This window comes from Lissotriton helveticus, chromosome 12 (assembly GCF_964261635.1).
Source record: "Lissotriton helveticus chromosome 12, aLisHel1.1, whole genome shotgun sequence".
NCBI classification, from domain to species: Eukaryota; Metazoa; Chordata; class Amphibia; order Caudata; family Salamandridae; genus Lissotriton; species Lissotriton helveticus.
The window spans coordinates 565,229,866-566,383,298 of NC_136073.1; the positions used below are offsets into that span (position 1 = coordinate 565,229,866).

Sequence of the window (1,153,433 nt, forward strand, 5' to 3'; positions counted from 1 at the left end):
GTTCACAGCGTCAATTTTATTTCCTTAGCAGTGTTCTTATATTGAAGAAAATATTGCCCAACCACACATACACACTTTTTCATCTTATAATGAAGGCACTAGAGTGACTAGAAGAACACATTACTTCCATTCGGTACGCCCTTATCTGGTAGAGACTATATCTAGCCGCAGACTCCTTACCTTAGAATTTCCTTCTGTGTCAGACTGGATCCGGAAGATTTTTTTGTCAGCAGTACCCCTGCATGCTAGTAGGTGGCGTCGTTCAGCTCCGCATGCATTGTCCACACTGAAAGTGACATTTGAGGCACCTATATAGGTGGCACCGAGGCACACTGAAGTCAGTTTCTTTTCACGACTTTCCACACCAGAAGTGCGAAGCCTTGAAGAACACTGACCACTGATGTGAAAAACTAGGGACCTGAAAGGGACAGACTCTGTTCATAGAAATTTGTTCGCAGAGCAGAGACGATGGATGGGTCTTTAAGGAATCTGCAGCTAGATATAGTCTTTAACAGAAAAGGTGTTACGGAGGAAAGTAACTTGTTCATCAGATAGAGGCTTCAAGCCGTAGATTCCTTATTTTAGAATAGATGCCCAAGTAATACTATCCCTGAAGGTGGGTCTGCAGACTAATTTCAAACAAGGAAGTCCTGCTGGACAGGACAGGCAAAGTGCTCATCCATATGGACCTGATTGACCAGGCAGCAGTGTTTGGTGAATGTGTGCAGGCAACCGACATTACCACCTGGGAGATATCCATACCAGAACTCCGCGGGCTAACGCAGTGGTTGCTGCTTTAGCTCTGGTGGAAATGAGCTTGCGAGCCCTCAGGAGGTTGCTTCATGGCCAATGTGTAACGCGTAGCAGATTTTAATACAGAGCATGAAGCATCTGGAGTTGGTCCTTTTCTGCACGGACAGACCTTCCTACGCACCAAAATACCCCACAAAGAGTTGTTTGTCCACCCGGAACTCTAGTGTGTGGTCAAGGTAGAATGACAACGCTCTTTTTAGGTCCAGACACTGGAGACACTTCTCTTTCTAAGAGGGGTGTGGAGGAGCGTAAAAAGTAGGCAGCATGATGGATTGGCCTACGTGGAATAGAGTGGCCACTTTTGGGAGAAAGGAGGTGTAACAAAACCACGGTCTTTGCAGATGTCCCCCCGCGTTTTGCCCCCATGTGGACTACTAGATGATGGTTTTCGACTCTGACAGTGCACTAAAACCTTCTATCCAGGCCACAGTGCCAGTGCTCTTATCATGTTTGGGATCAAACAATGTGCCTTCTCAACCCTGACACAAATCTCGTGCCAGGAGCGATGTTGCATGCACCCAGGTGGCACCTTAGAGGTTGCCCACCTGGTTGCCCCAGCCTCCTCTGTGCTCGGGCTGGCAATCTGGCCTTGCCCGCAACTGCAGCCACCAAGATAGATTCTGACCTCCTACCAGGCAGTGTGATCACTCTCAGGAGTCAGGAACAAAGACATTTGGACAACTAGCTGCTGGTTTTCGACTCTGACAGTGCACTAGAGCTTGCTAACCAGGCCCAGTGCCAGAGCTATTTCCTCAAAACTATTATGTGTAAAGACTTCACCCTCCTTTTAAGTCCCCAATATATGGTACCAAGGGTACCCAGAGCATAGGTGGTAGAGGGGTTCCCAGGGCTGCAGCAGGGTTTTGGGCCACCCTGAGTGACCCAAGCAAACTACAGACAGCAGGAGCAGTGATCAAACTCAACTGTGCCCTCACCATGTGTGGCACAGTCAAATGCACTACCTCTAATATGGTAAACAGACATATTATCGTTTCCAAAATATCGACTGGACATAATATCGAGGTAAAAATATAGACTAGACAAAATATCGACCAGACATAATATAGACTACAAAAATATCGAGTTATATCGATATTAATAGCCACAATATCAAATCAGAAATATAGACTAGACATAATATCGACTAGATTGAATATAGACCAAAAAAATCGAAAATAAGGTACGTTTTTAATAATTTGTAATAATTGTGTAATATAAATCTGTAGCGGGTTGTGGGTATATAGGGGAATAGGGTGGGAAGTAATTTAAATATAATTAATTAAATACGTAAATTAATAATAATTGTTTATTAATTGGTAATTAATTAAAATATAAATGTTAATTAATAATAATTGATTAATTGATAAATAATTAATTTTTAGTAAATTATTTTCTGTAGCGGGTTGTGGGTTTATAGGGGAATAGGGTGGGAAGTAGTTTAATTATAATTAATTAATTATGTAAATTATTAATAATTTTTTAATAATAATTAATTGGTAATTAATTAAAATATAATTGGTAATTAATAATAATTGATTAATTGATAAATAATTAATTTTTAGTAAATTATTTTCTGTAGTGGGTTGTGGGTTTATATGGGAATAGGGTGGGAAGTAATTTAATTATAATTAATTAATTATGTAAATTAAAAATAATTGTTAAATAATTATTAATTGGTAATGAATTAAAATATAATTGGTAATTAATTATAAATATTTAATTGATAAATAATTAATATTTAGTAAATTATTTTCTGTAGTGGGTTGTGAGTTTATAGGGGGATAGGGTGGGAAGTAATTTAATAATAATTAATTAATTATGTAAATTAATTAAAATTGTTAATTAATTAATAATTGTCCATTAAATAAAATTTAATTGGTAAATAAAAGTAATTGGTATAGGAAATTAAATTTACTTGGTAATAATATTTCTATGAATTATATTTATTTATGAAGTTTTTACTTTTTCTACTGTTGCACTCACTGGAGTGGGAATAGTAATTTTGACCCCTACGCTATCCAACGTTTTCCCTACTGTTGCACTCTTTGGAGTGGGAATAGTAATTTTTACCCCTACGCTATCCAACGCTTTCCCTACTGTTGCACCCACTGGAGTGGGAATAGTAATATTTACCCCTACGCTATCCAACGCTTTCCCTACTGTTGCACTCTTTGGAGTGGGAATAGTAAATTTTACCCCTACGCTATCCAACGCTTTCCCTACTGTTGCATCCACTGGAGTGGGAATAGTAATTTTAACCCCTACGCTATCCAACGCTTTCCCTACTGTTGCACCCACTGGAGTGGGAATAGTAATCTTTACCCCTACGCTATCCAGCGCTTTCCCTACTGTTGCACCCACTGGAGTGGGAATAGTAATTGTAACCCCTACGCTATCCAGCGCTTTCCCTACTGTTGCACCCACTTGAGTGGGAATAGTAATTTTAACCCCTACGCTATCCAGCGCTTTCCCTACTGTTGCACCCACTGGAGTGGGAATAGTAATTTTAACCCCTACGCTATCCAACGCTTTCCCTACTGTTCCACCCACTGGATGGGAATATTAATTTTTACCCCTACGCTATCCATCGCTTTCCCTACTGTTGCACCCACTGGAGTGGGAATAGTAATTTTTACCCCTACGCTATCCAACGCTTTCCCTACTGTTGCTCCCACTGGAGCGGAAATAGTAATTGTTACCCCTACGCTATCCAACGCTTTCCCTACTGTTGCACTCTTTGGAGTTGGAATAGTAATTTTTACCCCTACGCTATCCAGCGCTTTCCCTACTGTTGCACCCACTGGAGTGGGAATAGTCATTTTAACCCCTACGCTATCCAGCCCTTTCCCTACTGTTGCACCCACTGGAGTGGGAATAGTAATTTTAACCCCTACGCTATCCAACGCTTTCCCTACTGTTGCACCCACTGGAGTGGGAATAGTAATTTTTACCCCTATGCTATCCAGCGCTTTCCCTACTGTTGCACCCACTGGAGTGGGAATAGTAATTTTTACCCCTACGCTATCCAACGCTTTCCCTACTGTTGCACCCACTGGAGTGGGAATAGTAATTTTTACCCCTACGCTATCCAACGCTTTCCCTACTGTTGCACCCACTGGAGTGGGAATAGTAAATTTTACCCCTACGCTATCCAACGCTTTTGCTACTGTTGAACTCACTAGAGTTGTTACAATAAATTTTAACCATTTTGCTATGCTACGGTAAAAATATTATATATGTTTATTTAATAATATGTTTTTATATATATATATATATATATGTATTATTTTTGTTATATTTTTTTCATTTACATTAATTATTTATTAATATTACATGTATTTAATAATATTAACTAAGTTTATATTAAATATATTTATTATTATATTAGTTTTAACTTAATTTAAAGACATTTTAAAAAAACGTTATTTTGACAGTCTATATTTTTGTAACTCGATATTTTTGAGTCGATATTTTAGTACTTACCTGTTTGAAGATAGCCAGTCGATATTTTGTCCCTCGATATTTTATCCTCGATATTATTGTATCGCGATATTTTTGTGGTCGATATAATGTCAGTGATCCCTCTAATATATGTAAAAAATCACTAAGGTACCCATCCTCAGTACAGGAGGCAGGGTGCAGTATATTAAAGGTGAGGACATATAAGTGCAAGCCTACATGTCCCTATAGTGGTGTTCCTCATTGGAAGCTACTATAAGTATTAGCGGGCCATAGAATAACATGGACTGCCAACTTGGCACTCTCGAGATTGGCAGCGCCATTATGGTACCACTAAAATGTGTCATGTTTGGTATCAAACAACATACCTTCTCACACCTGACACAATTCTCAGTTGCTCTGGCAGGCCAATCCGAGAGCTCCTACACCTGCTGCCATCAAGACACGATTCTGACCTCCTGCCAGGCAGTGCCATCACTCAAAGGAGTCAGGAACAAAGGCTTAAGCAGGAAGGAAGTCACAAGCAGGCTAGCGAAGTGGTATATCGAGGCTGTAAGCTTCAAAGGATGCACTGCCTCTGATATGCAAAATGGCTGACTCCCAGCGGAGGAAACAGCCCTTCCCGCCCCAGGCATTTTTGCACCAGTGCATGCAGGAAATTAGATATGCAGGGAGGTGTACGCCACCAGAAGGCTAGCCACACCTACAGGGTTAGCAGCATGGTCTGTACACCACAATTTGATTCCTGCCATCTTTAGAAGTGGCAGAATAGAGGCATCTGGGTAGAAAAGGTGACCAACACCGCCGGATGTGGTCACCTCAGTGGCGCATTAGCTGCAGGGACTAGCAGCCCATAGGCTACCAGCTCTCACATCCCAAACTCCCCATAATCTAGGATTTAAGGGACCCCGCCTTGTTGTGTGTCGATTTAGATACCGTATATAGGTTTCCCGATGTATGCCCTTATATAGGCACAATTCGCATTGCCCTTATTTAGGCATAGAAATCCTACCCTTATTTTGGCATTATCCTGGCTAACCACATATAGGCATGGCCACCTACATTCGTCCATCCACGTCACAATGAGTTCTTGGAAAACCAGACTCTTAAGCCTTTAGGACTTCCCCTTGCTTGGATTATTGATTTCTCCAGGAACTCATTTATTATGTATGAACATCTATTCCTTAGGGGTTCATTCATGACGTTCCTCTGCCCGACTTTTACATCAATACTGGCATTCCTAAACACCTTCAAGGTATAAATATACCCTCACTCGCTATGGCAAGTCACGGCTACATACTTGCACGGCCCACCACGGAAAGTTCCGAAGGAAGTGGGGTCCCCGCCTGATGCACTGACAAGACGCTGTCATCCTCCTCGCAGAGAATCCAGCTCCAGTATTTCTGACTCCCCTTGCGGGGTGTTAGAGATCGAGACCCGGAAAGAGATTCCAACCTCTCTCATTCTAAGGTATGGAGCAGACTAGAACCTAGAGGGACTTTTGGCAAATCTTGGCAACACCAATCCTAACTATAGCTAAACTAGACTATAGAAAAACAGCACCTACTTCGTACCTCGTACTACACTTAGGTTAGGTACACTGGGGTAGAACTAGCTAGAAGCACCAGATGAGTATTCACATTTTAGCCTGTGTTATTTATGTTTGTATTTTTATGAATATATGTCATAGCTACAAACCATGCTATTGCAGTATTATTTTATCTTACTGCTAACGCTGTACGTATTATACTTCACATTCTGTCTTATGATTGTAGCAGTTCATATCTCTTGCACGAGAAATAAGACTGTTCAATAAACCCTTTTCATTGAAATGCCCGTCTACCTATTTCTGTGGAAACTCTGTGGAAACGAAGCATGCATGATTGACTGAGTGAAACTGTTATCTATTGTTTCCACGAATCTGAGACTGTTCCGATTCTAAAGGAAACAAAGTTGTCATGTTTATGCGGTTGTCCGAAACTAATCCCTTCTTGTTTATTCGAGAAGTTTCTAGTGAACTCTGAGTTAGCTGACACACACAAGTAATTAAGTTTAATGTACTCGATAGAGGCATACTGACCTCAGTCCTATGCCGCAACTATAGTGTATATTATTCCAATGCACAGAGCCTGTCAGGGATATAGGAACTCCTCTGCATGGCGCCCAACGGTTTGGTAAGGCACTAATTTAACGCTAGATACTGAAATAACTCAGTCGTGCTTTTCTCAGAGACCCTACTCATAATACTCCATAAGACGTCTGGAGTGGGTAGGGATAATATCCGCCATAGCTGGGTAGGACGAAAATCCTATGTATTAGCTGTTTGGTTTGTTCAACCTTGAAGGATACAGTGTTCCAAAATATTGTGCACCTTATCTTTGTTCCCTTGAAACTTGCTCTGCAGTTTTCATTAAACAATGTCTAATGACGAGACTAACACCAGAACCGGTGGAGCTGTACCCGACGATGTTGCAGCAGCTTTTGAATATACAGGTTTTAATGAAACCGAGGAGAATGCTATAATCATTGCTCCAAATTTAAGGAGAGCCATCACTCTAAAACCTATAAAACATAGCCTAACACCAAGAGGTGGTAGAGCCATTTTTGGGATAGAGGCACATGAATCTCACCAGACAGGTATTCTACTCATGGATAGTATTCCCTGAATCACATCCAGTAACTAAAACGTTTCACTTCTACAAAGAAGATGAACCACCTGAGGAATATATTCCTTCCGAGGATATTGAATATCCACTCACATACCAGGAGCATGATCTCTGGTTTAAAGGCGCCCTAAAACATTACAATCACATTACCAGGCTCGATCCACTAGGTAGACCAGGGGCTACATGGCTAATTTTAGCCGGCTATACACCTCATCCTGACCTTGAAGCAATGTCAGAAGAATTACTCAATCAGATACAAAAATGAATAGGATTACACAGTTAAACCACAACTGTCTGAAGGTCCTGAGAAGGACTCTATTAAAACCCAATCCAACCTCTTCTAAAAAGAAGTGGAAAAATAACAAATAACATTCAAAAGAGAAACGTTCTCAATCCCGAGGTAGGTCTCCTCAAAAGGAGCCCTCTGAAAGGAGGTATAACCTCAGGAATAGGGATCATTTGAGAAAACCTGATAGGTATCAAGATACTGATACACTTTCCTCTCGTACCTTTCAGATATCTTCAAAAACATCCGAATGAAGAGGACGGTCAGAACTAAAAGAAGAACACGTGAAGTCCGAAGACATTCCACACATTTAGAAAACCAAACCAAAAACTCAATTCTCCAAGAAGAAGGTAGCAGGTCTGAAGGGATGTATGACGTTACAACGCATACTTTTACAACACCTACCTTTACATCGCAAGTTTTACAACGCATACCATTGCAACGCATAATGCTTTTGGGCGCTGGATAGTGAATAGTTTAATTTACTATTCCAACTCCAGTCCCCGTGGATAGTAGGGAAGGTGTTGGATAGTACATTAAACCTATTCCTTATCCTAGAGCGCCCCCCAGCGCTATGCGTTGTAATGGTTTGCGTTGTAAAAGTTGCGTTGTAATGGTAGTTCGTTGTAAAAGTTTCATTGTAAAGGCTGTATACCGGTCTGAAGATCAGACATGCCGAGTATTTTGGGAACACAACTCAAGAACGGAGAATGGGCTCAGACAATGTTGGACAGTGCAGCAGAAGTAACAATAGCCAGAACCTGAAGGGACTTCTGGAGGCAGTAGACGTGAATGAAGACATTCAAGTTGAGACTGTAGACACCAGGGTTAGTTCTCCACATAGGTTATATGAATAAACACTCCAGATGGAGGGAGACATACCAAGAAAAGTGAAAGCACTCTTTTGGGAGCATCTTTCAAAGAGTTATGACATACTTCTAGCAGAACGGGACTGGCCACCAGAATTTGTCAGGTAGTGCCCACATGGCAAATACATCATTATGCAGCCTTCTCCAACCATGTTCCAGTACATTTAAAATATTGATATAAGTATTATATACGTCTTGGATTACAGACACCTAAACTCTTGTTGTAAAACATTTGCAGTGCAAAATGCACACAGTACAGCATTAATGAATAACATTGTGCGTAAAAAATATAAAAACACATTAGATATTTCTAACGTTTTTTTGGTCATAACACAGCACCTGAAAGCAGGTATTTGAAAGCTTTCTCAATAATGGGGACCCAGCGTCAATTTTTTCAACTCCCACAGGTGTCCAAGAACAGTCCGGGGATATTCTCAGCAAGGGTAACAGAGTTACTACAAATTTATGATGACGAAGCATAGTCATATGTCGATGATATCTATCTGACAGACGATGACCTGGACAGGCACTTGAACTGAACATCATTATACTTGGCTTCATCTCTGGGGGTTATAAATTCAATTAAAAAAAAATCAAGAATTGCCCATCTCAACGTCCTTTTCCTAGGATATGAACATCAAGTGAAGGCAAAAGCCTGGCAGCCAACTTTTTAGAAAAGTGTGTGCTGCTCCAATCTCCAACAACACTTAAAAACTTGCAGTCGATTCTAGGTTTCCTGAATTTTGGAAAACATACATTCTAAACTACGCAGAAAGGGTTAAACCTCTTTACAAATTAATCAAACCTGATTTTAAAATCACACATTGGACACAGGAACACACAGATATCCTGCGTTCTCTTCAAGCTGACATGTTAGCAACAAAACACTTACAAATACGCGTAAACGTACGCAACTTAGTGATCTGAATCATTCCGGGTCAAGGCGGATTCACCAACTTAACTTTTAACGAAGGTGAAAAAGTACTAATTGCATACAAATCACATTTGTATACACAAGCAGAAATTAAATTTACATCAACAGAAAAAACTCTTACAGCAGTTGAAACCGCTGTAGCAAAAGAAAGAGCCCTAGCACAAGGGAAACACATTATGGTTCAAACTACTGTACCAGCCTTAGAAGCAGTTACAAAACCAAGCACTCCGAATGCAAAAGCTTTACATTCAAGATGTATACAATGGGTTAATTCACTTGCTGCAACTGATGTTGAATATGTTTTTGATCCTCATTTGAAAACACAAGCATTCTTGTGATACGAACATGAATATCCTCTGCCTACTGAAATTCTCCCTCTTGAGCAGTGCTTCCTATGGTTACCCCCACTTTTTGCTGTGATTCTCTGGTTTTTCGACTTTAGTGTGGCTGTGGGCCTGCCAATCAGACCCACAGCCCAGCTGTTCTCTCTCTAAATTGATACCATGTACTTTAGGTACATAGCAGATTGGTTACTGGGTCACCCTTGTGAGCCCCTGTATGGTGTACCATAGGTACCCAGGGCATAGGTGCACCTTAGGCCTACCAGGGGCTGCAGCATGTATTGTGCCACCCCTGGTTTGCCTTCCAAACTGACACCACAGGTCTGTTCACACAGCCTGGGTAAGGTGGTGTAATCAACCCTTACTTAGATATAGTATACCTATATCTATATATGCATATAGACACATAAACACCTATAAGTCACTCTTATGGCAGGCCTTAACAATCCTGGAGGAAGAGTGCTTGGTTTTATGTGAGAGGGTGCCCTAGCATGAGCTGAGACCCTCTGCAGCTTTCGGAACCATCTCCTTATAGCTGTTCTATGATATAGCCATAACATATACTCTTAAGTGAGCAGGACAAATTTATAATTTATACTGACGGATCAGCACAACCGGCTACGGAGGGTAAGCAAGCTTATAGTGCGGCACACGTGATCGTTAAAGGTCGTATGTGCGATGGCAAATTCAGACCAATGGTCACAAAAACACAATCTCTAGGAGATTGTACAGCTTACCGAGCTGAACTACAAGCATTTAAAATGGCACTTGAAAATACGGATCGCAAATTACACACACTCATAGTGTGCGATTCCTTTTACTGTGTTCAATCTTATAATGAATATTTACAGAATTGGCTTCAAAATGGTTTCAAAAGATGCAAAAGGTGGCACAATAAAGCACAAAACGCTTTGGGAAAAAGTACTTCAGTTGCGAGACGGACTACAAAACACTCATGTGATACACACGCTGAGTCATCAACGTGATGGCGTTCACGTTGAAGGGACTTCATTGGCTGATGAAGCCGCGAAGGGGGCTGTGCAAACGGCTTCCGTAGCTGCAATCACTCGTTCAAAAACGAAAATAGACAGTGAGATAATACTGGCTGTCAATGCTTCAAGCAAAGGCAGCTATCCAGCGTTACCTAAAAAGTTTCCACTCATATACAATTGATGCGAACAGCATTCCGTTTGCTCGAATCCCTGGAGTGGGGGATAGGGTAATTCCAAACATGGAACTAAGAGCAGCTTTGATTTATGAAGCACATTTGGGAAAGCGTCTGACACATCAGGGGATCTCTAAAACAATATTAACATTAAAAAAGATGTACTGGTGGCCAGGAATGAATACACTGATTCACATTTTCATCAATAACTGCATAGACTGCAATAGAGATCGCAGTACAGAATTACACCAGATACCGGACTACGATGTAGCCAGCCCAGTACAGACACCATTGTTAGATAGCATTAGATTATCTACCTGCAGGCATCCTTATGGACAACTGCAATCCCACAAATACCAAGTCAAGGTTCCTATGGATGTGGCCTCAGCTCTCGGCTGACGCTGGAACTGTTATAAAAGATTTGCAAGTCTTTATCGGCACCTACACAATTGGCACACTACACTCTGACCAGGGTTCTGCGTTTAGCTCTCGAGCTTACAAAGATGCCATGGCCAGTTTGGTCGTAGCATTGTGGTATTATTCTCCATTCCATCTTGAGGGAAATTCTGTTGTGGAAAGAAAAAACCGGGACATAAAGCAGTCTATAACAGTTAGGGTATTAGGTTCGGGTGATGGGTGGGTCAAACATATTTATGGGGTCCAATGTTCATTAAACAATTTGCCAAGAAGAAAACAAATTCCTATGCACACACAATATCACATTTGACACATAGTAATGTAATCGTTAGTTAGGTCAGTATGATCTTAGAAATTATTCTCCAATTCTTCTGATGAGAGCAATTTTCTCTTTATTGCTCAAGCAATGTCACGCCAGCCGACACGTGTTTCGTCAGAGTTCAGATTGCTCTGACTCTTCAGGGCTGGAAATAAAACAAATACACATAATACTAAAATTTCTATGAATAAAAGCTCAGAAACATACATGATTTCACATGAAAGTGGCAACCATCAGGAATACTAATTGATGTTGTATTTCGAAATTTTAAGCGACAAATTGTAGCCCCATGGACACAGAAGGGGGCTAATAATTTAAAAAAATATATATATATAGGGGGTTGAAGACCAACAGGATCGTCAATAAACAAGAACAATTGCTAATTTCCACAGCCTATATTATCTAAACAAAAAGAGAATTTCCACATTAATCAAGTTTGCACATTTCACTCGTGTCTGTGCCATGCACATGCAAAGCAAAGGTGATTGTGTGACCAAAAAAATCACGGCGGATCATAATACATTTGAGCTGCAATACTGCATATTCTCGTACAACTCTGTAACTTATCAGTAAAAAACATTGGACATAACCTAGAATAATTCCAGTATAGAAAATACTGTGTGTTCGTGCCGCAATAATGTGTCAATAAAGGTGAAAATTACAACGTTACAGGTGCAAATTTATATAAAAGATGGCGAAAAACATAAAAATAGACCCTTCACCTAAGTTGAAGTGAGCAATAATAGCAGATGACTAAAGAAGGCATGCCGCACATACCTTAATATCAATGATGGCGTGTAATGTACTTCCTATCAACAAGAAGGATGCATATAAGTAATGCTCTTGATACGGCAGAAAGATGGTCTAACTATGATATATAAACCGACCCGATTTTAAAACAGAAACTTACCACTTAACCGGTGTTAATTCCAACCCGGTAAGGGTGTCTAATTGGTTTCTTTCAGTGCAAATCCGCACTTACGTCTTCATAGATCTGGCCAAATCCCCATGGTAGTATATATAGAAATAAAAATACAATGGGTCTCAAGGAGAAAATGTCTCTTCCCGAGTGTTATATAACACATCTTAAAATAACAGGCAGCCTTCAACGCCAACAGTCGATGGAAACACAGTGAAACATTATTAGAAAACTATATAGGAGCCTAGATAGTCTTAAGTTACCTAAGAAGAATGTAATGACTGTCAGGTGTCAGTAGCGCCAACAATACTCAGCCACTAACCTTAAGAACAGCCAGCGGGAACGATGCCGTGAAGAGTAGTTCCCAACGTCCCCTAAACACTACACCCACCACAATGAAGCAGAGCACTATGGGTAGTGAAGTATTCTAGGGAAAAGGGGAAGGGGACAAAATAATAAAGAAGCCTGTTTCGCTCACAGGAATCGGAGACCTGTTCTAGACTCCCTCTGGGACCCCTGCATTTAGGGAGAAAACAAGAACAGAATGAGTAGCACTGTATTCCCTCCCACTCCTTCTCAGACTCATACCATTCACACACGCACTTACATGAAAAGCGTCCTGGATGGCGTCCAAAGGGCGTTTCTGAATGCTGAGGTGTGTCAGAGAAGGCAGGCTCCTGGAAGTGCGGGTCCGGCGAGTGGAGAACAAAGAATACCGGCAAGCACCGTCGCAGGCAGCCAGGTGCTGTCTCTGTGTCTCCTCCGACTCCTGTCCTCGGAGTGTGGAGGATTATCACGGTTGGCTTGCCAGATACCCCAGGGTACCGGGACTTCCCAAAACAAAGTCGTGAACAAAGAAAAGAAGTTTTCCACAAAGTCTCTAGGTTCGGTTCCAGAACCGAGACTGCAGGTGGAACCAAAGTGCCGCTGTGGAGAGGTTACACCACTCTCCCACACAGCGCAAGGGTCGGCGTCTCCGGAGCGGCTCCAAGGAAATCGAGACGCGGCTCCTCCCTCTGTTCCGCGGCAGTGCCGCGATCGAAGGCAGGACTTAAACAAAGCGCGATGGCGCTCCAAGGCTTGGGTTTCATTCAGGTCAAAAACACACGGGCACAGGAAAGTGTAGGCAGGATACAGCAACCTGCATCCAGGCTCAGACGGCAGTTTGTCAAGCGCCGTTTTCTCAGGAGGCGGGACTTATATAGGAGTGTGCTCCTTCCTGTGTTCCTGTTGCTTGTCCCATGGCCTTATGGGACATGTAGTCCCTACAACTTTCGTACTTACATGCGCAACCTGGAGAGGTGAGGGTTGGGGGCTGTACGCTGCCTCACGATCATGACAATGACTCTCTGAGCAAAACTCTAGACAATCGATATAACTGTATCTCATAGGCTAATGTCAATTACGACCATGTTGTCTGTTAGGATCACCTTTAATGTAAACCATTCCTATGTAGACAGACCGAAAGGAAATCCTATTTCTATAATACAGTTTACCAAATGTAAATCATCTTATTTACATTCTTTATGGGTTGAATTTTGATAGGAGATGCTCACCTTTTAAAAAAAGTTTATCTACAATTCAGTGCGCCGTGATTAAAAAGCCAAACGAACCCGGAACAATTCTTGTGTTAAGTTATTTCAATCCTAGAAAACGTCTGAAAAATATATATATGAGGGGGACTACTGCCTGTGTCTCAAATCACAAACAATAATTACAAAGAAAAAAGAACAACTAAGGGCTTGGGTGCTTACTGTTTTGAAAACACCGTCTCAGCGCGCAAAATCGTCTAACATGGTAGTTCTTTGTGATTACATCTAAGAACGTCCGAATATTCCTGGACCTACGAATATCCAAACATAGTATTTATAAACAAGCAGCCACTCGCTCCTTGCTGCCAAATCTGATTCCTATTGAATATATGATCTCTAATCCCTTACCTTCTAACACGTCTGGCCGCGAGTCCGGCGTCTCACATCCCACTGCAATGGTGTGGATCGAGTATGGAACTGGAAAGTTTCCCGCGCTAGTATTAAAGGTGTACTCCTCCCCAGTGCGTGGAGACTAGAACGTCAACGTACACTTCCGGTAGTACGGAGTACCGTCCCCCCCGGAAGTGAGTGAAAACGGGTGCGTCTGGACAGATAATTGCATGTCAGAATGCCGTGATTTCAGCGGAATTCATGTCCCAACGACAAATTATCACAAGAAAAGATAAATAATTACGTAGGTTGCTAGGAAAAAATAAAAAAGGGAAAACCCCAACCAATACTATCTATTAACAATCTCAATCATGAATGAACCCCGTTTCGTGTTTATGCAAATAAAATATATACGCATCTGAGGTCCGAAATATCCAAAACTCTATAGTTACCCAAGTGTTCAAAAATTGTAATCTCTACTTGTATCCAAAGTATGCAGACCGATTTAGTCAGAATAATATTCGTTTACGAATAATATATTACATCAAAAACCGTCTCTGCAGTTATTGCCCCACGTTGTGCCTCCTCAGTGACCAAATTAAGTGACATGTAATGCATGCTCATTCATCTTTATACATGTAGATCTTTGTCTCACTTAATACTCGTCATAAGTAGCCCGTAGTGCATGTTACAGGTTAAACATATTACGAAGCCTTAGTAACAGCCATATTGAACCCTGGTACGCATTAACCCAAGAAAAATTGCATTTCCGAATCACAATTAAGACCCCGTTTTACTGAATCCAAACGCATTATCCATAAAGCCTCCCCTCTACGGAGTCTAAGTTCCCTATTACCACCTCTAGGGTTTTGCTCTGTCACTTCAATCCCAAAAAAAGACATTTCCTTGTGGGTATTTTGGGCTGGGCAAAGCGAAGCATGGATCGCTGCTGGATATCTAGGGTCCCCATTTTTTAGCGCTCTTATGTGTTCCGTGATTCGTTCTTTTAAGGGTCTGTTGGTACTTCCCACATACTGTTTGTTACATTTGCATACCAGTAGATATACTACATATCTCGTGGTACAGTTAATGTTTTGCCTGATTTCATAACCCTGGTTGTTAGGTCCTTTAAACATTTTAACTTTATGTTGGGCCCATTTACATACATTGCACAACCCACATTTGTAAAAACCTTTGGTATGTGGAGTTAACATGTATTACTCTCTGGTGTTCTCGGCAATGAAGGACTAAGCCTGGTACGCAAGGTCCTCCCTTTCTTGAATGTTATCAATGGTCGAGCTGGTATTTCTTGGGACAAAATATTATGACAATACCACATTGTCAAGAGAAGCCAAAAAAATAGCTAAAGTTACAAGAACGGATACACTCAGGGGTGGGACCACAAACAAATCAGATAAAACCTTAGTACGCATGATCACTGAGTACAACGGAATGAACCAGATATTAAGGAAAACTCTCAACAAACATTGGGGGATCCTTAAACGAGATAATATTTTGTCCCAAGAGATACCAGCTCGACCATTGATAACATTCAAGAAAGGGAGGACCTTGCGTACCAATGCATGTAAATGGGCCCAACATAAAGTTAAAATGTTTAAAGGACCTAACAACCAGGGTTATGAAATCAGGCAAAACATTAACTGTACCACGAGATATGTAGTATTTCTACTGGTATGCAAATGTAACAAACAGTATGTGGGAAGAACCATCAGACCCTTAAAAGAACGAATCACGGAACACATAAGAGCGCTAAAAAATGGGGACCCTAGATATCCAGCAGCGATCCATGCTTCGCTTTGACCAGCCCAAAATACCCACAAGGAAATGTCATTTTTTGGGATTGAAGTGACAGAGCAAAACCCTAGAGGTGGTAATAGGGAACTTAGACTCCGTAGAGCGGAGGCTTTATGGATAATGCGTTTGGATTCAGTAAAACGGGGTCTTAATTGTGATTCGGAAATGCAATTTTTCTTGGGTTAATGCGTACCAGGGTTCAATATGGCTGTTACTAAGGCTTCGTAATATGTTTAACCTGTAACATGCACTACGGGCTACTTAGGACGAGTATTAAGTGAGACAAAGATCTACATGTATAAAGATGAATGAGCATGCATTACATGTCACTTAATTTGGTCACTGAGGAGGCACAACGTGGGGCAATAACTGCAGAGACGGTTTTTGATGTAATATATTATTCGCAAACGAATATTATTCTGACTAAATCGGTCTGCATACTTTGGATACAAGTAGAGATTACAATTTTTTAACACCTGGGTAACTATAGCGTTTTGGATATTTCGGACCTCAGATACGTATATATTTTATTTGTATAAACACGAAACGGGGTTCATTCATGATTGAGATTGGTAATAGATATTATTGGTTGGGCTTTTCCCTTTTTTATTTTTTCCTAGCAACCTACGTAATTATTATCTTTTCTTGTGATAATTTGTCGTTGGGACATGAATTCCACTTAAATCACGGCATTCTGACATGCAATTATCTGTCCAGTCGCACCCGTTTTCACTCACTTCCGGGGGGACGGTTCTCCGTACTACCGGAAGTGTACGTTGACGTTCTAGTCTCCACGCACTGGGGAGGAGTATACCTTTAATACTAGCGCGGGAAACTTTCCAGTTCCATACTCGATCCACACCATTGCAGTGGGATGTGAGACGCCGGACTCGCGGCCAGACGTGTTAGAAGGTAAGGGATTAGATATCATATATTCAATAGGAATCAGATTTGGCAGCAAGGAGCGAGTGGCTGCTTGTTTATAAATACTATGTTTGGATATTCGTAGGTCCAGGAATATTCGGACGTTCTTAGATGTAATCACGAAGAACTACCATGTTAGACGATTTTGCGCGCTGAGACGGTGTTTTCAAAACAGTAAGCACCCAAGCCCTTAGTTGTTCTTTTTTCTTTGTAATTATTGTTTGTGATTTGAGACACAAGCAGTAGTCCCCCTCATATATATATTTCTCACACGTTTTCTAGGATTGAAATAACTTAACACAAGAATTGTTCCGGGTTCGTTTGGCTTTTTAATCACGGCGCACTGAATTGTAGATAAACTTTTTTTAAAAGGTGAGCATCTTCTATCAAAATTCAACCCATAAAGAATGTAAATAAGATGATTTACATTTGGTAAACTGTATTATAGAAATAGGATTTCCTTTCGGTCTGTCTAAATAGGAATGGTTTACATTAAAGGTGATCCTAACAGACAACATGGTCGTAATTGACATTAGCCTATGAGATATAGTTATATCGATTGTCTAGAGTTTTGCTCAGAGAGTCATTACATTCTTCTTAGGTAACTTAAGACTATCTAGGCTCCTATATAGTTTTCTAATAATGTTTCACTGTGTTTCCGTCGACTGTTGGCGTTGAAGGCTGCCTGTTATTTTAAGATGTGTTATATAACACTCAGGAACAGACATTTTCTCATTGAGACCCATTGTATTTTTATTTCTATATATACTACCATGGGGATTTGGCCAGATCTATGAAGACGTGAGTGCGGATTTGCACTGAAAGAAACCAATTAGACACCCTTACCGGGTTGGAATTAACACCGGTTAAGTGGTAAGTTTCTGTTTTAAAATCGGGTCGGTTTATATATCATAGTTAGACCATCTTTCTGCCGTATCAAGAGCATTACTTATATGCATCCTTCTTTTTAGGTCTCGGCAACAAGAACTATTGTCGCCAAGTAAGCTCGCAAGGGAGTACAGAGCGGTGCACGAGCCGACCAGGGTCTGTGGACGCGCACACACAAAGGCAGGCAGGCAGGCACACACCAGACACACACAGACAGACACACGCACGCACACACACACACCATCCCTCTCTGCCCACTCGCTCTCTGCCCACTCCCCCCCCTCTACCCCCACTCACCGGGCTCTTTCCCTCTGCAGCGGGTCAGTTACGGCAGCAGGCAGGCTCGGTGTCTTCTCCGGCGATCTTCAGCTGATGTGCACGCTCACGCTGCGTCTCCTGCGCGCCCACCACGCTGTTTCGCGCCCGTTGATCCTCAGCTTGTGATTACTACTCCTTCTAACCCGGATTCTAAATTACTATTTCTTGGTTCTCTAACTCCACTCTGTTGATTCGTAACAAACTGATATTCAGCACATTTCACAGTCTCGCTTTTGCTTCTCATAAATACAATAAGATTATTTTAAGCAATGTCTACCCTTCTTTTGGTTCTGTGCCTATTATGCTTCGGACTATAGAGTTTTAGAAAGTGTGGTGGAAGATTCCATGATATCAGTGGTGTGCACAGTGCAGAGTGAGTGTGCAGAGTGCAGAGTAGTGAGTGCAGAGTAGTGAGTGCAGAGTAGTGAGTGCAGAGTAGTGAGTGCAGAGTGTGAGTGCAGAGTGTGAGTGCAGAGTGTGAGTGCAGAGTGTGAGTGCAGAGTAGTGAGTGCAGAGTAGTGAGTGCAGAGTAGTGAGTGCAGAGTGTGAGTGCAGAGCGTGAGTGCAGAGTGAGTGGGCAGAGAGAGTGTGCAGAGAGAGTGTGCAGAGAGTGTGCAGAGTGAGTGTGCAGAGTAGTGAGTGCAGAGGAGTGAGTGCAGAGGAGTGAGTGCAGAGGAGTGAGTGCGCAGAGTAGTGAGTGCGCAGAGTAGTGAGTGCGCAGAGTAGTGAGTGCGCAGAGTAGTGAGTGCAGAGTAGTGAGTGCAGAGTAGTGAGTGCTGAGTAGTGAGTAGTGAGTGCAGAGTAGTGAGTAGTGAGTGCAGACTAGTGAGTAGTGAGTGCAGACTAGTGAGTAGTGAGTGCAGAGTAGTGAGTTCAGAGTAGTGAGTGCAGAGTAGTGAGTGCAGAGTAGTGAGTAGTGAGTAGTGAGTGCAGAGTAGTGAGTAGTGAGTGCAGAGTAGTGAGTGCAGAGTAGTGAGTGCAGAGTGCAGAGTAGTGAGTGCAGAGTGCAGAGTAGTGAGTGCAGAGTAGTGAGTGCAGAGTAGTGAGTGCAGAGTAGTGAGTGCAGAGTAGTGAGTAGTGAGTGCAGAGTAGTGAGTAGTGAGTGCAGAGTAGTGAGTAGTGAGTGCAGAGTAGTGAGTAGTGAGTGCAGAGTAGTGAGTGTAGAGTGCAGAGTAGTGAGTGCAGAATGCAGAGTAGTGAGTAGTGAGTGCAGAGTAGTGAGTGCAGAGTAGTGAGTAGTGAGTGCAGAGTAGTGAGTGCAGAGTGCAGAGTAGTGAGTGCAGAGTAGTGAGTGCAGAGTAGTGAGTAGTGAGTGCAGAGTAGTGAGTAGTGAGTGCAGAGTAGTGAGTAGTGAGTGCAGAGTAGTGAGTGCAGAGTAGTGAGTAGTGAGTGCAGAGTAGTGAGTGCAGAGTGCAGAGTAGTGAGTGCAGAGTACAGAGTAGTGAGTGCAGAGTGCAGAGTAGTTAGTGCAGAGTAGTGAGTGCAGAGTAGTGAGTACATAGTAGTGAGTGCAGAGTAGTGAGTGCAGAGTGCAGAGTGCAGAGTAGTGAGTGCAGAGTGCAGAGTAGTGAGTGCAGAGTAGTGAGTGCAGAGTAGTGAGTGCAGAGTGCAGAGTAGTGAGTGCAGTGCAGTGCAGGTATGTGCAGTGCAGTGCAGGTATGTGCAGTGCAGTGCAGGTGAGTGCAGTGCAGTGCAGTGCAGGTGAGTGCAGTGCAGTGCAGTGCAGGTGAGTGCAGTGCAGTGCAGGTGAGTGCAGTGCAGGTGAGTGCAGTGCAGGTGAGTGCAGTGCAGTGCAGGTGAGTGCAGTGCAGGTGAGTGCAGTGCAGTGCAGGTGAGTGCAGTGCAGTGCAGTGCAGGTGAGTGCAGTGGAGTGCAGTGCAGTGCAGGTGAGTGCAGTGCAGGTGAGTGCAGTGCAGGTCAGAGCAGTGCAGTGCAGGTGAGTGCAGTGCAGTGCAGGTGAGTGCAGTGCAGGTGAGTGCAGTGCAGTGCAGGTGAGTGCAGTGCAGTGCAGGTGAGTGCAGTGCAGTGCAGTGGAGTGCAGGCGAGTGCAGTGCAGTGCAGGTGAGTGCAGTGCAGTGCAGTGGAGTGCATGAGAGTGCAGTGCAGTGCAGGTGAGTGCAGTGCAGGTGAGTGCAGTGCAGTGCAGGTGAGTGCAGTGCAGTGGAGTGCAGTGGAGTGGAGTGCAGTGCAGTGCAGGTGAGTGCAGTGCAGGTGAGTGCAGTGCAGGTGAGTGCAGTGCAGTGCAGGTGAGTGCAGTGTAGGTCAGTGCAGGTGAGTGCAGGTGAGGGCAGTGCAGGTGAGTGCAGTGCAGGTGAGTGCAGTGCAGGTGAGTGCAGTGCAGGTGAGTGCAGTGCAGGGGAGTGCAGTGCAGTGCAGGTGAGTGCAGTGCAGTGCAGGTGAGTGCAGTGCAGTGCAGGTGAGTGCAGTGCAGGTGAGTGCAGTGCAGGTGAGTGCAGTGCAGGTGTGTGCAGTGCAGGTGAGTGCAGTGCAGTGCAGGTGAGTGCAGTGCAGGTGAGTGCAGTGCAGTGCAGTGCAGGTGAGTGTAGTGCAGTGCAGGTGAGTGCAGTGCAGGTGAGTGCAGTGCAGTGCAGGTGAGTGCAGTGCAGTGGAGTGCAGGTGAGTGCAGTGCAGTGCAGGTGAGTGCAGTGCAGGTGAGTGCAGTGCAGGTGAGTGCAGTGAGTGCAGTGCAGGTGAGTGCAGTGCGTGCAGTGCAGTGCAGGTGAGTGCAGTGCGTGCAGTGCAGGTGAGTGCAGTGCAGTGCAGTGCAGGTGAGTGCAGTGCAGTGCAGGTCAGTGCAGTGCAGTGCAGGTGAGTGCAGTGCACGTGAGTGCAGTGCACGTGAGTGCAGTGCAGTGCAGGTGAGTGCAGTGCAGGTGAGTGCAGTGCAGTGCAGGTGAGTGCAGTGAAGGTGAGTGCAGTGCAGGTGAGTGCAGTGCAGTGCAGGTGAGTGCAGTGCAGGTGAGTGCAGTGCAGTGCAGGTGAGTGCAGTGCAGTGCAGTGCAGGTGAGTGCAGTGCAGGCGAGTGCAGTGGAGGCGAGTGCAGTGCGTGCAGTGCAGGTGAGTGCAGTGCAGTGCAGGTGAGTGCAGTGCAGGTGAGAGCAGTGCAGTGCAGGTCAGTGCAGGTGAGTGCAGTGCAGTGCAGGTGAGTGCAGTGCAGTGCAGTGCAGGTGAGTGCAGTGCAGTGCAGGTGAGTGCAGTGCAGTGCAGGTGAGTGCAGTGCAGTGCAGGTGAGTGCAGTGCAGGTGAGTGCAGTGCAGTGCAGGTGAGTGCAGTGCAGTGCAGGTGAGTGCAGTGCAGGTGAGTGCAGTGCAGGTGAGTGCAGTGCAGGTGAGTGCAGTGCAGGTGAGTGCAGTGCAGGTGAGTGCAGTGCAGTGCAGGTGAGTGCAGTGCAGGTGAGTGCAGTGCAGGTGAGTGCAGTGCAGGTGAGTGCAGTGCAGGTGAGTGCAGTGCAGTGCAGGTGAGTTCAGTGCAGGTGAGTGCAGTGCAGTGCAAGTGAGTGCAGTGCAGGTGAGTGCAGGTGAGTGCAGTGCAGTGCAGGTGAGTGCAGTGCAGGTGAGTGCAGGTGAGTGCAGTGCAGGTGAGTGCAGTGCAGGTGAGTGCAGTGCAGGTGAGTGCAGGTGAGTGCAGTGCAGTGCAGGTGAGTGCAGTGCAGGTGAGTGCAGTGCAGGTGAGTGCAGTGCAGGTGAGTGCAGTTGAGTGCAGTGCAGTGCAGGTGAGTGCAGTTGAGTGCAGTGCAGTGCAGGTGAGTGCAGTTGAGTGCAGTGCTGGTGAGTGCAGTTGAGTGCAGTGCAGGTGAGTGCAGTTGAGTGCAGAGTGGTGTGTATTGACAATGTAAATGACAATGCCATTTATTTATGATTTAAAGAAAAAAAAATGTCATGAGCAATGCCAATAGCTCTACCTTTAATGATGCCAAGACCATTGCATTGTAAATGCTTGTTGTTGTTACTTGTTGATAGGAAGTACATTACACGCCATCATTGATATTAAGGTATGTGCGGCAAGCCTTCTTAAGTCATCTGCTATTATTGCTCACTTCAACTTAGGTGAAGGGTCTATTCTTATGTTTTTCGCCATCTTTTATATAAATTTGCACCTGTAACGTTGTAATTTTCACCTTTATTGACACATTATTGCGGCACGAACACACAGTATTTTCTATACTGGAATTATTCTAGGTCATGTCCAATGTTTTTTACTGATAAGTTACAGAGTTGTACGAAAATATGCAGTATTGCAGCTCAAATGTATTATGATCCGCCGTGATTTTTTGGTCACACAATCACCTTTTCTTTGCATGTGCATGGCACAGACACGAGTGAAATGTGCAAACTTGATTAATGTGGAAATTCTCTTTTTGTTTAGATAATATAGGATGTGGAAATTAGCAATTGTTCTTGTTTATTGACGATCCTGTTGGTCTTCAAACCCCTATATATATATATATTTTTTTTTTATTATTAGCCCCCTTCTGTGTCCATGGGGCTAGAATTTGTCGCTTAAAATGTCGAAATACAACATCAATTAGTATTCCTGATGGTTGCCACTTTCATGTGAAATCATGTATTTTTCTGAGCTTTTGATCATAGAAATTTCAGTATTATATGTATTTGTTTTATTTCCAGCCCTGAATAGTCAGAGCAATCTGAACTCTGACAAAACACGTGTCGGCTGGCATGACATTGCTTGAGCAATAAAGAGAAAATTGCTCTCATCAGAAGAATTGGAGAATAATTTCTAGGATCATACTGACCTAACTAACGATTACATTACTATGTGTCAAATGTGATATTGTGTGTGCATAGGAATTTGTTTTCAAATTGTCAGGTGTTGTATACAATACCTTTGTAGGGGTTGAGAGGGTTTCCCCTTTTCTGTGGCACCACCATTTATAACTATTCAGCCAGACAGGCAGTCATAAACTTAGCAGAGCGCAAGTATTCCCTGTGAGCTAAAACCCTGTATCTTTGTGAATACACAATTTGCCAAGAAGTTCTCTAGGGGGTGTCACTCCATATGAGGTCCTATTTGGGACTAGAATGATGGTACCGGACCTTGACATTAAAGGCAGAGTGGTGGAAAATAAAGAATTTGATATCAAAGATCGTTTGGCTGTTTTATAGGACTTAAATGAACTAAGGTCGAAACAAAGCAAAGTGTTCCTGAAACCAACCACCACTGATGGAAAACCAGCCGTCCCAGCAAGGCCTGTCTGGATCCCAAAGCTTGGTGATCAAGTCAGAGAAAAGAAGTGATAGAAATTGCCACATAATGTCCCCTGTTGCTGTTTTCAATTATGCATACGCTTATATAATGATGTTAGCCTTGCCTGCTAAGTTTCATTTTGCCACTTGTTTGCTCCATGTAATAGTTATAATGGCTGGTAGGCCCTGTAACCTTCGCTGCAGTAAGGTGCTGTGAGATCGTTCTCCCGCTCAAGTTGAAAGTTTCATTTCAGTGTAGAGATGAGAGACGACCTTACATTCCATTCTCTGTGCGCAGTTCTCCTTCTCATGAGATATGAGCTGGAAAGCGGCACTGTGATCTTATACAGCAGACGGTGGGAGTGAGTCTCTACAGACGTTGACTCCGTCTGCTACTGTGCCCCATTATTCACAGATGTCCAGGCTTGGTGATTTTCCACTGAGTGAGATTGGAAGGGTCATGCTTCTGGAGACTTTAACTATGTGATGATGGGGGGGCGTGGTTTCGGCGCCGACCGGGATGGCAGCGTGAGCGAGTTGCTCCGCGCCGAGTCCCGTCCTTACTCCTGATTTACCTTGCCCCATGCCACCTGGCAGCCACAAATGAGGCCTTGGCGGGTCGCTGACCTGGTGGGGACCATCTAATCCCCGTCGGGACCCTGGAAGCCGCGTGGACCGGACCTGGAGATCGGCCCGGCTGGCAGGACAAAGGAATCAAGATGGCGGCGCCGTCGGAGTGAAGCTCCGGAACCTGTGTGAGGAGCGGTGCGGGGCCGTCTGGAGGCGCCTGGAGGTCCGTCGCGAGGCGGAGAACCGAGGGAAGGACAGCGGGTGCGGACCCGGTGCGGCGGCGGAGAGCAGTGCGGAGGACTGACAGTAGCGGCGCCCCCTCCCCCACCGGCTCCTCCGGCCGACTGGAGCGCTGGGGCTGGGCTCGAGCAACGCGGCCGGAGATCCCACGGATGAGAGGGGCCGCCCGGCTGCTGTGTGTGCTGCAGTGAGGGCCGCCGAAATACTGCAGTGAGCGGAGACTCCTCAGGGCACTGGTGGAGCAGCGGAGCACGGCGCTTGCACGCCCCGGAGGGTGAGCGGGCTGAGTGGCAGCTGGAGGGTCGATCGCCAGGGGGGCCCTGCTTGGTGACCAGCGTGGGAGCACAGGCTTGGAACTGTGGGCTGCACTGTGACCGGGGTGGCCGGCGCACTCCGGCCCACATAGGGGCGTCTCAGGGCACTGCCAGGGGGGCTGCATCTGGGCCTGGCGTGCTGGAAGTGATTGCTGGTAGCCCCTTTGGAGTTGGGCAAAAGCACCATGGAGAGACTGCCGTTTCTGCCCGGCACATTGCCAATGGAATGACCTGCTTGCTGGAGGAGCCGGCTGCCGGTCCCTGCCTGACACCTAGATTCGGGCGCCTCCCGCGGCCCTGGCTTGATCCTCTCCGCACCGGGGGCCGTGTGTTGCCCGCATGCTACTGGCTGAGACAGCGGGGTACCGGGGGGCCCAACCGCACACGGCGGAGAAGCTTGGTCGCCCTGGCTGCGACGCACAGTGTCTGAAACTACTAGGAGCAGAGGGCTTGCTCAGCCCGGGACAACGGACTCACGGCTGCCCGCCTGATCGGTGGGGCTTACGCCTTCTGGGCCAGAGGTTGGCGACGGGGCGAGGGCGTGGGACAGCTGGCTCCACATAACCACGCTAGCCCAGGGATAAGTGATCTGCGCCTACTTGGCTATCTTGTCGTTGGTGCTGGGCGGGCCCGGGATTGGTACGTTCGGTGGGTCTGTCGTCACCGGCCACCCTTGGAGGAGGCTGCACGAGAGGCAGGCGTCCCGCGCTCGAGATGGCCGCGCAGGGGACAGGAGCCGCCGCGACACAGGCGCACAGGGAAGGGAGGTCGGAGGAAGCTGAGGACGGTTTCACGACGGAGCCCTCGTCGCAAGAGCAAAGGTTGAATCTCCGCCTCGATGCGATATTGGCCGCGATTACTGCCACGCAGGACGAACTGCACCAGGACATAGCGCAGGTGGCGACGGGGCTTGGCCTGCTGAGAGCGGACCACGCTAAACTCTCTGATAAAGTGAAATCCAACGAACAATTGCTCCAGGAGCTGAAACCGGCCGTGGTCACCGCGGAGCATAAACTCGAGGACGTGGTTCGTCGCCTGGCACTCCTGGAGCGTAGGGCAGAGGATGCGGAAGGACGCAACCGCCGGAACAATGTGCGGGTGGTGGGGCTCCCGGAGAAAATCGAGAAGGGTGACGCAGTGGCCTACATGGAGGACTGGTTTCGGACGGTGGTGGCGCCGGAGGGTCTGTCACCCTTCTTCTCGCTGGAACGAGCGCACAGGGTGCCCGCCAAACCGCCCCTGGAGGGCAGACCGCCCCGACCGATGGTGGTCAAACTGCTGCACTACAAAGACCGGGATCTGCTGATCCAAAGGGCGAGATCCCAAGGGCCCTTCCAGGTGGAAAACAGCAAGGTGACGATTTTTCCGGACTACACGCAGGAAGTGCAGCGGGGCAGGGCTTCCTTTCTGTCGGTGAAGAAGGAGCTGAGGGAGGAAGGGATTCAATACTCCCTGCTTTTTCCAGCCAAGCTGCGGATTGTCGTGGATGACAGAACCCACTTTTTCCAGACACCGGATGAAGCATGGTCCTGGCTGGAACTGTATCGTGCGGGGACGGATCGTGCACACAGGCCCGCCAGGGATCGTGCGCAGCCGGTCAGGGTCAGGAAGTCGCAGCGCATCCGCTCCCGGAATAGGCGCCAACGGGCTGAGCGAGAGGCGCAAATGCTGGCCGATAGACGGAGTGCGTTGGAGGCCACGGCGAACATCACGGGCTCGCAACGAGAAGACACTTCCAGAGGTTCGGCTTCAGAAGGGGAAGGGGAGAAGACCGGTGATGAAGACTCGGAGGTGGGGGGAGCACAGGGGCCGGAGATCACCCCACAAACTTCAGATGGTATATTTAATGGGTGAAGCTCGTGGCCGCTGAACTGCCTGTAAGGCCTGGACGCTCCTGACTCCTATTGGACTGCCAGGTATGGGGCTGCATTAGCAGTATGGGGCGGTGGGCGCGGGGTGGTCGCTCTGTCGTCCTGGTTTGGGGCTCCATAGTCCTCATCAGACCCTTAAGGTCTTCTGTGGTGTCGACTACAGACTAGTGTGATGTGTTGGGTGTTTGCGGTTTGGAACGGGGCTGAAGCTGGGTTACTAGGCCCTGTCCTGGGGAGGGGTGGAGGGGAGTTAAGGGGTGTGTTTTGAAGGGGTTGTACAATTGCTGCGATGCGGGTCACATTTATTGGCGTGCGCCACTGTTGGGGGTGATGCTCTATGGGGACGTTACCTAACTTGAAATGTGTCACATGGAATGTCCGGGGTATTCGAACTATGGTTAAGCGCCACAAGGTACATGCCTACTTGGTGAGGCGGGGCATTCAGATAGCGATGCTTCAGGAGACTCACTTGACTCAGCAGGAATGTGGGGCGTTACAGAGGAGGTGGCGGGGTCAGGTGTTTGGCACGACCTACTCAGCATTTGCCAGAGGGGTGTTAATATGGATCAGAGCGGGTACGCCATTCCAAGTCACGAGCCAGAAAATAGATCCGGAGGGCCGTTATGTGGTGGTGGAAGGTCGGCTGTGTGGTAGGGAGGTGGTGCTGTGTAACATTTATGCCCCCAACACTGATCAAGCGCACTTCTTTGAGGGTTTGTCGCGCTCACTGGCGTATTATTTGGCGGGCCCTATATTGCTGGCGGGGGATTTTAACTCCATTTCAGATGTGCTGTTGGACAGGTCACACCCGCCTTTGGTGGACTCCCCAGTGCGCAGACTCGCGACCCATAGGCGGATTGGCAGGAGAGGTGGGGCTTGGTGGATGTATGGAGGGCGCAGCACCCCGAAACCCGTGATTACTCCTACTTCTCAGCACTGCATGATCTGCATGTTAGACTGGATTTGGTGCTGTGTTGCGAGTCTCTGGCGAATGTGGTGATTCACTCTGAGTATTTGTCTAGGACCATTTCGGATCATAACCCACTGCTGATTTCTGTGCAATGGCAGCGGGCGAGATCGGCGGTCCCTACGTGGAGACTTCGTCCGGAGACGCTGGATGACCCGGCGTTCTGTGACACGGTCCGACAAGGCATAGACGACTACTTCACGGTCAATGCTGGGTCAACAGCGACTAGAGCGAATGAATGGGATGCGATGAAAGTGGTGGTGAGGGGGATATGTATGGGACGGTTTCTGACTGTGAGAGGGACTGTGCTGAATGACCTCGCGAAGGCGGAGGAAGTGCTGAGAGGGGTGGAACAGCAGCGACCCGAGAAGCCGGAGCTGCAAGACAGCTTGTTGCGTGCTAAGGAGGCGGTGGCAACTGAGACGGAGAGATTGCGGTGCTATGATTATAAGTTGTATGCGGTGAAAGTGCATGAGGAGCGAGACAAAGTGGGCACGCTCCTTGCGAAGTTGGCTGATCCGAACCCTAGAGGGTGTCCGGTTATGAGTGTGCGACAGGAAGACGGGGAGGTGGTGTATTCGCAGTCAGCGGTCCTGGGGCGCTTTCAGTCCTACTACACGGGTCTGTACGCCAGCCACCTCGAAGTGGGGGCCACGGACATTGGTAATTACTTAGATCAGGTCCCTTTGCCGGTATTGGATGAGGAGGAAGCCCGGGATCTGGGGGGCCCCGTCACCCTAGCGGAAATAAGAGGGGCGATTAGTCATATGGCGCGGAACAAAACCCCTGGGGTGGATGGACTGCCGATCGAGTTCTACGTCAAATTCATGGAAGTGTTGGCGCCCAGACTGCAGGTTGTGTATGCGGAGGCGAAACAATTAGGGCGGTTGCCTGACTCTATGACGGAGGCGCTGGTTGTGCCCCTGCTGAAGCCGGGCAGAGATGCTTTGGATGTCTCTTCTTTTCGTCCGTTGTCTATGCTGACTGTAGATTACAAGATTTTGAGCCGAATCCTAGCCACCAGGCTCCTACCACTAATGACCTCTTTAGTGCATAGGGATCAAGCGGGATTCATCCCCTCTAGGAGCACTTCGATGAATATCCGTCGGCTGATTGGGGTTATTGATAGTGCTGCCACTGCGGACCCAGGCCCAGTAGTGCTGGCGGTTGATATTGAAAAGGCGTTTGATAGCTTAGAATGGGACTTTCTAGATGGCGTGCTGTTGAAGTTCGGGGTTGGGGAGGGGTTCCGGGGCTGGACGAGAGTGCTCTATTCTTCGGCTAAGGCGCGGGTGCGGCTGGGGACCTTGGTCTCCTCGGATTATCCGGTCTGTAGGGGCACGAGGCAAGGCTGTTCGCTATCCCCTCTGCTCTTTGCCCTCGCAATGGAACCGCTAGCGGCGCAGGCGAGAACAGGAGTTGTTTTCGACGGGATTGCGCAGGGACCTGACTCGCATTACATTTCGTTGTATGCCGACGACTTGTTACTGTACCTGGCGGATTCTGGAAGGGCTCTAGAAGGCGCGGTGGACATGTTGGGCAGGTTCGGGAGGCTTTCTGGCCTCAGAGTGAACTGGACTAAGACCTGTGTGTTTCCGTTGCGGAAGACCACGCTCTGCCCGCAGCTCACGAGGCCGGTAGTGTGGGAACCCTCTTGTTTTGTTTACCTGGGAGTGCGCATCTACCATGCGGCGGCGGACCTCCTTGAGGGGAATGTGGGGCGCTGTATTCGAGCACTGAGAGGCAGTGTGGACTTCTGGGCATCTCTCCCGCTGTCTGTACTAGGCCGTGTGGCACTGTTGAAAATGGTGGCACTCCCGAGGCTCCTGTATTATTTTAGAACGTTGCCGGTGTGGATCCCGCAGGGTATTTTTCGAGAGCTGAGGACGTTGGTGACTGGCTTTCTCTGGGGCCACGGTCGCCGGCGGGTGGCGTTAGCCACCTTGATGCGACCCAAGTGTGAAGGAGGGATGGCTGTCCCCGACTATGAGCTATACTATCTGGCAGCGCAGCTCCAGGTCCTGACGCAGAACATAGCCAGGGAATTCAGAGGGCCTGAGGATGGCCGGGGGATCGGCGTTCAGAGGCATGTCTTGTCGTCGATCGTGATGCAACAGAGACTGGCTAGTAGGGACCTCACGATGGAGGAAAGGACGCTTAGATTGTGTTGGAACAGGAACCTGAGGAGGGCTGGGAAGCGCCGGCCATATGCACCGGAGATTCCGCTGGGAATGCTCACTGCCTTACCGCACGGAGGTGATTGGTCCCAATTGTTAGAGTGGGAGGACCTAGGTTTGCAGATGGTAGGAGACCTCTATGTGGACGGGACGCTGGCCCCGTTCCAGACCTTACAAGATCAATTCGGCCTGCCAAGTGGTTCCTTCCTGTTGCATGCGGCGGTTGTTGCGGCCGTGCAACGGCACTGGGGGGGCGGACTGGCTGAACCGGAGGTGACGATGGTGTGCCAATATGTGGTGATGGCAGCGGGCACCGTCAAGGCGGTGACCTGCCTCCACAATAGGATGTTAAACGAAGGTCTGGCCCCGTTGGTTGAGTTGAAGTCGCGTTGGGAGGCCAGCGTCGGTAAACAGATCCCGGACTCCATTTGGGGTCAGGTGCCACATAGGACCTGGAAAGGAAAGAGGAATGCGAGATTCCAACAGGTGCATTTTTTCGTGCTCCATAGGGCGTATTTGACCCCGGAAAGGTTGCGCCGACACTTCCAGGTGCTTGATGCCATGTGCCCACGTTGTCTAGAACCTGAGGGGGATCTTGACCACATGCTGTGGGGCTGTCCGAAATTGGGGAACTATTGGTCCGAGGTAGGGGACCTCTTGAATGCTGTCACGGATCGGGAGGTAGACTTTGACATGGCCGCTTGCCTGCTTCTTTGGTTCCCGCACACCAAAAAGACCAAGGTGACAAGCAAATTCATTGGGTTGGGATTGATACTGGCACAGCGTGAAATCACTTGGCACTGGAAGTCCAAAGAGGGGCCGTCTGTACGGAGGTGGAGGAATGAACTGGTGAAGTGGTCGGGTTGTGAGAGTGTGTCACAAATGCGCCAGGCGACTAGAACTGGTAACGAAAAGAGTTTGGACCTGGCAAGGTCCTGGGAGCTGGTGGTGCAAGCGTTAAGGGACTACCTAACTGAAGGCGAAGAAGCTGATCAGGTATAGGGAGGGATTCCGTGTGATTGCTTGTTTGTCGAATCTTCCTGATAGTTGTCACCTTAGAGCTAGAAAGGGATGGTGGAACCCGCATTAGCAGCAGTTGAAGGGGAGGGCACTGGGAGGGAGTCGTGGGAGGGGGTGGTTTGCCGGCTAGCGGCAACCTCCCGGAACCGGATGGCCCAGGGAGGTAATTGTGATGTTTCAGTGTCATGACATTGGAGTGGCCAAGGACTAGATGGAGAGGGTGGGTTGGTTGTTCTGGGATAAAAGCAGAAACGAGGTGCTGCATTTGACCTGTGCCCCGGATGGTGCACGCACCGAGATACCCCCAGTGTACTAAGCCATTGAAGCGCCGCCCAGCCTCCGGGATGTGGGCTAATCGGCTGTGTATTGTGTTATTATCGCACTGTATGCTGGGTACCATTGGGATCTAGGTTGGCTTGTTGGATATGTTTATTCCTGATTCTGCAATAAAAACATATTTAAAAAAAAAAAAAAACTATGTGATGATGGGGGTTGGAGGTCAGTCCCTCAGCGGAATCGTCAAAGGCTTGGCTGACAGGGCTCACTCTGCAGAGTCTTGAATAAAAGATTTTAATTTGTATTCTCTGGATGTCTGATTCCTCATTGGATCTGGGAAGGAGCGATGAGGAGGTCTAAGTGACCCGGGTGGTCTGTTAGAGGTTATCCCCTTCAGAATGGCGCCCAAACAGGGACTCCGCCATATAGATTGACCCCACCCATGTCCGGGTTCGAGGGGCAGGGGCAGTGACCCGACTGGATAGGCGGACCGGGATACTCCACTGAATAGAGCGATGTTCTCGTGATTGCCCCGCCTGTTTAATCGGACCACTCCCTGGCTTGTGGTCACCTGGTCGGAGTCCTGAAGAGGCGAAACCCTTTGGAGAAGACCTGTTGGTCAGAGGAATCAGCGGCAGAGAATAGCGTCATATTTGCCTGAGTGCACAAGGTGAGTGGAGTTTCATTTAGTTTTTTTTATAAAACGTGTTGGCGCCACTCTTGTTTGACACTAGCCTACTGGCAGTGTCTTTGGTTCAGCACCTGCCTGTGAGCGGTGCTTTGGTTTGGTTCAGCGCATGCCGGCAAGTTGCGCTTTGGTTGACACACGTTAGGAAGCGGTGTCTTGGATTTGGAAGACACTAGTCTATGGACTTTTGTCTTAGACCTAGAGGGTCCTACAGGGTCGGGGGGTCGCAGGGATGATTGACGGGCCAATTGGGAATTAGGCATACTGGTTGTAAAAGGTCCGCGCAGTCCCGAGATTCCCCGACAGGCCACTTGGGAATTAGGTAGACGTCATTAGGGAAAAGGCCTGGGGTGAGAAGCTTACCTGTTTCGGTTTAGACATATTTGGAAGAGAAACGTGTTGAGTCAAACTCGAAATGTGTGTGTGTGTGAATGGTGATGAGTCAGGGTGCAACGTGAATGACCTAAATTGTAGTTTGGATTTCTTGCTTGCAGTTTGAATTCTTTTCTCCTTTTCTTTTTATGTTTTTCCCCTTTTTAAACTGCCTGGTTTCAGTAAGATGTTTTGCATTGGATGCTGGTGTTGCGGTTCAGTGGACACCCACCTAGAAGAGAGTCAACCCATGCCTCCGGAGGGCTCCCCTAACTATGAGATGTACATCAAGCAAGGAATTGGCCGTGTTATATTTAGCACCTCGTGGCGCAAGTACACCAGGGACAATTCCGATTTGCAGTGGCCGGTTAATGGTTAGTTTGATGAGCACAAATTTGATTTTCTGCAGGACAGATTGTTCCTTAAGAAAAGTAGGCAGTTCATGTTTGATGCGTTGAGAATGTGGCAGAAAGAGGCAAGGCAGAGACGTATGAAGGCGGAGAAGGCTGAGAGGAAGAACAGGCTTCAGACAGTAGTACAGAAGGCGGTGGCCCATGATAAGGAGCAGGTTGAGAAGAGTATGGAACGTGAAGACAGACAATGTCAGTTGAAAAGTGTTATGTGGTAAAGGGGGAGAAGGATGAATTTGTTGAGAAGTTATTGGACACCCCACCTCCTTATGCCCTGGGGAAAATTTACCCTACTGCTCCAATCTCTTCTCCGGAGTGGCCGGTCTCTTCACCCCCAGTGACGACCTCCTCCCCCTCCACTACTTCAGCGCCTACAGCGATTGCAATGTCCCCTGCCCTACCCAGTGCAGATTCCCATGGTTCCGGCTTCTCCGCACCCGTTACACAAGCACCTCTCTCCATGGTGTCTGCTTCTGTTACCCCTCTCTCCCCTACAAATCCTTTTTGTCCCCTAGGCCCCGTGAATGATACCCCATTACGGGGGTCTAGATAGGGCTGTGAAATCCTTACTGGAGACAAATTGGGACGTGTACTGATTCGTTCAGATGTGGGGAATGAGGAAAAGACTATATTTGCTAACCCCGCTGCACAGTGGGTTCGGCACCCTATATATTCTGCTCAGGACTTTTTGGAGTGTGATGAAGGACTTTGAGCATTTCGTTCAGCAACATGCCCTACAACACATGGCAGCAACATTGATTGGGCTCTGGGAACAGTATATAGGTGGAACAGCCCAATTGGGGATTTATGATATCGGGATAGGGTTTATGCGGCGGGGCTTGCACCATCGGAGGTGCACAGCAATATCACGACATTGGTAGATTATAGGAATAGGATGCATAATAATACCCCGCCCCAGATTAAACAATACCCCATGCGAGAGGTCCACCCCATTTTCCACCCAGAAGTGCCCAAGATTCGAGATGCTAATAATGTGATCACTCGCCAATGTGTAGAAGCACGTTTCCAGGAGCAATGGGTCTATACCCCTTGGAAACAAAGTGAAGTATTGTCCCTGAAGAGCCAATTGCCTGACCCCCGAAAGAACCCTACAGCCTATTATAAAGAGCTTACCGAGGCAGTGCGGCTACTTTTATGATGTTACCTGATATTAAGTTGTTTTTCGGCCTCCTTGTACCTGTTGATGTGTGGAGGCAGGTGCATTATCAGGACCATGTTACTGAATTGAGAGGTACTTGGGATCAGATACAGGCTTGGGAGAAAGAGAGCAAACCAGGGGAAAAGCCTGGGGCGGAATTATTGGCACTCCCAGGTCGTATTATTACCTACATGCACTCTCTCCTCCCGCCACGAAAGATGGATTGGGATAAGTTGACGGCATGTAAACAGAAGAAAGACGAAAGTGTTTCTGACTTCTTTATGCGATTTGAGGGCGTGTTCATGGATTTTAGTGGGCAAGATTTGTCCTTGGAAGGTGGTGTCCGACTATTTGTCAATAGGTTTGTTACTATTCTCTTGCCCGAGGTAGCTGCTCGGCTGCAGGCTGAGAGTACGTGGACTACCTCTTCCTCATCTCAGATTTTAAGTATGGCAGAGTATTATGAGCATAGGGAAAACAAGGATAAAGACAAAGTAGAAAAGAAGATTAAAGAATTACAGACTAAAGTGCTAATGCAGCAGGCCGCATGGGGAGGTGGAAGTGGTAGGGGTAGGGGTCGTGGATTTGGCCGCCGGCCCCCACCAGCGGATAGAAGTTGGTATAGTGATGACAACACCACCGTGGTCCCGAATCAGTGTAGGTACTGTCGAAAGGAGGGCCATTGGAAGGATGAATGCCCCATGCTAGCATCGAATGATAGCCGTCAGATGGGGGGTCCCGCTGGACAGGGTAGAGGAAGAGGGGGAGATAGGGGCGACACCATTTCCTTAACTCATCCAATGACAGTCAGTCTGATAACTACTTTGATGACCCAAGAAGCCGACAATATTATCATGACGATTTGATACAGATGTGGAGGTAGGGATTCCTCGCGCCTAGGACAGCGTAAGGGGCCAGTTGCAGTGCCTGTAGATCAACAGGGACCATACGTCTCAGCTGATATCAACGGGGTGACTAGACAATTCCTTATTGATACAGGTGCTATGAACAGTTCTGTGTCACGATCTCTGGTCCCTGGGGCACCTCTGTCCGGCAGAAATAATGTGTTGGTAGGTTTTTCAGGTGTACCGGTTGTGTGCCCAATATCCAAACCTCTTGATTTTACTATTGGCCCGTTTAATTTTGATTCACCTTTCTTACTTACTTCTCATTGTGATGAGAATGTGATGGGCTTGGACATGTTGAAAAGACTATGTGCCACCATTTATTCTTCCCCAGATGGAGTGTATTTGACCCTGGGCCCCAATGTTACAGCCACTAAACAGTGCCTTTCTAAAGATGCTCCCTTGCCCTCGGAATTTCTAAACATTCCACTCACGCTTTGAGTGACAGGGGACACAAATGTGGGTCTTCTTAACATCCCACCTGTCTCCATTACGATTAAAGAGAATACCATTCTACCACACATTCCACAGTATAAGATATCACAGGATGGGGAACAAGCCTTGCTTCAAGTAATTAAAGACGTGGTTCAAAAAGGGGTGGTGGAAGAGACACCATCCAACATTTGTAATAGCCCCATTCTTCCTGTTCTTAAAAGGACTCCCTCAGATTCTGATGCTACACCCAGTGTGTGCCGTTTTGTGATTGACTTGCGCCACATTAACAAAATAGTGATACCCCAATATCCTGTGGTACCTGACATTACTGCCCTGTTAACTATGGGGCCTGCTTCAGCAAAATTCTTTTCAGTAATTGACCTAAAAAATGCCTTCTTTAGCATTCCCATACATCCAGATAGCAGGTATTTGTTTGGATTCTCTTTAGCTGGAAAAAGCTTTCGCTTCTGTCGCGCTCTTCAGGGCTATACTGAAAGCCCCAGTATTTACAGTCGAGCTTTAAAACAGCAGCTAGATGACCTTACTTTGGAAAAGGGCAATATCCTCTTACAGTATGTTGATGATTTGTTGATAGCTCCAGATACGGACGAAGGCTGTCGGAAATCCACTGTCTTCCTAGTAATGCATCTTGCTACTAGGGGTCACAAGGTGTCACCCTCAAAATTCCAATTTTGTCGACAAGAGGTCACGTGTTTGGAGCCCTCCTGTCGAAGGAGGGTCGCCGACTGACACCAGAACGCATTACTGCTGTTAGACGGGGACCTGGAGGGTCGGCCGAGCACAAGGGGAGAGGCCTCCGGTGAGGGCCGTCCCCAGCGATCGTACAGACAAGTAACTTCCCCCCCACAGATGGACACCACACGAAGAGCAGATTAACACCTTTTATAGGCAGCTCTTGAAGTAAGGTAGTACGATACAATGAGATCAGGACACGATGATCCTCTCAATTCTAGTCTCTATTAGGGAAGGGGGTAGCGGGACAGTCTTGGTACCCGTAGGTACGGCGGTGGAACGGTGATAGCTCACAATCCTCGAGCTCGGTGTTCGGACGGGTCAGACCGCGGCAGCGCCAGCAGGTCCCGAAGAGGTCGTAGGTGGCAACGGGCCACGGCAGCGCCAGCAGGTCCCAACGAGGATGAAGGTTACAACGGGCCGCGGCAGCGCCAGCAGGTCCCACGAGGATGAAGGTTGCAACGGGCCGCGGCAGCGCCAGCAGGTCCCACGAGGATGAAGGTGACAACGGGCCGCGGCAGCGCCAGCAGGTCCCAACGAGGATGAGGGTTGCAGAAGGCCGCGGCAGCGCCAGCAGGCAGGACAATAGTTCACAAGGCAGGGCTGCGGCAGCGCCAGCAGTCCGTCAAGGATGAGTTCGTCGCGGTGTCTCTCGACTCCAGGATACAACTGCCTTCCTGTTCGGGGGCTGCCTCAGTTATAGGTCTGGCACTCTTTGATGTCCGGACCCTCGCTCTTGGAGGTCGGGAGGTCCGGGATGAGGGAGTCCAGACACCCAGCAGGGGGGTGGAGCCAGCGCCCGGGGAGGCTGGGGGTGATCGGCACCTGGCGGGAGAGAGCCATCGACACCTCTTACTCCCATTGACCTGCCAAGTGGTCCGTTCACCTCCTGGGTGGAGGGTGGTGCCGGGATGTCGGGACCTGGCCAGGCCCGGGGTTGGGGTCGAGCTGAGGCCACGCGGCCTCGTGGCGCAGTGTCTAAGATGGCGGCCGGCCCGGGCAAGGGTGCTGACGGTGGCCCAGGCCAGGGACACAGGGATTCCCAGGAGCAGACGTCCCATGGGGGACGGGTGGGGGTTGCGTCTGCGGGTAGTACCTGGAAGGCCGGTACCAGGGCCCTGTCATGCGGGGAGGGAGCGAGCCCTTCATGGGGCCTGTCCAACATGCGTCCCCCCCAGCTGAAGGCGGGGAGAGTCACCCATCCTCTTGGGGACTTTCCTCGTCGAGGCGGAAAAAGCGGGACAGGCCGTCCGCGTTGGCGTGGTCTTGACCAGGGCGATGCTCTACAGTGAAGTCCATCCCCTGCAGGGAGATGGACCATCGCAATAGTTTGGGGTTCTCCCCCCGCATTTGCATGAGCCATTGCAGGGGCCGATGATCTGTTTGTACCCGGAAGTGAGTTCCGAAGAGGTAAGGCCGGAGCTTCTTGAGGGCCCATACTACTGCGAAGGCCTCTCGCTCAATGGTGCTCCAGCGTTGTTCTCGGGGCAGTAGGCGTCTGCTGATGAAGGCCACTGGTTGGTCGACTCCTTCGGGGTTCAGTTGGGAGAGGACGGCCCCAATACCATGGTCGGAGGCATCGGTCTGAACGATGAACTCGCGGCTGTAGTCGGGGGCCTGGAGCACAGGAGCGGTGCACATGGCGGCCTTCAGCTTCTCGAAGGCCGCTTGACAGTCGGGAGTCCAGTTGACTCTTTGTGGGTGGTTCTTAGACGTGAGTTCCGTGAGGGGCCCCACAATGCTGCCATAGTCCTTCACGAACCGCCGGTAGTATCCGGTGAGCCCCAGGAAGGCTCGGACCTCGGTCTGTGTTTCGGGGGGTTGCCAGGACTGAATGGCAGCTACCTTGAGTTGGAGGGGGGCCACCAGACCGCTCCCCACTTGGTGTCCGAGGTAGGTCACGGACCCCTGGCCGATTTGGCACTTGCTGGCCTTTATGGTGAGGCCGGCCTGTTGGAGGGCCTGCAGGACCTTTCGGAGGTGGTGGAGGTGGTCTGTCCAGTGGCGGCTGTATACCGCGATGTCGTCCAGGTAGGCGGCGCTGAATTCCTCGAGGCCCGCCAATACCTGGTTCACCAGTCTTTGAAAAGTGGCTGGAGCGTTCTTCATGCCGAATGGCATCACTCTGAAATGGTAGTGCCCATCCGGGGTGGAGAAAGCGGAACGTTCTTGGGCCCTGGGGGTGAGGCCGATCTGCCAGTAGCCCGCTGTCAGGTCGAAGATGCTTAGGTAGCGGGCTGCCCCCATGCGGTCGACTAGTTCATCTGCTCGGGGGATAGGGTGAGCGTCGGTTCGGGTGACCGCGTTCAGACCCCGATAGTCGATGCAGAATCGGAGCTCAGGTGTGGTGCCCGGGGCCGCGGCCTTGGGGACCAGGACGACCGGGCTGGCCCAGGGACTGTCCGAAGGTTCGATGACCCCGAGGGCGAGCATCTTGGAGACTTCTTCTTGGATGCATGTCCGTACCCGATCCGGTACTCGGTACGCCCGGTGTCGGACAGGAGGACTGTCCCCAGTGTCCACGTCGTGCAGGCACCAGGAGGTGACTCCGGGTGCGAGGGAGAACAGGTTTGCGAACGGCAGCAGGAGGGCCCGACAATCTTGACGCTGCTCTGGGGTCAGGGCCTCGGAGAGTCGGACCCCGTCCACCGAACCATCTCTTTCACGGGTCCTCAGTAGGTCAGGGAGGGGCTCGGAGTCTCCTTCTGCGCCACTGTCGGTAGCCATCAGCAGGCTGAGCTCTGAGCGCACGAAGTGGGGCTTGAGTCTGTTGGCGTGGAGAACCCGGAGGGGGTTCCGGGGGGACTCCAGGTCGATGAGATAGGTGACGGGACTCTTGCGCTCGATCACCTTGAAGGGCCCTGTCCATTTGTCCTGCAAGGCACACGGTTCGATGGGGGACATCACCCATACCTGCTGACCCGGTTCAAACTCGATGGAGGAGGCATGTTGATCGTACCACTTTTTCATGTCCTCTTGACTGGCCTCCAGATTGGCTTTGGCGATTTCCCTGAATTTCCGGGTCTGGTTGCGGAGGGTCAGGAGGTACTTGTAGACGTCTGGAGGGGATTTTAGGGGGGCCATTTCCCATTCCTCCTTCACTAGGCTGAGAGGCCCGCGAACGGGGTGTCCGTACAGGAGTTCGAAGGGGCTGAAGCCGAGGGACTTCTGGGGGACCTCTCGGTAGGCGAAGAGGAGGCACGGTAGTAGCACGTCCCACTGGCGGCGTAGGGGTTCTTCTAGCCCCATGATCATCCCCTTGAGAGTGCGGTTGAATCGCTCGACCAGTCCGTTTCCCTGGGGGTGATAGGGGGTTGTGAATCGGTAAGTGACCCCGCACTGCTGCCAGAGGGATTTCATATACTTTGAAATAAAGTTCGTGCCCCTGTCACTGACGACTTCCCGGGGGAAGCCCACTCGAGAAAAGATCCCCATTAAGGCTCGACCCACTACTGGGGCTGTTATAGTACGAAGGGGGACCGCTTCAGGATAGCGGGTGGCGTGGTCCACCAGGACCAGGATGAAGCGATGCCCTTGTGCTGTTCGGGGGTCCAGGGGCCCCACAATGTCTATTCCCACCCTTTCGAACGGGGTGGTCACCACGGGGAATGGTTGTAGGGGTGCCTTGAGTTTGCGGCCGCTCTTCCCGCTGGCCTGGCAGGTCGGGCAGGACCGGCAGTGGTTGGAGAAGTCATTTCTCATTTTGGGCCAAAAAAAGTGAGTCACCAGGCGGTGGTAGGTTTTGTCTTGCCCCAGGTGCCCAGCCAGGGGGACATCATGGGCCAAGTTCAACAGGAAGTCTCTGAAGTGGAGGGGCACCACCAGCACTCGACCGGCCCCCAGCTCTGCGATTCTCTGCTCGCTGTACAAGAGATCATTGTCCCAATAAACCCAGTGGGCCCCGGTGGTGTCTCCTTGGCCCTGGGCGAGCGCTTGCTGTCGCAGTCCCTCGAGGGAGGGACAGGTCTTTTGCTCCTGCCGGAATTGTTCTTGGGTGGGCCCCCCTTCTTGACGCCACTGAGCCAGGTCGGGAAGTTCGGGGGGCTGTGCGGACCCCTCTGGGGTTGGTTCCGGGTGGTCGGTATGGATGGAGTCGTCTTCGGGAGCGATCGGGGGAGGAGGTGCTGACCATTCGGGTTCTTCCGGTCTAGGGATGGTGCGGGTGGCCATGGACCGGGTGGTCACGCACGCCCAGTCCGGGAGACCCAACATCCCCAGATGCTCTCTTCTTTCAACCGCTGCCCACGGGGAGCTCTCGAGATCGTTCCCCAGGAGGCAGTCCACGGGGGCATCGTCGCGGACAGTTACTTTTAGCATGCCGGACACTCCTCCCCATTCGAAGGGGACGCAGGCCATCCGACACAGGCTCTCCGAATTGTCTGCCGATCGGACGGGGCAAAGAACGTTTGGCAGGATTTGTTCTGGGGTCACCAGGTGACAACGGACGGCCGTCACACTGGCCCCGGTGTCACGCAGGGCTTCGGCCTTGCGCCCATTTATGCTCACCCATTGGCTGTACTTCCGAGTGTTGGCTGGCAGGGGGGTCCGCGGGACCATGTCTCTTCCCCCTAGGCAGGCCAGGGTCATGGCGGCAGGTTCCCACTCGAACTGCTCCGACTCGTATGCTTCAGTGTCTTCGGAGACTTGTTCTTCTCCTAGGACGGCGGCCGCCACCTGGCGGGGCCCGGGGGTCTGGTTCTTTGGGCAGGTCGGGTCACTGGCGTAGTGGCCGACTCGCTGGCATCGGTGACACGTAACGTTGGCTCGGAACCCCGGGCGCATTGGGGGGTTTCCCCGGCCGGCTGGGGGCGGGGTGGTGTTAGCGGGAGTGACCGGGACAGCGTCTCTGCCCCGGCCCGGTCCTCCTCCTCCTCCTCGGGGACGATGATGACCTTGGTTGGATCTGTTCTGCTCATTCGGCCCACTCCGGGCCACTCGGGTGCTCTCCCACCGGTCCGCCTCGGTGGCGAGCTGCCGTGGTTCAGTCAATTTACTGTCGAGGAGGTGCTGCCTGAGCTCGACGAAACAGTTGTTGGAGAGGTGCTCCCACACAATGAGATTGAAGAGTTGTTCGTAGGTGGTTACGTTGTTACCCTTGATCCACCCCTCGAAGGCTCGGCTGAAATAGTTTACGTACTCCAACCAAGTTGTACCTGGGATCCGGGTGCAGTTGCGGAACCTCTGGCGGTACATTTCGGGCGTAAGCCCATATCGGCTGAGGAGGGCGGCCTTCATGTGGTCATAGGATGTCATTTGATGGTCCGGAAGCTGCAGCAGGGCATCACGGCCTTCATTGATGAATCTTCCCCATAGCCCAGCTCCCCAGTCACTTCGAGCGATCCGGTGGGCCGTCATGGCGATCTCGTAGGCCTTGAACCACTGCTGTATGTCGTCGTTCCGGTGGTATTCTCGGACCACATCCTTGGGGATGTGGACCTTCTGTTCGGTAGTACCCGGGGAGCGCGGTGGCTCGGGCACCCCTAGGTTTGTGTTCAGTTTGCGTATTTCTATCTCTGCTAGTTTGCACTCGTGTTCGTATGCCAGTCTTTTTTCTTCGAGATCCCTCTGTCTCTGTTTTTCCTCTCGCTCTTCTCTGAGCCGTAAGTGTTCTAAGTTTATTTTCTGTTCCGCCAGCTTCAATTCTCCGTCTAATTTGAGCCGTGCCAAGTCCAGCTCGTGTAGTCTATTTTTTTCCCGCTCCTGGATCTCTTCTCGGGAGGGACCTGTTCTCCGTTCTTCCGTCAGGGTGGTGTTGACTTCCGGGGCTTCGAGGTCCCGGGGTGTGGCGGTATTCGTCTCTGTCCAGGCCTCTAGGGCGTTTTTGAAGTCTTCTTTTGTGCTTAGCCCGGTGGTAGCAATGCCTAAGTCCATGCAAAATTGTTTTAGCTCTCGGTGGCTGTATTCCTCCAGCTTTTCCATCTGGAACTTCTCTGCCGATCCGCTCTCTTTGGTCGTCATTGTGGTTTAGTCGTAGGGTGAGTTACTATCTGTACGGTACGCGTTGGTTCGGATCGCGCCGCTGGCCACCAATGTTAGACGGGGACCTGGAGGGTCGGCCGAGCACAAGGGGAGAGGCCTCCGGTGAGGGCCGTCCCCAGCGATCGTACAGACAAGTAACTTCCCCCCCACAGATGGACACCACACGAAGAGCAGATTAACACCTTTTATAGGCAGCTCTTGAAGTAAGGTAGTACGATACAATGAGATCAGGACACGATGATCCTCTCAATTCTAGTCTCTATTAGGGAAGGGGGTAGCGGGACAGTCTTGGTACCCGTAGGTACGGCGGTGGAACGGTGATAGCTCACAATCCTCGAGCTCGGTGTTCGGACGGGTCAGACCGCGGCAGCGCCAGCAGGTCCCGAAGAGGTCGCAGGTGGCAACGGGCCGCGGCAGCGCCAGCAGGTCCCAACGAGGATGAAGGTTACAACGGGCCGCGGCAGCGCCAGCAGGTCCCACGAGGATGAAGGTTGCAACGGGCCGCGGCAGCGCCAGCAGGTCCCACGAGGATGAAGGTGACAACGGGCCGCGGCAGCGCCAGCAGGTCCCAACGAGGATGAGGGTTGCAGAAGGCCGCGGCAGCGCCAGCAGGCAGGACAATAGTTCACAAGGCAGGGCTGCGGCAGCGCCAGCAGTCCGTCAAGGATGAGTTCGTCGCGGTGTCTCTCGACTCCAGGATACAACTGCCTTCCTGTTCGGGGGCTGCCTCAGTTATAGGTCTGGCACTCTTTGATGTCCGGACCCTCGCTCTTGGAGGTCGGGAGGTCCGGGATGAGGGAGTCCAGACACCCAGCAGGGGGGTGGAGCCAGCGCCCGGGGAGGCTGGGGGTGATCGGCACCTGGCGGGAGAGAGCCATCGACACCTCTTACTCCCATTGACCTGCCAAGTGGTCCGTTCACCTCCTGGGTGGAGGGTGGTGCCGGGATGTCGGGACCTGGCCAGGCCCGGGGTTGGGGTCGAGCTGAGGCCACGCGGCCTCGTGGCACAGTGTCTAAGATGGCGGCCGGCCCGGGCAAGGGTGCTGACGGTGGCCCAGGCCAGGGACACAGGGATTCCCAGGAGCAGACGTCCCATGGGGGACGGGTTGGGGGTTGCTTCTGCGGGTAGTACCTGGAAGGCCGGTACCAGGGCCCTGTCATGCGGGGAGGGAGCGAGCCCTTCATGGGGCCTGTCCAACAACTGCTATTACAAATATGCCCATCCCTAAAACTCAACAGGATATACGTGCTTTTTTAGGTATAACATCGTACTGTAGACAATGGATTCCTAACTATTCTTTGCTTGCAAAACATTTACTTTATCTTACTACAAAGGAAGTGCATGAACCTTTGCCATGGACACCTGCATGTCAGCAAGTTTTTGAGCAATTAAAAGATGCGTTATGCTCAGCTCCGGTGTTAGGCACTCCTGATTACCGTAAGCCCTTCTTGCTTTATGTGCATGAGGTGGAAGGATGCACACTCTGTGTGTTGGTACAGTCGTTTGGTGGCAAGCAACGGCCTTGTGCATATTTTTCGGCTGCGCTTGATAATGTGGCCAGGGCTCTTCCGAGCTATCTATGAGCTGTGGTGGCTGCTGCACTCTCTATTAGACAATCGTCTGGACTTGTTCTCGACAACGACCTAACGGTCCTTGTCTCCCATGCAGTGGGCATTCTTTTGAACAAAACCAAGACCCAACACCTCACCAATGCGCGTCTTACCCAGTATGAATTAGTTCTTTTTGCACCTCATGTGACTATTAAGCGATGCACTACTCTCAATCCTGCTACCCTACTCCCCATTCCCTTGGCCAAAGGGGAGCAAGATCGAGATGCGCATGATTGTGAGCACCGTACTGAGGAAGAAACAAAAGGCTGTGTGGATTTGACAGACCTCCCATTGCCAAACCCACAGGGTGAATTGTATGTTGATTTTTCTTGTTTCAAGCTCCCGGATAGAACGACCACAGCTGCCTATGCTGTTACCACCCTTTGCACTGTGCTCGAGACTTCCTTATCAATCTGCTCAGGCAGCGAAATTGATGGCTTTGTTGAGAGCGTGTGAGCTGAGTGAGGGGCTGACTATTAATATCTATACAGACAGCCAGGATGCATTTGGAGTGGCTCACAGCTTTGGGCGCCTTTGGAGGGAGTGGGGTTTTCTTACATCCCATGGGTTGAAGATTCAGAATGGCCCCTTGATACACAGACACCTGGCGGTGTTAACATTGCCCACTAAGGTGGCCATTGTTAAGTGCAGTGCCCATAAAGCCATCACTAATGACACGGGAAGGGGCAATGCCTTTGCAGACCAGACAGCTCGGGAAACAGCACGCTCCCAGAGGAGTAGGGTGTGTGTGGTAGGCCTTGCATTGATGGGCTCCTGACCATGGTACGTTTGAAGATACACTGGATAGTGTCAGTTCCATTCAGAATGAGGCTATGAAGGAGGAGGTGGTTGAATGGCAGGAACGTATGGGACGGTTGAATGATGATGGATGTTGGAAAGACCTATCAGATTAACAAAGATGGATGTTGCCAAATGCGTTTGTCTTGCCAGTGGTTACTATGGCTCTTGGCCCTGCTAATGTTAATTCAAAAGGGATCTGCCAGCTGTTAGATCTGGTCTGGAAAAAATGATAACAGCCCTAAGACAGCAGACAAGCTGGTAAAGCACTGTATAGTTTGTATACATTATAACCCAGGCAGGGGCACGTTCACACCAGCTGGTAATATAGCTCCCCCTATCCTTCCCTTTGAGGCCCCCCAAATGGATTATTTTCAAATGGGTAGGGTGAATAATTTGAAGTATGTCCTGGAAGTGGTGTGCGCATTTAGCAAATGGGTGGAGGCATACCCCACCAAAGAGAATACAGCCCTTGCTACTGCGAAGGCACTCGTCAAGGAGTACTTCCCTCGTTATGGATTGCATTGCGTGATCTGGAGTGATAATGGTGGACATTTTAATAACAAGGTTATCGAACATGTATGTGAGGGCCTACATGTGAAACAGAAATTTCATGCTGCAAACCACCCTCAGGTGGCGGGACTGGTTGAGAAGTACAATGGGATTCTGAAACTAAAACTTGCTAAGATTGTACAAACCACCGGCCTAGCCTGGCAGGACGCCCTACCCCTAGCACTGCTTTCCACGAGGTTGACAGCACATTCAAGAACTGGATTGTCTCCTTATGAGTTCGTTTTTGGTCGGCCTGCTAATGTTTGGGGAGACCCACGTCCTAGGCGTTTTTCTGAAATAGAATATCCCTTATTGATAGACTATTTGTATGAGTTGACTAAAGATCTTCGTTCTCTTCATCAGCAGGTTCAGGCAGCGCTGAAGCCGGCACCGGAAGGGCCTGGGCACCGAGTACAGCCTGGCGACTGGGTGGTCATAAAGAACTTTCATCGAACGAGTTGCTTGCAACCTAGGCCGAAGGGCCCACACCTTGTACTTTTGGCCACACGAACTGCAGTGAAAGTTAAAGACAAAAAGAACTGGATTCATGGAAGCCATTGCAAACGTGTACCTCTCCCATTGCCGTACGACCAGTGGGTCCGAGACGTAGGGGACCATGATACGGAGTCAGTTCCCCACTTTGTGCCATTTTCTGATGCTCGTCTGACTTGGCCCCAAACAGAGAAAGGTAGTAACCCAGTGCCACAAGAAGCGGTGCCTACTGAACAACAAGCTCAGCCCGCCGCACTGTTACCCTCATCTTTGGTGGCTGCGAGTACAGCAGACGATGAACAGATGAGAAACAGAGAGGATAACATTCTCCCTTTGTTTGGTGACGACACTGTGCCTGGCGTTTCTAGATACAATTTGCGGCCCGACGAAAGAACAGTGCATCAGTAGGGCAATATAGGAGTTAGGGATGGACTTGAGTGCAGGGTGCAAGTGCTGTGTCTCTGGTGCCTGTTAGATTAGAGTGGTGAACACTGGTGCACTGCCTGAGACACTGGACAGGATCGCTGAGGACACTTGCCCGGAGGGCCAGTGCCCTATTCTGCGGGAATTGACTTTGGACCCTGATTGTCTGTTTGAGTTGCGAGTTGGGCAGCTCCATTCCGGGAAGAAGCATTTTGATGAACGATAAAAGCCTACCAGGGAGGCTTACTGAACGGACCCTGGGTGAAGTGACTTGTGCCCACCCTTCTAGAGCGACGGTCCTGCTGTGTGAATCTGTTTTTCTTTGTGTAAAACATTTGCGCTTCCCATTTAGTAGAATGATTAGATTATATCCTTTTGGTCTCCCTCCTATCCCAGAGGAAGATTCTGTGACCTACCCCTCTTCATCCTCATTCACCATACGTGATCAATCTACTTGGTCAACTATGTCTAGAAAAATGAGAATAGGAATAATTCCTATAATAGGTGTCACCTTGATTATAGCAGCAATAGTTTTTTGGTACCTGGAACACCACCATCCTGCCTGATTGTTGATCGTTACCACTCCTGCCCCACCTGAACATTATTTTGTAACACTGTCCTTCCATAAAGCTGAGCACTGTCGATCTTACAGAGATAATACGTTCATACAGATGTTGCATAGAAGTCATGAAGGATCGAATTTGACAAAATGTTGGATTTGTGGGTTACTCCCTTCAGTCACGTGTAAAGCTGAGAATTTATTGTCCTTGCCTCTGTCATATGTGAGTAGTTGTGAGGGATGGTTTGAATTGATTGATATGATAAAACAGGATTCTCCATCCTCGGGTTTGTATAGGGTCCCAGTAAACACCCGGGCCAGGACTCATACAGATCATGAGACATTTTCTGCCTTCGGGTGCTCATAATAGCACAGGTGAGAGTGGTAGAAGTTTCCTAAAAACATGTACTGCTTCTTATCATGGTAAACAAAACATTACTTGGGAACAGAAGGAGATGTTAGATTTCCAAGGTTTTAACTCTACAGATTATTTTCAGAATTTCATTAGTCGTAACATATCCAGTCAGGAACTTCAGCCCATATTCGTTATTAATACCACTGCTCCATTTTGTATAAATGGTTCGGGTTCTGTTCCGGTTGGGACAAGTACCTGCAATTTTACTTATCCATTGTCTGTGGAGGAGAGTCCCTCCTTAGTTTTACAGCCAAATATTTATTCTGTCTGTAGGCCTCAAGCTTACTTATGGCTTCCTAAGGGGTGGGCAGGGTCCTGTTACTTGTCTTTCTATAACCCCCAGTTTATGCAGTCCCCTCTCGGTACCATCGCAACCATGAACTGTATCGCAGAAGTGCCCCCTTGCATAGAGTCCGGCGTGTTATCAGTATGGATGATGTGGATCAGTCAGATACGACATTACAGCAATTCATGGATGCTCTTAAAGGCCTCCTTCCCATGTGGTGTCCTATGTATAATAGTCTAAGTATTCGTAGATTAACGCAAGTAGTAGAGGCTGTGATTAATACCACTGCCGACATCACAACTTATATTACTGTATATCTTCAAGCAACCAGACTCCTTTCTCTCCAAAATCGAATGGTTCTAGATGTTATACTGGCCGATCGGGGTGGAGCTTGTCGCGTGATCGGGAGTAGCTGGTGTGTGTACATACCTGATACTGCTCCGACAGTATATGCTGCAATACAGAAACTACACAAAATAGCTTCCGGAATACATCTGAAAATGGGTCCTGGTCCTGGTGAAACTGGTTCTGGAGTATATTTGGGTCTTGGGGATGGAAGATTTTAAGGATACTAATAGGTATAGCTGTTTTGATATTAACGTGTTGTTTATGCATTAATTGCCTACCAACCTGCTGTTCCTTATGCACATCGTACTGCATTACCAAAATGACACCCACTCCTCTGACCCAGGAGAAACCTCCCCCAGGAAGGGCCCTATTACAGTAAGTTGTTCAAGGTCTTATGAACATTGATGAAGATATATTTGAGTATTGATGCTTCCCGTCCCTAGAAATTGTAAAGACCCTGCATTTTCGTAAATAAAGCATAACTTAGCAGACTAGGATAAAACGAGGGTCAGATAGAAGTTGCCACATAATGTCCCCTGTGCTGATTTCAACTATGCATACGCTTATATAATGATGTTAGCCTCGCCTGCTAAGTTTCATTTTGCCACTTGTTTGCTCCATGTAATAGTTATAATGGCTGGTAGGCCCTGTAACCTTCGCTGCACTAAGCTGCTGTGAGATCGTTCTCCCGCTCAAGGTGAAAGTTCCATTTCAGTGAAGAGACGAGAGACGACCTTGCATTCCATTCTCTGTGCGCAGTTCTCCTTCTCATGAGATATGAGCTGGAAAGCGGCACTGTGACCTTGTACAGCAGACGGTGGGAGTGAGTCTTTACAGATGATGGCTCTGTCTGCTACTGTGCCCTATTGTTCCCATGTGTCCAGGCCTGGTGATTTTCTACTGAGTGAGATGGGAGGGGTCATGCTTCTGGAGACTTTAACTATGCAATGATGGGGATTGGAGGTCAGTCCTTCAGTGGAATCATCAAAGCTCGGCTGACAGGGCTCACTCTGCAGAGTCTTGAATAAAGCTTTTAATTTGTATTCTCTGGATGTCTGAATCCTCATTGGATTTGGGAAGGTGCGATGAGGAGGTCTATGTGACCCGGGTGGTCTGTTAGAGGTTACCCCCTTCACAAGAAGAAATTCGGGCCTACTTACAGACAATCAGTATCTGTCCTAGATATCCACGGATTAGGAACAGTACTTTTGCCGCCCATTGCTGGTAAAAAGGTAAGGAGATTTGTGTCCATCAACCAGATCAAACCACACTATGTGGCCGATACTAAGCAGTTGGCCAAGTGGACTCCGACAATGTAGCAGACGCACTCCTCTAGCTACAATCCAAGAGGTTCATACTGAGAGACTCATCACCTTTGAAGATTCTACAATGAGAAATGAAGGACTAAGCAACAAAGTATAGAACTCGTTCCTCTTGAAACACAAATAACAGTTCGTCCTGATACACCTGTCTACAACGAAGTAACAAGTGATCAACTGGTTCCAGCTATTTCAATGAATCCTGATGCCATTCCAACCATTGACAGAACTGCCTCTGGCTATTTCATTAACTTTATGTCAAGGTGCTGATTCCTCGGGGCTTGTTCGATGCTAGAAGGATCCACCTCCAGGCAGCTCCAACTCTGGAATGTCATGATGACACAGAGTATTAGAGGGCCAGGTGGGGAAAAAAGGAAGGTGGGAAAGGAACAGCGGGGAAGGAGATCTGAAATTAGAAACACAAGGTCGGTTAAACATCAAAAGATCTATAGGCTCTGTAGATCCACTATACTCTGATAAACATATAGAAAAAACATAATCACCTGTTCTTCCCTATTAAAGATCAACAGCTTGTAAGACGGATTACTATAAAATAAAAGCGTGCAATGATTAGTCTCTGATTCCAAAGTTAGCTAACTCAAAAGTCTCTTTAAACCTTCAAGGAAACACTATCACATACCATAGCTGTTCCTTGTTCCCAAAGTATAAATATGCTGGACCAGCCATGCAACTTTTTACAATGTTCTTTCTTTTCTTCCTTTTGAAAATTCTGATAAAGTCTTTACTTGGTGTTCAAAAAGTTCTTTATATACTATGCACCCTGTGTTTAATAGTCCTTTACATATTATGCAGATTGATATTTAAATCGTCTTTTCACTTTTCATCAAGACTGTAAACACAAACTTCTGTAAAATCCTTAATGAGGCTTTCACATCTATTCCTGATCGAACTATGCGCTTTTCATAAACACTGTGACACTAAACCTCTATTGAATCCTTTATGTGGCTTTTCCATCAATTCCAAATCACATTATGCGAGAGTCTAAAGTCATTAAATTCCTCTTGAAGCAAAGGTCAAGTGCAGCTTACCCCGATTCAGAAGTCTTGTCCACGAAGGTTAAAACCTCTGTAGACTTTTTCCCTCACGACCTTGCTGCCTGGAAAATTTGCCGCCTTTACTTCCGTTCTTTCGCGGCAAACCGGAACGTGCTGCAGAGTCAGGAGAGCTGGGAATACTGAGCACGTTCTCTTGGGTGTGGCTATCTTTTATACCAATGCCACACCCAAGGGAATGAGGACACGCTCACATAAGGGACGTTTTCTTTAGCAACAGCATATTTAAATCACAATATGCATCGCGTTTGTTTTCTTTCCTGTTATCAGAAGTTAGAGTTTTTAAATGCATGTTAAATTGGAGGTGGTTCGTTCTTGACACATAATATACATTTAGAACGAACTTTTCTTATGGCTAAGTGTTGGTTCAAGATGGTTTGGTTCAATTCACACGCTGAATGATTATTTCACTACATGAAGCGTGCGCATGACGTAATGGCATATATTAGAAGGGCTGCGCATATAAAACAACACTGCAAGGAAACCCCTCAGCACAGTTGGCAACACAAAATAAGATACCAAACAAACAAGACATATAAAGTACAGTAGCAGTATGTTCATGGTTATAGGTTATTAAAGATGTAAACAAGAATTGCAATGAAAGTCAGATTCAGTTACAAAAACATTTCCACCAATATCGGGCCAAAGGTTTAGCACTATGCATCTTGCCACACAATGCCCGTGAGCAGGATGTTGTGCCCCTAGAGCCGCAGCCCAGAACCATGATACTTTGATATGTTTTCTGAGGATCCCAGCAAACCTGAAATGACGCAAGCACAAAGATCTTTCAAAGAACAAGCAACAGATTTCTTTTATCTCCTGAAGAAGACTTATCTGGTTTCACCATGGATTGAACTATGGATTGTTTTGGGAATATTCTTCGTTCTACTTTGGTTAGCTCTGGTAATAACACTGAGTATGTTGATAAATGGAAGACATATTCAAATGGACAGAGCAAGTAAAAGAGTGAACTTACTTCTCCAGCCACACAAATCATCCCATCGTGAAGCAAGAGACTAGTCAGCAGTGAACATCACAGCCGTTCCTATAACAGATGGTATAGTTTGAGATAAAACTGAAAATTACATTTTTTGTCCGTCAAAACTTTTGAAGATTCTACACTTATTTAAAATTTCATTAAGTGAATTTCTTACCTCTAGTACCTTTTCTGATGATTGGGACTTCGAGATTGTTAATAACATGATGTCTGATCTAGAAATGTCTGCAGTATTCACAAATCATGAATATTTAGAGGGTTCATCAGACTATGAACAAATGTATTGTTATAACCACTATGGTCATCATTTCTTGCATAAAACTGCAACACCTGGAAATGTATTTATTGTATAACCAATGGGAGCATTGTCCTACACCTCCAAAGGGTAGCTCAAAAACGTTTGGAAAGAAATATCCATATTTTTCAGGGTTCAACTTGTCAAATCCAGAAACGTTTTTCTTTAAAAATGTGAACAAGACAGGAATGAAAAATATGTTAACCAATACAAAACAGATTTATTCTGCAGCCTTCATTACCCAACTGTCTAGAAAGGGTTTTGACTTTTGGAAAGACAACATTGAGACAAAATCTGTCTGGGGTACAAAAGATTGGCAAGTGCAGGGGGTAGAATCTTTTTTAGAACCTGTATCATCCCTGAGCAAATTATGTTTTTGAATGACACTGTCCAACAAACGTCTTGCCTTGGGATAGCCAAGATCAGAGACATAAACACTCCGTCCATACCTGCCCCTGCAAGTAATAGCACTACACAGAGGGAGGTCGACGTACATACTATTTTGCACCACAACAGATTCGATCCAGATTGGAACAAATGGTTGCTCTGGCCCACAGACACAAACAACTGTCAAGATCGATTCCTGAACAAAACACAGGGTTTCACTATCAATAGGCCAGACCCACGCTATGTACAAAGACAGCATCCAGGGGTAATAACAACATACAGTGAAGGGAAAACTTTGCCTTGATTGGCTACAGAAAACTACACTAGAGGATGTGAAACAACACTTAACTTTACTTCAAGAAGGTGCAGAACTCAGGGAATTCTTGCTAGGTCCAAGAAGACCGCGTCAAAAATGTTTCATATGTGCCGGTATCTACGCTGCTTATAATGAAATATGGAAGGTTACCCAAGCAGAAACTGCAGAAAGAATACGAGAAATTGATCGTATTCATTTAGAGAAATCTCTCGCTGTAGTAAACAATGGGTTAACGACTCTATCGTCCAGAATATATTCATTGGACAGGAAAAAACATACCCTATGCACACACTTGACAGGTACAAAATGGAACAATGTCCAAACGCAAATGTTCAATATAATGCAGAGAAACAACAATAATAAGCAAATTGTTATAAATAAATGAATAGGTGTCAATAAAGAAGTCTTGATCTCTTTAGTCTTGATCTCCTTGTTTTAATCAAACACAGCTTGTGAACAACCAGCCGACACGTGTTTCATCGCATCTGGCGAATCTTCAGGGCTGGAAATAATACAGAAAACAAGGAGCTATACTTGGGGATATGTACATTTGTAAGTTCGACCTTGAATACCACTTCAGGTCAGCAGTTGAGACAAGCATCACATTGGATAATCTCATGCATAGGTCAATGCCCTTGAGATGGTTGTGGGAAAACATCCTTTAGTGTGCTAAGGTGCTCAAAATTAGCTCATGTATACCATGCATTTGGGGTGAGCCGTCGTGCACTTAAGCACCCTAATTGTTGACGTGAATTCGCGTGTATAACTTGTGCTGTTGTTTCAAAGTTGTGCACGGTGAAGTGCTAAACTAAGTTCTATGCCGATGTGAGAGATCATGCGTGCAATAGGTGCTCGGTGACACAATAGTAGAAAATTCCGACACATACCTCCATTGGTTGTGTATGGACTATGCGGTCTGTCGTGATTAATAGAGATGGGTAGATTTGGAGAAACAAGAGAAGGAATGAAAATGGGAAAGAAGGGTGGAAGAAAGGAAGAGAGGTCGGAAAATTCAGGAGGTAATACAATAGATCAATTTTACAAGAGGGTACTAGAAGACATTGATAAAACTAACACTAACAATGTAGCAAAATCTTTCAAATATCTGGACAACCTGACAATAGGAGAACGAGCAGCCTTAACTTCTCTCAGTAGCAATGTAGACATTGTTATCAGAGAGGCCGATAAAGGCGGGAACGTAGTAGTAATGAACAGAACTGACTACGAAGGAGAAATTCACAGCCAACTAGCAGACGCCACCTGCTATGAACCAATACCCTTCAATCCAATAGGTCCTTTAACAACTAAAATCAATGACAAACTATTGCTGTGGAAACAATCAGGTCTATTAAATGACCAAGAATACTTATATCTCAAAATTTTCCGACCTACATATCCTTGGCTTTACACACTCCCTAAAGTACACAAGAACCAGCCCTTCCCTCCGGGTAGACCAATAGTCTCGGGCATAGGGGGTCCTACCGAAAGGATGGCTGAATACATTGATCTCTTTCTAGGTCCTTTAGTACACAATCTTCCTTCATACATTCAAGACTCCAGACACATTCTGAGCATTCTTTCTGATATTCATTGGCAACCAGATACATTTCTTGTCACTATGGACGTTGTGTCCTTATATACTAGCATCAATATCGATTTGGGACTGCGTGCTATGAATAGATGTTTAGGTAACAGACCAGCCTCACTGTATCAACATACGGCAATGTTATCAGAAATGATGGAATTGGTGTTGAATAACAACTTTTTTGTTTTTGATAAAAAATGGTACCGCCAAAAGAAGGGAGTGGCGATGGGATCTAAATTTTCCCCATCGTTTGCCAACCTTTTCATGGGTAACTTAGAATCTGATCTTATCTGGGGGGATAAGGGCTCCCAATACATTGACTCTATAATCTTCTGGGGACGCTATATAGATGATTGCATTCTCCTATGGTCAGGCTCAGAAAAACTACTCATGGAATTCTTCAACTACTTGAACAGTAATACGTGGGAAATCAAATTCACCATGACGCATAGTCAAACCAAAATTGAATTTCTAGACATAGAACTGTATGTGGCAGATAACACTCTACATAGCAAGCTTTTTAGAAAATCTACTTCATGTAATTCTATATTACATGCAGATAGCTCCCATCCTCCTCACCAGATAAAGTCTATACTGTATGGTGAATTCCTAAGAGCCAGAAGGCTCTGTAGTGAGGAATCCCAATTCAAAGACTGCGTACATGACATGAAAAACAGGTTCTCCAGAAGAGGTTACGCCAATAACGTGATCAAACAAGCAGAAAGGAGAATCAACAAAACTGTAAGAACAGACATTTTGCAACCTAGAAAACAACCTTTGCCCACAAACAACACAATTAGATTGATCACTGAATTTAACTCTCTTCATCACACTTTGAGAAAAAGCATGAATAAACATTGGGGAATATTAAAGAATGAGAAATCTTTGATTCCATTTATCACAGACAGGCCCCAGATCTGCTTCAGGAGAGGCAATACCCTCAGAAACAGATTGAGTCCCACTGTACCACATGGTCTACAGGCAACAGATTGGCTTTCCACTAAAAGCAAGGGTTTTTATAAATGTGGATTCTGTGCCATGTGCAGGTGGGCCAAACACAAGACAAAACAATTTTCGAATCCCAAAGGTGAATGTTTTTCTATAAACACCAACATTACCTGTCTCACCAAATACGTAGTTTACATCATAGAATGTAAGTGCGGTAAACAATACGTTGGGAGCACCATACGTGCCCTCAAGGACAGAATTTCGGAACATATGAGGGCAATCATTAAGCAAGATCCCAAATACCCTGTAGCACTGCATGTGGCAGGTTGCCAAAACTCTGAGAGTGAGAAAGTTGTCTCCTTCTTTGGCATTGATGTAGTAAACCCAGGAAACAGGGGAGGCAATAGAGAACTGAAATTAAGACGAACGGAGGCCTTGTGGATCATGAAAATGTACGCAGTCGGCTTAGGCCTCAACTTTGATTCGGAGCTTCAATTTTTCTTAGGCGACTGAAATCCTGAATAACATTAAAGAAAGTTTAGATCAACTTACTATGTACTGACATAACAACCATGATGTAACGATTTGATGTATTATACGTTTTTTTTGACTCCTACCGAATTTGTTGCTTGTCATAGAGGTATCTACTAGGTTTCAAGTTCGCCTTTCTAACAACGAATGTATTTTTACTTCATATAAATGTGATAATTGCAATGATAACCACAGTGTAACCCATAGGTTGCATTCTGGTTATACTTCAGTAATGATGTTTTCTTTGATGGTCTAACGAATCGTATGAGATTTTTAGATTTGTAAGAGAGGTTGGGAAGAGATCGTTTCACGTTTTTCCACAACCGCTGTGAGAATATGCGAGACTGTTGCAACATCTTCCTAGTTTATTTACTAATCTCTGTTCACTGACAGATTAAATAGGGCACTGAGCATGCAATCTATTAGCACCATGCTTGCGATAATATTCACCTACCGCATATTGCGGATCGTCACCCACAATGCTTTATACTTTTTGCTTACACTACTTCACCTAATGATAAACAAAAGGTATGCCCCTCACAAGAATCTTACAACCAGTCCTTTCTCGGCGAAATGACCGTAAAACCTAATTGACATATAACTTTGATGTAGGCACACCCCTGTCCAGGTTTCCCTCTACTGCTTCTATCTCTTTAAATCGGTCCAGCCTGAATGACGTTTACGTCACGCAGGGGGCCGGATGCTACTTAAGCACTTGCACTTCCGGGTCACGTGTTCGCACTTCGAACACGGAGACCCGGGAGAAGAGAAAAGAAACAAGACGTCCTCAAGGTAAAGCTACCGCGAAATCTTTCTTGGGGGCCTGATTTGTTGACTACTATCCACAGTTTGGAGTTTCTGACCCGCCTGTCCGGATTGCTTGTCTTACAGACACCAAGTCCGGACGAGGCAATGGAACAATCCCTACTGATCGAGGCATATTAGAATTACAGGTAGGCTGCCTGGATTCATGTCCCGAGTACAACGTAGAGATACATGCTTTGTGCTAGCATGCTTATATTTCAACCGAACATGACCCACATATATCGTATTTCAGATACAAAGTGACTGACATCTATACCTTCCCCCGGGCGATCCACTACAAGCGCATTACGCTTGCAAGGTAATATGACACACCGAATTAGAACGGCAATTCCTGTCTTTAAAGGATTTCACTTAAAAAAGTGATTTTTACTTTTTAAATACTTTGAGCGTTTCAAATAGAATGTGGTGTCATTTTACTAAACAAAAGGAATAAAAATGTTTCACGGTTGTCAGCAATCCCAACGCACCTTTTTCTGGGAAATCTTTATGCTAGCTCAATTGAGCTGTTGCAATGTTGTCTAACATATAATCACTTGGTGCAGTTTGAATCCTCAGACCAGAGGAGCGTAAACATAGGAAGGCACCTATTACAATTCGTTTTCTATAATGATAGCTATGATTAGCACCACCAATCCACTTTCCCAACACCAAAATTATATATAACTATATATTTCTCAACTTTATTGCAGCCATTGCGCTTTACTTCTTAATAGAGAATTGGATGGTCTTGGGCCCTTCCGGGTCGGAAGTATCACCGGAAGAGCGGTGAGCTTTCCGTGTTTTATTTTTATCGCCATTTAATTCTTATTCTGAATTTACTGATGAAAAGAACCTTAATCTTTATTGTGATTTACTAGAGCAAACCCTAAGTCTGTGCCTAGTCACGTGATTAATCTATAATTACTTACATCTTTATTCATCTAATTTTCCGACCTCTCTTCCTTTCTTCCACCCTTCTTTCCCATTTTCATTCCTTCTCTTGTTTCTCCAAATCTACCCATCTCTATTAATCACGACAGACCGCATAGTCCATACACAACTAATGGAGGTATGTGTCGGAATTTTCTACTATTGTGTCACCGAGCACCTATTGCACGCATGATCTCTCACATCGGCATAGAACTTAGTTTAGCACTTCACCGTGCACAACTTTGAAACAACAGCACAAGTTATACACGCGAATTCACGTCAACAATTAGGGTGCTTAAGTGCACGACGGCTCACCCCAAATGCATGGTATACATGAGCTAATTTTGAGCACCTTAGCACACTAAAGGATGTTTTCCCACAACCATCTCAAGGGCATTGACCTATGCATGAGATTATCCAATGTGATGCTTGTCTCAACTGCTGACCTGAAGTGGTATTCAAGGTCGAACTTACAAATGTACATATCCCCAAGTATAGCTCCTTGTTTTCTGTATTATTTCCAGCCCTGAAGATTCGCCAGATGCGATGAAACACGTGTCGGCTGGTTGTTCACAAGCTGTGTTTGATTAAAACAAGGAGATCAAGACTAAAGAGATCAAGACTTCTTTATTGACACCTATTCATTTATTTATAACAATTTGCTTATTATTGTTGTTTCTCTGCATTATATTGAACATTTGCGTTTGGACATTGTTCCATTTTGTACCTGTCAAGTGTGTGCATAGGGTATGTTTTTTCTTGTTATGTTGGATTAGTCCAGCTTGCTGGCTTCTCCTTTGAGTGGTTATATGGTTATCCACTCACCCAGTTGCACCACACTCCACTTGGTCCTACAGTGCTTCCATACTGGCAGTGCGCCCTTCCTCTGACATCTAAAAAACCATCCTTCCTTCATATTCATTGGACAGGATTGTATCCTCTGCCATAGACATTATGGAACAAGACTTGGTCATGTTGCAACATGGTCAGTCTCAGCTATGTTCTATCATGCTATTAGGCTGGACGCTACAAAACCTGCATGCAGGCTATGTGCCTTGGCGTTTAATCAACACTACGTCGTTGTTTTCAGAATTCAATCTCACTGATAAACAGATCAAACTGGCACAAAGTGGAGCAGACTATGCGGTGCTGAGCATTGAAAAGCTAGAAAAAATGACCATTCACGGTGGCAGAAAAACCAGCTACTGAGTGGATCATACATGGTAAAATTACTCTGCATGTTACAACTTTCCATTTTCAGTATTGCCTAAAACATATACCACCAGGCAAATATGAACGGTTGGGTAAAGGATACATCAAGACATCCTGAGATTTACCTTACACACACAGATGCTGGAGTGGGGGGCGTGAAGTGTTTCTTAGCGGTACAAACTGTAAAAATGCACTAAGCGGTTCTCTCCTATGCCAGGGTAATATTTTACACAGGGCCTGTGATGGTTCCACTAAAAACTTATCCTGCCACCTGCAAGGTTCACCAGCTGCAGTGATTAATCAAATTTTTGGCCAACTTTCGAATGGAAGTTACATTATGTTGAATGATCACAGCTGCTGTGGCAAGTTGCCAGGTATTTCATATCTAGTTACGGTTACATCCAGGGTCACTTGCTGTATGCAATTCTTGTTCCCTCAGATCGAGACAGCCAGGGAGTCACCTTTATGGCCTTCACTGAACATCTCTTCTATAGGAATTGATACTCTAAGCAGAATGAAAGTCATTCTTTTACAACAAACAGTGCCTCTGACCTCGGCCAAAGAAAGGTATGATCTACAAGTCGCAAGGACTTCAGCCGAGATACCAGCCCTTTTGAATACAAACTGCCCTATACATTTCTCAGAAATGTTGGAACGTATCTTAAACATGTCTGATACGAGCGGTATTGTACATGTATTTAAGAACGTGTGTTCAGGACTGTTAGCACCTTTTCAAGCAGTCCTCTGAATAATTCCCAACTTCGTGCACTCTGTGTTTGGCGGACTGCCACTACTTTTAGCACTCGTTGCAGGGATCCTGTTTGTGCTCCTACTGCTACGATATGGCAAGCCAAATCACCAGTGTCACTCCAAGCACCAAAGAGAGAGCTCGACTGGAGATGAAGTGTTATGAGGGCATCGTCCAAATTTTAGGGTTACCTCATCTATGAGAATTAAATACCACATGGTTTCTGTCATTCAGACCAATCTGGCAAGATTGCATCTTACCTGTTCTACGCTGCCTGCTTTGTAGTAAAGAATGCGTGCTAGACATCTGTCTAACACTCCCATCAGTCATGCCAACGGATGTTGATACTCTGCTGACCCCGTAACGGCCGATGCTCTGTGTTGTCCCCAGCGACTACCAATCCCGATGACGGCATTCATTGAGATCTCACAGACCTAAATTGCTACTGCTGAGATACAAGAGGAAACAACAGGCACGCAGGTAACATCCGATACGAACACTGCTGATGCGACCAATGCTAAAGGCGATGCTTCTCATCTATGTGCGGTAAGTCTTCTAAACGAGGTAATCCAAATTTCACCTACAACGGTAGACAACTTTTTGTCTACAGGATTAGAAGATTTTATGTTTTCTCCATCCCCATACACTGACATTTGATTCAGCACACAGTGTACAGGGAAGACTCTGAATTTGGCCTTCATTTTTCAAAACAAAGACTAAACTTGGAACTTTTTCCTATGATAAATTTTTTGTCCAAATTTGTATTTTCTTTTTTGGCAAAGTAATCTGCTTATAGTAGAACTATTCAAAGAGAACAGAATTATTTGAAACACTTCCAGAGACAATATGTCACCTTGTCAATAACTATTATTTCATGTAAATTGCCATGAAATAGTTTCGCCTTTTTTCTTCTGTATTTACGAGTCATTTCATAATAATGTATACACTCATGTTCATTCATTTAGCATTCAATGCAAACTTATGCTTAGAATGAAACATTGCTTTAGTATGTACAGCACATTGCATTTTTATGCATAAGCAACAATTTTAATGCATTTTTGATAAATGTGTTTTAGACATGTTTTAAGCAATTCATGTGTAGCTATATTTTAAGATATGTTTAGCATGTTTAGAATTTAGTAATGTCATTCATACGAAACTGGAGTGGGTGTTGTGTGTCGATTTAGATACCGTGTATAGGTTTCCAGATTTACGCCCTTATATAGGCAAAATTTGCATTGCCCTTATTTAGGCATATACATCCTACCCTTATTTAGGCATTATTAACCAAATACAGGCAAGGCCACCTACATCCGTCCATCCATGTCACAACAAGTTCTTGGAAAACCAGACTCTTAAGCCTTCAGGACATCCCCTTGCTTGGATTACTGATTTCTCCAAGAACTCATTTACTATGCATGCACATCTATTCCTTAGGGGTTCACTCATGAGGTTTTTCTGCCTGACTTTTACGTCAATACTGGCATTTCTAAACACCAAGGTATAAATATGCCCTCACTTGCCATTGCAAGTCACGGCTGCATTCTTGCATGGCTCACCACGGCAAGTTCAAAAGGAAGTTGAGTCCCCACCTGACGCACTGACCAGACGCTGTCATCTTCCTCGCAGAGAATCCAGCTCCAGTGTTTCTGACTCCCCTTGCGGGGTGTTGGAGATCGAGACCCGGAAAGACATTCCAACCTCTCTCATTCTAAGGTATGGAGCAGACTAGAACCTAGAGGGACTTTTGACAAATCTTGGCAACACCATCCTAACTATAGCTAAACTAGACTATAGAAAAACAGCACCTACTTCTTACCTTGTACTACACTTAGGTTAGGTACACTGGGGTAGAATTAGCTTGAAGCACCAGATGAGTATTCACAATTTAACCTGTGTTATTTATGTATGTATTTTTATGAATATATGTCATAGCTACAAACCATCCTATTGCAGTATTATTTTATCTTACTGCTAACGCTGTATATATTATACTTTGCATTCTGTCTTACGAATGTAGCAGTTCATATCTCTTGCACGAGAAATAAGACTGTTCAATAAACCCTTTTTATTGAAACGCCGGTGTGCGGGTTTCGGACCCTCGGAACAAGCACCCGACCAACCTAAGATGGCCGCCACGGAAGATGCGACCGGAAGTGCAGTTAGCGGTCAAGCGGCTGAGGCCGCAGGAGAGGTAACGGCTAAAAAGGGCGGAGAAGGAGGAACTCGGTGTTCGACTGCAAGAGAGGAAAACGCAGACCGTGGCGAGTGTGAGGAGCCTCCAGGTGTGCAGCGCGAGTTGGTATCCGAGGACGGAGATCTACACGACGTCGGGGAACCAACGCGGTGCAGACAGGACGTCGGACCGGAGCCTGTACCAGAATACCGCTCCAAGAGCAACGCGCTCGGGACTTTGAACCTCCCCAAGCACGAGGAGTCGGAGTCTCCCACAACCACGGCCTAGGGGGGTTGTGGTAGCAGGCAAGTGCAGACTGCATGCCCGGGTATATTACGGGGGTTGTGGGAGCGGGTCAGGGGCCACCAAAATTCACCTAACGTTTCCCCCACCTAGGCACAACACGTTAGGGACCTGGTGAAGGCACACCACGCCTCCCTCATTTATGTATGTGCTTTTAGAGCAGAGAGCCTGACCTTATTTCTTCTTTTATTGTTTTTTTTGGGTACATCTAACAATCATCTGTAAGGAGAACAGAGAGAAAGGAGAGACCCCTTTGGAACTTCGCGTTAAGAAGAACCCTGGTTCATGTCAAGTGTTTCATTTTGTGTTTGGACTCAAAGAGACTAACTGAAAGAGACTGCCTAAGACAAGCACTTAGCTCAGAAAATAAAGAGATCCCTAAAGTAACACTGAAGCCTTGGACTGTAATTGAGATCAGGGAGCCGACACTAGTATAAAGGAAGGGGGGGGGGGGGTAGGGAAGCTCCGACCACAGGCCCCGACCACAGTGGTGTCAGAAGTGGGATAGTAGTCAGGAAAAGACAGGACCCCACCATGGAAGCCATTATTACTCAGCTAGCCGAAGGCCAGCGTCACCTTTAGTTAGTCTTTGAGGAACAGACTAAACAAGCACAAAAGGAGAGGGAAGCTTTACCGAATGCCCTGAAAGATCAAGCTGCTCTTATGGCTGCGAACCAACAAGTACAAGATATTGCTGTACTACGCCTTACGGACGCCATTTCAAGTGCTCATGTCTATCCCAATGTGCCTGGTTCAGTATTGCAGAAATTTCAAGCAGGGGATGACCCGGACTATTTTTATGTTAATTTTGAGGGAGTCGCCTCCACCGCCAGATGGCCTCAAGAAAGATGGGGATAGTACATTGCGCCTTTATTATCAGGCGAATTACAGGCCGCCTACCAGGCTGCTAACCCAGCAGGGGTTACCGCTTACACAGACATAAAGAAGGCGATTCTAGAAAGGTTGGGTTGTGGCCAGGACTATTATCGATCCAAGTTTAGAAAAAAGAGATGGACAACAGGGGACAATCCCTGGGCCTTATACTATAGAATCAGGGACTTAGGTAACGTCTGCCTACAGCCTATGGTATCCTCTGTGGATGAGCTCACGGAAAAGGTATACCTAGAACAGTATTTAGAGGCGTTGCCATTTAACACTAGGGCTTGGATAAAACAACACCCTAACCTAACGGTTACCCTTGCGGTAGATTTAGCCTGTGCATAGGACCGCTCTCCTGAGTTTAAGGCCCCAACCCATAAACCACAGGCCGGACCGAAGGTGCCTTTTTCGCTCATGGTCAGTGGGGGACAGAAATTAAATTAAACAACGAGAGGAAAAAAATAATAAATAGAAAGTGCCCAAACAAGTCACCACCAAGAAATAGTGCAACAATTGTGAATCCACAAAACTTGACTAACAACCCTTTAGTCTTGAAAGTGGAGAACTAGGACTCCCTATTCTCCTGTAACTTATTAATTTACAGTGATCTCAAAAAGACCTCGCGGAACAGCTCCCGCTACAAAACCAAAATAACACGAAAGGGTCTGGCTCATAAGCAGCAAGGCTGAGCTCCACTAGAACTACAACCAAAAACAGTTTGCCAATACTGCTACTAATTTCAATACTATGTCCTGTCTGGTATAAGAATGTATTATCACTATACCATGAAGCTCATAAATTGCTTTTTATTATGCAGAATTATTTCAATTTTTTAGAAAACAAGCATTTTATCTGTTTTTACATATGTACACAAAATATCATAAAACACCCACATTTATCTGTATAAAATACTAGACATTCCGACACACACACATCAGGCATTCTGGTCAAACAAACTGCATCCATACATATACTACTATATTACAACACATACAGTAAACCAAACATATAATTTATCAACAAGGAGGACTTTTTCCTACATCAATGCAAATATATACACATTTATAAACATTCAAATGAACTTTATCAATTTGCATGGATCATAGAACTTAAGCAAGTGTCCTTTTGTGCATGAAAAATGTCAGTTTGGTTTTATCTGAAGGTCTACGCGTTTTGAACCCCACCCAATACGGGGGTTCTCGTCAGGACCCAAGCCTCACTGAAGAGAAAAGAAAAAGAAAACTAATCAAAAGCTGCACAAATTTACAAAAACTATCTAAAGCTACACCAAGACCAATGCCATCTCCTGCTAACCTCAATGAGGTTCTTAACGACAACTTGCAAACAGTGTGGAGTTTATAGTTCTGAAAAGAGAAATAAAGGGAAGAGGGGAATAGTATCATTGTATAATTCGAGTGACACCTCTTGAGTTGGAGGTGAGGTGAAATCGGCTGAGGTGCCGGGGACGTGGCCGGAAACTTACGTGACACACAATGGAAGCACACAGGACCGGTTGAATCGTTCGGTCGATGATTTCTAAAAATGAAGAATGTGCCAGTGTAAATAAACAGCGTTAAACGGCCATTGACGTTAGTTTCAGGGGAGATAACACGGCGCGGTTACCTTTGTTCGTGGTGAACGCCGTCTCAAGCTCTGTTGATTTCTAAAAAGTGAAAGAGGAAGGAACACAGACGGGGTTGAGGATCCATGTGATTTGGAATCGAATGCTACAAAGTTAAGGGGGCAAAATCTCTCGTGGCACCTACCTGTAGAGTTGTGTGCAGAATCCGTCTCAAGTCCAAATTCCTAATGACCAATAGATGAACGTGATGGAGCGAGGTCCTAGGCTAGATTATTTCACTGCTCTAGTGTGGTCACATGATTGTTGAGGGCGACGGCTGTCGCCGCTTAGACTGATGGGATGTGTAGTTCCTGGGCCAGCTTATTTCACCGCACTCGTGTAGTCATATGATTTGAGAGCGACGACTGTCGCCGCTTTGACTGATGGGATGTGTGGTTCCTCCTAATTGAATTGGACGAGCTTTATTAACAATGATAAAGGCTGCATCCTTCAATGTCAGATCGTTCTGCATAGAATTCGTACTGCCAACGCATCTCCCTTGACCTGTTGGAATCTCACAGTTTGTATAATTCCGAGATCTCGTTAAGACCAGAAATTGCCGTGTCGAATTTGACTATAAGGAATGCTTCCTTTTTAGACAATTTTTGTTCCCTATCTCCTCTCCGTGGGTCAATCTCTATGTTTGCGATTACAGTCCATTTTAAATCACTTTCTTTGTGCAGTTTTCTGATCCAGTGATTAACTAACGGAGCAGTCTCTACTTTTTTCCGAATTCGTGACTTATGTTGTGTTATTCTTTATCGTATCTCCTGGCTGGTTTTACCTATGTAGAGCATTCCACAAGGGCCCTTGTCCCTAAGGCACCCCTACATCCCCTCCCCAGCATTGATGTACCCTTTAAAAGGGTAGGGATGGACCTGGTAGGTCCTCTCATTCCCTCTGCTAGAGGTCACCAATATATTCTTGTATTGGTCGATTATGCTACCAGATATCCCGAAGCCGTACCCTTATCATCCACTACTACCGCGGCGGTAGCTCACGCAATGGTCACCTTCTTTTCCAGGGTAGGGTTTCCTCAAGAGTTGTTAACTGATCAGGGCACCCCCTTTATGTCCCGCTTAATGAAACAAGTTTGTAACATCCTCAAGGTAAAACAAATACGCACATCGGTCTACCATCCCCAAACTGATGGACTGGTAGAAAGATACAACCGCACCATCAAGACCATACTACGAAAAAGCATAGACAAGGCAGGGAAAGACTGGGACAGAAAGTTACCCCTGGTCTTGTTCGCCATCAGAACACATGAACAGAAATCAACAGGTTTCTCCCCCTTTGAGCTCCTATTTGGGAGACAGCCCAGAACACTTCTGGACATGGCGGTGGAAAAATGGACAGAGGAGGAAGAGGAGGGCCAACCCCTATTAAAGTACTCAGAAAACCTTAAAGAAACCTTGTGTTCCCTATGGGAAGAGGTGCATGTAAACATGGAGGGAGCCCAAGATAGGCAAAAACGCCTCTACGACCGTCAGTCTAGCCTTAGAGAATGCAAAGTAGGAGACAAAGTACTCATACTATTACCCAGTACTGATAAAAAAACTCCTAGCTACTTGGCAAGGTCCATACAAAATTTTAGACAAAGTAACTTACAGAGTAGACGTACCCCACAAAAAGAATGAGGGACAGATTTATCACATAAATCTGTTAAAAGCATGGGAAGAACCCCTTCCAAGTACCTTACAGGGAGGAACTCCCATCCACCACATCACTGTAGACAAACCCGTAGAAGTATCCTTTATACCCAAGGGTAATAAAGAAGGATGCCAAGTCCAATTAGGACCCCGAGTAACAACCGAGCAAAGACAACAAATGCTCTCTCTGTGCGAGAAATATGCTGATGTAGTGCCTGGTAATCCTGGAAGAACCACATTAGTCGAGCACGACATCCTCACAAAGACTGAACATCCAGTAAAGCTTAAACCATATCGCATACCTGAAGCAAGAAGGGAAGCAGTGAACCAAGAGGTAGAGGCCATGTTAAAAGCCGACATAATTGAACCCTCTAACAGTGCATGGTCATCTCCTGTGGTTCTCGTTCCAAAACCTGATGGGAGTATCAGATTTTGTATTGACTTTCGCCAGGTAAACACGGTGTCGAAATTTGATGCCTATCCAATGCCTAGGGTGGACAAATTAATTGAGCGTTTAGGGAAAGCTAGAGTAATGACTACCATAGACAAAACTAAAGGTTATTGGCAGATCCCATTGTCCATCTCTGCTAGAGAAAAAACAGCCTTTTCGACGCCAACAGGTTTATACCAGTTCAAAGTTCTGCCCTTTGGACTCCATGGGGCCCCTGCTACTTTTCAGCGGTTAATGGACACAATATTCACACCCCACCATAAATTTGCTGTCGTCTATTTGGAAGACATTGTTGTACATAGCCCAGATTGGGAGACACACCTAGTACACCTAGAAGCGGTACTCCAGTCCTTAAGACAAGCAGGACTCACCCTTAACCCCAAGAAGACAACCTTTGGAACAGACTGCATAGAGTATTTAGGGTACACCATCAGTGAAGGGTGCATAAAACCGCAGGTAACAAAAATAGAAGCCATCACTAAAATTCCCCGGCCTGTCTGTAAGAAAGATATACGGTCCTTCCTTGGGTTAGTGGGTTATTATAGAAGGTTCATACCACACTTCTCTGTGCTCGCTAGTTCCCTTACTGACTTGCTTACAAAGAAACATACAGGAAAACACCTTCCCTGGTTAGATTCCCAGGAAGACAGTTTCCAAAAGTTGAAGGCCATTCTTTGTACCTCTACGGTGCTTACCTACCCTGACTTCAGAAAAACATTTGTATTACAAACTGATGCGTCTGGAAGAGGCCTTGGGGCTGTTTTAACCCAACCAGATGTCTCAGGTGACTTACGTCCCGTTATGTATCTTAGTAGAAAGCTGTTCCCAAGGGAAACCAAACATGCCACCATTGAAAAAGAGTGCTTAGCACTAAAATGGGCCATGGAAGCACTCCAATATTATCTTTTAGGTTGTTCCTTTTTAGTATTAACCAACCATGTTCCCCTGCCTTGGCTTTTTCTACATAAAGACTCTAACCCGAAAGTTTTATGATGGTTCTTTGCATTGCAGCCTTTCACCTTTGAAGCCATACATGTTCCAGGGAAGCTGCAAACCAATGTGGACTATTTATCCCGGTTTCCTGTACTGGAATTTCCCGACCGTACATTCCCAAGGGGGAGGCAATGTGAGGGTTTCGGACCCTCGGAACAAGCTCCCGACCAACCTAAGATGGCCGCCACGGAAGACGCGACTGGAAGTGCGGTTAGCGGTCAAGCGGCTGAAGATGCAGGAGAGGTAACGGCTAAAAAGGGCGGAGAAGGAGGAACTCGGCGTTCAACTGCAAGAGAGGAAAACGCTGACCATGGCGAGTGTGAGGAGCCTCCAGGTGTGCAGTGCGAGCTGGTATCCGAGGACAGAGATCTACACGACGTCGGTGAACCAACGCGGGGCAGACAGGACGTCGGACCGGAGCCTGTACCAGAATACCGCTCCAGGAGCAACACGCTCGGGACTTCGAACCTCCCCAAGCACAAGGAGTCGGAGTCTCCCACAACCACGGCCCAGGGGGGTCGTGGTAGTAGGCAAGTGCAGTCTGCATGCCCGGGTATATTACGGGGGTTGTGGGAGAGGGTCAGGGACCACCAAAATTCACCAAACGTTTCCACCACCTAGGCACAACAAGTTAGGGACCTGGTGAAGGCACACCACCCCTCCCTCATTTATGTATGTGGTTTTAGGGCAAAGAGCCTGAACCTTATGTCTTCTTTTATTGTTTTTTTGGGTACATCCAACCATCATCTGTGAGGAGAACAGAGAGAAAGGAGAGACCCCTTTGGAACTTCGCGTTAAGAAGAACCCTGGTTCATGTCAAGTGTTTCATTTTGTGTTTGGACTCAAAGAGACTGCCTAAGACAAGCACTTAGCTCAGAAAATAAAGATATCCCTAATGTAACACTGGAGCCTTGGACTGTAATTGAGATCAGGGAGCCGACACTAGTATAAAGGAAGGGGGGGGGGGTTAGGAGAGCCCCGACCACAGCAACGTCTAACTATTTCTGTGTAAACTCTGTAGAAACGAAGCATGCACGACTGACTGAGTGAAACTGTTATCTATTGTTTCCACGATTCTGAGACTGTTCCGATTCTAAGGGAAACAAAGTTGTCATGTTTATGTGGTTGTCAGAAACTAATCCCTTCTTGTTTATTCGAGAAGTTTCTAGTGACCTCTGAGTTAGTAGGCACACACAAGTAATTAAGTTTAATGTTTAACGATAGAGGCATACTGACCTCAGTCCTATGCCACAACTATAGTGTAGATTATTCCAATGCGCAGAGCCTATCAGGGATATAGGAACTACACTACAGCCTTACACCAGAACCTCAGAATAACTTGCATCAAGGAAGGATCAAGAGGAGACCCATGTCACAGACAACAGAACTTTGCCCACGGCACCAAAGCAAAAGAGGGATACTTTGTACCTGTGGCAACAGGCTTGGAAATGAGTGAACGACCCTCACCCTTGGCTAACTCCCTGCACTCCCAAAGAGAGGGACCCTTGTGAAAGGCAAAAGCACCCTCAGACTCCCCTGGACTAGTGCCACTAGTCCCTTGCAAACTGCAGGTAAAAACACTCACAGGTTCCAAATAATTGCTGCCCATCGGGCTCTCCCGCGGCTCAAGTTCAGCTCCACGGACAGCCAGGACAACTCTGTACCCGGGCTCAATGGGCCAAGTAAAATTGAACTGACTGTCGTGGCTTGGTCCTGGGAACCGCATCACCTTTACTCTGCAAGAGTACAATGCAGCTCGACCTGTAAGTGACCGATTGTCACTCGTGGTTTTTTCATTGACTACAATAGTATCATTTTCATGCACCAATTTAATATTGCATCAAAAATCTAAAACTCCGGTTATATGTATGCTATTATGTTTGTTATGGTGTCTAAACAAAGATAAAAATACACTCTATTTTTATAAATTGGTGTTAGATTTCTCTTGCGTTTTGTCAGTTACTTATCGTCCATGTTGGTACTCTGAAATGCTTAACACATGTTCCTCTAGTAAAGCCTGACAGCTCTTTGCCACTCTACCAGGACTGAGCTAAGTATTTATTAGTGTGAATACAAGGACCATTTTTAGGGTATTGTGGTAGTATTACATGGTGAGGACTTCACATGATACTCTACTTTCCTACACAGGTGGCATTGGTGGGATCCTGAACCTGTGTTTCACAGTACTGCCTGGTCATAATTGATTTTACACAATAATTCCACTTCATTGACTTTAGCATCAAAAATATTTTTTTCTGAATTTTTTCGATTTTTTAAATTGGATTGAGGCCTGTGTAGAACCCCCTCCCCCCTCAATAACATTAGTACGTTTTAAAAGGCTTAGGCGAGTTAAGAAAAGTCTTAAACATTTTTTTAGATTTTTGTAAAGGTCCCAACTAGTGACAGTTAGGCACAATAGAGGCTGGTCAGAATCTCAACCTGGCAATAATTCCAGCCCTGAGTATCATAGAAACAACTCATAGAGAACAGGCTGTGTTTTGATTGCCAACAGTGAGGCAACTACAGAGGTGATCCAGCCTGTTCCAAAAAGGTGGTTAGCACTGGGCTGTCTAGTGTATCAATAGAGAAGGACTCCACAGATGAGGAGGTTTTCTTAGCATTTAACTGGGAGAAGGCTCCAGATGGTAAGCTGGTGATCCCTGAGGGTGACAGTAAATGCTTCCACTCCGTTCAGGTGAATGGGATCCTACCATTGGCCTGAGAGACATCCTAGGCAATGACCTCTCAGAGGTTAGTCTGATCCCAGACTGGGTGGTCGCCCAACACAAAGATCTTGGGGATCCAGTCCCTACAGTTAGGAGACTGGGGTCCCAAAAGAAATGGGAAAAGAAAAGGAAGTCAATCTTAAATGAGATCTGGTGAGCCAAGCGCCTTCTAACCCAGTAAGAGGGAAACCCAAATTTGGGACTGGTGAGGCCTCACCTGACCCCAAAGAAGTCCTGAAACAAGTCAAGCAGCTGTTCAGAACAAGCATTTGCAATGCAATCGGTCTCATGTATGTGAAAGTTAGAGCTAGTTTTGTTGTAAAGGATCTTGTTTTTTCCATAGTGGTTCCTTGTCATTTAGCAGCATTAGCCATGACTACAAATTATTCCAGGTGTATGCCTCACATTTTGTTTGTGGCTTTAATGCACAATTAGACTTATCTGATTTAGGGTAGAGAAAATGGCCTAACGACTAGGGCAGTCGACCTCAGAGCTGGGGAAACTGGTTTGAGTCTCGGCAGGGACAGTCAACATTCTGTGACTCTGGGCAAATCCGTTAATCTCCCCGTGCCTAACTAAAATAAATGTGCCTGTCTGTAACATAACTGGTGCTCATGCAAAGCGCTCTGATACCTTCAGGTTTACTTCGCGCTATATAAAACTCCCCCCAAAAAAATGTGACATAAGAAAAAAAAATAAAAGCTGCAAACGAGTTTAGTAAAGGTTGGAACTCTGACCATATACGTAGGGGGTTCAGACCAGGAGTCCAGTTGAAAGGAAAAGGATAGTCCTCTGAAGTTGAGGCGTCACTTCCCAGATGGCATCCGAGCAGTGACATATTCAAAGCTAGTGTAGTCCAGTTGCACAGGCGGCTCGCTAGAGCCACGTTCAATGCACCCGCACTGGAACCTCAAATAAACCCGGCGCCGCGCTGAGCATCTCATAAATGTAAAAAATAAATAAATGTAACATCACACGAAGCATGTAAAAGTTCACATAAATGTGCAACAGCTGCTGAGCATCCCCAAGATGCTTTAAAAAATGTTAAAAAAGCATCTGTCGCTAAAGCACTACACATTGTCCCTCACTAAAGCACTGCACGCAGCGAGTCTCACTAACGCACTGCACAGTGTCCCTCACTAAAGCACTGCACACTGTTGCGCGGTGTTCCTCAGTCAAGCACCACGCAGTGTCCTTCACTAAATTTCTGCTCACTGTCCCTCATTAAAGCACTGCACAGTGTCCCACACTAAATCACTGCAAGAACTGTCTCTCACTAAAGCACTGCACAGAGCGGCTCTCACTAAAGCACAAGCAGTCCCACAATGCCTCTTCAGTAAAGCACACTGCCCAGTGTCCCTCACTAAAGCACTGCACAGCAGTCCTCACTCAAGGATCAGCACAGTTTCCTCAAGAACGCGAAGCATTGAAAGCTACAGTACAGTCGGGTGATTGGAGTCAGTTTAATGCACCAAACACTGTTCAATTGTACAGATGGCTCACTAGAGCCACCGGCATAGCACCTGCCCTGGAATGTAGAATAAATCCGCAGCCACACTGAGCATCTCCAAAATGTAAAACAAATTCAAATAACTTTGTGTTAAGCGTGTTAAAGTTTTAAAAAAAATAATAACATTGTGCGAAGCGTGTGCAGAATGCACAGCGGCAGTGAAGCTGAAGCACTGGTAAATGATTCGGCTGGGAACCTTTTAGCCTGTGGGAAGTAAAGATAACATGCACAAGCAGAGGCAGGCCAACAACAATAAAAGAATGCTCTCCAAGTATCATAAATGAACATGAAGAATAAGAGCACATGTAACAGGGGCAGTCCTCATGGGAGCTTACAAAAGTAGAAAAGGAGGGACTACTAAGCATTTAACCAATGAAAAACAGGCATTTAGGAAGGCCCGTAAAAGGAGGCAATTAAAACAAGCATTTGCAATGCAATAGGTAGCGCATTTGCGAGAGTTTAAGCTATTGGCATAGTAAATGACAATGCCTTTTATTTATCTGTTTTGATAATTAACACATAAATAAAAGGCATTGTCATTTACAATGCCCATACCTCAAACTCTTGTAAATGCGAGACCTATTTCATTTCAAAGAAGTGGCCACCATTGTCCTGGGCTGCTTGGAAAGTGAAAGTGAAAGCGTGGAAGGCGCGCTGAATATTGCAGGAAAGCATGCTGTGCCTGCAGTAGGAGAAACTCATTACAGGGCCAAGCTTCATGGGAGGTTTTAACTAAAGGCAAGGCGGTACTAAGGAGGGACTAACAGGCCTATCAACCAATCAGAAGGCAGCATTTACGAAGGACAATGACACAAGCCAATGACAAATATGGGCAGAGTGGGTGAAGCTTCAAGTCCATACTTGAATACAGTATGCCTTACAGAGCAGCGCATGGGCTGCCCAGGCTCAAACTAAAAAGGGGTGGTGCTTAAAGCCCATATTCTAGATACATCATGTCTCAAAGAGACAGCACATGCACTGCGTAGGCAAGACCTAAAAAGGGTATTGTTCCTGCACTGACAGAAGAGAGAGTTGGAGAAGGGTATCTGCTCAGGAGGTGGTAGCTCCCCCCTCTGAACAGCAGGGGAGGTTCTAAGAACCCATAGTTGCCCATAAGATAACTCACTCACCTATCAGTGGAGAGCTCAGGGTGTGGTTTTGAATGGTGACAGCTGCCAGTAGCCTCTGCTGGGTGTTGGCCTTTATGGCAGCACTGTACTTGGCATGGGAGGCAGATGCCATGGTCAAAAGCAAGTTAGGTCCCCTGACCCTTTTGGTCATGGTGGGGTTGCTCAAGTGTTGGCTGACCTCTATGGTCAAGCTAGGTGTTGCCCTAGCAAAGACAGGGTTAGAAGAGGTGGGGTCCCCACTACCCAAGATAAAAGGAGAAAAAAGTAAAAACACAGCAGCCGTTAAAGTTCAGTTTAGATTGGGTCCTGTTACTGTTGAGATGGGTCAACTTCCCAGAGGGAGTGACTTTCACAGGAGGACGTGGGGCAGAGTAGACCCTTCAATAGTACAGTCAGTGTCCTTCACATTCTTCCTGGCTGACAAGCCAGGAGGGAAATGGCCACTACAACGCAGCCGTTTCCACAAAAGGCTTAACCACGCATGCATTACAACGCATGTGTGGTTACCACAAAAGCCTTTACCACGCATGCCTTTACTACGAGATACGTAGTAAAGGCATGTGTGGTAAAGGCCCAAAAAAGAAAAACTTACCTGAAGTATCGTCGAGAAGTACAGGCAATCGGCGTAGTTTAGGAGGAAACGGAAAGAAACTTCTGGTTCCTCTTTACGACGTACGACATCACCACGAAGATGGAGAGGAGACGATGTGAAGAGGTAAGGGGAATTTTAGTATTGTAAAAAATATATATATATAAGGGTTAAGGGAAGGGGTAAAAATAAGAAGGATTGGGGATGGGGAGTCAAGTAAGGGGGTATAACCTTTACCAACATTATTCCCTTACCAAGCATACATTTACAACGAAAATCGTTGTAAAGGTATGCGTGGTAAAGGAATATTCATGGTAAAGGTTATGCATTGAAAAAGCTTTCTGTTGTAACGCATGCGTGGAAAAGGCATGCTTTGCAACGGAATGCGTTGTAACAACATACAACCAAGCCTGGAAGCCTCTCCCAGGGTTGAGCTGTTTTCTGGGCATTATGGCTGGGGGGAGGTGGGGGTCAGGGGGGTTGTGTAAGATAACAGGGCTCTTTGTAGATGTCCCCCCACCTTTTGCTACCATGTGGACTACTGTTTATTTATAAAGTATGCTGGTTCGGGTAGAGAACTCTCCCTTTCTGTCGCAGCAGCAGGGGAGGGTTCTCTACCCGAACATGTCCAGTCTCCGCCTTCTTGTGTGGAGATGATTAGGATGCAACATCTGACAGCCTTCGACCTTCCACCCAAAGTCTGCAACATAATCTTGGCAGCCAGGCGTCCCTGCACTAAGATAGTATACATTTGCCATTGGAAAAAGTTTGTGACATGGTTTGTGGAAAAGTACATTGATCCCTTTCTTCCCACCTTTCTGAAGTTCTGCTCTTCATTCTTTCACTTGCCCAGCAGGACTCTGCTCTGGCCACTCTTAAGGGCTATCTCCCTGTTCTTTCTGCCCTATTGCGATTGCCTGATCAGCCCTCTGTTTTCAAATGGGCAGCCTGATCCGAGGACTGATGGCCATGCTCAGTAGCTCGAGATACCAGATTCTCCGTGCCCAGTCCAGGGCCACAAGGATGGCTTGGGCCCGGTCGTTCTTGATCTTCTTGAGAACTCTGGGCTGGAGTGGTATGAGCGGAAAGGCGTACAGGAGGCCAGCGCTCCACTCGAGTTGTGTTCATCCGCTGTGGCGTTTAAAGAGTCTGCCAGATTTTGAACCACCAGGGATATGCTATGCTGGCTGTTCCAGCCATATCCAGAGACGTAGGGCCTCTTGACAAAGAATACATGACCCCGCCCCACCCTGTTTGTTGCATTACCACAAGGCAGTGGTGTTGTCCATGAACACCAGCACTAGCCTTCCCTTGATGGAGGGTAGAAAGGTCTTCAATGCCAATCTAATTGCTCAGGGCTCCAACAGGTTAATATGGAGTCTGGATTCCACTGGAGACCAGAGTCCTCTGATCTCTACCTCTGCCAGATGGCCTACCCATCCTAGCAGTGATACATCTGTCACTACTGTGAGATCTGGTTGGGGAAGGGAGGGGGTCTGCCTCTGACCCAATCGCGATGTGTTAGTCACCACTGCATATCTTTAGCAGTTCCCTCCAAGATCTGGACCATATCAGAGAGATTCCCCTGAAGCTGTGCCAATTGCAACTTCAGGTCCCACTTCAGTACCTGCATATGGCATCATGCATGAGTTACAGGCAGGTTGTAGGAGGCCATGAGTCCCAACAGCCTAAAGGTCATTCTCACAGTAATCCAGGATAGAGGCTGAAACATGGATATCATAACCTGAATATCCTGGACTCGCTGCTAGGGAGGAAAAGCCCGAAACTGCACTATGTCCAGAACAGCCCTGTTTAAAGGAAGCATCTGAGAGGGAGTCAGGAGTTACTTTGGAAGGTTCATAGTAAACCCCCAGCAAATGAAATAAGTCTGCCATAGTTTGCCTTTAACAGCCAGTCGTCAAGATAGGGGAAGACTTACACCCAGGATCTCCGCAGATGAGCTGCGACCACTGCCATAACCTTGGTGAACAACCGATGGGCGGTGGTAAGGACAAAAGGGAGCACAGTGAATTAAAAATGCTCTTGGCCTGCAGTGAACCATAGGTAAGGCCAGTGGGCAAGCAGAACGGGAATGTGGAAACATGCATCCTGCATTTCCAACACTAGCATCTTGTCTCCTGGGTCCAGAGCAGGCACTACCGTGAGCATTTTGAAATTCTCCTTCTTGAGGAAGTAGTTGAGGGGTCGTAGGTCTAGGATCGGACAAAGGCCTCTGTCCTTTTTGGGAACCAGGAAGTAGTGGGAATATCAACCATGACCCACTTCTGGCATCAGCACCCTCTCTATGGCACCTTTGGCCAAGAGAGCTGTGACTTTCTGGTGGAGAAGGGATGGATGAACCTCCGGAAGCTGGTCTTGTAGTTGTGGCTTAGAGGGAAGGGTTTTCACGAAGGGGAGGGAATAGCCCATTCAGAAAATTTGCAAAATCCACCTGTTCAATGGTATGGAAGGCCAGTGGGTCATATGGTGGTGATTCCTGCCACCAACTGGGTGCCCATGTTGGTAAGAAGGTATATTAGAAGGGTTTGGAGGCTGCAGCTGTGGGGGTGACCTGACCCATGAGGTCTGTGGGTATCATGCACACAGGGTGGCTGGAAGGGTACTGGCGAGGCTGGAAATGTATTCTGCCATTGAATGGCCTATGGTCTTGGCTGTTGCCCGACTGTCTTTGACATGCTCCAGCACCGAATCTGCCTTATCTCCAAAGAGGGGGGTGCCATCAAAGGAATTGTCCATGAGATGATTGGACGTGTCCTGAAAAGCCAGTCGTCCTAAACCAGGCACAGTAGGAAAGAGATGAGGTAAACAGCAAGCTTCTAAACCCTTTTCCCATACACTTAAGGGACCTCCTTTTGCTTCTTTTAGTTGATATACATCAATAGCATCACTAAAGAATTATTTAGAATGTAGGGGAGTGATGCTATAATATTCATACATTTCTTCTGCTCTGGATCGATCCACTTTTTCTATCTGACCTGTTGCTGGTGATGTGTTGTCCTCCATATGTGATATATATATTTTTACTTTTAGCAGGGACACCAATTACTAGAATTAAAAGTCACTCTTCCAAATTTGTCTGTACCCCTATAGTTTCAATATGTTGCTTAAAATCTACCTTGCTCACTTTGCCACTGGATTCAAGCAAGCCTGGCTGAAGACGGCGGTAAAGCCAGAAACCGGTCCTAGGAAGCTTGTTTCCGGTCCAGGGAAGGCATGGCTTGGCAGTTCGGGCTGGACTGATCCCATGAGGCACAGGGTCAGACTGATTTGCATATGGCCATGTCTGAACTGGGGTGGCGGAGTGGGCTAAAGAACGGTGATGGATTAAACCCAGATCTGTTGACTGGGTGTGAGTATTTGATTGGTTCAAATGCTTCGTCCATCACCACCCCCTTTTGTACCGCTTTTTTGCCATAAGTTGGCAGGGTATGCTCAGACGTGAGTCCCTTGCTCACTTTGCTACTGGATTCAAGCAAGCCTGGCTGAAGACGGCTGTAATGCCAGAAACCGGTCCTAGGTAGCTTGTTTCCGGTCCAGGGAAGGCATGGCTTGGCAGTTCGGTTGGACTGATCCCATGAGGCACAGGGTCAGACTGATTTGCATATGGCCATGTCTGAACTGGGGTGGCAGAGTGGGCTAAAGAACGGTGATGGATTAAACCCAGATCTGTTGACTGGGTGTGAGTGTTTGATTGGTTCAGATGCTCCGTCCATCACCACCCCCTTTTGTACCGCTTTGTTCGCCATAAGTTGGCAGGGTATGCTCAGACGTGAGTCCCTTGCTCACTTTGCTACTGGATTCAAGCAAGCCTGGTTGAAGACGGCTGTAATGCCAGAAACCGGTCCTAGGAAGCTTGCTTCCGATCCAGGGAAGGCATGGCGTGGCAGTTCGGGCTAGACTGTTCCCATGAGGCACAGGGTCAGACTGATTTGCATATGGCCATGTCTGAACTAGGTTGGCAGAGTGGGCTAAAGAACGGTGATGGATTAAACCCAGATCTGTTGACTGGGAGTGAGTGTTTTATTGGTTCAGATGCTCCGTCCATCACCACCCCCTTTTGTACTGCTTAAAATCTAATGGCACGTAAACAACTCTACATTTGAGACCTTTCTAGAGCTCAGTTGGAGGTAATTTCCCAGTCTTAGTACGAACTATAGCTTGAAATGGAGGTATACATTGGGTTAGTATGGATTTATAAACATTCAAATCTTTAAGTACCTCTGTAATAGGTACTACTTCTAAGTTGTTTTGTACTGCTCTAGTAGGCATTTTGTTTTCCTCTAATTTATTATAGCAGTACTTACATATAACTTGTCGGGTGGACAAGTCAAACCATTCCTCTACAAATAAGTAAACAGAAAATTCATGCCATTTATCATTATTCTCTTTTTCACTTTTAATGTACAAATCAACATTAAGAGTTTGACTTTGGTAGTGGGTGCGTCGACAACATACACAAACACAGTTTTGGTTGCTCAGAACATGTGGTGTTAGCGTTTGTATTCTCTTTTTGAAAACTTCCAACAGCAATACCTATGTCCTGTTCCGCAACTCCTGTTGTGTTACCAACTCTTCATTTTCCCTACACTCCAGTTCAGGACCAAACACACGAAACTGCCAATCAGCACAAACCTAGAGCAGGATTTCTTTACATAGTAAAGCCTTCTAACAGAAATTCTCATGTTTGAGTGGTGTACACCTAAAAATCTGAAGTGATGAAAGCTGCTTTGAAGAACCGTTGCATGGATCTAATCCTTGCAAAGTACATGTTTTGCAAGGAAAATACAGAGAACATTTCTCAATATATCAATTTATTGTTGACAAATACTTCAAACACTACTCCAATTGTTATGTTATGTTATGTTATGTTATGTTATGTTATATGACTTGTATATAGCGCAAATCACCATCAGGTCTCTAAGCGCTTCTAGAGAAGAGTGAGCAAGTCACTGGGGCAGAAATGTCAAGGCAGCAGAAGAGGCAGGAGTTACGCAGTTGTTAGCGCCTCTCTAAATAGATACATTTTTAAAAGCTTCCTAAAGATGAGCAAAGCCTGTACCTTACACAAGTACTCCGGCAGATCATTCCAGACCTGTGGTAGGAAAGCAGAAAACGCTCTGCCCCCTTTAGATTTGGAGATGTACCTGGGGGGAGCTAACCTGCAAGCCTCAGATGATCGTAGAACCCGGCCGGTAACATACTTCATCAAGCGATCTTTTATATACTTGGGTGCCTCACCATAGATTGCATTGTGGGCGATACAAAGGTCCTTAAACTGCGCTCTCTGTTTAATAGGCAGCCAGTGCAATTTATGTAACAGAGGGGAGGCTTGTGTATTTCTAGGGAGTCTAAAAATGAGCCTAGCCACATCGTTCTGTTTACCTGTAGTCTCCTGAGGAGCTTCTGGGGGACGCCAATGTGAAGGGCATTCCCGTAATCCAGCCTGGAGATGACAGTGGCGGAGACGATTGACTGCAGTGAGGATATTGATAAGAGAGGAGCAAGTTTCCGTAGCTGCCTAAGTAAGCCAGTGCAGGTTCCTACTACAGTGGTAACCTGACAAGACATAGACAGCTCAGAATCGATTTTCAGCCCCAAGATGTTTACAACCAGGACTGGTGCCGGGACTACTCCTAGTTCCGGAGGCCAAAATAGATCACACCATGGGCTATTACTTGTTGGAATGACAAGCACTTCGGTTTTATCCGGATTTATTTTCAATGAATTATCTGTTATCCAATTTACAGTGAACCTGAGCAGGTCTTTTGCAGACTCCTGAACCTGACAGGAGTTATTAAGCCGGACAAGAAGTTGGGTGTCATCGGCATAATTGAAGACCTGACAGTACATGTTAGTCAGGGTCGCCACCAATGGTTGCAAATAGATATTAAAAAGGAGAGGGGAAAATGAAGAGCCCTGGGGTACTCCACAGGTCAGGGAGCCCAGATCCAATAACTGCTCACCCAGCTGAACTCTCTGAGTGCGGTCTGACAAAAATGACTTTAGCCATTGATATGCTTGTCCATTAATACCCAGATTTGTGAGACGGTTCAGCAGTATGTTATGGCTGACCGTGTCGAATGCCGCTGACAGGTCTAATAAAATCAGGGCACTAGGCTGTTTACTGTCGGCCCTAACTCGGAGCTCATCCAAGACGGACACCATCACTAGCTCTGAGCTATGATGAGCTCTAAAGCCCGCCTGTCTAGCATGGAGCAGTTGCTGGTCCTCTAGATACCTTGAGAGTATCTTTAGTAAGTGCTGTTCAAAGATCTTAGCTAGAAAGCGGAGCTGAGAAGAACAAGTTACTTACCTTCGGTAATGCTTTTTCTGGTAGATACAATATCTGCCTGTGGATTCCTCACCTTGTGAATATCCCCCTTGCGTCAGCAACATTCGGAATTTTTTCTTCGTAGCACGCCGGCGTGGACGACGTCACAGGAGCACGGCATCGCACGCGACTCCGTCTGACGTCACCGACTCCTTATTAGACCCACGTCGGCGTGATGACGTCAGTTCCGCCCTTTTTTCCGTGCCTTCGAGGCACCCGGACGGACCAACGACAGCAAATATGCATATATACAATGTACACAGTACATACAAACCAAAATAGCACACAGTGCATAGCAAAGGCATCCAAACCCAAAATATATACAAACAATAAAACCAGGTATAGCAGAGTGGACAACGGGGAGGCGGGTGGGCATGTGAGGAATCCACAGGCAGATATTGTATCTACCAGAAAAAGCGTTACCGAAGGTAAGTAACATGTTCTTCTGATAGATACATCTGCCGTGTGGATTCCTCACCTTGTGAATAGAGTCCCACAGCAGTCCCCACTCCCGGAGGAGGGTGACCACTCTGCTATACCAGGAAATCTTGGAGAACAGAGCGCGCGAAGTGGCCGTCCCTCCTCACCTCGGAATCCAAGCAGTAATGCTTCGCAAAAGTGTGGAGGGAGGCCCAAGTCGCAGCCTTGCAAATGTCCTCAACAGGAACACCTCTAGACAAGGCAGATGTTGCAGACTTTGCTCTAGTTGAATGTGCTCTAATACCCTCAGGAGGGTCCTTACCCGCCAGGGAGTAGCAAATCTTGATGCACAGGATTATCCACCTGGAAAGTGTGCGCTTGTGCACCGCTCTGCCCTTCTTGCAGCCAGCAAAACCAATAAACAGCTGGTCATCCATCCGGAAGTCTTTAGTTCTGTCCAGATAAAAAGACACCGCCCTCTTAGGGTCCAGACGGTGTAGTCTCTCTTCCTCCTTAGACGGGTGAGGGGGAGGATAGAAGGTAGGAAGAGTAATGGATTGTCCTAGATGGAAGGGAGTTACCACCTTAGGCAGAAAAGCAGCCCTGGTCCTAAGAACCAGTCTTTCAGCATGAATGGTCAGGAATGGGGGTTTGGAACTAAGAGCCTGAAGCTCACTCACCCTCCTTGCCGAGGTGATTGCTACTAAGAAGACCGTCTTGAAAGACAAAAGCCTCATGGGACACTTGTGTAAGGGTTTGAAAGGGGAACCCATCAAATAGGTTAACACAAGATTCAAATCCCAATGAGGAACAACAAAAGGAGTAGGAGGGAATCTATTATTGAGACCCTTCAAAAATCTTAAAACCACTGGAGACTTAAAAAGAGAAGGCTGATCCGGCAAACAGAGAAAAGCCGACAAAGCCGAAAGATACCCCTTGACCGTGGCAACAGCAAATCCTTGCTGCGCCAAAGAAAGAGCAAACTGCAAAATGTCAGACAAATGAGCCTTCAAAGGGTCAACATCTCTCTCCCTACACCAAGAGACAAATTTAGACAACCTATACGAATAAATGGACTTAGTGGAGTCACGCCTGGCAGAAAGAATGACATCCACCACATCGTGAGGGAGAGAAAAAGAATTCAAGTTGCCCCGTTCAATCTCCAGGCATGAAGGTGTAATGTCTGGAGGTGGGGGTGTAGAACCTGCCCCTCCATCTGAGAGAGGAGGTCTGCCCTGTGAGAGAGACGGAGCAGCGGGTGAGAGGAGAGGTGGAGAAGGTCTGTGTACCACACCCTTCTTGGCCAATCCGGGGAATCAAGGGTATGGGAGGAAACGCGTAAAGGAGTTGATCTTTCCAACTCAACTGAAACGCGTCCCCCGGAGCTCCTTGCATCGGAAACTGGAGACTGCAGAATGACAGGCAGTGAGCATTCTCGCGAGTGGCAAACAGGTCCACCCGAGGAGTTCCCCACATCTGAAAGATGTCGTGAACCACCTCCGGATGGAGCCTCCACTCGTGGTCGGCAGAGAACTGCCGACTGAGACTGTCTGCACGAACGTTCAGAACTCCGGCCACATGATTTGCCATCAGACAAATCTGATGATCCTGAACCCAGGACCAGAGACGCAGAGCCTCTCTGCAGAGACACTGCGACCCTACTCCTCCCTGTTTGTTGATGTACCACATCGCGGTCGTGTTGTCCATCAGGACTTGAACTGACTGACCGCGAAGGGAAGGGAGGAAGGCCTTGAGCGCCAAACGTATCGCCTGCAATTCTAGAAGGTTGATATTAAGCAACCTTTCCTCTGGAGACCAAAGCCCTTTGACCTCCAGGTCCCCCAGATGAGCACCCCACCCGAGAGTGGATGCATCCGTTATCACTGTGGCCACTGATGGAGGAAGTTGAAAAGGCTTTCCTTGTGACAGATTGCCTTCCACGCCCCACCAAGACAGATCCGCTGCAGTTTCTCTGGAGATCCTCACTGACTCCCTGAGATCTCCGTTGTGCTGATACCACTGCCTGCGGAGGCACCACTGGAGTGCCCTCATGTGCCAGCGTGCATGGTTGACCAACAGAATGCAAGAAGCCATCAGACCGAGCAGACGAAGGACCTTCAGGACTGGAACAACCGCTCCATTGTAGAATAAAGGAATCATTTCCTGTATGTCGTGAATCCTTTGCGGTGGAGGGAATGCACGACATACAGTAGTGTCCAGTACCGCACCTATGAACAGGTTGCGCTGGGAGGGCACCAGGTGAGACTTGGGTACATTTATCGAAAAACCCAACCTGTGCAACAACTGAGTTGTCTCTTGCAGATGATGAAGCACATTCTCCGGCGACTCCGCTTTGATCAGCCAATCGTCCAGATAGGGGAACACAGGTATCCCCGATCTTCTGAGATGCGCAGCCACCACTGCCATCACCTTGGTGAAAACTCGAGGTGCAGTAGTAAGCCCAAAAGGAAGGACCGCAAACTGGTAGTGTTGCGATCCCACCGTAAAACGGAGATACTTCCTGTGCGACTTCAGGATTGGGATGTGAAAATACGCATCCTGCAAGTCGATCGACACCATCCAGTCTTCTTCCATCAGAGCTTGAAGAACCTGTGCAAGTGTGAGCATTTTGAACTTCTCCTGTTTGAGATAGAGGTTCAAAATCCTGAGGTCCAGGATTGGCCGAAGTCTGCCATCCTTCTTGGGTATCGGGAAATACCGGGAGTAGCACCCCTGACCCCTTTCCTGCTCTGGAACCACCTCCATCGCACCTTTTCGGAACAGAGCCAGGACTTCTTCCTGTAGGAGAAGAAGATGGTCCTCCGAACAATAACCTTGGCAAGGAGGGTAATTGGGAGGGAACTCCTGAAAAGGAAGTGCATACCCATTCTCTACGAGATTGAGAACCCAAAGATCTGATGTAACCGATTCCCAATCCCGTAGAAAAGGAGTAAGCCGACCCCCTACCGGACCCACATGATCCAGAATGGTGGATCTAGGGCTGCTTTGCTGATGTAGGTGGGGGTTGGGTATTATTGGAGGAAGTAGAGGAGGAAGAGACTTGACGACCACGTCCACGACCCTTCTGTCTACCTCTATAAGATTTGTACAGAGGGTTTTGCTGCTGCTGTTGTTGTTGCTGGCCTTGTCTGAAGAGACGAAAAGAGGATCTACCAAACCCTCTAAACTTCTTAGTGGTAGAACCTCTTGTCTGGAGACCCAAAGATCTTGCAGTAGCACGGCTATCTTTGAATCTTTCCAAAGCCACATCCGCCTTCTTCCCAAAAAGGCCTGTCCCATCAAAAGGCAAGTCCAACAACATGGATTGTACATCTGCAGAGAAATCGGAGGATTTCAGCCATGCTGCCCTTCTGGTGGCAACAGTAGAGCCCATAATCCTGGCAACAGAGTCTGCTGTGTCCATGCCACTCTGAATTACCAAGCGGGCTGCAGCTTGAGTATCAGAGACCACTTCATTAAAGTTTTTTCTATCATCCTCCGGAAGCTTAGATGACAACTGCTTCACAGAGTCCATCAAAGCATGAACATATCTCCCCAAAAGGCAAGTAGCATTAGTAGATTTTAGAGCCATGCTACCCGAGGAGAAAATCTTCTTTGCAGACTGATCCAACTTCTTAGAGTCCTTGTCTGCTGGCACCTGAGGAAAAGAACCTGCAGACCTGCTGGAACAAGCGGCCTGTACCACTAGACTCTCTGGTGAAGGATGTGAAGAGAGAAACTCGGGGTCACCAGGTGCCACTCTGTAGCGTCTTGCCACAGACCTTGAAACAGCAAGAGCAGTCAACGGTCTCTTCCAGACCTCCATTATCGGTTCAGTTAAAGCCTCAGTAAATGGAAGTGTAGGCTCTATAATAGAAGAAGGAGAGTGTAAAACCTCTGTGAGGATGTTAGGTTTGTACTCAACAGTAGGTAAAGTCAGATTGAGAAGATCTGCAGCCTTTCTAATAGCAACATGGTAGGGTGCCACATCCTTAGATGGTGCATCAGAAACAGATGGCAAACCCCACTCAGGAGATAGTTCCAGACCACTAGCACTATGTAGGTCTTCAAAACAGTCCCCTTGATCCAGAAGTTCACCTTCTTCAACATCAGAATCTTCATACCTCTTCTCCTCCAAGAGACGCTGAGCCCTGCGTCTCGACCATTCCATACGAACCGAAGTCGATGAATCCGGTAACGACTCCGACGGAGCCGGATCCGATGTCGAACGAGGAGCCGGGGCAGTAGGAGGATGAGACTCACGGACCGGCGTGGTAGCTCGATCCAAATTACGAGGTCGATCCGGAGTCGGCGAAGCCGTATGCGGAGTCGATGACCTCGGTGGAGCCGTACCGAGCCAAGGTGTGTAAGGCGCCGGCATAAACGGCATAAAAGGAGCTGGGGCGTAATTTTGAGGAATGCCCAAGTTGAAAGACAATGGACCCATGGGACCAGCCGGTGCACCAGTGGGGTACATTGCTCTCGAATAAACTCCAAACATCGCATTAAGGAAATGCGAGGGGTCCTGTCCTGGACCAGGAAAGGGAGGGTACGAACCTACTGGTTGACCTGAAGGAGGTTGCTCCGACATCGGTTCATTCTGACCCTCTTGATCCACAGGGACTACCAACGGAGTCGGAGCTCGAGGAACTTCCTCTTCATCTTCATGCTCGGAAGAATGGTGTGACTCCGGATCCGGTTCTTGTTCCGGAATCGGGGAACCTCCAAGAGACTGCATGGGAGAAGGAGATACGAAGTCCTTGTGATGTTTACGAGACTTCTTCTTCGAATCCGAAGACTCCTTACCAGAATGATGTCTGGAGCTGTGCTTTCTCCTCTTGTTCTTCCTCTTTGAGGAGCTCGAAGCATGACCCGAAGCCGACTTGGATCCAGACCTTGACCTCTCTCTGGATCTCGACCTCGCTCTGGACCTTGACCTCGAAGCCGACCTCGATCTTGACTTCGAACGCGACTTCTGTCTCGACTTCGAGCGTCTCGACGTCGACCTCGAAGATCTCCCAGTCTCTCTTCCCTTTACCTTCGCAAGAAGAAGTTTTGCTTCACGTTCTCGTAACGCCTTAGGATTCATCTTGAAGCAGGAACGACAGTTTTTAACATCGTGGTCCGATCCAAGACACCATAAGCAATCGTTATGAGGATCGGTGATCGACATCATACGAGCGCAAGACCCACATTGCTTGAATCCTGTCTTCCTCGACGACATTCTCGACGAAGAGAGAGTAAATAAAGATGAAATAGTAATACTATAACTAGTAGAAGATACAAAGTATCGCAGAAGATCCCAGAAACCGTTAGCATCGACGACGCGGAAAAAAGGGAACTGACGTCATCACGCCGACGTGGGTCTAATAAGGAGTCGGTGACGTCAGACGGAGTCGCGCGCGATGCCGTGCTCCTGTGACGTCGTCCACGCCGGCGTGCTACTAAGAAAAAATTCCGAATGTTGCTGACGCAAGGGGGATATTCACAAGGTGAGGAATCCACACGGCAGATGTATCTATCAGAAATGGGCCTATAGTTCTTTAAGTTCAGGGTATCCGCACCAGACTTTTTCAGCAGGAGGGTGACCCTAGCTTCTTTCAGATTTTTTGGTAAATAACCCAAATTCAGGGAATTATTGAGTAGTCCCAAGACCTGCTTCTCCAGCCCTGGCAGGCCCATTTGAAAAATCCTCGGAGGGCAAGTGTCTGCTCGAGAGCCTGATTTGGTACGATTTGCGAATGATACCAAAGTGGCTGAGTCAAGATTAGGGAATTTGAACAGCTGACTACTAAGGCAGGGAGGAGGGCTAGTCTGGTCGAGGGAACGAGGATGAGTGGGGGTTCTAGCAATTTCCGAGATGATGTCCGTGACTTTCTGAAGGAAAAACTCCTGAAAAGCATCACTATCTACGGATGCGATTGTGGATTTCTTCTCGGCTTTTTGACTCAGTTCCTTCAGAATGGCAAAAGTCTCTCTTTGTTTATTTTCTGCCAAGACAATCCTTCCCTTCTAATATTCTGCTTTCCTATCTAAGATAGCTAATTTGTAAGTAGCAAGAAGGGCTTTGTAGGCATTTAGCTCTACTGACTCATAGCTTTGTCGCCACCGCCTCTCAGCTTGACGGAGGAGTTGTTTCTTTTCCCTTAGTGGTTCATTGAACCATGGGGCCCCCTTCCCCTTCCCTTTATCTCTGATCTTTTATTTTCGTTCTAGTGCCACTATGTCAATGACCTGCTGTAAATGGGTAAATAGGGCTTCACTTTCGTAGTCCAAATTGGCCCTTTTCGTACTAGGGGGCGGAATTGAGTGCAGAGTAGCTATTAGGTGATCTGCCTCAATATTTTTCCAGATTCTTACCTTCCTCCACAGAGGTGGGGGCTGCGGTATTTGGCTATCACTTGGGACCCAACATCTCAACAACGAGTGATCAGACCAGGCACAGGGGCTGATGTCAGTTATCTGTGCCCGAGGCCACGAGGTCCAAAGAAGACCAAGAGTATGGCCTTTTACATGGGTAGGACTGTTAACCACTTGCTGCGGGTCCATCGAGAGCATAGCGGTCTCAAAAGGACACACTGCGGACTCTCTCTGTGTCTTGTCCCAATGGTAGTTAAAATCCCCCACTACTAAAAGACGTTTATATCTAGAACATTAATCAGTAATGAGTTTTAAAAAAGGCTCATTATAACTAGGGGTGGTCATTGGGGGCAGATAGACTACCATGAGTGTAATGCAGGAGGACTTAAAGGAGATTTTTACCCCCAAGATATCTGCATTGTCGCAATTTTCTGCCATTATTTTAGTGACATCAGGCTCTTTTTGAGAAGGAATGCCACCCCCCCACCCCCCTCCCACTCTGGAATCCCCTGATCTATTTTGCCAAACAGTGTCAAATTCTGTTGGAAGGGCTGCGACGATATCTGGGGCTGACATGTCCCCTAAGCGCCAGGATGTCTATATGAACATCTTGCAACAGGGAAAAGACCTCAATATGGGGCTTCTGCAGAGAACGAGTATTAAGCACCGCTACCTTCAGACCCCATGCTGTAGTGGCATAGGTCTTTCCCTGAATCCCCAAATGAGAAGGCCTAGCCGCCGCCTCCATACTATTAGTCCTCAGTAGGTTTTCAGTCAACAGCCTTGGCTGCACATCATCCTACAACATGTGATGACCCAGACTAATGTTTCCGCCGCATAAATCAGCGGAGGAGCAGGGGTTCTGGCCCCTGGTCCCAGTCGGGCGCGGACGGGTGCGGAAGGGCACAGACGGGCTTGCCTTTGGCGCGCTGCTGGCACGCCCCTTGCACACGTCTGCTGCGCGTTGGCCCCATCAGCTGATTTTAAAGCTGCGGTGGGCGAGCCAGTAGAGAGAACTAGAGCACGTCAGATAATGGCGGCGTCAACTGTGCTGCCGGAGGTGAGTGATACAGCCGTGACCGTCACCCTAAACTCCCTCCACACAATCAGCACTCTAAAGCTGCGGTAGACTGGGGAGAGGTGATCGGCATGCAGCAGGTGAGCAAGTTTGTAATGCCCCCAACAGTTTTAGAGTCACCATAAGATAACAAACACACGTTTAAAATTGCCTTTCCATTTATACACAGGGGCCTGTCTACGCCTTCCTTGCACCTCTTCCGCAATCACTTCCTCAACATTTCTAGGTACCATTACTTCTTTCGGAAAAGGAGTACCATTCTTCATCTCATAACATCGTCCAGATTCACCAACTGCATGTACTAATGTGATATCTTGCAAGTACCCTTCTTCATTAAAGAAAGGCTCACTACTTGAAGTATGTATCCATTCACCACTAAAAACTTTGGAAACGTTACTTCTATTAACAAACAAAATACTGAATTGACCTGACTGCTTAGGACATACTACAACTCATTCAAATTTTGGGGGCAGGATACTAATGTCTCCGCCCAACCTCTGGCTTTTTATCAATTGCCAGTCGTGTCCAATCCTAAATGTCCAAAAGCTTTTTATATACGTTTATCAGTCCACCCCATTTGTACCTCCACTTGATGGTGTGTACAAAGAAAGAAAAAATGTGTGATAAGGTCAGAAAGTACCTCACGTAACCATCACCAAGGGAGCTGCTGGTAGGTACTCACCAGGCCTGTGTAGAACCCCCTCACTAACATTAGTACGTTTTAAAAGGCTTAGGTGAGTTAAGAAAAGTCTTAAACATTTTTTTTGATTTTTGTAAAGGTCCCAACTAGTGACAGTTAGGCACAGTAGAGGCTGGTCAGAATCTCAACCTGGCAATAATTCCAGCCCTGAGGATCATAGAAACAACTCATAGAGAACAGGCTGTGCTTTGATTGCCAACAGTGAGGCAACTACATAGGTGATCCAGCCTGTTCCAAAAAGGTGGTTAGCACTGGGCTGTCTAGTGTGTCAGTAGAGAAGGACTCCTCAGATGAGGAGGTTTTCTTAGCATTTAACTGGGAGAAGGCTCCAGATGGTAAGCTGGTGATCCCTGAGGGTGACAGTAAATGCTTCCACTCCGTTCAGGTGAATGGGATCCTACCATCGGCCTGAGAGACATCCTAGACAATGACCTCTCAGAGGTTAGTCTGATCCCAGACTGGGTGGTCGCCCAACACAAAGATCTTGGGGATCCAGTCCCTACAGTTAGGAGACTGGGGTCCCAAAAGAAATGGGAAAAGAAAAGGAAGTCAATCTTAAATGAGATCTGGTGAGCCAAGCGCCTTCTAACCCAGTAAGAGGGAAACCCACATTTGGGACTGGTGAGGCCTCACCTGACCCCAAAGAAGTCCTGAAACAAGTCAAGCAGCTGTTCAGAACAAGCATTTGCAATGCAATCGGTCTCATATTTGTGAAAGTTAGAGCTAGTGTTGTTGTAAAGGATCTTGTTTTTTCCATAGTGGTTTAAACTGAGAGTCCTTGTCATTTAGCAGCATTAGCCATGACTACAAATTATTCCAGGTGTATGCCTCACATTTTGTTTGTGGCTTTAATGCACAATTGGACTTATCTGATTTAGGGTAGAGAAAATGGCCTAACGACTAGGGCAGTCGACCTCAGCTGGGGAAACGGGTTTGAGTCTCGGCAGGAACAGTCAACATCCTGTGACTCTGGGCAAATCCGTTAATCTCCCCGTGCCTAACTAAAATAAATGTGCCTGTCTGTAACATAACTGGTGCTCATGCAAAGCGCTCTGATACCTTCAGGTCTACTTCGCGCTATATAAAACTCCCCCCAAAAAAAATGTGACATAAGAAAAAAAAATAAAAGCTGCAAACGAGTTTAGTAAAGGTTGGAACTCTGACCATATACGTAGGGGGTTCAGACCAGGAGTCCAGTTGAAAGGAAAAGGATAGTCCTCTGAAGTTGAGGCGTCACTTCCCAGATGGCATCCGAGCAGTGACATATTCAAAGCTAGTGTAGTCCAGTTGAACAGGCGGCTCGCTAGAGCCACGTTCAATGCACCCGCACTGGAACCTCAAATAAACCCTGCCCTGGAACGTAGAATAAATCCGCAGCCACACTGAGAATCTCCAAAATGTAAAGAAAATTCAAATAACTTTGTGTTAAGCGTGTTAAAGTTTAAAAAAAAATAATAACATTGTGCGAAGCGTGTGCAGAATGCACAGCGGCAGTGAAGCTGAAGCACTGGTAAATGATTCGGCTGGGAACCTTTTAGCCTGTGGGAAGTAAAGATAACAAGCACAAGCAGAGGCAGGCCAACAACAATAAAAGAATGCTCTCCAAGTATCATAAATGAACATGAAGAATAAGAGCACATGTAACTGGGGCAGTCCTCATGGGAGCTTACAAAAGTAGAAAAGGAGGGACTACTAAGCATTTAACCAATGAAAAACAGGCATTTAGGAAGGCCCGTAAAAGGAGGCAATTAAAACAAGCATTTGCAATGCAATAGGTAGCGCATTTGCGAGAGTTTAAGCTATTGGCATAGTAAATGACAATGCCTTTCATTTATCTGTTTTGATAATTAACAAATAAATAAAAGACATTGTCATTTACAATGCCCATACCTCAAACTCTTGTAAATGCGAGACCTATTTCATTTCAAAGAAGTGGCCACCATTGTCCTGGGCTGCTTGGAAAGTGAAAGTGAAAGCGTGGAAGGCGCGCTGAATATTGCAGGAAAGCATGCTGTGCCTGCAGTAGGAGAAACTCATTAAAGAAAATAGTGCTTACAGACCAAATAAGACATACCGTGTAACAACAGAAGTAAAAGGGCCAGGCTTCATGGGAGGTTTTAACTAAAGGCAAGGGGGTACTAAGGAGGGACTAACATGCATATCAACCAATCAGAAGGCAGCATTTACGAAGGATAATGACACAAGCCAATGACAAATATGGGCAGAGAGTGGGTGGAGCTTCAAGTCCATACTTGAATACAGTATGCCTTACAGAGCAGCGCATGGGCTGCCCAGGCTCAAGCTAAAAAGGGGTGGTGCTAAAGCCCATATTCTAGATACAGCATGTCTCAAAGAGACAGTACATGCACTGCGTAGGCAAGACCTAAAAAGGGTATTGTTCCTGCACTGACAGAAGGGAGAGTTGGAGAAGGGTATCTGCTCAGGAGGTGGTAGCTCCCCCCTCTGAACAGCAGGGGAGGTTCCAAGAACCCATAGTTGCCCATAAGATAACTCACTCACCTATCAGTGGAGAGCTCAGGGTGTGGTTTTGAATGGTGACAGCTGCCAGTAGCCTCTGCTGAGTGTTGGCCTTTATGGCAGCACTGTACTTGGCATGGGAGGCAGACGCAATGGTCAAAAGCAAGTTAGGTCCCCTGACCCTTTTGGTCATGGTGGGGTTGCTCAAGTGTTGGCTGACCTCTATGGTCAAGCTAGGTGTTGCCCTTGCAAAGACAGGGTTAGAAGAGGTGGGGTCCTCACTACCCAAGATAAAAGGAGAAAAAAGTAAAAACACAGCAGCCGTTAAAGTTCAGTTTAGATTGGGTCCTGTTACTGTTGAGATGGGTCAACTTCCCAGAGGGAGTGACCTTCACAGGAGGACGCGGGGCAGAGTAGACCCTTCAATAGTACAGTCAGTGTCCTTCACATTCTTCCTGGCTGACAAGCCAGGAGGGAAACGGCCACTACAACGCAGCCGTTTCCACAAAAGGCTTAACCACGCATGTATTACAACGCATGTGTGGTTACCACAAAAGCCTTTACCACGCATGCCTTTACTACGAGATACGTAGTAAAGGCATGTGTGGTAAAGGCCCAAAAAAGAAAAACTTACCTGAAGTATCGTCGAGAAGTACAGGCAATCGGCGTCGTTTAGGAGGAAACGGAAAGAAACATCTGCTTCCTCTTTACGACGTACGACGTCACCACGAAGATGGAGAGGAGACGATGTGAAGAGGTAAGGGGAATTTTAGTATTGTAAAAAACTATATATATATAAGGGTTAAGGGAAGGGGTAAAAATAAGAAGGTTTGGGGATGGGGAGTCAAGTAAGGGGAATAACCTTTACCAAGAGTATTCCCTTACCAAGCATACATTTACAACGAAAATCGTTGTAAAGGTATGCGTGGTAAAGGAATATTCATGGTAAAGGTTATGCATTGAAAAAGCTTTCCGTTGTAACGCATGTGTGGAAAAGGCATGCTTTGCAACGGAATGCGTTGTAACAACATACAACCAAGCCTGGAAGCCTCTCCCAGGGTTGAGCTGTTTTCTGGGCATTATGGCTGGGGGGAGGTGGGGGTCAGGGGGGTTGTGTAAGATAACAGGGCTCTTTGTAGATGTCCCCCCACTTTTTGCTACCATGTGGACTACTGTTTATTTATAAAGTATGCTGGTTCGGGTAGAGAACTCTCCCTTTCTGTCGCAGCAGCAGGGGAGGGTTCTCTACCCGAACATGTCCAGTCTCCGCCTTCTTGTGTGGAGATGATTAAGATGCAACATCTGACAGCTTTCGACCTTCCACCCAAAGTCCGCAACATAATCTTGGCAGCCAGGTGTCCCTGCACTAAGATAGTATACATTTGCCATTGGAAAAAGTTTGTGACATGGTTTGTGGAAAAGTACATTGATCCCTTTCTTCCCACCTTTCTGAAATTCTGCTCTTCATTCTTTCACTTGCCCAGCAGGACTCTGCTCTGGCCACTCTTAAGGGCTATCTCCCTGTTCTTTCTGCCCTATTGCGATTGCCTGATCAGCCCTCTGTTTTCAAATGGGCAGCCTGATCGGAGGACTGATGGCCATGCTCAGTAGCTTGAGATACCAGATTCTCCATGCCCAGTCCAGGGCCACAAGGATGGCTTGGGTCCGGTCGTTCTTGATCTTCTTGAGAACTCTGGGCAGAAGTGGTATGAGCGGAAAGGCGTACAGGAGGCCAGCGCTCCACTCGAGTTGTGTTCATCCGCTGTGGCGTTTAAAGAGTCTGCCAGATTTTGACCCACCAGGGATATGCTATGCTGGCTGTTCCAGCCATATCCGGAGACGTAGGGCCTCTTGACAAAGAATACATGACCCCGCCCCACCCTGTTTGTTGCATTACCACAAGGCAGTGGTGTTGACCGTGAACACCAGCACTAGCCTTCCCTTGATGGAGGGTAGAAAGGTCTTCAATGCCAATCTGATTGCTCAGGGCTCCAACAGGTTGATATGGAGTCTGGATTCCACTGGAGACCAGAGTCCTCTGATCTCTACCTCTGCCAGATGGCCTACCCATCCTAGCAGTGATACATCTGTCACTACTGTGAGATCTGGTTGGGGAAGGGAGGGGGTCTGCCTCTGACCCAATCGCGATGTGTTAGTCACCACTGCATATCTTTAGCAGTTCCCTCCAAGATCTGGACCATATCAGAGAGATTCCCCTGAAGCTGTGCCAATTGCAACTTCAGGTCCCACTTCAGAACCTGCATATGGCATCATGCATGAGTTACAGGCAGGTTGTAGGAGGCCATGAGTCCCAACAGCCTAAAGGTCATTCTCACAGTAATCCAGGATAGAGGCTGAAACATGGATATCATAACCTGAATATCCTGGACTCGCTGCTAGGGAGGAAAAGCCCGAAACTGCACTATGTCCAGAACAGCCCTGTTTAAAGGAAGCATCTGAGAGGGAGTCAGGAGTTACTTTGGAAGGTTCATAGTAAACCCCCAGCAAATGAAATAAGTCTGCCATAGTTTTGAGGTGGGAGACACACCGCCAGGGGCGAGCTTGCCTTTAACAGCCAGTCGTCAAGATAGGGGAAGACTTACACCCAGGATCTCCGCAGATGAGCTGCGACCACTGCCATAACCTTGGTGAACAACCGATGGGCGGTGGTAAGGACAAAAGGGAGCACAGTGAATTAAAAATGCTCTTGGCCTGCAGTGAGCCATAGGTAAGGCCAGTGGCCAAGCAGAACGGGAATGTGGAAACAAGCATCCTGCATTTCCAACACTAGCTTCTTGTCTCCTGGGTCCAGAGCAGGCGCTACCGTGAGCATTTTGAAATTCTCCTTCTTGAGGAAGTAGTTGAGGGGCCGTAGGTCTAGGATAGGACAAAGGCCTCTGTCCTTTTTGGGAACCAGGAAGTAGTGGGAATATCAACCATGACCCACTTCTGGCATCAGCACCCTCTCTATGGAACCTTTGGCCGAGAGAGCTGTGACTTTCTGGTGGAGAAGGGATGGATGAACCTCCGGAAGCTGGTCTTGTCGTTGTGGCTTAGAGGGAAGGGTTTTAGCCCATTCAGAAAATTTGCAAAATCCACCTGTTCAATGGTATGGAAGGCCAGTGGGTCATATGGTGGTGATTCCTGCCACCAACTGGGTGCCCATGTTGGTAAGAAGGTATATTAGAAGGGTTTGGGGGCTGCAGCTGTTGGGGTGACCTGACCCATGAGGTCTGTGGGTATCATGCACACAGGGTGGCTGGAAGGGTATTGGCGAGGCTGGAAACGTATTCTGCCATTGAAAGGCCTATGGTCTTGGCTGTTGCCCGACTGTCTTTGACATGCTCCAGTGCCGAATCTGCCTTATTTCCAAAGAGGGGGGTGCCAATCCAAGGAATTGTCCATGAGATGATTGGACGTGTCCTGAAAAGCCAGTCGTCCTCAACCAGGCACAGTAGGAAAGAGATGAGGTAAACAGCAAGCTTCTAAACCCTTTTCCCATACACTTAAGGGACCTCCTTTTGCTTTTTTTAGTTGATATACATCAATAGCATCACTAAAGAATTATTTAGAATGTAGGGGAGTGATGCTATAATATTCATAAATTTCTTCTGCTCTGGATCGATCCACTTTTTCTATCTGACCTGTTGCTGGTGATGTGTGGTCCTCCATATGTGATATATATATTTTTACCTTTAGCAGGGACACCAATTACTAGAATTAAAAGTCACTCTTCCAAATTTGTCTGTACCACTATAGTTTCAATATGTTGCTTAAAATCTACCTTGCTCACTTTGCTACTGGATTCAAGAAGGCCTGGCTGAAGACGGCGGTAATGCCAGAAACCGGTCCTAGGAAGCTTGTTTCCGGTCCAGGGAAGGCATGGCTTGGCAGTTCGGGCTGGACTGTTCCCATGAGGCACAGGGTCAGACTGATTTGCATATGGCTATGTCTGAACTGGGGTGGCAGAGTGGGCTAAAGAACGGTGATGGATAAAACCCAGATCTGTTCACTGGGTGTGAGTGTTTGATTGGTTCAGATGCTCCGTCCATCACCACCCCCTTTTGTACCGCTTTGTTCGCCATAAGTCGGCAGGGTATGCTCAGACATGAGTCCCTTGCTCACTTTGCTACTGGATTCAAGCAAGCCTGGCTGAAGATGGCTGTAATGCCAGAAACCGGTCCTAGGAAGCTTGCTTCCGGTCCAGGGAAGGCATGGCGTGGCAGTTCGGGCTGGACTGTTTCCATGAGGCACAGGGTCAGACTGATGTGCATATGGCCATGTCTGAACTAGGTTGGCAGAGTGGGCTAAAGAACGGTGATGGATTAAACCCAGATGTGTTGACTGGGAGTGAGTGTTTGATTGGTTCAGATGCTCCGTCCATCACCACCCCCTTTTGTACTGCTTAATATCTAATGGCACGTAAACATCTCTACATTTGAGACCTTTCTAGAGCTCAGCTGGAGGTAATTTCCCTGTCTTAGTACGAACTATAGCTTGAAATGGATGTATACATTAGGTTAGTATGGATTTATAAACATTCAAATCTTTAAGTACCTCTGTAACAGGTACTACTTCTAAGTTGTTGTGTACTGCTCTAGTAGGCGTTTTGTTTTCCTCTAATTTATTATAGCAGTACTTACATATAACTTGTCGGGTGGACAAGTCAAACCATTCCTCTACAAATAAGTAAACAGCAAATTCATGCCATTTATCATTATTCTCTTTTTCACTTTCAATGTACCAATCAACATTAAGAGTTTGACTTTGGTAGTGGGTGCGTCGACAACATACACAAACACAGTTTTGGTTGCTCAGAACATGTGGTGTTAGCGTTTGTATTCTCTTTTTGAAAACTTCCAACAGCAATACCTATGTCCTGTTCCGCAACACCTGTTGTGTTATCAACTCTTAATTTTCCCTACACTCCAGTTCAGGACCAAACACACGAAACTGCCAATCATCACAAACCTAGAGCAGGATTTCTTTACATAGTAAAGCCTTCTAACAGAAATTCTCATGTTTGAGTGGTGTACACCTAAAAATCTGAAGTGATGAAAGCTGCTTCGAAGAACCTTTGCATGGATCTAATCCTTGCAAAGTACATGTTTTGCAAGGAAAATACAGAGAACATTTCTCAATATATCAATTTATTGTTGACAAATACTGCAAACACTACTCCAATTGTTATGTTATGCTATGTTATGTTATATGACTTGTATATAGCGCAAATCACCATCAGGTCTCTAAGCGCTTCTAGAGAAGAGTGAGCAAGTCACTGGGGCAGAAATGTCAAGGCAGCAGAAGAGGCAGGAGTTACGCAGTTGTTAGCGCCTCTCTAAATAGATACATTTTTAAAAGCTTCCTAAAGATGAGCAAAGCCTGTACCTTACACAAGTACTCCGGCAGATCATTCCAGACCTGTGGTAGGAAAGCAGAAAACGCTCTGCCCCCTTTAGATTTGGAGATGTACCTGGGGGGAGCTAACCTGCAAGCCTCAGATGATCGTAGAACCCGGCCGGGAACATACTTCATCAAGCGATCTTTTATATACTTGGGTGCCTCACCATAGATTGCATTGTGGGCGATACAAAGGTCCTTAAACTGCGCTCTCTGTTTAATAGGCAGCCAGTGCAATTTATGTAACAGAGGGGAGGCTTGTGTATTTCTAGGGAGTCTAAAAATGAGCCTAGCCACATCGTTCTGTTTACCTGTAGTCTCCTGAGGAGCTTCTGGGGGACGCCAATGTTGAGGGCATTCCCGTAATCCAGCCTGGAGATGACAGTGGCGGAGACGATTGACTGCAGTGAGGATATTGATAAGAGAGGAGCAAGTTTCCGTAGCTGCCTAAGTAAGCCAGTGCAGGTTCCTACTACAGTGGTAACCTGACAAGACATAGACAGCTCAGAATCGATTTTCAGCCCCAAGATGTTTACAACCAGGACTGGTGCCGGGACTACTCCTAGTTCCGGAGGCCAAAATAGATCACACCATGGGCTATTACTTGTTGGAATGACAAGCACTTCGGTTTTATCCGGATTTATTTTCAATGAATTATCTGTTATCCAATTTACAGTGAACCTGAGCAGGTCTTTTGCAGACTCCTGAACCTGACAGGAGTTATTAAGCCGGACAAGAAGTTGGGTGTCATCGGCATAATTGAAGACCTGACAGTACATGTGAGTCAGGGTCGCCACCAATGGTTGCAAATAGATATTAAAAAGGAGAGGGGAAAATGAAGAGCCCTGGGGTACTCCACAGGTCAGGGAGCCCAGATCCAATAACTGCTCACCCAGCTGAACTCTCTGAGTGCGGTCTGACAAAAATTACTTTAGCCATTGATATGCTTGTCCATTAATACCCAGATTCAGCAGTATGTTATGGCTGACCGTGTCGAATGCCGCTGACAGATCTAATAAAATCAGGGCACTAGGCTGTTTACTGTCGGCCCTAACTCTGAGCTCATCCAAGACGGACACCATCACTAGCTCTGTGCTATGATGAGCTCTAAAGCCCGCCTGTCTAGCATGGAGCAGTTGATGGTCCTCTAGATACCTTGAGAGTATCTTTAGTACGTGCTGTTCAAAGATCTTAGCTAGAAAGCGGAGCTGAGAAATGGGCCTATAGTTCTTTAAGTTCAGGGTATCCGCACCAGACTTTTTCAGCAGGAGGGTGACCCTAGCTTCTTTTAGATTTTTTGGTAAATAACCCAAATTCAGGGAATTATTGAGTAGTCCCAAGACCTGCTTCTCCAGCCCTGGCAGGGCCATTTGAAAAATCCTCGGAGGGCAAGTGTCTGCTCGAGAGCCTGATTTGGTACGATTTGCTAATGATACCAAAGTGGCTGAGTCAAGATTAGGGAATTTGGACAGCTGACTACTAACGCTGGGAGGAGGGCTAGTCTGGTCGAGGGAACGAGGATCAGTGGGGGTTCTAGCAATTTCCGAGATGATGTCCGTGACTTTCTGAAGGAAAAACTCCCATCACTATCTACGGATGCGATTGTGGATTTCTTCTCGGCTTTTTGACTCAGTTCCTTCAGAATGGCAAAAGTCTCTTTTTGTTTATTTTCTGCCAAGACAATCCTTCCCTTATAATATTCTGCTTTCCTAGCTAAGATAGCTAATTTGTAAGTAGCAAGAAGGGCTTTGTAGGCATTTAGCTCTACTGACTCATAGCTTTGTCACCACCGCCTCTCAGCTTGACGGAGGAGTTGTTTCTTTTCCCTTAGTGGTTCATTGAACCATGGGGCCCCCTTCCCTTTATCTCTGATCTTTTCTTTTCGTTCTAGTGCCACTATGTCAATGACCTGCTGTGAATGGGTAAATAGGGCTTCACTTTCGTAGTCCAAATTGGCCCTTTTCGTACTAGGGGGCGGAATTGAGTGCAGAGTAGCTATTAGGTGATCTGCCTCAATATTTTTCCGGATTCTTACCTTCCTCCACAGAGGTGGGGGCTGCGGTAATTGGCTATCACTTGGGACCCAACATCTCAAAAACGAGTGATCAGACCAGGCACAGGGGCTGATGTCAGTTATCTGTGCCCGAGGCCACGAGGTCCAAAGAAGACCAAGAGTATGGCCTTTTACATGGGTAGGACTGTTAACCAATTGCTGCGGGTCCATCAAGAGCATAGCGGTCTCAAAAAGACCCACTGCGGACTCTCTCTGTGTCTTGTCCCAATGGTAGTTAAAATCCCCCACTACTAAAAGACGTTTATATCTAGAACATTAATCAGTAATGAGTTTAAAAAGAAGCTCATTAAAACTAGGGGTGGTCATTGGGGTCGATAGACTACCATGAGTGTAATGCAGGAGGACTTAAAGGAGATTTTTACCCCCAAGATAGCTGCATTGTCGCAATTTTCTGCCATTATTTTAGTGACATCAGGCTCTTTTTGAGAAGGAATGCCACCCAACCCCCCACTCTGGAATCCCCTGATCTATTTTGCCAAACGGTGTCAAATTCTGTTGGAAGGGCTGCGACGATATCTGGGGCTGACATGTCCCCCATACCAGCTTTCTGTAAGCGCCAGGATGTCTATGTCCCCATCTTGCAACAGGGAAAAGACCTCAATATGGTGCTTCTGCAGAGAACGAGTATTAAGCACCGCTACCTTCAGACCCCATGCTGTAGTGGCATAGGTCTTTCCCTGAATCCCCAAATGAGAAGGCCTAGCCGCCGCCTCCATACTATTAGTCCTCAGTAGGTTTTCAGTCAACAGCCTTGGCTGCACATCATCCTCCAACATGTGATGACCCAGACTAATGTTTCCGCCGCATAAATCAGCGGAGGAGCAGGGGTTCTGGCCCCTGGTCCCAGTCGGGCGCGGACGGGTGCGGAAGGGCACAGACGGGCTTGCCTTTGGCGCGCCGCTGGCACGCCAAAGGCAACACGTCTGCTGCACGTTGGCCCCATCAGCTGATTTTAAAGCTGCGGTGGGCGAGCCAGTAGAGAGAACTAGAGCACGTCAGATAATGGCGGCGTCAACTGTGCTGCCGGAAGTGAGTGATACAGCCGTGACCGTCACCCTAAACTCCCTCCACACAATCAGCACTCTAAAGCTGCGGTAGACTGGGGAGAGGTGATCGGCATGCAGCAGGTGAGCAAGTTTGTAATGCCCCCAACAGTTTTAGAGTCACCATAAGATAACAAACACACGTTTAAAATTGCCTTTCCATTTATACACAGGGGCCTGTCTACTCCTTCCTTGCACCTCTTCCGCAATCACTTCCTCAACATTTCTAGGTACCATTACTTCTTTCGGAAAAGGAGTACCATTCTTCATCTCATAACATCGTCCAGATTCATCAACTGCATTTACTAATGTGATATCTTGCAAGTACACTTCTTCATTAAAGAAAGGCTCACTACTTGAAGTATGTATCCATTCACCACTAAAAACTTTGGAAAAGTTACTTCTATTAACAAACAAAATACTGAATTGACCTGACTGCTTAGGACATACTACAACTCATTCAAATTTTGGGGGCAGGATACTAATGTCTCCGCCCAACCTCTGGCTTTTATCAATTGCCAGTCGTGTCCAATCCTAAATGTCCAAAAGCTTTTTATATACGTTTAACAGTCCACCCCATTTGTACCTGCACTTGATGGTGTGTACAAAGAAAGAAAAAATGTGTGAAAAGGTCAGAAAGTACCTCACGTAACCATTACCAAGGGAGCTGCTGGTAGGTACTCACCAGTTTGCTCACGTTTCTCATCATCGGTGACTTTCTTACCCGTGAAAGAAAAGATCCAGTGTCTAATATGAAATGAAAATAGGAAGTGAAGAAAGAACACAAAGAAAGTTTGCACAGAAAAGTGCTTGTGTCAAACTAGACCCAGTGATGTTGGAAAGCGTATCCACACTTCTCCAAACTAAAATTGAGTTGTGACTCACATGCACATGACCCTACTTTATTCAATGCAATGAGCCCACTCAAGATAAAAAAATGAACTGCATGTTACAGACCACTTTAGGATAGGCCAACATGTTTCATTGCCTTAATTCCGTTGCAGCAATTTCATCAGGGCTCGGGGCCAAACTTCACCTCACTGGACTTCCAATTTAAGCCGCGGGTGACTGATAAACAAAGAACAGATTAAAAGTACCAACCAGTAGGGACATCCTTCATAACGTCCACTGACTAATTTTATCCATATGTAATATATGTAATGTGAAGGTCATAATATATTTACCAGGTGGTAGCCCTCAGAATTCATACCAGCTTCCCACCTTCTAGGGGTATCCTTCAATCGTAAGTTCCCCGACGACACAGACCGTTGCCATCCGTGTACCTGTGAATATATGCAAATCTGTATCTTACTATTCTCATCCCATAGTGATACAAACAATTAAAATCTGAATTCAAGCTCCGACACTCAGGTCCCGCTGTTAGGACCCGTGTGTCTCCTATTTTAAACAGAGGAGAGCGGACCTCAGTACAGAAGGGATGAGGACTCAAGATGGGTGTAAATGCTGACAGTGGCAAGCATAAACTAGCCCATACTAACAGCGGGACCTGAGTGTCAGTTGTACATTATTATATATAACTGTATCCATTAGTATGCAGTCTTTTCTTCTAACACTTACAGAGTGGACTAAAGAAGCACAATTGCAATATACAACTCCATTGAAACACTTTGTACACTAACTTTACAAACACTTAATCTGCACCTAAGGCAAATTATTTCTTAGTCACCAATTATTAGATAAATAAAAACACTCATAGTATCAGTTATAAACCATCTTATATTTTTTACATACTTTTTGTATATATTGCAAACTGTTTTATTACAACATGACATAGCAATATACATTATTATTCAGTTTTTTATTTATAAAAAAGTAATTGACATACCAGAAGATTGAGTTTGTTGGTGAAATTACTTTTTTCTCTTATTAGATAGATGTAATACTCTCAGGTTTTGTTAAAACTTAGCACAAGAATGGCACACCATTAATACAAAGCAACCATAAATGGCAACCTTCTGAACTTTCCATTGCCTGATACTGCAAAACTCAGCGAATAATAACATTCCTTACTTTTTTTATTGTTATAACTGCATTTCTGAATGGTTACTGTCTGTTAACTCGTCCACTCCTTTTTAGAAGTAGCCCAAAATGGATACCCTTGTTTCAATATGCATCACATAATCACTATCATCGCGATGAATGCGCTTAAAAAAAGGAGTCAAAAAACCTACTTTCCTTTACAGTTTTATATTTTAACACTAACTACACTTTATTGCAAAATACTCACTAGGTAACCTCACATGCCTAATAAAACAATTAACCTAAACCTCTTCAATTTGTAAAACCTGATACCTGTCTCTTTAACACACTTTCCCCAAACACCCTCAGCACATTCTCCATAGAGCCCCACAAGAACCAGTAGGTCACAAGTTCACAACACATTCCAGAAGGGCCATACTAGTTACAAACTGAACTACAGCGGGTGTAGTGTACTGCACATACTGTAAAGCATATCGAAATCTCTATTACATCTTTTTCTATTTACCGGAGCCAATGAAACACCTATTTACTAATAATTTCCAAATACTACCTACTTTTATTTACCAGCATATTCTCTCCATCCAATTTAAAAAAAAATGTTTTTTGAAACCACCACCACACATGCATTGTAACTGCCTTTTATTCTACCAACGACCTCATTCAGCTACAGCCTTCTCCTGTCTCCTATTGCTGCTTCACCTAAAAAATGCTATTGATGTGGATTGTGGGCCACAGCTATGTCTATTGAGCTGGTGAGGCTGCAAGAAAGAGTAGTATTGACAGGGACTTGGGTTTGGCTAATGTGCATATTACTTGGATTGGGCAGATGATTAAAGTTTCATAAACTGCTGCCTTTGGGTAAAACCATTGAGGATTCACCAGCCCCTGACCTCGTGATTGTGCACTATGGTGGCAATGAACTAGGTACATTGGCTGGGGTAGGACTGGAAATCCTAATGATGGATACCTTTGCTGAATTGATGATGCTTTTCCCTCACACTGTCTTGATGTACTCTATATGCCAAAGGCAGAAATGGAAGTGGTCTAATAAATTCTGAAAGCACAGTCCTGGGCACACATAATAAGGTTATAACAATGGTTGAAATGTCTCGTATTGTACGAATATCTGTGGTCGACACCAGTATATTATTCAAATGTATTTACTGATGCAACAAAGAAAAACAACCAGCCAACACGTGTTTCATCACTTAAGGGAAGTAACTCGTGATTTCTTCAGGACTGGGGATGATACAAAACCACGTAAAATAATGGAAAATCATGAGAGTTAGTTGTTGCTAAACTAAGATAAACACAACAAAGGGAAAATGTGGATTAATATCACCCATAGCATGTGGAACCCTAGGGAGAAAAGTGAACAGACAAATGTAAAAAGTGACTTGGTATTGAGACAGATCCTGTGGCATGATAATTGTGACTGCGCAAGGGAGAGAACAAAAGAACCATTGCGGAATAACAATGTGAAACAATACTAACAAATGGTGAATAATGGCGCTGAGGTGACATCAAAAGGTAGATAAATGTACTCAAGCAAAATAAATGTTAATTCTTAACTCAAACACACTAAAGCGCAAAATTCTATCTATAGTATTAATAAGAAAATCGAGAGGAGAGACTCTTGAGTATTACACATAATCAATTGCCTCCTGGGCTCAGGTGCTTCAATTGCCTTATGGAGCTATTGTGCATGACTTGTCTCTCCCCATTATTTTGTTCCCACGTCATCCGTCCCCCAACCCAGCTTGCAATTGATTATGTGTAATACTCAAGAGTCTCTCCTCTCGATTTTCTTATTAAAGTCTTTTATACCTGTTTAATGTAGAACTGTTAAACCACATTGATGTAGGTGTTTGACCGCAAGCATACAGTTATGTTGCTAAAATCCTGAGAACAAAGAAGTGGTATCATAAGAACACAGAAGTGGTATCACAGTGGACCAGGTGTTTGATCGGGCGGTCAGCAATGCTTGACCGCAAATTATAAAAAAGAACACTTTCAACATAAGTTTCTCGGAACATATATAAGAAAGCAGAACTTTGAAACAGGCGTTATCATGCCAAGGTGCTGTCCTGGTTTCGTTTGAGCAAGCTTGGAAAGTTTCATGATATAAAAATAAAGCAAACACAACTTATGAAATAACAAGAATGTACCAGCTGGCCCTTTCTACGTGTTATATGGGCTATTCTTGTAACTGTGGAAAGTTTCAGCAGTTGGCCAGGCTGCCACGCATTGCTGGGCACAAGTAAAATGCATGTTTGAGATTTGTGGGGCCTAGTAGATTTTGTGATTGAAGAGGATAAAATGAGGCAGTGGCCTTATAGATGTAGCAAGGGAGGTGTGAGCTACTATGGCACCTAGTGACTGTGTAAGATAAAATGGTCAAGATAACGCATCCCCCAAGTTTTAACTGGTGGAGCCTATATAGGGGGCTTCATGCTGCAGGGGTAGAACAAAATATTTCGTTGGGAATTTATATGGTAAAATGTGACCCTTCTTCATTTCCCTCCTCTTGTTCATTTTTTAACAAACTTCTTACAGAGTATCTTGGTGACCCTTCCCCTAGCTGTGGCATCCAAGGTGTGTCATTAACGCAGCACTTGTATTTGCCCTGTTGTTGTTCCCTTATTTCAACATATTCTCCATCTGACCAGTTAACTATTTCGACATATTCTCCATCTGACCTGGTACCCAGACATTCATATCGATCAGCTGCAGGGCCCTCTCTCATGGTGTTTCTACCTGGGGGAAGTGAGGGAGCTGTTGGTATGTCATAATGAGAGTCAATTGCGTCCCATTCCCGTCCCTTGGAGCACGGTCCATGTCCTCATAGTGTGTTTTCTGGTAAATCTATGTGCTAGCGTAGTACATACCTACTACCTTGGTGCCGAATTTCTTGGCACACTTAATTATGACCTGTACACCGCAACACAGCAGCAGTAACACGCAGCAAATAGGTAGACACATTTTCAAGATAGCAGAAAGCCATGAAGGCATCCAGTCAAAGTTAAACCAATTGCTAAAGACGTCTGCTTTGGCACCTCCCTCCTCACACATCTTTTTCCCCACATTTTCCAAGTCCTCAATAGCCTTGGTGAGCACTCCATTGTCGGCATCGTTAGATGGAATGAAAGTGCAGCAGGATTTTCCTATTTTAGCACAGACTCCACCGTCCATAGCAGTCAGTTGATCTAGAACATAGCGATGCTCCAGAACCATAAGTCTCAATGGTCCTAGTTCTTCTTTTATGGCGTTGAATCCATCTCTGGTGCTGTTGATGAGCTTCATAAGCTCATAGTGGGTCACCTGCCGCCACCGCGCATTAGCTGATGTTTGCCATATCGGCCACAGGCATCCGAAAAAATTCCTGGGTGTCGTTGAAAAGGCGAAATTCCTGAGGAACTTCGCTAAAGGCGTCGTTAGCAAAAGATTGAGCACTCTGCTGGCGGTGGAGCAGGGTGACATCACCTGTCATTGGGTGAGTATGTACATGGGAAATATTGGATGCTGGGACAACCAGATGCAGTTTGTGCACAGTGACCATGGTGCATAGGCCGTTCCATTGAGGAGGTAACTAGAGATAAAGGCGGTCTCTGCATGCCAAAAAGAAGTCCATGAGGCTGGAGGTGCCATCTTGGAGGTCCAAATTAAAGATGGTGTTATTGCAACCAGTGTTGCGGCCCACTGGAATTGTACCATTGCCTAGGAAGCAAAGGAGAGGAGATTTTAGCTTGTATGCTATTTCCATTTATATGTTGTGCCCTTACCAAAAGAATACATTTTAGGAGGGTCGGGCGTGGCTTCGAGGGCGACAATGGCGGACGCGGCTCTGTAGAGCTCCTGCCGGCCCGATCCCTATCCGCTGATTTATCCTGGCCCAACACCTTCCTCCCTCGTCTCTACTGGTGCTGGAGTTATCGGGAGTCCGGTGGAACACGGCGGTGTGGTCGTTGCTGCTGGGGACTGCTGCTGGGGACTGCCGCCGGCGCGGCCGTGGAAGACCGTGCCTGCTGGGCCTGCTTGCCGCGCGGTAAGCCGGGACCTCAATTTTTGTCCAGCCCACCGGAGGGCCCTAGCCGCGGGCCGGGCGTTGTGCGTCTTGGCCCGCAGGGCCGGAGTGGAGTCACCGGGGCTGTGGACCGGAGGGCCCGCTGGCCGTCTCCTGCGGTGTGGTAGCTCGGCGGTGCGGACCTGAGGATCATCCTGGTCGGGCCCCCCCGGACAGACTCGGAGAGTCAGATGCGCTGGCTGAGGCGGACGGCCTAGAGGCGCCATTCCGGCGGTTCCTGCTTGGACCCCTGCCTTGCGATATCCGCGCCCTGGTGGTGCGCCTCTCCCGTGGTTCTGGCCTGTATCCTGGCGGGCTGGGGGTGGACGGACCCCGAGGGATTGGTGTACTGAGGACGCCCTGAAACTTGCTCGCCGGCCATTCCCCCATAGCAGGTTCATCTCACTGAGCTGCCATGACGAGAGGCAGAGGTAGTCATGCTGCCACCACGACGGGGCCCATAGACAAGTTCACCGGCCCCGGGGGGAGTGCTGGTGCGGCCGGTGGAGGTCAAGCTGCTGGCCCGGACAATGCGGAGCTGCTGACGGCCATCACACAATCTCGGGATATGTTAGACGCGAAGATTGGCGCGGTGGGCGCTGATGTAATGCTGTTGCGCCAGGACCTCCGCCAGGCGGTCGCCCGCATCACAGAAGCGGAAACCAGGGTCACGACGGTGGAGGGCGACGTCGGGGCCCTGAAGAAGAGAGTCGCTGACCTGGAGCAGACGCAGCGGGGCCTGGCGCTCCGTGTGGAAGATGCGGAAGGGCGGGCAAGGCGGAACAACCTGCGCTTTGTCGGCTTCCCGGAGGACTGCGAGAAAGGGCCTATGGATGCCTTCCTATCCCGGTGGCTGGAGAGCTGGCTACCCCCGGACGCCCTGTCAAGCTGCTTCGTGGTGGAACGCGCCCACCGCGCCCTAACGCAAAAACCGCCGGCAGGGGAGCGGCCCCGCCCGGTCATAGCTCGGATCCTTAATTATCATGATAGAGACGTCATCCTCCGAGAGGCCCGGCTCAAGGACACCCTGCTGTTTGATAACTGTAAAATTATGATCTTCCCGGACTATACTAAACTGGTCCAGCAGCAGAGACACTCCTTTCTGGCGGCCAAGGCCAAGCTGCGGGGCCTGAAGATCCAGTACTCGCTACTCTATCCGGCCCGCCTTCGCGTGATCTTCAACTCGAAGACCCACTTCTTCGATTCCCCGGAGGCCGTCTTCGCCTGGACTGACGAGACGGTCAGGCTTCGACCGCATGTCCAGCCAGGGCTGCACTCTGGGTCCTCACGCAGTTCTTCTCAGGAACGGAGCGACCAACCGAACAAGGGGAAGCGGCATCGCAAATCTCGCTCGAGGCGGAGGTCCCTGTCCCGAGACCCCCTTTTGGGGGACACGCAGCCGGAGACGGATTGCTCTGGCGGGGGGCCCTGATTGCTGTCTACCGACATTTTGCTCCTTGCTTTGCATCTGTGGCCATCCGCCGCGGTGACCGCCTGCCGGTCGGCAGTACAGACATAATTTGGTGCAGTATTATCTAATTTTTTTTTTTTTTTTTTTTTTTTACCTCTCTTTGGGACTCATGTGAACTGATGCTCTTTATCATGCACCGCTTTTGATTGTGCCTTATGTTGGGGGGGAGGGGGTTGGGGCATGCTTTACGGGCTGCCTCCTCCTGTTGGGTTTGGGGGGTGGTGTTGGGAGTGTACTTGGTTGGTGGTAGGGGGGTTGTTTGGGATCCTTTGACATGTCTGACTTTTGGCGCTATGTTCTGGGCCTGGAGTACCATATGCCGCGACAGATGCTTCATTGTTCTTTGAGGTATTGGGGTGGGGGAGGGGGGTCTTGGGATGTTGGGTGGTTAGATGGGGGGGTCTGCTTTTCGGGGTTTGTGGGGTTTGGGGTCCTGTTTTCTGGGGGGCACGTGGTCTTTGTGAATTTTGCAACTGTGGGGTCTGGGGCGCGGGCTGGGAGTCGGGAAGTGTGGGGTTGGGTACATTGTGATAATGGCTGATATTCCTCACTCAGCGCCCTCTGGCGCTTCCATGCGTGTTCTTAGCTGGAATGTACGGGGTCTATTGGACAAGATTAAACGGGGGGCGGTGCTTCGCTGGGCTAAGAGGGACATGGCGGATGTGCTCCTTCTTCAAGAGACACACATGCTAGGTACAAAGGCCCTGACTCTGCAGCGCTTTGGCTTTCATCAGGTGTTCCATGCCGGATTTACTAGGGGCTCCAGGGGAGCGGCCGTTCTTATTCATAGACGGCTGGCATACGTTCATGAGCGTCAATGGCTTGACCCCCAGGGACGATTTGTATTTGTACAAGGGAAGGTGGGTGCGGAGCCTGTTGTGTTTGGCTGTGTATATGCCCCCCCCCCCTGCAGTGGGCCTTAGCTGAACGATTGTTTGCCTTGTGGACTGAACTCCCCCACTCCATGGCCGTGATTGGTGGTGACTGGAATGATGTGCTGGACGTGGCTTTGGACCGGCAGAGGAGACCTGGAGTGGCACTTGTGTCCTCCCCTACACGGTTGGGGGCTATGGTTGATGGTCTGGGTTGGGTGGATGTGTGGAGACATTTGCATGCGGAGCGGCGAGAATACACCTATGTTTCGGCTGTCCATGGCTCCCTTTCGCGCTTGGATTGTGTGTTTGTTCCGAGGGCTTTCCTTGACAGAGTGAAGGGAGCAGCGATTCGGCCTCGCGGGCTCTCTGATCATTCCCCGGTGGCAGTTCAAATTGACTTGTGCAAAGCACGCCCCCCTTTCAGATGGCGAATGTCCGCGTGGCATCTGCAGCGCCCTGATTACTCCCAACATCTACGTAGCGCGATCGCCCACTATTGGCAGGACAACCTTACTGGGGGGATGGATGCAGTGACCGTCTGGGAGGCTATGAAGCCCACCCTGCGGGGAATAGATATTGCTTGGTGTGCATCTGCTCGCCGGACTCGGCTGGAAAGCATTGTTGCAGCTGCAGGGCGGGTGGAGGAGCTTGAGGCTCGACACAGCGAGGCACCCGATGATATGGCGCTGCGACTACTCCTGCAGGCACAGCAGTCTTACTCCTCGGTCTTATTAGACGAGGCTCGTCAGGCGTGGTTGGCCACCCGTAGCCGGGTGTACCAGTGGGGTGACAAATCTTGCACTATGCTCCATAGGCTTTGCCAACAGACCCTGCAGCCTCTTACACTGCCGGGCCTTGTTGATGGTGCGGGAGTGGCGATCACAGACCCGGCAACTCTTGCAACGAGTTTTGCGCGCTATTATGGGCATCAATATGCCACCCGGGAGACCCTCCCCCCCGCCGCTATTGCTGATTATATTGCGTCGGTTCCCCCATCTGCTGTGCCCGATGAGGTGCGCGATGCCCTGGACCTTCCCCTGACGGCTGAGGAGCTGGGTGACGCGCTGGGTCAACTGAATGTGGGCAAGGCGCCGGGGCCGAGCGGATTCCCCAGCGAATTCTATAAGAAGTTCCATCTGCAGCTCGGGCCGCATTACATGCGGGCCCTGGAACAGGCGCGAGAACATGGCCGCCTCCCACCGGATTGGCGCCATGCCGAAATCGTGGTGTTCCTGAAGCCGGGTAGGCCCCCTGATCGCCTTGAATCTTATCGCCCCATATCCCTTATTAATTTCGAGGCCAAGCTCCTGGCCAAGGCGCTGGCCAACCGCTTGCTTCCCCACATCTCAGCCCTTGTCCACCCAGATCAGGCAGGCTTTATGCCGCGCCGGGCAACGAGACACAATATACGGCGGGCGCAGGCCGCGATACAAGCGATTGAGTCTTCGGAGGATCCGGCGGCGCTACTGCTGGCTGATATCGATAGTGCCTTTGATTCGGTCAGCTGGACCTTTCTTTTTACCCTGCTGCCACTGCTGAACCTCGGCCCGGTCTTCCTTTCCTATGTCAGGTTGCTTTACACCGAGATCACAGCCTCGGTGCGTATCTCAGGGGCGGCATCAGCTCGTTTCCCAGTGTCCAGGGGCACGCGTCAAGGCTGTCCGCTCTCCCCTTACCTCTTCGCGCTGGCCATGGAGCCGCTGGCCGCCAGGGTGCGCCGCGATGCGCTCTACCGTGGCTTCGTCTGGGGTGCGGATCACTCGGACCGCATAGCTTTATATGCGGATGATGTGTTATTTTTCATGACCAACCTGCAGCGTACGGGTCCTCGTGTCCTGGAACTGATGCAGGAGTTTGGTCAGGCGTCGGGGCTTTTCCTTAACCCGCGCAAGTCAACCTTGTGGGTGCTGGGGGGTGACACAGTGGCCTGCCCTTGGGCTGCGTCCCTTCAGATGGCTGTGGAGGGGGTGAAATACCTGGGTGTCTTCCTCTCTGCCTCGCCCGCAGTGGCGTGGGACCGGAACATCCAGCCAGTGTGGGATCGGGTCCAACTGGACGTCAAGACGTGGACGCGCATGCCTCTTAATATCTACGGCCGATCGGCCATCTTTAAGATGGTGGCCTTGCCCCGTCTCCTTTACCAACTGCAGAATCATCCCTTCCAGGTTGACCCACAGTGGTTCCGTACGGTTGACTCTGTGCTGGGCCGGTTTCTGTGGGCTGGAGGTGCCTCCAGAGTAGCGCTGCGCACATGCTTCCTCTCTACGTACTGCGGCGGCTTGGCGTCCGCGGATATTTTGTCTTACTATCAGGCCTCCCATCTCCTTGTGCTTAACGAGTGGTGGTATGGGGACCGTAGTGATCCGGCCTATGCACTGGAGCATTCCCTGATGGATGGCGCCTCCCTTCACACCTTGTTGTATTCGGCCGGGCGGAGGTGACTACTTCCGCAGGTCACCCAGGTGGTCTTCGCGGTCTGGCGGCGGGCCCTGCACCGTATGGGCTGGTGGGGTCGACTGACGGCTGAAACCCCGTTGTGGCGTAATGGCCTATTGCCGGCGCTGGCGTCTCTGTCCGGGTTTGCCGGCTGGGATGCGATCGGGATCTCGTCCCTTGGCCAGGTCCTCTCTGGTACTACCCTAAAATCCTTTCAGGACCTCAGTTCTGAATTTAGCATGCCCAGGACCCAGTTCTTCCGCTACCTTCAATTTCGTCACGCTCTTACTCCTAGCCTGGTGGGCCTGGAGCAGCTCCCTGCCTTTAGTCCCATCGAGGCAAAACTTTTTATGGGAGACCTGGGTGACAAGAAGGTCTCTCAGATATACAGTTCTCTGGTCACTCACTGTTCCCCTTCGCTCTCGGCGCTGAGGGCCTCTTGGGAGGGTGATGTTGGTCCCCTGGATGACGACGACTGGCGCGAGGCCCTTGAATCTCCCCGTGGTGCTGCTATAGCTATCCGCCTCCGCTTCATCCAGTTCAAATACCTCCACCGGGCTTACTATACTAGACACCGCCTATGGCGGGCGGGCCTTATCGCGACTCCGGAGTGCCTGAGGTGTGGTTCTGAAGAGGGCACCCTTTTTCATACTGTGTGGTCCTGTGAGAGACTGACTCGATTCTGGGCTGGGGTTTGGGACTGCCTGTCCGAGGTGTTGGGATGGGACCTGCCCCGTACCCCTAGGCTGGGCCTTCTTCATGTTCTGGAAAACGTTGGGGGCAATATTTACAAACGCCATTTGTTGTTGCTGGGGCTAGTGGTGGCGAAGAGAGATTTGGCGCAGGCCTGGAAGAGCGAGCGCGCCCCCCCACTCGGGGCCTGGAAGGCAGGCCTGGACTTCCTCATGGGTCTGGAGCAGCCTGTTTTCGAAGCCCGGGGGTGTCCCCGCAAACATTACAAAATCTGGAAACAGTGGGCGGATTACAGGGGCCTGCTTCTTGACCCCCCCGTGGATATTGATGATGCATTACCGCTGGATGTGGACCCCGCACTCTAGGCTGCTGGCCGGCTCCACCTTGTAGGTCATCTCCTATTGCTGGACTGTGATCACGTGCACTGGGTTAGGGTGGGATAAGGGGTGGGTAGCTGCGGGCGGGGTGGGTTGGCGCTTTTGGGGTTGGGTGGGTGAGGTAGTTCGTTATCTTTCAGTCTATAACGCTGGGTTCAATGCTGTGCTAATGCTGTGTCTCTTTCTATCTGTCGTTGACAGTCTCCTCCTGACTGTGGAGGGCTGTACTGAAACTTGCTTGAACTCATAATAAAATTGGTTTTGAAAAAAAAAAAGAATACATTTTAGTTTTCCTTGCCCAAACCTCTTGGCACTCAGCCTCAACATCCCAATCAGTATCCCCATCCCAGTCTGTTACTACAAAAGGTGCTCCTAAGGTAGCTGCCTTACAGGTCAGGTTGTGTGGACCCTGCCATTTGTTGTTAAAATAAATATGGGTCCGTAAACGGAGCACAATCCTGTACTGACAAGGGCATTGGGCAGTGTGTGAGCCTTCGCTGTCTATTCTTGGACAAAATGTTAATCTACATTGGGTTCTACCACCTGAGTGTAGGCATTGTAGGCCCAATGCAGCTATACGACCGGCCGGGAACCCTTGCCGTGCATGGCACTGCAGAAGAGTTCAGCACTCCAACTAGGGTGCATGTCTTTTATACCTGTTTAATGTAGAACTGTTAAACCACATTGACGTAGGTGTTTGACCGCAAGCATACAGTTATGTTGCTAAAATCCTGAGAACACAGAAGTGGTATCATAAGAACACAGAAATGGTATCACAGTGGACCAGGTGTTTGATCGGGCGGTCAGCAATGCTTGACCGCAAATTATAAAAAAGTACACTTTCAACATAAGTTTCTCTGAAAATATATAAGAAAGCGGAACTTTGAAACAGGTGTTATCATGCAAAGGTGCTGTCTTGGTTTAGTTTGAGCAAGCTTGGAAAGTTTCATAATATAAAAATAAAGCAAACACAACCTATGAAATAACGAGAATGTACCAGCTGGCCCGGTCTACGTGTTATATGGGCTATTCTTGTAACTGTGGAAAGTTTCTGCGGTTGGCCAGGCTGCCTCGCAGTGCTGGGAACAAGAGAAAGGCATGTTTGAGATTAGTGGGGCCTAGTAGATTTTGTTATTGAAGAGGATAACATTAGGCAGTGGCCTTATAGATGTAGCAAGGGAGGTGTGAAATACTATGGTACTTAGTGACTGTGTAAAATGGTCAAGATAACGCATCCCCCAAGTTTTAACTGGTGGGGCCTATATAAGGGGCTTCATGCTGCATGGTTAGAGCAGAATGTTATGTTGGGAATTTGTATGGTAAAACGTGACCCTCCTTCAACACTGAACTATCTTTTGCCTGCATTTGCCAAAAAGAAAAGGACATTTTTTTCTTCCCTTTTTTTGGAAGGACACAGTAGGTACATAGGTGGTGAGAAACTATGCTCCAGCACAAGTAAATTACATACAAGAATGACCCCTGTCACCATACTCAGCTTCTACTTATACACTGATGTACATAAGGCTATCGTACTTGTACCTTGTATGTCATGCCTGTCTCTGATGTACTACAATATGATTTGTCATGTTGCCTTCCATCAGTCAACTAGTGCATATGTAAATTGTATTAATCATCTACTGTCACTCCACACATGATCTCAATTGTGGGCGTCTGTTATATTTTGTCTAGGCTTCCCTATATTAGTGTTATTACTGTCTCTGTGATCTTTTACCCAAACATCCTTGAGACTGCCATCTCACCGTACTCATTTAAGTGTTGCTTAGCATCCCACTCATGTTTCTAGCTAGTCCACTAGCCTCTATACTACCATCAACTTCTTCAACTACATTCTAGTCTTCTCTTGTACATTTACTCCACTTTTGTTTTGCCCATCACGTCATTTCCAGACGTTTTGGACCGTGTCAGTCACGGTCTAGTTTTGTTCACCACGCCTCCTTAAATACCATGTCATGGCTTCCGCCGTTTTCCATATCCGGAAACCAAGACAGAATCAGTGTTTCCTCCTAGGCCACCAGATTGAATTGCGGTAAGACATTTCTGACCGATTGCCACAACTATGTCATTAGTTTTAATCCCACCTCACTGGACTTCTCTCTCTTTATCAGATAACCTCGTTAGAATGGCGTACCCGCCTATTAACCTCTTAAAAACACTGGATAGATCTCAACACATTTTCCTACGGGTAAGAACGACCCTCACTCTATTCAGTGAGTATTCTTCAAATTCGAACTTCATCCCTTCATTTTTCCCCCCTCCTCCCATTTTCCGCAGTGCATCATCCTTGTTTTTTCCACCGTCAAGTCCTCACATCGCATCAGCTTAAGGCTTAAGGCTACCGACACTCCTGAGGCGGAAGCCGGGAGAGACACTCGGTTTTTTAAAATACTTTTAACTTTCATTTGTTGCTTTTACCTGTTTGCTTGCAGTTCTTTGGGCACTTTGCACTTTATACTCTATCTGGCCAACCCCGCGCAGCAGATGTAAGCGCTGCCGCGGGCTGGGATTCCACTCATTGCCGCCATTACTCGAACAGCCCACAGGCCACAACCACTAACGGGAGGCCACGCCCCCTTTCCTCACCCTATAAGAATGTGTATATCTCGGACGTGCAGCGGACGAGCGCAGCGGGCGCGCCGCCAGCGCGCCGAAGGCAAGCCCGTCTGCGCCCGTCCGCGGCCGGTCGGGGCACGGGGCATGTCCCTCTGCCGGTTTTATTAAATATTCTTCTGCAGATCTGATCCGATTGCATTCCTATTGGCCTATCCCCCCGCGACTCTGTTGAGCTTTGAGCCACTGGGGTTTCTCTGTGCTAGAGATACCTTCCCTGAGATAGTTCCCCTTCTGTCCTTAGTCCCCCTCTCAGCCATCAACCCCCCATCCAACAAAGGGCTTTCAGACCCCAATCTTACAGTGAGCTATGTTAATACTCGCTCGCTGGTAACACCAGCTGGAAATCTTTGCTCTGTTAGATTCCAGGAAACCGGATATATTGTTGCTGACGGAGACTTGGCTCAATGAGGAGTCTACCCCTGACATTCTTGCTGCAATCCCCACTGGCTATTACATCCTCCAAGCAAACAGAGCTTCTGGTAGGCCAGGAGGTGGGGTAGCAGCGATTGTGAAACATCCTATCCGATTCTCCGCCCTGACTACCGTCAGTATTCCTTCGGTCGACCACCTTGTGCTGAGACTGGAATCCCCTGTGTCCCCTTTTATCTGTGTCCTAGTTTACCACCCTCCCCAATCCATGCCCGATTTCCCTACGATGTTTGGAGACATGCTCTCCCAACTTGTCATTAATAATTCCAAAATCTTAGTCTTAGGGGATTTTAATTATTGGCCCCTCGATGCTAAAGAGAGTGCTTGCTCTGTTATATTTTCTGACCTCCTGTCTAGTATGAATTGTCTCCCACATATAAAATCAGCAACCCACATTAAGGGTCACACTTTGGACCAGGTTTGGACCTCCAACCTGGACATATCTGCCCCCCTCATCTCACCCTGTTTATAGTCAGACCATTTTATAATCTCCTTTTCTCTTACGGCTACCCTCTGCCCTAGCAGAGCTTTGGAGGGCAACCTCTCGGCCCAGAATTGGAATAGGGCCGATCTCAGTAACTTTGTCACCTTACTCAGAACCTTCACCCCCCCCCCAATTTCGGCTCCATTGACACCCAAGCTTCTGCCCTCACACACTGGTTGGAATCAGCCAGTGACATTGTTACGGGTGCGGGAGGAATAGGCAAAACGTTGATCTTAGTTTTTGTGGGTTTTATTTTAGTATACAACAAGTCTGAACTTTTCTTCTTGACTGTTCTCTTTGCCCTTGGAGAACGGCTTCTTGCGGTCTTTCTGATCCGAGATTCCGCCGCCGCTGCTCTCTGCTCTCTGTCGGGTCTTCTCCTCGTATTAGGCTCTTCGGGTTCCGTCTTGCCGCTCGTTGGGGATACAGGAGAGAAGACAGAGTATATCAGTGGTCTGTCCGCTATGTCAATTACGTGATGGGGTAAGGGAGTGAGGACCAAACCATAGGTGACACACACGCAAACTATTACCGGCGTGAGGGGTGTTTAGTGCTCAGGGAAGGGTGCACCCGGACAAGGTATGGACAACCCAGGTTTAATCGGAACTAACTGCTGTACGTTTGACCCAGCCCCTGAATCTGTCTCGTACCTGGTTGAGCCATACACCTCCCCTGGGTGTATGGCTGGGCGGCTCGTAGTGTCGGTGGCCTCCTGGCTTCTCCTCCGCCTCCTCTTCAACGGCTCCCGGTTTTCCCTCGTCACTTGCTTCCGAACTCCGTCTCGCTCCGTCTCTCGCTCTGTCTCCACTCCGCGCTCCGGTCTCCTCCCTCCAGGTGAATAAACACGCTCCTGATTCGTTCTCCCTGGAATAAGACGTCTCAGTGTCCTGTCTTGACTACTCCCACTGGTATTCCCAGTCAGCATTAAAGGGCCAGTGTTCTGATTGAATGTCCACGTCCGTGTCGAAGTTCTGTAGAGGGTAAAATGGGTTAGAGGTAGAAGTGGCCAGTTGTCCATTTGTATATTGAGTATTTTCCTGTATGCGTGACGGCCCAAGGTTGTTACATACCTCCCCCTCCGGACACTCACGATCGGTGAGTGGGTGACGTGATAAAAAGTCCGCCCCTACATTATCAATGCCTTTACGATGATGAACTGTGAAAGTGTAAGGCTGTAGCGATAAAAACCAGCGAAGGACTCTGGCGTTTTTGGCTTTATTGCGGGCCATCCACAGTAGTGGAGCGTGATCGGTGAAGAGATCAAAATGTCGCCCTTCCAGGTAGTATGCCAGTTTTTCAATGGCCCATTTGATCGCAAGGCATTCTTTCTCTATAGTTGCATACTTCAATTCCCGGGGAAAAAGTTTTCTGCTAACGTACAGGATCGGGTGGTCATGCCCATCACACCCCATCTGGGAAAGCACAGCTCCAATGCCGTAATCCAATGCATCTGTGTGTAACGAAAAAGGGCGAGAAAAATCAGGGGATGACAACACTGGGGTCGAAGTAATGATGGACTTCAACGCGCGAAAAGCTTCTTGCATTAGTTCCGTAGGCCGCACTGGTGTAGATGCCTTCCCTTTGTCTTTTAGGGCATCGGTAAGGGGTGCGGCTATATCCGCAAACTGCGGAATAAACCGACGATAGTAGCCAACAAGACCTAAAAAGGATCTCAGCTCCCTCCTAGTTGACGGGAAAGGGGTGTCGGCGATAGCCCTCACTTTCTCAATTTGCGGTTCAATTAGTCCATGACCCAGAACATAGCCAAGGTATTTGACCTTTTGAAAGGCCAATTTACATTTCTTAGCGTTCACCATAAGACCAGCTTTACGTCGCGTCAGCAATACAGTGGACAGATGTCTGACCTGGGTCTGCCAATCTGGACTATAGATGACAATGTCGTCCAGATAGGCAGACGTAAAGTCCGTCAACCCAGCTAGAACAGTATTCATCAACCGTTGAAAGGTAGCCGGCGCCCCATGTAGGCCAAACGGTAGCACCGTAAACTCAAAATGACCTTCATCTGTCGAGAATGCAGTCTTTTTAATGTCCTCTTGCTTTAGTGGAACCTGCCAATACCCTTTAGTTAAATCAAGGGTAGATATGTATTTAGCGTTTCCCAGTTTCTCAATTAATTCGTCCACTCTGGGAATGGGGTATGCATCGAAAAGCGAGATGTCATTCAAAGCGCGAAAGTCCATACAAAACCTCCTACTGCCGTCTGGTTTAGGGACCATAACAATAGGACTAGACCAATCACTTTTGGAAGGACGAATGACACCCAACCGAAGCATTTCCTCCACTTCAGATTTAATTGCCGCTCTCCTGGCTTCGGGGACTCTGTAAGGTTTAATCCTAACTTTCTTGTTGGGAGGGGTATCAATACAATGTTCAGCCAACGACGTCCTCCCTGGGCGGCTCGAAAATACATCCCCAAAATTAACCAGAGTATCCCGCAGTTCCACCCGTTGTTGGGACTGTAATTCCTCATTGTGAACCAGCAGGTCAATGGTCGAACCGTCAGCTCCAGATCCCTCCGTCAAGTGAATGTCGGCAGGGGGTGGGCCCAGCCATTTTTTCAAGAGGTTAATATGATACGACTGTTGTTTATTAGGAGCAATTTGTAGCTTATAGCTAGTGCGACCTATGACGGCGCAACCCTGTAAGGGCCCATCCATTTGGCCTTGAATTTGTGTGAGGAGGAAGGTAGTAGAACCAATGCCCAGTCATCAACCTCGAGCTTCCTCCACTTTTTACCCCTGTCATACGCACGTTTTTGGTTATTCTGGCTAGCCATAAGATGATCCATCGCTAAACCTCTTAACTTTCTCAGTTTAGTTTTTAGGGCCGCGGCGTAATCAAGGGTCGTAGCAATTTCCCCCCCTTTCTCGTTGACCCATGCATCCCTGGTCATTTCCAACAAGGAGCGGGGTTGACGGCCGTATAGAAGTTCAAACGCCGAAACGCCCATACTGCTTTGTTTCTGCGCCCTGATGGCGTATAACGCCAGTGGTAACATTTTATCCCAATCACTCCCACTGACTTCCATCATCTTACGAAGTGTAGATTTCAGTGTATGGTTGTAACGCTCCACCAGTCCGTCCGTCTGGGGATGGTAAACAGAAGTACGGATCTGGTGGATGTCTAACGTATCACAAATCTCCCTCATTAGCTTGGAAATGAATGGAGTACCCTGGTCTGTTAAAATTTCCTTTGGGAAACCAACCCTACTAAACAGTTCGATCATTTTATCTCCCACCTGTTTAGAATTGGCGGCAGATAAAGGAAATGCCTCCGGAAATCTCGTGGCATAGTCGACCACGACCAGTATGTGTTGGAACCCCTTTTTCGTCTTGGGTAAGGGACCTATGAGGTCCATGCCAACCCGTTCGAAGGGCTTCCCAATAACCGGTAACGGCTGTAAAGGCACGGCCGGTGGCCTGACCATATTCATCCTCTGGCATACGTCACATTTTCGACAATACGCCTCAGTATCTTTATAAATACCAGGCCAAAAAAATTGCCGGAGAATATTCTGAGTTGTTTTTTCAGCTCCGGTGTGGCCGGCAACAATGTGACTGTGCGCAAAAAAAAGGACCTGCTCTCTAAAAGAAACAGGTACTAAAAGCTGAGCAGAGTCACCCTCTTTTCCAATTCTATACAGTAGTTCATCCTGTACGACGAACCCGGGAAAATCTGTGGAATTTACATTTCTTTGGTGGGCCTATTCCCAGGCGTTGAAGAGGGTTGGGTCACTAATTTGGGCAAACTTAAATTTTTTATCCAAAACCCATGGGTCTTGTGAAAGAACCGTATGTACCGGTTCATTGTGTGTCCCTGTGGATCCAAACCCTCCGTCTCCCCGGTCCGTTTCCTCCAACTGATTTACTTCTTCCAATATCGTAGGCGTTATGCTTTCGCAAATAAGTTGTGCCACTCGATCACCCTTGGTGACCTGAAATGTTTCTGGTCCAAAATTAAACAGGAGGATCACCACATTACCCCTGTAGTCCTCGTCTATAACCCCTGCCCCAACGTCAATAAAATACTTGGCGGCTAACCCTGACCGAGGAGCGATCCTGCCATAGCACCCTGTGGGGACTGCTATTTGTAAGTCTGTTTTGATCAGCGCCTTCTCTCTACTCGGTATCACATAGTCATATGCGCTGTATAAATCATAACCTGCCGCCTTAGCTGAACCCTTTGTGGGAGCCTTTGCATTGTTTGTTAGTTTTACAAAACTAAGGCTATTTCCTTGTGGCCGTTCATTTAATTCTGTATTATTTTCATAGGGTTGTCCGTGCGTGGCCAGTTTGTCTTTGAACATATTCAAGAAACCCGGGTTATCGGTTCCAATGATCAGGTCCTCCGGTAAATTTTCCATCACCCCCACCCTTACCGCTGGTGTTGTACCTGCCGTTGACTCTATTATAATGTCGGCAATTGGATAGGGTCTGATGTCCCCATGGACACATTTAATGTTAACCTTCCCCTTAGAAATGTACTGTTTTGGACTCACATATGCTGATTGGATCACGGATTGGCGGCAGCCGGAGTCTAGCAAAGCTAATAGCGAGTGTCCATTTGCTTTTACACTTACTCTAAATGATCCACCCATCTCTGCCGAGAACAGTACGGCCTTGGGAAGGTAACCGACCTCCATAGGTTCTTCTTCGTTTCTTTTCCTCGGACACATCCTGGCAATGTGTCCCCATTGTCCACAATCAAAACATTGTGGCCCGGACGTGATGCTGTTCTCTGTTCTCCAGGTGCGGGGTCGTGTTACTTCTCTGCCCCGATAAGAATTTTATTCAGGACGCACAAATATTTTCCTCTCTCTGTCTTGCTCGAATGGAAAACTTTTTGGTTGTGCGCGAGCAAAGGAGGAGGCCATTTCGACTGCTTGTGCGGTCGTTAAGCTATGATGCTGGCGCAGCCATTTTTGTGTGGCGTATGGAAGGGCCTCCAGAAACTGCTCCAAGTAAATACGGTCCAGTATTTCTTCCTTGGTACTCGTAGAGGGCGTAAGCCATTTGTCCGCGGCCATTTTAAGTCTTACAAATAATGTTTTGGGGTTTTCCCCAACGGAGCCCCTTTCTTTTCGAAATCTCAGTCTGTATGCCTCCTGATCTAATCCTAAGTGATCCAGTATTATTTTCTTTATCTCCGTGTATGGAGAGTTTCCATTTGGGTTTGCCACTTGATAGGCGGCTTGGGCTTCCCCGCCTAATAGTGGTGCCAAAAAAAAACGGCCATTTGGCTACCGGCCATCCACACGCCCTAGCTGCCCTTTCGAAATTTAATAAGAAGGCGTCAGTATCTTCTCCTGCCCTATATTTTTGTAGTGAGATTGCTGGTGTTCCGTGAGATATGGCTCGCTCCGTTGCTCCTCCCCTTTGAACAGGGTCTACCCAAGGTTGTTCAGTTTTCTCCTCCAAGGCTTTTTTTATAACTTCTCTATCCGCTTGTGCAGAGGCTAAGTGCTGCTCTATTACCCACTCGATTCTTTCTTGTCCTTTTACTAACTGATTCACGACCGTTTCCATCTTCACTCCACAGATGGTTCCTATGCCCGCATTCTCCACCACTGTTACGGGTGCGGGAGGAATAGGCAAAACGTTGATCTTAGTTTTTGTGGGTTTTATTTTAGTATACAACAAGTCTGAACTTTTCTTCTTGACTGTTCTCTTCGCCCTTGGAGAACGGCTTCTTGCGGTCTTTCTGATCCGAGATTCCGCCGCCGCTGCTCTCTGCTCTCTGTCGGGTCTTCTCCTCGTATTAGGCTCTTGGGGTTCCGTCTTGCCGCTCGTTGGGGATACAGGAGAAAAGACAGAGTATATCAGTGGTCTGTCCGCTATGTCAATTACGTGATGGGGTAAGGGAGTGAGGACCAAACCATAGGTGACACACACGCAAACTATTACCGGCGTGAGGGGTGTTTAGTGCTCAGGGAAGGGTGCACCCGGACAAGGTATGGACAACCCAGGTTTAATCGGAACTAACTGCTGTACGGTTGACCCAGCCCCTGAATCTGTCTCGTACCTGGTTGAGCCATACACCTCCCCTGGGTGTATGGCTGGGCGGCTCGTAGTGTCGGTGGCCTCCTGGCTTCTCCTCCGCCTCCTCTTCAACGGCTCCAGGTTTTCCCTCGTCACTTGCTTCCGAACTCCGTCTCGCTCCGTCTCTCGCTCTGTCTCCACTCCGCGCTCCGGTCTCCTCCCTCCAGGTGAATAAACACGCTCCTGATTCGTTCTCCCTGGAATAAGACGTCTCAGTGTCCTGTCTTGACTCCTCCCACTGGTATTCCCAGTCAGCATTAAAGGGCCAGTGTTCTGATTGAATGTCCACGTCCGTGTCGATGTTCTGTAGAGGGTAAAATGGGTTAGAGGTAGAAGTGGCCAGTTGTCCATTTGTATATTGAGTATTTCCCTGTATGCGTGATGGCCCCAGGTTGTTACAGACATTGTGGCTCCACTTAGACAGATTAAGCTTAAGCGCCTTCACGACGCTCAAAGGTGGTTCACTGAGGACCTCAAAGTCCTGAAGCTGGGTCTTAGGCAAGCCGAGCGCCGCTGGCGACGCGGCTATGCTCCCGACATGAAGCTGCGGTTTACGACCCTGCTCAAAGAGTACAAAGCAGCGGTCTTACAAGCTAAGACGTCTTATTTTTCAAAAAAAGATTGTTGACTCCGCCACCAAAACCAAAGATATTTTTTCCATTTTGGAGGAGCTGTCAAACCCAGATAGGGTCACTATTAAACCTCTCCCTTCCCGTGCACTTTGTGACTCCTTAAATCAGTTCTTTGTGGAAAAAATCGCCAATATTAAAAACAGCATTCTGTCTATGGCCCCGCTTCATCCCCTTAGGCCTGACTCCTCCCCGCCCTCTCCCAACCCCAAGCAGCTGACTCAGATTCCTCCAATCTCGGAGATGGAGTTTCTAGCTCTCCTAAATAAGGTTGCCTCTGGATCCCCTACCGACTGTTGCCCTCCCTTGATCCTCCGTGAGGCTTTTACAGCCTGCCCCTCCCCCCCCTTTGGCGCTGTTGAACAATTCTTTCTCCTCTGGCATAGTCCCTAGGTCATTCAAAATCGCCGAGGTTGTGCCCATCCTCAAAAAACCTACGGTCATGAGTAATTTTCGTCCCATGTCCCTCCTTCCCTACCTCAGCAAAGTTCTTGAGTCTCACGTCACTAACATCTTGAGCACTTTTATCGAAGATTCTCACTTTCTTGACTCCCAACAGGCCGGCTTTAGACCCACTCATTCCACGGAATCTGTTATACTCTCAGTCATGGAGGAACTGCGGAGAGGGGCGGACTCTAACATCAGTCAGGTTCTGGTGCTCCTGGATTTGTCGTCCGCCTTCGACACGGTCGACCATGATATCTTGGTCGGCCGTATCGGGGAGGCTGGCATCCGGGGCACCGCCCTTGACTGGGTTCGCTCCTTTTTGAGCAACGGCCGCCAGGCGGTCCGGCTCTCTCAGTTTTCTGCTGACGGGGTCGGGCTGACTTGCGGCGTCCCACAGGGCTCCTCCTTATCCCCTCTTCTTTTTAATTTATACCTGACTCCCCTTATTCGATCCTTACGAAGTAGCTGTGTCACCGCGTTCAATTACGCGGATGACATCCAGCTGATCTTCGATATTAACTCCGCGGACCAGTCCATCGACAACTTTCGGTCTACCCTCTGTCACATCAGTGACTGGATGGGGGTGAATCACCTGAAACTCAACCCCGACAAGACAGAGTTGGTGCTTGTCGGGGGGGCTGCCAATCCATGGAAATCCACCTTTTGGCCCACGAGGTTGGGTCCTCCCCCCAATCCTGTCAACACAGTAAAAAGTCTTGGGGTTATCATCAGTAATGACCTTACGATGCAGCCCCAGATCAACGCGGTAGTTTCCTCCAGTTTTTTTCAGTTAAGGAAAATCCGAAAGATTGCCCGCTTCCTGACCACTAAGGCCCTTACCCTGGTCCTGTTGGCTTTAGTCATCTCTAGGATAGACTACACCAACTCCCTTTACGTTGGTATACCGGCATACCAACTGAAGAGGCTACAACTTGTCCAGAACCAGGTCGCACGGCTCATTTATCATCAGCCCAAACACCAACACGTCCGTCCTTTGATAAAATCCCTCCACTGGCTCCCTGTCTCTGAGCGCTGCAAATTCAAATTAGGTTGTATTATTTTTAAGTCCCTTGCTAGTATAGGCCCTTCTTTTATTTCCTCACTACTGCACCCATACGTCCCCTCCCGCAATCTCCGTTCCTCCCATTTGGCCTTACTTCAGGTCCCGACCTTTAAACGCAAAAAACAGGGAGGACTGAGGTTCTCATTTCTTGCCCCGCTTCTTTGGAACGCACTCCCTTTGGGCCTAAGACTTGCCTCTCCTTATACCCGTTTTAGGTCCCTTCTTAAAACCCACCTGTTTTGTAATGCCTACAATTAACGCTCTTCGCCCTACGGAATGTCTGTCTCCTTATGCTTTAGCGCCAAGAAACCGTTGGGTGTTAGTCGCGCTTTATACATTTTTTTTACATTACATCAGGCCGTGTTACACTCCCATGGAGGTAAGCAACTTATGCACTCAGGTCACACTTCTCCCTAGACTCAACGGGGCATGTGAGAGGGCCGACGGGGGCACCGAGACACGACCCTTACCTCCTTGCCCTGTGAGTCTCCGAAACACTGCTGAACTCAAGGAGATGCCGGGAAGGCAAGGGATAACCCTACCTGCTACCTCTCGCATACAAAGACATGTGAGCCGACAGAGGCAGTCCAGCGAATGGGAACCTGCGTGGGTGGGGCCTCGCTCCTAAAGGAGGTCCCTGAGAAGCCAGAAGACGCGCTGCTGTGGAGCCCGGAGGAAGAAGACACGCTGCAAAACCAACAGGGAAAGGAACAGAGGAGACGAGACGCTGTGCTACACCCGACAGGAACTATCGAGGAGCCGGTGCATCGCGATGAACAGAAGGAAGAAGACAAAGGACCCGAGGTGTGGACAGACGAGTGGTGGACACCCCCGGAGGATGCGAGAGAGCCGCCGCAGTTCAGGAGAACTGCGGCTGATGCGGTGAGTGACTCAGGGAAGAACGAGGGGGGCGAGGGAAGAGAGGGAGAGTGGAAGGGAAGATGAGGGGAATCCAAAAGGGCACCGAGAGCACCACTGTTTACGCCATATTGTAACCTCAGCACAAATCCTCACTGTCAGTCCGGCTTTGTCCTTCACTTCCACAGCCCCCCCCTTTTTAACAAACCTCCGTTTTATAACGCTGTGAGAGGGACGAGGAATCTGCTGACCGGATGCGTACAGAAGCAGGTGGCGACGCTAGAGAAAGACCGGAAGCAGCCAGCGGTCTAGCTGTACTGGGCGACTTCAGATCGGCAAAACAAGAGAAGGACTAGAAGACCGGAGAGTCAAAGATGGAATGGCTGCGCAGTTCATAGGCGGAGAGTAGCGGAGCAGCTGAGAACGAGGAGCCCAGGAATCAAGGAGGTGGAAGCAAGATGCAAGAGGAGCGGAGCGGTGGAGGCGAGACGCAGGAGGAGCGGAGCAGTGGAGGCGAGGCGCGGGAGGAGCAGAGCAGTGGAAACCCCGAGACACCATACAACACGGACATACCCGGCCACCAAAGGAAGGGAGAGGATGCCTCGGGACCTAACGCCACGGCCCTGTTTATGAGTCATGGCCCAAGGCAAGTGGCTCTGAGGGACTCATTTTGGTGGGGCTGGTGGGGGGTACGGGGTGCTAAAAGTCACTGGTTCTTGTTGGCATCCCTTCTACACTCCCTGACCCCTTCACATTCCTACACAACGTCGGGTGATGGTAGCACATAAAGACCCTAAGTAAGGAGTGGCCAAAAATAATCCCGGACCCTTTTTTTTTTAATTTTCTCTTTCCCTTCTTTGGAGACTCATGGGAAGAAGCCCAGAGAGCTGCAAGACAAGCCCCAAGACGCCCGGAGCAAGGAGCGGACACCCCTCCCTGAACTTAACCTTTGACTGTAGCCGTATTTTCTTTATTATCTTTGTATTGGGATAGGAACCTGTCCCGTACCTAAAAAACCAGGTGAAAACCTAAAGTCCTGCCAATAAAAGGATGGTTGAACTCAGAAAGTATCCCCTTTTGTGTCTGACCCTCGGACCGCCTACAAATTGGTGTCAGAAGTGGGATATTATTTCCTGTCCCCACGTGTCGAACCATGACACAACCTGTGCCTCTAGAAGACATAGTCACACAGTTGCCGAAGGACAAAGGCACTTGCAGTTAGTGTTTGAACAACAGTTGCAGGCGACAAGACTGAAAAGGGAAGCCTCACAGGGAGCCTTGAAAGAACAGGCTACCATAACCACTACTAATCAACAGGTCCAGGACACAGCCATTTTAAGGCTCACCGATGAATAGTAAACGCTCGGGTACACCCTAATATTCCTGGAACGGTACTACAAAAATATCAGGAAAGGGAAGACCCTGATTATTTTTTCTTACATTTTGAACAAGTAGCGTCCACAGTGGCCTGGCCCCGAGACATGGGGTCAATACATCGCCCCACTTCTCTCTGGAGAACTACAAGTGGCGTACCAAGCCGCCAATCCGATTGGAACTACCGCTTATGACGACATGAAAAAGGCAATATTGGAAAGATTAGGATTTGACCAAGAGCATTACTGAAATAAATTCAGAAAAGAAAAGTGGTCTGCTGGGGACAATCCTCTCGCTTTGTACTATAGAATAAGAGACATGGGCAATAGATGGCTAACTCCACACATACCACTATAGGAGAAGTAGTAGAAAAAGTTTATTTGGAACAATTCCTAGATGCTTTACCACCCACTACACATTCATGGGTGAAGCAACACCCGAATCTTACTCCCTCCTCAGCGGTGGACATCGCGTGTGCCTTTCATAGATCTCCAGACTCTAGCGCAGGCAACACACGACCCCAGTTCCCACTTCCCCCCGAACACAAACCTACTCTTCCCCAAGGTTCCTCATAAAACCGGACCCCAAACCAGTGATATCACCTCACTCGGTCCCTAGAACAGTCATGACCCCCTCTAGTACCAGCCGGCAAGTCCCTCAATGTTTCAACTGCGCGGAGTGGGGTCATATAGCAAGACAGTGTCCCCTTAAAATCCCTACCGTAGAACCTATGGAGGTGGGATATTCCCGAGGCAGAATATTCTTAACCCAGAAAGGCCCCCAACGCTATAAAACAGAGGTTTTGTTTCACGGCAAAAAGAGACAGGCTTTGCTGGACACGGGTACCATGTCACAGTGGTGGACGGATCCCTAATTGGAGTTCCCCAGTTACAGAGCACAGAACAAGTAAGAGTAACCTGTGTACATGGGGACACAAAATCATATCCTGTGGTGGAGGTCCTATTAGAAGTGGACAATGGCCCCCACTTGAAGAGGGTGTGATTCCTTCTTTACCAGAAGCAGTTATTATAGGGACTGATCACCCAAGGTTGAGACCTATATGGAAGAAACAAAGAGAAACATACAGACCTGGCTCGAGGAAGCCCCTTTTAGTAGTATGGAAATTGATCAGCCAGACCCCAGAGCTAGGAAGAGTAGACGAGAAAGGAGAAGGGAGAAAAGGGATTTTTCTTGTTCTCAGTTACCACGAAACGCCTTTCCTTTTTCCCTTTCAGACACCGACGGAGCAATGCATTGCAGCTTCCGAACTGCCCAACAAGAAGATAATTCACTCTCACACACCTGGGAACAGGTCCATGAGCAGCCACCAGATCAGGTAGGACCATATTTTATCATGAAAAAAGGGTTGTTGTATAGAGCAGAAAAAAAAGACTCACATGTTAAAATCCAACTAGTCGTACCAACTCCCTTCCGGGAGCACGTGCTCCTGTTAGCCCATAACAAGATAGGGGGAGGACACTATGGTAAGGAAAATACTCTCAAATATCTCCTAGAGAGATTCTACTGGCCCGGCGTATACAAAGATGTCGCTAAACACTGTGCTGCTTGTGTGTGGTGCCAATATACGAGTCCTGGGTTCGCCCAAAAAGCTCCCCTACAGCCCCTACCCATCATTGACATTCCCTTCAAAAGGGTTGGGATGGACCTAGACCATCCCCTGACACTCTCAGTCAGAGGACACCGCTACATATTAGTCATAGTAGACCACACCAGCTGCTATCCTGAGGCCTTTCCATTATCAAGCATGACCACTACAGCCGTAGCCCAAGCAATGATCACCCTGTTCTCAAGAGTAGGCTTTCCCTCAGAAATGTTAACGGACCAGGGAACCCCCTTTGTTTCTCGCATGATGGGACAGATATGTACCATCCTTGGGATAGATAGAATCAGAACATCAGTATATCACCCACAGACAGATGGCCTTGTGGAACGTTACAATAAAACGATCAAAAACCTACTCCGCAAGGTCGTCTCAGAAACTGGGAGAGACTGGGATCAAAATCTGCCCCTGGTTCTTTTCACCCTACGGGCACACGAACAGAGGTCCACTGGGTTTCATCCCTTCGAATTATTGTTTGGGAGGAAGCCAAGAACCCTATTGGATAGCGCGGTTGAACAGTGGGAACAAGAAGATGAGGAGGGGAAACCCCTGTTAAGATATGCCACTGACCTTAAAGCGTCCTTAACACAACTATGGAGAATGGTACACGACAACATGAAGGAAGCACAGGAAACGCAGAAGAGGTACTACGACCGTAACAGTAAACTTAGGGAATTCCAGCCCGGGGATAAGGTCCTTCTGTTACTCCCTTCCACGGAGGATAAGTTGTTAATGAAGTGGCAGGGACCATATGTAGTGGAAAAAAGAGTAACACCCGTCACCCACAGTGTACTATTACCTCACCGTGCGGTGGGTAAACAGATATACCATGTGAATCTCCTAAAAATATGGGAAGATGCCCAGCCCTCCCTGGTGGTGAAAAACCCTGCTTTTCTAATCTTTACCTCCCCGCCGATAGATATTCCTCTCCCGCCAGTCCGAGAAACCTTAGACCAGCCCATGCCTACTGGAGGGGTGTTAAACACTACTCAAAAGTTCCAAATAGGTGCCTTGCTATCAACCTTTCCTGGCCTGTTTGCCGCCCGCCCCGGACTAACGTCCCTGGTTCACCATGAGATAACATCCCTAGTCCCAGAGGTTGTAAAACAAAAGCCCTACCATATCCCTGAAGCACTCCGAGAAGCTGTGGAGAAAGAAGTATCCGAGATGCTACAAGCAGGAATAATAGAACCCTCGCAGAGCAACTGGTGGTCTCCGGTGGTACTCGTACCAAAGATAGATGGCAGCTTGCGTTTTTGTATCGATTTTAGACAAGTGAATGCCATCACAAAATTCAACACGTACCCAATGCCTAGAATAGACGAGATGGTGGAACGTCTGGGAAAAGCTTGTTATATCTCAACCCTAGACTTAACTAAAGGGTATTGGCAAATCTCGTTAGCTCCCGATTCTAAAGAAAAAACAGCATTTGCAACACCCTCAGGCCTGTACCAATTCAGAGTGCTTCCTTTCTGGTTGCATGGAGCGCCAGCAAACTTTCAGAGGTTAATGGACCATCTCCTAAAACCACACCAGAAATACACCGCCGCTTATCTCGATGATATTGTGGTTTTTAGTCAAACGTGGGAGGAACACTTGGGACACCTGAAAGCTATTTTTGCTGGCAATACAGGGCACTGGTATTACCATCAACCCAAAGAAATCACTACTAGGAACAAACAAAATACAGTACTTGGGCTACTCCATCCAAGAAAGACACCTAAAGCCGCAAGTAAACAAGATAGAGGCTATCAATTCTATCCCTAGACCAACAGCAAAGAAGGAAGTCCGCTCCTTTTTAGGCTTTATTGTGTATTATAGGCGGTTCATACCCAATTTTTCTCCCATTGCTAGCCCCCTAACCGATCTCCTATCCAAGGCCCATCCCACCCAAATACACACATGGACTTCAGTACATGAGGATAGTCTCAAGGCCCTAAAGCATGCTATATGCACCGCCCCAGTGCTAAAATGTCACGATTTTGAGCGTACCTTTGTACTTCAAACTGATGCTTCTGGCCATGGGTTGGATGCTGTACTGTTCCAACCTGACCGCTCTGATGAGCTCAAACCCGTATTATATATCAGCAGGAAGCTATTCCCGAGGGAAGCGCACTACTCAACGATAGAGAAAGAATGCCTAGCAATCAAATGGGCAATAGAATCCCTACAATACTATCTGTTGGGTAGACAGTTATTTGTCCTTACTGACCACGCACCCCTGACCTGGCTCGCGCAGAACAAAGACACCAATGCTCGCATCCTAAGATGGTTTCTCGCCTTGCAACCTTTTTCATTTCAGACCTTGCATGTGCCAGGTGTGAAGCAAATCAGTGCAGACTACCTATCCCGGTACCCATCCTCTGAATGGCCCCAACGTCCATTCCAAAGGGGGGAGATCTGTGAGAGGGACGAGGAATCCGCTGACCGGAAGCGTACAGAAGCAGGTGGAGATGCTAGAGAAAGACCGGAAGCAGCCAGCAGTCTAGCTGTACTGGGCGACGTCAGAGCGGCAAAACAAGAGAAGACTATAAGACCGGAAAGTCAAAGACGGAATGGCGGCGCAGTTCAAAGGCGGAGAGTAGCGGAGCAGCTGAGAACGAGGAGCCCAGGAATCAAGGAGGTGGAAGCGAGATGCGGGAGGAGCGGAGCAGTGGAGGCGAGACGCGGGAGGAGCGGAGGGGTGGAGGCGAGAAGTGGGAGGAGCGGAGCAGTGGAAACCCTGAGACACATACAAGCTGGACATACTCGGCGGCCCAAGGAAGGGAGAGGACGCCCCGGGTCCCAACACCAGTGGCCTGCTTACGGGTCGTGGCCCAAGGCAAGTGGCTCTGAGGGGCTCATTTTGGTGGGGCTGGTGGGGGGGTACGATGAGCTAAAAGTCACTGGTTCTTGTCGGCATCCCTTCCTACACTCCCTGACCCCTTCCCATTCCTACACAACGTCGGGTGATGGTAGCACATAAAGACCCTAATTAATCCTGGCCCCTTTTTTTTAAAATTTTCTCTTTCCCTTCTTTGGAGAGTCAGTTCAGTTCAGTTCAGTAAAACTTTATTTCGATGATTAAAAACCATCATAAAAATTCATTATACAAAATCACCAATTACATTTCTGAACCATGAGATATTAAAAACAACATTTATACAGTTAAAACGAATGATATTATATACATCATAGCTCAAACTCTCGTGTTTCTTAAGTTTACTGCAACTTTAAAAAAAACTCATAAGAGAGCATAGGTTGCGCATATCAGTTGCTCTTTGCAGAAAAAGTAATGCAGTTTTGGCATGGCGAAATTTTAACTCTTTTAAAATATCTACAAGAAATCTACGACGAGGGATTCGATAAAAAGAACATAAAAGTACAAAATGAAGGGTGTCCTGCGGAGACCTATTGTCGCAGCCGCAGGCACCCTTCTGCTCAATTGTTGAAGTAAAACCAGGCGGATAAGCTAAAATATTAGGTAACAAATTGAGCCTAAAACGACACATTAAAAATCTATCTTGCTGATTATACATTAGAAATAAATAGGGTTCCATACCCTTCCCGTTACTTGCTAAGTGGTGTGCAACTACAGATGTTTTTAGTAAATCAGAATTTTGTCTGCCCAGTTCATATTTTGCTAATAACAATTTTTTGATCCGATATTTACAGGAGGTGTCAATCGAGGTCGGATCCCTGAACAGTATCTGGTGACCTATGCTCCCTAGTGTGTCCTTGACATAATTTAGCCATGAGATTTAAAGGCACTTATCTTTTAGTAAACAGTCTTTGACTATTATCCTGCTTAGCTCCGCTTCCGGATTTACCCAGATTCGGAGCCAAGTCAAGATAGGTCTCACCTTTATCTGGTCGGTGATATATGGGATCCCAAGCTCAGTGTGTGCAATTGCTGCTGGGATACTCTGTGGTGTCTTCAAAATCCTACGTAGGAATATATCTTCCTCTACTTGTAAATGTCTTACATCCCTAAAACCCCAGACCTCTGCCCCGTACATAGCCTTGGCGGTACTTACCGCTCTGTATATATTCATTACTTGTTCTGGTGACCAACGACCCAGCCTGCGTGCAAAATTTAATATAGCACCGTTTGCAGAAACCAATTTTCTACACCTTTCCTCCATTAAGGAATCAAACTTGATCTCCCCATCGAATAGCAGACCCAGGTATGAGAAGGTGGTAACAGTTTCTAAAACGTGGGCCCCTATTTTAAATACATATTTCTTCGGGGGGTTTTTTCCCGCCACCATTACAAAGGATTTGCTCAAGTTCACGGAAAGGTCTAAGTTGTCCATGAACTTCACAAATCCATCCACAAGATGTTGCAGACTCAGTGCTGTTCGTGCAAGCAGGACCGCACCATCCGCGTACAACAGTACCGGTATATGACGCGATCCTGCTTTGGGGTAGTCAGTTTCCAGAGCAACCAATGTTCTTTCTAGGTCATTTATGTACAGTGAGAATAAAAAGGTAGCAAGGATACACCCCTGCCTCACTCCGCTAGTGCACGGGAAGGGATCGGTACTCCCCCCCCCGCGCTATAGCGGACTTTAGCAGTGGTGTTCCAATGTAATTATTTTAGAATGTTTATAAGTTCAGGGTCAATTCCCAAGTTACACATGAAGGCCCAGAGTTTATTTCTATTTACGTTATCAAAGGCCGCAGCCAGGTCCATAAATCCCATGTAAACTGTTCCGTTGCTAGCTTTTGTGTATTTAGCAACTAATAGGTAGAGGTTGAGACATTGATCGCTGGTTGATTTACCTGGTCTGAATCCATATTGGGTATCTGCTAGGGTGTGGTGCTCTTTTGTCCAAGCGGTAAGGCGGTTTAAAACCGCCATACCCAATAGTTTGGCTGACACGTCTATCAGCGATATTGGTCTATAGCATTGAGGGTTGTCCCTACTACCCTTCTTGAAGATAGGGACAATCAATGCTGTAGACCAAGATCGCGGGAGCCCAGATTTTATCGCTGCGTTTAACACCCTAGTCATAATGGGCGCCCAGAGTTCAATGTTACTTAGGTAAAGGTCTGGTGGCGTGCCATCGGGCCCTGGTGCCTTGTTTCCAGTCAGACCTTGAATGGCCACGGTGATTTCTTGTAATGAAAATTCTAGTTCCGTAGGCCGAGCCCCGTCCCAAGCCTCTACCAAAACTGTGTCGCAGTGGTGGTTATAAAGGCTCTTAAAGTGAGTCACCCACTGCTCAGGGAGTATGTTAGTACTAATCACCGGGGCACTGCTGTCTTGGAAACAGGGCCTATTGATGATTTTCCAAAATTCAGTATAGTCCCTGTTTTCCCCTGCTTCCCTCAGGTCAGCCCAGACTTCCTTTTGCAGCGTGGTCTTCCTCTGTTTAAGCTGGGTTTTGTAAATACGCCTACACAGGGCTACTTTCTGCTTGTCCCTCGGGAGAGTCTTAAGGCAGAGTTGTAGATCTTTCAGTGCCCGGGAGCAATTAGTATCAAACCATCGTGGTTGTATTATTTCTTTTGTGGGACGTTTGGTCTTTGGAGAGTCACAGGAAGAAGCCCAGAGAGCTGCAAGACAAGCCCCAAGACGCCCGGAGCAAGGAGTGAGGAGCGGACACCCCACCCTGAACTTAACCTTTGACTGTAGCCGTATTTTCTTTATTATCTTTGTATTGAGACAGGAACCTGTCCCATACCTAAAAAAAACAGTGAAAAGCTAAAGTCCTGCCAATAAAAGGAACTGGTTGAACTCAGAAAGTATCCCCTTTTGTGTCTGACCCTCGGACCGCCTACAAACGCAAGTAGCTTCTCCAGAGTTCTGGCTTTCTTTAGTTGATTTTTTTTTCTCTCAGAGTCTATTCCCACATTGAAAGCCTGCATGCTGATAGGCCACAGCAGAGAAGGGTGAAGGGTTCTATCCTGCCTGAGGTCTACCAAACCAGGGTGCTTACCGCGCTTTTTCTTGTTCTCTCCTCTCCCTCCCGGGACAACCACCAGTGAGAAGAACACCCCGAGGCCTGAACATCTTCGATAGTAAGTACATCAGAGTCAACCAAGGTAGGGATGTTTTAACTGCTTTATTAGAAGAAGGATTACCAGAGAAATGTCTCTTCAATTTCAAAATCCTCGTGAATTTAAACAAATCAATCTTAAGCCGGCAAATGTCTCCACTAGCATAAGGATTAAAAGAAAGACCTTTACTCAGAAGAGAAATCATATTCGGTGAAAGATTTTTAGAGGACAGGTTGATAACCTATAACTCGTTGTTAGTGGGTTCTGTTACTTCCTCACGCTGCCTGATCCCAGTTTCTGCCTGTAGTTGTCTGTGCCCACCCCTTCGCCCCCTGCGGGTTTTGGATCTGGGCCTCCTCTGGCTACGAGTAATCTGTGTCCTCTCCTGATTCTCTGTACTTCTTGTAAAAAAGAAGAAGAGGCTTGTGGGACAGAGTTGTCCATGCTATTAGTATCGCTCTGACATGCGCTCATAGCACTGAGTGAGGTATTGCTAGAGGAAACTAGTTTCTGAGGGTGCTTTGGATGTCATGGTGGCACTAGTTGTGGGACTTACTATCAAAGATGTTCAGGCCACACAACTTCTGTTATCCATTGCTGAGCAAGAAAACACACCATATGATATGGAACTTTTACTGGAAGAATTGAATGTAGAGGCCGACGGATCTGTAGCTAGTGGTCTCAAATCTAAGTCAAGTTGGATTTCCACATTACCGGGAGGTAATCCTATAGATAATTTCTACAAAAGAGTGTCAAAGGATATAGATAAATTGAGCCAACAACACAACAAGAACATTTTCAAATACAAAGATAGGAAGATACAAAGGAGGAAGAATAATGGAGTAGGAGGAGAGGACAGACTGACAGTAGTATTAGTAAAGTAGTAGGACAATTGAATTCACTAATTCTGTCAGTGGCACTTTTGTACAAATTTGGGTGATTAGACAATTTGAATCAACCAGCCAGTTTATTTTATTTATTTATTTATTTTAAAAGTTTTATATAGCGCTGGCTAGACCCGGTATCAGAGCGCTTTACATGAGCATCGGATCATAGTTACAGGTTACATCGTTACAAAGGTTACACAGTTCTTAGAGCATGGCAATATAGTTACTTGAAAGGTCGAGATAAACAATAAGCACAAATACGTAAAGGGAAAAGAAGGCAAGGTGAGAGATTCAGGGGAGGGGGTTTGGAGTAGGGGAAGTAGACAGATAATGAAGGCGGGAAAGAGGAGGGGAGGGTGAGAGACACAGCATAGGAAGAGGAGGGGAAGGGTGACGGGGACACAAACCGGTAGACGAGTCAAGGCAACGTCCAAAGTCCAGTAAGCTGTGACCCCAGGAGAAGTGGAAACAAACGTACAGTTAACCCACCCCTGCCTCCCGCACAAAACAGTAAAAAAACGTGGATGCTATGTTTAAGTTGAAATAAATAATTATTTGAGCCCTAACAAAAATAAACTATCCCACAAGAAGACCCGACCCACCCCCCTCCCTAACCCCAACCAATGTCCCCAGTCCAAAAACTCCAACGCCCAATTACCCCCCCTCAAAGTCTTTAAAAAAGCTGCAAGAGACAGTCTCACTACTTCCATGGGCGGTGTCCTTTGGCCAGGTGGTCAAGCTGCTCTCTCCGGAGGTCCTTGAGCAGGGCTTTCAGCCTCGCCACCTCCTGCTCAAGGTTGGACACTCACAGGGTCAAGCGGTGCACACGACCCTTGCACTTGCTGGTACTGTGGGGGGCAGCTGTTGTTTTTGCTGCTTGGCGGTGGCTGCCAGACCGCGGCTCCGTACCGCTGGAGGTTTTCACTGGCTGTATGACCCAGGGGCAGGGGAGGAGGATGCAGCTGTTGTGGATGTTGTTGTTGTAGACTGCGTGTCATCCTCCTCCTCCTGGGCCACCAGCCGCCGATATTCGGGGACAATTGCCTCCAGCTTCCGTTGCCGGGCCCGTCTAGCCAACTCCTTCCTTGTTAGTTTGGAAGGAGTATCTATATAAAGAAAGAAAATATACTGTAACCAATGCTCTTTAAGATTAACACAAAATAATTCAGCAGAAAGTTGTGTCCCAGTAGCACTAGCAACTTGCAAGCACAGTACATAACATTTGTGGCACGTATGTATCTAACCTCCCACTTCGTCGGCCTCTGCTCTAACATTAGTGGGAGTTTCAGGAATTCTACTAGCACTATATGGACTCACTACATTAGACTCAGATAATACACCAGTCTTCTTCTTCTCTCTTTTTTAGCGAAATTGGTACGTAAACTTGTGGAAGCCGGCATAATGCCAGCGCAGTCAGCTTGCACCCGAGAAAAACAGACGCAAGCCATGATGACACAGACTTGCGTTACTGTTACCAGTCCAGTACATGCAGGTGGTGAAGCTCTTACTTTTCTATTACGGGTGGCACTGGCCATACTCTGTTACAAGGGCTACTGCTTAATTAATTTAACTTTCACCATGCCCTGCCCCTGACTACTACAAAAGGAAAATGAAGAAGATAAATAATATGATCATCTATCCCTTCACAGGATATTTGCTTACATATAGGATGACATTTAGGTGCTTTGTTTTTGATTGAGTGAACACCGATAGGCCACACATGCATGACAGAGTTGTAAAAAAATTATTAACAGAGGTAGTGAGTGAGTGGTCACCGTAATCGCCGGATATATGCTATGCTTGCAAACTACTGTTACTAGTCATGGTAGTATTCTGAAAAATTACAACTTCTACTTTCCTCTGCTTTGCTACTCTGGCACGGACTTGCGGTGTTACATGCTCTTCAAAGTAACACTCTTCATCCAGTGACTGTCTACTCTGTCTACATACACCTATGCTAACTATGAGGAAGATACCATCCAGGCATCCATCCATTCAAAGTAAATGTCAATCATTCTTCTTAATATCTGACTCTCAACTGGACAAACCTTACTTTTTCTCACCAAAAAACAACCTTTTTATTTTATTTTGTAAACCGCCAGCCATGCATCAGTGCTTGACTTGCATTTGAATTTCAACTAAAGGATATATTGTGCACACATACAGTTTCTGTTTCACCCACCCAGGCAGTCCTCTCTTCTTTCTCCTTCCACCCATCCTTGCTTCAGCCTTCAACCGGCCATGCATCAGATTCCCAGCCACCTCGGGCAGCATTAAAAAACAAGTATCATTCTTTGCCAGTCATTAATTTTCACTCGCTCGTCCTTCCTTACACCCTTCTTTCCCTTTTCGTTCATCCCATCCATCAAGTTCATCTCTGATCTGACTTGGCTTCTCGATAAAACTTTCACAGCTGAGTTGAAGTCAAATTTAGAGGAGGCCATTGGTTACTCGTCAACTCCCGCCGCTATTGCTAATGAGAAGTCAAGGGTGACTGTCTTCTACCTGGTTGACAAAAACGTAGGTCTAAATTTGTAAGTCTTCTTAACAGTAAAGTGTACTTGTACTGTACAACATATACACCCCTGCAGAGAGCCCACTCTGCAATCACAATAAGTAAGGAATATAATAGCTTTCCACTGCCCACAACTACTGTGGCATCCCCCACAGCAGGTCCTGCTGGCTGTGGCACCACACTCGCCCCTGGAGTGCCCACCTCCGCGCTGGCCCCGGCACTGGTGGTTGGCTGTGCCGATGGTGTTATGCCTAGAAAATACATTTAATATTTTTAGATGCCATATACACTGTCATGCCCCGACTTCCCTACAACACTGTACCTTTAAAGCTACCACTATTTAAGACAACAAGACCCACAGAACGACGCTTTACGTTCTTGCGTCTAGCTCCTTCCGTTGTGGGTTCCGTCCCGTTTCTGAATTGCCTGACTTCCGGTTTGGTGAATTTGCTTCCGTCTACGCTGGTGGAGTGATTCCTGCCCTCTCGTCTTTTTTGATGAGCTTCGGCTTTCATTGCTCCTTCAGTATTGTTTGTGGTTAGCTCTTGTCTCTCTCCCTGACGTCAGCTTATGTGGCGGTTACAGTTTTTGCTGTAGCGTGTTATTTTCCCCTTTCCTTGAGTCCCGCCCGGCGGCCGGGTTCTTCTCCGCCATCCGGCTGGGCTCAGCCTCTGTTCCCCTCGCATCCTCGCGTGCTCCGCCCGGCGGCCGGGCTTGGTCTCCGCCATCCGGCTGGGCTCCTGTACAGTTCTCATGTAGTTTAGTTAGGTTCCCTTCTCCTCCCTCCTTATTTCTTCCTGGTGCTTCGCCCGGCGGCCGGGCTTGTTCTCCGCCATCCGGCTGGGCACTGCGAAGGTGGTTTCATCATCCCTCACTATTTGCTGGATTCCCTGTGCACGTCTTCATTTCACCCATTCCTTGGCCAACTTCAGATGTATTCTGGGTTCTTGCGTGGACCTGAGTGTGGAGCATATTTCAGGCGTCTCTACACAGAATCACGGTAACAGCGCTGTGCGCTGCATTTAGATATATATATGTTGATTTTGTGACTATTGTTGAAGACCTGAATGTATGTTTTGTTTGATAGATTGTAATGCAACGTTCAGTGGTGTTGACTCCAGATCCTTACCATATCCATAGGAATATTCGACGTCTACCAGAGGCCTACTAAAAACATACAGAGTGAGAGTTCACACATTAGATTCTTGACACTTACCAGCGCAGGGTCAGAAGAAGTCATTTACCATTGTTTTTTCTGTCACCTTTGTAATAGCTCAAGACGAACACCTTATTTTATTCTACTTATCAGTTCTGCAATACGAGCAAACAAATGTGGTATGTAGTGATCAAAAATATAATATAAGAAAGGTGTATATGTATATTGTGTTTACTCTAAGATAGACTGTATTCTTATCTTCCTTTCCAGCCTACCTGTTGCCCAGTATCCACTCTGAGTTGCCACACATCCACTCTGAAGACCTCCATCAAGCTCTACTATTTCTCCCCCAACCTTTCCTTGTTTTGTCTCCCTGTTTTCCCCTGGCGAGCCTTTCGATACTCTAGTGTTTGATAGAGTCGGAAGGCCATAGGGGAAGGCTGAGGATTACTCTTCGGATTCCTGACGCTCCTACGGAACCAGTTTGGAAATCATTACATACACCACTCCCTATTTTGTCTAGGAATGAAAAAAAGTTACTAGTACTACATAAACAAATTTAATAATTTGTGACTCTAGTCTAAACTAAAAATTTCCCTTTCTTCAGGGAAGGGTGTTTTTTATTTATGCTTAGCCATAACATGTGATGCTACACTTTTTGACACAACTGATGAATGCTTGCTTTTTAACACGCACCATTTTTCTCATACCAGACATAAGCTTCCCTTCTACGAAAAAGAGCAAGACCATCATCATATGTAAGTCGGAGTCGTCAACGATTCATCTCCACCAAGACTTTAAGTTCCAACCAGGTGAGGGCTCTCCCACAATTAATGTGTCAAATCAGCCACTTTTCAGTCGTTCACCGTTTATCTTATATGACATTGATTTTAATAACTGTTTTTATATAATGCACAATTTAAATTTTTACAGAGCTAGAAGTTTTACTTTTAATAAAGCTTTAAAACTTACATAGACTCTGTGGTTTTTGGTCATGAGTGAGTGAGCGAAAGGGTTTGCAATTTGCAAGCCTGAGTCCGTGACTCTGAGAGGTCGGGACTCTGACTCCATAGTCTTATGTTCTGGGTTATATAATCATTGGGGATCATCGCTGCATTCGGGAGCTAAATAATGACTCTGACACACTAGCTAGTCAGTAAGGAGATTGGGGGTTCAACTTCTGTTATGATTGAGGTATGTGGAAAGTCTAACTGCGCCTATTATAATTTATAACCAATGCCCTATTTCTTGTCCATAGTTCTGTATGTGCAGAATAGTCCCTGCAACAGAAGTAGTATGTCCTCCTATCCAATCAAAAAGTAAACTAGTATCTTATTCTTGGTGACCATTGACATTTTATTGTTGGGAATTGTCAAAGCATAAACATTTAGAAGACTTCAATAGAAATTATGGACAACCCAGAGGACTGCACTCAGTGCCTAGAGCTATTGCTGAATAGAATAGGAGTTTTGTTTAACACCTTTTGCCAACTGTGCAAGCTTAGCTAGCTACACAGACAGACTAATAATAATCTAGTAGTACCACAGAGAGTCATAGTAGAGGCAGGATAAGAATTTAGAAACAGTCTACAAGAAGATCAAAGACTATTTAGGAAAAAATAGAATTATGAGGAAAGTTTGGAATCAATAGGTGCTGTAATAGATAGGGAAGTATAATTATTAATATTAACAGGAAAACTTATTGGGGCCAGCAGAGGAGCCCTCGGCAGACCTATCCTGGGCTTCCAGCTCCGCCGGCACCGCTACCTACACCTCTATCCTCTTGCCCCTGGGGGGATCTGATGTACATGAAAGAAAGACACAAACATGGATGATTGTTGTCAACCAAATCAAACATTTAAAAAAAACAATAACAAATTATTTTGGGGAAATAGACAACAATTGCAATAAATGTATTGACCTAACTGCTGTGGTCTACTAGGATATTAGTACTGCTGGATTCACGGACCATCTACTTGGAAAGTTATGTAACTCCCTAAACCAACGACAAAAAGGTTCTACTAGGACTGGCATGCAGCACTCCGCAGCACGCGAAGCGACAGACACAGTCCGCCATGATTGCAGACCACTAAAAAGTTTCCTACTAATAACCAGTCATAATATACTCAAACTATCAATCCACCACCATCTCTTCTTAGTGGCAGGAGTACAAGGAAGGACTAGACTTGAGTCTCTAGTGTCTAGCATTACGCAGTTCTGTAAAGTACAATCATACATAATCACTCAGGCCAAATGAGCACAAAATTGAAAACAAGTAAGCATAGTAGCACCGCCAGTGAGCAGGCGAGCACCTGCAATCACAGAACCTTTTGAAACATAATTTACCTGCAATGTAATCTCAAGTGTCTAGCATTACGCAGTTCTGTAAAATACACTCATACATAATCAGTCACCCAGACCAAATGAGCAAAAAATTTAAAACAAGTAAGCATAGTAGCACCGCCAGTGAGCAGGCGAGCACCTGCAATCACAGAACCTTTTGAAACATAATTTACCTGCAATGTAATCGGCAGCATTCTTGCTCTTCGGAAAAAAGAAATATTTGCAATATTATAAAACAGAGCAGGAGAAAACAAAGTAGTGATTAAATAGCTACTAGTACTCACCAAGCCCAGGGATCTTGACGCCAAGCAGATCGAGCAGGTCTTGTTCCCGGTCCAGGATGTCGGACCACCGGTGCGTCGCCTGGTTGTAGGTGCGCCGGACCCCAGACTCCCGATACATGGCCCGGCACACCTTCCCCCATAGCTGGCGACGCTCCCGGAGCCCGTACCCGGTACCGGGCCTGCCGCCTGCCGCGACGGTCTTGGGGAGGTGGCGCTGGACAAAGAACACCAGTGCGGCCACCTCCACCGCGCTGAAGATCTCCCTGGGACTTACTGATTCCCCCCTTAACCTCCCGCAAGGGAGCCGGCTAAGGGGTGTGGGAGTTTCCCCCCCCTTGGACTTGCCGGCTCCCTTTGCCATGGTCCTGGGTAAAAGAAGGAAAGAATAGGGAAAAAAAAGTAAAGAAAAGAAAAGAGAGAGCTAAACAAAAAAAGTAGTTATTAAAGTAACAAAAAGTTGAAAAAAACACAAAATATAGATGTAGAAAAATAGAGAGATAGATAATGAGTAAAAAAGATTTTTAAAAAGTTCAAAGAAACAAAGGATTGCAAAGATTAAAGCAGGATAGAAAAAGCATGGCCAGAACCATAGCAATGAATGAAAAACAAGATGGCCGCGCCCATTGCGACCACGTGGGTAAGTTTGCGTGATATTTCCCGCGCGAGCACGCAAAAACGGAAGCGAACACGTAATTGCGCCCCGCACGTAGGAAAATCCCAACGCGAGCATTCAACTTGCGCCCGGAAACGGAAATATGCAACGCGAACACTGAAAACAAGATGGCCGCGCCCATGTACAACTGCATGGGTAACTTCGCGGTAGCTGCACTGAAAAAAAAAACAGCAAACACGCAAAAATAAAAAACTCCGCAAATTTGCACAAATTCGCGGATTTTGCGGACCGCGAGTACATATTCAGGTGAATTCGCGTACCGCGAGTTCGCAAATTTCGCCCATACTTACATATCTTTCACTATGGCACATACCCCTCCTTCTTGGGCCAGGAGAAAGTCTATGGCATATATATTGTATTTGGAATATGTTTGCATACTTTCTAATTCCACGGTTATACTTTGGAGGGCGCCTATGGTAGAATTAAATAATATCTTTAGTATAAATCCAAAATATTCTCTGCTCTTTTCACCTTGAGCTCCAGCCACCGCTCCCAAGGCCAGTAATGATGCCAAGATGTATCCAAATGTTTCCCCATTACTATAATTATCAAACAGAGCATCAGCTGGTGCAAAGTGTCCCATAAGTGTCGATCCCCTTTTCCCCCTCTAGGAAGCTGCCTCTTTATATAGTGGACCAAAATGAGGTACCCTGTGTAAAGAGTCCAGGGAAACCACAATTGGCTGACAGAGACACAAACAATAACCCAAATGCTCTCTTCTGGGGTAGTGTGGGCGAGCAGTTAGGCCTATCAAAAAATAAAACTTCTTTTTATATGAATTTAGATACCAAGATCATCAGAATCAGGTAAGTACTTTTCGAGTTATAAAATGTATGCGGTTTAAAAGTTGGCACTGCAATTTCCGGAGTGGTAATGTTATCCTATGGGGGAAAACATGTATTGCATTCGGGCACTTAACAGCGACTTACCGGATCCTTCTCCCGGGACTTTAGGTAAGTATGGGGCAAAGTCCATGGCCACACCAACAGGTCACCTTATAAGGCTCTGTGGTGTCTGGGTGCAGAGGTGTGTTACAGCATCGGGTGACCCACTCACTTTAATGGAGATCTGTCCAGTTAGAAAGAGGCTGTAAGCAGGGACGGGGGGCAGTCTAAGAGTATCCACAGGGAGGCTTGAATCTTGAGATGCTCGGGCACGTAGGGACACAGTCTGTCACACTCCTCCTTGTGCTGTGGGGCTTGAGGGAAGTGGTGTGTTTTGGCATCAGGAGTCACTCACAGTTGGAGGGAGCCTGCAGAAAGAGTTTGCAGGCGACGACTAAAAGTCCTGTCTTGGCAAACCCAAAGGGTGGGTTCAGCCTTAGAGGTCTCGGGAACCCACTGGCACCTTCAACTCCCTCTCGGGCTGTGGGGTACAGGTGCAGAGGTGCTTTGAGGTGTTGGGTGGTGGCCGTTGGAGGCTCACTCTTGGTCTTTGTTTTTGCTTGAGAGGGGCAAACAGGCCACTCACAATGTGGGTTTTCACTGTCCCTGAAGCCCCTCCTGCCGGTCGGTTTTCCTTGGCATTGGTGTCCGGACTGGACACAACAAGCCCTAATAGTACTGTGCCGCTCTGGTCAGTCAGTCAGTCATTAAAACTTTATTTGGGTTATTACAACCATAAAAGTATACACCATACATTTATAAAACTTTATAAAAACACGAAATCTAAAAAATTATCAAATTGCAATTCAGTCTTTTCCCGGAGGATAACCCCGACAACTTTGTTTCTAACAGTATCCTCCTGGGATGTTAAATTCACAAGGGTAGACATGAGAAAACATATCTGACTAGGCCTTCCAAACACAATACATACATTAAAGTACAATCTCGAAACCATGCGCCTATACCTCTGTATTCTGGAGAAACCCCCTAACTCGAATCATGTATTTCCCCAAAGCGCAGGCTATATCCAGGTTTCCCATCCCCACCAGGAGCTTTGCAGCTTGCTTCCTATTCGTAATCCTGTAATTTTTGAATAACGGGCCTAAAATCTCCTTACGTATATCAAGGGTCCTCCTACAGTCTAATAAAACATGAGTAATGTCACAGGTGGAACCTAACTTACATGTGCAATTGCCATTACTAATAATCATGAGGTTTTTAACCCTGGTATTTACATAGCAGGGATTTACACCCATTCTCAGTTTTAAAACCTCTCTTCTTAATTGCTGATTCGGCAACCTATCCAAGTACGGGTAGGGATGATCTTCTGAAATCCATACTTGGATCATATGGGACACCGATATTTTTTGCCGAAGGTACTCATGAACACATATACGGGACACCTCCGCTCCCAATGACCGTAGTTCTTTTTTGCCTATATTGGTGTGTCCTAACTGGGTATCTAGTTCTATTCCTAACTTCCCATAAGCTTCCTTTAATGAGAGTCTTACTTCTTTAGCCCAAGATAACTCACTGGAGGCAATTTCCTCTCTACACCACTGTGATATTTTTCTGGGCGCCTCCCACTGTCTCCAGACGCTGCCAAAACCGTATTAGTGCCATCCTGGTTGTAATTGCCCAGGAAGTGACTCCCATCTCCAATCTAGCTGCCTGTACCATAGCTGATTTAGGCAACGAGAATAAGCTTTTCAGGATCATACCCTCCTCTTTATCCCAACCTTTTTTCCCACTGAGGCGGAGAACCTCTGATCCATATAGGAATTGCGCGGGGACCATTGCCAGATAGGCCTTTATAACCGGCCCGTCTGACAAGTCTCCGTAAAAGCTATTAAACCTTTTTAAGCCCTTTATAGAAGCTGTTGCCCTAATTTTTAAAGCTTCCAGATGGGTGGTCCAATTCAAGTTACTCGTGAACCATACTCCCAAACATCTATATTCCGTTACCCTCTCAAGAAGTTCCGTACCTAAATACCAAGGGAACCGGGTCTTACTTTTGCCGAAACATAGGATTTTGGTCTTTTCCATATTTACTACCAGTTTTTTTATTTAAGCAGTATTTATGGAACATATCTAGTTTCCTCTGCAGGCCTATCTCCGTCTGGTCCATGATCACCAGATCGTCTGCATAAAGCAGACAGGATATATGGTTACCCCCTAGCTTTGGGCTCGCCCCTCTAACCTCTTTTAGATTCCGAGGTAGGTCCGCTATAAACAGAGAAAAAAGCAACGGGGTCAATACGCACCCCTGCCTCAGGCCATTTCCAATCTGGATCCTACCAGATAATCCACCCTCCTCATCCAGGACTACCTGGGCCCAGTTGTCTGTATGCAAGGCCTGGATAAGGGCTAACAGGTCTGCAGATTCCGAGGTAGGTACGCTATAAACAGAGAAAAAAGCAACGGGGCCAATACGCACCCCTGCCTCAGGCCATTTCCAATATGGGCCCAGTTGTCTGTATGCAAGGCCTGGATAAGGGCTAACAGGTCTGCATGTAACTTATAGCCTTTTAAGGTAGACCATAGTTGCTCCCTGCTTACAAGATCAAATGCCGCGCGGAAGTCCACAAAGCAGCAAAACAGGTTACCCCTTTGCTCTATAGACTTCCGCGCTACCGCCCAGAGGGCAAAGCAATGGTCCACAGTTGAATGACCTTCTTTAAAAAAACCCTGTTCAGGAGGTACTATACCATTATCTTCAGCCCAATCTTTTAGCAACCCCAAAATAATTTTAGAGAAAACTTTTTCCCCAATCTCCAAGAGATTTATCAGGGGATAATTTTTGGGGGAGTTTACATCACCTTTTTTGTGTATGGGTCTAATGATGGCCCCTTTCCAGCTATCTGGTAACGTTCCTGTTTTTAGTATACTTAAGAACGTCTTTGCAAACAAATCCGCCCACCAATCTATATTTGTTTTTATAATAATGGCGGGTAGATTGTCTGGGCCAGCAGCACGTGTTAAGTTTAAGGTGGCTATCACGATTTTAATGTGACCTAGGGAGAACTGCTCCATTACTTCATCCCTCTCTCCTGGCCAACTAGATGGTAGTATTGCCTCCCTCCTTGGCCAATTGCCGTAGATCTCCTCAAGGTAGATTACCCACTTATCCTCTGGAACAGAACATTGCATGGACCCTGCTGTTTTCCCTGTACATTCCTGTATCCGTTTCCAGAAGCCTTTGACATTTTTTTCTTCAATTGCCACTAATAGGCACTTCCAGCAATTTTCTTTAAAAGATTTTTTTTGTCTCTAATTAATGCCTTATATTTTATCCTTAGTTTCTTAAGGGCTTAATGTTCTAATTCGTTATAGCTACGCCTGAGGCTTCTTTCACTCTTTCTACTAGCGGCCTTTGCTTTACGGCAAACTGCATCAAACCATGGGTTACTAGTAGCATGTAATGGGAGTTTCGTTGTCAAACTGTGCTTCCCCCGTTTAATGTTTATTCTGAGGAATTCTACAAGTTGTCTTATCATATCCTCATACCAGGGTAACTCGCCCCCCTTTACTAGGTTTTCTAAGTCAGCTACTATCTGAAGGTCCTTCAGTTTGTTTAGATGTTCTTCACTTATCCGAGTTGTAAGTCGCTTGGGATATTCAACCTCAACAGTCAACACATTCTGTCTTGGCGGAGCCTTATATACAATCATTTCTAACAATAATGGGAAATGATCGCTACCCTCTACTTGAAGTATTTCGAAATGTTGAATCGAGTGGAAGCACCAGGCCTGAATAAAAACATAGTCAATCGGGCACAATTGCTGTCCTATTTTAAATGTCCGCTTAGCGGGCCGATCTCCTTCTTTCCTACCATTCACACAAACCAGACCCATGGCCCCCAGCAGCCGTCCAAGCTCCACGTCCTGATTTGAGAGCTCGGTGCTGATGAACATTGCAGGCTCTATGTTATACGCTTTTAGTATGTCACTATTCCAGGCATCCGTTTTTAGGGGATTCAATCTATGATTAAAATCCCCCAAAATTAAAATCACATCTCCTGGGTAGATTTCTTGTAAGTTCTCTAAATCCTTTTTTAAATGATCCAGCTCTGCTTTATACTCATGTTTTTCCCCTTTCTGTATGTACACGTTGATGATACAAAAACCTTCACCTCTTATGTTATTATTTAGGATCGACACTCTGCTCCCCAATGCCCAGATACATGTTAAGTCGAGATGGAGGATATCTCTCACTATCCTTGTGGAGACCAGCGTCATCTGACCACCTGACGCCCTACCCATTTTATTCTTTCTTGCAGGTTTTATGTGACTGGCAAAACCTTCCGTAACGGGGGTTTCGTCGCACAGCCATGTCTCCTGTAGGCACAAGATATCGATTTTTCCGAGGAGGTTTCTGAAAATCTCTTGAGGCCATATTCTTTTGTAGCCATTAATATTCCAAGACAAGATATGCAGGCTGTGCGACGACCCAATTTCCTAATCGATGTTACTTAAATTCCCCTCCTGCTCCTGGTGTAAGTAAGCCAGCTCTCTATACCTGTTCCCATCCAAGACATCTTCCTCCCCCCATGCCAACTTTTTGGGAACAATTGTAATTGCCAGGCCTTCCTTGTTACTCCGTCCAGATGAGATAATTGTTATTTGCCGTTCTCCCAGCCCTGCATGGTTTCTAAGGAATTTGTGCCCTTGATTATCCATTTTCAGGTCCTCTCTCTTCACTAATCTAATTCCTTCTCTTAACAACTCAGCTTCCGCTTTTTCCAATGCGACTTTTACCAAGGCTGAGTGGAGGAGGACCTTTGTTATTTCCTCACCTTTAGCATTAACCAAAAAACCCACTTCTTTTAAATCCTCAGTACTGACATATTTTAGGCTGGGGCATTTAGCAAATGAGAATAGTAACTGCGAGCGGTTTACGGGTTTTCATTTCTTACCCCATTTCCCTCCATTTCCCTGACCCATTGGTTCTAGGAATAGCCAGGTGTCCACAATCCTGGGTGCCTGTAAAGCCTTATGGCTTTCCTCTGGGTTTTTATTCCTTCTCTTCAAGTTACTTTCTACTCTACCACCATTCATCCAATTATTCACCGGGGATAAGTTACTGGGCCCTGCCTCAGTGGACGTTTCTATTTCCCGTATAGGTTCTAACCCCTCTTTTCTCCCCCTTGGCATCCTCTTAGCCGCCCTTGCATTCTTGGCCAAGCATTTACCTTGGACCCAACATAAATTTTCTTGGGGACCAGGGGTGCTTGCCCCAGTGTCTACTGGGGTTACATTATCCATTTCTACTCTCCCTGCCTTGTCCCTGGGCCTTAGGTCATGGGGTGCCTGTTTCCTGTTCACCTGTTGTGCAACCAGTCTAACCCGTTGGACCTTTTTCCCTATTCTCCTCTTCAGACCGCGCTTACTTCCACCATATCTCCTTATGATCATGGGACAGCGGGAGATATATACAGTGGGCGTTCTCATTGTCCAAAGCGCTGTGACCGTCCTGACTCCGTCAGTAGCGGTCGCTCCCCTCGCTCCCTGGCTCCTGCAGTTATCGTAGCGCTTCATTTACTACTGTGACTGGACTGGTATCGTAGCACCTCATTTGTTTGCATTGACTGGTGTTATAACTTGTACAGCGCTCCGTCCCGACCATCTGTAATTGCCGCATTGCCTCATCAGAGCGTAACGCGATCTGTTAGCATATTGCAGCGCTTGTGTCCTAGCGTAGCGCTTTAACAGGCTTAAATTAAATACTGCGCTCAATTTAATACCGCTTCAACAGGCTTTAATACTGCACTCCTCTGTTCTAACTGTGCCTGATTGTGCCTGCGCCTTTACCCACCCCAACCTCGTCCGGTTCCCTTTCGTGATTGCAGCCATATTGTTGTTGTTGTGACTTCCAGCCCGCCCCTCCACCACACTCCCGCCTCCCAGCTGACCCTCCCTCCCCCCTCCCCCCTCCACCACCCACTTATGTCAGATGCCTTTTACGCGCAGCGGACGCGCCCCTTGCGCGCCGAAGGTGCGCAAAAGGTAAGCCCGTCCGCGCCTGGACCGCGCCCAGCGCCAGGCCCCCTGGCCCACACAAACCCCACTCCACCCGCATAACGTACGACGCCGCTACCCTCTCTGCCCTTAACCCCGGACGCACACCACAATGCTGCAAAGCTACCCCAGGACACACCCATGGACCCTTCACCTGCCAATCCTGCAAGTTCACCTGCATCAGGAACCACACCAATTCCTCCTCCACAAAAAACAGCTCCGAATCTAACCACCTGGAGTGCATCCTGCTGAACACCCGCTCGGTCCACAAACACGCCACTGAACTCTGGGACCTACTCGACACCACATCGCCGGACGTCGCCTTCCTCACAGAAACTTGGATGAACGCTTCATCAGCACCCGACATCGCCACCGCCATCCCGGACGCTTACAAGATCATCTGAAAAGACCGCACCAACCAAACAGGAGGAGGCATCGCCATCATCCATAAGAACACCATCCGAATCACGACCAGCTCCGATGATAACCTCGCGACCGCTGAACACCTTCACTTCCAGATCCACACCGACCCCAGGACCACACTTAGAGGCACCCTCATCTACAGACCACCAGGAACCCGTAAACAATTCAGCGAAGACATCACTGACTTCATCAGCCCACATGCCCTCACCTCCGAGAACTACATTCTACTGGGAGACCTCAACTTCCACCTGGAAAAGAAAAACGACAGCAACACCACCACCCTTCTGGACAACCTGGCCAATCTCGGACTCAAACAACTCGTTGACACCCCCACCCACCTTGCCGGACACACGCTCGACCCTATCTTCACCTCCAGCAAGCACATCTCCTTCGATCACACCCCAGCTCTCCATTGGACGGACCACAGCTGCGTCCACTTCAGCTGCAAAAAGACCATGACCCACAACCCCCCACAACCTATTCCTCGAAGAAACTGGAACAAAATCACCACCGACCAACTCTTCACATCGCTAAACCAAAACCCCCCCCCGCCATATCATCGGACCCAAATCAAGCTGCTATCAAACTCACACAATGGATCACCCACAGCGCTGACACATTAGCACCCTTGAAAAACCATCAGATCAAACAAGGTAGCAAAAAGGCCCCCTGGTTCAACGATGACCTTAAGAAATCCAAGAAGTTATGTCGAACCCTCGAGAAAACCTGGAGAAAAAACCCAACCTCTGACAACCTGAACACCTTCAAGGACGCCATCCGCAAACACCACCAATTGATCCGATCCACCAAGAAATCAGCATTCAAGGATCGACTCGACAACAACGCCCACAACAGCAAGGAACTATTCAACATCGTCAAAGAATTTACCAACCCCACTGCCGGCACCAACGACATCACTCCCTCCCAAGACCTCTGCGACTCCTTATCCTCTTACTTCCACAACAAAATCGCCGACATTCACAACAGCTTTGAAAACTTTTCTGAAGAACAACCCACTCCAACCACCTCCGAACCAAAACAGCTCTCTCACACCCTTTGCGCCTGGAACCCAATCACTACTGAAGACACCATCCGCCTGATGAACTCCATCCACTCAGGCTCACCAACTGACCCATGCCCCCACCACATCTTCAACAAAGCAAACTCCATCATCGCACCCCATCTCCGTGATGTCATCAACTGCTCCTTCAACTCCGCCACCTTCCCAGAAAGCTGGAAACATGCCGAACTCAGCGCCCTTCTGAAGAAACCCACAGCGGACCCCTCTGAACTAAAGAACTACCGCCCCATCTCGCTCCTCCCCCTCCCTGCCAAAGTCATCGAGAAAGCCGTGAATAGTCAGCTCGCCGCCTTCCTTGAATCCGAAAATTCACTCGACCCCTCACAGTCCGGCTTTCGAGCCAAACACAGCACCGAAACCGCCCTCATCGCTGCTACAGACGACATCCGAACGCTACTGGACAACGGAGAAACTGCTGCCCTCATCCTACTCGACCTCTCTGCCGCCTTCGACACAGTCTGTCATAACACCCTCATACAACGCCTCAGCAACGTCGGAATTCAAGGAAAAGCGTTAGACTGGATCATCTCGTTCCTCGCAGGAAGAACCCAGAGAGTCCGACTCCCCCCATTCAAATCAGAGGCAACGGAAGTCATCTGCGGCGTACCACAAGGATCATCACTCAGTCCCACCCTCTTCAACGTGTACATGAGTCCCCTCGCAACCATCGCGCGACAACACAACCTCAACATCATCTCCTACGCTGACGACACCCAACTAATCCTCTCCCTCACCAAAGACCCCAACACCGCCAAAACCAACCTACACGAAGGAATGAAAGAAGTATCCGAATGGATGAAGAACAGCCGTTTAAAACTAAACTCGGACAAAACGGAAGTCCTCATCTTAGGATCGTCCCCCTCTGCATGGGACGACTCATGGTGGCCACCAGCACTGGGCACAGCACCCACACCTACAGATCACGCACGGAACCTGGGCGTCATCCTAGACTCCTCCCTCTCGATGACCAAACAAGTCAACGCCGTTTCATCATCATGCTTCAACATCCTACGCATGCTCAAAAAAATCTTCCACTGGATCCCCACCGAAACAAGAAAGACAGTCACCCACGCACTAGTCACTAGCCGACTAGATTATGGAAACACCCTTTACGCCGGAACCACAGCCAAACTACAAAAAAAACTCCAACGCATCCAAAACGCCTCAGCCAGACTCATACTGGACATCCCCCGTCAAGCTCACATCTCAGGTCACCTGAAAGATCTCCACTGGCTCCCGGTCAACAAGAGAATCACGTTCCGTCTCCTCACCCACGCACACAAGGCCCTCTACGACCTAGGACCCGAATGCCTCAACAAACGACTGTCCTTCTACACTCCCTCCCGCCAACTACGTTCATCCAATCAAGCCCTCGCCGCAATTCCGCGCATCAATAGAGTCACCATGGGAGGAAGATCCTTCTCCTTCTTAGCTGCCAAAACCTGGAACTCTCTCCCCACTCTCCTCCGCCTTACACAGAACCACCTCTCCTTCAGAAAGCAGCTTAAAACCTGGCTATTTGATAAATAATGCACCCTCCCTCCCCCAAGCGCCTTGAGACCCTCTGGGTGAGTAGTGCGCTATACAAATTATTGAACTTGAACTTGAACTCCTCATTTGGTGTATTTGTCCTTGTTCTTTCTCCCACCTCTTCAGGTTTGTTCTCTACAGGTCTTACAAGGGATGGCATTTGGACTTTAATCTGCATCAATTCCCCTCTACAGGTCTTACAAGGGATGGCATTTGGACTTACAAGGGATGGCATTTGGACTTACAAGGGATGGCATTTGGACTTGTCTGGACGCTCTGGTCAGTTCTGACATCCCCACACTTGGAGGAAGGACGGATTGGACCTGTGGGAGCATGGCTACCTCTTCCTGGGTGGCTTCAGCGGCAGTAGTCCCAGTGAGAGGCAGAATGGTGAACCGGACCTTGCTTCTTTTGGTGCCTGTGGCTGCAGGGGAGTAGCTCCACTACTCCAAGGGAGTTCTCTGGGGATTTGCGAAGCACTGGCAGCCCTCCGGGTTTCTTGGCATCTGCACAGTGGGAGGACAAGGTTTTTTTCTTCCACCAGTGTTGGGGGCAGCAGGCAGGGTTGATGCCAAGTCCGTTGTGCTCCTCTGTTCTTGGGTCAGCAAACTTCTCAGTCCACTTCTTGTTTTGGCCCATCGAATCTGAGGTCCTGGTATCAGGGCTGACACATAAATACTGTATTGAGGGGCGTTACAGGGAGTGTCAGGTAGTAGCCAATGGATTACCTACCTTTAGGGTGACTACACCTTCTATATTACCACTTCCTGTGGTAAGTAGGCATAACCCTAACCCAGAGGACCAAATTCTCCCAAAACCAAGATGGTGGAATTTTCCTACTCGTGTTCACTACAAGGTAGACCACCTTAGGTGTGGTACTAGCCTGAGGGTTAACATGCCTCTTGACTGGATAATTTTCCCACCTGTCTTGGTGCCAGATGGGCCCTGGGTAGGGGTGGCTTTTCCCCTGTCTGAGGGAAGCTAGGGTCACGCATCAAAGGCTGTAGAGGCCTTTGAAACACTTGCCTTTAAATACAGATCCCCAGTCATCCTGTTTGAAGGAGGTAACAACACCTTCAGCCAGAGCAGGCATTCTTTCCAACCTAAGACAGCGTAGCTCTCACCTCCAGGGGGGTCAAAAATGCGTCTGTGGTGGCAGGCTGGACAGGACCAGTCAGCTAACAAACTAGAGGTTGGTACGTTTTTTAGGGAGTACCTCTAAGGTACCCTCTGGGTGCATGTATCAATAAATCCATCACTGGAATCAGTGTGGGTTTATCAATATGTGGTTTTTGATACCAAACACCATAGGTTTCAGTAAAGCCTTTATGTAGCTGGGAAACTCATTCTGACTAGTGCCTAGTACATACCTTAAGATGGCTTCCCTGTTCACTTATACTGTCAGTTATTGAACTGGCCAGCACAGGGGCATATCAGCTCATGCATATATGTCCTCACATGTAATATAATGCATCCTGCCTTAGGGCTGTAAGGCCTGCTGCAGGGCTGACTTACACATATTACACGCAGTGTTAGGGGACATGGCACACAGGGTGTGTATCATGTTATGTTTTCCCTTCTAGAGCACCTTGTAACCTGGCCTGCAGTGGCAGTTCGCATGGGTTTACTGCTGGATCCCTTACAGTGACACAACATATGCTGTAGCTCTTAGGGACTCTCTTTAGTACCTATACCTAAGGGTATCTGCCTGCCCGTTACCAGGTGTACAGGGAATGTCAATCGGCCCCCCGCTCCCTGGTATACGGAAGAACTAAAACTAGAAAAAACTAAGTGTAAGGGACTTGACAGAAAGTGGCGCAAGCATTATGATCCTCAATCAAAGGAACTGTATCGTAAGGCCAGAAACCTCTATCATGGGGCCTGCTCCAGAGCTAAGGCTTTTTACGTAACTACGACCATCAACATGGCTGCCAACAAAGCTCGGACCCTCTTCAACACAGTGAAAGATTTAGCCGGAGCAAATTCCTCGGCGGTTGCACGCCCCCTCACCTCGCAAAAATGCCAAGATCTTGCCACGTACTTCGTGGAAAAGATCGACACTATTCTTGCAAATATTAATCCCCCGGTGGGGGAGGATAGGGAAGTTCTCCCCTTAGAAAGCCCACCAGGAAACCGGCTGGATTCCTGGCCATATATTTCTGGGGGCACTTTAAAATCTCTGACTACCTCTATTAAATCAGGTTCTCCGTGTGATCCCTTCCCTATCAACATTATGTGCCAATTGGATGAAGGTGCTCTAGGAATTATTGCCGAGACACTTAATGCCTCCATCCGTTTGGCAACTGTCCCGGCGTCCTGGAAGCACGCTATGGTCAGCCCTCTGTTGAAAAAGCCATCTGCTGATCCAGAGGTCCTTGCAAATTATCGTCCGATCTCTTTGCTGCCTGCCTTCTCGAAAATTTTGGAGAAGCATATCCATGGTGCACTTTCATCGCACGCGGAGAATAACAACTTGCTCCATTTCTCCCAATCGGGTTTCAGGGCAGGCCATTCAACTGAATCTGCCCTCCTGGGAGTTACGGAGAAAATCAGGGCACTTTTGGACGACGGGCAAACGGTGGCTCTCGTCCTGCTTGATTTGAGTGCGGCCTTCGACACCATCTCGCACAACAGACTGCTTGCCAGGCTGAGTGTGGATGGTGTCGGAGGGACCGCATTGGGCTGGATTAGATCCTATCTGAGCAACCGGACGTTCCAGATCTCGTCCTCACACGCACAGTCGGACATTTTTCTGTCACCTCATGGCGTGCCCCAGGGCTCAATTTTAAGTCCGTTATTTTTCAACCTTTATCTCCGCCCCCTCGCTGATCTAGCAGAGCGGGTAGGTCTTGAACTCATGACCTACGCGGATGACTCACAGATTATTTTTTCCCTTACCAACTCAGAGTCTTCATCCCCTTCAGTCCTGAAACTTGGTCTCCAGGAGGTCTTCAGCTGGATGTCAACTAACCAGCTGAAGCTTAATGGGGAGAAGACAGAGATTCTTCTCTTGGGAAAAAATCGTGATCTGTGGCAGGATAGGCATTGGCCGCCATCTATGGGCGTTTTCCCCAGTCCGGCTACCCAGGTTAGAAACCTTGGGGTGTGTATCGATGATTCTTTGTCGATGAAGCAGCAGGCCAATAAAGTGGCTGGTACTTGTTTCACCATCATTAAATGGCTGCGGAAGATTATCTGGATGCTACCTGTGGATACCCAGAAGACCGTAGTCAATGCGCTAATAACATCTAGGCTTGACTACGGTAACATTCTCTATCTGGGCTCCAATCTAGCCGTAGTCAGACGACTACAATTGGTCCAGAACTCCGCAGCCAGGCTGTTGTGTAAGATCCCTAGGTCAGCAAGGATCTCGAAGCACCTTAAAGACCTACACTGGTTGAAAGTTGAAAACCGGGTCCGGTTTAAGGCCTTGACCTATATGTTCAAGATCAGGGCAGGAACCGCACCACGGTACCTGCAGAACTTGGTTAGGCCCCATGTTCCTGTACGGAATCTCCGTTCCTTAAATGGAGCAACTTTCGTGGTTCCCAGATTCAAACTGGCCCGAATGGGAGGTAAATCTTTTTCCCACTTGGGACCAGTTCTTTGGAACTCCCTCCCTTTAGCCTTGCGCAAAGAGGAAAATTTCGCCAGTTTCAAGAAAAAAGTTAAAACCTGGCTGTTTAATAAATAACTGTCTACATAAATGGTTGTTGATCTTTTGACGGCATTTGCTTTTCTGTATTTCGTTCTCTTAGCCATGGCGCCGGGAAACCCTTTGTGGGTATCTGCGCGCATTACAAGTGTAAAAAATAAATAAATAAATAATAAATACCACTTATTAGGGACTTATAGAGGTGCTAAATGCCTGGTCAATTGGGGATCGGTTGACCAGTGAACTTGTTTTGGGGAAAGAACACTGGCACTGGGGATCTGGTTAACAGGAACCCAGTGCACTTCAGTCAAAGTAGCATCAAATACCAGGGGGAAAAGTGTGAGGGGGGGCTACTGCAACAAAAACCCAGTTAAACCCAGTTAGCAACACACACATTATGTTGAGCACACACCATACAGCTAGTACATATTCTGTCTGCTATTTTGCGCATTGTACTGAATTCACAAAACTGTCTCTGCTGTTGACCATGCCATCCCGTCCTAAATGTGAGGGTCCATGCATCATCAAAGTCACATGGTACAACAGTCTATCCAGCAATATATAGCTGGTACCTGTTTTGTGTTTCCAGCATTCATTTACCAAGATACCTTGGTCCTTCCATTTCTGCTGTTCTTCTGGTGTAGTTTGCTTTTGTAAATTGGCTATACCCTTTTCACAAAAATCATATACTGTAATATTCTTTAATTGTACATTTGGCCTAAGCAGGCACGCCAAACATGAAACATTCTGTGCTGTTTCCTTCGCCACACCATCCACTACTTTCTTGTGTGCATTACATTTCACAATAGCAACTTTAGCAGGCAAAGCTAGTGCATTAAAAAGTCATAGAATTAGTGGACAATGTTGAATTTTATTCCTTGAGATGTGAGAAATTCTCCCTCAGCACAAAATTTCCTCAAGTTGTGGGCCACGCCAAAAGCATACTGGCTATCAGTATAAATATTAATGGTCAAATTTGAACTCAGTTCACGTACCCTTGTGAAATATATAAATTCCGCAGCTTGGGCACATAATTCTGTCAGTCTGCATGTTTCAACTACTGTGTGTAAAGTTGTGATGGTGTAGGCTCTAGTAGTGGTGCCATCCTTTATTTTGTAACATCACCCATCGACTCATAGATCTCAGTTCCTTCTTCGATGGCAATATCCTGCAAATGTGTATGTCCCTTGGTGTGTTCATTTATTATCAGTAAAAAATCATGTTGTCTTCTTTAATCTCCTGTTGGTATCAGCAGCAGGGTGGCTAGGTTAATTGCATTACATCTGTGTATTGTGACATTTGGGCTAAATAGGCATAGTTTATAATGATGCATTGGTCAGTGTCCTATTTAAAAGGATGTCTACAGAATGTGGAACAAGTAAGTGGACATGATGTCCCAAAGTCGAAATTTCAGCTTGCTTTAGAGCAGTGGCAGCACCTGCGCACGGACAAGCCGGCAACGCCTTAGCTACTGCATCAAGAGTAGTAGAAAAATATGAACGTTGTCTTTTCTTGACTCTCTTGTTCTGTGTAAGGATCCCTAAAGCACATCCATCTTGTTTAAGCCCAAATAAGTGAAAATCTTTTGCATAATCAGGCTGCATAATCCAAACTGTCTTGATGAGTATCTGACCAAGGCAGTGGTGTTGGAGTGTCATTTGTTGTCAATTGTAACAGTGGTTCAGATATTAATGAAAAATTAGGAATCTACTGTTTGCAGTACCCCACCATTCCCAAAAATGCACAAACCTGTTTTGTGTTTGTGGGGATTGTAATTGCATTGTCTGAATCCGTTGAGGGTCTAGGCATCTCCGCCCTTTCAACAGGAGGAGGCCTACGTAGGTGAACTTCTGTTGAACCAACTGTTATATTTAAGTTTAATATATTCATAATTCATAGTGTCAGTAATACATGCATTTTGGGAGGTCCTGGCAATCAGTATGTCATCAACATATTGTATGACAGTGGTAACATGTGTAGGGTGAAACCTTTCTAGCTGTGTTTTCAATGCCTGTGAGCATTGAAATGTGAAACTAAAGAGATATTGAGAATCCTCATGTAAGGGGATGGGAAAAAAAGCATTCATCAAATCAGTGATGAAATAATGACATGCTGTAGGGGAATTGCCTGCTAAGATAGTGGAAATGTTGAGCACAACAGGGAATCGGGGTTTCACAATTTTATTAATCTAGCGAAGATCAACTATGATCCTCCAAACATCTAGTTTATGGGTGTATAGCTATTTTTAATACCACAGAAAATAAGTCACTTACCTGTAACTATAGTTTTCCAGTATTGGTATCTTTCATAGATTCACATGCTTGAATCATCCCCATCGTCGTAGTGGGAGTCCCACTGTATCATTATAAAAGCAGTAGATACTACTATCATAGGCTACAATGCAATGAACAGTCAATAGCCTATCTTCTTTTGTAAAAAAGAACCAAACTTTAACAACCAATAAGGCGATAGCACCCTGTAGAACACTCCCAAGAGTGGCTGAGTTCCCCAGATTTTCACACACAAGTGTGAAACTATATATCTGAGGAAATAAGGGAAGCCTCTCAGGGGAGGAGGGTGGGTTGCTTGTGAATCTATGAAAGATACCAATACTGGAGAACCATAGTTACAGGTAACTAATATTCATCTCCAGTATTGGATCTTTCACAGATTCACATTCTTGAATCACAGTAGATAGGAGTTTTATAGTCGAGATACGGGAAAATCTGCAGGCCTCTTAATCAAAGATGTGCTGCCAGGGGCGCAAGAAATTTGGTAAACACCCGAGGAGCTGAGCGGAGGCCAAACCGGAGAACTTTGAATAGATAGTGTGCGCCTGCCACAGTAAAACAGAGAAACTTTCGGTGTTTGGGATGGATATGGAAATATGCATCCTGCAAATCGAGTCTGGCCAGAAAATCCAAATGGTTTAGAAGTTGCACAATCTCCTGGAGAGTTACCATACAGAAGGATTTCTTCTGTAGGTATTTTTTGAGCTTTCTGAGGTCCAGAATCAGAAGCCATTCTCCTGACTTTTGCTTTACAAGAAAAAAGCAGGAGTAGAAGCCCATTCCCCTTTGAGAACGTGGCACTTTCTCTGTGGCTCCTTTTTGTAGCATGACAAAAGCCTCCTTCCTTATTAACTGATGATGGGATGGCAGAGATATTTGTGGTGGATGAGGAAGTGGCACAGTGACAAACTTCAGGGTATGGCCATACTTTATTATATCCAGATCCCATTTGTCTGTGGTCATTTTTTGCCATTTATTGAAATAACGTGGATGGTATGACAGGGGCGAGTGTGACAGGCGGCATGACATTGTCACTTTTTTCTAACAGCATTTCTGGACTGTACTGGTTGCCTGGATTATGCAGCCGGTGGTGGTGTATGATAAGTCTGTTGCTGCTGGTAAGAAGGGCGAAATGACTTATAGGTCTGAGTTTGGCATCTCTGGTAGCCACCACGAAACAAATAGGCTCCTCTACCACAAGGTCCATGAAAGGGGGGTCTTCCTGTATTGGGGAGTGCCCAAAGCTTTAGCAATCTCGGTATCTGCCTTAATAGCTAGTAAGGCGTCATCAATGTGCTTAACGAAAAGCACATCACCATCAAAAGACATGTCTAGGACCTTACTTTGCACCAGAGGGCGGAATGTTGTTGCCCTCAGCCAACCTGGACGTCTAAGGGCAGATGGTCCAGTGAGGTAACGAAAGGCCATGGAAGACACTACCATGGATGCATCAATAATCTCTGAGGTAGATCTTTCGCCCTCTAAAGGAATCTTTCTCACCTCTAGCCTCTTGTCTTCTGGAAGAAGATCCACGTATGGGGCAATATCAGTTCACATTGGGCAGTCGTTTTTGCTGAATATCGCCAGTGCCTTGGCCGCAGGCATAGTAGTACCCGAAGTGGTGGTAAACCTTTTGTCGATATTATCTTTGTCTGGTGCAACGGTGATAAGCGCTGAAGGATTCCTTGACCTCATTGTGCAGTTTGAGTAATTACCAAGTCTGGTTTCGGATGTCCTACCAGACAAGCTGGCGCATCATCAGTAGCCTTGTATTTCTTGTCAATTCTAGGCAAAGCTGCGATTAAATAAATGAAATACCAGCATTTGTAAAGCACACAGCTACCTCCGAGAGGTGTGCCGGCACTGGGGGTGGTCAGGAAGATTAAGCGAGCTAATACCCAGAGTCACATGGTGCTGGGCTAACCTGCGGCCGGTGCCAGGGATCGAACCATGAACCCCGTGGTCCGGAGTCACACACCCTGGCCGCTGCGTCACACCTCTTTTCATCAGTAGCCTTGTATTTCTTGTCAATACCAGGCAAAACTGTGATCACTGTAGCAGGTGTTCTCATGACTTTCCCACCTTCCTCCCAAATATGGTCTATTATGGGGATTGCTCTCTCAATCTTCTTAGATTGGTCTTTAAAATCGTAAAGAAAGCAGTCAGACTGCTTGACTGTCATTGGTACCTGAAACTGAGAGGCTGCTTTCTCTATCAATGAGTGGAAACCGCCAATGTGCTCAGAGTAGAACGGGCTGTTTGAGGAGATGGGGAAGCAGGTGTCGAGATTATCTAGTCTTTCCACTCATTGCCAGCAGGTCTAGCACCTTGAATTTCACCTTCCTCTACATTTCCATCATCAGCATCAGGGATGTCATGTTGTTTTGGAGGTAGAACACTGTCTGTTCCTGGCAAAATTCTAGGCGAAAGTTCAGACAGGCGTGGCGGAAACGCCTGTGGTGGAGGAGAAAGTGGAGGTGTAATCGTCGATAAAGGGAAACGAGTACGATAATCCTGCAACATGTTTTGTAAATCCTGAATTAATGCAACAGGAAGGTGGACCATGGATCCGGAACAGGTTCCATGTATTGCAGTTTAGCATGTGGAGTGTGAAAGTCCTGTTGATAATATCCCTCATAGTAATCTTCATCATCGTCTTGATACTTGACATGAAGATGATAAGAACTGTGAGCAGGGCCAAACATGTCATCCTCATCTGACTCTTCCAAAAATGTTGAGGGAGGTAAAGTTGAAATCACAGAAGGAGTTTCAAGAAAACAGACGAGAACGTCATTGATGGATATAGAGGAGTAAGCTGTAAAGTCACCGGTCTTTTAAGGCTGGGCGCAGCATGCATCATCGTCAGTTTCTTCGGTGGCAAAGGTGTCTGTGTCGTCAACGAGGATATAATGGGAATCGTCGACTAAGTTATCGCCGTCATAGCCGTCGATGCACAGACTGTTGTCGCTGCTGTTGTCGTTAACGGGACGAAGTGGTCGTCGACGGGTCGTGGAAGTTGTCGTTGACTGTGAAGGGATCGTTGATAAGGAGGTCATCGGCGGCGAGGGTATCTTCACAAGACGGTACAGGCATCATTGATGGAGCTGTCATCGACGGTTTGTCGAAAACCTTCGTCGACTGTGGTTTTTTCGACAATGAGGTTGTCAACAACAATGGAGGGGAAACATGCTCTGGTGGTGATCTCTGCATTGACGGAGACCCAGACGGTGGTGCACTCGATGACACAAGCTTTTTAGAGACAGAAATCTTTATTGTGGATGGCTTTGAAGAGGGTTTCTCATACTTTAAGGCTAGGTGGGGTTTCTCCTCAAGGGAAAATGAACCCTTTCCGGGTTTTTTTTGGGAGGGACCTGCTGCTTCATGGCGAGATTCTTTAGAAGCTTTTTTACTGCCCTCAGGAGAGTCCTGTGACCTCGCTCTCATTTTAGATTTTTCCAGAGCGGTGTGAGAGGCAGAGCTTAACTTATCCTCAGAGACGATATCCGATTTACTATTAAGCCCCTGCAGCCAAATCAACAACCTACCCTTTCTATCTTTAAGGGCTTTGGTTGAGAAAGTTCTACAAATCATGCAGCCTTTTACTTTATGCTGGGAATAAAAACAGTAAATACAGTTCTTATGGGGATCTTCAGCATGGAGCTTTTTCTTACTACATGTTTCACACGACCTGAAGAGACCTTTCTATGAAGAATTTGACATTTTCTACAGGGAATCTTAAGTTTGAATGAAAAAATTGAGCAGAGCTCAGGGAAACTTCCTGTCACCTGACGTGCAGTAGAAAATCTGAGGAACTCATCTTCTCTTGGGAGTGTTCTACAGGGTGCTGTTGCCTTATTCGTTATTATTCGTGTTTGGTTCATTTTTTACAAAAGAAGATAGATAGGCTATTGCAGCGACTGTTTATTGTATTGTAGCCTATAATAGTATTATCTACCACTTTTATAATGATACTGTGGGACTCCCCCTACTACGGGGGTGATGATTCAAGCGTGTGAATCTATGAAAGATCCAATGTTGGAAAAATATAGGACTATTGCATGGTGATCCCTGCATCTGTTTAATAACATTCGTGCGGAGAAGGTCCTGTATCACTAATTGTAGCCCTTGCACTCCTTCAGAGGAAATGCAATATTGTGGGATACAGGGTAGTTTAGCTCCTGCTCTGAGTGTAACACGTATGGGGTAATATTTATTTTACCAACATAATTTTTACCAGACACCAGCACTTTTTTGTCCACCCTCTCAAATAACCAGTCTAGTAACACAGTCTTCTTTCTTACTGCTATGCCTTTGTGGGGGTGTATTTTCAGAACAGTCTAAGTAGATACCATCAGCAGTACATTTTATGTTAGCATGTAGTTTCTTGAATAGATCTATGCCTATTAAGTTTAAATCAAAACCAAAGGGGATGATGGACGGAGTGTTGAACATTGCAAACACTCACCCCAGTCAACTGATCTGGGTTTAATCCATCATCATTCTTTAGCTCTCTCCACCACCCCAGTTCAGACATGGCCATATGCAAATCAGTCTGACCCTGTGCCTCATGGGAACAGACCAGCCCGAACTGCCAAGCCATGTCTTCCCTGGACCGGAAACAAGCATCCTGGGACCGGTTTCTGGCTAATCAGCCGTCATCAGCCAGGCTAGCTTGAATCCAGTGGCAAAGTGAGCAATGGGACCCACGTCTGGGCATACCCTGCCAACTTAGGGCGAACAAAGCAATCTAGCTCTCCACATCTCAAAAGTGGGAACTTCCTTTTGTAGCCACATAGAGGCTACACATAGCCGAGCCACAGCTGTGGCTAAACAAATTAAATAAAAGAACTTATGTGCCAACTGCCCCTCAGTCAGACCATACTCAATTCCTAACAGCATTATAGACGCTGTAATCTTTATTCCAACCGCTGTTATCGCATAGAGGAGCTTCCCATTATACCCCACAAACTGAGTCAAATGCCCGCATGTATAAAAAATAAGTAGGATATCTGCCAACTCTGCTCCACAGCGGAAACACTTCCCATCTTTAGCCCGCCCCATTTAAGCATTTCAGTGGGGGTATGATACAGGTTGAACAAGGTCTTACAGTGCTGTGCCTTTAAATTAGCAGAAATCAAAATCCTCCCAGGTGTGTCAATCGATTGCTCAACACAGAGACCTTGACACCCCAGTCGATATCTCACTTAAGGTTTTGGGCGTCTAAATCATCCCTCTGTGTGACCAGCAGAAAATTATATAAAACAGCAATCCGAGCCTTGAGTCTGATAGCCTCAAAAAGTGTGTTCGGGTCTATCACCCTCTGCCTTTTACATAAAAAATCACGGATTTGTAAAAATTAAAAAAATTCCACTTAGGCAGATGATATTTATCAGCCAATATTGCACAGAAAAAAAGACCGCCATAATTATAAAAATCACCTATTTGCGATATCCCATTACTTCTCCATCTATCTACAATCCTAGCCCAAAAGATGGCAGGTAATAAAGTCGATGCGGATGTGGGTGTGTAATGCGAGACCCCCTCAATCTGGAAACACCTCCGTACGGCCTTCCAAACCTTAGTGACTAAAACCTTAAAACAAGTATTTTTATAATAACTAAATTCCAAAATCTTAAATAAACAATTCTTGGCCTAGGCACCCAACAGCATCAGATGGATGGATGGAGTCTCAGCAATATTGCCGACCTCCTCTCCTGTTAACAAAATCCGCATATTTTGCAGTATACAGGCATAATAGTACAGTGTAAAGTCAGGAACTGCCCAGCCGCCTTTCTCCTGCGTCATGAAATGCATTGCTCTACACGGTTTCTCTTGGGCCCATAAAAATCTGGCACATATTGATTGAAGCTCTTGTATCTGGCCCCGGGTAAGCTCTGGTGGAACTGATCTAAAATAATATAATACTTGCAAAAATGCTCATTTTAAGAACGTTACACCTTCCCACCAGCGACAAGTACAGACACTCAAATTTCTCTAATTGTTCTTTGACACTGGTGAGAATAGAGCCCCAGTTAATCCCAACAAATTCCTTAAAGTAAGTCCTAATTCTAATACCAAGATATGTTGCCTCGTTGGTCACCATGGGATGGCCGCTACAGTCTTTATTGGTAGAGATGACCTGAGTTTTAGATAAATTGAGTTTGTAGTCTGAACATGGCTATAGCAAGGTCAGATCTTACAACCGCTATGTGATCCGCAAAAGGCAAATACTCAAAATTGTTCTTGTCTACATATGACAGGCTTAATCCTCGGGCTCCGCTCCAACATAGTTTAAAAAGGGTTACTATAAAACGTGAATAACAATGGGGAGCATAGGCATCCCTGCCTTGTACCTTTAGAGATGCGTAACGGTTCAGACTCTAGGCCCATTATACGAATTTTAGAAGTGGGGGTCCGATACAAAACCTGAACAGCTTTGATAAAACCCAGAGCCACCCATAAAATATCCCAAGTAACACGTCAAGCGCTTTTTCGGCGTCTAATAATACTAAGCCGAACGATTTGCCTTGAGCGTTGGCTGCATCACGCAGGGTCACAACTATATTGATATGATTGACCGTACCCCTAGCGGCTATAAACCCATGTAGTCATGCTGACACAAATGAGATGCCTTTGGCCAACCGGGACCCCCAACATTTTTGCGTAGATTTTCCCATCACAGTTCAACAGGGATGGGAAAATAGGATCCCGGGATATCTGATGGCTTATCCTTTTTTTTTTTAAAGACAATAATATTTGCCTCATCCCAAGATGACGGTGTATCCCCTAGTTGGGCTGCTGGAAGGTGGCCAGCATATCTTCCTTTAATTCCTGAAAAAAGGTTTTATATACATCCAGTGGTAATTTATTGGGCCCAGTTGCCTTGCCACTAGCTAGCATATTTATGGCTTCCTCAAGTTCCTCCATGGTGATAGGCGTGTCCAGAATAGCTGCCTCATCCTGGCCCAGCTGTTTGCTGGTTAAACTCTCCAGCAAGGTCTCACTTGCCTGCCCACCAGGATTATTTTCGGTGTATAATCCCTCAAAAAAGGTATGACAAATGCTCAAGATGTCAAGAGGAGAATCTAATATATTAGCCTGTGTATCTTTCATGACCTTTATCCTTTTCGCCACTTCCTTTGAGCAAAGCCTTTGCGCAAGGCACCCCCTGGTAGCCCCTCCATACTCATAGCTCTCTTCCTTATAAAGCTTCTATTTATGGGCATTTTCCCTACTCCAATGTAGATTAACTTTAGCCGTGCAACGGGCAACCTCAGTTTACAGCGAGGTGGTATCAACACCTGCTTGTATTCCCCGCATAAGATTCTCTTCAGCTGTTTTGTGCTTTGCATATAACTCTTGGATCACCAATTTCAGTTGCCTCTGTTTATGTAGTCCAAAACTAAGAACCTCCCCATAAACCCAGCCTTTAAGGCATGGGTACTCGCAAACATTTTCCCGGGGGCCGCAACGTTTGGTCTATGGTGTGACCGAGGGCCACACTGATGCCAGCGGGGGTGTAAAGTGGGTGTAGCGGAAGCAAAGCATGTATATCTAGTGGTTCTCTTTACAAATGAAGGTGTTCCTACAGTTAAGGGCCGGATCATTGACATAATATAGAATGACAAAATATAGACTTACCAAAATATAGTCACCAAAATATAGAATGCCAAAATATCGAATTCCTATCTACAAACAGGTAAGTACAAAAATATCGATTCCAAAATATAGTCTGTAAAAAATATAGTCAGTCAAAATATCGAATTTTTTTAAATGTCTTAAAAGTAATTTAAAATTAATGAAATAATAAATATAATTAACTAAAACATACTTAAAAATACTCAAATAACTTTAAAATTAAGATATAATTAATTTAAGTTATTAATAAAAAATGTACAATATTTTACCGTAGGATAGCAGGAGGGTAACATTTAATATTACCACTCCAGTGAGTGCAACAGTAGGGAAAGCGTTGGATAGCGTAGGGGTAAAAAATACTATTCCCACTCCAGTGAGTGCAACAGTAGGGAAAGCGTTGGATAGCGTAGGGGTAAAAAATACTATTCCCACTCCAGAGAGTGCAACAGTAGGGATAACGTTGGATAGCGTAGGGGTAAAAATTACTATTCCCACTCCAGAGAGTGCCACGGTAGGGAAAGCGTTTGATAGCGTAGGGGTAAAAAATACTGTTCCCACTCCAGTGAGTGCAACAGTAGGGAAAGCGTTGGATAGCGTAAGGGTAAAAATTACTATTCCCACTCCAGAGAGTGCAACAGTAGGGAAAGCGTTGGAAAGCGGGAGGGTAAAAAATACTATTCCCACTCCAGTGAGTGCAACAGTAGGGAAAGCGTTGGATAGCGTAGGGGTAAAAATTACTATTCCCACTCCAGAGAGTGCAACAGTAGGGAAAGTATTGGATAGTGTAGGGGTAAAAAATACTATTCCCACTCCAGTGAGTGCAACAGTAGGGAAAGCGTTGGATAGCATAAGGGTAAAAATTACTATTCCCACTCGAGAGAGTGCAACAGTAGGGAAAGTGTTGGATAGCGGGAGGGTAAAAATTACTATTCCAACTCCAGAGCGTGCAACAGTAGGGAAAGCGTTGGATAGCGTAGGGGTAAAAATTACTATTCCCACTCTAGAGAGTACAACAGTAGGGAAAGCATTGGATAGCGTAGGGGTAAAAATTACTATTCCCACTCCAGAGAGTGCAACAGTAGGGAAAGCGTTGGATAGCGTAGGGGTAAAAAATACTATTCCCACTCCAGAGAGTGCAACAGTAGGGAAAGCGTTGGATAGCGGGAGTGTGAAAATTACTATTCCCACTCCAGATAGTGCAACAGTAGGGAAAGCTTTGGATAGCGTAGGGGTAAAAATTACTATTCGCACTCCAGAGAGTGCATCAGTAGGGAAAGCGTTGGATAGCGTAGGGTTAAAATATACTATTCCCACTCCAGAGAGTGCAACAGTAGGGAAAGCGTTGGATAGCGGGAGGGTGAAAATTACTATTCCCACTCCAGTGAGTTTAACAGTAGGAAAAGTAATGATTTAATATATTATTAAAAATAAATTAAATATCAATACCAATAAAACATTAATTGAAATTAATAACCAATTTAATATTATGTAATAATTAATTAGAAATACAACTACATATTAGTTATTAAAAATTAATAACCTATTCATAATTATTTACCAACTAATTAATTTTCAATAACAAAAACTAATTAATAATAAAAATTAATACCAATTAAAAATTAACAGTAAATTAATTATCAATACACAAAAAGTATTTTTAATATGAAATTAATTACAATTACATTACTTCCCACCCTATTCCCCTATAAACCCACATCCCACTACAGAAAATACATTAATACAATTATCATAATTATCAAATATTTAATTAATACAAAATAATTACCAATTAATAAAAATTCATTTCCAATTAATAGAAATTAATTACCAATTAAAAATTAATTAACAATAAATTTAAAATCAATACCAATAAATGAAAAAAAATGATTTACTTAATTACAATTAAATTACTTCCCACCCTATTCCCCTATAAACCCACAACACGCTACAGAAAATGAATTTAGAAAATTAACATAATTAACAATTAATCAATTAATACAAATTAATTGGCAATTAATAAAAATGAATTACCAATTAAAAAATAACAATAAATTCAAAATGAATACCAATAAATAAATACAAATATTTAATTATTTACAATTAAATTACTTCCCACCCTATTCCCCTATAAACCCACAACCCGCTACAGAACTAAAAAACAAAATGTAATTAAAAATTAATAATAATTGCTAAAAATTAATATTTAATTTAATATAATTAAATTACTTCCCACCCTATTCCCCTATAAACCCACAACCCGCAACAGAATTAAATTACGCAAAAATTAAATAACATAAAATTCATTACTTAAAATACATTAAACATACATTACAAAAATTAATATACACTTTTCACACATATACCAACATACAAAACACTTTAAAAAATTGATATTATTAAAAAATCGATTTATTTAATGCCTATATTGTATACTTCGATATTTTGACTTCTATATTTTGAAAATCGATATTACTTACCTTAAATTCAATATTTTTAACCACTATATTGTGTCCATTCGATATTTTGTCCATTCTATATTTTTACTTCGATATTATGTCCATTCTATATTTTGGAATCGATATTATGACTGTTTACCTTAAGGGCCTAGTTAATTCCTTTCCCTAACTGCAATTAATCTTTAAATAAGTGTTTGCTGTATATTTAACTTTTTTTCATGTTAGAGCTGAGTTGAGTTAATGGTAGCCCAGTGCTGCTGCTGCCCAGGGGGGCGTATGTAAAGGTCAGGAGAGCGGCATGCGGCCCCCGGGCCGTACTTTGAGTATCACTGCTTTAAGGCATCCCATACAATCCTAGGTCGAATTACGGTTGATTTCCAAAAATTGCCTAATCCAATTGTTCATATAGTTTACAAATGCTACATCCAGTAAAAGTTTCCTGTCAAGCAAAAAAGATCTTGAGATAGGAAATGTGCGGATTGCTAAGATATCGATCACCAGTGGGCCATGATTTGCCGTGATCCTAGGAAAAACCTGTATTTTAGCCCCTGCAAGTAGTGCTGTTGAGATTAAAAAAAAATCGAACCACACTAACTTATTATGTGGGTGGGAATAAAATGCAAATCCTGGGTCAGGGTCCCGTAAAGCAGCCCATGTATTGGTCAAGCCATGATCAACCTGAAGGTGCTGTAACGCTTTAAACACTTTGGGTTTCCTACCCTTATAATTCTTTATGCCTGACTGCAATTCCCAACAACCCAAGTGTATATTAAATTGGCCACATAAGATCAGAGGGGTGGGCCATAATGCTAATTCTAAATTAAGCCCCTCCAGTGCCGATACTTCATCAAAATTAGACCCATACACTGAGCACAAGGCAAACTTAACAGCCCCCATTATGCACTCAATGATGACCCAACGACCTTGCTTGTCCACCAGTGTTCTTCCCGATCCCTGGATCCCATGTTTAGCTAACACAGCTACCCCCAGGTTCGTCGTAGACTGCTGCGTACACGTCAATACCGAGTAGCCTAGTACAGCTAAAATATTCTGTTTGCCCCACGGAATGTGAGTTTCCTGTAGGCAAACCAAATTGGGTTGCATCACACATAACTCAGCGGCCACCCGGCCATCCTTTTATTATTTAGCCCATACACATTAAAAGAGAAAATACGCAATCCTGAGTTAGTCATCCTACCCCCATCAAGTGTTGCTGCCTCCCTCGGGTTGCTGACCCTACTGTAAAGCTTTACACGCCTATGTTCTTCTATCTTCCACATGTTATGGATTGTTTTTGCCTTTTCCCACAAAGCCCCGCTTCCTCCCCCCCACCCTGCAGTGAGGCGTTAGGACCAATGGTCCCTAAGATGACAAGCTCTCGCTACCCGAACTGCCCCCCTCGCATATTTTCATAAATGTAATCTAACACAGCAAACCCCGTCACCTACACTAAAAAAGAAAAATAAAGAAAGTAGAAGAGAAACAGCATATATATCTTAAACAGACAGAATGCCTGGAGCCTAAGACCCTATCTAAATAGATTGCAAATACTCTTTGCCCTGCACTTCTGAGGTGAAGAACCGAGTATGCTCATTGTGTATAACCTTCAGTTTGGCTGGGTTGAGCAAGAAGGCTTGGACACCCTTGCCTTGGAATAGGGAAATGAGCTGGCGCAACTGCCATTGTTTTTCCAACGTCTGGTGGCAAAAATCAGGTCTGACAAAAAATTCGAACCCTTTTCCAGTCCTCTTTCTGTCTGGGCGTGCAAGTTCATACACTGCCGGGCTAAAAAGTTATTTATTGATATTAAAATTGCTCTGGAAGTATTTTGTCCTGGTCTCGTGCATTGTGTAAATGGGAATCGATGCGCTCTTTGGATCTCCTGATTCCAGTCCCACAGCGAGAGTTCAGGGAGGGCCTCAGAAAAGAGATCGACAATGAGTTTACAAGCATCCTGTACTTCCCCGCCCTCAGGGATCTCCAACAGATTGGAGTTTGTGACAGGCTCCTTTGGTCCTTTGACTCTCTGTGTGTTTCTCCTCACTATGGGCCATTGTACTCTGGTAAATGACAGCCAGTGTTTTATCCTCTGATTTCTCTACCATATTTTCACTTGTATGCTTAGATGTGGACCCCCCCCCCCCCCAAGTTCAGTTGAAAAGAATAGTCCCATAACAGGGCATTGTTGCACCCAGCATGCACAGCGCTATCTCCAGGTTTATGCCTCTTACATATTGTCCGTGGGCTGGTTTCTGATGTATCGGTACCCAGGTCATCAGGGTGCGTGCTGCTTGCCTCACTGTGACCACTTCCCGGGGATCCTCCTCTAGAGCGAGACCATAAAATTGACTCTGTCTCATCTTCTGATGAATCAGAAGGATCTGATAGGGAGAAGAACTTGTCCCCCAAGTTAGTTTTCTTAGCCATGATCTGGGTGCTGCTGTCCTCGTTTGCCCTTGGGTTATTCATGTTATAGGAGTAATCTCTCTGTCCCTTCGTTGTCGTGGTTTTACCCAGAGCACCTTTACCAATGTGATTGAGTCCTGTGTTTTTTTTTAAGGAGATCCACCAAGGCAGGGGTAGCGGTGATGTGACCTTGACCTCCCCCAGTTCCAGCATTAGAGAGACCGTCACCCCCTACTTTAATCTGGGTATTGGGTTTACCAGGCAAGTCCATAGCCGGGTAAACCATATCCCCCTCAGCATGTCAAAGGCTTGCAGAGGGATTCAGGTGTTTGCCAACCTCTCCTGCCTGTCCAATATCATCGTTGTTGGGAGGAGTGTGTTGAGAGTTGTGTTGTTTTTTCCCTTTCCCAGACAAAAATAAAGAGGGTATAGTGCGCTTACCCATGCTCTTTCCTAGCGCACTCTCTCGTCCCTCCCCTGGGGCTTCTCCAGGGCTGCCACTCTTGCCGCCGCAATGCTGAGTTGAACCACTCCTTGCGGCTCCAGCGGCATTGGTCGGAATGCGAGGTTTCCCTCGCACAGATTTTGGAGGCATTGCAGCCGGGGGCACCATCAGGTCAGCTCCGTCGCCGTCCCTAATCCATGAGCAGCTCCCCGCCGTCACAGCAGCACAACATAGACCCGGGGAATGCCACGCCAGCCTGAGGAACTGCAGCAACCAGGTCTGCGGGAACACCGGAACGCTCCAGAGCATACAGTACCAGGAAGACGGTAGCAGACATGCCAACCCTCCCGATTCAGGCGTGAGACTACCGATTTGAAGGCTAGTCTCCCGCCTCCCGATTCCTAAAAGCAAAACCCCGATTCCTCGGGGGTTTCAGCTGACAGGGCATGGTATTGTGTAAGTGCTATTTCTTCCAGCAAAGAGTGGCGATGCAGGGGCTCTCGAAGGTGTGAAAAATCAACAAAATCAACAAAACGTCCTTAACAAAGGAATCGTCTTTTAATGACCTGCGAAGTAGGGGGGGGGGCTGTTTTCAGCCCGGGCTGCCACAGGGGGGAGGGTGGGGGGTGCATGCACTGCCAACAACCTGCCAGGCCAGTGCCCAACACTTGTATCACCCTCTGTGCCTGCCATTATGCTCCATGCTTCTGAAAGGTAAGAAAAAAAGAAAGTGCATTTGCGTTTCAAATGTCCGATCCGCACACAAGCCCATACATGCCAGTAACCCGATTCAAAGCCCCATTCTGTCGATTTTTTTTCATTTTATTTTTTTTAATCTCCCACTTTGCTCTCCTGAAATGTTGGCATGTATGCGGTAGGTCCGTTTAGTCCGCGGGTCTACAGAATTTAAGTGCGGGGATGGGGGTCTGGGAGCGCCAGCTTAATCATCCAGCAAAGCGGGCGCCATCTTTCCTCCAGAAGGAGTCCGTCCCTTTATTTTAAGTGTACTTTCCTGCCACTCCTGAACTTATGTATTTGAAGGTGCTTTCATATGTGATAAAGAAGAAAATGGCGGTTCACTGAATTAAAATACTTGTCGAGCATCACACAATTTGAAACCAGTGTATGGGTCAAGAGCAATATAATTAGGTAGAGTAGATAATTTAAGTCTAGCAGGTCTGGTAACATTTTGATGACTTTGAGGTCTGCAGTTGTGACATCCATTGTCTACGGAGGCGCTATGGCGAGTATCTGGAGGAGCGGAGTATCCTCTACCTCCTTCTCCATAGCCCCCGAAATGTGCTCAATGCCCCCTTCCTCTCTTTAATTGTTGTAATAATGCTGTACCTTTCAGTTCTTTTTGTTTTTCATCTTTTGTCACCTCCTCCTGGGCCAATTTGTGTTCATAGTACTGGGCTGAAGTCAATACTTCCAATAATGGCCTCATCCCCATGTTATGTATGGATACATTTCATTATCTCTTCCTGCAACCCACTCACTAGACAGTTGTACAAGGCTTGTTCAGTGCCCACTTGTGAAGTATTCAGGCCACTATAAGCGGAAAATATTTTCTGCAATCGGAAAAAGAAAGCTGATACATCCTCCTCCTTACCCTGTTTGCACCCATTTGGTTTCTGCCAATGTATCCTTTTTTTCGGGGCACTATTTGTTCTATTCTTAACAGTAAATGGGATGGGAGATCACTTAATATTTGCCAGTGTACTTCTCCCTGACATCAAGAGCTATTTCAGTATCTTCCTATTTTATATCCGAGTCTACACGATCTTCAAACCTGCATTTGACAACAGATATCCGGTGGCAGAAGGCAAGTAAACATCTGTTTAGTATCATCCCATGTTAGTTGACCTAAACGCAGTATTTTCTCTATTCTAGCATACCAGTCTTTTGCGTTTTCCCTAATGTCAGGGTAATCTTTAGAAAAAGACAATAACTCTGCTTTGGTCCAAGGGACAGGGAAATGGTGAATAAGTTACTTACCTTCTGTAACGTTTTATCTGATAAAGACAAGATCTAGCCACAGATTCCTTATCTTAGAATTATCCCCAGGAGTCAGACTGGATCTGGAAATGTTTGTACAGCAATACTTCTGCGCATTTTGTAGAGGGCGTTGAGCGACTCTGTAGTGACGTCGTCCTCTGGATGTAATGTTGACAGAGTCCATATAAGGCGTCTCCTGATGCGCTGATGTCAGTTTCTTCTGTGACTATTTTTTGCGCTGACAACCCGGAGCCACTTATAGAAACTGCCTATGGAAACTGTGTGCTGATAAAAAAAGAGACATCTTTGTGTCGCACAATTACAAGGTCCGAATGCCATGACAGGGATCTTGTAGGTAACAGGACTAACAGTTTGCAGAGCGGGGAGGATGAGTGGATCGTTAAGGAATCTGCGGCTAGATCTTGTCTCTACCAGATAAAGCATTACCGAAGGTAAGTAACTTATCCATCTGATAGAGACATCTAGCTGCAGATTCCTTATCTTAGAGTTAGATACCCAAGCAACACCATCCTTTGAGGCAGGTGTGCAAGCTGAACTAAGAAACAGATCCCTGAATAGGACTAGCCAGTTCACAATGAGATAAAGCAACCAGGATATCTAAAGAACTATAGGTGAAGCCAAGAAGACACTCCACCAGAAGGACTGTGGGAAGCCTGCATGAGAAACAAGTAGACAACATTACCCACAGCAGAGGGATAAGAATGTGTTGAAAGAAAACATTTCACAGAAACAATAATACTCTGTAGCACTGCCAAAGATAATCAAACCATGACTGGACAAGGCTAAAGGACCGAGGACACCAGCCCATAGAACTGAATTAGAAATCCAGCTCCTTGTTGTGGAAACTAGAACATGATCTAACCCCACTCTGTGACACAGAGGAAAGGGAATCTCAGAGCACATCCTTGATAGAGAGAAACGGAGACATGGCTACAATGCTGAACAATAGCATTGCAAGAAGAACAACAACAATGTTTGGTAGAGACCCCTCTCAGAAGAAGAAAACCCTCCTAGAAAGAAGAAAACACTCCGGGACTATGACACATAGAAGCCCAGAGGAGAAAAGTAAAAATTAAATGCATAAGCAACGACCTATTCAAGGTGGAACTAGAGTCTCAAGAGAAGTGCAGTGACAAAAGCAGATATGTACACCCCTATGGAAGTAGTTCAGCATAACCACACTTGCAATATATACCTGTATATACTTGAACACATATATACACCCAATAGATATTTTTGGCGTTTTATCGTTTTAAAGCAAAAAAAAAAAAGGCTTTTTAAAGGTTGATTTTAGGTATTTGTACCGTAATTTTATAACAATTTCGTCAATGTGCGAATATCTGTATTTATTCATATATGTATGTATCTAACCATATAGTTATTTATTTATTTTTACATTGATACGCACGCTATGTATGAAACCTTTGAAGTCTAGTGCTCAAAAAGAAACCATTCAACAAACCACTTCAACATTACTATTTCTATGTTCATGGTCAACCCTGTTTTAGCAATGCACATGTCACTTTAAGAAAATCACGAGGCAAAAGTTTAAAAAAAATGGTATTTAAATAACTCATCCTGCTGAAAGCGCGTCATGTGATCAAGTCCCCTGTGAGGGACGAAACGAGTCATGGCAACTGAAATAATAGCCAGCAGAACGAACTACTGTGGTCCGTGCTCTTTCTTTTGCGGAGAGAAGTGAGCGAGATGAGGAGTTTCCTGGATAGAGATAGAGATATATATATATATATATATATATATATATATATATATCATTTTGCTAAGACACAACCAAGTCCTTTCAGATTAATCACCGGCTACAACAAACAGCATGCTGACATTTATAGAATCATCAACCGTAACTGGTCAATAGCCTTAAATGACCCTGTAATTGGCCCAACTTTGCCCCGCACAGCATCACTAACTTACAGCAAAGCACCATCAATGAAAGACCGCTTAGTCAACACTAGCCCTGAGATCATCGAAAAAACGTCCTTGTTGCAGACAAACAGGGGTTTTTATAGATGTAATACATGTAAATCCTGCACTCGTGGCATTAATACCAAATGGTACAAAGACGCATTCAGCAACAAGGAACATCAGATCAACAAAGTGTTGACATGCAAAACTGAATTTGCTGTGTATATCCTTATTTGCCCATGTGGATTGAAATAAGTGGGCAGCACTAAATTAGCTGTGCATAAACGCATATTACAACATCTCAGAGCCATAGCCAACCATGATAACACCTACCCTGTGGCTAGGCATTTCAAAGAGAAGCACAGCAGTGACAATTCAGGTTTGAAATACTTTGTTATCGATGCAGTTAGTGCCAGCAGAAGGGGCGGGGACAGGGAGTCCAAGCTGCGACAACTAGAAACCCGATACATCCTTCAGCTTGACTCCAAAAGCCCGGGAGGCCTTAACATCACAGAGGATTTGCACACATGTCTAACATAACCCCAGCCAATCACATTGAGCTGTAGCACTCTGTTACCCCAATTTCAAGATATCATATACATTTTTTCGAATGTTATGACCACGTAGGAGTTTACTTTTCCATTTCAGTGAAAGGAGCAATGCGGATGTATTACTCTTCACTTTTGTACTTTGTGTAACTAGATATCTCTATGAATTTAGAAAACTATGATCCATTGTACTGTATACACCCATGTTACACATAGGGGTAGTTGACACCCAATAGCTCATATAATATGCCCAGTGATACAATCCCTTTGGACGACAGTGCACACCACACTACAAACATTCACAGGCCTAACAGATTTCCACACATGGGAGCAGTGCGCCCTAGGCATCTTTAAGCATAATAAGCGTAAGAAGGTAGAGACCAAATTTGCCCTGCTAGCCGTCCTACTAGCAAAACGCAGCGTGGCAATGTACTGGCGCGCAGCAGAGGGTCCCCCAATAGCGGAATGGTGGGGGGCAGTGACGAAATGGGCCGCAGCTGAAGAAGACTTCATCCGGCAGGAGGAGGCTCGAGGCATACAACGGCGTCCCATATCACTAAAATGGGCGACGCTCCTGCATGATTTTACGCAAACACAAGCTGGTGACGTGGGGGATCCGCTGGATACCCAGGCGGCACCTGGTCTGAGCGCATGCAAATTCGCCCACGCACATTCCCCTCCCCCACCCCCCCTGCCACTCCAACCAAACATCCGGACCTCTCCCCAGGACACACGATCTTAAACGGGAGAGGCAAAGTTACCAAAAGGGCCCACAGATGAAGGCAGGATTCGGAGCTCCACTACGCTGGCTGCGTCTGATGTGATCCCTGCCCATCCCCCCTCCCACCCTGACCCCTCATTCCCTGAGTTACGGATCCCCCAGTTCAGTTCAGAACCTGGATTGCCATTTGCTGACACCTCCTACAGGGGCCCATGAACTAGAGACTATCATATGGGTCGGAGGACCACGGTAACCTTACCAACCACCACGTTCACGTTGCCCCCCGGCAGCTCAGATGGGGGCGTTTGGGAGGGCCCCTTCCATTGGTCGGCTAATTGATTAACTGATTAATTGCCCCCACTACTCACTGTCATGACCATGTTAATGTTGCTTGTAATACTTCAGCAGTCAAGTAAGAAATGTGAGTATTGTATGACATGTCTAAAAATGAAATCCAATAAAAAGGTTTAACAAAAAAAAGTATGTCACAATCAGGCAGCTTGCACAGTCTGGTAGACAAGACTTAAAAAGCACTCCCTCACTCAATAGGTTCTTAAGAATTAACTGATGTCACGTAAGGAGTGTAGGTGGGTAAGACAGTGTGATATGGAGACCTCCCCTACCTCTCCGGCACAGCGTCATCCTGGATGATCCCCTTTCTTGGAACCCGACCCTGAAGCGTCCCTGAAAACCTGGACTCCACCCCTCTGTCCTTCGTTGCAGGAGCCAATCAAAACCGGAGTAGGGCCGGAAGTACTTTCTCGTGACCCCGGAAGTTCCACCCTAATGCCAGAGCCCGAAACCGGAAAAGACGGCGCCGAAGGGAGAGAAGTGTGCAACACGGCGAACTCGTGGCAGGAGGCTCGGACGAACACAGCACTAGGGACGGCAGTCCAGGACGAGGAAGAAGACGTGTGGAGTGAGGACTGGTGGAGTCTGCAGGAGGTGGCTGGGGAGCGGCCGCAACTCGCGGAAGAGTTGCGGCGGGGCATGTGAGTACCAGAACCTCGATAACATACTCTCTAGCACCTTACGTGCAGTGTATATAGAAATTATCTCACCGGGACCGTAAGTGCACTGTATATAGAATCTGTATAGCATCACTGGAGCTTTCACTTGGTCACTAGTGTAAATACCCGTGCACAGACCCTCATCTAAACACCCTCCCTTCTTTTTTTTTAAAATATTTATTTTGATTAATTATAACACAAGAATAGAAATATACATATCGGGCAACGTCCAATGGAACATATCTTAACCGTGAACGGGCAGATCAAATACTAGAATACACAACTGTTATAGGCATCTGAAAGACATCAATATCAAATTAGAGCAGAGATAAAACAATACGGTACAGATAGCCTCGAGCAAACATCATCGGATCCCGTCCACCCAGAATACAGAATATGAGAGTCCAACACTCGACACCCGGATATGAGGATTCAACAATCAGGAGAATATGCCACATCTCTTGTGAAGAATGGAAAAGGGACACAGAAAGGTCATAGAACAAAATAAAAGAAAAAAAAAAACCTCAACCCCCCACCCTTCACCCCTGCAGATGGCTACGACCTAACCCCACTAGCAGCGTGCCTGTCGCCCACTAAACTAACCCCAAGGAAGGGAAAAGATGGAGGAGGAGAATCGTAGAAAGCAAATACACCCCCGGTCTCCCGTACCCCCCGCCAGACGCAACCACCCCGAGATACAGTCAAACCAACATATAGCAAATTCACAAACCAATCGGGGGAGTGTAGCAAAGCACCACCCAACTCCCGTCACGTTATAGGAACAATCCTGGCATTGAGTCAAGCTATTTTATCGAACCTAAACCCTCAAGTTCAACCCTGGCCAGTACGGTACTTCACGAGAGTCTTTTCCACTCGAACCCCCCATTCAAATGAAAATGCAAAGCGATCGTCAAAGTTCACGCTAGTGTTGCAGGATCGGCAGACGGAAAGATATTCACGATTTCCACAAAACGAGCAAAGGATAGTGTCCAGAGATGTCAAGTCTGTCCAACAGTCACTGAGGAATTTGTAACGGCACAGAAGACTGTCCGTATCCGAATGAGGCGGCAGCAGGATTGAGCAGGGAACACTAGCGACAAACACAGGCTCGCTGGCTGTGAATTGGGAGTCAACAAAGCACAGTAAATCCGGGTTATGCCTGGGGACCTCGATCTCAGGCGTACATTGCACCGCTGGTACCACAGATGGATGAGAGCCTAACGGAGAATCATAGACCGGTCCCCAGATACCGTCCACTTGCATGCTCAGTGTCCGGAATACAGCGGTGAACTGTGAGTGGAGCGCCTCAATGGCGGCCATGACGGCCTGCAGCAATGGCGTACCTTCCGTCTGCCCCATCTCCTCTCACGAAGAGGCAGAGCTGGATTCGTACCCCGGAGGCCGGCTTCTCCGGGGCAACAGGTCACGCAAATCCAGTGATCACAGTGGGCGCTCTCCTTCGTGTAAGATCGACACTGTCGCCAGTAGCGAGGGCCCCGGCCTGTCAACCCCGGGAGGTCAGCAGGGTCTCCGGGCGTCGGACCCCCGGACACGGCAACCGGTGCGATACGCTGTTGTGTGCACGGTGTAGACCGTTCACGATGCCACCATCCGAAAACAAACAGGTTACGAGACACTCGGGGGGACCGGGCGCAGTCCAGGTCTAGCGGCCGTTGTTGATCAACTCCAACCCGGATGAGCTAGAAATCGAGGCCCCTGCTTCCACACGATGTCAGGCCGAGAATGGGAACACGGCATATCTTCGGCATCCAATAAGATAAAAACCTCAGGATCACACCTTTAGAAGCAGAAATACTTCATAAACCCGGGAGTCTGGTGCGAGTTCAGGATTAATAACAGGATATACGAGCTGCTGGCGGAGGTCGACGGAGCCGGGAGCTTACGCGGCCATCTTGTTTTCAACACCCTCCCTTCTTTAAGCTCTCATCCTCCCATCTCGTATCCAAACCCCTCCCTTCCTCACGATCTCTTCAATTTCCATGCACCCCCTGGTGTCGGTTTCGGTACTCGCTTATTTCAGTCCAGCCGGACTAATATCCCCTTTTTTGTTTCTCTACTCCCTATGACCTCCGAGGACGACATCCGGAGCAGCTCTCCCGAGACCAGACATCCCTGTGGACCATCTGGAGAAGATCCGAACACCCATTCCTTCCACTTTTACCGGAGAAGACCCGAATACCCATTCCTTCCACCTTGCCCGGATAAACTGTTGTACCAAATAATAAAAAGACATCGCCCACTATATCCGGCCTCCACGCCTGTTATTCCGGTCCGCCACACCCCCACGATCACAGACAGGCAAAATGATGAGGCTTCCTGTGCTCCCAGGCCACAGTTAACAGGTTCTTTCTCTTATGGCATACTCAAAAAGTAACAAGACATGGTTCAGGTTTTCTTTCCTCTCTCAGCATAGTCTTATGACTAACAGTTATAGCAGCTGATGGATACACTCTTATGATTATATAGGAGAAATAGACGGAACTTACGTACCAGGTAGCTCTGAGGATATAATGACAAAATAATAGATTGAAGATTTAGACAGGCCAAATTGTATGACGCTATGATCGACTAAAGCTATTGATACCTTATATACACTGTATTTATGTGAATCTTGCAAGACTCCACTGTATGATCTGAATTGTAAGTAGATATGGAAGAAAAGCTTAATAAAATGGGTTTAAAAAAACAACATGGAAGAAGAGCAAATCAGAAAGGATTTCAGACCTTGCCGCTCCTGACAAAAACAAGTACATAAGAATGCTCTGGCTAGAGGAGCTTTGCGCGCATCCAAGATGGCCGCGTGAGCTTAGGGCTCCCGAGACCCTTGTAGCCCCCCGAATATATCCTGTCATTTATCCTGACTACTGTGGAGTGCTTCTTGCAGAGGAACAGAAGGAGACTCGAAAGCTGTAAACCGCGTCTCGAACGTTCCCCGGAAACCGGAGTTACACGATCGTAGAGTTTGAGGCATGTTCCCCTCGGACGACCGGTGATTTCGTTGGCACTGTGCCCGAGTGGTAATTCAACAACATCGGCTTTGGGCACCGGAAGTGACTGGCTCGGCTCCGCTTCTCCTGTCGGTTTCACTTTCGATTTTGCCTGGGATTCACTTGGGTCTACTCTAGATCATCTTAGACCCTTATCGGCGACAAATGTGCCTTGCCCTGACGTAGCTGCAACAGACGTCCGTCCTCTGAATTGGCATTTGTGGAGTATTGGCTGATTACTGCGCCACATCGATTACTGAATATTACGTAGCCACGAGAGGCCAACGTACTTTCATAAGATTTGACAACGAAGGGTGTGTTGCTGGTCGGACTACTGGGAGTTTCGATCGCTGTTTCCCCTGAACCGGACGGTGAACGTTGATTTGTCTCACAATGGCGACCAAGCCGGAGGGAGATAAGTGATTCAGAAAAGGGGGTGGTGATGAACAGAGTGCCTGAATTAAGCAGACCACTCTTACCCAGTCCAAAGATCAGGGCTTGATCCATCACCGTTTTTTAGCTCACTGCACCATCCCAGCTCAGAACTTGGCTATATGCAAATTAGTCTGTTCCTGTCCCAGTGCATGATGGGAACAGGGCAAACCAAACTACCAAGCCAATTCTTATACTGGGAAGGAAACAAGCTTCCGGGGACCGGTTTCTGCCATTTCAGGCGTCGTCGGCCCGGCTTGCTTGAATCCTGATGGTGCAATGAGCAAGGGACTCACATCTGAGTATACCCTTCCACGCTTATGGTGGACAAAATGATTCAGAAAAGGGGGGGGGTGATGAACAGAGTGCCTGAATTAAGCAGACCACTCTTACCCAGTCCAAAGATCAGGGCTTGATCCATCACCGTTTTTTAGCTCACTGCACCATCCCAGCTCAGAACTTGGCTATATGCAAATTAGTCTGTTCCTGTCCCAGTGCATGATGGGAACAGGGCAAACCAAACTACCAAGCCAATTCTTATACTGGGAAGGAAACAAGCTTCCGGGGACCGGTTTCTGCCATTTCAGGCGTCGTCGGCCCGGCTTGCTTGAATCCTGATGGTGCAATGAGCAAGGGACTCACATCTGAGTATACCCTTCCACGCTTATGGTGGACAAAATGATTCAGAAAAGGGGGTGGTGATGAACAGAGTGCCTGAATTAAGCAGACCACTCTTCCCCAGTCCAAAGATCAGGGCTTGATCCATCACCGTTTTTTAGCTCACTGCACCATCCCAGCTCAGAACTTGGCTATATGCAAATTAGTCTGTTCCTGTCCCAGTGCATGATGGGAACAGGGCAAACCAAACTACCAAGCCAATTCTTATACTGGGAAGGAAACAAGCTTCCGGGGACCGGTTTCTGCCATTTCAGGCGTCGTCGGCCCGGCTTGCTTGAATCCTGATGGTGCAATGAGCAAGGGACTCACATCTGAGTATACCCTTCCACGCTTATGGTGGACAAAATGATTCAGAAAAGGGGGTGGTGATGAACAGAGTGCCTGAATTAAGCAGACCACTCTTACCCAGTCCAAAGATCAGGGCTTGATCCATCACCGTTTTTTAGCTCACTGCACCATCCCAGCTCAGAACTTGGCTATATGCAAATTAGTCTGTTCCTGTCCCAGTGCATGATGGGAACAGGGCAAACCAAACTACCAAGCCAATTCTTATACTGGGAAGGAAACAAGCTTCCGGGGACCGGTTTCTGCCATTTCAGGCGTCGTCGGCCCGGCTTGCTTGAATCCTGATGGTGCAATGAGCAAGGGACTCACATCAGAGTATACCCTTCCACGCTTATGGTGGACAAAATGATTCAGAAAAGGGGGTGGTGATGAACAGAGTGCCTGAATTAAGCAGACCACTCTTACCCAGTCCAAAGATCAGGGCTTGATCCAGCACCGTTTTTTAGCTCACTGCACCATCCCAGCTCAGAACTTGGCTATATGCAAATTAGTCTGTTCCTGTCCCAGTGCATGATGGGAACAGGGCAAACCAAACTACCAAGCCAATTCTTATACTGGAAAGGAAACAAGCTTCCGGGGACCGGTTTCTGCCATTTCAGGCGTCGTCGGCCCGGCTTGCTTGAATCCTGATGGTGCAATGAGCAAGGGACTCACATCTGAGTATACCCTTCCACGCTTATAGTGGACAAAATGATTCAGAAAAGGGGGTGGTGATGAACAGAGTGCCTGAATTAAGCAGACCACTCTTACCCAGTCCAAAGATCAGGGCTTGATCCATCACCGTTTTTTAGCTCACTGCACCATCCCAGCTCAGAACTTGGCTATATGCAAATTAGTCTGTTCCTGTCCCAGTGCATGATGGGAACAGGGCAAACCAAACTACCAAGCCAATTCTTATACTGGGAAGGAAACAAGCTTCCGGGGACCGGTTTCTGCCATTTCAGGCGTCGTCGGCCCGGCTTGCTTGAATCCTGATGGTGCAATGAGCAAGGGACTCACATCTGAGTATACCCTTCCACGCTTATGGTGGACGAAATGATTCAGAAAAGGGGGTGGTGATGAACAGAGTGCCTGAATTAAGCAGACCACTCTTACCCAGTCCAAAGATCAGGGCTTGATCCATCACCATTTTTTAGCTCACTGCACCATCCCAGCTCAGAACTTGGCTATATGCAAATTAGTCTGTTCCTGTCCCAGTGCATGATGGGAACAGGGCAAACCAAACTACCAAGCCAATTCTTATACTGGGAAGGAAACAAGCTTCCGGGGACCGGTTTCTGCCATTTCAGGCGTCGTCGGCCCGGCTTGCTTGAATCCTGATGGTGCAATGAGCAAGGGACTCACATCTGAGTCTACCCTTCCACGCTTATGGTGGACAAAATGATTCAGAAAAGGGGGTGGTGATGAACAGAGTGCCTGAATTAAGCAGACCACTCTTACCCAGTCCAAAGATCAGGGCTTGATCCATCACCGTTTTTTAGCTCACTGCACCATCCCAGCTCAGAACTTATATGCAAATTAGTCTGTTCCTGTCCCAGTGCATGATGGGAACAGGGCAAACCAAACTACCAAGCCAATTCTTATACTGGGAAGGAAACAAGCTTCCGGGGACCGGTTTCTGCCATTTCAGGCGTCGTCGGCCCGGCTTGCTTGAATCCTGATGGTGCAATGAGCAAGGGACTCACATCAGAGTATACCCTTCCACGCTTATGGTGGACAAAATGATTCAGAAAAGGGGGTGGTGATGAACAGAGTGCCTGAATTAAGCAGACCACTCTTACCCAGTCCAAAGATCAGGGCTTGATCCAGCACCGTTTTTTAGCTCACTGCACCATCCCAGCTCAGAACTTGGCTATATGCAAATTAGTCTGTTCCTGTCCCAGTGCATGATGGGAACAGGGCAAACCAAACTACCAAGCCAATTCTTATACTGGGAAGGAAACAAGCTTCCGGGGACCGGTTTCTGCCATTTCAGGCGTCGTCGGCCCGGCTTGCTTGAATCCTGATGGTGCAATGAGCAAGGGACTCACATCTGAGTATACCCGTTCCACGCTTATAGTGGACAAAATGATTCAGAAAAGGGGGTGGTGATGAACAGAGTGCCTGAATTAAGCAGACCACTCTTCCCCAGTCCAAAGATCAGGGCTTGATCCATCACCGTTTTTTAGCTCACTGCACCATCCCAGCTCAGAACTTGGCTATATGCAAATTAGTCTGTTCCTGTCCCAGTGCATGATGGGAACAGGGCAAACCAAACTACCAAGCCAATTCTTATACTGGGAAGGAAACAAGCTTCCGGGGACCGGTTTCTGCCATTTCAGGCGTCGTCGGCCCGGCTTGCTTGAATCCTGATGGTGCAATGAGCAAGGGACTCACATCTGAGTATACCCTTCCACGCTTATGGTGGACAAAATGATTCAGAAAATGGGGTGGTGATGAACAGAGTGCCTGAATTAAGCAGACCACTCTTACCCAGTCCAAAGATCAGGGCTTGATCCATCACCGTTTTTTAGCTCACTGCACCATCCCAGCTCAGAACTAGGCTATATGCAAATTAGTCTGTTCCTGTCCCAGTGCATGATGGGAACAGGGCAAACCAAACTACCAAGCCAATTCTTATACTGGGAAGGAAACAAGCTTCCGGGGACCGGTTTCTGCCATTTCAGGCGTCGTCGGCCCGGCTTGCTTGAATCCTGATGGTGCAATGAGCAAGGGACTCACATCTGAGTATACCCTTCCACGCCTATGGTGGACAAAATGATTCAGAAAAGGGGGTGGTGATGAACAGAGTGCCTGAATTAAGCAGACCACTCTTACCCAGTCCAAAGATCAGGGCTTGATCCATCACCGTTTTTTAGCTCACTGCACCATCCCAGCTCAGAACTTGGCTATATGCAAATTAGTCTGTTCCTGTCCCAGTGCATGATGGGAACAGGGCAAACCAAACTACCAAGCCAATTCTTATACTGGGAAGGAAACAAGCTTCCGGGGACCGGTTTCTGCCATTTCAGGCGTCGTCGGCCCGGCTTGCTTGAATCCTGATGGTGCAATGAGCAAGGGACTCACATCAGAGTATACCCTTCCACGCTTATGGTGGACAAAATGATTCAGAAAAGGGGGTGGTGATGAACAGAGTGCCTGAATTAAGCAGACCACTCTTACCCAGTCCAAAGATCAGGGCTTGATCCATCACCGTTTTTTAGCTCACTGCACCATCCCAGCTCAGAACTTGGCTATATGCAAATTAGTCTGTTCCTGTCCCAGTGCATGATGGGAACAGGGCAAACCAAACTACCAAGCCAATTCTTATACTGGGAAGGAAACAAGCTTCCGGGGACCGGTTTCTGCCATTTCAGGCGTCGTCGGCCCGGCTTGCTTGAATCCTGATGGTGCAATGAGCAAGGGACTCACATCTGAGTATACCCTTCCACGCTTATAGTGGACAAAATGATTCAGAAAAGGGGGTGGTGATGAACAGAGTGCCTGAATTAAGCAGACCACTCTTACCCAGTCCAAAGATCAGGGCTTGATCCATCACCGTTTTTTAGCTCACTGCACCATCCCAGCTCAGAACGTGGCTATATGCAAATTAGTCTGTTCCTGTCCCAGTGCATGATGGGAACAGGGCAAACCAAACTACCAAGCCAATTCTTATACTGGGAAGGAAACAAGCTTCCGGGGACCGGTTTCTGCCATTTCAGGCATCGTCGGCCCGGCTTGCTTGAATCCTGATGGTGCAATGAGCAAGGGACTCACATCTGAGTATACCCTTCCACGCTTATGGTGGACAAAATGATTCAGAAAAGGGGGTGGTGATGAACAGAGTGCCTGAATTAAGCAGACCACTCTTACCCAGTCCAAAGATCAGGGCTTGATCCATCACCGTTTTTTAGCTCACTGCACCATCCCAGCTCAGAACTTGGCTATATGCAAATTAGTCTGTTCCTGTCCCAGTGCATGATGGGAACAGGGCAAACCAAACTACCAAGCCAATTCTTATACTGGGAAGGAAACAAGCTTCCGGGGACCGGTTTCTGCCATTTCAGGCGTCGTCGGGCCGGCTTGCTTGAATCCTGAGTGTGCAATGAGCAAGGGACTCACATCTGAGTCTACCCTTCCACGCTTATGGTGGACAAAATGATTCAGAAAAGGGGGTGGTGATGAACAGAGTGCCTGAATTAAGCAGACCACTCTTACTCAGTCCAAAGATCAGGGCTTGATCCATCACGTTTTTTAGCTCACTGCACCATCCCAGCTCAGAACTTGGCTATATGCAAATTAGTCTGTTCCTGTCCCAGTGCATGATGGGAACAGGGCAAACCAAACTACCAAGCCAATTCTTATACTGGGAAGGAAACAAGCTTCCGGGGACCGGTTTCTGCCATTTCAGGCGTCGTCGGCCCGGCTTGCTTGAATCCTGATGGTGCAATGAGCAAGGGACTCACATCTGAGTATACCCTTCCACGCCTATGGTGGACAAAATGATTCAGAAAAGGGGGTGGTGATGAACAGAGTGCCTGAATTAAGCAGACCACTCTTACCCAGTCCAAAGATCAGGGCTTGATCCATCACCGTTTTTTAGCTCACTGCACCATCCCAGCTCAGAACTTGGCTATATGCAAATTAGTCTGTTCCTGTCCCAGTGCATGATGGGAACAGGGCAAACCAAACTACCAAGCCAATTCTTATACTGGGAAGGAAACAAGCTTCAGGGGACCGGTTTCTGCCATTTCAGGCGTCGTCGGCCCGGCTTGCTTGAATCCTGATGGTGCAATGAGCAAGGGACTCACATCTGAGTATACCCTTCCACGCTTGTGGTGGACAAAATGATTCAGAAAAGGAAGCTTGTCTCCTTTCTGGTGAAGAATTGGCTTGGTAGTTTGGTCTGCCCTGTTCCCATGATGCACTGGGCCAGGGACAGACTAATTTGCATATAGCCAGGTTCTGAGCTGGGAAGGGGCAGTGAGCTAAATAACGGTGATGGATCAAGCCCTGATCTTTGGATTGGGTAAGAGTGGTCTGCTTAATTCAGACACTCTGTTCATCACCACCCCCTTTTCTGAATCGTTTTTGGCCATTATAGGTGTGGCAGGGTATACTCAGACATGAGTCCCTTGCTTACTGCTCCATCAGGATTCAAGCAAGCCGGGCCGACGACGGCTGTAATGCCAGAAACCGGTCCCCGGAAGCTTGTCTCCTTTCTGGTGAAGAATTGGCTTGGTAGTTTGGTCTGCCCTGTTCCCATGATGCACTGGGCCAGGGACAGACTAATTTGCATATAGCCAGGTTCTGAGCTGGTATGGGGCAGTGAGCTAAATAACGGTGATGGATCAAGCCCTGATCTTTGGACTGGGTAAGAGTGGTCTGCTTAATTCAGACACTCTGTTCATCACCACCCCCTTTTCTGAATCGTTTTTGGCCACTATAGGTGTGGCAGGGTATACTCAGACATGAGTCCCTTGCTCACTGCTCCATCAGGATTCAAGCAAGCCGGGCCGACGACGGCTGTAATGCCAGAAACCGGTCCCCGGAAGCTTGTCTCCTTTCTGGTGAAGAATTGGCTTGGTAGTTTGGTCTGCCCTGTTCCCATGGTGCACTGGGCCAGGGACAGACTAATTTGCATATAGCCAGGTTCTGAGCTGGGATGGGGCAGTGAGCTAAATAACGGTGATGGATCAAGCCCTGATCTTTGGACTGGGTAAGAGTGGTCTGCTTAATTCAGACACTCTGTTCATCACCACCCCCTTTTCTGAATCGTTTTTGGCCACTATAGGTGTGGCAGGGTATACTCAGACATGAGTCCCTTGCTCACTGCTCCATCAGGATTCAAGCAAGCCGGGCCGACGACGGCTGTAATGCCAGAAACCGGTCCCCGGAAGCTTGTCTCCTTTCTGGTGAAGAATTGGCTTGGTAGTTTGGTCTGCCCTGTTCCCATGATGCACTGGGCCAGGGACAGACTAATTTGCATATAGCCAGGTTCTGAGCTGGGATGGGGCAGTGAGCTAAATAACGGTGATGGATCAAGCCCTGATCTTTGGACTGGGTAAGAGTGGTCTGCTTAATTCAGACACTCTGTTCATCACCACCCCCTTTTCTGAATCGTTTTTGGCCACTATAGGTGTGGCAGGGTATACTCAGACATGAGTCCCTTGCTCACTGCTCCATCAGGATTCAAGCAAGCCGGGCCGACGACGGCTGTAATGCCAGAAACCGGTCCCCGGAAGCTTGTCTCCTTTCTGGTGAAGAATTGGCTTGGTAGTTTGGTCTGCCCTGTTCCCATGATGCACTGGGCCAGGGACAGACTAATTTGCATATAGCCAGGTTCTGAGCTGGGATGGGGCAGTGAGCTAAATAACGGTGATGGATCAAGCCCTGATCTTTGGACTGGGTAAGAGTGGTCTGCTTAATTCAGACACTCTGTTCATCACCACCCCCTTTTCTGAATCGGAGGGAGATAAGTGACAAGCGAAAGCCGTCAGAGGGCGAAGGTATACCCAATCTAATAACATGGACCGCTATGCTCAGTCGAAGGGGTCGCCGAGTGGACTGGGCAAATCTCAAGAAGGACGTAAAGACACCTCTCTCCTGGAACCGGAGCTGACGTTGGAAGATGTTATGGCCGCCATTGATGGTGTCAAGTCCACTCTCGGACTAAAGATGGAGACTCTTGCGCATAAGTTGGACAGTGTATCTATTGAAGTGAATCTGATTCGGGCAGACCTCACGAAAACTAGTTAGAGAGTGAAATCTCTGGACATAATGACTGCCAGTCTTACGACTGATGTCACGGAATTACAAACAGAAGTCCGGAATTTGACGGCCTCAAATGACCTGACTCTCCGTAGACTGGAGGATTTTGAAGGGCGGGCCCGGAGGAACAATGTACGTATTATTGGTGTACCGGAAAAAGCAGAGGGACAGTCTGCGGACCTCTTTGTTGAAGAGTTGGTACAAAAGCATCTTCTGCCCAAGGGTCTCGGAATTTTTTTTACAGTTGAAAGAGCGCACAGGATTCCCGGAGGTAGGCCTTGTGTTGGTGGGCCGCCTCGACCTTTGATAGCGAGAATATTTAATTTCAAGGACAGAGATGCGATCCTCCAGGCCTCTAGATCTAAAAGCCCTTTGCAATACAAAAACTCATCCATCAGTTTTTTTCCGGACTTCATACACGCAGTCCAGAAGCAGAGAATGAGCTTCATGGGGGTTAAACGGAAGCTTCGCGACAAGGGACTCAAATACGCTATGATGTACCCTGCCAAGTTGAGAATTGAACATGGTGAGAAGGTCTATTTTTTTATAAGCCCGAAATCGCGGTGGACTGGTTGGACTCTCTAGTTGCTCAAGAGGAACCTCGCAGACAGAGTGCCGATGAAGAAGGGGGTGTGCAGGAACAAGAATAAGTACTGTTGCAGTGAAACCTCTGAACTTGGGGAACGGACTATGGTTCTAATCTTTATAATATCATGTTCTACCACAGTAATTTAGGAGGGTTAACAGGCTGTCCGTGGGTCACTTTCCTCCTCATATTTAACTTTTTTGCAGTGTAGTTTAGACGTTGGGGCAACAGGCGAGTTGCGGTGGCTGGATAGTCGTGAGCAGGGGTGCAGGGTGGGGGGTGGCGTAACTGTTCGTTCACTGGGGGGGTGGGGGTGAATGTTTTGTTTTTGTGTTTTTTGTGTTTTTCCAAGGCATTGTATACCTGATTTGTTTCATGATGCTGCAAGGACTGGAGGAGGGTTGGGCCTTTTTTATGTTTTTTGATGGGGGCTGAGAGTATTGAGTTGGAATGTGAATGGGCTGGGGGATAAAATTAAACGCAGTGTGGTTCTACAATTCCTCAAAAGGCACTCTCCGGATGTAGTTCTACTTCAGGAGACTCATTTGGTGGGAAATACTTGTAATGTGATGCTTAGAAAAGGACACCGTCTGGTGGCACATGCCGGATTTACTTCGGGATCGAGGGGAGTTGGGATCCTCCTTAGAAAATCTCTTCCGTTTGTGGTTGACTCCGTCACAGCAGATGATAGGGGGCAATATGTAGCAGTATCAGGACGTTCAGAGGGATACACTCTCCCTTGTTTTGATTTATGTCCCCCCGGGTCTGCAAACCACTACCTATGCTGAGCTGGGTAAGCTTGTTTTAGATCTCCCAAGAGGGTTGCTGATTCTGGGTGGAGATTTCAATGCTGTAGTCTCTGGCACCATGGACAGATCCCCGCCCCGTGATACGGGACGGACACATAGATGGCTTTCTGATTTTCTAGAGGCTTTGGGCTTGATAGATAGCTGGAGATTGTTCCATCCTACTCAGCGACAGTATACTTTCCACTCCGGCGCTCATGGCAGTCTTTCGCGCATTGATTATAGTTTAGTACCAGCTGCCCAGGTGTCGTATATTGTTGAGGTGAAACATCTGCCTAGAGGAGTTTCGGATCACTTGCCGCTCTGGATCAGATTCGAAGTGACCCTGAGTACTGGTGGTAGGATCGCCCCTATAAATCCCTGGAACTTCCGTAATCCTAAGGTTCGCAAGGAACTTTTGAAAGCGTTGGAAAACTATTTTCAGGACAATGAGGGTTCGGTTTCTTCGTCGGTCTCGTTGTGGGAGGCCTTCAAATCAGTGATTCGAGGTCAAGCCTTGTCCCTGATTTCGGGGGTTAAAAAACAGACAGAGAAGGAGGTGGTGGGGATTGAATCGGACATAGCTAATATTGAATTGGAACTGGAGCAGGGGACTACCCGTGCTAAACTACATGCCTTGTAACTTAAACAGCTTGAGTACAGGACGTTGGTCACTGATAATGCGAAGGCCCTGAGTCGAGAACAACAGGGGCGTTTATATGATGTAGGTGATAAAGCTGGTAAGCTGATTGCGTGGCTGGACAGGAGGGATAGTGCAAATCGGGTACTTCCTGAGATTGATAATGAGGGGGGTGATCGTATAACTTATCCACAAGGGATAGTGGATGGTTTTGCGGATTACTTCCGTAATGTGTATACCTCTGTCTCGGATAGACCGGAGGCAGACTCATGCCACTTGCTTAGGGATATTCAGCTTCCCTGTTTGACTGAGGAGGACCGCGATTTCATGGATAGTAAGCTTACGGTGGATGAGATTGCTTTAGCGGTGCGCTCCCTGAATTCTGGGTAAGCAATGGGTCCCAATGGTCTTCCGATCGAGTTATATAAGCTTCGACCGGACAGGATTGCCCCGTATCTGAGAGATATGTTTTTGGAAGCTCGAGAGCATGGGATCCTACCCCAAGATCAGAGAGTGGCCTCGATAGTAGTTATACTCAAAGATGGGAAGCTAAAATCTTGTTGTGCCTCTTACAGGTCGATATCGTTGCTGAATTCGGAACCTAAGATATTGGCAAAAGTGTTGTCCAATAGGTTGATCAAGGTTATTAGTGAACTGGTACATCCCGATCAGTCTGGCTTTATTCCTCATAGGAACACGGCTTTGAATCTGCGCAGATTGCACGGAGTTCTTGCTAGGGCGCATACCTTAAGAGAACCGGCCATACTAGCGTCACTTGATGCTACGATGGCTTTCGATACGGTGGAGTGGCCATATTTGTGGGCTGTTTTAGCTAAATTCGGTTTTGGCCCTGAGTTTGTTAGCTGGGTGCGGCTCCTGTACACCGAACCTCTGGCCCAAGTTGTTGTGAACAATCGGGTCTCAGTGCCATTTTGTCTTGGGCGTGGCACTAGACAGGGATGTCCGCTATCCCCCCTTCTGTTCTCGCTGGCTCTAGAGCCCCTGGCGGCTTGGATCCGTTGGGAGCCCTCGTTAAAGGGTATCCGTTGGTCCCCGCAGTTCGAAGATCGAATTTCTTTATATGCCGACGATATATTACTTTATCTGACTTCGCCCAAGAAGTCCCTTAATGTAGTCTGCGATGTTTTAACCTCTTATGGTAGGAACTCGGGATTGAAACTAAATTGGACAAAGTCCTATCTTTATGTGTTGTGCGGCGAGGTCCCCGTTCTCCCTCGTAATTGTCCTATACAAAGAGCTAGGGACGGATTTAAATATCTTGGGATCTATATCTCACTCGATCCCGCAATTCGATATGATAAATGTATGTATGTAAATGTAAATGTATAGGCATTTATATAGCGCACTACTTACCCGTAGGGTCCCAAGGCGCTTCGACCGCTGCGAAACCCTTCCTGGCTTCCCTGAGAGATGGTCCCTTAATGGGTATCTCCAGGGTGAGACCAGGCATCCCCGGCGGTCTGGTGGGGCCGTTAGTGAAGATGAGGCAAGCTAATGCCCAGAGTTGCCGAGTGTGATCGCTGATCAGAGTGGGCACCGAGGCGAGAGAATTATCAAGTCCGCTGACCCTGGTCCAGAAACCTGCCGCGCCGGGAATCGAACCCTGGTCCCGGGCCGTCCTCTGCTCTCGGGTCTGCCGCCTCTAACCAGTGAGCCACACTACTTCACTACTTCACTATAAGAACCTTCTTCCTCCATTGACCCAATTGAAAAGCGACGTGGCGGGCTGGAAGAAGCTCCCGCTGTCACTGTTCGGACGAGCGGCCCTTTTTAAAATGATGTCTTTGCCCCGGTTCTTCTATGCCCTTCAAAACACTCTAGATGTGGTACCAGCTAGTTACTTTCGGGAGGTGGAGGGATTGCAGCATAGTTTGCTTTGGGAAGGTCGATCACGTATAGCGCTGGCAAAGCTGACGCTCCCGTGGTACGACGGGGGAATTGCCCTCCCCGATATTAAAATATACTACTGGGCATCTCAGTTGGGAGCTATAAATCATGGAACCTATAGGTCCAATGAGGATCCGGGCTATGCAATGGATAGATGGCTGCTCCCTGGTGGTAATTACAACAGAGCGCTGTATACTAGATCTGTGGAGAAAAGTTTAACGGGCCCGACTAGAGTGGCAGTACGTATATGGCACGATGTTACCTGTTCATTGGGATGGAAAAACCTTTGACTCTGGCTACCCCTTTGTTTGGCTCGGATAGGTTGGGCCGGTTGTAGAACACGAAAGGTTTTGACAGATGGGACTTGATAGGGATTTCTACTGTGGGCGATGTTTGGGCGAAGGGAAGAATGAAGTCGTTTGTGGATCTACAGACTGAATATGAGTTGAATGAAACGGAATATTTTCGCTATGCACAGGTGCGGCATGCTCTGAAGTCGATATCCCCCGAGGGGGAAATTATACCAAAATCATCCCTGTTAGAAGACCGAATACTAGATGGGCACCTACCTGAAAGGACCATCTCACTCATTTATAAAAAATTGATAAATCATAGAGCTGATCTATTAGTGGAATTAAGAAACAAATTGACGCAGGAGGGAATTGAAATAGACGATGAAGACTGGCAATCCCCGGTTTCTTCCCCTAAGGAAGTCGCGATTCCGGCGAGATTGAGACTCGTCCAATTAAAAATTGTACACAGGGTTTATGTTACCGGTCCTCGTCTGATTATAATGGGGTTCTCGGAAGATGGCTTGTGTAAGCGTGGATGTGGTCAGGTTGGAACGCTTTTCCATATACTGTGGGAATGTCGATATATGGTGGATTATTGGAACATGGTACATGCTGTTATGCAGGAAGTGACGGGTGTGCAGCTCTTGCCAGAAGCTAGGAGATGTTTATTAAATATTTGGGAGCCTACGGACCTAAACGCTGCACAAATTTGATGGGTCACTCTTGGGGTCATGATTGCAAAGCGGAATATTGCACAGCTGTGGGGTCTGCAAGGCCGCCTACGATGGACGGATGGAAAGAAAGTATGGATTGGTGTATGTTCCGTGAAAAAACTGTCTACCTGGCTAGGGGTCACCCTCGAAAATGGAACAGTATTTGGGGGCCCTGGAACCAATATAGAGGGGATATTTGTACACCACCTGCAATTGTTGAACTTGAAGCTCCTCTTTCCCCATGATCCTTGCCTATGAATCTACCTGTCAATTGTACCCTGTGCTCCCTTTCCCCCCCCATCGCTAATATTTTTGCACTATATATTGCATTAGTGAGCGACCCTTTTCTGTCATATGCACTGCTGTATTTTGTTGATGCCTTGTTTTAATAAAAAGAAATATAAACAAAAAAAGAATGCTCTGGCTGATGGCTAGACCCATGGCCTTCTGCAGCTCCATTTAAAAACACTGAACCTTCAAATTCTCAATTACTCATCATCAGGATATTGTTGTTCTGAGGGTGGTATATCTTAAGGAAATTCTGTGTATATAAGGTGCTCAATGTAAAACATATACACTTTTTTTGACCATGTCTGTCGCTACAGATTAATCCAGAAATTGACATGAGGCGAGAATTGTAATATGTTTGCCATGTTAAGAAAAAAGTTCTCTACCAACTGCAAAATATACCTCTTGCATAATACCCCAAATTAGCAGGTCATGTAAGACCTACATACAGGTAAAACCTATGCTCGAAGAGCAACACCTCTTTTGAAGTCTGTTTTTGACAGCGCAAATGTCAAACACACCTATTGCTAACCATATACGTAGAGTGAGCTTTGAGTCCACTCCTTTCAACCACTGCTTTTCTTTGACCACCATCTTTTAGCTAGTGCCGACTTTTTCAATCACGCCTTGGCTGAGCCAAGTGGAATATTAATATTTCACCTAATGTTATTGGCTGTTTGGGTGTATCCTTCTCTGCCCCTCGAGTGCTTGCACTGAGCTGTATGAGGGACTTCTTTACAAGTAAAGCCCATTCTATCCACTCCTGCTGGCTCTCTCACGAGCATAGCGCTCTAATGTGCAAACATAGTTTGTGTTACTGTATTAAACTCAGACCAAATAGCTTTGGCAAAAAAAAAATAGCTCACACAATATGTATTGTGTTTTATATAACTACAAGTGAGCTTACAGGTACATGAATTATTCATGCAGTATGTTATCATGTCTATCTAACGGATGTTGGATTAGTCCTGTTTTTAAACAGTCTTTGACACCTAGCACTTTACAAGCACCTTTTTGCACATTTTCATGACAGACTACAGTAGACAACAATCACATACAATGGAACGTACTTCAGCCCACACCAATATGCGTAATTCTTTCCTGGTGACTAGAACCTTTGTAGTACTATGATTGTTTATAATTATCTCAGAAATAAGGTCAGGGGATTCATCCCATAATTAATCTGTATTTATATTCCATTCTGCATCTGCAACGTCCTAGGCCATCGTAATTGACATCAACATGGGGATTACTGCAACCCTCTAATTGTCATATAGTTCCCCTAGGTGGAGAAATAGCACCTAGTCTTAAACAGAAAATTACAGGCATAAGTAATTTGACCTGTCCGGCTGGACATGTCATTTTTGAAGTACGGTACCATGTGAGTAATGATTGGTGGCCGAATCTGTTTGTACTTTTACAGATTCCTAAATTAATACTACAGGGCATACAGCCTGAGACCTGACTAAGTAGCCTAATAGAATGCAATACTAGGCACTAAATAGGTGATCCAGGGCAGACGATTCATTGGGGCCCTACAGTAAGGACAGGGATCAGGCCAGTTTTGGCTGACAAGCCTATGCAGTCACCCGCCTTGAAGTTGACACGCTCAATTTGCACAATTGCATTTTGTGCACTATTGATCATTCCGTTTTAAAATGTGCTTTATTTACATGTTTTTTATAACTGTTTTTAAGATCAAGTATATAACTGTTAATATTCTACTTATTTATTAAAGTATTTATTCGCCTATGGTCTTACATTAGGCCATCAGTGTATTACACGACTGGAGGCTACTATTATATATTGAGTACTAGTATTTTGTCTATGTCTACTGCAAGTACTGTCACGTGATGCACTTTAAATATTGGCACGGTCACTTTCAAAACTGTAGCATACCAGAACCACACTGTCATGTGATCAAGGCTCGGAGGAGCCAAAACGTTATGGAGGCAGTCCACAACCAATAAAGGAATTTGCACTTACTACTGATCCGTGTCTACGTTGCTGCGGTGGGGACAGGATTGCCTTCGCCGACGCTGTGGATTCCGTGATATATATATATATATATATCTATATATATATATATATATATATATATCCCCATATATCTCCATATATCTCCAACACCAGAACCTGACCACATACACTTTTCTCAGCATATTTCACAGGAACGGACCTCCACACAGGAAAGATTGATTTCTTTAGTGCGTTTATTGTCCCATATCACAACATGAAGCGTTTTGACCGTGTCACCCCAGTCTTGATCACATGACATGTTCGAGACCCAATGTGATTTAAATACATTTACTGCAGCACTCCCCTCCCTATTGTATAGCATGGGGGTAGAAGACAGACTTTTCAATGAGTAACATGTGTTAAAAGAAATACCCATTTACAACTATATTATTTAATCTGTATTTAAAAAAACTTTCCCAACAGGTAATCGTTTTATTATATATACATGCATAAATAAATGTTGGCATATAGGATTTCCTCAATTCATCACTATATATAATGCAAAATAGTGCAAATCAGCAATACTGGGCAAGTGCCCAAATTCCAGTGGCTAAAATCTTAGCCAACACACAGCCCCTCAAAAGCCATTAAAAATCTGCCAACATTGGGAGGTCCCAGTCCTGGCTGGGTGGCTTCCTTGACACTTTGGGACTGATAGATTGCTGGAGGCTGCTACACCCTGGACAATTACAATACACCTTTCATTCTGGTGCACACGGTAGTCTCTCGAGACTTGACTATATCCTGATGCCCGCAACACAGGCCCCACTTGTTAAGGAGATCAGCCATTTGGCTAGGGGTATTTCAGATCACTCCCCATTATGGCTCGTAATGGAAACGGGACCGGGAACTGAGGGCCGGGTAGCCCCGATCAACCCTTGGTATCTCCGTGACCCTAAGATCCGCACGGAATTGACCAAATCACTCAACCATTATTTTGTGGAGAATGTGGGGTCTGTGTCATCGTCTGTCTCGCTATGGGAAGCCTGTAAGACGGTCATCCGCGGCCACGCCTTATCGTTAATTAATAACGCTAAGAAACGTAAGTGCGAGGCAGTGGTCCGACTTGAAACTGAGATATCAGACATAGAAAGAGAGCTGGAATTAAAAAAAAAAAAAAAAAAAAATATGCCAACATATTAAAGTGCAAAGTGCCTTAGTTGTACATCCTAATATTGAAAGTGCATATGCTAATCCTAAAGTGCAAATAAATAACGGTCAACTATTATTATCATAGAGAACACAATAAAGTTAAAACAATATTTTTAGCAGATAAAGTGGATGCTACTAATACTTCATAATCATAAAGTGCTGCTGTCTCAATTACTCCAATGCCCAAGACCAATAATAGAATCCCACCAATCTTGGGGATGCGCAGAACAAATGCTTAAAAGTGCTAAATATATATACATAAATGTGTAAATATGTGCAAATTGACGCTACACCAGATCATATTGGCGTAAGTTATCTACAATTAATGCTGAGAATGTAAACATATATATTCAAAAAGTGCAAAAACCTACTACCATCAGATTTGAATACCACACAGACACCGAATAAATACCAGTAAAACCAGGAATCTAGTAAAACCAGTAAAATCCGATAAAAGCAAGGCTAAAATCCAATAAATAATCAGTTCTACACACATAAATAAATATATATATCTTAAAAATGATCTGAATACATTTCATAATTGTTTTAGCAGCAACAATGATCTAATTCGATTCGAAGTTTACAGAAAATTATACAGATTTTCCCCCGTGTTCAGACCCTTCGTCATTTTGGTATCTAACCATAAAATATACTGACTCTCTAATTGACTTTGTTTTTTCTCTCTATTTCCGCCCCTTATCGATTTGGGTACTGCATCAATTACAAAATAACTGCGGTCGCCAGTAGGTAGTTATAGTTAGGACCTAGTTACCACAGGAAAATGGCAACATTCTATTCCCAATAACTTTTGCCCCGATTGACGAAACTTCACGAAATTTTCAAACTAAATTCTTCGTTGAGATCAGCTCCTATGTTGAAAGTTTAGGGGTGATTCGTCAAGGGGGGGCTGAGAAAAAAGATGGGTCCCAAAATGTGTTTTCTCCATGTTAATTTCCAAAGGAAACTTTAGACAAGGCTACAGTTCGAACGGGTGAACGGAATTACCTCAAATTTGGCAGGGAGAAGGGTCTTGGTCTAGAAAACACGCTTTTGGTGTAAATTCATTCAGTAGTTTTTGAGAAATATCGAAATTTACTGATATCGATATTTGGGAATTCTGTCATCTGATTGGCTGAGGCATTACAAGCTTGTTCCTGATTGGCTGCGAGTGGTTGCAACTAGGAACTGTTGGCCGCCATTTTGTGATTCCGTTGAAGTGAGTAAGGGGAAAAAGTGGAAAATAGGAGGGTAGGAGCACTGTAACCTCTGTGGGGTGTTTAGGGTGTGCTATAGAGGGGGTGCGAAGCGAGGTATTTACCCTTACCGGTGTGTAAGTGGTGGGCTATGGAACTGAAGTGAGGTATTGCGTAGAGTCTGATGCGGGTAAGGTGAGCTGGTGCGGGACTCGGGGAATAAAGCGTGAGCCCAAATTGTGTGTCTTATGCTGTTAATCATGCACTTTTCACTCGGTGCTTTCCTACACCTATTCCGTTTGTGACTTTTAATCAATTCTTAATACCATCAAAGTTCATTCTGTTTAATTTTCTTAATTTTGACCACAATTCATTTTATAACTTGTGAACCATTAGTTCTTCATGATTATATCAACATTGTAAATTACATATACATTTACAATTGTACATAGCATTATATTCAATACTACATTTCAGAATCAATCAGCATTGACATTTAACACGCCCGATGCATTTCGGTACTTAGTACCTTCCTCAGGGGCAAAATCTAAAAGACAAGAGAAATAATAATATGTACATTAATTCATGTGCCCACAGTAGCTCCTTGTTTATATATTTCCTCGTAAAAAATGTGCATACCTTATTGTGGATAGTGTCTGCGAAGTCTCCCTACAACGTGGAAGCATTTCTGAATGTTATATGTATACTTATGATTCCTAGGTGGGTTAAAAAAATATACTGTCGTTGTTTGTCTCTTACCTAAAGGTACTGTAAGTAGAGACCGGTTCTGCAATAAAGACCATGTGTATAGTCTGTTAAATCCATCGTTACAACTGATATAGTAACCATATGAAAAAATGATAAAATGGCACAGCCTACCTGTATCTGACGGTTACTTTTGCGAAAACCTATGGTATGGTATAATAAAAGCAATTCGAAATTGCATTAATGCTCAGGTCTTCTAATCAATATCTTTACTGCATTATGCATTGATGGATATCCTACCTTACGGGTTTTCTCTCTGGTGCTCTCTGTAAAAAAACAGAAATGCACACATTTTGCCCGTTATAATCTATAATCTGGAATAAGTTACTGGTTTCAAAAAAGAACCGATAGTTGATATTACGCTTGACGAGTATCATACCCAATGCTGAAATGCTGTCGGCTTTGATCACGGACGCCAAAGATCCCGGAACGACATCTCCCCCGTTATTTCCTGTATAAGTGCACGCCTATTTGCGTGGTCACTAAAAACGGACTAAAATTATTCCAACATGGGCGCCATCTTAACGTGGTCTTTCCCTGTCTCGATTAAAATTACAGTTACAATACCTGTGTCGTATTGTGTTTCTGTTGAATTAAACAATTGAACTGTGTCTGTGCTACCATTTATATGCGGAAAAAATCGTCTGTTAAAGCGGGTGCGGTTTAATATGCTATTGGCGTTCAACGAACTCGGTCTTTTTTAGTTTTAATGCTCGTACCGACTCGTGCTCCATCTTGGAGCAGTGTAATATACATTTATATTAACACGCTGATGTTAGATCTAAATCGTGAATGATTGTAATGTTCTTCTGCGTATTTCTGTATTCATCATCGGTTTAATGTGTTCCTAGATGTTATGCCTGTTTTATGATTCAAAAAGATATATGATTTGTTAAATGAAAATTATAACTCGTACTTAAATAATACATAACATAATACATTAGTGCATGTGGCAGAAACATAAATTCAAAAAGGACAATAATAAACGACTACATGAACTTAAAAATCAACTTATAATGGCTACAGTTCTGTTTGATTAATGAAGTTTTTTAACCCCATCCTATGCTGATGTCATTGCTCAATTCGTCCCATTAGGACATCTATCCACTATATTGACTATCTTTCACAGGTAGCACGATAAATCGTATCGGTCATTCAACCCAATCGGAGACATTGTTTGTAATGTCTTAATCCAGAATAACTCTCGTTGAAGTAATTTTTGTCTGTTGTCAACTCCCTGTTGCATTGCCAATTTCTCTATCACAAAAAAGCGTAGTTGGGAGATAGAGTGATGTGATTCTTGCCAATGTTGTGCTAGAGGTGATGCTGCTGTTACATTTCTTATCTTGCTCTTATGTTCCGTTATTCTGACTTTAATTTTCCGTTCAGTCTTGCCCACATACATCTTGCCACATGGGCATTTAATTGCATAGATAACATTTTGTGCGTTGCAATCACACGTATGCCTCAATGTTATCTTTTTGCCTGTTGTTGGATGGTTGAACGTATCTCCTGTTATGACATTATTGCAATGTATGCAATTCTGACAACGTGTCGTTCCTTTATATACCCTTGTTTCAATTTGTGGTTTCGGGTGTTTTAAGATCTCCTTTAGATTTCTCCCTCTGGTGTATGCATGTAATGGCACATCTTTAAAGAGACCCTTGAAGTCTGGTTCTGTAGCTAGTAGTTCCCATCTTTTGTTGATTATTGTTTTAATCTTTTTTGACTGGGTAGTGTATTTGGATACAAAAACCATTCTATCCTTCGTCATCTTTTCTTTGGTTTTTAACAAATCTTTTCCCTCTATTTTGAGTACTTTTTCCTTGCTTTGCTGTAACATGTCCATTGGGTATCCTCTCTGTTTATATTTGAGCAAATGCTCATCCATCTTGATCAGGCCTGTTTGTGTTTCTGAACAAATGCGTTTTATCCTTAAACATTGCGAGTAAGGTAAATTACTGATCAAACTTCTCGGGTGAAAGCTATCGTATGCCAATGCATTGTTTCGATCAGTGGGTTTGGAATATAGTTCAGTGCGGAAACATGTTGCAGACTTGATAACCCATACATCCAAAAAATATATGCTCTGTTGGTCGATTTTATGTGTAACTTTTATTCTGGGGTTTACATTATTCAATTCCATGATCATTCTTTCAAGTTCTTGAACCGGAGCTTGCCAGATCAAAAAAATATCGTCAATGAATCGACAGTACAACCTAATGTTTAGCCAATGTGGTGTATTCATCAGGTTCTCTGATTCAAACTGGGCCATAAAGATGTTGGCATATGATGGTGCCCCTGAAAATCCCATGGATGTCCCCGTTAGTTGAGCAAAGTATTGGTCATTCCATTCGAAATAACTGTTTTGTAAACAGAATTTTAACAGTTTCAGGATTTTTTCTGTTTGTATCTCTCCCATCTGAAGCAATGCCCATTCAACAGAGTCTAATCCAGCTGTGTGTGGGATGGAAGTATAAAGCGCAACCACATCAATGGTACATAGTATCCACGACTCGTTGTAGTCCTCATTCAAATTGGCCAGTTTATTTAAAAAATCGGTGGTATCCTTGATATATGAGCTCCATGTTTGAACAAATTGCTGGAGAAAATGATCCAGATATCTTCCAATGGGGTCAAATATTGATCCACAGCCCGAGACTATTGGTCTAAATGGTGGGTCCTGCTGGTTCTTGTGGATTCTCGGAATCATGTATAATTTGGGGCATCTAGGATGTGTTGAGTTGAGATATGCCCGAGTTTTTGTGTCTATCCAGTGTTGGTCCTCTACTTCTTGTAGTAAGTGGTTGAGCAGTAGTTGTATTTGCTTGGTAGGTTCGATGTCCAATGGTAAATAGGTGTTGCTGTCACTGACATGTGTGTCAACCTTGTTTTTGTAATAAACAGTGTCCATTACAACTATTGCTCCTCCTTTGTCCGCTGGGTGTATAGTCAGATGCTTGTTATTTGTCAAATTTTGTAATGTGTGTTGTTCCTGTTTAGTTAGATTTTGGTGTGTCATTTTTTTGAAATCCATTGCCTCAATGTCCTTTTTCACCATGATCTCGAATGTATCCAACATTTTGTGTGAGACTGGTGGTTGATAAGTGCTCTTAGGTTTGAATATTCCGACCTGATCTATCAAAGTTGAAGTGTTAGGTTCCAACACGTTTGTGAAAAAATGCCTTAACCTCAATGTTCTCATAAACCGGTACAAGGCTGCCTCAGTTTCTATTTCATTAGCTCTAGTCGTGGGGACAAATGACAGTCCTTTATTCAAAACTTTAGTTTGGAGTCTGTTTAAGTTTGTAGTTGAAATGTTGATAACTAAATCACTGTCCTCCCGCTTCTCAATGCTTTGCCTGCCCCTTTCTCGCCTGGTCGGGCGATTTCGCTGGGTCCTCCTGGTTGTGACGTCGGTTGTAATCCTTTGTTTTGGACCTGTGACAAAAAAGCCACACTACTAGTTGTTGGTTGCGCTTCCGTTGATTGACTTATTGGCCTAGTGATATCTGGTGGTATGTTAACTGGACCTCTATTTATTGTTATTTCTTTATCTGTGACTAAGCTTTCCTCAGATGAGTGGGTTGTTGTTGTTGCTTTTTTAGGTTCAAATCTTCGACGAGTGTAAATATCGGCCCACGTGTACACTTCATTGAGTTTATAGTCTATCGTGTCACGTTTGTACTTGCGCAACTTTCCTTCCTGTAGCTCTTTACTGTACTTGTCCAGTTTTTGTTTTATTCCTTCTAAGTTAATTTGCCACGTGTCAGTTTCCAGTCTTGATTCCAAATCCATTTTGAGCATATTGATTTCCTCCTCTAGTTCTCTAATGGTCTTAGATAGTTCCTCTACTATCAGGAGTATAAGGTCCAGGGAGCATTTATTGAGTATGCTATACCACTTTTCCATAAATTTGGCGTTAAGGTTGAAACGAAACAACATCGGTTTGATTGCAAGTCTTAGTCCTCTAGGGATTCGTTGTGCTTTGGGGTATTGCACAAGTGTTGAGGCATGCATTTTCTGATTAAGTTGGCGACGAGTTAGGTATTCCAATTGCTTAAGCTGTTGGCTGATGGAACTGCCATGGGCATCTTGAGTGCGAACTTCTTGTATAAGTGAATATATTTTGTCAGCCTGATCCGCTGTGTAGGCCAATGTTGCTGCTCTGTTGTCTGTAATTCCTGTGATCTGATCAAACTGCATTTTTCAATGGGTGCTTCCTCAATGTTTTGACAGTTTATTAGAAAGAGAATATGGGGTGCGTGAGGAGCACTCTCTGTTTGAAAGGTTAAGTTAGCGTCTTAGTTGGTGCTATGATTGTAAGGTTTGTCACTCCCAAATTAAACTGTAATTTTGACTAGCCTAAGGGTTAGTCCAATCATGCACTTTTCACTCGGTGCTTTCCTACACCTATTCCGTTTGTGACTCTTAATCAATTCTTAATACCATCAAAGTTCATTCTGTTTAATTTTCTTAATTTTGACCACAATTCATTTTATAACTTGTGAACCATTAGTTCTTCATGATTATATCAACATTGTAAATTACATATACATTTACAATTGTACATAGCATTATATTCAATACTACATTTCAGAATCAATCAGCATTGACATTTAACACGCCCGATGCATTTCGGTACTTAGTACCTTCCTCAGGGGAAAAACTAAAAGACAAGAGAAATAATAATATGTACATTAATTCATGTGCCCACAGTAGCTCCTTGTTTATATATTTCCTCGTAAAAAATGTGCATACCTTATTGTGGATAGTGTCTGCGAAGTCTCCCAACAAAGTGGAAGCATTTCTGAATGTTATATGTATACTTATGATTCCTAGGTGGGTTAAAAAAAATATACTGTCGTTGTTTGTCTCTTACCTAAAGGTACTGTAAGTAGAGACCGGTTCTGCAATAAAGACCATGTGTATAGTCTGTTAAATCCATCGTTACAACTGATATAGTAACCATATGAAAAAATGATAAAATGGCACAGCCTACCTGTATCTGACGGTTACTTTTGCGAAAACCTATGGCATGGTATAATAAAAGCAATTCGAAATTGCATTAATGCTCAGGTCTTCTAATCAATATCTTTACTGCATTATGCATTGATGGATATCCTACCTTACGGGTTTTCTCTCTGGTGCTCTCTGTAAAAAAACAGAAATGCACACATTTTGCCCGTTAAAATCTATAATCTGGAATAAGTTACTGGTTTCAAAAAAGAACCGATAGTTGATATTACGCTTGACGAGTATCATACCCAATGCTGAAATGCTGTCGGCTTTGATCACGGACGCCAAAGATCCCGAAACAACATCTCCCCCGTTATTTCCTGTATAAGTGCACGCCTATTTGCGTGGTCACTAAAAACGGACTAAAATTAATCCAACATGGGCGCCATCTTAACGTGGTCTTTCCCTGTCTCGATTAAAATTACAGTTACAATACCTGTGTCGTATTGTGTTTCTGTTGAATTAAACAATTGAACTGTGTCTGTGCTACCATTTATATGCGGAAAAAATTGTCTCTTAAAGCGGGTGCGGTTTAATATGCTATTGGCGTTCAACGAACTCGGTCTTTTTTAGTTTTAATGCTCGTACCGACTCGTGCTCCATCTTGGAGCAGTGTAATATACATTTATATTAACACGCTGATGTTAGATCTAAATCGTGAATGATTGTAATGTTCTTCTGCGTATTCCTGTATTCATCATCGGTTTAATGTGTTCCCAGATGTTATGCCTGTTTTATGATGCAAAAAGATATATGATTTGTTAAATGAAAATTATAACTCGTACTTAAATAATACGTTACATACTACATTAGTGCATGTGGCAAAAACATAAATTCAAAAAGGACAATAATAAACGACTACATGAACTTAAAAATCAACTTATAATGGCTACAGTTCTGTTTGATTAATGTAGTTTTTTAACCCCATCCTATGCTGATGTCATTGCTCAATTCGTCCCATTAGGACATCTATCCACTATCTTGACTATCTTTCACAGGTAGCACGATAAATCGTATCGGTCATTCAACCCAATCGGAGACATTGTTTGTAATGTCTTAATCCAGAATAACTCTCGTTGAAGTAATTTTTGTCTGTTGTCAACGCCCTGTTTCATTGCCAATTTCTCTATCACAAAAAAGCGTAGTTGGGAGATAGAGTGATGTGATTCTTGCCAATGTTGTGCTAGAGGTGATGCTGCTGTTACATTTCTTATCTTGCTCTTATGTTCCGTTATTCTGACTTTAATTTTCCGTTCAGTCTTGCCCACATACATCTTGCCACATGGGCATTTAATTGCATAGATAACATTTTGTGCGTTGCAATCACTCGTATGCCTCAATGTTATCTTTTTGCCTGTTGTTGGATGGTTGAACGTATCTCCTGGTATGACATTATTGCAATGTATGCAATTCTGACAACGTGTCGTTCCTTTATATACCCTTGTTTCAATTTGTGGTTTTGGGTGTTTTAAGATCTCCTTTAGATTTCTCCCTCTGGTGTATGCATGTAATGGCACATCTTTAAAGAGACCCTTGAAGTCTGGTTCTGTAGCTAGTAGTTCCCATCTTTTGTTGATTATTGTTTTAATCTTTTTTGACTGGGTAGTGTATTTGGATACAAAAACCATTCTATCCTTCGTCATCTTTTCTTTGGTTTTTAACAAATCTTTTCTCTCTATTTTGAGTACTTTCTCCTTGCTTTGCTGTAACATGTCCATTGGGAAGATTTGAACCTAAAAAAGCAACAACAACCCACTCATCTGAGGAAAGCTTGGTCACAGATAAAGAAATAACAATCAATAGAAGTCCAGTTAACATACCACCAGATATCACTAGGCCAATAAGTCAATCAGCGGAAGCGCAACCAACAACTAGTAGTGTGGCTTTTTTGTCACAGGTCCAAAACAAAGGATTACAACCGACGTCACAACCAGGAGGACCCAGCGAAATCGCCCGACCAGGCGAGGAAGGGGCAGGCAAAGCATTGAGAAGCGGGAGGACAGTGATTTAGCTATCAACATTTCAACTACAAACTTAAACAGACTCCAAACTAAAGTTTTGAATAAAGGACTGTCATTTGTCCCCACGACTAGAGCTAATGAAATAGAAACTGAGGCAGCCTTGTACCGGTTTATGAGAACATTGAGGTTAAGGCATTTTTTCACAAACGTGTTGGAACCTAACACTTCAACTTTGACAGATCAGGTCGAAACATTCAAACCTAAGAGCACTTATCAACTACCAGTCTCACACAAAATGTTGGATACATTCAAGATCATGGTGAAAAAGGACATTGAGGCAATGGATTTTAAAAAAATGACACACCAAAATCTAACTAAACAGGAACAACACACATTTCAAAATTTGACAAATAACAAGCATCTGACTATACACCCAGCGGACAAAGGAGGAGCAATTGTTGTAATGGACACTGTTTATTACAAAAACAAGGTTGACACACATGTCAGTGACAGCAACACCTATTTACCATTGGACATCGAACCTACCAAGCAAATACAACTACTGCTCAACCACTTACTACAAGAAGCAGAGGACCAACACTGGATAGACACAAAAACTCGGGCATATCTCAACTCAACACATCCTAGATGCCCCAAATTATACATGATTCCGAAAATCCACAAGAACCAGCAGGACCCACCATTTAGACCAATAGTCTCGGGCTGTGGATCAATATTTGACCCCATTGGAAGATATCTGGATCATTTTCTCCAGCAATTTGTTCAAACATGGAGCTCATATATCAAGGATACCACCGATTTTTTAAATAAACTGGCAAATTTGAATGAGGACTACAACGAGTCGTGGATACTATGTACCACTGATGTGGTTGCGCTTTATACTTCCATCCCACACACAGCTGGATTAGACTCTGTTGAATGGGCATTGCTTCAGATGGGAGAGATACAGACAGAAAAAATCCTGATACTGAAACTGTTAAAATTCTGTTTATAAAACAGTTATTTCGAATGGAATGACCAATACTTTGCTCAACTAACGGGGACATCCATGGGATTTTCAAGGGCACCATCATATGCCAACATCTTTATGGCCCAGTTTGAATCAGAGAACCTGATGAATACACCACATTGGCCAAACATTAGGTTGTACTGTCGATTCATTGACGATATTTTTTTGATCTGGCAAGCTCCGGTTCAAGAACTTGAAAGAATGATCATGGAATTGAATAATGTAAACCCCAGAATAAAAGTTACACATAAAATCGACCAACAGAGCATAGATTTTTTGGATGTAAGGGTTATCAAGTCTGCAACATGTTTCCGCACTGAACTGTATTCCAAACCCACTGATCGAAACAATGCATTGGCATACGATAGCTTTCACCCGATAAGTTTGATCAGTAATTTACCTTACTCGCAATGTTTAAGGATAAAACGCATTTGTTCAGAAACACAAACAGGCCTGATCAAGATGGATGAGCATTTGCTCAAATATAAACAGAGAGGATACCCAATGGACATGTTACAGCAAAGCAAGGAGAAAGTACTCAAAATAGAGAGAAAAGATTTGTTAAAAACCAAAGAAAAGATGACGAAGGATAGAATGGATTTTGTATCCAAATACACTACCCAGTCAAAAAAGATTAAAACAATAATCAACAAAAGATGGGAACTACTAGCTACAGAACCAGACTTCAAGGGTCTCTTTAAAGATGTGCCATTACATGCATACACCAGAGGGAGAAATCTAAAGGAGATCTTAAAACACCCGAACCACAAATTGAAACAAGGGTATATAAAGGAACGACACGTTGTCAGAATTGCATACATTGCAATAATGTCATAACAGGAGATACGTTCAACCATCCAACAACAGGCAAAAAGATAACATTGAGGCATACGAGTGATTGCAACGCACAAAATGTTATCTATGCAATTAAATGCCCATGTGGCAAGATGTATGTGGGCAAGATTGAACGGAAAATTAAAGTCAGAATAATGGAACATAAGAGCAAGATAAGAAATGAGACAGCAGCATCACCTCTAGCACAACATTGGCAAGAATCACATCACTCTATCTCCCAACTACGCTTTTTTGTGATAGAGAAATTGGCAATGCAACAGGGAGTTGACAACAGACAAAAATTACTTCAACAAGAGTTATTCTGGATTAAGACATTACAAACAATGTCTCCGATTGGGTTGAATGACCGATACGATTTATCGTGCTACCTGTGAAAGATAGTCAATATAGTGGATAGATGTCCTAATGGGACGAATTGAGCAATGACATCAGCATAGGATGGGGTTAAAAAACTTCATTAATCAAACAGAACTGTAGCCATTATAAGTTGATTTTTAAGTTCATGTAGTCGTTTATTATTGTCCTTTTTGAATTTATGTTTCTGCCACATGCACTAATGTATTATGTAATGTATTATTTAAGTACGAGTTATAATTTTCATTTAACAAATCATATATCTTTTTGCATCATAAAACAGGCATAACATCTAGGAACACATTAAACCGATGATGAATACAGGAATACGCAGAAGAACATTACAATCATTCACGATTTAGATCTAACATCAGCGTGTTAATATAAATGTATATTACACCGCTCCAAGATGGAGCACGAGTCGGTACGAGCATTAAAACTAAAAAAGACCGAGTTCGTTGAACGCCAATAGCATGTTAAACCGCACCCGCTTTAAGAGACGATTTTTTCCGCATATAAATGGTAGCACAGACACAGTTCAATTGTTTAATTCAACAGAAACACAATACGACACAGGTATTGTAACTGTAATTTTAATCGAGACAGGGAAAGACCACGTTAAGATGGCGCCCATGTTGGATTTATTTTAGTCCGTTTTTAGTGACCACGCAAATAGGCGTGCACTTATACAGGAAATAACGGGGGAGATGTCGTTCCGGGATCTTTGGCGTCCGTGATCAAAGCCGACAGCATTTCAGCATTGGGTATGATACTCGTCAAGCGTAATATCAACTATCGGTTCTTTTTTTAAACCAGTAATTTATTCCAGATTATAGATTATAACGGGCAAAATGTGTGCATTTCTGTTTTTTTACAGAGAGCATCAGAGAGAAAACCCGTAAGGTAGGATATCCATCAATGCATAATGCAGTAAAGATATTGATTAGAAGACCTGAGCATTCATGCAATTTCGAATTGCTTTTATTATACCATACCATAGGTTTTCGCAAAAGTAACCGTCAGATACAGGTAGGCTGTGCCATTTTATCATTTTTTCATATGGTTACTATATCAGTTGTAACGATGGATTTAACAGACTATACACATGGTCTTTATTGCAGAACCGGTCTCTACTTACAGTACCTTTAGGTAAGAGACAAACAACAACAGTATATTTTTTTAACCCACCTAGGAATCATAAGTATACATATAACATTCAGAAATGCTTCCACTTTGTAGGGAGACTTCGCAGACACTATCCACAATAAGGTATGCACATTTTTTACGAGGAAATATATAAACAAGGAGCTACTGTGGGCACATGAATTAATGTACATATTATTATTTCTCTCGTCTTTTAGTTTTTGCCCCTGAGGAAGGTACTAAGTACCGAAATGCATCGGGCGTGTTAAATGTCAATGCTGATTGATTCTGAAATGTAGTATTGAATATAATGCTATGTACAATTGTAAATGTATATGTAATTTACAATGTTGATATAATCATGAAGAACTAATGGTTCACAAGTTATAAAATGAATTGTGGTCAAAATTAAGAAAATTAAACAGAATGAACTTTGATGGTATTAAGAATTGATTAAAAGTCACAAACGGAATAGGTGTAGGAAAGCACTGAGTGAAAAGTGCATGATTGGACTAACCCTTAGGCTAGTCAAAACTACAGTTTAATTTGGGAGTGACAAACCTTACAATCATAGCACCAACTAAGACGCTAACTTAACCTTTCAAACAGAGAGTGCTCCTCACGCACCCCATATTCTCTTTCTTATGCTGTGAAGTCATGTGCCATGGCCGCTGCACTACAGTTGTGGAAGTAGTGTCCGGATGTGTTTATAACTACTAGGACGAACTACTGACCCGTACTGGTATGAAAGTCCAGGGCTACGGAATATATGTGAGGTATTGTCTAGCGTCTCATGTTGCTAAGCTGAGCTGCTACCGGAGGCGGGGATTAAAGCGTGATCCCAAACTGTGTGTCATATGCTGTGAAGTCATGTGCTCTTGAAGCTGTGCCACATCTGTGCAAGTAGTGTCAGCATGTACTTATAGCTACTTGGATGAACTTTTGTTTAGAACATTGTAGCTTGTGTATGGTGCTTAGGCGATGTTGTATAGGGAGTGCAAAGGTAAATCAATATGGTATTTATAAAGCGCAAACTAATCACCCCTATGTGTGAGTAGAGCTGGGGATCAAAGCGAGAGGTCTGAGCTGCAAAGTGAGATGGTCTGTCCGCTGCGCCACAGGTGTGTGGAGAATACATTTTGGCGAGGATGCGGGAGTTGGCATTATATGGCCCTAAAATAGCGTGCCTAAGTTGTAAGTTATTGGGTGGCTCTAAAAAGAGCCCTTGTGTTCATTAGTTGGAGCTACATACAAGTACGGATGCACAGCTGATCTGTGAAGTGTACTGCATCACTTCTGTATATATCCGCAATATCAAAACGTATGTTGTTGTTGTATATGTTGTTGTATATGGACCCCATTTTGTGGTCTCTGAGGTATGCAGAGACAGCTTTGTTGACTTTTTTCCGAGATTTTTCAATCTGAGGACAAAATTGTTTGGACCATTTCCACTTCTGTCTTTGGCATATATTGAAATATACAAAGACAGTTTGAGGCAAAAGTAACATCAATTGTCCAAAGGTGTCCTTTATAAGCATTTCCAAATCTACCCCAGTCAATGTACCTAGGTCGTTTCCACCACATGCACAATCATGAGGTCAGGGTGTTGGAGATGCAAACTAGTTTTAGCCAAAGGCAACAATTGGTGCCACTTCAATGCTCTCTGTCCAAACCATTTAATGTCCACATTTTGTAAACCTAGGTCTAAGTCAATATGTCTCTGTTCTGCATACCTCTTGCACCAGAAAACATAGCTATGTCCTACGATCCACACTAGCATTTTGAAGGTATGGCTGGAAGGTATGGAAAGATGTCTGTAGCTCATGCAGTTCCGTCGTAGAATAAGAGATATGTTTAAAGATGGGGAACTAGTTTCTTTTTGCATACAAAACGGACCCTGATTGGGAGATGAAAAGCATTGTTTTTAAAAGTAGGGTGCACATTCGTTTTGTCGAAAAGTATGTTTGTGATTGGGTAAGAAAAAGCAGTTTGCAAGTGAAGTACATATTATAGGATAAAATTTGCTCAACTCAGCCACACCCGCTACTTGCATTTGGAAGGCACTGTTCGAACTTAAAACAATCGTGAACTTTTAACCTGCATGTGCCGTTAAATGTTCGAGAAAATGTTGCCAAAAAATATCGTTAGGTTTAAAAAAATTGATGAACTTTTAACCTCCGCGTGTTGTAGAATGTTCTAGAAAGTGTTGATAGAATACGTTGCATTCAGACTTCGATGAATATTAAAAAAAACTATTTATATGGAAAAGTAGAAAGACCGTAATAGAGAGAATTTTTGAAAGCTAAAAGAATCAAGGAACTATTGTAATTTGTTCTTGATTACCTACTGGTGGTCGCCAGTAGGTAGTTATCACTGTTAACGGTCTGAAAGTGCGGTGTTGCTCAGAGTGGCATGGTGGTGATATGATATGGTGCTACACTTGGGTATGAAACCGAGAGTCTAAACCGTGAGGTCATTGCTGTAAAGTGATGTGGTCTGGTGTTTGTAGCATACGTGTGCAAGTAGTGTTAGTAGGCGTTTATACCATACCTGGAGTGGGAAGCGAACTACTGACCGCTACTGTGTGTTGATAGTATGCCGGAAGCGGGATGCGAAGTAATTACGCCTACCAGTGTGAAGACTTGGGGATAAAACCAAGCTGATTACTGTCAAGTGATGGGCTCTGGGCGCTGTAGGATACTAGCTGCTGTAGTATAAGTGTGTAAGTAGTGTTAGTATGTGTTTATAGTATATAGGGAGTGGGAAGCGAACTACTCATCCCTACTGGTGTGAAGACTCGGGGATTAAACCGTGAGCCTAAATTTTGAGCTCATTGCTGTAAAGTGATGTGCTCTGGGCGCTGTAGCATACTTGTGGAAGAAGTGTTAGTTATACAATATAGGGAGTGGGAAGCGAATTACCCCTACCGATCTCAAGACTCGTGGATAAAACCATGAGCTCATTGCTGTAAAGTCATGAGCTCTGTGTAGTATTCCATTGCAAGTCACAGTAGAATGTTAGTATGTAATTCTACTAGAATCTAAGGGGCATATTATCAAAGAACGGCGTTAAAATTATCGCTGCTTTAGTGGCAGGAAACTGCCGCTAAAACGGCGATAGTGGGCTTGATAATATTCCGTAGAGAATTCCAATAGAAGCCCATGTTAACACCAGAACATGGGCTTCTATTGGAATTCTCTCCGGCATATTATCAAGCCCATTATCGCCGTTTTATCGGCAGTTTCCTGCCGCTAAAGCTGCGATAATTTTAACGCTGTTTCTTGATAATATGGCCCTCAGTATGTAATGTTAGAATGTAGGGCTGTCATGAGGGGACCTTGCGGAGTTCGTACACGGTGCTGGATTAGACGGTTGCTTTGCTGTCTGCTCCAGTTGGTGGTTGTTTCAAGTGTCTCGTTTTCTTGTAATAAATCTACTTATTGGATCCACTGCTGTCTGCCTCTTCACTACATAAATTTGGGGACGAGCGGGAGAAGGCAAAAAGAAGGCACCACTCACCAATATTTCAAAATTGCTTGAGTTGTGCTGAAGACCTGTTTTGTTCGTGTAGCTGTTTCTACTCATGCCAGGGTCCTCGGCTCATTGAACTAAGTCATCCGACTTCTGGTAGGATTTATATTTTTAGATTTTGCACTTCCTCTGCTTCTTCAATACATTCTGGTCGCTGTACTACACGTGTGCAAGTAGTGTTAGTATGCGTTTATACTAATAAATGCATCATGGTAGTAGGGAGGGCGACCTCTCAGGCACAGCTCATACAATGTCCCGGGTTGTGCATTGGCTGGACATTTGTGTTTGCTATTAGAGGGTGGTGCATGGCTTCCACCCTGTGATAGCAAATACGTGCTCGACTACTTGAAGCGAGAGGAGGAAAACCTCATATAGCTGTATTAGATGGGATACGGAAGGTAAAAAAGGGGAGAAAAGAACAAAACAAAAAAAAAGCAGGGTCTCACCCGTTCTTTTAAGTGAGGCCCCTGGTGGGTGGGTAATGTTCCGTGGCCAATCCAATTATTATATTGCGGGTTCTCTGTAGGACTGAAATGAAATGAAATGAAATTAAAAAGGGACTTCTAAAGCGCGCTGTGGCCAAGCGGCTTCCTGGCGCTGGGGATCACCTCGATGTCTAACCAGAGTGCACGAGAAAGAGGGGTTTATTCAGGAAAGGCCTGGAGAAAAAAGAAAGTTTTAAGGGCTTTGCGAAAATGGGAGAAGATAGGAATAGAGCGGATAGAGAGAGGGAGAGAGTTCCAAATCTGAGGAGCCCGCACAGAGAAGCGTGTGCCACCTGTGCGGGATTTACGGAAGCGGGGGACGTGAAGAAGAGAAAGAGATGAGGACCGAAGAGTGCGGGTGGGAGCGTGAGAAGAAATCAGAGAGTTAATGAAGTGAGGAGCAGACCGGGCATGAGCCCGAAAGGCCAAGCAGGCGAGTTTGAAGTGGGACCTGAAATGAACGGGGAGCCAGTGGAGGGTTTTAAGGGCAGGGGTGATGTGGGAGAACTTAGGAAGACGAAGGACCAGACGGGCCGCCTGGCTCTGGATGGCCTGGAGACGGCGAGTCTCGTAGGCTGGGATGCCGACATACAGGCCATTGCCATAATCCAGGCGGGAAGTGATGAGGGCAGTGATGATGAGTTTGAGGGCATCAGCAGAAAAAAAACGGGAGATTTTGCGAATGAGGCGGAGGGAAAGAAAACAAGAGGATACAACAGAACTGATGTGTGCGTGCATGGAAAGATCATTGCTGATCTTGATGCCCAAGGTCCGGACAGCGGAAACAGGAGAAGGAGGGGAGCCAAAGGAAAGGGGCCAGTGGGCTGAAGACCAGGGATTAGAAGGACCACCCGTGAGAACAAGCTCAGTCTTGTCAGGGTTGAGCTTCAGATGGTTGACTGGGGATCTTAATGTTACATGTAAATTAGGCGTGGAAGGGCACAGAGATGTTTTGCAGCCTAGGGGAGCGCCACCTTCCCGGGTATTGTTCACTAATTGTTCGGGGGGGTTCGAGGCCAACTTAAGTCCGGGGATCGCCACACTCCAGGTCTTTATTTAAAAATGCAGGGTGGGCCCCGGCAGTCCCTGAAGCCTCGGTGGTCTGAGGCAGTGCCTTATTTGTACTGTAATCACACAGGCAGTACTTATGGTGTTATAAAGTGATACACTCATAGAATTCTTGCAGTTGTACAATTACCCAGGCTTCAATTGTCTAATAGTCAGTTAGAATATGTTTAGAAGGTGCACTCTAATATTAAATAATGTTGTCTTTAAAATCTCCTATAAACAGATGATTTTCACAATAAATAATAGACAAGTCTTGTCAGAAAAAGAAGACCTATACAAAAAAGTAACCTTTATTAAAACAGAAATAAATAGGAATGTAACTTTAATAGAACAGTATAATAAAAAAACGTGGGTTGGTCTCCAGTGGTAGCAGCGTAGGAAACCTGCAAGACAAAAATGAAACATAAGTATGTGTGCAATTTGTTTATTCTACAAGACAAAAATACCAAGGTTAAGGGGGAACGCATCTTTTTTACTTTTGTTGACTTAACGTCAGCTTTTGACTGCGTTACCCACAGCAAACTATGGTTGATATTAGAAAACCTGGGGGTGGAGAAAAATATAATCTATTTTCTTAGGGAGCTGTATTCTGGGGCTACAGCTTCAGTCCGTTATGGTAAGAATACAAGATCGTTTAGCGTAGCGAGAGGGGTGCGGCAAGGGTGCGTCCTTGCTCCCTTTTTATTCTTAGTTTACATCAATGACCTGGAAAGAACTTTGCTGCAGGAGTGCAGGGATATGTCTATGATAGCAAAAAGACCATTCCCTGCACTATTATATGCGGATTATGCGGTCCTAATGGCCCGGACCCCCCTTGCTTTGCAAAGGATGATAACATTATTCACCCTCTTCATGTCTAATATGGACTTGAGAATTAATTGTACAAAAACATTTTGCATGAACTGTGGTTCAGGGGCAAATAAACCCCTGGGCTTTACCCCAACTTTTCCTTACCTAGGCATATTGTTTGAGCAATCCGGCCTGTGGTCAAGTGCAATAAGGACAAGAAGGCTGATGTTCTGTAAATCAATAATGGCCTTAAAACATGTTAGTAAAAAGATGGGCAAAAAACCAATTAGGGAGCTTTTAACAATTTATAGAGCAACATGTGTAGCAATCGCCGTCTCTGGTGCAGGTATATGGGGATATGCCAATGTGAAATGCATCCAGATGGTGGAAAATATGTATATGAGATATCTTTTAGCTGTACCAGAGAGTGTCTCTACCTATATTTGCCACACAGAACTTGGTCAGCCATACATTGAAGATATTATAGAGGTACAACCTGTACTTTTGTGGCATAGGGTTTGGACCACCGAGGAGTGTGTCTTGAACCGCACTATCTTAAAGGATGTGATAAGCCTAGATCATGCGAGCAGGATAGGATGGTTATCCTATGTGAAAAAGTTTTAATAAATCTAGGTTGTCAAGAATATTACGATGAACCTTTTTTAATGTGTCATACCCCCAGAAAGGAGCTTAAAAATCAAAATCAATGTATGAAGTACCTGGAAGAAAGAAGAATTAATGATGAAATGAAGAAAAAGACAGTGATTGCTCATCAATTAATAATGACCTCTAGCAATTTACAACCATATGTAACTTTATATATGAGTGATCGCGAAAGGTTTTTATTAACGCACTTTAGGCTAAACATTCTTTTTAGAGCCTTTAGCTTTCCCGATATGAATAATTGGTCAAGACAACTGAGTAAATGCCTCTGTTATGATTTATCGGAACAATCAGATATCCATATTTTATTTTTTTGTACGTTTTATACTATCCCACGGAAGAGATTGATTGTGCCCATACTGAAGATCATGGAAGTAAACTGGTGTCGCCCTGCTTTTTTAGCAATCCAGCAATTAGATACGATATTAACAGTTGCATCTGTTTCTGCTTTTTTAAAATATGTTTTTAGATTGCGGAAATCAATTTGTATATGAAAATTCTGTTTTATTCAGCTATGATTGCTGTTTTTAATACTGTAATTTTGAATGTACTTTTATGGTTGTTTTTAATGATAATAACCGAATAAAGTTTCTAATGAATGAATGAGTGTGCTATATGGAAGAGGTAAAGAAAGGTAGTCCAAATAAAAGGACCATAGTGAGAATGGAAAGGAAGGGGGTGTGGGTGGAAGGGAGAAGTGGAGGGAGAGTCAAAAGAAGAGAGGGAGGAGGAGACAGAGCGTTGGCTTATTGCACCCAGCCCTTAGTGCTTACCCTCCGTCTCCTGTTTGTCTAGGATGCTGGGGTCTGCGAGAAAGAGTGTGGTTCAGAAAGTCCTTAAAATTAAATACATGAGGCCAGAGATTATGGGCCATATTATGAAGGAAGGGCGATATGGGGTTGATAATATGCCCTTGTGAATTCCCTTAGAAGCCCAGGTTCTGGTGTGACCCTGGGCTTCTATGGGAATTCACAAGGGCATATTATCGTCGCTTTAGCTGCAGTTTCCTGCTGCTAAAGGGATGATAATGTTATCGCCGTTCTTTGATAATATTGTCCTACATTATTAGCTACAGGAAAATCGCTTGCATGCACCTGTGCACCTAGGGTGCTGCACCCCAAACCCTTCCCCCGCACTGTGCTCAATTGTAGGTCTTGCACACCGAGGCTTCACTGCTCACTTGCCACCACAGGTGTGTCCCACAACGTGTTGGTGCAAGCTCCTAGTACGGGGTATGTTTGTACTGGAGACCAGGTTTCCGGTCAGGGACGGTGTCTTGATACCACGATGGAAGGTGTCAGAATGCCAGGGCATCATTGCGGGGTTAGCTCCCGCTCCGCCCTTCTTGTGGCAATCAATGGAATGTCTGAAAAGGGAGAAATAATTTAATGGTGGAAACATCTGGAGGTAAATGAAGGTTTATTTCAACCTTGTGTCAGAACCTTAAAGGATACTCTTTAGTGCGGTCCCCTCAGGAGCAGATGACCTTACCCCAGCTCCCACTTACCAAGCCCAGAGACAATTATAAACACTGACTCTGCACTTAGCTTGGGGGGAAGTGGAAGACAAGACAAAGAGAGACACGCCTCGACACTGGCTCCTGCTTCTGTGGAACTCTGAAAGGGAAAAGACAATATTATACTTCCTACTCTACACTACTTCACAAGAACTCCCTCCCTGGAATTCTCTTACCAGTGTTTTTATATGGCTAGCTACTCTCCAGTATGTCTTGTCTATAAACAACTTGTAGTATCAAATTCACTGGAAGTCTGTTAATACGACCGTAGATAACCCTAAATGGTCGTTGATAGTTAGCAATGGTCCTTCATGTTGTAATCATCAAATTGAGTTCATGAAAGAAGTCTTTGACAAACGCGCTCTGGGAGATTTACTGAATAGTTCTGTGGATAATTCACTCTTTTATTTCAAGCTTGAATACTGCTTTGTCCCTCGGCATTAGTTCGTTTAAACGGTTCAAAGCTCTCGTGATTCCAGGGACCGATGAGTCAAACGAGTTAGGAAAACGCTCATGAACTCTGTGGACCCGTGTCACAGCGAGCGGATTAGTTAACAATCTTAAACACGCTTACTTGAGAATTCTGAGCTCTTCTCTTCACTGAAGAAGCTCAGCAACTTGAATTCCCTCTGACCTTGAAGAATATGGAACTCTGAGTCTTTATTCAGGAAACTCGAACTCTGAGGAAGAACGGTGAAATTAATTTTACACGCTCACAAATACTCCGAAAAGGCAACTCTTGTGGAAAAGTAAATTCTGCCATGTTCTGTGTCCCTACGCGTCCTCCATCATATGTTATCTGTGCATGATTAATATGCATATGTATTCCCCATGTTCGATTAAAGACGCAATTATAGTTGTGTCCACCTCTAGTATGCCTGTTTCCAGTTCTCCTGAAAACTACGAATATCAGGCCTATGTAAAGCTACGTTGCCACGTTTCTCAGTGTGCACGTTATTTCATTGTAAAGTCCCCGTTCCTAGGCCTCAAAAGGGCCCGGACGCCAGATTCAGCTCCTGTCTCCTAAGCCCTCGCTGAGGAGCGATACAGCCCCCACCTGTATCCCTGACCCTTCACTTACTTCCTGCCTCGCAGTGCCCGGTTCAGCCTGGCTCTGCCTCTGAGTCTGCCAAGAGTATGTTATGATTCTAGTTATCAGTCCAGCCCTCCTTCTCTGCATTCCTAAAGCTACTGAATCGCATCAATAGTTACCGTCATTGTCTAGCCTTTACGTCTCCATGTTAGAGAAATACTGTATTTAATGGTCATTTAATATTCTTCATCACGCACTACATGTAGAATAATGCATACACCAGTCTTAGAGTCTGTTAGCCTTTCCCCTCCTGACTTCTAGTTTATATCAACATGTTCTCTAAACATCAGATACTAGATACTGTTTAGGTACATGTCGCCCTGACTCTCCAGACTTCAGTCTCTGCTCCTAGCACAGAGTTCATAGCCCCCAGCTTCTCCTAGTAATACGTCATTGCCAGTTTGCGCGCACCATTAGGTTAGAGGTCCCGGCTCCTTAGGTAGCCCCCTCCATGTTTCCGCCCCATTTATGACATATTCTGTTACGTTTGCATCACATGTCTATGTATACGCCCTGTTACACCTACTTTCACCCTTATCTTTCGCGACTGCTACGCGTCACACCCTTTGCTCCACCCACCGCTCCGCCTATCATATGTACTGTAATGCAACTGTTTTACTATATATACTTGCGTATTGTTATTAAATGCTAGCGCGCTCATCCCAGATCCAGCCCCGGCAGCTGCCGGGCCCTGCCATCCTATTCCTATGCAGGTTGTCCTGTTCCTGTCCTTTATGCTGTAATAAACCTGCAAAACTCCTACTACCTCGAATCTTGACTCTTATTTATTGAGCTATCTGTTATTCATTTATCCATTCAAAAATAGAGGTATTATTTATTTATTTACCACATAATGGCGCCCGAACAGGGACTTGCCCTTTCCCCACGCGCCGGTGAAGCCACGCCGGCCCCCTGACCCTCTGCAGCCGTGACGGAACCATACCGTGCCCCGGCAGATATTTCTGCTTCAAGTATCCCTCAGGCCCACGGAGGAGACGGAGGTGGCGGTCCAGCATCCAGACGAGGCGGTGGAGGAACGCGGCGAGTCCCGACCAGAGCCCAAGCCGAGAGTCCAAGGTCCGAGGTATCCGGAGGCCCACCCGTAACAGAAGTCCGAAGTTCGTCCGTCCGGCGTCGAAGCAGTCCCGTCCAGTCTGAGGCCTTCCGTTCTTGCTGCCCGGTGAGTACCGTTGCTGGGGTAGTATCTAGACAGGGTCAATCTAAATTGTCTCTGGTCCGATGGGTCTGGGTACGCAGATCTGAAACGAAGTGTTCACCTAGGTGGATACGGGTCTTGATGCGTCCCTTTATGGGACCGGTATGTTCCGTGCTGTTTCAGCAGCGCATCCAGTAATTCTAGCCTGTTCCGTTCTCGAGAAATTCATGTGTTTCTGTTCTCAGTGTTCCAGGTAGTATTCTGTCCGAACTGTTGCTTCATAATGTTATTCAATGTATTTTCAATGTCGTGGTATGCCTGAATTGTTTTCTCAATTGTTATTGTTCCTCGTGTATTGTATTGTGTTCAGATTCAAGTTTGCAATGTCCCTCTTTTCGAGATTACGTCAGTTAAAAACTAGAAAGGGTCTGCTAGAAGAAGCAGTTCCTGTCCCGCCTAGGGACAGTCCAGGTCATTTTATGTATCAGAAACATGGCATAAGCGCCATATTGTATCTAGATTTATGGGTAGAGTATACCAAATAGTTAGAGGAAAAGTATAGATGGCCCGTATCAGGTACGTGGGATGCTGAGTGCATCATGAGAGTAGAAGAAGCATTATGGAAAAAGAAAGCCAGACAGTCACAGAAAGATGCCATTGAGTTATGGCGCAAAGAATCTCATAAAAGAACCGAAAAAGAAATCAGAAAGTCTGAATTAAGTAGAGAATCCTTAGAGCGAGCACAAGAAAAAGAATTAATCGAGATAGGTGAACGAGTTAAAGCCGAACAGTCAGACAGACAGAGGCATGCTCTTATTAAGGGTATGTATCCTCTTCTTGCCGAGGGCTTGCCAAAAGCGACCCCGGAGGCATTCAGTAATTTTCCGCCACCCTTAGTTCCGACCAAGCTACGTCACAAACCGACCGCAGCTGATATTTTCATTTCGTCCTATTTGGACGACACAGTCCCAGAATATGCAAATCCCGCTCCGCCAGTCCCTGTAAATCAGGCACTTCCCGCTCCTCCAGACACCGGAGTACCTGTTACGGTACCCCCGGTCGAGCCCGCCATACAAGTCCAGCCTGCATTTCCATTTCCCACTCTGCCAGGACGAAGAGCATCAGTAGACGACTCTAGTTTAGGGGCCGCAGGGGGAGGTCCTCCAGGAACCCCGCCGCCACACAAGCGTTTAACGTTAGTCGAATTACATGCACAAGCGTCACAGCGTACGCCCAGGTATCAGTCTGTTGCAGAAATAAGAAAAGCCCTTAACGAATGTGGCTATGATCCAGTCCCAGGCGAGGATAATATGGTTTTATATTCATTACGCGTAAGAAAGGTGACCGAGTATCTAGTCACCCTACCAGATATGAAAGGAGATCTAGACAGAATATACCGTTTCATCCGTACAGGGGATGATCCAGAAAGTATTAGTGACGTCATGTGCCAAAGAAAAGTTGAAGTCCAGCTCATGATATTAAAGTTTCTGATTAATTGTCTAATAAGAGAACAAGATTATCCGACCAAAAATCAAGCCGAAATGAAAGTCCTGACAAAGTGGAGTGATAATATAGCCGAGGGTAAGCATAAGACCATCAGCAGTATAGAGAGTATGTATAAGAAAATTCGTAAGGAAATAATAAGGTTACACGAACAACGTAAAGCAGCACAAGTAAGCTAGAAAGAAAATGACTCTTCTACAGAAGAGGCAGAGGACGAGAATCCCACTAGAATAGCGTATGTAGGAAAATCTAGATTTCCAGATCGCCATTTACGCCTAGAACACAAGTCAACTTTCCATCACCCGGCACCAGAACAAGGTTCTCTAGAACAAGTATTTCAAGCTACCGATCACATTCTGAAATCACGAATCGGTTATAACGAGTTAAGTACTATGCATGAACAAGAACAGGTCCGATCAGCAGTCCGATGGATTACTGATTCTACCACTTTTCCAGACGAAATAGTGGTACAAATGTTTCTGAAATTGCCCCCAGCCGAGCAACGACTGGCGGGTATGTATATGATTCAACACCTCATTACTTTGTATGAGGGTCAACATTCTGATCCAGGTCCGTTACACGATGTCCTGAACGAGTTACACGCTCACAAATACTCCGAAAAGGAAACTCTCTTACTTCCCTGATATGTATAAGTAACGCTGCTGTTAAGATCTCAATTCTATGACAGGAGCGGAAAATTTCTCTCTGGAGAATACTCGGGAAACTCCAGTCAGGTTGAAATTACAGTTGAAGTGCACCGCGCGCTAGTCGCGCATGCGCATTACCGAACACTTCCAATTGTGAGGGAAAACAGCTAGACCGCCAACCTCTACCAAGAAGTGGGAGCGGGCAACTGTTCCCTCAACATGGCGGAACACTTTCAAAGAGCGCAGTACAGTCTGAAGTAAGGTTTTCCAGCATGGGTTTCGTCTTCTCCATAAAGATCTTTTAAATTCTGATTTCGCCAAAGTCTGTTCCTCATTTCTTGTATTTACATGGGGGATCCTGACAATACTTCCCACCAAAAATCGTCCTCCCAACCTTGGTTTTGAAGGATTGGCCTTATGAAATTCCCGAATCAATCTTGGAGCATGAACATTGACAGAAGGCTCCCAAGATCTTTCTTCGGGACCAAAATTCTTCCAGTCAGTTAGACAATACAACTTGCCCTTTCTATAAGCTGAGTCTAAAATCTTGTGAACTTCAAACTCCTCCTCTGACTCTAACTGAATTGGTTTTGGTTTAGAGCTAAGCCTCAAATCTGGTGGACTAGCCTCCAGCAAAGAAATGTGAAACACTGGATGGACTCTAAGATATGCAGGTAATTGAATCTTGACTGTGACTGGATTTAACATCTTTTCTACTTTAAAAGGGCCAATGAATCTAGGTTTGAATTTTTTATTTACTTTGATCTTTAGATTCTTGGTTGATAACCAGACCTTGTCCCCTGCCTTAAAAGGTGTTTCCTCCCTTCTCTTTTTATCAGCCTGTTTCTTATAGGATTATTTTGCTTTAGCCAAATTCTCCTTAACCTTCACCCAAGAATTCTGCATTTCCGATACTAATTCCTCAACTGCTGGTACAGGACCCTCTCTTTTTTCCAAAATCAAACTAGGGTGTCTCCCATAATTTACATAAAAAGGAGAGCTACCTGTAGAGGAATGAGTTGCATTATTGTAAGCAAACTCTGCTGCCCAAACTAAGTCTGCCCAGTCAGTCTTTTGATCTGATAGATAAAGTCGGAGGTATTGTTCAAGTTCTTGATTGACCCTCTCTGTTTGGCCATCTGTTTCTGGGTGGTAGCTGGTGGAAAAACGAGTATCAATCCCTAACTTTTGGGTAAAGGCCTTCCAGAAATGTGAAACAAATTGTGTTCCCCGGTCTGAAACTAAAACCTTTGGAATTCCATGCAATTTCACTATGTTCTGAGAAAACAATTGGGCCACTTGTGGAGCAGTTGGAATGTTTTTCAAGGGAATGAAATGTGCCATTTTAGAAAAGACATCCACAAAAACTAAAATGGTTGTAAACCCCTGACTTACAGGTAAATCAACAATGAGATCCATTGACACAGTATACCAGGGATGAGGAGGGGTAGGGAGAGGCATTAACTTTCCTTGCGGGGGCCTTCGATCAGCTTTTCCCCTTATACATTTCTCACAAGTGGACACGAATTGTCGTATCTGCCGTTTCATGTCCGGCCACCAAAAATTCCTCTCCACCAATTCTGTAGTCTTATGGATTCCCTTGTGTCCAGCAAGTAAATTGTCGTGACATGACTCCAAGGCTTTCCGTTGAAGTTCTTCAGTGGGGAGAAACAAACAATTATTCCGATAAGGAAGTCCCTCCCTGATTTCTCTATCTTCAGCTTCTTGTACCCATCTTTTCATATCTTGGGCTGTCATTGCCTCTTGAATTTTGTCCACCATCTCAGAGGTGTTAGTGACAAGAATGATTTTCTCTTCTGGAATGATGTTCTGCGACTCCTTGTTAACTTCCGAAGTGTCAGAATCAATTCGAGATAATGCATCTGCCTTTACGTTGCATTTCCCTGGTCTGAAGGGAATCACAAAATCAAAATCGGCAAAAAATAAAGACCATCTTAATTGTCTGGCAGTCAAAGTGCGTTCTGATTTTCAAAATTGCAAGTTTCGATGATCTGTAAACACTGTAACCTTGTGTTTAGCACCCATCAAGTAGTGCCGCCATTCTACAAAGGCCTTTTTTACCGCCAATAGCTCTTTATCTGCAATTGAGTAGTTACATTCTGGAGGACTCAGTTTTTTGGAATAATATGCCTTCGGATGCAATTGACCCGTAGTGGAATGTCGCTGTGACAAAATTCCCCCGATGGCAACATCAGATGCATCGGCCTCCACATAAAATGGTTCCTCCGTTCTTGGGTGTAATAAAATCGGTTCTTGAGTGAAAGATTTCTTTAAAAATTGAAAGGCTTCTTCTGCCTCGATTCCCCAAACGAATTTGACTCCTTTTCTTAACAACTGAGTGATAGGAGCTACCTTCTGGGAAAACTCGGGGATGAATCTTCGATAGAAATTTGAAAATCCCAAAAAACTCTGAATTTCTTTCACCGATTTTGGAGGCAGCCAATCTTGCACTGCCTTGACTTTGGTTGAATCCATGCTTACTCCTTCTGGGGATAAGACGAATTCCAAAAACTCCACTTGAGTTACATGAAATGCACATTATTCCAATTTTACATATAAATGCTTTTCCATTAACTTAGTCAAGATTGCTCTAACATGCTGAGTGTGGTCATTCACATCTTTTGAAAAAATTAAGATGTCGTCAATATAGACAACAGCTACCCGATCCAAAAACTTTCTTACAACATCATTCACGAAGTGCTGAAAGGCTGCGGGGGCGTTGCACAATCCATATGGCATGACCTGATATTCGAACAAGCCATATCGGGTGCAAAAAGCTGTTTTCCATTCGTCCCCTGGAGCCACTCTGATCAGGTGATAAGCACCCCGTAAATCCAGTTTTGTGTAAATCCGAGCATCTTTTACTTAATCTAATAATACTGAGATCAAGGGAAGAGGGTACCTGTTCTTGACAGTTACCTGGTTCACTGCCCTATAGTCGATGCAAGCACGAAGATCTCCATTCTTTTTTGGGATTAAAAACAAAGGGGAAGAAACAGGAGATTGTGAGGGGCGAATAAAACCATTGGCGAGATGTTTATCCAGATATTCTTTTAAATACAGATTCTCTGCTTCCGTGAGAGCATAAATCCGACTACAGGGTAAATTTGCCCCAGGCTCAATTTCAATTTTGCAGTCATATGGAGGATGTGGCGGCAACTTTTCTGCTTCTTGCTTGTCAAATACAGATGCCAAATCTTGATACTCCACTGGAACTTCTTTGGTTTCTACTGTACAAATTTGTGCGGGGCTATGGTGAACCAAGTTTCCGACCGGGGTATCTTCAAGGGTTAGATCTTGATCACTGAAGCAATGTTCCATACATTAAGAAGAATCCATTACTATAGATCTCTTACTCCAATCTATTCTAGGATTGTGTTCAGTTAACCAAGGCAGGCCAAGGATTAACTGAAATTGTGGTGCGTAATTAAATTGAAGGCAATGAATTCAGAGTGGCCTCCCAATCCTGTCAACCTAACTAATTCCGTTTCGTGAGTAATGGGGCCAGACGAAAGATTAGTTCCATCAACAGCTCGAACCACCTCCATAAACTTCTTTTCCACAAAACGCAAACCTTTCTGTTTGGCATATTTTATGTCGCAAATATTCCCTGTTGCCCCTGAATCGATCATAACGGAGGCTTCTTCAATTTCTTGACCTCTGAATTTTACAGAAAAAATGGCAATGAGATGAGGGGCAGCTGACTGCAAGGTGTTCATAATGTGCTGTTGATTTGGAACTGACTTTACTGACGCTTCCACCCGTGCAACTCCTTCTACGGGCGAAGCCGATCTTTTAACAGTTGTGAGGTTTTGGGCTTCTTCGGACAATCCTTAACAAAATGGCCAGATTGGCCATAGTATAAGCACAATTGAGAATGTCTTCATCTCTCCTTCTCTTCTTTAGACAAGGGTCCTCTAATAGATCCAATTTGCATGGGCTCTTCAGTTGGCCCACCTTCCGAATTCTTCTGTACTTCTGTTTTCATTCGATCAAATCGTGGAGGTGGAGGGCGAAATTCTCTTTTTCTTTCATGACGTCACTCACTTCGGTGATCGATCTGAAGAACTAAATCTATACGTTCAGAAACTTCGGTGGGCCTCTGAGGAATTTGTGCCAAGGCATCCTTTAAATCATCTCGTAGACCTCGATAAAATATGGCTGCTCTTTTCTCCTCTGGCCAGTTGGTCTCCACAACTAACTTGTTGAAATTTGCTAAGTAACCAACCAAGTCTCGGGTACCTTGCTTGAGATCCAGTAGTTCATTGTCTGTCGCCTGGGAGGCTGAGCGTCGGTCAAATATCCAAGCAAACTCTACCTTAAAGTTTGCAAAATTAAATAAAATCGGATCATTTTTGGTGACCAAAGACATGGACCATGCAGCGGCATCCCCGGTCAGATACGACAACACGAAGGCCACCTTAGCTTGATCTTCTGCAAAAATAACTGGCCGGCATAAAAAATTTAACGAACACTGTGTCAAAAATATCTGCGCCTTAAGAGGATCCCCGCCATATCTCTCTGGAGGGGCTAAAGGAATGATAGGTGAGATGGCGTGAATTACTTGAGTGGAGATATCAGAAGGTGAGGGATGAAGTGTGGGTGTAGAAGTTCCCTTAAAGACAGACCCTGCCGCAACCAAGTCATCCAGTCTCTGACGGGTCTGAATAGACTCATGACTAGATCTCCTAACTTCTTCCCGTAAAGCCTTATTCTCTTCTAAGGTATTATTTAATTGATCCTGCATATTATTTAAAACATTTGCTAAGGCCTTCAAGTCCCAACCTTCTGCCATGCTGCTCAGGAGGGGGCCTGACCTCAATGAAGAGGAAGGCACTTCAATCTGTCAGAACCTTATAGGATACTCTTTAGTGCGGTCCCCTCAGGAGCAGATGACCTTACCCCAGCTCCCACTTACCAAGCCCAGAGACAATTATAAACACTGACTCTGCAGTTAGCTTGGGGGAAAGGGGAAGTGGAAGACAAGACAAAGAGAGACACGCCTCGACACTGGCTCCTGCTTCTGTGGAACTCTGAAAGGGAAAAGACAATATTATACTTCCTACTCTACACTACTTCACAAGAACTCCCTCCCTGTAATTCTCTTACCAGTGTTTTTTATATGGCTAGCTACTCTCCAGTATGTCTTGTCTGTAAACAACTTGCAGTATCAAATTCACTGTGTAGTATCAAATTCACTGGAAGAACCACTGATATAGTCTATTAATACGACCGTAGATAACCCTAAATGGTCGTTAATAGTTAGCAATGGTCCTTCATGTTGTAATCATCAAATTGAGTTCATGAAAGAAGTCTTTGACAAATGCGCCCTGGGAGATTTACTGAATAGTTCTGTGGATAATTCACTCTTTTATTTCAGGCTTGAATACTGCTTTGTCCCTCGGCATTAGTTTATTATTATTATTAAATGAAATTTATAGGTAGCGCAACTAAACCCGTAGGCATTAAGGCGCTGATGATGGTAAACGGAAAAGCTCAGAAATCACCTAAGTAAGAAGTTATGGGTAGGCTTCTTGGAAAAGCCAGGTCTTAAGGGCTTTGCGGAACAGAGTGTGGGAGGAGATCACCTTGAGGTCATTGGGGAGTGCATTCCAGAGTCTGGGTGCAAGGAAGCGGAAGGACCTTCCGCCCCATCTGGCCTTGACTGTACGAGGGACAACTAGCAAGCTTTTGCTGGAAGAGCGGAGTGCTCTACCAGGGGTATAGTAGGCCACCAGAGCGCGAATAGCCTCCGGACCAGACTCATTGAGGGCACGATGTGTAAGACATAAGGCCTTAAAATTAAACCTCGCCTGCATGGGGAGCCAGTGCAGATTTTTTCTGATGGCCGTGCCCGAAGAGCGTTTGGGGGCATCCACAACAAACCGGGCAGTAGCATTCTGCACAGTCTGGAGGCGATGGACCAGACCGTTGCTAATGCCAAGGTAAAGTGCATTGCAATAGTCCAGTCTGGAAGTAATGAGGGCCATTACTACCTGTTTGCGTGACTGAGGGGAGAGATAATGAGTAATTTTTCTTAAGATCCTCAGCGCATTGCAACAGGTGGACACAGTCCTTCTGACCTGCTTGTCTAACGAGAGAGTGGTGTCCAGAATGACCCCAAGATTGCGGGCAGATGTGGATGGCAAGGGGCAGGTGCCTAGTACAGAAGGCCACCAGTCTATGGACCAGATGTCACTTTTGCCCCCAAAAATGAGAACCTCCGTTTTCTCCCCATTAAGCTTGAGGAAGTTTTCAACCATCCAGCCGGCGACCGCCTCCATGCAGTTTTTAAAGTTAAGAGCAGTTATGCTCGCAGATTGAAAAATGGAGGCCATAATCTGCGTATCGTCGGCGTAGGAGAGAACTTCTAGCCCATATGATCTTATAAGCCTGGCGAGTGGGGCGACATAGACGTTAAAAAGCGTTGGGCTCAGTGAGGAGCCCTGAGGGACCCCACACTTCACCGCCTTAATGGATGACATATACTCGCCAAGCTTCACCCTTTGCTTCCGTTGGTCAAGGAAGGATGTTAGGAGGCTGAGAGCAGAGCCCTTGACTCCAAGCTTACTGAGACGGCTGGCCAGAATGGTAGGGGACAGGGTGTCGAAAGCAGCCGTAAGGTCGAGTAGCACCAGTAAGGTGGTCTGACCGGAGTCGACCTTAGAACGGATGCTATCGACAACCACTGTGAGCGCCGACTCAGTGCTGTGAGTCCTCCGGAAACCGTGCTGTGAAGGATCAAGGGAGTTGGAACTGTCAAGGAAAGCGCTCAGATGGAGGTTGAGATGAGCCTCTAGGAGTTTAGCAGGGGCAGGGAGAAGGGAAATGGGACGGAAGTTCTTCAATATCCCAGGGTCCAAGGTAGTTTTTTTCAATAGGGGCTTGACAGTGGCCATTTTCCAAGAGAGGGGGTAGATCCCCTCTGAAATGGCCCTATTCATAACCTCCATCAGAGGGGGCAGAATAGTCTGTCTACAGTCCTTAAGGACCTTTAAGGGGCATGGGTCTAACGGTGATCCGGACTTTTGTTTGTCCAGCAGCATGTTAAGATGTATAAAAGTATTAGGAGGAAACTGGGAGAGGGAGTGGGAAGGGGCAGAAGCTTGGTCTTCAGAAATAAAAGTCGGAGAGGTGGCAGGTGGGGAGCTGGAGTTAAGGATTTCTAGGTCGGTGTAAATGTCTGAGATCTTTTCATGGAAAAATGTAGAGATCTGGTCACACAGTACCTGGGATGCTGTGATAGGGTCAGGAATCTGAATAAGGGAGAGATTATCCACTATCTTAAACAGATCACTAGGAGATTTAAGCGAGGATGTAAGCTTGGAGTAATAGGCCTGTTTTTCTGTGAGGACCGCAGCTTTATAGCCTTTGAGAAGGAACTTATGTTTTTCCTTCTCTCCGGGGTCCAGGTGTGACCTCCAGAGCCTTTCCTGTCTCCTACATCCTTGTCTGAGGGTCCTGAGGGATTCAGAATACCAGGGGGCCGAAGGTCGTTTCCTGGCAGAATAGTGTTGCCGGGCCGGGGCAAGCAAGTTGACAGCCTCCGTCAAAGTATTGGAGAGGTCAAGGGCTGCAGCATGAACATCCCCGGTACAACGGAGTTTGAGAGTGGCTAAATAAGGGGTGAGGGAGTCGTTGTTAATGTCCCCAAAGTTCCTTCTCAAAGCCCACTTGGTGTAATCAGACCGAAGGCCAGTGGGAGAAAAGAAGAAGAAGTCGAAGAGGACGACAAGATGGTCTGACCACGACAAGGTGAAGGGAGTACCAATTTGAAGACGGGGGTCGTTACTAAAAACTCCATCCATCCATCCATCATTAGTTCGTTTAAACAGTTCAAAGCTCTCGTGATTCCAGGCACCGATGAGTCAAACGAGTTAGGAACACACTCGTGAACTCTGTGGATCCGTGTCACAGCGAGCGGACTAGTTAACAATCTTAAACACGCTTACTTGAGAATTCTGAGCTCTTCTCTTCACTGAAGAAGCTCATCAACTTGAATTCCCTCTGACCTTGAAGAATGTGGAACTCTGAGTCTTTATCCAGGAAACTCGAACTCTGAGGAAGAACGGTGAAAATTAATTTTACACGCTCACAAATACTCCGAAAAGGAAACTCTCTTACTTCCTTGATATGTAGAAGTAACACTGCTGTTAAGCTCTCAATTCTTTGACAGGAACGGAAAATTTCTCTCTGGAGAACACTCGGGAAACTCCAGTCAGGTTGAAATTACAGTTGAAGTGCGCCTCGCGCTAGTCGTGCATGCGCATTACCGAACACTTCCAATTGTGAGGGAAAACAGCTAGACCGCCAACCACTACCAAGAAGTGGGAGCGGGCAACTGTTCCCTCAACATGGCGGGACACTGCAAAGAGCGCAGTACAGTCTGAAGTAAGGTTTTCCAGCATGGGTTTCGTCTTCTCCATAAAGATCTTTTAAATTCTGATTTCGCCAAAGTCTGTTCCTCATTTCTTGTATTTACATGGGGGATCCTGACAGTTTGATAGAAAATAGGAGTTGAGTGCATCCTTTGTTTTTGAAGTACGATCTACCAACTGTTAGTGGTAATCGTGGTTCAAAGAGGAGTTGGAGTGCACAAGCATACACAAGGCTAAATAATAATGTTATGCCAACGTTCACATAAAAAGGAACAGAGCGCATGCTAGAAGCATAATATGCGCGTGTAATGCAGTGGCGGGAGCCAGTGTGCATATACACTTAGTAAGGAGCTCACTACAGTGTCCTAAAAGCCAACGCCACATGTCTGTAGGGCAGCGCTACCCGCTGGCTCAGGCCTACAGTACGGTCCAGCAGGTCCTTAAAATTAGACCGATGTGACTGAATGAGGTCAGAGATCACATCATTACGCACAGCAACATCACTTTTTCGCACGTCCGCACTCAGAGTGATGCACCCCACCCCTCCCGCAGAACCGCCCTCAACAGGTGTCTGTAGGGCAGCGCTGCCCCTAGGCTCAGGCCTACCTTATGGTACAGCAGGTCTTTAAAATGAGGGTCTTTAAAATGAGACAAAGATGTGACTGAATGAGGTCAAAGATCACATCATAACACATGGCAATATCGCTTATTCGCACATGCGCAGTCTGGCTGATGCATCCCACCCCTCCTGCAGCACTGCGCTTAAGAGGTGTCTGTAGGGCAGCGCTGCTCACTGGATCAGGCCTACAGTACGGTCGAGCAGGTCTTTAAAATGAGACAGAGATTTGACTGAATGAGGTCAAAGATCACATGATAACACATGGCAATATCGTTTGTTCGCACCTGCGCAGACAGGCTGAAGCACCCCACCCCTCTCGCCGCACCGCGCTCAATTGGATGCCCTGTGCAACCCAGGCTGCTCTGCATACCTGCTGTCATTATTGTGTGTGCAAACACTACGGCAGCAATGCTCACAATTCAGATGGAGTGTTGATTGCAGGAGAGTGTACACCTCATGGATCCCTTTCGTAGACGAAGGGCAGTAGGGCTCACAATTTAGAGCCCGTGTTGATTGCCAGGATGGTGTACACCTCATGAATCCATTTCTTTTTTTTATTGCGAATTGTGATATGCGAGGTGGATGCGTCATATCATTTGAGATAGTGTGGAAGAAGAGGGACGTGTGGCGTCGTGGTTATCCTATTTATACGTACGCAAAGTGGGCTGGGCTTGCGTACGCCAGGCCAGCGTAGGGGTGTGAATAATTATTCCGGGGACTTGGGCGTTGTTCAGTTCCTGCCTGGCCAGGAAGTGTACTTATGTGTGTTTCTTTTGTAGTTTTGACCTCGCAGAGTGTGCAATTTAGTTTAGTGTAGCATGTGTCGGGAGGGCGGAAACTATCGTTAATAAGATGGCATGTGATCTAGGATGTGCAGTCTGCCCGAGGCTGATAATGCTCCTTAGAGCCAGTAATACCCCGGCCTAAAGGCAGCACAATAATGTGCAGACACACACACCAGGGGCATCGTGTAACACATATTTGTTTTTTGATGGAACGTTTGAGATGCATTGCAATCACACGTGGAAGGCTAATGTACAGAGCATGAATATTGATCAAGATGATCGTTGCATGTTGTGTGTAGTATAAGATATGTGTATACAGGAAAACACTTTTCAAAAAAGCTTTCTAAGCATAAGAGGTGTCTCTCATCAAATGCTGTAGAGAGAATGAGTAAAATGGGTGGGGTCGTACAACTGTTACAAAGGGAAATGTTATTAACCAATCAAATGCTTTTTCTAAGGTCACATGGCAAAGGCGCACCGAGCGTGCGAGGAGGCCGCACCCGACGCGATTGTGACAAAATATATTCATCATTTTTTTAACACACTTTATTGAAGACCATGTTACATCACATCTTGAAAAAAGGGATCCTACAGAAATAGTCATTTTGTTTTTCCTGTATCAAAATTACAGTACATGTAACATGCATAGGGTCTGTGCCAATTGATCCATGGGACATAAGAAGCAAGAGTCTCATTCTTCTTTGGCACTGCAGGTAAGACATCAGTGGTTATGCAATGTAAATAGAATCAATACAAAGGTGTGCACATTTACATTGAACCAAAGGAACTAGTACAAACTCCTTCCCCTCCCACCCTAGCCCCCCCATCCCGTCTCCTGGTCAGACCCACATCAGCTTTCATGTTAATCGAAGAGGTGCTTATAGATGTATCATTGCAGAGAATGCAGTTTCCGTAACAAGGCCATTATTTGGTCGGGTCTCAGGGCCTAGAGGTTAGGAGGCATATGGTAGCCTTGTATGTTATGGGGTCGGCTAACCTGTAGGGGAGACAAGTCAAGCGTTTCCAACTCAATCATCATAGCCTCTCATTCCATTGAGATGGGCTGCTTCCTCAGCCCTCTGTCTTCTTCTCTACGAAGCGCTGCACCCTCCGCCCTTCCCCATTGGAGTAAATCAGCTTGCCAGGTGGAGATCGCCGGGCATCTAGGGGACTTCCACCTCATTGTAAGAACTCTGATCGCCAAGATGAGTGCCAGATCTAATAATAACCGCACCTCCTGCACCCGTGAACGTCTACAGTGGCCTACAAGGCAATTTAGGGCTTCATCCGGAACCGGGAGTTGTGTTACCTCATGCAGCGCATGGCAACCTCCTCTCCAGTAGTCTAGTAAGCAAGGGCAGGACCATAGCATATGGATAAAATCTGCCTCATCTCATCTCCTCTACAACGGGGGCAACAATGAGAGGAGCCTGGGAACATGCGATGTATTCTGTGAGGGGTGAGATATGATCTATAAAGAACCATCGTCTGGATAAATTTTAATTTCGCATTACACTGTACTTTTCTGGGGTATTCTAGCATACATTTCCATGCTTTGTCTGTAATCTCCAAGCTAGAGTCTTCGGCCAAGCGTGCTCTAAGAGAAGTGAGTTTAATTGGTGCATGCGCCGAACTCCAGTGTATAACCATCGCACTAAATGCCCCCCAGGACCCATGTAGTATAAGAGGTGTACTAGGTTATGTTGTGGGGGTTCACTTCTTTTTGGGGCCCATGTCGTTCTAACATAATGTGCTACAGTAGCATGCAATAAGTAGAGGCATGGTGGAGCACCCGTGGCCTGTACAAAGGAGTCATGATCTAGAATGGTGCTGTCGCCGAAGAACACACCTACGTCCTCCACCCCACTGTCCGTCCAGTCCTGTATTCTGGCCCTCGAGAGTCTTCCCTGCTGTGTTGGGATACCTAAGATGGGAATGTTTGTGGCGTAAGGGACCGCTGTAGCTGTGTATAATAGGGCCTGTTTCCAACAGTGTAGGGCAATCTTCAGTAGGGGAGGGCAGTCTGGAGGAATATTAGCCTTCGGCAATAGTAAGGAATGGAGCTCGCCCCGATCCAACCTCTGTGGGATAAATCCAATCTCTTGTAAGTTTATACCTGCAGTCCAGTCGGATAACCATTGGAGCTGGCTTGCATTGTAGTAACTTCTAAAGTCAGGAACTCCCAGACCGCCATTACGTGTCTTCAGCTGGAGCTTCCGCAGGCTTATCCTTCTGTGGCCAGCACCCCAAATGAGATTCACCAATATGGTGTTCAATGTGTTAAAAATGGACTGTGGGAGTACCACCGGCAAATTCACAAAATAGTATAATAAACGAGGCAGCTTCACCATTTTGGAGATGGCAACTCGTCCCATCACTGATAGTGGTAGACAGGACCAGAACCCTACGCTAGCATGGAGACCCGTTATCGCCCGAAGGTTGTTACCCTCAATTTGATCCGCCTGTGTCCTATAGACTTGAATGCCTAAGTATTTAAAGGTGGTGGGAGTTACTAGTAAGGTGTAGGTGCCAAATTGCAGGTAGGTTAGATGTGGCGTGTCCCGAAAGAAGTAACTCGTCGATTTCTCAGGGCTTATGGCCAGGCCGGACAGGCGTTCAAAAGTAGCAAATATAGTAGGGATAGGGGCATTATCGGCTGTTGGGTCCCGTAAGTGTAAGAGTATGACATCTGCATCTATTAGATGGTGTATCCCATCAATGGGAATGCCAAGCCGGGTCGCTGTCTTGAAGAGCTATAGCCAAGGGTTCCAGTGCGAGCACAAACAGTAGGGGGGATAACGGGCATCCCTGCCTTGTGCCTCTATGAACTGTATATTGGTCTGAGATGTGGTGACCCGTGCGATCTCTTGCCGTAGGGGATGTATATAATAGGCGAACCCATTTGAGATATGTGTCTGGGAATCCGAACCGCCGCAATGCCGCCTACATGAAATCCCAAGAGAGGGAGTCAAATGCTTGACTAAGGTCTAGTGCTATGCACCCTGCGTATTCGTAAGCTTGTGGGGTGGCCTTCATTATGTAGTGTAGCCGTCAAGTGTTTTGGGAGGTGCTGCGATTTGGTAGAAAGCCGCAATGGTCACCGTGAATAAGCGTATTACGGTGGGATTGTATGCGATTAGCAAGGGCCTTACTGAGAATTTTATATTCAGTGGATGACAGGGAGAGGGGTCTATAATTAGCCATTTCTAGGCTATCTCGTCCTGATTTGGGTATGGATGTGACTAATGTTTGCATGGTGGAATCTGTCAGGTGACCAGTCTCAAAGGCAGCCCTATAAACTACCTCCAGTACTGGCACCAAAGACTCAGAATTTCATTTTGTGTGTGAACTATGTGTCCTGCCGGCGTGCTGATTCTAGATATAATTGGCGGGTCTGGCCTGTCCCAGACCAGGCAGGCAAGCAGTGCACCTGACCTATCCGCTTCTCTGTGTTTTCGTTGGAGAAATGCTCTGTGGTCTATTGTCCGTAGTGTTTCTAGTGTTTCAGCATGGTCAATGTGAGCAGATTGCAATGCTTCTCATTTGTTTGGATCATACACTGCTTCCCTCTCCAGTATATCTAGCCGGTGTTCAATGTCCTTCAGACAGGTATGTTTCCTGCCTAGCTCCCACTAATTGTCCAATTGTCGCTCCCCTGACCACTACTTTCAGAGCATCCCATTCGATCAGATTAAAGGAGGCTGTGTTCAAGTTTTCAGCCATATAATTAGTAATAGTATTGGACAGGGTTGTGCGGAAGGAGGTGTCTTCAAGCAGTTTTGGGTGTAATTTCCAAGTGGGAACTGGGGTGGGCACTGTGCCCCAACTGAGTGTGACTTCGAGGGGGTTATGGGCTGAGAAGGTTTTTTCTAGATATGTGGAGTGGCGGACCTTGGTGATGATGAATCTTGAGCATAAGAACCTATCAATTCTAGTATGGAGACTGTGTACTGAAGAATAGAAAGAATATTCTTTGTGGGTGGGATAAAGGCATCGCCACGCATCAGAAAGCGGCCAGCCTTTTACCCAGGTTGTGAATTGATCAGCTAGTTTGCTGGCATGCGTACCATGCAGGGGTGGGTGCGATCTATCGAGGACAGTGTCTAACACAGCATTCCAATCCCCTCCCAACATCCAGGGGAGACTATCCCAGTCTGCTAGTTCTGTACCTAGCTTGCTCAGGAATTCGTCCTGCTTGTAATTAGGGGCATAGACGCTGCTGAGAACCACCAGGAAGCCATTGAGGGTGCGCCCTTCACTAGAATGTACCAGTCCTGGTCATCTACCCGGTGCTCTAGCTCGATGAATGGGACCCCGTGGCGTATCCGAAAGGTCGCCCCCCCCCCAGCGAAAGCAGAATAGTTAGTAGAAAACATATGTCCCCTCCATTTTTTGCGCATCTTCTGCGTTTCAGACTCAATTAAATAGGATTCCTGAAGGAATGCTATTTGTGTTTTACGTGGGAGGAGATACGCATGAATACGGTGTCTTTTCTGGATGGCCCCCAATCCCCGAACATTCCAAGTAATTACATTGTACGACCCTATGGTGTTAGTGTTCCCAGGCATGTTCCCAAATATAATGTAAAGCTCCCGCATATGTGGAGCAGGTAAAGCTGGCCTGACCAGGAGTCCCTTTTCCCCAAAACCCTAACAAAACTTGGCACAGCGCCTGAACTGCGCTGGGCCCAACAGTAGTGTAGTGTACAAGTAGTACAGAAAAAATAACGGTGCATACGCTAGCAGGGAGGTAGCTAGCCTCGGATCTGATCATGATCACAGAAGGGTCCGCAACCTGGCGGCTCTACGGTCCCCCCCCCGTGTTGATCAGGTGTGTCGGGGACTGTGTTATCAACATCTAAACGTCCTGGTGCCCCCCTAAAATAGCATATACCCTGGAAGTACAGGGTTGCAATAATTTATACCAATAACACACACGAATGGAACCCTGTACATTAGGAATCGGAACATATTAGATTATCAACGTTCATGCAAATCTTTACGAGCAAAAGGATATAACAGTCTCTCAGGCACAGAGTCCGTGTCAGCTGCAAAGGTCATTTTCGCCATCTCAGTCTCAGGTATTGTTGGCTCGCAGTCTGTGTTCAGTTATCAATCATGTCATCGGCCGCCCTAGGTGTGATCGTGGGGAATAGAGTTATGCAGTGTTCGGACTCCGAATGAAGAGTGCTGTCTTCTGAATCAGTAGAAATTTTGTTAGAGGCTACACGGAATGCACCAACTGCTGCAATTGCTCCTTCTTGGTCTCGCCGTTGTTGTTCTCGTGATGGGAGAGCGCCTCCTTTACCCCGGTGAAGATTCTGGTAAGCGATGAGAGGACCGCTTCGGTAGTTTGTCTGAGTCCTGTGAGGAGAAGTCTGGGTGACTGATTTGGCTAGAACTAATGCACATCACCTCCATCCATTCATCTGCATCTGCTGGGCTTTCAAAGAAGTGGGTCTTTTTATCATGGATAATTTTCAACCGGGCTGGATATTAGAGTGCATATTTGAGTTGTACCTTCTGAAGTTTTTTCTTTACTGCCTGGTAGGATGATCTCTGTCTCTGTAACAGGACGTTGTAATCAGGATACAATGATATACGATGATTTTCAAACTGGATTGGCGCCTTTTCCCTTGCCTTCTATAGTAAGACGCCGGGGTCTCTGTAATTAAGGATTTTCACGATCAGTGGGCGGGGAGGCGCGCCAGGTCTTGGTTGACCTGTCGGGATTCTATGGGCCTGTTCTACGCAGAAGTACGGAGAGAGCCACTCAGACGCTACATGGTCTCTGAACCAAGTCTCCATAAAGTCTGTTGCCTTACTCCCTTCGCAGCGTTCCGGCAGGCCAATGATGCGTATATTATTGCGTCTGTTTCTGCCTTCCGCGTCTTCCACCCGCTCCATAAGCGTTGTCATCTGCTGCAGTAGTTGTTGTAAGGCAGATGAATGTTCCGTAACTCTGGGGGTGAGGTCCTCAATAGATTGGTCGTGGTTCTTGACTGTATCAGCCAGTTTACTGTGGTCCACTCTTAGTAGTGTTAGTCCTGTGGTGAGCGTACCCATCTGCAGCTCCATCGCCGCTCTAGAGTCCCGGATCTCCTTGAGAATAAGGTCCAGTTTATCCGGTAGTCCCTCTGTATGCCCAGTAGATGTTGTCCCAGGCGAGGAGGGCAGACTAGTGTGATCTGTCATGCTAGGAGAGGGGTCAGGTCCTTGCTGTCCCTCCAGCGTCTTCGTCCGTACCCTGCACATGATGCAAATTTTCAACCAGGCTCAGTGCTAGATCGTAGACACAGAAAATGGGGGTTTCAACAGCACACCTCTCGTTAGAATATCAAATTCCTGTTATTAATCAATGTAGCTACATTAGACCCGAACTTAGAGACAATGACAAAAATTGTTTTTATATAAAGGGATCCAAAACGTGCGATGGTCTTGATATTCTTTTATTCAAAAATACTTCATTAAAAGTTCCCAGCACACGGCTTGCCGACACGTGTTTCGTCTTACAAATACTTTTTCAAGGCTGGAAATATTAAAATACGTACCAATCATTTATATTTTTTTTATTATGTTTCCAATTCAATTTATTTATTATGTTTTGGCTCTCAAAAGAGGGCCACATAAAAGTGTACAAACTTCAACACACAGCGAATACATTTCAGAAAAGAAGAAAAAAGCAAACACAAAACATATACCGTTTGAGAAACCTAGGATAAATACAGTACTGACATGTGAACCAAAACTACAAAAAGTCGGAACGTCAAAACATCTCACGAAACATATTAATAAATAGCTAGGAAACCTTTAAAAAAGTTAAAAATATGAAAGCAGAACATTTCATTGGGAGGACAATAAAGTGCAGAGAGAAAGCCATTCAATGTGACAATGCCCAGACGAAGACAGATAGCTTTTAACCATTTAAAGCGCAATTTACGAAGCGCAGGGCAGATCAATAACACATGCATACAATCCTGAATATTCACTTTACATAAATTGCACAGAGGAGATGAACCATACCATTTAGATAACAATCGATTAAGAGGTATTAAATCGTAGCGTAGAAGAAACCAAAATCTACGTATACCATGCGGTAGGGTCCATAAAACATAGGGTTGAGGTTGTTTCAACTGATAAGAGTCAAGGAGAAGATCTACATTCCTTTTTTCACAAATTGATTTTTTATCAGATAGAAAACATAGGTCCCATGAGGCTGCTTTCAAAACCAACTTTAACTGTAATGGAGAGTACAGGAAAAGAGTAGTTTCATCTAAATTTAATAGAGTTACAGCTTTTCTAAAATTACAAACAAGTTGAGAGAACTCATTAAAATTACCCAACAATTCAATTCTGAGGAGAGCTCTCATTGTCCCTACTTCTGCACTAGCGAGGCAAGCCACCCATCTTACAAGAGCACATAATCCCTGGACCCAACTACTCCTAAGACCAAAGTCGAGCCTACAGGCTGCCAGAGAGCACGCAGTATTTAAGGAAGTAAGAGATCTTAGGAGCTTCCCCTCAATCTTATGGCAAAAGTCCCATTTCTTCACCTCGATAAGTTCAATACCATACAGTATTGTAGCGGGGATTTTGGATCTATACACTTCCAATAAACTCGGAAAGTGCCGTTTCCCCGTTGCATGGTATAGGGAATTTAAACCTTTGCCATGGGCAATAGCTTTGCGTGAACAATGCTCTATATGGAGCTTCTCACTCAAGTTAGCTGTAACAATTTTCCCTAAAAACGTGTAGGACTTTACCACCTCAAGTTTTTGATCCCCAATAGACCAACCATAATCTACAGATCGGCACCTCTTCCTGCCAGCTATACACATGACTTTACTTTTGGTAATGTTAATCTTCATGGCATGGGCTACCGCAAAAGAATGCAGAGCATGAAGCCGATTGGCTAATCCCTTAGGAGTTAAGTCAAGGATGAGGACATCATCGGCATACATCAGGCAAGAAATCGGTGCCCCCCCCACCACCGGGGCAATGCCCTCTCTGGCAGCCAAGGCGGCGGGTAAGTCTGCCGTATATAAGGAGAACAAAAGGGGAGCCAATAAACAGCCTTGTTTAAGGCCATTCGAAGTTAAAATTGTATCAGATGACCCCCTTTCGCCCCCCAACAAGACCCTGCACCAGGTCTCTGTATGTAAAGCCTTCACCAACTCCAACAAATAGAGTGGGAGCCCAAGCGCTGCCAATTTTCTCCACAGCGTTCCACGATCAACTTTGTCGAACGCTGTGGAAAAGTCAATAAAGGCGGCATACACAACCCCTCCTCTCACCTGAACATACTTATCTGTAACCACATGAAGGGCTGTGAGGTTATCTAACGTACCGTGGTTCCTACGGAAACCGGTCTGTTCTATTGGCAAAATATTATTCTCCCCAACCCACTCGGAGAGGGATTTTAGAAGACATTTCGCAAAAACCTTTCCGATAGAGTCGAGGAGAGCAATCAGACGGTAGTTACTAGGACTATCCCTAGTACCCTTCTTAAAAATAGGGACCAAGATACTTCCCCTCCAAGAGGCAGGTACCATTTTAGACAAAAAACAGGCTCTATACAGAGGATACAAGATTTTACTCCACCTTGCAGGATCAGATTTCAAAACCGTCATTGGGAGTTCATCAGGGCCCATTGCCCCTGAGACACGCATGTTTTTTATAGCCATCTCGATTTCTTTTCCAGCGGGATAATTAATAAGACCCACAGGAGTGGCACCGCTGTCAGTATCATTACTAATGATAGCACCGATGGCAATATCATCAATTAGACTCCCATTCCCTGAATAAAGATCCCGAATATAGGTAGTCCATACCTCTTCCGCTATAGGGATAGGAGATGGGCTTACTCTAGAGCCGCACCCCCTACCGATTATTGCCCAAAATTCTCTGATCCTGCCATGCACAACTGCTTCCCTCAAGCTAATCGATACCTTATCCTCCCGTTCCTTTTTTATTTTTTGCCGGAGTCTACTTCTCTTTCTTTTTAGCCTGGAAATGTCTTTTCCGCGTTCCATGACTCTGTCTAGATATTGTTCACGGACTAATTTGTTTATTTCCCTATTCAGGCTACGCAAGATGCTGGGGACCACCACTCCGTTTTTGGGTCGGGGAGTTTTTTTTGCATAAGAAATAATTTTTCGCATAAATTCTGCAAAGTAGACCATTTCATTCCCACGCCACTCATCTAAAACTACTAGGGTATCGGATAAAAAATCCTGCACCCCATTAATGGCTGAAGGATTCCAAAAGCACCTTCCAGAAGAAGCATGGAAGGCAGCATCACTGCCGGACATAGACCAAGGTGCGATTGTCGAAGGATTTAAAGAAATGGTTACAAACAATATGCTATGATCACTCAGAGAGGTAGCTATGACCTTAAGGTCCTGAATAGAAGGAAACAGACCGTAGTCTGCGATTACATAATCTAGGATAGAGGACCCAAAGGGAGACTTGTGAGTAAATTTTGCAGGCACATCCGACGGAAATCTCCCATTTAATATAAGTCCGTCGACGACCGCTAGTTCATTTAGCAAAATGTTCCCACGTTTATTTGTCACTAATTTATCAGGGAAGAGTGATTGAGGAATAAAATGTGCCTCTTCCTTAGGTTTATTCCTAAAATGTTCCAAACTAACATTGGAGATTTTGCAATTCAAGTCTCCCACAAGCATAATTTCCGGAGGAGATGGGACATTCTTGATTGAGGCAACATATTGAAATACCTGCTTTAATATCACATTAAAACACTCCTCAGGAGGAATATAAACATTCAAAATCACAATAGGGGACTTTATGCCGTTGTTAAACAGATTATCAATGGTTATAGCATGGAAAAATTTGCTAGGATCAATATAATGGGAAAATCTCCATTGCATTTTGTTTGATAGTAGACAAGCAATACCCCCCCTAGCATGACCTTTCTTAGAAGGAACAGCAGGCACTTCCAGGGCATAGTAGTCCTTAGAAACCTTCAACGTATTAATACACCACGTTTCCTGTAAACAGATCACGTCAGCTCCCAGACAATATAAAAAATCAAATTTCTCTGGGCTACTGTGAATCCCTGCCGCGTTCCAGGAAATGATATTTAATGAGGTGTTAAAGATGTTGAAACAATCTGGGATTATCTTTAGTTTTAGTAGATAAGGCACTTTGCAGCCAGTTCCACCGATTATTGTCCTCTAAAATAGAGAAATTCTGAGTCAGCGGAAGTGGCTTCACTTGGGAGACCGAGTGTTTTCCCTTGGATACCCAAATCCTCAGGTCTCTAAGGGGAGAGGCTGCACCATTTTGCTCCTCTCCTCTGAATACCTCCCCAGAAAACAGGTTTATATTACCAAGCTTGAAAATCGGAAGAATATCATTACCTGTACGTTGAAAGTTCTCAGCTTGCTGCAATATCAAATTTACAATGATAGGTGAATAGAATTTAACCCTTATACTCGTTACCTTAACTTCACCAAATAGGGAAACTAACTCAATGTCCCTAGTTTGGATATGACGGAGACTTTCTATCTCACTAAAACGCTTAAGGAGCCAAGCTCTATTTAAGGGCAAGTCCCCGTCAAAAAGGGGTAAGAAGTCTAACTCAAGAGTTTCCACTGGAGCTTTTAAAGCTGTTAAGGGGCAATCCAGAAAATGGCGATCTCCCCTCTCAGAAACTACTAAGAAAGGAGAGGCCAAAGGATTAAGAGCCCCCGATTGATATTGATTTGAACCTCCAGTCGCTGTCGGTAGAGAGCGACTAGGGAGGGGACCCCCCATTTGTGGAATACCTTCCAAAGATGTTGACGGACACAATTCACTTTCTACCTTGAAAAAAGTAGAAATGGGGGGGTTCACTTCCATATCAATATCCGCATTTGCGGGTATAGAAGAAGGATCTAAAACGATCACTTCATTCTCCAGTGTGGTCAGAGAATTTTGAAAAATTATCCGACGCTGCCTTTTCTTCTTGTATTTTCTTATTGGTTTCTTTTTATTCCCCTTATTATTTCTGAGTTTACCATTTTTTTCCTTTACCTCCTGTTTATCATTGATAGGTTCTTTGTTATTTTCAGACGTGAAGATGGGAAAAAGATCTTGAGCTACTTTAAGGCCAGATGTGGATTTATCTTCCTCCACAATCTCAAGAACTGAGTTGTTAATACAGTTGGGCACTGCAGTTTGGGGCATAGCTACAGTGTGTGATATCAGGACCGATGACCCCGCTTTCTTGTCAGAATCCACTGGAGCCACATTTATTTCCCTCGATGACAAGCTATGTTCAATCATAGGGGGGGAACACTTCTTGTTTCAGGTGACTTTTGTAACAAGGACTTCAGTATTTGGGTAACAGACTCCAAAATACAATCCGAGTTACCAACAAATTTCCCTAAGAGAGATAAAATAGAGGCTAGTAATTGTTCCAACGCAATCATAGATTCAGAAATTGGTTTTTCACATGCTACCCCTGACCGGCAGATACCGGATAGGTCAAGACCCGGGGGCCCAGAAGCGATTAACAAATCGGACATATCCTGACCATTCGACGAGGGGGTACTGCTGTACAACAATAGTCCAGATGGAGTAGGACCCCCCGAAGATTTAATAGGGGCCAGAGACTCCACTTTCCCTGTACTAACATAACGGCCGCAAAGATCAAAGTCAATGGATAGTGGTGACGAGTCTCCACCCAACTGATCCTTCGGCGGGGTTTGAGACGCAGATGGTAGATTAGATGGTAAATGAGTGAGTTCCCTCTCAAGTACTGGGAAGGCGAACTCACTCTCATCATTCCCTTCCGAAAGGACACGGGGAGGAGACACCACTGGCACAGACTGTTGTAGTACAGGCTGCACGAGAGAGGGCAGCGGGGATGTAGTGGCTTGAATATGGACCCCTAGAGCCATGGCACAGGAACCTTTTTGTGTAGATAAATTAGCGGTCTTGGGGGAGGGCAAATCCCAAAACTCAGAGAGTTGGCATTGGCCCTTCAAAGGGGGGTTATTTACAGATTTATTTCTAGTGCGATTAATATCTTTGTTTACACCAGATGTACCACCCACTTCCCTACCAGACCGCAATTTCTTAGACATCTTCTAAACAAATGTATCCACAAAATAATCTTATAAAAGTAAAATTCCTCCGGAAGAGTAAAACACACAATAATATGGTCCTCCTAAAATAAGAAATATAGTCCGGGAGATGCAACAATGACTGCCCGACAATTAAAGCCGAGGAAGTTGCAGAACAGTCTCAATAAAAGGTTACTTCCTCCAACAGTCAAGCGTATTTCCCATAGGTGTATGAACACAGAATGTAAATCACTATCGATGAAAATAACCGGGCCCAGCCCAGCCTACCTCGGCCACTGAGGGCCACAGAGGGCCCGCCCTTGTCCCGGGCTTCTCCCGGCGCCCTCCCGCGCGCTCCCGCGCAGCGGGGCCCTTCGACTGCTATTAAGCTATTAGAGCTAAGGGGGGAGGAGCCGGCAGGGAGAGCGCCCCAGCTGGTGTCAATTTGGGGAGGTTGCTGGCGCTCCTGGGACAGGTAGTCCTGCGCCAGCAACAGCTCGCAGCCCTGCTTCCCTCTCTCGCCCTCGTTCAGGCTGTAAGTCCGCCTTCCTCGCAGCGGGACCCGCGGAGCGGGTACCGCAAGCAGTGGGTTGAAGAAAGGTTGAAAGAAAAGGCTCTGCAGATTATGGCAACAGCGTCAAGGCAGTAATAAATCCACCGGTGAGTTGAGGGTGGAAGGCTTTTCAGTGCAGCAAATGCGAGGGAGGAGCCGGCAGGGAGAGCGCCCCAGCTGGTGTCAATTTGGGGAGGTTGCTGGCGCTCCTGGGACAGGTAGTCCTGCGCCAGCAACAGCTCGCAGCCCTGCTTCCCTCTCTCGCCCTCGTTCAGGCTGTAAGTCCGCCTTCCTCGCAGCGGGACCCGCGGAGCGGGTACCGCAAGCAGTGGGTTGAAGAAAGGTTGAAAGAAAAGGCTCTGCAGATTATGGCAACAGCGTCAAGGCAGTAATAAATCCACCGGTGAGTTGAGGGTGGAAGGCTTTTCAGTGCAGCAAATGCGAGGGAGGAGCCGGCAGGGAGAGCGCCCCAGCTGGTGTCAATTTGGGGAGGTTGCTGGCGCACCTGGGACAGGTAGTCCTGCGCCAGCAACAGCTCGCAGCCCTGCTTCCCTCTCTCGCCCTCGTTCAGGCTGTAAGTCCGCCTTCCTCGCAGCGGGACCCGCGGAGCGGGTACCGCAAGCAGTGGGTTGAAGAAAGGTTGAAAGAAAAGGCTCTGCAGATTATGGCAACAGCGTCAAGGCAGTAATAAATCCACCGGTGAGTTGAGGGTGGAAGGCTTTTCAGTGCAGCAAATGCGAGGGAGGAGCCGGCAGGGAGAGCGCCCCAGCTGGTGTCAATTTGGGGAGGTTGCTGGCGCTCCTGGGACAGGTAGTCCTGCGCCAGCAACAGCTCGCAGCCCTGCTTCCCTCTCTCGCCCTCGTTCAGGCTGTAAGTCCGCCTTCCTCGCAGCGGGACCCGCGGAGCGGGTACCGCAAGCAGTGGGTTGAAGAAAGGTTGAAAGAAAAGGCTCTGCAGATTATGGCAACAGCGTCAAGGCAGTAATAAATCCACCGGTGAGTTGAGGGTGGAAGGCTTTTCAGTGCAGCAAATGCGAGGGAGGAGCCGGCAGGGAGAGCGCCCCAGCTGGTGTCAATTTGGGGAGGTTGCTGGCGCTCCTGGGACAGGTAGTCCTGCGCCAGCAACAGCTCGCAGCCCTGCTTCCCTCTCTCGCCCTCGTTCAGGCTGTAAGTCCGCCTTCCTCGCAGCGGGACCCGCGGAGCGGGTACCGCAAGCAGTGGGTTGAAGAAAGGTTGAAAGAAAAGGCTCTGCAGATTATGGCAACAGCGTCAAGGCAGTAATAAATCCACCGGTGAGTTGAGGGTGGAAGGCTTTTCCGTGCAGCAAATGCGAGGGAGGAGCCGGCAGGGAGAGCGCCCCAGCTGGTGTCAATTTGGGGAGGTTGCTGGCGCTCCTGGGACAGGTAGTCCTGCGCCAGCAACAGCTCGCAGCCCTGCTTCCCTCTCTCGCCCTCGTTCAGGCTGTAAGTCCGCCTTCCTCGCAGCGGGACCCGCGGAGCGGGTACCGCAAGCAGTGGGTTGAAGAAAGGTTGAAAGAAAAGGCTCTGCAGATTATGGCAACAGCGTCAAGGCAGTAATAAATCCACCGGTGAGTTGAGGGTGGAAGGCTTTTCAGTGCAGCAAATGCGAGGGAGGAGCCGGCAGGGAGAGCGCCCCAGCTGGTGTCAATTTGGGAGGTTGCTGGCGCTCCTGGGACAGGTAGTCCTGCGCCAGCAACAGCCCGCAGCCCTGCCTCCCTCCCTCGCCCTCGCTCAGGCTGCAAGTCCGCCTTCCTCGCAGCGGGACCCGCGGAGCGGGCACCGCAAGCAGTGGGCTGAAGAAAGGCTGAAAGAAAAGGCTCTGCAGACCATGGCAACAGCGTCAAGGCAGTAATAAATCATTTATATGTACAAAAGGAAATACAAAAAATACAAACAACACATATATATTTACAGTATTACAAAAGATATTGTATTAATTTAAATAGCATAGATAGACAAATGTATATGAGACATAACAAAAACTCATTGTTCAAAACGAACATATCAATCATCTTTATCTTCTACTGAGGGAGAACTTTAGTGAGAAACTAAACAAAGATATTTCCTTTACATCATCTCCAAAGAAAGAACTGCGATGAAAACATACAGAAAGTCTCGTGAAAAAGATATGGGTGCAAGAAAAAATGAATAGTTGAAAGTGAGAGTGAGAGAACAAAACAAAAATCAGATGTACCCAAGTATACCAAAATCTGTGCAAGGAAATATAGTCCCAAGTAATTGACAACAAAAAAAGGGGGATGAATACACAACCCACCAGCGAAACTATAAGTCATGTATGTCCAAGTGTCCGGATGATTAGGTTCGATCTCCAATGTCACATAGGTGGCGTAAGAGGTCACCATGCAGTCGCAATCTATAGGGCAACCTAAAATTGAAGGCATATGAAATGTCAAAATAGCAGTGCCCCAGACAAATATGTACACGTGAACCTAATCCACAGATGTATATCAGTTTCCATACATCAAATACGATTTATGGGCAGGTAATTATAGGAGAAAGGAAGAAATGCACGTCCTAAATTCTAACATGATGGATAGATTACTTGCTGTAACATCGTAAAAAAGATACAATGAACATGAGTATAGATGAGTTGGCTCCACTCCTTGGCACAGAAAACATTCTGGTATATATAAAATTCAATATGAGATGAGACCATGGAGGAGATCATATAGGTCTAAGATTCAAATACTGTATCCCTCTCACTTGGAAATGGATTGTATAGTCATCTACAGTTAGACCACTAGTTTGGTGTTAAATAATACACTCACCAGTAAAAAATCATATATTGTGTAATCCAGTCCACGGTCCCGAAATGTAAGTGGGCGATAAGCAGCGAGTGCAGGAGATGTCACCTAAAAATATGAATTGAGTTATCCTGAGCACATATCAATTTAAGTGTTACACATCATCCTTATTCCGACAGAGAAGTGGACTAAACGATGGTGCCCCAGTTTAGAATATATTCATATTCAATAATACGAAGGTGTTGATTAAACACCGTCACGTGAAATCACAGTTAAACACGCTCAAAAGACAGATAGTCAAATATGTTACCTGTGATAAACTCTTGGTGCAGTCACCAAATATAAGCAGCCACGAAAGGTGAATATTATGTCCCACAATTCAATAGGTCATGACCGTGATACGTCTCGACCTATGGGTAAAATTACATCATACGAAATGATGCTACACACAATGAACAAAAGTAGACTGTTGTGAACACAGATAGATGTATTCACGTGCCCTCCTAGCCCCTGTACCACAAAGGGATGACCTGCCTGAAGTATCGCTCACCTTATATAAGTTGATGTCCGTGCACTGGTAAGACCCTCCGTATCCAACAGTGATGTGGACTAAACGATAATGCCCCAGTTTGGAATATATTCCTATTCAATGATACGAAGATATTAATTAAACGCTGTCACGTGAACTGACAATTGAACACACTTTAATAGACAAATATTCAAATATGTTACCTGTACTAAACTCCTAATGGGGTCGCCAAATATAATCAGCCACCAAAAAGAAGTGATGTGTCCCACAATTCAATTGGTCATGACAGTAATATGTCTCGACCTATGGATATAATACAACATACAACATAATACTACACACAATGAACAGAAACAGAGTGTTGTGAGTACCAAAAGATATATTAGCGTGCCGACTGAAAAAAAAAGAAACAAGCATTTACAATGCAACGGTCTCGCCTTTGCAAAAGTTAGCGCTTTTGGCATTGTAAATGACAAATGTTTTATTTATGTGTTGGTTTTGGAAACAGATAAATAAATGGCATTGTCATGAGCAGTAGAGAGTGAGTAGTAGAGAGTGAGTAGTAGAGAGAGTAGTAGAGAGAGTAATAGTGAGTAGTAGAGAGAGTAGTAGTGAGTAGTAGAGAGTGAGTAGAGAGTAGTAAGTGAGTAGTAGAGTGTGTAGTAGAGAGTAGTGAGTGTGTAGTAGAGAGTAGTGAGTGTGTAGTAGAGACTAGTGAGTGTGTAGTAGAGAGTGTGTAGTAGAGAGTGTGTAGTAGAGAGTGTGTAGTAGAGAGTGTGTAGTAGAGAGTGTGTAGTAGAGAGTGTGTAGTAGAGAGTGAGCAGTAGAGACTAGTGAGTGTGTAGTAGAGTGGTGAGTGTGTAGTAGAGTGGTGAGTGTGTAGTAGAGTGTGTAGTAGAGTGTGTAGGAGAATGTGTAGTAGGGAGTGTAGTAGAGTGTGTAGTAGAGAGTGTGTAGTAGAGAGTAGTGAGTGTGTAGTAGAGAGTGTGTAATACAGAATGTGAAGTAGAGAGATTGAAGTAGAGAGATTGAAGTAGAGAGATTGAGGTAGAGAGATTGAATTAGAGAGATTGAGGTAGAGAGATTGAAGTAGAGAGTGTGGAGTAGAGAGTGTGGAGTAGAGAGTGGAGAGTCTGTAGTAGAGTGTAGTAGAAAGTAGTGAGTGTGTAGTAGAGTAGTAGAGAATGTGTAGTAGAGTAGTAGAGAGTAGTAGAGGGTGTGTAGTAGAGTGTGTAGTAGAGCGTGTGTGTAGCAGAGTGTGTAGTAGAGTGTAGTAGAGTGTGTAGTGTAGAGTGTGTAGTAGAGAGTGTGTAATGTAGAGTGTGTAATGTAGAGTGTGTAATGTAGAGTGTGTAGTAGAGTGTGTAGTAGAGTGTGTAGTAGAGTGTGTAGTAGAGTGTGTAGTAGAGAGTGTAGTAAGTAGTGACTGTAGTAGATAGTGTGTAGTAGAGAGTGTCTAGTATAGAGTGTGTCGAAGAGAGTAGTGGCTGTAGTAGTGAGTGTGTAGTGAGTGTGTAGTAGAGTGTGTAGTAGAGAGTAGTGACTGTAGTAGAGAGTGTGTAGTAGTGTGTAGTAGAGAGTAGTGACTGTAGTAGAGTGTGTAGTACAGTGTGTAGTAGAGAGTAGTGACTGTAGTAGATAGTGTGTAGTAGAGAGTGTCTAGTATAGAGTGTGTCGAAGAGAGTAGTGGCTGTAGTAGTGAGTGTGTAGTGAGTGTGTAGTAGAGAGTAGTGACTGTAGTAGAGAGTAGGTAGTAGTGTGTAGTAGAGAGTAGTGACTGTAGTAGAGTGTGTAGTACAGTGTGTAGTAGAGAGTAGCGACTGTAGTAGAGAGTGTGTTGTAGAGTGTGTAGTAGAGAGTGTGTAGTAGAGTGTGTAGTAGAGAGTAGAGTGCGTAGCAGAGAGTAGTGACTGTAGTAGAGAGTGTGTAGTAGAGTGTGTAGTAGAGAGTGTGTAGTAGAGTGTAGTAGAGAGTAGAGTGCGTAGCAGAGAGTAGTGACTGTAGTAGAGAGTGTGTAGCAGAATGTGTAGTAGAGAGTAGTGACTGTAGTAGGGAGTGTGTAGTAGAGAGTAGTGACTGTAGTAGAGAGTGTGTAGTAGAGAGTGTGTAGTAGAGAGTGTGCAGTGATTTGAGTTTTACATCAAATTAAAAACGGGAACGGAACAAACTCATCCTATACATTATTGTGGTAGGTGCCCACGCATATAGGGTTAAATGATGCGTTAGATGCCACAGGTCCCACCAACACGCTTCCTTTATGATAGGAGAATGCCCAACATCGCGGAGATTTGCTCTCTGCTCTTCCCGGATATTTGTATTTTCAAATGTATAATGTTATCCTGCTAAACGAAGACGATGCTCAAACTATAAAAGAAGAGGGTTTCACAGATATGTTAGTCCTTCCGGGCAAACGAAATGACCCAAAGAAAGATCAAGTGACAGTTTAGAGCTCCAAGTGAGTCTTAATAAAATCAGTGTCTGGAACGCATAGCATCAAAAAACGAGCGGGGCATCAAACTGCAGTGTCATTCAATCAAAGCTTCAAGGCTTCTGAGCGCTAGCCGAGAATTATTTTTTGTGAAGCACTAATCACTGTGGAAGGTGCCCCTGCTATCCCAGATGTGAGAAGTCAGTCTGATATGAAAATAAGCAGTATTTGGAATGAATGTATTTGGCAGGGGGAAGGTGGGGCGGCGCAAGACCGTACTGACGAGTGAACAGGAGCCATTTTGTACCGAGTGATTCTGCCTGTGTGCATGTAGACAAACCAGGCAGCAGCATGAGCATGTGATTCGGTAAAATAACAAGCATTTACAATGCAATGGTTTTGCCTTTGTTAAAGTTAGAGCTATTGGCATTGCTCTTGACACTCTGAAGCTCCACTCTGCATTCTGAAGCTCCACTCTGCACTCTGAAGCTCCACTCTGCACTCTGAAGCTCCACTCTGAAGCTCCACTCTGAAGCTCCACTCTGAAGCTCCACTCTGAAGCTGCACTCTGAAGCTCCACTCTGCACTCTGAAGCTCCACTCTGAATCTGCACTCTGAATCTGCACTCTGCACTATGAAGCTCCACTCTGAAGCTCCACTCTGCACTCTGAAGCTCCACTCTGAAGCTCCACTCTGAAGCTCCACTCTGAAGCTCCACTCTGAAGCTCCACTCTGAAGCTCCACTCTGCACTCTGAAGCTCCACTCTGAAGCTCCACTCTGCACTCTGAAGCTCCACTCTGAAGCTCCACTCCACTCTGAAGCTCCACTCCACTCTGAAGCTCCACTCCACTCTGAAGCTCCACTCCGAAGCTCCACTCTGAAGCTCCACTCTGAAGCTCCACTCTGAAGCTCCACTCTGAAGCTCCACTCTGAATCTGCACTCTGAATCTGCACTCTGAATCTGCACTCTGAAGCTCCACTCTGAATCTGCACTCTGAAGCTCCACTCTGAAGCTCCACTCTGAAGCTCCACTCTGAAGCTCCACTCTGAAGCTCCACTCTGAAGCTCCACTCTGAAGCTCCACTCTGCACTCTGAAGCTCCACTCTGAAGCTCCACTCTGCACTCTGAAGCTCCACTCTGAAGCTCCACTCTGCACTCTGAAGCTCCACTCTGAAGCTCCACTCCACTCTGAAGCTCCACTCCGAAGCTCCACTCTGAAGCTCCACTCTGAATCTGCACTCTGAATCTGCACTCTGAATCTGCACTCTGAAGCTCCACTCTGAAGCTCCACTCTGAAGCTCCACTCTGAAGCTCCACTCTGAAGCTCCACTCTGAAGCTCCACTCTGAAGCTCCACTCTGCACTCTGAAGCTCCACTCTGAAGCTCCACTCTGCACTCTGAAGCTCCACTCTGAAGCTCCACTCTGCACTCTGAAGCTCCACTCTGAAGCTCCACTCCACTCTGAAGCTCCACTCCACTCTGAAGCTCCACTCCGAAGCTCCACTCTGAAGCTCCACTCTGAAGCTCCACTCTGAATCTGCACTCTGAATCTGCACTCTGAATCTGCACTCTGAAGCTCCACTCTGAAGCTCCACTCTGAAGCTCCACTCTGAAGCTCCACTCTGAAGCTCCACTCTGAAGCTCCACTCTGAAGCTCCACTCTGAAGCTCCACTCTGCACTCTGAAGCTCCACTCTGAAGCTCCACTCTGAAGCTCCACTCTGAAGCTCCACTCTGAAGCTGCACTCTGAAGCTCCACTCTGAAGCTCCACTCTGAAGCTCCACTCTGCACTCTGAAGCTCCACTCTGAAGCTACGCTCTGAAGCTCCACTCTGAAGCTCCACTCTGAAGCTCCACTCTGAAGCTCCACTCTGAAGCTCCACTCTGAAGCTCCACTCTGAAGCTCCACTCTGAAGCTCCACTCTGCACTCTGAAGCTCCACTCTGAAGCTCCACTCTGCACTCTGAAGCTCCACTCTGAATCTGCACTCTGAAGCTCCACTCTGCACTCTGAAGCTCCACTCTGAAGCTCCACTCTGAAGCTCCACTCTGCACTCTGAAGCTCCACTCTGAAGCTCCACTCTGCACTCTGAAGCTCCACTCTGAATCTGCACTCTGAAGCTCCACTCTGCACTCTGAAGCTCCACTCTGAATCTGCACTCTGAAGCTCCACTCTGAACTCTGAAGCTCCACTCTGAAGCTCCACTCTGCACTCTGAAGCTCCACTCTGAAGCTCCACTCTGCACTCTGAAGCTCCACTCTGCACTCTGAAGCTCCACTCTGAAGCTCCGCTCTGAAGCTCCACTCTGAAGCTCCACTCTGAAGCTCCACTCTGCACTCTGAAGCTCCACTCTGAAGCTCCACTCTGCACTCTGAAGCTCCACTCTGAAGCTCCACTCTGCACTCTGAAGCTCCACTCTGAAGCTCCACTCTGCAGTCTGAAGCTCCACTCTGAATCTGCACTCTGAATCTGCACTCTGAAGCTCCACTCTGCACTCTGAAGCTCCACTCTGAAGCTCCACTCTGCACTCTGAAGCTCCACTCTGCACTCTGAAGCTCCACTCTGCACTCTGAAGCTCCACTCTGCACTCTGAAGCTCCACTCTGAAGCTCCACTCTGCACTCTGAAGCTCCACTCTGCACTCTGAAGCTCCACTCTGCACTCTGAAGCTCCACTCTGAAGCTCCACTCTGCACTCTGAAGCTCCACTCTGAAGCTCCACTCTGCACTCTGAAGCTCCACTCTGAAGCTCCGCTCTGAAGCTCCACTCTGAAGCTCCACTCTGAAGCTCCACTCTGAAGCTCCACTCTGAAGCTCCACTCTGAAGCTCCACTCTGAAGCTCCACTCTGAAGCTCCACTCTGCACTCTGAAGCTCCACTCTGAAGCTCCACTCTGCACTCTGAAGCTCCACTCTGAAGCTCCACTCTGCACTCTGAAGCTCCACTCTGAAGCTCCACTCTGCACTCTGAAGCTCCACTCTGAAGCTCCACTCTGCACTCTGAAGCTCCACTCTGAATCTGCACTCTGAATCTGCACTCTGAATCTGCACTCTGAATCTGCACTCTGAAGCTCCACTCTGCACTCTGAAGCTCCACTCTGCACTCTGAAGCTCCACTCTGAAGCTCCACTCTGAAGCTCCACTCTGCACTCTGAAGCTCCACTCTGAAGCTCCACTCTGCACTTTGAAGCTCCACTCTGAAGCTCCACTCTGCACTCTGAAGCTCCACTCTGAAGCTCCACTCTGAAGCTCCACTCTGAAGCTGCACTCTGAAGCTCCACTCTGCACTCTGAAGCTCCACTCTGCACTCTGAAGCTCCACTCTGCACTCTGAAGCTCCACTCTGCACTCTGAAGCTCCACTCTGCACTCTGAAGCTCCACTTTGCACTCTGAAGCTCCACTCTGAAGCTCCACTCTGAAGCTCCACTCTGAAGCTCCACTCTGCACTCTGAAGCTCCACTCTGCACTCTGAAGCTCCACTCTGCACTCTGAAGCTGCACTCTGAAGCTCCACTCTGAAGCTCCACTCTGCACTCTGAAGCTCCACTCTGAAGCTCCACTCTGCACTCTGAAGCTCCACTCTGAAGCTCCACTCTGCACTCTGAAGCTCCACTCTGCACTCTGAAGCTCCACTCTGCACTCTGAAGCTCCACTCTGAAGCTCCACTCTGCACTCTGAAGCTCCACTCTGAAGCTCCACTCTGCACTCTGAAGCTCCACTCTGAAGCTCCGCTCTGAAGCTCCACTCTGAAGCTCCACTCTGAAGCTCCGCTCTGAAGCTCCACTCTGAAGCTCCACTCTGAAGCTCCACTCTGAAGCTCCACTCTGAAGCTCCACTCTGAAGCTCCACTCTGAAGCTCCACTCTGCACTCTGAAGCTCCACTCTGAAGCTCCACTCTGCACTCTGAAGCTCCACTCTGAAGCTCCACTCTGCACTCTGAAGCTCCACTCTGAAGCTCCACTCTGCACTCTGAAGCTCCACTCTGAAGCTCCACTCTGCACTCTGAAGCTCCACTCTGAATCTGCACTCTGAATCTGCACTCTGAATCTGCACTCTGAATCTGCACTCTGAATCTGCACTCTGAATCTGCACTCTGAAGCTCCACTCTGCACTCTGAAGCTCCACTCTGCACTCTGAAGCTCCACTCTGAAGCTCCACTCTGAAGCTCCACTCTGCACTCTGAAGCTCCACTCTGAAGCTCCACTCTGCACTTTGAAGCTCCACTCTGAAGCTCCACTCTGCACTCTGAAGCTCCACTCTGAAGCTCCACTCTGAAGCTCCACTCTGAAGCTGCACTCTGAAGCTCCACTCTGCACTCTGAAGCTCCACTCTGCACTCTGAAGCTCCACTCTGCACTCTGAAGCTCCACTCTGCACTCTGAAGCTCCACTCTGCACTCTGAAGCTCCACTTTGCACTCTGAAGCTCCACTCTGAAGCTCCACTCTAAAGCTCCACTCTGAAGCTCCACTCTGCACTCTGAAGCTCCACTCTGCACTCTGAAGCTGCACTCTGAAGCTCCACTCTGAAGCTCCACTCTGCACTCTGAAGCTCCACTCTGAAGCTCCACTCTGCACTCTGAAGCTCCACTCTGAAGCTCCACTCTGCACTCTGAAGCTCCACTCTGAAGCTCCACTCTGAAGCTCCACTCTGAAGCTCCACTCTGAAGCTCCACTCTGAAGCTCCACTCTCCACTCTGAAGCTCCACTCTGCACTCTGAAGCTCCACTCTGAAGCTCCACTCTGAAGCTCCACTCTGAAGCTCCACTCTGAAGCTCCACTCTGAAGCTCCACTCTGCACTCTGAAGCTCCACTCTGCACTCTGAAGCTGCACTCTGAAGCTCCACTCTGCACTCTGAAGCTCCACTCTGCACTCTGAAGCTCCACTTTGCACTCTGAAGCTCCACTCTGAAGCTCCACTCTGAAGCTCCACTCTGCACTCTGAAGCTCCACTCTGCACTCTGAAGCTCCACTCTGCACTCTGAAGCTCCACTCTGAAGCTCCACTCTGAAGCTCCACTCTGAAGCTCCACTCTGAAGCTCCACTCTGAAGCTCCACTCTGAAGCTCCACTCTGCACTCTGAAGCTCCACTCTGAAGCTCCACTCTGCACTCTGAAGCTCCACTCTGAAGCTCCACTCTGCACTCTGAAGCTCCACTCTGAAGCTCCACTCTGAAGCTCCACTCTGAAGCTCCACTCTGAAGCTCCACTCTGAAGCTCCACTCTGCACTCTGAAGCTCCACTCTGAAGCTCCACTCTGAAGCTCCACTCTGAAGCTCCACTCTGCACTCTGAAGCTCCACTCTGAAGCTCCACTCTGAAGCTCCACTCTGCACTCTGAAGCTCCACTCGGAAGCTCCACTCTGAAGCTCCACTCTGAAGCTCCACTCTGAAGCTCCACTCGGAAGCTCCACTCGGAAGCTCCACTCTGAAGCTCCACTCTGAAGCTCCACTCGGAAGCTCCACTCGGAAGCTCCACTCGGAAGGGGCAAAGATCGGAGCATCACGGAACTAAAACAAATATAAACAAGGCAGTGAGTGCAGCACCGCCTTAGCAGTGGGATAGCAGCCTTGATAACATCGGAGCAGCCCCTGCGCCCGGCCTCAAAACAATAAAGGCAACTCTAGAATGCAGATTTACCTGTATCCCGCAAGTGATGTACGCAGATGGGAAAGAAACAAATAGCAACCTTGGAGAGCTGGCGGGGCAGGCAAACACAGCATCGGGAGACGCAATATAAATAAAATAACAGCTAGTATCAAATTATACAAAAGCCCAACGTAACGAATTGCTCAAAAAAGTCAAACATCATGTGTACATGAAGACGCAATATAAATAAAAATAAAAAAACAGCCACCAACAGATTAAAGAAAAGCCCCTCCATAGCGGATCGGTAAATAAACTCCAAACGCATCTGTTTATGCAGCATCACACAACCCACATGCCCGTAATATTAAACAAAAAAGTCCAGAGGCAATAATTATCAAGAAATAAAGATTATTTCAAAGTTACCTTGGCGGGGCTTGCTGGGCTTGCTTGTGTGCTTCCCAGAGAGACAGGAGATTGGGAAACGCGCACGCGCGGCCGGCGCCGATCGCTTTCCAGAGCGTGCGCGTGACATCTCCTGTCTCCTGGGAAGCATAGCCGATGACTATAGTATCGCGCCTGCGCGATGCGCATATGGCTTCGCCATATGCATCGCAGGCGCGAGACCTAAAAAAAAGGGGGGGGGGGCTTATCTTGCCCACACACGACTAACTGGTAGGTGCATGAACAAAGTCTGTCCCCATGTGGGCATAGCATAGCCGATATATCAGCAGCGGTGACTATCTTATAAGCCAGGTAACAACTCACATCACGCCATGAAATTACGTTTCTAAATGCACAAGTCCACCTACCCCCCATTGTTTGGTGGAAAATTATATGCATTGTCATCCTTGGGATGTTCTGGATTGACATCCTCATCTAAAGGGTATGTATGTGGCTCTGGTACGTCATCCCCCCACCTAAATAATACTTCTCCCCCCGTACAATAAAGTCCCACGGGTCCTTCAACTCACCTAGTCCATAGTGATATTCAGAGCGACGTGATAACCCTCTTAACCGACCTAGAACGCCGAAACGAAAAAGCGCGAAGAACGCCGGTTTAAGTATGTTCTCCTAATCTCGCCATACATGTGAAATGATAGTAGAAATAGACGAGGCAACATCCTAATAGGGAAACTTCATCCGCACTGGCGGCCATCTTACTAGTACCTCATAGTGAAAGAATTGATATTGATATGCAAAGAGTGGAAACATATAGAATTGCGAGGAATATTACTAGATGATACTGTTGAAGATACTGCAATATGTGAAATGTGAAAAAGATAACTAGCATGGTTTGTAATCTTCTTAGTAACTTGTAAGTCACACACTCCCGACAGTCAATGGCGATACGATCATTCTATAATGCGCACATCAACACATGATATAATTCAGTTTACCAGAGTATATTGGTGTTGAGGCTTAAAAAAGCTACTCGGTTAGGTCAGAGGTCTAAGCAGACAAACAAAAAAACACCATTAGGTAACCTGGTGAGAGGTGAATAGTATGTGGTCATTTGTAGAAGGTAGTGGGGACAGCAAAGCTGAAGAGCAACCAAAAAGTGCTAGTTCTTAATTTGAGATCTGGATTGGGCCACTGAGTTCTCCCATAAGAGTGCCAAAAATGCTAGTTTATAATTTGAGATTTAGATTGGACCACTCAGTTCTCCCATAAGAGAGCACAGTTGGCAACCTGAAATTGAGTTGGCACTGATAGCGTATAATTTATTTCCCCACTCGTTATATTTCTTCCCCTTAAATTGGGATCATGACCACAGAGTTCACAAGATAGTTACATGATACATTCCTATACATATGTTGATTTTTAATTTTTTTTATTTTTTATTGTTCCATATTCCCAAGGGAGTCTGAGATGATGTTATCTATGGGCATTCTTACCTTAGCTTTTTATCTCAGTCCCGAAGGAATACATGTAGCTCCCGATCTGTGTTGAGGCCCATATCCACTGCCCTAAGTTTGATCAGCCACTTTGCTTCCACTCTTCGGAGTGCAGCAGTTCTGTCACCACCCCGTGGGTTTGTATCAACCAAAGCGACTCCATGAAATTTGATCGCTAAGATTTCCATCCCTGCATGAGCGGTGTTGTAGTGTATTGCAAGCGGATAGTTGATGTTATGATTTCTGATCGCTCTCACATGCTCTTGAATCCTCTCCTTGAGAGGTTGTATCGTACTACCCACGTAGATTTGATTGCATTGACAGATAATGCAATAAACCACACATTTTGTATTACAGTTGATAAAGTCATGTATGTGGTGTATTTGTTTTGTGTTGTAACAAAACGTTTTTTTCCTGTCTTCAGCAAATTGACAAACGTTACACTTGGTGCAGTTATAAAAACCCTCCGGTTTTTGAGGTAACCAGGTGTTGGAGTTGGAAGTAGCTGTCCCTATGACAATGGACAGACTTAACAGATTACGCAAGGTCGTCCCCGTCTTGTAAATAACACGGGGCTTGTTGGCAGTGTAGCTGTCCAAGTCATGGTTAGGTTTTAACAGATGCCACTGCTTTCTCAAGATACCATATATTTGTGAACTATTAGAGTTGTATTGGGTGATAAATGCAACCCTATCATTGCGCTGGTTCCGGAACCTACTACTTGTGCCCTTGATACTACCACGGCTACCTTTGACAACGAAGGTGCAGAAAAGACTCCCTGGGTGGAAAGAGGGGCTGAGACTTGTAACCACTTGGAGGAGAATAGCAACCCCAGACCCACAGACCCCGGACTTAGTGGTTGAAAGCTTTTTCTCTGTCTCAGATGGGTCTATGTCTGGTACAGAAAATGAATTTATTAGCTCTACAGAAAGTAGTAAATCTGAAGAGAATAAATCCGACCCCACAACTAGAACCATTCAACAAAAAAAAGGCTTGGAGTAAAAGACATAGCCAGTTGAAGTGGGACTACTCTGATCCATATGGGTCACTTCTCTTGGGGGCCCCCAATCTTCAACCTGAGGTGAGCCCACAGCTAACTATCGGAAATCTGACTGAGCCCTCGTTGACCTCTATTTTTTACTCTATTAAACAGTTCCAAGTAGACGTAAGATCAGATAGTCTTGCCGCCAAGGGAGCGTCTAAAAAACTTCAAGGCGGTATCAGGAAACTAAATAAGATCTGCACTGATATCGGCGACCAGGTCTCAATGGTCGAAGCTCGGACAGAGGCCCTGGAAACAGAAGTATCTCAAGTAAAGGAACAAGGCGTTTACCATGCGGCCTGTCTCACTGACTTAATATCTAAGTTAGAGGAGCAGGAAAATAGGTTACGGAGAAAGAACCTGAGGCTGCTGGGGATACCTGAAGGCGTTGAGGGTGAGGACCCCAGAGGGTATATGGTCAAGCTGCTCCGGGTCGCCTTTCCGTCACAAACTAGCTGGAACTGGGATCAGGAGGTCCAAAGGGCACATCATTTTCCTTTTAACCTGAAGCAGAGGCGAGATGACAATAACTTTGGAAATGAGAAACCTAGGGTATTTTTAGTTTTTGGGGGGAATTTTCTTTTGAGACAGCTGGTGTATGACCAGGCTAGGCCTAATTCCCAAAAAGAAGTTGACGGAATGAACCATTTTTTCCAAGCCAGACTTTTGCCACGCAACAGTCGAGCTGCATTGATACTGCCCCCCCCCCGACTATTATCGGACCATAATCCATTTATTTTAAACCTAGAGGGATGGGTCGATAGGGGACCAAGTTCGAACTGGACATTTGAAAAAGCACTTCTATACGACAATAGTTATCGAGAACATATGATGGGTTGGATCCAAGAGTTTCTGGACATAACTATCGGGACAGCACCAATAATGGTGGTATGGGACACATTAAAGGCAGGTATAAGGGGGGAGACACTCCGATTTTCCATTAGAAGGAACAAAAAGGAGAAGATACAGGTTAATCTCTTACAAAAGCAGATGATAGATGCTGAAAAAAAAATGAATATAGGCTGTCCAGGCAGGAATAGGAATAGAAGAAGCACAGACAATGGTAACTGTTACAAAAGCAGAGATGGGGACCATTTTAGCAGAGAGAATAGCTGCAAAGTGGGCATCCTCTCGAGAAAAACTTTATGAAAGGAGCAAGCTCATTGGCCATCAACTGGCTATTTCCACTAGGCAACAGGTAACTGCAAATGCAATCTACTCAAGACAAACAGACTCTGAAGGGATAACCAGTGACCCTATCAAAATAGAGGCGGCTTTTAGGGAATTTTACGAGAAGCTATATCTTGAAGAGACGGTAGGGTCTATAGAATATAGAGAAATTGAGATTAGCGATTACCTAGAGACAACACCGATAGCCGAACTCAATAGCGATAATCACGATCTAATGGAAATTTCTCAAGTCTGGGAGGAAATTGCAACTGCATTAGCAAGTCTTCCGGATGGTAAAGCCTCTGGAACGGATAGCATTCCGGTAGAATTTTATAAAGTTTTTTAGCAGCAAATAAAAGATCTTTTCACTGACGTAGTAGTTTCTATCTTTGACGGGGCCTTTCCACCGAGTTCTTGGTCAACCGCAAAAATTGTAATATTTCCCAAAAAAGATAAATCACCCCTGGAGAGGTCATCATACAGACCTATAACCCTTATCAATATTGATTCTAAAATATTTTCTAAAGTCATTGCCTCTAGACTATCCTTAAATATTGAACAACTAGTCTCGAGCTGGCAGCATGGGTTCATCCCGAAAAAGGGCACCGCCGTACCATCACTTTATTTGACGCCGCAAAAGTGACAGGAGACCCGATTTCATTAATCCTCCTGGACGCCGAAAAAGCGTTTAATGGGGTCTCCTGGCAATGTTTATGTCTGTCTTGCGGCTGATTGGCTTTGGCCCCAGGATAGTCCAGGCATTACAGGCACTATATCAAAACCCTACAGCTAGAATATTAATTAATGGACATTTGTCAAAACAGATAAGGATATCACGAGGGACGAGGCAAGGGTGTCCCTGTTCCCCATTACTCTTTGCCCTGTATATTGACCCTCTGATTAAAATAATCAAATTGAATAGGTTTGGCACGAACACAAAGATTATGACTTATGCCGATGGCTTGGCCATAATAACACCGGAACCTAAATCGGCCATTAGGGCTCTGGAACAAGAATCCCAAGAATTCGGAATGATATCTGGATATGCCCTTAACTAAGCAAAAATGCAGATTGTCATAAATGATAAAATAACTTGGGCTGACGACAGAATCACTAAGAAAGCCAAATATTTAGGGGTCAAAATAGTTTCAGATCTAGACCTAATAGTTAAAGAAAATCTGACCCCGTTAGCAGCTGACATGAAGAAGTCACTCCGAAAAATCAATAACTTACATCTGACAATAGTAGGGGATGTAATATTTTTAAAATGACTTATTTTCCCAAGTAACTTTATTTCTTTAGGACAATCCCGCTAGATTTTAATAACAATATGCTACGAATTTTTTAACACATTTTTTCCCAATTTATCTGAGCCTACTCACAACCGAAAAGGGCTTTTAATCTACTTTCTCTACCTAGAGACAGAGGAGGGTGGGCTCTTCCCAATTTAAAACTATATTATTGGGCTGCCGCTCTGCAATACAGCTCTGAGTTATTGCAAGATGATTGCATCCTACATCCTTCAGGACTGCCTTCTCCTTACATTTTACTTTTAGGGGAAAGTGTTAGGGGTTGCCTCTGGCGTCAGTTGGAACTCGGCGACTACAAGCGGGTCAGATTTAAAACTTGGATGAGTGCCTATAGGATTTTTTCTAACATTCGCAAATTGCTTGGACTGGCTAGATTAAACTATTATACCCTTATCAGAAATACTTATCTTTAAAAATACATACCTTCAAAAGTGGTATCAGGCTGGTGTTTTTAAATTGGGGGATTTGATTACCCCTGATGGTATTTGGCCATTTGAAGCTCTTAAAACCCGTTATAAACTGAGCAACGATCAGATATTTCAGTATCACGCTATTGCCAGATATTTAACAAATAAGATTGGGGGTCTAATAGGGTTAGCAAGGATAGACCTCCTAGATAAACTGCTCCACGGATAGGAAGTATTTATTTTATGCTAAATGAACGACGACCTGATGACACAAGTAAAATAGATGCAAAATGACAATTGAAACTAAACGCTCGACCTAACACCTTCTGTGCATCTTTAAGTTTTGCACACACATATTTATCGTCACCTAAATTGCAAGCACACTTTTATATAACAGGATATTTTCTATACATAACTCCTAGCAGGATTGCTAAATGGGGTACGGGCAGAGGAACAACTTGCCTGAGGTGTGCCGAGTATAGCGCAGATTCTGTGCATATGTTTGCTACATGTTCAAAACTAGAACCATTATTGAAATGAGTGCAGCAGTTTTTAAGTGGAGTTTTACTACTAGACATTCAACTTACACCAACCACTATTATGTTAGGACTGTATGATACTATTGATCAGAAAAAAGGGGGTGCATTAGTGTTTGTCGCAATAACTATCCTTAGGATCTGCATTGCTACATACTGGAAAGATCTGATCCCTCCTTCTTTTGGCCAATGGCAAACTAGGCTGTTAGCTACCTACATGTTAGAGAAGGCTATCTATGCTAGAAAAGGCAGACATGCAACAAAAAAAAAAAGGGGAATAGTGATCTGGGACCCCCTGACTAGATGGCTTAACCCCTTTCACGCAGGGCTTATTCCCCTGCGGTGCGGGGGGGGGGAGGGGGCCGTGTGCTGCGCCGCGGTGCTCGTGACAAGCCCAGCTCGTCATGCTGCACAGTGCAGCTGTGCTCATTACGAGCTGAGCTCGTCACGACTCTGCCCACTCCCGTAGAACGCCCGCACAGGAAGGGAAGTAGCCTGCGTGGGAAGTCCGCGGCCGTTATGAAGGGCTCAGCTCGTCATGAGCACAGCTCCACTGTGCCTCATGACGAGCTGAGCTCGTCATAAGCACGCAAGAGGTTAATACAGGAACTAAAGTAATTGTTTTGTGATATTATGATGTTACTATGTCTTCCTCTTTCCCTATCTTTTTCCCGCCCTCCTCCTTTCTTGGGCCCACCCCCTCCTCTCCTCTTTCCCTCTGGCGCCCCCCCCTCCCCTCTTGCTCTCTGCCCTTTTTGTTAACACAGCCCTTTTTTCCAAACAGGATTTTTTTGTTTAAATAGTGTTAAACTGATTTTTTTTTTTTATTATCCGGTTGACTCCCACTGCTTATAAACATAACATTTATTGTTAATATTTATGGACCTGGGGAGGGGGGTGGGGGGGACTATGTCTGGTGAATAATAATTTGACTTTGTATTCTATTGTAAAGTTTAAAATTTAAAAAAATAAAAACATTTAGTATTTCTGCATTTTTTCCCAGACAACATGTGACTGTCATATAGTGCCTACTAAGAAGTAAGCTGCTTCAAGGTCTTTGTGTAACTTCAGGTAATAGGTGAGTACATGTGATTACTTAATTTTTTAGTCTCTAAGAGCATATGTTTTGTCCAGCTTTTATGTTGTCTGTATTTTCTTTTCCAAGCAACACAGGACCTCCATCTTGAAGTGTCTGTAAACCAAATATTTGTTTAGTTCTCTTAAGTTTATGACAGGTCTCCAACCTTTGTGTTTCTTTTTTACAAGAAAGAGTGTACTTATAAATCTTAAAGTTTCTAATGGGACCTCCATTATGTCTCCTTTCTGAAGCATAGAGGAGATCTGCTTCTCTATTATTTTTTGTTGCTCTGGAGAGTAAGGCATGGCTCTTTGGAAAGAAGTTTGTAAAGGTATTTGAGTCCAATCATAAACGATTTAAAAAGTAAACCTTTTGGCTTTTGCGAGGGTTCTTTATTGTACAATGCATACTGTGAACAGAGTCGCCCCATGGTGTCCAGGTAAGGTTAGGTTATCGGAGGGTGCGCAAGGGCGGGCACAAATGGAGCTTTGAAGTTGAGGCTGAGGGAAGTGAGTTTCTCACAGTGCCTGATGGTGGGGCATAAAGGGTAAAGGAGTTCAAACTTCATGTTTATCCAATGCTTGGCCTCTCTGCAGGACACACAGAAAGACGGTCACATATGTGCCAATTGTAATTACTGTTTTATATAAAAGTGCAATAAGGAGGTACACAGCTGTTGAAATATTCACAGAGCCAAAGGAAAAGAAAATGTCTTTACAAATGAGAGAGTAAATGGATCAGATTATGATAAAAGGGGGAAACGCAAAATAGTACTCCTTAGAGGATCTCCACCTTGAAGTGGGTGAGGGGCTGGCGTGTCTCAGTGACCTGGAGAGCTTTGAAGGCAGGAGCTTAGTCTCCTGACAGGGTTGCCCAAGCCGGCCAGGTCAAAGGGTAGAGGCCAGAAATTCACTGGTCCTCCAGTTTGGGGGTTGGGCACAAAGCAAACAACCTTGTCTCATAAAAAAGCATTTGTTACGGAAATAGAAGCAAGAACCTCTAAATATTTTTGGTAGGAGGGACTTCCAGAGTCTCTGAATGATACGTGTATGAGTGACATAATAGACAGTAGTAGTAAAAGGAAAGTACTGACAGGATAATGGAGTTTCCGAGTGCCAAGTGCAAGACCAGAACAGACTATTTATAACACAGAATGCTGGTTCAAGTAACATCTGAAATGGACACTGCAACCTTCACACACTAAGGGTCAGTGTAGGAAAGTGGAATATTATGTGGCATGGCTGGATAGCCTTACCATGAAATATTATAACAATACCCAAAGGTGGTCCTTGGATTTACACTAAAAAATCCTTAGCTCAGTCCTAGTAGAGTGGCAAAGAGCAGTCAGGCTTTACTAGAGGAACATGTGTTAAGCATTGAAGAGTACCAACATGGACGATAAGTAATTGACACGACGTGAGAGAAATGCGACACCAATTTATAAAAACAGAGTGTATTTTTTATTTTAGTCTAGACCACATAACAAACGGAATAGCATACATATAACCGGAGTTTTCGATTTTTGAAGCAATATTAAATCGGTGCATGAAAAATACATGGAAAAGATAACATTGCAGTCAATGGGAAAAACCACAAGTGACAATTGGTCACTCTCAAGTCGAGGTGCGTAGTACCCCTGCAGGGTAAAGGTGATGTGGGTCCCAGGACCTAGCCACGACAGTCAGTTCACCTTTACCTGACATGTGGAGCCCAGATGCAGGTTGTCCTGGCTGTCCGTGGTGCTGAACGGGAGCCATGGGAGAACTGCTTTTACCACTGAAACAATACTGAGGGGGAAGAATATGCAAAGGGACAACAACGCAGAGGTTGCACACTTTGGTCACAGGTCGGTTGGAGTTACCTCTTGATACAGCATTGAGTAAAGGGGTCGGTTGCCAGACTGGTAGCCAACAAGCCTTGGTAGCGGTTAATACGGCAAAAACGTTCTGGAACTTCACTGGGTCCGGGCGAGTGAGGTAGCAGCCTGAGACTTCAAGTCAAGGGAGACTACAACTCCCACAATGCACTGGACCACCTGGATGTAGGCGATCCCATGGAGGGTCCGAAGACCAGCCATTGGATCAGGGCCGGACTGTCCGCAGCGGGCGTTTCCCCGTCAGGCTGGGGGCCGGTTTGCAGCAGTGAGGGCCGGAGTGCCGCAATATCGGAACCCAGTAACAAAAGCAGCAGTGCTTCACACTTAAATACCCTCCCATACCCACCTCCCCCTCTCGGGGAGCTGGTCCGGAAAAATTGCGTCGGCTGCTTTGTGTTCCCAGTCTGTTCCTGCTTTGGATCCGGAGAGTGTTTTTACCTGCAGCTTGCAAAGGACTAGTGTCACTATTCTAGGGGAGTCTGAGGGTACATCTGGCTTCCATAGGAGTCCCTCTCTTCTGGAGTTTTTGCCAAGGACGAGGGTCATTCACTTAGTTCCAAGTCCGTAGCCACATGGACAAAGTATTCCTCATTTGCTTTGGTTCTGTGGGCAAAGTCCTGTTGCTTGCAACAGAGGCATCCTCTTGGTCTTTCCTTGATCTTATTAAGATCTGAGATTCTGGTGTCAAGGGGCTCCCTTAAATACTAGATTTTGCGGAGTTATGGATGTGGAAGCTATGAGCCAATGGCAGCTAGTCCCTGCAGATAATCCGCCCCCGAGGGGACCACACCCGGGGGTGTAGATCAACTTTTCTACCCAGAACCTTCTATTCTGCCACTCATAAAAATGGCAGAAATCTAATTGTAGTGTACAGACCAGGCTGCTCACCGTGGAGGTGTGGCCAGCCTTCTCTCTGGGTGTACACCTCCCTGCACAGCTAACTTCCCACCTGTCTGGGTGTAAATGTGCCTAGGGCAGGGGAGGGCTGTTTCCTCCGCTGGGAGTCAGCCCTGATGCATACCGGAGGCGGAGCTGCATTTGAAAATCATCGCCTTGATGAGCCACTTCACCAGCCTGCTTGGGAGGAGGGTAGTGTGGCCTCCTTCCTGCCCAATGCAAAACAACAGTTGCTGCCCAAGCCTTTGTTCCTGACTCCTGGGAATCTTGGCGGAAGCAGGCAAAGGAAAGTGCAGGCTGGTCAGCCAGAGCCCAGTGGAGCTGGGACAACAAGATGAGCAACCTCTAAGGTGCCCCCTGGGTGCATGCCACATCACCCAGGGCACAATAATTATGTCAGGGGTGAGAAGGCATATTGTTTGATAGCAAACATGATATATTTTAGTGGTACCATAATAGAACTGCCAATCTTGAGAGTGTTATCCTATGGACCGCTAACACTTATAGGAGTTTCCAATGGGAAACACAACTATAGGGACATATGGGCATGCACTTATATGTCTTCCCATATAATATAATGCACCCTGCCTCCTGGGCTGAGGAGGCCTACCTTAGGGGTGCCTAACATATATTAGAGGCAGAGAACTTGACTGTGCCATACATTGTGAGGACACAGTTGAGTTCTAGCAGTTTGCACTGTCTTGCAGTCTGCAATAGCAGGACTGCTGTCAGTCGTTTGCTTGGGTCGTCCAGGGTGGCGCAAAACTGTGCTGCATCCCTGGGGACCCCTTTACCACCTATGTCCTGGGTTCCCCTGGCACCATTACTAGGGACTAACAAGGGGGCAAAGTCTTTGCCAATTTGAGATTATCAGGTCGAGCATAACAGTTTTGGGAAAAAGCACCGGCACTGGGGTCACGGCAGCAGACTCCAGTGCACTATCAGAGTCATAATCATCAGCATTTGGATAAAAAAGGGAGGGGGAGGCCTAACAAAAAGGGGCACTTTCCTCCAGTCAGCAAAAGTAGATGGACCGGATCTGGCATTATGAAAACCACCACCAGAGAGACGGTACTGTACTTGGGAAGGGACAATGACCAACATCACAAAGAAGTAGCCATCATCCAGAGCAATGGAACAGAGAAATGCCTAACTGAGTGGAAGCCAGTCAACAGCAGACTCATGACAGGCAGGTTAAAAGGCAGACATCAACACCACCATTATGCAGAAGTATGCTCAAACTAATTACGCAGAGAAAACAGTCAAAGACATATTTTACCAACAGATGCAAGCTTTGTCGAACCACAACCTGAAGATTATGATGGGAGACTTGAATGCTAAAGTGGGAAATGACAGCACGAACCATGACAGAGCGATGACAAAGACTGTTGGAATTATGTGCCACAAATGATCTAGTCATAGGAGGGAGTCTCTTCCCCCACAGTGATATTCACAAACTAACTTGGTGTTCTCCCAATGGCAGAGACAGAAACCATATTGACCACCTCATGATAAGTGGCACCTGGAGATGCTCACTGTAAGTTATTAGAGTGAGAAAGGGAGTGGACGTTGGCAGTGATAATCTTCTATTGATCAATCTTGTGATGCTCAAACTCAGAAAAACAGAATGCAAAACATCAGTATGACAGCACTTTGATGTGGTAAAATTAAAGGACCCCAAGGCCGGGAGGACATTCGCTCTACAAATCAAAAACACGATCCAACTCCTGGCAGAAATAGATCTGTCTGAGCCAGCTACAGGCACAGTCAACAGCAAATGGGAACAGGTCTCTTTAATATAGATGAAGAGCAGTGAAACATGCCTGGGGATCCAGACAAGGAAGGGGAAAGAATGGATAAACAAGAAACATGGCAAACTATTGAAGACAGGGGGGCAGCAAAAAATAAACTTGTGGGGCCTAATCTGAGAGGCTGCAGAGAAGTACAGGCAACAGTACATAGATACAAACAGAGCAGTCATAAAAATGACAAGAGCAGACAAGCCGGTGTAGATGAGTAACCTTACCAGCCAAGCAGACAAGGCATCCAGTAGAGGAGAACTTGGAAAGGCCTTCAACATCTCAAAGATAGTCAGTGGTAAATCTTGTGCAACAAACAACATTTCTATCATGGACAAACAAGGCAGACTACTCACAACTGACAAAGAGCAGGAAGCACATTGGGCGTAGCACTTCAAACAAGTATTGAACAGATCAGTACCAACAAGCGAAGCAGACATCTAAGAAGCAAAGACAAACTTGCCAGTGAACACCGCCCCACCACAGAAAGAAGAATCTGTCACTGACATCCAATCTAAAAAAAAACGGAAAAACTCCTGACCAAATCAATCTGAATGCATAAATGTTCAAGGCTGACCCTGAAACATCAGCCAAGATCCTCCAACCATATGTTACATCGATTTGTTTGAGGGAAAGAAAGTACCAGATGATTTGAACCAAGGCATCATAGTCAAGATTCCAAAGAAACTAATATTAACAAAGTGTAACAACTGGCGTGAAATTATCTTTCTGTCAATCCTGAGTAAAATACTGGTGAAAATTATTATGCATGCATTTGTGATGCCATGAACAAGTGGTTAAGGAAAGAACAGGCTGGGTTCCCAAGGGCAGAGGGTGTGTTGATCAGATCCTTACTCTACACCATTTCATAGAGCAGTGCACGAAGTGGCAGACAACTATACATCAACTTTAATTATTGATTTTGAGAAAGCCTATGACAGTGTCCATCGTGACAGCCTCTGGTGTATATTGAAGGCCTATGGCATATCACAGTGGAAAGGTCTCCTCATAAAGAGCTTCTATTATAATTTTACCTGCAAGGAGAAAGAAGAGTATAGCTTTGAAATCAACAAAGATGTGAGAGAGGGATGTGTGATATCAGCATTGCTTTTCCACCTAGTAATACAACGCACAGCTGAAGACCAGGCCAGAGGTATCAGATGGACCTTATTCTCTACACTAGAGGACCTTAACTGTGCGTATTACCAGTATATGCAGGAAAAGACATTGTGCCTCAACACCTATGCACAGCAAGTGAGAAGATTAACTCAAAGAAGTCAGAAGGCATGCCACTCAACATTCCAAACCCTTTACCAATCAAGGTGGTTGGCGAGGACCTAGCCATAATTAAAGAGTTCACTTACTTAGGAAGTGCTAACAGAAATTATGGAGGCACAGGAAGTGACATCAAGAGCAGACTGAACAAGGTAAGGAATGCCTTCAGGATGATAAACAATGTGCAGATGTCATTTCAGTACAGCAGCAACGCCAAGCTGAGGCTATACCAGAACTCTGTTCTGTCCACACTCCTTAATTTTTTAAGGCGGTTTATTGAGAATAAAAATTATGCAATATAATATGATATTCAAACCAAAAGAGAAAATACTAGGTAGATTAAATGGAGGAAAACCATAAGGTAAAATGCTAGTCATATAAAAAAGGAGAAATGTAATATTATAATCATACATGGCCAGTTTAGTAACATTTTAAGGATAATATAAAATATTATGATGCATTAATATGTATTATGAAAAAACAGCGGAAAAACATCATGCTACGGTAGGGGAGACAGGAATTTCAGTGGGTTTAAGAACTTCCTCTGAATTTGAGTGATGTTGAAAAGAGGATTGTGCTTGTTCGTCCAGAAAATTTGTGATGGGAGACCATAGAACAGAACGGTATGGTCAGCGAAAGAGGAAGTCAGTATGATGTGTCCAGCCTATGATTATGACCGGTTGCATACCACCACGCTTGAAAGATAATTGGGAGCAATCCTTCCAATTCTTTGTTATTTGTTGAAATTCCACTGCTTGGTTAGACTTCGCAAAAATACATTGATGTTGGAAAAGGGTATCTTGGAGTTAAAAACAGAGTTAATTTGATTCCAGACCTGCAACCATAAGTTATGTACTAAAAGAGAAGTAATAATAAAGATGAGATGTATGCAGGGCAAGAATGGCAGGACCAACACTTGTTAGCTATATCGGAATATATGTGATGAAGTGTAAAAAGATAAAGAATAATGTGTTATAGAGTTAAAATAGTGATTGAGTAGTATTAGCAGCACAAGACGTTTTGCATATTTTTGACCACATACATCGCCAAGTAGAAACAGGCCATACTACTTTTAAATCACATTCCAAGCTAATTCAGTGTCTTTTTTTACACCTAATCAGAAGGGTTTGTTGTTAGTATATATAAATCTTAGATGCTTTAGGGTTTGTGAGCAGAAGATTCCTTAATGTAGAAGGGGTGATGATGGTTGGGCTTCAGTCCACACTCCTGTATAGATCAAAATGCTGGTTGACGAAGAGCAAAATCACCAAACTGTCAGCCTCCTACACAGTATTCTGAGAAGAATCTTGCACATTTTCTGGCTGCGAACCAGCTCCAACCAGAAAGTGCTCACCAGATACAAGCAAGAGAGCATGCACACCATCATTATGAGAAAAAGATAGAGATGGATAGGACATAGTATCATAAGAGAACAAGACTCCATCACAAGGGCAGCTTTCCATTGGACCCCAGAATGCAAAGGAAGAGAGGCAGGCCAAAGTACTCCTGGGACTGCATTATACATTCAACGTATTTTACTTCATTGAGCTGGGCGCACCTTTCACAAGGTGCTCCCAGAGCATAAATGCGCCGTATTATGACGAAGGCGCTGCCCTCAGGGCAGCCGCGTACTCACGCTGCCCTGGGGGCAGTGCATTCATGTGAAAAATGGATCGGTGTTTTAACAGTGCAGGCGGCAACCCGCCTGCACTTTGAAGGGGGATTAGAGATCCCCTTGCAGGCGAGTGCAGTTAGTGAATGCAGCTACCTGCAAGGGGATGTCTAGGGGGTCCATAGGACCCCCTTTCCTCCCTCCAGAGGGCTGCTCTCAAGGGGCGCACGACAGTACAGTGCACCTCCTGAGAGTTTTTTTGCCTCTGCGCCCACGTCTGTATTTCGGCATGGGTGCAGAGACAAAGGGATTCCATCATTTGCATGGGGCACGCCCCCATGCAAATGAGGGCATACCCCCTGAAGATAGCGCTTGCATTTATGTGCGCCAGCGCTATTGGTATTACAGAAGGGGGCACACATGCGTCTGTGGCACCTTCTATAATACCAAAGTGCCCAGGGGGTTTGCACAGCGGGCACAAATGCCCGTAGTGGCCGAGGGCAGTTTGTGTAATATGGCCCCTGTAGGTAGGCTGTGGAGAGAGAAATTAATACCCTGAACGATAGCTGGGGCACTGGACAGAAACTTGCCCAAGACATCCTAAAGTGGAGGTTCTTTGTTACTGCCCTACATGCCAGGTGGCATAATAGGCAGTAAGCAGTAAGTAATACAAGAAAGTACATACAGCATAGAGTGAAAAGACAATGATAAGGCAGAAGGAGATGATTTGGGAAACATACTGAGGGGAGATTTCAGAAATGTTAAGAGAAAAGGCACGTAAGTGGCCATCAGTTAGAGACTAGGTTGACAAGCTATCCATAAATTACATGGACTGTCCGGATTGTCAGCTTGATGTCCGTTGTCTGTTATTGAACTAATAACGGACAACATTTGTACATAATTTCAGCACTTACTTTTTACACCTTTATGGCATATTGTGCAGCTATCAGCTAGTGATGCAAATATCGGAACTGGCTTCCAATGCAACCTCAAAGGATATTGAACACTGAATGGACCAAAGACATATTTCTAACAGAACAAAATAACAAGCCTGCTTTTTTCTGGCTTTTATTATTATGGAGTTTCAGTTTCTTTTTTTTTTTTTTTACTATTTTCCTCTCATATAACATGGCACTTAAGAGTTTTACTTACATGAATGGTTTTCATTTAACTTTAGCATTGTGGACTTTTTATTATTATTGTATGAGATTGATAGGTCTTGGAATTGATGAATGAACAGAGGGATAGATGGATGAGTAGGAGGTGGACTGATGAATGGATGGAGTGTGGACATTAATGGAGACAGTGTAAATGGGAGTATTTATGAATAGATGGTTAGATTGGTGGGGCAGGTGGATGGATCAATGAATGGATGAATCTTTATGAATGGGAAGTAGAAAGACTAATGGGTGGAGATGGGTGCCTGCATGGATGGAAGGAGAGACAGATGGATGGATGCACTTATAGATGGATAGATAACAGGGCAGGTGCTTGTGCAGATGGATGAATTAATATGGGTAAATGGAAGGATCTTGGAGGGTGGACTGATGGATGGATCTTGATGGGCATAAGAATGGCTATGTCGAATTATGGATAGATGAGGGTTTGGCTTATATGGGTAGATAAGGTTGGGTGGATAGTTTATTGATGGGTAGATAGATCTTGCTGGATGGATGGACAATGGGTGTTTAGATTAATGGATGGGTGCTAGAATGGTAGGATCTCTGTACATCGATGTAGCTTGGGGGTGGGTGAGCAGACAGATGGGTGGATAGATGGATCTCGGGTGCATGGATGGATATACAGAAGGATGGATGGGTGGGCGCTTGAAAGGATGGATAGATCTGGGTCAATGGGTGCATCTTGCTAGTGCATAGATGGATAGAGGTTGATCTTGGTGGGTGGATGGATGGATGAATGGAAGGTAACAAACTCTTGATGCATACTGTTTACACGCTGAACAATGTATCATTAACCTTTCTGAGATTGATATAAAGACGCTGCTGGTGCCCAGAGGAAGATGAGTGAGCATCACCATAGGTAGTTTTAAAGCCTTGGAGGCCTTTATTCAGACACACAAACGGGCTCTCTACATTTCTTGGGATACAATCCGCGTAATAGTCTAAAACTGGTTAGGTAAAACAACGATACCATATTTTTAAATGGGCTGTTCACCTAATGTGACAAACAGAATAGGCCACTTTTTATTCGATGTAAAATGGTTTAGTATCTGGCGCTGCAATGTTTTAGCTGCTTCGAATAAGAAGGTAAACTTTAGCTAAGACTCTTTTGGCATTTTACATCCAGAAATTATTTTATTAAAAAATCAAATTAGCAAAACGGAAGTGAAAGACTTCCATAGATTGAGTTTTGCAAAAAACAAATTAATCCACATTTGTAAAGCGCACAATCACCCGTTAAGGTCTCTAGGCGCTGGGGGCCGTCGGGAAGATTAAGCAAGCTATTGCCCAGAGTCACATGGTGCTGGGCTAACCTGCCGCCGGAGCCGGGGATCGAACCGTGATCCCCAGATTCCAGCGTCAGTCGCCCTGGCCGCGGGCCACACTTCTTCCCTATATATATATATCCTGTCCTGTCCAGCTTTAGAATTATATTCTGGCAGCCAATGTACCTTTCCTGAGGTAGGGTGCCCACATATACACTAATTACACAAACTCTCAGTAGATTAAGTCTAATGTCCATCATCTGTTATTTATCTGACAAAAGACAGAATATGTCCATTGTTTCAGCTCTGTTCCACTTTCTACAGTAAGCCAGACCATGTCACATGATGTTATACAGCAGGTTTTTCAAATGTCGATAACTGCTTTTATACCAGGTGACATTTGTCTATAATTTTAATGCCACTTCTTCACAGCGAGTAAAGTGGTTTACTACATCCTCCAGTAGCTACCATTGCCTGTGGCCACAGTATGACTGATGACCCTGGATTGACAGATACGTCGGCCAGCTGATCCTAGCGCTCTACACAACATGCTCTCTGTTCAATTGCCCTACAAGTGTGTGCTAGTTATTACTTACTGGCATCCAAGCCTGTTTTGGGCAAATTGATATCCTCTTTTCCAACGACGCACTGGACTTGTTTTTGATATTTATTCTTAACAAGGAACCAACTGACCTATGAGATTATGAATGTATCAAAGCCCCGAAATAGGCCTACCCAGCCCTGACCAATGGGCAAGCATCGGACCACCCAGCTCCTCCCTTCCTCCGTAAGCACCATCACCAGAATTTGGCAAGGTGTGCCATTCGTTCAGATGCTTTGTCTTTTCAGTTCCTGTCTTTTGCTAAAACCCCTCGTCCTGTGACCGACATTATTTCTCTAACAGAAAAAAAATATTCCAGGATCTCAAAGTCCAACATGAGAAAATTATGGGTGCTTCTAACCGCACCGAAGGCAGTAGTCGGCATTGTGAGGGGATAGCATATGTCACCCATCTTGCATGACATTGAATGGCAGCCAGTCGAGAAGAGGATTAATTTTAAGGCACTGACACTGCTGCAAAATGTTGTCAGTAGTTTAGCACTTGCATGCTTGTGAATAGACCTGAGAAGTAAAACTCCCTCCCCATACATGGGTGTCAAACAGTTATGGACACATTCTAAATGAAGCTGATGACTGTCATTATGGTGGTGACTTCTTCAGAGTGTGTAGATGGTAAAGTCGTCATTGATATAGTAGAGTTGCCGATCAAAGTTAGTAATAACTGACCTTGACAGCCTCAGGCACGTTTTTAAACAAAAATATAGGCATATGATTTCTGGGAAAAGTCAACAATATAGTTTAGGATTCTGCAAAAGTGGAATAGCACCGAGGGTAACTTGGAAGACGTAGCATCAAGACAACAGCAAGTTTGCATTTCAAATGCATTACTTGAACTGTTGCTTCAAAACTGGAGACAACTAGGCAGTGCGCAAGGAAGTATTTTGAGGTGCAAATGGTGTATATTAGCTTTGCTGTGGTGCACTGTGCCACAGATTGTAGTTCACTGTTCTGAGGGTGATAGAGGAGTGTACCGAAGACTGAAGTTTACTGTGCTGAGTGACCTTCCACTGTGCATTGTGCTGTGTGTGATTGTGCACTAAGCCATGGGGGAATGTGGTGCAGCGGCCAGAGAGGCTGACTCTGGAGTATATGGCTCACTGCTCAATCCCCAGCGGCAGCTCAGCACCCTGTGACTCTGGGCAATAGCTCATTTAATCTTCCCAGCGCCTTGAGACTCCTAGGGGTGATTAGTTTGTGCCTTACAAATACCAGATACATACATACACATGCTATGCAGTGGTTTGGTGTACTGTTCTGGGTGGGCGGTGCAATAGCCCTAAGGTTGTAGTTGAAAGTGCTGCCGGATGAGATGCACTGTTCGTTAAGTCACAGTTCCCTGTACAATATGGGCTGGTGCACTATGCCATTGACTGTGCACAGTGCACTAAGGAGATTGTGGTGAGCTGGTTGGCATACAACTGCTATGATGATTTTGGTGAACATGTATGTGTGTGAGTTTTTGACATTGTTGTATGTGCTCCTTCTCTGCATCTCATTCAAATTTCTAGGTTTGAGCTGTATTTGGTTCAGCCTTCAACCAGTAGCTTCTTTGCTGCAGGAACCGTGAGACACTGTCAAGCACTTCTTTGATTTACTCTACTGTGTCTGTAAAACTGACTTTTCCCCCTGAATTTTGACCATTTATCTTGAAGTTTTACTGTTCACTGCCGGAACTTGCCTTTATTCTATGAGGTTCCCCAATGAGAGATTGCAGAAAAAAGTGCTAAAACGGGGTGTACTGGAGTGATTGAAAATTTCTGAAGATCAATACCCCTCCCACAGGCCCTAGTAATGTTTAATTCACACCCCAATATTTTCTGAATTGAAAGATTTTCAGTTCGAATTATTCAGCCACAATCATTATTTGTAAGTTGGCTGATACTGCTAGCAAGCGTCGATAAAACCAATAGGTATTGCTCTATTTGATATACGTCCAGTGTTGTGCGACACTCGTGGGTCTTAGCATAAAACTCAGAGGCACTCAAATATTGGTTATTGCCTTGCTTTACTTACGACAAAGAGTGATTCAATGTGTCACTCATTATTTGTAATTTAGCTGCTACTGCTGGCACGCGCTGGTAACACTAATAGGTGCTCTATTCCTTGTTGTTTCTTTGGTTTGCTTCCTAACTGCCGGTCAACTAGGTAATGTAATGTCCTTCTGCTGTTTACTGTGTGTATGTAAAGCGCCCTGATGCCTACGGGTTAAGCTAGCGCTATATAAACTTTTAAATATGTACGTCCAGTGTTGAGTGACACGCGTGAGCCCTAACAGAAAACTCACACAAAGGCACTAAAATACTGGTCATTTCCCTACTTATGGCAAAGAGTGATTCAATGTTTAACGCATTTGCCTGTAGATTGTCACCCACTCACACTAAGGCAGCTGATAGTTCTGATATCTTCCTTTGCTGTCGCACCCTCTGCAGGCTTGCTATAGCTCCCCGGGTACCTCTTGCCTGGTCTGTGCTCTTGCCTTATGTGTATATTTCGCTTATGCCCTCATGATGCCTCCATGTCTCTATCTGCACTTGCGCCGCGGTCCTCGCTAGAGCTGCTGTTCAAACCCTTCCCAAGCTGCATCGCGACGGTAACGGCTCTTGGGGGAAGCGAGCGTGCATCTTCCATCAACCTCGCGCCCCAGCCTCTAGCACGCGCGCCCCTCACCGGGCGCGTGCACCCTCAGATCAAACTCTTGCACCTTTCCACCGAGCGCGTGCTCCTCTCTCCGACCACCTGCAGTGCCCTTCTACACAGTGCGAGCACGACAGCTCTCGGCTCGCCCCCACCCCTCCGCCCCGCGCGCTCCCGTGACCCGGAAGCGCTACCGACCTGAAAGATGGCGGACTCGGCTCAGCAGCTACCGGCCACCCCGAGCCGGCACGAGAAGAGTCTGGGCCTCCTAACTACCAAGTTTGTGTCCCTCCTGCAGGAAGCCAAGGATGGCGTGCTGGACCTCAAAGTGGTGAGAGAGAGCGCGTCGTCAGGTTGCAGCACGAAGAGCGCAAATCATAAATGGTGAAAGAGAGCACGGAGAGTATTGAAAGTGTTGAGGAAAGTCTTCAACGGAGACAGGCGATGAGGGGCAGGAAGAAGACAAGCCCCAAGACAGTGAAAGTAAAGCGAGGAGTGTCATGCGAGATACCAGAGGCTTTTGGGGCATCAGGGAGTGCTGCAGCTACAGCTGTGAGTGTATCACGGAGAGTGATGGACTAACAGTGATTGGAGGGGAGCTTCTGAACTTTAAAGTGGTGAATGTAGGTTCTGTCTGTTCTGGGAAAGCGAAGCATTGACAGTACTGGACACAAAGTGGTGAATGAATGGAGGCATGGGAGTGCTAGACTTGTTGTGATTCGTAGGGGTGTGGTTAGTGGGACTGAAAGTGCTGAATATGGAGTGTAAATCAGGTGGCTTGCCAAGTACTGAACCTGTATTGTGGCGTGCATATGTGGACGGCCGGATCTGTGGCTGTTAGAGGGGCATGCGGAAGTCTGGACCTGTAGTGGTTAGTGGGCATGACAAGTACTTTATTTATACTGGAGGGGCGTGAATTGTTCCAAACCTATAATGGTTCGCATGTTCACAATCGTTCTGTGACCACAAAGTTCAAGAAAGGTACTAAAAAGCACAGCAGCAGACCGAGGTCAAGCACATTAATTCCGTTTGTTTCAAGGATAAGTTGGTGCCCCTTCTCCCAACACCCGCTGCCAAAGGATGTATAAGAAACAAAATGTTCATAGAAAAAGGAAGGTGCACTCCAATGAAGTCAATTGCGCTGACATTTTTTTGAAAGTTCTTGTCTTTATTCGTATTCATTCATTTTCTTAAAAAAGGGTACAGCCACCGCGTTTCGTTCCCCTAGTGCCACGGGAACTTCGTCAGGGCTTACGCAGAAAGCACCTAAAGAGTAGTAATCCAAGTCAGGTAAACGCGAATCCTCACTAGAATGCGGCACCAGGGTTGAATCATCCCAAAAGTCCACGTTCTTGAACTATTCTCAGTCAGCACCAACCTTTGCTGGCTTCTGGAGGCACGGGACGCTTGTGCCTTATTACAGGTGCTGGGAACTTGTTTTCATCCGCATTGCGGGTAAAATCCTGATAGGGTGTATGTCGGGTCGAATTGAGGGCGAAGTACATCCCGTATTTACTGTCCCCGTCTCTTTTTTTGGATTTGTTCCCAAATTTAGGCAATGACGATATGGTAGTCTTCCGACGCCGAATATTGGGAGGGGCGTTTTTCAATGACTGTTGAGCCCATTGTACAAATATTTTGAGACACAATTTATATCGAGGTACTTTATTCAGGAATCCAGCTATTCTTAATTGAATACGGAGCATGCAAAGAGGAGGACTCCCTGTACAGGAAGATACTAGTTATTGATCGGAGAATAGAAATACTTCTTTTGAAAGTATCATTGGTGCTGACTCTGAGAATAGTTCAAGAACGTGGACTTTTGGGATGATTCAACCCTGGTGACGCATTCTAGTGAGGATTCGCGTTTACCTGACTTAGATTACTACTCTTTAGGTGCTTTCTGCGTAAGCCCTGACGAAGTTCCCGTGGCACTAGGAGAACGAAACGCGTTGGCTGTACCCTTTTTTTCAAGAAAATGAATGAATACGTATAAAGACAAGAACTTCAAAAAAACATTCCGCGCAATTGACTTCATTGGAGTGCACCTTCCTTTTTCTAGGAACATTTTGTGACCACAAAGTGTTAATCCCCCACCCATACTACCCCAAGTTTCAAAAGTTCTAATAAGGGTAACGAAAACATCACCTGGAAATTACATTACACAACTGGTTATGACATCACAGGAATTCACAGTTCAGGGCCAGAGAAAAGAACCACGTAGCATCTTTTGTTTTTATCATATGTCAGTCAGAAACTCTAGCAGCAGCTGTAAAGAATGCATTTCACATGACTGCTGTGTTCTCGGAGTGCTCTTCCTACTCGGGAATCTGGGGGTTTCCTCTTAAAATATTTAAACTGTTACTTGCCAGTGAACAGTAGGATGACTAAAAGGAATAAAAAAAAAACATTGTATCAGATGATATGACTGTTGCATTGAGGAGGCTTGGTCTTCCCCGGTCAATCAATCTATCTGTGAGAACTCTAGAAAGTTACTCGCAAGTCTTTGTCGACTTCTTCTTCTTTTTTTTTTTAAATATCACCCATTTAGGTTAATATTGCATTGAAACAGTCCCAACATATAGTTTTTGTGTTCTTCTATGTGGGCATAAGTTATAACGAATCCCTGAGTTTTGACAGCACAACTTGTGTGTTGATGGCACATGGGCATCGTGATTGTTTACACTGATTCTAAATCATCGGTTATATGTACAAAAAAAAGTTATTAGAAGTCATACATTTGGTGCCGCAACATGCAATTAACCGCATGCGCGCTAGCGGTTTTCCCGCTGCGCGCTGCGTTTAAAAAAAACCCCGCGTTACGTGACGAGCTCAGCTCGTCATCCGCGTAGCGCAGGTTACGCCCATTACGAGCTGAGCTCGTCATCCGCCCCGAAGGGGTTAATAAAGTTCTGTTTTTAGTTATGATAAAATCATTTTACCAGTCAGTCCCCGAATCTTAGCCCACAGTTAGATTTTTAGATCTAGCTTGACAGTACACCTGTTGGTGACCTTATGTGATAAACAGGAAATACATTTCATGTGTAGTATTAAGAGAGGGACTGTGTAACCTCTACAAGTTGGTTGTCTCGAGTACAGCATTTTTGAATGGACAGAAAACATATTGCATCTTTTCCTTATGGGAAAGCTTGTGTCCAGTTCTACAGGGCTGTGTAATCCTAGCCATGGTCCCTGAGGGTGTATTGTGAAAAGTTATAATAAAGCCAGTAGGTCTCACAGATGCATCATAAAAAGCATTTGTTATTGTCAGTAAGCATTTAAGGGCGAATTGTTATTTGCCTAAATGAATGCCTGCCCAGGGGTATCTTGCTACCTGACATTTTCAGTGATTACCACAGTAGGTACACATTTTGGTATTGGTTCCCCCAGACAAACCATGGAGATAGACGATTTGGACCGGGATAATCCTTCTTAGGCCCTTTTATGAGAGATAGTATTTTTCGTTGCTGAATTTAATTTTGTATACAATTGTAATTGTATGTCTGTATGCCTGGTAGTTGCCTTTTGGGAAATATGCTCAATACAGTAGCCCTGATTTGTTCACGTTGAAAAGTTGTGTCCAGTGCCATATTATGTCTAATCTGTTTATTATGAAAATCTATGACTAAGTCTTTAGGTCAGGTTAATTTATTGTGAAAAGCATGTGTTAATCCCAGTAGGTCTCCAGAGGAGGATTGTTATCATACTGATTTACATACTATAGACGGGTATTTTGTTAAATTGAATTACACTGATTACATCAGTAGGTCTTTCTGCTCTGCCAAGCACAGGAGCGTTAAGATTTTCACTGTTAATCCTTGTTAGGCCTTTCTGAGAGGGGATGAATATTGTATTCCCAAATTTAAATTAGTTTATATTTATAATTATTATGGTTGCTCCAACCTAAGTAGGCCTGTCCTGTGTTTTTAGTGTCAAGCTATTGTTAACTGCTACAGGCATTATTGGTGCATTGGCAAAACGTGACATCAGATTCCATAATGTGGTCTGTGTATTCTTAAAATGTAAGTCAAAGTCAGTAGGTCTGACTTCTAATGGAAAGTATGTTAAAATATAGTAAATACACATTTACCTGTAACAATATCTAAACCTGAACTTTGGTTATTAACTGCCAAAGAAAATGATCTGAGGTATTTGAGTTGTAAAGTATCAACTCAATTTGTGACAAGATCTTGGCAAAACAGTTAAGTGTTTACATATATTGATGGCCTACCTTATGCAGTACTTAGATTTAGAACTGGGATGAATCTTTTTCTATTATGTCCAATGGTAAAGAACGTAATGGTTGACAATAATAGAAACTGTACTTGTGGCCTGTATGTAAGATGTAATTCACTGCACATTTTATTAAATCGTATTTGGTTCCTCCCAGCACGGAAAACTTTTTAAAGGCCAATTTTTAAGTAGTCCGGCTTTTTAGATCAAAGACAAGGTACAGAGTTTTTAATGGATAGCAGGTGTTTGGTTTTGACTAGCACAATAGGAAGATTTTTAATAGCTGTGAATGACTTTTAAAATACATTTTAACAGTTTTGTTTCAGTTTTTTAACAATCAAGAATTCATACATTCAATATGTATGCTGTGGTTTCACGACTATGATCTGAATAAACATATCTTTTTGGCTTTTGAGATACTTACGCTGATGAGCCAATGATAAAGGCCTCATGCCTGGTAGGTTCATTGGATAAAGTTGTTTCTGAGTCACCGGTCTGACGTTTGTTTATTAAAAGCTACAACAAAGACAAAAGGCCCGATTTATTTATTATTAAACGCACATGCCAATAGGCTTTTAAAGGTGTAATGTTATTGCACTTCTTTACAGCATGCACACCAATTTTGTTATGTCATTTCACATACGGCCTCTGTAGACATTCATTTTGCCAAACCTTAAGAGTAGAAGATTTGTGCTGTATTAATTTTTGCTTTCATCCATGAAAGCATACAGCTGCCTGCCCATTTCAACCATTGGCTGTCTTCTCCTGAGAGTGGCAGCATTTGTCTGATCGCATGTGCACATTGACCTAAATTGAGTGTACTTCCGTGCAAGGCCTGGTGGGCAATGCAAGGCCTGGTGGACTATCACTTAATTATCAATTATTTCCTTTTTATAGGTTTTTCTTTCCTTCCCCTATTTTTATTTTCTAGAGTATACTCTATGCCCTGGGCCCGTCTGGCTCTGTGAGTAATGGCATTTGCATGATCACATGTGCCCATTGGCCTCAAAATTAGGGCACTTCAGTACCAAGCCTGGTGGGCAGTACCAGGCCTGGTGGACTATTTTTTAGTTTTCCATTGTTGGAAAATGCCCCTTTTTGTATGGTAACCCCCACACTTTTTGCTCCAAATGCTGATGGTTATGACTTGGATTGTTTACAGGAATCTTCTGCCCAGACCCCAGTGCCTGTGCTCTCTCCCAAAACTGTTATGTTCGACTTGTTAATCCCAAATTGGCAAATATTTTACCCCATATAAGTCCCAAGTATATGATACCAGGGGTACCCAGGGCATAGGTGGAAAAGGGGACCCCAGGACAGCAGCACAGTTTTGTGCCCCAAGCAAACTACTGACAGCAGTCCTGCCATTGAGCAGTTTGCACTGCTCCCGCAGTCTGCAAACTTGATTGTGCTCTCCCCATCTGTGGCACAGTCAAATGCACTACCTCTAATATATGTCGGGGACCCATGAAGTAGGCCTCCTCAGCCCTGGAGGCAGTGTGTAGTTTATTAAAGGTGAGAACATATAAGTGCAAGCTTATATGTCTCTATAATGGTGTTCCCCATTGGAAACTACTATAAATGTTAGCGGTCCATGAGATGCCTCCCGGGCATTCTTAAGGCAGCTTCATTATGGTAACGCTGAAATGTAGTTTTCGGTATTGAACAATGTGCCTTCTCACCCCTGACATGAATCTTGTGCCTTGGGAGACCTGGCATGTACTCGGGTATCACCATAGAGGTTGCCCTAGCTTCTCTGTGTTTTCCTGCGCCTGCTGCTGCCAAGACAGGATACTGACCTCCTGCCAGGTAGTGTGATTACTCCCAGGAACAAAGGCTTGGGCAAGAAGTCGGTCACACCTCCCTCTTCACAAGCAGGCTAGTGAAGTGCCACATCAACGTGGTGAGCTTCAAAGCCTGCACCACCTCTGATATGTAATATTGCTGACTACCAGTGAAAGTAACAGCCCCCCTCCATCTCAGGCACATTTGCATCTGGGACAGGTGGGAAATTAGCTATGCAGGGAGGTGTACAACCCCAGATGGGTAGCCACATCTCCAGGGTGAGCAGCCTGGTCTGTTCACCACAATTTTGATTCCTGCCATCTTCAGGAATGGCAGAATAGCGGATTCTGGGTAGAAAAGGTGACCTGCATGCTCAGATGTTACTTTTCCTGTATGCTAATGTGTGACTGTATGCACACCTGTTCTTGAGGCTTCTTGCTGAAGCTAGTGTTTCCATCTGAGTACTTATTCTATTGAGGGTATGTTGCTTGCATTGTGCAGATGCACTGTTACCTTGTTCCCTGTTCTCGGAGGCCATCCTCGGTAGGCTTTGTAGGCATTTTAAGATCTACTTCTGGTGCTTAATATCTCTTATAGGGACTTTGGTTTATCTGTTTCTTAACACAAAGTGTTTGTGATTTCCGTAGTGCACCAGTCCGATATAAGCCATCCCCCTGCAATCATCATAAGGGTTATCTTTTACATCCATGGGACATTTTATCCAGTCAATGATATCCTTCTTTCCCAATAAGGGTTAATGGAACAAGGTGCTGGATTCTTTTTATTTTTTTATTTTAAAAAAAAACTTTTTATTAAATATAAAGTTACAGAAACAAGAAACAAACACAAGGCAGTACTATCATCACAGAGTTACAGCGTGTGTGGGGGGGGGAAGTACATGTCAAAGAGGAGGTAGAGACATTTCTTAAGTGTGGGGGGCAGAGGGACCAGAAGCAATCAAATATGTCTAAGTCTGCGTGGAGGAAACATCGGGTTGGGGAGATGGCGGGTCAATATCAAGTTCTGGAAGGGGGGGGGGGGGAGTATATATCTCACCACGATACACATTCCATTGAGTCCATACCTTCCCCCATTTCCGGGGCGTGCCCCGGGAGATATACACCGTTTTTTCCCTGAACATACACCAGTCCAAGTTCTGTTTCCAGAGCTGAACTGTCGGCGATCTCTGGGCACCCCACAGCTGGGCAATGTCTCTCTTGGCAATCATATTTCCTAAGGTCACCCAACGAATTTGGGCCACACTATAATCATTCGGTTCCCAAACATTCAGCAAACATCGCCTCGCCTCCGGGATCGACCGCACACCCGTAACCTCACTCATAACTTCATGCACACGAGACCAATATTGCATCACTACAGGACACTCCCAAATGATATGGAGAAACGTTCCCACGAGATCACAGCCACGCCTGCACAGTCCATCAACAGAAAAGCCCATGCGTACTAGACGAGGACCGGTCACATACACCCTGTGTAGAATCTTAAGCTGGACGAACCGGAGACGCGCCGGGATCGCCACTTCCTTAGGGGAGGAGATCGCAGCCTGCCAGTCTTCATCATCAAGTTCCAGCCCATCGCTAGTCCTCACCTCTCGAAGGTGACGTAAGAGATCAGCCCTGGAGTTGATCAATTTTTTATATATAAGCGAGATTGTGCTATCAGGAACGTACCCATCCAGTATCCTATCTTCGAGCTGGGACGCCTCCGGTACTTCCGTACCCGAGGGAAAGACTGAGAGTACCGCGTGTCGAATTTGCAAGTACCGAAAAAATTCCCTAGCACTCAAATCATATTCAGTTCGCAACTCATCAAACGTCTTAACTCTCCCCTTGGTCCACACGTCATTTACCTTGCTAATACCGATCACATCCCACCTGTCAAAACCCTTCGACCGCCAAAGGGACCCAAGTTTATCCGATGCGTACAACGGAGTCGCACGGGTCAACCTATCAGCCCAACCTAGAGCCACCGTAGCGCGATGCCAGACCTGGACTGCCGTCCTAGTCGGGCCCGTGAGGGTCCTACCGGCAGATCTAGAATAGAGAGCCCTATTGTAATCTCCACCAGGCAGTAGCCATTTATCCATCTCAATCGCCAACAATCGGTGAGCCCCAGAGTCTTAACCATGATTGAGCCTTCGGAAGTTCCCGGGGAGGATAGCGATCACACATCCCCGAAACTACGGAATTAAAATCCCCGCCCACCACCAACAAACCCTCTGGGACTCCCAGGATAACCCTTCCCAGGTCAGCATAGGTAGTAGTCTGGAGGCCAGGTGGTATGTAGACAGAGAGCAGGGTTATCACCTTCCCCTCCCAACGCCCAACAATGGCGGCATATCGTCCCCTATCGTCAAGGATGGTCTCATCAATAGCAAGAGGGAGGGAGTTCCGGACCAGAATGCCCGCCCCCCTGGATCCGGAAGTGAAACCTGAGTGCGCCAGGAGATGATAGCCACGCCTATTCAGCGCATGGCACGTATTACCAAGCAAGTGCGTCTCCTGGAGCAGAACAACATCAGGGGATAGACGTCTCAACAGTTGCAACACCACTCCCCGTTTAATCCTATCCCCCAACCAGGTGCTGGATTCTTGGCCTGGGTTGATGTTATATTTATTATTGGCCTCTGTTGCTACCTTAGTTCGTGTTAGGTTGCGGGGTTGCCTGGGCTCGTGGTCATGCTGTACTTCGTTGCCTCGAGCCCAGGGTTCCGCGATCGAGCTGTTAGAGAGAGGCGGTTTCCTGACTGAGCTGGTCGGGTTGTTCCTTATGAGCTAATCAAATGAAGGCTCCTTTCAAGTTACGGCAAAGTCCAGACTATTCATTCATTACATTTCTATGGACGACGACAAGGCACGGACAACCCGACAGCAACTGCACCCGTTTTACATTTCAAATGACCCCAGCTCACCTGAACAATTGTATATATGAGTACCAGGTTACAAAGATATAAGGTACGTTACCAACTTCAGGTGCCAACCGCTCATGCTGGCTTTCTTCACACTGCTGAGAGAGAGACTCATTAGACTCACTCGAGAGACACATTAAGAGGCGGTTCACGCTATGCGCGATAAAGTCTGCAAGCCCATAATTTAAAACGGCAACGGCGCATTCATGTTGAGATGCGAGGGACTATACAGATAAACGCGCAAAGGGCACACTGACTTCTAAGGATAAATTAAACACAAACAATATTTTGTTGTGCCTGGCCCGGCTGCCTGGTATTGCACTGCATTCAGACAACCAACACGAGTGGGCCCCACCTTCAACCACTCGATTGGGATTCTGTCTAGATCCACTTAAAGCGGCAACGCCAAGTCCCACGTGTTTGGGAGGCGTGTGTGCATCGTAATTGCCTGATACTGTATCACTACTGCTACAGTTTTGACACACACATAACTCATTGTGTCATATTATTCGTCATATTTTTGGTATCAGCAGTGATGCACACATCTCGTCATTTTCTTGTGTATCATTGCACCATCATCACCGGTGATACACACACACACACACACACACGACTTATGCAATAGTTCTTTAACTTCCTTTTATTGTAAATTTTTTCCTTTATTTATAGTTGGTATTATTCTAGTGCCTTACTGTCAAAATGAATTTTGCCAATTCTTATCCTGCACCGCCACCATTTCTTATGTCTCCTGGGGAATCTTTCATTGAGTGGGACGATTAGTGTGACTCTTTTGAAAATTATCTTGGTAGTTCTGGATGGTTCTAAATTTTCTGCAGTTCGTAAGAAGGCTTTACTGTTGGGTGCTTTGGGGAAGGAGGCACAACGCATTTTTAAATATATTCCAGTTTCACCACAAGAAGTAGATGATGTGTATAAAGATGCCATGATTAGACTACGTACAAGATTTGCCAAACAAGAGAATGTGGCATGCTGAGACACACATTTTATACTCAACCCCAAAAGTCTAATGAAACCATTGATGAATTTGTGTCTAAATTGAGAGAGCTGTCTACTAAATGTCAATTTGGTCCTATGCAAGATGATATGATCAGGGATCAATTAATAGTACAATGTTATAGTAAGAAAGCCCAAGGAGGTTGTGGGTTGCTAGTAATCCGTCCTTAAAAGAAGCAATTACTATTGATAAAGTAGTGGAAGAGTCTGAGAAGTGTATGAGAGAGTTGAAAACGATCCAACAAGATAAGAGTTTGGAAGTACCTGTATTACAATCTGGTAGTAGTGAGGTAGTGAATCCCATACGTGGAAAACAATTCAAAGGTATAGCCTCTGGTGATAAAACTAATGTACCTAAGTCTTCTACTTCATCATGGCAAAAACCTAACACGCAAACATGTAATCGGTGCGGCAGTAAATTTCATTTAGCTGACTCAAAGAACTGTTTTGCCATTGGTAAAGCGTGCCTAAAGTGCTGGGAAAAGGGATATTCTGCACGCATTTGTGTAAGACACCTAGTAAGAAGGTTGCCATGATTGAGGATGATGAGGCCTCAATTATGGTGATTCTAAATTCTTGCAAAAGTGCTAAATTGACACCCTCAGATGTCATTTTGAAGGGTTACCAGGGTGCCAATATTGGTGTTTTAGGGTATTTTGAGGCACACATTGCTTTTGAGAAGAGGTCAACAGATAGCAAGATTTATGCATCTCTTCAGGGTCCTGCCATTTTAGGGTGCTTCACCCATACGATCTTAACATTAGAGTGGATCCTAGGGCCAATCAAACTGTAATGTGCATTAATGATGATGCTGTTCAAATAATTGTCAACTCACGAAAAAGTATTTGATACTGTGTTGGGAGAGGCTGTAGATTTTCAACATGTGATAAAACTCAAAAAGGATGCAGTACCTGTTAAACATGTTGCAAGAAGGATACCGTTTGCTGCAAGGGCTCAAGTCAAGGATATCATTAAACAAATGCTTGATGATGGCATTATCGAGACTGTGGAGGCTGCCGAGTGGTTATCTCCCGTGGTTATTACTCAAAAACAGGATGGTTCTCTTCGTTTTTGTGTGGACCTGAGGAGCTTAAACAAAGCTGTTATCATGGACAACTTTCCACTCCCAAACATTAATGAGATCATGTTCAGTCTGGCTGGTGGTAAAGTGTTCTCCAAATTAGATCTACGTAGTGCTTACCATCAAATCAAACTCCATCCTGACTCTAAAGTATACACTTCGTTCATAACATCTGAAGGCATGTATCAATTCAACAGACTTACGTTTGGTTTAATTTCTACTGCCAGTGCTTTCCAACAGATGATTACACAGATTTTGAAGGGCATTGATCGTGTGGTATTTTTCCAAGACAACATTTTGATTTCTGGTGTGGATGTCAGCAATCATAATGCCATTTTGGATCAAGTCTTGTCACGTTTGTCTACTGCTGGATTGACACTACGTAAAGATAAGTGCGTGTTTGCTGTTCAAGAGGTTGATTATCTTGGTTATTTATCATGTCAGCAAAGATGGCATCCGACCTAAACATGATCTTGTCAGTGCCATAGTTATTGTAAGGGAACCAGATGACAGAGAAAAATTAAGATCTGTCATTGACATGGTGGAATACTATACAAAAGGTGTCAAAAACGTTGCAAATAAAGTTGAATATGAGATAGTGTAAGACATTTTCGTGGTGGGCTGATCAGAAGAAAGCCTTTAATTTGATTAAGGAGAACATTGCCAATGCCAACATTTTAACTTGTTTTCTCGCACATTTATCTACCTTTTTGACTGTGCGGTGGGCATTGGAGCGGTATTAACTCAAAAACATGCAGGACAGGAAAGAACTGTCGCCTTTGCGTCTCGCTCCTTAACCGATACAGAGAGAAACTATTCTGTTATCGAGCGTGAGTCATTGCCAGCTGCATGGGCAACTAGACACTTCAGGGTCTTCTTGTGGGGTCTCACATTTACCCTAAGAACTGATCACAAACCATTGCTAAAAGTGTTGGGCTCTGATGGCACTAAAAACTGTTCAGGCAGACTTGCTAGATTAGCTGTTAGTGTGCAAGATTTTGTGTGCAGAGTTGAATACGTACCTGGTTGGTTTAACCGTGTTGCAGGTTGTTTGTTCAGGCTGCCGGATACCAAAGCAATTTCTAATGACTTGATTACGGAAAATGTTGTTGCTTGTTTAGATGATCTCTCTGAAGATTTAGTCAGGGCCATGTCAAAAGAGGAGTGGTTGGAAGGCATGCGGAGTGATATGATTATGGCAGGTATTTTCAAGAAGATCAAAGGAGGTGTATCCAGGGAAAGTACTGTGTTACCGTGGCTCAGACCCTTTGTACAACTACAAGATGAAATCTCCAAACAAGGTGAATATATTGTTTTGAGGGATGAGAAGTATATACCACCTGAACTTCTCAGGTCTTGTGTGATTGCTTTGGTCCAAGAAGGCCATTTAGGCCAAACCTTAACTGCAAGACGGTTGAAAGAAAGATTCTGATGGCCAGGAATGGATTATCATGTGAAGCAATGGGTAGAGAACTGCATGAGTAGCAAAGAGTCTGAGAAGAGGTTACGTGTGGGTGTGGACAAACTCTCTGTTTCTCAACATATTGTGGGTGAGGAAGGTGTTTGGCAAAAGGTTTGTATGGACTTCATTGGTCCATTTAATGAAATGCAGGAAAATGAGAGATGTGCCTTGGTGTTGGTGGATCAGCCTCTAGGTGGGTGGAAGTTGCTTTTATGAGAAATATCAATACACAATCCACTACCAAGGTACTCGGTGAAATATTCCGTAGGAAAGGCATACCTGCTACACTTCTTTCGGATAATTGCACACAACTTACTTCAAAGGAAATGGAGCTTTACTTTGAGTGTGTGTGTTTGAGACACATGCGTACATCTTTATACAGTCCACAAAGTAATGGTTTATGTGAGAGAGTTAACAGGCTTGTAAAAGGCACTATGCAATTAGCACTAGCTTTGAATGTTTCAGTACAACAGGAAATTAAAGAAATGCTCTGGGCTTACCGCACCACAGTGCATCTAGGTATGTCAAAATCTCCTTTTGAATTAATGAGGGTCAGACAAGCTTGTACAAAGATGATTCCCACTTGGCTACTCAAGCATCAGTTAGAGGTTTCTCCCTCTCTACTTCATCAAGACTGTTTCAAGGGAAAAAGAAATGTGTGCCCAGGTGATTTAGTAAAGGTCAAACTTGGCAACATACATAAATGTTTGAACAAGTTCAGAGGTCCTTTTCTGGTGAAGTCTGTGGGACAAAACTATGTAAAATTACAAAATGGTCAAACTTGGAACCTTAGAAGAGTAGCTTTGTACCAGAAACAAGGCAACATTTTGTCTAACCTTCCTTCGTTACAGGTGGCACATTCATTGTCTGATGATGCTTCTCATTGTGGTGATGAGAGGCTTGTTCGTAACTGCAGATTACCTGCTTATTTAAAAGATTTAGTGTAGATTTTCATTGTACAGGAAGGGAGTGGGGTCATGACTTGTTCATTGTTGATTTTGCTTGCTTTGTTTCTTTTAACCATGTGTAGTTTTGTTTCCTATATTACTTGTGACCTATTCTTAGGACACCCACCAGCTGTCGTGTGTGCCCCCCGCTTGCCACTGCTCTCAGCCTCGCTGAGCCTTACTCCCTAGTGGCCACGCCCCCCCGCCGCCGCTCGTTGTTATCCCGCTCCTGTGCTGCTTCGTTGTTTGGTGCCATTTCGTAGTTTGGTTTCAATTGTACTGTACCTTCTGTAATTGTATTTAAAGTTTTGTATTTATTTCCTTTCTGCCTCTGCTTGTCTCGTTCTCCCCCCTGTGCAGTGTACCCCTGCGCCCACCCGCCCCGCTCCCCGCTTCCCGCTACGAGTGGAGACACGCCCCCTTCCTTCTGGGCCCTCCCCGCTACCGCCTCCCAGCTGCTCCTCCCTCCCTGCACTTCGCCATAAATGGCGACCGTGCGCACACGCAGCGTTGACGCGCAGCGGGCGCGCCGATTGTGCGCCGAAGGCGTGCCAAAGGTAAGCCCGTCTGCGCCCGTCCGCGCCTGGACCGCGCCCAGCGCCCGGTCCCCTGTCTCCCGCAGTCGCCAGCCCTCCCGCCGGACCTACGCCGCAACCGACCTCAACGCACTCAACGCCGGCCGACTCCCGGGTTGCTACCGAGCCACCCCGAGTCGCACCCACGGACCCTTCTGCTGCAACTCCTGCAAGTTCACCTGCATCCGGACCTGCACCACTCCAACAGTGCCCAAGACCTCGACGAGCAACAGCAGCAGCCACCTCAAGTGCATCCTGCTCAACACCCGCTCCGTCCACAGACACGCCGTCGAGCTCTGGAACCTGCTCGACACCACAACCCCAGACGTCGCCTTCCTCACAGAAACCTGGATGAACGCCTCCTCAGCGCCCGACATCGCCATCCCGGACTGCTACAAGATCATCCAGAGGGACCGCGTCAACCAGACAGGAGGAGGCATCGCCATCATCCACAGGAACTCCATCCGCATCACGACCAACACCGACGACACCCTCGCACCCGCCGAGCACCTGCACTTCCAGATCCACATCAACCCCAAGACCACCCTCAGAGGCACCCTCCTCTACAGACCCCCGGGACCACGCACACAATTCAGCGAAGACATCGCCGACTTCATCAGCCCGCACGCCCTCCCCTCCGCTGACTACATCCTCCTCGGGGACCTCAGCTTCCACCTGGAGAACAACAACGACCGCAACACCACCACCCTGCTGGACAACCTCGCTAACCTCGGACTCGAGCAACTGGTGACCACCCCCACCCACTACGCCGGACACACACTCGACCCCGTCTTCTCCTCCAGCAAGGACATCGCCTTCAGCCACGCCACCGGCCTCCACTGGACGGACCACAGCTGCGTCCACTTCAGCTTCAGAAGGACCACGATCCACCACCAACAGCAACAGGTTGCACGCAGAAGCGGGAACAAGATCACAGCCGACCAGCTTGCAACTTCCCTGAGCAAGAATCCACCCACCAGCGCAACGAACCCCAGCCAAGCGGCCACCAACCTCACGAAATGGATCAGCGACTGCGCAGACGACCTCGCCCCTCTGAAGACCCCGCCTAGCAGACCCGGCAGCAAGAAAGCCCCATGGTTCACCGACTAACTCAAGAGCTCGAAGAAGAACTGCAGAGCCCTGGAGAAAGCCTGGCGCAGAGACCCAACACCAGACAACATGACTGCCCTCAAGCTCGCCACCCGAAAACACCATCAACTGATCCACACCACCAAGAAAACTGCATTCAAGGAACGACTGGACAACAATGCACACAACAGCAAGGAACTCTTCAACATCGTTAAAGAGCTCTCCAACCCCAACGCCGGAAACAACGACATCACCCCTTCGCAAGACCTCTGCAACTCCCTCGCCTCCTACTTCCACAACAAGATCGCGGACATACACAACAGCTTCAGCACTCAACCGACGCATGCCACGACCGAACCACCGCCCCCCACCACCACCCTCCGCGCCTGGACCCCGATCAGCACCGATGACACCGTCCGCACGATGAACTCCATCCACTCCGGAATCCGACCGACCCTTGCCCTCACCACGTCTTCAACAAGGCCGACGCTGTCATCACACCCCACCTGCGGGACATCATCAACACCTCCTTCAACACCGCTACCTTCCCGGAGAGCTGGAAGCACGCCGAACTCAGCGCCCTACTAAAGAAGCCATCAGCCGACCCCACCGACCTCAAGAACTACCGACCCATCTCGCTGCTCCCGTTCCCCGCTAAAGTCATCGAGAAGACCGTCAACAAGCAGCTGGCCGCCTTCCTCGAGACGAACGGATCCCTCGACCTCTCGCAGTCTGGCTTCCGGGCCAACCACAGCACCGAGACCGCCCTGATCGCAGCAACCGATGACATCCGAGCCCTGCTCGACAACGGAGAAACAGCGGCCCTCATCCTCCTAGACCTCTCCGCGGCCTTCGACACTGTCTGCCACCGTACCCTAGTACAGCGCCTCAGCAACGTCTGAATCCAGGAGAAGGCACTGGAGTGGACCATCTCCTTCCTCGCCGGAAGGACACAGAGAGTCCGCCTCCCCCCGTTCAGATCAGAAGCCACCGAAGTCATCTGCGGCGTTCCTCAAGGCTCCTCGCTCAGCCCAACCCTCTTCAACGTCTACATGAGTCCCCTCGCAGCCATCGCACGCCAGCACAACCTCAACATCATCTCCTACGCCGACGACACCCAGCTGATCCTCTCCCTCACCAACGACCCCGCCACCGCCAACCTACACGAAGGGATGAAAGAGGTAGCCGAATGGATGAAGAACAGCCGCCTGAAACTAAACTCTGACAAGACGGAAGTCCTCATCCTGGGATCCTCACCCTCCGCCTGGGACGACTCCTGGTGGCCCCCCGCCCTAGGCAGCGCACCTAAACCAACCGACCACGCACGCAACCTGGGCTTCATCCTGGACTTCTCCCTCTCCATGACCAGACAAGTCAACGCCGTCTCCTCGTCGTGCTTCAACATCCTACGCATGCCTCGCAAGATCTTCCGGTGGATCCCCACCGAGACCAGGAAGACGGTCACCCAGGCCCTCGTCACCAGCCGACTGGACTACGGCAACTCCCTCTACGCCGGAACCACCGCCATACTCCAGAAGAGACTCCAGCGGATCCAGAACGCCTCAGCACGACTCATCCTGGACATCCCCCGTCGCAACCACATCTCCGGACACCTGAGAGACCTGCACTGGCTCCCGGTCAACAAGAGAATCACCTTCCGTCTCCTCACCCACGCACACAAAGCCCTGCACAACCAAGGCCCAGGATACCTCAACAGCCACCTCAACTTCTACGCTCCCAAACGCCAGCTTCGATCGACCGGCCACGCCCTCGCCACCGTCCCCCGCATCCGAAGAGCCACCACAGGGGGAAGGTCCTTCTCCTACCTCGCCGCCAAGACTTGGAACTCCCTCCCGACCCACCTCCGCCTGACCCAGGACCACCTCGCCTTCAGGAAGCAGCTCAAGACCTGGCTGTTCGAGCAGTAGCGGACCCCCCTCCCCAAGCGCCTTGAGACCCTCCGGGTGAGTAGCGCGCTATACAAATGCTTTGATTGATTGAAGATTATCTTATAATGTTCTTTTCCTCATTACTTCCTGTGTTGTTTGGAAGGAAAGGGGATGTGTTATAGTTATTATTGTCCTCTGTTGCTACCTTAGTTCCTGTTAGCTCGCAGGGTTGCCTGGGCTCGTGGTCATGCTGTACTTCGTTGCATCGAGCCCAGGGTTCTGCGATCAAGCCGTTAGAAAGAGGCGGTTTCCTGACTGAGCTGGTCCAGTTGTTCCTTACGAGCTTATCAAATAAAGGCTCCTTTCAAGTTACGGCGTAGTCCAGACTATTCATTCATTACAGTTGAATTTTAGCTGTGGCCATAGACCTTTTCTATAACATTGACGCTTTTTGTTGTTCGATTTTCACTGTGCATTGGCAAGGAAGGTTTCCTGCCACTGATCTGTTAAGTTCCTTGTTGGACTGTAACGTGGTGGTGCATTGGGTAATAAAGGCCCATCTAATGCAATGGTTCAGAGCCCACCACTGCTGGAAGGTGTCCATGGTCCTGTACCACCTCCTTGCTGATTTTTCTCTGCTTCATCCTTGGAGTGGATGTTTTTTCTTGTTGCATTCTGGAATACCTTATTCCCTTTTTAGGTCTCGCCTAGACAGCGGACATGCGCTGCTCTAGGAGATGACCTTTTGAAATCGGTCTGCTCCTTTTCAAGCACACTCGTGCTTGTGCTTGCATCCACCTTGCAGGAGAAAGCAGCAGCGCGCATGGTAATTGAAAACATATGGCTCTCGCGTCGCCACTGCTCGCTCCCGCTAAGTGGATGCCAGTACAAGCAAGAATGATTTAAAACAGCTGCTGCTTGTGCTCTTTTCTCCATCCTGTCTTTAAACTCGTCCCCTTTTCATTGCATGCATGCTTAACTCTTAGTCTGTTTTCTCTTTCACCATCAATCCTCGTTGGCTCGTTCTTTTTTTCCAAATTGACTATTTAATGCACCAATGTACAGGACTTCAGCGCAGCTTGAGGCCCAGGCATTAAGGCAGTTGCGAATTTAATTGTTAAACACAGTTGTGCAGTGCCCCCAATACCTTCCCCCCCCTTTCCATGCCCTCTTCTCAGCCCGCAAGCCACGCCTCGGCACGGGCGTTTCAAAGCCTGGGCAGAGGACGGCTTAGTATCAGCCAAAATGTAGCTTATTTCTACCCTGGCAGTGTTTTGCCAGTTCCCTTTGGAATAAGGTTTGACATCCATCTTGCTTTCTCAGAAATACAGGAGCCAGTGTGTGAGAGATCGAGTCACTGGCAGTGAAGGAGAGGTGAGCAATAGGCAGTTGCTTGTCAACGGGAAGAAGCTTTTCTTATTCCCCCCCCCCCCCAAAGTAGCAGGACCAACCATGCTGGCCTGCAGGTCTCCGTTTTTAGGTCTCGGCTAGAAGCGCTCTCTCGCCGAGAACTATAGTCGTCGGCTCAGCCGACACAACGAGTGGAGACAAGAGATGGCCACGCGCGCATCATTGTCAATGGGAGAGTTCGCGGGCGTGAGCTTCTACCGTAGTGGCAGAATCAGATCACGACGCGCGCCTCGTGAACAGTTCACGTGACTTTTACGTTTCCTCTGCAATGGCGAGCATGCTTTCACTTTCGCGAGCGAGTGAACAGTACATCTCACTACACGTGCGTCTCAATGGGAGGCACGAAGGGTCTGTGCTGGGAACGCGATGGCGTTTCTGATCACGAACTGTTGATCCTACGCACTTTGCAGCACTGTTTCTTGGCGCTAGCCATGTATACCTACAGTTGCCGGAGCCTTGTTCGGTGGTAGGGGTCTCTCCTCGCCGTATCCTGTTTGACGTCGAACGGCAGTGGCGGTGCAAAGTTCTCCAAAGGATGAGCTAAAGTCGGCGTGAAAACTGTGAGTAGAGCCCCTCCCAGCAGCGACTCCACTCGAGGGGCTAGATGGTAGGCTGCGAGTTCCTCGCTCTTTGCAGCCCATGTGCACACGTTCCGGTGTCCAAAAAAGTGCCAACAAAAGCGATCCTCAGTGCGAAAGAAGGGAGGTAGAAGAACCCCGTTTCCTCATTCCTGGCTGCATCTCCCACCTTTACTCCCGGAGCCGTCTAAAAGGAGGGAGAGTGCTGTGGGTAAACACCGGCGGTCGTCAGCTGACGCTGCAATTTACATAAGTAAACTCTGCATCACTTAAACCAATCTCTTTAGTTTTTGCCGTGTTCCGTAACCCGAGCCCGTCAATGGTAGTATTTTCCCAAGATGACCCGCGGACCCGTATTTTGCGAGAATGCAGTGGGGGGTATGTGTCACACTGAAGGAAACAACAATTTATACAGGTATGCGCTATTTGGGATAGTAAACATTCCGTAGGCATTCTCATACACCGTGGATACGAAGGCATTAGAGCGCTCTACATGAGCACAAGATTCCAATACACAGTCATTTTTTTAACAGTTTCACAGATACATCTTCTACAATAAATCTTGGCCAATGGACTTTACCTCCGACTACCGCAATAGCAGAGCTCTAAATATGTTTCATGTCGTGACGTGAGTACTCTACCCAGTCCTGATTTGTATTATGGTCTGGATTGACAGCGCAGCTGTCGCTAAACAATTATGCCAGCATCACTACATCAGCGGAGAAAGGCTTTGACTCCCCACGTTGCGAGCCAGGGTACATGATTTGTTTTGATTTGACAGAAGTTTTGTGCTTCCACAAAAAAGGTGCTTGCCATTGAGCCAGCTGTGATCATTTTGTTTATTTATCTAGCTGTTTTAGCTTGCCATTTAAGGGGCATAAACATGACATTGTAATGCTATACAAGTGTCTTAGGTAACTAGATAATGTATGTTGTTCTTCTCAGGCAGCAGCACAGATGGGAGAAGGACAGTCATTAGTGCTCCTCAGTGTCAATCTGATTCAAACTTGACGAGTAATCTTGGAAATTGAAATATTTCTACTGTGGCAGGCAGATAGCCATCCTGTTTTGGGCAGCTGCAGTATGCATCTACTCGACTTGTCTGCTTTGGCAATGGATTGAGTTATGGGACCAAAGGTGGTGGTGTGAATTTGAATAATTCTGTCAACCGTAGCCAGTGGCAATACCATTGTGAAAAGATGCCGACAAGGGCATATGTTTGCGGAGTGTTCTGATTAACTATATTTTAAGAAATTTGAATGTTTGGGGAACCTAGGATTAGCTTAGACTGGAAAAATTTACCAGCTGTTGGATGGAGATAGATACCCCCTAAAACACCTTTCCGCTGTAAAAATTAAATGCTGCCCCTTCAAAAGCCAGGACTTTGTTGTTTAAATGTGTATGTACATAGGGACGTTGTATTCATCCAGCCCTGGATGTGCAAGTGGCTGCCAGGAATCTGTGGATGGGTGTCAGTTTACTGACATAACTTGAGATGACGTTAGGTGATATACAGTGGCGCTGGAAATTGAGGTGCAGAATAAAGAAAACCAATCTGATCGACTACGGTTAGAAAATATCATGTTTTGAGAAGACAACAAAATGCATTTTTGAGTAGTAAACACACCATGAAAGAGCAGAGGGCATCCAGGTTATTCCCGCTTAAAGCCCTGCCTCTCCCTGCATCTCTGACTGCCCATAGTAATCTTGGCCATCTAATTCACAAGAGCTTATGTTTTCTGTAGTGTTTCCATCCAACCACCCCACTCCATCCATCCATCCATCCATCCCACTCCATCCATCCATCCCCCCACTCCATCCATCCCCCCACTCCACCATCCATCCCCCACTCCACCATTCATCCCCCACTCCATCCCCCCACTCCATCCATCCATCCCCCACTCCATCCCCCCACTCCATCCATCCCCCACTCCATCCATCCCCCACTCCATCCATCCATCCCCCACTCCATCCATCCATCCCCCACTCCATCCATCCATCCCCCCACTCCATCCATCCATCCCCCCACTCCATCCATCCATCCCCCCACTCCATCCATCCCCCCCACTCCATCCATCCCCCCCACTCCATCCATCCATCCCCCACTCCATCCATCCCCCCACTCCATCCATCCCCCCATTCCATCCATCCCCCCACTCCATCCATCCCCCCACTCCATCCCCCCACTCCATCCCCCCACTCCATCCCCCCACTCCATCCATCCATCCCCCACTCCATCCATCCATCCATCCATCCCCCACTCCATCCATTCATCCCCCCACTCCATCCATCCCCCACACCATCCATGCATCCATCCATCCATCCCTCCACTCCATCCATCCATCCCCCATCCATCCATCACCCCACTCCATCCCCTCCACTCCATCGCTATCATCTTGCAAATCATCTTTATACACCAATACAGACTTTGCTAAAAATGTAATGCAACACATTGTCATATACAATGCCAATAACTCAAACTTTAATGCTGCGAGACCTATTGCATTGCAAATGCTTGTTCTAATGCTTGCTCATAGTCTGTCCAAACACTCGCTTGCATAGCCATCTCACTAGTCTAGTTATGCACCTGCTCAACCCCGCACTTCAGTCAACCCACACATGGCACAATCTGTTTGTAGGTGTACGTGCAGGGCTACTTGTGTGTCAAGTTACACACAAGGTGCAGCAACCTGCCACAGCACCGTCATCCCAGTCTGTGTGTGTGCCTGTCTCGGTACAGGCACGGCAGGCCTCCTGTCGGTGACTTAACTATTCAGTACAGTACGCTGTTCTACCACATACTTTAAAAACATTGTTAAAGCCAATAGCTCCGTCTAAGCCTAAGCACTAATATGATCCCAAAGGCGAGACCTATTGGCTATGCCAATGCTTGTTTCCTATAGGCATTATTCATGTAGCAATTCTGATTACAGCCAGAGCATTTTCTTACTGTATCTGTTCTTCAGATGTCGCCATCTCAACCACCTTTTTTGTCGGTGTAGTGGCTAATTTTCATCTTTGGTTTTCCTGCTGAAAAGTGTATCCCTTCGACATTATGGTTCCAATTGTTTTAGGATTGGTTTCTAAGGAGGCTGCTGTCTCCCTTACCATACTTTTACTGAAGGTTCTTGATGGATCAATTGATTTTTGAGTTTTGTAGATCGCGAACGAATACCCTGAGGCATCGTGTCATTCTTCTCCCTCTGCATAGGATGTAATAAGGATTCTTTCCCTGAAGGCCCATTATTCCACTTCCACCTTATTTTGTGAATTCTGTCTGCTTGGAAGAATTTTAATTCTTTTCTCTCTCTTCCTTTGTAGGATGTGGGTCTGTTTTCCCTTTTTTACATTGTGTCTCCAGTAGGGGCATTTCTTACTGGCCTCAATCCTTGTCGTGCTTGTATGCACTGCCATCCATTGTTTTCTGCTTTTCCATTTTGTGAAGCTTGAGCCCTTCACAGCTGTGATACTCCATCTTTTATCAATATGCGCCAGTCCGGTCTTGCTGCCTAGTCTCTCTGTTGGTTGGATGGTAATCGTTATCGGTCTTGCCTTTATCTGTGTTGGCCTTTATTTTGACTATACTTTTGGGTGGACTCCAGTGGTGGGCTTTATTCTCTTCATAGCAGAAGTTTTCATACTTGCTGTTTTCTTTTGATCTCTTGTTAGCCGCCTCATGGTAGCCTCATCAGGCAGTAGTGTTGGTTCATGGGTGATTGCCATTATTTTTCTGGAGGTGGTGGTGCTCCTCCACTTCCTCTCTCCTCTTATACAGTATTATGTTGCTGGATTTGCAGCTTGGTGATACTATCTGTATATCTTTAATTTCACTCTGTTGTTGTCACATCTTTAGTCTAGGACCAATGTATGATGGTATTTATATCTGTCTTTTGATAGATACCTCTATTCTATGGAGGTTCCTTGTTCCTACACTGGTCAGTCTCCCTGCTATATCTATCAAGGAATGGTTGCTTCTGCAGCAAGGCTGACGCGTTTCGGGTAGGTTTCCCTTAATCGTAGGCTTGACTCCAAACAGTTGCTTTGCCACCGGACTTTAATTAAATACACGCTCTCCAATGGACTACTGAGATGAGTCCCAGCGCCTGTTGGGTATTGTAGTCCCTGTAGCCTGCATTTGCCCTAATGGTGTTGGAAACAAAAGTCCATATTAGCATTCAGATGAATAATAAAGTGTCAGTTCATGCCCAAAATCCACGCATGTCTCACCACATATTGGCATAGTCAAATTACGTGTCTAGTGGCCCCTTGTAAATCCTCAGGGTGGTGCAGCCCTTCATGCCTGAAGAGGGCGTGTAAAGATCAAGGAACGGTTGCTTCTGCAGCAAGGACGCACTCAAGAGACAAGAAATCATGCACTGGTAGGAACGAGCACTTCAGCAGCCTGACAAGTTTCGTGTATGTATCCCTTAATCATAGGCGTGACTCCAAACAGTTGCTTTGCCACCGGACTTTATTTAAATACACGCCCTCCAATGGGCCACTGAGATGAGTCCCAACGCCAGCTGGGTAATGTGCGTGTGTGTGTATATATTATCTACTGGCGGTCGCCAGTAGATCGTTATAGTTAGGACCTAGTTTCCATAGGAAACTCGTTTTTTGTTTTTTTAAATATCTTTGGTGACAGTTGACGAATCTTCGCAAAATTTTCAAAACTTGTGGCCCGCTCCGGTCAGCCCCTGTCTTGAAAGTTTCGGGGTTATTCGGCAAGCGGGGCCGAGGAAAAAAGGGGTGTCCCAAAACGTGTTTTCTCCATGTTAATTCCCTTAGGAAACTTTGGACACGGCTACAGCTCGAACTTCTGAACGGAATTCCACCAAATTTGGCAAAGAAGTAGACCTTATTTCAGAACGAGCCCTTTTTTTAAATGAAGTAAATCCGTTCAGTAGTTGCTGAGAAATTAAAAAAATAAAAGTTTCAATATATAGAGGCGTTGCCCGACCATGAGCTTTATTCTAATTGGCTGTCAACACTCCAAACTAGGAAGTATTGGCAACCATCTTGTGCCTCGGCACAAGAAAAGAGAAAAAGAAACACGAAAAACAAGAAAAGGGGGCAGGGTAGAAACACCCTGACCCCCTAGGCCTGCTCAGGGGGTCCCAAAAAAGCATATTTTTTTGTTAAAAATCGTCCGGCTCCTGCGCTTCGTTATAATTAGCCCCTGGGTGGGCCAAGTCCCGGGAGCATGCTGAAATAAAATTGTGGGGGCCCTGGGGGACCTCCGCAGCCCCGGGGACAGCCACCCCCGGGACTTGTTTTTTAAAATGTTTTATTTTCAGAAAAACACATATTCACTGGATGATGTCATTTGAGATGTCATCAGTGATGTCATGAGTGATGTCACTGACCATGTCATGAGTGTGTAATATGTGACGTCCTCAGCAGTGCATTGCGGGCGCGCAGGTTATTGTTAGCTGAACTAACTATTAGTGCGAATTTCATTGGCTTTGTACGAGTGAAATGTCCAACTAACTATAACAACCCTGAAACCTGTATTTTTTTATAGTGTGTGTGTATATATATATATATGTGTGTGTTCACGTATATTCAGGTATATATTGCAAGTATGGTTGTGGTAAACTGGTTTCATATTGAGTACTTATCTGCTTTTGTCACTACGCTTCTCTTAAAGCTTTAGTTCGACCTTGAATTGGTAGTTGCTTAAGCATTTCCTTTTCCTTTCCCCTCTGGACTTCTGCGTTACGTAGTCCCGGAGGGTTGTCTTCTCTCTAGGAGGGTTTTCACCGTTTGAGACGGGTTTTTACGAAGCGTTGTTCATCTTGCAATGCTTTTGTACAGCATCGTAGTGCTGTCTCTCTCGCTCTCGTATCCCTTTCCTCTGTGTCACAGGGTTGGTATTAGATCGCTTTCTAGTTTCCAGGTTAAGGAGCTGGAGATCTAATTCAGTGGTATCGGTTGATGTCCTTGGTCCTTTAGCCTTGTCCAGTCATGGGTTGATTATCTGTGGCAGGGCTACATAGTATTATTGTTTCTATGAAGTGTTTTTTCCAACACTTCCTTATCCCTCTGTTGTAGGTAATGTTGTCCACTTATTTTTCATGCAGGGTTTGCCACAGTCCTTCTAATGGAGTGTCTTCTTTGCTTCGCCCATACTTCTGTAGACCGCCTGGTTGGTTGATCTCATTATTGACCAGCTAGTCTTATTTGGGGATCTTTTTCTCAGTTCAGTTCAAAAACCCGCCTCCAAGGATGGTGTTGCTTAGGTATCTAATTCTAAGATATGGAATCTGCAACTAGATGTCTCTATCAGATGAATAAAGTACTTTCCTTCAGTAACTGCTTATCTGGTGAATACAGGATCTGGACTCCGATTCCTTAACGATCCCCACCCCCTATCCTCCCTGATCTGCGAACTGTTGCTCTAGATACCTACAAGAGCCCTTTCTTGGCATTCCAATGGCCTTTTTTAGGACTTCATAATTGTTTGACACAAAGATGTCTCTCTTTTTTGGCACACTGTTTCCACAAGCAGTTTCTATAGGTGGCTCTGCGTTGTTGGCGTAAAAAATAGTCACACAAGAAATTGCAGACTACAGAGCAATGCAAACTTCTTGAACTCGACTGTGCCCACATCATGTGTGGTACAGTCAAATGCATTTAATCTAATATATGTCAGGCACCCCTAAGGTAGGCCTCCTCAGCCCAGGAGGCAGGGTGCAGAATTTTAAAGTTGAGGGCATTTAAGTACAAAGCCTAGATGTCCCTATAGTGGTGTTCCCCATTGGAAACTACTAGAACTCTTAGTGATCCATAGAATAACATGGGCTGCCACCCGGGCATTCTCAAAGTTGGCAGCTCCTCTATGGTACAGCTGTAATATGTCATATTTTGTATGTAACAAAACGCCTTCTCACCCCTGCCACAAATTCTGTGCCCTGGGAGATGTGGCATGCTCCCAGGTGGCACCTTAGAGGTTGCCCACCTGGTTGCTCCAGCTTCTCTCTGCTCTGGCTGACCGCTTTCCCGTGCCTTTTCCTGCCAAGACAGGATTCTGATCACCTGCCAGGTAGTGTGATCACTCCCAGGAGCCAAGAACAAAGGCTTGGACAGGAAGCCGGTCACACCTCCCTCCTCCAAAGGAGGCTAGTGAAGAATAACATCACGGTGATGCACCACCTCTGATGTGCATCAGGGTTGACTCCTAGTGTAGGAAATAGCCCCCGCCCTCCCCAGGCACATTTGCATCTGGGAAAGCTGGAAATTAGCTATTCAGGAAGGTGTACAGCCCCAGAAAACTAGCCACACCTTTGAGGTAAGCAGCCTGGTCTGTACACCACAATTTGAGTTCTGCCATCTTTGTGAATGACAGAATAGAGGGTTCTGGGTAGGAAAGGTGACCTACACACCTGGATGTGGTTACCTCCTAGGCAGATTAGCTGAAGGGACTAGCTCCCCATTGCTACTAGCTCCCACAACCCTATTTTCCCTAAATCTAGGATATAAGGGACGCCACTGACACCAGAACCTCAGGCCTGAACAACTTTTATCCAGGAAGGACCCAAAAGAGACCTGTGTTACTGACAACAAGACTTTGCCTACAGCACCAAAGCAAAAGAGGGATACTTTGCTGGACTGCGTGATTGATCCTCGACCTTTGCTAAAACTCGGTACTCCTTGACAGAGGGGGGCCTTTGGAAGCCTGGAGCTCCCTTGGACTCCCCTGGACTAATAGCACAAGTCCCTTGACAACTGCAGGTAAAACAATGCTCCGGATCCATACATTTGCTGGCCTTCTGACCTTCTGAGGGACTGCCCAAATCTAAATGGACTAGTGCATTGTGGGAACTGTAGTCCTGCCTTCCACAAAAATATAGGCAGCTACTGTGTTCTCCAGGACCACCGGATATCGAAGTTACTTTTCGCAGTACTTACCGCTGCCAAGGCTTGTTGGTCGCCAGTCCAGCAACTGACTACTTTACTCGATGCCGCATTAAGAGGGAACATCATGCGACCTACGTCTGCAAGCACTCAGTTGTTGTCCTTTGTCTCTTTTTATTCCCCTGCAGCATAATCTCAGTGATAAAAGCAGGTCTCCAGCGGTTCCTGTTCAGCACCATGGACAGCCAGGAAAACTCTGTACCTGGGCTCCATGGGCCTGGTAAAACTGTACTGACTGCCGTGGCTTGGTCCTGGGACCACATCATCTTTACCCTGTAAGGGTACAATGCAACTCGACCTACAAGTGACTGATTGTCACTAGTGGTTTTTCTCATTGACAGCAATGTTACATTTTCCTTGTATTATTTTTCATTGATTTTCTGTTACTTCTAAAATCTGTAACTTCGGTGTTATGTATGCTATCCCGTTCATTTTGGTCCTTAAATTAAGATAAAAATATACTCCTATTTTTATAAATTATTAGATTTCTCTCGAGTTGTTTCAATTATTTATTGCCCAAGTTGGTACTTTGAAATGCTTAAAACCAGTTCCTGTAGTAAAACTTGACTGCTCTTTGCCACTCTGCCAGGACTGAGCTAAGGATTTATTAGTGTGAATCCAAGGTTACCCTCTTTGGGGTATTGTGATAGTATAACACTATTAGGACTTACTGCCCCCCCCCCCACTGCATAATAGGCCACTTTCCTACATCCTTTTTCTCTTATTGGTCCCCTTTTGTTTTCTTCTCCTCTTTTCATTAGCATACTACAACATGCCAGAAAATGCTTATGGCCTGCTTGCAGCTCATTCCATATGCAGTGCACCCCATTCCTCGCTGCCATCATTTGGTCGTACTGTCAGTAGATTATCATTGTTGTACCACTACAAATTGACTGGCATGTTGGTTCTAACCGTGGCCTGCTGGATCATTAAAGCAATGTTACATTATCTACCACTGCAAGACACCTACCTGCTGGTGTGTTTCATTTTGTTATTGTAACCATATGCCTGCCATGTTTTGCTGCAGCAGGTTTTTTTTTCTACTTAAGTTCTTTTAAATTATCATGCGAGTTTTGTTGAGTTTCATTGTGTGTTTTGTTATGGTCGTGTAAGTGAGTCAATGGATGGATGCATGAGAACAGATATTGGCAAAAAAGTCCCATGTGATAACTGAGTTCCTAAATCCATCACCGACAAAGAAGCACTTGTGTTCATAAGCCATACTTGTTGGCATTGCGAATACATGTTTTATTGTGTCCCTTTGCCAATGTCCGTACCATCAGTATTACCCCAGGCCTCCAAAAACCTACTCCCACTCAAATTTAATAAGATCAAGCTATTTTAAGCACCTACTAGTCCCTTCTGGCAAGTCAACTTAAGCTGGAAAGGAACAGGTGTTTGGTTCTTTCAGAAAGTGAATTAGTAATAAAGATGCCATTAAATCTTGTTTTTATTTTGACACACTTGCTGTCTATACATGGAAAGCAGTCCAATGCCAATTTTTCTTTTTACTGATTGGAAGATGGAGTTTATTTTTCTTTCCCTTACTACAGCTGATTTTTCTCAAGTGAGCTGTCTGAAGATGTCAGTTTTTTTTCTCTAACAAATAACATATAAATAAGTAGCCTTAAATGACTATTACAGATATTTCAAAATATATCAGGAATTACGAAAGCATATTTTTTGTACTTAAGAAGGATGCAAACATAGATTTAAATAGGAGCAAAACAAATCTGAACACTTTGGTGATGTGCAAATGATGCATATGTGCAGAAACTCTATTTCCAAACATTTTGATTAATTTTGGAAGACTTCGTTTACTCAGTATTAAAATTGTAAAGTCAAAATGCTGTTGACATCTGTAGTCAAAATGTTATATTTTTGGCCATGATTGATCTAACTTAGCAGATTCTGTGAATATGATAATTTTCCGATTTACATTGCGATATACATTTACATTTATTTTTTTAATTTCCTGGGTGCGTAGCATACATGCTGTAATCCAGTAGGTGTGTGGCACCCACTACAACCACGCAGGAGAGAAGGGAGGAGCGAGCGAGTGAGGAGTGAGCGAGCCAGACGTGCTCAGTTCCCCCCCCCCCCCCGTCAAAAAGTAGGATGGGTTTCTTATGGTTACACGACTAGTGTCCAGAGAGAAAATATAAAGTGGTGGAAGAGGAGAGTCTAGGTTCTGTTCACACAAATAGAGACAATTGCAGATTTTGTCTCTTGTTGCCCTCACACATCCCAAGGGATGTCATGCTTCATCATTGGGCGTTGCTCCTCGTAGGGCCGGCGCTGCAATGCCCTACACGTTCCCCGAAGAGTCTCTTTTCCGTTGTATGATGAGTGAGCATGTGAGATTTATTCATAGAGGGGTTGTGAAAGGTGGGTGGGTGAGTGAGTATTTAAAACTGGCTAGGGGATACCTTAAATGTTTTTTAATATGTTGACTCCCCTGTCAGATTAAAAAATTCATAGGTTATTGTTACTAATGCGGTAATGATGTACCCTAGTAACTATACGGTCGACATGTTTCGTGCCCCACGTTGGTCAAAGCGATCCTTGGCACTTCATCGGGACCAAAAAAAAGGGTCCGTGTAGGTGTGAAATTCATAAAAATAATAACTGACCCCTGTATTTCAAGTGGTAGAGCGGTCCCCCTTGTATAATGTATAGGATGGCGCCAGCTTGGTGTAACCACTCGTTTTGTGACCAAGAAGATTCAAGAAAAGATAAAAAACGCACAGACAATACATATACCAACATGAAAACATAGTTATTGATTTGTTCTTAGTGATGAGATGATTAATGGCATTTCATCCAAACTATGTCCTCTCTTGCGAAGCAGGAGAGAAGTCCTGTTGGCGCCAGGTTAGGGTGTAGGCTACGTGCGCCATATACATTCACTCTGTGCACACACTCACTGTAGTGGGATAGCGTAGGGCCCTAGATCAGAGTACAGGCTCACTTAATCTGTTGGCGGCCTATACAGTCCTAATCCACGATTGTCGATACAGCAGATTGCACTCATCTTGAAATATTAAATTCAATGCATTCTTATCTATTGGTAACGTTCAGTAGGCTCCATAGGCTATCGCATGGCCTCCTGCACCGTAACGGGCTGTGATTATTAATGGGGAAAGGGGGAACAGAAACAAACAGTTTTTAGGAGACTGTGCGGGATACCGCTGCTTAATATTGGTACGAGCTGCATGGCCCAGTAGCTGTTGCCGATGGGGAGCCAAATATTTTGTGCTTACGGTTTGTGACGCGTGCCCTAGTCTGCAACACCTACCCTTGCATGCGTGCATGAATATTGGCCAGGATGTTTCCCCGTAAAGTAGCGATTCTACTGTTGCCTGGCTTCCGGCTACCTGACTTCCGGTGGGCGTGTCTTCGCTCCATGACACATGGGAGGGCGCCATCTTGGAGTGTTAAAAATGCCTGTTGTAGTATGCATATAAGCTCGAAGTTCATTGAGAGACATCTTGGAGTGTTACATCGTGCAAGGTGCATAGTGAAGCCTGCACTTAAGTGTCTCATAATAGGGAAGACCAGTATGTTTTTGCGTTGTGCAGGCAACTAAAAAGTGTCATGGAGTGCATAGTTGAATTACTTGTTGGGTGTCAAATGTCCAAAATGTCACAGGACAGAGGGGGTTCAATGATTCTAGTGCTGTTGGACCTGTCCGCGGCCTTTGATACCGTGTCTCATAACATCCTTCTCAGCCGTTTGCAGGGAGTGGGGATTGGAGGCTTAGCACTATCCTGGTTGGAGAGCTTTCTTTCTGGGAGATTGCAATCTATCAGCCTGGGCCCCTATCGCTCCATCTCGAGGGTGCTCACGAAGGGGGTGCCACAGGGCTCTTGCCTTAGCCCTACATTGTTTAATGTTTATGTGGCCCCCCTTGCTGAGGTTGTACGGAAGTATGGGTTCACACCGGTCTCCTACGCTGACGACACCCAGCTCCTCTACCCTTTCAGCTCCCTTGGCCCTAAAGTCAAGGAGAATTTCGCTGAGGGTATGAGGGCAGTGTCACATTGGATGGCCGTAAATTGCCTCCAATGTAACGTTGCAAAAACTGAGATTATGCTCTTCGGCAAAGCAAGTCTTCTGTGGACCCCTGACTGGTGGCCGCTGGATCTAGGTCCAGTTCCAACATCAAAGCCACATGTCAAAAACCTAGGAGTAAAAATTGATCAAAAACTGACCCTTAGGGAGCATACCAATCATATTGCAGGATTGTGCTTTCACACCATCGGCCTCTTAAGACGAGTCTTTCCGTATCTCCCTGATACCTACAGAAAGACACTAGTACAGGCCTTGGTTACTAGCCGCCTGGACTACTGCAACGGCCTGCTGACACTTGCTAATGCTGATGCAGTGGGCCGCTTGCAGGTAGTCCAGAATACGGCAGCTAGATTGGTTATCAGCGCACCGGCCAGGACTCCCTCTAAGCCCCTGTTGGAGGAGCTGCATTGGCTCCCTATACGGCAGCGAATCAGCTTTAAAATATGTTGCACGGCTCACAAGTGCTTATATGGAGACAGTCCTAAATATCTTTCTCAATCACTGGAGCTGTACCAACCTGGCCGGATACTCCGCTCAAGCAATCAAGCTTTACTGAAACCCCCTGCAACAAAAAAATCCAGACAAGGAGACCGAGCATTTTCTTCAGTCGCCCCCGCTCTGTGGAACAAGCTTCCCATTGAGTTAAGAATGAACACTAACCACCTGTCTTTTAGAAGATCACTAAAAACTCTCCTTTTCCAGGAAGCATTCCAACTCCACTAATCATCACAAAGTATCTGCTATTGTCCTGGTGAGCAACGCGCGGAGATACCCTTTGGGATCGATTCCTGCGCGATATAAGAAATTAAAATAAAATAAATAAAAACAAAGTAATGGAAACACCGTTTATCAAAGAAAGAGAGAGGACTAGATAGCTAGTCCGTATCCCCGGGTATTATATGTTAATCAAAGAGGACTAGCCTATTTGTGAAAAGTTACAGGACTGAGGACTGTACGACAAACTGTAAACCACTGGGTTCCTTCATGAAGCCTTCATCCACCAACCTTGTTGGTGGCATGCTTCATCATCGGGCCCACCCAGTGACACCGAATGTGTCCCGGGTGTGCTTCTACACCTGGATACAACGGAGCAGGTATGTTGCTGAGTGTGCAGTGTGAGTGACGTGAACAATGAGATTTAAAAAGCTATACAGAGGTCCCAGCACCCGAGGGATAATTAATCTTTAATAACTGGGCCTCTGTTAGCATTAAAAAAGGCAAGTGGATGTGATGGGAGTATATATTAGGACCTCGTACATCCAGGTGTGGTCTACATGTTTCAGCCAGGCCTTTGTAGTAATCCTGGTTTTCCTCAGGACCATTGAGTAAGTGATGGTGCAATCTATACTTAAGTGAGTGTGTTGATTGTAAAAATGTGAAGCACTCGCTAAGGAGCTATATATGTGGGAGGCGGATTCCCTCTCCAAGCATAGCTGGCGTTTTGCCGCAAATGCCCCAGGGAGAAATCCGGCAGAGGTGTTGACTGGCACTGGTGGTCAAGATCTGCTGGAAACCTGTTGCTCTGTCACAGACCTCCGGGTAATGGAAACCCGCACATCAAATGGAACCATACCTTGTTCATTGGCTGTTCAGGTGATGATGTTGGGAGTAAAGGGTAATGGGTATTGAGTCAGATCCCCCTGTCCACCTGATGGAGAAGTATGTGAAGAGCGCACAGGCCTATGTGCTATTTGCATGTGTGCTTGTCCCCGAGTGGTGAAAAGGGGCTAATGTGTGTTTTTTCGTACTGTGTCCCACATGGTAGGTGGATTGAGGACCCCATGTTTTTCTGGTTGCATGACATGAGAGAGGTGGGATGGAAGACACTAAGTCATGTATTTTAGCGTCTGAGAAGCTGATGAGCAGGAGCCATAGGCCCAGAGTCCTTAGTGTGGTGGATCATAGTTCGATCCACGGGATATCCTCATTTACTCACTTCTTGTGAGTTTGAAGACGATGGACCCTATTGTTGTTCACGTCCTAGTAGGGTTGTGGTGCTCCAAGTTGGATTAGCTTCTATAATAGTCCATCTGATGTCATCAGCCAAGTGTTTGCTTTCGATAAAGTGATTACACATTCTTGTTGAGATGCGTCCACAACGTATTGTGCTTTTGTGTTCACCAATCCTGACTTTGGTTGGTCTTCTGGTCATCCCTATGTAGAGGAGTTCACAAGGGCAAGAAATAAGGTATACACAATTTTTGGTGTTACAGTTTGTGTGTTGTCATTGTTCCCAGGTGAACTCCCCCATTTGCAGTGTCTTGGTGTGTTTTGTAAATGCACAGGCGCTGCAGGTACTGCACGGGTAATGCCCTGTTACTGGCGGCAGGTTCCAAAGTGTTTTCTCCCAGGTTTTTATGGGGACATGGTCACATGTGAACAAGTTGGTCTCTTATGTTGGTCGTCCTCTTGAAGGCGAACCTAGGTAGTGCTATTTATAGGGCGTCTGTGTTCAGGATCTTCCAATTTTTCAGTATGATATTTTTTATCTTGTTGGACACAGGGGTGAAGGTGGGAACACCGGTCATCACATCTTCCTCGGTTTGTACTTTGTTCTCCAGTAGGCCATCGCGATTGTTGTTGCGTGCTCTCTTCATGGCTTTCTATATTGCACTTGTTGGGTAGTTCCTGTTTTCCAGGTTGTTAGTTAGTGACGCTGCTTGGGAATCGTTATCAGTTAGGGAGCTGCAGTTCCTCCAGATCCTGAGAAATGGGCCATATGGGAGATTTTCTCATAGGGCCTTTGGGTGGTGGCTATCGAAAAAGAGGAGACTGTTGCAGTCTGTTTCTTTTTTGTAGGTTTTTGTGTATAAGCGTCCCTGTTCGATGGAGATCAGTAGATCTAGAAATGGGTGTCCCTTGTTGTACTGTGATTTTGTGAAGTGTAGGTATGGATTCAGGTTTTTGATCCAGTTGTTGAACCTCTGGCAGCTTTCGTCAGTACCCTTCTAGAAGATGAGGAAATCATCAGTGTAATGTTTCCATGTCAGAATATTCTCCTGGAAGGGGTTGGAGTCGGCAAAGATGTGTTGAGACTCAGTGTGCCATGTAAAGGCATGCCAGACTTGGGGCAAAGGTACTTCCCATGGAAGTACCTTGTATGCGATGCTATAGGTTGGTCTTTTACATAAAGTTGTTCTTTAGAACCAGCGTGATGCATTCCATTATGAACTCCACCCGGGTATCAGTAGGGATCTCTGTTGTCTGTAGTAGGTTTTCCACTGCTACCATCGTGGCATCTTGGGGAATGTTTGTGTAAAGAGCTTCCAATTCATCAAGAGAGGAATTTCTTCAATGTTATTTGTATTGATTTCCATGATAAGGTTGAGCACGCCCCTCGTGTTCTTCATGTAGGAAGGGGTTGTCTGGACCAAAGGGCGTAGAAAGAAGTCACTAAATTGGCTCTGAGGTTCCAGTAAGGAGCCAATCGCTGAGACGATCAGGTGTCCAGGTGGTGGAAGAATAACTTTGTGTATCTTCGTTAACACGTAGAAATATACTATCTTGGGAGAGGTATATGTGAGAAAGCCAGACTTGTGTGTGGTGATCAGTCCTTGTGTTTCCGCCTCATTCACTGCAATCTTTTTTTTAGAAAACAAATTTTATTTGTCAAGTTGCACAAAGAACGCATGACTCTGCACCCCAGAGTCTACTGCTGTATCACATCACATAGTTAAATGGCAGCAATTGACCTTTTTGTGAAGAAAACAAAACCAGCAATACCATGAGTATTACAAAGATTAACATCCTCCCAAACCCCAACTGTTCCCCCTCCCATCTCCCAGATTGCGCCGCCACCACCTAGACCCACGCACACCAAGCGGACACACACTCCCCCGACCACCCTCCCCTCCCATCTGAGCCAGGCCCACCCGCCCCATCCACTCCCTCAATCCACCGTAACATCATCTGGTTCAATTGGCGTCTCCAGCCACAGGCCCCTGTAGTCAGCCCACCCCTTCCAAATTTTGTAGTGCTTACGCGGGCATCCCCGCGCCACAAAGATCGGCCGCTCCAGCCCCATATTGAAGTCCAACCCGTTTTTCCAGGCAGCCACAGTCGGTGCCCGTGCATCTTACAACATCTGGGCAATGTCACGTTTTGCCAATGTGAGGCCCAGCAGGAGCAGGTGCCGTTTATAAATGTTGCCCCCTATCCCCTCCATCACATGTAATAGAGCAAGCTGGGGCGTACGTGGGAGTGACCACCCCAGGACTTCAGAAAGACAAGCAAAGATACTTCTCCAGAACCGGTCTAATGATAAGCATTGCCAGACAGTATGTAAAAAGGTGCCCTCAGCCCTGCGACACCTCAGGCACTCTGGGGACGCAACCAACCCGCCCGCCACAACCGCACCCGGGTAAAGTAGACACGGTGAAGATATTTAAATTGGATGAGGCGGAGGCAAACCGCTATGGTCGCCCCTTGTGGTGCTGCAAGGGCTTCCCTCCTGTCTTCTTCCTCCATAGCCCCCACATCCCCCTCCCACGCCTCCCGTAGTTTCCCCAGGTGAGTCTCGCTGTGAGTGACCAAGGTCTGGTAAATTCTCGATATCTTTTTGGTTTCTAGATCGCCAATGAAAACTTTTGCTTCCAATGGACTGAACTCTGGAATAGAGTCGAGGCCCTCCAGGCTGGGGGCGAGCGCTTGCCGGTGCTGGAGGTACCCAAAGAATTGTGACTGGGGCATGCCGAATTCCACCTGAAGGTCATGAAACGACTTGAGGGACCCATCACTCACAACATCCCCAAAGGTGGAGACGCCAATGGCGTCCCAACCCCGGAAGCCCTGTAGAGCCGCCAAAGCAGGCAGTCGTCCATTGTGCCATAGGGGGGGTCTCCTCCGTGAGAGTGTTCCACCACCCCATACACCTCAGGGCTTGTCTCCATATTCGGAATACTAGTTTCGTTGCCGGCGGCAATGCGCCACGCAACTCAGCGGAATAGAGAATTGTATGGAGAGTGGAATGCCCCATCAGGTGTCGCTCCACAGCATATGCCGGGTCCCCCCGTACCACCATTCGTTGAGGACCTTGAGATTTGAGGCCTGATAGTAAGACAGGATATCCGAGGTCGCTAGCCCTCCACAGTATGTAGAGAGGAAGCACGTCCGTAATGCAACATGCAGAGGAACCGCCCCAAAGCCGAGTTGACCAGCCGGAACCATTTGCGCGCTATCAGGCGATTCTGCAATTGATAGAGCAGGCGTGGGAGTGCGACCATTTTAAATATGGCAGATCAGCCATTGATAGTCAGTGGCATGCGGGACCAAATTTTTAGGTCCGCCTGAACGCGCTCCCAGACTGGCACCACATTCCACTCCCAGGATACCGCCGGTACATCGGAGAGAAAAACGCCCAGGTATTTGAGGCCTCCTACCGCCATCTGCAGCGTGGACGCCCAGGCACCCACTCCATCTCGCTCTCCCTGTACCCATAGCGTAGATTTACGAGGGTTCATGTAGAGCCCAAACGTCTCCCCAAAGATCCGCATGATCTCCAGGATCCGTGGCCCCGACTTATTCAAGGCCGTCCGCTTAGAGCGCAATCCTATCCGAAGGACCCGCTGCCCACTCAAATCCCTTCAATTGTGCATCAATGCGCACCCAGGCCGCGGGCGGCTCCATAGCCAGGGCGAATAGGTAGGGCGACAGGGGACACCCCTTCCTGCCTGGTGCCACGGTGGATGGAGAACTGAGACAACACTGCACCGATGCCGTCAAGTCAGTGTACAGCAGCCGCACATATGACAAAAACCGGGGGCCAAGATTAAGCCGGCGAAGGAGGGCGAACAGACCCAGCTCAGGGAGTCGAACGCTCTATCAATATCTGCCAGTAAGAGCGCCGCTTGTACCCCTATCTGCCGGACCGCTGCTAGGGCTACGTGGGCCCGCCGTATGTTATGCCTCGTCGCTCTTTGGGGCATGAACCCGGCCTGGTCCGGGTGAACCAACTCGGGCATGTACGGCAGAAGGCGGTTAACCAGTCCTTGGCCAGAACCTTCGCCTCCACATTAAGGAGAGAAATGGGGCGGTAGAAGGCATGGTGCCCTGGAGGCCGGCCCGGCTTATGATATACCACCACCTCTGCATGGCATTAATCTGGAGGGAGACGGCAAATCTCCCTAGCCTCCTCCACCACCGCCCGATAGTAAGAGGACAACTGCAGACTATAGTGGCGATGAAACTCGCGGGAAACCCGTTTGGGCCTGGGGCCTTCCCTGTATTGAGCTCTCCCAAGGCCGTATTCAACTCCTCCACAGATAAAGGGAGCTCAAGCTGCTGGCGTGTATCGTCAGACACTGCTTTAGGCGGGAGATCTGTGATAAACTTGTCAATTGTCTCCTCGGGGAGGCACTCCCGTGAAGCATAGAGATCCGCGTAATAGGCGTCGAAGCTCCCCGCTATATCCCCGGGGTCCGTTAATAGCGCCCCATTCGCGTCCAGCACCCTTGGAAAGGCCAGTGGATAAAAAACGTCTTGGCAGAGCCGATGTAGCATTTTACTCAACTTGTCGCCCCATTGGCAGATTCTGCTCCGTGTCGCCAGCCAGACCTGGCAGGCCTCATCTAACAGTAGAGAGGCGTACGACTGCTGGGCATGTAGCAGTTGGCGCACCACCAGACCCCTGCTCGCCCCATGACTGCGATGCTCAAGTGACGCCACCTCGACCTATTCCCTGACCAGCTCCTCCCGACGTTTTTGACGAGCCGCTGTACACCACGCTATGTCCCCCCCCCCCATGAAGGGTGGGCTTCAGTGCCTCCCAGAGCGTTACTGCACTAGAGACCGATCCGTCGTTGGCGTGAAAATAGGCCGCGATCGCCTCTCGCATATGTCTCACATAGTCGGCATTTTGCAAATGCCACACCGCCAAGCGCCAGCGAAAGGGCTGTCGCCCCCTCCCCAGCTGCAGCTACACAAAGACCGGAGAGTTGTCCGACAGCCCCCTGGGGAGAATCCCGGCAGCCGCCACCGTCGTCACCCACGCCCTGGGGACAAAAACATAGTCAAGCCTCAAATGATTTGTGGACCGCCGATAGAAAGGTATACTCCCTCTTGTTACTGTGTACATGCCGCCAAGTGTCCACCCAATCCAGCCCAGCAACCAGGGAATGTAATTTCGTGGGGTGAGTTCTGCCCGACCACCCCTCCCACACTACTCCTATCCCTGTCCATATCCATGACATCGTTCCAATCCCCTCCCACTACTGAGGCCACGTCTGTCATGTCTGCCCAAAGAGAAGTCAACCGTTCAACCAAGGACCACTGTAGAGGGGGAGGGGCATACACACAACCCAGCACAATGGGATCTTCCCCGATTGTGCCCCTAAGGAACACATTTTTTATTTATTTAAGGTTTTTGTAGAGCGCGTAGTAACCCGTGAGCATCCCAGCGCTAGAACCTGCAGAATCAAGAGGGAGCAGCAGCGGAGGAAGAGGGAGATCATGGAAAAAGGAGGGTTTTTAAAGTTTTCCTGAAATGGAGAATGTTTGGTTCGGTTCTTAGTTTGCGTGGGAGACTATTCCAGTGCTTTGCAGTGTTTACCGAGAAGCGGCGGCCTCCAGACCTGGCTTTTTTCTCTCTGTGGACCGTGATGAAGTTCTCTTGGTTTGACCGGAGTGACCTGGTAGCTGCGTATGGAATAATGAAATTTTTGAGAATTGGAGGACCTTTGTTGTGAAGGAGTTTGAGCCAGGCAGAGGGCCTTGAAAACCACCCTCTCTCTGACTGGAAGCCAGTGAAGTTGCTTCAAGGCTGGTTTTGCTGATGATCTTGCTGGGGTGTTAGTTAGGAGCCGGGCAGCGGCGTTCTGGATTCTCTGTAAGGTGTTGAATGTGGCTTCCGGGGCTCACAAGTAGATTGCTTTGCTGTAATCCAGCCTGGACAAAATGAGGCCCTGGATCAGCAGTTTCCAGGAGATAGGGGGTAACAAGGGGAGCACCTTCCTGCAAGCTCTGAGGAGTCCAAAGCATATTCCCGCCGTTTTCTTTGCCTGGACTCTGAAGGTCAGATCTTTCTCGAGCCATACACCCAGGCTTTTAACTTCGTTTTTGGGAGAAGGGGGGTCACCTAGGCAGGCGGGCCAGATGTTTGGTGGCAGGGAAGCTCCTTTTTGTCCAAGCAGCAAGATTTTGGTCTTGGACCCATTGAGCTTGAGTGCGGAGGTGTTCATCCAACCATGGATTTCCGTAAGACAGCCGTGAAGATTGGAGGGTTCTTGGTTGGGGTGTGAGAGGGTCACCACCAGCTGGGTGTCGTCAGCGTAACTGATAATCGTCACTCCGAACGGGGTGACCAGCTCCTCCAACGGGGACATATAAACGTTGAATAACGTTGGGCTTAGTGATGAACCCTGCGGTACTCCACAACGGAGGTGGACCGCAGGGGAGTGGCTGTCGTTCTCCCAGACTTGGAAAGAGCGGCCATCGAGGAACGAGGCAAGCCACTTCAAGGCCGTGCCCTTCACTCCCGTGTCTCTCAGCCGCTGGATTAAAACCTGGTGATTGACAGTGTCGAAGGCCGCACTGAGGTCCAGGAGGATCACTGCCACTGATCCTCCTGAGTCTAAAATGCTTCTGGCCTTCTCCACTGCCGCCAGGAGGGCGGTGTCGGTGCCCTGGCCTGGGCGGAAGCCTGTCTGGGAGTTCCTGAGCAGGTTGTTTGATTCTAGGAATAGAGATAGCTTTTTGTTCACAAGTTTCTCTGTGATTTTGCTATTTCCTGAGAGGAGGGAGATTGGCCTGTAGTTGGCTAAATCCTGAGGGTCCAATGAAGGTTTTTCCAGGAGACCTTTTACAACAGCTGCTTTCCAACTAGGAGGGACCTCTCCCTGCAGTAGAGAGGCATTGATGAGGGCCGTGAGCGGAGGGATAATGGTGGGGGCCACTTTTTTGAGGAAGCGTAGGGGGGCCGGGTCGCAGGGAGAGCCACTCTTGATTGTGGCAAGCGTCGTGGCTACCTCTTCTGTGGTGACTGGACCGAAAGTGTCAAGAGAGGGTACCGAGAAATCGACGGGCCGACCATGACAAGAAAGGGGGATGCGGCAGTCTGAGCCTGTGCCACCGCTGTCGATAGATGGAAGGGAGGCAAGAATTTTTTGGATTTTCTCATCGAAAAAAGTTGCCAGCTTAATGCATTTGTTTTCCGCGGATTTAGGGTCCGTGGGTTTTGCTGGGGGATCTGGGACATGAAGAAGTTCTTTTAGGATAGCAAAGGTTTCCTGAGCGGAGCAGGATGCGTTTTTAATTTTTTCCTCAAAAAATGAACTCTTAGTTTTATGAAGCGCAAGTTTGTAAGTTCTTAGGTAGGACCGGAACATTTCTTTCTTGTCTGCTGATTTGTCTTTCCTCCATGCGCGTTCAGTTCTCTTGCATTCCTTCCGTAGAACATTCAGTTCAGGGGTGTACCAAGGGGAAGGGTTAACTCTCTTGGTGCGTTTGAGGGTGCTAGAACGGGGTATGAGGCAATCCAAAGATTGGGTGAGCCAAGCATTAAATTCAATGTCGGCGGTTATAGGGTTCTGAGTGGGAGAGGGGATGGAATCCCTGAGTTTGAGTGCCCAGTCTTCTGGTATAAGTTTGTGCCAACGCCTGATCAGAGTTCTGATTTTAGGCAGTTGGGGGGGGGGGGGGGGGGGTGTTGAGGTGCCATTCGATGGGAATCGGGAAGTGGTCTGTCCAGGGAAGGGGGCGTGGCGGGCAGGTTTTAAGGTCCTGAATGTTTGTAAAAATCGGATCCAGTAGCTGACCTTTGTCATGAGTGGCCTGAGAGTTCATTAGGCAAAGACCAATAGAGGCGAGGTCCAGCCGCAAATCGGCTGCGGGGGTGTCCAGTGGGTCCAAGAAGTGGAGGTTAAAGTCTCCTAACAGAAGGAAGTTAGGGGACGTCGTGGCCATAAGGGTTACATGGTCAATGAGCCTGCTGGTGAACTCGGCAAGTGGACCAGGAGGGCGATATACAAGCAGCCCAGACAGGGACGTTTCTGGCGAGATTTGTACGGTGTAATGGCAGCTTTCGCAGTCTCTAATGTTGCCGTCAGCAATTCTGCAGGTAAGGTAATCTTTGTAGATTATCGCTAAACCACCTCCTCTGCCACACGGTCTGTTCAATGAGCAGATTTGGTGGCCGGGAGGGAGGGCATTTACGATATCGGCGCCGTTGTTAGAAGTAAGCCATGTTTCTGTGAGAAACAGAATGTCAATGGCGTGGTCTAGAATTAGGAGGATTAACTCGTGGGCGTGCTTGGCAAGCGATCTGCAGTTGAGGAGGCCGAGTTGAAGGCTACGGTGTTCTGTCTCCGCGCAGGGCGGGTTGCAGAGACTGCAGCGGATGAAGGAGTCATATCCCGTATAAGTGTAATTACAGGAGGGGAGTTTATGCGGGTTCAGAGCCAGAAGCATATCTCGGGTATAAGTAGGGCAGCGCCTTGGCAAAATGGGCATAGTGACCGGGCCTGGGGCCGTCCGGGCCCGGACGGGCCCAGACGGGCTTGCCTTAGGCGCGCCCGCTGCGCCCGTCCGCTGCGCGTCCACTGTTGTGAGTACACATATGGGGCCCTACGGTGGATTAACACCGCCACCCCCCCTAGAGCTCTGTGTAAACCCGGCATGAAACACTTGCTGGAAACCATACCCTTGTAGACAAAGGACCTTGGATCCCATCAAATGGGTCTCTTGCTGCAGGAGGATATCAGCCCCGGCCCGCTTGGCCTGGCGCAGGACAGCACCACGTTTAATTTTGTCCAAGATCCCACGTACTTTCCAGCTCAACACCCGCAGGGTACCCATTGAAGCCCGAACATTAACCGCCCCACTAGCCATCAGGCCCCTTGTGTGGTATAGTATGGACAGGAGGACTCGGCAGTATGTGTGTGTGTGTAGCAGCGGACCCAGTGTATAAGCGCAACCCAAACCCCCAACCAAACCCCAAACCCCCCACCCCATACCTCAAAAACACTGAAGTACCTGTTGCGGTGGGATCAACGCCATACCCCCAACAGGGAGACACAGCCTGTACCCACCAATGGATCCCAACCTCACAGCCCATAACCCCCTGACACACCCCTCTCACACACCACACAGGTCAGGGTGTAGCCCTCCTAGGGGCTCCCTCGATAGAACATACAGAAATCTATCAAACTGTCCAATTGAGTAGGCATCTCAGCGTCCACTAAGATATAAGAGTCAAGGATCTTCTTGCTGTCGTTGAGGAGCCGGATCTCCCCAAGAGGAGGACCCGCCGGACATGGAACGCCTCTGGGACCGCGACCTCCTCTGGCCCCTCGGGCGCTGTCCACGGGGATTTGTCAGCGGCCCTTCCCCCAAGGATGAGTTAGAGTGTAGTCCTGGTGGCGTATGGACATGCACCTGCACCGTCTCATCAGTCCATTTGAATACCTCTTCTGGGGAATCAAAGAAAAGGGTGCGGGATTGAAACACAACCTGTAGGCGGGCTGGAAATAGCAGGGCATAGGGGAGTTTAAGTTCTCCCAGCCTGGCCTTCGCCGCCATAAACAACTGGCGTTGTTGCTGCACAAGCCTGGTATAGTCTCGGCCTGGTCAGGCCGAGCCTCCTGTGATCACCCGGCGGCGGTGCCACCCGGCGCTCCCCCGCCGGTAAACTTGTCCATAGAGCCGTGCTTCGCAGAGCCGCTGTCGCCCCTGCCTCTCGTTATGGTGGAGTGTCACGGACCCACCGGAGCCCCAAATACGCCACAGCACTCCGCCACCAGTACCGGGATGCAGCAATCCCCTGCAGACCCAGAAGGATTCTCCCTGCCGCCCCACGCGGCCTGATACAGCCGCCTGTCCCCCAACGCTAAGAGCAGCCCGGGGGGGAGGGGGAAGGAGGGGGCACCGAATCACTTCCCAGCAGCCGCGGTCCGGCCGGGAATAGGTGTACTCCACTTCAATGCGCAACACCAGGGCCTCCTCAGCAAGGTGGAGCACCCCCCAGCACAGCAGCCACAACAGTTAATGGGCTCTGCTCCAGGGCCGATCCGCCCAACGAAGTCCGGCAGAGGAAGGCCGCCCCCACCACGCAGCCCGGTGTGACTGCCGATCCCCAAGCACCAGGCACCAGCACCAGCCCGGGAGGGGGGGGAATTCTCTCCCGCTCGCAAGATGCGGAGCAACGGCCGCAGAACAACGGGGGAGGGAGCCAAATTCAGGGCCCTCCTCTGGGCACTGACGGGGGCAGCAAGGCATCGCACAGGCCGGGGCGCCCCCTCCCTCCAATCTCCTAACCGTCTACCGCAGCCTGGATCCGGGGCCGATGTACTCCCAGGGGCCCCCACCACCTCCGGATCGTCCGGGCGTCGGAACACCGCCGCGGGCCCAAGCCAGCAGCCACACAGCTCACACCTCGTCCAGGGGCACGTCAGACTCCACTCCCCTGCTTCGCCGCCGCAGGCCAGGCCGCACCTCACCTTCACCGCTGCCACGGTGCCCCCCCTCCTCTGGGGTCCCGGTCTCTCCACCGGAGTGTCCCTGTGATCAGAGACGCCAAGATGCCCCCTCCAGGACTAAATTCAGGTCCGAGGGAGCCAGGATATGCGACGGATCAAGAATGGGCTGGACGGAGCTATCTAGCACACGTCCGCCATGTCGGCCTGCTAAGCCACGCCCCCATTCACTGCAATCTTGATCCAAGTAAGCAAGGTCTCGGTATGGTCGGTTTCAAGTTTCTTGTAGTACTTGGTATTGGCTAGCTGACGTAGACATTCTGGCTCATAATCACAGGTGTTCATTATTACAGTGGCACCCCCTTTGTCAGCTGGTTTTTATGATGATATTTTCATCTTCTCTGAGTGTGGATTTGGCTGTTCTCAATTTAACTGATAGGTTGTTGTACGGTTTCTTAGGTTCTAGTCCATTTACCTCTTTTAAGACTGCCTTCTCAAAGGTGAGTACTTTGCTAGGTACCATGGCGTTCGTGGGTGTAAATTTGGATGGTGTTCTAATCCAGTGTCTCCTCTTTCAGGTATCACTTGGTCCTGGAAATAGGATTTTAGTCTTATTTTCCTGAAAAGTTGATGTAGTTCACCGTTTAGTTTGATGTTGTCCTCCTTGGGAGTGGGTACGAAACCTAATCCTTTCTGGAGTACAGAGACCTCATTGGAAAGGGTCTGTCTGATATATTGACAATCCGTTTTTTTTGTTCATCTGGCCATTGGGCCTGTTTTTTGTTCCCTCTTCTTCTTCCTCTGCCCTTGCCTCTGTTCCTAAAAGGGGGAGTTGTGTGTTGAAAGAAGTGGGGTTGAAATCCTTGTTGAAGTCCTGCATAGCCTGGGTCCCACATGAGTGTATGTGTCGAGTATGGTTGATTGGGATATCCATACATAGTTGGTGGAGTGGGTAGGAGTCCCTGTCGGCCTCCACTGCTGCACCAACTGTTGTTGCTTGACTCACTGTGGGAAGAGTGGTTGGATCGTAGTGATGTCGTTGAGCCTTCTTCGGAGGACATATCGCTTCTGGGTGGTTGGTAGTCCTCCTTGGTTTAGGGGTATCCTTATCGAACCTTCTGATGTCCTTCTGTAGTTTTTGAATTTTCTGCTGCATCAGATAATCTTTGTGCTCATTCATCTCTGAGTTGATTTCTGCCAGGTGTGTTTTGTATGCGTTGATACTGATTCCTGTCTTCAGTTTAAATACTCACTCACTCACCTTTCACAACCCCTCTGAATAAATCTCACAACCTCACTCATCATACATGTATGTATGTATTTTGCTACAGTATTTCATCAGTATTATACTCCTATCTGATTATTATATATTTGTGTATGCTGCTAACACATATGTTTTTGACCTCTCACTAGTGCCTCTTTTGACCCATGTAACATATTATCTGCATTTATCTGTAATTTATTGTCTGCATTTATCTGTGCTCTTATATATTTCTTCTGCTCACTCTCCCCTCCCACACCCACCCTCACGCCATCCTAACACGGATCACTGCGGCAAGCACACATATAAAATAAACTACCCACCCGCACTCGCAAAAAAAGCCGCCAAACGCTTTAAACACAACTTCCTGAGGTCCCACCCTGAAACGCCCTTTGCCGACACCTACTTCTCACCGGTAAATGGGGCCATGAACACTGATATCATCTTTCACACCGCACGCAGAGCTCAATGGAGAAAAGCGTTCCTTACCTTACTCAACGTCTCCACCATCAGGAAATCCGCTCATGGACTAACACTCTCCATCGCACCATCCAAACTCTTCCCAGGAAGTACAGCCATTACTATTTACAATAACGGGATTGTCCTAATTCAATCCACAGACAGGAACCTGGAACTACTCGACAACCTGTTCCCCACTTTCAAAGAGCACCTCTCCAACCGTCGGACCTCCACACATACTCCAATCCAACTGAACCAGAACTCCTCACTCCCAACTAACGTCTCAGGACGACCGACCGTCTCTGACCCTAACAACTCGACTCTATCCCTTCCCAAATCCCCTCCCACTTTCTCCACCCCCCCCCACTCTCTACACTCCCGCCGCTCCGAGCTCCCCCTCCTGCCTTGACCTCTCTCCCCCCACTCCCTGCCCCCTCCCTCCTGGCCCCCACTCCTCCCTCAACATCTCCCCCCCACCCTCTGCACTCAAACCACTTCTGACATTCACCCCTCCCTCAACATCTCCCCCCCCACTCCCTGCACTCTCGCCACTCCTCGCCTTCACTCCTCCCTCAACAGCCCCCCCCCCATTCTCTGCACTGAATCCACTCCTGACCTACACCCCTCCCTCAACATCTCCTCCCCCACCCCCTGCACTCCCGCCGCTCCTAGCCTTCACTCTTCGTTGAACCGTTCCCCCCCCACCCTTAGCACTCCCGCCACTCCTGGTCCCCATTCTCACGCCACTTGCACCCCAGCAACGACCAGTCTCAACACGTCTCGCAATTGCCTCACCCCCCCTATCACAGATTACCCTTCCAATAACTCTAACCCCATACTCAACGGCACGCTGGACACAATCATGACCACCCTCCTCCAAGTGAAAGAAGAACTCCACACGATCAAAGAGTTACTCCTCACGCACACCGAGCACCCCCCCCTCACCACCACTTCTCAACGAATCAACAACTCCCCCTCACATCCTACTCACCCCTTACATGGGACCTCTATCTCCTCTCGCAATACCTCCAACCGGCATCAGCGCACAAAAAAGACACAACCTGCTCGCGCCTTACATTGGACCTCTATCCCCTCTCGTAATACCGCCAACCGCCCCAAGCGCGCTATCAAGACTCTCTCGGACCGCGACATACACACCCTACTCAGCACATATGTCCCGGCAACCCAAAACAGTTCAGCCACCACACACATGTCCATTCCTACGATTCTCTCCAACCCTTTAAGGCACCCCACGCTTAGCAACAGAGGCTCTGTTCCCAACAACCTCACTAAAGTCCCTCTCACTATAGACCCCTCCACCTCCCCTGACACCCCCAGACTCAAATGCACACTTCTCAACTGTAGATCGGCCCAAAACACTCGTCGGAGGTCGCTGACCTCATCTTGTCTATGAACCTTGACCTGGCCATACTAACGGAAACATGGTTAACTTAATCCTCCAATCCTATCATGGATATCCTAGTCCCCCCCCCCCCCCAACTACTGCATCACTAGACTTGACAGGTCCAACAAGACAGGTGGCGGAATCGCCTGCATTTACAAGAGCAACCTCATTATTAATATGGTCACCGCCCCTTCTCTTACCTCCTGTGAATACTTCTGCCTTGATGTCATCAGTGAGAACAAACCTGTATGTTCACTACACATCATGTACCACCCCTCGGGGGACAACCTCGTCTTCTCCCAACAACTCATGGACACAATGTCAATCAACGCAGGACGGAAAAACACACAAATTTACCTTGGTGACTACAATCTCCATTGGAATGACTGCAGTGACGCAGTAGTTAATAGCCTCAAAAATTTCTTTAACGCTTATGACCTCACTCAAATCTGCAACACCCCGACACATGACAAAGGCTCTATCCTCGACCTTGTCATCTCCAAAGAAGGCACCATTCAACTAGACTCAATCCAACCCTGTGACTGGTCAGACCACCATATTATCACATTCCTTATCAAGGAAAAAGTAAAACGCATCCCGGTGCAATACTCCATGCCCAAAGTCTGGAAAAGAGACATGAGGAAACTCAATCCAAACTCTCTTCCCCCTAACAGCTGCAATCTCCTACTCCCCCCTACTGACGTTACTGACGTTCAGTACCTAACTGACCACTATCTCAAGTCCATGGCCTCAATAATCAATGAGGCCGCTCCAATGCAACTGAAAAGAGTATCCTCTAAGATATCCAACCCTTGGTACAACGGGAGTCTCAATGAAGAGAGACGGGCTATGCGAACGGCAGAGCGCACCTGGAGATCAGTTCCCTCGACATTGCATCTTAAAATTCTGAGGAAAAAGATAAATGCATACTTCAGGAAAATAAAACGCTCAAAGTGTGAGTTCTTCAGACTCCAGCTAGACCAAGCAAAAAACCGTCCAAGCAAATTGTTCGAGCTAATCCGATCTCAATCTAAGGAACAACCCCCAGCTGTCGACATTTTGAGCACTACTCCTTCCTGCGAAGATTTCTCGGCTTTCTTTAACAAAAAAACTGACAACATAAGGAGCGACCTCCTCAATGACGCAAGCCTTTACTCGATACCCAACTGCATAACACCCAATAAACTAAAAAATAATGCGACATGGTCATCCTTTGACACCTACTCTGAAGAAGAAATTGACAGAATACTTAGCACCCTAAAACCATCCAATCACCTCACTGACCCTCTTCCGGCCAACACCGTAAAAGACTTCATCCCTTTGCTCCTCCCTCTCTGGACGAAAATTATCAATAGTTCACTACAACAAGGAACTATCCCTGACTCCCTCAAAGTTGGACAAGTTACACCTTTACTGAAGAAACCAACAGCTGACCCCACTGATCTAAGCAATTACCGTCCGATTACCAACATTCCCACTCTCGCCAAACTTTTAGAAAAATGCGTCCAACTACAAATGACAAAGCACATAGAACAGTTTGATCTCCTCAACCCACATCAATCAGGCTTCCGAGCAGGGCATAGCACTGAAACAGCTATGACTCACATAATTGACGACGCCCTCCAAATCTTAGATCAAAATGATACATGCCTCCTCATCCTCCTTGATCTCTCTTCAGCATTTGACACTGTGAAACATGAGAACTTACTCGAACTCCTAAAGACAAGAATGGGCATCTCTGGGACTGTGCTTGGTTGGTTCACCTCCTTTCTACACAACCGGTCTCAAAAATTCAAGAGCAAAAACTTGTTGTCTTCACCAGTACCGGTATCGTTAGGTGTCCCTCAAGGATCCTGCCTTTCCCCTACTTTGTTCAACCTTGTTATGGAACCTCTCACCACCCTGCTACAAGCATCCAATGTTCACTTTCACATGTACGCCGATGACACTCAATTATATCTCAAGTTACAATCCCCCAAAGACATCCTGAGTCCTAATTCAACGATCAGAAACACCCAATCTTGGCTGGCCGATATCACCTCAAACTCAATGCTATGAAGACTGAGTTCCTCCTAATCTCACCTCCCACGAAAATATCCTCCGCACAAACATGGCTTAAGCACCTAACAGCACTCAACGTCCAACCGACCATCGTGGACTCAGCAAAATCCTTAGGCATAACACTCGACACCAACCTCAACATGCAGCAGCATATCGGCAAGGCAACTAAGGGGGCGAACTTCCAAATAAATACCTTGAGGAAACTTAAACCCTTCCTTCCAGCAAAAGACTTTCCAAACCGCAGTACAAGCACTAGTCATCCCCCGCATAGACTACGGCAGCGTGGCCCTCTGCGGCCTCCCCCTAACTACAACTGTACCCCTCAGAGCGTCACTAAACGCGGCAGCAAGACTCATCACTGGATCAAAAAAACATTCGCATATCTCCCCTGACTTTAAATCCTTGAACTGGCTGCCTCTTGAAGCCAGAATTCAGCTGAAAATTGCCTGCATGACGCACAAGGCTATACACCTGAAATCACCCAGCTACCTCACTCATAAGTTGACAATTTCCGGCGGGTCCAGAACTACCAGAAGTACAAACAATCTTCTACTGAAACCGAGAAGATTTCGGAAGGAAAAAACTTACAAACGCTCCTTCTCAGGAATGGCGCCTAGGATCTGGAACGCACTTCCCCCTGAAACTAGGCGCATCTCCTCCTCCCTTCTTTTTAAGAAAGAAGTCAAAAATATCCTTATGGCTAAATACACTTGAACAATTACGTGTGATTTACAATGCGTCGAACAGTATTGCTAGTAGTATATTATTATATAGCCTATATATTCCTATGCACAGATGTATTTGACTTGTATTAGACTAAAGTGCTTAGATTCTTGCTCCCTCATATCTGTATTTTTCTCTATTTCTGTTTTTATTTACATTGTTGTGATGACCTAAGTCCCAACTAGGCCATGCTACCTCATACCTGTACTATATGTAATAGTGTTGCTATGTACATGAACTTGATGATCTACCTCCTTACTATGCTCCCTGTTCCCCTACCCTTCCACATGCCTTTGTAAAGCGCTCTGTTATCTGCAAAGATCTTGTTCGCGCTATATAAAACTTTCAAAATAAAAAATAAAATCAATAAAAATACAGTGTAATCAAAAAGTCCCTGTCAAAGAGACCCTTTTGGGGACCCGTAGGGCATTGCAGCACAGCCCTACCAGGAGCAGTGCCCAATGATGAAGCATGACATCCCTTGGGATGTGTCAGGGCAACAAGAGACAAAATCTGTGATTGCCTCTATTTGTGTGAACAGAACCTAGACTCTCCTCTTACCCTCTTTATCTTTTCTCCCTGGACACTAGTCGTGTCCCCATAGGTACAGTAACCAATTTCATGGATTTATATTGCTACGTGGAGCATGGGTACTGGACCTCAACTAACTCCTACTCGTCTCCCACGCCGCCCCCCCACTCCTTTTTAGGTCGAGCGACCTATCTCAATGCGCATGCGCATTGAGAGCGGGAGCTCGATATAAAGGGGCTTAAACAGAGGTTTAACTAGCTGGCGATTTGGTGCTGTGCCCGTGAAATGCTCGTGCACAGCATCAAATCGCCAGCCATCTGTTCCCCAGCAGCTCCGCCCCACAAGCTTCCCCCAGCGTGCGCTCTGGCTCAGCCGAGCCGCACTCCTCCCACACCTCTCACACACAAGTTTCTTGCCCACAGATTTATTTCTCTTGTTTTCACCAAACCGGTTCTCGTTATCAATGGAAGCAGCAATTATTAAGGTACGGTTGGTTAATTGCACTCGGCATAAGAGCGTTTGAGACATAGTGTTTTGTACTCACTGAAACTATTATGATTTGTACACTGTAATAAGGAGAATAGACATATACTACATACACGACTTCCATTAATGTGGAATTTACATCGTTTGATTACGCCTTTTGCTCAACACAGTGGAAGGTAGATACTCACTTTGAGTTTTAATGATTACATGCACATTTACGCATCTTAAATAACCGTGTTCCTCACGCAGTTGAGAGCTTCTTACACAAACCAGTTACAGGGAGGTTCCCATCACATGGGTTTGCGTGGACACGGAGACTTTTGTTGTACTTTTGTCATTTACCATAGAGGGCTTAGTGCGCCTTTGGTTAGCATACTTAACTCTCCTCCCCTCGCGACGCTCTTCCCGCAAACCATCTGTTCCCCAGCCGCCTGCCTTACCACATCAAAGGCAGCCCAGCCTCCCTCCCACAAGATTCTCAGCGTGCGCTCTGACTCAGGCCGGCAAATCTCCTCCCCTAATTATTCACTGCATGGCCTGCTACAGAGCGCACGCTGGGAGAAGTGTATATCCTTTTCCTCTCCTTGCCCCTTTCTCATTATGTCTGACTTGTTAAATGATTGTCCTATATTCATAGCATTATTCCCAACACTCGGGATTTTGTCACTGTAAACAAGATTTGGACATTATAGTTAATACAACTCAAATACCTTTAAAACAAACCTGAACTGTGCTCTGCTTAGCTTGTTAGTCTCTTGAGGCCGGTTTAAAATGAGTTTGTCAGTGCAAAGAAAACACGCTGCTGGCAAACGTTCCCTTCACAAACGGACTTTTGATGACTTCTGTGTAGAATGTTCAAAATAAATGTTGCGCCTTTACACCTCCATCCCACTCGTCTTATTCCTCCTAAAAGCACTTAATTAAAAAAAAAAGTGCAAATGTGTCTAGCTTCACCTTTCTTAATAACTCGACTGACAACATAACTCCAGTATGCAAACAACCTATAACCCCACCACATCCACCACCACATCCACCAACACTTTAACCACACCCACCACCACCACATCCACCACACCCACCACCACTACATCCACCACCCCATCCACCACCACCACCACCCCATCCACCACCACCACCACCCCATCCACCACCACCCCATCCACCACCACTGCATCCACCATCACCACCGCATCCACCACCACCACATCCACCACCACCACATCCACCACCACATCCACCATCACCTGCACATCCACCATGACATCCACCGCCACATCCACCACATCCACCGCATCCACCATCACTGCATCCACCACCACTGCATCCACCACCACCACATCCACCACCACCACATCCACCGCATCCACCACCACATCCACCATCACCTCCACATCCACCATGACATCCACCTCCACATCCACCACCACATCCACATACACCACATCCACCACCACCACATCCACCACATCCACATCCACCGCATCCACCACATCCACCACATCCACCACATCCACCACATCCACCACCACATCCACCACCACATCCAACACTTCCACCACCACCGCATCCACCACCGCATCCACCACCACCACATCCACCACCACATCCACACCCACCACCACATCCACCACCACATCCACCACCACATCCAACACATCCACCACCACTTCCACCACCACCGCATCCACCACCACCACCGCATCCACCACCGCATCCACCACCACCGCATCCACCACCGCATCCACCACCACCACATCCACCACCACCACATCCACCACCACCACATCCACCACCACCACCACCACATACACCACCACCACCACCACATACACCACCACCACATACACCACCACCACATACACGACCACCACATACACCACCACCACATACACCACCACCACATACACCACCACCACCACATCCACCACCACCACATCCACCAACACCACATCCACCACCACCACATCCACCACCACCACATCCACCACCACCACATCCACCACCACCACATACACCACCACATACACCACCACATACACCACCACATACACCACCACATACACCACCACATACACCACCACATACACCACCACATACACCACCACATCCACCACACCCACCACCACCACATCCACCACCCCATCCACCACTACATCCACCACCCCATCCACCACCACCACTGCATTCACCACCACCAACACCCCATCCACCACCACCACTGCATCAACCACCACCACCGCATCCACCACCACATCCACTGCATCCATCACCACCACATCCACCACCACCACCGCATCCACCACCACCACCACATCCACTGCATCCACCACCACCACATCCACCACCACCACCACATCCACCACCACATCCACCACCACATCTAACACGTCCACCACCACTTCCACCACCGCATCCACCACCACATCCACCACCATCGCATCCACCACCACCACATCCACCACCACATCCACCAACACTTTAACCACACCCACCACACCCACCACCACTACATCCACCACCCCATCCACCACCACCCCATCCACCACCACCCCATCCACCACCACTGCATCCACCACCACCACCGCATCCACCACCACATCCACCGCATTCACCACCACATCCACCATCCCCACCACATCCACCACCACATCCACCACCACATCCACCACCACATCCACCACCACATCCACCACCACATCCACCATCACCACCACATCCACCACCACATCCAGCATCACCTCCACATCCACCATGACATCCACTGCCACATTCACCGCATCCACCACCACCACATACACCACCACCACATACACCACCACATACACCACCACCACATACACCACCACCACATACACCACCACATACACCACCACATACACCACCACATACACCACCACATACACCACCACATACACCACCACATACACCACCACATCCACCACACCCACCACCACCACATCAACCACCCCATCCACCACTACATCCACCACCCCATCCACCACCACCACTGCATTCACCACCACCAACACCCCATCCACCACCACCACTGCATCAACCACCACCACCGCATCCACCACCACCACATCCACTGCATCCACCACCACCACATCCACCACCACATCCACCACATCCACCACCACCACATCCACCACCACCACCACATCCACCACCACATCCACCACATCCACTACATCCACCACCGCATCCACCACCACATCCACCACCGCCACCGCATCCACCACCACCACATCCACCACCACCACATCCACCAGCACTTTAACCACACCCACCACCACTACATCCACCACCCCATCCGCCACCACCACCCCATCCACCACCACCCCATCCACCACCACCCCATCCACCACCACCCCATCCACCACCACCCCATCCACCACCACCCCATCCACCACCACCCCATCCACCACCACCACCGCATCCACCACCACCACCACATCCACCGCATCCACCACCACATCCACCACCACATCCACCATCCCCACCACATCCACCACCATATCCACCACCACATCCACCATCACCACCACATCCACCACCACATCCACCACCACATCCACCACCACATCCACCACCACATCCACCACCACATCCACCACCACATCCACCACCACATCCAGCATCACCTCCACATCCACCATGACATCCACCGCCACATTCACCACCACCACATACACCACCACCACATACACCACCACCACATACACCACCACCACATACACCACCACCACCGCATCCACCACCGCATCCACCAACACCACATCCACCACCACCACATCCACCACCACCACATCCACCACCACATCCACCACCACATCCACCACCACATCCACCACCACATCCACCACCACATCCACCACCACATCCACCACCACATCCACCACCACATCCACCACCACATACACCACCACATACACCACCACATACACCACCACATACACCACCACATACACCACCACATACACCACCACATACACCACCACATACACCACCACATACACCACCACATACACCACCACATACACCACCACATACACCACCACATACACCACCACATACACCACCACATCCACCACACCCACCACCACCACATCCACCACCCCATCCACCACTACATCCACCACCACCACTGCATTCACCACCACCAACACCCCATCCACCACCACATCCACTGCATCCACCACCACCACATCCACCACCACCACCGCATCCACCACCACCACCACATCCACTGCATCCACCACCACCACCACCACCACATCCACCACCACATCCACCACCACATCTAACACGTCCACCACCACTTCCACCACCATCGCATCCACCACCACCACATCCACCACCACATCCACCAACACTTTAACCACACCCACCACACCCACCACCACTACATCCACCACCCCATCCACCACCACCACCCCATTCACCACCACCACCCCATCCACCACCACCCCATCCACCACCACTGCATCCACCACCACCACCGCATCCACCACCACCACATCCACTGCATCCACCACCACATCCACCATCCCCACCACATCCACCACCACATCCACCACCACATCCACCACCACATCCACCACCACATCCACCACCACATCCACCATCACCACCACATCCACCACCACATCCACCACCACATCCATCATCACCTCCACATCCACCATGACATCCACTGCCACATTCACCGCATCCACCACCACATACACCACCACCACATACACCACCACCACATACACCACCACCACATACACCACCACATACACCACCACCACATACACCACCACCACATACACCACCACCACATACACCACCACATACACCACCACCACATACACCACCACCACATACACCACCACCACATACACCACCACATACACCACCACATACACCACCACATACACCACCACATACACCACCACATCCACCACACCCACCACCACCACATCAACCACCCCATCCACCACTACATCCACCACCCCATCCACCACCACCACTGCATTCACCACCACCAACACCCCATCCACCACCACCACTGCATCAACCACCACCACCGCATCCACCACCACCACATCCACTGCATCCACCACCACCACATCCACCACCACATCCACCACCACATCCACCCCATCCACCACCACCACATCCACCACCACCACCACATCCACCACCACCACATCCACCACCGCATCCACCACCGCATCCACCACCACATCCACCACCACCACCACCGCATCCACCACCACCACATCCACCACCACCACATCCACCAGCACTTTAACCACACCCACCACACCCACCACCACTACATCCACCACCCCATCCGCCACCACCACCCCATCCACCACCACCCCATCCACCACCACCCCATCCACCACCACCCCATCCACCACCACCCCATACACCACCACCACCCCATACACCACCACCCCATACACCACCACCCCATACACCACCACCCCATACACCACCACCCCATACACCACCACCCCATCCACCACCACTGCATCCACCACCACCACCGCATCCACCACCACCACCACATCCACCATCACATCCACCATCCCCACCACATCCACCACCATATCCACCACCACATCCACCATCACCACCACATCCACCACCACATCCACCACCACATCCACCACCACATCCAGCATCACCTCCACATCCACCATGACATCCACCGCCACATTCACCGCATCCACCACCACCGCATCCACCACCACCGCATCCACCACCACCGTATCCACCACCCCATACACCACCACCCCATCCACCACCACTGCATCCACCACCACCACCGCATCCACCACCACCACCACATCCACCATCACATCCACCATCCCCACCACATCCACCACCATATCCACCACCACATCCACCATCACCACCACATCCACCACCACCACATCCACCACCACCACATCCACCACCACCACATCCACCACCACATCCAACACATCCACCACCACCGCATCCACCACCACCGCATCCACCACCACCGCATCCACCACCACCGCATCCACCACCACCGCATCCACCACCACCGCATCCACCACCACCGCATCCACCACCACATCCACCACCGCATCCACCACCACCACATCCACCACCACATCCACCAACACCACATCCACCACATCCACCACCACACCACCCACCTCCACCACCACCTCCACCACCACCTCCACCACCACATCCACCACCACTTCCACCACCACCACTTCCACCACCACCACTTCCACCACCACCACTTCCACCACTTCCACCACTTCCACCACCACCACTTCCACCACCACCACTTCCACATCCACCACTACCACATCCACCACCACCACCGCATCCACCACCACCGCATCCACCACCACCGCATCCACCAACACCACATCCACCACCGCATCCACCACCACCACCATATCCCCCAGATCCACCAGATCCACCACCACCACATCTATATGTGTGTGTGTGTGTGTGTGTGTGTATGTGTGGCTGTGTGTGTGTGTGTAGGTGCAAATGCAATGTTCTTGGATTTTCGTCACAATAAAATACACTGAACATAATCTTCACAAAAGTTATTTACAAACGTTTAAGGTATTGCCATTATAAATTACAAGAACTTTTATTTAAGTATTAATTATTTACAAAATTAAAAGCCATTGTTATTTGTAATATCAATACATCTAAGTCACGTAAATACAACACACATTGCATTACAAATGCTATAGGTGTCACATTTGCGAAATTAAAAATATTGACATTGTAACTGACAAAGCTATTAATTTTGCTATTTTCAAAACCAACACATAAATAAAAAAAGTGTCATTTACAATACCAATCGCTCAAACTTTCCTAATGCGAGACCTATTGCATTTCCAATGCTTGTTGATTGATAGACATTAATATGGTGGCACAGCCGAGGGACTTCTCTCCTGCTCTTCCTATCTCCTACCTGTACCCTTCTCACCTATTATACATAGCTACACCACCACATCCACCATGAATGAAAATCTGGGACTCAGTTTTGGAGAAGATATTGTGGCAGAAATCTTGTAAACTCCCTCATTACTTGATTCAGAGGGGAACATGGCAACTATTAGCAGCCATGGAGATTGGAATTCCATTGCTTCCCTGGAGAAACAAGTACAGTTAGCTCTACATGGAGCAGTTATGACAGAATACCTTAGGGCCAACCTGGCACCTAATGACCTACTAGTAGTAACTGCACCGCGCATCTTTTTAGAGGATCTCATGTTCAGGGGAGAATGGAGTCAGATAGCCTGGAAATGTACCTGTGATTGGCTGGTCCTTCTCATTAGCACTGCCAAATGCTTATCAAAATCAATATAGCAGAAAACGGACTGAAGACAGGAATCGGTATCACCGCTCACAAAATGCGCCTGTCAGAAATCAACGCAGAGATGAATGAGCACAAAGATTATCTGATGCAGAAGAAAATTCAAAACTACAGAAGCCCATCAGAAGGTTCGATAACGAAAAAGTATACCCCTATGCCAAGGAAGACTACCAACCACCTGGAAGCGATATTTCCTCTGAAGAATGCTCAACGACGTCACTACGATCCAACCGCTCTTCCCACAGTGAGTCGAGCAACGACAGTTGGGGAAACAGTGGAGGCCGACAGGGACTCCTCCCCACTCCGACAACCATGTATGGATATCCCAATCAACCATACCAGACACATGCACCCATGTGGTACCCAGGCTATGCACGACCTCAACAAGGATATCAACCCCCATCCTTTCAACACCCAACTCCCCCTCCTTTCAACACCCAACTCCCCCGCCTTTTGGAACAGAGACCGGCGCAGAGGAAGAAGTACAGGGAACAACAAAATAAAAAAAACGGTCCAATGGCAGGACGCCGAGACACAACGACAAATCAGGAGCCAGGCGAACAAAAAAAACTGATCGTCAACATATCTGACAGAACCCTTTCCAATGAGGATGTCTCTGTACTCCAGAAAGGACTACGGTTCGTACCCACTCCCACGGAAGACAACTTCAAACTAATCGGTGAACTGCATCAACTTTTCAGGAAAATAAGGCTAAAATCCTATTTGCGGGACAAAGTGATACCTGAAAGATGAGACACTGGATTCAGAACACATTCCGTATTCACATAAACGACCGCCATGGTACCTTGCAAAGTACTCACCTTTGAGAAGGCAGTCTTAAAAGAGGTAAATGGACTAGAACTTAAAGAAAGTACATTTATCTATCCGCTAAATTGAGAACAACCATATCCACACCCCGAGAAGATCAAAATATAGTCATAAAACCAGCTGACCAAGGGGGTGACACTGTACTAATGAACACTTGTGATTATGAGCAAGAATGTCTACGCCAGCTAGCCAATACCAAGTACTACAAGAAACTTGAAACCGCCCCTACCGAGACCCTGCTTACTCGTATCAAGATTGCAGTGAATGAGGCGGAAACACCTGGATGGATCATCACACATGAGTCTGGCTTTCTCATAAATACCTCTCCCAAGATACCATACTTCTGTGTCACCGAAGATACACAAAGGTATTCTTCCACCACCTGGACGCAAGATTGTCTCAGGGATTGTCTCCTTACTGTAACCTCATTTAGTGACTTCTTTCTACGCCCTTTGGTCCAGATGACCCCTTCCTACCTGAAGGACACGAGGGATGTCCTCAACCTTATTGCGGAAATCAATTTAAAAAACATTGAAGAAACGAATATCTTGATGACCTTGGACGTGGAAGCTCTTTACACCAACATCAACAAGATGCCACGAACGCAGTAGTGGAAAACCTACTACAGACAACAGAGATCCCTACAGATATTCCCCGGTGGAGTTCATAATGGAATGCATCACCCTGGCTCTAAAGAACAACTTCTTTATGTACAACACCAACCCATACCATCAAATACAAGGTACTTCCATGGGAAGTACCGTTGCTCTAATTTTGGCATGCCTATACATGACACACTTTGAGTCTCAACACATCTTTGCCGACTGCAACCCCCTCCAGGAGAATATTCTGACATGGCAATGTTACATTGAGGATATCCTCATCTTCTGGAAAGGTGCTGACGAAAGCTGCCAAAGGTTCAACAACTGGATCACTAACCTGAATCCTTACCTACATGTCACAAAATCACAGTCCAACAAGGAACTCCCATTTCTAGATCTACTTATCTCCATCGAACTGGGACGCTTTTACACAAAAACATACAATAAAGAGACAGACTGCAACTGTCTCCTCCCTTTCGATCGCCACCACCCAAAGGCCCTACGAGAGAATCTCCCATATGGCCAATTTCTCAGGTTCTGGAGAAACTGCCGCTCCCTAACTGATTAGGATTCCGAAGCTGCGTCACTAACTACCAGCCTGGAGAACAGGAACTACCCAACAATTGTAATAAAGAAAGTCATGAAGAGAGCATTCAACAACAATCACGAACGCCTACTGGAGACAAAGTACAAACCGAGGAAGATGTGATGACCTGTGTTACCACCTTCACCCCTCTGTCCAACAAGATAAAAAAACATCGTACTGACAAATTGGAAGATCCTGAACACAGACGCCCTAAACCTAACAAAACCTAGGTTTGCCTTCAAGAGGACGACCAACATAAGAGACCAAATGGTACACATGTGACCACTTCCTGGTGAAAACCCGGGAGAAAACACTTGTTGGAATCTGCCGCCAGTAAGAGGACATTACCCGTGCAGAACCTGCAGAGCCTGTGCATCTACAAAACACACCAAGACACTGCAAATGGGGGAGTTCACCTGGGAACACAGACAACACACAAACTGTAACACCAAAAATTGTGTATACCTTATTTCTTGCCCTTGTGAACTCCTCTACATAGTGATTACCAACAGACCAGCCAAAGTCAGGATTGGGGAACACAAGTGCACAATACGTTCCGGACGCATCTCAACCAGCATGTGTAATCACTTTATTGAAAGCAAACACTCGGCTGATGACATCAAATGGACTATTATAGAAGGTAATCCAACTTGGAGCACCACAACCCTACTAAGATGTGAACAATGGGTCCATCATCTTCAAACTCACAAGAAGGGACTAAATGAGGATATCCCGTGGATCGAACTATGATCCGCCATACTAAGGACTCTGGGCCCATGGCTCCTGCTCATCAGCTTCTCTGATGCTAAAACACCTGACTTAGTGTCTTCCACCCCACCTCTCCCATCTCATGCAACCAGAAAAACATGAGGTCTTTAATCCACGTACCATCTGGGACACAGTACGAAAAAACACACATTAGCTTCTTTTCACCACTCTGGGACGAGCACACATGCAAATAGCACATAGGCCTGTGCGATCTCCACATACTTCTCCATCTGACAGGGGCATCTGTCTCCATACCCATTACCCTTCACTCCCAACATCATCACCTGCACAGCTAATGAACAAGGTATGTGTAATGATTGTATCCGGTATGCATGATGAGTTTCAGGTATCATTATTCAAGATGGTACAATAGACCCCACCAGGAGTAGCCAGCATGCTGCTCAGCCCAGCCAACTGTGAAGATTTGACTCCACATTCTGTATGATGACAACATAGCAAGGTTCCACAGAGAGGGCAAGAATAAATTGTCAAAATACAACAGTATGGTTCGATTTGTTGTGTGGGTTTCCATTACTTTGGACATATGACATCCAACTATTAATAAAACCATGCATTCCATGACACTTCTTTTAGTTGCCCGCACAAGCGCAACAACATACTTGTCTCACCTAAAATAACACACTTAAGTGTAGGCTCAACTATGCACCTTGCACGATGTAACACTCTAAGATGTCTCCCAATGAGCCTCGAGCTTGTATGCATACTACAATAGGCATTTATAACACACCAAGATGGTGCCCGCGCATGCCACTGGAAGTCAGGCAGCCAGACGCCAGGCAACAGTAGAACTGATAATTACAGGGACCGGCAAACCTTCCGGCCAATATTCAGGCACGCATGCGAGGGTAGGTGTTTCAGACTAGTGCACCTGGCACAAACCGTAAGTACAATATCTTTGGCTCTCTATTGGCAACAGCCACTGGGCTATTCAGCTCCAATCAATATTAAGGAGCGGTATCCCGCACAGTCTCTTAAAAACTGTTTGTTTCTGTTCCCCCTTTTCCACATAAATAATCATAGCCCGTAGCAGTGCGGGCGGCCATGAAATTACGTATGGAGCCTATTGAACGTTACCAATAGGTAAGAATGCATTGCATTTATTAATGTTTAAAGATGTGTGCAATCCGCTGTATCGTCAATAGTTGATTAGGACTCTATATGCTGCCATCTGATTAAGTAAGCCTGTACTCTGATCTAGGGCCCTACGCTATTCCACCACAGTGTGTGTGCACAGAGTGAATGTATATGGCGCACGTAGCCTATACCCTAACCTGGCACCAACAGCAGTTCTCTCATGCTTCGCAAGAGAGGACATAGTTTGGATTGAGATGCCATCAATCATCTCATCACTGAGAACAAAACAATAACTTTTTATGCCTGTCTATGTATCGTCTGTGTGTTGTTTTAATCTTTGCTTGATTCTTCTAGGTCACAAAACAAGTGGTTAAAACGAGCTGGCGCCACCTTATACATTATACATGGGGAACCGCTCTACCACTTGACATACAGAGGTCATTTATTATTATTTTTATGAATTTCACAACTACACATTAACCCTTTTTTTGGTCCTGATGAAGTGCCAAGGATCGTTTGGACCCTCAGGGGGTGCGAAATTATGTTGACCGTATAGTTACTAGGGTACATCATTAACGCATTAGTAACAATAACCTATGGGTTTTTTAATCTGACAGGGAGCAAACACATTAAAAAACCTTTAAGGGGGTGTGGCTTACCGGGCCGTCATGGTGGACGTGTGCTAAAGAGCTCCGTCCAGCCCCACAGTTATCCTCCAGTTATCCTGGCTCCCCCGGACGGAATTTTGGTCCTGGAGGGAGCGCTTCGACTGCCGACACCGGAGGCGACACCTCGTTCCCCGTTCTGGGCAGCCAGCGAGTCTGAGAGCCGGCGCGGCAGCTCCTGAAGGTCGCGGCCTGGCAGCCGCGTGTGAAGCCGGGAGGTGCCGCATTAGAGACCAGGGAGAGTGCGGCAGGCAGCGGCTGGCAGACGGGCTCTGGCCTGGTGGCGGCGGGTCTCTGCGGGGGGTGGATCGGCCCCGGACCACTTCGCGTGACGCCCCCCTGGTGGGGCACTAAAGAGGGAGCGCCCCGTCCAGCGCACAGGGCCAGGACTGGCCCGACGGAGTGCCGGCGACTGCGGAGGCCCGGAGGGCCACGGCCCTCGGTGTAATTTCAGTAGCAGTGGTGGTGGCTGCGCAGCGGAGCGTGGAGAGTGAGGGCCCCCTCGGCCATCCTTTCTCCGTGGCTGGTTTGGTGCTCGGCGGCTAGGTCGGGCCGCGCTGGTGCGCTGAGGGGCGGTGGGCGCCGCCGGGGTCGACGGCGAGGCCTGCATCTTTGAGGCGCAGCCCGGAGATTGCGCTGGGGCCCTGGCGCGAAGGGCCGGCCCCCCCCCTGGAATGACTGGTGGTGATTCGAGGGGAGCTGCTGGGGACGGCTGACCCTGCGGGATCTGCGCGGCGGAGAGGCGGCAAGCGGGCGCTGGAGGGGACGCCGTCAGGCAGCGATAGGTGACTGAGCTGAGAAGCGGCCGCAAAGGAGGCATTGGCTGCGTGGATTCCCCATTTCCCCTGCTGGACGATGACGCTTGCTCTCCGGTGGCGGCCCAGACAGCGATACATTTGTGCGCCAGGTACTGGAGGCGCTGGCCATTGGCGCGTTGGGGTGCTGTGACCGGCGGAGGGCCCGGATCGTAGAGGTCAAGCGAGTTGGTGGGCGGTCCGCCCCTGGGGGCCCCGGCGGGGTGCCAGCGGGCACTTGCCATGACGAGGGGCAAAGGAGGCAGTGGCCCAGCCAGGCATGGGCCCATCGATAAGTTCACTGGCCCGGGGACGGCTGGCGGTGCGGCCGGCTCTACGCAGGTGCTTTTTTTAAATTTTTTTTTTTTTTTTTACCAGAGGAAACAGCAAATAGTACAGTGTTTCTCGCCTACATCCCTTCTCGGGCCGGCTGCATTGTCTGTCTTCGTCAGTTCAGGAATCATATTCAATGATAAAGGTAAAATAGTAACTTTCATTCTCAGTATAGTAGATGACCAGTAGCTGTACCAATACATTTCTGTACTGTATTACTTATTGCATACAAACAAGAAAAAAGAACTTGCCAATCACGTTGTATCCCCCCCGTTAGTTCAAACTTCCCCCCCCCCAGTCACACCCCCCCTCCCCCAACTGGAACAAACTAGATGCGCTTATCAAAATCCTAAGTCCTACTGTGATGTGTGCACTGTTCTCCGTGAATGTGCTGATTGATCAGGTGTCTAGTGGGTGCATACCTGCCTTGCCCCGCTCCCCTTCTCTACGTTTGTGTGCGGTGCTATTCGGGTCGAGTAACGTGTCTCACGCCCAGAGCCCACCAACGCTGCAATAGAAGGAGTAGTGTGAAATCCCTCCCCCGCTGCTTCTATCTATTGACGTGTGTCAGCGCTCAACCCCTCTCGTCCCTCCTGTGAAGGTGTCTGTGTGTCGCTCTCCGCATCCTTTGCTATTAAATAAGCCTGATACAAGCCCCAGAAATTCTTAGGGCGACTTCTAGGTGGAAGTAGCTCTCCGAAGGCCTCCGATTGCGTATTGCAGTAAAGCATCTCCCTGGACCATCTCTTCAGGGTTGGCAGAGGCCCTCGCATCCAGCAGGTCGCTACAACTTTACGTGCCACTAAGAGACCCATATCTACGAGCCTACGCAACGGAGCAGGGACCGATTTGGAGTAACCCAGCAAAGCCAGGGCCGGATCAGCCGGGAGCTCCTCCTCAATCATAGTGCTCATTTCGCTGAAAACCGCCTTCCAGAATTTTTGTATTCCCGGACACTCCCATGCCATATGCATGAAACCGGCAACCAACGCATGACATCTCTCACACTCCGCAGATTGCCTCAGTCCGTATCTGTAAAGCCTTTCCGGGGTATAGTACACACGTTGCAGATATTTAAAATGGACCAGCCGGTGCCTGGCGTTAAGGGAGACTCTCCTAGTGCTGGTGCAGCAATAGGCCCACATAGCGTCATCTATTTGTACGTCCAGGTCCGTCTGCCATGACAGTCTCGCCCTGGTGTAGTTTACTTGGGAGTGTTGGTGCCCAATTTTATACAAATTAGTGATTAACTTATGTTGGGATTTTGTTTTTATCACATAGGTGAACTCCGGTATCTCTGGGGGCTCCGCTAGGTCCGGGCCAAGCAATTCCAGAAAGGCTCTACGTACTCTATGATATTGAAATTTTTCTAGAAGCGTGTGGCGCTCCCTGCCCTGTGAGGCCTGTCCCCAGGTCTTGACTTTACCAGCCTCAAATAAATCTCCCATAGTTTTCATACCAAGAGTGTGCAGGGCCCTGACTACCCCAGTTTCCACAATTGTGGGGAGCCATCTCGCCCATTCGATCGGCATCAGCGGGGAATACAATAGCACGCAGGCCTGTGGACGTAGTATCGAGTGCCAAGCGTGATTGGTGGCCATAACGGAATCGAGCGTTCCCACTCTGCGGTCCATGGGGCCGCACACTGTAGCGGGTAGAGGAATGGGGGCCGCAAATAGGTGCTCCATTATCACATGCGGGGTGTCTGGTCGTCCATGTATCCAGGTGGGTAAGTGCGCGGCTTGTGCGATTCGGTAGTATCTTTCAAGGTTAGGTGCTCCTAAACCTCCCTGCTCATACGGGAGCATCAGGACCTCCCACTTCACCCTAGGCTGTCCACCCCCCCATGCCAGTCGAATGAGAAGCTGCGTGAGAGTATGGAAAAATTATTTCGGCATTACTATGGGGAGGTTATAGAATAAGAAAAGGAATCGGGGAAGTACCACCATTTTGATGATAGCGATTCGGCCCATGAGGGTGAGTGGGAGTTTACACCACACCTCCACATCATCAGCCAGCTTGCTGCAGGCCACGCCATAGTTTTCGCGGGCTAAGATGTCTGGGTCCGTGTGTATCTTAATGCCGAGGTATCTGATCGGTTCTGTTGACCGCACTAGAGGGTACTCCATGTCAAAACGGTCCGTGCTTCCCGTTAACGGGAACGCCACCGACTTCGTCCAGTTCACACGGAGTCCGGAAAGTGCCCCAAAGTGCACAACCTCCCGTAAGATCGCAGACAGGTTATTTACAGGGTCTCTGACGTAAAGCAGCGTGTCGTCAGCATACGTGGAAATCCCTATCTTGTATGTCGGAAAGCTGATAGCTCTGTGTCTGTGATATTCTCTGAATGCACACGCCAAAGGTTCCGCAATCAGCGCATAGAGTAGCGGCGAAAGGGGGCAGCCCTGCCTGGTTCCTCTGCTAATCGGGAAGGGGTCCGAAACCATGTCTCCTAGCCGTACCCTGGCCGTAGGGCTGTGATAGAGTGCTCCCAACATTTGGACAAAGGGTTCGCCCACTCCCAGCTTCCTCAACACCCTGAGCATGAAGGGCCACTCCACGGAGTCGAAAGCCTTCTCCATGTCTAAGAAGACCGCTATGGCTTGTGTGTCTTGGCGGGTGTGTTGGATCGCGCCCAGTACCGTGCGAATATTGTAGTTCAGGTTGCGTTCGGGGATAAAACCGGCTTGCTCCGGCGCCACCAAGCCCGGGGCCACCAGTGCCAAGCGTGTAGCTAATACTTTCGCGAAAATTTTGGCGTCGACATTAATCATCGACAATGGCCTATACGACCCGCACGGCTCAGGAGGCTTTCCTGGTTTAAGTATTGTGACTATGATAGCCTCTCGCATAGAGGGGGCATCGATCCCGTCTCACATATTTCGTCAAATAAGGTGGAGAGATGGGGTATTAGCGTATCTTTGAAGGCTTTGTAAAAGCCCACCGTCAAACCGTCCGCCCCGGGGGCGCTGCCCGCTCTCATGCCTTCTAGTGCATCCGCAATTTCATCCTTTTGTATCGGGTCCATCAGGAATTCCCTTTGCCAATTTTCCAGAAAGGGCATTTTAATATAGCTCAGGTAACTGTCTATTTCATCCACAACACCAATCAGCCTAGCAGAGTAAAGTCGCGAATAAAAGTCTTTGAATTCCGTGAGCATGTCGCCCTCGCCCCGGAGAATCTGACCCTCCTCAGTATGGAGTTCCTTGAGCGGGGTGACTCGCCTACTGCCTTTCACAATTTTGGCCAGCAAGGAGCTCGGACACTCCCCCTCGCCATAGATACGCGCTGAGGCATACTTACCCAGGTGACGTACCTCCCTGTCTGCTTCATCGTTAAATTCCTGGAGTAGTTCTTGCATTCCAGTTATGTCAGCTCTGGCATTACTCGCTTGGTGTGCACGCTCTAGCTCCGCTATACTCTGCTCCAAGTATGTTAGTCGCTGCCGTATAGCCTTAAGTACACTAGAGTGTTTGGCCATCACCTGGCCCCTCACAAACACCTTAAAGGTCTCCCACACCGTGGAAAAATCTTCGACCGACCCAATGTTAGTGCCAAAAAATAAGTCTCTCTTCGGCCAGCTCTGCCCGAAAAGTCTCATCAAGCAGTGAGTATGGAGGGAACCGCCAAGTAAAGGGGGGTATTCTCCTCTCTGGGGTGTCGACCACCAGCAGAACAGGAGAATGGTCGGATAGCGTACGCGGCAATACCTCACATCTCTTTACGTGTTTCATCATGACCCGTGACGCTAACCAATAGTCTATTCTTGTATGTATGTTGTGGAAAGACGAGTAGTGTGTGAAGCCCCCTGTGTCCGTATACTTGTCCCTCCAAACATCAACCAAATCTAGTGTGATCATTTCCGCTTGCAGCTGTTGGGCCGCTGCCGCCGGGCGTCGTGGAGGCCCCGCCGATCTGTTTAGCTCCGGGTTGAACACTAAGTTGAGGTCACCCCCCCATAACATCCTGGAAGCTGCATATGGGGCACATGATCTGGCCAACGCATTATAGAATGCGGGGGAGTCATAGTTCGGGCCGTATACATTAACTACTATAAAGTCGTGACCTTTCCCCACACATCTCGAGATAACAAATCTACCTTCCGGGTCTGCCCTCAAAAGTGTAAGCTGCAGTCTGGGCTTGGGGTTAACCCAGGTGAGTACCCCCCTGGAGTGTGAGGTGAAACCTGCCTGCACGATACACCCCGCTAGACCTCTAGCTGTTAGCATTTTACTGGTTGGGACTAAGTGTGTTTCCTGAATGAGGGCCAGGTCAATGTGTTGTCTCTGTAGGTAGTTCAGCACCTTTCTGAGCTTACGATAATCATTAAGGCCCCTCACGTTCCACGTCAGGGCCGTGATACATACCATTTCACCATTTAAGCTGGGAGTAGTCGCTTCAGCCATAGTCATTGCAATTCAATCTGTACAATGTGAAGTACCCAAGTGGAAAGAGTTGCAGCATACAAGGAGGGCTCAGAGAGCAAAACCCGCGCCCTCTCACTCGTGCACCAAAGGAAACATTGCGGGACCTTGCTGACATGGGCGAGTATGCACTATCAATCACACACTGAGCGTACATCACCAATTTGTCGTTGCTACAATTTCCAAGTTCTTTACCATCACACAGAGCAGTTCTGAGTACTTTAGCATGCAGCAGCATCTCGAAACACAATCCCCTTCCCCCAACCCCCCTCCCACAGCAGACCTCCCCCAACTCGGCCCGACAGAATACCTTGCCCTCCCATCCCCCAAACTCTCCCAACCCAACCCCAACTTTACCCCAAGTAGCCCCTGTCGGGACCAAAGTAGCCAAAGGCGCTAGGGCAGAGGTCGCCAGATCGGTCAGCTGTCGCATTCCCAACATATCTCTGTGTAATCTGGCCCCTACACCTACATACCCATATCATCTGCCATTGTGCGTTGTAGTCTCGGCATTCCTAGATCACTATACATCCCTTTCTCGCGCAGAGTGAGTACATCTCACCATCCGATTTCCTCTGCTGCCCGCCCCATACCTTCCCGTCACATGAATTGTTTAGATCACAGGGCTACATCAAACACCCCACACAATCACTTTCGTCTCTCCCAAGCCCCTGCAAGCGATTCTACTCGTAGACATGGGAAAAAAGCGCTGTAGAAGACCACATCATGGGTTACTACATAACTATCACCAGTACATGCAGACAGTGCGGTAAGTATCATCCGGTAGTCAATCAATAGAAAAGTCTCACCCAGTTGTCGCTGCGTCACTCTCATATGGGCTACTGCTCTGCAAGCTTGTCCGTCCGCCCACATTGTTCTGGAATAGTACTACAGCGAACCCAGCCCCCACCCATTCACTGAGAAGCAAGCCTCCCTCTTAATCCTGCTCATCCAGCAGCGCGGACTCTTCGTGTTCTCCGTTTTGGCTTCGCAGACCGTTGCGTTGCTCCTTCGACCATTCTTTCAGAGTTTTCTGCAGTTCCCTCGGTTCTGTAAAGAAGTGAGAACGGCCTTGCCTATTTATGCGGAGTTTAGCGGGGTACAGCATCGCATAGTCCAGGCCCAGTTCTCGTAGTTGCTTCTTGTATGGGGCAAAATGACGTCTCTCCTCTTGAACCTTCGCAGTGAAGTCTGGGTATAAAGATATTTCCATTCCCTCGAACTGTAACTTCCCCTTTTCTCTGGCCACATGCAACGCCGCGTCTCTGTCTCTGTAATTGAGGAGTTTGGCAATAATGGGCCTCGCTGTAGCCCCAGTTTTCGGCCGGGGTCCCAGGGTGCGGTGCGCCCTTTCCACAATAAACATTGGTGAGAAGGTTTCTTCGCCCAGTAGAGTGGTCAAGAGTTTCTCAATAAATAGCTCCATTTTACCAGTGTTTGTCGTCTCTGCCACTCCCGTTATTCGTATATTCGAGCGCCTGGGGCGCGCCTCCAAGTCCTCCGACTTGTCCTGGATGACTTGTAGTAGTTTACTGAACTGTTTGCGGTCTTTGTCCCACTCCGATTGCGCTTCTTCGACTTCCGTGATTCTCCTTTCCGACATGTCGAGGCGTTCCACGTGTCTATCCACCCTCTCTGACATGCGGTCCATACGATAGGAGAGGGCGTCAATTTTGGTGCCGATTGATGTCATGCTGTCTTGCAGTCCTTTCTCCATGACTGTCAGCATTTCTTTGATTTCTGAACACATCCCGCTCTCAGGGGCTGTAGCTTGCGGTGAAGAACCTGGAGCCTGTGAGTCCGGGACCTTCGCACGCCTTTGATCGAATGCGAGCTTGGACTGAGTCTTATCACCCTTTCCCATGGTGTGCCTGCCAGTAATCCAGCTCGAGCAATGCTTTATGCAGAGAGCACCTCAGAGTCCATCCACTCTCCGCCACCACCAGTACTAAGCACACTCCGTACCGCTATCTCAGCTGCAATACTCCGCAAGATATATCCTGTGCACTCGCCAAGGGCCGCCAAGTGGGCCACTGCACTCCGCTGTTCGCTGCCTCAAGTTCCTTGCGCCAAAGTCAATCCGGGAGCAGGGTCCCCGCCGCGCGATTCGCACTACTCACGGGGGTGTCGTAGGTCTTTTGTCCTCAGTGAAGCGGTCAGATCGGGAGTGCTGGGTCCGTGCTGCTAGGCCTGCTATCCGTGCCAGCCTCACTCGCAGGCTCTCCTGGCGTCTGTTCGAGCTCCGACGCACGAGGGTTACTGTGATGTTGTCCCCAATATAAGGCAGGGGGGGCATGGTCCGTCGCGCAATGGGTGCTGTGTATGCAGACGCACCTACGAAGCCCCCGTGCACCTCTCTCACCGCGTGCTGTCTCTATGCGGTGCTTCGAGTGCTGTCCATACGTCCCCCACGTGCCTATGGTGGACGAACTTTTATAGCGCCCAACTCCGGGGACGGAGCTCTCGCAGTCCCTCCACGCTCCTCACCTCCCTTCCGCTCCACTCTCCGAGAAGGTGTCCTCTGTGCAGTGTCTCCGTGAACATTCCCCGCAAGTGCACAGGCGGCGTCCCGAGCGCTAGGCCGCACTCGCAGTCACGTGTGTCGCCTCCCCTCCCAGGAGAGGCCGGGGATCAGGGCCTAGCGCGTGGTGCAAGCGCTCAGGTCGACAGCGCATATGTGCCGTCTGCGTGCCAGTCTTGTAGGGCTCCCGCCCCAGTCGAAACAGTACCGTGGTGGGGGCTCCAACGTCGGCCCCCTCCGATGATTGTCTTGTGGGGCCTGGTGTTTCCCCTGGGGAGCTCGGGGCTCCGTACTCGTCCTAGGGGCACTCCGCCCTCGGAAGCAGGTGCGGATCGCAGCGCCTCTCCGCTGTTCGAAAAACCAGCACTAACGTGGGGATGCCTCTCCGGACCTGCAGCGCTGTTGCCTCCGATCACAGGGAGTTGGTTTTGAGCCGTGTGCCGCCAACCAGGCCGATCCGCTGCGCCTCGGGATGCAGCCAGATGTTGCGCCGCACGCACAGCGACGTACGGCGGGCGCCTCTCTAATCGAGGCCGGGGATTTAGACCTGGTCCGCCGCCTTGCAGAAACCTCAATGGTCAGGAGCCCGAGCGTCTCACCGGAGTTGCCGATCACCACTCCTCATCAGGTCCCACTGCTAGGGCAGTCAAACCACACCAATGGAAGGATTAATTGCAGGATAATGTGGGTATCGGTGAGGAGCTCAGCGCTCACGCGTCCTCCAACAACGCTGGCAAGCTCCGCCCCCCTCTACGCAGGTGCTTACACTACTTGAAACATACTTCCCCATTAACACCAACAGTCTCATCCCCCCCAGATGGAATGGGAGCCATTCAAAGTGATTGTTTGGGGCCATTGTATGGGTCAGGCAAGTGGGGCAAACAGGGAATTGCATCTGGAGCTCCTGGAACTGGAAGGTGACGTTTGCATACTCTATAACTTACGGGGAAGGCAGTCCATGTGGCTCTACAGGAAGTACGGGAACGCTATAACGACTCGTTGGGCTGGTTACGGTGTTACCATTATAAAGACTTTGGACAGTGTGCGGATGGAAGAACTGGAGAGCTGGCCGCCTATTGGTGAGGCTGATTAAACCTGACTGGAGGGCCTATTACATAATTGGGCTTGGACTTGGGAGACGTGGTACATGACCCGGACGTAGTCAATGAATCATTCCTGGTGTACTATGAAAAACTATACAAAGCTCCTGCCGTGGCCCCCCTGCAGGATATATGAGCCTTCTAGGGTCCCCTACTGCTCCGTACACTAGAAAATGAATCCCATGAGGACTTGGGAGACCCCATTACCTTTCAGGAAGTCAATGCTGCCATCGCGGCTCTTGCGCATGGTGACGCCAGGGCCTGACTGCCTTCCAGCGAATTCTACCAGCGTTTCGCTGACACGCAAGCCCCACACCTAGTTGCGTTATTTGCAGGGGCGTATGAATGCTGGATTCCACCCAAACTGCGCTTGCGATCCCTCTCCCCAAGTCCTAGAAGCCAGTGGCAGGAGTGAGAGACTACAGGCCCCTATTCATGCTTAATTTACATTTTAAGATCCTGAGCAAAGTCCTGGTAGGTAGGCTACTTCTGCATTTGAAGGACCTGATCCACCTGGATCAAAATGGGTTTATCCCAGCATGCAACACCTCTTACAACCTCCATAGACTCTACTCTTACTGTACCATGTGGAGGCCCCAGCCCACCGACGGGCGGCAGTCCTATCGGTGGACATTTAGAAGGCTTTTGACACAGTGGGCTGGGAGTACCTGTTCGAGGTGAGGTTGCGAATGGGCCTGGGAGAGGACTGGGTGCAGTGGGTGCAGCTTCTTTATGCTTAGTTCTACCCGTCCGAACTCTCGTTGTAGACTATCTCTCGGCATATCCCGGGGGTCACGGCAGGGGTGTCCCCTGTCCCCGCTACTGTACTCCCTGGCCATTGAACCCCTAGCAGAGAGGTTTCGCGGGGGGCAGGGTTCGGAATATCCCTTAGCGGGAAGCAACACCCCATTTCTTTGTACGCAGATGAGCTGCTGATATATTTGTTGGAGGCGGTTGAGGGTGCGGCAGCAGCTTTCCTTATACTGGACAACTTCACTCGACTCTCAGGCCTTAGAGTTAACAAATCCTAGATGTACCTGTTCCTGTTAGCGGGACCAACGCCCAGACCAGTAACGCTGCCTACCGACATTCATTGAGCTCAGAGTACCTTTAAATATTTGGGCATTCACATTTATCACGATTTAGATGACTTGCGAGATGGGAACCTTGGAGGGGCACTGCGTTTCACTTCGTTCCTGCGTTCATTTCTGGTGCACACTACAGTTACCCATTATGGCACGCATTACCCTGTCCAAAATGGTTATGCTGTCCCTGCTGTTGTACTTCTTCGTAAACTTACCGGTATTGAGGCAGTGGTTGGTTATGCCCCTTAAATGCCCTCCCGTGAGAGCTGGTATGGGGGAATGGGAATCCTAGGGTGTCTCTATCAATTTGCAGTGCCCCATGCTGGAGGGGGACCTAGGGGTCCCAAATTTTGAATACTATGTGCTGGCCGCCTAGTTGCAGTGGTTAGCACAGTGGGTGGAGGGGGTAAATGAGGGGGCCACATGTCCCTCGGACCCGATGTATAACCCTAACCCGGTGACTGCGAAACTGCTGCTGCCATCCATGCCGACACCCTACTGCAACGTACGGCTTTCCGGAGGTGGGGGGGGGGGCGCAACGGGCTGTCGGGTATACCCCCATGCTGCCCTTAGTGGGGTTGCCGCACAGCGAACCATGCTCTATATGTACGCGCAAGCAATTGGTGCGGTAGTCCGAAGCTGACTGGACAATGTTGGAGATTATTTAGACAAAACATTGATACCATTCGCAGAACTGGTTGAGGGCTGCAGACTTCATTTGGGTCAGTTCCTTCAATATGAGGCACTGATGCTCGCGTTTGCACAGCTGTGGGGTGGCGGGAGGCAGGAGCCTGATACACACCCAGTCCTACATGCCCGGTTCACGCTTGGCACTCCGGGCCATCTGGTTAAATGGTCATATGCAGCCCTGGTGGACACTTCTCTCGCCCTTCTGGACGGGCTGCAGGCAGGGTGGGATAAGACTGGGGGACGGGCCCTCACCTATGCGGAGTGGCGTAAAGTGTTGCGATATCACAAGAGCGTCTCCCGGAACACCAGTTTAAAATGCATTTCATTTAACTACATGCACATGACTTATATGACCCCGCTCCATGTGGCATATTCAGGGGAAGTGCGACACTGTCCAAGGCGTGCTTATCCAGATGCTGATTTTGGTCAAATGACCTGGAAGTGTCAAGGACTGCCCCCTTTCTGGGCGTCAGTGTTGGTCAAAATTAATGAGATATTGGGGAGGGAGCTGGCTCCCCCAATATAGCTATGTCTGCTGGGTCTCTTTCCCCGACCTCCTAAGGGCATAGTTGGGAGCAGGTTGGTTGATCTCGCACTAGCCGTGCAGGATACCGATGTAGTGGAAATCAACGAGGGGACCTGATTGCGGGTCATGCCTGCTGCCAATTTTCTGGGACTTTATTTTAGTAAGGCATACACAGTACTCCTCTGCACGAGTTACTTTATGGTTCTTTTCTAATTGTTTGGGTCTTCTTTTCTTTTTCCTTTTTGAATTTAATTTTCTCCTACCGATGGCACGAACTCTATTAGTAGTGTGACGCGAACACGAACCAAAATGTCATATCCGCAGGATGAATAAGTCTGGACGTCTGCCCATACAATAGATGTAAATTTACTGTAATAGTGGAGCAAGCACTTGTGAATGTGACAATTACAGGGCGATGTAAATATCCCCTCAAACTACTTTGATTACTGCAATGGTTGTTGGGTGAAGCAACATGCAATTCCTGTATATGCATTATTAAACTAAAAGTAGGAAAGATTGTTGAGGGCGCCAGTGGGCTATTGTTGCCACTCTTGCGCTGCACAAAGTGGACTCGTCTGATTATTATGTCCTCCTCCTATGTTTTTTCTGTTCTGTTTTCTGCGTATCCTGGTTAACGATTTGTATAAAATACCAATAAAAATATATATTAAAGAAATCTAAGGGTCACTGCACTTAAAACCTACAAGTCACCCTTTACAATCCTGAGGGCAGAGTGCTTGGTTCCAAGTGAGAGGGTGCCCCTGCATGAGCAGGACACCTCTGTAGCCTACGGAGTCCATTCTCCCAGGTTATCAGTGAAGCAGCCATATACTAATATAGAGAGGCATTACGTGACCGTGCGATGACCATCTTGAAAACGGCTGCAACAAACCTTATTGTGTTTGGTGTTAAACATGTTGGAATCATACCCCCATACCGTTACTGGTGTGGGAGGTATGATTCCACCCACTGGGAGAGCCCTCCGTTAGGCTCTCATTGTTCCCAGTACTAGCCTTCTAGTTCCGAACAGCACAAAACTGTTACTGACGATCAGAGACTCATTTCTGCCCTCCTGCTGCTGAGCCAAGCTTGAGGAGGGGGAGGCAGGACAATAGGCATCCTGTCACAGGGAGGTGTGACTACCTCCCAGACAGGATTTAGTGTATTGGGGCTGAGTGGGTGCGCTTGCCAGCGCCTGAAAGTCTGCATAAGGGGCACATTTGGTGTCCCTGTGCATAGTCCAGTTCAGATCAGTCCTGGGAGACATTGGCTCCAGCTCTGGTGCGAAACTGGAATAAGGATATGGGAGTAACCTCCCCCTTGTCCAGACCATCCACTGAGAGGTTCCCCTGAATCTTCCCAACTCTTTCCTTGGGGTACTTGAGGGCTTACCTGGGTGTAGGTCCCTAGATTCGTCGTGGACAAGATTAATAACTGAAACCACTGCACTTCGAGCGTCTGGGCACTCTGGATTTCGTTTGGGCTGGTCTTCGTCTGCCTCTCAGTCTGCTGCCTCGTCTATGCCTGTGCACAATACAGGATCTGTGTAGGACCTGTGGAGCATCCAAGACACCTGAAGATAATCTCCCTTGGAGTGAAGAAGTCAATCCCCTGCATTCGCAGGTACCACAACACTGCTGACCAGTCTGCTGATCCTGAGCTCCTACAGACTCCGAAGGGTTCAACAACACAGGAGATGGGTTCCCTCGAGGCCTGAGCTGCCCTCTCACCCAGTTTGAGGTCAGAATCCCTTGCGTGGGCTGCAATACCCAAACCCCTGTGCATCGCATACTTTTGCAAGTGCAATCGCTTGTTGGCAATTCTGCAGCATGTCCATTGGGCTCTGGCAACTTCTCCTGCAAAGATCTTCAACCACATCGCATCGTGAGTTCAGTGGCCAGTTGTTTTGGAAAGTTGCCCGAGGTCCTCCTGCGACTCCAGTGTCTTCGACCTGTGGGTCCTATGGAGGGTCAACTACGTCTTCTTTGGGCTTCCCTGATTGCTCTGGGCTTGCCTTGACTCCGTTGTGGTGAGTTTCCTGGACTTTGCTGGTCCTCTTCCTGCAACTTTTTTTTTTTATATAATTCTTTTTATTGAGTAACACGGATCAGCAAAATAGCATATGATAGGTTGACATTATACACATGAGAGGAAACGACAATCAGTCACAATATTGATCATGGTATGGGTTGAGCTGAGTTGCAACAACACTATGAACATTTCAATTAAGGCAATGGCATGTCGTCAATAGGAGACGTCCACGGTGGAGTACCTATTTCCCCTCGGTAGGAATTCCTAGCCCCCCATATCAGCAATCATTTCTTCGGGCAGCCCCTAGCGAGGCATACTGTCTTTTCACAAAACATGCACCAGTTCATATGCTTTTTCCAGTCCGTTTCTGTTGGCAGTGTTGTGGCTCCCCACAGTGAGCTATGTTCCGTTTTGCCACCATGAGGCCGATGGTGACTCAAACCTTACCCATTCTGCTCAGATCTGTGGGCTCCTATACATTTAGGAGGCACCTCTTCGCCTCTAGTTGGATATCCAATTCAAGCACTTCACTGAGAACAGTGTGTATCCTTCTCCAGTATGATTGAATGTGCTCACACTCCCATATGATATGCATGAAAGTGCCTTCACCACCGCACTGTCGTCTACATTCTCCTCCCTGTGCCCTCCCCATGCAAACTAAACAGGGCCCAGTGACATATATCCGATGTAATATTTTCAACTGAACAAGCCTCAATCCAGCAGAGATTGCTACCTCTCATGGAGAGGCGAGTGCCTCCTGCCATTCCTCATCATCCAGTTCGAGGCCATCTCCCTCCACCTCTCTCTTACTGCTTGGAGGGAAGTCCCAGTGTTGTTTATCAGTATCTTGTATGTGAGTGAGACCGTTTTCTCTGGTAGATAGCCGTCGAGTACTCTATCCTCCAGGGGTGTGTATTGTGGGGGAGTGGACCATTTAGGAATACAGGATTGTAAGGCATGATGGACCTGAAGATATCGAAAATGCTCTGCGCGATTTTATATTTCTGTTGCATGGTGTCAAATTACATTACTTCTCCCTTTGCCCATACGTCCTCGATAGTCGAGATCCCGATAAGATCCCACTTGTCGAATCCCTTCGATTTCCAAAGGTCCCCAAGTGTCTCCAAGTCCCAGAGCGGTGTCGCCAGCGTCCGTTTTTGCTCCCATCCCAAACTTTTTGTTTCTGCGTGCCAGACCTGCACTGAATGGTAAGTAGGTCCGGTAAGTGGAATCATCGCGGTCTAGAATAGAGGGCTCTGTTATAGTTTCCCCCTGGGAGGAGCCAGCGGTCCATGGCATAGCCTGGATCGTCCATGGGGCGGTAGGTGCCATGGTTGATGGCTGCTAGGTGTGAAGCCCAGTAATATTTTTTTAGGTGCGGGAGACTAATACTACCATCATACCAGGTAAGGGTGAGTTTGGCCAGCGTGATTCTGGGCTTCCCTTCCCACAGCAATCCTCTCTGTAGTCCCTGTATTTTTCTAAAGTAGCTGGATGGCACTGGATCGGGGTAGTTCTGTCGTGCGTAAAGGAAGCGAGGCAAGGACATCATTTTAAATAGCGCTGCCCTACCCAGCAGGGAGAACGGAAGCGCCTTCCAGGCCGAAATGTCCTGTTTCAGTTTTTGCAGGGACGGTTGCAGGCTATAAGCGTAGCAGAGGTGTGGGTTCGATGTCACAAATACCACCAGGTATTTAAACCCTGTCGTGGTGAGTTGTATAGGGTAGTCCTTGGGACCCTCGGGAGGGGGTCACCGTGGAGAATATAGACAATGGACTTATTCCAGTTTATGGAATATCCCAAGAATGTGCCTAAACTTGCGAATATGTCAAACACTGATATCAGTGATGCTCGGGGGGAGGCGAGGAATAGAAGGATATCATCGGCGTATAGCGAAATTCGGTCCCCCCATGATTCCGCCCATCATAGGCTGCGTATGACTGGATCCCTCCGAATCCAAGCAGCAAGTGGCTCCAATGCAAGAGCGAATAAGAGGGGGGACAATGGGCCACCCTGACTGGTCCCCTAACCTAGTTCAAATACCTCCGATTTCTACTACAACTTGCGCCAGGGGCTCGGAGCATAAAAGTCTAATCCAGCCGATGAATTCAGGTCCAAAACCCAGCTTCACCAATACTGAGAAAAGGTAGGGGCATTCAATAGTATCGAATGCCATTGAGGCATCTGGGGGTAACTATGACCGCCGGCTCTTGTTTCGTTGCTAGTCTCCCCATTACCTCATGTACCTTCCGGAGATTCAATGCTGTATTACGCTGGGGCATGAAGCCCGACTGGTCACGGTGCACGATGCCACTAATAACTTTGATTGGACGGTTAGCCATGAGCTTAGCAAGGATTTTGGGTTCTGCATTAAGGGGAGAGATAGGCCTATATGAAGCGCAGTTTGTCTTGGGTTTACCCTCCTTGTGAATGGTGATGAGTGTGGCTATTGTCTGGTCTAGGGGAAGCCTTCCCTGCTCTTCACTGTCTGTGAACATAGTTCGCTGATATGGGGCTAGCTTGTCTAGGGATATTTTATAAAGCTCAATTGGTAGGCCATAATGGCCAAGCGCCTTACCCGACCTGAGGCATCTGTCTGCCAATGCGATTTTTGTCATTTGTAAAGTCACGTTCCAGGAAGTCTCTGTCCTGATCGGACAGTACCGGAAGGGCAATGTCTCTAAGGAGGGATTGTGAGTCTGCTTCAGTGTAGGAAGTGTGCGTGCGGTAAATGTCGCTAAAGTGGTCTGCAAATGTGTCGACAATAGCTGTGGGTCCGTTATGGATCGCCTGTCTCCATCCCTCAACTCCAGCACCAGGTGGGACGCTAGTTCCTTCTTGTACAACCACGCTATAAGTTTCCCCGCCTTATCTCCAAGGTCGTACACCCTACCCGCCTGTTCTCTCCCCATGGATTTGGCTCTGTCAGTTGCTGTGGCCCTATATTCGTCCCTTTTGAGCTGCAGAGTATGGAGCTTTTCTTGCGTAACTTCCTCTCCCAGCTCCTCTTCCAGTTTAAGGACTGCGTCTTCTATTTCAACTAGGTCTTTCATTTTCTGCTTTCGAGCGCCAGCTATCAGAGATAGCGCTTGTCCCCGTATGACTAGTTTAAAGGCTTTCCACAATGTTTGGGGGAGTCCACTGTGCCCTCGATGTCCTGAAAATAATGATTTATTGCCTGAAGCAGGGCCTTGTGTACTTTGGGGTCGCGAAGATGCCATGGATTAATGGGAGCCACTCTGCGTACCCCACCCTGTCCCAACGTCAGATGAGCCCATAGTGGGGAATGATCTGAGATGCCTCTTTCCATGTGTCCTCATTGATGTGTGTGATCTGGGACGATCAGGTAGTGTATACGAGAAAGGCTATTGTGTGCCCCAGAATAATGCGTGTGTTGGATAGAGTCCGGGTGGTATGTTCTCCATGCGTCAGCGAGGCCCAAATCCTCCAGACAATCGGGTAGCTCGAGGGGGTGTCTGTCTTGTGTCCCGGAGACTACCGCGTTAAAGTTCCCCGTCCCCCAATCAGTAGTCCCTCTGGAAGCGAGAGCAGCATGCCCCCCCCAAGTCCCTAAACGTGCGGCTCTGTAGACCCGGCGGCACATAGACGGACATGAGAGTAAGTGTGCGTCCCTCCCATTGCCCTGTGGCGCCAATGTATCTCCCCATGTGGATTGGATCGTAAAAGGAAAGGAGTTTTGTGTCATAATTCCCACCCATGTGAGCCAGAAGTGAATCCTGCGTGTGCAATTTGTACCCCCACCTACTCAGCGCCTTGCAGGTATTCCCAATCAGGTGAGTTTCCTGGAGGAAGACCACATCCGGAGCACGTCTTCTGATATATTGCAAAACCACACATCGTTTGATCTTGTCCCCCAGCCCGTTAACGTTCCAGCTCAATAGTTTAATGCTGCTACCTCTGTACCTCTGTAAAAGGAAAGGAGTTTTGTGTCATAATTCCCACCCATGTGAGCCAGAAGTGAATCCTGCGTGTGCAATTTGTACCCCCACCTACTCAGCGCCTTGCAGGTATTCCCAATCAGGTGAGTTTCCTGGAGGAAGACCACATCCGGAGCACGTCTTCTGATATATTGCAAAACCACACATCGTTTGATCTTGTCCCCCAGCCCGTTAACGTTCCAGCTCAATAGTTTAATGCTGCTACCTCTGTGCTCGCCCATAATTGGTTAAGTGAGTTAATGATTCCTCCCACGTTACTACATATTTGTGTGCTGATTCGTCAAGAAAAAAACAAATCTTCAAAACCCCATCCCTACAAACTCCCTCCCGCTCCCCTGCACTCTGGGCAATCAACAGCCCATAAACACACCATGCAGAGTGCCTGTCACCCAAAAGTGAGCTAAAAGTAGAACTGCGGGGCTAAGATAGGCGTCCCACCCTCCCCTCCCCTCCCCCCGTGCAGTCAATGGTGATTTGTCCCATACGTAAATACCATGTCTCAAGAGTTCTGCCTTCAACAGTTCTTTGTAAGCTCATTCAGCCAGCAGCTGTGTTCGATGGCTGGTACCTTCAGCAGTCTCGGAGTCCAGCGAACTATTGCTAGGCAGGGAGGTTGCACTGCACCCCCTTGGGGGTTGGAGCCCACGGTACCTCGCCAATAGGGTCTTTCTGGTGTCTCAGCGTGGGTTATGGTCTCCAGTTCCTTGCCAACATTCCAGCCATTCCGCTGCTGCCTCGAGAGTGTCAAAGAGCCAGGCCTTCCCCTCCTTCTCCACCCGGAGTCGTGCCAGAAAAAGCACGGCGTTCTTCACTCCTTTATCACGTAGTGGCTTTTTAACGGCCAGAAAGGATCTGCGCTGCCTCTGAACTGTTTGTGTAAAATAAGGGAAACGGGAAATTTCATCGTTTTAAAGCCAGAGCGGGGAGCTCACCCTGGCGATTTGCAAAATCACGTCTGTCGTGGAAGTTCAGTACCTGTGCTAGCAGCTGTCGTTGGTGAGCACCGGGTGCCCCCCAGGGACACTATGTGCCCTATCAATCACAAAGAATTTTGACAGGCCCTTAGGCTGCAGGTGTTTAAGGACGCGTTCTTCTATGAAAAGGTCTGGTGCTTGTCCCTCCGCCCGTTCCGGCACCCCCAGGATTCTTACGTTGTTACGGCGTGATCGGCCTTCGTAGTCATCCAGCGTACTTTCCGCTAGTTTCCTGAAATTCTGAAGCTCTCGGACTTCACTCTGAAGTTGTGAAGTGTCCTCCACCAGGCTCTCTGTTTTGACCTCTAGTTGTTTGATCTTTTCACTAATTTTATGGAGGTCCGCCCTGATTAATGTCACCTCCGCGGTGATCGTGTCCATCCTTTGCTCCAGAGAGGATCGGACCCCTGAAATGGCCTCCATGACATCTTGAAGAGGCGTCGTTTTTTGAATCGCAAAGCGGTCCAGTTTACTCTGTTGGGCCACTCTGAACCCTTTTGTCCCAGACATGGCGGCCGACGTTCGCGCCTTTCCCACACCAGACTGTGCTGTCTTCTGTAGGCCTACAGGGCTCGCTCTTCACTCTCCGGAGGCTGGGAGGCAGACCCGCATTTGCTGCTAGGTTTCAATGCCAAGGATGTTGTTGGTGGCCCCCCAGGCACAAGGCGCAGCCAGCAATACCAATGACCGTCCCATCTCAGGACCCGTATCAGAGCGTTTGTTTCCCCCCAGTGCAGGCAATAGACGCCAGGTATGCTGTGTCTGGGGCACCACAGGAAGGCCTTAAAGACAGCCGCAGGCTGAACGGTGTCCCTGTTAGATGAATGGCGTATGGGGGATGAAAAAGTACGTGGCAGCCGAGTGGACGTTTCTATAGAGGGTTTACAGGATAATCGGGCCCCTCCCGATGCAGAGTGATGTAGGCCCGATAGAGCCCACGTCTCCGCCGCGATACGTCTCCTCACCTCAATAGAAGAGATGGTGTCTGTGCCTCTCCGGTGGGGGGGGGGGGGAGGGTGTTCAAGGTCCCCACTGCACCGCTCCTCCGCTCGGAACAAGGAGCGTCTTTGTGAAGTGCAAGTGGGCCGGTGTGCTCGTTCCCGGGGGCCACAGCTCAGCCCCTGGTGTCAGGGCGTTTGGGGCCTCCAGCTTCCTCCCACTGGCTTTACCCGGCAACGTGCTGGGCAACGTGATGTCTTCTGCCCCCACTCGCCGTGTCGGCCTCCGCAGCCGCTGCAACGGGGCGATGTCGGCCTCGGTTCAGCTCCCGGCCGTGAGTTAGATGTCTACGGCCTTACGTTGTTACATCGGCGGCAGCTAGGGGCACCTCACTGCCCGGTTGCGTTCTTCGTTTAGGCCTCTGATCTTCGCTTGTGAGAACTCCAGCTCCATGCCAATTTGGGCTGCGATTTTGGAGTCAGCAGTCACTCTTCTGTCTTTTGACAACCGTAGGGACCGGATCTGTGTAGCGGATTGACGGGGATGGGAGAGGTAAGACAGAGCTACTCTATCAGGCGGCCATCGTGTTACGCTGTGTAGCCACGCCCCATTCTTGCAACTTTTTGACTTCCTGCGTGGGCTTCTTTTGCCAAGGCTTGTTGGTGTTCCCGCCGGACACCGACCCCTCAGCCCTCGACAGCCTTCGTGAAACAGCTCGTATCCGTCCTCAGCGTCGCCGGGTCCCCACAGCTGCAGAGTCAAGGTTCTATCCTGAAGCACCCGACATCTGTGGGCATTTGTCTACCGAGCCCCTGGTCACTCTCTAGTGACCCAGACTCTCTCCCCTCTGCTTTCAGATACTCTTCTTCAAGAATCTGCATTTGCATTCCCACGGACACTTTATACTATTCCAGCAGCGGCACTTTCCTGAAGTCCTCTGTAGGGTTCGACGGCGGTTTCCGACGCCACTTCACACCTATGCACTCGGCTTCCCTAGGATGGGTCACTTGGGTACCATGGTATCCACCCTTCTGTCTTCCACTGAGTTCCTTCAGGGTCCACTCGGAAGGGTCCCTAATCTCCAACCGTGACTTGCACTTAGACTTGTACGGGGCTCGCAGTCGTGTACTCACACTGCACACGCTCTCCATGGGGTCCCTATCTACTCGCCTTGGGTGGTTCCTTGGGGTCCCAGCATTTGTACGTCCTCTCGACATTGTCCTGACTCGAGACGTGCTTCTTATACCATTTCTTTTAGTATATGGTTCGGTCCACCTCCCCCCCCCCCTCCCCCATTCCCCCCCCCTCCCAGGCCGGCTGTGTATTACTGCTATTTACTGTTATTTCTTTGCTATAGTATTATGTGCTTTGTGTATATATCCATTTGGGGGATACTGGAAGGTACTAGAGCGTATTATATAATAAATACATATTTTCATAAACACCCTGTGTGATTCTCTTTCATTTAATCTATACTATAAGATTGCGGTCTGGTATAACAAGCTGCTTTACACTCCTACAAGACTAAGCCTGAAGGCTATCACTTGGATAGCTTTCTACGGTTGTCTAAGACCCCTTAAATCACCATAAGGGTTGTCTGGACTGGTGCAAGTTGCTAACTTACATTAGTGCTATGCAAAAAAATGATGGACGAAATGCTGAATGAATCTTACGTTCACCCCAGTCAAGAGATCTGGGTTAAATCCATCGTTCTTACATTAGTGGACATCATATGCCAGGCCAGCTTCTCACACCCCCTCCCTCCCTCCCTCCCTCCCTCTCCCCTCCCGAACCAGAGACCCACAAACTGAGATCCGTGAGAATGAGCGAGGACGAGTGTGGCCAGCGTTACCTGGCTGCCACAGTGTGTGCGAAACAGGGGGACTGCAGGGGCGGCCCGGCTAGGTTTGGGTACGGCCTGCCATCACATTTGGTAGTCGTCAGTCCGTCCAGCGGGAGCAAAGGGAGACAAAGATTACTCCCCCCAAAAAATACCCTCAGAACTTGCAAACGTTCAAATCTGCAAACCTGCAACAATTTTTTTTTTTTTTTTTTGTAGAAAGAAACAAAAAGAACAACCAGGGGGAAAATAGACGACCCAGTGACCAAGTGTGATTGCCAGTTTTCCAGAGGTCTCCCTAGCTACAGTTTAATAACATTTTTGCTAACTTTGCCACTTTAAGTATATATCTGCAGGGGTCCAGGAGTTGGAGTAGCAACAGAGGTTCCTCCGCGACAGTGGCAGCAGCTTCTCCTATGTCATACCAGGCACAGTATAGCACAGCCATAACTGTTAGAAAGGTCTCTATGCACCTCATGAGAGCCACCCGAGGGCGCCATGAGGTAAGGAGGCCTTTTGTATTTGTCTCTTAACTCACCTTGGCTAGCTTCTGATCTTTCAAAGTAAAAGCTCTGGAAGCGCCAGTCGTGCCTGAAGCAGCCTGCCGGTAACTACCCCCAGCAGGCCCCCCCTCGTTGGCCCCAGCGAGTTGAGAGAGATAGAGGAAGGATCTGCTCAAAGCCTGGTTAAAGGAAAAATGGATATCTTAACGCCGAAAAGATAAGGAAAAACTAAAACGGAGCCAAGCAAGTAAGATCAATAGGAAGGGTTCCATACATCCAGTCGGCCCCACTTAATTGTAGTTCTCAAAGAGCACCAACACCGATAGGTGAATTTGGCTTGGTAGTTCAAGAAAAAGGATTGGTATTCTCACACCTTGAAACTCCAGCACTTAACCTCGGCCAGCAAGAGAACGCGTGCAGAAAATGAGATTTTTTTAAAGAATCCAGCTGACGCTTTACTTACTTATCGTAAGGATATTCAATTAAGTGGCCTTCAAAGCCCGATACAGCCGTTTCGGTGAGATGATTCGATCCCAGAATAAAACAAAGCCCATGAAGTACAGGCGGACCTGAAAGTGCCAGTCTCTATGGATGGACCAAAAATAAAAAAAGAGTCCATTCCAATGGGAATCTTGAGTGACAAAAAGCATCTGAGTACGAGAGCCCAGGAGCAGAGTAGAGGCAGGGGCATTACAGCTTGTGTCGGACAAAATCCAGGACGAAGAGACCAACATAACAATTGCAATGGAAAAACACAATTGGGGCGGGAAGCCAAATACAATCTTCAATTCAAGCAAGGACATCCAGGTCACAGCGAAGGTGCATTATTATTCCTCTCCCCCCCACATAACTAGCCCTAAACTGACTAAACTCACGGACGCCGAGAGATCCGTGTAGAGCAGCTGAGTATATGCTAGGAAACGGGGACGTAGATTTATAGCGCGGAGGAGTTTGAAGAGGTATGTCCAAATTAAGGTGTCAAGCGCCTTGTCTATGTTCACCAGCAGTATCGCTGCTGGACGGCCAAGCCTATGGGCCCCTGCAGTCGCATTATGGACTCGTCTAATGTTGTGTCTGGTGGAGCGTTGTGGCATAAAGCCGGACTGATCGGGGTGGATGAGGTCCTGGATACATGAGCGGAGTTTCCCAGGATTTTGGGCTCCAAATTGAGCAATGCGATAGGACCGTACAAGGCTGGGTCCTCTGGAGGACGGCAGGGCTTGAGGACAACCACAATTTCGGCATGGCGCCAGTCCACGGGCATGATGCGCTGCTCAAGGGCCTCGTGGAATGCCGCTAGGAGATGAGGGCCCAACTTCGTCATATGAAGCCGTAGAAAGTTGCTGGGAAATCCATTTGATCTGGGCGCTTTACCAGGGTGAGTACTAGTCATCGCTTCTCTTAATATGTCTGTGGTTATGGGGGCGTCTAATGTGTCTGTAACTTGATCGGAAAGTTTCCGGGGGAATCTCTGACAGAAATCCATCATTGAGGGCCTCTGAAATTGTGATTGGTGGACGTGGCATAGAAAGACGCGAAGGCCTGGACTACTGACTCTGTGGAGGTACATAACATGCCATCTGCAACTCGCAGGAGGGGCACCTGTACAAGGGCTGTTTTGGCCTGGCATAGCCGATGCAGCATCCTGCTGAATTGATCACCCCATTGGTATATCCTATGTTGCGTTGCCAACCCTGATATACTTTTAGAAAAATTTTGAGTTATTACATTTCTTGAGAAATCCATCATGAGTAGAAGATGAAATCAAAGCTTCCCAAAATAGACCTTTCCCATCTACGCATCCAGGTTCTGGAACAACATACCCTTCTCCATCAGGACCGACCCAACATTTTTCTAATTTAGTAAATAGTTGAAGATGCAGTACTTTAAAGAACTATATCTCCCTAACAGCCCAAAAATTAGCTACCTCTCCCATCACTCTTTGAGTTTATGCTGGACGTTGACCCTGTACAGCGCTCTGCAGCCGTTTGGTTAGGTTTGCACTATACATACACCATTAACCTTCATAGATAAATTTAAGTTTAATGTATTAACCAACAGAAACTGTATATTATGACTAGGGCTCCCGGTTTTAAGGTATTTATGTTTTTGCTATTTCCATCTGTATTTATCCATATTTATTTTTTGCTAATTTATCTCTATTTATCCATATTTATTTTGGGTTTTGGGGAAACATTAGGCTGAAATTAGTATATTTCCACATTTATTTAACCAATAAATATGCACTCATACTTGAATGTCTGCCAGATTTCAGTGATATGAACACCCAAAGAAGATAAATCAGTGCACTTATATGAAAATATGCACATTTCAGTATCAACCATATGCATATCTACTGCTGTTAAACCCGCTTTACTAAAATTCCTTAGTTTTTTTAACCGCCTTATCTATCAGTCCACACATCTATTGGCCTGGCAGTCATGCAGACAGTATTTAGAATTATTCACAATGCAACCCAATTTCCATATTTATCCACATTTAAAAATAAATACAGGAAAGAAAATGAATGTTTTCCGTCTGTATTTATCTGTAAAAACAGAAATCGTGGAGCTTTAATTATGAAGCTTAGATTACAAATAATAAGGCTTAAAATCTGGACCCAAGTGTCCGGTAGGCTGGCGGAAGCTGGGGAATATATAAAGTGAAGTTTGAGCTCTTTTTTTAGCACGTATAAAGAAGCCAATATTTGACTTGTTTCCCCAAAAAGTGTAGTTAGGAGATAGATTCTGAAAAAGAAGTGTCTTGGAAGACTCACCATTTTGATGCAATTGTTTTAGCCCACTATTGTAAGTGGCAGTTTTTAATGCTATTGCTTCATAACCTCTGACCACTTTACCAATAATTCAATTTAAAAAGGTGTCCAAGATTTTTGGTAATTATCAGCCCAATATATTTAACTTGTTTTTTTTCAGAGTAATTCCACACTCTGTTCTCTTGCGAGATAAACCAAGTCATAACTTCAGTTTTGAAGCAATTTACCCCGTATCTTTATTTTATTTTTAAATCGTTGAGATTTTGCATGATTCAGGTAAAAGAAGTAGGGTTATTTAATAGAATTAATACATGATCAATGTATAGAATTGGATGTTGATCCTACTTTAAAATGGTGAAATCAAGATTTGCATGAAGGCTGGCCTCAAAAGGCTGTTTGATAATTGAGAATAACAAAGAGGATAAAGGGCATCCTTTTGGATTCTCCACTTTATATCAAATTGGTCTCTTGACTGTCAATAGATCACAATTTAGACTTTCGGAACGTTGTAATGTATTTGAATGCATTTAATAGTTTCAACTGGAAATAAAACATCTGGAGTCCCATCTTGCTTAATAAAACACTTTCTCCGTCTCATCATGGACTGCCATGAATGTGAAGAAATAGGCCTTTGATTTATCAGTCCATATAAAAAAGGGGGTGCTTTTTTGTTCCAGTTGAAGACTGTATCAATTATCGTTGGTCTAAAAGGACCAAATTGCTCAATATCTTCTGTAAGGAAGTTGCTAGCACCATACACATTTTTTTACTGTCCATTGTAACAGTGATATGGGTCTTTACAATGAACAGAACTGTTTAACTTTGCTTGGCCTACAGAACATGGCAAAGTTTGTCTCCTGCCATGACACTGGTATATGACAGCTCTCATACTTCTAGGGATACTGTTCTGAGTGGTTCATGTGAGGTGACTTTTTTCTAGAATTTAGGCAGCCAGACCCAGTAGGCTCTAGTTTTGCCATAAAAAGCAGCAGTCGATTTCTTAAATCTGTAAAGTTGGCAAGTACCTACCCAAAAACAAGCAGCTCAATCGCCTTTGATTTTTTACCAAAGCCATCATCTAATTTTAAGGGAAATAGTCCAGTTTAATAATCTGCTTAGACTTTCACAAAGCTTTTAATCTAGGGAACTGGGAATGTCTGTGTACAGTGCTCAACTGAATGGCAATCCCTTTCCAGTTCACTAGAGGATTAAACCAGGTATATAAAGGAGCTCAGTCTCTGCATATGCGAATGGAAGTACTGGGAGAGGCTGTATATGTTAGTGATGGGACAAGACAGGGGTGCCCTATCTTCCTTCTTCTGTTTACATTGGTTATACAAACATACATTATTAAGATGAATTCAGATAAGGCTTTGAATAGTTACTTTCAGGTACGAAAAAAAATAGGCTTCACACTGCAAATATGGCCTAGAACTATGATCTGGAAAAAAAATGTTGAAAGAGCTCGGTGTCCTGATATAAAATCTACCACTCTAAGACCTAGATATTATTCTTTTGGCCTGGCACATCATTGCCAACTGCATTCGGGATGATTTATATAAATTATGAAGTAACATATTCAGAACTATATAACGTCACAAAGCTTCTTGAATTAAATGATATCCCCGATTGAAAACCTTTCAAATTTGATTGAAAGCCTGGAATCACAAAATTCTTACACTTATTGGACACATTTAAATAAAATGACCATTGTACACCAATTCATCTTTTTATTTCAAACAGTTCCTTGTAATTCAACATCAAAGTTTATTTCCACAAATAAACACAGCAAAATCTGGATTCTAAGCTAAGTCGTATTATATTTTTGATGGGGGGGGGGCGTTGGTCTTTACCAGATACTGAAAAGTATTATTATGCACCCTGTGTTACTCATTATCCATTTTTCGTCACTTTCATATATTTATTTTGTGTACTTGCTAGGGTATGAATTCGTATTAACTTGCATGCACACTTTTTAGACAGATGTTTTTAGCATTATTTGTTTTATGCTTTGTATTTTTAATCTATGCCAAAAAATGTTGCACAAACATACTGCTAGTGAACCTCCAGCGCATTTTTATTATCGAGTTCATGTTTCTATTTTCTGTATAACTGTCAAACAATGCTTTTATGATACAAGTTGTCGAAATAAAGCTATTGATTGATTGATATCATGCACCCTCTTTGGGCTGTCTAAGGAGGCTGATCGATCCTTCGTGGACAAGACTTATGGGTAATATCCTTCTTGAATTCATGTATGGTCAAAACGGTATGGAGTGTTATTTATTTAAATACACCTAAGTACTTACAAAAATGAATTAGTATTTAACTATAGCAACATTTCCTAGACAAATGCCAAATGTATTAAAAAACCACGCTTCCATGACCCTACCGCCATAATCATTCCATGCGCCAGGAAACCAGAGGCTACCCGAATTTAGCCAATCCATAGTATATGTACACTCTGAGCCCCGATGAATAGCTCAGAGGTGAAAACAATTGCTGCAGTCCAGGCTTTCTTTGTGTTGTGTACTGCTCTTATAGAGAGCCATTTCCGTGAAAGACTTGATTCTAAACTCAGCAATTCACTACTATGACATAGCAACTGTGGATAACCGATCTTGTTAACCTTTGCTGCTAAATAATAAAGAAATTCCAGGATGCTCTGCATGACTCTCGTGAGAGCTTGTCAGAGCAGCACTAGAAAGCAGGGAGTACAGCTGTTGTAGGGAAGGAATGGCACAAAGAGTGGTAAGAGTGTGGGGGGGGGGGGTTGGAGGCAATATATTATTTGTGTGCACACTTTCTAACTTTATGCCGAATTTGATGTAATTTTGGCGAGCTATTTCTTTGTATCATAGAGCAAAGTTTCATTTGGTAAATGAAATGAGGAATCCATGTTTTGGCCCCCGCTTTTTTTCTTGGCCCCGCTTGAGGGATCAGTGAAAATTTTCCATAAAAGAAACAATCCAGATTAATTTTTATTTTTTGACAAGACCTCTGCAGATTTACCAAATAAAGTAACATCATTAGTTTCCAAAAGCCCTCTTCATATGGAAACTGACCTTACTAGAACTACACAATGGCAAACAACACTGTATAATATCCATGTGTGTATTACACTGTGACAATAGCACCAGTGTGGTTGTGGTTTAGTCAGTTTCCTTAGGAAAGACCGTTATTGTTTTCTGAATAGCTTTGGGGTCGTTCAAAGAATCTACTAAACAATAAAAAAAAAAAATCTAATTTGGGTTTTTCACGGGAAGTTTCGTGTAGATGCATCAAGTGGGGCCAAGAAAAAAGTGGGTTCCCAGAAGTGAGATTTCCCATTTTATTACCAATAGTCCTTTGGTCTTCGATACAGAAAAACAGCTGAACAAAACTACACAGAACTTGCTATACTACGCCAGACCCCACCTCCCCTGTGAACACCACCAGCGCCAACCGCCTGACCTCCTGGTCCAACGTCAACGACGATGAGACACGCAAGGTCATGAACTCCATCCGCTCAGGATCTCTGTCAGACCCGTGCCCAAACCACCTATTCAGCAAAGCAGACGCTGCCATCGCACCCCAACTACGGAAGGTCATCAACATCTCCTTCGAAACAGCGACATTCCCGGAAAGCTGGAAACACGCCGAAATCAGCGCCCTCCTCAAGAAGCCCAGGGCGGACCCCAAGGACCTCAAGAACTTCCGGCCCATCTCCCTGCTCCCGTTCCCGGCGAGAAAATCGTCAAGATGCAACTGGCCTGCCACCTGGAAGACAATAACATCTTGGACCCGTCCCAGTCTGGGTTCAGACGAAACCACAGCACCGAGACAGCCCTCATCGCTGCCACAGACTACAATAGGCACCAACTAGACAATGGCGCAACATCAGCCCTCATCCTCCTGGACCTGTCAGCCGCCTTCGACACAGTCTGCCATCACACTCTAAAGACACGCCTCCTAGAAGCCGGAATCCAAGAGAAGGCACTTGACTGGACCACGTCCTTCCTCTCTGGCAGAACCCAGAGCGTCCGCCTCCCGCCCTTCCGATCCGAGGCCACCGACATCATCTGCGGCACCCCCCAGGGCTCATCCCTCAGCCCGACGCTGTTCAACATCTACATGGCCCCCACGCACAAGTGGCCCGCCAACACGACCTCAACATCATCTCCTACGCCGACGACACCCAGCTCATCCTCTCCCTCACCAAGGACCCGCACACCGCCAAAACCAACCTCCACGAGGGAATGAAGGCCGTCGCCGACTGGATGCAGAACAGCCGTCTGAAGCTAAACTCGGACAAGACGGAGGTACTCCTCCTCGGACCCACCCCCTCAGCCTGGGAAGACTCCTGATGGCGGACCAAACTGGAAGCAGCACCGACACCCACCGACCATGCACGCAACCTAGGATTCCTCCTCGACTCCTCCCTCTCCATGTCTAAACAGGTCAACGCTGTCTCCTCCTCCTGCTACAATACCCTCCGCATGCTCCGCAGGATCTACAAGTGGATCCCGACCGAAACAAGAACGGTGACACAGGCCCTCGTCAGCAGCAGACTGGACTACGGCAACGCACTCTACGCAGGAATCCCAGCCAAACACCTACGACGGCTACAACGCATCCAAAACTCCTCCGCCCGACTGATAGTCAACGTCCCCACATCAGCCACATCACCCCCCTCCTGAGAGACCTACACTGGCTCCCAGTCGACAAGAGGATCACCTTCAAGCTCCTCACCCACGCACACAAAGCACTCCACAACGCCGGACCAGCCCACCTGAACAGCAGACTCAACTTTTGCACCCCGACAGCTCCGCTCCGCCAGCCTTGCCCTCGCCGATGTCCCCCGCATCCAACGAACAACCTCCGGCAGCAGATCCTTCTCCTACCTCGCCGCCAAGACCTGGAACACCCTCCCTACCCACCTACAACAGACCCAAGACGTACTCGCCTTCAGAAGACTCCTCAAGACCTGGCTCTTCGAGCAGTAGCGGCACCCCCTTCCCTCAGCGCCTTGAGACCCTCACGGGTAAGTAGCGTGCTTTACAAGTACTTTGATTGATTGATTGATTGATTGATTTATTGATATAGTTAGAACTTTACTCAATAATAGTGTTTTTGTTTGATTGTTGTATTTTAGTTCAGTAGTTTTCGAGAAAATAGTGTTTAACGCCTTAACCGCGGTGGCAATTACGCCGCGGGGCGTTCCATTGAGTGGGCGGGCCGCGTCGGCCAACGGACATGCGCAGCACTACTGAGGTAGTGCTCGCGACGGCCGTTGGCCAACGGGCGCACTTAAAGGGTTAAAGAGGTCTTCAGGTTGGGCATGAACTTCAGTGCTGATGATTAATGTGCATGAAATTTAGTAAATGATGTCTATGTTTAATGTACTTGTTTAATTTTTAAATTCATCGCTGGCACTTTAAAACATTTTAAAGGGGTAAACAGATGTTTTATTTGATAATAACTATGGGAATGATTTGACAAATCAACAAGGAATTTGACAGATATTTATAGCATGTTTAATTGTCTGTGATTAAAGTAAGTTTTGTAAAGATCCCTCAAAAGGATGGCAGCATATCTGGAAGGGGCAAAAAATAATTTAATGTGCGAATAATGTTCATGTTCTGCAATTAATCTGCATGAAATTTGACATGCTCTTAGACATTAAACCCATTACAGGAGCATTTGGTTTCATGCAGATAGGGGGAGGTAAGGGAGTTAAATGGGAGGGGTAAAAAAATGATTTGCTGATAACTTTAGCACAGTTTTACAGATCTGAGCAACACTTGGCAGACACTTAACATGTTTTTCATACTCATGATGTTTTGAGTTTTATGAACACCATTGGGGCTTGGAATACCCTTAAAAGTGCTCACAAAGCAGCAGTTCCCATTTTAACTCTCATAGAAATCTTTGCTCTCTCTTACAACATGAAATCCTGAAGGAAATTGTAGCAATGTCGGAATGAAATGAAATTCCTACACAACAGCCATAAACCACACACCAAAGGCAATGAATGCTCATGACCATACAATATCCATACCAATAATTAAGCTTTAAAAGAAAATATAATTAAATAATATAATTTAACTGATAAATTATACTACATTCATTGTTATCCCTATGTTAGTGGTAAATGCAACGTGATATGTAAGTTTATGCGTTTTGTAATTGCACCTGTTATATTAAGGGTGAAGCCATGAGCATTGCTTTTGGTGTGTAAGTTATAGTTTCATGGCTGTTCAAATTATGGATTGCGGTCCTAATCATAACTTGCAACTTTCAGCATTTTCTAGGGCTTTAATTCAAAACCATAACTGCACTTTAACTGTTTTTAGGTGCATTTCTGTTTTTTTAAACCGAACAGGCACCCACAGTAACATTTTATAATTTTTGTTTTTGTTTTTAGAGCTAATGTTTGTGTATATATTTATATGCCTGTTTAGTAAGGAAAATGATGAGAGGTGGGATTAGAATAGTGCAAATGACATAAGGAATTACATTGATTGGCCTTACTGGCGATTGAACATTAATTGTTTGCCAGCTTTTGACTGCCGTTTGTATGTAATCCATTAGCAGGAGTGTTACAATGCTCACAGTAGCTTGATTTAGGAATGTCCGCCGTTCTCATTCTTTTATGTAGTCTTTTATATCCAAACCTACATTTGTTTTCTCTCTCTTAGAATAGTCTAAAATATACATAAGGAGAAATTGTGTAGGTAATTATTCTATTCTTTATAAAGCCATCAGGTTATATTATTTCACTTGCCTGCCAAAGCCCTTAAACCTAGAGTCCTGTAGGGCTCATCACTGAGTCCCACTCTGTTTACTGTAAATATGTCACCTCTTGCCACCATCATTAAAGCCTTCGATATTCAGGCTATCTCCTATGCTGACAACATCCAACTTATTTTTTCTCTCGGCGATAGTCCAACACTAGGACAGGAGACTTTTAAGCACTGTATACTGAAGGTGATAGGGTGGATGAACCAGAACAGTCTGTGCTGCAATTTTTCTAACATCCTACCCTTCGGTCACAAGGCCAGTGGTTGGTCTGATAACTGGTGGCCAACAGTACCAGGCCTGGCCCAACACTTTAATTGGTGGTAAATAATCTTGGGGTAAATGATGATAGGCTTACTTTTAGTCCCCTCATCACTTTGTTGGCTGGAATGTGCTTTGCTATGCTTGGTGCACTGAGAGTGATATTATACATTGTTCTGGTTGAAGCATGAAAAACCATTGTGCATGTGGTTGTCACTTCCAGATTGGATTACGCGAATGCTTTATTTTTAGGTCTTCCACCCTGGTTGATTAAACATTTGAGTCCCAAGATGCCACTCATTAGTAGCTTGTCTTAAGGAATTACTTAAGCTCCCTATTAAGAAGCGGAAAGTCTTTAAGGCATTGTTGCTTGCTTATCACTCCTTTCATGGGGTGGTGCCAAAGTATCTTTGTAAGACGCTCTGTCCTTATAGCAGTGTTTGCCCTCTTTGATCGAAAGATGTACTGTTACTGACAGCCCCCGTTTCCCACCTGAAATCTAGAAGTTGTTCGCTCTTTCTCTTATTTGGCCTCTGCGGCCTGGATTGAGTATCCTCTATTTCTGCCTAGAGCAGGGTCATCAAACTGGGGGCTGTGCCACCCCTATTGGGGTCTAAAGTGATCCCAGGTGGGTGGGGTGGCGGTGCCAGGCTCTAGCCAAGAGAAGCATTATTGTTGAACTTATTCCTGCTACTCAGCCTAGAATGTTTGGTGTGAGAGCTTGTTAGATTGTTGAGGAAGATTGTCAGTTGGATGGAGGGACGAGTGGCAGGAGGCTGCTCCTGGTGGTGTTTTCCTATCTTCTTCTTCACTTACCATCTTACATGAATAAAGTACTTACAAGGAACTACAAGGACTATGCTACGTTTATTTACAACAATTATGCTGATAAATGTGCTTTGTTTTCAGCTAAAACAAAATGAGCCGCAGTAAGCTGCTCTAAAACGGGCCATCACTAACATCATTTGTCTTTTATATCCTGGCTGGAAGGAAGGGACTCCAAATATTCTTTAAAACCCCCACCCCCATAATTGAAGAAAATTCTGAGGCCCTGATGATTTGTGTTTTCCTTGAGGGGAGCGACACTAAAAAGTATGTAGTCCACTGGCCTAGAGCCTCTACTGAATTGCAGTTTAGAACACCGCTTAAGACTTGGTTTCTTTTTCATTAAGAGTTATTCCTATACTGCTTGCTGCTAGCCCTGGGATACCTGTTTTTGGCAGCTGTACGCTATACAAGTGTTATTGTATTGTGTGGGAAGGAGTGATGGTTCAGTCTACCTTGAAGAAATTGCACCTTTGCTCCATCGTGGTATCCACTGTGCCTGTATGAAATTTTCAAACAAACCTGTATTTGCTGCCTTCCATCCTGCTTGTCCTTGGTTGAAAAAGACCTCTTCATCAGTCTAACTCCTTCCTTATTCTTCGGAGAAAATTGAGTGGAATTGTTTGTGGCAGCATACCTATGGTTTTTCAAAGTGGGCCAGTTTTTATTCATCTTCTGGTCTGCAAGCTGCAATTGTCGGGTATCATTCGTCCTCATTTACCTCCTCTCAGGCTTTTATGTTCCTTTTTCGGGAATTTAACCCTCAACAGTACTGTCATTTTTACATTTTCTTTTTAAACAAAACATATTTTTCAGCATCAAGGTGCTCCCCTTAGGGAATCCCTTGTCGTTGCAAAGTTGTCTTTCCCAACATACGTTAAGAAATAGCAATAATATATTAGTACCCCAATGAGAAGGCAGAGGGGTGTTAGGGATTTCTCTTTGGTGCTAGATCAAACCCTTAATTATTATATACGCATTAATGTTGAAAATGGGGATTGCAGTTTACAATGTCCCCCAGCGTGAGTTTCTAAAGGAAAGTAGGGCACTATTGGGAAACCATTTGTGTCTTTGCCTTGTTATTCAATAGCTCTGCCAGTGGTCTTTTCCTCGTTGACTTCGGATGGTTACATTTAGGAAACCGTTTCGGGGTGTTTTATTATCTTGCGTTATAATAGGTTTCTAAAGGACTATAATATCAGACTATTTTAAAGAATGGTTATGGGAAAGAAAATTCAATGTTTGTCTAAAGGAGATAAGTTGAATTTGTTTTAAGTTCTAAGGGTCTCATGGTATGAGGCCAGGTCTTCATGCAGATATTTATGCCTACATAAATCTCAGAATAAGAGTGAAAAGAAAGAGCACCCATATAATTTCCAGTTCCTCTGCAACTCTCTCTAACATTTAAAGTACCAACACACATTTTAGGTGTTATCATGTAGTAAACCCAATATGTATTCTAGCAGATATTCCCAATTTAAGAGTGGCATGGCACTCCTATTAATGCCAGGACCTTAAACTCTCTCCAGCCCTTCAAATACCAGCACTCTACATATTCTACCCACAAGCGTTCCACATTTCGCTCGGTCCATTCACCTCATTGCAAATTTTTCTCCTGACTGACAGCACAACCACATCTGCATACACTAGAAAGAAAAAAAGAGAGCTCAAATGCTCAACTCTGTAACCGCCTACTCCATTGTAAAATCCTTATATTTGGAAGACTTTCAACAATCCCTTAAAACCCATCTACTTCTACACCCATCATCACCATCTATCTCAAGAATCTCTGCTGTACTTCAGGATGTGCTTCTTTGTGGTGTGGAGTGTGTCAAATTCAATAACTTCTAGAGATGCCATTAGCTCCTAAGCAGAAATTTCCTATTTGTTCCTCGAAAACCTGGCCTTTCTACTGCTCCTGAAATTATCCTACCTCCACAGTCCGTATACATTTTCTTTAAAAAACTGAAATAAAATTAGTCAATCAGTGGTTTATAGAGCACGCTACTCGCCCGTGAGGGTCTCAAGGCGCTGGGGGGGGGGGGAGAATAGCTCCAGGTCAGTAGAAGAGCCAGGTCTTGAGGTCCCTCCTGAACGTGTGGAGGGTTGGGAAGCGTCTGATGTTGACCAGGAGCTCGTTCCAGGTTCTGGCTGCCATGTAGGCGAAAGCTCTCCCGCCGGCTCTGCTTCTGCAGATGCGGGGGACCTCTGCCAGGGCGAGGTCAGCAGAGGTGTCTCTTGGGTACGTGGAAACATAATCTGTTGTTGAGGCAATTGGGCCCGGTATTGTTGAGGGATTTGTAGGCGTGGGTGACGAGTTTGAAGGTGACCCTCTTCTCGACAGGGAGCCAGTGGAGGTTTTGTAGGTGTTGGGTCATATGTTTGCTGTGCTGTGTCCCTAGGACTAGCCAGGCTGCGGCGTTCTGGATGGTTTGGAGCTTGCGTAGAAGAGTCTTGTTAATTCTGGCGTGGAGGGCGTTGCCGTAGTCTAGTCTGCTGGTAATCCCATTCAGTTTCCTCTCTCCCCTGCCTGCTTTGTTCTATTTAATCTCCGTCCCCTGCGCCCTTTTACATTACCCCTTACCCTTCTACACACCATGATGTAACTTGTAATTGATGTACCTTCTGTAACAATGTGTAACTTGTAACCTATATAACTCTCCTCATGTAAAGCGCTCTGATACCTCCGAGGCTAGCCAGCGCTATATAAAGCTCAAGTAAATAAATAAATAAATTAGTGCGTGGGTGACGGTTTTTCTGCAGTTGGGGGGGATCCCTTTGAAGGTCTTACGGAGGATGTGGAGGCAGTTGAAGCTGGTGGAGGCGACGGTGTTGATCTGGTGGTTCATGAAGAGGGAGGAGTTGATGATTATGCCGAGGTTCCGAGCGTGGTCAGTCGGGGTGGGTGGGCTCCCGAGGGCGGGGGGCCACCAGGCGTGGGGCCACCAGGTGCTGTCCCAGGCGGAGGTGCAGGGCCTGAGGATGAGGACCTTGGTCTTCTCGAAGTTGAGCTTTAAGCAGCTTTCCTTCATCCAGGCTGCCAAGTTCTTCATTCCTTCGTGGAAGCAGAGTTAGGTGTCTTTGGGATTCTTCATTAGTGAGAGGATGTGCTGGGTGTCGTCGGCGTAGGATACGATGCTAAGCCTGTGCTGTCTGACGATGGCGGTGATGGGGGCCATGTAGATGTTGAAGAGCGTCCGGCTTGGTGACGATCCTTGGGGAACTCCGCAGATGTCAGTGGGGTCGGAGAGGAAGGGGGGGGGGGGGGGGGGAGTCTGATCCTCTGGGTTCTGCCGGAGAGGAAGGATTTGATCCAGTCGAGGGCGGTTCCCTGTATTCCTGCGTTGTGGAGTCTGGTGGCTAGTGTGCGATGTGAGACTGTGTCGAATGCTGCAGAGAGGTCTCGGAGGATGAGGGCCGCGGTGTGTCCCTGGTCTAGCAGCATGCGGATGTAGTCGGTGGCTGAGAGGAGGGCGGTCTCGGTGCTGTGGTTCCTGCGAAAGCCAGACTGGGAGGCGTCTAGGATGCATTTTTCTTCGATGAAGGCGGTCAGCTGGCTCTTCACGAGTCTTTCGGTGACTTTGGCTGCGAAGGGGAGGAGAGAGATCGGCCGGTAGTTCTTCAGGTCGGTTGGGTTGGCCGTTGGTTTCTTAAGGAGGGGTTTCACCTCTGCACGCTTCCAGTCATCTGGGCAGATGCCGATTATGGGGAGGAGTTGATTGTTCGTCCGAGTTCAGGTGCGGCGGCCCTGTGGAAGATGTGCGGGGGCAGGGGTCCGTTGGGGCTCCTGAGTGTGTCTTCTTCATGGTTGAGGAGATAAGCTTGATGGAAGCGGGGGCCCAGGAGGTGATGGTCTGCTTCTCGGCGGTGGTAAGTGGCGTGATGCTGTTTTCTGCTGGCTCGCTGAAGTTGTCGTAGAGGGCCATGATCTTCAGGTGGAAGTAGGAGCTGAGTTTGTCGCAGAGTTCCTGGGAGGGTGTGATGTCAGAGGATTCGCAGGTGGGTTTGGCGAACTGCTGAATGATGTTGAACAGTTCTTTGACGTTGGATGCATTGGTCTTGACTTGGTCTCTGATGAAGGTCCTTTTGGTGTCCCTTTTTTTACGCTGGTGGTAATCCTTGAGAGCCCTCTTGTGGTTGTTCCATTCTTCCGTGGTCTTCTGGTTCCTCCAGGTTTTCTCCAGGCGTCTGCAGGAGCGTCTGGCTTCTTTGAGTTCGGTGGTGAACCAGGCAGCCCTCAGCGGAGGTTGATTGGCGGTTCGCCGGAGAGGTGCCAGCTTGTCGGCGCAGCAGGAGACCTAGCGGTGGAATTCCCTGGCTGCGGAGTTGGTGTCGGTCGTGGCCTTGGGGGGGTCTTGGAAGAGGGCGGAGTTCAGGTGTTCCTCTGTGACCTTACTCCAGTTCCGTTGTGGCGGGCGTGGTGCGGTCTTGGGTGCGGTGGTGGTGTTGAACGTGAAATGGACGCAGTGGTGGTCCGTCCAGATGGGCTGGGTGGTGTGGCTGAAGCGGATGTTAGATCCTCCCGCGAAGATGGGGTCGAGGGTGTGGCCCTCTCTGTGTTAATTATAGATCACTCATTGGGTTTTACTTCAATGGTACCCTTATTCTTAACTATATTCAAAGTAAAAGTTCCTGAATCAGATGTACACACCTCATGGAAATGTAATAGCAAATCACACAAAATTTCATAATTAGTATTGGGTTTTTATTTTAATTACATATTATATTTGTATAAATTAGAATTTGCCTTGAGTATTTGGCAAAAATGAATAATGATAAATGTCTTAAATCTGTTTTATTCATTTAGCCAGTAACATATGCTCACCTCCATCCAAAAACTGGTGGCGCTCAACAATAGAAGGGGAATAACCAGGCATCGGGGGCAGGGGGGGGGGGGGGGAGTCTGGTATAGGTCACAGTAAGAAAAGGGGGTGGAGACCTGGGATAACTTGGAGGCAGTCCATATGGAGAGTAATGCGAAATATCTGTATATCATTAGTTCCAATTTAATAATCCGAACGTAGAAATAGATGTGAAGGCATGTGCACTTGTCCTTGGGGGAGGAGGGGTGGGGGCTGACCCTGGTCACTCTCCATCTGCCTGATAAAAGTTTATGTAATTTACAGTGTGCTGCTAATGTTGATTGATGTTTTCAAGTTCCATATCTGAAAGAACTGTGTATTTGATTTTTTTGCAGGCTGCTGACACTTTAGCTGTGAGGCAAAAACGGCGTATTTATGACATCACAAATGTGCTAGAAGGCATTGGACTGATTGAGAAGAAATCCAAGAACAGTATACAGTGGAAGTAAGAGACTTGTATAGTAGCATCTCCCACAAGTGAATGATTTCCCAAACTCCTGCATACTGATTTGGATTGTCCACTTCATATACAGTCATATTTTTCTAAAATCCTATCTGGCTACATACTGTAAAGAAGAAAACGTTCAACTGATCTTCTCACTCAATTTCTCAATTCATTTTGATGTTTATGATTCTACCGTTTGCACTCCAATTCTGGAGGACATAACTAACATAATTTATTTTAAGATACAATTGTTAGGTAGGACACATTGAAATTTGTATTTTAGTGCTTTGGTACGAAGGACGTCTCGGTGGGATGCTATGCTACAGGTCAGCAGGTATTTCAACCCTTAAACCAGAGTCTGCAGTGGATGTTTAGTCTTGTTGTTAGGGCTGTCTTCAAACCATGTGCCGACCAGGCTAGCTAATGCATTTAGCGTGTGTTAGCCCACTGATTGCGCTGGTGTTTGATCGGTGAGTGTAAGATACTGCTAGTTCATGTGTGCATTGGCTCACAAGGGGTGCAGAACTAGATTCAGGTCCCACTGTGGCATCATCAGGGCCAGTTCTAGGGTGATGCGATTAGTGCGACCGCACTGGGCGTTGACTTGGGGCGTATTTTTTGAAAATGTATATTATCATTTTAAAAGCACATGCTGCCACGTTCCCATTCCTCCAGCAATTTTCAGACATCAATTAAAATGTCGAGATAACTCCGGTGATTAATCGTCTTCCTGGGAAGATACCAGAGGTTTGTCTAGTGGAAGCTCTGACTCATCCTAAGGTAGTGCAGAGGGTTAAAATGCCTGCTGCTAAGAAATTGTTAATGTGTGCCTCAGGGAAACCACGGTCCCTCCTGAGTGGAACTATGCTAAACTCCTCCCTTTGTTGAAAAAGCCCTCACTGAACCTTGCTAGCCCGGCCAGCTACCGCTCTATTTCACTCCTTCCGGCGGTAGCTAAGGTGTGTGAAAAGGCTGTGCATAAACAGCTCTCTGAGTTTGTTAAAGGCTCGGGCACCCTTCACCCTGCCCAGTCGGGCTTTAGAGCCTCCCATAGCACTGAGACAGCCCTAGTGGAGGTGTCTGAGGCTATTAGAGAGTGTCTGGATGCTGGGACAGAGCAGCTCTGGTTCTTCTAGACCTCTCTGCCGCATTTGACACTGTTCCAAACCGCCAACTTTTGGCACGGATGTCTCATATTGGCATCTCTGGACAGGCGTGGGAATGGATTAAATCTTTTTTGACCAATAGAATGCAGCAAGTTTGGCTGCCGCCTTCTCCTCATCCTTGCGAAGCTTGGCTACAGGGGTTCCTCAGGGCTCAACATTGCGCCCTCTCCTGTTCAATGTTTATATGACACCCCTTTTCTATTTGGCGGAGGAGCTGTGGGCCAAGATCATAGCTTATGCTGATGACACCCAGCTCCTCTTTACGTGAAAAAACCAGATCTCGCCCCAGTGATGGCCAAAAACTGTTTGGCGGGAGTGTTTCAGTGGCTAGCCTAGGCCCAATTAAAATGTAATGAGGAAAAATCAGAGGTGCTTCTTTACGGACCCCCCCCTCCATTGTAGAGAAGACATTTGGCCGGTAGGCTACCCCTTGCCTAAATCTATGGGGAGCCCAGCAAACAATATGGGGGTATGGTTTAGCGAGGAATTGAGATTTTTGCCCCAGATCAACAGGTTGGCCGGTGTGTGCTTTGACACCCTGAAAAAGTTTCTTCCACTTTTGCCTAGAATGGCGAAAGAAATGGTGACCTGGGCTCTCATTCTCTCTCGCCTGGACTATGCTAATGCCTTATATATTGGCCTACCGGCATATCAGTTAAGAAAGCTACAGATTGTTCAGAATACTGCGGCCAGAGCATTACTGGGTATGCCGGGAAGGTCCAGTGTGTGGCAGCTTCTTCGGGATCTGCACTTGCTTCCGGTCATCCAACGTATACTGTTTAAGGCTCTCACGTTGGTCCATGGAGCACTTTACATGTCTGGCCCTCAGTATCTTAGAAGTCGGTTCACGTTCTATGTGCCGCCCGACAGCTACGCTCTTCTGGCCAATGCCTGGCACCGGTCCCCAGGTATCAATTGGCTAGAATGGGAGGCAGCTCCCTTTCTTTTCAGAGCAGCTGTGGCTTGGAATGCCCTGCCCTTTGAACTACGGAACATCGGCGACCTCAGACTGTTCAAAAGACACCTAAAAACGATGCTGTTTAAGTAAGCTCCTAGTCTGACCTGTCCATCTCTTCTTCCATTTGGCTTTCGCGCCGGACATTTCCGAGTAGCCGTGCGCGCTATAAATGGAGGATAACATAACATAACCATGTGGATAACGAAATACATATAATGTAAATAGGTCAGTGGGTTACTGCTTCTGTGAGAGAGCTCCTTTTGTTACTTGTCTTTTATAAGTCAAAATGCTAATATAGAACATTGAGCTATTCACTGTCATCTTAGAGCTGCATGCAAACTGCATACGTTAGAGCTATATGTTTTTTTGTCCAATCTTTCATCATCGTAATCTTGTGAAAATTGTTCATTTGGATAGAAAACAATTCTTATTATAAAAGAGGACGCCTAACAATGATGTTACGTTTAAAATTTTGGATTTGTGCTTTTCCAGAATAAGGACTCAAACTATATTGCCTACCAGCATCGATGACCTGTCACTCCTACACTACACCTTGTAGTCCTGTCGGATGTAACATTTATTATACACTGATTTACACACATATTATTGTATCTGTGCAATGTGTGTGTGGTGTAAAGTGCTCTGACACCTTACACTGGTATGAGTGGTGCTATAAAATTAAATGAATCTGAGAGACAGTGGTTATAGAGACTTGAGAGGCACTGTTAAAGGGTGTTAGTGAGGGAATCCGTTGCAGAGGTGGTTATTGGGGGGGCGCCAACAGACATTGTCGCACAGGGCACCACCAGCGCTGAAGCCGGCCCTGGACTTCACAAAGGGCTTTGGTTGGAGCATATATTGTAAACCTTAAAAAGCAAAATCTCTTCACAACAGGTGATTTGAACAAAGAAGGTTGATCCGACAATCGCAGAAAAAGCCAAAAGAGCCTACAAGTAACCTAAGTCCTTGTTGTGTCAAAGATAAGACAAGCCACAAAATGTCTGTCATGGTTGCTGCACTAAGCCACAAATTATTCCCAGTACATAGCATACACAGACTTTGTGAAAGGGCAGCTAGTTTCCAAGATAACATCAGCGCCCGCGGGAGTGCGATCAAATGGAATCAACTGGTGCGATTTCATCTCCACATATGGAGGTGCAGGTTACACGAGCCCAGATTCAAGACCCTGCCCTGCTGCTGTGACTAATGATCTTAAGAAGTGGCAGCGTGATCAAAGGGCAGATGCTCAAGCACAGGAGTTTTAGGTATGACACTCTTCTGGTCCAATCTAGAGTCACTAAAATGACTAGGACTGGACATTCTGGATCTTCTTCAGAATTCTAGCCAGAAGAAGCAGGGCCGAAAAGACATACAGGTGTCTGAACTCCACCCTCGACGGAATGAGAGAGTCATTTCTTGGGAACTTAGCTTGCAAAAGTCTTGACATTGCGCATTCACAGCAGTAGCGAAAAGATTGAGCTATGGTTCTCCTCATTGCCGAAAGACGCCTTTGCACCACATCCGAGTATAATTGGCATTCATGATCAACTAAGCATCAGCAGCTGAGTTTGCCAGCCCCAGCATTTAGAGATCCCGCTAGGTGGTTTACGCCCAGAGAAATACCCCGGCGATTCACGACCAGAGAAATGCCCTTGTGATTCAGCCACTTGGAGGCGTAGTGCTTCCTGTTGTAGAACCACATGGTGGTGTCTGGGAGAACATGTGCCAGCCTTCCATTGATGCTTGATAGAAAGCCCTTCAATGCCACAGGGGATGTTCCACAACTCCAAATGATTGATGTGGAGCCGGGTTTCCGCCTGAGACCAGAATCCTCTGATCTCCCCCACATCCTCCCCCCTCTCCCAATCAGCAGGGATGCAACAGTCACCACTGTGGCTGTGGGTGGGGTACTGAGAGGGGTTTGCCACTGATCCAGTTGCGGTCAAGTAGCTACCACTACAAGTCTTTTGCAATCTCCTCTGAAACCTCAGTAGAATCCCATAGGTTCCCCTTGTGCTGTGCCACCTGGGACTTCGGATCACCCCCACAAAGCCCGTATGTGCCATCTTGCATTTTCAGCAAGCAGGAGGCCAACAGTCCAAGGACTTTCTGAGTCAAACTCACTGAGATACGGGACTCTGAAACTTCTGGATCCTAGCCAAATGTCCTAAACTCTCTGCTCTGGGGGAAAGGCACAACATTGTACTGTATCCAGTATGGCTTAGATGAACAAGAGCATCTGTGAAGGAGTCTGGTGAAACTTTGGCATGTTGATCGTGAACCCTAACAATGTCAGCAGGTTCACTCACATCTGGAGGTGGTCTACAGCTGCCTGCGGTGAGCCCGCCTTCAACAGCCAGTCCGAGGTAGAAGAAGCCTGGAACCCCCAAACTCTGTAGTTGTGCTGAAACTACCACCATCTTTTTCGTGAAAACCTAGTGGGCACTAGTGATGCCAAAAGGGAGCTCTGCAAACTGGAAATGCTCCTGCCGTACTGTAAACCTCAGATAGTGCCTGTGGGTCTGCAGAATGTGGATTTTGAAATATTTGTCCTGAGGTAAATATTGCGATCACCCAGTCTCCAGAATACAGGGCAGACAGCCCCCGGGTGAGCATGAGTATCTTGATTTTGTCCTATCACAGGAAGGCATTGCAAGAGCTGAGATCTAAACCTGGACGGAATACCCGTCCTCCATCGGCACAAGGACATGGCAGGAATAGCATCCAGTCCAGACTTTCAAGGTTGGAACACTCTCTATGTCCCTTTTAGCCGATTGGGCCTGTGCTTCCTGCTGCAAAAGGGACATGTCTTCTGCGCTGATGTGGGTGGAAGGTGCAGCGGGATAGAATGAAAGGGGAAATCATCGCTCAGTTGTTAAATTTTGTAGGACTCATTTGTCAGACATAGTGTCTCACCACCCGTGGACGGAATGATCGATTCTGCCTCCTGCAGGGTGGCTGTTGCATAAGAATGGATTCACTAAAGTGTTTTTAAAGTTATGGTGCTGCAGGGGCAGCGGACAGAGCTCTGTGTTGTCCTTGATACCCCAAGCATTGTCTCTGCCAATTTCAACTTTGAAAGGGCCAAGACGTTTGTTGAGCCCACAATGGGATCTGAGATTGACACTGGGAAAACTGTCTGGGGGATGTGGAAGACTCAAGAGTGAGCTATGGTGCGACTCTCCATACATCGTTTTTGGGCTCATTCTGTCTTCTCACCAAGGAGGTGAGAGCCATCAAATGGCATATCCATTAAGGATGCTTGGCCATCCCCTGAGAAGCCAGTAGATCTCACCCAAGCATGGTGCTGAAACATCACACTTGTGCTAGCTGCCCTACCTAAGCAGTCTGTTTTAGGCAGGCCGGATGGGATAACAAATTTTGTTGCATCCCAGCTGCCCTGAATGGAGCTAAAGATGCACTAGGTCGTTGTAGTAAAGACGCTCTACACTTAGATAGAATAACGTAAGGTTTATTAAGAAACAATATCATCAGGTGCTCCCAGCTGGGCGGCAGATAATCTCTCAACATTCCAAGGCTGCCTCCAGGCTGACAGCTAGGGCTATACCATGGTAGGGGAGAAGGGAGGGGGGAACGAGAGGATGGGAGATGGCATTATCTAGTTACAACACATCTTCCTCCCTAAGGGAACAGGAGAGAAGGGGAAAGAGACAGACAGGGGGAACAGGGAATTCCGCAACCCATGGTCCGCGAAGCGGACTGAAGCCTAGGTCAGGGCCTAGGTGACTGATGCATTGTTGACCTCATCTAACAAGAGATCTCACCTCATGCTATACTGCCTGTGCCAGGACGGGGTGGTCCTTTTCCTGTGACTTTCCCTTCTCTGCCCTGGTTCTAGCCCTCTCTCGCTCGACTCTGCTGCATCCTCCCTTACCAAGTCTCTCTTAGTGGTGACAGGGACTACCCTATCCTGACTCCACACCTTTCCGTCCTGCATAACTACAACATTGCTCTTCACCTCCCTTATCCTCTCTGGGGCGTAGAATCTGTCCTCACTTTTACCCCCTCTGACTGGTCTCCTGATGTACACCATCTGTCCTCTACTGAGTTTCTTTTCTTTTGCACCCCACTTCCTGTCGTACCACTCTTTGTACTTGTCTTGCTTGTCTTCAATTCTCTTCTTCATATCCTCCGGGTCTACCTCGAAGTGACTTTCTCTCCCCATCCACTGAGGGGACAGCTTAGATCCCGCCTTTCTCCCTCTCATTAGCTCGAACGGTGAGTGTCCTGTGGTGGAGTTGGGGGTGGTATGGTAGGCCCATAAAGTTTCCATTACAGCATCTTCCATATTTTTCCCCGACTTTCCTGCCAGCTTGATGCTCTCCTTCAGTAAGCGGTTCGCCCTTTCCACCTTGCCGTTGGCCTTGGGACAGTACAACGGCGTGCGGATATGGGAAATAGAACCGTCTTTTAAGAATTCCTTCATTTCCTCCGAGACCAGCTGGACCCCATTGTCTGTTAACGTTGCTGGAATCCCCTCTCTCGCAAACACCTCTTTAAGGAAACGTATCAAGGACTTTGTGTTGATGTTCACTACTATTTTGTGAGTTATCCAGTTTGAATAATAGTCTATTAATACCAAAAGATACAAATCTTGTGAGCCACTTCCGTGAATAGGTCCCGTGATATCAAATCCCAGTGTTTTCCATGGAGCCAAAGGTACTTCTACTGGAATCAAAGGAGAATGCTTGGTTACTTTGGACTTGTCACTGATGCTGCATGCGTAACAATCTCGCACCTTTTCTTCCATTTCTCGGTCCATCTCCGGGAACCAATAATCTGCTCGTAATCTTGATTTGCACAAGCTTCTGCCCAGATGACCTTCGTGGGCTAAGGTGATGACCTGCTGCCTCAATCCCTCAGGCGGAACCAGTTTTCCTGACGAAGTTCGCCTCTACTGAGAGATCGTCTTTGACATTCCAATACGGTTGGATTTCCCTTTCCAACTCTTTGCACTTCTGTGGCCACCCCGTGACAATGTACTTTTTCACTCTCCTCAAAGTTTCATCCTTTTCCATATGACTTTCCCAATCTTCTTTCGTCACCGCTGCTACATTTATTTCCAAGATGGTGTCCTCCTCCTTCCCTTCATCAGTTCCGTTGTGAACCGGAGCCCTTGAGAGGAAATCCGCTACTCTGTTTTGCTGTCCAGGTATGTATACTGCTCGAAAATTATATCCCTGTAGGCCCAAGACCCACTTAGCAATGCGCGGAGTCATTTCCTCCATATTCTTCTTGGTGAAGAGAGGTACCAACGGTTTATGGTCCGTATGCACCTCAAATGGTACTCCCCACACGTATAACTTGAAGTGTTTGATGGCCCAGTATATAGCAAGTGCCTCCTTTTCCACCGTAGAATAGTTTGCTTCCGGGGAAGTAAGAGTTCTTGATGCAAAAGCAATTACCTTTACTTGCTTCTTTTCTCTCTGCGATAGAGTTGCTCCTATTCCCCTGTTGCTGGCATCTGTGGTTATTACTATTTATTTTTCCTGATCGAATTTCCCAATGAACGGTGCCTGAATAATCGCATTTTTTATGTCTCTGAACGCCTTTTCTTGCTTCTCGCCCCATTCGAAAACGCTGTCTTTCTTCACCAGTTCTCTCATAGCATGAGTTCTGATAGCAAAGTCTTTAATGAACTTCGCCATGTACTCTGCCAGACCCAGAAATGACAACACTTCCTCTTTGTTGGTTGGCGTGGGTGCATCTCTGACGGCATTGACTAAATCACATTTAGGTTTGATCCCTTCTTCGGAAATGGTATGGCCCAAGTAATCCACTGAGCTCACCCCCAGTTTACATTTGCTCAACCTGGTGGTGAACCCTACTTCCTTCAACCTCCTTAGCACTCCTTTTAAGTTCACGCAATGTTCCTCCTCATTCGAGCCATAGATAAGTATGTCATCCTGGAAGCACATTGTTTTTTTGCATTCCCTGAGGATGTGCTGCATCACACGCTGGAAGGCTGCTGCCGCCGACGCCAACCCGAAAGGCATACGTAGAAACTTGAAATTTCCAAATGGAGTTGTAAACGCTGTCAGAGACTGTGAATCAGGATGCAGCTCTATCTGATAGTAAGCCGAGGACAAATCCAGCACACTAAAGAATCTGGCACCTTGTATGGTGCTCAACATATCTCCAATTCTCGGGAGGGGGTACCGGTCTACCAGAATGTTTGCATTCAAGTCTCTCAGGTTTACACACAACCTTATGTTCTTTCCTCCATCCTTGGTCGTGAGAACAACCGGAGCCAACCAAGAATAGGTCTCTATTTCCTTGATCACCCCCTGGCTGACCAATTTGTCCAACTCAATTTTCAAAGGCTCCTTCATACGTAGGGGAATGGAACGTGTTTTGTGAATAGCTGGCACAGCCCCCTCCTTGAGTGTTATTTTGTGCATATAGTTCCTTAGTACCTCCAGCTTTTCATTAAATACCTCCTTGAACTCCTGGATGAAATCTCCTGCAACACTGGGGGGTTGTACTAAAAGCACTTGCTCGCTGTTGTTAGGGTCTAGCTTTATGCCTAGTTCTTTCTGATGTTTCCAACCCAAAAGATTGGAACCTCTCTTGGAGACATACACTTTTCCTACCGTGTGCCTATCTTTAAATGTTATTCTCATCTTTGTCATACCCTCTAATGGTATACGCTCCTTAAAGTATCCTACAGGATTTATGTCAGCTTCCTCTAGCACCACCCCTCGTCCTGCAAACTTCTCTTCAAACACCCTCTTGTCTATAAGTGTGTAAGGTGAGCATGAATCCGCAAAAACAACAATTTTTTCCCCATCCAACGTGATTTCGCATTTAGGATATTCATTACATTCATTTTCTACCTCGTCCCCCACCTGGAATATATAAGTTTTCTCTCTCTCATCCTCAATTTCAACATTTTCCACCATATGTACTTTTTGATATGAATTCTTACACACTTTAGAAAAATGCCCCCTTTTGTTGCATTTCCTACACAGAGCATCCCTGGCAGGACACTTCCAGTTGTTTGCTAGGTGACTTGGGCTACCACATTTGTAACAAGATAAACCTTGTGGCTTGTTGCGCTGACTATCCTTAGCTTTCTCTCCTACTTTACAAATAGTCTCCCCGTCATGTGCCCCTTTGCTCTCAATTTTTTCCCTTACTACTCCCTCATGTATTTTCATCTCTTTCATACACATGGCGGTGTGCTCTAACCCTTTAGCTATGCTCAGTGCCTCTTCCAGGTCGGGATTCCTAGTAAGGAGTTCCTCTTGTATCCTTGAGTCATTTGTGCACCTCACAATCTGGTCCCTTATCATTGAATCAGTTAATGCCCCAAATTCACACGTGGCCGATAAGCCCCTCAGAACCGCTACATAGTTTGTGACTTTTTCATCTTTCTTTTGGGCCCTCTTGTAGAATTTGTGTCTCTCCAACACAACATTAAGTTTAACTTTAAAATGTTCTTCCAGTTTCATTAAGGTATACTCATACACATTTACTCCTTCAACCTCCTCTTGTTCATCATCTACTTGCCTTCCCGTTATATCTTCAAACACTCTTCTCCCATTTATGCCCAAATTATGCAACAAAATATGATGTTTCCTCACATTGTTGTAATTACCTCCTCCTATAGCTATGAGGTGGCCGTTACTCCACTCAAGTTCGCCGCCTGTACCTGCCAAAATAGTGGTAACGGAACCACCGCAGAGCGCCTCACAGCATACCACAGCTCACCTAAATAAAGTCACTCAGGATGCAGTTGCCGAACCACCGGAAAGTGAACTCGGACTACACGCTGCACACCTAATAACCGGCTCCAGCTCCACACAAAGTTTGCAGCCCCCCACGGTGGACTTGCCTGGGTGTCCGCTACTTCTGTTCTTTCCTCACCCGAGTGTCAGGCGGAGGTGTGGTGACGCGATGCTGGTTAGAAATGCACCAGAGAGCGAGGCTGTGATGCCGAAGGTGGCTGGTGACTGTGGTAAGTTCATCTACGCTGCTTGCTCTGCCGTCCCATTATAAACAGCTCCAGGGGGGTGCACCACGCTAACCCTGGCTCAGCTCCTTGACCCTCGTCGCCAAAAAGTGTAGTTAAGACGCTCTACACTTAGATAGAATAACGTAAGGTTTATTAAGAAACAATATCATCAGGTGCTCCCAGCTGGGCGGCAGATAATCTCTCACCATTCCAAGGCTGCCTCTCGGCTGACAGCTAGGGCTATACCATGGTGGGGGAGAAGGGAGGGGGGAACGAGAGGATGGGAGATGGCATTATCTAGTTACAACAGTCGTGTGGAACCGCTGGTAAGTTCTAACCGACCATGTCGCAAAGTGCATATGTGTATACCACCCAAGTAAACACCTAGCATTTACTGAACATGGTGCAAGGCTGACAGAACAAAGCATGAGCTTGCCAAAGGTTCCTATATGTTTTGATTTGCGGTCAGGTGGAATTGTGAGTAAGGCGTTATGGTTGATTTTACAGGTGGACGCGTGAACCACTAAGCTGTCTGGTGTTGGATGCTACGTGGGATATTCAGGGTTGCCTTAACTGGTCTGTGGCTGCCTGTTGACCAGAGCATGGATTTGGCCTATTGCCCAAGAGGGCCTCATTGAATGGCAGTAAAGGGTCAGTAAGAGTCTTACCAGGCTGAAGAATCTTGTTGGAACTTGAGTTTTAAAGTCCATGGTGGAGAGTTACAGGTCAAGGTCCTCTGCAGCCCTTCTAATCACAACAGCAAAATATGCTTGCTCCTCTGTGGCAGGACCAGAATGAGAGACACATCATTTGTCTGTGGAGGTGTCTAAGCCAATGGAGTGCTCTGTTCTGATCACAAGCACCAGAGGCATACATGGTGGGGGTCTGTCATAGACATCTGTTTTGACAGTCCCTACAAGGTCTAATCCCTGTTTTTCTTTTTTAGAAGGGTGACATTTCCTTTTCACACTGGTAAGATTTTGTGAAAAAGATTAGAAAAATCTTGTCATAGATGAAACTAGTGCTCCAGATCCGCTTCTAATGATTCAGAAAGAAAGGAACTGATTTCAGTGCGCATGGGTTTCTGTACCTATATGTTTGTTATAAACCCCAATCTCTTCCTAGGTAGCGACACAACTTTTACCTCCATGTGTCCTACCTTGTTCTGCATAACCGTTCTAGCACTGACCTTTTACCTAGTTATGTGCTGAATAAATGTCAATCAGTTTCTTGGAAACTAGCCTCATCTATTATGCATGAGGATTGTTAGAAAATGAACATTTTCTGCGTAAAATTTCATGGTCATCTTCATCCTAGGGCGAAAAAACTACTTTGCATAATCGCAGGTATGAATGAATGAATGAGCAATTTGTATAGCACAAACTAAGCCCAAGGGACGTCAAGGCGCTGTATAAGAAATAAGAAACCGCCCACAGCCAACTTCGGAAGATCATACACAAGCTTTACTCTTGGGAAACAGCCAGGTCTTCAGGGACTTGCGAAAAACAGAATGTTCTTGTTGCCCCAAAAGGGAAACAGGGAGGGAGTTCCACTCCTTGGCAGCAGTCAGTGAGAAAGCTCTCCCCCCCCCCCCCCCCCACTTCAACCTTTTAAACTTCAGAACCACGAGGAGATTATGGTTAGCTTATCTAAGGTTCCTTGAGGGCGTGTACCTTTTGACATTGGCTTTTAGGCCAGTAGGGCCCTGGCCATAGTATGTGTTGTGGGTTAGGCAGAGGGTCTTAAACAAGACTCTACGCTCCACCGGAAGCCAATGCAGAAGACTGAGGGAAGATGAGACTGAATGATGCTTGGGGATATTCAAAACCAGCCTTGCAGCGGCATTTTGGACCAGCTACAGGCTGTGAATCTGACCTTCGTTGATGCCCTGATAAAGGGCATTACAATAGTCTAGTCTGGCCAGGATTAAGGCCACAACCACCCTTTTCCGGGCTTCAAAGGACAGAAACCGGGATATTTTTCTTATAATACAGATGTTCCCAAAACAGGAGGACACAGTCCTTGAGCCCTGCAGAGTCATAGAGAGAGAATTGTCAATAATGACTCCAAGGTTTTTCCCATAGGGAACAGGAGTGGGACAGGTACCCAAGGAATCCGGCCACCACTCACCCGACCAGATGTCCCGATCTTTCCCAAAGATCAGGACTTTCGTCTTTTCACCGTTCAATTTAAGATAGTTGTGAACCATCCAAGTTGAGACAGCTGTCATACAGTCTTTAAAGTTTTGCGCGGAGTTTCTGGCATTGTTCGTAATAGATACCATGATCTGGGTATTGTAGGCATAGGATAAAACTTCAAGCCCTAAGGATTTCACCACCCTTGCCAGCGGGGCCACATAGATATTAAACAGGGTGAGGCTCAGTGAGGAGCCCTGGGGTACTCCGCAGGCAACGGGGGAGGGCTCTGAGGAGAAGCTCCCCAGTCTAACTAATTGGGACCGCTCACTAAGAAAAGAGGCAAGGAGATCTAATGTCCGACCCCTGACCCCTATCTCCTTGAGGCGTTCCACCAATCTCTGGGGGGACAGGGTTTCGAAGGCGGCAGTAAGGTCGAGTAGAATCAGGAGAGTGGTATGACCAGCATCCACTGTAACTCGAATGTTATCCAACACCATTGTGAGCGCAGTCTCCGTACTGTGAGAACATCTAAAACCATGTTGGGAGTCATCTAAGATCTGGTGGTCCATCAAGTACGCACTCAAATGGCGGGATCTAGAGAGGGCTTCTTAAGTATAGGTCTAACCACTGTAGCCTTCCAGATCAGCGGATAACGCCCTGAGGATATGGCTAAGTTCAAAACTGTCAGAAAATAAGGAATGAGGGCTGCTTTTGCTCTTTTCACGACTTTAAGGGGACAGGGATCCAGAGGGGACCGCGATTTGATTCCTTCAATCAACTGATCTACGGCCTCGGTGGTAAGGTTAGGGAAAGTACAAAGACTCCCTGCAGGGGTATGGCTAGGACCTCAATAAGGGGGAGTATCTAACGTAGTATCAGGTATTGTTCTAGGTTTATTTGCATAACCATACTTACAACACATCGATTATGTAAGGATCTCCAAGGCTATCTTTATGGTATAAAAGACCCATACTGACACTAGATAGACCGAGGAGAAGCTTCACGCTGACAGTAGACGCTGACGCCCGGCCTGCAGAAGCTCCAGCAAGAAGTGTGGTCTGACATCCCTTGCGGGGTGTTCAACTCAAGACCAAGACAGGGTCCTTCTCTCTCTCCCATCAGGTATTTGGGCTGGCTCTTCCCTAGGGGATTCTTGGCTTTACACCTACATACATGGCATGTACACTTTGGTAGGGGTTTGCATCCTAGGAGTACCCTTGATTACTGTCATGTATCTATATGCCTGCATATATTCACTATTTTAGCATCATGTTAGAATTCCATCTTTTATTTGCTCTGTTGGTGCCTGTAATCTTATACACCTGTTTCTGTCTAATGGTTGTCGCAGCAAACATGTTTTATACTAAAATGACGCTTGTTCAATAAATGCTTATTGAAAATGTCCCCATAGTTTATTCTGTGTATCTCTCTGAGACCAAGTGAGCAGGAGGGACTGAGCGAAAAGTACTGTACTGTTTCCACGATCCCTGAAGGATCAAGGGTTGTCATGTTCGATAGTTGCCAGAAACTATTCGCTCCTAGGTCAGATTATGGGGCTTATGATGGCACTGTGAGGTAGCTGGTCTAAAGGCTGACATTCTGTGGGGGTGTCTGGAATCAGTCTGGATACCAATCCCTTAGTTTATGTTGTCTAAGCGTGCAGATCCTATGTATTATTAGGAACTACACGACATGGCACCGCCAATGTTTATTTGGTTCTAATATTACGGTCAAATCTGAGTAGTTCAGTCGTGCTTTCTCAGAGACCCTACTCACATTTAACCGCAGACCTCTGGAGAGGGAAGGGAAAATCAGCCACAGCTAAGTTGTTATGTTAGACTGATTTACAAAGCGCACGACTGCCCCAGCACAGGGGCGTCCCGGTGCTGAAACCAGATTAGCATAGCTAGTAGCAACTGAACAGCTTATAACGGAGGGAAAAGGAACCTTTTAATAGCTTTACGGAAAGGCAGAGCTTTATGCTGCTAATAGAGATAGGAAGGGAATTCCAGAGTTTAGCAGCCAGCTCCCGGAAGGAGCGGCCTCCAGCACGAGCCCTCATCACCCTGGGGACAACCACAAGATTCTGTCCCATGGAGCGAAGTTGGCGAGAGGGGCTGTAGAAAGAGTGCAGGTTGGACAGAATGCATGGCAATGAAGAGTTGAGGAATTTAAAAGTAATGCAGAGGGCCTTGGATTCCACACGCTTGGCCACACGCAGCCAATTTAGGCGGCGTATTGCATTAGAGGTAGAACACCACCTTGGCAAGCCAAGGAGCGCTCGGGCCGATGTGTTCTGGACCCTTTGCAGTCTGACAATCTCAGCCTGGTTAGCCCCGAGGTACAGGGAGCTGGCATAGTCCAGTCGAGACCGAATCAAGGCCTGGATGACAACCTGCCTGATTATTATTAAATTATTATTAAAGAATATTTGTATAGCGCCTAAACTACCCGGAGGCCTCGTAGCGCTTCAGGAACCAATAACGCCACAGACAAAAATCTCAGCCGAAACTGCCAGTTGAATAGATGTGTCTTCAGAAGTCTGCGGAAGGTCGTCAGACTACGGATCTCTCTTACTGACTGGGGGAGTGAGTTCCATAATCTGGCCGCCGTATATGAAAAAGAACGACCTCCCCATCTTGATTTCTTAATTTTCCTTGTGGTAGCCAGAAAATGGTTACTGGAGCGGAGAGATCTTGATGGTACATAGGGCGACAGCATAGAGTGAAGGATGGCTGGGCCAGATTTCCACATAGCTGTATGGGCTATGCACATCGCTTTAAACTTTATCCTGGCGGCCATAGGTAACCAATGCAGCTGACGGAGCGCTGGTCCTGCAGATTGTCTCCTAGAAACCTGCAGGAGTAGTCTTGCTGCACTTTTCTGAACCACCTGTAGTTTGTTTATTGTGGTCAGTGGGGCTCCTAAGTACAGGACATTTCCGTAGTCCAGCCGAGATAATATCAGGGCCTGGACCATAATTCTGCGGGCATCGAATGGAAGTTGAGGGAGAACTTTGCGTAACATCTTCAACAACCCATAGCAGGTTGATGATAAGACCGTAGCCTGGTGACCGAAGTTAAGGGTGTCATCTAGCCATACGCCCAAACTTTTTATATGTGGCTTTGGCGGTGGCACTGGCCCTAGACATGAGGGCCATGCGGGGATGGAAAGTGTGGGAGAAGAGATGCCCAGTAACATGATCTCCGTCTTATCTCCATTAAGGCGGAGATAAGAGTCCTCCATCCACCTGGCCACTGTTTCAAGGCAGGTGGCCAGCATACCAGACGATCCCTTGTCGTGACACAGAGATACCACTAACTGGGTGTCGTCTGCGCAGCTGACGATCTTAATGCCAAATGGATGGATGACGGCTGCCAATGGCTGCATGTACACATTAAAGAGCGTCGGACTTAAGGCCGAGCCCTGTGGTACCCCGCATTCCAAGGACAGACTGGAGGATACCACATCTCCCTCAAAGACTTGAAAGCGGCGGTTGCTGAGGAAGGAGGTGAGCCAGTCCAGTGCCGCGCCCGACACCCCGCTACTCTTGAGTCGGTTGATCAAGATGGAATGGTTGACCGTGTCGAACGCTGCACTAAGATCTAGAAGAATGATGGCAGCTCTTCCTCCCTCATCCACCAGCCTCCTTGCCTCTTCGGTTACCAACAACAGCGCGGTCTCTGTTCCATGGTTTGGGCGGAAACCAGTTTGAGTGTCGTCCAACAATTTGTTGGATTCGAGATGGTTAGCCAGAATGCTATTTACATGTTTCTCCAACAGCTTACTGAGCCATGGCAGGAGAGAAATTGGGCGGTAGTTCGAAAATGTGGATGGATATAAGCTAGGTTTTTTTATTAATGCTTTAACCATAGCGCATTTCCACATGAGAGGGACTGTGCATGTGGAAATTGAGAGATTTAGGACCTCTATAATGGTAGACTGAACAGCCTTGATAGCTGCCCTGAGCTGTTGGGGCGGAGCCACGTCCAGCGGAGAGCCCGAGGTGACTTTGCTGACAATTTTGTCAAGCATCTCTGCATCCAGAAGATGTAATTGATCGAGCACTGGTACATGAGCTAGATCTGTGGTAATATTGTCCACCAAGTCAAGGAAGGGAAAGCAGTGTAGATAGCTTGTATTTTCTCTTTGAAGAACACCGCCAATTGATTACAGCATTCAAGAGCCCCTTCTTTTGTGGAAGAAGTTTGTGGAGGGATGATAAAGGACTTCGCTATTCGGAAGATCTCTTTAGGGGAGTTCATAGAAGTTTGCCTGGGTCGTTTTAATCTCGGTTTTATAGCTCCTGATCGCCTTCCTATAGGTTTCCTTTGTTACTTGCGAGGGGTCGAGTCTCCATAGCCTTTCCAACTTACGGCAAGATTGCTTTAATAATCTCAGTTGGGGGCTATACCACGGGGTTACATTTTTTCTATTATGTTTTTGAACGATGACCTTGGGGAGAGCCCTATCAAGAGTTTCCTGGATCCACCTGTTAAAGTTCGTATTTGCCTCCTCAATGTCAGTACCTAGCAATGGCTTGGCTGCCTCCAAGGATGATTTCCATTCATCCAGTGGTAAATTGCACCACTTCCGGTCCCACAGTATGTTGGATGGTTGTGCTCCGCGTGCAGCCTTTGTTAACCAAAATAGGGGAACTAGGGAGTGGTTGGACCAAGGTAGAGGAATGGGGTCCCCTGATGTAAGATTGTCTAAATTACTAAAGACCGGGTCAAGGAGATGGCCTTTTTCATGTGTAGGAAGGAGGCACTTCAAGTCTAAACCCAGCGCTTGGAGGCCAGATAAAAGAATATTGGTTGCAGAAAGGGTTACATCCTCCAAGTGTATATTAAAATCTCCTAAAGTAGTAAAGTTCGCCATGGCTACCACTCGTTCTGAGGCCAAATCAATAAGTTTGGGAATAAATTCCTTTAGCGCCTCCGGAGGGCGATAAATAAGTACGCCTGATAGGCAGTCGGTTGGGGACAGTTCCAGTGAAAAAGTAAGATTTTCCCCGTCTGTAAATAAAGATGGTAATAATCTGCATCTGTAGATGTCTTTATAGATAATAGCCAGGCCTCCTCCTCTTCTTAAGCTGCGATCCATTCTGCAAATACCGTATCCTATCGCAAGGGCCCGAATAATGTCGGGTTCATTCCCTGGTTGCAACCATGTTTCAGTCAGAAATAAAGCATCAAGCTTATATTCCTCGGTTAAAAGGGCTAATTCGGTGCAATGTTTAGGCAGAGATCTACAGTTTAGGAGGGCTAGATTATATTGTGTGGTGGAAGTACGATCTCGATCAAAGTGATTGTGCGGTTTAAAATGACGATGACAGTAACGACATACCAGCGGAGGCTTTGCAGGGTCTAGGGTATGATGGCATTCTGTCATTTTATTAGGCCTTAGCCTGTGTAGGGTAGCACTGCTATAAATCAGGGGGCTTCCCCTGCAAGAACCAGGGGGTATGGCCCCTGGTCCCGACCGGGCGCAGACGGGCTTGCCTTTGGCACGCCGCCGGCGCGCCCGCTGCGCGGCCGGGAGGGTGTGCTACTCATATTCAGGCTGGGGGTGGGAGTGGCCGAACCACTCGAGCGGTGATCCCGGGCTCAAAGAAGCCCAGCAGAGGTTTAAGCCCCCGCTGTAGCCCGAAACACGTCCCTGCCACCTTCTTAGTTTGGGTTCTGAAGTTAAGGGTAGTATCAAGCCAGACCCCAATTTCTTTACCACATGTTTAGGAGCGGGTGCCGACCCCAGTGCGGCGGGCCACCAGTGCTCACACCACAGCTCTGAGTCTCTCCCCACTAACAGAACCTCTGACTTGCTAACATTGAGCAAGAGACAGTTGACAGTCATCCACCCCGAGACAGCCTCAAGATCGATACGGAACGTACACGTGTCCCGAGTAATGTCATTGGTGAGAGTGACTACCAACTGGGTATCGTCTGCATACAACACCACCGTGAGTCCTCTGTTTTTGTCCACCGTCGCCAATGGTTTCACATACAGGTTGAACAGGGTAGGGCTCAAAGCCGAGCCCTGAGGAACTCTCTGCTTGATGGAATAACCTCTGGACGAAAAAGGAGGGGGGCGGTCACCTGGAATGTCCTCCTAGAAAGAAAATAGGCAAACCAATCCAGGGTGGCATCCGCTATGCCCACCTCCTCCAAGCGCCTGAGCAAGATCTGGTGGGAGACCGAGTCGAACCCGACACTGAGATCAAGCAAAATTAGTGCTGACGTACGACCGACATCTAAAGCCCATCTCAAATGTTCGGTGACAGCAAGAAGAGCAGATTCCGTGCTGTGACCAGGACCGAATCCATTCTAAGAAGGGTCTAGTAGATTATTTGCCTCCAGACACTCTGTCAAGATGGTATTGATGTGAACCTCAGAAATATTCGAGACCCAGGGCAGGAAGGAGATGGGGCGGAAACTCTCCAGCTTAGTAGCATCAAAGTTAGTTTTCTTTAGTAGGGGGATCACCTTAGCATGTTTCCAAGTGCATGGCACAGTCACCGTAGAAAGAGATAGATTGATCACATGGCACAAAGGAGGGATGAGCACAGGTAGAATTCTCACCGCATAGGCCGGCATCAGTGGGTCAGACGGGGAACCGGACTTGACCTTCCTACATATCACCGATAGTCTCTCCTGGGAGATGGCGGGGAGAGTGGTCAGAAGTAGAAGACCAGGCCAAGGGGACGGAAATGGATGCAACGGATGAGTAGGTATATCCTTTGTATTGGCTGTAGGTTTGTTCTAGCTTGAAGGATATTTCCCTAAAATTGTGCAAAACATTATATATTTTGCTTAAAACTCCTCTCATAATGTCTAACACTGGTGATGCTGCTACGAGTGGTGCTTGTACGGAGGAAGTCGAATAGGAAGGTGCTCTTAACATTTCAGAAAATTGTAGACATGCACTTCCTAAACCTTCCCGAGCACCCCCACATAAGTACAACATCCCGATCACCCTTCGGAGCCCAAGTGCCCCCGTCACCAAAACAGTCTTGACAGAGCTGCGCTGTATGCTTCACAACTGCAGATCTGCAGTAAAACATAAACTTGAAATCTCCGATACCATCACCCTTCACAAACTTGACATGCTCTTCCTCACAGAGACCTGGTTCAAAGATACCTCTCACTCTATGTTTGATCTCCTATTACCCACAGGTTATTCCATATTTAGGAATGACAGAACTGAAAACACGGGGGGAGGTGTTGCAGTCATCTTTAGAAACGCCCTCCAACTTAAGGCTTCTCCAAGCAGTTCCGCCCTCACCTTTGAATGCCTTTCTCTGGAGCTTCAATTGAAACACCGTTCACCGCTCAGATTCCATATCATCTACCGCCCGCCTCGTAGTGGCCCTTCGTTCATAGAAGATCTCACTGACTTCATCAGCGACCAATACACACAAAGTGACAATCAGACCTTCGTGGGTGACTTCAATCTCCACTGGGGCGTACAGCAAGACTCCTCTGCGAGCTCTCTGGCCACCTTCCTCTCCACAAACGATCTTATCCAACACTGCATTGAAGCAACCCACTCTAAGCGCGCAATCCTGGACCTTGTTATTTCTAAAGCAGGCATACTGTCTACCACTACCCCAATTCATGTAGATTGGTCTGACCACCACCTCATCCCATTCTCTCTCCAACTTTCACACTCTATAACTCTTGGCCAACCCAAGAAGGCCATCTCCTGGTTCCGTGATGCCAAAAATATTGATGTCGGTCCCCTCTGTGAATCAGCTTTGCTATCCCTCCCAAAGCTAGACCCGAACATAGCTGTTGACGATCTCACCTCCCAATGCCTCACAGTTCTTGCAGCTGAAATCAATAACATCGCTCCACTCAAAAGCAAAAGGATCAGGCCCACTCCCTCAGCACCTTGGTTCAACAAATCCCTTTATGAGGAAAGGAAGCAGCTAAGATTCCTGGAGAAGCAATGGAGGCAAGTGCCCTCCACAGACAATTTAGCCATGCTTCGCACAGCAAGATCAAAGTACCACAAGCATATCTTCCTTGAGAAAGCGGCGCATTTCAAAGCCCTCCTTGACTCCGCCAAAAACAGACCCAAAAAACTATTCAATCTCATCAAGATTCCGAGCTGCTCTCCCACATCCTCCGAGGTGGAGGATTCTACTAAGAGAGCAGCGGACTTCGCTACTTTCTTCGATGAAAAGTGAAATCACTTGTGGATCAGGTCGCTCATCCTACACCTCCAGAGGAGCGCAAATCCTTAGCCATTTGGCAGAGCTTTGACCCCATATCTGAAGATGCCCTTCTCAAGTGCATACGCAAAACAAAGCCCTCCAACCATTCTCTTGACCCTATCCCCAGTGCCATTGCCGTTGACTTCTATACCCATTCCCTTTCCTATTGGACCACTCTGATCAACCTCTCCCTATGGCAAGGCTCCCTTCCTGTCGCCTTCATAACTGGGCAGGTCACCCCTCTGCTTAAAAAGCCCACTGCTGATGCGAAGGACCTCAACAACTTCCGCCCCATCACTAACCTTCCCTTTCTTGCGAAGATCACAGAAAGATGTGTAGCAAAACAACTCTCTCGTCATATCAAGGACAATGATCTTCTTGACAATTGTCAGTCCGGCTTCATCCAAAACTGCAGCACTGAAACAGCCCTACTGCAAGTGGTTGATGATGCGCTGAGGATACTCGACTCAGGGGGGTCCTGTCTGCTAATTCTCCTTGACCTTTCTGCAGCCTTTGACACTGTCAATCACAACACCCTCCTCAATATCCTTCAACAGAGAATGGGCATGGAGGGCACTGTGCTTAAATGGTTTGCATCCTTCCTCTCTGACAGAGCTCAAATGATCAAAATAGCGAATAGTCTCTCTTCTCCTGTGGCGGTGGGTCAAGGTGTTCCCCAAGGCTCTATACTTGCACCCACATTGTTCAATCTCTACTTAGAACCATTGGGAAACCTAAGCAAATCCGGGATTCACTATCATCTCTATGCAGACGACACCCAACTCTACCTCAAGGTTACCTCCACTCATGATCTCTCCATCCTAAGCTCCACTCTCGACTCCATCCAAAACTGGATGTCAACTCATCAATTGATTCTGAATCCCTCCAAAACTGAATTCCTCCTCTTCTCCTCCTCACTCTCTCCTCCCCCGGTTCAATCATGGATGGATGAGATGAATCTACTAAACAATAAACCCATCATTGTCGACAGTGCAAAATCCCTTGGTGTCATTCTCGACAAAAAACTCATTCTAACACCCCACATCAATTCTACTGCAAAATCTGCGCGTTACCAACTGCGCCTTCTTTGGGGAATACGACGCTTCTTCCCGGAGCAGGACCTTATAACCCTGGTGCAATCACTGGTCCTCTCCAGACTAGACTACTGCAATTCTCTTCTTACTGGCCTCCCCAAATCTCACCTGTCCCCACTTAAGTCTGTTTTCCATTCAGCAGCTCGTTTCATTTATGGGGCCAAAAGAAGCGATCACATCACACCGTTGTTATCTACCCTCCGCTGGCTTCCCTTCGAGGCCAGAGCTATCTACAAGACCGCTTGTATCACCCACAAAGCCTTGCACTCCTCCTCTCCTCGCTACCTGGCGAATAAACTGAAACTCTCTGGAGGCTCTAGACCTTCACGCAATGCGGAAAATCTACTGCTTGAACCTCCCACTTTCAAGAAGGAGAGAACAATGACCCAATCCTTTTCAGGCAACGCAGTGAGAATCTGGAACTCTTTTCCGCCTCAGCTCCGGACCACCGCCTCCTCCCAGGCCTTCAAAAGGGACCTCAAAGTTCTCCTCCTCCAGAGACACCTCCAAAAGTAATTCACGTCCTCATGTTATTTGGAGGAAGACTTCCCACTACTGAAAATTTCTACCTCACATGACCATGGAAGTGCCTTCCCAGTGTATTCTTGTGGTTGGTGTGTCTGCCTGTTTGTAGTGTTCTCCATGTACTTGTGTTTGGTGCCCTTTTGTAACATGCACACACCACTTTGCGCTGGTAACACACGGTTTGCTACCTCTCACATGTTCTACCTTTGTTACCTGCACAAGTGCCACCTTTGCCTACGTAGCGCTTTTTGTGCATGAGTGTCTAGCACCTTTTGCAGTATTATACCTCAAATGATACTTTGTTTTCTCTTGTAACCGCACACTTGTCACTTTTTCCTCTTGTGCACTTTTTACTACCTCATGTATTTTTTTGGTTGCTCACAATTTTTACTACCTCATGTATTTTGTTTGCTCACAATTGTCACTATTACCTTATGTAACGTAACGTATGCTTTTGTAATCTTTTAATGTGTAATGTTTCTCATTATGTTTCATTTCTGTTCCTATTGTGAAGCGCTCTGACGCCTTCGGGTAAAGTCCGCGCTATATAAAAATGCATAAATAAATAAATAAATTACTATGAAACTATTAGTTTATGGAGTCACATCATTAGGTGATGATTGAGGCACATGAGGCATTCACAACAGAGGAATTCTATTATTGGGTTAAATTACCACCTACAGGTGCACGCACACATCATACTTCAATTCTAGATGAGACAACTGACGAATACGCTCCATACAAGGACATAGAAGTGCAGTTAACTTACAGAGAGCATATTAATTAGTTTACACGCGCCCTCCCCCATGTGAGTCCATGCTCTCCATGCCACTGGTGTCAAGCTATCCTGGCTGATGAGGGCTGAAAGCCCGAAACCGGTCCTAGGATGCTTGTTTCCAGTCCAGGGAGGACCTGACCTGACCTGGCCTGGCCGTTCGGGCTGGACTGTTCCCGTTGGGCGCAGGGTCAAGACTGATTTGCATATGGCTGGATCCAAACTGGAATGGCATGGTGAGCAAAATCAACGATGGATTTAAGCCCAGATCTCTGTACTGGGGTGAATGCATGGCATTGTTCTGAATTCTGTCCATCAATTGTTTTTCATTCGTCTCCCCCACACCACAACAAATGTGATGCTCTGTCTGCTCAGCAGAAATGGAACAACCTGACCGGTCCTAGCTGCTTATACGCCGCATCCGGACATTGATACATTGCCAGCAGGAGACTTGCATACACTTTACAGAGAGATTGTAAAACTCTACAGAAATCTTACACAGTTAGTAATGCGAACACTGACAATTCAGCATTCAAGGCTCACCCAAGTTGGTCAACCATAATGAACAGCGACAAAAATCACCCTACAAACGCTGAACGTGATTATTGGAAGAATGCCTACTAGACGTGAGCAAATGCCATTCTGGACAGCACAGAAAATAGCACAACTTGAGGCAGTATTTCCCCATACAAGCCCGCAAGAAAAACACAGAATACTGACAATTTGCTTGCCAATGAGAATAGCTCTGCCGATAGAGTATTATACCATTTGGGGTACAGTTTTTACTGCAGTTTATACCAGAACTCATGGCACCCCCCTCAATAGCAGTCATACCAGAAGTATTGAAACCAATACAGAATGAGTACAGGACAGAACCTGCCCTGGACTTGGAAATGAAATCAACAGTTCTGTAGTAGGGGATCTCTGTGTATAGTCATAATCTAGTGAAGAGTCCCGCCCATGTGCGAAGACCCCGGCAATCAAAAATATTTTCTCTTAAATTGTCAAAAAATTGCAGAACTGCAAAGACACTTAAGAGAGAATTTAAAGACAAATAATGCAGCCTATATCCACAGGCTACACTGTCCAGTACTTCAACTAGAAATTCCACCAAAAATCCACAAATAGCAAAGCCTGTCCAGATTTCCCTTGCTTTAACAGCAAAAACCCTCTGGGATGATAGAGAGGAAGGCATGGACAGACAAGCCCCATAGGCTGCCATTATGTGGCTTTAATAGGATACTGTGCCTTTAAGAGAACTTTCCAGAACTTCTCCCAGTATCCCAGAATGCACAGCAGGTCCCTCTTACTTTCAGTTCTTTTTTCCGGCTCCTGCTAACAGGACCCTGGTGCATTGAGCTCTCCCTTCGACAAGTGCCCAGCATGTGGAAGGAAGAAGGCCAAGACTGATCCACACGACGTCTGCATACTCTGCCTCCCTGAAGCACATATCCCTGAAGATTGTAACATCTGCCAGACCTTTTCTACAAGGACCTTGAGGGACAGGCTGAAGATTAGGCTTCAAGGCCTGGAGGAGAGGCGACTGCAGGCTGCAGGTGGGTCTGGGCAGGCTGGGAAGGCTCCCTCTGCCCCTGCTGAGGCCTCTGGGGGGCTCCCCAGAGGCAGGAAGCCCAGCAAAAGGTCCCGGTCTCCGTCGACGTCGATCGCTTCGGCGACGTCGAGAGGGATGACGACGGTGTGTTCCCCTTCTCCCCGGGGCTCCGGGTCGAGACAGCGTGGACGGTCGACGTCGAGAGGCCTGGGTAGGCCGCCGTCGAAGTCACCGCCGACTGCATCTTCGTCGTCGTCGGCATCGAGCCGTCGGCGTCGAGCCATCGACGTCCAAGAAGGCACCGGCGCTCGCCGTCTAAGCGACACCGCCGGTCGCCGTCGAGCAGACGGTCGCCGTCTAGGGGATCCTCGACGTCGAGGACCGCGAGTAAACGGTCGACGCGGAGGAAAACTCGACGCTCGTTGTCGAGGACTGACCGTTCGTCGTCGAGGTGGCGACGGTCGACGTCGAGGAAGAAGCACTCGACGTCGAGGAGACGGCGTTCGACGCCAGAGTCGCGGGGTCGGCGTTCGAGGCCTGTAAAACGACGCTCGACGTCGAGCAGAAAGAGATCGGCGTCCCCGAGGATTTCCGCCTCCCCTAAGCGGCGCAGAAGGGATTCTGGTGCAAAAAGTCACGCTGGGTCTGGTGAAAGACGCCGGAGGCGTCGCTCACATACTGGAGGGTCTGGGTCGCAGTCTCCTCCCCCGAAGAAGTCACCGGGCTCGGTGTACTCTGTGGTCTATCCACCACCTCGGCCTAACACTCCTCCTCCTCTACCTCCTCCTGCGGGGCAACCTCCGCCACCGGTCCCACCTCATGGGCCCGCTCCTCGGCCGGAGATACCTCTTAGATCGGTGTCACTGCCTCCGCTTCCTACACCGCCTAAGGGGACTCCAAAACCTAAACCCCAGGATAGGCCACGGAAGACGCCTCCACGGAAACCGGTGGAGCGCCCACGTACTCGGAGATCGCGCTCCCGTTCCAGGAGGAGGGAACGATCGCGCAACAGGTCATCCACACAGTCGAGACAGCGCCACAGGAGGCACAGGTCTCGTTCCCGGACAAGGTCTTCAGGAACTAGGGACTATTCTCCGACCTTGTCGGATTCACCAGACACGAGGGTTTCACCAATTGATGATCTGGTGTCTTTCCAGGACGTACTTTTAAGAGGTGCAGCGAAGTTGGGCATTGCTTTGACGGTGCCCACGCCCAAGACATCGGTGATCTTTGAGACTCTGCACCAGAAGTATTTGTCTCGGCCGTTACTACCACTGGTACCGGGCCTGGAAGAACCGGCCATGGACCTTTTTCTCACCCCGGCGGTGACTAAAGCGGCGCCCTCGAGACTGCAGAAGAAATACCGGGCTCCGCACTCGGATCCGGCCTTTCTAAGGGTGGAACCCCCTCCAGATTCGGTGATTGTGACGGCAGCTCGTAAACAACATGCCACCATTTCATCCTCCACAGTTCCGCCAGATAAGGAATCTAGGTGGCTGGATTCGTCTGGGAGAAAGGTTTGTGGGACGTCAGCGACTTCCATGAAGGCCGCGAGTGCCACGGCCTTGTTGGGACGGTATGGCCGAGCCCTCTGGGAATCCCTACAACAGTTTGTGAAACATCTGCCGCGTGACAAGCGAGAAGACTTCCAGGAGGTGTTGAATGAGGGGATGCTGGTGGCAAATCAGGTCATCAGTGCTGCAGCCGACTCTTCCCTGCTGGCGGCGCATGGTTTCTGCCATGGGATTAACCAGCGAAGACACGCCTGGCTCAGCCTCACGTCCCTAAAACCGGACGCACAACAGAGGGTTGCCAATCTACCATTCTCTGGCGAAACCCTGTTCGGAAAACACGCGGATGATGAAATGGCCCACATGAAGGCGGAGGCCGAAACACTCACGGCGGTGGGTTTGGAAAACCCAAGGAGACCAAGAAGTCGTACCACCCGTTCCAACGGCGGTTCGGTGGCCAAGGCAGAGGGCGTGGCCAGTCTTCAGGACAACAGCATCAACAACAACAGCAGCAGTTCAGAAGACCGATCCAGAAGCGCCAGAGAGGTAGAGGCGGCCACCAGTCGGCAACAGCGACTAAAGGCCAGGCCGGGTCTAGGCCCTGAGCGCTTACTTCCCCTGCAACTGTTACCCACTCTGGTGGGGGGAAGCATTCAATCTTTTCTGGCAGAGTGGAGAAAAATTACTCAGGACAAGTAGCTGCTGAATATTGTTTGCAATGGATACAGTCTTCGGTTCACCAGCCTGCCTCCATCAATCCCTCCGGTCAGCTCGCAGTTTCAGCTGCACGAGCTCCAGGCGGAGGCAGATATCCTGTTAAGGAAAAGGGCGATAGAAGACGTACCTCGGTCTCAAAGAGGAAGAGGTCTGTACTCCCGGTTCTTTCTGGTTCGCAAAAAGGACAAGAACGAGTTCAGGCCCATTCTGGATTTGCGACAAGCAAACAAGTGGATTCGCAGAGAAAAGTTTCGCATGCTGTCGTTGCATCAGATTTATCCTCAGCTGCAACGGGGAGATTGGCTGTGTGCCATAGACCTCCAGGATGCATACTTCCATGTGCCCATTGCACGCAAACACAGGAAGTTTCTGCGATTCCAAGTCGGCGGCAATCATTATCAATACACAGTACTGCCATTCGGACTGAAGTCTGCGCCGAGAACATTCTCAAAGTGCATGGCGGTGGTAGCGGCGCACCTGAGGAAGCAATCATTATCAATACACAGTACTGCCATTCGGACTGAAGTCTGCGCCGAGAACATTCTCAAAGTGCATGGCGGTGGTAGCGGCGCACCTGAGGAAGAACAAGGTGTTTGTCTACCCGTACCTGGACGATTGGTTGATCAAGGCCTCCTCCTTCTCGGAAGCGCAAGCACACTTCCAGAAGACGTGCGTTCTACTGAACAAGCTGGGGTTGCACATCAACATGTCCAAGTCGGTCCCGACTCCAGTCCAATGCATACAGTACTTTGGAGCCTCCATCGATACGCTGTCAGCAAGCGTGTCTCCTTCGGAGGAGCGACGATTATTACTGCTTCGGAAGGCTCAGGCTCTTATGACCACTCCATCTACAACAGTGAGGACGGTGTCTTCTCTATTGGGATCGATGGCCTCGTGTATCTTCCTAACACCTCATGCACGACTGCACATGAGACCGTTGCAAGAGTGCTTGGAGGACCAGTGGGATCAGAGGAAAGGATCTTGGGACGATCGGATACGACTGTCTCTGCAGGCTCTTCAGTCTCTGAAGTTGTGGTGTTCGGCGGAGAATCTCCTGAGAGGGGTTCCATTCCACAAGGACATTCCCACGCAGACTATTGTGACGGATGCGTCTCTCCACGGTTGGGGGCGCACTCCGGAGACTTACAGATTCAGGGGACGTGGTCACAGACGGAGTCCACGTACCACATCAATTTCCTGGAACTCAGAGCTGTTCACTTGGCGCTGAAGGCCTTTCTTCCGTCCTTCCAGACCAACTCCCTGCTTGTACAGACGGACAATACGACCACGATGTATTACCTCAACAAGCACAGGGGTGTGGAAATTTTTCAAAAATCTACTTGGCCAAGGGACAAAATGTTACACAAATCTACTTGTCCTGGGAAGGTAACTGCTTGCCCCGCCTATTCCATAAATTACTACGGGAAGTCTGCACGAAGAGAACCTGCACTGCAATCAGTGCAACATACTATGCAATATATATATTTCAAGTGTAAGTCCAATTATGCAATGCATGGTCATGCACTCTTAAATGCAACTGTTGTAGTGGGTGGTTGTACAGCATGCGTGCAGATGTGTCAGTGTGCACTTCACCCAATTATGAACCAATTTGCATGTAACACATTTTCATATGAAGAGAAATAGTACCTATAGGCAGAGTGCAGACTTATAAGTGACTACATTTCTTGAAGTGTTTTTGGCGCAGACAAGACTTTGTCGAAATATGAACCTGTAGGATAGAAGGATGTTCTCCATCATAGGGCGAACTCATAGCTGTCCAGCTTCAAAAATACTCAGATGTGATGCTCTGATTAACTTGTGAATGGGAATAACTGCACTTCTTGGCAGAGCTTATGAACAGTTCATGGGGCAGCATAATCACGTAGCAGATGTGCTGAGGCAGTATACGCAAGTACAAATACACAAGAGGCAGCAATAGACAGTTAAATCAATCTCTCCTTTTATACTTCTGGTCAGGTGTGGTGTGTTTATATCATTTGTGCACTCATTGCTACATCTCTACATTCTTCTCCCACACAAAGAGCATATGCAGCACTTGCAGTAGCAGTACAGGGTTCTCACTTGCATATAGTAATGGCAGCAGCTGAGTAATCTACCGTAACATGAAAAAGTGCAGCTCACCAATTGATGTTCAAGTTTGTCTCTCTTAGATATGTAGGACATGTATCAGGAGTAAAATCTTTATACTCTCACATCTGAAAAGCACTGTTAGTCTCACAGCGAAGGGAAGGAGTGTACTTTGAAAAGACAGTAAATCCAGAAGTGCAGAGCTGAGCATCATTGAGACGGGGCTAGTGAGTAACTGCAACCACTCAAAATGTCATGTCACACCTAGCAAGGACACCTAAGCTCAGTCACAGTAGAGTTGGAAACCCTGTCCTGCCCTCTTGGATAGTCAAATGTTATCTGGTGAATGAAGTTTGTTTATTCTTCAGCTGATTTAGATCCAATAATAGCTGAACAAACACCCAAAAGCGCAACTACTTTCCTCTCATGACATATCGGGACAGGAGGCTTAGTGGACTTATGCGTCCAGTGTTGGGCTCTGTGTTTGACCTCATGGTCACAGGTTCAAATCCTGCTGGGTCCACTCAGCCTTTCATCCTTATGAGGTCGATAAAACGAGTAACATTGAGTTGGGTAACAATAAACGTATGTTATTCAGAGCCAAGATACCCTTCTGGGTGAACATGCACTTTAAAAATGCGCAATAGATTATCAAGCCAGAAAACAGGCCTAAACACTGAGGTACTTTCCCTGCACCTCTTTCACTGATCGTGGTAACGTCCGAGTTCAGGATTCTTTCCTTTCACCTTTAAAACTGGGAACGCTTCAGAATCTGCTTCATCTGTGATAGGAAAGCACCATGCCTTGTCATGTGAGCTTGGTGTGGGCATTTATTTTTTGCAGTTTTTATTATATAGTGCGAATTTTTATTTAGGCCAGAGCAGAATAAGTGATCAGCCCAGAATCACAGGACGTTTAGCAATGCTGAGACTTGAACCTGGTCCCCAAGGTTCAAAGTCGGCTGCTCTGGCTGTAACTGGGGAGTTCGGAGCTGGGTGTGTATGTGTGTGTGAAGGACATAGGGATGGTGGTTGGTAAAATGGTGGGGCAGCCCCACTCTCTTTAAAATAAGGGGACTCTTTGCTCCCTTCACTCAGTCTGGGGTTTTTGACAGGATGACCTCAGCCTTACTCTTCTCCTGCCCTGCTCCCCAATGCTCCCTTCACTCAGTCTGGGGTCTATGACCGGATGCCCTCAGCCTTACTCTTCTCCTGCCCTGCTCTCCAAACCCCATGGCAGCAAGTCCTGAATACTGTATTCAGAGGGCAGAGTGAGTGCAGCAGTGGTAGCAGGCATAGCCTGCGAACTGTCTGCTCAGTGGCTGAAGTGCATTAAAAAAGCATGGGAAATGTGATGCTACACGAAACTGAGGAGGCAGGGTTAGAGAGTCTGGGGAGGGGTCAAAGTAGTGGCTAAAAAGTCCCCAAATCTTTTCTAACTTTTTGTGGTCTTTCACCTTCAGGTGACTACATGTATATTAATGGACAGCTTTAGTTGAAATTAAAGTTATGTTAATCAGTGGGATTTTGTTTATTTTACAGAGTTTTATATAGCGTGAACTTGACCCTAATCGGGTATCGGAGCGATTTACATAGCACCAGTTGCATTACATGAGGACACATTCATTTTTGTTAGGCACGGGGAGATTAAGTGATTTGCCCAGAATCACAGGATATTCAGCGTCATTGCAGAGACTCAAACCCAGTTCCCCAGATTCAAGGTTGACCGCCCTGGCACTTAGGCCAACTCCTCTCCCCAAGTATTATAAAATCTCTATTAGTTCATGCACTGACCAACCCCTTAACATTTAACAGAGCAGGCAGGAATCTCGACAGACCGTCCTAGACACTGGCACCCACATGTGCAGACTGCACATGCATCCCTATGCTGTGGTGACTGTGCAGGTTTTGCTACAGAGTTCTGATGCTAGCCACAAGCATCCATCTTGCAGGACACTGAACTCCACCAGAGACAAACTGTCAAAAGAGCCGGGCCAGCCCTTGCTTACTTGGGGTAGACATGGAGGCTGTGAGATGCATATACACAGGGTCTCTGCTGAAGGAGTTTCTGGTCACCGCAGATGAAAGGGGCAATGAAACCGCTCTTTATCCGCAGGGACCTATCCTGGAGGCTTTGATGCCACCTCGTAGTGACGCTGAACCAGTGACAATGTGGGGTCATGGCCCTGAGATCCCCTAAAAATCATTTCTGTAGTCAGAATAAAAAATAATGTGGATGGGCGAGTGCAAGCATAGAGAGGGATTTTGGGCTGGGCATGAGGTTCAGGAGCAGCAAGCAATAGGGGGGGGACAACAGTCTAAACATTCTTAATGTACCTCTAATGTACCCAAGCATTCAGGGCTTTTTGCCTAAGGATAGCTTGAGAATACTGATCGCATGAAAGTCAAACTGCGACACTTTCTGATTACAGCCTCCATTCCCGATAGGAGGACAGCTCAGGAGGTGGAGAGTCTGCTGCAGTGATTGGTTTATAACCTACGTGCCATATATAGATATGAGTATAGTAATTTAGTGGGCTTTTGAACCTGCTATCACATTCAAGGTAGAGACACCTGCAGTTCCCCTGCTCCGACCACAGTGGGTTAGATCATCAGGGTCCGTGTTTTCTTCAGTGATCTGTTTGCAATGTGCCTGTCTCAGGCTCCAAAGCCAGTACGCTAGTTTGAAGGGTTGAAGCACCTGCTGGAGAGGGAGATGGGGAGGGGAGAATGTGAAAAATAGACTGCATGTGAGCCTGTATTAGTGCAAGGAAGTGTGGAGTCGTTGGTATCTTTATTGCACGTTTAGTAGTTTATATAGTCTTAACTCCCTGGGTCAACAGGGGGTATTAGAGAACATTTATATAACAGCAGAAGCACCCTACGTTGAGGTGCTTTAGCAAGAACCGAATTGTGTGCATGGAGTCTGTGAAAACGGTGCAAGGACTAGTAGTTAGTGGAGTATTACTGGGTTGTGCACTCATGTACAGTTCATTTTTATACTTTTCATTTTTTTATGACACACACTGTCTGAGCACCAGGGAGAGAGTCGTTTTAGAGCACAATTGCACCTGTTAAAACCAGAACATAACCAAGGTTTGCGGGTTCCAAGACTGAAAGGAGTACATTTCACTATGATACTCCAGAGTGCTAGGGTGTCTCTTGCACATTCTGCATGCCTCCGGTGCAGCCCACAGAAAGGACATTCTGTGCCAGGTGAGTGTTAGGAGAAATTACCCAATTTTCAATGCAATAAAATGAATTCCACAAATTCCGTCGTAGTTCGTAAATACACACAATTGACGTTAGAGCACTAGTTGGAAACGTGTTTTTTTGTAGCCTCCTGGAAGAAAGCAGACAATGTGTTCCTCCGAACACGCAACACGTAGTGTGCAAAAGGGGGAGGGTGCCAGGCGTCGTCTGATCGAACTAATGTGGTTTGAACAATACAAGTCAAACAGTTAAACTGTAAGTAATGAGGTGGGAGAAACCTCTTAGGAGGGGGCTTTGGGGAGGAAGAGACAGGGCCGATGCGCTTGCAGCACGTGGCTGCAGGCAGTACTCCCGATCCTCACGGGCCAAGCAGTTATTTCAGAATGTACTTAAACAGACACATGAGAGAAAAAAGGCGAGGGAGAGTGAATGAGACCAATAGTGTTAACTCATGTCACAGTGTGTGCAATGTGAGGCGCACACTCTATTACCCCACCAATTCATGAGTTTCTGAGATATGTGGCTGACACGGGACACTGTAATTTCAACAGCTTTTCGTCTTTACATATATTATGTAACAGCATACAGCGGCTCACTGTTTACCACCTCAATTCTCATCCGGGCAAAAAGTAGAAGACTTCGATCAGGCACTTTGCAGGTAACAGATAGCAGCTTCTGTCCCTAAATGAAATTAATATAAATCACCCATCCGCCCCATCACTTTTAAAATCCACCAGCTGTTACGGGCAATACGAGGGAAAACAAACATTGTTCATTTTCTTTAATGCTACCGTGTGGTGTAGCTGAGATACTGATCACGGGAATTTGGAATCTTTACAACCTGGTACAATTCTTTAATGCCACATTTAGTATAAATGAGCCGTTGCATAGCAGAGCTCCACTTGCAGAACAGTCCGCTCCAAACCTCAAATTAGCGCGCTCTGCTTTCTCTCCTGGAGTCTGAACTGAGCACTAGCATAATGCGTTATTTTGACTGCAATCTGTTGAGCTCTCATTAGGATCTTTGCATTTCTTCTTTACTTCGCGAGCAGAGAGGATAAAGTTAACTGTACTCCCGGCCCCGCCCCCTGGTGCCGCAAGCTCACTCGGCATTAAACTGGTAACATTAATGCCACCCTTTCTCCTCACCTGTCTCGGGTCGCGCCACCGGAACCGAGATATTTCTGCTACCCTCGTGTTAAAATTGAGACAGCTTCCTCGTGGTTCTGCATGTCCACCCCATTGAGCATGAGAAAGCAAAACACCGGATTGCTGAGACTACCGCTTGTTGCGCCTGACGTTTCAGTTGCCCAGCCAATCACTGGCTAGAGCCCAGTCATGGGCTGCAACCAATCACAGGCCTCAAAAGCGTCTCCAGCTCTCTGGCAGCCTTTCTGATTGGCTGCGAGTCCCAGAGTGCCGACAGCCTGTATTATGTATGCGGTTTAATGTCTACTTGTCCATCGGACAAAATTGACATTAAATCTTCTTGCCCGAGGTAAAAATCAACATGGTTCGGGCGTCGGGCGATATGATTCCCCCACCCCTGAAGCAGGAGGGCTCGAGATCGCGCACCCTGTCGCAGGAAGCACAGGCGATCTGGCACTGGCTTCTGGCCAGAGGACTGACGATAACGGCTACCCATCTACCAGGTGTGCAGAATGGTCTGGCAGACGCACTGAGCAGACTGATTCAGGAAAACCACGAATGGGTCATAAACGACGAAGTACTAGGAGAAGTCTTCGCAAGGTGGGGGACTCCAGACGTAGATCTGTTCGCCACCGCCGAAAACAGCAAATGCCGAGACTTCGCCTCCAGGTACTACCAGCCGGGGACGCTGGGGAATGCATTATGGATCAACTGGGCGAGCAGCTTTCTGTACGCTTTTCCACCCATTCCCCTGATTCCGACGGTTCTCATCAAGCTGTCCCAGTCCAGGGCGCGGATGATACTGATTGCCCCGGAGTGGCCCAGACAGTGGTGGTTCACGGACCTGCTTCACCGGTCTCTCCTTCCTCACATGCGGCTGCCGTGCAGGCCGGACCTTCTCACGAAGTTCGGGGGGCAGATGTTGCACCCCAACCTCTCGTCTTTGAGTTTGGCGGCATGGCTCCTGAGATAGTGCAATATGGCTATTTGAATCTCCCTGCAGATTGTATGGACATACTGAAGGAGTCTAAGAGACCTTCCACTAGGACTTCTTATTCGTACAAGTGGAAGAGATTTTGTATCTGGTGCAAGTCCAAGAACTATGATCCGACGACATGTAAGGAAGATGTCATCCTTCCTTATCTTCTACAGTTGGCGCAGTCGGGCCTTAATGTCCATTCCATTAAGGTTCATCTCGCTGCATTGACTGCCTACAGGAAATGCCCTTCACAGACTTCTTTTTTCCAGATCCCTGTGATTAAAGATTTTCTGGAGGGCTTGAAGAAAGTGTTCCCTCCTGTCAGGCTTCCTTCGCCTTCATGGGAATTGAATGTGGTGCTGTCCAGATTGATGAAGGAGCCTTTTGAACCTATTCATAAGGCTTCGTTGCAGCACCTGTTCTGGAAGGCGGCGTTCCTCGTGGCCATTACATCGGCCCGCAGGGTGAGTGAAATTCAGGCGTTGTGTTGCCAAGAACCTTATACTGTATTTCATGCTGCTAAGGTTGTTATGCGTACTCACCCTAAATTTCTTCCCAAGGTTATTTCTGATTTTCATGTCAACCAGACCATAACTTTGCCTACGTTTTTTCAGAATCCTTCATCTCCAGCGGAAAGGTCGTTGCATTCCCTGGATGTTAGGAGGGTGTTGAAATTTGATCTGGATGAAACCAAGGATATTCGTAGGTCAGACCAATTGTTTATCAATTATGGATCGGTCAGGACGGGTCTTGCGACCTCTAGGCAGTCTATGTCTAGGTGGATTGTGTCCTGCATACAATTGTGTTACCAAAAAGCTAATAAGACCTTAGGGGGTAAACCTAAGGCTCATTCCACCAGGGGCAAAGCTGCCACGACAGCTCTGCTCCGTAATGTTCCAATTGCAGAAATCTGCAAGGCGGCCACTTGGAAGTTGGTCCATACCTTTGCTAAGCATTACTGCCTGGACACTGATGCCAGGGCAGACGCTCAGGTTGGGCAGGCTTCGCTGCGAAATCTGTTCGCACAATAGTGGTGTTATTTCTCTTTTCTCCACCGCCGCGTTGGTGTGGGGATGGGCTTGCCATTCTATTCACTAGATTATGACTATACACAGAGATCCCCTACTACAGAAGGAGTAGTTTCTGTCCTGTAACTCCAGTACTGTAGTAGGGGTATCTCTGTTATAGTCATAAGCGCCCTCCCGCCTCCCCGGTGGAGAGAGATGTTCATTAAAGGAATGCTGCAGGTCTGGCGTGTTACGCCTTCAAAAAGAACTGGAAGTAAGAGGGACCTGCTGTGCATTCTGGGATACTGGGAGAAGTTCTGGAAAGTTCTCTTGAAGGCACAGTATCCTATTTAAGCCACATAATGGCAGCCTATGGGGCTTGTCTGTCCATGCCTTCCTCTCTATCATTCCAGAGGGTTTTTGCTGTTAAAGCAAGGGAAATCAGGACAGGCTTTGCTGTTTGTGGAATTTTGGTGGAATTTCTAGTTGAAGTACTGGACAGTGTAGCCTGTGGATATAGGCTGCATTATTTGTCTTTAAATTCTCTCTTAAGTGTCTTTGCAGTTCTAATTTTTTGACAACTTAAGAGATTATTTTTGATTGCCGGGGTCCTCGCACATGGGCGGGACTATTCACTAGATTATGACTATAACAGAGATACCCCTACTACAGAACTGGAGTTACAGGACAGAAACTACTCCTTATGTTAGCTAACATAAGAGGGGAGGCAACAGCGGTGGCTGTACGCCAACACCTTGGGAATGCACTCCTGCGCAACAGGAGCGAGAACTACCTAAGATTATCGAAGATACCTATGCTTCGCTGGGTAGAGTTCACTTGGGACCTAGACCTGTGAAACCACAATCAACGAGTAATCCTGAAAAAGACAACTCAAAGCAGGCACCCAGTTCATCTAAAAAGAAATGGGATAGCAAGCAAACAAAAAATAATAAGCGGAATGCATCAGGATGATGGGGTGGTCTCTTCAACAGGAGTCCTCTGATAGAAAATATAATCTTAAAAACGTGACAATATTAAAAAACATGACCGGTATCAGGATACTGATACATGTTCCTCTTGTTCCTTTCAGGATTCATCAAAAAAACTTGGAGAGGGAAGGACGGTCTGAACGCTGATCAGAAGAGCGAGCAAAGCCAAAAAAAAAAAACATCGCACTTCAGACTACTTTATCAAACAAGAAGATAAACCGAAAACTAAACCTCAATTTAAAAGGGAGAAGGTAGCTGGCCTTAAAATAAGAAATGCCCAGGCTACTAAGGACTCTACTACTGAACGAGAGATGGGCTCTGACGATGCTAGACAGCCCAGCAGAAGTAACAATAGCTCGCCAGAACCTGATGGAATTTCTGGTGACAGCAGCGTTAAATGAGCATATGAATGAATGAATGAGGGATGTCTTGTAATGCGCAAACTTAACCACAAGTGCATCAAGGTGCAATAAATGAGCATATCACGGTGGAAACACCTGATCCAGGGTAAGTATTCCACCTCAGTTATACGAAATAACCCTCCAAATGGAAGGGGGCAAACCCAGAAAAGAAAAAGGTCTCTATTGGGAGAACCTGACTTTTGGATACAATATCCTATTGGCTGAAAGAGATTGGTTTCCTGAGTTTGTTATGGATTGTCCTAAAGGGGAAGAGGTAATATCACCAGCTTTCTCCGACCTCGCCCCAGAGTCCCTGAAACATACATACGCGCAGGAGTGGGTGTTAGCGCTAGCTCCCGCACTTTACCGCAATCATGTAGGGTGGGATGCTGAATTACCTCACCATGAAATCCCAGTTCAAACTACTCCTACACCACAGAGCCAATACCCAATAAAACATGAGGCAAATAAACAAGTCGGAGAGATCTTAGATCAACTTGAATACCAAGGTGTTATTGAAAATTGCACCTCTTCCATGAATAATCCTTTGTTTCTAGTAATGAAACCTGACAATTCATACCATCTAGTTTTAGACTACAGGCATTTGAACACATGCACAAAAACATTTGCAGTACAAAATGCACGCAGTGCCGCAATAATGAATAACATTGTGTGGAAAAAATGCAAAACATTAGATTTCTCAAATGGATTTTTCTGCACAAACATAGAGCCTGGGAGCAGACATTTAACAGCATTCTTAATAGCCCTGAGTTCTTAGCAAGAGTAACAGAGTTCCTTCAAAATTGTGAGCAGGAGGCATTGTCCTATGTAGATGATATTTATCTGATGGACGATTAATTATAGGATCACTTGCACAGAGTAATCTTGGGATTCGCCACTGTGGGCTACAAATGTAACTTTAAAAAATTGCCCACCTCAATTTCCTATTTTTTGGGATATGAGCTATCGAGTGAAGGAAATAGCCTTGCAGCTAATTTATTAGAAAAATGAGCGCTGCTCCAACCTCCTAAACTCTGAAAGGCTTACAATCCATTTTAGGATTCCTAAATTTTGGCAGAACATTTTTGGATTACGCATAAAAGGTATAACCTTTCTACAACCTAATTAGGCCAGATTTTCAGTTCACCAATGGACACAGGAAAACACAGAAATATTTTGTTCCGTATAAGCTGACATGATAGCTTCCAAACATTTATACACACGTGTAAATACTACAAAATTAGTGATCCGTGTAGTCGCGGGTCAATCTGGGTACACTTACCTTACCTTCAATGAAGGCCTAATGGTACCCATTGGATACAAATATCATTTGTACACAAACGCTGAAATGCGTTTTGCTTCCATGAAAAAGATACAGCAGTACACACTTGTAATAAGAGAAAGAGCACTAGCACAGGGGAAACGCACAATTGTCGTGACTCCAGTACCAACCTTAGAGATTATTACCAAAACAAGCGTTCCAAATGCAGAAGCACTACATCCATAATGGATACAATGGGCTAATTCTCTTGCTGCAACAGATGTAGACTTCAGATTTGATTCTACTTTAAAGACCCAAGCATTTCTGTAGTACGAACAAGAATATCCGCTCTCGAATGAAATAATGCCTCTCGATCAGTATGAATACATCATTTACACTGATGGACCTGCCCAGCTTGCCGTAGGAAGAGAAACAGCAATACAGTGCGGCATGTACGTTTGTGAAGGGACGCATGATCGACAGCAAGTTCCATCCTAGCAATACACAGACGCACTCTCTAGGAGATTGCACGGCACAGCTGGCAGAACTAAAATCATTGAGACTGTCACTACAAAAATACGGATCGGGAATTCCCCACACTCACTGTGTGCAATTAGTTTTACAGTGTCCAGTCATACAATGAATATCTTCACTATTGGGGAAAGAATGGGTTTAGCGATTCCAAAGGTTGCACAATAAAGCACAAATTGCTTTGGGAACAGGTGACGATCTAAAAAAAAGGCTTGTAACGGGCTCATGTAATTTATTTATTTATTGTAAGGCTTATATCGCGCAAATGAATCATCCCGGCAGGGATCTCTCGACGCTTTTGGCAGCACAGTGCACACGGCTAGACCAGGGGTTGCGACTTTAAAACTACCAAGTTTTTAGTAGCTTCTTAAATTTTTCAGGCTAGGCCAAGCGTACAGCTCATCCGGCAAGCGATTCCAATGGAGAGGGGCTAGATGGGGGAATGCAGGTCCTCCCATTTTTGTTTTCTTCACACATTGAGTCATCAACGTGTTGGCGCGCACGTTTGAGGGGATTCACTGGCTGATTAAGGCGACAGTACGAACTGATTCCGTTGCTGCAATCACTCGTTCTAGTACGAGAATAGACGGACAGATAATGATAGCTGTGAACGCTCAGCCTTGCCAAATGGTATTCTACTCAAGTACTACTACAAGTTAGATGCGCAAAAAATTCTGGTTGCTTAAATTCCAGGAGTGGGGGATAGAGTAATACCAAACATGGATCGCAGATTAGGATTCATTCTAGCTGCACACAAAGATCTTGGTTCAGCACACACCGGATTCGCTGCAACTATTTCACTACTGAAGCACCATTATTGGTGGCCAGGTCTTTCTAAACAGACCAAGCGTTATGTTCTTAAGTGCGCCATCTTTCAGCAGATGAAGGGCTCCACCGTAGCACATCCACCACAAACACCATTACTAATATCAGACCGACCTCTCGCCAGTTTCTATTTGGACCACTGCGGCCCCTTACAATCGGTCAGGGCTTACAGGTACATCCTAGTGGTAGTGGATTTATGCTCTAGATTCCTGTGGGTTTGGCCTAATCGCTTGGCTGACACCCGAACTGTTATAAAGGATTTGCGAGTCTTCATAGGGACTTATGCAATTGGCACATTACATTCTGACCGTGGCCCAGCATTTAGCTCACAGGCTTACAAAGAAGCCATGGAAGCTTTGGGTGTTGCATTGCGGTACTCCTCTCAGCATCATCCAGAGGGAAATTCAATTGTGGGGAGGAAAAACAAGGATTTAAGCAATCCTCAACAGCCAGGGTATGAGGATCGGGTGGCAGTTGGGTCAGTCACCTATATGGAGTCCAGAGGGCACTTAACAATATGCCAAAAAGTTCCCTGGGGGGGCGGTACTCCATTTGAAGTCCTGTCTGGGATTAGAATGAGGGTACCTGACCTGGACTGTGGCAGCACAGTGGCGGATAAAAAACCATTTGACATCAGTAATCGTTTGTATGTTTTACAGGAACTCAGTGAATTATGGGCATTACAAAGCAAGGTCCAAGTAAAACGCACAGCCCCTGGAGAATCGAACGTTGATCCGGCAAGGCCTGCCTGGGTCCTGAAGATTGGGGACCTAGTCAGAGAAAAGATTGTGGACAAAAAGAGTTTGCCATCTTACAGAGTGCCTGTACCTGTCCTGGCTGTCGAAGGAACAAGAACAGTACTACTTCTGTCTCTTGCCGGCAAGAAAGAAAATAGATTTGCCTCAATTGATCTGATCAAACCTTACTATGTGGCTGATACTCAATAGTAGGCCATGTGGGCTCCTGGGTAGCACCAGATCCCCTCTCGCTACCATATAGGAAGTTCAAACTGAAAGGTTAATATCGTTTGAAGATTCTACTCCACGAAATGAAGGAGCCATCAACCAACGGAATAGAGTTTGTACCTGTTGAAATTGAACGAATTTAGTCTGCAAATGAGGCACAGTTCTCAATTCAGCCTAACACCAACATATATGTTAATTTCTCAAACTGAGACATCTGCCAGTTCTACTAAACCTGCTGAGCTTCCAAAGATAGATCGATCTGCGTCTGCATACTTCATTAACTTTGATCATTTGATCCAAGTGAACCGGAATTACTGCCACCCGTTTCCCACAAACAAAAGATTTGTGGTTTCTACCTTAGGCTGAAAAAGACTAACCTTGGTTTTCCCTAGATACAGCTCTGGATTGCAATTAGTCTACTGTTCCTAGTCCTTTAATTTGGTATAGGGACTGTCTTCTTCCTGTTCCTGATTGGGCAATATCTCCCTAAATGCTCTGCAACACAAAATGTGAACATGGTCCTGAAAGCTCATGCATCATTACACCATGAACAAAGAGACCTGTCCTTCGTGTACATTACAGCAGTTCCAGTTTCCGAAGGAGTATTATAGGACGAAGTTTCCTATGATGTATTTGATCCTTCTGAACGTTTAAAAATACTACACTTATTTAAAATGTATTTAACTGATATCATCACCTTCAGTACTTTCTCTGAAGATTGTAACTTTGAAACTGTAAATACTATGCTTTCTGATTTAAAGCAATCTGCTGCATTTTCTTCTTTTTTTTTTTAAACGTTTTTTATTAACCCAAATGTGGCCAGCACTTTGGGGCATGTATACATTACATGTAATAGATTTACATTTCTGACATAGGTTACAGCATCAATGAGCAGTAGCTCTGAGAGTACACACATTCAAAGGTTGGTCTGGAATATGCTCCATTTTCAAACAATGAATTGTATGACGAAACGTCTAATTTTGACACCATGTTTTGTTACCAACAGTAGGATCATCATTTCCTGTACAAAGCAAGTATCCCACTAAATGCTTTCTCTTACCTTCAATGGGAACATTGCCCAACACCACCGAACGGTAGTTCGAGTACATTTACACAAAAGTGTGCTTATTTTTCTGTGTTTAACACTTCATACCCGACCTCTTATTATTATAAGCTTGCTCCAACAACTGCAAAGAAAAATATGCTCCCGAACATGAAACAGATATACTCTGCTTCCTTTATTTCCCAACTGTCTTTGCAGGGTTTCGACTTTCGGAGGGACACTATAGACATGCAGTCAGTCTGGGGGACTAAAGAATGGCAAGTTCAGGGAACTGAAGCCTTAGTTAAAGCATGCCTCGTACCCTATCAAATGATTGTTCTGAACTATGCAGCTCAACAGACTTCCTGTCTTTGTCTAGCCATGATCAAGGATTTGAACACACCTTGGATTCCTTCACTTACACACTTTGAGGATTGGCAAAATTACACACAACACAGTGAGGATACATTCGATGCCATACTATACGATGGTTCTTACAATTCATCAGACCCCAATTAGAAGGGATGGTTGGTTTGGCTAATCGACACAAATAGGTGTCAATCACGAATCAGGGGTACCACCAGTGTTCCCACGAAGCCGCGCGCCTGGGCGCCCGCGCAACTCTGTGCCCCGGAGTGCGCAGGGCTGTGTCTGTGGCGCGCACACATCCCCAAGAGCATTTGCGCCGCCGCTGCATTTAGCAAGTGCTCCCTCTTGCTAAATGCCTTTTGTTTTCTAGAGTGCGGCTGTGGGGTTCATTGAGTGCTTTTGTTTAAATATTAGTGTTAATTGCAGAGCCTCGCACGAGTTGCGATTAACACTAATGCTTTAAACAAAAGCACAAATCTGCCCGCAGCCACGCTTTAGAAAACGAAAGAAATGCAGCACCAAACACAGCGTGTGCTTTTAGAAGGTCATGGGGGAATGTGCCAAGAAAGACTTTCGCACCAGACGCCACCAGCGCTGTAGAACTTAATACGTGCTGAATGTGTCTAGTATTACTTCAGGATGCCAGACAATAAGAATCGTTTGATGGTCACCAGGAGCTGGGCGCCTTCCGCAACCAGACGGACATCCTGAAAGGGGCCCCCGCAAAGCGGCTGCACGAAATCCTCAGTCTTGAGCAGAAAGTTATCAACCTGAGCAGCGAAAAACAGAAGCTGCAAGGTGAGTGCAAATCCACAATATACACGGATCACTCAAGCAGAACAGAACACAAACTGACGCTTCACCCGGTGCTCAGCTAAAATATGTTTCTGTAGTAGGGGATCTCTGTGTATAGTCATAATCTAGTGAATAGTCCCGCTCATGAGCGTGGACCCCGGAGCAATCAAAAATAATCTCTTAAGCTGTCTAAAAATGCAGTCTTGCAAAGACACTTAAGAGAGAATTTAAAGACATATAATGCAGCCTATATCCACAGGCTACACTGTCCAGTACTTCAACTAGACATTCCACATTCCACCAAAAACCACAACCAGCACAGCTTGCCAAGTTTTCTTCACAGAGAAAAACTTCCCCTTTTACCAGTAAAGCCTCAGGAATGATAGAGAGGAAGGGGAGGATCGACAAGCCCCATAGGCTGCTATTATGTGGCTCAAAAAGGGATACCGTGCCTTTAAGAAAACTTTCTAGAACTTTCTCAGTAGCCCAGCAGGACCCTGGAGCATTGAGCTCTCCCTTTTTTGGGTTTATTATAGAATTTTTTGCACTTTTAAAGTGTGTGATTGTTTACACTCGTCGTGTTTTGGTGCCCTCTTCCTCTTCTAGTGTTCTGAGCAGTTCTTTTATCAAAAATGCCTGCATTATTTGATAAAGGCCCAGAGTGCTCGAGGAAGAAGGCCAAGTCGGACCCACACTCTGTGTGTATCCTGTGCCTCCCTTCTACTCATCTCCCTGAGAAGTGTGAGATTTGCCAGACCTTCTCCTCCAGGACCCTGAGATACCGGAAAGAAGATCAGGCTCCAAGGACTGGAAGAAAGAAGGCTGCAGAGTCAAGGTGTGTCTGGGCAGGCTGGATCTGCTTCCTCTGCCCATGCTGAGGCCTCTGGGGGGCGACGATGGCGTCGAGCGGCATGACGGCGATCTGCTCCCCGTCTCCCCAGGGCTCTGGGTCGAGGCGACGTCGACGTTCGGCGTCGAGGGGACTGACGAGACCGCCGTCGAGGTCGCTGCCGAAGACCTCATCATCATCGACGTCATCATCATAGACGTCGTCGTCGACACGTCAACATCGTGAGGATTCCAGACGGCGTCGGCGCTCGCCGTCGAGGCGACACCGCCGTTCGCCCTCAGCGTCGACTCGGCGCTCGCCTTCGAGGCGACACCGCCGTTCGCCCTCGACGTCGACTCTGCGATCAGCTTCGAGAAGGAGGCGTTCGACGTCGAGGCGCAGATCTTCAGCGTCGAGACGGCGAAGCCCGCCGTTGAGGCATAGGTCTTCGACGCCGAGACGGCGTTCTTTGGCGTCGAGGAGTCGTTCCTCGACGCCGAAGAGGCGCGAGGCGCCTAAGAGGAAGAGATCATCCTCCAGGAGGCGTTCTGGAGCCAGGAGTCCTTCCAGATCCTCAGGGGCACGACGGCGACGGCGGTCCCCGACAGGGGGCGCTGCCTCTCGATCGCCTACACCGAGGAAGAAGATGAGGGAGTCACCGGGCTCGGTGTACTCTCCTCCCAAGCTGAAGTCACCAACTCCTCTTCCTCCACTGCCGAAGGAGCCGCCTCCGCGCACTCTTCCGCCACCACCTCCTCCTGTGCCTCCACATGCACTGCCACGGCCTGCGAGGTCGGTCTCACCCTAAGGGGGTACCTCGGCCGAGGTCCCCGGTCAGGCCACCACCGCAGGTTCCGCCGCAAGCACCCGCGGAACGCCCGAAGCCTAGAAGACCCAGATCTCGCTCCGGACGGAGAGGGAGATCAAGGAGTCGCCGGCGCTCCTCGACGAGATCCAGACGACACCGTAGGAAGGGTCGGTCTAAGTACAGCACGGATTCGTCCAGTGCAAGGGATTATTCCCCAACGCTATCAGAATCCCCTCGGACGAGGGTATCCCCTGTGGACGACGTGGTCTCCTTTCAGGAAGTCTTGTTGAGGGGTGCGAGCAAGCTGGACATCCAACTGACTGAGCCCACGCCTACGACCTCCGTAATATTTGAGACTCTCCACCAGAAGCACCTATCTAGGCCCCTGTTGCCCTTGCTGCCTGGATTAGTGGAGCCTGCCATGGAGCTCTTCCTCACTCCGGCGGTGACGAAAGCAGCCCCCTCCAGGCTACAAAAGAAGTACAAAGCTCCTGAGGCGGACCCGGCTTTCTTCCGATTGGATCAAACCCCGGATTCCGTAATTGTGACTGCGGTGAGGAAGCAACACGCCACCACCCCGTCCTCCAATGTGCCTCCGGAAAAGGAGAGTCGCTGGTTGGACTCAGCGGGCAGGAAGGTGTGCGGGACGGCCGCTACCTCCATGAAGGCTGCCAGTGCATCGGCACTGGTGGGGCGCTAAGATCGGGCACTGTGGGAGTCCCTCCGACAGTTCGCCGACCTCCTCCCACGGGAAAAGGAGGATTTTATGGAGATCCTGAATGAGGGATTGCTGGTGTCCAATCAGCTGATCAGCGCAGCTGCAGACTCGTCGCTCCTGGCAGCCCTTGGGTACTGCCAAGGAGTTAATCAGAGGCGCCACACTTGGCTCAGATTGACGTCACTGAAGCCCAGCAGAGGGTGGCCAACCTGCCCTTCTCGGGAAACACGCCGACGATGAGATGGCCCGCATGAAGGTGGAGGCTGAGACTCTTAACGGCTGTGGGCTTGGAGAAGCCCAAGGACCAGAAGAAGAACTACCACCCGTTCCAGAGACGGTATGGGGCGCAGGGCAGAGGGCGAGGTCAACAGTCTGGACACCAGCAACAGTTCCAGAGGAAGCCCTTCCAGAAACGTCAGAGGGGCAGGGGTGGACAGTAGTCTGCCGTCGCGACCCAAGGCCCAGCCGGGTCTAGGCCCTGAGCGATTACTTCCCCGTCATCCGTTACCCGCTCCGGTGGGGGGAAGCGTTCAATATTTTCTGGCAGAGTGGAGAAAAATTACTCTGGACAAGTGGGTGCTGAATATTGTTTGCAATGGATACAGTCTTCGGTTCTTCAGCCCACCTCCAGCAATACCACCGGTTTGCTCGCAGTTTCAGCTGCGCGAGCTCCAGGCGGAGGCCGAAACCCTGTTAAGGAAAAGGGCGATAGAAGACGTCCCTCTGTCCCAAAGGGGAAGAGGTCTGTACTCGCGGTTCTTTCTAGTCTGCAAAAAGGACAAGAACGAGTTCAGGCCTATTCTGGATTTGCGACAAGCAAACAAGTGTATTCGCAGAGAAAAGTTTTGCATGCTGTCCTTACACCAGATTTACCCTCAACTGCAAAGGGGAGACTGGCTGTGCGCGATAGACCTGCAAGATGCATACTTCCACGTGCCCATTGAACAGAAACACCGGAAGTTCCTGCGATTCCAAGTCTGCACCAATCACTATCAATACACAGTGTTACAGTTCGGGCTCAAATCAGCGCCCAGGACCTTTTCCAAATGCATGGCAGTGGTAGCGGCACACCTGAGAAAGAACAAGGTGTTTGTCTACCCGTACCTGGACGATTGGTTGATCAAGGCATCCTCCTTCGCGGAAGCGCAAGCGCACTTCCAGAAGACGTCCGTTCTCTTGAACAAGCTGGGGTTGCACATCAACATGTCCAAGTCTGTCCCGACTCCGGTCCAATGCCTACAGTACTTGGGAGCATCCATCAATACGCTGTCTGCAAGCGTGTCTCCTTCGGAGGAAAGACGTTTATCACTCCTTCGAAGGCTCAGGATCTTATGACCGCTCCATCTACGACAGCGAGGACGGTGTCTTCTCTGCTGGGGTCGATGGCCTCTGTATCTTCCTCACACCACACGCGCGGCTACACATGAGACCGCTGCAGGAGTGTCTGGAGGATCAGTGGGACCAGAGGAGAGGAAACTGGGACGACAAGATACGACTGTCTCTGCATGCTCTACAGTCTCTGAAATGGTGGTGTTCAGCGGAGAATCTCCTCAAGGGGGTTCCCTTCCACAAGGACATTCCCACTCAGACCATCGTGACGGATGCCTCTCTCCACGGCTGGGGAGCGCATTACGGAGAGTTACAGATACAAGGGACTTGGTCCCCGACGGAGTCCACGTATCATCAATTTCCTGGAACTCAGAGCGGTTCACTTGGCACTGAAGGCCTTTTAATCCGTCCTTCCAGACCAACTCTCTGCTTGTACAGACGGACAATACGACCACGATGTAGTACCTCAACAAACAGGGGGGCTCGAGATCGCGCACCCTGTCGCAGGAGGCGCAGGCGATCTGGCACTGGCTTCTTGCCAGAGGACTGACGATAACGGCTACTCATCTGCCAGGTGTGCAGAATGTTCAGGCGGACGCACTGAGCAGGCTGATCCAGGAAAACCACGAATGGGTCATAAACGACGAAGTACTGGGAGACATCTTGGACAGGTGGGGCACTCCAGACGTGGATCTGTTCGCCACCGCCGAAAACAGCAAATGACAAAACTTCGCATCCATGTACTTTCAGCAGGGAACACTGGGGAATGCGCTATGGATCGACTGTTCGAACAGCTTTTTTGTACGCTTTTCCACCCATTCCCCTGATTCTGGCATTGCTCATCAAACTAGCCCAGTCCAGATGGTGCACCCCAACCTCTCGTCTTTGAGTTTGGCGGCATGGCTCCTGATATAGTGCAATATGGCCATTTGAATCACCCTGCAGATTGTATGGACATACTGAAGGAAGCCAAGAGACCTTCCACTAGGACCTCTTATGCGTACAAGTGGAAGAGATTTTGCATGTGGTGCAAGTCCAAGAACTAAGATCCGACGACATGTAAGGAAGATGTCATCCTTCCATACCTTTTACATTTGGCGCAGGCTGGCCTTAATTGTCATTCCATTAAGGTTCATCTCGCCGCGCTTACTGCCTACAGGAAATGCCCTTCACAGACCTTCTTCCAGATCCCTGTGATCAAATATTTTTTGGAAGGCTTGAAGAAAGTGTTTCCTCCTGTCCGGCTTCCTTCGCCTTCATGGGAATTGAATGTGGTGCTGTCCAGATTGATAAAGGAAGCTTTTGAACCCATTCATAAGGCTTCGCTGCAGCACCTGTCCTGGAAGGCGGCGTTCCTCGTGGCCATTACATTGGCCCGCAGGGTGAGTGAAATTCAGGCGTTGTGTTGCCAAGACCCTTATACTGTATTTCATGCTGCTAAGGTTGTTATGCGTACTCACCCTAAATTTCTTCCTAAGGTTAATTCTGATTTCCATGTTAACCAGACCATAACTTTGCCTACGTTTTTTCAGAATCCTTCCTCTCCAGCGGAAAGGTGTCTACATTCTCTGGATGTCAGGAGGGTGTTGAAATTTTATCTGGATAAAACCAAGGATATTCGTAGGTCGGACCAATTGTTTATCAACTATGGGTCAGTCAGGACAGGTCTTGCTACCTCTAAACAGTCCATTTCGAGGTGGATTGTGTCCTGTATTCAATTGTGTTATCAAAAGGCTAATAAGACCTTAGGGGGTAAACCTAAGGCTCATTCCACCAGGGGCAAAGCTGCCATGACTGTTTTGCTACGTAATGTTCCCATTGCAGAAATCTGCAGTCTGCCACGTGGAAGTCGGTCCATACCTTTGCTAAGCATTACTGCGGGACTCTGATGCCAGGGCAGATGCTCAGGTTGGGCAGGCTTCGCTGCGAAATCTGTTTGCACAGTAGTGGTGTTGTACTCTTTATCTCCACCGCCGCGTTTGTGTGGGGATGGGCTTGCCATTCTATTCACTAGATTATGACTATACACAGAGATCCCCTACTACAGAAGGAGTAGTTTCTGTCCTCTAACTACAGTTCTGTAGTAGGGGTATCTCTGTTACAGTCATAAGCGCCCGCCTCCTCCCCTGTGGAGACAAATGTCTATGTTCGGAATGCTACAGGTCTGGCGTTATACGCCTTCAAAAAGAATTGAAAGTAAATGGGACCTGCTGGGCATTCTGGGATACTGAGAAAGTTCTAGAAAGTTTTCTTAAAGGCACGGTATCCCTTTTTGAGCCACATAATAGCAGCCTATGGGGCTTGTCTGTCCTCCCCTTCCTCTCTATCATTCCTGAGGCTTTACTGGCAAAAGGGGAAGTTTTTCTCTGTGAAGAAAACTTGGCAAGCTGTGCTGGTTGTGGTTTTTGGTGGAATGTGGAATGTCTAGTTGAAGTACTGGACAGTGTAGCCTGTGGATATAGGCTGCAATATATGTCTTTAAATTCTCTCTTAAGTTTCTTTTCAGGACTGCATTTTTAGACAGTTTAAGAGATTATTTTTGATTGCTCCGGGGTCCACACTCATGAGCGGGACTATTCACTAGATTATGACTATAACGTAGATACCCCTGCTACAGAACTGGAGTTACAGGACAGAAACTACTCCTTATCAGCCAAGCCGATGAAATGTGTTCTTAAAATGAGATGAAACATTGAGTTAGCTCTCCTGTGTTGAAACTACCTGACCTGCGGGTCACACACTCACGCAATAATCATCCAATAATTCCTTCATTCTTAGACCCCGTCAGGGAGTTTGTTAGTCATTGTAAATTTGTAATATTTATTTATTTTTGTACTTTCTTTGCTTGCTGTGTTTGATATTGTGTTCCCCTTGCCTGCTGTGTCCGATTCTGTGTCTTGCTATTTTTGTACGTTATATTTTGTAACATTTCTCTCATGTAACGTAACTGGTTCTATTGTACAGCGCTCTGACACCTTCGTGTAAAGTCTGCGCTTTATAAAAATGCATTCAATAAATAAATACAAATCGTATTTTATTTCTTACTGTTTCGAGTTTTTGGATTTAAAAAGAGCGGCACACCTCTTATACTTTGTGCAGTTACTGTAGCAGCTTCCCTCCCTCACAGTGGGAACGCCTTCTGATCATCTTACTATGACAATGGCCGACCCGGCAGGGAATATGTTAGGACAGTCTATGCTGACTACACATCAGATTTAACACATTGGATGTGGGTGGACGGAATGAAGGAGATATTGCAAAATAGAAATCTCTATTTCCAATCGACAATGCAGCAGAAAAACAGAAAGCACCATTTGTGCCTCTGCTTATCACATTAGTTTATTTAATTACTTTTGCCTTATTGTTTTAGGCAATGTTGCTACTTCATATGGTCCCTGGGGAAATCTGGGTGGAGCACTTACCAGCAAAGTGTGGTGATATTGGGAACGTATGTGCCTCAAATATTTACTGATTAAGAAAACAGCCATGGCGCATGGCAGTCTGCCATATGTAGTGATGTAGTCAAAATGAATGTTAATGCTCTCTAATGAAACGTCCTTGTGAATACGTTTCCTGATGGAATTCTGTGGATCGGGCAGTGTGGGTTTTATGGAAGCACAGCCTCAGGTGCAACAAACGTGGACGCTGGGGTGAAAAGGTGGCAGGTGAATGAGCTAAATACCAACCACACGTCAAGTTACCACAGTAATACCTCTTCAGCCAGTGAGAGTGCAGGATTCCTAGCAGATTTTGCCCCTCTCCCTCCCTCTGGTGTACAGCATTGCTAGAACAATGGTGTTGCAACGTACATTGTTTGGAAGCAGAATGCATTCTATAATTCGTAAGTTCTCATGCTGGCACCCATTGTAGCACAGCAGCAGCTCACTACATTACTGCAAATAATCTCTGTGACACCCGCCCACTTCTCATATATGAAGTCCTGTTTTGATCTAAATTAAACTTTATTTATGGGTGTTGTGTGAAACAAACACAACATTTTGCTGCAAAATCTTTGTAATAGACTTTCACGCACTACTCACATCACAACTAAATTAAAGAGAAACAGTATTTAAAACAATCTGTCGATGAATTATTCAAGGTCGTCAGGGCAAGCCTTACAGAACAGAGCTGGCTCTGTCAGAGGGATAGAGCCCACTTTGCCCATGCCTTAAAATATCTCTGTCCAGGTGTCAGAAGCTTAAAAGTGGAAGCACAAACCATTTGTCTCTGAGCCATGCGGTTTCTGTCATCAGCACTTCTCCTCCCTTTTTCAAGCATGAATGGCAAAATATCCTAGTTTGCAAATGTTTTCTATATAATTCTGGTTCTTCAATATTTGCTGCATAATGCATCATATCCTGCATAATTTTTTGATTTTAACGAAAAAATTGTTTGTAGCACAAACGGATCAAATGTTACTAAAAAATGTGACTAGTGTTTCTGCGAAGTGGACGGCCCTTTGCAAAGGTTGTCTGATCACCTGATCACCTGATCACCTTTGTCACCGCTGGATTTGTATCTGTAAAATTGCAGCGCACATAGAACTTACACTGCCGCACACAGAGGTAAAAAATTAGAGGGAACATTGGGTACCACCGATGGGTTTAGTAGCCATAGGCCAAGCAACGCTTTTCTACAGACAGAACATTCAGGAGTGGTGACATCTTACAGTGTTGGGAAGTTGTGCCTAGAGTCGCTAAAAACCTCAACATTGTTCCAGGTTAGGTCGTCCGAAGCCACGTCAAAAGTGCTTCTTGTACGCTATTTACAACGAGGTATGGAAAATCACCTAACAGGAAGCTCCTGAGGGATTGCGTGAGATTTATAGGATTACCCTAGAAAAGGCTTTGGCAGTGGTCGACAATGGCAAGACCACCCTCATCTAGAATGTATTCACTGGGTAACCTTGTGTCTTCTGCTATAGATATAATGGATCAGGATGTGTCTATTCTTCAACATGGACCATCGCAATTGCGATCCGTTCTATTATTAGGTTGGACGCTACCATCCTTGCGTTCTGGTCACATGCTTTGGCGCTACATCAACAGTGCAACTCTGTTTTCGGCAAACAATCAAACAGAAAGATAGATGTCAATGGCACCAGAGATGCAAAATATACAATGCTACATATTGAAAAATTGGACCAATTACCTTGCACCGTGACTGAGTTGTCTTCCACAGAATGGTTAATCCATGGCTGTATTACACTGTCAGTCTTGACATTCCTATTCCAGTACTGTCTACAGTACCAGCAGGTAGGCAGGTATGAAGCTTTAGATGCAGCAATGGGGACACTGAAGTTTTTCTCACCTGTTCAAACCGTGAAAGTGCTTTAAGTGGGTCTCTAGTTTGCAATGATATTTTGCTTCACGGAGCCTGCGATACTTTGGTTGGCAACTAACCCTTTTGCTTGAAGCAGTCCCTAGCTGCCGTGATTCATTCGGTGTTCAAGCTGCTTTCCAATGTAAACTATTTGATGCTGAATGATCTTGGTTGTTGTGGGATGGTACTAGGCATCGCATAGCTAGTCACAGTAAGTTCCAGGGTTACTTGTTGTATGCAAGTATTGTTTTCACTGACACACACAGTTAGGGAGGCGATATTATGGCCTTCATTGAATGTTTCCTTTATACGGTTTGATTCTCTGAGCGGACTGAAAGCAATGCTTTCGCAGAAGGATGTGGCCTTCACCTCAGCCTGAGAGACTTTTGATCTCCAGGTTGCAAGATCTTCATCTGAAATACTTTCGCTAGTCCATACGAACTACCCATTCCATTTCGGGGAAATGGTTCATCGTATCTTTAACTTGCCTGATACGAGGGGAATTGTTCACCTATTTAAGAGCATAGGTTCTGGACAATTAAGCACTTTTTAGGCAACAGTCAAAGTTATTCCAGCATTTATACACTCTGTATTGGTAAGCTTTTTTGGAGGGCTTCCGCTGGTCCTACTACTTGTAGTGGGTATCCTGGTTTTAATTTTTCTGCTACGCAACGGATGGCCCAGTTTTTCCAGAGATGGAAAAAACCCTCCTGGTGCGACGTTGCTGTAGGCGCTCGATACTCCATCTGGGCACACCTCGGTTTCAGGAGCTAAACAAGCATTGGTTCTTGTCATTCAGGTCAGTCTGGGTAGACTGCACCTTGCCTGTGTTCCGCTGCCTATTCTGCGGATAAGAATGCGTGTTGGATACATGTCTAACACTTCCATCGGATGCGCCACCGGATGTAGACGAACTACTGGACCCCTTAAAGACCCACATATTACATAATCCACTGCTTATTCCCATGTTATCTTATCGTCGTTCGGATGAGAAGTGGTGTGTTATGTACCCCAGTGCACCCCAATCTAGGCCTAGGTATGCACACAACCTTTTACCTGCATTGGTACTACCTTGCTCTGCATAACTGTTCTTGCACTGACCTTTTACCTAGTTATGTGCTGAATAAATGTCTATCAGTTTCTTGGAAACTAGCCTCATTTATTATGCATGAGGATTACAGCATGAACATATTCTGTGTAAAATCTCATGGTCATCTTCATCCTAGGGCGAAAGATCTACGTTGCATAGTTGCAGGTGTTGTTCTAGGTTCATCTGCATAATCATTCTTACAAAAGATTGATTATGTAAGGAACCCCAAGGCTATCTTTATGGTATAAAAGACCCATACCGTCACTAAATAGACAGAGGAGAAGCTTCATGCTGACCCTATATGCTGAGGTCCCGGCATGCAGTGGTCTGACATCCCTTGCAGGGTGTCCAACTCGAGACCAAGACGGGGTCCTTCGTTCTCTCCCATCAGGTAATGGGGTTGACTCTTCCCTAGGGGATTCTTGACATTACACCCACATACATGCTCGGTAGACTTGAAGGATCAAGGGTTTTCACGTTTGATAGTTGCCAGAAACTATTCACTCCTTGGTAAGGTTAGGGGCTTATGGTGGCACTGTGAGGTAGCTGGTCTAAAGGCTGACATATCCTTTGGGGGTGTCGGGAATCAGTCTGGACAAAAAATCCCTACCTTTGTTTTCTAAACGTGCAGATCATATGTATTATTAGGAACTACATGACATATGGTCTTCATTAGTCATTCACGAAGTGTTATGCAGTCATCGTGGAACGACATGACACCATCTACCAGCGCACAGAAGTACTTCTTTTAAGTTTTCCTGATCGAGTCAGACTTTTTGGGAATAATTACAAAGTAAGAAATCTGCGGTTACAAGTGTCCATCAGAATATATAGATTGTATCACTTTGGAGATGAACAGTGTACAGGGTGCCTAGTGTTTTCGGAGTTTTGTTGGTGTAGGGTGGAGAATCGTTTTTGGTTGAGAAGGGTGTGCTATTGAGGCGGCAGTGCCAGGCTAGCTGAGTGAATTGTCTAATTTGAAGTATTGGTGCAAGTTAAAGAAGGAGGCCTGGGTAGCTAAAAATAATCTGGACATTCCTATGACCTTTGAAAGGTCCAGCTCCTTGTTTGTGTTTAGGTATGTATATGCATTTATGGATACGAGTACATTATGTTCCATTGGTTATTATTGTGGGAGAAAACATTTGAAAAGAAGTGGGTAAATCTTGAAATGTTAAGAAAACTTAATACCTAAAACACTGCAAGGTGCCTAATTATAGCTATGAGGAGCATTTAGTAGTCAAGATAAAAATATGCAATGTCAGTGCAAGATCAAAACAAGGATATGGTAATATGAAATGACCTCTGGAATGAGAAAGAGGGATTTCTTAATGGAATTGCTTGAAGTAATAGTCATTTCACATAATTTTATTTACCCTCTGCCCACACAAAGTGACCTTCAGTGAGAGATGTTTCATTACAGACCTGCACGTTTTCAAAACTATGTTCCATTCGTTTTAAAAAGGCAATGTTTATTAAAATATGTGAGAAAGGTCTAAATTTAAAGATGACTCAAGCTATTCTGATAAAAACATTGACTTCTGGTCTTGTAAAAGAGACACTTTTGAAAGGTACTTTCACTTTTTGTAATTGCTGACAGGTGCACTGTAATAGAAGAATATTGCAGGCTGGGTTTGGCCAAATAAAGATAAGGTAGTACTGTTGCTCCTATCACATCATAGTATCTTTCTGCTTCTCTGTATATATCTTTCAGAAGCTCCACTCCATGAATGTATTAGTAGATCTGGCGTTAAGTCTCTCAGTATTGCTTTGCAGTTTTATGGAGGATCTAGATTAATTACTCCAAAGATGAAGCTCAAATTCAGCAACGGAAGGCTGTGGTGCAGGAATTTGCCAGACGTTCTAGACAGAAAACCTAATTTGCACAGCCACCTCTTGCATGGATCTTGCAATAGAAAAATGGCCAGATACCATCATTACAGATGGTGAATCTGAATAATAAATTGTCATCTTTATGTTCAGCTTGATCAGACCTGTAGGCAAAAGAGGAATTTCCAAGGTTGTTAAAGCAGTCTGTCAAAAGGAAATGCTCCCTGAAATTTGGGATATGTGCATGAAGTGTCTGTATTTTGTGTTTCTTGTTATGACAAACAGAACGACCCTACGTTTCCCTTCTGTCTAAAGATGTTGGCCAGAATTTTATTGTTGAAATGTCATTCATGTTCCTTCAGTACGTTCCTAATATATTCATTCAGTTTTTAATTCTGTTGACCCCAAAAAAATATTTGTCATCGTATGGAGCTGAGAGGTGTATTTTTATGCTTGGTCACGTAAAACGATTACAATTAAAAAGCACCAGCACTTTTTATACTACATTATGAAATCACAATAGATAAGGCATAACGTTTTGTTTGGACTAAATCAATATTTGGAGCATAATTATTTCATCTTTCATACAGGATGAATAATACAATGATATATTTTGCCATTCTGGAACACAATTCCACATTTGCCCCATAAGACAATACCTTGTGTTTGCCTGACATAATCGGATGCTTACTTCCACAAAGAGTGGGTTTCGCCAGTAAATATGCTAGTTAGATAAAGCTGGGCATATACAGATCATGTAGTGAAGGTTCTCAATGGGTAACTCCGAGAGCTGGCACTTTCTTGTATGACCGCTGAAACAGTACCATGTGCCTCTAAATTCATGCAACTGTATTTAGGAAACATCAAATGCATTCAGACCTATTACATTAATGACCAGGAATCAGAGCGTGCATTAATTCCTGGTGTTCAGCATATACATAGGTCTCAAGAACATATGTAGCCTGCTATTCTAAGTCTTGTGAAGGGTACTGTAAGAAAATGCCTCTTTTTGCATGTACACTCCCACAATTTTAGAATGATGCTGCTGGTTTTTCGGCACTGTTGCCTGCTAACCGGATCTCTGTGCTAATGTTCTAACCCATCACATAATGTATGTCAAATTGGCTATCCCAATTGGCAGAGGCTGACATACTTGTAAGTTCCTGGTATATGGTACCCAGGGCATGTAAGGCAGAGTGTCCACCTAGGGCTGAAGCACTGATCGTGTTACCCTGTGTGTGATGAAGTACAAAATGGCTCCCAGTCTCTCACTGCAGACTGAAATGGCAGTTTTTAAACTTCTAGTTCGACTTTGCCATTTAAACCAATGGCAAAGCTCCACTTTCCTTAACAATATATGTAACTCTCCTCTAAGGAAGGTCTACGGAGTCCTAAGGCATGGAGCTGCATATTATTAGGTGGGACATGTATTTTTTTTATATATGTCCTAACCGCACAACTCCCAAATTGTTGCTTTTGCTGAGGAAGAGTTAGTAGCCCCATTGTCTAACACATAGTTTTTTTTTTTTAAACTTTTTATTAATTTTATAAATACAAACACAAACAATTTGCAAGGAAAAAGAGAAAGAAAAGACAGCAATATAAACAACGTTGCATTACATGGTGTGGGAGCGGGAAGGTCAACCAATGAGCATATGTTCTATCAAGAAAGAATCTCGCATGGGGGGGGCAGAAGGAACAAAATGTATCCAATATACAGTAGTAAGTGGAGGAACCCTCGGGTTACGGGGATGTAGGTGCAACATCTGGGTCAGGGAGAGGGGGGGAACATATATCGCCACGGTAAGTGTTCCACTGAGTCCATATCTTCCCCCATTTTCGGGGGGTACCCCGAGAAATATATACAGTTTTTTCCCTGAACATGCACCAGTCCATGTTTTGTTTCCATTTCCGAATCCCGGGTGGTCCCTGAGCGCCCCACAGTTGCGCAATGTCTCTTTTAGCGATCAATTGCCCAAGGTCACCCATCGAAGCTGCGAAACAGAGTAGTTGTTCGGTTCCCATACATTCAGCAAGCATCTCCTAGCCTCCGGCATCGATCGCACCCCCGTAACCTCACTCATCACCTCGTGCACACGGGTCCAGAATCGCACTCACCTAAGAGCAGGCCAGAAAACTGCGGCGATCTGTAGCTCTGGACCCCGAAGTCCCAAAAAGTTTTTTGAAACAGATAAATGATCAGTAGAACTACGCCAATAAACACCCGTCGTCAGAACCAGGATAAAGTACAGGATAGTCGATGGAGGTGGCGAGGGTCCGGGAGCCCTGTGCTCACGCGACCATCTTGGGTGCGCGCGAAGCTCCTCCCGTCTAACACATAGTTAATGGCTGACCATTCAGCCTGGCGAAGTTCTGAAAGGGGTACTTCAAGGTACCAAATCAGTCGTGGCATTAAACCTGACTTGATGCCCAAGTCGAATTTAATGTTACTTTTGTGGGAACGCACCTGTTAGAAAGTTCCCACATTGTGACCCAGTTTGTCCAGTGGCCTCACAGTCACTGGCCACTAGACCGCTTTCCGACCTTTTGGGGAGTATTGTGAATGACTCCCAGGCTCAGGAACAATAGCAGCTTGCTACAAGGAGAGGTGTTCCCTTCCCCTTGCAGAAAGCCCCTCAGCGTATTGGCCCAAAAGACGAGCTTCAAAACGGAAGCTGCCTTTAGTAGGTGAATGACAGTCACACTCCTGATGGGTTGCCCCCTTTGTTCAAGTTGACAGGCTGATGGGCGAAACAGAGAAGGGAGACCAGTGCCCAAACTGGTTTTCCCATCAGCGTGTAGCCCACAGGTAGCCCCACCTTTAAGGTGGGACTACCAAGCTCCTTACATCAGAGAAAGGGTTCAGAAATCTTGAGAGTGGGCAGAATAGTGCATTCTGGGATTGCTAGATGACACACACCAGCGTAAGTTGTCACAGGGAGGGATGAATCCTGGTAGCCCATTGGCTAGTGACCACTGATTACCCCCCATCCCGGTTCCACTTTTTGGACAGAGATATGGCACCCTGAACCTCAGATCACAACAGAACTGGAGAAGTGACCGTAGGACTCCTCTGCTGACCTCTGAACTTGGAAAAAAAGAGCCACACGTTGGGCTAGCGAAGCGAGAACGGTGGCCCCTGGCTTGAGGAAAAGTTGCTCCCAAGCACCAGACCAAAGAAGTGACTCCAAGGGTCAGTCGGTTCACCCCCTTGAACCCCCCTTGAACCAGCACCAGTGCCATCAAAGCTGAAGTAGCCCAACTCTACAAGTCGGTATCCACTTCTGAAGAATCACTGCTGGTGGCCCAAGAGACCAATTCTCGATGGCCAAAATTTGTACCCAAGATTGCCAGACCCAGGAGTGTTGTCTGAGTCCAAATTGGTACCAAAGGAATACCGCTTGACTGCTGTGGAAGGAGACTCATAGCCCAGCAGCAGCTGGCCTTCTACTTGCTTAAAGCGAAAACGCTTTAGTGGCCCACTGACCTACTCGGATTTGGTTGCCCTAGTTGGGCTGGAGGAGCTGAACACAGCTCTTACAAACTTTTCGAAAGTTAACAAACTTTCCGGTGACCAGTGCTCGTTTGCGGTTGAACTGAGATTAACATTGTCTTTAAAAATCAATATCTTCAGAACCCTCTGATAGATTTTGTCCGTCCCGGTCTCTAAAAATTCATAAAAATATAATCTGTTAAAATTTGGTGTCAGATTTCTTTTGTGTTGTGTGACTTTTTATTGTTTGGTGCTATTAAATGCTTTACACTAGTTCCTTTGTTCAAGCCTTGCTGCTCAAAGCTACAAATACCCATGGTTGAGCTAAAGGTTTTGTAAACGAGCATGAGAAGTGGTTGTAGCCCATAATTCCACATGCCTAAACCAACTAAAGATTGTTTTGAATAACTAGACCAATGGTTCCATGCTGTGATTCTGACAAAGCTTGCAAATTCCTGTCAAACCAATCCTTTCCTTGTTTGTTTTGGTTTTTCGAAACATAAGGCAATATTTATAGTTTCCAGCAAATGTCTTATCAAACCAAAGTCTATGATCTGTGCCTGCTTGTTTGCTTGTGGCAAGGTAGGTAACGTCCTAAAGAGGGTCTATATCGAACAGGATAAAGGCAATTCATCATTGTCCCCAAAATCACCTCTGGGCACAAGGTTAATGCTGGCACAAATGTAGGAATTACTTCTGGAGAAAGAAAGAAACAAATTGGCTGTAAGACTGAACGGTTTGTAAAGATGCTGTTAAGAACAAATGTTATGCTCGTGGACTTACTTTTCTAGTTGGATATATTACATAGTGATGGTTGATGTTATCTTGAAATTAAACTCTAAAATGATTACGAGAAATAGTGCAGTATACCGTCCTTAACGCTGCATTTTCACTCCAGCACTTATTGTGTTTCCCACCTAAGCCAATTGTCCTTGTTTTACCCACATTGAGCTCCAGCATATGGAGATATTATAAACATCAAGAGTGCCCAAGCTCTTGGGAGGCATACTGTACCAAGAAAATGTTGCATAACCTGTATGTCCTGCCCACTCAGTTTCTATGGAAATGTTTACCTTGCTCGGTATGGTTGCCTAAGGTAGAAGTATTCAAGCTAAGTAACATGAGCTCTAAATACTCCTGTTTTAGTTCCTAATATGTTTTCAGGCTGATTCAGAACCCGATTTAAACGGCCTGGAGCTCACTTAATTTAATGGAATGATGCCAGGCACTTAATTAGCCCATGATACTACCTTATCCAGCGCCATCAAATGCCGCCTGATATTAAATGTGGCACACACATAGTGGCTCGCTTTTGGCTGAGTGATATCCATTTACAATAAGAGACCAGGTACCTAGCGAACCACAGAATGGACGAAATCATTTCTGGTACACTGGAAGCAATTCTACCTCCCCTGCCCATTCGTGAAGCTCCTCCGGAAGAAGGTTTGCAAAGTGTTGTTTTGCAGCTTCAATCAATGCAGTTAGTATAGTTCCTAGGTACATCTGGGTCATCCCAAAGGGTCCCCCCCCCCCCTTTTTTAACGTAAATGCGATGCATAATTGAACTCCCATCACCCTCCCCCAACACACTTAACTCCGGAACTAAGCTGGTTTGATTACAGGGCCAGAGCACTGTACTGTTCTGACTGTTAGCTCCCATTTCAAAACCTTTGCCGTAACCAGCAAGTGCGGACATCGCACAGTGCATTATGGAAATCTTTATCCAGCTTATTTATATAGACCCAGAATCTGCAGCTGTCACTCTTCTTGTAAAGCTGACATGTAGGAGTCTGCTGTTTATTTATTATTTCGTGTTTGAAATGTATCAGTTTCTTACAATTCGATTTTAAAGTCTTTATTTCCCCAGGGTGCCGAGTTTATCCAATGTCTTATTCGGCTGTCTGAACACTGTTTATATTTCTTTCCTCTATTAGCACGGTCATTAAGCACGGGCATTAAGCAAGGTCAAATACCCCATTAATAAAATAAGTAATAAAGACAGTGTTTGGACTTCTTCTGCCCAGTACTCTGTTGCCTAATCTATGCACCTTTTATGGTGTGAGAATTTAGTATGACTTGAGGATAATGATCACTTTCTAAGGTAGGCCACAAGTGGTACTTAAAGAAATGTATAATCTGCAATTGCCGTCGTCCCAGCACCCCTATTGACAGACAGTATCATATCCCATCAGGAATATGAAGATATTTGTGATCTCCAAAATCCATTGGAAATGTCGGCTACATTCCATGGTACAAAGTTCAAATTATCTTCCAAACCACTGGGTTAGTTCTGCTCTGGGTAGCTGCTTTAGCGTAACTGTAGTTTACTACAGGTTATGAGCATAGCTGCCAGTCATCTTTTAACCTGCCCTTCTCCTGATCTACATTATCAAAAACATTTTAGTCCCTATCATTATTTACAAAAACATTTAATGGGTTTAGATAAAATAACATTTCCCATCTCTTGCCCTGTGTCTATTTAAATAAGGCTATTGAATTACTTTTGTCTCTTGGCCAATGAATTTATTTCCTTTGTTCAGTGCCTCGTTTACTCTCATTTAGTACGGCCACTGGGTATCCCATGCAGAAGGGCACAACACTCACTCTTGCCTGATGCCCACCCTTGTCGTCATGATAGTAGTAAAAAAACAATCCTTAAAAACATTAAATTGATAAGTATATACAGTATAAAAGCAAAATGAATCCGAAATAACGTGCACATATTAAATAAGGTGGAGTGTCATTTAGGCAAAATGAAAAAAACACAAAAATGATACCTGTGTAACAACATTGATCAAATTACAGTTTCATATCAGGCAAGACTAAATATTCAAACAACCTAAAAAAAAACATATACATTCTTAGCCCAATTTTTTCGTTCCTCATAGGTGTGTGGCTAAGTAGATAAGAGGAACAAAAACTGTTTAATGCATAATTTCTTTCCATATTCAACATAGCTGCCAAAGATAATTAGTTAACCAAAACTGATTGTTAACACTGTTCGTTCATTTACAAAGATGTAGTGCATTGCGGGTCTTGGTTACAGATCTTATATTCTAGTGTCTGCTAGGATAGAACATTGCCAACAACAGTTTACAATAGCACCCCTTACCCATTCTTCACCTGCTCTTTGCCATCTTTTATAGACTGGCTTTAGGTTCAACTGTAGGTCCTTCTTAGTTGACAATGTCAAGCATGTTATGGTTGTTAACGTGCCCCTTATCTTTCTAAACTGCTTCAGAATCTCTCATATATTATGTGTTCGCTTTTCCATGCCCGGAGGTGCTGCAGCATTTCTCATTTATCTTCAGTAGTATTTGTTTGTTATTTGCAAGATTATCTTCTTTTCCCCCCATTTTAGTGCTTTCATTGTCAGGACTCCCTAAAGCGTGGACTATGAGTTGAGCAGTGTGTTAACACCAGTGCGTAATGTAACCCTGGGGTAGACGGTGGGGGCACCGGTAGTTATTTTTAAAGTCCAGAACTTATTTTTCTGTATCCGATATTTACCGAGCACAAGTGAGGAAAAAACACACAGATCGGAAAGACAGAGAAAGAAAGTTGGCAAGGGGCAGGGAGTGTCTGGTAGTGGAGTAAAAACGAACTGCCTAGGTATTCAGCGTACTGACATTTAATTGCATAGCTTCGGGCATTGCCACTCTTTTTGTTCACAAAGCAAGCACTGGTTTCTATAAATTCTTAGATTTATTCCTGACAAAATGTCAGAATTTTATGTAACTTGGGAGAGGACCATAAACTGTGTTTAATGGGGACTCCAGATCCTTACCAACAAAAATTAGTGCATGGCATATCCATGGAATGCATCCAACCTGTTGTGTAGTTCTACCATAATAAACTCTTGCAGAGTGTTTCTTTTCTTTGCACTTGATGAACGAAATTAGTTTTTCTTTATCTTGTCGTCTCATGGTTTCCTGTAAATTGTTTGCCAGACTCTTCCTGGAATTTTCACCTGTCTTGGCCTCATTTTTACATGTCTGGAAACTGTGCATATAGTCTCTTGATCCGCATATGCCTTGCAAATGATGCAACTTTCATTGTGGCACCTCTCTTGAGAAATACATGTTAAACTCAGTCAGGTATTTGGAAATATCTAGCTCATAGGGTTTCCGACTTACTAAAATCTTGCTTAAATTGGTGTAATGGTGTCCTAGACAAATGATGTCTTGATATGAGGTTTGATAACAACCTGGATATATGAAAATATTGCTGCGGTCAGATTAAATTAATCTCCATCACAAAAACTGCTCCATTCCAAATTCCTTCATAGACTGAGTAGCTCCTCACACTATTTACATAGACGAGATCCACAGAAAACTGTGAAATGTATTAGATGCTAATGTGACCCTGCAGGTTTCTTCCTCCTGGCATGGGAATGCCCACCTGTCAGACATACTGGGGGAAGGTCCTATGTACCATCGAGGAGATAGTTGAAACCCCTGTGGAGCGTATTCTGTTACTTGCAGTATTAGGATTCACTAAACACCTCTCACAGTCAACTAGAAGGTGAACTGGCATATTACTCCTAATGGCAAAAAAACTCCTTGTCCGTTGTTGGATGAGGGACCTTTCACCTAAGACTGTAGATTACCTAACGTAATTACCTTTTGTATGAGATTACCTTTTGTATGATAGCGCTTAACAATATGTAGAGCTGCAACTTATCAAGTCATGCCTGTGGAATATTTTGGAACCACTGAGGGCATTTCTTTATTGCAACCTCCTGCGATTGCTAAGTCACGAGTGGACCATCCCCTAACAGACCTGAATAATTAACACCCTGGTGGTGTATTGCTTGAAAAGACTGATAAGTGCGTACTGCTTAAATGCTACAGTCAACCTACCTGCACCTTATTCTATAGACTACATGCCTCCCTTCTGTTTACCATTACAACTCATTGCCTTGCATTGTATTGGTAGGGAAGCTAGCCATGTATTGCTGAATAACTTAGTCTATCTGTTGACGCTGTTGTATAAAAATTCATATAAATACAACTAAAAAATACACAATTTGGTGTAATTGTTAAAACGACCATTTGCAAAATGTGTCCCTTTTTAGTGCACGCCTCTTCCATCCATTTAACAAACTCTCTCCTTTATGTATTGGTTGTGAAGTCTTTATTTCTGTAAAGGGTCTTTACTGTAAGTGGTATGTCATAAAATCTTGCTTTAGACCCAAGTTATTCTGTATTTGTGAAGTCCTCTCTGAAATTGTGGATCAATATGTGTTACATTTTTGTCTCTTTGGAAGCTAGGTACCTCCCATTGTGTTTTCTATATAAAATACCAAGATTTTTTAATGAAGGGTCAGACCCATGCTAGCATGTACATTAGATGTGTTGAATGATGATAGCATTTAAGGTTGATGATTCTTAGGCCTTACCTAATTGGTTTTATGCCACCTTGTTTGTTCTACTTATCTTTAAGTAAGACATATAAAGAACACATTGGGGTGTCTACTGTCAAATACTCAGTAGGTTTTCCCCTTCCCAGATAAAGGAATAACAGTCTTTCTGATGTTGGCAAAGCATGCCTTTCTTTAATGGAATGAGCATGGCTAGGTTATCTAAAAATAAAAAAAAAAACAAGGTATGGTTTTAATGGTGGCAATTAATCCCACCCAGGAGTTAAGTGCTTACAATTACGACTTTTTATTCCAGGCATGCAAAGTGCTCTGTACTGCATCAGTCATATTGTGCAGTTATCAAGTGTTATGCACACATGAAAAGCTTTGTAAAGTTGTTGGTAAATGTTTCTGAACTAATCTAACGTCTTTCTCATGTAGAGCACTCCCTTATTATTCTTAATTTCAGTTTTTCACTTATTGTGCACTTAAATTGAGCCTGTTGGTGAAGAGGCTGCCTGCTTTGTTCTCTTTGTTGTCCGAACCAAGGTGGCGCATGATCCACCTTATCCTTCTCTAGTGCCCTTTTCACTTCTCTAATAATTAGCACTTTTCACCATATTCTGTGTGATTGCCCGCCACAGCTCCTTGCTCGGCTTGGCGACTTTTTCTTTTCTTTTTCTTACTTTACATGTGGCTCTAATAAGGTGCCCATACAAGCTCTTTATCCACCTCTTCTGCATTTTGTCTGTTATGTATTCTTGTATTTGTTGTTTTATGTTTTTCTAGCACTGGATGACTTGCTATTGTAACCTCGGCTCCCTCCTACGCCCCCACCCCAGCAGCCCACACAAACACCTTAACACCCATTGAAGATTGCTCATGAGAGGCCCAGCATCACTGGCCCGGTTTGACCTCTTACGCTCTGTTAATAATTTGTTGATCAAGGCAGGTGTAATACACACTTGGATTGTCTTTTTTAGATATCTAAGTAGTGGAAAAAGTCTGTTGCCAACTGGCGTCTGAATAACCTTATCGGGGGGTCCTTAGCTGTTGCTTCCCTGATAATGTCAGCCATGAGTTTTGGTCATAAGTCTGTGTAAAATCTTATTGCAAGTAAAATCAATATTGTACCAGATTTTGAATTCCGAACTATCAGTCACCAATGCCTCTATAATGCACGTACTAATGAGAAAACTTGAATGTCTGAATCTAACTCGTTTGAATGCAATCCAAATCCTAGTTTAAACAAAGTGGTTGAGTACTCTCAGATACTGCCTGCAAAAAGTTGCTTAAAATTTGTATATTCACCAAATTAATCTATTTCATGCAGAAGCTTGGAAATTTAAACAAACAACCCATCTATCAAAGAATAATTTCATCAAATTACTGTGAAAAAGGGACATCTCAGGTGACCAACTCAGATAGTGTGGAGAACATCTGAGCATCACATTTTAGAGAAGGCACAACCCACAAAAGAGAGTGACCAACGGCTTCACAGAAGCATTCTTTTGAGAACTTAAAGAAGAACTGGGTCTTACAAGAGATCTCAAGGAATGTGTACAAGTAATAAAATAAGAAATCTAGGAACTAGGCGATAGAATTAGTTCACCAGAAGTAAGGATGGATGTGCTCTCACTTGAACAGAAGCAGCTGGGGGTCTGAATCGTCCCTCTTGAAAAGTAAAACATCTTTCTCCAGGAAAAATAAGAGAACTTTGAGACTAGGTCCAGAAGTAATAATTTATGAATTAGGGGCATATTAAGAGAAGCTCAAGAGTGGAAGATTAACAAGTATGAGCAAGGTCCACCAGCTGACATACTGAAACTGCCAGAAGAGAAAAAGATATCACCAGATCTAGTACACAGAGTGGCTCTGATGGAACTACAGAGATCATCCAACTCTCTCTCCGCTCAGACATTGTAACAAGGCTGCATTAGATTAAGGAAAAAGAACAAATAATGGATCAGAACCAACAGACATTTAAGTTTCCTGGGCCAGAGCATTTTTGTGTAACAAGACCACCTAACACCCATGTTGCAAAAAGGAAGACCTTCATGCCAACAACACATTTACTAACTATAAGGTACCAGTGTAGGCACTGCTTCATCTAGTTTTCTCATGGGGAGACAAACCGCATGCAGTCAATAGACAGCTCAGGTAATCTCATGGCATGGAGAGCAAGAGATGACCGTGTAAAAGAAGAGTGAGGCTGCCTGAAAGACGGGCATGCGTGACATGGTAAGCGATTAAGAGAAGGAGATCAAATGGAGTACAAAGGTGAGCAAGAGAAGGAGAACAGTACGTTAAGCATCTTTGTGGTATTAACAATAAAAACAGACACCGTGGGATGAAGTGTGAGCCAAGGTTTAATTTAATTGTCAGCGTAGGTGACGAACGACCCCAGCCACAGCAGGTGACAGATGAACTCCACCTCCACGGCGCTTTTCTTGGAACCCTGGTCGCGGTGACATTCTAAGTGATGTCACCGCGAGCAGTTCCATTACATGCTGAGCTGCCAGGGAGGGGGAGGCAACCGGGTGGGAGATACCACACATCCCCCTTCCCTACTGAATGAGACATAAGAAATGAAACATTATAAAACTGGAGTACAACAGAAGGTTACATCATCACATATTGCTCTAAATGTCTGGGCGGTCTGGTCACTCTCCTGCTTGTCCTACCACCCGGGTGCGGGACCGCCCCCTGTTCCCTGGGAGGGGAACCCATACTCTTCTCGGAATTGGTCTCACGCCCCCCTTCCCTACAGGAATCCTGCCCGGGGGGTGGTACCTCACAACCCTTCCCAGGTTCCAGATCTTTCCTTCCTGGGTCTTCACGGCATAAACAATTTCGTAATCTTAGTGGGCCTACTGTATTCAGACCAACTTGCCCTGCCAGTGGGTGTCCTAATCTTAATATCGTCTCCGACTTTAAACCCTGCCTCTTGAGTAGAGTGGAGTCTGTCAAACCTTTCTTTCCTCTCAACCACTGCTTCCCTCTGTCTCTCTAGTCCCTTCGCTTCTTTGGAGTGGTCTGACCATCCCTTGTTCCACCCCATCCAGCCTGGCGATAGTTTTGTGTTGGGTTTTCTTGCTCGGAGCAACTCAAACCGGGTGACACCTGTTGTTTGGTGGGGGGTAAACCTGTATGCTTCAACCCGTCTCCATACTTCTTCCTTCCAATTCATGCAGCTGGTTTTTGCCAACAGAATGCTCTCTTTGAGAGTCTTATTGAAGCGCTCGACCATGCCATTGGTCTCAGGGTGGTACAAAGCACAACGTTTGTGTGTGATCCCTCTCTCCTCAAGGAAATCTTCCATCTCTTTCGAACACAGTTGTACTCCATTATCCGTGAGTAGGCTTCTGGGTAGACCTTCTCTACTGAATAACTCTTGAAGGAACCCTATGACGGTCTTCGTTGTGATTTCGCTTACAAACTTCACTTCCGGCCATCTGGAGTACAGATCCATGAGCACCAGAATGTACGGCGTGCGCACTTCTCCCGTCAGCGGGCCCACGATGTCCAACGCCAACTCTTCCCATGGTCCTGATGGGGGTGGCCTACACACCATTGGAGGTGTGAGTTGCTTAAGTACTTTGTCGCTGATGCTGCACGGGATGCAGTCTCTTACTTTCCTTTCAATGGCGAGGTCCATGCGCGGCCACCAGTAGTCTTCTCTCAATCTTTGTTTGGTCTTGGTGATGCCTAGGTGGCCATCATGAGCCATATCCACCAGATTTTCCCACACAGCCGCGGGAGGTACCAACCTCGTTCCCCTGAACAGACATTCGTCGAGCACAGACAGTTCATCTTTGATCATCCAGAATGGCCGTAGAGTGTCGTCCCGCTTATCTTCAGGATTCCATCTGTTTTTCACTCTTTTGCAAACCACATCCAAAACCTCGTCTGACTTTAGTGCTTCTTTCCATGTTTCTTCTCCTATGGCTCTTTGTACTATTGCACACACATTTTCCTCTTGGTAGTCTTCAAATTCATCTTCCACTTTTCCCTTCGATTCGTTTCCATCATTTTCCCTCACCAGCCGTGACAAGCAGTCTGCAGCAAGATTTTGTGTTCCAGGGACATATTCAACACGGAATGTGTATTCTTGGAGACTTACGACCCAGCGTCTAATCCTGCTAGAGATCGCGTCCAGGCCCTTCTTACCGAAAACTTCTACTAATGGCTTGTGGTCCGTTCGAAGAGTGAACTTAGTGCCCCATAGAAAATCTCTGAATTTGCCCAAGGCCCAGTACACCGCCAGGGCCTCTTTTTCAATCACAGAGTAATTGCTCTCTGACTTCTGTAGAGATCTGGAGGCGAAAGCTATCGTTTACTCTCCGTCTGTTCCTACTTGGGTGAGGACCGCCCCTAACCCCTTGGTACTTGCGTCAGTGGTGACTACTGTCACACGATTGGGCATGAAAGACTTCAGGCTGGGTGCCTCTGCGAGTGCATTCTTCACGTCTTCAAACTCACTTTGGCACACGTCGCACCATTCTAACACAGTGTCCTTTTTTAGTAGTTGTCGCATTGCAAATGTCCTTCCTGCAAAGTTCCTTATGAATTTGCTGTAGAATTCCAGCATTCCCATGAAGGACTTGATTTCGTCCTTGCTCTTCGGGGGCACCAAGTTCGTAATGGTGTTCTGGAGCTCAGCTTTCGGACGGATCTCCTCTGCTGTTACCTTGTGTCCCAAAAAATTTAGTTCTTTGCAGCCAAACACACACTTTTCTCTTCTCACAGTTAATCCTTGCGACCTAAACCTGGTCAGCACTTGTCTCAACCTCTTGTCGTGTTCCTCATGTTCTTTAGCGAATACTAGCACATCATCCTGGTAGCATAAGACGCCAGGGATCTCTCTCAAGATGTTCCCCATGAGTCTCTGGAACACGGCTGCCGCCGATACCAAGCCGAACGGCATCCTCCTGAACTTGAATGCGCCCATGGGCGTAACAAACGCAGTTAGTTCTTGCAACTCTTCGTGCAGCTTGATCTGAAAATAGGCAGACATAAGGTCAAGTGTGGAGAATACTCTTGCGCCATCTAGCATGCTCATCATCTGGGTGATGTTGGGCAGTGGAAACCGGTCGACCACAACCTCTTTGTTCAAGGCTCTAAGGTCAATGCACAACCGGACCGATCCATCTTTTTTCTTGGCTGCTGTAATAGGCGCAAGCCACTCTGTCGCTTCCACCGGTTCGATGACTCCTGCTTTGCACAGTTTCTCCAATTCGGCCTTCACTGCTTCTTGGATGGCAATGGGTAGCTTCCTTAACTTGGCTACCACAGGCTTTGCGTTTTCTTTCAATTTGATCTTGTTGCAGTAATTCTTCAAACATTCAAGTTCTTCTCTAAATACTTCTTTGAACTCCGTCACCAAATCTCCTTTTGGCTCTTGCACTTCTTGTATTAAGATTTGGGGATTGCTATTTGGATTGAGATAGACCCCCAACTCCTTCTGTGCCTGCCAGCCCAGGATGTTGTCGCCTACTGTAGATACATAGACCTTGGACATTGTTGTCCTGTCCCTGTATTCAACTGTGTCCCAGAAGTAACCCTTCATAGAGATGGGGCGACCAGCATACCCCCCGGGCCTTACATTCATCCTTCTCAAACTGATCCTCCCCTTAGACACCCGTGAAAATTCCTTTGCACTGATGATTGTTATTCTTGAACAGGAATCAAACAAAGCCTCTATTTCCGTACCCTTTACTTTTATGGTGTCTTTAGGGCTGCAGACCTGACCTTCACTTGTACGACTATCTCATCACATACTGCGTTTGTCCTGTCCTTACTCTGTCTACTAAATCCCTGTTCACTCCTGCAGTATTGCCTGAAATGACCTTTCTTGCCGCACTTGTTACATGTGAATTTGAGGGCAGGGCACACCTTGTCGTTGGACATGTGCCCCTGCTTTCCGCATCTATAACAGGTACCCTTGAATGACCATCCCATTTTACTCTCTTTCTGCTCATTACCTACTATTTTCTGACCCTTGACTACAAACACAGCCTCACATTCAGTCACCACTTCGCTTACTTTAGGTTTCTCTTCGTTTGTTTTCTCACCACTGTCCTGTTTGATTTCACTGACGCACTGCAGCATGTGTTCTACCTGTTTTGCAACTATTAAAACTTCCCTCAGTGGTGGGTCATCTTTCAACCATAACTCCTCACGTACGCGCTCCGTCCTACACGCTAACACAAACTGGTCCCTGATCCTCTCCTCATTGGCACCTCCAAACTTACATGTTGCCGCAAGTTTTAGTAGATCAGACACAAAATCTTCTACAGACTCCCCTTCCTTCTGTACCCTTTTTCCAAAATGGTACCTCTCCATTATAGTGCTAGTCTTGGGAAGGTAGCGCAAATCTAATTTTTTAAGACTGATTTCTACCTCATTCAGGCCCCTCGCTTCCTGTGCCCCCAGTTCTGGTAGATGATCCAACACTTCTTCCCCCTCCGCCCCTAGGTAATATGCTAATAGGGCTACTTTTCTTTCTAACCCTAGATTTGGGCCACACACCGTCGCATAGTTCAAAAACACTTTCTTCCATTTTGTCCATTGTATGGTAGGCTCCCCTGGGCTAGTCAGAAAGAATGGTGGTGGCGTTACACTTTGCATAATGATGTTAATATTAGGGGCCTACTCTTATTAAGTGGAACATGTATTCTTTGAGATACAACCAGGGTTGGGAGTGGGAGCCAGGTTACAGTTCCATGGTGGCAAGTTCAACTTATGGTGAGGAGTTCGGTGCAGTTCTTCCCTTTCAGAAAAAATACGACCAATTTCACATAAACTTTATAAAGTTGCAGTTAGCTCTCAAACCGCTAGGTGGCACAGTTGCGCTAAGGTCAGCTCCCCATGAGGTGTGATGTCCTTGCTGGTTGTACTGGTGTATACGTTTCTTAAAGAACACCTCACAGTCTCTCTCTCTTTGACAGCACAATATCCTCCCTTTTTTAAAAGTCAATTGGGCTTTCCTTAAGAATCCCTTCCAGCATCGATATGCTTTGCAACCAATTTTACACAGGAAATAAAAGGGGTTAGTGGAAAGGAACAGCTCTGCTCACACGACACAGAGAAGGTGAGGTTACTCCACAGATGCGCCGTATATTTTTTCCAAGTTCTTTGCAGCCCACACACTACTGCCCTTAGTTCTCTCTAACACATTTAATCCTTCGGGCATGCAGTCACAAAGCGCCGCTCCCACGCCGTACACCTCCTCAATCACTTCGCCTGATGACCCGACAGAGTTGAACCAGCATCTGTCGTCCGTCACCGAGATGCGTGCCGGCTTGTCTTTCACACATTCATGCCGCAATGGGTCGCGCTGTGACTCACCGTTGACATCTTCAATCACAAAGGCCCGCTGTCATTAACGATGCACCGTTAACTTCTGCTCGCCGCACACACTGCCAACCTTCCACGAATTGGGCTGCTCTTGACGGCTGTTATTCAGAGATGGCAGTTGTTTCGTTTATTCTTCTCCACATTGCGCGGCACCTATGCGCTTCTTTTTAATCACCTCAAAGGATCGTAACTCCTTCTTCTTAAGTACATCTTTTATCCTTCGCTGTGTACTCGATCCGCTTTCCTGTACTTCACGTCCAAATATCTTTATTTCTTTTCTTTGCGTGTTGAGGTCGCTCACCCCTGAAGACCCTCATCGCCAGTGTGGTATTAACAATAAAAACAGTCACCGTGGGATGAAGTGTGAGCCAAGGTTTAATTCAATTGTCAGCGTAGGTGACGAACGACCCCAGCCACAGGAGGTGACGGATGAACTCTGCCTCCGCGGCGCTCGCCTTGGAACCCTGGTCGCGGTGACATTCTAAGTGATGTCACCGCGAGCAGTTCCATTACATGCTGAGCTGCCAGGGAGGGGGGGGAAACAGGGTGGGAGATACCACAATCTTCTTAGAACAGTTAAGAATTGCAGTGAAACAGTGGCATGTCATTTCTTAGAAGACCAATGACCCAGAAGGACAGACTACAGCTATGCCCTTATTTATATATTGGGTGAGGCTTAATAGTTTATATACTGATTTTACATCCGTCCATAAAGGGTCCGGGAGTCAAAGAGCAGTGTCAGTCAATCAAACACAAGGATGATTTAGGGAGAAGATGTGGCCTAACGGCTAGAGCAGTCAACCTCGAAACTGCGGAACCTGGTTCGAGTCTTTGAAGAGATGCTCAAAATCCAGTGATTCTGGGCAAATCATTTCATCTCCCTGTTCCTAAAAAAATTTAATGTGTCTGTCTGTAACACAACTGGTGCTCATGTAAAGTGATATGATACCTTTGGGTCGAAGTCACGTTCTATAAAACCTCTCACCTGCTCAAGCGCCTGGATACCCTCACAGGTGATTAGTGTGTTCGACAAATCAACATAACAAATAATATAGTTGCTTTCTGTGATTTAATCCAAAATTAGAAACTCATGTGTACTGCCTCTTAAATAGTGAGATTGGACTTCATCGACTGGCAGCAGTTAGGGAAACTGGAAAATTACATCACCAGAGAGCAGGGCAATAAAATGGAAAATTAATCATTTATCGATTCTGCCTGTTACGGTCACTGGATTAGAGAGAAACAGGCATAGAAAAATATATGTGAAAAACATGACATTAATTACTGCCAAGTACTGACTATGTGTGATGGCAGACGTTTGAGGTAGCAATGGTGAGCATATGGTTCCTCTACATACATTTGCTAAACTGGAGAGTTTGTTGCAAGCCTATTCCCTTACAAAACAATGAGTTTAGTGTAACGTTCAAACAGTAATGCTGTTGAAGCAGACCTGTACAAACAGGTAGCTTTATGTAGTGGATCACAAGAAGTGTAAGGATTAAGGGTCTTATGAGTTTGGCGGTCTTGGATTGGGCCGTGACGTCAGCACCCCGCTCCAAGACCACCAAAACTCATAATGAGACCGCCCGCCGGATTCCAACTTGAATCCAGGTCAGGCGATGCTGTGATGCACCTGGCCCACAGCGAATATGGTGGCTGGACCTCCACCACGACTACTCTGGTCCAGTAGACCGCTGTAGTTATAATAAGGCCCTAAGTAGCTGTTAATCTTCCTGGATCCCCATTAGGCTACATCTGATCAGGGTATTAATATATTGTTTGTGCTCAAACATTCAGTGAGGCTTGACACCCAATAGACCATCCTCAGACAGACTGCCACTGGGGAATATATGACTTTTAACCTATGCACTTTGAGTGGGGCATATGTCATTTAGTATTTTGACATGAGTGACAACAAATAATTTACATATACTCCCACATGCAGTCTCTGCAAGATTCCACACACCTCCCCTTTCACAGCAATGAAAATGCAACATACAAAGGCAAAATTAAACATTAGATTGTACAAGGAGAGGCACAATAAAAGCACACCTGTATGTCGAGTAATACAGCAGATTAGAGTGCATTCGCAACGGAGTACAAATGTAAAGACCATTACAACATTTTAAAAATTGAATTCCATGCTAGCACAGAACAATCAACCACCGCCTACATTGTATCTCTCGCAGAGGAAACATACTTTACTAATCACTCTTAATCCAGAGTAGCAACCTGAAATGCACCATTATTGCAGAAACGGTAAAAAGGCCTGACTAGGCATGCCTTGTACCTTGCATTCCTAGCAGAATGGCTTAAAAGCCTAGGAAGAAGACCTAACTTTCAACAATTGCTGCTTGGCCTATTCTGTGTATTTGGTACCTTTTTAATACTAAAAAAGGTGAATGAACCTCATTACTTGTAGCCCTTAATGGCAGAATAATGGCATCTCCTCCAATACACGTATCACGCTGTATTAAGAGTATTTTGGTGGTCATTTGTTTTATGCAGCCAGAGCCATGCAATAAAGTGGCTATGCTCCAAACCAGTGGCGGTGAGTCCATGCCACTAATGCCACATGCCCCCATGGCCCCAGGGCCCATTCATCGTTCGTTCAATCTAATCTGATTATTGTGTATGTTGTATAAACGTGAGGCGCGGCTCGCCACGCAGCGGAGCTGGTCCGAGCTGGCAGCACCTGACCCCGAGGCACGCCCACTTGGTGGTAACTGACGGAGAACAAGAATCAGTTGTCTGAGAGCTCAGCAATAGTGCGCATGCTCCGTTTTGGGCATAGTCATTTTTACGACCAGCCCGAACATGCGCACTACTACTCCGCTGCCTTCCCCTTAGGAGAGCGAGGGACCGAGGGTTGCTTGCTTCATTGCAGCATTCCCGGCCCCCCGGTCTCCTAATGGGCGGGGGGCATCTCTGCCCTCTAGCCAATCCCTTTCCCAATTCGTCACAGGGGGCGGTTCCTGCCCTATGATGGGTTATGAAGGGGTGGGGTAGAGGGTGCCTGCATGCAGGCCGCGGGAAGCTCAAAAGTGGATTGTGCGCAGGTTCTCTCGTTCCCACTGGCTGGGCTTGCCGCGCTCTGTGCTCAGTGCTCCCAGCCATTCTGAAGAGACACTTTGCAGACTGGAGGAGGTGTGTTGAGAAAACGTTCACATTTTTTAATCTTGAAGCTCCTTCTTCATATTTTTAGTTTACGTTTGTTGCACAATTTACATGCCCGATGTGTGTCTCTTAGAGCGACGCCAGACATTGACTCCGCTCCTAGTCTGTCTCACAGAGTCTTTCACTGTTTAGGAGTGTCTTCGAGTGTATGGGAAGTTTTACGGTGCTGACTGTGTGCAGTGCGGTACACGAACTCCATGATCAAGGGTTCCAGACGTGCCTATGGAACTCCAACAAGCGGAGCTATAATATTCTGAAAAACGGCCCTTCAAACACATGCTTTTGTTTATTACAAGTTTAATGTGTTTGTATCTAAGAGGGGTATGAGTGGCTCTAAGAAGCAGTCAACAGTTTTTTTTTAAAACGTTGATCCTGTTTGATTGTATCAGGAGAATTTAAACTAGAGGTACTGTGGGCCGAGCAGTGTAAGAGCACCTTACAGAAATCACATGGGTATTCACAATGGTACTAATACAAAACTCAAGTCTGTCTAAAATACACTAGAAAACAGACCCCCCCCCTCCTTGCCTGAACCCCCTCTCTTCTAATTTTTTGTTTCGTTTGTGTGGGTCGCAGGTTGCGCTCCACTTGTTAACCATTTTTTTCACTATTTATATAAATAAGCCTATTGTCTAAATAAATTCTGTCCGGCTGGACAAAGAACATAGTGTCTACTTAGCATATGTTGATTAGTTGCTCTCTACCTGTTGTCTAGGGACCAGTGTCTTTAGTAACTAATGGAGCTACGGCAGCAGCGGCTGCACTGAATTCACAGGGATGCCCGTTTTGCTGGCGGGGATCTCTGAATATGGCAGAGAGGCTATAACTTCCATTGACCTTGCGGGCTAGTTGACCACCCGCTATGCTCTAAATCATCCTGTTTTGCTGCTAAAGTTAATCAACAGCCCTGTGCAAGTTTCTAATTTAACATTTCCTTCTGGAACACAGCTTCAGTTACAACAACTTATATGGAAGGACATGCAGTTAACCACACATCATTTATGCATGAAGAAACTAGAGGTAGACTTGTAGAATAGAAATTGCACATACATCATCACATAAGAATGAAGCCCAAAAAAAAATATCTAGGACACTTTTTAAGGGGAGACCGAAATAGAGAGCAAATCCCAAGCTTCGATATTAGTTAAGCATGAAGGCACACCCATTTCCAAATTATATCCACCTATGGAATATATATGTTCTAAAACCATGCACTATACAAGAGTTGAGAAAGAAATAACATTAACAGAAAAGATGTGCATCTCCTCTGTTATTAAATTAACCAAAGATTTACAGTGCATTAAAATGACACATTTGTATCCTACATAAAAAACTTAGAACTAACCATATGTAAACAATCATGAGGCAAATTGTAACACACCTTTCATAAGCAGACATTATATATATATGTGTATATGTGTGTATGCAGCAATTTGATGAAATGCTTACAAACTGAGAAAATGTAGTTTGATAAAAATGAACCCACAGAGAGTCAGCGCACACCCATTGCTGCAGAACGTCAACTGCCTCAACAAGAGAGGTCAATCCATACATAATCATGCTTTGTAAATAAAACTTCCTCTTTGTTCCCCTTTTTAGCATGACTCAATTATTTCGGAGTGCAACACACCAAGATTAGTTATAGAAATAATCTTCTGTAATGTGAAAGAATGTCTGGCCATCTATAGCCTACTACACCCTTCGGTAAGGGATATGTATACCCAAGTATTTAATTGTACAGTGATCTGCTCCTATTTTATCAGAGGATCTCATTTTCCTGTGACTATTGTCTTTGTCTCATATGTTTGGCGGCAAATTTGTATCATGCATTCCCAAGAAGCAGTTTTTTTAAACGTATCCTAGTCAAATGCCTTCCTAAGAACTTCTAAATTTTTATTTTTTTGTGTATGTGACCTGGTGCATGACTCCAGTGTCCAATCTCTGTCGCTCAACATATGCATCATCAAACAAGAAGAGCATTTTAATAAAGACTAATCTTTTGATGTAAATGTAATTTCTCTTTCAGGGGTGTGGGTCCAGGCTGCAACACCCGAGAAATTGCAGACAAACTTATTGACCTCAAGACTGAGCTTGCAGACCTGGAAAAACGAGAACAAGAACTGGACCAACAGAGGATCTGGGTGCAACAAAGCATCAAAAACGTCACAGATGATGTTTTGAATAGCAGATATCCTTTATATGTGTTAAATCCGTCCCTAAGGGCAGCACACACGTCTGTGCCTGCACAGCCAAAACATTTCCTCGAAACTGTGTCTCCAGTTGCTGGCCAGAATATAACAACTTCCTCAGTAAGGGGGTCTCCCTTCAGCATAATTGCTGCCTGACAACTTCCCATGTGGACAGTTGCTATTACTCTACAGTTACCACCCAGCCACCTGCTAGCTGCGGAATGACACTAGTCTCTAAAGCATGCAGCGTGCCTGACAACATACAGCACCTTAAAAAAAGCACATGTTCTTCCATTGCCACCTCAAGTGACACTGAGGTAGAAAATACAAAATCCAATGTCTCACATTTCACACTGATAACAACCTGTCTGTAAATAGGGTGATATATATGCTTCCTGTGTGTACTGCAAGTGCCCAACTACCTAAACAAGCCACTTGTTGCAATTGGTCACAACTCAACCTCACATTCTGATAGATGCCTCTACTAGTAGATTTTTCATCTCTTCAATATCCCAGATTCCAGACTGAAACTAGAAACTTTCAATAGCTCTTCCGCACCCGTTGGGAGGCCTTGGCTCCACATCAGCACCCTAAATGATGACTGTGCTTTAACGGGACCAGTCTGCTACCTTGACTTAAAAAAAATTATTCTGTGCCATTTTATTCAGATCCGGAGCTCGCTCTTTTGTTTGAGAGTGTTTATTCCCACCAAAAATGTAATGCAAATTTGGTTCAGTGCAGGGATTTCGATATGTTTGGTGGGGGTGTGGGGGGGATGGGGGCGGGTCCCCTCTGGAGCACCTTTGGGCCCACCTGGAGACTTTGGGACCTGATACAGGTGAGTCTTTCTCAGACGTAGTTTGGTACAGTACTCCTCCAGTGCTGCCCGAGGTTGTACCAATGCAGACTTTTTCACTGGTGAACCCACCTCCAGCACCGAAGCTGTTGCCTCTCTGGAGGCATCTGATGACAAATGCATTAGCAGCAGTGTCCACTCAAGTGCCTCCAATACCCGCTCTGCTTGGTCCTTCTGGGGGATCAACCCCTACCTAAATCCCTGTAGATAATGCATAGTTCCAGAAGGTGGTTCAGCAACCTACTAGAGGAGTAACCAATGAGAAACGAGCAAGTTAAGTGTGCATATTACAGTATTGGACTACTATGCTTGTCCTCTTTTAGTCAGCCTCTGATCAAATAGACATGTTTGATATTGTGCACCATGACATGGATGGCAGTAGTGAGGTGGCAGTCATCATACCTCCCTTTCTCAGAGATATGGCTGACTAGCATTAAGGAATGCAAGTTGCCTGGACACGTCTTTGGAGACTGAGATAAAGTTCCTTTCACAGCTTCCCCTCCTTAGGTGACACCCTTTCACTCAGTGATTTGGAAGGCTGCAGAGATTCTAGAACTCCTGTTACCTGTGGTGGAGAGCAAATCTGACTGACAGAAGTTCTGCAGCTGTCTGTATAAGTGTCTGAACAACTGGTGCCTTTTAACAAGGCTGTCTTGGACCCATTGCTGGCAGCCTAGGAGATGTCTTGTGGGATATGATCATATGGTTATTTTTCACCTACCAGATCACCTCGAGCATGTTTCGGAGGTGGTCAGGGAGGGTTGGGATACATAAAAGCACATTATTAAAGCCGGTCCGGACACAACTGACTTTGTTGCAAAGGCTTTTGGGTCTTAAGTGTGTGTTCGTCAACACACCTGGTTAAGATCTTCAAGTTTACATATTATGTCCAGGCTACCCTAAAGAGTATCCATTTCGACGTTTAGATAGTGCCAAATTGTGTAGATAGAAGGTATATTCTGCTTAAGGGAGGTTTAAGGCAAGCAGAGCTACAGCTTGTTCTTTTGGCTTGCAGTCACCCCAAAAGAACTTTTGCCAGTACCAGACATTTTGTGGCTTTTCAAGGTGATTTAACTTTTGGCGCCATCCGCATCACCCCCATGAGCATCCTCAAATCACTGTGCTCAAACAGTGGGAGCAAAGGCTAAGGTCATGTCACCCAACAGGTGCCTCCCTCCTTGTACTTCTCCCCCCTTGGTAACAGGAAATCAGCTTTTGTTTGCCCCTGCCTGCGTTTGTGCGCCCATCGGAGGATAGTTGTCCTCCTTTCTGCAGCTTGGAAGGCCATAACTTTGCACCAGCTGTCCCTTCTAACTCTAGAAAATTGAAGAATGCCCTATTCTTCCGACAATCCCCTTCCCAGATTTCACCTTGTAACCCCTTCAGACAGAAGACCATATTTGCATGCTGCAGCATAATCTGGCAGCCCAGTTGGGTAAAGAAGCAGTATAGTTGGTGCCAGATCAGGAAATTTGTTGATGGTGCTACTCACAATAATACTTTCTGGTTCCCAAGAAAGACTGCGGTCCTTGTCCGATCTCGGACCTCATAGTCTTCAACCTTTTCTCCTCCGAGGAAAAGTTCAAGATGCTGTCCTTGGCTCAGGTTCTTTTGGAGCTGAAAACAGGAGACTGTATGATGTCCCTCGCCTTGCAGAATAGGTATTTTCAAATATTGATTCTGATGTCTTCTAGGTGGCACCTGCATTTCGTGGATGGCTCCAATCACTGCCACTTTGCTGTCCTCTATTGAGTTTGACATTGGATGCGAGTTGTAGTGGCAGTAGCTGCGGCCCATCTTAGGTTGTGTAGCATTCCTGTATTTATTACCTGGATGACTGACTGCTCAAAGCCTATTCACTATGATAGTGTTGTCACCTGCAAACAATATCGTCCCTGTTGCTTGACCTGGACTTTTCTGTCAAGGTGCCCAAGTCTTATCTAAAGCCCACTCAGTGCCTCCTATTCGTTGGGGCGGTACCGGAAAGGATTTTGATTCGAGCTTTCTGTGCTCCCCAGAATATCCAAGACATTCAGGTTATTGTTCTGATCTTTGGATGATGGTCTCAGATTCCTGTCTTGGTGGTGTTTTGACTCCTGGCTTCCGGCTTCCTCTGCACAACCCAAACCCCCCCGTGGTCCCCCCATGGTGCCTCCACAGGCAGTGGTTCTAGCACGAACTAGAACTGTTGGACTCGTGGTGATCTTACGAGACACTGCATCAGGCCTGACTTGGTGGAAAGCCTGTTCAAGAAATGTGCTCCTGGCCTAAACCAGCTGTTGCCACAGTATTGACCGATGCACCCACCCTCTGGTGGGGTGCTCATCTGAAAGAACTGAAGATTAGGGGCATTTGGTCTTCGGTAAAAAACAGGTATTCAACATCAACCTGCTGGGCCTGAAGGTGATTCAGCTTCCTCTCTTCACGGTCAGTCTGCCAAGATCTTTATGGACAATAAGACAATAATATGGTATATCAACAAGAAGGAAGGAAGCAGGGTCTCGCCTTCTCTGTTGGGAACTGTTAGGACTCTAGTTCTGAGCACAATGGCAGAGGATTAGCTAGTCACCAATCACCCTGATGGCTCTATGATCACGTCGACAGGTTGAGTCACTGTCAACTTGCTGACCACTAGTGTCCTCTGCATCCAGAGATGATTCAAGACATCTTTTCCTTGGGGGTCACTCCTCAGGTGGATCTCTTTGCCACTCATGCTAATACCCATTGCTGCCAACTCTATGCCCTCCAGTATCTGCTGCGGGGAGTTTTGGGGGTCACGTTTTGGGTATGGTGCAGGTTTCCATTTAGTTACATGTTTCCTCCAATACTTTTGGCACCTCAGTTGTTGAAGATTTGTCAAGATCAGGTCCAAACCATTCTAACTGCCCCGGCCTGGCAGAGAAGGGTGTAGTATGTGGGCTTTTTGTGCATCTCCCTATGCCCCCCTGCTCCAACTGCTTTTTTGGGTAAACAACCTCTCCCAGCTGAAAGGACAGATCCTGCACCCCAATACTAAAGCCGCCACCTTCATGGCTGGAGATTGAGTAGGGACAGCAATTTTAACTTAACTGCCAGCAGAGGTGGTCAACATCATTTTGTTTGCTTGCCGTCCTTCCACTAAGTGGGTTTACTTAGCAAGATGGAATGGATTTGTCACCTGGTATACCAAAAGCGACATGGATCCCCTGAAGTCTCACCTTTCAGAGGTTTTCTGGTTTGCGCTTTTGCTGCCTTAGCAGGGTTGTGAGGTGGGCAAAGGGATGCATTCTATCTTTGTCAGCATTTCGCTGCCTTCCAGACCAACCTTCCCTGTTTAAGTCTCCTATTATGATAAGATTTTTGAAGGGATTGACAGACTTATTTCCTCCCACCCGGTTCCGTGTGATACAGTGAGATCAGAACTTGGTGTTCACCTTTTAGATTGGATCCCCATTCGAACCTCTTTATAGGTGCCACTTAAGACTGGTGACATTTACAACTGTTTTTGTTGTTGTAGCGATTACTTTTGCAAGACATATCAGTGAATGGGCAAGCACTGAATGTACTCTCCACCACCACCCTCTCCCTCCCCCAAACCCCACTCATGTTTTTTCAGTTTTCTCAGCTTTCCTCCCTAAAGTGATGACCCCTGTCCATCTTCGGCAGTGTGTTATTCTCACAAAATATTATTTGCCACCACATGATACCTAGGAGGCAAGGTTACAAAGGATGTTCCCTAGATCTTGGCTAGCTATTAAATCAACCACACTAAGTATATCAGGTCTGATGGGCAGCTCTTTGTAGGATATGCAGGCAGTAAGCAAGGTAAGGCTGTCTAGAAAAGGACATGATCCCCCTTGATTATTTAATGCATCAAGATTTGCTACCCCCTTGCTAAGAAAGAACCACCTGACGGAATGCAAGTCCATTCCACCAAGGTAAAGTTGTGTAGGTCTTCCTTGGTCAGGGAAGTACCTGTGGCAGTTGTCTATCGAACACCGACATAGGTGTCCCTTCTCGCTTTAACCAAACATTAATGTGAGGAAGGATGGTAAGGTTGCATGTTCATTGCTGCAAGATTTATTAGTGTGACCATGCCTTCTGGTTGTTATTTCTTTGTTATCTATTCAAAAGATGAAATATTTACAGGTAAAGTATTCCACAGAAGAAATAGTAAACTGCCTTCCGTAACTATGTTTCTGATGGATACTCTACCTTCAAATTACTCACCGATTCCTCCCACCTTCCTGTTCTGAAGGATGGTTAGAGGTAGAATTATAAAGTCCTTCAAATTTAGGTTTTTGTATTGCACAGTTTTAAATTGATGTAATTCTCCTTTTGATTGTTACTGCGATGGACTCTGGAAAAATGGATGGGGGAACTGACGTTGGTGTGCCAGGGTGAGCTCTTTATTCCTTAAGTGACGTCACCATGACATTGTTTCTGATAGCAACATGGAGCTAGAACCCCCTACCAGCATGAAAGAGGTATTGAAAGTTTCCAGATCCCGTGTGGCTCCTGCAATAATTAAGAGGTGATGAATTTGGAGGTAGTAATTAACTTTATCATGGTGTCTTTAATGTATATCTGCACAACCACTTGCTGGACATTAATTTGTTCTCGGATATTGGTGCTAACACCAAGGCAGCTGTAATTACTATCCCCAACATACATAAGAGCAAAAAATGCATTAATTGAAAAAGATTGCAGGAAATAAACATTAGAGGTGTTCGTAGTGGAGAAGAGACTTACAATGCCCTAATATTAAAGTTACATTAAAAAAAGATTGTGAGATTAGATCGCTCTAATTCTTGTCACAGAAACAAAACCTTTGTCCTTTTGTACAGAATATGGTAATGACAAATCTAACTGAAAACAGCACTTTAAACACCCTTAAATGTTTTCATTAAGGCAACTAATTAACATCTAATTAAAGCAAATGCCAGTTTAGATAATTAATAATAAACATCACAAATGATACTGACATTTAACTTCTCTATAGGGGATCTCCATTGATAATCATTAGCACTGAATAGTGCGGGCACCCCGGTTGCTGTTCTTTCAAAGTCACATCTACTTCGCCTTACTTCGGAGAGGCCAGGAAACATATGTGACAGGCATTTTGACACGTTCATTTTTTTGCAGGCTTAAATAAAGGGTCATACCCTTACATATCACTTAAACCAAAATAAAAAGTGATCTTTTAAAAACATCCTTCACAAAGGTTGTACTCATTTTTTAAAGTAAGCTAAGAAATAATGCATAGCAATCTAGTCTGAATAAGCTGCAGCATCGAAACAATATAAACAAGACCCTGCTCCTTTAACCGCATCGCTGCTAGGGAGATTATCCTGCTGTGCTGGACAGCAATAAAAACGGGTGTGGTCATGACGAGCTCAGCTCTTCATGAGCACAGGAGCACTGTACTGCATGACGAGCTGAGCTCGTCATGAGCATGGAAGGGGTTAAGGGCCTTCTGACCTCCAGTCCCCATCATGCCTTGTAGATGGCAGTTTTTTTCCTGCTGACAGTATCCTGAAGCAGATCTCTTCCTTTTGTGAAGTTTTGTTTTTCTCAGAAATGTAATCTAAAGCTTTTTTTTAAAGCTGATTCATTCGACGTCCTTTAGGGTGTAGAGTATTTTAGATCAAATTTTCCAGAAAATGGCATCTCTTTTTGTAAACTGCCCAGAGCGTGGCAGGCAAATGGCAAAAACAGACACGCACAGCATCGGTATTTTATGTTTACCAGACTCTCATTACCCAAAGATGTCGTCACTGCAAGATCCGCTCCAAGTGCACTCTTTTGAGGGGGAGAGAGAGAAAATTTACCTCCAGGATCAAGTGGAGCACTGCAGATAAGATTCCATGACTGGTGAGGCTGGTTACGCTATGAGGACTCCCACAGAGGGAATCCAGAAAGAGACCATCTGGAGAAAGACCTTGCTCCCGTTCAACATAGAGGACATCTACGTTAAGAAGAGGTACTGCGCCTACTTGCTCGCCATCAAGGGCTGGGTAAACGTCGAGACATTATTCACTTTCCTTAAAGTAGATGGCAGAGTGGCTTGCACTCACGAAAGCTCGTAAGTTTCCATCAGAGTTCGACTTTGAATATTGCAGAGGATATTCACCATCAAGACCAACATCTCCAATCCCCATACCGGATTCACCAACACCTCTGCAGGCTCTAGCATGATCACCTCCCCCACCACAACTCCATCTCAGCCTCCAGCGTGACAGGAATATGGCAAAAACAGACACGCACAGCATCGGTATTTTATGTTTACCAGACTCTCATTACCCAAAGATGTCGTCACTGCAAGATCCGCTCCAAGTGCACTCTTTTGAGGGGGAGAGAGAGAAAATTTACCTCCAGGATCAAGTGGAGCACTGCAGATAAGATTCCATGACTGGTGAGGCTGGTTACGCTATGAGGACTCCCACAGAGGGAATCCAGAAAGAGACCATCTGGAGAAAGACCTTGCTCCCGTTCAACATAGAGGACATCTACGTTAAGAAGAGGTACTGCGCCTACTTGCTCGCCATCAAGGGCTGGGTAAACGTCGAGACATTATTCACTTTCCTTAAAGTAGATGGCAGAGTGGCTTGCACTCACGAAAGCTCGTAAGTTTCCATCAGAGTTCGACTTTGAATATTGCAGAGGATATTCACCATCAAGACCAACATCTCCAATCCCCATACCGGATTCACCAACACCTCTGCAGGCTCTAGCATGATCACCTCCCCCACCACAACTCAATCTCAGCCTCCAGCGGTACCTTCTCCGAGGCGCTCTAGATCACGCTCACGTCACACCAGACCTCACAGATGACTGCACTCATGACAAAGAAGATTTTCTTCCTCCAGATCAAGGTCTTTACGGCCCCATCATACAACTGCATCTTCTAGTCTATATTCTCCTAGTCTCTGACAGATTCTCTGCCCCTGATACTATCTCCTGTAGATGACAGTACCTTCCAAGAGGCTCTCATTAGAGGAGCTAATAAGCTAAATATTGATTTGCTACCTGTTGGACTTATTGTCTGAATTTTTACATTCAGGACCTTTTGGCTGCTTTATTACCTTTGATCTTTTCGGTGTCTTTCACCGGTTTCTTTGCTGGCTGTTACTTCTCGGCGTCGGTCGCATATGTTTGAACGTCCAGTCCTTCACCATGACCAAGGGGCGGCTGAAAACAAAGGACCCGCATGGATCCCAAGCAAGGGATACTGATGCAGGCAAGACTCTGCCGAACTCCTCTGCCATTTCTCTTGCTCGAGAGGGAGCAAGAGAGAAGAGAAGAGAAGACCAAAGCCTTGGAGGCTCCAGCAACACCAGAGGCCCATGAAGAACAACAAGAGTTCTATTAACTCGAGGAGGCTGAAGATGCAACCGGGTTTGACAACGAGTCGTAGCATGATCTCGACGCTGAATCCCCTGAACAAGGCCTGAAGAAGTGGACAACTACCCTTCGAGGCCATCACCATTATATGACCTGTCCATGTACAACCACCTCCTCAAAATTGCTGCTGAAACATATGGAGTCCAGCTGGAAAAAGAGAAGGGCGCTTCTTGTTTTCTCCTTGATGCCAGCCAACAAAGGGAACCTATACCTTCCATTGCTACCCAGCATATTGGATCAATGGAAGGAGGCATTTCGGGAACCTGCCACTGCAAAGGCAGTAACTCCCAGAGTAGAAAATAAGTACAAGCCATCTACTCCAGACCCAAAATACATACAGGGAAATGGTCCTGCTGACTCGACGATTGTAACAACCACATGAAAGCGGAACAACACCCACACCTCAGGAAGAAATGGAGTTCCTTATGCAACACCTCTCAGAGGAGTACAAAAAGAGGGCCAAAGCAGTATTCAAGGCGGGCGAAACATAGTCAACACATGCCTGAAATCAGCCTTGGATGCTGCAGACACTGCCAGCATGCAGATGTGCACAGGCACGACACTCTGGAGACATGCTTGACTCAGAGTGTCAGGGTGGAAGTCAGAGGTACAAACCTTCATAATCAATATGCCCTTTACAGGAGACACCCTGTCGGCCATGCAAATGATAAGTCCTTACAACAACTAAAAAGGGACCAGGAAACGGCCAAAGCAATGGGGGCTCTACAATACAGAGGTTCATGTAGAAAGGAAGGAAGCGTAATTCAAAGCCCTACTGGTAGAGTGGTTTTCACATCGTGGCAGCAACAGTAGCAATCACAAGGCAGCTCACACAAATCCACATAGAAGACCACGTACCAACAGTGGCTACATCCAGCTAGACAGCATTTTTGTGCGCGAGGAAGGGGAAGAGTACAAACTCACCGAGGGAGAGGAGCGACAGGCAATTGATTTGCCCAAGAATCCCTGCCCCCACATAACACCTGTGGTAGGCACAATAGGACACTACCCACGGGAGTGGAAGAAAATCACCTCAGACAAATGGATTTTGAACGTGGTCAAGGATATTGCATTGCACTAACCACAACATTACCTCAAATTCCCTCAAAACTAAAAAGATTTCAAGCAGGAAGAGATCATACAACTAAGGAAAAAGGTGAACAAACTCTTCTTAAAGAAAGTCCTAAAAAGGTGCCAACAAGGGAAACAAACAAAGAACCCTGTTCTCTTATTTCCTGGTCCCAAAACAGGATCTAACTCTGAGACCAATCATAGAAATCAGATTCTTAAGTAAATTCGTTTGTACTCAACATTTCAGGATGACAGCACTCCAAGGAGTTATACCCTTTCTAAGGAAATGGGATTATATGGCAACCTTAGATCTAAAGGACGCCTGTCTACACATCCCAGCGAATCAGACACAAAAAGTACCTCAGATTTGTGTTAGACAAGGTACTCTACCAGTTCACAGTCCTGCCACTTATTTTATTGGTATGGTCATAGCCATTCAAGTGCAAAACATTACATTTCTCTGTCTACCTTAGATTGTAGTGTGAGCAACAACCATGGGGTGATCTTGGAACTCGCTATTAGGGAAGAATCTTGTTCTCTCCCACCAAATGGCCCCCACAAAAATGTTTCCACTGTAAGGTTTGCAAACTTTTCTGTTTATAAACTTCAGGAAAGCATTAGGTGTAGCTAAATGAACAGTTCAGCTGAGCCAGTCATATACCACATTCATCCATGACGGTTTATAATTCACTATCTGTAAGCAGTTTCTGTGCTGTTGGCTATATGGTTTATATTTTACATTGAAACAAAATTGCAAAACAGAGCTATATAAAGTTTGCTAACACACAAAGAAGATAGTGGCCTTTCTTGTGTCCAAGTGTAAATTCATGAAATTATGCTTGGCTCTTTTTGTTCTATTACCAAGCACATGAGTTTCATATACTCATCTTTATTTTATCTGTTTTAGCATTCCAACTAAAACAGTTAAATATTTTAGCTCATAGTTCATTATCCTATTGAGGAGCAAACAATAATGCGTTATGTGGTCGATTTTTAAAGTTTTTATGCAGATTTGTCAATTGGTGCAAAAGATGTTAGAGAAACAAAAAATGCTTGCATATGGACTTACGGACTTAATCTTCAGCGGGCACTCATAAATGTCTATTCTTCCTTTCAGCCTTCGCTTCGTTGACAAAACCTTGCCTCTTTAGATATCTTGTTCAGCTTTTGGTTTTTTCCCTTTCATTTTTAATATTTTTTAAATAGCTATTCAGTGTTCCAATGCTGTCAGACACAGGATGCAGTATATTATTTTACCTAAAATCCCAACTTCAGTGGGAAAGCAATGGATTCTTTAGTTTACATAAATATTGATTTTATGTGTCAAATTTCTATCAGCACAACAAAATCATCACACCACAACAAGAAGTTGTACAATAAACAGCAACTTAACATATATTAGATAGGCCCTGCCATTCCCAGATACTCTTTACTGCTTTCGGTGCCGTAGTAGACACTATTCCATTTTGTGGGGAGCCATGAAAACATTGACTAATTGAGCTGCACTGTAAAAGGCCTTCAAAAGTAATTATTGCCGAGGAATCACTGGTCCACACATGTGGATCTATCCTCCTCAACACGTGCTAGTAGTTTCTTCTTAGTGCAGTTATGATTAGAAGAGTGTATCAAGTTGAAAGATATTTTACCTTGTCATTACCGTTAAACCCTGTGATAGACTTATTCCATACACCAAATTGAGATGATGCCACAGCTTTGTGCACATTGCTAAAAATATAGAATTTTATTGGATTTAAAATGTTCCCGCACCCTCCACATGCACTTCTCCTTCAGATATTGTTTGTCATCATATTCTCAAATCTGCAAACTAGTTTTTCTAAAGTTAGCAGACACTCGGACCTCAGAGTGTACTCGGACTTGCTGTTCTGTAAAGGGGCAATGAAAATAGTTTGATATGTTTTATTTATTTGCATTTTACAGGGCAATTGCTTTAGTCAGCAGTTATTTCATTAATTCTAGGCAATGGAATGGTGCGTGTTGGTTCAGGTATTTTTCCTGACAATATTAAGAAAGATATTTGTGGTTATGAACATTTGTTGATATTGCGAACATTCATTTTCCATATATGGTAGTTTTGAAATAAAGACGACCCAGATCATTTGATTAGGAAACAGTGACTTCATTCATTGGCTTTATAATTTTTCTATTGTAGAAAAATTCACAAAAGTAGAAACCTGAATCAAAATAGGACAGAGTTGCTTTTTTGATGACTTCTTATTCATAGACCTTGTGACCATTACTTGTAGTATCTTCCCATCAAGAGGGAGGACCAGAAATAATTTTATGCTGTTTCCAGTACCGTGTGTGTATCGTCTTTGGCCCACCTTCCCTGGCATGTCCGTAGACAAAGCTTCCCAGGTATTATTTTTGTTTTTTTAAGACTGCCATTCACTGTATTTTTTGCTGAAGGCCACGGTGCTGGAATGTGGTTGATATTGGTTAGGAGCTTGCAGATTAGAAGTTATCTAGTCATCCGAAAGGTTTCTGTATCCTTTTCTTTTCTCAACATGTAGGTAAATTCCACAGCATTGAGAAACCGAACTTGTAGCACCAGGCATCGTAGGCAAATGTTATTTGAAGAACTCCTTGGACAAAAAATACTGCTCACAGAAGCCTCAGTAGTGTAATGTTGACTGAATGCTTGTGGGATAGACCATGTAAACTACCAGGCTGATATCTCCTGGCAAGCGCATGGCTGGATAATGCCGAAAGGCGCCTCACCTCTGGTGGAGTGTGCCTGCTCACAGGATGGAGGTTTTCGCCCCCAACAAAGTGTTGCAGTGGTTGGTACTGAATGTAAACAATCTCGCAGTGGTCGTTGTAGCAGCCACTCAGCAGTCATTTGTGTCTCCAGCGTTCAGAACATGTTACTTAAAAAAACACAGAACCATTATTCCAATAATGTAAAGGCATGTGGTGTTTCAGCTTCATTACATATATTCTCTTTTCCAGCAATCACATGGACGGAATCTTTTTTTCTTGAACAGAGATGGAGGATGGCTTATGATTAGGAGACAAAAGTAACGTACTCACCCACACTGAAATGCGATCATTCTGCCTTCCGGAAAGCTCAGAAATCTTTCAATCCTGCAATTATTTCTGAGGCAGATAATAAGCCTTGCAAACTTTTTAATATTGTCAAGTGTCCTTCCCCCTCAGCTAAAGAAAATGTTCTCTCTCCTTTACTGCAACTCTGTCAAGATCTTCCTGATTTCTTTTGTGAGAAAATTCAAAACTTCTATAACCAATTCATATTGCTGACAACACCTGTCGTGGACATCCGTGTTCTCACTCTGTCTGGTCCTCTTCTCACAAGGTTTGACCCTATTTCCTTAGAAGACTTAGCATTGGGATCCCCTCTGGACCCTTGCCCTCTGGATATTTGTAGTCATTTACTCCAAGTAGCCGTGATGAGTTTCAGAATATTTATTGAAGAAGGTTACAGGATACATAGATGAGTAGTACAAAACCCCATCAGAGGCAGCCAGCATGCTGCTCAGCCCACTCAACTGTGACTTCTCTGACAAATTCCCAACAGCATCATCACAGCAAAATTCCACTGGTGGTAAAATAGCATTGCATATACAAGAGCAGGATACAACATATGCCGCTTTCTAATACGGAAAAACAAAATAGATAGAAATCGAAAGAGGAGAAACAAAGAGAGAGTAAAAAATATACAGAAGCAACAAGAAGAATGAAACTAAGAGACAACAAGAGAGAGCATGAAGAATGCAAAGAAGAGACAACAAGAGAAGTGGAGAAACAGATATACGAATGACCCATCCTCCCTTCTACAAATAAAACAGGAAAAAAATGGAAAGGTACAGGGAAAGAAAACCACACCTCGGAGGAAGAATGCGAAGACAATCTCCCAAACACACCAGCTGGTCGGGCAAGCACGCAAGGAGGCAAGAAATATCACATAAATAACACTGGGGTGAACCCAGACACGAACATGATCAGTCAAGCAAAAGAGGAACGAAAAACAAGCACGAAGGACAATAAGAGAAAGAAAACAGGAGACAGAGAAAATAAGAAAAACAGAGAAAAAGGTAAAATACCAGAAACTGAAAACATGAGAGTGAGAAGACAGATGAGAAAAACAAAGAGAAATAATCAGAACATAAAATTACGTTGCAAAAATTTAACAATGCAATAATGAGAAAACATGATGTTGGGAAAATAATGTAAATAAGAGAGAGACTAATGTAACACACCCATTGCAGAAGTAAAGATGAGCCCAACACATATGAACATGGGACGAAAAACATGCAAAAAAAAAATATATATATATATATATAATACATGTTGAGGCAACGTAATCTGGAGTTGACAATGAGAGAAATGCTGTAATGGGACTTGGACCCATACAACACACATGTAAGGGAACGTGTGACTAAAAACCCAGAGCATGTTAAATAATGTTAACAGTATATGGGTCAGAACCCATGATACCTCCGAATACAAGAAGGAGATAAGTTAATGTTAACCAGAATATATCGGTCTGAACCCATGACTTATACCTAGAAATGAAATGGTTAACACATGCAAAAAGGAAGAAAATCCATGCATAAATGAGCAGATGGGACTACAACCCATTGCGATCCCAAAAAAAAGCATGTAAACTGAAATGATGGACTCTTACCGGTGCGTACCTAGGGTCCATAAACGTACAATGTTAATCAAACTAAACCCATTGTACAATCATATGAAGGATAGAATAAAACAGAACTGTGAGCAAGTAAACTTGCACAATGTAGATCTAACTTAACTTATTGTGCAATCCTATGAAGGATAAACATTAACATTAAAAAAACCTCGCCGGTGCGCGACCTCTCACCCGAGTAGTACATAACTAGAACATCACTTGCATAAGAGAAATTATGCTTACTAAATAAATGGGTAGGTAAACCCATAACACAATCCCACGTGTAAGAGATATAACAATAAATACAGAGGTATGACCACAAATGTACTGTGACTAGTAAGCATCAGACATAAATGTAAAACAGTAAACATTTGCAGCAAACTGACAAGAAACTAGAATACACTAATAAACCGCTCCAAACACAGTAGCCCAGACAGAGTGCAATAGAAATGGAGCTTTAAAGTTCAGACAAACTAACTTCATGTGCACAGGCAGTCAAGAACGTGGTGTGCCTGTCACTGGGATAAAATGGCATGCATCTTTGAAACAAACAGCGGAGTAACTTCACATCGAGTATTAGTGTGAGAATAACTCCACGTAAAATGAGCAGAAAAAATGGCTCTAAGACGCATGAAGCGGTACAAAAGGGGGTGGTGATGGACGGAGCATCTGAATCAGCCAGGCTTGCTTGAATCCAGTGGCAAAGTGAGCAAGGGACTGAGGCGAACAAAGCGGTACAAAAGGGGGTGGTGATGGACGGAGCATCTGAACCAATCAAACACTCACACCCAGTCAACAGATCTGGGTTTAATCCATCACGGTTCTTTAGCCCACTCTGCCACCCCAGTTCAGACATGGCCATATGCAAATCAGTCGGACCCTGTGCCTCATGGGAACGGTCCAGCCCGAACTGCCAAGCCATGCCATCCCTGGACCGGAAACAAGCTTCCTAGGACCGGTTTCTGGCATTTCAGCCGTCTTCAGCCAGGCTTGCTTGAATTCAGTGGCAAAGTGAGCAAGGGACTCACGTCTGAGCATACCCTGCCAACTTATGGCGAACAAAGCGTTACAAAAGACGCATGAGGCAGAAAAGTTCAATGGTGTACAGATAACGCCCACCAAAGATCGTAGAGCACCCATACTTGTAAAGAAATTTGAACTCGCCACACGAACTGCCAGTATAATCCAGTGTACTCCATTCCTCCAAAGAAGACTGTTGTGCTTATAAGAAAAGCGTTGATGTGACCACAATGAGGAGAAAAAAAACGTTCACTCCAGCACGCTCAATTTACATTAATTGATGGAAAAAACATGGTTGGCACAACACGGTCATTAAAGGCTATGTTGAAAACCCTACAGTCTCCAACCCAAAGATGGCGGCATGCAGTCACGCCAGCACGGGGTGGCTCACGGCGTGTGCGTGCGCTCAAAGACGCAGTGCAGTGAGGCTTGAACGTCACGAAGACAAAAATGGCAGGCCTGTCACAGAACAGGATATCCAGAAGTGGAGAAGGTAAGAGCGCGCGCATAGGCAACAACACGCACCTCATTTTTAAATCTCAACTCAGCGGTTGAACTGCCAAAAGACAATGAAGCTATTAATTAAAAAGTCAATGGAGCAATTAAATAGGCTGTGTATGCTCACAAAAACAAAGTCCCGCAAAAGCCAACGTAGAAGGTTAGATCTCGCATATATACTTGTAAAGATTAGAAAAATATGCACCGAGCAGTGTGAAGTTGTAAGCTTGCTTCAGAAACAAAAACCTTTCACCCTGGGAAACGATCCATGACCAAACAGCTTCCAGAACAGATCGATTTCATATGAAAGTAAAAAATGTTCACAGCTGGCCCAGGGCTTTAGAATTCCAAACATCCTTTTTTGTGATGGACCCAGTATATAGAGATTTCCACTGAGCTTGTAGACGCCTTACTTTTAAAACTGAAGACAGTCAGCAAACGAAACATCTAGTAAAACTCATGTGCGTAACGTTCAAATAAGCAGAGTTGACATGTAGATTGAGAAAAACTGAAGTGGCTAAATTTTCCTTGATTGCGCTGTGTCTGTAAATTTGTGCCATTACTTATAGCAGTGCCCAAAACTTCGTGTTGCACATGACAAATAACTGAATGTGAAAATCTGTAGTAAACTAGAAGAAAGCTATGCTGAATAGCCAACTGTGTTTACTCCTCCACAACATACCTCTTGATAGTGGAGAGACTGCCCGAAGGAACTGGTCTTCCTAGACAGCAGGATGACAGCAGGCTCCTCAATGCGAAACTGGCACGCTTGAGTAGTGGGCGACCGATAGCAAGGTCACTGGTGGGGTTCGGAGTGCCAATTCACGTAAACTGACTGAGGCTTGCCAGGATCATCAGGTTAGAAAATTAAGGTCTTGACAGGAAACACCCGCCAGTTCTTTGCGTCAACTCATCGCCATAATTTGTGGAGATTTACTCAAGTAGCCGTGATGAGTTTCAGAAGATTTATTGAAGAAGGTTACAATACTTAGATGAGTAGTACAAAACCCCACCAGGAGCAGCCAGAACAGCATCATCGCAGCAACATTCCAACGTGTATGCTGGAAACACGCGCTACTACTCCCCTTGCTGTAAATGCTATCAGCCGATCCTGAGGTTCTCAACCATTTTAGACCTATTTCTCTTCTTCTTACTGTTGCCAAACTTTTAGAGAAAAGGATCAACAAGCAGTTGTCACACTTCCTAGAATCTAACCTCCTTTTGCATGACTTCCCAATCTGGATGCTGTGCGGGTTACAGTACAGAGTCCGCCCTACTTGAAGTATCAGAATTCATTAAGGAAAAGCTTGATCAGAGCTCTCCAGTGATGGTCATGCTTTTGGATCTGTCTCCGGCCTTTGATACTGTTTCTTGTGCCGTCTTACTTGACAGAATTGAGAGAACTGGTATCGGAGGACAGGCTCTGCTCTGGCTTAAACCGCTCCTGTCAGATCACTCTCAAGCAGTCTTCTTTCCTTCTTTCGTCTCTTCTCCCAAACCTCTACCATGTGGCGTCCCTCAAGGTTCAGCTTTCAGCCCATCCTCTTTAATATCTGCCTTGAGCTACTCACCGTCCTGGGGGTGTGGGTGGTGTCTTATGTGGATGACACCCTGCTCCTCTTGGCCTTCCATGAAAACACCCCAATAACCCTGAGTTCATTCAAGCTCTGCTGGATGGAGTAAAGCTGTCTGAAATTCAAATAAGAAAAAAAACGAGATCCTCTTTTTTTGGGCACCAATCCTTTCCAGAGGCTAGTTAGTGGTGGCTACCTGAACTGGGTGTTGTGAATTGAATTTTGCTTCAGTCATTATACAGGGGTACAACTTCTTCCTCCAAAGAGTATTCTAGCCATCATGGGGCCAGTTTGAGTTAAACTTCTGTTTCCCATAGTTTCAGAATATTTGGACATTATAGCATCTAATAGACATGTGTGACAAAGTGCCATCTTTCTTGCATTGGTTAGCCCCCACTTTTTTCTGAACTGCTGATGTGCTTTGACTGAGTGTGCCCTGGGCTCCTGCCAACCAGGGCCTGTGTTCCTTCCCTAAAACTGTATTGAAACTAAAACCCAATTGGCATCTCTGGACACCTATCAGCCCCTAGTAAATGGTACCCTAGGTACCCAGGGCATGGTGACCAGAGAAGACCCCTAAGGGCTGCAGCACTTATTGTGCCACCCTTAGGTACCCTGTACCCTGACACCAACACACTGCCTTTGCAGGCTGAGTGTCTAGGTGCAGAACTAAACAGAGTCGACATGGCCCACATCTCTGTGTGCCATGCCCACAAACCCACTGCCCTGGCATACCTAAGTCACCCCTCTAGCTGGGTGACCTATGCCAGCGGAGTGGGCACAGGTGCATGAGCCCTGTGCCCCTACAGTACCCAGGGCCATTCCTGGGCACTGTAAGTGCAGTGCTGCCATTAAGAGTATATGGTGCTGGGAGGTCGTCATTACGAACTCCACAGCACCATAATGGCTGCACTGAAGACTGAAGTTTGGTATCAAACTGTTCAGCACATTAAACCCGCACTGATGCCAGTGCAAGATTTAATGTAAAATACACCAGAGGGCATCTTAGAGATGCCCCTTAAAACCTAAACCTGAATTCCACGTCTGGACTGAGAGGCTGCCTAGGCTGCCACACAGCAGACATGTTGCTGGACCCCTGGGTGGAGAGCCCCCTCTCTCCTGGGCCTGCAACAATGCACAGCCTGGGCGAGGTGCTAGGTCTCCTCCCCAGGATGGGCATGGGGAAGCTTCTAAGGCCTGCCGCCTCTGTGAGCTTCTCCAGACCATTTGCTGTACCCAGCAACTGGCCCACACCAGTCCTGACCCCCACTCTGGCGGGAAGACTGGCGGGAAAGCCTACGTCAGGAAGGGGAGTTTGCCAGCCTGTGCCAACCCCACACTTCAGGTGGGGGAGACGAGGTGAAGCACGACCCCGGGCTCCGGCCATCTTGAAGATGGGAAGCCCTGCCCAATCACAGCTAGGCTCCTGCCCCTCTTCCACCGGAGAGGAGCAGGTTAGGGGGTGTACCCACCCCAGGACAGGTGCCTGCCCTTGCCCTACCTGTAACACCCCTACATTCAGTATTTGGGGGCTCCCTGAACCTTCCTTCCTCAGATCCCGATATGAAAAGAAGAAAGAAGATCAAGAAGAAGAATACCCGCCGTGCAGCTGCTAACAACAGGACGACACCAACTGACTTGGCCCCAGCCCTACCGGCCTGTCGATCCTGGAACCTGCCATTGCCTAATCCTGGCGACTCCTGCAGACAGCAACCTTGGGACACACGGAGGACCTGCCTGCCTTGACCTTCTTAAAGACTGGGACTCCCTTAAGCAGAGACACTGCTCAACAATCATACCCCTGGTGCCAGCCAGGAAGCTCCCGACAACCCACTCTGCACCCGCCGGGCCCGTGCCGGAGTGATCCAAGACCAGGAGGACGTCCCCCTGGGGACTGGGACCCGAGGTCCAGTGCCCAAAGACCCTCCTCGACGACCCCGACGACACCTGCAGCCTCAGGACAAAGGACCCCTCCGACCGCGACCAGCAGGGGGCAAGATTTCCCGACCTCCAAAGACACCCCGGCGCCCCACGGCCCGCTGTGCCCAACTCCTTGGTGGCTACCTATCCTCCAAGATCCCAACTTACCCCTCAAAGTGTTGGTCGCTCCAGAAGGTCCTCCGTCCCGGAGCCTTCAGCCTTTGTTCCCTTTTCAAGATCGTCATGGAATAACATTGAGCGCCCGACGACTCAAAAGCACCCTGCACCCAGCCGCCCGAGTGCCTCTGGCAGTGCAACCTGTACCCTATCCTACTTCCCCATTTGCCCTGAGCAAGTGACCAGGAGCCCAGCTCCCACAGCTGCGTGGCCTGCTAGCCAGCCGCCACCAACCGAAGGCCCCCTGCCTCTCGTTGGATAACATTGGGCCTAACTACCTCTGCAACCGGGCGCACCTGTGCCACTGCGGGTGTACCAACTGTACCTACCTGACCCTGGGGGACCCCTGAGTCTATGCCCAGAACCTTAACTTCACCAGTCGAGTACTCTCCTGAAAACCGATAACTCACTTTCCTGCCATAGGATAACATTGACTGATTTGAAGTGTGAAGTTTTGAAACTCTAAAATATTCCTATGAAATCAGCCGAGTAACGAATTTTGAAATACTCACCTGGAATCAGGAGAGGAGCCAGTACTGACCTGCAGAAGTAATTTTAACCGCCGGACTTACCCATAACTGAGTTTTCTTCCTTAAGAAACCATTGACTGTTTGTCTCTGAAAATTCTTCTGTCTACTTTTGAAAATTACAAATATTCCTTAAAAATCGTACCAACTACTGAAACGTAATTGCTTACCTGTCTTAGATAGAGTTCCCAGTGCTGGACCTAGGAGCCCAGTACTGGATTACAAAAGTAACGAGAACGTACTTTACATGTGACTTGAATTTCCTGCCATAGGATAACATTGCCAGTTTTTCACTGTGAAGTGTCAACTTTGAAAATACCTTTTTATTCCTTTAAAAATCATTGCAATAACCAAAACGTTTTTACTAAACTGTTTTCAGCTTAGACCCCAAGACTGAATCTAGGATCCAGTCCTGGGATTACAAAAGTAATCTATAAAGTAATCAACTGCATTTATGTAGAAACACCCATTGAACTCAATGTTAAATTGTGTTGCCTACTGCAACCCTATACCTAGTGTGTTTACAAAGTTTATTGCCTTTCTGCAAAGTATTCATCCGAGATCAGTCATATTGAGAAAAGTATATTTTGATACCTGTTGGTTCTAAATATAAAACAGCTATATCTTTTGATATAAAAACTATTGGCCTGGACTTTAGTCCTTGAGTGTGTGAAACCTTTTGCAGACTGAGTGTGTACAACAAATGCTTTACACTGTCCTCTGGTACTGCCTTACTGCTCGACCAAGCTACCACTTTAGAGAGTAAGGTCACACCTGGCTTTAACCTCTGTTATACCTCTGGGGATTGTGGACTCTATACACACTGTACCTTACTTCGGTCCAGAATATATATAGGCACTTTCTCACAACATGCTCTTAGCGTGATATGTACGCTGACTGTGATAGTAGCAAAGTTAGTGGATTGTTCAACAAAGGAATTGTCACTCTTTTCAAACAGTCTGCACTTGTGAGCATGAAGACATTTTCCATTGTTTTCAATCTAGTATTTAATCCACAGACTCCACGTTGTCATTGAGGGCAAGAACTGTTCATTTATTGTCCTGCGGTTTCATTGCCATTGCTGTCTGCTCCGAAAGGACTTGTACTGCAATGCTCTGGGTTTTCAACCTGACCCAATACTTTCTATTCAGTCATAAATCAATATTGTACTTTAACATTGAGACACACAGTTGGAACCCTGCTCTCAGAAGTTTATGCATGTTCTGTTTAGCTATTTGTGCTCTCCAGTAGCACAACTGTGGAACTTTCCTAGATCTCCAGTCTTGGGTCAACAGCAAATAATGATTCTCTGTCAACTTTCTACTGTTACTGAACTGAGAGCCTTATTCTGGAAAAATTAAAGTTTGTGTCTTGATAGGCTGTAGGTACACATACGCTTACTATCTAGAGTTGGGCCCATATGTTTCCAAGTTGTTTTTCTTCAAATTTGTTTTCGAGTCACAAAATCTGTTGTGACTCCTCCCTTGGCCAACAGTGCACCAGAACTAGAACTCCACCTCACAATGTTTTCTTCTGCCATCAAGTTCAGATATGCAAGTGCTGAACAGTAGAATCTTTCTCTGGGAACTTTAAGGGTGTGACCATTGAAACTTTGTCACAGAGCACATTTCCCGACTCCAGCGCCAGCTGTGAGGTCCTGGTCCCACCAGTATGGGGTGTGTAACATGTGCTGGTCCTCTAAGCACATTGTGGCCTCCTGCGCTGCTTCTAAGGCATTCTTGTACAAGAAAACCCTTTAGTAATTTAGTGATGCAGCACCAAGGCTCATCAAAACCGCCACCTCTTCAGAAAGGAGGACAGTTTTGGAACTGAAAGGGAGGAAGGAGGCCTGTTGGGGGATGCGCAAGGATGAGAAAGCCCAGATGTTTTGACCTCTACGCCTCGAAGTCTGAGTCCAAACATGAGGGGCCCTATCCATCATCAGATATAAGAGGGTCAACCCCCAGCCAGGTCGCTCCCGAAAGCATCCCAGTCTGAAGCAAAGCACGCCAACTGAGGCCCCAAGCACAGTCTGAAGAGACACCAACCATCCGATCTTGCTCAACCAGCAGAATCCACTACAAAAAAGAGACGCCTTCAGTGCAGAGTGGAGAGCCAAGCCGCCCATCTCTCCTAGTCCCAGAGGCACTGGAAAGCTGACCGCCCCATTGAAATTGCTGCAGAAAGTTTCAGCCAAATCTTAGAGGTCAGGACTGAAAGAACTCTCAACACTGAGATTGAGGTTGAGCGAGGGTCTGCATATGTTTCCCCTCCTGGATGTCCTAGGCTGAAAGCAGAAAGTTATCCACCCCTTCACAAACACACATACACTCTTCAAGTTCCTTCAGAAATGTGTACTTGCATTAGAAGAAGAACCCTCCTTTTAGTCATCTGCCCCTTCTATTACCCATTCACGTTTCCCATTCCTAGAAGGATTGGGGGAAGACCATCAGCACACCACCACTGCCACTTGCCCCTAGGAGTACTTCTTCTCCCCCCCCCCCTCCCCCACCTTGCCCTCACCCACCTCCCTGGTCTCGTTCTGCACACTCACCTCCACATTCACTTAATACAGACTCTGATCCAAGAAGACTGTGCCACCTTGGGGGCCCATATTACGAGCCCTTAGTGCTAGGGGAGGGATGACCTAGACCTGGATCCTTCCCTCGCAAAGGATTCCCCATCAGACAGCACAACTGCCTACCATGTGGTAATCCAAAGGGAGGTACAGAACCACAGCATTAAGATTCATGTGGCCCAAGGGGAAGACAACCTCTCTGTAGAATTGTCCAGCACAGATGTCAATACAGAATCACCCTGTGTGCTTAAGAGCATGCTGAAAACTGTAAAGAACCAGTGAAAGATAGTGACTTCTTCCGCTTGGAGAAGAACTTCAAGCCTGCTCCTGAATGTTTCAGTATCCATACAAGATCTAGTTCCCCCAGACTCCCTTGTAATCCACACAGCAAGGCAGTGTCCCTTGGTGAAGGCACCTAGGAAAAATCCCCATCCCCTAGAGAAGGGGAGTTGAAGGTTAATGCAGCATAGAAGCCTGTGAGGGTTGCTACAACTTGCTGAATCGCCAACTCTGTCCGCTTGCTTTCTCGGTATGCCACTCCACATTGGGAGGAAATGAAGGAGCCTATTAAATACCTTCCTCTAGTCCACAGGAAAGATATGTACCCAGAGACAGGACTACCAATCCCAGCATCAGCCCTTTCAAGACATGCCGACTGCCAAGATACTTGGCAAATTGGATACAGGGGCAACAGGCAATATATGGGGAGAGGCGGCTCCAATTAGAGCACCTCTGTCTTCAACAAGTGATCCTCCCACTATTCTCCTCTGACCAAACGACACCTGTTAGGGTAAGACCAAGGAGTTTCCTCCCCAAGTCGGAGAAAATTGCCTCTGACAAGTGGGTGCGCTCCATTGTACAGCACAGGTACTGCCTAGACTTCCTCACCACACCACCAAGCATTCTGCCTTGGCAGCAAATCATCACGTCCTTTATCTCTGGCAGCTAAAGCAAAAAATGCAGGCACTCCTCCCTGAGGGTGCCATCAAGCTGGTGTACCCACATTAGCACGGCAAAGGTGTGTACTCTCTCTGCTGCTAAATACCCAAGAAGAACTGAGTCTTTTAGGGTTGAGCTTATTCTTCATGCGGCTAAATCAGTACATCCTGCCTGAGAGCTTCCACATCACCACCCAGCAGTATGTCATCACATTCCAACGAGGGGACTTCTCAGTGGTGCTCAACCTAAGGCTCCTGTTTGCACTTCCCCCATGCATCCATCTCACCACCACTACTTGCGCTTTGTGGAAAGTGGACAGCTCTGTCATTTTAAAGGTCTGGCCATTGAAGTCTCTGTGGCCCCATGGGTGTTCACAAAGTGTTCAGCGGGGGTTATGGCTACAGAAACATTATTCACGTCTTACTGAATCCTCAGCCACTGACTGATCAAGGGCAATGCCTAGCACACACTCCGCTGTGTCCTTTCTCCACAACCTAGGGTTCACCATCACCACTAAGAAATCCATCTTCAGCCTCAACAGACCCAACCCTTCTTAGGGTTGATCATAAAGGCCGTCACAGGGAAGACTCACCCCAGCCAACGGAAGGTGATGGCATTCCAAAAAGCTGCTTCCTGTTTTGTAGAGACTATGTCCTCTACAAAACAGGAAGCCGGAGGCAGTAGGGTATAATTACTTCCTGTATTGCAAAAGTGCTTCACAAGGCAGTTGGTGTGGAGGGTGAATGGAAGTAGCTGGTATTGCTAAAGGCCAGACCTCCGTGCTCTCTCAAATGGTGTCCTGTTACCACAGTCGCCTCTCTCATGGGGTGGGGAGCTCACCCCAATTACATGACTGTTCAGGGTGCCTGCAGCCCACAACTTCAGGGATGCCATTTCAACTACCAGGAACTCTTGACCATCCATCTAGCCCTAAGAGCCCTCACTAAGCCCATTTTAGGCAAAAATTCCTTCTAAAGAAGATCATGACAGCCATGTATTACATCCAGAAGGGGGTGGACCCCTTTGCCCCACCTGCTTCTACTTGTGCAGGAGATATGCTCAATGCTATTTGCAGCAACATCCAGCTCTTAGCAGAGCATTTGTCGAACATGGACAAACCACTTTGTGGACCTGCTAAGCAGGATGCATCAGCAAGTCCACAAAAAGCAGCTGAAGCCAACACCTCTTCAAAGATACTTCCGTCAATGGAGCAATCTGACCATCGATCTGTTTGCCACCCTCAAAAACATAAACTGCGAAAACATTGCCTTCTCGGTACCCAGTTCATGGATAATGTGAATTGGTCTGGGAGATTTGCTTATGCTTTTCCCTCTTTTCCTTTAATTCTGTATGTAGTGAAAAATTAGGCAAGTGTCCATGATCCTCATCCTGGCAGCATCATTGTGGACCTGGCAACCTTGGTACTCCATGCTCCACGAGATGTAAGTGAGGCCACATGAGAAACCTTTGCTGAGGATGGACCTCACTCTGCATCATGGCCAGCTAAGACATCCGGACTCTAGTCAACTCAATCTAGAAATCTGGCTAAACCTCGATTACCTCAAACTCCCAGAGGGGTGTATATCAAATCCTGCAAGGTGCATGAACTCGCCACATGTTACTGGTATGCAGCCATATGGAAACAGTCCACTACTGCATCGGCATGCAAATCAATCCCCCCCCCCCCCCCCCTTTAAAGTCTCTGTGCAGGATATTATATGTTTCTGCTTGCATTTCCAAGAACCTGGATTAGCCTGTACTTGCATCCTTTTATATTTAGCCACAGTTGCAGCATACTTACAAAACAGAGAAACTTTATCACCTTTTACATTTTTTAAAATACCTCATGGAGGGCGTCAAGTCATACCTCATAGTACTGCAGATTTATGAATAATGTCCTCACAAGGCTAATTGGCCCACTTTTTGAACCCCTACATTCCTGTGGCATACATCTTGGAAGGTGGCCATTTAGTGGCCATCACTTCTTTGCGAAACATCAGTGACCTGTAGGCATTGACCATATAGAAATCTTTTATCAAGGTTCATCCCCAAAACAAAAGTTTTTAAAAAAATCGATTTTCCCTTTCTGTGGTTTCTGCCTTTGCCCGTGGTTGTTACAGCTTAAAAATTGTAGTTTTAACCTGCCTGTGATTGGATATTTTATCACCTGTTTTGTGTTTTAAACTTGTGTTTTTTCCTGCCCATGATTGCTTCCATTTAACGTGTTGAATTGTGGGATTTGCAGTCCAAACTCTAGTTTTTTCCCCTCTCATTGCTGATGACTTGCAGTTTTCCCTCCAAATTTCTCCTTTGCTCTGTGCTAAGACCTGTATGTTAAAACAGTGCACCCCCAGCCACCATTTTGAGTTCACAAGCCAGTGGAACCAGCCCCCTGCCCCCCCCCGCAACAGGGATATTCTACATCAGAGGGTGCTTCTGTGTATTCTGTGTTGACTATGGACTGTGCACTTCGTTTTTTGGCCAGTAGAGGGAGTAAAGTTTTTATTCAAACAGTATTGTTAGATTTCAAGTTAGTGAGGCCTTTACCTGCAGAAGTCCAAAGTGTGGATTGAGCCAGTCTGTCTCCTAGGAGATTCTGAACTGAAAAAGCAGCTTCCAATTTGCTGGCCAGCAAATCTTGTCTGAGGTCGCTGGGACCTTTTATGGTCTGATATTGTTTGGTACATGTGTACACTGATTGGTGGTTGTATCTGGTGTTTCTATTGGATTAGGGTTATTTGAGTGTTCTGATTGGTTTCTGGGTCTGTGATTCAATCAATGTAGGGTTGAGGCTAGGGTTAGGATTTCTATTTGAAGTAGGGACTAGGGTTTCCTGTGTTATTGGTTGTTGGGACTAGGGTGGGACTAAGGCTAGGGTTAGACTTTTAATTTGAAGTAGCGATTAGAGCTTCTGGTGTGATTGGTTGCTGGACTGGTTGCGGGACTAAGAGTAAGAGTAGGTTAGGCTTTCTATTGGAAGTAGGGACTAGGGCTTCATGGGCCATTGGTTGCTTGGACTTGGGGTGGGACTACTGGTAGGGCTAGGGCCTCTATTGTACGTGGAGATTAGGGTTTTTTGAACTGATTGGGTGCTTGGACTAGGGCTAAGATTGGCAGTAAGGTTCTGGTCTCCTATTGGTTCTAGATTTTTAGGGCTAGTGGTTTTGTTGGATGGTGTTAGGGCTAGGGTTCCCATTGGCTGACGGGGCCACCTGATTACTAGGGCTAAAAAAGGCAGGCTTAGGGCGTCTCAGCCCGGGCGTCAAGGCTAAAGGCGGAGAGGACAAGGGCAGTTGCCTGTTTGAGCCTGATCGAGACTGGCCAGGGTCAGAAATGCTGCCCACTATACATACCTCCATTATGCATCTATATACTTTCAATGTATTCATGGATCTATATATGTATCACTTTCTTCTAATTTAGCATTTCCAATGCACTTCCCTAATTCTCAGCCTACACTTCGCTCAAGATATCCTCTACATCCACTCTTTCATTTAACCCCAAACCCCATACCACTACTAGGATCCCCAAAATAACCCTTTCTAGACTCTCTCCTACTCTACCCCTCCTTGCATCATCTTACACCTCTTTTACTATACCGATCCCCCAAAACAAACCTTTCTAAACTCTTCCCTCTTTTCTACCCCTCCCCAACCCTTTTCAATCCAAATAACTGGCTAACATATCCACCACTAAAATTACTTTCATGTTTCACCATACTAATTCAACACTAATCCTGATGGGTTCCAGAGTAGCGTGCTACTTGCGCTTCAAAACCCCATCAAGGGTAGCAAGCGCTATATAAATACAAACCTCTTTCCCTTCACTATCCCGCCACCTACCCTTCTCTACCCAAATAACTGAATAACATATCCACTACTCAAATTACTTCATATTTTACTATACTAATTTTCAACACTAATCCTTTGAGTTCCGGAGTGGTGTGCTACTCGCCAGAAAAGCGCTTCAACATCCATCAGGGGTAACAAGTGCTATATGAATGCAAACCTTTCTTCCCCTTTTATCCCTCCGCTATTCTTCTCACTCCAAATAACTGACTAATATCCATCACGGAAATTACTTTCATATTTCACCATATTAATTCACCACTAATCCTTTATGGGCTTCATGAATAGCATGTTTCAACACCCCATCAAGGGTAACAAGCGCTATATAAATACACACCTTTTTTCCTCCTCTATCCTTCTGCTATCATTCCAAATCCAAATAACGGACTAAATCTATCCACCACTTAAAATGTGCTTGCATGTTTCACTATGCTAATTCAACACTAATCCTCTATGGGTCCCGGAGTAGCGTGCCACCCGCCGAAAAAGCGCTTCCAACGCCTCGTCAGGGGTAGTATGCGCTATATAAATGCAATTACAATACAATACAATACAATAATGATAGGGTGATCCTTAGAACTAGCCCTAAATTCCTACCAAAGGTGGTGTCTCAGTTTCATATCAACCAAATAATCAAGCTGCCCTTCATCCTGCATTCAGACTCTGTAGGGGAGAGGGCTTTAACTCCTCCCATGCTCGTGACGGAACCGTTCCGTCACGAGCCTCGGGTGGGCTGTGCTGGTGACGGAACGGTTCCGTCATGGCCCGCGCGCCACGCCTGCGCGGCGTGAATTCCGCGCCTGCGCTGACGTTCTGAAGAGCGGGCGGGGCCGTGACGGAACCGATCCGTCACAAGCACAGCTCACCCGCGGGCTGTGACAGAGCGGTTCCGTCACGAGTACGGGAGCGCCGCGCGGCCCCGCCTCCCCCTTAGCGCTGTGGCGGAGGGGTTAAACACATCGCATGTTAAAAGGGCACTCGTACTATATAGAAAGAACAAGCACATATGCAAAACAAACCACTTTTTGAAATAGCTTTTGCTAAGCCCCATACCAGATAAACCTTCTCTAAAGCTGGCATTGCTAGGCTGATTGTCAAATCCATTCAAACCTAATATGCCAAAATCAAGTCCACACGGACTGTGTCTCCAAAAGCAAATTCGACATGTAAAAAAAGCTCAACTATGGCCTTTTTGGGAAGCATTCCATTTCAGACATCTATGGTCAACACCACACAGGTTTACTAAACTTCACTGTGTTGGATGTCGAGAGAAAAGTGAGCGGCCCAGAGATCCTGATGCTGGATATGAATACCTAGTGGTATCGGAGGAACTTTTACTCAAGGCTCTGGACCTTTACAGCCTTGAATAAACAGTTGGGGAAAGGTTTGTGAGCAGGTGTTCCTCCTTTCCAAATGAGTATTCGTGTCGAAAGATCATTCCTGGTTCAAATAACGCACATAAATCCTGGTTGATTTGAGTGAAAGTAGTTCTTTTTATTCACCACACTGTTATGATCGTTTCACTCGTTTTTTTGTTTTTTCTTAGAGCAAATTTTAGTGAAAGTAAACAGCAGACACGTGTTTCGCCCTATGTGGCTGATAGAGCCAGGGCTTTCTCAAGGCTAGTCTTTACATTCTAACATCACGGTATCAACGATTATTCTGTACATTTTCAAGTTATTAGTGAGACATTGTGATTAAAATTCAATTTTTTTTTTTTTTTTTTTTATTTCAAATCGTTTTTATTGAAGTAAGAAAACAAAGCAAAAGACATTACATTAAATCGTCCATCAAAAGTGAATTAATACAGATGTTGTCAAACCAATACAGAAACTACAAATGATAAAAATAAAGAGAAGAATCACTCTTGCTTGTCACGTGGTTATTGATCAAGTTGTTAAACACTCGATGTGTGGATGAATGGGAGTAGCTCTGACACAGCAACTAGGATCACACCCATATATCTAAGATACTACTACAAGGCCGTATTGCTTCAAGGCGGGTCAAAATGGGTCAAAATGGAGGGATGAACTGTCTAGTGACTTCCATAATTTCTTATTGGATGGACACCACGTAGAGGACTGTAACGCCTGATTCGTGGCACCTCTCAGGAAAGACAGCCATTCCTGCCAAATTTTGAAATTTACTTCCTTAGCACATTTCCACTTGCATAAAACAACCTTACATGCCAGTGTCAACATTAAATCCAAAAGCTGGCGATCATGTTCATTTGTTAATTGCGGTTCCAACCCCCCTAGAATGACATATACAAATTCCTTCATTGGCTTTATCTTAAACACATGATGAATGCATACAAATATTTTCTCCCAATATTCTCTCAGCAAGGGACAGTTGAATAGCATGTGAGGAAGATCACCAGTCCCTGATTGGCAATTCCAGCACTCCGTAGAGTCACGTAAATTACATTTAAATAGCTTTTCCGGAGTCCAGAACGACCTATTTATGAGCATATACTTCGTCTGGAATAGGATGGGTGATACTTTGTGGGCAAGTGCTGACTTATGAATCAATTCCCAATCCCACTCCTGTGGTTAGGTTCCGCTTCCCATTTTGCTTCAACTGCTTTGTGAGATTTGCTGGGCAATGGTAGCAACAGTTTATACACCTTGGAAACGAAGTGACCTGAGTGCATAATGCGTGGGAGATGTATTACCAGCCACGGAGTGTAGGGTGTGAAGTTACGGCTGGTTAATGTCGCCTTGACTTTTAGAAAATTATAGAAGTCTATCGGGGCTAGGTCAAACTTCGTCTGTAGGCTTGAGAACGGGATTGGTTCGCTGTTGTCATACAAGTCTCCGGCCAGGTTAATACCTTTTCCGGACCATGACTCCCAGAAGAGTTCCACACCCGCGTGTTTAAGGTAGGGGTTTCTCCATAATGACATGCATGATGATTTAGAGAATGTCAATTTGGTTTTATGCGTTTGGTCAAGTCTAAGTAGGGCCCTTCTGGTATTTAACAATATGTATTTGGAGTGAGGCAGGTGTGACAGATCCATGGTGATTAAAGACTCAAGAGGAGCCTTGCCCACTATTGATCTCTCAATGTCAATCCACACAGGAGTGTAAGTTGGTGATTTTATTAACCATTGAGCACCTTGCTTACACAGAAAGGCTGTCTGATAGTTCCTGAACGATGGCAGCCCCAGGCCACCTTTATCTTTTGCCATTTGTAGTTTCTTTAGAGATATCCTGGCTTTCTTGTCCCGCCACAGGAAGTTACCAAACAGCTGGTCTATTTTTAGGACAAAATTATTAGAGAACGTCATAGGGAGCATACTGGCCATGTAGTTAACTAATGGTGTTGACATCATTTTGAGAGTTTCTGCCCTGCCCCACCAAGAGAGAAATTTTGGGGACCAACTTTCTAGAAGAGTAGATATTTTTTTCAAAGTTGATTCTTCATTTATTTTTAAAGTGGAGACCAAATCCTTATCGAAGTCCAACCCCAGGTACTTAAAGCATTTGGGCTGCCATGTAAGACCAGAATCCCCCAAGATCCCCTTATCCCCTATATTGTTTAGCAACTTGACCTCCGTCTTGTCTTTATTGAGCTTGTAGCCCGAAACCCTCGAAAAGTCTTCAATGTCCGACATGAGTGCAGACACTGCCTCATCCGCCCTTTCAGATAGGACAAGCACATCATCTGCATATGCTGTCAATTTAACCGTGCAGTCTCCAAAGGGTATACCTGCAATTTTAGGATCTTCCCTTATATGATATAAGAATGGTTCGATTGCCAACAAAAATAACGAGGGTGATAAAGGGCACCCCTGCCTCGTACCTTGCTTTAAGCAAAAGGAGGATGAGAACGATCCACCCGCTCTAACTCGCGCTGAGGGGCAGCAATAAAGTGACATCACTAGCCGTGTAAATGTTTCCCCCAAATTAAATTTATTGAGGACTGCTTTGAGAAAGACCCAGTCAACCTTATCGAAGGCCTTTTCGGCGTCTAACGTTATTGCTACTGTAGGGGTTTCCAGAAGTTTAGATTTCTCCAACACATGCGCCAAAATCCGTGTGTTATCACTGGACAGCCTATGCTTTAGGAAGCCCGCTTGAGATGGATGGACTAGTTGTGGGAGCACCTTTTGAAGACGTGCGGAAAGTATCATTGCTAGAATCTTACAGTCAATATTAATTAGCGAAATTGGCCTGTAGTTTTTTGGGAGCGATGGGTCTTTCCCATCCTTCGGGAGTACTGCAATTGTTGCCTCCGCTAGGGTGCCTTTTACTTCACCAGAGCTATTTATTTCTTGTAATAGGTTTAGCAAGGGCCCAGTTAACATAGTTGGGAATGTTTTATAGAATTTTGCTGTAAAGCCATCTGGGCCTGGTGCCTTCCCTGTTTTCAATTTTTTAATCGCGCTTTCCACTTCTACAGTACTGATTGGGCCATTTAGACTAATCTGGTCTTCAGCGGTCAACCTTGGAAGGTCACACTCATCCAAATAACTCTTAATTTTATCTTCCTCGACCTTTGTATTTTTTGCATACAGGTCCTCATAGAACACCCTAAATACCTCAGCTATCTTGTCTGGATCAGAATGTGAGTTCCCTGAGGCGTCCTTAAGGATGTTAATACAGTTTTTTTGCACTTTAAATTTCAAATATGAAGCGAGACTCTTCCCCGCTTTATTGGATTCACAAATCTTAAACCTCTTTCCTTTGTCTAGCCAAACTCCCGCCCTTTCACTTATTAACTTATTGTGTTCATATTTCTTATTTGCCAGAGCATAAAGAGTCATATCATCTCTTAACCTTAGATGCTTACTTTCAAGATCTCCAATTTCACTTTCAAGGGATTCTAACTTCGCGTTATAATTTTTATTCATGGCAGACCTAATCTTGATACATACTCCCCGTATTGTACTTTTCATAGCATCCCATCTAATAAGATCAGATGTGTCCCCTTCTTTATTAATTTGCAGGTAAGAGACAATGGCAGCTTGTATTGTAGATCTGTGTTGAGCATCGTTTAATATCTCATCATTCAGGCGCCAAGACGTCTGACGGGGAGATGATTTGGCATTTGCAATGGACAGGGAAATACAAGAATGATCCGACATCACACGAGGCTCTATGTTGGTAGACTCTATTCTGGGTACCCCGTTCTGTGTTATGAGGATGTAGTCAATCCTGGAGTATGAATCATGCGGTGTAGAATAAAAGGTATAATCCCTCCCTGTAGGATTCTGGAGCCTCCACGCATCCACTAAATGAAAGCGTTCACACAGATTATTGAAGGCTCTATGAGATTTGTTTGGTTTGAAAGGGCAGTGGGAGTCCCTATCTAGCGTTGCGTCTTTTGGAAGATTAAAGTCACCACCCACTACGTGAACAGCGCTATCTGGAATATTTTCCGTATGTTTATTTAAGTCCTCCCAAAACTTGAGGTCACTAGTGTTAGGGGCATATATGTTTGTAACATAAAATTGCGTATTATCTTTGCTTAGTTTGGCCGTAACCCACCTCCCGTCTGAGCTAGCCTCATGAGATAAAACCTCCACCTTTGATTTCTTCGCGACAAGAATCAACACCCCATTCTTTTTGTGCACAGATTCTGCACCCACAACCTCGTTGTAAAACTTGTTCCTCAAGTGATAAAACAGTTTAGCTTCCAGCTTCGTCTCTTGTAGCAATACAATATCGCCTTTCAACCTACGCACATAATCTAATATCTTTTGTCTTTTGATCGGTTGGTTCAAACCTTTAACATTGAGTGACAATATCTTCATCCTGTCCATATTACATACTCCCATCGGAGTATTCACAGCGTTATGTGTGAACAGTTAAAGAATGCTTCATCTGGAGAAAGACATGCATCACACTTGACCAATTACATAATGTTGGACTTCCATCTCCCCGAGACCTCGAGAGGACATATGAGTGAACATAGAGGCTATAACCCACACCACCATCAGGTGTCCGTGCAATAGTGAAAATGCAAGCAAGAAGAAGAAAAAGAAGAAAAAGAAGAAGAATCAAACATAAAAGACACGTAACACATACCCTAACCCCCAATCCCCTCGACCCTCCACCCTCCCCACCCCACCTGTATTTTGTAGGCATGGTGATTGGAGAGAGAGTACGGTGCAGCCTCCCCGTGCCTAGACATATCCATATTCTTTTGGAGCATACAAGACTATTAACATTAACTGAAAACTTGTGGGTTGTTTCTAGCTATCACAACCATAATAAATCATGTACCAAGTAGCCTTGCACGTATGAAGAAATTCAAGGACTGCAAGTTAAGATATAAACGAAACAAGGCATTACCTTCGTTAGAATGAGTATCAGTACCCAATCAATACCAGCTGGTAGAGTTATAAAACTAAGTAGTGAGGCATGCGAAAACGCATTAAACGTATTAAACGAAGTAGCTCAAGGTAGAAGAATACAAATGTATAGACATGGATACCAAGTCAGAACCTTAAACCCGGCCCTAACCATGGGCCCTCAAAGTATCCTGAAAAATGTGTATAAATGTGTGAAATGTGTATAATACGGATACATATATGGAAATATGAACTATGAATCAAAAAGCCTTAAACTTTTGGCCATAATCTTTGCTGCAAAGCACCATATTCGTGTGACACAATAGCTGAACATATTCATTTGTTCTGCTTAACAACCAAGAATTGAAACCCATTGGAAAATACGTGTTGCAGGACGCCCTTCATTTATAACCTGAGGCTGAAGCCTGGCCAGCGGAGCTTTCAGGATTATTCGTCTCCATGTCCAAGTCCTCAGGGCCATCCAGCATACGTTTCAATTTCAGTGGATCTGAAAAAATGTGTGGAGAGCCCTGGATAATCACTCGATACCTTGCCGGACCGATGAAACCATATTGGAAGCCCCTTTTCTTCAGTTGCGGTCGAAGCGCCAAGAATGCCTTCCTGACGTCCACTGTCTCTTTACTGTAGTCTTGAGATATATAGACCTTAGCAGATTTCCACAAAATGTGATTGTTTTTACGCATGAAGGTAAGAATCTGTTCTACATGCTGGTACCGGAGCGGTTTGCAAACAATAGCTCTGGGACCCTTTTGATCCTTTGAGATCCTGGCCGGGACTCTATGGGCTCTATCAAATTCCAGTGGGTGTGTAAACGTCATGTTTGTAGCTTGGGTAAACCAGGATTCAAGAAACGCCACGCAGCTCCCCAGTTGATCCTCTGAACCTTCCGGAATTCCAAAAATGCGTAGGTTCCCCCTTCGATTACGATCCTCCAATTCAGCAAGTTTCCGAGTTGTTTGATCCGCTGCTATGCACAAGCGTGTAACTGCGTTGCAGGTCTTCACTTCCATATCCTCGAGTTTGCTAATCCTCGTTTCCGCTTCTAAAAGTTTTGCATTGGTGTCGCGGTTATCTTGCCTGATTGCTGCCACCTCTTCTTTTGTCGCTTTCGCCAGATCCCTGACTTCATCAAGTCTGTTAAGTATTAAATCTATAGGATCCGGGTTATCCTTCCTCCCTTTGCCTGGTGAGGGCAGATCAGACTTAACTCTCTTTAGGCTTTTTGCTAGCTCTTTGTCTGACATGTTCGCTCGTGATGTAGACTGACTGATGTAGACTGACTGATCGTGGGCAGTGATACACCTGATTCGTGCCTGACCGCAGTGGCGCACTTTCTTTTCCAGGCTCCGGAAAATGCCCTATTTGTTCCTATTTGTTCCCCAGATGACCACTGAGAAAGCCGTGATAGCCAGGAGCCGGCAATCAATGAAGCTGTCTATTAGTTTGAACAGGTCGATCACTGTGCTGAAGGCGCCATTCTTAACTCAGGGTGGAAGTTTGCGTCGGCATTTTGGAGTATACCATAGCTTAAAGTAGGCAATATGTGTGGAGTGGAACTCTCACTCAATCGCATTGCAGTGACACAGCGTGTGGTAGGCGCAATCTCCAATCATACATTCAGAATCTTCACTTTTTTGCAGTCTTTACTAGACTTTACCAGCCTTTACCAGCCTCTGCCCATTATAAAACAACAACTACTCATTCCTTCATGTTGAGCCAGCACCCAGCCACCATAGCGTATGAGATTGTGGCAGCCCTGGTGTCTCAGCAGTATCAAAGTATTCGGGTTAATTTGGAAACATGGTCAGACTACACATATGAGATCATTATCAATCCTCAGGGGCCAAAATCATCCCAAAAAGCACATTTCTGCTTGTCATCAAGTTACCGATTTTAATGTTTCTAATGAGTTCAATGACCAAACGTTTCCAGGCACAAACGTTTTTTTAACTCCTTTACCCCGGTGAAAACGCTCATCTCATGTGGGCAGAATCAATCTGTAGGCAGAATCAATCTGTAGGTCTGCAGGTCTACCAAATGCGTTACGCCGCCATTTTGTGTGTTGCTAGCGGTGGCTGCTTCTGTGCTCTTTTGTTGTGCCCGCCAAGCGTTTCAAGCGTTTCAATTACTCACTGTTTCTCCTCCCGCTACCCTTTCCGTGCAACTCACAGTCCGGTTCACCGCCGGAATCCTTCAGAGCCTGCTCTCATCTCGAGCGGGACCCTCGATCTCTGTCTGCCGGCGTCTACGGTGGTTTGCTGGGTGGACACGTAGCCTTCTTCCCGCCGTCCTTCACCAGCGCCCGGCAGCGCCCGGAGCGGAGCTGCAATCATGCAAAACCGGACTTCTCCTTCACGCAGCTCGTCGACTGAGCGCTCTTTATGACCCGCTCACATTCCGCCGTCCAATTCTTTTATTTTTCCGGCGCTGGAGAGTTTTTGTACGCTCCAGTTCTTAGACGTTTCCTTCGGCACGAGCAGAGGGACTCAGAGCGCCGCCATCTCCCTCGGCGTCCAAACCACGCCCTCCCAAAATTCAATTTTTGATGGTCCTGAGAAAAGAAGTCCCTCGTCGGGTCCTAGGGTAAATCCTCGATGTGTGGTAGTGATTCTATCGTCATTTTAAACATAAAGACGAGGTAACCCGGAAGTAGAATTACTAGCGTTAACTGTGTTGGATGTCTAAGCCCACCAACAGGATTTAGGTGGCCAGACTATCATCTGTTCGCTAGGCACCACTTTGGGGAGAAAATTCTTTACATTCTAAGCAGAACATATTTATCTACAGCAACGCATGCTACAAGTGGAAAATATCATGTTTCTGTAACAATCTATTCATAGCATGTAGTATTGTAGATTCACATGTGCCTACCCTCCCACAGAAGCCAGCGATTAACTCGGATGTCCTTTTCATCTTCATTTTTTCTACAGTCAACAGTTCACAATATCTTTGTCTTCAACAGTGAATTAATGAATTTTATTGATCAGTTAATGAAAACTTGTATAAATAAAATCATGACAATAGTCCCAGAGAATTGGGTACAACTTTTCCACTTTGTGAAACTTAAGAAAAAGTTCCTAGTAAATTTAAAGTGCAGTTTGTACAAGAAGCAGCAACGCTAAGTTATGTCCCCAAAAAATTGTAAACAACTGATTACAGCTTTTACAATTTGGCGATTACCCTCCAAAATAAAATACAGCCTTACCATTTATCAAAGGTTAAAAGGATTCCTAGTAATTTTAAAATGCTATTTTTGCCAAAAAGGTAACACCACCAGACTTTATAAAAGCAAATCGTTAGCTTTCTTAATATGATGACATAAGAATTATAACAACAATGTTGTTAATTGCCAGTTACAGTTTTTTCTAATGATCCAATGTTGGACCCCACTGTTGGACCTCACTGTTTACATGGTAATACAGAATGAGGTATAGATAACATCAATCTGCAACAGTAATATACTAAGAGCACAGTCAATTGTAAAATACCACTAATAACAGTCTTTAAGGTTTTATATGTTCCCTACATGAGGCTGAAAGTCCCCTGGTTTCCTTGTCTTTAACATTACACTCCATTGACACTACTCAACCGCTGAACAAGAAAGTATCTGAAGTGGAGTCTTCATTTTGGTGCATTGTGGTCCCTGGATGGAGTCGCAAAAGGTTTTGTGATTCGAAAATAACTTGCAACTACACACTAAGAATATATGGTAACAGGGTGAGTAATATTTTCCTTATGCATGCTGATGCCTGTTTGAAACTAACACTGCCTTCGTTTTTGCTGCCCAGACTTATTTCAGTAGATATTAATATACACAAATGTCTTATCTTTTGTTATTTCTTGATTGTATCCTCGAACGCTTACCCCTTTTTTTGATGATAAAGCACTGAGTATAATCTTTGGGTGCCTAGGGTTCCCGATTCTGGATTGCCTTAGTGCCCAGCCAAGGAGCAGAACTTCTCTTCCAGGGGATACTCATCAATAGTCATAAGCACTGAATAGTCCCGCCCACGTGCGGGACCCCGGAGCAATCGCCAATAATATGCATATATCTACATATATATATATATATATATATATATATATATATATAAATATGCATAAAATAACCATATATATATAGATAATATGCATATACATATACATATGCAGCCCAAAATAACCATACTAGGCTCAAAAAACTGCCACAAAAGCCTGTAAAATCTTTACATTTGCTAAATAAAGACATATAAAACACATTATATGATAATGTAAAGAAGAAAACACTGCCTAGGTTTTCTTTGAAACACACAACCTTTATTTTCAAAGGTAAAAACAGGCAGGATCATAGAGGCAGCTTTAGCCTAGATAGGCTGCATTGTAACAACAGAAACAAGCATTTACAATGCAATGGTCTCGGCATTGTTAAAGTTAGAGCTATTGGCATTGCTCATGACATTATTTTTATTTATTTTTTTGTTTTTAAAAGGTAAATAAATGGCACTGTCATTTACAATGCCAATAGCAGAGATCCATGTGAAAAGCTACAGGTAGTAACATCACACTCGTAAATTAGTTAAGGTTTGTGAATAACCCCCAAGTGTCAAGGTTATTCATCGACTGGCTGATTACACAAATGATAAATCACATGGTTACCAGAGGTGTCCTGACACTGGCAACAAAAAAAAACGCTTTTTAAAAAAAAAAAAAAGCCATTTGCTTGTTACCCGTTTTTAGCCCAACAACTTTTATTTTAGAACGAGCTAAAAAAAAGTGAGAAAAATACTATTGTGCGCTGACTAAAATGAACACTTTCGTTCAGCATCACATCCTCCCCCAGTACCCCCACCATGCACTTTCCATCATTAGGGTAAGACTGTTCTTTTATTTTATCATCATCTCTATAGCGCACACTGCCACTGTATGGCTTCAAAGCGCTGTCCGCAGTGCGGCCTCGTTCCAGCCTTTTCTGGGGTACCCAGAGCCTGGTTCTGCTAGTGATGAGGTTATGAATACGCTGTTCTGGCCCGAGCCTCTGGTAGGTGGTTATGCCACATTCTCTGAGCTGGTGACGTGGAGGTTAATGATTGGTTCATTTAAACCAGCAGTTTTCGGCCGGACATAGTTGGGGGGTGATTAAAAATCCCCCCATTTCTCGAAGGACTGACAACTCGGGTTGACCCCACGGGCAGAAAGCCCTTAAACGCACTCTCTTTACCCACCAGTGGAATTCCCCCTACACGTAGTGCTTCCCAGGGCCACCAAGCGCTACATCAGACGTATGATCTGTAGCGCTCTGCAACAATAGCAGAATTACCAATTTGTACTTAAATTGCGTTTTCATAAAAACCTCAACACGTTCGGCCTGGTATCACTAGCTAGGCGCGTGAGTAAGCGCTTCAGCAACGCAGACAGGAGGAGCAAGCGCTTTATATAAATGCTATAATACAAGGGCACGGGTGACTGCTCCAATAAATGGCAGAAACACCCAGACACACAGATAATCGATCCTGATGAATAATGCAAGCCCTAATCAATGCACGTATCGACATCTGAAATGACTTAAGCTGCCTTCTGGCTGGAGGCGGGCCCTGGACACTTCAGGATTGGGGGAGGGGCACACCGGCGGGGGTCACCTCTGCAGGGCTCGTCTCCGACGATCAATGCACTGACGTCAGAGTCATTGATTATCGGCATTGATAGAGCTCGGACCCAGGAGGGGTTGCGGCCAGGCCTGGGTGCAGCACGTGCTGCCCACTCATGGGCACCGGCAGCGCCGCAGACAAATGTGTGAGAAAAGGCGTAAATATATGCAGATTTCTGCGGGAAAAGGAGCATAATATGCAGATTTCAAGGTGAAAAATCATAGAAATATTGCTTGGGCCACAGCCAAAAATAACCGGTGAATTAAACAGCATCGCGTCTTTATTTTAAACATTTCTGAGTGTTTAAGAGTAGACAGTCTGCGCTACAGCCTACAGGGCGCAACATCGGAGTATTTATATCACAGGTAAGTTTTTCATCCATCGGAAGTCATTACATCGTAGAGGACATTACAGTATTTAAATCATTTTATCATAATTTTTCATGTTCCCACCTTATTTTTATACAAGTATTTAAAGAAAGACAGGGAAAACGTGAAGGCCATAACAGCCTCCGCCTCTCCCGCACTCAGTCTCCTCTTTAGCCTGCCTGCGCTCGTGCCACCGTGCAGCCTAGGTCGCAGCTGCAAACACCAAGTCCGGGAAAGCGCATTGCTAGGAAATTAGAGGCTGCCGCCTATTTAATTTGCACGCGTGCAAGCAACAGAGCGTCAAACATTCGTGCAACTTGGTGTCACAAATAAGATGCATGTTTTTTTCTAGTTTCTGTGAGACCTAGCGCCTGCATTGCATCCACGTTACCCCGGCGTGTTCAGGTCCCCCTTGTCTCAGTCCACCATGGAAGCCACCTACCTTCCCAGGGAAAGCTAAGGCACTGCACGGCGGCCTCCTCGGCCTGCAGAAAACACTGGACAGAAAGCAGATGTGCATGGACGTGCCCGGCGCGAGGGTCCAAGGGGAGGGAGGGAGGCAGACTGACTAACTGGTGCGCTCCCCGCCGCCCTCGGAGGGAAGCTGCTGCTGGCCGTGCCAAGCTCTGGTGGGACTTTGAAATCTGCCAAACGCAAGCAAGCCAGGGAAAATGTAAACATGAGGGCGGAGACGGGCTGGAACCAGGTTCAGTGAAATCTGAACTCCCGCGGCGCAGGCGGTGGGGGGGCTGGGGGGCTGCTTGGAAAGGTGATTCACTCCGCGAATGACTTCCTACATGTTCAGACCCTCGCTCCCCCCTCCTTCCAGGCGGACCCTAATCAGCGGAGGCCACGGGAGCCCAGCAAACCTTCTCTATGGAAGTTCTGTGCCATATGTGTTCTTTCACCGCGCAAAAAAATTCACTTTCCCTAATAGCTTTCCCCCAGGGTTCGGTTTAGGGACACAAATGGCAGGAACTATTCAAAAGTTGCACAAAGTAAAATTCACGGGGTTAACCGTCCTAACGAGTGTGGTCTGACCTGAACTGTCCCATCATCGTTTGAGGTTGCGAGGTGAGGAGCCAACAGGTCTAGAACAAACAAGCTGCCTACCTCCAAGAAATGTGTCCACAAGCCACAAATATGTTCTAATGCCACCGCTGTCTTCACAACTCTCCGCGTCTCACCGCACTCAAAGCGGTTTCTTGAAATCTGGATGAAATCAGTCGTGGAATAAGCACTACACAAATGTGTAACTAGATGGCTCGTTTTTGGTGTTATCTCGTTCGCTTAAAAAGTGGCTCTTTAGCAGCGCCGCGCGCTGGTATGCAGACTCCCCCTGCATTCCAGCAGGCGCGCGTCGCGATCCGGCCTGCATTAGCACTGTGGAGACAGCCGCGCGCACAACGTTATCCTATGGGGAAACGCTGCGCGCGGCCAGGTCTTGTCTCACTTCGGCGTCTCAGACTGCTGAGACGCCGACAATAGTTCTCTGGCGAGAACGCGCTTTCAGCGCTTTATAGCCGAGACCTAAAAACTGGCGCCGTGCCTTTAAGACCTCTGTGAGCCTCCAGGCTCCCATCATGCACCACAGGTGACAGTTAGATCAGTTCTTTTTTCCGGCTCCTTCTGTGAGGATCCTGGAGCATTGAGCTCGCCAGTTGGTGATATATTTTCACTTTCTTCTGGTTTTTCTCTAATTTTTTCGTGTTTACTCGACTTCTTTAGTCATTATCTGGCTAATTCAACAATTTTTTTCTTTTTTTTGGGCTATTTTTCCAGTCACAATGTCGGCCTTATTTGCTAAGTGTCCGGCCTGTGTTAAAAAAAATGGCTAAGACAGACCCTCATTCGGTCTGTGTAGCTTGTCTACCATCTTCTCACAAGCCAGAACTTTGCTACCACTGCAGCAAGCTTTCAAGTAGAACTTTGAGAGAGAGAGAGAAGAGCAGGCTTCAGTCCCTGCATGACAGAGGAGAAACTGTGAGTGGAAGAGAAGATGTTCACTCCAGGAAGCCTTCTTCTCAGCACAAAGAGCGCAAGGACAAAGGGGAGAAGAGAAAACATCGGTCTCCTTCAACTTCGAGGGACAGATCTTCTTCCAAGGTACCTGTGTGCTCAAAATCAGCATCGAAATCACCGTCGCGGCATACGTCAACGTCGAAGCATCCCTCGCCGTCGAAGAAGAATTCGCCGTCGAAGCAAGGTGAGAAGCGACATGAGCGTAGGCGGTCCCGGTCTGGCTCGCCTATGACTGCAAGAGGACGGGACTCGACGTCGTCTCGTCGACGGTCGCCGTCGAGAGGCTCGAAACATCAGTCAAGGTCACCGTCGAGAGGTGGCATGACGTCGACGTTGAACCGGGCAGTAGAGGTTTCGACGTCGAAGAGCCCCAGTAATGCGACGTCGAGGCACACGACGCCGAGAAAATCATCGCCGTCGAGGCGCCTGATGTCGACGCCGAAGAGGCATTCGTCGTCGAGGAGGTCGCCGCCGAGGAGGTCGCCGCCGAGGAAATCGCCGTCGAGGAAGTCGCCGTTGGAAAAATCGACGTAGAAGAGAATGTCGTCGACGTCTCCTGCTGCAAAGAGGCCTAGAACGGTATCCAAAGACCGGTCTAAGGTTTCTGTGTCTTCTGGGAGGTCCTCTTCCTCCCCTGGGCTGCGGATTGTACATATCTCTCCAGAGCCTTTAAGAGCGCCTTCACCTACAGGGGCTAATATCTCGCCACGATGGCTGGGGGAACTCAGAGACTGGAAGATAAGAAATATTAACCTTCCAAGGTCTCGTTCCAGGTCTCCGGTGTCTGTAAGATCAAGGTCACTTCTGGTACGGGTGGTACACTCTCCAAGAAGACGTGAGCGTACTCCGCCGAGAAAGTCTCCATCGGAGAGGAGGCGAACTTCACCATCTCCTAGGTCTTCTCATCATCACTCTTCTAGAAGACGCGATACTAGATCTTCTACAAGATCTACGAATTCAAAGAGTAACTACTCTCCAACGCTGTCATCAACTCCTCCGAGTAGGATTTCACCTATTGATGACGTGATTACTTTTAATGAGGTTCTCTGTCGTGGTGCAGCGAAACTTCATATCGAGATGCCTGTCTCTACTGCCAAGACAACGGTCATCTTCGAGACCTTACATCAGAAGTTATCATCAAGACCTTTACTTCCTCTGGTTCCAGGTCTGTTGGAACCTGCGGAGCACAAATTCTTAACCCCGGCATCCTTGGGAGCGGTTCCTTCGCGGATCGCAAAGAAATATAAAGCTCCGGACAATGATCCGTTATTTCTGAGGTCTGAGCCACAACCTGATTCAGTCATCGTCTCAGCGGCTCGTAAAAATCAGACAGGAGCGGCATCATCCTCTGTGCCTCCTGATAAAGACAGCAAAGCTATGGACTCAGTAGTAAAGAAAATGTGTGCCACTTCTGCTTCCTACATGAAGGTTGCCAGCGCCTCCGCTTTACTGGGTCGCTATGATCGTTCTCTATGGGATTCCTTGTCTCGCTTTGCAGAAAAACTTCCAAAAGAAGACAAGCATGATTTTCTGGAAATCCTTCATGAAGGTGGGCTAGTGGCTAACCAGGTGATTAGCGCAGCTGCAGATGCTTCCGACTTGTCTACACATGGCTATGCCCATGGACTCTGTGCAAGACGCTCAGCTTGGCTAAGGCTTACGGGTCTTAAACCTGAAGCTCAACACCGAATTCTGAATTTGCCGTTCAATGGTAAATCGCTCTTTGGGTCTCATGCTGACGATGAGATGTCAAGAATGAAGACGGAGCTCGATACTGTGAGAGCTGTTGGTCTCGAAAAGAGAAAGGACAGCTTTAAGAAAAAATACCGTCCTTATGATCGGAGACAGAACCAGCAGAGGGTTCAAACCCCTCGATGGTCGTCACAGCAGAATCAGGGAAGATCTCAGTTCTCCCAGCGTCGTCCTGGTAGAGGAAGAGGGGGCATTTCCAGACAGTCTGCACCTGGAAACAAGCAGCAGCAACAAAAACAGTGAGTGCTTGCTTCCCCTGAGCCCGTTACCCACTCCGGTGGGGGGAAGTGTTCGTTTTTGCCTGGACGAGTGGAAAAACATCACAAACGACAAATGGGTGCTGAATATTGTGCAAAATGGATATGCAATCAGATTCAAGTCTCCTCCACCTTCCATTCCTCCTCAAAAGTCTGTGTTCCATCGACTTCATCTTTTGAAGCAGGAGGTGTCTACGTTAATCTTAAAGAAAGCCATCGAGGAGGTCCCGAGGGCACAGCGTCGGCAAGGCATTTACTCCCGATACTTTCTAGTTCCAAAGAAAGGTCCAAACAAGGACTTCAGGCCCATACTAGATCTCAGGCGCCTCAATCAGTTCATTCGGCGAGAAAAGTTCTGAATGCTGGCGTTACATCAAATAATTCCACTTCTGCATCAAAGGGACTGGATGTGCTCCATAGATCTTCAAGATGCTTATTTTCACATCCCCATCGCCCCAAAGCATCGGAAATTTCTAAGGTTTTGCATACAAACCAGTCATTACCAGTACGCAGTCTTGCCCTTCGGGCTAAAGTCAGCTCCTCGCACCTTCTCAAAGTGCATGGCAGTCGTAGCGGCTTTCCTAAGGAAGAGACACATTTTCGTCTATCCCTATCTAGACGATTGGCTGCTAAAGAGTGCGTCCCCGAGTCTGCTTCAGCAACATCTCACGTTCTGCATACATCAGCTGCGGAGGCTGGGCCTGCACGTGAACTTCAAAAAGTCTATCCTCACCCCCACACAGAGGATACACTATCTGGGCGCACTTCTAGATTCAAAGGACGCAAAAGCGTATCCTTCGGAGGAGAGACTATCCTCTATTCTCCTCAAGTGTCAAACCTTACTAAAGAATCCTCGACCAACGGCCAGACAGATCTCGTCTCTGCTAGGGTCCATGGCGTCTTGCATTTTCCTCGTTCCGAACGCCAGGCTGCACATGAGACCTCTGCAGCAGTCGCTGGAGGATCAGTGGTCCCAGTTTTCAAACCATTGGGAAGACCAGCTGTCACTACCGCTGTCAGTACGGATCTCCATTCGATGGTGGATGCAGCGGAGTCATCTGGTAGTGGGAGTGCCTTTTCAAGAGGACATGCACAGACGATCGCTGGTGACTGATGCGTCCCTGCAGGGATGGGGCGCCCACCTGGGGTCCCTTCAAGTTCAAGGAGTGTGGTCAGAGAAAGAAAGACTGTATCACATAAACATGTTGGAACTCAGAAAGGTCCATCTGGCTCTCAAGGCTTTCTTTCCAGCATTCACGTCATCCTCTCTGCTTGTTCAGACGGACAATACAACAACGATGTACTATCTGAACAAGCAGGGCGGAACGAGATCCAGACCTCTGTCGCTGGAAGCGCAAGCAATCTGGAAGTGGCTTCTGGCTCGGGGTATGACAATTTCAGCTGTCCATCTGCCCGGTGTCCTCAACGTCCAAGCAGACGACCTAAGCAGACACTTTGCAGAAGCACACGACTGGGTCTTAAAAGACACAGTGATAAGAGATGTCTTCCAGGCCTGGGGATCACCAGAAATCGATCTCTTCGCGGACGCCGACAACGCAAAATGCCGCGTCTTCGCGTCCAGGTACCCACAACGAGGGTCCAAGGGGAATGCTCTATGGATGGACTGGTCAGAGACATTACTCTACGCTTTTCCACCGATTCCACTCATTCCCTTGGTGATCAGGAAACTGTACAAGTCGAAGACAGACATGATTCTAGTGGCTCCGGATTGGCCTCGCCAATGGTGGTACCCGGATCTCCTGCATCTATCCTAAGTGCCGCACAGGAGGCTTTCTTGTTGTCCGGATCTGCTGACGAGGGAGAACGGCAGAGTGTTCCATCCCAACCTGCCATCCCTGAAGCTAGCAGTATGGTTCCTGAGTTCGTCCAGTATGGACATCTAGGCCTCTCGCAGGACTGCATGCACATTTTAAGAGAGGCAAGGAGAGCTTCTACAAGAAAGACGTATGCTTTCAAGTGGAAGCTTTTTTTCATGTGGTGTGCTGCTGAAGGACATGACCCGATTCGAGGTCAGGAACAGGTACTGTTACCATACTTACTTTCTTTGGCCAAAGCAGGTTTACAGTATTCCTCTATTAAGGTCCATCTGGCAGCAATAACAGCATATCGAAAGTCCCCTACCCAGGGGTCTTTCTTTCAAATGCCAGTTGTGAAGGATTTTCTCGAGGGTCTCAGGAAAGTGTATCTTCCCGGTGAGGGCTCCTTCACCTCCTTGGGAGCTTAATGTGGTTTTGTCTAAATTGATGGGTCCTCCATTCGAACCTATACATAAGGCTTCCCTTCAACATCTGTCGTGGAAGGTGTCCTTCCTTGTAGCGATCACTTCTGCGTGCAGGGTGAGCGAGATTCAGGACTTTTGTGCTACAGAACCCTATCTCGTTTTCCATGCGAATAGAGTGGTGCTTCGAACTCATCCCAGATTCCTTCCTAAGGTAGTCTCGGATTTTCACATTAACCAATCAGTGACACTACCTACGTTTTTTGCTAATCCGAGCTCTTCAGCTGAAAAAGCTCTACACTCTTTGGATTTGAAAAGAGTTTTGAAGTTTTACCTTGATAAAACTAAGAGTGTTCGAAAGACTGATCATCTGTTTGTGAACTACGGTCCTCTGAATACGGGCTTGCCTGCATCCAAGAGGTCCATTTCTAGATGGATTGTGTCATGCATTTTGTTATGTTATCAGTTGGCACGAAAACAGCTCCCGGGTAGACCGAGAGCGCACTCCACTAGAGGAAAGGCTGCTACTATAGCAATGCTTAAAAATGTTCCTGTTCATGAAATTTGTAAGACAGCTACATGGCGTTCGGTTCACACCTTTTCTCGCCATTACTGCCTTGATTCTGATGCTCAAGCGGATGCTCAAGTTGGTCAGGCATCCCTGAGGAATTTGTTTGGGTAATATCTATATGAGTGTACCGTTTAGAGAGTCTGGTATTGGTCCGCAGGGTATGGGATGGGCTTGCTACTCTATTCAGTGCTTATGACTATTGATGAGTATCCCCTGGAAGAGAAGGATTAGTTACTTACCTGTAATCCTAGTTTTCTTCCAGGGATATACTCATCAAAGTCATAAGCACACCCACCCGCCTCCCCGGACGAATACCAGAACTGTCTCTTTTACATGTTACCCATGCAGAGTTATCACACTGTTATACGCTGTCCAAAAGAACTGACCTAACTGTCACCTGTGGTGCATGATGGGAGCCTGGAGGCTCACAGAGGTCTTAAAGGCACGGCGCCAGTTTTTTCTGATGTTACAATGCAGCCTATCTAGGCTAAAGCTGCCTCTATGATCCTGCCTGTTTTTACTTTTGAAAATAAAGGTTGTGTGTTTCATAGAAAACCTAGGCAGTGTTTTCTTCTTTACATTATCATATAATGTGTTTTATATGTCTTTATTTAGCAAATGTAAAGATTTTACAGGCTATTGTGGCAGTTTTTTTTAGCCTAGTATGGTTATTTTGGGCTGCATATGTATATGCATATTATCTATATATATATATATATATGGTTATTTTATGCGTATTTATATGTATTTATATATATATATATATGTAGATATATGCATATTATTGGCTATTGCTCGGGGGTCCCGCACGTGGGCAGGACTATTCAGTGCTTATGACTTTGATGAGTATACCCCTGGAAGAGAACTAGGATTACAGGTAAGTAACTAATCCTTACCCACCTCTTGTTCGTAAAACACCTGAAAATTAACTCTTTCGTTTACTTTTCCTGGTCCCCATATCTTACATTCTTGAGACAGATCAGCAAGTTTAAATGTTCTGCGGTCTTCTTCAAACTGTGCTGATTATGAATGAGACGAAAGTTGTAATAAGCGAAAACATTGTACATGTAATAGCTTGTAATATGTAGAATCTCTGTTTAGATTCTTTCACTCAGAAAAACCTGCTAAATAAAGATGATCTAAACTCTTTAGTTTGTTTCTGCCAAAGTCCTTTGTGTGCAGAGCATTTACTTGTTCACAAGATTGTACAGTTTTTAATTAAAAATGTCGGTCCTGCTCCTAAGCGAGGATAGTCCTTTTGCATATAGGAAGGACAACATATGTTGCTAATAATTCAATTCACTTACTTTCTCAAATTCTTCTCCTTCACGGTGACAAGGTAGACAAACTTTGTGTAAAATCAGAAATGTATTACTTCTAATATTGGGAAATGAGCTTTCTTAACTAGAACAGATACTCACTAAAGAGGCTAATATTGCAGTTCCGCCCTGAAATCTCTTTCACCAACTCCCACAGCACTTTCTGCTGTAGGATAAATGAGGCTAAGTCCCTAGTGTGAAACTCTTCTCTCATTATTGAGATATGTACTTAACTTGGAAGTCACAAAATTACTTCTCTACTTAGCCAGCTCAGCAGTCTTCCTTTTTTGATCGATAGGTTAAATAGGGTATTACGAACACCTTTTATTTACAGCATTACAAAGCAGTAAAAAGCTGAAATTGCCATGTAAACCATCCACATGGAAGGAAGCAAATTCACACTGTCTGGCGATGGTTGTTAAGAGATTGTACATATTGGGCTTCCCACCACTTGGAAAACAAGTAACTGACCAGTGACTTGTGCTCAAAGCAATAGATCTTTTTTTACTGTTGTCACCTCCATTAGTAACAACATATGTCAGTATCCTTAACTTCATGAACGCTGTCATATGTGACCCATGAGGACATCTGCATGTGCTTCAAAGGTGAGTGAAATGTACATCCCTTGAAGGTTTAATGTGATGGATGGTGTGCCTTGTAATGGAACATGGTTTCCTCAAAGGCCTTTTTAGTTACATGACTTTTTCTGGGAAGGTCGTTAATAACCTTATGGAAATCTGGATGGGGGAGAGGTTTGGACCCTTGTCTGGCAGTTTCCATTGATGCCTTGAATGTTTTGGGTCTGCAGAAATGATGTGTGCTATTATGAAAACTCTTGGGTAAAAGTGCTGCACTAAATGGGCAGAATTCTGTAAGTATTAAAAAAAAATCATGGGTGGGATTGAGATGTATTCTTGTCCTTTCCTTTGAATGGCCCCTTCTTAAAGGAAATAACTTCAGATTTATGGTAGTACTTCCCTTTAAATGCTGTGTTCCTGTTTATGCATAGATAAATAATCCTTTGCTTTTAGGTAATGGATTTCTCATGTTGAATTTCTCTTTTAGGGGACACGCTTTTAGCCATTCGAGCTCCTTCTGGCACCCGTTTAGAAGTTCCAATTCCAGAGGTAGGTGATATTCAAACGTTTTACGCAGGGGTAATCCGCCAACAGTGCAAGTTTTAGGCTGGAAATGATAAAAGTCGGGGCAAATTAGCCCTTGCGTTCTAGGCTGCAAATTCACCTAACGTAGGCAGAGGATTGGGGTGTAGTCAGGGAGATGCTTGTTGAGACATTTAAAACTGTTGGCTCCACTGACCCTTGACCTTGAATCCCCCTGCCCCATCACCTCCCTCCCCCTGGGAAAATCTACTGCGAGAGATGCTTGATCGTTCGTGGCACAAAAAGGGACACCACTGCTACCCATTCAAAGTCCTCTTCTGTGGATGAGTGCACAAAGTGCTGGGATGAGATTATGGCTGGTCACTGCAGGAGCCCCGGCACATTAGAGACTGCCCGGGGCGGAACGTCCACAGGAGACCAAACCATGCCATGGTGAAACCAAGATATAAACTGTGTCCAAGGCATGGGGAAGAGAAGAAATAGGGCAGCTGTGAACTGCTGATGTATATCTGGATGGCGGAGTGGCATGTGCCCATGCAACGGTTGAACGCATTCTCCTAAACGAGTGCAGACAGGGGAGAGTGCATAATATTTGGAGGCCTGTGTGCAGAATGTATGGTGGGCAGAGAAGTATTTGAAAAGTAATAACTCCCGGCTCCTTGGTGTGTCTGAAACTACCCTGAAAGAATTGCACTTGAAAGGTAGAGAGCAGGATACCAAGGTAGACCCTGCTATTGTTCGACCAGACTTCTGATTCTAGGTTTGTTGTGGGTACAGTATCTGCCTTAAACTGTATTTTTGTGTTAGATGTGGGAGGACACTAGGATTACCATAGTTCACACCCCAACCCTAGGTGCCCATGTTTAGTGTGGCTGAAGACTTTTGCCATTTTGAAAGTTCCCTGGCACATTGCATTTTGGGCATGTTTGCAGTGACGGCACCAGAACTCACCCTCGTCCACTAGTTAGTGCAAGGTATAACTGTGGCATCCCCAAGCACCTCCTCAGACATCTTTGTGCTCCTGCAGAAGATCATAAGAGGACCGGGCCTATTGTCTGTGACCTGAAAGGAGCCCTGAATCCAGGTCTGGCGGGAAGGGTACTTTGTCTGCTCGGTTCTGCAAGGCTGTTTGATCAAAACCTACTCCACAGTCCCTTCACTTTGGAGAATACTGCTTTGGTATATGTTTAAAGGTGAGGAATCTTTGATTAGAAATATTATTCAGAGGAACAAGTTACTTAAATTTGTTGATGCTCTTTTTGAGGGATACCCTAGCAAACTGCCGATTCCTCTTTGCCCTCTCACACCTCCCAGTGCTGTGGAATGTTCCTTGTGTAACATCGAAGAACATCTCAAGTTAGTCCTCAACTAGCACAGAGGCTAATCAATGACCACCTGGAACCAGGGGCCTATACAAATATTGATAACAGTGGTTACCAGTGGGATACATAATTCCACAGTTAATCAATAATAGTGTCGGACCAGTTAATTAAGTGTTGAAAACGTATAATTAAGTCAACAATAGAATTTAAACAAATGCTCAATTAGTGCTTTAGCCCACTTGTAAAATTTTATTTAGAGGCCCCCAGTACATATAATACAATATTCAAGGCACTTACAAGTAATTTAAATATGCCAGTTAGGTGTATGCCAATTTGACTATGTTTAAAATAGAGAGCACAAGCAATTTACCAATGGTTAGCAAGAGTAAAGTGCAAAGGCCTTTTTAGTTACATGACTTTTTCTGGGAAGGTCGTTAATAACCTTATGGAAATCTGGATGGGGGAGAGGTTTGGACCCTTGTCTGGCAGTTTCCATTTATGCCTTGAATGTTTTGGGTCTGCAGAAATGATGTGTGCTATTATGAAAACTCTTGTGTTTTAGTTTGATCTGTTAGGCTATAGACACTGCAGTATTTGCAGAAGTATCCACCTATTATTTTACGTATATTCTACAAGGCAGGTGTGGGATTCATGGCTCCATGGAGTGACCTAGTTCTTGTGTGTACCAAACATCTCTTTAAGCTAATGCCTCTTTTATGCAAGAATAATGATTTGTCCAATGTAAGAGTGCCTGTGTTCTGTATGTGTCAATTCATGTTGATGATCTTTTTTTATGTGACTTGATGCTTTGTGGTATGTGGTCACATAAATCATCCCGTTCTCTTGTCCTGATGATTTAAGTCAATCCTCTAATACGGCCTCCTTATTCTGAATGTCCACTCTCTTTTTTTGATCTTTGAATTATTTTTTTTCTTGGTAGTGCTAGCAACTAAACTATGGAACTCCTTGCCTTTGCGATTGCATTTAATTCCAAACTAGCCAGCTTTCAAGAAAAAAATTAAAACCATGCTTTTCTGATTTATCTTCAGGTCAACTGTGAAAGTTAGCGGCTTCATTCAGTGCTGGGAAGCCCTAGTTTGGCAGCTATGAGCTCTATAAATCATTAACAAGTTTCTATTGATACCAGTTTTGGCACACCCAGTATACATTTCTACATAGGGCATACCTAAATTCTTGCTGGCTCATACCTGAATCTCAATGTACGCTCCACACATAATTGGACAGTGTAGGAAAGTGCCCCTTTTTGCATGGATGCCCCCAACATTCTGCATGAGTTTTGATGCTTCTTGACTAAGTGCGCCCTGGGTTCCTGCTTATCAGGTACCCAGAGCCTCTGTTCTTTCCCTAAACCTGTACCTTTGCTCCCACATTTGCATGCCTCTGGCCTACATATAATTCCCAAGTAAAAGGTGCCAAGGGGCACCAAGGGCCTGTAGCCAGTGAAAGTCCTGAGGGCTGAAGCATATATTTTGCCACCCTCAGAGACTCCTCCACTGACCCATGCACACTGCCTGTGCAGTCTATGTGCCAGGGGAAGACCCTAAAACTTCAAGTCGACATGGCACACATGTATGTGTGCCATTCCCATCATAACACTGCCTGTGGCATAGGTCAGTCACCGCTCTAGCAGACCTTACAGACCTAAGGCAGGGTGCACTATACCACAGGTGAGGGCACAGTGGCACCTGTGCCATTCACAGATATTGTAAGTGCAGTGAAGCCATTTTAGATGATGGGGTGGGAGTTTGGCACCCCGAACGCCACAGTTCCATGATGGCTTTACTGAGGACGGAGAGGTTTGGTACCAAACTTCTCAGCCCATTAAACCCACACTGATGCCAGTGTTGGATTTAATATAAAATGCACTCAGAGGGCATTTAGAGATGCCCCCTGATAAACAACCTAACTCTAGTGTGCTGACTGAGTGGTTGCTCGCCAGCTGCCACCCCAGACATGTTTCTGGATGCCTGGGTAGAGAGCCTCCTGCTCTTGGGGTACTGAAACAAAGCACCTCCTGGGCAGAGGTGCCAAGCAACCTCCACCAGGATGGGCAGTGACCATGAAGGGGAAGCTACAAAGGCTTGCCACCTATGTTAGCTGAACCTGCCTTTTGCTGCTCCCAGCAACTAGCCCCCACTGGTTCTAATCCCCACTTTGGGAGGGAGAAACGGTGGAAAATCAACAAGGTAGGGGGATAGGCGTGCCCACCTTTGCCAACTCCAGACCTCAGGTGAAGCAGTCATAGTACAACTCTCATCCCCACCGTCTTGAAGATGGGGTGGCAGCCAACCAGAGAGAGGTTTGTGCCCCCTCCCACTGGAAGGTGGCGTAATAGGGGTGTATCCCGTTGGTCCCAAGCTGTACCTGCCTTAAACGCCCCTAAATACTAAGCCCCCGAACCTTGCCTCCTCAGACAAGAAAGAAGGAGGACCACCAGAGGGCTGTGCTGAAGGAAGATGAGGAGGAAACCAACTTCCTTGGCCCCAGCCCTACCAGCCTCTCCCAACCTCGACCTGCTCCAGCGCAATCCCGATGTGTCCATCAGCCCCCCAGAACCCGCGAACCAGCCCTGCGTTCCCTACAAATACTCTGTCTCCCGTGAGAACCGGACTTGCTCAAGAACCAGACACTGGCTCCGGCAAAATCCGCAAGTCTGCACCACCCCCAATTTTGAAACAGGAATGTATACAGTATTGTCTGAAGCTGGAGTCCTTTCACAGCTTTTTATTTTTTAAACTGTTTTTATTGCTATTAAGTACAGTTACTGCATCAGTCACTGGTATTTAACCCCTTCCCTGCTCATGACGAGCTCAGCTCGTCATGCAGTACACTGCTCGTGTGCTCATGACGAGCTGAGCTCGTCATGAACAATGGGATTTACAGATCATTCAGCACAGGGGGGGGGGGGGGAGAAGTAAAGGAACAACATATAGCGATTGACATGAAACAGTGATATAGATTATTAACAGACCAGACTGTCAGTGTGTCCGACCAGACTCTCTTCCCCTTGATGTCTAAGGTTCCCCCAGTGTTCCTGCTACTGTGGTTTGTGTCTCGTCGTGGGTCAGTGTTTCTTCCTCCCCTGTGGGGAGTCCATAGTATCGCATTCACGGGCCCCCTATTTTGGTAAATTTCCTGTGGCATTCGTGAGCTTTATGTCACCTTCTCAGCTGTCATGCACAGATCCATCCCACCTCTCCAATGTTGTAGTGTGCGTGGTTCCGGTGCCCCCACAGTGCCTCACGTCTAGATTTGTAAAAAGTAGCTTGGCTCTAGGGAGATCTACTTCTGTGGGTATTCGCAATAGCACTTATTTGGGGTCCAAAGATATTGTCTACCCCAGGATCTCACTATGTTCTGTTGTTGGGGTATTCCAATACCTATAGATAATAGGGCATTTCCACAGTATGTGCAGATAAGTCCCCCTCTTCACCTTACAGCTACAACATTCTGGTGTTTCTGCTTTCCCAATGTTGTATTGGCGGACTCTGTCATAATATTCCCTGGTGAGTATTTTTAATTGTATTAAGCGGAGGCTTGAGTTGATGGTGATCTCTCTGGGATGCATCAGAGCTGTCTCCCAGTCAAGATCCTACAGGGGTCCTAGTTCTGTTTCCTACTTTGCCCTTAGTCTTGTTAGGGTGTCTGGCTTGTTGTTAATAAGAGTTCTGTAAGTCCATGAGACTGCCTTCTCACCAATTTCCCCCATAAGAAGTCACCCTTCCAAAAGTGCATACCCTGGTAAATCCTCCGTGTCAAACCACTGTGCTTTCCAAGCGTGTGCCATTTGGAGGTACTTGTAATATTGTTTTGTGTGCAGATCAAATTCCTTTTGTAGGGAGGTGATTGTGATAAGGCCCTTGCCCTCCTGTATATCCCCCATCTTTGAGATGCCCAGCATACCCCATGACCTAAAGCTTCACAACTTAGCGCACTCCCTCAGTTGCGATCCTACCCACAATGTGGTTTCCTGTGTTGTTTGGTTGTTCCATCGCATTTGCATTTTTGCCCCTTTCTATGCGGCTACAGTCACCTGCGTCACCGGCAGCAGTTTCCTCACACCCTTGCCTTCATATAGGTAGTGTGTTTGGGGGACAGAATTGGGTGCATTTCAGGGCATATGTGGGCTGGTTTCCTGGCAGGTATTCCCAATTATTGATTTCAATCAGATGTGCTGCCCAGCAGTAAGCTTTAATGTCTGAGAGGGGTCCCCCCATTGTATTGGTTTCGTTGTAGGTTGTTAGGTGCCAATCTAGGTGTGCCGCTGTTCCAAAGAAATGTTCAGATTGTCTCCTCTACCTTGGTAAAGACCTCTTCCGGAAGTGAGTGGTATGTGTTTTGGAGGACATATAGTATTTTCGGTAGCTCTATCATTTTATACATGCTGTTTTCCTGTCAGTGGTAGTTTTACACCGTTCCTCGTCCTCATTAAACCCGGAGATGACCCTGTGGATATTACGATTAAGGCTCTCTGCTTTCCTCGTGAAGACGTACATACCCGAATAGGTGATTCTTGCTTTTTCTATTTTAAGTTGCCTGGGACTATCGCTTGGGTCAAAGTAGTTTGGGTTTACCATGTATGGGTTGGATATTTCCCAATTTATTTTGTAGCCCGCGTATGCCCCAAATACATTAAATATTCATGTGAGAGTTGATCCGGGGTTGGTTACATATAGGAGGACATCATCACTGTTAAGAGATATTCTTTCGTCTTCCGCCCTCTGTGTCTCTTCTCGAAAGCCTGTGATCTCGGGTTTGCACAGATTATACATGCTAGGGGCTCTAGTATCAGGGAAAATGGTAGCGGAGATAGGGGCACACTTACCTTGTACCCCCTTGACAATGCCCCATTCACTCGCGCTCTGGCTACTGGGCTTTCATTTAATACGTCTATCCACACCCGGAATTCAGGTCAGAACACTTATTTCTGGAGGCTTAGTTTCAGAAAGGGTCAATGTACTGTGTCGAGTGCTTTTTCTGCGTCTAACGATAATATTAGATATGGGGTCTTCTTTAGATTTTGTTGTTTTCAGACAATTATGCAGGCGACGCAGGTTTAAACACATGGATGCTGCACATATTTATCTGCTGTGCTGCAGATGCATATTTACCATTGTTCATGACGAGCTCAGCTCGTCATGAGCACACAAGCAGTGTACTGCATGACGAGCTGAGCTCGTCATGAGCATGGAAGGGGTTAATCTGGTCGACATTTTGGGCATAAAGCCAGACTGATCACTGATAAAACGTTCTTCAATCTATGGGCCAGATGAGGGCCAGAATTTTTATTTCCTTATTCAACAGTGAAATTAGCCGATATGAACTGCATTCTGTGGGTGGCTTGCCTGGTTTGTGGATTACCACAATCGTGGCTCTTCTAAGATCGTCTGGGAGGGTAGCTGTTTCTTTTGCTTCCTGGAATAGACTTAACAGGTGCGGGCTCAACAGATCCGCATTCTGTTAATAGAATTTCCCTGGTATGCCTTAGGGGCCTTGGGTTTTCCCAAGCTTCAGGTTACCTACGGCTGTTCTAGTTTCGGCCAATGTAATCTCCTCCTCCAGTAGCTGGATGGCAGCCTCATTTAAGGTAGGGGTGGAAATCTCAGTGAGATTGTTTTCTATTTGTAGGGCGCTTGCTAATGGGTGCAATTCATAAAAGGCCTCGTAGTAGCCAGCAAATTCGTTCACTAAGTCTATAGGTGTGGTGCGGTATGGCCCCTCCCCGATTCTAGGTGTGTTACCCAACGTGCCTCTGCTTCTTTTTTACTCCACCACACCAGCAACTTTCCAGCCTTATCTCCAGCGTCATTAAGTGGCCTGTGTGTGGCCTAGATTGCCGCCTGTGCTTCGCGATGTACCAAGGCCTGATATTCCTCTCAGAGGATCATCATGGCTTGTAATTGTGAGGGGTTCTCGGGTGCCGTCATCTTACTTTCAATTTGGGGGAGACTTCCTTCTTTTTCCTCCATCTCCCTCCTTTCCTGTCTTTTTTTTTTATAAGCTATTATGCTCTGTGACCTGTCACGGACGATTATCTTGTAGGGCTCCCAGAGTACGACCACTAATGATACGGAGCCTACATTTTCTTTGAAGTACAACTCCGTATCTGTTCTAATACCCTAGTGTCTCTAAGTTCCCAAGCATTGAATTTCCATCCGGGTTCAGCTGCATGGCTTCTCCTTCCCAGGGAAAGCCATACTGGGGAGTGGTCCAAAAGACCTCCGGCTAAATTCTCTGCTTTGCCTAATTCTGCCACCTCGCCTGCCGGGGCCAAGACATGTTCTGTCCTTGAGAAGACTCTGTGCTCCCTAGTAGCATGAGTAGGCCTGTGCCTGGGGGTGGTGTCGTCTCCAAAGGTCTGTCGGTCCCATTGTTGTGAGGAAACGTTTGAGCTGCGTGTCCCTGTGTGTGCCATTTGTGGGGGTGGTACGGTCCAGCCGGGGATCTACCACGTCATTAAAGTCTTCTCCCACTAAGTGAGTGCAGGAGCCCGCCTCCAACAGAATTTCTATCAGTTTTGTTATCGTATATGTCTGTAGGGATGGGGGTGCGTAAACACTGATCAACGTTAGATTGCGTTTGTCTCATGTCCCCATGAACGCTACGTGGGTTATGTTTCGATCTATCCAAGTTTGTTCCACCATAAACGGGGGTGATTTCCTAATCGGGATTGCCACTCCCATGCACCAGTGGAGAAGCCTGCTTGTGCCAATACTTTGTATGCCCTTCTACCTAGGAATCGAAATTTGCCTAGCGGATGTAACGGTAAGTTTCAATTCTATTAAGGACACGGAGGCGAGGATTATGCTTTCTATTCTTCGCTGTTTTATTACATACAAAACTCACAGCAGCCCAGAAAGCACTTAGTCAAAAATGAAACTTAATCACAAGCTCATGAGACATTAGATAAACTACAATTTCCATGAGTCCATCAAACAATCCATAGTCCTTCCACTCTTTCCATGGAGGCTAGATATGCAGTCCCTCTTCACTGTTCTCCCTCTTTCTTCACGCAGGTTACGCTCACTCTTCACTGGTCTTGTTTGGAACCATCATTGCCTGACAAAAAACACGATAGCATAAGCGTTGTAAAGGAAACCACACCAACAGCAAAGTAACCAACATCAAGCATGAAAATCCACATTGATCAATAGTCAGATCAAAACCCAATTACTTACTACCATACGGGTGGGTTCTTCTCCGAAGAAGAAGTCCAGGGAGGGATAATCCTCGCCTCCTTAATAGAATTGAAACTTACCGTTACATCCGCTAGTCAAATTTCGATTCTATGGCAGGACCGGAGGCTCAGATTATGCTAGTTCAAAGCTTACTCACCACCAACTGGGCTATATCCAACACTGGTTTAAAGTAGAACCTCTTAATGGTGGAATCCGAGGCGCGCAGTAAATCCTCTAAACGAGCTCCTGCAGAAAACGCCTTAGAAGCCTTGGCTCCTCTGGCTGAATGAGCTCCAAAACTCTTAATATCAATGCCTGCTTCCTGCATGACCCAACGCACCCACCTCGCAATAGTGGGGGAGGAGACTGCTTTGTGTGGCTTTCGCAAGGCAATTAACAATTGTCTCTCGCCTGGAGGATGAAGTTCCAGAGTCATCTCTTCATAGGCTTTCAGACTGCACTACACACAGTTTGGGGACATCCACAAAAGCTGGGTACGAGATAGTTCGTGACGCAGATTTCGTGCGACGCCCCACCATAAAGGTAACCCCGTCAGGGGAGAAAACCCTCGCCGAGACATCCAGGGCACGGACATCTGACACTCTACGGCAAGATACCAAACACAAAAGCATGGCCAGTTTAGCTGAAAGCTCTTTCAAAGACAAATATTTATTAGGCTGCCAGGACAAGAAGAGATTAAGGACCACATTAACATCCCAGAGGACTGAGTACCGAGGCTCTGGAGGTAGTGAAAGACGAATGCCCCTCAAGAGCCTACAAACAAACGGGTGTTCACCCACCGGTGCCCCGTCCACCGGGTGATGGCCCTCCGAAATCGGTGAACGCAGCGCATTGATAGTTCGGTATGCTAGGCCTCTGGTCGCCAATTCTGCCAGAAAATTCAGAATAGGAACGACTCCTGCGACCAAGGGATTAAGCATGGGCGTAAAATCCGTTCCGCTCGCGGATTTTGCGGATTTTCGGTAAATTCGCAATCCGCGAACTTGCCGAAAATTCGTAAAATCCGTGCGAAGCGGATTTTTTGCTTGCCAACTAGAATACTATACAATTTCGCGGGAGTAAATACTTGCAAACACGTAGATGCGGCGGGCAGCGACAATCTCGCAATTGCGAGATTGCAAAATTTGCAATTTCGCACAAGAAATCCACCAGCAGGCAGCATAAACCTTGAAAATTATGATTTTTATCAGAATAACTCCTCAGGTTGACATTTGCCTGCACTTTTTCTTTGCAAGGAGTCCATTTTGGGGGGTGGGGGTGGGAGGAAGGAAGTGCCCCACAGTTTCCAACTTCCTGTTCCTGTCCACCAGGCTCCTCCCAGTGCTTTCTTAATGTGCTGGTCACTTTGATTTGGATCTTGACCTGGAAGGATTACTTTTGTGGATGCTGCTGGATATTTGGATTTTTGCAATACTGAAAGCACTCAGCAGGTGCAAAAGTTCAATCTTATCATTAGTAACCATTCCCTGTAGTGCTTCCTGAGGGGCCGCTTCAGAGTTCATTTGCCTACTTGCAACTATTCTATGACCCTGCTCTGACCCTCACAGCAGGCTCAGAGAATAGCTACAAGTATACAACAAAGGTCCTGTTAAAAAAATTACACTGCAACAGAAAACAATTACAGACAATACTGAAAGCACTCAGCAGGTGCAAAAGTTCAATCTTATCATTAGTAACCATTCCCTGTAGTGCTTCCTGAGGGGCCCCTTCAGAGTTCAGCAAATTACAGATAAGGAAGCAGGTGCCAGCCAGACTGGAAGTTTAAATTCAGTGACACATTAATCAACCCCAAATTAATTCATGTCAGTTGAAGCAGGGCAGGTGTGCTTGCTTTTTTTCACCCCCATAATCTACAGTGATAAACCAACCAGAGGGTGGCAGGGATGTACCTGAGGGTGGCATGGGTGTACCAGAGGGTGGCAGTGGTGAAACAGAGGGTGCTGTGAACCTGTGATGATGAACCAGATGTAGAAACAACATAGTCGCGGTCGTTGCGAGCCGACAAGTAAGTTCGCAATTGCGAACTGGTACAGAATCCTCGCGAACTGGCAGAAATCCTTGCGAACACAAAAAAAAAATTCCGCAAATTCGCGAGAGTTCGCGGATTTTGCGGATTGCGAATCCGTAAATACGCAAGTTCGCGGATTGCCAATTCGCAAAATCCGCCCATGCTTACAAGGGATCCAAGTCCCTTCGAAGACACCAACGCATCCACTTAGTCCAAGCGGATCTGTAGCGCTTCGCCGTACTGTTTGCCCAGGCCTTGGACAAAAGTCCCTCAGCCGACCTCGAAAGGCCCGGGAGCGACCAGCGTCGCCGGAAAGCCTCCATGCCATCAGGCGGAGAGAACCGTGAGTGATGAGATGATGCGGCTCCCGATCCGGATTGAGCAGCAGGTGAGGAAACCGGGGGAGTAGGATTGGAGAATCCCAGGAAAGTTCCAGAAGAACTGGAAACCAGACTTGGGACCTCCAGAGCGGGGTCACCATCACCAGCGCCACCGCCTGTCGGCGAACCTGGGCTGCCGTCCGCATCACCATCGAGAAAGTGGGGGACGCAAACGGTCTCTCCTGACTCCAATCTTGGAGAAAAGCATTGGTCGCCTCCGCCAGAGGATCCGGTCTCCAACTGAAAAACCTTGGGAGCTGATGGTCCAAGCGGGACGCAAACAGATCCACTGAGAAAGGACCCCACAGACTGTTTAGCCACTGGAAGACCTGAATATCCAACGTCCATTGGCTGGAGTCCCGCAGATGCCTGGAATGCCAATCCGCTACCTGATTGGCTTGCCCCGGTAAATATTCCGCCGTTACGGATACCGGATAAGCGAGGCAGTAATCCCAGAACTCTTTCGCCAAAGCTGCCAGAGCCTGGGACCGAGGACCACCCAGGTGGTTGACGTACCGCACTGCTGAGACATTGTCCATCTTCAACAGTACACATGACTTCGCTGAATCTCTGGTCCAGCAGCGTACTGCGAAGGACCCCGCCAGAAGCTCCAAACAATTGATGTGCAACTTCTGTTCGTCGGACGACCAGGTGCCCCCTGTGGAAAAATCTCCACAGCGGGCACCCCAACCCGACCTGCTGGCGTCGGATTCTATGACCAGGTCCGGAACTGATCCGAAGATCGCCTGACCGTTCCAGGCCTCCATGTGAGATAGCCACCACTCCATTTCCTCCTTCACTTCGTCCGATAAGGGAACCACCTGATCGTAAGACATGCCCCTCCGGAGATGTTGAGCTTTGAGACGCTGAAGCGCCCTGTAGTGAAGGGGACCCGGGAAAATCGCCTGGTTGGAAGAGGAGAGAAGTCCCACCACCCTGGCAATCTGCCGCAAGGAGGTCCGATCCTTCACAATGGTCTGTCGCAAGAGATGCAGAATCTTGGCAATCTTTCGTGGCGGCAAACTGAGAGTGGCTCCTACGGAGTCTATGACAAACCCCAGGAAAGTCATCGTCTGACTCGGTATCAAGACCGACTTGTCGCCGTTGATGATAAAGCCCAGTCCCTGCAAAAGGACGACTGTCTGCTGGAGTTGAGAACGCAACTTCTCTGGGCACTGTGCCATCAACAGGATGTCGTCCAAATAGACAGTCATCCGGATACCCTGACTTCGCAGGTATTCCACCGCCGGGTGCAACACTTTCGTGAAACACCAGGGGGGCGAGGGAAGCCAGAATGGAAGGGCGGTGAACTTGAACACGCAAGTCCTCCAGAAAAATGTAGAAAACGGCGGTGTGGAGGATGAATGGGAACCACAAGGTAAGCATCCTTGAGGTCCAAGCGCACCATCCAGTCTTGTGGACGGAGGACATCCCGGAGGAGGTGAATCCCCTCCATTTTGAAGTGCCGATAAACCAACCACCTGTTGAACACCTTGAGGTTGATTACCGGTCGCCGTCCCCCGTCGGTCTTGTCCACCAGAAAAACATTGCTTAGGAAACCCGAGGGGTGCCGAGTTGACTGACGAATGGCTCCCTTGCGAAGCAACTCTGAGACCTCTTCATCTATCAACTGCGCATCGGCGTCTGAAAACACCATAGGACGCGGTGCGCTTACCTGAGCGGGTCGGTCGTAAAACTCTATGTGGAAACCTTGCACTGTCTGCAAGACCCAAGCGTCCGCAGTAAGAGCTACCCACTCCTCGTAAAAGGCTGCTAACCGACCCCCAATGCGCACCTGCTCTGCAGGGATTACAGACATGACACTCACCGTTTGAGTTGTTGGAGCCGGAGTTCTTTCGGAATCCTCGACCACCAAATCGCTGCCCTCTTGTGGGATAAAAATTGGTGAAGTTGGCTGAGGTTTGGTACTGACCTCGACCGGAGCCTTGCCCTCTATTGCCGGCATTCTGTCCGCCACGGCCGGTCGATCGGCCCCTACCTCGACCGGCCCCTTGGGAAAAACGTTGTTGGAAGACCCGTTTTATACTGGACTGAGCTTTGTCCAGCGAGGTAAAGGTGGACACAAATTTCCCCAGCTCTTTTATGAAGGGTTCCCCGAAAAGCCTGCCTTGGGCCACAGCGCCAGCCTCCGAAGAGGCCAAGTCCCCCAATTTCGGATCCAACTTGATCAAAAGGGATCTCCGACGCTCCGTCGACAGGGCGCAGTTGGCGTTACCCAGGAAGATAACTACGCGCTTCGCCCAGTTTGAGAGGACGTCTGGGGAAATTGCAGCCCCTGTAACTTTTGCCTCCTCCGCCATATCGAGGATCTTGGTAATAGGGCCGACCGCGTCCAATAGTTTATCCTGGCATGACCGCCAGGAGCGGTCAATGCCTTTGCGAGGATCCTTCATAAATTTTGCGAGGAAGGTGGCCATTTTCGCATCTAATTCCGGTGTAAGGGCCACCTTACCCTCCAGGGTGGGCCTCGTACATTCACCCCGTAGACACCCTCTAGCCTCCTTCTCCAACGGCTTACGCAGTCGGCTCACCACAAACTTCGCCACTTGTCACCCGGCGCCCAGGCTGCGGATTGTGGATGAATAATCTCATCCGGATCCAGCATGCCTGAACTGTCCTTGGGCAACTCAGCGTCGGAGCTCGAAGGCCGCCAAGAGCGGACCGACTCCTCATCGTCGTCAGTATCAGGGGAGTCCCCACCAGGAGATGGAGGCGCTGTACCCGAAGCCACCGAGAGATCGGGGGCCGGGGTAGGGGAGGCAGCGGTCGCCTTAGCCAAGAACGCATCTCGTAGGCGTTCAAAGGCGCCCCTGTCCACCCCCTGACCCCCCCTCCGGCAACCCCTCCCTGCAAAGTTTCTTTGGGGCCGGGGGACCTTCGCCTGGGGGGCCCGGGAGGCTTGTGGGAGCTCCCACGTGAGCTTGCGCCAATTTAGCGCACTCCTCAACAATGCGCGCGGAGAGGCGCTCCTCCATGGGGCCCACCACCTCCGTGACGCAGCGATAGATAGAGCTGTCCACAGCGTGGTAAAATTCTTCATCATTCAAATAGGAGTGGGGCTCCTCATCATAAAACCCGTCCTGCTCCATTCTCAAAGACAGTAGGGACACAAACCCCTTTTCAAGTTCTACCCAACAGGGTGGGCGTCAGAGTATAATATGGACAGACCTGAGGACTGCAAATCTTTGTGGGCCACATGCGTGGCAATAAAGGCTGCACTTAAGCCTCAAAGCGCGCTGACCCTCAGAAGCCGACCAGGTCTACCGCCCCATTGCGCGCTACCACACACACTTTATTGGGCCTGTCACAGAACCCAGAGCTGCCCGGAGGCGATTGACCGGTAAAAACAACCGTAAGTGCACAGGACTGCCCGAAGGCGATTGCCGCGGTAAAACCGCAAGTACAGACCCAAAGGGCGTAAGATAACTGGGGGCAATACAGACCCGGAGGACCGGGCGTTCGTGAGGCGGCAAGGGCAAGACTCCGGCTCGATGCAATCCTCAGCGCGGCTCCTCTCTACGATGCGAACCGCGCTGCGGATCAACGAGACGTCGGAGAGCCCTCTAGCGGTCTTGTGTACACACCGCAACTCGCGTAGGGGACAAACGTCGCGTCAGGAACGAGAACGTTCCCGCGACTCAGGGGGCTCTGAAAGAGAAAACAAGAAGCACAATCAGATCCCTCCCGACCCCCACACATCAGCAATACCGACAATAAATCCCCCCAACAGATTAAGGAGAATCAAAAAACACTTAACTGGCTGCATGAGCAGCGAAGAAAGAGGGAGAACAGTGAAGAGGGACTGCATATCTAGCCTCCATGGAAAGAGTGGAAGGACTACGTTATGGATTGTTTGATGGACTCATGGCAATTGTAGTTTATCTAATGTCTCATCAGCTTGTGATTAAGTTTTATTTTTTACTAAGTGCTTTCTGGGCTGCTGTGAGTTTTGTATGTAATAAAACAGCGAAGAATAGAAAGCATAATCTGAGCCTCCGGTCCTGCCATAGAATCCACATTGCGTTCCGCTCAAGTGTGTCTCTTGGAGAAATATCACCTCAGGTTTCAGCCGTTTGAGGTAAGCAGCCACCAGGCCTCGCTTCACCTTACTTCCGAGTCCGTTAACGGTCCATGACAGGATGGAGTATTTACTGAGGTCATGTGACCCCCCTCCCTCTGCTCATCTTGGGATCGAGAGATGTTGTTATGGGTGGCCCTTTCTTGCTCTGTCTGAGGTATGGACCCCATGTATGTGTTAATGTCTACTGGTATCACTGTACTTTTTGTGTGTGCCCCAACTGCCTACCCACTCGTTTCCCCACGCACCTTCCCCTGTATGTCAGTACGACAACTGTTTAAAGAGGTCTGTTGCCCACCCTACCCTGAATGACTATCTTATTATCCTTCCCTTATTGTGCCTGTTAAACTTGTGTATAGTCAGCAATAGCGGGGACTGTGAAACAATGAAACCGATAAACAAGAAAACAATTAAACTTTAACTTGAATGTGGTGTAGCAGTCTCTCACAAGCGCCAGTTTGTACCGATGAGGGCTCACCGTCTCCCATGTTGCCGCCGTGCTCCTCCCGCCACCAGTGTCAACAATTTTTCTCCTCTCCCCCTTGTGCTCCTGTATCTTGTCCCGGACGTGTGCAGGGAGAGTGTTCCAGGTTCACAATGGATGTCAACAGGGGGTGTTCCAGTTCAGAGGCATTCGAAGAAACACTGACCGAGGCTTTCACTGTCTTCATCCTCCTGGCTCGTTCCATGGGGGTTTCCCCTTTCACAAGTGTGGGTTCCACTTTCTGCTTCCCGGAAGTGTCTCGATCGCCAGGTGCTCCCCCCAGGATGGGGTGTAAGGCGTTTTCGCTTGGCCCAGTTCCGGAACCTCCTGAGCTTTCCCTCGGTCTGCCTTGATTTAGGTTTGATCCTTTGTCGCCAGGTCCCTGCGGCTTCCCCTGGTTGTGTCTCGTCTGGTCGTCACTGTGGGTGTTCTTCTACCCATGCCCTGGCTTATTCAGGGGTCTGGAGGAAGAAGGTCTTCTGGTTATAAATGACTTTGAGCTTGGCTGGGAACAGAAGCATATATTGTATCCACATTGCTCTTAGTTTTGCTTTCACAGAGTCAAAAGGTGCGCCTTTGCTTCTGCACCTCTCTGGAGTAGTCCGGGAAGATCATGATTCTTGCCTGTGCGTGCTGGAGTTCCTTTGTTTTCCTTGCTTCCCACAGTATTAAGTCTCTGTCTTGGTAGTTTAGGAATCTGGCTTTAAGTGGACGTGGGGGCTCCCACCGGTGGCTTGGCGTTAAGGGCTCTATGTGCCCTCTCAATCACAAAACAGGATGAGTAATGGGCTGTATGGAATGAGTCATGAAGCCAGTTCTTCAGGTACACCTCTATGCCTGGGCCCTCTGTCACTTCAGGGAATCCAACAAAAGCGTAAGTTGTTTCTCCTCACCCGGTTTTCAGCGTCATCTACTCTCCTGGCCATCTCTTTCAGGGTTTGCATGCATGTCGAGAACTTCTTTTCACAGCGTGTTGGTTGTGTCTTCCACCTCTGAGATCCTGCCTTCTGTTAAAGTTACCCTTTCTTAAACTTGTTGCAGGTCTTGTAGTAAGATTACCTCCGATCTCACCTCGCCTATCCTCCAGAGCATCACTTTGTCCGGGGTGGGGGTTTATGTTCCACTCAGGTCCGCGCTGTGTCAACAGGTTTTGCGTATTTATCTAGTTTGCCTTGCCACTGCGGTTTGGGTTCCTTGTATTTGGCCATGTCTTTAATTGTTGCCCCTGGTACGTAGGACTATGTGTTCCTGGGATACGGCACACCTACTTTAGATCGGAGATCCGCTGGAGGTTCTCTGTTCCTTCTCTCTCCGCGTTCAATCTCAGATTAGGTTATGTTTCCGATATTTCCAACGTAGGCCTTCGTGTAAGGGGTGCTGTTCTGCCGAGGTTTCCCACCTTATGTCTGGGTGAGTTGCTGTTAGAGGCCGTAGTTCTTAGGGACTCCTTTTGCAGATCTCTGGCTGTCTGTGAGGCCTGTTTGACTGACCATAATGTTACGCCATTGCTACTACCAACGGCCGCTGTCTTGGTCTCTTTGGAGCCGGGCACTGTGTCTCTAAGTCCACCTCCCCGTCCCCAGGAACCGGTGTTTGTGGGGGGCGGGGGGTTACTGGCCATCTTCACTCCTGAGCACCAGGGACAGGTTCCCCCTTGCCTCCCTGCAGATGTGGGTTTCTTCAGTACTTAAGTGCCAGTCACTACTGCCTCATGAGGCTCTCACCAATGATCTCTTCCCTTCTGTCCCAGAGGCGCTGCCCGACTCACCTGGATTGACTTGCTTGGCATATCTCCACCCACTTACTGCACCAGCGTCTTCAGGCCTGCTCTCTGGCCCCGTACGAATCACAGGGATCGGACCGCTGTGAAATGAGAGGAGGGACCGGCCGCTCTCCTCAATTTTTCGGATCACTTCAATCCGTAACCCCTCTCGCGGGGGATGCCGTATGTCCATGCAGGCCGCTGCAGCTCTGTTGTTCAAGGGCTCTCCGCACTGTTGCCCGGCCTCACCAGCAGGCCTTCGCCCTTGGCACAGTGTTCCTCAGCACTCTCCGTGAAGGAGCAGAGAGGCCGCACATCGTTTCCTGGCCTTCACTGTGTCTGCCCTGGAGGGCTTGCAGCACACCTCGTTCTCGCCCCGTCCGTAGGCGGGTCTGTTTTGAGCCCGTCACACCATTTGATCCTCTTGCCAGACAGTGAGTATGTTCTTGGGGCACAGTTTCTTGTCGGAAAGGTAGAGTTTAAACAGCATTAGGTGTTGGAATTTTCATGGGCCGGTGGAGCCGGTGCTTATAGCTGCTAGTCGTCCATCTTCCTGGCCACACTCCGAGTCCTTTCACAATTAACACTTAGAACCACCAGCAAAGTAAGGTACATCATTTAAATGCAGGGTCAGCCATGTATAGCTGACGTCCTCCTTGGCACAAGATGTGTGGGACCATCCTCAGGCGTCCTCTTGCCAAAAAAAGTGCGGTGCACAAGGTAATTACTAAATCACAAAGTCAAAATGCATGCGTTTATCACCAGGCTCAGTAGGGAAGGATCAAAGCAGTCCATTATTACAAACTCAGGAAAATTGATCCAACTATAGAAGGACAGAAGGATTTCATGAAATGTGTGTGATAACAACTGGTTGCACCACTGAGCAATTCAAAAAAGACTTTTATCTTGGTCCAAGCAACCTGCAATCTGTGACTATTACAGTTCTATTATAATTAGAAACGTTCCAGTTGGCCTTCTTGACTGGGGGAACAATGACAGTACTGAACACCACACAAAACACACAGTATCATGAAGCCAAACCATAACTATCAGTACATCAGTGTATACGAACACCACTTTAGAAAGTGACCCCACAAAATTAGTAGAACCAAATCAACCACACAACACCTCTTTAACACCCAGCACTGTTCAACATTCACTTAACCATTACAGACTGTCACAGACCTGCTAAAAAAGTCTACTTTGTACTCCATGCAAAAAGAATATTGAGAAGGGTTGATGTTGAAAAGATTAAGGAAAATAGAAATCCCTTGAGCAGGGAACCTAAAACAAGTTAAACCCTCGGAAAATGGCGCCAGGAACCAGAAAAGGGGCCTCTGGGGAAAATATAAAGGTGAACACTGAAACAGTGAGACCGGGGAACTGGAGACATGATGTTAGATAGAACACCAAATGGACCCCGCCAGACCAAACAAAATTAGCAGAAAGGAATTAAAAGCATGATTGCATCTCACCATGCAGTTGATTACTCTAAGGAAACGAAAAGGATATCCAGATATTGTTCTAGCTTCATGTATGAAACTGGGCTTTTGTTGTAGTTGTACCCCACTTTTTGCCCCCTTTTTAGCTACTAGATGCTGATTTTCGACTCTGACAGTGCACTGATGCCTGCTAATCAGACCGCATTGCCAGTCCTCCTTCCCTAAAACAAAGTGAATTCCAATTGTTCTACAATTGACTAAGGACTTTAGCACCCCTGTAAGTCCCTAGTAAATGGGACCCCAGGTATCTAGTGCATGGGTGCTAGAGAGGATCCCTAAGGGCTGCAGCATAACTTATGCCACCCTAAGGCACCCACATACAAATTCCACACAGACTGCCATTGCATGCTGCATGACATGGTGCAAACCGTGAGTGAAAACATGACTTGACACACTCCTGTGTCGTGCCAAAGTCACTGTATCTAATATATGTACATCGGCCCTACAGCAGGTGTTTGGGCCCTAAGGTTGGGTGCATTACATTTTATGTGACGACATATCTGCATGTTGGTACAAAAGGGGGTGGTGATGGACGGTATGTACTGGGCACTGGTCAAAACGAGTTACCCAGCTACATAATGGATTCACTGAAACCTATGGTGTTTGGTAGCAAACACCTCGTATTAATAATGCCACTCTGAGTCCAGCCTGCCACTATAGATTGGTTTCGGACCTCTCACCAGGACTATCGACGCTGCAACCGCCTAGGAAGAGGTAGGTAGCAGTGCTCCTGCATGTCAAATCAGTCCTCCCTCCAAGTGTGGGGACGCCAGGACTGACCCAATCCGCACAGTACCAGTACTTGGAGTACTGGCCCCCTTGCAGCAACCAAGGCTTGTTGTGTCCAGTCCGGACCCCAACGCCGAGAATAACCGACCTGTATGTCAAGGGAATTAAGGGACAGTGAAACCCACAATCGTGAGTGACGCAGCTGTCCTGTTTGCCCCTCTTTAGCAGAAACCAAGACAAAGAGAGAGCCTCTGTCCGCTCCCACCCGGCGCTTCAAAGCACCTCTGCACCCGCGCCGCAGAGCCCAAGTCCAAGGGAAGTGAATGTGCCAACAGGTTCCCGAGACCCTCTAAGGCTAAGCCCACCCTTGGGTTTGCCAAGACTGGACTTCCAGTTGCCGCCTGCATCCTCTTAATACAGGCCCCCTCCAACCACGATAGACTCCACCACCGGACCAGACACCAACAGCCATCACTGCACTCAAGCCCCACAGCCAGAGAAGAAGTGGGGCTACAGTGTCCCAATGTGCCTGAGCATCTGGAGGGTCTTGCCTCCCTGTGGTTTCCCCTGGACTGGTCTCCCCCAGTCCCAGCTTGCAGCCTCTTTTCGGACACCCGACGCATTAACACACCTCTGCACCCGGACGCCCCAAAGCCTCGCGAGTTGACCTGTTGATGTGGCCTTGGACCTTGCCCCTACTCGCCTTAGTTTCCGGAGTTCAGTCCTATAAGTCACTGTTAAGTATCCGAATGCAGTACATATTTCCCCCCCATAGGGTAACATTACTTCTCCCAAAAAGTGCACAGTCAACTTTTGAAAGCTGTTAAAATTCATTAGTTGAAAAGTACTTGCCTGATTCCCATGATCTTGGTATCTAAATTCATATAAAAGTATGTGTTATTTTTATAAATTGGTGTTGGATTTCTTATTGAGAGTGTCTCATTTACTGCCTTTGTGTGTGCAATAACTGCTTAGCACTACCCTCTGAAATGCCTAACTACTCGCCCACATGACCACACAAGAGATCATTTGGGGTGTCATTTGAGCCTCTGTAATTCCTTTGGGGTTTGTCTGGACTTTTTACAAAGTGTACCTCTTTTTGGTCCACTATATAAAGACCCTGCTTCCTACACTCCAGCCTCCCCTGAAGAACATCAACACCAAGGTAAGTGTCAACATATGCCTCACTTTGTCATCGACACAACCACTCAACGGTGGTTCACCATGATGTGCAGGATAGGTTCCAAAAAAGAACTTAAGCTACAGACTACATTTTAAAAGCTGGCTCAAGTGAGGAGTCTGGAGAGTAGATGTGCTTGCTGCAGAGCCAACCAAAGCATCGTTACTCCACACAGATGTTGGCATCAAATTTCAAGACCCACATGTTTTATATAAAACTCAACCACAGGGTAAACTCTGCACCACCTACACACAAAGCAAATTAAGAGTTCAGAGATTCTCTAATAAAATCTAAGACACCGGGCATATTATTAATCTGTGCTAATAAATGCAGAGCTTTTCTAAGAGTCCAAGTAATGTGTGACTTTACGCTATCTAAAACCACGTTACTTAAGAAGACAGATGTGTTCTCTCATACGATGATCTAATGCATTTTTTAAATAATTATTTGTGTGCATTTTGCCATTTTATGTATGTTTTATATATGTTTGGCACATGTGATGCTTTTCTGAATGTAGGGTACGTCCTTTTTGGGTTCTTCTCATCTTAGTGACACGTATTTGACTTGTGTACTCTTTGTTGCAACTCAGGGTCTGAACGGGCAGAGAAAATATCAAATCCATCTAAAAAGCACAACAGGCCCGATTGAAGTTCTTTTGGTGAACAAGGATGCATATAACTCCACCCCAGTTGTTGTACCTGTACCTCCGCCAGAAGACCTTATCCAGTGTCAGCCCACAGCAACACCTGCACAGCCTGCTGTGACATCTGCACCACAGAGGCCATCTCTAACACAGCAACATGATTCAGCAGAGACTACTAAAAGTCAACCTGCAGAGCACAGCCCTCAAAGCAGCCACAGTCCAAGGACACCCACAAACAAAAGCACAGGTATGTCTGCAGCTCTAGACGTATTTTTTTTTCTCTTGGGCGCATTCCAATCCCCCCCGACTTCCACACCACCTTTGTGCTGATTGAAAGGTATTCACAAGTCTGGCACTCCCTTCTTGGAAGTACCTCGTGAGACACTGGTGCCATAATGCAGCTTCCATCCTAAAGATCATGTCTTACAAATCAACTAAGAGGACCTTACACCTTTCTGCACACCAGGTCCCTCATCTGAGTCCATCATCACAAATAATCCAAAATCTCCTCCTGGTTATCCATAAAAGTGATGGGGTTAGAAATGCTCTTTTCCAGGGCAGCCTTCCCCACCTTCTTTGTCTGGTGTCACAGTTTTACACTTCTCTTATTTATTTTACTTTAATGCAAGGGTTATTTCTGTCTTTTATGTTTATACTGGCTTTTGAATTTGATTTCCTGACCAACAAACATTCCCCCCTGTTCTGCACTCACTATGTATACCACATACTGTTGGTTCCGATAACATTGTTGTTGTTTAGGGCAGTTCTTTGTGGCTGAGCTGCATAATTATTATATAATATTTCTCTAAAGAGCAAACTTAACAAAAAGTAATTTGACGTTGAACAACAGATACATTTGAAAGTTCAATCCGAAAAAACAAGTTTTGCAGAGATATCTGATGATACGATTCTTACCTGTGTAGTAAATGTATTGTATTGCAGAATTTATATACATCTTACTACCCTTATGTGGGGTGCTGAAATGCTTGCCTGTATGAGTAGCATGCTTCACAGTGTAGGCTGTTTTGTTGGAAGGATATCTTTGCTTTGATCCTATGTACGAAATGTTTCCATGTCATATGTAATGAACACTGAGGTATGTGATAATGTTATGGGAAGCAAAGCATAGCAGTGTGTTGGTTGATGAAGTGTAAGAGATAGACACATAGTTTTATGGTTTGTACAGTTCTGCAGGTCCTTAATGGTATATCATATGATATAGTCTGCTTAGCTAGTTACTGCACTTGGTTGTCCAATCTGAGATTTTGTATATGGTTGTGGTGTTGAGCTAGCTTTGGTAGAGGAAGAGTGAAATGGGGAAATCTGTAGACCATTTTCATTATCATCCCATATTGGAGTGTCTTTGTGAGATGTAATGAAGGGGTCGGATTGTATAGATATTTGGGATCTGCAGTGAATAGACTATATGAAGGTTCTCCAAAACTGTCCAATAATGTGTGACAGATCGCTTCTGTTATTCCATCCTGTTCATTTGGTGATGTTTAGTTTTTTGGCTGTACAGTGCTGGTGATGGACAACCCTCATAGCAGATATGTTATTATATGAATTAAATAAGTGTAAGTTAAGAACTTTTGCTGACCAATGCGTATTATGGTTTTAGTATTATTGTGCACCATAAGTTATATATGGAAGCACATAACTATATAATGTCATAGCCCCATTGGTCAGCCCTTTGTTGCTTACCTGCATAATGAAACAGTTTGATGGTTGAGGATTTTCCAATTCATAGTTTGTAAGCGGAGGATTGCGCTTGAGAGTGTGACACTTTTCTCAGCTCTGTTGCTTGTCTGCAGGTGGTGCACTTATCTAGGAAATAGCCAAGTTTTCAACTTTGGATCTTTATATGCTCCTGGGTTTTTTAGTGCTGGCTGGAAGTGAGTTCCAGAGCAGTGCCTCCTACAGATTTCGTATGGTAAGGTGTTAAAATGATAAAAGGTGTACGCCTGCAGTGCAGTGTTCTGTGTGGTGTGTATTGCTTGACTTTAACTTGCAGGAATAGCGGTCCTTTGCCCTGGGAGGCTCTGTGGACAATGCACAGTGCCTCGAACAATACCTTCTAGATATAGGTAGCCCGTGGAGAGGTAACAGGACTGGGTAATATGCTCTCTTGGGTGAAGGTGGAGAAGAAGCCTTGCAGCAGCTTTTTGGATGAGTTGTATTTTGCGTATAATGAATGCAGGTGCACCAAGGTAAAGTGTGTTGGCATAGTTACTCCTAGGTTTCCAGCTTTCCAGCTTCTCTTGATTTTGTCGGAGGGCCTTCAAGTTCCTTATGCTACATGGCGGTAGGCTGGTAGTTTTGTCATTGTCTTCATGTCATAAATCTGTCTTTGTGGTGGTGAGCTTTAGATGGTTCTTTACTTTCATTGTTTATGGCTCGAAGGCAGTCATCGAGTTTCGAATTGTACATGTCTTGGGAGCTATCCAGTTCAAGTTCAAGATTTCTTTATTGTACAAAAACCACAAAAGTTCATTTTTTTAAAAGAATACTTTTTAAAATACCGAAACAAGTGCATTTTACCTTCATTAAATAAGATATACAAAAATATAATTAGTATTTAAAATTGCTACCCCCCCCAGCCTGAAAATGGTACAATAGAAAGTCACAATATGTAGAGCGTGCGATTAGATTAAAATACAGAAAAACATCTTAAAAATGAATGATATCATAAGTGCTTCAGTGCTCCTGTTCTAGATTCGGTCTGTGTTTTGGCAAAGTTTCAAGAATCTAGCCATATTCTTTGCGAAACACTCTGTTTCTAGGTATACAATTGCCAAAAAGGCCGGACGGCATTGTCGCAAACCCACGTAAGCCATATAAACCCCCCCCCCCTTTGCATTTATATATTTGGCCATCTGTAGAGTTAAATTAAGGGCTTGTTCCGTTGTGCCCAAGCCTTCTCTGAAGCTGAATTGAAGGTTGGACAGAATGTTGTGGTCCTCTGACCATTGATTTAAGCAGTCAAGGATGATTCGGCCCGCTACCTTACCCAAGGAGTCTAACAGGGATATGGGCCGATAACAAGCTGGGCACTGACGATGTCCTTTTTTAGGGCTCGGACTCCTTCCCCTGAAAGGGGAGGAGTTAGAGAACTAATGTTAAAGGAGAAAAAAAAAAGAAGAAGAGGGCCTTGGAGAGAGAAATTCCAGACATTCCTTAGCGTTTTATGTCATGTGGCCAGTGATTCGTCTTCCTTGTGTTTTCTTTGTAATAGGCTTGAAGTGATAGGGTAAATGTAGTTTTGTTCCGCCATTTTGAGGCATATTTCGTGCGTGCTTGCGCAAAGAAGTACATAAATTGTAATTAGGAGCTGTCAGGGTGCCTCCGTTAGTGACTGCAGATGGCCGGGCGCGTTCACAATTCTGCAGCGCTCAGCGCGCAGCTTCCTTGTTTTGTTAGGCACGGTGAGATTAAGTGATTCACAGTCGTCTCTCCGGCTGCGGGTCCCACAGCCGACAGGAACGTTTTGCAGCACCTCCTCAGTCTGCAACGGGGTCTGCTCTCTCGGTGCAAGAGCCAGCGGGTCTCATAAATCGGAAGGCAAGCAGCGTACCAGCAATTCCCCGCACGTCTTCCAGCAACGAAGCTCAGCACAGCCCCGCCTCCATGTTTTGCTCCGAGAACTCAGGGGGGGGGGGGCGAAGGCGATTTTCTCCGGCAATCCAGCATATAGCCGCGATGTAACTAGCTGATCCTAACCCCGCTGCGTCCTGACTTTCATCAAAGGTCAGTTTCAGTTTTTAGAATTGCTTGCCACTTGTTTTATTGTATATCGTACTTCAGTACTGAGCTGCCTTAGGGTACGAGCACAAGGGTCATCCGGCTGCAAGTGAAACTTTGAGAAAGACGTTGAAGTGGCGTAACGAAGGCCCCCGCAGCTCCTGTGGTGCGGAGGGCCCTAGCTTCTGGTGGGGCCCCTCCGGCACTGTACACCATTGAGAGCCCCTGGCCTGAGAGTTCCTGGATGGGTCCGGAGGGTAGCGAGGCCCCCTCCATATACTTTGCAACGGGGGGAGTGCTCAAGTTTGGGTATGCCAGTTGTTACTTGGGGAAGGTGAGCGGTAACATTCATATTTCACGGGGGCTTTGTAGATCGTTGCACCAGAGCTTCTTAACACATTCCCTCACGTTCATTTGGATTCTAATGACATTACAAGGTGTTAGTGAGTAGGTCCTAAGAAATATATGCACTGTCTGTAATTTGTGCTCCAACGATGTAAGCATGAACAAGTTCCGCCTTTGAGCATTTAATTAATCAACAACTAACAGTGGAAATCAAAACATGTATTTATACATTAAGAGTGCTCAGTAAGATCATTACTCTATGAGAATTTTTTTTTTCATTAACTCATTTTCGTAGTTGCACTTCTAACTAAAGAAGCACTTTAAATTCGTACACAATAAGAATTTCGCTGCCACATCCCCTTTGTCAGTGTTTTTGTTTAAAACTTGCTCTTTGCTTAACCCATCTTGCCTTAAGTGAGATGAATTTGAATGCCCAATGTGAATAATGATTTAAAAGTGCAGCCCCAGGTCTGTGAGAGAATTAAAACGTTTAAATGGGGTTTGCATTTCCAATGACTGCCACTTCAAGTACTTGGATGGCAGTGCTTAATAATCACTGAAAGGCAGAGTGCTGTTGGGGGCAGAGTGCTGTTGGGGGCAGAGTGCTGTTGGGGGCAGAGTGCTGTTGGGGGCAGAGTACTGTTGGGGGCAGAGTGCTGTTGGGGGCAGAGTGTTGTTGAGGCCAGAGTGCTGTTGAGTGCTGTGTGCTGTTGAGTGCTGTGTGCTGTTGAGTGCTGTGTGCTGTTGAGTGCTGTGTGCTGTTGAGTGCTGTGTGCTGTTGAGTGCTGTGAGTGCTGTGTGCTGTTGAGTGCTGTGTGCTGTTGAGTGTTGATGAGTGCTGTGTGCTGTTGAGGGCAGAGTGCTGTTGGGGGCAGAGTGCTGTTGGGGGCAGAGTGCTGTTGGGGGCAGAGTGCTGTTGGGTGCAGAGTGCTGTTGAGTGCAGAGTGGCTGTGAGTGCTGTGTGCTGTTGAGTGCTGCGTGCTGTGAGTGCTGTGTGCTGTTGAGTGCTGTGTGCTGTTGAGTGCTGATGAGTGCTGTGTGCTGTTGAGGGCAGAGTGCTGTTGGGGGCAGAGTGCTGTTGGGGGCAGAGTGCTGTTGGGGGCAGAGTGCTGTTGGGGGCAGAGTGCTGTTGGGTGCAGAGTGCTGTTGAGTGCAGAGTGCTGTTGAGTGCAGAGTGCTGTTGAGTGCAGAGTGCTGTTGAGTGCAGAGTGCTGTTGAGTGCAGAGTGCTGTTGAGTGCAGAGTGCTGTTGAGTGCAGAGTGCTGTTGAGTGCAGAGTGCTGTTGAGTGCAGAGTGCTGTTGAGTGCAGAGTGCTGTTGAGTGCAGAGTGCTGTTGAGTGCAGAGTGCTGTTGAGTGCAGAGTGCTGTTGAGTGCAGAGTGCTGTTGAGTGCAGAGTGCTGTTGAGTGCAGAGTGCTGTTGAGTGCAGAGTGCAGAATGCTGTTGAGTGCAGAGTGCTGTTGGGAGCAGAGTGCTGTTGGGGGCAGAGTGCTGTTGAGTGCAGAGTGCTGTTGAGTGCAGAGTGCTGTTGAGTGCAGAGTGCTGTTGAGTGCAGAGTGCTGTTGAGTGCAGAGTGCTGTTGAGTGCAGAGTGCTGTTGAGTGCAGAGTGCTGTTGAGTGCAGAGTGCTGTTGAGTGCAGAGTGCTGTTGAGTGCAGAGTGCTGTTGAGTGCAGAGTGCTGAATGCTGTTGAGGGCAGAGTGCTGTTGAGTGCAGAGTGCAGAATGCTGTTGAGGGCAGAGTGCTGTTGAGTGCAGAGTGCAGAATGCTGTTGAGGGCAGAGTGCTGTTGAGTGCAGAGTGCAGAATGCTGTTGAGGGCAGAATGCTGTTGAGTGCAGAGTGCAGAATGCTGTTGAGTGCAGAGTGCAGAATGCTGTTGAGTGCAGAGTGCAGAATGCTGTTGAGTGCAGAGTGCAGAATGCTGTTGAGGGCAGAGTGCAGAATGCTGTTGAGGGCAGAGTGCTGTTGAGTGCAGAGTGCTGTTGAGTGCAGAGTGCTGTTGAGTGCAGAGTGCTGTTGAGTGCAGAGTGCTGTTGAGTGCAGAGTGCTGTTGAGTGCAGTGATGTGTGCTGTTGAGGGCAGAGTGATGTGTGCTGTTGAGGGCAGAGTGCTGTTGAGTGCTGTTGAGGGCAGAGTGCTGTTGAGTGCTGTTGAGGGCAGAGTGCTGTTGAGTGCTGTGTGCTGCTGAGTGTGTGACTATGTGACAGTGTGTGACTATGCAGGGTGACATTGGGAGTGTGCGGGTGAGCAGTGTGTGAATGTTACGGGGCAGTGTGTGAGTGTGCAGAAAACACCACACACACATACACCACACACACATAATGCACACACAAACCACACACCTCAGTCTCTCAACACCACACACTTGTCAGCACTCAACACAACACACTCACCACCACACTCACTCCCCAGGCTCACCCCCACAGACTCACCAGCACACACTCACCAGCACACAGAAAACAACACACACAACAACACCCCCCCAGCCGTCAATGAATGCTTTCACCATGCACAAACACCAACAGCCATCATCCATCTGTGCACGCTTTTACCAAGCACACACCCACCAGCCGTCAGTGCACCCTTCCACCAGGCACACACACCTCCAGCCAGCAGTGCACTTTTCCACCAAGCAATCGCAGTATGGTACACTTTACTTTTAAACATATTCATATAAAGCACAGCATGCCACCATTGGTAAAATTACAATTCAACTAACATACTTCCACTACACACCACATGCACACACTCCATAACACATGGCAAAAAGACATTGGCATTTACAATGCCATTAGCTCAAACTCAAATAAATCCGAGCCCGATTGCATTTCTAATGCTTGTTTAATATTGGCACCAGAATAGATTTCGACCATGAATCGATGAGGTCCGCTGCGCAGGATGCTTCCAGGACCTTTGTAAGAATTGGAGTCCAAAGGTCCATGTTGAACTTAAAAAGATCAACAGGGACCCCATTGGGACCTGGCGCCTTGCCCCCTTTACTGGCCTTTAAAGCTCTCTCTGCTTCCAGCAATATAATATCAAGGGTAATGGTGAAAGGTGTGGGAAAGGGATCTGAGGTTGCCCTATCTTTATCTCCTAACGTAATTACTTCCATATCATTTATTCCAAATATTTGGGCAAAGTGATCAACCCATAGAGATTCATCAATTTGGATCGCAGACCTGCTACATTCCAATAAACGATGCACAGCCCAAAACCGCCTGTTTGTGCTTTTACAGCTAAACCATGGTTAATAGTATCTCCAGGAGGATTATCATGTACCAACTCTATCCCTGGCCCCGGAAGTACCCTATTTTGGTAGGCTTTGTCTGGCAGGATGCGAACTTTGCTTTCCTCCTGCCTGCAGTGGTAAGTGACCCAGGGTTCGGGCCAGTTGACACAGTTGGTAATTGCAAGTGATCGTTTTGAGAAGAAATCATTGGAGGGAAGCCCGGTTCAGTCAGTGGATTGTGTTTCACTGGGCGGATTTTGTTTTAGCCAGTCAATCAAGTTCCTCCAGTCCAAATAGTGCGTTATGCCTATTCATTATCTAGACATTATACCAAGGACCTTGAGTGGATTCATTCGTATAGGTGTTAGTATTGATGCTAGGGGTTTCGTCCCTCTCAGCCCCAGTTCGGGGAGGGTAGAAAAAACCAAGCGGAAGGACGTTGATCTCACCCATTGCTAGCTAGTTCTTGGTTTCCATCCATAGTATATTGTTCACTAGTGCTGGAGTTTTAAATGTAAGGACTATACAATCTCCGGGGAAAATTTTACCACGGGAACCAACCCAATGTACCCTTCTTACCATCTTGAACTCATTAAAGAGTTGACAGGTTAGTCCCGTACTCTTACCCAGCCAATGAAGGGGTTTATTTCTTAGTGAAACCAAGTTCTCTTTTTCCACCGGATCTTTTATTGGGACATTTGACAAAACGACCACGTACGGAGTCGCCTCCGGGGGTAAGTGTAGATGCTGATCCGTTAAAGGTTTATCTGAATGGGGGCCTAAGGAAGTAAAACCTGAATTTAGGTTACCCTGTGGTTGATATACAGGGGAATTAAATCTATTAGGGTTTCCCACCATTCTAGTATCCTTATAGCCTTTCCCTGGGTCTATAGTGGATAAAGTGTTACATGTACTACTCTGTAGGTGAGGATCATTGCCCATTTTATTTAGACTATTTAAAGAATTAGGCAACCTCAGCTCACTAGTTTTCCTAAGGTTTATATCCGTGTTATGTAAGTGCTTCAATAATGTGTTACTATCTGCGGTCTCCATACCTAGATCGAGAGATATCGAGTCTCTATCACTAACCTTTGGAAAGCTTCTTGGGATAAATTTTTCAATGAGAGTTAATCTCTCTCCCAGTTGATCTAATCTGACTCAAGTACAGGTCCAATCTTTCTATCAATGTCACTAAGTTCCTTAGTTCAACGGAGTCGGCCTCACTTTTACGTTTAACATCTTCCTTCCCTTTATGAGAGCCTTTTCTAGTCGAAACTCGCTTTTTCCCTTGTATGCCCTGTTTTGTTACAAGTGAAGCGGGCTTCAGTGTTTTTTTATACCTTCGCCCGAATGCTGTTCACCCATTTTTTTCTCCCCTGGGGCTGGGTTCTTTTGCTTTTTTTGGGTAGGTTGCATCGATGACTCAGTCACTCGATACGATCTCAGATAGATACTGTATACACCAATTTATGTGGGAATTTAATTTTAGGCTAGGGCCCAGGGGATTTGATACCTTGGGTTGTTCGAGCGCTAAGACAGAGACCAATGTGCCTGCCTCCAATGATTCCTCCCGCAAGAGCGCGCTGGCTCCTGGGGACTGAAGTCCCGGCAGTCCCGCGCTCCGCGGTATGAAATGGCCAAAATACAAACAAGGAGGTCTGCCAACAGCAAACGGGTCCCCGGCAGCCCAGCAGCAACAAATTCAAATCACCGATGAGTCAGAAAGGGCGTCCCGCGCCGCGGGAGCCCCGGAAATTATTTATCCTCGTTTGGCTCGCTGGAAGTCCCACGAGAGCGCGCTGCCTCCTGGGGACTGAAGTCCCGGCAGTCCCGCGCTCCGCGGTATGAAATGGCCAAAATACAAACAAGGAGGTCTGCCAACAGCAAACCGGTCCCGGGCAGCACAGCAACAACAAATTCAAATGGCCGGTGAGTCCAGCAATCCATTTTTTAAATTATTTGAGTGTCCTCTGCATAGTTCCAACGTGAGGTTGTAAGATTTAATTAGATTTGTTAAGAGGGGGTTTGGTAGCTGTTGTGTTGAATACAAGAAGGGGTTATGATGACCCCTGAGGAATGCCACAGTGTTGTGTGTGAGGAAGTGATGTGAAAGCGGGTAGGTAGACTACACTTTCTGTTAGATGAGAAGCATCCCATTTTATGGTTTATATCTTTTTATTGCTTTTCAAACATGACAAAGGGGAACAGGACCTCCTGCTCCTTCAGGACAATGCGGTACAGACATTAAATGTCAACGATGTTAGCCTTACTAAGTAACTGCTGGGAGCGGGTCAACAGTAGACAACTCACCAAAAAAACAAATGAGGGAATCGAACAACAAACCCTCCCCCCACACGCCCCCCCCACGCCACCCCCCTGTCCACAAACCATAAAGATAGAAAAGGAAGGGAAGAAATTATGCTAGCTTTGCGTAAGTTACCATGGCCCCCGGGGAACGCCCTTCTCTGGAATTTGTGTGTCTGCTAGGTGGAGGAGCCGTAGACATCAAGGGCAGGTCCGCTCCCTGAACTCCGCTGTAAGAAAAGTCAAAAAGGCCCGCCACAGCTCTGGGAACTAGTCTCCTCTTCCTGCCATAGTAAGAGAGAGTTTCTCCATACCTAGCACCATCCATACCCTTTGCAGCCAGCCTGAATGTGGAGGAGCCTGGGGAGAGCGCCAATGTGCGAGTATGTTCTGGGTAGCGGCCCCTAGGACGATGGCAATTAGGCGGCCTCTCCTGGATTTCAAGCAGTACATCAGAGGATTGGGCAACCCTAGAATGCGAGGGTTGAAGACGTGGAGGCGTTCCGGTGTGTGATACCAATATGTAGCGACTACAGTCCGTGTCTCCGTCAGTTCTGCGTGATAGGCTGAGTGTCGGGCCCTATAATATTTGCCACTCCATTATTTGTGGGAAAGGGTTCTACCTAGATCCCGCTACCAGCGAGCCCTACCTGCATTATAGATATGGGTGTTTGCCGCGAGAAGATGTTTATACAGGTCTGAAATTAGTTTTTTGTCTGAGGATCGGGTAACGAGCCACTTCTCATAGGGAGTTAAGCTATAATGTGATTCAAGAGGACTGTCCCGGTAGGCTCTTAGTGGCGCACGTAGCAATGCTGCAGGTATGGAGTAGACGTTAGTAATGACGACACTGATCGCCTCGCCTCTGTTCTCGACCGGTAGAGTGCTGTTTGGAACTACCGCTGTTGGCGTCTGACGTGATTCAAAGGAGGAGTGGCCGACTCCTCCTTTGAATCACGTCAGACGCCAACAGCGGTATTGCTACATCATTGATCTTCAAGTTGCCTAGGAATTGTCTTCTACATTTACTAATCCCTGTCCTAGGAACTGAATCTCATATAGTTCAGGGGGCCCTAGATACTTACCAATATCTTGTTCTAAATAGGGCCAGAGGACCCATGTCGAAGGCCTGTTCCGCGTCAGCCAGCAACATGCAGTCCCCTTGGATGCGCGACGCCGTTTCTATAAGGTGTAGTACCCTCTTTGTGTGGTCACTGGTTTGACGCTGTGAGATATAGCCCGCCTGATCCGGCTCTACCAGTTGAGGCATATAAGGGGCTAATCGTGTCGCAAGAATACTTGTGTACAATTTAATGTCAATATTAAGAAGGGAGATCGGCCTGTACGCACTACAGCTAGCGGCGTCCTTCCCGGGCTTTGGGATAACTATGATCGAAGCCTCCAGCATTTCCTCCGGGATAGCACCGGGTTGGGCAAACGTGTTAAAAAGGTCACGCAGTACGGGAGCTACCTGGTTGCAAAAGGCCTCATAAAAGGCTGCAGAGTAGCATCTGGGCTAGAGGACTTCCCCAGCCTGAGGCGCGAGATGGCTGCGATGACCTCCTCCAGCCCAATAGCCCTATCCAGGTGAGCGACTTGTGCAGGGATCAGAGGGGGAAGCTGTGCACCGTCTAAATATTCCAGGCCATGGAGCACGTCGAGTGAGTCACCCGAGTACAGCTTAGCGTAGAAGTCCCGGAAGGCTTCCGCAATAGCTACATCGTCGGAGACTAGGTCACCTCCAGGTGTGCGTATAGTTTGCACCCCTTGCCTCAGTCTCAGTTCTCGTAGTTTATGAGCTAAAAGGTGGCCACATCTATCACCACCAGTGTAATAGGAGTGGTGTAGGCGGAGGGTTGCGTATTCAGCTTTGTCCTGGTCCAGCTTCAAGGTATTTCCGCTCTGTGCAAAGCTGATGCCAGGCCCTGGCCGCTCCAGTGCGCTGGTGCATCCGCTCCAGCTCCGCCACCCGTTGTGTAAGCTCGGCTCGCTTCTGGCCCCATTCTTTATTGATGGCAGAAGAAATGGCTATGAATTTGCCCCGTAGTACGGCCTTAAGGGCAGTCCATTGTGTCGCCAAGGAAGTGTCCGCATTGGCGTTGAGGGCTAGATAGTTAGAGATAGTGGTCTTAATTTGGTCAGTAATGGAAGCCTGGTGCCAAAGCGCGTCGCGAAGGCGCCAATGCCGTAGTGGTGTCGAAGTGTATGGGAATGAGAAGGAGGCCGTGACTGGGGAATGGTCCGATAAAGACGCAGTGAGAACGTCAGCTTCTGTGGCTAATGCCAGTAACTGGGTGGAGCACAGGAAATAGTCCAGCCTAGCGTATGTCTTGTGGGCCCCTGAGTAATAGGTATAGGACCGGCTATGGGGGTGAAAGTGTTGTCATAAGTCAACAAGACCCAGGTCTTGAATACGTGCTAAATCAGCCTGTGAGAGGGCCCCCACCTGACTAGTGCGTTGGCTTGAGCGGTCAATAAGGTTGTCGAAAACAATATTCAGGTACCGACATTTTACATCAAGATCAGAAAGGATTTGTGAAGGGCCGTCAGCTCTATGAATTGACATACAATCTGATAGGGGCTATCGACATGGCAACCACTGATTCTCTTCCTCTGGCTGTTCTCACGCTCGACGCTACCAAGGCCTTCGACAGGGTGAATTGGTCATACCTGTTGGGGGTCTTGGGAAAGTTTAACATCGGGGATGGATTTCGCCGAGCAGTGGGATTACTTTACCAGAACCCCTCAGCCTGTGTGTTGGTTAATGGAGAACTATCAGACCCATTTAACATCACAAGGGGAACACGTCAGGGCTGCCCTCTCTCCCCTCTCCTATTTGACCTATATATTGAACCCTTTGCCCAACGGCTGAGGGACGACATTAACATCAAGCCTTTTAGGTATAGGGGATGGGAGAAGAAGGTGGCCCTATACGCCGATGACATCCTGATCTTCTCCTCAGAACTACGCACAGCCCTTCCATCAGTTATTAATCTAGCTCAGGACTTTGGGGAAATCTCTGGTTATGAGGTTAATGCCTCTAAAACAGATTATGGTTTGGAATGATAATGACCTTGGGGCAGGGGTCCAGCCTAGTCCAAAACTGCGCTATCTTGGTCTTAATATTGTTAAGGACATAAATAAAATTGCTACACTTAATTTCTCTGCTGTAGCAAAAGATTGTCGTAGACTTATGCGATCTTGATCACTGCTCCCATTGTCTATCTTAGGAAGGGTAAACCTTATAAAGATGACTATTCTACCAAAAGTTACTTTTTTGTTTAACACTATTCCTCTTTACTTTGAACCTTTACTTTTATCAAAACTACAGAGCGAAATTTGTTCTTTCATTTGGGATAAACATATCCCAAGGATCGCCTGGAAAAAACTTAGGCGGCGTAGAGACAAGGGTGGCTTAGCAGCTCCAGACCTCCAAGTATATGCATGGGCATTTCAATTTTCCCACGCTCGTATGTTATTAAAAATGCCCACGGATTTTGGGATCGGTTGCATGTGTGCAGCTTTGCTTGGAGGGGAAGGTCTAGTACAGTCTGGTTTTTTGTTTAAATTTGGAGACCCCACATTTTTTAAGAAGATAAAACTGAAGGTTTTGCAGGGTATGGTTAAAACGTGGGTTAAACTCGGGGGCTCCATAAGGTTGGGTTATTTTTCAAGTAGGTCACCGTTGTGGGAGCCCTGGTTGGCTTGTCGACAGTCTCGCTGTGCCCTTGAGAGATGCGGGGTTGGAGGTCTGGGGGGATTTGTTTGTAGAAGGCCGTTTGCTGCCATGGGAATCTTTGAATGATAAAATTAGGCCAAACCTTTCTAGGTTTAAATACCTTCAGATTGCTAGTTGGGCTCACTCACAGACCATTCTTAGGAGCAGATTCCCAGTAGGAGGGGGTAGCCAACTAGAGTCCTTGCTGCTTGATAAACCACCAGCCAGAAAGGAGGCTTCTTTATGGTATAACTTAATGTTAGACTAGGTTGATGGAGAATTCCAACTGCCGGAGAAGATGTGGGGGTCTTCCTTTTTTGGGCATGACTTGGAAAATTTGTGGCTTACATTTTTCAAGGTGTTGTGGGACATTGTTAAGCCTGCTTTGCTTCGGAGGAACCATCTTTTCACTCTCCATAGAGCTTACTATTAACCACAGAGACTATCAAAATTTCTAAGGACACCCCTGTGGCATGTGCTAGATGTGGTCTACTGGCTGCCCCGGACGTACACATGTTTTTTGATTGTCCCCTTCTGTCTCCCTTTTGGGACTCTATAAGTGCCTCACTCACGGCCTCCTTGGGTTTCCAAGTCTCGATAAACCTCCCTCTCGCAATATTTGGGGTTATGGATGTGGTTCGAAGCCCGGTTAAAGATCTTCTTTTCTATTCCATCTTGCTGGCCAGAAGGTAAATTTGTAAAAAATGGAAGGATTCTGCACCACCTTCCCTTCTTGACTGCCGTGCATCTGTTTTGCAGGTGTCGAAGCTGGACTTGGTAAGGTCTGAAAATCAAAAGAAAAGAGCCTTCTGGCACCTGCTGAAATGGGATCAACAATGAATCTGACTGGGGTTTTTTTTTTTTTTCTTTCCCCATGGTCCAATGATTACGCTGCTTTGGTTTTTCCCTGCTTTGTCTGGTGCACCTATGTATTCCGGTCCGATTCTAGTGGCTGGTATATGATGGCAGCAATTTCGCTCTTTAATGGGTTTTTTATGCGTGGGGGTCTTGAAGGTAGTGACATTACTGATTGGTGACACTGAAATTATGGTTGGCAGTCCCTTCCAGTTTCATTGTGGCAGTACGTTGCTCACTGTTGGCCTTAGCGTTTAAAACCATGGTGGAAAATGAGGACCAAAAAAAAAGATTCTGGTCTAACCCCCACTAGCAGGCGCCTTTCCGAATTAGCTGTGGTGTCGGTGAGTGCGCTGTGTAAGAATTTGTCCTGGCCTTCATTAGGAGCATAAACCGAGCCTATTATGTGGGACATACCCGCCACTAGGAATTGGTACGTGAGCATGCGCCCTTTGATCTCCGCCTCCCTCCGGACCACTTTGCCGTGGAAGGAGCGGGAAACCAAAATCACCACCCCTGCTGACTTAGTGGAGAGTGAGAAGAATAGCTGTTTGGGGAAGGCCCAGGATTTCATCCTGAGGTGGTCTTTGTGTAACAAATGGGTCTCCTATAGGACGCAAATATCGGCTGCTGAGTGTTCTAGGAAATTCAAGGACTTTGATGAGCTTATTCATACCCCGGACATTGAGGGTCAATATCTTGAGCGGACTGTGCGCCATCTAGCGGTGGAAACAGTGGGAAGCTGGGGCAGGTGCCCAGCAAGCAAGGCGCAGGAGCAGTGCAGGGGGAAGGCAGCAGTAACATCCTCGGGTACGGTGCACGCTAGCGAGCGGAGAAGTAAGTGGACAGGGGGACCCACCCAACAAAATGTAAAAAAGGGAGAAAAGGAAAAACCCCGAAACCCCACACCAAAAACCCTCAACCCACCCTAACCCAAAAACACTGCGAACAAGAACAGTCTCTGAAGAAAGTCCGTCGTCCCAGGACGACCGGAGTAATAGCCACCAAGGGTCCATGGTACGGTCAACGAGGATAGGCCCCCCCCCCCCCCTCCCGCCGCCCACCCAGAAACAGCAAGGATGCGTCAGATCGGTTCCAAGATGTAGATGCACGCCGGCCCCATCATTTGTCCTCCGAACCCTCACCAGCGAGGGCCTCAGTAGCTGTAGCCAGAGCGTCTCGTTGGTTCTGAGTGATTTCCGAGGCTGGCGGTCGCCGAGGGCTCATCCTCCTAGTTTGACGTTGCCAATCCGATGGAGAGACATTAGGACCCACCCTCGGCCCACCGGCGTCGCCCTCTTCGCTCGGTGGAGTCGGGCCCAGCAGGCGGCAGGAGTCCATCAGTGAGCGTAGCTGGTGCAACTTGCCATTGAATCGAAAGATGAGGCTTAATGAGTGACCCCAGGAATACGAAATCTCTTGCTGTCTCAAATAATCAGTCACAAAGCGGAACTGCCTGCGTCTCTGTAGCGTGATCAGTACCAAGTCTTGATACAGTACCGGGGAATGACCTTGGAACGAAATGGGATGGAGGGACCTCGCCTTAGACAGGATAGCTTCCTTAGTCTTAAAGTCCTGAACAGACACTAATATCTGCGGGTGGTGCGTTGGGGCCGTGAGGCGGTCCCACCCTGTGTGCTCTGTCCAGAACGACGTCTGATGGGTGGGAGTCGCCTAGAATATGCCGTAAGAGGCCTGAGGCGAAAGCAAACAAGTCCCGGGTATCTTCGGAGCTCCTCACCCCTCGGATCCAGATGTTGTGTCTGCGGGATCTATTTTCAATATCCTCCAGGTGCATCTGCATATCAACATTTTGGTCCGGATGACTTATTGCTGCAACGTTGTCAGGTCCGTAACCGTGGTATCACTCTTCTCTTCGAGTGTGGCCACCCGCTCTCCGATACTGTCAACATCTCGGCGCACTTCTTTCAGTTCTGTGGCGAATTCGGCTTTCACCGACTGGATATCTTCTCTCAGTGTGAGAAATAGTGACTCCAGAAAGGCCTTCGTGATGGGCTCGTCCCCAGGTGTCGTGGGCTGTTTGGGCGTCACGGCTTCCGGCGCTGTTGTTGCCATGTTTGGAATGGATTGTGAGCGGCCAAAGATGTCCTTCAGGGGTTTCACTTGGCGTTTCTGGCTTTCGACATGCTCACGCACACAGCTCAAGCGCCTGGTGCTGCAAAAGCTATAGTCCTCCAGGGCACGCGTCCATCAGCTGCGGACGCCGTCGGTAGAGGCGTGCAGCGAGTTATTGAGAGGCCAACAGGAGTTTCCTAAAGTGTACCTCCCGAAGTCCACCAGTAGGTTCAGGGTCCAGTGTCACTTTGTCGCCCAGATCCCGGGCACGGAGTTCGCAGAGGCGGCCGCACCCCAGTCAAGCCAGTCCGGGGGGGTACCCCACTCAGTGCCCGTGTGAGACCCCACGGCGCCTCTACAGAACACGCTAGCTTGCCGCTCCTCAAAGCTCTGGCCAGTGCTAGACCGCAGCCTCCAGCCGACCCCCTCTGGTGTGAGGGTGTGAGAGGAATACTGATGTGGCAAACCGTGGGCGCAGCGCTTCGCAGGCTCGGCATGGGGAGGCGGCGCTATCGTCAGGTCGGCCCCTAGGAGCCCCAGCCTCACCTGCAGTGCCGTCACACTGGATGTCACGTTGTCGGGTCCGTTGCCCACAACGAGCCGGGGGATCTGCGCGGCCCGGCCCGAGAGCACAGGGGGCCCGGGCCGCAAGCAGCACTCAACCCGGGCTCGTTGGGGGGTCGCAATGAAACCTCCTCCTCAGGCCTGTGGAGCAGCTGGGTGGGCCCCAGTCAGATGCCCCGGCTATCGCAGCTCGGAGAAGTGGCTGTCTCCTCCAATCTCTCCCAAGCTGCACCAGGCTCCCTCGCTTCGCCGCTGTGCCAGGCGGTGCTATGTAGTGCCCCCGCCCCACACCAACCCAGGGGCTTGCGAGGTCCGGCCCTATGTCGCAGGAAACCCGGCCTCGAGCAGCACACAACCCGCACCCGATGGGGGGCCCAGCGAGGCCTCTTTGTCAGGGTTGCAAGCAGCCGGACACGTCTCAGGTAGTCGCCTTCACCTCTGCAGGAGTTGCCGGTCTTTACGGGGGCAGGTGAGCACCCCCGAACACCGGAGGGCCTCGGGGGAGTCTGATGCAGGGCTGCGGCCGTGTATTCACGTAGGCCTCTCCCCAGATCCCCGGTGTCGCGCAGACCGCCGCCGCCTCCGGTGTGCCTCCAACGGGGCCACGATCACTGGAGGCCGGGGACTATGACGGTCCAGGGCGCCAGGCAGGCCTCGCGCCCGCTCTTGACTCCGGTGCCCAGTCTCGTCTTACTGTGCCCTTCCGCTGGTCGAGTAGGGGGGTCGGAGACCGGTGGGGCGGCCGGAGAGGGAAGAGAATGGGCTGATGGGCTCTGTGATCCGATCCCGGACCACCGCGTTGTCGGGGTCGCACTCACGTGGGCGGCCGGGTTCTCCGTATCCGCCTCCACCACTGTTACTAGAACCCCATATACAGGTTCAAGATGGGCCGATCAGTGCTCCCAGCATAAACGGGTCCGGTCCCATGCTGAACGGGCCCCCAGGGAGCCGTGCTTTGCTGTTGCGGGCGGACGACTGGCAGGAGCTAGAAAACTAGCGTCCTACCCTGCCGCCATCTTGACCACGCCCCCTCAAGCAATCAAATTTAAAGCATTTTCACAGATTCCAATATTGGTGTTTTTTATTGATTTGAGTTTTTGCTGTTGGTTGTGGTGGTGGACAGTGTCAAATTCAGCCGATAAAGCCACAAGTAATAAAGCAGCTACTCCGTATTTGTCCACTGTGACTTGTAGATCATCCCAGATGGATACATTGGCTGACTTTGCAACTCTGCCTGTTCTAAAACCAGACTTGTTGGTCTTACAGTAAGCCATAATGTTTGCTAAAATGTGAGTTGAGTAAACACTGCTCTCTCAAATTGTTTTCCGAAGAATGGTCCATTTGATATGGGCCTGTAATTTGCTGGTTGAGGTTTTTTTTGGAGTCAAGAGGGAATAAACCATTTTCCAGGGACCTGGTGATTAGGCATCAGGCTATCTCTCCTGCACAGGTTAAGTGAAGGATATCTTTAGGTTCTTGGTGGTGCGGGGTCTGATGGTCTGGATATAGTGATCATGTTAAAGAAAACGTTTTGTGACTGGGTATTGGAGGTATGCATTTGTGGATGGTTATTGTTAAGACTTTCTGTGGTGTTTAGGCCTCATGTTGTGGTGTTGTCTGTGTTCTCCTTCAGGTAATTTTCAATTTTCGTAATTTTTTTTAATCAACTAATTGGAAGTTTTGTCACAGACTTCTTGTGACAGTCGTGTTTCTGTGATCTGATAGAAACTATTAGTTGTAGATTCCTTACCTTAGGATTTCCCCCAGGCGCCAGTCTGGATCCGGAGATTTCTCAACGGCAGTACTCCTGCTCATCTGTCGGCTCTGCGTTCGTCGTCTGCATCGTGAGTGCTGGGATGACATCGCAGGACCTATATAGACGCCGCCCATGCGTGCTGATGTCAGTTCTTTCATGTTCTGCGCCTGCCTAAGCGCAGATCCGGAGAGAGCTACACCTTAGCCGTTTTTTGGCTAGCCTTTTTTCAACTATTTTTGAGTCTTGGACTCCTGGTGCGTCGAGGATGTCCCAGCATAGGACCCGCTTCAAACCCTGCGGCTCCTGCTATCTGTAACTGATTCGAACCTTGTGTGCCTCGGATCGTGGTTGCGTTCCAGGTACCAGAAGTCGTGCTCGGAGTGCCGGGCCATGAATCTGAAGACTTTGCTCGAGTGGTCCCTAAAGCTGTTGGAGACCCAGCGATTGGCTCCACGTCGCTCTTGTTCGAGAGGAAGGTACAGAAAAAGGTTGTGGAGCCCGCACTCATCGTTGCATTCCAGGTCATCACAAGAAGTCATCGAAATAGAATAAGCATTCTTTGACTTCTCCCCGTCTGTCGGCCAACAGGTTGCTGGACTTTGAGCGTCGTCGCTCGAAAGCTCAGTCCACGGACCCTCCTCCTGAGACGACTCCGCGCCTCCCTGCATCTCCTGCCCAGATCCAAAAGTTCTATGAGGCCTTGTACCTCATTTTTGGGCAGCCCACCTCTACTGGTGCGCCTTCTGACCCCGTTGGTTGGGGACCCTAGGCCTCCCATTCCAGCGGCTTCGGGCTGACTCCAGTGGGCCCCCGTGGGTCCATTATCGGATGCGGCCTGACGCTGGTCAATCTTACTCCACCTTCCCCGACGTCAACCGTGCCCCTGGTCTCCGTCAACCCCCATCCTCATCCCCGAAGTGGACACAGTGCCGGACCGGCATTGGTTACGATGCTGGAAGGAACTTTTGTCCCTATGTTCATCACTGGTGCTGATTTTATGCCAGGTGGTGGTGGTGAAGAGGACTGGAAGGGGCAGCTGGACCTTTTAAGTGACCAGCTTGAAGATCTCATGTACTGGCTGATGCACCTGGGTGAGACCAGTGGTTTGGACACTTTCCCTGACACTGGCTTGCTTTCTCCCTCTACCGTGTGGTGAGATGGGCGGCTTAGGTCCTTGTAAATGCACTTGTACTTGTATAGCGCACGACTACCCGGAGGTCTCTCGGCACTTGTACGAATACCGCTGAGGAACCCTTCCTGGCCTTTCCCTGTGAAGTGCCCACTCCTGGGCACCCCCAAGGTGAAGCCAGGCATCCTAGCGTTGTTGGGGCCGTTGTGGAGATTACGCAAGCTATTGCCCAGAGTTGCAGAGTGGGACTCATGATTAGTATAGGCACCGAGGCGAGAATTATCAGGTCCAAGGAAATTGAGGCCAAGACCCGCCGAGGCGGGAATTGAACCCTGGTCCCGGGCCAGACTTCTGCATCAGGGTCTGCCGCTCTAACCATTGAGCCACACTTTTCCACAGCCACACTTCTCTTGGCCTCAAGCTCCCTTCATTGGCAGTCAGGATTAACCTCCTGACAAAGGAGCTTCAGCCGGCGGCTTTTAATTCAGAAACCCTTTTGCCCTACAATGAAGCCCTCACGGATGGCCTTCTGCGCTCTTGGTCCAAGCCCCGCACAGGGGCTCCTGTGGACCGTACAATCGCCCACAGCCCCGGGCGACCCTGCATTCTTGAAGCTACATTCTCCCTTGAGATATTGGTTGTCCAAGCCTCATCTTCAAAGGGTGCATTCCCTTCTGCACCGCCAGATAGGGAATCCAAGAATCTGGATCATCTTGGGAAGAGAATGTTTTCTTCCTCCAGCCTGGCATTGCTGTTGGTGAATACCGCGTGCCTCTTGGGACGATACTCCCATACAATCTGGGAAACGCAGGTGCTGCCTCAGTGCCTGGAGGAGGCCCAGGCCATTCTCTCCCAAGCAGTTGCGGAGGGGGGAGAGACAGCCAAATTTACCATATGTTGTAGTCTAGACAACACCGACTCACTGGGCAGAACGGTTGCCTCGTCAGTAGCACTCAGAAGCTACACCTGGTTGAGGACTTCTGGCTTTTTGGGGGATGTCCAATCCACTTTGAAGGACATGCCTTTTGATGGCACTTGCCTTTGTGGCGACAAAGCAAACTCTGCCCTTGAGCGCTTCAAGGAATCTCGAGCTACGGCCCGATCTGTGGGCCTCACGGCTACCACCCGCCCCCCTCAGTCTACCGTTGATACTTTTCGTGGCTACAGAGGGGCACCCAGCCACATCCAATCCAGACCAGCCACTGAGTCATTCACCTGTCCAGCTTCCTCGTGGGCGAAGACATGTGACCCAGCGTACTCTTGGGTTAAGGATCCATCGGACGCGCCAGTCCCCCCTCCCTCCCGCCCGCCACTGCCCCAAACCTTCCTAGTACGATGTTTCAGACCCATCATCTGCCAGTTGGAGGCAGGATTTGCCATTCTCTCCTCCGCTGCAGTCATTCATGTTGGACAGGTGGGGTCTGCAGATAGTCCGAAGGGACTACTCCTTCCCCTTCGAGACTACTCCTCATTCCATGTCAGCTTCTTATGATTGCATGTTGGAGGATCATTTGGCACTTCTCCGCAAGGAAGTTGTCTCTTTTGGCAAGGGGGGCCATAGAGAAGGTGCCTGTGACAGAAGCAGGACGTGGTTGTTATTCCCGCTACCTTCTGGTGCCCTAGAAGGACAAAGGCTTGTGTCCTATCCTAGACCTCCAGACACTCAACTTCTTCCGGAAGGAGAAGTTCAAGATGCACACTTTGGCCTAGGTCCTTCCTGTTCTCGACCCAGGCGACTGAATATTAGAGTTGGACTTGCAGGACACTTATTACCATAGTCCCGTCCAGCCTGCCCACAGGTGTTTCTTATGGTTCACAGTGGGCCATGAGCACTTTCAGTTTACCGTGCTCCCCTTTGACGTTACCAGTGCCCCTCAAGTTTTTACAAAGGTAATGGCGGTGGTCGCAGCTCAATTGCACAGATCATGGGTACCAGACTTCCCCCTACCTAGACGACTGGCTATTGAAGGCAAGCTTGCCCCAGGCTGTCGTCTTCCACATCCAGACTACGGCGAACCTCATGCACTCGCAGGGATTCACTATCAACCTGCCGAAGTTGCACCTGACTCCCTCTCAGATGCTGCCTTTCATCGTGGCGGTTCTGGATACTGCAGTTTTGGACCTAACCTCCTGAGCAGCAAGTCCAGGAAATTTGGGCTAGGATACCGATGTTTCCACCTCTATCCCGGATTTCAGTGAAAATGACTCTGAGGCTTCTGGGCCTCATGGTCTCCAGCATCCTGCTGTTGGATCATGCCAGGTGCCACATGCTGGCTCTGCAGTGGAATCTGAAGTTCCAGTGGGCTCAGCATCAGGGGAATCTTCCGACTACGTCCAGATTTCGGAAGGGGCTTCGCAAAAACTGCAGTGGTGGCTAACAAACCATGTTTGGGTCAGAGCAGTTCCCTCTCCCTTCCCCAACCAGATATAACGGTTATGACCGATGCGTCGCTTCTAAGATGGGGCGGCCAACTGGGAAAGGCGCTGATCAGAGTCGTCTAGTCTCCTGCGTAGTCCTGTCTCCATATGAACTTTATGGGACTCCGGGTGATCAGACAGGCACTGAAGGCATTCCTTCCCTCTCGCAAAGGGAAAGTGGTGCAGGTGTTCACGGACAACACCACCACCATGTGGTACAGCAACAAACAGGATGAGGTGGGGTCGTGGACCCTTTGTCAGTAGGCTCTCCGCCACTGGATGTGGCAGGAACATCAAGGCATAACCCTGGTGGTTCAACACCTGGTGGATTCTCTGAATGCCAGAGCGGAAGAACTCTGCCGTCAGTGCCTGGTCGATCACAAATGGCGTCTCGCACTGGAGGTGGTGCAAGGTTTTTTTCAGCTGTGGGGAGAGCCTTGGTTAGATCGGTTTGCCTCTGAAGAGAACGTGCAATATCAATAGTACTGCACGTTGGAGTTTCCAAGGTGGCACTCGGCGACAATTTTTGTAGCAAGTGGAGCTTCGGCATCTTCTACGCCTTTCCGCCTGTACCACTTTTGCCCAGAGTGCTCTGGAAGATCAAGCACGACCGGGCTCAAGCCATTCTTGTGGCTTCGGTTTGGGCACAAAGAGTCTGGTAGTCCGACCTTCTGAGCATGGCCATTAATCCTGCAATCAGGCTGCCCATCCTGGAGGATCTTCTGTGGCCGCAGCAGGGGACGGTTCTTCACCCGAACCTGTCCAGTCTCCACTTTCTTGGGTGGAGTTTGAGCAGCTGCAGGTGACAACTTTCGACCTTCCACCCGAAGTCTGTGACGTCATCTTGGCAGCCAGGCCTCCCTCCACTAAATCAGTATATGCCTGTAGATGGAACAAATTTGTGGCATGGTGCACATAAATGGTTGTTGATCCTCTTTCAGAGGTTCTCTTGTGCATACTTTCTTTGGCCCAGCAGGGCTCTGGTTTGGGCACCCTTAGAGTTATCTTGTAGCTATCTCTGCTTTTCTGTGACTTCCTGATCAGCCTTCCTTGTTCAAGTCTCCTATTGTAAATTGGTTCTTTACGGGCCTTCCTCACTTGTTTCCTCCGTCCCCTTTCATAATGCCCCAGTGGGACTTGAATTTCGTCTTGACTTTTCTTATATGCGCTCCCTTCAAGCCTCTTCATAATTGCCCTCTCAGACTTCAGCCTCTTAAAACTGCTTTTCTTATTGCCATCACCTCTGTTCGCAAAGTTAGCAAACTACAGACACTATCTTCCAATCCTCCTTATCTGTCTGTCCTTCCAGATAAAGTGGTGATTTGAACAAAAGCTTTGTTCCTCCCTAAAGTGGCCACACCCCATTACTCTGCCCATCCTTTACTCGTCCCGCATCCATCCAAGGAGGAGTTGAGACTCCACTGCCTGTATCCAAAAAATGCGTTGTCTATCTATCTTGACAGCACAAAAGACTTCTGGGTGTTTGATCACCGCTTCATTGGCTATGTGGGCACCAAACAAGGTCAGCTGTGCTAAAACAGACCATCTCTTGATGGGTTGTCCTCTGCATTAAAATATGCTATGCGTTGGCGGAAAAAGAAAGCCCTGTGGGGTTGCGTGCTCAATCCACCAGAACAAAAGCGGCAACCACTGCGTTAGCACCTGGAAACCCAGTCCTTGATATCTGTCTAGCAGCGACCTGGGCATCCCTGCACACATTTACCAGACACTAATCCCTGGACAGCCGAGTCTTGAGGGACGGGTACTTTGGCGGTTAGGTCCTTCAGAATTTCTTAGTGTGAACTTGGTTCTCAGACCCTCCTCCGGGGTTGATATTGCTGGGGTATCTATTCTAAGGTAAGAATCTACAACTAATAGTCTCCGATGAACAAGTTGCTTACCTTCGGTAACCATGTATCTGGTAGAGACACATATTCGTTGTAGATTCCTTACCGCCCCACCCATCTTCCCCGCTCTGCGAACTGATTTCTAGGGATAGGGACTAACGTGAAGGGCCCCAGTTTTGACGCATCAGTGATCAGTGTCTTTCATGGCTCTGCGCTTCTGGAGCGGAAAGACGTGTTAAGAACTGATGTCAGCATGCATGGGCGCCATCTATATGGGTCCCCCGCGCCATGCTGGAACCGACGACGGATGCAGAGCCGACAGACGCCACATACAGACGTTCAGGTGTACTGCTGTTGAGAACTCTCCGGGTCCAAACTGACACCTGGGGAAAATTCTAAGGTAAGAAATCTCCAACTAATATATGTCTCTACCAGATACATTGTTGGCGAAGGTAAGTAACTTTTTCTTTAGGCACTCTGGATTGCAGAGTTCTGTTAGATTTTTATGGGGTTCTTTGAAAGTTGGAAGGGCAGTCTGCTTCAGTTATGCACATGCATTAGTGTTGTCTTTTTGGGATTCTGATGGTCATTGTAGGAATCTGGCTCTTTATGTGATATATCAAAACGTTGATATACCGTGTTAAGAGTCCAGGGTTACCCTTATAAGTGGGCAGGGGCTTTCTATGCATTCCCAAAGTGCTCTGTACCGTGGTCGAGCAGCCTTAGGCTTAACACAGAGGAGTGTAAGGCATTTGCAAAATACACACAATGATTAATAAATGACAACACAACTCAAGAAGGAGATCCACACCAATCTAGAATAATACAAAGTACCTTTTATATATGATTTGGCATCAAAGAAAAATCATTCAGGTAAGTACTTTTTTAAATATAAATTCTTTTCACTTTTGAAAGTGGACACGTAATTTCGGAGTTCCTTAATGTTATCCTATGGAAGAAGAACAAGTTCTGCAAACAGGTACTGTACGTCGACTTACAGGACCAATCTCCAGGAGTTGAGGTGAGTGGTGGGCAAGTTCAAAGGCAGCACCCACAGTACACCAGTGGCACAAGGGCAGCCTGGTGCAGGCTGCAAATTGGCATCGGGAGCCCAATGCATTTCAATGGGAATCGGTCACTGTAAAAAGAGGCTCATGGCTCTGTCTAGGAAGCCAGTCGGGCGGAACCAGCAATTGGGCTCAGGCCTTGCGATGCTTGGGGTCGGCGGTGGGGGTGTGCACATTTGGCCCCTTTCTCCAAGGCCCAGGGGAGACGGATGCAGGGGTGTCCTTAAGCATCCGGTTGATCCTTACTGAATTAGTTGCGGTTGAGGGGGCCAGCATGCAGAGGCTGCAGGTGACATCAATTGAGTCCAGGAGGGGTGAAACCACGATGGACTCGAGCTCTGAAGGGCTGGGAACCTTGTTGGCACCCGTGACCCACTTCAACTCGGGCGGGAAAAGACAGGTGCAGTGGTGGCTTCGGATATCGGGTTTTGGAGGTTCAGGAGGCCAATCTCCAGGAGTTGAGGTGAGTGGTGGGCAAGTTCAAAGGCAGCACCCACAGTACACCAGTGGCACAAGGGCAGCCTGGTGCAGGCTGCAAATTGGCATCGGGAGCCCAATGCATTTCAATGGGAATCGGTCACTGTAAAAAGAGGCTTATGGCTCTGTCTAGGAAGCCAGTCGGGCGGAACCAGCAATTGGGCTCAGGCCTTGCAATGCTTGGGGTCGGCGGTGGGGGGTGAACCTTTGGCCCCTTTCTCCAAGGCCCAGGGGAGACAGATGCAGGCGTGTCCTTAAGCATCCAGTTGATCCTTACTGAATTAGTTGCGGTTGAGGGGGCCAGCATGCAGAGGCTGCAGGTGACATCGATTGAGTCCAGGAGGGGTGAAACCATGATGGACTCGAGCTCTGAAGGGCTGGGAACCTTGTTGGCACCCGCGACCCACTTCAACTCGGGCCGGAAAAGACAGGTGCAGTGGTGGCTTCGGGTATCGGGTTTTGGAGGTTCAGGAGGCCTCAGATTTCTCTTTTGGAGATTCTTGAGAACAGTTCTACTGTTCATGGGAGGTCTTGAGTCTTGAAGGCAGGCAGTCCTCCCTAGAATTGGGAGCCACAGCTGCAGAACGAGCCTACTTTGGTGCAGTTTTCGACGAAGGATGCCGAGAGGCTGGCGGTTTTGGTACCTGGTCAGCTGACGCTTCTCTCTTCTCTGCTTTCCCAGCTCTTTGGTGTCCTCTCTCTTCATAGATCGCCAGGATCTGCTTCTCTGGTGGCAGCAACTCCCCTAAATACTGAATTGAGGGGTGTTGGGGGAGTGCAGGATAATAGCAAAATGACTACTGACCTTTGGGATCATTACGCTTTGGGGTCACTACGCTTTGAGCGTATGGCATAACCCTGTCACAGAATTCCTAAGTATGCTATCACAAAGATGGCTACTGCTGAAAAATCGTGTTCACCTCATAGGAGCCCACCTTAGGGGTGGGAGGTATTAGCCTGGTGGTGGCACGCCTACTTGACTAGTTAATTTTCCTGCCTGTCTAGGTGCCCCTCAACAAAGGGGTATGCTTCCTTTCCTATGAGGGGAGCCAGATTCACATTTCAAAGGCAGCAGCCCTTTGAGGCTTGCTGCCCAAAGAAGGCTAATCAGTAGGTCATACTGTGGAAGGTGGTCTGATACCCTCTTCCCGGAAGGCTTTTGTTCTAGGCCTCCTGAAAGCAGAGGCTCTCACCCTGGGAGGTCAGCACAGTGTCTCAGCTGGCAGAAACCAGTCAGCAAACACACCAGAGGCGGGTAGGTTTTCAAGGGGCACCTCTGGGTGCCTGTATTGGTAAATCCAACACTGGCATCAGTGTGGGTTTACCAAAACAAGATGTTTGATACCAAACATCCCTATTTTCAGTGAATCGGTCATGTAGCTGGTGAATTCTTTCTCACCAGTTTCCAGCACATGTTTTAAAATGGCTTCCCTATCCACTTGCCCTGGCAGTAATAGAACTGACCAGCACAGGGGCATATCTGCTCATGCAGGTGTGCCCTCAAATGTAGTATTCAGCACCCTGCCTTAGGACAGTTAGGCCTGCTTTTGGGGTGACTTAAAGATATGACATGCAGTGGTAGGAGACATGGCACACAGGGATGTGTGACGTGTTGTGTTTTCACTTTTGTGTGCACCAAGACGCGCAGCCTGCATTGGCTTTCTTGCATTTGCTTGGTGAGGAGTCCCTTAGGATGACACAATTTGTGATGCAGCCCTTAGGGGCTCTCTTTAGTACCTCATGCTCCAGGTACCAGGGTACCTTTTACTATGGTTACAGAGGGAGCTAAAGGTTTTGCCAATTGGGAGAACAATTGTACATTTTTGGGGAAAGAACAGTGTTACTGGGGACCTGGTTACTAGGAAGCCAGTACACTTCAATCAAAGGTGCATCAAATACCTGGTAAAACGTTGGGGGTACTGTAACAAGTACCCAGCAACCTACAGCCCTTTTTAGGATCTTTTATAGTGCTGTACCATGGTTTTGTCTGGTTCATCTCCTTAATTTCTCTATTTGTGTTGTAGTATGTTGAGTTGTGTTTTCATTCTTTTGATGGTGTCAAATCCATGTTGTGTTCTTTTTTTGTGGTCTGCTCTGGATATGGTTTGTGTTGGTATCTGCTTGTCCAATGCAGTGGAGATCCGGTTGTACAAGGTGTGTATGTCTTTTGGTTGCATGTTTGTTGGGGGGTTTTTCAAGGTGGGTGTTGAGTTGCTTGATGTCTAGTTTTTCCTTTTGTCTGTATGAGTGTTTGTTGTTGGTGGTTTTTGTGGTCTTTGAAATGCTCTTATTGATAGGTGTGTGAATCTTAGAAGTTGATGATGTTTTGGTCACTGGAGCTTATGAGGGAGTTACCTGTAACTCTGGCTTGTCCTAGGGGTGCAAATATGACATCTAGTGTGTCCTGCCCAGTGAGTTGGGCCAGAATGTGCATGCCATGAGTTCCTGCTTTTGCTATGCTTAGACAGTGCTGGACGCTGTAAGTGGGACTGATTACTTAATATGGAGAACAAAAGACCTGTACGGCAGGCATGGTTTGACTTTGCTGAGGGATAGGGACTGTTGGCTCATATACCTTTGCTTATGTGAGAGATACCACCCAGTTTGTTTACCATCAGCTATTCATTCAGTTGTCAATTGGACTTGAGATAAGCTTTCATAAGTACGTTTGTGAGGAAAAATATTGGTCATCACAGCCAGTCTTTTAGTCCTGACTCAAGACAAGGTCATCCATTTTCTGTGTAAACATTGCCCAGCTGAGGTACCAACCTGTGCAAGCTCTGGCTATCTTGGAGTCGTTCAGTCTTCTGATGAATCCTTCTCCCTCCCATCCCCCTTAAAGGCTGATCAGGACCTGAATTAATCCATTGATTTTGGAGTTGACCACTCCCTGCAGGTCCTAAGAAACATATCATTAAGTTTTTGTCATTCAGAAGTTACATCTATGTGTAAGAAGTTTAAGGTGTGACTTAACATTTCGATATGTACAGATCAGTGTGTGGATCGTCTTCCCTCAAACCACATTTTGACATGCTTATCCAACATAAATGAAATGCAGAGAAGCATTCTCTATTGGTAAAGTTATTGATACACACTTTTGATTGGTAGCAGATACCATTTTTGGAAACCTGCGTAGTTGGCAACAGAGTGTAACACTGCTTCTAGTGCTAGACCTCTCTGATTCATGAAATAGATCTGTTTTCACCTCACCTGGTATCCCCAGGAGCACCCTGACCATAAAACCCAATTTAAAGTTCCCTCCTAAAATTTGAGATCACTAATTCTCGATCTGGTCCATGGCCGAGTTTTGTCACACCATTGTTTTTACAGCTCCCTCTTCCCACGCTATGTTGTATTCTGAAATAACCACTCCAGTGAAACTGCCCTCTCGTGTTTCTCCATCCCATTTTCCTAAGACCAACATAATTACCTACTGTTTATGCTGATTTTCTATAATTCTATCACAGCCTTTGCCAAAGTGGACAATCCTACACTTCTTTATACTCTGACCATACTTGAAATCTCTGGAAGGGTGCTCTTCTTCCACTTGTGATGTAGCAATGGTGAAAAGTCCTTCAGTTCCTCTGCTTACTTGTATGCAGAGACTAATATGAGTAATATGTTTTAAATCATCTGGATGGGCTGTGCGATGCCTAGGATTCAAAGGGCAGATAGAAAGAATATTGAATTTGGCAGGTAGGATGGAAAGATAGCATCAGGAAAGATTATGATAATAGGCAAATAAGAATTTCACCCAGGGCACAGCATGGTGGTCGACTTGTAGGTGGGAAATATTACATCTCGGCAGCTGGATGATTGGTGGGAAGGATTATATTTAAGGAAGATCATGCTGGCTGAAGCATCCTGGCACCCAGAGAGCTTATGGTACTTTTCCTTCCCCATCAGTCTCGTTAACATCCAGATAGAGATTTTAGTCTTGTTTGACTAAATTGTAATTAGTGGGTGGAGTTAAAAGCCTTCGGCGAAGGCAGCTTCTGACTTTTGTACTCCTTTCCCGCTGCCTAAACTACATAAATAACTGGTTAAAGAGGCATATATGTTTAAAAAAATCAATAAGAGGAAAATGTTTCTTTTGCAGTGCATTTCAGATGCCTCACCTAGGTGAAGCTATTCACTGTCTGTCTGTTCAGTGAGGTTTCCCATGATTGAGAACCAATGTTACGATTGAGCAACATGTGTTTTTTGGTTAGAATATTGGAATTTTGACACTATGTGGATAGTTTCCAAAAATTTACCAAGGTTTCATGGCCAAGACTTGTGGGTCCTTCTTGTGTGCATATCCTGCCTCCAGTGGATCCTCTAAGCCTAAGTGATGGAGAAGTGTTAAGCCACGCATCTGCTTGTGTTTGCATTGTAACCCCAGGCTGTGTTTGTTACCTATGGAGGAACCTAGTTTCAGTTTTTAATTGAAACAGAGGCTTGTATATCAATTCAAATAGTAATATACACAATGATGGTAGTGGTTTCAAAGAAAACCAGCACCTCTGTTTAGTTTGCAAATGTATAACGCAATATGTCTTCTGGCGTGCTCAATGTGAACACTGTGCCATCCACAGTGCCCCATAGTACATAGAGAACAATTCCTCCATACATATTAAAATCTGAACAACAGAGCACAGCACAAAAAAGTACCAACGGACTATCATTAGTCAGTAATGTGTTTAATTCCAAACTGAGCAATGGATGAAGCAATCAGTATACAGTAATCTTGATCATAGGTGGATCAGTTTCAAAAATGTTGACACGTAGGTGTAGCAAATAAACAGCCGACATGTTTCGTCGTTAAACAACTTTATCAAGGCTGTTGACAAAACAGTATGACAAGTTCTTTAAAGTCAATACAAGAGGGAATTCTTACTACAATGTCTGACACTCCAAATAAAGAAGTGCGTAGAAGAAAGAAGAAAAGATGCCAGAAAATAGCTAAGTCCCAACATAAGTGTACCAAGGTTCCTTGTGAAGAAAATTAGTAGTTGGTGTTCAGCAAGTTGCCCAAACACAATGAGAAATTAGAGCGGCCAACGAGTTACAAGTTTGAAAAGATGAACAGACGAAGTAAAACCAGGAACGACAAACCAAACACCCGTGTGAATTATAACCATTCAAAGACATATTCATGTGTGCTAAGAAAGAAAGAACAAAAGAGAACATTTTTTAGAGAGTAAAATATATTCTGTAAGTACCTTAAATTGCTAACTGTATATACAAAAGATCAGCAAAAACACCCTTGTCTTCTCTAGTATGAAGTTTCAAAGGTGTGTGGCAATTCCGATTCGTATTCGTGAATGTAGATAATGAGCGATGTAACTTCTATAAGCCCCTTCTAACTACCTGGGGTCCACTTCGGCTTTTACTGTTTGACTGCGGTAACACTCTGCGACGTAAGTTAATATCAATTGTCGCTGCAGTCTGTAATTGGGATGACTGAGAAACTGTAATTTATTATTTATCATATGTGTTCCAGTTCTTTGTGTTTTCCGCTTTCCCGCCTTGACTTTTGGTATTTTTTAAGTTTATATCAAGTGAAGCATATCTTATTGGTTTAGATGTTAATTTAACTGACACATTGCGGATAAGTGTTTGAGAGACTATAGGGTCTTTTATGTTCTGTGGTGCAACAACTAGTAGCACTACAATAAACTTTTTGTTTAAAAATGGGAGTATATAAGTTACATCGCTCATTATCTACATTTGCCTCTCTCCTAGCGACTATTCTAATATTTTGCAACTCACAAATTCGTATCGGAATTTCCACACACCTTTGAAACTTCACACTTGAGAAGACAAGGGTGTTTTTGCTGATCTGTTGTACTTACAGTTACCAACTTAAGGTACTTACAGAATATATTTTCCACTCTAAAAATGTTTTCTCTTTTGTTCTTTCTTTCTTAACACACATGAATAGGTCTTTGAATGGTTATAATTCACACCAGCGTTTGGTTTGTCGTTTCTGGTTTTACTTCTTCTGTTCATCTTTTCAAACTTGTAACTCGTTGGCCGCTCGACTTTCTCATTGTGTTTGGGAACTTGCTGAACCCCAACTACTAATTTTCTTCACATGGCACCTTGGTACACTTATGTCGGGATTTCGCTATTTTCTGGCACCTTTTCTTCTTTCTTCTGCGCACTTGTTTATTTGGAGTGTCAGACATTGTAGATTGTAGTAAGAATTCCCTCTTGTCTTGACTTTAAAGAACTTGTCATACTGTTTTGTCAACAGCCTTGAGAAAGTCGTTTAATGATGAAACATGTCGGCTGCTTATTTGCTACACCTACGTGTCAACATTTTGGAAACTGATCCACCTAAGATCAAGATAACTGTATACTGATTGTTTCATCCATTGCTCAGTTTGGAATTAAACACATTACTTACTAATGATAGTCAGTTGGTACTTTTTTGAGCTGTGCTCTGTTGTTCAGATTTTAATAATCAATTCAAATAGTAAAGGTCCTTTTACAGTCATGTGCTTTTATTTTATGATTCATCCAGATAAACGTCAGTCATTTTGCCTAGTGTTGTTTCTTTATTGTTGGATTGGATGATAAAATCCATCAACAATATGCAGAGTAAACACTTTTTAACATCTGGATAGTCATGCAAGTACATTTAAATAAAACACTAACAAATATTCTTAAAATCCTAAATTCACTTGTTAAAAACATTTGAGTAAGAGAATACGTTTAGGAAAATAGATACTTATTATAAATTGCAAGTGTCCGAGTTTCCTAGTGTTTTAGATTTTATAATCCACGCTTCATAGAGAAATTTGGAGGCGGAGAACACAATATGCATTCTTGAGTCAGTTACTTTAATTCTTTGCGTTTGTATCCTCTCTGATATGCCCATGATCTGACATAGCTGCACAATACTTTTAACCCTAGGTCTTGAATAAGCAGCACAAAAAAATGATAGATATTCCTCAGATTATTCGGCAATAAGGCAAAATACATAAGTTGTACTGAGCGACAAACGAGGACCAAGTGAATGTGAATTTAGCCAGTAGAAAGCCATATATAAACTTAAAACACAAAGATCTTAAAAGTGATGGGTTAATATAATCTAAAACATCCTCACTGTCAAACCGTTTTGTGGAGCAAAAACACTTGAGATAAAGTGCCTAGTGCTGGGGAAGATTCCCTATTCTCCGTGAATGATTCCCTGTACTTGGCCTTCACCCTGGTGGCTGATGTTGGGCATATGGAAGAATTATACATGTAGTCGCTCAGGCCAAGTTTTATCAGAGATTTCTTGATATAACTTAGCCAAGGGATCCTTGATGATCAAGGCAGAGTAATATCATGAGGCGCATTCCTAAATAACTGTAACCCATTGATACCTCAAATGTGAATTTAATATATTATAGGCCTCAATTTAGTGAGTTCTACAGTGGGCTTTGATGCAAGATCTAATTTTAGAGGGAGGAGAGGAGTATTATAGACCATTTTCGTTAAGGACATAATAAATGTGTACTCTCCAATTGCTGACATTGCAGTGGCCTCAAAGTTCAGCGCCATAAAGAGCAGCATTAGTTGCTTGGACTTTGTAAATTTCTATTGTTGGGGAGATGAAGTAGAATGTAATCTGATCAGCAAACTTAAGGATGGGCAAGGCCTGTACTTTGAGGGGAGAGGTTTTTTGTAATTTGTGACATCCATGAATTAGAGTAATTAAACCTTATCCCCTGAAAATCAAGTTCAGTAGCTCTCTATTGGAGGTTCTCCCTTAACCTCATAACCCCTATGAGACTTTCCATGTGATTAAAATACATGAATTTGTTCTTTTTGATGTGTATTTCCAGTACATGCACATCACAAAAAGTAGAGAACCCGCAGAGCAGGATGTAGAGTCCCTTTGAGAATTTAGAAATGAGCAAGTTATGCTCCACAAAGAGTAAGGCCAGAATCCTCTTTCCATCTAGCCTGGTGACAACATTTTCGCAACTAGACAAAATACGAATAAAGTTAGACAAAAAAGAAAAAATAGGGTTAAGGCCTGGCAAAGACGTTTGTTGACCCTGATTTTTCCTGTGAGTTAACCATTTGTGCCCCACCTGACCAAAATTATCTTCGTGGAGGCGAATTGTAATTTTTAAGAGGTTGATTGAACTCTCAATTCTTCAAGCACTTCCCACAGCCGTCTCCTTGGAACCAGGTCAAATGCAGCTCCGAGATCGACCAAGTCAACTTAAAGGTTTCCACCACCAATGTCTAACGTTCTCCATTTGATCATAAGGAATCTGAACATGTGGTCAGCTGTTACTGTGTTTTTTCTCTAAAGCCTGATTGATAGTGGCTTAAAATATTATTTTTCTTAATCCAGTCCGTTAACTTATCTAGTACTTGAATGGAAAGAAAATGTTTTGGACGTTATCCAAGAAGCTAATGGGGTTGTAGTTTCCTGACAGGTTTCTACTGCCCTTCTTGACAATAGGGACAATCTCTGCTCCCTTCTGTGAGGAGGGGAATGGGGCACCAGCAGCTACGGTGTTAGAAATAAGATTGATAAAAGGCTCCCAGATTTTGGGCTCTGAACGGAATAAGTCTATGGGGACCCTGTCAATACCTGGGCATTAAACTGCATCTGGGAAATAACTACCTTTGGGGAAATAACTGCTTTCTGTGTGTCTTGAAAGGAGAAGGTAATGAAGTGTGTGGTGTCAGTTTGTTAAAAGTTATTGTTTTCGCCTTGTAGAGTATCTGGTTGGTGAGACAGGGTTGCTCTGGCATAGAGAGATTCCAAGTGGTTTATTGAACCGCTGGACTGGATGTCGCTCTCTAGTCTCATGGCAAAGTCACAGCCATCATGGCTCACTATATGCCAGAAACTTCGTATTAATAGTTTTCGCTGCACTTAGTAAATCCTCCCACCTTCTCTTTTCCAGTCCCTTTTTGCTGAGCTTTGTGTAACCTTATAAATTGTCCTCGCTTCCGCAATCATGGCCTTGTCTCCCTGTTTGATTGTCACTAAAAATGCATTCTCAGCAGTTCTACAAGTCGATGTCAACCATTCTTTAAGCTTGGGAGCTCTTGGTGCAGGTTTATATTCTTTCTGGAAAAGAACTTTGCTTTTCAAAGAGTTTGGCATGAGTTTCTAGAACTAAATTGGGCTTGTCCAGTTTTTCTATCATCCAGTTTAAGGCAGAACCTACAGTGTCATAAATCTCTGAAATAACCATTGGAATTGGCAAGAGCTTAGCATATGCTGCGGTTATTGCTGTCAAGGCATCCAAGTAATTAGAGGAGGACTATGCCTAATCGCCGGAAAATATGCTGGGCATATGAAGGGGTAGTAGATAATGTTCATTCTCGTCTCTTTGTACAACAATCATGTTTGTCATAGTGCTACAACCCCTTATATCCAAAAGAATGTAATCTGTTGCTTCTGTAGGCCCTCCTTTGAAAGCTCAGAGATTTGATAGTATAAGGCGAAAAACTGCCATTTCATGTGCAAAGGCCATGTGCAAGTGTAATGCCAATTGTTTGTAAAGCTTGTCTACTCGGTGAAGTTGGTAAGCGATGTATACCGCATAATACATCCTCATCTTTATTTAGATTGTGTGTCAGTCACAATGGAGCTTATGTTGAATTAAATCACTTGCAAGATGATACTAGAGTTGAAGAACAAACGTGCATTGAGGAGATGGAGTGTGGCTGATATTGTTCGAGAGTTTGTACCTCTGTTATAGATATAAATTATTTCAAAAAGGGCAGATCTTGATCAGGTGTAACCCTCAGACATCTGGCTGCCCATCATTCTCTCTTACAGAACACTGTAAATACCACAAGGCCTCCAGAGGCTCTCCCAGCCTGTGATTGAAGAGCTGGCATAAGGAAGCTCCTAAAACCAACCCTGTGAACATGAGCTATAATCCATGTCTCTTGAAACATACATAGTTCGTACCCATCAATAAAATAACCACAGTCACTACCATTACATTTTGGTTTTAGTCCAGCCACATTCCAGCAGATGAAGGATACATTACCTCTGAAATGTGAAGGGCTGATAGTAGGAGCCCTGTCAGTTCCCATCCTTTGGACCTGGTCAATAGTAAAGATTTGGTGGTTTTTAATACTGGCATCTGCCTCTTTCCCTCCCAAAACCTCCTCTAATGCATGCCTAGTGTTCAATTACCGGTTTCTAACTATCATGTGTTTTCTTTTTAGCAATAACTTAATTCATTGTTTGGTTTGCGAAGTTCCCATTCCACGTAATCAATTTTTTCTAAAATCATCATACTTCAGGCAGCCAGAATATGTATACAGTGATTTTGAGCCTACCACCTTTGTATTTTCATTAGAACGTTCCTTTGTCTTTACATTGTTCTAAGAAAACCTGGTACCCTGAGACTGCACAACTTTTTTGCTTCAGAGCAATTTTATGTTTAATAAATATAGGAAAAGAGGGATGGAATAACTCATGCAAAATGGTTTTTAGACTGGTATTGTCTAGACTGCTAACACCTAATCTTTTGTCTGCCAAGAAGTACAAGACTCCTCAATTTATGCTAAAATGCTGTCTTATTGTATATGATGAGCCACTTATAGAACAAGCACACGCTTGCTGCTCAGCCGCGTTCTCTGCCCCTGAGGCCCCAGTTTCGGTCCAGCTCCCCTGCATGGTAATTCTAGCTCTGCTGGTTGCATTTTCTTAGTGCTGATGATTTTTGGCTGTGTTTTGCCTTTTCTGGGTGTAACTCTGTTACATTGCAGCTACTGTTTAATTGGGCTTAGTTCTGTTTGTTTGGCTTTCTGTCGACTGCTTATTCAGAGCTTGGCTCACTGCTCCCGCTGTTCTTTTCCCACTCCCCTGGTTTCCCTTCACTCCCACCTCCCTATGCTACTTATGAAGGCCGCTGGTGTGCCAGAGGCCAGCCTGTCTGCGCCTGTCCGCAACGGGGCCAGGCCCAGCTCCAGGACCCGTGGTACTCGCACCATTCTCTGCTACACCACCAAGGAGCTCACGTCCCTGGACCCCGGACTCCGCAACAACAGCGGCTTCACGTCTTCCCCACAATCAACCAAAGGAACCTTCACCTGCCGCCACTGCTTCTTCTCCTGCTTCACAGCACCACATGCCTGCACCGGACACCACGCTGCTTTTGCTCAGAAGAATATGAACAACCCGGAACCGCTCCATTTCATCCTGCTGAATGCCCGCTTCCTCTGCAACCCCACCATGGAAATATGGGGCACAATCACCACCCTCTCCCCTGATGTTGCCTTCATCATCGAAACATGCCTTAACCCCGCCTCGAACCCCGAAATCGCCACCGCCAGTTCAGACTGCTTCAAGGTGAAACACTGAGAACACACCAACAAATACGGCGGGGGCATCGCCATCATAGGAAACCATCACTAACGACGACCCAGTGCCTCTCATGAAACACCTCAACTTCCGACTACAGGCCAACGCTAAGACCACGATCCGAGGCACCCTCGCCTACAGACCCCGGGACCTCGACCAGCTTTCTGCTATGCCATCTCCAACCTTAAACACCCCCCCCCCCCAGCCATCAACTCCCACCTCTACGTCCTACTCAGCGATCGTGATTTCCACACTGACTACCCCAACTCCATCACCCTCCTAGAGAACGTGAACAACATTGGCTTCACCCAACTGGTCACCCAACTGGTCACCAAACCCACGCACAAAGCCGAACACACATACTGTGAGAAGTTGGCCTGATACAAGGTGATCACTAGAACTAGTGAGCATCATATATCAGTCCAAACAACCCTTATGGTGATTGGTTGTAAGTCAACCTTCTAGACCAGCTATCCTAGTGGTAGCATGGACAAAGCAGTCTTAGGCTAAACTCTTTATGGCATGTGAAGCCAGCTGTTTTACCACAATATAACCCCTTGAATACCAGATGAAAGGACACCACACAGGTTGTTATGAAAATAAACAGTATATTTATTAATAACAAACACCTCTGAACTCTTTATGAGGTCAGAGGGCTAAGCACATGACAATCTCTTAGGAAAAATACGATAAGTTGCACAAAATTACAATGGTGCCCTAGGGGCACGACAAACCATATACTAAGTAAGTGGAATGTGAGAGTCGATAGGAAGAATGGAGCTGTCCAGAGGCTGTAGGATCGATGGGACCACGCTACACTAACTCAGTAATAGGAGGCCCACAGAACGCGTGTGCAGAGTGTGAACTCACACGCGAGATGCGTAACAACGTCTATGGACAGTACAGTTCAAGTTAAAGGTGAGTACGGACAATCCTGACTAGGTAGGACTAAAACGACTGTGGAACTGGACACTAGGACAGTTAAACTACCCTTGAGCACCGAAGTGCTCTTGTTACCTCACCCACGGGCCGCGGGTGCATAGGTGCCGAAGTGTGTCGGGTTCTCGCGTTGAAGTCAATGGAGCCTGAAAGAAAAGATGCTGCAGGCGAACAGGAGGAAGATGTCCGGTGCGATCCAAGGGTGGATCGGTGAAGAAGACCTGAAAGCAGAGGGGACAATGTTCAAAGTCACTAGCCAGTTACCGGTGTGGAACCAGGAAGGAACCAGATGTCGTCGTCGCGATCAGGTGAAGAGTGGACGCTTGACTCTGCAGCCACGTGGACCAGAAGGTGTCTTCGACGACCAGGATGGAGGCACGAGCTGTCCCACGCAGGCTCTCGCTGTCGGCGGTGTTGGATCCGGAATCGGCGTCAACAAGCCTTGGCAAAGGCAACCCACGCGGTGAGTGAAGAAAGCGTCTGGTGCGGACTAGGAGAGTCCGGGGTGCCCCTCTTTTGGAAGGGAGCAAGGGCCAGTCTGGAGCAACCAGACCAGCAGCAAAGATTTCAAAGTTCGTCGTCTAGGAGGCCACTAGCCAGCCGGCAAGTGACCAGACAACGCGTCAAGCAGCAACAAGCAGAAGGGCCCCACGCAGATCTCGTGGATGCTGGAGGGCTGGTCTTCGGTGCAGGAGCTGCTCGGGGCTGGGGCTTCTCAGTCCCCAAAGCACTTGGTCGAGTTTACCTCGGGAGTCGTGCTGAAAGCGAAGTGCAGGTTCTTTCAAGATGGCCGGTCCCACGTGTCTCGTCGCACCCACGGATCTCAGCTGAGCTGCAGATATAGGTTGAGGTCGGAGAGGTCTGGGAATCCGGGTCTCGTCGGGCTCTGAAGTCTGGATCCTCGAGGGAAGACGACAAAGTGAAGCCGCTGAGCGCTTGATGGTGCCTGCTTGTGCAGGGTGGACACTCCTTGTCCACAAGGGAGATTCTTCAGTCTTCTGTGGAGCAGAACATCGAAGTCCAGAGTTTCTTCTTGTAGAATTTGTTCAGGATAATCTAATTTGGAATGGGACCAGCTCCTACCTTTATCCTGCTAAAGGGGGGCTGTACTGCTGACTAGGTCCCTCCCCTGGGTGGGACCAGGAAGGGGGGTGGTTACACCCCCTATCCTTTGTCCGGTTTCCCGCCAGAGCTGGGGCAGGGATGCCCCAGCAACTGGTTTGAACTGGTGTATGCACAGGGCACCTTGTGTGCCCCAGGCATGTCTCATTCCTTTCAGGCCTATCCTACCCAATACACAAAATCCTGTCTGGGGTGGTGCTAGCACCTCCCAAGGCAGTAAACCCTTTGTCCAAGCCGCCCTCGCTGGAAGGACTCCCAGCAGCAGGAGGTCAGACTTGTGTCTGTGGTGGCAGCATCCATTTTGTGATGCCAAGGCTCGGTTTAACGTTAACCGGGGTTCACAGTTACATACATGTTGTGTCCCTCTAGAAGGGTGGAATGCTACCCCCGTCGCCAGAATTGGCGAGGGGTAGTATTCCAATTCGTATGACACCTTACTCGACATGTTTTGATAATGTTATACCAGAGTTAGCATTCAACCGCGAGGTCGATAATGCACTTAAGAGTATATGGTATAGAGTTATCATGGAACAGCTATTAGGACTTGGTTCCGCAAGCTGCAGACGGGCTCAGCTCATGCCAGAGCACCATTTCACATAATTCCAAGCACTCTGTCTTCAGGATTGTTAAGGCCTGCCATAGGAGTGACTGATAGGAGGATATGTGTCCATTTTAGGGTTAGATATAGGTATACTATATCTACAGCAAAGGGTGACTACACCACCTTGCCCCAGCTGTCGTGCAGCCTGTTGTGTCAGTTTTAGATGGCCAGCCAGGGGTGGCATAATACATGCTTCAGCCCCTGGTAGGCCCTGGGTACACCTATGCCCTGGGCACCTAAGGTACTCTGTACAGGGACTGATAAGGTGGCCCAGTACCAATTAGATATGTACCGAAGGTACATGGAGTCCATTTTAACGGAGAGAGCAGGAAGCCTGGGGTCCTGAATAGCAGGATCCCAGGCCAACTAAGTCAAAAACCAGCAAAACACTAGGCAAAAAAGTTGGGGGTAACCATAGTCAGATATCCACCTTCCTACACATACTACTCTGTTTTTACTTCCAGCGACAGAATCAAATTCTACCACATCACAGAACTCACCTGGACCACCCACGCCATTGTTCACTTCACCATCTCTGATGCCTAGCATACCATCGACAGGCACCACAGGTCCTCTCTCCGCAGTTGGGGCAAGGTAGCCGAAACTCAGTGGACATAGACCGTCAGCATCACATAACCTGAAACGTCAACAGACCTTGACAAGGCTGTCCAGAACTTCTCTGTCTGGATCACAAAAAGTATGGACAGTGTTGCGCTACTCAAACCAGCAAAAGCCAACAAAACCTCAAAACAAGCCAGCTGGTACACCCCAGAGCACAGAACCACCAAGCGTGATTGCTGCTCCAACAGTGTCTCACAAAACAGCCCTCAGCAACTACCACCTGTGCATCAGGGAAGCCAAGAATGCAGCCAACGCTGCCCGTATCTACACCGCGGCCAGTCACACGAAGAAACGGCCACAAAGAACACATTCATCCCTACCAAGAACTCCGCGGCACCTTCTCTGACCACTTCCACAGCAATATTGACACCATCTACAGCCACTTCGACCCTGACACACCACCTGATACTCTCCATGAAGTCAGTTGATTCATGAGTTCTAACTTCCGAAGAGTAAGCCCTCAGATAGGAGTCTAACTATGCATTGGATGTCAATGCTCGGTTAACTTTGCAGTCCAGCCAGAGTCCTTTTAGTAACAGACACAGAGATGTTAGATCCCTTCAGTGTTTGGGAGGGGGTTACAGTTTTTGTCCAGAAATATACTGAAAGCTGATGTCTCGGGACTTTAGTAGGTTTTGTCACTAATGCTCTGAAGATAAATACATCTCATCCTTTACGGTATTCTCAAGGCCCTTTTTTTCTTCTCCTTTCACCAGAGGCAAGGATTTCTCCCAACCACAGCTTCCTGCTATGCATTTGCAGATGAATAAAATAAAATGGAATAATAAGTGCCAATGGCCAAAAACCTTTGGGATTCGGCTGTACACTTCCTCTACAGGCATGACCCACTTCCACCACAGACACCCCTCACTTCACTACTGATATTGCCTCCCTCTCTATTCTCTACTCCTTGTTCTCAGTCCACTTTACTCTACCTCTTCTCACTTCTCACATCAGGTTTATCTCCTTTCAACTTGTGTTCTCTCTCACATTCTTGTTTTCACTTATGTTTTCTCTCTCCCATTCATCAGTGTTCTCGTTCAGGAACTGGAGTTTTGAAGGTCTTAGAAATATGGGACTAGTGAGGAGCAGGAGACTAATACTTACTGTGGGTGTCTCTCTGCAAACGTGCCTGATTTTTAAATGTCTGCCAGTAAATGTACATGTGCCTAATACTTTAAAAAATGCACGTTTTAACATTAAAATGCAGATTTCTCAGCGAAGTTTGCCTCATTTTGTAGGATATCATCCTGTTCACATGGTACAACGCAATTTACTGTAGCCAGTTTCCCCCCCCCACTAAACTACAGATTTCTCAGCGAAGTTTGCCTCATTTTGTAGGAAATCACCCTGTTCACGTGGTACAACGCAACTTACTGTAGCCAGTTCTTCCCCCACAAAACTATCAAACTTGGCACGTGACGGTGCCCTTGATATAGCCTGATTTACTTCAATAATCTAAGATTCCAATGCTTGGCCTGGGGATGCTTAAAAAGTCTGACTGCTCTGAGTTGCGACCAGCACTGGAAATAGTTAATGACTCGAGATTTCATTTTGAATTAATGACATAGGGACAGGTGGTAACAAGAGTCCTAGTCCAACCACTGGAACAATTAAGTACTGATGCTACAGGAGATGATTTGTTTTACCAACAGGCAAGTTGAGAGCGATAACCTGGGCATCATGGAAAAAGATCTCCCTATGTAGCCAGGTCAAACATATTTCTGACTCACCAAATTAATGATTATCTCCAGAAAACCCTGCTATGGGCATATTATAGAGCACTTCCAAAAATACATTAATGCTTTGTATTCCTATTAGTTGCAAAACGTCAGTTGTACGAAAAACATTTAAACAGAAGTTAAAAATAATGTTGATGGACGTCTTCATTCTTTATGCTCATTCCCCCCTCCCCGCCCCCCTAAATATTATCCTGAATGATTCTGAAATGTTTTATGAAAAGGTTTGTCATGTAGACCCCTATAATAATGTCAACTCAGTTTGGTGCTCAGACAGTTTTATTCATGTTTGCCGACTAAGCCCTTCTTCTTTCCAAATCCTATATGGGACTCCAAAATCCATAATATCAATTTGAGTGCTTTTGTAAGGTAAGAGGCCTAGAGATTAATGTGCATAAAACCAAGTACATGGTCCTGAATCCAGGGCACTCTACCAGGATAAACCTAATATTTTCTGGGATCTCTTTGAAGCGGGTGCTTACTTTTGTGTTCGGAGTTAACAGAGCACATGGGATGGCAAGCACATATCACACAGCACTGGTTAAAGTTGGAACAACTATCAGGTGGATTTATTAGGAAGGACTTAGGTTCCCAGTTCTGCCCCATACAACCTGCTCCACAGACCTATAGGCCTCAGCCCTTAGTGGTGGCCCAGTATGGTACAGAAATATAGGGTCACTTGGGTGTGACTGCGCGAACTGGTGGGGAAAAAAAAATGTATGCAACAGCTGGTTGGTGTCCCCACTCCTCCCCCTGAGGTCGGACTTTGGACTAAGATCACTTTCTGACGCAGCTGGATTGCGCCTCCTTTATTGGAGAAGGATATGGCCGACCCCAAAGCTTGAGCCTTACGAGCATGGACTGGAGGAAATTCTCTCCCATGCTGGCTCTAGTCATATCCCATGGATAAAGCATGTGAAGACCACCCTGCGGGAGATGGGGTGAGCAAGTTTAGAGCATGTATCTGGTGTGGCTGGGGGTGTCTCCGAGGCCAATATTAAAACAACCTATAGGGCATACAAGGACGTACTCCTCAATTTTCATGTGACCCATGGAACCCTTACCAACGCATTTTTTTGTAGTAAGGATACCTATATGATGGAGGATTACTTGGACGAGATTAATATCCATTCTTGGCAGTAGACCTTAATGTTGCCTTTTCCTGACTGGTATTCTTGATTCCAGATAACGAGCGCTGGTCCATATTCTATATTGACCTTCACATCCTGGGGGTGTGCCTAGCTTTTATCACATGGATTGACAGTTGCCCTATAGCATACCTTTAGAACTTCCCATTTCTCTCTGTCAACCCCCACCCCCAATTTCTGCTGTATTTATCTTGCCATTTTGTGTTTTAGAGGAGTGGGGAATTTGCAGGTTACCAATACATTTCCTGACCAGTCCTGGGCTAATGTTTCTCTTGCTCTGTATCGCACCATTTTATACATTTGGCTGCCTCCAGTAGAATCCATTCTGTCTTGAGTTTTATCATCATGTCCATTGCCATCTACTTCATTTGCTCTAGATTTTAACAATTTTAGTTATACTGCCTCTCTAGTAGTATGCTACAGTACGTTGAAATGTACCCAACCAGCAGCTCTCTGTTGATTTTGTCCCAATATGTCAAGCAGTTGTTTTTGCTGTGTGTGTTTTGGAGATCCCTGAATCTCGGTACACGTAAACGATTCCAATCAAGTATTAGAGGGGGGAGAGCGCTTCCTTCTTACAGTGCCCTTCATTCTAGTCCCTGAAAGGAAAATACTGTTTTTCTCTTGATCTGTTCTGCTAACAAGCAGTCCAGCACCTGCTCTCAACACTCTGATGACTCGCCACCTACATTGGTCCTTCTGGGCTGTAACACTTGTACTGCAGCTGCCCAACTGAACTGCATTCAACTTATCCTTGCTAAATACTTAATCCCAATCTTTAAAAAGAATCTCTCTGGTACCCACGGTTCGACTTCACTTCCATTGCTGCAGTGACTGGTGTTAGACTGCCACCGTTTTGGGTAAGGGTTACTCCATCAGTAACGTCTCAGAATACTCAGAGCAGAGCTAACAAGATAACTAGTTTAATATATAGATGGAAGTTCTCGCTGCCTGTAAATAGGCGCATCCTGGTATCCAATCACTTACTGGGTTCTTTTAGCTCCAAACTGAAGTTCAAATTAGGGTTCATCCATGTTGCGGTCATTTGAACTGAGGGTTTCCTTACAGCAGTTTGAGTTCCTGAACCTTTACCCCAGTACCTCTGATACCAATTCTTCTGGCATTGGTTTGAGTATTAGATCTGATGCTATAACTGTCTCTGCAAGGCCCTCCAGCGGGGTTCCTGCCTGTTGAGGCCAAGCCAACTATTTACTAGAAGCCATGGCTGTTAGACTTGGATACGAGCTTGAACACCAACAAAGATGTGCTTTCCTCAGTAAGAAGATATATTTCTAAAACAGGATATCTGTGGCTGGCCTTTGAGACACCTGCTTTAATGACAGAATGTAAGGTGTTTTTGTTCCTCCTCCAAACTCTTCCCTCCACATGGAGCCATAGTACTTAAGACAGGTGTAGGAACTCTGAAAGAATCCTCACACAAGTCTGCTATTTACAAGTCTTTGGCCACAAAATAAATGTGTGAATCTTTGCTCGCTACTACAGTTACTCCTAGTAACTTATTTTACTACCATATTGAGTGTGAAGAGGGTCAATGATCCACAAAATCTACATTATAGGGAAATCTATAAAACATGCAGACCTCAGGAGCAAGGACCTTGATGGGACATGGAACATGGAACATGAAACATTGCCTTTAATCTGAGATGTGGTAACTGCCTGCTACAAACACACAGAACGAGAGCAGCGCCCCTTGCCTGACTTAAGAACTACCCAAATCAAAAAGGTTCTAGTTGTAACAGGAGCAGAGGTCAGGATTAATACATACAGAACTTCAACATTGTCAAGCTGGGCTGGAGGGATAGGACCGAGAATTTGGGAGTTGACTATGAACCGTAACATGCAAGACTGCCGTGCAGGGCGAACACAGAGCATGGCTCACTGCACTCTGCTGCCTTCCTGGTCGTGGGGCTTAACATGCATGCAATGTATCAGAATCTGCACGAGCTGTAAAACAGCCAGGAAGGCTCAGTGAGACATTGGAACTTACAGCATACGCATGCCAGTAAAGACTAGCACCATACCTCGTGACCTGAAATCACAATAGACTGATAGTATGCGGTGAATGAAGAACAACAGTGAGCTTATTAGTGATGACCTTTGCTCTCTCCTCCAAGACTTACAGAAGCAGTGGAAAATAGACCTGAAACCGGAATTACAGGATATCTGCAGGTGAATGGGAAAAACAGTCCACACACTCAGATAATATGTAGACCAAGTAAGAGAATCTAATCTGTACTAGAATTAGAAGCAAGATTCACAACTATCCTTATTTTGGAAGAGGGAGGGGGAGGTGGGCTTGGCTAACCACCTAAGATGGCAGGCGCATACAATAGAAGCTATTGTACCTGGGCCTGTAAAGCAATTATTTAATGATCCGGGAAGCAGCATCGGCCCTTAAAGCAGCTTCTACACGTGGATGACCCTATGGTGCCCGCAGTCACCCAAATGTAGTGAAAAAGCCAGGAGCACACGTAGAGGCTGTATCCAGCAATGACATTAGTACGACTGATTGACCCGTGATCTACTGTTTTGGAGTGCAAAGAGACCTGGACCCTTGGTGTGCTGATGGAGTCATTCTCCTAATGTATTGTATAAACAGTGTTCTGAACTGCAGTGCAATCCACTCTATTGGGTGGTTGGCCACTTCACCCCTTTGTGCTGGGCATCCCTGGAGCCGACAACCGGGCAGCACTTAGGCACAATTACTAATTGCCAACCCAACATGCAACAGGCCTGAGGATACAGATTTGATCCGACTATCCATCTAGCCTACCTTTGACCACCCAAACACTGCATTACAGAGTAATTTATGCTGGTTCAGACAAACGCAAAAAACTAGAAGACAGTGCTCCTGGAGTCCAGGAGCCGGAAGCCCTTTGGCCACTGAAAGACAGAAGATGGTTCTCTCTCCCTCCTCATATTTGCAGGAATTGGAGGGCAGTTGCAAGAATTTTGGCCCGCACCTAGATCAAGACCATTAAACCTGGCTCCCACTCTCACTACCGGTCCACCTTCTCTGAGTGCTCCTCGCCTTGATGCCAGAAGACTGTATATCTCTCACCATGGCGACAACCCCATGGACAAATTGGGCATTATTCTCCAGGAAATACAAAACTTCTGAGTGGCCTTTGAACACTGCCTTGGGGGTCATCACCATGGATATTCGCCGCCTTAAAGATGACCAACACAAATTTGCCTGAAAGGTCAAGACCAATGAAATGACACACTCTACCCTGTCACCATGCGAAGCGGAACACACATCTCTAGTTGCCCAGGAATGCACTGATGATGCAGAACAAAGGGCATGCAGAAATAATATCCGGATTTCTGGTGTACCATAAGGCGTAGTGGGTCCCCACACCACTCAATACCTAGAGGATGGGCGCAGGACAACAGTGACATCGACTAGCCTGTCGGACCTGTTCACGGTCAAGAGAGCGCATTGCGTATTTATGAAGAAACCTATAACGGGTGCACCACTGAGGCCTATCATGGCCAGGATACTCAACCTCAAGGACAGAGACGCACAACTACAAGCTGTTTGTGAGAATGGAGCACGCAAAGATCTCACGGTTTCTCGACTACACCCTGTCTGTCCAGCACCGCTGCTCCTTTCAAGAAGTGAAACACCACTTGCGCACAGCGGGCCACACATTTGCCCTTCTGTTCCCAAACAAACGTAAGGTGATACATGACCATCGGACTATCTTTTTTGACACTCCAGAACTGGCATGAGACTGGCTGGAACAGCATTTCCCTTATTCTTCAAGGTGAAGATCCCCACAGCCCTCACCGCCTCAGCCCCAACGAACACCTCGTAGACCGCAATGAGGCGTGGCCGCCCTGGACCGCCTGAGGGTCATGACATCCTGTAAAGCCCTGGCAGGCTGACAGGTGGGATTCGATCTGCCGTGTCTGGACAAACCGTACAATCTGGCATGACCTCGCCACCTAGACAAGATTTTCGCTATAGGTTTTGGACCACGCACCCTAAAAGCGAAGGCACATGGTTTCCTTTGGTTATTATATTGTTTTTTTTACAGTTTGGTCGAACAAAGGAACATTGCTGGATCGAGTATTGGGGAAATAGGTTTAATTGTTTGACCAAGTCAACTAACTTAGCTGATTGATGTGGCCAGTGCCCTTAAATGTGAATTATTTATGCAAAATGTCTACTGCAACAAGCTGTTATAGCATCACCTATAACATCACCTGGAACGTGAGGGGCATGGGTTCGGTGCACAAACAGCATAGGATATTGGCCCAATTACTTAAGCAACGTGCACATATCACCTACTTTACAAGAAACTCGTGTCACCGCTTCGAAGCCCAGAACCTGCACATGAAATGGAGGGGGGGGGTCAGTTTTTTACACATCATACTCTGCGTTTGCACATGGGTGGGTGCTGCGGTATGGCTCTGGGCAGGAGTCCTCTTTGTGGCCCTAGATACTAGAATTGATAGACAGGGCCGCTATGTACTTCTTAGGGGAACCTTAGATGGTGCACCAATTGCACTTAATAGTATGTATGCGCCAAATACAGAACAGGACGTTTCTCTGTCGCACCTGCCCTCTGTGCCGGCGCACTGGAAACAACACCGGTGAATTGGGGGGTGGGGACTTTAATGCATATTACTCTGGACTGATCACATCATTCCCCCCGCCCCCTTGCCCAGTGCTGTTCCAGTTATACAAGCTAAGGTGCTGCAACAATGAGTGGCGGGCTGGGAACCTCTCTGATGTGTGGCGCAGCCGTAACGTTGCTATGAGTAAATATTCCTTCTATTCTCCCCCACATGCACTCCGTTCCCATCTTGATAAGTTCCTTTGCACTTCCCACCTTCAAACTAACATTACACATGGCACATTCCTTGGTAAAACGCTCTCTGATCACAATCTATTAGAAATGTCATTGTCATGGGGCTGGGCACCAGCCCAGATCCTTACCTGACGCATGTAGCCACTGCTCCTCGAGGATTTGGTCTTCTGAGAGACGCTCTCCAACACGATTGACACTTCTCTGAAAATTCTGGCACAGCCTCCTTTCCATTGGTGGAGTGGGAGGTCTTTAAAGTGATTCAGGGGATATCAATAACATGTTGGTAGGTGCTAGGAGGGAGGACCTACAGGAGCTCACACACATAGATAACAGTCTGGGGCCATTGGAATGGGTAGTGGCGGAGAATGTAGACGCCACAACCCAATTGCAAAATGCTAGAATCGCCTACACCACACTCCTTGAACGTCTCCTGGTAATCGACTGTAGGACGTGTGTGCAGAGAGTGTACTCTCCCACGCCGCGGGAGGTTGTAATGTGCTATTAATCGTCCCTGTCCTTGGCAGTACAGGAGAGCATGAGGCAGCCCATCTTGCTGTGGCAAAGGGTTATTGGAAACGGAGCCCCTTCATTGGCCCGCAGCAGTGTCCAAAATATCCTTCACTACAGGAGGTGGTAATGCACTATGAAGCACGGCTAAAAGGAAAATGTTACTATGTAAGCATCTGTTCGTGGCATGTAGTGCAGTAGATGAACATGCGGCCACCTTCATCCCCGGACGCCTGTGACTGTTTGTAATCACCTCTACTATATATTTTTTTTCCTTTTTTACATGGACATTTCTCTATACTTCACTTCACACTCCATCCTCACCCGCCGTGTGGTAAAACAATCTGATCATGGAGTTATTCCTCAGCAATAGAGTAATGCTCCTCATTACCAGCAAGAGGAGGAGTCACACTACTTCATGATTCGAAAGACTTCTTTGAATATAAACAACTTGCACACATCCGGGCCCAACCCTAGATATCAGGAGTATGCACAGCATGTGAATCTACAGCACTCAATGTCACGAAGAGATGCTTACACAGTACTTTTACTTTTAGGTCAAAGCCTACCAGACATTTGCTAAAGACATCTTGGGGGCATTCAGTAAACTTCCCTGGGAAAGCATTCTGACAATTGAAATTAAAGGGATAGATAAAGCCCCAAAGGCAGGCTAGGGAAGTATGTTACTCTGAACGTAACAAATGGGAGATATGTAGTACAGCCTGTACAGGGATATCTAGTAACTATTGACACACCTGAGATATCCGAAAGTTCATTAAAGGAGACAATGAAAACTATGCTCATGCACATACTTATTCACCTATCATCGGTTTAAAAGAAAATTAAGACAGAAGAACAGACACAAAGGAAGGACCCAAAGAATTTGAAGACCAATATAAGACAACTGGAACAGGAGCAGACCTTAGAAAGCTTACAGAGCTACAGGGTCAACCAAATACACTCCTGATGAAGAAGTCAGGAAAGGCACTCTTATTCCTGTAGAAATAAACTTACAAATATAGCATTAAAGCCCAAATATGTTTTTGCAAATACTCTGCTAGTGAGGAGAAGTAGAGAGGCCATTCATGGAACCAAAGCACAGGATGAGGAACTGGTCTTTGGAGAGGGAGGAAATAGTACAATCTTCTGGTATTTTCATAGACCACTACATGAGGATGGGAAAGAGTTGCTGGCAAGTCAGACAGACATGCTTGAGGTTCTTGTTTTGCCAAGGCTGTTCAATATACCAGAGAGAGAGTATTGTAGAGTCCTTCCCAAATGAGGAATTCAAACCTTTAAAGCACCAGGCCCAGATGGGCTCATGGGTAAATGTTAATAGGCATTAGAAAATCATTTGACATTACCTTGACACAGACCTTCTAATGCATTTCAGACATAGGAGAGACACCCACATCTTTGAGCAAAGCAGATGTGGTTGTCCTATCCAAACTTAAAGGCAACTATATGATGTGCCACTAGCATTGTTAAATATATACATTAAGCTCTGTATGAAGATTTAGGCCTACTAAATCCGTTAGATGAAATCCAGTCAGGGTTCATTATGTCAAACAAATATGATGAAATTAGGCGAACAGTTAACTTAATGGGCAAATCCAATAAAAAATAAACCTGCAGCGCTATTGTGTCAGATACGAAAATACGTTTAACAGGGTGAGCTGGTCTTTATAAAAACGAGTGATGGAGAAATTTGGACTTGGTAAAGATTGAACCAGAATGATTATGGCCCAATATCAGGACTGAGAGGCAGGAGTATTATCAATGGAGTGTTCCATGAAGATTTAGTATCAAAATTGGCATGAATCAGGGATGCAGAATGTTGCCTTTACTACTTGCACTGGACACTCTGGCATTGTCAACATAGCACATGTTGGCTAAATAAGGGTTTGAATTTGGGAAAGTCGAACATAAGATCTCACATTTTCCAGATGACGTTCTAATTCATTTAGATGAACCAACGACCTCTATACACCCACTATTGAGGCTGTTGGAGCAACTTTGGAAAGCCTCAGGATACAAAATAAACTGATAAGTCAAAACTGTTGTTGCTGAGAACAGATACGACTGAAGATAAAACTCTAAAGAAAGAAACACTTCTTAGGGAAAATTCTGCGAAATACAATGGGGTTTATGTATCATCGCGAACTTCAGACATCTTTAGTGTTGCCGTAACCTAAACCATAATGATTATATTTTGTGACGGAGGAGATCAGCTGGAAAAAAATAGTGATAGTACTGAGACTTCTTTACATTTTTCAGGTTCTATCAGTTAGCGTAGAAAGGGGGGCCTTCCAAAAAATGCAGAAACAATTGGTATGCTACATGTGGCTAGGAAAAACCTTGGATGATCTCAGAGTGCTAGAGTGAGAAGAGGACTGGTCCGTGGAACTATCCAACTATAATTTTTTTTCCCCTATTCAGTTTCAGCAAGTTGTTACTCATCCATGAGGCTACCTGATCCAAACAGGAGTTCAAGGACATGGAGCTGCGGTCCTGATCAGATGATAAAGAGAAAATTATTTGGGTATCATCCGCATAGGAGACCACAGCATTCCACCATGTCGGCTAAGGGATGCCCATAGATATTAAAAAGTGCAGGACTCATGCCGACCCCTGAGGAACCCCAGAGGTTAAAGCATGACTCATGGATGAGGAGCTTCCTGAAGAAACCTGAAAGGTACGGCCCTTCAGGTAAGAAGAAAACCATGATAGTGCCATTTCCTGGATCCCAGGTGTGCCAGTCTCCCCAAAAGCATGCCATGGAACACAGTTATGAAAGCAGCGGTGAGATCAAGTAAAATAAGTGGTGCTAACCCACCCTCGTCTAGGAGCCCCCTTTGATGTTCTCTGACATCCAGGAAAGCAGACTCTCTTCTGTGTCCCGTTCTAAATCCTGATTTGGAGTCATGTAGAAAATTCGGAGACTCCACAAAATCAGAAAGTTGGGTGCAGACCTGCTTTTGAAGAATTTTCTATAAAATAGGGAGAAAAGAGAGAGGTCTGTAATTAGGCCAGTTGCTAGGATCCAGGTTGGGTTTGCTCAAAAGAGTAAGAACCGTGGCATGCTTCCACGCCTGCAGCCAACATTTAAGAAGTCTAATCAGAGGAATCATGTTATCAGAGCCTAGTTGGGGAAATGAGGTCTTTGGAAGAGCCTGATTTTATAGATTGTGCCAGAACCACGAACAACTGCGGCTCCAACAAGTCCCAGGAACCCAACATCTGCCCTACAGGAAGAGAATTGCCAGAAATCTGGATTTCAGAGTCATAAATAGATGAACAGTTATTCGTCTGAGAACAAACCCTGCTTGTCATCGTCAAAGAATGCTAGATGACGTGCATTTTATTCACAAAAAATGGGCCAAATCCTCCCATTGGGCCCGAGATAATGACGATGCAGAAGCAGTCTTGCTTAGGCTAGAAAGTTCTTTGACTGTTCGGAAGAGTAATTTAGGACAATTGTGGCTGATCTGAGATAAAGGAGGAACAAACTAATCTGCAGCGACTATGATGGTGCGTCAGTGCCATTTTGTATTTAAGTTTGGATATGTCATCATAACTAAGCCTCAAAGCTCTTTCCAACCTCTTACAGCTCGTGTTCATTCCCTGTACTTCCTCAGTGTACCATGGGGCTAGGAAATGGAGTCTAGTAGAGCATCGAGTTTTAAAGGCAGAAAATGGTCTAACGGGCTACGTAGCCAGTCATCAACTCTGGGCTCGTCTTTCTTGACATCTTCCAGTGATTTAGGAATCGACTTCCTCAACTGGCTGTTCAAAGTACCTATGTCAAGCTTTGACCAAGCCCATACATTGACCGGAAGTTTATTCCGCTCCTCCTGCATTCTAACAGGAGGAAAAGCTACATTAAAAGGGACCGCCAGATGATCCGACCACACAGGAGGTACCGGATAAGGGAGTGGAGATGTTTATTATTGGAAAAGGCTGGAGCTAGCAGGTAACCTGCTTGATGAGTAGGGGAGAAGTTCATCAAACTCTGGTTCAATGCCTGTAAATCTTCCATAAGAGTCTGGCCTGTACTACATAACGGGTCATCGAAATGGACATTCAGGTCATGCAACACTACAAAATTGGCTAATCTAAGGATTAAGGGAGCTAAGATGTCAGGCAGTGATTTGGCCTAACTACTTGCATTACCAGTCGGGCGGTAGATCAGAGTGCTGGAGAGAGTGAACTTAGAAGAAAGTTCAAGTGCAAATCATATAGCCTCACAGGATGGAATGGATAAATCTTGTGATTTATATATGTCTTTTAAAACTTTCGCAAGTCCACCCCCTGACCTATCTGCTCTGTCCCTGCTTACAATAGAATAGTTTGAAGGAAGAGCAGCAATTACGTCAGGCGTGGATGGCTCATGTTTCTGTACTGAACAAGACATCTAGAACATGCTCACCGGCTGTCGGCCAAGTATAGAAGGAGGTCTGATGCTTAGAGCGAGATATGTTCATAGCAGTCTATTAGTATGCTGCTACATCTACCCGAAATTAGTCTGTCAAAGGCTCTATGGCCATGGCAAAGAGTAAGGGTTATAACTGGCAGCCCTGTCTGGTACCTCGGAATATGTCGCACTTGGTGGAGATCGTGGAGTCTATCCTGACTCCGGCTATCGGCCTTGTGTAAAGTAGGGTAACCCATCTACTCCAGCCCCCCCACCCCCTTTCCCATGTTCCGCATGAAATCCCGCCGTATCGAAAGCTTTCACAAGATCAAACGATATGAGCATAAGAACCCCCCCAGGCAAAACCGGCAACAGGAAAACCACATGGTTCACCGACGCCCTCAAAGAATCAAAGAAATCCTGCCGAACTCTCGAGAAAACCTGGCGCCACGAACAGACAACGGAAAACATGACAGCTCTCAAAAATGCCACTCGCAAACACCACCAGGTGATCCGCACCACTAAAAGGACATCGTTCAAAGAGCGGCTGGACAACAACACACACAACAGCAAGGAACTCTTCAACATCGTGAAAGAACTCTCCAATACCAGCGCCAGCAGCAACGACGACATCACACTGTCGCAAGACCTCTGCAACTCCCTCGCCACGTACTTCTACCGCAAGATCGCCGATATACATGACCGCTTCGGCGCCCAGACTCCGCCTCCAGTCACCAAACCATCGCCCCCCACCACCACCCTCAGCGCCTGGACCCCCATTAGCACTGAAGACACCACCCACGTCATGAACACCATCCACTCTGGCTCTCCCTCTGACCCATGCCCTCACCACATCTTCAACAAAGCCGACACCATCATCGCACCCCACCTCCGGAACGTCATAAAAAACTCCTTCACGTCCGCCACCTTCCCAGAGAGCTGGAAGCACGCAGAAATCAACGCCCTCCTGAAGAAACCCACAACGGACCCTAAAGACCTCAAGAACTTCCGCCCCATCTCTCTTCTTCCCTTCACTGCAAAAGTCACCGAGAAGACAGTCAATAAACAGCTGACCACATTCCTCGAGGCAAACGACTCCCTCGACCCATCCCAGTCAGGATTTCGAGCCAACCACAGCACTGAGACCACCCTCATCGCAGCCACCGACGACATCAGGACCCTGCTTGACAACGGGGAAACAACCACCCTCATCCTCTTAGACCTCTCAGCCGCCTTTGATACCATCTGCCACCGCACTCTAATAACCCGTCTCCACAACGCTGGGATACAAGGAAAAGCCCTGGACTGGATCACCTCGTTCCTCTCCAACAGAGCCCAGAGAGTCCGCCTCCCTCCCTTCCGGTCCACGGCCACCAAGATCATCTGCGGCGTACCCCAAGGCTCTTCACTCAGCCCAATCCTCTTCAATATCTACATGAGCCCCCTCGCCGCCATTTCACGCAAACACAACCTCAACATCATCTCCTACGCCGACGACACCCAGCTGATACTCTCCCTCACCAAAGACCCAGCCACCGCCAAAACCAACCTCCAGGAAGGAATGAAAGAAGTTGCGGAATGGATGAAGCTCAGCCGTCTGAAACTGAACTCAGACAAGACGGAGGTCCTAATCCTCGGACAGTCCCCATCCGCCTGGGACGACTCCTGGTGGCCCGCAGCGCTGGGCGCCGCACCGACACCCACGGACCACACACGCAACCTGGGATTCATCCTAGACTCCTCCATCACGATGACCAAGCAAGTCAACACCATCTCATCCTCCTGCTTCAACACCCTGCGCATGGTCCGAAAAATCTTCCGGTGGGTCCCCACTGGAACCAGAAAGACGGTCACCCAGGTCCTCGTCACCAGCCGACTGGACTACGGGAACGCCCTATATGCAGGAACCACAGCCAAACTTCAAAAAAGACTTCTGCGCATACAGAACGCCTCCACACGACTCATCCTCGACATTCCTCGCCACAGCCACATATCTGCCCACCTGAGAAACCTGCACTGGCTCCCAGTCAGCAAAAGGATCACGTTCAGGCTCCTCACCCACGCACACAAAGCGCTCCACGACATGGGCCCCAAATACCTCAACAACCGTCTCACGTTCTACACTCCAACCCGCCAGCTCCGCTCCGCCAGCCTCAGCCTCGCCCTCGCCACCGTCCCACGGATTCACAGCACCACCACCGGAGGAAGATCGTTCTCCTACCTGACCGCCAAGATATGAAACTACCTCCCTACCCACCTACGACTGACCCAAGACCATCTCACCTTCAGGAAACACCTCAAGACCTGGCTTTTCGAGCAATAGCAGCACTTCCCCTCCCTTCAGCGCCTTTAGACCCTCACGGGTGAGTAGCGCGCTCTATAAATGTATTGATTGATTGAGCAGTGCTTTTGGCCAGCCCTATACTTCTGGGTGGTAGAGGACGGTCTTCTGAGGCTGAGGTCAGTACTGCTGCTCAGTATAAAACAGTTTTGATCCCTATGGGGAAGCAATCTACCTGCCAGCACCTTACTAAGGAAGGTGAAGTCCATGTTCAGTATGGAAAGTCGGCGGAATGCTGTGATGGGTGCCCCGAGACTTTGGTTTTGGGAAGGGGGATCACAATTGTACTCCTTGTGGAGTCTGGTAGGTGGCCTGCCTTCATGGATTCAGCGTAGAGTGTTTCTAGTTTTGGAGCTAGGGTACCTATGAAAGCAGAGTAAAACTGTGCTGGGTGTCTGTCAGGAACCTGGAGTCTTGCCAGTGGCCATCTCCTTAATAGTATTTCTTGGACTGTGACTGGTCCCCACGATAGACTCGCGTGTCCCTTGAGGTAGGGTTGGGAGGGGTAGGCGGTCCAGAAACCTGTCTCGCAAGCTCTCTGGCAGCGCCTCTAGGCGACATTAGAGTGCTTCGTAATGAGTTAGAAATTCATCATTAATGATCCCTGGGGAATAAATGTGAGCGCCTGCAGCAGTTGTTAAACTTGTGATTGGTGTACCACAGAGCTCAGGGCGAATGGGTCATGCCAGTAGTCTTCCTAATTTACCCACCTCGTCGTGTGCTCTAGCTATGTAGTTTTTATAGACATGGCATCTTAGTCGCTCTAAGGTAGTATTGTAGCTTTCTCTGTCTTCCAGAAGCTGTAGGTGATTAGCTTAGTCTGACCTTAAGTTATTGGCCAGTGTAAGAAGGTTGCCATCTGATGTGTATAATTCCCTATTGAGATCACAAATCCCTACTGATTGACCCATGCAGTGACCTCGGATTATGATCTGAAAGGTTCCCATTCTATCGAGGCAGATGATGCGGAGTCTTAATTATTAGCAAAGTACTCTGTGATGGTGGTATGAAGTGACTCTTTGCAGCAGTCATCCTCCAAAGCTGCCACTAAGGAATCACCGGCCTGTCATCTATTGTGCAAAACCTCAGAATGAGTGGACTGTGGTCTTAGAGGCTGAGTCCCAAATATTCAGTTACAGTCGCATATTGGCTCAACCTCTCAGAACACAAGAACCTGTCCAGCCTAGGTGTGGAGGGCATGTATTTTGGAGAAGGATGAATAGTCTTGTTGTAGACCATGTTGAGTGCTCCATCATCTGTTAATTCCCATTGGTATAGCCATTCACAGAATCCCGCTGCTATTCTTTCAGCCGGTGCTCCAGGTAAGGGAGATGTGGAGGGATCAAGGAGGACAGCAGAGACAAAGTTGAAGTACCCTCCAGTGAGTAAGTCCCCACCCACTAGTTGCCTCAGAGGAGCTGACAGTGACTAGAGGAATGCCAGCTGTTCTTGGTTAGTCACGTAATTGCTCCCCAGGGTCACCTCTTTCCCTAAGACATATCACCCCTCCTTATCAATCATCAATTGTGGGTGTTCAAAATAGGTCCCAGCCCTGACCCCCAATTAGTGCCCTCCATGCGTAAGCAGAGTAAGAAGTGGCATATATTTGGCCACACCACCTATGGTGTAGGCGTTCCACTTCTATTCCAGTGAGGTGGTCTTCTGTAATATTGCAACGTGAACCCATCTGCGTCGAAGATACCTGTGAATGTTGTGTCACTTAACTGCAGATCCCATCCCCCAGGCATTCAAAGTCATACAAATGAGTTCCAGAATCCTATTAGCTATTTAGTGTGCATTGCTGTTAACTGTGTCCAGACATTCCCACAACCCAACCACCCGTGCAATCCCCTTCCCCCTTCCCACCGCCCCCTACCCCCCGCCCGACGTACAAAAACAAGTGTCCCAACAACAAACTCCCCATCCCCAGGGCAGATCAGCAATGGCTGTCTGCCCAAACTTGATGTAACCAGCAATCATAGTCATGAGCAAAGCTCCATCAGACTTCTACAAGGGATCAAGTGGTATGGTGCAGGCGATTGCAGACTAATGTTCAGACTTCTGCTCCGACCCACAAACTGCATGTTTACCAGGGGTAAGCCAATGCCATTGTTGAGACTGTAACTGGTCTTAGCCTTAACTGTTCAAGAGGCCTAGATTTAGGCAGTTACCTCCCCTCTCTTATGTGGGGCGACGGCGAAGTCCAGCACCATGTTGCATGTTGTGGGTCGTGTCCATGGAGCTCTCTGGTATCCCCCAGCTGTCATATGACCTCTTGGTAGAGGATTAGGGTTAGTTTAACAAGGTTTGTTTGGTATCTCTGTCAGTCCAGTTCAACAACAGATTGTGGGGTCACCACTGGGACCCCTCCCCCATCTAGGAATGATCCTTCTGACTGAGTCTGCTGCTGATTGCTTCTCTGGTGTGGGGCCGATCTCGAACTCTGATCGGGTCTGTACTGTGATTTCGGCTGCCTGAAGTGCTGCCGCTCTTATTTTGTTCAGCCTAGGTCTTGGTCGGTTTCTTCGGTACCCCTCTACTCCTGCAGGGTCTTTTCTTGGGTCTGCGTTTGTTTTCTCTTGGTTCATGCTGAGACCCGCCAGTGTCGACCACATCCTGTAGGCCTCTTCTAGCCAGCCCCAGGCCTTCTGAGGTTCCTCATAGAAATAGGTTTTACCATTCAGTATAATTCTCCATTTGGCTGGGAACATTAGAGTATTGGAGGCCTTCATCTCTTAGCACTTTTTCCACTTCTATGAAGGAGGCTTTCCTAGCTTGAGCTACAGCAGTGTATTTTGGGAATAGAGAAACTTTCCAGTTGCCAATATGGTATGAGCAAGCTACGTGAGCCCCGTGTAGTAGAGTACCTCTGTCCCTAAAGTGGATTAGTCTGGCTAACACAGAGCGTGGCGGCCGGCAAGGGGCCGGTGGTCGGGCGGGTACCCTGTGCACTCGTTCTAAGACAAAAAAGGGTGTGAGGTGATTCGAAGCAACTTCAGTCTGTATCCAGTTCAGTTCTCAAGGTAGGTAACCATATCACCCCCTTATGTGCCCTCTGAGAGGCCCACTATGCAAACGCTGTTCCTCCTGTTACCGCCCTCCTCATCTTCAGCGCGATATTCCAACGTACGCACCTTGTAAAATAATGCAATACTCTGCCGGGTGAGTACCAGTTGGGCAGGGCGTAGTTCTTCAGTCCCCACCTTTACCTCCTGTCCTCTGTCAGCCAGCTTATTGTGTTCAGGTCTCAGCAGGCCCAGTCCCACAGAGACAGCACTTGCATCTTGTTGGAGTGTGAACTTGGTGTCTGCAATGGGCGCTAATATTTTGTCAAACTGTAATTGCATTGGGGGAGTGCTATAATGTCCGATTCCCACAGCCTCTCCGGGTGTGGTCGCCATAGGCTGTATCATGCCAGCTTGGGCGAGGATTTGTTTGACTCTTGGCTTCCCCATGTCCATCAGGCATTTCATTAGCGCAGGTGGCATCTACAAGGGGGTAATAAACAGTGGGCTAGTTCAGTAGATTAGCCAAGTAAAAGTCTGTAGCGCTGCGCCACACTCCGGTTTTTGATATCTTATCAGTCCTGTGCACACTGGACAGTCGAGTGCCCTTGATCGATGCCCTGAATGTTTTGAGGTCTCTATGCTACGGCAGGTGTCACACAGGGGCTTCTCGCATGCAGGGGATATGAATGTTACCCTGGCAAATCCTTCAGAGGACAGCACCCTGCTCCCTTCTTTGGTGGGTGAATCACAGAGACCAGTGGAGCTCGTGGTGTGGGAGGCAGCACAGCTTCCCTCACTGTTTCGTCATCAGCCCTGGTACCTGGTGCGGCCTGGTGCGAATTCCCTCCCTGACCACCTACGTGCTATTAAACAATACCCCCTCTTTCGCAAGGGCCTGAAAACGTTTCTGTTCGTTCAAGCCTTTTCACACTAACTGCCCTTTTTAATCTTCTGTCCTCATGCCTCCAAAAGCGCCAAGGAACCGTATGGTGTACGCTGCGCTATATAAATATTTTAAATTCAAAATTCAATTCAAGTGGAACATTGGTTCCATGTGAAGGCTGTGACTGGATTTGCTGATCACCCCAGGAGGTGGCGACTCCTCTCTCGCTGCCTCACCACCAGCCCTAATGATCACTGAGGGCGATAGGGGAGGCGGAAGCCAGGGCTATTTCGGGGCCCATAGCAATGTCTTTGTAGGGGATCACATCCTGCCCCTTTAGTCTCTCAATAGCACAGCATGCAGGTTCTCCCACTCACAGCAAGCTGTAATGCGGGAGGCACACATAATGTGCTCTCCCGGTCAGGGCTCCCCAATGTCCCGCTCAGGGATTTAGGCAAGCCCTCCAGGGTTTGGCAGTCAAGTGCAAGTCTCGGAGGCTGCTGCTGAGTCCCCCTCTGCCGCTGTTCACACACCATTGTGCTCCCCTAGGCAGGGCCGATCATTGTGGGTAAATCAGGGCGAGGCCAGAGTTTGCCAGGGTCTAAGGTGTAGTCGGGCCACAGTTTTCACCTCTCTCAAGCAGGAGCTAGGAGCACTCAGCAGCCCACAGCCGCAGGCATGGCCATGCCTTTGATTCTAGGGGCCGCCGTTCTCCACACCAGTCTCTGTATGGGCGGTCTGCTGTGGCCGGCCAAGATTAGTGAGTCGGTTCTCTGGGCGCTGGTGCCTATTCAGGCCGGGGGTCTGTTATTACGTGCCTGTGGTGTGCACTCCCACAGAGCAGGTAGCGCGGTCCACTGACTTCCCGTCAATGAAGCGGTCCTGTCTAACGTGCAAGGGGTGTACATCTATTCTAAATTTTATTATAGCATTTATGTTTGTTGGATTTTATACATAAAGATACACAGTTACATTTTTCCATGAGTCACACAAATGGAGGGTGGACTCTTTTGGGTGTAGTAAAAGTCCCTAAATCTAGATCCTGCCAAACTCCGTTCATTAAATCGACCATTATAGGGTTTTCTGTCATAAAATGATTAAAATCAACATATGTAGAGCTCAATATCATTTGAGTTTCAAATGACCTTGCCAATCCTAATTCTCTGCTAATTATGTTATTTCTGCGATAGCTTGACATTTTTATCTTAGGGGCAGTAAACTGTGTATACCAGAAACAAAGGCTCTGTACTAATGCAATACAATGCCACCTTAACTGCTTAAATCATTGTACATTTCGGCAAGCAAAACATAGTTTCTATTCAATTCCCTTCCACTTTATCCCAATCAGATTTCCCATCCCTACTTGGATTATTTTACCATATAGCATGTTTGATGGCAATATAGCTTTATATGCTGTCGATATTGGCTTTGAAGATTGTAATCATAAATTTCCTTAACCCTAATTCATTGGTGTGTGTATATATAAGATGGAACTTCCTCCTCTTTCATTTTCCATTAGCCCAAAAAAAAGTTTACTTTTCTTGTTGAAAACCCAAAAAATATCGTTTACCATGTTAATCACCAAAATATTAGCCTCACTATATTTTTCAAATGCATTTCATTTCTTTTGAAGGCCAAATTGTGTCATATCCATTAAAACTAAGTTATTGTCATAAAGTAGACAGTGGACATGGTGGTGCCCCCATTCTTGAAGAAAATGAATAAACCTTTTTTTTTTAAAAAGAGGGTATATCCGCAAGACAAGGTGTGAAAAGGTGAGGAACTAATACACATCCCTGATGTAAACCATTCTCTGAAGAGATTTTACTCGAGAGTAAGCCACATCCAGCTCCAATCTTGCCCAGTTATCCCCGTTTAGTTTTTTTCAACTCAGTGCAACCCTAGGGGCATTCTAACACATTCAAATTTTTCCCACAAGATAATCCGGGTAACTAAATCAAAAGCAGCTGGAAAATCCACAAAACAGTGAAATCAATTGCTCTGTATTTGTGTCTTTTTGGACAATTGTCCAAGGCCTAACACTGTAATCTGCGATCAAGTGCCCTTCCTAAAATCCTCAGCTATCCAGTCTTTCTACTATAGTAATAATGCTTAAGCATAAACACTTTGCTTCACCATCTGACTAACTAAAGGTAATAGTTTTTAGGGTCCACCGGGTCGCACCTTGTTTTTTTCTTTGGTTTTATAATGGGCTTACCTATTGCCCTTCCGACTTTGATTCATTTTTTGTCATAACTGAAAAGATTGGTTAAGACTATCTTGACCACCAGTCTATATATTTTTTTAATTATAATTGTAGGAAAATTACCTGGGCCTGCTTCCCTTGTAAAGACTTGATTTTTGTTATTGAATCTACCTGTAAGTATGTGGATAATTCCTGATCACATATATATGCATCAACTGAAACTTCATGGCTTCTACCAACATTTGGTTCCCTCAGCTTCATAGTGTTGCTGTCTTTTGGTACCTTGCAAGTTAATGCACGCACGTAAGTCAGTCTCTGTACTTTTCTGAACTAAACACAAAAATGTCACCGTGTCCATATCCACGATTACCATTATCATTCAGGCACATTTTGAATGATCCCGGTTTTATTGTATTTATTTTTTTGACATTTTCGTTTGTATTTATCCATATTTACTTTTTGTCAATTTTATCTCTATTTATCCATATTTATTATGGGTTTTGTGAGAAAAATAAAGCTGAAACTGGTATATTTCCACATTTATTTAACCAATGAAAATGCAGTTATGCTTGAATGCCCACCAGGGTTCAGTGATATGAACACCCCCACAAGATAAATCAATGCACTTATATGAAAATATGCGCATTTCAGTATCCGCTTTGTACATATCTACTACTGTTTAAGCCTCTTTACTAAAAGTCCTTTATTTTTCAACCCCCTTACCTATCAATCCGCACAGTAATTGGCCTCACAGTCATGGCAAAGTGTATTTAGAATCACTGAAAAAGCACCCAATTTCCGTTTTTATCCACATTTAAAAATAAATACAGGCAAGAAAATAAATGTTTTTCTGTCTGCATTTATCTGTAAAAATCAGAATAAATGGAAAACAGGGAGCCTTAATTATAAAATTGGATCCAATTCCTTTTTATCAGGGGATTATATTCTGCGCTACATTCACACTAATTTCTGATCTCCCACTAATCCTGATTATGACCCATGTTCTTTTTTAGCTACCCCAATTGTGTTTTTTAAATATTGACTCTGGACATCAAACTATATCCTATTCTTGTTCTATTTATAGAGCTGCATTTTTGTGATTGGATCTTTGTAATAACACTAACTTTGAGACAATTAACAAGTTCCTTTATAACTTTGGTCTAGAAAACATCTCATTGTCCTCAAAATTCTCAAGATCCAAGTTATATAAATAACTGCATGGAACTTGCAAAGTCAGTATTGCACAGTTCTACTTAGGACTAGAATGCAAATAAATGGTATGTAAAGCAAGTATGCTAAATGTTTGTCCTTTATCTGCGGACAATAACTATTAAAGCATGAAGGTTGCTAGGAACTACAGTTACAGTTGATTAACATGTTCTTGTTTCTGTATTTTTTTGTCACCATTTTGAGCTGTAATTTACTGTCATCCGTCTTCCAGGTCCGAGAGCTGCAGCTGCAGAATCCCAGAGCAGTAACAGCACAAACAGTACACTCAGCTTTGACTCTCCAAGTCCCTTATCCACGAAGAGCCCAGGAACATCTTTGGATACTCAGCCTCTCCAGTCATCTGCCTCCCTGGACAGCTGTACAACCCTGCCTAACTCCTCTACCTCTTTTGTGCCAATTAAATCCGAGCCCTCAGAACGTGAGTTCATATGTTGGGAGAGGGGTGGGTGCTTCCTTTTAGTCAGTTGACATGGTAAGAGGACGTTCTTCCCTTAGAGATCCGCACCGCTTTCTAAACCGTGTATCAAGGTATAGGTTTATCCAATTAACTTTCTAGTGGATGTTCTATTTATTTCAATACCATAGCATTTGGTGTCTATTGTTTATCTGTTTTGGTTACCCATCAAAGGTAATTTTTGTTATTTTGGCATTTTTGTGCTCAGTTGCGAAGGTGTGTAGATAACTCAGAAATAAGTTAAAATAACATTTATTTTCAAGATTTGTTTTTAACATTATCTCGACAGGATTACAAGCACACCGACATTTAGGGACTAGGTTTAAGGATTGCTTTAGCATCGCAGTACTAATTTATCACTTTGCGTTATCTGATGAAGCTGAGGAGAGTGGATAGTAAATTGTTTTTGTTTTTACCTGAATCATTTGTGAAAGTGATCCCTGGCTAAGAGCAATGACTTTCTCGAAACGTTGTTAAGGACTTCTTAGGGAAGGGCAGTAGGAGCATGACGGCTGACTATAGTTGGGCCTAGCTTGTGCTAGTTATACCTACACCAGCCTGCCTGCAGTCTTCTTTGAATTTGTTTGCACTGCCTGCTCGTTCAGTGGAGCTGGAAGGTGTTATCCATTAGCTTCCAGAAAAAACAGAAAGAAATGACAAGGGAAGTGACTAGCACTGTATGTTGGTACCAAGACCTTCCTTGACATAAACTGCCTTGGAACGTACCTTCTTTAGCATGAGTCTGTTATAAAGTGTGGGATTTAGTGCTTACCCTCATCGATGACTAAAAGCATCTCTTGGAGTGACCAGCAAGCTCAGGATTCTCTATTTTCCCTGATGCTTGTGAATCCTTTCTATTTCAAGCATTTTGTTCCTTCGATACAGCTGGTGTAATCTCTGAGTTAGTCTCTACTAGTTGGGTGCTTTTCTGTGATGCAGGTTCCTGTGGATTCCTTACCATATGATTATCCCTTCACGCGCTAGCGGTGTCCAGAAAACTGTTCTACAGCAGTAACACTGTAGCACCGCCTGGTGACATCATTTGCTGCAGCTTACTCCATTGTATGTGATGACATCTGAGTAAATTAAATGCCAGCCTGCGCACTGACGTACGCATATGTGATGACCTCTTCTGACATTGTGACTCCTCAGGTTTCGTCGCCTAGGAAGTAATTGAAGCTTGTCAGGGTGCCATCACCACTTTTGTCACCTGATCTGACACAGAGCTCCCTCAGATCCAAATATAGTTCTGCCTTTGAAGTCTTGTGTGGCGAAGCCTACCTGGCAGTGTATCTTCCTGGGACCTAAAGATTTGCCCAAATGGAAGCACTATTTGAATCGGACACTGAGGCTATTGACTTGCATGATGAGGATTATGACCGCCTAGATTATGACTCGAAGGTTGATAATTTCCTTCCTCCTTAAAATACTGATGCTGACATATATCTTGATTTTCAAAATGCAAGTGGATGGCATACTTCAACAGAAGGGAATGTCTCTTATCCCCCTGTCCCTCCTTTAGAAGAGAATTTGTTGTGGTACTTTCCTGGAGTTAGGATTTATTCAGGCAAATATGTTTAGTTCTCCGGTTTTTAATCTTTCATTGAATCTTTCATAGATTCACATGCTTGAATCTTCCCTGCTGTCCAGGTGGGAGTCCCTCTATAATTTGATCCAGCAGTAAAAGCCAACAGCACTAGACAGTAAAGTCCAACCCCATGAGATGGTATACCCATCCACATAATTTTCAGTAGAACCAAACTTCAACTAATCCTAGGGAAGCCCTTGCCTCATTCCTCTCCTCTAGCACCACCATACCTCAGATTTCTAACCGCACATTGCGTGAAAGGGAGTCCCTCTAAGTTCTGCTCAGTTCTTTGTAATGATACTGTCACAACTTTTCTTACTTGTATTGAGGAAAGTGTTCCTACCTGTGCCTAATCCTGACAGAATCTCACCACGTCCGAGGGATCCAGAAAGGGTTTATTTAGAACTTTTAAAACCTGTGATATTATTCCCTAGGATCTGGTCCTGATAGTGAGCTGACAGGAAGCTGAAGCTGGTCACGAAGCCGAAATCAGAGAGAGCTGTGAGCCGCAGCCAAGGGCGGGGAGCAGAGAGCGCCGCCGCCACTGTTGCCATATTACGTCCGCCTACCGACTTCCAACCAGCGTTTCCCCCGATCGGGACCCCCCTCTCCACTTGCAGGGGTAGGTGTATGGGTAGGTGTACTGTCTGGTGGGCAAGTTGCTTGGCCGCAAGAGTGAGTTCTGTGCTGTGCCGCTGAGCAGCGGCTCGCAACTCATGCCTACAATGCCGCATATTCAACACACATCTACAGCCCCTGAAGCGGCCGGGCCTCCTGCTTCCCACGTGTCTCACCCCCACGACAGCACAGCGGCCTCAAGGTGCAACAAGACGGTTTGGGGCACCTGTGCATGAGCGCGGCAGTTGTACTCAGCTGCCGCTATGTGAGGAGCTCCAGTAGTCCTACGTAGGTGTCCCGGCTAATGGCGGTGCGACTTGTGGTCTCCTGTAGTGATCCCGGCTTGCGCCCTGGACAGGGGCTTCGAGGCTTCTCCAGCTGTCACTCTGCCCTGACCACTGCCCCCCCCCCCCCCTCCCCAGACGCCCTTATTACAGGCTCGCTTTACCCCAACACCATTCAGGCGCTGAATCATCAGCTTCAGAAGCTGCAGCAGCAGGACCAGCATCACCACGGGGGTCCTCCGTAACCCTCCTTGAATTCTTCTCGAGCTGTACCATGCATTTATGGCAGAGATGTAGGCTGGCGGCAGCAACAGTAGCAGTAGCAGATAGCGGGGCTCGGGTAATTCAATTCAGCGAGCAGGGAAGGAGTGGTGACTAGGTCTCAGGCAGCCTCTTTGGGATAGCTGTCTCTGGCCCCATTCATACACACTCTACAATTCTGCGTCCCGCTCCTCCCCCCTCCGTGCCCCTGGACAAGGTCCAGGCTCTGGTCCACAAGGCTGACAGACCCCTTACACCCATAACGCTATTAAGGAACTATTAACCTGGCAGAAGGCCACCGCAAGGAAGTCCCCAACTGTTCGGTTCTCCTCAGTGTGTACTGGACCACCTAACTCCTATCCATCGTTTACCAAGCTCGCAAGCTTACCCAGCCAGCCAGGAACGCCTTCAACAAAAGTCAGCACAGCGCCCACAGCTCACAGGAGGATATAGGGAGATTATGAGGTCAAACGCAAAAGGAAGACCAGGGCAACAAAACTCAACCAGGCGACCTCTCCAGAAGTCATGTTGGATGTAAACCCTCCAGGCTCAGCACCACGAGGTGCCTGGCGTAAGCCACTAGGCAGCCCCGATAGCAGGTGCTCCCCCGGGGAAGGCCTACTTAACACCTTTTCCAACAAAAAATCAATTCCAAATTCTACTTTCTCAAAGATACAGGATCCTTCATATTCTCAAGCGGTGAAATCCAAAGCCTCCAGGAGCATACTCTACCTGTTGCCCCACAACCAAGCAAATCCACAGAGCAACTAATGACTATACTACAACCATTAGAGAAGCAAGCAGACTTAGCCAAAACTAGCAATGCTAAAAACATATGAGATTTAAGGAAGAAGTGATCAACTCTCCAATCCAAGCCACCCCCAGTCTGCCCCCTAGCCCTCGGTCTGGGTGCACCTGCCCACTCACCCATCCAACCTAGCCTGAACGGGGAAACAGCCCAAGCCTCCATATACCTAGGTCTTAAAGCACACAGCCCGATGAACTTGCTGAAGCTCAATCCACTGCACAGGAATTAGCTGGAAAGGAGAAGGGGCTAAAGCATGGCACTCTTGGTAAGTATACCCCAAATCGGCTCACACAACTGCAAACAAACAAGCCTGTCATGGAGCATTCCGAAGTAATGATGCGGTCATAGAAGCCCGGGGGAGCGAGCATGAACCTCTCTCATATTTAGGGTCCCAGGATTGGGCTGATCTAGTTGTCTCCTACACTGTGGATTTCCCATAAAACCTGGCCCCACACACAGAGAATATACGCGTAGAACAAGGCCATGTTCATAACGCTGCAAACAGCACAACACCATCCAGCCACAGGACCTAACTCACACCACAGACTCGTCAAGCTGACCATCCAACACTTGGGATACCTTATTGAACACTATGCAAAGAACTGTTGACGCCCTTCAATATCAGTCTGACAAAATGGACCTTCAACTGACACTACTTGACACTCTGGCTATCTTTGTAGGGGGGATAGACGAAAAACTGGGGCAATTAAACTCAATAATTAGTAGAGCCCATCAGGAGGCCACATTTACCTGTAGCTGGGGTCCCATCATCAACAAACCATCCTCACTCCCTTCAATTTTGTCCACACTGCTAGAGGGCTTAGAAAAGGAATCAAATGACAAAAAAAACCTGCTATATAAGAAAAAGAAGCATCTAATAAACTAGTCGCAAAGGAATCCGCTGACAAAGGCTTTACCCTTTCTAAACCAGTGAGCCGCCCGGGGGAAGACTACAGCACAGCGGCAAAACAATTACAAAGAGAACCAAATACAGTTCAAAACGTCAACTTCTGAGGAAAGGCCTCAACAAAACAACCATCCTCAGCCACGCTGCAGTATGCCCCCTCTTCAACACAAAAACAAACGCAGGCGACAACCCAACTTGAAATAGCAATCAGTCAACTGAAATTCCTGGTGCTACAAATCGGACCGCCGACCAATCAGAAATAGCTTCCAGCAGGGCCACCATGGAGGCTTCGGCAGCCTAATTTACACACTAGTCACCAAAAACAGACTCCACCAGCCCCAGTGGCATAGCGACCACAGCAGAGACACATAGACGCCAGACGAAATGGAGTCATCTGCTATACAGGAATACAAACAGGCGAGAGTACAAAACAAATACCCAATGGAACACGGGGCCCACACGCGGAACAAGACAATATACAACTTAGCCCCACCACAAACACAGAGAATCTAACACAAAACAAATAAAACGACAACTGAGACCTCCGCATCTAGCCCTCCGCAGACATCAATGCTAACAACAAGGGAAGTGAAAAGAGGAAATTCCGGGGATTGCCTAGCTTTAGCTACGACACAGGGAAAGCCCCATGGCACAACAATAAAGACAGCGGAAAATCTTGACCCTCTCCAGACACTACATCAAAAAAATAGAACCCTGTTTAGAAGGTTCCTCTGGCTTTTCCAGTACAGAAAGTTCAGGGTCACACGGTCACAACCGGACAACCCGGCAGTACTCCTGGCCCAACGGTTAGATCTACACAGGGGAGTACCCTCCCAGAGCAACCCCTGCCTGGCAGCCAATACATTCCCGTACTTTACTTTTTATCCCGGAGTTCAAATCAAAAGCGGACTGCGATGCTCAGAATAGAGGGAATATTCTTCAGCTACCGGCTACTGTACCAACCCTGAGTGATATCAACACAACTGATCTCCATTCCATAGAATTTATAAAGGCTGACTGGGTGCCGGGGTGGGAATCCACAGGGCAACCTGGGGATCAATCCAACTAGCAAACAAAGTGCTGAGTGAATGGGAAATCTTTCAAGCACGGGGCATACGTATCTCACCGTACCACAATACCGGATACCCCCTCCCACTACTTGCCACCAAGCCGCTGGAAATTGGCGACAACAGAGAAAAAACATAATCGTGCTTAAGGGAGCACAAGGCCAGTCACCCCAAAGAGAGCAGTTACTGGGTGCCCAAATAGGTCAAAAACAGCATCATCCCACGTATCCGGCGAGCCTTCCAATTCTCAGAACCAATAACATAAACAGATCCACACAGTGACCAACCGTCCAACACACAAAACGGCCACATCAGGATAGAACATCAAGGATCATCTTAGCAATGGATGGTGAACAATTGGAAATAACAAAACAGGTTACCCCACCCCGGCAGTAGGATCCAGACAATCCTTAATCAAATGACCTTTTTAGGTTTGATACCAGTGGTTCCTGGTCACTCGCAAAACTATGCTTTACAGACATGTCAACCGTTTCTTGCTATTCACTTAAAACCAGCATAATGCAATCTATATTACCTGTGTAATTATCCCTTCTAAAAGTAGAGGTGGCACTGCTCCATTACAAGCTTGCTTATAATGGGATAGTGTTCTGTCCATAACCTGAAAGGCTGGTCTGCTCATTAAATTCCTACATGGCACTGTTAATAAGGTATTCCCCAGTAATCATCCTCATCCTTAGCCTGATCTAACGTTAAACCCAACGGTTCCAACCTTATATTAAAATACCCGTCAAGAATAGCACAATGATTTTTTTTCTCTGGAGTTTAAGACATTACAAAGGAGCTGGAGGGTAAGAGTTTTTTTTCCTTTAACTTTAAAGAGTCTCCTATTACAGATGTTAATTAAGAGAAATGGATTCCCATACTGGGGAGTGATCGCCAACCCCTATACTTTTGGGGAGCACATGGGAATCTGTTTAATTGAACAGTCTATGTATAGAAAATCTTACCCAAACAATCAAACCTCCCAAGGCGCTGCCGGCCTTTGAGTATTGGATCTCAATACTAGAACTCATAAACCTCAACCTGTGGACTGGGTCAGTAGCCCAGCTTTCTTGGAATAGATACAGGTGTAAACCATTAATAAACTGCCCCAGTCGCTAGGTGATAATTTTGCTTTTAAGTCTACAGTTTTCGAGCTCATCTTCGAGATTTTCAGAGTAGCTGCATGAGGAGCCCATTTCCCACATTTCTCTCTGTGATATCTATACACACAGAGGTTAAAGTATTACTAACGAACTTGGGGATCGCCAATCACTTAAGTTGTAAAGTAAACTGCTTGTTGTTATAGCCATCTCCAGGATTTCTAAATTTGGGTAGGTAGTTATTTTATCCAAACACCCCAGATACTTAAGCATTTGGGAGGACCCATATTAAACCGGATCTCTGATTCCACAGGTGGAAAAGTCCGAAGATCGAACATAATTTGCTCCCATGCAAGTCCCATTCCTACTAGTCACTTCATTGAAGTCCCATCTTTCCTTATGGTCTCTATGGCACTTAGCAGAAACAACATTTGAATAAATAATCAGATAACAATGTCAACATTGGAAATGCAATGTACTACCTTGTTCTTCATCATTACCTAATTTTCAAAAGCACCACACGGCAGCTTATGGAGTTGTATCATAAAAACATCATTCTTGTTAGGTAATCTAGGACTGCAGCAGTCTTGCAAGTCAGGGGTTGATCTACCTGGATATAACTCTTTACAGATTATCTTGTTCTTGGCCCTTTAATTGGTGCAGGCACAGTTGTGGAATGCATTTGTTGCAGGCAACAATTTTACTTTGCTTTTGCCAATTAAAGACTCTGGATGTAAGGGTTTATCTTTCTTTTGCAGCTTATGGCTTTAAACCCTTTAATGACAGTTAGACTTATTCCCATTCCATCCTGTATCCACTTTTGAGCATGTGTGCAAGCAAGAGTGGCAGTTGACAAATAGGTCATATGGTTAAAAAACGGACAAAGTTTAACAGACTATTGAAGCATGGTTGAAGCAGTGGTAACGCTAAAACTAAAGATACTTTTTCATTACTTTTGTGGTGTATCAGGAACAAGAAGAAATTTTACCAAGTGATGGGCATAATAATTGAATTAATCTCAGCCACTGTTAATTACTCGGGCAGTATCCCAATCCATCTTATTTTATGTCCCCTTTGCCACCTCAGATTAGACCCAGCCATATGCCAATAGGAGCTCTCCAGCCCAAACGGCCAGACCAATCTCAATGGGAACACAAGCAACCCTAAACTGGTTAAGCCTTTGCTAGTAGGGTGCAACTTGAGTCTTATGGCACAGTGCCCTGTATATGGGCATACCAGTCATACTTTGCGCGTCACACTGAGGGAAACAAAAAAGTAATTGCCAGATTGATTGCCCCTGATTATTCCTTTGGGCTGCTATAATTGAGCCTGAACTGCTAGGCCAGATTCCCCTTGCAACAGTAACACAAGCAAGTCCAGAATGCTTTCGGCCTATTTTGGCTTCAACACCTTTTTATTTTCCTTTTTCAAAACACAGCATAGCACCCTGGTCCTCAGCATGTATATCGTACTGCCAAGCTAAAGCTGGTCACCCTCTCAGAAACAATACAAGTGCATTGAATGAGATGCGTGACTGCCACAGCTGCACTGCTCGCTGGTTAGTCCTTGCTGAACCGAAGTAATCAGAGACTTGGTTTTCAACTCCCTTCTTCACAAAGCATTGTCTGGACATCATCAAGTCGAAATGGTTGTGGGACTGGTAGTGGTGCGCAACCTATTTATTTAAGGTGATCTTTATTTCCACCTGAGCATTATGCCTAATGTGATATGCTAGTTTGGTATCTTGTTTCAAGCATGTGAATCTATGAAAAGTCCAATTTTGGAGAAAAAAGTTATATAAATGCAACTACAATATTCCAGCAGATTCCCATAGATTCTCATGCTCCCATTCTCCTTTCCCTTCATGAGGCCACCGACAACCCTTTGGGTCATGCTATGAAAATCTGTCAGCTGGTGTATCTGAAGAGGGTTGGTTAGACTTTGAGTCATAAAATGAGGTGGGTGGGCTAGTGGTAGTCTACTGTTTCAGGTTTATTTTCAGTCTTGCTGTATTAAAATGCAGCTGTGTTAACATTGACTGCCGATGGTTCCACAGCATGAAGGCAGGGAATAATTTGAAAGGTACCAGTGCTAGAGAACTGTTGTAATAGGTAAGTAACTTTTTCTAAGATCACTGGCCAATAGCACTCTGTGTGCAAGACAGAGCAAATTGTGCATCTCTGAGGCTGTTCTCTAGGGGTGCTAAAAAATACGATCAATCTCTCACATCACTGTGTACTCTGGCAATTAGGGTGGCACTGGGTTGAATAAGTTACTCTTTATAAGAGGAGGAAACTACTGTTTCTCCAGGGTTGGATCTTCCATAGATTTACTTGCTTGAATCATTACCTGTTGGTAATGGCTAAAGACATCTAACAAAGCCTACAACCACCTTCAAGACTAGGATCTGAATAGTTGTCCACAACAAATTCCAATTCTTCTTCCAGTGCTTCCCAAATAAGCGGAGTCAAGACAGCAACCCATTACTAAGCCCAAGACACCGGAAAAGAGTATACTTGCAAAAATGTTTGATTCGCTGGTAAACACATCGTCTGACACTCATAGTGATTGGTCAACATCGAGGATGAATGCCCGGGACCATCAAGTGCCTTGAATTCACCACAGGATACGGCCGACACTGGCTTACTGCCTTCAGGTGGAAGCAGTGATGATGGAGATGATGTATCTCATCAAGAGAATGACTGCTCCGATGGGGTCCCAGACTGGAATGATTTTGAAGTTCCAGAGGATGCAAGTCCTTACCCCAAACGAAGAGACTCCCCACCTGATAATATCGGAGAGATTTAGTGCTCTTAGCGAAAAGGTGCCTCAGCTCTTTAGCTTACCAATTTTGAAGAATCATGTTTCCTTTTCAACTTCAAAGAAAAGGCACAGTGACGTTCTGGATCAATACCTATATTAGACCATTCATAGGAAGACCTGGTAACCATTTTTTTCTACAAAGTTTTATATACTGCTTGCTTGACCTGGTATCGGGTATCAGAGCGCTGTACAGAGCACCAGTTGCATTACATGAGGACACATTCATTCTTTGTTAGTCACGGGGTAAGAGATTTTCCAGAATCACAGGATGTTCAGCGTCATTGCCGAGACTCGAACATGGTTCCCCAAATTTGAGGTCAACCGCCCTAGCTGTTAGGCCAACTCCTCCCCCCATGCAAAATCCAGCAACAGCTACTGTTACTGTAGGAAACTGGCTTTGTGTATACCATACCAAAGCAAGGTATAGTGTGCAGTGTCCAGTGGGCCCCTAGAGGTATGGCAGAGGATAACTTAGATAATACCTTACTATCAAGTTAGTGGTAGCTGGACTGAGCAGTTAGGCTTTTCAGAGGGTCGTGTTAAGCATTTATTGCACACCCTCAGGCAAGAAATGATAGCACACACTCAAAGACTGAATCCAGACCAATTGTTCATATAAAAAGTTATTATTTTATTCTAGAACTAAGAATCATTTAGTGCAGGCAAAATGTAGAGTTTTGTAGAAGTAGTGATACTTTTCAAGAATGCAGTAATCTTTTGTAGATGCCGTTACACACTTTATAGTATTAAGAATGTCTTTCTGTAAATGTCAATCAAGTACAGTTGTATGTTTTTGCTTTGATAATGTTAGATAGCTCAATGCAATTGATAGGACTTACAATGCAATCTGCAATTGATAGGACTTACAATGCAATCTTATGGAGGAAAACAATGTTAAACAGTTAGGAGGTAAGTACTCGGGGGTTTGGGACAACACAGGGCAAGGGTCAAAACCAGGTAGGTACTGCACCACTGCAGCTCTGGGGCAGCTGTGTGCAGAGGTCATTGGGCCCAATGTTATCCAGTGGGGCTGGGTATCTCGAAGAGGTATGGTTTGCAGGTAGATAGCCACAGTCTCAGAGCAAAGGCCCTGGGGGTTGAAGCGAGCACAGGGTGGCCACAAGAGGCATTGGGGCGGCTGGGTGCAGATCAGCGTTGGGAGCCCAATGCTTCTCAATTAAGGTCAACAGTTTCGGAAAGAGGCTGCAGGCTTTGACCAGGAGTCTGGAGCAAAGCGACCAATGGCTGGGCAGGTAAGTTAGATAGCTGGGTGGACACCTGAGCACAGTCGGCTAGGCTCCCCAAAGTCAGGGGGCAGTGGATGCAAGGCTCCCTTTTGGGGTTGGGTTTCCTTGGCTGGATCTGGTCGGGTGGACCCTTCTAACAGAGGCTGCTGGCGTCGAGGGGGGATCCTGGAGAGGTCAGCCACTGATGAACAAGGTCAGGATCACCACGGAGACTTCACAAGATAGGTGAGTCACTCGAAGTCAAGCTGTGGGTGTCAGATGCAGAGTGGTGCAGTGTCGCGGATCTGCCTGGTCCGTGAGACTGGTGTTGGTTTCTTTACTCGACAAATCCGTTGTCTACCGGAGACAGGATTCTTGGGCGAAGACAGCACAGGTCCACCAGGGTTCTTGAGGTTGCTGGCTGTGGGCCATGCAGGTTACTGAAAGCAGGGTAGCTGGAAAGGACAGGCCAATAGGGCTGGGGCCAAGTGAGTCGTCATCTTCTCCACTGATGCATGGCTTTTCCGTCCTCAGGTCATCAAATCCAAAGAGCAAGGTTCAGGGGTGCCTCTAAATACTTAGATATAGGGGCGTTACAGGGGTGTGCAGATTTGGACACATGGATCCCTTCCCTGAGGTGTCTAACCCCCTCCTATGCCATCCTCCAGGAGGAGGGGGGTATATGCCCTTGTCCTGATTGGGGGAGTCCCCTCATCTTCAAGATGGAGGAGACTGAGAAGTGCTCACTGGGAACCTGATTGGCATGGACCCAGTGCACACCCAGTCAAAGTGCATCAGAAATCTGGCACAAAAGTGGGTGGTTGGGGGGGTTACTACAATTGAAACCCACTTTCCTACAGTTACTGTATCAAGAATACGGAAAACATTCTGCTGCTTGTGTTGGCAGTAGATGTTTCTCTCTGGATGTCATAATGTCTACTGATATGAAGAAGATGTTTGAGAACTCATACAAAATGTCCTAATTTTGCTTTCTACAGCACTAAACATAATTTCTACAATGCTTATTCGGAGGGTGGGTGTTGCCTGGGTTCACACACAATGGGACAGGACCAAATTCTTAGTGTGGCGCATACCTATCAAGTGGCTTCACCCAAGAACCACCAAATTAAAGTAGATTATTTTGAACGTGTGATAGGTTGGTGCCTAATAATTGTACGTAAATTCCTGGAGTAAAAGATTCCAAAATCTGATGTCGTTTGAGATATAATATTCTATATTTTATTAGTTGCCATAAATAGACCAAACAAACAGCCGACACGTGTTTCACCCGTGTGGCCGGTGGGCCAAGAGCTTTCTCAAGGCTGGTTTAGGCAAGGTGAGTATATTATTGTACAAAACATATGAGTAAAGATAACATATATAAGAACAAGTTTGAGAGATCTAAAGTGATGTTATAAAATGAGAAGGAAAGAAAATGAAAAACATTAAGATGAGGTTGTATTGAGTGAATTATGCATGAGAGTAAGCAAGTGGCCAGATTAGGAATAAGTAGCAGGTGATAGGTAAGGGGCAGAGTTAAAACGTAAGGAAGGTTGTGGGGGGGAAAGAGAAAGTAAAGGGGAAAAGAGATTGGGAGAACGGAAGTGCAAGGATGGTCAATAATCAGTAAATCTGTACAATAGTAACATGGTAAGGTCAGCTTTAACAAAAAGCAAAGATACAACAAATGTTGCAACTAACTTGCAGTTCATGCAAGTGTCCAGAGAGAGACCCCTCATATTGAGGTAAGGGAAAATAATACTTAATTCGTTTAACATGTAAAAAAGACAACGAAAATACATGTATAATGCATTCATAGCTTAGGCTAAAATTACAGTTAGAGAATATATTTGTTTAGCCAGATATTAACATAGAAAGGCCTTCAAGCATGGAGCAAAGGCGATTCAGAGGAAAGGTTGTTAGAGGCTCCCGATGCCCAGATTTAGTCTTTTGTCAGAATCATTTTGGTAAATGCTTGCTGCCTGTCATGTCCCTGAACTCTCTCGGCCACTGCGCCTTGCCAACAACCCTCTGCTCCCGATGCCCAGATCTAACCTTTTGTCAGATTTCATTTGTCTGCTCTGCCACTGAGCGTGCATCTTCTTAGGCTCACTACTCACAATAACATATCGCATACTATGAGCCAGACAATGCTATTTATCAATTACGCCCATGTCTTTTCCCTGCCACTGCACTTTTCCAACCACACCGTGTTAATTTAAGCATCACCATGACGCCAGACATTAATCATTTGAATAATACTCTGACTCCTTTCCAAACGGCTGGCACATTTCTCGATAGGACCCCCTTCTATTACGAGTCACTGTCACCCACACAATACACCCCTCTGATAAAGATCGCTCCCCAGACTTGCAAGCTGTTTCTCCTCTCCTTGCTCCTATTTCCTCCGCAGACCACTTGTTCTTATCAAGACGCATTAAGCTAGGTGATTCTTTGGTGAGTACCTGTTCCCTATTTCAGTCACACAACTTTACTTGCCTCTCACTACCTTTCCTCTGAATCTCATCTGCTTCATTTATTTATTTATTTATGCTTAAAGACCTTTCTATTCTAATAACTGGCTAGACAAATATATTCTCTAACTCCAAAATCTCTTTTCCCCTTTTCGTTCTCTTTCCCCCACCTTCCCTACTTTTCCCCTCCACCTTCCCTACTTTTCCCCTCCACCTTCCCTACTTTTCCCCTCCACCTTCCCTACTTTTCCCCTCAGCCCCTTACCTACAAAGTTTTACCCTCTTTTGATATCAAGATGGCTTCAGGTGTGCTACAATCTTGTCATCAATAATGTTGGTACTCTAGTTGTCATTAGAATGCATGTAGAACACTGAGGAATCAACTGGCCGGCTGGTGCAGTTGAAAGTACATGTTTTACACAGCATGGCATTCTTAATTTTTTACATAGCTGCAGGAATTGGTGTGAGACCACATAAAATATACTCTCTTTCTAGCTTTTGGAGCATCTTCCATAACCTCTGAGGTTCATCAAGTCTCAGCAGGGGCTCAGCATTTTACACAGGGTAAAGTGACCTTAGAATATACTACAATTCCAAAAAACTAGTTTGATACCTCCAAAAATGTACATTGTGACTAAAATCTGTTATCACCCTTTATAGGAACTCCTTTTTGTGATCCTCAAAAACAATGCACTTCATTGGGGACCATGCCCCCCACACACATGCCCTTTACGGTCAGGGTGTTCTCAACCTACCTCATTGGATGTATGACGTATTAACACATGCTTTTACAACGTATGCCATCGGAAAGAAACAGTTAAAGATTCCTCACCTTATAATTACCCCCAGTCGTCCGATTGGATCCAGAAAGTTTTTTAGTCAGCAGTACCCCTGCTCTTCGGAAGGTGGCGCCAGTCGACTCCGTGTTCGTCGTCGTGGTTGCCAGGATGACATCGCGGTAGCTACTTAGACGCTGCCCTCGCGCGCTGATGTCCGTTCTTTCTTTTTCCGCGCCAGCAAGCGCAGATCCGGAGAGAGCGAGACTGCCTTTTTTCTCGACTTTTGTCGACTTTGTTTTTTTTTTGTCCTTTGACTACTGGTGCACGAGGGATGCCTGGCTTCAAGTCTTGCGGGTCCTCTACCTTAATTTCGGTGACTGATCCGCACCGCCTATGCCTCTACTGCCTGGAGCGCGACCGCGACCCTAAGTCGTGCTCCGACTGCCGGACCATGGCCCTGAAGTCTTTGTGGGAGCAGTCCCGAAAGCTACTTGAGGCCCGGCAGTCATCTCCGCGTCGCTCGAGGTCCCGGTTGCGTAGGAGGTCGAGGAACCATCACCATTCTTCATCGGCAGGTCAGGTAAGTCGAAGCACATGAAGAAGTCGAAGAAGCATCGTCGCTTTTCGACTTCTCCCCGTCCGTCGGCCAACGTGTTGAGGGATGCGGGTGGTGCCGCTCCCGCTGCTCCACGTGCGGAGCCCGTAGGGTTGGCTCCAAGCTTCCCTCCCTTCCCGGGACCCGGAGCGACCCCTGCCCAGCTTGAGCTTTCTACGAAACGATGCATGCCATCTATGGGCAGCCTGACTCCGCCGGCGCGCCTTCGGGCCCCGCAGACTCAGCTGGGGGCCCTGGGCCTTTGACGCTGGCGGCTCAGGCCTCGGCACCGATGGGTCCCCTTGAATCCAGGCCAGATCGGCGCCGGTCGACCAACACCTCTATCAGCGCCGACTTCACTGGCACCATGTCCGCAGCAGGCGTCGGCTGTGTCCCTAGCCAATGTCGGACCGGCGGTGACCGATGCCGGATCCGTTGCTGATGGGTACTTTTGTGCCCCTGTTCTACCCTGGCTCTTTGTGACCAGATTGGCAGCCAGAGGAGGGTGAGGAGGACTGGGAGGAGTCTGGGGACCTTTTAACCGACCAGCTAGGTTATGAACCGGACTGTTGAGAGGAACTGGGGGAAGCCAGTGGTCTGGATACCTCACCAGACCATGGCCTGTTGTCTTCTCCTACCGTGGCTATGGAGGAGGGAGCCTCATACGCAGTGGTGTTACTTAGGGCGACCGAGGCTCTCCACCTCGAGCTACCTACAGTGGCCGTTAGAACTAACCTCCTGACTGAGGTGCTTCAACCGACAGTGAGCTCTTTGGACCCCTGCTGCCGTTTAATGAAGCCCTCATGAACATCCTTTTGGGCACCTGGTCCAGGCCCAACACAGGGGCTCCTGTGGACAGGATGATTGCGCGACGCCACCGCCCCGGCCTGGTCGACCCCACTTTCCTCTCCTAACACCCCACCCCTGAGAGCTTGGTGGTCCAAGCCTTCACCTCCAAGAGTACTTTCCCTAACACTCCAAATGATAGGGAATCGAAAAAGCTGGACCATCTTGGGAAGAAGATGTTTTCTTCCACCAGCTTGGGACTACGGCTGTCAAACATTGCATGTCTGTTGGGCCGTTACTTTCACTCCGTGTGGGATAAGGTTGCGCAAGTACTGCCTCAGTGCCTGAAGGAGACCCGGTACGTACTTACTCCTGCAGTTGCTGAAGGAAGAGACGCAGCGAAGTTTACCATCCGCTGTGGGCTGGATACCGCCGACACACTAGGCAGGACGATATCCACGTCGGTAGCCCTTTGACGCTATGCCTGGTTGAGGTCGACTGGTTTTTCAGGGGATGTCCAATCCACTCTTATGGACATGGCCTTTGAGGACCGTCGCCTATTCGGCGACAGGCAGACACCGCGCTGGAGCGCTGTAAGGACTCTGGCTACGGCCAGGTCCTTGGGCCTCTCCACCACAGGCCCTGCGTAGTCTGCTTTTCGCCCCATTCGTGGCTACTGAAGGGGCGCCCCATCAAATCCCACCCAGGGCCACAGGCCGGCACAAGCTGTTCAGCCCCTGTGCGGCTGGGGATGTGGGAACCAACACCGTGGTTCTGGGGGGCAGCGGGCGGGCCAGTCCACTACAGCCCCCTCTGCAGCAGCCTCCAAACCCTCCTAGTCCAACCTTTCAGGGCCACCAAAAGCCAGTGGGCGGCAGGATTCACCATCACCTCCCCCACTGGCACACCATCACATCGGACAGGTGGGTTTTGCAGATAGTCCGAAGAGGCAACTCCATCCCCTTCATCCATGACACCTCAGTACCATCGCGTGTCGGAGGATCATCTAACCCTTCTCCAACAGGAAGTTTCTGCACTCTTGGCAATGGGATCCATCGAGCGCGTGCCTGTCCTGGAAGTGCGTCGTGGTTGCTATTCCCACTACTTTCTGGTGCCCAAGTGGTTCAGGGTCTCTTTCAACAGTGGGGAGAAGCCTTGGCTAGATCTATTCGCCACTGAAGAGAAAGCGCAATGTCAGAAATTCTGCACATTGGAAATTCTAAGGCGGCACTCGCTCTGTGACACTTTTGGTCCCAAGTGGAGTCGCGGTCTTCTATATGCCTTTCCGCTTATAGCACTTCTGCCCAGAGTGCTGAAGATCAAGCGTGACCAGGCCCAAGCCATTCTTGTGGCTCTGGACTGGGCACGAAGAGTCTGGTATCCCAAGCTGCTCAACAGGGCCATCGATCCTCCGATCCGACTGCCTCTTCATGAGGATCTTCTGTCACAGCAGCAGGGGACTGTCCTCCACCCAAACCTGTCCAGCCTCCACCTCCTTGCGTGGAGATTGTGCGGCAGCGGTTGACGCCGTTTGACCTGCCTCCCGAAGTCTGCAATGTTATCTTGGCAGCCAGGCATCCCTCCACTAAGATGGTATACGCCTGTAGATGGAACAAATTTGTGGCAAGGTGTACAGCAAAGGCTCTGGAATCTCTTTCCGCCCCTCTTTCTGAGGTGCTCTTGTTCCTCCTTTCTTTGGCCAAGCAGGGCTCTGCTCTGGGCACTCTAAAAGGCTACCTCTCGGCCATTTCAGCTTCCTTAGGCTTCCTGACCAGCCCTCTCTTTTTAAGTCCGTGTTGTAAATAGATTCCTTAAGGGCATTACTCATATTTTTCCTCCTGTTCCCTTTGTAATGCCCCAGTGGGACTTGAACTTCGTTCTTACACATCTACTATGCGCTCCCTTTGAGCCGCTGCATAACTGTCCTCTCAGACTTCTCACTGTGAAAACTGCCTTTCTGGTGGCCATCACCTCTGTACGCAGGGTGAGTGAGAGCTACAAGCTCTTTCTTCCAAGCCTCCCTTTCTGGCTGTCCATCCGGACAAGGTCGTCCTTAGAACTAGACCTTCCTTTTTTCCCAAGGTGGTTACTTCTTTCCACATTGGCCAAACCATCACTTTGCCCAGCTTCTTTTCGCCTCCGCATCCTTCGAAAGAGGAAGAGAGGCTCCACCGTATGGACCCGAAACAGGCGCTTTTCTTCTACTTGGATCGCACCAAACAATTCTGGGTGGACGACCATCTCTTTGTTGATTACATGGGCGCTAAGAAAGATCGGGCCGTGCACAAACGCACCATAAGGTGGATCGTTCTGTGCATCAAAGCCTGCTGTTCTTTGGCTTAGAAGGATCCTCCAGTGGGGCTGCACGCCCCTTCCACCACTGCAGCTACTACTGCTTTGAGACGTGGAGTCCCTCTAAATGACATCTGTCAGGCAACTACGTGGGCATAGCTGCACACGTTCACCAAACCCCCCTCCGGGGTTGGTATTGCAGTGGTATCTATTCTAAGGTAAGGAATCTATAACTAACTGTTTCTTGCAGATGAACAAGTTACTTACCTTCGGTAACGATATATCTGTAAGAAACATAGGTTAGTTATAGATTTGTGTATAGTGATTGTGCCTTGCCGCTGTAGGGGGCTACTGAAGCTGCTTGGCGGCTCACGCTGACATTGTGTGGTTCTTACCTATATTTAAACCTTTTAATTCCTGTTGGTATCGGGGTTGCTGGGGGCTGATTCCTTGGGGTAGGGGCTGCCTCCTTGGGTGCGGAAGGGGTCTTTTCCGCATTCATTTTTTCGCATGACATCTGCCGCTTTTCTGATTGGTGGGGACCGTCTGTGTGAGCGGTCTCGCCTTTCCGGAATTTAGCGGTCTAGTCGGGGGTGCAAAGATAAGAGATGCTGACGTGAGCGTGCAGTGGGCGCGCCGGCGGCGCACCAAAGGCAAGCCCGTCTGCGCCCGTACGCGCTAAGGACACGCTCAGCGCCAGGCATGCTGCCCTTCCCTTGGCCTACCTGGATCCGGAGAAAGTAAGATGCCCGCTCTGGTACTTCAGTGTAGAACTCCACCTTATTAATAGAGGGGCCAGTTGTAGGGGAGCTCTCTATTTTACGGAGACCGCCTCTCCACTGGCTGACTTCTTGGCTAAGGACTTTCTACCTTGTGGGCTTTTGAATGTTAGATCTTTGCCCAATCATAGGGTTGAGATTCAGTTATTAATGGAAGTGCACGAGCTCGAAGTGCTGTGTATGACAGAAACCTGGACGCAGCCTGAGTGCGAGGTCGACCTTGGTCTGGCCTGCCCCCCTGGTTATAAAATCCTCCATGAGCCAATATTAAGGGGGAGGGGAGGAGGGGTTGGGTTGATTTATAGAGAGTCCTTGAACCTGGCTACTGTTGATATTGATGGGGTCGTAGGGGTTTGAACGCCTTGGGTTTGCAATTAAGAGTGCTCTTGGCCAGTCTCGTACAGGGATTATTTGTTATCGACCCCCGGGCCCCTCTAGCGTGCAACAGCAACTTCTGTTATTGGAGATTTTTACCAATATGGCCGCTACGCACCGTAGACTGCTGATTCTGGGCGATTTTAATCTATGGATGAATGGACCCCTTGATACTTGTTTGGCCAATATTACTCAGTCTTGTCAGGGTCTGGGCCTTTGTCAACGAGTTTCGAAGGCCACTCATATTGGAGGGCACATGCTAGATCTGATCTTTTCAGAGGACAAGCAGTGTATATTGAGGAAGTCCTGCTTATGGACTGGACCGATCATTTCTTGGTTAAGTCCTACATGAACATTGCCAACCTGGATAAGCGGGGAGGCAATTGGGTGGGTGAATTCGTAAGCAGGGACTGGAAGACCCTTGTGCGTAAGAGGGGCCAGGATCTGGTGTTTCAGGTGGAGGATTGCTTCTCCCCGGAAGCTCAAGTGTAAGAGAACTATTCCGCTTTCTGCAGAAAAATCATCTTGGCTCTTGACTCTGTTGCTCCCCTAAAGAACCTTTGGAGCAGGGGTAGACCCTCTGCCCCCTGGTTTAGCGAGGAGCTGAAAACCCTGAAACTTGAATGTAAACGGGCTGAGAGGAAATGGAGGCATGGGTACCAGGATGTGGATAAGGTCTCCTGGAGAATAAAGATTTCAGAATATAGGAAGAGGATAAATAGGTCTAAGGCCGACCATTTTGCCACCTTGATACTTAATGCCCCTAACAGCGCTAGAAGCATTTTTTACATTCTTAATAGCTTGACCAACCCAGATTGTTCCAAAAATGTGATTTCTCCCTCTCAAAGTCTTTGTGAAGAGCTAGCCAGGTTTTCCCATGATAAAGTCAATGACATTATCATGGATCTGGTTGGGGTCCCCCTTTCTCCTGTCGGGGTGAATGCGTCATTGCCTGACATGGAGGTCAGTTGCTCTGCGGCTGCCGGTGTCAACTTGGAGAGGGCTACCTTGGGCTCTCTCTCCGTGTTTCCGTCTTTTGAGCCAGAGGATTTTTATAGACTAGCTGATGGTACTGCGTCTGGTTCTCCCTTGGATCCGGTGCCTTGTAAGATCTGGAAAGAATTCAGAGCAGAGCTGTTTCCCATGCTCCGTCTGATTTGCAATCAGTCTCTCACTGATGGGGTGGTGCCGTCTCAGTGGAAGCAGGCATTGGTGACACCCTTGCTTAAGAAGCCCTCCCTCGATCCGCAGTGTCCTAAAAATTTCAGACCCATCTCCCTCCTACCTTTCCCTGCTAAAATAGTGGAACGGGTGGTGAGTAGCACGTTATCTAAATATGTAGAAAATGCTAAGCTCTTGCTCTTGGAGGTGGTGCAGTTTGGGTTTCGACCAGCCCATGGCATTGAAACAGCTTTGGTAACCATGATGGACGAACTACGGGGGCAGGCAGACAGGGGTCAGGCAGCTGTACTTTTTCTGCTTGACCTGTCTGCCGCCTTCGATATGGTTAACCATGAAATACTGTTGAGACGACTTAGAGGTGGGAGTGACGGGCTGTGCCCTTAGGTGGTTTCAGTCGTTTCTGTCAGGTAGGCTGCAGTCAGTATCCCTCTCTCCTTACCAATCTGGCTTTACTAGTGTCCCGCATGGCGTGCCTCAGGGCTCGGCCATCAGCCCTATTCTTTTTAATATCTACTTGAAACCCCTGATGGCGGTCATCAAGCGTCATAACCGTGAAATTGTTAATTATGCGGATTATACGCAATTAATTCTCTCCCTGGAGGGAGCTCGTTCAACCTCTCTAGATGAGTTTCATAGTTGCCTGCGGGACACGACATCTCGCTGCAATTTAATGCGTCTAAAACAGAGTTGCTTTATTGTGCCACTGAAAGGATACGTTCCGGGCTGCCTAGTAATTTGTGTCCCTCTGATCCCCCCCAATATCGTTCAGCCTGTTAAGACAATCCGTAACTTGGGTGTGACATTTGATTGTAATCTCACTTTGGAGGCGCATGTGACGAAAGTTGTAGGTCGTTGCCTGGCTATTATCTGTTCTTTACGGAAGATTTTTCCCTTGCTTCCCCCCTTGGCGCGCTCATTGATAGCTCGGAGTACTGTACTTAGTAGAGTTGACTACTGCAATGCCCTGCTCCTTGAGTCACCAAAGTTTCTTCTTGCTAGGATCCAGAGGCTACAGTCAACTGCAGCTAAATTAGTACTAGGATAGTCCAGAAGGTCCTCCGCCTCATTGGCTTTGGCGGAGTTGCGCTCGCTCCCTGTGAAAAAAATAATCCAGTTTAAATCACTCTGCTTAGCGTTTAAGACCTTGCATGGAATGGGTGCCACCTCTTTTCAAAACAAATTTGAGTGGTATGTTCCTGTTCGAACATTACGCTCATCTGGGACAAAACTGATCAAAATCCCCAGATTTAAAAAAGTTTGAGCAGGTGGTAGATCCTTTGGGGTCGCTGCTGCAAAGCTCTGGAACACCTTACCTCTTGAGCTGAGACAAATCCGTGACCTCCTGCTTTTTAGAAGGAATTTTAAAACATGGCTATTTCCCAAGATCTAGGGGTTGGTTTCAGTAGGATCTTAAAGGAGGTATGTTATGTCAAGTCACTATTGGCGCCAGGATGCTTGTCAGGTGATAGTGCGCTCTAGAAATGATATAAATAAATAAAATTCCTTACCGCCCAACCCATCCTCCCCGTTTTGCAAACTGACTTCTAAGGTTAAGGATTTCCTTTCAAGGCCCTAGTTTTGCACACCAGTGGTCAGTGTCTTGCAGGCTCTGCGCTTCTGGCGTGGAAAGTTGTGTACAGACCTGACCTAGGTGCGCGAGTGCGGCGTCTAAGTAGCTACCGCAACGTCATCCCGGCGACCCGACGACTAACACTGAGTCGACTGACGCCACCTTCCGACGTACAGGGGTACTGCTGACGAAAAAACTTTCCGAATCCAGGCTGACGCCTCAGAGTAATTCTAAGGTATGGAATCTATAACTAACCTATGTTTCTTACAGATATATCGTTACCGAAGGTAAGTAACTTGTTCTTGACAACGCAGGCAATACAGGGAACGCGTCGTTACCACGCGTTACATTACAACACAAGTCGTTACAACAACTTGCCTTAGGGAAGTGCTGGACTTTGGAATAGTATCTTTTACTATTCCAACTCCAGTCTGTGCAACAGTAGAGAAGGCGTTGGATTTAAAATCCAACAATGCGTTCCCTAAAACAAGTCGTTGTAATGGAACGTGTGGTAACAACGCGTTTGTTGTAGTGCCTGCGTTGTAATGGTACTGCATAGTTCTGTCTGCGTTGTAAAGGCTATTTCCCACCCCACTATATTTTTTTAAAATTTTTCAGGACACATGGACCATGTCATGTCCCTCAATCCAGTAATGGCTGCCAGAACATCTTGATCAGATTGTGACTAACCATTTAGACATGACCAGTCCCCTTTAAAGTGGTTAATCAGAGCCTATCTGGTTATCAACTGTCAAGATATAGCTAACTTTTGAACCTTTCATTTCTCAAAAAATGCTTAACTGTTTTACACTATAATATATAGTTATTCTGGTCATGCTTGTTAGTGCTAAATTCATGGATGTTTGGTGAATTGTTTTCTGCCAGTTGCTAAATAGCCTGTCTCTCTTCTTTCAGTGCTGGAATTTCCCAAAGACTTATCAGATATGTTTGATCCAACAAGAGGTTTGTCCTTCCGTCTGCTTGTGTCTTCTTCCTTACACCCTCCCATAATCTAAGAGACGATTGTTCCAAAGACGTAACACTTCATTAATCTCCCTTAAGTGCCTTGCATAGCACCTCTCTCTACATTACTGACCCATCAGTCTTGACGCCAGCTCGCTGCAATGTACATCAGTCAGGCCATTATCGGTATCTTTTTCTTCCTACTTCTGTGTCATGCACCTACCTTGTTGTAGTATTTGCTTCATCACTTCTGCCAAAGTTGAATTAAAAAAAATATTTGTCATGTTCGTTTCTTTTCTACTTTCATAAATTCAAGTTACTTTATCATGGTGTCTGGAATATTTCTTAATGACATGTTTTCTTTTCCAGAATGTATGACCTCAGACCTGTTAGAAGAATTGATGTCCTCAGAAGGTGGGTATCTTCCATTCTCACTTGCCTTTACAGAGTACACCCCCATATGCACCTTTTTAGTGGCTTCTAAGTTCACTAATCTGTTTCATAGCTGTCTTTGCAGCACCTGTAAATCCCTGTCTGATAGATACTTCTAACAGCAGATTCCTTACGTTCGAATTATCCCGAGGCGTCAGACTGGATCTGGGATTTTTTTGTGAGCAGTACCCCTATGTGCCGGTAGGTGGCATCGTTCAGCTCCGTCTGGCATTGTTGGTGTTGTCTGTGTCAGAAGAGACATTTGCAGTGCGTCTGTAGGTGCTACCCAGGCGCACTGACATCTGTTTTCTTTCTGCGCCAGCCAGCGCAGATCCAAGGAAGAACTTCTTGCTGGATCCTGAATTATACTAGCCTTATGACTGCTTGGACTTTTGCGAGGATCTTGGTGAAAATATTGTACTGGATACTTCTCCAGATACTGGCATGCTTTCTATCCCTACCATGGCTACGGAGTAGGGAGCATCATTCCAATGGGGGTGAGAAGAGTGACTGAGGTCATGGACCTTAGCTTGCCCTCGGTGGCAGTCAAGACTAATGTCTTGATGGAAGTACTTCAGACAGGACTGTCCACTTCCAAACCGCTTCTCCCCCCGCAGCCACCCTGCTCCTGGGTACACCAAATTCTTCACGGAACACCTTACCCCGGAGAGCTTGGTTGTCTAAGGCTCCCCTTCTCATGTAAATTATGCCGCATTCCCAACTGCCGCGCCGGATCGGGAATCCAAGATGCTGGACAATTTAGGCAAGAAAATTCTTTCTTCCACCAGCCTGGCATTGCAGTCAGTGAACACCACATGCCTTTTGGGCTTCGATTCCCCTGGCCTGTGGGATACGGTTGCGCAGGTGCTGTCAGCAGTCCTGGAAGAGGCCAGGACATTGCCGACGGGAGGGATGCAGCTAAGTTCACCATTTGCTGTGAACTAGACTCCACCAACTCACTAGGCAAAGCGGTATCGTCAACAGTGGCCCTGCAATGCCACACCTGGTTGAAGACTACCGGCTTTTACAGGGGTGTCCAGACATCCCTCATGAACATGCCCTTTAATGGCTCCTGTCTCTTCGGAGACCAGGCAGATTCAGTGCTGGAGCTCTTTAATGACCGCATGGTTATGACCAGGTACTTCAGCCTTTCTATGGCTCCTTGTCACCCTCAATCCGCGTTTTGCTCCTTTCGTGGCAACAATAGGGGTGTACAGCCGCATCCTTACTCACCCATCCACAGTGGCACACACGCTTTCTAGCCTTTGCATGGCATTGGATGCAGTATCCACCGGCTCCGTGGGTCAGGTGCCCAGTGATCGGGTCAGTCCACCCCCTCCCCAGCAGCCTCCAAACCCTCCTAGTCTGCCCATTTACCCTCATGAGCACCCAGTGGGCGGCAGGATTCACCATCACCTGCCCTGCTGGCAGTCCATAATATCGGAAAGGTGGGTTTTGCAGATTGTCTGACGGGAGACTTCCACCCATTTGACACTGCCCCTCCCTCCATGCCACCTACTTATGATTGGTTGACGGAGGACTACCTTCTTCGCTAGGAAGTATCGGCTCTTTTAGTCAAAGGAGCCAAAGAGAGATTGCCGATGGCAGAAGTGACTCATCGTTGTTGTTCCCACTACTTTCTGGTGCCCAAGAAGGATGGTGACCTTTGTCCTGTCCTCGACCTGAACACACTCAACTTATTCGGCAAGAAGAAGAAGTTAGAAATTCTCACTCTTGCTCAGGTCCTATCTGCCCTGGACCCAGGAGACTGGATGGTAGCATTGGACTTGCAGGAAGCATATTTCTATATTCCCATCCTACTTGCCCACATGTGTTACTAACTTCACTGTGGGCCACAAGCACTTTTAGTTTGCTCTGCTTCCCTTTGGCCTTACAAGTGCCCCTCAGGTGTTCAACAAGGTGAATGCGGTAGTTGCAGGGATGGCAGTCTTATTCTATCTCGATGACTGAGTTTTAAAGGCGGCCCTCCCCAGGCCATTACCTCCCACCTCCAGACTACTGCAGACCTCATTTGATGGGGTTCACTAGCAACTTGCCGTAGTAACACCTGGTTCCCTCTCAGACGCTCCCTTGCATCAAAGCTGTTCTGGACACAGTGCAGTTTCGAGCCTATCTGGAGTGGTGAGTCCAGGATATTCAGGCTATGATACCGATGTTTCATCCACTATCCTGGATTTCGGTGAGGCTGACTCTGAGGCTGCTGGGCCTCATGGCCTCCTGCATCCTGCGGGCCCTGCATTGGCACCTCCAGTTCCAGTAGGAGCAGCATCAGGGGATTCTCTCCGACATGGTCCAGATCTCAGAGGGAACTGCGAAAGTCTGCAGTGGTGGTTAACGAACCACGATTGGGTCTGCGGTAGAACCCTCTCCCTTCCCCAACCTAATCTCACAGAAGAGAATGATGTTTTTGTCTTGGGATGGTGCGGCCATCTGGGAGAGGTGGAGATCAAAGGACTCTAGTCTCCGGCAGAATCCAGACTCTACATCAAGCTGTTGGAGCTCCGAGCTATCTGATTGTCATTAAAAGCCTTCTACCCTCCATCCAGGGAATAGCAGGTGTTCCCGGACAACAATACCGCCATGTGGTACTGCAACAAACAGGGCAACATATGTTTCCTCCCTCTCCTTTCATTATGCCTCAGTGTGACCTTAATCTAGTCTGACGTTCCTGCCTGGCACTCCGAGTCCTTACATAACTGTCCTCTCAGCCTCCTTACCATCAAGTCGGCCATCCTGGTGGCTATAACATCTGGGGAATACACAATAGAGACCGTTCCCAGTTTAAAATCAAACCAAAACAAAAAGGGTGAGGTGCTTAATGGTTGTGAGGCATCTCACAAAAAGTGATAGACTGGCATCACACTCCACCCGGAGTCATGCTTCATCATCTGCCAGCCCTCGCCCTCCAGAAACCGCGTTTGGTGGAGGACGGGCATGCACCTGGAGACAGGGATGCACTTCTAAGTGAGTGGGGGCCCAGAAAGGAAAAAGTGATAATTAAAAAGCCATCACAGTACACCCATAGATCCTTTATTCAAAGGGAGACTGTGCAGAGTTAAAATAGAGAGTGCAGTGAATGAGGATACTATCATCCCGTCACCGCTGTGTAAATATTTTAGAGATAGGTCAACATGTTTCTGCCGTTTGTCCGTATAGGTACATGGCATTCGTCAGGACCAGATGTAATGGGGGCTCCAACCTTACCGAAAAGCGATTCGGTAGTGCCACTCTGTGGGAGTAACCACTATCACTCTCTACTGCCAGGGTTCATGGACCTGTAGTGAGATATTAAAAGAGAAGTGCATATTGTATTAACTTATAATTATTAATAAGTCTTGGTTTGTAACTATTTCCATCCACTCGTGAATTCAAGGGATGTGAAAATAACAGTTATCAGTAATTTTACTGAGGTCTGAAATTGCTTGAATGTGTAGTCTTACCCTTTGGGAAGGACGATTATCCCCATGGGAGGGGGGTTGACTTTTGGGGAATCCCTATGGACACACTATGCTTGTGAGAAAAGAAAGGCGAAATATGGTCTCTGTTTAGTAAAGAGTCATGTCCCAGACGGTCAGATAGATCATATGTGGCCCTGGGACCTGGATAGACTAGCGTGGCTGAACTCACCATTGGCCGGGGATGTTCCCGAGAATACACCTACGCCGATCACCTCGCCGCCTCCCTGCTGTAGAAATGGCTCTGTGAGCGGCAGGTATATATAGTGTCATACCCCGGGTTTAACTAGCGTGCCAATAATAGTTAAAGAGCAGCACCTGGGTTTGGCGTGTGACGATGACGTCGGGTTTCCTGTGTCAGAACGGGAAACCCGACGACAGGCTCCCTGATACGTTCCCACGGCCTGACCTTGGGTGTGAGCAGAGGTTCCTCTTACTCAAGCTCGGTCGCCCTGAGATGCCGTAGGCAATATCCGGCGTCCCACAACTTGTCTGCCTGACCACAAAGAGCGGTTTTAGCATAGTTGGCTCAGACAATGCCTCGCCCAGCCATATAGCGTGATTGGCTCAACCGGGTCACGTGATTTGGCATGGACAACAGAAGTGGATTACATCCCGGTAACCATGGGGATCGACCGCACTTGCGTGATTGTTTCTGCGGGGTGTGTCAGACTTCCGTGAAACCAAATACAGTCTGATTGTAAACATTACGCTACACTCTGCAATTTGATGTAGTTAGTTCGAAAGTGCCTCGTGCCTCGTTATGCGAAGCATACGGAGCCGGGGTATTTGCGTGGCCACGCATACGTATAGTTGTAAACAGCACCGCAGTTCAACAGCAGGCATGAAATACATGATATCAAATGGCCGGCCGTGTCAGTCATGGGGACAAGGAACTGCAGTAGGGTGTTACTCCTAAGGAAGCCTGGTACAGTGATCGTGACCACTCACATTGATTAAAATTGTGCCGAACTATCAGGTTTAGTATCGCATATATATTCCATGATCATAAAGTGACCTTGGTAGACAGCAGGGTGCAAATAATGGGAATACTGTGGACGAAATAAAGGAAAAGATGGAGAAGAGCGTAGCAGTAAACATGTGCCATTATTCGATTCCATATCACATTGTATTTGGAAGATAAGAGCGTTGCTATGCCCACAACGACTTATAGTTCTAATAAGGCTACACTGGGCGTACAGGTGTCATTATCCTGAAGAGAAAGTGCTACCTCGTGTGATATGTGGATGCTGTTATTCTCCCATAGTGTTCCTATGTTTGCTTTCCTACCTTAGACTTGAGTTTAAACAGGGGCATATGGTAATGGATCACCTGTTAATAATAAATCATGTGGCAGGTGGTACTGTACAGGATGTGTTACTCAGTTCATTTGGAGCCAAGGGATGTCATCGTTCAGGCCAGTTCTTGCTGTATTCAATCTAAACACCCACCGTTGTTCTCTTACATGGAGGGCATGAGTTAAATTGGTTTCTCTTCTTTTCAGTACCTCTAGAACTGTCCATTGTAGATCACATTCCTTGTGTCCCATCTCCAAGAAATGTCTCGTGAGTTTGGTATTGTCTTTTTTGCACCTGAAGGTGCTCCGATGTTCATTAATCCGAAGTCTAACCTTTCTTGTAGTCATGCCAACGTACATTTTCTTGCACGGGCAGGTCAACAGGTAGACGACATTATCAGTGTTGCAGTTACTAAAGTTGTTCAATATCCATGGTTTACTTGTGCCAATGTCCACTTCTCGCATTATGTTGGTGAATTGGCATGCAACACAGTCCCCACATGGGTAATGACCCACAGGTCGTTGATGGCCCCAGAGCGTTAGTTGACTTTCTCTTTCCGCTGTAGTATTTTTGGTGTGGACTAAATCTTCCTTGATGTTGCGTCTCCTCTTAAAAGCAAATAACGGTTGTGCCCACTCCTTCTGGCCTGTATTTAAGATGTGCCACTTTTTCTTAATGATATTTTGCACTGTGTTTGACACTGGAGTGAACGTTGTCACACACACAAGTCTATCCGCTTGCTCCTTTTGTATAGTTTCCAGCAGGGATTCACGGTGGTTGTTTTTAGCACGTTTCTTTGCTTTAGTGATAAGTTTCTTTGGATAGTGTCTGGCCAACAACTTCTCTTCTAGATCTAGTGCTTGTCTGTTGTAATCAGTTAATTCCGAGCAATTTCTGCGTATTCTTAAGAATTGACCTACTGGTAGGTTCTGTCTTAAGGCCCTGGAGTGTTAACTTTCAAACAGTAGTAGACTATTCTTGTCTGTAGGTTTGTTATGTACAGTAGTACGTACACCTTCCATGGTGAGGACGATGTCTAGGTCCAGGAAAGTTACATGGTTTTTCTCTATCGTATGTGTGAACTTTAAGTGAGGATCGATGCCGTTGACCCATTCCACAAACGAGAGTGCTTCTGAGGTTGTGCCATTCCATATGAACAGAACATCATCGATAAATCTCTTCCAAGTTTTTAATTTGGTCAAAAATGGATTGATGTCTGTAAAGATGTGATCTACCTCAAATTGATGGACGTAAAGGCACGCCAAACTGGGAGCAAACGTGCTCCCCATCGACGTGCCTTGTATCTGGTGGTATATTACGCCATCACATTCGAAGTAGTTTTCTGTGAGTGCAATTTCCGCACACTCCATCACAAAGTGCTGTGGTGTCACAAAGTTCCACTCCTGGTCGGGGAGAATTTGTTCGACCACCTCCAAAGTACGTTTCTGAGGGATACTCGTATAAAGTGCCTCAATGTCCATAGTAATGAGGATGTCTTCTTCATAGTTGATGTTCATATCTCGGAGGTGGCAAAGCACATCTTTGGTGTCCCGGAGGTATGACCTCGATGTTTGAACTATTGGTCTGAGGAACCAATCACAAAATTGAGATAAGGGTTCTAACGCCAAGTCAATGCCGGACACAATTGGTCTTCCCGGTAGTGGAAACTTGTTTTTTGTGAATTTTTGGCAGCGTATAAAACCTTGGCATCCTGGGCTCATTGTTAACAAGAAAGTCCGCTTCATGGTTCGTTATCCAGTCGTTTGTTTTAGCTTCGTGGACGATCATCTTGATTCTATTCAGGAGGCCCGGGGTAGGGTCTCTTTGATAGATCTCGTAGCTAGTTGCATCTGCCAGTAGTCTTAGACACTCTTCTTGGTACATAATGGTATCTAGTATCACTGTTGCCCCACCCTTGTCTGCCTGCTTGATTACGATTTCTCTGTTCTGTTTCAAATCCTGCAGGGCTGTTCTCTCTTCCTTGGTTAGGTTCTGGAAACATCTCGTATCCTGGAAATTGATTTTCTCAATTTCAGTCAGGACAGCTTGTTCAAAAGTGAGGACATTACAAGGGATGTTCTGGGTTGGTGGGGTGAAAGTGGACTTCTTCCGTAAATTTGTATGTCCATCGTTGGGGACGACTTCGGCATCCCCAAAGTAAGCTTTGAGTTTGATTTTCCAGAAAAATTGTGCCAATTCTGCATGAAGGATGAACGGATCGTTTCTAGGCGTTGGAACAAAGCCTAATCCCTTTTGGAGGATAGATTCCTCCCCCTTGCCTTTGCTCCTCGTTATTGCTCCCTGGATTTCTTCCACGGGATCCTCCCAGTGTACTCTGGGTCCTCTTCGTTGCTTTTGTCTTCTCCGTCCCCTGCCCCTGTATAAAAAAGGCTGGGGGCCTGGTGGAAATCCATATCCCATTGGATAGAAAGGTTGTTGCCAGTAACCATAAGGATTCATAGGTGGCGCATAAATCTGTTGGTTTTGATACCGTCCGGGCTGTTGTCCCTGGGTTCCTTCTCCTTCATCGTTGCTACCTGAGGAGCTTCTGTCATCCCCGGAACTAAATGACCAATTCTGAGGTGTTGGTCTCGTGCATGGTTGTCTCTTCGTTGTCTGTGGTTCAGGTGCCTTGTCATAATATTCGTCGGTGGTATATGGATAGACTGTGTCCCTGTTAAACTTCTGGACATCTTTCCTGAGCTTAGTGATTTTGGATTGTCAGAAATTCACCGTATTCAGAGTGGTCCTTATTTATATTGTCAAGTTTCTTCTTGAAGATTTTGATATCAATGCTAGTTCTTAGTGCATTCTCACTCTGCTGGATTTCGATGAGCAATGCATCTGCCAGCTTCCTCGCAGTGTTGATAATTAGGACTAGCCAGTCCTTCCTGCATTTCCAGGCAATCCCAGACCAATTAATGCGGAATTCTTTGTTGTTTAGAAAGAGTCTCGGTTCATTAGTGACTATTAAGCCTCTCGGGGCCGTGTTCTTCCGAAGAGACTCTGTCCTTAAAGGCGTCATGTAGGGCTGTTCGTATTTGTTCTTTCTTCTTAGATGTTAGCGTTTCCCATTCGTCTAAGTTTTGTACTGTATTCGCTACCACTGTTGCTGCCAGCATCGAGGGTGCTCTTAAGATTTCTGCATATTCGTCTTCACTGAATGCTAGTTCAGTCTCCATAGTGTGTGGATAGTGCACTCCCACAGAGTCTATGTAAACCGCTTTTAGTTAGGGGACAGTTAAGAAACCTTTCAATAAGTCCCTTCCCCTATTTGGGGATGATACCCTAAATTGTTCCAGCAGCCGACAGCTGCACAACACGAGGAATCACAACATTTCTCAGGCAGTAGCCCGAGGAGCGAACAAGAGGCCGTAGGGTGCTGGTGGACGGTCAGCCTCCAGTTAATTGTAGAACACACAATAGAGACCGTTCCCAGTTTAAAATCAAACCAAAACAAAAAGGGTGAGGTGCTTAATGGTTGTGAGGCATCTCACAAAAAGTGATAGACTGGCATCACACTCCACCCGGAGTCATGCTTCATCATCTGCCAGCCCTCGCCCTCCAGAAACCGCGTTTGGTGGAGGACGGGCATGCACCTGGAGACAGGGATGCACTTCTAAGTGAGTGGGGGCCCAGAAAGGAAAAAGTGATAATTAAAAAGCCATCACAGTACACCCATAGATCCTTTATTCAAAGGGAGACTGTGCGGAGTTAAAATAGAGAGTGAGGTGAATGAGGATACTATCATCCCGTCACCGCTGTGTAAATATTTTAGAGATAGGTCAACATGTTTCTGCCGTTTGTCCGTATAGGTACATGGCATTCGTCAGGACCAGATGTAATGGGGGCTCCAACATTACCGAAAAGCGATTCCGTAGTGCCACTCTGTGGGAGTAACCACTATCACTCTCCACTGCCAGGGTTCATGGACCTGTAGTGAGATATTAAGAGAAGTGCATATTGTATTAGCTTATAATTATTAATAAGTCTTGGTTTGTAACTATTTCCATCCACTCGTGAATTCAAGGGATGTGGAAATAAGTTATCAGTAATTTTACTGAGGTCTGAAATTGCTTGAATGTGTAGTCTTACCCTTTGGGAAGGACGATTATCCCCATGGGAGGGGGGGTGACTTTTGGGGAATCCCTATAGACACACTATGCCTGTGAGAAAAGAAAGACGAAATATGGTCTCTGTTTAGTAAAGAGTCATGTCCCAGAGGGTCAGATAGATCATATGTGGCCCTGGGACCTGGATAGACTAGCGTGGCTGAACTCACCATTGGCCGGGGATGCTATAACATCTGCCCAGAGTGTTGTTAGCTTCAGGCCTTGCCAGCCAATCCTCCTTATCCTAACATCTACCCAGACCAACTATTGTTTGGTACAAGGGCTTCCTTTCTTCAGAAAGTGGTCACTCCATTTCATGTGGATCAAACCATCACTCTGCCTACTTTTTATGCTCCGCCTCATCCCTTCAAAGAAGAGTAGCGACTTCACTGTCTGGACCCAAGAGCATTGTTGTTCTACCATGACTGCACAAAACTGTTCTGGGTGGACGACCAACTCTTCATATGGTATGTTGGAGAAAGGAATGGGTGGATCGTACAGAAGATGACCATCTCCTGATGAATTGTTCTCTGTATTAAAATCTGCTACACATTGGCTCACAAACAATCCCCTGAGAGTTTGCGTGCTCATTCCACCAGAGCTAAAGGTGCAACAACAATGTTTGCTTGCAGAGTTGCTGTTCTGGATATCTACCAGGCAGTAAAGTGGGCTTCCCTGAACACGTTTAAAAATACTACTGCCTGGACAGTCTGATTCGTAGGGATGGGCATTTTGCCCGTTGGGTCCTGCAGGACTTCTCATGTGAAATTGGGCCACAGACCTACCTCTGGGGAGGTATTGGTTGGGTATCTATTCTAAGGTAAGGAATCTGCAGCTAAATGTCTCTGTCAAATGAACAAGTTACTTACCTTCGGTAATGCCTTATCTGGTGAAGAGATTATCTAGCCGCAGATTCCTTACCGACTCACCCATCCTCTCCGCTCTGTGAGTAGATTGGTAGGGACCAAGCATTTTCCCTTTCAGGGCCCTAGTTTTCCTTACCAGTGGTCCGTGTACTTCGTGGATTGCACTTCTAACGTGGAAAGTCGTGAAAAGTAACTGACGTCTGTGCACCTGGGTAGTGCCTATTTGGCACCACAGATGTCTCATCTGGCGCGGCTGTCGCCACCTGGAGCTGGACACCACAACCTACTGGCGTGCAGGGGTACTGCTCACGAAAACTTTACAGATCCAGTCTGACGACTTGGGATAATGCTAACGTAAGAAATCTGCGGCTAGATAGTCTCTATCAGATAAGATGTTGTGGAAGGTAAGTATGTTTTTCTTCAGATGAATTGGGGTATGCTAGGGTGTAAAGAAAACATAGGAAGTAGAAATTTTGGTACCAGTGTAAAACCAACGGTGTGTGATGATTTCATAATGTGGTTTCACAACCCCATGTGTGTGTTGGGTGTAGGGGATGAATAGTTATAACAGAATTTAGGTGGTTATGGACTACATTTAGATGAACCGTGGGTGGTTGATGATTTTGGAGGCACATAAAGGGGCGTCAAGGTTGTAAAGATACAATCTAAGTCAGCGGTGTTAGGAAAAAATGGATAGAGTTGATTGGTTAAAGAGGGTCAATGAGAGTTAAATGCATGCAAGGGTGTAGGGAAGGGGCTAGAGATTTAGAGAGTAGTGGGGGGGTTGTGTATGCTGGTGAGGAAAATATTTGTTTTCCTATTTTACTTCGATTTTTCATGATATTTTGTTTATTATATTCCTCTATTCTTTTATCCCCCTCCATTCTTCCTGTGTCCCACATTCATACTATCTTCCTTTCAATATTGTAATTCCACTTGCTTCTATCTCCCTTTGCCCATTCACTTATGTCATTTATCCCTCCTTTCTGTATGCACGTGCTAATTGGTTACTGCCTTTTCTGATTTTTATTTGTTCTTCCATTTGGATTGCACACTCTTACTATATCCTTCCTTCGCTCATGCACTCTTTCTTTTCCATTCCTCTCCAATAATTTCTTTCTCTATCCACGCCTTTTCTTCTTTTTGTCCTCTTCTAATTAAACAGTCTTAAATCCTCCTGCCAGATACTTTTCACACCCCTTTGCATTACTCTCCCTTTTATCTCCATTTGTCCCAATCCTTTTTCTTATTCTTCCCCTTTTGATTCTTTTAGTTTCTTCTCCTCTTACTCGTATTTTGACCATCTTTTCTTAGTGTTTATCCCTTTGCTTCGACTCTCGCCTCCTCCTGGAGATCATGACTACATCTACAACTTGGATGAGAGTGAAGGCGTCTGCGACCTCTTCGATGTACCAATTCTCCCCCTCTGACCTTTGAACAGTGCCATTTGGCTTTGTGAATACAGACTGTTTTTTAAAAGTTTTCGGATAAGATATATATTTTTGGATTCCTTGTGTGAATGGCGACTTGGCAAAAGGAAATAATCCTTTATTGCTTTTCGTTTTGCCTGAACTGGAAATCTCTCTTCTGAAGAAACCTGGAGAAAGCTCTAGCAAGCCCTTTGGGTGTCCAGTCTTCACTGGAGATGCAGATCCTCTCACCACTCACAACACATCCTAGGTTTGCCATGCATCTGCAGGAGCTACTTCTGATTTACCCGGGGTGTTGCAGATATCTACATGGACCAGAGGAATTTCTCGTGCTGGGTGTGACAAATCTCTTATGACACGCACAGATTGCTTCTCATTCCCATAATTTGACTCTTCCATTGCTTTGCTATACAACAATCTCTCACATGGTGCTCTTTACCACAGTTGCAGGAACAACAAATTTTGTGTGATGAGGAAACATTTCTGATTCAATCCAGTGACGGTGTGTCCTCTCCTGTTGCAGTGTATGTTTCAGTTTTACGTTTAAGTGACATCTCTTCCGGTTGAACATGTAAGAAGCATACATGCTGAAGCTGATCAGAACGTTAGCACTCCCAGCAGATTCCGGAACTGTCCTCTAATGGTTCTGTCTGAGATTTCTCGTACTGGGCTACATATAAGAAGTTGTTGTATTCCCATAGACCTTCATGAAGCTGTTTTAGGGATCCAGTCACAAACTGTCCATACGTTCTCCGAGTCGGTTTCCTTGCCCAGTGCATTCACAGTGCTTCAGGATCAAGAACGACTCTCAATATACACTGGCTGTAAAGTCTCTTCACCTCACATTGTTGCCTATTCATGAGTCTTTCTGGGTACCACATCTCTTAACTAAATACATACATAAGCTGCTCTTTGTGTGTGACAAATCTTTTTGCATTTTTGCAAATCCTATACATGAACTGTTGATTTTTTCAGTTTTGGGAGCCGCGTAGCAGGGTGCATTTAGAGACTGCGCAAGTTTCCCTCCAAGATGTATGAGACACCAATATTAAAGATCTGAAACACCCATCATTTGACATCCATCCATTTTCAGGTATCTACTGGAGGAAGGGCACGGAGAGAAAATCATTAGTATCACACAGTTAATTTCCTGTTCTACTGTCCTTTGCTTAAAGAAATAGGTATTCTGCAGTCCTAGTTCTGTGATAGAATGTGGCACTGAAGCAGTTGCGGTGCTATTAAGTAGAATGTATGCCCTACTGCTCCTTGATCAAGTGAGATTGTTCTGCAGGTTTGGTACTGTGTGATAATGTACAGTATCATTATGTTGCGGTCCTAATGATATGTGATAAAAGTGGATATCCTTACACTGAAGTCATGGTGCTCTGTGATTTAATGGGATGCCTTTACAATTTCCCCTAGTGATACAATTGCCTCCTAGTGTGCTGTTCATTGTTGCATTGTTGCATTGTAATGCAGTGGCGTAACCTATCCATCACTCTACAGTCCTGATGTTTTCTGCTGAATTGGTTATACCTGTGCTTTTTTTAATACCTTTTGGGTATCTTTATTTTTAATACAAGGTTTCCTTATTTTGTATGTCCCTCCACATTTGCAAAATAGAATCTGAAGATGGGCACTATTTATGTAAATATACCTGGTCGTAATTAACCAGTACAAAAATCACAACCATCTGTAACTTGTCTCTTTATTTCTGTTCTGCCTTAATGGCATTATAATTCCCTGAATCAGCAGTATGTTTTCTATTTTTAGCCCGCAACCATTTGTAGTGTTTTAATTGATGCAGAGACTGCATTTTCCCCTCTTCTGTTGCGTGTGCAACAAGAAAAATACTTCAGATTGACTATAACAGTTAAACCAGTGAACTTTTTATGACCTTTGTCTGGGGAGACCATTATACCAAGAGAACTTTATTTTATTTACAGGTTTAACTTCTGTGGCTGAGCTTGCACCAATGACCCATCATTCTGGAGCAGGGTGGATAGAACGTGTGGTGCTCTCATGTGGGTGTCACAGCCCTCTAGCTATGAATAATTTTTTGGAACATCATTCTTATTGAGTGCATCATTCTCCACAAAGTACATTTGTCTTTGGTTCACCACAGAAGTAGGGCAGTTGTCTCAAGTAAAGATGACGGGTTGCAGGAAAGTACATGTACAAACGTACTGTAGGAGCTGACCTGTAGTCCGATGCACCGGAGAGTTAGTTTCAAAGAGCACTACATCAGGAATCTGTAACAGTCTACTCTCACTCTTAGAAACCACTTAACCTTTCAGTCACATAACTGTATCCTTGCATTTGACTCAGTAACGCACTCTGCCGACTTATACAAATGCCATTTATGTGCAAAGGCTCAGTGCCCCACCAGAAGCTTGCTCCAGGCAACTTCTACCAGTTCCTAACTGTTAGGAATATATAAATAAGTAGAAGGGAGGTCTCCTATCAAGTCTAATCAGGGACGAGGAGAAAACAACAGTAAAAAACAAAGGAGTGGTCCCTAGCGGGCCTAGAGTTTTGGCAGAAAAAGGAGTGTTTTCCTTTTAACAGGATAAAAAAGGGGGGGAGAGAAGGGGGCGGAGGGGGGTGGACAGGCGATTAGCCTATAGGTGCCATAACCACATGAAAAATAATTCATAACACAAGATTTAGAAAATTGTACAATTTTTAATTCACAGAATACAAAAATTAATATATAGTGCCGGTTAAATACAATTTAAAAATGTACTTTGAAATGTACATGGGTACAAAGAAGTGTATTAAAAAACATGAACACAAGTTGTCGACGCAGCGTTTCGGTATCTAAGATGTAACCTTCATCAGGACAGGGTTCTACAAGAAGAAACATTCTATTAAACATGGCTATATTTCTTTTTTTATATAAAAACATTTTATCCAAAAGTTCACAGAATTAAAAAATCCACATTTTCAAGCACATTTAACTAGCAGCTACTGTTTCATCATACTAATTTACAAAGACGGGCACAGTTTTCACCTCTTTTATTAAGCATGTGGTATGGACTTGAAAAATGGGGGCAGGTTGGCTAGGACTTGTCTATCTTTTACATATGGGCGATAGCAAAAAAAGAACTTGGGTAGGTACTTGGCGGTAGTTCTCAGTACATGATGTATCTATACTGTGCCATGTCGACCAGTCTTTTTAGTACTGGTTCTTGTGGGGGTTCATAATCCCATGCAAAAAATGGGGCCAAAGACCAATTGGCGGATTTCAACAAATACCTTAAAACGGAGAAGTATAGATCCTCTCTATTTGATTCTACGTTACTATCGTAACGTCACACCAGGTGGTGGCACATTCCTTTGGGTGATAGGATGGTTCTAAACAATTGGAGAATGTTTCAATCATTAATATCAAGCAGTTATTGAATTGTTGCTTCAACATAGTTGCAGAGTAAGGTTTTACCTTGAAAAGGGGGCTCTTGGTGTATAATTGACTTATCTACACCGCTGAGATGGTTCAGTTTATTCTTTACGATGTTACCTTAATCAATTGGTAATTCTCAAGAATGATACTGTTACGTCCTAAATTGTAGAGAAACAGTATAAAGAACATGTAATGTTTCTAGTTAATGCATGCACTTATTTGTGAAAGCGCCTAAAGTAGTATTCTAGTTACCTCATATTTAGGAAGCAGAGATGGAGAGTGGAGGTAGCCACCGTTGATAAGTTGATTAGTGTTAGGGTCTAAAATCAAAGGCGGTGGACATACATTTAGTGTGTTATATTATTTTAGACAATCCTAAATATAAGGTCCTAGTAACTTAATACTTACCAAGTCATATAGGCTTAGATGTATTTCCTGGTTATCGGGATATTTTAGTCCCTTTTGTACTGGCTCATCGCATAGTCAAATTGGTGCGACGTTCTCTTTTGTCTCCAAACTAGGTAAGTTTCATCACCAGGCTAGGGAGAGAGTTGCATGGTATCAATTTATGCTATTTATGTTCAGCCTGCTGATGACAGTTATATATATATATATATTCAGCATCTCTGGTTATTATTACACACTATTTCTGTTTACAGTATTAGGCTTACTTATATTTGCAAGTATACTGTGGGTGATCAAATTCTTATTTCCTTAGTCTGTCACCCTTGCTGGTAATATTAAAGCGTGCTGTTCATTAGCACTATTATTTGCCAAAAGAGAACGTCGCACCAATTTGACTATGTATGTCCACCGCCCTCCACCCCTTCTCTCCCCCCCTTTTTTATCCTCTTAAAAGGAAAACACTCCTTTTTCTGCCAAAACTCTAGGCCAGCTAGGGACCACTCCTTTGTTTTTTACTATTTTTAACTGTTAGGAATGCCATAATGGGTTAGAACCATGTAACCTCAACAGGACCACAAGCACACTGATAAGACCTAGCACTAAGCATGAGCCAAGATATTGACTTCTGTTAGAAACAAAATATATAAAACAACCACCTCACACCACCATTTCAGCCGAAGACTACTATTGTGGACACCACAAACACACTATATCTCTGTTCTCCCCTACTTGTTGCCATGCATACAAATTAAACAAAAACTCAAGCTCCACACCTGGCCAGGAGTACCCTCTATATGGCTACAATAATAAGGCAAAAATAAAGTGACTTAATGAACAGCCTGAGCCCCTTGAATTTAGAAAAATATCTGACCTCCTTTCATTGTCTTCCAACTGCACCATCCTAAAAGACTCCCTCTGTAGGATATTGACTCTGCTCAGGTGCACTCCTGAACACATTACACCATTCCTAAGTAATACAGCGGCACATAGATGGATAATAGAAGCAACCAACAGCCAAGGCGTTCAATCGAAAGGAAATGCCCAGCTCATCTGCACTGTGCATCCACCTAACTTAAGCTTATAAAACTTAATAGAACTTAAATACTCATTTACGTAGTGTTTCCACAGAAATTCTTTTCTTAGCTCTCCCACGTCGACTAGGACTTCAAAATAGCATGGCTCCGCTCGCGACTCCTTATGACGTCACCGGAGCCAAAAGAAGACCTTGTCGGCATGCTGACGCCAGTTCCCTTTTTTCGACGCAGTCGACGTGTAACGCTTTTTTCCTGGGACTCACCATTTTATTGTGATTACTTTGTTTCTCCTTCTTCGTGTTGCAAGGAAAATGGCTACTTCAAAGAAGTCCGGATTTGCGCCCTACAGGGAGTGTAGGGGCCATATGTCGATCACGAAGACTGTCTTTGGTGTCTTTCTTCAGACCACGACGTTGATGGGTGTTCGTGCTGTCGGAAGATTAACCGGAAGGCGCTTAAAGAACGTGAAGCCAAACTCTTCATGGTGCAGGCAAAAAAGGAGAAGAGGGGTCATAAGCGATCAAAGTCGTCAACTTCGCATACTTTGAAATGGAAGAAGCATAAGAAGTCAAAGGAAGACATGGATCACAACGTCGTTCTTCGAAGGGCAGGGCTTTGAGGTCAGCCTCTCCCGTACAACGGTGTCATGAAAAAGACTTTGTCTCATCGTCACCTTCTCAGCAGACAACTCCAGACCATTCTCATGCTCTGAGGGATTCGCCGCGCTCAGGGATTCTCTGGCGTCCAGAGGTTCACCGGCACCCAGGAATTTTCTGTCTCCCAGGGAGTCTTTTCCTGTTCCTGCGGCTTCACCTGTGCGTGCGCCGATGTCTCTGGCTCTGCAACCTCAGCCCCCCGTACGGCATTGGATGGATCCATACCAGGGGAATTCGGATCCTTATCCTCCCTGACCAGGATCAGATCCTTTGCATTTTCTGAATGCGTGTTTGGCATGTTTGCCAGGGCTGCCTATCCTACCGGTGTGCCCTTTGACCCCGTGGGTCCGCTTGCCTTTAAAATGGGCATTCCCCAGCAGTTTGCCCTGGCACCCTTCCAGTCTTTTATGCCAACGGCTCCATCTTGGCAGTTCCCGACGCCGAGGTTTTTGACTCCGATACCTCAATCACCAGCGCCATCTGGTGTTAGGCCGGCGTCATCCCAGATTCGATCGGCGCCGTTGCCCACGTCGGAAGGTCCTGCTTCGACGTCGGTGCCGCGGCTGGCGCCACCGCCGATCCGGAAGCAGCGTTCTACGAGGGAAGCGAAAGACTGCTGGAGGAAGAGGAGTACCAGCTGGAGGAAGGAGAGATTTTCGACTTCGTAGGCTAATTCGAAGGTTTACGTGAGGCTAGTGGCCTTGATACTTCCCCAGAGTGGGAGCTTTCTTCTCCGAAGGCTTTACCTTCACAGGATGTTGCCCCTTATCACCTGGTTATCAGAAAGGCTGCTGATTTGTTGGACCTTCAGTTGACCTCAGCTGAAGGTCCACTGAAGTGCTAAATTCCCCTTCCTCTTCTAATGAACCTCTGCTGCCATTCAATGAGGCGTTGACGGATCCAATTATGGAGGTGTGGCAGAAACCCTTGTCTGCCCCTGCAGTTTCTAGAGCAGTGGCAAGAAGATATAGACCTGTTCCTAGTCATACACCTTTCCTTTCTGCCCATCCATCTTCAGAAAGCTTGGTGGTTCAGGCTTCTTGTTCCAAGCAGTCTACAGGTTTCTTCCCTACTACCCCAGGGGATAGAGACTCAAAGAAGTTAGAGCAGTTGGCCAAAAAGGTGTTTTCCTCAGCAAGTATGGCTCTGAAGTCAACAAACGCCACATGTTTGCTAGAGAGGTACATTCATGCTCTTATGGACTCTGTCAAGCAATTGGCTCCTAAACTCCCTGAAGAGGAATGTATTGATATTCTTGAAGCAGGTTCAGATTTGCAAGCAGCAGCTCGTCATGTCATCCAGTCCGGTCTGGACACAGTGGACTCTGTTGCCAGAGTCATGGGTTTCTCAATTGCTACTAGAAGGCATGCCTGGCTTACATCTTCAGTTTTCTCGCCAGATGGACTACTTTGCTGGATCTACCCTTCGATGGGTCTAGATTGTTTGGTACCAAGGCGGACTCTGCGCTGCAGCAGTTCAAGGACAGTTGGGCTACTGCAAGATCCTTGGGCCTGCAGTCCCAACCCAGGGGTTATGGGTACCAAAGGTATCGAGGCTTTGGGAAGGCAGCTTTCTTTGGAGGCCATCATCACCCTCAGCAACAGCAGCAGCAGAATCCTCTATCTGAAAGAGACACGTTAGTATTAGATTCCTTACCTTGGAATATCCCCAGGCGTCAGACTGGATCCGGAATTTTTTTGCGTAGCAGTACCCTTGCGTGTCGGTAGGCGTCATCTGCGGCTCCGCGTCCGTCGTCAGCGTCGTGGACGCCGTGATGACGTCGTCGGAGTACTTAGACGCAGCCTCCGCGTGCTGACGTCAGTTCTTCTTTTTTCCGCGCCAGCAGCGCAGATCCGGAGAAAGTGGTACCTTGATCACTTTTTGACTAACTCTTTTTGATCTTTTGATCTCAATTTTCGAGTCTTCGACTCCTACTCGGTGCCGGTAGGGATGCCTGGTTTCAAGCCCTGTGAGGAGTGCGACCGACTGATGTCGGTAACGGACCCTCACCGTCGGTGTCTCCACTGTCTCGGCGTCGACCACGACGACAAGGCCTGTTCCGACTGCCGGGCCCTCACTTCGAAAGCTAAACGGGAGCGGTCCCGTAAGCGACTCGAACTCAGGCAGTCCGCCCCGCGCCAAGAGAGGTCCGGACGGAGGTCGAGGGACAGGTCGCGGGAGCGGAGCCATCATGGCTCCGGGAGTCGACATCACTCCTCAGGGTCGAAGTCGTCAGGTAAGCACAAGAAGTCGAAGAGACGTCATCGCTCTTCCGACTCCGCCCGACGCTCGCACGACGCGGCCGGGGGTTCGGGTGGCACCGCCCACGCGGCTCCGTCGGAGTCGCAGGCGCCTCGTCCGGCTTCATACCCTTCGGTTCCTGGGCCTAACGCGACGCCGGAGGAGATCGAGCGGTTCCTCATGGCCATGAGGTCCCTCTCTCCTCCGACGGGCTCCGCGGCGCCTTCGGGCTCAGCGGAACCGTCTGGGGGTCCTCGCGGGTCGGGCGCTCCGGACCCGACGCCGTTGGGTAATTCGGCTCCGACGCAGCCGGCGCCGCAGGGCCCCGCTGGATCCGGTTCCGGATCCGGGTCGCCGCTGGTGGACTTAACGACCTCACCGGCGCCGTCCCCTCAGGTGTCACCACCGGCGCCGTCCTCGGGCGGCGCCGTCCCCGACGCCTCCCTCGACCCGGTTCCGGCGCCGAAGCGGCGCCGCTTCAGACGCCGTTCGGAGAGTTTACTTTCCATGAACCGGCCCCATCTTTTGATAACCCTGAGCACCAGGGGATGGGTGATGAGGAGGATTGGGAGGGGTCTGAAGACCCTCTGGCACGTGAATGCCAGTCTCATGAGGACTGGGCAGGTGAACTTCGGGAGGCCAGTGGTATAGACACTTAGCCTGACACTGGATTTGTCTCACCTCCTACCGTGGCTACGGAGGAGGGGGCAACCTATAGTGTGGTGTTGATGAGGGCAGCCAAGGCCTTGGGCCTTGAGCTCCCCGTCGCGGCCGTGAGGACTAATCTCCTCACTGAGGTCCTTAAGCCGCAGTCATGCTCAGCCGAGCCTCTGCTGCCGTTTAACGAGGCCTTAACCGACATTCTTTTGGACACTTGGTCCAAGCCCGCTACGGGTTCGCCCGTAGATAGGAACGTGGCCAGACGCCACCGCCCGGCCCCGGGTGACCCATGTTTCCTGTCCACCCACCCCACCCCCGAGAGCCTGGTCATCCAGGCCTCCAATTCGCTGACCGCATTCCCGTCGGCGCCGCCGGACAGGGAATCCAAGAGGTACGAGCAGTACGGTAAAAAGATCTTCTCGTCCCTTAGTCTGGGACTGCGGTCTTCCAATACTGCATGCCTCTTGGGCCGCTACACCCACTCTCTGTGGGATACGGTTGCGGAAGTGCTGCCAGAGTGTCCGTTGGAGGTACGGGCCAAACTCGGCCAAGCCCTTGTGGAGGGCCGGGATGCAGCCAAATATTCTATCCGGTGTGGGCTGGATACCACCGACTCACTAGGTAGAGCGATGGCAACGACGGTGGCGGTCAGACGCCACGCCTGGTTGAGGTCCGCCAACTTTTCGCCCGATGTCCAAAACACACTGATGGACATGCCGTTTGATGGCCGTCGCCTGTTTGGCGACAAGGCAGACCATGCGCTTGAGCGCTTTAAGGACTCCAGGGCTACGGCCAAGTCCTTGGGCCTCTCGGCCCGCGCCAGCAATCGGCTGCTTATCACTCCTTTCGTGGCCACGGAAGGGGTGTACCCACACGTGCTGCCAGCCACGCTCCGCAAGGTAATACCCAACGCGGTGGCGGCCGTGGGAACGGCGGTCCCGGCGGTCGGGGACAGCGGCGAGGTCAGTCCACACCTTCCCCCGCCGCATCCGCCTCCAAACCCTCCCTGTCCGTGCTTTCAGGCCCATGTGACGCCAGTGGGGGGCAGGGTTCGCCATCACCACCTCCACTGGCGCACTGTCACATCGGACAGGTGGGTGCTGCAAATCGTCCGAAGGGGCTACTCCCTCCCCTTCGAGGCGACTCCTCCAGCCATGCCACCGCAGAACCACCGTGTATCGGGGGATCATTTGCGACTTCTGCAGGAGGAAGTTACGGCCCTCTTGGCCAAGGGGGCCATCGAGCGCGTTCCTGGGCCAGAAGTAGGGTGTGGTTGCTACTCCCACTACTTCCTGGTACCCAAGAAGGGCAAAGGGGGCCTACGCCCTATCTTGGATCTAAGGAATGTCAATGGCTTCCTCCGGAAGGAGAAGTTCAAAATGCTGACACTGGCTCAGGTCCTAGCTGCCCTGGACCCAGGAGACTGGATGGTAGCGTTGGACTTGCAGGACGTTTATTTCCACATCCCCGTCCTGCCGGCCCACCGGCGCTACCTGCGGTTCACAATTGGCCACGAGCACTTTCAGTATACCGTGCTCCCCTTCAGCCTTACCAGCGCCCCACGGGTGTTCACAAAGGTGATGGCGGTGGTTGCAGCTCATCTGCGCAGGTTAGGGGTGTCAGTCTTCCCCTACCTCGACGACTGGTTGTTGAAGGCGGGCTCGCCCCAGACAGTCGCCAGCCACCTCCAGACTACGGCAGATCTCCTGCACCGGCTGGGGTTCTCCATCAATGTGCCAAAGTCACACCTGTGCCCCTCTCAGAAGCTCCTCTTCATCGGAGCGGTTCTAGACTCGGCGCGGTTCCGGGTTTATCCACCCGAACAGCGGGTTCGGGATATTCAGGTTCTGATTCCCATCTTTCAGCCGTTATCCCGGGTCTCGGTCAGGTTGACGCTGCGGCTTCTGGGGCTGATGGCCTCCTGCATCCTACTGGTGCATCACGCCAGGTGGCGGATGCGGGCTCTGCAGTGGGACCTGAAGTTTCAGTGGGCCCAGCATCAGGGCAACCTGTCCGACCACGTCCTGATCTCGGAGGGCACTGCGAGACAGCTGCAGTGGTGGCTCACGGACCGCGATTGGGTCAGCGGCAGATCCCTCTCCCTTCCCCAACCGGAGCACGTAGTTGTGACGGACGCGTCCCTCCAGGGCTGGGGTGGCCACATGGGAGAGGCGGAGATCAGAGGCCTCTGGTCTCCGGCGGAGGCCCGGCTCCACATCAACCTGTACGAGTTACGGGCGATTCCTCTAGCACTGAAGGCATTCCTCCCCTCTGTCCGGGGGAGTGTAGTGCAGGTGTTCACGGACAACACCACCGCCATGTGGTACTGCAACAAACAGGGCGGGGTGGGGTCGTGGACCCTTTGCCAGGAGGCTCTGCGCCTCTGGCAATGGCTGGCACGCCAGGGCGTGACCCTGGTGGCTCAACACCTGGCAGGTTCTCTGAACGCCAGGGCGGACGAGCTCAGCCGTCGGTGCATGATGGATCACGAATGGCATCTGAACTCGGACGTGGCGCAAGGCCTCTTTCAGCAATGGGGAGAGCCTTGGTTAGATCTATTCGCCACCGAAGAGAATGCGCAAGGTCATCAGTTCTGCGCGTTGGAATTTCCAAGGTGGCACTCGCTCGGCGACGCTTTTCGTCGCGTGTGGAGTTGCGGTCTGTTATACGCCTTTCCGCCTATACCACTTCTGCCCAGAGTGCTGAAGAAGATCAAGCGCGACCGCGCCCAAGTCATCCTTGTGGCTCCGGACTGGACACGAAGGTACTGGTATCCAGAGCTACTCAGTCTGTCAGTCGATCCCCCGATTCGTCTGCCTCTTCAGGAGGACCTTCTGTCGCAGCAACAGGGGACGGTCCTCCACCCGAACCTGTCCAGTCTCCACCTCCATGCTTGGAGATTGAGCGGCGACAGTTGAGGCCATTTGACTTGCCTCCTGAAGTCTGTAACGTCATTCTGGCAGCCAGGTGTCCCTCCACAAAAACGGTATACGCCTGCAGGTGGAACAGATTTGTGGCATGGTGCACAGCAAAGGCTGTGGATCCTCTTGCTGCCCCTCTTTTTGAGGTTCTTCTCTTCCTTCTTTCTCTTGCCCAGCAGGGCTCTGCTCTGGGCACTATCAAGGGCTACCTTTCTGCCCTTTCAGCTTTTTTAAGGCTGCCTGATCAACCTTCTTTGTTCAAGTCCCCCATTGTAAATCGATTTCTGAAGGGCATCACACACACATTCCCTCCTGTTCCGTTTGTGATGCCTCAGTGGGACTTGAACCTTGTTCTTACTTTTCTGATGTGCGCTCCCTTTGAGCCACTTCACAACTGTCCTCTCCGTCTTCTTACTCTGAAGACTGCTTTCCTGGTTGCCATCACCTCTGCCAGGAGGGTGAGTGAGCTCCAGGCTCTTTCTTGTACTCCACCTTTCCTTTCTGTCCATCCGGACAAAGTGGTGTTGCGTACTAAGCCATCTTTCCTGCCCAAGGTTGTCACGGCCTTCCACATCGGGCAGTCTATCACCTTGCCAACCTTCTTTCCGCCTCCGCATCCCTCTAAAGAGGAAGAGCGGCTCCACCGTCTGGACCCAAAACGTGCGCTCTCATTCTATTTAGATCGCACACGCCAGTTCCGGGTGGATGACCAACTCTTTGTTGGTTACATGGGCGCTAAGAAGGGGAAAGCGGTGCACAAGAGGACCATCTCCCAGTGGATCATCTTGTGTATCCAGGCATGTTACTCCTTGGCTAAGAAGGAGCCCCCTGTTGGATTGCGGGCTCATTCCACCCGAGCCACGGCGACTACAACTGCCCTGGACCGGGGAGTGCCCTTACAAGACATCTGTCAGGCAGCTACGTGGGCATCGCTGCACACGTTTGCAAGACACTACTGCCTGGACAGCCAAGTCCGGAGGGATGGCTTCTTTGGCCGTTCTGTCCTCCAGGACTTTCTGGTGTGATTATTGGTTCGCAGACCCACCACCGGGGTTGGTATTGCTGGGGTATCTATTCTAAGGTAAGGAATCTAATACTAACGTGTCTCTTTCAGATGCACAAGTTACTACTTGTGTAACAATATATATGTAAGAGACATTAGTTAGTATTAGATTCCTTACCGACCCACCCATCCTCCCCGTTCTGTGGACCGATATCTAGGGTTAGGGTTATCACCTTTCATGGCCCTAGTTTCAATGGCACCAGTGTTGGTTTTTAACATGGCTCAGCGCTTCTGGCGCGGAAAAGCTGTGTCTAAGAACTGACGTCAGCACGCGGAGGCGGCGTCTAAGTACTCCGACGACGTCATCACGGCGCCGACGACGGACGCGGAGCCGCAGACGACGCCTACCGACGCGCAAGGGTACTGCTACGCAAAAAAATTCCGGATCCAGTCTGGGGATATTCTATGGTAAGGAATCTAATACTAACTAATGTCTCTTACAGATATATCGTTACACAAGTAGTAACTTGTGCGTATAGGTCGTACAGAGGAAAAGGTAGAGGCCATCTGCGAGGAGCGTCTCATCAACAGTCTTCCTCCTCCGCCTCCTGTTATTTCCTGATTCTCAAAAAGGACGGCCGGCTATGTCCGATCCTGGACCTCAGGGTTTTGCGTTTTTCCAACAGACCGGAAAAGTTCAAGATGCTGACCTTATCTCAGGTTTTTCTGGCGCAGCAACAGGAAGACTGGATGGTGTCGATCGACTTACAGGATTCGTATTTCCACATCCCTATTCTGAAGTTGCATCAGAAATATCTCTGGTTTACGGTGGGGGTTGCAACACTACCAGTTTGCAGTCCTCTTGTTCGGTCTCACTTCGGCACCTTTTGTCTTCACAAAGGTGATGGCGGTGGTGGCATCTCATCTCAGAAGGTCGGAAATTCCTGTTTTCCCCTATCTGGACAACTGGCTCCTCAAAGCGAAGTCACCAGAGATGGTGTTGCGTCACTTGCATGCAACAACGCGACTGTTCAACTTGGGTTTCTCGATAAATGTGCCCAAATCTCACCTTGTGCCCTCTCAGCGCAGCCTGTTCATAGGGGCAGTACTGGATACTACTGTATGTCGAACTTTTCCACTACCGCAGAGTATTCTCAACATTTAGGAGATGATTCTTTTATTTCACGATGGAGCAGTTGTTCCAGTCTTGAAGGTCTTATGCCTGCTCGGTCTGTTCGCTTCCTGCATATTGCTGGTCATCCATTTCAGTCAGTCAGTCAATACAAGCTTTATTCGATTAATTAAAATCATAAAAGCAAATCCATCACAATTATACAAATGACAGTTCATATGTTAAAAACGATTCAAATTAACAATTTATAAAAAACATTTAAGAGAACAATTTCATATATTTACATGGGATAGTGCAATTCATCGGTACAACTAGTAGTCAGTAATTATGGTTACATATCAGGGAACATTTAACTTCATTTGTTTAGACTTAATACGTGTGGCAGCAACCAAAAAACTTGCGACCCCGAATATTACTTTGGTGCTACTTAGAAGCTGTAGGTAACGGAGAGCGGGACGGACTTGTATAAACCCTGCTTCTCTCAAAATGGTATTAAAATTTGTTTCCTACATTCCTCATAATGGCCACAAAACATAATAAAATGCATCAGGGTCTGTTCAGAGAAATTGTCACAGCTACATGGAATAGATGGATTTGGCTTGCCCCATACTGGATAATTCCCCAAAGAATATTGGATGATATGAAGTCTAAATCTCACAAAGAGATTACGATGGAAGGGCCGGGTCACAATGATCAAGTAGAGCTCCAAATTCGGGGTAGTCTGAAGAATGTAATTAGCTCTTACTCCCGGTTTTTGGAGCTCCACTTCCTCCCGTTCCAACTCCCTACGTACCAAAAAATTATTCTTAATCCATAATACGTCACCTCTCTTGATGGTATTCGGGGCAAAGAATAGTTCGGGCCTACCCAGTTTGTAAAACATATTTTTAATGTAAGTCAACCATGGAATTTTATTGACTTCTATCCAGTGCCAAACAGTCTGTGAGAATGGAATGATTTAAACTAATTTCTGGATTCAGCCAGGTCTTGGCCCAGCAGATCAGTGGTGCTAGCTGTAATTGGTCACTGATAAAGCCAAGGCCCAGCTCTGTATGGACTGAGAGTACTGGAGTTGATTGGGGGACCACTAACAGGGATCTAAGAAACTTATTTTCTACCACCTGGAGTTTGTCTTGTGGTAGATAGCCCCATAAAGAAGCACCATACCTAGCTATTGAAAGGCTTTTTGATTTGTAAACTGCCAACAGTGCTTCTACTGGACGCGATCCTAAACGTTTCGCGAAACTCAGTAGAGCAGAAGTTGATCTTGTGACAGCTAAGCCCTTATCATTTAGTTGTGGCTTCCAGATGCCCTTTTCGTCGAATAAGACCCCCAAATAGGTAAACACCGGAACCATGACAATTTCTTCACCATTGCATAGAAACTTTTTAGCCTTTACACGTTTTAAACGTTTCCTTGCTACCATTACGTGAGATTTTTTGTTATTAATCTGTAGATCCAACGAGGACATAAAAACCCCAAAACCATCCAAAAGTTTCTGTAGCCCCACCCCAGTACGGGCTAGCAGCACTGCGTCATCCGCGTAGAGGAGTACCGGAACTGTGTACTCCCCCACGCGGGGGACATCGGGAGTGGACCCCTTCAAGGCTGGTTCAAGGGAATTTATATATAAAGTAAATAGGAGGGGTGCCAAAATGCACCCCTGCCTTACACCCCGTTTTGATCTAAAAAAGCTAGTAGTTCCACCCTCTCTATTGGTTCTAATCCATGCATGCTCGCACATGAGGGCGCTCCAGTGATGCCTCTGCAGGCAGTGGTATCAACACAATAGAGATCTCTGGGGAGAAGATCAGAATCTCCAGAGAGACTGCAGCGGAGCTATCTTGGCGGAGTGTGCAGGACAACCTGTCTCAAGGAAAGCCCTTTCAAACTCCTCCACCGGTGGCCACATGGATCACGGATGCCTCCACTCTAGGGTGGGGTGCTCATCTGGGGCATCTGGAGATCAAACCTGTGGAATTGCAGGCAATGCGTTTGGCTCTCAAGGCCTTCCATCCCTCCCTTTGCGGTCAGTCGATTCAAGTCCTAACGGACAAAACTACCACGATGTGGTACATAAACAAACAGGGAATGGAAGGGTTGTATCGTCTCTGCAGAGAAGCTCTGCGACTCTGGTCCTGGGCTCAGGGCCGTCAGATTTGTGTGATGCAAATCATCTTGCAGGAGTGCTAAATGTGCATGCAGACAGTCTCAGTCAGCATTATTCGGAGGAATGGCGGAGTGGTAGCTTCATCCGGAGGTGGTCCGGCACATCTTCAGGATGTGGGGGTTTCCTCTGGTGGACCTTTTTGCCATTCATGAGAATGCGCACTGCCCGTCATTTTGCAGCATTCAGTATCTGATGCAGGGAACGTTGGGGGATGTGTTTCAATTGGATTGCAGCTTGCAACTCATGTGCTCATTTACTCCCATACCCTTGATTCCTCGGGTTCTGAGGAAGATTCGCCAACACCGGGCTCAGGTCCTATTAGTTGCTCCGGATTGGCCAAAAAGGGTGTGACACACAGAACTACTTCACCTCTCATCGCATCCTCTGCTCCATCTCCCTCTCAGGGCAGACCTCCTCTCACAGTCGCAGGGGCAGGTTCTACACCCTCACCTCCAGAGCTTGCACCTTCATGCCTAGAGATTGAACGGGGCAATCAGAGTCCTGTCTCTCTCCCACCGGATGTGGTGGATCTTATATTATCATCCAGGAGACACTCCACCAAATCTATTTATTCCTCTAGGTGGTCCAAATTTGTGAAATGGTGTGGAAGTCCATTCATCCTTTGAAAGCCCACTTATCTGACGTTTTAGGATTTTCACTTTCCTTCACCCAGCAGGGTTGTGCTGTGGCTGCAGTCAAGGGTTATTTGTCTGCCTTGTCAGCTTTCCTCTGTTTGCCAGGCCAGCCGTCTTTATTTAAGTCTCCCATTGTTATGAGGTTAATTAAGGACCTCACCAATAAGATTCCTCCCACTCCCTTCATTATGCCTCAGTGGGATTTGAATTTGGTGCTTACTTTTTTGATGGGTTCTCCTTTTGAGCCTCTTCATAGTTGCCCATTGAGGCTTCTTTCTTTTGAGACGGCTTTTCTGATCGCCATTACCTCAGCCAGGAGGGTAAGTGAGCTTCAGGCTCTTAGTTCTAAACCTCTGTTTTTGTCCATTCATGCAGAAAAGATGGTTCTCAGGCCCAGAGCTGCTTTCTGGCCTAAGGTGGTCACTCCTTTCCTTTTTGGACAGTCTATTACTTTACCTTCCTTCTGTCCTCCCCCTCTCCCTTCTAAGGAGGAGGAGAGACTTAATCGCCTGGATCCTAAGAGGGCTGTCAGCTTCTACCTGCACAGAACCAAGGACCTAAGGGTGGATGATCAGCTCTTCGTGGGCTACGTCGGACGAATGAAAGGCAAAGCTGTCCACAAACGAACACTCCTGGTGGATCATCTTGTGTATCAAGATCTGCTATGCCCTGGCCAACAAGAAGCCTCCTGAAGGTATTAGAGCTCATTCCACCAGAGCTAAGTCTTCTGCTTTGGCCAGAGGTGGTCCTGTTGTAGACATCTGTAACATGGCAACGTTTGCCTCCCTCCACACCTTTGCGAAGCATTACTGCTTGGATTCGGAGGTTAGGAGGAACAGCCATTTTGCTCGTTGTGTAATGCAAGATTTTTTGGTATAGGCAGAAGGACACCCTCTTCGGGGAGCGGAACTGCTGTGGGATTAAATTCAGACGGTGAGGAATCCAGAGGCAGATGTCTCCATCAGAAGAACAAGTTACTTACCTTCGGTAACGCTTTTTCAGGATGGTACAGTATCTGCCTGTGGATTCCTCACTGACCCGCCCGCCTCCCCGTTGTCCTCCTGCATATACCCGAAAAGTTATGACTGTCTGACGTTGTTATTGTCTATATGTATCTTTCAGGCATTTCGTTTGTTGCTAGGAAATGCTTTGTTTATTGGTTTTACCTTTCTATTTAGTATATACTGTATGTATTTGTATATATATATATTATGTATTCTCGATATACTTGTGTTATGTTGTTGGTCTGCCTGTTCGCCTCAAAGGCATGGAAAAAACGGGTGGAACTGACGTCATCATGCCGACGAGGTGGTCTTATGGCTCCGGGGACGTTATACGCAATTGTGAACGGAGCTGTGCTATTATGACGTCCTCGTCGACGTGGGAAAGCTAAGAAAAGAATACCTGAAAGAAACCGTTAGTTATAGATTCCTTACCTTAGAATTACCCACAGGCATCAGACTGGATCAGGAAAGTTTTTTCGTCAGGAGTACCGTTGCGCGTCTGAAGGTGGCGTCGATTGACTCAGCGTTCGGCGTCGTGATTGCCGGGATAACACCGCGATAGCTACTTAGATGCTGCCGTCGTGCGCTGACGTCAGTTCTATCTTTCTCCGCTCCAGCAAGCGCAGATCCGGAGAGAGCAGTACCCCAGTCACTTTTTGACTGACTTTCTCGACTTCGATTTTTGAGTTCGATGCCTGGCTTCAAGGCTTGTGGATCCTGTAGCAGACTGATGTCGGTGACTGATCCGCACCGCATGTGTCTCTACTGCCTGGAGTGCGACCACGATCCCGAGTCATGCTCCGACTGCCGGACCATGGCCCGAAGCCGTTGCGGGAGCTGTCCCGAAAGCTACTCGAGGCCTGGCAGTCGGGTCCGTGCTGCTCGAGGTCCCAGTCGCGTAGGACGTCGAGAGACCGGTCGCGGAGCCACCACCATTCCTCATCTAAGTCTTCACACTAGGGGTCAGGTAAGTAGAAGAAGTCGAAAAAGCATCATCGCTCTTCGACTTCTCCCCATCCATCAGCTGATGCGACGAGAGATGCAGGTGGTGCCCTCCCTCGGCTCCCATGCGGAGCCTGTGGGTCGACTCAGAGCTTCCCTCCCTTCCCGGGAAGCGGAGTGACCCCTGCCCAGCTTCGAGCTTTCTACGAAGCAATGCATGCCATCTCTGGGCATATTCTTGTGCATGGGACCACTGTTGTTTTGAAAATATGTTCCCCGAGGTCCTGTGCTGACTCGTTTGGGTGCCCTTGTTGACCCCTAAACATCTCTGGGCAGCCTGACTCCGCTGACACGCCTTCGGGCTCCGCGGACACGACTGATGGCCCTGTGCCTTCGACGCCAGCGGCTCTGGCCTCGGCACCGCAGGGTCCCCTTGGATCCAGGCCTGGATCCGGATCGGCGTCGGTCAACCTTGTAACATCTCCACTGGCACCAGGTCCGCAGCGGGCGTTGACCCTTGCCTCCACCTCGAGGTAGACACGACGCAGATGGGTATTTTGGTGCCCCTGTTCTAGGGTGAGGAGGACTGGGAGCGGTCTGGGGACCCTTTAACCGACCAGCTGGATTATGAGCTGGACTGGCGAGAGGAACTGGGAAAAGCCAGTGGTTTGGAAACCTCACCAGACCATGGCATGTTGTCTCCTCCTACAACGGCTACGGAGGAGAGAGCTTTGTATGCAGTGGTGTTGCGTAGGGCGGCTGAGGCTCTCCACGTCGAGCTACCTACGGTGGCAGTCGGGATTAACCTCCTTACAGAGGTGCTTCAACGGGCAGCGAGCTCTTGAGAGCCCCTACTGCTGTTTAATGAAGCCCTCATGGACATCCTTTTGGGCACCTGGTCCAGGCCCAATAGAGGTGCTCCTGTGGACAGGATGATTGCCCAACGCCACTGCCCAGCCCCGGGCGACCCCACTTTCATCTCCCAACTCCCCCCCCGCCCCCTCCCCGACCCCCTTAGAGCTTGGTAATCCAAGCCTCCACCTCCAAGGGTGCATTCCCTACTGCTCCATCTGATGGGGAATCCAAAAGGCTGGACTATCTTGGGAAGATGATGTGTTTGAGGCATGTGGGCTGCTGAATTTATATCTGTGCATAGATCGCCGCCTAGTGTTGGGTCCGGATGATTGCACATTGTTGTCCTGGAAGAGTCTTCGAAGTATCACGAGATAGGTGGCTCCTCCCCTGGACTACAGTGCGCATGGGCATCCTCTCCATCCTCAGATTGTTTTTTTCCGCCATTGGGTTTGGATGTACTTTCTTAACTCACGTTCGGAATAGCTATAAATACTTTTTCACAAGGCCAAAAGGCCTTCGGGGCATCGGTATTGTCGTTCGTTGCCTCGTACTTGTTCCAGCTCTTCGAGCCAGACGTCGTCGGCCGCTTGCCTTTTCGACACCAGAGGCCCGATCGACGATGGAACGGAGTCCGTTCAAACGATGTCCCGTTTGCAACTCCAAATAACATCGATGTGCACCAGGTGTGCAATAAATGTCTGTCACCGGACCACGACGAGGCCAGCTGCATGGCCTGTTCTCGATTCAGGTCGAAGAAGACTCTTCGGCTTCGACGCGCCGCAAGACAGTCAGCGCGGGAGTCGGCGCCCGACCCAGAGAACATCTTCGAGGGTGACGACGACGAGGGTTTAGAAGAAGAGGATCCCGATCGACAGTCGGATCCCGAGTCGGAACAAAACTCGAACTATGATGAGGACGAAGAGGAAATCTACGTCCAGGATGAAGACATCGTCGAGGTAGGAGACGACGCACAAGCCATCGGAGCCGTCGGCGACGACTCAAGCGAAGAGCAAGGCCCAACCGCAGTAGCGGGGCCCAATAAAGACTTTATACCTTCCAAGGCTCAGGTCGAGGCATCGCCGGAAGGCCTTAGCCAAGATCTTCATCCACGTTCTATAGCCCCACTTCCAGGCCCGGCTAAGAACATTTCAAAAGAGCCATCGGTCGATCGACCACAATTGGTGGAGAAATCGAAACCAAAACCTAAAGACACTAAATCGAAACCGAAACTGGTCAAAACAGTCATCGGCTCGATGACTTCGGCACCGGTCAAGTCAAAAGGTGTCATCGACCCCACAGAGTCGCAAGGGGGTGTCGACCCGAAGATCTTAGCGAGTGAGCCCGTCTCTAAAGTCAAGCATGTCACGCTCACGTCGTCGTCAGGGTCAAAAGATGGTGACACTATCAAAGGACTTAAGACTCAAAAGACCCTCGATCCGAAGCATCGGGAGCCAGTAATGGTCAAGGCCTTTGAGTCCAAAACCACACTCGACCCGAAAGAACATGTCCAATCGAAGCAAAGGAGCGTACCTGCTGCGCACCAACAGCTCGAGTCGACGCATGGCCATATACAACATGCTCAACAGTCGAAGTCGGTCGAATCGAAAACGACGCCTCCATCGAAGCAGGTCAGTCCATCTTCAATGCTTCCGGCGCCGATAAAGTACGGACTGCCCCCAACCGCACGACCTAAGACGGCCCAGCTCCAAAAAGGCACCGACACATCCAAATCATTATCGGTGGCTTCAACCACTCGACCCATGGTGGAGGACGTTCTGTTTCAGGCGCCCACCTATGATAATCAGTCGAAACTCTACATTGACTCCGATTCAGGAAGACTCACGATTTATAAAAGGAAAATCAGACAGGAAACTCCTATGGAGTCGCACAAAATACCACTCAAAAAGAAGAGGGACTCTGCCACCTCGCCTACTCTTTTTGAACCTCTACAGTCCTATGGACAGGAATGTACCTATTCTCCCACTGAGGATGTACAGGAAGGGTACTATGAAGAACAGTTTAATTATCCTGTTGACACGGATCAAGAGGAGTCCCAACCATGGACTGACCCTGTTGACCCTGATGAGCCGGACACCATGCCTCACACTCAGTCCTATGCAGTCAAAACATCACCTACTGAGGATACTGCTGCGTTTAACGCCTTGATTGAGAGGGCAGCCCTTAACCATGATGTGGATATGCACGCTGACCCAGTAGAGGAAGACTTTCTGTTTGATACCTTCTCAACTTCAGAAAGATCGGTGAAGACGTTGCCTATGCTCAAAGGTGTGCTCAAACACGCTGGTGACATTTTCAAAGAACCAACTAAGGCAAGGGTTGTCAATCCCAGGATTGAAAAGAAATACCGGCCTGCGCCTGTAGATCCCTACGTATATCAAAGGCCAGCTCCCGTTAGACTCATTGGTGGTGGCTAATGCTCGTAAGAGAGCAAACTCTCAGACAAATGGTGATGCTCCTCCTCCGGACAAAGAATCCAAGATCTTGGAAGCTTCTGGCAAACGTGTTGCGGCTAATATTTGGAGAATCTCAAATACACAAGCATTATTAGCCAGATATGATAGGGCTCATTACGACACGTTAGAGCAGCTACTACAACACCTGCCTGATGCTTATAAGGAAGGAGCTGAACTGCTGATACAGGAGGGGAAGCTAATCTCAAACGCATCCATTAAATGTGCGTTAGATGCAGCTGACACAACAGCTAGGGCCATCAACACTAGTGTGATGCTTAGAAGACATGCCTGGCTCCGAATATCTGGTTTCAAGTCTGAGATCCAAACAACTCTGCTTAATCAGCCAGTTAACCCTGACTTTCTGTTTGGTCCTGATGTAGACACCACCCTAGAAAAAATTTAAAAAGACACGGAAACTGCCAAGTCCATGGGAGCTCTACAGTCACAGCAGTTCAGGGGCGGTTCCTTTCGTCACTCCGGTAACAGGGGAGCTTCTAGGGGACAGGCATCACAGCAAGCCCAATACAATAAAGGAGGCACACAAACCACCTATAACAAGAAGAATAGGGGTGGATACCGTGGGAACAGCGCCAAAGGCAGAGGACGGGGAAATAATAATGCCAGATCCTCTGCCACCAATAAACAGTGACGTCTTGTCAGTGCCCCCAGACCATATAACACTGGTCGGGGGAAGACTTCAGCAGTTCCTGCCAGTCTGGGAAGGCATTACCACAGACAGGTGAGTGAGACAGCTTATACAATACGGATATTGTCTAGAACTAACGTCCACTCCACCCAATATACCCCCAAGGCACCGTCCTATGTCCGCAGAGCACATGCACTTATTACAGCAAGAAGTCATCTCAATGCTGCAAAAAGGGGCCATAGAACTCGTGCCTTTAGAACAACAGGGTACAGGGGTGTACTCTCTGTACTTCTTAATCCCAAAAAAGGACGGGTCTCTCAGGCCCATTCTAGACCTCAGACCCTTGAATCAATACATCCTGTCAGAATATTTTCAAATGCTCACTTTGCAACAAGTTCTACCATTGCTCAGTCAAGGGGATTTCCTAGCAACCCTAGACCTGAAGGATGCATATTTCCACATTCCCATTCACCCCAGTCACAGGAAATATCTCAGGTTCACCATGAACAACCAGCATTACCAGTTCAAGGTCCTTCCTTTCGGGGTCACCACAGCCCCCAGAGTGTTTACCAAGTGCTTCGCAACAGTAGCTGCGCACCTTCGGAGACAACACATCCATGTCTATCCGTATCTGGACGACTGGCTTATCCAAGCAAAGTCAGCCCAGCAATGTGCCAGCCACATGTTCTGCACAATTCACCTCCTACACAGTCTAGGATTTTCACTAAACTACCAGAAATCTCATCTTCAACCCGCACATGTACAACAGTACTTAGGCGCGCAAATAAACACCCTGACGGCAACAGCACAGCCAAACTCAGCGAGAGTCAGCAGCATGCAGGTGCTGATTCAAAAATTCAGGTCCCAACACTCACTCCCAGCACGAGTGTTTATGCAGCTGATAGGCATGATGGCCTCCTGCATCTTTATAGTCCCACACGCGAGGCTGCACATGCGTCCGCTTCAGGAGTGCTTGGCACGACAGTGGAACCAGGCACAGGGACAATTGAAAGACCTAGTGTTGGTCACCGGTCGTGCATACAACTCTCTGCATTGGTGGAACACACAAAACCTTTGCAGGGGACGACCGTTCCAAGAGCCTGTGCCACAGATAGTGCTGACGGCGGACGCATCTCTCCAGGGCTGGGGAGCGCATGTCCTCCATTACACAGTGCAGGGCCTATGGACGACGCAGCAGCAGAAGATGCACATCAACCTCCTGGAGTTGATGGCAATCTTCATGGCAATGAAGGCGTTCAAATTGCATTTGTGCAACAAAGTCGTGCAGATCCGGACGGACAACATGACTGCAATGTATTGCATCCAGAAGCAGGGAGGGACACACTCTCCACAATTGTCACACCTAGCGCAGAGCATGTGGAAGTGGGCCATTCAAAGGAACATGTTCCTCATGGCGGAACACCTCCCAGGCAAGGACAACCAGATAGCGGACCTGCTCAGCAGGCACAACCATCAAATGCACGAATGGGAGATACATCCCTCAGTGCTCCAACCGTATTTCCAGCAGTGGGGTCATCCAGAGATAGACCTATTCGCCACACAAGAAAACGCAAAATGCCAAACCTTCGCCGCCAGGTTCTCACACCGGCAGTCTCAGGGCAATGCGATATGGATGAACTGGTCAAACAGATTTGCGTACGCTTTTCCTCCAGCACCGCTCATACCGCTGGTAGCGCGCAAACTGCGGCAGCACTCCATGACACTCATCCTAGTTGCTCCAACGTGGGCGAGGCAAGCATGGTACACCACGTTCCTAGAACTTTCAGTGGTGCCCCACCAACGCCTGCGACTCACACCCAGTCTCCTCACTCAGAGCCATGGAGACATTCAGCACCCAGATCCGCAACAGTTGAGCCTTGCAATATGGCTCCTGAGGTCATAGAGTTCGGCTACCTGAACCTGCCCCCTGACTGTATGGACATCATCAAGGAGGCTAGGCGGCCTACAACAAGGGCGTGCTATGCGGCAAAATGGAAACGTTTTGTCATTTATTGTTCCAACAATAACATAAATCCACTAGATGCATCAACGCAAAACATCATATGCTATTTATTGCACCTATACAGATGCAATCTAGCCTATAGTTCCATCAGGATACACTTCGCTGCAATGGCAGCTTATCTTCAGAACCGACAGCACCTTTCGCTTTTCAAAGTGCCTGCCATTAAAGCTTTTATGGAGGGACTCAATAGGGTAATTCCTCCAAGGCACCCACCTTCGCCTGTCTGGAATCTAAACATAGTTCTCACCAGACTAATGGGTCCACCCTTTGAACCTCTTCACTCTTGTGAAATACAATTTCTAACATGGAAAGTGGCTTTTCTAGTGGCGATCACATCGCTAAGAAGGGTTAGTGAGCTGCAAGCCCTCACTATTCAGGAGCCTTTCATTCAGATTCATGCTAATAGTGTAGTGCTGCGTACCAACCCTAAATTTATGCCTAAGGTGGTGTCACAGTTCCACATCAACCAAACAATTGAACTGCCAGTATTCTTCCCAAATCCTGATTCTGTGGCAGACAGAGCACTGCACACACTGGATGTTAAAAGATCTCTCCTTTATTACATAGACAGGACTAAAGATTTCAGGAAAACTAAGCAACTGTTTGTTGCCTTCTCTCCACAGCACAAAGGCAACCCCATTTCAAAATCAGGCATAGCCAGATGGATTGCATACAAATCTGTTATCAAAAGGCTAAACGCACATTAACAGTTCCCCCAAGAGCGCATTCCACACGCAAGTTAGGGGCATCCATGGCTTTCCTAGGTAACATTCCTCTAGAGGATATATGTAGAGCAGCCACATGGACCACCATACACACATTCACCAAACACTACTGCGTGGATGTACACTCCAAACAGCAAGCTGCTGTAGGTCAGGCTGTTCTCAGAACTCTTTTTCAGACTGCTGCAGCTGGCACGGGCACCCGCCGCTAAGGAGGATACTGCTATTTATTCTATGCACAGATATAAATTCAGCAGCCCACATGCCTCGAACGGAATATGCTACTTACCAGTATGCATCTGTTCTTGGCATGTAGGGCTGCTGACATTTATATCACCCACCCTCCTCCCCGGTGCCTGTCGCAGCTGTAGCACTCAGAATTATTCTCATGCATGGTCATCACTTACTGTATCATACTCCATCTCTGCCACAATGGCGAAAAACAATCTGAGGATGGAGAGGATGCCCATGCGCACTGTAGTCCAGGGGAGGAGCCACCTATCTCGTGATACTTCGAAGACTCTTCCAGGACAACAATGTGCAATCATCCGGACCCAACACTAGGCGGCGATCTATGCACAGATATAAATGTCAGCAGCCCTACATGCCAAGAACAGATGCATACTGGTAAATAGCATTTCAGTGGTGTTTCCCTTGATACCAACCACCTTCTTCAAGACAAAAACATAATAGTCTCTCGTGTGTTAAATCATGAAAAACCTCATCAAATCCAGAGATAGATTTAGAAATAATATCCTTAGATTTCCATACCCGGGGCTCCTTAGGGCTCCAAGCGCGAAAATTCACAATATCTAGTGGGCGGACCAAACCCTGCACCTCAGGCATTCTAATTCTGAAGATCCAACCGCTCACCCCGTTTAATGCCGTTCCATTTCAGGTATACAGAGTTATTTTGGATGAGATGGGCTTCAGTATTAAGTTAAAACCAAGAGCCATACGCTGATTAGTCCTGATGCATTGAACCCACAATTTTCTCCAATTACAATTGGACCTTACGTCTACTGCTAATTCCCACTTGTGTGTGCGGCCCCTCTGAGATACGGTGATTCTCATATACAACGCTATGCCTGGTTGGGGTCCACTCTTATGGACATGCCCTTTGATGGCCGTGTCCTTTTGGGCGACAAAGCAGACACAGCGCTGGAGCGCTTTAAGGACTCTTGAGGGAACGGTCAGGTCCTTGGGCCTCTCCACCACCCGCCCTGCACAGTCTGTTTTTCGCCCCTTTCGTGGCTACGGAACGGGTGCCCCACCACGTCTCACCCAGGGCACCAGGACGGTGCAAGCTGTTCAGCCCCTGTGCGGCCGGGGACGTGGGATCCAACGCCATGGTTCTGGGGGCCAGCGGGCGGGCCAGTCCACCACAGCCCCCTCTGCAGCAGCCTCCAAACCCTCCAAGTCCGACCTTTCAGGGCCACCAATCGCCAGTGGGCGGCATGATTCGCCATCACCTCCCCTACTGGCGCACCATCACATCAGGCAAGGGGTTTTGCGAATAGACCAAAGGGGCTACTCCCTCCCCTTCGAGACTACCCCTCCATCCATGCCACCTCAGTACCATCGCATGTCGGAGGATCATCTGCCCCTTCTCCAACAGGAAGTTTCTGCACTCTTGGCCAAGGGTGCCATTGAGTGAGTTCCTGTCGCAGAAGTAGGTCGTGGTTGCTATTCCCACTTCTTTCTGGTGCCCAAGAAGGACAAAGGCTTGCTTCCTATCTTGGATCTCGGGGACGTCAACTGCTTCCTCCCGGAAGGAGAAGTTCAAAATGTTGATGCTGGCTCAGGTCCTCTCTGTCCTCGACCCTGGAGACTGGATGGTAGCGTTGGACTTGTAGGACACTTAGCTTCACACCCCCGTCCTGCCGGCCCACCTGTGTTACCTACGGTTCACGGTAGGCCACAAGCACTTTCAGTTTATCATGCTCCCCTTTGGCCGTACCAGCGCCCTTCGGGTGTTCAGGAAAGTGATGGCTGTGGTCGTAGCTCATCTGCACAGATCAGGGGTTCGAGTCTTCTCCTATCTCGAAGACAGGATGTTGAAGGCTGGCTCGCCCCAGGCTGTCGTCTCCCACCTCCAGACTACGGCCGACCTCCTGCATTTGCTGGAGTTCGCCATTAACGTGCCGAAGTCACACCTGACTCCCTCTCAGAAGCTCCTCTTAAACGGAGTGGTGCTGGACACGACGCAGTTTCGGGTTTATCCTCCCAAACAGCGAGTCAGGGATATTCGGGCTATGATTCAGATCTTTCTGCCCCTATCCCGGGTTGTGGTCAGGATGACCCTGAGGCTGCTGGGCCTCATGGCCTCCTGCATCCTGCTGGTAGATCATGCCAGGTGGCATATGCAGGCTCTGCAGTGGGACCTGAAGTTCCAGTGGGCGCAGCATCAGGGGAATCTGTCCGATTGCGTCCTGATCTCTGAGGGCACTGTATGACAATTGCAGTGGTGGCTAATGAACCAGGATTGGGTCAACGGCAGATTCCTCTCCCTTTCCCAACCAGACCACACAGTGGAAACTGATGCATCCCTTCTGGGATGGGATGGCCACAGGGGAGAAGTGGAGATCAGAGGCCTCTGGTCTCTGGCGGAGTCCGGGCTCCACATCAACCTTCTGGAGCTTCGGGCGATTCGTCTTGCACTCAAAGCATTCCTTCCCTCTGTCCAAGGAAGCGTAGTGCAGATGTTGACAAACACCACCACCACCATGTGGTACTGCAACAAACAGGGCGGGGTGGGGTCGTGGACCCTATGTCAAGAGGCCCTCCTCCTCTGGACATGGCTGGAACATGAGGGCATATCCCTGGTGGTTCAACACCTGGCAGGTTCACTGAACGCCAGGGCGGATAAACTCAGCCGCAGGTGCATGATGGATCACGAATGGCTCCTTCACTCGGAGGTGGTGCAAGGTCCTTTCAGCAGTGGGGAGAGCCTTGGTTAGATCTATTCTTCACCGAAGAGAAAGCACAATGTCAGCAATTCTCCATGTTGGAATTTCCAAGGCAGCACTCGCTAGGCGACGGCCCCAAATCATTCTTGTGGCTCCGGATTGGGCTTGAAGAGTCTGGTATCCCGAGCTGCTACACGTGGCCATCGATCCTCCGATCAGACTGCCTCTTCGGGAGGATCTTCTGTCGCAGCTGCATGGGACGGTCCTCCACCCGAACCTGTCCAGTGTCCACCTCCTTGCGTGGAGATTGAGCGGCGGCAGTTGACGTTATTTGACCTGCCTCCTGAATTATTTGATGTAATCTTGGCAGCCAGGTGTCTCTCCACTAAGACGGTGTACGCCTGCAGATGGAACAAATTTGTGGCATGGTGCACAGCAAAGGCTGTGGATACCCTTTCTGCTCCTCTTTCTGAGGTACTCTTGTTCCTTCTTTCTTTGGCCCAGCAGGGCTCTGCTCTGAGCACTCTTAAGGGCTACCTCTCGGCCATTTCAGCCTTCCTTAGGCTCCCTGATCAGCCTTCTCTTTTCAAGTACCTTTTTGTAAATAGATTTCTGTCGAGCATTACTCATCGTTTTCCTCCTGTTCCCTTCGTAATGCCCCAGTGGGACTTGAACTTGGTTGTGACATATCTTATGTGCGCTCCCTTTGAGCCACTGCATAACTGTCCTCTCAGACTTCTCACTTTAAAAACTGCCTTTCTGGTGGCCATCACCTCTGCACACATGGTGAGTGAGCTACAAGCTCTGTCTTCCAAGCCTCCCTTTTTGGCTGTCCATCCGGACAAGATCCTCCTCAAAATTAGTCCTTCCTTTCTTCCCAAAGTGGTTACTTCTTCCCACATTGGCCAAACCATCACTTTGCCCACCTTCTTTCCGCCTCCGCATCCTACGAAAGAGCAAGAGAGGCTCCTCCGTCTGGATTTGAAACGTTCGCTTTCCTTCTACTTGGATCGCACCAAACATTTCTGGGTGGACGACCAGCTCTTTGTTGGTTACATGGACGCTAAGAAAGATCGGGCCGTGCACAAACGAACCATCTCCAAGTGGGTTGTTCTGTGCATCAAAGCCTGCTGTTCTTTGGCTAAGAATGAGCCTCCAATGGGGCTGCGCACCCATTCCACCACAGCAGTTACTACTGCTTTGGGACGAGGAGTCCCCCTAAATGACATTTGTCAGACATCTACGTGGGCATCGCTGCACATGTTCACCAAACACTACTGGCTGGACAGCCAAGTCCACGGAGACTGCTTCTTTGGCCGTTCTGTTCTCCAGGACTTTCTGGTCTGAACTTAATTCTCAGACTCACCTCCGGGGTTGATATTGCTGTGGTATCTATTCTAAGGTAAGGAATCTATAACTAAGTGTTTCTTTCAGATGAACAGGTTCCTTACCTTCGGTAACGATATATCTGTAAGAAACATAGGTTAGTTATAGATTCCTTACTGCCCCACCCATCCTCTCCTTTCTACGAACTGACTTCTAGGGTTAAGGTATTCCTTTCAGGGTCCTAGTTTTATGCACCAGTGGTCAGTGTCTTGCATGGCTCTGCGCTTCTGGCGTGAAAAGTCGTTCACAGAACTGACGTCCGCGCGCGATGGCGGCATCTAAGTAGCTACCCCATCATCATCTCGGCAACCATGACGCCGACGACCAACGCAGAGTCGCCAACGCCACATTCCGACGCGCAGGGGTACTGCTGACGAAAAAACGTTCCGGATCCAGTCTGACGCCTGGGGGTAATTCTAAGGTAAGGAATCTATAAATAACCTATGTTTCTTACAGATATATCATTACCAAGGTAAGTAATTTGTTCTTCCTTGGAATGCTGGCGCAGGGGTAATTCAGAAGGTGAGGAATCCACAGGCAGATACTGTATCCCCCAGAAAAAGTGTTACCGAAGGTAAGTAACTTGTTCATTAGGAGCTAAAAAGCTACAGATCTCCTACCTACTCCGTTTCACGACATCACTTTCTTTGCGCAGAAAATACAATAGTTCCTCCCACTTACCATGCATCCATATGACTGAAACTGCAAACGTTGCACAAGCTAGTCTCAACAAAACACTTAAAATGTACAACGCATGTCCACAAAACCACCTTTAGCAAACCACCAATAAGGGCTTAATATTCAGAATTCAATACTAGTATGTACAATCTTTTTTAGATACAGCACTCAACCTCCACCATATAATTGATTTCTGCAGACATCCATCATAAAAACCAGAGCTCACGTTGACCAATTGACCAGGCAGCTGCAGACCAAGCAAATAAGACTACGAAAAATGTATATCTCACCTGAAATTAAAGTCCATCACACACTCACCAAATGCATGCGTTTACCAACACCGAAGCTACTAATCAATGCTACTTCACAAATGAAGTAGCATGGTGGATACCATATAACAGGTCAACTACCCCTGTGAATGAGCAAGGATAAAACAAAACGTTTGCAGCTCAAAACCTGCGCTCCAAAGATAAATTCAGCACAAATAAACACATTTAGATGTGTAACGATTGTAAAAGAAAGTGCCTTTTCCCACCTTACGCACAACAAATAAAACATTTCTATTGATATACTTTATCAAGTAAGCTAAATCGCATATAATATGGTCATTTGTCAAGTAGGAAACATTGAATGTAATGAAAACTCAACTTATTTTCCATAAACAAAAGCACAGTTTTTAAATTGTTGGAAAGCTTACTTCTTACACACCAAACAGCCAATAGCAAGACCGTGAAACTAAAATACTACTCTTGGCTGAGTCAAGAAGTGATTGACAGTGTCTAAAACCAATAACTAAAGCAGGGGAGCCAGTGGTTTGAAGGAGGCTGACCCAAAGCCCACTCTTGTGTTAATCAAATACAGTAGATATGATGATCACTTCTTCATACCTAAAAAGAAGAAAAAACTCCTATCATGTATAATTCGCAGTTTTATATTCTTTCTACAAAGCCCCACATGCATGCTTCACATACATCTTGGTAATACGTTTACTCTGTTTTTATCTCTCAGCACTGAAAAGAGGCAGGTGGCGTTTTCAAAAGTAAATGAAAGCAGAAATGAGTCTCTGAGTTACAATGCTGGTTTATGGGAGTCTATATATGTAACACATTGACTCTTTCTCAAACATTCGGATATATTTTGCAGATATCCCCCTATAAAGACTCTTGTACGTCTTTGAAAGACTAAACAAACTACTTTTGGTACAGAGATTTGTCAAGCTCACAAAAGTGGGTGTGTTCTAATACTGATGGATACATTATCATAAAGATTCGTCACCTAATCAATATTTTCCCAGGTGTTTAACTGGCCTGTAACACTTTTCTTTGTGTAGCCATAGTGGACTAATGCTGCCAGGGGTTGCCATAGGGCTTCAGCTGCGACTCTGGCTGTGAGACATTACAACACTGTCATATGATAAATGCCAGTTGGCGTGCTGAAGTCTGTTCCTGATTTTCTGCACCTCAGCAACCCAGTCTGTGTCTTTCTCTGTGGTTCACCGAAAAATCATTCTTGGGCTTCAACAGCGACTAGGTAAAATGTCTCCTCACTACTCGGATGTCTTTATCGGATCCACATGACTTCTGCATGTTGTCTCTTCACTCCTACAATGACTCTACAGCATGTGACTCATATTTCCCTGATGTATTGTAACTAAAACAGGGAGCCGGAGAACAACTTAATTTTGACAAGTACCCACCAGGATTCGTCAAAGTTTACCCCTTTCTCTTAGGTAAGTTGCCTGAAAGGGAACCTGTAAAGAAGTCTGTTCATGTAAAGCTTCATAGCCCAGAAACCTGGATGGTTTCCTCAACACAACGTTTATTACTACTAACCATATTATTGTTTTCTGGCTCCTGCTATGCGTCTTCCCTCCATGTCTTATTTTGCAGCACAATAGGCTCCCCAAAACTCTATGTTGCCTTGGTGATATCTTTAAATAGTAGATATAGAAGCAATATTCAGTTACCATAACCAAGGTAAGATCTATTTCCCCCCCATTACCGTTGAAACCTGTTGGCCCACCTTTACCAGAATTTCAGACTTGCTGGCATCTCCACAGAGTAGTAAATCAAACTTTGGAGTGCACAGCCAGTCAATTCCAAATCTCCACCATGTGTGGTTAATAAAGTTTGTGCTCTTGAATATTTTCCACAATAAGGGACGCTGTATCCATAAATGCCACAAAAGTTCAAATTTCTTTAATAATCCAATAAGGTACCAGCCAACGCGTTTCGTTCCGTCAAGCGGAACTTCTTCAGGGCTGTGAAACAGAAAATATACAAAAAAACCCTTGTGAGTATCTCAACAAAAACCCACATGTGAAATAATGTACAAACAACAATAAAAATTGCGTATACCAAAACCAGATTAAAAAACCTCATTTGCACATAAAATTGCAGCATTCTTTGACATACACCATTTCTAAACGTTCTTCAATTTTTTATATGTATATGCTGCAAGATCAATAGGGTAAGAAACCTTCTTGTATGATCGCAGATTATGCATGATTGTAGTAAAACCAAATGCGAGGAACTATCTCGCTACATCCTGTGTTAAAAGGTGAATCCACACGGATTCCTACATTTCATTTTTATGCATTACGAAAAGCGTCCTCATTTTTCTAATCTTATGTGAATTTTCATATGTAAATAATCCATACTTTGCACCACTCATTTGCATTGTCAATCCTATTTCATTGATTATCGTCATTCTTGTAATTGATTCAACATAAGCTACATTTTCCACATCAGCTTTTTTAAGATTGTGTAATCCCAGGTAAAATCATCTTGGATCTCTCCCCACCCTAACCGTAGATACGATCACTGGAGCAGTCTTATTTAGGGAATGACCCATATCCCCACCATCATCACAGTCAGCCCAGGTCCCATGAAAAGGCAGCAAAATGTCACCTCGCGTTTAATTCTAATTGTTACACAACAAAAGACATAGAAAGCATGTAACAAAGCATGAAGTCTTCCTACCGCAAAAGATGTTGAAATGGGGTGTAATTGTAGTCCCCCAACGTTGATAAATGGTAGACGAAGTAAGTCCAGAAGCAAGGATATTTGTTTAATCCGTTTCTTCTGTGTACTTTGGGATTCCTCGCAAATATGCTGTCCCTGGCCAGTAATTTCAGGATAAATGGTAACGATGTAACGTATACCTGCAATTGTATGAGAATAGTCTGAGTGTCCGTCTTTGAGAAAAGTCATTGGATCTCACCCTCTCCCTCATTGGTACAGGTTTTCTACCAAACCATCTTTACACCAAAACATGGTTTTATACAAAAATTAATTAAGGATTAAACGTCAAATTCTATTACATACCTTATGATTTCCACAAGTATCTTATTTTATTTCCACATTATAATTTTTCCATTGGCATTATTTTCGTTTGTTTTTCCTATTCCCCATATGGCATTAACCTAAAAGAAATTGTGTAAATATTGCACAATGTAACTTGATTCTCTCACTGTCCATACTTAAACTTAAACTTAAAGATAATTATATTTCTATCCAAAGGCTAGAATTCCTGCAATGAAGGGTTATCGCCACTCTCAATGGATAACAGGAGTTGTGCATTATGAAGATCTGCAATGGTAGTAGTACAGGGAGATACAGTGTTCAAATCACAGACAGAATTCCTAGTAGTGTTTTTGAAATGGTCCTTTAATTTCAATAATCGTGTGAATTTAAACAAATCTACCATCAATAAGGTAGGATCCCCCACCTGCGATAGACAAAAACTTAGGCCTTTCTTCAAGATGTTTGTCTCCACATCTGTGAGTTGGCGGTCTGACAAGTTTACAATGGACAGGGCGTTTGTAGTGGAATTTGTGAGATCTATATTAGGGTCATTGGCAATTGGAGTAGACAAGAGATCTATGTTGTTTTGGATCTGGTGTCCATTGGGTGTGATGTTCCCCCTCTTTGTTGAGTTGTTTTTCCACCCCTTCCCCCCCCTCCTAGTTTTGGGTCTGGGTTGGTATTTTGTATCTTTTTCCCTTGGCGGATCCGTTCCATTTCCAATAAAAAATTTCGCCTTGGGGAGACGGCCTGACATGCCCCGCCATCTTTGGAGGATAAACTCTCAATGGATGAGATCGAACTACTGCTACCGCTCTTTGATTCTTCTCTGGCACGTTTCCCATCACCTCCCTGTTTTAGGTTATCAAATTTGTGGGCAAACGTATAAATACGCCCTGTCCGGTAATCATTGTCGTCGCGCTTTATTTTGCGTAATTTTTTGTCACGCAAATAAACTTGATAACGACATATAACATCATCGAAGACCTCATAATTCTTTTTTATACTGTCCTTCAGGCTAGATGTATCTATTTCCCGTTCTAAATCCAGAATTTCTTGTTTCAGCATTGCAACTTTTTTCTCAGAGTGGCGGATCAATATTTTCATCATCGTATGTGAGGCCTGCTTGAGATTCTCCTCCCAATCCCTAAGGGCATCATCATCCAAATCCTCGAAGGTTGGAAAGATTAAGATTCGTAGGCCCCTCGGAATCTTGTGGTTGTCAAGGTATTTCTGTAAAGTTATTCCGTCCCACCATCTGGACACGAATACTTACGTTGATATCGTGTTGTCTTTAGGTGACTGCCTCTAAATATCTCGAAATTTAGAGTCGACAGACGATTCAGAAGTTAGACTCGCATAACGGTGCAGGATGTGCACGTTACCGGTTTCAAGGTATGAGATTTACAATGTCAATCATCCGGAGCGATGACCATTAGCCTTTGGATAGAAATATAATTATCTTTAAGTTTAAGTTTAAGTATGGACAGTGAGAGAATCAAGTTACATTGTGTAATATTTACACAATTTCTTTTAGGTTAATGCCATATGGGGAATAGGAAAAACAAACGAAAATAATGCCAATGGAAAAATTATAATGTGGAAATAAAATAAGATACTTGTGGAAATCATAAGGTATGTAATAGAATTTGACGTTTAATCCTTAATTAATTTTTGTATAAAACCATGTTTTGGTGTAAAGATGGTTTGGTAGAAAACCTGTACCAATGAGGGAGAGGGTGAGATCCAATGACTTTTCTCAAAGACGGACACTCAGACTATTCTCATACAATTGCAGGTATACGTTACATCGTTACCATTTATCCTGAAATTACTGGCCAGGGACAGCATATTTGCGAGGAATCCCAAAGTACACAGAAGAAACGGATTAAACAAATATCCTTGATTCTGGACTTACTTCGTCTACCATTTATCAACGTTGGGGGACTACAATTACACCCCATTTCAACATCTTTTGCGGTAGGAAGACTTCATGCTTTGTTACATGCTTTCTATGTTATTTGTTGTGTAACAATTAGAATTAAACGCGAGGTGACATTTTGCTGCCTTTTCATGGGACCTGGGCTGACTGTGATGATGGTGGGGATATGGGTCATTCCCTAAATAAGACTGCTCCAGTGATCGTATCTACGGTTAGGGTGGGGAGAGATCCAAGATGATTTTACCTGGGATTACACAATCTTTAAAAAGCTGATGTGGAAAATGTAGCTTATGTTGAATCAATTACAAGAATGACGATAATCAATGAAATAGGATTGACAATGCAAATGAGTGGTGCAAAGTATGGATTATTTACATATGAAAATTCACATAAGATTAGAAAAATGAGGACGCTTTTCGTAATGCATAAAAATGAAATGTAGGAATCCGTGTGGATTCACCTTTTAACACAGGATGTAGCGAGATAGTTCCTCGCATTTGGTTTTACTACAATCATGCATAATCTGCGATCATACAAGAAGGTTTCTTACCCTATTGATCTTGCAGCATATACATATAAAAAATTGAAGAACGTTTAGAAATGGTGTATGTCAAAGAATGCTGCAATTTTATGTGCAAATGAGGTTTTTTAATCTGGTTTTGGTATACGCAATTTTTATTGTTGTTTGTACATTATTTCACATGTGGGTTTTTGTTGAGATACTCACAAGGGGTTTTTTGTATATTTTCTGTTTCACAGCCCTGAAGAAGTTCCGCTTGACGGAACGAAACGCGTTGGCTGGTACCTTATTGGATTATTAAAGAAATTTGAACTTTTGTGGCATTTATGGATACAGCGTCCCTTATTGTGGAAAATATTCAAGAGCACAAACTTTATTAACCACACATGGTGGAGATTTGGAATTGACTGGCTGTGCACTCCAAAGTTTGATTTAATACTGACTTTTCCCAAGGATTTGGGATATACTCTCAGGGCAGGGAGTATTTGTTTGTTGCACGCTACATGAAAGATTGAGTTTACTTAAATAACTGGCGATATTTGAGTAGGTGCTTCCAAAGGTCTTGAGTGGTCCACTGCCTAATTTGCTTTGTAAAAAATCTCCACAGAGTAGATTCTAGTGTACCAGACTGGTTGCAACCTCTAAGGCATCTGTTGTTGTCTACTCTCCCCATTTGGATCTAGTTCTAGTTTAAAATCCATTGTGCTATATTTTGAGTTTCTAATATTGTGAGTTGTACTGGATAGAACCTGGGTCTGACAGTAACTTCTCTTGAGTATTTACATGCCTCCCCCTAGTCTTCCTTCTCTAGGATCCCAAGATCATGCTCCCATCTGCTCTCCACAGTGTCCAGTGGGGTCTGACTATCATTTAGTAGTGTTATGTATATTTATGGAATGTCATGTGTGTGGAATAGTGGCACCAATAATCTGTACTCTATGACCTCAGATGGCGTGCCTCTAATATGTCACCTAACTTAAAGGTACCCAAAATGTCCCTTTTCTTAAGGCCCTCCAAAATCAAGTCTGTGAGGATGCTAGAGTCCCAGAGGGTTGTTTCCAGGTTTAGCTCCCCACCCCGTTCCTGTCTTTTGAGTGGTCCTCCTTAAAAGTTTTAATCACTGTTGGAGTGTGCTGTTGGGCAATTTGGCCCCTACCATATACGATTGTTACATGCGCTCTAAGCTCTATAGCTCTGCTGTCCACTTGGTTCTTGTTGCGTAGCGAAAGCCCAGTAGCTTGGCTGCACAGTAGTGGAATTTCAGGTTTGGCAGAGTGATGCCACCCTCATAGGTTTTCCTTGTCTGAGTTACCCCGCGCAATCCTGGAGGCAACTCCATCCTAAAGCAGGGATCTCATCACACTGTCTACTGTCCATAAGAACTTGTCTGGGACTGCATACAACGTGTTTTGAAGTACATATAAGAATTTAGATAGTGTGATAATTTTTTATAGAGCTGCCCCTCCCTTTAAAGAAATAGGGAGATTCCTCCAGTGCTCAACATATGCTTTTATTTTCTTCCCAGTCCCAGTTTCTGCCTAGGTTGTACCGCATTAATTCACCATGGAACATTTGTTGTGTGGACCCCCACATATATGACGTATTCTTATGTCCATATCAGCGGATACTCCCAGTCGTCTGCAGCTGCCAGGCATTAAGGGAAAATGCCATTTACTTGTGCTAGTTAATAGACACACCCGACTAGTTCCTAAAGGTAGTCAACATCTCAAGAGTTCTGGAAATAGTCGTTGGGCTCTGCCAGGTATAAGAGCAGGTCATCCACATAGAGGGAGATGACATCATTCCAACCTGAGTCCCATGTAAGGCCTTGGGTCAAAGCATCCTCTCAGCCAGCTCAGCAGAGGTTCCATTACATAAGCAAACATGGGAGAGAGGGGACAGCTCTTTCTCCTACCCTGACCTAGGTGGAATTTTCCAGAAAGAGTCCGATTATTCCTAACCATTGCTCCCTGGTATTTGTATAACTGCTCAGTCCTGGACAGGAGCTCTGGACCAATGCCAATGTTCCTTAGATTTGCTATGAGGTATGGCCATTCCAGTGAATTAAATGACTTTTTGGCACCTAAGGCCAACAATACTGCTGGCTCTTGCATTCTCTGTCGCCTTGCCAGGCACCCATACTAGTGACTAAGGTTGACATGTAGACCTAAGGGGCATGAATCCTGATTGGTCTTTTGCTATTAATATATTGGTCACATGCTATAAGCGATTGGCCAGCATCTTTGGCACTATTTTGGCCTGACATTGAGAAATGACAGATGGGTCTGTACGTGGTGCATTGTTCTGGTGGTTTATCTTTTTTAAAGTATGAGTACTATGATCACTGTCCTGAGGTCCTGTGGCAGGATGCTCTCTTGCCTCTGGGGCTTCCCTGCCATGCACCCACAGAACTTGGGAAATAGGCCTTTGGGTCCCAGGGTTATCCCACTTATAAGTTGCTTGATTGCCTTTGTAAGTTCCTCTATTTCTATTTTGTTGTCCAGTAGTGCTCTATCTTCTTTATTAAAGCAGGAGTTGGGAAATCCCCCACAACCTTTCTCAGCTCATTGATGGAGGATATAGTTCTGGACTGGTGTAATTGACTAAGATATACTTCGAAAGCCTGCACTACCTCCTCTGCCAAATCTACTACTTTAACTCCTTCTGTGTTCATTCTGCAAATCCACCTCTGAACCTCCTCACTTTGCGCCAGTCAGGCCAGAAGTTTGCCTCTTTGTTTCTCACTTAAACACATTTTTATTTACCCGATATTGTGCCCTTGCTTCCTTCTCCACTAACCACCTGTACTACTCTCTGGCTAGAGCAATCCAATGGCATGTCGGCTGTCGGCTCTAGTATGTATATTCTGCTACCCACTGCCCTAGTCAGTGTTCCAAGTTGACCACCTCTTTGGCTCTTTCTCTGCATTTAGAAGCAGTGAAGGCTATGAACTGACTGTTTTGTATGCCTCCCAAATGTCCATCCCTTTCTGCACCATTCCAATGTTTGGTAAAATAGTTGTGTTTTTACCAGGTAACTCCTGTAGCCCAGTTTTTCAGTTCCCAAGGGTCCAATCTCCATTCAGACCATCTTTTAATGGCTGCAGTTTCAAGCCTAATGCATAGTGGGAAAAGGTTTGCTACCCCTCTTGGCAGAAAAAGTGTATCCCATTTCCTTCCCTCCTCTGCATCAATGGCACTAAATTATAGTACAATCAGGGAAATTATTTCCTACAGTTAGATACAAGTTTTGCCGTTTGTTGAGTTGTGCCCCTGCCAGAGGTCCAGTAGCTCCAAAGATGTCATTACATTTTACAGTTTCTTTTCATATATAACCTTCTGTTTGTTTATAGTAATCCTGTCTATTTCCACCTGCATTGTAAAATTGACATCCCCTAATAAACAAAAGTGTGTCTGGACATTGTTCTATTTCTCTAGCTTTTCCAACATGGTAGTGTCAGATCGAGATCTTGCCTGGAAAAATCTCTTTAGCTTGTGGCTGAGGCAGTTGACGCTCCATGGTGATATATAAAGGCCCAGTCTCTTAGTTCTTGTCTTTCTCAGTGTGGTCATCACCTAAACCTACAAGGAAGTCTCCATTCATCGCTATATCTCCCCACCCCGCTCATACCCAGACTATACCCCCTCCCTACTGCCTCATGCTGCAAGTTTAAAACTACCTGGTTCCCCCAATGCCTGAGGCACCTGTCGCCACCCCTATATCTAATATCAAACCTTCAAGTAATCAGAACAACACTGTTCATGTCCTGCTGGCAAAGAGAAGTAAGCACAGTTCCTTTTAGATGTGTCTGGTTATCTTCCGCCTGCCTGCTAATTTCTCCAGCCTTTTCAATCCTTTTAGTCTGTGGTTCACCACCATCCAGTCTGGGTTCAAATGGACTGGGGTAACCCTGTCCTTCTTCTGTCCGTCGCAGTATTTGTCACTTATACTGTCTGCTCGTTCCAGACCATCTCCTGGTTCAGGTTCTCAGGATGGTGCTCATGCTCTCCTTTCTCTCTTGCTTTCAATGGGTCGTAATACCTCCATCAATCGCCTGGTCATCCTCCCATGATGTGAGGAACCATGACTGTCCCTTTGACGGAATCCGCAGTTTCACTAGAAAAAGCATCATATATTGTATGTCTTGCCAACGCAGTTCTTTTTTTTTTTTGCTTTACTTAAGGATCGGCTTTTGGCTTGGACAGCTTGGGTATAAGTCAGGAAATATAATGGTGTGAATTTCGAACTGCAGTAGTCCGTTTTTGCGAGTAGCCCCCAGGATTGGGTTGTGGTTCCTTAATTTGAGGCCCCAGGTGATGCCAAGTCTCTGCTTAGCCCTAGATTTTAACAGCATCCCAGGAACGTGTGGTTCCCACTCGATCACAGATGGGCAAGAGAGATCTCCAGGTTTCTCTATGGTGAAATGCTCTACATATGCACCGTCTGACTTATTGGGGAAACCCACCAGGCAGATTTTATTGTATTTGGATCTCCTCTAAGTATCTTTGGGTCTGTCATACTAGCATTTAGTGACCTCTCTAAAGTGGCGAATCTCTTATATCTATCTGATAGAGACTATTATCTACAGATTCCTTACCATAGAATTATACCCAGGCATCTGAATAATTCTAGAAAGTTTTGAGCAGTACATCTGCATGCCGGTAGGTGGCATCAGTTGGCTCCAAATCGGCACCATCCACGTCAGCTGTGATGTGCATGATACCTATATAGGCACCACCCAAGTGTACTGACATTAGTTATGTTCCATCTGCGCCACCAGCGCAGCCCCAGAACAAGCTACCTTAGTCCATTTTTTGGACTACATTTTCAATGTTTTGTCAAACACTTTTGAGCTTGTCTCCCACTGGGCTTAGGGATGTCCACTAAATAAACCTGTGGGGTTTAAACCCTGTGTTTCCTGCCACAGACAGATGTCTGTGATAGACCCCACCTGGTTTGCGTCTCATGCCTGGAGCTGTGCACGACTCCAAGGTCTGTGAAAACTGTTGTGCCATGAATCCCAAGGCACTTCAGGAAGCCCTGTGTAGGGCGTGGCCCATGCCCTGAGCAGGACATCCGTGAAGGTTTCACTGAAAGCGATAAAAAGTTCTGTGGGGGCCTCTCCCGACTGAGGCACCTCTGTCAAGACATTCTTCTGGACTGCCACCGAAGGCAGCGTAAGGTTCGGGACCCCAGCCACCCTCCTCACCACCATGGCAAGGGAAGCTCCTTTTTCTATAGCCCCACTAGCAGGAAAGACTAAGCCAGTGTCTGGAGAGGTATGCAAACCAGTGGCATTTGCCAGTTCCTTGTATCTTCAGGCTCTTCCAAGAGGTTATGGTAGCCAAAAGGATCCTCAGATCGTACTCCTAACAGGGCCCGCAAAAAATTGGGCCTTGGCTCTAACTCTGAAGTTTGCGTTCCGGCCGGTGCAGGGTCGGGCAACACCAGTACGGCTCTGTATCGGAGTTGGGTATGAGGATGGGATCAGCACCGCCAGGAACAATCATTGGAACGGACTCTGGGGAAGGTTCTGGTCTTGTGACTGGAGCTGATCCGGATCAAGAACCGGATCCAAGAAACTCGACTGGTACCAAAGGCAGATATGCCAGCAGGAATCCAATGGGGGTGCCTGTTGAACCTGTGAGGCTCAAATGTGCTCCAAAGGGGTCTGCCAACCTAAATATGAGGTGCATTGCCTTATAGAAGTCCTTTAGTCGGGTGAGGGTCGCTCAGACTATGGGAAATTCTTGAAGGTGCTTTAACTTTCTCGATTTTTTTGTGGGACTTACCCGATGACGACAACTTTGAGAGAGATGACCAGCGCATCGAGTGGCTTTGCGAATGGGTCCTTCCAAGCGATCAGGACCTGGAGCATCGCAGTGTTGACTAGCATGAGCATTGGTCCCCCAATCAGGCTGAGCTTTCGGGAGGATTTCCTGTTACAGCAACAGGGCATGGTCCTGCACCCGAACCTGCACACACTCCATCTTCGTTCATGGAGATTGACTGACCGTCTTTGACCTCCCTTCTGAAGTCTTCAATATTAGTCTGCCAGCCAGGTGTTTGACCAAGACATAATACGCCTGCTTTTGGGACTAATTTGTCGCTTGGTCTGCTACTAAAAATGTTGATCCCCTCTTGGCAACATTGTCCGAGGTGCTGTTCATTCTTTTAGCCCAGCAAGGTTTTGCTTTGCACACTGTTAAAGGGTATATTTCTGCCATATCTGCTTTCATGACGTTGCCTGATCAGCCCTCCCTGTTCAAGTCACCTTTTGGGACTAATTTTCTAAAAAGACTCCAACACACGTTTCCTCTAAAACCCTTCATCACTTACTTTTGATGTGCTCGCCCTTTAAGCGTTTGCTCAACTGCCCATGTGTCTTCTGACCTTCAAAACAGTCTTTCTAGTAGCCATTACATCGGCAGCAGTGTTAGCAAGCTGCAGGTATTCTCCATGCAATTTCCATACACTACATTTTTCCAGACAAACTGGTTCTGAGAACACGTGCCTCTTTCGTGCTGAAAGAGCAGACACCATTCCATGTTGGCCAGACCATCACACTGCCGACCTTCTTTGCTCCGCCTCACCCTTCCAAAGAGCAGGAGAGACTCCATTGCCTTGATCCAAAAATAGCTTTATCATTCTATATTGTTCTTACTTAGGAACACCGGGAGGATGATCAACTCTTCATTGGTTTCGCCAGAGCAAACAAAATGATGGCGGTACAGAAATGGAGAATCTCCAGATGGATTGTACTCTGCATTAATATCTACTATGCACTGGCCAAAAAGCAACCCCCTGAGGGTCTTGCAGTCTCATTGCGCTAGAGCCAAAGCTGCAACCACTGCATTAGCTCATGGAGTCCCCATCCTGGACATCTGTCAGGCTGCAACAAGGGCATCTCTGCACACATTTACTAAGCACTACTGTCAGGACATTCAAGCCTGCAGTGACTAGCATTTTACTTGTTCCGTCCTCCAGGACTTCCTGGTCTGAATGCGTTAGCAGACCCACCTCCGAGGAAGTATTGCCTGGGTAGCTACTCTAAGGTAAGGAATCTGCGGCTAGAAGTCTGTATCAGATAACCAAGTTATTTACCTTTGGTAATTCCTTATCTGGTAGAGACTATATTTAGCCACCGATTCCTTACCAACCCTGCCATCCTCCCTGCTTCTGCAAATTGAATTTTTCCTACTAGGGAATGGCTGCTGCAGGCCCTTAGTATCTGCACACTGGTCCATCAACATTCAGCAGTGGCTCCGTGTTTCTGGGGCAGAAATGTTGCAAAAAGAAACTGATGTTAGCAACCTGGGGTGGCACTATATAGGCACCTTGCATATCACATTTGCTGGTGCTGATGCAAAGTCGATCAACACCACCTACTGGAGTGCAGAGGTACTACTCAAAAATGTCCATATCCAGTCTGACACTTGGGGAAGATTGTAAGGTAAGGAATCTGCGGCTAGATAGTTTCTACCGGATAAGGCATTACCAAAGGTAGTAACTTGTTCTTTAATTCTTTAATTTACTTTGTGTGGTTGTTCAGAATGAGTTCCATCTTGGTGACTCTGGCCAGTATTTTCTTAAAATCTGTAAACATGATATTGATGTCCACAGCCACCATGTCAATTTTCTGTTCTAGTGTGGACCTTGTGTCCCTGATTGCCTCAAACAGCTCTCTGGGTGAAGGATCTTGACCACCACAGCTTCTTTGATCTGGTTTAGGGAGCAAATGGGAGTCCTCTTTTGCCACACTGCTCTGAAGGCATATTGTTCCTGTTTGCTGGACAGCAGCATTTCATGACCCTTGTCTTGGAGTATCTCTTATGTGCCATAAGGCCGGGGTTCCATCTGTGTTTTCAGAGAAAAAGAAGTGGGGTTCTGGCAAAATGGCCACCCAGACCAGCTACAAGGAGCCTTTCAGCCATTCCTCAAGCCATCTTGTGGCGGTGCTACACTTGCAGCCTCACTGTGTCCCCTGGAAGCCTTGTCCCGCCTGCCCACTGATGGGCTTCACACATCGGTTGAGGGGTGGCTGCTGTCCCAGTCCTGGCATCTCCCTTCGAAGTCTGCAACCAGGTCCGATGGTCAGCTCCCCAAGGACTGACAAATGTGTGCCAGATCCTGTCTTTCTCCACAGCAGGTTTTTATTAAGGTGCTATCTTGTTACAGTGTCTTGGGCACCCTTACTAATAACATACTCCTGAGGAGTCTGGTTTCCCTAGACATGCTTCTTTTCTAAGGGGGTTTGGTTTCAACAAAAAACAAAAAGTACTTTCCTACTCCAACCCAAGGATGCATGCGTATTTACAGCATATGAATCTAGAAGAACTGCAAGCTGCAAAACCATTGTTACAGGGAAGTAACTTATTCTTCCTCAAGGAAATTATCCTGTTCCTGACACAGTTCGGATTCACAGTGCTATTCCCCAACATTCCGCGTCATTGGTGCCCATTCCAAAGCTACAAAATAGCCAGCTGGAATTTTCCTCTCCATCTGCCAAGGATGCATAGATCATAGTTTTCCATTCCGCCATGTTGAATATCTTTATGAAGGATCTAGTACCCAATAGGCCACTCCCCAATGCCTGATCTCTCGCTCCGGCTTAGTGGCTTCAACCCTAAAGCCCCTAGACCGCACGCTTCCAGAGGTTCTGGCCTAAGCACCTACAAGGATATCATGGACCACAGAACCATGCCCAATCTGTCCAGCATGACCACAGCACTGCACTCGAAGTCATTCTAGGTGCCGTCCTCTTATCCTTTCCTATTCAACAAGTGCAGCCAATAGAAATTTTTAGTAACCGTTCGATTCTTTAAAATCATTACCATAACATAAGCATAAAAGATGAAGAAAAAACCGAGATTTTGTTACCCCCCACCCTACCTGTTCCCCAATTTTAATGACTGCTTGCGCCAGATACAAATGTCTTCTAAAATCCTTCTTAGTTTCCTTGTGGAAAAGGACATCCTCAATTGATCTTGTGATAATTTTCATACATTAAAATTGTGCCACTATAAAAGCAAGTATGTTAAAAGCATTCAACTGAGACCAAGGGAGTGATATAAAGTGAACCTGAAAGAGACACGTTAGTGATAGATTCCTTACCTTAGAATGTCCCCAGGCGTCAGACGGGATCCGGAAAGTTTTTGCTTAGCAGTACCCCTGCGCGTCAGCTGGTGGCGTCCTGCTGCTCCGCGTCCGTCACTGGCGTCGTAAGCGCCAAGATGATGTCACGGAGACTACTTAGGCGCCACCCATGCGCGCTGACGTCAGTTCTTTCTTTTCCGTGCCTAAAGCGCAGATCCGGATTGAGCAGTACCTTAGTCACTTTTTGACTACAATGAGACTTTTGTCTCCCCCTTTTTCTCCTGGTACACGTAGGGATGCCTGGCTTTTAAGTCCTGTGGGGCCTGCCGCCGTAATATGTAGGAGGCGGACCCCCATGATGTTTGCCTCTACTGCCTGGAGACTGATCACGACTCCCGGAACTGTCAAACCATGGGCCCGAAGGCCTTGAGGGAGTGACGCCGGATATATCTGGAGGTCCGGCATTCTTCTCACCGCCGCTCCGGGTCTAGTGGCTGTTCCCGGGATCGCTCGCGGGACCGAAGCCGTTGCTCCTCGGGTTCCAAGTGTTCGCCTTCGGATTCTGGTAAGCGAAGTCATAAAAAGAAGTCGAAGAAGCGTGTTCGCTCTGTGACCTTTCCCCGTCGCTCCTCGGAGTCGGACGAGGGGGACAGGGGGCTCTGCTCCTGCGGCTCCTCTGGAGCCTGGGAGTCCCACTTCCTACCCACCGTACCTGGATCCGTCGGCGACTCCCGAACAGCTGCAAGAGTTTCTTGCTGCCATGGACTGCCTTTTTAGGCCTCGGGCTCCCGCTGGCGCGTCTTTGGGCCCTGCGGTCCCGTGTCCAGATTCTGTCGGCCCGGCGGCTCCGCCAGCGGATACAGCCTCGGCGCCACAGGATCCTACGCCGTTGGCTCTTGCCCCAGCGCCACGAGGTTCAGCGTTGCCGGCTCCGGCGCTGCCCTTGGCTCCACCCTCGGCGCCTCACTGGGTGCCATTCATTCTGCCCTTGCCCTGGCTCCAGGACCATTTTGTTCTGACCTGGGATCCGCATTGGGAGGCGGCGCTGGTCCGGCCCTGGCCGGCGCTGTTTCCCACGCTGTTTGTCCCTTTTTACGGCTCTGGCCCCGCCGCCACAACCGGTCCCTCCGCGCTGGAGGCGGAGGAGGACTGGGACGGATCCGAGGACCCCCTTGCCGGTAGTGTGACTCCGAGCAGGATTGGGTGGATGACCTTGAAGACGCTGGCGACCTCAACGTCTCTTCTGACCCGGGATTTGCCTCTCCCCCGCCTACGATGGAGGAGGGCGCTTCCTACGCGATAGTTCTATGTCGGGCTTCTGAGTTCCTCAACCTCGACCTCCCCACAGTGGCCCTCAAAACCAACCTCCTCACCGAGGTGTTCCAGACAGCGTCTACTTCGTCGGAGCCATTGCTTCCCTTCAATGACGCCCTTACCGAAGTCCACTTGGGCACTCGGTCGCGGCCGGCCACGGGGGGGCGCGGTAGATAAAAACGTCGCCAGCCGCCGGCGCCTGGCGACCCTGCCTTTCTGACCACCCATCCCACACCTGAGAGTCTGGTCATCCTGGCCTCGACGTCGCAGAGTGCTTTTCCCACGGTTCCGCTGGACAAGGACTCTAAGAAACTGGAACAGTTTGGTAAGCAGTTGTTCTCTTCGGCCAGATTGAGGCTGTGGTCAGTGAACACCGCCTGCTTATTGGGCCGCTATTCCCACGCAGTATGTTATTCTGTTGCTCAGGTGTTGCCTCAGTGTCCTGAGGAGGTCCTGGCTGTCCTTTCTCAGGCAATTGCTGAGGGTAAGGATGCGGCGAAGTTCGCCATTTGGTGTGGTTTGGACACCGCTAACTCGTTGGGCAGGGCGATTTCTACAACGGTGGCGTTGCGACGACACGCCTGGTTGCGTTCGACTGGGTACTCGCCCAATGTCCAGGGCTCGCTCATGGACATGCCCTTTGATGGCACCTGCCTGTTTGGCGATAAGGCCGACACTGCACTGGAGCGCTTTAAGGACTCACGGGCCACGGTCAAGTCCTTGGGTTTTTCTGCTAAGAACCCGTCCACTCCTGGTTTTCGTTCCTTTCGTGGCCAGGGCAGGGGCACCCAGGCACGTTCCTTCAACAAGCCTGTGCAGAACCAGCCTCAGATCGGCCGTGGTCGCCGCCTCCGCAGGGGCGGGACGGGGAATCAGAGTGCTGGTCAGTCCACCTCCACCCCCGCTGCTATTAACTCCAAACCTTCCGAGTCTGTCCTTCGTGGGGCACCCAACGCCGGTGGGTGGCAGGATTCGCCACCAACTCCCCGACTGGCGCGATATCACATCGGACAAGTGGGTGCTGCAGATAATCCGCAAGGGTTACTCCCTTCCCTTTCAGTCCTCCCTTCCAGCCATGCCGCCTCGTGCCACCGCATGTCGGGGGACCATTTAGTTTTTCTCCAGCAGGAAGTCCTGGCCCTCTTAGCCAAGGGGGCAATCAAGAGCGTTCCCGGGCACGAAGTAGGGAGTGGTTGTTATTCCCACCACTTTCTGGTCCCCAAGAAGGACAAGGGGGGCCTGCGCCCCATCTTGGACCTCCGGGACTTCAATCGATTCCTCCAGAAGGAGAAATTCAAAATGCTGACTCTGGCTCAGGTCTTGACTGCCCTCGATCCTGGAGACCGGATGGTAGCGTTGGACTTGCAGGACGCTTATTTTCACATCCCCGTTCATGGTTCACGGTAGGTCAGGAGCATTTTCAGTTTGCCGTGCTCCCCATTGGCCTTACCAGCGCCCCTTGGGTGTTCACGAAAGTGATGGCAGTGGTCACAGCTCACTTGCGCAGGTCAGGGGTGTCTGTCTTCCCCTACCTCGACGACTGGTTGTTGCAGGCGGGCTCGCCCCAAGCAGTTGTCTCCCACCTTCAGAGTACAGCCGACCTCCTGCATTTGCTGGCGTTCTCCATTAACGTGCCGAAGTCGCACCTGAGTCCCTCTCAGAAGCTCCCCTTCATCTGAGCGGTTCTGGATTCGACGCGGTTTCGGGTTTATCCTCCCGAGCAACGAGTCCGGGATATTCAGGCTATGATTCTTGTCTTTCAGCCTCTCTCCCGGGTTTCAGTCAGGATGACCCTCCAGCCCCTGGGCCTGATGGCCTCCGGCTAGTGCAAAATGCCAGATGGCATATGCGGGCTCTGCAGTGGGACCTGATGTTCCAGTGGGCACAGCATCAAGGCAACCTGTCCGATCACATCCAAATCTCGGAGGGCACTGCTCAACAATTGCAGTGGTGGCACACGAATTGCGATTGGGTCAATGGCAGATCTCTCTCCCTTTCCCAACCGGAGCACACAGTGGGGGTGGGGAGGCCACTTGGGAGAGGCGGAGATCAGAGGCCTCTGGTCTCCGGCGAAGTCCTGGCTCCATATCAACCTTTGGAGCTGCAGGCGATCCGACTTGCACTGAAGGCATTCCTTCCCTCTGTCCGGGGAAGTTTGGCGCTGGTGTTCACGGACAACACCACCGCCATGTGGTATTGCAACGAACAGGACTGGGTGGGGTCCTGGAACCTATGTCAGGAGGCTCTGCGCCTCTGGACGTGGCTGGAACATAAAGGCATTACCTTGGTGGTTCAACACCTGGCAGGTTCTCTGAACGCCAGGGCGGACAAACTCAGCCGCCGGTGCATGATGGATCACGAATGGCGTCTGAACTCTGACGTGGCGCAAGGTCTCTCTGCAGTGGGGAGAGCCTTGGTTAGATCTGTTTGCCACCGAAGAGAACGTGCAATGTCATCAGTTCTGCGCGTTGGAATTTCCAAGGCAGCTCTTGCTCAGCGATGCTTTTTGTCACGAGTGGAGTTGCGGTCTGTTGTACGCCTTTCCGCCTATACCACTTCTGCCCAGAGTACTGAAGAAGATTCAGTGCGACCGGGCCCAAGTCGTTCTTGTGGCTCCGGATTGGGCACGAAGATAGTGGTATCCCGAGCCACTCAGCATGGCGATCGCTCCCCCGATCCGACTGCCTCTTCGGGAGGATCTTCTGTCGCAGCAGCAGGGGACAGTCCTCCACCCGAACCTGCCCAGCCTCCACCTCCATGCGTGGAGATTGAGCGGCGGCAGTTGACCGCTTTCGTACTTCCTCCCGAAGTCTGTGATGTCATTCTGCCAGCCAGGCGTCCCTCCACAAAAACGGTATACGCCTGCAGGTGGATAAGTTTGTGGCATGGTGCACTGCGAAGGCTGCCGATCCCCTTTCTGCCCCTTCTTTTTTTCCTTCTTTCTTTGGCCCAGCAGGGCTTTGCTCTGGGCACTATCAAAGGTTATCTTTCTACGCTTTTTAGGTCCCCGGTTGTTAACCGTTTTCTGAAAGGGATTACGCACACGTTCCCTCCCGTGCCGTTCATCATGCCTCGATGTGACTTGAACCGTGTCTTGATGTTTCTGATGTGCGCTCCCTTCGAGCCCCTTCATAACTGTCCTATGCATCTTCTCACCTTAAAGACTGCTTTACTGGTTGCTCTCACCCCTGCCAGAAGAGTGAGTGAGCTCCAGGCTCTTTCTTCTAAACCTCCTTTCCTTTCTGTTCATCCGGACAAGATGGTTCTGAGGACCCGTCCTTCTTTCCTGCCAAATGTTGTCATGCCCTTCCACATCGGGCAGAACATCACTTTGCCCACCTTTCCGCCTCCGCATCCTTCCAAAGAGGAAGAAAGGCTGCACCTTCTGGACCTGAAACGTGCGATCTCCTTCTACCTGAGTCGTACACAACAGTTTCGGGTGGATGACCAACTCTTTGTTGGATACGTGGGTGCCAAAAAAGGTCTGGCCGTGCACAAACGGACCATCTCTCGTGGGACGTTCTCTGCATCAAGGCCTGTTACTCGTTGGCTAAGAAGGAGCCTCCTGTTGGGCTGCGTGCCCATTCCACAAGGGCAACAGAAACCACTACTGCCTTGGGACACAGCGTTCCCTTGTAGGACATTTGTCAGGCAGCTACACGGGTCTCGCTGCTCGCGTTTACTAAGCATAACTGCCTTGACAGTCAAGTCCGGAGAGACTGCTTCTTTGGCCGCTCTGTTCTCCGTGACTTTCTGGTGTAATCTTATTCGCAGACCCACCACTGGGGTTGTTATTGCTGGGGTATCTATTCTAAGGTAAAGAATCTATCACTAATGTGTCACTTTCAGATGCACAAGTTACTACATGTGTAACGATATATCTGTAAGAGACATTAGTTAGTGATAGATTCCTTACCGCCCCACCCATCCTCCCCGTTCGGCGAACTGATTACTAAGGTTAAGGACATCCCTTTCAGGGCCCTAGTTTTATGCACCATTGGTCAGTATCTTTCATGACTGCGTTCCTGGCGCGGAAAGTCTTGTACAGAACTGACGTCAGCGCGCATGGGTGGCGCCTAAGTATTCTCCGTGAGGTCATCTCGGCGCTTACGACGCCAGTGATGGACGCGGAGCCACAGGGCACCACCTGCTGACTCGCAGGGGTACTACTAAGCAAAAACTTTGCGGATCCAGTCTGACGCACGGGGATATTCTAAGGTAAGGAATCTATCACTAACTAATGACTCTTACAGATATAGCGTTACACAAGTAGTAACTTGTGCTTCAAGCAGGTAGGAAGATTATAAAGTGTGATTGCCCCTGTCTCAGTTTAAAGCATTCTACTGAGACCAAGAGAGTAACGTAAAGTGCTTCAAGCAAGTAGGAAGGTTAATAAGTGTGATTGCCCATATCTAAGCTTGTTAAACGCATTCTTAGGCTATTATCTAAGTGCTGAAATAACATTTATGACCTCCCTATTGTTAGTATTCATCCCTCCACTTTCGTTAATATACGATGACTGGTGACCCTGAGCAGTGGTATTGGTTCCGCCTGCCGGTTGTAGGTGCATTCTTAGGTCTTATTCATGAGCTTTGTCCATGACTCTTGGTGTTAGCATATACATTAATTGGCTTTGTGCTAGTTAGTGCATACAGTGTCTTAACCCGTCCCGGCTGTATTAAGCTCGAGACTGCTCGTCAAGTGCCAGTCTGATTATGTGCATGAACTTTGCCATTCTTGCTAAATTGGTTGCATCTGTTTCGGTAAAACTCAAATCCGAGGCCTCCTTGCAAGTTCTCTATCCCTTAGCCGTAAAGATTGGGCAAAGCAACAGTTGGCGATCCTCGGCCAGGGTAAGGCAGCAACACAACAAGTGCAACTACGTTTCTTTTCTGTATGAGCATAACCTGCATGAAGCATTTCCCCCCTTGCATGCCCATGTTGGGTTAAAGTCGGTTATTCTTAGAGCTGTGAGCCGCAAAAAAGAATGTTCGAGGCATATGAGCTGTAGATCATATGGTTTAGCATAGATCGCCATCTGGTGTTGGGCTCGGATGTTTGCACTTTGTTTTTCTTCAAAGAAGTGTTTGTAGTCACGAGGTAGGTGACTCCTCCTTACGGGGATATGAGCGTAGGCATCGAATCCATCCCCAGATTGTTTTTTTCCACCATCAGGTTCGGATGTGTCTTGCTGTGCTCCGGTTCGGTACCTTCTTAGAACCCTTTCGACGAGCAAACCTTTACCACTCAACGCTATTGTTTTCGATCGCGATTTCCCTTTCAACGTGCATCGTAAAATCCAACAACTTTGATCAGAAGAAATCCACTGAGAGACCTGTCGATCATTCCGATTGAAGAAAACGATTTGTGACTGTCGGGCTCGATGGGGATTCCGAATATGTATAGTTTTATAATTCGGAAATTTCTAGTGATGATGTTAACATGCAAGGGTTAAACTGTCCATAAATCGTTACAGCATTTTGCTCATTTGAAACAGGCAGATCTGTGGCTATATTAATTTCACTCTCCTTTCCACTCTTATTACAGCCAAGGATTTGATGTCCACTCCCTCCTTCAGTTACATTTCCCCTCATGGCGGCCTTTAATGCTGTTTTTGTAGCTGCCAACTGCTACTCTACCTGCACTATCTCACTGTCGATGAGACCCACTGCACTTTTTAGATATTTTGTGATTGGTACGTTCTTTGTGGGCATTTTTTCCTTTTGCGATTTTAATTTTCTTTTGCCCATTTTTCAAAATACTTTGCGCTTTAAATGGTCGGATTCCTCTTACCTATGAAGGCAGCCTCTCAACGGAACCACGGGGGTGGCCCGGCCCAGCCCAGCCTTGTCCGGTCTTGGACAGGCACAAACGGGCGCAGACTGACTTCGCGCGGGAGACCCAGACGTTACTTGAGCGCCTCCCTGGCGCGTACGATGACGATGTCGGTAGGCGCGCCGCTCGGCGTGTCGGGAAATTGTGGTTCCCTGGCTATCCCCACGTCCCTCAGAAACCTCCAACCTGGCAATGTTCCAATGTCAGGAAACTGACGACAATCTAGCAGAAAGTTTGCCAGGGAATTAGAAAGAGTTCAACTCGCATGTCACACAGGCAGCACCCTCTGCTCCACTCTTACAATCACTAATATGCAAAGTTACAGTGTAGTTGTGGCCCTAAAGAAGGACCTTATGCATAAATGGAGTGTCAGGTCCAACAATGTTTTTCAATATCCTCTGGGAGACATCAAGGGCAAGAAAGCAGCAGCCTCCCCACAAACCTCCACATATGTTGTGAATCAATGAGGCCTCACACGGGCCTGCTGTCCATTGGGGGGAGGAAACGTTCCCCAGGGTAACGAGGCAACAGCCGTTTCAGAATACAGGGGAGAGGGGGAAGACTCCACACCCGCCCCTCACCTTCACCACAGGAGCTGTGCAGTTATTGCGAAAGGAGCACCGGAGACGGCCGCGCACGCCGGAGCCCACCCGGCGTTTCAGATCACTCGTGCGCGGCCGGGAGCCTGCGCCGGACGCTTACAGGAGACTCACAACGGAGATCTGCTGGGGCCAGGTACTCAATTCCTGGAGGCGGGTTGGAGCAGGCAAATGGCTCACAATTCAGGGCCTGGGGGCTCGGAGGTGCGTCACGGCTAGATCTCTATCCATTTGCTGTATAGTCTATGCTAAAGCATAAGATCTACAGCTCATATGCCTCGAACGGAAAATGCTACTTATCCAGTATGCCTCTGTTCTTGGCATGTAGAGCTGTAGATTCATTTGCGCCCACCCGCCTCCCCGGATACCTTTATCTGCTGCAGTATTATCTTACTTAGATACAACACACATGGACATCTGTTTCTATTCTTACTAACTCCATCATCACCCTTTATGGCGAAAACAATCTGGGGATGGAGTTTATGCCCATGTGCACTATCACCGTAAGGAAGAGTCTCCTACCTCGTGACTACAAACACTTCTTCGAAGAAAAACAAAGTGAAAACATCCGAGCCCAACACCAGATGGCGATCTATGCTAAAGCATATGAATCTACAGCTCTACATGTCAAGAACAGATGTATACTGGGTAAGTATCATTTTCCTTTCCTGCTTGCCTGAACTGACAATGCTTCACGTAGATAAAGCTGGGCTTTCCCCGGGATACATGGTGTATTCAGTGCCGCGGAGATGGGTTTGAACTGAGATGTTCCCATATCTATTTCAAACTAGATAATCTGTACTTGCCTCTTCACCACTTTTTTTTCCATGCTGATATCGGGATTGAGGGTAAGTGCAGGCTTTCAGCTTGTATCCTCTGGTTGCAGATGTTATAAAACTGTTCAACGCATCCGGGAAGGCCAGGTGGTAGTAACTAATAACCTGGGTAAGTTTCGCTTTCAAGACTGTCAGCATTGGATCAGCTGTTGGACTTAGCAGTGGTTGCCCCATTTGCCTCAATGAACGGATGGTTTGGTCTGCCTTTCCCCTTAGGTGTTTTAGATGTGTGCCAGCTCTTGTATTCTCGGAAAACCATACCCCAAGGTGATTGTAAGCTATGGCTGTCCCAATTTGATAGTCACCCAGCTGCCAGTGTGCATGCTTCTTTTTGGGGTATTTTCCAAACACAAGTATCTTGGTTTTACCTTGGTTGACTTGCAGGTGGTTTTCCTGGTTAAAGCCATGGAGGGCGTTAAGGGCTCTCTGGAGGCCCACCCTTGTGTTATCCATTATTACGGTGTCATCTGCAGCTTTGGGGCAACTAGACTAGAAACCTTGCACAGCGGCCCCCGGTCTGCGGAGTATAGCTTAAAGAGTAAGGGGGCCAAGACACAGCCCTGCTTAAGCTTGTTGTTAGTGTCTCATTGCTTTTTCTTTGTACAGCCTTTTTCTAGGGCCAAGAATGTGCCCTGATTTGCGAGTTATTCTGATCCGACTGGCCAGATGAAGATTAAAAGGGTGACAATCTGTTTCCTCCCCCTTACTTTGATGCTGGCCTTTATTTTCACAAAATATCAGTGGTCTAGATACCTCTCCATGTGGAGACATTTCCTATTCCTCTGGGCCCCAGCAGAAGAAGTATCGTCCTTTACCACAGAGTTTGCTCTCAGAGGAGCCAAATTCATAACATTGTGACAGAAATCTTGCACTCTACTTCATCAGTTACGGAGCCATTGCTTACGGTTAGTCGGGCACTACTGTAACTGTTTTAGGTTGTGTGACAAAAGCCATTCTTGAACCCAACAGTTCAGACAAAAAAACTGGACAACAATCACCAGCTCTTGGTGACCCAAAGTTCTTGCCCTCCAACTATCACCAGAGAGCATGGTGGTACACGTTTAAATCGCCATAATTCTATTAGTAGGTATGACTGATGACCCTTCAAGCACATACCACAAAGGTCCATCTAGACCTAGGCTGCATAGGATTTTGTAAGCATCTGTTGCACAGTTTCTTATTAGCAGAGAGTAGAGAGATTTGCATAAGAATATGCTGGTCAGACTGCCATAAAGACCCCATGAGAGCGTGATGCACAGGTTCCCATAAACACTTGTTTCACTGGCACACATAAGTGAACGTCTCAAGGCCTTCCGTTATCGCTTTGTGCACAGGTAGGGTGACCAGGGGTCCTGCATTTGCCAAATTTTCTTGGTTTTTCACGATCTGTCTCAACAGATTTCGCTAAATTCAGCACGTGTTCATGTTTTAAGAGATTAGACTAAGCAAGAAGGAGGTTTTCGAGTGTTCCAATGCAGAATTAGTTCGCACCTCCTAGCAGAAAGCAAGTTAGTTAACACAAAGTGTACTGTGTGTAAAAGTGATCTATCAATCCCCTCGTCGTCTGTTTTCTGTCAGTGAATGCTGTCAGATTATTTTCTACCCTTCAGGCTGTTCAAAATTGAAGTGCTACTTCTGTCTTTGCGAAACATTCCGGTTTTTGCTTTTCAGAGGTTATATTGAACAGACTGCATTAGTCCGTGTTATATGGGCTAACAGTGGGTGTCACACAGGCTCTCTTTAATATGTAGCACAGTCTTAATATCGCCCAGTTGCAGTTTCCCATTACACTCGTGTCACCGTACATATACCGGAGTAAAACGTCAGTGGAAATTATCCGTATGGCCACTGGTACAGGGTGCGAGGCCTGCCTTCCCTTCACTAGCCCCACTGGTATGCCTGCTGCAGCACATTGCCTGCCTGGTTCTTAATGTCTCTCTTGGACGACCTTGACTTCACTTGTTCCAAGTAGACTCTACCCTGATCCAAAGCCCTACTCTTACTTTCCAAATTGTCCTCCTCTGTGATTAGTTCCAGTTGCCCACAGCACCAAGGGACTCCTGCAGTGCATGGAGGCTGCAATGAGCACAAGACAAAGCTCAATTCTCAGAACATAAAGCCATCTTTGTGTCTGTGCCGTTTGGCGCTGTAAAATGCTGGCAGCTCCTGGATGCCTACTATCATGGCGTTGTTTGAATTCCCAGTGCAGTCATGCTTTACCCAACAGCTGCGTTAATGGCCTTTCTTATACACGTTAGGGGTGTTTAGGCAATTTCAATTGCATTTCTAGAACTCATTGCTCTAAAGAGTACTTTTTGATACTTTTCCAATGTCACAGGTTTTGGTGCTTGGTTTCGCTCTCCATAAAGTATCACACATAAGCGACGGAATGTCGGGCAGAAGCAGATTTGAGACCATGGGAATGTCACACATAAGCAAACTAGACATTTGGCAGCAATGATAGAACATTGATTGCACTCAACAGGACAAAGTTGATGTGTTCTTTACAGAAGCCAAGAAAGGCAAGGCGGTAACCAAATGCACCATTTCGCTTTGGGTGTCTATCAGAATCTACAACATTTTTGCCAAGAAATCCCTCCAGAGGTTGTGGGGTTATGGCTGCTTCCACAGCTCATATGGGAGACGTTGCTGTGTCTGTTATCTGCTAGGCGTCACTCTGCATAGGGTTACTGAACATTGCTGCCCATAGCCCAAGCACACAGTGACGTATACTGTACCAGGGCTGTGCTGGATGACTTCCTTGGTTAATCAGCTGCACTCATTTCAGCTTCTGGAGAGTACTGCTTTGGGTTTCATCACTAAAGTGACAAATCTGCAGGAAGATTTATCTATCAGAAGTAAGTAACCTTTGGCATTTGATGGAGTCACATTCTTCCTGCAGATTCCTTACCGCTCTCCCTATCCCCTCATGAACCAACGCCTTAAGTAATAAGGCACAGAGAAGATTTCAAGAACAGATGCAACTGCGCAGGTCTCCGCCAACTATAAGCTAATGCTATGTTCAGTGGATGGAGTTGTGGCTGACGCTGCATGTTGCCACTATGCTGTGCTGGAGAAGTACTGTTAGGGACTATGTTTTCTGGGTCAATCCGACGATTTGGAGGGTAATCTTAAGGTGAGGAATCTGCTGGCTGATTTATGTATTAAAAAATATATAATTATTGAAGGTAAGTGACTTCTACTTTTTATAAATTCATGCATATATATTTCCAGTGGCAGGATAAACCATAAGGTTTGTAAATGTCTGCTGAACCCTAAAATTGCTGTAAAGGAACATATCCTATGTTAACTTTTATGCATTCTTAAGTCAACCCGATTGGTAACAATATCCATATAGTACAATTTTGGTTCAACCCCTTTGAACCATCACCTTATTCGGCCAGCCTCTTTGAGCCATTGACTTGAGACTTTGTAAGTCACGTCTTGGCTCAGCCCATTGGAGTATTCTTTATTCCCCTATTGGTATTGGCTGTTTGAGTATACCCTTTAGTCTCCACTCGAATGCTTGCATTGAACTGCATGAAGGACAACGTTACAATTTTAACCCTTACTCTCCACGCTTGCTGGCTTCCTCCTGTGTGTGTTACTCTAATGTGCTAACACTGTATTAAATCCAGACCTACTGGCATTGGCAATACTAGTTTATTTTGCATGGGTTTTAGGTGCCGTTTACATGACAACTATGATTCTTCCCGAAAGCGAGAACCTTTTTTATTGAAAAAAGTGAAATTGTGACTTATACTGATGCCTATAGTAAAAAGAAAAGTAATTATGTAGTTAAGAACACAGGCTTGTATAAAATACATGTTATTATTGGTTAAAAAGCATATTCTTTTACTCTTGAAGCTGTTAGAATGATCGTGTTTTGCTTAGCTTTCATGAAGAGATTTCTAACAATGGGCAGTGGTAAAGCTTAGTGGAGTGGTTTGTGGCTGTCCTTATCTAAATTAACTGTCATGCATAGCAACTAATTATCTGGAGGTAAGGAAATCAGATTGAATGTAGGCTTCCTATTGAATGGAATCCAGGTTTCATGTCTATATGCGACATAACACCTTTACCCTGTGAAATAAGGGTTTTTATTTCACGGCTTTTGTGCAATAAAAAACAAATATTTTAAATATATATATTTTATTATTAGACTGCCGAAAATAATATGCATGCCGCAAAGCTTGTGCTTATGTTTGCACATGGGTGATACATGTGACTACGGATTGGCACTCATTGCTACTAGAGTGGTGATGCTTGTACTGATATGAACAAGCCATAAAGTGACTTCGGGGAACTGAATAGACTGCAGACTGGGGAAGAATTTTAAATAAACTGGGATACGAAGAAAAAGAAAATTAGGCATGTCACCAGGTAAAGTATGGATTGGGCTTCTACCGCTTACCGCTTCATAGCAGCCTCTCTTGTAAGTAACACTCATGGCATATGTAAAGAGAAAGATATTGCTTCATTAATGGGGTTACTGTGGCAAAAGACTCTTGACTTGAAATCAGATGCAGCCTTCTATGAGCTGGCTTATCCCTCGTCAAGATTTAGCAATTGCAAATGCGGTCAGCCACGCCTTGGGACCAACCTCTACCACTTAAAACTCTCTCTTAATTTCCTATTATCTGAAAGAAACATGTTAGTTATAGATTTGTTACCTTAGAATTACTTCCAGGTGTCAGAATGGATCCGGAAAGTTTTTTCGTCAGCAGTACCTCTGCGTGTCGGAAGGTGGCGTCGGTCGGCTCCTTTTCCATCATTGGCGTTGCGGTTGCCATGATGAGTTTGCGGTAGCTACTTAGACGCTGCACTCACGCGCTTACATAAGTTCTTTCTATTTCCGCGCCAGCCAGTGCAGATCCGGAGAGAGCGGTACCTCCAGTCACTTTTTGACTGACGTTTTCTCGACTTTTGTCGATTTTTTTTTTTTTTTGTCCATAGACTCCTGGTGCACAAGGGATGCCCGGCTTAATGGTATGCTGTTCCTGTAACCGACTGATGTCAGTGACTGATCCGCACCGTGTGTGCCTCCTTAGTTTGGAGCACGACCACGACTCCAAGTCGTGCTCAGACTGCCGGTCGATGGTGCCGAAGGCTTTGTGGGAGCGGTCCTGAAAGCTGGTTAAGTGCCGGCAGTCTGCTCCATGTGGTTCGAGGTCCTGGTCGCAAGGGAGGTCGAGGGACCGATCACGGAGCCATCCCCACTCGTCCAAGTCTTCGGGGTCGGGTTAGTCGAGGCACAGAAAAAAGTTGAAGCATGTTTACTCCAAGCTTCCCTCCCTTCCCTGGACCCAGAGGGATTCCTGCCCAACCTATTAAGTTTTATGAGGCGATGCATGCCCTCTTTGGGCTGCCCAAACCCGGGCCCTGCAGACTCGGTTGGGGGGGCCTAGGCCTTCTCCGCCATCGTCTCCGGCCACGGCGCTGCAGGCCCCCCTTGGATCCAGCCCTGGATCCGGATCGGCGCCAGTTGACCTTATTACACCTCCACCGGTGCTGCTTCCTCCGGCACCGCAACCCAGGCCGATCGTGTCCCCGGCCGGTGTCAACCCCAGCCTCCATCCCATGGGACCCAGAGCTGGACCTGTGTTGCCCGATGCCGGATCCGGCGCCGAGAGGGGTTTATATGCCCCTGTTCACTCCTGGGGTCCCTTTTCGGCCAAATTGGTAACCTGAGGGTGAGGAGAGGACTGGGAGGGGTCACGCGACCCTTTAACTGACCAGATGGAGTCTGAGCAGGACTGGGGAGATGACCCGGGGGATGCCAGTGGTATTGACACATCTCCTGACCTTGGCATGTTGTCTCCACCTACCATGGCTACGGAGGAGGGAGCGTCCTATGAAGTGATGTTGTGTGTCCTATGGTGGCGGTCAGGACTAACCTGACGGAAGTGCTTCAGCCAGCAGCGAGCTCCTCGGAGCCCCTGCTGCCGTTTAATCAGGCCCTTACTGACGTCCTCTTGGGCACGTGGTCCAGACCCAACACGGAGCACCCGTGGATAGGATGATTGTCTGACCCCACCACACGGCTCCGGGCTACCCCACTTTCCTCTCCCAACACCCCACCTTGGAGAGCTTGGTGGAAATGTTCTGTAGTAGGGGATCTCTGTGTATAGTCATAATCTAGTGAATAGTCCCGCCCATGTGCGAGGACCCCGGCAATCAAAAATAATCTCTTAAGTTGTCAAAAAATTGCAGAACTGCAAAGACACTTAAGAGAAAATTTAAAGACAAATAATGCAGCCTATATTCACAGGCTACACTGTCCAGTACTTCAACTAGAAATTCCACCAAAAATCCACAAACAGCAAAGCCTGTCCAGATTTCCCTTGCTTTTACTGCAAAACCCCTCAGAATGATAGAGAGGAAGGCCTGGACAGACAAGCCCCATAGGCTGCCATTATGTGGTTTAAATAGGATACTGTGCCTTTAAGAGAATCTTCCAGAACTTTCTCCCAGTATCCCAGAATGCATAGCAGGTCCAACTTACTTCAGTTCTTTTTTCCGGCTCCTGCTTACAGGACCCTGTGCATTGAGCTCCCCCTTTTTCAAGGGTTTATTGGATTTTATGACACTTTTTGGTTTTAAAAGTGTTCTCATTTGATTCTTGGTGTTGCCTTTCACTTCTGTGTGTGTTTGTTCAGGCTTTTAGGGATCTAAAATGCCTGCTTTGTTCGACAAGTGCCCAGCATATGGAAGGAAGAAGGCCAAGACTGACCCACACGACGTCTGCATTATCTGCCTCCCTGATGAACATGTCCCTGAAGATTGTGACATCTGCCAGGCCTTTTCTACAAGGACCCTGAGGGAAAGACAGAAGATTAGGCTCCAAGGCCTAGAAGAGAGGCGTCTGCAGGCTGCAGGTGGGTCTGGGCAGGCTGGGAAGGCTCCCCCTGCCCCTGCTGAGGCCTCTGGGGGGCTCCCCAGAGGCAGGAAGACCAGCAAAAGGTCCCGGTCTCCGTCGACGTCGATAGCATCGACGACGACGTCGAGAGGGATGACGACGGTGTGTTCCCCTTCTCCCCGGGGCTCCGGGTCGAGACAGCGTGGAAGATCGACGTCGAGAGGCCTGGCCAGGCCGCCGTCGAAGTCACCGCCGACGGCTTCGTCGACGTCGTCGACGTCGAGGCATCGCCGTCGACGCAGACACCGGCGCTCGCCGTCGAGGCGACACCGCCGGTCGCCGTCGACCAGTTCGACGTCGAGGGGCTCCTCGGCGTCGAGGACCGCGAGGAAACGTTCATCGAAGAAGAAGGGTCGACGCTCGCCGTCGAGGTCTGACCGCTCGTCGGCGAGGGGGCGACGATCGACGTCGAGGAAGAGACACGAGACGGCGTTCGACGCCAGAGTCAAGGGATCGCCGTTCCGCGCCTGGAAAACGACGCTTGACGTCGAGCAGGAAGAGATCGGTGTCGCCTAGGATCTCAACTTCCTCTAAAAGGCGCAGGAGGGATTCTGGCGCCAAAAGTCACGCTGGATCTGATGGAGGACGTAAGAGGCGTCGTTCACGCTCTGGAGGGTCTGGATCAAAGGCCCCTTCCTCCAAGAAGTCATCGGGCACGGTGTACTCGGTGGTATATACGCCTACCAGGCCTGTGACCCCTCCTCCTCTACCGAAGGAGGCTCCTCCGGCTAAGCCGCCGCTCCCCTCCAAGCCTCCTCCTTCTCCTGCGGGGCAGCCTCTGCCGCCGGTCCCTCCTCATAGACCACCGAGGTCGGTGTCCCTGCCTCTGCTTCCGACACCTCCTAAGGGTACGCCTACCCCGAAACCCCAGGAGAGGCCGCGGAAGACTCCTCCGCGGAAACCGGTGGACTGCCCACGCGATGGGAGATCGCGCTCCCGCTCCGGGAGAAGGGACCGTTCGCGTCACAGGTCTTCGACTCGATCTAGACGGCGCCACAGGAGGCACAGGTCTCGGTCACGGACCAGGTCATCTGGGACCAGGGACTACTCCCCGACCTTGTCGGATTCACCGGACACGAGGGTGTCACCGGTCGACGATCTGGTGTCCTTCCAGGACGTGCTGCTACGGGGTGCGGCGAAATTGGGCATTACTCTGACGGTGCCCACTCCGAAGACTTCGATCATCTTCGAGACGCTCCACCAGAAGCATTTGTCTCGGCCGTTACTGCCACTGGTGCCGGGCCTGGAAGAACCGGCCCTGGACCTCTTCCTCACGCCAGCGGTGACTAAGGCAGCACCTTCGAGGCTGCAGAAGAAATACCGGGCTCCTGCCTCGGACCCGGCCTTTCTGAGGCTGGAGCCTCCTCCAGACTCGGTGATTGTGACAGCGGCGCGCAAGCAACATGCCACCACACCGTCCTCCACGGTTCCGCCAGACAAGGAATCAAGGTGGTTGGATTCGTCTGGTAGAAGAGTTTGTGGGACCTCGGCGACCTCAATGAAGGCAGCTAGTGCCACTGCCTTGTTGGGTCGGTATGACAGAGCCCTCTGGGAATCACTTCAACAATTTGTGGAGCTTCTTCCGCGGGACAAGCGGGAAGACTTCCAGGAGGTGCTTAACGAAGGGGTGTTGGTGTCGAACCAAATCATCAGCGCGGCAGCTGACTCTTCTCTTCTGGCTGCGCATGGTTTCTGCCACGGAATTAACCAGCGACGACATGCATGGCTCCGCCTTACGTCTTTGAAACCGGACGCTCAGCAGAGGGTTGCTAATCTGCCATTCGCTGGCGAAACCCTGTTCGGGAAGCACGCGGACGATGAGATGGCCCGCATGAAGGCGGAAGCTGAGACGCTCACGGGGGTGGGTTTAGAGAAGCCCAAGGAGACCAAGAAGACGTACCGCCCGTTCCAACGGCGGTTCGGTGGTCAAGGCAGAGGGCGTGGCCAATCTTCCGGACAACAGCAGCAACAACAACAGCAGCAGTTCAGAAGACCGTTCCAGAAACGCCAGAGGGGCAGAGGAGGCCATCAGTCGGCACCAGCGACTAAGGGCCAGGCCGGGTCTAGGCCCTGAGCACTTACTTCCCCGTCAACTGTTACCCGCTCCGGTGGGGGGAAGCATTCAATCTTTTCTGGCAGAGTGGAGAAAAATTACTCAGGACAGGGTGCTGAATATTGTTTGCAATGGATACAGTCTTCGGTTCATCAGCCCTCCCCCATCGATTCCTCCGGCCGGCTCACAGTACCAGCTGCGAGAGCTCCAGGCGGAGGCCGATATCCTGTTAAGGAAAAGGGCTATCGAAGTCGTACCTCTGTCTCAAAGAGGAAGAGGTCTGTACTCCCGGTTCTTTCTGGTTCGAAAAAAGGACAAGAACGAGTTCAGGCCCATTCTGGATTTGCGACAAGCAAACAAGTGGATTCGCAGAGAAAAGTTTCGCATGCTGTCGTTGCATCAGATTTATCCTCAGCTGCAACGGGGAGACTGGCTGTGTGCCATCGACCTCCAGGATGCTTACTTCCATGTGCCCATTGCACACAAGCACACAGGAAGTTCCTGCGGTTCCACGTCGGCGCCAATCACTATCAATACACAGTACTGCCGTTCGGACTGAAGTCTGCGCCGAGAACATTCTCAAAGTGCATGGCTGTGGTAGCAGCACACCTAAGGAAGAACAAGGTGTTTGTCTACCCGTACCTGGACGACTGGTTGATCAAGGCCTCCTCCTTCACGGAAGCGCAAGCACACTTCCAGAAGACGTGCGTTCTATTGAACAAGCTGGGGTTGCACATCAACATGACCAAGTCGGTTCCGACTCCAGTCCAGTGCATTCAGTACTTGGGAGCCTCCATCGATACGCTGTCAGCAAGCGTGTCTCCTTCGGAGGAGCGACGATTATCACTGCTTCGGAAGGCTCAGGCTCTCATGGCCGCTCCATCCACGACAGTGAGGACGGTGTCTTCTCTACTGGGATCGATGGCCTCCTGTATCTTCCTGACGCCACAGGCACGGCTGTACATGAGACCGTTGCAGGAGTGCTTGGAGGATCAGTGGGATCAGAGGAGAGGATCTTGGGACGACAAGATACATCTATCTCTGCATGCTCTTCAGTCCCTGAAGTGGTGGTGCTCAGCGGAGAATCTCCTCAGAGGGGTTCCCTTCCACAAGGACATTCCCACTCAGGTTATCGTGACGGATGCTTCTCTCCAGGGCTGGGGAGCGCATTCCGGAGACCTACAGATTCAAGGGACGTGGTCACCGATGGAGTCCACGTACCACATCAATTTCCTGGAACTCAGAGCTGTTCACTTGGCGCTGAAGGATTTTCACCCGTCCTTCCGGACCGACTCTCTACTTGTGCAAACGGACAATACGACCACAATGTATTACCTCAACAAGCAGGGAGGATCGAGGTCACGCACCCTGTCGCAGGAGGCGCAGGCGATCTGGCGCTGGCTTCTGGCTCGAGGACTGACGATAACGGCTACCCATCTGCCAGGTGTGCAGAATGTTCAGGCAGACGCACTGAGCAGACTGATTCAGGAAAACCACGAATGGGTCATAAACGACGAAGTACTAGGAGAAGTCTTCGCAAGGTGGGGAACTCCAGACGTAGATCTGTTCGCCACCGCCGACAACAGCAAATGCCGAGACTTCGCCTCCAGGTACTACCAGCCAGGGACGCTGGGGAACGCGTTATGGATCGACTGGTCGAACAGCTTTCTGTACGCTTTTCCACCCATTCCCCTGATTCCGACGGTTCTCATCAAGCTGTCACAGTCCAGGGCTCGGATGATACTGATTGCCCCGGAATGGCCCAGGCATTGGTGGTTCACGGACCTGCTTCACCGGTCTCTACTTCCTCATATTCGGCTGCCGTGCAGGCCGGACCTTCTCACGAAGTTCGGGGGGCTGATGTTGCACCCCAACCTCTCGTCGTTGAGTTTGGCAGCATGGCTCCTGAGTTAGTACAGTATGGTCATCTGAATCTCCCTGCAGATTGTATGGACATACTGAAGGAGTCTAAGAGACCTTCCACTAGGACTTCCTATGCTTACAAGTGGAAGAGATTTTGTATCTGGTGTCAGTCTAAGAACTATGATCCGACGACTTGTAAGGAAGATGTCATCCTTCCTTATCTTCTACAGTTGGCGCAGTCTGGCCTTAATGTCCACTCTATTAAGGTTCATCTTGCTGCTTTGACTGCCTACAGGAAATGCCCTTCACAGACTTCCTTCTTCCAGATCCCTGTGATCAAAGATTTTTTGGAAGGCTTGAAGAAAGTGTTCCCTCCTGTCAGGCTTCCTTCGCCTTCATGGGAATTGAACGTGGTGCTGTCCAGATTGATGAAGGAGCCTTTTGAACCTATTCATAAGGCTTCGTTGCAGCACCTGTCCTGGAAGGCGGCGTTCCTCGTGGCCATTACATCGGCCCGCAGGGTGAGTGAAATTCAGGCGCTGTGTTGCCAAGAACCTTATACTGTATTTCATGCTGCTAAGGTTGTTATGCGTACTCACCCTAAATTTCTTCCCAAGGTTATTTCTGATTTTCATGTTAACCAGACCATAACTTTGCCTACGTTTTTTCAGAATCCTTCATCTCCAGCGGAAAGGTCCTTACATTCCCTGGATGTTAGGAGGGTGTTGAAATTTTATCTTGATAAGACCAAAGATATTCGTAGGTCTGACCAATTGTTTGTCAATTATGGATCAGTCAGGACGGGTCTTGCGACCTCTAAGCAGTCTATCTCTAGGTGGATTGTGTCCTGCATACAGCTATGTTACCAAAAAGCTAATAAGACCTTAGGGGGTAAGCCTAAGGCTCATTCCACCAGGGGCAATGCTGCCACGACAGCCTTGCTCCGTAATGTTCCGATTGCAGAAATATGCAAGGCGGCCACTTGGAAGTCGGTTCATACCTTTGCTAAGCATTACTGCCTGGACACTGATGCCAGGGCAGATGCTCAAGTTGGACAGGCTTCGCTGCGAAATCTGTTCGCACAATAGTGGTGTTAATTCTCTCTTATCCACCGCCGCTTTGGTGTGGGGATGGGCTTGCCATTCTATTCACTAGATTATGACTATACACAGAGATCCCCTACTACAGAAGGAGTAGTTTCTGTCCTGTAACTCCAGTTCTGTAGTAGGGGTATCTCTGTTATAGTCATAAGCGCCCTCCCGCCTCCCCGGTGGAGAGAGAAAGAGAGAGAAAATGTTCCTTTGCGGAATGCGACAGGTCTGGGCGTGTTACGCCTTCAAAAAGAACTGAAGTAAGTTGGACCTGCTATGCATTCTGGGATACTGGGAGAAAGTTCTGGAAGATTCTCTATCATTCTGAGGGGTTTTGCAGTAAAAGCAAGGGAAATCTGGACAGGCTTTGCTGTTTGTGGATTTTTGGTGGAATTTCTAGTTGAAGTACTGGACAGTGTAGCCTGTGAATATAGGCTGCATTATTTGTCTTTAAATTTTCTCTTAAGTGTCTTTGCAGTTCTGCAATTTTTTGACAACTTAAGAGATTATTTTTGATTGCCGGGGTCCTCGCACATGGGCGGGACTATTCACTAGATTAGGACTATAACAGAGATACCCCTACTACAGAACTGGAGTTACAGGACAGAAACTACTCCTTCTCTTCCGCCAGCTTGGGACTGCGGTCAGTAAAAACTGCATGTCAATTGGGCCGTTATTCCCACTCTGTGTGGGATACAGTTGCGCAGGTGCTGCCTCAGTGTCCTGCGGAGCCCCGGACAGTGCTCTCCCAGGCTGTTGCCGACAGGGATCGATGCGGCTAAGTTTACCACCCGTTGTGGGCTGGATACAGGACGATTTCCACATCTGTAGCCCTCCGACGCTAGGCCTGGATGAGATCAACTGGGTTTTTGAGGGGGTGTCCACAACACATTGATGGACATGCCCTTTGATGACCGTCGCATTTTTGGCAACAAAGTAGACAACGTTCTAGAGCGTTTCAAGGACTCACGGGATACGGCCAAGTCCTTGGGCCTTTCCAGCCGTCAGCGCAGTCTGCTTTTTGCCCCTTTCGTGGCTACGGAAGGGGTGCCCCACTACGTTCCGCCCAGAGCCACAGGCCGCAGCAAATTACCCAATCTTCGCGTGGCTAGGGACGTGGGAACCAACGCTGTGGGTCAGGGGGGCCAGCGGGCAGGCCAGTCCACCACCCCCCTCCTCTGCAGCAGCCTCCAACCCCTCCTAGTCCGACCCTTCAGGCCAATCAAACACCAGTGGGCAGCAGGATCCACCATCAACCCCCCCTCACTGATGCACCATCGCGTCGGACAGGTGGGTTTTGCAGATAGTCTGAAGGGGCTACTCCCTCCCCTTCGAGGCTACCCTTCCACCCATGCCACTGTAATACCACCGCATGTCGAAGGGTCATCTGGAACTTCTCCAACAGGAAGTTACGGCTCTCCTGGCCAAGGGAGCCATTGAGCGTGTTCCTGTCCCAGAAGTATGTCTTGGTTGCTATTCCCATTACTTTCTGGTGCCCAAGAAGGACAACGGCCTGCGTCCTATCTTGGATCTCAGGAATGTCAACCACTTCCTCCGGAAGAAGAAGTTGAAAATGTTGACCCTCGCTCAGGTCCTGTCTGCCCTAGATCCTGGAGACTGATGGTAGCGTTGGACTTGCAGGACGCTTACTTTCACATCCCTGTCCTGCCGGCCCACCGGCGGTTCACGGTAGGCCATGAGCACTTTCAGTTTACCGTGCTACCCTTTGGCCCTACCAGCTCCCCTCGGGTGCTCGAGGTCCGGTCGCGTAGGAGGTAGAGGGACCGGTCACGGAGCCACCACCATTCTTCCTCTAAGTCTTCACACTCTGGGTCAGGATGCGACGAGGGATGCGGGTGGTGCCTCTCCCGTGGCTCCGCATGCGGAGCCCGCAGGGTCGGCTCTGGGCTTCCTTCCATTCCCGGGACCCGGAGCAACCCCTGCCCAGCTTCGAGCTTTCTATGAAGAGATGCATGCCCTCTTTGGGCAGCCGCGCGCCTTCGGCCCCCGCAGACTCGGCTGGGGGCCATGGGCGTTCGACGCCAGCGGCTCTGGCCACTGCAGGGTCCCCTTGGACCCAGGCCTGGATCCGGATCGGTGCTGGTCGACCTCGTAACACCTCCACTGGCGCCAACTCCATAGGCTCCACGTACGTAACTGGTGTCGGCTGTGTCCCCAGCCGATGTTGACCCCCGCCCTCCACCTTAAGGCAGACACGGAGCCGGACAGGTGTCGACCGACGCCGGATCCGACATTAATGAGTACTTTTGTGCCCCTGTTCTATGCTGGCTCTTTGAGACCAGATTGGCAGCCAGAGGAGGACTGGGAGGGGTCTGGGGACCCTTTAACCGACCAACTAGGTTTTGAACCGGACTGGCGAGAGGAACTGGAGGAAGCCAGTGGTTTGGATTCCTCCCCAGACCTTGACATGTTGTCTCCTCCTATCGTGGCTACAGAGGAGGGAGCGTCCTATGCAGTGGTGTTGCGTAGGGTGGCCGAGGCTCTCCACCTTGAGCTACCTACTGTGGCTGTCAGGAAGGACTAACTTCCTGACAGATGCCTCAACCGGCAGTGAGCTCTTCAGAGCCCCTCCTGCCGTTTAATGAAGCCCTCATGGACATCCTTTTCGGCACCTGGTCCAGGCCCAACACAGGGGCTCCTGTGGACAGGATGATTGCCCGGCCCCTGGTGACCACACTTTCCTCTCCCAACACTCCACCCCTGAGAGCTTGGTGGTCCAAGCCTCCACATAAAAAGGCGCGTTCCCTAACACACCACGTAATAGGGAATCCAAAAAGCTGGCCCACCTTGGGAAGACAATGTTTTCTTCCTCTAGCTTGGGACTGCGGTCGGTAAACAACATATGTCTTTTGGGCCGTTACACCCACTCTGTGTGGGATACAGTAGCACAAGTGCTGCCACAGTGCCCGGAGGAGGCTGGGCCGTGCTCTCCCGTGCAGTTGCCGAGGGGAGAGACGCAGCAAAGTTTACCATCTGCTGTGGGCTGGATACCGCCGACTCACTAGGCAGGACCATTTCCATGTCGGTTGCCCTTCGACACTACACCTGGTTGAGGTCGACTGGATTTTCGGGGGATGTCCAATCTACTCTTATGGACAAGCCTTTTGATGGCTGTCACCTTTTCGGCGACAAGGCAGACAAAGCACTAAAGCGCTAGAGCGCTTTAAGGACTCTGGAGCTACGGCCAGGTCCTTGGGCCTATCCAACACCTCCCCTGCGCAGTCTGCCTTTCGACCTGTTCTAGGCTGCGGAAGGGGTGCCCACCACGTTCCCTCCAGGGCCCCAGGCGGCGCAACCTGTTCAGCCCCACACAGCCGGGGACGTGGGAACCACCACCATGGTTCTGGGGGTCATCGGTCGGGCCAGTCTACCACAGCCCCCTCTGCAGCAGCCTCCAAACCCTCCTAGTCTGACCTTTCAGGGCCACCAAACACCAGTGGGCGGCAGGATTCGCCATCACCTCCCCCACTGGCGCACCATTACATCGGACAGGTGGGTTTAGCAGATAGTCTGAAGGTGCTACTTGCTCCCCTTCGAGACTGCCCCTCCAGTTATTCCACCTCAGTACCATCGCATGTCTGAGGATCATTTGGCCCTTCTCCAACAGGAAGTTTCAGCACTCTTTGCTAAGGGATCCATTGAGCCTGTCCCTGTCCCAGAAGTATGTCTTGGTTGCTATTCCCATTGCTTTCTGGTGCCCAAGAAGGACAAAGGCCTGCGTCCTATCTTGGATATCAGGAATGTCAATCGCTTCCTCCGGAAGTATAAGTTCAACATGTTGACGCTCGCTCAGGTCCTGTCTGCCCTGGAGACTGGATGGTAGCGTTGGACTTGCAGGACGCTTACTTTCACATCCCCATCCTGCCGGCCCACCGGCGCTACCAGCGGTTCACGGTACGCCACGAGCATTTTCAGTTTACCATACTCCCCTTTGGCCTTACCAGCACCCCTCCGGTGTTCACGAAAGTGATGGAGCTGGACGCAGCTCATATGCTCAGATAAGGGGTTCTAGTCTTCCCCTATCTCGACGACTGACTGTTAATGGCGGGCTCGCCCCAGGCTGTCGTTTCCCACCTCCAGACTATGGTCAACCTCCTGCATTTGCTGGGTTTTCCATCAACGTGCCGAAGTCACACCTGATTCCCTCTCAGAAGCTCCTCTTCATCGGAGCAGTTCTGTACACGATGCAGTTTCGGGTCTATCCTCCTGAACAGCGAGTCCAGGATATTCGGGCTGTGATTTTGATCTTTCAGCCTCTGTCCCGAGATTTGATCAGGATGACCCTGAGGCTGCTGGGCCTCATGGCCTCCTGTATCTTGCTGGTAGATCATGCCAGGTGACATATGCGGGCTCTGCAGTGCGACTTGAAGTTCCAATGGGCGCAGCATCCGAGGAATCTGTCCAATTGCGTCCAGGTCTCAGAGGGCACTGCATTGCAATTGCAGTGGTGGCTAACGAACCAGGATTGGGTCAACGGCAGATCGTTCTCCCTTCCCCCAACCAGAGCACACGGTGGTGACAGATGCATCCCTTCTGGGATGGGGCGGCCACATGGGAGAGGCGGAGATCAGAGGCCTCTGGTCTCTGACGGAGTCCGGGCTCCACATCAACATTTTGGAACTTCGGGTGACCCGTCTTGAACTCAAAGCCTTCCTCCCCTCTTTCCGGGGAAGAGTAGTGCAGGTGTTCACGGACAACACCGCCGCCACGTGGTCCTGCAACAAACAGAGCGAAGTGGGGTCATGGACCCTATGTCAAGAGGCCCAGCGCCTCTGGACATGGCTGGAACATCCGGCGCATCCCTGGTGGTTCAACACCTGGCAGGTTCACTGAATGCCCGAGTGAACAAACTCAGCCGCAGGTGCATGATGGATCACGAATGGCGTCTTCACCCGGAGGTGGTGCAAGGTCTCTTTTAACAGTGGGGAGAGCCTTGGTTAGATTTATTCGCCACCGATGAGAACGTGCAATGTCAGCAATTCTACACGTTTGAATTTCCAAGGTGGCACTCACTAGGCGATTCCTTTCGTCGCAAAAGTGGATTTGCAGTATTCTATATGCCTTTCCGCCGATACCACTTCTGCTCAAAGCCCTGCAGAAAATCAAGCGCGACAGGGCCCAAGTCATTCTTGTGGCTCCGTTCTGGGCACGAAGAGTCTGGTATCCCGAGCTCTTGAACATGGCCATCGATCCTCCGATCAGACTGCCTCTTCTGGAGCTCTTCTGTCGCAGCAGCAGAGGATGGTCCTCCACCCAAGCCTGTCCAGCCTCCACTTCCTTGCGTGGAGATTTAGCGGCAGTAGTTGACGTCACATGACCTGCCTCCCGAAGTCTGCGATGTTTTCTTGGCAGCCAGGCGTCCCTCCACTAAGATGGTATACGCCTGTAGATGGAACAAATTTGTGGCATGGTGCACAGCAAAGGCTGTGAATCCCCTTTACGCCCCTCTTTCTGAGTTTCTCTTGTTCCTCCTTTTGTTGGCCCAGCAGGGCTCTGCTCTGGGCACTCTAAAGGACTACCTCTCTGCCATTTCAGCCTTCCTTAGGCTTCCTGATCAGCCGTCTTTTCAGTCCCTTGTTTTAAATAGATTCCTTAAGGGCATTAATCATCTTTTTCCTCCTGTTCCCTTCGTAATGCCCCAGTGGGACTTGAACTTGGTTCTTACATATCATGTGCACTCCCTTTGAGCCGCTACATAACTCTCCTCTCTGACTTCTCACTTTGAAAACTGCCTTTCTGGTGGCCATCACCTCTGCACGCAGGCTACAAGCTCTGTCTTCCAAGCCTCCCTTTCTGGCTGTCCATCCGGATAAGGTTGTCCTTGGAGCTAGGCCTTCCTTTCTTCCCAAGGTGGTTACTTCTTACCACATTGGCCAAACCATCACTTTGCCCACCTTCATTCTGCCTCCGCATCCTTCGAAAGAGGAAGAGAGGTTCCACTGTCTGGATCCAAAACATGCGCTTTCCTTCTACTTGGATTGCACCAAACAATTCCAGGTGGACGACCAGCTCTTTGTTGGTTACGTGGGCGCTAAGAAAGGTTGAGGCGTGCACAAACAGACCATCTCCAGGTGGGTCTTTCTGTGCATCAAAGCCTGCTATTCTTTGGCAAAGAAGAAGCCTCTAGTTGGGCTGTGCGCCCATTCCACCAGGGCGACGGCAGCTACTACTGCTTTGGAACGGGGATTCTCCAGTATTCAATCTTTCATAGATTCACATGCTTGTATCTTCCCCGTCGTCATGGTGGGAGTCTCCCGGTATATAATAACCAAAGCAGTAGAAGAAAAAACTGCCTGGAAGCCATAGAGTAGTGAAACCACTAGGTAACCTCTCCTCCTCATTATGTGGCCCAAACTACAGCCAATCAGCAGCCAGCACCAGCCTACACCATTCCCAGCAGAGCCACCATACCTCAGATTTCCAACCGCCTTCGTGTGAGAAGGAGTCTCCCTGAGCTGTGCTCAGTTTATTCTCTCTTCACTGAACTTTTGACCTTTCACAGTTGGAAGTCAGGTACTGTTCTTTATTATCAAACATTATTTCATTCAATATGTCTGAAAGCTCCAAGAAGAGCCTTTTCAGAGCTTGCAGGTCCTGTGGCAAGGCCAGACTGTATTCTGAAGATCCTCACAAGGAATGCTTGTACTGTTTGTACCCTAAGCATATTCCTAAGGACTGCAAATATTGCCGTACCTTCTCTGCTAAAACACTGAAGGATAGAGAAGCGCGCCTCTTATTATGGCTTCAGAAAAGGAAAACTCATGGCTCGGAGTCTGAGGGAGAAGCCAAGGGACACACCTCTAAGAAATTGAAAAGAGGGTCCTCTGAGGAAAAGGGTGAGGTGAAGAAACAAAAATCAGGAAAATCTAAGGAAGGTGAACCTTCTACTTCACTCCCTCCAACTCCTCTCAAGCCTTCCTCGGAAAAGAAGGCTCCGTCGTCGCTTCCGTCGACGAAATCTACTGAAATTCCAGTCAGACCGTCGACGAGGCCGTCGACGACCTCGACGACGACCGTCTCGTCAACGACGACGACGACAATCTCGACGACGACAGCTTCGTCGACGACGATGATGACGACGACTCCGTCGACGGTGAGTGCCAGACCTTCGTCGACGGCAAGATCTTCGTCGACGAGTATCCCGCCGACGATGCGAATGATTGTCCCGTCGACGGCCCCGTCGACGATGAAAAAATCGTTGCCGATGCCATCTCCAACAAGAATAACATCAACATATATTTCTATAAAGAGCATTGCTCCGTCGACGGGAGCGTTGACGAGCAAAAAAGGGGAATTTTCTACGCCTAAAATTTCACCCTTGCTGCCCTCTACCATTCTGGACTGTCAGGAATCAGAGGAGGAAGGTTCTTTTGGTGTTGCTTACAGTCCTTCGCAACTCCATATTAAACATCAGGATTCCGAGGAGGAAGACCACCAGGAGGCACAGGAACACTTCTCTTTTACGGATCGGCCGGTCAAAGGCCAGATGAGATACGAGTCATTTCACCAGGCCTACCACTATGATGATGAAGAGGAAGTGGATACGCCTGTGCGGGAAGAGGCCATGTCGGTGCCTATTTCTTTAATATCAGACCTTAGAAGCATGATAGATAGCTATTATCGTCGCTTTCCTGAAGATAATGCTCCTGCGGCCGCTGGAAAAATCTCTCAACCTGCAAAGGAAATACCACTGGCTCAGCCACCGCCGCCTCCTCCTCCTCAGAAGGAGGTCCAAAACGTTATTACAATTCGTGATGACTTAAATGATTCCGATCAGGACGATCAAGAGGAGGAAGGGGAACTTCCTCAGGATGAGGAAGTTGGAGATGAGTGGGATCAATATATTGCTCCAACGTCCCCGGCTTCACCTTTGCCTCAATCAAGCTCTCCTCCAGAGGACATAGAAAGCTTTCATGATTTGATGGGAAAAGCGGCAAAGAGATTTAAGCTGGATATGCCAATCAAGGAAAGCGAATGCTTCCTTTATGATTTCAAGGAGTCCTCCAGGAAGTCGGTAAGAGCCATTCCTATTATTGAACATATCTGGGATGAAGGGCTCAAACTAATGAAGAATCCTGCATCAGTCCCAGCATCCATACCCAAGCTGGACAAAAAGTATCGTGCTATAGAGACGGCTCCAGCATGTCTTATTGGTCATCCTCGACCGGACTCAGTTGTGACTCAAGCAGCGCAAAAGCGCTCCAAGAACCCTATGGCAACATGTCTGGTGCCCCCCGATAAGGAGGGCAAGAAGATGGACGGCATAGGTAAACGTTTTGCAGTCATGGCAGCAGCTTCCATCAAGGCTACCAACGCGATGGCCCTTCTGAGCCGATTCAATAGACAGATGTGGTCTGACATCGCTCCATTCCTGTCGCACCTTCCGGAGGACAAGAAAGAGGAGGCGACTACCATCCTGCAGGATGGAGCTAGAGCGGCGTCGGAGTCCATAGACGTGGCAATGGACATAGTGTCTATAGCTTTCCGCCAGATGGCGGGGGCGGTAACCCTACGGAGACAAGGATGGCTCAAGGCTACATCCTTTCGGCCGGAGGTCCAGGCTAAAATATTGGACATGCCATTCGATGGCGAAAGCCTCTTCGGTAAACGGATTGATGAAACGTTACAGGGGATAAAAGCAGATACTGATACTGCTAGATCCTTGGGATCTTTACAGCAAGGTCGTTATCAGTCCTTTCGTGGACGAGGATCCAGAGGACGCTTTCAACAGCAACGTTCCTCTTACCAATCTAATCGGTACCAACCTTACAACCAACAGGGATACCGCCAATACTCCTCCAACCAACAATACCGGTCCTCGAACACTTCTTTCCAACAACAAGGAAGAAGAAAGTCCGCCGCCAGAGGGAAACAAGACTCTGGTCGCAGACAGTGATATTTATCAGGCGCCTCCAATTCCTCTTCAGATCGACCAGTTCCACTACCTCTCTGTTTCTTCCGCATTGGCAGTCCATAACATCGGACAGATGGGTATTAGACATCATTACACAGGGTCACACCCTGGAATTTTCGCAAAGGCCTCCAGATCGTCCTCCTCTCTGCAGAGTTCATCAACATATGGCAGCTCTCAAAGCAGAGATCTCATCACTCATTCTGAAAGGAGCGATAGAGGAAGTCCCATCAGACCAGCGAGGAACAGGGTTTTATTCACACTTCTTCCTTATAAGGAAAAAGCAATCATCAAAATGGAGGCAGGTACTGGATCTCAGAGATCTGAACACACACATAAAGAAAATGTCTTTCCGTATGCTGTCCTTGCAGGAAATTCTTCTACTGCTCCGCAAGGGAGACTACATGGTCTCTCTAGACCTGTTGGACGCATACTTCCACATTCCGATACACAAAAAACACAAGAAGTATCTGCGATTCATGGTGGCGGGGCGCCATTACCAGTTCAGAGTTTTGCCTTTCGGCCTGAAGTCTGCCCCCAGAATATTCACAAAATGCATGGCTCCAATAGCGGCGCATTTAAGGCAACAAAGTCTCCAGGTGTTTCCATACCTGGACGACTGGTTAATAAAAGGGCCATCGTTTCAGGCAACACAGAGATCCCTTCGGATGTGCACAGATCTCTTCCACAAATTAGGCCTTCGGATAAACAAAGAAAAATCATTTTTTCTTCCGACTTGTACTCTGCAATTCCTAGGAGCAATCTTGAAAACACAGGAAATGAAAGCTTACCCATCAGAAGAACGGGTAACAAAAATCTTGAATCTGACTGCATCTCTAGCAACAAAAAAGTTCACTTCCATCAGAATATTCAAGTCATTACTGGGAATGATGTCCTCTTGTATCCCATTGATTCCCAATTGCCGTTTACAGATGAGACCGTTGCAAGAAGCCCTGGACAAACAATGGGTCCAAGCCCTGGGTTCCTTCGACGACAAGCTGGTCATAACCCATCAGATCAAATGTGCAATGTCATGGTGGCGTATCAGGAGCAATCTAACAAAGGGCCTGGTATTCGAAACTCAATCTCCAAGCTACGTCATGACATCAGATGCTTCATTACGAGGTTGGGGGGCACATCTACAAGACCTAGAGGTTCAAGGCCTTTGGTCTCCTCAGGAGACAAAACTTCACATAAATCTCTTGGAATTGAAAGCCGTCTTCCTGGGCCTTCAGGCATTCCTTCCCAGGATCCAAGGTTCATCGGTCTTAGTGCGAACGGCTAGCACGACAACAATGTTTTACCTGCGCAAGCAAGGTGGAACGAGATCAAAACCTCTGTCGATTCAGGCACAAAGAATCTGGAAATGGCTACTGTGTCAAAACATATCGCTGCAAGTGGAACATGTTCCAGGAGTAGACAACTCAAAAGCGGATCTGTTAAGCAGGTCATCCGACATTTGCCACGAATGGGAACTATGTCAAGTCCAGCTGAATCGGATTTTCAATGTGTGGGGCAAGCCAAGTCTGGACCTGTTTGCAACTCGAGACAACAAGAAGTGCAGACATTATGCCAGCAGGTTCCCCCAACAGGGTTCGAGAGGGAATGCTCTTCACCTCCGATGGACAGGGATGTTTGCTTATGCCTTCCCTCCCTTTCCCCTAATTCCCTTATTATTGAGGAAAATGAGATCAGAACCTTGCCAAATAATACTGATAGCCCCAGCCTGGCCGAGGCAGTTTTGGTATACAGAGCTTCTCCAGTTGTCGGTGGAGCCAAGAATTCAGCTACCATCAACCAGGGATTTGATTTCCATGAACAGAGGCCAAGTACTTCATCCGCAATTGACATCTCTAAAATTGTCGGCTTGGAACCTTTTGAGCACGAGTTCCAGTCATTAAATATCACCCCGGAATGTCGTGAAATCTTGCAAAGTTCCGCAGCGCTGTCTACCAACAAAACATATTCCGCTAAATGGAAGCAATTCTGTATTTGGGGCCTTGCTCATGCAGTACATCCTTTGACGTCTTCTCCAGAGCAAATTCTTCCTTATTTGTTGCATTTAGCCAGATCAGGGCTTGCGCACTCGTCTATTAAAGTCCACTTGGCAGCAATATCTAGATACAGAAGATCTCCAGGATGTCCATCTCTGTGGTCTAACAGACTGATCAAGGAGTTTTTAAAAGGACTATTCAGAAGGTTCCCTCCAATTAAGCGTCCTCCACCCACATGGCAACTTAACACAGTCTTGTCACAACTTATGAAAGCTCCGTTCGAGCCGATCCACAAATCTGAACTGCAATTTCTGTCATGGAAAGTTGCATTACTGCTGGCACTCACATCAGCCAGAAGGGTCAGCGAGATCCAAGCTTTTTCTATACAGGATCCCTTCATACAATTCAGGCCAGATAAGGTGATGCTAAGGACTAATCCGAAGTTTGTACCTAAAATACCTTCGTCTTTTCATCTAAACGAACCAGTGATCCTACCTACATATTTTAAATATCCTTCTACAGCGGCTGAGAAAGCTCTTCATACTTTAGACATTGGCAGATGCCTAAAGTTCTACATTGAAAAGACTAAAAGCTTTCGCAAATCAAACCAACTGTTTGTCTCCTACTCGGGGCCCAGAAAAGGTCTGGCCCTATCACGTTCCTCCATCTCCAGATGGATTGCATCCGCCATTGTCTTTTGTCAAGAGAAAGCAGGAAGGCCTCTCGACATGAAAGTCCGGGCCCATGATACAAGGAAGATGGCGACGTCTTCTGCATTGCTAGCAGGAGTATCACTTCCAGACATATGCAGAGCAGCGACTTGGTCGAATGTTCATACATTCACGAAACATTACTGTCTGGACACGGAATGGAAAACAGATGCGGCAGTGGGACAGGCAGTTCTACGACATCTTTTTAAATAAGGTACATGTTTATGAATTTTATTCAAATGTTTTTTCTATATAATGTGGTTTTTTCCATCTGTGCTAATATCTGAAATAGCAAAGTTTTATTGTTAATATTTTTTAATTTGTAATGAGTTCTTTTTCTGAAAGGAATTTATGGCACGCAGCCCCGAGAAAAGAAAGGGGTCTAGCCTAGAAACGCTCTAACTACAAATACTGCTATCTACTCTGATACAAGCATGTGAATCTATGAAAGATTGAATACTGGAGAAAGAACTAGTTACTTACCTGTACACTATGGTTCTCCAGTATTATCTTTCATAGATTCACATGCGCCCGCCCGCCTCCCCGTTTCCATTAGGTAGACCACCTTTTTTATCTCTGGTTTCCTGCATAGCTCACTCTTGGGCGGTAGGAAATCTGAGGTATGGTGGCTCTGCTGGGAATGGTGTAGGCTGGTGCTGGCTGCTGATTGGCTGTAGTTTGGGCCACATAATGAGGAGGAGAGGTTACCTAGTGGTTTCACTACTCTATGGCTTCCAGGCAGTTTTTTCTTCTACTGCTATGGTTATTATATACCGGGAGACTCCCACCATGACGACGGGGAAGATACAAGCATGTGAATCTATGAAAGATAATACTGGAGAACCATAGTGTACAGGTAAGTAACTAGTTCTGTCCCCCTAAATGACATCTGTCAGGTGGCTACATGGCCATCGCTGCACGCGAACACTACTGCCTGGACAACCAAGTCCGGAGAGACGGCTTCTTTGGCTGTTCGTTCTCCAGGACTTTCTGGTGTGAACTTAGTTCGCTGACCCACTTCCAGGGTTGGTATTGCTGGGATATCTATTCTAAGGTAAGGAATCTAGAACTAAATGTTTCTTTCAGATGAACAAGTTACTTACCTTCGGTAATGATATATTTGTAAGAAACATAGGTTAGTTATAGATTCCTTACCGCCCTACCCATCCTCCCCGTTCTGCGAACTGACTTCTAGGGTCAAGGTATTCCTTTCAGGGCCTTAGTTTTGTGCACCAGTGGTCAGTGTCTTGCATGGCTCTGCGCTTCTGGCCTGGAAAGTTGTGTACAGAACGGACGTCCGCGTGCGAGGGCAGTGTCTAAGTAGCTACCGCGATTTCATCCTGGCAACCACGATGACGACGAACGCGGAGTCGACCAACGCCACCTTCTGACGCTCAGGGGTACTGCTGATGAAAAAACTTTCCTGATCCAGTCTGATGCCTGGGGGTAATTCTAAGGTAAGGAATCTATAACTAGCCTATGTTTCTTACCAGATATATTATTACCGAAGGTAAGTAACTTGTTTGATACTGCGATATGTTAAGCTGTGTGTACCACTACCTATAAAATTTGGCAATTTCAAAAAAAAATCTTGTTTCATCATGAAGACCAAAATCTGAATTTTCCAACTCTTTCTAAGAACAAGATAAGACATTAACTTTCCTGTTGACTGCTCTGGGTGTATAGATCACTAAAAACTTAAACCTTGAGAAGTGGATCCAATTGAATTTGTTATTGTTTTGCTTTACTAGCGGTCTCATGGAAACATTAATTGTGCCACAAGTGAAGACCAGAACCAGGTACCTTTCCTTATCCAAAAGATGTCATCAAGTAAGAAAGGTTTCTGGTGGATATTTATAATCGCAGATTCCTCACCTTATCAATATTCCTCCAGACATCAAACTGAATCCAAAAACTTTAAAGCAGTACTCTTTCGTGCTGGTAGGTGGTGTTGTGCAGCTCAGAGAAAATGTCGCTCCACTCCAGAAGTGACAAACAGAGCTGCAAGTATGCACTACTCATGAACACTGACGTTGGTTCTTTTCTTTCTGCACCTTCAGATGCAGAACCAGAGCTGCTCCTTGCTCTTCTTTTTTTTTTTTTTTTTTTTTTTTTTTGAAAACCTTTATTTATCGTATGCACATTACACAGCGTCTGCCTACAACCACTGCGGGCCGGCCGCTATGACAATTAATAGCAATGCATGCCATCGTGCGCTGCGGAAAGTCAAGAATAAGAACAATACGATGTAGCAATACAAGATGGCAGGAAAAGGAGAACGTAGGTTTCATTTTATAATTTTGCGGAAGTATCACAGAGTCGGGCCAGATAGCCAATAAGGCGAACTATACAGCAGGATATTCAATAGTGAAACGGTAATAATCCGGATATGAACGTGAGATATCACACGCAGGATACTCAAGTGTGGAGTTGCAGTACATACCATGCATCGCCCGCCCAAGAGGTATAACAGTGTAAGAGTTACAGTTCAGCCAATACATGTATAACAGGATGCGAGAAAGGCCGTTCCATAGCAGAGAAGGAAGGAGCCATCGTTACACAACAACACAAAACCTCACGTGAAGCCAGTCATGTAATTAGCGAAGTGCCCTCAAATAAAGGAGAAATGGACAATAAAAACCAGAACATATAAGCATGCAATGGCTAAGCAGGAGAGACGACATCATAACCAAAGAATCAATAATCTATGCATATAAAGATGAGCACTAAATGTAAGATCCTTCCCCAAAAGGCAAAACCCGACCCACAAGACGACACTATTCACCAAACTAAGCACTGGAGAGGACAATAGCATGTAATCGAGCGCATCGTTGAGAGGGCAACAGGAGGACGCAACTTAAAAACAATCCCACCGAATCATAGGGATCCGCTCACAACTCGATCAACATTGACAGTGTCATAGGACATATGAGGACACAAACGATAAACCTCCCAAGGAACCCAAACCCCGGACTACTACCACAAAAAACATACAAAAAGGAAGAATTATAAAGAAAACGAAGAAAAGAAGAGAAAAGTGGGCCATAGAGACAAAGAAGAAAGGAACACACATCCCATCCCCACCCCCCACCCTGCATGCAGCGGAAGGCCACGGCCCACCCCCCCCATAGGCATGCCTGTCGCCCCAGAAAACCCCGAAAAAGGGAAAAGAGAGGAGGAGGGCCCCAGCCCCAGACACGCCCCCCCCCCACCCATCCTGAAAAAACAAGTAAGCCCACCACGAAGGAGGGCAAACAGCAGCGTAGAACCATCCCAATCACTTCAATACATCATCAAAAGCCATGTCACAGTCCGGTACCAATAACAACCAGCAAATACGTAAACAGTCCAGGTTCAGCCTTGTCCGGTCCGAGTGAAGGCAGTAGGGCGTCGCACAGCAAGGTAGGGTAGGGTCAATGAGTCCACAGTCTCCCGTGGAACTGATGTAGCAGTTGGGAAAAACAAAAGAGTCATTACAATAGTGCGACGCCATGACACACCAGCCGGCGAAGAAACGGAGGAATGCAAATCAGGAGCGGTAACGGGCAGCGGGAGGGCGAGAAAGTCAGTTGAAACATAGGCGCGGCCACATGATCCAAGTTCACAGTCCAGTTCCGCGCACTTCGGGGTGTCCTCAGCGTCGGCAGACCGGGGAGAATCGGGCTCCGGATCGATATTGCGGTCGTCAGCCATCGCACAACTCGCCACCATCCACGGGTCCTCAACGGGCATCCAGCGGAAGCGCAAAAGGGAGTGGAAATTCGTGAGAGCCAGTAGGACGTCTCGCAGTGTAGGCGCATTCGCAACTCCACGGGTCATTGTAGCGCACATCTCGGCCAAAGACCCCCAGGGCAAAAGGAGAAAGCAAGCACCACCGGTAGTAAGTAAGCCAACCGCTACCCACAACAAAGGAGCGGGGCATAGCAGGCACACTCAAGACCACAATCTCCCACCACGGGACAGGGCGCTTACATGGCCGTCCGACTCCTCCCGTAGAGCAGAATAGCGAGGAGAGGCATCGGTCGCCAGCTGGTCCAGAGAGCGGGTGAAGCCTGGCAGTATTTCGGTGGATGTAGCAAAGGGTACGGTCGATAATAGGACCGGCGGAAACCGTTGTTGAGCCGGTCAGGGACGCCGGCACCAATCCCCGACCTTCAGTGTCTGACCGCGCCCAATCACAAGTCTCGGTCTGGGCAACCGGGTGAAGGCGGCCGGCCGGAGCCGATGTTATTCAATCGCGCTCCGGATGCAGCGTCACTCGAGGACCCGGCTCACACCATGCCAGGGCCAGGAAGTTCGAGGCGGTGTATCTCGGCCGTCAGGGGCGGGTTCCGCGCCGGGACCACACAGCCGGGCTCCACGGACAGTCACACACACTTAGAAGCAATCGGGATGCAGGATCGTTGACAGGATGGCATGGGAGGCGAGGGCGGCCGGCGGAGCCGGACGACTATGCGGCCATCTTGGTCGCCGTCTAGGCTCCTCCTCCTTGCTCTTCTAGACTATTTTTCTTTACAAATGTGTCCTTTTGCAAGCAAAAATATCACCCCTAAGACAACAGGGTTCAAGCTGTGTAGTAAGTGTTGAAAACAAATGTCTGTGACGGGCTCTTACGAAGTGTCTCTTTGGTGCCTGGGGTTAGAGCATGACTCCAGGACCTGTGATTTCTGCACCTGGACAAATCCGAATGCTATACAAGACAGCATGGCCAAACTTTACACTGACCAGTATAAGACTACTCCACAACTAGTCCGGGTCAAAAGGAAGGTCCCGCTTCCGAAGTCGTTCCTGTGACAGATCATTGTCCTGGTCGAAGCCTTCGGGTACGTTGAAGGGAAAAAAGTTGAAACAGTAATTGGCCCCTTCCCACCAGTCTCAGACTCCCTATAGGGCATCAGCGTGTCTCCTGCTCCCGATCTCCATCAGAACCGATTCAGACTCTAGTCCTGATGCATTCCAAGTTCCTGGGTTCTTCACAGCAAGTAGAGGCCTTCAGAGACACCATGCTGCTCATTTTCGCCACTTTACTGGTTCCATCTGGCGTGAGGGACATCGAATCAGTATTCCGCTAGCGTGTTTGTCCTCTGTGCCATCTTTGCCCCTTGAATCCATTTTGGGTTCAGTACTCACTCCAGTACCAATTTTAATCCTGATGCATCCCACCCCCCCCCCCCCAGCCTCCCCATATATTAACTCCAGACAAAATCTACCATCATGGAGGCCATGCCTGGCTCTGAATGGCACACAACCAACATGCAAGGCTTTCACTTCTGATTCTTTGACCTTACCATGTAGTAGGACCCAAACTTAGCACAATCTTTTTGGCACTGACTCAGACATTTACTATTATGTAAATAATTCTGTCCCACAATATGATGAGGAAAACTGGTATGAACATGCCAGTGGTCTGAATACTTCTTCAGATACTGGCTTCCCCCCCCCCCCCCTCCTGGTCCTGTAGTTATACAAAGGGCAGCAGAAGTCTTAGACCTACATCTCCCTATTATGGAGGTGAAGACTTATGTTTTGACTCAAGTACTTCGGTCAAGTTATGACTCAAGTACTTTGGCCACCTGTGGGGGCAGATGGTCCTAAAAATATGGCTGATCTGCCCCCAGGAGGCGGTAAACGACCAAAACATTTGCCCAATAAAGGGGAATGACCTGACCTTTGCCCAATGGGCCACTTCCTGTCAGATGCAACATAATATCCCTAGTGTCTAGTCATCCCCCCAAGGGGAGTTACCCTTTCCCAATGGGTTGCTTCCCGTATACATTTGAATAAAAAACATCCCTGGTTTCTAGTGGGATTTCAACCCCCCTTCCCCCCCAGCCAGTTCACAGACCCACCCCCTTGGGAGGCATTACTGTGGTATCTATTCACAAGGTGAGGAATATGCTTAGAAGTATCCTTCAGAAGAACAAGTTAATTGCCTTCAGTAACTATCTGGTGGGTACACCCTCTCTAAATGCAGATTTCTCACAAACTCTCCTGCTTATGTATTCCATAAACTGGATTGTTTTTCCATCTAAAAAGATCTCAATTTGGAGATGTGCACTCTGGGCATGCCAATCTGCTGAAAGGCTCTTCTTCTGATGGCTGTTTCGTCTAAGAATGCAACTGATGTCCGCTCACGTGTGTGCCATTTATATACGGCTCCACTCGTCACTTCTGAAGTGGAGTGACATTGATGCAGAGCTGCACGACACCATCTACGGAAGTGCTGGAAGCCTGCTTTAAAGTTTCTGGTTCTAGTCTTTCCCCCCTCCCCCCCCTGAATATTCACAAGGGGAGAAATCTACAGTTAGTGTCCACCGGAAAGATTGGTACTGAAGATAAGTAATGTGTTCTCTGATACAGTGCAGTTGCATCTTAGTTTCCACAATATCGAATTGTTTGTGTTATTAGCAATAAGAGCCCTTAATCTGGCATTTCCAAGGCAATCCGAGCCTACAGGGCATTAATTGTGACAACTGAACTTGTTAACCACTAATCCCACAGTATTTTTGGACCACAAACTGGTTTACTAAGACTCACCTGAGCTCCCGTCTCTCAAGATGGCAAGGTAGCGCACTCCAAGGCTTACATAATGATGTGGATGGTGGGGAGGGGTCTAGAAAACATTTTAATGCTCCTTAATAAACGAATGTTTGGTTTTTTGATTTGATTTTAAAATTTATATAGCGCACAAATGCCCGAAGGTGTCTAGGCGCTGTGCGGAAAGGTTTTCCGTAGATAACGAAACAAGTGACTTTAGTTAGAAAATAGCAAAGTTTTTAGTGATTTTATAAAGGAGAGTAACTAACTGAGGGCTGTTTTTGATGTCTATCAGGATTGAGTTCCATAGTTTCACTGTGCCCAGAACACAGCTTCTGCCTCCCCAACGGGCTTTGTTGAATTTGGTTTGGAGGAGTTTGCTCTGCGATGATCTTAAATTTCTAGCAGGATGGTACCAGGTGAAGTGTTGTTTCAGGAACAAGGGACCGGTCCAGTGCATAGCTTTGTAAGCTAAGCTCAGGGATTTGAAATCTATCCTCTTTTTCACTGGGAGCCAGTGAAGTTTTCTTAAGCCTTGGGAAATAGACTGGAATTTGGGGATGTCCAATAGCAATCTGGTGGCTGCGTTCTGCGCCCGCTGGAGTTTGATCATATGCTGTTTATGAAGGTCCGCATACAAGGCATTTCTGTAATCGAGTGTAGCCAAGGCTAGGACGGTCACTAGTGTTTTTACTGCTTTTGGGGGGATAAAAGTGCGAACTTTCCTGATTGTCTTTAGCGTCATGAAGACAAAAGATGAGACCTTATTAATCTGACGTCAGCCCAGCAGGAGAACCTGTTTTACCTCTGTTTAGCTTTAGGATGTTCGCACGCATCCATTGATCTACGCGAGACATACATTGGCTACAACAATTCTGCAGTTTCCTCCAAATTGTTGGCAATGAAATTGTTTCACACTAGTGCAAGCTCTTATTTTCCTGAATAGAAATTTTGAAGAGCAGTTCAGGCATGATTTGGGCTCCTTCAATAGATCAAGTTGAGGACAAATGGGAGTTTTATTAGGCCTACTGAGTCTCAAAATCAAATGTCTAGGTGGTGCTTTAGCTTGTACAAAATCAATTATACAAAATGAAATATTACTCATAAAGTTTCTTTTTAAGCATAGATGTTATACTGCTTAGGCCCTAAGCTCTAGTTTTAATGCTGGGTCTACGCTAGTGCCTTTCAAATATGCCCAGGAATATCTTGGGCAGGGGTCCTAAGCATTATTCATGCACACTTAATGTCTCACCACAGTTCAGTGGGTTGCTGCTTCGGTTGACATATGAAGAAATGCGTTAGTTTCACTAAACTGAAGAATCACACACCGCTTCAAATGCTTGTCGGATGTTGTAAGGTGTCTGCCTTTGCACAAAAACTTTTCGGGGCTGAACCAATACTTACTGTCCAAACTGGTTTGAAGAGCACATACAAGCTTGATGATGCTGCTGCTCAAACAAAGGAAGGTGTGATGGTACAGGGAGCACCATCCCCTGCTGTACATAAGAGTCCATGATGTTGGGAAACTAAATATGATGTCAGCACCTGTTCACTGGTGTCACACTGCTTTGGTGTATTTTAACAAAAAGCACTATAATTTTGAAACAGTTCATCGCAGTTGAATCTGTTCAATTTGCTGGGCGTGTCTCCACTCCAGGGGCACTGACTGTCGTTGGTGGGGGACAAATGCAGTTTAGGAGATGGGGATTTAAACACACCTATCCTTGCAACAGCACAATAAATATGAACGGGGTCTGAGTCATTGAGATCAGCAAATGCTCACATACCTACCTCCCCGTCTTCTCCAGGCTGGGAAATGAGATCTAGGTGCTGTGCTACAGATGGTGCACACAGGTTTCCCTGTAGCCAGGGTGGGGTCAGCAATACAAATGAGGATCAGCAAACAGGCTACTAGTGTTCCCAGTTAATATGAATTTGGCATGGTAATTGCTCCTCCTTCACAACAGCTGGGCTGCCTATTGTTCTGGAAAAACGCAGCCTCCATGACAGGTCTCAAAGATCCTCAGGCACCTGGGCTGGTGTATTCCTTCCATGCACATTGTCCTTTTTATTTAGGATGTATTTCTAGCAGGAATCTTTACCCAAACTCAGCCCAATGTCCTAATGCAGGACCGGTGTCAGCAGACTTGTGCTCTGGAACTCAGCAGTCCCTCCACTGTACAGCTCATTGCTTGGTCAGTGAGGGATGGTGGAATAAAGTACTGGTCAAGCTGGCCACTATTGGTCCAGGCATTTAGCATAGTTCAAATTTTAGAAGGCTCCTCCAATCAAATACTGCATTACCTCTGTATAATCGGCACATGCCAGAGTAAGGAGCAACAAGAGGCCTTCATGGCCTGGTTCCAACCAGTGCAGGTGTTTGTATGAAAGTCCAGACAGTAGGTTGAATCCTTAATGGGGCCGATAAGGCAGGAAAAGAGAACAGACTGCAGAAAAATTACAAAGGGAGGATGCTGACACCCCCACCCACAGGACACTATATCCTCTACCACAGTGTGGAAAAGTAAATTTTGCCATGTTATATGTGCCTACGTGTTCCCCATGTTATGTCATATGTGCATGATCGATATGCATGTATCCCCTTTCTGATCGATTAAAGACGCAATTACAGTTGTGTCCATCTCTAGTATGCCAGTTTCCAGTCTTCGTGAATACAACGAATATTAGGCCTATGTAAAGCTACGTTGCCACGTTTCACAGTGTGCACGTTAATTCATTGAATTATCCCCGTTTCTAGGCCTCAAAAGGGCCCGGACTCAGATTCAGCTCCTGTCTCCTGAACCCTCTCCGAGGAGCGATACAGCCCCCACCTGTATCCCTGACCCTTCACTTACTTTCATGCCTCGCAGTGCCCGGCTAGGCCTGGCTCTGCCTCCCAGTCTGCCAAGAGTATGTTATGTTTCTAGTTATCAGTCCAGCCCTCCTTCTCTGCATTCCTAAGCTACTGAATCACATCAATAGTTTCCGTCATGGTCTAGCCTTTATGTCTCCATGTAAGAGAAATACTGTATTAATATTCATAGAATATTCCTCGCACACACAATACATGTAGAATTATGCATGCACCAGTCCTAGTATCAAGTAGCCTTTGCCCTGATAACTTTTGGATTCTATCAACATGTACTATAAACACCAGATACTAGATATGCCTAGGTACATGTCGCTCTGACCCCCCAGACTTTCGTCTCCTCTTCTAGTGCAGAAGTCATAGCCCCCAGTTCTCCCTGGTAACACGTCATTGCCAGTTTGCGCGCACCACTAGGTTAGAGGTCCCAGCTGCTCAGGTAGCCCCCTCCATGTTTCCGCCCCTTTTTATGACATATTCTGTTACGTTTGCATCACATGTCTATGTATACGCCCTGTACACACCTCTTGTTACACCCACTTTATGCCTTATCTTTCGCGACTGCTACAAACTCCGCCTACTGCTACGCCTACTGTATTGAATGCAATGTAATTGTTTTCAGTATATATATTAATGCACTGTTATTAAAAGTTACGCCAATTCCCTTATGCTCCCAGATCCTGCCCCCGGCAGCTGCCATCCCATTCCCATGCAGGCTGTCCTGTTCTTGTCCTTTATGCTTAATTAAAGCCTGTCAACTCTAGCTACCTCGTATCTTGACTCTTATTTATTGAGCTACCCGTTTATTGATTATAGTCAAAAATAGAACCGGTAATTAATTATTTATTTACCACATAATGGCGCCCGAATAGGGACTTGCCCTTTCCCCACGCGCCGGAGAAGCCACGCAAGCCCCCTGATCCTCTGCAGCCGTGACGGAACCATACCGGCCACGTGCAGATATTTCTGCTTCAAGTATCCCTCAGGCCCACGGAGGAGACGGAGGTTGCGGTCCAGCGTCCAGACGAGGCGGTGGAGGAACGCGGCGAGTCCCGACCAGAGCCCAAGCCGAGAGTCCAAGGTCCGAGGTATCCGGAGGCCCACCTGTAACTGAAGTCCGAAGTTCGTCCGTCCGTCGTCGTAGCAGTCCAGTCCAGTCCGAGGCCTTCCGTTCTTGCTGCCCGGTGAGTACCATTGCTGGGGTAGTATCTAGACAGGGTCAATTAATTTGTCTCTGGTCCGTGGGTTTGGGTACACAGATCCAACACGAAGTGTCCACCTAGGTGGATGCGGGTCCTGACGTGTCTCTTTATGAGACCGGTAAGTTTCGTACTGTTTTAGCAGTGCATCTAGTCATTCCAGTAAGTTCTCTTCTGTTCTCGAGAAATTCATGTGTTCTGTTCTCAGTATTCCAGGTGACATTCTGTCCGAACTGTTAAATGTCAATTCATGTGTTTTCAGTGTTGTGGTATGAGTGATTTGTTTTTCAAGTTATTATCGTGTTTATCGTGTATTGTATTTGTGTCCAGATTCCAGTCTAAGTCATGCCTCTGTTCTCGAAGTTACGTCAGTTAAAAACCAGAAAAGGTCTGCTCGAAGAAGCAGTTCCTGTCCCGCCTAGGGACAGTCCAGGTCATTTTATGTATCATAAACATGGCATAAGTGCCATATTATATCTAGACTTATGGGTCGAGTATACTAAAGATCTAGAAGAGAAATATAGATGGCCTGTATCAAGTACATGGGATGCCGAGTGCATCATGCGAGTAGAAGAAGCATTATGGAAAAAGAAATCCAGACAGTCCCAGAAAGATGCCATCGAGTTATGGCGCAAAGAATCTCATAAAAGAACCGAAAAAGAAATCAGAAAGTTAGAATTAAGTAGGGAATCCTCAGAAAGAGCCCAAGAAAGGGAATTAATCGAAATAGGTGAACGAGTTAAAGCCGAACAGTCAGATAGACAGAGAAATGCCCTTATTAAGGGTATGTATCCTCTTCTTGCCGAGGGCTTGCCAAAAGCAACCCCGGAAGCACCATGTAATTTTCCGCCGCCATTAGTTCCGATTAAGCTACGTCACAAACCGACCGCAGCTGATATTTTTCTCTCGTCCTATTTGGACGACACGGTCCCCGAATATGCAAATCCTGCTCCGCCCGCTCCTGTAAATAATGTAATTCCTGTTCCTCCAGCCACCGGGGCACCTGTTACAGCACCTGTTACGGTACCCCCGGTCCAGCCCATAGTACAAGTTCCCGCTACATCGGTCACTCTGCCAGCACGAAGAGTATCAGTCGACGATTCTAGTATAGGGGCCGCGGGGGGAGGTCCTCCTGGTACCCCGCCGCCACACAAACGTGTAACGTTAGTCGAGTTACATGAACGTGCGTTACAGCGTACGCCCAAATATCAGTCCGTTGCAGATATCAGACGAGCTCTCACCGAATGCCGTTATGATCCAGTCCCAGGCGATGATAATATGGTTATATATTCATTGCGTGTAAGATGGGTGACCGAGTATTTGGACACCCTACCGAATATGAAAGAAGATCTAGACAGAATATATCGTTTCATCCGTACAGGAGACAATCCAGAAAGTATTGGCGAAATCATGTCTCTAAGGAAAGCTGAGACCCAGCTCATGCTATTAAAATTTCTAATCAATTGTTTAGTAAGGGAACAAGATTGTCCGACTAAAGATCCGACCGAAATGAGAGTCCTGACAAAGTGGAGTGATAATATAGCCGAGGGAAGACACAGGACACTAAGTAGTATAGAGAGTATGTACAAGAAGATCCGTAGGGAAATAATAAAGTTACACGAGAAACGAAAAGCAGCACAAGTAAGTGAGAAAGAAGACGATTCTGATACTGAAGAGGTAAACGACGAGAATCCCACCAGAATAGCGTATGTAGGTAGAACTAGACTTCCCGACCGGCATTCACGTCTAGAACACAAGAAAGTTTTTCCTCCTCCAACACCAGAACAAGGCTCTCTTGAACAAGTATTTCAAGTTACCGATCACATTCTGAAATCACGAATCGGTTATAGTGAACTTAGTACTATGCATGAACAAGAACTAGCCCGATCAGAAGTCCGATGGATTACGGATTCTACCACTTTTCCAGACGAAATAGTGGCACAAATGTTTCTGAAACTGCCCCCAGCCGAGCAGCGACTGGTGGGTATGTATATGATCCAGCACCTCATTACACTGTATGAGGGGCAACATTCTGACCCAGGTCCGTTACACGATGTTCTGAACGAGTTACTCCAATATAGATGGAGAGGTTTAGGTACCGATTTAATTAGTGTTATTCTAGAACAGCGCCACAAATATAGAACGTTTCTTAATCCGCATTTTGTTCACGTCTCACCTCCAGAAAGTAAACCATTTTACATAGATAGACAGCATCCATTACGGGAAGTACACCCAGTTAGGACAGAGGGTGGTGAAATGCAACGAGTATTTGTTTACACCCCTATCACAAAGATGGAACTCTTAGAGATGAAAAAATTAATTCCCTGTCACGACAAAGACCCAGCAGGGTTCCATCGAGAATTAAAAGACATGCTCCGTATGGGAGAATACACGTATCCAGATATCATTAAAATGCTAAAAGTCCTGTTGCCCGCAGGGGTATATGAAAAACTCAAGGAAAAAGAATGGGAGGTGGGAGAGAAAAAGATTGATTGGACAGCTCTAGAAGCTGAAGATAATATACGAGTACCAGGTACCGGTCTTGGGGACAAATGTAAAGAATTGCCCGAGTTATTGATACAGGTCTTGCCAAGGTTACTAGCCACGAAAAAGGAAGATTGGGATGCAATCTCAGCATGTAAACAGAAACAGGATGAAGACACTAGTGATTTTTATTCCAGATTTGAAAAATGCTTTATTATTAACAGTGGTTTGAAGACAGGTAGCGAGTCATACCCTCATCTTTTTGTTACTAAACTAGTCGAGAATTCAAGTCCACAAGTTAAAAATCGAGTTTTGAAAGTCGAAAGTACCTGGCAAGCTAGTACCCCGTCACAAATGCTTCAGATGCTCCAGTATCACCAGAACAGAATCAGGGAAGAGCAAGAACACGAAAGGAGACGTATGAAAGACACGAAAATGAAAGTACTAGTTGCACAATCTGTTCCACAAGACAGTCAGAAGAGGGGTCCGAATCAAGCCAGTCATACTGCAGCTCCCGTTAAAGGGACCTGCAATTATTGTAAACAGCCAGGTCATTTTATAAACGAGTGTGCAGTTCTGAAACACAACATAGCTACGGGTAAAACTAAAGAAAGACCACGTCCGCCTAGGCAAGAACAAGTTTCACAGACTTCTCAGTCACCACAGAATGCACAACAGACAGTTCCAGCACCGCAGCCTATCGCTGCAACACAGCATGTTACACAGCAGATGTACCAGTATGCTCAGTCAGAGTATCCAGAGTATCAACAGTATTCATGAAACAGCCTAGAGAGGGAGGTAGGCTTGCCTCTCATCGAGATACCTGTAGATCAAGAGGGTCCCTATGTACACAGTCAAGTATTAGGGAAAGACAGAAAGTTTTTGATTGATACAGGGGCAAGTAGGACTACTATCAGTCATGACGAGGTTCCAGGGGCTCCGCTCTCAGGCTCTAGAAATGTTTCCCTTGGATTTTCAGGAAAGCCTATTGTTAACGAGATTTCAAAACCAGTTTCCCTAGAAGTTGGTCCATTGTCCCGAACTACTGATTTATTACTTACGAAGTCATGTCCAGAAAATTTGTTAGGCATTAAAACATTGAAAGAATTAGGTGCAGTTATTTGCTGTTCCCCAGAAGGAATCCGATTGTTTTTAAGAGATTTTAAAGGTCACTATGTATTACGTGATTTTGATCCAAGATTGTCAAATGTACCGCAGCATTTATGGGCGCAAGGTCCAACTGATGTAGGTTTTATGCAAATCACACCCCATCGTGTGACTCTCAAGCAAGGTATAGTCTTGCCACGAATCAGACAGTACAGATTGCCACCTGAGGCTGTAGCAGCCTTATCCAAAATTATTGATGAGCTCATTGCTCAAGGAGTGGTTGTAGAAACTGACTCCAATGTATGAATTCTCCTATCATTCCAGTCATGAAACGTACTGATCCAAATGCACCTCCAGTATATCGATTAGTGATTGACCTTCGAGAACTTAATAAATGTATCATACCCCAGTACCCAGTAGTCCCAGATATTTCATCCCTATTGACAGCTATTGATTCTGAAGCTACGTTTTTCACTGTTATCGACCTCAAGAACGCATTTTTCAGTGTTCCCATTCATCCAGACAGCCAGTACCTTTTCGGATTCTGTTTAAATGGAAGGAGCTATAAATTCACACGAGCTCCTCAAGGTTTCACAGAAAGTCCTAGTATTTACAGTCAAGCACTTAAGAGACAACTAGACAACATTTACATGCCAACTGACACTGCCCTGCTCCAGTATGTCGATGATCTACTGATCACAGCCCGTTCTGAACGTGACTGCGAGCATGCGTCACTTACAGTCCTGTATTTTCTGGCCGAGCAGGGGCACAAGGTGTCCCCTTCCAAATTACAATTCTGTGTCCAGCAAGTGATCTACTTAGGCCACTTACTGTCCAAGTGGGGTAGGCAGTTGACACCAGATCGTATCCAGTTAATAGCGAGTCTTCCACAGCCCAAGACACAGAAGGAGGTACGAGCTTTTATTGGCCTCACTTCTTACTGCAGACAATGGATTCCTCAGTATGCATTTCTAGCTAAGCCACTGATACAGTTAACGACACAGGAGGCAGCCGTATCGACTGTCCTCCCTTGGACCCAGGAACATACACTTGTTTTTAATGAATTAAAGAAAGCCTTATGCCAAGCACCTGTTCTAGCTACACCGAACTACAGTAAGTCTTTTACACTTTTTGTCACAGAACGTGATGGTACTGCATTATCTGTTCTCACACAAGATCAAGCAGGACAGTACAAGCCCTGTGCTTATTTTTCGAGCACATTAGATCCAGTAGCCCAGGCTCTGCCTGCGTGCCTCAAGTCAGTTGCAGCCACAGCTCTAGCTATCAGACAAAGTGATTCCATAGTATTAGGACACTCCCTGACAGTACAAGTTCCACATTCCGTGGAAGTTCTTTTAAACCGAACACAGACTCAGCACTTGACAATTGCACGTTTAACAGGTTATGAACTGACACTGTTCCAGCCACACATAGAAATCAGACGCTGCAACGTTCTAAATCCTGCTACACTGTTACCGTCAGTTACTTCAAATCCTGCCACACATAACTGTGTGGAAGTCATTAACACTATGACTAAGCCAAGACAAGACCTGACAGACATTGCATTACCTAATCCCGACCTTACACTTTATGTGGATGGTTCATGTATGAGAACTAGTACAGGAGAACTAGTAGCCGCGTATGCAGTGACTACTGACACCGAAGTTATAGAAACACATCGTATTGACACCTTGTCTGCTCAAGCAGCAGAGCTAGTTGCTCTGACCCAAGCCTGCATACGTGCCAAGGACCTGAAAGTAAACATATATACAGATTCACGTTACGCATTCGGAGTTGTACACGACTTCGGGGTGCTCTGGCAGGAGAGAGGTTTCATGACTTCTCATGGAACCAAGATTCAGCATGGTCTCCTCATTCAAGCTCTGTTAGATGCAATACATTTACCGACAGCTATCGCTATCATGAAGTGCAAGGCACACACGAAAATTACTGACATCATTTCCCAAGGTAACGATCTAGCAGATCGAACAGCCAAGCTTACAGCTCAGACACCAGACATTCCAGTTAACAGGACACAGACATCCACTCCAGAACAGACTACTTGTATGACAGTTAAGGACCCTACACAAGATGTCATAGACATACAGTTACATGCTACTCCTGAAGAAATAAAGAAATGGTCCGAACAAGGAGGGGTCCAGACAGATCAGGGATGGGTGACGAAGGGAAAAGCCACATGGTTTCTCCCCGACTCTATGGTTCAAGTCATTATCAATACCGCACATAGTCCAGCACATCTAGGAGAAAAAGCTATGTTAGACAGTATCCAGAACCTTTGGTTCAACAAGCACCTACGAGCTGCAGCCAAGCAGAAAGTCCGTACTTGTATGATATGTTGTCAATTCAATCCAGGTAAAAGTGTCCCGGTGGAACAAGGTGGATTCCAACCTCCTGACCACCCTTTTGAAGTCCTCCAGATGGATTATATTCAGATGGAGCGATGTCGAGGTTTCAAGTATGTCCTCGTAGTTGTATGCGCTTTGTCCAGGTGGACAGAAGCATATCCAGTTCCAGATTACACAGCCGCGACCACTGCCAGGCAGTTGGTTCGTGAATTCTTTCCCCGTTATGGACTCCCTAGGGTCGTGTATTCTGATAACGGCCAGCCATTCTCATCCGAGTTAATGAAACATGTTTCCCTCTTGTTAGGGTACCAGTGGAAGTTCCATTGTGTGCGCCATCCTGAAGCAGCCGGTCTCGTAGAGAGACATAATCAGACTCTGAAAGTCCGTATTGCGAAAGTTTGTAAAGAGAAAGGTGTAGACTGGCTAGTTGCCCTGCCAGTTGCTTTATTCTTCATGAGGATGGTTGCACATTCCAGATCAGGTCTGTCCCCTTATGAGGTCGTATTCGGCCGCCCCCCAAATATGTGGGGTACACCTAGACCCCGCAGTATTACAGATGTTTCCAGTAATATGCTGACAGATTACCTAGCTTCCTTGATGTCTGCCCTACACTCTTGTCGTTCGCAGGTTGCCGCTGCATTTCCAGACAATACTGAAGTGAAACCGCATGAGGTCATTCCAGGCGACCTCGTATTGGTCAGGAACTTTGATCGTTCAAGTCCGCTGGAGCCTCGCTGGAAGGAGCCAAGACTAGTCCTTCTGACCACCCGTACGGCCGTGAAGTTGGAAGGCCGCAAGGGATGGGTCCATCTGTCCCACATCAAGAAATTCCATGGACTTCGTAAAAAGACATTCGAAAAGGACTGTTCCATTTCTAAAGACTGCCTGAAACCAGAACTTAAATCTGAATTAAAAGTTCCCCTGTTAGAGGAAACTCCGCAACAGGAGTATAAAAAGAAACTCCGGTCTAGCAAAATAAGTCAGCCAGTTTAATTGTCTAAGTCCCTCTCGGGTGAAACGGTTAGACAGGTCCCTGACATGTATGAGATAGACCCCCATAGTGAGAGAGTTAGTCAAAACTCTATCCGATGTATCGTTTTTCTAAGTTTCTTATTGTTTCTAAGTTTGATGGTTACCTGCACAAGTTATGCATTGCATTTATGTTTTCCAATTTCGCATATAAATAAGTTTTCTAATGCTACAGTAGAGCACACATTTAGTGATCTGCCTCCTCACGAGCTATCCTATCGTCTTGCTATGCGTAATAATACATTCATCCGAATGTTACACTATTCACACCAGACCAGCAATGCTACTAATTGTTGGGTGTGTGGTCGACTCCCCCCTTTCCAGACACCGAAGGGAGTTCTGCCACTCTTTCCCTATCCGTTTTCACATAATGGTTCGTGTGGAGCATGGTCCACGTTAACGTCATCCTCCAATGATATGTCCCTTCTGAATAGAACATGTTTTCCAGACAAGCAAGGTCTCCCCCATAGAACAGGGTTAGATCTAGAAAATGAAGTATATGATTTAGGTAATTATTCTTCGAATTTTATGGTCCTGAATGTTCAGTCTGATACTACTCCAGATTTGCCTGCTATTTCAGTACTACCAGTCAAAGGCGAATTATGTGTCAGAAAGAATGGTTCCGTACATGTAGGACATAGTGATTGTATTACTACTGTCGAGTATAGTGCCAGTGGGAAATCTATTCTCAAAGCCTCACGTCATTCTTATTTTGTTTGTGGTCAGACCGCATATATTCGTCTGCCCCTCGATTGGGATGGAACATGTTACATTGCCTTCCTACTGCCACCAGTTTTTCTAGCCCCATCTGATTATCATAGAAACACACATCTAGTACACGTCAGACATAGAAGGGAGATCGAGTCCCCAATTGTCGATCAAACTGAAACTACTCTAGAACAGTATCAAGACTTCAATAAAGGTTTCTTCTTCTTTATAGGCCCTGTCCAGAATAGTAAGTTAATACGTAGGTTAACCAGAACCCTCGAAGCAGTAATGAATGAGACTACTTCTGCTCTAGGTAACTTAACCGAAGAGCAATCTGCTATGAGATTTGTCGTGCTCCAAAATCGTCTCGTTCTTGACGTCATACTGGCCGATAGAGGAGGAGCATGTAGAGTCATCGGATCTAGTTGCTGCATTTTCATTCCTAATAACGCGCCGTCTGTTTATTCAGCTATAACCAGACTTCATAAAATTGCCCATCAGTTACACCAGAATCCAGGCACCTGGACATGGTCCGGTTGGCTCTGGAGTATTATATCTGCCTGGGGATGGAAAGTATTGTCATTCCTAGGTATTGCAGTAATGATCATATTCAGTTGCTGCCTCTGTATACAATGTGGCCCTGCGATTTGCGGCATTTGTGCTACCTCTTGTATTCCTAGTCCTAAATCCCGTTCCAAGACAATTCGAGACGAGCAAATGATGCTATATGAAATAATAGATGGTATCATGAATATAGATGTTTCCTGATGGAAACGTAGGGCACAAGGAGGGAATGTGGAAAAGTAAATTTTGCCATGTTATATGTGCCTACGTGTTCCCCATGTTATGTCATATGTGCATGATCGATATGCATGTATCCCCTTTCTGATCGATTAAAGACGCAATTACAGTTGTGTCCATCTCTAGTATGCCAGTTTCCAGTCTTCGTGAATACAACGAATATTAGGCCTATGTAAAGCTACGTTGCCACGTTTTACAGTGTGCACGTTAATTCATTGAATTATCCCCGTTTCTAGGCCTCAAAAGGGCCCGGACTCAGATTCAGCTCCTGTCTCCTGAACCCTCTCCGAGGAGCGATACAGCCCCCACTTGTATCCCTGACCCTTCACTTACTTTCATGCCTCGCAGTGCCCGGCTAGGCCTGGCTCTGCCTCCCAGTCTGCCAAGAGTATGTTATGTTTCTAGTTATCAGTCCAGCCCTCCTTCTCTGCATTCCTAAGCTACTGAATCACATCAATAGTTTCCGTCAAGGTCTAGCCTTTATGTCTCCATGTAAGAGAAATACTGTATTAATATTCATAGAATATTCCTCGCACACACAATACATGTAGAATTATGCATGCACCAGTCCTAGTATCAAGTAGCCTTTGCCCTGATAACTTTTGGATTCTATCAACATGTACTATAAACACCAGATACTAGATATGCCTAGGTACATGTCGCTCTGACCCTCCAGACTTTCGTCTCCTCTTCTAGTGCAGAAGTCATAGCCCCCAGTTCTCCCTGGTAACACGTCATTGCCAGTTTGCGCGCACCACTAGGTTAGAGGTCCCAGCTGCTCAGGTAGCCCCCTCCATGTTTCCGCCCCTTTTTATGACATATTCTGTTACGTTTGCATCACATGTCTATGTATACGCCCTGTACACACCTCTTGTTACACCCACTTTATGCCTTATCTTTCGCGACTGCTACAAACTCCGCCTACTGCTACGCCTACTGTATTGAATGCAATGTAATTGTTTTCAGTATATATATTAATGCACTGTTATTAAAAGTTACGCCAATTCCCTTATGCTCCCAGATCCTGCCCCCGGCAGCTGCCATCCCATACCCATGCAGGCTGTCCTGTTCTTGTCCTTTATGCTTAATTAAAGCCTGTCAACTGTAGCTACCTCGTATCTTGACTCTTATTTATTGAGCTACCCGTTTATTGATTATAGTCAAAAATAGAACCGGTAATTAATTATTTATTTACCACAACAGGACAATAGGGGAATTAAAGGAGCAAAAGTACTGCCTGGCTCCCAGGTCAGCAGAGACATACAGCCTTGCACAACTTCCTCCACTATTTTGTGTTGTCATATGCACAGGACACCCAAAATTTATCCACACAGAGTACATGCAATTGTGTATGCATTACGCTAATAAAAGTTAAAATGATTCGGTAAAAGGAGACTGTCAGAACGTTTTTATTTATTTATTTATTTTTATTTTAATGCAAATCTTAATTTAATGAAACTCTCGCCATAGAAGACTATTGGCTCATATTCTTTATCCAGTTTTCAATATTCTGCAAATATGTGGCATTCCAATTTTATGGATCAGGTTTTGGTCAATAACATCACTCTTAAATAAAAAGATATTTTTCTAACGAAAGAGACAAGAATAATATTACGATTTTTCCTGCAATCGGCAAGTCCTAATATACATTGACCGTCTTCTCAAGAAATATGCATAACATATCAAAGAGATTTCCCCCATATGTGGGAGAATACATTGCAAAGTAAGACATGAAAATTCATAAAACCGCTATCTTTCCTTTACTTTCAACACATCCGATGCATGTGCTTTTTTGTTTCAGATCTATTTTATTTTTCAGACGTAAACACAAAAAACAGGTCTGATTGCACACAGCGTTAAGCCCACAACCCTACATAGGGCCGGTCGCGTAGGTGAGTCTTTCTCTAGCGACACGAAAATCTGCCACTAGGGGCACGCCTTAACACAGCGTAACGACTACAACCCCTGAGGGACCGGTCGCTTGATATGATGCATAGGATTATATCAATAGGGCATAGCATGAAGAAAGACCTCTGAAGATCCACAGCTGTATCGGACAGGCAACAAGCCCAAAGTTAACAGACAGATATAGACTGACATTAGAACCGTGAGAATAGGAAGTATAAGAAAAAAAAAGATAGGGCAGGACAGAAGAGAGGAGAGTGGGGTGTGCAGATGGGGGGGAAGCATATGTCATCACATATGCTGGCAAGGACCAAGTTCAAGGGGGTGCTTTAAGCAAGCAAGCACTGCGCCTACAGGAGCAATCTACCAGGGTCAGGTGGAGCAATAGCATCCTCAAAGAAGCGGAGCGCCCTAAGCTTGGTAGGCATGTGACGCGCACGCTCAACCTCACAAAGGTATTTAATCAGAAGTTGCCAGACGGCCTTAAAACGGGTATCACGTGCTTGCAGCAGCGCTGTGAAGTGCTCCATAGTGATGACATGCTATAGACGCACAAACCAGGCAGTGACTGGAGGGGCTTCCGTTTTTCCCAATATTAGTCTATGAGCTGTTTGGCCGCCCCTAGCATGTAAAGCGCCAGTCGCTCCGGGTGGACGCCTTCAGGCCAGCAGGTTTGATGCCAAATAGAATTGTGCTCGTGACCTGAAGGCAGAGGGAATCCCAACACCCCTCTAATGTGGCTAAGTACCTCCTTCCAGAACATGGTCAACGCTGAACATGCCCACCAAACATGGATGAAGTCCCCAGATGCAGTCAGACACCTCCAACATAAGGGAGAACATGCAGGAAACATCTTATGCAAACGCAGGGGTGTATAATACCATTGAGTCATAATTTTATATGCATTCTCCTGCTGCGGGATACGGCAATAGATTTTGGGGATATCTTGCCATAGCCGACCCCACTGTGCAGGCGTAATGTCCCCTGTGGATGTCTATTGCCATTGCTGTTGATACGGGTGGGAGGACACTACAGGAGGGTGCTGCAGAATCTGTTAGATCCGCGATATCAGTCCTTTGGATTCGTCAAAGGAGCGGACCAGCCGCTCAAAGGGGGTGAAGGTGCGGGTAGCTGCCTGCTGCATCGTCAGAATGTTTTTAAATATAAGGTCGATTGGCAAGTTCCTTTTTAATATAGAGGTAAAAATGCATCTCTCCGGAATTAAATTATTCCGCGACCACCATGGTAACAAAGCCCAGTCAGAGATGTCATTACCCACTATTTCAAAGTAGCAGCCTTTTGGGTACCCACTTTTGTGTTTGTGTGCATAAGTCTTCTAGTGGTCCTCGGCAGCCTCCTTACAAGTGTTACGTAATCTGGTGACTGTGACTGGGAGTGGTTATTAAAGTTTATGATGCAGTGCATTCTGATTAACATTGGCTTGCTCAAGGACAAAGATGTGCAAACCAGAGCTCCGTGTGTGGTGTGATCTGGTACATGCTCCCGGGCTGGGGAGCTAACTACAAGTGGCGACGAGATAGGTGATATGTGCCCCCAAAGCTACAAGATTGCTCTCCCTGAGATTTTGCTGTGGTCCAGCAAACTGCTTGTGCATGCCAGGTGCGCCTCAAAAAGTGGTCTACAGTTGACATATGTTGAGTCAAAGTGCAACTCCAGCTTTTGAAAGGACCTCGAAGAAGGTGAAAGCCTATATATAGGAGCACAGTCTGTAAGAAAGAAGAGATAGTGCGTCACAGCATAAATTAGAGCCAGCAGAGTAACAACCAGGCACGAAGAAGTGCTAAAGGCAGCGATAGGCAGGTATAATGCATAAAGTCGAGAGTGGTGACCAGTGTATTCAAGAAGCGAAATCATCACTGTAAAGCTGCTCCTGGTGGGGCTTGTTCCAGGCTACTTAACATCTTACAATAAATCTACTTGAAATATCTCAATCAGTCTGGAGTCAATTACTACAAGAAGGAAGATGGCACCCACTGACCTCAGCTCGGGTGTGACGATCCGAGTACTATTGAGCAGGCTGATGTTTGTAGAGATGCCACCGGGCAAAGAGGTGCTGAAGGACAAACACTGTCTGAACAGCACACACTAAAACAAATAGAGAACGAGAAAAGTGGCCAAGTGCAGCACAGCCATGTTCCTGAACCCATTGCCTCTATTGGACACCACCAAAAAGCTGCATATTGGTCCCAGATAGACTGACTGGATCAAACGTTCAATGACTTCATAGATGATATAGAATAAGCAGATGACAAAAAGATCATCAAATACTTAAGGAACCTTGCTGGTGACAGACTAAAAGAAGTGATAAAGAAACGCTCCATTTTGAGAAAGTGCTCATGGCTGCAAGAGCATAGGAACGTACTGATCAACAAGCTGCTGATATGGAACAACCTAGAATGAATCAATGTTGAGCATGAAGAGAAGCAGAAAGCCAAGGCAGAGGCCCACAGAGTGATGTCTCGGTAGAACAAGAAATTGTGTTTCCGCTGTGGATTCTCTTTTCTACGTGAAGGTAAATGTCCCACTATCGGACAGATGATGGCTGGGGAAATGGCGTGCACTCAATACTGATACATTAGACAGTCCGTTGTCAATTTCACATATGTTCTGGTTGGTGCTAACGAGGAGGGAGAGCCACCAAGTCTTCCTCAACTGGAGAAGATAGAAAACTTCTCCTCAACTTGTTCAAAGTATCTCCAAGCACTCAAAATCAAAAAGAGAGTATAACTGTGTATGGAGGTGTCCAGTGTCTTTTATTCAGACATGAGGCTTCAGAAGTTACAATCTGTCATATAAGTCATTCCAAGATATCACAACAGCTCCTGGTTTTGCCAACACGTGTTTCGTCCGTTAAATATAACTGGACTTCATCGGGCTGAAACATAAGATAGTAATATCAAAAGGAATGTATGGATGTAATTGGAACAAGAGTTAAACTCATCTCCAAAGTTATATCACCCGAATTGTGCAAAGCACACTATTTCGGTATGTGTTTAGTAGTCGCTATCATATAAACGCTATTCAAAGTAACAGGAAGATGTAACTACCATTATAAACCATGGAAAAGAAAAAGAAGAAGAAAATATTATGCAAATAGAGTATCAAAGTGAGAGGCCCATAGGTATAGATCATAGGTTAAGTCATCAATGCAGCCAATAAGTACCAAAGTAAGAACCCTTACTGAAAAAAAGTATATTGTTAAAGAGGCTCACCAGCTCAATTGTTGCCAATGTCCAATTCAGTAAGAAAGGTAATAATAGTATCTTGTAACAAGTCCAGATATCTAAAAGGATCACCATACTATCAATGGTTCCGGTATTTTCAAATAAGGTGCGGCTATTTAGGCCATTCCCACTTATCTGAAATGTAAGTTGAGGAGTTTAAGCTCACAACATTTATTCCCGAAATATGGGCACCATGTAAAATTGCATCAACACATATTTATACTAGCATGCCGCTGTTGCTAAATACCCATCCATATTAAATACATGCTCCCAAATTCAAAGGGGGCAAAAAGCATCACCCCAGGATGAGAAACATGACATCAAATCAGGTGCTAGTACACAGTATCTCCGCCACCGTTATCTGTGCAATCCCCAATCTCAGTACCGCGTGCCCAATCACTTATGCACGTCGTCCGCTACATAGTGAACTCGCTACATAAAGTCACAAGCAGTATAAGCCCAAGTCAGTAAAATTCATGTACTGCAAAGCGCTTGTCTATCTGAGCATGTATTAGAATCTCCTCAACCATGTCCAGCTTGCTGCAGATAATGGCATGGTTTCAAAGCGGAGTGCCTAATGGTATATACGTGTCGTTCGCTGTATAATGTACTGACTACATGAAATAGGAAGCAATATAAGCCCAAGTTATTAAAATGCACGTACTGTAAAGCGCTTGTCTAACTGAACATTCTTTAGAAGTCCCCCCAACCATTCGTTTGGGTCTCAGTGTCGAGTTGAATGTACCATTCTATACCATACTATTGAGCTGTTCTTCACTATAATTTGTTAAATGTTGTCAATTATCAAATCGAACAATGGATGTAATATTGGGTGAATACATGTCTTTAATTTTAGCAAGTACTAGACAAGTAGTCTGTTGAACTGTCAATTACTAAAATCATTTGTGTTGGAATGAAGCAGGCTCTAAATATGGTATCTGTTTCCTGAACTTGCCAATGTTTCGTACCCGTAAATTGATTTCATTTCAATGGTATCCTTAAAATGCTCATAGCCTTTCAAGCCTAATTGTGTAATAAACAAATATGTATGTATTAGCTTGGTTTGCGTTAGCAAATATTTCTTTGCTGGTTAGGGACGAATATAAAATAAAAAGATTTTGGGTCTAAAGAACAGTGGCCAGAAAAATGTGTGAATTTATCTCTATATGTTTTTCCTATATGTTTTTGAGCCTCCATGTGGGGCAGTCGGACAATGTTCCCATTGTGTCATTAAAATGTGTATGTTGAACACTAGCTCAACGTAAATAATGATGCTAACAGAACATTCCATCATAATTAGCAGAATTTATATACAGGCCTTCACTTTCAAAAAATAGCATAATATTCCAGCTCCAAGAGTGTGAGTCAACAGTGTCAACATCTAATTCATCACAATGTAACACAGGCACAATAATATCTCCCATTGACACCTTGAAGACATAAGGAAGCTGCTGAATTTCTGTAGGATCGAAAATATAGAGGACCTTATCCCAAATAATTCCAACAGTTACTGGGACAGCTGAAATGTTCACAAGGGACAGGTCTCTTTTCAGTTTGTGAAGATGAGTGAGGTTAACACCTCGTCTACCAGTTCTCTGACAGTGTTCTGGCAGGTACTGGCCATTGATTAGCAAGAAGAAAACAGTCGCAAATCCAATCTAAAGAAATAGAAAAACCAAGGAAAGTGTATGCAAACATATATCCGAGGAGGGACCAGATAAGTGTGTATCGCCATGAAAGGAAAACACGGGCCCGAATAGGCGGAGTACCTAGAACGGTAGAACTGTCAAAAGAGAAGGACTGTCCTTATCCTAGCCGACATGATTGTGATATAAAGCTGGAGCTTGTGCAAGAGCCCATTCTGCTGCATTGGTTTGTTTGACCTCATAAGGGACAAGCGCAGAAAATGATGGTATAATTACATCCTCACTTTGTGGGGATGTTCATACAAACTCCATGGGCCAATCGACCTCCGCCCAGAGAATGTTGTATGATAATGTTAAATTTTCCCAGAATATTACATGAATGGTACGCTGTAAATCACCCTCAATTTGTTTATCCAAATTATATCATCTATCTGGAGGGGCTTACGTGCCTGTCTGGGGTTTCATCTGTAAAATATTGATCAGTCCAATGCTTAATTTGAGCTGGTGGTTTCCAGCACTTAATTGTCAACACCGGCACTTCTGACTGTCTGCCACAAGGTGGGGCTGTCTGGCTAATTTAGAGATGGCCACAACAACAGTCAATTATGAATTCAATATACATTAAAATGACTGTTACTCGCAGCCCAAGCCATTCTTATAGATTTGGGGGTCTAGAATAGTTTGAATTGTCACACTTGTAGAATGTGATGGTTAGTAGTTGTGTGTTACTATCACTGGCAGTATGGCAGGGAAATGTGTGGTGCACTCTGCTGTAGCCTCCTGACAAGAGCCATGACACTTATTTTGTTTACAAATTAAGCATGAAATAATTTGCTTTCGCCACTTTAGGAGTTTCTAACGAACTATAGTGATCTCTGCCTCGCTGTCGAGGAGAATCACCGCCAACCTCCTGTTCAGGAGGAGAGTTCTCATTGTCAGTGGCATAGTTTGCAGTTAAAACCGCAACTTTATTTTTCTTGAAATTGGGGTTTAAATTGTGGAGGATTCTCTTCCTTCTTTATCTTTAAGTCAGATGAGGGTCGCGAGTCCTTTTTCAGTTTCACGTACTCTTCATGTCTTCGCTCAGAACGCCCTCCTCTCTCGTCTTGTGTTTGTTTTATATGAGTCCTGAAAGGAATGAGAAGGACAAGTATCGGACTGCTGAAACTTATTATGTGCTTTCAACTGTGTGAGATCATGCAAAATATAGCGTCTGTGAGAGGGCTCTGATGGCCTCCTTGAGACCTAGACTTTTCTTAAGATTTGGATTTGTCCCATCTTATTTTAGCAAACTCCGGGTTCTGCTTGGCAGTATCTTTGTTGGAACCAGGTTTGCCAAGTTGTGGTTTATTGGGTCTGACCCCCAAATTATTGCGACCTATAGCAGTATATACATCAGCAATATTTATAGGTAGCTTGTGTTCCTGGTTGACTGGTGCAATTTGCACGAGCGGTGGTGTATAGCCAAAGTAGCTGCTTTGCCTTTGATGTTGGACAGAATCATTGAGGAGACCACAGCAAATTTCCTTTTAATTTCATCCCCATATCCAGGGCAGAAGCTGTCCCATGTTCGTTCTGTATTTGTTTTAATACTTCTGGCAAGACTGACAAAGAAGGAGTATCATGCATGATGGTACAGACTACAGCAAAGAAACCATCCCATGGGGTTAGCAGATAGTCAATACTCTTTGCTTGTCTTGTGGTCCCGTAAGGTGAAACGTGGTTTCAATCGAATCAATTTTTTGGGCTACCCAAAATGTAATTTCCTCACAATTTGAGGGAATTTTATCTATAATTAAATAATTTCAGGACTTATTGAAGCTACTGTAGGCAACTGTTGTTACCCTGGTAGTGCTGCCCTTGCTGTGCGAAACATACTGAGTTAAGGTCTATATTGTCTAAACCATTGTAGAATTGCTGCAGCTCATTAACATTATTGTTTAGTAGGTCAAGCCAGGGTATGGGTATAACCAGCTAGTGCTGGCCTGGTGGACCGATCAAAACTAAAGGGACCCGTGTGTAAAGGAGCAAGTACGTGTATTAGGTTGCCTCAGAACCAATTTTTATGTTTCCAATAAGAAAGTGAAATTTCTAAGAGCTGATATTCTCTGTATTGTTGTGGTGGTGCAACATCAGTGTATTCATGAAATGTCTGTGTATTAGCATCCACAGCTGGAAAATTGACCCAAGAATAGAATGCTTCTAAATAGGCATTGTAGGCTTCAACCACGAAGATGACATCATGGTCTGTATTGCTAATGCCATGTAAAAGTAAATGTGCATGTTCTGCAAGTCTGCAATTGTCAGCTATAGATATAGGCTGTGGCGCCACCATTAATAAAACAGTAATTAAAACTGAGTGTAAACAAATGAGTAATTCCTTCAAAGATTTCAAGCTTGAACAACCAACAGAAATAATAGGTTCTTCCTGAAATACTGTGGAGGATTAGTCCCCACCACCACAGACGTCTCCGGAGGAACTGCAAGGGTACTATGGCACACACAAGTACTACTCAGGAGACCTGTTAAATAAGTACCTGACTAATGTCGATAGCGCCTTGTCACAGGGATTCTGCTGGTAAAGCAGAACTGTGCCTTGGGGTGCCAGAACGTCAGAATGTAGGGGCTGAGTCTCTCTACAACATCAGTATCTGTCTCACAAATCCTGGCTAGCTCACAGTGCCCCACCAGAACTCCTAACCTTCCCAGAGTAGCAGGAGATTTTGGCAACCTAGAAAATGACCCTCTGTTCCCCAAGGGAACCATAGAAACCGATCATCACCTTTCGTCACTCACTCACTCATGCATGCCTGTAGTAAACATAAGAAAGACACAACAAACTTGTAAATACATTTATTGAAACTATCGTTGTCTAGTATGAAAAAAAATGCTGCGAGCACAAGGCAGATTAAACTTAACAAAGTAATTAGCATTACTATCAGGCTGTAAAAAGCAAACTCTCTAAGCCTACCCTTACTGTGTGAGCACAGGGATATATACGTGATCTCTGGGATGGCAACAGACCCCATACTTGTATGTTGTTAGGTGGTCTACATCATGAGTGTAAACTCAATGTACACAAGGCTGCATGTCAGGCTCTGTGTGTGTTTGTTCCAGGACAGGTCTCTCTGCTAGAATTTTTCTCTGGCCCCCAAGGGGACAAGACTCCGTTTATATGATAAGAACTACTGTGTTGGAAACCAGCAGGTAACTTGCCAGGTTATGTCTAAAACGTTAAGAGCTGTTGTTGAACGAGCAAAGAAAACAGTACACCACTTTTTTATGTATTCCAGGAAACCGTGTACAACATTTGCAGACTGACTCCCAAGAAGAATCACTGAATAAAAACCAATTTGCACAGTGTTTTCCTAAAATAATTTCACAAACACAAATGTATTATGTGTGGCTGCGAAGAGCAGAGGCAGCTCAAAACATCTACTATGCAAAACTAAGGGAGATCCAAAGTGGTCCTAGAAAGAACATCCCTACAGAATCATAGGCAGAACTACAATTAAAAGCACTTATTTGAAGGTCAGAGAGCTTAAACAAGACTCGGTGGAACCAGAGAATAGCGGCATTTGGGTTGTGGGATGTAGTGAAGACATGGTTGGGAATAGGGCAGAGACAGCACTCCTGAACAGGGAGATATCAAGGAGCTTTACAGTGACCCATGGTTTGTCTCTTGAGAAAGACACACACCTAAACCACTGCCAAAAAGTACATACAAACAATGTAATAAAAGTTGAAAAATCATTTTAAAATAATCAGTTTTTGAGATACATTTATTTAACTTAATGTGTTTGAGTGTGCAAAAAGCTTACACTATCTAGCAACAACTGCAGTGTATAAATACTCTGTACCAATGGCTCTTTACCGGTGGTCAGGAGATACCTGGGGCTCCCTGAAGCTTACTCAGAAGGTCCATGACTGCTTAGAAAATTAAATTATGTTAACAGATTATTCTTAACTAAATATTTGTAGGTTCTGACCTGGTCGATCTTGTTCCCAGCAGCTTTCATTTGAATTTTGCGGTCTATTTTTCGTCAGGAAACAGATGACTTTAGTTTTGCTGTAGTTTAGCTTAAGGCCTAAGGATTCAGTGATACTAAGGATGGCAGTTATTTGGCACTGCAGGCCTACGGTAGTCTGGCTACATAGAACAATATTGTCTGCATATTGTAAACTACACACAGGTCTGTGTGTGAGTTTTGGTGGATCACTCAAGACTTCTGATAACAGGGCTTCCAGGTCCGCTGTATAAATGTTGAAGAGGCAGGGGTAGAGGACACAGCCCTGTTTAAGACCAATGAATGTGGGGATCTTTCTGGTCTTTCTATCAACCTTACCTATTTTAATTTGTACCCAGGTATCAGAGTTTAGATCGACGATGGCTTTGAGGAGGTTTGGGGGTACACCCCAACTAGCCATTATTGCCCATAGGAGGCATCGTGGAACTGTGTTGAATGCAGCTTTTAAGTCGACAAAACAGGTGTATAAGTTAGAGGACTTTTGGTTTGCCTTTTTGATTAGGAGACTAAGGGCCAGAAGATTGGTGGTTGTACTAATGCCGGCCCTAAACCCCTCTTGAGTAGCTGGGATGATTTTTTTCGGCTGATGCCCCTGCTTCCAGATATATTAAAAGTTTGGTGGCATAAAGTTTAGCTTCAACATCGATCAGGGCAATTAATTTATAGTTTGCGGGGTTTGTCTGTGAGCCTGATTTGAAGATGAGGTGAAGAACACTGCCTCTCCATGATGCTGGAATTGTATTGGTGGTAAATGCCAAATTAAATAGGGGCGTAAGATACGATGCCCAACAGGCCTGATCGTACTTAAATACCGCAGTTGGGAAGACCTGTTCGATCCAGGTGCCCCGTCTGGTCTCAGTTTCCTCAAGGATTGCGCAACCTGCGATTCTTTTGGCCAATTTACCACTGGCGAGCTTGCTGTGGGCCTTTGCGATTACACCTTTTACTATTGTGCTATGGGTGGCTTGCTCTGGGCGAGCTGCTTTGATGTACGTTGTCCAGTCCCATTCGGATATTACGGAGATATAATGACCAAAGTTATTGTTTGCGAGTGTATTCATTTCTGCCCAGAACTGTTTGCTGTTTTTTATTTTACTTATTTATAGCAATTTTATCCATATGTTTTCCTGTGCTTTGTTAGCTGACCAGATTGCCTTTTTGTAGGCACGCATCAGTGACGCAACTTGGTATGAATGCTGCAATACAATACAATACATAGAGGTGGATGAGCTACCTAAAGCTCAAGCTAGAGGCCTGGCAATTGCTTCACTCGAGGTGCTCTTGAACACTTGAGTTGAGATTTAATGCAGCTTCTGCCTGCCACCCAGACACTACCATCATGCATCAATAATTAATAAAGCATAAACCTTTGATGTTGAAAATGAGAGAAATAGGTAGCCACATAGTGAGTGAATTGCATAATTTGAAATGAGAAAACCTGGGACCAATTCTGGCTTCCCGCTTGATCAACTTGTTTGATCCCGGGTAAATACTGGACAAAGCCTCCTTTTACTTTGTAACATATGAGAGTAACTTCCAATCCAAGAGTTCAGTATGTGCGCTGTACAAAAATAATCTGCTGTATTAAGGTGACACGCTTGTACATGTTGACGAAATATCTTTATTTTTTTAATTTTAAAGAGAATTTCATATTTGTTGCATGATTTAGATGCCAACTATTTTCAGAGCTCGGCATATGCACTGGTCTTTAAAGCCCAGCCAGACCGTTGGTTTGTCTCTGGCTTGGCTCTCGCTGTTAATTTGTTGGGTCACAGACCTCTAACTGTACAATCCTGAATTTTAGCCAACCATTCATACACTCTGGGTCTTGTAGTTTACTTCTTACCAATGAAACTGCAGGCTTACACATATAAGGACACCAGTGCAAGTTGGATAACAGCCACAGCTAACTAGAGGTGGGCAAGCCAATAAATTAATGGAGAGAGCCGAGCTCAGGATCTGGCTTGGCTCTTAGATCCCAAACGAACATCACACAAAATATGATAGTCTCTTCAAAATTAAAAAAGTATTTCTGTAACGTTTAGAAGCTTTGACATTAATACGTCACATTACTGCACTGCAATGACAAGTAATTATGAAAAGTTTTGTAAACATAAACTTAGAACCATTGCTGCCCCCACCCCATCCTGACGTCCGTGCCATTAGTGAACTAAGCGGCAAGAAAGTTGTCATGTGAACCCTGTATGAGGCTTCAATTCCTATAGATAGAGCAACATTATAGCCTTTTAAATTAAACGGGCGCCTGCACTAAATCTGGTGCCCTTGCAAAGGGTTAAGGAGTTTGACTATTTAGGCATTCGTCTTAGTGATACCATGCGGTGGAATTCCCATCTCCAAAAGATGTTATTAAGTCATATAAGGGTGGTGGGGGCTCTCCTTAAAGAACAGCGGCCATCCACCTTTAAACCCATCGCCCCTGTGTTGGATACTTATATGGCGAGAGGTGTTAGTGCGGCCCTCTATGGGGCTGAGCTTTGGGGTTCCCTGAATGTTGATCAGTTATCCTGCTCAGAGAATACATTTCTGAAGGACCTGATGGTCCTCCCACAGAGCACCCCCACATTACCCCTGCTTTTGGATATGGGTTGCCGCCCAATTAAAGATCAGGCAAGATTGCGCCCCCTTCTACTCTGGGCCCGCCTATGGAGAGTCCCTGAACTTTCCAGTTACGCGGAGGGGTTGAAGGAGGTTCTATCGTTGTCTGGTTGGTCAAAAATAAGGTGGCTGAGGGACGTTAAATTCCTGCTTGGGGAGTTGGGACTCGGGGAGGCATGGCAGAATAGAACCACCCTCCCCTAAGTCTGTCCTGAAGAGAGTCTATTGGAATTGGGTAGTGGACAGGAGAAACACGGACCCCAACCAATGCAGATCCACCAGCTAATTTATTTTGGTGAAGGATGTGGCCCCCCGAGAACCCTATCTCGACATAATTCTAAAACCTAGAGATAGGGCCTTGTATTTTAAATTTAGAATAGGAGTACTTTCAGTGGGGGAACTGACTGCGCGTTGGAAAATCCTGGCCCAAACCACTCCTTTTTGCTCTTTTTGTGTACTTAGGACTGAGTCGGTCCCCCACCTTCTATTTGAATGCCCTGTGTACAAAGCTCCCCGATCTAGGTGGCTGAAACCCCTGTGTAAGGAGCTGGGTACCAGAAACTATATTGTGGCTCTGCGAATTTTGAAGTACGATACCCGGCCCTTGTTTGTATGTGGGATGGCAAAGTTTTTAGGTTGGGCATGGGTGATCAGGTCAAAAAGGCTCAATGAAATTGTTTAATTTTGGTCATTATGTTAGACCGTCTTAGGTAATTTATTGTTGCCATACGATTTGCATAAAGTTATGATTGTACTTGTGTTTGGCTTTATTATCCCTTTTATCTTGTTGTATGTATTGCTTTTAAAGATATGTTTTTATTGAAATAAGCCTATTTGACTGACTGACTTTTAAATTAAACACAATAGGTTTTTGTGTAGCTGGTATTCTGAACTAACGTATTTGAAAGTGCTTTCATATGAGATAATGAAGAAAAAAGAGGAAAGGTTAAATAAAATATTTGCCTAAGATAACCCAATTTGGTTAAGCGAGGTAGCCGCGATTAAGGGTTTCTAGTTTCCCTTGGAACAAATAAGCCACTAAATTGGTATCTATTTGCCTCTCCTTCTTACTTCAAATGTTAATGTTGTTTTTACTTCTTTGTGCATGAGGATACAGCGAAGGTGGCAGGCAGAACCCACATGAAAGATCTGCTCGTTATGAGCTCGAAGTTCCCTGAGGACCTCGAACTGAGCCAGAGTCAGGCTTCAGGCTCGAGCTTTCAGTGACTCGCTCACTTCTACGGCTAACTGAAGGTGTCACACACATATGAGGCCACTTTGGAACAGGATAATAATGATCTCTATATCTCTAAATATTCAGATCCTGCAACTGTCTTCCGAAACTCGTAAAGCGCTCTGTGGACCTTCTAAGGCAGGAGCAAAGTGGGCTTTGGCCCAGGGCCCTAGACTTTCAGGGGGCTGCCTGATTGATCCAGCCAGGGCTTTAAGTGGACCGGGTCTCAAGGGGTCAGAGCACCGGCAGTTTTTTATAGGGGGCCTCCAAAAGAGTCTCTATCGGGCTCTGTTTTGAGCCCTGGCACATCCGGTCCATTTTTTTCCGGAAAAAATTGCCAGGGCGCAAAACAGCCCGATAGAGACCTGTTTCGAGACAGAAAGCACATCGATGTGCGCTGCTCACTTCTCACTAGTGGAGAAGTTACGGCATGACTTCATGCCATGTGAGCGTTAAAGAGTCATTTTCTTTCTGGATTTCCCTTCTCTTTCTGAAGCGCAAGAGCAGCAACATTGTGGTAGGGTCACAAGGGCTTTAATTGGAAGCTTTTTCAATATTATATGTAACAAGACATAGTTGCAGTTTACTTATCTTATGCAACTAATAACCATTGACAAAGCCAATAGTCCTTACTTATTTATTTATTTAGAGAGTTTTATATAGCGCTACTGGACCCGGGGGTATCGGAGCGCTTTACAAGGTCGGTAAACATACAAGAAATAGTTCAGCGTGTGTAAAAATCATGAAAGATACAAAAGATTACATTTGCATGGATAGGAGGTAGCATATAACGACATAAGCATCATATACATATTCATGGACGGTAAGAGAGGGTGGAGAGTATAGAGAGTCAGAGAGATAGGGGATGAGAAACCGGAGGAGAGGAGGTAAGAGAGGTAGGGAAAGGGGGTAGGGTGAGAGGATATCATGGAAGCGGAGTGTATATAGTGATCGAGTCATAGACGTTAGGGGCCCCAATATTTGTTGAGAAGAAGTGATTTGAGCCTTTTTTTGTAGGTATGACGTTACTTGTTGTATCACATATCTGGATGCAATGACAGAAACAGCGAGATACAAGTCGGGCTGCACACTATAGTAAACACAGATTTTTAGCGTAAGTGTTTCAAAGCCACGCCCCTAATAACACTGGCCACGACCCTTTGAGAGACCCCCCAGTTTTTTCAACCCACTTAAAGCCAAGACTGTGTTCTTCACACAGTCCTGCCCTGGTAAACTTGAACGCCTTTTAAACCTAGATAGTTTTAAATACAATTTTGCTTTTTTTTTTTAATACGTGGGAGTCTGTTACAGATATTTTGCAGAGAAATGTTGTGTTTATGTTCTTCAACACCATGCAACTGCTGGAAAAAAAGTTCCTTTTAGATCAAAACACGACCGTCACCTCACATCTGATAAATGGCAGAGGGTCGCAAAGATTATTTGAAATAATATTGGTGAGCTGCTGCTATGTTACAATATTGAAAACACTCATCACTGAATATTAAGTAAAAAACATTTACAATTTGGACTAGTGTGCCTGTGACCTAGCTAAAGAGTGCATGAAAAGTAGAAATTGGATTGTAAATTCAAAGCTGTTCTAAACAGGGAACCCAAAATATGTTTGCCCAGGGCCCCCCCAGATCTTTAAGTTGTCCCTGCCTCCACCGGGTGTCGGACCATCCATTTCCAACTTCCCTGTCGAGGCTGGTCTTTTACTATATATATATATAGTATAAACCCCTGTCACCCCACTGCCTCCCACATCCTCCCGCCCAGGACTCTTTCCTTCCTCCTACAAATCCATGCGTCTTCCCTTTGTTATTCTCCCATTCTCTCTTTCCCTTGGAATCAATCTCCTCCGTCCTCTCCCGCAACCCAACCTTCGTTCCGCTTCCCTGAAGCCGTTCGCCCCTGTTCCTGGGACTCCCACACTCCTCCCTCCACTGGGACTCTCCACCCACTCGCATTAAGACTCCCGGAAGTGCTGGCGCTGCAGTGAGGGAATTGAAACTTGTGAGCAGGGCACTGGAAGATTGAGGGCAGGCTTAGCGGACACCGGGAGTCGAAGCGACGGCTCGGTCCTGAAGGCACGGGGTTTTGGTGCCCGGGCAGCGGTAAGTGTATTGTCAGCTCCAACTAATATATATAAAAAAATGCTCAGGCATTTTTCAAGAGTGTACTCTGGCTGCTGGCTTCGCATGCGCAACTTAAAGCAGCTCTTGACAGAGGTTGCAACATTTTTTTGCTCTATATCTCTACTGCGCATGCGTAACTCTTGCAGGGGTCAAATACCTATAATACTCGATTTAGGGGTGAGGACTTCAAAAAGTGTAACATTCAGTATAAAAGGCGAGTAGCAGATAAAACCACGAAAAAGGAGGAAGACAAGTGAAAGAGATACAGGAAGAAAGTGTTAAGAGAAAGACACAGAGCATGAAATATGAAACCATGGTAATTGAGAACAAACCCGACACCTGAAGACAAATATCTGCCAAGAAAGAAAAGGGGGAAGAATCCCTATACCCTCCCTACTGGCTTCCTAGATCTATAACGCGCGTACAACCCACCTGGGTCTTTTGACGCGGTTCTTACAAGATACCTCTATAGCCACTGACTGCTTTAAAATAAGTAGCTTTCCAGATTTTACCAAAGACATCAGGAGTTAAGATTGACTTTATGCTCCACGCTTAATTGATCTTTTCGTTATGGTTGGCGCTATGAGACTACCAATGCTTTATTTGTAATAAAGAAAATAAGTGCAGTGGTTCAAAACTTTTTCCTGGAAGCTCACCACCACTACTGGCAGATGCCGGGGTTGCCCAAGATCAAGGCTGCCTAGAGCTTCTGTTTCCGTATCTCAGTCACTCTTGCAGGTACTTTTTTGTGTTTACTCCCATTACCCCTTTTCATTCTCTTTTTCTCCCTCCTCTCTCTTGCTGTGAGTTAGAAGTCTGATGATGGAATATACGCACTGGGACCCAAAAATGGTTGCTGTTGGCCACCCCCTTTAAGTATTAACAGTAGTTGAGAACTGTGAGTACCTGCATACCAACATACATTATCCGTATGTGGGTGTGCCAGTTCCCACAGTTCATAATTGCGTTATCTTCACGAGTCGGCCGTGCATTTATTGCCTACATGCTTGGGTTTTAAGGAGGAGAGAGCTCACTTGTTAAAATCAATATTTAACACCTTGCCAATAAGATCCTGCCTGCAAGCTCGGATTGTTAATATAAAGTGCTCTAGCATTCAACTTAACTATCTTCATCACATTTTTTATCGGTAGTTGACAAGCAAAAAAAGTCATTAAAACACAGGCAATCCCCTAACTTCTGAGGAGAGCAATTTGGAATTGCAGCACGAAATACGGACTTGATGCACAGCCTTCACACCCATCATTTGCTGTCACTTAATTAGGAAAAGTTATTTTGTATGTCATTCCTTTACCACCTGGTCATACTTCTAGGCCACTTCACCTGGAACACACTTGAATAGCCTTGCACTTTCCTCCTTGACTTTCATATCTGCTGTCGCATCTTCTCAATATGTCATTTTAATAGGTCGAGATCTTTTATAGCTTCTCATATGCTTTTAAATTAACTTAATTGTGTTGGCTGATCCGATACTACTTTCCTGACTTCTATGAGTTTATGATTTTATTGCTTTTTGCAAGGTTCGTTATGATTAAAAAAATCTCTATTTAGAGAGCTCTCGGAGTAAGGAAATGTTAGAGACTTGCTGACGGACTGGCCATGTTGTGAGAGTTGTACATTTTGTCTTTTGAACTGTTTGTACGGGAAACAACCTTTAAAAAGACAACTTTTACAACGCACTACCATTACAACGTAGTCATTACAACACAACATCCCGTACAACGCATGCCATTACAACGCAACCATCCCCACGCATGACACTACAACGCATACAATTACAACTCATGTAATTGCAACGCAGTCATTACAACGCATACCATTACAACACATACCATTACAACGCCTAGTACCCTTACACTATCCAACACTTACCCTACTGTTGCACCCCCTGGAGTTAGAATAGTAATTTTTACCCCTACACTATCCAATACTTACCATACATGCAATGTAATGGTATGCGTTGTAATGGTATGCGTTGTAAAGGTAGTATGCGTTGTAATGGAGTGCGTTGTAAAGGTAGTTTTCAGAAAATTCGTTGTAATGGCATGCGTTGTAAAGGATGTTGCGTTGTAAAAAATGTGTTGTAAAGGTATGCGTTGTAAAAGTATGCGTTGTAACGTCATACATCCGTTTGTACACGTGTATACTGTATTCAACTTTTATTGATGAATTGTATATTCATTTCATGAGTACATTGATACACTTTTATAGCTTTACCAAGCCAAATAGAGTATTTAATCATCACCACATACATTTCTGAGCACATCAGAAATTCAGCTCACACGTACCTTTGCCAGTAGAGTGAGCATCCTATACTACCAGCCAAGTCACTAATGTCTATCTAAAGTAGCAACACGTTCTTAGTACACTGAACAATATAAATAATAACGTACTAAGTAATTCCCGTCTCTATTTTCAACATAGTCACATTATGACAAAACAGTAGTCAAGGCAGACCAAAGTATGAACATGCACATGTTCACATTAAGTGCAACTGGTGGGTCCCATATTACCAAGAAAAAAATAACAAAAAACCCGAGGCTCACCCTGTATATTCCAATCATAACAAGGGAGGACTTATCTTTGTTACGATTCTCTCAAGATCAATTTTAAATCTGTGGTCCTCAATCGAGTAAACCTCATGAACAGACATGTCCAACGTCCAAAAACATACAGTCAATACATGTACAGGAAATCTAAAAAGATATATATCCCTACAGTAAGAAAATAACAGAATTCTAATTGGCATCCACTTGGGATCAAGAGCGAGATATATATGTGTGGTGTAAAATAATATCTTTAGTGTTGGGTGTCAAAGCTCGATTATATCACATACATAAGTTCCATGAGTCTCCTAAAAAATAGTGCAGTTGATTATCATTAGTCTTATGATACATTTAACTCTGAAGTGCATATTCCTGGCGTACAATTCTGCCTCCAAAAAAGTTTCATAGCTGTAATTCAGAGTGAAGCTCCTATTATATGAATTAGAGATAACATATGATACAAAGTTAATCTAGGCCCACTCCAAATAATTAGGACATTGTCTATAAAAGTCCTCAATAATATATTTTTCAATCCATTTTCTTCTATCCGTGTCCCCATCCTCTCCTCGAGCCAAGCCATAAATAAGTGGGGGGAAATCTGGAGCCCTTGGCAGTCCCACAAAGATAATGGTACCCTTGTCCACTGTAGATGAAGACATTATTTTCAAGGGTCAAACAAATCATATGTAAGATCATATGTGTGTGACAGGAGTTCAATGGATCTATTAAGAAAATGCTCCACTGCCTGTATTCCAAAATCATGTATAACGTTGGTATATAGCGAGACAACATCTAAGGTGACCAATATTATCCTTCTTCCCAGGTGATAGCACATAAAAGATTAAGGACATGTTTAGTGTCTCTAATGAAAGATGGTAGATTTGGTACATATGACCTTAAAAACACATCAACAAATTCTGAGATTCTCTCAGTTGGTCCACTAGTACACAAAATGATAGGCCTACTCAGGGTAAAGCGACCCTCCTTATTTATATTGGGAAGGATGTAACAGCATAGGTACCTACTTTTTACAAGTTTCAGATACAAATCTTCGTCATCAATAGTAATTCTTTAGCATACAACAGTTTTATCTCGGTATTAACCCGTTGGCTGCTGCCGACGGCAGCACTACCTCGCTGGTGCTGCCGACGCGACCGCGCCCGTTTTTTAAAACGGCCGCACTGCTGCAAAAACGTGGAAGCAGCCAACGGGTTAAGCAAGGTGTTATATCAAGTTGAACATAGCAAAAAACATTCAGTTGTCTGAAAACTTCATTGTCATAGTCACTTTTGTTCATAATGTCTATTTTGCCACCCTTTGCATCCTCCCTAATGATGAGTTCCTTGTCATCTTGAAGTTGTTGTATGCTGAGCATTCAGAGTGTGACAGATTGTTTTATGCGATACCTGCATTTGTTATTGTTATCTCATTTTCCATTCATCATTATCCACACACACATTCTTACAGCATAGATCTCAACTGTTGTCACTCGTAAATTGAGGCGTCCGTTTGGAATTCAGTCATAAGCCACTATCAATGCTCAAATCTGTATCGATATTCAAATCGGATAAGAGTGGCATAACTGTAACCGGATCATTTTCACATTCTGTGATAGACCGCAACAGTGATGTATCTAGTGCATACTGGATCAATACAATGCTTAAGTCAGAGTTCATTTAAGTACTGGTCTCACATAAAGGATTCACACTGAAGTTTTTTAAGATATGATTAGAGTATTGAAAAATGGGCATGAGGTTTTGTCACACTGCTGATTTTGATCTGTATCAAGTTAAAATTTATATCTTTAAATTAATTAGCAAATTAGTTTTAATTTGTGAATGAATTTAGAGATATCCATTTTCACTTGACACAGATCAAAATCAGTAGTGGGAGAAACCTCAAGCCCTTTTTTCAATACTCACATCATGTCTTGGTTCAAGATTTCATCAGACAGATTCATAATCATTGCATCTGAGATTATTTGTAATAATAAATGATTGTTTACTTCTTGCAAGTCCACAATCTTTTTTGCATCTCTGTTCTGTCCCTTGGTTGCCCCCCTCTTTCTTTTCTTCCTTTTTGTTTGTCTAGATGTAGTTTTTTTTCATATTCTTGTCTACATTTTCTTACTTTGATTCTCCTTAATTACTCTAAACAACCATTACTTCTCACTGTTCCGTTGGATGTGTCCTCCTCCGGATCTAGTTGTTCCTCAGTATCACTACTAGAAGGTATACTAAAGGAGCTAGTACTGTTCTCCATGAGCGTGCCTTCTACTGATCTCGATTTATTATTTTTAGTGATTTAGTGCCAAATGTAGGTAGCCCAATACTGGTCGATAACGGACGAAATTACCGAATTTCGCCCGTTATCGACCGGTATTGGGCATTTGAGATGTAGGAGCCCAAAAAAGACCGATTCGGTAAATACGACCACGATTCCCCGAAATTATGTAATGAGGCAATTACAGCACTGTTATTTGCGGATGACACCATTTTAATATCACAAACACCTAAGGGATTACAAAACTTAATAAATCAATTCAATAGTTATTGTGTGTTAAAGGGGTTAGAAATCAACTCTCTCAAAACTAAGTATATGGCCATTAATCCATCAAAAACTTTTAAGAAGAATTTGGCATTAAATAATACAAAGCTAGAGTATGTGTAATTTTTTGATTATCTTGGTATCAGGCTTGATCATAAATTATCTTGGAAAAAACAACTAGAAAAAAGTAGGCTGACACTTAAACACAATTCTCTACCAATTTAAAAAATTCATGGAGGGAGTACTTCAAAAGCAATAACACCTGCGATTGAAGTGTTTAAAGCAAAAGCACAATCTGCAGCCCTGTATGGGGCAGAGATTTGGGGGCCTTACTCAAATAAGATATTTGATACTGACGAGAACGCGTTCTTTAGGCGCCTATTAAGACTACCACAAAGAACGCCTTTGGTGCCTGTTTACCTAGACATCAACCTAAAACGTACAGATCTTTTATGTTGGTTGAGGCCACTACTCTATTGGGTGAGATTGTGGTCTACCCCTGAACTCGCTGACTACAGAGCTGGATTATTGGAAATGAGGGAATTGGACACGTTCAACTCAATCAAGTGGTTAAGACATATATCCACTTGGCTTACAAAAATTGGTCTCTCACACTTTTGGAAAAATCCAACTGCTTTGCAAACTAACTCCAAAGAACAGGTAAAAATTGCTTATTGGTACTACATGACCAGCAGAGTATATGAACTTGTCACTGGCTCGTTGACACAAAAGTTTCTGCAATGTAAGGATACTCCCATATTCGAACAATTCATGGATGAAGTTGAACCACCATTGGCTAAAACCGTATATCTCCAATACAGATATGGAGTTTTACAGATAAATGCAAATACCAGTCGGTGGGGTAACTTTAAGGGGACTGACTCATATTGTAAGTTGTGTGAATTGATGCAAAAAGAAGATGAGGCCCACATTCTCTTCTTTTGTCCTCTTTACAAAATACAACGTATGAAATGGATTAAGCCTCTTTGTAAAAATCTGGGCATAAGATCGTTTAGTGAGGCTGAAAGACTACTCAGATCCTCAACTTCTCAGCTGATAACCTTTGGAGTCAGTAGGTATCTTTATAGTGTCTGCTTGATTAGGAAGAAATATGGACTAAAAATATAGTATATTAATCTTTTATACTGGCATTTTTATCTATTTATATTGTGTTTATAATTCCTTTTAATACTCGGTCTTGTAATCAATTCTAACTGGAAGATTATTATAAATTGTATGTTAAACTATAAAAAAAAAACAACGTATCCTCATGCAAATTGTAAATAGATTGTGATGTTATCTGGGACTCGACCTATGTATATATTGTATTCTTTTTCTGTTATTTTTTGAAACTGATATTTGCTTTTAAGAAATCATGTATACGAATGTATTTTTAAATTGTTGGCTTTATGACAAAAATGTCGAATAAAAGCTTTACAACCAAATACGAATCGGTAATTTCTGAATCGGAACTTACCGAATTCTTATTTACCGAATCGGTAAATAAGAAATGGTAAACAATGAGAATAGAGATGTAGGTAACTTCTTAAATACCGAATTTCATGAAATTCGGTATTTAAGAGTCGGTAAATACCATGGATTAAATTCAGGTGGTAACCAGGTGCAGGCTATAAAAAAGGCCCCAAAATGCAACAGTGTGACCAGAATGGCGGCATTCTACATGATAGCAAGGCGGCTACGGCTACAGGCAGCAGGAGAGAGGATTTGGAGACGGGAGGAGCAAGTCTACAGACAGCGGATCACGCTCTTCCAACTCGCTGAGGCAGAGATCTTGCAAAGGTACAGGCTACACCCCCACACCATCCTGGACTTGATTAGGGACCTGTACCCACTCCTGGAGCACCCAACACCAAGGGTGCACGCCATCCCACCCCATGTGCAGGTGCTCTGTAGCCTACACCTGCTTGCATCTGGGAGTTACCAGCGTGTGATAGCTGCGGTAGGTGGGGTGTCCCAGAGCTGCCTGTCCCGTTTCTTCCGGAAGTTCCTGCAGGCCATGATGCAGAGAATGCATCATTACATCAGCTTCCCTGACACACATCTGGCGTTGCACAGACTGGATGGGCTTCCCCTGCATGCGCTGAATTTGAACCATGCTACCCTCCAGTCCACGGAAGACATTGGGACACTCGCCATGTTGCACATCACTACTGTCTCTGGCCCTGCGGCGCCTGGTACCTGTGCGGAGCACCTATGTGCTGGACTGCTGATTGGCAGGGTTTTTACTCACCAGCCACGATTGGTGTCTCATCCCCCACCATTTCTTCTGCTGATGGCTCCATTAACACTAGTGTGGCAACTTCATGCCTCTTGCTTTTCTGGACTGCAGGTGTTGTGGTAGCCGGTGACGCACTCAGTTCAGGAGAGGACAGTAGTAGAGGGGAGCCAAAACGCTCTGGGGATGCCTGCAGCAGTGGTAATGTTGGACGTTCTTGAGAGGCTGGCTGTGCTGTTGGTGCACACGTTTCCTCTGTGGAATTCCCTGCACTTGTGCTGGCCTCCTGTGTGTCTTCCCTCTCTGGGGCACTGCCCTCCTTCTCCTTGGTACGCCTGCGAGATGTCTCGCCTGTGGACAGAAATCTGAAAATTATCTCTGTGGTCCTGCAGCCCTGCTCATACAATTAAATTCTAATCTCTGATACACTGTCTCTATTGCCTCATCTTGCTTTTCACTGATGTGTGTCGCATGCCTTGTTGTTTGGTGTGCTGTCTGACATGGTAGGTGTTTGGATTACTACATCTCCCATAATGCATTGCTGGTGTACATTGCTACCTCTACTGGAGTGGGGTTAACACTACCACATAGGGGAAGGGGATGGGGTGGGGGTGATTGCTGTGCATGCTTCTTACCTTTTCTGGTGGCAGCTCGGTCTGAGCTGTCTGCATCTCCAATCACACAGACGCTGTCAGGTTCAATAGTGGACTCCACCAGCACCTCCAGCTCAGTCAGGGCAGGTGCCCTGCTCCTCCCTCCTCCAGTCAGATCCGCCTGTTTGTGGAGCTCAGCCATCTTTTGCTTAGTTAGGCTCCTGAGGTCGTACCACCTCTTCTTCAGGTCGTCAATCTCCCGTGGGGTGACACCGACAGCATTTACCTTTGACTGTATTGCCAGCCAGATCTTCCTTTTGGCAGATTCTGCCACCTGCAGGGACTGCTTTCCAAACAATTGCTGGTGTTCCTGTACGACCTCCTCCACGAGGACCTGCAGCTCCATGGTGCTGAATTTGATTTTCCTCTTCCTCTCTGCACCTTCCCTCTCAGTGTCTTTGTTTGCCATTTTTACTGTTTCCCTGGAGTAAAGTTTTCCTGTGTCTCAAGGGCTCTGCTCTGCTCTCACAGCCTGTCCAGCAGCTTCTAATTGCTTGCACCTGCATGGGTGTGGCCACTTCCTGGATGGGAGGGGCGTGGTTGCAACTGATTGGCTGAATCCTGGGTTTTTTCTTTTTTCGAATAGCCGATTCGGTATTTACCGAATCAGTATTTACTAGAGGCCCATAGGAATGAATGGGATTTACCGAATCGGTATTTACAGAATCTGTAAATACCGATTTGGTAAATACCGAATGGATGATACCGAATATTACCGATTCGGTAAAGTATACCGAATTTTTATCTACATCACATTTACCGATTCTAAAATACAGAGTCGGGGGGGCGTGGCCAAGATGGCGGGCTGACTGGTCGCTCCTTCCGTGAGCTCCTGAATCCCCGGAGCCCTTGACCCATCCTGCACCGCTGATCTCCCCCAGATCTAGCGGAGAGGGGAGCGGAAGCGGCCGTGAGCCCGGTGAGAGCGGTTTTGGAGCCCCCGGAGGCGCAGACGCGGAGAACAACGCCACGCAGTGCTGGCCCCTGAGGCGGGCGGACATTGCGGCTTGAACGAGGCCGGGCGGAGGAGGAGCGGCTGACCCGCGGCGCCCCGGTGCGGTGGTGCGTTCCCGAGCCCACTGACCAGCGGGGGCCCGGTCGAGTCCCCCCCCGGTGGCGCCGGTGCTCCCTGGTGAGAGGAGCCGGCGGCCTTGGCGGTGCGGTGCCCTCCGCCCCTGGTTGAGAGAGGAGTCGGGGAGGAGCGCTACGCGGCCCCGGGGATTTGCGGAGCCTAGAGGCCTAGCAGGCCGGAGACGCCGACGGACTTCCTTTGCGGGCCCCGGCTCTGGAGTGGCCCGGGTTGGACCCCGGTGGGACGCCTTTGCCTGCCTGTGACCGGTGGGACTGATCTGGTGGCTGCACGTGGGGGGCCCACACGCGGGGCCCGGGCGGAGGGCGCCAACGAACTTCGGTGATCCTGCCCACCGCCGGGCCGGTGCCCCTCGGGCTTGTGCTGCCGACCCTCGTTCCCCAGTGGGCTTGCTGGGCCCGCGTGCTGTACCTGGGGCCCTGCAGGAGCTTGGTTGACCAGAGGGTGCTGGCCGGAGTGTGGCTTGCCCGGCGTTGAGTCTCACGGAGCGGCGGTGCCCACCTGGACAGCTGCGGTGGAGTAGCGACACGGCCGGGAGCCTGGAGACAGGGTGGTGACCCGCTCCTGGGAAGCAGGGACGCACTGGGAGAGTGTCGCAGTGGAGTGCTGGTCGTGCTCATCTCTCATCTAGTCTGCTGGGGAGCTTTGGGGCGCTGCCTGGGAGCCCCGGGACTGCACTGGACCGACTTGCTGCGGGAGCCCACGTGGTTCGCGGGCCCCCTCACATTCCGCCAACCTTCTCTCCCTACGACGCACCGCCGGCTCTGCGATGTCAGGTAACAGGGGAGGCAAGAAAGGAGAGCGTACCTTACCCGAGATGTTGGGCAGAGGCGCCCCGAGACAGGACAGATCCCAGCCAACGCCGAGCCCCTCGTCCGGATCTCGTGGGGCAGAGGGGGGTGAGCCCCCGGTCACCAGGTCTTTTCTGGAGTCGCTGTTCAGCACACTCAGGGAGGACTTTCAGACCCTGAAGCAGGAGGTGGCTGGCGAGGTCAGAGAAGTGAGAAGAGAAGTTGATTCGCTTGGTGAGCGGGTCGCCACCATGGAGGACACTAATCAATCCAGGGACGAGGAGATCACGCACCTACAACAGGAAGTGCTGCGGCTTAGGGACCAGCAGATCGACCTCCAGGCCCACGCCGAGGAACTTGAGAATCGGTCCAGGCGCAACAACATCAGGGTCAGGGGCGTTCCGTCCAAAGAGGAGGGGGAAGACATAACAGCCTACCTACGAGACCTGTTTCGGGATATACTGGGCGAAGCGGGTGACTTTCCGGTGAGGATTGACAGAGCACATAGAGTTGGACTCCCGCGCAGGGCCTCGGCGCCACCCCCGGATATCTTAGCCTTTTTGCCGGATTTTCCTCTGAAGGAATGGATCCTCCGTGAGGCACGTCAGAAACAGCCGGTGAGCTTCAGGGGTCACCAAATTGCTTTGTATCACGACCTGTCCACGATTACGTTGCAGAAACGCAAGTCCTTCAAAATTGCCACGGACTTCCTGAGAGAGCATGACACGCAGTACTCCTGGGGTCACCCCTTCAGGCTTATATTTCGATGGAACGGGACGCTGCACCAAATGAGATCCCTTCAGGACACGTGTGGAGTGCTGGGAATCACCGCTACAGATGAAGATGTCCCGACGCCACGCCGCCGCACTTCTAGAGAGGGCTGGCAAACAGTTCGACGGCGCCGGACCACACCTCAGCCTTCCCGACCGGACTCTCCTACGATCAGGGCGGAAATGTACAGCGCCATACGGGAGGTATCCGGCTCTACGTCGCCTAGTGACATGGCCGTGACGGCCTGAGCATCATCCGGGGGGAGATCGTCTTGGCATCACCGGCACTGCAGGTTTGAGGGTTCCGGGGGGGGCGGGGGGCTCTGGGGGGGCATTGATGGTGGCTGGACGTCCACTCGGACACTTTACCACAGACTCGCCCGTTAGGGGCTGGACTGGGACACTGGGGTTTTCCACAAAGTTGGGGCTGATGTTGAGGGGAGCGGGGGGGATCTGTGTAGGGATTTGGAGGTGAGGGGGAGATGTGGGGTGTTGGGGTGTTTGGGGATGGTTTTGGGAGTTGGGGAGGGGGGGATCCGGGGTTCGGGATGTGCCTCATTTGTTTCATGCTGTGCTTTTTGTGCCCTCCTGCCGCCTTCCTGGAGAGGGGAGGAATTTGCTCGGGAGATGATTCAGAATCTATGCTGGGTTACTGCTCTGGTTTCATGTTGCTGTTATTGCCTTGTCCTTCCTGCACTGGGCCAGTGGGCGGGATGTCGTGTTGGCCCTGCTTCGCATTTGCCCCGTCCCATTTTGTCAGCCTGGATAGGGCCCCCTGATACTTCAGATCCACTTGTCACTGCCCTTTTGATGTTCCATCGTGGCTCTCTATTGCGCTTGTTCCGACCCGCGTTCCCGCCTTATGAAGCACTTACCGTGCCTTCAGGCCCCATTAACGCTGTTTTTCCTTTGTCTGATCATGGCCCTGAAGATTGTTACCCTTAATGTGAAGGGGTTGAATAACCCGGTCAAGCGCAGAGCGATACTGTCCCTTCTCGAGAGCACCCAGGCGGATATCTGCCTTTTACAAGAGACGCATCTCCTGGCCCGAGACTGTCCCAGGTTGCGGTCTCCGAAGTTCCCGGTTCAGCTCTTTTCCTCTGGGACAACTAAAACAGCAGGGGTTGCTAGCTTGGTGTCTGGGAAGTTCAGAGGGGAGGTACTGCACAAGGTGGCGGAGCAGAAGGGGAGGCTCCTGGCCTACAGGGTTAAGATGGGGGGTTTCCTTTTCACGGTGGGTTCCGTGTATAGCACTAATGATCACCAGGACTTGTTTTTGCAATCTGCTTTAGCTGACATCGCGACTACCCCAGATAGGCACATACTCATTGGTGGTGACCTGAATATGGTCTTTAACTCATCTTTAGACAGATCTGCGCAGCGCCATCCACAAACAGGGGAAATCTCACAGCTTAGTGCCTCACACTTGGGGGACCTGGACATGCACGATCTATGGAGACGCCTACACCCCACTTCAAGAGCCTATTCCTATTACTCCCACGCACATAGGACTTACGCCAGACTAGACTACCTCCTGGTGACAGGACCGCTGGCTGCATTGGCGACTGCTTCTGATATAGGGGTCCTCACCTTGTCGGACCATGCTCCGGTGACGGGATGCTTCCAGTTACCGCCGGTATCCCCGCAGCGCGGGGTCTGGCGCCTCCGGGATACCCTGTTACACAGACGGGAGGTACTGACACAGATTCGGGCCGCGATTGCTGGGTTCCGGGAACACAACGAGAACGATGACACCACCCAGGCGACGCAGTGGGCGTGAAGGCGGTGCTCCGGGGCGAGTTTATCTCCATCTCATCGGCGGAGAATAGGGATAGACAACGGAAGAGGGACGAACTTACTAGTACGGTTCGAGAGCTAGAACAGGTACACCAGAGGACGGGGGCCCCCAGAGTCTGGAGGCAACTCAAGGCGGCGCGGAAGCTTCTCTCCGCGCTGGACATGGACAGGGCGGAATATGCAGCGCTGCGCCTAAAGCACGCATACTATACTGGCGGCGACCGCTGCGGCCGGTTGCTGGCGAATAAACTACGAGTGCGACACCAGCTCCAGAAGGTCAAGGAACTGTCCATGCCCGGAGGTGGGTTGGCCACTGAGGACAGCCAGATTGCGGACGGCTTCCGTCGATACTATGCGGACCTCTACGCCGGTGAGCCTCCCTCGGCCTCGGCCGAGACTGATTACCTCGCATCGGTCGACCTTCCGGTACTCACACCGGGACAAGCGGAACACCTGGACCGGGATATCCGCCCGGAGGAGGTGATCGGGGCTATCTCCCGACTCAAACATGGGAAGGCCCCGGGGCCCGACGGTTATACTCCGCTCTTCTACAAAACGTTCTGCCCGGAGCTAGCTCCGCTGCTGACGCGACTCTTTAACTCCTTCGCAGAGCCTGGGGCTATCCCCCCGGATCTACTGAGGGCGACGGTGTCGGTTATTCCCAAACCGGGGAAGACCCGCACCGAATGTGCATCCTATAGGCCGATCTCGCTGCTCAATGTAGACCTCAAGCTCTACACCGGAATTCTGGCGGCACGTTTGGCGCCTCATCTACCGGGATTGGTGAACCCGGATCAGGCCGGGTTTGTCCCGGGCCGGCAGACGGTGGACAACACCAAAAGGGTGGTCCACGTTTTGGAGAAAGCCTCTCGGATCCCCGGGGAGCGCATGCTGCTTTCGGTGGACGCAGAGAAGGCGTTCGATCGTGTGCATTGGCCCTACCTTGAGAAGGTTCTTTGCAAACTAGGGTTGGGTGAGAAGTTTCGCACCCTCATATTTAACTGCTACAAGTCTCCTACTGTGTTTGTGAGGGTCAATGGTTGCAATTCGGACCGATTCGCAATAGAACGGGGAACCAGACAGGGGTGCCCCCTGTCCCCACTGCTCTTCGCTCTGTACATGGAGCCATTTGCCCAGAGGATTAGACAAAACCCAGAGGTGACGGGTGTCAGGATGGGTGGCTACATTCACACCATCAGCCTATATGCGGATGACGTGATCTTTATGCTTGACAACCCGAAGGAAGCACTCCCTGCTTGTCTTGCTGAGTTGGACGCTTTTGCGGCTGTGGCGGGGTTTAAAATGAATATGAGGAAGTCTGCGGCCCTTGACATCTCGCTCGCCTCTGATACCAGGCTAGAGCTACAGGGACGTTTCCCCATGCAGTGGTCTGGAGATCTGATCCCGTACTTGGGGGTACTGCTGGCACCATCCCTGCCTGCCATGGTTACGGCTAACTGTGCGGCCTTAGGGAACAAACTGAAGGAGGAGTTGCTCCGGTGGAGCAAAGGTACGCTATCGCTGTTGGGACGCATCGCTGCAGTGAAAATGACTCTCCTGCCGCAGGTGCTGTACCTGTTCCGGGCTTTGCCGTTACAGCCGCCGAAAGGGTGGATACGACAGGCCCAGGCCGACATCGCACGATTTGTTTGGCAGGGTCGTAAACCTAGACTCCGGAGAGCCCTTTCCACACTGGCACCCGAGTCCGGGGGCCTTGGCATTCCGGACTTGCACAAGTACTACCAGGCGGCGCAGTTGCGATACTTGGTTGAGTGGAGTAAATGGGAATCGGACAGACACTGGCTGTTTCAGGATCAGGCGGTGGCGGGCAGGACTTTGCAAGAGATACCCTTCCTGCGCAGACAACATAGCCCCCCAATCCCTATGCGTCCTTTGTCACGCAGACCACGCTCCGTGTTTGGGATGCCGTGAGTGCTCGACATGAACTTACCACCTTCCCGTCGCCGCTTACTCCCTTGGTGGGGAATCCTCACTTCCGGCCCGGAACAGAACCTGGAGCGTTTTCGCTCTGGCAGGCAGCTAGATGCTGTGCATTGTTTCATATTTATGGCCCGGAGGGCGCTGTGTCATTCGCTGACTTGCGCAGGGAATACCACTTACCCGAGACGGAGCGTATGCGATACATGCATGTCCGCCACTGGGCGCTACAGCCGCAGGTACGGGACCTGGCTGATCGGAAACTCACTCCATACGAGCTGTGGCTTGCGACGCGTTCTTCAGACGCCAAGCTCATCTCGGATATTTACCGGCTCCTACAACCCCCCCCCCCCCACCACTTTTATAGCCCCGGGAGGGCTCGCTGGGAGCGGGAGCTGGGGAGGGCGCTGAGTCACAAGGAATGGGACGACATCTCATATCGAGCACGGCACTCTGCTTACCACACTGGGCTCACGGAGACCTTTACAAAGGTATCCACGTACTGGTACTACACGCCTCAGAGGCTGCACGACATGAACCATCACATACAGGACACCTGCTGGCGCGAATGTGGGCAGACAGGTACACTCACGCACATTTTATGGGATTGCCCGTTGCTGGGTCCGTACTGGCGGGAGGTCTTGGATGAACTAGACCAATGCTTTGATATAGAATTGCCACGCCTTCCCGCCTATGTTTTACTAGGGTTACCCAATGGCCTGATGTACCCACTACGATCTAGGAGGGGCAGACAAATAGCGATCGCTCTAGGATCGGCGATCCAGAACATACTTATACACTGGCGCACCACCACCCTTCCCACTATCACGGGCTGGTTGCATAGGTTATGGCACGTTCTGGGGATGGAAAAGATGTCCCTCACGGTGGCAGGGGAGGTAGACAGATTTGATGACCTGTGGCAGCCTTTTGGTGTCCTGTTGCAATCAGAGTTCAAAGAGATCACCTGTCCACGTTATCTCAGGCTGCTGCGGCTGACCACCCCGATTTCCTAATCGGTGAGAGGGGGAGGGTGGGATATGCGCGGGGTTCCTTTAGGAACGTGTGGGTGCTGATGGACATTTGCTCAGGCACAGGGAAGGTTGGGGGGGAGTTTGGGTGGGGAGGGAGTTGGGGGGGGTGTTTTGGTTTTGGAATAAGTACGTCATGCCACTCACGCTCTTGTTGGGGCTCTGCAAATGCTTAGCTAGTCATATCCTAATGCTGATGGCGTTTCTGAAGAGAGTCTCTGCAGTACATTATCAAGATGACTGTATTCCTTGTATGTATTGTTTTTCCTTGTTGCTGAAACTATAATAAAATACTTTAAACCTAAAATACAGAGTCGGTAAAATTCGGTATTTTAGAATCGGTAAATTAAAATTACCTACATCTGGCCCTAAATCTCTGGGCAAAGGTAAAGACTCGTACACCCAAATAATAATTTTCTTCACGTTTGAGTTGTTGTAGCCTTTCTTAGTTTAATTTCATCCTTATATTTACTCAAGATGTTATGTTATGTTCTTGTATTTGTATAGCGCATGGCTGCCCCAGCATCGGGGCGTCCCAGCTCTGAATTTGAATGCAAAGCAAGTAGGCAAAAAGAGAATTAGCAGTGGGAAAAAAGCCGGGTCTTCACCAGCCTTTTGAAGGTCAGGTGATCAGGTTTGCTACGAATGTACAGAGGGTGAGAGTTCCATAAGGCAGGAGACAAGAACTTAAAAGATCGACCACCCGATCTGGCCCTCCCTATTCGTGGGATTCTGTCCAGGCGCAGCTCTGCCGAGTACAGCACTCGTGTGGGTATATAATAGGAGCATGAATCGCTCAGGATTCCTGGGCCGATGCCTGAGAGGATCTAATGAGTGAAACAAAGCATTTTGAAGTGAACTCTCTGTTCAAGGGGTAGTCAGTGTAGGTGGCAAGGGAGGTTGGAAACATGACAGTGTTTAGGGATGGCGAATATAGTGTGGGCAGCAGCGTTCTGAACGCGTTGCAATCTTTTGATCACGGATTTGTTGGAACCCAGAAGTAGCACGTTACAATAGTCCAATCTGGCCAGGATGGACGATTGGATGATCAGCTGCCAAGTTTGAGAATCGAAGAGACCTAGTATTGGATTTAGGCCTTGCAGCAGTCCGAAACATTTCCCTGCCACTGATTTGGCGTGGGCCTCAAAATGAGGTCTTTATCCATCATGATACCCAAGTTCTTCACCACAGGTTTGGGTACGGGGGCACTCCAAGAGCAGGAGGCCACCACTCATTGCCCCAGAGATGGGAATCCCTGCCTATCAGAAGGATCTCGGATTTGGCTGAATTTAGCTGCAGATAATTAGTGGTCATCCACTCTGAGATGGCTATTAGATCCTCTTTGAATTTGGCCGAGTCCTGGCTGGAAATGTTGGAAAAGGTGATCACCAGCTGGGTGTCATCTGTGTATGACACCAGGGAGATGCCCCCGGCTTTGGCCAGCAGAGCCCATGGTCTCACGTAGACATTAAATATGGTCGGGCTCAATGCTGACCCCTGGGGAACACCACAGCGTAATGGGTGTGTGCAGGAGGAGAAAGGAGGGGCAGTTACTTGGAATGTCCGACAGGCAAAAAAGGACGAGAATCAGGAGAGGGCTTTATTGGTGACACCGATTCCTCCAGGCGCTGGAGCAGGATCTCATGGGAGACCGTGTCAAAGGCCGCACTCAGATCCAGCAGAATTAGTGCTGTAGTTCTGCCAGCATCCAAGGAGGTCTGTAGCTGCTCTATCACCCCAGCAGAGCGGACTCAGTACTATGCCGGGGCCAGATCCCATTTTGAGATGTGTCTAGTATTGAGTTTACTTCCAAGTAATAAGTTAGGACCGAATTAACATGTGATTTCATGCTATTGGTTAGGAATGGGAGCAGCGAGATCGGTCGGAAGTGTTCCGGCTTGGACACATCTAGTGTTGGTTTTTTCATTAGGGGGACAACCTTGGTGTGCCTCCAGGACTTAGGGACCACCGCTGAAGATAGGGATAGGTTAATCAGCTCCCAACACTCAGACAGGAGACACTGTTGGAATTTTCTGAAAGTGTCGGGTTTCATGGGGTCATCTGGAAACCCTGATTTTACTTTGGTAAACAGTGCTTCCATAGCTTTAGGCAAAATAGGAGGGAGCGAGGCGAGAGAATAGGTCTCAGGGCCCACGGACACGTTACTCCCCGTGCCGTGGGAGGTGTCACCTGGGTGGAAATTACTGTTGATGCGTTCCACCTTCTCTAGAAAGGATTTAGCCAGTACTTCGCATTGCAGACTTGAGTATTTAATACTGTCCGAAGCGGGGGTGGGGTGGGGGTGGGGGGTAACCAGGTCCGTCAAAAGAGAGAATATGATTTTAGTAGGGTTATTACTTGTGGTGATCAGGTTAGAGTAGTGTGCTGCCCTAGTCTTGCGGACCAATTTGTGGTATGCCTTGATCGCACTTCTGCACTGTACTTTAGCCTGAGGGTCATAGGATCTTCTCCAGGCTCACTCTAGGACCTTGCAGTTCTTCCTGGCTAGGATCAGAGACTCATTAAACCAAACGTTCGCCCGTGCGCTTTTTGAGTGTGTGAGTTTAAATGGGATACAGGTGTCCAAGACTTCGGTAACCCACCCCCGAAAGAGCACATTGGCCTCTTCAATATTAGCTGGCTTTTCTGGAAGCTTAGTGCTTAAGGCCGCGAGGAAGGCGGCCTAGTCCAGTTTATGCCAGGGGCGTTTGAGTGAGGGGTTCTGGTGTGACTAATTTGGGGCTGGCTAGCGCTAGCTGCATGGAAATGAGAAAGTGATCTGTCCAGGGCATCGGGAGGGGTGCCTGAACCTCCAGAGACTGGAGATTTGAGAAGATCGGGTCGAGGAGATGCCCTGCAATGTGGGTTGATCCCGGGACCAATTGGACCATTTGGCAAGCTGCCATGTCCTGGAGAAAACTTAGAATGTCAGGGGACTCCTGCAACTCTAAATGGAGATTCAGGTCACCTATAACATTAAAGTTGGCTGTATGACGGGCGAATGTGGCGATAGCATTGGCCAGGGCTTCTCTAAAGATTTTTGATGGACCCGGTGGGCGGTAGATAATTAGCCAAGAAAGAGTGAACTTAGGTGTCAGCGCGATTTTAAAAAATGCGCTTTCACAGTCTGGTATGTCTTTGGGGACGAGGCTACAAGTGTGGACTGCTTTGTGTAAAATTGCAATACCTCCCCCTCTCCTCACTGTTCTATTAAGACTACTCATTACATACCCAGCGGTGAGGGACAGGGCTAGAAAGGTCCATTAACCCCTTGGGTGCGGCCACGATTCTGCATCTGTGCGGCACATTCCGATCGCGGGTGCGGTCATGACGGCCGGGAGCCGTCATCAGCACACGAGCACTGTGTGCCATGACGGCTCCCGGCCGTCATCCGAATGGAAGGGGTTAAGATTATCATAGTTTATCTTATTAGATTCAAGGAGATTCATTTAATTAATCTCTTTTTCAATGTCTTTTGTTTCAGTTTGCAATTTAGCTATTTTACTATCTGCAGTAATAATCAAGGTTTCCATCAACTTCATTGAACTCTTAATTAAATCCTCATCCAGATCGTCATGCCTCCAAAACATTTGAGCTGTAAGTCCTCTGGTGATTCTATTGAGTTCCATATATTGTTTAAAAGATATAGAATCCCACCATTTGGATAGTTAATTAATTTTTAGTTTTTCCAGTCTTTTAAAGTTTTCTTTTATTTCTTAATGCTATTCTGTTCTACAACTTTAGCAGAATGCAAGTAACTAAACAGTTCCTCTGCTCATTTTCCATCCTCTTTAATAGATGATATGATTATTGCAATAGTAAAATCGATGATGGTGCAGCCAACCCAAACTAACAATATAATTGGAAGATTGCAGCTGGGCAAACCCAGTGTGATAAGAGAGATCAAAAACAATACAAGCAGTTTATGTTGATGAGAACACGAATCAGGCGCTACAGGGTAAAGGAAAGCCACGACATTTTCTTCAGTGGACTGTCCATGCAGAAAAAAGGTTGAAATAGAGAGAGGAATTACTTATTACATGTTATTTGTTGATATTTTTCAGCGTACTAGAAATGTGTTGCTACTTTAGTTAGACAGTGACTTGAATGGTAAAATCTAGGACGGGTGAGCTCCCGCTCAGGCCATGCGCCGTTATTTTGCTACTTTTTTTTATCCATATAATTCTTATTTTACCACTATAGCTACTAGTTCATTATTTTGGTTTGTAGGTGCCAGCAGCTCTGGTGCATCACAGCAGGGGATATAATTTGTATTCCAACACATCTGGAATTCTAATTAAGCTTTTATTAACATTTGATATACTGTTTTTATTGAAACATAGATTAATTTAACGAGTTGTAAATTAATATGCAGTATTTCAGTTCCGTTTTTATTATAGTTACTTCCTTTTAATCACGGTTTTGGTTTCTGGTAAATGGTGAAGGTTCTCCTTACAAAATGGGAATATTAGTTGTATTATAATGCTCTTGTGTTTGTTACTTTAGCTAGCCCTGAAGAAGTCAGTTGGAATATAACTATCCATTGACGAACCAATTGTTGGGTAGCTTATAGCAAAGTCTTACATCAAGGATTTGATGAATCTTGTTTACGAATAAAGAACACAAGAAGATGGTTCACACAAGACTGGGACTTTTTTGTGGGGAGTGCTCGGGATCAACATTTACAGCATTGTCATCAGGGCGAAAGCAGGAATGTTTTTGGGTTCGTATTTAAAAACAGTCACTTTTAATGAACATATTAATAAAGCATTATGTGATAGCACACTATCATTTAGAGAAAGAAATGTTCTCATATGCTGTTATCCTGATAAAACAAAATTGAGTACAAACAATAATGTGTAGAAATCAGGGTGCTGCAAATATTTATCATTTGAACATTAAAAAGTTAAGTATTCTGATTTGTTTTGATCCTAATACACTTTTTCAATCCCACTTCAGAATTCCAACAAAGGGCCTTCCTAACAACTGAAATATGTTTTAATATATTTGTACAGTCTACTTACATGCTGTTTCAATTTTGGGTGTCCTCCACGAATGCCAGACCATCCACTTAACAAAGTTGTCTAGCTTTGAAGTCAGAGAAAGAAATGTGAACACTAATCTTCGTTATAAAATAGGCAGCAACGTGTTAGAAGGCCTAAACTGACATTTCACCCCTGTCTTTGAAGCACAGCAAACGTGTCAAGATACAAATACGATTTAGAGCCATCTTTATTGCTCATTCACTTTCTGAATGATCATAAAACCTGTTCTTTGCCAGATCTAGCTCTCTTGCCAGCTTGGACCTGTAGGCCCTAAAAATAGCTTGCCCGATCAAATCTAACTTGCCATAGCGAGTAGATTTCTTGAGGCCTGCTATGTGCTCATATTGAACCACTATTTTGTGACCCATGCTATTCACATCCTAAATTGTTCTATCCCCTGGGCACTGTCATTCACACACTTTACCAAATTCTAAGCTACTTCGGAAGCACACTGCAGACCCCTAATCACCAGCGGCTGCTCCTCCGCTAAGGCGGAGGACTGTTGCCCCACAGGAAAAATAAAATGATAACACCCTGTTATCATTTTATTTTTTCCTACCTGGCTTTAGCTATAGGCGGGACTGAACTGCCCTCACAGCTGGAGGAGTGGTGAGCCCTTTCTAAGTGCACAAAACATTTTAGCCAGCCGTCCAGGGCCAGCCAAACAGTCATGCGCACTTAGCATGTTCTCCACCTGGCTGTATTGCATAGCCTGGGTGGAGAACATGCACAGGCTCCCAATCCCTGTCTGAGCGTCGAACCACGGCACAGAGACCAATCTCAACGCTGCTGTCAAGGTGACAGCTATGTATTAGAACAGTGGTTACTAAACAAGCAATCATAACCATGACATAAATATAGATTGAAATCAAAGCTATATGGTGACAGCAGCATCATGTTTGGCTAGGGGAGTCTAGAAGCCTGTGGGCTTCCTGTTTCCTGAGTCGGATGGAGGAGAGGAGGCGGCTTGTAGGTAAGGGGATTTTACCTTCGCTTAGGAAATTCATAAAACTGAGAGAAATAAATAAGTGTAAGAGGAGTTGTTTACGTTTACTTCAGCAAGTAAGGAGAAAACTGAGTGATGGCAAAGGTTCCATTGAAACAAGAGCTAGAATCCAGGATGAAGGCCAAGCTCCAGGAAGCTTGGGAACATAATTAAACAGGCAATAGAGACTTTAGTGGCAATAAGCATAATCCCAAGTGGCTCATTTAACTTGTAAACTTTCTTTATATTCTCCAGTCATAACCATTACACTTGATGTATGAATCAAAGAACTTAAACGATTACTATTGAGGAAACCTGTAGTTTGATTAAAGCAGCACAAATGTGAGTGCCAGGGCCCAGATGGAGTGTGAATTATTCTCTTAAAGCATGCTCTAGATGTCTGGGCATCAATCCTGTACCGGTTTTATATTGCTTAAAAATTTACACAATACCTAGTTCATGAAGGGAAGCTTGGTGACACACTATATGATCAAGCATGTTCAAAGTCAAGTCAATGGGTCTGACTTTGGCTGCTAAACTATTGGCTTTGCCAAAGATTGTTTTTTTTTTCTTTTTTAGGGCTCGGACTCCTCCCCACTGTAAGTGGGGGAGGAGTTTCGAGATCCTAATGTTATAAGAAAAAAAAGAAGAAGTATCCTTAGGGCCTTGGCGAGAGGAATTCCACACATTCCTTAGCGTTTTCTGTCATCTGGCCAGTGATTCGTCTTCCTTGTGTTTTCGTTTTAATAGGCTTGAAGTGATAGGGTAAATGTAGTTTTGTTCCGCCATTTTGGGCATATTTCGTTCGTGCTCGCGCAAAGAAGTACATAAATTATAATTAGGAGCTGTCAGGGTGCCTCCGTTAGTGAATCCAGATGGCCGGGCGCGTTCACAATTCTGCAGCTCTCAGCGCGCAGCTTCCTTGTTCTTTTTTTTTTTTTACAATTGGATCGCTTTCGCGATCTGTGGTCCGGCGTTGTGAAGCTTGTTTGTTCGGGGATTCTACGCGCGTTCAGTTTTTCATCGGAGGTACATGCCGAGTTGTTATGAAGTACATGGGAGCAGTTTAACAGCACTCGGATAACTCTATTGTGCGGACCAGGCATGTGAGTGAGCACGAGCTTATTGCCAGCGCGCCGGAGATGCACCTTAACCCTGCGTGTAAAGAGTGCAGATTAACCTAACAACCGGCACAGGGGAGGGGTCCTTCCCACACACCCCTCGAAGGAGGGCCCACTTACAACTTTACATCACAAGATCACTTCTGATTAGCCGGTGCCGAGATACCGCTGGCAAAGGACTGAATAACAGAGGCTTCGACTGCAGGAAAACACAAGACGTGAGGCACCCGACACCGCCCTACAAAGACATGCAAAAAGAAATACAGCAATCTACCCCCAAAGGAGCCTACGAAGGGCCTGGCTGGACGCCACCCGGAGTGCAGGGCAACAATCCATCCACTCAAAGACTGGTGGGCCATCTCGCATAGCGCACAGAGGACCTGCTGGTGGGCGCTTTAAGGCGTGGATCCAGCGCTCTTTAAAGTGTGATAAATATCACAAGAGCGCTAGAATTCAACACCGAAGGAGAACCACATCCAACATATCTGTTGTAGGGGTGTATGTTTTTTTCATGGGCTGTGCGGGTCTGTCACTGGGACGAAGTACACTGCCGAACAGAATCAAGTGACGCCCTAGCAAGTGTGCCATAGCAACACAGACACTGAAGTGCGCCCCAACAGCTTCGCACAATGCCTGCAAACTTACAACAGAGGATGTTGGGATCGCAGCTGAGCCGTGCCCATGCGATCCCCGGCCTCTTTGCAGTCACTGCCACGTGGCTGGCTCATTCTTTGAAAAGGAGGTGCAGGTTAATGGAAAAGGCAGAGAGGTGTGGGCAGGAGGGGGCGTTTGAGAAATATCCAAGCGGCAGAATGAGATAGCTCAGTGTGATAATAGACACTAGCTGAAATGTTAATCATGTGTAACTTAACGTGTATTCAAGAAAACAAAGATAGAAGCAAAACTCAGGAGGGTGGACATGGCCCCGAGCCCCTGAACCTGTCAGAACCCTGTTACTCACACGCCTCAACTAACTACGCTGATTAGTTAGGGCGACCAGAATTTTAAAACAAAATACCGGGACTTTTCACAAAAATAGAAGGACGATAATTTTACGTCAAGCGAGCGCACAGAATGACAGGCCTCCTCAGCAGAGAATTACAAAACAGGCAGTAATAACATACATAAGATACAATTTTTAAACCCAGTAGCTTGCCTGGGAATTAAATTGTTTTCTTGGAACAACTGCTAACTATCCCTGCTTTGTAAAACATAACCCCCCCCCCCCACGTTTTTAGTCGACCCTCTCCAAAAACCGGGACAGGAGCTACATTTCTCGAAAACTGCCCGGACAGCTGGTGAAAAACGGGGACCGTCCTGGCAAATCCGGGACGCCTGGTCACCCTATGATTAGTGCGGCATGCGAAAACAAACATTGCCAAAGCAAACATGTCTCACTCGGGTATGGTTTTTTTAACCATGTAGTACAACAACCCAACATGGCTGAAAAGTATACATTTTTTTTAAAGCTATGAAGCAGTCAACAATGACCGAACCGAGGTGCAGTTATTTTCAGTCATGTTGCTGTGCAACATGGATCAAAACCAATAGTTCTCACATAGTTGCGACCTACTGGCTTGCCTCGACGTCGAGTATACTCTTTTGGGATTAAGGGGCATAACTGTGAGGCTGTTAGATCTGATATGGACTTGAAGCCAGCCCATTACTGCACAGCCTGGCAACGGATTACTTTCCGTAATTGATTAGATTGTACGTGGTTAACGATCACAGCCACACTGGTTTAGTTACAGGTTTGTGAACCGCATCCCCAGGCCTGCTGCACCCTAAAAAGATTAATGTTGGCTAACCTTTCCATTTTACAGTAAATATGTGGAAGAGAACTGTGAGTTTAAGAGCCTGATTTCTTCTTGGCACGCCGTGTTCACAGACAACCAGTACTACCACTACCAGTACCACCACCACCACCAGTACTACCAGTACTACAGCCACCAGTACTACCTCTACCACCACCACCAGTACTAGCAGTACCACGACCACCAGTACTACCACTACCAGTACTACCACTACCAGTACCACTACCACCACCAGTACTACCACCACCAGTACCACACCAGCAGTACTACCAGTACTACCACCATCAGTACTACCACCACCAGTACTACCACTACCAGTACCACCACCAACAGTACTAACACTACCAGTACCACCACCACCACCAGTACTACCAGTACTACAGCCACCAGTACTGCCACTACCACCACCACCAGTACTACCAGTACCACGACCACCAGTACTACCACTACTACCACTACCAGTACCACTACCACCACCAGTACTACCACCACCAGTACCACCACCACCAGTACTAACACTACCAGTACCACCACCACCACCAGTACTACCAGTACTACAGCCACCAGTACTGCCACTACCACCACCACCAGTACTACCAGTACCACGACCACCAGTACTACCACTACCAGTACTACCAGTACCACTACCACCACCAGTACTATCACCACCAGTACCACCACCACCAGTACTACCACTACCAGTACTACGGGCAGCAGTACCACCACCAGTAGCACTACCACTACCGGTACCACCACCAGTACTACCACTACCAGTACCACCACCACCAGTACTACCACTACCAGTACCACCACCAGTACCACCACTACCAGTACTACCACCACCAGTACTACCACCACCAGTACTACCACTACCAGTACCACCACCTCCAGTACTACCACTACTACCACTACCAGTTCCACCACCACCAGTACTACCAGTACCACCACCACCAGTACTACCACTACCAGTACCACCACCACCAGTACTACCACTACCAGTACCACCACCACCACCAGTACTACCAGTACTACCACCATCAGTACTACCAGTACTACCACCACCAGTACTACCACTACTACACCCACCAGTACTACCACTACTACAGCCACCAGTACTACTACTACCACCACCAGTACTACTACCACCACCAGTACTACCAGTACCACCACCATCAGTACTACCACAACCAGTACTACCAGTACCACTACTACCACCACCACTACCACCACCAGTACTACCAGTACCACCACCACCACCAGTACTACCACTACCACCACCACCACCAGTACTACAGCCTCCAGTACTACCACTACCACCACCACCAGTACTACCAGTGCCACGACCACCAGTACTACCACTACCAGTACTACCACTGCCAGTACCACTACCACCACCAGTACTACCACCACCAGTACCACCACCACCAGTACTACCACTACCAGTACTACGGCCAGCAGTACCACCGCCACTAGCACTACCACTACCGGTACCACCACCAGTACTACCACTACCATTACCACCACCAGCAGTACTACCACTACCAGTACCACCACCAGTACCACCACTACCAGTACCACCACTACCAGTACTACCACCACCAGTACTACCACCACCAGTACTACCATTACCAGTACCACCACCTCCAGTACTACTAGTAACACCACCACCAGTACTACCACTACCAATACCACCACCACCAGCACCACCACTACCAGTACTACCACTACCAGTACTACCAGTACCACTACCACCACCACCAGTACCACCATCACCAGTACTACCACCACCAGTACTACCAGTACCACCACCACCACCAGTACTACCACCACCAGTACCACCACCACCACCAGTACTACCAGTACTACAGGCACCAGTACTACCACTACCACCACCACCAGTACTACCAGTACCACGACCACCAGTACTACCACTACCAGTACTACCACTACCAATACCACTACCACCACCAGTACTACCACCACCAGTACCACCACCACCAGTACCACCACCACCAGTACTACCACTACCAGTACTACGGCCAGCAGTACCACCACCACCAATGCTACTGCTCACCACCAGCCATCAGTGCACAATTTCTACAGGCAGTCACGGCCATCAGTACATGCATCGATTGTTACACATCCACAATTAAGTATTGTAGCAATCTCAGTATGGTACACTTTAGTTTTAAACATATTCATGTAAAAACACAGCATGCCACCATTGCTACAATTATAATCTAACACACATAATTCCACTACACACCACATTAACACACTCCATAACACTTAGCAAAAATACATTACCATTTACAATGCCATTAGCTCAAACTCAAATAAATCCGAGCCCGATTGCATTTCTAATGCTTGTTATAATTATCTTCTAACAGAAACCATTTTAAAATGGCCGACAGTGTGTGGGCATGTGTGCATAAGCATGGGTTGCCAACTTGTAATGATGTTTTTATGCTTTGTCAGAAACCATTGAAAGGTGGCCGCCCATGCTCCATGCGTGCTCCACTACTTACGCAAGTGTGGGGGGGGGGGGGCATTTTGTACAGGAAATTTACTTGTGATCCTGCCTGTTGTATAAGTATATTTTTTAATAGAAATAGAACAGTTGCTCTTCTGGAGTTAACAGCATATACATGGTTCAACCTAGTCCCTCTCCCCCCCCCCCATTGTAGCCTACTACCGATAAACATTATCGAACTGTTCCATTCCAACCTCATCCGTGTGGGCTATAATATGTCCATCGTTTTTTTCAGATGTTCTCATGTTTACGGGGACATCCCCTGGCTATTGTTTCTACCAATTTGACACACCAGTCCATACTATTCGTCTACTTATCTATAGATGAGATTACTGGGGAGTTCCACTCACTGGTTATGTCTCTTTTATCCACCAATATGTCCAGTCCCACCAGTGTCCTTTCTCACCTGATACCACACAGATCACCCATTATGCCCAACAGCGCAGTTCTAGGGTGTACCTTGATATGTATCCCCACCAAGCTGGTTAAGGTAGATGTGACAATGTTCCAGTAATTGCAGATAAAAGGGCACGTCCATACCATATGGTAGAAGTACCCCTTGGGGCATTGGCATCTGTAGCAGGCGGGGAAAACTCAGGTTCTGGCCTTCCACACCCAGAGGGGTGTGAGATAGGACTGGTGAAGATATTTAAACTGCAAAAGCCTCGCTGACATCGCCAACACACGGGTATCAGGCATGCGTCTTGCCAGCGTCCTCAACCAGGGCTTCTACCCAGCCCTCTTATTTCGCCCTCAAAGAGTCTATCCGTCAGGGGATTTTGACACCAGGGTTTTGTAGATCTGCAACATTCCGCCCGCTCCAGATGACCCATAAGCAGCCGGCCCTCCAGTGGGATACACTCTGGGTTTTTGTCCAACTCTCCCTGGTATTCAGGTATTGCATGTCAAAGCTGGAGGTAGCACCAAAGCTGAGAAGTCCGTGCAAAGGTCCTGAAAGGGCTTGTTATGGTCCCGGTCCCATACATCTGAAAAGATGGTCAACCCCTATACAGTCCCATTCCCTGCAACCCTTCTGGTTCGCTACATGGGCCAACCATTAGCCTCCCCGTTCGGGGAGTCTCAAGTGTGAAATGACAGTCCCAGTCTCTCCATCTCAGTGCCACCCTCCACACCCTGACAACCACCTAAGTCTGTTCTGGGAGGGTTGTTGGAATGGGCGACCCGTAAAGGATACCTATTACTGTATTCAAGTCAAGGAGGGACAGTTCACCCTGGAATGGTGGGTCTCCCCATCCAGTCATTTATAGTCCGTAATTGGGCCGCCCAATAATAGAGCTGAATGTCTGCCATGGCGAGCCATCCCTCATACACGGAGAAAACACATTTGACAAAAGCCACTCTCAGGGCTTTGTGAACCCATAAAAACAGTTACCGCATAGCCTCGAAAGAGTTGAACCAGGCCTGTGGCATATGGAGGGGTTAATTCTGAAGTACATAAAGTAACCCCGGAAGAATCATCATTTTAAAAAGGGCTATTCTACCCATAAGATTTAGGGGAAACGTATTCCACCGAGACCTGTCGCCCCGTATTCGCATTGGTGAGACTTGTCCCAGTTAACCCTCAGACCAGAGGCTGCTCCAAAGGTGTCTAGGATGAGAATTAAACGAGTCCTGCCTTGGTGGGTCAAGAGAGGCATAGCAACACATCATCGGCTTATAGGGCTAACCGGTCCTCGTTCACCAAGCCTCAGTCCAAGCCCCAGACTTGTTCTTCGCATCAGACCGCCAGGGTTTCGATAGCCAGATCAAAAAGAAGGGGGGGAGAGGGGACAACCTTGTCTGGTGCCCTGTCTGATGGGAAACCTAGGAGACAAAACCCTGTTAATTTGCACTTGAGTCTGCGGTGTAGCATAGAGGACCTTGACATATGCCCAGTTTTTGGGCCCAAACCCCATCCTGGTTTGGGTTTCGTCTAGGAATGACCTGTTTACAGTATTAAATGCCTTCTCAAAATCTATAAGCAGAAGGGTTGCTGATTCCCCCCCAGTCCCCGCCCCTTCCCAGATTTAATACGGGCTAGTGCCAGGTGCACCCTCCAATGCAGTGTCTTGTGCTGCAGTGAAGAAAAACACGCATTGGTCCAGTTGGACTAGCTGGGGTATTACCTCCAGGAGACTTTTGGCTAGAAGCTTTGCATATACTTTAACCTCCGTGCTGATGAGGAAAATGGGCCGGTATGAGCACACTGGCTCTGCGGGCAACCAGACTTGTGTAGGGCGACCAGAGTTGGCCGGTCTATGTCTTGCGGAAAGGACCCCTTGGTGCTCACCTCTGTAAATAAATTCATAAAGGGAAAGAGGATGTGCGGTTGGAGTTTCCAATACTATTCCACTGAATAACCATCCGGGCCCAGTGTTTTCCCAGAGTTTGTCTGCTAATGCGTCACCCACTTCCTTAAGTGTAGGTGCCTTGTCTAAGTCTGCTCTGTCGACTGCATTCAGCCGATCAGTGGGAGGTCTGTGACTAAGGGGGCGGGAGATTCACGTTCCGTGCATACCTGGTCCGCATAAAGAGTTTTATAGTATTGAACAAAGACAGAAGCACTTTTCTTAGAGGCCTCCTCTACCTGCCCTGCTCCATCGACTATTGTAGGCACCCCCATGGACTCTGTTTCTTTTGTGGCTAGCCAGTGCAAAGCTTGCTTGATTTGTCAACCAATTTGTACACCCTCTGTGTGGGGGCCATCCAACCTTAACGGGCTTCCTCCACGCAAGGATGCCCTACAGATTGTCAACTGCCGTTGCCTCAGCACCGTCTGTTTACTCATCTCCACCAATTCCTATGACCGTATTGAAGCCTCTAGCTCCACAATTTGGGCCCAATTTTCGCAGTCCATTTCCCTGGCATAGGAATGGGCAATACCCCTCATCGAAGCTTTACATGCCCCCACAGTATCCACCCCGATTCCACAGTACCATTATTCAGGTCAAGGAATGCGCTCCGTTCGTCAGATAAATACTCCAGAAAATGTTTGTCAATGAGAAACTCAGGTATTGAGTCGCTATATTGGGCGATCTCCTGTGACCGGGTCCCCAAAGGAAAAGCAACATGGCCGTTGTCGGGTGGAGCTGCATCGCCAGCTAAAGGGGAGACTGGCCCCGGCACACCGCCACGGCCGTCACCTACCCAGCCGGACAGCAAACTTGTCCCATCGTTCCTCCTCTGCTTGTCTCCCTCCCCCCTGTAGTCCGGTAAATGCTGATCGTTCGGCTGATGAAGGAGCCAGTCTCGGCAGTGATTACCCCTCGCGAAGATCTATGGATGGCTGGTGAATAGCGGGGAAGAGGCTCACCCCTCCTGATAATCACCCAGCCCTTCCGAGGGCGACCGCAGTTTCCTCCCTTACTGCCTGCCCTCCAGCTTCGCCTCCGATGGGACATCAGGGACACGTGAGTGCAGTGGTAGTGAACCTACTCAGCGCTGCGGTGCAACGCTCCCAATGCTTTTCCGTACCACCCTAAGCCTGGGAGGCGTTATTTTACATCATTTCCCTGCATGTGCCTTTCTTGCCTTGAAGATTTCGTTCGCATCTCTTTGCAGTTTTAGCTGAGTGGGAGCTGTCACAGAGTTGAATAGCCTTGCCAAGAACAGAAAGTGTGGGATGTGCATTTGAAAGCATGAGAGAGAGCGTGATGTGGAATGTACTTCTTGGTCTCAAAGTGCAGTGTTATAAGCAGTGGTCCTCAAATTTGCATTAGGTTGTACATTGGCAGATGAAGTGTGTGATGCTATAGGCAGTGGTGCACATATGTGCATTGTATTGTACATTGGGAAGTATTATGAAGTTCTTGTTATTGGCTTTGACATGCCCTCATGTCATCTTGAATTCTGACTCTGTCTTGCTTAAGCTTTTTTGCGCGCACAGGCTGGCCCCCAGATTACTCAAGTTGTTTAGGTTATTCACGTTCAAGGTTGCTTTGTTTTTAGGAGATTGTTGAATGTACTGCCGGAGACTTTAGTAAGCTTCGTTAAGATAAATGCTGGAACACATGAGAATGCAGAAGGAACATGAGAACGCCTTTGCCTTTGGAATACTTGAATGGAAAGTGGCCAATTACAGTAAGTCTTCTTGGCGCAGAGGGAATGCCTTTCGGAAGCTTCTAATGTGTTTTGAGATTATAAAGCTGGGATTTGTTGATTTAGAAATAGGGATTGATTTGGAGTCTGAATGGGGATGGATGCGTCTACTTCGGTACAGCAGAACCCCGGTTTGCTGAGTCTCTTAACCCCGGCTGTGAATTCCCCCAGTCTGAAATGGGCTAAATGCAGTGTTTGCAGCTGGTGAAGTGATTTGTTTTTGAGGATTGACTTTGTGATGTGTGAGTGTCTGTGTGCACATCCAAGTTAATCATCTGATGTATTTAGTGTATACATCTTTCGGGTTTCTTGCAGGACGTCCAGTATTATTTGCCTGAGTTTCATTTCATAATATTATCCAAGTGTGTTATTATGGCGTGTGTGTGTGTATATATATATATATATATATATGTATATATCTCCACAAGTTACCTTGAGAGAAGCCACACACGCAGGAAAAGCACACCGCATCTCAGGCGGCATTGAAAGCGGCAGATTAACTGTTTCTTACACTCCACTCTGTCTCCATATTGTGCCAGTGAACAAGGGCTTAATAGCCCAAACGCGTATGGCCAACTGAAAGAGCGTTTTATCAGCCGCTTTCAATGCCGCCTGAGATGCAGTGTGCTTTTCCTGCGTGTGTGGCTTCTCTCAAGGTAACTTGTGGATTTTTGTTTAAAAGCGGTTAGCCTGGTCGCGAGAAGCCCCGACGTTGTATGCGGACCCGGAGTGTTGGTAGACACCAGCGCTCACTAGGACGCAAGATGCCTCGCCTACAGAGATATTGACATTGTTGAGCGGCGCTTGTTGCGCCTTCACCTAATCAGGAATTTGTATTGTTTTGGAACAGAGTCAGGGTGCCACTTGGTTAAAGAACAGAGGAGTCCTTGGATGGCAGCAATTTTGGACTACTACAACCAGCATGCCATCGGGCACGCCCACTGGGGCGGGACTCCGCATTTCCAATAAAAGATGTTTCTTACACTCCACTCTGTCTCCATCTCCATATTGTGCCAGTGAACAAGGGCTTAATAGCCCGAAATGCGTATGGCCAACTGAAAGAGCGTTTCATCTGCCGCTTTCAATGCCGCCTGAGATGCGGTGTGCTTTTCCTGCGTGTGTGGCTTCTCTCAAGGTAACTTGTGGATTTTTGTTTAAAAGCGGCTAGCCTGGTCGCGAGAAGCCCCGACGCTGTATGCGGACCCAGAGTGTTGGTAAACACCAGCGCTCACTAGGACGCAGGATGCCTCGCCTACAGAGATATTGACATTGTTGAGCGGCGCGTGTTGCGCCTTCACCTAATCAGGAATTTGTATTGTTTTGGAACAGAGTCAGGGGGCCACTTGGTTAAAGAACAGAGGAGTCCTTGGATGGCAGCAATTTTGGACTACTACAACCAGCATGCCATCGGGCACGTCCACTGGGGTGGGACTCCGCATTTCCAATAAAAGATGTTTCTTACACTCCACTCTGTCTCCATATTGTGCTAGTGAACAAGGGCTTAATAGCCCGAAACGCGTATGGCCAACTGAAAGAGCGTTTCATCTGCCGCTTTCAATGCCGCCTGAGATGCGGTGTGCTTTTCCTGCGTATGTGGCTTCTCTCAAGGTAACTTGTGGATTTTTGTTTAAAAGCGGCTAGCCTGGTCGTGAGAAGCCCCGACGCTGTATGCGGACCCGGAGTGTTGGTAGACACCAGCGCTCACTAGGACGCAGGATGCCTCGCCTACAGAGATATTGACATTGTTGAGCGGCGCTTGTTGCGACTTCACCTAATCAGGAATTTGTATTGTTTTGGAACAGAGTCAGGGGGCCACTTGGTTAAAGAACAGAGGAGTCCCTGGATGGCAGCAATTTTGGACTACAACAACCAGCATGCCATCGGGCACGCCCACTGGGGCGGGACTCCGCATTTCCAATAAAAGATGTTTCTTACACTCCACTCTGTCTCCATATTGTGCCAGTGAACAAGGGCTTAATAGCCCGAAACGCGTATGGCCAACTGAAAGAGCGTTTCATCTGCCGCTTTCAATGCCGCCTGAGATGCGGTGTGCTTTTCCTGCGTGTGTGGCTTCTCTCAAGGTAACTTGTGGATTTTTATATATATATTTGTTTTTTTTCTCTCTCTCTCTCTCTCTCTCCCCCCCCCCTCCCCATGCGGAACAGCGACCCATGCACCACTGAGGCCCGAGTATATTCATGCCTTCAGGGTTCCAAATATGGCAGGAGTCACTAAGTCCCAAGCCTGCCGATCATTCTGCTGACCCTCACCTGACTTGGGAGCCCGCCCATGGGTCTGTACCAGTCCTGCGCATCCATGACATCATTAAATCATCCCCCTACAATTTTTACCCTGTGAGGCAGGGCTCTTATTAGCTCTCTAAGGGTAGTCAGTGTAAAATGGTGTTTCGCCGGTAGAACATATGCACTGAGTATGTTGTAAGGGGCACCTTCCATAGAGCCCTCAAGGATCACGTCTGCCTTGAGCATCCCATGTGCCTATAGTTACTACCAGGGGCAGTGTTCTAAGTCAAAGGATGGCCTCTGTGAGCCTCAGGAGTTTCCAGCATGACACACAATGTGATAGCCCCTGCGGGCAAGGAATGGACAGCTGTGTCACTGTAGAAGAGTCTTGTGGAACAACAGGATTGTTGGATTATATCTATAGCAAATCTTATTACAGCTCCCCTCTTAATCCGATCTATCAGGCCATTGTCATTCAATGCCATGACCGAATGTGCACCCATGGTGGTGGTAGTGGATTGACATGTTGAGTCCCGGAGTGTGGTGTGTGTCCCACCACCAATGGAATGGGGAGGTTCTAGTGTGGCCCATGCAGGCAATGATGCTAAGCGCAATGTGTGACAAGCGAGGACTGATCGCTGCACCCGTTGTTATTTTTTTTGGCAGAGTTTTATATAGCGCGGACTTGACCCGAATCAGGTATCGAAGCGCTTTACATAGCACCAGTTACGTTACATGAGGACACACATTCATTTTTGTTAGGCACGGGGAGATTAAGTGATTTGCCCAGAATCGCAGGATGTTTAGCGTCATTACCAAGACTCGAACCCAGTTGAACAAAACCCCCCTCTCCATCCCTATTCTTCCCATTCTTAAGCATGATCTGTCCCCCGAATCCTACATAAACACTGAACTAACGTGGGATTGATGTAGTTAGATGGTGTAGATGATCCACTTATCCACCGCCCCAGAGGAACGTTGTCCAGTAATCTTGTCATATGATACATTGGTTCTGGTATGCAAGAAAGGAGTCTCAGTCCTCATCAGGGTTCAGTCCCAGGTGCCCCGTCCCTTGGCAGAGTCTGTCCAAGCGCCTTCACTGGTCTGTGGGCCCCGCGGCCGCTGGATGTTCCCGCCATTCCCCTTCGCACTTCGTGGAGGCTTCAGCTTCTGACGTTCCTCCCTGCCACCGCCGTCCAGGATGATTACGCCATCGTGTATCCATCGTCCCTTCTGGCTGACGCCTTACAAACTTTGTGGGGGTGGAGGATTGCCGCAGCGGGGGCGGGATGGTTCATGGTCAGGGCCATTATTTGGTAAGCCAGGCCCAAGCCTCCTCCAGGGTATCAAAGAATACGGCCTTGGAATCATGGATGACATGCAGCTGGGCAGGGTAAAGAAGCATATAGGATAAGTTCATAGTACGTAGTTTTTGCTTCACTTGGACATAGGATTTGCGTTGTGTCGGAACCTCTCAAGTGTAATTGGGGAATATCATGATATGACAGGATTGGAACATCTTGTGCCAATTTGACCTTGCGCCTCTTAGAACAGCATCCTTGTCTTTATAATTTAGAAATCTTGCAATGTCTGGATGCTTGGGGGGCCATTCGGAGAGATTTCTGAGCCAAAGATCAGTGGACCCTCTCAAGAATAAAATAAGGGACACACCCTCTGCATCCATCCAGGATTTAATTCATTGTTTTAAGAAGGGTTCCGGGACCAAACCCCTGGCTCCCTATAGAAAGCCTATGAAGTGGAGGTTGCTACTTCGGGCTGAGTTTTGGCTTTTTTCACCTGATCATGTAAAGTCTTGGTATTTTGTGAGGGGCGGGCGATCTCTGAGAAGAGATCCTGCATCGAATCTGCTATCCTGCCTTCCGGTTCGGTCACCCGGTCCACAGTCTGAGGAAGGTCTTGATTTAGTAAGGCTACATCAATGCCAACTTCCCCTATTTTAGTCTGCATTGCTGCTTTAGCATCCTGAATGGCTTGTAGGATCACCAACGTGTTGTCACCGCACAGCGGTGCAGCAGACCCCTGCTCCCCAACTGGGGCCCACTTTGCTCCCCTAACTGGTGCTGTATATGTGTCCATTTTGACATGGGCCTGTGGGGCCCTGGCCCAGCTCATCCCATGTGGTTCTGTGGCTCCTGCTGTCTCAAAGAACGCCGACCCTGGTAGGGTCTCAGGGTCACTCCTTCTTCCAGCCGACCCATGTAAAGTATCACCAGTACTTAGGGAGTGGGGTCAAACTCTCTTGCCCAAATAACTCCCAGGTAGCACGAGCAGTTGGCTCCGTGCAGGACCCTCCCTCTTCCTTTCCAAGTTACTCACAGTCCAAGGAGGAGGCCCGCCAGGAGGCCCCGGGCCCCTCCGCAACAACGCTGCTTCTCCCAGGGACCCTATCTAGCTCGGTCCTCTGGCTCCGCGAGGCCGCAAGCCACCCTGCACTTTTGTCTGTTACTGCAGGGTCGATTAATTCCGGCCCTCCTCCGGCAGGCAGTCTCTTGACTCTCAGCCCAACTGGTATGATCAGGCAGCATGGGGGGAGGATTCTCCTGCTGCAGTCACTGTGGTGCCCAGGGGCCCCTGTACATCAGTCCTGGGAAACCATTTTTAGGTTCGCACTGTGAACCGATCGCGAAGCGATCGTCGCTGCGAAACTCTATTGTAATCGTTTCTGCTTTCAAGGAGTCAAGGGAGACAGGAGACAAGTGATGTGCACGCGCGCATTAAATGGATCAGGTCACGCGCGCTTCCTGTCTCCCATGGCTCCTTGGAAGCAGACTCACACGCACACACACATAGAGACCCCCCTGCCGCAGCGCATACACACAGTCACACACACACACATAGAGACCCCCCAACCCACCCGCCGCCGCGCATACACACACGCACGCACACACACACATAGAGAACGCAGCCGCGCATACACACACACACACACACATACAGAACCCCCCCCCCGGCGCTTACACACACGCAGTGATATCACTTTCTGTAATGCCACACCCATTCTTGGTGAGTCCCCTCCTCCCCCCCCCCCCCCCCCCCCCCTTTCTTGTTTTAGGACATGAGCCCTGCAAAAACCAAACATCATACTCCGGATATTTTTTCAAAAGGACCGGCTTTTAAAATAAAGAGACTTGTCCATATTTATCCAGTCGGTAAGCTTGTCCTTTCGCAGTTGTGTTACTACTATTAAATTAGGATACTAAACCGCATAAAACACAGAGCATGACCAGCAACGACACATCCCACAAAAACACAACGAAGGCTCAGGCATTACTTCCACGTGCATAACCTAGCCAATCAAGACCCAGGGGTGGGGTTTATGCTGGCGTAAGAACACATCAAGTAAACAGATACCACTAGAGACACAATTGTGGCTTTTAGAGTGGCTCTTCGGTGTCTGCGAATCTCCGCTACCCCACACGCCTTGTTCTAGAAAACCAGGAGGTACTGCAAAGTATTTACCGTTCCTTAACCGCCAGCAGCACCGACAGACACCTGAGGATCCGCCATCTTGCTACAGTCTGTCGCGCATGCGTGGTGCATAGTGAGCAGTTTGGGAAATGTAGTTCGTGGAATTTTACGATCGACCAGAGCTCTCTATACAGTAGAGACGAAACGGTACAGCAGTCACTATGCGCATCAGCTTTAGGAGATTGGCGAAATGCAGGGTAGAAACTCGGCCCAATACAGTATATAGAACACAATAGAGAGACTAATTTAAATTAAAATTCATAGTCTCGCTGCAATCTGTCACTTTTTCAAGACAAAAAGTAGTGGGCTATTTGCGGGGTACTTCCAAACACCCTCGGCAGTCGCAAAGCTATTTCCCAGTTGACACAGAGGAAACACTTTTGGGGCACTGTCGTATTTTAAAATACGTGACTCGCTGCAACACAAGCCACTTCTGGAGAATTTAAATATCAAATCTTCTTTTACGATAGGAAAAATTGCTTCATATATTAAAATTCTGAGTTTTCTTATGTGTGACGTTTTCATTGTTTTAGCGTGTGACTGTGACATTTCAAGTACTAATAAGTGACCCACTGAGTGACGCTTTACCTGAAGTAGCACACAGCATTTTTGTCCATACAGTGCAATAAAGTAAAAGAGTAAGTATTAATCGACCTGCGTTGTGTAGCTTAGACATGTCCGCTCCAAAACTAAGGTATAGGAACTGCTATTGTTCACAAACAGTCTTTTAACTAGACACAGCAAACATTCATGGCCAACACAAGATCTTTGATAAGCATAGGGCCAATCCAATTGCAGTATCAGCAGTGCTTTAAATAGGCTTGTATTGTCCGGTACTCAGTACCAACACTTTTTAGGTTTCGCACTGCGAACCGATCGCGAAGCGATCGTCGTTGCGAAACTCTATTGTAATCGTTTCTGCTTTCAAGGAGTCAAGGGAGACAGGAGACAAGTGATGTGCGCGCGTAAACGGATCAGGTCACGCGCGCTTCCTGTCTCCCATGGCTCCTTGGAAGCACACACACACACACGCACACACACATACACAGACCCTCCCCCGGCGCCGCACATACACACACACATAGAGAACCCCCCAACCCCCGCCCCGCCGTGCATATACACACACACACACACACACATAGAGAACCCCCCCGCCGCCACGCACACACACACAGAGAACACCCCCACAGCCGCGCATACACGCACACACATACATACATACAGAACCCCCCGCCCCCCCCCCCGGCGCTTACACACACACACATCCCCGACCTCGGCTCGGCGTGTCTTCTCATCACAGCTTGCGCAGGGACAGCCAACGTGCACCCGCACGGCGACGGCGTCTCCTGCGCTACAACCATGGTTTCGGTTTCGCGGCCTAACCTTGCCATTGGCTGTCCTGCCGCCAACCGGCACTTGTTCTCAGATCCAAATGGCCCTGTTTTAGACAAACCCTGGGAAGTGGACAACGAGAATATATAATATTGTGCTATCTATATAGCGCTTACAGCCACAAACCTTATCTCGGATGCACTGTAAAAACCCTTTCTAACACCTCTTTCCTATGATACACATTTAACAAAAGTCTGATTGCAGAGCGGTCGTAGATGTCAGCAGCAGGCGAATAACCCACGGAACTATCTTTCAGATGTATTTGTGAAGGATGATCCATGCCAGGCTTTGGGGCCAGCTTTGCATCCTCCATGCACTACCTCTCCGCGAAGAATCCGGTAATTAAAAAGGCACGCGCAGACGACGGGGGCGTGCAGGCGGAGTCCTCGGGGACGGGCAGGCGATGAGTGAGTTGCCTCCTTACAGAAAGTGACATGGGCTTGGGTTTGGTTTCTAGGGACGCATCAGCAGTAGACGGAGACTCACGTGCTCCCAGTCGGTGCGGTGACACCCTCGCCTCTCACCTGCTGCCGATTGCGTGCCACAGTGATGACAGCTCACGTGCAGTAGGAAGCGCTACCTTCGACTCCCCCCGCATATGTGTTTGTGACTATGCATATTTATTGTTGTAGAGAATAACATTCACTTGTAATAATGTACACACCTCCACCTCTTTGATGCAACAGTGGATATTTTACCAAATTTTTCTTCTATGTAGCTACTCGATGCACATTTTACTAAGGACCCATTGAGCCTCACTACTTCAGAACACTACTGACCCCAGCATATGAATAGAAATAAAACTGGCTAATATGGAACTATAATGGTTATATATCTTTTAAGAGATTTCTACTGACTTTTAATACCATCTCTAGATTACTGCAAAAAGAACAATAGATGGACAGAATGCTTAACAATGTCAAACATTCACCCCCAGTACCGAGATCTGGGCTTAAATCCATTGTTTTGTTGCTCACCACGTCATTCCACTTTGGACCAACACTTATGCAAAAAAGTCTTGACCCTGCTCCCCATGGGAGCCGTCCAGCCCGAAATGCCAGGCCTGGTCCTCCATGGACCGGAAGCAAGCATCTTGGGACTGTATTCAGGGTATCACCCCTCATTAGCCAGGCTAGCTTGACGCCAGTGGCATGGTAAGCACAGGACCCACGTCTAGGCATACCTGTCCCACTCGGGGTGACAAATGCAAACAAGCATTTGCAATGGAATAGGTCTCGCATTATTAAAGGTTGAGCTATTGGCATTGCTAAATAATGCAACACCAATATCTCCAAATTTAATAATGCGAAACCTATTGCATTGCAAATGCTTGTTCTTATCGCAGCCCTCCAGAATCATGGCCCAGGCCAGCGTCTCCTCCAGTATCAGGGACCTGTTGCCCCTCCACCGCCTCAAGGGGATGTCTGGGAGCTTGTCACGCCCGCACCTACCCCTCTGGGCAGACCAGCACCCAGAACACTGGCTCCTAGGCGGAACCAGGCCGGAGCTCACAAAAATGTCTGCCATCTTGGCCGTCCAGGCCATGCCCCTCATATTTTTAAAATGTAAAACAGGAACTCTGCCTTCAGATCTTTTTATGCCAAGACAGGCGTTCCCTCAAGGGAGCAAATTTGCCCTTCATGTAAGCAAAGACCTCAGAAATGACCTGCGCCGTCCTCAGCAACAGTGCTCCTGTGCTGGCACTAGAACCCACCAGGGATTTTGAATGGGAGCGTCCTCTGAAGCAAGGGTTGCTCGCCTTGAGGGTTACATTATTTTTGCATTTTTTTGGTTTTTGTTCTTTTTTTTAGTGGATTGGGCCCCAGGGTGCGTGGTAACACTTGAGTGTTGTGGAAGTTAAGTTATGTGTATAGTGGGGCATCTTGCTTCTGAGATAAGGAATGCTTCCATCTGGTGGTGTCTTTTTTTGCCTTTGTCACACCTCCTTTCGGGGCATTATCAGTGTCTTTTGATTGATATTTTGTTAGCATTGTCATGTTTGTTTTAATGTTGCTATTGTAGAGCCAATTGTTTCCTTTATCTTGGTAGTCAATTATGTTTGCGGGTGCAGCTTTGTCAGATCTGTAGTTTTTGAAGTTGTATTTGGTATGCAACTCATTTTGTATTTTTTTCATCAAATGTGTATCTTTGGCCTGTTTGTATAATCATTTAACTGCTGTACTAATGCGTGAATCTATAGCTTTTTGCTTGATTGTCTTTCAAAGTACCGTATTGATTTGTGCACTTTCTATACTGCCTTGTGATATGTGCAATGTGTTTTGTTTTTTCTCCTTCCAGTGGGACTTTTTGGGTGCTTGTGGTATCCTTTCAGAGTAGGTGAGGTTAATCCTCGGTCTTGCTGTCTCTGGCAAGTGAATGGTATTGTTTTTGATTATATAGGTCTTTGTGTGCTTTGTATTGATTGACTTTTCTTTACAGATTACTATATGCAGTAGTTTTACGTTCTGTTTGATTAAGCCACAGTTTGTTTAGTACTTAATTTACACAGGGTTAATTATTGTTGACTTAGTTGTTTATTTACTTTTATTTGTAGGGATTATGGCAAACAGCAGGTTGACTGCTCAGCAGGTTGTTGGTTTGCTTTTCAAATCTTCCTCTGACCATATTCTGAGACTGACTGCATCTGAGGCAGAGGATAAAGTCTAAGATTCTGGCAGTGAATTTTCTGTCCAAGAATAATCATCACATGATAAAGCCACTATCAGTGTAGAGGAAGTGCCTCTTTTAGAGGAAGCCACTGATATGCCGATAGTGAAGCAAGAAGAATCTGGATTGCAACTTGGGGTTGAAAGGTTTCCCATTGGAAGTGCTGAACTCTGGGCTGCCCCAACCATGGTGCCGCCTGTGTTGCCTGCCTTTAGTGGTGTAGAGTCAATACTGAAAAATGATTTGCCTATACATTTCTTTCAGTTGTTTATGGATGATGTATTTTTGGATGAGATTGTTTACCAAACTAATTTTACAGTCACACAACCATAGAAATTCAACAGTTCAAGTTATACTCATCTCAAGAAACCATAACTTGCGCCCTAAGGTAATTATAACTTGCGACCCCACCATGCATAGTTTTCACATCACTAATTTTTTTGCAAATGTGGAAGTTATATTATGAATGATGACATACAAGATCTCATTACTGATGTAATAAGGTAAGTAGCAGTGCATGGCGAGTGTGTGAGTTAGAGTTTCTTAGGGCATGAGTTATAGTTTTGTGAGATAAACAGAACTATAACTGTTGAATTTCTATGGTTTTGTGCATGAAGAATTTTAACCTAACTATAACATCTCTGTGAATTTCTAAGGTTTTTTAATCTTTCCTAACTATAACGCCCCTGTAACCTTTCTTTTTTCAGTGAATTTCTAGGATGTTTTTTGAACTTTAAGTAATATTTAATTACCTTATGTAATTTAATCCAACCCCACCTGACCAGTCTAATTTGCATGCTGAACAGTATTTGACAGACAACAATCCCAGACATAAATCCTACTCTAGAGTTGGCTGGTAGACTCTCACAAATCTGAATGAGTTGAGGAAGTTATGGGGTTTACCTTTTTTGTTGGGATTGATGAGGAAGCCATCACTGTCTTCGTATTGGTCTACTAGTCCCTTGAAGGCCGCTGCTATTTTCCCTGTAACCATGAGTGGTGATCGGTATTTGCTTCTGCTTCGGATGCTATATTTTGTTGCTAATGCATTGCCACAAGATCACCCTGATTGTGACTGTCTCTTCAAGATTCGGGCTGTCCTTGATCATTTTGTAGGCCTTTTTTCAGAGTTCTGTTTCCCAGGGAAAGAAATACCTGTGGATGAGTCTTTGGTCTGTTTAAGGGCTGTTTGTTTTTTTAGCAGCATATTCCTAGCAAGAGGGCACATTATGGAATTAAGATGCATATACTATATGAAAGTAGTATTGGATATGTCTATAATTTTAGGGTGTGCACTGCTAGGGATTCTTCTATTGACCCTCCCTGGTTGTCCGTCCACTTCTGGAGACGGTGAGAAAATTGTGTGGGAACTTGATAGAGGACTTCTTAACAAAGGTCACCATTTATACGTAGATAACTTCTACACTGGTGGGCAACTGTTGCATGTGGCACAATCTGCTTTAAACATAAAGGTTACCATAAAGATCTTGTATTTATAAAAAACTCAAGAGGGGGCAGTGTAGTGTCTTGTGTAATGATGAACTTCTAGCTGTGAAATTTTCAGACAGGAGAGATGTGCACGTGCTGATAATCATTCATGATGAAAGTACTTCACCTGTGACTGGGGTCAGGTAGCTGAAGTGCACAAACCTGTGTGCATGTTAGACTACAATAAGCACATGGGTGGTATAGATAGAGTAGATCAAATGTTGGAGCCTTACATTGCTGTTCTTAAGTCATACATTTGGTGTAAGAAGTTGGCTGTTCATATGTTTCATTTAGCAACCTTCAATGCTTTTGTTGTATTCAATGATTATTCTCCAGATTCAAAAATGACTTTTGTTCAGTTTCAGCAGTCTGTAATACGCAGCCTTGTTATAGTTGAACAGGTAAGTGTTCCAAGAGTTGGAGTAATGGAGGATGTAGCTAGATTGAAAGATCGCTACTTTCCTGTTTATATTTCTCCCACACCCAAAAAAAACTTTCCCTATAAGAAATGTAGAGTTTGTGTCCAAAGAAGCTTGCGAAAGGAGTATATACTTCTCTGAGTGTCCTTCTAATCCTGTGCTATGTGTGCCTGCATATTTTAAATTCTATCACACGCAACTCAAGTATTGGGAGCAACTGTCTGAGTAAAAGTGAACTAACTGGTCTGTATCGTTTAATTTTTTTTGTTCAGTTTCACAGTTGGTGGTTGTTTGATGGTTTTAGTTAGACATGTTCTCTTTGAAGTCATAGTTGGGTTTTAGGTCTCGCCTACGCAGCGCACATGTGTTGCATAGGAGGGCCTTTAGCCGTCGCTCTGCTAATTTTCAAGCACTTCACTAGTGCTTGTTGCAGCATCCACCTTGCGGGAGCGAGCAGCAGTGCACCACAAGAACGAGTGCAGTGCTTGAAAAGTGAAGACTGCTTTCCCAAGCGCATGCGCGAGCACCACTTGCGGGCTTGTTGTAGTCCAGGTAGTTTACATTGCTGCAACGCTCTGGCCAGCTGGTCACGTTACCTCTGCAGCTGTTTGTTCTTTGCTGAATGCATGTTGTTTATTGCTTCCTGAGTTTGATGGTCGGTCTGCTTTTACGTGTATTCCGCCTTTGCAGTCCCACCCATGCAGGGGGTGGATTTACTTCCATTGTGTGTGAAAATGGAGACGGGTCCGATCCTGTTTCTAGAAGGGATGGTTTTATTACAGCGCGGTTTAGTGAAGCTAGTAACCAAATTTCATTAATACCTTTTTGTGAACCCGTCCCTGCTACTCGCTCATATTTACATTCTTAGAGGTCTTTCACCATCTTCTTTGTCACCCCCTCAAACTTCTACCCTCCTTCTCTAGCAGTCAATGTCCAGCCTCCTCCTTCTCATATAGCCCCCCCGCCAGCGTCATCTCGAGAATCTTGCTGACTTACACAATACTTCAGTACAGTGCCCTATTATAATTTCAGTGTAACCATCAAGGCACTGAATATATGCTCGGGACAAACATCTCGCAAACCAGTTCGATGATCACAGACGCGCCTCGTCGTGCTGTCTGTGTCTATTTGACAGCGTGAGACACTTCTTAAAATAGAGTAGCGGGTGTTGAGCTCTGGTTAAAGCCCTCGTGAATTGTATTTTTCAATGCAATACATCTGTTCCAAAACAAGCAGGGCCCTCTGTCTGTCGTTGCTGCTGCACACAGGCCCCGTTGTGCCAGCCGCTGCGAATCATTCTTCCTGCAGGCTGCTGAGACAGGCCCCTCTCCTGGGCGGGTGGCCAGAGCGGGCTGCAGCTGGGCCCTTACTGTCTGTTATTCATGCCTGGGGGGCAGGATGGGTTGGCAGGGTTTGTCCGCGTGCACTCGCTATTATGAATGTTGCCTGTACCCTAACCCCATCTTCTGCCTCTGACTGTGGAGCTCTTCTCTCTGTTTCTACCTGCCCCCCCCCCCCTCCAAGTTGCGGCTGCATTTAGTACCCCCTCCAGCCATACACCCTTTTCCCTTCATGTCCAATGAACTGTGTTTCCGTCACTGCTCTCTCTCCCTGCCAGTGTCGCCTTTCTCACCCATTACCCACTGTCTCTGGCCCTTCTTCAATGGCTGTCTCTTCTTCTCTCCCTGTCACATCTAACCCTTCTCCAATGGCTGTCTCTTCTTCTCTCCCTGTCACGGCCGTTTCTCCCTCCCATCACGTCTCTCCCTCCTTCCCTCACTCTGTCTGTAAAGCGTCACTGCTTCTCCCGCTCCTACCCGCCGGCGGCTCCTCCCACTCTCTCGCTGTCTGTCTGACAACCTCTCTCCCATCCTGCCATCTCTCTCACGCTCTCTCCCATCCTGCCATCTCTCTCGCGCTCTCTCCCATCCTGCCATCTCTCTCGCGCTCTCTCCCATCCTGCCATCTCTCTCATCCTCTCTCCCATCCTGCCATCTCTCACGCTCTCTCCCATCCTGCCATCTCTCTCACGCTCTCTCACATCCTGCCATCTCTCTCCGATTCTGCCATCTCCATCATCCTCTCTCCCATCCTGCCATCTCTCACACTCTCTCCCGTCCTGCCATCTCTCTCACGCTCTCTCCCATCCTGCCATCTCTCTCACCCTCTCCTGTCCTGCCATCTCTCTCACCCTCTCTCCCATCTTGCCATTTCTCTCACCCTCTCTTACATCCTGCCATGTCCCTCATCCTTTCTCCCATCCTGCCATCTCTCTCATCCTCTCTCCCATCCTGCTATCTCTCTCACGCTCTCTCACATCCTGCCATCTCTCTCCGATTCTGCCATCTCCATCATCCTCTCTCCCATCCTGCCATCTCTCACGCTCTCTCCCGTCCTGCCATCTCTCTCACGCTCTCTCCCATCCTGCCATCTCTCACCCTCTCTCCTGTCCTGCCATCTCTCTCACCCTCTCTCCTGTCCTGCCATCTCTCTCACCCTCTCTCCCGTCCTGCCATCTCTCTCACCCTCTCTTACATCCGGCCATCTCTCTCACCCTCTCTCCCATCCTGCCATCTCTCTCACACTCTCTCCCATCCAGCCATCTCTCTCACCCCCTCCCATCCTGCCATCTCTCTCACCCATCCCTCTCACCCATCCTGCCATCTCTCTCACGAATGTGAAAGCACCGCATGGGCGTTCACCATGAATGTGAAATTACCGCATGTGCGCTAGTAATTTGCAATGCAGTGGGTCTCGCATTTGCGAGAGTTTAAGCTATTGCATTGATAATCCACTCTCACTTACTAACTAACTAAATCTCTCACTCTATCACAAACTAACTAAATCTCTCACTAACTAGCTATCTCAATCTCGATCTCACTCAATAACTCACTCTCTCACTCTCCTACTAACTTAATAACTCTCACTAACTCTATAAATACATAATTAACTAACTCTCTCACTCTCCCTTTTATTAACGGACTGACTCTCTCAATAACTAACTAAATAGCTAACTACCTCTCTCACTAACTCAATAACTAATTCACTAACTATCTGACATACTCACTAAATCTCCAACTCTCTCTCTCATTAACTAAATAACTAACTCTCTCACTAACAGGATAACTAACTAACTCGCAATACCTCACACAATAACTAACTAACTCTCTCACTAAGTAACTTACTGTCACTCACTATCTTAAAAACTCACTAACTCTCTCACTCACGAACTAACTCCATAAAAAAAATAACTAACTCTATCACTCTCTCACGCTTCTCAGTTCTCACACTGCACCTGTCCTCCATAGGTCCCCTATATCACTACCTTTGCTGTTTCCTTAAGGTAAAAAAAAAATAACTGCTCAAGGCACGCTGTCTAGTCCTATCGTGGTTGTTATACCACTTTCAAACTTTATACTTTGATCTCCCCCTACAGGCCACTATATATTCTGCTATTTACTGTCGTTCTACAGATTTAATATAGTATGCTTTCTTCTCTAATATCATCAATATTTTTAGAAAAACTGTTTATTAATAAATACTTATATTTTATATATGCCTTCTATGGTTCTCCTTTAATTTGCGCATTCATGTGGTTCACAAATGGTGAAATAAGCAGCTATACATTCCTTCAACTCTTACACTAAAGGGTGCTCTCCATAACTAACACTAGGATAGCTTTCAATAAATGTTGTCTTTAACCTATTAATCAATAAGGGTTCTTTAATCAACTGCAAAGTGTAACCTATAATTAGTGGTCAACATAGACTGGGCCAACCTCTCACATTTATAACAATACAAATTTATATTACAAAAACCATTCCTTCAAAACACACTCTCAAACATTCATATAGCCAATAGGTCTCGCCTTTAGGACCTTACAAATGTTTCGCCATACAACAGTTCATAATATTGCACCAAAGATATTATACTGTATAACTAAATACTTATAAGGTCCCAAAAGCAAAACCTCTTGCCATATACAATAATACCTTAAAAGTGTTTAGTTATCCAGCACAATAACCTTAATGCAACAACATCAATTGTTGCATAGCTAAACACTTTTAAGGTCCCAAAGGTGAGACCTATTGGCTATGCCAATGCTTGTTCATCTTCAAATTGGTTTGTGTTTTCCTGTGTGTTACAAAAATGTAATGGCGGTGTGCGTGGACTGGCGCTTGGCTGACGGTGTGTGTGTACTGGTGCTTGGCTGGCGATGTGTATGTGTACTGGTGCTTGGCTGGCGGTGTGTATGGGCTGGTGTTTTGCTGGTGGTGTGCGTGGACTGGCACTTAGCTGGTAGTTTGCGTAGACTGGCTCTTGGCTGGTGGTGTGTGCTTCACTGTGGTAAAAAAATAATTTTTCGGAATCAAGTCTGACTGTTCCTGAAAGTTGAGAAGATGGTGATTTTATCTCCGCAAACCTTTTGTTGATGCTGTTTGCAGGGAAAAAAGAGACACTTTCTGCTGCAGCACTCTTCCCAACCCCCACCCACCCCCAAAAAACTAAATGTTGCTATATTTTGGCAAATTTCTTGGTCCCCCCCCAGTGAAATCCACAAACCCTGGGTATCCTTGGAATCCCCAGGATTTTGTGACGCAAAATTGGTGTGTATGCCTTATGTGGGGAAAAAGTCATGGAGGCCTAAGCGCAAACTAATCCAAATAGCCTTAACACGAGGGAAGGCCTAGCAGAGAAAGGGCTAACCGACATTTTGCTTGTATGTAAGAAACCAAGTCAGGCACTTTACAGATATAGAGTGCCTATATTTTGAAGCAAGGCTGTGCATTTGGCAAAAGAGGTTTTAAGATTTTTTAACTCACCAAAACTGTAGATATATTTTATCGTTTATTTATTTATTTCTTTTTTATTCTGTAGTAAAGTGTTATATTCAACGTATGCTCATGATTTCATGTCCGCATTGGATATTTCATAACAGGTTACTTGGCTTGAGATGGAATTAACTGCTGAAAGATATAGGCAAGTATTCTGCGAATACAAAGGGGGCCTTTTGTTTACTTTTTTTTTGTAACATCACATAATTCCCGGTTTGACTGCCTGCGGAACACGCGCGGGACCGCACTAAATAAACAGTGATGCATTTATACAGCACACAATATTAAATGATGATCACTAGTAAAATAAAGATAGAAAACCAGGTCGGAATTTAACACAGTGATACATACACCCACTGCCTTGAAACATAGCAGAATGCTCTTTTATTTATTTAGTCGCTTATTTATTTTTGGAATAGCGCGGTCTGAAAATGTAGGTTTTAGTGTATAAAAAGGTAGTGGGAAACTTCAGAAACCTTTTTCACTTTTATGTATGTCACAGGCCTCTCGCTCAGTTATGAGAGGATGATAAATCTGAGTTGCAAGGGTTTGGGATCCTTGTGTACGTTGGCATTACATATCACGTTTGACAACATTTCTTTTGGACATACGGCCCGGTGCATTGTCGATGATTTTTCCACACATTCTCCGCGTGCATTGGCAGCGTCCCAGAGTCGGTGATGCAGCCCTCGGGGCGAGGGATTCTTGCGCACGAGGCGCCCTTCCCTCAGCCTGTGGGCGGGGGTGGGGCGTCTGCTGACAGCCAGGTAAAGGTGTGGCGAGTTACACGCGCCTCACAACAAGTCACAGCAAGCTTCCCTTCTTGTACTGCACTGATAGGTAAAAGGGAGGGGAGCCGGACCTCCCTAAAATACCCACATCCAGACTGCGCCCCTCGCAGCCGCGTTGTACTTATAAATAGTGCAGCAGATGCAGTGGCACTGGCGTTCCAGAGTGTGAGGGCCCGCTCCACTCCATTTATGGCTGTCTTTTACACTCTACTAGATGTCACTCCTTCCTATGCCTATTAATTAAAACATGGGTTTCTGATAACATGTTGTGAAGGGCGCGAGCCTGAGGGGAGTGGACTCGGCGCCAGGCTCGTGGATTTTGTGGCGACCTGGAAGGGTGAGGTCAGCCTGGTTGGTGGTGGGGGGAACTTAAGCAACGTGCGGGGGGGGGGGGGGGGGGGGGGGCGGGGGGGGGCAGTGGGAGAGGGAAGGCGCGTGCACGTCTCTCCTGCCTTTAACCGTTCTGCATTCCTTACATTCCTTTAAGCTTTGCCACCTCCCTCCTGCTCCAGTAAAAGAAGAAACAACAGAGATGTAAAGCTGCCTTTTATTCTCCTCTGTGGAGATGTTTGTTGTGCAGTGTGTCCCAGCGCCCCCTCTCCCCCCGCATAGATACGCACTCCCGAGGACTGTCTCAACGGAGTGAGCGTGGTCCGTCTCCAGGTCCTTTGCACGTCGCCTGCCAGCGCAGGTTGTTCAGCACTCCAGGTAAGGGGAGGAGGGGGGGAGTTGCCTATGCTTATTTCAGTACTTAACTTAGCCTCTCTGTGAAGCAGCCCCCTTTTACGGATCCCTCAGCGCCCGTAACAGTTCGAAAGAAGTTGAGCCTTTCTTAGGTGGTGCAAAATAATACTGAGTGCCAAACACTGGATCTCGGTGTAATCGACGGGTTGCAGCGTTGAACACAGGCAGCGCAAACTTGGCATGTCCCGAGATGCAGAAAATAACATCTGTAAAAGCGCTAGTCTGTTCTTAAAGGTTTCTTGGCGCTGGGTTGCTGATCTACTGGGTCATAAGAGGAATAGGTGTTAATGGCTGGGTTTATGAGACGATTAAGAACTCAAGATGTCTATTGAGGTTTCTGGTGCTGCAGGGGTGTGGAATTTAATAAAATATCTATTTGTCCATGGGGCAGGTTGCTTCATAAATATACTTGTCCTGTAACAAAATCCACTTGTCTCTTTGGTGCCATGTAGTGCGGCATCAAATTATGGCAGCAATCTCATTATATAAGGGCTCTGATATAGCCTCTTTGATTATGCCAGGGTTCATACCATAGTAGTGTTTGAATACTTGCAATCCCCTTCTGTTGCCAGGTTTCCGCAGATCTACATACTGGGGTTGAAGGTAGCGGTAAGCAATAGTTCCGGGTTAGAATGCCCTTTTGAGTCTGTGCAAATCTACTAACTTGCATGTTTTAAGGGGTTTCAACCAGTGGTCGAAGTGGGCGGGATCGGAAGGGCACGGCGTGCCCCTACTTCTTTTATTAAAATGATTCCGTTCCCCTACGTTTTCTTTTCAAAACTGTGTCCCAGGACCGCAGAAATAGCAAATGCATTCAGAAAAGTCTTGACTTGCTTTCGTTTAGTGGACGTTCGGGACGGGCAGAGAAGGAAAAGGACTCTGTCTCTTCCTTACTGCCCAGAGAAGACACGGACAATGTCCTCTTCTTTTTTGAGCTGGCAGTTGCCCCCCTCCCCATTCCTATTATTCCCTCTCTTTCTGTCTTGCTCCTCACTTACTGAAAACCGTGACTTGAAGAAACGGTTCACAACCTCTCTTTCCTTCTTTCATTCAGTTGCTTCCCTGTGAAATAGATCCGAAAATGAAAATCACTCTTGAGGCAAATGCCCTTTTTCTGACATTTTTCTATTCCAAAGTGCAGCCTCGGGATGGAGAGAAATAAAAGGTTTTAAATATGAAAAATAAATACATAAAGCAAGACAGAGTGGTTGCAAAGTGACCACATTGGTTTTATTCTCATCCAAACCCATCGACTTCACTTTTAAGAGTTTGCCAGTGAAGCGCTACCTATGTTTTCTCGTCTTTCTTTGAACAGCATTGTTGTCCCCAGGTGGGGAAGTGCACCATTCATCGATGTATTGCAATACCTGGTTGATGGGTGGATTGGAAAACAAAATGTGTACCCTGGCTCTGTGTTTATGGATGTGGTCTTTTTAAACCATACTGCTTACGTTTTGTAAGGATATAAGCAATGGACATTGAAACTGTTCCCTTCAGGGCCCTGTAGTCATGTCCTTAACTTTTCAGGTAAAACCACTCACTGATTTCTGAATAGTGAGTGAGAGATCGTTATGGTAACCATGTTGTTTCTGCTTACATTTCACATGCTTTACCTAATCTTGCATTCCCTATGGGTGTTTGCTTTTACTTTTAATTTTTTAGGCAGCATATTACTCTTATCAAGTGCATAATTTGAATTGAGCCACATCCAAGTGTTTATAGCGGGCACAATTATGTTGTAGCTGAAGGCAGTGCGAGTTTCTCTCAGTGGGGCAGTATGGTGTTCAGTGGGGGAGAGGATGTGGCACTATGGCCAAAGCTGTCGAATTTGAAACTGGGGAACCGGGTTCAGCCTTCATGACAGTCCACCAGACCACTCTACTGAGGGAGTATATTCCCATGCTAGACCTTAGAAGGCCCCACTAGACCTTAGAAGGCCTGATGTCTTGGCACAAGCAGGTGTACCCTACTGGTGTCAATTGTGGGTTAACCTTGAAGGCGTGTCCACCACAATCCGTACTTGAGTTCACCTCCAGTATTGTGGGTAGGCCTACGAAGCAGCACAACCTAGAGCAACAGTGTTCCAGTCACTGTGACTGTGTCACTGAGGTCACATGAACCTTGACAGGTTAGGGCGGTGCGAATGGTGTGACCGCACTGGGTACCTATTTCGGGTGGGTGCGTAGTGTTTGCAAGTATATTATGGTTTAAAAAACTTGCTGCCTCCTTCCTGGCCTCCAGCAATTTTCAGCAACAATAAAAATGTCATGATAACTTCGGTGATTAATGTTCTTCCTAGAGAGAGAGATTGTAGTTTTGTGGGTTAATGTGCCTGCTGCAAAGAACATGTACCATGCAGATCACAAACTGCACATAATGTTAACAAGGTTAGTAGGTTACTGCTTTTGTCAGAGAGAAGCTTTTGTTACTTGCAGTTTATAAGTTAAAATCCTAACAACATAGAACAGTGAGCTATTAAACTATACTGCCTACTAGTATGGTTGTCATGTGGCTTCTAAACCTTGTAGTCCTTTGTCTTATGTAACATTTCCTATACAGTGATTTACACACATATAAATGATTGTCTCTTTGTAGTGTGTATGATGTAAAGTGCTCTGACACCGTACACTGGTATGAGTGGCGCTGTATATCAAATTAAATGCATCTGAGAAAGATTGTGGTTATGGAGACTTGAGGGGGACTGTTAAAGGGTGGTTGTGAGGGAGTCCGAGGGGTAGGTGATCTTTGGGGACACCAACAAACATTGTTGCACAGGGCGCCACCAGCACTAAAGCCGGCCCTGCCATCGAGGCCAGTCCGCCTCACCCATTGGTACCTCCATTGGCCTTGTTTCAGCAGTAGTAGCTGCAACTCAGCAAGGATCGGCAATGCAGGATTTGCACGCCCACCAAACTAAGTTTGCAAACTTCACAGTCTCTCTACTTCATGCACAAGCACTTTTAACATGTGCTACCTGCTCTGGAGCCACTTGAATTGTGCAGCAATGGGGGACAAAATGATGCAGCAGTGTTGACTAAATTATGCAACAAAAAAAAGGCTGCAGCGTAATGCAATATATTTTCTTATAATTTATTATTTCGACATTTTTACTAATGTTAAGTCTCTGCAAAGATTCTGCCTCATTAGTATCAGTATAACATACAAATGCAGCAGTGAGAAAGGTGATCAGTCAACCTTTGCAAGGGGCCGACCACTTTGCAGCAACTCAAGTCACGTTATTTAGGAACTTTTTATCCATTTGAGCTATAAAAATGATTAGTTAAAACTGTAAGATAATGCAGTGGATGATGTATTATGTGGCAAATATGGCATAGCCATAATAATTATATAGAAAACATTTGCAAACTAGAATATTTTGCCATTCATGTTTTAACTGCTCTTGTGGAAGGAGGGAGGAGAAGTGCTAATGAGAGAAACTGCATGGCTTGGAGACAAATGGCTTGTGATTCCACTTATAAGCGTATTTGGGACATTGTGTGATTGGAATTATATCGCACTCTGTGAATGCATTTAAATGCCAATAACTCCTATTAAACCTTAAATAATCAAGTGTATCCATTGGTTGAATTAAATAAAACAATAAGCTGTAACTGGTTGGGGAAATGCCAAATACTAAAAATTGGGATGTTTGGCACATTCTGGCCACACCTCTGACTCCGCCCACTGATCCAATCCTTGGGTTATCCCCGCCCTCGGAATCTCTGCCCACAGTTCCCCAACTTTTTTCCCCCACTTCGACCACTGGTTTCAACAACTCTTCTCTAATCTTTTCCTCTACTGAGAAATGTTGGAAATTTACTCCTGACAATGGCAGACGTAAACCTTCTTCCAGAGTTGGGGAAAAAAGTGGTTGGACGGAAAGTGAACTTCAAACACTCAGATTTTCTAATGAGCAAATCTAAACATGCATATTTGCTCATGCTAAAATGCAGTTAACAAATATTTTCTTTGAGTACAATTTCTTGTCCTACTTTTGTAAATTCTTGTGAATTCACTAAAGCCGTATAGCTGCACTTAATGCAAGGACATATACCATGGTTGCACTTTTGAGACTTTCTTTAATAATTGGGCCCCTAATTTGGTCTGGCGGTGACCATGACCTTTTGCGTTTATTAAAATTCTGTCTCTCTCTCTCTGTATCGGCTGGCTTCACTTTGAGTGACAGCATTCTGCTCTTTCACAAGGAGTATATCGGCACACAAGTAGTTTTGTTCAGTGCCAGTAGTAACTACTGTAGCAGTGTGTGTTTTTTTTTTTAGACCAAAAACTATTTTTGCCTGTGCCAATGTTTGTTATAATGGTTAGGGCCCGGCAGCTCCCACACCAATAAGGTTTTACAAAAACCATACCAAAAGAATTCATACATTGACAAAAATTAAAAGCTGACCACCAATTTCAGAGCTACTGGCTTTGCCAATGCTTGTTTATTTTTGTTTCCCATAATCTTATTGAAACTGGTTACAATGATTTTCCATTATGAATATTTTTGGGAAATACTAGCATGCAGCAACACATGTTACTAAATGATGCTGCAAAGAAATGGTACCTGAAATTTTACAGTAGTTTAGCGAAATGTTTTTTTTTTCCTGCTATAATTTTTTAATGCAAAAGCAGTTGCAGGGTCAAGACTGATTTGCATATGGCCATTTCTGAACTGGGGTGGTTTGGTGAGCAAAATAACGATGGATTAAACCCAGATCTGTGACTGGGGGTTAATGTTTTGCCATTGTGCAACATTCCGTCCATCATCTTGTGTGTTTTGCTATAATTTTTTAATGAACATTTTATTTTGAAAGCTAAGAATCGTCAATCTTGTTTTCAACCTTCTGCAAATATTTGCATCAAATCCGAGAGCATTCTGGAAGCATTATACATAGCTTCATATTGCTAAACTCTGAAAACGTGTGTACACATTTTAATACTGGAACCACTGTCAGTAGTGCAGTTGGAGCTTACAGCATTTACTTAGAGCACTCACCCTAATAATAAAGGCTTTCAATTAGTGTACCATAAATACAAGTTTGAACAGCATTAACATAAAGGCAAAAATATTACCTTAACTGCAGACAGTACCCTTTCCTGATCCATAATGTGGTACTGCAAACTGCCAGGCAAATAGTTTGTGCTGCAGGGGTTTGGGCCTTCTAGTCCCAAGAACAAAATACACATGAACACTTGTTGCCCTTGACACCAAACAATATGCCCTGGGCATCGGGCTATAGGAATTCCACATCCCTGGGTGATGGCATCTTTGACACACAATATCGGCTCCCATCACCCGGTCACCCAGTGAGAAGCCGATATCACACGGTGGCAAGGAAAATGAGCTGACAAACACTGTAAATAGTGTTTTTTCAGCTCGTTTCCCATGGTTTTTGAACTGCTGACGTCCATTAAGGGGTGTGAAAACACCCTAGGACAGTGACACCAGCCTAAGCAAGCTTATTCTTGTTTTTGGGAGGAGGGGGTTTGGGGGCGGGTGAGGTTCAAAAGTGCCTGTAGGTACTTCACGACGCCCTGCCCCCTTCAAGGCTCTGCCCCTCCTCACACAGTGAGATTCAATCAATCAATACTTTTGTAGAGCGCGCTACTCATCCGTAGGGGGTCTCAAGGTGCTGGTGGAGGGGGGAGGGGGAGTGCTGCTACTGCTTGAAGAGCCAGGTCTTGAGGTGTTTCCTGAATGTGAGGTTGTCCTGGGTCAGTCGTAGGTGGGCGGGGAGGGAGTTCCACGTCTTGGCCGCCAGGTAGGAGAATGATCCTCCTCCGGCGGTGGTTCTGCTGATCCGTGGGATGGTGGCGAGGGCGAGGCTGGCGGAGCGGAGTTTGTGTGTTGGAGTGTAGAACGTGAGGCGGTTGTTGAGGTAATCAGGACCTATGTCGTGGAGAGCTTTGTGTGCGTGGGTGAGTAGCCTGAACGTGATCCTTTTGTTGACGGGGAGCCAGTGCAGGTCTCTCAGGTGGGCTGATATGTGGCTGTGGCGGGGGATGTCGAGGATGAGTCGTGCGGATGCGTTCTGTATGCGTTGGAGTCTTTTCTGAAGTTTGACTGTGGTTCATGCATATAGGGCGTTCCCGTAGTCTCTTGGGCTGGTGACGAGGGCCTGGGTGACCGTCTTTCTAGTTCCGGTAGGGATCCACCGGAGGATCTTATGGAGCATGCGCCGGGTGTTGAAACATGATGATGAGATGGCGTCGACTTGCTTGGTCATCGTGAGAGGGGAGTCCAGGATGAATCCCAGGTTGCGTGCGTGGTCAGTGGGTGTCGGTGCGGTGCCCAGCTCTGTGGGCAACCAGGAGTCGTCCCAAGCAGATGGGGATGGTCCGAGGATGAGGACCTCCGTCTTGTTTGAGTTCAGTTTCAGACGGCTGAGTTTCATCCATTCAGCGAGGTTTTTCATTCCTTCCTGGAGGTTGAGTTTGGCGGTGGCTGGGTCTTTGGTGAGGGAGAGTATCAGCTGGGTGTCATCGGCGTATGAGATGATGTTGAGGTTGTGTTTGCGTGCGATGGTGGTGAGGGGCTCATGTAGATATTGAAGAGGGTTGGGTTGAGCGACGAGCCTTGGGGTACGCAGCAGATGATCTCGGTGGCCGCGGAGCAGAAGGGAGGGAGGTGGACTCTCTGGGTTCTGTCGTAGACGAACCAGGTGATCCAGTCCAGGGCTTTACCTTGGATCCCGGCATTGTGGAGGCGTGTTATTAGGGTACGATGGCAGACTGTATTAAAGGCGGCTGAGGGGTCTAGGAGGATGAGGGCGGTTGTTTCCCCGTTGTCAAGTAGGGTCCTGATGTCGTCGGTGGCTGCGATTAGGGCGGTCTCGGTGCTGTGGTTGCTCGAAATCGGGACTGGGATGGGTCGAGGGATACATTGGTCTCGAGGAATGCGGTCAGCTGTTTATTGACAATCTTCTCGACAACTTTTGCAGGGAAGGGAAGAAGAGAGATGGGGCGGAAGTTTTTTAGGTCTTTAGGGTCCGCTGTGGGTTTCTTCAGTAGGGCGTTGATATCTGTGTGCTTCCAGCTCTCTGGGAAGGTGGCGGACGCGAGGGAGTTGTTTATGACGTTCCGTAGGTTGGGAGCGATGATGGTGTCGGCTTTGTTGAAGATGTGGTGAGGGCATGGGTCGGAAGGAGAGCCGGAGTGGATGGTGTTCATAGTGTGGGCGGTGTCTTCGGTGCTGATGGGAGTCCAAGTGCTGAGGGTGGGTGTCGGGGGCGTTTGTTCGGTGGCTGGGGGCGGAGTCTGGGCGCCGAAGCTGTCGTGGATATCGGCGATCTTGCGGTGAAATAACGTGGCGAGGAAGTTGCAGAGGTCTTGCGATGGTGTGATGTTGGCGCTGGGGTTGGAGAGCTCTTTTACGATGCTGAAGAGTTTCTTGCTGTTGTGTGTGTTGTTGTCCAGCCGTTCTTTGAACAATGTCTTTTTGGTGGTGCGGATCAGCTGGTGGTGTTTGCGTGTGGCGTTCTTGAGGGCTGCCATGTTTTCTGTCGTCTGTTCGCGGCGCCAGGTTTTCTCGAGGGTTCGGCAGGATTTCTTCAATTCTTTGAGGTCGTCGGTGAACCATGTTGTTTTCCTGTTGCCGGGCTTGCCTGGAGGGATCTTCAGTGGTGCAAGGGCGTCCACGCAGTTGACGATCCACTGTGTGAGGTTGCGGGCTGCGTCGTTGGTGTCAGTGTGTTGATTGGTGGGTTCTGGCTCAGTGATGTGGTTAGCTGGTCTGCGGTGACTTTGCTCCAGCATCTACGGGGATCTGTTGCGGGCGGTGGTGGGATGTGGTCTTCTTAAAGGTGAAGTGGATGCAGCTGTGGTCGGTCCAGTGTAGTCCGGTGGAGTGGGTGAAGGCAACGAGGCTGCTGGCAGAGAAGATGGGGTTGAGCGTGTGGCTGGCGTAGTGGGTGGGGGTGTTCACCAGTTGCTTGAGTTCGAGGTTGGCGAGGTTGTCGAGCAGGGTGGTGGTGTTGTTATTGTTGTTCTCCAGGTGGAAGTTCAGGTCCCCTAGGAGGATGTAGTCTGATGAGGCGAGGGCATGTGGGCTGATGAAGTTGGCTATGGCTTCACTGAATTGTGTGCATGGGCCTGGGGGTCTGTAGACGAGGGTTCCTCTGAGGGTGGTCTTGGGGTCGGTGTGGATCTGGAAGTGTAGGTGTTCGGCGGTGGTGAGGGCATCTTCGGAGTTGGTTGTGACGTCGATGCTGTTCCTGTAGATGATGGCTATTCCTCCTCCGGTTTGGTTGACGCGGTCCTTTCGGGTGATCTTGTAGCCGTCCGGGATGGCTATGGCGATGTCGGGGGTTGAGGAGGCGTTCATCCAGGTTTCTGTGAGGAAGGCGACGTCTGGTGCTGTTGTGTCGAGGAGGTCCCAGAGTTCGACCGCGTGCTTGTGGACGGACCGGGTGTTGAGCAGGATGCACTTGAGGTAGTTGTTGTTGTTGCCTGTTCCGGGTGGTGGGGTGTAGGTTCGGACGCAGATGAATTTGTAGATTTGGCAGGAGAAGGGTCCGTGGGTGCGCTTCGTAGTGACTTGGTAGCAGGCGGCTGGTCGGCCGGTGTTGAGTGTGTGTAGGGTGGTGGTGTCGTATCTCAGTCGGGTTTCTTGGTTTCGGCGGGGGCCAGGGGTTCTGGCGCTGGGCGCGGTCCAGGCGCGGACGGCCGCAGACGGGCTTGCCTTTGTTCTTCAAGTTGTCCACTCTGGATGGGCACAACCTGAGACGCATGGCAACCAAGATAGAGTGAACCAAAGTTCTTATAGGGCACCCAGAGTTCGAAAGTGCTACGGGCCATACAGACGGTAGTAAAGCACTTTATAAATTTGTGTAACTGTCACATGGCGTGACCCAGACTGCATGAAATAAACAGAGGCAGATCAAACCCAGCCAAACGTCAAATAATAGCAAGCCAACAAGCACCAAGATAGACTAGGGAAGCTCAACAATAAAGCAGCGGATGATGCACTATTCCAAAAAACAACAAACTGAGGGCCTGATTTAGATCTTTTGGCGGAGGGGAATATTCCATTACAAACGCGAGGGATATCCCGTCCGCTGTATTACAGTCCCATTATATCCTACGGAGATCGTAATACTGCGGACGGGATATCCGTCACGTTTGTGACTGAATATTCCCCTCCACCAAGATCTAAATCAGGTCCTTAGTTTGTTGTTTTTTAGAATAGTGCATCATCCGCGGCTCTGTCGTTGCGCGTCATAAAAAACATTTTCTCTTGCAAAGAACATCCAGCCAACGCATCATATTTCAGTTGCCACGTTTGTCGTCAAAAAACGTATCAATAATATATAGGACCCACTGACACTTTGCAGGACACAATGGAGAGCAGATGGGATAGAGCTAGACGATGAAGACTGGCAGAAGGCGGTCTCCTCTCCGCGGGTGGTGGCTATACAGATGAGGCTCAGATTAGGGCAGCTAAAGATTCTCCATAGATCGTACGTTACGGGGCCTTGACTGGTTCGAATGGGTAGAGCAGAGAATGGGGAGTGCCGCAGAGGGTGCGGGGAGCTGGGAACTTTCATGCATATTTTGTGGTACTGTACAGGGGTGCAGGACTATTAGGCAAAAATCCATGACTGCCTGAGAGAGGTCCTGGGAAAGGAATTAAGGCCAGAGGCCCGCAGATGTGTTTTAAATGTTTGGGAACCCACGGATTTATGTGTCTACAAGAAACAATGGGTGACGTTAGCATGTATGGTAGCCAAACTAAATATAGCGCAGTTATGGGGAGCCCGACTGCCGCCCCGGGTGGGCAAATGGGCGGAAGACATGGATTGGTGTATGTTTAGAGAGAGGTCAGTCTACGTAGCAAGAGGCTGTCCCCAAAAGTAGGGTAAGGTCTGGGAAGATTGGAATCGATACCATGGAGATATCTGTGCACCCCCGAAACACTCGGAAGAAGCGGAGACACATGAGTCCCTGTGATCCCCTTATCGTTATCCTGTGCGTACCGTTTTGAAGTATGGCAATGCAAATATGACAAATGTAAAAACTGTTGCAATCACCTGATGTCTTTTGTTAAACAATAAAAAGATTTTTTTTTTAAATAAATAAAATTGTACTTAATAGGCACTACAGCGTGAGCCTGTAAATTAATATATATATATATATATATATATATATAAAAAGATAAATTAATTTCCATACCTACTAATACTTTAATAAAGTGGTAACAGGTAGGTGATCATAATAAAACTAACTAATTACCTATAATTAAGGCCCTAATCTAATACATAGGTAAAGTGTTTTTAAAAATTCAGCCATTAGCCAATTATATACTGACTTGTCTTTGGCATGTACCGCGGTGTAAAACAAACTTAACACAGTATCCCGGGACAAAGTATATAAGTAAGGGCCAGATGTATAATTGTTTTGCCTTACTCTTGTGTCACGAACGTGTCTCATGGGGAAGGAAATACTTAAGTGACATTTACAAAGCAATACAATGCCACCATGCTTTGCCTTGCATTGCTTGCTAAATCTGGAGAAACGCAAAGCAGCTCAAATGTCTGTCTTGCGACAGACATCAGCTTCTTCAACTATTTCTGGGAATTATCAATGTGTTAATTCTTTCCTGAATATTGTATATTAACTTGATTGAAAAACTTTTCTTCTTTTAATGAATTTTAATAATTTGTATCATTGAATATGTTCATATAAATTTTTATAAGTATAATTAAATACCTTATGCTATCATAGCACATTGTTGTTTTCTTTCTCTCCTTGTGTTTTCTGTCTTTTATTGCATTCTACTGTGCCAGATATATTTTTTTATAATTTGCCTGGGTGTTTTACCTTTGCATCAATTTGCTTTACCCTGACCCAGGAAATTTATCCCACTCAGGGGGTCCTTGTTTACTTCAATAAAAAATGTCTTGCGTTAATATACACACAATATTGTACATTCCTGTCAAATGTAATCGACATCTGTACACCACTTCACTGTGTACCACTCCATCGTACGCCACTCCAGTCTACAAAACTTCAGTGTGCACTACTCCACTCTAAGCTATTCTACTCTACAGCACTTTGCAACATTCTACTTTACGCAATTCCACTGTATGCCACTCTACTTTACACCACTCCGCTCCAGACTATTCCATTGTATGCCACTCCAGTGTACTCTACACAACTTTACGCTTCTCCAATGTACCCCTCTCCAGTGTACACCATTCCATTGTACGCTATTTTACAGTACACCGCTCCACTCTATACTATTCCACTCTACGACACTTCACAATATGTTATCCGACTGTACGCACCTACATTGTATGCTGTTCCACTCTATCCCACTCCACTCTACATTAATACACTAAACTTCATTCCACTCTGGCTATTCCACTGTACTGCCACTTTACTGTACGCAACTCCATTTATTTATTTATTTATTTATTTATTGCATTTCTAAAGCGCACTATCACCTGATAGGCATCTTGGCGCTCATAACTCAGTCTGGCAACCTCCACAGGACCTTACTATAGCTAACACCTAAATCTTAGGAAATAACCATGTTTTAAGATTCCTTCTGAATGGCAGAAGATCACTGATTTGTCTCAGCTCAAAAGGTAAAGAGTTCCAGAGCTTTGCAGCAGCAATCCCAAATGATCTACCCCCTGCTCTGACTTTTTTAAATTGGGGTATTTTTATCAGTTTAGCCCCAGATGAACGCAAAGTTTGAACAGGGACGTACCACTCAAATTTGCGTTGAAGGGAGGTAGGACCCCTTCCATGCAAGGTTGTAAAGACTAGGCAAAGTGATTTAAACGTAATTCTTTGTTTCACAGGGAGCCAATGCAACTCCGCCAGGGCCACAGAAGCGGAGGACCGTCTCGACCAGCCTAGTACCAGCTTAGCTGCGGTTGACTGCAGCCTCTGCATCCTGTCCAGTAAGTATTTTGGAGATTCAAGGAGCAGGGCATTACAGTAATCAACTCGACTAAGTATGGTACTCCGTGCTATCAAGGAACGCGCCGGGGGGGTAGCAAAGGAAAGATCTTCCTAAGAGAGCGAATGATGGCCAAGCAACAGCCCCCCATGTTCGTGACATGCACCTCAAGGGTAAGATTGCAGTCAAATGTCACACCCAAGTTGCGAACTGTCTTAACAGGCTGGCCAAGGTTGGAGGACTCTGGAGGACAGAAGTTGCTGGGCAGCACAGAGGGGATCCTTCCCGTGGTGCAGTATAGCACCTCTGTTTTAGCTACATTAAATTGTAGCGAATTTTCCCTCAACCACTGTGACATGTCTCGCAGGCAGCTATGAAACCCCTCTAGAGTAGTTGACTGCGCTCCCTCGAGGGAGAGAATTAATTGCGTGTCATCCGCGTAATTAACAATCTTGATGTTATAACGCTTGATGACCGCCAACAGGGGTCTAATATAAATATTGAAAAGAATAGGGCTAATGGCCGAGCCCTGTGGCACGCCATGTGAGACACAGGTATAGACGGATTGATAGGGGGAGAGACACTGCCTGCTGTCTACCTGATAAAAAAGATTGGAACCACCTAAGGGTGCAACCTGTCACTCTCACCTCTCTCAGCCGTCTCAGTAGAATTTCGTGGTTAACCGTATCAAAGGCGGCAGACAGGTCAAGCAGAATAAGAACCGCTGCCTGACCCCTGTCTGCCCGCCCCCAAAGCTCGTCCATCACGGTCACCAGGGCCGTCTCGGTGCCGTGAGCCGGCCGAAACCCAAACTGCTCCTCCTCCAGAAGCTTAGCTTGTTCTAAGTATGTGGACAGTGTGCCACTCACCACCCGTTCTACTGTTTTGGCAGGAAAAGGAAGGAGGGATATAGGTCTACAATTTTTAAGATACTCGAGGGAAGGCTTCTTAAGTAGGGGTGTCACCAATGCCTGCTTCCACTGAAATGGCACCACTCCACCAGTGAGGGACTGGTTATAAATCAGACGGAGCGAGGGAAACAGCTCTGCCCCAAATTCCTTCCAGATCTTACAAGGCAACGGATCCAGGGGAGAACCTGAAGCAATACTATCCACTACTCTACAAAAATCCTCAGTCTCCAAGGGTGGAAACTCAGAGAGAGAATCAAAGGCAGCCCCCTCTGTATTGACACTTGCTACCACAGTGCCAGTATCTTCCGTGGCAGGAAGATACGCTATTTGGCTCTACACCATTCCACTGTACGCCACCCTACTCTACACTATTCCACGCTACTCCAGCCTATACCACTTAACGGAACACCAATGTGCTGTTCGTTACTCCACTGTACGCTAGTCCACTCTACCCAACTCTGCTGTACACTATTTTGCTGTGGCAACTAAACTCTACGCCACTGCACTATATGCTATTGCACTCTACCCGACTCCAGTGTACACCACTCCACTGTACACCACTCTACGCTACTCCACCTACACTACTGCACTGTACACCACTTCACTCAACACCACACCACTGTATGCTACCACACTGTACGTAACCTCACTATATGCCACTACACTGTACACAACTCCACTCTGTGCAAATCTACTCTACGCTATTCTGCTGTATGCAGCTCCACTCTATGGTGCTCTACTCTATGCTATTTTAATCTAACCCACTCTAGTGTATGCCACTCCACTGTACGGTACTCCACTGTATGCTATTCTATTCTGCACGACTGCACTGTCCGCCATTCCAATCTATATTATTCCACTGTACGCCACTCCATTCTGTACCACTCCATGCTATTCTACTGTATGGCAGTCGACTGTGTGCTAGTCCACTGTACCCCACACCACTGTATCCTATTCCACTGTACCCAATTCCACTGTACGCCACACCAGTCTAGGGCACTCCACTATACGCCACTCCAATGTATGCTACTTCAGTCCATGCTTTTCTCTCTACTCAACTGCACTGTACGCCACTCCATTCTACACTATTCTACTATATGCCACTCCACTGTACGCCATTCCAATGTATGCCACTGCACTGTAAGCAACTTAGCTGTACGCCATTCCCGTGTATGCCACTCCACTTTAACCCTATCGACTCTACACCACTCCACTGAATACCACAATACTCTATGCCACAACACTCTTCGCCATGACCTTGTAAGCCACAATACTGTACGATACGATACTCTTCAACACAACACTGTGTGAAACTGCAATCTATGCAGCTCCAGTCTATTCCACTTGTCTACTCCACTTTATAAACATTTACTCCACTGTACTACACACTATGCCCTTCTACTCTGCTCTTTAATACTTCTCTGTACAACACTGTACTCAGTCTGTCACTATAAAACACTGTAATCCACTGTATGCCACTCTGCCGGGCTGTACTCCATTCTACTACTTTCTGTGCAACTCTCTCTATGCCACTCTACCAGAATTTATTCCACTTTACTCAATAACACACTCCACTCTACTCTACTGTAGGCTACTCCACTAAATGGGCACTGTATACCTCTTGACTTTCCAACACTTTATGCCACTCCACTGTACCACACTGTACTCTACTCAATAATACTTTACTCCCCTGTCGGCTACACCACTATACTGTGCTCCGCTCCATAACACTGTACTATACGAGACCCTACTCCAGTATCTGAAACTTTAGTCCACTCTACGCCACTACACTCGACTCCACTGTACGACAGTTTACCCCATTCTACTCTAGTATATGACACTCTAATGTATGTCCCTGTACTATACAACACTCTACTCTATAAAAGCGCACTCTGCCACACTGTACTACACTCTGCCACACTGTACTACACTCTATATCACTGTACTACACTGTATGCCCCTACTCGCCCCTCTATGACACTCTACTTAACTCTATGCTACTCTAGTCCCCGCTAAGATACACTATGCAGCTAACTCTACACCATCCCACCACAGTTTACTACATGGGACTGATGCACTACTCCACTACCCAACTGTATGCCATTCCACTGTATGCAATTTTATGCCTCTCAACTCTACAACACTCTATACCACGACAATCTACCACACTCTATAGCACTTTACTGTACGCCACTCCAATATTAAACACTGCACCCACTTGACTGTACTCTACTGTGGCACACATTCCAACTCTATAACACGCCACTCCACTCCACTTCGACACTTTACTACATTGTATGATACGGCACACCACTCTACTCCACGACACACCACTCTACTGTACAACATAACACTCCACTGTGTTACAGTTTACCACACTGTATCAAATGCAACTCCACTGAACTCCACTCCACTATATGATACTTTATCTCACTCTTTGACACGCAAGTCTATGCCAGTTCACTGTACGACACACTACTGTATTCTATGCAGCACCACTCTCCAAGACTCTACCACACTCTGTGACTCTATATGACACTGTACTACACTCTCTACTCATCCACTCTACGCCACTGTACTACCTTGCATGAAACCGTAGCAGACACCACTTCAGTCCTATCTAGGAGACGCAGCTCCACTATATGACATGGCATTCCACTACAACACTCTCCTACATTATGCTACTGTTCAATGTATGACACACTGCTCCATGACACTTCAGTGTACGACACTACACTGTACGATACTCTCTGGCACTCTACTGGATGACCCTCCACAGCACTGGGCAATTTTGATCACATATATTCAATCCACAGCATAACTCTAATCAAAGAAAATCCTGAAATGTTTGGAGGCGTATGCCCCGCATCCCGTATGCCGGAATTCTAGAGAACGCTATAGTCTCTGGATGTTTACTGCGGTGGTAACTGAACAAACCCAGAGAACTCCCTTGACCTGTGGGGTTGTATGCTTTGCTTTTTGGAAATTGGAATTTTAAGATTATTTGCGCATTGATATTTCCTACATGCTGGGTGTGATGAACAAACCAGCGATCGACTAGTAGTCCGACTGCCTTTGGAGGTATATGTTTAGTGCCCCGATAATCGGAATAATAAAGATACATAATGTTTTAATGGGAATGAATATAATGTTTTCCTGAAGAAGGTGTTGGCTATTTATTAATTTGCCCACCGAAACGCGTTGATGCTCAAGCAAGGGATAATTACTCTAAGTCTGTGGAGACAATAATTCTGACGGAGAATTGAAATATTGATCAGAATTGATCTCTGGATGACTTTTGTATTTTCCTTTGTGCAAAAGGAACTATTTTTCCTTAGTGTTGTTCCCATGTTATTTTATTTTATTTTGTTTTGTTTTGTGCCAAATGTGTTTTATACTGTTTTTAACAATATTGTACCTATGATAGGCTTGGATCATGTGCTCCTAATAAGTCTCAAATGTTTTTAATATCTGTTTGAATAAGCTGTATACATTTTTTTAATATAATTTTTACATTTCCTCTTTGTTCATCACATTGTGTGAATTAAGGTTCTTTGATTAGAGTTATGCTGTGGATTGAATATATGTGATGGAAATTGCCCAAAGGGGATTTCATTTAATTTTTTGACATTTGTCTTTACGGTACCCTACCCCTTTGGCTGTTGGGTCCTTCTCTTTTATTAGAGACTCCACAGCACTGAACTGTACCATAGCTTACTACAATGTACTCAACTCTGTCACTAAGTTGTAAAACATTCTTCACCACTCTATGCCTCTGTACGACACTATACTCGCCGACACTCCATGATACTGTAATCGACGACCCTCCTTTGTATGACCCTCAACTGTACTGTACAACACACCATTCCACGCCACTCCATGACACACCCTGCCAGTCCACTGTATAATACTTTACTCCACTATCTGCAACACCATTCTGCTCTACTCTATTCCACTGTACAACACTACACTCTATAACACTACACTGTACGACAGTGCCCTTCATTAAACTCTACGACACTGCACTTAGCAACACTCAGTTAAATGACACGCAACACTATGATTTGAAACACGGTTTTGTTAAAAAATAAAAAACATTTAAATTTAATTAAAAAAACAAAGGTTAAACTAAGTTTTAGTTAGGAAACCATTATTTATTCTTTCTATACAAACCCAACTTAAACTATACAGACTTTAGAAATTCTAAAGTTATAGTTATAACTTAAATTTCTAAGTTAGGGAGGGGGCGTGGCCAGGCAAGATGGGCGATAGCACGCAATAGGAGCGAGCACCGAGTAGCATTGGCGAAAATCCTTCAACATCCTGATCCCTTCACAACAAAAGCGCATGAATGTACCCAAAATGCTTGTGAGACTGCTGGTAGTCACTTTTTGCCATTGTTGGTGCTGATGGAAGGGACTGTCTCTCGACTTGCATGTTGAGGCCTGTAGCAGCGTATAGATTAGTGGCCCGCTGGGAGCCGTTGGAGAAGGGCAGTGCATCCGCTGCCAGCGTGGCCAGCAACCTAGCCACTGCGGCTCCAACCTGGGGACAGAGGATTGGCATAGTCTGAGTGTCAAGACTAAGCTTCACGGCTTGGGAGGCGGGCCCGGCCTGCTGTCTAAAAGTCGCCCGACCAGGCAGTGGGGTTGTAGAGTGGCAGTTGCAGCCTTCGGAGACCTAGTTGGAGGTACTGTGGGCAAATAGCTGATACAGAGAGGTGGTCCAGCGGATTTGGATATGAAGCCAGGCTGTACGGTGGAGAGTGTGTGATTGCTCGGGAACTCAAGCTTTTGATCCCCACTGCTCTGGAGTAGTTCATTGGGCCGAGCAGCATAGGCAGCAGATGCCTGAGAGCGGGTGAGAGGAAGGAGAAAGAGTGCCAGGGGCACACACTGTTGGGGAGGAGACAGTTTGATGATGAGGTGAGAGCTACCCTGGTCCATGCTAAGCCCCACCTCAAAAACAGGGTGCATGCAGTGAAAGCGGGAGAAGAGGTCTTTACGGCACCGGAGCCAGGGAGCAGTGGTAACTGGGGTCAGCACGCGAGGAAGAATCAGTGAGATAACGGCTTTTCTCCAGGAACAGTACAGACAAGGTTGAAAAAAAGGGGGGGGGGTCTTCGCACTGTGATACCCCGCAGCGGCCTGTCTGGTATTTATACTACTGCATCTCCCAGGATGGGATGGGACAGGGCTCCGTGTGCCTCACAGCAAACCAAGATGGACAGGTACCTCGACAGTAAAAGAGGCACACTGCCATCTAATGAGAGGGACACTCATGGCTTCTTCCAGGCCACTGGCACTAGTGGGGCTGAGATCCTAGCAGCCGCAGAGAAAACAAAGCACCAATTGGAAACAAAAATAGACTTGTTGGTGTCTGTAGAAGTAAATCTGTTGTGTGCAGATCTACACAAGGTGAACAAGAGCACATTTGCCACTGATCAAATGGTAGCTGGACTACAGACGGAGGTAGTGGATCTGAGAAGCACAATGAAATGCTTTGCAGCCCTCTCCCACCAACTGGGTAGCAGGTTAGAAGATGCAGAGGGAAGATCTAGCAGAAATAATCTCCAATTTGTTGGAATTCCGAAGAGAGCAGAGGGAACACGCCAGAGTACTACATAGAGCTCAGGATCACAGAAACGCTGTGCCCACTAGGGCTATCCAAGATGTTCACAGTGGAACATGCACATTGGTAATTGGTGCCGGAACCCTCTCTTGGAGCCCTGCCTAGGGCCATTAAGGCTTGAATTCTGAACCACAAAGATAGGAATACTATACTGAAACAGAAAACTGAAGAAAAACAATGAGAGGGCCGTCCGGTCTGCATTTCTTCTGATTATACCCACAGAGTACAGAAACAGCGCAAATCCTTTGACACTGTTAAGCAGAAATGTAGAGCAATGGAGGTACAGTACATGCTGCTGTTTTCAGCAAAGTTGAAAGTAATCCACAGAGGACACTTGTTTCACGTGACCGGAGGAAGCTTGTGAGTGGCTAGAGATGGGAGATAAAACCAGGCAAGAAACGAGTATTCCTATTCCGGTGGAAAGAAGGCAACAGTGGAGGTGTACAGGCAGAACCCATAGTTCGATGCTGGTGGAGCTGGCTGCCCCACTCAAAGGGCATGAATTACGGCAGGTGAGGATGACAGACTAGTGACTGAAACTCTTGCTCCTAGCGCTGTGGAAGTATTGTGGGACATTGGTGAGGTGGAACAGCAGGGGGAAGCGGGAGGAAGCAAGCCAGTAGATACAATGATTCCAGAGATTGTGATTTTGGAGGAATAACCCCCTTATGCAGAGGCTCATGGACTTTAGTCTGGCCCCACCTGGGGCAAAAGAGGAACGCACTTACTGCAATGTCCTAAACATTGCTGTATTGAGTTATTCTGCAGTTGCCGATGACCGAAGCTTTTGTTATTGGTTATATAGTTGCCTGCGGTGAACTGCTTCTCTGCCCCACATTTGATTGTTTAAGGCCTTCAGGGGTGTCTGGTCCTGGGTGGGAGCGTACACCTTCCTTTGAGTGGTAGGTGGGTGGCTCGTGGAGGACTAGAGCCCCTCAGACATGTGTGTATAGTAGTAGGATTTGTATCAGAATTTGGGGGGGTGGGTTTGTTTGTTTAATTTTTGTTTATCGTATATGTGGAGAAACACTGTTCAGGGTTGAACTTAGTGGGCAAAGATGCTTACAGGTGTTTACTCTGAGGGAGGGCAGGGATTGGTTTTATTCAGGGGATGTTCCACATGAAAGAGTTAATGCGACACATGATGTTTGAAACTAGCTGGGAGCTTGGGACACGAAAGTCATACACAGTGATGATCATGGCTATATCACTGAACAGGACGCTGGGATGGTCGGAGGCCCCGCCCCACACCCTATAGTAAGAATGATGGAGTGGAACACACTAATAGAAGCTCTTTGATATTAGCCACTTGGATTGTGCAGGGCGTAAATGAGCATGTTAAGCAATACAGGGTGCTCACATAACCTTAAAAGCCAGGCGATAAAAGTGTCTTTTAAACAAGAAACACATTAAACAGTTGTGTAGGTAGACCATTTGTGCAAGAAGTAGAGGGGCCAGATGTACTCTTCCACATATTCTTACTATGTAGCATTGGCCAGAATCCCTAGGGGCTCCTCCCGACTTGTCCCGTTAGGTAAAAATGTGGGCTTTTGGTTGAATGAGAATCTTTCTATGAAGCCTCAGGTGGTCAAGGTTACCGCCACTTGTGTGGCAGTGCTCAAGTGGATGAAATAGATCATCTGGATTTTTCTCCAATCAGCCCGAAGAATAGTGATCCAAACTCTAATCCTGTTGAGATTAGACTAGGGTAATACCCTGTATCTAGGAATAGATAAGGCCTCCATCCGATGATTACAGGTAGTTGAATTCGACTACTAGACTTCGGTATCATCTCCTGAAACTGCTTCAGTCTCAAACCTCCTCCGCGAGCTTCACTGGCTCGCAGTTACAAAGCGAATACAATTCAAAGCCTTGTGCTATATGTAAAAAGCTAGAGCCGGAGTAGGACCACGATATTGTCAGGATTTGATGGTACCTTACCAGCTCACACGTATGCTGAAATCACTTAATCAGGCCTTGTTTACTGTGCCTAGGATTCATTTGGCCCGGATGGGAGACCTCTCCTTCACATTTCTTGGCCCGAAACTGTGGAACACCCTCCTGGAGTCCTTAAGAAACTGTACTTCACTACTTGCGTTTCACAAAGACTTGAAGACCTGGCTGTTTGGAGATGACAATCTGGACACCCCTACCTCTGCTCAAGCCCTTTTTGGGTAGCTGTGCACTTTACAAGATGATATAATAATGCGCATGGGGTGTCTCTCTGGATAGCTCCCAAGGTCCCCTTCCAACACCGTGGCTCGGAGGCAGATATAATGGGGAGGTATATACTGGTGAATGGACTGTTGGGCAGGCAGGAGATTTATTTTGTTAATGTTTCTGCACGAAATGTGGATATTGGGCAGTATTTCTGGGGACTACTGAAGCTGCGCGTGCTATAAATAACCATATGAATAATATGGTCCGGGGGTTTCAGTTGCATGTTGGATGGTGAGCGGGACCAGCACCCTCCCCCCTTCACACAAAAGCTAACATGACACATAACTTTTTTTTTCCAGAGTCTTGTATAGCACAAACTTGACCTGAACTTGGCTGAATGACCCTTTGGCCAGATTTGTAACTTGGGTTTTATGGTTATGTTTGTGTATAATATCAATACTAATGATTTGACTGAGTCAGCAAGTTGAGGCTGAAGGACAGCAGTCGAAATAAAATTTATCCAATTTTAATTTGTATAGAAATTGTTCAGTGAGAGAAGAAGAAATTTAATACCTGGTTCATGCACTCTCAGGTCTCTACTTTACAGCCTCTCTTGTATGTTGGTTGAACCATAGGACTGAAATAAGTGGCCAGAGTTTCAGGACACTTTAATGTTGGCTATTCTCTTCATAGAGATGATACTGAAGCCCAAACCCTTAATCTATGTCTGCGTTGTCCCTGCTCTGTACCAGTGGCTCACTGTGGCCATGTCCAATTCATAGTTAACATGCATTTATTCGTTTTTACAACACATTAAATATTCTAAACCTAACACAGCTGTCCAAGAGATGGTGAATTCTTCAGGATCAAAAACCCCAGAACTCTAAAAGTTCAATATAACTTTTTCAGCTTTAAATGTCTTTTCTCTCATCTTTTTGGTGTCTGTCACATTGCTCTCCTATATCCAATCACAACTTTAATGAACTAATAAACTTCAGTCATCCTTACTGTTCCCATTTTCTTCTCCTTGCCAGGAACGCCTGTTGCCTACACCACTGTCCCTGAGTAGAGATGGCACCCACCAAGGACATTGTGAAAGTAGCAATACAAATGATAGGGGCTTATCCCCAACTCATTGAACTTGACCAGGTAAGAAGAACAGCATACTAATCTTTGCCAATATAGGGATTAGGGTGTACCATTCTATAGAGCTTATTTGCTTTAGGAAAGGGATATGGCCGGTATAGTGATATGGTCTGTAGAGGACGTGCGTACTAGAGAAAAGATCTGGCTGAGTGAGGCAGTCTCTGCAGTAAAGTGGAGGTTTAGGAAGGAGACTTGCATTATGTTTAAGGCATTTGTAGAGCACAGTCACCCCCATAGGGATATCCTGGCACACACCAGCAAAAAGACAAAAAAGTACCCTACCCTATAGAACTAGGCAAATATCCTCAACAGTTTGAAGTATTCATATTGGAGGAAAATAACCACACTTTAAGTGATTTTCTTAACCTCACCAGATGTTTATTCTTCCTAAGATGTGCTGTTAATTGATTCCATCTATGTGCTGCAGCATTGAAAAAACTGGATTTTAAAGAGCAAGCGGGGTTAAACCACTTAAACAGGCTAGACAACATCATTGGCTGACTGTGAAGTATACAGCTTTATGCACGAGGTATCACAATTTGAATGTGATTTGCTTCTTGACAGGTTCTCAATGGGGGGTGGTGAGATTGTGAAAAATCTGGCCTCTGGTTCTTAGACCTAGCACCAGTGTGCTCAGATATGGTTAGGAAAGAGTTAAGGTCTACACTAGAAATCAGGTTATTGGAGAACATTTGGTCTACAGATATGTGCTGTGTTGACCTAGAAGATGTGATCCAGGTAGGAAATTGAGATAGAGCATAGAGGAGATGTGGTCAAGAGAGTAGATGTTGTTTGTGGAGAAAATGTGGTAGATGGACGGACCTTCTGAAGAGATGTGATTTATGAAGGAGATTGAATCATTGGAAGATATGTTATGGGAAGATTGATGGTCTACGGGAATTTTTGATATGTTGAAGGAGATGTGGTCTACTGGTTAAGTTCGCAACTAAAGAAGAGCTGCAAGAGGCTTGATTTCTCTATTTTAACAATGTTTTAACAAGCTGGAAGCTTGCCGGCTTCACTGCTTGTAAATTATGTGATCCTGGGCAAATTGTCATTTCCCTTTGCCTCAGTTACATTACTTTCTGGAAAGCAGGAATATATTTAGAAACTAATATTTGCCAATGCCTTTTAGCCATGCTGTACAGCATTGGCCACATGCTGTGCGGCCTGGCTAAAAGCTTAAAAAAAGGCACAATTACTTAGTTGTACTATCGCGTAGGCTTGTGTATGCGTTTTAAGCATTTTTTCAGGCGGACAGGCCAGAAATGTGCGACTTGGTCCTTCGCAGAAAAAAAATTAATAAAAAGACCACAGGTAGGGGCAGTAACTTGGTGAGAGAGGGCAGCAACGGCAGTTGAACTAGCACTGGAGGGAGAAGCACACAAGCGAGAAATTAACACAAGGGCAAGCACAACATGAAGTATGGTAGGGGATGAGCACTCAGGCGAGAGAGACCAACACTGAGTGTCGCAAAGGGGGGGGGTGGAAGAAGTACAAGAGAGAGACAGCTGGAAAACACATGCACTGTCATGGCGTGCTTAACTAAAAAGAAAAAAAGTAGTTCCTTAAGAGTAACCAGTGGGAGCACACGAGTAATGAAGTCATGCTTCAGGGGAGGGACACACAAAAAGAGGAAGGAAAGCCCACTAACAAGCATTAAAACGCAATCAAATTAGAGTGGTAAGCAATGGGTGTTGCCCAAATCTTCTGTAAGCTGACAGTAGGTCTTTTACAAACAATCTGCTTGTGCTGTCTGTTAGGCGAGATCTAAAAACCTAAAACAGCACTTTTGCACACACTTTTACTGACCTTTGACACGAAGCCAAGTGAACACTAGCAAATAGCCACATACAGCATGTGACTAAAATGATTGACAAAGATTTATAGTTGGAATAAAGGTGCCACGTTGCCAGTTAGAGCATTGGTAATGCTTTGGTTTTGCCTGTGTAATGAATAAAGAGCTGGTTTCATCAATCATTGTCTGGGAGAAGGAAAGAGCTCCCTGACAGATAACACAGGAGTGGAGAGGATGTGGCGCAGCGACCAGAGCTGCTGATATGAGAGCTGGGGATCCCGGGTTCGAGTCTCGGCTGCGCCACGCAACATCTTGTGATTCTATGCAGATCACGTAATCTCTCCGAGTTATACATTGTTATATAAATATGCTGCAAGAGTGAAAGTTAAAACTTAATAAAATATAGTTCCACCAAAGCGGATGTTAAAAGTATTTCAGCAGTGGGACACTGATACGAGAAGCAGATGAGGAACAAGCATTGGTAAATGCAGGAAAATATGCTAGAGCCAATAGAGATGGAGGAAAGATAAGTGGCACGCTCAGGAACCAATGAGAAGCCAGGAAAGAAAGGAGGAAGGATGTAAACCCCTTTTAAGTTCATATTAAAAACAATACATTTCTAAAGCACAGCGCAACCGCTGTGCTGACGAAAACCTAACAAACATGCTATCTTCTTTCAATAGGCTGTCTCTTAGCCAGCTTCACACATGCATACATGGGTGGATTGTTTGCTTCAAATACAAAAGGTGATTAACCTCTTAAGTTCGTCTAAAAGTAATTTAAAAGGTCATCCAATTACTAAAGCTTGACTGGCCTTTCAAAAATGGAAAACATCAAGCATTGCTCTATTTGTAACAGCCAATCAAAAAACACCAAAGCATGCCTCCCAGTATCCACACCCACCATCAATGGGAATGGAGTGAATAGACATTTGCAAACAAAATTCCCACTCTACCTTTTCTACTATATGTCAGTTGCAAGATGCCCCAAGTAGCTATGACCGTGATCCTTATTGCTGGCTCATCAGCCCGGGCATTCACTCCTAATATAGATGTCAAATGCATAAAATTGCTCTGTCCTACTTTTTCATCAATGAACCCAGAAGCACTTACCTGCCAATGAAAGTGAAGGGGGAAGAACATATCTTTAGTTGAACTGGGGTCTCGTTATGGGCATAGGATCTTGTTAGTGCAGTAAAAGTAGCACTTTTGTCGCTTGATAGTCACTACCCCATGTTGAGGACCCCTTTGATCAGGATATCATAGGCTAGTATTCATAGAAAAATATTTTGCATGTTTAGGTGAATCTTGGACAGTGCTGGGGAACATTGTGCTTGTGGAGAAGGGCTGTATGTTCCTGTAGCACTGCTCGGACTATGCAGAGTAGTTACACTAGAGAATAAAGCACTTTCAAAGTCTAGTAATCTGGTATCAATTTGAAGTTCCATTGTCAGTACTTTTTTTTACATTGCATTCCTAGCACAATTCTACATACATATAACATATAATCCACCTGTGATGCAGATGAGTGTTTCTTTGGTATAATCTAGGGTGCAGCACTAATTATATGCTTTCTTTTTTTTAGACCAAACCACTTGTGTCTGTCTTGAAAGAAATTTGTGATGTGTAAGTAGATCTCCTCGGTTTACTATGAATGTTCTAGGGCTTATTTCCATCTACATTACATTATATGTTTCACTGAGACCTAGATAAATTCTCTCCACCTCCTAGTGACTTTCATTCTTTATTCCTGAACTGAGAACTCTGCCTCTTTGCTTTAAACATTCAGTGCCTCCATCTCCTGCTTTGGAATAGTTATTTCTTTGTTTGCAAACTTGGAGGTTTCTTTACCATAAACTGAGGGTCTCTTTTCTTAGAAAGCCAGGTGAGATTTTCCTGGAGACTGTGATGCCTCTTTTCCGGATTTTTCTGATGACTGTTTCCATCTGCACTGTGCTGTCTTTTTTCTTCTAAGCTATGCTGTCCTGTTTGCTCTCCACCATGCTTATCCCGATGTATCTAAAAACTACCCAATCTCTCTTTCCGCGGATAACATCATCTCTCTGTCCATGAATAATATTTCTTTCTAGACCTTGACATCTAAGTTGCTGTATACCCTGAAATCTCTTTATTTGAAGACATTGATCTCTTGTTCCTTCATCTTTTAGTCTGTGCCTCTCCTTTAAATCAGTGATGTTAGGGATAGTTGTTGGCCTTTCTGCAGCAAGTCAATAGAGCTTTGTTGGACTCCAGAACTAAGTGCACATTTAGAAGATGATTGGTTGGCCTTTCAGTTTCTTTTCAGGAGAGACCTGCTAACATCTTTGCTAATGTCTTTGTTTTGCCTGCCAGGTGGAACCTCAACAACTCAGAACAATATGCACTTCAGTATGTGGACGGATCCCAGGCCTACATTACTGAAACGGTGAGCACTCAGCCGGTGAAATTCTTTGACTGTATCGCAAAGACGACATTTTGTAGTATCTGGATTGTAGGGAAAGGAGGTTGCTGTGATCTGGGGATTGCTTATATGAAGGTACAGTATTACCACTATGATGCTCCAAATCCTAAATGTTTCTGGAATAACCAGGCGCATTACAATCTGATGTAAAGAGGAAGCAGGTGAGTGTCTAATTTCATGCTGCTTTTTGGGAACAGGTCTGAGGGTCTACTGAACAAATTTGTTTCCCAAGAGTATTTGTGAAACATTGAAAGTATGTGACCTCTCCGAGACCGAATGTGTAACAGACTTTATGATGTATTTATCTAGGTTATAGATGTTGTCAAAAAGTGAGGCATTGGGGAGGGGACCTGGACAGAGGTTCCTTTCATAATCCCTGCTTTTTGCTCTTTCAGTTGAACCTTTAGCCAACAGCATCAGAGGATACCAGGAAATATGCTATGAATTGTGTGTGTGTGTGAGGTGCCATGCACAGTTATCAATACTTGGAATGATTTGGCAAGGGCAAATAAACTGATCTCATATCGGTCACCTTTGATTCCGCTGCATAGAACATCAATTTTACTCCCAGCTGGTGGGGACTCATTGAAAAAGTAGAGGAAAGGAGACTATTGGATGGTGACAGACACATTCGATAACAGAAAAGTTAAAACCTTTGAGCAGTTTAATAGGGAATTACATTTAGATGAAAAGTGGGGTCTACTCCATTCTATAATATCTGTAGTTACTGGGCAACTAGCAGCCTTTGAAAAATGTATCCAGTCATTCAGGAGCTCGAAATGATTGATGTCAACCGTTTATAGACTGCTCTATGAAAGTGAGATGATATATTGCTGATAATATCACAGTGGGAGAAGACTTTAGGGGAAGAAACAAAGCAGAAAGAATGGGAGTAATTGTGGGAAGACATTCCCCAAAAATTGTTATGGCCCTCCAAAAGAGGGAAGTACCCTAATTGCAACACTTGTTTCTGAATATGCCTGGTAGATGACGGTCATGTTATCAGGAGGCTGGCCTACAAATGCACATATTATGGAGATCCAGAAAGCCTACTCTGTTCTGGAAAACCGTGGTAACCAATTTAGAGGGACCTTATGGTACACTGTTCATGAAGTCCCTGAAATGAAGCAAAGGGAATGTCAACAGCTGGTAGAATTCTGCTTGCCCATATGCGTGGCTCATCAACGTTTGCGAGAGCAGGGATACTGAACCAAGTAGAGTCCACAAATAATATAGTGGCTCAATTGAGGCGAAATGCTGAAGCTATGGATATGTTTTTTATGTTTTGAATGAAAAGAATTGTAAATGTTTTCATGTAGGGAAACGGTTGTTGGTGCACATTGATGGATCTGGCAGGATGTTAACATGCCCCCAACACTGAGAGCTTTGAACATATTTAAGTAATCAGGCAGTTGAGATAATGCCAGATGTAACGTGTTGGGTCCAGTGAGGTTTGGTCAGGGGTAGAGCACATAGGTAACAGACCCTTGTTACGCATTGATAGGTGCCTTTCTGGAAACAGAGTATAGATCTTTCCTTCGCTCTCTATTTTCAAAATCCTCAATTTTCCAGAGATGTCCATCATCTGGGATTGATGAACATCAGTTTGACCCTTAAGTACCCCTACATCGCGTTCTAGTGCCATAGCGCACTCTTACACTGAAAAAATCCTATCTCCTATTTCTGCACAAGTTTTGCTAACCTTCCTATTGGCCCCTTGCATTTTTTTTGTCTATTCCGACTCTGCGGCTGTCATTATGTGTTTCCTCCTGAAGTTGTTATATGGAGTTATAGATGAGCCCAAGCAAAGGCTCTCCTGACCCTACCACAGAAGTCAGGTGATTACTTTCCCGAGAAGGTGATATCGTTTGCTGAGTGAGATCCTCAGAATAGACCTGTTGAGTGGCGAATAATCCCATTTCAGGGCCCGGGACACGTGGGGTTTGTTACCCGGTTTGACCCCCCCCTCCTCCCCCTCCTTTGCCCCCCCCCCTGTCACCTTTTCGATACTTCACTCCCTTGGCTTTGACACAAGGCTCGTCAAGTGTGCTGATCGAGCTTACCCCTGAGGCAGAGAAGTGCAGGTCGTCCTCTAGATCGCTGAGACTTGGGCTGGAGGATTCTGATCCATCGGTGAGTGAGAGGACTATATCTTGGTGATCTGGGGAATCCACCAAAGTGTTTAATCATTCAATACTATCTTCGCAGGGCATGGGTCTAGATTTGGGGAGGCCATTATCAAGGGACACAGGGGCTGAGATTTCTGGGGCTTACTGGGGGAATGGAAGGTAGCTAAACCTTCTTAAGGGAGCCTTTCCTGAACTGATCATGTGGAATTGGGACTTGGAGGTTCAGTGTGTACATCGCTTTCCACTGATGCTCAGAAAACAACCTGAAGCTCAAGCTGGTAGACCCAGAGCTATCATGTTCTACTTTGGTAGTTATCTACTCCAGCAAGAAATCTTCGAAAAGGCTCAGCCTGATGCCAAAAGGAGTTACAATGGTCATACCTTTTTTGCCCGTCCAGATTTTTGTCATGCCGTGTTAGAGAGGAGATGGTGGCTCAGACAGCTCATTAAGGCATTTCAGAATCTCTGGGGTGAGTTATTCTTGTTGAATCCAGCCCGGTTGAAGGTTAATTTCAAGGTGACTCAAACATTCACTTCTGAGGTCAAGGCTAACCTTCTAGCTGAGAGGTTCTCCTATGTCAGTATGTGTTATGAACCTAATGTTGACTCCTATTCTCGCTGATGTTTAGATTATAATTTTCCATTTATTTTGTAATTTCTGTGCAACAAATGTTTTAATTATTATACTTTGTAACTCGCTATGCTGCTATGTTGTTCCTTATGTAAAGCGCTATGATACCTCCGGGTCTAGCCAGCGCTATATAAAACTCAAGATAAATAAATAAATCAAAGCCTGTTATTTCTGTGGGGTCAGTGGGGTTTTTAGGTGCCACTATGGGTAGGAATGTTTCTACAGGACTAAGGGTGCTGTGCCTCCATTCTTCTATCATTCTTAGGGGTATCTGTTCTCCTTGGTATTTTTTCCTTTTTCTCTCTTTTCATCTTCTGCTTTCTTACTTATTACTTTTGTGCTGGGGGATCACGTAGATTTTGGTCTTGGAAGCCATCACTCAAGTGAACAGTTGCTCAAGACTTAAAGGCATTACGGGCCGTCATACTCTGTCTACAGGAGACTCATAAAGCAGGGGCAAGGAAGAACCTGGGTGAATCACTAGGCTTTCAACTAGTAGGGCATACGACCCAAGGGGTAAGGATCTAGGGGTGGCCATCAGGTGCTTAAAAATGCATGTAAGTTTAATCACTCTCTGGCTGTTAATTCTAGATGGTGGGTGATTTACTCAGTGCTCTGTGTATGGGTCGATCACGGATGACCCTGCAGTCTTTTACCGGTTGGATACCGAACTTGCACTCTGACTGACCTTGATTATAGTCTGTGGTGACTTTAATATCAATGGAGTGGGAGGGCTGTTAGAAGATGGTATAGACTCCTACTCTGAGCGGAAATCCAAAATATTTAGATCTCTGGTCTGCCTGGGGAGTGATCATGTGCTGGTTGATGCTTGGCACAAGATCAAAATGTCAGACTCTGGTTTTACCTATTTTTCCTCCCCACATAGATCACATGCTCACCTGGACAATTTTATTTAATCTCATACAGTCTGTACCGAGGATGTAAAATTGAAAAGTTTCCCGGGTCATGCATATCCCACTGGTCTTGGAGAAAGCAGTGGTATGACTGGTACGAATACATTGGATTGTCGTTCGAGCAGGCACTAGTCACAGACAAAGAATATACCCGGCATATAAGGAACTGGATCTCGTAATTTATCGAGCATAACAAGGGAATCCCCCCATGGGGGTAGTGTGGGATGCTTTTAAAGCTGGCTTTTGAGGGGAGACCCTTAGCTTCTGCTTGAATTGGCAAAAAAAAATAAAAAGAGACGCATAGTCTGTTGGAGCTGTATAGGGTGCTGGGGGAAGCCGAATCACAATTCATTCTGGTGGCGTCCGCGAGGCAGAACATTGATGGGACACAACACAAAGTGGTAATTGCTAAAGGCTTGATCAGTGATAAAACTGCAAAAAAAAGCACTGGATAAATACTTTGTTTGGAAGAGGGAGTGTTGTGAGTATTGCGAATGGGCGGGACACCTGTTAGCCGTTTGTACTAGACAAAAAGTGACGCAAAGTGAGATAACCAAACTGAGAGATTCGTGGGGTGGCATGGTCACTGAGCCAGAGGGGATTCAAGAGGTTTTCCAGTGTATTATGAGAGACTCTACAGAGAGGAAGAGGGGCAGAAAGATGGGGATTTCATGCAGTATCTAGAGTCAATTCCATTTGGGAAGTTGAATGCTGAAGATTGGGATTTCTTGGACGCTCCTTTGTCTTGGAAAGAAATCTAGGTTGCAATAAAAAAACTTGCCCAAGGGGAAAGCATTCGGAATGGATGAGATCACCTAGAGTTTTATAAAGTGCTTCACTCCATGCTAGGGGCAGTCCTGATGAAAATATTATTTCTAGATACAAGGGGGGCAGTGGGCACTAGTCATGGTCTTTTGCAAATATAGTTATGTTCCTTAAAAATGTAAACTTCCACAAGAGACGGGGTCATACAGGCGGATCACTCTGATCAATAGTGACATGAAAACATAATCTAAAGTATTGGCTACACGCTTGAGCCAAATTATAGGCATGGTTGATTCCCCAAGACCACATGGCTTTATACCAGGGAGGGGGACCACGGAAAACATGTGCCAGGTTATTAATCTCTTTGACGCCTCAGCTGTTTCTGGTAGCCCTTTGGCTCTGATTTTATTAGACGCAGAAAAAGCATTTGGTAGGGTCTCCTGGAAGTATTTATGGACATCCATGGATCAGTTTGAAATGGGGACCGGATATATTAACCCAGTAGGAGAAGTCTATCGTAGGCCCACTGCTAGGCTTCATCTGATGAGGGGGTCAGTTAGGGATAATTCAAAGGGGTACAAGACAGGTGTATCCCTGTTCTCCCCTGCTGTTCGCATTATATATTAATCCCCTGATTTGAAAGCTCGATACTAATCCTTTGATTGTACCTATGCGATATCATGGCTGGGACACTAAAGTCCTTGACTATGACGACGATGTCACTGTGGTTCACCTAGGCCTGGGTTAGAGCTAAGGGAGATTGAAAGGAATGTCCAGGCCTTCTGGAGATTCTCTGTGTACTCGCTGTAACATAATTAAACCCAAATAGTCCTCAAAAGGTACACACAACTCAGTGATAATTGGGTAGTTGAGAAAGTGGTGTAACTGGGGGTTAATATGGTCGCTGAGGTGGACCAGATAGTAGAAACTAACTTAGCCCCAGTCATAGGAAAGGCAAAAAGGGATCTATTTAGGATGGACAACCTACATTTCTCGATGATCAATTGTGCTAATGTTGTGTAAATGGTATTTCTACCTAAGGTTTTATATTTTTTACTGGGCTATTCCTCTGGAGTTCAAGGTTGATTTAAAGTAATCGATGATATCATATCTCAATTCATCTGGGGGTACTTTAAAACTAGGAGGGCTTCAAATATTTGACATTTCTTCGAAATATAGGAGGTTAGGCCATCCCAAATTTTAAACTTAACTACTGTCCAACAGCTTTTCAGTATGTGTGTTCTTTGTTTGGCAAACAGGGTTCGGATTCGAAATCCCAATCCCTCCTATCTTTGATTTACTGCTGGGAAAAGAAGCTAGAGGTTGTTTCCTGCAGCAGGTAGAGCCTAGCTACTTTAAGAAGGTTTGATTCAAGACTCTACAGGGAGCTTTTAAGATTTGGTCTGCACTTCGAAAGAATTTGGGGCCAGGGCTTAATTTTAATTCCCTGCTGCAAAGAAACCCTATACTCCCTAGTATCTTTTGGGATTCTTTGGCGCTTGGCTGGGAGGACCAAGGGCATAACAAATTAGGTGATTTTGTTTCCTGATATGGTATAATCTCCTTCGAGGAACTAGGCCAATTTTGAGGTCAAGCAAAAGAAATTTTTTAAATACTTGCACATTTGTGACTTTCTATCTAGAAAGGGCAGGGCTCACTAGGTTTTGCGAAAGTTGAATTGGTGGATTTGTGGGTGGGGGGCTCGCAGTGCACAATTGGCCAGATTTATAGATCATTGAATTCGCTCTCGCAAGACAACTTCGATAGGCAAGTGGAGAAGAGGCAAAAGAAGCTGGGGTCTTCAGACTGTTCCTTTTTAAAATCTTTGGAGCTAGCTCGAACTTTATTACTTTCAGCTAATTTGCAAGCACAACATTATAAAACCATATTCGATCTATACTACACGCCCAGGGAGACCATCTAGTTTGGTGGGAAGGGGGTCAGTTGGTACTCGCTGCCCACTTGATCAAAATCCAGGGGCAGATCTGATACATATGTTTTTTAGCTGTTCCACACTAGAACCGCTTAGGAGTGAGATCACTAGGCTCTTTGACACTAGGTTAAGAGTCAATATCACCCTAATCCCCCAGCTTATTTTACTGAGGGTACATGGCGGCATAGTCCTGGGGCCCTCTCAACTGTTAACCTTTGTTGCCATGGCTGCAGTCAGTCTGTGTATTGCATCGGCCTGGCATGATCGCACACCGACCTTCCACCAATGGCAAGCACGCTTCCTAGCGATGTATAATCTGGAAATGTCTCTGTACACAGGAAGAGACGAGAAGGATAGCAAGAAAGGAAAATGAGTTTGGGCACCTCATTTAGACTTGCGTGCAGGCCAATCTTAGGACCCGATTGGCAACTGAATAGTAATGCCAGCTAGCATTGTACTACCCCTAAGCATCTCTCTTACAGCTGTTATGATGGAATCTGTAATAATAATAGCTGATAAAAAGGGTTGCACTTTACTGTATGTGTGGTGTAAGGCCTATTGGTCTACAGGGTGGGGGGTACATAGCCACTCAGGAGAATAATTGTGGGTATTTTCTGTCACACCGTATGCCCTTTATGGTTTGTTTGTACTGTATACCACTATGTGATGGGGATAGAGTTTTTTTCGTGACAAATTGTAAGCATGCTTATCTATATTCAATTGTATTGTTCCTCACTATAATCCTTAGTATGTATCAGTGGTATCCTTTTATGTTAAAATCTGCAATACAAATATGTTTTTTTTAAAAAAGATAACAGTATAGAACAGGTTTATGTTATGTCTTTTTTAGTCTTAAGGAGAAAAATAAAACCTTGGCCTGAGGAAGAAATTAACTACCGCTCTTCCTCATAGAGTTTCCCAAAGTAGTAATTAAAAGCTGCCTCTATTTCTGCTCCGTTTGTTAATTTGGCCCCTTTCTGACTGCTGTCTATTTCCTTTATCAAATTCCTATTTTTATCTATTTTTGCCTTTCAAACTAGCAGCTTCCCAGCACCTTCCCCATATTTAAAGTGTGCAAGCTTACTAGCCTCCCAACGTTTGTTAATCCGAGTCTATAAGATAGTTTCTAGATGTTCTCTCAGTATTTGTAGCTTTTTCTTTTCCAAGGGGCTATGATCCCCTTCCTCCCCCCTCATTAGACTTGCCTCTACAGCCTGCATTTTGATGCCTGATCGACTAACCTGGGCCCTATAACTCCTATTCCTAAAGCATGGAATGCTTGTAGTTTTACCCCATATATAGGCTTTGAGTGTATCCCAGACAACTGTGATAGAAGCAGACCCATATTATGAGTCAAGAACTCATCTACCTCGTTTTTCAAGTGGTTCATTGCATCCATGTCTGAGAGTATTGCGCTAGCGAACGTCTATTTCTTTCTTAAAGGCCTGCTTTTTAAATCCATACCCATTGTGACCGCAGAATGAGCTGAAAGATGGGCAGTCAAGTAGGTAATATCCCGAATGCAGTCCCTCAGGTTCAGACTAACCAGAAAGTAATCAATTCTGGATCTATATCCATACTTTTTATTGTGGAAGGAGAAACCCGGCAAGCCGCCAGACCTCTCCCTCCATAAATCACGAAGTGAATTTTGCTTCATCATTGACCGTAAATATGCATGTGATTTAGGTGTAGCTAGTGCTCTGCTATTTATAGATTTATCTAATTTAAGATTGATAATTACATTAAAATCACCTGCCATAATTATTGGATCTAGAAAGTCTAACAAATTAGAGAAACTGCCTTTGATGGCTCTGTATCGTCACCATTCGGGCCAAAGTATCCTACCAAAGTTATTAATTCCTCCTGTATTTTTGTTTTTGCAATTATCCACCTGCCATTTTGATCAGCCACTGTTTTTAGGTCGAGCTGGAATAAGTATGCGAAGCATGCTGTCCAAGCTTGACAACTAATGTTACTGACTTCTGGGAATGTGAGACACGAGTCGGCCTCGCGCTTTTTCTGCCTCGGATTTGTCCTTGTGAGCGCGCTTTGGCTGCTTGCTGTGTGGGCGCACTTTTGTTTTCAGTTAACGCGCTGATTTAGAAACAAGTGCAGGCACTCAGATAGACAGACACCCCCCCCCCGCCGCAGCACACACACACACACACATAGAGAATCCCCCCGCCGCGCACACGCACACACACACACACACATAGAGAACAGAACCCCCCCCCCGCCCCCCCCGCCGCGCATACACCCCCCCCGCCGCCGCGCATACACACACCCTTGCCCAGCTGGCGGCCGCAGCACTCGTAGCTCACCACCACCTCCTCGATGCGCCGGAAGGACACCGTGTTCAGGCTCAGCGGCCGGGGGTCGAAGGGCAGCGTGTCGTCCGGCATCATGGCAGGAGGGAGCGGCGGCATCATGGCAGGAGGGAGCGGCGGCATCATGGCAGGAGGGCACTCGTCGCTCACCACCACCTCCTCGATGCGAGTCGGCTCAGCCGACAACGAGGAGACAGGAGCTGAGCAAGCGCACCACGCGCAGCATTAAAACAGCATGGCGGAGTCGGATTACGACGCGCGCTTTAGATTTGGTCGCGCGGGTCGCGTGAGCTGCCTAAGTTTCGTTTTCGTTGTGAAGAAGAGCAGGGCAGTGGGGAGTTGGTGAAGGCACAGAGGCAGAGGATGCCAGGAGTCATCCCGTGGGCACCTCGGGGGTACCAGAGGGCGGGTCCCGGGGTGCCCGACTGCAGCATGTGTTTAAAGCCCCTCATACCCGCGCCCGTTAATAATTTTCATCCATGTCTTTTTGGTTCTCCTTTGAAAGGGAATCCGTTTCTGATAACTTTTCTCTAGGCCAGCCAGACCCACCCCAACGGAAAGGGCCATTATTAAATAGAAGGCGCCTTACGAACGTCTTCAAGGAGCTATGTCCTGCGGCGCCTCCTGGGGCCCTGCGGTCGGGTCCGTGTAAAGCTCTTGTTGTGACTCATGTTTTCCTTCTGACACTTTTTCATCCCAAACATTGCTGTCCAGGAACTGATTTTCTAAGTTCCATCACTGCAGTCATGTGTGTGTGTGTGTGTGTGTGTGTGTTCTCGCACTCTGTAGTGCCATCCTTGATTCTGCGAACTGCTTTGTCTCTACCAGTGCCTGTAATTGTAAATGTGCAAGATGTCCATAAGAACCAACGTATTGGTATTAAATTACCTCTTCACCTCCCATAAAATGACCCTCACCAGGTCACAAACTCCACGCTTGAGAAGGTACCAGTGTAAAACCATAGGATGAGCCGTATTCAATATTTAAGAAAATGCACAAAGAAGCCGCAGTGATGAAATCGAGAGCGGGAGCCGTGAAACAACATTTTCGGGTAAGAAAAGGTTATTTGAGTACAGTAAACCTCTGACAGGTAGCTAACTATTATAAACAGGGACCGTGCAGAGATGCCGAACAACTGCGCCACTGCCCCTCTGATTCTAAACCTCATATTGTTTTAAAGTTCAAACAACTTTATATATGTTTTTGTACTGTTGCTTGTGCATTTTTCAGCGTTGTGTTTTGTATTCCGGGCTTTGGGCTTTAATCATGCGCTTTTGCAAAGAACTGAGCCGCACGCCACTGGCACCTCTTCTCTGCTTTAGAAGCCATGAGGCTAACTTTAAGGGTCCCTGTTGTAATGTTAAAAAAAAAAAAGCATTTGCAATGCAATAGGTCTCGCATTTACGCGAGTTTGAGCTATTGACATTGCAAATAGCAATGCATTTTATATTTGTGTTAAAAACATAAATTAAAGACATTGTCATTTACAATGCCAATAACTTTAACTCGTGTAACTGCGAGACCTATTGCCTTGCAAATGCTTGTTAAACTAAGGGCCTTCACTGGGTTCTTAATTAGTGTTGCAACTCCTCTTATATTAGCACTCTGCTCCATACATACTACTTGCTGAACCCATGGTTGACTATTGAAGACCTCTATAAATTCTCTCTTTACCAAGTGTGTCTCTTGAAATATTATCCGTGCCAGAGAGTCCCCTAAGTATTGCCAGATTTTTTTCCCTTCTCACTTTCATACGCAAGCCGTTGACATTCCTCGTTAAGAGCTGGATAGCCATCTCACTTGTCCTATCTCTAAACTCGCTGAGTGAACCCTTGAGTCTATTGCCACTAAGAACTGCCGGACTAAGCTGTATGAGGTTATTTTTGGGGGGATTTCTCCCCTATGTTCCCTCCCCCCAATGCTCTCCCCACCTACCTTCAACCTGTGGCCCCCCTCCCTGGAGAACCCATCCCCTCTTTCCTCCGGACTTGATGTTAGTCTGTTTATTATATGCCTCAGTGCGTCACGCCAAAACTTACTGTAACAAAAATTGGTAAACCGGTGATGCTTTACTAGTACCTCAATGCCTCCATGACCTGGTGGCCCCCAAACACTCCCAAAGAATCTACCAGAAAGCCTCTCATACTACTGTTTTTTTCCCTCCTAATATTCAGTTATAGGAGTAGGCTAATTACCCCCACCCACTTTTATTTATAGTCTCTAAAAGGTCATCTGCCTCCTGCGGACTCCTAAAGTTATACATTTTGTTGTTAAACATAACCCTTAGAGTTGCTGGGAATTTGAGCTGGGCTGTAGCCCCTAGCTTTTTAAACTCTTCTAGGCATTAACCCAACTCCCATTGCCTATCCTAAGTAGCTCGGGGGAGATCAGATCTGATCTCAAATGAAAAATCATTTCTTTTTGAGATCAGATCTAATCCCAAATGAAAAATCATTTCCTTTTAAAGACTTCATTCTCAAAGCCTTAGTCAGGGTTTTTTCCTTTAGTGAATAGGTGTGAAAGTTCAGGAGGATCTTACATGGCTTAATTTTATTTGGGTTTCTTCGGAAGGGGTCCCTTTGCACCCTTTCGATTTCCCTGATTAACTCCTCCTCACTTTCCTCTATCTGAATACCTTCCTTTATTAAGGCAACCACAAAAAAGCCTTTGTCCTCCCCCTACTTTCCTTCCGGGACATTCAAGATCCGCAAGTTATTCTTCCTAGAATTATTTTCCAAGTGCTCCAGTTTCTCCTGAATTTCTTGATCTTCCCGCATTAGCACCTGAATATCGGTTTTAGCATTACACAACTCTTCTTTCAGCTCTCCATCAGAATTCTCCAGGATCTGTGTTCTTATGTAGAGGAGATCATTAGGTCTCGCCTGTCAATGCGCATGCGCATTGAGCTTGCGAGACTATGGGGGCTTAAACAGACTTTAACCAACTTGCGCTATTTCGTGGCGATTCCTTGCAGTGCCCGTGAAATGGAAGCTCAATGCGCATGCGCATTGACATAAAAAGCGCGTGCACATGCCTTCCTCCCACAGGCATCCCCCAGCGTGAGCTCTTCAAAGGAATGCTCTGCCCCCCTCTGCCACTTCACACCAGCAGCTCTTCAAAGGGATCCGCTTCGCCCCCTGCTGCATCAAAGGCTTTTATTTCGCGGCCGCGGTTTTTATTACTTTCATTTCGCAGCCGCATTTTTTTTTTCTGCCCCTGTTGTGCCGTCCGTCCGCCCTCCGTCACTGGTAATCTCCTTCTCTCTCCCCCTCTTTTCCCCTCCCAGCCCCCACCTATGTCATCCTGTCACCCCTTACCATGCGTCTGCTGCCTCCATGCCCCTCACTTCATTTGAATCCTGATTCCCATGCGTCTGCTGCCTCCATGCCCCTCATTTCATTTGAATCCTGACACGGCAGACACACAGAGATGAGGTTATTTTTTTTCTGCCCCTGTTGTGCCGTCCGTCCGCCCTCCGTAGGCTTTGATTTCGCTGCCGCGGTTTTTACTTTCATTTCGCAGCCGCATTTTTTTTTTCTGCCCCTGTTGTGCCGTCCGTCCGCCCTCCGTCACTGGTAATCTCCTTCTCTCTCCCCCTCTTTTCCCCTCCCAGCCCCCACCTATGTCATCCTGTCACCCCTTCCCATGCGTCTGCTGCCTCCATGCCCCTCACTTCATTTGAATCCTGACACGGCAGACACACAGAATAATCAATGCCTTCCCTATCCCCGGTCTCACTATGACCATTGGTCGGACACTGTTAGCACCCCCGACCCCAATCTTCCTTGACCCCGCGCACAGTCTGTATCCCCGTGGTGATCCCGGGCTAATCCCAGCGTCGCTGGTGTTTAACGGTGTGATCGTGGGCTAATCAGCCTTTTTGCTGTAGCTGTGTGAAGGAGTTAATCACTTGTATCGCGATGTGATCAGATGCAGTCGCGACACTTATCCCAATGTGTCCATGTGCAACTCGCAGCGCCGCGTTGTACTTAGTGTGACAATGATTACTCCCCTCCGTCTCATGGATGCAGCGCTACATTATTGACTGTGTCCAGTTTTAGAAGCATCTTTCTTAAAAATAAAAATAGTTTTATATAGCGCCAACTCGGCACCAGTTACCATACACAAGGTCGGGTTTGTATATTATATGTGTGTTGCCCTATACCACAGGATGTTGAGTCCAACCCCGGTCCACAGTCCGCAGCTCTTGCACTTACACACCCCACCATTTTCTCTTGGTTGGAATTGTCCCCTCTTTCGGTGTTCGTCTCCACCCCAGCTTCGAATCGGTCAAAGTTTTGACCCCACTTGAAGAGTCAGTTGTGCTAGGTAATGCGTCGACAACCCCCCCCTCGCACTGTGACCTCTGAACTTCCCATCATGCACTGTTCCTCTGGGTTTCTTCTGTCCCATGAATGCAGGGCTGCAGTTCACAGCATCACTGGTTCAAATATGTTCTTTCAATGTTTCAAGCTGTTTTCAAGCTTTATTACAAATCACAAAAAAATGTTAATATTTCACTTCTGTTCTTGAATTTTCGTCACAATAAAAAACACTGAACATAATCTTCACAAAAGTTAATTACAAAAGTTTAAGCTATTGCCATTACAAATTAAATAAATTATTTAAGTATTAATTATTTAAATAAATCAAAAAGCATTGTTATTTGTAATATCAATACATCTAAGTCACGTAAATACAAAACATGTTGCATTACAAATGCTATAGGTGTCACATTTGCGAAAGTTATAACTATTGGCATTGTAAATGACAGAGCTATTAATTTAGCTATTTTAAAAAACAAAACATAAATTAAAAAAATGTCATTTATAAGACCAATAGCTCAAACTTTCCTAATGCGAGACCTATTGCATTTCCAATGCTTGTTCTTTTTCTCCAAGGGTTCGCAGAAACTCCTTATTTCTCCCTGATTAGCTTCGAACACTGCAAAACCTTTTTGAATGTCTCCTCGCAACGGTGAGAACATACATTCCAAGGACTTTATTAGGGTCTCTGGATTTACCTCGCTATCCTTCAGGGGTATTAGGTCTGTTGGGAGCGAGGTCATGTCATGGGAAGAGTTCAGAGGTATGCTCTGTGGTATGTTAGTGCTAGGACCTCTAGCACTTTCTTCTATTGTAACTTGTTTAGCATTTACGCTTGTGAGTGCCACCTCCTGGCTAATGCTAGCCCCCAGTTTTAGTATACTCCCCTCTGCAGACCCTAATGTCGACATTGGTTGACCTGTTGACTTCCCAGCCGGCTCCATAGCTTGTTTCCTAGTGTCCGCCACCTAAGTGAAGGTGTAATTTTTATTCTGCAATCCAACCCTTCAGACTTTTACCTTCGCCATTACTTTCCCTAACCTTTAGAGGGCGTTCCTTAGGTCTGAAGACCACCACTTGAGGTGGCTCACAGGTGTCCACGTTACCGATAACACCAAGTGAGGGGGGGGGAGCACTTGTAGTTTTGAGGGGATTACTATTGATTTAATCTGCGTTAAGGAGCTGATAACTCCCCCGTCTTGCAGATTTTTCAAGTTCTGCTTTCCTTTTTTACCCCCTATCTTTATTAGAGGCGTGGGGTCTAGGGGCACTAGGTTGCGACCCCTGGACTCCAGGTTGCGACCCCTCTTAATGCTCCGGCTGGTCTTGCAGGTCCAGGGACTCCACAGTGGGAGAAAATGTCTGACACGTTCCAGTTACCGCCTGGGCAGAGCTTGTGTTGCCACTGCCTCCCACGCCCCAAAGGAGACCGCGCACAGCTGCCCTGTGGCTCCTCCTGAGCTCCAGTGCAGCTGTCCCCCAGTGAGAAAGCGCAGTTCGGGCTACCCCAAGAACAGGAAAGCCTTTGGCGCAAAAGAAAAGCACCTCCTAGGAACGGTAAGCGGCGGCGCGGGGTGGTGGGGGGGGGGGGTGGGTGTGGCTAGCATAGTACGCTGCCGCTGCTCACGGTTGAAATGAATTAAATGAAATGAAAACGGATTTATAGAGCGCATGGCTACCCATAGGCGTCCCAGCGCTGTAAGTCAGGATTACCAAGAGAAAGTGGAAAATCAGGAAGCCCTCGGAAAAAGAAAAGTTTTTAGAGCCCCACGAAACTTCTGAAGGCTGGGTTCAGTGGGAATCTTGAAGGGGAGGGAATTCCAGAGTGTCGCTGCATTGACGGCAAAACGCCGTCCTCCTGTTCGAGTTTTCTTTATTCTGGGAACATTGGCCAGATACAGATGATCCGACCTGAGAGCCCTGTTTGCTTTATAGGGGCCTACCAAACTTTTCATGATGGGAGGGCCCTTGCCCTATTTTATTTATTTTATTTATTTTGCGGGTTTGTAGAGCGCTAGAATAAACTCCCAAGGGAGTATCTCCGCGCTATCTGACTGCTGAACCTGCAGGAGATCGAATTCCCTGGCTCCAAACTAGTTCTTAGACTGTGTGGTTAGACCTGAAACAAGAACGTCTTCAGCTTTTTCCTGAAGGCCAGATGGTTTTCAAGCTGCCTAAGCTGGAGAGGGAGACCATTCCATATCCTCGGTCCCCTCACAGACAGAGCCTTACCCCCTTGCCTTGCCCGCTTGATCCTAGGAATCGTGAGAAGCATTTGGTCACTGGACCGTAGAGCACGAGAAGGAACATACGGCACAAACTTGTCTGCCAGATAGGAGGGACCCAAACCATGAAGTCCTTTGTGTACCGTACAACAGATCTTAAAAACAACTCTCTGACGGATGGAAAGCCAATGAAGCCTGGCAAGTAGAGGTTTTGAAGGTGTTCTCGGAGGGGCATTTAGAACCAACCTGGCTGCGGTGTTCTGCACAACCTGTAACCTATCCAGGTCCTCCTCATTAGCTGACAGCAAGAGACCATTACAATAATCAAGACGGCTGATAACCAAGGCCTGGACCAGGGTCTTTCTGATGGTGTCTGGAAGCAATGGAAAAACTCTGCGCAGCAATCCAATGGTCCGAAAGCAAGATCCAACAATGTTGGTAACATGCTGCTTCAAGCTGAGTTCTTGTTCCAGACGTACCCCTAGGTTCTTGACTATTTGCTTAGGCTCGGGGACTGGGCCTAGATCTAAAGGCCACCAGTCAGGAGCCCAGCTGATCTTAGCCTCACCGAAAAGCATAACCTCTGTCTTTGAAACATTGCACTGCAACGTATTCAAAGACATCCACTGGGAAACTGCTCTCATCCCCTCAGAGAAAGAATGTAATACCTCTGGAGTAAGATGGTCAAAGGGAAAGAGCAGCTGGGTATCGTCAGCATATGACACTGGGCAAAAACCAAAGGCTCTCAGGATATTAGCCAGGGGGGCCACATAGATGTTGAATAATGTAGGGCTCAAACAGGAGCCCTGTGGCACCCCCTTAGTAATCCTGGTCTCCTCGGATCGGAAATCGCCCATGATGACACATTGGGTCCGATCCGAAAGAAAGCTCTTTAGCCAAGCCAATGCCATGCCCCCTAGTCCACTCCCAGTCAGACGCTCGACCAAAATCTCATGTGAGATGGTATCAAAAGCTGCCGATAGATCTAGCAGCACCAGGACAGCTGATGTTCCTTTGTCCTGGAGCATGCGTAGATCATCGGTAATCGACAGCAACGCTGTTTCCGTGCTGTATTTTGGTCTAAAGCCCGACTGAGATAGATCTAGGGCACCAGTATGTTCCAGGTGATTGGACAAGTGCTTATTGACGTGCTTTTCTATGAGTTTTCCCATGAATGGTAAAAGGGAAATGGGTCTCAGATTGGTCATGTCCGCCCATGCAGTGGCGGTGTTCTTGCGAATGGGTCGCACTTGGGCTCTCTTCCTATAGACATTTGTGCATAATGCACAGGGATTTGAACTGAACTCTTCCCTTATTGGCAGCCAATGTAGCGAACTAAGGGTGGGTTTGGCTGAGAGCTTGGATGATGATCCGGTTAACAGTCTAGCTGCTGCATTCTGGACAATTTGTAATCTTTTTATAGTGGCTTCGGGGGCCCCCAAATATAGGGCATTACTATAGTCCAGCCTGGACAGGACTAGTCCTTGAATAAGGAGCTTCCAGGAATGGGGAGGTAATAGGGGAAGAATTTTCCGTGCTGTACGGAGTAACCCAAAGCACACACCGGCAGTTTTCTTTGACTGGGTTTTAAGCGAGAGATCTTGGTCCAGCCAGAGCCCAAGGCTTTTGATTTCAGTTTTAGGAGTGGGAATTGTTCCCATGCACGTGGGCCACATAAGACTGGAAATGGGGGCAGACTTATGTCCCAGGATCATAAGCTCCGTTTTATCCCCATTTAGCTTGAGCAGGGAATCATTCATCCAATCATAGATCTCTGATAGACAGGATCTAAGGTTCTCGGAGCAATGTTCAGATTGTTTGATTGAGACGACCAATTGTGTGTCGTCTGCATAGGTGACTAATTTAATCCCAAAAGGGGAAACCACATCTTGCAGTGGGGACATATAAACATTAAAAAGTGTCGGGCTCAGGAATGAGCCCTGTGGCACACCACACTGGAGAGGGATAGATTTAGAGCGAATATTGCCTTCCGAGACCTGAAAAGTTCTGTAATTAAGGAAGGATTCCAACCATGCCAAAGCCAAACCCATAACTCCCAAACCACTGAGGCGCCGGATAAGGATACGATGAGCAACCATATCAAAGGCCGCACTTAAATCCAGGAGGATCAGCGCTGCTGACCCTCCGGAATCCAGGATCTGCCTTGCCACCTCAACCACCACAACTAGGGCAGTCTCCGTGCATTGCCCAGGACGGAAGCCTGTCTGAGATCTGCGCAGGAGGTTGCCTGCTTCTAAAAAGGCAGACAGTTGCTGGTTAGCAAATTTCTCAGCGATCTTACTGATCCCTGGCAGAAGCGAGATGGGTCTGAAGTTGGCCATCTCCGATGGATCCAGCTGTGGCTTCTTTAATTGGGCCCTTACTGTGGCCTGTTTCCAACTGGGTGGGACAGTACCTCTGGAAAAGGAGTTGATTAGGTCAGTGGCTAGTGGGGTAATGGTTGACGCCACTAGTTTCAAAGCGTGCATTGGTGCGGGACCGCTCGGGGAGCCGCTTTTTATTGCGCCCAACATTTTCTGGAATTCCTCCCTGGTGATTGGGGAGAAGGAATCCAGGACTGGTCCACTCCATGGTACTCTAGGAGTGCTAGGCTCAGACAGATGATCACGTTGAGGTAGGCTTTTTAAGATGTTTTGGATCTTGGTTGCGAAAAATTCAGCAAGTAGATTACATCTTGACCCTGAGATGTCAGGGGCAGGGGGGGATCAGGAACTTTCAGAAGTTCCTTCACTTTCGAAACGTCTCTCTCGAAGAATTTGGGGAGGATCGAATTTTTTCCTCAAAAAATGCGCCCTGAGCAGCTTTAAGAGAGGCTTTGTAGGTCCTGATGGCTGATCTATATGCAGATTTCTTATTCTCGGCCCAGTCTGTTCTCCATACTCGTTCTAATTTTTTGCATACTTTCCTCTGGTCCCTAAGATCTACCGTGTACCAAGGGGATTTAAAAGATCTATTTTTTTCCTCCAATCTTTTCCTGGGTAGAGTGCTGTCAAGGGAGCTTTCAATCCATGATGTAAAGTTTTTATCTGCCACCAGTGGATCTGGATCGTGTATAGGGCAGTTTTCTCCAGAAGACTTAGCCATTCTTCGAGTCGAAGTTTAGACCACGGCCTTTCTTGACTTCGCAATACCGAGGATCGAGGAGTATCCATGGTAATTTGCTAAATAAATGGGATTAGAAAGTGGTCGGACTAGGCGATGGGTAGAGGTTCCTTAAGTTCCAAAGATAGAATATTGGTGAATATAGGGTCAAGAAGATGCCCTTTACTATGTGTGGCAAGTAAACTTTTGAGCTGAAGGTCATAGGATTTTAAATCGAGTGTTAATTCACCTGCCACTTTGTCCAGTTAATCTTCGAAGTGGAGATTTAAATCTCCTAAAAGTACAAAGTTGGTTGTGGTAGTAGCTAGAGAGAAAGCTGTTTCCAATAGCGAGCTTCCGAAGTGTCCCAGGGCGCCCGGGGGTCGGTACACGAGTAGTCCTGCAAGCGTCTTAGTAGGGGATATTTGAACCGTGAAATAAGCGTTTTCACAGTCCAGAATACCACCATCCACCAGCCTGCAGGAGAGGTGGTCTCTGTACAAGATGGCGACTCCACCCCCTTTGCCACTGGCAATATTTTGGAACTGGATGAGATATCCTGGGGGGAGAGCTTGGACTATGTCTGACTAGTAGTTTAGTGATAGCCAAGTTTCCGTTAAAAACAATACATCAAGTCCATGGTCCTGAATAAGAAGATTAATTTCTAGCGTGTGTTTAGGCAACGACCTACAGTTCAATAGGGCCAAGTTCACGGGCGTTGCAACAAGGGAGATTGACTTTCCCTCAGACATGGAATAGTGACAGAAATTACACTGACTGTGAGGTCTTTCTGGGAAAAGCGAGTTGGTACAAGCGGGATTACTATCTAATCTCCATTGGAGGAGTAAGTCGCGCGGATAAGTGATGATGGAATGAGGGGGGACGTGAAGAGTTCCTGACCCGCACTGGTGCGGACAGGCGCAGATGGGCTTGCCTCTGGCGCGCCTCCGGCGCGCCTGCTGCGCAAACGATATACTTGGTTCATTTTGTAGTGCAGCGTCAAAGTCGCCCGCAACACTAGCCCGCCAACCTCCACTCCCCAAGATGGCGCCCTTGGTTCTGCGCCCGAGTGTCTGAGCCTGCGACCGCAAAAGAGCCCAAATCGGCCCCTGGAAGCGTGTCAGCCCCCGTGGAGAGCAAATGAGGAAGGTGAGTGACAGTGAGAATATTTAAAAATTGGACACAAAAAGAAAATGAAGCGTATCAACAAGATTTTTAATAGAGGATTGTGCCCTCGGATTCCCGGCTTCCGCCTCAGGAGTCCCAACTCTATCACTTTAGTGCTTGCAAATGAGTGTCTTATATGCAGTGCTGGCCTCAATCGCCCGCAACATTAGCCCGCCAACCTCCACTCTCCAAGATGGAGCCCTTGGTTCTGCGCCCGAGTGTCTGAGCCCGCGATCGCAAAAGAGCCTAAATCGGCCTCTGGAAGCGTGTCAGCCCCTGTGGAGAGCAAATGAGGAAGGTGAGTGACAGTGAGAATATTTAAAAATTGCACACAAAAAGAAAATGAAGCGTAACAACAAGATTTTTTAAAAGAGGATTGTGCCCTCGGTTTCCCGGCTTCCGCCTCAGGAGTCCCAACTCTATCCTAGGAACAGTAAGCGGCGGCGCGCGCGCGGGGGGCTAGCATAGTACGCTGCCGCTGCTCACGGTTACTGCGCTGCTACATCTATTGAATTGGTGGTTAATGCCTTCAGCATATTAGCGTCCTGCTGGTGCAGCCGCCATGATCTCCCCAAGCATGTGAATCTTTGAAGGATCCAATGCGGAGAAGAAAAAAGTTATCTGTTCTCCAGCTTTGGCATCTTTGATATATTCAAATACATTCCACCCTCCAGCCGTTTGAGACTGATTGCTAATACATGCTTGGACAATCAGAGCAGTTGAGCCTCCTAGGGGGGAGTAGAGCTTTGTCTCTCTTCAGTTACTGGACCAAAGTTCAGGTCATAAAATCAGGTGCATAAACTTTATATAGTTTACGGCTTCTTTCAATGTTATTGGGGTATAGGTGTACACTAATTTGTTAACATTGATTACAGAGGGTTCCAAGCTTGACGCTGGGGATTAATTCAGGCATATGAATCTATGAAAGATACCAATGTTGGAGAACTGTAGTTACAGGTACGTAACCTTTTTCTTCTTGACTCTGCTTTAGTATGTGAAATTTTAAAACTGTGTTGGTCAACCTGAGGTGGAATATGACCCATTTCAAATATTAGAAGTTTCTGCAATTGTAAGCTTACCGTGAATGTTTCTCTTTTCCTAGAACCGCATGGAGATCAAGAACGGAAGTATTCTTCGACTCACCACTGCTCCGGTGTGAAAAACATTCCACATTCTTACTGTTTACAACCGATCCTCCTTTAATTCTATCTTTTTCTTTAGGTCCAGCTCTATATCATCTATTAATCTTATTAGCGCTCTACTTTTCACTTTGTCTCTTGTATTTGTTTGAGCTCTAAACCCATGTTTCCTCTCTGTAACTCTTAATGTTATTCTCTGTGGCTTTTGTTCCCTCTATCTAGGTTGTTTTCTATTTCTAGCTCCTGTTCTCAAGATTTAGTTTGTTTTCTCTCTCTGAATCCTGCTTCTTCCCTCTTGCTTTTAGTCTCCTTCATTTTAGCTCATGTTTCTTCACTCTGGCTCTTGTTTCCATCGAACCATGTGTTTCCTCTTTCGAGCTGTTGCTTCTTCTCTCTAACTTTTGCTGCCTTTCACTCCCTCTTGTTTCTAACTTGTGTTCCCTTATTCTCTAACACTTGATTCTTTTCTGTAACTCATGTTTTTTCTCTTTTGCTCTTTTTCTCTCTCTAGCTCTTGTTTTCTCCTTCTAGCTCATGCTTCCTTCTTCTACCCCTTGGGCTTGTTTCCTCTATCTAGTTTTGTGTTACCTCTCCGTCCTGTTGTATCCCTCTGGCACTTTTTCCTCTCTATATGTTCCCAAGATCTAGCCCTCGTTTTATTTCTATATGTTGTGTCCTATTTCTAGCCTTTTGTCCTTTTCCATAGCACTTATTTCTTCTGTTTAATTCTTATTACCCCTTCTAATACTTTGTTCTCTATTTCTAGCTCATGTTTCCTGTCTCAAGTTCTTAGTTTCTTCCTTTGGCTCATGTCCTCCTTTTATTTCTTGTTTTCTCTATCCAGTTCTTCCTTCTCCCTGCTCTTATTTCCTCTTTCTATAAATAGTTTCCTCTCTTCAGTCTTGTTTTTTCTTTAATGATATGGTTTCTCTCTATAATGTTTTTCCTTTCCCTAGCACTTGTTCCTTTTACTGTGTCTCTTCTTTTAAACTTTGTATTACTCTTTCTAATGCTTGCTTTCCTTTCATGCACTAGATATTATTTTACTCACTCCAATTTTGGCTACCATTTTAGTTTTTTGTTAAAAATGTTTGTTTCATTTTAATCATAATAACACAGGCATATACAAAGATACACAGTGTAGACGTTGTAAATGCAGCCGGATATAAAACATACAGGGGACAGTCAAGCCCATGTTGTACAACATCATAGTCCGACATCATCTTGATGGTGAGTGCACCGCCAAAGCGTAGCTCAAATATTCAATGTAATCCCTTTGCAATGGTGCCAATACAGGTCGCATATCTACCCACCAAGGGGGATTTTAGGAACGTTGGTGAAGGTCTGCTAAATACGAATGGAGCTGTACACTTAATCGCTGTCTGACAGGAAGCCTTTATCTAGGAACAGATATCCCAGTGTGTGTAGTGCTAGCTCACGCAGCAGCTTTTGCACTCCTGGTACCACCATAAGCGGCATTCAGGGATTAATATATAGTGGGATGTGTTGGGAATACCATGCTGCAACATGTGCATGATCCGCCGGTCTGTCCCATGCACAGCACATACATCGGACCTTGTGAATTTTGCCACGTGGTTGCGGGACCATAAATAGTAATGCTAGGCGCAGTGGTGTGGAGAGGGCTAGTACTATCTCTCCACATTTAGGTAGAAAGGATGCCTCTTTTTATGAATCCAATGGAGTGCACACTGTGCCTATGCTACTTGGGGATAGATTTCAAAGGTGAGCGCAGCAAAACCGCCCATCTTATACGGAAGTTGCATTTTCGACCATGCAATCCACCATATCAGTTATGTTGGATATACATCTCCAATAATTCGCCCCTGTGAGGACTGTTATGTTAGTGTGGTAGTATATACATTGGTATCAAACCAGGTCAGTCTGTCAGGTGAGTGGGTAGTGTAGTGTGGGCTGCTGAGTATGTGGTGTAATAGGCATCAAAATGGATTTAGTCTAATTTATTTGTAGGCCAGACCAAGTGTTGAATTGTGTAATTTAGGCTAATACGGGTCTTAAGTGCAGCAATGGTTGTCCGATTGCAAGTAGGATATCATCTGCATACATTGACAATAATAGTTTCAGTGTTCTAACTGTTCTGCCATGGTGGTTATAATACTCATGGAGAATACAGGCTAAAGGTTCCATCGCTAAGGTGAAAATAATGGTGTAAAGGGGACATCATGCCTGGTCCCTCTGCTAATAGGGAATGACCAGAGAGGTGAGAATTGATCCTAACCCTGGCTGGGTCCAGAGTAGAGTATTGTTAAACATTTTTTTTTTTTTACTTCCCATATCCCATATGCTGAATCACAGTCAATATGCAATTCCATTTGAACGAATCAAAGCCTTTGGCAGCTTCAAGGAAGGCTGCAGTTTTAGGCAAATTTTCATCTATCTGGTGATAAATCGAAAACAGGGTGCGCAGATTGAAAGCAGTGGATCTGACGGGGAGAAAGCCTGATTGGTCCGGTTGTATCATGCTAGGCACTAGTGGGAGAAGGTGGGTAGCGAGAATTTTGCCAACATTTTGTCATCTATGTTTATAAGGGAAAGGGGCTGATCTAAATCACAGTGATGTGGAGTTTTATCAGGTTCGAGTATTGCGGTGATTACAGCTACACGAAATGAGGGTGGGAGGGAACCCAGCTTGAATGCTTCATTGTAAACTTTGAGCAGGAGCAGCACCAATTCTTCCATATAGATTTTATAGAACTCAAAGAGGAGTCTGTCCCCGGTAGGGGCACAGCCATTTTTCATGGATCCCATCACTCTCCTGTTCTTCTGGATGGTGATTGGTTGACAAAGAAGTTTGCGTTGATGGGGCTCCAGCCAGATGAAGGTGGCCCTGTTAAAATAATCTACAATGTCTGGTACCGAAGTTGTAGTCTGAGCAGTGTAGAGCTCTGAGTAGTTTCGGGTGAGTAGGTTAAGTATGTGTGGCGTAGTGTGTTGCAGTATTCCCTCAGGCAAGTCCACCCTAATATTCTCAGAGACGGCCCACAGAGGGCATATAATACCAGCTTGAGTTTTCCCTGGCAGCTCACCCTCTTTATATTGGTGGGCAGCTCTGTATTTGTTAAGGAATTTCACCTCTCTCTCTCTCTCTCGGCCTCTTTATGGAACTCCATTTTTTTTCAGTTAAGTTTGGCTAGTCTAGGAGGGGCTGGTCTACCATCACCCCTCAATTCGAGCTGTCGTATTTCGGCTTCTGGTTTGTCAAGACTGATGTGTATTGACTTAAGTATGCTGTGCACTTTGGAGATACACTTTTCGCAGATCACTGCCTTGAAAGCTTCCCATGGGGAAGCCACAGTTGCAACTGTATTCCGGTTTAGTTCAAAATACGAGAGTATAGCTGTGTGAGTATCAGAAGCAAATACTGTGTCTTACAGTGCCTATGGCCGGAGTCCCCACATGCTACGGGGTTGGGGAGAGGCAGGTATACTCAATGATGACATGGCCGGGAAGTGATCAGACAGTGTTCTGGACAGATATGCTATGGAGAGTAACCAACTCGCCATATCCCTAGAGCCAACCCAATAGCCTAGCCTGGAGTGGAACCCGTGGACTGCAGAATAGGAGGAATCTATGGTGTCTGGGTTGTGCTCCCTGGAAGAATCTATGTGTTGGAAGTTGGAAAGTGCTTGTTTAAGTCGGTCCTGAGCTGTCTTGTGTCTGGCATGCCACCTTTTAAACCTAGATGTGGCATTAGCGAAAGATTGAAGTCTCCGCCCCAGATTATTGTGCATGGTGAGATTGTAGGGACATCCAGGTCCAACAGAAGTAAAGAACTCTGGATCATCTATGTTTGGCATAAATGTTCAGTAGTGTGGCATGTATACCGTTGAGCAGTCCTTGCACCCGAATATCCGTGCCCTGGCCATCCATACTGCGAGTGAGAGGTCTGAATTACGTTCACTTTATCAGAATAGCAACCCCTTTAAAACAGGTTCAGTATGAGAAAAAGTATCTATATAAACTACATTTGCTAGTGAAGATACTCTCCAATGGCCTAGTAAGGTGTGTTTCTTGGAGAATGCAATGTCAACCTTATGTCGCGTCTAGTATGTCAGTATGAGGTATGCCTTATGTGGGCTATTAATCCCTGTGACATTCCATGGCATAAATTTGATCAGAGTTGCTGGGTCGGTGGCACAAGGCACTGGAGAACCTGTTATTGCAGTGGTAGCAAGGAGGGTATCAGCCAATTTATGTTGGTAGGTGCCAGAGGCTCAACTAGAGCCGAATTTAGGAGGGGGGGGGCTAATAAAGATTTCAGGGGGGCGGCTAATTCCTCCAGCAATAGGCATAGGGGAGATGCAGGGGCTGTAAGTAGGGGTGAATAAACAACAAAGCCTTGTTAACAAGTAAATGGTCTTTTATAGACCTGTGAAGTACTCGGGTGCAGCTGCAATAAGACGGACACCTGCCTACAGCGGCTCAAAAACTGTCTGTGTGTGTGTGCCTGGGAAGCTGTCTCAACAGGCTGACACACATGACTCGAGGGGGGCTGAAGCCCTTTGAACCTTATGGGCCTTGTGCGCCTGGTATGTGCTGCACGTATGTGACACTGGTTCACGCAGTGTGCATTGTGCCTGAAGGCACATCCCTCCTCTCCCCTCCCACATCTACCCCAAACTTGTCGACTGAAGGATCCGTCCCAATTAACAAAACTGGTTATCATATCTCAATTCAGTATAGTTACGGTTAGCACTCAGTACTCTGAGGTCGACCTGAGGTTTCCTTGAGGAATATTTGGTCCCAAGCAGGCAATATATATAGCACTGATATAGGGTGCTGAGTTCACCTGGTGGGGCCATGCATAGCGTCTCTGAACTTCTCATACAGGGACCCCATCAATCATGGGGTCACCAGCCTCCTCTCCAATTCGCGGACACTGTTGATTCTATATCATCAAAGATGTTGGAAGGTGAAGTAGGGTTCAGTGATACCTGCTGTCTGGATAGTTGCTTGGCAAGTTGGTCTGCTTCATCCGGGGTATCCGAGATCCGAGTTTTTCCATTGATAGATACAGTCTAGCCTGATAGGGCATGGCATATGGTATCTCTAACTCTCCCAGTCTTTATTTTACTGGGAGAAATTTCCTACGGGCCTTTTGGACAGGTTGAGTGAGGTCCGGGTATTAGGAGATCACTACATCATCATAGCTTATATTGCCCTTTTCTTGGGCCAGCTGCAGCATCACAGCTTATATTGCACTTTTCTTGGGGCAGCTGCTGTATTTTATCTCTGTCTCTATAGTTAAGCACTTATTAAATAATTGTGAGTGGCAGAGCCCCTTGCACTGGTCTTGGGAGCAAGTGAACAATGCGCCCTCTCGGCAACAAACATCAGGGACAGATTTTCACGACCAAATGTTTCACTTATCAGTGTTTCCACATATGTTTCCGCTCTTAGCATGTGTTTGATTTCAGGAATACCAATGATGTGTAGGTTGGAAAAAAGCATTTTTGTTTCCAGATTGTTTGTTTTGGCTTTTAACTTGTCGCTCTCTTGTTGAAGATCTTTTCATGCCTTCGCTGCTAACGCATTGTCGTCTTCCAAATCAGAGATGCATCTCTTGGCCTTGTAATTCTAGAAGTGTGTCCCTCTAGCCTCTCCTTCTTATCATCCAACCTTTGTGAAAGTGAGTCTATTTTCGTTGTAATGGTGGATAAACATCTTTTAGTTCCAAGCAGAAGCGTTCTGACATTAGTGACATCCTCAAGAGCTGCATCCAGGGCAGCACTAGCCGAGCCCTCCACATCATGATATTTCTCTGTTGAACGCTTGCCCTATTTAATTCTGTCAAAAGTTAGTTTCGCTTGCCTGCCATCCGACTTGCCCATTATCAGCAGAGATATGTGGTCTCACTATACTGAGTCCCTGAGCAGAGTCGCCGCACCAATAAAGGGTAATATGCCAGAGGAGGAGTGGTAATCAGGGTGAGTTGTTTTTGGTAGACACCCCAGGACCACAGCAGTATGGGCCTACCGAAGGCGATGCCGTCCCCCCGCTCGAGGGTGATACCCCAATACTGGGCAAACGGTGGGGGACACTCGACGCAAGGAGAGAGCATGGGCCCAGTTGTGGAGCGTGCAGGCCCCTTGGCTCTCACGGTATATTACAATTGGTAAATTTCCTAGCACCCTCAGCAGCACAGTTCTACCGAGGTTGATGTGGTCCCCACATTCCAAGGCGACACACCAGCCCCTGGCAAATTTTAGAGGGAGAGCACCCAATTTATGAATGAAGCACAAGTCCAAGTAGTGTGAGTGCAGGCTCCACAGCTAGTGGCAGTCTGGGCATTGTCACCGATGCAGCCTAAAAGTGGGCACTGCTGACGCGCTCACTCTTCGCAGTACTCACCTGGAACTTTGGGAGATGAACAAGCAGTGTGTCTGTTCCGGAGCCGCCGGATCCCCAATGCTCCCATGAGATAGGCGTGGGACCAAGATATCAGGTGCGGTCTGGTCATCTCTGCATGCAGCGCGGCGTTACAGAGTCCGGCGTAGGCATATCTTGTGGCCGCATTGACAATTGCCCGGCCATTTCTTTGTCCACTATGGGGAACCAGCCCACCCAAATCGCTAATGTCAGTTACTCTGGTGTTTGCCTACGGAGGATGTCTGTTGATCGGGGCTGTGCTGTGCCTAAGTAAGATGGGGCAGGTAATGCAGGATTTGAAGGGATTTTAAGCTCCAACCTCGAGAGCAAGTTGTTTACGTCAGCATCTTGTTAGACTCCCTTTAGTGGCCTCCCTCTCCATTTCTGTTTCTAGTCGCTGTCCAACTTCATTCGGTGTTGCCCTTGCTTCTTTTCCTCTCTTTAGCATCCACTTATTTCATGTTCTTGGCATTCTTTAGTCATTCATTTTCTTCCTTTTTTCCATACAAATGTGTTTTGGTGTCTAATGCTATCTTTTCCTTCTATTTCATACTAACAGCCTCTCTTCCACTATCTTTCATTCTCTCTTGCTTCCTTTTAAATTGGCATTTTTCCATTCTCACTTGTTCTCTTTGTTCATCTACTGCTATCTCATTTCCTGTTTCCGGTCTGTAGCTCTTTGTCTAGTTTCTAGTTTTCATGTGATCCTACACTGTTTAAGCGTTTGCATCTACTCTAGCAGACACAAACTAAACTTCACACTCCTGATTACTTCACCCCTCCATAACTTGCTTGCTCACTTCCCCATCACCCGCTCACTGTTTCCTACTTCCTTTATTTTTTTTGTTGACTATTAGTCATAATATGAATTGCATTTTCTCTGTGTAACTAATTGAACATATGGCACCACTCTGCCCTTCTTTAATCATTCTGGTCTGATTCAATTTTTCCTTGGTGTCTGCAGTTTCTGGACTGATTATTTCAAGCCCTGCACTTTATTGTTGACTAATGTTCCTCTCCCTGGGCATTCAGATGTTTTGGTTTGATTTTCTGTTGCTCTGGGTATGTCATTTATGTAGTCTAATTTCTCCTCCCTTTAGATGTGTGATCACTCTGGCCTTCCTTGCACTAGGTGTTTGACCTGCTTTAGCTTTAGGTATGTGGTTCCATCTAATGCACCTTTTTCTGTAAATTTGTGATTTTCTGTCATGATTTCCTCTTGCTTCTTTATAATCACATTAGTTGCAGCTCGCAGTTGCTAATTTCTTCACCTAATCTAATCTCCCTTCTTCCTTGCAGGATCAAGAAGCTCTGAGACTCTTAAGCGGGGCTCAGAGCAATAACCAAGATGTGAAGTCTGACTCTCTGAAGAAGCTCGCCGGCCTATCCTCTGACATCACATTCGCTCAAGAGTTCATCAGCAGGGATGGACTTCGAATCCTATTCCAGATTGTGGAAGAAGGAAATGAGTATGCCTTTTGTGCTTCAGTCTTTCACTGTCATCCCTTAAACGCTCCTTTTTTTAAATTTATTTTTAATCTCCAGTTACCCTTTCAAGCAATGAGCCCCATAAAGACTCAAAAGTATTTTTAGGGCATTTGACAATGTACATATGTTATACCATTTTCTAAAGCGCACAGCTGCCCCAGCAAAGGGGCGTGCCAGCGCTGACAGCAGAAAACTGCAAAGCTACCAGAAGGAAAGCCTAGGGCGGAGAAAAGAGGTACGTTTTGATTGCCTTATGAAATAACAAATAATTATCCATGCAACGAATATGCAAAGGTAGCGCGTTCCCGAGTTTGGGTGCCAAAGTACAAAATGAACGTCTGCCTGCGCACGCCCTCCTCATCCGCGGAACAACTGCCTTAAACTCCACATGTTTGGCCACAGGCAGCCGGTGTAGCCGACGGATGGCCTTCATCGTAGAGCACATTCTAGGCAAGCCAAGAAGAGTTCTCGCCGCAGCGTTTTGAACCCTCTCCATTCGCTGAATTTCAGGCTTATTAGTCCCCAAATAAAGTGAACTAGCGTAATCTAATCGCAACAGGATGGAGGCCTACATAATAACCTGCCTAATGGATAGGTCGAAAAACCCCAGCAGCGGTTTAAGCCCACGCAATATGCCAAATCAGGTCCCTGCCACTTTTCTGGTTTGAGTCTGAAAGGTAAGGGCAGAGTCCACCCAGACACCTAGATTTTTTACCACCTGTTTAGGGGCGGGTGCACATCCCAGGGTGGTCGGCCACCAGCGTTCACTCCACAGCTCAGGATCTCTCCCTACCAGCAAGACCTCCGACTTGCTGGCATTGAGCTGGAAACAGTTGGCAGTCATCCACTCAGTGAACGCCTCAAGATCGCTCCGAAACTTACAAGCGTCCCGTGCATAGTCATCCGTGAGAGCAACTACCAACTGAGTATCATCTGCGTATGATACCACGGAGAGCCCTCTGCTCTTAGCCACTGCTGCCAAAGGTAAAACAATAAGATTGAAAAGTGTAGGGCTCAAAGCTGAGCCCTGTGGCACCACATGTTTGGTAGTATGGAACATCGAAGCACAAGGGGGAGCTGTTACCTGGAAGGTCCCCTCAGCAAGAAAAGAGACAAACCATTCCAGGGCAGAATCTACAATGCCAATTCCTCCAACCACTGTAACAGGATCTTGTGAGAAACCGTGTCAAACATGGCACTGACATCTAATAAAATCAGTGCCGAAGGGTGGCCCTCATCTAGAGTCCTCCTTAGGTGTTCGGTCACAGCTAGGAGAGCAGTCTCAGTACTGTGGCCAGAACGCAAACCATTCTGGGTGGGGTCAATTATGTTATTATCCTTCAGAAATCTAGATAAAATGGTTTTAATATAGACCTCAGAAATCTTGGAGACCCAAGGCAGAAGAGAGATGGGACAGACGTTTTCTGGCTTCGCTGTCAAGGTTGTTTTTTTTTAACATAACAATGGGATCACTCTGGCTTGCTTCCAAGTCCTGGGGACAACTGCTGTGGATAAGGACAGATTAATCAGCTGGCCCACAGGCGAAAGGAGCACAGGCAGTGATTTTACTAATTGCTCCGACTTACTGGGGTCAGCCGGAGAGACGGACTTGACCTGGCTACAGAGCACATACAACTCATCCTGAGAAATCGGCGGGGAAGCAGCCAAAATGCGCGTCGGAAGAGATTTGGACCTGAAGTCAGGACACGTAGTAGCTTGCAGGAAGGTCTTATAGATATTTTCCACCTTCTAAACAAAGAAGGATGCGAGAACCTCACATTGCTCATTCGACAAGATCACAGGTGCTGTAGGGACTGCCGTTGATTTAAGATATTTGAGTACCGAAAAAATACTTTTGGAGGGGTTACTACTGTTCCTAATCTCAGCCGCAAAGTATGCTGCCCGTTCGGCCTGAATAGCCCTATGTTACATCTTAATGGCTGCCTGATAATGCCCTTTCAAAATCTGATCGTAGTCCCGTCTGCAGGCTTGCTTCAGCTTTTTACACGCTTTACGTAGAGTGATCAGCTTGTCATAGAACCAAGGTATGGTTCTGTTGGTACGTCTTTTAGACCACTTTGCGGGAATGAGATAATCCGGAGAATGGAGAATTCAGTCAGATAGTGCCCTATTGGCCGCTTCTGGGTCATCTGTCATAATAAAAGTAGTTGTAGAAAGGAGGCCGTGAAATTGATTGATGTTAAATTTGTGCCACGGGTGCCTAAATGAGAGCTTCTGGGACGTCCTCCGGATGGGTTCAACCCCTGAGAGGGTCATAGATATTAAAAAATGATCTGACCAGCACACCGGAGTAGAGGTGTGAACAATGAGGAAGGAAAGGTTGAAAAAACTGGATCCAACAAATGACCTGCCGAGTGGGTGGGACCATGGACCAGTTGAAGCAATTGACATGCCACCAGGTCAGCTAAGAAATTTCCCATTTCCGCGTCATCTGAGCTATCAAGATGTAAATTCAGTCCCTATAATGCAAAAATTGGCAAGGAGTCGACAAGTGCAACCCAAAATTCCTTAGATGGTCCTGGCGGGCGATATATCAGTAGCCCAGACATGGTATAGCTAGTGCTAAATGCAATCCCGAAGCGCGCACACTCACAGCCAGCAACAAACTCTTAAACAAAGGTGCAAGAGTAACTAGATTTAAAAACAACTGCAATACCACCCCCTCTACATTTTCTATTCAGAGTTACCATTCTGAAACCCTGGGGGAGCGCCAAACCTGGCACAGTCGCCATGTCTGCTGACAACCAAGTCTCTGTTAAAAAGAGAGCATCAGGAGTTTCATCCTGTAGCAAATCATAAACATCCGAAGAGTGCTTAACTAAAGAACGACAGTTAAGGCTTAAGAGTTTAACATTAGACCCAGACCTAGAGGGGGGACATGGGAGTGCAAGGGTCGCCCAGGAATCAAAACTGCAGTTTAGACAACAGAACAGGCCCTCAGGAAGGTTGCCAAGAAGGTGACTACACAGGTTTAGTTCTTTTTTTAATGGCCAAAAGGTCGCTGGAGGAATAAATAATCTTATCTCTAATAGAACCAGCAGCATGTCTGGCGGCGGCCAGGCACGGACGGGCGCAGCCGTGCTTGCCTTAGGCACGCCCGCTGGGCGCCTGACATGGCATTGGTTTCAGTAGTGACCTCCCCCAGTTCCATGTATAACCTGTGCCATGTTCCTTCCTTTCTTTCTGCTCTTTGGCTTCTTCCTGAGATTTGCACATCACTGCTTTGACTTAATGGCTCTCAAAGTCTGTTGTTTGGCAATAACTGCGGTCCCTCACAATATACACAATAGTCTCCAGTTCCTTATCCTTCGGCTATCGGTGCTTAACATGTCTAATGGTTTAAATTCTTGTATCCCAGTGAATCAAGTCTATGGTACGTAAAAGTACTTTAGCCTCAATCAATTCCCTTTATTTACACTTGCTAGCATCCATTGGTTACTGGTTGCTCCAGTATAAGGTTCATATGAGCATACTCGATGCCCTCGTTCCACCAGATGAAGGACACACTGAATTAATCACATGACCAGTTCCATACTCTACATTGGTATCATCTCAGCCCGTCCACTTTCACATATTTCACAGTTGGTGGAAGGAAAATCAACCAACCAACCCTTGTGTTTTTCTGACATTCAGTTTCCTTAAGCTGGTTGTGATTTCTATTGAGATTCTCTCAAAGAAGGAATAATGTGTTGAGTACAGCATTTAGAATCTGATTACATGTCTTAAAATGAAGTAAATATATATAGCATGCAGATGATCACCATTTCTGCAAAGTTGCATGAATAGCCTGTGATCAACGAGCAGGAGATCCGAAACGCCTAAGGCATGAATGCAATCTAGATGCAAATACCAGTTTTACTTAATAATAAATAATAAAGAATGCAGCCGAATTCACCTGTTGCAGAGTGCATCTTCGTCTTTGGACAAATCTTGCAGTAAACTATTCGGGCTGTCCAGGCTGGGTAGACTGCACCACCACGGAAATGAAGTGGTGGGCCACAAAAGTGTAGAACCATCTGACTCTGCCAGCGGAACAACGGATAAGTGGAGAAAATGAAAATTAACCCGTAATTTTGCATCTGGAGGACTGAGAACAATACAACAAATAATATGTTACGGTGCAGAACCCACTGAAAGGTAAGAATTGAATGAAGGATACCACAAGTCCCAGCATGCATTAACATTCAAACTCACTTAAGGGGCCCATCGGACGGCAATAAAAGTAATTAGCATGCAGACGAGTTGTTTCTTTCACTATTTCTGAGAAGTTGCATGGATAGCCTGTGATTAAGGAGCCGGTGCTCTGAAACGCGTAAATCATGAAAGCAATCTGGAAGTAAATGCCGGTTTTACTTTAGAATAAAGAATTCAGCAGGATTCAACTGTTGCAGAGTGTTTCTTCATCTGTGGACATATATATATATATATATATATATATATATATATATATATATATATATATATATATATATCAAAACACACGGTAACCCTGTTGAGTGGCACACGAGGAGCAAAGCAGGTTTCCAGCCTGTATTCCCCAGGTATGGACGCAGTTTCTGTGGCAAGTAAAATGATGCAGCTTTTCAAATGCCTGACGCGTTTCGATTTACATGTTTTTCAAAGGCGTGTCTTAAAAGACGTGCTGTGTACCGCACTCGCCCTCAATGTCAATTTCAATAGATGACACGCCCCCGATGGGGCTGCTCTCAATGAGACAATGTCCAATGCATGATGGGGGCTGTGGTGCCATTTTATTAAACACCAATAATGTGCACAATGACTGCAATTATGAAGCTCTACCTTGGGCCCCAGCCACGTAACCAGTCCTTAATCCTGGCATTACTCCTCCGCATCCAGGGTGATGCATTCAACCCCACGGCCTCACTTGAATCCGGAGTGGTGCTCACTCGGCGGCCGGGCCGCCGCCATTAAATTCCAAAACACACGGTAACCCTGTTGAGTGGCACACGAAGAGCAAAGCAGGTTACCAGCCTGTATTCCCCAGGTATGGACGCAGTTTCTGTGGCAAGTAAAATGATGCAGCTTTTCAAATGCCTGACGCGTTTCGATTTACATCTTTTTCAAAGGCGTGTCTGAAAAGACGTGCTGTGTACCGCACTCGCCCCCAATGTCAATTTCAATAGATGACACGCCCCCGATGGGGCTGCTCTCAATGAGACAATGTCCAATGTATGATGGGGGCTGTAGTGACATTTTATTAAACACCAATAATGTGCACAATGACTGCAATTATGAAGCCCTACCTTGGGCCCCAGCCACGTAACCAGTCCTTAATCCTGGCATTACTCCTCCGCATCCAGGGTGATGCATTCAACCCCACGGCCTCACTTGAATCCGGAGTGGTGCTCACTCGGCGGCCGGGCCACCGCCATTAAATTCCAAAACACACGGTAACCCTGTTGAGTGGCACACGAGGAGCAAAGCAGGTTACCAGCCTGTATTCCCCAGGTATGGACGCAGTTTCTGTGGCAAGTAAAATGATGCAGCTTTTCAAATGCCTGACGCGCTTCGATTTACATCTTTTTCAAAGGCGTGTCTGAAAAGACGTGCTGTGTACCGCACTCGCCCCCAATGTCAATTTCAATAGATGACACGCCCCCGATGGGGCTGCTCTCAATGAGACAATGTCCACTGCATGATGGGGGCTGTAGTGCCATTTTATTAAACACCAATAATGTGCACAATGACTGCAATTATGAAGCCCTACCTTGGGCCCCAGCCACGTAACCAGTCCTTAATCCTGGCATTACTCCTCCGCATCCAGGGTGATGCATTCAACCCCACGGCCTCACTTGAATCCGGAGTGGTGCTCACTCGACGGCTGGGCCGCCGCCATTAAATTCCAAAACACACGGTAACCCTGTTGAGTGGCACACGAGGAGCAAAGCAGGTTACCAGCCTCTATTCCCCAGGTATGGACGCAGTTTCTGTGGCAAGTAAAATGATGCAGCTTTTCAAATGCCTGACGCGTTTCGATTTACATCTTTTTCAAAGGCGTGTCTGAAAGACGTGCTGTGTACCGCACTCGCCCCCAATATCAATTTCAATAGATGACACGCCCCCTGCGTCCATACCTGGGGAATACAGGCTGGTAACCTGCTTTGCTCCTCGTGTGCCACTCAACAGGGTTACCGTGTGTTTTGGAATATATATATATATATATATATATATATATATATATATATATATATATATATATATATATATATATATATATATATATTATATGTTCAGCTTGGGGAGGATCGAAGGGAATGGCTGCCCGTGTGAGATGACAGGCGAGACTGGCAATGAGATGCAGCGTTAATTCTAATGCGGGAACTGTGAGAAGCATTGATTAATCCATCAAGGGAAGATGCATTATGGGACATTTAGGCCTATTTATAAATCTTCTACATCGTTAATGCTAATGCAGTGGATTCACGCATAGGTCCATAAGAACTAAATAGTAACTGTTGCTGTCTGTCTATGGGTTGCAGCCCACTTCACTACATTTGGATATTCAAATAGAACATATACTGTGCTTGTTGTATAATGATGTAATTGCACAGAAGGCGCCACACCGAAACGCGCCTGCCGAAATAAATCATATTAATGACCCTGAGAGTTGTTGTGGAAGAGAGGCGGGTTTTATCCCAGTCTACGGAAGCAACCGCCTTGTGTTTGGCAGCTTTGATGGAATTGTGGAAACAAGTCTAATTTGGCATGCCAGAACCGACGCTGCCACAGCCCATCAACTATGGAGGTCGTGGATTATACAAGTCTAAGGTGCCCAGCCATATAAGGGATACGTGCGGTGACTTTGCATGTAAAAAGTAACGGCAGGCGAAGGACACAAGCACAGTAGTTCAGCTTGGGGAGGTTTGAAGGGAATTGCTGCCCGTGTGAGGTGACAAGGCGAGACTGGCAATGAGATGTGGCCATAATTCCAATGCAGGAACTGTGAGAAGCATTGAATGATCCATCGAGGAAAGATGCATTATGAGGCATTGATGCCCATTTATAAACCATCTACATCATTATTGCTAACGCAGTAGTTTCACACTTGGGGCCATAGGAACTAAGTAGTAACTGTTGCCGTCCGCCTTTTGGTTACAGCCCTACCAATAGGAACTACATTTGGAAATTTAAATGGAAAATACACTGTGCTTGATGTATAATGATTTTATTGCAGAGAAGGCACCACGCCGAAATGCGTCTGCAGAAATACATCATTTTAATGAATTGTAATGGATTGTTTTTGAGTTGGGGAAGAGAGGCAGGTTTCACCCCTTGTGTACTGAAGCACCTGGTGTGTGTTTGGCAGCCTTGCTGAAATTGTGGAAAATATAGATATAGATATAGATATAGATATATAGATATAGATATTATTATTTTTTCTCTCAGGACACTGACCAAGCTTGAATTATGGTCAATTATACCTTAGGGTGGTTTATTTCTCAGTTGAAGAAATTGCATTTTCGAGTTTGGGAATTCAACAGTAGCAATAAGTTGCAGACCTTGACAATTCAGTCAGATATGTATGGTTTGCTCGTTGAGCGAATGCCTGTTCATCTTAAAATGGATATTTCAATTGCACAAAATCATTTACAAACAAATATTGTTAGACTACACAATGTCGTGAGGAGGTGCATGTAGTCATTAAACAGCATAGGTGAGAGCGGAAATCTGTGGTGCTTGCCACTTGGACTGCTACCCTTTGTTAAATGTGTTTACCCAGTTGTATCTTGTGTATCTTTGGGGTAAGTATTGACGATGCCTATCTTCATAGTGTATGCTCAGTCTCTAGATGATTTTCTAGTTCATGCAGCAGAATGGAATGTCCTTGTGGTTATATACAGCTGACTACTGCAGGAGTATCTAGATGAATTTCAAGGCTGCATCTTGGCCAGGCAACTGGTCTTCCTTAAAACTCACCAGAGTAGTTCATCTCCCAAACCTGAAGCCCCTTGACAATTACTAAGAATTGTAACTTTTTAACAATGTAGCTGGATTTTTCGGGTGATATCCCTTTTGCCATTTTGCAATTGTAGGGTATGTCAGATAAAGGGTTTTAGTTAACTAGTTTTTTGTTTCTTCATTGGGTTACTATAAGAGTATCATAACTTGAATTATTTTGTGTCGGCTTGTGATTGCTTCCTTGGCCAACCAGTTGCTGATGACTGGGGTTTGTGTTAGGGCAATGTTTATATGTACTTTCAAACAGCTTGCTGAGCAGGTGCTGATTAGGATGGCAGAGTTTTTATATTGCGAATGGTTTTGGGCAGATCCTTAGGTGACAGTGCTGTGAACTCGGTAAAGCAATTAAATGAAAGACACCAAGTGTAAGTAGTTTATACATATGAGGCAGTGACTAACTTGTTTGTATATTGGCTCCTATTTTGTCAATTTTGGTCTGAATGAACCTTACAATGTTGTTGATTATAGTGTCTAATAGTAGTTTTCTGTATTTTGGGTCATATGTTGCTTGGCTTAATTACATTGGGGTTTATACTTAATTTTGCAGGCTGTAAATATATTGTGTTGTGTAACTGCTTTCTAGTAGCATTCTATGTGAATAAGGCACAATAGTTTGTCTTTGAGGTTCTTAGATCTCCCCATTAGTTTTCGGAAGTCTTCTATTTCCTTTTCAGTATGGGTAGCTCTTTTTTAAACCAGTGTTCATTAGTGTGCGTGACTGATTTTCATTGACAGCCATATAGCTTGTCTGTCTGCCATTGGTGGATACAAATGGACAATACTTAATATGGTAATCCCTCTGTCCAGGAAAATGTAATTGAAATCTTGGAAAAATGTGTTTTTGATTTTGTTCAATAGACATAATGAAAGTGAGACTGGAGGTTCTGAGATTCTGGCGTTTAAATAGTGTTGAGCTGTGAACTATGGAATAAATTAAAGTAACAGGTCTAGTGAGTTTATCAATGTGTGAGGCTATTTGTGTGCTTGAGGAAGTGCAGAGCGTGTCCAAGTTTCGCATCAGCTATTGTGCCTTGTTGCCATTCTGAGAATTGCACCACAGGTTGAAGTCCCCTAGAGTTAGCATCTTGTGCATAGGATTTGTAGGTAAATTGCCAATAAAGTACATGGTTTAGAAACAATGTATTGTATACAGAACATCAGTAAGTACACCACAGTGGAAACAAGTATGATAGTGGCTGGTCAAACCTTATGGTACGACTGACTCTGACATTTTGGCGGCAAGCCCCCCATCACACCACCAGAATTGATGGGGTGGGACCCAGTGGAGGACTGCCCTTCTTGCCCCCGTACACAATAGTCATTGATTAATTGTGGATTATAAGCCCCAATGTGCAATCTCGGGCAGTTGGCACCACATGACTGGAACTTCTTCACTAATGTGTTTTTATATGTTCAACCTCCAATGATATACTGCTTCTTGGAAGTGTGCAGAGTATTTGGCAAAATACTAAAGCTAAATTATGGCTGTGTGTTAGAAAGTGGATTATTAGTAGTGGTAGCTATGCATCTACCGCTGACAATAAGGCCACTAACTCAGTCTAGGGCTCAGAATAGGTCTCAGACAATTATGCCCATGCTCAACCCTTAGTAGCTTGGCTGTGAGCAGTCAGGCTTAACTTTAGAGATAGATATGCAAAGCATTTAAAAACACCAATTCAGTAAATAATTAAGACACAACACACAATAAAAATCCCACACCAATTTATAGAAATAGGAAATATATTTATCTTTAAAATGATACCTAAACGAAAAGACTCCAATGTAGGGAACCAAAGATGTGAATTTGTAAAGAATAAACACTTTCTAGCATGTAGTCACCTATGGAGTTTTTCCCCAAAGTTGCTCCAAACTACTGGTACTTCTTCCTGAAGTTTCTCTTGAGGGTCCAAAGGGGCCAAGGCACAATCCAATGCTCTGGAAGCTCCAAGATGGTCCTTGAAAGTTTGGGACCACAATTCTCACAATGCACCTGGACACTGGATACACTCCAGGCAGGGGACTCGTGGTGGAGTTGATGCAGGTGAGCTCTCTTAACCTGTAGCTTGCACAGAGTCCACTCTTTAATCATTTTGAAGTAAGGTACATCCAGAGGGCTGTAGTTCCAGAAAATGCAGCAGGCACAGTCAGTCAGAAAGCAGGGCCTGGTGGTGCAAATCAAGTTTCCAGCTTGGCAAACCTTCTTCTTAGTTTCAAGCAGCAGATCAAGCAGGATGACACTTCTATTGAATGAGGTGCAGGGGAATACCCCAGAGCATGGTCACTTTCTCCAATGTGTGGCATAGTCTTCTCCCAGAAAGCACTATTCCTCCAAGATCCAACATGTCTGAAATCTCAGCAGAGCAGCAAGAGATAGTTAAACCAACCTCCAGTGTGGCTCAGTTCCATTGCTCTCCTTCCCTGGCATCTGCAAATTCCTCCCTTAAGCCTGCTATCTGACATAGGGGGTGGGGGCAGATGGACTGGCTGTCTGCTGCCTGTCCTCTTCACCCTTTGAAGCTGATGCTTTACAACCCCTCCTCCCTGCTCTGGCATCCCTGTGGAGCAGAGCTCATTATAACAGATAGCCCCTCTTCAGGGTGAGCCACTTATCACTTCATCAAAGCAGCCTTGCTAATCCTGTTAACTCTGACCAATCAGAGGCGACCTCAGGCAGGCTGAATTGTGGCCTACAAATAAGAAAGGCTTATAACTTGTTTTCCTCTACACTTCAGGATAAATTCAACAATAGCATATTGTTGGATTTATCAATGTAATTCTCCTAGGACCTTGACCTTGAATTATATTTTTCTTTGGTTCCTATCAATATTTCTGCATTTATAAACTACTAGCTGTACCCGGCCAAGCGTTGCTGTGGCTCAGTCTGGTTAAATGGAAGAGAAAGAAAAGAGTAAGCGCACGTTTCTAATATGTTTAATTTCACAATGCTTGTGGGTATACAATATGTTTTTGTGACTATTGTCTGTATGCGACCCTTGTAGTTATTGCGCAGCAAGCAAATCGATAGGGTCTGTTCGGCCTTTCGATTAATAACATACTCGTATTGTACACCCTCGTATTCGAATCCAACGTTGTGTATATATAAACACGCGCTAATGTTGCAAAGTGAACCAACTCCTCCCCCCTCCCTCCACCCACTTCCCGGTCTGCCATCCTGACACCAACTGTCCATCCTAATATATGTAGACTATTGTCTCTATGCGTCCTTTCTTAATGTTGCAAAGTGAACCAACTCCTCCCTCCACCCACTTCCCGGTCTGCCATCCTGACACCAACTATCCATCCTAATATATGTAGACTATTGTCTCTATGCGTCCCTTGTAGTTGTTGCGCAGCAACCAAATCGATAGGGTCTGTTCGGCCTTTCGATTAAAAACACGCGCGTATTCGAATCCAACGTGTATATATAAACACGCACTAATGTTGCAAAGTGAACCAACTCCTCCCCCCTCCCTCCACCCACTTCCCAGTCTGCCATCCTGACACCTACTGTCCATCCTAATGTATACAGACTATTGTCTCTATGCGTCCCTTGTAGTTGTTGTGCAGCAACCAAATCGATAGGGTATGTTCGGCATTTCGTTTAAAAACATGCGCTTATTGGACACGCGCGTATTCAAATACAACGTTGTGTATATATAAACACGCGCTTAATCGAATCCAACGTTTGGTCAAAATTTCAAAGCAATCGGTGAAGAACTTTCGGAGATTTAAGATTTTGAACAAACGAACTGACATTTTTATGTGTCTGTTTGTGCTTTCGATTACTAACACACGCGTATTTGACACGCACGTATTGGAATCCAACGTTGTGTATATAAAAACACGCGCGTATTCGAATCCAACGTTGTGTCAAAATTTCAAAGCAAAACGGATATTTAAGATTTTTAACAAACGAACATTGACATTTTTATGTGTCTGTTCGTGCTTTCGATTAAAAACGCGCGTATTCGACACGCGCGTATTGGAATCCAACGTTGTGTCAAAATTTCCAAGCAATCAGTGAAGAACTTTCGGAGATTTGCGATTTTGAACAAACGAATATTTAAATTTTTATTTATATAGATTGCAATGTTATCCTATAGGGCTAGGCATCTACAATGGAGAAACTGCGGTGTGCAATTTCTCCAGCATCAGGACATATAAAACATTTTTGTAGGCTCTCCTTATAGTTACACAACCCCCACCCCTGAAACACCTTTGGGGAGACTTTAGTGGTCCTGAATATGCAAAAATAGTGTAGACCTTCACTTCAGAATGCGCCTAGCACCAAAGTCGATTTGGGAAAGCACTTTACTACAACAAGGAAAGTGAAATGTGCAATTTCTCTATTCCCAGGGCATGTAAAACTTCTTTCGTTGTTATATTCCTGGGTTAGGCTCATGTAGCGAAGCAGTTTATTTCTTACATTGTCCTCACAATAACATTCCAGCAAGAACTTTTGCACATATTTGTATGTAAAACAATGTTGGATTAGTATCTCGGAAACTACTTTGTTTACACATCCAGCTTTGCACAACATTTTCACGATGCCTCGAACATCATGCACTATGCTTCTTTACTCACACATGTCGTCCTATCTTCATCTACGAGGCGACACAGCTATCTCCATATGCATAACATCGCTAATCTACATGTACATCGCAAGGCTGCTTTCTATTATAAATATTGAGCATCCCAATAGATTATTAAAGGAGGTACTTCAGCTGACACCGAGGGTCTCTGCTTGCTGAGACTTCACCACGCAGCGGTCTGATATGAGGGGTGTCTAGTTCGTGACCAAGAAGGGGTACTTCATTCTCTCCCAACCGGTGACGGGGGTGGATCGTCCCTTGGGGTGGGGGGGTGGGGGGGATTCTTGGCTTCACACCTACACACACACTAGGTACACTCCGCGTAGGACTCTGCATAGTAGGAGTACATCAGAATACTGCCTTTTTATATGCCTGCATATATACACTGTTTTAGCACCATGGTAAAACTATATCTACTATTAACACTTTTGGTGCTTTTAATCACTTTAATCTGCATCTGTCTACTGATTATCACAGCACATGTATTCTACACAAGAATAACTTTGATTCAATAAATACATTGAAAATGTCCCACTGTGTATTCTCCATATATTTCTCTGAAAATAAGTAAGCACGATTGACTGAGCGAAAGGTTCTGAACTGTTTCCATGATCCCTAAGGGGTCAGGGTTGTCGTTTTCAGTGGTTGTCAGAAACCATTCGCTCTCTGATAAGGTTAGGGGGGCTTATGGTGGCACTGTAGGATAGCTGGTCTATATACCAACATATCCTGTGGTGGTGTCCGGAATCAGTTTAGGCATCAAGCCCTTAGTTTATGTTTTCCAACAAACACACAGATCCTATGGATTAGTAGGAACAACACAACATTATAAGGGTCCTCCCTTATTGGCATATTAGGGACCCCCCCCACCCATGGCACACCTAGGGGAGACCCTAGGGAAGACCCTGGGGGGTACCTAATATGCCAAAAGATTGTAGTTCATCAATTTTTAACTGCCCGTACCACCAAGGTCGAGTTTGGCACAATTTACATTTAAGAGCAGTCCTGCAACACAGGACTGCATTTAAAATTATCTTAGGCTCTCAGCAGTGCACACATGAAAGTGCAGAAAGGGCTGCTGGCCTATAAACAGCCATGCCGTATTATATACTAGGGACTTAAAGGTAGTTTCAATCCCCCTGCCCTATTATGTACTATGGACTTATAGGGTAGGTCGTGCCAAGTACCCTCATGTATGTAGGTGTTTTCACTGTATTCTAAGTGAGTTTTCACCCTAGCACTGGAGCTACAAGTAAGTAACTTATTTCCTTCTCTTGCTCCACTTCTGTACTATTTGCATGCATTCACTGGACACTTATTAGGGCTGGGACCTTTTTGGTTGCCTCTCTGTCACAAAAGATTGGCCTCATGAAAAATACCTGAGATTATTCTGAACATACTGAGGCTATCCAGGCTGTGGGACTAATATGCACTGCAAGATCCGGTGGAGCCAAATTGTGGCTGTGCCTGTTTGTTGTTTCCTTCTTTGGTTATGCGTTTTCAATGGCAAACTAAGGACATGAAATTAGGCCCTCCTAGCCCCCAATAGATACCAGAATCAGCAGTCTAAGGCACTGAGAGAGCATTTGCAATGACTCTGGAACCTCAATTTCTGCTATGGCCAGTTCCAATCCTTCCACCACAATTCTCAGACCCAGACCCTGGCCTCATTTCATGTCCGACAATAAGTCGAAAAAGTTTTCCCCTTGGGTAACCTCACAAGTCAGCTTTCAGTCATTCACTCCAAGGACCAACCAAAAGCACCAAAAAAAGAAGAACCTAAAATATCTACCTAATCTATAACAGCTATTCATTTCTATAAAAGATGCATTATACAATGGTTAAAAACAATACATATGGAATTTTCTAATATAAGCATATTTAACATGTAGAAAAAATCACATTGATCATTTCGCAAATGGATAAAAAAGGACAATCAAGAAGACAATGAAAGCATTAAAAAACATTCATCTGCACAACATTAAAATATAACAAGAGAATATATTAGACAATTAGTTCAATCAAATGTTTAGGTGATCTAGTGTACAGGTTTTCTTAGCATCGATGCGTTTTGGTGGATTTATTAATTTCTCGACCACCTTCCTCAGGAAAAAACAACCTCTCCCACCAATGTTATTCTATCAAAACAATATTTAAAAAACATAAACCAAACATAAATTAATTTATCCTCAATTTAAAAACAATGACATTCATTAAAACATTAAATATATTCATATTTCCTGGTGATATTAAAGGTTCCTTAATGAAAAGCCTCTTTCACACTCCTCAGTCTGCAAGCCAATCATCCTATCATTCCATAGTATAGATTCTTAGAGGGGTTTGGATATATAACCCTTCCAAATGAATATAAAAATACTGTATGTCTTTGTCTATAGACTTTTATTAAACAATAGGGGATTCATCCTCCACTCCTTAAACCAATTAATGCTGGTTAGAATCTCTAAAATGGCATCATAGGTCACATAGTTGAGAGGGCACAAGCTACTCTATTGAGAGGCTTTACCTCCACTATCACTTTAACTTTTGACTCTTTGTTCCGCCATGTGGTTCTCGGGATTATTGGGCTTCAACTCTACAGCTGTGTTGCCACAATTTTGGCTACCTCTGCCTCAGTCTGTTCCCAAGGACCTTCTAGAAGTGATGTAAATGCTTGCCCTGTGATACATAATAAAGGCCAGTAGTAAAATAACTCCTAGTAATTACTCCTACTGGTGCCATGTAAAGAAACAAAGACGTTGGAGTTGTCCTGTATTGGTTTTTCAGAGCCAAATTGAGTTCCTCTGCATCCAGATATTCATAATGTTTACTATGGCCCAGGTGTTGGCAGAAATTCAGACCAACAACTAGTACTTTCCTCTGGACCTGCTTTCATGTTCCCATCCAAAAGTTCATCATGTTCACCAAAGTGAACCAGCACCTGCCTATGGATACATTGACCACGTTTGAAATTTACAGAACTTCTTAGTGAGAAGACACCTTTAATTGATTCATCTAGTAGAAACCGTTGCTAACACAGCCACCTGGCTTAACTGTCTTTTAATAAGCCAGTTTCATGCACCATCTGAAAGGTCAAACATCTCTGTAATGTGCAGTCAAACCTCTCTATTTTGTGCAATCAAACACTATTTTGATATCAAGCGCATAAACTATAGCATGTGTTAAAAAGCCAATAGCATAGACATATGTATTATGTCGCATGACACTTTGTCTGCAGATGTCAAACATACAAATACAATCTGTATAGCTATTCCATAGAAACTATTTACAGGGGAGCATGAACAATCAGACGTAGGGTTCTAAAGCAAAGCTACATTGGAAAATGGCACGTGGTGCAGGCATGAACGCTTAATAGAATATGCATCCAATAAAGTAACATACTGACAAATACATATGAAAATCTTGTGAAGTAAGTGGGCGGGGTGGACAGAATTTTTTTTTCTGAATGGGTGACATCTGGTAGAGACTGTCATAGTGTACCTCTACAATTGTGAGATGAGACGCATATAAAGTAGTTTGGGGACATTAATAAAGAGGATATAATGCAATTTATGTGTAGAAACATCTAGGTGGTGAGGGAAGCCAGTTTATTTGAGTAGACTGACCTGCTGTTCTTACATATATATATTGTAGTCACTGGGGTAGGGAACCTACCTCACACCTTGTTCTTTTCTAAAAGTCACTAAGGTTTGCTTTTAAAGAATGGATTTAAGAGTGGAAGCCTATTTAAGAATGTTCCATCTCATCATACCTTGGAAAATTTTAAAGAGCGCATGGTTTATAGTGAGTGACAAATGTAACTTTACTACTGTTATCATCTTAACTTCAGATTTAAGTAAGTCTGTGCAAGCATACTTTTACTGTAGTCCGTTGACAAGAATATGGCTTCGGCTTCATTAGTCTGGACTTTGGAGCTATTTCTACTAACGTAAAAATTCACCTTCTAGGATATTGAAAAATTAAAATAGAGTTTACAGCCATTGGTTTGTAATCTAAAGTCAGCCTGTTCAACATAATAAGTGTCAAAAACAGATACTCTTGAGTGGTATATTTCAATATGAAACCGATATTAAAATCAGCATGACATCATCACTGTCTCTAGGTGAGGTTATCATAAACAAAATTGTTATTAATATTTTAATTACAGTGTTTTCAGAAATGTTTCTGGTGGGCTCACTCTCATACCACCCATAGAGAGGATTGCATGTGAGGGAGCAGATTTGGTGCCATGACTGTGCCGAAAATGTGTTTGACAAGACATTATTCCCCAAGTATAAAATTGATTATGTGAGTTTTTCACTCAATTTTGTTGGGAATGTTTGTCCTCAACATTTTAAATATTTATTGCTTCTAATTTCTAAAGTGCACTAAGATTATGTCCTTAATGTATGAGTGCCTTGTTAAGCTAGATTTACTTATAATTTAATAAAATGTTTTCCCTCCTACAAAATTGCAATACACGTATTGAGAATTGTCATAATGCCCTGATTTCATTATGGCGAAATATGGAAGTATATTGGTTTTATATATTAAAAGATGCCAGGGCATAATCAGGGTAGCAGAGAATATTGTGATTGCTTTAAGATATCAGTAGATTGTTTCAGATATGAGAACAAATGTGTATATTATTCAGAATCTAGAAACAGAAATGAGAGTTATATTTTAAGTGTTTGCTGTCAGTTTTAATGAGAAGAGTGTGTAATTGCTGGTTACCAGTGTAGATCCAAGGCATGCATAAATAATTGGCTATCAACATATGTCAGCAAAGCAGAGTCTGTGGCTATTATTCTTAGTTAGGCTGCTGTCTTAGTCTGTGTTCTTCTCTGATTTCAGTTCTGGGGAGATTATGGCTCATACCCTGAAGTCATTCATGGAGCTGATGGAGCACGGCTTTGTTTCCTGGGAGTCTTTGAGTCCAGTGTTCATCAAAAAGGTAAAAGAATCCCTTCAACTGATGTTTTTGTGAGGTGAAGGATGGCTAGGAGGTAGAGCAGGGGATGGGGACAAATGAATACAAAACGTGTTAATATAGCTAAGGCAGACTAAGATGCTCCTTGTATAAATAAGAATTGTCAGCTCCATTTTGGGGTTATTTTAGAGGTAAGCTAGGCCTACGCTTGAGAAACTTTGCATGTATGTGATTTTGATTGTTCAAGCAATAGCTATTGTGAATATGATTAGGATCAAATTAATTGATTGGCCTCTTTACTCCCCAATCAGTGTTTTGGCAGTGGAGTAGGTTTTCAAACTAGTGCACAGTATAGCTTTATCATTTTATTTAGACATTGTTTCGGCAGCTCGAATTCTTAAAATCACGGTGTCTACACCTATTATAGGAAACACCGTTTTTGAGCCAGGCAGCTGTGAATGGCTTTCCTTCGGTCATCATCACCTCAAACCAGCACGGTGGAAAAGGTACCAGTGAAGGCCAGAGGTTTGCAGACCCTACCTAGCCTCACCTGTACCGCTCTTCTATATTTATGAAAAGATAAAAAGCTTTTGCGATCAGTATCCAAAACTGTATGTCGAAATAATAGAATAATTCAAAGGTGATCTTCAAATCTCTTCCTGGTTCTTTCTCATAGGCATTTTTGATTCCACAATGTTCATTAAAGTGTTTCTTTGCAAACTATTGTTTTTTTCAAGCCTTATGTTCACCCTAAAGGTGAATAATAAATCCCAACCTGGATGCCAGAAAGACAGTAATCCTTTAATTATGCATGTGTTAAGCTCAAGGCAAACACCCCACACTTGCAACCTATGGAAGAAATTATTTTCAGTATATGACTAGAAAGCTGTACATTGCTATCCTCCAATGACCAGTGTACCACTCTATTTCCATAGACTATTGTATCGGATTGTGTTCTTCAGCGAGGGACACAGGGACTGGGGTATTCTGTGGTATCCTCCAGCACTTTATGTACACGGATAGATATGACATCTACTCTTGCTTCCTGATGGCACTGCATGGTTTATTCAGTACTTGCACAAAAATGTTGGTCTATTGTATATGCTGTGTCTAAACAAACATGCAAATAAAATACTGATACTAGAGTGCCTCAGTCTCTCCTCTATTTATAGATGATGCCATGAAATAAACAGGAGAGGCTAGTGACTCTGGCCCTTGAGGCATTTGGTACATGCATGCTTTCATGTAAACCCACTGTGAACGGATCAATATCTCAAAATAAAATGCAAATGTGGGAGTTGCTAAGTATCATTAGTATAACAGTATGCCTTGTTCACAAGTGGGTTTCTTTCAGGAAGGTTCAAAACAGCACTAAACATTTCTGCTAAGAATGTCACTTGGTAAATTTATAGGATTATCTTAAGTGTTTGGGATGTATTTCAGTATAACTCACAAAGACAGTTATACAAATGTAGAGTGTCCCCTAGGAAATCCCTATGTAATCTATTTCTTACATTGAAGGCCTCTAGCAAAGTAAGTTTTGGCATTTATTTGTGTGCTAGAGTTTGCATCCGTAGCCTAGAGCTCTCTTCTTCAATAGCCTGGAGGTTGCTTTCCATAGATTACAGATCTCTTCATTAAAGTCAAGTGGGTAGTAGAGAATAGATCAAAGAGAACATACACAATTCCATGTAGAAGATGTGCAGTTCATTGTGTAACTAAACTCCTGAGGGAAATTATCATTTATGACTTGCTTAAAAAAGAATTCTATCAATTGATTTGAACAGTGCACTATTTTGCATTATTCATTATACAGTGAGAGTATCTGTAGCTCTAAAGTAGATGTTCCTTAAGCTATAGAAATTCCTATCCTCATTCTATGGCTCCGAGTTCTGTAGGCTTTGGCATCACAAAACAATTTATCTTGGATAACTTCACTCATGCACCATATCTCACACTCTATTATCCATATATTTTCCACATTTCCTCCGAAACTCTTGAGATAGGCCTCTAGCATAGACTTCAAAGTTCCTCACAGGTTTAATCCTCCTATAGAGTTAAGGTATACCGATTGTATCCCACTAAGGTCTACTCGATATTGCCACCCACCTTGATACCTGGGCAATATACTCTGATTAGTCTCCAAATGTGTGGAAGGCCTCGTAAAATACAGAAGACATATATCCTTACGTTATAAAGGTGGGAACTAGAAAGCCCTCCAGTGGTTTCCGGATAATTACTGCAATATCTGCCTCATCTATGTTGTGCTTTCCTGCACCACGGGACTCAATAAAATATTTCGGGCCACTACATACGTCCTGTTGTTTATGGTATCAGAGAAAGCCAATACCATAAACAATAGGACGCGTGTAGTGGCCCTAATGAGACTAATCTGAGTATATTGCCCAAGTATCTTGGTGGGTGGCAATAACGAGTAGACCTTAATGGGATATAATCGGTATCCCTTAACTCTACAGGAGGATTAAACCTATACGGCACATATATTATATTATTTTATCCTTGAGAGGAACATTAAGATTGTTGGTCCTGATTAAGGTGTCTTAGCAATACGTTGTCCACCGAAACGTGTCAACGCTTTGTTGTCTATTGTTAAACTCTGGTTACTTTGAACTATATATAACAGAGTTCACAGACTTTTGTAACATTAATTCAATCAAATTTACACATTTGTGATGATATAGGTTTTTCACTTTGATTGTCTCTTATTTTAATGCTTCTGTATTACATTTTAATGAATTTGAGATCAATTTTAGGATTGTTTTTAACTATAAAAAATTGTTTTGTACATGAACTGTTTTCCATAAGATTATAATTGATTTTAATAAATGTGTTATTAAAACATCTTTTTTTAATTGATTGATGGGTCCTATCTCAAGAGTTTTTTGAGGATATGTGGAAAATATATGGATAATAGAGTGTGAGATATGGTGAATGAGTAAAGGTGTCCAAAAGAAATTGTTTTGTGATACATTATTTGTTTAAGGTACCCTGCTCTTGGATCAATGGGGCCGCCTCTCAATCGGTCCGAGAGAGACTTTAGACTTTGGCCTCTTTAAATCATATTCTTGCCTGATTGTGCCCCTATGATGACATCATATTCTGTTTTTTTCATCAGATTGTGAGTTTCGTGAACATAAACCTAATGGATATCACTGTTCAGCAGCTGTCGCTGGCCATCCTGGAGAACATGGTACTGAGTAGCCCTACACTTTTCCAGTTGGTGAAACGGGAAGTGACCCTGGATCGACTTGTTACACATCTGACTGTGTGAGTTTAACTGCTGTCTTCACTACAGGCACTTGGCTGTGTATTCTTGGTCGCCCATCCACCTTTGTACAACTCATTTTCAACTCCAACGAAACAGTTATCCATTTCCTGGGACTTTTAAGTCCCCCAGCCTTCTTCTGTGGCCTTTCATCTTCCATTATCCCTTTTTTGTAACATCTAAGGTCCCCTTGGTCCCTACTTTCTAGGCACCACACTCACTTGTACGCTGTGCCACCGTCTTGATCATGCTCACTCTGTAGAAGTAATTTGTGTTGTCGGGAATATCAGAGATCCTTACCACATACATGACTTAGGGGTCTGACAACCCAGGCCATTTCATGCACGAGAATTTTGTTGTCTGCAAGTCTTGTTAACCCTTCTCTTTCTTTACTTCGTAGTGTGTGTCAGTTTCCATAGCACTTGTCATCTAGCTGTTCCCTCAATGCCTAGGTCTAGCGTTTCTCTTCTCTATAATCTGCAGTCCTGAAGAACCATCTTCATACAGGGCATCTCTACTCAGTGAAACCAGTGTCCACACAGATGGAACTATTGAAACACCACCTCTATCACCACAGGAGAACTTCAAGGTAGATCACTTACAGTTATATGAACATCCCAAGCTATAAAGGATGATTGCTGAGGAACCATTTGTATCGCTCAGCACATAATTAACTTGGAGTATTCCGCTGGTAAAAAAATGTCCCTGTACCACCTACACTCAATCAATCAATCAATCAATCATGGGCATTTGTATAGCGCGCTACTCACCCGGGAGGGTCTCAAGGCGCTGGGGGGAGGGGTCCGCTACTGCTCGAAGAGCCAGGTCTTGAGGAGCTTCCTGAGGAAGAGATGATCCTGGGTCAGCCTGAGGTGGATCGGGAGGGAGTTCCATGTCTTGGCTGCCAGGTAGGAGAAGGATCTTCCCCCGGCGGTGGCTTTGCGGATGCGTGGTACGGCAGCGAGGGCAAGGCTGGTCGATTGTAGCTGGCGGGTGGGTGCGTCGAAGGTCAGGCGGTTGTTGAGGTACTTGGGGCCCAGGTCGTGGAGTGCCTTGTGTGCGTGGGTAAGGAGCCTGAACGTGATCCTCTTGCTGACGGGGAGCCAGTGCAGGTTTCTCAGATGGTAGGAGATGTGGCTGTGTCGGGGGATGTCCAGGACGAGTCATGCGGAGGCGTTCTGGATGCGCTGGAGTCTTTTCTGAAGTTTGGCTGTGGTTCCGGCGTAGAGGGTGTTTACGTAGTCCAGTCGGCTGGTGACGAGTGCCTGGGTGACCGTCTTCCTGGTTTTGGTGGGGATCCATCGGAAGATCTTACGGAGCATGCGCAGGGTGTTGAAGCATGATGACGAGACGGCGTTGACTTGTCTAGTCATCGAGAGGGAGGAGTCCAGGATGAAGCCCAGGTTGCGTGCGTGGTCCGTTGGTTTGGGGGTGGTGCCCAGGGCAGGGGGCCACCAGGAGTCGTCCCAGGCGGAGGGCGATGATCCCAGGATGAGGACTTCCGTTTTGTCTGAGTTCAGCTTCAGGCGGCTGTTCTTCATCCATTCAGCGACTTCTTTCATCCCTTCGTGTAGGCTGGTTCTGGAGGTGACGGGGTCGTTGGTAAGGGAGAGGATCAACTGGGTGTCGTCGGCGTAGGAGATGATGTTGAGGTTGTGTTTGCGATTGATGGCTGCGAGAGGGCTCATGTAGACGTTGAAGAGGGTTGGGCTGAGTGAAGACCCTTGTGGTACGCCGCAGATGACTTCAGTGGCCTCGGATCTGAACGGGGGGAGGCGGACTCTCTGGGTTCTTCCGGTGAGGAACGAGATGACCCACTCCAGTGCCTTCTCTCGGATTCCGATGTTGCTGAGGCGCTGTATTAGAGTGCGGTGGCAGACAGTGTCGAACGCTGCAGAGAGGTCCAGGAGGACGAAGGCCGCTGTTTCTCCGTTGTCGAGCAGGTTCTGATGTCGTCAGTGGCTGCGATGAGGGCGGTCTCGGTGCTGTGGTTGGCTCGGAAGCCGGACTGCGAAGGGTCGAGGGATCCGTTCGTCTCAAGGAAGGTGGCAAGCTGTCTGTTGACGGTCTTTTCGATGACTTTGGCAGGAAAAGGGAGGAGCGAGATGGGGCGGTAGTTCTTGAGGTCGGTGGGGTCCGCTGTTGGTTTCTTCAGGAGGGCGCTGAGCTCGGCGTGCTTCCAGGTCTCCGGGAAGGTGGCGGTGTTGAATGAGGTGTTGATGATGTCCCGGAGTTGGGGTGCGATGATGGAGTCGGCCTTGTTGAAGATGTGGTGGGGGCAGGGGTCGGTTGGTGATCCGGAGTGGATGGTGTTCATTGTGCGGGTGGTGTCTTCGGTGCTGATCGGGGTCCAGGCGCAGAGGGTGGTGGTGGGGGGCGTTGGTTCGATGGTTGGGTGCGTGGTAGGTGTGCCTAAGCTGTTGTGTATATCGGCGATCTTGCGGTGGAAGAACGAGGCGAGTGAGTCGCAGAGGTCTTGCGAGGGAGTGATGTCATTGTTTCCGGCGCTGGGGTTGGAGAACTCTTTGACGGTGCTGAAGAGTTCCTTGCTGTTGTGGGCGCTGTTGTCCAGTCGTTCTTTGAATGCTGTCTTCTTGGTGGTGCGGATCAGCTGGTGGTGTTTGCGGGTGGCGTGCTTGAGGGCTGTCCTGTTGTCCGTGGTCTGGTCCTGGCGCCAGGCTTTCTCGAGGGTGCGGCAGTTCTTCTTGGAGGTCTTGAGTTCGTCAGTGAACCAGGGGGTTTTCTTACTTCCAGGTCTGCTGGGAGGGTCCTTCAGTGGTGCGAGGTCATTTGCGCAGTTGGTGAGCCACTGTGTGAGGTTGCTGGCTGCTTCGTTGGGGTCCGTTGTGCTGGCGGGAGGGTTCTGGCGGAGGGAGGTGGTGAGCTGCTCGGCGGTGATCTTGTTCCAGCTCCTGCGAGGACCCTGTTGCGGGTGGTGGTGGGTGGTGGTTTTTCTGAAGCTGAAGTGGATGCAGCTGTGGTCAGTCCAATGGAGTCCGGTGGAGTGGCTGAAGGAGATGTGCTTGCTGGAGGAGAAGATGGGGTCAAGCGTGTGGCCGGCGTAGTGGGTGGGGGTGTTCACCAGTTGCTTGAGTCCGAGGTTAGCAAGGTTATCCAGCAGGGTAGCGGTGTTGCGGTCCTTGTTGTTCTCCAGGTGGAAGTTGAGGTCCCCTAGGAGGATGTAGTCGGCGGAGGGGAGGGCGTGCGGGCTGATGACGTCGGCGACGTCTTCGCTGAATTGGGTGCGTGGTCCCGGGGTTCTGTAGATGAGGGTGCCTCTGAGGGTGGTCTTGGGGTCGGTGTGTATCTGGAAGTGGAGGTGTTAGGCGGCGGTGAAGGTGTCGTCGGGGTTGGTCGTGATGCTAATGGTGTTCTTGTGTACGATGGCGATGCCTCCTCCAGTCTGGTTGACGCGGTCCTTCCGGGTGATCTTGTATCCGTCCGGGATGGCAATGGCGATGTCACGCGCTGAGGAGGCGTTCATCCAGGTTTCTGTGAGGAAGGCGACGTCTGGAGACGTTGTGTCGAGCAGGTTCCAGAGTTCAACGGCATGTCTGTGGACAGAGCGGGTGTTGAGCAGGATGCACTTGAGGTGGTTGTTGTTGGTGCTCGGCTTGTCGGGTGTGGTGCAGGTCCGGAGGCAGGTGAATTTGCAGGCTTGGCAGGTGAAAGGTCCGTGGGAGTGTTTCGGGGTGGCTCGGTAGCAGGCGGGGTTTCGGCCGGCATTGAGTGCGTGGAGGGTGGTGTCGTCGTAGGTCTGTTGTGTGGTCTGGCGTCGTCGGGTGCCAGGGGTCCTGGCGCTGGGCGTGGTCCAGGCGCGGACGGGCGCAGACGGGCTTGCCTTTGCCGCGCCTTCGGCGCACAATCGGCGCACCCGCTGCGCGTGATCGATGCGCGGGCTCCATATGAGGCGAAATGGGAGGGAGGAGCAGCTGGGAGGCGGGAGCGGGGCGGCCCGTGGAGTAGCGGAGGCGAAAGGGGGCGGGGGGCGGGAGATCGGCGGCGGGAAGCGGGTGGGGTCACACCAGGGGGATAAGCTTATCGGGCACAACTCCAATCTAATTGGCTGAGGTGGAAATAAGAAACACAGTCACAGGCAGCAAGACAAGAAATTACAAGGGGGCAACTATAGTCTAATTGGCAGTGGGGGAAATAAGAAACACAGTCACAGGCACCAAGCACGAAATTACAAGGGGGCAACTACAATCTAAATGGCAGTGGAAACAAGAAACACAGTCACAAGGCAGTAAGACATGAAATTGCAAGGGGGCAACACAAGGGAACAGCGGAATTACGTAGCCAGAAGCGGGGAGCGAACGAGCAGCGGCGAGGGCGCCCAGCAGGGCGAGACGCGCTATAGCTGGAGGGCTGTGCGGCGTGGGGGGGGGTGTCCTGAGGTCAGGTCACACTCGCCTACGCCGCGCGGGCTCCATATGAGGCGAAGTGGGAGGGAGGAGCAGCTGGGAGGCGGGAGCGGGGCGGCCAATGGGGAAGCGGAGGCGAAAGGGGTCGGGGGTGCGGGAGATCGGCGGCGGGAAGCGGGTGGGGTCACACCAGGGGGATAAGCTTATCGGGCACAACTCCAATCTAATTGGCAGAGGTGGAAATAAGAAACAGTCACAGGCAGCAAGACACGAAATTACAAGGGGGCAACTACAATCTAAATGGCAGTGGAAAGTCACAAGGCAGCAAGACACGAAATTGCAAGGGGGCAACACAAGGGAACAGCGGAATTACGTAGCCAGAAGTGGGGAGAGAACGAGCAGCGGCGAGGGCGCCCAGCAGGGCGAGACGCGCTACAGCTGGAGGGCCGTGCGGCGTGGGGGGGGGGGGTGTCCTGAGGTCAGGTTACACTCGCCTACGCCGTGCGAGCTCCATATGAGGCGAAGTGGGAGGGAGGAGCAGCTGGGAGGCGGGAGCGGGGCGGCCAATGGGGTAGCGGAGGCGAAAGGGGGCGGGGGTGCGGGAGATCGGCGGCGGGAACCGGGTGGGGTCACACCAGGGGGATAAGCTTATCGGGCACAACTCCAATCTAATTGGCAGATGTGGAAATAAGAAACACAGTCACAGGCAGCAAGACAAGAAATTACAAGGGGGCAACTATAGTCTAATTGGCAGTGGGGGAAATAAGAAACACAGTCACAGGCACCAAGCACGAAATTACAAGGGGGCAACTACAATCTAAATGGCAGTGGAAACAAGAAACACAGTCACAAGGCAGCAAGACACGAAATTGCAAGGGGCAACACAAGGGAACAGCGGAATTACGTAGCCAGAAGCGGGGAGCGAACGAGCAGCGGCGAGGGCGCCCAGCTGGGCGAGAAGCGCTACAGCTGGAGGGCCGTGCAGCGTGGGGGGGGGGGTGTCCTGAGGTCAGGTCAGGACACAGCTGTCTAAGGTGCGCACAGCCTCTCTAGAGCACAGTGGAAGTTTATGCAAGTAGAATTCTGGATTGTCTAGCGGGTAGAGTAGGTACAATACTAACAATGAGCAAACCTGACAAGTGGCTGCCTAAACAGGAGCACCTGAAGAAAAAGTGACCTTAGATAGAAGCTGATTTCAGGACAATGCAACCCTATATTGTGTATTTGAATTAAACTGGGCTAGGATGTCGGGCCACAGGAATAATAAACAAACATATAAAGCAGATCTCTGGATGACTTAATCCCTGTACAGTGATTTTTAATTACACTGGTCAAAGATGACGGGTGCCAGGAATAATAACAAACATGTACTTTAAGTTTGTTTTTAATTCGCACCGACATCAAGTTGTAGTCACAGAAGCTGGCTATGGAGCACTGCTTTAAAAAGTGAAAACAGTCCGCAGAAAAATTATGCTAAGGTCTGATTAGCCGGCTCCGATGACGGTGACTCCACTCAGCGGCTCATCACTCCCCTTTCCCAATGTCAAGGCATTGCCACTTTTGCGCCGGACAGCATCGGATGCGGCACCGGTGGAGCCGCCAGTCTCAGACACCTTTCCTTGGCTCGCTTTGGAGCCCCTTCCTGTTTTTCCTTCTGAGGAACACGATTATAGAGGTGATGGAGAGGATTTGGAGTTTTGCCACCTCATCTCTGAGACTGCCCTTCCTCCAATGGAGTTGGCTGAAGCTAGTGGTTTGGGGTCCTCCCCAGCCTCGGGCATCTTTTCCCCTACTGGCCTTGCTACAGAGGCGAGCTTCTCTCTAGCTGACATGCTCAGACGAGTTTCTGTCATTTTGGATATGACACTTCCTTCTGTGGAAATGAAAACTGATCCCTTACTTGACATCCTCCAAGGCCAGACAGGGGTAGAGCCAGTGCTTCCTTACAGTGAAGCTCTATTTGACAGTTTGTTGGGGGCTTGGGCTAAACCCGATACAGGGGCCCCTCTGGATTGCTCTATCACTCACAGACACCATCCAGCTCCCAGTGATTCGACCTGTCTCCTCTGCCATCCTACTCATCACAGTTTTGCAGTACAGGCCGCTTTGGCTGCCCAAAATATCAACCCTCTTCCTACTGTCCCTCCAGACAGAGAGTCGAGAAGGCTAGACACTTGTGGCATACATATTTTCTCCTCCACCAGTTCTGCACTGCGATCCCTTAATACTTCTTGAGTCCTTTTGAATACTTTTCCCGTACATTGTGGGACTCATTGGCACATCTGCTGCTCTCCCTTCCGGATGAGACCCTGAAAGATCTTGCCTCGTTAATACAGGATGGGAAAAAAACAGCTAAACTAATCCTTCAGTGTGGTATGGATACCACTGACTCCATAGGCCGGGCTATGTCTTCTTCGATAGCACTACATTGGCGGGCCTGGTTGCACACCTTGGGTTTTCGGAAGCTGTTTAGAACACCTTAATTGGTATACCTTTTGATGGTACCCGTCAATTCTACACCCATGCAGACTTTGCATTGCAGCGGTTTCAGGACAGTCAGGTGGTGAGGCCTCTTAATTCTGTTTACTCTCTACGTCCTCCTTCCCAGCGGACTTGCTTCTCTAACTCCCCACGGACTTCATTATTCTGGGGACGCTCTTTTTTCTTTCTATTGAGCCATTTTTAGGCTACTGGCTTCCAGTTCTTTTTAAAACATTCCACCTTCGGGTGGCACGCCGTGAGGTGGTCCTACCTTTGAAAGGTGTTTTCTTTCTCCCTACCCATCAAGACGTATAGGAGTCAAATGTTTTTTTTTTTGTGACTCTGAGTGGGTTTCAATCTCTATGGTATAGAGGCATTTCTTCTTTCCAGACTTCATGCAAGTAATCATTACTATGCTATTTTGTGCAGAGGCTCTCTTGCCTTGTTCCCTGTTCATCATGGAACATCTTCTGTCACAGGAGGGGTCCTTGCCCCCAAGGACACTCAGCATCCAAGGGGAGTTCATCCTCCAACCAGTAGTGCATCAGGAGAAGCGTTTAAAGAGTGGTGGAGTAAGGGGGCGGGCCTCCGACGAGCTCTCTGCAACCCCGCTATGTGGGACTTACTGTAGGTAACTGGAGGGTTTCATGGCCTCAAGGACCCTCAGCATCCAAGGGGACTTCATCCCCCGCCCAGTAGTGTGCCAGGAGCCAATTTTGTAGAGTGGTGGTGAAAGAGGGCGTGGCCTCTGATGAGTTCGCAGCAATCTCACTGTGTAGGACTTACTGGAGGTAACAGGAGGGGTTCATGGCTATCAAGGATGCTCAACATCCAAGGGGACTTCATCCCCCAAACAGTAGTGCAACAGGAGGCGCTTTTGCAGAGTGGTGGAGAAAGGGGGCCGGTCCCCCGACAAGCTCTCCGCATTCTTGCTGTGTTGGACTTACTGGAGGTAACAGGAGGGGTTCTTGGCCCCCAGGCACCCTTAGCATTCAAGGGGACTTCGTTCTCCAACAAGTAGTGCACTAAGAGGCATGTTTGCAGAGTGGTGGAGAAAAGAGGCGGGCCTCTGATGAGCTCCATTAGGAATTGCGGTTCCACAGGGGACTTAGATCGCGCTAAGCACCACGGGTGGATCCGCGAAGTTCAGAAAACATGCCCAAAAATATTTCCACGCAATATTACATAACAATTAATGCTTTCAACCCACTTCTATCCCCCCATGGGGTCAGGGAGTCTCTACCGTGACCCCTTCATAAACATAATAGCCCAAATCTGAGCCCTGAGGACCGTTTCTTGACAAAATAAAATGGCAGCCGCAACTTTTCTGTGAAGGTGCTGCCAGTCAATGATGTCTTTACTTTGGAGCGCAGATCCGCTGAATCCTCTAGACGCATCCGTGTCCCTAGCTATCTATATTTTTTACCCTTTAATGACCCTAACGCTACTGAATGGATTTACACCAAATCACGAAAAGGGTGCTTTCTGGACCAAGAACTAGTTTTCTGCCAAATTTGGTGTAATTACGTCCAGTGGTTCGGTCTGTAGTTGTGTTCAAAAAATAAAAAATACTCCTAGACATTGCATGGGAAAAATGCATTTTGGGACCACCCCGAAACTTTCAACACAGCAGCTGAACCTACTAAAATATACATCTTGAAATGTTTGGGAAGATTCGTCAATCAGTGCCAAAGTTATTGGCAAAAAAAAAATACACTCTTCCTATGGGAACTTTGGTGCTAACTATAAGTACCTACTGGCGAATGCCATTCGGGGATATATATATATATATATCAATCAGCAAATCTCCGGACCAGCTCAACAGAACCAGCGAAGAAGGAGAACAGACCACTGGAGTACGGCAAGATGTTCCTTTCTTTACTGCAAAGTATTACAAATGACGCGTTTCGGGCGCGAAAGCCCTTGATCACACAACGGTCACAGCAAACTTTTTCATTTTTAAATGCTTTAAAGTGCACACCCACCGACACCATGTTACTTGGTCATGTGACCATAGAAAGTGAGAACATACTTTGTAAACTCCACAAATAAGACTATATATTTGTGTATATTTACTTATTTGCTGAATACATCCATAAAATAGATATAAATATATCAGCAATGTTATAAAAAATACAATCACTGTTTAAATACAGATAGTCATTCTAATAAAAAAGGAGGGTCTTACATTTAGATAAAATGTATGCAATAATATAGACCCCACATCTACTACCTCTAACATGACAAGATAGTATATAACTGTTTAAATACATATTGTCGTCTATTGCAAATCATTTCATATTACATAATATTTCTAAAAAACCGCTAGTTAAGTGTTTATCACTATATAAATACAGAAAATCTAATAACACACATATATCCTTTATCTGATGTTATATAAAAGTTATTCAATATTTATGGAGTTCATGTGCAAAATATAGCAAAAATGTATAAAGTTTCTGTGCAAAAAACTGTGCAAAAATCTGTGCAAATAGCTCATGAAAAGTGAAAACCGTATGATAAATAACATCTATCAATATCATTAACAATAATGAACCACAATATTGGATAAAAATTGTTAAAAATATAAACAGCATTTTAAAACATTATCATATCGGTAAAATAAGTGCGAAAAAAGGAGGTGAAATGTATATAATTATTTACATCATATTTGCTGTCCAATCTGTATAGAAATTGTTGCCAATAGAAACTTATCATAATAATTCATATTCTTTTCCCATTTTGTTAGATGCAATGATATTAGGGACCCTATATATCATGCAGAGAAATTCAAAATAAATCCCAAAACCAGCACTACCATAAAAGACTCACAATAAAACCAACTCCTTCAGTAGATACCAGGGAACCTCAATATCTACAAAAAATTATGCAATTCCTCAGTATTGTTTAACCCATTAGGCCATTTGCTGTTGAATTCTAATATCATCTTAGTTTCAAGTTGACGCAACTGGCGCTCACGATTCCCACCCCTTCGTGTTTTGGGGATAGCTCCTACCACAAAGTACTTTAGGCAGGCCACATTATTATGACATCTCTTAAAATGGCGTGCCACTGGGTAGGCTGAGTCGGTGTGCAGAATAGCTTGAAGATGCTGCAAAATCCTGAGGTGCACCTATAGCTTGGTACTCCCAACGTAATTCAATCCACAGGTGCACGTCAGGACATACACAGCATACTCTGTTCTGCAATCATAGCTTCCAGAAATTGCCACATCTTGAGTACTGAATGGGTTACGAAAATGAGTGGTGTTAACCCCAAACTTGCACGCTCTGCAGCTGGAGCATTTTCGAAACCCATGTGCAGGTTTGAGCCATATGCTGTTGGAGATTGTTTCAGGACTATTTTTGTTTAAAACTGTCCCCATATTCCTAGCTCTTCTAAAGGTAATAGTAGGGCCGCTGGACAGTCTGGAACCAAGTACATTATCAGTTAACAAGATCGGCCAGTTTTTCTTAACAATGGCCCGGATCTTTTTTTCTTCATTACTGAAGGATGTTATTAGTCTTGGACAATTGGTTTTAACAATCTCTCTCCCCGTGGCATCTTCAGATTCAAAAATTGCAACCCCAGGTTCTCTGTCATCCAAAAGGCTCTCTCTAGGTCTTATTTCTGCTTTTTTGATTGCTTTTTGTAATAGCATGTCAGAATAACCGCGTGCTCTTAATCTATCAATCATATCACTGAGGCAACAACTAAAATCCATCTCAGTACTATATATGCGTTTTAATCTTAAAATCTCTCCATAGGGAATGCTGGCAATTAGATGTTTAGGGTGCAGACTAGTGGCGTGGAGAGTAGCATTTCCGGCCGTGGATTTCCTAAATAAGGTAGTCTCTATTCTTTCATTTTGGATGTAAATTTTCACATCCAAAAATTCCACAGAAGTATTATCAATGTGGGAAGTAAATTTCAAATTGAGAGAATTTTGATTGATTTCATTCACAAAGTCACGGGCTACTGATTCTTCTCCTTGCCATAAGATGAAAATATCATCAATGTATCGGAGATAGCAAATTATTTTTTCTTGACACCATGTCTTGTGCTGTATTTTTAGGACCTGTTCCTCTCACCAGCCAACGTGTAAACACGCATAGCTGGGGGAGAAACAGGAACCCATCGCTACACCTCTCAATTGTTTATACAACTCCTTCCCAAACAGGAAGAAGTTGTTGTTTAAACACCACTCAATAAGTTTGATGAGAGCCTTATTATGTTCGTAAAATTCAAATGGTCGGCTAGACAAAAAATATTCAACAGCTGCCATTCCATGTATATGATTAATACTGGTATAAAGCGACTCAACGTCTAACGTTATCAACAACATGTCATCACTCCAACACAGATCTTTGATTTTAGCCAAGAAATCACTTGTATTTTTTACATAACTAGGTAATTCCTTAACTAGACCATGAAAAAAAAAGTCAATATACCGACTCACTTGTTCCCCGGCACTTTTAATAGCGGATATAATCGGCCTAGAGGGTACTGGCATAGTTTTCTTGTGAATTTTCGGTATTAAGTATAACACCGGGAGGACTGGGAATTCATTATTCATAAACTTGAACTCATCACTGGAAATCAACCCCTCCCTGCGCCATGATGACAGTTTTTTTTAACAGAGCCTCCTTTACTTTTGAATATTCCTTGTAGGTTGTTTTCTCATAACAATCTCTATCACCTAATTGTCTGTTGGCCTCTTTGATGTAGTCCTTCTTGGGCCAAATAACCACATTTCCTCTTTTATCAGAGTTTTTTTTAATTACAATTTCATTGTTGTTGCTAAGTTTCTTGATTAGGTTTGCATTTTCCAACTTTTTGTAATGAATTTTCTTGCATTTTTTACCCTTGGTATGTTGGTATAATTGTTTAATGTCATTGATAACACAGTCATGAAAAGTATCTACTACGTCCTTTGGCATTAAAGGCATAAAACTTGATTTCACTTTGTACGGGCTCAGTACTTCTCCTTTTTGTGCCACGTTGAATTGATTCAGGCGCACTTGAGTGGCCAGATCCAAATCAGGTCCAGATGGTTGAGACAAGGTTGCTGCATTGAGATCATGCAAGGTTAGGAGGTTTGGTATATCCGAGGATAATAATTTCTCACTGTGTTTAGTACCATTTTCCTTTTTGCCATCCATATTATCTTTTGCCGCCTTCAAAGTAAAGAATTTTGTAGTTTCAGCTTTCTAATGAAGCAAAACACATCAATGCGGGTATCTGCGAAGTTGAAACTTTGGCCCGGACAGTAATTCAAACCTAAAGACAGCAATTGTTCTTCAGCTTTAGTTAACACAACTGAAGATAAATTGACGATACTGTTATTCTTTACTTTTGTTTCCTCTTCCAAGTGCTTTTTTTCTTCTTTTGCAGATTTTTGTCTTCACTTGCATTTCCTCTCTCGTCTTCGCTTGTTTTTCTCCTTGCTTCTTTTGTTGCCTAACTATAAGTACCTACTGGCGACTATATATATATATATATATATATATATATATATATATATATATATATATATATATATATATATATATATATATATATATATATATATATATATATATATATATATATATATATGTATGTATGTATGTATGTATGTATGTATGTATGTATGTATGTATATATATATATATATATCACGCTCACACCTTTTCCACTTCTCCCAAATGAAACTGCACTCACGGGGATGCTTTTTCGAATGCTTTATTGCAGGCAAAACAAACGCGTTTCGGCGAGACGCCTTCCTCGGTGTTCAGTGAGCATTGAGTGAGAATTATTTTTAAACACGTTTCATTGGGAGTAATGGTAGAGAAAGGACTAAGGCGTTCTATATAATTCGAGCGCCATATTGGAAAGGTGAAAAACTTACATATCGCTATACAATATTATACATATTTACATAAATACTTTTCACGTTTCATGTTTATATCTCGTTGTATTTACAGTCTATTAAGCCGTGTATCGGCATTTGTCCCATACTCTACTCACATTTACAGTCTCCCTTACGACAGTCATTGTGGCCCGGGATACAACAGTGGAGCCATGTCCGGGAACTGCATCTATTTTAAACACAGAAAGGAACGGTGTACCTCTCCCCTCTGTCTGGCAGGCGCATGATGTTGATCATTATTCACAAAAACAATGGGAGAGGTAGGGAAAATCAAGGACACTCTCTCGATCCCCAACTAGATGCAAATAACCAAAAAAAGAGAGGTCAGATTCAATTCTGCAAACCTCAAAAGATGGAGTCATATAAAGTTAGCACACCCACTTTGGGTGGGAAAGAAAGCCCTCACACACCGACCTAGTCAGTGTCATGCTTCATCATCGGGCCCCACCAAAGAGGCCGAGTGCCTCTTTGGTGTGCTGCGACGCCAGAAAGACTGCGGAGCTGGTTGTGTGAGAGGGGCGTTCTGTGAGGTAATACTAAATTATAAAAGTGCCTAAAAAAGGTATCAAAAAGTAAATTTTAATAAGTGATCCCTAAGGCACAGAGTATTATGTGTCTGAATTTTGCTGCCAAGGTATTAGGATTGGTAAAATTCAGAAATACTTAAATTAGTTATATCAGTCAACATGTTTCTGCCATATGGGTGGTTTAAATTTACCAAGGCATTCGTCAGGACTAAACCCCGGCGGTATGGACTCTCTAATCGTCCACCCTAACCTGGGGGCGTGAAAGTGAAAATGTATAATTTAGTATTACCTCACAGCACGCCCCCCGATGATGAAGCATGACACTGACTAGGTCGGTGTGTGAGGGCTTTCTTTCCCACCCAAAGTGGGTGTGTTAACTTTATATGACTCCATCTTTTGTGGTTTGCAGAATTGAATCTGACCTCTCTTTTTTTGGTTAGTTGATCATTATTCAACAAAACTTTATTGTAACTTTAATGTTACAATACCTTATATTTCCAACCTACAAATCTATCAAGCCGTGTATCGTCCACCCGTTCCTTTTCTATGTTCGCTAACCCATGCAGATCCAATATATCATATAATTTCATGTCTTTTAGTGCTCGTATGTACGATGGTGTATATATGAACCAAGGAAAAGGCAAAAAACCAAAGCAGAAAACAGAAGACAAAATTAATTGAATGAAAATTCACAGTTACTCGATATACTCCTAATTTGTAAATCACATATTATTTGCACTATGTACAATTGCTGCAGATTCTATATTGTGTATGTCCATTATACTTATTAAGAGCCTAGATGTACTGTAAGCTCTTCCCCACTGTTCAATCCTCCCGGATATTTTGTCATAAGATCTATGATATACCGTGACTCTAACCTTCGGAGTTTTTTCAATCTATCTCCCCCTCTGATGTTAATTGGTACAGAGTCTACACCATAAAATTGCAACTTGTTTCTATCTTTTTGATGTAGCTCGGAGAAGTGACGTGCCACCGGGTATGCTTGGTCCACCTTGTCTATGGCCCTGAGATGCTCAAGAATTCTAATTTTCAGAGGGTGCAGTTTCCTTTGGGAGAAGTGGAAAAGGTGTGAGCGTGATATATGGCGGTTGGACCATAACCGCAAACTGCACCCGCTCATGAGAGTGCTCCGTTTCTTTTTTGGTCAAGGGAAGCGCAAAGTATGTATATATGTATATATGTATATATGTATATATATATATATATATATATATATATATATATATATATATATATATATATATATATATATATATATACGAATCTTGCTGCATATTTCTTGCGTGTCCACTGCGCAAGTTCATGGGACCCGCCCTGACGAACCAAGCACAGCAGTGGAAATCGGAGGTGTTTTCGTGGGAGCGAAAGGTGCTTGGTACGCTGCGGCCGCGGAAGGGCCGAAGTTCAGCTACGGACTGTGATTACACAGTGAGCACACCGCATTACGGGTGCATCCTGGACTCTGCCCGATACGAAGGCTGCAGAAGGCGTTGGGCAGCAGATGCACAGTTTATTTGCTCAAAGACATTCATCTGAGTCCAGGTAGCTACCATGCATTCCGCCCAGAGGGATGCTGGTTCATGTGGTCCGTCGATATGCCATCCAATGGGGGAGAAGTACTCGCCATAAAGATAGGACCACTGACTGCACCTGCACAGAGAGGAGTGGCATCTGAAGAAGGAAGATAATCCGAAACGCGTCATGCCACTTGAAAATAAACTTACCAGAAACTGACCCGCTGTGTCCCTTCTCGTTCTTAACTGGATGCGAATCTTGCTGCATATTTCTTGCGTGTCCACTGCGCAAGTTCATGGGACCCGCCCTGACGAACCAAGCACAGCAGTGGAAATCGGAGGTGTTTTCGTGGGAGCGAAAGGTGCTTGGTACGCTGCGGCCGCGGAAGGGCCGAAGTTCAGCTACGGACTGTGATTACACAGTGAGCACACCGCATTATGGGTGCATCCTGGACTCTGCCCGATACGAAGGCTGCAGAAGGCGTTGGGCAGCAGATGCACAGTTTATTTGCTCAAAGACATTCATCTGAGTCCAGGTAGCTACCATGCATTCCGCCCAGAGGGATGCTGGTTCATGTGGTCCGTCGATATACCATCCAATGGGGGAGAAGTACTCGCCATAAAGATAGGACCACTGACTGCACCTGCACAGAGAGGAGTGGCATCTGAAGAAGGAAGATAATCCGAAACGCGTCATGCCACTTGAAAATAAACTTACCAGAAACTGACCCGCTGTGTCCCTTCTCGTTCTTAACTGGATGCGAATCTTGCTGCATATATATATATATATATATATATATATATATATATATATATATATATATATATATATTAAATCCAAGCCAAACTTTGTTTCAAAAATGAGGCGCTGACTCCGTGAATCAAAATCCAAACGATATTTAATTGCTCAGTAGCTGCATAGACGCGTTTCGGCGGCTTGCTCCCGCCTTGTTCACTACATCTGCATGAACATTTGTGTAAACTTTATATAACCATACATGTTACATGTTTTAGTGGACATTCTCTTGTTATAAACGTTTCCATTGGTTAAGGGTTGTTGTGGTGACCACATATGACTCACATAGATTGACATAGAAGAGTTGCATGACTTGACACATTTTTACATCATGGTAGTCTTTTTACCCTTTAACTTCCATTATTTTTTGGAAACATGGATTGTTTAGAAAACATTTAAATACCTATACAAATTATAAGATATATTCTCAGTGTGTAATACACATCACAACCTTGTGTTTAGACCTTTTTTAGCCCTTAGATTCAAACAAACACGTGCACCCACATTGTTGCCGAGTTCATGAGTTAAAGTACGTTTCATGGTGTCATACCTACTGTTCCACCGCGCTAGTGCGCTAAAGTGGCTGGTTGAAAAAATTACAAATTAGAATTTAAGCAGGCAGAGTCACGAGTCATTTCTAAACATTATGCTGCATACAGCTGAAAGTACAGTCTTAATTTTACGGGTTTCGTACTCCTTAGTTTAAGCTTAATACTTGATATGCTCCCTCCTGTGTTATGGGGTTCTCATGACTCTAACCTTTAATCATTCCGGCCATACTTGCTTAATGTTACATAAGCGAGATAACATGCGATGGACACTGTCGATCTCCAAGTGGAGTGGTGAATCCCAGCTTATACAGTGTGCATAGTGAAATGAGTGGTGAAGGTGACATTAAGTGAAGTGAAATTAAAAAGTAATAAAGGTTTTAAGTGTCCCTCTGTGCATGTGAAATTAGAAAAATTTAATAGTAGGAACTGCAGATGTTACGAATGGGATTTCAGGGAAAGGACAGTACAGCCTGGTTACAAATGTACATTCAGGGCTTCATCCGCGTTCAAACCGAACGGGATTTTGGAATTCAGAAGAATTATATATCTGGACTCCAGGCGGCGTAAATTGAGTTTGCGGTTACCTCCTCTTGCGTTCTTGGGGACATTGTCGATAACATAATAGGTAAGGCTTTGGGCATTTCCTCCATGTAGCTGGTTGATGTGCCTCGCTACAGGGTATGTCGGGTCTTTATTGGCCACTGCTCTGAGATGCTGTAGAATTCTAACATGTACAGGGTGAATGGTAGACCCCACGTATCTTTTACCACATACACATGTCAGTACATATACCGCGTATTCTGTTTTGCACGAGTATTGTGCCCAGATGGTATACGGTTTTTGTCTAAAAGGGACATTGACATCAGTGGTGTTGATGCCATGGTTACACGCTTTGCATTTACTGCATTTTTTGAAACCTTTTTGGTTCTGAAACCAAATCACGGGTTTTTTCAAGGCTGGGGCATTGCACACCAATTGGTTGCGCATGGATTTGGCTTTTCTGTATGTTACAAGTGGTGTTCGTCCCACTGCCTGTCCGATTGTTGGGTCATTACGAACCAACGGCCAGTGCCTCCTGAGTATCTTTCGGAGATTCATGTGATACCTATTGTAGCCCGTGATGAGCCTAGGTGGGTGTCGTTCGCTATTCCCTGGTGTCTCTCCTGCCTTAGTTGGAAAAATCAATTCATGTCTAGATTTTTCACTGCATTTGTTTTCTGCTTTTCTACATGTTGCCTCAGTGTACCCCCTGTTTTTCAGCCTGGAAAATAGGTCTTTTTTCGCTTTGGTCAAGTCTTCCGTGGTGCTACAATTTCTAGTCACTCTTAGGCACTCGGCATAAGGGATAGATTGTTTTAACGGGGTGGGATGAAAGCTCTGCGCATGTAGGAGGGCATTGCCTGCTGTGGGTTTGCGGTATGTGCGTGTCTGAATACTGTTATTTAAGACAAAAAGCTCTAAGTCAAGAAACTGTACAGTGGTGGGGCTAATGTTACATGTGAATTTCAAGTTTAAGGCATTTTCATTTAAATCATAAGCAAATTTTTCCGCACTTTCAGAGCTGCCCTGCCACAAAATAAAAATGTCATCGATAAACCGCTTATAAACCACAATGTTGTTAGTCATGATCTCTGCGTGGATGTTTTGTAGCACTTGCTCCTCCCACCAGCCCATATGCAAATTCGCATAGCTGGGAGAGAAGCAAGTGCCCATTGCTGATCCCTGCATTTGTTTGTAGTATAGTCTGTCGAATATAAAGGTGTTGTTGGTTAGACACCATTCTGTCATTTCAAGTAGCATGCCAGTATGTTTGTACACATTTATTGGCCTTTTTCCAAGGAAATGTTTAAGGGCGTTTAGTCCATCCCTGTGTCTGATACTCGTGTATAAAGATTGTACATCAAGAGTCATGAATAAGTAATTGTCTTTCCATTCCACATCATAAATTTTGGAGAGGAAATCCCCGGTGTCTTTGATGTAAGCTGGTAATCCCCTCACCTCAGGTTGGAGAAAATGATCGATGAAGACACTAGTTTTTTCAAAGAGGCTCCCTATTGCTGATATGATAGGTCTGCCAGGGGGAATTTTATCATTTTTGTGGATTTTAGGGATTAAGTAAAATTGGGGAGTTACCGGATAGTCATTTTTCAGGAACTCAAACTCATGTTTGCTCAACAGTCCCATCCCTTTCCATTTGTATAGCTCATTGTGGTATTTCTCCTGTACTCCAATAATGTGTGTTGGACTTATTCGCATGTAGCATTCATGATCTTGGAGCTGCGTCAGTGCTTCCTGGTTGTACATCTTTAGTGGCCACAGGACTATATTACCTCCCTTGTCTGACCATCTCACCACAATGTCAGATCTTGCTTTAATTTTTTCCATAAAGCTGTTGTATTTTCTCATTTGGTCTACATTGTGTCCTGCATACTCTTTGGTGCTTTTTATCGACAATCCTTTGAGATCCTTTATCACACAGTCTGAAAAAATGTCTAGTCCGTCTTTTGGCATCATGGGCATGAATATAGATTTCGGTTTAAATCCTGTTTTGACTGTTTTATAAATGTCTATCTCCGAGTTTGCAGCCGCTCCACTCGGTGTGATAAGGACAGCGTCATTTTGTTGCTCAAGGTCTACTTAATCTTGTAAAGCGTCCATGTTGGCCACGCTCAGGATCTCTTCCTGTTCACCAAGTTCTGGTGACTCTATTCCCTGCTGGCTTTGATTAAAGAAATATTTTTGTAGTTTCAATTTTCGTACATAAAGAAACAGATCAATGCGTGTTTGGGCATAGTCAAAATTAGTGTTGCTGCAGTACGTGAGGCCCAAGGATAGAATTTCAAGTTCCTGTGCTGATAGTTCTAAGTTCGTTAGATTGATTACTGTGTTGTCAGCTTCCATCATCGTCGTTTGTTGCGTCTGTATTGTTGCTTTGTTTGCTTTTTTGTTTGATTTGCCCCACCGTCTGTTTTTTCTCCGTCTGCTTTTTGTTGGTTTTGGGGAGATTTGCTCCTTCCTCCCTTGTGTTTCGAGGGCAGTCGTGGCCGCAGAGTTCTGAGGCGTTGCATCCGTAAAAAAGCTCATTCTTGTACTGGGGTGGGTGCGGGGCCAGTGGCTCCTGCGCTGTGATTACTCTCTGCGTCAGTTTCATATTCCGAGCTCACTTCATTTTCGCTCTGGGCAGTTTCTGCTCCTTGGTCGCCGATATTCGCAGCTGGTATTTGGCGTCTTATTTGGTCATACTTTCTAGCAAAAGTGTATATTCTCCCATTCATGTAATCATTGCGATCTCTTTGAAACTTGATAGCCTTTCTTTCTTTGATCTCGTTTTCATGTTTTATAATTCTCGCCGATATTTCTTTCATGCCATTTGCTATTTCACTCTTATTTTCTTTCGTGTCCAATTCTTTCAATATTTCTTCAATTCGAGTTATCATTTTTGCTCTGTCACTTATTGCAAATTGGACCAGGATTTTGAGCATGTTTTGTGATGATAGTGCACTGTTGTCAGCCCACATCTGAAGCATTGCAGGGTCGGGGTCTTCGTAGGTGGGGGCCACCAGTACTCTAAGCCCTCTGGGTACTCGCCCAACATCAAGATATCTGATGAGCGATTTCACTTCCCACCACTTTGCCACCTCCTTCTTCCGAAGTTTTTCCAATTCTGCCATTAATTTCTTAGTATCATCTTTCTCATTAGATTGTGGTTGTTCTCTCGTTATATTTTTGCCGCCTTTGCCTGTATCTGTGTCTGTAAATACATCCAGTGCTGCCTCTTCTCTTCCCTTTTCCCATTCCGCAGCCATGCTGAGCTAGTACAATTAGTGATTGTTTGTAAAGATTCACTGCCCGTGTGTTTTCGCTTCTCACAACCGGGCTGCCTCTCCCATGAATTAACGTTTCTAGCCCGCTCCCTGTTACTACCAACACGCGCCGTCTTACCTGACAGTCCCCGACTACTCTCCAGCGATCGTGAACTCTCAGACAGTCAGCTCAGCGTTGGTTTCGCAGGTTACTCGGGTCCTTCGGTGACAATTCCGGGGGGCGCTGCGTGTCTTTTTTCAAAAGTTAAAACCACAGATTGTCCTTGTATACACAGCGCATCCAAATCGAGGAGGGTCAGCGTGGGGTTTACGGACAATACACCCTTCGTATTAAATCCAAGCCAAACTTTGTTTCAAAAATGAGGCGCTGACTCCGTGAATCAAAATCCAAACGATATTTAATTGCTCAGTAGCTGCATAGACGCGTTTCGGCGGCTTGCTCCCGCCTTGTTCACTACATCTGCATGAACATTTGTGTAAACTTTATATAACCATACATGTTACATGTTTTAGTGGACATTCTCTTGTTATAAACGTTTCCATTGGTTAAGGGTTGTTGTGGTGACCACATATGACTCACATAGATTGACATAGAAGAGTTGCATGACTTGACACATTTTTACATCATGGTAGTCTTTTTACCCTTTAACTTCCATTATTTTTTGGAAACATGGATTGTTTAGAAAACATTTAAATACCTATACAAATTATAAGATATATTCTCAGTGTGTAATACACATCACAACCTTGTGTTTAGACCTTTTTTAGCCCTTAGATTCAAACAAACACGTGCATCCACATTGTTGCCGAGTTCATGAGTTAAAGTACGTTTCATGGTGTCATACCTACTGTTCCACCTGTATATATATATGTATATATATATATATATATATGTATATATATATATATATATATATGTGTATATATATATATATATGTATATATATATGTATATATATATATATATGTATATATATATGTATATATATATGTATATTACCTACTGGCGGTCGCCAGTAGGTATATATAGTTAGGATTTTTTCTCTATGGGTTTTTTGAAAATTCTATGTCTAATAACTTTGGCGTTTGTGGACGGAATTGGCTGAAATTTTCAGGAAAATTGCACATTTTGTTTCTGAGCAGCCCCTGAAAATTCGGGGGGGGGGTTCGTCCAGGGGGGGTCGAGAAAAAAGGGGGGTCCCAAAACGTGTTTTTAACATTGAGTTTTCCATAGGGCGGTTGGCCTCACTTTTAGCCCGAACGGCTGAATGGATTTGCACGAAACTTGGCAAAATTGTAGGGACTGGTAGCCTGATGTGCCTTTTGTAGGTCTCAATATATGTGCTACAGTGGATTTTGAGAAATTAACGTTTAAAAAAAGATATATATCTGTAACAGCGGACCGGGCAGCGCTCCAGGACGCGTACTTTTCGCGCAACGGAGCTTTGTGAAGCGAAGCTGATTGGTTCTCCGGCGTCTGTCAACATTCCAAACAGTCCGTAGCGGCCGCCATCTTGTCTCTCGGTAGGATCGAGAGACAAGAGGAGGCCAAAGCGAAGGGGCAAATGACCATAAGGGGGAATAGTAGATCCTCGCTGACCCCCTAGGTTTGATGTGGAGGTTTTAAAAGGGCCCCGCGGGGCAAAAAAAAAAAATAATAATAATAATCGAACGGCTGAATGGATTTGCACGAAACTTGGCAAAATTGTAGGGACTGGTAGCCCGATGTGCCTTTGCTAGGTCTCAATATATGTGCTTCAGTGGATTTTGAGAAATTAACGTTCAAAAAAAGATATATATCTGTAACAGCGCACCGCTTCGCGTACTTTTCGCGTTACGGAGCTTTGCGAAGCGAAGCTGATTGGCTCTCCGGTGTCTGTAAACATTCCAAACAGTACGTAGCGGCCGCCATCTTGTCTCTCGGTAGGATCGAGAGACAAGAGGAGGCCAAAGCGAAGGGGCAAATGACCATAAGGGGGCATAGTAGATCCTCGCTGACCCCCTAGGTTTGATGTGGAGGTTTTAAAAGGGCCCCGCGGGGCAAAAAAAAAAAATAATAATAATAATCGAACGGCTGAATGGATTTGCACGAAACTTGGTAAAATATTAGGGACTGGTAGCCCGATGTGCCTTTGCTAGGTCTCAATATATGTGCTTCAGTGCATTTTGAGAAATTAACGTTCAAAAACAAGATATATATCTGTAACAGCGCTCCGCTTCGCGGAGATAAAATTATATCTGTATTACCTAGCTGTTGCTAACACCAGTTAGCGACGGCTAGTAGGAGATAGCGACCATCTTGGGCCCCACTTTGCATGTGAGTGATATTTATCACTAATGACATGCAAAGTGGGCATGCCAAGATGTTAGCGACTGGAAACAGTCGCTAACATCGCTATCTCCTATTATCAACTTTTGGAAATATTCGAGATAAGCGCGAATATCTCCAAAAAGTAACAGCTGCCCTGAGCAGTTCTTAGCCATGTTATCCAATGGGAGGTGGATAACATGGCTAAGAGCATTAGCTCGGTAATGCATGAATATCGCTGAGTTTTCAGCGATATTAATGCATTGCGGTCGTTTTTTATCGTATTTGCGATAAACCTTGATAATAGCAAGGTTTATCTGCTATAATTTCTGACGTTAAAAAAAAAATCTTTGCAATGCATCGTTAGGGATAAATATCGCTTAACTTTGGTAATATGCCCCCAACGTCTGTTAACGTTCGATTCGAAGGAAATCAGGAAGTGTTGAAAAACATTGTCTGCGCCATCTTGTCTTTTTTCAAATGCCACACTTTTGTCGTGCACGGCAGCCATTTTAGATGCCTTGACCAGACCCACTCTGTGCACGCTGTCGATCCTTAGCATGGCTCCCCACCCTCGCAAGCATCTCACCCAGGCAGTGGTCACCCCCGCTCTCTGTCTTATGCATGGGTAATAAACCTCCCCCCATCTGCGCTGCTCTTCCCTGAGAATCACACCCTGTGCCCGCCCGACACCTCCCTTTCGCCCTATTCACTACCGCACCCTCTGACACTCCTTTTCCTCTGTGTCCGATTGTCCAGGCCGGTCCTAGGCTATCAGCTAGCCCTGCAGATGTAGTTTATGGCCACAGCTGTAAAGAATCACCCCTCTTCAAAGGAGTTATAGTAGATCAAGGCCCACACTCGATGAGATCCGTCACAGCAGAAGCGTTGCTATTATCTGAAAACCATCCTGTATTGTGATTGGGGAGGGGACCGAGCGTGAAGCGGAAGATTCCAGGGATGACTCTTTGTACATCAAAGTTTTTACAATTATGTGTCACATTAAAAATATATAGCACTCCGACAAAGTAGTAAGATTATAAAACTTTAATAATTTATAAATATATACAAGAAAACAAAAATAGTAATAACATATAAACATTTTTAGGGAAAAACAACGAAGTAGCGGTCGGCTGTGCGAATAGTCCCAACGCAGCACAACGTCCAGATTTCCGGCGTGGGGCGTCGCGGGGGGTGGGTCATCAGTAGCAAACTGTTGTGCGAATAGTTCCAAGGCAGCAGAACGCGCCGAAATCTAGATGACACGAAAGTGATGTCTAGTAAGTTGCCACCGGGCAAATAACGGCGTGGGGCGTCGCGGGGGTGGGTCATCAGTAGCAAACTGTTGTGCGAATAGTTCCAAGGCAGCAGAACGATGGCACCAAGGTGATGTCCAGTAAGTTGCCGCACTGGTTTTGGTATCCTACAATGCTGCTCCGAATAACGGCGTGGGGCGCCCCGGGGGAGGCGGCGTGAACGGGCCTCTCCAGGTGGAGTGTCATCTGTTGTAGTGGGGCGCCCCTTTACCGTTTCAGTTGCCATTCCGTCCGTTTTTGGTCCACTGTGTCAAAAGCCGCAATTCAGCTGAGTTGCGCCCACTCTTGCGGTGCAGCGATAGGCGGCTGTCACAGGACTCTCAAAATGGCGGCAGGCTCTTTCCTTTTTGGGCCTGGTCCACTGAAATGGCCCTGGGACACCTTGGAAATCGGACGCTTGTCTGCTAGGTCTTGGACCCCATTCTCGAAAGCGTCCCCTCCGCCTTGAGAATTCATCAAAAGTTTTGGGGGCCCCGACTCCTGCAGGCTTCTGGTGGGGAGCGGCTGCCATGATTGCTCGCGGAATGACCACGACGGAGCTACGAGATGGTGGTGCTCTCATGCTGACGCCAGTTTAGTCTGAAACATCCAGAAACAAGGTGGGGCTTTCATCGTTTGGGAAAAAAAAAAAAGTTTTCATCCAATGAAAAGTGTTGTTTTTAGGTCATATGATCAAGCCTTCCATCATTAGGAAACCAAAAGTAAAATGAACCAATGAAAAGTTTTATAAACAAGTCACATGACCTGTTATGCGGCATAGGGTATAAAATGCGGAGAAAATACGTTGGCACGTGAGGCGGCGTCAGTAGCGGACCGATGTGCGAATAGGCCGAAGGCAATACAACGCGCCAAGATCCGGATGGCACCGAGGTGGTGTCCAGCAAGTTGCAGCACTGGTGTGGCCATCCTACAATGCTGAAAGTCGGCGTGGGGCGCCCCGTTGGCCTGTGAGTTTGCGTCAGTAGCGGACCGATGTGCGAATAGGCCGAAGGCAGCACAACGCGCCAAGATCCGGATGGCACCGAGGTGGTGTCTAGTAAGTTGCCGCACTGGTGTGGCCATCCAACAATGCTGAAAGTCGGCGTGGGGCGCCCCGTTGGCCTGTGAGATGGCGTCAGTAGCGGACCGATGTGCGAATAGGCCGAAGGCAGCACAACGCGCCAAGATCCGGATGGCACCGAGGTGGTGTCTAGTAAGTTGTCGCACTTCTGTGGCCATCCTACAATGTTGAAAGTCGGCGTGGGGCGCCCCGTTGGCCTGTGAGATGGCGTCAGTAGCGGACCGATGTGCGAATGGGGCCAAAGGCAGCGCAACAATATTTTCTGACTGACACCACAAGGCGCTGAGATGCCAAGATCCGGATGGCACCGAGGTGATGTCTAAGTTGCGGACTGATGTGTGAATGGGGCCAAAGGCAGCGTAACAATATTTTTTGTATGGAAGATACCACTAGGCGTTGAGATGCCAAGATTCGGATGGCACCGAGGTGATGTCTAGCAAGTTGCTGTACTGGTGTGGTCATCCTACAATGCTGAAACTCGGCGTGGGTCGCCCCATTAGCCTGTGAGATGGCGTCAGTAGCGGACCGATGTGCGAATAGGCCGAAGGCAGCACAACGCGCCAAGATCCGGATGTCACCGTGGTGGTTTCATAGTTGAGAGGCACTTCATCTGCAGTGGGGCGCCGAGATCCGGATGGCACCGAGGTGATGTCTAGCAAGTTGCTGTACTGGTGTGGTCATTCTACAATGCTGAAAGTCGACGTGGGGCGCCCCATTAGCCTGTGAGATGGCGTCAGTAGCGGACTGATGTGCGAATGGGGCCAAAGGCAGCGCAACAATATTTTCTGAAGAGAAGACACCAAAAGGTGCTGACATTCCAAGATCCGGATGGCACCGAGGTGGTGTCTAGCAAGCTATGCAGTTGAGTTGTGTGCGCACTTGCGGCGAATAGGTCGAAGGCAGCATAACAATGTTTTTTGAATAGAAGACACCACAAGGCGTTGAGATTCGGTTACCACCGAGGTGATGTCTAGCAAGTTGCCGCACTGGTGTGGCCATCCTACAATACTGCTCCGAATAACGACGTGGGGTGCCCGAAGGGGGGGGGAGCCGGGGTGAATGGGCCTTCCTAGGTGGAGGCTCGTCTGCTGTAGTGGGGTGCCCCTTTACCGTTTCAGTTGCCATTCAGCTGAGTTTCGGCTGCTCTTGATGCTACAGCGACAGGCGGCTGCAAGAGGACTCTCAAAATGGCGGCCTGTTCTTTGGATTTGGGCCTGGTCCACTAAAATGGCCCTGGGACACCTTAGAACTCGGACGCTCGATTTTTTTTTCCTTTCCTGTACATGCAAAAAAAGGTAAATGCCCGGTACGTTACACGCTTCATCTGCCACGATGAACTCTCCAGAGGAACCGAAAAAAAATATAGTTGTGGTAACTATACCATGCATCGTCATATGGAGAGGTGGCACCAATTAATTATAGTGCTGCATAAAAGAGAGATTTGGAGGAGAACCCCTGACCTGCTAGTACATTCATCAAAGAAGTGGCACTGAGAGCTTCAGAGGCAAGGGAAACGGTCCCAAATATTTAGAAGAACTTTGGAAAGATTAAAATGACATGTTTAGATTGTGGCAAATTAATTTCATGTGGACAGATGAGTGTTACTCTAATAAATACAGCATATGAACATCATCATAGTCGATGGTTGGTAGAGACATTTTGACTATATCCTGGACCTGCCCGTCCTCGCCCAAAATGGCGCCGGAATAAATGGGACTCGTAACTCCTTGTTGTGTACTGGTTGCAGAACCTTGAAATCACGAGATACGTATGCAGTTTTGAAGCACATGGCGGGCGGGGACGAGAATTGATTGACTATTTCGACATCCCTATTGATATTAAGTTCTGATGTGTTATTGATTACTGTACTGTTGAAAGTTCGAATTAACGTCACCCATGGTACTTGCCCGCAAATGTATATCTAGATAATTTTATTGTAACTGGCCCTGTCGTATTTTAATTATAAAATGTACGTCCACCGATTCCGTAACTGTTAGACACCTTAGTTCTTGCAACCTAATGGCCCGCCCGTTACGTTCCTCTACAGTGTAAATGTCTATTCATCATATACGATTACAGTTTGCTCTGTGGCAGGCCCACGTGGTTATAGGCTCGTATTTGTATAATGAAATTTTCACAATAAAGGTTTTTAAAAGAAAACATGGTAGTAGTATATACATTGGTAAAGTTTTTAATAATAGTGACTGTTTTAGAATCATTAAAAGGCAAGTGAAATAAAGCAGACCAATTACATGAAGGGTAAAAGGTATAATACGAAGGAACGCAGTAAAGATAAATGGTCAAGGGCTGTTGTGTTTTCTATTCCTGCAACATAAAGTGATCGATAAGAATCTCATATTCAGGCGTATCGGCGACTAAGACAGCAGGTCGACCCTCTTTTGCTCAACGGCTCCGTCATGGGACGAAGAAACGCTCTTTTTCTCGAAAAAAGAATATATTTTACTTGCAGGACAGTTGTAAAATTTCCGGGAAAGTACATTAGCCTGGAACATTATAACATATATTTAAGAAAAAATAATGTTCGGAAGTAATGAAAAGCGTAATTTTTAGGTCATATGACCAAGCCTTTCATCATTACAATAAGAAAAGTAAAATGAACCAATGAAAAGTTTTATTAACAAGTCACATGACTTGTTATGCTTACGTTACGCGCTGCGCGCCCCGGATGACTTCCGGATGCGCTAACGCGGCGCGTCATATGACGCATTACGCGACAACGCAGGTACAGAATATAGTCAAAATGTCTCCACCAACCAGCGGTCGGAACACAACCCCTTTCAGCAGGCTAAATAGTTCTGTTAAATGACAACAGAAGGGACAGACAACAAGAACCATCAGTCAAAGAGGGGAGGGCTAGTTCTTCTCTACCGGGTTACATTGGGGCGCTACCGGAACTGATCGAATTGGTAGTCTACAGTGTTTCTGGATGTTTCAGACTGAAGCTGGGGTTAGCATGAGAGCAGCACCATTTCGTAGCTCCGTCGTGGTCATTCCGCAACCAATCATGGCAGCCGTTCTTTATCGTTATTTTGGGCGGGGTGGGTGGCGGAGCCGAGCTGTTTTGCAGCCATCATTGTGTGGAGTTCAGTTCATCTCACTAGTTTTGTATTTGTCATGAGGGGTTGTTCCTAATGTTTCTATTTTAGCGAGGTCAAAAAGAGATCCAATTAGTGGCCTACTGATTTTGCTCGATTCCTTTTCTTTTTTTTACACGATTTTTCGTTATCTGCAAAGACTAAACAGAGTATTGCGACTCTGTGTTTGTTTGTAAATAGAGAATGAACCAAAGAGAACTAATTCTAAAACAGTAAATACTTGGATAACAATCAATCAAATGGAGAGAGAAGCAGGCACGACGGATTACAACGGGGGCAAAGGCCTGCGTTAACTACCTTTCACTATCTGCAAAGAGAGAGTACTCCTAATAGAAATGAGTGGGGGGGGCACCCATTCAAAGCAGATCAGTGTGCATAAACACGAAAATGTTTTCACTTACCACGTACTTGACATTCGACAGCTTATGATATTTGCTATTAAAAAACCATTGAAATTCACTGAAAAAACCATAGGTTATAGACCATATATAGTTAGGAATTAGCATTTACAAAACCTTGAAAATTCACTGAAAAAACCATAGGTTATAGACCATATATAGTTAGGAATTAGCATTTAAAAAACCTTATTTTACTCACACAAAACCATTGAAATTCCATATATAGTTAGTTGCACTAACTATATATCGCGCACCCGCAATCCACTGCTGATCATGTCACATATTACATCATTCATGACATGGTCAGTGACATCACTGATGACATCCCAAATGACATCACTGATGACATCACTGATGACATCTCATTTGACATTATTCTTGTGCTAATACGATAAACCTCTTCAGACTCTAATATAACCTTAGATACACTCAGTGTATACAGACACTCACACACTGCCACTCATCCATGGAGTTACTCACACACCCAGTCAGTCATGCAAAGAAACAATCTCACCTCCATTTCTTCAACTATACAGTTAAACACACCTTACTTATTGAAACATATACTAACACATATTTACTCTCTTATACAATCCCTGATACAAGTTCACAATGATCGATACAACCACTCACTCATTCAGTGGCTCTCATGCACAGTTATTTATATATGCCAACTCTCACATGTACTGTGTTTTACATATGTACTTACTATGACATGTAGCATTGAGATATCCATTCACTCATCAATACACTCATGCACACAGTCAACTGCCCATGTAGCTGTTTCCACATGCACTCTTGAACTCATACACCTAGTGAATAAACTGCTCAAACATCTATGCATAGAGTCACACACCTTCCAGCCACCCCCACACAAACTCAATCTCCCATAGAAATACTTGGGCAACCAATTAATAACACATATAGCCTCTCGTATAGCTAATGATCAACACATGCAGCAGTTTACAGAACAACAGACATAATGATGCACAAATTAAGACAGTTTAGTCACTAACCCATGCATTCAGTGAGACACATTTAATCACTCACTCATACAGTCAGTCACGCACCTACTAAATCCTTCATCCAGACACTTATACATCCACTCATTCTTCAATATGTAAGACATATTTTAACTTTACAGAAACATACAGTCACTGGATGTTGTCATCAGTGATGTCATCAGTGATGTCATTTGAGATGTCATCAGTGATGTCATCAGTGATGTCACTGACCATGTCATGAATGATGTAATATGTGACATGATCAGCAGTGGATTGCGGGTGCGCGATATATAGTTAGTGCAACTAACTATATATGGAATTTCAATGGTTTTGTGTGAGTAAAATAAGGTTTTTTAAATGCTAATTCCTAACTATATATGGTCTATAACCTATGGTTTTTTCAGTGAATTTTCAAGGTTTTGTAAATGCTAATTCCTAACTATATATGGTCTATAACCTATGGTTTTTTCAGTGAATATATATATGTATATATATATATATATATATATATATATATATATATTCCTCGCCTTCCTGGGGTGGCTCGCTGCCGGTAACCAATATCACGCGGGTCCAATTTCTTTAAGCCAAAGCCGTGAGGTTTATTAAAATCATAAACCTTGTCGTGGCGTGTTTCGTTCCCCGGAGCACTTGTTCACACAACAGTTTTACATAAAGTTTGTGCTTAAAAAACAGGTTGCAATCATGGTCAACAAAAGCGGACTTCAAAGTTAGACGCCATCCTGAAGTGTCTTGGCGCTTCGTACCTCACAAGATATATTAAACATCATTACTGATAACACATTGACAGCAATTACGAGCACATCTTGTTGTCTATGTTCATATAATGTTGTGCCTCCTAATTGTTAGTGCAGGGAGAGAGTGTTATGATACGAGGTATATCAGATGCATTATGGGACCCTGAGTCCGTAACCACTGGTAGTGATATGTGGGTAGCTCCCTTAATCTGCTGTCACTTAGCGTGTGAATAAATGTCATGTAAAACTACTACTGGGGGTTACTGTTGTGCACCAGAGAGATGATGGTCCATAAATCGGCGGCAGCTCGAGGAATTCATATGCGAGCATGAGAGAATCGTTACTGCCCTGTGTATCCTGTAATCATGTATCGTGCCATGATCAGCACCGTGTAGTGGCTGTGTTAGTGCCCTGTTCACCCTGGAATCCATCATCACAGCTAGTTAGTGCTGGAGATGTTCAATTAATCGGTATCATCCCCTTGTGCTAATGCATCTATATGTGTCAGAAATTCTGTGTACTTAGCAGGTGCATCTGCATAATCGTCAATAACAAATAACATCCATTGTGTCCTTGTCCATAAAGCACGAACAGAAAAAATATTATATATATATATATATATATATCCAAACGTAGAAAAAATCCTTCCAGACCTCACAGACCCAAGAAGAGTGGCACGCACGCCGGCGGAGTGAATCGGCAAAATTAATTAACATATACCCTCGGATGAGCGTGCTCTCAGGAAACAACACACAGCAACTCATAAGGGTGTCCTGTATAAACAACAGGACACCCTTACGAGTTGCTGTGTGTTGTTTCTGAGAGCACGCTCATCCAAGGGTATATCTTTTCTTACAACTACCAGTGTTCTCTCTTTTTGCCTCACATATGACTATCAAAATGGGTGATTACATAGGTGCTACCTCTATCTATGGTAGTTTTTTCATCAAAGCAAACACAAGGAGATGATGGACAGAGCACTAAAACTTTTCAGACATTCACCCCCAGTCAGAGATCTGGGTTGAATCCATCATCGTTCTTTAGCTCACTTCACCACCCCAGTTCAGACCCAGCTATATGCAAATCAGTCTTGACCCTGTGCCACATGGGAACAGTCCAGCCTGATCTGCCAAGCCAGGTCTTCCCTGGACCGGAAACCAGCATCTTGGGACCAATTTCGGGGTAACAGCCCTCACCATCCAAACAATGGACTTAGGCCCGGATCTCTGTACTGGGGTAAATGTTTGACATTGTGCAACATTCTGTCCATCAATTGTTCTTTTTGCATTTGTCACTCTGGAGTGGGACGGTTATGCCTAGACGTGGGTCCCGGGCTCTCCATGCCACTGGAGTCCAGCTAGCCTGGCTAATTTGGGGTAATGCCCCAAAACCAGTCCCAGGATACTTGTTTCCCGTCCAGGGAGGACCTGGCCTGGCAGTTCGGGCTGGACTATTCCCATGGGGAACAGGGTGAAGTCTGATTTGCATATAGCTGGGTCTGAACTAGAAAGGCATGGGGAGCAAAAAACGATGGCTTTTGGCCTCTGTACTGGGGTGAATGTTTGACATTGTGCAACATTCTCTCTATCAATTGTTCTTTTAGTTTTTTCATCAAGACAATCGTTGTGCTTTGTTGTGTTTGCCAACTTCTTGTTCAGATCTTGCTCCACACTCTCCCATATGCATGGGTTCTTGGTTTTCCTTCTTTCTGTTTTTCTGAAACAATTTGGCTAAGATAATGCTTTCCTGTGGTGTTGAGCTATGGCTCAGTAGAGTCGCCTTCTGTTCTGGGTTCTCCTATTCACGGCCAACCCTTTTTCAGGTTCTGCCATGCCAGTGTACTCGTTTTGGGTTCATGTTGTATGTCTGAAACATGTCGACCTCCTGCACAGCGCCACGGGTAGTTTGTCTACCTGGCGTTTTTAACCTTTGACACACAGATTTCTTTATGTATGCACTTTAGAATCAGTGTAGTCAATTTTAAGTATCACTTTTCACTTGAGCACTGCACAATTTAGTCCACTTTATGGTAAACATCATGGCTAGTTGTCTGACATCCATTTTCCACACCGGCACTATTTGGTCGGATTTGGTATGGATTGATCAGTAATTCCCACGTGACGTTAACTCCACCATGAGGGTGGTCTGATGGGAACTATCCTAGCTCTGCGTTACCAATCACTTTCGACAGCATTGGCTTACTTACACAACCCGCTGTTTCTGAGATACAGGTATAGGTGCACACCACTTTTGAGACCTGTTCTGCTTTGTTATGTGCTGTATGTTGTCTTCGGACATAATTCTCTTCCTTTGACAGGAGTAAAACTGCATGCTTTTTCTTCTTCTGCTTTTGTTACCTGTGGTTCCTACCACAGTTCTTGGGCTGCAGAGCAATTCTTCCTGGCCTTCCTGCCTTAGAGTGGCCCGTCTCATCTATTTATGCTCCAGCTAGACAACAACAAGTTCTAATCTGGGATGTTGATCCAATCAGTTTGCAGGACCTCCTCCAGGTATGTTTTTGCTTTGATATCTAACTCAAAGGTAAGGAATCTGCAGCTAAATGTCTCTATCAGATGAACAAGTTACTTACTTTTGGTAACGCCTTATCTGCTAGAGACTGGATCTAGCCGCAGATTCCTTCCCGAATCTCCCATCCTCCCTGCTCTGCAAACTAATTTATTCCTATCTCATATTCTGCTTGATATTGGGTAATTCCTCCGGTTTGATATTGGGATATTCCTTGAGACAGATACGTCTGTATTGACAGAGAAAGTACCAGATGTCTGTCTTTATTAGCACACAGTTCCCTTGGCCAGTTTCTGCAAGTGGTTCCGTGTTTTTGGCATGAACTCCGATGACATCACATCCGGTGGTCGACGTCACTACGGAGTCGCAAGATGCCCTCTTCCGACGCACAGAGGTACTGAGGAAAAAGATTTCCGGAACCGGTCTAATGCCCGGTGAGAATTCAAAGGTAAGAATCTGTGGCTAGAACCTGTCTCTACCACATAAGGCGTTACCGAAGGTAAGTAACTTGGTCGTTTTGGTGAGTAATTACCGAACATGTTTCAAGCATGTTAAAAATACCATGCCTTGTGTGAGTAAAACTAGCCATGATTTTGCCTGCTGGGGCTTTTTTATGTCCATAACAGCGATTCTCTGATAAGATAACACCCACAGAAAACCTGTGGATCTTGAAGTACTCCTGAAATCCAGCTCTTAACCAACTATGGAAATGTCTCAAACCGATGTAAGAAACTGGTTTTGGATAAAAGAGGAAGATGTGAAATTGATAAAAGAACAGCTACCATTTTGTTCTGGTTGCTTAAAGTCTCTTTCTTTCCTTTTAGGATGAACCCCTCAATCCAGCTGAAAGCCGTGGCCTTACTGATCGCTTTGCTGCTGAGTGCAAGTGAAGGGGAGAGGAGGGTAAGCGGGAGTGAAGTCAGGACTTATTGCCTTGCTCCTGAGTGCTAGTGATGGGGGTAGGAGGGTGAGCAGAAGTGCAGTCACTCACACACCTCAGGGACCACAGACTACATCCTTCCTTCACACATGGTGCTTTAACCCCTTCGACGCTCATGACGAGCTGAGCTCGTCATGAGTTACGCCTGTCGTACGCTCATGACGAGCTGAGCTCGTCATGATACGCGGGTTTTCGCAAAAGTCAGCGCACAGCGGGAAAACTCGCAGCGCGCATGGGGTTAATAACTGCAGCACAGATTTCCCTCACCCTTGAGCAGGGACCACAGCAGCACAGTTTTACCCCGTGCCTGAAGGAAGGGCCAAAGTAGCTCAAGCTTGCTGAATACATGGATAGCTCCAACCACATCATTGCAGGTTTCCTTCAGACAAGGAGCACAAACCACAGTATTGCAGGTTGCCCACACAGCAGAGACCACAGCAGAGCAGCGCCCTGCATATAGAGTACCAGGACCGCTGCATTGCCTTGCTACTGGCTACAGTACTAGAAACTTGCTTGGTATTATTAAAACTCTCCCTCCCACCAGGTTGCACAGACTGCCAGTGTTGAGTTGGATGTTACATTTCCTTTACAACCTACCCTTTTCATATTTTTAACATAACATTTATTCCAGCACGTGCAGATAAGTGGCACCCTGTGCAGAGGTTTTTGCTTGATTAAGACCAGATCATCTATCAAAGTCTCAAATAATTTGACTGAACTGTATGATTTTTGATTAATTATCTTTCATAAATGTAATCCTATAGAAGAAAAAAGATTAAATAATTTCGGTATCCTGAAAAACATAGGACATCAAGGCGTGCCCAGTTGTTTTATGGGTATTTCAGACTCATATTTACCCTGTTGTTTGCATTGTTTGCAATGTATTGTTTTTCATGTAATGTGTGCTGATGCAGACCATAGGGTTAGCACTCACAGAATACACTGTGTCATTAGGGCACTATGATTCCAATTTTAGACTTTCATTTTATAAACTAAGTGGGCGTCTTGGTTGCCTTTCATTGAAACAATTGTGTAAAGGACCAGATTACTGAGGTTTGTGAAAGAAAAGACCTGCATTTGAATTGTTAGTTCCCCGTCACATAGCCGTAATATAATTTGAGGCCGTAATATAATATAATGTGAGGCCTCTTGTTTTTAGAACAGATTTTTTCTTTGATGTTGTGTTGGTGTGAAGGTTTAGTCAACTGCAGGCCAAGTTAGCCTTTGAATTTAACATGGTATCCCATTAGAACAAGTAGCTGGTTTAAAAGAATCACCCAAGTTAAAGATCTAAACTTTGATACATTGTCTATATTAATCACAAAGAATGGCCTCAAGCTTTTTATATAGATTGTATTGTATTGTATTGTAATTGCATTTATATAGCGCTTACTACCCCTGACGAGGCATTGATGCGCTTTTTCGGCGTGTACCACGCTACTCCGGGACCCATAGAGGATTAGTGTTGAATTAGTATAGTGAATCATGCGAGTACATTTTAAGTGGTGGATAGGTTAGTTAGTTTTTTGGATTTGGAATGATAGCAGAAGGATAGAGGAGGACAAAGGTTTGTATTTATATAGCGCTTGTTAACGCATGGTATTCAGGAAGCCTATAAAGGATTAGTGGTGAATTAATATGGTGAAATATGAAGTAATTTCAGTGGTGGATATTAGTCTGTTACTTGGAGTGAGAAGAATAGTAGAGGGATAAAAGGGGAAGAAAGATTTGCATTCATATAGCACTTGTTCCCCTGATAGGTGTTGAAGCACTTTTCTGGCGAGTAGCACGCCACTCCGAAACCCATAAAGGATTAGTGTTGAAAATTAGTATAGTATAAATATGAAGTAATTTGAGTAGTGGATATGTTATTCAGTTATTTGGGTAGTATATTCGTATAGTTGAATATAGAATTTGAGAAGTGAACATGTTAGTCTGTTAATTTTGATTGAAAAGGATAGTGGAGAGATAAAAGAGTGAAGGATTTTTTTTATGTCTTAGCAGCAGGAGCAGGCTTTTGGATGAGTAAAAAGGAGTTTTGGAGGGGAGGAGTCAGAGGGAAGAGTTTAGAAAGGTTTATTTTAGGGGATCGGTATAGTAAAAAGAGGTGTCAGATGATGCAAGGAGGGGTAGAGTAAGAGAGAGCTTAGAAAGGGTTATTTTGGCGATCATAGTAGTGGTATGGGGTTTGGGATAAATGAAAGAGTGGATGTAAAGGATGTATTGATAGATTTATAGGATGAGAGCTAGGGTAGTGCATTGGAAGGAGTAATAGAAAGAAGTTTGAGATGAGTGAGAAGGTTGGGCTAGAAGATATATTGAGCGAAGTATAGGCTGAAAAATAGGGTAGTGCATTGGAAATGCTAAATTAGAAGAAAGTGATAAATATATAGATCCATGAGTACATTGAAAGTATATAGATACATAAAGGAGGTAAATATATTGATAGAGGCACAGGATGAGAAATAGGGTAGTGCATTGGATATGCTTTTTCAGGAGAAAGGTAACAGGCACACAGATCCAAGTACATGGAAGGTACATAGATGCACAATGGAAGTATGTACACGTAGACCAAAGATGATTTTTATTTATTTATTATTATTTTTTCTCTTAACATAATATTATTTTACATGTTTATACAAAGTAATACACAAAGATAGGTACATATCTATAGTGAAAACAATTGTTTATATATTGTGGTGCATGCTGGTACATTACTCTGTGCATATGTTGTGCGTGGTGTACATTTGGTGTGAGTGTGTTGCTCTGTTTGTGAATGTGGATGGTGTGGGCTGGATATTACTAAATGAGAAAAAGGGCATCATTTCTGTCCCTAGTCCCGACCACTCTCGAACAGGATCAAACAGGCAACTGCCCTTGTCCTCTCCGCCCTTAGCTTCGACGCCCGGGCTGAGACGCCCTAAGCCTGGCCTCTTATAGCCCTAGTAATCAGGTGACCCCTTTAGCCAATGGAAACCCTAGCCCTAACACTATCCAATCACAACACTAGCCCTAAAATCTAGAACCAATAGGAGACCAGGACCGTACAGCCAGTGTTAGCCCTAGTCCAAGCCTCTTCGAATGGGTAACTGATGCACCTTCGATTGCCAGATTGTTCCAATGGAGCTGGCTGTTACATTTATGGATCCCCCTCGTTTCATGAAATATGGCACAGGTTTCTTGGTACTTTTTTTGCCAGTGCGATACAGAGGATACTGATGGATGGCTTCAATATCTGGGGAACTTGTCCTGAAGACACAATGTTTTGAAAGGGACTGACAAGATGGAGGACTTGAACACACATTCATCAGGGTACAAACTGTACTCGTTCGTGGCCATTGACGTATATACAGTGTTTTTAGTTCAATGCACTTTTCTTATGGGCAGACACATGAATTCACTGCTGAAGAAGAATACGATCCTGGATGCAGTAACCAAAATTAAAGCCCTGATTGCTTTTTTTTGCCAATAGTGTTTGTGTTTTTACCAGTACAAGATTCATATTTCAACAACAGATTATTTTATGACACATCATTATCACAGTACTTTATATGTAGACCTGTTACACGTTACATTTGTTAGTCCCGAACCATACCTCCAGTCTTTATACTGAGCCTCAGAATATTACCCCCTTTTTTTGGTCATCTCCTTTGTCCCTATAGACTAGCGGTGCACTTGTTCCTCTGTTGAGTAAGTGTATTTAATTATTTTTGAGTGTCCCGCTTTTTTCATATCTCCAATTTGTTGTAAATATAAAAAAATATTCTTTAAAATGATTTATCCTGCCTGCTTTTAGAATCGAGAAATGCATACATTTCATTGCTGCTTACCACCCAGTTATCCTTGGAAACAATTGCCTTGCTATATAAAAAGGAAACTGTTTGTATCTCTATAATTTTGATGATCAGACACAACTCTTTATGCACCAAATGAATGCCCAATTTCGGTTTCAGGAGTGCTTGTACTCAATATCTTCATGAGCTAGCCTTGCACACTATCTTTTCTCGTCCAAAATGTAATATTTTTTTTCATGTGAATTAGCAGAGGGGCAGACATATTGGCATTTACCAGCTTACCATCCCCAACTATCTCAATCCTTATTGTTGCGTATCCTTTTATTGAGACTAGGAGGTACATGCACCAAGCTATAGATTGGTAAAGGCGAAAGCCTCCGCAATCTGGCAGATTAATTTTTTGAAGATGAATCCTGATCTTGAGTCCAGCCACAAGATGGTGATCTCCCAAACAAGCGGTAAATCAGAAGGATGCTTTCAGATCTACAGAGCCTATGTCTCTAATAATTATCTGGGAGCTTCCTCACAACAAATAAAAAATGTTGTTTAGCTATTGGGCACTGTCTTGAGAAATGGTTTTGTCCACTGAGCAGGGGGAAGAGAATCCTGTCATCTTGGAATAATGCTCTTATGTCTTTACTGCAGGAAATGCTGGAATATCTGTGGAAGAAGAACATTCGGCAGTTTATTCATAAGGTAAGGCGGGCGCTAACTCTTTCTCACCTTTCTGAAAATGCTGTTAGTGAACTGCATCCACATTGCACTTTGCATATTTCCTTAACGTAACATTTATTTGAGTTTCATGCCACACTTCTGCCAGTTCTATGGGATGTACGCAACAGTTGTTAATAGCTCTCAATTAAATGCTACTCAGTTCAGCGACCAAAGAAGGATGGATGCCTGCATCTGCCTTGTCGGATTTCATACTGACCTTCAGGTTAGGGTGGCCACCTGGCATTGAGGCAAAGTCTGGACAGTGACTGTAAAAATTCAGGACAAAAGCTCAGTGTTACAGTTACATCTAGGGAAGTTCTACAATCACATAAAAGTAGATAAATAGGCTGCCAACACAATTAAAAGTCAAGAAAGGTTTGTGGTTTGTACAATACATAGCACTAGTGAGCAAACATTTACATGTATTTGGACTTATTCAAGGATAAAACAAACTTGGAAAGATAGCAGCATTTGACAGCTGACATAGGGACAGCTTCATGCACATTACCTAAAAGAGTGTATGTCCTAGTAGCAAGTTAAGTGAGGCCAACCCTACTAGGTACTCTGGCATTTCCAAAGTGTGCTACAGGCAACAGAGCTGCCACAAGGGATGTGTATGCTGAAAAATAAAGCCTTAAAACCATTGGCTTAGAACATCCCTCTTCTTCCTATAAGAGCCTCACTCAAACGTCCTCCAAAGGATACTTTCGCGGAGGCTGCAGAGGCACCAATGGTAAGGGAAGAGGTCCCTGCAACAATAACCGCAACTCCCCTACCATCAAACATTGACTTCCCTGCACTTCCCCCGATCATCCCATTCCTGTCTGGGGACGTCTCGCACAGTTCCTACCTGTCTGGAATTCAATCACAACAAGTGGGTAAGACAAATTATCCAGTATGGTTATTGCCTGGAACTCACCTCTACTCCCCCAGCTATTCCTCCCAGACAACGTCCAATGTCCTCAGAACATCTGACACTTCTCAAACAAGAGGTTCTCTCTTTATTACAAAAACTAGCAATAGAACCAGTCTCCTTGCCTCATCAAGGCACAGGGGTTTACTCCCTCTATTTTCTAATTCCAAAAAAGGACAGCTCTCTCAGGCCCATATTAGACCTCAGACCGCTAAACATCTACATTCAGTCGGACCACTTCCATATGGTCACTCTCCAATAGTTGCTCCCACTGCTTCAACAGGGCAACTTTCTCTCCACTCTGGATTTAAAGGACACCTACTTTCATACTCCCATTCACCCCGCTCACGGGAAATATCTCAGGTTCGTGGTAGATGGACAACACTACCAATTCAAAGTCCTCCAATTCGGGGTGACGACAGCACCCATAGTCTTCACCAAGTGTCTCGCAGTAGTTGCTGCATATTCATATTCCCTTATCTAGACGACTGGCTCATAAAAGCCAAGTCACACAGCAGCTGTGTCCAACACACACACAAAACAATCCAACTGCTTCACAACTAGGGATTCACGGTAAACCTCACCAGATGCCACCTCCAACCGTCCAGCATACAACAATATTTAGGGGCTACGATAGACACTTCAAAAGCTCTAGCATACCCCAACCCAATCAGGTTAACCGCCATACAAGCTCTAATAGCAAAATTTCAGCCTCAACACCCACTACCAGCTTGAGTGTTCATGCAGCTAATCGGGATAATGGCCTCTTGCATTCTCATCGTCCCTTATGCAAGACTCCAAATGTGTCCCTTACAGGAGTGTTTGGCACGTCAGTCGAACCAGGCTCAAGATCAGCTAACTGATCTGGTGTTGGTAGACTACCACACCCATCACTCTCTGCAGTGGTGGAGCACACAAAACCTTTCGAAAGGGCGGCCGTTCCTCGACCCAGTTCCACAGATAGTGCTAACAGCAGACGCATCACTCACCGGCTGGGGAGCTCATCTTCAAACCCATACCATTCAGGGCATGTGGACCCCTAAGTAAAAACAATTCCACATAAATTACCTGGAACTTTTGGCAATCTTCCTAGCGTTAAAATCGTTTCAACTCCACCTCGTAGGTTAAGCTGTCCTGGTCCGTACAGACAACATGACAGCAATGTATTACCTACAAATACGGGGGGGACACTCTCTGCGGCTTACACACTTAGCTCAAAGCATATGGAGATGGGCCATTCCTCAGAACATATGTCTCCTTGCAGAACACCTCCCAGGAATACACAATCAGATTGCAGATCTGTTCAGTCATTGGAGACGGTACAAAAGGGGGCTTCCATTCTTTCAAATGTGGGGCCACCCAGATATAGACCTGTTCGCCACACCAAAACGCAAAATGCCCTAGCTTCGCATCCAGGTATCCACACCCATTATCCAAAGGCAATGCGCTATTGATGAACTGGTCAGGCAAATATGCTTATGCTTTTCTGCCTCTCCCGCTCATTCCACTAGTGGTTCGGAAGCTCAAACAGCATTCCCTTACAATGATCCTGATTGCTCCAACATGGCCCCGACAGCCATGGTTCACAACCCTCTTGGAACTATCAGTAGCTCCTCATCAAAAGCTACGCCTCTCACCCAAGTTTCTCACTCAGATCCATGGAGAGATAAGGCATCCAGATCCCAGTCAACTCAACCTTGCAATCTGACACCTGAAATCTTAGAGTTTGGCTACCTCAATCCCCCGCCACACTGCATGAACATTATTAAAGAGGCTAGACATCCTACCACTAGAGTTTGCTATGCCGCAAAGTGGAAAAGATTTGTAATTTACTGTACAAATAACAACATCAACCCACTAGATGCTTCTATTTAAAACATCATCTGTTACCTTTTGCATCTACAACAATGTAACCTAGCATGTACATCCATTAGGCAACATCTTGCGGCAATAGCAGCCTATCTTTTAAACAGACAACACTTGACTTTGTTTAGGGTACCTGCTATCAAAGCATTTATGGAAGGACTTAACAGAATAATTCCACCTAGAGTTCCACCCTCCCCAGTATGGAACTTAAATGTGGTCCTTACCAGACTCATGGGTCCCCCATTTGAACCTCTGCATAAATACGAATTACAATTTCTCACCTGGAAATTAGGTTTCCTGTTGCCATCACCTCTCTCAGAAGACTCGGCGAACTCCAGGCATTATCCATACTAGAACCATTTCTACAAATCCATCATAACAAAGTGGTTCTTGAGACTAACCCAAAATTTCTACCTAAAGTTGTGTCTTCTTTCCACCTTAACCAGTCTGTAGAACTCCCAGTGTTTTTCCCTCTACCAGACTCCGTAGCAGAACGAGCTCTTCACACGCTAGATGTAAAAAAAACGATATTGTACTACATTGATAGAACAAAATCCTTTAGAAAGACTAAACAACTTTTTGTGTCTTTCTCCCCACCTCATAAAGGCAATCCTATCTCAAAAACAGGGATTTCAAGGTGGATTGTTAAATGCATCCAAATATGCTATGCTAAAGCCAAAAGCACGTTAACCATTCCCCCTAGAGCTCACTTCACACGTACACTAGGGCCATCTATGGCATTCTTAGGGAACATTCCCCTAGATGACATCTGCAAAGCAGCAACTTGGTCTACACCACACACATTCACAAAACACTATTGTGTAGAAGTGCAAGCAAAACAACAATCTAGTGTGGGCCAGGCTGTATTAAGAACACTTTTTCAAACCACTGCAACAGATACAGGTAACCACCACTAAGAGGATAACTGCTGTATAGACTAAGCATAAGTATACGATCTACAGCTCATATGCCTCGAACGGAAAATGCTATTTACCAGTATGCATCTGTTCTTGGCATGTAGAGCTATAGATTTGTATACGCCCACCCGCCGCCCCGGATACCTCTATCTGTTCCAGTACTATCTTACTTAGATACAGTACACATGGACATCTTTTCTATTTCTTACTAACTCCATCATAACCCTCCATGGAAAAACAATCTGGAGATAGAGTCGATGCCCATGCGCACTATCGTCCTAAGGAGGAGTCACCTAGCTCGTGACTATAAAGACTTCTTCTAAGACAAAAACAAAGTGCAAACATCCAAACCCAACACCAGATGGTGATCTGTGCATAAGTATACAAATCTACAGCTCTACATGCCAAGAACAAATGCATACTGGTAAGTAGCATTTTCCTTTCCTGGTACCTATCTCATCATTGAGATGTGTCAGTGAGCTATAAGCCTTAACTTTGCTAGAGCTTTTCTTTCAGGTTCATAGAGCTAGGGTTGTATTTCGTACTAACCCTAAATGTCTTCCTAAGGTGATCTTTTCTTTCCACCTGAACCATTATAGAATGCCCAGTCTTCTTTCCTGAACCTGACTCAGTTGCAGAAAGGGCTCTTCATAGCGTAAATGTTAAACAAGTCTTAATGTAATATGTGGGTAGGATGAAACCCTTTTTAGGGCTCGCCTGCTGATGCGCTTCAGCGCATAGCTGGCGAAGCTCTATAGGGGCTTATCCAGTGTTTATCCACCACTGGCGATTCCACTGGCGATTCCTTCAAGTGCATGTGCTTTTTAGGTCATTGCGCTTGCGCAAGCCCTAAAAAGCGCGTGCACAATGCCACCAGCCGCCTGCCTGCCTGCCTCGCATTACCACATCAAAGGCAGCTCTCCGAGCGCATTTCTCACCCCCTAATTATTCACGGCCGGCCGGCAGGCACATCAAAGGCTGCTGCTGCCGTGACTCGCATTTCTCCTCCCTCCTCCCTATCACTGCCCAGGCCGGCCGTACTTTCTCTTTACAAGGGCGCCCATTCCTGAATCACTTGAAATCTCTCCACATTATTTGCATTTTGTTAATTAAAAAAATTAACTACAACACAGCGTTGCACATTTTTCTCGACTTCGGAAGGATGAGTCCCAATCTCATTTGTACAAAGTGTTGTAATGGGATTATTGGAGAGTTAGAGAAACGTGCTCACAAGTTACATTTTTATGCAAATCATCTGAGTAAATAAACAATAGCATGGTGCCGTTTGCGTCCTTGACTTGATCTGATTTTTATTTTGCTATTATTCTCACAAAGGCTAAGAAGGTCTGCCTACTTTAGTATTAAGTGCTATACGTCGCATAAGCAACAGCTAACCATTCACTCACCCACGCAACGCCACTCACCCACGCAACGCCACTCACCCACGCAACGCCACTCACCCACGCAACGCCACTCACCCACGCAACGCCACTCACACACGCAACGCCACTCACACACGCAACGCCACACACACACGCAACGCCACACACACACGCAACGCCACACACACACGCAACGCCACACACACGCAACGCCACACACACACGCAACGCCACACACACATGCAACGCCACTCACACATGCAACGCCACTCACACATGCAACGCCACTCAACCACGCAACGCCACTCAACCACGCAACGCCACTCAACCACGCAACGCCACTCACACACGCAACGCCACTCAACCACGCAACGCCACTCACCCACGCAACGCCACTCACCCACGCAACGCCACTCAGCCACGCAACGCCACTCAGCCACGCAACGCCACTCACACACGCAACGCCACTCACACACGCAACGCCACTCACACACGCAACGCCACTCACACACGCAACGCCACACACACACGCAACGCCACACACACACGCAACGCCACACACACACGCAACGCCACACACGCAACGCCACACACACACGCAACGCCACACACGCAACGCCACACACACGCAACGCCACACACACATGCAACGCCACTCACACACGCAACGCCACTCACACACGCAACGCCACTCACACATGCAACGCCACTCACACACGCAACGCCACTCACACATGCAACGCCACTCACACACGCAACGCCACTCACACACGCAACGCCACTCACACACGCAACGCCACTCAACCACGCAACGCCACTCACCCACGCAACGCCACTCACCCATGCAACGCCACTCAGCCACGCAACGCCACTCAGCCACGCAACGCCACTCACACACGCAACGCCACTCACACACGCAACGCCACTCACACACGCAACGCCACTCACACACGCAACGCCACTCACACACGCAACGCCACTCACACACGCAACGCCACACACACACGCAACGCCACACACACACGCAACGCCACACACACACGCAACGCCACACACACATGCAACGCCACTCACACACGCAACGCCACTCACACACGCAACGCCACTCACACACGCAACGCCACTCACACACGCAACGCCACTCACACACGCAACGCCACTCACCCACGCAACGCCACTCACCCACGCAACGCCACTCACCCACGCAACGCCACTCACCCACGCAACGCCACTCACCCACGCAACGCCACTCACCCACGCAACGCCACTCACCCACGCAACGCCACTCACCCACGCAACGCCACTCACACACGCAACGCCACTCACACACGCAACGCCACTCACACACGCAACGCCACTCACACACGCAACGCCACACACACACGCAACGCCACTCACACATGCAACGCCACACACACATGCAACGCCACTCACACATGCAACGCCACACACGCAACGCCACTCACCCACGCAACGCCACTCACCCACGCAACGCCACACACACACGCAACGCCACACACACATGCAACGCCACTCACACATGCAACGCCACACACGCAACGCCACTCACCCACGCAACGCCACTCACCCACGCAACGCCACTCACCCACGCAACGCCACTCATCCACGCAACGCCACTCATCCACGCAACGCCACTCATCCATTTGCAAAACGAAAAATGTCAAACTCTTCTATTGCGAGACCTATTGCATTTTCAATGCTTGTGATTAAATGCGGCCAATTATCGTAGTTACAGTGGAATTCTAAACCTCTTCACTGCGGAGAATATGGGGGTAAAACTGGAGACCATACTAAAAACTTTGTGTAGTCCACTTTTATATGTGAGGCTCTTCGGTGCAATTTTTTCATTTAAATTTGCAGCAGAAAGCCTGTGGCTATGACAAGCAAGATAAAAGCACAATCTCATTGGTGAGTTCTAGTAGCTGCACACTGAACTGATGCATTTCAAATATGCAGCCAGTTCCGAAATTCTCTGTGCCTGCCTTGCAAGATGTGTCCCTCTTGCACACAAAAGATAGTTGTGTTGAAAGCTCTGGTTTTGTGAGCAGACACACCCACCCTCTCACCCACCCTCACCCACCCTCACCCACCCTCACACCCCTTCACTCACCCTCACACACCCACTCACCCTCACACACCCTCACACACCCACTCACCCTCACCCTCACACCCCCTCACCCTCTCACCAATACCCCCTCACCCTCACACACCCTCACTCACCCTCAACCCATCACCCTCACTCACCCTCACTCACCCTCAACCCCTCACCCTCACTCACCCTCAACCCCTCACCCTCACTCACCCTCAACCCCTCACCCTCACTCACCCTCAACCCCTCACTCACCCTCAACCCCTCACCCTCACTCACCCTCACCCTCACTCACCCTCAACCCCTCACTCACCCTCACTCACCCTCAACCCCTCACCCTCACTCACCCTCACCCTCACTCACCCTCACTCACCCTCACTCACACTCACCCTCACTCACCCTCACCCTTACTCACCCTCACTCACCCTCACCCTCACTCACCCTCACTCACACTCACCCTCACTCACCCTCACTCACCCTCACCCTCCCTCACCCTCCCTCACTCACCCTCACCCTCACTCTCACTCACCCTCAACCCCTCACCCTCACTCACCCTCACCCACCCTCACTCACCCTCACTCACCCTCAACCCCTCACCCTCACACAGTGGAATAGGTCTCGGAGCATTTGAGTTAGAGCTTTTAGAAATGTTTATGGTTTTTTTTTTTTAATTCTTTAGCATTGGCTACAGGAAACAAAAATGCTAAAGATTTACAAAAAAACCCATAAACAATTCTAAAAGCACTAACTCTAATGCTGCGAGACCTATTGCATTTCCAATGCTTGTTTTGAACTGCATAGGAGAAGGCTTTGTCCAAATCAGGCGTAGCCAGATAGAGAGTTCAATATATCCAAGCCTGTTACGCAAAAGCTAAAAGGGTTTTGCCTGCTTCTCCTATAGCCGAATGTTCCAGGAAAAAAGGGGCCTCTGTGGCCTTACTTGGGAATATCCCTATAGCACACATTTCTAAATCAGCTACTTGGTCTGCACTGAATACTTTTACTAAACCCTTCTGTGTAGACGTCTTAGCCCATCAATAAGACAGCGTTGGCTAGGCTGTACTTAGCACCCTTTTTTAGTCTTCTGCAAAATCAACAGGCTAGCCACTTCTTACGGGAGGAATGCTTTGCAGTCTATGCACAGTATGTATATGTACAGCCACACATGCCTAGAACGGAAAATGTTACTTACCCTGTAAGCATCTGTTCATGGCATGTAGTGCTGTAGATTCATATGCACCCACTTTCCTCCCTTGATGCCGCTGGCTGTTGCAGTTATCATTCATTCTTACTACTCTTGCATGGTCGTCTTTCTATCTCGCTCTCCTGCATCACTTTGCTCCAGGTCCACTCAAGAAGAATTCTTCAAAGAAAAATAACTTGCTCACATCCAAACCCAATACTAGATGGCAGGAGTATGCACAGCATGGGAATCTACATTGCTGCATGCCATGACCAGAGGCTTACAGGGTTAACAGCTCTTTTAATCTTAAACTGAGGGCCACATTTACCAACTTTAGGCACAATGCAAGCCCCCACTAAATGTTGCAGTTCTGTGTTGCATGAAAAGGATAGAGAAAAATCACATCTTGTTTTCTAAGATATGGTACGGTTTATCTCTGCTCCGCTGCTGGTGTACTTTAGGCTGCCTTGCGCCAATACACACAGCCTTGCACCAGAGTGTAAGGGTGTGCATGTTGTGGCAACCATTGCTTTTGTACTGGAAGGATACCCTTCAAGTACAAAAACTATGCTTGGCATGATTTAATACTTTTCCCACTTAGTGTGTGTTATGTACAGTGCAGCACACATACAAAGTTCGAAAAATGTGGAGATTTTTAAAACTTGCTCCACTGTTACGCCTGCCTCAAGGAGCTGCATTCCCCAGTCTACAAATGTTAGTAGATAGGGATTTTCATCAAGACCATTGGGTGGTTGCAAGGGAATGCCCATGTACCACCCATAGGACGCGACGCCCCTTCATGCAAAGTAGCAGAATATAGCACATATCACTACTTTGCATTACTTAAGGCAGCTTTCCAACGCAAATCATGATCTAAGTTGGAAAGTAAATCGCAGCACAACATTGGCATTAAGCGTTAGTAAATTTCCCCTTGAATCTTTTTGCAAATGTTTCAAAGCCTGTCTTATACGGTATGTAATACAATTTTAAAATAATGACTTGCATATTTTAAGTGCTTTCTATTGCACACTGGGACGTCTGTAGCACTTCATAATTCCCCACTGTGCTCATCAGGATTCAAATGTCACCCTGCAGGTACAAGCAGACATCTGCAGTGTTTTCATTAAGCAGCTTAGTTTTCAAAACAGAAGGGTGCATTTCTGATAGGTTAGTTTAACTTGCATTTATGTTTCCTTTGTTGCGTTTTATTTCATAGGCAGTTAGTTGAAGGTGACAGGCCAAAAAATAGCCACAGAATGTTTTGTGTTTTTAATCCGTGTCTCTGAACCCCTTCCCCGGTGAATCCGCCCCACTGTACTCCGGATCCTAGTTCCCATATCTTGTTTCAATGCACTTCAAGCCCTCAGAACAAGGGAGAGCGAGAGGGTTGACCGACTGGGACCTTTGTGCATGATCACGCGGAGGAGACTGGTGCAGTGGGAGCGAAATTACAGACTTAATGATGTCCGTTAAAGAATTGTTTATGGACAGCGGATATATGTCCCAAATAACGGACAGTCCTTGTAAATGAGGGACAGGGGGTCACCCTACCTCAGGTCACTGCTCAGTAAGTGATTTTGGCTGCTAGTTGAAATGGACAGACCGCTCCCACTGCCTCCTCCCTCCATACTGTCCAGAAAGGGTGGGGCGCTCCATGCACTGATTCGCCTCTTCAAAGTTTATTGACAGATGGAAATCGAAAACATATTTCATCGCCATTCATCGCCTATGAATAGCAAAAGTCATGATAAATGATGTCCATAATGAATAGCAAAAGTCATGATAAATGTTGGATGAATAACATAATACATAGTCACACATAGGTCATTAAAATTACAACAAAATTGCATTTTTTAAAACATTAAATCAGTGTCTTGTAAGAGATGCAAATATTAGCAACATCATAAAACAGAGGAATAGACTCACTCACAGCCCCCCTTTAAACCTCGTGATCGAAGTACAGATGGCAGCTGGCTGGGAAGGATTAAAAGAAGCTGGATTAGGGATCATATTTTCAGATCAGAGGAAGCACCTGTCTTTTAGCAACATGCCTTGCGCTCCGTCCGAACAAATATTTGTTCAAGTCACAGATAACACCTGCCCGATTGAAGCCAGACTGTTCAGATGTGGCTTAAACAAACACCGGCAACCTTTTATCAGAGGGGACTATTGCACTCAGCCTTGTATTTTCATTCATATTATCCAAGGAGAATGGGATTTTATTACTCTTTCTATCCAAGCTATGAGGGGAAAGAGGGAGGAGAAGACTCATGTCCCCTCCCCTTTCTGTTAAACCAATCAGCTCGCTGCTGCTTCTAACTAAGCAATCAGAGAGAGAGCCCCTTTAATTCCTTTCACAATCAGGGAAGAAGAGGGGACTTGCTGACATTTCTGTATCAGAGAGGGATCTTATATCTGTTTTCCCCTCCTGTAAAAGGTGTAAGAGATACATGCATGTTTGAAACGATAAATCACCAAAGTGGACAAGCAACCAAGTCTATACCTAAGCAGAGGTAGGGCAAACAAGCTGGAGTCCACAAAACCAGACATATACAAAACTCTACAACCTGGCTTCTCTCACCTCTCTCCCTCTGTGCCTTCTTGGGAGTTACTTGAACTTAGCGCATCTCTCTTTCATTGCAATTGTACTGAATAATTTGTCAAAACCTGCACAACAGCAATTGACAAGGACTGAACTTAATCACATATTACACTTCCCCCGGCAACTCCTTTCAACACATCATTCAAGGAGGGCCACTCAAACCTGCAGCCAGTTCATCATCCACTCACATCCAGCTGCAGATGGTGTCGCTCAACAGTCACTAAAGTAGACTGATTGAACACGCATCCAGAAGACACTGAGTAGTGGTTATGAAACTCAAACAGAAATGCAAGAATTTACTGACAGGCCCTTTGACATTTAAGTGCCAGATCCATCCTAAAGGCTTTTTAAAAAACACTATTATGACACCACTTGCACCATTGCACACGGTCAAAAATAGAAACTATATAAAGATATTAACTCAAACTCCAGCTTGCAGGTGGTATCGTTGTCTACAAATTTACCGTGGAAATGTAGTGTAGAAAAACATCTGTATAACAAGTTGGCTTTTCCAGAATAACAGAGGCTAGCTTGAGGGAGCAAGAGTAGGAAGAAGGAAGATTAAGGATGGATAGCAATAGTAGGACATAAAGGAGTGGAAAACAAAGTCGAATAAAAATGGAAAGATGCTATCAGAGAAGATGCATAAACACGACTCATTAGAATTTGGTCAGATGGAAGGCTAAGTAAAGTGGCGACCTCAGTGGGTATTCTTTCATCCAGGATTACTTATTGACAGGTTGTGGGGTAGAAAGAGTGATAATTTATTTATTTACGTGATTTTTATAGCGCAACAAATACCCTGGGGTGTCTCGGCGCTGTGGAGCTACTGAAGTCAGCCATCCTCTTACTGGTTAAACAACCATGTTTTTAAGAGCCTGCGGAAGCTCATCAGGTTCGGGGCAATTTTGATGGCAGGTGGCAAAAGATTCCAGAGTTTTGGAGTGGCCACAAGAAAACGCCTGTCTCCCCAAGTGGCCGTTCTTGTACGTGGCACAGGGAGGAGACTGGTGTTAGCCGATCTTAGTTGCCTTCTGGGAATATAAAGCTGAAAAGCTTCAGTCAGGAACCTGGGTCCTATGCCATGTACTGCCTTATATGCAATACAGAGGGCCTTAAATTTTATGCGGCTCTCAACTCTCAGCCAGTGGAGCTGACGAATGCCAAGAATGGTGGATTTGCGGCGAGGGATGTTTAGGAGGATCCTGGCAGCCGCATTCTGGATGGATTGCAGCTTAGTTATGACACGCTTCTGGGTGTGAAAAAAGAGAGCGTTCCCGTAATCTATTTTAGAGAAGACTAAGGTGGAGACCAGAGTCTTCCCAGCTGAGGGGGGGAGATAAGGCAGTAATTTCTTTATTTTTTTCAAAATAAAGAATGATGACGAGACAACCTTGTTAGTGTGAAGGTCAAAAGCCAGCTTGCTGTCAAAAATCACTCCCAGATTTCTGGCTTTTTCCACTGGGACAGGTGGAAGGCCGAGCTTTTCCGGCCACCAACTAGAGGACCATTCAGGGGAGAGTTTTCCGAAGGTCATAATCTCGGTCTTGTCCGAGTTGAGCCTAAGACAATTCGAGGTCATCCAGGTACTGACCTCAAGCATAGCTCTCTGGAAGTTGGCTGCCACAGCGAGGCCATCCCTGTGGATACCCAGGACCAGCTGGGTATCATCTGCGTAAGATGTGAGCCGTACCCCATAGGCCTTTATTACCCTCGCTAAGTCCGCTACATAGATGTTGAATAGCATAGGACTTAGCGAGGAGCCTTGTGGGACTCCACAGGGGAGTGCAGAGATAGGTGAATAAAAATCTCCCAGCCTCACTGTCTGGGTACAGTTTGCCAGGAAAGATGAAATGAGATCCCTGGCCAAACCGTTTATCCCCAGGGCTGTGACACGGTCGACTAGAGTGACATGGTCGACCGTGTCAAAGGCCGCTGACAAATCCAAAAGGATCAGGACAGCCGCCCCTCCCTGATCCATGATCGCCCTGATCTCATCAGAGGCCTTTATCAAGGCGGTCTCTGTTCCATGCCCTTTCCTAAAACCAAATTGCGTTTCGTCGAGAAGTTGGTGAGTCTCGACGAACTCTGAAAGCTGTCTATTCATCAGGAATTCGCATACTTTGGCAGGAAAGGGCAGACACGCAATGGGCCTATAACTGGCGACAGCTGTAGGGTCTAGAGAAGGCTTTTTTAAAAGGGGTTTTATAACAGCCTTCTTCCATATACTGGGAAATTGGCCTGTCTGAAATGCGGAGTTGCAGATCTCCATGAGGGGGCGTGAGATCACTTCTGTGAGTTTTGACATCACAGAAGGAGGGCACGGGTCAAAGGGGAGCCTGATTTGATGAAGGAAATGAGTTTAGTAACATCATCATGTGAGGCAAGTGAAAAACATGAAAAGAAATCACGATTGTGATGGGAAAGTACTTCTTCCACAGTACCGCCTCTGTGTTCAGTTTTGGTATCCCCTTCAAATGAGGCATATATATCTGCCACCTTTGTGGTAAAGAAAGTGGATAGTTCATTGCAAAAGGTCTGTGAAGGCTCGACTCCAGGGCCAGAGGGGGGGGTGGACAGAGTCGTAACAACAGAGAACAACTCTCTGGCAGAGTTGGGAGCGGTCTCAATTTGCGCCGGAAAAAAAACCGTTTTTCGAGCCATAACCGCCTTTTTATAAATCATGAGGGCATCTTTATAAATTTGTCTAGCTATAGGGCAGTAGGCTTTCCTCCATCGCCTTTCTAGATTCCTACAATGTTGGGGATGAAGTTCTAAGATCTTCATTATACCAGGCAGCCGAAGGAGATGCTCTGTTAGGTCTCGTGAGTTTTTCTGGGGCCACTAAATCGGCGGCACTACGAATCCAGTCCTGGAAATCTGAGGCTGATAGTACAGGAGTATTTCCTTCCTGAGGACAGGAAAAGGCCAGGGAATCTAGCATCTGAGGGATGTCTGCATTTTTCCAAGCACGAGTCCCCACCCTAGTTCGGGGCCTGGGAAGTGAAGGGTATGCGGTCCTTATATCTAGCTGGAATATAATAGCTCTGTGGTCTGACCACGTAATGGGAATAATGTCCAGCACAGAAATGTCAGGATCATTAGTGAACAGACCATCAAGGGTGTGTCCAGCTTGATGTGTAATGCCCTTAACTAATTGGTGCAATCCTAGGTTAGAAAGGTCGGAAATGAGTTGAATAGTGTCAGAGTTGCCCTGCTCTTCCAAATGAAAGTTATAATCTCCTAGTATCGTGTATTTTTCTGAACCTATAACGTTATCATTCAGGTCAGAAAAAGTGGAGAGAAAAGGGTTACGGGGGCCAGGGGGGCGGTATAGTATTATACCCTTTAGAGCTTGCTTCGGGCTGATGCTAATAGCAAAGGCAGCTGATTCACAATTGGCAGAGTTTATAGGGTCGAGTGTGGTGCGATATTTGTCCTTGAAAATAATTGCAAGGCCACCACCTCTTCCTATAGGCCTGTCGTGTCTGGCGACGCTGTATCCATCCGGGGTAGCGTCGCAGAAATCCGGCCCTGACCCGGCATCTGCCCAGGTCTCAGTGGCAAATAATAGATCCAGATCATGAGCAAGAATAAACTCATTAATCTGGAAACTATGACATGGGAGTGAGCGCGTATTAATGAGTGCAGCTCGACAGCCATGCAGAGAAGTGGTATCCGGAGCATGTTGTGGGACATAATTAGGGTCTAAATGGGCTAGTAAATAAGACGGGGGGAACTGATAGCTACAACCTGGACACGAGGGGGGGCGAGTGCCCATCACAGTGGTAAGAGAGGCAGTAGTGCAATCCTGATGTGTCTTACCAGGATTCAGCTCTTTTAAATAATGTGAAGAGTACAACAATCGGGGACCAGGGATTATGGCCCTGGGCCGTTTCCGGCCGCTGACGGGCGCAGACGGGCTTGGCTTTGGCGCGGCTTCGGCGCGCGCGCGCTGCGCCAGCCCGCTGCGCCGTCTGGTCATAATGCTAATTTATGGGCCGTGAGGAGGGCGGGAGGCCAGCGCGACTAGAGCGCAGCCCCAGCCCACACCCAAGATGGCGCCCGCCGCCGCCTTCAATCAACAAAAGCGGCAAGGAGAGGCGAAAAGAAAGCTTGGTAGCGTGAGTAGGTGTCAGTGTGCCTCAAGTACAATTCCCGTTATACTGAGAAGATAAAATAATACCCCCAGCTAGAGTATTTCAACACAGCATATAAAATCCTTTAAAAACGAAGTTCAACAGTTTTTAAGTGCAGCAATACGATAAAACTGATTTCAAGTAGCTCGCAGCCCTAGTGCTCACACAGGGAGAGCTTCAGAGGCAGCGAGCGTCGCTAATACAGCAAGCTAAATAGTCTGGGAGGGCGGGAGGCCAGCGCGACTAGAGCGCAGCCCCAGCCCACACCCAAGATGGCGCCCGCCGCCGCCTTCAATCAACAAAAGCGGCAAGGAGAGGCGAAAAGAAAGCTTGGTAGCGTGAGTAGGTGTCAGTGTGCCTCAAGTACAATTCCCGTTATACTGAGAAGATAAAATAATACCCCCAGCTAGAGTATTTCAACACAACATATAAAATCCTTTAAAAACGAAGTTCAACAGTTTTTAAGTGCAGCAATACGATAAAACTGATTTCAAGTAGCTCGCAGCCCTAGTGCTCACACAGGGAGAGCTTCAGAGGTAGTCTCATCAAACGAGTGGGGACCAGGATTAATAGTGTTGGAGCACGAGCAAGGATGAAGGCATGATCAAGATATACATATGGGAGCTATATTGGTGGCCGGGATTACACAATCGAGCAGGGTTATTGGTTAAGGACTGCAGCAAACATCAGGCAAGGGACAAAGGGCACAAAACGAAGGTTTATCCTTTACAGTACCCATGGAAAATCAAGGCAAACCATGGAACACAATGGTAACCATCACCAGTTTATGTACTTATTGTAATTTTGTATTTACGATCATAGGTTATTATCCACAATGGGTATTTACAATGATAGATAATCACCCAAAATGTGTAGAAGATGAGGTGGTTAGGTAGGAATTACCCCTCACGATATGATTTTTAAAAACAGAATGTTACCACAGATAAGGTTACCCTGAACAGCCACTGTAAGCTAATCAAGTAAAACATAGTCTCTGGGGAAATGAGACACACTAAAGAGAAAGGGATTGTCCGATTGAGGATGAACCACTCATACGTCATGATTGACATCTGCACAAATTTATTCAGCAAAATAGGCAATGTACAATATTGCCGTGCAAGACGACAGAATGCCCCCCTCTATTTACAGCGTGCATCAGGCGCTAACCCGTCCCCAGTATGCATGACCTCTTACCTCTTTCTGCATACATTGCTTGAAAGGAGAATGCATTTGACAGAAGACGAAACTCACGTTGAAGGTTCGTATCGTTCTTGTGAGAAAGAATGTGAACGGACATTGGAAGAGATACAAAAAATTAAAACTTCCAGACGCGGACCTTGTCGTTTGTAAATGCTTGCTTAATAATGCTAAGCATGGAAATGAGGCTGGGTATATCAGAACAAGCTGTATATAAAATGGGCACAGAAATGAAATGCAAAATGGCAGTAAAATATATCAACATAGCTTCTGCTATTAAGGGAATTTAAAGCAACTTTCAGGCAATACCACCGAATATTGAGCTGAAAACACAAGCAATACCATCGAATATTGAGCTCAAAACACAGACAGCCATAATATAAACCCAGGACCAATGGTCTTATAGACAGAACTATTATACTAGTCAAAGGTAGTCTACAACTAGCTAATGTTTGGCGAATGATAGAATAAATTAAATGTGCCTCAGAACAACCAAACATTCAGTACTGCAGAGCAACCCTACATTTAGTAATCGACATAGCCCTTCATAATTAATAATGGGTAAGAAGTCTTAAGAAAAGTTGCCCCTAAATATGGACATGGAGTATAGTAAGACTGATATAAAAAAATCATATTAGGTGTGGAAAGAGAGGGAACAGGAGGACAAACTCGACAAAATATTAGATGCAAAGATGTTGAAAATGAAAAAGGCTGGTGAGATGCTGAGGATTCAAATTTGAAAAGAGTTCAGAAAGCTACATCTGCATTTTCCGAACTCATGAAAGCAGCCACAATGGGTAGGAACACAGTAACAATTGAAGATAGTTAAGTGTCAAATAAGAGTAGGTTGGTGAAGGTGAATGAGTAAACTAATTACGTGAATACAAGGAAGAAGAAAAGAAACAATCAAATGATGATATTTATTTTGGAAAAGGCATGCAGAATTTCAGAATAGGCAATCAAGGAAGAAGAATGAGTCTAAGAAGTTTGAAATTTGGAAAATATGTCCTGGAACTTCGCTGAACCTAGCCCATCTTTAACTTTACCACATTTGAATTGGATATTGTGTCTTATTCGAATATATATAGATATAAAATGATGCTAAACACCATCATACATATATGCAATATAATCTAATGTAAAGGGACGATGAGTATTGTATGATGTTTGCTTTTATCAACATAAAGTAAAACATTGATGGATGTAATAAGTCACTTACCAAATCAGGTCATCATCTCAAATGGTTCTGACAGGCCAGTAACTACCTCAGTAACGCAGCCAGAAAACATTCCAGGACCTGGAGATCATCGCTTGGTGCATCTGGTAGGAGACGGCTATAGCTATAATTTTCAGGCCGAGTTCTCCTCGGTAGCTGATGCTGAGTGGGACTGGAGCAGGAGTCCCTACTGGTCCTGGAGCTTTGGCCTGACCCACAGGCTCATGCTGGATGTCACTCCAAGGATAGCATACTTGATACACATCTTTAGATTCCCACTGCAGTGCTCTTCTCCACTAAAACTGCTGGTGGGTTGATGGCTTGGAATAGGTGGAAGCCACACTCCACCCTCATGGTGGACATAAGAGTTAAATCCCACGAGGCTACACTTTAACTTAATTCACTAAAAAGCTCTAGCTAGTCAGCTTGGAAGCTCTGTGGTCTTTTCCTCCTGGTAACAGGAAGTGCCACTCCCACTAGACACTATAATGTTTTAGATCCTGCCTGGCACATGTTTGATAAGTCTGGTTTGTTTACCCTTCATCCTTTCACATTATACATGCATAGGTTCTGGCGATTTTGCTAGCCTGGCGGCTGTCATCCTTATACATCTGTAAGTTGTCATGCAAATAGTGTGCTAATGTGTGTTCAGCCACACCTTCTGTGCTATGATCAACACAGCCAGTGTGTGCCATAATGAGCAGGGCACAACCTGGTACATGCCGGGATGAGACAGTGTGGTAGAAACCATGCTATAATCAAGCTCTTAATGTGCCTTTAAGTCAGAAGGCCACTTGTGATCGTTTCAGACAGATATTGTAAAAGTTAGTATACCAGCAACCCAGCCCCATCAGACAGTATGCCAGTAATAATGTACTGTCACTCTGTTCTTGTACCAGTACATATGCCTTCATTAGTCAGTCGCGGTGCCCGCAAATTGGTCTCTTCAGCATTGAATGGCAGATGACTGGCGAGTGCAAACTGATTTTCTTTTCTTTTTTTCTAGAGATAAATAGAGATATCAAAATAACTTGTTTTTTCAATCAATGTTTGTTAATTCAGTTAAATGGAATAACAGGAATCTAATTGTGAGTCATGGCCTGAAAGGGGAAAACAATTGCATGCAGTGTTCAAGTGTAGTATGTTGCATGGCTCAAGGTGTCCTTTCAAAAAGAATCCCACAATCTGGTCTGGGGCTGCGTCAAAACTGGTGCAGGATGGCAAGATGTAGCTGAGGGCTGGTTTGGAGGCAGCTGGTTAGGAGTTAGCGGGTTTTTGCATAACAGGGTGACCTCAGATTTAACCTTGCTTAGCAGGAACTGTGACGCTTACAAAAAGTATGCATCAAAAGTCAGAAAATAGTGTACTGTCAGGTAATGCATCCAGAGGCAATCGAACCATGAAATAGTACAAATGAACTTAGAGTTACAAAACAAATGTAGATACATTTGAAGATATGCTGCCTGTAGGAATGAAACTCCATGCATATTACAAATACTTAAAATAGGGTATGTGGTAGATATGAGCCTCGTATTTCAGCACATTAACTTAACCTTTTGGATGATATTTGACAAAAAGAAACATGAAAGGCTGCTGAAAGATGACAGCTCTCAGGTAAGTTTCAGAAGAACAGATGGAGGGAGAAGGAATTGCATGCCCGGTGGAGCTTTACAATCTTCATTGGGATGATAATGGCCAAATAGGTCCTAGCTCTTGATACGAGTTTTGGGAGGTGATCGTATTTCATAGTCACTGGCAGGCGATAGGGGGAACCATCATGGTCCCTAGAACTTGGTGTCAACGAATGCCCAATCTCAATCTCTCTGAAAGCACTCTGCTTTTGGTGGGTCCCTAAAAGTTTGGCTAGGCCTTTGAAGTATGGTGTAATTCCACTTCCATACTCCAGTTAAATAACAGTTGCAAAATATATATGGTGCCTGGTAATGTGATCTGGGTGCTTAGTTACAGGGTAGGTTGGCCATGCAAGTTCTACCAAAAATCGTCCTAAAGCCCATCCAACGGTATCGCAGCCAAACAAGGTGATGTCTGGTGTTTTAAATAGGCGCAGCCTCAGAGGTTCTGCTTAATGAGACACTGAAGATCATCAGGACGTGTGTGGGGGCCTCCTCCAGAGCCAACAGCAGTTCAATAAGAAGACTTGTGAAAGCTACAGGACTTATTCTCTTCTTGCCATAGGCTTGATGGAGAACAGAGATGTAGTGTCCCTCAGGTCACACGTTTGACACACCAGGGTCTTAGGCTCTAATCCTAATTCCACACCTAACCTAACCAGGTGCAAGCTAGGTTAATGCAAGCTAAATAACTATTAAACCAGAGTCCCTTCTCTGAAGCTGTGCGTGCATTCCTTTTGCCTTTTTGACTCGGGTTGGTTCCCATGCTTTCTTGGTTGTACAGAACCAGCAGGGCTAGTGTCTTCATTGTGCAGGGGAAGCTCGTGCCTGGCATACATCTGGACATTGCATGTCAGTGCTTTCAGCAGATTCTTCAAGCTTGGTCAGTGGGCACAGCAATAGGGTTCTGTTCCTGGCACACACTCGCTCAGCTGTCATAGTGCATCTTCTAATGAGGTCTGAAGTATTATTAACTACTGACTTTGCGGTACAGTTTAAGGGGAACTGGCAGGAAGTCATTGGTCCAACATGTAAATGTACATGTATTTATATAGCGCAAATCACCGACACGGTATCTAAGCGCTTGCTTAGGGAACCCGTCCTGGTATTCCCCTTTGAGATACCCCGGCAGGGTGTCCACAAGGTGAAAGCCAGGCATCCCGCCGCGAGGGGCCGTAGTGGAGCTTAAGCAAGCTATTGCCCAGAGTCGCAGTGTGTGACCCCGTGAGTCGAGTAGGCACCGCAACGAGAATTATCGAGTCCGTGGAATTTTTTGAGCCCGAGACCCGCCGAGGCGGGGAATCGAACCCTGGTCCACGGCCGATCTCAGCTTCCGGGACTGCCGCCTCTAACCACTGAGCCACGCTTCTCCATGATAGCAAACCAGGGGAGAGGTTTAGTAAATCGGGTTGCCATTAAGTATTTCATGCTCGAGGTGTGGTACAGAAAGAATGACAGTGGACAGAGCTGATTGAAACTGTATTCCACGTCCCATGCCAGCAATGTAGTAAACCTCAAGGCGATTTCCAACAGACAGCACCAGCAGCTGCTGCCTGAAGAGTGCTATTTCCAAAGGGATAGAGCCTTGTGTAGGCAGTTTGCATTTTGTGCACATACCGATAGTATTTTTGTAGGGATCCAATCATGGTATTCATGGGCCCATAAACAGTAATCTAACCCATTACAAGCTGGACCACGAGGGCCCATGTAGGAGTGCGGAATTAGCGGGTATTCAGTAACTCCGGCTCCTATTCTCCAGGTATTTCTTAATTTTGACCCACACTTTCACGTGGAGTTTTGACTGCTTCTAGCAGTTACAAACTTTGGGAGAATGTAAACAGATCATAATTCTCATGGGAGCAGCAACTGATCTTACCATCCCCACTGGAATGAAGTGGCCACTAGTAATGCTTACCTCAGTGTGCAAGTCAATGGTGACTAACGTTCTGGTAATTAGTATCCAAGTGAGACCAAGTTCATATTTTCTGTAACCAGTTAAGGTGCCAATTGCTCTCAAGGTTATTCAATAGGACAAATGTAGTGGTGGATCGGCACCCATTGTAGCATCCCCTTAGTTTACCTCTTTTTTGGGCCAAAATCTCAGAAGTTGCTGGGCACAGTTGAAATTTCTAGCAGCCTGAGTATTCACAGGACTGGGGGCAGCCACTGTGGCCTAAGGCTTCACCAGTTCCCAGTGTGAAATATAATTTTGTGTTATAGATGCTTTCTGGAACATCAGGGCTAGAGCGATGGTTGAAATAGTTCTGGAATCAGGATGACCATCTCCAGTCTACAAAACCAGACGCCACACTAGGGGGTGAAGGTTCAGAATCTCAATGTCCTACTGTGTCCGGCACAAGCAGAAAGAGGCATCTAAACTATATGGAATGGGTTGGACATGATGCAGACCCACCAATGATAAAGCCTGAGATGGATATGCAGATCCACAATACAGGAAGTGTCTGTATCTTTGTTTCTCTGGCCACATTATCTCGGGGAAACGGCTGCCCTGATCCTCCTCGACCTCTCAGCAGCATTTGACACCGTGTCCCACCACACCCTTATCAAGAGACTCCTCCACATCAGAATTCAAGGAGACTCCATCAGATGGATCGCCTCCTTTCTCACCGGAAGAACCCAGAGAATCCGCCTTCCTCCTTACATCTCCAAACACATGAGCATCTTCTGCGGCGTCCCTCACGGCTCATTCCTCAGCCCCACCCTTTTCAACACCTACATGGCTGACATCATCAAAACCCACTGACTTAACATTATTTTCTACACCGACTACACCCAGCTCATCCTCTCTCTATCAGAAGAACCCCCCACTACAATAGCCAACTTCCACAGATGTATGACTAATATTGCCGATTGGATGAAAGACAACTGGCTAAAACTCAACACCGACAAAATGGAAGTACTAATCTTTGGTAACAACACCTCACAATGGAACAACTCCTGGTGCCCTTACCCACACCAACAGACTGTGCCCGCAATCTCTGCATCATACTGGACAGAAAGCTCACCATTAAAAACCAGATCAACACAGTCTCCTCCGCCTGCTTCCTCGCTCTTCGCATGCTCTGCAACATCTTCGAATGGCTCCCGATCAACACCAGACTTACCATCACCAAACCCTAGTCGCCAACTGGCTGGACTACGGAATTGCACTCTATGCAGCAATCACCTAGCTCCTCCTGAAGAGACTACAGATCGTACAGAACTCTGCCTCCAGGCTTATCCTAGACCTCTTTAAATAGGTTCCCACATCACCCACCCCCACCTCAGGAAGCTCCACTGGCTTCCCTTTCAGAAGAGATCCACGTCTACAAAGCCAAGAACCAGCATATGTCAACCACCGTCTGAACTTCCACCAACCCTCCAGACTCCTGCACTCCTCCTCTATTCACCTCTCTCACACCCCATGCATACCCTGAAGCCACAGTGGAGGTCGCTCCTTCTCCCTCATGGCCAGGGCCTGGAACGACTTCCCTCTACACCTCCAGACCTCATCCTCGCTGCTAAAATTCAGAAAAGGACTCAAGAACTGGCTGTTAGACTGAGCCTCGGTAGTAAGTTACCTCAGCGCCTGGAGACCCTTGAGGGTGATTAGCCGTATTTTACAAGTCTTGATTGATTGATTTATTCTTCTTTGAAGGGTCAGAGCACAAGGCATTTCAGGAGTTCAGGTTTGAAACCAGCCGGAGAGAAGGCTACCATCAGCAATAGTTCAGCTCCTGGTAATGCATTTGCTACTCACCGAAGGGCATTCTCGTTGTCCGTACAAGGTACAAGGTGACTGTCAGCCTGAGTGGGCCAATATTTATCTTCCTATGGTGCTACATCAGAGTACCTGAGCCAACCAGAGATCACCCTTTTTCTAACTGAAAGTTTTCTCTCCCAATTGGGCTGAAGTGCACCTTTGTCCTTTATACCCATTTTTCATGAGAACAGGAGCAGGAGTCCAAGGTCAGACCAGTTTAAGCTAGTCAAGGTATTTTGTGAATACAAATAAGACAGAGCCCATCTGAAGTCCACTTTCACGGATGCTCATAGGTGACAGTCAGCATCACAGCAAGAAGGACAAGGAAAAGTTTCACTCTAGAATGGTAAATTTACTGTGAATAAAGGACAGACATGGGAAACTTCCACAACCCCCCAGTTACTAGTAGTTTCATACAAAGGCCCCAAACACAGGGAAGTGCTGACTGTCTTGACCACCAAGATCAAGTGACAGTTAGCTAGGAGACTGCTGTCTTCTGAGCCAATTGACACAGCATATCAAAGGAATGCCGCCAATCACACCCACATAACACATGCTATTCACACCTCTCACAGTTAAGATAGACTAGGGATCCCAGTTATGGGAGACTAGATGTGCCTTTACAGGGGCGCAGGTAAAAAGCTCTGTGCCTATGGACATGCTGTGGCCACTGCATCACTTCATAGCCTAGGAAGGTTGTTCTTTAGCCACCGTCACTCATGTTAAAGTTTCACCTTTGGGGAACCGTTAGGTCTTCCGATGAACAGACGTATATTTCCAGTGTACTTCCAGATGTTTAGTTCATCAGAGGAAAAAGAAGGCAAACCAAAAATTGGCAGGGTTGTACAGATTTTGCAAGCGATGCAAAGGACGTACGTCCAAGCCCATCTGTACACTACAAAATGGGGAGACTGATGACAATGAAGAGTAGGCCAATTTTACCTACATCCTTGGAACAAGGGTCTACCGACCATCTTGAAATATTCAGTTCAGCCCCGCTTACCTAGTATAGTTCACTCTCCTGAAGTCTGTGTCTGTATTACACATCCTCAGAGCTACTGGTACCCTTGGTATCGGTAACTCCAGTGGTGTGAATGTAATGGGCCCTTCCCGGTGCCACTTATCATGAGGGCATGAGTCTCATGGCACCCTGAAACGATACCATTGACTTTACTTTTGTGTGGGAGCCGTGTTGTTTTGGTAGTGTATGTTTTTTGCAACATGCATTCTTGCCATTTGTCAAACTTTGGAAATCAGCATTAGGCCCATTGTCCGTACTTAAAGCCAGATATCATTGAAACAGAATGTCAGTCGTATTACAGCAAGATTGCTACATTGACATTATTTTTGTGTGGCACCTTTGTTCCTTTGATTAACACTTTGTAATTGATATAATAAAGAGAAACTAGAGTCCCATGACCACCGTTGATTTTAGCGTGGCCCTGTAGGAAAGCATCAGTGATATGAGCAATATTATAGTAAAGCAAGCACCTTGCGCTTAAAATCTGTATAGATGTCTAGGCTGTATCTTGGGCCCAGAGTGTGCTAGCACCTCTGCTTTTAAACACATATCATATTTCTAGACCCTTTGATATTTACTAGTAAATAAAAGTCCTAGTCTTCTTTCATGTTTTTGTGCTGATTGGACGTTTTGCTCATTGACCGTTAGTTACTGTCATGCTTTATTTATAATATGTATCACCTCCAAATGTAAGTGTTGACTGCTTGACTTAACTATCTCTGGGAAAAAGAGTAAATGGCTTTTGGATTTGGATTGCAAACGTATCAAACTGTAGGATCTCAATGGTAATCGACTACACCTACGTTTGTTGCTATTCAGTAATTAGTGACTGCCCAAGTCCCAGGCCTGGGTATGCTTTATGTTTCACCTTTCTCTAGGAGAGTCTGGTGCTCTACTAGAAGCAACAACACAAAAGCTGATCCACCAGCAGAAATACATATTTGAAAGGATTGCAGGTAGCACAGAAAGTTTAAACTGATTTAGGGGAACAGAATATGTGTTGAGACTTTTACTAAATTAGTGGTACTAGAATATTGTCGGGCATAAATATTGTGTCCACTATGCAACAGGCACAGTGAGATTTTATTCTCAGAAATGTTCACTGGCAATCCACGAGGGCCAGATCCAGTTGGAGATTAACCTGCCAATGTTGCATATGTCAGACTCCTCATTCGATACCCATTTTAGGAGGACCCTGTGACCTATTTTAATGATCCAGCGGTATGATAAAATCAGTCTGACATTGATCTGATTCTTTTTCAGAACATTATCCACAGCTCTGCCTCCCTCGGAGATGAGATGGCCCATCACCTGTATGTTCTGCAGTCATTGAGTTTGAACGTCATGGAGACCCGGATGAGGACTTCAATGGACCCATACAGCCAGGTGTGTCTCTGCTCAGGAAGAATTGCACACATGAAGTTAGTGGATAGGAAGATTCTTGCATGGTAATCATAGCATGCATGGCTCTTGTTGATGTTTGAGTATTTACAGATCTTCAGAAATGAAATTCTCAATTCTACTACAGCATAAATTCCATATAGATCTGTGTCATAGGTCCATGTCAGCTTTTAGCTTGGGGAATCATAGTCCAGTTAATGTGAATTTATTTAGGGCCACATGCTGTACACAACATTGCACCATCTGATATGTTTTTTATTCCTGCATTTTATAATTGAATCTGCTGAAACAAAATCAGTTTGAGGGGAGAATGATTGTCACGTTTTGCTCACTGTCCTGAAATAAGTAATGTGCTGGCAGAATGCTAAAGCAAAGCTGCTTGTGCAACATTGCTTTATAGAGGCCAGAATCAGTTTGTAAGCAGATCAAAGTTTCCTTAAGGGAACAGGAGAACACGGGCTTTATAGAGAGCATTACACACTTTGTTTTTCCTTTCACCACGGATCCCTGCTAAGCTTGCCACAAAGGAGTATCACATGAACTAAGCGCATAGTGTGTAGAGGGGTAGGCTCACCCCATGCTAGGGATTAGTTTATGATGTGCTAGAAATCAGGTCACATGCAAGGAATGTTTTCATACTAAAGACTAGCCATTTGTTTTCTAACCCAGTATCTCCAGGTAGGTCACCAATGCCCCATGCGCTATTGAAAGTTAATGTCTCAAAAACAGTATTTCTTGCAATGCATATGCACAAGCAGAGTCATCAGAAAATAACATATCCTTATCCTTGTGTAAATGTGCAATATCCAGAGGCCGAGGATAATTAAATTTTCTGTTTTAAATATGTCATGACATGTTGTCATAAATGACCTGCCTGACCTCTCATTTTCTTCCTCTAAATTCATTTAAACTTGCTTTTATTCTGCCAAAAATGTATTTTTACTGTGATGACTTGAATAAGATGCATCGGATCTTGTATACTTATCTTGAGGATGTCATCGTGTAGGGTGGTGACAGGAGGCCTGTGGCTTTGGAGCAATGCACTCCCTGTGTTTTGATGAAGCAGGACTAGCTATTACTCTTGACTGCTGTCATGGAACCCTACTGTTGTTCCCTGGTGCACTCACAGCAAACTAAGTATAAAAGATCTACAGTGGCAAATTCCATGGAGAGAAGTAGTGGGAGCATAGACAGGATATGAAGGGAGTTCCAGTCCACTGGCACATCTTCAGGACTCAGTGCAGCTTCTTAGAAAGCTCCAATCCAATGAAGATGTAACATGCACTTACAGTTCTACATTGGCATTACGAAAGATGTTGTGCTAGCAGTGCTTTGGTTTTGACTCTCAGATACTTTACAGATAGCATAGGGTCAATAGGAGTATTAGCTGTCAACCTGTGACGTATATGTGACCAGGTAGTCACATTCTGTTTCAGATTAATTGTGTTTAACATAGTGCTGTTGGCTGCACTTTTGCTGTTTCTAGTGCTCTGAATAATGTGTTATTTTCGCTTCATTTAATGGTACTCCGGTTACTGAATCAAATTTGTGACCTGCTGGTCACTGCTTTCTCAGCGGTGAGTGATTATATGACTCTGCCATCTTCCCACCTAAGTTCTGACTCCATTCCACCAACGTGAATTACGCCCACATGGACTGGAGGTGCAAGAGTCTTTGCAGTGGTCCTGAGATGCCACACCATCACCCTGTTTGCTGCCCTGCCTGATTGCCAGGCAGATAGGCCCCTGCACTGGAAGCCGTGCAGCTGGTGAAAGGCTGAAGCAAGCAGAAGATTCAGAAATGGGTCTGGTAGATGGGTGAGAAAGAAAGGATAGCAGGAGAAGGAGGAAGGAGAGATGAAGGAAGGAGAAGAGACAAAGAAGAAAGGAGCAGAAGAAAGAAGAGATAGATTAAGAAAGTATAATGAAATTATCAGTAAAATAGCGAGCTTAACACGAGGAAGAGCATGTAAGAGTTTAGAGAGGAAGAGATGGGCTGTAAGAATAAATATGCTGGAGAACGCGGCGGGGCATTAAAAAAAGAATAGTGTTTAATTTGTGCTGGTGGTGGGCACCAGCATTAAGTTTGGAGGCCAGGATTTATTTTCTGTCATCAGACTGACTCAGAGCAAGAAAGAAACCGTTAAGAAACCAGTAAGTCTCGCCACTATAATGAGAGTAGGAAGATATTGGTTTCGCCTATGCTTGTAAAGCATTATTTTGAACAAGAAAAAGAAAAATGCATTTCATAAACCTGGAGGAAAGGTTTCTTGTAGTATCTCAAAACTGTATTCTGAATTCATTCTTTTTAATTTTCATAAATGACATGGTTTATTTTCACAGGAATTTAACAGTAATATAGACGTTTAAAAGAATGCCTGCCAAGGCAAAATTTACTTACCACAGAACTGAAACCTGCTCCAACCATTTGGTCCTCTACAGTAGTACAGGGAGCAGTTTTACTGGCTTGTAGTAGCAGAAACATCTGCTTTTCAATCATTCTGATAACTCCTTCTGCCTCAAACAACATCTGAGTGCAGAAGCCAGTCCTCTTCTTTTGTCATAAAACCCTTTACTGTGTTAAAGCCTGAGCATTTGTGCAATAGGTGGAATGCAGGAGATAAAAAATAAGTTAACGTCTGCATTTCTAATCATACCCTGTCAACAATGAATCTGTTGCTGTGATTTTAGAGACACTCTGCGAGGGGTGGAAAGTAACACAGAGCGTGGAGGCGTATTTGAGAGAGCAGGAAAACATATGAACTCTCATGGAGTTTCCTAAATATGAGGAGGGAAAGGATACAGGTCCGCGATTCAATAAGAAGCAAGCAAATGAGAGTGACAATAACCCCAACTAGGGGTAAGCAAAGGGCGGACTCTAAGCCCACTGTAAGTGCTTGGTATGGTCCAGCTAAAAGCTGTGTCATAGGTGAGACCTACATAGGGAGAAAGAAGGAGGAAGGAGGAAGGGAAACATACAAAATAGTAGTGGTGGAAGGAAAGGTGTGAATGAATAGGAAGCTAGGTAGATAGCAATATATACAAACAGTATATCGATCAAAGCGAGAATTAGAAGTGTGAGAGGAAGGGTTAATAGCAAAGGAGGAGATAACTAGAACTGAGAGAAGCAAATACGAATTGCCTTGGACACCGTCAAATGCATAGAGGAACAGCAAATACTGACAGCTTCGTAAGAGACAGATAAGCATGCCAATGAAACACAATGACTGGCAGCAGCACCATCTATAACATCAATTCATTATCACTGCACTGTGGAGGGCCATAACTGTCTCGAGCCCTTTTCACTCATTCACTCCCAGGCGAAAGTGTGATAGTACAATAATTACTTGTAAACACATTGGTAATGAATCTAAATGCTGTTCAATAAAGGGATAGAAAAATTTATGAATGAAACACTTAATTTCAATAGAAGATCATCCTATCTTAGCCACATTTCGTAGGTTTTTATAGTTAGATTTTTACTACTATGATCCCATATATGGAGACTAGATCACTGTGTCATGGTAGGCGTCTCTGTGGTTTTTAGGTCTCGCTAGACGAAAGCAAAAGCGAAGCTTTTGCTGTCTATGCGAGACAACTTATGTAGTTACTTTTGGGGGAATGTGGACAGCAGACTGTCACGAGCTTTTTCTGGCCGAGATTGTACCTCGTGGGCGCGCACGGCGCCGTGCCCAGCGAGGCTCCGCCCACATGGTTACCAGAGCTGCTGGTTGAACTCCGCCTCACCCATGCGGGCAGCCGGTTCTCTGGTAGTACTCCGCACGGACAGGTAATGGAGACCTGCAACGGTCCCTTGTGCGTCCCTACGACCCCCCCCCCGCACGTCCCGGGAGCTTTCTAGTAATACCCGCCGGCAGCGCGGTCTCTCACCCTCCTGCACAGCTCGGGGACAAAGAGGCAGCCTCTCACCTGCTCCTAATCGTACTTCTCGTCATCGGCGTGACAGACATGGCCATCGCCCGGCGGAGCCTCCTTCCCGGAGAGGCGGCAGGCCCCTCCCACCGAGGACTGCCTCATGAATAACATGCACCCGCGCGTACCAGGAAGAGGTTGAGCTCGGCTCTTAACCAATGGCAGCCGGCCCAGCTCGCCGCGGCTCCACGCAAAGGCCTGCCGCCCACCGGTGCCCCGGCACAGGCAGCGATGACACGGGGCGCGTGCGGCGCTGTTTACACCGGGGGCTCCACCCGGCACGGAGCGGAAACGGAATGCACAGGGCGCTCGTGCCAGCTGTCACACCCCTCCCTCCATGCGGAAACCTTTTATACCACACATATCGAGTTCATTGTTATATGTGGTGCCGGTCCCACGCACCGTGTTGAGGGCGAATTTCTCTTTGCGAACTCCTCCCCTCTAGATATGATATTCCACCCCTGGGGGCGAGTAGGCTCATGTGTGGATTCATAAAGCATTTCCAAGGCGTTTAACCGGGGTAAGCACTCGTAGCTGCACCTTTGTACAACGCATTTCATGACTGGGACGGCGCGGGCGCTCTGTGGTGCATGTTCCTAGCAGGAAGCGCGAGCGCTGTGTGCAGGAGCCAAGTTGAGTTCACGTAGGGTGCATTTCATTCGAGTGCGCATGGAGGTTCCTGGCATGAATACTGATCCGAGCCCTGCCAAGCGTTTCCTATTCTTTCCATTCCGTGGCTTTCTGCTTCCACTACACCTGACAAAAACGGCGCTTCCTTTTTTCTTTTTATTCAGGCATATATTTAATTATGGAGTCTCATAGAGCTTTCTACCACTCCGGGTTGTGTAATTATTGCCTTCTAGTCTCCATCGAGCGTAATCTTTTTCCGGCGCCCTCCTCAAAAATCTTTATTTCCGACACACTCTCGTGGTATGCCACTGTCGGTTTCTTTCCACAATTCTTTTCTCACTCTTATACTTTCAGGTCGAGTATACAGTCGTCGCACATGCGCTGCGAATCACACTGTATTCAGTATAAGTTTGGCCACGGCCACCACTATTAATTGGTTCCTTCCTATGCCTTTCCAAATGCTTTTTTAGGTGTGGTGAAGGGTGCCATATGTCCCTCCTTTGGGCGTGTTTGTCACGCCCATAGCAACAGACCCTCTTACTTGGGTCATTTCACCTCTGGCTAGGTCAGAGTTTCCATAGTAAAGTCATTTATAGTTTTCTTAATAAGTTTGGCGCCATTCAACAAAACTCCACCAAAACGTTTTTTAAAAACTTTTTTTAAGTTCCTCACTTTGGGTTATTCTTGGCAAGTTTCGTGCTGAACTGTTAAGTAGTGGCAAAAAAATACACTGAACATAATCTTCACAAAAGTTATTTACAAAAGTTTAAGCTATTGCCATTATAAATTACAATGACTTTTATTTAAGTATTAATTATTAAAAAAAATGAAAAGCCATTGTTATTTGTAAGTCACGTAAATACTACACATATTGCATTATAAATGCTATAGGTGTCACATTTGCAAAAGTTGTAACTATTGGCATTGTAAATGACAAAGCTATTAATTTAGCTATTTTCAAAACCAACACATAAATAAAAAATTTGTCATTTACAATACCAATAGCTCAAACTTTCCTAATGCGAGACCTATTGCATTGCAAATGCTTGTTAGTTTAGAGGTTTTCAATGGTATGTGTTGAGGGTGACCGTTTAATGATAAGCTATATATGTGTCTGCACTGTAAATGCCAAATGTCCTTTTTCACTAACTTGCATGGGTACACTACTCATACATGTATGAAAATTATATACAAATCAGAATCTTCTGTAAGGCTTGAATGCATGCAAGCTAAATCAGAGAGAAATGAAAATCAAACAGACTGGGAGAAATCAAGGAAACAGAATGTTCGAGGCATATGTGGCTGTAGTTACACATTCTTTGCATACTCCTGCCGTCTAGTGTTGGGTCCGGATGTGTATAAATGCATAGACTTCATTGTTAGATTGTTTTCTTTTGTCATCGGATTCGGACGTGTATTACTGCTCTCCGGTTCAAGACCATTTTGGACTCCTTTGGATCATGATTCACCCTTACCCTCACTGATATTGTTATCAAATGCGAAAGGACACCGTTCTGTTTCTGCCGGAGATGCCCCACTAAGTACCTGCTGACGACCTACACCAGTTCTGCAACCTGTGCTTGTCTCCCGACCACATGAAAGAGGAATGTGAGGCCGGCTGATAGTGTCGGTAGAAGACAACTTTACGAAACAGAAGGGCATGTAGCACGGTGATGCAGCGGAGAGATATAAACAATATGCCCAACATCTTCGTACACCAGGATGTCGAGTGGAGGAGCTCCACAAGGCCTCTGAATGCGAAGATGAGGTTTTTTTCTGTTGAAGACTCCAACTACAATGTAGAAATCAACCTCCAGATGCAGGACCTTCCACCAGGCCAGTGTACTGTGAATACTGACGTCCCCGTCCTGCCACTAAGAAAACATTCAACTCCGACTGAACATAAGGCTCCTGATCCACCACTGCCAGCAGGCCATGGTCAGCACCGAAAATCCGAGTTGGATGCCCCTCCCTCGGGTTCAGCACCAGAACTCCATCCAAAGCCCACCACTTCGGTACCTAGCTGACCAGCATCATCTTCAGCACCGACCCCTTCGGCCATAGAACACAAATCCATCTCGGCTCTGAATATTTCTAGACTGGCACCAAGATCTGACTCTGGTCCTTCAGTGGAAGCAATTCTCCACAAGATGCAGGAAAAACTTGATGCCCGCCAGAGGCAAATCCAAATACAGCCTCACTCTGGGCGTATTCTGTCCAAGACCGTGGTTCCTGCACTACCTCCATCCAAGTGCCAACTCCACTTCGAGAGGCTATTAATCTGCTCGTCGAACCAAAAAGAAGACTGACAAGGCCACCAGTCTCTTGCACCCGCCTACACCATCTTCTCCACCTCCGCCACCATCACCCTTTATTCCCTGCATCCACCACCTTCACCATTCTCCCCCTCATCCTACGTGTGATCCATTAGGCATCACTCCTCAGGGGTTCTCACATTCATTTCCAGGTGGGAATGGGACAGGGGATTATCACTCCGAGGGTCGATAAAAAAAAAAAACTAAGCCTTATCCTCTGACCCTATATACCAGAGGGCACATTCCACCTGACTCTCTTGTCTCCCAACACCCGTAAGAGGGCTAATTCCCAGGCTGCCAGAGATGCTCCACCTCCTGATAAGGAGAGTACATTTATTGATGCCTCTGGCAAAAGAGTAGCAGCGCAGTCCGCCAATCACTGACATATTGCTAACACCATGGGGTTTTTGTCCAGATACGATTGTGCTCACTTGGACGAAATTGACGAGCTCCTCCAGCTCATCCCAGAGAAGCACAAAAAGAGAGGACAAGAGCTTGTAGCTGAGAGAAACCTTATTTCTAATACCTCCATTAGGCACGCCCTTGATTCTGAAGGCACTGCTGCCAGGGGCATTTACACTAGCGTTTTGTTGCATCGCCATGTCTGGCTGCACATATCTGGCTTTAAGCCAGAGGTTCAACAACGCCTGTTAAATGTCCCCTTTGATAAGGAATAACTTTTTGACCCACAAGTTGACCAGGATCTTGAGAACATGAAAAAGAACACAAAAGTTGCAAAGTCCATGGGTACTTTACAAACACCACGTCCCTGTGGCTCCTTTTATCACTCCTCCTTCAGGGTGGGCTCAAAAACAACATCTTCTATGCCAGTTCCTCATACCACCGAGGTCGGAGTCACCACTCCTCTCCCAAAGGCTATCACCGGGGAAAAAACTCAAAGGGTAGAGGCAGAGATGCTTCCACATGTGGTGCTTCACCCAACACAAAGCAGTGACTCTATTCTCCTTCCCCCAATCCTTTGGGGGATGATTGCAACAGTTCCTCCCCACTTGCCGATCCATAACATAGGATCAGTGGGTGTTGGACATTATCCAACATGGTTATTGTCTGAAGGTCATCACCATACCTCCAAACATTCCACCTCACACTCACAGGTTCTCTCTGGAACACCAAACATTACTCAAACAGGGAGATCAAGCTCTTCTACTCAGAGGAGCCATACAACCCATTCCTCTTCAACATCAAGGGTCAGGGGTATAATCCTTGTACTTCCTAATCCTCAAAAAGGAAGGATCTTTGTGGCCAATCTTAGATCTGCGGCCCTTAAATTATTACATCCTGTCAGAGCATTTCCATATGGTCCCTCTCCAAGAAATGATCCCACTTCTAAGCGAGGTGACTTTGTCAGCCGTAGACTTACAGGACACATGATATCACGTTCAAATATATTCGGCACATCGCAAATACTTAAGATTTGTGATAGCAAACAAACATTACCAGTTCAAAGTTCTCCCATTTGGAGTGACTACTGCACCTCGAGTATTCACCAAATGCCTAGCAGTAGTTTTAGCATGTTTTCGTAGACAAAATATCCATGTCTTCCCATATCTCGACGACTGGCTTATCTGTGCCAACAACACACTCAAACTGCTATAGACCTGCTTCATCAGTTAGGTTTCACATTAATTTCCAAAAATCTCATCTTTTTTTTTTTTTTAAATAATTTTTATTGAATAATTAAAACAGTACCTTAGTTACAAGATAGCACAAGGAAAAGATGTAACATGGTAATAAGAGAAATATAACAGGAAATATATAGCCTTATGCAAAAAATATAACAGGAAATATACAGCCTCATGCTCAAAAATCTCATCTCCAGCCTGTACAGATTCAACCGTATCTGGGGGCTATCCTAAACACACAGGTGGGATTAGCCTATCCCAATACAGCAATATTCGAACATTTCAAACTCTAATACCACAGTTCCAAGCCAATCAACAATAGACATAAAGCACCATCATGCACCTACTGGCGATGATGGCATCATGCATTGCCATAGTCCCCCTAGCTCGGTTACACATGTGCCCGCTGCAAGAATGTCTAGCACAACAATGGTCTCAGTCACAAAGGTCAGTTTGAGGACCTAGTGTTGATAGACAACCACACTCATCACTCTCTGCAGTGGTGGAATACAAACAACCTGTTAAAAGGACTGCCTTTCCTCGACCCTGTTACCCACATCATCTGGACAGCGGATGCATCAGTGACTAGCTGTGGTGCTCCCTTTCCAAATCTCACAATCCAGGTTTTCTGGGACACCAAACACTGGGGTCTCCACTTCAACTACCTAGAGCTTCAAACTGTTCACCTAGCGTTACTACCTCACCTGATCAACAAGGTTGTCTTAGTCCAGATAGATAATATGACAACCATGTACTATGTATGAGAGAGATTGAGAGGTTTTTGCACAAGATGGTAATCTCTAGAGCATGGTCCTGCCCTTGTCCTCTTGCACCTGTCATCCTACACATAAACATCTCCTGCCTCCCCTCTGGAACCTAGATATGCCTGGTGGCTGGGGGAAGTTGCCAATCATGTCCTGGGCCTAAGGCTAGGAAGCCTAAAAAACGCCTTGTGCTGGACCTGTGGAGAAAATGATATCTGCCTGCTGAGAGAAGAGTTGGTCTGCGTCCTCTAGGTGGAGTGACAAGATCTGCAAAGAAGGGCTTATGCCCAGCTGACTAGAATGCCCTCACTGTCTCGGAAGCTATGGGTACATGTGCTCACCATTGTCCCTCGTCTACTGAATTAGGAAAACCTGTTTTCATCCCCTGATCTGAAGACTCTACTCACCAGCTGATGGAGGTAGCTCTGATTCCAGAGATGTTGGAATTATCTGCTACCGTTATCAGTAAGTTTGTCAGACAAAAGTACAGTTTTTATATGATGACCACAGAAAAAGTATATTTTAGGTGAAGTTTTTTAAACGGTTACAAGCAGTCATGACCAGTAGTCATTTTTAAATAATTTCTACACAAGGTAGATGCTAATCAGTAAGGATTCTACTTATACAGTCAGCAATGTATGCTTTAGAAATTGGGTTACCTCCACCAAAGGCTTCCTTATATATCAGTGCTTCCAACCCCCATATATTTTTAGAAAATCACCTTTTTGTAATATCAGCACCCTTGCTGTGTGTGGGATCCTAGTTTGGTAAAATGAAAATTGTAGTTTATTTTCTGCCCAATGATTTTTCCCAAATAAGGATAAATAATGACATATTCAATCGAGGAAGAGTGAATCATCCATTAAAAGATTTGTTTAATATAGCTATAGGACATCATCTCGATTTCGGGTAACGTTACTTTTAAAGTATTAACCCTATTACATTCTTGCAGATGTCCTAGTTGTCTTTGTAAGACCACCAGCTTCGTACAAAGAATAATCAAATCATCGGCATATGCAAGATGGCTGACCCTGGTATCACCCAACTTTGGAGACAGGCCTTCAGGTTGCTGTAGGTAATCTGGCACATCAGCCATGCAGGGAAACAATAATAGGGTGTAAGAACACACCCCTGATTCAACCAGTGGCAGTGATAAATTAATAGGGTAATGGGCTCTTCCATCTTCCAACTTAACTTGTACCTATGGTGTAATGGCAGACTAACGTGCAGATCACCTAACATAGACACCACTGAGAAAGACCTATTAAAATATTTGCAGTGTGGGTGTTTTTTTGCTTTGATGGTGGGTTCTTTGGACTTTACAGGGTCATTGGAGCTCGAATTCTAAGCATTCCATAAGCACACTGTTGTCCACTTTTATGGCAAAGGATTCGTAGGGCAGAATATATCATATATAACTATAGTAACATTTTAGCTTTCTGTGCTGTTTGTTTCTCCTATTGACTAATCTAGATAACTCAAACTCTTCAAGTTCTCTGTTTAGCATAACTTTGACCTGCCAGCATTTGCAAATTAGACCCATGGTGTCGTGTTGCCCCATAGGAAGGCTGTTATTGTGGATTAAAGGTTACCAAAGAATGTGGGCGGGAGCACAAAGCGATAATTCTGTGGCACATACAGATTTTTTTATTTTTTTTTAATAACAAATTTTATTGATTTTCAAGGTACCAAATGGGAAAGCCCAGCGAGCATCGAAGCATGTAGAGATACAATATACAATTGCAAGGCACCTAATAATATCCCCAGTGGTGTCTGCAAAACAGCAGACCCAAAACCCCCTCCCCCAACTACGCACCACACATAATTTACACAACATTATACGAACGTTGTGCAATCTTGCTCCGTTACCTCTGCACAACTCAATTACCCTATATCGGTGAATTGCTCACCACCAGCCTATCAATAGGGTCTCGGGGAACCACCGGCGCCAGGAGAGACAGGTCAATGCCACGGTACGTGGTCCATCTGGCCCAGATCTTCTTGTGTTTTTGCGGACATCCCCTAGCCTCAAATACTGCGACTTCAGCAGACAGGCACCTATCCATTGCTTTTTTCCAGGTGCCTATACTGGGTGGGGAACTAGCCTTCCAGTGTTGTGCAATGTCCCGTTTAGCTAGTGCAAACCCCAGAAACAATAAATGCCTTTTATATCTATCTATACCCCAATGTCCTCGGAACTGTGCAGGAGTATCCAACGAAGGTCTGCCGGAATGCGCCACGCCAAAACCCGCCCCAAGCAGGACCTTATACCTTACCAGAACTGCTGCAGCGCCCCACATGTCCACACAGTATGGAGAAACGACCCCTCCTCCGAATCGCAACGGAGGCACATAGGGGACCAATTAGCTCCCATCTTGTAAAGGCGTACACGCATAAAATAAGCTCTGTGAAAATATTTAAACTGTATCAGTCGATATCGGGTGGAGATCGCAGAGTACCGGGGGCTAGCCAGTGCTTCTGCCCAGTCATCATCCGTCAATGTGGGCACATCTGCGTCCCACGCCGCCCGAGTCCGGTGTAAAGTGGTCGTGGAGTGTGTAGTTAATGTTTGATAAATTTGACGAATCTTGAGGGCACCCAGATCCACCACGAGCAACCGGCCCTCCAACGGGTGGAACTCCGGGAGACCTGCGAGGCCCCTTATTAAAGGGGATATGGCATGCCTGAGTTTGCCATATCTGTGAAATTGCGTTTTATGGAGGCCGAAATCAGCCTGTAGCTCCTGAAAGGATGTGAGTGTGGACCCCCGCATTACATCACCCAACACAGAGATCCCGATGTCATCCCACCTACGGAAACCCACCAGAGCTGTGCCAGGCCGAAGGTATGTGCCGCACCAAAGAGGTGTAGCACTGGACACACCTACAGAATTTTTGGCAATGAAATCATTCTGAATAGTGCCCGCCCTACCCAATATTGTTTATATGCAAACAGCGTTCACCGTGGGACTCTTTTCAGAAAAGGAGCAACCCTCTTCCATCCGTTTAGGGAAGCCACCATTAAATGTATTTACTCATAAACACCAAGTGGTGTCTACACACTTTGGTAGTCTTTTAAACAAAAACAAGTGCAATAAATTTATCAAAAACTGCTGACAGTGGTTTCTGTGGTTATTTTTTGTATTGTTTTTCAGACATTATATATGCAGATAATAATATAGTGAATAGCATAAGTACAGGTGACACAATGCTCCAGTGTGAGAATCAAATACAAAATATACGCATAAGACACAAAAAAGCGGAATTTTAGTGGTTCTACATATTACAGAGAAAGGCACATATGTATATCACATCACAGCATGCAAACCAATTATTAATCAAAACAACCAAGTGAAACAAATGTTGATAGCATCACGATAGCCCACACCTTGAAATTATAATTTCAGTTTTTCATCACAGGGCCACATTCAGGTCGTATCCCCTATCTCTTACATGCCATTGGACATTGCAGTCGATGGATGAGATGAGATACCATTATCTGCGAATGGTATCTCATCCATCCAGCATGTCAAAAGTCAAAAAGGTTTATTGCATAATTAATTAAAATCATTACAATTTCCACATATTAATGTTATGGTACAAAAAATACTTACTAAAAAGATTAGACTCTTCCTTTGTTAAAATGATGTAACACAGTTTTAAAAAGGGTTTCTTCCGGGGAAACTCCCACCGACGTTAGGAGGTCAGAATGTTATTACATGTTTGTGCAAGGATTACCAGTCATTGGGATCAAGGCAGCGTTATTAACCCGCTTCTTTCACCCTGTCCTTGTTCCACAAGACTCAGGCATTTTTTCACTTCTGCCAGGAATTCTGTTCCCCGGCATGCCAAAATGATTGAGCTCCCTCCCAGCCAACAAGTTACCTCTTGCCTGCAGGTGCGGATTTTTAACTCGTTGCAGATCTGTTTTAGTAATCTACGACGTTGTACCAGGAGAGCCGGACAGACGCACAAAAAGTAAGCTAGTGATTCTGTTTTGTAGCCACAAAGTCTACAACTCTCGGTCTGGTGGTTACCTTTCCAGGATGGTACTAAGTCCTTCGAAATGTGCATACCCATCCTATAGGCTGTAAAGGCTCTTTTTATGTGCACATTGAAGTGAGAGGTTAAGTATGCGTGCGGTTGTCCAGCTTTAAAGGAGTTGATTATGGTCCAACCATGTCGCCGCTTGAGAAGTAACGCCTTGTCATCTTGGAAAGATTTCGTCCTTGCTGCCTTGTTGGCTAATCTACTTATGGTTGCTTTATCCGTCAAAGACTCCCATGCTCCTTCCAGCCCCAGCTCTATTACGCAGGTTTTCAAATGTTTTCCCCAAGGGCACAGGGTTCCCTTCACTCCTTGATTTTTTTATGGCTTCCCAGTTTAACCAATCCATTGAATCCGGATCTGCAGATCTTAACTTGTGACACAGTTTTATGAAGCCGCTCATGCTCCTATATTTCAGGTTTTGCAGACCGAATTCCAGCCTTACTTGCGGGGCTGAAGCATTCTTTGGAAGATTAAAAACTGCTTTATAGATTTTGGTTTGGAGCTCGTTTAGTAGGTCTATTTCCTTGCCACACCAGGTGACGAGACCGTAAGACAATGATGGTAAAATTTGTGCCGAAATGACCTTCAAGAGGTGATTGTAGTTCGGGCAATTCATTTTTGTTTTTAGCAACCGGTAAGCAAAGATTATACTTTGGGCTTTTGCGCGTATTGCAGTTATATGCTCCGTTTGTTTTGCTCCCTGGGATATTGTTACTCCGAGGTATTTATACGAACCTTGTTCGTTCACCTTCGTCCCGTTGAACGTCCATGTGTAACTAAGTTTTTTTGGGTCTACTAAACGGACCCCTTTGGTTTTTTCTTTGTTTAAGTCTAGACCTTCTTGTCTTAAGTACACTGATAAGATGTTTAAAGCTCTTTGTAGACCAACTGGGGTTTTGCTCAGCAGGACAATGTCATCTGCATATTGCAGACAGGGAATTCGCCGGTTTGCCAATGAAGGAGGGTGCCCTTCATCTGTGTCCAGCACTGCTGCGAGATCGGAAAGGAAAAGGTGAAAAAGGGTGGGCGCTAAAACACAGCCTTGTTTTAGGCCCTGGTATGTTGGTATGTTCCTTGTTTTGTAAGCTCCATTTCCCAATTTAACCTTTGCCCATGTATCTTCATGCAAAACTTTTATTGCCTGTATTAATTTTGTTGGCGTTCCCCAAAGCTGCAATTTACCCCATAGACGCTCTCGGTTAACTCTGTCGAAGGCAGATTTGATGTCAACAAAACAGGCGTATAATCGTGCGCCCTTTACTGCTGTTCTGTCCATTAATAGTGACAGGCAAGTTAAGTTGGTAATTGTCCCCATATTCCGCCTAAATCCTGTCTGGAACCAGGGGATTCTGTGAGATTCTTCGATCCAGTCTTGCAGCTTTAGGAGGATACAAGAGGCGTAGAGCTTTGCTTCAACGTCTATCAGCGATATGAGTCTGTAATTTGTTGGGTTGCCATGGTCGCCATGTTTAAATATTGGATGAATCACGTTTCCCTTCCATGATGCAGGTACCTGTGTGTCATGATAGATTTGGTTAAACAGTGGCGTCAGGATTTCTGCCCAGAATTCCGGGTCATGTTTAAAGATGGCGTTGGGCAGTCCATTCGGGCCCGGTGCTCCTTCAGCCTTTAGCCTTGTGATGATTTTACAGAGTTCCCCTCTAGTTGTTAATTCTGGGACTGTCATCTCCTCTTTTGAGCAATCCTTTATCACCGGTCCTACTGTACCTGGGTTGTAATTTTCCAACTGGCCATTCTCTACTGTATTTGTTACCCGTGTGTTGTTTGGGAGGCCTGCTGTTGTTATACTATAAAGGGATTGCACGTGTTGAGACCAAGTGTCGGCTCCTACTCCCGCTTCCTGGTAGAGTTTTTGTCCTTTATTTAGGTCGTTAATGATGCCCCAAAATTCTCGACTGTTGGGGTGTTTTCCTGCACATAGCAATCTATGCCATAGCTTCTCCTTGCAGGCAGCTTTTGCGATGTTTAGAGACTTCCTATAAGCGCTTCTGGCTTCTGTCAGATCCCCTTTGTTAGTTTGTAACTCCAGTTTTTTTTCCGAGCTAAATGTCGGACTGCATTTGCTACCCTCCTTTTTTTTATTCTTAATTCGTTGGAAAACCAGGGCTCCTTTTTAAGGGTAGACTTACTCGGTACACCTGAAGTTGCTGGAAATTTGTAAAGAAGGTCCAGGACCAATAGCTCCCAATTTTTTACCAGATCCTCCTTTTTTTGCAGCCCTAACTCGGATTTTCGAGCAGTTGCGGCAAGCTGGATTTTTTCCAGCATTTCTCCTCGCCATTTTTGTTTCTTTAAATTGAATTTTAAGGCTTGGTGAAGCAGACTTGATATTTTCGGTGCCACGTTGGGCGCAGTGTTTAGGGAAGTTATTTGGGGGAAGTGGTCGCTTTCTGGCCGTTGGACGATTTTGAAGGTCTCAATGTATGGAATTAAGTCGTCACTTACTATTGTGTAATCTATTGTTGAGTGGACCCTTCCACTCAGGTACGTAGTACCTGCCGGCCTATCCCCCGTCGTGTTGCCGTTTAAAATCGTCAGACCCAGGACTTTTGGATCGAAGGCTAACCTGAGGCCTCCTTTGGGCTGTCGCATGATTCCTTTTGCCCTATGTTTATCGATAAGATCACAGTTGAAGTCCCCTGAGATTAATAGTGGACATCCTAGGTAGGTTTTTTGCATCATTTTAATCAGCGACGTCAGGCACATTTGTTTTTCTTGTTGTAACTTCCGATCCGGGTGGATATAGACATTGAGGATTATGATTTGCCACTGTTTGGGCCCAGCTGACATGGATTCGGTGATTCTGGTCACTTGTATCCAGTTGAGGCCTACATCCAGTGTTTCTGATGACCAGTTACATTTTTGAGTGATGTGAGTTGATAGACCACCCCGGGGGTGCCCAAAGTTTGAGTGTCTTTCTGCCGGGATGTGGTGGGTCTTAAAGCCTGGTATTACACTTGGTGCTAATTTCCATGTCTCCTGAATCAGGATTATGTCTTAGTTGGAAAAAAAGAATTGTGTTTCATGGTCCAGCTCCATTTCTTGGAATCCATGTACGTTCCATGTGCATACTGAGATTTTTGTTGAGATTGTTTTGGCACTCTGCGTTTCCTCCCTCCTACATGGAGACGATGAGAAATGTTTCTCCATGTTAGGGTCCCTTTTTACACTGGAACATTGGGACCCAGGACCAATCTGTTTTGTCCCGACCGTGCTGCCTAGTTGGATGGTTAGAATCTATCAAGATTACCCCTTCCGCTACGCTTGCAGCGGCTGGAGAGGTAGCACGTGCTCCTAATAGACAGGAGAACGGAGGACGTTTTTTCCGTTACCCTTTGATTCGTTGTGGGTGTTTATTTGTAGCGGAAATGGATATCTTGAGCTTGTGTTTCTTACAAGCGAGATTCCCCATGTTTCGAAGTGATCTTTTGTGGAGAATATCTTGTCAGCTATGGCTTTTGAAGCCCACGTTGTGACGGTGACTTCAGATTCTGTATGATGGGGGATTCTTTTGAATTCAACTGTCAGGAGGTCCTGTGATGTTATCTCATTTAACTCCTCTATTTTCTGGAATAATTTTAGCAGGTTGCCTCGGTTTAAGAAGTCCTGAGGCCCCTTTGATGGATATTCCGGGATGAATGTTAGATTGTGGAGTGTCGTTTCAGAATGATGAAGGATTTCTTTGGAATCTTTAGGCTGTTGAGGCTTCGTAATTTCGTTGAGTTTGGGAATTGTAGAGGGGGGGTCTCGCTCCCGGTCCGTATTTGCTGACGACGTCAGATTAGTTGGACTTTGGTTTGGACCTGGATTGTGATGCCCCTTTGAAAAAGAGTTTTGCCGAGTTTGTAGTAAGGCACAGGTGCGCTGCTTTTCCGAAACTGTAACGCACATGCGGGTAGGTACAGTTTTTAACTGTGGTCCTTGAGTTTCTCCTCACTTTTTATTTAGGAGGGTGTAACGGGGTGTATAGGAGGTCCCTAGCATTCGACACGTCCTCACCGCCTACAACTCCCAGAATCCCTCGGGACACCTCGACAGGCATGGAATGGACTGACCCTGTGTTACCATCACCCCCTACTGTCTCTCTTTCCTCATCTCAGGACATGGACTGGAGCAGGTCGGAGACGGCCGAGGTGGAGTGGCCCTTTAATTCCTGGAAGCTGACTGAAGGGGAGGAGCCTGCGGACTACGCATTTCCGACAAAAGGTCAGGACCCGGAAAAGGAGGTGTGCTTGTACACCTGGAGGTCGGAGGAGCGGAACGCGTGGAGTAAGGAGTGGGAGAAGACGAAGATTGAGACCGGAGAAGGAGAGTACGGGAGACGAGGGACGTCGGAAAGAACATCACGGGAGACGGAGGACGACGGAGAGCGGCAAAGACCACCAGAGGCCGGGGGAGGTCAGGAGGAGAAACACCAGAGAGAAGCTGAGTCGGCGCCAGCTGCGGACGGCAGAAAGCCAGGAGGCCACCGTTCCTACGAGCCGCCCAGCCACTCACCCAGGGGAGGTGCGTGGCTCACTCAGGTGCGTGATCGCTTGCGGGGCTGGGCTAGTAGTAAAGGTACAGTAGGTACCAAGCCACGGGAGACCTAAGTCCCGGTACCCTATTCCTGTGCACTACCCTCCAACCACATAGGACACTGTAAATAGTTTGAGCACCGGTGACTTCTCCCTCACTCCCTATCCCGATGTTCTCGTGAGTGTACAATACTCTCACTCAGTCCCTGTTTCTTTTCTGTTTTCCCGTCTGGGGAGGAGCAAGAGCCAGCCGCGACGGACTCCGAGGAAGAGCCACCCCCACGAACCCCTGAAGTACTCCGGAAGAAGGAGAAGGTCCGTAGACGTGGAAGGAGTCGCAGCAGGTCACCCCGGAGACCCCCCTCAAGCCGAAAGAGCTGTACTGACCATTTGTTTTCCCTAATAAATCCGCAAGTAACCAGAACTCGGTTGTTGCCTATTTCTGCCGCGCCCCCACTAGGCCCCTCTCTTACAGTGGTGGAGAATGCGGGCACACTGACTCTCGATACAGGGATGGAGTCCATCATCCAGCAGCTAGTGAAGGGGCAGGAAAAGCTTGAGTGGGTGGCCGAGCAACAGCTGACCTCGGCCCAGGCGGACAGAGAAATCCTAAAGCAAGCAAGCCTTTAGCCACTAGAGAGGAACACTCGACACCATGAGAAGACCGCCCGATACCCCATGGCTCCTCAGCGGTCTCCCTTCAGAAATACCATCAGGGGGACGATCCTGACTCCTTCATGCTCAACTTTGAGCGAGCAGCCAGGGCCTGTGGGTGGCCTGTGGGTGGCCTGTGGGTGGCCCATAAGCAAGTGGCCCTTCTTTCTAGCGCCCCTCCTGTCAGGAGAAGCCCAGGCGGCTTACCAAGTCGCCAACCCCAACGGAGATACCCCATATCATGAAGTGAAGAAAATAATCCTGGATCATTTAGGTCTAGACACCGAGGCCTATAGACTACGCTTCCGGAGGGAGAGAGGAGCACCGGGAGAGAACCCCAAGACTCTGTTCGTACGCCTCAAAATGGCAGCCGATAAATGGTTGACCCCATTTACAAGCACTAAGAACGAGATTATGGACAAGATCTATCTTGAGCAATACCTGGAGGCACTGCCGTACGCCACTCAAAGGTGGCTCAGACAGCACCATAATCTAACCATTACGGAAGCGGTGGACATGGCAACGACATTTTCAAGGGCCCAGCCACGCTCCGTAGGATGGGAGCCAGACCGTTCCCACAAACCTCCTGTGAAGCCGGAGAGAAGGCCATCACGACCAGTGGATCCCCCCAAATCCAGACCATGGAAGCCGGAGAATCCCACCTCATCGGGGCCACAATGTTTTGATTGTGGCAACTGGGGCCACATTGCCCGGTTCTGCCCTACGAAGAAATCCGGAGAAGAGCCGATGGAGGTGGGATACCTACCTCGCACCGTCCTGTATTCGGCGGAAATGGGGAACGCCTATAGAGTAAGTGTACAGGTGAACGGGTCCTCCCTTCAGGCCCTTCTGGACTCGGGCTGCAGGCAGTCCGTTATACAGTCATCCCATGTGCCACTGTCCCAATACCTCCCGAATATGGCTGTCAATATCCGATGTGTACATGGAGACGTAAGGGCATATCCGCTAGCACAGGTTCCCATACAACCCCTGAAAGGCCCCAAACAAGACATCAGGGTGGGGGTACTCTCCTCCCTTCCAGAAGACCTGATTATCGGGACTGACAATCCCCGGTTCCTGCAGTGGTTCAGACAGAGTATAGGACACCCCGTAACTGGAGTAGAGACCACCAAACCTGCTCTTCTTACTCCAGACCCCTGGGTTATGGACAGGAGTTTTAGATTTGCCCAGATCAACGACTCCTCGTTATTCAACGCCTGGGAACAGGCTCACCAGGGTCTTACCGATTCTAGGGACATATATCCCGCTTCCTCATCCGCAATACTCAGATGTGAGTCCCTTGCTCATTGCACCATCAGGATTCAAGCAAGCCGGGCCGAAGACGGCTGAAATGCCAGAAACCGGTCCCCGGAAGCTTGTTTCCTTCCCAGTGTAAGAATTGGCTTTTGTAGTCTGGTCTGCCCTGTTCCCATGATGCACTGGGCCAGGGACAGACTAATTTGCATACAGCCAGGTTCTGAAACTGGGATGGTGCAATGAGCTAAAAAACGGTGTTGGATCTAGCCCTGATCTCTTGACTGGGTGAGAGTATTCTGCTTAATTCAGAGACTCTGTCCATCACCACCCCTTGTTGTAAATAATTTTGTCCACCCTAAGCGTGGAAGGGTATACTCAGATGTGAGTCCCTTGCTCATTGCACCATCAGGATTCAAGCAAGCCGGGCCGAAGACGGCTGAAATGCCAGAAACCGGTCCCCGGAAGCTTGTTTCCTTCCCAGTGTAAGAATTGGCTTTTGTAGTCTGGTCTGCCCTGTTCCCATGATGCACTGGGCCAGGGACAGACTAATTTGCATACGGCCAGGTTCTGAAACTGGGATGGTGCAATGAGCTAAAAAACGGTGTTGGATCTAGCCCTGATCTCTTGACTGGGTGAGAGTATTCTGCTTAATTCAGAGACTCTGTCCATCACCACCCCTTGTTGTAAATAATTTTGTCCACCCTAAGCGTGGAAGGGTATACTCAGATGTGAGTCCCTTGCTCATTGCACCATCAGGATTCAAGCAAGCCGGGCCGAAGACGGCTGAAATGCCAGAAACCGGTCCCCGGAAGCTTGTTTCCTTCCCAGTGTAAGAATTGGCTTTTGTAGTCTGGTCTGCCCTGTTCCCATGATGCACTGGGCCAGGGACAGACTAATTTGCATACAGCCAGGTTCTGAAACTGGGATGGTGCAATGAGCTAAAAAACGGTGTTGGATCTAGCCCTGATCTCTTGACTGGGTGAGAGTATTCTGCTTAATTCAGAGACTCTGTCCATCACCACCCCTTGTTGTAAATAATCCTCATCCGCAATGAGCTGCTGTATAGACAGGGTAGAAAAGACGACCAAGCACAGCTGTTGGTTCCGCTCTCATTTAGGGAGCAAGTCCTGTTCTTTGCCCACAGCCATTTGGTGGCCGGACACACAGGTGCCGAAAAGACGATCCAGAACATTCTGCGGTTCTTTTATTGGCCCGGGATTTATCGAGACGCCAGCAAGTTCTGCCAGGAGTGTCGCGTGTGCCAGGTAAAGAACATGTCTCGTCCTCCAGCGGTGCCCCTGCAGCCCCTTCCTATCATCGGAAAACCATTCGAAAGAGTCGGAATGGACATCATAGGACCCCTCCCCAAAACCAGAAAAGGATTCCAATATGTCCTCGTGGTGGTGGATTTCGCCACTAGATTCCCTGAGGCCTTCCCTCTGTCAGCTACTACCACCAAACAAGTCGCGGATAAGATGATCGAACTCTTCAGCAGAGTGGGGTTCCCGAAAGAAATCCTAACGGATCAGGGAACCCCCTTTGTATCCCGATTGATGAAAGAGGTGTGCAGATGTCTGGATGTCCACCAAATACGTACCTCCGTCTACCATCCCCAGACGGACGGGTTAGTAGAGCGCTACAACCGCACCCTGAAGACCACGTTAAAGAAAATGATGGAGGTCAACGGGAACGAGTGGGACCAGATCCTTCCCCTGGCCCTGTACGTGATCCGGGGACAGCGACAGAGCAGCATGGGCATATCCTCATTCGAACTTTTGTATGGGCGACAGCCGCGGTCCTTGATGGAAATGACGAAGGAAGCCTGGGAAAACGAGACAACAGAAGAAACCTCCTCTACCCTTGACTATGCTCATAGTCTCAAGACCCGGCTTGGCAAGTTGCGAGACCTGGCATACACACACTTGGAAACCAGTCAAAAACGACAGAAAACCGCCTATGACAAAGGGAAAAAATGGAGACAGTTGAAGAGAGGAGAATGGGCTCTGGTGTTACTGCCCTCCTCCACCCAAAAGTTCCGTGCCTCCTGGGTTGGTCCCTACGAAGTAGTCGGGTCTATAGGCAGAACCACTTACACCCTACAAACCGGACCCCAGAAGACCCAGGCTTATCATATCAACCTATTAAAGAAATGGCTGGGACCCCCCCGGTGAACGTACAAGTGGCGACGCCCTCGAGGGACACCCAGTCCACAAGACACCTATTGGTCATCAACGACGACCTAACACAAGAGCAGACGAATGAACTACACCGGGTACTCGAACATCACAAGGCATCGTTCTCGGACCAACCCGGTAGGACTACGATGGCAGAACACTGCATAAACACCCCTCCAGGAAAAATCATCCAGATTAGAGCCTATAGAGTACCCGAAGCACGAAGGACAGCCATCAAGAACGAAGTGAAAGACATGATGGACCTCGGTGTGATACGACAATCCAAAAGCCAATGGTCTAGTCCCATTGTTATGGTACCCAAACCCGATGGAAGTCGGCGTTTCTGTATGGATTTTCGTGCGCTCAATGAGATATCTGAATTCGATGCCTACCCGATACCTCGAGTTGACGAGATGATAGAATGCCTGGGTGAGGCCCGGTACATCACAACTCTCGGCCTTACCAAGGGCTATTGGCAAGTGCCCTTGAGGGAAGAGGACTGTAAGAAAACCGCCTTCAGCACCAACGAGGGACACTATGAGTTCACGGTCCTCCCGTTCGGGTTGCACGGGGCACCTGCCACGTTTCAACGGCTCATGAACACCGTGTTGGCACCAGTTTCCTCCATGGCATCGGCCTATCTGGATGACATAGTTGTCCACAGCAAAACCTGGGAAGAGCATCTCCAACACCTGCATCAAGTCCTGTTGGTTCTACAAAAGGCCGGTCTACGAATAAACGCAAAAAAAATCAAGGGTCGCCTTCCAAAAAGTAAAATATCTAGGGTACCTGCTAGGCCATGGCATGATAGAGCCCCAGATAGAGAAAGTGAGAGCTATTGCTGACACGCCCTTCCCCACCACCCGAAAAGAAATGAGGGCGTTTTTAGGATTGGTGGGGTATTACAGGAGGTTCATCCCTGCGTTTGCGGATATAGCAGCCCCCCTTACGGACTCGTTACGATCACAAGGGAAATCCAATGCCCCCTTCCCCGAAGCGAACTCATGACGAACGCCTTCCAACATTTAAAGCGTATCATCACCTCAGCACCTGTGCTGACGTCCCCTGATTTCACGTTACCCTTCATACTGCATACCGACGCCTCAGACTATGGTATAGGCGCGGTGCTGTCACAAAAGGGGGTTGATGGGCACGAACACCCTGTGGTGTATGTTAGCGGCAAGCTTTTTCCCAGGGAGTTGAAATACGCTACCATCGAAAAAGAGTGTTTAGCGGTCCGCTGGGCCGTAGAAAAATTGGCCTATTATCTAGAGGGACACCCGTTTGACCTGTACACAGACCATGCCTGTTAGGGGTGCTACCGGTCATCTTGTTTAAATTCAGGCTTAAGGCAGATCTTGTTTACATCTAGAGAATCTGAGAAGACAATTTTGGTTAATAGGTAAATTTTAGAATTGTGTTAAAAAGTGTAAATTATTAGTTTAACCTATTTAGTTATACTCAATTGTAAAATTGCTTTTGACAATGCTTGTTATTTTTAGTCTATCTGTGATGTTAGGGTTAACTGCTTAGAGTGTGCGCTCTTAAGAGACAGGCTCGCGCCAGCCCTCGTGTCCATAGTAATCTTCTGAAAGGGGGCTCGCGCAGATTTTCATGACAGAAGCTATAAATAGAAGCTTCTGTCAACGGCTCAACGCTTCGTCTCTCGTTGAGCCTGACGAGAGCTTCTGAATTCCGCTTCCCTGCTTACTGAGTATTTCCTTTCAAGTTAAATCATTTCCTGACCTTAGCCGAGCCCGCAGCCCTCCGTTGACAGCTTCAGTATTTATGACCTTCTTCGAAGACGGAAGCGAGCCTCCCTCTCGCTCTTCGTGACACCCGGAAGGTTGCTTGATAAAACTCCTCAAGCCGGCAGTTCGAGTCTCCTGATCAGCGCTGCGCGACTTCCAAGGACAGTAAGACTAAATTAATTTCTGTGCTGTTTGAACTCCAAGTATTTGCGCTACAAGGAGAAAAGAATAACTTTGAAAATCGTTAGAGCTTTTCTAGTAGAGGAATTAGCGCTAAAACAAACGGAGTGTAATTAAACAAGCCTTGGAAGAGGCAAATGACTTCAGACTGAAAAAACTCTCACAAAGGATATTCTAGTCCTACGAAGTTTAAGGTTTTGGAACTCATTGACTTGATAGTTTAGATTAAACAAACCTTGGTAAAAGCAAAAGGCTTTTGGGCAGAAATCCTTCTTTAAGTATATTTCTTCTGTGTAAAAAAGGAAACTCAATAGAGTAATGTTAAGGAAGTTTGTTCTTTAAGGAGGTCAGTTTGGAATGTACTCCTACTAATAGCAATGTATTTAGATATAGGCTGCTATTTCTTGTCTTTTCAACTGCAGAACTTCCAGTACTGAAGAATCATTAGAAGACTCAGGTATGCTTTTGCATGAAGTATACTAGTTTGGTTCTTATTAACCCAAATTAACCTAATTAACCAGTTGATTCAGTTTAAGGTCAAGCGTACTTTGACATGTAATATTTATTTAAAAGGTGTCAAGAGGCTGAGTTCAGTGCAAAAGCTTCAGAAAAAGTGTGAGCAAGGGCCAACCAAACTTATGGTCAGTAAGTGCAAATGTTTGACTATAATCTGAGATTAAGGTGTTAACAGCTGGGTAATAAGCATTAAATATTGTACTACAGAGTAACGTGAAACCAACGTGGAGTATCAAATAAGAGAAGGTCGGCCTGGAACACTTTCTTGAGAGAGCAAACAACTGAAGATCTTGTCTTGTTTATCTGTTGTTTGTCTCTCGGTCCACTTCCCCTTTCCCTTGGAGAGAAGCCGTCCCAGTCAGTGTTGAATTCCTGATTGGGTTGGTTGATCCTTGAGGGAGTTGGGAGTTTGCAGCTTGAGAGGAAACGTCAGAAGAGTCTCACAGGACTTCTCAACAATGCCCCCCTCCTATGGATGGCACGTAACAAATCCAATAACGCCAGGGTGATGCGGTGGTTCCTGGCCCTGCAGCCATACATGTTCACAGTGCATCATAGGAAGGGCTCGGAAAATGTGAGTGCGGACTTCCTCTCCCGTCATCCGCTCCCCGATCGGGAGCGTCCAAGGGGGGAGGTGTGTAACGGGGTGTATAGGAGGTCCCTAGCATTCGACACGTCCTCACCGCCTACAACTCCCAGAATCCCTCGGGACACCTCGACAGGCATGGAATGGACTGACCCTGTGTTACCATCACCCCCTACTGTCTCTCTTTCCTCATCTCAGGACATGGACTGGAGCAGGTTGGAGACGGCCGAGGTGGAGTGGCCCTTTAATTCCTGGAAGCTGACTGAAGGGGAGGAGCCTGCGGACTACGCATTTCCGACAAAAGGTCAGGACCCGGAAAAGGAGGTGTGCTTGTACACCTGGAGGTCGGAGGAGCGGAACGCGTGGAGTAAGGAGTGGGAGAAGACGAAGATTGAGACCGGAGAAGGAGAGTACGGGAGACGAGGGACGTCGGAAAGAACATCACGGGAGACGGAGGACGACGGAGAGCGGCAAAGACCACCAGAGGCCGGGGGAGTACAGGAGGAGAAACACCAGAGAGAAGCTGAGTCGGCGCCAGCTGCGGACGGCGGAAAGCTAGGAGGCCACCGTTCCTACGAGCCGCCAGCCACTCACCCAGGGGAGGTGCGTGGCTCACTCAGGTGCGTGATCGCTTGCGGGGCTGGGCTAGTAGTAAAGGTACAGTAGGTACCAAGCCACGGGAGACCTAAGTCCCGGTACCCTATTCCTGTGCACTACCCTCCAACCACATAGGACACTGTAAATAGTTTGAGCACCGGTGACTTCTCCCTCACTCCCTATCCCGATGTTCTCGTGAGTGTACAATACTCTCACTCAGTCCCAGTTTCTTTTCGGTTTTCCCGTCTGGGGAGGAGCAAGAGCCAGCCGCGACGGACTCCGAGGAAGAGCCACCCCCACGAACCCCTGAAGTACTCCGGAAGAAGGAGAAGGTCCGTAGACGTGGAAGGAGTCGCAGCAGGTCACCCCGGAGACCCCCCTCAAGCCGAAAGAGCTGTACTGACCATTTGTTTTCCCTAATAAATCCGCAAGTAACCAGAACTCGGTTGTTGCCTATTTCTGCCGCGCCCCCACTAGGCCCCTCTCTTACAGAGGGATTCCGGTTTCTGGCGGCTGGGCTGTGTTCCGGTGGACTTCGGACTGTTATTGTCAGCCGGTTTTGACAGACCTTGTCCCCCTATGTAGTCTCCCATGTTTTCTCTGGGCCTTATTTGCTCTGGGCCTCCCTTTTCGCTAATCCGGATAAAATCGGCGATTCCTTCCATGTGAATCTGGATGTTCTTTGGTACTGGTGTTTTTTCCATTGGACCGCTAAGAGCTTCGGCTGGTACCAAGTTCATTGTGCTGTGTTGGTTACCAGATGTTATTATTGCGCTCTGCCTAGGTTTGTCCTCCCTCTAGGGTATTTGGGACTCTTGATTCACCCGGCATCTGAATTAGACCGACCTTGCCGTCTTGTGGCATGGTGGGACAATCGGAATTGGAGTCCTGAGCGGTGTTTGCGTTAAAGATCGGAAACAGCTTCCCTGGGTCTGAAGTTTGTTGCTGCTTATACTTTAACCTGGCTTTCCTGGCCTTTTTCTTTTGTCTCTTGGTTGCTGTTTTTTCCTCCTTGGCGACAGTTTTTTCCTCTTCAACTAAAATTTGGGGCGGCAATGCTGGTTCCTGGTCTTGTGCTGATCTTTCTAGCCCCACTTCCCTCGAGATGTATTCTAAGTCCTTTAAGTGATTACTGGTTGCGTGCTCCTTTATGATTGACCTGTGGGGGGAGTGTAATTTTTCCGGTGTAAGATTTGTGATTTTTTCAACTGAATTGTGAGGGTGTCTTACCTCCCGTAAAATGTCCATCAGAATTGCAGGCAAACTTGCTAGTTTTTCAATTATTGAGCCACAACCGCAACAAAGCTGTTGTTTATTAAACTCTGAATGGGCCTCTAGTTTCCCCTGATTTTTTAATAGTGAGGTAAGTGCGTCCATTTTTGAGTTTAAGCCCGCAATGTGGCCTGCCACTAGAGTGATGAGGTCGATTTGCACCTCCATTTTATTCGATTGAAGGTTCAGAACTTTTATGGCTTGATCTAAAGAGTTTAGTACGGTCTTGATCCAAATGGTCGACTGGTCTTCTTGAGTCTTATTTGAAACTTTCGTATCAATGTCCATCGAGCTGCCCGACGAGATGGTTATTGGTGCAGTTTGATTTACGTAAGGGTCGTTTATTGTCATATTGTTACTGTCATTTATGGTGAGGTTTTGCTGGTTTCTTTTTTCTGCTGGCCCTCGAGGAGTAGACCTCCCAGACCTAGACTCGGGTGTAGATTTTTCGGACTTGGCTCAGATCGTAGTGCTCTGCCTTGGGTTTCTAGGTACATTGATATCCTTTCCGTCAATTCTTCCAATTCAGAATCGTTTGACAAAAACAATGGTTTCTGCCATGGGTCACTATTTCACGGGGATTCGGCGTGTAGGTTGTCCTGGCTTGTTGAGCCCTCCTTGGGTCTTGTCGGACCTTTAGGATCATTTACTTCCACCACATCGGTAGGTGTTATACTGTCAGTTGTTTTCCGGCTGTGGTCCTTTGTGGTGGCATCCGCCAAGGTGTGCTTTTGAGCTTCTGTGTGGTCGTTTTCCCCTGCGTGGGGGTTTAGATGGTGTACTTGTGCGGTAATTGTCAGTGTGCTTCCCTTGGGTGAGGGACCCTTGGATTGTAACAGGGATTTGGCCCGTCGCTCATGCTTTACTTGTTTTTGTCCAGAGAGGGTAGAACGTTGATTGGGGACATTGGGTTTGGTAAGTTGCTGGCTTCAGCTGTTGACGTGTAGATCGCTGCAATTGGATCCTTTAAATAGAAGAATTTTAGGAGCCCCGACTTTCTTGCGAATTTTGACGTTGATTCGGGGGTGGGCGCTGAGACCAACCTCTCCCTTTGGTCGGCTACGTTTGACTTCTTTGAATTTTTCGGGGGTTTCTTGTTTTCCACCGGTCGTCGAGTTCTCCCTGACCTCATTGTCCCCCGATTTAGGGCTCTTAGCCCACTTCTCCGATCGGCACGACTTTTGTGGGTGAGTAAGCTTTGCTCTCGCTCTTTGTCTTGATCTCCCTCTGCCTGCGTGTGTGTGCTGCGAGTACCCCCCTGCCCGGTCCCCGGCAGGTGCTTACTGTCTGGATGCCTCTGTTTTGCCACACCGCAGATTGGGGTGGCAGGTTGGGGTGGCTGAGTGGGTGGATCCACTTGTCCTCCGGTTCTGACTTCGGCGTTGGCGTTGGCTCCGATGCTCTCTGTCACCCCAGCTGTCCCCCCAGCGCCTTTCCTCAACTTCCGACTACAGGGGACCGGATCGGCTTTTTGGCCCCCCCCAGGGAGTTTTTTCAGGGGGCCAGGCGAACTGGGCAAGGCTAGCTTGGCTGGACAGGCTCCCCTTCCACCTTCCGCCGTGGGGCTCTGCGCTCCGGCGTGTCAGCAACGGGGGCTGGCGTTGGGCGCTCGGCGCCTTTGTGGTAGCCTGCGGCTTGCTGGAGGTTTAGGACTCGTGGCTCGGGGGTCGGTGCTCGTGGTACAGATTCTGACGATGATTTGGGAGGAGATGGCGGTGGTGTAGGCGGCGGCAGAGTGGAGACGGTGTTGGTTGTTATCCCAGCGCAGCGTTAACACCCGCTCACACCCACCTGCAGCTCGCCTGCTCCGCAAAATCTCACCCGCCCTCAACTCCTGCTCACCGGTTACTGGCTGCGGTCAGCTGTGATCCGACTGCCGCTGCCACTGCTACCGCTGGACTGCCGGTGCTCTCGCTCTCGTACCGCTGCGCTGCTTCTTGCACCCCTGCTTTGGCGAGCTCAACGGGGTGGCAACGGGATGGCGACGGGATAGAGATGGGATGGAGATGGCAAGGTGGCAAGGTGGCAGACAAGTGGCCTGCTCCCGCCTCCCGTCTCCGTAAGGTGGAGGATGGCGTTTTCTGGCGTTCTATGGCGTTCTATGGCTCTCTGGCTCCCTCCTCTGGTCAACGGACCGCTGCTCTCGAGCCGCTCCCACCGGGAACCGAACTCCGCTGCCGCCGCCGAGGCCCTGAGGCCGCCCCGAGAAGACCGCCGATGCTCGGCTGTAGCTACCAGGGGTTACAGCGGGGCGGGCGGCTCCGGTGGCGCAGATGCAGGCTGCAGGCTGTGGATTCGTGGACCTCGTGGACTTCGCGGACTGTGAGCACCAAAGCGTCTGCCAAAGCGTCTCCCTTCCGCACATGCGCTGTCACAGTAATCAGCTTGATTAGGGTAGGGCTATCATAGGGCTCACAGTTAAGTAACATCTTGGTGCATAGCATGAGGGATATACCAACACTTGGATGGTTATACATTTGGCTAAGCAGGCTCTAATCTCTTCTGATCTTATGGATCGATCTGCATCTTCTGTGTAACTTTGAATTTATTAATTTATCTAAAGTTGTTTACTGTTAACCCCGTTACCCTGAGAGTAACTTGCGAAAAGTATATGATCATTCAGTTTGCATCAACAATATTAAGGCCCCCATATCACAAGTGGTAAAGAACATTAAAATATAAATGCTACTGTCCAGTGACCTCTGACTCCCCCAAAGTTCAAAACGTTTTCTTTTTTGTTAACCATCAAATTGCATACAATAAGGTCAGTGCACAATGCCTGCTCCAAAGTGCATTGTGTCAAACTCTTTAGGGAAATCAGAAATTGGGAAACTTGCCACTATGTTTTTCTCCATGCCGCCCTTCATTAAAGCTGATGAAAAAATATTCACCTAGAAGGCCTTAATGACCATTACACCAAGACAAAACATATTACCAACACAAAAGGTTGTACGAGGTTTTTCATTGGTTGGTTGGAATCTGATATTTATTTGTGTTCATTGATGTTTCTCATCACTGGGGTGGGTGATTTTTTTTTCCTTCATTTTTAGGTTTCGCCTGTCGAAAGCTGCCCAGCAGCCTTTCGCGCAGGGCGAAATCTTATGTCTTTACACTGTGTGGCTTTGTTCCGCTTCTCTGTTCCATTGGCTAGCTCCATAAATGGAGGCTAGCCATTGGAACAGACATCTGTCCGTCATTGCCGGAGCAGATTCGTGGGCGTTCCCGCGATTTTTACTCATCCCGCCCCTTTAACGTCGTCATTGCGGCGGTGGGCGGTTGTTTTTTTTTTTTTTTCTTCAGAGGTTTGTTTTGGTCATTCTGCCGAAGATGGCGCCGGGGCCCGTCGACTTCTCGTTGCTTCTGCCGCAATGTAATCATTTTAAACTTCCTGTTCACTACAGCAATTAGGCCTTTCAAGAAATGTCCCGGTCTGCTGAGAAGTTTATTTTGCCTCCCTCTTCCGTCCTTTGCCGCAGATTATTATCGGCCACTCTCGGCTGGACCAAAACACGCCTGCACTGTGTGCTCTTGGGCAAAGACGGAAGAGCGCCGATGTTTATAAACATTTAACAGAAGGGAGGTGAAAGAACTGAAGGGATGGCGGGCCCTGGTGTGCCCCAGGCTCCCTGGGTGATTGCAAGTCCCGGGATGGCCGGGGGCACAAGGGGCTCTTAGTGAGAGGTTCCGGAACCAGCTGAACTGGCCTGGCGGCTCCCTCTCTCGGCCCTGCCCTCAGCCGGGGAAGGAGCGGAGCCCTCGGCCTGTCGCAGCCGCTCCAAAGGCGCTTTCATCGGCCTGTCCAGGAGCACGAGTCTTGGTCCGTGCTTCGGGGGATCGCCGCAGACGGTGCGGAAATTGACAGCGGATTTCTGTTTTATTGAGAAAAAGACCTTAGCGCTGGGTAAAATGAAGGTTTGTGTCTGCAGCTCGTGCTCACAGATGCCGGAGTTTCCTCTGTTCGTGCGTCTCAATTTGCCATACTTGGGACTCCTACCGTTCACTTTTTTTTTTTAATCAAGCAATGCATTTTGCTCATTCAAGTGGGGAAGATTATTTGGATTGTCTGCTAGACAAACGCGTAACCTGAATGAGATGCTTACTACTGGCTGGGTCTGCTTTCTGCTCCTTTCATTTTATAATACTCTGTTTACCTCCTGTTAGCAGAAAACACATTTTCTCTATTGGCACGGACAACCGATTCTTGTTTCCACTAGTGAACAATGCCGTTTTTTATATAGCGCAACTTGACCCAAAGGTATCGAAGCGCTTTACATGAGCGCCAGTTGCATCACACAAGGACACATTCATTTTCTGTAGGCACGGGGAGATTAAGTGATTCGTTCAGAATCACAGGGTGTTGAGTCGACGCTGCGACTCAAATCCGGATCCCCCGTTCCAAAGTCGGCAGCTCAGGTCCCTACCCATATCCCCTTCCAGTGCATTTCCTGGGCCTCGTTATCCTGCACCCCGCACTAGCTTGTTTCTCTCCTGGACTATCCATCACTTAATTTCACCCCTTTCACTGGGCACCTCTTTTTCTTGCACTACTGGCCAACGATTCCATTGTAACTCGCACTAGTCAACAGTGCTAACATGCAGCGGGGTCATTCACCCTCTAGCTGCCGACATGCATTGTAGTTTTTCTAAAAGGCTACTCCGTTTGCCCATTCTACTACCCACCAAAGATCCCCCGGGTCAGCTACCCACCACATTTCTTCCCTCAATGTACTGGCCAACATTGTTTTCGCTCCGTCTATAAGACTACAGTGTATGTTTTCCCCGGCCTGTTTTATCCCCCCCCATCCTTTGCAAAGTAATGCCCCCTCGCTTTCTGTCAAGTGTGCTCACATGTTGGCGTGCGTTTGCACAAGTAGAACACGTGTGCCCTTCCGTGCAAACTCTGTCAGACTTGAGGTGCACATGGCGGATATAGAGGAACATGACGGGGTCCGGGGGCCTCCGTAGGCACCCCCTCTGCCCAGCTAGAGAGGAGGTAAAGTTAAGCAGGAGGGGCTCGGACTGGAGGGGGTGCAGGTGGGGGTGTCGGGGGAGGACGGGGCGCCGCAGCTTTCTGTCCGGAACGAATCGTGCATATGCCAGTGTTCACTGCAAACAACCCTGATGGGGCCTTCCATTGCCGGGTTCCCGCACCCCAGCTGCAGCCCCCCCAGAACACTGTCAGACCCCGCAAAGGGGGTACCAGGCCTCTGAAGCGAGAGAACTCACTCCGCACCCCATAACAGATTTAATGACGTGTTGTGATATTAAAAGACCCTCCGCACTTGTAAACTACAATTCCTGGTATATGTTAGAGACATTGTTTCCCCCACATAAACCTTGGCATTGAAACACGCACGTTTTGAAATTATAAATGCACTATCGTCCATATAGACACACACAGGTCCATAATTAGCTTTTAAGCACACGCTTTCACAACTTCCGTGGTGTCAGCACTTTCAAGAACTTATTTTTCGTCATCCTTGGACATCACCCCGGGGCACGGGTGTAGTGCACCATCTCTCTGCCCTCGTCCGGTGAAGTGCAGGCTGTCTCTCACTTAAAGTGTATTCTGCACCAACTCTGACATCCTATGTTGGAGTCTACCTGCCCCTGTCTGGTGAAGTGCAGAGTGCCCATCCCTTGATGTGCCCTCTTCACCCCCCTCCAACCCAACTGCTCACTGCTCTCGGCCCCTGTCTGGAGAAGTGCAGGTTGCCCCTTGCTTGAAGTGCTCTCTTCAACCCCTCTGCCCGCTGCTCCCAACCCCTGCCTGGCAAAGTGCCCGCTGACCCTCACTTGAAGTGCCCGCTTCATCCACTGAAGAGAGTCTCCACCAAAACTTCTAACCCCTGGTATGATGATTGACTCAATGACGACCGGCGTACTATGCGAATGGCAGAGCGCACCTGGAGATCGGACCCTTCAGCACTGCACCTCAAAAGGCTTAAGAACAAAAGAAACGCCTACTTCAGGAAAATAAAGTGCACAAAGGCGGACTTCTTTAGCCGTCAGTTGGACCAAGCAAAAAACAGGCCAAGAAAGCTGTTCGAACTAATCAAGACCCAAACAAAGACTCAACCCCTACAATCAAACAGCACAACAGGCGACACCCCACACTGTGAAGCCTTCTCTGCTTTCTTTAAGCTAAAGACTGACAACATAAGAAATGACCTCATCGTGGATGTAAGTCGATTCCCCAACAACACCAGAATGTCTTACACTCAACCTAAAAACAAGGCATCTTGGCTGTACTTCGATACCTACTCGGAAGAAGCAATACGCAAACTGCTCTGCACCTTGAAGCCCTCTAATCACCTCACAGACCCTCTACCTGCTAATGCTGTAAAAGACTTCATCCCCTTGCTCCTCCCTCTCTGGACCAAAATCATCAACAGCTCCCTGCAACAAGGCCTCATTCCGGACTCCCTCAAGGTGGGGCAAGTCACGCCTATACTCAAGAAACCTACAGCTGATCCGTCTGACCTAAACAATTACCGGCCCATCACCAATATCCCCACCCTGGCCAAACTGCTGGAAAAATGTGTCCAACTACAACTAACTAAACACATTGACCAATTTGACCTCCTCAACCCTCATCAATCAGGCTTCCGAGCGAAACATAGCACGGAAACAGCTATGACACACATAATTGATGACGCCCTCCAAATTCTTGATCGCAATGAGTCCTGCCTCCTCATCCTTCTTGACCTCTCGTCAGCATTTGACACGGTCAAACATGAGAACTTGCTGGAGCTGCTAAGCACTAGAATGGGTCTATCAGGAACTGTTCTCAAATGGTTTTCGTCCTTCCTTCACAACCGATCACAGAAGTTCAAGATCGACAATGTGCTATCCACACCTGTGCCTGCAGATCTAGGCGTCCCACAAGGATCCTCCCTCTCCCCCACACTGTTCAACCTCGTCATGGAACCGCTCGCCACCTTGCTCCAAGCTTCCAATGTCCAATTCCATATGTACGCCGACGACACACAACTCTACCTAAAGCTACAATCTCCGGAAGATATCAAACATCTGAACTCCACGCTTATTAACACTCAATCTTGGCTGGCAGATAATCACCTCAAACTAAATGCTCTGAAAACCGAGTTCCTACTCATCTCACCCCGACGAAAACTTCCACCACCCAAACATGGCTCAATAATCTAACAGCACTCAATGTCCAACCCACCATCGTGGACTCGGCGAAATCCCTAGGCATCACACTCTACGCCAAGCTCAACATGCAGCAGCACGTTAGCAAAGCCACAAAAGCAGCTAATTTCCAAATCAACACATTGAGGAAAATTAAACCTTTCCTCCCTGCCGAAGACTTCCAAACTGCTGTACAAGCTCTAGTCATCCCTCGAATAGACTACGGAATTGTGGCCCTCAGCGGACTCCCGCTATCCACAACAGCACCCTTAAGAGCCTCCCTGAACGCTGCCGCGAGACTCATTACTGGCTCAAGAAAACATTCGCATATATCCCCAGACTTAAAGTCTCTAAAATGGCTGCCTTTTGAAGCCAGAATACATCTAAAAATTGCAGTTATGACACACGCGGCCGTGCACCACAATGCACCCAACTACCTCGCTCAAAAGTTGTCTATCTCAGGAGGTTCGAGGTCCAATAGAAGCACAAAAAACCTACTCCTGAAACCCCGTAGATTCCGGAAAGAGAAAACATACAAGCGCTCCTTCTCTGGAATGGCACCCAGGATTTGGAACGCGCTCCCGCCTGAAACTAGGCTGATCTCCTCCACTGCACTCTTCAAGAAAGAGGTGAAAAGCATCCTTCTGGCCAAGATCTCCTGAACATGATTGTTGCTGGATCAGAGACTCTGCATTGCTTTGTATCACTGCTCACCTTGTCCTCTGGCACTATACTTCTAACCTGATGTTGTCACTACCAATATATGTTACACGTTGATTCACTCTCCAGATGCCCCCACTCAGTGTTCTCGCTACACTAAGACTTTGGTATAAGCCATCCACACACCCAAGGTACACATGAACACCCCTGTAGTGGGATCAATGACTTGTGCCGTCTTATATTACTTGTTCACTTGATTGTATTGTGATATGTGTCATGTATGTTACTATTACCCCACCATGTTAGTGACTACTATATTGCTCCCATTGTCTCTGTTCACTCCTACTGCCCCTACCCTGTCTTTGTGAAGCGCTCTGATATCCGTAAGGATCTTGTTCGCGCTATATAAAACTCTGAATAAATAAATAAATAAAATAAATAAATCCAATATGACACCCTCTGCCCGTTACTCTTTGTCAGTTTCGAGTTCGTATATTACTCCTGTAATGTACCTTTTGCTACCTCGTGTATTTTGTTTGCTCACAATTGTCACTTTTGCCTCATGTAACTTAACGTCTGCTTTTGTAATTTGTTCACTCGTAATCTTCTCATGTATCATTTCTGTTTCTATTGTGAAGCGCTGGATTTAGCAGTGTCACTGTTGTGTTATAGAACTCGTATGCAAGTAATTGCTGTCTGCTGAGCTCGTCCAGTAGGGTACAATAGGTCTCACATTTGCGAGAGATTAAGCTATTGGCAATCTAAATGACAATGCCATTTATTTATGTTTTCAAAACCAACACATGAATAAAAATTTAGTCATTTACAAAGCCAATAGCTCTAACTTATGAAAAGGCGAAACCGTTGCATTGTAAATGCTTGTTGACGAAGGCCTTTGCAGATCTTGGGACAAATCTGCCTCTCAGCAGCATTTACATTTGCCAACCATGCCTGAATGTCTGAAGAAAAAAAAAAAGAAAAAAAATACGGAAGCAGGTGTCGTCCTCGTTGTTGGCCAATCAATGCTCTATGAATGGTCATTACAGAGAGAGGCCCAAACAGGGCTCCTGGAAGGAACCTCTCAGGGGACTGCTGCTAAGGATTTTTACACCCTTTTCATATACAGCTGGAAAAACGTTCTCTTCTCTCAACCCTTTCATTAACAGATTTCTCGGTTGGGAGACTGTAGTAAATCAGAATGTGTTTTTCAGACTCTCATGTAAAGGCTTTAAAAACCTTTAGAAGCAGGCACCAAGGAGGTGATTTTGCATTCAATTTCCTGTATCATGAGTCTTTATTTTGTTGAATCTTAGAGCGTGATGTATGTTCCATACGCAAAAAGTGGTCGCAAAGGGAGCACCAACTTTTTGCTAATGGGAAAGAATTTGCAAACAGACATTCATACTAATAAAAAATTACGAATCCTTGTGGGTCACAATCCAACCTACCTCATCAATATTAATGAGGTGGTCGCAAATTTTGACTCTTGCATCACCGGGATGATGGCCTGCTGGGGTCAACAGACCACCATGTCTGTGGTCACATTTTAAATAAAGTCAACTTTTTGTTTTAAAATGCAGCCTTAAAGAAAACGGGTTTGCTTCGATCCTTTGAGATTTGGCAGTGCTCCCGTGGAGCACCACCTACTCCTCATGGAACTTTTTTTTGTAACATTTACAAAGGGAAAGGGTCTAAGGCGTCATCTTCCCATTTGCGAATGGGTTAACACTTTTTTCAAGGTGTCAATAAAAAGTCAATGTTTTGCGAATTTCATTCGCAAAACATTGATATATATTATCATAAATTGCCATTTGGAAGAGACATCCTAAACATGCCCAATGCAAATAGCGATTTGTTACGGGTTTGTAAACCCATTTTGCGATTCCGTAACGAAAAGCCATTTTGCGAACACAAACCCTGTTGTTTTTTTAACCCCTTCGCTGCGGGGGTAATTCCCCTGCTGTGCTGGGGGGGGGGGAGGGGGGCGCACAGCGCCCGCATGCTCATGACGAGCTCAGCTCATCATGAGGCACGGCGCCACTGTGCTCATGACGAGCTGAGCTCGTCACAGGTGCACCGGCTCCCGTGGAACGCTCAGCCTTGCAGGGGAATTCTCCCCGCGCCTGAGCGTTCCATGGCTCATGACGAGCTGAGCTCGTCATGAGCATCGGAGCACCGTGCCACATGACGAGCTCAGCTCGTCATGAGCATGGTAAAGGTTAATTGCAGGCTTTGTACATCAGCCCCTCAATGCCAATTCCACTCTTTCTGGGAACCAAAGTGCAAGAGGGGCTTAGCCTCATACGGACAGACTAGCAACATGTTGCTGCCTTTTATGCATTATCAAGTGAAAACAAGTTAGGAGGACGAGTCGGCAGGGCAAATGTTGATTTCCTTAAATTGATGCTCTGAATGCAGAACGAGAGAAAATGGGGCAATGGTTAGGAATTAAAGATGATTTGAAAAGTTCTTAAAGCAAGTTTATGACAAGAGGTGTTAAATTTAAGGATTGAGGGGTGGGTGGTGCTGTCCTTAAAAATGCAGCACAGAACCACTAGGCATGCTTGGCTCTGATCAGCGATGAAGGTTGGAGCCTCCTTTTAGTAGGTTGCTGTTAGTGGAGCGCGAAGGTGGGAAGTTGGTGATATATGAATTTACTGGACGAGGAAAATGAAAGGGTTGTGTCATTTGATTAGGGTAAATATTAATGGTATATGACTGATGAAAAGGTAATTGAATAGAAAGGAGGAGGAGGGATTGCATACAGGGTGGATGTTCGGGATTGTTATTAGAGTGAATTCTTGAATGCAAGGGGGAAATGGTATATGTTAGACGAGTGGTGCATTAGTTATTTTTGTAGTGTTGCAGGAGAGACAGTGCTCTGATCGGTTACATGGTGAAGGGAGATTTTGTGGTACCAAATCTTCAGCCAGAGAAGGAGCAGGCAACTCAAGAAGATTTGCCTCCATTAACTCTAATGTATTCTACCAGAATGTCAGGCTCAACACTTCTCTTGAGTGTTATTTTCTCATGTAACATTGTCTAGATATGAGGAGGCCTTCTGGTTTATGCTTAGCATGATCATGTTTATTGGATGCTGGCATTGGCTTGGCTTTCTTGGTTTTTCAGTGCTCCTTTAGGAACTGTTCCTCTGGGTTTTGAAATTAACTGTTTGTTATTCTAACGATTCAGGAACAGCGTGATCTGCTGCAGACACTGCGTCAAGCTGCCTTTGAGTCTGACGGAGATCCAGCAGCCAGTCACTTCAACACAGAGCGCCGGCGATCTCTGTGTGCTAAAGAGTTCAAGAAACTTGGATTCTCTGTGAGTTCTAACACGGTCTCCTCTCATCTCACAGTACTTAGCCCTACTTTTCTGACCACCCACTTCCTTCTGGGATTCTCTTTAAGTCCCATCACCCTCACCATGTTCTTCTTTTTGGGACTTCTGGTTAGTCCTTATGCCCTGACCTCATTATTTAATTGTGTGATGTTTGGTGAATGAAGATAGCACTGTCCCATTAAGCCCCCACAAGAACCATCATGGCGGGTGTGTCAGTGAATGCTCTTGCTGTGGCCTCTTCCTGTGTGCAGTGATAGGCCCTCACTGTGGCATGATGGGATCCTATAAGATAGATCCTTCATTTCTGAATGTTTCTTGGTGACAGTGGACTGATTTTCCAATACTTTTGTTTCCAAATATGTGCTTGGTATTGACAATGACATTGGAGAAACAGTTCCATGTTCATAGAAGATTGGTCTTGGTTTCCCATCTGAGACTAAAACCCATACACAACAGTGACCTACTATAAACAATAAACTGTACATATATTCCGTTTAAAAACAGAACTATCTTAATGTCTGCTCCAAACCCTTTCCATGAAGTGGAACAAATACAATTAGACAGAGGGCATTAATAGACAGCCCCGTCCTATAAACCATTCATAAGCTGGAGCCATTCTAGATTATTCTTTTACCTCTCAGAAAACCTACAAAATCATCCTTTGATGCAATTATTGATGGTCATACCACTTGAACGGCCACCTCAGTGTCCATTCTTTTAAGCGACCTCCTAATACGTAGGTCATTACTTCTTGTAGGAAAGCTCCAAATATGAACACATTTTGCTGAAACAAGACCATGTTGCCTTGGAAATAAATCTGCTGAAGATTCACACAGTTTCTGCCAGTGGCCCCACCACTTTTCAAACCTTTAGCTTGGACTTTACCAAGAAATCCTAAATCCTCTTTGAGAAAAAAAATCTTTTTCTGGATTACCATATGGGACTGTCTCATGTTGTTGCGTTTCTTGGGACTTTGGCAATTTGCCCCGGCCACATCCTACATCCTAAATTCTGTCCACTGGTTTAATTTCTTAATTCTAGGCTCTGGTATAGGGTTTTCCTCTTGGTGACTTTCCTGTCCCCTATGAGCCACCCTCACCTTTGTCCATCTGTGTTTACCATCCACAATTTGTGGCCTTGAGTATTTATCTTTGATATTCTGTTTTAAACATCTCAATTAATTGTTATTTCCTGCTCCTGAGTAAGAGATGCTGCTGACTTTGTAACATTTCCTTATCTTCCCCACAGAATAATGGGAACCCATCCCAGGATCTCTACCGCACACCGCCTGGACTTCTCGCCCTCGACAATATGCTGCATTTTGCTAGCCACTGGCCAAGCGCCTACAGAACGGTGAGACTTTGATGTTCTGCCTGTATTGATGTTGGCCATGCAATATTGTGAGGAAAGAATCATGCAACAGAGCATCATCCACTGCTGTGAGCCACCAGTGCCATATAGAGCCAAGCACAAAGTCAGCTATGACTTAACATAGCCAACTAGTTCGACCAGAGCCAGAAGAACCACAAAGACAACTAAGTCATGCAAACTAAAATAACTGCAAAAAGGCAAAGCAACTGTAGCAGAGACAGAGCTAATAATGTAAGATAGCCAATCATTATATTATAACAGATAAAGGCAAACAGGTCAAGTCAAGTCAAGTCAGGTCATTTATATAGCGCGCTACATACCCGGAGGGTCTCAAGGCGCTTGAAGAAGGGTGGGGAGTTACTTGTCAAATATCCACGTTTTAAGTTGCTTTCTGAATGCTAGGTGGTTCTGAGTAAGGCGAAGGTGAGTGGGAAGTGAGTTCCAGGTTTTAGCTGCCAGGTAGGAGAAGGATCTACCTCCCATGGTGGTTTTGTTGATGCGAGGTACAGTGGCAAGGGCTTGGTTGGAGGATCGTAGCTGGCGGGAGGGGGTGTAGAAGGACAGTCGTGTGTTGAGGCATTCGGGTCCGATTTCGTAGAGTGCTTTGTGTGCGTGGGTTAGGAGCCGGAAAGTAATCCTCTTATTGACGGGGAGCCAGTGGAGGTTTTTCAGGTGACCAGAGATGTGTTCTTTACGCGGGATGTCTAATATGAGCCTGGCTGAAGCGTTCTGAATGCGTTGGAGTTTTTTCTGGAGTTTTGCGGTGGTACCGGCGTAGAGGGTGTTTCCGTAGTCCAGTCGGCTCGTGACCAGAGCGTAGGTGACTGTTTTTCTAGTTTCGGTGGGGATCCAGCGAAATGTTTTTTTGAGCATGCGAAGAATGTTGAAGCAAGATGAAGAAACGGCGTTGACTTGACTGTTCATCGAGAGTGAGGAATCCAGGATGACGCCCAGGTTCCGTGCGTGGTCCGTCGGGATGGGTGCTTTTCCAAGGGCCTCTGGCCACCAGGAGTCGTCCCAGGCGGAGGGGGAGGTGCCTAGGATGAGGACTTCTGTTTTGTCTGAGTTCAGTTTCAGACGGCTGTGCTTCATCCATTCGGCTACTTCTTTCATTCCTTCATGCAGGTTGGTTTTGGCAGTGTTAGGGTCTCTGGTGAGTGATAGGATCAGTTGAGTGTCGTCGGCGTAGGAGATGATGTTGAGGTTGTGTTGGCGTGCGATGGCCGCGAGGGGGCTCATGTACACGTTGAAGAGGGTGGGGCTGAGTGAGGAACCTTGTGGTACGCCGCAGATGACTTCAGTGGCCTCTGACTTGAATGGTGGAAGGCGGACTCTCTGGGTTCTTCCGGTGAGGAACGAGGTGATCCATTCCAGTGCTTTTCCTTGGATTCCGACGTTTCTGAGGCGTTGTAGAAGGGTGCGGAGAGGTCGAGGAGGATGAGGGCGACTGTGTCACCATTGTCCAGTAGAGTTCGAATGTCGTCTGTTGCTGCGATGAGGGCGGTTTCAGTGCTGTGCTTGGCTCGGAAGCCGGATTGTGAGGAGTCGAGGGATTTGTTGGTTTCGAGGAATGCAGCGAGCTGGTTGTTGACCGCTTTCTCGATGACTTTGGCTGGGAATGGAAGGAGTGAGATAGGGCGGTAGTTTTTGAGTTCGGTGGGGTCAGCTGTGGGTTTCTTCAGGAGGGCGCTGAGTTCGGCATGTTTCCAGCTTTCCGGGAAGGTAGCGGAGTTGAGGGAGCAGTTGATGACGTCTCGAAGGTGCGGTGCTATGATGGAGTCTGCTTTGTTAAAGATGTGGTGAGGGCATGGGTCTGTGGGGGATCCTGAGTGGATAGAGTTCATCAGACGGATGGTGTCCTCAGTGGAGATTGGCTTCCAGTCATTGAGGATGTTCAGGGGGGGTGGGGGTCCTGCAGGGGGTTGGGTGTGTTGGTCTTCGGGTCGGTTGTCGAAGCTGTTGTGGATGTCTGCAATTTTGTTGTGGAAGAATGAGGCTAGGGAGTCACAGAGGGCTTGAGAGGGGGTGATGTCGTTGGAGTTGGCCGAGGGGTTGGTAAATTCCTTGACGATGTTGAATAATTCCTTGCTGTTGTGGGCGTTGTTATCTAGTCGGTCCTTGAAAGCGGCTTTCTTGGCATTCCGGATCAGTTGGTGGTGTAATCGGGTGGCGTTTTTGAAGGCGTCCTTGGTGCTGGTGTTTGGGTCTTTTTTCCAGGCCTTCTCAAGGGAGCGACAGAGTTTCTTGGATTTCTTAAGCTCATCGTTGAACCAGGAGGTCCTCTTGCTGCCTAGTTTGATTTGTCGTTTTTTCAGTGGTGCTAGGATGTCGGCGCTGTTGGATAACCATTGGGTGAGGTTGGTGGCTGCTTGGTCTGGGTTTGAGGAGTGGGCTGGGGGGTTTTGAAGAAGCGATGAGGAGATCTGGTCGATGGTGATTTTGTTCCAGTTTCTTTGCAGAGTGGGTTGGGGGTGGTTGTTGGAAGTGGGCTTGTTGTAGGTGAAGTGAACGCAGCTGTGGTCAGTCCAAAGGAGAGCTGTGGTGTGGCTGAAGGAGACATGTTTGCTGGAGGTGAAGATAGGGTCGAGTGTGTGACCTGCGATGTGGGTGGGGGTGGTGACAAGTTGCTTAAGTCCGAGGTTGGCGAGGTTGTCCAGAAGGGTGGTGGTGTTGCGGTCGTTATTCTTTTCAAGGTGAAAGTTGAGGTCTCCCAAAAGGATGTAATCCTCGGAGGGGAGCGCGTGTGGAGTGATGAAGTCCGTGATGTCTTCACTAAATTGTGCACGGGGTCCTGGTGGCCTGTAAAGGAGGGTGCCTCTGAGTGTGGTCTTGGGGTCGGTGTGGATCTGGAAGTGAAGGTGTTCAGAGTTGGCGAGATTGACGTCTGAGCTGGTTGAGATGCGGATGGATTTCTTATGGACGATAGCGATGCCTCCTCCTGTGTGGCCGGTACGGTCCTTGCGAGTGATCTTGTAGCCTTCCGGGATGGCAATGGTGATGTCTGGGGCTGAAGAGGCATTCATCCATGTTTCTGTTAAGAAGGCGACGTCCGGAGAGATGGTGTCTAGTAGTAGTTCATAGAAAGCTAGTTACGTAAACTTAGTCATCTTTGTCATGCACTAACATCTTCCCTGCAGTTACCTGTACCTCATGAATACAGGCAACACGTAGCACTATCTGCTTCGAAAACCAAACATGGCCATGCATAACTAACTTTCCATACATAGAGAAACCACACCATGGTTCCAAGGTGCCCGGGACAGCATGGCCAGCCAGTCAGCCCAGAGTTAACCAGCTGTATAGAAAATGACACCACCAGTCTGCCATGCTAAAAAGTTAAAGTTCCTGCCCTTATACATATGTAGCTATTACTGCAGGAAGCCAACTGTGCCAAACTGCTGCTACAACACTGAATTTCCTATATCTTATTTTAGTTTGTCCTTGAGAACAGTAGCCGAGAGGATAAGCATGAGTGCCCTTTTGCCCGCAGCAGCATACAGCTTACTCTGATTCTGTGTGAGATCCTGCGCATCGGCGAAACTGGTGAGTACTCAAGTGATACCAGCACCTTTTTCTCAACTTAAATTTCCAAGTACATTCTTCATACTTAGTGACTAAAGTCCTGCTGATTTAGAGACAGCTGGTCTTGAAGGTGGCATTGAGCTTTAACCTTATGCTTGCATATCTATGTGCAACTTTGGGGTGCAGAATATGTGATACAGGTGCAGAGAGAGATGGACACTAAGGTATGTTGTGTGTGCCCAGAGCATTGAGTCCCCAACCACAAGGGTCATATGCTGTGCAGCAATTAGTTGTTGTAATGGTGGGTATTATGTACCGGGCAACTGATCGTATACCAGTAGGGTACAGGGTAATTGAGTATGTAACACAGGAATATTGGCCAGTGTACTAGGTACTGGGCTCCAATAAGCATGGACTGGGCACTACTGAGGCACAGAGTGTGAACAACTTGGGCTTGTAAACGTAAGGGTGTGGAGAGTGCACCCACAATTTAAGCATGTGTACTACTGGGGCATAACATCTATACTGGTTCGGTGAAACCGTAGATCTTCTAAAACAGCAGATGTTTTTCTTCCCCATTACCCAGCCTCTGAAACGGGTCAGGGATTCCACCCACTGTTCTTCGCACAGGATCATTTTTTCGAGGAACTTTTCAGCATTGGCATCCAGACTCTGAACAAAACTTGGAAGGAGATGCGAGCAACCCAAGAAGACTTTGACAAGGTACTTGAGCAAGCAGTTAAAGCACCAGCTATATATGTTAATAATTGATGATAGATAGGTAAATGGCTGGTAGTCAACTCTGACAATGATGAGGTGATAATCTAAAATGAAACAATCAGTTGGAATTAGTTTTGAACTGATTTCATTATTATTTAATTTATGATTTTTACCACTAGCAGCTGTAGATTTGAAAGTTAATCTGTTCAGTAGGGTCTAAATGTTGCGTTTCAATGTTTAAATCCTAGAGGATGATGCAAGGCAAGCAGAATATGCAGTTATAGTGAAATGTGAGGCAGAGATTGGACAAGTAAAATGACAAATACACATGCAGCTGATAAGTTAGTTGCAAGTCTGAGAATATATTGATGTTGATGGACTAGCCAGTACCCTTGAGATATCCTCCTTGTCCTGCTTATAGCAGTCAGAAAGAAGAATTCCCTGCATTTGTAATTTGATTGTCTTTGCTGTTAGTACATTAATCCAGTGGTGATAAGGGTTTGCATAAGTTTTGTTTAGTCCTCAAACAAATGTGGGTTGACAGATTATCTCAAATGTTTGGTTGTACTGCCCGGAGGACGACCTGAAAGTCTGGAAGAGCTAATCCCCCACCTCAGTTTAATTAGAAACCTCATTAATTTCTTGTGTCTTACTTGGACCGCACAAGAACTGCATACAAAAAAAATAATCGCTGCCAATTGCTGAGAGTCCCGAATGTTCTTTAGTTTGATGATTTGTGGTTGGGTTTTTAGATCTACTGTCACATTGTTCCCTGCATGGCCCATTTAAACCTGCTTTCTCAGGTTAGTGCTCATGAATGAACAGTTACCAAAGGTCATCATGACATAATTTCATGAAGTTTGTTTCGCGTACTATACAGGTTTCTCGTAGAGAGTTTGCTATTGAGCAGCAAGAAACAGCTTTGAACATGCTGGCAGAGTGAGACAATTATGCAAATGTTAAACATATACCTGGGCCTTAAAAATAGGTTGCCCTGGAATGGTATTTTGATAGAGCTGATCTGGCTTGCTATATGTGTGTCTTGAAGGGTGGAGAACCAAGGACAAGGGTGGCATCAGGATGGTGACAGGACACAGGCTATCTGTGGGTGGATTGTAGAGTTTTCTGAAGGAGGTGGAGAGAGCATACACACCATGATAGGTGAATGGGGGTGTACCATAATGAGTTACGGTGTGGTGATTGAGTAGTGGTTGAGAATACTGGGGCCTGAAGAAAGGGAGCCTATTTTTGTAGAACCTAAGATGGTAGTAGAAGTCAGGAGTAAAGTGGTGGTGTGGGTAGATTGAAGTTTATAGAACTTACAGTGGCTATGTATGGTACCTGTACCAGTTTTTAAGTGAATTTGTGTGTGTTTCTCTTTGTATATTGGTCTTCTGATTGTTGGGGAGTGACCTGTGTTATATAGGAGCGGTTGAGGGGTTGTCTTTGATGATATTGAGATGCATTACACACTGTAAAAGTGCATCTGACAACTCTTTTATTACAGCAAGGAACGTTGTGACGAGTCAGCCTGAAGGGTTTGTGGAAAATAATTGTTGTCCCAATCTCAACTCCCATGCTTTTTCCTGGGAATTTTATAAAGCACAAACTTGACCAAAAGGTATCAGGTATCAGAGCGCTTTACATGAGCACCTGTTGCATTACATAAGGTTACATTCATTTTTGTTAGGCACGGGGAGATTAAGTGATTTGATTTCCCATGAGATAGAGATAGCTTCGTTGGCTTTCTAGGATGGTACATGGACAACAAAGGACCATTTTGATGCCCATCATGATGGGTCCTACAGCAAGATTTAACACTTCTTGGGCTTTCCCTTCTATTGAAATGTACAGTCAAGGCCGAAAGTATTTAAAGTCGTTTCTAGTATACAGGAAGCGGTGCTTCCGTTTGAGCCTTTGTGCATCTTTTATGCCATTAGTATAATGCAACATTTCCTAAAGCATGCACGTACCCATTCTATTTAATATCTACCTTAGACCACTTATTGACTTTCTCCTGGATCAGAGACTCCCGTATCTATTCTTATGGTAACAACATGCAAATTTACTACTAGTTAATTTCTGCGCCGTGTCTCACACCCTACTTTTAGTAGGGGACTGGATAAAAGGAGGTAGGCTCAAATTGAATGCTCTTAGAACCAAGAAGGTGTTTTGTGACCTCATAAGCGACTACGTTGTTCACCATGTTTGGACACTGCTCTACATTTGGAGCAATATTGAAAAACCTTACAGTGATCTAAGGTACCAATCTCAATTCATAAAGGGGGTGGTGATGGACAGAGCATCTGAATTAAGCAGAACACTCCTACCCAGTCAAAAGATCAGGGCTTGATCCATCACCGTTTTTTAGCTCACTGCACCATCCCAGTTCAGAACCTGGCTACATGCAAATTAGTCTGTCCCTGGCCCAGTGCATCATGGGAACAGGGCAGACCAAACTACCAAGCCAATTCTTTACTAGAAAGGAAACAAGCTTCCGGGGACCGGTTTCTGGCATTACAGCCGTCTTCGGCCCGGCTTGCTTGAATCCTGATGGTGCAGTGAGCAAGGGACTCATGTCTGAGCATACCCTTCCACTCCTATAGTGGCCAAAACGATTCATAAAGGGGGTGGTGATGGACAGAGCATCTGAATTAAGCAGAACACTCCTACCTAGTCAAAAGATCAGGGCTTGATCCATCACCGTTTTTAGCTCACTGCACCATCCCAGTTCAGAACCTGGCTACATGCAAATTAGTCTGTCCCTGGCCCAGTGCATCATGGGAACAGGGCAGACCAAACTACCAAGCCAATTCTTTACTGGAAAGGAAACAAGCTTCCGGGGACCGGTTTCTGGCATTACAGCCGTCTTCGGCCCGGCTTGCTTGAATCCTGATGGTGCAGTGAGCAAGGGACTCATGTCTGAGCATACCCTTCCACTCCTATAGTGGCCAAAACGATTCATAAAGGGGGTGGTGATGGACAGAGCATCTGAATTAAGCAGAACACTCCTACCCAGTCAAAAGATCAGGGCTTGATCCATCACCGTTTTTTAGCTCACTGCACCATCCCAGTTCAGAACCTGGCTACATGCAAATGAGTCTGTCCCTGGCCCAGTGCATCATGGGAACAGGGCAGACCAAACTACCAAGCCAATTCTTTACTGGAAAGGAAACAAGCTTCTGGGGACCGGTTCCTGGCATTTCAGCCGTCTTCGGCCCGGCTTGCTTGAATCCTGATGGTGCTATCGCAACTCAATGAAGAGGGTCTGGATCAACCCGTGGTCTTCCTGTCACGGAGACTACTTCCCCGGGAACAGAGATGGAGTACCATTGAGCGGGAAGCCTTTGCGGTGGTCTGGGCACTGAAGAAGCTGCGACCATACCTGTTTGGTTCGCACTTCCTGGTTCAGACAGACCACCGACCCCTTCGTTGGCTCATGCAGATGAAGGGGGAAAACCCAAAACTGTTGAGGTGTCCTATCTCCCTACAGGGAATGGACTTTCGGGTGGAACATCGGCCCGGAGCTGATCACGCCAATGCAGACGGTCTCTCCAGGTATTTCCGCCTTAGTGTTGAGAACTCCCAAGGGGTTGGGTAGCTCTCCCCACTTTCAGCTGGGGGGGACGCGTGTTAGACCTGTCTGCTTCTGAGAGTCCCCTCACACTATGATTTATTTTGTTCCCCCGTGCCTCCTAAAATTTGTCGCTTTTTCTTTGTCTACCAGGACCTTTTTGTGTGTTGTCCCATGGGGCTAGATGCTCTTTGATGCCCAGTTGCTCACCAAGTTTCTGGCACCTATGTACAAGGCGCCTGACGGAACCAGTGGCATAACCAACTGGGGTTGTCAACCCTAAAATGGTGGACACCATTGTCCCCTATGAGAGTGACTCCCATTGGAGCCCCTCTGACCTCTGACCCTTTGAAGGTTTTGGCGCACTTTGTGTAACCTGCAAACCTGACAGGAATCCCCTCAGGAGTTACAAGTACACAAAATGGCTGCCTTAGGAAGCCCAGTACGGTGGCTCCTAATGACCAAAAAGATACCTTGAAAGGGCCATGTCATTGACATAGCCAGGGAAGGTTCTAGAACCTTCTGGCACGTGCTGGCATCCTAGGGCACGGGCTATAAAAGGCCCAGTCCCTGGCGGCCATAAGGAGAATGATCAAAGAACACCAGAGGAAGAGGACTTGACCCCAGATTGACACCTGCCCTGTTAACCCCCTGAGGCAGCTGATAGCGCAGGCAGAAGAGCAGCAGAGGTTGCTGGCGTGGACCCTGACTGGCGTTCCAGTCAGAAGCGTGAGCAGTGACCTCTAGCCTTCAGCGCCCGGTCAGCGAGTGCCCAATTGCCCCTCAGAGACTTTGGCCATAGTTAGAGCCTCCCCGCCCCCCAGTGGTGAGATCGCAACTGCAACTCTTAAAAGTGCCACCTTCAACTTAAGTGCCTCCTGGCGGGCGTTCGGATGTCTCCGAACCCACCGCCGTCGACGCGCTGTTTGTGGATAGAAGGTGAGGTGCTGCGCTGGGGCGGGGAAAGGCTGGCCTTCATTTGGGCGAGATTACTGTCTCTGCCCTGCCCGAGTGACTTGGTAGCTGGTGTGTGGGCGGGAACCCCCCCTTGAGTGAGCTCGGAGGGAGGATCGCGGAGCCCCTGGAACCCCCCTTCGCCCTTGGGAGAAGTGCCATACTGACTGGAGCGCTTACCGGCGCCGCCGAAGTGAGGTGGGCCGTCTCTACCCCTGAAGTTGCCGCGTTGTTGTGGAACTGTGATGCGGTCTCATTTTGAACTGTGCGCGCAGGTGTTTTGGCCCCTCCGGCAGCCCGTTCGACGGTCCCAAGACTCGTGAACTGGAGCCGCCTTCGGAAACCCCGCCTGCGCTGACAGAAGCGCACAGACTCCTCCGGCAGCAGTAGCATTGAACCGGCTGGCCGCGGAGTGTAATTGCCGTAGTCATTTTATGCCTTTATCTTCCAGATATACACACAATGAGTTGTGAGTGCAACTAAGGGATTATCACGCGTATCTTGTGCCAGAGAGCCCGAACCCGTGAACACTTCAAAAACTGTAAGAGCACGCATTCCGCATTGAATGACAAACGTAATGTGTTTACCCTGAAAGTGATTAATTGGTGGCAGCGATACCAGAATGACCCTGTGATATTTATGTGAAACGATCAGTAACTAACTTGCTAGGAAACTGTCCAGTCATTGCTGATATTTATTCCAGTCATTGCTGATATTTATTCCAGTCATTGCTGATATTTATTCCAGTCATTGCTGATATTTATTCCAGTCATTGCTGATATTTATTCCAGTCATTGCTGATATTTATTCTAATGTATTGAATCCTGATATTTATCCAGTATATTTATTTATTAGAGTCCAACTATTTATTCCTGAGAAACCAGTACACAGCTAATCAAACCCATGTAAGAAATGTGAATGTGATTACCTAAGTGAACTTCCTTCAAACCCAGAGAACTTTTACATGAACGAAACGTATTTTTCTATAACAGTGGTGTGGTGTCCTTCTTTTTGTGTGGTGTGCAGGGAGTTATTATTTGGTCATAGCCGGCTTAACACAACAGCCTTCTACCGCCTTGTCACTCAAGCCAAGCTACCCCCCCTTTGTGCTGGGCTTGCCTATCGCAGGTCCAACAATTGGTCTCTCACATTAAACACAATTGTACAAAATTCATACATACAAACAAAACACATATATATATTTTTTTTCAGATTTACAATATATACACTTTTTTTGGAACCAATATAACGGTTCTTTTGCCCCACTTTTTTAAACAAGGATGTCAATGTATAATTACTGCACATAACATTCCTTCTCATTAAATCACCAAAACAAAGACAAAGAGAGTGTACCAGGTTTACCCGTTTTTAACCTCTCTCCATCTAGCACTCTCCTCAAAAAATGATTTCATCAACAAAACTCAAACAAGTTTCTTGTTTTGGAGTCTTTACATAATGTGTGTCGACGCGTTTCAGCCTCTGTTTCATCCAGGCCTCATCAGGACTATGAGGGCAATTAACATAGAACCCTAAAACAAAAAAAACTAAATTTGTATTCCATATATATTCTCTCATATATATTCTCACTGGGATAACATTTTACACTCTACACTTTACACTCCCATGCACTTACCCCCTGTGACTGTATTTACAACATCAAGTGTCTCACCCTGAGGTGAATGGCATCATTTAAATTAGTGAACACCTTACTCAGTGCTTTTTAATAAACACCACTAAAGAAGAATAAAGAATAGACCCTCGACCAAGGAAACGTGTTGAAAACGCAAAGCTTCTATATATATCCAGTTTAACATCCACCAACCACTCTGACCTACATGGCCTTAATTGTTAATATCACACTCATTACATACCAGCTCCGTATCTCCTGTATCCAAATATACGGGATCCAACTTCTTACATAGGTAATTTCAAAGTACGGGCTAAAACACAAACACAAACACATGCATCCAATTTCTAAATATCAAAGTCACCTTAAGTCAGGATATACACTCAAGTACGTAGCCAGATTTACCTTTTGACTTAAACTCCTTCAAATTAGGCAACCACCACACCGGAGAAGAAAGCCTGTAATACAAATACCAAGGTATCACATATCTTATTCTAAATACCTTTCCAGATACGTATAGTGGGATACATGAACACGTGAGCCCAAACACTTAAAAACCTCCACTGTTGTATCCATACCTCTTGAATCAACCATAGGGTCTTCTAACTCTCCACGACGGTAAAGCAATTTTATCGGATAACTATTTTTTTAGCGTTGTCACTCAGCTCCGAACACCGTTCGTGTTTCCTGTATATAAACAGCGAGAACAGACTATCCGTAAAGCTACCAGCCTCGAGTCCCTATTTTAGAAACGCTCGCGTTGTTACATATCATCGCGCGACCACGGACTCCTCAGTAGTCCAGAACCCCGGTCTCACGATAAAATCACCAATAAAACTAAAGAAAGGACTATAGATAGAAAGTTACACCGATAGAACTAAAGGCAGGACTATATTTATGTGTACAGGCCATCTTCAGAAAACACATTCAGAGGATTGAAAAGTGCATGAAATAAAGTTTAAAAACACGCATCTAAGAGTTAAAAAAAACAACTATTTACAATGAATAATAACCTTATATCCCGTGTGGTGCCATCACCTCTCACAGTCTAAATTACTCAAGAACAATCTGACCCCAAAGGCTAGTTATATACAAATGTCGATTTTCATTCAAACTTTATACACCAATATCTATGTACAACATGTATACATTACAGTCAAGATCATTGATATCATTAAACCTATTCCCAGTTATTGTAATAATGACCAGACTTCATCTCTGTCATTAAGACCTATTCTAGCTGTCTGGTATTTTTCGATTAATCTGGCCTCCAATCGATTTAGTTTATTTTCGGTATCTCTTCTATTTGTGTTGACTACTGTACATAATACTGACCATTCAATGTCGGTTTCAGAGTGGTTGTTTCTCTGAAAATGCAACACCAACGGAGCCCCGGCAGTGTTGCATCTCACTCTGGATTTGTGTTGTAATATTCGTTTTTTAACTGCTTGTACTGTTTGCCCTATATATAATTTGTCACACGGACACTTTATGCAATATACAGTACCTTTGGTATTGCAATTCGAAAAGGATCTTTGGTGATGGATTTTCCCATTAATCTCTATTGCCTTACAATCCGTTGTAGAATCGCACGCCAAACAATTGTGACATCGATAATGTCCAACAACTGGTGGCAGCTTTAACAAATTGCGAGTGTCTCTCAAGGGTATTATTGTACGAGGGGCCGATTTCACCAGTTGGTTCCGAATATTTTTTCCTTTTTTAAAGGCAAATAACGGTTTAGGTATACCCAAGTTTTCAATTAGTTTCCAGTTGTTAAGGATCAATATTGGCTCTTGGGTCATATGTTAGTACACATGTGAGAGGTGTCTTTTTCTCATGAGTTTTAGGTACCAACAATGTCTCCCGTGGAATGTACCAAGCCTTTTTTAAAGCTACCTTCACCAATCTTTTGGGATATCCTCTCAAAATCAATTTATTTTTCAATTTTTCAGCATGGAGGAAATAGTCCTCTTTAGAACTACAGTTCCTCCTCACACGGAGGAACTGGCCATAGGGAAGGTTTTCTTTTAAAGAACGCGGATGGCTGCTGGTAAAATGTAATAATGTATTTTTATCTGTTGGTTTGGTGTATAAACTGACAGCTAACTGACCTTCGTCATGTTGGACATACACATCTAGAAAGTTGATTTTTTCTTTGTCGCTAGAGACGGTAAAATTGAATTCTTGAGTCCGTGAATTTAACCAATTGTGGAATTCAGATAGTTCGATTTGGTCCCCTTTCCAAATTAGAAAGATGTCATCTATATAGCGACACCAAAACTCCACATGATGTTTAAATGGGTTGGTGTCGCTATATATCCACTTGTTCTCAAATTGGGCCATGACCAGGTTGGCTATCTCAGGCGAGAAACAACATCCCATAGCCACTCCTGAGATTTGTAAATATAGATATTCTTTAAAACTAAAGAAATTATTTTTCAGACACACTCTGGCAAGACTAGTTATGAATTCTGTCGGTACTTGGTGCGGACATTCTCTTAAATCCAAGACCAACTTCATGACCTCCAAGGCTTCATCCTGTGGAATATTTGTATACAATGATTCGATATCAAAGGTGGCCAATAGTTGTTCATTTGGGTTGAAATTCAAGCCCTCCACCTTTGATATCAAATCCATAGTATCTCTCACATAGGCTGGAATGTTCCTAACTAAAGGAAGTAAAAATACATCCACATACTTGGCCAACGGCTCCAGAATGGACCCACATGCTGCCACAATGGGTCTTCCGGGAGGGTCAGTCAATGATTTATGCACTTTAGGCAATATGTAGATGTGTGGGGTTTTGTCATTGGATTCATCGTTAAGGAATTCAAATTCATTTTTGCATAGCCACCCCCCTTCCATGGCCTCTTGGGTAATTTCTAAAATCTGTTGTCTCAGTCTAGGGGATGGGTTAGTATCCAACGGTCTATAATGTAATTGATTGGATAACTGATTTAAAACTTCTTGATCGTATTTAGAAGTTTCCCATAAAACAATTCCCCCGCCTTTGTCAGCCGGCCTCACAGTCACTTCCGAAATGGAAGAGAGATTTTTTAATGCTGTCAACTCTAATTTGCTACAGTTGTTGTTGTAGTACATTTTTTTGTTCTGCAAATCATCCAGTTCTCGTAAAACCTGATTTTCAAAGATTAAAATCTCTGGTGGAAGTAACACACTATCCGGTAAGAATTTGGACTTATTTTTTAATCCACTGAAGTTCTTTTGTTCAATAGTTTCTCGCTCTAAAAAATAGGCTTTAAGTCTAACTTTTCTGAGAAAACCTAATACCTCTGTCTTAGTGTCTACAGGATTTTGTAATTTAGATGGAACAAATGTGAGCCCCTTGGCTAGGATAGCCAGTTCATCGCTCGTAGGGGTGTAATTGGACAAATTATAGATGGGGATCAAATCTTTTTCACCTTGGTTTATCGTCTGTATGTCTTTTTCCGTGCACTGAAGGTGTTCGTCTCTGGATTTGGATACTGTTCTACTGGTTGAGGGTACTGTCCCCCTTGTTGGTTGTACCCTCTCCATCTCGGTCCACTCCCCCCAGGGTCTGAACCTCCCTCTGCCTAAAAAAGGGGGTCTAGATCTAGAAAACTGGGGATAGGGATAGTATCCACTATTTGACCCTTGGTCTGAATCCGAAGAGGTATCAGAAAAAGTGATACATTTATTTCTGGATCTTCCTCTGTATTGTAGGTTTAAAGAACTCGGATTGTTGTTAATGTAAGTCTTCTTTTAAATAGGGATAGACTTCTTCAGATTTAAAGTTCTTTATATCTTTCCCTACTTTGGTAATTTTTAAATTGGTTTTATAAACAATAAACTCAGAGATAGATTTTTCAACTGCTTCCAGCAATTTTTTACAGTCTTTGATAGTAGGATCCCCTAAAATTTCTTGTTCCAAGGCTTCAATTTCCTTGAGTTCGTCTTCATATAATCTTAATGCCGTCTCAACAGAGAGGGCCATCCAGTCTACAGAGCATTTCGTTCCCACTCCTCCAAATCTTTTAAGATAAGTTTTATCAGTAGTAGTGCCTTGTGAGCGTGGGTAAGGAGTTTGAAGGGTATCTTGTTGACGGGTCTCTCAGGTGGGGTGTGATGTGGCTGTAGCGGGGGATGTCGAGGATGAGGCGTGCAGAGGCGTTCTGTATGTATTGTAGGCGTATGGTTGATGCTCCTGCGTAGAGGACGTTGCCGTGGTCCAGCCTGCTGCTGACGAAGGCCTGGGTGACCGTCCTTCTGGTTTGTGTGGATCCATCTGTAGAGTTTTGCTGAGCATGCGGAGGGTGTTGAAACAGGAGGATGAAGCGTGTTCATAGGGTGTGGTGGCAGACGGTATCGAAGGCAGCTGAGAGGTCCAAGAGGATGAGGGCTGCGGTTTCTCCGTTGTCCAGCAGGGACCTAATGTCGCCGGTGGCGGTGATGAGGGCAGTTTCGGTGCTGTGGTTGCTGCAGAACCCAGACTGGGGCGGGTCCAGGATGTTGTTCTCCTCGAGGTAGCGGGTTAGTTGCCCGTTGACGATCTTCTCGATGGCCTTCGCCGGGAACGGGAGTAGGGAGATGGGCTGGAAATTCTTGAGGTCTCTCGGGTTCTCCTTGGGTTTCTTGAGTAAGGCGTTGATCTTGGCGTGCTTCCAGCCCTCTGGGAAGGTGGCGGACTCGAAGGAGATGTTGATGATCTTGCAGAGATGGGGTGCGATGGTGGAGCTTGCTTTGTTGAAGACGTGGTGCTGGCAGGGGTCTGACGGAGATCCAGACTGAATGGTGTTCATGATTTTAGTGGTGTCCTCGTCGTTCACTTGGGTCCAGGCGAGCATGGGGTTGGTGTGGGTGGTGGGCGGTGAGTCTGAGGTGTTGGTGGCTGTCGGGGGGGTTGGGTCTGGTTATTGAAGCTGTCGCAGATGTCTGCGATCTTTCGATGAAAGAAGGTGGTTAAGGAGTGGCACAGGTCTTGCACTGGCGGAATGTCGTCGGTGTTGGAGCTGGGGTTGGAGAGTTCTTTCACAATGTTGAAGAGCTCTTTGCTGTTGTGTGCCTTGTTGTCGAGGCGGTCCTTGAAGGAGGTCCTTTTGGTGGTTCCGATGAGGTGATGGTGTCTGCGGATGGCACTCTTGTGGGCTGCATAGCTGTCCGGTGCCAGGTCGTGGTACCACTTCTTCTTGAGCTTTCGGCAGGTCTGCTTGGAAGCAAGCGCAGTCGTCGATCCATTGTCTGAAGTTGCGGACGGCAGTGTCGGTGTCGGTGGGGTCGGTTGGTGTGCTTCATGCGAGGGTGGTGATTAGCTGTTGTTCGGTGACTTTGCTCCAGCTGCAGCGGGGGGGGGGTCCGTTGAGAGTGGTGGTGCGTGGTGGTTTTCTGGAAGGTGAAAAGGATGCAGTGATGGTCGGTCCAGTGGAGTTCGGTGGTGTGGCTGACCGTAGCTCCATAGTAACTCTTTGGAGAGACCTTTGCTGATAGGTAGTTTTCCACCTTTTTGCAGCCTACAGGAGTATTTTTAGAACCTGGAAGATGGTTGTTTTCCCCTCGTATGACGTGACAACATTTAAAGTATATTGAATTAATAGCATGAAAAGTTTGCTTAGTTGAAGGGTACGTCCTTCCTATAGAGTGCTTCTGGAACATGAGTAAGGGTTTATGGAGGCACCTGCTACATGATAGAGACACCTGCTAGATGGCAGCCCTGAGAAAGGTGCAATATGTGCAACAGAAACCCATTTCTTTCTCAATCATCCTGTTAAATGGGACACTGCTGTGACAATACCTAAATGGAGTGACTGAAATTATAGTATAGGTGGTAGGTAATGTCCCAATTGCAGTCAATGAGGACAAGTATTTTTTCAAGACGGCCTCACTGTGAATTGATAGACTCTATTACTGCTGATACAATTACCTTCTTAGCACAGTGCATGGACCAGTAGTTAATGTGTGGTTTCTATTTACAACTTCACATTTTACTCAAAAGTATTTGATATCTAAATTGTATAACAAGGAGCGGTGGAAGGACTTTGATTACATCTTGAATAGAGAATTCATGCTTTTTTCCATGATTTCCAGTGTTACAGTTCATTTAGATTATCTAGTATTTGCAGTTTTGTTGGATTACATACATTTCTAAACAGGTTCAGCCAACATGTTTATTGGTGGCATCTTTGTACCAACAAGCTTTTTCAAAGCATTAGTATATTAATATGAGGTTTCCTTGAAGGGCGAAATTGCTATTAGCTACTAACTTCTAGCTCAGTTAAGTCCATTGTAATCTTATATGATTGCACATCAACATGTGTCCAAATGAGTTTTACTATCACGTTTTGTGTGCTTTAAAACAGAAGATCTGAAATGAGACACTGTCTGTTGCTAATATCAGCTAGAAATGTTGTTAGCCCAGCAAGTGTTTAGAGCTGCTGGTCTGTGCCAGGAATTGTACCACCGTTGGAAGAGTGTCATGTTGGCAGCTTCTTCCCCTAGTAATGGTCTCCTATTTGATGCTTTTAAGGGCCATTTGGCACCCTTCTCTCAGTGAGCCCTAGGTATTTGCCTAGAAAACCCTGCCTTACATCTGATCCTTCATACCTATCACCTGGAGATTGCTGCAAATGACAGGAACAAACTTCCAAACCCTCGCACTCCTTCATGAATATTCACCTTGTCCATCTTAACAACAAGGTTCAGAGACATTCTCTGTAATTTCTGTCCCACACTCATGATTAAATCCTGAGACGAAGGTGCTCTTGCTGAGACTAATTCTGGGGTGTCATTATTTGAAACCAAGATTATTATCTCAGTTATCACTTTTGAAGTTATGGCCATTGTGGACATCAGTCCAACCAACACACCAGCACTATAGAGTAGGTGTTGGGAAGGATTGCATCTGTCTCCCATTTAGTCCGTTTGTGCTCTCCTTCACGGCTCAGTGTGCTGCACAAGATGAAAACTTCATTAATACAGGTGAGGTAGCATGCTGTGTGATTGGTTTTCAGGAACATCAACTTGGATATCCTGATCCACAGTTCATGAGGGTTCTTCACGATGAGCTCCTCGTGCCATCCTCCGTGTTTTTGTTTATGCTTTCCACAAGAATTCAGGAGCCTACAACCGCACCAGGCTTCTGAGGAAAGACAGGAGCCTATGCTTAAATCTAGGAGCTAAACACGAGCAAACCTCAGAATCTCTACAACAAGTCCCTTAGTTACTCTGTGCTACCTTCCCATCCATCATTTTGTAGTGAGCTTCCACAAGTGCTTTCAAGTACCTGTTTCAGGTGCAAACCAGACCAAAGACTCTATGTCCAGCACAGTCCATCTTCACACAGTAGTGGTTCCCTGTCTACAACTCAGTCAATATTCATCCCATAAACAACATCCATCTCTCAGCATGCTTAGCCCAGTCAGTGCAAAGTATGTGAAAATATTCATGATGGGTTTTTACACTTTGTGCCTTTTGTAAAGATAGCTCACTGTTAGGGTACCTTCTGTCCTTTCTGGATTGCTCTACAAAAACTTGCTTTTAATGTTCCATATTTGATTAAAGGGGAGTATGGTCCACAGTATTTAACTACCATTTCTAAACAGTTAATCCCCAATACACCGATAATGCTCTGTAAAATTTATCTCGTTGTTTACCTTTATATTTAGATAAATCCTTGAGAAACAGAAAGCATCATATCTTTTTGAAATTAATGTTTATCTCTGCATCTAAGACATAATCCTACATCCCTTGAAATCCCCCCCTCCACCCAACCATACAATTAGTCGTAAAGCAAAGGCAGAAAATACTGCAGTAGATTGATGTAATTGGACACATCTCATTGCTCTACCCTCTTTTATTATCAGGTAATGCAAGTGGTACGAGAACAAATCACCAGGACTCTTTCCTCCAAGCCAACCTCCATGGAGCTCTTCCGAACAAAAGTCTCTGCTCTGAAATACAGTGAAATTCTGAAACTGAGGCAAACCGAAAGAATGCACCAAGAAGAGACCCTGGCAAAGCCTATACTGTGAGTGTAGGTGATATGTGGGAAACTGATTCAATTGTGAGGCCATTGGGTGTGAGAGGAGAGAGGGGCCAGGTTAGAAGGAAGATAAGTGCATATTTCTGTAAGACGAGAGATGGGAAAGGCTGTGAGGGGGAAGGAGGGCTGTTGACTGTCAGACGATAGAGGTAAAGCAAGTCCCAGGGCTGTGAGCAGAGAGTGGGGAAGGGCAAGTGAGAGGAGAAAGAGGCCAGTGGCTTTGTGATGGGCCAGTAGGTGTGAAAAGCGAGAGGGCTCAAGGAGAGAGAAGCAATGACTTTTTGAGAAGAGAAGGGGTCAGGTGATGTAAGGGTGTAGTAAGAACTATTAGTGCGAAACCGGGGAATGACCAACAGCTTTGAGATGAGAGAAGGGCTGTAGCTTTGAGGAAGTGCTAGGGGTTGTTAGAAGAGGAAGGGGCCAGGAACTGTGAGGGTATAGTGGGACCTGTGGCGGTGAAAGGATGCATAGGGCTGTGAGAGCAGAGAGGGCAATTGCTGTGAGAAGAGAAAGAGACCTGGAACTATGAGATGGGAGGGCAGGGGGTCTGTTACTGGAGAGCGGTTTATGGGTTGTGACAGGCGTTACAGACTTGGGGCAATGAGAGAAGTGAGGGGCGTGGGGCATTGGAACAGAGAGAGTTGCGATGAGCTGTGAGGGAATGGAGGAATTCATGGCTGTGAGAGGAGAGTAAACCTGTGAAATGAGCGATCCAGAGGCTTTCAGAGAGGAGAGGGACCAGCGGTTGTGAGAGGAGAGAGAGTCAAGGAACTTAAACAGGACAGATGATCCTTAGCTATAGGAGAATTTTGGAGGTTCAGGTTGTGTGACAGGAGTGAGGAGACAGGTCTCAGAGGATATAAAAGTCTTGCTTTTAGAGCATGTAGGAGCCAGAGCCTATGAGAATATAATTGGTTGAGACAGTAGAGAGAGACAGTGGACATAAGCTGTGAGAGGAGGGCTGGACAAAGCAATGTGAGAGGCCAGTGATTGTGATGGGACACAGGAGCCAGGGTTTGCAGTAGGGTAGATTGGTCTGCTGTGGGTGTGTGAAATACAGTGCATGGTCTACAAGAGCCTGGAGACCTGGGATTGGTGAAAATACAAAGTGCCTTGGTTCCGCAGGAGGACAGGTGGAGCCTGGGATTTAATGTGTGGGTGTGCCTTTCAACTGCGATAGGATTGTTGGGCAGTCACTTTTGTAAGCATATAGGAGACAAATGAATGGAACCGTTCTTTGTCTACAGTTAGACAAGATTGAGGTGGGGCAGAGGTTTTGTGAGAAGCTACAGTGAGCCTGGGATAAAAGAGAAGACAAATGTGTTACCATAGTAGACTAAAAGTCGTGGCCTAGCATAGAAATGGTAAGTTTATCAAAGCACTGAAGCATACATGGATGCGGATAAGTGTAAAGCAAATGGCGGAGTGTTCCCACAAGTATTTACTGCACACAGGGGTTCGTGACAGGATACATGGTCTCAGGTAATATGAAATGTTGGAACTGGTGTTCTCTAAGATGATTGCTAGACAAGGAGAAATGAGACAATGGAGCAATGCATGAGGCTTGTTGAAGGACAGCCAACACTATAGGGACTCAAAAAGAGCAGGGCTTAAGGTTGTGGAAGTTAAAGGGATCCTGGAATAGAGTATAAATGCGTTCTTGCTGACCTTGAGAAGATGGGGTACTTTTTTGATGGATCCAGTGGACCCTAAAACGATCAAGAGGGCCAAATGGAGATATTATTGACTGTAGAAAAGACTAGGTCACTTCAAAGGGTAGAGCATTTGAGGTGACTGAGAATGGGTTACTTCTGGGAGTATTTCACAAAAAGGAGGTACTTGGAAGATGCTTAAAGGAAAAGAGACAGAGAATCCCTTAGGATAAAGGAGCCTAGTGAAATCTCATGGGATACAATAGTGGTAAATGGGGTCTTGTAAATAGTAACTTTTCACTGGGGAGTCCCCCATTATACAAGGAATTGAGACTGTTAGAGGCCAGAAGGACTAAGCTGCTAGAGTAGACCTGACACGTTTGAGAGAACATGGGGAACCGGGGAGTTAAGGCAGTCCTAAGTCCTTTAATTGGTGAGGTGGCTGTGAGGATCTGAGGCGATAGACAAACATTGATTCTGACAATGTAAGTTTGTGGAGGTTTAAATTTTATGTTTTTTTGGCTTTCTGAAAGAGTGAATGTAGGCTGGAGCAGCAGTTTGCAGAGATATACATGAGCCTTGAGGACTTTTGTGCAGAGGACAATAGTGAGGGATGAATGCTGTAGACTCAGCTAATCAACCCATATGTCTGACGTCTTATTTAGAGAGCTGAAGGAAAAACTCAAACCTGAACTTCTAGAGTTGATCAAGCAGCAGCGGCTAAACCGACTATGTGAAGGTACACTCTTCCGCAAGATCAGCAGTAGGCGTCGACAAGGTATGTGAACACTCAGCAGGCCTAATGCAAATGGTCCTCTTTTCCATGAGTGTATGGCCTTGTTTTTTTGTTTTTTTAATCAAAGTTATTACAGAAACAAATGCCGAAATGCAATACAAAAAAGAAACCAAATTGAAAGGATGGTAACATTAACCATAAATAATTGACATCACATAGGAATGGTAGCCAGAAGTCCTTTGCCACCAACTCTTCAGCAGCTGCAGCCTCAAAGTCATCCTAGTTTATTTCTGCAAGACCATGGGTTCCCAGTTGGAGGGTGAATTCAACATCATCTGCTCCACTGGCAGTCCATCACTTCGGACAAATTGGTTTTGCAGATCATTCCCAGGGGTTAATCCCTCCCCTCCCAATCTTTCCCTCCCCTTTACTGCCTTCTCACGAAGGGCTGGTGGAGAATCATCTTATCTTGCTCCGAGAGAAAGTTACAGTTCTCATGGCCAAGGGGGTTATAGAAAGGGTTCTGATATCAGAAGTAGGTAGTGGTCCTTTTCCTGCTACTTTCTGATACCTAAAAAAGAATAAAGTTCTTCATCGTATTTTAGACATCTGAACCGCCAATCTCTCCCTCTAAGAGGAGAAATTGAAGATGCTCACTTTGGCTCAGGTCTTGACTGCCCTAGACCAAGGAGAATGGGTGGTAGCGTTGGACTTGCAGTATGCGTATTTTCACATCCCCATCCTGCCTGCCCACAGGCGTTACCTGCGGTTCAGGGTAGGCCGCAAGCACTTTCAGTGCTCTGTAATTCCCTTTCGCCTTACCAATGCCCCTTGGTGTTCACCAAGGTGATGGCAGTGGTTGCTGCGCATCTGAGGAGGTTGGGGGTTTCAATCTTCCCCCACCTCGACGACTGGCTGTTGAAGGCGGCCTCACCCCAGACTGTCATCTCTCACCTCCGTTGGCAAAAATGTGTAGAATATTGTGCAGGTATGTCTATCAACCCTCTTCCTGCCTCTCTTTCTGACATTCTTCTCTTTATTCTTACCTTTGCCTAGCACGGCTCTGCTCTGGGTACTCTAAAGGGTTATTTTTCTGGTCTATCCACTTTCTGCGGGCTCCCTGACCAACCCTCTTTAAGGCCCTTACTGTAAATAGGTGCCTGAAAATAATAATAATAAATAATAATACTCTAATTTATATAGCACGGCTAATCACCCTTGAGGGTTTCTAGGCGCTGTTCTTAGGTAAGGGGAGATTAAGTGATTTGCCCAGAATCACAGGTTGTTGAGACGATGCTGAGCCTCAAACCTGCATTCCCCTGAGGGCTTACAGGCCCATTCCACCAGGGGAAAAGCTGCGACCGTGTCTTTGGCTCGTAGTGTCCAGTGCTGGAAATCTGCCAGGCAGCAACGTGGGCATCCCTGCACACGTTTGCCAAGCACAACTGCCTAGACAGTCAGGTCTGCAGGGACGGACATTTCACCCGTCCGGTCCTGCAGGACTTCTTAGTTTAGTCATTTTGGCTGTAGCCCACCACCTGGATGCAGTGGCTTGGGTATCTATTCAATGGCATGGAATCAGCAGCTAGAAGTCTCTATCAGATGAACAAGTTTCTTACCTTTGGTAACACATTATCTCTTAGAGACAATATCTAGCTATAGATTCCTTTTAGACACATCCATGCCTCTCCGCTGACACATTTATTGAGCTAAGGTTGCTCCCTTTTCAGGGTTTTAGTTTGGACACACACTAGTTAGTTCTCTTTATGGCTCTGTGCTTCTGGCGTGGAAAGCATGAAAAGTAACTGATGTCCACATGCCTGGGTGGCGCCTATATAGGTGACTGCAACGTCACATCCGGCACCAACAACGCCGCGCAGAACCATACGAAGCCACCTGGCGGCCACAGGGGTAATGCTCACTCAGAAGTTTATGAATCCAGGCTGATGTCTGGGAAATTCAAAGGTAAGTCATCTACAGCTAGATATTGTCTCTACCAGATAATAGGTTACCAAATGTGAGTTACTTGTTCATTAACTCTTTCCTTGCGCCTGTCGGCTAACGACCGTCGCGTGCATTACCCTCCGTAGTTTTGCGCACATCCGTGGCTAACACGGCCCTGCCCACTCAAAGGAACACCCCGCGTGGAATTGCCACCGCGGTTAAGGCATTAAAGGCCACGTTCCTGTTCAGGGAAGGTCCCGGGACCGTCACCATCATTCGCCTACCTCAGGTAAGCACAAACGGAAGTCACGAAAGTCGTTGACTTTGCGTCGACAACACGTCGGCGCCCGCAGCTCCCGGTCTTTGCCGGACTTGGGCCCACAGGAGTCGGACTGTGCTTATCCCCCGTTTCCGGGCGCTGGGGCAACTCGACCTCAGATGGAGGACTACTGCAGGGCCCTGCAGTCCTTTCTTGCTTTGCCCCCCCCCCCCCCTCCCTGGCGCACCTTTGGGCCCCACAGGGGAGGTAGGGACTCAGGTCGGAACCCCGCCAGTAGGTTTACCCTCGGCTCCGACTGAATGCCTTGACTCCAACTCCGGAGTCGCCGCAATGTCGGGACGCGGCCCGGCGGTGCATCCCACGACGTCTAGCCTTTCCACAGTGCCGTTGCACAGCCTTCCGGGGTTCCCTGCGGCGTCGCAGGAGGTGACTGCGGCGCAGTGTACGACACCGCTTCGGCGCACTCTCTCCCCGCAGGTTAACAACTCGGGGGATGTTGAGTCGACGCTGGCCCGACTCCGACCGGTCGAGGCCTTTTCGGATGTTGCCGACGCTTGCTCCACTCAGCCAGTCGAGACCTTTTCGGAAGTCGCCGGCTCGACGTCGCCTCGATGCCGTTAGACGCCCGGTACAATCTCCGGCTTTATTGGTGGAGGATGTGGTCCCAGTGGATTCTCCATCCCCTGAGTCATTTCAACGCTCTCCAGAGCGGGCGCCAGTGGGGCATTGGCCTACTCATCCTTTTGCTGAGCCTCAGTTAGGTGGCCGGATTAGCTTGCGTCTGTCACCTACTGATGACTTGCTGTCACCGCCTCGTGGAGCCACGGAGGTTAATGGGGCATTCGTCAGGGGTGTTTGCAGGGCTGCAGACATTTTGAGGATGCAGCCGCCCTCAGTCTCTAGACCTTCGGACCCTTTGCTGGATCTCCTCCACCAAGACGCGGGGGACATGGAGCCATTGTTGCCATTTGCAGAGTCATTATTTGACATCCTTCTCGGGACGTGGGCGAGGCCCTCGTCGTGGGACCCTGTGGATCGTGCTGTGCCACATCGCCCGGCTCCTGATGACCCCGCCTGTTTGACCCTCCATCCTGGGGCTGGAGGACTTTCGATGCAGGCAGCTCTCTCTACCACTCCTGTTCTTTTGCATCCTCCCACTCAGGAGTCTCTGTGGTTGGAGTCATGTGGCCGTGATGTGTTTGCATCTGCCAGCTAGGGACTCTGGTCCCTAAACACATTGTGTGTTTGCTCGGGCTACATTTGCCCTTTGTGACTCTGTCGGGCAGCTCCTTCCCTCCTTGTCAGAAAGCTCTCGTGCTGATCTGGCCTGCTGAATCCGGGACGGCCATGATATAGCGAAATTTTCGATTCGGTCTGCCATGGACACTACTGACTCCGTGGGTTGGGCTATGGCCAGGTCAGTTGCCATGCGCCGCCATGCATGCTTGCAGGATGGTGTTTTTTCCAGAGCATGTTCAGGAGCAGCTTAGAGATCTACCATTTGATGGGGTCACTCTTTTTGACGCCCATGCTGATTCGGCAGTCAGGCACCTACTGTCTATGTTTGATTGTCTTCCCAGGTTTTAATCCTCGTGGAGGATTTTTGGTTTCATGACGGTGCCGTCACTTTCTTTTCTGTTACCTGTTAAGTGTTACAGATGTTCTGGGTTGTGTGGCTGTTCAGCCTTGTTATTTCCTTATTCTGGTACAGCTGGGTAAGCTGTGTTTTCCTTTCTTGTGAGCCTCTTTCACAAGCTTATCTCAAGAGGGACCCTTCTTTTGTGGGGTAGGATGTCTCCTCTGGTGAGGTTCATGGGGTGGTTTCTCTCCGGGGGTTACAGTTGGTTGTCTACGGTTGATCAGTAGTACATCCCCGCCTCAGTAGGGGCGTCCTTCCCAGCTGTTTTGTTGGGTTTTGTGATGCCTGTCCTATCGTGGCGTGGTCTTGCAGCCTCGCTGTGCCTGTCTTACCTGTCTACTTGTGGACATGGGCCCTTGGGGGGCAGGTCCCTCTGTGCCGTTCCGGAACAGTCTTTTCTATATTCTGTGAATACTTGCCGTATTGGTGCACAGAGCTTGTGCTCTACGTCTTTTCTTGTGGCTCATGCACTGTTGGTGTTCTTGCTTAGGGCAAGGGGAGATCCCACCGGCTCTGTCTTGGCTGTGTGTTGCCTCCTACCCCTAGCAAGGTCTCCGGTCCCTTGCTTCTTGCAGGACAGGGATTCCAGTTTGTCCGCTCCTGCCCTGTGCATATTTCTTAGTTCTTCAAGGAGTGGCTCTTGTATATGACTTTCTGCCACCAGGTCTGTGATCCACCCCGCTGTTCCTCGGGGTATGGGTTCTTACTCACATTTATAGCACTGGTGATGGATTCCCCACCAGCTGTTTTTCTGGGTGTGAGTTCTTACTCCCATTCTGGCAGTTTATTTATTTATTTATGTCATTTATAAAGCGCCTGAATCACCCCAACCGGTGTATCTCCGCGCTATGCCGGCCCTGGACAACTAAGCCCGGTGTTAAAACAGTGAGGTTTTTAATTGCTTTCTGAAGGATAAGTAGTTGGAGGAGAGTTGAATATGGATGGGGACCTGGTTCCAGAGGGGTGGAGCGACATAAGAGAAGGATGTGCCACCCAGCTGGGTTTGTTTTATGCGAGGCACAAGAAGAAGTTGTTTGGACCCAGAGCGGAGGGTCCTGGATGGGATGTATCGGGTCACTTTATCTGCGATGTAGTTAGGTCCTAGGTTGTTCAAGGTTTTATATACAATACAGCAGATCTTGAATTTAATCCTTTTCCGAATTGGCAGCGAGTGCAATTTGCGGAGTAGGGGGCATGAGGGTGTTCTGGGGGGAGCATTGGTCACCAATCGGGCTGCTGTATTCTGGACTACTTGTACTCTGTTTAGGGAGGATTCCTTAGCGGAGATCAGCAGAGCATTGCAGCACTCCAGGCGGCTTGTGACCAATGCTCGGATCAAAATTTTCATTGTGGATAGCGGGAGTAAGGGGAAGACTCTGCGAAGCAGACCTAGTGCATGGAAGCAGGCCTTGGTGGTCGAGGTGGCATGCTCCTCTAGGTTTAGTTTCTGATCGATTTATACCCCTAAGTTCTTTAGCACAAGTTTGGGGGAGGCTGCAGGGTCCAATTCTCCTGGGCACCACTTTTGCTTCTTTAGGTAGCATTACTGTGCATGTATTCTTCTCGACATTCTCCTTGTTAGTAGATAATGTCGGTCTATGGCGGTGTATGCTTTACTGGCAGTATCGTGGTCTATGTTTCCGCCTGCCTCTCGGGAGACCAGGTTTCTTCCCCCTCTGGGTACTGTTACTTTTTCTGTGTTCTGTGACTGTTATGCCGCACACCGGTATAGTGGTACCGTTTGAGCTACTCCCCTGTTTAGGGTTTCATCCCTTCCTGTATGTGTGGCAACATTCCTGTCTCTTTGTGTATATGTCGTAAGTTCCACACGCCACGGGGGTGCTCACATACTAGTTTCTATTTTTGCCCTAGTATCAGGCCTTCTTGCTCACTCTCTCCTTCGGGATAGAGTCCTCTATGTGTTCCTGGCTTGCAGGTTATCCCCTCACAGTGGTACCTTTGGCACGTTTGGCTGCATGCCTACCTAGTGCGCTTTTGCTCAATGGTGACTCTTCTGTCTCTGTTGGCACTAGACTCTGGGTTCGGCCCTGCCACTATTGTCACATGTCCTAGGGGGTATACAATTGATGTGTGTTTTTTCTACACACTCATGCCTCCTGTTGCAGCTCCTGTTCTTAACCGGACAGTTTTTGGACTGTCTCCTCTTTTCATTTTGACATCCACTGTGGTGTATGTTCAGGCGGTATACTCTACCGTTTTAATGTTGTTTTGCCCCTTTGGGGCTTCGTTCCTCAAGGATCATAGGGACCGGTGCTGGGATCCTTCTTTAACGGAGTCACTGCATTGTTTCTTACGTTGGCACTGACATTTCTAGTTCAGGTTTCAAGTCTTTATTTCGATTTTTAACAAATCATAAAAGACACATTAAAATACAAGTAATCAAACAAATCATCAATAAACAGGTACTAAACACATTTAAAACAAACCAAAAAGTAAAAAAGTATTAAATATCGGTTAAATGGAAACCTGAATAAAATTTAAGGAGAAATGAATTATGTAGAAAAAGAGCACTTCAATTCATATTCATTATCAATGAGCCCTTTCTTGCCGAGTGTGCAAAGGATGCGGATGGGAAATACTAATGACAAGTGATTTAAACTGGTACATGTTCTATCAAATTACGAGACAGTATGAGTGGCCCAGAGAGCTACAACCTGTGTTTTAGCCTTAAGAGCCAGGCCCAGCCCAAATATTTTGCCAGACTTACAACAAAGAGTTCAGAGGTGTTGGTCTTAAGCGCCCAAATAGCTTCCGCAGATGTTTTAAATGGTGATTTTTGGAACAGAGGTTTCAACCATTTCTTTCGGGGTACAGCATATCTAGGACAAGCAAAAAGAAAATGTCCTTCAGATTCATTGTGACCTAGGCAATATTTACAGTTGGTTGATGACCCTGTGGACCATTTGTTTGAGAAAGAGTTCAGAGGCAAAGATCCCACTCTAAACTGATGGTACAGTTTTTTATCTAGTGGTCTGGTTATTATATCCCAATAGGGCTCTCGTAATAGGTCGAGTTTGAATGTTAAAAACCTGCCCGTAAGACTATTATTGTTAGAGAGTAAAACTCTTTTTGAACGGATCGAGGCCCAGTACAGGGATTTAAACTCGTGTTTAGAGGGGAAGACATTGGATTGGGGGGATGACCAAAGATGTTCTAAGCCCATATCAGTAAGAATGGTTTTTACAGCAAAAAACCATGGGATTTTCCCAGATCCAATGATAGACCTGACTTCAGCCAATTCTTTTGCAAAAAGAAATAAATCTGGAGACGTCCATATGCGTCTCCACAAGGCCACCAGCCTAAATCTAGCCATCTCGTTAATCGGAGGAGACCCTAGATCCAGGCAGAGAGGAATCGAAGGGGTCGACTGTGGGAGACCTACTAAATTACGAAAAAACTTACATTGTGTTTTAAATAAGTTGAGCAGGTCCATATAGCCCCAAAGATCAGCGCCATAAAGAATGGCGGAGATTTTAACATCATAGATCTTGAGGGCCGGTAGAACCCGCTTTGTGGTCGATTCCTTTTGCTCTTTAACGAGGCAGCCAGTCAACCTTGCAAATTTGAGATGTTGAATGTTAATTTGGTCTTTCCATCTCAAACGGCTGTCAAGGGTGACCCCCAAGTAGGTCATGGTATCGACCTGCTCGAGGTTAACCCCGTTCAACCTCACGGAGCTCCGAACTGGGTGATTTTTAGTGAAGACCATAAACTTTGTTTTCCCCACATTTACCACCAGGTTGTTAATAGCACAGTACTCCTCAAAGCGGTCCAGAGCCCGCTGAAGTCCGCTACGTGTTCTTGAGAGGAGTAGAGTGTCGTCGGCGAAGATGAGAAGGGGGAATCTCATCCCAGCCAGCATTGGGGCATCCGTGGGGGTATCCAAGAAGAATTTAGCAACTTGGTCAATAAAAAGGAGGAAGAGTGTTGGGGCCAGAACGCACCCCTGACGGACACCTCGAGTTACGGGAAATGTTTCCGTCACTTGTCCCTGGCCACCCCACCTTACCCTCGCATAGTTATCTTCATGGAATCTGATAATGAGGTCTAGTAGGTCTAATGGACATCCCAATTTTTCCAGCACACCCCACAATTTGTCCCTTGGTACCAAGTCGAAGGCGGACTTCAGATCAATGAATGCAGCAAAGATGGTACCGCCGCCGAGCCAGACCACCTTCCAATAGATCAGGCAGAGTCTAAACACCTGATCTATGGTGCTTATTCCTGATCTGAAGCCCGCCTGCATGGGAGATAGGATGCCCTCTGTTTCGATCCATCCCTGGACCCGACCCAAGACCATACGTGCTATAATTTTTTGTACCGAATCGATCAAGCTGATCGGGCGGTAGTTCCCTGGTATGGACTTGTCGCCCTTTTTGTAAATCGGGACTATCTCAGCTCCCTTCCACGATTTCGGGACTGTGGCTCCGCGGGCTAGGGAGTTAGCTATCATGGTTATATACGGGAGCCACATGGCGGGGTTGGATTTAAATAGGTCCGCCGGAATCAAATCCATACCAGGGGCTTTTCCTCGTGAAGTCAAGGCCAGGGCCAACTCCGCCTCACCAACTGAGAAAATTATTTTTTCCCCATGGGGAATCAACTGGAGTGTCCTGCCCAAGGGATTTATAGCTTTGGGGTCATCGGCTCTGAATTGGGCAGAGTAAAATAGTACCCAATCCTCAAGGGGCACATTATTAGCCGGGGTGGAAGAGTCACGATTTTTCCCCCATTTAACTAAATCCCCAAACTTTTTTTGGTTATTTGAGGTGGACGCCTCCAGGAGGTCAGACCAGAACCTATCTTCCCACTCCCGTTTTGCTACCCGAAGGGTTTTCCTATAATGGAGCCTAGCCGCCTTAACTGCGACCATGTCCCGTGATTTAATAGATAAGATAAGAGCCGAATGTGCCTCCCTGCATTTTCTATTATACCATTTCTGGGGCAAGGGATTGGTTTTAGTGGAAGCACTTCTGCACGGGAGGGAAAGTAGGGATTTTATCTGGTCAAAGCATATAGTATGTAATTTCATAACATTGTTAGCTAAACCAGAGTCTGCCCCCAGCAAATCAATTTGCGACATATCATTATACACGTTATTTGCCACCATGTTGACATTGTCCCATAAAGATTTATCCTCCATGACCCGGGACCATTTCAGTCTCCTCCTATCGTTGGTTAATGTGGCATCCCCTGTATGAGAGGTGGTAGGTTCCTCTTGTCTCTTTAGGCCTGGTAATTTCAGTGACAATGACAGCGGGTTGTGGTCGCTTTCCGGGCGCTGTAATACTGCCATGTCAATTAATAATGGCCAATGTTCCATTTTTAGCAGGATATAGTCAATGCGGCTCTGCCTCTGCCCATTGTCAAAGGTGCAATTGGCCTCTTTGTCCGAGGTTGAGCGGCCATTACATGCACGAAAACCCCTATTTAGGCAGAATGCCATCCAGGACACTGCCACCTCTGTTGTCTTTGCCCTCTTAGTCACTTTTAGATCGGGAATGTCCCAAACAGAGTCCTCAGCCATGCTCCAGCTGTCTCCCATATCAAATAATGGCTCTTTAGTGCAGTTTAGGTCTCCAGCTAGTATAGTAACATTCTCGCTGCCTATTTCGGAGATTTCGTGGTCGATAATGTTCAACAAGGGCGGACTTCGACCACCGGGCAGGCCTCTCGCGTAGATATTTAAAATGTGCACATGTCGTTGATTGTCTTTGCCTAGTTTAATTTGGAGGAGATCCGGATGCTGAACAGAAAGCTCAGTAGGGTGGAGGCCCAAAGACTGTTTCACCCAAATCGTCAGACCACCTGAAGCACGCCCTTTGCCCCCTTTGATCGCAGGTTTAAAAAAGTTAATAAAACCCAGCTTGTAGACTGGCTCAGTTGCCCAGGTTTCTTGCAGCAAGATGATGTCATAGCTGTCCACAAAGTTCAGCCAGTCAGTAGAAACGAAGCGGGCCTTAATTCCTGCTATATTCCAGGACAAGATTTTCAAGTTGTCATTCGATTGGACCAAAGGGGGAGGTTGCAAAGAAGAAGGCGGCGTAACTGCCTGTGGATACCCTCTATCATTTTTTACATCGATGTGCCCAACATGGTATATTGGAGCTATAGGGTCATCCTTAGTCGAGGTCTTTTTAATATCTCTATGGAGTGGTAGATTGGGTAGCCCAGCCTCTGGGCCACCACCCACCACTACTGAGTTGCAGAGTGGGTATGGGTTTGCCATACTGTGCCCTATAGGCTCTTGGGCTACCGATTTGACAGGGGGTTGCTCACAGAGTGGGTCGTGGGGTCAATCGATGGCCTCAAGGTCAGAAAGGGGGCCGAAGTGGTTAGAAAGGAAAGGGCGCTGACGGTCAAGGGGAGTTAGTGCCAAGGGGTGTCTTACGGCTGGAACCTGACGAAATAAAGGGTAAGGCTGGAGGGGTATTTGCCTATGTGGGTAGAAATATGATAGGGCTAAGGTTTGTACATCCCCCTGTCTTGCAAACCTGGGTTCTCTTCGGATAGCATCTACCACCCATATATCTTTAAACGAGATTAAAATGCAATCTCCCTCCAAGTCTTTGGTCCCATGACCCACCCAATCTACTCTTCTCACAAATAGTATCTCCGTGGGAGAGGAGGGTGGTAAAGGGCGGTTTTTGTTTAGCCAAAAAATGACTTTATTACGAAGGTCCCCATATGTCTCCTTACTGCCTGGTTTGAACGGGGCTACACCTGTCAGGACAATAGTGTGTTGAGCTGCTTCAGGTGGTAAATCAACACGGGGGGTAGTTATTCTTTTACGTCCCCCCTCCCTATGGTTGTTGTAGGCGGTGCGTTGGTCTCTTTGTGTGCTGGGGGGGGCTGGGTTTGTGATAAATTGTGATGGAGGTCCCGTGCTTTGATGCCCACCAGTGTTTTGCTTATCCATAGATTTTGACTTTAGCTTGGGTGACTGGGTGAGGATGCTAGTGCCTGGTTTGGAAGATGTGATATTAAGTTTTTCTCCCCCTTTAAGCGTAATGGTGTTTGGCCCTGAGGTTTTGTTAGGTAGTGGTTTGCCCCTTACCATGTTATTACTAACAGGGGCCATAGTGACTGTTTGTGTTTTGCTGACACCCGTATGGTTTGTGCCAAGTAAGGTTTGTAACATAGCATGGTTTGAATTAGTCATAGCCTCCATGCTATCAATTTTTGAGGTCATGAGTCTTGTCCGCTCCAAGACAGGTAATAATAAAGTTTTAAACATGGCCTCCATTTTTGCTAACAAAACTTCGTCACTATTAAGGCACATGGGGCAAGTGCTAGAGGAACCCAAGGCCGAGAGGGAGGGGCATAGCATATTGGTGAATACAGAAGGGTTTAGAGGGTCTGGGAGAAGCTCAGGCCCCTGACTCCATTCGCCTTGGGCATCATTTGTTTTTGAAATTTTCAGGTCTCTCTCCCCCGACAATCTGGAATCCAACTTTCTCTTTTTAACGTTAGGACCAGAATTGGGTACAGGGTGGTTTGTAATTTCGGCAGGGTTAGAGTTGTTAGAGTGGTTAAGGGGAAGGTATCCGGAGGGCTGACTGAGATCGGGCCCCCCACTATTCCATGAATCATCCCCCTGACTGCATTGAGAGACATCTATACTGTGCCTTTCCTCCTTCGAAATGCAGGCTGATGAACTCACCCCTACACTTTCTAGATGGACAATAGCGTCCGTGGAGGAAGTGTGAACACAGTTGAAGGCAGCATGTGGAACGGAGGGTACAGGGGAGGTAGATGTAGCTAGAGCCCCCAGTGATGATCGCTTGCCACTAATAAGATCTATTGAAAGTCTTTTCTCCACCATGGCAATTTCCTTCTCCAGGATTCCAGTAGCCCGTGAGATAAATGCATCAAGGGGGCCAGATACGACTCCCTTGGTGGTGTGGATTTGGACGGATCGTTCTTTGCCTGACCGTAGCGGCATTGTGAGGGATACAGGTAAGAGAGTCAAGCAAAAGTTTTTAGGCTGTCTTAGCAGCACCAAAGGGCAAAGGATATACGTGCACAGCCCACCACCTACCTTGAGGCCTTCCGATCGGCCAGGGTGGAAGGGCCTAGGCCGGACTCTGCCGTACTCGAACGGCCTCAAACGGCTCGCTCTTTGCCCGGTCTTCGCCCCGGTCGCTCCCGCGCGCTCCCGCGTGCTCCCGCGCAGCGGGCGCTCCACCCTATAGAAGTAGGGGAGGGCAGGGGGCGGCGCCGGCAGGGAGAGCAGCCACAGGTGATGCACGTAGGGACTCCTGGTCACTGGAGTCCCTGCTAGGCAGCTCGCAGCCCCGCCGGGGTCCAAGGCTTGATGATGGTGATGAGAGCAGGCTCCCCCTCTCCTTCCACACAGGGTGAGTCACACGACGCAGCGGGACCCGCGCAGCGGGTCCGGCAAGGCGTTGAAGGGCAGCAACAGGACACACGAAACTCCAAACGCCAGCAAACTCCGTAGAAGCTTCCTGAACCTGAACCTGAAACCTGAAAAAAAGAAAATTCACACACACACAAACTGAACCTTGTAGAGACCCGGAAACATTCAGCCTTGGTCCATGGCAGCAGAGAGTCTCTGGGCACAGGCAAAATAGTTACAAAGTCCAGAGTTTAAAATCTAAATGGAGGGAATGACACCACAGTACATATTCTGGTATATCATTGTAAAAGAAGATTGGAAAGGAGCCAGAGTTCCTTGGAGAGCGGGTGGGGAGGAGTTGTGGCCTTGTAGTGAGAGCCGAGGACTTTGAAACTGTGGAACCAGACTCGACTTCTAACCTTGGCCCAAAATCTTCCCATGCCCAGACAAAATGTGTAAAATATTCTGTTTCTCATCTAAAGCACACTAATGATGCCGAGACAGATTTGCGCTCTATAAAACCACAAAAAAATAAGAGTAATCCGACGTAGTCTGCAAATGGCACTGCATCTGTTCCTTCAAATTGTAACCTTTTTTACCTATTTTTATTTGTAGAGAGTCTCGCATAAGCACGTTGCTGTGTTCGCTCCTCACCAGATGGATGATTCTATCTTTTGCTCCCTTTTGTAGTATGACCGCCTGCTCAAACTATATTTTCCATCTAGTAACTAGTTTTATGTTGTCCACCCTTTGGAGCGAGCATGCCCGATATATTCTTTAATGTGTTTGTCCTTCTACAAGCGTGTTGATGGATCCTTGAGTGTGCTTCGTCATCCTTCTATAGTCTGTTGGTGTCACAGACCCTCAGGGGTGTTCAAGTTTATCCTTCAGCATTTTAGTCCATCTGGAGAGAATTGATCCTAGTTTGTGAGTATCCCATGGCATGGTGCTCGTTCATCTTGCTGTCCCTCTGGAAACTTAATGATATATCCCCATAATGTTTTGGATCGTGGAAGTCATTTTTGTTTTTGGGCTTGTTAAATCCTCAGCAGTAGTCTCTCAGCATGTCTGCCCTCCTGGGAATAGAGCAGGACTGTCTGAGTATATCAGGATCTCATCTGTTCTTCTTGAAAGGTTGAGCTAGACAGTTCCAGGGACTCATGCTTCATGTCCTCCTTATATACTCTGCTCTCATCTGAAACTAGGATTCTAATCCGGTCTCAAACTATTCTCTGTTTTCAGATAAGCTCTGGTACTGCCGTCTCTCACCCAATCACAAGGTTCTGCACTATGGGGATGTAGAGGATGGAACAGAGAATCCACCAATCGAAAGTCTCCAGGAAAAAAGTATGTGATGAATATGCCTGTTCTTTTGAGCTCCCCTCACTCTCTTCTCTCCTTTCCTGCCTCCATCCTTTTTCTCTCCCTATGTACCACCATGGTTTCCCCCTTGGTTTCTTCATCTCCATTCTCTTCACTCTCTTTCTTTAGGCCGTTAATGTGGAGTGCTACTTCAGTGCTCTTGTATTGTCTCTACTGTTTGTCTCATGACGCACTCCCTCTCAGTTGCAGTGGCCGATATCAAAACTCTACTCATCGGAAAAGACTGTCCACACATTAGAGAGAAGGCTTCTGGGAAACAGAACAAGGTGCGTGTGTTCTTGGTGCTCTTTTTTCAGTTTTTCCTCTGTGTTCTGTTTTTTCTCTGGTAGGTAGCTGGGTTTGCTCCAATATCTATGCATTGTGTATTTGTTACACGCACATGGTGATAAATCTGCTTTAGAACGCGAGATAGGGTAGGAGAATGATAAAGGGATCACTGCTACAACTGCTTTCTCTCTGTTCTCTTGAAACATACTCTGCTGGTTCCATGGATGCTGTGGCTCATTTCACTAAAGTACTGAGGTTTGGGCATTTTGGGGTGCACTGATGAGAGAGCTTCATTGCCGGCATAACCATGGTAAATGAACACATTTGTGATCTGTTTAATAGAAGTGGGCACCGTATAGATGCACAAGCTGACGCTGCGAAACGGTTGTTTCTTATCAACCATAAACAAGTGGGGGGTCCATTGCTCCAAACAGGAGCAAATTCTCTGCATTTGTCCCATTGGCATGCATTCGTCCTTCTGCTAACATGAGGTCATCAATCTTTGCAGGATGTTCTGGAAATGGCGTTCTCGATTTGTTACGACGTGGAAGACTATTATTTAAACTTCATCGCACCCACAAGATATGAGGTAAGTAAGATGCGCATATTAGCTTATTGGCTTTGAAGAATCTGTGGTGGGAGAGATTGTAATGGAGAGGTTTGGGGAAGGGCACATTTAATTTCATCTTCAAGTACTATGGTTGTATGTATAGTTAACAAGACTAATAAAACACCAGTGAATAAGGGACATTTGAGTGAAAAGCTTTTGTAATAATAGCCACAACAATGTTTAGTGTTGGTGATCATAATTGATATGTAAAGTCCTGAACTTTTTTCTACAAATCTGGATTAATTGGTCACTACTACCAAACAAACCAAAGCTGTCTAAACTTGGATCACGATAATATTCAGGTGACTTCTGCTTAAATCGGCAATTGAACCTATTGAAGGGCCATTATGAAGTCCAGCCAGAGTGACTTTACTTGCATAACTCTCCCTTCTTTCATTTTCTATTCTGGCTTGGATGTGTGAAAGCTTTATGTGTTAAGCCTGGTTGTTCATGGTGAGGCAAGAAAGCTTACTCAATAGATTTTCATGGAGGCTTTGTTGATGACGAGTCAGTTTGGTGTATTTGTGGGGCTGTTTTTGTTCAAAGGAAATTAAGAATTTGTATTGTGTCTGACTTGGCATGTTTTGACAGTGTGAGCGGGCACAGCTACCTGGATAGTACTCCTTTATGTTTTTGGTCTGGCATTAGCCAATACCTTTTGTCTTTACTATGAAATACTTATAGGGGCTTTTATCAGTCTCTTCATCCATTGGTCTGTTGTTGTGTCATTCGCATTTTTCTTCCGCCCAGTACAGCATACCGTAAGGGTAGTGGGTCAGCCCAGTTCAACAACTGGCTAACTTCGCTGTGTGTGACATCATTCTGCCTTTTAACTCTGAGCACATCTGCACACAAAGAAGTTCCTTTTAATGCCAAGGACTTTTACGGCAATATGTGCTCTTTGAGACCAAAAAAAAATGTTGCTTGGATCCAATTTTTTTTTAATTGATTAGGGCCAGACAGCTTTCCCAACAATAAAGTTTTAAAATACCATGACAAAATAAACGTTGAAAAAGCCAAAAAGCTGGTGGCCACCACCAGACTTATTGGGTTTACCAATGCTTTTTGTAAGGAGGATGTGCAAGAAGTATGTTATGTACCCACCTTTGTGCACTCCAATATCTTAATATAGTCGCAGACAAATGACTTTGTACAATTCATAAACATAGGTTGTGGTGGCAAACAGACAAAGTAGCACAGAATTTTTCAAACACACATGGCTTCCTTGCTGGAGCAGGCGCTTGTGCATTTTAGCATTTAAATTGACCTACAGCATTGAAAGTCATCGACACCTAACAAGTTTAAGCTTCTGTCAAGATCTTTAATGAAAGTGAAACTACCATAGTGAAAAGTGAACTGTATTAAATGTTTATGTGAAAGCATACTATCTAATTGATAATTGATCAGTGTTTTACTGCTATATCGCGACTGAAAAGGGAAATAAAAGATGCAAGGACTACACCTGCCTTTTTGCTATGAGCCTTAAAGAAAGCAGCAGTCCCAAAGGAACACGTACGAAAAGTTATTTGCTTGTTTGTGTAAGCGCTACCACAATCTCTATCGCTAACGTTCCGCCTCTGCACACTTAACCCGGCCGCCCCAGTGCTGCTGGCTGTGCAATTTGAGTGCCTACCTGGACCTTGGGTAACCTTGGTCTTAACCCCCAAAAGTCATATCTGTAAGTCGAGTACTTATCTGTAAAACGGATAAGCATTGTTCTCCCATAGGAACTAATGTTATGAGTTTTGTTACAAAAAGTGTTGAACTGCTGTTTTGTATGGGAAGAAAGTAACTATGATTTAAACTGATAATTGTCATACTTACCAGTAAGTGACAAAGTTTAGGGTGTGATTTCTAGGCTTATCACCCCGAGTAGTCGATGTAATCCAGAAATAACGAGAAAGTAATCCAAAGTAATGACTGTGTAATTTAAACTGCTTTTTGAACGAATACAAGCCTGTAACAATTGCAAATCCTTTCAAATTGCCATTTTTGACATGTTCTATGATTGAAAGTATATTTTACCCACCTGTACCAAGACCTGCTTGGTTCTAGAAAATAAAACTTAAGAATACCTTTCTTATAATTACCAAATTGGTCTGAATTCAGTTTCTGAGTAGGTGCCTTCAGTCTTGATTGGGTGAATACAATAAATGCTTAACACACCCTCTGGATAAGCCTAACTGCTCGCCCACACTACAGCAAAGAGAGCTGTTAGTACTTACCTAATTTAGCCTCTGCTATACCTCTGGGAACTCCCTGTACTCTGTGTACATTATACCTTACTTTTGGTAAAGTATATACAGAGCCAGCTTCCTACACATAGTGACCATATGGAACGTGTGTTTTGCAAAATCACAAAGTTGTGTCTCTGTGTGGGAATTTGACTGATGTCAGAGTGAACTGGTGTTGCTGCATTTTGATTTGGCATATATTTGCAGCATTTCATGTATCTGAGATGTTGTCTATATTGGGTTCTTTGTCTTCAGATGGGTGTGGGTTCTTGTATTGGAGAAAAGCTAATAACGAAAACAGTGTAATCCTTCTGCTTTAGTTTACGTGGTGATCGTCCAGGGCACGCTTGCTGCACCCATGGGATCTCCGCATGCCAATTCAGCTCTCCTTCTGGATGTAAATGTACAGGAATTTATATAGCGCAAATCACCGAGCGGTTTCTAAGCGCTTGCTTAGGGAACCCATCCTGGTATTCCCCTGTGAGATAACCCCGGCAGGGTATCCGCAAGGTGAAAGCCAGGCATCCCGCCGCGAGGGGCCGTTGTGGAGATTAAGCAAGCTATTGCCCAGAGTCGCAGAGTGTGAACCCGTGAATCGAGTAGGCACCGGAGCGAGAATTGTCGAGTCCATGGACATTTTAGGACTCAAGACCCCGCCGAGCCGGGAATTGAACCCTAGTCCCGGGCTGACCTCTGCTTCCAGGTCTGCCTCCTCTAACCAGTGAGCCACACTTCTCCACACTGCACACTGCTCTGGATGAGCAGCTGGGTCATAGGCAGTTACTGATGATCAATAACAGAGAACGGCAAAGAAGAAGGTGGGAACTGGGGCCCACTGCAGGGTTTCTGGCGAGGGCCAGCAAGTGGAAGTGCTGTTGGGATAAGCCCTTGCCCCTCATCACTGCCCTTGGTTACAGCGAACAGCAATGCCAAGAACACTACCATCCCCACAACATTACCACTGCGCAAAGAGTCCAAGAGCTACAGCCACAAAACCACTCCATTGGCCTTTAGCCCAACACTGAAGATTGAATTGGCCATCCATGCCATCTCCCACCTGGATAAAACCCCCACAACACAAACCCAGCACCAAGACAAACATACTCCTGGTGATATGAACACGACATGCCTTTCCAACAAACAGTGGACTCATGGTCCAAGCCACATCAAACCCACAGGCTCAAACCTGGTGAACCACACCAGATCTCTGCCCGAGCCAATGTGAAGCGCCAGTAGGCTGAAGTGCTGGCATCTCACCCCCACAGAACAAAGAAGGCATGCCTGCCCAGTGGTTCACAAGGAAGTCAGCAGCAGGTGCACTAGTTGAAAACTTCAGATAGACACAGCACTTCTAGCAAAGGAAAATTCAGGAGGCAGTTGGTGTATTTGTTGGAAATACATGTTTGTGTGTAGCAGAGGGGAAAAAGCACCCCATTCATCAGCCCAGACCCAAATTCCTAAAAGCGCCTATGTTTGGCCAGGAAGCACCTACCCCACATCAGGTGCCAGCCAGTGCCAAACAGAAATGACCTGGTGTAGGCCTGGAAGCCTAAACACATCATGACGTATGTCTCAAAACCTGGCCAAACTCAAAACGTGCATGTACATTTAATGTCACACACTCCCAGCAGAACAGAACAGACCAAAATGTGCCGTGGTACAGGACATTTCTCCCACACATTCTCCATACCCAAGCCTTCTGGACAGTGAACACGTGTTATAGAGTTCCAAGTATAAAAGACACAGCCTCACCACTAGATCAGGTGTTTTTCCGTCCAGTAAACAGCTCAGTGCATCTAGTCAGTACCTCTATCTCTACTGGGTGCATTCCACCTGACATGCAACCTTCTTATTTCCACCAAGAAACCACTGACAGCACAAAGCACCCCGGCTCAGATCTTTGGCAGGGAGAGGGTTGGATGGAGATGGCTTTAAAGCAAACCAACATTCAGTGCAAGGAGACATCACTAGAGTGCAGCACCATAGATCCCGCCTATCTCAGGTCCACCAAAACTCAACTGTCTAAATGCTCCTGCCGCATCACTCCCGGGCACATTATTCCACTACATTGTCATTAGAACCCCTTGTGTAAACCCCAGGTTGGTCATTTCCAAAGTTGACAGAGTCACCAGAAATGACTGGTGCATGCTAAACCGTGAAACTCACAACCTAAAGCAGAAAAAACATGAGTCATTGTGTTGGGGCACAGCCAGAGAAGTGTGCTATCTTTTATGCCAGGCCATATTAGAACAACATTCCCCTAAGCAGAGAGCATATATGGCTAACATCAATAAGAACCGTTACCCCACACTGTCATTGAGATAGGCTGAAGCCAGGATGCAAGGCATGAGATGGGGTGAGGAAGAGCCAGAGATGGACTTGAGAAATGCATAGACCAAGGCACCACCAGTTAGCATTTCCAGACGCAAGGCCCCATATGTCTAGCAAATATCTTGGGTTTCACCAATCTGAGGAGGACTGCTCCAGAACGAAAATTACAGTAAGCTCTTTACAGAACTGGGACAAATTGATGGCAGCAGGGACGTGGGGGATGATCATGAATGTGACTTCATAGGAGCCTTCTTACCTCTTAGGCTGCTTCATCACTAGGCAAGGATGCAACTGCGACTGGATTTCTGAGCTGCCCAGGGGCTGCTTAGTCACATGGGAGCCATATTGGCAAGGAACCACAACTCTGATGGACACGTCCAACTGCTGAGTCTTCGCCTTATAATATCACCCAAGTCCCAGACTGAATCAAGAGACTTTTTGTATCACTGCGCCGCTAGATGGTGCGGTGCAGCTCTGCACTCACTCCATAGGACCCCGGAGGTGACGGAGCAAAGCAGCATATTAGTGCCACCCCTGTGTATTGATGTCCTTTTCTTACTGATGTCCCTTCTTTATGCGACTTCTGGTGTAGATCCAGATCTCTGCTCCTAACTTTTCCGGTTTTCTGATGACTCCAAAATCTTTTTTTCTCACTGTATACTTATGTTGGGGAATGTTCAGCCCACATTAAATTACAGCATTCTAGAGGTGCCATGACTGCAGGAAGTAGCTGTCGGTCATGTACCCACAAAAGGGCTGTACCTTTGGTGTTTCGGCTTGGGACACCACTTCAAGTTCACTGGCCATGGAGTCCATTCCTCAATTGATCCCCACATGCCCTTAATTTTCGCAGCTGATCGAGGCCTTTAAAGAGGTTTTGCTGCAAATTTTCATTCCAACCCTGACTCCCTCTGGTGCTCTTTCAGACCCCACAGAACCGTAGGGGCGTCCAGTCAGGTTTAGCCTGCAAATCCATCCCCAGCGCCATCTGCTCTCTCCAGAACAGTTAGCAGGCCTGAACTGACTTGGGTACAGACTTTCACTCTGGCCGCTAGAGCCACGCTGGTTTTTGCTGCCCTGATCCTGGTGCCAACGCCACCGGCAGATTACCCATTACCGACATCTATGTCCGATCCTAAACAGATGTTGACTTGAGCTCGATAATTTCCCATTACGAAATTATTAAAGTGTAACTTTTTGTTCTGCACACTGACTCTAACCCTATCTATCCCTCTGCAACCAAGGACAGTGTTGATTATGATGCATAGTGGGATGCAGCCAGGGCCCAGCAACATCTGTGCCCTTCCTTCTTGTTTAATGATGCCCTCACAGATACTCTAGTGGCTACATAGTCAAAACCATATGTTTGAAGCATATGAGCTGCAGATTCTACACTGTGCATTAGATCGCCACCTGGTGTTGGGCTCGGATGATTGCATGTTGTTGTCGTCTTGGAAGAAGTCTTTGTAGTCACGAGATAGGTGACCCCTCCCTTGGACGATAGTGCGCATGGGCATCAGCTCCATCCTTAGATTCTTTTTTTCCGCCACTGGGTTCGGATGCAACTTTTCCGCTGCGGTTCAAAATCTACTTTCCAAAGACTTCGACGCGCAAAAACTTCTAAAACCAAACTTTAACTTCAATATACATAGACTCGACCCCATCACTTCGATTCTGGTCGTCGACGCGGGCCGTTGGGCCTACCTACTTGGTGAGACCTACAATTCATGGAAAGGACACCATTCAAAAAATGCCCCGTGTGTGGAGCAAGGTTCCCACGCAGCGACCATCACGAGGTGTGTAACCTGTGTTTATCACCTGAACATGACGAGTCGAGCTGCACAGCTTGTGCGTCCTTTCGATCCAAGAAGACCATTTGAGATCGGAGGGCCCGTCGACGCGACATGCAGGAGATCAGCTCCGGAACCGGTGGATATCTTCGATGAAGAACCATGTGTCCCTGAGGAAGATTCCGATGATCTCCAGATCGTATCTGAGGCAGACGACTCCGATGACTCCATACCATCAGGTCAACGCGTGAGTACGACTGCCCCAACCCCAGTCCCAAACACTAAAACAAAGGCTAAAGTCAAAACTTTTCCTTCGGGGCCCAGTCGACACTGAGACATTGCTTCGAAAGCCCCGCCATCGAGCCCGGCTCCGAAGAAAATATTAAAGCTTTCCGGTAGCTCCATACTGAGCAAACCGCACGTGCCATCTGAAAGAAACAGGTTAGTATTAGATTCCTTACCTTAGAATATCCCCAGGCGTCAGTCTGGATCCGGAAACTTTTGCGTAGCAGTACCCCTGCGCGTCGGTAGGCGTCGTCTGCAGGCGTCCCCTGCGGCTCCGCGTCGTCGGCGTCGTGCGCCGTGATGACGTCGCTGGAGTATATAGACGCCGCCTCCGCGCGCTGACGTCAGTTCTTCTTTTTTCCGCGCCAGTTAGCGCAGATCCGAAGAGCAGTACTCCGGTCTTTTGACCAAGTGTTTGTAAAACGTAATCTTTCTACGGTGCCGGTAGGATGCCTGGGTTTAAGAGCTGCGACGAGTGCGACCGCATGATGTCGGTCACCGACCACCATCGACTCTGCCTCCGGTGTCTGGGCGCGGACCACGACGTGGAGTCCTGCGTCGACTGTCGGGCCTTGACTGGAAAAGCTAGGCGGGAGCGGTCCCGCAAGCTTCTCGAGCTCCGAGTGTCGGCCCCGCGTCGAGAGCGGTCCCGGTCCGGTCGGAGGTCGAGGGAGCGGTCGAGGGAACGATCGCGGAGCCGCCATGGGCGCTCCGGGAGTCGCCACCATTCCTCCGGTTCGTCAGGTAAGCACAAGAAGTCGGGGCGTCGCCATCGCACCCCCGACTCCCCCCGACGCCCGCGTGATGCAGCCGGGGGCTCGGGTGGCCCCACCCCCGCTGGCCCGCGTGGGTCACCGACGCCGTCTACCCCATACCCGTCGGTCCCTGGGGAAGGCGCGTCGCGTGAGGAGATCGAGGCCTTCCTCATTGCTATGAGGGCGAGGTCTCCTCCGGCGGGGCCTACGGCGCCTGCGGGGCCGTCGGTCCCGTCTGGGGGCCCGAGCAGTTCGGGTGCTTCTGCCCCGACGCCGCCGGTGGCTCCGGTCCCGGCGCCGCTGGGTCCCTCAGGTTCGTCGCCGGCTGGTCTCCCGGCCTCTCCGGCGTCGGTTCCTTTGGGCCAACCCGTGGTACCGCCTCCGCGTGGTGCAGCGACTCCGCCGTCGGCTCCGGCCGGCGTCGGGTCCCCGGCACCGACGCCGCGCGGCGCCACCCCCATTCCCTCCCCGACTCCGGACGCGGAGTCGGACCGGCGTCGGCCGACGCCGGATCCGACGCCGATGGGGCCCGTTGACCCCGATGTCTATATCGTCGACCCAGAATATGGGTATGATGAGGATGAGTATGGAGAGGGTTGGGAGGGGTCTGAGGACCCTTTATCCCGTGCCTGCCAGTATGATGTGGACTGGGTAGGTGATCTGGGTGATGCCAGTGGCCTGGACGAGTCGCCCAACCCTGGGTTTGTCTCCCCGTCCCCTGTGGCGTCTGAGGCAGGTGCTGCCTATTCAGTGGTCCTGATGAGGGCTGCCAAGGCCTTACACCTTGAGCTCCCCGTCGCGAAGGTCAAACCGAACATTCTGACCGAAGTGTTTAAACCGCAGTCATGCCCCGAGGAGCCTCTGCTGCCGTTTAATGAGGCCCTGACGGATGTCCTTTTGGGCACCTGGTCCAGGCCCGCTTCCGGTGCACCGGTTGACCGGAATGTGGCAAGGCGTCACCGTCCATGCTCGGACGACCCTGCCTTTTTATCCACCCATCCCTCCCCGGAGAGTCTGGTGATCCAGGCCTCCACTTCGCAGTCCGCATTTCCGTCGGCTCCGCCCGATCGGGAATCAAAGCGGTATGACCAGTTTGGTAAAAAGGTCTTTTCCTCTTTGAGCGCTGGACTGCGGTCTTGTAATACCGCGTGCCTCTTGGGCCGCTACACCCACTCCCTGTGGGATACGGTCGAAGAGTGTTTGCCGCAATGCCCCCAGGAAGTGCGGGACAAGCTCACCCGGGCCTTGGTTGAAGGCCGGGATGCGGCGCGGTACTCGATCCGTTGTGGTCTGGACACGACCGACTCCCTGGGACGGGCCATGTCCACGACGGTGGCGATTCGTCGCCATGCTTGGCTGAGATCTGCCAACTTTTCGCCAGACGTCCAAAATACACTCATGGACATGCCATTTGATGGCAGTCGCCTGTTTGGTGACAAAGCGGACCACGCGCTGGAGCGCTTCAAGGACTCCAGGGTCACGGCCAAGTCCTTGGGTCTTTCGACCCAGCGCCAGCAGACGGGTTCATTTCGCCCCTTTCGTGGCCAAGGGAGGGGCGGCCCCACACGTGCTGCCAGCCACGCGCCGCAGAACGCTCCCCAGCGCGGTGGCGGCCGTGGTTTCCGCCGTGGTGGCGGTAGAGGTCAGCGGCGTGGTCAGTCCACGCCTCCCTCCGCTGCTGCATCCAAGCCTTCCTAGTCCGAGCTTTCGGGCTCACGTGACGCCAGTGGGTGGCAGGGTTCGCCATCACCACTCCCGCTGGCGCGCGATAACATCGGACAGGTGGGTGCTGCAGCTCGTTCGAAGGGGCTATGCCCTCCCGTTCGAGTCCACTCCTCAAGCCATGCCACCGCAGAACCACCGTGTGTCGGGGGACCACTTGACACTTCTGCAGGAGGAAGTTACGGCCCTCTTGGCCAAGGGGGCCATCGAGCGCGTTCCTGGGCCAGAAGTAGGGTGTGGTTGCTACTCCCACTACTTTCTGGTACCCAAGAAGGACAAGGGAGGCCTGCGTCCTATCTTGGACCTGCGGAACGTCAACGGCTTCCTCCGGAAGGAGAAGTTCAAGATGTTGACTTTGGCTCAGGTCTTGGCTGCTCTAGACCCACAAGACTGGATGGTAGCGTTGGACTTGCAGGATGCGTATTTTCACATCCCCGTCCTGCCGGCGTTACCTGCGGTTCACGGTAGGCCACGAGCACTTTCTGTTTATCGTGCTCCCATTCGGCCTTACCAGCGCCCCACGGGTGTTCACGAAAGTGATGGCGGTGGTCGCAGCTCATCTGCGCCGGTTAGGGGTTTCAGTCTTCCCCTACCTCGACGACTGGTTGTTGAAGGCGGGCTCGCCCCAAACAGTCGTCCACCACCTTCAGATGACGGCAGACCTCCTGCACGAGCTGGGGTTTTCCATCAATGTGCCGAAATCACACCTGTGTCCCTCTCAAAAGCTCCTTTTCATCGGAGCGGTTCTCGACTCGGCGCAGTTTCGGGTTTATCCCCCGGAACGGCGGGTCCGGGATATTCAGGCTCTGATTCCCATCTTTCAGCCGTTATCCCGGGTTTCGGTCAGGTTGACGCTGCGGCTTCTGGGGCTGATGGCCTCCTGCATCCTACTGGTGCATCACGCCAGGTGGCGGATGCGGGCTCTGCAGTGGGACCTGAAGTTTCAGTGGGCCCAGCATCAGGGCAACCTATCCGACCATGTCCTGATCTCGGAGGGCACTGCGAGACAGTTGCAGTGGTGGCTTACGGACCGCGATTGGGTCAGAGGCAGATCCCTCTCCCTTCCCCAATCGGAGCACGTGGTTGTGACGGACGCGTCCCTCCAGGGCTGGGGTGGCCACTTGGGAGAGGCGGAGATCAGAGGCATCTGGTCTCCGGCGGAGTCCCGGCTCCATATCAACATGTTGGAGCTGCGGGCGATTCGCCTAGCACTGAAGGCATTCCTCCCCTTTGTCAACGGGAGTGTAGTGCAGGTGTTCACGGACAACACCACCGCCATGTGGTACTGCAACAAACAGGGCGGTGTGGGGTCGTGGACCCTTTGCCAGGAGGCTCTGCGTCTCTGGCAATGGCTGGAACGTCAGAGCGTGACTCTGACGGTTCAACACCTGGCAGGTTCTCTGAACGCCAGGGCGGACGAACTCAGCCGTCGGTGCTCGGTGGATCACGAATGGCGTCTGAACTCGGACGTGGCGAGAGGCCTCTTTCAGCAATGGGGAGAGCCTTGGTTAGATCTATTCGCCACAGAAGAGAACGCGCAATGTCATCAGTTCTGCGCGTTGGAGTTTCCAAGACGGCACTCGCTCGGCGACGCCTTTCGGCGCGAGTGGAGTTGCGGTCTGTTGTACGCCTTTCCGCCTATACCACTTCTGCCCAGAGTGCTGAAGAAGATCAGGCGCGACCGGGCCCAAGTTATCCTTGTGGCTCCGGACTGGGCTCGAAGGTACTGGTATCCCGAGCTACTCAGCATGACAGTCGGTCCCTCGATCCGCCTGCCCCTTCAGGAGGACCTTCTGTCGCAGCAGCAGGGGACGGTCCTCCACCCGAACCTGTCCAGTCTCCACCTCCATGCTTGGAGATTGAGCGGCGACAGTTGAGGCCATTTGACTTGCCTCCTGAAGTCTGTGATGTTATTCTGGCAGCCAGGCGTCCCTCCACAAAGTCGGTATACGCCTGCCGGTGGAACAGATTTGTGGCATGGTGCACAGCAAAGGCTGTGGACCCCCTTTCTGCCCCTCTGTCTGAGGTTCTCCTCTTCCTTCTTTCCCTTGCCCAGCAGGGCTCTGCTCTGGGCACTATCAAGGGCTATCTTTCTGCCCTTTCCGCCTTCTTAAGGCTACCTGATCAGCCATCTTTATTCAAGTCCCCTATTGTATTACGATTCTTAAAAGGCATCACGCACATGTATCCACCTGCTCCGTTCGTGATGCCTCAGTGGGACTTGAACCTGGTTCTGACTTTCCTGATGTGTGCTCCCTTTGAGCCTCTTCATTCCTGTCCTCTCCGTCTTCTCACTTTAAAGACGGCCTTCCTGGTTGCCATCACCTCTGCCAGGAGAGTGAGTGAGCTCCAGGCCCTTTCTGTTAAACCTCCTTTCTTGTCTGTTCATCCTGACAAGGTGGTTCTTAGGACTAGACCTTCTTTCCTGCCCAAGGTAGTCTCTGCTTTTCACATTGGGCAGTCCATCACCTTGCCCTCCTTCTTCCCGCCTCCGCATCCTTCAAAGGATGAAGAGCGGCTCCATCGTCTGGACCCAAAACGTGCGCTTTCATTTTACATGGATCGCACACGCCAGTTCCGGGTGGATGACCAACTGTTTGTTGGCTACGTGGGTGAGAAGAAGGGAAGGGCGGTACAGAAACGAACCATCTCTCGGTGGGTCGTCCTGTGCATCAAAGCATGCTACTCTTTGGCTCGGAAGGAGCCTCCTGTTGGGCTGAGGGCCCATTCCACTCGGGCTACGGCGGCTACTACTGCCCTGGGCCGGGGAGTCCCTTTGCAGGACATTTGCCAGGCGGCTACGTGGGCCTCGCTGCACACCTTTGCGAGGCACTACTGCCTGGACAGTCAAGTCCGGAGGGATGGCTTCTTTGGCCGTTCGGTCCTCCAGGACTTTCTGGTGTAGGTTGTATTGGTTCGCAGACCCACCACCGGGGTTGGTATTGCTGGGGTATCTATTCTAAGGTAAGGAATCTAATACTAACCTGTTTCTTTCAGATGAACAAGTTACTTACCTTCGGTAACGATATATCTGTAAGAAACAGTAGTTAGTATTAGATTCCTTACCGCCCCACCCATCCTCCCCGTTCTGCGAACTGATACCTAGGGTTAAGGACATCCCTTTCAGGGCCCTAGTTTCAAATGGCACCAGTGTTAGTTCTCACATGGCTCTGCGTGTTCTGGCGCGGAAAAGCTGTGTGCAAAGAACTGACGTCAGCGCGCGGAGGCGGCGTCTATATACTCCAGCGACGTCATCACGGCGCACGACGCCGACGACGCGGAGCCGCAGGGGACGCCTGCAGACGACGCCTACCGACGCGCAGGGGTACTGCTACGCAAAAGTTTCCGGATCCAGACTGACGCCTGGGGATATTCTAAGGTAAGGAATCTAATACTAACTACTGTTTCTTACAGATATATCGTTACCGAAGGTAAGTAACTTGTTCGATACTACCAGCTCCCTCGGCACCGAAACCAAAAGAAGTCCCGGTTCCGAAGAACATTCAGAAACCGTCGACTCCTAAAGACAAGACGGCACCAATGAAGCCTGCTTCCACCCCAAAATCTTCGGTGCCGAAACCCACAAAGCCTGCTTCCGATGCCTCTAAGCCCCCGAACCAGGCCTCACTCCGAAAACAATACCTTAGGTTCCAAAAGGACGCCAAAGGACTATACAACAAATCCTAAGGCTAAAGACAAGCAGAAACTCGGCCCGGAGCCGAAAAAATCGGCGCCGAAAGCAATTTCTCAAGAAGAAGTGCTTTTTAGACCTGATCTTTTGCAAAAAAGGAGATACATAGATCCAGAAACAGGACATGTTTCCACCACACCACACAGGAAGAGGAAGTCAGATACAGCACCTACACATCCAGTGCCTGTCAAGAAGAAGGACTCTGCCACATCTCCTATGCACCCTTCTTCTCCTGTATCTCCTTCTCCTGCTCTTCCTTTGAATATTTCACCTCAAAATTCGCCTCCTCATTCTCCACAACATACACCTCCTCAGGATGCTGATGATGATCAGTATAGCATGGGGGGAGGGAAAGACCCAGATGACCCTTTTCCCTACCCAGCAGGTTCACCAGACTGGGAGTATCCAAACCCACAGGATATACCAAATATTCCTGACCCACATATATATCCATCTAAACCTTCTCCCCCAGAAGACAATATTGGGTTTGGACACTTAATTAATAGGGCTGCCATCTATCACAATGTCACCATGCATTCAGATGAGGCAGAAGAAGATTTTTTACTAGACACTTTTGAACAATCCGAAAAATCTGTGCAAATACTGCCAATGATTAAAGGAGTCATTAAACATGCACCAGAAGTGTTTAAAGATCCTGTAAGAGCTAGAATCATAAACCCAAGGATAGAGAAAAAGTACAGAGCAGCTCCTGCGGATCCTGCCTACATTAAAGAACAGCTACCCTTAGACTCCCTAGTAGTTTCAAACACTAGGAAAAGAGCAAATTCCCAAACATCAGGCGAAGCACCACCTCCTGATAAAGAATCAAAAATCATAGATGCTTCAGGGAAAAGAATAGCTGCCCAAGCTAGCAATGCATGGCGCATTGCTAACACACAAGCCCTCCTAGCAAGATACGACAGAGCTCTCTATGATCAGATAGAGAAGCTCTTACAACATCAACCTGACCAATACAAGGCACAGGCAGATGACCTCATACAAGAGGGTAAACTTATATCAAATGCCTCCATTAAATGTGCACTAGATGTAGCAGACACTGCATCCAGGGCAATAAACACTAGTGTCCTCCTTAGACGTCACGCGTGGCTACGCATTTCAGGATTTAAGCAAGAGGTACAGACCACTATATTAAATCAACCATTCAACCAACAACAATTGTTTGGTCCAGAAGTAGACACAGCCCTTGAAAAATTGAAAAAAGACACTGGCACAGCCAAGTCTATGGGAGCTCTGCAGTCCAACGAAAGCTAGAGGCTCCTTTCGAGGCTCCTTCTACAGAGGAGGCTGCAAACAAACTGGAGCAGACAATTCAGCTTCCTTTAAGACAAATACACAAGCATCCTCTAACAAAGGATACTTTAGAGGGGGCTACAGAGGTAATAACAATAAGGGAAGAGGTTGAGGTAACAACAGCAATCGATCCTCTTCCACCACTAAACCGTGACTTCCTTCAGCTCCCCCAACTGCATACCACTCCCGTAAGGGGAGATTAACACAGTTCCTACCTGTCTGGAATTCCATCACAACAGACAAGTGGGTAAGACAGATTATCTAGTATGGTTACTGCCTAGAGCTTACAGCTACCCCTCCAAATATACCACCCAGACAGCGTCCAATGTCCACAGAACATCTAACACTGCTCCAACAAGAGGTTCTCTCAGTGCTGCAAAAAGATGCACTAGAGCTAGTTCCATTGCAACATCAAGGAACAGGGGTCCACTCACTCTACTTCTAATACCCAAAAAGGATGGGACACTAAGACCAATTCTAGATTTAAGGCCTCTCAATCTGTATATACACTCAGACCATTTTCACATGGTCACTTTACAACAAGTGCTCCCATTATTGCAACAAGGCGATTTCCTCACTACACTAGACCTCATAGACGCACATTCCCATACATCCTTCTCACAGGAAGTATTTCAGGTTTGTGCTAGAAGGACAACACTATCAATTCAAATGCGTCCATTCGGGGTCACAACTGCACCAAGAGTGTTCACAAAGTGCCTAGCAGTAGTAGCAGCACATCTCAGAAGACAACATACCCATGTCTTCCCATACTTAGACGATTGGCTCATAAAGGCCAAGTCATTCAACTAGTGTGTTCAGCACATATCTCACACGATTCAGACACTGCACAACTTGGGGTTTACAATAAACCACACCAAGTCACATCTACAGCCCTCTCATGTACATCAATACCTAGGGGCTACCATAAACACCAATACAGCTCTAGCTTATCCCAGTCCAGCCAGGATACAGAGAATTCAAGCCTTAGTCACAAGGTTTCAAAACCAACACTCTCTCCCAGCCAGAGTGTTCATGCAATTAATAGGCATGATGGCATCTTGCATTTTTATTGTACCATATGCAAAACTGCAAATGCGCCCATTGCAGGAATGTCTAGCACATCAGTGGAATCAGGCACAAGGACAACTAACAGACCTGGTGTTGGTGGACAGCCGCACACACATCGCTCTCTGCAGTGGTGGAACACCAAAAACTTGTCCAGAGGGCGGCCGTTCCTCGAGCCTGTTCCACAGATAGTACTGACAACAGACGCATCTTTCACAGGATGGGGAGCACATCTGCTCCACCACACAACTCAGGGAAGATGGAACGCTCAACAAAAAGCGCTTCACATCAATCACCTAGAGTTGCTGGCGATTTTCCTGGCACTGAAATCCTTCCAAGTGCACATACCGAACAAAGTTGTCTTAATCCGGACGGACAATATGACAGCCATGTACTACATACAAAAACAAGGAGGCACACATTCCCTGCAACTGTCCCAGCTCGCACAAAACATTTGGAGATGGGCCATTCCACAAAAGATATATCTGCTTGCAGAACACCTTCCAGGAGTTCACAATCAGATAGCCGATCTGTTAAGTCGACAGACACAACAGATTCACGAATGGGAACTACATCTGCAAGTGCTTCAACCATTCTTTCACAAGTGGGGTCATCCAGACATAGACCTGTTTGCCACACACGAAAACGCGAAATGCCCAACCTTTGCCGCCAGGTTTCCACACCCGTTGTCCGAGGGCAATGTGATATGGATAAACTGGTCAGGCAGATTTGCGTACGCTTTTCTGCCAACCCCACTAATACCACTAGTAGTACGCAAGCTCAGACAACAGTCAAACTGATCCTGGTAGCTCTCACATGGGCACGCCAACCGTGGTTCACCACACGACTAGAACTCTCTCTAGTTCTACACCAAAAACTGTCTCTTACAGCATCCATGCTAACGCAGAACCATGGAGACATCAGGCATCCAGATCCAGGTCAACTGAATCTGGCAATCTGGCTTCTGAAGTCTTAGAGTTTGGTTACCTTAACCTGCCACCAGGCTGTATGAATATCATTAAAGAGGCCAGAAGACCTACTACTAGAGTTTGCTATGCTGCTAAATAGAAAAGATTTGCCATTTACTGCAATAATAATCAAATTGATCCTTTAGATGCTTCCATACAAAATATTATCTGTTACCTTATCCATTTACAAAGATGTAATCTGGCATATTCATCTATACGTTTACATCTTGCAGCCATTGTCGCATATCTACAAAAGAGACAACATATGTCGTTGTTTAGAGTACCACCAATAAAAGCTTTTATGGAAGGATTAAAAATAATTATTCCTCCTATGTTACCACCCTCTCCAGTGTGGAACCTAAAGATTGTTCTTACCAGGCTTATGGGACCCCCTTTTGAACCTTTACACAAATGTGAACTACAATTTCTCACATGGAAAACAGCTTTCCTCGTTGCCATTACCTCTCTTAGAAGAGTTAGTGAGATTCAAGCTTTCACTATACAAGAACCATTCTTACAATTACACCGTAACAAGGTGGTTCTAAGAACTAATCCTAAATTCCTTCCTAAAGTAATTACTCCTTTTCATCTAAACCAATCTGTTGAGTTACCCGTGTTTTTTCAAATCCCAGACTCTGTAGCGGTGAGAGCTTTACACACACTAATGTCAAAAGAGCTCTTCTCTATTACATAGATAGAACCAAGTCCTTTCGCAAAACAAAGCAACAATTTGTAGCAATCTCTCCTCCACATAAAGGCAACCCCATTTCTAAATCAGGAATTGCAAGGTGGATTGTTAAATGTATACAAAAATGCTATCACAAAGCAAAACGCACATTAACACTTCCTCCTAGAGTGCACTCCACACGCAAACTAGGAGCCTTCATGGCTTTCTTAGGGAACATTCCCCTAGAAGACATCTGCAAGGCAGCAACATGGTCTACAACACACACCTTCGCTAAACACTATTGTGTTGATGTGCAAGCTAAGCAGCATGCTGCAGTAGGCCAAGCTGTCCTCAAAACTCTCTTTCAAACTACTGCAACAGATACAGGTGAACACTGCTAGGGGAGATACTGCTGCACAATCGATGCAGCTCATATGCCTCGAACGGAAAATGATACTTACCAGTATGCATCTGTTCTTGGCATGTAAAGCTGCAGATTTCTACACGCCCTCCCGTCTCCCCGGGGCCTGTATCTGTTCCAGTTTATCTTAATTAGATATACATGCATGGAAATCTTTTCTTTCTTTCTACTGACTCCATCATTTCCCATCATGGCGAAAAACAATCTAAGGATGGAGCCGATGCCCATGCGCACTATCGTCCTAGGGAGGAGTCACCTATCTCGTGACTACAAAGACTTCTTCCAAGATGCCAACAACATGCAATCATCCGAGCCAACACCAGGTGGGGATATAATGCACAGTGTAGAAATCTGCAGCTCTACATGCCAAGAACAGATGCATACTGGTAAGTAGCATTTTCCTTCTCACAATTCACCAGACTCTAGAGAGCCTTATTGTACAGACCTCGGCCAGTAAGGTCAATCCTAACTCATTTCCAGCCAATCCTCTGCACAGAGAACCTAAAAGGGTTGATGCCTTTGACACACATGTTTTCCTCTGCAGGTTTGTTACTATGATTGTAAACACGGACTGTCTGCTGGATTGCTAAACATTTGCACTTTGGGACTTGGCCAGCGACATCTTGCAGACAGTCCCAGAGGACCATACAATCTCTCAGTACATGAAGGGCAGGACGCAGCAAGGAGGTTATCGTTGCCGGGCTGGATCCACAGAATTCCTTTCCTTGCCAGGGTGGTCAGTACCAGTGTTGCCCTTTGTAGACATGGCTGGAAGAGGTCCTGTTGGTTTTCCTGCGATGTACAGGCTTAGCTAACGGACATGCCATTTGATGGGACTCACCTCTTTGGAGAAAAGAAGGACTCGGTTTTGTAACACTTTAAAGACAGCAGAGCTACAGCACATTCTTTGGCCTGTTGACTCCTACTAAACAGTTTCCACACCAATTCAAGAAATGTAGGGTCTGTTTAAAGGGACCAGCGTATAGGTTGAAACAGCCATTTCCAGGAAGCGGTGCAATAGAGAACTCACTCCTTTTTCGGTGGCAACAGGAGTGGAACCAGGATGCAATGTGCAGGCCAGCAGGTGCCTCAGTCCTTTAACTCTTCTTCCCCCACTACAACTGCCATCAAGCCGATTTAGTTTGCCCTCAGCAGTGAATACCCACCCAGAGGGTGACATCCGGTACTTCCCTGTGTGGGTGCCATACCAACTAACACTGTCTGGCAACATAGTTAAGTCACCCCTCTAGAAGGCCTCACGGCCCTAAGGAAGGGTGCACTATACTACAGGTGAGGGCATATCCACATGAGCAGATATTCCCTTAAAATATTGGGCACCATTCCCCAAATTGCAAGTGCCAGTGAAGCAGTAGAGAGTGCATGCAATGGGAACTCAACAATTCGGGTTCCACAGCACCATGATGGCTTTACTGAATATAGGAGTGTTTGGAACCAAACTACTCCTTTCAATAAATCCACACTGATGCCAGTGTGGGATTTATTCTACCATGTACCCAGAAGGCACCTCAGAGGTGCCCCCTGAAACCCTGCCAATGTCTCTGGCCAGCTGTAGGCAGCCAGCCGCCACCACCAGACATGTTTCTGGACACCAGGATAGAGAGCCCCTGCTCTCTGGGACCAGAAACAATGCACATCCTGGGCAGCAGTGTCATGCCTCCTCCCCCAGAATGGGGCAGTGCTAGAAGGGGGAGCTTCAAAGGCCTGCTGCCTGTGTAATGCGACCCCCACCCACTGTGGGCGGGTAAACCAACGGGAAAATTTAAAAAGATATGAGGCGTGCCCACCTCTATCAACCCCATCCCTAAGGTGGGGGGAAGTGAGGTGAAGCACACTTTTCAGTCCTCACCATCTTGAGGATGGTAGACCCCTCCAGTCAGGGATAGGTCTATTCCCCCTCCCACAGGAGGGTGTCATCTAGAGTGTAGTCACCCCAAGTGAGGTGCCCATTGGCCCTACCTGCTACCCCCCTAAAACACCTTCTAAATTTAGTATTTAGGTGGCTCCCCCAGACCTAAACCCCAGATCTGCGACGACCTAAGAAGAAAGGTGACACCCTGTAGTTGAAGCCAGCAGACAACTGCCTTGGCCCCAGCCCTACCGGCCTGTCTCCAGCTGCGATGAAACCTGCAAACTGTTTTACAGCACAAGTTCCAAACCCCCTGGGAGGACTGTTGCCTTCAATAAAGACTCCATTCTCCTGTGGACAGCGGCCCAGTCCAGAAGAAACCTACTCCAAAGACTCTGGATCCCGGCGGATCAGCGTCTCCAGCCCACTCTGCACCAGACGCCCACGAACAAACAGATGTGCAGAAAAACCACAAAGTATTATTACAATATATGTATTTAGTAATTTAAAGGAACAATCATTAGATGGTCAAGAAGGTAGGGGAATGTTCTAGGGAACGTGTAAGAGAAAGTGCTCAAGTGTGTATATATAGGAGTCAAGAGAGCTCAAAGTTTGTAGAAAAGTAAAGGGCATATATTTACAAGACTGTACAGAACTGATATCCAATAAACCGTTAGATACAACCTGGTCACATGCAAATTATTCATTTGAATTATATTTTCTAAAGTTGTAAGAAGAGTTTCCTTAAGGCTGTAAACAGGGGTAATGGGGAAGGGGGATTGGTCCAGGTGCAGTAGGGGGTAGCTTCGACATTTTGATCCGGCTTATCGGCAACCGAGGGACTTTAATACCTCAGCCATGCGGATCTTCCTCAGGACAAGGGAACATGTGAAGTGACTCTCATCAATCTTGCAATGCTCTATTGGAGTCCAAAACCTGGTTACACCAATGCCCGTAAAGTGGCAAGGGCCAACGAAGGACAAATCCCGTTATTCAATAGATATAAACCATGACGGTGGTGCCCAGACCATCCATGGAACGTAATATTCAGGGCTGTATGTGTGGTAAGAGTAGGCTGAATGAATCAGGCAAACGGGGGTACAGCGTAATTTATATGACGGGAGACGATCTGATCGACGTCCTTACACCATCGCGGTAGCCTGGCTCCAGGCACCCCTGTCTCCATTGGAAAACATTAAGTCGAACTTCGATTTTGACCTCTGCACTCAGCTGCCCCTGTGCCACTGGTTGTGCAGTTTTGGTACCTTGCCCCTGGCCCTTGCTGACTTTTGGCTCCGAAGACTGAAATTGTAAGTTCAATACTCACTTGTTAAACCTCAACATTGTGTTCCTCCATAGGATAACATTGGACAGTGTAAAAAAGTTTTAAGTGTCGATTTTTGAAAGTGAAACGTACTTACCTTGTTACTAAGACCTGGGTCTTCAAATAAAGTACAAACAAAATATAATTTTATAAAAATTGGTGTGGATCTCCTCGAGTCGTGTGTCCTTTATTGATCATGTGGTTGCAATAAATGTCTTACTCTTCTCTGTGTTTAGGCCTAAGACTGCTCACCCACAATACCACTAATCAAGCACTTTGGGTTTTACATTGAGCCTTGTACACTTTTGGATAACCCCTGGACTCTGTGCTCGGTATTACCATTTAGCGATATCATATACAGAGCCAGCTTCCTACAGCAAGCATGTTCAAAATAATTATTACTGACTCCCAGAGAACTCTGAGCAAGTGCACATATTTTACTGATTTATAAGAACAGCATTTCCTTAGATGAGAATTTGTATGTCTCCTTTTAAGGAATCATGGGAGGGGTTGGTCCTAATAGCAGGTGGGATGGAATGCCATATTTTGGGAGCAGTCCGTGAGAAAGTCTGCTTCAGCGTTCTGTTTTTTTGGAGATCTGGGCCTAAATCCATTGTTTCTTTGCTCCCCATGCCATTCCAGTTTGAACCCAGCCATATGCTAATCAGTCTTGACCCTGTGCCCAATGGGAACAGTCCAGCCTGAACTGCCAGGCCAGGTTCTCACTGGACTGGAAACAAGCATCCTAGGACCGGCTTCATGGTAGCTTGACTCCAGTGGCATGGAGAGCACGGGAATCCATGTCTGGGCTCTGAGCAAGGATCGAGGTCCACACAAAATCGTGCCAAAGCTGGTTTTATTTTCCGGTATACTCAAGGGGGGGGGGGGGTACCGATAATCTCCTCTAATCCGATCTTGGTCTTTTTCACGCGTTCTGCTTTTCATCTTTTTCTTCTTCTTTTATGGTGGATGAAGATATACGTGCCAAGAAGGAAAGAGAGGCAAGCGTAAGTATCTGCTCCGGGGTTTTAGGGGGAAAAGGTGTGAGGATCACCTGTGCTCGACTATAGATCTAGGGGCGTGTAAAGGTGCAGGGAAATACCGGGAGAAAGCAGAATGAAGAGAGGCACCCTAATCGCCGGTTTTCTCCCTCCTCCCGAGCCACCCCACAAAGCGGTTCCGTACCTGGTTATCGTTGTTTTGCTCCCAGTGCCATTCCAGTTTGAACCCAGCCATATGCAAATCAGTCTTGACCCTGAACCCAATAGGAACAGTCCAGCCCGACCTGCCAAGCCAGGTCCTCACTGGACTGGAAATTAGCATCCTGTACCCCTGTACATTTTCAAACGGAAGATCCTGACCTAACTCTGCACAGTTTCCATGTACCTTGTGAAGAACTATCTTTCACAGGTGCCTTTGAGTATGGTCATGTGTGGCAGAACGTTTGGGAAACACAGTGGTTTATGTCCCCAACCAGTACATTATTTTGTTCATGTGCCTGGTGTTGGGGTTGTAGGCACTTATAATGGTTCTGTATTTTTCAGCTTTTTTAGACAGTCGGCCTTCTAAGTTAGTGTTTTGACATAGTTATTTTTGCAAATAAACAAAAGAAGAGAGGTTACATGTATCTCAATAGCCGCAGAGAAGGAGCTGTGTCAAGAAGGAGTTCAAACACCCAATTAGGGTGGATAGGAAGGCCCTCACACACCGACCTAGTCAGTGTCATGCTTCATCATTGGGCCCCACCGCAGAGGCCTAATGCCTCTTTGGTGTGCTACGACGCCAGAAGACTGCGGAGCAGGTTGTGTGAATGGGCGTGCAGTGAGGAATATAAATAAAAGTGTCTAAAGAGTATCTCAAAAAAAGCTTTAATAAGTAGATCCCTAAGACACAATTAAAAAGGTTTCTATGTGTCTGAATTTACTGCCAAAGTTAATGGTTTGGTTTAATTCAGAAATTATGTTAAGTCAGTCAACATGTTTCAGCCTTTATAATGGTGTTAATTTACCTAGGCATTCGTCAGGACTAGTGTGAACCCCGGCGGTATGGACTCTAATCGTCCACCCTAACCTGGGGACGTGAAAGTGAAAAAATAAAAAATCGTGAAAAAGTGCAAAGGAAGAGCAATTAGCTCATTCAAAAAAGCTCCTGAATTTAGGAGTATTTCTGCACTTTGGTTTATGGCGCTAGCTGCACCATGGGTCTCGGGAGGGGGGTAAGAGCGTACCTGGCACACCGCCCTCAACGCTCGCCACCCGCTTAGGCACCTAGCTTCTCCTCTAAACCGGACCCCGACGCTCCGCGGTCTTCTGGCGTCGTAGCACACCAAAGAGGCATTAGGCCTCTGCGGTGGGGCCCAATGATGAAGCATGACACTGACTAGGTCGGTGTGTGAGGGCCTTCCTATCCACCCTAATTGGGTGTTTGAACTCCTTCTTGACACAGCTCCTTCTCTGTGGCTATTGAGATACATGTAACCTCTCTTCTTTTGTTTATTCATGATAACCGGGGACTAAGAGAGTGTTCCTCAATCTCCCTGTCTCTCCTTTTGTTTCTTCATAGTTATTTTTGCAGCATGAATCTTTCGGGATTCACTATGCTGTGCATTATTCCGCAGTCTGGTGGTTGGGTCCGGAATCATAATCTTTTCTTTTTTTTTTTGTAGCCCAGGTGGGCGTAGACGTCCCACCTTTTGGTGTATTTCCGGTGACGTCGGCACGCTTCCTGCGGAAGCTCCCACTCTGGGGCGCCATCTTCAGATTCTTTTTTCCGCGGTTGGGTCTGGATCGTACTCGAAAGGGCTCCAGACATTTTTGGAGAAAGAAGAAGAAAAATACGCATTTTTGGACGAAAAGATATTGGAAAAGACGACAGGTGACTACACCATCGAAGAGGACGACGAAGGAGAAAGAGAACTTCGACGTCCATCGGAGAATGCACGCTCAGGGGGCCCCCTGAACGCAAGAGATGGACAACACTCCTTTCAAATTCTGCCGTAACTGCCACCACAAGTACGCGCAGAAGGACCAGCACCCGGTTTGCAACCTTTGTCTACCAGTCGACCACGAGAGCATGGACTGCAACGCCTGCTCCGCCTTCACGCCGAAGACTCTTCGAGTTAGAGCGAGGCAGAGTGTAGCCAACGCCAGCATGCAGGGCAAGGGCCAGCCACCGTCCCTTCGAGACCTGGGGCTTTCGTCAGACGAAGAGGACAAGGTCGCCGGTGAAGACGACGGCTACACGGTCGTAGAGACCGATAATAAGAAGACCCCTAAAGCCCAGAGAGACCCAGACTCTCTCAAAAACGAGGGCAAGTCCTCGAAAGCGCCGACGCCGAAAGCTGCGGCGTCCGCGGCTACACCTAGGCCCAGCGGATCCTCTGAGAAGGAATCCCAGGCGCCGAAAGCTGGAGAACAGCAGAAGACGTCGAAAAACGTCCCCCGAAAAGGAACGTGCGACGCAGAGGGAAAAGGACCCGAAGGGCTCTTCGACGCCAACAAAGGACCCGAAAGCCAGCTCGGTGCCAAAACCTTCGACGCTGAAGGTCGGCTCGGACCTATCTGCCGAAAAGAGTGGCCGAGCCATTCGACGCAGAACACGCAGCCGAAATGGAAAAAAAGAAGAGACCGCTCGAGGCCGAAATGGAGAACATCCTGCAGCGGAAGAAAGAATTCGACGCCAGGATGAAGGACTTCATGATCCCGACGAAACCCAAGCCACAGGTTGTCGAGATAACGGAGGAGGAGGACTACGACGTCAAAGGACAGTCGGGGAGCCCCGAGGGGTTCGATGATCCAGAAGAAGAAGCCTCCTACTACGAAGATGAAGGGGACGATGACCGCAGGACGTTCCTCGGGTCTACATCCTCGGAGACTCAAGAGATAGAATGGCAAGACGTCGACACCGAGAGCCAGGAAGAGAGCGTCAACACGTATCCTTCGAGGCCCTCGCCACCTGATGACATTGGGGTTTACAACACAGTCATCAGAAATGCAGCAACAGCTTTCGGGGTGAAACTCGACGAAGAGAAGCAGGCAGATTTCCTTCTAGAGACACTGCTCCCCACACAAACAAGGAGCCAGTACCTACCCTTGCTCGAAAGCGTCATGGCGCAGGGAAAAGAGGCTTTCAAGGATCCTGCAACCTGCAAAGCCGTCAAACCCAGGACGGAGAAAAAGTATAAGCACTCTTTCAAGGACCCACCCTACATTCAGGGCTTGGTCTCAGCAGACTCCATCATCGCAGCCACGGCAAGGAAGAGGGCCAATGTGCCAACTACTTCTGGGCCACCCCCAGACAAGGAAAGCAGGAGGATGGACCTGGTTGGGAGGAGGATCGAACGGAATGCCGCAATGCACTGGCGCATGGCTAATTCCAACGCACTGCTCAACAGACACCAGTACCAGGTCCTGGACAAACTGGGCCAGTTAATAAAACACATCCCTCAGGAATACAAGCAAAGGGCTAGACACCCTGAGGAGGAGGGGAAGAATGTGGCAAATACTTGCCTCAAAACTGCCCTGGATGGAGCAGACACCTCCAGCAGATTCATGATGATGGGCATCACAGAAAGAAGGCAAGCCTGGCTCAGGATTTCAGGCTTCAAGCCAGAGGTGCAACACAGCATCCTGAACACCTCGTTCAACGGAGAGACATTGTTCAAGGCCCCAGTGGATTAGTAGCTCAGCCAACTGAAGAAAGATAACAAGACTGCAAGATCCATGGGGGCATTGCAGTTCAGAGGTACTAAGAGGCACCCCGTCACGAATACCAAACGGGAGGGGAGGAAACCAGCCAGGAACATCACACCAGGCGTTCCAACAGTCCCACCAGGTCGAAAACCCAGACACAGCAGGGGCAACAAAAGCAGTCCTGGCAGTACCAACCAAGAGGCCAGTCTTTTCGCGGGAGAGGGAATGGACGTGGACAAAATAAGAGAGGGAGACTACAACCCCCCTCTAAGTGACTTAATCAAGCTCCATGTGCACACCCATCCAAAACTCCCAGGGTGGAGCACGGATACAACAGACAGAAGTTACGCGAAATAAACACCTGCGAGCATGTAAGACCAGTGGGAGGAAGACTAAAGCACTTCTTCCAGGAGTGGAAGAGAATAACCTCAGACAAATGGGTACACAACATCATACAGTTCGGATACTGCATAGAGTTGGAAAGGAAACCACCAAACAGAGAGCCGAAAAGGAGGGCGCTAGCAAAGAAAGAACTAGAGCCACTTCAAAAGGAAGCAAAAGAGCTCCTGCAGAAGCAGGCCATAGAACCAGTACCGTACAGAGAAAGGAACAGTGGAGTGTACTCAACCTACTTCCTGGTACCAAAAGTAGACATAACTATGAGACCCATCCTGGACCTAAGGTTCTTAAACAAATTCATAAGAACACAAAAATTCAAAATGACCTCCTTGCAAGAGGTACTTCCTCAATTACAAGGCAGAGACTTCATGTCACCATAGACCTCAAAGATTTCTACCTGCACATCCCAATGAACAGGTGGCACAAACATCTGCTCAGATTCATCATCAACAAAAATCACTACCAGTTCACAACCCTGGCGTTCGGACTCAAATCGGCACCAAGGGTCTTCACAAAGTGCCTCGCAACAGTCGCAGCACACCTAAGAAGGGAAGGGATACACGTATACCCTTACCTGGATGACTGGCTAATAAAAGCAAGCTCATACAGAACCTGCAAGCAGCACGCACAGAGAGTGACAAGCACACTGATGGCCCTAGGATTCTCCATCCACTGGAGGAAATCCTCAATGAAACCAGAACAAATCAAAATCTTCCTGGGAGCACAGATCAACACCTTACAAAGCAAGGTGTTCCCCAGCGAGAAGAGGACGGTAGCGCTGTTGAAGTAGACGCGACTCTACCAGTAGGGGCAAGCTCTGAAGGTGAGGACAGCGAGCAAGGTCATGGGCACGATGGCTTCATGCATACACCTAGTGCCAAATGTACGGCTACACATGAGACCTTTCCAGGAATGGCTACAGGAGCAATGGTCACAAGCTAAAGGTCGTTGGGAGGATCAAGTGGTTGTAACGCACTCAGTGCAGGAAGAGATGGCATGATGGAACATGGGGAACATAACAAGGGGGAAGCCTCTGACGCTACCAACGCCAACAGTGACCATCACCACAGACGGATCCCAGAAAGGATGGGGCGCTCACATGGAGAAACTCAGAGTGAGGGGTCTGTGGACACCAGCAGATGTAGTCAGACACATCAATTACCTGGAGTTGAAGACAGTTTTCCTCGCAATGAAGGCCTTCCAGACGAAACTGTACAATCAGAGAGTGTTGATCCAGACAGACAACACAACAGCAATGTTCCACATCAACAAGCAGGGAGGGACACAATCAGGGACACAATCAGCCCCGCTTTCAAAGCTAGCGCAAGAAATATGGAGATGGGCCATCCCACTCAAGATAGACCTGCTAGCCATACACCTACCAGGGAAGGACAATGTAGAAGCAGACTGGCTCAGCAGACTATTTGCAACACGCCAAAATACAAAATGCCGAAACTTCGCATCCAGGCTACCAGGGGAAGGTTCCCTGGGGAATGCTCTATGGATAGACTGGTCGAAGACATTTGCTTACGCTTTTCCCCCGATACCTCTGATACACAAGGTACTCAGCAAGTGCAGAACGAGCAACATGACCCTGATACTGGTCGCACCGCAGTGGGCCAGGCAGACATGGTACTCACAGTTAATCGAAATGACACAGAGTGCACCCCACAGATTCGGGAGAAGGAAAGACCTACTCTCCATGCAAAACGGAGAGGTGCTGCACCCGGAGCCAGAGAGCCTCAGCCTAGTAGCATGGCTCCTGAGGACATAGAGTTTCAAGTCAAGTCAAGTCAAAATTTGTATAGCGCACTACTCACCCAGAGGGTCTCAAGGCGCTTGGGGTGGGGTGGGGGGGGGAGGGGGGTGGGGGGGGGGTGGGGAGAGGGGTGGGGGGGGGGTTCGCTACTTGTTTTCTGAAGGAGAGGTGGTTCTGTGTAAGGCGGAGGTGGGTGGGGAGAGAAATCCAGGTTTTGGCCGCTAAGTAGGAGAATGATCTTCCTCCCATGGTGGCTCTTCGGATGCGTGGAATTGTGGCGAGGGCTTGATTGGACGATCGTAGTTGGCAGGTGGGGGTGTAAAAGGTCAGGCGCGTGTTGGGGTATCTGGGTCCTAGGTCGTATAGGGCTTTGTGTGCGTGGGTGAGGAGACGGAACGTTATTCTCTTGTTGACGGGGATCCAGTGAAGGTCTCTCAGGTGACCGGATATGTGATTGTGGCGGGGTATGTCTAGGATGAGTCGGCGGAGGCGTTCTGAATACGTTGGAGTTTTTTCTGTAATTTGGCTGTGGTTCCGGCGTAGAGGGTGTTTCCGTAGTCCAGTCGGCTTGTGACAAGTGCTTGGGTGACCGTCTTTCTTGTTTCGATGGGGATCCATTTTGCGCATCTGAAATTGCCGGAAAGCACCCTGAGGGTACTACGGGAGGCAAGAAGGCCCAGCACACGGAAGTGCTACGTCTCAAAATGGAAGAGATTCACACTGCGGTGCAGGAGGGAAAAGCTGCACAATAAGATGCAGAAGAACTCAACAGTGCTGAAATACCTCACGCACCTGCTCAACAAGAATCTGAGCTCATCCTCATTAAGAGTCCACTTGGCAGCGATAGTCGCTTACATAAGAGGAGAAACAGTCAAGAGTTTCTTCACATCACAGGTAGTAAAGAGATTCCTGGAGGGAGCAAAGAGCATCGCACCACCAAAGAGGGTGCCGCCACCTGCATGGAACCTTAATCTAGTCCTAACGGAACTCATGAAAGAGCCTTTCGAGCCAATCCACAAGGCCTCCCTACAAATGCTGACCATGAAAACAGCTTTCCTGGTAGCAATCACCTCACTGCGCAGAGTGAGCGAACTTCAGGCGCTAACGCTACAAGAGCCCTACATCCAGATACACAATGATAGGGTGGTGATGAGAACGGACCCACACTTCATGCCAAAGGTGGTGTCAAGGTTCTACATGAACCAGACTATACAAATACCAAGTTTCTTCCAAAAACCAGCCACAAGCGCTGAAAGGGCACTGCACACTCTGGACGCCAGAAGGGCAGTCATGCACTACATTGAGAGAACGAAGGAACACAGGAAAACAAAGCAGTTCTTTATGTCCTTCGCTAACAGTTTCATGGGAAAACCAGTAACTAAAGGAACAATTGCGCGATGGATCGCCCAAACAATACAGTTCTGCTACAAGCAGGCAGGACAGGAACTGGCAGAGGGGACACGAGCCCACTCTACCAGGAAGAATGGAGCCACAATAGCTTTCCTAGCTAACACACTGATTCAAGACATATGCCTGGCGGCAACATGGGCTTCTGTACACACGTTCACGAAGCTCTACTGTGTGGATATACAGAGGAACAAGGAAGCATAAGTCGGACAAAAGGTGCTTCAACACATATTCAATAACCAACGCTCGTCTTCCACACAGCCGCCACAAACATGAGAAACCGCTACAAAGTCTATGCACAGCATAGTGAATCCAGAAAGATTCACACTGCAAAACGAATAGTTTCTCACCTGTCGGTGTAGTTTTGCAGCTTGAAGATCTTTCTGGATTCACTAGCGAACCCACCCACCTCCGCCAGAAAGATGAGGCTGGAGAGAAAAGGTGGTTGAAAACAGAGACTATACTGAAACAAGAAGCCTTAGAGGTTAAAGCAGTGAATAACTTACTTGAACAATGCCATGGCTTCGGAAACAAAACAAACACGAGAAAAAAGAATCCGAAGATGACGCCCCAGAGTGGGAGCTTCCGCAGGAAGAGTGCCGACGTCACCGGAAATACACCAAAAGGTGGGTCGTCGATGCCCGCCTGGGCTACAAAAAACATAGAAAAGACTACGGTTCCGGACCCAACCACCAGACCGCGGAATAATGCACAGCATAGTGAATCCAAAAAAGATGTTCAAGCTGCAAAACTACACCGACGGGTAAGAAACTATTCGTTATATATGGTACGTTGTTTTCCCAAAAGACCGAACACTTGCCTTTATGTGGGGTGCCTCACTAACAGCTACCGTTAGATTAAACCATATGGTAATTACTAGATCCCTGTTGTGGAGCCATCCTGACTTTTGCAAAACCAGAATACCAGATCTAATCTTAAATATTGCTCCATGGTGTATGGCCTTTTCATAGTCTCTGTCCGCGGAGATTCCCATTATGGAGTCAGGAGTCTGTGTATCAGCTTGTATTTCCAGTTAACATCAGGATGCTTTGCTTTGATATTAGACAGATGGAAGCCTCACAGATTCAGCCAACACTTCATGCGTCCTGTGAAAGGGTCTGTAAGCAACAATACATATAACAATGACCGACCTTAAAAGCAGTGGTCCTTCTTAATTCATTATTTTTTTTATGCTTTTGTTCAGCACCACACCCCAAGTAATTAAGGTCTTCATGTAGACTTTGATGGATTGGCTGCCAGAATCGCTGTGGCAGCCTCTCACAGAAGTGCCCTCGACAACTCAAAGGAAGCACTTGCTATGAAAACGCCAATTCCAAACGGTATGTCATGTCATTGCAGCATGACGAGCCAGTTGGCATGTTATTTTTCAAAAACAAAGTCCCAAAGTAAGACGTTTTTTTTAATGGGTAAAAAAACGATGTCAGTGTCATGCAGGGAGTCTTCCCTATTTACATAAGGATATTTTTCACTTTGTTCCTTTCTGGTCTTCCATTTTTTGCATGGTGGGGAACAGGCTAGAACAAAAAAGCCTCTGCCAACACAAATTGAGTTAGTCCCTCCTAAATTAGGTAGAGAAACACATTATGGACCTTAGGTAGAACCCTCCTATTTATGGAGGACTCCCATTTACTATGCCAGTCTAAACGAGGCGCTAGATGGTTAACGTTACATTACAAGTAGTATATAAAATCTCAACTTTTCTCCTCCTCCTTTTTGCCCCTGAAAACCCTTCACTCCCCCCAAGGCCTGACCTCTGCTTTAGAGAGACTGAGGGTCTCAGCATGATTGTGTATCCCTTCTATAAAGTTTTGTTTCCCTTTTATTAATCTTCATGCTTATCATGCACAGTTGGGCTGCATTACATTATCCCTTTCTTCTTTATATTCTCTACAGTTCTGCATCTGGACAGATGGGCTGAACATTCTCCTGGGGCGGGAGATGTCCAGCGAGCGAATGAAAAGTGACCTCGACATCTTGCTTTCAACGGAGATCAAGTTGCGCCTGCTGGACCTGGAGAACATCCCAATCCCGGATGCTCCCCCCCTCATCCCCAAGCCCCCAAGTAACTGCAACTTCTGCTACGACTTCAGTCAAATCGAGCAATAGAGCTTAGAGCTGAAACGTCACCAGCTGTGGACTCAGCCCTAAAAAGTGTTGGACTTTCGTTTCTTCTGGAAAGCAGTTGTTTGTCCAGTCTAAGGGCAGAGTGTTGTGAGACTACTAGTGATTCCCCAATCAACATCAATAATGCTGCTGCTCAGAACAGCAGTTTTGTAAGCTCACACATACTATGTATAAAAACTTAAATTACCTGTCACAATCGATCCCCATCATTAGGTATGTTCCCTAGATACATATACATATAATGGAATGGTTACTTAGCTTTAACAACATGTTTACAGCATGGCTATCCTCACAGTATTCGATGCTTACACTGGAAAAAAATATGAACTTCTAATAATAGTCATGCAGCAGTGCTCTCACTTGAAATGTTGCAATAGTTCTCATTCACAGTTATCTCCCTTGACGCAGATGCTTAAAATTGATAAGTTGGCTACATGTAACAACAGATCTCCAGTGAAAGAATTCTCAACCATTGCCTAAAATTATGTTCTTTGTAACTTTAATTTAGTAATTCAACATAGTTATGGACCTGTGGAGGATCCCCTTGCTTTAGAACCTCACTCCTTGCACCAGCTCTGGGTGCCAGAACTTTTTTTGTTCTCGTTATAAGCACTTTGCTAATGAACCTCTGTTTCAGCTCTTGCGCAAGACAATGGAGCTCCCACTCCTCAGGTACTATGTTTTGAGTAGAGCCTCCGCACCACTGTGTACGCTTTGAAGCCCCCATACTTCTTCCAGTCGCTACACTACTTCTAGAGTTGTGGAGCCTCCACACTCTGGTTCAGGAGATGCCGTTGAAGGTTGTGAGTTTCGTTCTTTTCACCTGGTCAAGTTTCCAAACGCACATTAAGAAAAGGTGGTACAGCTCGCACATTCCTCCTTGGTCAGTAGCAAGTTCCATGAAGGGAGTTGCACAGACCAGTTTAGCCATTTGCTCCCTGAAGCTTGGTCTAGTAATGGCCTCTTCCATCACTAGTCCATGCAGTAACCCTCCAACCCCTTGTGGATCACTAACACTCCAGTCCCATTCTTCCTTAGGAAGTGATAATGGAATACCAATTTTCATACAGATATTGGATATTTATTCCACAATTGTCATTGTTATACATCATGCTGGAACCCCATCCAAGCTATTTAATCATAAGCTCCCCTATATTAAGCTAGTGGGGTTCTAGCATAACAATTGGGCAATGTGTCCTCCATTTAACTTTATATAGACCCTGCTGATGTTGATTAAGACACCAAGTGGCAGAAGAGACCAAGTACAGGTAATGAGGGCTTAACATTGCACTTCAAACACTGGCACCCGGAAAATCCAGAATAGTAGATTGTATCCAGATTGTATCCAGATAAGGATGTACAGCTTCCATATTCGAGCCCTGGCAATTTAGTTCCCACATCACATTCTTGGGAAGGCAATTTGAGCTCACTCTCATCCTGCTGGTGATATTTCCAAACCCCACCCACTATAGGGGCATTTCTACACTCCATCACAGACAGTGGCATTTTAGAATGGCAGCCAAAACAAGATTTTGCTTGAATCGAGTTAAGCCAGTAGAACCTAGAAACTCCATTGTGATGGTGAATCTCCCACATTTGACACCGGCAACAGAATTCCAACTGAAGGACAGACAGTGGAGCCTCGATGTTATTTCAGGCTTCTGCTCTAGGTGCAGAGGGCAAGCTGCTAGAGTTTAGCAGATTCTGACTGAGTTGGACAAAATCTAGAGCTAGGAGAAGGAGTTTGAGAGGAAAGCAAAACTGTAATTCTTTTTCTGGATTTATTACGTTTTCAACCCTGTAGATGTGAAGAGATGATACAAGTGTACTTCCAGGCCAGTAAATCCTTTGTCTGAAGTGCTTCTTCATAAACTAAGGACTATTCATGATTTTTTTAAACAGAACTTTGGTTGTGAGGATTGTTAATTAGTACTTTCATGAGTAATGCCCTCGTGAGAGGTACAACTTGTGGACTTGCTTTGGCTTTGGTAGCTGAGGCAAGGTCACAAGGGTACAGCCATGAGTTCCCCCTATCTAATCCTAGGCAGGAACAGGCCTCTGTATTCTGAAATCAATGTAGGGCCTTTTTGTGAATATTGGTACGGACAAGCAAAGACCTCTGTAATCCATTTCAGTCCTTTACAGTGGATAAACAATCCCCTATCTCAGCCCAGACACTAATTTCAACCCCCATAAGAGATTATGGAAGCCCCAACTTGAGCACCCACAAATTAGTGATTCGACCTCAGCCAGGCACTGAATGAAGAACCCCCATGTGAGCCAACACATTGAATCCTCGTTCCTGACACTGGTCGACAAAGCCCTAATTAAATACCCAGACAGGGGTTGATGGCATTTCAGTTCCAGACCAGGCAAGGCAAAACCCGTTCCTGTAAAAGGGGAAGCAGCAGCAGCTACAGTCTCTAAAAACTTAGCAATGAGAAGAATATTGTTGCTACATCCACTTACAAAAAAGTTTGCAACATTCCCTATGCAGGGCGTATTTTTTCTGTTTAGCTTATTATGGATACTTCTAACTTCATATGCCTCATCTTTTGAATTTCCGCAGGTACCAGAATGGATCCAAAACTTTTGCCAACCATTGCTCCTAAGCTCTGACAGGATGCGCCATTGGACTTCAAAATAACCTCATGCAAATGTACTTGAAGGACCCAAATCTGCCTCCCCATCCGACTCGGAGCCTACTCTTGGCAGGTCTAGGTAACATCCAGTTCCCTGGAACGGTATCGACCCTGAGCAGATAGACTTCAGGGAGGCTGAGTTGCTACTTTTCCAGATGATGCTGGCTCCCTTTGGAGCCCCATCATGTACCATGGACCTGCAAGGGCCCTCCATCAGCCGTTCATTAGCAGTGCTAGCCCTGGCGATGACTGACCCCGTTGGGCCTCTGAACCCTCCACTCCAACTCACTCCCCCCCATTCATTTGGATTGGATTCAGTCATTGTTTAGGGCCTTGAAAATGTGACGCGTGACAAGGATGATGACAAAGAGGCAGATAATTTACACCTCTCCTCCCTCAATGCAATGATGCTCACCTATATGTAGATTTACAGATTGTCAGTGGACTGGATACTTCCCCCGAAACAGAGTTGGACTCTTCACTGGGCCCCCTCTGAAGAGAATGTCTCTTTTTATGATAGTAGTTAGCAGGGAAACAAGTGCTGGATCTTCAGCTACCTACAATAGATACTAAAACAAATCCACTGACAGAAATCTTGCAGCCTGCTTCTTCAGTTCTCTTGCTGACTTCTAATAAAGCTTTGACAAACACAGTGATGATAATATGGTCAAGACCACGCTTGGCTCCTACAGTAAGTCGCACTATGGCTAGGTGTCATAGGCCTGCCTCAAGAGACCTGACCTTTGTGACCCAGCACCCAAATCCCAAAGGGATTCGTAGTTCAAGCATCCACTGGCAAAGTTAACCCTAACACATTTCCCAGTGCGCCACCAGATAGGGAATAGGGATAAGCTCACTGATGCACTTAAAAAAAAGGATCTTCTCCATCACCAATTTGGTTTTCTGTCCCTCAATGCTGTCTGTCTGCTGGGATGATACACCCGTGTCATTTGGGATATGGCCAGGGAGATCTTGCCAAGGGCAGAAACTGTTACTCCCAGTAATTTTTGTGTCCATAAAGGTCAGAAGACTCATACTGATACAAGATCTTCAATTTCTGATCACCATCCTTCAGAAAAAAACAAGTTCAAGATGTTGACTCTAGCCTAGGTTCTTTCTGCAATTAAGCAAGGAGACTTGGACTTGCAGGATGCGTACTTTTATGTGTCTGTCTTGCAGTCCCACAAACGCGTTCTTTGGTGCTTGGTAGGGTCAAAACACTTCCAGTTTTCTGTCCTACTCTTCAGCCTCATTCCCCCACTCCCCCGGGGATTATGAAAAAGTTGGCAGTGGTTGCAGCCTATTCTGGGTGGGTGGAGATGCATGTATTCCCATACCTCGACGATTGGCTGTTGAAGGGGAGCTTGCAGCAGTAAGTCATGGACCACCTGGAGACAAATGTCTGCCTACTGTGCCTCAACAAGCCGACATCCCACCTGCAGCCTACAAAGAAGATTCCCTTCATGAGGACCAACCTGGACATCGTGGCATTAAGTGACTTTTCAACACTGCAGTGATCCAGGTTAGAATTGTGATGTTTCAGGCTCACTTCTGGGTTTGGCGTGGAAGGTTCTGAGGCTTCTTGGAGACATTCTGCTCCCTCATGCCATTTGGCACATGTGCCCTTTTCAGTGGAACCTCCACCTGCAGTGGGCGCAGCACTGGGTTTTCCTCTAGGACAACCTCTGTATCTCGGAAGAGGCAGCCCAAGACCTTCGGTGGTGGCTGTTGTACAACAAACTGACCTTCGCTCCTTGTAGTAATAGATGCATAGTCTCTTGGCTGGGGGTTACCTTGGAGAGGTGGCGAACAGGAGCCTTTGGTACCTGGTGGAGCAGAGACACCACATCAATCTTCTGGAGCTTCATGCTATTTGGTTGGCTCGGAAGGCCTCCTGCTCCACCAAGAGGAATCAGTGTCCGGTCTTGACGACAACATACTTGCCATGTGGTACTGCAAAAAGCAGGACAGTGAAAGATTGTAGGTCCTGTGCCAGAAAGCGCATCAACTCTTACGGTGTCACAACATGCAATGAATCTCTCTAATGGCCAATCATTTGGCAGGCTTGCCAAATGTTACCGCGGACCAGCTCAGTGGTCCATGAATGGCTAATGCTTTCGGACATGTTTCAAGTTACTTTCTTAGGATGGGGTGAGGTAATTAAAAAGAGCTGGAGTTCCTGCCTCTAGGTTCCCTAGGAGACCTATTCTCCTTGCATTGGGACTCCAGCCACCACCAGAAGGTCAGGAGGTTCTGAGCCCAACTCATCCTGATGGCTCCAATTGGGCCAGGAAAGCGTGGTACTCTGACCTGCTAAACCTGAATATTTACCCTCTTCTCGGTTCACCTATTCGGGAAGGATCTTCTGACCCAGCAACAGGCAGAGTTCTGCACCTGAAAATCCACAACATACACCTCCATGTGTGGAGATTGAGCGGAACCAAGTGAGTGGGTTTGATTTGTCTGCGGAAGTAGTGGATGTTATCCCTGCTCTGCTCCCTTCTTCCAAATGCATTTATTCTGGTCCGTGGATCAAGTTTGTGGCTTGGTGAAAAATCTGAATGATCCTCTTCAAGCCAAGCTGTTTGATGTTATTACGTTTGTTTTGTCACTGGCCTAGCAAGATTTTGCTGTGGGCACCGTTAAAGGTTATGTGTCTGGCCTTTCTACATTTCTCTGACTAACCTTAGTTATTCAAGTAATCGGCTATGATGTATTTCTGAAAAAGGCTATATTTATCCACCTGCCGTGTTTTTATGCCCAAATGGAACATTAACTTGGTCCCGATATTCTTGATATATATGGTCTTCAAACCTACGTAGTTTCTCACTGATATTGCTGACCATTAAAACAGTATTCCTCATTGCGATTACTTCTGTGCCCCGTGTTAGTGAGCTACAGGTTCTCTCAGTGTAAACTCCATATAAAGCCTTCTTCTCTGACAAATTGGTGCAGCGAACACCCACTTTGTATCGAAGATGGTGTTGCTCTGCCATGTTGGATAGTCCATCGCACTCCCTGTCTTGTTTCGTTAGGCCACACCCCTTTATGGTGAAAGAAAGGCTTCACTGGTTGCTCCCAAAAACAGCGTGAACTTTTACATCAAGCTCATTAAGGATCACGTGGTGAATAAAACGTTTATAGGCCTTACCAGCGCTAAGAAGAGAAAGAAGGTCCAGAAGTGAACCTTTCCTAGGTGGATTGTTCTGTGTATAAAAACATGCTATTCCCTTCTACAAACGAGCCTCCTTAGGGTCTTATGGCTCATTCCACCAGACCCAAATCCTTCACTATGGTGGTGATAAAGAGTGTTCCATGGTTGCCATCTGCCTGGCTACTACACAAGCATCCGTGGACACCTTCATGAGCGATTATTGTCTTGACAACCAACAGGGAGGGCCATTTCTCCTGGTTCGTCCTCCAGGACTTTATAGTGCAAGTCCACTGAGAGATGTTGTTTTGGTATCTATTCAAAAGATAAAGATGAGGAATCTGCAGATCGAAGTATCCATCAGAACAACTTACATTTTGTAATGCTCTTACTGGTCGATACGCTTACTGCCGATTTCCCACTGCCCTCCCTCTTCACCGCTCAGTGGACTGGACTTTCACGGTTCTAAAAAGGTCCCAAGTTATATTTTGCACACTGTCACACTTGCAATCTGTTACGGTTGATCTGTCTGAGGGTGCTGAAGAGTTTTAAAAGCAAACTGACGTCAGCGCTCTGGGGTGAGATCTATATATGTCTCAGTGCTGTCGCTTCCAGAGGTGGGATGTGGCTTCTGCTGAGTTTAATGGTGTCAAAAAAGTTCGAGATCCAGTCTGGCACCTGGGGAAATAAAAGATGAGGAATGTGTGGTTAGATTATCCACCAAAAAGACTGTTAGTTAAAGAAACTTGTACTTTTTCACAAATCCTTTCACCCCTGTCACCCAACGGGTGGCATTTTCAATTGTTTTGTCTCTCTTTGGTTACTGCCTTTGGCATGACACAGCCTCACATTTTTTCAGTAGTGCATGCATATGACATTTAACCTTACACTCCTCAGAGCACTTTAATGCAGCCACAGGATGACATTCACTGACGCTATATAACCCCCTGAATAAATAGATGATCAAGGGGAACTCAAGATATTTCTGTGCAGATGTATCTAACACAGGATCGGATGAGTGATGCATAGAGCTACTGTATAGAAACTGGTTCATGGATGTGGTGATTGTGGGTTATGCATGTAATGATTGATGCTTGGATATGATATAATTGTTGGAAATAAATGCATTATTTTACATAGCTATGGAGTGTGACGTACTTCTATTTTTCTTTCATTTGGCCCAAACAAAGGCCTGGTCAGTGGTCTTGCCTTCTTAGCCTCTGCGATGACTCAGTCTCATACTCCCTACTGCTTCCTTTTCTTCATGGTAGCTCACCACCCCATGGTAGACCTTCATTACCTTCCTCTTGAAGCAAGCCCTCTTTCTTGCCTTTGTATAATGCCTCCATCGATGGCCACCCTTGCAACAATATCCCCACGTTGTATTCCCATTCTCAAGAGACAGCCTCCCCCATTGCCTACCTAAGTGTCTGATCTGACTTGTACAAAAACTAGAACCTAATGACTATGTGTTCACCCTAAGGGATCTGACAGAGGATTCATTTGTTTAACTTGAAGCATGGATAGACATTTGATGAATACACTTACATATTTGAAACTGTGTTTCTGGCTAATGAATAACCACAATTGATAGTACTCTATAACACTGTGTGCCACCCTCACACGTACGCCTTCTTCCTAAAACTCTTTGAGGAAATAATCTCGGAAATTAAATCCAATGTTAATGCTACCCAAAACAAACTGTCACACTCAAAAACAAAAAATGAGTCGACTCCATAAGCATTCTTGCGAAACATCCTTCGTTTTTTTAACAAATAGTATTCACGAATCCTGCCCACCTTGGTCATTGAATGGCCCTTCTCTTCATGCGATGGCCTGAAGGCTCATTTGCAGTGGATGCTAGAGATACAGCCACGCTGACACTTGAGTGACAAGCCTCTAGCTTTGACATGGCTGACCATCAGTTCCTCCACACTGACACTTGTGTGACACACGCCTAACTTTAACATGGCTGATCATCAGGTCCTCCATGCTGACACTTGTGTGACACATGTCTAACTTTGGCATGGCTGACCATCAAGTCCTCCATGCAAACACTTGTGTGACACACGTCTAGCTTTGGCATGGCTGACCATCAAGTCCTCCATTCGGACACTTGTGTGACAAACGTGTAGCTTTGACATCAAGTCCTTCATGCTAACACTTGTGTGACACACGTCTAGCTTTGGCATGGCTGACCATCAAGTCCTCCATGCGGACACTTGTGTTACAAACGTCTAGCTTTGGCATGGCTGACCATCAAGTCCTCCACGCGGATACTTGTGTGACAAAACGTCTTGCTTTGACTTGATTGACCACTAGTCCTTCTGCCTGGATTCCTTGGTTGCAGCAATCATGACTAGACAGAGCTGTGTGGTGGACCTCTGACTGACATTGCATGGCGAGTGTTAGAACATACTGTAATGCACTTGATCATTGGCACTGGGTAAACTGCTCTGTGCAGGTGATGCGCATATTTACTTCTATGCCACTAACGGATGAAATCAATATGGAGATCAGTGCAGATATTAGGTCAAAGTCAAAACAGGGACAAGTAATCATTTCTTCCAGTTACATGGAACCAAAACACATCATATTTCTACGTCTACAAATTTACCACAGATTAATAATTATGTGTGAATATAGGAGAGGGAAAAGTGCAAATCTGCGCACCCAAAAAAATAAATTCAAGCTACCTGGACATCAACCTAGAGGCCAACATATATCTCTGCATTACATTCGAGCCACAGCTATGTCTTGTTCAGTCTGCATCAGTTATTTGTCCATAGCATTATGGCCAAGGGCGACTGGCGTTTTAGCCAAACATGGCCAGCAGTGACTTGTTAGATCCTCTTCAAGATCTTAGAATGCTGCTGCTTGAATAGTAAACGATCTCAGACAATCTGTCTGCATCAATAGGAATAACCAGGCCTGGATCTGGCCAGACTCGGACCACAAGCTAGGCTGCTTAGTTAAGGTTGTGCTTAGTTTCTGAAGAACTCTTGGTAGAACGGCGTTCCGACGAAAAGCGTAGAGAAACACCTTCGAGCAGCCTAGGATGAGCTAGACTCCTGGCTCTACTTAGTCAAGTCTATTGCAATAACCTGCCTGCTTTGATTACTTCTGCACTGGGAGAGACCAGTAGAAATCTGTCCTAGATGTGCCTGTGGTGGCTGTGACCTTCTGTTGTGGCAAGTCTAAGAAACACACCGCTAGCCATCTCAGGCTCTGGGCACACCATTTCAGGGTTGGGAAGATAGCAGCTAATATGGATGCACTTGCATTCGTAGTGTACATGCTTGTGCTTTAAGTACCATGCAGCTGCACTGATCGCATGTGCTGACTGGGTGGGAATGGGTCATTAGCTGAAGAAGTACCGATTCCAGACCCACCATTTTGTGGTAAAGACTTGCAGGGCTTCCATCAATTTGAAGGCATGTGGTTTGTATATAGTGCTGGCTCTAAGAAATATCTCCATACATGTGCAGCATGTTCTATTAAAACAAAATGTGTATCTAAAGGTGATTATTAACTAGCTTTGTAAGGAAATGCCTCTTTTTTTATGTTCACCCCCAAAGTTTTGGACTGATGCTGCTGGTATTTCGACCCTGAGAGGGCACTGAGGCCTAATAACCAGACCTCAGTGCCAAGTGTTCTGACCCATAAATGTGTATGTTTGATTGGCATACCCAATTGACACATGCTAACTTCCTTCTAAGTCCCTAGTATATTGTACCAGGAGTAACAAGAGCCTGTAAGTTAGTGTGTAGCCTGAGGGACTGCAGCACCTACTGTGCCACTATTTGTGGGACAAGGTATAACTCCCAGCTTGCCATTGCAGACGGGAAGGGCTGTTTTAGACTGCTAACTTGGGTTCACCATTTTAATCAATGGCAAAGCCCAACCTCCCTATTTAATGTGTGTAACTCATCTCAACAGCAGGCTTATCAAATCTTCAGGTGCAAGGTGCAGCATATTAGAAAAGTAGGACATGGGTTTAACATTTTTTGGCAGTAAAAACCTGCAATTGTTGTTTTTTATTGGAAGAGAGACCCTTAGCCCCATTGGCGAGCACAGAGTTACAATCTGACACCTCAGCTGTGCTAACTTCTGAATGGGACTACCAAAGTTGGTGCTTCAAGGTATCAAACAGCTTATTACATTAAGCTCAACTTCATCCCCAAGTCGAAATTAATGTAACTTGTTGCCACATGCAACTTTTAGAAAGTTGCCATGCTGTGGCCCAGTTTTCCAGTAGCCATTTGCGGAGGCTAGCCAGTAGACAGCCTTCTGTTCGCCTAGGGAGACATGTCAATGACTCCCAGGACAGGTAACAATAGAGGTCTGCCACTGGAGAAGGTGTTACCTACTCCTGGCAGGTAGCCACAAGTGGTGTTGGCCCAAAAGACGAGATTCAAAGGGGAAGCCACCTTTTGAAGGGCGAATGGTGAACTCATGATAGAGAAGCTGCTGTTTTGTTCAGGTAGACCAGTTGCCATTACGGACAGAGAGGAGGAAACACTGGCCAAACCATTTTTAGATCAAAGCAGACCATACAATGCAGATGTGTGGTTTGTTAACAACTTCTTGTGGGCATTCAGTCCATTGCTTACCATTGGCTTTGTGGTTGTTAACTCACAGTTGCTTGCTTTCTGTTTGCTGCTGTATTTGTTTTTGACTGTCCTGCTTGAGTTCGTCCATCCGTGAAGCATCACCTGTTTACTGTATCCTTTTGAATGCTCTCTTTCTGTAATCAGTCTTTTAAATCTTGTTCTTATCCTGTCATTTGCTGTGCATTCAAAGACAGAGGTCAAAATGTCAGGCTCTGCCTTCTAAAGGAGCTTTTTGTTTACTTTTCTTTCTCTGACTTCAAAGTAAGAGAATTAATGTGACAATCTTGTCGTGAAACGAAAGGTTTTCTTTGTAGTACAAAACAAAATGAACTGTGCTGATATTTTAGAATATATCAGAATTAGGTAAGTACAAAGTAAGCAATTTTTTTTTGTAGTTTCTAAAGTGTGGTGGAAACAAATATTTGAATATGATTAATTTCGGGATACAGAAGAACTACATGTCCCAGTGTGCTTGGGGGGCTCTAGGAGGTGGCCCCTTAGAGTCCGCTCACCTGTGCTGGGCGCTACATAGCGTGGCTGTAATTCCCGCAGCGCAGGACACTTTTACAGCAGAATGCAGAGAGACTGCATTCCCAGTGTGTTTGGGGGCCTCCAGAAGGATGCCCCTTGTAGTCTGCTCACCTGTGCTGGGCGCTACATAGGACGGCCGCAATACCTGCGGCGCCGGACACACCCAGGCCAAGGGCGAGCCAGTCTGCGGCCGACTGATGCTGTGCCGTGCCACCCCTCTTGGACTTTTGCTGCCAATTGGTAAGAAGGTTTTCCATTTTGTATGTAAGGAGGCTATACTAAATAGCCTGCTCTGCATAAGTATAAATTAGTGACTATGGGCAACAAAACTAACTGAGGCCCCCCAAAGGGATTCTATCACTAACTACTTGAGTAGCATAGTGTGTCTGCCAAATAAAGAGACTGACTGTGCTGAAGAAAGATTGGCGCAAGTGTAAAAGGAAGAAATGATGGATGGAATGATGAACAATGCAAACATTCACCCCAGTCACAAAGATCTGGGTTTAATCCATTGTTGTTTTGCTCACCACCCCACCCCGGTATGGACCCAGCCATATGCAAATCGGTCTTTACCCTCTTCCTCATGGGAACAGTCCAGCCCAAACTGCCAAGCCAGGTCCTCCCTAGACCAGAAACAAGCATCCTGGTACTGGTTTCGGGGCATCACCTCTCATCAGCCAGGTAAGCTTGAATCCACATCACAATGGATTAAACCCAGATGTGCTGACTGGGGTGAATGTTTGCCTAGTTCCTCATTCTGTCCATCATCTGTTCTTTTTTGCATTTGTCTTCCTGAGTGGGTTGGGTTTGCCCAGACGTTGGTCCTGTGCTCACTGCGCCACTGGATTCACGCTAGCCTGGCTGATGAAGGTTGATGCCCCGAAACCGGCTCCAGGATGCTTGCTTTCGGTCCAGGGAGGACTTGGCTTGGCAGTTTGGGCTGGACTGTTCCCATGAGGAACAGGGTCAAGGCTGATTTACATATGGCTGGGTCCAAACTGGGGTGGCGTGGTGGGCAAAAAAAAGATGGATTAAACTCAGATATGTTGACTGGGGAATTGTTTGCATTGTTCAACATTCCATCCATCATCTGTACTTTTTTGCATTTGAAGAAAGATTGGCAGCCACTAAGTCGGCACTCCAAACTACTATTGAGGATGCTAGTGAGGAGATTGTTTTCGTATATCTTGGGCGCAAATCCCCAAGCGAAAGTGACCCCACTGCACACAACAGGCCCAATCAGGGCCAAGCTCTTTGGTCCCCAAATAGTCCCCTCGAAACTATTGAACTTTCCCACAATAGTGAACGGATTTCCTCCATAGTGAGGAAAATTCACCAACCCTTGGTGCCCATGGTCGTAAGACCCGAAAAACAAAATAGCTTAAAAAAACGCATCAGTAAGGGTGATGACACCAACGGTTTCACTAGTGACTATGAATCAGCACTCTTAAAGAGTTTTGAGACGCTGATAAAAAGGGTACATGCCAAGCTTTAACTCGAAAGAAAACTTCTATAGGAGCTAAAAGACACTAAGGAAAGGGTCTGCATTATAGAGAAGTCTGTCATTGAACTTGTGGCTTGCTCTACAATCACTGATCCCTTGCAACTTAAGAACCCCACTGCTCCTGAGCCCAACACTTAACCCCCAAATTCAGGGCCCTTAGGGCCATTGGCAGTAGACCCCCCCAATTAGGAAGACATCTAGGGCTGAGCAGCAGGCAGACTGCTCCTGGTGGGGCTGCATCTCTACAACTCATCTATTTGTAACTGAAGTTAATAAATCTACATGAAACTACATCTTGGCTACGAATCTCATCAGTATAGATTTTTTGGGACGTGGAAGGGATTCGAACCCACGCGTGCAAAGCACAATGGATTAGCATTAAAACACACGCTGAGAAAACAGCTTTGGGCAGCAAACCCAAAAATCTCACAACAAAAGAGATGTCCATAAGTAACATGTTCATAAAATCCAAAAACGTCCAAGTCAACATAGACTTTAAAAACATTAGTATTTTACACTTTGTGGCAGTTCAACCACTGCACAACATTTTAAAATGGATGCACTAGTCAAGTAATGCACCTGTTATCTCACCTTCACCCGGTGTCATGCGGCGTCTCTTCTGTGACACATTTTCAATTCTGCTGCTGCTTTTGGACGCTATGCAGGGCGGTGATGCCGGTAGGCATCCAGCACAGCGATCCTGCATGCCACCATTTTGGGATCGGAGGCACCTCGCAAATACCTGTGCTTTGAAGTGTCCCATATTATCCAATCGGTTTGGTTCGATTTCTGCCAACCACGTATTGTACCTATACATTTTCACAGCAATTTGACGGAGACCGGGGATGTCGATAAATCCTGTTGCTTTTTATCTCTCTGCGGTCAGCTCTAATGGTACAATTAAGAATGTTTGACTCTCTCCGATCTTCAAGATTTGTTCTGTTCGGCAGTCTCATCTTGTGGGTGTAATTCAAACAGTATTCTACATGGTTGTTTTCTAGTTTGGGACTGCTTTTCTTCAAAAGTGTAATGCTAATATTTCCTTGCCATTCCGTCAGTCCAGTCCTGAAAAAAACCCATGTAGAATGTTTCTACTAAGGTAACCCACAATAATATAGAAGTGTTCTGTACTTTTTGGTGTTCTTCCCTGTTTTCAACTTTCTCATGGTTCAACATTACAAAGGATTTTCGTGAGACATCGCTCTTGCATGTTAGTGTTGCTTGTTTACTTTTGCCATGTTGCAGTTTCTGGCCTTTATGTTGAATTTTAATGAGTGATTTTCACACGGTACATTATTTGGGTATGTTGGCATTCTTACAGCACAACTTATGTTTTATTATACTCTCAATCCTGTATATCTCTCACAGGTGGGATTGTTAATAGGTTTAATTTTCTTGTGTTTTCGTTTCCTTTGGGGGTTTAGTCCCCTTCAACACAGTTTTCACAGTTATGGGTGTTAGTGCCATCTTTAGAGTTTGTAGGGGGTGTCAGTCCCACTTACACAGTTTCTAATGGGTATTAGTCCCATGTATTCTTTTGTTCTGTTCACGTCTCTAACCTCCACACAGGGGTTCTAAAGGGTATGAGTCCCATGTGTTCTGTTGTTCTGTTCACGTTTCTAACCTTCACATAGAGGTTCTAATGGGTATGAGTCCCATGTTTTCTGCTGTTCTTTTCATGCTACTCACCTCTAAGTAGGGGTTCTAATGGGTACGAGTCTCATGTGTTCTGTTCAAGCTACTAACCTTCACATAGTTTCTAATGGGTATGAGTCCCATGTGTATCACTGTTAGTACGCACTAGTGTGCCACACTCGTGGTGGTCTGACCCTCGGCCTGTTTGGCTCTATGGTTAGCAGTCAACATTCTTTTTCTTTCTTCCCATAACTTTTTTTTTCTTCAGTTGATGTTGGGTGTACATGTTCCATGTTGTTTCTGGTCCATTTATACACCTGTATTTTGGGGAAAGTGAGTTTGGGTGTCTTTCACCCATCTCCACTGTTTCTTTAAAAATGTATAGGAGGATTATGGGTGATATATTATGTATATTTGTATATGCATCTCCTCTATATTGTTTATTCTTCTTGCACATCTTTTGTATATTTTCCCAGAAAGTTCTTTCCATTTCTCTTGCACTTACTTTTGCAAATCTCCTATCTCCAGTGTATTTTCTTTCATACTCACTGTGGGTTTTCTGGGTTTCTATGCTATTATCCTTTCACGTTTAGGTTCACTTTTTTCTTGCTTTTGCTCTACTTTTCCAATTTGCTATTTCTTGGGTTTCTCCTTGTTTGAACCTTTTTCTCCTTTGCGGCTTCTATTTTGTTTTGTGGCAGAAGGGAAGGTATGTTGTCACCTATTTTATATTTGTCTGGTTATTCTCTGTTAGTTTCTCCTTAGCTGTCAGCCAGTGTGAAAATGTGATGCATGGGATGTTGGGGTGATGAATGAATGAGTATATTTATAAAGCGCAACATTTACTCCAAGGAGTATCTTGGCGCTAGCGGAAAGGATTCAAGAGGTCTGTGGTATAAAGCAGCGGGGTTCAAGTTAAAAAAGAGATCAGATGAGAGAGAGTACCATGTTGTCAGGTGCAGTGAAAATCCATGTTTTTAGCAACAGAAGTTCAGAGTGGCAAAGTAGTTCAGGCTTTAGTTCCTAGTACAGCAATGGTTTTCCCCCCTTTAGTTTTCAAACGATAGCTGGGGGCTGCTAGAAAGTTACCTGAAGATGACTTCAAAAGGCGGTGTGTGGAATAGGGACGTATTCTGGACCTAAGATATCACGGCCCTGTTGCCTTTATGGCTTTAAATGAGAATATTAAAACGTTAACCAGTCAACAGCTACTGTCTTCCTAGCATTCATAGGGAGTAAGTCTAGGAACTTTCGGAATATCTTTATGGTATGGAAGCACATACCTGCCACTGCAAGTGTTTGCCTGTGGAAAGATAAAGTGGGAACAAACTTAATTCCCAGGTTCCGTACAGTGTCCGCAGTATTTGGCGGTGGAACCATATTTGCCGGCCACCACTGACTAGGCATGAAGGAATTGGCTTTCCCGAACAGCATAATTTCTGTTTTTTGACTGTTACATTTCAGATGATTCAGAATCATCCAGTTCATGACTGCCATTAGGCAGTGATGGAATTTCTCTTCTGCAATGGTGGAATTTCTGTCTAAGGTAAGAATGATTTGTGTGTCATCTGCAAATGAAATAGCTTCGACACCAAAAGAGTCAATTAAAACAAGCAATGGGGTCATATAGAGGTTAAATAACGTCAGGCTTAATGATGAGCCCTGATGGTCTTTAATGGAATGTTGGGGTGCCTGGATGCTTGAGGGTGACGAAGTATAGGCTGAGCAGCACGCAGACTGCTCCTGGTGGGGCTACATCTCTACAACTCGTCTACTTGTAACTGAAGTTAATAAATCTACATGAAACTACATCTTGGCTACGAATCTCATCACTACACATTCCTGCAAGGGGAAACCCCGGTTCGACCTCTGACTCATGTCCCGCTATCCAGAAATCAGTTGTAGCGCCCCAGAGTACCAGTGCGTGATCCACTAGCACTGCAGCACAGAAAGCGAGGGTCCCAGTACATCTTTAATGGAACTCGAGTCAGCCACTATAAACTTGTGCTACCCCATTTGTCATCATGATGAAAGACGTTCCAACATTGGACCCACACACCTATGAGGCTTGATGGGACTTAGAAAACAAGGTGGTAAATTGAATCTCTAACCGGATCTGTGATACCAGTTTTCTATTTTTGGAAATTATTATTGTATTGTAATTGCATTGATATAGTGCTTACTACCCCTGACGAGGTACCTTTTCAGCGAGTAGCACACTACTCAGGAACCCAAAAAAATTATGGTGATAAGCGTAAAAGGGATAGGCCCCACAAGGAAAATTGTCAAAGAGACTGTATTGTTGTAAACTTTCACTGCCCTAGGGTGGTAAAATCACTTATTTTGTACCTTGACGTAGGCTAACCACTACAGGCAATCATAAGAGTGAAATTGAAGCTGAACCCCTTGTTTTTTGTAACCAGTTTTTGTCGCACAGCCCAACACACACTGTCCCGAACCGCCCTACTTGTCCCCCTACACTCCATGCATCCCTTTAAATTTCTAACAGATTTGCCCCACTGGTACAATGACCAAGATTGACTGCAGGGGACCCCTGACCCGACAGTAACCCCTGGTAGTATAGCGGATCTCACATGAGTGGAAAGCTCATGCTCTAGTTTGTGCAGTACAGGTATTAAAGTTAGAATCATATCATGGAACATCGCAGGTATTAAAAAATAAACTGGAAAATAAGGACTGAGTGAGTCTGATTAATACAAACCAGAAGATTTGTCTACAGTAAACTTGGCAAACGGGGGATTTCGAAATAGATGGGCACAAGTCTTTGAGACCCCGGCGACCCCTTCCCAGCACGGTCGGGCAAACGGGGAGTTTAGCTCTCTAAGTATCCGCCACCTGCCCAGTAACAGTAAAAAAGATATTAGCCATCTTACCCTATTTTCAAATATTCAATTTTCATACTGTTGAGCTATCGAACCTTATCCTGATTAATTTTGTATGACAATGTTTTTGATAGCACAAGGAATAGGGTCATTCTTGACCTAGGGAGGGAGCTGGAATCCTTCGAGAGTCCTGTTGCAGATAATAGTTTTTATTTATGGGTTTGGGATTTTAACATTAGTGCCTAACAGTAAGATTTGTGGCTATGCAACCGTGTATAGGGGTAAGCAGACCCATGTTCCACATAACCCATATGGGGAGGCCCTAAACCAACTCCTTGTGGATAAATTTAGCATGTATGGTAAATATACAAAATGAAGAAGGAATGACAATCCCTACTTTCCAAGATAATCGCAATGGCTCTATCATCGATCATAGCCTTTTCTCAGATAGTGCAAAGGGGTTGGTTGACTTTTAAAGTAGATCCAAGCCATTTTAGTGATCTTCACCCTCTGCTGATGGTATTGAACATCAAGTCCATGTGGACTAACCGCCCAAAATTTGCAGAACACATTGAAACACATGGCACAAATGGCTTCCGCCTCAGATAGACAAATATTACTAAATCTGCCCTGTTGGGGAAGGTTATCAAAGATGATCCCACTGAATTTCCCATCTACACACAATTAAATTCTACCCCACACCAAATAATAGCAGCTTTTATCGAGATATTAATTGCAATTGCTGGAAATTTGAGTTCAACCGGGAGGACCAATAATAAGTCCAATGGGTGGTTTGACCACGACAGCTGTCGGGCAAACCGGAATTTGAAAAAGGCCTTCTAGACCCTCCCTAGAAATGGAGAGTAAATCGCAACTTTGACATGTTCCTAGAAACAGGCTCTAAGAAAACAGAGAGTGGAATTGCAAGAGTTAGCTGGGGCCAATTTACAGCAGGCCGCTGAAATAGGGGATGCCACACTTTTCTGGAAAACCATAAATTGGCCATTCCTAAAGGACTTGCCAGCATCAGGATAGAGGCAATTGTACAACAGGTTGACGGGGTAAGACACTATGGTGGAATTTTTAATCCAGGTAACCAAAACCTGGACACATTTTATGGCGCAATATGCCCTGTAGGTCCATCTTATATTCAGCCCTTTAGTCTGGAGGAGGTTACTATTGCCCTAGAAAAAGCTGCAAATGGGAAGGCGCCAGAATGTGATGGGATCCCAATTGATATGTTTAAGGCATGCACAAACTTATGGGCCCCAATATTGACTCACGTGTGCAATGTGGCAGCAAATGGGTGTCTGCCCCATTCCTGGACATAAAGCATTATAGTCTCATTTTTTTTAAAAAGTGGACAGGGGATGCACAGTATTATTGCCCGATAACCCTTCTGGACTCATCAGCCATATTAATGGGCAGAGTCCTCCGGGGGAAAGGCTGGTCTTATGGGTGACAGGGAATCAGACCCTGACAGACTCCAGTACAGGTTTAGAATGGATGTGGGAACATGGGTCTGCTTACCCCTATACACGGTTGCATAGCCACAAATCTTACTGTTAGGCACTAATGTTAAAATCCCGAACCCATAAATAAAAACTATTATCTGCAACAGGACTCCCCCAAGGATTCCAGCTCTCTCCCTCCTCTGTACTTTGCGCTTTTAGCGCTTCACTGTTTTTAAATGTGAAGCGTTTTTAAATTGCTAAATTGCTTTGTACTTTGCACGTTTGACCTACTAGGCGTGTGGAGACTTCCTTGTGTTGCCTTTTACTCTTTGTGCCTCTCCCCCCTCCCTCTGCCCCACGGACAGCTCTCGGCCGAGTATAGACGCCGAGGGCTGGTTCTTCCGACTTTGGGGGCAATATTGGGTGGGGGCTGGTGAGTGACGCGCTCTAGCAGCGCTCATAAAGGACGGTCATGACTCAGCGCAGCGGACGCGTGCAGCGGACCTGCGCCGGAGTCGTGCCAGAGTCGTGCCAGAGTCGTGCCAGAGTCGTGCCAGAGTCGTGCCAGAGTCGTGCCAGAGTCGTGCCAGAGTCGTGCCAGAGTCGTGCCAGAGTCGTGCCCGTCTGCGCCCGTCTGCGCCCGTCTGCGCCCGTCTGCGCCCGTCCGAGCCCAAACGGGCCTAGGGCCAGCCACTCTGCCTAAATGAGTAAGTTCTGTAATCACCTATTCGCGGACGGAACTATTCCGGCTTCGCCCCTTAACACCCTCACATTGTACATTAGTACAGAAAGGCACCGACCCATTTACTCACTGTATACTATGTAGCCCCCCCAACCAAGTACCGACTAATAACACTCTACGCTCAGCCCTTCTGAATTGTAGGTCCCTTCCGAGACATTCACTGGAAGTTAGCCTCCTCATTCAGGAACATGAGTTAGATATCCTGTTTTTAACTGAAACATGGCTCATGCAAGGCTCTGAAGCGGACATAGTGAACGCTCTTCCTCCTGGGTTTTTAATCCATACCCAGGATCGACCGGTGGGTCGAGGGGGAGGTGTCGCTATTTTGTATAAGAACTCGTTGGTATGCAGAGCCCAAAAGGGTGAGGTGGAGGATTGTGAGAGCTGTAAGTTCTCCCTCCAAATCTCACCTACTGTGGCAATGTCTGGGTTACTAGTCTATCGCCCCCCAGGTAGTAATGGTAACTTTATCGGCTCTTTTTTGGAGACGGTAACGGTTCTTGCCGCCTCTGCGACTAATTTCATTACCTTGGGAGACTTTAACCTTCACTTTGACGACCTGTGAGGTTAACCTTATAAACCTGGAGGCTACCCATAATAAAGGTCACCTATTGGACCCTATTTTCACCAACATCACCACTATGACAGCAGCCTCCCCGATCCCTCTTCCGTGGACGGACCATTTTATGGTCCCCTTTGCCTGGCAAATCATGCCAGAGAGTACCCTCTCCATTAGTGTTTGTGCGCCTGAAAGACCTTGGGCCAGGCTGTCCGTGGAAAATCTGTCACGCAGTCTGGAGGCCTCACGCCCTTCACTAGCGAAGGACCCAGTACTGGCGGAAGCAGATTTCAGCAGATGGATGTCTAACACGCTCGATGCCGTTCTCCCTTTAAGATCGGCAGGAAGGAAGGAGAAAAGATCGTGCTCCGCTCCTTGGTACACGCCAGAGTTGAGGGCCATGCGGAGGGTCTGTAAAAAATTAGAACGTGCCTGGAGGAAGAACTGGGAAGTAGCCTGTAAGATTGAGTACTGAGTGGCGATAAGAAACTACAAGCTCACCATCCGGTGCGCCAAAGCCCAATTCTTGGAGGAGAGAATCAGCAATGCCTCCAACTCCTCCAGAGAAACATTTCTAGTGGTCAAGGAGCTCCTGAGGGTCCCCACGCCTCCCGCCTCCACTGATAACCTGGAAGTAAAATGCAATGATCTAGCAGAGTACTTCCATACAAAAATTGAAAAAATTTTGATTACCTTGCCCCAAATTGACACAGAAGCCGAGTCCTACGTGGATGAGGGAAGATCTCTGAGGACCCTGGAGTCTTTTGGACCAGTCACTGAGGACGAAGCTCTTAGAGTTCTAACGTCCATTAAGAGTGGTTCGCCCCGGGACGTTGTCCCCATGAGGATTCTCAAACTGGTTGCCCCTTCCATTGTGGAGCCTATCACGGAGGTGATCAATGCCTCGCTAGGTGCAGGGGTGGTCCCACCCAATTGGAAGGGTGCAATAGTAAAAGCCCTCCTAAAAAAACCCAGCCTAGACCCCCTTGACATGGCGAACTACAGGCCCATCTCGCTACTTCCGGGACTCAGTAAAATCACGGAAAAGTTGGTTAATTTCCAGCTATCCAACTTCCTTGAGTCCAACAGTGTGCTGAGAAGTTCCCAAACAGGCTTTCGCCCGGGTCAAGGCACTGACACTGCCCTGATGGCTGTCGCAGAAGAGGCACGTTGCATTATGGACTCAGGAGGATCAGTGGCAGTGATCCTCCTGGACCTTAGTGCAGCGTTCGACACTGTTAACCACCGAGTATTACTTCAGCGACTGTCAGAGGCCGGAGTGAGAGGGACAGCGCTGAAATGGCTCAGGTCATTCCTTAGTGAACGGACCTTTCAGGTCTGGGAAGGGGGCGCACGATCGGCATCCACCCACCTCCATTGTGGAGTGCCCCAGGGCTCTTCTCTGAGCCCCACATTATTTAATGTGTACATGGTCCCCTTGGAGGATGTGGTGGCTCCATTTAACATCAAAATCGTGAGCTATGCCGATGACACCCAGTTGGTGGTTGCCCTCTCCCAGGCCACGGACAATCCCCAGGTGCTACATTCCTGCCTATCCAAAGTCCACACCTGGATGGGGGAATCAGCACTAAAGCTGAACGGTTCTAAAACCGAGATAATGCTGATGGGGATGAAAAGTCCTTCACTCCCCCGGTCTGCCTGGCCCAGCTGCCTGGGATCCCCCCCAAACCCAAGGCGGAGATCAAGAGCCTGGGCATTTGGTTGGAGCAAGATCTTTCCTTTAGGACCCAGGCCACCAAATTGGCCGGTGTCTGTTTCGGCCTTCTTAGATCGGTGCGCAAAGTGCTTCCTTTGCTTCCATTTCTATCTAGGAAGCTTTTGATCCAGGGCTTGATTATATCTAGATTGGATTTCAGCAACGCTATCTATCTGGGTGCCCCTGAGATCACCCTGAACAAACTGCAGCAAGTGCAGAATGCGGCGGCACGAATGCTCCATAACATCCCCATGTCACGCTCGGCCAAACCCGCATTGAGGGCGCTGCACTGGCTCCCAGTGCGAGAAAGGGTGAAATTTAAGTCTCTTTGCCTTGTACATAAAATCCTGCAAGGCAAAGGCCCTCCCGCCCTTCAAAAACTGGTGGTCCCATGTAAGGCAAGTAGACCACTACGCTCAGACCAACAACACTTGCTCATGATCCCCAGGGTCAAAAAGGCCCGCTCAGGAGGGAGGAGATTCTCCGTAAGGGTTGCAACCCTTTGGAACTCACTCCCCCTAGGTTTACGCTCGGAGCCCTGCCTTCTGCGTTTTCGTAAACAACTGAAAACCCTTCTCTTTTGCTAATTCATTTTGCTTCTTCCTCTCTTATTCTGCTTCTCTGTTGGTGAAGCGCTGGGATGCTCAAGGGTAACCACGCGCTATACAAAACTGTTTTAATAATAATAATAATAATAACCATCAAACAATGTGTCAATCTACATCTCCTCATTGGCAAATACACTTTGACCAAAGAGGGTGACATTAATTTATGCTTTGCCGATATGGGCATTTTTTTGCATTTGTCACCTTTGTATGCCCAGACGTGAGTCCCATGCTCTCCATGACACTGGAGTAAAGCTAGCCTGGCTTATGAGGGCTGCTACCCCGAAACCGGTCCCAGGATGCTTGGTTCCGGTCCAGGGTGTACCAGGCCCCGCAGTTTGGGCTGGACTGTTCCCATGCAGGGCAGGGTCAAGACTGATTTGCATATTACTGGGTTTAAAGTGGAATGGCATGGGGAGCAAAACAATGATGAATTTAGGCCCAGATCTCTGTATTGGGGTGAATGTTTGGCATGGTTCAGCATTCTGTCCATCAGTTATTCTTTTTGCATTTGCCCAGCATGTTTAGTTTGGTCCATCATGCTAAGCTGTGGCAGTTGCTGATTAAGATGGGTGCTCCCACTGAATATATTACCTACCTTTCCCAGTTATATGCAAAGTTAACAGCACAGGTACGATATGGGCTAAAGGAAGAAGTTACACCACGTTTCAAAGTTACATGTGGGATTCGCCAATGCTGCATTCTTGCGCCGCTTTTATTCTCAGTATATCTTACCGGGGTGGAAAAATCCCTGCAAAAGATCAAGGCAAATGCCCCTAAGGTTGGCAACCGTGTAACCCCTGTCTTCCTGTACACAGACGACGCGGTTCTGTTTGCCAGAACTGCCAGTAGTCTCCAGCTTTTGATAGATGGTTTTGTATCGTTAATGGAGGATAGGGATATTAAAATGAACCTAAAGAAAACATTCACTATGATTAGTGGGAAAGGGAAGCCCAAAAACAATGCCCACCACAATAAGGGAGAGGCGCTCGCCAAAGTGGAAAGTTTTACCTACCTGGGGATCCAGTTCTCTAGCAGCGGACATTGGGGGCCACACCTGAAAGCTGTGAGACTAAAATGTATAAGGTCTTTGGAAGCACTTTTCAGATTCTCAAATAAAATTGGGAACAAGCCCATTAGATAACTTTTGACCTTATATAGAAGTAAATGTATACCTTGTGTCAATTATGGGGATACTATCTGGGGTTCGATTAATTGTCTCCATTTACATATACGGGAGAACTTGTTCTTATGGCGTCTGTTGGCTGTGCCACGATCAACCTCTTCTTACATAGTCCAAAATTAATTTGCGGTTTCCTTTTTAGAGGATGGTCTGCAGATCAGTCTGATCACCTTGTGGCACAGTATATGGAGCAAATTGGTACTACATTTACTAGAGAGGTGATTTTAGACTGCCAAAACCTAGAGCTTAGAGCAAGAATTCCATTGTAGGCCTATGCGAATAGCATTCTAAAGAACGTGGACGGGACCATGAGTATTGAGGACCCTGCCAGTATGCTACAATTTAGTAAGAAAGATCTACTAAAGAAAACCCTGATTGGGATAAGGATGGCTGACAGGGAATCTAAAGAGTGCCCTAACCTCACTGTGTCATAGTATCTTTCAGGCACGGTACAACAATGTGCAAGGAGCGATCTTTTATTGGTTTCTAATATACAGCACAGATTATAACTCACTCGGTTGAGATTGGGCATGCTACATTTCATGCTCGCTTTCCCTAAAATGGGGGCTTACCCCCAAAAGTCGCCTAAGTGTCCATGCGACAGCAAGTAAAATAAGTCCACTGTGCACTTTATGCCTTTTTGCAAATGTTATAGTGACCTAAGGAAACAAATACTGTGACTATTGTTCATACAAGAAGGTCTCATCTATTATAAAGATGCTTTTAACGTGATATGTAATCTGGACAATGTGGCTTTGTGTTATAGAGTATCTGCTTATATCGCCCACTCTGTTCGTAGAAGGAAACTGCTTACACACTTGGAAGCTCTTACTAATGAAGTTGTGCAATGAGGACTCTTGGCCTCCCAACAATCTATTGCCACTGGGTTTGAGCTAGGATTTTTATCACTGTCTATTTTACTGTTGATTTTAAATGTAGCCTGGGCCTCGCCTCCCTCCCCCTTGACTTTTATATATTTGTGTTTTTAAATGGCAACTTTTTGCACGATATCATCAAACTTAAGTGTGTGAGTGAGACGAACCTTAACATGATTTTTTTGTTTGATTATTTATTCCACAGGGTTAAATGTTTGCAACAACCTGTGAAACTGTCAATGTCCTTGATGAATCTTTGTAGTAACTGTGTGCCTACTACTCAAGTTTAGTTTTCACCTTGGCAGAGCATGAACTGTCTCTGCTAGAAATTTTGTATACATACAGGGGGCTTAAAGCCTGCCCGTAGCTTACCATGTTACCATTAGTGTTGCTTTTATTTCCTTTCTCCCCTTTTGTTTTGGCATGCTTGCATTATGTCCTCTTTTTGTCTCTGCCCCCCCCCCCCCCCCCCCCCCCCGGAGCATGGACCAAGTACTTGTGGCATTCATTTCTCCGGTTCTTGTAGCTACTTTATTTTGGGTGCAACAACTCCATATGAGTGCCTGTGTTTTCAGTCCATCTCCCATATCCCCATCCATGTGGCTTCTATTACTTCCACCCTTCTATGTTGCTTCTTTTCCCTCCCAACCCTCTGCCCAGCAATATAACCAAATGAGCTCATCTATGACAGTGATTAGGTCTGTCGTGTGGCACATAAGACACATATCCTTGGACTGTAAAGTGTGACTGAGTCTGCTGCCTTCCAAATAAAGAACACTTTAAAATTATTTCTTGTCCCCCAAATATTATTTATTGAGCCATGTTCTTCTACTTTGTCAAAAATACGGTGCTCACCAGTGCAGTGCCTCTGTAAAAACACTGACAGAATCCATTTGATTTGTTTCTATTCTGAGATTAAGGACCCCATAGAACTTGAACTGAGGCTCTGACATAGGCCTTTGCAGTCCTGTATGTCTTGGGTCCTCGCAAACATTTGCTCAGGGCCACAGGGTATGGTCTGTGGTGTGACCGAAGGCCGTACTGATGCCAGCAGGGTGGCGGTTGGGGGTCTGGGTGGGTCAGGGATTTATAAGGCAGTCTAAAAAATAAATAAATAAATAGGACAAGCATTTATTTTCAGGTTAACTAAAGTTAAGTGGTGCAGGATACCACTGTTATCACTTAATAACACCATTTAACCTGCAAATAAATGCTTGCCTGATTATTTAACATTTTTTTCTGAATATTAGTGCTCAGCATTTAACAGCAGCTTGTGCTGCTTTTGACCAGGGGCTGCATGTAAAGGTCAAGAGGGCCACAAGAGCCCCCGGGCCGTCCTTTGAGTATCTCTGCTCTAGGCAACTGCACCCTACTCTACACTGCACCAGTCCATTCTACTCCACTATACGCCACTCTACATCATTGCACTGTATCCCATTTCAACTCTATGCCACTTCATTCTACATCACTCTACTGTGCCCCACTCTATAACGCTATACTCTATGCCACTCAACTCTGCACCACTGCACTCTATGCAGTTCCACTACACCTACGCCACTATACTGTCACTGCACTCCCATCGCCACTGCACTATATGCCAGTCACTTTCCTCTACTCCAATCTGCGCCATTGCACGCAACTCTCTATGCCACAACATGACTAAAAGACATTGTCAAAGCCAATAGTACTCGCATAGGTGAAGCGTATTGGCTTTGCCAATGCTTGTTCTTTCCCGTGTATTTCTTCTCTCCATTCACACTTCTCACTGTCTCTCTCTTCGCCTCTGTGTGTTCTTGCTGTCCTGTCCCCGTTACCCGCTGCTGCTGACTTCGGTGCTGATCTCTCTTGTGCTGCGAAAGGCTCTGCTGTAACATGAGTGGCAGAAGCAAAGTCACCGCTTAGGAAAGAGTCAATTACTGGTCCAGCTGCAGCGCGCGCTCCGAACCATCGGTAGACCCGTTACTTTGGAAGTAGAACCCGTGTCACGGAGAGAACGTAGCATCGCGGCAAGAGCTGCCGCCTATGGAACTGGAGATCAGAGTTCGAGTCTGGGTTTCGGCTCATCCTGTGATTTCGCGTTACTCACTTAATCCTCCCGTGCCCTTAAAATAATATCAATAAAATGTAAAAAAGAACGTGCAATTAAGTGGTGCTCATGTTAAGTGGTCCAAGTGCTCATAGGACCAGTGAGGCAGGGCTGTCCCACCATGCTGTCTGCGCATCCCTCGGTCCTGGAGCGAGGCTTCCAGTACCGTCTAAAAGATTACGTTGGGTTGAACTAATGTAAGAGAAGAATCCTTTGTCCAGGGACTGTTCTGACAAGTGTTTCGACGTCCCTTTACAGTGGCAAGGGGCACTGCAGCTGGCGTTGCCTGCATTTGTACGTTTCTGTAATACGTCAACTTCGCTACGATGACAGTGAGAAAGCGCATGTAACACAAGCACTGTCCCTGAAGGCATTCGTGAAGGGGTCCCCAGCACCGGTTTGCGTGCACATCACCTCAGTGACAGCATACACAACAGTCACCGACGTGGAGGAGCAGGCAGCTCATTCTGACACTTAATGTATAGCTTGTCGTCCCTCGCTCGGCTACTCCTGGGGTGCTATGAATAAAGGGGTGCACATGTTCTGCCCGGCTCCCTTTTCAGAGTGCCTCCTGCTCACTCACTGGACTTCGGCTGCTGGCGGTGCGCTCGCATCATACCTCTGCTGTTATCACTTCCCCTCTGACTCCGCCCCCGCTCATCTTTCTCCTCCACTCATGTGTGGACGTCTCCTCCACAATCTTCTTTTAACTTTACTCCACCCTTGTCCTCAACTGTCTTCCACAGGCTTCCCCCCACCTCTCCTTCGCATTCTTCTCTTCAGTGTTTCCCCCAGCATGCGCGACACTCCCCTTCCTCGGGCCCCTCACTTTCCAGCAAGGCCGCCATCTCGGCCTAGTCGTCGGATGCCATCGCTTCGTCCACGTCCACCTGAAGCCATCCTACCCGATGGCAGTGAATGCTCCTCACAGTGACAGGTGCCCTGGAGGGAGTCCCGCCCACGAGTAAAGACAGCCAATGAGAGAGCAGCCTCCTTCCAGTACTCAAGAGACCCAGCCTTGTCATTCCCACCTCGTTCTGCAGGTGAGACAGCCCGTAGCAGCGCTGCCTCGTTACCAGGACAGTAGAGACGTCACCTGTGACATCCCACCTGCGTAAACCTCAAGTAATACAAATGAGGCCCCTAGTAACTGCCAGGCGCGGTGGCGCGCGCCCTGTGTCCCTGCCGCTGGGGTTGGCCGAGCTAGTGACCTCATGAGGTAGGCGGGTGTTCGAGGCCCCTAGGACCAATGATGGTGTCATAATCGCTATAAATTGTGGCACTTTGTGGCATATAAAGGGGCAGTCTCCTCTAGAGGTCACTGGTTCGTTTTTATCTTTCTTTATGTTTACAATCCCTCATGCTCACATAGTTTTTCATTGTGTACAACTATTTTAGGAGTTTGCCTTTACATACAAATAATATTTGTTTTATATTTGTTTAAGCGTGTTAAAAGCAATGTCAAAAATACAACAGCACTTTTTGCATGCATCATTTTTGAATACATTGTTGTTGAAAGATAAATTAGGCTCAAAATTACAGACAATCTTGCTCTATGAAAGAACTTTTAGATTTCAATTACAAAATAACACTTATCAGCCCTGTCCCTTTTCTATTGATGATTTTCGACTGGAGTAATAATTTCCCATTAAATGGAAGATTCATCTGTCCTCCTTAGTAGTTTTTCATTTATAAGCTACTTAGATTGTTCCAGATTTGGTGAGATTATACTTTCTAAATCAATGCAGAGCTATAAAGAGACATTATTTTCCCAAACTTAGAAAAAACTGTAATCAATAAATAAGATCCTAGAAAGATGTGTTCTATTTGACAGACAATCAATCAAATCAATCATGGGTTGGTAAAACGCAACTACTCACCTGTGAGTGTCTCAAGGCGCTGGGGGAGGTGGTGAGCAGATCTGTCTAAGTGCTTGGGTTATTCAAAGAGACAGGACTTGAGGTTCTTCCTGAATTGGGGTAGCGTGGGAGATAGTCTGAGGTGGAGAGGTAGGGTGTTCCAAGTCTTGGCAACGAGGAAGGAGATGGCCTTTCCTTCGGTTCTGGTCTTGCGGATCCGTGGGGCGGTGGCTGTTGAGGTATGCAGGCGCTGTGGAGGGCCTTGCAAATGTGGGTGAGGAGTTTGAAGGATATTCTTCTGTCTGCCGGGAGCCAGTGGAGTTCGCCGTGGTGTTGACTGATTTGGCTGAGCCGGGGGAGAGCAAGGACCAGTCTGGCTGTGGCGTTCTGGACATTCTGGAGCTTGCAGAGGCTTTTCTGGGTAACGCCTGTGTAGCGTACGTTGCTGTAGTCGAGTCGGCTGCTGATGAGCGCGTGAGTGACATTCTTTCTTGATTCGGTGGGGATCCATCTGAGAGACTTTCACAGCAGGCAGATGGTATTGAAACAGCCCAAGGATACTGAGTTGATCTTATGGTCCATAGTAAGCGATGCATCTAGTATAATGCCAAGGTTTCATGCGTGCTCCATCGTGGGTGGGGGGAGTTCCTAGAGCAGAGGGCCACCAGGTATCGTTCCATCTGGAGGGGGTGGATCCCAGGATGAGGACTTCTGTCTTCTCTGAGTTGATATTAAGGCAGCTGTTCTTCATCCAGGTGGCGACAGCTTTTATCCCTTCTTGGAAGTTGTGCCTAGTGACTTTGGTTTCATTGGTGAGGGAGAGAATCAGCTGTGTATCGTCGGTGAAGATGGTTGCGAGGGGGGCCAGGTAGATGTTGAAGAGGTTGGGGCTGGGAGAGGAAACATGGGGCACTCCACAGTTGATCTCTGTCGGTTCCGAGAGGTACGGTGAAAGTCAGACATTCTGTTCTGCCTGTGAGGAAGGATCTGATCCAGTCGAGGGCCTGGTCACGGATGCCAGTGTCATGGAGTCTAGTTGTTAGGGTGCGGTGGAAGATGGTGTTGAATGCTGCAGAGAGGTCCTGGAGGATGAGGGCTGCGGTTTCACCCTGGTCGACGAGGGATCGGATGTCGTCGGTGGTGGCGAGGAAGGCGGTCTCGGTGCTATGATTGCTTCGGACACCAGATTGGGAGATGTCCAGGATGTGGTTTGTTTCTATGAAGTCGGCTAGTTGGTTGTTGACAGCTTTTTCACTGACCTTAGCTGGGAGGGGAGCAGGGAGATGGCCTGAAGTTCTTATGGTCTGTCGGGTCCGCAGTGGGTTGGTTCAGGAGTAGGTTGATTTCTGTCAGTTTCCAGTCATCGGAGAAGGAGGCGGTCTTGAGGGAGTAGCTGATGGTGCAGCGTAGCTTGGGTGCGATAGAGGGGGTGACTCTGTGGAAGATGCGGTGCAAGCAAGGGTCCGGTGGTGCTCCAGAGTGGATGGTTTTCATGGTCTTTAGGGTGTCGTCTGTGGTGATGGGGGTCCAACTGAGCATCCATTGAGGAGGTTGCTGGTGTAGTGGGGAGGTCCTGGTTGTCAAAGTTATTGTAGATAGTCTTGCTCTTGTGGTGGAAGATGGTGCTGAGTCTTTTGCAGAGGTCTTGGAAGGGTGAGACGTCTGTGGTTTTGCTGCTGGGTTTAGCAAATTCCTCGATGATGGTGAAGAGTTCTATGCTGTTGTGTGCGTTGATGTTGATTCGGTCTTGGGGGGCCTTCTTCCTTGTGTTTTGATGAGGTGGTGGCTGCAGGCCACAGGTGCATCATAGATCACGAATGGCGTCTTTACTCGGAGGAGCCGCATGGTCTCTTTCAACAGTGGGGAGAGCCTTGGTTAGATCTATTCGCCATCCAAGAGAACGCACAATATCAGCAGTTCTGCGTGTTGGAATTTCCAAGGCAGCACTCGCTCGGCGGCGCTTTTCGTCACTAGTGGAGATGTGGTCTGTTGTACGACTTTCCGCCTATACCACTTCTGCCCAGAGTGCTGAAGAAGATCAGGTGCGACCGGGCCCAAGTCATTCTTGTGGCTCCGGACTGGGCTCGAAGAGTATGGTATCCCGTACTCAGTATGAGTGTGGATCCCCCGATCCGACTGCCTCTTCGGGAGCATCTTTTGTCGCAGCAGCAGGGGACGGTCCTCCACCCGAAACTGTCCAGCCTCCACCTCCTTGCGTGGAGATTTAGCGTAGACATCTGATTGTATTTGACTTGCATCCTGAAGTCTGTGATATCATTCTGGCAGCCTGGCGTCCCTCCACTAAATCAGTGTACGCCTGCAGGTGGAACAAATTTGTGGCATGGTGCACAGGCTGTGGATCCCCTTTCTGACCCTCTTTCAGAAGTCCTTTTGTTCCTTCTTTCTTTGGCCCGGCAGGGCTCTGCTCTGGGCACTATTAAGGCTACCTTTCAGCAATTTCTGCCTTTCTCAGGCTCCCTGATCAGCCCTCTCTTTTCAAGGCCCCTGTCGTAACTAGATTTCTCAAAGGCATTACTCACCTTTTCCCTCCTATTCCGTTTGTGATGCCGCAGTGGGACTTGAATCTGGTTCTTACTTATTTGATGTGCGCTCCTTTTGAGCCGCTTCACAGCTATCCTCTTCTTTTATTGACCTTAAAGACTGCTTTCCTGGTTGCCATCACCTCGGCTAGGCGTGTGAGTGAGCTCCAGGCTCTTTCCTGTAAACCTTCTTTTCTGTCTGTTCTTCCGGACACGGTTATGATTCGCACTCGTCCTTCCTTCTTGCCAAAGGTTGTTACTGCCTTCCACATCGGGCAAACTAACACCTTGCCCACTTTCTTTCCACCTCCGCACCCTTCGGAGGGGAAGAGAGGCTCCACCGTCTGGACCCAAAACGCGCACTCTCATTTTTCCTGAATCGCACACAACAGTTCTGGGTGGATGACCAGCTCAATGTTGGCTACGTAGGCGCCAAGAAAGGCCGAGTTGTACACAAGAGGACTATCTCCCGCTGGGTCGTCTTGTGTATAAAAGCCTGTTATTCTCTGGCCAAAAAGGAACCTCCGGTGGGGCTGCGCGCCCATTCTACCAGGGCGACAGCAGCTACTACTGCATTGGGACGCGGTGTCCCCATGCAAGACATCTGTCAGGCAGCCACGTGGGTCTCTTTGCACATTTTTACTAAGCATTATTGCCTTGACAGTCAAGTCCGGAGAGACTGCTTCTTTGGCCGTTCTGTTCTCCGTGACTTTCTGGTGTGATCTTGGTTCACAGACCCACCACCTGGGTTGGTATTGCTGGGGTATCTATTCTAAGGTAAGGAATCTATCACTAACGTGTCTCTTTCAGATACACAAGTTACTTACCTTCGGTAACGATATATCTGTTAGTGATAGATTCCTTACCGCTCCACCCATCCTCCCCGTTCTGCGAACTGTGTTCTAAGGTTAAGGTCATCCCTTTCAAGGCCCTAGTTTCAATGCACCAGTGGTCAGTATCTTGCAGGGCTCTGCTTTCCTGGCGCGGGAAGTCGTGTACAGAACTGACGTCAGCGCGCAAGGGCGGCATCTAAGTAGCTGCCGCAACATCATCCCGGTGATCATGACGCCTACGACGGACGCGGAGCCGCACGACTCAACCTTCCGATGCGCAGGGGAACTGCTGACGAAAACTTTCCGGATCCAGTTTTACGCCTGGGGTAATTCTTGTGTTAAGACTGCCCCAATCCCTTGCTCTGAAGCATCAGTCTGAATGACAAATTATTTTGTGTAGTCAGGGGCCAGTAACACTGGTGCTGAACACATAGCAGCTTTCAGAGTGTCAAAAGCCTTCTGACACTCTGGGGTCCAAATCAGCTTTTTGGCCCTCTTTTTAGAAGTCAGTTCAGTTAGGGGCCCCACAATGGTCCCATAATTTTGAACAAATCTTCTATAGTACCCTGCCAGTCCAAGGAATGCCCTGACCTGAGTCTGGCTAACAGGAGCTGTCCAATCCAAAATAGTTTGGATTTTAGCTTGGAGAGGCTGTACATGGCCCCCACCTACCAGGTGGCCCAGGTACACCACAGATCTCTGCCCTATTTGGCACTTGCTTGCCTTAATAGTCAGGCCTGCCTGCTGCATGGACTGAAGCACTTCTCTTAGGTGGATTAAGTGATCCCCCCAGGTAGAACTGTATACAGCTATATCATCCAGGTAAGCTGCACTGAACTGTTTCCACCCAGACAAGACCTTGTTCACCAACCTTTGGAAGGTGGCAGGTGCATTCTTTAATCCAAAGGGCATTACCTTGAACTGATAATGTCCCTCTGGTGTGGAGAATGCTGACCTCTCCTTTTCTCCACCAGTGAGGGCAATCTGCCAGTAACCTGAAGTCAAATCAAAAGTACTCGAGTACTTAGCAGCCCCTAATCTATCAATGAGCTCATCAGCTCTAGGTATAGGGTGAGCGTCCGTCTTTGTGACTGCATTCAAACCTCTGTTGTCCACACGGAACCGTAACTCCTTGGGTCCCCCCTGAGGGTTAGGTTTAGGTACCAATACCACTGGACTGGCCCATGGACTCTCAGACGGTTCAATTACCCCCAGCTCCAGCATCTTAGCAACCTCAGCTTTAATGCTGGCTCTGACATGGTCAGACGACCTGTGCAGTTTATTTTTGACAGGTAGGCTGTCACCAGTGTCAATTTGGTGCACACACCACTCAGTGATGCCTGGGGTCAAAGAGAACAGGCCAGCAAACTGCTCTAGCACCTGCTTACAGTCTCTGTGCTGCTAGTCTGTCAATTTGGGAGAGAGTACAACTCCCTCCACTGACCCATCTTGCACATTAGTGGAGAGGAGGTCGGGAACAGGCTCCGTTTCCTCTTCTACACCCTCATCAGTGACCAGTAACATGGTCATGTCTGCCCTGTCATGGTGGGGTTTCAATCTATTCACATGCAGGACCCTGTGCGGGTTCCTGGGGGTGCTGAGGTCCACCAAATAGGTAACCTCACCCTTCTTTTCTAAGATTGGATAGGGTCCACTCCACTTGTCATGGAGGGCCCTGGGAGCCACAGGCTCCCACACCCACACCCACTGTCCTGGAGTATACTCAGGCCTTAGCCTTTTGATCATAACAGTGCTTCATTAGCTCCTGGCTGGCCTCCAGTTTCCCGTTTGCCCTGTACATGTACTCCACCATTCTAGATCTCAGGCCTAGCACATAATCAAGCACATTGTCCTTAGCTTCTTTAAGAGGCTTCTCTAAATACCCTTTTAGCAGGCTCAATGGCCCCCTCACAGGGTGTCCAAACACCAACTCAAAAGGACTGAAACCAACCCCTTTCGGTGGCACCTCCCTGTAGGCAAACAGTAAGCATGGGAGGAGAACATCCCATCTCCTCCTGAGTTTCTCTGACAACCCATTTATCATGCCCTTCAGGGTTTTGTTGAATCTCTCAACAAGACCATTTCCTTGTGGGTGATAGGGGGTGGGGAACTTGCAGTTGACCCCACACTCAGCCCACATAGCAGTCAGATAGCTGGACAGGAAGTTTGTGCCCCTATCTGACACCACCTCTTTTGGAAAACCCACTCTGGCGAACACACCAAGAAGTGCTCTAGCCACTGCAGGTGCATCAATGGTTCTAAGAGGTATGGCTTCAGGGTACTCAGTAGCATGGTCAACTACCACTAAGATATACCTATTTCCTGATGCAGTAGGTGGGTCCAATGGACCAACAATGTCCATCCCCACCCTTTCAAAAGGAACCCCAACCACTGGCAGTGGTATTAGTGGAGCTTTTGTCTTGCCCCCTGCCTTGCCAGTGGCCTGACAGGTGACACAGGAGCTGCAAAACTCCTTTACCTTTTCAGACATATTGGGCCAGTAGAAATGGTTCCATGTCTTTGTCCGTCCCAAATGTCCTGCCAAGGGGATATCATGACCCAAAGTCGGGATGAACTCTCTGTACTTCTGGGGCACCACCAATCTCCTGGTGGCCCCCTCCTTGAGGTTTCTGGCCTCAGTATAAAGCAGTCCATCTTCCCAGTAGAGTTTGTGAAACCCACTGTCACCCCCTCCTCTTGCTTAGAAGCAATCCGCCTCAAGCTCTCAAGGGTGGGACAGTGTTAGACCTGTCAGCCCTTTGGGTGGTCCCTCCTATTTATTTATTTATTTTTGTCCCCTATTTGCCCCTCAATCTCTTTATTTTTGATGTCCACTGGAATTTTTAGATGTTGACCTAGGGGTTAGGTGCTCTTTGCCCTCATAGTCTTTTTCCTGAGGCCTAGGTGCCTTTGTGACTGAATTTAGAAGACCCACAAAATGGTGGCCAGTAACTGCCATAACTGTTACTTCAGGAAAGGGACCCATAGGTTAACATAGGGAATCTAGAACCTTCTGGCCTGTTTTAGACACTTGAGGCTAGGGATATAAAAGGCCAACTGTAGAGCGGCCATTTTGTCATTCAGAGAGGGTCAGCTAGAGTACAGGCTGTGGCGTTAGTTGGGGGTAGGACATTCAGAGGGTGGACTGCTTGTTAAGGGTGGCCCGTCATGGTATCACCACCTCCTCTCCCTGCAGACCTGACCTAATTAGACTGCGTTTCTGTTGATCCTGGACAGGAAGTCTACCCGGGTTAAAATGGGGTTGATCCCTAATCTGGGGTGAGCTGAGAGACTTATCAAGGAGTAGAGGGGTGTGGAAGTCGCCCTCCCCCCCTGTCCAGTACTAAAGACTAAAGAGAACTATAAAGAAACACTGGAAGGTTGGTGTTAGGACGGAGAGAACTAATTATTCCCTACCTCTCCTTGTGCCTCGTGTCAACCTGCCACCTGCGCTGGGCTCACCGAGTCCTCCCCTGCCTTCCTTCGGTGGAGCAACTGGAGGACTCGTCCTCCGCTGTTGATGGCCTTGGTAGGGAGAGCCGAGGGCTCCTGAGGTGTGCTCCGCTCGGTAGCCGGACCACTCTATCTGTGAGGGTGAGGGCTGCTGTGGTGGCGCCGCGCCGCGCCAGACCGGTGAGGAGATCCCTGTCCCCAAGTGGGGGCGGAGACTCAGGCAGGAAGAACCCGCGATCGCGCAGGCTCGAAGACGGACCGCTGAGCACACTGGGGGAAGGAGGAGATCCCCGCCTAGCGACACTACTCCCCGGCGCCTACTCGGAGCCGCCGTTCACCAGCAAAACGACGAGGATGGCTCGTCCGTGAGATCGGCGAAGAAGAAAGTATCGGAGCCCTAAGCCAGCGTGACAGGTTTGCCGCGGTCTGGCTCGTGAGGGAGGCGCCACTTGAGGGAAGAGTCCGGTACTGTGTCTGGAGCGATCCCAGTCCCGGTCAGCGCCAAGAAAATAAGTAAGCGAGGGAAAGGGGCTTGGCTGGAGGGAGGAGGAGCGTGAGACTGGGTCTTCAGCGGGACACCAGTTCTGACTGCACAATCGAAATGAGACTACAGGATATCCCCCAGGCAATGCACTGAGACACTTCTAAGCCTCCCTAGGTCCATCTCCTTTGGTGCAGTGTTCCCCTGACTTGATAAGGTTGAACTGCCAGAAGCAGTTTCCCGAAGGCCAGACTGTGTAATAAAGTGTGGGGCGGGGGCTGATTTGAAACAGGATATTGTGGGCCCAGGAGAAGAGAGCGAGGGATCCCATGTGTCTTCTGAGAGACTAGAGCAAGCTGAGTAATTTAATTCAGTGGAATAAAGACTTGTCTGTCTCTATTTAGATCCCTAGCTGTGTGCACTGTGTCACAAGGGTCCGGTGACTGGAATTGTATTAAGAACTTGTACCAACCGGATTATACTGTTCTTGGGACCTAAAGGGGCCATGTACAACTGTTTCCACCTGTAGAGAGAGTTAACCAGATCTGAGACCTTTCCTAGGATTGTGGAATTTATGTAATGTTACCTAAAGCTGCGGACTAAGTCAACCAGTCCTGTCATTTAAAAGTGAGAGAAGGGGAAATCTGTGCCAGCAAATGTAATGTAATGTGAAGTTCTCTTTCTATTGAAGCAACTAGACTGATGGTGGAGTTTCTGATGTGATTAGTGTCTCAACTATCAGATGAAAGAGGCGAGAGTATACAAAATTCTTTTATAAAAGTGACCCGTATTTTTCTAAACTGGTGTAGTGTCCTTATTTGTGAGTGGATGGACGTTATGTTACTGAAGGACGTGACGGAAACTTAACACATGTACCTTTGGGATAAGCCTACCTACTTTGTGCCAAGCTACCCTATGTAGACTGGTAACCCCAGGTCCAACATAATTGGTGTCCAGCGGTGGGATAAGAACTGTGTTTGCGTCCACCCTATAGTAACCTAGTGTACTCCACAGGCCTACACCTGGAGTTTTCTCCTTGCGGACTCCCTAATTCTATTTTTGCTTTTCTAAATTTACTCCTGGTGGTGGGTGGAGGTTATCCTTACATCATATACTTCCTTGTTCTCTCCTGAGTACCATTTAATACCCTATCTCATGATGGAATTGAACCTTGAGGAGATGGAGACCTATTCTGCGGCCCAACTCAGAGATTTCTGTCAGAAGAATGGGGTATTCTACAAAAAGGGTGCCAAGAAAAGTGAGGTGCAAACCAGCTTGAGGGCATGGGTGGAAGCTCATTTGGAGGAGGAACTGGAAAAGGAAGAGGTTGATAGAGACACTGTCATTGGAGCAGAGCTGTTGTACCAAACTGAAGGGGGGAACCTACTGACGGGTCCCAGGACACTTTCAAGGGAGGGCAGCAGTGTCTCGGGGAGGAGTCTAACCGAAGCTGAACTGACGGACAGGAGGGAAGAGAGGAAGCTAAGGGGAGAGTTAGCTAGGTTGGAGTCGGAAAAGGAGGGAAGGAGACTAGCTCATGAAGTAACTCTTAAGGAGCTGGATCTCAAGGCCCTACAAATGGGGACTTCCAATCCTGATCATGGTGGCAGCGAAACAAAGGAAATAACCAGGGAACCCAGACCCTATTTACCCAAAGATGTAGTCGCTAGCTACAGCGCAGGTGATGATATTGCTAAGTGGCTAGCTACCTATGAGGTCTCCTTAAGAGCCCATGGGATTCTGGAAAAACACTGGGGGGTGGCTTGTATAAGTACATGCCTCCTGCAGGGAGGGACACACTCTTAGCCCTGGAGCAGGGAGAGCAAACCCACTACCCCACCATGAAAGTGGCGCTAATCAGAAAGTTTGGACTGACTCCAGAGAAATACCGTCAAAAGTTTAGGGGTAGTCACAAACTAGGCACACAGAATTGGGTGAATTTCCTGGACTACGCAAAGAAGGCATTAGAGGGCTGGGTGCAGGGCCGCGAGGTGGGGGGACTACGAGGGGTTGTATGACCTTATACTCAAAGAGCACCTACTCGAGAAATGTTTTCCCGAGCTGCGTCAACACCTGGTGGACAGCAAGCTGACCAACCCCCGGAAGCTTGCAGAGGAGGCGGACATCTGGGCAAGTACCTTGTCCTCAAAGGGGACTGGAGAGGATTCCCAAAGGGCCGGACAGGGCGCCCCCCAGAAGAAGGAGGGGGGAAATAAAAAGCGGGAGTTCTCAAAAGGCCCCCAAAACAGTTTCCAGGGAAAAGGAACAGGATTCACCCATAAGGCTAACCCGCCCAGAAACCCTCATCCTGGCCAAAGTCAGCAGCCAAGGGTTGTCCACTGCTTTGAGTGTGGTGGTGTTGGACATTATAAGGGAGATGTCAAGTGCCCAAAGAGACCACCCCCTCCCACTGGAGGAAAAGCCCCAGGAGTAGCTAGTGTAGTGCTCGGGGAGGAGTTGCCCTTAGATAAGGGGGGTGAGTGGGCGAGTGTCACCTTAGTGTCCCTGGGAGATCGGGAGATTGTTCCTAAGATCCAGGTGCCCTCAAATACTGTAAAGTATGGGCAGTGGGTCACCATCAATGGCCAAAGAGGGGAGGCTCTGAGAGACACAGGAGCCAGTATGACTATGGTAAGGAGTCAACTGGTGTCTCCAGAGCAGGTGATTCCACATGTACTCCACCCCGCCGCGATGGCTGACGGCAGATTGGGCCACTACCCTGTGGCCGAGGTTCCCTTTGAGTGGGAAGGGGTTGCAGGTTCACTTCGAGTTGCCGTAAGCCCTGCTGTGCCAGCCGATTGTCTGTTGGGAAATGACATGGAGCACAATGCTTGGAAGGAGGTGGAATACCGGACTCATTCGGAGATGCTGGGTACACCTGACTGGGCCTGTGCAAGCACAAGGTCTGCGACTACCCGGAGAGGGAGTTTGCCTGGGCGGGAGCCTGGAACAATGGCCCAGCCCGCTGCCAAAAAGGGAAAGACCCGAAGACAGGAGAAGCCTGCTTCGGCTTCCACACCCCATGAGACAGATCGGCCACCTGCGGTGGTGAGCCAGGAGTCCGTAGAGGGGGAAGTAGTCTCCCTGGAGGACTTACCTATCCCTGCTGAGTGGCATGTGGAAGGAGGGCCTACCAGGGAGGAGTTGTGTAAGGGCCAGAAGGAGTGCCCTACCCTTGAGGGACTGAGGCGACAGGCCGAAGCCCAGGCAGCAGGGAACGTTGCAGGGAACTACCATATTTACTGGGAGGACGGACTCCTCTACAGTGAACCCAAGGTACCTTTGCCCGGTTCATCACGGGCCTTGGTAGTCCCTCAACGATACCGCGCCTTTTTTCTAGAATTGGCTCATGAAATTCCCTTGGCAGGACACTTAGGACAGGACAAGACCTTTGCCCGGCTTGTCCCCCACTTTTACTGGCCTCAGATGAAAGTGGCATCCGACACATACTGTCGGACGTGTGTATCCTGTCAAGCCAGTGGGAAAACAGGGGTGAAGCTGAAGGCTCCCCTGGAACCACTTCCTGTCGTTAGCACCCCCTTTGAAAGGGTGGGCATCGACATTGTGGGGCCATTGGATCCACCCACTACAGCTGGTCACAGGTTTATCCTGGTTCTGGTGGATCACGCCACACGGTACCCAGAGGCAATTCCTCTGAGGACTGTCACTGCACCTGTAGTGGCTAGGGCCCTGATGGGGATCTTTACCCGAGTGGGTTTCCCCAAGGAAGTTGTGTCCGACAGGGGGACCAACTTCATGTCAGCGTACATGCGGGCTATGTGGAAGGAGTGTGGAGTTACCTACCGGTTTACCACTCCTTATCACCCACAGACCAATGGTCTGGTGGAAAGGTTCAACAAGACCTTGAAAGGCATGATAAGAAGTCTGCCTGAGAGCCTGCGGAGGAAATGGAACGTCCTCCTACCCTGTCTGCTATTTTCCTACAGGGAAGTGCCACAGAAAGGAGTGGGCTTCAGCCCCTTCGAGCTTCTGTATGGGCATCCTGTACGTGGACCTCTCAGCCTGGTGAAGGACGGATGGGAAAAGTCTCCCAGGAAGCTTCCCCAGGATGTGGTGAGCTACATGCTGGCCTTCCGGAGCCAAATGGCAAAGTTGTGGAAGCAAGCTTCTGACAACTTGGAAGCCAGCCAAGCAGTGATGAAAGAGTGGTATGACCACAACCCTCACCCTGTGGAGTTGGAGCCTGGCCAGAAAGTGTGGGTAATGGAACCTGGAGAGCTAAGTGCCCTCAAAGATGGCTGGACAGGCCCCTTTGAGGTGTTGGAGAAGAAGGGTAAGGCCACCTACTTGGTGGATCTTAAGACCCCTCGACAGCCCCTATGGGTGCTGCATGCCAATCGCCTCAAACCCCACCACAAGAGGCCCGAGGTCATCTTGATGATGGTGACTGACGGGGCAGAGGAAGCGGAAAGCAAGCTTCTCCCTGATCTTTTTTCGTCTCAGGAAAAGGATGGGTCAGTGGAGGGAGTGATTCTCTCCCCATCCCTAACTCCTGAGCAACGAGAGGACTGCCGCCAGGTCTTGGAGCAGTACTCCTCGTTGTTCTCCCTTGTCCCGGGAAGGACCCACCTGTGTACCCATGATGTGGACACAGGAGACAGCCCACCAGTGAAGTCTAAAACCTACCGGCTGTCAGACAAGGTGAAGGCCAGCATCCACGGTGAGGTTACCAAGATGCTGGAGCTAGGAGTCATTGAACCTTCAAGTAGCCCCTGGTCCAGTCCGGTGGTTCTAGTACCAAAAGCTGCCCCACCGGGCACCACTCCAGAACTGAGGTTCTGTGTGGATTACCGGGGACTGAACTCAGTAACCAAGACTGATGCACATCCGATCCCTAGGGCGGATGAACTTATTGACCGGCTGGGAGCTGCCCAATATCTGAGTACCTTTGACCTTACTTCCGGGTACTGGCAGATCTCCCTTACAGATGGAGCAAAGGAAAGGTCAGCCTTCTCCACGCCTGAGGGACACTACCAGTTCTGTGTGATGCCCTTTGGGCTCAAGAACGCCTCTGCCACTTTCCAGCGGCTGGTGAACCAGGTCCTCTCTGGAATGGAGGCTTTCTCCGCTGCTTATCTGGATGACATTGCCGTCTTCAGCAGCAGTTGGGAGGACCACTTGTGTCACTTACAAGCTGTTCTCCAGGCCCTGAAACAGGCTGGCTTGACGATCAAGGCCAGTAAATGTCAGATCGGGCAGGGGTCAGTTGTGTACTTGGGCCACTTGGTGTGCAGGGGAGCAGTGCAGCCCCTCCAGGCAAAGATTGAGGCAATCATGGCCTGGGAACCCCCCAAGACCCAAACTGAGGTCCGAGCTTTCCTGGGCCTCACAGGTTACTACCGTCGCTTTGTGAAGGGGTATGGCACTATTGTTGCACCCCTCACTGAGCTCACCTCCAAGAAACAACCTCGACGGGTAGTCTGGACGGAGGCTTGTCAGCAAGCCTTTGTGAAGCTGAAGCAAGCAATGTGTGCAGCACCGGTCCTGAGGGCCCCGGATTTCTCCAAGGAGTTCATTGTCCAGACAGATGCATCAGAGCATGGCATTGGGGCAGTGTTATCGCAACTCAACGAAGAGGGTCTGGATCAGCCTGTAGTCTTCCTGTCTAGGAGACTGCTTCCCCGGGAACAAAAGTGGAGTGCAATTGAGCGGGAAGCCTTTGCAGTGGTATGGGCTCTGAAGAAGTTGCGGCCATACTTATTTGGCTCGCACTTCCTGGTTCAGACTGACCACCGACCCCTTTGTTGGGTGATGCAAATGAAGGGGGAGGATCCCAAGCTGTTGAGATGGTCCATTTCCCTACAGGGGATGGACTTCCGGGTGGAACATCGGCCTGGAGTGGACCACGCCAATGCAGACGGTCTCTCTAGGTATTTCCGCCTTAGTGATGAGGACTCCCAAGGGGTTGGGTAGCTCTCCCCACTTTCAGCTGGGGGGGACGCGTGTTAGACCTGTCAGCCCTTTGGGTGGTCCCTCCTATTTATTTATTTATTTTTATCCCCTTTTTGCCCCTCAATCTCTTTATTTTTGATGTCCACTGGAATTTTTAGATGTTGACCTAGGGGTTAGGTGCTCTTTGCCCTCATAGTCTTTTTCCTGAGGCCTAGGTGCCTTTCTGACTGAATTTACAAGACCCACAAAATGGTGGCCAGTAACTGCCATAACGGTTACTTCAGGAAAGGGACCCATAGGTTAACATAGGGAATCTAGAACCTTCTGGCCTGTTCTAGACACTTGAGGCTAGGGATATAAAAGGCCAACTGTAAAGCGGCCATTTTGTCATTCAGAGAGGGTCAGCTAGAGTACAGGCTGTGGCGTTAGTTGGGGGTAGGACATTCAGAGGGTGGACTGCTTGTTAAGGGTGGCCCCCTCATGGTATCACCACCTCCTCTCCCTGCAGACCTGACCTAATTAGACTGCGTTTCTGTTGATCCTGGACAGGAAGTCTACCCGGGTTAAAAAGGGGTTGATCCCTAATCTGGGGTGAGCTGAGAGACTTATCAAGGAGTAGAGGGGTGTGGAAGTCGCCCCCCCCCCCCCCTGTCCAGTACTAAAGACTAAAGCGAACTATAAAGAAACACTGGAAGGTTGGTGTTAGGACGGAGAGAACTAATTATTCCCTACCTCTCCTTGTGCCTCGTGTCAACCTGCCACCTGCGCTGGGCTCACCGAGTCCTCCCCTGCCTTCCTTCGGTGGAGCAACTGGAGGATTCGTCCTCCGCTGTTGATGGCCTTGGTAGGGAGAGCCGAGGGCTCCTGAGGTGTGCTCCGCTCGGTAGCCGGACCACTCTATCTGTGAGGGTGAGGGCTGCTGTGGTGGCGCGGCGCCGCGCCAGACCGGTGAGGAGATCGCTGTCCCCAAGTGGGGGCGGAGACTCAGGCAGGAAGAACCCACGATCGCGCAGGCTCGAAGACGGACCGCTGAGCACACTGGGGGAAGGAGGAGATCCCCGCCTAGCGACACTACTCCCCGGCGCCTGCTCAGAGCCGCCGTTCACCAGCAAAACGACGAGGATGGCTCGTCCGTGAGATCGGCGAAGAAGAGAGTATCGGAGCCCTAAGCCAGCGTGACCTCCCTTCAAGACCGGCGGGTTTTCCGCGGTCTGGCTCGTGAGGGAGGCGCCACTTGAGGGAAGAGTCCGGTATTGTGTCTGGAGCGATCCCAGTCCCGGTCAGCGTCAAGAAAATAAGTAAGCGAGGGAAAGGGGCTTGGCTGGAGGGAGGAGGAGCGTGAGACTGGGTCTTCAGCGGGACACCAGTTCTGACTGCCAAATCGAAATGAGACTACAGGATATCCCCCAGGCAATGCACTGAGACACTTCTAAGCCTCCCTAGGCCCATCTCCTTTGGTGCAGTGTTCCCCTGACTTGATAAGGTTGAACTGCCAGGAGCAGTTTCCCGGAGGCCAGACTGTGTAATAAAGTGTGGGGCGGGGGCTGATTTGAAACAGGATATTGTGGGCCCAGGAGAAGAGAGCGAGGGATCCCATGTGTCTTCTGAGAGACTAGAGCAAGCTGAGTAATTTAATTCAGTGGAATAAAGACTTGTCTGTCTCTATTTAGATCCCTAGCTGCGTGCACTGTGTCACAAGGGTCCGGTGACTGGAATAGTATTAAGAGCTTGTACTGTTCTTGGGACCTAAAGGGGCAATGTACAACTGTGTCCACCTGTAGAGAGAGTTAACCAGATCTGAGACCTTTCCTAGGATTGTGGAATTTATGTAATGTTACCTAAAGCTGCGGACTAAGTCAACCAGTCCTGTCATTTAAAAGTGAGAGAAGGGGAAATCTGTACCAGCAAATGTAATGTAATGTGAAGTTCTCTTTCTATTGAAGCAATTAGACTGATGGTGGAGTTTCTGATGTGATTAGTGTCTCAACTATCAGATGAAAGAGGCGAGAGTATACAAAATTCTTTTATAAAAGTGACCCGTATTTTTCTAAACTGGTGTAGTGTCCTTATTTGTGAGTGGATGGACGTTATGTTACTGAAGGATGTAACGCAAACTTAACACATGTACCTTTGGGATAAGCCTACCTACTTTGTGCCAAACTACCCTATGTTGACTGGTAACCCCAGGTCCAACAGACAGTCACGCTGTCCCTGACTGAACTCTTCACTGGAGGGTCCACCTGCTCCTGTCAGGGATGGAGTCCCTCCCTCTGAGGCCAGATCCTCCCCATCGGGGTTATATTCTTCCTGCACCTCTGGAGTTCCCTGGGCTGGCTCACCAGGCCCAGTGCTCTTGTCCTTGGATGCATGGCCCTTTGTTCCAGGATCCAAGTGTCCAGCCCCTCCCTTCTGGCTAGTCTGTGACCTAGCCACAGCACATACCCACTCAGGGAGCTCTAATATTTTCATATGGAGTCCTCTCGCCACCTCTGACCACGCAGAGGCTTCAAGATCATTGCCCAGTAAACCCTGGACCGGGAGCACCTTTGCACAGCTACCTTCATAGGGCCTGTCACACCTCCCCATTCCATATCCACCACAGCCATGGGATGGAGTTTGGTAGTTCTGTCTGCATACGTCACCTGGTGAAACTCACCAGGTAACAACCTCTCTGGGGGTACCAGTTCATCCAAGACCATAGTTACACTAGCCCCAGTGTCTCTGAAAGCCTCAATCTCAGTCCCATTCACTTTAGGCCTCTGCCTGTACTTGTCCATGTTTGGAGGTAAGGCAGCAAGGGTGGCAATATTCACCCCTCCCAGGGACACTAAGGTTGCTTGCACCACCTGACTATCCCTCTCTGGGGCACCACTCACCACCCCTACACTGACCCTGGCAATCCCTGTGAATGGCCCCTTAGGGAGGAGCTTCTTGGTGCCGACAGCATCTCCCTGCTTATGCCCTGGCTGGTTACGGTCAAAGCACTTACCCACCTTTGAGGGATGTAAGAACCTACCAGGCTTTCCCTGAAACCCTCCCTTTGAATTTGTGTTGGCTCGGGGGCCCCCCTCCTTGTGCAGGTTTTTGTGGGTCTTTGGAGGACTCCTTAGGTTTTTGACCTTCATTTCCCTTGGCTTTCCCCTGGGGAGGGACCTGTCCTCCTTTCTTCTGGTCACCCCACTGGTGCTGAATGGAAACCTGGGTTCTCACCCATTCATCAGCTGATTCCCCCAGCTCTCTGGGGTCTGTCAGCTTAGAGTCCACTAGATACTGGCGTAACTTCTCTTCTGCACAATGAGTCAAAATGTGTTCTTTCAAAAACAAATTATACAATCCCTCATATGTGTCAACTTTGTTACCAACAATCCAGCCTTCCAGTGCCTTTACTGAAACGTCCACAAAGTCTACCCAAGACTTTGAACTCAATTTCTGCGTGCCTCTAAACTTCACCCTGTACTGTTCTGGAGTCAGACCAAATCTCTTGACTAAGCATACCTTCATCTGCTGGTATGATTCTGCATCCTCTCCCTTCAGGGTCAGGAGCCTATCCCACCGCTGCCACTAAATGCTGGAAAGTGGGTTATTGGTAGGGGCAAATGTAGGTCTGCCACTGGCAATAAGGCCACTAACACATGATAGGACTCCGCATAGGTCTTAGAAAATGAATCCTTTGCTCAACCCTTGGTAACGTGGCTGCGAGCAGACAGGCTTAACTTCAAAGACAGGTATGTAAAGCATTCAAAAACACCATTTCTGTAAATAATTAAGACACAACACAAAATAAAAATCCAACACCAATTTATACAAATAGGTAATGTTTTTATCTTTTAAATGACACCAAAACGAAAATAATCCACTGTAGGGAACCAGAGATATGAATTTGTAAAGATTAGTCACTTTCTAGTGCTTAGACACCATTTTGTTTTCTCTGTCAGGGACACACCTTTATAAATTGTTCTGAAGAATTCTCACCACTGTAGTGGGCCGCCTTCTTCAGCAAGCGGGGTCCAGTTAGAACACCTTCCTGGCGTTCTGCTTGTGGGTCCCAAAGTATCCAACACACAATCCAAGGTTCTGGAATCTCCAAGAGGGTCCTTGAAAGTGTGAAACTTCAATTCTGCAATCCACTTGAACAAAACCCTTACAAATCCACTGGTACTCCAGGCTTTGAATTCTTTGTGGGGCTGACCAGGTGAGCTCTGTTAACCTGTAGCTTGCAGGGAGTCCACTCTTAGTCCTTTGGCAGCAAGGTAATCCACAGGGCTGTAGTTTCAGATGGTGCAGTCTTCATAGGTCAGGCCTTAGAGTTCCTTGCACAGCAAAACTTTCCAGCAGGGCACTTCTTGCTTCATTCAGTTTCAAGCAGCAGATCTGGAGGGCTCTGCCCCTCTCAGATACTTATTCAAAATTCTCTGGGTCAAGCACCAGGTCACTGCTGACCAATGAGAGCAGGGCAACTCCTCATAGTTATGAGCACATCCTGTAGAGTGCGGCATTAGTTTGTCCCAGAGTGCATCATTCTTCCAAATCCATAATGGCTGATTTTCCAGCAAGGAGTTAAGAGTTGGCTAAACACACCACCTGGGATTTCTTTTTTCCATGGACTCTCCCCCTACCATCTGCACATACCTTCCTTAAACCTAGCCCTGACACTGGGTCAAGATTGTCAGAGTGAAACTGGAACCCAGGCCTCTCCTCTACCTTTGAAGCGGATGGTTTACGACTCCACCCCCTGGCCTGGCATTCCTATAGACCAGCACACTGCCCTCCCAGCAGAGTGATTAACCCGAGGGGTTCCTTATCAACTCTTCAAATCAGCCTGGCTAATCCACTTAACTCTGACCAATCAGGGCAGACCACTGGAAGGCTGAATTTGGACTTACAAACAAGAAAGTCTTATAATTTCTTGTATGTACACTTTAGGAGAGATTCAACAATATAATATTGTTGGATTTACTACTACCATTCTGGGAAGTCTTTGAATTGTCCGGTTAGTCCTCTCCTATCAATATTTAATAATCAATAACTTCCTACCATGTTAACCTATGGGCCATGGGGTTTGCAATGGGGAAAATGACTGGGGCCACTTTTGTAGCACCAGGGCTTATAAAACCATATTTTATAAGTATTTCCTTAATTTCTACAGGACCCCCACCCCCTGGGCACCTAGGGGAGACTTCAGGGGTTCTGAATCTGCAGAAATCATGCAGATTATCATTACCCAATTCTTCTAGCATCAAAGTCGAAGTTGAGCAGCTCTTTACCCCAATGTGGGGAGTGAAATGTAAAATTTCACTTTACCCAGGCATATAAAAACTCATTTTATAAGGGCGTTCCTTATAGATAACTAATATGCAAAAACATGGTAGATTTCTCATTTTTAAGGGCCCCTACCCCCAAAGTTGAGTTTGGGCACAATTTAAGGTTTAAAAGCTGTCCTGGCCACCAGGGATGCTTTTAAACTGACCTCAGGCTTCAGCACTGCACACATGCTAGTGCAGAAAATCTGCTGGCCTCTAAACTGCCCTGCCCCATGATACTGGAGACTTCTAGGTAGTTTCAATCCCCTGCCCTATTACATACTAGGGGCTTATGGGGTAGGTCATGCAAATTACAGGGGTACTCCACCATACCATAGTGTACCCTAGTGTATGTTAGGTGTCTCAACTGTATTCTAATGTGTTCCTTTTAGCTCGACACTGGCCCTTAAACAGAGCCCAGGGTCAGTCAGAGTCGGTTACCACTAGTTCCAGTCAGCAAAAAGTTGGGGGGTGCCCAGGGCACAGGATGACTTTGCAACAGATCTTGGTTCGCAGACCCACCACCTGGGTTGGTATTGCTGGGGTATCTATTCTAAGGTAAGGAATCCATCACTAACGTGTCTCTTTCAGATACACAAGTTACTTACCTTCGGTAACGATATATCTGTAAGAGATATCAGTTAGTGATAGATTCGTTACCGCTCCACCCATCCTCCCCGTTCTGCAAACTGTGTTTTCTGGGGTTAAGGTCATCCCTTTCAAGGCCCTAGTTTCAATGCACCAGTGGTCAGTATCTTGCAGGGCTCTGCATTCCTGGCGTGGAAAGTCGTGTACAAAACGGACTTCAGCGCACAAGGGCGGCGTCTAAGTAGCTGCCGCGACGTCATCCCGGTGATCATGATGCCTACGACGGACGCGGAGCCGCACGACTCAACCTTCCAACGCGTAGGGGGAACTGCTGACAAAAACTTTCCGGATCCAGTCTGACGCCTGAGGGGAATTCTAAGGTATGGAATCTATCACTAACTAATGTCTCTTACAGATATATCGTTACCGAAGGTAAGTAACTTGTGCTTTAGTGATCATCACCCTCTGCTGATTGTATTGAACATCAAGCCCATGCGGACTAGCGGCCCAAAATTAGCAGAACATATTGAATTACAGGGCACAAATGGCTTCAGCCTCAGATAGACAAAACTGAATGGATCTTCCCTATTGGGGAAGGTTATTAAAGATGATCCCACTGAATTTTCCATCTGCACACAATTAAATTCTACCCCACACCAAATAATAGCCGCTTTTATCAAGTTATTAATTGCAATTACTGGAAATTTGAGTTTAATCGAGAGGACCAATAATAAATCCAATGGGTGGTTTGACCACGACTGCTCTCGAGAAAACTAGAATTTGAAAAAGGCCCTCCAGATCGTCCCTAGAAATGGAGGGGACATCACAAATTTGACATATTCCTACAAACAGGCTGTAAGAAAACGGAGGGCGGAATTGCAGCAGTTAGCAGGGGCCAATTTACAACAGGCAGCTGAAATAGGGGATGCCATACTTTTCCGGAAAACCATAAATCTGCCATTCCTGAAGGACTTGTCAGCATCCAGGGTAGAGGCAATTGTACAACAGGTTGACTGGATCAGACACTATGGTGGATTTTTTAATCCAGGTAACCAAAACCTGGACACATTTTATGATGCAATTTGCCATGTAGGTCCATCTTATATTCATCCCTTTAGTCTGGAGGAGGTTACTGTCGCCCTAGAAAAACCTGCAAATGGGAAGGCGCCTGGTTACACCAACAGTGTGTCCCTGCGATAATAGAAGATTCTCAGAATGACACAAGATAGGTAGGTGTGCCCTAGCTGGAAAGATTCATAAGTCTATTCTAATTTACTGGTGGGGAAAAGCCAAGGTTTCAGCCTTTTCCTAAAGGCAGCTTCACATGGCTCTCTTCTCAAATGCACGGGTGGTGAATTCCAGTGTTTCTCTGCTAAGTATCTGAACGAAAAGGCACCTAACCAGGCCCTCCTAATTGTGGGTACAATTACTACTGTCTTTCATTCAGATCTTAGGCTCCTACTGGGAGCATAGGGTGTTATAATTGTTTGCAGATACCTAGGACCTTTATTAGCTAGGATACGGTGACAGAAGCACATTGCCTTGAACAAAGATCCTTTTTTCCACAGGTAGCCAATGCAGGTTGGCTAAGGCCTTTGTGGGGGATGATCTTTAAGGGAGATTCAGCACTAGACGAGCAGCCATGTTTTGAATTGATTGTAGCTTCATCAGCCTTTATTTTAGCTATGCCTAAGTATAGAACATTGCTGTAGTCAATCTGAGCGGTGACCATGGCATGTACTATGGTTTTTCTGGCCTTAACTGGTAGCAGGTCATTGACCTTTCACAGGGTTTTCAGCGTTCTGAAGCATTTGCCTGTTATTTTTCGGATTTGACTTTCATAAGTCAGGTTACTCCAAGGTTCATGACTTCAGCTTTAGGGGTTGGGAGTTGGCCAAGCGCTTCTGGCCACCAGTCCGATGTTCAGATAGATGGCGCACTTCCCATTATCATCACTTCTCTTTTACTGCTATTAAGTTTTAAGCACTGATCTGCCATCCATGCTGTTACCTCCCCCATACATTGGGAACATAGATGTGCATTATGTTCTGAGTTTTGAGATAGTGTGACGATAAGCTGAGTGTCGTCAGCGTATGATACAATGGTCACTTTGTGACCTTCCACTATACTCGCAAGTGGTTCCATATATAGATTGAACAATGTGGGGCTCAGTATTGATCCCTGGGGTACTCCTTGCAATAGGGGACATCTCTTAGATGTACATTTGTCTTGTATAAGCTGGGAGCCCCTTTCCACCAGAAAGGATCTCATCCATCTCAGGGCCATGCTCTTGATTCCACAAGACTCTAACCTCTGGAGAAGGAGGCCATGGGAGACTGTCAAATGCTGCTCTGAGGTCCAACAGGATCAGTGCAGCTGTATCTCCTTCGTCTGCCCGTTGTCTTAGAGTTTCTGTGGCCAGGAGCAAGGCGGTTTTAGTGGAATATGCAGCATGGAAGCCTAATTGTGAGCAGTTTAGTAGGTTATTTCGATCTCTGTGGTTAGTGAGCTGTATGTTTACTATTTTTCCTGCAAATTTGGCAGAGAAAGGTAAGAGCGAAATGGGACGCAGATTCTCTAGTACCTTATGATTTATTTGTGTTTTTTTCCTTAATGGACGGACCATGGCTAGCTTCCATTCATAGGGAACTTTGCCCGATTGAAAGGAACGGGTGATAAGTTCTAATATGAATGGTACAATACAGTGTGCTCCTTGTAGTAAGATTTTGGGATGAGCTGGGTCCCTTGGGGAACCTGATTTGATTACATTTGCTTGTTTTCTTATCACATCTGGCTTTGGCACTTTGAATTCATCTAGGGTTGCACCTTTGACTACTGTAATGGTAGTGCCTTTGGAGCCAGTGCCCTGACGTGCTTCCATAGGGAAAGTATCATAGATCCTCGCCACTTTCTCTGCAAGGAAATTGGCAATTCTATTGCAGGATTCCTCTGATATAGAGGGGGCTCTGTTAGTCTATCAGCTGAGTGTAGGGATTTTAATATGGCAAACATTTCTTTTGAGGAGTTTCTAGCCATTTCAATGTTCCTAGTGTAGAAATCACAGCAGACTTTCTTTATCAGTGAGTAATATGTTTTTTGTTGTTGTTTATACTCTCCTTTGATGTTTATGCAGTAATTCTTACGCCACCTGCGTTCCAACTGTTTACACTTTTGTTTGGCCTTACTTAAGGTGCCATTGAACCATGGAGCTGACATATTCGCCCTCCTGTTATTTTTAGTCGTCCAGGGAGTTACTTCATTCAGCTCTTCGGTTATCCAAGTTCCCACTTGTTTGTTGGCTAAGTTAATATCCTTATCCAGTTCCGGCTCATTTTTTAATAGTGCCTCTATAAATGAATCTGAATTGAGCTTCTCCCACTTCCAACGGGTTGCTGTCTTTTTGGGTATACTGACTCGTGGGTTCATGCGCGGGATCTGAAAAGGGATTATGTGGTGATCGGGCCATGGAATTGGCCAGGATGCTACCACTTCAATGTCAGTTTTATTAGTAAGAATTAGATGTAAAATGTGTCCTGCAAATCATGAGGTCTTTGCAAACAGTTTGTACCTCTGTTTTTTTTAATTTCATCAAAATGTATATTGAGGTCCCCTAGTACGAGTTTACTGCGATATATGGCTGTGTGCATAATTTTTTCCCCTAGACTGATGATGAATTGCGTTTCTGGGCCAGGAGGATGACAGATCAAGAAATCAGCTATGGTGGTGTTGCCTGCTATGAAAAGTGTGAAAAAGATCCCCTCACATTCTTCTAGATATGCTTCTTTAATGTCGCATTTTATCTGTGATTTATAGATTATAGCAATTCCTCCCCCCCCCCCCCTCCCCCTTTGTCCAACCCGATCCTGTTTTGCTATCCCATAACCTTCAGGTAGGGCATCTAGGATATCTGGGGTAGAGTTATCACTGAGCCAAGTTTCGGTCAGAAACATGGCATCTGGCTTTTGTCCCACCAATACCTCATGGATTTCATGTTTATGTTTAGTTAGGGATCTACAGTTCAACAGGAGGAAGGGCAGTCTTCCCCTCTGTTGTGTATTAGTTATTGTTGAGGTGAAGTCCTTACTGCAATTACCACAGGACAGTGCCTCCTTGTCTCCATGAATATTATGCTTACATGCCTCCATAATGGGTGGCATCAAACTCTGCAGGTCATTTGCTGTATATTTAAATTCATGATTGGGTGACACACCGACAGGGGTCCTGGACCCTGGACCCGCTCGGAGGCGGGCGGGCGCAGACGGACTTGCCTTTGGCGCGCCAGCGGTGCTCCCGCTGCGCGCGTCCGCTGGCACATTAGAACTAAGTCTGGTGGTGCGCTGCAAAACTCCTCCTCCGCTCCGCCCCCTCCTCTCTCTGAACCAGGTGTTGGTGTTTGATTCTGCTTGCCACGCCCTCCAAGCAATCAGCACACAGCTGCGCTGGAACGAGGCAGAAGAACAGTTAAGTTTATAAGCGCAATAAGAATGCATTACTACCGCTCTAGAAAAACCTGCAAATGGGAAGGTGCCAAAATGTGATGGGATCCCAGTCGAGACGTTTAAAGCATGCACAAACTTTTGGGCCCCAATATTGACTCAAGTGTGCAATGTGGCAGCAAATGGGTGTCTGCCCAATTCCTGGACAGAAAGCATCATAGTCTCAATTTTTTTTTAAAAAGGCGTCTGGGTGTGGGGGGTGGTGAGGGTGGCTGGGTGGGATGCATAGTATTATTGCCCGATAACCCTTCTGGACTCATCAGCCATACTAATGGGCAGAGTCATCCGGGGTAGAGGCTGGTCTTATGGGTGACAGGAAATCAGATCCTGACAGACTCAAGTACAGGTTTAGAATGGATGTGGGAACCATCAAACAATGTGTCAATCTACATCTCCTCATTGGCAAATACACCTTGACCAAAGAGGGTCACATTAATGTATGCGTTGCCGATATGAGCGTGTGATCGTGGGGGTAGTGCGGGCCGGAAAAATAGGCGTGGAGGCCGTATAAGGTGTGCAATGGCTTCGGTATTTATTAGTGACAGTACAGTCAAAGGGGCGGGATAAAGAAAAAACACAAAACAATCGGGCTTCAAAGGGTAGGCCTCCGGGTCTTCATCCGGGGAACGGGTCTGGACACCAAGTGGGTTGATCCTCGGCATCTCCTTAGTGTTCCTCTGGTAGTCCTCGGAGGGCGTGTTGGAAAACAAAAAGGAAGGAGCCGTTAGTCCTATCGGACTATGAATATGGAGCACCGCTTACCGAAACCCGGGAAGTGAGGGGTGTTAAGCGAGACGGTGAGGAGGGAAGGGTATCGACAGTAGAACGGGAAGGAAGAAGAAGAAAAGGGGGGTTATCAACGCAGGGGTGGGAAATAGTGTTGGGGACCTGGAGGGAAGTGAAACCGGGGTAAGGGTAAAGGGTAGTGAGATCCTTCCAAGGGTGTGCTATGCAATACTTATAGTGAACAGCGTGAACCTTCGGTGATAAATACTATACACAGTGCACCTATTGTGTTTTCAGTGTCTGCTCTCTGGTAGTGGATATTCACTGGCTCCGCTGCAACTCTCCAGCCACCTCCTTTGGACACCACCAATCCTCGCTCCACTCCTCCTTTTCCTCGCCCGTCTCCGTCCCTCGTTCCGCTGTTCCTTTGGTTTGGATCTCCTGCCACGCCGTCACTCTCCCGACAGTCTTCTCCTCCTGGTATTCGGCGCTTCCTGCTTTCAAATCCTGGTGAAGGGTGGGACTTCCGGGGTCAGCCGGGTGTCCTTCCGGTTCATCCGCGAAGGGGATTGGATCCCGGAATGACAGAGGACAGAGGGGGTGGAGTCTTGATCGCTACGGACGCTTCAGGGTCCGTGTTCGAGAAATGGTGAAACCCTGTATAGCACCAACAACCGGGGTCAGGTGAGGGTACCGGATCACAGGGTGTTACCACAAAACCAGTCCAAGGATGCTTGTTTCTGGCCCAGGATGGACCAGGCCTGGCAGTTTGGGCTGGACTGTTCCCTTGCAGGGCAGGGTCAAGACTGATTTACATATGGCTGGGTTTAAACTGGAATGGTATGGGGAGCAAAACTATGATGGATTTAGGCCCAGATCTCTGTATTGGGTTGAATGTTTGGCATTGTTCAGCATTCTGTCCATCAATTATTCTTTTTGCATTTGCCGATTTCACCAGCACATTTATTTTGGTACAAAAAGAGAGCACAGAGAGGCAACACAAATGTGAAAAAGCACAGATGCTAAGCAAAGAGATCTATCCGGACTCTTCAATGACGTTATCAATTCCTTTAATAGTTCCTCGAACCACAGATGCGTAATACAATACAGGTGCAGCCAATGTGTTTCACCCTGAATAGGTCTTCCTCAGGGCTGCAAACATAACATGAATACAGTCAAACAACAGCAAATGGCAAGACATACAGGTCATAAGACAAACATAACATTTCCTAAACATGCCAAGATTCTTTTCTGCTCATAAGTAGGATATCTCTACTCATTATTCTTGGACAAAGGCATTTACATATTCATTGTGCACAGTGTTTCCTAAAATGATGTGTCAAAGTACACAAGTATCCATAAGCAACAGGAGCCGGATGTGAGAAGTTGGCCTGATATATGATGCTCACTAGTTCTAGTGATCACCTTGTATCAGTCCAAACAACCCTTATGGTGATTGGTTGTAAGTCAACCTTATAGACCAGCTATCCTAATGGTAGCATGGACAAAGCAGTCTTAGGCTAAACTCTTTTGGCATGTGAAGCCAGCTGTTTTACCACAACATAACCCCTTGAATACCAGATGAAAGAACACCACACAGGTTGTTATGAAAATAAACAGTATATTTATTAATAACAACACCTCTGAACTCTTTATGAGGTCAGAGGGCTAAGCACATGACAATTTCTTAGGAAAAATACGATAAGTTGCACGAAATCACAATGGTGCCCTAGGGGCACGACAAACCATATACTAAGTAAGTGGAATGTGAAAGTCGATAGTTCGAATGGAGCTGTCCAGAGGCTGTAGGATCGTTGGGACCACGCTATACTAACACTAGGTAAGTACTAGGGGGCCCACGGAACGCGTGTGCAGAGTGTGAACACACACGCGAGATGCGTAACAACGTCTATGGACAGTACAGTTCAAGAAAAAGGTGAGTATGGACCATCCTGACTAGATAGGACTAAAACGACTGTGGAACTGGACACTAGGACAGTTAAACTACCCTTGAGCACCGAAATGCTCTTGTTACCTCACCCACGGGCCACGGGTGCATAGGGTTCAAAGTGCGTCGGGTTCTCGCGTTGAAGTCAATGGAGCCTGAAGGAAAAGATGCTGCAGGTGACCAGGAGGAAGATGTCCTGTGCAATCCAAGGGTGGATTGTTGAAGAAGGAAACCTGAAAGCAGAGGGGACAATGTTCACAGTCACTAGCCAGTGACTGGAGTGGAACCAGGAAGGAACCAGATGTCGTCGTCGTGTTCAGGTGAAGAGTGGACGCTTGACTCTGCAGCCACGTGGACCAGGAGGTGTCTTCGATGACCAGGATGGAGGCACGAGCTGTCCCACGCAGGCTCTCGCTGTCGGCGGTGTTGGATCCGGAATCGGCATCAACAGGCCTTGGCAAAGGCAACCCACGCGGTGAGTGAAGAAAGCGTCTGGTGCGGACTAGGAGGGTCCGGGGTGCCCCTCTTTTGGAAGGGAGCAAGGGCCAGTCTGGAGCAACCAGACCAGCAGAAAGAATTCAAAGGTTCGTCGTCTAGGAGGCCACTAGCCAGCCGGCAAGTGACCAGACAACGCGTCGAGCAGCAACAAAGCAGAAGGGCCCCACACAGATCTCGTGGATGCTGGAGGGCTAAACCTCTGTGCAGGGGCTGCTCGAGGATGGGGCTTCTCAGTCCCCAAAGCACTTGGTCGAGTTTACCTCGGGAGTCGTGCTGGAAGCGAAGTGCAGTTTCTTTCAAGATGGCCGGTCCCACGTGTCTCGTCGCACCCACGGGTCTCAGCTTTGCTGCAGATGTGAGTTGAGGTCGGAGAGGTCTGGGAATCCGGGTGTCGTCGGGCTCTGAAGTCTGGATCCTCGAGGGAAGACGACAAAGGGAAGCCGCTGGACGCTTGATGGTGCCTGCTTGTGCAGGGTGGACACTCCTTGTCCATAAGGGAGATTCTTCAGTCTTCTGTGGAGCAGAACATCGAAGGGCCAGAGTTTCTTCTTGTTGAATAGTTCAGGATAATCTGATTTGGAATGGGACCAGCTCCTACCTTTATCCTGCTAAAGGGGGCTGCACTACTGACTAGGTCCCTCCCCTGGGTGGGACCAGGAAGGGGGGTGGCTACACCCCCAATCCTTTGTCCGGCTTCCCGCCAGGGGTTGGAACCGGTGTATGCACAGGACACCTTGTGTGCCCCGGGCATGTCTCATTCCTTTCAAGCCTACCCTACCCAATACACAAAATCCTGTCTGGGGTGGTGCTAGCCCCTCCCAAGGCAGGAAACCCTTTGTCCAAGCCTCCCTCGCTGGAAGGACTCCCAGCAGCAGGAGGTCAGACTTGTGTCTATGGTGGCAGCATCCATTTTGTGATGCCAAGGCTCGAGTTAACTTTAACCGGTGTTCTCAGTTACATACATGTCGTGTCCCTCTAGAAGGGTGGAATGCTACCCCCGTCGCCAGAATTGGCGAGTGGGTAGTATTCCAATTCGTATGACACCTTACTCGCCATGTTTTGATAATGTTATACCAGAGTTAGCATTTAACCGCGAGGATTATAATGCACTTAAGAGTATATGGTATAGCGTTATCATGGAACAGCTATAAGGACTTGGTTCCGCAAGCTGCAAACGGGCTCAGCTCATGCCAGAACACCATCTCACATAATTCCAAGCACTCTGCCTTCAGGATTGATAAGGCCTTCCATAGGAGTGACTGATAGGAATATATGTGTCCATTTTAGGTTTAGATATAGGGAACTATATCTAAAGCAAAGGGTGATTACACCACCTTGCCCCAGCTGTTGTGCAGCCAGTTGTGTCTGTTTAGATGGCCAGCCAGGCGTGGCATAATACATGCTTCAGCCCCTGGTAGGCCCTGGGTACACCTATGCCCTGGATACCTAAGGTATACTGTACAGGGACTGATAAGGTGGCCCAGTACCAATTGGTAAATGCACCTAAGGTACATGGTTGTCGATTTAGAGAGAGAACAGCTAGGCTGTGGGTCTGATTAGCAGGCCCACAGCCAGGGAAAGTCGTAAACCAGTGAAGCAAAAAGCAAAAATCTGGGGTGACCATAGGATTGCAGACCCCACTCTCCTACACCGGAAAAGAGAGGAAAGCTGCCAACCATCAAACAAAATTACAAAGAATTCTAAGGAAGATCCGCGAAAAGAAACCTGTGCCAAGAAAAGAACCCAAGTAACCCAAATCAGCTGATATAATCAAAGCTTTTAGACGAATAGCATAAAATTCCAATACATCTTCAGACGCGCACACTTGTGTATTGTACACACCCAAAGCTGCAGACATTAAGGGCCACACCTGAAAGCAGTGAGACTAAAATGTATGAGGTATTTGGAAGCACTATTCAGATTCGCAAATACAATTGGGAAAAAGCCCATTAGAGAGCTTTTGACCTTATATAAAAGTAAATGTATACCTTGTGTCTATTATGGTGCTTCCATCTGGGGTTTGATTAATTATCTCCATTTACAGATACGGGAGAACCTGTTCCTTTGGCGTCTATTGGCTGTGCCACGATCAACGTATTCTTACATAGTCCAAAATGAATTTGCGGTTCCCTTTTTAGAGGATGGCCTGCAGATCAGTCTGATCAACTTATGGCACAGTATATGGAGCAAACTGGCACTACATTTACTAGAGAGGTGATTGTAGACTGCCTTAACCTAGAGCTTAGAGCAAGAATTCCATTGTTGGCCTATGCAAATAGCCTTCTAAAGAAAGTGGATGGAACCATGGGTATTGAGGACCCTGCCAGTATGCTACAATTTAGTAAGAAAGATCTACTAAAGAAAATCCTCATTGTGATAAGGATGGCTGATAGGGAATCCAAAGAGTGCCTTAAACTCACCATGTCATAGTATCTTTCAGGAGCAGTACAACAATGAGCAAGGAGCAATCTTTTATTGGTTTCTAATATACAGCACAGATTCTACCTCACTCGATTGAGATTGGGCATTCTACATTTCATGGTCGCTTTCCTTAAGATGGGAGCTTAGACCCAAAAATTACCAAAGTGTCCATGCAACAGCAAGTCAAATCAGTCCACTGTGCTTTTTTGCAAATGTTATAGTGACCTAAGGAGACAAATACTGCGACCATTGTTCATACAAGAAAGTCTCATCTATTATAAAGATGCTTTTAACATGATGTGTAATCTGTACAATGTGGCTTTGAGTTATAGGGTATCTGTTTATATCGTCCACGCAGTTCGTAGGAGGAAACTGCTTGCACACTTGGAAGCTCTTGCTAATGAAGTTGTGCAATGAAGACTCTTGGCCTCCCAACAATCTATTACTGCTGGGTATTAGCTAGGATTTTCATCACTATCTATTTTAATACTTGATTTTAAATGGTGCCTGGGCCTCGCCTCCCTCCCCCTTGATTTTTATATACTTGTGTTTTTAAATGGAAACTTTTTCCGGGATATCATCAACCTTAAGTGTGTGAGTGAGACGAACCGTAGCATGATTTTTTTGATAGATTATTTATTCCCCAGGGTTAAATGTTTGCAACAAAACCTGTGAACTGTCAATGTCCTTGATAAATCTTTGTAGTAACTGTGTGCCTACTACTAATTTTTAGTTTTCACCTTGGCAGTGCATGAACTGTCTCTGCTAGACATTTTGTATACATACAGTGGGCTTAAAGCCTTCCCATAGCTACTCATGTTACCTTTAGTGTTGCTTTCATTTCCTTCGTCCCCTTTTGTTTTGGCATGCTTGCGTTATATCCTCTTATTGTGTTTCGCCCTCCCCTGGAGCATGGACCAAGTACTTGTGGCATTCATTTCTCTGGTTGTTCTAGCTACTTTATTTTGGGTGCAACAACTCCATATGAGTGCCTGTGTTTTCAGTCCATCTCCCATATCCCCATCCATGTAGGTTCTATTACCTTTACCCTTCCATGTAGCTTCTTTTCCCTCCCAACCCTCTGCCCAGCAATATAACCAAATGAGCTCATCTATGACAGTGATAAGGTCTGTTGTTGTGGTACATAAGACACATATCCTTGGACTGTAAAGTGTGACTGAGTCTGCTGCCTTCCAAATAAATAACACATCAAAATTGTTTCTTGTCCCCAAATAACATTTATTGATCTGTGTTCTTCTCTTTGTCCAAAAATAAAGCGCTCACCAGTGCAGTGCCTCTGTAAAAACACGGACAGAATCCATGAGATTTACTGCTCTTCTGAGATTAAGGACCCCATAGAACTTGTACTGAGGCTCTGACATAGGCCTTTGCATTCCATGGGTCCTGGCAAACATTTGCCCTGGGGCAATAGGTTTGGTCTGTGGTGTGACCGAAGGCCGTCCTGATGCCAGCGGGGTGGTGGTTGGGGGTCTGGGCGGGTCAGGGATTTATAAGGCAGTATAAAAAAAATTAAATAAATGGACAAGCATTTATTTTCAGGTTAACTAAAGTTAAGTGGTGCAGGACACCACCGTTGTTACTTCATAATATCATTTAACCTGCAAATAAATGCTTGCCCGTTTATTGAAAATTTTTTCTCTGAATATTAATGCTCTGCAAGTAAACAGCAGCTTGTGCTGCTTTTGACCAGGGGCTAGAGGGCCGCAAGAGCCCCGGGCCGTTCTTCGAGTATCACTGCTCTAGGAAACTGCACCCTACTATACACTGCACCAGTCCATTCTATTCCACTCTATGCCACTCTACGTCATTGCACTCTATGCCATTTCATCTCTATGCCAGTGCATTCTACATCACTCTACTGTGTCCTACTCTACACCACTATACTCTATGCCACTCAACTCTGCACCACTCTACTCTACACCACTACACTCTATGCAGTTCCACTACGCCACTGCACTCTTTCACTGCACTCTCATTGCCACTGCAATATATGCCAGTCACTTTACTCTACTCCAATCTGTACCATTGCACACAACTCTCTATGCCACAACATGACAAAAAGACAATAGTACTCGCATAGGTGAAGCGTATTGGCTTTGCCAATGCTTTTTCTTTCCAGTTTATTGCCTGGATGTGGTTCGTTGGCTAGACTGCCGACTTTACACCAAAGAGAAGGGTTCTTAGTGTGAGGGAGTGATTGCGCTTCGCTGGATAACTGGCAAATTAACTGACAAAGGCCTAATATTGTGGTGCTACCAGGAAAGGGGTGACCCTAATAATCCCTCAGATGATGTTGTACAAGACATACATCTACAGTAAATACAGAAAACCTGTGCACACACATAAACATCAAACATATAATATGGCAATTTGTGAGACTGAAAGAAAAAGCAGTTAACGCCTGTTGATCCTCGTTTTAATGTTCGGTCTAGAAAACGCCAGCCGACACGTGTTTCGTCGGAGTACAATACACTCTGACTCTTCAGGGCTAGGTCCTAATAGATAAGAAAAATCAATCCCCCACAACCGGTGATAATTCCGACCCGGTTAGGGTATCTGTAGATTGTTCGGTGGGTGGAGAAAGAGAGTCAATTGCTCCGCTGTGGCGGTGTGCTCAATACATGGTAGCCGATTGCAGAGTCTGGACAAAGGTGGGTATGTCTTCAGGTGCTGAATGAACGGATATATCTTCACTGTGTGACTTCAAGTTGCGAAGGCTCCTCTGTAAAAGCCTGGCAGTCTGTCCGACCCCGGTAACGGCGTCCTCCTCGTTTACGATGATGTGCATCCAACTGCCGACTTTGGTGCTGGAAATCAGGGCTCGAGCCTCGGGGTCGCGCTCCCTTCCTGTGATTCTGGGCAAATCACTTAATCTCCCCGTGCCTGAATGTGTAAGTAACTGGTGCTCATGTAAAGTGCTCCAATATCTACGGGTCGAGTTCACGCTATATAAATATACCAACAAAAAAAACACCCTTCTCACGGCTTCTCTTTACCTCTGTGTGTTCTTGCTGCCCTGACTGGCACCGTTACCCGGTGCTGCTCTCTCTTGTGCTGAGAGAGGCTCTGCTGTAATATGAGTGGCAGAAGCAAAGTCACCGTTTAGGAAAGTGAGTCAATTACTCATCCAGCTGCAGCACACGCCCCGAACCATCGTGTAGACCATAGTATCGTCATTGGCATCCTTTTCCACCCCCCAACATAATATACATTTCGCATAAATAAACACACAACATATTTTTGGTTTGGGTAAAGTGGCTGCAGGTTTATTACATACACTGTTATGTAATAGGTGGGTTATCTTGCGGGCGATCCAAGGGCAGGCAACCAACTGGGCCGCCTGCCCGCCTGATGAGCCAGGCAGCACTGGGGCGAACCCCGCCTATGCTGCCCTTACTAGTGATGCACTCCCGGATCACGTGACCATTGGTACATTACTCACGCCCATTCCAGGGTGTAGCATCGCATAGCAAACCCCCGGTTGTTCAGGCCCACAACCGCCCGAAGGACTAGCGGGGCCCCGACACGGTATCAAGGACCCTCCCATGAGGCTCCTCAGATTTGGCTCTGGCACCCACCATGGTGCCGCGCTTAGGTACCCTTCTGTACTCCTTTGCTTCCAGATCGCCCTGTAACTCCGCCACAGCTCTGGAGGCAGCCACGGTCGCCGCCAGAGCCCCCCACCACAACAGCTATAGTCTTACCCGCAACCTATCCTGTTTAGAGCCTCCTGCAAATCTAGATGGAAGAGAACCATCCCTACTGGTTATAGATGACCCCATCTATATCCCAATAGCCCTTGACATTAGCCAGGGACAGCTAGTGTCTGATGAAACAAAAGGCCCTTCTGGCCTGTGAAGTTGTGCAAAGAACTATTCACCCTCATGCGGGAAAGTTCCACTGCATCACATGCCTCATCCCAGTGCCACCTCTGGGCAGGACGAATGCAGACACCATGGCTCACATTGCCCCATCTTTTTGCTGATCTCACCTAGCTGCTGTCTTTTTAGCACTGTGTGAGCCTGAACATCTGCGTGCCCCATCTATGGGACAGCAGCCCCCTTGCTAGGTAACCACTCCCCCACCCGCCTGCCTACTTTGGCTATTATGGCGAGACGGATCATACTTAACCTTTGAAAAGTCCCTTTGCTTGCTAAATCCTGATGCCCAGGAGTGTTTATAACTAGAAGTGTGTGACAATGGGCAAGGGGCCCTCCTGCCCTTGCCATGTAACCCTTATTCCTTATGGGAATTATTCCAGTTCAGTTCCCTCTGTGGTGGAACTCCCTAGGCATACCAGCTTAGAGAATCTGTCTGATTTAAGCAGTGCGCCCTTGACGTTAGCTTGGATCAGCTAGTGTCTGATGAAACACAAGGCCCTTTTGGCCTGTGAAGTTGGCAAGAACTATTCACCCCATGCGGGAAAGTTCCACTGTGCACCATGACCCAGCCCCGCACCAACTCTGGGCAGGACGGTTTCAGACACCCTGGCTCACAATGCCCCACCTATTTGCTGATCCCACTAGCTACCGCCCTTCTAGCACCCTGTGTGTCTGGACATATGCGTCTCCCATCTCTGGGACAGCAGCTCACTTGTTAGGAGACCGCTCCTACCCCCGCATGCCTACTTAGGCTAATAGGGCGAGAAGGATTATACTTAACCTTGGCACAGTCCCTTTACTTGCTAAATCATGGCGCACAAGAATGTCCATAACTAGGCGTATGAGACAATAAGCAAGGCTGCCCTCTAGCACTTGCTCTGCAGCCCTTATTCCTTATGGGAATTTCACCCACTCAGCTCCTTCTGGTGAAGCCCCCTAGGCATAACTGCTTAGAGAATCTGTCTGATTCGATACAGGGCGCCCTGTCTGTAATATGGTGTCTAACATTTGTTGTGGGAGATGCCACATACCGCATAGGTCATGTATATCTGGACCTGTTTCTATATGGTGCAACATGTAGACATGGCGTGAAATGACACTATCTCATGCCCTACAAGGCCGCTCACTGTGCCACTTCGCCTAAACCAAGGCAAGGGTGGATCACCCTGTGCAAGCCTGCAAACCCATCCGTCATCTGCACTGACGGATGCAGTGTCGGCACTTCCTGGATGCATGGTCAAAGCATATGTGTGTGGGTGACCCATACGCTGGCATATTGCATAAGCTTAGTGTGCCACCGGCTGGCATTTCGGGGGATCTGTCATTGCCTCCAGCTATATACTGCACAACCACACTCATAGGAGCAGTGAGGCAGGGTTGACCCACCATGCCATCTGCACATCCCTCTGTCCCAGAGAGCGAGCGGCTTCAAGTACCTTCTAAAAGTTTAGGATGAGCTGAACTAATCTAAGAGCAGATTTCAGTCATACTTTCATAGTGTATACTGCCCGGTAGAAAATAACAGTCCAGTCCTGAAGTAAAACTGTGATAGACAATCCTTTGTCCAGGGACTTCTGACAAGTGTTTCGACGTCGCTTTATAGTGGCAGGGGCACTGCAGCTGGCGTTTCCTGCATTTATATGTTTCTGTAGTACGTCAGCTTCGCTACGATGAAAGTGGGAAAGCGCATGTAACACTGATGCACTGTCCCTGAGCTGCTGCTCAGGGAGGGTCATTCGTGAAGCGGTCCCCAGCACCGGTTTGGGTGCACGTCCCCTCAGTGACAGCATACACAACAGTCACTGACGTGGAGGAGCAAGCCGCTCATTCTGACACTTAATGTATAGCTTGTCGTCCCTCGCTCGGCTACTACAGGGGTGATTTGAAAGCTGTGAATAAAGGAGTGCACATGTACTGCCCAGCTCCCTTTTCAGAGAGTGCCTCCTGCTCAGCCACGTAAACTTCGGCTGCTGGTGGTGCGCACTCGCATCATACATCTGCTGTTATCTCCTCCCCGCCACCCCGCCACCCCACCCCCGCTCATCTTTCTCCTCCACTCATGTGTGGATGTCTCCTCCACAATCTTCTTTTAACTTTACTCCACCCTTGTCCTCAACTATCTTCCACATGCTTCCCCCCACCTCTCCATCGCATTCTTCTCTTCAGTGTTTCCCCCAGCATGCGCAACACTCCTCTTCCTCGACCCCTCACTCTCCAGCAAGGCCGCCATCTTGGCCTAGTCATCGGATGCCATCGCTTCGTCCACGTCCACCTGAAGCCATTCCACCCGATGGCAGTGAATGTTCCTCACAGTGACTGGTGCCCTTGAGGGAGTCCCGCCCACGAGTAAAGACAGCCAATGAGAGAGCAGCCTCCTTCCAGTACTCAAGAGACCCAGCCTAGTCATTCCCACCTTGTTGTGCAGGTGAGACAGTCCATAGCAGCACTGCCTCGTTTCCAGGACAGTAGAGAGGTCACCTGTGACATCCCACCTGCAAAAACCTCAAGTAATACAAATGAGGCCCTAGTAACTGCCAGGCGTGGTGGCACGCGCCCCGTGTCCATGCCGCTGGGGTTGGCCGAGCTAGTGACCTCATGAGGTAGGCGGGTGTTCGAGTCCCCTAAGACCAATGATGGTGTCACAATAGAAATAGTGGCACTTTGTGGTATGTAAAGGGGCAGTCTCCTATAGAGGTCACTGGCTCGTTTTTATCTTTCTTTATGTTTACAATCCCTCGCGTTCACATAGTTTTTCATTGTGTACAACTATTTTAGGAGTTTGCCTTTACATACAAATAATATTTGTTTAAGCGTGTTAAAAGCAATGTCAAAAATACATCAGCACTTTTTGCCTGCATCATTTTTTAGGGCTCGCTGCGAAAAGCGCGCAAAAGCGCGCTCTCGCAGAGAGAACTATAGCTGTCGGCTCAGTCGACAACGAGTGGAAAGTGGAGACAAGACCTGGCCACGCGCAGCACTTTGTCATAGGATAACGTTGCGCGCGTGAACTTCTGCTGTTTTCAGCATGCCAGAAAGAATCGGATCGCGTCGCGCACCTCGTGAAGAGTTCACGTGACTGACTTTGGAATGCAGGGGGAGTCTGCAGAGGGGCGCGCGGCGCTGTTCACGAGGCGCGCGGCGCTGATAAACAGGCTGGCTGCAATTAGCATAGTGTGCCGCCTGACTTGTTATCTTTTCTGTCTTGCCGTCGATTCTCTCTTGCCTTGTTGATTAAATGTAAGGAAGACTTCAGCAGAGAACTTTATTTACTTCAGGAAATGTTCCAGATAGCCTTCCTACAGTTCACGTTGGACAGCGTTAATGTATGCCGAACACACGTTTGCAGCTATTGTAATTAACAAACGCTTGTTTCTACTTGATAAACTTGAGCACGGTAACTGATCCTAAAACCCCCCCTGGTACCTTTCAAGCGGCACACGCTCTTACTATTACAGAGGCTGGTGGTGTAGTTAATCACAGCTCCTCCTCCATAGCCACTCCCACCAAGTTACCAAGCTTGATAATACGTTGTCGCTGTGCTGTTAACCATAAGCGATGGATTTGCACCAGCTTAATGGCCTCTTCGGTGTAAGCGTCGCATAAGGTTCTAGAAGAAGAACCGTTACTTATGAGCAGCTGCCTTGTGCTTTTCATCCCCAGTTGCAACCCTTGAAAGCAATGGAATGGGATTAGACAACAAGAGAAAGGGGGACAAGGTATTGGCATGATGACTCCCCCCCCCCACCCCCCCGGCCACAACGGTCCCCTCTGGCTACGGCCTCGCCCCCATATCCGCCCTACCTCCTCCCCAGCTGGCCAACTTACTGCCCCTCCCCCCCACACCCCACCACCGCACCCCCTGGCGTGCCTCCGTCTCAACCCCCAATCCGTCTCCTCCATCCTGACCATGAACCTCCAATGAAACTTCTCACTGCCTCCTCCTGCCTAAACACAGTGTCCCCCCTTGCCCCCTTCCACATGAGCCCCCCAAGGAGACCAATCACCCTGGACGATAAACCACGCCGAGACCCAAACCCAACCCCACCCCCTCCAAAGATGGCAGTTCCGAGCCTAAGCCTCCCCCCCCGCTTCGGAAACCCCGCCATCCCTACCGTCCTGTTACGCCACACCCTATGCTCCCGAGCCCCATCTCGGCATCCGCAACCCCGTCCTGTCCGTCTGTACTTTTTTCACTCCACTTCCTCCCTGACACTTTCCTTTCACTGCTCCGCTCTTTCATACTTCAATCCTTTAACCCTTCCGATATTCCTTTCTTCTTTTTTCTTTGCCCATCTAGCCATAATAATTTCTTTCCTCCGTTCTTACCTCTTTAATTCTTTCTCTCCCCCACTCGCTTTCTCTTTTTCCTACTCTCTCTTTCTTCCCTCATTTTCATAATGTCTGTTTCTACTCACTCATTTGTCAGCCCTAGTTTAGGTAAGCTTTCGCACTCAAGCGACGTGTTTTCTGTGCAGAATCAACTTTAAAATCGGAAGATAATGCTATGTATTTGCACAACTTTTTTGCACACACTCATTGGCCACATGCTCTGCATGGTACCAGCGGTGCCTGAGCAAGATGGTGGCCGGGCAGGAGGGGGGGATCAGTGCGCTATTCTCCCCCTTTCCCGCCTGCATTGCCTACTCTCTTGCTGCCACCTTCATTCCCTACAAATGCAGTGTGTGTGTCTCTCTGTTCTGACAGGCGCTGAGGCCAAAGGGCGGCCCTTAGGAGCCGGGGGAGTTCATCCGGGAATGTTTACTGTTTGTGGCATCCCCAGTACTGCCAAGCATGGATCCGGAGCATGTGATACTCCTCTCCTGTATATAGTTCTCGAACTTACAAACAGCTGTGTTTTTGGGCCTGTTTCGTGCGAGTTGCGGAGCAGGCGGAGGTTGGGTGGTGTCAGGGCTCTTATCAGATCCCAGGGGCAGCTGTCCGAGGGCATGGGCCGTCTCTTGGAATGTGGTAAATAAATAAATAATACCCTATTTTTGACTAGACTTATAGCATAACAGATAGCTCAATAAAATAAGAGTCAAGATTCGAGGTAGTAGGAGTTTCTGCAGGTTTATTACAGCATAAGGACAGGATCAGGACAACCTGCATGGGAATAGGACAATAAGGCCCGGCAGGACAACTGGGGCACAGCAGGGGAAAAGAGGCCCAGCAGCTGCTGGGGCTAGGTCTGGGATGAGCGCGCTAACATTCAATAACAAAACACAGGCATATATACATAGCGCAAACACATAGCATTACATTGCAGTAGGCGTAACAGTGGGTGGAGCAGAAGGCGTGACGCGTAGCAGTCGCGAGAGATAACAGTAAAAAGAGGTGTAACTGGGAGTATACATAGACATGTGATGCAAACGTAACAGAATATGTCATGAATGGGCGGAAACATTGGAGGGGGCTACCTAAGGAGCCGGGACCTCTAACCTAATGGTGCGCGAAAACTGGCAATGACGTGTTACTAGGAGAAGCTGGGGGCTATGAACTCTGTGCTAGGAGCAGAGACTAGAGTCTGAAGGGTCGGAGCGACATGTACCTAAACCCTATCTGGTATCTGATGTTTAGGGAACATGTTGATATAAACTAGAAGTCATGAGGGGAAAAGCTAACTTGATTCTAAGACTGGACCATGCATTATTCTACATGTAGTGCGTGATGAAGAATACTAAATGACCATTAAATACAGTATTTCTCTAACGTGGAGACGAGAAGGCTAGACAATGACGGAAACTATTGATGCAGTTCAGTAGCTTAGGAATGCAGAAGAGGAGGACTGAACTGATAACTGGAACTATAACATACTTTTGGCAGACTCAGAGGCAGAGCCAAGCTGCACCGGGCACTGCGAGGCAGGAAGTAAGTGAAGGGTCGAGGATACAGGTGGGGGCTGTATCGCTCCTCAGCGAGGCTTTCAGGAGACAGGAGCTGAATCTGTGGTCCGGGCCCTTTTGAGGCCTGGAAACGGGGACTTTATAATGGAATAACGTGCACACTGAGAAACGTGGCAACATTACTTTACATAAGCCTGATATTCGTAGTATTCACGAGGACTGGAAACTAACATACTAGAGGTGGACACAACTGTAATTGCGTCATTAATCGGACATGGGGAATAACATATGCATATTGGTCATGCACACATAACATATGATGGATGAGGCGTAGGGACACAGAACATGGCAAAATTTACTTTTCCACAGGAACAGTAAGTTTACATAAAGTTCTTGAGGAGATGAGGGGGCTTACCACAGCCGCAGGAAACTCTGGGCGGCATCGGTGTTGTGGGCAGGGCAGCCTAGTACACAAGATTTCAGTAGGTTTTCAGATGGACTGCTTGCCCAGTTTGCATTGCATTCTTTACAATCCTTCCGGTATAGAATGCACCTTGAGGCCAATGTAACCTCTTGTTAGTGAATTCAGGACCTTAAACTGTTTATTTTTCATAGGTGAGAAGAGGCCACTCGAGCCGTGTTGGGCAAGAATGATTATGACACAGTGCCAATATCGGCCCACTCACCAGCCCTCTCGCAGCAACATGCATGTCGCATAAATAAGCAGACAAGACAACTTTTTTGTTGGAGAAAAATTGCTGCAGGTTTATTAGCATACACAAATGCCAACAAGGTGGGTTATCTTACAGACGATCCAAAGGCAAGCCGCCCCTCGCGGCCTACCACCTGATGGGCCAATTTGCATCGTGGCCTTAGCCAATCGGTGCTTAGCGGTTGTGTGAGGAGCTAGCCTCTCCCACTTCCGGTGAACCATTGGTCCACCCTCTTGCTCACGCCCCCCCTACGAGGGGCGGGGCGTTCAAGCGACCCCTGGTTGTACAGGTTTCCAACCGCCCGTAGGATAGCGGTGCGCCGTCGCACCCCCAGGGTCCACCCACAGACTTCCTGGGGATATTAGGCCTCAGCATCCATTGTGCTCCTGAAGAGGGTACTCCCGGGTACCTTTCCGCCTCTGGATCGCCCTGTAACTCCGCCTGCAACACAAAAGAGAAAAGAGTAGAAGACATTCCCCCCCCCCCCACCCTGAAAGCGCGGGTATGCGGTCGGGAGGGAAACGGTGTCAGGGTGAGGGGACAGCGGACAAAGAGGCCGCTAGGTGGGCAGGGGAGGAATATATACTCTCCCCCGCCCACACCAGCCCGGAAGTGACGGGCGTGACCCTTGCAGGGATCACCTAGCACTGGGCTGCCCCTCGTGTGCCATCTTGTGGCACTATGGGGGCCGCCCTCTTACTAGTGTCCCCTGCGGGGACGTGTCGGTCGCCTGCATGGTGCCAATATCAGCCCACTCACCAGCCCTCTCGCAGCAACATGCATGTCGCATAAATAAGCAGACAAGACAACTTTTTTGTTGGAGAAAAATTGCTGCAGGTTTATTAGCATTCACAAATGCCAACAAGGTGGGTTATCTTACAGACGATCCAAAGGCAAGCCGCTCCTCGCGGCCTACCACCTGATGGGCCAATTTGCATCGTGGCCTTAGCCAATCGGTGCTTAGCGGTTGTGTGAGGAGCTAGCCTCTCCCACTTCCGGTGAACCATTGGTCCACCCTCTTGCTCACGCCCCCCCCCCTACGAGGGGCGGAGCGTTCAAGCAACCCCCGGTTGTACAGGTTTCCAACCGCCCGTTGGATAGCGGTGCGCCGTCGCACCCCCAGGGTCCACCCACAGACTTCCTGGGGATATTAGGCCTCAGCATCCATTGTGCTCCTGAAGAGGGTACTCCCGGGTACCTTTCCGCCTCTGGATCGCCCTGTAACTCCGCCTGCAACACAAAAGAGAAAAGATTAGAAGACATTCCCCCCCCCCACCCTGAAAGCGCCGGGTATGCGGTCGGGAGGGAAACGGCGTCAGGGTGAGGGGACAGCGGACAAAGAGGCCGCTAGGTGGGCAGGGGAGGAATATATACTCTCCCCCGCCCACACCAGCCCGGAAGTGACGGGCGTGACCCTTGCAGGGATCACCTAGCACTGGCTGCCCATCGTGTGCCATCTTGTGGCACTATGGGGGCCGCCCTCTTACTAGTGTCCCCTGCGGGGATGTGTCGGTCGCCTGCAGAGTGCAGAGAGTAAATCTGACTTTCAATCTTGTAAGCAAGGAATTGTTGGGAAGTTTGTCATGAGATCAGTAGCCTTTAGCTCGATGTTGGTTGGAAATACATTATCAGAAACACTTTACTTAGGGAGGCTTTTGCTATTAAAGTATGAAGTGTAGTCTGGATTCCTTTGAAGGTTAAAATGTGCGTTCGCTTTTGTACTCTTTGCCTCGTGTGCAACTGGCTAATTTTTTTTTCAACATCTAGAACGATTTCTTTGATCTCATCATATTGATTTGGCATACCCTTTCTGTTGAAAAACACGCTAATTTCCTTGAAGAAAGACAACTACACACAGCGCATCCTTTAGTGTAAAACTGGAAAGATGAAAACATATAATCCATGCTCCTGTATTGTTCAGAAGACCAAATGTTGCTTCAGTAGTACTGCGTGGGGTGAGTGTTCACACTCGTTAGCTAATAGTGCGCACACTTGTATTGTGCACATCTATAAGACTGTTAACACACAGTGACTGAGGGATCAGTAATAGGTCTTTCACTGAAGGGTCCAAGCAGCACTCGCACATCACGTGGGCTGTGCCACCAGCAACAGGGGCCAGACTACAGAAACGTTACGCTGGTGGAAAAAAGAAAAGAAAAACACACCATACACCATTTTCCATAATCTTTACTGCTTCTATAATAAGGAATGGGCAATCGTATTTGCATGTGTGCGAAATAGAAAGGCAGGCCTCGTGTGTGATATATGCTGCCCTTGGTTAGCTTAGTTGTTTAGCTACTTGCTGGACACACATACATGACCACTCTCGACTCATTCTTTCATCACCCTAAGTGTATAGTTGTCTGAATCAGCCTAAGAGCAACACTAAACGCCTGGCATTTATTATTAAGTTGTCCAAGTGTGTCATCTGCATTGCACCTAAATTGTCAATTAAAACAAAATATACACTATGTCATGGTGCGTTTGTATATGTATGTACAGAAACATAAACCCCAATGTGCCCATCCCCTCGCTGGTGCCAACCCCTTTCCTGAAGTTCGCAGGTTAACATAACCATAGTTTTACTGTTCAGTTGCTGTAAAAGCTTATATGTTATTGTGTGCACTTTCTATCTTTAATTAATCACTCCACTGCATAAATAAAAAAACATTGCCATTTACTATGCCAATAGCTCCAACTCCAACAAATGCGAGACCTATTGCATTGCAAATGCCTGAAGGAAAAGATGCTGCAGGTGACCAGGAGGAAGATGTCCTGTGCAATCCAAGGGTGGATTGTTGAAGAAGGAAACCTGAAAGCAGAGGGGACAATGTTCACAGTCACTAGCCAGTGACTGGAGTGGAACCAGGAAGGAACCAGATGTCGTCGTCGTGTTCAGGTGAAGAGTGGACGCTTGACTCTGCAGCCACGTGGACCAGGAGGTGTCTTCGATGACCAGGATGGAGGCACGAGCTGTCCCACGCAGGCTCTCGCTGTCGGCGGTGTTGGATCCGGAATCGGCATCAACAGGCCTTGGCAAAGGCAACCCACGCGGTGAGTGAAGAAAGCGTCTGGTGCGGACTAGGAGGGTCCGGGGTGCCCCTCTTTTGGAAGGGAGCAAGGGCCAGTCTGGAGCAACCAGACCAGCAGAAAGAATTCAAAGGTTCGTCGTCTAGGAGGCCACTAGCCAGCCGGCAAGTGACCAGACAACGCGTCGAGCAGCAACAAAGCAGAAGGGCCCCACGCAGATCTCGTGGATGCTGGAGGGCTAAACCTCTGTGCAGGGGCTGCTCGGGGATGGGGCTTCTCAGTCCCCAAAGCACTTGGTCGAGTTTACCTCGGGAGTCGTGCTGGAAGCGAAGTGCAGTTTCTTTCAAGATGGCCGGTCCCACGTGTCTCGTCGCACCCACGGGTCTCAGCTTTGCTGCAGATGTGAGTTGAGGTCGGAGAGGTCTGGGAATCCGGGTGTCGTCGGGCTCTGAAGTCTGGATCCTCGAGGGAAGACGACAAAGGGAAGCCGCTGGACGCTTGATGGTGCCTGCTTGTGCAGGGTGGACACTCCTTGTCCACAAGGGAGATTCTTCAGTCTTCTGTGGAGCAGAACATCGAAGGGCCAGAGTTTCTTCTTGTTGAATAGTTCAGGATAATCTGATTTGGAATGGGACCAGCTCCTACCTTTATCCTGCTAAAGGGGGCTGCACTACTGACTAGGTCCCTCCCCTGGGTGGGACCAGGAAGGGGGGTGGCTACACCCCCAATCCTTTGTCCGGCTTCCCGCCAGGGGTTGGAACCGGTGTATGCACAGGACACCTTGTGTGCCCCGGGCATGTCTCATTCCTTTCAAGCCTACCCTACCCAATACACAAAATCCTGTCTGGGGTGGTGCTAGCCCCTCCCAAGGCAGGAAACCCTTTGTCCAAGCCTCCCTCGCTGGAAGGACTCCCAGCAGCAGGAGGTCAGACTTGTGTCTATGGTGGCAGCATCCATTTTGTGATGCCAAGGCTCGAGTTAACTTTAACCGGTGTTCTCAGTTACATACATGTCGTGTCCCTCTAGAAGGGTGGAATGCTACCCCCGTCGCCAGAATTGGCGAGTGGGTAGTATTCCAATTCGTATGACACCTTACTCGCCATGTTTTGATAATGTTATACCAGAGTTAGCATTTAACCGCGAGGATTATAATGCACTTAAGAGTATATGGTATAGTGTTATCATGGAACAGCTATAAGGACTTGGTTCCGCAAGCTGCAAACGGGCTCAGCTCATGCCAGAACACCATCTCACATAATTCCAAGCACTCTGCCTTCAGGATTGATAAGGCCTTCCATAGGAGTGACTGATAGGAATATATGTGTCCATTTTAGGTTTAGATATAGGGAACTATATCTAAAGCAAAGGGTGATTACACCACCTTGCCCCAGCTGTCGTGCAGCCAGTTGTGTCTGTTTAGATGGCCAGCCAGGCGTGGCATAATACATGCTTCAGCCCCTGGTAGGCCCTGGGTACACCTATGCCCTGGATACCTAAGGTATACTGTACAGGGACTGATAAGGTGGCCCAGTACCAATTGGTAAATGCACCTAAGGTACATGGTTGTCGATTTAGAGAGAGAACAGCTAGGCTGTGGGTCTGATTAGCAGGCCCACAGCCAGGGAAAGTCGTAAACCAGTGAAGCAAAAAGCAAAAATCTGGGGTGACCATAGGATTGCAGACCCCACTCTCCTACACCGGAAAAGAGAGGAAAGCTGCCAACCATCAAACAAAATTACAAAGAATTCTAAGGAAGATCCGCAAAAAGAAACCTGTGCCAAGAAAAGAACCCAAGTAACCCAAATCAGCTGATATAATCAAAGCTTTTAGACGAATAGCATAAAATTCCAATACATCTTCAGACGCGCACACTTGTGTATTGTACACACCCAAAGCTGCAGACATTAAGGGCCACACCTGAAAGCAGTGAGACTAAAATGTATGAGGTATTTGGAAGCACTATTCAGATTCGCAAATACAATTGGGAAAAAGCCCATTAGAGAGCTTTTGACTTTATATAAAAGTAAATGTATACCTTGTGTCTATTATGGTGCTTCCATCTGGGGTTTGATTAATTATCTCCATTTACAGATACGGGAGAACCTGTTCCTTTGGCGTCTATTGGCTGTGCCACGATCAACGTATTCTTACATAGTCCAAAATGAATTTGCGGTTCCCTTTTTAGAGGATGGCCTGCAGATCAGTCTGATCAACTTATGGCACAGTATATGGAGCAAACTGGCACTACATTTACTAGAGAGGTGATTGTAGACTGCCTTAACCTAGAGCTTAGAGCAAGAATTCCATTGTTGGCCTATGCAAATAGCCTTCTAAAGAAAGTGGATGGAACCATGGGTATTGAGGACCCTGCCAGTATGCTACAATTTAGTAAGAAAGATCTACTAAAGAAAATCCTCATTGTGATAAGGTGGGCTGATAGGGAATCCAAAGAGTGCCTTAAACTCACTATGTCATAGTATCTTTCAGGAGCAGTACAACAATGAGCAAGGAGCAATCTTTTATTGGTTTCTAATATACAGCACAGATTCTACCTCACTCGATTGAGATTGGGCATTCTACATTTCATGGTCGCTTTCCTTAAGATGGGAGCTTAGACCCAAAAATTACCAAAGTGTCCATGCAACAGCAAGTCAAATCAGTCCACTGTGCTTTTTTGCAAATGTTATAGTGACCTAAGGAGACAAATACTGCGACCATTGTTCATACAAGAAAGTCTCATCTATTATAAAGATGCTTTTAACATGATGTGTAATCTGTACAATGTGGCTTTGAGTTATAGGGTATCTGTTTATATCGTCCACGCAGTTCGTAGGAGGAAACTGCTTGCACACTTGGAAGCTCTTGCTAATGAAGTTGTGCAATGAAGACTCTTGGCCTCCCAACAATCTATTACTGCTGGGTATTAGCTAGGATTTTCATCACTATCTATTTTAATACTTGATTTTAAATGGTGCCTGGGCCTCGCCTCCCTCCCCCTTGATTTTTATATACTTGTGTTTTTAAATGGAAACTTTTTCCGGGATATCATCAACCTTAAGTGTGTGAGTGAGACGAACCGTAGCATGATTTTTTTGATAGATTATTTATTCCCCAGGGTTAAATGTTTGCAAAAAAACCTGTGAACTGTCAATGTCCTTGATAAATCTTTGTAGTAACTGTGTGCCTACTACTAATTTTTAGTTTTCACCTTGGCAGTGCATGAACTGTCTCTGCTAGACATTTTGTATACATACAGTGGGCTTAAAGCCTTCCCATAGTTACTCATGTTACCTTTAGTGTTGCTTTCATTTCCTTCGTCCCCTTTTGTTTTGGCATGCTTGCGTTATATCCTCTTATTGTGTTTCGCCCTCCCCTGGAGCATGGACCAAGTACTTGTGGCATTCATTTCTCCGGTTGTTCTAGCTACTTTATTTTGGGTGCAACAACTCCATATGAGTGCCTGTGTTTTCAGTCCATCTCCCATATCCCCATCCATGTAGGTTCTATTACCTTTACCCTTCCATGTAGCTTCTTTTCCCTCCCAACCCTCTGCCCAGCAATATAACCAAATGAGCTCATCTATGACAGTGATAAGGTCTGTTGTTGTGGTACATAAGACACATATCCTTGGACTGTAAAGTGTGACTGAGTCTGCTGCCTTCCAAATAAATAACACATCAAAATTGTTTCTTGTCCCCAAATAACATTTATTGATCTGTGTTCTTCTCTTTGTCCAAAAATAAAGCGCTCACCAGTGCAGTGCCTCTGTAAAAACACGGACAGAATCCATGAGATTTACTGCTCTTCTGAGATTAAGGACCCCATAGAACTTGTACTGAGGCTCTGACATAGGCCTTTGCATTCCATGGGTCCTGGCAAACATTTGCCCTGGGGCAATAGGTTTGGTCTGTGGTGTGACCGAAGGCCGTCCTGATGCCAGCGGGGTGGTGGTTGGGGGTCTGGGCGGGTCAGGGATTTATAAGGCAGTATAAAAAAATTTAAATAAATGGGCAAGCATTTATTTTCAGGTTAACTAAAGTTAAGTGGTGCAGGACACCACCGTTGTTACTTCATAATATCATTTAACCTGCAAATAAATGCTTGCCCGTTTATTGAACATTTTTTCTCTGAATATTAATGCTCTGCAAGTAAACAGCAGCTTGTGCTGCTTTTGACCAGGGGCTAGAGGGCCGCAAGAGCCCCGGGCCGTTCTTCGAGTATCACTGCTCTAGGAAACTGCACCCTACTATACACTGCACCAGTCCATTCTACTCCACTCTATGCCACTCTACGTCATTGCACTCTATGCCATTTCATCTCTATGCCAGTGCATTCTACATCACTCTACTGTGTCCTACTCTACACCACTATACTCTATGCCACTCAACTCTGCACCACTCTACTCTACACCACTACACTCTATGCAGTTCCACTACGCCACTGCACTCTTTCACTGCACTCCCATTGCCACTGCAATATATGCCAGTCACTTTACTCTACTCCAATCTGTACCATTGCACACAACTCTCTATGCCACAACATGACAAAAAGACAATAGTACTCGCATAGGTGAAGAGTATTGGCTTTGCCAATGCTTTTTCTTTCCCGTTTATTGCCTGGATGTGGTTCGTTGGCTAGACTGCCGACTTTACACCAAAGAGAAGGGTTCTTAGTGTGAGGGAGTGATTGCGCTTCGCTGGATAACTGGCAAATTAACTGACAAAGGCCTAATATTGTGGTGCTACCAGGAAAGGGGTGACCCTAATAATCCCTCAGATGATGTTGTACAAGACATACATCTACAGTAAATACAGAAAACCTGTGCACACACATAAACATCAAACATATAATATGGCAATTTGTGAGACTGAAAGAAAAAGCAGTTAACGCCTGTTGATCCTCGTTTTAATGTTCGGTCTAGAAAACGTCAGCCGACACGTGTTTCGTCGGAGTACAATACACTCTGACTCTTCAGGGCTAGGTCCTAATAGATAAGAAAAATCAATCCCCCACAACCGGTGATAATTCCGACCCGGTTAGGGTATCTGTAGATTGTTCGGTGGGTGGAGAAAGAGAGTCAATTGCTCCGCTGTGGCGGTGTGCTCAATACATGGTAGCCGATTGCAGAGTCTGGACAAAGGTGGGTACGTCTTCAGGTGCTGAATGAACGGATATATCTTCACTGTGTGACTTCAAGTTGCGAAGGCTCCTCTGTAAAAGCCTGGCAGTCTGTCCGACCCCGGTAACGGCGTCCTCCTCTTTTACGATGATGTGCATCCAACTGCCGACTTTGGTGCTGGAAATCAGGGCTCGAGCCTCGGGGTCGCGCTCCCTTCCTGTGATTCTGGGCAAATCACTTAATCTCCCCGTGCCTGAATGTGTAAGTAACTGGTGCTCATGTAAAGTGCTCCAATATCTACGGGTCGAGTTCACGCTATATAAATATACCAACAAAAAAAACACCCTTCTCACGGCTTCTCTTTACCTCTGTGTGTTCTTGCTGCCCTGACTGGCACCGTTACCCGGTGCTGCTCTCTCTTGTGCTGAGAGAGGCTCTGCTGTAATATGAGTGGCAGAAGCAAAGTCACCGTTTAGGAAAGTGAGTCAATTACTCATCCAGCTGCAGCACACGCCCCGAACCATCGTGTAGACCATAGTATCGTCATTGGCATCCTTTTCCACCCCCCAACATAATATACATTTCGCATAAAAAAACACACAACATATTTTTGGTTTGGGTAAAGTGGCTGCAGGTTTATTACATACACTGTTATGTAATAGGTGGGTTATCTTGCGGGCGATCCAAGGGCAGGCAACCAACTGGGCCGCCTGCCCGCCTGATGAGCCAGGCAGCACTGGGGCGAACCCCGCCTATGCTGCCCTTACTAGTGATGCACTCCCGGATCACGTGACCATTGGTACATTACTCACGCCCATTCCAGGGTGTAGCATCGCATAGCAAACCCCCGGTTGTTCAGGCCCACAACCGCCCGAAGGACTAGCGGGGCCCCGACACGGTATCAAGGACCCTCCCATGAGGCTCCTCAGATTTGGCTCTGGCACCCACCATGGTGCCGCGCTTAGGTACCCTTCTGTACTCCTTTGCTTCCAGATCGCCCTGTAACTCCGCCACAGCTCTGGAGGCGGCCACGGTCGCCGCCAGAGCCCCCCACCACAACAGCTATAGTCTTACCCGCAACCTATCCTGTTTAGAGCCTCCTGCAAATCTAGATGGAAGAGAACCATCCCTACTGGTTATAGATGACCCCATCTATATCCCAATAGCCCTTGACATTAGCCAGGGACAGCTAGTGTCTGATGAAACAAAAGGCCCTTCTGGCCTGTGAAGTTGTGCAAAGAACTATTCACCCTCATGCGGGAAAGTTCCACTGCATCACATGCCTCATCCCAGTGCCACCTCTGGGCAGGACGAATGCAGACACCATGGCTCACATTGCCCCATCTTTTTGCTGATCTCACCTAGCTGCTGTCTTTTTAGCACTGTGTGAGCCTGAACATCTGCGTGCCCCATCTATGGGACAGCAGCCCCCTTGCTAGGTAACCACTCCCCCACCCGCCTGCCTACTTTGGCTATTATGGCAAGACGGATCATACTTAACCTTTGAACAGTCCCTTTGCTTGCTAAATCCTGATGCCCAGGAGTGTTTATAACTAGAAGTGTGTGACAATGGGCAAGGGGCCCTCCTGCCCTTGCCATGTAACCCTTATTCCTTATGGGAATTATTCCAGTTCAGTTCCCTCTGTGGTGGAACTCCCTAGGCATACCAGCTTAGAGAATCTGTCTGATTTAAGCAGTGCGCCCTTGACGTTAGCTTGGATCAGCTAGTGTCTGATGAAACACAAGGCCCTTTTGGCCTGTGAAGTTGGCAAGAACTATTCACCCCATGCGGGAAAGTTCCACTGTGCACCATGACCCAGACCCGCACCAACTCTGGGCAGGACGGTTTCAGACACCCTGGCTCACAATGCCCCACCTATTTGCTGATCCCACTAGCTACCGCCCTTCTAGCACCCTGTGTGTCTGGACATATGCGTCTCCCATCTCTGGGACAGCAGCTCACTTGTTAGGAGACCGCTCCTACCCCCGCATGCCTACTTAGGCTAATAGGGCGAGAAGGATTATACTTAACCTTGGCACAGTCCCTTTACTTGCTAAATCATGGCGCACAAGAATGTCCATAACTAGGCGTATGAGACAATAAGCAAGGCTGCCCTCTAGCACTTGCTCTGCAGCCCTTATTCCTTATGGGAATTTCACCCACTCAGCTCCCTCTGGTGAAGCCCCCTAGGCATAACTGCTTAGAGAATCTGTCTGATTCGATACAGGGCGCCCTGTCTGTAATATGGTGTCTAACATTTGTTGTGGGAGATGCCACATACCGCATAGGTCATGTATATCTGGACCTGTTTCTATATGGTGCAACATGTAGACATGGCGTGAAATGACACTATCTCATGCCCTACAAGGCCGCTCACTGTGCCACTTCGCCTAAACCAAGGCAAGGGTGGATCACCCTGTGCAAGCCTGCAAACCCATCCGTCATCTGCACTGACGGATGCAGTGTCGGCACTTCCTGGATGCATGGTCAAAGCATATGTGTGTGGGTGACCCATACGCTGGCATATTGCATAAGCTTAGTGTGCCACCGGCTGGCATTTCGGGGGATCTGTCATTGCCTCCAGCTATATACTGCACAACCACACTCATAGGAGCAGTGAGGCAGGGTTGACCCACCATGCCATCTGCACATCCCTCTGTCCCAGAGAGCGAGCGGCTTCAAGTACCTTCTAAAAGTTTAGGATGAGCTGAACTAATCTAAGAGCAGATTTAAGTCATACTTTCATAGTGTATACTGCCCGGTAGAAAACAACAGTCCAGTCCTGAAGTAAAACTGTGATAGACAATCCTTTGTCCAGGGACTTCTGACAAGTGTTTCGACGTCGCTTTATAGTGGCAGGGGCACTGCAGCTGGCGTTTCCTGCATTTATATGTTTCTGTAATACGTCAGCTTCGCTACGATGAAAGTGGGAAAGCGCATGTAACACTGATGCACTGTCCCTGAGCTGCTGCTCAGGGAGGGTCATTCGTGAAGCGGTCCCCAGCACCGGTTTGGGTGCACGTCCCCTCAGTGACAGCATACACAACAGTCACCGACGTGGAGGAGCAAGCCGCTCATTCTGACACTTAATGTATAGCTTGTCGTCCCTCGCTCGGCTACTACAGGGGTGATTTGAAAGCTGTGAATAAAGGAGTGCACATGTACTGCCCAGCTCCCTTTTCAGAGAGTGCCTCCTGCTCAGCCACGTAAACTTCGGCTGCTGGTGGTGCGCACTCGCATCATACATCTGCTGTTATCTCCTCCCCGCCACCCCGCCACCCCACCCCCGCTCATCTTTCTCCTCCACTCATGTGTCGATGTCTCCTCCACAATCTTCTTTTAACTTTACTCCACCCTTGTCCTCAACTATCTTCCACATGCTTCCCCCCACCTCTCCATCGCATTCTTCTCTTCAGTGTTTCCCCCAGCATGCGCAACACTCCTCTTCCTCGACCCCTCACTCTCCAGCAAGGCCGCCATCTTGGCCTAGTCATCGGATGCCATCGCTTCGTCCACGTCCACCTGAAGCCATTCCACCCGATGGCAGTGAATGTTCCTCACAGTGACTGGTGCCCTTGAGGGAGTCCCGCCCACGAGTAAAGACAGCCAATGAGAGAGCAGCCTCCTTCCAGTACTCAAGAGACCCAGCCTAGTCATTCCCACCTTGTTGTGCAGGTGAGACAGTCCATAGCAGCACTGCCTCGTTTCCAGGACAGTAGAGAGGTCACCTGTGACATCCCACCTGCAAAAACCTCAAGTAATACAAATGAGGCCCTAGTAACTGCCAGGCGTGGTGGCACGCGCCCCGTGTCCATGCCGCTGGGGTTGGCCGAGCTAGTGACCTCATGAGGTAGGCGGGTGTTCGAGTCCCCTAAGACCAATGATGGTGTCACAATAGAAATAGTGGCACTTTGTGGTATGTAAAGGGGCAGTCTCCTATAGAGGTCACTGGCTCGTTTTTATCTTTCTTTATGTTTACAATCCCTCGCGTTCACATAGTTTTTCATTGTGTACAACTATTTTAGGAGTTTGCCTTTACATACAAATAATATTTGTTTAAGCGTGTTAAAAGCAATGTCAAAAATACATCAGCACTTTTTACCTGCATCATTTTTTAGGGCTCGCTGCGAAAAGCGCGCAAAAGCGCGCTCTCGCAGAGAGAACTATAGCTGTCGGCTCAGTCGACAACGAGTGGAAAGTGGAGACAAGACCTGGCCACGCGCAGCACTTTGTCATAGGATAACGTTGCGCGCGTGAACTTCTGCTGTTTTCAGCATGCCAGAAAGAATCGGATCGCGTCGCGCACCTCGTGAAGAGTTCACGTGACTGACTTTGGAATGCAGGGGGAGTCTGCAGAGGGGCGCGCGGCGCTGTTCACGAGGCGCGCGGCGCTGATAAACAGGCTGGCTGCAATTAGCATAGTGTGCCGCCTGACTTGTTATCTTTTCTGTCTTGCCGTCGATTCTCTCTTGCCTTGTTGATTAAATGTAAGGAAGACTTCAGCAGAGAACTTTATTTACTTCCAGAAATGTTCCAGATAGCCTTCCTACAGTTCACGTTGGACAGCGTTAATGTATGCCGAACACACGTTTGCAGCTATTGTAATTAACAAACGCTTGTTTCTACTTGATAAACTTGAGCACGGTAACTGATCCTAAAACCCCCCCTGGTACCTTTCAAGCGGCACACGCTCTTACTATTACAGAGGCTGGTGGTGTTGTGGAAAAGTAAATTTTGCCATGTTCTGTGTCCCTACGCTTCATCCATCATATGTTATGTGTGCATGACCAATATGCATATGTTATTCCCCATGTCCGATTAAAGACGCAATTCCAGTTGTGTCCACCTCTGGTATGTCATTTTCCAGTCCTCGTGAATACTACGAATATCAGGCCTATGTAAAGTAATGTTGCCACGTTTCTCAGTGTGCACGTTATTCCATTATAAAATCCCCGTTTCCAGGCCTCAAAAGGGCCCGGACCACAGATTCAGCTCCTGTCTCCTGAAAGCCTCGCTGAGGAGCGATACAGCCCCCACCTGTATCCTCGACCCTTCACTTACTTCCTGCCTCGCAGTGCCCGGTGCAGCTTGGCTCTGCCTCTGAGTCTGCCAAAAGTATGTTATAGTTCCAGTTATCAGTTCAGTCCTCCTCTTCTGCATTCCTAAGCTACTGAACTGCATCAATAGTTTCCGTCATTGTCTAGCCTACTCGGCTCCACGTTAGAGAAATACTGTATTTAATGGTCATTTAATATTCTTCATCACGCATTTCATGTAGAATAATGCATGGTCCAGTCTTAGAATCAAGTTAGCTTTTCCCCTCATGACTTCTAGTTTATATCAACATGTTCTCTAAACATCAGATACCAGATAGGGTTTAGGTACATGTCGCTCCGACCCTTCAGACTCTAGTCTCTGCTCCTAACACAGAGTTCGTAGCCCCCAGCTTCTCCTAGTAACACGTCATTGCCAGTTTTCGCGCACCATTAGGTTAGAGGTCCCGGCTCCTTAGGTAGCCCCCTCCTATGTTTCCGCCCATTCATGACATATTCTGTTACTATTGCACCACATGTCTATGTACACGCCCAGTTACACCTATTTTTACTGTTATCTTTCGCGACTGCTACGCGTCACGCCTTCTGCTCCACCCACTGCTACGCCTACTGCAATGTAATGCTATGTGTTCGCGCTATGTATATATGCCTGTGTTTTGTTATTGAATGTTAGCGCGCTCATCCCAGACCTAGCCCCAGCAGCTGCTGGGCCTCTCTTCCCCTGTTGGGCCCCAGTTGTCCTGCTGGGCCCTGTCATTCTGTTCCTATGCAGGTTGTCCTGATCCTGTCCTTATGCTGTAATAAAACCTGCAGAAACTCCTACTACCTCGAATCTTGACTCTTATTTTATTGAGCTATCTGTTATGCTATAAGTCTAGTCAAAAATAGGGTATTATTTATTTATTTACCACATAATGGCGCCCGAACAGGGACTTGCCCTTTCCCCACGCGTCGGTGAAGCCACGCCGACCCCCTGACCCTCTGCAGTCGTGACGGAACTCTTCTGCGCAGTGGCAGATATTTCTGCTCAAGTATCCCTCAGGCCCACGGAGGAGACGGAGGAGGCGGTCCAGCATCCAAACGAGACGGTGGAGGAACGCGGCGAGTCCCGACCAGAGCCCAAGCCGAGAGTCCAAGGTCCGAGGTATCCGGAGGCCCACCCGTAACTGAAGTCCGAAGTCCGAAGTCCGTCGTCGTAGCAGTCCAGTCCCGTCCGAGGCCTTCCGTTCCGTGCTGCCCGGTGAGTACCATTGCTGGGGTAGTATCTAGACAGGACCAATCTAAATTGACTCCTGGTCCGTGGGTTGGTGGTGCCCAGACTCACAAACGAAGTGTTCACCTAGGTGGATACGGGTCTTGATGCGTCCCTTTATGGGACCTGTATGTTCCGTACTGTTACAGCAGTGCATCCAGTAACTCTAGTCTGTTCCGTTCTCAGGAGAATCTGTTCTATTTCTGTTCTCAGTATTCCAGGTAATATTCTGTTCGAACTGTTATTTATAATGTTCTTCATGTAATTTACTGTTGTGGTATGAGTGCGATGTGATTTCGTGTTTTTATTGTGTATTGTATTGTGTCCAGATTACAGTTCAGTCATGCCTATATTTTCCAAGTTACGTCAGTTAAAAACTAGAAAAGGTTTATTAGAGGAAGCAGTTCCTGTCCCGCCTAGGGACAGTCCAGGTCACTTTATGTATCAGAAACATGGCATAAGCGCCATATTGTATCTAGATTTATGGGTAGAGTATACCAAACAGTTAGAAGAAAAGTATAGATGGCCCGTATCGGGTACATGGGATGCCGAATGTATCATGCGAGTAGAAGAAGCATTATGGAAAAAGAAAGCCAGACAGTCACAAAAAGATGCCATCGAGTTATGGCGTAAGGAAGCTCATAGAAGAACGGAAAAGGAAGTCAGAAAGTCAGAGTTAAGTAGAGAATCCCAAGAACGAGCCCAAGAAAGAGAATTAATCGAGATAGGTGAACAAGTCAAAGCCGAACAGTCAGACAGACAGAGGCATGCCCTTATTAAGGGTATGTATCCTCTCCTTGCCGAAGGCTTGCCAAAAGCGACCCCAGAGGCACCCAGTAATTTCCCGCCACCATTAGTTCCGACCAAGCTACGTCACAAACCGACCGCAGCTGATATTTTTATTTCGTCCTATCTGGACGACACAGTCCCCGAATATGCAAATCCTGTTCGCGCTCCGCCAGTCCCTGTAAATCAGGCACTTCCCGCTCCTCCAGACACCGGAGTACCTGTTACGGTACCCCCGGTCCAGCCTACAGTTCCATTTCCCACTCTGCCAGGACGTAGAGCCTCAGTAGACGACTCCAGTTTAGGGGCCGCAGGAGGAGCTACTCCTCAAACCCCGCCGCCACACAAGCGTTTATCAGCACTCGAATTACATGCTCAAGCATCACAGCGTACTCCTAAAAGTAATAAGTCGGTTACAGAAATCAGGCAAGCCCTTAACGAATGTGTTTATGATCCAGTTCCAGGCGAATATACTATGGTTTTATATTCCTTACGTATAAGGAGAGTGACCGAGTATCTAGTCACCTTACCGAATATGAAAGAAGATCTAGACAGAATATATTGTTTCATCCGTACAGGGGATGATCCAGAAAGTATTGGCGAGATTATGTCTCAAAGGAAAGCCGAGATTCAGCTCATGATATTAAAGTTCCTGATCAATTGTCTAATAAGAGAACAAGATTACCCGTCTAAAGATCCCGCCGAAATGAGAATCCTGACAAGGTGGAGTGATAATATAGCCGAGGGTAAGCACAAGACCGTCAGTGCCATGGAGAGTATGTACAAGAAAATTCGTAAAGAAATAATAAGGTTACACGACCAGCGTAAAGCAGCACAAGTAAGCGAGAAAGAAAGTATCTCTGATCCTGAAGAGGAAGACGAGAATTCCGCCAGAATAGCGTATGTAGGAAAATCCAGATTTCCAGATCGCCATTTACGCCTAGAACCCAAGTCTGTTTCTCATCATCCAGCACCAGAACAAGGTTCTCTAGAACAAGTATTTCAAGCTACCGATCACATTCTGAAATCACGAGTCGGTTACAGTGAATTAAGTACCATGCATGAACAAGAACTAGCCCGATCAGCAGTCCGATGGATTACTGATTCTACCACTTTTCCAGACGGAATAGTGGCACAAATGTTCCTGAAACTGCCCCCAGCCGAGCAACGACTGGTGGGTATGTATATGATCCAGTACCTCATTACTCTGTATGAGGGTCAACACTCTGATCCAGGTCCGTTACACGATATCCTGAACGAGTTACTCCAGTATAGATGGAGAGGTCTAGGTACCGATTTAATAAGTGTCATTCTAGAACAGCGTCACAAGTATAGAACGTTCCTGAACCCGCATTTTGTTCATGTCTCACCCCCAGAAAGTAAATCATTCTACATAGACAGACAGAATCCGTTACGAGAAGTCCACCCAGTCCAAGGGGCGGGTGGCGTAATGCAACGAGTGTTTGTATACACTCCAATATCAAAGATGGAACTTCTTGAAATGAAGAAATTAATTCCCTGTCATGACAAAGATCCAGCAGGGTTCCATAGAGAATTAAAAGACATGCTCCGTATGGGAGAATACACTTACCCAGATATCATTAAAATGTTAAAGGTCCTGTTACCCGCAGGGGTGTACGAAAAGTTAAAGGAAAAAGAATGGGAGGTGGGAGAGAAAAAGATCGATTGGGCAGCTCTAGAAGCTGAAGACAAGGCACGAGTACCAGGTACCGGTCTCGGAGATAAATGTAAAGAATTACCAGAATTACTGATTCAAGTTTTACCCAGATTATTGACAACTAGGAAAGAAGACTGGGATGCAATCTCAGCCTGTAAACAGAAACAAGATGAAGATATTAGTGATTTTTATTCTAGATTTGAGAAATGTTTCAGTATCAACAGTGGTCTCAAGACAAGTAGTGAGTCATACCCTCATCTTTTCGTTACTAAATTAGTCGAGAATTCAAGCCCACAAATTAAAAATCGAGTTTTGAAAGTCGAAAGCACCTGGCAAGCAAATACTCCGTCCCAGATGCTCCAGATGCTCCAGTACCACCAGAATAGAATCAGGGAAGAGCAAGAACACGAGAGAAAACGTATGAAAGACACGAAAATGAAAGTGCTAGTTGCACAATCTGTTCCTCAAGACAGTCAGAAGAGGGGTCCGAATCAAGTCAGTCATACTGCAGCTCCCGTTAAAGGGAACTGCAATTATTGTAAACAGCCAGGTCATTTTATAAACGAGTGTGCAGTTCTGAAACACAACATAGCCACTGGTAAGACTAAAGAAAGACCACGTCCGCCTAGACAAGAGCAAGTTTCACAGACTTCTCAGCCACAGAATGCACAACAGACAGTTTCAGTACCGCAGCCTATTGCTGCAACACAGCACGTTACATCACAGATGTACCAGTATGCACAGTCCGAGTATCCTGAGTACCAGTCATATTCATGAAACAGCCTAGAGAGGGAGGTAGGCTTGCCTCTCATCGAGATACCTGTAGATCAAGAGGGTCCCTATGTACACAGTCAAGTATTAGGGAAAGACAGAAAGTTTTTGATCGATACAGGGGCAAGTAGGACCACAATAAGTCACGCCGAAGTTCCAGGGGCTCCGCTCTCAGGCTCAAGAAATGTTTCCCTTGGATTTTCAGGAAAGCCAATAGTTAATGAGATATCAAAGCCAGTCACTCTAGAAGTAGGTCCATTGTCCCGCACTACTGATCTGTTACTTACTAAGTCATGTCCAGAAAATCTGTTAGGCATTAAGACACTGAAAGAGTTAGGTGCAGTTATTTGCTGTTCCCCAGAGGGAATACGTGTGTTCCTACGTGACTTTAAGGGTCACTATGTATTACGAGATTTTGATTCAAGATTGTCTAATGTTCCGCAGCATTTATGGGCGCAAGGTCCAACTGATGTAGGTTACATGCAAATCACACCCCATCGTGTGACTCTCAAGCCAGGTGTAGTGTTACCCCGAATCAGACAGTACAGATTGCCACCCGAGGCTGTAGCAGCCTTATCCAAAATTATTGACGAGCTCATGGCTCAAGGAGTAGTTGTAGAAACTGACTCCAATGTATGTAATTCTCCGATCATTCCAGTCATGAAACGTACTGATCCAAATGCACCCCCAGTATATCGATTAGTGATTGATTTACGAGAGCTTAACAAATGTATTATTCCTCAGTACCCAGTTGTTCCAGACATTTCTTCCCTGTTAACAGCCATTGATTCCGAAGCCATGTTTTTCACTGTCATAGACCTCAAGAATGCATTTTTTAGTGTTCCAATTCATCCAGACAGCCAGTTTCTTTTCGGATTTTGTTTAAATGGAAGGAGCTATATGTTCACACGCGCTCCTCAAGGTTTCACAGAAAGTCCTAGTATTTACAGTCAGGCACTCAAGAGACAACTGGACAACATTCACATGCCAACTGACACTGCCCTGCTCCAGTATGTCGATGATCTACTGATCACAGCCCGTTCTGAACGTGCTTGCGAGCGAGCATCCCTTACAGTTCTGTATTTTCTAGCCGAGATGGGGCACAAGGTGTCACCTTCGAAGCTTCAATTCTGTGTCCAGCAAGTGGTATACTTAGGACACTTGCTGTCCAAGAGGGGTAGGCAGTTGACACCCGACCGTATCCAGTTAATAGCGAGTCTTCCCCAGCCCAGAACCCAGAAGGAGGTACGTGCTTTTATCGGCCTTACTTCTTATTGTAGACAATGGATTCCCCAGTATGCATTTCTAGCCAAGCCACTGATACAGTTAACGACACAGGAGGCAGCCGTAGCGACTGTCCTCCCTTGGACATCTGAACATACACTTAGTTTTAACGAGTTAAAGAAAGCCCTATGTCAAGCTCCAGTTCTAGTTACACCGAACTACAGTAAGCCTTTTACGCTTTTTGTTACTGAACGCGAAGGTACAGCATTATCTGTTCTCACACAAGATCAAGCAGGACAATACAAGCCCTGTGCTTATTTTTCGAGCACATTAGATCCAGTCGCCCAGGCGTTGCCTGCGTGCCTCAAGTCAGTTGCAGCCACAGCACTAGCTATCAGACAAAGTGATTCCATAGTTTTAGGACATTCCCTGACAGTACAAGTCCCGCATTCAGTAGAAGTTCTTTTAAACCGAACACAAACTCAGCACTTGACAATTGCACGTTTAACAGGTTATGAATTGACACTGTTCCAGCCACACATAGAAATCAGACGCTGCAACGTTCTGAATCCTGCTACACTGTTACCATCAGTTAATTCAAATTCTGACCCACATGACTGTGTGGAAGTAGTTAACATTACGACAAAGCCAAGACAAGACCTGACAGACATTCCGCTATTAGATCCCGACCTGACACTTTATGTAGATGGTTCATGTATGAGAACTAGTACAGGAGAACTAGTCGCCGCGTATGCAGTGACTACTGACACTGAAGTTATTGAAACACACCGTATTGACACCCTGTCCGCTCAAGCAGCAGAGCTAGTCGCTCTGACACAAGCCTGTATACATGCCAAGAACCTGAAAGTTAATGTTTACACAGATTCACGTTACGCATTCGGAGTTGTACACGACTTCGGAGTGCTCTGGCAGGAGAGAGGTTTCATGACTTCTCATGGAACCAAGATTCAGCATGGTCTCCTTATTCAAGCCCTGTTAGATGCCATACATTTACCGACATCTATTGCTATCATGAAATGCAAAGCACATACGAAAGTTACAGACATTATTTCCCAAGGTAATGATCTAGCAGACCGCACAGCCAAGCTTACAGCACAGACTCCAGACATTCCAGTAAACATGACACATACTCCAGATCTGATTACATGCATGACAGTTAAGGACCCTACACAAGATGTCATAGATATTCAGTTACATGCTACCCCCGATGAAATCAAGAAATGGTCTGAACAAGGAGGGGTCCAGACAGATCAAGGATGGTTAACGAAGGGTAGAGCCACATGGTTTCTCCCCGATTCTATGGTTCAAGTCATTATCAATACCGCACATAGTCCAGCACATTTAGGAGAAAAAGCTATGTTAGACAGTATCCAGAACATTTGGTTCAACAAGCATTTACGAGCTGCAGCCAAGCAGAAAGTCCGTACCTGTATGATATGTTGTCAGTTTAATCCAGGTAAAAGTGTCCCGGTGGAACAAGGTGGTTTCCAGCCCCCTGACCACCCTTTTGAGGTCCTCCAGATGGATTATATTCAGATGGAGCGATGTCGAGGTTTCAAGTATGTCCTTGTAGTTGTATGCGCTTTGTCCAGGTGGACAGAAGCATATCCAGTCCCAGATTACACAGCCGCGACCACTGCCAAGCAGTTGGTTCGTGAATTTTTCCCTAGATACGGACTCCCTAGAGTCGTATATTCTGATAACGGTCAGCCATTCTCCTCAGAGTTAATGAAGCACGTTTCCCTGTTGTTAGGGTACCAGTGGAAGTTCCATTGTGTACGCCATCCTGAAGCAGCCGGTCTCGTAGAGAGACATAATCAGACTCTGAAAATCCGCATTGCAAAAGTCTGTAAGGACAAAGGTGTAGACTGGCTAGTAGCTCTGCCAGTCGCTTTATTTTATATGCGTATGGTCGCACATTCCAGATCAGGTCTGTCCCCGTATGAGGTCGTATTCGGCCGCCCCCCTAACATGTGGGGCACTCCTAGACCCCGAAGTATTACCGATGTTTCATGTAATATGCTGACAGATTACCTAGCTTCCTTGATGTCTGCCCTCAACTCATGTCGTTCACAGGTTGCCGCCGCATTTCCAGACAATACCGAGGTGGCACCGCACGAGATCGTTCCAGGCTCCCTTGTGATGATCAGAAATTTTGACAGATCAAGTCCGCTGGAACCACGTTGGAAAGAGCCACGTCAGGTCCTCTTGACCACCCGTACTGCCGTCAAGTTGGAAGGCAGGAAGGGGTGGGTCCACCTTTCTCATGTAAAACTTTTCAAAGGATTGAAACCAGTCTCCAAAAACATTTCCAAGGATTTCCAGGATTCGAAAGATTGCCAGAACATTGTTTTAAAGGACTGTCCCGCACAAGACATTATTACAACCCCTCCCTTGTTAGAGAAAACTCCGCAGCAGGAGTATAAGCTCAAATTAAGGTCTAGTAAAATAAGTCAGTCAGTTTGATTGTATAAGTCCTCCCCTAGGTGAAACGGTTAGACTGTTTCTGACATGTATAAAATAGACCCCCATAGTGAGAGAGTCAGTCGAAGTTCACTTCAATGTATCGTTTTTCTAAGTTTCATATTGTTTCTCAGCATAATGATTTCCTGCACCAGCTATGCATTTTTCCTGTATTTACCAGTTCCTCATGTAAATATGTCTACTAATGCTACAGTAGAGCACACGTTTAGTGATCTGCCTCCTCACGAATATTCATACCGCCTCGCTATGCGCAACAACACATTTATCCGTATGTTACATTATTCACACCAGACCAGCAATGCCACTAATTGTTGGGTATGTGGTCGACTCCCCCCTTTCCAGACACCGAAGGGAGTTCTGCCACTCTTTCCTTATCCATTCTCACATAATGGTTCGTGTGGAGCATGGTCCACGTTAACGTCATCCTCAACAGATATGTCTTTTCTTAACAGTACATGTTTTCCAGACAAGCAAGGTCTCCCCCACAGAACAGGTTTAGATCTAGAAAACGAAGTATATAATTTAGGTAATTATTCGTCGAATTTCATGGTCCTGAATGTTCAGTCTGATACTACTCCAGACTTACCTGCTATTTCAGTACTACCTGTCAAAGGCGAATTATGTGTCCGTAATTATGGTTCTGTACATGTAGGTCATAGTGAATGTACTACTGTTATCCAGTATAGTGACAGTGGGAAATCTGTTTTCAAAGCTTCACGTCATTCTTATTTTATTTGTGGTCAAACTGCATATGTCCGTCTGCCCCTCGATTGGGAGGGAACCTGTTACATTGCCTTCCTACTGCCACCTGTTTTCCTAGCCCCATCTGATTATCACAGAAACACACATCTAGTACACATTAGACATAGAAGGGAGTCCCCAATTGTCGATTATACTGAAACTACTCTAGAACAGTATACAGATTTCAATAAAGGTTTCTTCTTCTTTGTAGGACCTGTCCAGAATAGTAAACTGATCCGTAGGTTAACAAGAACCCTTGAAGCTGTAGTTAATGAGACTGCTTCTGCTCTAGGTAACCTAACCGAGGAACAATCTGCTATGAGATTTGTCGTTTTGCAAAATCGTCTCGTCCTTGACGTCATACTGGCCGATAGGGGCGGGGCCTGTAGAGTCATCGGATCTAGTTGCTGCATTTTCATTCCAAATAACGCGCCGTCTGTTTATTCAGCTATAACCAGACTCCATAAAATTGCCCATCTGTTACACCAAGATCCAGGCACCTGGACATGGTCCGGTTGGTTCTGGAATATAATTTCCGCATGGGGATGGAAAGTCCTGTCCTTTCTAGGTATTGCAGTAGCGATCATATTTAGCTGCTGCCTCTGTATACAATGTGGCCCTGCGATTTGCAGCATGTGTGCTACCTCTTGTATCCCAAGTCCCAAGCCCCGTTCTGAATCCCGTTCCAAGACAATTCGAGACGAGCAAATGGTACTGTATGAAATGATAGATGGTATCATGAAAATTGATGTTTCCTGATGGAAACGTAGTGACAAGGAGGGAATGTGGAAAAGTAAATTTTGCCATGTTCTGTGTCCCTACGCTTCATCCATCATATGTTATGTGTGCATGACCAATATGCATATGTTATTCCCCATGTCCGATTAAAGACGCAATTCCAGTTGTGTCCACCTCTGGTATGTCATTTTCCAGTCCTCGTGAATACTACGAATATCAGGCCTATGTAAAGTAATGTTGCCACGTTTCTCAGTGTGCACGTTATTCCATTATAAAATCCCCGTTTCCAGGCCTCAAAAGGGCCCGGACCACAGATTCAGCTCCTGTCTCCTGAAAGCCTCGCTGAGGAGCGATACAGCCCCCACCTGTATCCTCGACCCTTCACTTACTTCCTGCCTCGCAGTGCCCGGTGCAGCTTGGCTCTGCCTCTGAGTCTGCCAAAAGTATGTTATAGTTCCAGTTATCAGTTCAGTCCTCCTCTTCTGCATTCCTAAGCTACTGAACTGCATCAATAGTTTCCGTCATTGTCTAGCCTACTCGGCTCCACGTTAGAGAAATACTGTATTTAATGGTCATTTAATATTCTTCATCACGCATTTCATGTAGAATAATGCATGGTCCAGTCTTAGAATCAAGTTAGCTTTTCCCCTCATGACTTCTAGTTTATATCAACATGTTCTCTAAACATCAGATACCAGATAGGGTTTAGGTACATGTCGCTCCGACCCTTCAGACTCTAGTCTCTGCTCCTAACACAGAGTTCGTAGCCCCCAGCTTCTCCTAGTAACACGTCATTGCCAGTTTTCGCGCACCATTAGGTTAGAGGTCCCGGCTCCTTAGGTAGCCCCCTCCTATGTTTCCGCCCATTCATGACATATTCTGTTACTATTGCACCACATGTCTATGTACACGCCCAGTTACACCTATTTTTACTGTTATCTTTCGCGACTGCTACGCGTCACGCCTTCTGCTCCACCCACTGCTACGCCTACTGCAATGTAATGCTATGTGTTCGCGCTATGTATATATGCCTGTGTTTTGTTATTGAATGTTAGCGCGCTCATCCCAGACCTAGCCCCAGCAGCTGCTGGGCCTCTCTTCCCCTGTTGGGCCCCAGTTGTCCTGCTGGGCCCTGTCATTCTGTTCCTATGCAGGTTGTCCTGATCCTGTCCTTATGCTGTAATAAAACCTGCAGAAACTCCTACTACCTCGAATCTTGACTCTTATTTTATTGAGCTATCTGTTATGCTATAAGTCTAGTCAAAAATAGGGTATTATTTATTTATTTACCACAGTGTAGTTAATCACAGCTCCTCCTCCATAGCCACTCCCACCAAGTTACCAAGCTTGATAATACGTTGTCGCTGTGCTGTTAACCATAAGCGATGGATTTGCACCAGCTTAATGGCCTCTTCGGTGTAAGCGTCGCATAAGGTTCTAGAAGAAGAACCGTTACTTATGAGCAGCTGCCTTGTGCTTTTCATCCCCAGTTGCAACCCTTGAAAGCAATGGAATGGGATTAGACAACAAGAGAAAGGGGGACAAGGTATTGGCATGATGACTCCCCCCCCCGCCACAACGGTCCCCTCTGGCTACGGCCTCTCCCCCATATCCGCCCTACCTCCTCCCCAGCTGGCCAACTTACTGCCCCTCCCCCCCACACCCCACCACCGCACCCCCGTCTCAACCCCCAATCCGTCTCCTCCATCCTGACCATGAACCTCCAATGAAACTTCTCACTGCCTCCTCCTGCCTAAACACAGTGTCCCCCCTTGCCCCCTTCCACATGAGCCCCCCAAGGAGACCAATCACCCTGGACGATAAACCACGCCGAGACCCAAACCCAACCCCACCCCCTCCAAAGATGGCAGTTCCGAGCCTAAGCCTCCCCCCCGCTTCGGAAACCCCGCCATCCCTACCGTCCTGTTACGCCACACCCTATGCTCCCGAGCCCCATCTCGGCATCCGCAACCCCGTCCTGTCCGTCTGTACTTTTTTCACTCCACTTCCTCCCTGACACTTTCCTTCCACTGCTCCGCTCTTTCATACTTCAATCCTTTAACCCTTCCGATATTCCTTTCTTCTTTTTTCTTTGCCCATCTAGCCATAATAATTTCTTTCCTCCGTTCTTACCTCTTTAATTCTTTCTCTCCCCCACTCGCTTTCTCTTTTTCCTACTCTCTCTTTCTTCCCTCATTTTCATAATGTCTGTTTCTACTCACTCATTTGTCAGCCCTAGTTTAGGTAAGCTTTCGCACTCAAGCGACGTGTTTTCTGTGCAGAATCAACTTGAAAATCGGAAGATAATGCTATGTATTTGCACAACTTTTTTGCACACACTCATTGGCCACATGCTCTGCATGGTACCAGCGGTGCCTGAGCAAGATGGTGGCCGGGCAGGAGGGGGGGATCAGTGCGCTATTCTCCCCCTTTCCCGCCTGCATTGCCTACTCTCTTGCTGCCACCTTCATTCCCTACAAATGCAGTGTGTGTGTCTCTCTGTTCTGACAGGCGCTGAGGCCAAAGGGCGGCCCTTAGGAGCCGGGGGAGTTCATCCGGGAATGTTTACTGTTTGTGGCATCCCCAGTACTACCAAGCATGGATCCGGAACATGTGATACTCCTCTCCTGTATATAGTTCTCGAACTTACAAACAGCTGTGTTTTTGGGCCTGTTTCGTGCGAGTTGCGGAGCAGGCGGAGGTTGGGTGGTGTCAGGGCTCTTATCAGATCCCAGGGGCAGCTGTCCGAGGGCATGGGCCGTCTCTTGGAACAGTAAGTTTACATAAAGTTCTTGAGGAGATGAGGGGGCTTACCACAGCCGCAGGAAACTCTGGGCGGTATCGGTGTTGTGGGCAGGGCAGCCTAGTACACAAGATTTCAGTGGTTTTCAGATGGACTGTTTGCCCAGTTTGCATTGCATTCTTTACAATCCTTCCGGTATAGAATGCACCTTGAGGCCAATGTAACCTCTTGTTAGTGAATTCAGGACCTTAAACTGTTTATTTTTCATAGGTGAGAAGAGGCCACTCGAGCCGTGTTGGGCAAGAATGATTATGACACAGTGCTAATATCGGCCCACTCACCAGCCCTCTCGCAGCAACATGCATGTCGCATAAATAAGCAGACAAGACAACTTTTTTGTTGGAGAAAAATTGCTGCAGGTTTATTAGCATACACAAATGCCAACAAGGTGGGTTATCTTACAGACGATCCAAAGGCAAGCCGCCCCTCGCGGCCTACCACCTGATGGGCCAATTTGCATCGTGGCCTTAGCCAATCGGTGCTTAGCGGTTGTGTGAGGAGCTAGCCTCTCCCACTTCCGGTGAACCATTGGTCCACCCTCTTGCTCACGCCCCCCCCTACGAGGGGCGGGGCGTTCAAGCGACCCCTGGTTGTACAGGTTTCCAACCGCCCGTAGGATAGCGGTGCGCCGTCGCACCCCCAGGGTCCACCCACAGACTTCCTGGGGATATTAGGCCTCAGCATCCATTGTGCTCCTGAAGAGGGTACTCCCGGGTACCTTTCCGCCTCTGGATCGCCCTGTAACTCCGCCTGCAACACAAAAGAGAAAAGAGTAGAAGACATTCCCCACCCCCCACCCTGAAAGCGCCGGGTATGCGGTCGGGAGGGAAACGGCGTCAGGGTGAGGGGACAGCGGACAAAGAGGCCGCTAGGTGGGCAGGGGAGGAATATATACTCTCCCCCGCCCACACCAGCCCGGAAGTGACGGGCGTGACCCTTGCAGGGATCACCCAGCACTGGGCTGCCCCCCGTGTGCCATCTTGTGGCACTATGGGGGCCGCCCTCTTACTAGTGTCCCCTGCGGGGATGTGTCGGTCGCCTGCAGAGTGCAGAGAGTAAATCTGACTTTCAATCTTGTAAGCAAGGAATTGTTGGGAAGTTTGTCATGAGATCAGTAGCCTTTAGCTCGACGTTGGTTGGAAATACATTATCAGAAACACTTTACTTAGGGAGGCTTTTGCTATTAAAGTATGAAGTGTAGTCTGGATTCCTTTGAAGGTTAAAATGTGCGTTCGCTTTTGTACTCTTTGCCTCGTGTGCAACTGGCTAATTTTTTTTTCAACATCTAGAACGATTTCTTTGATCTCATCATATTGATTTGGCATACCCTTTCTGTTGAAAAACACGCTAATTTCCTTGAAGAAAGACAACTACACACAGCGCATCCTTTAGTGTAAAACTGGAAAGATGAAAACATATAATCCATGCTCCTGTATTGTTCAGAAGGCCAAATGTTGCTTCAGTAGTACTGCGTGGGGTGAGTGTTCACACTCGTTAGCTAATAGTGCGCACACTTGTATTGTGCACATCTATAAGACTGTTAACACACAGTGACTGAGGGATCAGTAATAGGTCTTTCACTGAAGGGTCCAAGCAGCACTCGCACATCACGTGGGCTGTGCCACCAGCAACAGGGGCCAGACTACAGAAACGTTACGCTGGTGGAAAAAAGAAAAGAAAAACACACCATACACCATTTTCCATAATTTTTACTGCTTCTATAATAAGGAATGGGCAATCGTATTTGTATGTGTGCGAAATAGAAAGGCAGGCCTCGTGTGTGATATATGCTGCCCTTGGTTAGCTTAGTTGTTTAGCTACTTGCTGGACACACATACATGACCACTCTCGACTCATTCTTTCATCACCCTAAGTGTATAGTTGTCTGAATCAGCCTAAGAGCAACACTAAACGCCTGGCATTTATTATTAAGTTGTCCAAGTGTGTCATCTGCATTGTACCTAAATTGTCAATTAAAACAAAATATACACTATGTCATGGTGCGTTTGTATATGTATGTACGGAAACATAAACCCCAATGCGCCCATCCCCTCGCTGGTGCCAACCCCTTTCCTGAAGTTCGCAGGTTAACATAACCATAGTTTTACTGTTCAGTTGCTGTAAAAGCTTATGTGTTATTGTGTGCACTTTCTATCTTTAATTAATCACTCCACTGCATAAATAAAAAAACATTGCCATTTACTATGCCAATAGCTCCAACTCCAACAAATGCGAGACCTATTGCAAATGCTTGTGAATAAATAGTTGTTGAAAGACAAATTAGGCTCAAAATTACAGACAATCTATGAAAGAACTTTTAGATTTCAATTACAAAATAACATATCAGCACAGTCCTTTTTCTATTGATGATTTTCGACTGGAGTATTAATTTCCTAATAAATGGAAGATTCATCTGTCCTCCTTAGTAGTTTTTTAAGTCTAGCCTGGCGACAGAAGCGCGAAGCGCTGTCGCCAGCGAGATCTATTGCTACTGACTTTCCTCGGAAGGGAGACAAGACAGTAGCACGCGCATGCCGGACTGGAAATGTTATGCTATGTTATTTTAATCTGATTTGTATAGCGCATGGCTACCCCAGCAACGGGGCGTCCCAGCGCTTGCAGATGTGCCTAATGACGAAAACAGCATGAACAGTGAAGAGTGCTAAACCCCGAAGGTACCCTAGATGGAGGAAAATGTGAACGTGCGCTAGCATGCTCTGCGAGCCATCACCGTTAATTAACTTTCATTGTTGAAGATGTACAGCTGGTTTCACTTTCGTTTTTATGCGCACGCGAGCTCAACTCGGGATGTCTGTGACGCGTGCACATTTCACAGCACCCACAATGCACCCAGCCAAGCTCTCGCTCACCGGCTCTGGCGGGACCACTCTGCACCGCTACCCTTACTGGGCCGTGGTCGACACTAACTAAGCGCCTATGGAGCCCCCCAGTCCTTCTGACCTTACCGGGCTGCTCTCCGGGGACTCCCTCTGTGGCAGCAGCACTTCTCCTGCAGGGCTTTCCTGGACTCCTGGGAGCCCCGCACTGCGGTTGGCGGCCTCGGCCGCCTTTCTTCATTCACCCGGGCCCCCTCCTGGAAACCGGGGCTATCCTCCATCCGGCCGCCACCCCGGGGCTCTCCCTCAAGCATGGGAGCCCAGCGTCACAGCTCACGCCGGCCTCTTCGGGCTTGTTTTTTTTCTTTTTGCGCGCGGGTGCGTACACACCCAACTCCCGGCCGGGTCGCGCGGCCAATGCTTTTTTTTTTGTGCAGATGGCTTCAGTGAGCGGACAATGGAAATTTTTAGGCTGTGGCTGCCGCATTCTTGGCGTGACGACTGAGGACACGGGGCTGCCGTGCTGAGTGAGGTGGGGCAGGTAATACGGCTATGTTATTAGTGGTGGGAACGCGGGGTGGGAGGGAGGTGCATGGAGGTCCGAGTGGGAGGAGTAAGAGGGTTTCTTGAGCGCGCGTCACTGTAAACATGACAGGCCCCGGTGACCTGCAGAGTGTGGCCGCTGGCGCTTCAGAGGGTACCGGAGTGGTACTGGGACGCCGTGGCTTCTGTGACGCCCCAGCGCACGGCTCATGTGCATGCCTTCATTCATGCCTGCCTCTGCAGACCGCGGTGTGCTTATCCAGCAGACACATGTTCGTTGCCACGCGCGTTCACGCTGCTCAGGTGACACGCGACATTGACTGATTCAGGTACAAAATGTCACTCAAGTGTACAATTCTGCATTTTACAACAATAACTCATCTAAAAAGTTCAGACAATTTCCGAAGATGGCCAAATTGTTTGCAGAGTGCTCTGTCGAGAGGTCTGCCACGGTGGGTGAGAGGTGCGGTGAACAGGGCAGTTTGACCTGCCCCGTGTGCCCCCCATGCTTCCAGTGCCCCCCTGCTGGCTCTACATGCATTTAGAGGCATCTTGGAAGTTTAACCGCCAGAGGGCGCCAGTCAAGCAAGGAGCACTTTGTTTTCTTTTCACCCCTCCTGACCTTGACATGTAGAAACAAGGGAGTTTTCTTTAAGCACGCTACCCTCACTAATTGGGCATGTCGCAGCACTTGCCAGCACGGACCCCGAACCTCGGTTTGTGCACCTGCCCTTGTCTGCATTGTAGCAGAGCCAGCTCTACAGCGCCATTGGTGGATCGAAGTGTGAGGGAACGGAATAGGTGTGAGCAGGGCTTTAAGTGGGTGACATAGCTGGGGGTATGTCTAAGAGGCGTGGCTGATGTAATTAAGGGCGTGGCTTAAAAACACCTAAGCTAAAAATCTGTGCTTTGCGTAGTGTGCCACTCAACTTGTATTTTGATGTTTATTTAATTGCATTCAGATATATGATACAACAAGTAACATCATATCTACAACAAGTCAGGACTAATGGCTTTGTTAATGGTTATTAGTAGCATAACATAAATAAGCAGCAACTATGGCTTGTACAAAATATTGGAAAAGCTTCCACTTAAAGCCCTGGTGACACCACAACAATGTTGCTGCTCCTAAGTTTCAAAAAGAGAAGGGAAATCCAGAGAAAAAATGCCTCTCTTTAAAGGATTTCCCTTCACATGCATGACGTCATGCCGTAACTTCTCCACTAGTGAGGAGTGAGCAGTGTGTGCACGTGCACATCAATGTGCCTGCCGTCACTGCAGTCAGCCTGTGCCAGTGCACAAAACAGAGCCCGATAGAGACCCCCTTTAAAAAATTGCCGGTGCTCTGAACTGGCAAGACCCAGCCCACTTAAAGCCCAGGGTGTGAGTGGTGGGTGATAGGGGTTCCTGTGCATCTTTTTTTGGGGGGGTAGGGGTGGGGTCTTTTGTATAGTGCGAACTGAACCCAAAGGTATCCGAGCGCTTTACATGGTCACCAGTTGCGTTTCAGATGGACACATTCATTTTGTTAGGCAGGGAGAGATTAAGTGATTTGCTCAGAATCACAGGATGTTGAGCATCCCTAACGAAACTCGAACCCAGTGCCCTAGCTTTGAGGTCCACCGCTCTAGCAGTGGTTCCAGGCCATTATTAACAAACTGTAGCATTGTGTTTGCATAGCACAGTATACCTTGTGCCTTCTAAAGCACACAGTGTAAGCAAAGAGCCCGTGGTAATGCAACAAAGAGCCCGTGGTAATGCAACATACCTGTCAACATTTGGGAGCGGGACAGATGCAGGTTATGAAAAATATATCGGGGGAATTTATTTTGCTCCATTGACTTGCATTGGAGTGGAGGCAATCTTAGGCGGCTGAAAAACGAAGACTTTTTTTCATCTTTATAAATTGAGAGTTTTACGCTCAAATCAAGTATCTTGGCATGTGTGATTAGAGACTCAGATATATTTATTTATTGCACTATTACTTAAAATCATTACAATCTAAAACCCTTACATATTAAGAACAACTACAATAAAAAGAAGCATTTACAAAGCAATAGGTCTAGCAGTAACTCGAGTTTAAGCTATTGGCATTGTAAATTACAATGCCTTTTATTTATGTTTTTCAAAACAAAACAAAAATAAAAGGCATTGTTATTTCCAATAGCGGCCTTTTTTCCTACAATACAGGTGTTTATTCATTACATTATTAAAACCCAGTTACTAAAGCAATGTGCCGTTTTCTGTAACAGCTGTTACTTTTAGCACTGCGACGTCTAAAGCATTGGAACATAGTGCTACATAAAAGTAGAATAAATAATGCACCAGGGACGCTTTTAAAAACAAATAGATAAAAAACAATGCCTTTTACAATACCAACAACTTTAAATTTTGCTAATGCGAGACCTATTGCATTGCAAATGCTTGTCTTTTATAAGCTACTTAGATTGTTCCAGATCTGGTGACATTATACTTTCTAAATCAATGCAGAGCTATAAAGAGACATTATTTTCCCAAACTTAGAAAAACTGTAATCAATGAACAATAAGATCGTAGAAAGATGTGTTCTATTTGACAGACAATCAATGAAATCAATCATGGGTTGGTAAAGCGCAACTACTCGCCTGTGAGAGTCTCAAGGCGCTGGGGGAGGTGGAGAGCAGATCTGTCTAAGTGCTTGGGTTATTCAAAGAGACAGGTCTTGAGGTCCTTCCTGAATTGGGGTTGCGTGGGAGATAGTCTAAGGTGGAGAGGTAGGGTATTCCAAGTCTTGGCAGCGAGGAAGGAGAAGGGGTTTCCTTCGGTTCTGGTCTTGCGGATCCGTGGGACTGTGGCTGTTGTGGGATGCTGGTCCGGCGCTGTGGAAGGCCTTGCAAATGTGGGTGAGGAGTTTGAAGGATATTCTCTTGTCTGCCAGGAGCCAGTGGAGTTCGCGGAGGTGTTGACTGATTTGGCTGAGCCGGGGGAGGTCGAGGACCAGTCTGGCTGTGGAGTTCTGGACATTCTGGAGCTTGCAGAGGCTTTTCTGGGTAACGCCTGTGTAGCGTGCGTTGCTGTAGTAGAGTCGGCTGCTGATGAGCGTGTGAGTGACGTTCTTTCTTGATTCGGAGGGGATCCATCTGAGAGTCTTTCACAGCAGGCAGATGGTATTGAAACAGCCCAAGAATACTGAGTTGATCTTATGATCCATAGTGAGCGATGCATCTAGTATAATGCCAAGGTTTCATGCGTGCTCCATCAGGGGTGGGGGGAGTTCCTAGAGCAGAGGGCCACCAGGTATCGGGTCTGGTGGCTCAGTGGGCTAATGCATCCGCTGCAGGGGCCTGTGTTCGACCTCATGGTCACAGCTTCAAAGTCCACTCGGCCTTTCATCCATTTGAGGTCGATAAAATGAGTACCATTGAGTTGGGTAACAATATACATTTGTTATTTCAGCGCCAAGATGCCCTGTTGCTGGGGCGAATGTGCGCTTTACAAATACACCTGTTATGTTATGTATCGTTCCATGTGGAGGGGTGGATCCCAGGATGAGGACTTCTGTCTTGTCTGAGTTGATATTAAGGCAGCTGTTCTTCATCCAGGTAGCGACAGCTTTCATTCTTTATTGGAAGTTGTGCCTAGTGACTTTGGGTTCATTGGTGAGGGAGAGAATCAGCTGTGTATCGTCGGTGAACATGGTTGCGAGGGTGGCCAGGTAGATGTTGAAGAGGGTGGGGCTGGGAGTGGAGCCCTGGGGCACTTCACAGTTGGTCTCTGTCAGTTCCGAGAGGTATGGCGAAAGTGAGACCTCAGTCAGTCAGTCAAATATACTTTATTCGGTTCATGTTAAAACCATAAAAGCATACTAAACACTTCATATTTAACACATTTTTATAAAAACCATAAAATAACAATGAGACTACACAAGCTTACAATACATACAGTATCAATAATCAGTTCACTTAAAATAATTTCTAAAAACCACATTGCCAGTTTAGAACATTCTTAAATTCAGTTAATCAGGCTAATTTATAAAGTTGGCTATACCCATCTTTTTTTCTTCTTTAATCGGACAGCCGCAGTGAGAAAATTAGCAATATTAAAAATCTCCCACATATTCGAAAGCAGCTGCAGATAAAGGAGGGCTGGTTTAACTTGCAGAAAGCCATTGTCTTTTAAAATTGGAATAATAAAACGTTTCCGAATTTGAACAAAGTGCTCACAGAAAAAAATAAAGTGCATTGTGTCTTGAACAGAGAAACCGTCACAGGAAAGTCAGACCTGTTCTGTTCTGCCTGTGAGGAAGGATCTGATCCAGTCGAGGGCTTTGTCACAGATGCCAGCGTCGTGTAGTCTAGTTGTTAGTGTGCGGGGGGAGACAGTGTTGAATGCTGCAGAGAGGTCCAGGAGGATGAGGGCTGCGGTTTCACCCTGGTCGATGAGGGATCGGATGTCGTCGGTGGTGGTGAGGAAGGCGGTCTCGGTGCTAGGATTGCTTCGGACACCAGATTGGGAGATGTCCAGGATGTTGTTTGTTTCTATGAAGTCGACCTGTTGGTTGTTGACAGCTTTTTCAATGACCTTAGCTGGGAAGGGGAGCAAGGAGATGGCTTGAAGTACTTATGGTCGGTCGGGTCCGCGGTGGGTTTGTTCAGGAGTAGGTTGATTTCTGACAGTTTCCAGTCATCGAGGGAGTAGCTGATGGCACAGGGTAGCTCGGGTGCGATGGTGGGGGTGACTCTGTGGAAGATGCGGTGCGAGCAAGGGTCCGGTGGTGCTCCAGAGTGGATGCTTTTCATAGTCTTTAGGGTGTCGTCTGTGGTGAGTAGGGTCCAACTGCGCAGGGTCTGCCTGGGGCTTCTATTGAGGAGGTTGCTGGTGTAGTGGGGAGGTCCTAGTTGTCAAAGTTGTTGTAGATAGTCTTGCTCTGGTGGTGGAAGATGGTGCTGGGTCTTTTGCAGAGGTCTTGGGAGGGTGAGACGTCTGTGGTTTTGCTGCTGGGTTTGGCGAATTCCTTGATGATCGTGAAGAGTTCTATGCAGTTGTGTGCGTTGGTGTTGATTCGGTCTTGGAGGGCCTTCTTCCTTGTGTTTTTGATGAGGTGGTGGCGGTGTTGCCTTCTGTCGTTTTGTGGTTCCTCCATGTCTTTTCGAGTCATCTGCAGGAGCATCTGGATATACTTGGAGGGTAGGCTTGAACCAGCTTCCTTTCTTGATGTGTTTGTCTGTGGCTTTCTTGAGGGGGGCCAGGGTGTCGGCGCAGTTAGCGATCCATTGGTGAAGGTTGCGTGCTGCGGTGTTGGCATCCGAAGTTGACAGTGGTGAGGTGCTGTTGAGGGCGGTGTGAGCTGGTCATCTGTGACCTTGTTCCAGCTTCTGCAGGGGAAACGGTGGGCATGCTTGGGTGCGGTGGGTTTGTTGAAGGAGAAGTCGATACAGTGGTGGTCCGTCCAGAGAAGTTCTGTTGTGTGGCTGTAGGAACCGCTGTTTCCTGCTGTGATGACTGGGTCGAGTGTGTACTCTGCTGTGTGCTTTGGGGCGGCGACTACCTGTTTCAGTCCTATTTGGGGAAGTTCACTAAGAGGGAGGAGGTGTTGGGATTGTTGTGGTTTTCCAGGTGGAAGTTGAGGTCTCTTTGTAGTCTGTGTATGTGAGGGCCTGGGATGTGATAAGGTTAATGATGGTGTTGGTGAATGGAGCGCCGAGCCGGGTGGTAGTAGATGAAGGTGCCAAGGAGGGTGGTTTCTTGGGTTGGTCTGGATCTGGAAGTGCAGGTGCTCCATGTGGGTTGTGGGGTCGTCTGGGTGGGTGGTCAGTCGGAGGGTGCTTTAGTACAGGTAGAGCTAAATGTTTCTCTCTTAACCTTTTATTTTCAGTTTTCAAATCCCAGCTGGTTTATTCCTTCATAATAGAATATAATGTGAAATAAATACATTTGCTCTTTTGACTTGAGGGAACTGGCTCCACCATTACTTTAAAAACAAAATAGGCACCTCCTGTTTCTACTGATCTAAGGTCAGCCTGCTGAACTTTTTTGGTGAAATGGCTGATGAACTGGATTCTTAACATCGGATTGTCGATGGAGCTATCTCTCCCAGTATGGCCGCCAAGTTGGCCAGTGCTTAAGTAGCTAATACTTACTTTCTGCAGTGCTTTATTCTTTTGCCGCTTTAATTCACAGAGCTTAAGTCATTATACAGAAAGTTTAGCTCTTTTACAACCCTATTTTTTATTTTTGTTTAGTCCTCCAACAGACTTGGACCAATTTCCTAAATTGTCCACGGGGCATGAGTCTTCCAACATTACCGCTGTGTTGGCCGTACGCGTACAAGGATTCAGATACTCAGCCGTGCCAGGGACGCAACCCCGTGGTTTGCAAGATTAGAAGGACGCTGCCTCGCCCTTTCAACATTCCAGGCAACTTGGAGGTAGGTAGGTCGTACGGCAGTGTCCCGAGCACCTCACAAGTAAGTGTACAGGAGTGGGAATTTCTCCTTACAGATACTAAGGACTTTATCTTTTAGTCAGTTTATCAATGTGAACCTCTATGGAGCCGGTTCCTTCTCCCCTCCCTCTACTCTCCCCTGACCTATGTCTCGTGAGTGATTTCTTTAATGCAGTGTGCAGTCCTGCCATTGACAGTATTTTCATTACTGACTAACGAGTTTGTGGGCTGTCAGAGGTGGACAGGTTGGGATGTGAGCCTTAAAATATAGCTCTATACCCATGGGTTTTAACAACCATGGCGAACTGGAGCATGCAGGGATTATGTATTTCAGTAGAAGTGGGTACAAGCAAGTTGAACTTTGAATGAATCCCTTTGCTTATGAGTGCCGTTGTAACAGCCCAGGGGGTAACTGTGGACTTAATGCTTAATCCAGGCACCAATACTCACAATGCCGGTTCTGTAGTAGGGGATCTCTGTGTAAAGTCATAATCATGTGAATAGCCCCGCCCATATGCGTGGACCCCAGAGCAATCAAAATAGTCTCTTAAGTTGTCCTCTTCTGCGATACTGCATAGACACTTAAGAGAAAATCAAAGACAAATAATGCAGCCTGAAATTAACAAAGCTACACCGGCCAGCACTTCATCCTGAAGTGAAAAAAGATAGCCAGATAACACTGAATTTTAAACATTTTGCTACGTTTCACACATAGAGAAACTCCGCTTCACAAAAATCCTTTGTCATGATTTAGAGGAAGGGTAGGACAGACAAGCCCCATAGGCTGCCATTATGTGTCTGTAAATGGATACCGTGCCTTTAAAGAACCCTCCAGAGACCCTCGGTGTTGGACTTGGCCCTTCTGGCAGGTTCACCCCTAAACTTTTTGCTTTTAACTGTGATCTGGTGTTTGTTATTCTTGGCTTCTGCGCACTTTACCTCTGTGTCCCAGTGTAAAGTGCGTGCGTGTGGTGAGGTTGGCCTGCCCTCCCATAGGAATGCATGGGGAATGTGAGTGTCCATGGTAGTTCCTGATGTGTGGGGAGTGCAGGGTCGAGTTTGGTATGTGCGGACTCGTGTGAATAAATGCTGCGCGATGATGTGTGCAGCGTTACTGTGCCTAGTGTGGAAGTGCCACTTCTAGAAGTTGGCATGTCTGTGTAATTTATGTGAATTGGCTGTCTGGCTTGTGATTGGCTGGAGCTGGCTGGTGAGCCTGGCTTTTGGAGGCAGGATGGGTCTGCCCCAGTGGTGAGTGGAGAGATCTGCATGATTGATGTGAGGGAGGAGTGCACCTGGGACTTGAATAGGGCTGGGCTTTCCCCACACAATGCTGACTCCGCCCCCTGTGGTGCGACTGATGACCCCAGCCTGGCCAGTGAATGGGAAGAGGGGCTGAGCCAATGAGAGTGCTCCAAAACCAGCTGCGACTGGTTTTCCCCCCACCCTGCAGACACAGACAGGAAATGTGTATATAAAAAGGGGCTGTGTCCCCATGCAAAATGTTCTTCCTGATCCTGCCTTGAGAGGGGCCTGCTGCTGCTGCTGGGCGCCAGGAGGACCCCCACTGGGGACTGCCTCCCTGCCTGGAGGGCCCTGTGAGCTGGCCCCTGGGCCCAGCCTTGCCCCCCCCAGCCTTTCTAAGGACTTGTTCCTGAGCCTTGCCTGCAGCGCCTGAAAGCGCTTTGTTCCCCTTGCCAGGAGTACTGTGTGGCTAGCCCTTTGCTCGTTTGTTTGGGGGGAAGCAGGTGCCCACCCTGCATTTCACCCGCATTTGAAGCTGTCCTAGCGGTGCCTACCCCGCATTTTGCCCTGATCTACGGCGCGTGCGCTGACCCCGCTCATTGCCGTATTTTTGCCTTATTACTAAATCCCTGGCGGGTGCCCACCCAGTCAGCAACCTTGTGCTGATTCTCGGGAGCCTGCCCTGACATTTTGGACACAGGGCATTTCAGCCCCTGAGAGGCCAGTTGGCCTGGGGGACAGTTCCATGTGTTGGGCCCTTGCGTAGGGTACATGTTTTGCCCCATGTGATCTTTGCGTAATTTGTGATTACATGTCCATACCTCTGAATGTGTTTTCATGCATCATGTGTAAAGCTTCTTGCCCACACCTCTGAATGTGTTTTCATGCATCATGTGTAAAGCTTCTTGCCCACACCTCTGAATGTGTTTTCATGCATCATGTGTAAAGCTTCTTGCCCACACCTCTGAATGTGTTTTCATGCATCATGTGTAAAGCTTCTTGCCCACACCTCTGAATGTGTTTTCATGCATCATGTGTAAAGCTTCTTTCCTATACCACTGAATGTGTTTTCATGCTTAGGAGGTTGTTTTTCCTAGTATAGTGATGCTAGTGGGTTAATGGTTCCCTGCGTGATATTTGCCTAAGGTGTTTAGGATTGCATAGGTGATACTTACCTGTTACCAGGGGTTACTGGTTGTGTGCTACATTTCCTATTTGGTGCTACAGTTATTATATGTTCTATGTGCTAAGTGTTAATTCTACCAAGTGCTAGTTCTAAAAGTGCTTATTCCTGACAGTGGTCCATGTGGCTCAGTCCCATGTATATAATCCCCTGTAAATTCTGCCCGTGCCTATGGCGCATTGTAAAGTGTGAGTTTATTATCTAATGTGTTTGGCATAATACAAAGGCTATTTTTATATATAACCTTGTGTGGAGTTCCTTTTGTGGGGGGCCTGGATGTTGTTGCTGGGGGTGCTTGCGCAATTACTTAACTTACATTGCCTCCGGGATAAGCCTTACTGCTCATGTCACGTTACCTAGAGGGTGAGCAGGGGTTATCTTTGGCGTGTAACTCCCTTGCCCTGACTAGAGTGGTGGTTTCTGCCTGGCTTTGGCGCAAGCCTTAGCCAACCGAAATCGCCATTTCTAACACTCGGTATCCCATGATGCACAGCCAAGGGCTAGTTACTTTCAGTTCTTTTTTCCAGCTCCCGCTAGCAGGACCCTGGAGAATTGAGCTCTACCTTTAGTGGTATATCTTTCAATATTTGAGCTTTTTTGATAATTTGAGTGTTTCACTCGATGTCTGAGGCCTTTACCTTCCTTTTGCGGTCTTTTTGGGGCAGTTTAGCCACTCTTTTCTTGTCAAAATGCCATCTTTATTTGACAAGTGCCCTGAATGTGGCAGGAAGAAGGCCAAGTTGGACTTTCACAGGGTTTGTATACTCTGTCTTCCTTCAACTCATGTTCCTGACTCATGTCATCTGCAAGTCATTCTCCAAGAGGATCCTGCGTGACAGGGAGAAGATTTGTCTTCAAGGCCTGGAGCAGAGAAGACAACAGGCTGCAGGTGGGACTTCTGGGCATGGAGAGAGCCTTTCCTCTTCTACAACCCATGCGTTGGCCTCTGGGTGGCTCCCCAATCGAAGAAAGGCTCAGAAATGAGGCAGGTCGACGTCGAGGCCAGGTATGACTACCAGGGCTCTGGGTCTAAATGGCGTCGAAGATCAACGTCGAGGGGAAGAACGTCGAGACCTCGGACAAGGTAGTCGTCGAGGACTTCACAGACAACGTCGACACATCATCATCATCAATCTGAGTCCAGGAGACGCCGGTGCTCGCCGTCGAGGCGACACCGCCGTTCGCCATCGACGAGAAGATCAACGCCGTTAAGGAGAAAGTAGACGTTGAGAGGAAAGTCGACGTTGAGAGGAAAGTCGACGTTGAGAGTAAAGTCGATGTTGAGAGGAAAGTCGACGTTGAGAGGAAAATCGACGTCGAGAAGACAGTCAATCTCGAGGAGAAAGTCGACGTCGAGAAGAAGGTCGAAGTCGTGAAGCCATCGGAGCTCGTCGTCTAGGAGCCGGTCACCCTCTGTGGTCAGCATCTCCACATCTGAGAGTTCAAGGTCAAGACGGCATCCAACGTTCACCGTCCAGGGGCACTATCTCTAGATCTTCCTATTCGAAGCATGCCCGCACGCGAAGGAGGGTGATTCATACTTCGGACTCGGAGTACTCCAGGACCTACTCTGCAACTAGGTCACCGGAATCAGCTCAGCCTGTGGCTCCTCGCCAGTCGCCGCTGCGACCTAAGATGCCTCCTCCTCTTCTACCTCCTCCTCCTTCTCCACGCCTGCCTCCACCTCCTCCGCCGCCACCGGCTCTACCTGTGCCAGTGGTCCCGGCGGTGCCAAGAAGACCAAGATCTCGATCCCGCCGAGACATCGCTCTCGCAGCTGGCACCGGTCGTCAACCAGATCTCGCTATCATCACGAGCGGTCACATTCCAGGTATACTAGGGACACGGAGTCCTCTAGTGCAGGAAGATATTTGCCGAGTCTGTCGGATTCTCCATCTCGGAGGGTGTCACCGGTTGATGACATTACCACGTTTCAGGAGGTTCTGGTAAGGGGAGCGGCAAAACTGGGCATTGCACTGCCGTGCCTGCCCCTTCCACGTCTGTGATCTGAGACACTACAACGGAAGCAAATCTCTCGTCCTCTGCGTCTTCTGGTACCCGGCTTGGAGGAACCAGTGATGGAGTTGTTCCTGACACCTGCCTCAGTGAAGTCGGCTCCCTTGAGACTTCAAAAGAAATACAGGCCCCCGGACTCGGACCCTGCATTCCTGCGGGTGGATCCCCCTCTGGATTCCGTCATAATGGTGGCAGCGAAGAAGCAGCGCGCTACGGCCCCTTCGACCACAGTTCCACCGGACAAGGAAAGCTGTAGAATTGATTCTGCAGGGAGAAAAGTCTTCAGCACTGCAGCCACTTCATGAAGGCAGCGAGCTCGACGGCTCTCTTGGGTCGGTATGACGGCTCCTTGTGGGAGTCTCTGCAACAGTTCATGGAACTTCTACCAAGAGACAAACGCGAGGACTTTCAGGAGGTTCTCAATGAGGGTCTGATGGTCTCCAATCAGATCATCAGTGCGGCTGCGGACTCCTCTCTCCTGGCAGCTCATGGATATTGTCATGGTGTGACTCTGCGGCGCCATTCATGGTTGTGTCTCACCTCCCTGAAACCGGAGGCCCGGCAACGTATCGCTAACCTGCCATTCTCAGGTGCCACCCTCTTTGGTTCCCATGCGGACGAGGAAATGGCTCGTATGAAAGCGGAGGTTGAGACCCTCAAGGCTGTTGGCTTGGAGAAGCCTAAGGAACAGCGTAAGAGTTTCCGCCACTACCAACTGCGATACTCTTCCCAACGGTTCCAAAGCGGACAGGGACGTCAGGCTGGACAACAGCAGCAGCAGTTCCAGTGGCAGCCCTTTCAGAAACGTCAGAGAGGCAGGGGTAATCAGCAGTCCACATCGGGAAACAAGGGCCCGCTGGTTCTAAGCCCTGAGAGATTACTTCCCCCTCGTCTGTTACCCACTCCAGTGGGGGAAAGCATTCAAAATTACCTGGCAGAGTGGAGAAAAATAACTCAGAACAATTGGGTGCTGAATATTGTTCGCAATGGATACTGTCTACGTTGCCTCAGTCTTCCTCCATCTATTCCACCAGTTCGTTCACAATATCCGTTGCGCAAACTTCAATTGGAGGCCGATACCCTGTTAAGAAAAAGGGCGATAGAACTGGTTCCTCTTCCTCAAAGGGGAAATGGTCTATACTCCAGGTTCTTTCTGGTGCAAAAAAAGGGCAAAAACAAATTCAGGCCCATTCTCGATTTGCGACAAGCCAACAAATGGATTTGCAGAGAAAAGTTCCGGATGCTGTCCCTGCACCAGATTTAGCCTCAGCTGCATGAAGGGGACTGGCTATGCGCCATAGATCAGCAAGACGCGCTACTTCCATGTACCCATTGCAAGGAAACATCGGAAGTTCCTGAGGTTCCTAGTCGGCACAAATCACTACCAATATACAGTGCTTCCATTTGGCCTGAAATCTACGCCCAGGACTTTTTCAAAGTGCATGGCAGTAGTTGCAGCACACCTGAGTTAGAACAAGGTGTTCGTCTATCTGTACCTGGACGTTTCAGGAAGCGCAGCTACATTTCAACAGGACGGTTGTTCTGTTGAACCGATTGGGCCTTCGCATCAACATGTCAAAGTCTTTCCCGACTCCTGTTCAGTGTCTGCAGTACCTGGGAGCCTCCATCGATACACTCCAGGCAAGCGTGTGTCCTTCGCAGGAGCGACGCTTATCGATCCTTCGGAAGGCTCAGACTCTCATATCCGTTCCTTCTGCAACAGTGAGGACTGTGTTCTCTCTCCTGGGTTTTATGGCCTCTTGCATCTTTCTCACTCCACACGTACGCCTCCACATGCGGCCTCTGCAGGAGTGTCTAGAGGATCAGTGGGACCAAAAACGGGGGAGCTGAGAGGACAGGATCCAACTGTCGCAACACGTTGCCGAGTCCCTGAAGTGGTGGTGTTCACCTCACAATCTCCTCGGAGGGATTCCGTTCCACAAAGACATACCGACTCAAACCATTGTGACAGATGCATCTCTCTACGGCTGGGGAGTGCATTCGGAACACCTTCAAATACAAGGGACGTGGTCCCAGACGGAGTCCACGTATCACATCAACTTTCTGGAACTCCGAGCAGTTCACTTGGCGCTGAAAGCCTTCCAACCATCGTTCCACACCAGTTCCCAGCTTGTACAGACGGATAACACAACAACAATGTATTACCTCAACAAGCAGGGGGGCTCAAGATCGCGCACACTGTCTCGGGAGGCGCAGACGATTTGGAACTGGCTGCTGACCAGGGGACTGACGATCACGACAACTTATCTGCCAGGTGTGCAGAAAGCTCAGGCGGACGCGCTCAGCAGGCTCGTTCAAGAAAATCACAAATGGGTCTTAAACGACGAGTGTTAAGGTGCATCTTCACAAAGTGGGGCACTCCAGACATCGATCTGTTTGCCACCCTAGAAAACAGCAAATGCCGAGACTTTGCCTCCAGGTTTTACCAACCGGGGACGCTGGGGAATGCACTGTGGATCAACTGGTCGAACAGCTTTCTCTACGCTTTTCCACCCATTCCCCTGATCCCGGCAGTATTGATCAAACTGTCCCAGTCCAGGGCCAGGATGATCCTCATTGCTCCAGAATGGCCTCTGCATTGGTGGTTCACCGACCTGCTACACCGGTCTCTCCTGCCGCATCTTCGGCTTCCGCAACGGCCGGACCTTCTCACAAAGTTCAGAGGACAGATGGTGAATCCCAACCTCTCATCGTTGAATTTGGCAGCATGGCTCCTGAGCTAGTGCAGTATGGACATTTAAATCTGCCTCAGAACTGCATGAAGATATTAAAAGAAGCAAAAAGACTGTCTACAAGGACTTCCTATGCATACAAATGGAAGAGATTCTGCATTTGGTGCATGTCTAAGGGTGCGGACCCTACATCCTGCAAGGAGGATGTCATCCTTCCGTACTTCCTGCATTTGGCTCAATCTGGCCTTAACTTTCATTCCATTAGGGTTCACCTAGCAGCTTTGACTGTGTATAGTAAATGCCCTTCACAAACTTCCTTTTTCCAAATCCCAGTCATCAAAGATTTTCTGGAAGGTTTGAAGAAGGTGTTTCCTCCCATTAGGCGTCCTTCGTCTCCATGGGAGGTTAATGTGGTGCTGTCTAGACTAATGAAGGAGCCTTTTAAGACTATTCATACAGATTCTCTACAGCATCTATCCTGGAAGGCAGCTTTCCTTGTAGCTCTAACATCGGCTCGCAGGGTGAGTGAGATCCAAGCTCTTTGTTGCCAAGAGCCCTATACTGTGTTTCATGCATCTAAAGTTGTCATGAGGACTCACCCAAAGTTTCTTCCTAAGGTGGTGTCTGATTTCCATGTGAATCAAACGATCACATTGCCCAAGTTTTTTCAGCATCCTTCCTCTCTGGCGGAGAGGTCCCTTCATTCCTTTGATGTGAGAAGGGTGTTGAAATTCTACTTAGATAACACCAAGGAGATTCGTAGATCGGATCAATTATTTGTTAATTATGGATCGGTCAGGACTGGTCTTGCTACCTCTAAACAGTCCATCTCTAGGGGGATTGTGTCCTGTATTTAACTGTGTTACCAGAAAGCTAACAAGACTCTACGGGGTAAGCCTAAGGCTCACTCTACCAGAGGTAAAGCTGCTACCGCGGCTTTGCTGCGCAATGTCCCCATTGCAGATATCTATAGGGCTGCCACTTGGAAGTCAGTCCATACCTTTACTAAACACTACTGCTTGGACTCTGATGATGCCATGGCAGATGCTCAGGTTGGGCAGGCTTCGATGAGAAATGTATTTGCACAGTAGTGGTTCTATCTGTTTCTTCCACTGCTGGGTTTGGTTGTGGGGATGGGATTGCCATTCTATTCACATGATTATGACTATACACAGAGAACCCCTTACTACAGAAGGAGTAGTTTCTTACCTCATACTTCAGTTCTATAGTAGGGGTATCTATGTTATAGTCATAAGCAACCCGCCCTCCTCCCCGGTGGATGAAACGATAATATCCTGAATGCTACAGGCCTAGCTTTATACACCTTTAAAAAGAACTGAAAGTAATTGGTCTTTGGCTGTGCATCATGGGATACCGAGGGTCTCTGGAGGGTTCCTTAAAGGCACGGCATCCATTTACAGGCACATGATGGCAGCCAATGGGCCTTGTCTGTCCAACCCTTCCTCTCTATCATGACAAATGATTTTTGTTAAGGGGGGTTTCTCTATGTGTGAAACTTAGCAAAATGTTTAAAATTCAGTGTAATCTGGATATCCTTTTTCACTTCAGGATGAAATACTGGCCAGTGTAGCCTTGTTAATTTCAGGCTGCATTATTTGTCTTTGATTTTCTCTGAAGTGTCTATGCAGGATTGCAGAAGAGGACAACTTAAGAGACTTTGGGCCAGAGGTAGGTAGCCTAATACCGGTCGGTAACAGCCGAAATTACCGAATTTCGGCCGTTACTGACCGGTATTAGGTTTTTCAGATGTAAGGGCCTAATTTAAGGATTCGGTAATTTACCAAATTCTTAAATACCGATTCGGTAAATTACCGAATCCTTAATGTAGGGAGCACTCAAATGAGTGCTTTTCCCATGTTAGGATTTGTTATTTACCACCAACTACAAGTTGGTGGTAACATTACCTATCTGGATCCCTCAGAGGGTCTTTCGGGACCTGCGGTCGATGATTATTGGGTTAATCTGGGGGTATGGCAGACGTAGGGTGGCGCTGCATACCATGACTAGACCCAAACTCGAGGGCGGGATGGCAGTGCCGGATTTCGAATTATACTACCTAGCAGCTCAGCTTCAGGTCCTGACACAGAATGTTGCCAGAGAATTCAGGGGCCCGGATCAGACCCGTGGGACAGGTATCCAGAGACATGTCCTCTCTATATAGTTATGCAGCAAAGACTGGTTCTACATGAGTTAACCTTAGAGGAACAAACCCTTCGGTTGTGCTGGAATAGGAGCTTGAAGCGTGCACGGGCGGCGCGACCCTATGCCCCGGATATACCGATTGGGATGCTGACCGCGCTGCCGCACGGGGGAGACTGGTCGCCGCTGTTGGCCTGGGAAGAGCTAGGCTTACTCGTCATAGGTGATCTGTTTGTGGAGGGTGTGATGGCCCCTTTTGCGGTGTTGCAGGAGCAGTTTGGCCTCCCAGACGGGAGTTATCTCCTACATGCGGCGGTCTCTGCAGCGATGCAAAAACACTGGAGGGTGGGACTGACGGAGCCGACTACGACCATGGCCTGCCAGTATGTGGTGATGGCCGCGGGAACGGTCAAGGCGGTAACCTGCCTCCAATCGCGGATGTTGAGCGAAGGGCTGGCACCGCTCACGGCACTGAAGGCCAAGTGGGAGGATAGCATAGGCAAACCTATTCCAGATGCAGAGTGGGGCCACATCCTGGCGCGCACTTGGAAAGGTAGTAGGAATGCTAGGTTCCAGCAGGTCCATTTTTTCCTTTTGCATAGAGCTTACCTGACCCCGGGGAAGCTACGCCGGCATTTTCAAGTGCAGGACGCGGAGTGCCCTAGGTGCTCGGCGCCAGGGGTTGAACTGGATCATATGATGTGGGACTGCCCAAAATTGGGTACGTACTGGTCTGAGGTGGGTGCTCTTCTGAATGAGGTTACGGATAGGGAGGTGGAGTTTGATATGGCGGCATGTCTGTTGCTTTGGTTTCCTCACACAGCGAAGACGAAAGTCACAAGCAAATTTATTGATTTGGGGCTCATGCTAGCTCAGAGGGAGGTTACATGGCGCTGGAAAACCAGGGAAGGCCCGGCGATTAGGAGGTGGACGAATGAGTTGCTGAAATGGTCGAGATGCGAAAGTGTACTGAGGATGCGCCAGGCCACCAGATTGGGGAATGACAGGAGCCTGGAGACGGCTAGGGCTTGGGAGACGATTGTGCAGGCTTTGTGTGATTATTTGACAGGGGTTGAGGAGGAGTGACTTTCTGAGACTGCGGTTCCATGAGGCTGAAGGCGCGTACATCCGAACGCTATCGAGAGCACTCCATTATGTAAGACACCGATAATCACAACCCGCATCGGCAGCAGTTAGGGGGAGGGCGGGATAGGGGGAGTTCTTTGACCACCCTGGTAGGGCTAGGGACGCAGGTAGCGATGGGAAGGGTACATTGCACATCGACATCGTAAGGTTTTAGCGGTATCCTGATCAGCGGCTTTAGTAGGTGCAGGTGTTGCTCGTATAGTTGGCACGGCTCTTCCAGGGGGGATCTGGGGGGGGGGAGGGGGGGAGTAGTTGAGGGGACACAAAAAAGCAGATGTATAATTAGGTCGTTGACCGGAAACCCCTCTGTACCATGATGAGAGACCTATTAATGGACTCTGTACTGACGCCGCCCGGCCTCCGGGATGTGGGCTGATGGGCTGTGTACAACCTTGAGACTGTATGGTACCTTGTATTGAGGTGGTGATGTTGGTTGTGCTATCCTGATGTTTGTCCATAATTCTGCAATAAAAACATATTAAAAAAAAAAAAAACTACAAGTTGGTGGTAAATATCGAAAACCCCAAAAGAAGCACTTTTTTGCAAATTATTACAGTGCCATGTAGCAGACATACATGCCCTTAGGGCATGTATGTGGGCCACATGTGCACCCATACACTATTAAGGGGTGCAACAGGGTTTCAAAGTGACACTCTGCCACCCTTCAATGTGTTCACCCTTTTACCGAATCTGTATTTACCGATTCGGTAATTCCCATTCATTCCTATGGGCCTCCAGGCCCAGAGGAATGAATGGGAATTACCGAATCGGTAAATACCGATTCGGTATTTACTGAATCTTCGTTATTCCGTAATACTTACCGAATGAATACCTACATCCCATTTACCGATTCTAAAATACCGAATCGGTAAAATTCGGTATTTTAGAATCGGTAAATCTGGATTACCTACATCTGGCCCTATTTCAATTAATCCGGGGTCCACGCTTATGGGCGGGACTATTCACATGATTACGACTATAACAGAGATACCCCTGCTACAGAACTGGAGTTACAGGTAAGAAACTACTCCTTATGAGTCTTCTGCTTAAGAAAAACAAGCTAGCACAGCCAAGATGCCCTCCGATTGTTACACCTAAATTGTCTAAATGACGAGCAGTAAGCTGGAGCGACTAGGACACATGTGTATCCCTAAACACACAGCACAATAATGCAAACTCACATAACGGGAGCTGTCAATGGAATACCACATACTAATTTGTGTGAGTCCTGTGTGTATTCTTTGTAAACGATTACCTTGATCACTCTTTTCTCCTCTCTAATCAAGGTGTCCCGCAGTTTGTCCGGGACCCTTCAATTTGCCTAAGGAGCACTGTTCTGCTCACTTTGGGTAAGTTGATTCTACGCTTGAATGTGCTTTATGTCATACCAAGTGATTATGTATGACAGCGAATGTACCATGTGAATATGTCGGATGATTGAGCCCTTGACATTATTCTATGGTGTCCTCATGTGTCAGTTATTAAATAAGCATGCCTTACAAGTCTTCTCTTTGTTTTTAGAAATGTTCACCTTACTTTCTAGCCATGCAGGCACACACCATTTCTTCCGAGTGTATTCATCAATGAACTACAGTGTCCTACGCTGATGATACGCAGCTGCTCTTCCCTTTTAAACAACTTACCCCGGAAATTATACAATCTTTTTCCGATGGGATGAAGGCAGTTGCAAGGTGGATGTCTTCCAACTTTCTTCAATGTAATGTTGGAAAGACAGAGGTGATGCTCTTCGGGGAAGCCAGGGTCCAATGGTCCCCCGATTGGTGGTCTCCTGATTTGGGCCCAGTTCCTGAGCCTAAAACAATAATCAAGAACTTGGGAGTTAGATTGGAGCCGGAGCTGACCATGAAGCAAAATGTCAATACTACTGTGGGATCTTGCTTCCATGTGATTGGTCTCCTCCGTAGAATCTTTCCCTTCCTCCCTGACTCCCATAGGAAAACCTTAGTTCAGGCTCTGGTTATCAGCCGGCTTGATTATTGTAATGGTCTTCTGGCAGGTGCAAGTGAGGAGGTTTTGGATCGTCTACAGGTGGTGCAAAATACAGCAGCTAGGTTGGTGCTAAATGCACCCCCCAGATCCTCCTCCAAACCGTTACTTCATAAACTTCACTGGTTACCAATACGCCAACGAGTGAAGTTCAAGACCTGCTGCATTATTCATAAAGGCCTCAATCAATTAGGACCAGAGTATTTGGCGAACAAATTTGTTCCTTATGTCCCCACTCGTGCCCTTAGATCCAGCGACCAGTTGTTATTGAGTGTCCCTAAGATAACTAAATCTAGGCTAGGTGGCAGGGCTCTGTCTGTAGTAGGTCCCAACCTCTGGAACTCACTCCCGCTCTCATTGAGGCAATGCCATAACCACCTTCAATTCAGAAAATACTTGAAAACTTTTCTGTTTAGTTTATTTTAACTAGCACCTCTGTAGGCTTATAGGAGCTTCACAGCACTTTTTAACTTCATTGCTTCTTTTATCAGTTTCTGTACCGGTTGTCTGCAGCGCGGAGATACTCCTACGGGAGTTTATTCATAGCGCTATATAAACATGCAAATAAATAAATAAATAAACTATTGTATTTACACGGTGGATACTGGGTCACCTTTTTAACATCCTGTCGCATATGCTTTTCCACCTTTTGTCTCTCTCTCTCCCGTAGGTGGAATTGTTGTGCTGCTACTATCGAGGTGCAGTATCATTAACATTGATTGGCCATCCACGATTAGAAAGGAGGTCTCCTGCCCCTGAGGGGGCCCCAAGTTGCTATATTTTTTGGTCCTGATGAAGTGCCGCCGACCCTTGGGCTTACTAGACACAAAATTTGTTGACTTTACCCTGTTAACAGCTATATTGGTAAATTGAGACCACCCGATAGCACCACTGTTTTTATGTAGTCCTGGTACCCTTTCCTTATAAAAAATTGGTTTGAGCGTACCAGAACCTATTTTAGACACCCCTCACTTTTCACTCATCACACTCTAGCAGAGCCCTTTCATATACATTCACCTAAACAGTGTTTTCGGATCTAAAGATCTCTGAACAAGAGCCCCAAGGCCTGTCAGGCATTGCAGCGCCGGCCAGGCGAGGACTGCCCAATTATGAAGCATGACGCCCTAACAGGTGTGTGAGGGCATCAAGATCTGACCTCCAGGTCTCCCTGCGACAGCAGTAACAGCCACGTGGTTCCAACCCTTGTGACCGCCTCGCCAAAGAGTAACTTCCCCGACGTGATAACTATCAAACTACTTAACTACCATAAATACTATCAAACTATTCAACTACTATAAATACAGTTGAACAGTCAAAAACAAACAAAATGGAGTGCCTCAAGAGTTCAACAATTGTATGCTAGAGCTTGTTCTCTTTATTCTTCTCCTTTAACGAAGAACACACAATTCTATAGTGTTTATCCCAATATACTCTTCTCTAAGAGGAAAATAACATGGGAGCCATAGTATGAAGTCTCAAAACAATTCTCTTTATTGTTCTTCAAAACATTGAGGAAACAGCCTGGCCAACGGGTTTCGTCCTCTGATAAGACTTCATCAGGGTTTATGCATTTCTTTGTAGCAATATCACATCAAAGCCTAAGTGTCAGGGAATCAGTTCTCCCAGAGTTTTTGGAATACTCGTTTTGCTCCTATATTATCAAAGAAAAATAACTGAAGGCCGTTTATTAATAATGTAGCTTACTACATTATTAATATAGGGCCTTCAGTTATTTTAAGTTATCTTGAGACCCGCAGCCATTTCACAGAAACTTTGCACTCATGCACAACAACATGACAAGCCAAATTATAGAATTCTTACTTCTTGTCGAAAGTGAAATCTGAAAGAAACAGGTTAGTGTTATATTCCTTACATTAGAATATCACCAGGCGTCAGACTGGATCCGGAAAGTTTTGCGTAGCAGTACCCCTGCGCGTCGGTAGGTGTTGCCTGTGGCTCCGTGTCTGTCGTTGGCGTCGTGGTCGCCGGGATGAAGTCATCGGAGTACTTAGACGCCGCCCTCACGCGCTGACGTCAGTTCTTCTTTTTTCCGCGCCACAAGCGCAGATCCGGGAAGAGCAGTACTCCTTAGTCACTTTTTTTTTTTTTCAGAACAAAGCCTTAGTCACTTTTTGACTAACTTTTTTCGATCTGTTTTGGAACTTGTCGAGTCGTTCATCGACTCCGGTGCCGATAGGGATGCCCGGGTTCAAACCCTGTGACGACTGTAACCGACTGATGTCAGTTACTGACCCCCACCGTCGGTGCCTTTATTGCCTCGGGCCGACCATGATGACAAGTCGTGCTTCGACTGCCGGGCCTTGACGTCAAAAGCTAGGTGGGAGCGGTCCCGTAAGCGGCTCGAGCTCCGGCAGTCGGCCCCGCGCCGCTTGAGGTCCCGGTCCAGGAGGAGGTCGAGGGACCGGTCGCGGGGCCACAGTCATCACAGCTCGGTGAGTCGACACCACTCGTCGGGCTCAAAGTCCTCAGGTAAGTCGAGGCACAAGAAGTCGAAGAAGCGACTTTGCTCTTCTGACTCCGCGCGACGCGGACGGGGGTTCGGGAGACACCGCCCACGCGGCTCCAACGGAGCCGCCAGTGCCACGTCCAGCTCCACACCCACCAGTCCCTGGGCTGAACACGACACCAGAGGAGATCAGCGCCTTCCTCACAGCCATGAGGTCGCGCTTCCCTCCGCCGGGTCCTGTCGAGGTGCCTTCAGGCCCTGCCTGGGAGCCCAAGCGGGCCGTCGGCGACTTTGGTCCTGACGCCGCGGTGCTCCTCCGTATCTGGGCCTGGATCCGGGTCAATGCCGGTCGACCTTACGACCCCTCCGCTGGCGCCGTCACCAAGGGTGTCGCCCCCGGCGCCGTCGTCCCCGGTCCGGATCCGGCGTTGGACCGGCACCGTATTCGACGCCGATAGATGAGCCTTGCATCAACGATCCGGCTCCATCATTTCTTCCTGACCTCCAGGAGATGGATGTCGAGGGGGATTGGGAGGGGTCTGAGAACCCTCTGGCACTGCAGTGCCAGTTAAGTCAGGACTGGGCGGACGAACTTGGGGATGCCAGTGGTCTGGACACTTCGCCCGACACTAGTTTTGTCTCCCCTCCCACCGTGGCTACGGAGGAGGGAGCTGCGTACAGTGTGGTGTTGACTTGGGCAGTCAAGGCCTTGGCTCTTGAGCTCCCAGTCGCGGCCGTGAAGACTAACCTCCTCACTGAGGTCCTCAAACCGCAGGCAAGCTCCTCTGAGCCTTTCCTGCCGTTCAACAAGTCCCTCATTGACGTTCTGTTGGGCACCTGGTCCAAGCCCTCCACAGGCCTCCTTGTGGATCGGAACGGGGCCGACGCCACCGCCTGGCTCCGGGCGACCCCAGTTTCCTGTCGGTTCACCCCACCCCTGAGAGTCTTGGGATCCAGGCCTCAACCACCCAGACCGCATTCCTGACCGCCCCTCTTGACCGGGAATCCAAAAGGTATGACCAGTTCTGTAAGAAACTGTTCTCCTCATTGAGTTTGGGGTTGCGCTCTGTCAACACCGCCTGCCTTTTGGGCCATTATTCCCACTCCTTGAGGGATACAGTTGCGGAAGTGCTGCCGCAGTGCCCGGCGGAGGTCCAGGCAAAGCTAACCCAAGCCCTCGCGGAGGGAAGGGACGCAGCACGGTGCTCCATTCGGTGCGGACTGGATACCACAGACTCGCTAGGAAGAACGATTGCTACAACGGTGGAGGATTGCCGCCACGCCTGGCTGAGATTCGGCAACTTTTAGGGCGATGTCCAAGCATTCCTTATGGACATGCCCTTTGATGGCCGTTGCCTTTTTGGCGACAAGGCGGACAGCGCGCTGGAACGTTTTAAGGACTCCAGGGATACGGCCAAGTCCTTGGGCCTCGGCCAATGCCAGCAGACTTCCGCCTTCCGTTCCTTTCGTGGCCAAGGAAGGGGCGCCCCGTCACGTTCAGCTAGCCACAGGCCGCAGAATCCACCTCAACGCGGTCGCGGACCTGGTAACCGCCGTGGCGGTGCCGGGGGACACAGGCAAGGTCAGTCCACACCCACCCCTGCAGCATCTGCCTCAAAATCCTCCTAGTCCGAGCTTTCCGGCCCATTTGATGCTAGTGGGGGGCAGGGTTCGCCATCACCTCCTCCACTGGCGCTCCATCACATCGGACAAGTGGGTGCTGCAAATCATCTGAAGGGGCTACTCCCTCCCCTTCGAGGTGACCCCTACAGCCATGCCACCACAGTACCACCGCATGTCGGGGATCACTTGCAACTTGCAGGAGGAAGTTACGGCCCTCTTGGCCAAGGGGGCCGTCGAGCGCATTCCTGGGCCACAAGTAGGACTTGGTTGCTAATCCCACTACTTTCTGGTACCCAAGAAGGGCAAAGGGGGCCTTCGCCCTATCTTGGATCTAAGGAGTATCAACAGCTTCCTCCGGAAGGAGAGGTTAAAGATGCTGACTTTAGCGCAGGTCCTAGCTGCCCTGGACCCAGAAGACTGGATGGTAGCGTTGGACTTGGAGGACATGTATTTTCACATCCCCGTCCTGCCGGCCCACCGGCGTTACCTGCGGTTCACCGTAGGCCACGAGCACTTTCAGTTTACCGTGCTCCCCTTCGGCCTTACCAGCGCCCCACGGGGTTCACGAAAGTGATGGTGGTGGTCGCAGCTCATCTGCGCAGATTAGGGGTTTCAGTCTTCCCCTATCTCGACGATTGGTTGTTGAAGGCGGGCTCGCCCCAAACAGTCGTCTCCCACCTCCAGAATACGGCTGACCACCTGCATTAGCTAGGGTTCTCTATCAACGTGCCAAAGTCACACCTGTGCCCCTCTCAGAAGCTCCTCTTCATTGGAGCGGTTCTGGACTCAGCGCAGTTTCGGGTTTATCCCCCAAACAGCGGGTTCGGGATATTCAGGCTCTGATTCCGGTCTTTCAGCCTTTATCCCGAGTCTCGGTCAGGTTGATGCTGCGGCTCCTGGGGCTGATGGCCTCGTGCATCCATCTGGTGCATCACGCCCGGTGGCGGATGCGGGCTCTGCAGTGGGACCTGAAGTTTCAGTGGGCACAGCATCAGGGCAACCTGTCCGACTACGTCCGGATCTTGGAGAGCACTGCGAGACAGTTGCAGTGGTGGCTCACGAACCGCGATTGGGTCAGCGGCAGATCTCGCTCCCTTCCCCAACCGGGGCACGTGGTAGTGACCGATGCGTCCCTCAAAGGTTGGGGTGGCCACATGGGAGAGAGGAAGATTAGAGGCCTCTGGTCTCCGGCGGAGTCCCGGCTCCATATCTGTCAGGAACAGTGTTCCCCCGAAGGTGCGCGCATGTGCGGCCGCCCACATCAGAGCCCCCGAGCGCGCAGGGCTGTGTGTTTGGCGCACACACACACATGCCCAATAGCATTGCGCCGCCTCTGCAGCGCGAAAAACGGGCATTTTGAACTTGTAGAGGAACTGAGGAAGAGGAATTTAGCAAGTGCTCCCTCCCAAGGAGGGAGTACTTGCTAAATTTCTTTTGTTTTCTAGAGTGCGTCTGTGGGGTGCTTTTGTTTAAAAGCATTCGTGTTAATTGCAAAGCCCATCAAGAGCTGCAATTAAAATGAATGCTTTAAACAAAAGCATACAATCTGCCCGCTGCCACACTCTAGGAAGCAAAAGAAATGCAGCACCAAACACAGCGTGTGCTTTTAGAAACACCTAAAAGCACATGCTGTGTTGCATTTCTTCTCTTTATAGAGAGGGGCTGCGGGGTAATTGTGAGCCTTTTAAAAGTGTTCATGATAACGTTAACAAAGGCTCACAATCACACCGCAACGGCGCACTATTAAGAGAAGAAATGCGGCTTCGGGTGAGTCATGCTATATGAAAGTTAATCAACATATCAGGACCGGCAAGCGGGAAGCCGGTACTGATGTCTGGTGGCCAAAGGCACCTGGGGGGCTGATGGTGTTGGGGCGCAGGACTCGTGACACTGCAGGCAGAGTCTGGCCTGGCTTGTGCCCATGGAACAAGCCTGCAGCCTACGACGCGCCCAACCTCACAGTCAGCATGGCTGGTGAGGGGGAGGAGGGGGTCTGCACAGGATGTAAAGGCACCAGGCCACAGTTCCTGCGCTGGCGGTGGGCGTTCGGGGGAAAGAGAACGCTGCAGACCCACCACCTGAAATCAAAAATGGCAATTGACCGCCTCAGGACCTGCGGTGCCGGAAAACAAGATAAGGTAGGTCAGCGCTGCCTGGAATGATGATCCATGTGCTGGTTTCGGTTTCGACAGGCTAGTGCTATTGTTTATATTTCACTGTGTTGCCACGTGGTCCAGCCCATACACAGAGCCTCATGCTTCATGGCACTCAAAACGTTGATAGATAACTGGGATTTATGATTAGGCCTCCTGGCGCATAAAGTTTGCAACCCACCAATTAGATACAATGGAATGGCTAAAGTCAACCAACAGCTTTCTGCAATGCTCACTGTGAAAGATGCGAAAAATTGGAAATGTAGAACAACTGGAAATGTAGGCAATGGTCAGATAAGCGGGCAAGTGCTCCTAATTAAGTGCTCATCTGATGATATTCAAGTAAAGATATGCAAATTATGCCTTAAACCCATGTGACAGAGAATCTGTGAACTGTACCGAAAGTGGGCCATACAAGTGGCAAACATGATCTATATAACTGCAAATAACGTAGCTGCAATTGTAAAATGGAGAATTTTGAAAATGTTTTCAATGAAAATAAATCTACATAATTCAGTAGAAAGTATTAAATAAATATAACAGTTTTTTTCTTTTTGTCCAGAAACTCATTGTATTTTATAATTTATTAGGTGTGCTGGGCACAAAGTACTGGGTGTAATAAAGCATTTTCCAACACAGTATGTCTTTTTACTTCTGAACCCGATGACATTGCTTGCTGGCAAAGTAATTCTATGATGTAAAACCTCTCCTTCCTACAATTTGTTTGCTGTCCAAGTTAGTGAAAAAATAGGGAAGGGAAGGCAGAATAAACAGCTCGACTAAATCGTTGTCTGAGTCCATCAAATTGAATACTGAGAGTCTTGTTGCTTCTCAATTAGGTTTAATGAAGGGCTGCTGACATCGAGGCACTATCGCTGTCTGCATTCACCAGTTTGTTTGAATTCATCAAAGTGAAAGGCATATTTAGAGTCACAAGCAGGAACGTAATAACAAGATTATGGTGGCAGCCGGACCCTTTAAATGAGGCTCATGTGGAGGGTACGCTGCAGGGCTACAGAAAGAATGTTGTAACAGGGACATCTCTCAAAACGAGAAGTCTCCTCATGCTTCCCTCCTCCCCCCTCCGCTCCACAACAGACCTTGAGGAATAAAGCCATTTTATTCGCCAAACCAGAGGGTGCGTATTTAAAGGAGGCCCACCCCTGCCACAAGCCACTGGTATTCACAAAATCAAGCGCTTCTCAAAATCTTCTACTCCACATACCGGGTGGGGGGGGGGCTGTAGGGGTCTTCAATAGGCAACAACCCCCTATGTACCTCATACACCAGAAAGAAAGTTATAACCAGCCGAAGCAGCGCACGTCATGCCTGCACAAAGAGAAACTCCTTAAAGAAAAGAGTGCTCACAAACCTAAGAACACGGTCCCAGTAACAACCGAAGTAAAGGGGCCAGTCACCCTGGGAGGGTACAATTGAAGACAAGGCAGTACCAAGGAGAATGACACAAGCCAATGACCGATATCGGCAGAGAGTGGGCGGGGCTTCTCTTTCGTACTCCACAACAAGAAGTCTCGCAGAGCAGCGCATCCACGCTGACTCAGGCTCAACCTCAAAATGAAAGCACAAACCTTTTGTCTCAGAGCCATGCAGCCTCTGTCATCAGCACTTCTCCTCCCTTTTTCAACAAGAGCAGTTCAAGCATAAATGGCAAAATATCCTAGTTTTCAAATGTTTTTATGTAATTCTGGTTCTGCAATATTTACCGCATAATGCATCATCAGCTGCATAATTTGACAATTTTAGCTAAAAAATTGTTTGTAGCTAAAACGTATCAAATGTTACTAAAATATGTGATTAGTTTTCCTGCGAAATGGACGTCCCTTTGCAATTCCAGTGACCTCAAATCAGGCAGCACATATTAAAAGTGCTTGTGCATGAAGCAGAGACTGTGAAGTTTGTGAACTTAGTTTGGTGTGCTTGCAAATCCTGCATTGCCGAAACATAATATACTTGCAAGCATATCACCCCACCCAAAGTCAGCGCCCTTGTTCAAGGGTCCTGTGACCTCAGTGACTGTCGTGCTAGGATGTGCTGCTTCATAGGCCTGCCCGCAAGACGAGGTGAACTTCAGTATAGATTGTGGTTGACAGGCCTTCAAGGTTAACCCACAATTGCCACCGTTAGGGTCCACATGCTTGTGCTAAGACACCACCACTTCTAAGGTCTAGCAAGGGAATGTGCTCCCTCAGGAGAGTGGTCTGGTGGACTCGTCACGAAGGCTGATTCTGGTTCCCCAGCTCCAAATTCGGCAGCTCTGACCATAGTGCCACATCCTCTCCTCCACTGACCACCATACTGCCCCATTGAGAGAAACTTGGACTGCCTTCAGCTACAAACCAATTGTGCCCACTATAAACTCCTGAATGCGACACAATTCAAATTACGCAATAGATGCGAGTAAACAAATTGTAACAAAATCATGGAAAAAGCAAACACTCATAGGGAATGCAAGTTTAAGTAAAGCATGTGAAATGTAAGCAGGAACAACATGGTTACCTTAACGCTTTTGCATTAATAATTCAGAAATCAGTAAGTGCTTTTGCTAGCCGCAGAGCGGAAGTAAACCCAGTCCTTGTCTTCTCTGGGCAAGAAGGAAGAGACAGAGTCAATTTCCTTCTCTAGCCGCCCGCCTCGAACTACCACGAACGCCGACCCTTATCGGTGGGCCTTGGCTATTTCTGCCATCCTGAGACGCATGTTTAAAATAAAAAAGCAGGGGAACGGAATCTATAAAATTAAAGAAGATGGGGCACACCGTGCTCTGCCGATCCCCCCCACTTCGACCACTGCATGTGTGGTGCTTTTAGGAAGCAAGCAGACTACTTCGAGGGTTAATGATTGTCTTGCTACTAGAATGGCTGAGCTAGAGTGCATGAGGTGAATCAACATGATTGGACAGAGTCACTACAAAATATTTTTTGTGCTTGGAGTCGGAAAAGTAAGGGAATCTGACGGAAATAGTGTGTTTGGCAGTGAGGGTAGAAAACCCCGGCAGAGCTGCATTTTCATTCTATTGCTGAAAGGTGTTTAATTCCCTTCTCTGTGCAGCATGCAGAGTATTCTAATGAAAGCTCTACTTTTTAATCTTGGGTTTCTGAATCACGGGCACTTGGAATTACCAATTCCATTCCCTTTCCCTGAAAACCTAAATCTTGATCCCTGAAATGAGGTGCCCTCAGCAGCAGCTACCGTGTGATAAAGCAGTAAGACTGTGGCCCCCCATCCTTGTGGAGTAGGTGGTAGCTGAGGTAAGGGTTGGGTAACGACCTGAATCTCCCGAAGTCCATTTTCCAAGGATTTTTTTGTCTTTTTGAGAGGTAAAGCAAGGTTCATTGACGGTGAGACTAGTTAAACGACGATGATTAGAAAAGAGTGGCAAAGCAGATTATTTCCAAAACAAAGTGTTTTCAAGTATATAAGCGATTATTGCTTTAACCCCTTCCATGCTGATGACGGCCCCCAGCCGTCATGCATCACGGTGCTTGTGTGCTGATGACGGCTGGGGGCCGTCATGAACCCGCCCACTTTCAAAAACGACCGCACAGGCGCAGAATCGCGGCCGCGCCCAAGGGGTTAAACCCAGATCACCTAGATCTTCTGGTTGCACTTAAACACTTGTGTGCCGCTCTGTCGACAATCAAGTCCAAGGATCAAGTGACAAGACCAATACTGTGCCTCTGGTACACGAAAGCACACATGTTCAGAGGGCACAGCAGGGGCTGAGAAGTTGACTGTTTATCAACAATCTCTGGCCAGGCTTATGTGGGGGCATAGGAGGAAACGAGCCCAGTAGGCTGTAAAACTATAACATCCTGCGCAAGAGGCTCAGGTAATGTGACTTCTCTGCTGGGGTATGCGGAAAGGAAAAAGAAAGCTACCACCCGCCATTGTGTCCAATCTTCGAAGCATGTGTGTGCTTCTGGTCACCGAAAGGGTGGTGTGATTGTGGGAAAACAGCAGGCAAGACCTGCTCCATGGATCACCCACATAATGGGTGGTACCCCCAGAGTAGACTCACAGGAAGGCTGGTTGGGGCACAGCTAATTGATCTGTTAAAGTCTGGCCTGCCTGCTCTGGGCTGTCCATGAATATTCTATCTCTGGCGCATAGCTTTTTAAATTTGAAGGCGCAGTTGCACGCTCATATATGTTAGACAATTTTAGGTTGCTGGTGCTGCCTCATTGGCAGTGTGCCTCAATTGCAGTATTGTCAGAGGTGCACTAGATTACGTGACTAATGCATTTTAATGCGGCGATGCAGACACTAGCATTAAAATGCGTTGGTCGAATGCCTGATGCGGCCCTACCCTGACCCAGCCCTGAAAGTGTGAAAAGTAAAATAATAATAACGTTATTATAATTTTATTTTTCCTGATCAAAGAAAGCATTTGTTAAAGTTTTCATGTTAATCGCAGCGCCCATCATAAGCTGAAATTAACATGAAAACCTGAACAAATGCACACAATCACCCGCAGCCCAGCTCTATTAAGAAAAGAAATGCAGCAACATAGCTTCCTAGGTTTTAAATTGCTATGTGGGATGGGTTCAAACCTGCCTTAACACCGTTCACGTGGATCTGTACGTGAGGAAATACACTGTCTTTTCACTTTTTTAAGCAAAAGTTTGGAGTGATATTTGGCGCTGCACTCACGCACGTTTGGTTACTGGCGCACATAGCCTTGGTTGCAGCGCACATAGACCATATACTGCCGCACACAGAGGAAAAAAATTAGAGGGAACATTGGTCAGGAACCTAATAAGGTTCACAATTTTTTTGTTCCGCAGGAGCAGTACCCAAAAGCCCACCTTCCAGCAGCTTCGACTCTGCACTATAAGTTCCGTAGAGCATCAAAGTGGCTAGACGAGGGGAGGAAAGGGAGGGTACTGCAGGGAGGGAGATCTGGAACGAGAAGAAATAAACAACTGGAACACGTGAGTATTGATCCGCAGAAGAAAACTCCTTTGAACTCACGATGCTGGATTCCCGATACCTAAAGGAAAAACTAGTTAGTTATGATTCACATACAAAAGTTCTATCCACTTTGAATGTAGTTAGTTATAAGTAACATACAAAGTTCTATCCACTTTGAATGACTGTGCTTTGCAGGAAAGTAAGTAACTATTTGACTGGTTGAGAATAAGAGATTGGATTGTTCTCTTAATCAGGTTCTTTAGTCTCCTAAAAATATTATTCAAGTATCACTTATAACAAAGGAGCTTTTCAAGATCTTAAATTGCAATGACAACATAAATAGATCGTTTCGTTCAGCAATAAGAGTTGTTTCAAAGAAGAACCAAAGGTAAAAATAACACTGGCCACTCAGAATCATTAATTGTGTCATTAAACTGAAATCGCCTTAAAGAGCCGCTTAGTGATGCATAGAGGGGCTGAGAAGACGAAATGGTTACAAGTTGAAGCTTTCAGCCGAAAGACTTCTGTTTGGAGGAGGCGCGTTTAACTTCCGCACCAAGACATGCAAAGTGAAGGTCTCAAATCAAGGCCGCACCAAGACACGCGATGCAAAGGCTCCTTCCAAGATGCGGTAATGAAATAACTGGATGGATCCTACCTGAGGTGTCTTCTTAACGAATCTCACTGGTAGGATACCACCATTGTACAGGAACTGCAACGGAAGGCTTCAAAGGCAGACCAGAATCTCAGGAAGCGGAACGGGGCATCGATTCTCCTAAGCGAAGTCTCCAGAATAATCTGCACGGTTCCTAGGACGTGGCTCCATTTATAGTTCCAGGATGATATACAGTGGCTGCGAAGGGACAAAAGACCTCAAGCAGCATCAAGCAAAAACGAACAAGCATTGGTACTCAAGGATACATCAATAAGCAGTGGTACCTGTAACAAAAATAACAAGAAGCAGTGGTAGTTCAGGACACCAAGGCAAACATAATACAAGGCATAAGCAAGATTAAGGACACATTGTAGGAACAATGGCACTAAGTAAATCAGGACACATTGTAGGAACAAGGGCACTATGTAAATTCTTGACAATATCAACCTTCTGGAGCTGCGGGTGATCCAACTTGCACTGAAGGCATTCCTTCCCTCTGTCCGGGGAAGCGTAGTGCAGGTGTTCACGGACAACACCACCGCCATGTGGTACTGCAACAAACAGGGCGGGGTGGGGTCATGAACCCTTTGTCAGGAGGCTCTGCGCCTCTGGACATGGCTGGAACATCAGGGCATCACCCTGGTGGTTCAACACCTGGCAGGTTTCCTGAACGCCAGGGCGGACGAACTCAGCCGCCGGTGCATGATGGATCACGAATGGCGTCTGATCTTGGACGTGGCGCAAGGCCTCTTTCAGCAGTGGGGAGAGCCTTGGTTAGATCTATTTGCCACCGAAGAGAACGCGCAATGTCATCAGTTCTGCGCATTGGAATTTCCAAGGCGGCACTCGATTGGAGACGCTTTTCGTCGCGAGTGGAGCTGCGGTCGGTTGTACGCCTTTCCGCCTATACCACTTCTGCCCAGAGTGCTGAAGAAGATCAGGAGAGACCGGGCCCAAGTCATCCTTGTGGCTCCGGACTGGGCACGAAGATACTGGTATCCCGAGCTACTCAGCATGTCAGTCGATCCTCTGATTCGTCTGCCTCTTCAGGAGGACCTTCTGTCGCAGCAGCAGGGGACGGTCCTCCACCCGAACCTGTCCAGTCTCCACCTCCATGTGTGGGAGATTGAGCGGGGACAGTTGAGGCCATTTGACTTGCCTCCTGAAGTATGTGATGTGATTCTGGCAGCCAGGCGTCCCTCCACAAAAACGGTATACGCCTGCAGGTGGAATAAATTTGTGGCATGGTGCACAGCAAAGGCTGTGGATCCTCTCTCTGCCCCCCTTTCAGAGGTTCTCCTCTTTCTTCTTTCTCTTGTCCAGCAGGGCTCTGCTTTGGGCACTCTTAAGGGCTACCTCTCTGCCATTTCTGCCTTCTTGAGGCTTCCTGATCTGCCTTCTCTTTTCAAGTCCCCTATTGTAAATAGATTCTTGAAGGGCATCATGCACATGTTCCCTAATGTTCCTTTCGTGATGCCTCAGTAGGACTTGAACCTTGTTCTTACATATCTGATGTGCGCTCCTTTCGAGCCACTTCACAATTGCCCTCTTCGTCTTCTTACTCTTAAGACTGCATTCCTGGTTGCTTTTACCTCTGCCAGGCGAGTGAGTGAGCTCCAGGCTCTTTCTTCTAAACCTCCTTTCCTTTCTGTCCATCTGGACAAAGTTGTGTTGAAAACACGTCCTTCTTTCCTGCCCAAGGTGGTTACAGCCTTTCACATCGGGCAGTCCATCACCTTGCCCACCTTCTTTCCACCCACCTCCGCATCCTTCTAAGGAGGAAGAGAGGCTCCACCGTCTGGACCCAAAACGTGCGCTCTCCTTCTACCTTGATCGCACACGCCAGTTCCGGGTAGACGACCAGCTCTTTGTTGGTTACATGGGTGCTAAGTAAGGTCAGGCGGTACACAAACGGACCATCTCTCGGTGGGTAGTGTTGTGTATCAAGGTATGCTATTCTTTGGCTCGGAAGGAGCCCCCTGTTGGGCTGAGGGCCCATTCCACTCGGGCCACGGCGGCTACTACTGCCCTGGGTCGGGAAGTCCCCTTGCAGGGCATCTGTCAGGCAGCTACGTGGGCCTATCTGCACACGTTTGCTAGACAATACTGCCTGAACAGCCAAGACCGGAGAGATGGCTTTTCGGCCGTTCCGTTCTCCAGGACTTTCTGGTGTTATCTTGGTCCACAGACCCACCACTGGGGTTGGTATTGCTGGGGTATCTATTCTAAGGTAAGGAATCTAACACTAACCTGTTTCTTTCAGATGCACAAGATACTTACCTTCGGTAACAATATATATCTGTAAGAAACCGTAGATAGTGTTAGATTCCTTACCGCCCCACACATCCTCCCCGTTCTGCGGACCGATATCTAGGGTTAAGGTATTTCCCTTTGAGGGCCCTAGTTTTATGGCACCAGTGTCGGTCTCTGGCATGGCTCTGCGTTCCTGGCGCGGAAAGCTATGTACAAGAACTGACGTCAGCGCATGAGGGCGGCATCTAAGTACTCCGACGACGTCATCCCGGCGACCACGACGCCGACGACAGACGCGGAGCCGCAGACGACACCTACCGACGCGCAAGGGTACTGCTACGCAAAACTTTCCGGATCCAGTCTGACGCCTGCGGATATTCTAAGGTAAGGAATCTAATACTAACTACTGTTTCTTACAGATATATCGTTACCGAAGGTAAGTAACTTGTGCATTAAGCAAACACGGCACATCAAAAAGACTTTTGCTGCAGACCATATATGGACAAAACTAAATGAATTTCATGTATCAATTATAATTCACTTTGTCACGAGATGTTTTCAAAGAAATCCTTAATCCATCAATAACACCTTTTCAATAGAAGTAACCTGATTTTGAACTATTCTTGCTAGTTGTGTAAACAAAAAAATCAGAGCAGTCTGATTTTGTCTGGTGGGCCATTGGATTAGCGAGGGCTGTGGGGACTTCAGATGCGGCCCCTGGATGGGGTACTACGCTGAAAGGAATTCCCCGGTGTGTCCGAAGCTGTGAGTGGCTCTTGCGGGCGGCCGTCTGTATCCTCGAGGGCTCTGGGAGGGTTCCCAGGCGCCATTTGGCAGCATCTATCTCCTTGTGCCATGGGCAGAGCTGTTCTGGCAGCCTCGACTTCTCTGCTACTGGTTCCTGGGGATTGCACGGAGACCTGCTCAGACGCTCTGGCTGTGAAGGGGCGTCGGGAATAGCCCCTGTTATTATGGCCTTTTGGGGAGAAGGCTGTTACCACTAACTTACCTCGACTGGGCTTTGGTCTTTCCCTTCACTGTGAATGGGTCTGCTAGTGGCTCCAATTTCACCTCTGCACGGTCCGTAGTCAACTCCTCATGTTGTTATGAGTCTGAAACCTGCCAGTGCTCATCACTGTCTTGTTGGTAATTATTGTTTTGGGACACAGATCGCTTGGTGTTGCCATCATATACTTTGTGGTTCTTTTGTTCATGGGATCTTGCCCCCTATTTCCATATTGGGTGCCTGTTGCTGGGGGTGATAGGACTGTCGTTGTCCCCTGAAAGCTTGGTATCCAGGTTGCTGGCTAGGGATACGATCATCTGGCTATGTCCCGGCGGCTGTAGGGGTGCCGTGGTAGGCTTTTCTGCTTTAGAATCACTGTTGGGTGGTTGTCTCTGACTGGCCTCTAGCCTTGTATCTTATGGCAGCTCTCCTTCTTTACCCCACGGGGCTACCATGGGTCATACACAACGTACCAGTAGGTGGGAGCCCTGGAGGGCTTATCCAAATTCTAAGCCCTGGAGTGAGCTAGTCAGGTGCCGGCACAGCCACCCTGCCTTGGAGCCCTGCCTTACCCGGTGGTGGCCCGCCTTCTGCATTTTGGAGCCCGGGACCATCTGCTCCCGCAAGCCCATGCTCCTGGCCCCATTGTGGTGTACAAATGCCAAAGTGATTTTATGTGCTTACTTCACACTCCACGTTCAGACTCAGAGGGCATTGTTCCTTGTGGTTAGGAAAAGACTGCGAGAACTGGAGTTGCTTTACTCTTTGTTGTGCCTGGCCCGGCTGAGAGTCCAGACAGATGATCAGGTGCAACGCTTCACGGATCAGGCTGAGGCAGGGGATTGGCTGGAGTTATATGGGAAGAGTATGACTCGATCAGATACTGATGGAGCAATTATGGCCACCGCACCCATGACAACAGCGCTCTCAGCATAGGGGTGCACATTGGCCCATTAGGTCCCACACAGATAT

General features: G+C 46.8%; 2 protein-coding genes and 2 long non-coding RNA genes across 11 annotated transcripts; 3 read left to right on the top strand and 1 right to left on the bottom strand.

The window, feature by feature from the left end:
- The first annotated feature begins 111,873 nt into the window (after window positions 1–111,873).
- Window positions 111,874–259,904, top strand: LOC144798705 (uncharacterized). Its single transcript, XR_013603621.1, has 3 exons — window positions 111,874–111,922; window positions 125,085–125,185; window positions 259,839–259,904. It is a non-coding gene; the product is annotated as an uncharacterized LOC144798705 (long non-coding RNA).
- Window positions 211,632–272,942, bottom strand: LOC144798704 (uncharacterized). 2 transcript variants are annotated; one of them, XR_013603619.1, is made up of 4 exons: window positions 272,816–272,942; window positions 244,488–244,579; window positions 243,962–244,045; window positions 211,632–211,740 (listed from the first exon to the last, which is right to left on the bottom strand). It is a non-coding gene; the product is annotated as an uncharacterized LOC144798704 (long non-coding RNA). The 2 variants fall into 2 exon arrangements; XR_013603620.1 differs by lacking the exon at window positions 211,632–211,740 and adding an exon at window positions 243,471–243,558.
- On the top strand, window positions 268,165–617,401 carry E2F4 (E2F transcription factor 4). 3 transcript variants are annotated; one of them, XM_078669707.1, is made up of 10 exons: window positions 268,165–273,404; window positions 372,864–372,973; window positions 448,562–448,723; window positions 496,817–496,860; window positions 497,321–497,382; window positions 518,652–518,952; window positions 581,371–581,577; window positions 604,046–604,093; window positions 604,463–604,507; window positions 615,592–617,401. In XM_078669707.1, exons 1-10 carry the CDS (start codon window positions 273,279–273,281, stop codon window positions 615,705–615,707), a joined length of 1,221 nt encoding a protein of 406 aa, XP_078525833.1. In that variant the 5' UTR covers window positions 268,165–273,278; the 3' UTR covers window positions 615,708–617,401. The 3 variants fall into 3 exon arrangements, with proteins under 3 accessions (XP_078525833.1, XP_078525835.1, XP_078525834.1); XM_078669708.1 differs by lacking the exon at window positions 268,165–273,404 and adding an exon at window positions 273,471–273,696; XM_078669709.1 differs by lacking the exon at window positions 604,046–604,093 and having other exon boundaries at window positions 273,140–273,404.
- A 110,956-nt stretch (window positions 617,402–728,357) lies between these two features.
- Window positions 728,358–1,028,695, top strand: ELMO3 (engulfment and cell motility 3). Of its 5 annotated transcripts, none has more exons than XM_078668416.1 (22): window positions 728,358–728,501; window positions 789,411–789,512; window positions 799,248–799,362; window positions 802,742–802,782; window positions 803,509–803,581; window positions 824,238–824,288; window positions 831,982–832,151; window positions 849,615–849,714; window positions 852,827–852,978; window positions 886,276–886,354; window positions 890,831–890,881; window positions 916,103–916,225; window positions 954,103–954,234; window positions 955,501–955,605; window positions 959,058–959,166; window positions 959,732–959,868; window positions 973,862–974,025; window positions 976,358–976,470; window positions 989,914–990,018; window positions 990,238–990,320; window positions 990,830–990,910; window positions 1,021,533–1,028,695. In XM_078668416.1, exons 3-22 carry the CDS (start codon window positions 799,285–799,287, stop codon window positions 1,021,743–1,021,745), a joined length of 2,160 nt encoding a protein of 719 aa, XP_078524542.1. In that variant the 5' UTR covers window positions 728,358–728,501; window positions 789,411–789,512; window positions 799,248–799,284; the 3' UTR covers window positions 1,021,746–1,028,695. The 5 variants fall into 5 exon arrangements, with proteins under 5 accessions (XP_078524542.1, XP_078524541.1, XP_078524544.1 ...); XM_078668418.1 differs by lacking the exon at window positions 728,358–728,501 and adding an exon at window positions 777,428–777,564; XM_078668415.1 differs by lacking the exon at window positions 789,411–789,512.
- The last annotated feature ends 124,738 nt before the right edge of the window (window positions 1,028,696–1,153,433 follow it).

Excerpts from the sequence above, each read along its gene's own strand:
- E2F4 (XM_078669707.1), top strand. The coding sequence starts at position 273,279 with ATGGCGGACTCGGCTCAGCAGCTACCGGCCACCCCGAGCCGGCACGAG. Across the intron at positions 273,405-372,863 it reads GCGTGCTGGACCTCAAAGTG|GCTGCTGACACTTTAGCTGT; the intron begins GTGAGAGAGAGC and ends ATTTTTTTGCAG. Across the intron at positions 518,953-581,370 it reads ACCCACAAACAAAAGCACAG|GTCCGAGAGCTGCAGCTGCA; the intron begins GTATGTCTGCAG and ends TCCGTCTTCCAG.
- ELMO3 (XM_078668416.1), top strand. The coding sequence starts at position 799,285 with ATGGCACCCACCAAGGACATTGTGAAAGTAGCAATACAAATGATAGGG. Across the intron at positions 803,582-824,237 it reads AGGCCTACATTACTGAAACG|AACCGCATGGAGATCAAGAA; the intron begins GTGAGCACTCAG and ends CTCTTTTCCTAG. Across the intron at positions 852,979-886,275 it reads CTTGTTACACATCTGACTGT|GATGAACCCCTCAATCCAGC; the intron begins GTGAGTTTAACT and ends CTTTCCTTTTAG.